At 45.1% G+C, this 1,153,433-nt stretch overlaps 5 protein-coding genes and 1 long non-coding RNA gene across 10 annotated transcripts; 2 read left to right on the forward strand and 4 right to left on the reverse strand.

The window, feature by feature from the left end:
- Positions 1-12,368: 12,368 nt before the first annotated feature.
- Positions 12,369-136,671, reverse strand: SAMD8 (sterile alpha motif domain containing 8). Of its 4 annotated transcripts, none has more exons than XM_069753021.1 (6): positions 136,373-136,671; positions 80,613-81,199; positions 44,011-44,106; positions 38,341-38,458; positions 23,792-23,942; positions 12,369-13,353 (listed from the first exon to the last, which is right to left on the reverse strand). In XM_069753021.1, exons 2-6 carry the CDS (start codon positions 81,182-81,184, stop codon positions 13,049-13,051), a joined length of 1,242 nt encoding a protein of 413 aa, XP_069609122.1. In that variant the 5' UTR covers positions 81,185-81,199; positions 136,373-136,671; the 3' UTR covers positions 12,369-13,048. The 4 variants fall into 4 exon arrangements, with proteins under 4 accessions (XP_069609122.1, XP_069609123.1, XP_069609121.1 ...); XM_069753022.1 differs by lacking the exon at positions 136,373-136,671 and adding an exon at positions 90,017-90,348 and having other exon boundaries at positions 12,369-13,349; XM_069753020.1 differs by lacking the exon at positions 136,373-136,671 and adding an exon at positions 90,017-90,344.
- An 87,497-nt stretch (positions 136,672-224,168) lies between these two features.
- LOC138667674 (uncharacterized) lies at positions 224,169-227,528 on the reverse strand. Of its 2 annotated transcripts, XM_069755801.1 has the most exons (4): positions 226,068-227,528; positions 225,397-225,523; positions 225,154-225,263; positions 224,169-224,848 (listed from the first exon to the last, which is right to left on the reverse strand). In XM_069755801.1, the coding sequence occupies exons 1-3, from the start codon at positions 226,885-226,887 to the stop codon at positions 225,170-225,172; spliced, it is 1,041 nt and encodes a 346-aa protein (XP_069611902.1). In that variant the 5' UTR covers positions 226,888-227,528; the 3' UTR covers positions 224,169-224,848; positions 225,154-225,169. The 2 variants fall into 2 exon arrangements, with proteins under 2 accessions (XP_069611902.1, XP_069611901.1); XM_069755800.1 differs by having other exon boundaries at positions 225,154-225,523.
- Positions 227,529-249,234: 21,706 nt separating this feature from the next.
- On the forward strand, positions 249,235-271,886 carry DUSP13A (dual specificity phosphatase 13A). Its single transcript, XM_069753024.1, has 3 exons — positions 249,235-249,447; positions 261,866-262,083; positions 271,098-271,886. Exons 1-3 carry the CDS (start codon positions 249,284-249,286, stop codon positions 271,334-271,336), a joined length of 621 nt encoding a protein of 206 aa, XP_069609125.1. The 5' UTR covers positions 249,235-249,283; the 3' UTR covers positions 271,337-271,886.
- Positions 271,887-353,269: 81,383 nt separating this feature from the next.
- On the reverse strand, positions 353,270-878,046 carry LOC138665493 (proprotein convertase subtilisin/kexin type 4-like). The gene is made up of 15 exons (XM_069753025.1): positions 877,878-878,046; positions 829,915-830,019; positions 739,723-739,818; positions 685,046-685,174; positions 577,790-577,866; positions 576,242-576,330; positions 575,985-576,157; positions 475,706-475,918; positions 395,596-395,696; positions 395,408-395,511; positions 384,079-384,196; positions 383,798-383,977; positions 383,604-383,728; positions 375,763-375,882; positions 353,270-353,879 (listed from the first exon to the last, which is right to left on the reverse strand). The coding sequence occupies exons 1-15, from the start codon at positions 878,043-878,045 to the stop codon at positions 353,359-353,361; spliced, it is 2,319 nt and encodes a 772-aa protein (XP_069609126.1). The 5' UTR covers position 878,046; the 3' UTR covers positions 353,270-353,358.
- LOC138667901 (uncharacterized) lies at positions 743,660-745,252 on the forward strand. The gene is made up of 2 exons (XM_069755974.1): positions 743,660-744,215; positions 744,367-745,252. The coding sequence occupies exons 1-2, from the start codon at positions 743,869-743,871 to the stop codon at positions 745,250-745,252; spliced, it is 1,233 nt and encodes a 410-aa protein (XP_069612075.1). The 5' UTR covers positions 743,660-743,868.
- Positions 749,294-750,471, reverse strand: LOC138665494 (uncharacterized). The gene is made up of 3 exons (XR_011318478.1): positions 750,376-750,471; positions 749,467-749,527; positions 749,294-749,382 (listed from the first exon to the last, which is right to left on the reverse strand). It is a non-coding gene; the product is annotated as an uncharacterized lncRNA (long non-coding RNA).
- Positions 878,047-1,153,433: the final 275,387 nt, after the last annotated feature.

Raw genomic sequence — 1,153,433 nt, forward strand, 5'->3', positions numbered from 1 at the left:
GACGTTATGGGCGTGCGCTAGCAATGCGTCCGACATTGTATTCAATGGCGGCGTTAACGGATGCGTTACGTTATGCCGCGGTGTAACGTAGTCCGTCTAACGAACAAGATTAACACAATGTGAACCCCGCCTAATCAGCACTGGGGCAGTTGCCGTGGACGTATCCTAGCATCAGACTTTGATCCAAGCTATTATAGCACAAATCATAGCTGGATGTCTCCTTCCAGCTTCTCCTGTATATATACAGTGCATGTCGTGAAGGGGAAAGTACTGAATCAATAGTAAAGAAGCATCATTTTTCCTGGTTTTACTTTATGCAAATTAGTTGCATTAAACAATTATAATAGTTCACTAGTAATCATACTCTTAAAGGGAATCTGTGAGGTCTTTGCTACCTCTTCATAAACAAGCATAATGTAGGTAAAGAGATCCCGATTCCAATGATGTATAACTTAGTTTTCTTGGTGCAGCAGTTCTGACACAGGTTTTAGATGTAGCAGACTCAGCTCAGAAAGCTGATCCCGCAAACACCACAAGTTTCTGTGTACATTGTCTTGACAGTAAACTGCTTATCAGAGGAGGCAGTGTGGCTGGACTAGTGCACAAGCTGTATTCCAGGCAGGGATAATCTCCTGGTGATAAAATATTCGTTGAATTGAAACAACAGCGCACAGCCTATCTATAATATAACGCTGGGAGCGTCACTCTGTCCGAAGCCTTTATAGACTGCGCAAGCGCAGTCCGGGCCTCACAGAGTGACGCTCCCAGGAGATCGCGGTATGCGTAAACACTGAACGCACACCGCGATCTCCAACAGAGAAGCAGGGACCGCCAGGAGGGTAAGTATGAGATATATTCACCTGGACCCGTTCCACCGCTGCGCGCCGCCATCTTCCCGGTCCTCGGCCTGTGACCTTCAGTTCAGAGAGCGCGATGACGCGCTTAATGCGCGCCGGCGCCGCCCTCTGACTGACCAGTCACAGCCAGAGGACAGGGAAGATGGCGGCGCGCAGCGTTGGAACGGGTCAAGGTGAATATAGCAAGTGCTGGGGGGCCTGAGCTGGCGGCGATACCGGCACCTGACCCCCACAGCGCGCCGGTGTCCCCGCCTGCTCCGCCCCCCCAGCACTCGGCTCCCAGCGACCATAGGTGAGTATGTTATTTATTTATATATATATATATATATATATATATATATATATATATATATAACGGAAAAAAGGGAAACAGCACAGCTATTAAACTTATCTGCGGGTGCAAAGCCTATAAGGAGCCCGTCCACCGGCTATCCTCAGTCCATAGAAATACCAAAAAATAGGCAGCACTCCATAGTCTTGAAAATCTTGGTGCAGTTTAATCAGACCCACATGTCTTCATAGCAACGTTTCGGCTCAGACTGAGCCTTTCTCATACTGTACGGGGGCATATAGTATGGAGCATCTTATGGGGGCCATAAACCATAATGGAGCAGTGTACGGGGGCATATAGCATGGAGCATCTTATGGGGGCCATCAACCTTTATGGAGCAGTGTACGGGGGCATATACTATGGAGCATCTTATGGGGGCCATCAACCTTTATGGAGCAGTGTACGGGGCATATACTATGGAGCATTTTATGGGGGCCATAAACCTTTATGGAGCAGCGTATGGGGCATATGGATGAGAGCAGCAAATTAAAGAATGGTGGCGCAGGATGGGAGCAGCACATGACAGAATGGGGGCGCAGGATGGGAGCAGCACATGACAGAATGGGGGCGCAGGATGGGAGCAGCACATGACAGAATAGGGCAGCACATGACAGAACGGGGGTGCAGGATGGGAGCAGCACATGTCACAATGGGGGCGCAGGATGGGAGCAGCACATGACAGGATGGGGACGCAGGATGGGAGCAGCACATGACAGGATGGGGACGCAGGATGGGAGCAGCACATGACAGGATGGGGGCGCAGGATGGAGCAACACATACCAGGATGGAGACCATATACCAATATAAATGCTCGCCACCCGGGCGTAGAACGGGTTCAATAGCTAGTTAAGTTATATTCCTGAAATCAGTGTCTCAGACTCTCCTTCATTAAGCACTCCGATTACATAGTAAAAACCTGTTGACAAATTCCCTTTAAGGCTATGTTCCCACCATGTCTCCGCAAGGTAAATAGACATGCTGCGGTTTGGAAAGACGCGCCACATGTTCATCTCGTGCACGCATAGTGGAGATGGGATTTCTTGAAATCCCATCCACTATGCTGTAACATCTAGCCGCCGTGGGATGGACTCTGCAGATGAACACAGCGTCCTACCTGCAGCGTTTACTGACCATGGGAACATACCCCAAGAGACCAAATCAGGATCTCCAACGCTTCATAAATTCCTAGATCGTACAAACAAAGAAAAACACTGAGAAGGATTGCCTTTTGTAATAAGCTGTAGGGACTTGAGCAGTCTTCGATCAGTATTTTAGAGATCATAGTGAAAGCAACTTATTTCTTTACAAAGACATTCTAAATGCTAGACATATTGCTTAGAATCATTATTTCCTAAAATATTATATATTACTATATATATATATATATATATAGTAACATAGTTAGTAAGGCTGAAAAAAGACATTTGTCCATCCAGTTCAGCCTATATTCCACCATAATAAATCCCCAGATCTACGTCCTTCTACAGAACCTAATAATTGTATGATACAATATTGTTCTGCTCCAGGAAGACATCCAGGCCTCTCTTGAACCCCTCGACTGAGTTCGCCATCACCACCTCCTCAGGCAAGCAATTCCAGATTCTCACTGCCCTAACAGTAAAGAATCCTCTTCTATGTTGGTGGAAAAACCTTCTCTCCTCCAGACGCAAAGAATGCCCCCTTGTGCCCGTCACCTTCCTTGGTATAAACAGATCCTCAGCGAGACATTTGTATTGTCCCCTTATATACTTATACATGGTTATTAGATCGCCCCTCAGTCGTCTTTTTCCTAGACTAAATAATCCTAATTTCGCTACTCTATCTGGGTATTGTAGTTCTCCCATCCTTTTTATTAATTTTGTTGCCCTCCTTTGTACTCTCTCTAGTTCCATTATATCCTTCCCGAGCACCGGTGCCCAAAACTGGACACAGTACTCCATGTGCGGTCTAACTAGGGATATATATATAAAATCAGGTTGGCAATGCTTGAAGTCAGGTTGACATAAGATTACTAAACAAGAAACCACAACATTTGGTTGCAGGGGATATGCGGTTAAAGCATTGACTATGGTTTAAATAAAATTTTGCAACAGATTTTCTTCAAAATTGTAGCCATTTTTTTTAAAACCTGATCTTTATTATAAAAATAAATTTGTAATCTTGCAGTTTTCACACTGGGGTTTTTTTTTAGATTCTTGTCCTTCAGGAATATTTTCAGCAAAGCTCCATATTATCCAAGAAAGGATTACAATTAGTGATGAGCGAGTGTACTCGTTACTCGAGTTTTCCGAGCATGCTCGGGTGTTCTCTGAGTATTTTGGGTGTGCTGGGAGATTATGTTTGAGTCGCCGCAGCTGCATGATTTGCGGCTGTTAGACAGCCTGAATAAATGTGGGGCTTCCCTAACAGGCAATCCCTGCATGTATTCAGGTTGCGTAACAGCCACAAATCATGCAGCTGTGGGGACACAAAATCTCAGAGCATGCCCAAAATACTCGGAGAACACCCCAGCATGCTCGGAAAGCTCGAGTAACGAGCACACTCGCTCATCATTAATTACAATGACTGATCAGACTTCTACAGTCTTGGACAAAAATTTTGAGAATGAGACAAATATTAATTTTTCCAAAGTCTACTGCTTCATTTTTTGTAATGGCAATTTGCATATACTCCTGAATGTCAGAGTGATCAGCTTAACAGCAATTACTGTACTTGCAAAGTCAATATTTGCCCAGAAAATGAACTTTAACCCCCAAAACACATTTCAACATCATTGCAGTCCTGCCTTAAAAGGAGCAGCTAACATCGTTTTAGTGATTGATTCATTAACACAGGTGTGGGTGTTGATGAGGACAGGGCTGGCGATCAATCAGTCATGATTAAGTAAGAATGACATCACTGGACACTTTAAAAGGAGGCTGGTGCTTGGTATCATTGTTTCTCTTCAGTTAACCATGGTTATCTCTAAAGAAACACGTGCAGCCATCATTGCACTGCACAAAAATGGCCTAAAGGTACCTTCACACATAACGATATTGTTAACGATATCGTTGCTATTTGTGACGTAGCAACGATATCGTTAATGAAATCGTTCTGTGTGACAGCGACCAACGATCAGGCCCCTGCTGGGAGATCGTTGGTCGCTGAACAAAGTCCAGAACTTTATTTCGTCGCTGGATCTCCCGTGGACATCGCTGGATCGGCGTGTGTGACACCGATCCAGCGATGTCTTCACTGGTAACCAGTGTAAACATCGGGTAACTAAGCGCAGGGCCGCGCTTAGTAACCCGATGTTTACCCTGGTTACCATGCTAAAAGTAAAAAAAAACAAACAGTACATACTTACCTACAGCCGTCTGTCCTCCAGCGCTGTGCTCTGCTCTCCTCCTGTACTGTCTGTGAGCCGGAAAGCAGAGCGGCTCCCAGACAGTACAGGAGGAGAGCAGAGAAGCAGAGCACAGCGCTGGAGGACAGACAGCGGTAGGTAAGTATCTAGTGTTTGTTTTTTTTTACTTTTAGCATGGTAACCAGGGTAAACATCGGGTTACTAAGCGCGGCCCTGCGCTTAGTTACCCGATGTTTACCCTGGTTACCGGCATCGTTGGTCGCTGGAGAGCGGTCTGTGTGACAGCTCTCCAGCGACCAAACAGCGACGCTGCAGCGATCCGGATCGTTGTCGGTATCGCTGCAGCGTCGCTTAATGTGAAGGGGCCTTAACAGGGAAGAGTATCACAGCTACAAAGATTGCACCTCAGTCAACAATCTATTGCATCATCAAGAACTTCAAGGAGAGAGCCTCCATTGTTGTCAAAAAGGCTCCAGGGCGCCCAAGAAAGACCAGCAAGCGCCAGGACCGTATCTTAAAACTGTTTCAGCTGCGGGATTGGACTACCAGCAGTGCCGAGCTTGCTCAGGAATGGCAGCAGGCTGGTGTGAGTGATTCTGCACGCACTGTGAGGCGGAGACTCTTTGAGCAAGGCCTGGTTTCAAGGAGGGCAGCAAAGAAGCCACTTCTCTCCAGAAAAAACATCAGGGACCGACTGATATTCTGCAAAAGGTACAGGGAGTGGACTGCTGAGGACTGGGGCAAAGTCATTTTCTCTGATGAATCCCCTTTTCGATTGTTTGGGACATCTGGAAAACAGCTTATTCGGAGAAGAAGAGGTGAGCGCTACCACCAGTCTTGTCTCATGCCAACTGTAAAGCATCCTGAAACCATTCATCTGTGGGGTTGCTTCTCAGCCAAGGGAATCGGCTCACTCACAGTCTTGCCTAAAAACACACAGCCATGAATAAAGAATGGTACCAGAATGTCCTCCAAGAGCAACTTCTCCCAACCGTCCAAGAGCAGTTTGGCGCCCAACAATGCCTTTTCCAGCATGATGGAGCACCTTGCCATAAAGCAAAGGTGATAACTAAATGGCTCATGGAACAAAACAGAGATTTTGGGTCCATGGCCTGGAAACTCCCCAGATCTTAATCCCATTGAGAACTTGTGGTCAATCATCAAGAGACGGGTGGACAAACAAAAACCAACAAATTCTTGCAAAATGCAAGCATTGATTATGCAAGAATGGACTGCTATCAGTCAGGATTTGGTCCAGAAGTTGATTGAGAGCATGCCAGGGAGAATTGCAGAGGTCTTGAAGAAGAAGGGTCAACGCTGCAAATATTGACTTGCTGCATTAACTCATTCTAACTGTCAATATAACCTATTGGTACTCATAACATGATTGCAATTATATTTCTGTATGTGATATAAACATCAGACAAACACTAATAAAAACGAGAGGGCAGCAGATCATGTGAAAATATAATTTTGGTGTCATTCTCAAAATTTTTGGCCATGACTGTATATGCAGCTGATAACACAATCCACCAATCACAATAGGTAATATCAGAGCTGACCCATCCCCCCTTCCTTCACAATCACCTTTGTTCAGCCTCATTAGGTGCTTTAATACAAAAGATAGGGATCCGACCATTGTGGCTAATGTACATATTGATTTCTTGAAACAAGATGTTAGGGTACCGTCACACTCAGCAACTTTCCAACGATCACGACCAGCGATACGACCTGGCCGTGATCGTTGGAAAGTCCTTGTGTGGTAGCTGGGGAGCTGTCACACAGACAGCTCTCCAGCGACCAACGATGCCGAAGTCCCCGGGTAACCAGGGTAAACATCAGGTTACTAAGCGCAGGGCCGCGCTTAGTAACCTGATGTTTACCCTGGTTACCATTGTAAATATAAAGAAAAAAAAAACACTACATACTTACATTCCGGTGCCTGTCAACTCCTCGGGGTCCGCTTCCCTGCACTCCTCCTGCATCCTGTGTAAGCGCCTGCCGTAAAGCAGAGCGGTGACGTCACCACTGTGCTCTGCTTTACGGCCGGCCGGTGCTGACACAGGATGCAGGAGGAGTGCAGGGAAGCGGACGCCGGGGTCGTGACAGGCACCGGAATGTGAGTATGTGGTTTTTTTTACATTTACAATTGTAACCAGGGTAAACATCGGGTTACTAAGCGCGGCCCTGCGCTTAGTAACCCGATATTTACCCTGGTTACCAGTGAACACATCACTGGATCGGCGTCACACACGCCGATTCAGCGATGTCAGCGGGTGATCCAGCGACGAAATAAAGTTCCAGACTTTCAGCTCCGACCAGCGATGTCACAGCAGGATCCAGATCGCTGCTGCGTGTCAAACACTACGATATGGCTATCCAGGACGCTGCAACGTCACGGATCGCTATCGTTATCGTTGTAATGTTGTTCAGTGTGAAGGTACCTTTAGTCTAAAAAAATGGCTCAGTGACCGATGCGAAAAATTGCAAAATTACTCATTTTCAATATTTGTCACTTTTTTGTGGTTCAAAATGAATTTGACTCAAAAACCTGATCTATACAATAGGTATTTTTTATGACATTCACTTTAAACATTTCAAGCTGTACTGTATTGTATGGTAAGTAAAATACCAAGACAAATGATGTAGTCAGTCTCAGGTTTAATACTTTTCCACAGAAATGTAAACAATACGCACATCCCATTTCATTTCTGGGTAACGGATACAGTCCTGTGTTGTAGTCAGCAGTGACGTTGTGAAATGAACAAGAACCTAAATCAAATACTGTCAATTACAGGTTAATGCTATTCACGCATAAACTATTCAAATCATTGCTACTAATCAGCAAATTGGCAGGCATGTTAATGGCATACACATCTGCTTACCCAAATTAAGGGGCTATCATTTGCCATGATAATGTGCACTCTGATACATTCAGGTCAGATAAAATTTCATAACAAAAATAATCCATGCTTTTCTTCATATAGGTCGCATCATGCACATCAGCAGATTAGTATGCTGCATTGTAGGAAATAAAAATCCACAGTAATTAGAATTACTCTACAGAACAGAAGCCAAATAAAGATCCCTTATGATGAGAGGAGGTAGTGTTTCGAGTAAATCTTATGATGAACCGCAATACAAAAGCAGTCTCCAAAAGGTTTATAGCCTACTAATTACATAGGAGCTTTAAAGGGGTATTCACATCTCCAAGCCCCTATTCCAGAATGTAGTAGGTGTAATAATAATAATATTAGCAAATACCTCCAATTACAAATGTAGTATAGGTTTTCTGATTCTCGATGTCCCTTTCCTCATGTGCAGTCATTGCAAGACCTTAGGTATCCATGGATACGAGTACGACCACTAGCTAACTGTCACTATATCAATGGTTGTAACCATGGATAGCTAAGGACCTGCAATGTCTACACATGAGGACAGAGACACGGTGAATCAGAAGAACTATACATTTCTAATTGGAGGTATTTGTTGTTAATATTATTTCACCTACTACATATTGGGACAAGATCTTGGAGATGGGAATCCCTTTTACGTTTAGCTCTACAATAGTTATATAGCGGTAAAAGTACAACTATGCTTTTGTAATATTTCATAGAAAATAAATAAGGAAAAAAAAAAAGGAATTTTAAGGCCACAATTTCACATAGCCTAAAGCAGCTTTTTTTTGCAGGTGTCCTCACCAGGATTCGAATTAGACATCTCTTGTTGCAGATTTGAAGCATCGTTTTTCCATTTTTGTTTAGTATATAAACACTGGGATTCTGCAGTTAAAAACAAATGTGTTTTTTTCAGCACCTCACAGAATTCTATAGAGAAAAAGCACAGGTCGATAACATCTTTATACACACAGTGGGCATGAGTCTTCATAAAATCACATCCACTTTGTTTCAAGTGCTGAACAACGAAGATTTTCTGAACAAAACAACACAACAGAAATAAAGCAACATTTTATATTTGTAAAAGTGGAGGGCACCACCTTGAATATAGCCTATGGGTAAGACAATCCTGAATCCCCCTCAACAAGTAAACGAACACCATAAAACTAATAGAAAAAAGACATGTTGTAAAGGAGATCAACAGGACAAATAGTAGCTAAATATCAAAAATATTTTATTGAACAGTCTAGTAAGCAGACAACACAATTAAAAACAATTAAAAGCACAAAAAGTGCCCGTAATAACGGGAAACACAAGCCATAGCCCACGAACAAAAATATATACTTAAATATATTGGCACCTGAGAAAGCTGAAATACATAACAGGGCGCATCCAAAAGAAGGAGCGATCATGACAATACATAGATCACATCCAGAATAATTATACAGATATTTCAATAAAGTAACACTGGAGAGCACCTGTCCCTGCTAGTGAACAGACTAGGACCATATAAACGAGTGTACACACCCAGACACCTGGCTGTAAACCTATAGGTGGTAAGGACATATCTGCCCAAATACCATATTCTCAAATAACCACCGCAGGTTAGATATAATGACCCAACCTAAAAAAGGATAGTCTTTTTAAGAGAGTATTTTGTATAGACATACCAATAGGATAAAGAATATTCAAGACCCATACGGGACAATAGCGGGTAGGTCAAAGGTCCAGGTCATAGCCCCACGGACTTCTCTATGACATTCTGACTGGTATCCTGACTGATAGGACGGACTGGACCGGTGACCTGGACCTGTGACCTACCCGCTATTGTCCCGTATGGGTCTTGAATATTCTTTATCCTATTGGTATGTCTATACAAAATACTCTCTTAAAAAGACTATCCTTTTTTAGGTTGGGTCATTATATCTAACCTGCGGTGGTTATTTGAGAATATGGTATTTGGGCAGATATGTCCTTACCACCTATAGGTTTACAGCCAGGTGTCTGGGTGTGTACACTCGTTTATATGGTCCTAGTCTGTTCACTAGCAGGGACAGGTGCTCTCCAGTGTTACTTTATTGAAATATCTGTATAATTATTCTGGATGTGATCTATGTATTGTCATGATCGCTCCTTCTTTTGGATGCGCCCTGTTATGTATTTCAGCTTTCTCAGGTGCCAATATATTTAAGTATATATTTTTGTCTGTGGGCTATGGCTTGTGTTTCCCGTTATTACGGGCACTTTTTGTGCTTATAATTGTTTTTAATTGTGTTGTCTGCTTACTAGACTGTGCAATAAAATATTTTTGATATTTAGCTACTATTTGTCCTGTTGATCTCCTTTACAACATGTCTTTTTTCTATTAGTTTTAAGAAATAAAGCAACATTTACACTATGTGGGAACATGGCCTTAATCTTATGCACATATTGTAGATATTTCAGATGAGAAATAGCCTTAAATTCCCAACAAAATCCGATGTGATTTAACAAATTTTCACTCAGACTCCAAACATATTTGTTTTCAGATTTAAACACCGGCTGAATGCCCTCAAATCCATATAGGTTTGGCTTGTGAGTGAGGGCTTGTGCAACGACGCTCACTTACATCGTACCATACTCGTTACTGGGTTTCAGTACGGATTCTACACACTAAACATCTGCAAGCATTTGGCAGAGTGTACACAAGCAATTCTGAAAAATCATCAGTGTCAAAAAGACAAATTACCGAGGCCACTTGTCACATCACCATTAAACATAAGTATTTTTAAAGGGAACCTGTCAGCAGTATTGTGCACAGTATCCTACAGACAGTGTCAGGTTGGCACCATTATACTGATTGCAATGATACCTGGGTGATGAAATCCGTCTTGTGGTTGTTGTTTAATCTTTATTTGTAGTTTTCAGGTAATGATATGCTCGTGTTCCAGGGCGGCCTGTGTGTGTGAGGGTCTTCATGTGGTGCTTTGCTTACATATTCATCTGTATGGCTTCTGACAGGTCACTAATCCCTCACTGACCTGCCCTTATTTTACATAGTGAATATAATATGGTCTGAAAAAAATTTTTCACATTCATCAGGCGGGTGCTGGCGCCTCCACTGTAGCATGATACGGTAGAAGATATGCATTTTTTCGTTTGGAAAAAGAAAAATCTTTATCAAAATGACGCAGGTGGCTGAGCCTATGCAGTAGCATCTATCGTGTTCTGATCGATGCTATTGGGCAAGTGCCACCATTTTGGCAGAGAAATAAAAAATTAGGGTTTATCAAAATGGCGCCAGCGGCGCGTGAACAGTAACATCTATCGGAACGATGCTACTGCACAAGCGCCACTGGTGCCATCTTGATGGAGCCTCTTTTCTCTCTAGCAAATTGCAGCAGCAGCTGCGCCCGCGCAGTAGCATCTATTGCGTTCTGATAGATGCTATTGAGCAGGCACTGCCACCATTTTGCTAGTAGCATCGTTGCAATAGATGTTACTGCGGTGGTGCTGTCGGCGCTATTTTGATGATGCCCATTTTTTTTCCTCTGCCAAAATGGCGGCGGCACCCCCTGCGCAGTAGCATCTAATGGAACGCAATAGATGCTGCTGTGCAGGAGTGGCCACCGGCGCCATTTTAATTAAACTCTTTTTTTAAAACAAAAATATATGTCTAAATTAAACAAAAATATGCATATCAGCTACCATATCATGCTACAGCGCAGTTGCTGCAACCAGCATGATGAATGTGATTTTTGCTTTCAATCGATATTATATATAATATGTAAAATAGGGGGCAGGTCAGTGAGGGATCAGAGACCTGTCAGAAGCCATGCAAATGAATACCTAAGCGGAGGACCACAGGAAGACCCTCTCACAGGCCGCCACAAAACACGGGCATATCATTAACTCAAAATTACAAATACAGATTCAACAACAACCACAAGACCCATTTCAATCAGTATAATGGCGCCGATCTGACAATGTCTGTAGGTTACTGTGCACAATCCTGCTGACAGGTTCATTTTAAGTCATAAATGGGAATTTGTCCATATGGTGGACAAGAAAAGTTTTCCATTGTAATTTCTGTTTTTCACTCCTTGCTATGGGTTACAAATACTGATGCAAAATACTGACACGTAAAGAGAATATAGTCAAGATGGAAAAAGACAGCGTAGATGATAGAAAACAAATTAGAAAGCCATTGAATAAATATAACAAAATGTGTAATGACAGTTAACATGGCAGCTACATAAATAAAAACATTAAATCTAAATGTTAACCCACTTTTGATTTAACCTTGCCATCGGCTTATGATAACGTCCAATATTAAAACCTTATTTTGCATTAATGTAAAGAAATAATCTGAACATCAATCACTTCTCTAGAATGGATTAATTACCCCAACACCATCACCCACACAAAAGTAATTGGACCTTTCACTTTATTTTTCTAATCTACAAAGTTGGGAAAAAAAGTGAAAACATTAGGGCACATGCACATGTTCAGAGTTTTATTTTTTTTACCTCAGCATTTGTAAGGGAAAACCAGGAGTGGAACAATCAGAGAAAAAAATAATAGAAACATATCACCTCTCCTTCCTGTATTATCACCCATTCCTGGTTTTAGCTAACAAATACTGAGGTAAAAAAAACCTCACAAAATACTGAACGTGTGCATGTGACCCAATGGTATCTGCTTTTCTATGATTTTACAGATTTAGACCATTTATTGTATAACTTATGGTTCGTTTTAAATATATGATACATATAGTTTATGGGTAAGTCTTACGTGCATAGTATTTTTTTTTACACTTAAGACTGCCAAAGCCAAGTTTACTTATATGGCTGTTAAAGCGAACCTGTCGCCAAGTTTGGCAGATAAGAGTTATGGCCCCCACCTTTCAAGGCTCAGCCTGTAAGAGAAGAAAAATAACTTATTATACTCACCTGTGGGGCTGTCCGGTCCTAGTGGTGTCACTCTTCTTGGTCCAGCGTCTCACATCTTCTGTGATGCCATCCTCCCTCTTGGTGCCTGTGGATGATGCATCCCTGCATCATCCACAGAAGTCTCCCTGGCATCTCGCTCCTGCGCAGGCCCTGTTGAGAGCAGATCAAAGTAATGCAGTGGGCAAGCAAAGGGGCTTCTCTGACCTTTTCCGACACGTGTGCACTAAAGTATTCAGCTCTGCCCTCAACAGGGCATAGAAGTACGCCTGCGCAGAAGCGAGATGATGAGGAAACTTGTGCGGATGATGCAGGGACACGTCATCCACATGCAGCAAGAAGGACAGCGGCGATCATAAGAAGATGGGAGATGCTAGACCATGCAGAGCAATACCGCTAGGAATGGATCACCCTGCAGGTGAGTATAATAAGTTATTTTTCTTCTCTTACAGGTGAGATTGGGGGCTTATCTACAGCATTATAGAATGCTTTCGATAAGCCCTGAATGGTGGTGGCCATATCTCATATCAGCCAAACTTGGCGACAGGTTGCCTTCTAGAGACAGATGTTTTTACATGTATGTGCAGTTCTTCTACAAATAGTTAATGAAAAACATTCCCCTTCCATAATGGTTCTGCAGACAGTATGAGTGCTTCAGACTTAAGAGTATACATACACAAATAAATAAATTAACTGAATAAGTTCTTTAGAAATACAGGCCTGGAGAATGGCCAGCAGTACTCATTAGGCACAGGTCCTTTCACATTGCATTCAAAGAAGGAGAACATGGGGAACCAGATTCGTGCCCGTCGGCTTTGTTGGTAAGCACGTGTATTTGCCAAAGTGTGGTAATAGAGGAAAAGTCTTGTGGTGATATAAAATGCAATGAAGACGTCAATGGAATAATGTTCATGGGCGGCCAAGATGAAGAAAATGCCAAACAGGTTGAGGACCCAGGAAAGTGTATGTAAGAAGTTCCAGTTCCGAGGACTGTCTAAAATAAAGAAGATTGCTAATTATATAATCAAGAATATTCTCTTAACTCCATCATACATTTTGAGTCTAAGTTCATTAATATATGCAATGCTGCAGAATAAAAGCTCAACAATACAGAATGTAAACAAGTGAAAAGATTAATGAGGTTTTCCCAGCTGCAGTCTGTTAAAAAAAAAAATAAAAAAAAATTGTGTTTTACTTCCCCTCCCTGGGTTCAGCGCCAAGTTTTGGCCGCTGCTCCCCATGTCTGTTAAGGTACCGTCACACTCAGCAACTTTGCAACGAGAACGACAACGATCCGTGACGTTGCAGCGTCCTGGATAGCGATCTCGTTGTGTTTGACACGCAGCAGCGATGAGGATCCCGCTGTGCCATCGCTGGTCGGAGCTAGAAGTCCAGAACTTTATTTCGTCGTCAGGTCGGTGTGTATCGTCATGTTTGACATCATGTAAAGCGTTGCTGGCATCATTGCTTTTGGAGATAACAACCAGCGAGAACGATAAGTGAGTCGCGTTACGTCACTGGATCGCTCCTGCATCGTTCTGGAGTTGCTGTGATTGACGTCTCTACAGCGACCTAAACAGCGACGCTCCAGCGATCGGCTCGTTGTCTATATCGCTGCAGCGTCGCTGAGTGTGACGGTACCTTTATTTGCAGCACAGACACGAATTCCATTAGCTGGGCAGCGCATGCCACCCACTCAGGCAGAGCCTCAGAGCACACGGATTCTAGGCAGTGCTGCTGTCCTGGCTTCAACACTACAGAAAGAGGCAAAAACTCAATGCCGGACAAGAAGAAGTTTAGTAAAGAAATGTGATTTTATTTTATTTATTTTTTTTAAACTGCAGCCCATAGCAAGGGTTTTTCAAAATCAAAAATACTCCCTTAGGCTAGGGTCACATTGCGTTATGTGACCGCGTTTAACGCGGTGTAACGTAGTCCGTTAACGCTGCCATAGCCTGTAATGGCGAACGCATCGCTAGCGCACGCTTACATTGGGCGTGCGCTAGCGATGTGTTGTCATTTGAGTGACGGACCGCGAACGCTGCAAGCAGCGTTCGCAGTCCCTTCCTCGCTAGCTCAGATCGGTGATCTGCTCTAGCGGGATGGGCTAACGCGATCCCTTTTGGGACATTGCTTTAGCGCAGTCCGTAGTGCTATGCGCTAAACGGACTGCCCTAACGCAATGTGACCCTAGCCTTAAAAAGGAATCTGGGCCCATACTGATATAGTAGTAGACAGTGAGGTGCCTATCACACCAGGAGGGAGTGTCTGACCAGGGCTCAATCAGCAATGAAAAGCAACTGGTGTTAAAACAATCATTGTAAGCAAACAAAACCTAAGAGCTTGAGAAGAGAAGCATTGCAGAACTCTGCCTCATGTGGTCATCAGATTGCACAGCAAACACCTGCTGACTGATCCCCTTTAAGCTCTGATAGGTCTCTAAAGGTACCGTTACACTAAACGATTTACCAACGATCACGACCAGCGATACGACCTGGCCGTGATCGTTGGTAAGTCGTTGTTTGGTCGCTGGGGAGCTGTCACACAGACCGCTCTCTCCAGCGACCAACGATCCGGGGAACAACTTCGGCATCGTTGAAACGGTCTTCAACGATGCCGAAGTCCCCCTGCAGCACCCGGGTAACCAGGGTAAACATCGGGTTACTAAGTGCAGGGCCGTGCTTAGTAATCCGATATTTACCCTGGTTACCATTGTAAAAGTAAAAAAAAAAACCACTACATACTCACATTCTGATGTCTGTCATGTCCCCCGCCGGCGTCCACAGGGTTAAAACTGCTTTCGGCAGGAGCGCTTCTAATGCACGCGCTGCTGCCGAGAAGCTTCCCTGCACTGTGTCAGCGCCACCCGGCAGTAACGTCACCGCTGTGCTCTGCTTTACGGCCGGCACTGACAGTCAGTGCAGGGAAGCTCTCGGCCGGAGTGTGTGCATTAGCAGCGTTCCTGCCGAAAGCAGCTTTAACCCTGTGGACGCCGGGGGACATGAGAGACATCGGAATGTGAGTATGTAGTGTTTTTTTTTTTTTTTTTTAACTTTTACAATGGTAACCAGGGTAAATATCGGGTTACTAAGCCCGGCCCTGCGCTTAGTAACCCGATATTTACCCTGGTTACAGGTGAACACATCGCTAGATCGGCGTCACACACGCCGATCTAGCGATGACAGCGGGTGATCAGCGACCAAAAAAAGGTCCTGATCATTCCCCAACGACCAACGATCTTCCAGCAGGGGCCTGATCGTTGGTCGCTGTCACACCTAACGAGATCGTTAGCGGGATCGTTGCTACGTCACAAAAAGCGTGGCGTTGCAACGATATCCTTAACGATATCGTTATGTGTGACGGTACCTTAAGAAAGGTAAGGTGTCCTTCCAGGTCAGGAACAATTATATCAATCTATCTCCCTACGCCATCCTGCAAAAAGCTCAGGCCAAAGGCATTATATGTAACCAAAAATAGAGTCAATGAAAACTACAGATTGTCCTGCAGAAACATATGTCTGCATATTTGGCGAATTTTGTTATGTTGCCATCTTATATGACCTGCTGATATTGTGTGCTATCATACTTGCTGCATCTTTTCCGACAAGCTGTCACGGCTTTGGTAAAAAAAAAAAAAAAAAAAGGCATGACTGTGGCAGGGGTGTAGCTAACATATGCCAAAATATACACCTTAATTTTTGTGTAAATTTCTGCCTTTAACCCCTTAACCCCCGAAGCTTCTTTCAGTTTTGCGGTTTCGTTTTTCGCTCCCCTCCCTCCCATAGCCGTAACTTTTTTACTTTTTTGTCAATATTGCCACGCGAGGGCTTTTTTTTGCGGGATAAGTTGTACTTTTGAACGTGTCAACACCATTGGTTTTGGCATGTCGTGTACTAGAAAACGGGAAAAAAAATTCCAAGTGCGGTGCAATTGCAAAAAAAGTGCAATACCACACTTGTTTTTTGCTAGGTTCACTAAATGCTAAAACTGACCTGTCATCAGGATTCTCCAGGTCATTACGAGTTCATAGACACCAAACATGTCTAGGTTCTTTTTTATCTAAGTGGTGGAAAAAAAACCTCCAAATTTGCTTAAAAAAAAAAAAATTGCGCAATTTTTCATTACCAGTAGCATCTCCATTTTTCGTGATTTCGGGTTGGGTGAGGGCTTATTTTTTGCCCGCTGAGCTGTCGTTTTTAATGATGCCATTTTGGTGCAGATATGTTCTTTTCATCGCCCATTATTGTATTTTAACCCCTTTCATGACCCAGCATATTTTGACCTTAACCCCTTCATGACCCAGCCTATTTTGACCTTAATGACCTGGCCGTTTTTTGCAATTCTGACCAGTGTCCCTTTATGAGGTAATAACTCGGGAATGCTTCAACGGATCCGAACGGTTCTGAGATTGTTTTTTCGTGACATATTGGGCTACATGTTAGTGGTAAAAAAATGGAAATTTGGCTAAAATGTTAAAAATTTCGCAATTTTTAAATTTTGAATTTTTATTCTGTTAAACCAGAGAGTTATGTGACACAAAATATTTAATAAATAACATTTCCCACATGTCTACTTTACATCAGCACAATTTTGGAAACAACATTTTTTTTTATAAGGGTTAAAATTTGACCAGCGATTTCTCATTTTTACAACGAATTTTACAAAACCATTTTTTTTTTAGGGACCACCTCACATTTGAAGTCACTTTGAGGGGTCTATATGGCTGAAAATACTCAAAAGTGACACCATTCTAAAAACTGCACCCCTCAAGGTGCTCAAAACCACATTCAAGAAGTTTATTAATCCTTCAGGTGCTTCACAGCAGCAGAAGCAACATGGAAGGAAAAAATGAACATTTAACTTTTTAGTCACAAAAATGATCCTTTAGCAACAATTTTTTTATTTTCCCAAGGGTAAAAAGAGAAACTGGACCCCAATCGTTGTACAATTTGTCCTGAGTACGCCGATACCCCATATGTGGGGGGGAACTACTGTTTGGGCGCACGACAGGGCTCAGAAGGGAAGGAGCGCCATTTGACTTTTTCAATGAGAAATTGGCTCCAATCTTTAGCAGACACCATGTCGCGTTTGGAGAGCCCCTGTGTGCCTAAACATTGGAGCTCCCCCACAAGTGACCCCATTTTGGAAACTAGACCCCCCAAGGAGCTTATCTAGATGCATAGTGAGCACTTTGAACCCCCAGGTGCTTCACAAATTGATCAGTAAAATGAAAAAGTACTTTTTTTTCACAAAAAAGTTCTTTTAGCCTCAATTTTTTCATTTCCACATGGGCAACAGGATAAAATGGATCCTAAAATGTGTTGGGCAATTTCTCCTGAGTACACAGATACCTCACATGTGGGGGTGAACCACTGTTTGGGCACACGGCAGGGTTCGGAAGGGAAGGAGCACCATTTGACTTTTTGAATGAAAAATTAGCTCCAATTGTTAGCGGTCACTATGTCGCGTTTGGAGAACCCCTGTGTGCCTAAACATTGGAGCTCCCCCACATGTGACCCCATTTTGGAAACTAGACCCCCCAAGGAACTTATCTAGATGCATAGTGAGCACTTTGAACCCCCAGGTGCTTCACAAATTGATCAGTAAAAATGAAAAAGTACTTTTTTTTCACAAAAAATTTATTTTGGCCCCAATTTGTTCATTTCCACATGGGCAACAGGATAAAATGGATCCTAAAATTTATTGGGCAATTTCTCCTGAGTACAGTGATACCTCACATGTGAGGATAAACCACTGTTTGGGCACACGGCCGGGCTTGGAAGGGAAGGAGCGCCATTTGACTTTTTGAATGAAAAATTAGCTCCAATCGTTAGCTGACACAATGTCGCGTTTGGAGAGCCCCTGTGTGCCTAAACATTTGAGCTCCCCCACATGTGACCCCATTTTGGAAACTAGACCTCCCATGGAACTAACCTAGATGTGCGGTGACCACTTTAAACCCCAAGTGCTTCACAGAAGTTTATAACGCAGAGCCGTGAAAATAAAAAATCATTTTTCTTTCCTCAAAAATTATTTTTTAGCCCGCAATTTTTTATTTTCACAAGAGTAACAGGAGAAATTGGACCCCAAAAGTTGTTGTCTAGTTTGTATTTTTCTTTCCTCAAAATGATGTTTTAGCAAGCAATTTTTTATTTTCACAAGGGTAACAGGAGAAATTAGACCCCAATAATTGTTGCCCAGTTTGTCCTGAGTACGCTGATACCCCATATGGGGGGGTAAACTACTGATTGGGCACATGTCGGGGCTCGGAAGGGAAGTAGTGGCGTTTTGAAATGCAGACTTTGATGGAATGGTCTGCGGGCGTCACGTTGCATTTGCAGAGCCCCTGATGTGGGGGGGGGGGGGGGTTACTGTTTAGGCACAAGTAACCCTATTTTGGAAACTAGACCCCCAAAGGAACTTATCTAGATATGTGGGGAGCACTTTGAACCCCCAAGTGCTTCACAGAATTTTATAACGCAGAGCCGTGAAAATAAAAAAATATATTTTTCTTTCCTCAAAAATGATGTTTTAGCAAGCAGTTTTTTATTTTCACAAGGGTAGCAGGAGAAATTGGACCCCAATAGTTGTTGCCCAGTTTGTCCCGAGTATGCTGGTACCCCATATGTGGGGGTAAACCACTGTTTTGGCGCATGTCGGGGCTCAGAAGGGAGGGAGCACCATTTGACTTTTTGAATACAAGATTGGCTGGAATCAATGGTGATGCCATGTTGCGTTTGGAGACCCCCTGATGTGCCTAAACAGTGGAAACCCCTCAATTCTACCTCCAACACTAACCCCAACACACCCCTAACCACAGCCCTAACCCCAACACACCCCTAACCCTAATCCCAACCCTAAACATAATTCTAACCCTAATCCAAACCCTAACCCCAACACATCCCTAACCACAACCCTAACCCCAACACACCCCTAACCATAACCCTCACCACAAGCCTAATCTTAACCCTATTTCCAACCCTAGCCCTAAGGCTGTGTGCCCACGTTGCGGATTTGTGTGAGATTTTTCCGCACCATTTTTGAAAAATCCGCGGGTAAAAGGCACTGCGTTTTACCTGCGGATTTACCGTGGATTTCCAGTGTTTTTTGTGCAGATTTCACCTGCGGATTCCTATTAAGGAACAGGTGTAAAACGCTGTGGAATCCGCACAAAGAATTGACATGCTGCGAAAAATACAACACAGCGTTCCCGCGCGGTATTTTCCGCACCATGAGCACAGCGGATTTGGTTTTCCATAGGTTTACGTGGAACTGTAAAGCTAATGGAAAACTGCTACGAATCCGCAGCGACCAATCCGCTGCGGATCCGCAGCCAAATCCGCACCGTGTGCACATAGCCTAATTCTAAGGGTATATGCACACGATGCGGAAAACGCGGCGGATCCACAGCGTTTCCGCCGCTGCGGGTCCACAGCAGTTTCCCTTGCGTTTACAAAAAACGCTGCGCACATGCTGCGGAAAAAACTGTGTGGAAACGCAGCGGTTTACATTCTGCTCATTTCACTTCTTTCTGCGGATTCCGCAGCGGTTTTACAACTGCTCCAATAGAAAACCGCAGTGGAATCCGCAGAAAAACTGTGGTAAATCCGCAGCGGTTTTGCACTGCGGATTTATAAAAACCGCTGCGAAAAAATCCGCAGAGGACCAGAATACTTGTGCACATTCCCTAACCCTAACTCTAGCTGTAGTGGAAAAAAAAATTCTTTATTTTATTATTGTCCCTACCTATGGGGGTGATAAAGGGGGGTCATTTACTTTTTTTTTTATTTTGATCACTGTGATGTTTTGACGGATCGGTGGCTTGGGGGGCGATCGGTGGGGTATCATATCAGTGTTTCCAGCCATGGCCGATGATAATGCAGCATCGGCCATGGCTGGATTGTAATATTTCACCATTTTTTAGGTGAAATATTACAAATCGCTCTGATTGGCAGTTTCACTTTCAACAGCCAATCAGAGCGATCGTAGCCACGGGGGTGGCGGGGTGGCGTCATGGGTCGGGAAGGGGTTAATGACCTGGCCATTTTTTGCAATTCTGACCAATGTTTCAACGGATCCCAGCGATTCTGAGATTGTTTTTTCATGACATATTGGGCTTCATGTTAGCGGTAAATTTACGTCAATAATTTTTCAGTTTATTTGTGGAAAAAATCAGAAATTTGGCGAAAATTTAGCAATTTTCAATTTTTTTAATTTTATTCTGTTAAACCAGAGAGTTATGTGACAAAATAATGAATAAATAACATTTCCCACATGTCTACTTTACATCAGCACAATTTTGGAAACAATTTTTTTTTGTTAGTAAGGTATAAGGGTTAAAAGTTGACCAGTAGTGATGAGCGAGTGTACTCGTTGCTTGGGTGACCTCCGAGTATTAGTTAGTGTTCGGAGATTAAGTTTTCATCGCTGCAGTTGAATGATTTACAGCTACTAGCCTGCTTGATTACATGTGAGGATTCCCTAGCAACCAGGCAACCCCCACATGTACTCAGCCTGGCTAATAGCTGTAAGGCTAGGGTCACATTGCGTTAGCAGCAGTCCGTTCAGCACATACGCTAACGGGCTGCTGCTAGCGCAAGTGCCTGCGCTACATCACGCTAGTGCAGATGGAGCTTCTGCTAGCTCCATCTGCGCTAGCAGTGACGGACCCGGAAACGCTGCAGCCCGCGTCTCGGGTCCGTCACTCAATCACTGCACATCACTAGCGCACGCCCATTCTGGGCGTGCACTAGGCGATGCGTCCGACATTGCATTCACTGGCGGCGTTAACGGAGTACGTTACACCACGTTATGCCGTGGTGTAACGTAATCCTGTTGGGGTTAGGGTTATGGTTAGGATTAGGGTTAGGGGGGGGTTGGGGTTAGGGATGTGTTAGGGCTGGAGTTAGAATTGAGGAATTTCCACTGTTTAGGCACATCAGGAGGTCTCCAAGCGCGACATGGTGCCACCATTGATTCCAGCCAATTTGCGTTTAAAAAGTCAAACGGTGCTTCTGAGCTCTGCCGTGCGCCCAAACAGTGGTTTACCCCCACATATGGGGTATCAGCGTAATCAGGACAAATTGCACAACAACTTTGGGGGTCTAGTTTCTCCTTGGGAAAATAGAAAATTGCAGGCTAAAAAATCCTTTTTGTGAAAAAAATAAAAAAATTTTTTTCTTCACGGCTATGCGTTATAAACTTCTGTGAAGCACTTGGGGGTTCAAAATGCTCACCACACATCTAGATAAGTTCCTTGGGGGGTCTAGTTTTCAAAATGGGGTCACTTGTGGGGGGTTTCTACTGTTTAGGCACATCAGGGACTCTGCAAACGTAACATGACGACCGCAGACCGTTCCATCAAAGTCTGCATTTCAAAATGTCACTACTTCCCTTCCGAGCCCTGACGTGTGCCCAAAATGTGGTTTTCCCCCACATATGGGGTACCAGTGTACTCAGGACAAACTGGACAAAATCTTTCGGGGTTCAGTTTATCCTGTTACCCTTGTGAAAATAACAAATTGCGGGCTAAATAATTTTTTGAGGAAAAAAAAATGATTGTTTATTTTAACAGCTCTGCGTGATAAACGTCTGTGAAGCAAATGGGGGTTCAAAGTGCTCACCACACATCTCAATAAGTTCCTAGGGGGGTCTAGTTTCCAAAATGGGGTCACTTGTGGGGGAACTCCAATGTTTAGGCACACGGGGGCTCTCCATACGCGACATGGTGTCCGCTAATGATTGGAGCTAATTTTCCATTTAAAAAGTCAAATGGTGCTCCTTCCCTTCCGAGCCCTGCCGTGCGCCCAAACCGTGGTTCCCCCCACATATAGGGTTTCAGCGTACTCGGGACAAATTGGACAATTTTGGGGTCCACTTTCTCCTTTTACCCTTGGAAAAATAAAAAAAATCGTTGCTAAAAGATCATTTTTATGACTAAAATGTTAGGCTGCAGTCACACAAGCAGTATTTGGTCAGTATTTTACATCAGTATTTGTAAGCCAAAACCATTGTTGCTCGGGTGACCTCCGAGTATTTGTTAGTGTTCGGAGATTAAGTTTTCATCGCTGCAGTTGAATGATTAGGGTATGTGCTGCAGATCAGCAATTGATTTACAATACGATGTAAATCAATGAGAAAAAAAAATGCTGTGCACACTTTGCGGAAAATCCGCTGCGGAAACGCTGCGGTTTAAAAGTAGCATGTCACTTCTTTTTTGTGAATCTGCAGTGTTTTTGTACCCATTCCATTATAGAAAACCGCAGGGGTAAAAAAACGCAGCAAATGCGCAAGAAAACCGCAGCAAAAACGCACAAAAAACGCTGCGGAACCGCACAAAAAACGCGACAAATCCGCAGGTGCGTTTTCTGCCAGGAGAGGCAGAATCCGCACCAGAAATTCCTAAGCCTAATCCGCAACGTGTGCACAAAGCCTTAGGCTTGGTTCACATTGCGTTCAGGGGCAAAAGAAAGTGTTTACTTTGGTGGCCAAAAGTATATTTGTACTGTAGCAAAATATGTAAAAAGTCAAAAGGGGTGACCGTAACCCACTGAATATGGTCACTTTTACACAAAAAAACCCCTATGTTTTAGAAAAAAATATTTATTTTTGCATCGCTTTATTCTGAGAAACTGATACATAACTTATTTTTCCGCTGAATGAGCTGTATGGTGGCTTGTTTTTTGAGGGATAAGAGATCATAGATATCATTTATTTCTTTTTTATGGTGTTCACTAAAGGGGTTAACTAGTGGGACAGTCGTTCCAGACCAACCAAGTTTAACCTTGCACCAATATAAATTTACCACATATGGTAGGTTAATGCTCCTGCATTCTAGCAGGTCCAGTCCCCATCTGTCAGACATAACTGCACAGACTACTCATTGAATGCTATGCAGCAAACACAGTAGATTAATAAGTGCGCCTATGGATTCTGGGTACCCCAGTCACATTGGAAGAATAAATATTAAATAAATATATGCTCCCTGTAACATATGAGGGAAAAATAAAGGTACGGTAATAAAATAAAATGTCTCCAACACAAAAAACAAAAGCAAATAAATCCCTATTTCCCCTCCATATATTACATACATATAATATGTATCACACAAACAAGACTGAGGGGGGAGGTAGTAAGGAATTCATTCCTCTTCTAGGTCATGTAAGCCTCTTGAGGCTAAGAACAAACCTCTATAGACCTATACATTCTGGAAAAAAAAGGTGCAACGTCAAAAGGGCAATATAAAGCACTCAAAAATGCTAAGAAAAAAATGCATGTAACCTAATATACCGTACTTACTGTAAATGGTGCAAAAAATTTGCAACATCAAAAACTAAACAAAAGCTCATCGTGGGAAACCGTTATATACGCAGATGCAAGGGGGTTACGCATATAGTTTCATATGTTACTATGTGAATTTGTGCGACTACTTACATTCTGTGACGAAAAAATTCAGCATGGTGAGGACCACAGTGTGACCACTGAACATGTAGTCTCCACAAGTATGTACTCCAGTAAGCGTCATACCAAACCCACTCCAGATTGCAAAGGCACGCTGAAGCTTGGCCCACATATTATCATACAGCTGAAATGACAAGTCACAATAGTCATTAAAAAACAGACAACATTTATTCAAGTGCTGCAGGTTTCATGCATTAAGTAGATGACAGAAAAGGAGCACATCTTTAATTTGGTACAATTTATGATTACATCACCACTCTGCTTTTAGACACTTCACACAAAATGGGCATGAAAAGTGAATAATACACATAAAAGATGTTGTGCACATGTGAATATATATATATATCCCCTTTACCCCCAAGGGTGGTTTGCACGTTAATGACCAGGCCAATTTTTACAATTCTGACCACTGTCCCTTTATGAGGTTATAACTCCGAAACGCTTCAACGGATCCTGGTGATTCTGACATTGTTTTCTCGTGACATATTGTACTTCATGATAGTGGTAAAATTTCTTTGATAGTACCTGCGTTTATTTGTGAAAAAAACGGAAATTTGGCGAAAATTTTGAAAATTTTGCAATTTTCAAACTTTGAATTTTTATGCAATTAAATCACAGAGATATGTCACACAAAATACTTAATAAGTAACATTTCCCACATGTCTCCTTTACATCAGCATAATTTTGGAACCAATTTTTTTTTTTGTTAGGGAGTTATAAGGGTTAAAAGTTGACCAGCAATTTCTCATTTTTACAACACCATTTTTTTTTAGGGACCACGTCTCATTTGAAGTCATTTTGAGGGGTCTATATGATAGAAAATGCCCAAGTGTGACACCATTCTAAAAACTGCACCCCTCAAGGTGCTCAAAACCACATTCAAGAAGTTTATTAACCCTTCAGGTGTTTAATAGGAATTTTTGGAATGTTTAAATAAAAATGAACATTTAACTTTTTTACACAAAAAATTTACTTCAGCTCCAATTTGTTTTATTTTACCAAGGGTAACAGGAGAAATTGGACCCAAAAAGTTGTTGTCCAATTTGTCCTGAGTACGCTGATACCCCATATGTGGCAGTAAACCACTGTTTGGGCGCATGGGAGAGCTCGGAAGGGAAGGAGCGCTATTTGACTTTTCAATGCAAACTTGACAGGAATTGAGATGGGACGCCATGTTGCGTTTGGAGAGCCACTGATGTGCCTAAACATTGAAACCCCCCACAAGTGACACCATTTTGGAAAGTAGACCCCCTAAGGAACTTATCTGGATGTGTGGTGAGCACTTTGACCCACCAAGTGCTTCACAGAAGTTTATAATGCAGAACCGTAAAAATAAAAAATCATATTTTTTCACAAAAATTATATTTTTGCCCCCAATTTTTTATTTTTCCAAGGGTAAGAGAAGAAATTGGACCTCAAAAGTTGTTGTCCAATTTGTCCTGAGTACGCTGATACCCCATATGTGGCAGTAAACCACTGTTTGGGCGCATGGGAGAGCTCGGAAGGGAAGGAGCGCAGTTTGACTTTTCAATGCAAAATTGACAGAAATTGAGATGGGACGCCATGTTGCGTTTGGAGAGCCACTGATGTGCCTAAACATTGAAACCCCCCACAAGTGACACCATTTTGGAAAGTAGACCCCCTAAGGAACTTATCTAGAGGTGTGGTGAGCACTTTGACCCACCAAGTGCTTCACAGAAGTTTATAATGCAGAACCGTAAAAATAAAAAATCATATTTTTTCACAAAAATTATATTTTTGCCCCCAATTTTTTATTTTTCCAAGGGTAAGAGAAGAAATTGGACCTCAAAAGTTGTTGTCCAATTTGTCCCGAGTACGCTGATACCCCATATGTGGCAGTAAACCACTGTTTGGGCGCATGGGAGAGCTCGGAAGGGAAGGAGCGCCGTTTGACTTTTCAATGCAAAATTGACAGGAATTGAGATGGGACGCCATGTTGCGTTTGGAGAGCCACTGATGTGCCTAAACATTGAAACCCCCCACAAGTGACACCATTTTGGAAAGTAGACCCCCTAAGGAACTTATCTGGATGTGTGGTGAGCACTTTGACCCACCAAGGGCTTCACAGAAGTTTATAATGCAGAGCCATAAAAATAAAACAAAATTTTTTTCCCACAAAAATTATTTTTTAGCCCCCAGTTTTGTATTTTCTCTAGGGTAAGAGGAGAAATTGGACCACAAAAGTTGTTGTCCAATTTGTCCTGAGTACGCTGATACCCCATATGTGGGGGGGAACCACCGTTTGGGCGCATGGGAGGGTTCGGAAGGGAAGGAGCGCCATTTGGAATGCAGACTTAGATGGAATGGTCTGCAGGCGTCACATTGCGTTTGCAGAGCCCCTAATGTACCTAAACAGTAGAAACCCCCCACAAGTGACACCATTTTGGAAAGTAGACCCCCTAAGGAACTCATCTTGATGTGTTGTGAGAGCTTTGAACCCCCAAGTATTTCACTACAGTTTATAACGCAGAGCCATGCAAATAAAAAATATTTTTTTTTCCACAAAAATTATATTTTAGCCCCCAGTTTTGTATTTTTCCAAGGTTAGCAGGAGAAATTGGACCCTAAATGTTGTTGTCCAATTTGTCCTGAGTACGCTGATACCCGATATGTGGGGGGGAACCACCGTTTGGGCGCATGGGAGGGCTCGGAAGGGAAGGAGCATCATTTGGAATGCAGACTTAGATGGATTGGTCTGCAGGCGTCACATTGCGTTTGCAGAGCCCCTAATGTACCTAAACAGTAGAAACCCCCCACAAGTGACCCCATATTGGAAACTAGACCCCTCAATGAACTTATCTAGATGTGTTGTGAGAACTTTGAACCCCCAAGTGTTTCACTACAGTTTATAACGCAGAGCCGTGAAAATAAAAAATCTTTTTGTTTTCCCACAAAAATTATTTTTTAGCCCCCAGTTTTGTATTTTCCCAAGGGTAACAGGAGAAATTGGTCCACAAAAGTTGTTGTCCAATTTGTCCTGAGTACGCTGATACCCGATATGTGGGGGGGAACCACCGTTTGGGCGCATGGGAGGGCTCGGAAGCGAAGGAGCATCATTTGGAATGCAGACTTAGATGGATTGGTCTGCAGGCGTCACATTGCGTTTGCAGAGCCCCTAATGTACCTAAACAGTAGAAACCCCCCACAAGTGACCCCATATTGGAAACTAGACCCCTCAATGAACTTATCTAGATGTGTTGTGAGAACTTTGAACCCCCAAGTGTTTCACTACAGTTTATGACGCAGAGCCGTGAAAATAAAAAATCTTTTTGTTTTCCCACAAAAATTATTTTTTAGCCCCCAGTTTTGTATTTTCCCAAGGGTAACAGGAGAAATTGGTCCACAAAAGTTGTTGTCCAATTTGTCCTGAGTACGCTGATACCCGATATGTGGGGGGGAACCACCGTTTGGGCGCATGGGAGGGCTCGGAAGGTAAGGAGCATCATTTGGAATGCAGACTTAGATGGATTGGTCTGCAGGCGTCACATTGCGTTTGCAGAGCCCCTAATGTACCTAAACAGTAGAAACCCCCCACAAGTGACCCCATATTGGAAACTAGACCCCTCAATGAACTTATCTAGATGTGTTGTGAGAACTTTGAACCCCCAAGTGTTTCACTACAGTTTATAACGCAGAGCCGTGAAAATAAAAAATCTTTTTGTTTTCCCACAAAAATTATTTTTTAGCCCCCAGTTTTGTATTTTCCCAAGGGTAACAGGAGAAATTGGTCCACAAAAGTTGTTGTCCAATTTGTCCTGAGTACGCTGATACCCCATATGTTGGGGTAAACCCCTGTTTGGGCACACAGGAGAGCTCGGAAGGGAAGGAGCACTGTTTTACTTTTTCAACGCAGAATTGGCTGGAATTGAGATCGGACGCCATGTCGTGTTTGGAGAGCCCCTGATGTGCCGAAACAGTGGAAACCCCCCAATTATAACTGAAACCCTAATCTAAACACACCCCTAACCCTAATTCCAACGGTAACCCTAACCACACCTCTAACCCTGACACACCCCTAACCCTAATCCCAACCCTATTCCCAACTGTAAATGTAATCTAAACCCTAACCCTAACTTTAGCCCCAACCCTAACTGTAGCCCCAACCCTAACCCTAATCCTAGCCCTAGCCCTAACCCTAACCCTAGCCCTAACCCTAGCCCTAACCCTAGCCCTAACCCTAGCCCTAACCCTAGCCCTAGCCCTAGCCCTAACCCTAGCCCTAACCCTAGCCCTAACCCTAGCCCTAACCCTAGCCCTAACCCTAACCCTAGCCCTAACCCTAGCCCTAACCCTAGCCCTAACCCTAGCCCTAGCCCTAACCCTAGCCCTAACCCTAGCCCTAATGGGAAAATGGAAATAAATACATTTTTTTTTATTTTTCCCTAACTAAGGGGGTGATGAAGGGGGGTTTGATTTACTTTTATAGCGAGTTTTTTAGCGGATTTTTATGATTGGCAGCCGTCACACACTGAAAGACCCTTTTTATTGCAAAAAATATTTTTTGCAATACCACATTTTGAGAGCTATAATTTTTCCATATTTTGGTCCACAGAGTCATGTGAGGTCTTGTTTTTTGCGGGACGAGTTGACGTTTTTATTGAAAACATTTTTGGGCACGTGACATTTTTTTATCGCTTTTTATTCCGATTTTTGTGAGGAAGAATGACCAAAAGCCAGCTATTCATGAATTTCTATTGGGGGAGGCGTTTATACCGTTCCGCGTTTGGTAAAATTGATAAATCAGTTTTATTCTTCGGGTCAGTACGATTACAGCGATACCTCATTTATATCATTTTTTTATGGTTTGGTGCTTTTATACGATAAAAACTATTTTACAGAAAAAATAATTATTTTTGCATCGCTTTATTCTCAGGACTATAACTTTTTTATTTTTTTGCTGATGATGCTGTATGGCGGCTCTTTTTTTGCGGGACAATATGACGCTTTCAGCGGTACCATGGTTATTTATATCTGTCCTTTTGATCGCGTGTTATTCCACTTTTTGTTCGGCGGTATGATAATAAAGCGTTGTTTTTTGCCTCGTTTTTTTTTTTTTTTTCTTACGGTGTTTACTGAAGGGGTTAACTAGTGGGCCAGTTTTATAGGTCGGGCCGTTACGGACGCGGCGATACTAAATATGTGTACTTTTATTGTTTTTTTTTTTTTATTTAGATGAAGAAATGTATTTATGGGAATAATATTTTTTTTTTTTTTTCATTATTTTGGAATATTTTTTTTTATTTTTTTTACACATTTGGAAATTTTTTTTTTTACTTTTTTACTTTGTCCCAGGGGGGGACATCACAGATCAGTGATCTGACAGTTTGCACAGCACTCTGTCAGATCACTGATCTGATAGGAGTGCAGGCTGCTTCACAGTGCCTGCTCTGAGCAGGCTCTGTGAAGCCACCTCCCTCCCTGCAGGACCCGGATCCGCGGCCATCTTGGATCCGGGGCTCGAGCAGGGAGGGAGGTGAGGAGACCCTCGCAGCAACGCGATCACATCGCGTTGCTGCGGGGGGCTCAGGGAAGCCCGCAGGGAGCCCCCTCCCTGCGCGGTGCTTCCCTGCACCGCCGGCACATCGCGATCATCTTTGATCGCGGTGTGCCAGGGGTTAATGTGCCGGGGGCGGTCCGTGACCGCTCCTGGCACATAGTGCCGGATGTCAGCTGCGATAAGCAGCTGACACCCGGCCGCGATCGGCCGCGCTCCCCCCGTGAGCGCGGCCGATCGGCTATGACGTACTATCCCGTCCAGGGTCAGATAAGCCCAGGGCACCTCGACGGGATAGTACGTCTAAGGTCACAGAGGGGATATATATATATAAATATAAATACACACACGTACATACACATATATAGATACTAGCTATTGAACCCGTTCTACGCCCGGGTGGAGAGCATTTATATTGGTATATGGTCTCCATCCTGGTATGTGCTGCTTCATCCTGCGTCCCCATCCTGTCATGTGCTGCTCCCATCCTGCACCCCCATTCTGTCAGGTGCTGCACCCATCCTGCGCCCCCATCCTGTCATGTGCTGCACCCATCCTGCGCCCCCATCCTGTCATGTGCTGCACCCATCCTGCGCCCCCATCCTGTCATGTGCTGCACCCATCCTGCGTCCCCATCCTGTCATGTGCTGCTCCCATCCTGCGCCTCCATTCTGACATGTGCTGCACCCATCCTGCGCCTCCATTCTGACATGTGCTGCTCCCATCCTGCGCCACCGTTCTTTAATTTGCTGCTCCCATCCATATGCCCCATACGCTGCTCCATAAAGGTTTATGGCCCCCATAAGATGCTCCATAGTATATGCCCCGTACACTGCTCCATAAAGGTTGATGGCCCCACCACCCCCATAGCTTCCCCTTGTACAGCCACACACCCCCATAGCTTCCCCATGTATAGCACAACACCCCCATAGACTCCTCATGCCCATCCAAACATCCCGTACACATGGAAAAAAATGAACACCACATACTCACCTCGGTCCCATTCCCTGGCGCTCTGCTTGTCTCCTTGCCTCCGATGCGCTGATTCTCCGCACAGCAGCACACAGCTGACGCAATGAAATGAGGTCATCATGTCAGCTGTTTCACAGGCTGATTGATGGAGGAAGTGGCTGGAAGCCCCTCCTCCACCAATGCAGTCAGCGGCTCCCATGGAGACAACGGAGAAGGCGAGGGGGGGGTGGGCACGATGCGGCCTGTGGACCTCCGTTTTCCAGTCCCTCAGCATTTTCAGTCCGCGGGCTGGATGCGGCCCGCGGGTGGAACTTTGCCCAGGTCTGACCTAGGCTATATTCATGGTGGATTTCACTTATTTCCACATGAATAGTTAAATAAATGTACTCCTTACCATAACCTTCAGACTGTAGTGACATTGGGAGTTACTTGCTATCTGATTGGAGATTAAAACAGTGCCGGTTGTCCAACATACACATGCAGACTAGCAGCAGTGTGGTGAAACTCCACTTGGTTAGTTCAATAGAAATCCAAATGTGGATCTGGGCATGTGTAGATGCCGGCAGTCTGTCTGCATCAGCTTAGTGTGAAGCATCATGCAACACACCAGCACAGAGAGCGCATACGTGGTTCTGGATAATCTTAAGAATTCAATATAGTCAGTAAAACGGTGTTTGTTGGTATATTATAAATTACACAGAGAACTGAGGCAATTCTAAGGCCATGTTCTCACAACGTTTTTGCCTTATGTTTAGTGTGTACTAAACTGATGTATACAATAAATGCGCATTTAGGTCTACTGCCAGAAGGAAGAGGAAAAATAATTGCCTGTTTAGATTCTGTCTGGCTAATATACCTTTCGAAACATACACAAAAAAAGGCTGGTGTTAGGGTATGTTTCCACGGTCAGGAATGGCTCAGCATTTGCTCAGGATTTGACGCAGGTAAAATCTGCATCTGATGTCACTGGCAGGTCACCTGCATTTTTGATGCGGATTTTCATGTGTTTTTTTCACGCAGATTTGTGTGTTTTGTAAGCTAAATAAAGATATACAAAAAAAAGAATTGGGATGTAATTTCCTTGTCCAATCTCTTCTTTTACATACTCCATTGAAGAATAATGTTTACACACACTGATAAATAATAGATCCATTATCTATCTATCTATCTATCTATCTATCCATCTATCTCTATAAGAAAAAAAGAGAATTAGAGAATTAGAGCAGCACAAACAGAAAGTCTGAGTGCAGAGCTCCCCAGGCAAATACCAATCTCAATTACAAAAAAGAAAAATTGGAGGCAGCACACCATTTGTAGTGAAAAAGATCTATCTAGCTCTATAGCTATATCTATCTATTGATATATCTATCGATAGATAATAGATAGATAATAGATAGATCTATAGATACAGTGGCTTGCAAAAGTATTCGGCCCCCTGGAACTTTTCAACCTTTTCCACATATCACGCTTCAAACATAAAGATACCAAATGTAAATTTTTGGTGAAGAATCAACAACAAGTGGAACACAATTGTGAAGTTAAACAAAATTTATAGGTTATTTTAAATTTTTGTGGAAATTCAAAAATTGAAAAGTGGGGCGTGCAATATTATTCGGCCACTTTAACTTAATACTTTTTTGCGCCACCTTTTGCTGCGATTACAGCTGCAATTTGCTTGGGGTATGTCTCTATCAGTTTTGTACATCGAGAGACTGAAATTCTTGCCCACTCTTCCTTGGCAAACAGCTCGAGCTTAGTGAGGTTTGATGGAGATCGTTTGTGAATAGCAGTTTTCAGCTCTTTCCACAGATTCTCGATTGGATTGAGGTCTGGACTTTGACTTGTCCATTCTAACACCTGCATACATTTATTTGTGAACCATTCCATGGTAGATTTTGCTTTATGTCTGGGATCATTGTCTTGTTGGAAGACAAATCTCCGTTCCAGTCTCCTGTCTTTTGCAGACTCCTACAGGTTTTCTTCAAGAATGGTCCTGTATTTGGCTCCATCCATCTTCCCATCAATTTTAACCATATTCCCTGTCCCTGAAGAAAAGCAGGCCCAAACCATGATGCTGCCACCACCATGTTTAACAGTGGGGATGGTGTGTTCAGGGTGATGAGCTGTGTTGCCTTTATGCCAAAACATAACGTTTGGCATTGTTGCCAAAAAAGTTCAAATTTGGTTTTATCTGACCAGAGCTCCTTCTTCCACATGTTTGGTGTGTCTTCCAGGTGGCTTGTTGCAAACTTTAAACAACACTTTTTATGGATATCTTTGAGAAACGGCTTTCTTTTTGCCACTCTTCCAAAAAGGCCAGATATGTGCAGAGAAAGACTCATTGTTGTCCTATGGACAGACTGTCCCACCTCAGCTGTAGATCTCTGCAGTTCATCCAGAGTGATCATGAGCCTCTTGGCTGCATCAGTCTTCTCCTTGTTTGAGATGAAAGTTTAGAGGGACTGCCGGTCTTGGTAGATTTGCAGTGGTATGATACTCCTTCCATTTCAATATGATCGCTTGCACGGTGCTCCTTGGGATCTTTAACCCCTTCCCAACCTGTGACAAAGCATGGTCGGAACGCACTCCTGCAGGTTGGGTGAAAGGGTTAATTGAAATTTCACCCACCCTGCAGGTACAGGAAGAGTTGTACTTGAGCCCGGGGCCGGGGGGGGGGGGGGGGGGAGTGGATTTGCAACCCCGTGGCTACGACCACTCTGATTGGCTGTTGAAAGTGAAACAGTCAATCAGAGCAATGGTAGTATTTCACCAATGAAAATTGGTGAAATATTACAATCCATCCATGGTCGATGCGGCAGTATAAAAAAAAAAAAAAAAAAAAAAGTAAATAAACCCCCCCTTTAACACCCCATAGGTAGGGAAAATAATGAAATAAAGAAAAAAAAATTAGTCTTATTTTTCCACTAGGGTTAGGGTTGCAATTAGGGTTAGAATTAGGATTATAATTAGGCTATGTACATACGGTGCGGATTTGGCTGCGGATCCGCAGTGGATTGGCCGCTGCATATTTGTAGCAGTTTTCCATCACGTTTGCAGTACCATGTAAACCTATGGTTTACCTGTGCCCATGGTGCGGAAAATACCGAGCGTAAACGCTGCGTTGTATTTTCCGCAGCATGTCAATTCTTTGTGCAGATTCCGCAGCGTTTTACACCTGTTCCTCAATAGGAATCCACAGGTGAAATCCGCAAAAAAAACCACTGGAAATCCACGGTAAATCAAACGCAGTGCGTTTTACCTACGGAATTTTCAAAAACAGTGAGGAAAAATCTGCACACAAATCCGCAACGTGGGCACAGGGTTAGGGTTGGAATTAGAGTTAAGATTAGGGTTAGGGGTGTGATGGGGTTAGGGTTAGGCTTGGGGTAAGGGTTGGGATTAGGGTTATGTTTAGAGTTGGGATTAAGGTTAGGGGTGTGTTGGGGTTAGTGTTGGAGTTAGAATAGAGGGGTTTCCACTGTTTACGCACATCAGGGGGTCTCCAAATGCGACATGGCGCCACCATTGATTCCAGCTAATCTTGCGTTCAAAAAAGTGGTGCTCCCTCCCTTCCGCGCCCCAACGTGCGCCCAAACAGTGGTTTACCTAAACATATGGGGCATAAACGTACTCAGGAAAAATTGCACAACAACTTTGGGGGCCTAATTTCTCCTGTTATCCTAGGGGGAAAAAAATGGGGGCTAAAAAATGATTTTTGTGGGAAAAATTTTTTTTATTTTCACGGCTCTGCGTTATAAACTTCTGTGAAGCACTTGGGGGTTCAAAATGCTCACCACACATCTAGATTAGTTCCCTGGGAGGTCTAGTTTCCAAAATGGGGTCACTTGTGGGGGAGCTCGAATGTTTAGGCACACAGGGGATCTCCAAACGCGATATATGTTCGCTAATGATTTGAGCTATTTTTTCATTCAAAAATGGCGCTCCTTCCCTTCCGAGCCCTGCCGTGTGTCCAAACATGTGAGGTATCGGTGTACTCAGGAGAAATTGCCCAACAAATTTTAGGATCCATTTTGTCCTGTTGCCCATGTGAAAATGAAAAAATTGAGGCTAAAAACTTTTTTGTGAAAAAAAAAAAGTACTTTTTCATTTTTACGGCTCAATTTGTGACGCACCTGGGGGTTCAAAGTGCTCACTATGCATCTAGATAAGTTCCTTGGGGGGTCTAGTTTCCAAAATGGGGTCACTTGTGGGGGAGCTCCAATGTTTAGGCACACAGGGGCTCTCCAAACGCGACATGGTGTTCGCTAACAATTCAAGCTATTTTTTCATTCAATAAGTCAAATGTCGTTCCTTCCCTTCCGAGCCCTGTCATGCGCCCAGTGGTTATCCCCACATATGGGGTATCGGCGTACTCGGGACAAATTGTACAACAACTTTCGGCGTCCAGTTTCTCCTTTTGCCCTTGGGAAAATAAAACAATTGTTGCTAAAAGATTATTTTTGTGACTAAAAAGTTAAATGCTAATTTTTTCCTTCCATGTTGCTTCTGCTGCTGTGAAACACCTGAAGGGTTAATAAACTTCATGAATGTGGTTTTGATCACCTTGAGGAGTGCAGTTTTTAGAATGGTGTCACTTGTGGGTATTTTCAGCCATATAGACCCCTCAAACTAACTTCAAATGTGAGGTGGTCCCTAAAAAAATGGTTTTGCAAAATATGGTGTAAAAATGAGAAATCGCTGGTCAAATTTTAACCCTTATAGCTTCCTGCTGATGTAAAGTACACATGTTGGAAATGTTATTTATTAACTATTTTGTGTCACATAACTCTCTGGTTTAACAGAATGAAAATTCAAAATTTGAAAATTGCCAAATTTTCAACATTTTGTCAAATTTCCATTTTTTTTTTCACAAATAAACGCAAAAATTATCGACCTAAATTTCCCACTAACCTGAAGCCCAATATGTCACGAAAAAACAGTCTCAGAATCGCTAGGATCCGTTGACGCATTCCTGAGTTATTACCTCATAAAGGGACACTGGTCAGAAATGCAAAAAAATGGCCAGGTCATTAAGGTCAAAATAGGCTGGGTCATGAAGTCATTTTCCAAATCCGGCTTTAACACCTTAATGACCGCCAATACGTCTTTTAACTGACCTGAGATATAAAAGCTTATCATCCCCATACAGGTGACAATCCAGCAGCTGTCGGCAGTACACTATAGTTGACAACGTGCTGCATCAGCCATGATCAGTGTTTGCACGGTCCAAATCTGTTTAACCCATTAGATGCTGCTGTCAATAGTGACATCATGTAAATGGTTAACAGAGTGTGGGGGCTTCCTCTTTATCCCAATCGGTGCCCTGAGATCATGAGCTGGTGGTCCTGATGTTTGCCATAGCAATTTATGACCAAATAGTGGCCTTAGAGTCTGACGGCTGTTGTAACCTGTTCAGAAGTTAGCGGCATTAGCGGTGGTAAAAAGTAGTAGTTACTCACCGATAACGGTGTTTCTCGGAGCCCATGACAGCACTACGGAGAGAGGGGATCCGCCCTTCAGGGACAGGAAACCTACAGATAAAAGGGCGGTACCTCTCCCTCGCATCAGTTGGTTTACAGAGCATCGGAGGACCTCCAGGTTAGTTTACAACAGAGAAAAAAATCATATTACAACATTTCTTAATAGAGGAACCCCGTGCCTAGACTATACTATATAAACTATATAAATTATATGTAATTAAAGGTGCTCACCGCACTCGTGATGGGAGGGAATAAGCGAGTGCTGTCATGGGCTCCGAGAAACACCGTTATCGGTGAGTAACTACTACTTTCTCGGTCTCCCATGACAGCACTACGGAGAGAATTGCAGAGACTAAGCTTAGGGAGGGACCACCGCCTCAAGAACCCTTCGTCCGAAGGTTAAGTCAGACACAGAGGCTAGATTTAATCTATAGTGTCTAAAAAAGGTTGATGGTGATGACCAGGTGGCCGCCTTACAGATTTGCTCTATCGATACCTCTGACCTCTTAGCCCATGGGGTAGCTACTGCTCTTGTGGAATGCGCTCTTATACCATCCGGGATCGTATTCCCCGAGGATGAATATGCCAAGGCTATCGCCTCCTTTATCCACCTCGCCAAAGTACCTTTGGATGCCCGGAATCCTTTTCTGGGACCCTGAAAACAGACAGAGAGCCTTCCTTCCTATACTCTCTGGTGGAATCTAAGTATTGGATTAGGCATCTTCTGACGTCTAGATTATGGAAGCTCTGCTCTTTCTCATTTTTGGGGTTTGGACAAAAGGACGGCAGGGATACTTCTTTGCACCTATGGAATCTTGACGCCACTTTTGGCAAATAGGCCGGGTCAGGTCTAAGAGTGACTATCATCTAATATTTTAGTGAAGGGTGGATTCGAGAATAAGGCTTGAATGTCACTTATTCTGCGCGCAGATGTTAACGCTACCAAGAGAATAGTCTTAAGTGATAGTGTTTTGATGGGAATTAACTCTATGGGTTCGAATGGAGGACCCGTTAACGCCGAGAGGACTAAATTTAAGTCCCATGAGGGCACCTTTCTGGTAGAGAAGGTTCCTGAGGAGGCGTATTAGTCTTTGCAGCAGATCTGCTGCGATGTGTGGAACGGCTGCTAGACCCACTCCTGGCATTCTTTGGGTCTGTCTTTCTATGGTGCTGCTGCCTTGGCTGCAGCTCCTGCGGATCGCTGTCCTCCATGGTTTACAGGGAGATAGTGCGACAACTATGTGTGCACCATCTCCCTATTTGTATTTGGCGCCACCCTCGGCGTTCACCGCACTTCCGGTCCTGCGTCACATCCTCCAGGGAGAAAAGAGCTACCGCGCATGCGCGCGGCGATGACCCGGAAGTCCTGCCGCATTTCCGAAGCGGCGGCCAACTTTGTACACCCGGAGCATGCGCTTATCGGCACAGGAGCTCCGGGTGATCCAGCGCCCCTTCATCGTTCCGAGTCGGCGGCGTTCTCCCTCTGCTCACCCTGAAGAACCCCTCGGTTCCAGCGGTGGCGGCTTCGGGAGCCGGACAAGCCGCGGCAGGAGCCTCGTCGCTGCCGGAACCCGACCGCCCGGTCCCGGTCCATCGGTCTTCCTAACAGGTACCACCGAAAAGAGGTTCCCTGTTCAGGGACAGGAAACCAACTGATGCGAGGGAGAGGTACCGCCCTTTTATCTGTAGGTTTCCTGTCCCTGAAGGGCGGATCCCCTCTCTACGTAGTGCTATCATGGGAGACCGAGAAATACACATTGTCATTTCTGTCATGCCACTTTGCATTAATTCCTGAACATCACCTGAATGGTTAATAAACTACCTGACAGCAGCATGTTTCAGTTTTTTGCCAGTTTATATTTGTTTGTATTAATATGTTTAATTATTTAGTCATTCACTTGTTGGTGGGTGGGTTTTTTACTTTCATGGTGTCGTCAGGTGAGAGTTTCCCTTTGATTGTGGCAGATAAAGGGTGTTTTCCCACTTCCTTTCGACATCAAGACCCGTAGAAGCGCGGCAGCGCGAAACGGCAGTCGTCCTTTCTGTCCACGTTCTCCCTGTTGTCACCTGCACATGTTCTAAATAAAGGTTTGGTGTTTTTCAGGACCGGTGGGTGCACTTGTGTTTTTTCCTCATTTTGGACTTATACATTACTGAAACAGTGCACCCGAGTGTCCTTTTAGCAGGCATATACGGCACAGCAGTGGCAAGTAGCTGTGGAGATTTGGGGTTTTCAAACAGTAGTGGTGCCGTGAACTACAGTTCATAGTTTGTCCAGATGGGCACAGAAACCTAGTGAACTGAACAAATGAACACGTTCAGAGAGAAGACACAAGTGAAGTTAATCTGAACTCCGTCTAATTGTCTTCTATGGCCCCTCGGTGGATCGTCTGAATTCCGTTTTTAGGTGGAATTCAGATAGAACCACAGAGAGGCACTGCAGAAATGAAGGGTGAACAGGGCATTAGAGACAGAAAAAATGTCATTGTACTATAAAAGTAGTAAGGCACTTATCTATGGATAATTAATGCTATACCATTTTAAAAGTGTCTTACCTTTCCTGAACACTGCAAATGTTCACCAGGAACAGATAAAGAGGTAACAAACATTGTTACGCATCTCAAAAGAAAAACCGTTCCCATCAAGCTACAAAGTCGACGTAAAAGGATAGACCTGGAAAAGAGGAAAACAAAACAGTCAGGCATGTTTATTGTGTATTTTCTCATCCTCGATTCCATGTGCAAAAAAATCATTACAGTAAGAGTAATTATTCAGAATCATTACTTAATGAGCAACTAAACATTATCAGTGGACTTTTTTCACATTTGGCAGACAATATAATTGCATAATAAAGAAAATTCCCAGCTCTGAGTAAAAAATTCCAAACTTTTATTAGCATATATACTCGTGTATAAGCAGAGATTTTCTGCACATTTTTTGTGCTGAAAACGCCCCCCTCGGCTTATACACGAGTCCTTGTCCAGAAAGTCAGTGGGGGAGGGGGAGCGGCAGCAGGAGACGGTAGCTGTGGCACAGTGACAGCTGCAGCCGCCGGCTTCCAGAAGACGTCATACTCACCCTCCTGGCGTCGTTGCTGCATCTCAGTACCTGCATCTCCGTTGTCACGTGGTACCGCTCAATAAGGTAATGAATATGCATGCGTCCCCACACCCATAGGCGTGGAGCGCATATTCGGCTTATACGCGAGTCAACAAGATTCCCCAGTTTTCTGTGGCAAAATTAGGGGCCCCAGCTTATACTCGGGTCAGCTTATAGTAAAGTATATACGGGATATCTTATTTTAAAATATTCCAGTATCAGAGAATATTGTGGGGGGAAAAAGCAACTCATTTCAAGTGCAATTCAGTGTTCTTTGTCTAAGCTTGATAAAAAAAAAAAGCGTCCCATAAACTCGAATACCATAGAGAACTAATCAGAGATGATGTTATAAATCACATGTTGAGAATGGGAAGAGTTAAAAATGAGGCAGTAAAACCAAAGTGGCATAAAGTCTACTCAATCCAAGCTTCTGACACAGAATAGGTCTAAACATGGTGGGGATGTGAAAAACATCTACACAAAATACCGGTAGTTTCTCTAACGGTCTGGACAAGCGTAGAGAAACCACGAGTGCTGTGGACACAGTAAGCCAAACCTCCGAATCAGACTCCGCAATTTCACACAGAAAATTCCCCAAGTAAAACCACATAGCCTAAGATTGGTCTCATTTGGTGTGTCAGCTGCTATGATGATTCAACACACATTTTTTTACATCCATTATTAATGTGTATTACATGTCCATGACGGTATTTATTATTCAGATGGTACCCTCTGCAGAAGATTTCCTATAATGAGGCAGATAATAATCTTTATTTTTATATAGCGCTAACATATTCCACAGCGCTTTACAGTTTGCACACATTATCATCACTTTCCATGATGAGGAATTTAGATTGTGAGCCCTATCAGTATGTCTTTGGAATGTGGGAGGAAAACGGAGTACCCGGCAGAAACCCCTGCAAACACGGGAAGAACATACTAACATATTGCAGATGTTGTCCCATCTGAACCCAGGACCCCAGCGCTGCAAGGCAGATGAGACACTGAGGACACAGTCTGGCCAGTGATCCAGCGGTGTCCGTCTTTTTAGTCGTGCCTAAAAGCACAGTCCTCCACAGTTTTTGCACACTTCTGAGAACAAAGAAACCACTGAACAGAGGCCAGACGGAGTCCAGAGTAACTCTGCTGCCTCATCATACTGAATTGAACCCTTAGAGTTTCATCTGAATCACATCTCGGAGATTTAGATTGGAACTCCAAAATAAGTGCTCAGCGTTATGCAAAATGTTCCCTGCAAAAGCTTCAACCCAATCCAAAAAAAATAGCAAGTCCCCACTCAGGTCCGTCACCTACAGCTGTGCTCAAAAATTTACACATCGCAGAATTTTTGCTTTCTTGGCCTTTTTTTTCAGAGAATATGACTGATAACACCAAAACTTTTTCTCCACTCATGGTCAGTGGTTGGGTGAAGCCATTTATTGCAAACTACTGTGTTTTCTCTTTTTAAATCACAGTGACAACCCAAAACATCTAAATGAAGAGACAAATCTCAGAATCAGTGGGTTCTGTTGAAGCGTTCCTGAGTTGTTACCTGAAAGCGACACTTGCAAAATTTGGCCTGGTCATGAAGGTGAAAACAGGCTAAGGGGGTAAAGGGGTTAACTTAACAATAAAAAAGTGGAACTTTAGAAGTATCATCACAAATAACACATCACTCCCAACATAAATGATAAATATATGAGCACTGGGAGTCTCCGTCAATCCAAGGAAGAAAATCCCAAACTAACCTTTGTTAATAAAGCAGCAGTGAGTATGTGCAAACAACGATTCATTCATCATCTGTGGTCGCAGATGGTCACCATCAGTCAATTCATACGAGATCCATCATTTATGCTCTACTTCAGTGTTTCTCAACTCCAGTCCTCAAGACCCCACAACAGGTCATGTTTTCAGGATTTCCTTAGTATTGCACAGGTGATTAAAATTATCACCTGCTCAAGCATTAATTCCATTGCCTATGCAATACTAAGGAAATCCTGAAAACATGACCTGTTGCGGGTTCCTGAGGACTGGAGTTGAGAAACACTGCTCTACTTCAATGACTGAGAAGAGCAATGTGAAATGAGGAGTGGATGTGGAGAAGCCAAGGAGCCCAGTGTCAGCGATGTGCCTGTTGAAGCCTCTGACTTCAGTGTGAATGTGGCCATAATAGCAATTAGCATAATGTATCGCTATTGTCAATTAAATTATTATAATATACTTGGTAGGAACTTCTTCACGTTAACCCCTTCATGACGGAGATCTGTTTAGTTTTTGTGTTTGTTTTTCGCTCCCCTTCTTCAAAGAGCCATAACTTTTTTATTTTTCTGTCAATATGGCTATGTCAGAGCTTTGTTTTTTGCGGGACAAGTTGTACTTTTAATGCCACCATTGGTTTTACCATATCGTGTACTCAATATTGGGAAAAAAATTCCAAGTGCGGCAAAAAAGTGCAATTCCACAACTGTTTTTTTAATTTTTTTTTTACCATGTTCACCAAATGCTAAATCTGACCTGCCAGTATGATTCTCCAGATCAAAACAAATTCATAGACACCGAACATGTAAAGGTTCTTTATTATTGGTGGTGGAAAGAAATCCAAAGTTTGCTATAAAAAAAAAATTTGAACTGCATCATTTTCCGATACCCGTAGCGTCTCCATTTTTGTGATCTCGGGTTGGGTGAGGGCTTATTTTTTGCGAGCCGAGCTGACGTTTTTAACTATATCATTTTGGTGCTGTGATGCAGTGACCCCTGTAACAGGTAGGGGGCACTGCATGGTCTCCCCAGTATACGCACGGAGGCGTATTGAGGCCATAGGAATGCATGGCAATTGCATGCATGGATGTGATTATGTGACAAAGTCCGGCATTGTAGTGAATGGCCGATACGCGTGTCGCAGAGGAGACTCTGAGCTGCCAGCCTGAAGCGATGTGGTGTTGTGGGACTATAGGTCCCAGAAGTATTTTGTATGTTTATAATGGGAGGTTGGCAGGGCTAGTTATGTGAGATGGGTGGGACAAACTAGCCACACACACCCACACTCCCACCCAGGGGAGTGGTTAGAGGTATATGATGTGACCAGGGTGTGGGTCACATGTCGCTGTGAGTTTCCTGTTTGAAGCCTGTGTTGGAAGACCTGGGAGGAGGCTTCCTGAAGAGCACATGTTGGGGCTTTGCTACTGGTGGCCTGGGTATTGGACGGTCCCAGCCGGGGATGGACATCCTGAATAGTACCCGGACAGGCCACCTGTGTGATCCTGAGTAACCTGGGTGTTGGGAGGTCCTGATCCCGATCCATGAATAGCACGAGGTGAGGACAGGGATCTGCAGAGCCAGTGACAGCTACTGTATGGGGAAGCTACAGTCCTTCGGTGGGTCTGGACTGACTAATGTGTGCTGACCAGGCAAGTTGGTGATCCCCGTAAGGCAGTTTCCCAAGAGAGAGGACTGACAAGGAGTCAGCAGGTGGAGCAGGAGCTCCTATAAGGTACCATTGATTGTTGGTGCTTCTTATGTTATACTAGATGGCAGCCCGATTCTAAAGAATCGGGAGTCTAGAATCCATATATACTTTATTTATTCAAATGTAAGAATAATACAATTAATAAATAATAGTAAGAAAGAACAAAAATAATAGGCAGTATATGGAGAAAACACCAAACAAAAGTTCAAAATTGGTGTGAAAATGTCACTGAACCACTTCACAACTAAATATATATAGTTTTGGTAAATGGTATTATCATTTTTTTGACGAAATTCGGCAGGAGCTTGAAGAGCAACGTCACTGGGCCCGCCTCCACGCAGTAGAAACTTGCTGTGAGGTAAAAATTCAAAAATCACACCAAAATGGCGGGCGGAGTGTGTCACAGTACGGCACGTTTCTGATTGGTCGCTCGCAGCAGGCGGCAACCAATCAGACACTGGACACTGTTGACGTCATTTATCTCCGGACATTAGCTCCGGACATTAGCTCCGGACAGGAAGTTGGCACAAATTGCAGGAAGTAGTATTCTAGGCAATTATATATTAGATGGACTGTGTGGTAACCCATGGCAACTGGTCAAAGGAGGACCAGCGTGATTAGTTGCTGCAACCTGTTAATGTGAAGATAATGAGTTAAGCCATATCTTGCTATGTTAAAGAATGGACTACATGCAAGTCATTGATATGCAACTTGGCTTACGATGCGGTTTATGCTGTATAAAATAAACCGTATGGACTGTTTTTGTGTTCAAAATTCATGCCCGTGTGCTTGAATCCCGAGCTAAGCGAGTAATCCCCTACCAGTTAGTGAGTGCAATCTCACAGTGCAGATACGTTCTTTTGAACACCCGTTATTGCATTTTAATGCAATGTCGCAGCGACCAAAAAAATGTAAATCCGGTGATTTTTTTTACAATATATAATATTCAGTATGTAAAATAGGAGGCAGGTCACTGAGGGATCAGTGACTTGTCATAAGTAATACAGATGAATAGCTAAGCAGAGCACTATATAAAGACCCCCACAACCCTGCCCCGAAGCATGAGCATATCATTAACTGAAAATAAAGATTAAACAACCACAAGACGGATTTCATCAACCCAGGTATCATGTTAATCAGTAGAAAGGTGCCGACCTGACAGTCTGTAGGTTACTCAGCACAATCCTGCCAACAGGTTCCCTTTAAGAGATACTGACAAGATTGAAAAATGCTCCTCGAGAGCACTTGTAGTCCTTTATTATTATTATACATTTTTATAGCGCCATTTATTCCATGGCCCTTTACATGTGAAAAGGGCAAATATAGACAAGCACAATAAACATGAACAAAAACAAGGCGCTAACAAGTACAGAAGGAGAGAGGACCTTGCCCGCACGGGCTCAAAGTCTACAGGGGATGGGTGAGGGTACACTAGGAGAGGGTAGAGCTGGTTGTGCGGTGGTTCAGTAGATTGAGGATCACTGCAGGCTGTTCAGATGGAATCACTGAGATCTGCAGTACCATTTACATCAACAGAACAGCAGAAAAGTAATAGAAACATCTTACAACCTAGAAGCCCGTTTAGAAGGCAATCAACACTTCTCTGGAAGTACTAAAGCTTACATATAATGAAACATACATCAAAATCCCAATTTATTACCTGTGTCTGTGGAGAAGTAATACAAGCAGCCAAATATAACAAAGTACCACTCCACACATCTCCGTCATCGCAAAAGCCCATGGTATTCGAGGGACACTGCATAGAAAGAGGAAACATTAGCCACATTAATGTAAGGGATGTCACTACATGTGTCTGAGGTCTGATCAAGAAAAATCAATTACTACATACAGTATATGGCAGCTGCATACACTGGACTCTATACAATCTCACGCTCCTGTATAAAAATATTATCTATTGACTGCTTAACAACATTAAAGGGATCCTGTCACCTCCTCTGGCGTTTTTAACTTAAAGGGAACCTGTCACCCCGTTTTTTCAAGAAGAGCTAAAAATAGCGTTAAATAGGGGCAGAGCTGTGCTTTACATTAGTGTATTTTGGAGCCTTTATTCCCCACCTATGCTGCCGAAATACCTTTGTAAAGTCGCCGTTTTGGGCTGTCACTCACGCTGGTCAGGTCATATGGGCGTGGTGACAGCGCTGTTTCTCCCCCAGATCTCCGTTGGTGGCGTAGTGGTGTGCGCATGTCCAACTGGCGAATCCACTCGGCAGCTTCAAGGAAAATAGCACGATCTGCGCTATTCAGCCGTTTATCGGTGGGCGCGGCCATCTTTGTGAGGCCGTGCGTGCGCAGATGGTTCTTCTCGGCTTCCCGGGGCTTCAGGAAAATGGCCGCGGGATGCCGCGCGTGCGCAGATGGAGATCGCGGCGGCCATTTTCCTGCAGCCGAGATGCGAACTCGGCTTCAGGAAAATGGCCGTCGAGATCGCCATCTGCGCACGCGCGGCATCCCGCGGCCATTTTCCTGAAGCCCCGGGAAGCCGAGAAGAACCATCTGCGCACGCACGGCCTCACAAAGATGACCGCGCCCACCGATAAACGGCTGAATAGCGCAGATCGCGCTATTTTCCTTGAAGCTGCGCAGTGGATTCGCCACTTGGACATGCGCACACCACTACGCCACCAACGGAGCTCTGGGGGAGAAACAGCGCTGTCACCACGCCCATATGACCTGACCAGCGTGAGTGACAGCCCAAAACGGCGACTTTACAAAGGTATTTCGGCAGCATAGGTGGGGAATAAAGGCTCCAAAATACATTAATGTAAAGCCCAGCTCTGCCCCTATTTAACGCTATTTTTAGCTCTTCTTGAAAAAACGGGGTGACAGGTTCCCTTTAAAGAGCCACCTTGTGCAGCACAAAGGCTGCATTCTGTCAAGGTGGCTCTTCTTTTCGTGCTACCTTCCAACGCAGCAATATTAATTTTTATAATTTTGGAGCCATACCTTTAGTCTGTCCGGGGGCACGTCTTTTCCCCCGGACACAACCGCCTTCCAGCCATCAGTCAGCCCCTATGTGCGCCTGGTGCCGTCTCCTCTATCTTCAGTAATGCACCTGGCGCCTGCGCTGTGCTTTTCTTTTTCGGACATGCACTGTTTGCGCTGCCCTTCGACTCATCATTTGATGGAATTCATCATACCGGAGATCCCGCCCCACAGTGTGAATAAATCAGAACACACTGCGGGGTGGGATCTCGGGCCTTGGGTGCACGCAGGCGCAAGGTTAATTCCATCAGATGATGTGAGTCGAAAAGCAGCGCAAATGGTGCATGCCTGAAAAAGAAAAGCACTGCGCAGGTGCCGAGTGCGTTACTGAAGATAGAGGAGGCGGCGCGAGGCGCATGGAGGGGCTGACTGATGGCTGGGAGGCGGTTGTGTCCGAGGGAAAAGACGTGCCCCCTGGACAGAGTAAAGGTATGGCGCCAAAATTATAAAAATTAATATTGCGGCGTTGGAAGGGAGCACGAAAAGAAGAGACACCTTGACACAATGCAGCCTTAGTGCTGCACAAGGTGGCTATTTTAGTTAAAAATGCCAGAGGAGGTGACAGGATCCCTTTAAGGGCATGTGCACATGTTGAGAATTTGCAGCAGATTTTTCAGCACCAAAAGAGAGCTTTGACTGGGAAAATGCTCTGTAAAATATGCACTCTTTTTGCAAAATTTTCTATGCGTTTTTTATAGTATGTATGTACAATTCATTAGAATAGATGAAAAATACTGCAAACATGGTGACAACTGACATACCGCAGAATAAAAAAAAAAAATGAACAAAAAACGGTTAGAAGGAAAAATTAGCAGCATGTGTATGAGATTTCAGAGGTTTTGTTCATGTTGCTGGGCCAGAAAACCGTGGACCCGCAGAAGCGCAGTAACGGCACTAAACGTCCGTCAGGCTTGTTCACCTGCTCACTCCCGTCTCCTGCACACCATGCACTTTATTGTGATGTGGATATCACAAGGAATTCAACGAGACTGGGAGTTTGCTCCATTTTTTCCTTCTCGTCTGTGCAAGTAATATGTTTTGTTTTCTTTTTCCTCTTGATAAACGCACAAGATTTAAAAAAAAAAAAAAAAAAGTCAAACATCCTGTGAACAAGCCTTTGTTTTCTATACAAAGTTGTATTTAAACTTTAGACTATAGCTTTGACGAAGCAAAAAAAGTATGGTTGACAACACAGAAAAAATGTTGTTTTTTTACTGGCAATAAGGGGTGGTGCAAAGATCTATGCAAGAATGCAAACTGAGTAAAAAAAAAAAAAAAAGGAGAAAAGCTGCACAATGAGAGTGCACAACCAAATATCTACTATATAATTGTCTAAGGGACACTTCGTCTTTCTGTCTGTCACAGATATTCATTGGTCGCGGCCTCTGTCTGTCATGTAATCCAAGTCGCTGATTGGTCTCGCCAGCTGCCTGTCATGGCTGTCGCGACCAATCAGCGACGGGCACAGTCCGGCGGAAAAATGGCTGCTCCTTCCTCCCCGCAGTCAGTGCCCGCTCCGTACTCCCCTCCAGTCACCGCTCACACAGGGTTAATGGCAGCGTTGAACGCGGTGTAACGCACTCGGTTAACGCTGCTAATAACCTTGTGTGACCAACTTTTTAATATTCATGCTGCCTATGCAGCATGAATAGTAAAAAGATCTAATGTTAAAAATAATACTCACCGTCCATCGGCCCCTCGGATCCGCAACAGGCCTTTCCCGCTCGCGACGCTCTAGTGACCGCTCCATGCATTGCGGTCTCGCGAGACCGGTACCTCATCATCTCGCGAGACCGCAATGCACTCTTCAGACCGGAGAGCGCGACGAGCGTCGGTAACCGCTTCGATCCGGGGGCCAACGGAGGGTGAGTATATCACTATTTTTTATTTTAATTCTTTTTTTTTAACAGGGATATGGTGCCCACATTGCTATAGCCTGCGTGGGCTGTGCAATATATTAAGCGGGCAGTATTATATACTACTACGTGGCTGGTCAATATACTACGTGGCTGGGCATTATACTACGTGACTGGGCAATATATTACGTGGGCTGGGCAATATACTACGTGAGCTGCGCAATATACAACGTGGGCTGCGCAGTATAAAATTTATACTGATTAAATTGATACCTGGATGATGAAATCCATCTTGTGATTGTTGTTTAACCAGGACTAGGGGCATTTCCATTTTTTGCTCCCCTTCTTCCCAGAGCCATAACTTTGTTATTTTTCAGTCAATATGGCCATGTGAGGGCTTACTTTTTTGCGGGACAAGTCGTACTTTTGAACGGTACTTTTGATTTCACTATATTGTGTACTGGATATCAGGAAAAGAATTCTAAGTGCAGTGAAATTGCAAAAAAAAGTGCAATTCCACAATTTTCTTTACCATGTTCACTAAAGGATAAAATTGACCTGACATTATAATCCATGTCATTACAAGTTTGTAGATACCAAACATGTGTAGGTTATTTTTTTATTTAAGTGGTGAAAAAAAAAACAGGTTTGTCAAAAAAGAAAAAAATATTTCACCATTTTCCGAGACCCCTGGCGTCTCCATTTTTTGTGATCTGAATAGGGCTTATTTGTGTGTCGGGCTGACATTTTTATTGGTAGCATTTGGGGGTAGATACAATGTTTTGATTGCCCGTTATTACATGTTAATGCAATGTTGCGGCAAACAAAAAATAGGTAATTCTGGAGTTTTGATTTTTTTTTCCTCGTTACTAGGCGGCGCTCATAGCAGTTCGGTGATGACAACCACAAGGGTCATGTGATATGGTCGTCTTTGGATGGGGATTTGTGACGCGCTTCTTTAGCGATCATGTTAAATGCCGCTGTCAGAGACTGACAGCACTATTTAACATGTTAGCCTCAGGTGGATCGCAATTCCACCAGCTTCTGTTAGGGACACGTCAGCTGATGGAATCAGCTGACATATGCTGGAAAACTTGCAGGCTCATCACTGGAGTCCGCATCAAACAAGGGGAGGCGACCTTGGACATAACTATACTTCCAAGGTCGTAAAGGGTGTTTTTTTTTTTTTTTACTACAGCAAGATGGCGTTGGCGCATGTGCAGTAGAATCTATCGCTTGCCATCACCATTTTGCTGGAGAAAATAAAATATGGCTGCGGCAAAATGGCACCATAGAAGCTACAGCACATGAGCTGCTGCCATTCATCTGTAATTTTCTTTTTTTAAACTTTTTATTGGATTTTATCAAGACATTTGAGGGTAAGGGGAAGGACAGGAAGTAAGGATGGGTGGCGGATATTCAACAGTAATTTAAAAAAAAAAATTACTACAGCAAAAAGGCAGCGGTGCATGCGCAGTAGCATTTATTGCTTGCCATTTTGCTGCAGCCAATTTTTTTTCCCCTCCAATGAAATGGGGCCGGCGGTGCTTGAGCAGTAGCGCTAGATGCTACTGCGCATGTGCCGCTGGCGCCATTTTGCTGTAGTTAATTTTAAAAAAAGACCACAATATAAACTACGCAAGCGCAGTATTTAAAATAGGTTTAAGTTCAGTGAACTGTCATTTAAACCCGGAAGGATGAATATGAGAACAGAGCACAACATAAAGCTCCCCTCACAGGCCGCCCCAAAGCACAAGAATCTCATTAACTGAAAACTGCAAATACAGATTAACCCCTTTACCCCAATGGTGGTTTGCACGTTAATGACCAGGCCAGTGTTTACAATTCTGACCACTGTCCCTTTATGAGGTTATAACTCTGGAACGCTTCAACGGATCCTGATGATTCTGACAATGTTTTCTCGTGATATATTGTACTTCATGATAGTGGTAAAATTTCTTTGACATTACCTGCGTTAATTAGTGAAAAAAAACAGAAATTTTGCGAAAATTTTGGAAATTTCGCAATTTTCCAAATTTGAATTTTTATACCCTTAAATCACAGAGATATGTCACACAAAATATTTAAGTAACATTTCCCACATGTCTACTTTACATCAGCACAATTTTGGAACCAACATTTTTTTTTTTGTTAGGGGGTTAAAAGTTGATCAGCAATTTCTCATTTTTACAACACCATTTTTTGGGGGGACTACATCACATTTGAAGTCACTTTGAGGGGTCTATATGATAGAAAATACCCAAGTGTGACACCATTCTAAAAACTGCACCCCTTAAGGTGCTCAAAACCACATTCAAGAAGTTTATTAACCCTTCAGGTGCTTCACAGGAATTTTTGGAATGTAAAAAAAAAAAAAAAAAAAGAAACATTTAACTTTTCTTCACAAAAATTTTACTTCCGCTGCAATGTTTTATTTTATCAAGGATAACAGGAGAAATTGGACCCCAAAAGTTGTTGTGCATTTTGTCCTGAGTACGCCGATATACCATATGTGGGGGTAAACCACTGTTTGGGCGCATGGCAGAACTCGGAAGGGAAGGAGCACCATTTGACTTTTCAATGTAAAATTTACCGGAATTGAGATGGGACACCATGTTGCGTTTGGAGAGCCCCTGATGTGCCTAAACAGTGGAAACCCCCCACAAGTGACACCATTTTGGAAAGAAGACCCCCAAAGGAATTTATCTAGATGTGTGGTGAGCACTTTGACCCACCAAGTGCTGCACATAAGTTTATAATGTCGAGCTGTAAAAATAAAAAAATTTTTTCACAAAAATGATCTTTTTGCCCCCAATTTTTATTTTCCCAAGGGTATCAGAAGAAATTGGACTCCAAAAGTTGTTGTGCAGTTTGTTCTGAGTAAGCGCATACCCCAAATGTGAGGGTAAACCACTGTTTGGGCGCATGGCAGAGCTTGGAAGGGAAGGAGCACCGTTTGACTTTTCAATGCAAAATTGGCTGGAATTGAGATCGGATGCCATGTCGCGTTTGGAGAGCCCCTAATGTGCCTAAATAGTGGAAACCCCCAATTTAACTGAAACCCCAACCCAAACACACCCCTAGCCCCAACCCTAACCCGAACCACACCCCTAACCTGAACAAGCCCCTAAACCTAATCCAAACAATACCCCTAACTGCAACACACCCCTAATCCCAACCATAACCCTAACCACACCCCTAACCCTAATCTCAACCGTAAATGTAATCCAAACCCCATCTTTAACTTTAGCCCCATCCCTAACTTTAGCCCCAACCCTAACCCTAATGGGAAAATGGAAATACACTTTTTTTTTATTTATTATTTTTCCCTAACTAAGGGGGTGATGAAGGGGGGGTTGATTTACTATTTAAAGCAGGATTTTTAGCGGATTTTTAGGATTGGCAGCTGTCACACACGAAAAGACGCTTTTTTATTGCAAAAAATTGTTTTTGCGTCTCCACATTTTGAGAGCTATAATTTTTCCATATTTTGGTCCACAGAGTCATGTGAGGTCTTGTTTTTAAGCGGGATGAGTTGACGTTTTTATTGGTACCAGTTTCGAACACGTGACATTTTTTTATGGCTTTTTAAACCGATTTTTGTGAGGCAGAATGACCAAAAACCAGGAATTCAGGAATTTCTTTGGGGGGGGGGGGGAGGGTTTATTCCGTTCCACATTTGGTAAAATTGATAAAGCAGTTTTATTTTTTGGATCACTACGATTACAGCGATACCTCGTTTATATAATTTTTTTTATGTTTTGGCGCTTTTATACTATAAAAACTTTTATATAAAAAATCATTTTTGCATCGGTTTATTCTGGAGGACTATAACTTTTTTATTTTTTCACTGATGACGCTGTATGGCGGCTCATTTTTGCAGGACAAGATGACGTTTTCAGCGGTACCATGTTTTTTTTTTATATCCCTCTTTTTGATTGCGTGTTATTCCACAGTTTGTTCGGCGGTATGATAACGTGTTGTTTTTTGCCTCTTTTTTTTTTATGGTGTTCACTGAAGGGGTTAACTAGTGAGACAGTTTTATAGGTCAGGTCGTTATGGACGCGGCGATACTAAATATGTGCACTTTTATTATTTTTTTATTTAGATAAAGAAATGTATTTATTGGAACTACATATATATATCTATATATATATATATATATCTCTATCTCTATCTCTATCTCTATCTCTATATATATATATATATATATATATATATATATATATATATATATATATATATATATATATATATCTATCTATCTATCTATATTATTTTTTTTTTTACTTTACTTTGTCCCGGGGGGGGGGGGGGGGACGGGACATGACTATGTAGTGTCAGCGATCTGACAGGAACTGCAGGAGGCTTGGAAGCTGCCTCCCTGCAGGACCCGGAAGGAGCCCCGCGGGCATTTTGGATCTGGGACCTGCAGGGAGGACGGAGGAGACGCTCGGAACAATGCGATCACATTGCGTTGCTCCGAGGGTCTCAGAGAAGCACGCAGGGAGCCCCCTCCCAGCGCGATGCTTCCCTATGCTGCCGGAACGCTGCGATCATGTTTGATCGCAGTGTTCTGGGGGTTAATGTGCCAGGACCAGTCCGTGACCGCTCCTGGCACATAGTGCTGGATGTTAGCTGTGATAGTCAGCTGACAACCAGCCCCGATCGGCCACACTCCCCCCGTGAGCGCGGCTGATAGGTGATGACGTACTATCCCATCGTTGGTTATACGGAATAGTACGTCAAATGTCAGAAAGGGGTTAAACAACAACCAGAAGACAGAGTTCACCAACCAAGGTATCATATTAATCAGTATAACGGCGCCAACCTGACACTCTCTACAGGTTACTGTGCACAATCCTGCTGGCAGGTTCCCTTTAAAGTGCCATATATCCTGCAAAATGAAACATTAGTATATAAATATCTACAGATAATACCTAAGGAACATTCAAGTGTATGATAGGATCAACTTTTTGGTTGATCAATAAAGTCATGTTTATCCATTTATTATTCAGTGCCACTCACTTGCTACTTTATACTTTTGCTACTCACTTGCTACTTATAATTTGTAAAGCGCTGCGGAATATGTTGGCGCTATATAAATAAAAATTATTATTATTATTATAAATTATTATTACTTCACCCGGGAAAAAATAGCTGTAACTTCTAAAAGAGAAGGTTGACTGTTTTGAAATTTGGGCTGTACATACTTTGGTTCATGAGAAGTGTGAGTGCAATGAACAGCAGAGACTACAGACATCTTTGCCCCATGTGGTCTCGCTGACTTGTCACCCCCTTGATGGTCTCCACTGAGACAGACTTGCCAACTCCTTTCTGCGGATCGTTACTTTGTTTGGTGCTTGCATTTCACTCCTGCAGAATATATTCTTCATTTGTTACCCATGGTACACATACAGTTTGGAGGAGCGAGTTTTCATTGTGAAAACGTAACGAAAACGGAATCCTTAAAGAGGCTCCAAAGTGAGTTTCTAAAGAAGTTTGGAGGTCAAAATCCGCTGTCCAAACCAAGTATTCTATCATTAATAAATACATGAACATTATTGGATAGTTATGATGAAGGACGTCTGAAAATGTCTGAAGAAACAATTTAGATGTGAAATATTGCACAGTCTTTCCCAAGGGACAGGCATGTCATAATCCACATGTCAACGAGAGGCCAAGATAGGTCTGGTTCGCCTGTTCAGAGTCACTGTCGTTTGGGAATTGTAAAGGCTCCATCAAGAGAAAAGAATTAGTTATTACAAGATTTTTTCCTTTGGGACCATTTGAAGGGTCAGGTAACAAGCGGTGAACATTACAGTGATGAGTTCAGACGTCAAGAGGAATATATTTAACGATATTGAACGGTGTGTGCAGGCGTGCTTGGATGCAAACATTTTCAAAACCAGCTTTAAAACAAATTTCCAGTTCACCACCTGACAGCACACTGGAGGACGTCCTTCTTATCCTTGATGGGACAGGAAACACGAGAGGTTAAAAGGACCCTCCCCCTACCACCCTTCAGTGTTTTTCCTGTCCCATCAGGGATAGGAACGGATGAGAGGATCTACCGTTCTGTGCGGGGGGATGTGGATCGGGGGGGCTCGGCCTCACCCTTCCCTCCATGAGACACCCGCTGGCTGACACCCGCCCGAGGGTCCCTCGGCCTACCAGTGTAGCGCTGCTCCTGGTATGGGGATCGCTTCTCCCTGACGGGGGCTCTCGATCTCTACGTCCCATCCCCTGGTGCGCGCGATCCCAGCGGCGACCTCTGCAGATACCGGCGTCTCCATGCGGCTGCTGGGGGAACCAGATCATCGCCGCACCTTCCTCTCTTTCCGGCCGCGCTTCACTTCCGGTTTACGGCTGAGGGGGGTGGACGGCGTCTCTGCAACAGGAAGTGCAGGGAAAAGAGCGGTGGAGAGCGCTGGTTTTGAACATGAGGAACAGAATAAAAAGGTATGGTGCAGGGGCAGTAGCTATATCTAGAGCATCATGGAGGACGCAGCTAGAGCAGAGGGGCAGGAGTCGGCAGCGCTAGTAAGTAGGGAAGCCCTGTGTAAAAAAAAAAAAAAAAGGAGAAACGCTAGTGTTTGCTATATATACAGTTAGGGCCAGAAATATTTGGACAGTGAGACAAGTTTTGTTATTTTAGCTGTTTACAAAAACATGTTCAGAAATACAATTATATATAATATGGGCTGAAAGTGCACACTCCCAGCTGCAATATGATCGTTTCCACATCCAAATCGGAGAAAGGGTTTAGGAATCATAGCTCTGTAATGCATAGCGTCCTCTTTTTCAAGGGACCAAAAGTAATTGGACAATGGACTCTAAGGGCTGCAATTAACTCTGAAGGCGTCTCCCTCGTTAACCTGTAATCAATGAAGTAGTTAAAAGGTCAGGGGTGGATTCCAGGTGTGTGGTTTTGCATTTGGAAGCTGTTGCTGTGAGCAGACATGCGGTCAAAGGAACTCTCAATTGAGGTGAAGCAGAACATCCTGAGGCTGAAAAAAAAGAAAAAATCCATCAGAGAGATAGCAGACATGCTTGGAGTAGCAAAATCAACAGTTGGGTACATTCTGAGAAAAAAGGAATTGACTGGTGAGCTTGGGAACTCAAAAAGGCCTGGGCGTCCACGGATGACAACAGTGGTGGATGATCGCCGCATACTTAATTTGGTGAAGAAGAACCCGTTCACAACATCAACTGAAGTCCAGAACACTCTCAGTGAAGTAGGTGTATCTGTCTCTAAGTCAACAGTAAAGAGAAAACTCCATGACAGTAAATACAAAGGGTTCACATCTAGATGCAAACCATTCATCAATACCAAAAATAGACAGGCCAGAGTTAAATTTGCAGAAAAACACCTCAAGAAGCCAGCTCAGTTCTGGAAAAGTATTCTATGGACAGATGAGACAAAGATCAACCTGTACCAGAATGATGGGAAGAAAAAAGTTTGGAGAAGAAAGGGAACGGCACATGATCCAAGGCACACCACATCCTCTGTAAAACATGGTGGAGGCAACGTGATGGCATGGGCATGCATGGCTTTCAATGGCACTGGGTCACTTGTGTTTATTGATGACATAAGAGCAGACAAGAGTAGCCGGATGAATTCTGAAGTGTACCGGGATATACTTTCAGCCCAGATTCAGCCAAATGCTGCAAAGTTGATTGGACGGCGCTTCATAGTACAGATGGACAATGACCCCAAGCATACAGCCAAAGCTACCCAGGAGTTCATGAGTGCCAAAAAGTGGAACATTCTGCAATGGCTAAGTCAATCTCCAGATCTAAACCCAATTGAGCATGCATTTCACTTGCTCAAATCCAGACTTAAGACGGAAAGACCCACAAACAAGCAAGACCTGAAGGCTGCGGCTGTAAAGGCCTGGCAAAGCATTAAGAAGGAGGAAACCCAGCGTTTGGTGATGTCCATGGGTTCCAGACTTAAGGCAGTGATTGCCTCCAAAGGATTTGCAAGAAAATATTGAAAATAAAAATATTTTTTGTTTGGGTTATGTTTATTTGTCCAATTACTTTTGACCTCCTAAAATGTGGAGTGTTTGTAAAGAAATGTGTACAATTCCTACATTTTCTATCAGATATTTTTGTTCAACCCTTCAAATTAAACGTTACAATCTGCACTTGAATTCTGTTGTAGAGGTTTCATTTCAAATCCAACTCGCGAAAATTGTGTCACTGTCCAAATATTTCTGGCCCTAACTCTGTGTATATATATATATATATATATATATATATATATATATATATATATATATATATATATATATATATATATATATATATATATATATATATATATATATTTTATTTTTCATAGGCAGCCTCCTTGTCCGAGAAATCGGTAAAGAAGCCCGGTAGGAATAAGAAGTGTCCTATCTGTGCGGTTAAGCTAAAAGATTCCTGGCAGAAACCCCTATGTGAAGCATGCACCTGCAAAATCATAGGAGAGTAACAGGCGTCTCTTATGTCAAATATGAGAGCCATGATAAGGGAGGAAGTTCAGGCTTCGGTCTCAAGTCTGGTACTCCCTCAAGTCTCACCTTCACCTTCGGAGAGGCCAAGGAAAAGGCCGAGGGTCGATCACTCTTCCGAAGACTCATCATCCTGTGGGTCGGAGGTAGAGGAGGAAGATGAGAATAGAGATCCCCCGGAGAAAGGGAGAAGATATTTGTTCTCCGCCACAGACACAGGAGAACTGTTGGAAGCAGTGCGGCATACCATGCAGATCGAGGAGCCTCAGCCATCTTGTTCCATTCAAGATGAAATGTTTGGGGGCTTGCGCTCACAGACCTCTAAAGTCTTCCCTGTAAACGCCCATATCAGATCCATGATTCTGGAAGAATGGGAGGAAGCCGAGAAAAGACTGACTATCCCTAAGGGCTTCAGACTTCGCTTGCCATTTGATACAGAGGAAGTCAAAGAATGGGTCGATATACCAAAGATAGACATACCTTTGGATAAAGTATCCAGAAGGACGGCGATTCCTTTTGAAGACTCTTCCAATTTGAAAGAGCCCATGGACAGGAAGGCAGACGGCCTTCTAAAAAGGGCCTGGGAAAGTTCTTCGGCGATCATTGGGGCTAATATTGCAGCAGCATCAGTGGCCCGCTCCATGGACCTTTGGTTAGATGATCTTCAAGATCAACTGGTAGCCAAGACTCCCAGAGAAATTATCCTGAAATCCCTACCTTTGCTAAAATTAGCAACTACCTTCTTGGCAAACGCATCTGCAGAGTCTATTAGGTTCGCGGCTAGGGGTCAATCTCTATCTCATGCAGCCCGTAGGGCTATCTGGCTTAAGAGCTGGTCGGGGGACATGCATTCTAAATATAAATTATGTTCTATACCCTTTTCCGGGGGCAGGGTCTTCGGACCGGTCCTTGACGATATTTTAGAAAAAAACGCAGATGTAAAGAAAGGTTTTCCGGAAGAAAAGCCTAAAAAATTCCAGCCCTTTTGGAGACCCCGCTATAGTCAAAAACCCGATTATAGGGGTAAGGGAAAACAGGGTAGATGGAGCTACCAGAAAGGAGGGGATAACAGGCCTAAAAATAAAGAAGCGAGCTACTCGGGACCAGGGTCTAGCTTCCGCAGGAAATGACGCCATCAGAGTAGGGGGTCGTCTGACAGGATTCCTGGGAGGATGGAGGGAGATTACAACAAGTCCATTGGTCTTACAGATTGTATCCCAGGGGTACAAAATAGAATTTACATCCCTTCCTCCCGAAAGATTCCTGGTGTCCAGCTCCCATCTAAAGCCATCATCCCCCATGTGGTCGGATATTCAAGACCTTTTAAAAATGGTGGCTATTGTTCCGGTACCCCCTCGGGAAGAGTGCAGGGGTCACTACTCCAATCTCTTCTCGATAACAAAACCATCGGGAGAATCGAGAACGATTATAAATTTGAAACATCTGAACAATTGGGTCCTTTACAAAAGGTTAAAGATGGAGTCGATTCGGTCTACCATCTCTCTGTTGGGAAAAGACATGGTAATGTGCACTCTAGACTTAAAGAGTGCATATTACCATGTACCCATTTATCTAAGTCATCAGAGGTTCCTGCGGTTCGCGGTAAACTTGGAAGGAAAGATCTATCATTTCCAATTCCGCTGTCTCCCCTTCGGCCTGGCTTCCGCTCCCAGGGGTTTTACAAAACTTATGGTGGAAGTAGTCGCTTTCCTGAGGAATCAGGATATAATGGTGATCCCCTACTTAGACGACTTCTTAATAGCGGCAGACTCAGAAGTCCAGCTCAGGATCAACTGTCAGTCCCTCATCTCAACACTAGAGAATCTGGGATGGATTATAAATTGGGAGAAATCAGATCTAATCCCAAAACCCAGAATAAAATTCTTGGGAGTCGTGCTCGATTCGCAAGCAAGAATGTCCTTTCTTGCAGAAGACAGGCTAAAGGGCATAATGAAGAAGATCCGTCACTTTTCTCGAGGCCGAAATACGATCAGAGACGGGATGAAAGTACTAGGTCTAATGACGGCCTGTATCCCTTGCGTAAGATAGAGCCAGTTTCATTCTCGACAGCTTCAGAGGGGAGTTCTGACGAGCTGGAACAGAAGGCAGAACTCACTGAACCGGACCCTGAGCCTTACTCCGCAGGTCAAAAGATCTCTGGTGTGGTGGACTCTTCCCAGAAACCTCTGACTGGGGGTGCCATGGCTTCAAACACCAAGCGTATCAGTTACAACAGATGCCAGTCAGCTCGGTTGGGGAGGTCATGTACAGGGAAGATATTTTCAAGGTCGCTGGGAAAAGGAAGACAGCAACCAGTCATCGAACCACAGAGAACTACAGGAGGTTTGGGCGGTCTTGACGGCGGCGCAGCATCTGCTGCAGAACAAACACGTGAAGGTCTTCTCAGACAACACAACAACGGTGGCCTTCCTGCGGCATCAAGGGGGTCCAAGACATCTGGCATTACAGGACCTGGCGGAACAGATATTCAGGTGGGCAGAAAGGTCGGCAATCCACCTGGAGGGCTCCAAGAACCAGTTGGCAGATTTCCTCAGCAGGAAAAGCGTATCCCCCACGGAGTGGGAACTGAACAACGAGGTGTTCAGAGATCTGTGTCAATGTTGGGGGATGCCGACGGTGGACCTATTTGCTACAAAAGGAAATGCAAAGCTCAAGATCTGGAACCGCGGTTTTCTGTATGCATTTCCTCCTCTAGCGATGATCCCGAGGACACTCAGAAAGATCTGCGAGGACGGGGCCAAAGTCATCCTCATAGCTCCTCACTGGCCGAAACGCAGATGGTTTCCATTGTTAAGGAAACTGTCAGTGGAAGAACCCCTCCTGTTACCAGAAAGAGAGGATCTTCTTCTACAAGGTCCAGTTCTACACCAGAATCCAAGAGCACTTCAGCTGGCGGCCTGGATCCTGAATGGAAGGTCTTGAGGGCAAAAGGGCTTTCAGATTACGTCATTTCTACCCTTCAAGCCAGCAGGAAGCCGGTGACATCGGCTATCTATACAAAGATATGGAAGCGATTCTGTGGGTTTTGCGGAGAGACGACAGTTGATACTGACCATCCAAATATCCCCAAAATTCTTGACTTTCTGCAGTCAGGGTTTCAAAAAGGTCTTAGACCAAGTACATTAAGGGTCCAGATAGCGGCCCTGAGTGTATTCTTCGATTTTTCCCTATCCGCCCATCCCTGGATTAGTCGTTTCTCTACAGCAGTCCAGAGATTAAAACCATTAATTAGAAGGTCAGTCCCGCCGTGGGATCTGAACATGGTTCTAAATTTCCTATGTGAACAGGCGTGGGATGTAACAGGGGATATAGAAATTAATAAACTCTCCCTTAAAACCGCATTTTTAGTTGTGATTACAGGCTCTGTCGGTACAGAATCCATATTTGCAGATCTTCGACGATAAATTAGTACTCAGACTCGATCCGGCTTTTCTCCCTAAAGTCGTGTCAGATTCCAATATGAATCAAGAGATTGTTTTACCATCATTTTGCCAGTTCCCTAAAAATCAAAAGGAAAGATTTTACCACAACTTAGACGTAAGAGACTCGTTGCTCAGGTCCTTGATTTATCCAGACCCTGGAGACGGGACAACAATTTGTTCGTCCAGTTCAGGGGTCCAAATAAGGGTAGAAAAGCGTCTAAAGTGACTATCACACGGTGGATAAAATCCACAATCAGTTTAGCTTATAAAGCTAGAGGGCAAAATTCCCCAGTCGACATCAAAGCCCATTCATCTAGGGCCATGGCCACGTCATGGGCAGAGAAAGGGGGGGGCGACGGCGGATCAGATCTGCAGGGCTGCATCATGGTCTAGCCTTAGTACCTTTTCTAAACACTATAAGTTAGATGTAGTGTCACCTCAGTTGGCTTTCGGTAGAAAGGTACTTCAAGCAGTGGTCCCTCCCTAAATACCAGTCTCCTTTGGTATTTCTCCAGTGTGCTGTCAGGTGGTGAACTGGAAAACAGTAATTAGACCTACTGGTAATTGTATTTCCAGGAATCCATCCTGACAGCACTATTAATTCCCTCCCTCATGTGATGTAACATTTGTATGATTGATTATTTTGTTGGAATTAACCTTTGTTTTTGCATCCATCCAGATGTGTTACTTTGGAAAAGCACTGAAGGGTGGTAGGGGGAGGGTCCTTTTAACCTCTCGTGTTTCCTGTCCCATCAAGGATAAGAAGGACGTCCTCCAGTGTGCTGTCAGGATGGATTCCTGGAAATACAATTACCAGTAGGTCTAATTACTGTTTTTTATGACCCAAAGTATGTACAGTACGTCAGCATCTCTTTTATATGTTACAGCAATATTTCTGTGTAAAGTAGCGAATGAATCACCCTGTGTTAGGGTAAATTCACACTGGGCGTTTTTCCTGTGTTTTATTTCTGCAGCAAAACCTGCAAGAGGCAGGAAAGAAACTGCGGCAAAACCGCATGTTTTGAGGCGTTTTTCGGAGCTTCTCTGTGCATGCTAAAAAAGTGGAGTGTCCCCGGAGGAAAAAAAAAAAACTACCGTACATACTCGAGTATAAGCCGAAGCACCTACTTTTGCCACGGAAAACTGGGTAAGCTTATTGACTTGCGTATAAGTCGGGTATGCATTGTCCTCTCATCCCTGTCCTGCTATGCATGGGTCTCCCGACCCTGTCCTGGTATGAATGCCTCCCTATCATTGTATGCATGACTCTCCCTTCCCTGTCCTGGTATGAATGGGTCCCCCGTTCTGTTCCTGTATGCATGCCTCCCGGTTCCCTGTCCTAGTATCAATGCTTCCCCCGTTCCATCCCTGTATTCATGTCTCCCCCGTTCAGTCCCTGTATGCATGTCTCCCCCTTCCCTGTCCTGGTATGAAAGGGTCCCTCATTCTGTTCCTGTATGCATGCCTCCCGGTTCCCTGTCCTAGTATGAATGCCTCCCTCGTTCTGTCCCTGTATGCATTCCTCCCCCTTCCCTGTCCTGGTATGAATGGGTCCCCCGTTCGGTTCCTGTATGCATGCCTCCCGGTTCCCTGTCCTAGTATGAATGCCTCCCCCATTCCACCCCTGTATGCATGCCTCCCCCGTTCCATCCCTGTATGCATGTCTCCCCCTTCCCTGTCCTGGTATGCATGCCTCCTTATCCCCTATCTCTATGTGCATGTTTCCTATTGAAAAACAAAACATCATACTCACCTGCCTGCGCGCCCTGGATGCTGGCACTGTATCTCGTTCCGGATGCCGGCACCTGCCTGCAGCTCTTCCAGTGCTCATCGGTCATGTGGTACCGCTTATTATGGTGAGGAATATGCGCTCCATGTCTATGGGAGTGGAGAGGCGTCCATATTCATCACCTTAATGAGCGGTACCACGTGACCACTGAGCACAGGTAGAACTGCAGGCAGGAGCCGGTGCGAGATGCAGTGCCAGTATTCGTGCGCTGGCTCCTGGCACCCGCTGCTCCGCCACCCCCCCTCCCCTGCCGGCTTTCTGTACAGTGACTCGACGGGGCAGTTTTCAGCACAAAAAACATGCTGAAAAACTCTGCTTATACACAATCATATACAGTGCTTCCTGTAAAACAGTACCTCTAGATCCTTTGAAAAGCCGGTAATTCATCTTCCGTGTACAGTGTAACCACACTGACAGGTTATAATAGAATAGATATATACACATAAAATACATAGATATATAGATGTCAGTGACACACACACACAATATTTATATAATGCAGCATATAAATATACAAAAAGACTGACCAGCACCTCCTAAGTGTGAGCATGTGCAAGCTGCCAGACTGCATTATATAGAAAAAAGCAAAGCAGCACTATATAAAAGTTTAGGCCATGTGAAAACACAGAAAAACATTAAAAACATATAATCTAGATTTTAGTACTCAAATTTTTTTAAAATTTTTAAAAAACTTACGGAAATGAATGAAAATGAAGGTTCTTAGAGCATAAATTGACCAATTCATGTATGCCCACCAACCACAGCAAGGTGACCTCCCTCTGATGGGTCCCTGCTCTACTGTACATGCCTTCTCTTGGACTATCAACCTACAGTTTTGGGTACTCATGTCTGCTTCTGAGTGTAGCCTACAATTTATAGGCAAGTAGAGCTGATAATTACCACCTGCAGGTCAATGGGAGGAGTGCAGAATTTTTTGAGTAGTAAAATCTACTCTTTTTTTTAAATGTTTTTCTGTGTTTTCCCATGGCCTAAACTTATACTTAGTGCTGCTTTGCTTTCTCTTTTCTATATAATGCAGTCTGGCAGCTTGCACATGTTCACACGTAGAAGGTGCTGGTCAGTCTTTTTGCATATTTAACAACTGAATGTTGGCTGCATCCAGTCGGATTCTGCACTCTTCCTATTGAGTAGGAGTAGACATGAGAGTCCAAAATTGCAGGTTGAGAGTCCAAGAGAAGGCATGTACAGTAGAGCAGGGACCCATCAGCGGGAGGTCACCTTGCCGTGGTTGATGGGCATACATGAATTGGCCAATTTATGAGCTAAGAACCTTCATTTTCATTCATTTCTGTAAAGTTTAAAAAACAAAAAAACACATTTTTGAGTAGTAAAATCTAGACTATATGTTTTTAAGGTTTTTCTGTGTTTTCACATGACCTAAACATATGGCCTATCTGCAACACTGTAATGTAATTTTTGCACAGTACCTGAACTTACCTTTCTAGGCAAACTAACATCTGGGGCAACACGGAAACCTTTGTGATCACAAATGTAATAAAATTGCACAGCTACCTAATTTATTACTATGGATAACAAATGTGACATTTGATATGCACTAAAGAGTTGAAGAATTGATTCTATTTAAAAAACAAAAACAAGACAGATGTACAGACATAATACAGTAAAACACGATTGCCAGCTTTCTCCCCATGACAGTGAATCCTGTACTCAGGCTCAGCAGTCCATTGTTCCTGGTCAGTACTACATACATGATTGGAGACGTTTTCTGCTGATCATTTGACATGTGATAGGAATCTCAGAAGTCACGAGTTCCCTCTGTTACTTAATTACACCCCTCCTGCAAATAGGCAACTGACAATGCAAAAACATTTTTGGCATCTTAGGCTACTTTCACACATCAGTTTTTTGCCTTGAGGCATAATCCGTCTATTTGTGGAAGAAAAAGAAAAACGGAATCGGTAGCTGGATCCAGTTAATAGACCACACGTTTCATCCGTTTTTCGCTGTAACCGACGCTGGCCGTTTTTTCACGGCACAGAAGAAGAACATTGATATGGACGTTTTCTCCATCCGCTGGAAAATAAATTTTGGACGGATCCAGCAAAAATCGGATGAAAAGTGTGGCTATCAGGCATAATCCGGCGCTAATACAACTCTGAGGAAAACAACAGATCCAGAGGGAAAAAACGGATCCGTTTTTGTTTTTTTCAAAATTCGCCGGATTATGTCTGACGACAAAAACCTGATGTGTGAAAGTAGGCTAAACGGAGACTAATATAAAAGTAATTAAGGGAGAAGGGAAAAAAAAGCATAAAAATGAAAAATTGCCTAGTCCTTTAACCACTTAGTGACCAGGCCCAATTTTTAAAATCTGAACAGCATCACTTTATGTGGTAACGCTGGAATTCCTCAACAAATCCCAGTGATTTTGAGATTATTTTTTCGTGGCACATTATAATTTATGATAACAGTTTATTTAGGTCAATATGGTTTGCGTTTATTCATAAAAATATCAAAAAAATTGACAAATGTAAAAAAAAAAAAAAAAGTGCAATTTTCAAACTTTGAATGATAATCTTTTTAATCCAGATGGTCGCACCGTAGAAAATCAATAAATAACATTTCCCACATGTCTGCTTTAAATCAGCACCATTTGTAAAATGTTATTTTATTTTCTTTGCATTTAAGGTTTAAAAATGCAGCAGTCATTTATCATTTTTTCAAGGAAATGTACAAAATGTATTTTTAGGGACCTAGCTATAGTTTTGAAGTGACTTTGGGGGTCCTATATATTGGAAAACCCCCCAAAGTTATACCATTTTAAAAAACTGCACCCCTCCACACATTGCAAACTGCTGTCAGGTATTTTATTAACCCTTCGGCTATGTGCACATGTTCCGGATTTTAGTGTTTTTTGCGCGTTTGTTCGGAGGTTTTCTGCTGCAAAAATGCTTAAAAAACGCATACATTAAGCATTTCATCATTTTTAATGCATTCCGCAATTTTTGCGCACATGTTGCCTTTTTTTCTGTGATAAAAGCACATCGCGGAAAAAAAACGCAGTATCTACACTAATTTTACAGATTTTTTGCGGATTTCCTGCTACTTATTGCATTGGGAAGCTCGAGAAAAAAACGCAAAAAATCCGTGGGAAAAAAACGCGCGAAAAATACGCATACGGATTTCCTGCGAAAGTAGTCAGGATTTTCTCAGGAAAATTCTGCACACTTTCCTGAATGTGTGCACATAGCCTTCAGGTGATTTTCAGTAATTAATGTAAAGTGGCATAAAAGGAATGAAAAAGTGTATTTTTTTACACCTGTCGCTAACTTCTGAACATGTTACTATAGCCGGCAGGCTCTAAGACCACTACACTAAGAACACCATGTCACGTTTGGAGAGCCCCCGTGTGCCTAAACATTGGAGCTTCCCCACAAATGACCCCCATTTTGCAAACTAGACCCCCCAAGGAACTTATCTAGATGCATAGTGAGCACTTTAAACCACCAGGTGCTTCACAAATTGATCCGTAAAAATGAAAAAGTACTTTTTTTTCACAAAAAAGTTCTTTTAGCCTCAATTTTTTCATTTTCACATGGGCAACAGGATAAAATGGATCCTAAAATTTGTTGGGCAATTTCTCCTGAGTACACCGATACCTCATGTGGAAGTAAACCACTGTTTGGGCGTACGGCAGGGCTAGGAAGGGAAGGAGCGTCATTTGACTTTCTGAATGGAAAATTAGCTCCAATCGTTAGCGGACACCATATCGCGTTTGAAGAGCCCCTGTGTGCCTAAACATTGGAGCTCCCCCACAAGTGACCCCATTTTGGAAACTAGACCTCCCAAGGAACGAATCTAGATGTGTGGTGAGCACTTTCAACACCCAAGTGCTTCACAAAAGTTTATAATGCAGAGCCGTGAAAATAAAAAATTTTCTTTCCTCAAAAATGATTTTTTTTAGCCCGCAATTTTTTATTTTCACAAGGATAACAGGAGAAATTGGACCCCAAGAGTTGTTGTCCAGTTTGTCCTGAGTACGCTGATACCCCATATGTGTGGGTAAACCACTGTTTGGCGGTGCTTGGAAGGGAGGGAGCACCATTTGACTTTTTCAACACAAGATTGGCTGGAATTAATCGTGGAGCCATGTCGCGTTTGGAGACCCCCTGATGTGCCTAAACAGTGGAAATCCCTCAATTCTAACTCCAACACTAACCCCAACACACCCCTAAACCTAACTCTAACCATGACCCTAATCACAACCCTAACCCCAACACAACCCTAACTCTAATCCTAACCCTAATCCCAACCCTAACCATAACCCTAACCACAAGCCTCACCCTAGCCCCAACACACCCCTAACCCTAATCTTAACCCCAATTCCAACCTAAACCCTAATTCCAACCCTAACTCTAAGGCTATGTGCTCAAGTTGCGGATTTGTGTGTGGATTTTTCAGCACCTTTTTGAAACATCCGCAGGTAAAACGCACTGGATTTACAGCGGATTTCCAGTGTTTTTTGTGCGGATTTCACCTGCGAATTCCAATACAGGAACAGGTGTAAAACGCTGCGGAATCCGAACAAAGAATTGACATGCTGCGGAAAATAAGGAGTATTTTCCGCACCGTGGGCACAGCAGATTTGGTTTTCCATAGGTTTACGTGGTACTGTAAACGTGATGGAAAACTGCTACAAATCCTCAGCGGCAATCCGCTGCGGATCCACAGCCAAATCTGAACCGTGTGCACATAGCCTAATTCTAACCCCAATTCCAACCCTAACCCAAATTCTAACCCTAACCCTAATTCTAACCCTAATTGCAACCCTAACCCTAATTCTAACCCTAACCCTAGTGGAAAAATAAAAATAAATATATTTTCTTTATTTTATTATGTTCCCTACCTATGGGGGTGATAAAGGGGAGGGTTATTTACAATTTTTTTTATTTTGATCACGGTGACAGGATCTATCACAGTGATCAAAATGAATGAACGAACCTGCCGGCCAATAGAAGTTGGACAGACACCAGGAGGGACCCCGGAGGTACAGGGAAGGGGGGGGTGGGATCGGACAGCAAGGGGGGGGGGGGCTGGTGCCGGACAGGATGGAGGGGAGATTATGGCAGTGGACATAATGGAGGGGGAAAGACTGGCGGCAGCAGCAGATCACCGCTGTCAGTCGGTGGGGGGGAGGGGGGGGTCAGATCGGGGCCTCCAGCTGTGGCCGATGATATTGCAGCATTGGCCATGGCTGGATTGTAATATTTCACCAAGTTTCATTGGTGAAATATTACAAATTGCTCTGAATGGCTGTCACACTTTCAACAGCCTATCAGAGCGATCGTAGCCATGTGGAGACAAAGCCATCCATGGCGGCTGAAGTACCACTCCCAATTTGAGTTAACCCTTTCACCCGACCTGCAGGAACGCGATCCCTCCATGACGCCACATAGGCGTCACAGGTCGGATTGGCACTGACTTTCATGACGCCTACGTGGCGTCACAGGTCGGGAAGGGGTTAATGCTTTCATTAAAAAAATACATTTTTTTTTTTTTTTAATGAAGAAAAATATGAAAAACTATTTTAAAAGGTTTTGTATTTACACTTTTAAACACTAGGGGGGCAGCTGCTGAAAACCTAGTGCAGCGCCAGTTCACATTAGGACTGCAGTAAATGTGGGCTCAATCTGCTCGTGTGTGTCCTCATCTTTTCTCCTCTTCTTGCGGTTTGTAAAAAGTTAAGAAAGGATGAAGTTTAGGTGAGGAGCCATTTTGTGCCAGTGATACAGACTTGTACAGGATCACCGATTCTGTTGTTGCTCCTCGCTGTAGATACATGGAGTGCATCACGTTAGCAAAATAGATATGCTTAGAGTAACACACTGGTATTAGATACAGTGTTAAGTGTAGTTTATCAGATGATGGCATTAGATACTGAGCTCAGTGGAGTATCACACAGGATGATATTAGATACACAGCATCTAATGTATGTAAGATGTGACCCTGCCTGATCTATGGGAGCAGTGGTGTAATGTGTGACCCTGACGCCCCCGGAAGAAGCTGGTTGCAAAACATGCGTTGGGGTGAGGTGGGACGCTGGGTCTGCTGCAGGTAGATATTATTATTGTTTCTGGTTACACTTGTATATGTAATACTATTGTACTCTATGCATGCTGAGGAAGCTAGCAGTTCACCACGCAATATATATAGGAATATATTTACTACTCTGCAGTGTGTGTTTACTTATGCTGTATTTATACTATACATTATCACTCAGCCTCCCACCTTATGTTAGGGTGCTTGTGCATTTATTTGCACTATTTATATCTTCACAATAAAGCTTTTTGAATTTTATTCAATTCTGGATCTCTTCGTTTCGGCTCCCTATTAGGGTTAGACCGAATAAGGTTATCAAGTACTGTATCTAATGTATGTAAGATGTGACCCTGCCTCTTCTATGGGAGCAGTGGTGTAATGTGTGACCCTGCTCCACTACATTACTACTCCCATATAAGAACAGTAAGGTCACACATTACACTACTACTCTCATAGTAGTAGACAGAAAAGGTTCACACAGTACACTATTGCTCCCATAGAAGTGGACAGAGCGGGGTCACACAGTACACTACTGCTCCCATAGAAGTAGACAGAGTGGTCACACAGTACACTACTGCTCCTATAGAAGCAGACAGAGTGGTCACACAGTACACTACTGCTCCCATAGAAGCAGACAGAGTGGTCACACAGTACACTACTGCTCCCATAGAAGCAGACAGAGGGGTCACACAGTACACTACTGCTCCCATAGAAGCAGACAGAGGGGTCACACAGTACACTACTGCTCCCATAGAAGTAGACAGAGTGGTCACACAGTACACTACTGCTCCCATAGTAGTAGACAGAGTGGTCACACAGTACACTACTGCTCCCATAGAAGCAGACAGAGGGGTCACACAGTACACTACTGCTCCCATAGAAGCAGACAGAGGGGTCACACAGTACACTACTGCTCCCATAGAAGTAGACAGAGGGGTCACACAGTACACTACTGCTCCTATAGAAGTAGACAGAGGGGTCACACAGTACACTACTGCTCCCATAGAAGCAGACAGAGGGGTCACACAGTACACTACTGCTCCCATAGAAGTGGACAGAGCGGGGTCACACAGTAAACTACTGCTCCTATAGAAGCAGACAGAGGGGTCACACAGTACACTATTGCTCCCATAGAAGTGGACAGAGCGGGGTCACACAGTAAACTACTGCTCCTATAGAAGCAGACAGAGGGGTCACACAGTACACTACTGCTCCCATAGAAGTAGACAGAGTGGTCACACAGTACACTACTGCTCCTATAGAAGCAGACAGAGTGGTCACACAGTACACTACTGCTCCCATAGAAGCAGACAGAGTGGTCACACAGTACACTACTGCTCCCATAGAAGTAGACAGAGGGGTCACACAGTACACTACTGCTCCCATAGAAGCAGACAGAGGGGTCACACAGTACACTACTGCTCCTATAGAAGCAGACAGTGGTCACACAGTACACTACTGCTCCCATAGAAGTAGACAGAGTGGTCACACAGTACACTACTGCTCCCATAGAAGCAGACAGAGGGGTCACACAGTACACTACTGCTCCCATAGAAGTAGACAGAGGGGTCACACAGTACACTACTGCTCCCATAGAAGCAGACAGAGGGGTCACACAGTACACTACTGCTCCCATAGAAGCAGACAGAGGGGTCACACAGTACACTACTGCTCCTATAGAAGCAGACAGTGGTCACACAGTACACTACTGCTCCCATAGAAGTAGACAGAGTGGTCACACAGTACACTACTGCTCCCATAGAAGCAGACAGAGGGGTCACACAGTACACTACTGCTCCCATAGAAGTAGACAGAGGGGTCACACAGTACACTACTGCTCCCATAGAAGCAGACAGAGGGGTCACACAGTACACTACTGCTCCCATAGAAGCAGACAGAGGGGTCACACAGTACACTACTGCTCCTATAGAAGCAGACAGTGGTCACACAGTACACTACTGCTCCCATAGAAGTAGACAGAGTGGTCACACAGTACACTACTGCTCCCATAGAAGCAGACAGAGGGGTCACACAGTACACTACTGCTCCTATAGAAGCAGACAGAGGGGTCACACAGTACACTACTGCTCCCATAGAAGCAGACAGAGGGGTCACACAGTACACTACTGCTCCCATAGAAGCAGACAGAGGGGTCACACAGTACACTACTGCTCCCATAGAAGCAGACAGAGTGGTCACACAGTACACTACTGCTCCCATAGAAGCAGACAGAGTGGTCACACAGTACACTACTGCTCCCATAGAAGCAGACAGAGTGGTCACACAGTACACTATTGCTCCCATAGAAGCGGACAGAGCGGGGTCACACAGTAAACTACTGCTCCTATAGAAGCAGACAGAGTGGTCACACAGTACACTATTGCTCCCATAGAAGTGGACAGAGCGGGGTCACACAGTAAACTACTGCTCCTATAGAAGCAGACAGAGGGGTCACACAGTACACTACTGCTCCCATAGAAGTAGACAGAGTGGTCACACAGTACACTACTGCTCCTATAGAAGCAGACAGAGTGGTCACACAGTACACTACTGCTCCCATAGAAGCAGACAGAGGGGTCACACAGTACACTACTGCTCCCATAGAAGTAGACAGAGGGGTCACACAGTACACTACTGCTCCCATAGAAGCAGACAGAGGGGTCACACAGTACACTACTGCTCCTATAGAAGCAGACAGTGGTCACACAGTACACTACTGCTCCCATAGAAGTAGACAGAGTGGTCACACAGTACACTACTGCTCCCATAGAAGCAGACAGAGGGGTCACACAGTACACTACTGCTCCCATAGAAGTAGACAGAGGGGTCACACAGTACACTACTGCTCCCATAGAAGCAGACAGAGGGGTCACACAGTACACTACTGCTCCTATAGAAGCAGACAGAGGGGTCACACAGTACACTACTGCTCCCATAGAAGCAGACAGAGGGGTCACACAGTACACTACTGCTCCCATAGAAGCAGACAGAGGGGTCACACAGTACACTACTGCTCCCATAGAAGTAGACAGAGTGGTCACACAGTACACTACTGCTCCCATAGAAGCAGACAGAGGGGTCACACAGTACACTACTGCTCCCATAGAAGCAGACAGAGGGGTCACACAGTACACTACTGCTCCTATAGAAGCAGACAGAGGGGTCACACAGTACACTACTGCTCCCATAGAAGCAGACAGAGGGGTCACACAGTACACTACTGCTCCCATAGAAGCAGACAGAGGGGTCACACAGTACACTACTGCTCCCATAGAAGTAGACAGAGTGGTCACACAGTACACTACTGCTCCCATAGAAGTAGACAGAGGGGTCACACAGTACACTATTGCTCCCATAGAAGCAGACAGAGTGGTCACACAGTACACTACTGCTCCCATAGAAGCAGACAGAGGGGTCACACAGTACACTACTGCTCCCATAGAAGCAGACAGAGTGGTCACACAGTACACTACTGCTCCCATAGAAGCAGACAGAGGGGTCACACAGTACACTACTGCTCCCATAGAAGTAGACAGAGTGGTCACACAGTACACTACTGCTCCTATAGAAGTAGACAGAGGGGTCACACAGTACACTACTGCTCCCATAGAAGTAGACAGAGGGGTCACACAGTACACTACTGCTCCTATAGAAGTAGACAGAGGGGTCACACAGTACACTACTGCTCCTATAGAAGTAGACAGAGTGGTCACACAGTACACTACTGCTCCTATAGAAGCAGACAGAGTGGTCACACAGTACACTACTGCTCCCATAGAAGCAGACAGAGGGGTCATACAATACACTACTGCTCCTATAGAAGTAGACAGAGGGGTCACACAGTACACTACTGCTCCTATAGAAGTAGACAGAGTGGTCACACAGTACACTACTGCTCCCATAGAAGTAGACAGAGTGGTCACACAGTACACTACTGCTCCCATAGAAGTAGACAGAGTGGTCACACAGTACACTACTGCTCCCATAGAAGTAGACAGAGGGGTCACACAGTACACTACTGCTCCTATAGAAGTAGACAGAGTGGTCACACAGTACACTACTGCTCCCATAGAAGTAGACAGAGGGGTCACACAGTACACTACTGCTCCTATAGAAGTAGACAGAGTGGTCACACAGTACACTACTGCTCCCATAGAAGTAGACAGAGTGGTCACACAGTACACTACTGCTCCCATAGAAGTAGACAGAGGGGTCACACAGTACACTACTGCTCCCATAGAAGTAGACAGAGTGGTCACACAGTACACTACTGCTCCCATAGAAGTAGACAGAGTGGTCACACAGTACACTCCCACAGAAGTGGATGCAGCAGTAGTGTCACACATTATACCACTGATTCCATAGAAATATGTAACCTTGCTCTGTCCACTTCTATGGGAGCAGTGGTGTAATAGAATAAATAGAAAAAATGTCCTATAGATACACAATTTCACAAGCCCTCTACATATAATAAACTTGCGCCCTTTAGCGCCTTTCGTGTGGCACTAAAGGGTGTTTACCTAAATAAATGAAAAAAACGACGGGGCGGGGGTCCTCCCTATTATGATAACCAGCTAAGGTAAAGCAGACAGCTGTGGGCTCATATTATCAGGCTGGAAAGGTCCCTGGTTATTGGGCCCTTACCAGACTAAAAATACAAGCCCACAGCCACCCCGAATTGGCGCATCACATTAGATGCACCAATTCTGGCGCTTTGACCACCTATTCCAGATTGCCCTGGTGTGGTGGCAATCGGGTTAATGGTGGCTGATGACAGCTGTGAATTGTCAAATCACATCTGGCTTCGAAACCTATGGTTAATTATCACACACCCATTACTAACCTAATAATGTCAGAATAAAAATTAAAAAAAAAAGTTACAGATCTTAGAATATGGAGATGCAAAAACAAATTTGTTTTTGTAAAATATTGTTTTTAGTGTGTAAAAATAGCAAAGCATAAAGAACTACCAACCCCAACAAAAAATTGGTCTTAACCCTTTTTCTACATGGTGAACGGCGCAAAAAATATACCATATATACTCGAGTATAAGCCGAGAATTTCAGTCCATTTTTTTAGGCTGAAATTGCCCCTCGGCTTATACTCGAGTCGTTGACAGGGGTCGGCAGGGGAGGGGGATGTATTGAGAGAGGTTATTTCTACAGTGGGGTCACTTTTGGGGTTTTTCCGATGTTCTGGCGTCTTAGGGGCTCAGCAAATGTCGCCCGCAAACTATCCTAGCAAAATCTGTGCTCCAAAAGTCAAATAGCGCTTCTTCCTTCTCAGCCCTGACATGAGATTTAACAGTAATATCTGACAACATATGGGGCATCACAGCATTTGGGAGAAATTGCGCAATAAATTATGGGGTCTAGTTTCAACTATTAACCCTTGTGTACCTGAAAAAAATTGCAGCAGATACAAAAACTACATTTTTATGACTAAAATGTCATAATTCTGTGAGGCACCCATAGGTACAAAGTACTCACTAAACTCCTAGTTGAATTCCTTAGGCAACAAAGTTTCCAATATTGAGTCACCTGGGGAGAGCTGTTTCTGCTGATCTGGCACCTCAGGTGCTCGGCTAATGTAGCTTACAATCTATTCAAACAAAATCTGCACTCTAAAAGCCAAGTGGCGCTCCTTCCCATCTGATCCCTGTCCTGTGCTCAAACAGTAGACCCATCATTCAATATGATGACCTAATGATATCACATTAGGTACTACCTTTGGGATCAAAATGCTCACAACAACCCTAGATAAAATCCTTGAGGGGTGTAGTTTACAAAAAAAAAAAAAAAAAAACAGATGTGGGGCTTCCACTTTTTAGGCACATTTAGGGGCTCTCCAATGCGACAACACACCTGCAGACTATTCCATCAAGTCTATGTTCCAAAACTCCTTCCCTTCCGAACCCTAATGTGCGCCCAAATGGTACTTTCCCTCCCCCCACAAATGGGGTATTTGGTGTACTCAGGAGAAACTGCACAACACATTTTGGGGTCCATTTTTTGCTGTTACACTAAATAAATTTACTGGGGGGAGGGAGGAGGTTTCCATTGTTTAGGCACATCCGGAGCTCTCCAAAAGTGACATGGCGTCCACTCTCGATTCCAGCAAATTTTTGTGTTCAAAAAGTCAAACGGTGCTTCTTTCTTCCATGCGCCCAAACAGTAGTTTTTTAACAGTAGTTTTTCCTCACATATGTTGCATCAGCGTACTCAGGAGAAAATAGACCCTAAAATGTTTTGTGCAATTTCTCCTGTTACCCTTGTGAAAATAAAAAAATCTGAAGTTAAATTAAATTTTTTGTGAAAAAAAAGTTAAATGTTCGTTTTTTCCTTCAACATTGCTTCAGTTCCTGTGAATCATTGGAAGGGTTAATAAACTTCTTGAAAGTGGTTTTGAGGACTATGAGGGGTGCAGTTTTTAGAATGGTGTCACTTGTGGATATTCTAAAAAAAAAATTGTAAATTTTGTTGGAAAAATTAGAAATTGCTGATCAACCTTTAACTTCCTAACAAAAAAATGAGGTTTCAAAAATTGTGCTTATTCAATGCAGACATTTGGTAAATGTTACTTATTACCATATTTTTCGGATTATAAGATGCACCGGACCATAAAACACACCCCAAATTTTGGGGTGGAAAACAGCAGAAAAAAGATTTTTATAAGATGGGCGTCTGTCTTATTGTCCGAATTTAAGGTATCTTACCTGATGGCCGGCAGTGGAAGAGCTGAATCACAGCAGGCAAGGCCCTTCCTCAGGAGGCCAGTGGCGGCAGAAGTGCTGTAGGTCCGGGGTCGGCGGTGAGGCAGAGCATGGAGCAGGGTCCCTTCCTCGGGTTGCCGGCAGCAGAAATGTGACAGTCCGGTGTCCACCGTAAGTGTATCACCAGATTATCGGTGGCCATCTTCCTGAGGCGGTGCGTGCGCAGATTGACATCTCGGCAGCCCTCGGCTTCAGGAAAATGGCAGCCAAGATCTCAATCTGCACACACGCGGCCTGCTGTGGCCATTTACCTGAAGCGGAGGTCCGCTGAAATCTCAATCTGCATACGCACCGCCTCCAGCGGCACAAGGCTTCAGTAAGATACCCGCAGGTAAACCAACGATGCACTCTGCACTGCCGACTCAGAATCGCCACGCCTCTTCAGCTGCGGGTTCCGCTGCTACACCACTGCCGCAACCCCCCGGGTAAGCCTGCGTTCGGACTATAAGAAGCACGCCCGCATTTTCCTCCTAAATTTTTTAGGGAAAAGTGTGTCTTATAGTCCGAAAAAAAAGGTAACTATTTTGTGTCACATGCCTCTGTGTTGTAAGGGCATAAAAATTAGAAGTTGGAAAAATTGAGTAATTTTCAACATTTTCTCAAAATTTCCAATATTTTCACATATAAACGCAAGTCACTAAAGGGTTAATAGCAGGGCTGTGGAGTCAGAGTTTGAGCCCATTTTGGTGGAGTCGGAATAAAATGGAACGACTCCGACTCTTAAAATATATATAATAAATTGGGTACAGTAGTTCAATGCAGTTTGTGGGGAATATTTTTATCATAAGAACTTGGGAAAGTTATAAAATGTCCTATAAATGTCTGTCCTATTCCTGATCTAAGGTCTAGATGTTTAGCTGAGCTGAATATGTGCTGCAGTTTATGTTCATGATAAGTAGTGAAGCTCCTCCTCTACAGATGAAGGGAAAATAAACACACAGGGAAGGAATGCCTGCATTTATCTCAGAACTTCTGGAGTGAACAGGAAAGCAGGATTAAGGCAAGTGCTTCTTAAAACATATCTAAACTGTCAGTAAACTGCGCATAAATCAATAGTCCAGTATATGTTGTCTCTGTATTCTTGATGTTTTAGTTTGTTTTTCCTCTTCGCTCATGTTTGGAGAGATGAGCTGCCATGATGACTTATATACACTATACAAAGAATATAAGGAGAAAAACTTTTCTATATATAAATATAATATATCTATATCTACACATATATACATATATATATATATATATATATATATATATATATATATATATATATATATATATATATATATATATATATATATATATATATATATATGTAGATATAGATATATATCTATATCTATCTATCTATCTATCTATCTATCCATCTAGATATATATATATATATATAGATATATATATAGATATATATATATAGATATATATATATAGATATATATATATAGATATATATATATAGATATATATATATAGATATATATATATAGATATATTTATTTGTGTGTGTGTTCTGCAATATGATTCAGCACAAACATGCTCCCTCCTCCCCTCTTCATAGACTGTGAAGAAATATAATGTGAAGCATTTAGTGAGCTGTACCCTGCAAGAATTACATTTTTTTTTTACAGTACAAAATTATTTTGAGAGCGAATTTACCATATTTTTCGGATTATAAGGCTACTTTCACACTTGCGTCGGTACGGGGCCATCGCCATGCATCGGCCCGACGTACGTTGTGAAAAGAAATGCACAACGGGGGCAGCGGATGCAGTTTTTCAACACATCCGCTGCCCCATTGTAATGTCCGGGGAGGAGGGGGCGGGGTTTCAGCCGCACATGTGCGGTCGAAAATGGCGGATGCACAAAAAAAGTTACATGGAACTTTTTTTGTGCCGACGGTCCACCAAAACACGACGCATCCGTCGCACGACGGATGCGACGTGTGGCCATACGTCGCAATGCGTCACTAATGCAAGTCTATGGAGAAAAAACGCATCCTGCAGGCAAATTTGCAGGATGAGTTTTTCTCCAAAACGACGCATTGCGACGTATGTCACACGACACAAGTGTGAAAGTAGCCCAAGACGCACTTTTTCCCCCAAATTTGGGGGGAAAATGGGGGTGCGTCTTATAATGCGAATGTACCTTACGGATACCGTTGCTGCAAGCCGCAGGCTGGGATGAAGCGGTGTCCGGCAGTGCTGCGGGTGTCCGGCGCTGCTACCCAGAGCTCTGCGGGGGTGCCCGGCTGGTGTCTCTGGTGCTGTGGGTGCGCGGCCGGCCCTGCCCGATGCTGCTGCTGAGGTCTCCGGTGCTGCCAGGGCCCACCCCGGCAGTCACATGATTTCCTGTGCGGTGGACTCCGAGAAATGGCTGCCGGGGGAGCGATGCATGCGCAGATGGAGATCTCGGCACCGAGATCTCGGGAGATGAGATTTCAGCGCTGAAATCTCATCTCCTGAGATGAGATCTCGGGAGATGAGATTGATTTCAGCACTGAACTCTTATCTCCCGAAATCTCGATGCTGAGATCTCAGTCTGCGCCGCTCCCCCGGCAGCCATTTTCTCGGAGTCCACCGCTCAGGAAATCATGGGACTGCCAGGGGTCTCGCCTTTCACAAAATGTTGGCAGAGCTCCGGCAGCACCGAAGACCGCCGCAGCAGCACCGGGCAGCGTCCGGTCACCCGCAGCACCAGAGACACCAGCAGAGCACCGGGCAGCAGTGCCAGAAACCTGCAGCAGGACCGCCGGACACCCCCGCCGGGCACTGGAGATATCCGCAGAGCACCGGGAAGCTGCGCCAGACACTAGCAGCACTGTCTGATACCCCTTGATCCCAGCCTGCTGCCTGCAGCATCACCCCACTCCTGCCTCCTCCAGCAGCGACCCTGGGTCCCCACTTCACTGCAGCCACCACCCCCGGTAAGCAATAAGATGCATGGATTATAAGAAGCATCGCCATATTATAAAAAAAATGTTTGATATTTTTCTCCTCAAAACTTGGGGTGCGTCTTATAATCCAGAGTGTCTTATAAAGCGAAAAATACTACATAATTACAAAATATCTAAGGGTACCGTCACACAGTGGCATTTTGATCGCTACGACGGCACGATTTGTGACGTTCCAGCGATATATCCGTGACGTTCCAGCGATGTTGCTGTGTCTGACACGCTCCTGCGATCAGGGACCCCGCTGAGAATCGTACGTCGTAGCAGATTGTTTGAAACTTTCTTTCGTCGTCTAGTGTCCGGCTGTGGCGGCATGATCACATGGTGTAACAAAGGTGTGCACGATATTGTATACGATGTGCGCATAGTAACCAACGGCTTCTACATCGCACATACGTCATGAAATTATCGCTCCAGCGTCGTACATTGCAAAGTGTGACAGCAGTCTACAACGCTGGAGCGATATTGTTACGATGCTGGAGCGTCACGGATCGTGCCGTCGTAGCGATCAAAATGCCACTGTGTGACGGTACCCCAAGACGCATCTTATGAAGTCAGCTGTATTTAAGCATTTTACAGTGACTCAAGATAAAAGACATTGTGTGTCAGTGTATAAGTGACCCAGATGAAAACAAATGATGTGATGCCAAAATCAGGCAGTGATAAAAATGCTCGTTCAAGAGCTTCCAATCTAAGAAAACATTTACAACACTGCCACCCAGAAATTTACAAAGCTGTGAGTGAAAAAGATCACAGCAGCACCAAGAAACCAGAGACCAGCTCTGAAACATCAGTTACAAGATATTTTGTAAGTGACAAAGACAGTTCATGGAGCTTGTTGTGAAGGACTGTGTACCATTATCATTATTTGCATGACAGCTTTTACAGCTCTTAATGGAGAAATGGCCATAAACTTGGTGCTTCTCTTGAAAGAGAAAGTATAAGAAAATTAGTGATTGAAGAAGTCTGCACACGTCACAGAGTGAACTATTTTGCTATCAACGTTCAATATGTTTGTGACAACTAAAAATTGTTACTAAGACGCTGGCAGTAAAAGATACTAAAGCTCTTCACAGCAGCCAGTATCTCCACACCTTAGTGGAAAAAGTTCTTCAAGACTATGAACTGAAAGAAGAAAAAAAACAACAACAGGTTCTTGCTATTGTATTATAATGCTGCAAACATAAGTACAATTAAACAGATGAATGAGAATGATGAAGGTGAACTGCAGCTAGAAGAGCATTTCACATTCAGTATGTTGGGAGATGGAAGGCCACAGTCCTGTTCCCATAACAGAGGAACAAACTGATATTACTACGGAAGAACAGCAAAATGATTCCTTACAATTAGATCTTGTTGAAGCTGCTTCACACCTCTTTCCTATTCAGCACATGCACTGTGTTGTGCACAAGCTGTAGCTGGCAATAAGAGATAGCCTGCAAGAGGGACATGCTGGAACTCTGATTAGCAAAGTGATGAAATTGGCTATTGCTGGCAGAACCCTTAAAATTGATTCCATCTTGAAGAGACATGCTGGAAAAGGGGAAATTGTGGATGAAGCCAGTATTTAATGATTGAGCGATTGCTTGAGCTGAAACCCTTCCTTGTAGATATGGCCAACCCTCAGGTAACACTACATGAAGGTCAATGGACACAGCTGGCTGAATTGAAGGAATTGCTTCATCACCCATTTACAATGGCTAAAAAGATAGAAGCTGAGATTTAACGCCTGGCATTTTTATAAAGGAGTTGAAGAACTTGTTGTTTTGCCTGTCCCAAAGAAGAGGTTTAATGGCAGATGGCATTCCTGCTTCAATGAAACAGAGAGAGACACTGCTATTAGAAAATAAAATTCTTCTCGCAGCTGTTTATGTGGACCCGAGTCATCATATATTGCTGCATGATCATCTGGTTACTAAGGGAAAAGAAGCTCTGACTGAGGTAGAAGTTAGGATGTGTGAGCTACAGGACGGCCAAGAGCAAGAGGACAGGGGTCCTGCCAGTGCTGCTGCTGTCATTTCTTCATCCTCATCAGATGAGGAGTTTGATTTAGAAAAGTATTTGGACGACATGTACCAGGCAAAGCGTTGCCGCAGGGAAAAAAAATATTCCACTCCCATAGAAAATAGATTGACCATATTTCAGCAACGTTTTTCACTTGCTCTCAAAGAAGTAGAAGAGTTCAATCGTTCATCAAAACTGACTGTGCACGAGGCAATTCCTTTATACCCTGAAATTGTTAGAGATGTTGCCCATGCGGTTACTGCTTTGCCACCAACCCAAGTTAGGCTACTTTCACACAACAGGTTTTCAGTGTCAGGCTAAATCCGGCTAATTTTCAAAAAAAACGGATCAGGCGAATGTTGCCGCCGGATCAGTTTTTTTTCCCATAGACTTGTATTAGTGTCGGATTGCACCAGATGACATTGTGTTTCGTCCGGTTTTCGCCAAATCCGGCAAATCTGCCACTTCTGGTTTTTTGAAAAAACATCCACAGCAACATTTTTTGTCTCTGGCGAAAAAGCCTGAAGCGCCGGGCCGGATCCGGCGCTTCCGGCTGTTTGCTAGAATGGAAGCCGATGGGAGCCGGAAAGTGCCAGATCCGGAAAAAGGCGGACCCGGTGGCCTGATCCGGTTTTTAAAACTCAGCATGCTCCAAATTTTTTTTTATCCAATAATCTTGATAGGCTAGCCAGATACGTAAAAAAAAAAAAAAAAAACGGATCCGTCGCATCAGTTTTTTACAATCTGCGCCAGATCCAGTTTTTCCAACATTCGCCAGATTTAGCCTGACACTGAAAACCTGATGTGTGAAAGTAGCCTTAGTGTAGAGAGGTTGTTCTCTAGCCTTAAAAAAAAAAAAAAAAAGTCAGATTTGAGGTAATCTATGAAGGAGGATCTGATGGAGGCGATACTATTTTTCAGAACAAATTCAAACTGCACAAATGTCATTCAGTACGTGTTTGTTGAAAACCTTTTTTTTTTTTACACTTTATAGTGTATAATAAATTGTAAATATGAAAAAGTTTTTGTTCTAATGTTGTATTCCAATAAATATATTGTATGTTCTATCTAAATGGCTTGATTATTGTATCATAATTCTGATTAAAAGCCTAATGTTACCATTTTACCACAGTAAATTTATCACTTAAACATGAGCCATGTATGAGGACTCGGAGTCATGGAAATTGAGGAGTCGAAGTTGGAAATTTAGCCTACCGACTCCACAGCCCTGGTTAATAGTGGAGAATACTTGTCTATGTGCAGCCATATGTGGACCAGATTACAGACACAGCCAAGCAATAATTTCTATTCACATTTAAGGTAGTCATGAAAAGAGTGGGAGACAGATGTTAAGCTATGCTGCCCACCTCTGGCATCCACACATAAGACAAGAATTTCCATATTAGCCATTAATGGCCGACATAGGAATACCCCTTTAAGGATCCACATCTATTACCCTTGGATATGTTAGAGGCAATTGAGAGTTCTGAAGCAGTTAAAAAGAATTTGCCCACTTGTCCAACTATTCAGAAACTATTCAGAACTGTGTGAAAAAAAGAAATAGCATATGCCCACCTACTGATTCCCCAGACGCTCCTCTGGTAAGCAGGCCAGATCTCCATCTGGTCTACTTGTGTCCACGTCAAGCATGTGACTGTTGTAACTGGCAATCAGCTGCAGCAGATCCTCTTCTGTTTTTATAAGCATGTCACCAATGCAGCCAATTGCTACCAGCAGCTATCACATTGCAATCTTCTACCATAAGAAGAAGCAATGGGACCTGGGCAGCAATACCAAACAAGTGGAAGGGAGGATTAACCAACAAGACACATTTCATGTCCCATGCCTTAAAGGTTTACTCACCTGTCCAGGAATATGTCTGGCAGAGGTGGGTATGTTTGCATGTCAGGAACTCGTTCATGCACAATAACCATGATAAAGGAGGTAAAGCCAAAAACTATAAAAACATAAATACAGCTAATGGCAGTCTTCCAGTATTCGGGGTCGAGTCTCTTTGGTGGATATTTGTGTTTTCCATTGGAGTACTGGTGTGGTTCCACACTAGAATCTGTTCCATGCCCATCAAAGTCTCTTTTAAGCTCTCCATTACATAACCAGTCAGGATTTGGTGGTGAACTGACGCTAAGAGTTCCTGAGGCTGGCTCGTTACCCAACCCCAATTCTTCTAGGACGCTGGCATGCTGTTTTTGGAGTTTCCGAATTGAAAGCATAAGGCGTTTGATATCCCCTAACACTTTTATTTCCAGGGGTGGAGAGCGCAAGTCATATTCTGTTAATGCTAGCAGTGCTGTGCCATCTAGACGATGTTTGTTGCATAAGATATCCACATAGTCACAAAATCCCTCCTCCCTCAGCCATTTAGCCACATGTTTCGTAGTCCAACGTCGAATGCATAACTGACTGTTGTTTGCCATTGTTTTAACAGATACCTGTGGGAAAAAAACAGGTTATTGAGATTGGAATCTATATAACCAATTACAACAATATTAACTTCATTGCAAATTTAATATTTCTATATTCCATCATTGTCTCTTTGGAAACAAACAACTGAAAACGGTAAACATGAGCATGCACATCACCTTGCCACCAAAATATATATTGGCTACAAAGAAACGATACCTTTAACATATACTAAATTTGGATTATGATAGAAAATAAAACTGACAAACTTCAATTACATAATGCAAATTGAACATTCTCGTAAAACAACTTTTGACATTTATTCAAGTTTCATTTGTTATCTATATGTATAATTTATCCAAAATATGATCCAATAGTAATTTGTGCTATAAGCTAACTATCCATTCCGTCCATATTACATATAACTGTAACCAGTAGTGAGACAGAAAATCACAACCATCTTATTTAGCCCAATAAAATCATTTTTATTAAACAATTGAAAACATACACCGTAAATGTAAAACAAAAAACAAAAACCAGGTATCTCAAATGTGAGGGACCTATGAACTACTTCTCTCATAAAACCCAATGCATATATTAACAAACAATAAGCTTAAATTTCCACAGCTGGTCTCCGGGATACCGGCGCGCCGCATACATCAGGCAGCGAAGTCTCACATGATCCAGTTTACCAACATGTCATTGGCCGTAGTGCAGGATATAAGTCCGTTTCTCCCTCTGCCCCGACACGCCCCCTGAAGAAGTGAGGACGAAACGCGCGTCGGGGTAGAGGGACCAGACACTCCTCCTTACACTTAGGAGTAAGTATTTGGGCTTTATTTCTGCCGCCGGGCAATAACACTATGTATAACTCATCCTATTAGGAGTACAACACTTTGGCTATCAGATGTTATGATTACGGCAGTGGTTACCTTACTTTATATATAGCGGACAAGGGCGGGTAATACCCGATTAGTAATATGGATTCATTGTGGTTTATACCACGTGACACTTAAGAAGGTTATCGTATCCCGGAGTCCAGCTGTGGAAATTTAAGCTTATTGTTTGTTAATATATGCTTTGTGTTTTATGAGAGGAGTAGTTCATAGGTCCCTCACATTTGAGATACCTGGTTTTTGGGTTTTTTACATTTACAGTGTATGTTTTCAATTGTTAAATAAAAATGATTTTATTGGGCTAAATAAGATGGTTGTGCTTTTCTGTGTCACTACTGGTTACAGTTATATGTGATATGGACGGACTATATGTATAATTGTCTAAGGGTCTGTTTGTCTCTAACCGAAATCCCGCATTACACCGATTGGTCGCGCCCGGCCAGACTCGACCAATCAACGTTCATAAATAAACTACATACGGTACATATACTAGAACGAGAATAACATGGAGGACAGTCTGTGAGGTCGAGAATAACATGGGAGAACAGTCTGTGAGGGACAGAATAACATGGAGGACAGTCATGTCAATGACCTGGCCGTTTTTTTTCAATTCTGACCAGTGTCCCTTTATGAGGTAATGACTCGGGAACGCTTCAACGGATCTTAACGGTTCTGAGATTGTTTTTTCGTGACATATTAGGCTTCATGTTAGTGGTAAATTTAGGTCAATTTTTGCCTTCATTTGTGAAAAAAATGGAAATTTGGCTAAAATTTTCAACAAATTTTGCAATTTTCAAATTTTGCATTTTCATTCTGTTAAACCAGTTATGTGACACAAAATAGTTAATAAATAACATTTCCCACATGTCTACTTTACATCAGCACAATTTTGGAAAACATTTTTTTGCTAGGAAGTTAGAGGGGTTAAAATTTTACCAGCGATTTCTCATTTTTACAACGAAATTTACAAAACCATTTTTTTAGGGACCACCTCACATTTGAAGTCAGTTTGAGGGGTCTGTATGGCTGAAAATACCCAAAAGTTACACCATTCTAAAAACTGCACCCCTCAAGATACTCAAAACCACATTCAAGAAGTTTATTAACCCTTCAGGTACTTCACAGCAGCAGAAGCAACATGGAAGTAAAAAATGAATATTTAACTTTTTAGTCACAAATATGATGTTTTAGCAACAATTTTTTTTATTTTCCCAAGGGTAAAAAGAGAAACTGGACCCCAAACGTTATTGTACAATTTGTCCTGAGTACGCCGATACCTCATTTGGGGGGGAACCACTGTCTGGGCGCACGACAGGGCTCTGAAGGGAAGGAGCGCCATTTGACTTTTTCAATGAAAAAATAGCTTGAATTGTTAGCGAACACCATGTCGCGTTTGGAGAGCCCCTGTGTGCCTAAACATTGGAGCTCCCCCAGAAGTAACACCATATTGGAAACTTCACCCCCCCTCCCCCCCCCAAGGAGCTTATCTAGATGCATAGTGAGTACTTTGAACCCCCAGGTGCTTCAGAAATTGATCCGCAAAGATGAAAAAGTACTTTTTTTTTTTTCACAAAAACTTTATTTTAGCCTCAATTTTTCCATTTTCACATGGGCAACAGGATAAAATGGATCCTAAAATGTGTTGGGCAATTTCTCCTGAGTACACAGATACCTCATATGTGGTCACAAACCACTGTTTGTGCACACAGCAAGGCTCGGAGGGGAAGGAGCGCCATTTGACCTTTGAATGAAGAATTAGCTCCAATCGTTAGCGGACACCATGTCGCGTTTGGAGAGCCCCTGTGTGCCTAAACATTGGAGCTCCCCCACATGTGACCCCATTTTCGAAAATAGACCCCCAAAGGAACTTATCTACAGTCATGGCCAAAAGTATTAACACCCCTGCAATTCTGTCAGATAATACTCAGTTTCTTCCTGAAAATGATTGCAATCACAAATTCTTTGGTATTATTATCTTCATTTAATTTGTCTTAAATGAAAAAACACAAAAAGAATTGTCCTAAAGCCAAATTGGATATAATTCCACACCAAACATAAAAAAAGGGGTGGACAAAAGTATTAGCACCATTCAAAAAATCATGTGATGCTTCTCTAATTTGTGTAATTAACAGCACCTGTAACTTACCTGTGGCACCTAACAGGTGTTGGCAATAACTAAATCACACTTGCAGCTAGTTGACATGGATTAAAGTTGACTCAACCTCTGTCCTTGTGTGTACCACATTGAGCATGGAGAAAAGAAAGAAGTGTCATCAAGAACTTTAAAGCCCATGGCACTCTGGCTAACCTCCCTAGATGTTAATGGAAAAGTAAAATTGACAAGAGATTTCAGCGCAAGATTGTGCGGATGTTGGATAAAGAACCTAGACTAACATCCAAACAAGTTCAATCTGCCCTGCAATCCGAGGGTACAACAGTGTCAACCCGTACTATCTGTCGGCGTCTGAATGAAAAGGAACTGTATGGTAGGAGACCCAGGAAGACCCCACTTTTTACCCCGAGACATAAAAAAGCCAGGCTGGAGTTTGCCAAAACTTACCTGAAAAAGCCTAAAATGTTTTGGAAAAATGTTCTCTGGTCAGATGAGACAAAAGTAGAGCTTTTTGGGTAAAGGCATCAACATAGAGTTTACAGGAGAAAAAAAAAGAGGCATTCAAAGAAAAGAACACGGTCCCTACAGTCAAACATGGCGGAGGTTCCCTGATGTTTTGGGGTTGCTTTGCTGCCTCTGGCACTGGACTGCTTGACCGTGTGCATGGCATTATGAAGTCTGAAGACTACCAACAAATTTTGCATAATGTAGGGCCCAGTGTGAGAAAGCTGGGTCTCCCTCAGAGGTCATGGGTCTTTCCAGCAGGACAATGACCCAAAACACACTTCAAAAACACTAGAAAATGGTTTGAGAGAAAGCACTGGAGACTTCTAAGGTGGCCAGCAATGAGTTCAGACCTGAATCCCATAAAACACCTATGGAGAGATCTAAAAATGGCAGTTTGGAGAAGGCACCCTTCAAATATCAGGGACCTGGAGCAGTTTGCCAAAGAAGAAAGGTCTAAAATTCCAGCAGAGCATTGTAAGAAACTCATTGATGGTTACCGGAAGCGGTTGGTCGCAGTTATTTTGGCTAAAGGTTGTGCAACCAAGTATTAGGCTGAGGGTGCCAATACTTTTGTCTGGCCCATTTTTGGAGTTTTGTGTGAAATGATCAATGTTTTGCTTTTTGCTTCATTCACTTTTGTGTTTTTTCATTTAAGACAAATTAAATGAAGATAATAATACCAAAGAATTTGTGATTGCAATCATTTTCAGGAAGAAACTGAGTATTATCTGACAGAATTGCAGGGGTGTTAATACTTTTGGCCATGACTGTAGATGCATAGTGAACACTTTGAACCCCCAGGTGCTTCACAAATTGATCCGAAAAAACGAAAAAGTCAAAAAAATTAATTTAGCCTCAATTTGTTCATTTCCACATGGGCAACAGGATAAAATGGATACTAAAATTTATTGGGCAATTTCTCCTGAGTACACCGATACCTCAGATGTGGGGGTAAACCACTGTTTGGGCATGCGGCAGGGCTCGGAAGGGAAGGAGTGCCATTTGACTTTTTGAATGAAAAATTAGCTCCAATCGTTAGCAGACACCATGTCGCGTTTGGAGAGCACCTGTGTGCCTAAACATTGGAGCTCCCCCACATGTGACCTCCTTTTGGAATCTAGACCCCTCCAAGGAACTTATCTAGATATGTGGTGAGCACTTTCAACCTCCAAGAGCTTCACAGAAGTTTACAACGCAGAGCCGTGAAAATAAAAAATAATTTTTCTTTCCTCAAAAATTATGTTTTAGCAAGCAATTTTTTATTTTCACAAGGGTAACAAAAGAAATTAGACCCCAATAGTTGTTGCCCAGTTTGTCCTGAGTACACTGATACCCCATATGTGGGGGTAAACCACTGTTTGGGCACACGTCGGGGCTCGGAAGGGAAGTAGTGACTTTGGAAATGCAGACTTTGATGGAATGGTCTGCGACTCTGCGGGCATCACGTTGTGTTTGCAGAGCCCCTGATGTGCCTAAACAGTAGAAACCCCCCACAAGTGACCCCATTTTGGAAACTAGACTCCCCCAAGGAACTTATCTAGATATGTGGTGAGCACTTTGAACCCCCAAGTGCTTCACAGAAGTTTACAACGCAGAGCCGTGAAAATAAAAAATAATTTTTCTTTCCTCAAAAAAGATGTTTTAGCAAGCAATTTTTTATTTTCACAAGGGTAACAGGAGAAATTGGACCCCAATATTTGTTGCCCAGTTTGTCGTGAGTACGCTGGTACCCCATATGTGGGGGTAAACCACTGTTTGGGCGCACGTCGGGGCTCGGAACGGAGGGAGCACCATTTCACTTTTTGAACGCAAGATTGGCTGGAATAAATGGTGGCGCCATGTTGCGTTTGGAGACCCCTGATGTGCCTAAACAGTGGAAACCCCTCAATTCTAACTTCAACACTAACCCCAACACACCCCTAACCCTTATCCCAACTGTAGCCATAACCCAAATCACAACCCTAACCCCAACACACCCCTAACCACAACTTTAACCCCAACACACCCCTAAAGGTACCGTTACACTAAGCGACGCTCCAGCGATATAGACAACGATCTGACCTAAACTAGATCGCTGGAGCGTTGCTGTTTAGGTCGCTGTAGAGATGTCAAACACAGCAACTACAGAACGATGCAGGAGCGATCTAGTGACGTAACGGCGACTCACTTATCGTTCATGCTCCATGTAAAAACGTTGCTGGCGTCGTTGCTTTTGATGGCAAACACGACGATACACGCCGATCTAGCGACCAAATAAAGTTCTGGACTTCTAGCTACGACCAGCGATGTCACAGCGGGATCCAGATCGCTGCTGCGTGTCAAACACAACGAGATCGCTATCCAGGACGCTGCAACGTCACACATTGTTGTCGTTCTCGATGCAAAGTTGCTGAGTGTGACGGTACCTTAACCCTATCCATAACCCTAACCACAGGCCTAATCTTAACCCTATTTCCAACCCTAACCCTAAAACTATGTGCCCATGTTGCGGATTCGTGCGAGATTTTTCCGCACGATTTTTGAAAAATCCGCACTTAAAAGGCACTGCGTTTTACCTGCAGATTTACAGCGGATTTCCAGGTTTTTTTTTGTGCGGATTTCACCTGCGGATTCCTATTGAGGAACAGGTGTAAAACGCTGCGGAATCCACACAAAATTGACATGCTGTGGAAAATACAACGCAGCGTTTCCGCACGGTATTTTCCGCACCATGGGCACAGCGGATTTGGTTTTCCATAGGTTTACATGGTACTGTAAACCTGATGGAAAACTGCTACACATTCACAGCGGCCAATCCGCTGCGGATCCACGGCCAATGCGCTGCGGATCCGCGGCCAATCCGTTGCGGATCCGCAGCCAACTCCGCACCGTCTGCACATACCCTAACCCTAAAGGTACCTTCACACTGAACAACATTACAATGATAGCGATAGCGATCCGTGACGTTGCAGCGTCCTGGATAGCGATATCGTTGTGTTTGACACGCAGCAGCGATCTGGATCCTGCTGTGACATCGCTGGTCGGAGTTAGAAGGCCAGAACTTTATTTCGTCGCTGGATCACCCGCTGACATCGCTGAATCGGCGTGTGTGACGCCGATCCAGCGATATGTTCACTGGTAACCAGGGTAAATATTGGGTTACTAATCGCAGGGCCGCGCTTAGTAACCCGATGTTTACCCTGGTTACCATTGTAAATGTAAAAAAAAAAAAAAAACACATACTCACATTCCGGTGCCTGTCACGTCCCCGACGTCCGCTTCCCTGCACTCCTCCTGCATCCTGTGTCAGCGCCGGCCGGCCGTAAAGCAGAGCACAGCGGTGACGTCACCGCTCTGCTTTACGGCCGGCGCTTACACAGGATGCAGGAGGAGTGCAGGGAAGCGGACGCCGGGGACGTGACAGGCACCGGAATGTGAGTATGTGGTTTGGTTTTTTTACATTTATAATGGTAACCCTGGTTACCCGGGGACTTTGGCATCGTTGGTTGCTGGAGAGCTGTCTGTGTGACAGCTCCCCAGCGACCACACAAGGACTTTCCAATGATCACGGCCAGGTTGTATCGCTGGCGTGATCGTTGGAAAGTTGCTGAGTAGCTCTAACCCTAACCCTAGTTCTAACCCTAACCCTAGTGGAAAAAAAATATATATTTTCTTTATTTTTGTCCCTATCTATGGGGGTGATAAAGGGGAGTCATTTACTATTCTTTTTATTTTGATCACTGTGACAATAACCTATCACAGTGATCAAAATATACCTGGAACGAATCTGCCGGCCGGCAGATTCGGCGGGCGCACTGCGCATGCGCCCGCCATTTTGGAAGATGGCGGCGCTCATGGAGAAGACGGACGGACACCGGGAGGCTCGGTAAGTATGAGGGGGGAGAGATCGGAGCAACGGGGGGGGTTGATCGGAGGACGGGGGGTGCGGGCAGGAGGACGGGGGAGCAGACAGGATGACGGAGGGGAGCGGAGCACAGGACGGAGGACTGTGGAGGAGATCGGTGGCGTTGGGGGGGGGGCACATCAAGGTTTCCAGCCATGGCCGATGATATTGTAGCATCGGCCATGGCTGGATTGTAAGATTTCACCAGTTTTCATAGGTGAAATATTACAAATCGCTCTGATTGGCTGTTGGAAGTGAAACTGCCAATCAGAGCGATCGTAGCCACAGGGGGGTGAAGCCACCCCTCTGGGCTGAAGTACCATTCCCCCTATCCCTGCAGATCGGGTGAAATTGGAGTTAACCCTTTCACCCGATCTGCAGGGACGCGATCCCTTTATGACGCCACATAGGTGTCACAGGTCGGATTGGCACAGACTTTCATGATGCCTACGTGGCGTCAAAGATCGGGAAGGGGTTAAAGTATAACTATTTTTTTCTGCAACCATAAAAATCTAAGGTTAAAACTAAATCTGTCAGCACGATTTTGCTATGTATTCTGAGGGCAGTATGAGAGAGGGGTTAAAACACAAATTTTAATGGTATGAGTCATGTCAGGCTGTGCGCTATTTACTTACACTAAAGTTTTTATTACCTGGTGATCATCATTGTCCAGACTACAGCACTGCATGTAAGATAGTCCGGCTCTCCCCCTACTGTGATAACAGAGGGGGGCAGCTTTCTCAGCTCTGCTGCAATGATCAATCTAAAAGCTCTGATTGTGTTATATTACTGGGTGCAGCCATTCTAAGTGATACATCTTTGGATTCAGGGTCTCTACTTACATCATGCTGCTCTCAAATGATGTAGCAAAAACCTGCTGGCAGCTTTACTTTAAATAGGGCACCTAGAAACATATCAACAAAAGTAATAAAAAAATAACCATCTTCATAAATCAGGTTTTAATCTAAGGCTAATGTTCCCATGATGAGATTTTCATGTTCCAATATTTTTTTTTCCCATATCAATAAGATATTCAGTATGTAAAATAGGGGGCAGGTCAGTGTGGGTCAGAGACCTGTCAGAAGCCATACAGATGAATACCTAATCAGAGCACCACATGAAGACCCTCCCCATACAGGTCGCCCCAGAGCAGGGGCATATCATTAACTGAAAATTGAAAATACAGATTAAACAACAACCACAAGATGGATTTCATCACCCAAGGTATCATTGTAATCAGTTTAACGGCGCCGACCTGACGCACAATCCTGTTGACAGGTTCCCTTTAAGTAAAATAGGTTACTTGCATTTCTTCGAAAATAAGCAGCGTAAAAACTCACCAAAAACTCATTGTGTGTACGCAGCCTAACACAAATCAATGTGATGCTGAAGGAGATGCGATACACAGATATAAATCCTTCAAACCAGCTGGACCTCGAGTACTTACTTGCGGAGTCATCATTGCAGAGTTGATGCAGTATTAAGGACCTGGAATCAAAAATTCTCTCAAAAAGTAAAAAAAAAATATTGGAGGATCAGTCACAATTTGTGGAAGCAGATAGCTCTAATTTACAGACACAACTTAAAGGAGTGAACATTAAAAAATAATAAAAACACACTATTAGCACACTATTGTCTCTAGGATTATCAGCTATATTCGAATACTGTCAGTACTGACAGGCAAAAATCCCAATGGATAAAAAGCACTGGTGCAAACAGGGCAGCAAAGCCCTGAAGCCTTCATCTACCCTGTGTTCACTTCTGCTTGGAAGGAAGTCCTGCAGTAGGCGTACTCTCGTAGGGCGTAAGTGGGTGAATCACAGAGACTTTCTCCTGTGAGCTGGAACTTCACGTCTTGAGCAACTGTGTCCACAGCACAGGGTGAAATGTGAGTACTAGAAATAGGAAGGGTGCAAATGTCATTCAGACAAGACAGGGGAAGGAACAAATCAAGCTGCCTAAGTGCTGGAATGGAATTATTGCGCCATCAGCACACAATATGGTAAAGTTCAAGAAATAAGCAGACAGTAAAAAAAACACCTGCTGTGCAGTTTACTTCCAACAGTTTACAGAAAGTTCAGGTATATGATAGTTAAGAGGCTAAAGGTTGGAGGATGGGTGAGCTGTCTTACCAGTTTTAGTTAAATGGGGTCTATACTTATAAAAACAGATTGTGACCAGAAACAGTTTTGAGAGCACCAAAGTCTATTGAACGCAGTTAAGTCCACATGTGTTCACTTGTACGGGTGAAATTTCTATTGCGGAGGCTCGCGTTTCCACAAGATAAATTGACATGCTGCAATCTGGAAAGACGCACCGCATGTCAGTCTCTGCAGGTGATCCGCAAGCGTCTCTGGATGCATAGTGTGCATGGGATTTCTTGTAATCCCATCCACTATGCTGTAACATCCGGACTCTGCATGTTGGATACTGCGGATGTATTCAGTGTCAAACCCGCAGCGTTTACTTATCGTGGGCATATAACCTAAGGGTGTTATTAAAAATATTAAATGATTTTGGGCAGATGATCTCACACTGCACACAGAAAAGGATGCTTCACATGAAATACAGGTCACTCTACGCTGGCCCATATAGGTTCTGGCCAAAGAGCTGGCAAACAGCCAATTTTGATCAGACTTGAATAAGTAACTAGTGTTTATAATGGACTAGATGGTGGCCCGATTCTAACGCATCGGGTATTCTAGCATATGTATGTATGTATATAGCAGCCACATAGTATATAGAACAGGCCACGTAGTATATAGGAGCCATGTAGTACATAGCAGACACGCAGTATATACTGTAACACAGCCACGTAGTATATAACACAATCCAAAAAAGAGAAAAAAATCCAGCTTCCAAAAACTTACAAATTTATTACGGATAAAAGTCAAAGTCCAGTCCAATCCAATAAATTACATAGTGAAGAGTAGCAAGCAACGCGTTTTGAACAATGGTATGTTCTTTCTCAGCGAGACCGCTAAGTCATCTGGGTAATTTCGCAATGCATCTCTGGGAACGGAAGCTAGCGGCAGCCGCGCCTCGGCGGACGGTGAGAATAACAGGTTTTTTGTTTTGTTTTTTTTAATTATTTTTAACATTAGATCTTTTACTATTGATGCTGCATAAGCAGCATCAATAGTAAAGAGTTGGTCACACAGGGTTAATAGCAGCGTTAACGGAGTGTGTTACCCGTGGCATAACGCGGTCCGTTAACGCTGCCATTAACCCTGTGTCAGCGCTGACTGGAGGGGAGTATGGAGCGGGGGCGGGCACTAACTGGACGGAAGTAGGGATGAACTAATTCTCGGCCGGACTGTGCCCGTCGCTGATTGGTCGCGGCCTGGCGGCCACGACCAATCACCGACGCGGGATTTCCGGGACAGGCAGACGTAGGTACCCCTTAGACAATTATATAGTAGATGAAATGACTTTAGGCTACTGATTGCACACTTAAAGGGAAGGTACCACGTTTGCAAATCATTAATAAATCAATGTAATGTAGCATAACATGCTGTTATAACCAAGTTTTGATTGCATATAAAACATACTTTGTGTGTTATAGGAGTGACTACCTCTTGAAGCTCATCAAGAGAATGCCAAGAGTGTGCAAAGCAGTAATAAGGTGGCTACTTTGAAGAACCTAGAATATAAGACAATTTCAGTTCTTTCACACATACCACGTGTTAATTCAGTCTTGATGCCTTCAGTGTGAATGTACAAATTTTCAGTCATGAAAATACAAAAAAAAAATCTTTAAATAAGAAGGTGTGTCCAAACTTTTGGTCTGTACTAATATATATACACACACGTATGTATGTATGTATGTATATACACATACATACACACACATCTACACACACGTGTGAACCTAGAGCATGTTTGATCAAACGGAACCTGACTTTTGTTTTGCAGTTTGGAAGTAAAACATTGATCATTGGCCTGGTAATGGAGACACTAAGGTCCCCACAGACTAATCAGAAGACTTTTTTTGTAAAAAAAAAAAAAAAAAAAAGAAGAAGAAAAATGACATGACATTAAAAACAACAGAATAAAAAAGGCTATCATAAAATAAGATAACAAAAAAAGAAAAAAAACTGAAGGGTGTAGTTCAAAGGAGGAGTAACACTTTGCCGCTGTTTATACGCCTCTGCAGGTGACTAAGGAGAAGGTAGCCTGTAAGGCAGGGCATACCAAATACGATATCTTAACATGTTAATAATTAAGTGTTAATAATTAAGTACTAATTATTTAACCCTGTAGTAAACAGGAAGCTAATCCTTTTATAAAGGCTTTAGGCATATGAAATACATTTAGGCGTTACCACAGCAATGCTAATAAAGTGTCTGTGTGATGTAATACGGTTCCCTGAAAAATCCCCACAGAAAATTAACCCACAAGGAAAATTGCCAATTGCAGCATCACAAAGTTTCAGATTTTTGATCTTTGAGGTGCAAGGTGAGGATGTTCGCATGATATGTGATCAACTTGTCATTTAGGCCATGTGCACAGGTTGCGGTTTTTACCGCGGATTTGACGCTGTGGATCTGCAGCAGTTTTCCATACGGTCTACAGTACCATGTAAACCTATGGAAAACCAAATCCGCTGTGCACATGCTGCAGAAAAAAGCGCGCGGAAACGCAGCGTTTTTTCCGCAGCATGTCAATTCTTTGTGCGGATCTGCAGCGTTTCAGCACCCATTGACTTGCACTGAGTCGGGCAATTCCGCAGCAAAACCGCAAATATAAAAAAGATCTGCGGTTTAGCTGTGGTAACACGTTGCAGATCGGGAAGGGGGAATAGTGTGGGCGGAGACTGTGCGTGTGTGTGCGCGGGCCTGTCGGGCGGTCTGTGTGGGCCTGTCGGGCGGTCTGTGCGTGTGCAGGCATCGTCCGATGGGACTACAAGTCCCATCGGGCTATGCCTGCTACACTGACAGTTATTGACACATTAGCCATTGATGGGACAGTAGTAGTCACATCATCTGGCTAATGTGTTGAATGTAAAAAAAAAACAAAAACAAAAAAACACACAAACATACATACTACATACATACATACATACATACATACATACAACATGCATACAACATACAACATACTACATACATACTACATGCATACTACATACAACATATATACATACAACACACAACATACATACAACATACATACATACAACATACATACATACAACATACTGTACATACAACATACAATACATTCATACATTACATACAATACATACAGACACAGTACATACCATCACTTGTCACTTTGATCCCCGAAGCCAGTGTCACCTGTAAAAAATATTAAAATAAACAACCAATATACTCCCTAATCCGCAGAAATCCAATAAAAACGAGTGTCCCACGACAATCTCCCGTGGAGAGCAGCAGCATCAGCTGATGCGACCGCTCTCTAGGGGCTCCAGGAATACAATGACGGAAGATATCCTTCCGCACTGTATTCCTCCGCCACTGTAAAAAATAGTCCCCAGTCTAATTTTTGGCACTGCTGTGTGAGAAAGTTCCCATGCAGCAAAGGCATAAAGTGAGACCCTGAACTGAGGTAACCTCAGTGATGCACTGCAGGAGCCATTGTCTCCTGTCAGTGTGTCACTGAAGGTCTATAAAGCAGTGACATCACCCGATGTCACTGTTCTATAGGGGAGATCGTCGTGGGACACTTGTTATTAATTGGACTGCGTCGGACAGGGAGTATACGGTTTATTATTTTACGTTTTTTGCAGGCGATCGAGTATGGTAAGTATGGTTAAATTAATAAAATACTTTTTTCTGGCGGTGTCTTAATATTTTTTTTTTAAACTCTTTCACTACTCTAGGATTAATAATGGAGAGGCGTCTTATTGACGCCTCTCCATTATTAACCCGGCTTAATGTCACCTTACAATAGCAAGGTGACATTAACCCCTTATTACCCCATATTCCACAGCTACTCGGGAGTGGGAAGAGAGGGGCTAAGTGCCGGAATTGGCGCGTCTTACAGATGCGCCATTTCTGAGGCGGCTGGGGGCTGGTATTTGTAGCCGGGGGGGGGGGCGATATCCATGGCCCCTCTCTAGGCTATGAATATCAACCCGCAGCTGTCTGCGTAGCCTTTCTGGCTATAAAATATAGGGGGACCCCACGTCATTTTTTTTTTTTTGGGGGGGGGTCCCCCTATTTTAATAGCCAGTAAAGGCTACGCTGACAGCTGCGGGCTGATATTCATAGCCTAGAGAGGGGCCATGAGTATTACCCCCTTTCCAGGCTACAAATATTGGCCCCCGGCTTTCCCCCTCTGGCGCAGAAAATTGCGCGGGAGCCCACGCCATTTTTTTCCCCCTTTTTTTTTTTTTTGCGGTTTAGCTGTCGTGACATGCTGCAGATTGGGAAGGGGGGAAGAGTGTGGGCGGAGACTGTGCGTATCTGTGTGTGCAGGGTCTGTGCGGGCCTGTTGGGGATCTGTGCGGGTTGCCTTGGGTCTGTGTGGGCCTGTCGGGCATCTGTGCGGGCCTGTCGGGGTTCTGTGTGTGCGGGGTCTGTGCGGGCCTGTCGGGGGTCTGTGCGGGCTGCCTGGTGACATTAACCCCTTAATGGCGGGAGCCCACGCCATTTTTTTCCTTTTTTTTTTTTTTTAATTAAACGCTCATTAAGAAACATAGGCCTTGCTATTAAATATCTATGGATATATCTATAGATAGATCTATACATATATCCATAGATATCCATCTATAACTATGGATATATCTATCTATAGATATATTTATAGATCGTTATATCTATAAATACATAGATGTATTTATCCCTATACCTGGCTGCTTTCACACATGAGGTTTTTGCCGTCAGGCACAATCCGGTGAGTTTTGAAAAAAACGGATCCGTTTTTTTCCGCCGGATCTATTATTTCTCATAGAGTTGCATAAGCGCCAGATTGCGCCTGATGGCCACGCGTTTCATCCGTATTTTGCCGGATCCGTCAGAAAAGCTGTTTCCGGCAGACGGAGAAAACGTACAGAATAACGTTTTTTCTGTCCAGCGAAAAAACGTGCAGCGATGGATCCGGTGAAAAATATATGAAACTGAGATGTGAAATGAAGAATCCGGCCTCTGAACCCGGTTTTTAATGCATTTTTTCCATTGAAATCATGTACATCTTTCATTCTCTCTCTCTATAAAAAATAAAAAATGGATCAGTTGCATCAGTTTTTCACTATTTGCAACGGATCAGTTTATTCAAAAATTCGCCGGATCCTGCCTGATGGATAGATGTAGATAGTTAGGCTACTTTCACACAAGTTTGTTTCCGTCAGGCAGGATCCGGTGAATTTATGGAAAACCGGAGGCGTAGCAAATAGTGAAAAACTGATTCAACTGATCCGTATTTTAGAGAGAGAACGGAAAGTGTGCATGATTTCAATGGAAAAAATTCGTGAAAAAACGGATTCGGAGGCTGGATTCATAATTTCACATCTGTTTCTAATTTTTTGCAGGATCCGTCGCTGCACGTTTTTTCACCGGACAGAAAAAAAACTTTCCTCTGTATGTTATCTCCGTCCGGCGGAAACAGTTCTTTTTTACGGATCCGGCAAAAAACGGATGAAACATGTGGCCATCTGGCGCAATCCGTTCGCTAATACAACTGAGAAAAAAACGGATCCGGAAAAATAAAAAAACGGATCCGTTTTTTTTTCTAAACTCGCCGGATTGTGCCTGACGGCAAAAACCTGATGTGCGAAAGTAGCCTAACTATCCATATATCTATCTACCGTATATACTCGAGTATAAGCCGACCCCCCTAATTTTGCCTTCAAAAAACTGGGAAAACTTATTGACTCGAGTATAAGCCTAGGGTGGAAAATGCAGCAGCTACCGGTTAATGTCAAAAATAAAAATAGATACCAATAAAAGTAAAATTAATTGAGACATCAGTAGGTTAAGGGTTTTTGAATATCCATATTGAATCAGGAGCCCCATATAATGCTCCATACAGTTCATGATGGGCCCATAAGATGCTCTATATAAAAATGTGCCCCATAGATGCTCCATATAAAGCTGTGCCCCATATACAATGCTCTGCACCATTCATTATTGCCCCATAGCTGTGCCATATAGTGCTCTGCACCGTTCACTATTGCCCCATAGCTGTGCCATATAGTGCTCTGCACCGTTCATTATTGCCCCATAGCTGTGCCATATAGTGCTCTGCACCATTCATTATTGCCCCATAGCTGTGCCATATAGTGCTCTGCACCGTTCATTATTGCCCCATAGCTGTGCCATATAGTGCTCTGCACCGTTCATTATTGCCCCATAGCTGTGCCATATAGTGCTCTGCACCGTTCATTATTGCCCCATAGCTGTGCCATATAGTGCTCTGCACCGTTCATTATTGCCCCATAGCTGTGCCATATAGTGCTCTGCAACGTTCATTATTGCCCCATAGCTGTGCCATATAGTGCTCTGCACCGTTCATTATTACCCCAAAGCTGTGCCATATAGTGCTCTGCACCGTTCATTATTACCCCATAGCTGTGCCATATTGTGCTCTGCACCGTTCATTATTGCCCCATTGATGTAACATATAAAGCTGTGCCATTGCTGCTGCTGCAATAAAAAAAAAAATGCCACACTCACCTCTCTCTTGCAGCTCCCAGCGTCTGGTCCCGGCGTCTCTCCGCACTGACTGATCAGGCAGAGGGCGCCGCGCACACTATATGCGTCATCGCGCCCTCTGACCTGCAGTCAGAACGGAGAGACGCCGGGAAGATGGAGCGGCGCCAGGAAGATGGAGCTACGCCCGGCGTGTGGAACGGGGATAGGTAAATATGACATACTTACCTGCTCCCGGCGTCCCGCTCCTTCTCCCGGACAGCTGGTCTTCGGTGCCGCAGCCTCTTCCTCTATCAGCGGTCACCGTTACCGCTGATTAGAGAAATGAATATGTGGCTCCACCCCTATGGGAGTGGAGTCCATATTCATTTTTCTAATGAGCGGTCCCACGTGACCGCTGAAGAGGGGAAGAGCTGCAGCACCCGAAGACCGTGGGACGGGCAGGGGGAGCGCCAGGATCGCCGGGACTAGGCAAGTATGCCTGAGCGCCCTCTCCCCCTCACCCGCCGACCCTGCCACAGAACGTGACTCGAGTATAAGCCGAGAGGGGCACTTTCAGCCCAAAAATGTGGGCTGAAAATCTCGGCTTATACTCGAGTATATACGGTACATCTATCTCATTCCTTCTGTCTATCTATGTATCTGTCTATCTATCTATGTAACTACCGTATTTTCCGGCGTATAAGACGACTTTTTGACCCCTAAAAATTGTCCCAAAAGTCGGGGGTCGATCCTGGATGTTCCCAGGGTCTGAAGGAGAGGAGACTCCTTCAGGCCCTGGGATCCATATTCATGTAAAAAATAAAAATTAAAAATATGGATATACTCACCCCTCCGACGGACCCTGGCTCTCAGCGCTGCAAGCGTCTGCCTCCGTTCCTAAGAATGCAGTGAGTGAAGGACCTTCGATGACGTCGCGGTCAGGTGACCGGTCACCTAACCACTCACGTGACGTCATCGAAGGTCCTTCACTCTCTGCATTCTTAGGAACGGAGGCAGACGCTAGCAGCGCTGAGAGCCAGGGTCCATCGGAGGGGTGAGTATATCCATATTTTTTATTTTTATTCTTTATTTTTTACATGAATATGGATCCCAGGGCCTGAAGGAGAGTCTCCTCTCCTCCAAACCCTGGGAACCACACGCCATATAAGATGACTGGGCGTATAAGATGACCCCCGTCTTATACGGCGGGCATATCCCAAATTCCGTATTTTATATGGAAAAGTTGGGGGTCGTCTTATACGCCCAGTCGTCTTATACACCAGAAAATACGGTATCTGTCTGTCTATCTGTGTGTGTGTAATGGAGTGTGGGTGTGGCATCCAATTGATTTCAGTGACAGTGAATCTGGCGCCTGCACTTCCTTCACTATCCACTTATAACTACCAAGAGTAAGAGTGAACAGATCTTACGTAGTTATGCATCATACACATATACTGCAGGTGTAGGCGGTAAGGATGAAAGAAAATGCAGAATGGATTTGAATAAGGGTCTCTAGGCCCAGACACACCACAATGAGAGTGGAATTATTGTTAGCACAGTGGAATGACAACTTTTAAGTAGAACAGAATCCGCACTCTGGGACTAGGGATGAGTGAACCAAACCTGTAGAAGTAAACTGGGCCCAGAGACAGGGCTGTATTTGCCACTAGGCACTTGAGGGCACGTGCCTAGGGCGGGAACAAATGAGGGGCGGCACCTGAGCAAGGTTTTTTTTTTTTATACTAGTCCTGGTTCTGGCTGTGCGTCCCGTCCTGAAGACAGGGGGCGGCAGAGCGGCAGCCAGAACACGTGGTGCTGGTGCCGACTCTCCCTACTCCCCCTGCTGAGACACAGTGATGCCCCTGCTCACAGCCTCACTGATGCCCGGCCGGAATGTGACTGTGACTGACTGCTGAGGTGGAGCGGCGGCGCCCTGTGTCCCGACCCTGGGTCTTGTCCTGGAGGACTCGCAGACAGTAGAGCAGTACATACACAGTAAGTAGTGTTCTGTCTCTGTCTAAAATGATCTCCCTCCTTGCTCCTGCCCGCGCACTGCTTGCTGCACGGCTCTGTCTGTGACTCACCTCACGGTCCTCACCCCTTCCCTTCCCTCACATTCCTTAGCCTCATTTCTGCCTGTAGTGCCTGAGGCTGGAGGAGCCATGAAAACACAGTCAGCAGCCGTTAATGTTTGATCATTGCTCCCGGCAGACAAACCCAGAGAGTAAATGGTGGGGGTAGGGTATAATACACCCCCACTCACGCTATCTGGGTCCTGGGAGGAAACATTGCCAGTGCTGGTGTGTGTGTGTGTGTGTGTGGCTGTATCATGTGTGCGTGCACGGAGCTGTATGTATGTGTGTGTGCGGAGCTGTATGTGTGTGGGGCTGTATGTATGTATGTATGTATGTATATGTGTGTGTGCGTGCAGCAGCGGAGCTGTATGTGTGTGCGGAGCTGTATGTGTGTGTGGGTGGGCAGCGGAGCTCTGTGTGTGTGCACAGAGCTGTGTGTGTGCGGAGCTCTGTGTGTGTGTGTGCATAGCTGTATGTGTGTGCGTGGAGCTGTATGTATGTGTGTCTGTGGGGTGCTGTGTGTGGGGCTGTATGTGTGTGCTGGCAGCGGAGCTGTGTGTGTGTGTGCGCGCAGAGCTCTGTGTGCGGAGCTGTGTGTGCAGAGCTGTATGTGTGTGTGTGCGGGCAGCAGAGCTGTATGTGTGCAGAGCTGTGTGTGTGCGGGCAGCGGAGCTGTATGTGTGTGCATGGAGCTGTATGTGTGGCGCCGCTGTATGTGTGTATGTGCAGAGCTGTATGTGTGTAAGCGGAGCTGTATGTATGTGTGTCTGTGGGGTGTTGTGTGTGTGGGGCTGTATGTGTGTGTGCGGGCAGCGGAGCTGTATGTGTGTGCACGCAGAGCTGTATGTGTGTGCGGAGCTGTGTGTGTGCAGAGCTGTATGTGTGTGGGCAGTGGAGCTGTGTGTGTGTGGAGCTGTGTGTGTGGAGCTGTATGTATGTGTTGAGCTGTATGTATGTGTGTGTCTTCGGTGCTGTATGTGTGTGCGGAGCTGTGTGTGTGCGACGCTGTGTGTGTGTGTGTATGTGCGGAGCTGCATGTGTGTGTGTGTGCGTGGAACTGCATGTACGTATGTTTGTGTCTGTAGGGTGCTGTGTGTGCGGAGCTGTATGTGTGTGGGGCTGTATGTGTGTGTGCGGGCAGCGGAGCTGTGTGTGTGGAGCTGTGTGTGTGGGGCTGTGTGTGTGCAAAGCTGTATGTGTGTGTGTGCGGAGCTGTATATGTGTAGCTGTATATGTGTGTGTGTAGCTGTATATGTGTGTGCGGAGCTGTATGTGTGTGGGGACTGTGTATGTGTGTGTGTGCGGGGCTGTATGTGTGTGTGCGGAGCTGTTACATAGTTACATAGTTATTAAGGTTGAAGGAAGACTAAGTCCATCTAGTTCAACCCATAGCCTAACCTAACATGCCCTAACATGTTGATCCAGAGGAAGGCAAAAAAAAAACATGTGGCAAAGAGTAAGCTCCACATTGGGGAAAAAAATTCCTTCCCGACTCCACATACAGCAATCAGACTAATTCTCTGGATCAACGCCCTATCAAGGAATCTAGTGTATATATCCTGTAACATTATACTTTTCCAGAAAGGTATCCAGTCCCCTCTTAAATTTAAGTAACGAATCGCTCATTACAACATCATACGGCAGAGAGTTCCATAGTCTCACTGCTCTTACAGTAAAGAATCCGCGTCTGTTATTATGCTTAAACCTTCTTTCCTCCAGATGTAGAGGATGCCCCCTTGTCCCTTTATCAGGTTTATGACTAAAAAGATCATCAGAAAGGTCTTTGTACTGTCCCCTCATATATTTATACATTAAAATAAAATCACCCCTTAGTCTTCGTTTTTTTAAACTAAATAGCCCCAAGTGTAATAACCTATCTTGGTATTGCAGACCCCCCAGTCCTCTAATAACCTTGGTCGCTCTTCTCTGCACCCGCTCCAGTTCAGATATGTCTTTCTTATACACCGGAGACCAGAACTGTGCACAGTATTCTAAGTGTGGTCGAACAAGTGACTTGTATAGAGGTAAAATGATGTTCTCCTCATGAGCATCTATGCCTCTTTTAATGCATCCCATTATTTTATTTGCCTTAGTAGCAGCTGCCTGACACTGGCCACTGAATGAGTTTGTCATCCACCCATACACCCAGGTCTATTTCATTGACGGTTTTGCCCAGAGTGTGTGTGTTTGCCGAGCTGTAGGTGTGTGTGTTTGCTGAGCTGTAGGTGTGTGTGTGTGTGTGTGTTTGCCGAGCTGTAGGTGTGTGTGTGTGTTTGCCGAGCTGTAGGTGTGTGTGTGTGTGTTTTCCGAGCTGTAGGTGTGTGTGTGTGTGTTTTCCGAGCTGTAGGTGTGTGTGTGTGTGTGTGTTTGCCGAGCTGTAGGTGTTTGTGTGTTTGCCGAGCTGTAGGTGTGTGTGTGTGTGTGTGTTTGCCGAGCTGTAGGTGTGTGTGTGTGTGTGTGTTTGCCGAGCTGTAGGTGTGTGTGTTTACCGAGCTGTAGGTGTGTGTGTGTGTGTGTGTGTGTGTGTGTGTTTGCCGAGCTGTAGGTGTGTGTGTTTGCGGAGCTGTATGTGTGGGGCTGTATGTGTGTGTGCAGAGCTGTATGTGTGGGGCTGTATGTGTGTGTGTACAGAGCTGTATGTGTGGGGCTGTATGTGTGTGTGTACAGAGCTGTATGTGTGGGGCTGTATGTGTGTGTGTGCAGAGCTGTATGTGTGGGGCTGAATGTGTGTGTGTGCAGAGCTGTATGTGTGGGGCTGTATGTGTGTGTGTGGGGCTGTATGTATGTGTTCCGCGAATGGTGAAAATCGCTGAAGTGAAAGTAGCCTAAGTCACTGCCGACAGTGTCTGCATCAGGGTTCATACTCGCATGCGAGAAACACGGATAAGTGTAGCACATCAATACCTGGCACTCAGGAGCGGAGCGTGTACTGCTATGCGGCCACAGACTCCGATCTCAGTGCCGGATATCGATGTGCGACACTCATCCGAGTTTCTTGCATGTGAGTATGAGCCCTTAGTCATACCAATGGGGGAGGCAGCACTAAAAGTGCCTAGGGCAGCACAAACTCTAAATACGGCCCTGCCCAGAGACCTTTGATGAAATCCATTCTGCATTTTCTTTGCTGCCTGTGTTGTGCTGTATTGTATTTCAATGGAGCCCATGGATGTCCAGGACTATCACCCGGCAACAAATGATTTGCAGGTATGCAATGATTGTTTAATAAACTGAAGTTATTGTTATTAGACCTCCTTAATAAACTATTCTTAAATTTATGGGTAGTTTTCTGTGTGGGCAATTTTCCCCGACATTCTTCTGTGCTGCAGAGCATCTCACCTATAACCCTATAGTATTCTCCTGCCCTGCAGAGCATCTCACATATACCTGTATACTACCCCTTGTCCTGCAGAGCATTTAACCCATCTACTATATAATTGTCTAAGGGTCACTTCCGTCTTTCTGTCTGTCCTTCTTTCTGTCACGGATATTCATTGGTCGCGGCCTCTGTCTGTCATAGGAATCCAAGTCGCTGATTGGTCGTGGCAAAACGTCCACGACCAATCAGCGACGGGCGCAGTCCGGCGGCAATATGGCCGCTCCTTCTCCCCGCAGTCAGTGCTTACACAGGGTTAATGGCAGCGCTAATGGACCGCGGTGTAACGCACTCCATTAACGCTGCTATTAACCCTGTGCGACCATTTTTTTTTACTATTGATACTGCCTATGCAGCCTCAATAGTAAAAAGATCTAATGTTAAAAATAATTAAAAAAATAAAAAATCATCATATACTCACCCTCCAGCGCCTTTCTCGCTCCTCGCGACGCTCCGATGACCGCTCCATGCAAGCGGCAGGTTCCGGTGGCAAGGATGGTATGCGACAAGGACCTGCCATGACGTCACGGTCATGTGACCACGACGTCATCACGGGTCCTGCGCTACCAAACCTGGGACCAGAAGCTGCCAAGTGCACCGCACACAGGCGACATGACTACAAGGGCTCCCTCGGAAGGTGAGTGTATGTTTATTTTTTAACCTGGGACATACATGGCTGGGCAATATACTATGTGGCTGTGCTGTATACTACGTGGCTGTGCATTATACTACGTGGCTGTGTATTATACTACGTGGCTGTGCATTATACTACGTGACTGGGCAATATACTATGTGGCTCTGTGCTGTACACTACGTGGCTGGGTAGTATACTACGTGGCTCTGTGCTGTATAATACGTCCTGGGCAATATACTACATGGCTGGGCAATATACTACGTGGCTGGGCAACATTCTACGTGGCTGGGCAACATTCTACGTGGCTGGGCAACATTCTACGTGGCTGGGCAACATTCTACGTGGCTGGGCAACATTCTACGTGGCTGGGCAACATTCTACGTGGCTGGGCAACATTCTACGTGGCTGGGCAACATTCTACGTGGCTGGGCAACATTCTACGTGGCTGGGCAACATTCTACGTGGCTGGGCAACATTCTACGTGGCTGGGCAACATTCTACGTGGCTGGGCAATATACTACGTGGCTGGGCAATATACTACGTGGACATGCATATTCTAGAATACCCGATGCGTTCGAATCGGGCCACCATCTAGTAATTCTACACTATTCTCTGTCCTGCAGGGCATCTTACCTATAATTATGTATTATTCTTCTGACCTGCGGACCATCTCACCTATAATTATATATTATTCTTCTGCCCTGCAGAGCACCTCACGTATACATGCATACTATCCCCCTGTACTGGAGAGCATTTAACCTATAATTCTATACTATTCTCTGTCCTGCAGAGCATCTCACCTATAATTCCTTAACCCCTTTCTGACATGGGACGTACTATCCCGTCGAGGTGGGGTGGGCCCCCATGACCACGGACGGGATAGTACGTCCAGCGCGATCGGCGGCGCTCACGGGGGGAACGCCGCCGATCGCGGCCGGGTGTCAGCTGTTTATCGCAGCTGACATCCGGCACTATGTGCCAGGAGCGGTCACGGACCGCCCCCGGCACATTAACCCCTGGCACACCGCGATCAAAGATGATCGCGATGTGCCGGCGGTATAGGGAAGCTTCCCGCAGGGAGGGGGCTCCCTGCGGGCTTCCCTGAGCCCCCCGCAGCAACGCGATGTGATCGCGTTGCTGCGAGGGTCTTACCTCCCTCCCTGCTTCCTCCATCCCCGGATCCAAGATGGCCGCGGATCCGGGTCCTGCAGGGAGGGAGGTGGCTTCACAGAGCCTGCTCAGAGCAGGCACTGTGAAGGCTGCAGCGCTGTATGTCAGATCAGTGATCTGACAGAGTGCTGTGCACACTGTCAGATCACTGATCTGTGATATCCCCCCCTGGGACAATGTAAAAAAGTTTAAAAAAAAAATTCAAAATGTGTAAAAAAAAATAAATAAAAAAATATTCCTAAATAATGAAAAAAAAAATATATATATATATATTATTCCCCTAAATACATTTCTTTATCTAAATAAAAAAAAAAAAACAATAGTATCGCCGCGTCCGTAATGGCCCGACCTATAAAACTGGCCCACTAGTTAACCCCTTCAGTAAACACCGTAAGAAAAAAAAAAAAAACCGAGGCAAAAAAACAACGCTTTATTATCATACCGCCGAACAAAAAGTGGAATAACACGCGATCAAAAAGACAGATATAAATAACCATGATACCGCTGAAAGCGTCATCTTGTCCCACAAAAAACGAGCCGCCATACAGCATCATCAGCAAAAAAAAAAAAAAAAAAGTTATAGTCCTGAGAATAAAGCGATGCAAAAATAATTATTTTTTCTATAAAATAGTTTTTATCGTATAAAAGCGCCAAAACATAAAAAAAATGATATAAATGAGGTGTCGCTGTAATCGTACTGACCCGAAGAATAAAACTGATTTATCAATTTTACCAAACGCGGAACGGTATAAACGCCTCCCCCAAAAGAAATTCATGAATAGCTGTTTTTTGGTCATTCTGCCTCGCAAAAATCGGAATAAAAAGCGATCAAAAAATGTAACGTGCCCGAAAATGTTACCAATAAAAACGTCAACTCGTCCCGCAAAAAACAAGACCTCACATGACTCTGTGAACCAAAATATGGAAAAATTATAGCTCTCAAAATGTGGTAACGCAAAAAATATTTTTTGCAATAAAAAGCGTCTTTCAGTGTGTGACGGCTGCCAATCATAAAAATCCGCCAAAAAACCCGCTATAAAAGTAAATCAAACCCCCCTTCATCACCCCCTTAGTTAGGGAAAAATTTTAAAAAAATTTATTTATTTCCATTTTTCCATTAGGGCTAGGGTTAGGGCTAGGGCTAGGGTTAGGGCTAGGGTTAGGGCTAGGGTTAGGGCTACAGTTTGGGTTGGGGCTAAAGTTAAGGTTAGGGTTTAGATTACTTTTACAGTTGGGAATAGGGTTGGGATTGGGGTTAGGTGTGTGTCAGGGTTAGAGGTGTGGTTAGGGTTACTGTTGGGATTAGGGTTAGGGGTGTGTTTGGATTAGGGTTTCAGTAATATTTGGGGGTTTTCCACTGTTTAGGCACATCAGGGGCTCTCCAAACGCGACATGGCGTCCGATCTCAATTCCAGCCAATTCTGCGTTGAAAAAGTAAAACAGTGCTTCTTCCCTTCCGAGCTCTCCCGTGTGCCCAAACAGGGGTTTACCCCAACATATGGGGTATCAGCGTACTTGGGACAAATTGGACAACAACTTTTGGGGTCCAATTTCTCCTGTTACCCTTGGGAAAATACAAAACTGGGGGCTTAAAAATAATTTTTGTGGGAAAAAAAAAGATTTTTTATTTTCACGGCTCTGCGTTATTAACTGTAGTGAAACACTTGGGGGTTCAAAGTTCTCACAACACATCTAGATAAGTTCCATGGGGGTCTAGTTTCCAATATGGGGTCACTTGTGGGGGATTTCTACTGTTTAGGTACATTAGGGGTTCTGCAAACGCAATGTGACGCCTGCAGACCATTCCATCTAAGTCTGCATTCCAAATGGCACTCCTTCCCTTCCGAGCCCTCCCATGCGCCCAAACGGTGGTTCCCCCAAACATCAGCGTACTCAGGACAAATTGGACAACAACTTTTGGGGTCAAATTTCTCCTCTTACCCTCGGGAAAATACAAAACTTGGGGCTAAAAAATAATTTTTGTGGGAAAAAATTTTTGTTTTATTTTTACGGCTCTCCATTATAAACTTCTGTGAAGCCCTTGGTGGGTCAAAGTGCTCACCACACATCTAGATAAGTTCCTTAGGGGGTCTACTTTCCAAAATGGTGTCACTTGTGGGGGGTTTCAATGTTTAGGCACATCAGTGGCTCTCCAAACGCAACATGGCGTCCCATCTCAATTCCTGTCAATTTTGCATTGAAAAGTCAAATGGCGCTCCTTCGCTTCCGAGCTCTGCCATGCGCCCAAACAGTGGTTTACCCCCACATGTGGGGTATTGTCGTGCTCAGGACAAATTGTACAACAATGTTTGGGGTCTATTTTCTCCTGTTACCCTTGGTAAAATTAAACAAATTGGAGCGGAATTAAATTTTTTGTGAAAAAAAGTTAAATGTTCATTTTTATTTAAACATTCAAAAAATTCCTGTGAAGCACCGGAAGGGTTAATAAACTTCTTGAATATGGTTTTGAGCACCTTGAGGGGTGTAGTTTTTAGAATGGTGTCACACTTGGGTATTTTCTATCATATAGACCCCCCAAAATGACTTCAAATGAGAAGTGGTCCCTAAAAAAAAATGGTGTTGTAGAAATGAGAAATTGCTGGTCAACTTTTAACCCTTATAACTCCCTAACAAAAAAAAATTTTGGTTCCAAAATTGTGCTGATGTAAAGTAGACATGTGGGAAATGTTACTTATTAAGTATTTTGTGTGACATAGCTCTGTGATTTAATTGAATAAAAATTCAAAGTTGGAAAATTGCAAAATTTTCATAATTTTCGCCAAATTTCCGTTTTTTTCACAAATAAACGCAGGTACTATCAAAGAATTTTTACCATTGTCATGAAGTACAATATGTCACGAGAAAACAATGTCAGAATCACTAGGATCCGTTGAAGCGTTCCAGAGTTATAACCTCATAAAGGGACAGTGGTCAGAATTGTAAAAATTGGCCCGGTCATTAACGTGCAAACCACCCTTGGGGGTAAAAGGGTTAAAGGGAACCTGTCACCCCCCCCCCCCCCCATCAAAATCAAAGGTGAGCTAAGCCCACCGGCATCAGGGGCTTATCTACACCATTCTGTAATGCTGTAGATAAGCCCACGATGTATCCTGAAAGATGAGAAAAAGGTTAGATTACACTCACCCATTGGCATTCCCGCTGCGGTCCGGTCCAATGGGCGTCACGGTCCGGTCTGGGACCTCCCATCTTCTTACGATGACGTCCTCTTCTTGTCTTCATGCTGCGGCTCTGGCGCCTGCATACTGCAGTACTTTGCTCCTCCCACAACAGGGCAGACAAAGTATGCCTGCGCCAGAGCCGCAGCATGAAGACAAGAAGAGGACGTCATCGTAAGAAGATGGGGCTATAATCAGCATTTGTGCAGCATTATATGGGGCAAATGTCTGTATGGAGAATCTTCTGGAGCCATAATCAGCATTTGTGCAGCATTATATAGGGCATATTTTAATATGGAGCATCTTATGGGGCCCATCATGAACTGTATGGAGCTTTATATGGGGCTCCTGATTCAATATGGATATTCAAAAACACTTAACCTACTGATGTCTCAATTAATCAATCGCATGAGGAATTGGCATGCGTTTTCCCGCCAAACACTAGCATTTTAGAAGCGTAATTAGCTTGCAAAATACTAGCGTTTTCCAAGCGATCTGTAGCATCGCTTGGAAAACTGATTGACAGGTTGGTCACACTTGTCAAACATAGTGTTTGACAAGTGTGACCAACTTTTTACTATTGATGCTGCCTATGCAGCATCAATAGTAAAAAGATCTAATGTTAAAAATAATTTAAAAAAATAATAAAGTATTGTGATATTCTCACCTTCCGGCGTCTCTGGCAGTCTTCCCGCTCCTTGCGATCCTTTGGTCCCAATAATGCATTGCGGCAATGACCTCAGATGATGTAGCGGTCTAGCAAGACCGCTACGTCATCACAGGTCATTTTCGCAATGCAATATTGGGAACAGAAGCATTCCGTGGAGCGGTAGCGCTGTGAGAAATGCCGGAAGGTGAGAATATCATGATTTTTTTACTTTTTTTTTTTTTTTTAAACAATTATATGGTTCCCAGGGCCCGGAGGAGAGTCTCCTCTCCTCCACCCTTGGTACGAACCGCACATGATCCGCTTACTTCCCGCATGTTCACAAAATCTGTGGATTGCATTCTAATACTAGGATGCTTAATGTATGCATTTTTTTCGCGTTTTAATAGCGAAAACCGCGAAAAAAAGCGAAAAATCCTTAACGTGTGCACACAGCCTAAGCATTTCCCACTCCCATACTACCTCTTCATCTCGCCCCCTCTCTGTTGGTGTCCCTCAAGGCTCTGTCCTAGGACCTCTTCGCTTCTCAATCTATACCCTTGGCCTGGGACAACTCAAAGTCCTATGGCTTCCAGTACCATATATATATGCTGATGGCACTCAGATCTACCTCTCTGGCCCAGATGTCACCTCTCTGCTCTCCAGAATCCCAGTGTCTATCAGCCATATCCTCCTTCTCCTCTCGCTTCCTCAAACTCAATGTGGACAAAACCGAACTAATTAGCTTTCCTCCATGGTGCACACCTTCCCTACCTGATCTATCTATCACAATAAATAAATTCACACTTTTTCCCCATCCCGGTAATCCGCTGCCTCGGAGTAACCCTTGACTCTGCCCTGTCCTTTAAACCGCAAATCCAAGCTCTCGCCACCTCTTGTCGCCTCCAGCTCAAAATATTTCCAGAATCTGTCCTTTCCTCAACCCTCACTCTACCAAAATGCTTGTGCATGCCCTAATCATCTCTCGCCTCAATTACTGCAACATCCTCCTTTATGGCCTACCCTCTAACACTCTCGCACCCCTCCAGTCCGTCCTTAATTCTGCTGCCCGACTAAATAATCTCTCTCCTCGCTACAGTCCTGATTCCCCTCTTCACAAATCCCATCACTGGCTCCAAATTTCCCAGCATATCCAGTTTAAACTACTAACACTGACATACAAAGCCATTCATAACCTATCTCCTCCATACATTTCCGAACTAATCTCTCAATATCTTGCCTCACGTAATCTCTGGTCCTCCCAAGACGTCCTTCTCTCCCCCACGCTTATTCGCTCCTCACCCAATCGCCTCCAAGACTTCTCCCAAATATCACCCATCATCTGGAATTCTGTGCCCCAACACGTCCGGTTATCCACCACATTGGAATCCTTCAAACGGAACCTGAAAACCCATCTCTTCAAGGAAGCTTACAACCTGTAATGACCACACGACTACCTCAACACCATCGGAGCTTACCGCAACCCCGACCTAGGGGGACACCCTTCCCCACCACCCTGTAGAAGGTAAGCCCGCAGGGTCATCTCCCCTCTGTATCAGTCTGTCATTGTTAGTGTTGTTTACTGTGATATTTGTATTTTGATGTAACCCCATCTCATCTACAGCACCATGGAATTAATGGTGCTATATAAATAATAATAATTCTATATTATTCTTCTGCCCTGCAGAGCATCTCATGTATACCTGCATACTAACCCCCTGAACCCCCTTTCCTGCAGAGCATTTAACCAATAGATCTTTGCTATTCTGTCATGCAGAGCATCTCGCCTATAATTATATATTATTCTTCTGCCCTAGAGAGCATCTCACGTATACATGCATACTATCCCCCTGTCCTGCAGAGCATTTAACCTATTATACATTTTTATAGCGCCATTTTATTCCATGGCGCTTTACACATGGAAGGTGCAAATATAGACAAGTACGATAAACATGAGCAAAACAAGGCACACACAAGTACAGAAGGAGGGAGGACCCTGCCCGCGAGGGCTCACAGTCTACAGGGGATGGGTGAGGATACACTAGTAGAGGGTACAGCTGGTCGTGCAGTGGTTCAGCAGACTAAGGATCACTGCAGGCTTCCGGAAGAGGTGAGTCTTCAGGTTCTTTTTGAAGGTTTCTATGGTAGGAGAAAGTCTGATGTGTTGGGTTAGAGAGTTCCAAAGTATGGGGGAAGCACAGAAGTCTTGTATGCGCTTGTGGAAAGAATAGAGGGGAGTAGAGAAGGAGATCTTGAGAGGATCGAAGGTTGCGTGTGGGTAAGGCTACGTTCAGACTAGCGTTGTGCTAGTGTGCGTCGGGTTAGCGTCGGGCGACGCTGCGTCTTTTTTGCCGCAAGCGTCGGACCAAGAAAACGCAACAAGTTGCATTTTTCTTGCGTCCGATTTTCGGCAAAGAACGACGCGCGCGTCGCAAAACGCAGCGTTTTTGCGTGCGTTTTGCCGTGTTTTTGCGTGCGTTGTGCGTTGCGTCGCCGACGCAGCGGCGCACAACGCAAGTCTGAACGTAGCCTAAGTACCGGGAGACCATGTCACAGACATATGGAGGAGACAGGTTGGGGATGGCTTTGTATGTCATAGTAAGGGTTTTGAACTGGAGCCTCTGAACAATAGGAAGCCAGTGAAGGGCTTGGCAGAGAGGGGAGGCTGGGGAATAACAGGGAGACAGGTGGATTAGTCAGGCAGCAGAGTGTAGGATGGATTGGAGAGGTGGCAGAGGGGAGGCCAGAGAGTAGAAGACTGCAGTAGTTGAGGCGGGAGATAAGGGTGTGCACTAGTGATTTTGTGGTTTCATTGTCAAGGAATGCACGGATCCGGGAAATATTTTTGAGTCGGTAAGAAGAGGCAAGGGCTTGGATATATGGCTTGAAAGAGAGGGCAAAATCAAGGATTACCCCAAGGCACCGATCGTGCGGGACTGGGGAAAGTGAGCAGCCATTGACATTGATGGATAGGTTTGGTGGAGTGGTAGAGTGAGATGGGGTAAAGATAATGAATTCTGTTTTGTCCATGTTCAGATTTAGAAAGCGAGCAGAAAAGAAATCTGAAATAGCGGACAGACAGTGTGGGATTTTGGTCAGTAAGGAGGTGAGCTCAGGTCCGGATAGGTAGATCTGCATGTCATCGGTGTAGAGATGCTACTGCAAACCGTGGGATTCTATGAGCTGTCTCAGGCCAAAGGTGTAGATGGAGAAGAGTAGGGGTCCTAGAACACCGACAGACAAGGGGCGAGGTGAGGAGGTGGTGTAGGAGAGGGAGACACTGAATGTTCGATCTGTTAGATATGACGAGACCCAGGATAGGACCAAGTCTGTGATGCCAAGGGATGAGAGAATCTGTAGAAGGAGGGAATGGTCGACAGCGTCGAAGGAAGAAGACAGGTCCAGGAGAAGGAGGACAGAGTAGTACCTATAATTCTATTCTATGTTCTGCAGAGCATCTCACCTATAATTATATATTATTCTTCTACCTTGCAGAGCATTTTACCTACGTCTGCATACTATCCCCCTGTCCTGCAGAGCATTTAACCTATAATTGAGTCTGTGGGCAATTTTCTGTGGGCATGTCACATATCATGTGAACTTCCTCCCCTTGCACCTCAAATATAGATCTGAAACTTTGTGATGCTGCAATTGGCAATTTTCCATGTGGGCAATTTTCTGGTCACCCATGAGCTTATATTCCACCAAGTATTGATTATCATTATTAGGCCGGGGTCACACTACAGCGTAATACAAACGAGTGCTAAGCGATAAAAAAAAAAAAAAAAAAAAAAAAAAAAAAAAAAATCGCATAGCACTCGGACCAATTTTCATCTATGGGGCAGCTCCCATCATCCGTTTTTTTCTCGTCCGTATTATACTTGAGAGTGAAATCGCAGCATGCTGCGATTGTCCGCGTATCTCAGCTGAAAAACGCCAATGCAAGTCTATGGGTGCGAGAAAAAAAATAAAAAAACCGCGCAGCACACAGAACATGCGTGTGACTTGCGAGAAATTCTCAGGCATTGGGCAGGTGACAGGAAATTCGATCAGCCATTATTTGCTCATTTTGCAAGTGTGTGAGAAAATCTCACCATACGGATGACATACAGAAGACACACGGATAGTGTTGAACATTCCGATACCGCAAGTATCGGGTATCGGCCGATATTTGCGGTATCGGAATTCCGATACCGAGTTCCGATACTTTCAGTATATTGGATACCGGAATCGGAAGTTCCCATAATTCAAAGAGCCAGTTTCATTTAATTCAGCCAATGAGGAATGATTAGAAGTGTGGGCACATCCTGTTCTGCATGGTATGCATGTAACTACTGGCATGGCTGTGTTTGACTGCTGAAATGATGTCATGATGCACTAGAAAAGTCGCCGCCACCATCATTTTAAGCTCACTCTACTGTGAATTCAGTTAGGGACAGGACGCTGTGTTCTGACTGAGGGCCAGTTTAGAGATAGCGATTTGCTTCATTGTGCTTTACCCAGGCTAATTTAGCAACCGCGGTGTAAGAACCTTGTTTTTGCCTTGCAGCGCTGTTTTGCCTTGCAGCTCTGTGTGTGAGTGCAGCTCACTCTGTAGTCTGTCCGCAGCCACTGCCTCATACTGTTCAATCCATTGTCCTTATTTGCAATTAGTGCAGCCTGCTGCACATTTTTTTCAAATGAATCCTATTAGTGGCTTTCCCTCTGTATCTTGCTAGATTGTGGAAAAACACTATATAGGATTACATAGAGGAGCTTGTTTTGGCCTTGCAGCGCCGTTTACGGCTGTCTGCACGGTCTGTGTGTGAGTGCAGCTTGCTCTGTAGTCTGTTCTACTGCCACAGCCGGTTGTAGTCAGCTCAGGGTGTGTCACTGCCTCATACCGTTCCATTGTCCGTTTCTCAATTAGTGCAGCCTGCTGCACATTTTTTCAAATTTATCCTATTAGTGGCTTTCCCTCAGTCTGTATCGGTCTGTGTGTGAGTGCAGCTCACTCTGTAGTCTGTTCTGCAAAAAAATAAATAAATAATAAAGTTCACCATATAAAAGTCTAGTCCACACTTTAGAAAATTAGTGTTTCTTATACCTGTTAGGAGGAGCTGTTCAGGAATAAGCACACTAAGCCCTTAGTACTTTTCAGCTTATCTTTATCAGTCTACCAAGATGAAGAAGGCAGGGAGTAAGGCGCGTGGGCGTGGAGCAGGGAGAGGACGTGGGGATTCTGTGCCTGCTTCGGGCGCCGGTGACATCATCACCCAGTTTCAGCAGGGAACAGTCCTTCATGTGCAGCTTTGTAGGAGATTGCCGTACCCCGCTGCTGCAGGAAGAACAAATTGAAGCCGTTGTCAAATGGATGGCAGCTAACGCATCGACTTCAATTAGTGCCACATCCTCTCAGGCAAAGAGCACTGGAGAGCACCCATCTGTCTCTTCACCACCTGCCAAATTGCCCAGGTAGTCAGAGAGCCCAGGACAGGAGCCATCTCTACTTCTGTTCTCTGAATCTCTTGGCTTGGAAAGAGGGGGCCAGCCAAGCAGCATTCAAGAAATGGAAAAAGAGGCAGTATGCAGTGATGCCCAACAGCTTTGTCTCTCTGAATCTGAAGAGGTGGGTGGGCCAGTGCCTTCGGTCAGCACACCTCAGTACGCATCTGATGATGAGACTCAGGTGCCACTTTCTGGTGCATACTGTGCTGCCGAGACTACCCAGGAGAAGCAGTTGGTGGAAGAGGGTAGTGTAGATGATGAGGTCCTTGACCCATCGTGGCGTGAGGTACAGGAAGGTGGAGAGAGCAGCTTTGAGGAAGAGATTCCCCGAATGGCCCAAAGAGGGAGGGGGAAGACTGCGGTGCCTGTAGCCTTCACTTCGGCACCCATTCGGAGCATGGCTCTTCCAAAAGCCAAAACGGGCGCTCCCAAGACTTGCAGTGCCTGGTCCTTTTTTGACAGTTGCAGATGACATTTGCTTAGTCAAATGCAAGGTGTGTCATGAGAAAGTCAAAAGAAGGAAAAGTGTCAGCAACCTCAATACCACACATACAGTGGGGCAAAAAAGTATTTAGTCAGTCAGCAATAGTGCAAGTTCCACCACTTAAAAAGATGAGAGGCGTCTGTAATTTACATCATAGGTAGACCTCAACTATGGGAGACAAACTGAGAAAAAAAAATCCAGAAAATCACATTGTCTGTTTTTTTAACATTTTATTTGCATATTATGGTGGAAAATAAGTATTTGGTCAGAAACAAAATTTCATCTCAATACTTTGTAATATATCCTTTGTTGGCAATGACAGAGGTCAAACGTTTTCTGTAAGTCTTCACAAGGTTGCCACACACTGTTGTTGGTATGTTGGCCCATTCCTCCATGCAGATCTCCTCTAGAGCAGTGATGTTTTTGGCTTTTCGCTTGGCAACACGGACTTTCAACTCCCTCCAAAGGTTTTCTATAGGGTTGAGATCTGGAGACTGGCTAGGCCACTCCAGGACCTTGAAATGCTTCTTACGAAGCCACTCCTTCGTTGCCCTGGGGGTGTGCTTTGGATCATTGTCATGTTGAAAGACCCAGCCACGTTTCATCTTCAATGCCCTTGCTGATGGAAGGAGGTTTGCACTCAAAATCTCACGATACATGGCCCCATTCATTCTTTCATGTACCCGGATCAGTCGTCCTGGCCCCTTTGCAGAGAAACGGCCCCAAAGCATGAGGTTTCCACCACCATGCTTTACAGTAGGTATGGTGTTTGATGGATGCAACTCAGTATTCTTTTTCCTCCAAACACGACAAGTTGTGTTTCTACCAAACAGTTCCAGTTTGGTTTCATCAGACCATAGGACATTCTCCCAAAACTCCTCTGGATCATCCAAATGCTCTCTAGCAAACTTCAGACGGGCCCGGACATGTACTGGCTTAAGCAGTGGGACACGTCTGGCACTGCAGGATCTGAGTCCATGGTGGCGTAGTGTGTTACTTATGGTAGGCCTTGTTACATTGGTCCCAGCTCTCTGCAGTTCATTCACTAGGTCCCCCCGCGTGGTTCTGGGATTTTTGCTCACCGTTCTTGTGATCATTCTGACCTCACGGGGTGGGATTTTGCGTGGAGCCCCAGATCGAGGGAGATTATCAGTGGTCATGTATGTCTTCCATTTTCTAATTATTGCTCCCACTGTTGATTTCTTCACTCCAAGCTGGTTGGCTATTGCAGATTCAGTCTTCCCAGCCTGGTGCAGGGCTACAATTTTGTTTCTGGTGTCCTTTGACAGCTCTTTGGTCTTCACCATAGTGGAGTTTGGAGTCAGACTGTTTGAGGGTGTGCACAGGTGTCTTTTTATACTGATAACAAGTTTAAACAGGTGCCATTACTACAGGTAATGAGTGGAGGAAAGAGGAGACTCTTAAAGAAGAAGTTACAGGTCTGTGAGAGCCAGAAATCTTGATTGTTTGTTTCTGACCAAATACTTATTTTCCACCATAATATGCAAAAAAAATGATAAAAAAAACAGACAATGTGATTTTCTGGATTTTTTTTTCTCAGTTTGTCTCCCATAGTTGAGGTCTACCTATGATGTAAATTACAGACGCCTCTCATCTTTTTAAGTGGTGGAACTTGCACTATTGCTGACTGACTAAATACTTTTTTGCCCCACTGTATGTGGAAACATGTGCGGACCAAGCACGTGGTGGAGTTACAAAAACACACTGAAGACCTAGGCCACCCTACAGCAGCACCTACCACCTCTTCAGCTCGTGTTGTTGCCTCTTCCTCCAGCTCACACACAGCTGGTTCGGCTTCCTCACAGGATCGCCATGGAAGTACCTCTGGCACTGTTGTCCAGAGACCCAGTGTAATTCCACCCACATCACCACGTTCCCAGTCATCCTCACACTCCCAGCCCACTCAACAGCAATCGGTAGCACAGGCATGGGAGAAAAGGCGGCCATTCGCGGCAAACCACCCCCGAGCACAGGCTCTGAATGCTGGCATTGCAAAACTACTGTCCCTTGAAATGCTGTCATTCAGGCTGGTGGAGACTGACACCTTCCATAACTTGATGGCATTGGCAGTCCCACACTACAGTGTGCCCAGCCGCTTTTATTTCAGCAGGCAAGCCGTCCCTGCCCTGCAAAAGCATGTGGAGGGACACATAAAACATGCGCTACTGAACGCCGTCAGTAGCAAAGTCCACCTCACCACCGATGCGTGGACCAGTTACCATGGACAGGGGTGATACCTTTCCCTCACTGCCCATTGGGTTAATGTTGTGGAGCCGGGTACAGATCGTGCGAGTGGTGCAGGACGTGTTCTGCCACCTCCAACGATTGCAGGAATCCAGTCTGTACACATTGCCTCACACTCCAGTTCCTCAGAATCATCGCTGCAGGAGCCGTCACAGTCCACCTCCACATGGACCCGTGAACATTTACCTGTTAAGACCGATATGAGCACAGCCGTGGCCAAACGTCAATAGGCCGTATTGAAATTAATTTCTTTGGGGAATCAAAGCCACACAGCGCAGGAGCTCTGGAATGCCATCAAGCAGGAGAGCGACGTGTGGTTTGTGCCAGCGAATCTCCAGCCAGGCATGGTAGTGTGTGACAATGGCCGAAATTTGGTGGCATCTCTGGCCCTTTGGCAACCCCACTCACATCCCATGTCTGGCACATGTGCTCAAATTGGTCATGCAGAGTTTTTTGAGGGACTATCCGGATCTTGATGCACTGCTGCACAAGGTCCGCCTAGAGTGTGCTCACTTGCAGCATTCCAGTATGGCAAGATCGCGCATTGCAGCTCTGCAGCGCCGATTTCACCTTCCGGAACATCGCATCATATGTGACCTACCCACCAGGTGGAATTCCACGTTACTTATGTTGGGGCGGTTGTGTGAGCAGCAGCAAGCAGTAATGGAGTACCAGCTGCATCAGGCGCAAAGAAGTCGCACTGCGCGCCGTTCAGACTTCACAACCACTGAGTGGGCCACTATGAAGGACGTCTGCCAGGTTTTGCGTGCCTTCGATGATTCCACGCGGATGGCGAGTGCAGATGATGCACTAGTCAGCATGACTGTCCCCCTTATCTGCCTGCTTGAAAGAACACTGCAAGCGCTATGGGATGATGTTGTGAAAGAGGTGGAGGATGAGGAGTCACCAATTCCATCTGCTTCTGGACAGTCAGCGCAACGTGGTTCCTCACAAAGGCCTAGGCAGGGGACACTGTGAGGAGGATGAGGAGGAGGAGTCAATGGAGGAGGAAGACATCGATCCAGAGGAGGGAGTTACACAATTCTCAAGTAGTCAGTGTGTAGAGCGAGGGTGGGGTGATGCAGAGCAGGCAGAGATCACGCCTCAAGCAGGGGACAGCGTTTCTTGGCCTGTTGGCAGTCTGCAGCACATGGTTGATTTCATGCTGCAGTGCCTGAAAAATGACCGTCGCATCGCCCACATTCTCAACACGGCCGATTATTGGGTGTACACCCTCCTAGATCCGAGCTACTGGGACAACTTACAAACCCTCATAACACCGTCGAAACGGGAGCGTAAAATGCGGGAGTACATAGACACACTGGTGCATTCCATCATCTTCTCCTGTCCAACTGAGAGCAGTGCTGCTAGTGCTTTACAAAGCAGCTCAGTGCGTCGAGGCAGCGGAGGAAGGTCAGCACAAACAGGGAGCAGAAGCAGTGCCTCAGCACAAGGCAAGACCAGTATGGCCCAACTGTGGCAAACTTGTGCGCCCGCCATAAATGTCTACACCATCACAGACGGCTCCAGTCAGCCGGAGGCAACATTTCCGTCAGATGGTGACAGACTACATGGCTTGCCCTCTCAGTGTACTCCCAGACGGCTCTTCCCCCTTCAAGTTTTGGGTCTCCAAGCTGGATACATGGCCAGAGCTTAGCCAGTATGCATTGGAGGTGCTGGCTTGCCCTGCTGCTAGTGTATTATCGGAACGCGTCTTTAGTGCTGCAGGTGGTGTACTAACAGACCGTCGCATACGACTATCCTCCGATAACGTTGACCGGCTTACTTTTCTGAATATGAACAAGGTCTGGATCTCGCAGGAATTTGCAACTCCTCTTCCAGATTAAAAAATTGGTTGGCTACAGTATCCAGGTCTCCTGTTGAATTCATGTTTCTACCACCGAACTGGGCTCCAACACTGCCAGTTGCTGCTCAGAAGTGCCGTCTGCACAATCAAAACACATGACCCAGTGTTACTGGGTTTCAGTAACGTCAGCTGATCCCCGGCTGTGTATCCGGCAATGTGTCCTGCAACCGCCATGCTGACACTACAACTGAAATTAAAGGGAACCTCTCCCCTCCCCCAGACGTTTGTATCTGAAAGAGCCACCTTGTGCAGCAGTAACGCTGCACAAGGAAAAGGTGGCTCTTTTAGTTATGCTCCTTGCACACGCTGAACTTAACACTTATAAAATGAGTCCCCTCACACCGTGAAACCGGAACTTTTCTTCCTAATGAGACGCAACGCAGACGTCATTCCTACCCCTTTGGCGCCACCTCCTCAGCGATGTTTGAATCTGTCCCGTAGCCTGTGCTGTTCAACCTTGGCCATGCGCAGTTAGCACTGCCCGACTTCTGACATCATTTGGTGTCAGGTGGACTGTGCCTGTGCGGCCGCGCTGCCCGAGATCCCGCCTCGCAGTGTCTTCTGATTTAATCACGCTGCGGGCCTGGGATTCATGGGCATGCACAGTGCATATCTTCACCTCAGGCTCTCACTCATCTCCTTCCGCCTTCTTCAGACTGTGCGCCGTCAGCTGATCCCTAATAGCATGCCACGGCTGTGACGCCGCACAATCTGAAGAAGCCGGAAGGAGGTGAGTGAGAGGCGAAGATATGCACTGCGCATGCCCATGAACCCCAGGCTCGCAGTGTGATTAAATCAGAAGACACTGCGAGGCGGGATCTCGGGCTGCGCGGCCGCACAGGCGCAGTCCCACCTGACACCAAATGTCAGAAGATGGGCAGCGCTAACTGCACATGGCCAAGGTTGAACATAACAGCGCAGGCTCCGGGACAGATTCAAACAACGCTGAGGAAGCGCCGCCCTGCGCCAAGGGGGTAGGAATGACGGCTGTGCTGCGTGTCATTACGAAGGAAAGTCCCACCTCCGGGACGGTTTCACGATATCAGTGGACACATTTTAGAAGTGTTTAGTTCTGCGTTTGCAAGGAGCATAATTAAAAGAGCCACCTTTTCCTTGTGCAGCATTATTGCTGCACAAGGTGGCTCTTTCAGTTTCAAACGCCTGAAAGGTTCCCTTTCAACTTGCTACAATTAGGCCTCGGCCTACACTCTGCTTCTCCTGCATTCCCTGGGCTCTAACACCACCAGTTGGTGCTCGGAAGTGCTGGCTGCACAGGGAAAAACACTTGCTCATGTGTCAGTGGGGTTCAGTAACGCCAGCTGTTCCCCTGCTGTGTAGCCGGCAACGTGTCCTGCGACCGCCACGCAGACACAACAGATATTAAACTGCCTCCAGTGCAGGCCTCGGCCTACACTCTTTTCCTCCTAGATTCCCTGGGCTCCAATACCGCTAGTTGGTGCTCGGAAGTGCAGGCTGCACAGAGAAAAACACTCGCTCCTGTGTTAGTGGGGTTCAGTAACGCCAGCTGTTCACCTGCTGTGTAGCCAGCAATGTGTCCCGTGACCGCCACGCTGACACTACAACTGAAATTAAAGGGAACCTGTCCCCTCCCCCCAGACGTTTGTATCTGAAAGAGCCACCTTGTGCGGCACTAATGCTGCACAAGAAAAAGGTTCCTCTTTTCATTATGCTCCTTGCACACGCTGAAGTTAACACTTATAAAATGTGTCCCCTCATACCCTGAAACCGTCCCGAAGGCTGTACTTTCCTTCTTAATGAGACGCAGCACAGTTGTCATTCACACCCCCTTGGCACCATGCGCCGCCTCCTCAGCATTGTTTGAATCTGTCCCGGAGCCTGCGCTGTTATGTTGTCCCTTGGCCCTGCGCAGTTAGCGCTGCCCGTCTTCAGACATCATTTGTTGTCAGGCTGGCTGCCCAAGTGTGGCCACCCTACCCGAGATCACGCCCCGCAGTGTCTTCAGATTTATTGACACTGCGGGCTGTGATTCATGGGCATGCGCAGTGCATATCCTCGCCTCTCACTCATCTCCTTCCGCCTTCTTCTGACTGTGCCGCGTCACGGCCGTGGCATGCAATTTGGGATCAGCTGGTGCGGCACAGTCTGAAGATGGCGGAAGGAGATGAGTGAGAGGTGAAGATATGCACTGCGGATACCCATGAATCCCAGGCCCCCAGTGTGAATAAATCAGAAGCCAGCCTGACAACAAATGATGTCTGAAGACGGGCAGCGCTAACTGCGCATGGCCAAGGGATAACATAAAAGCGCAGGCTCCGGGACAGATTCAAACAATGCTGAGGAGGCGGTGCATGGCACCAAGGGGGTGTGAATGACAGCTGTGATGCGTCTCATTAAGAAGGAAAGTCCCGCCTCCGGGACGGTTTCAGGGTATGAGGGGACACATTTTATAAGTGTTAACTTCAGCGTGTACAAGGAGCATAATGAAAAGAGGCCTTTTCCTTGTGCAGCATTAGTGCCGCACAAGGAGGCTCTTTTAGTTACAAACACCTTTGTGGGTTAAAGGTTCCCTTTCAACTGGTTCCAATTAGGCCTCAGCCTATACTCTGCTTCTCCTGGATTCCCTGGGCTCCAACACCGCCAGTTGCTGCTCAGAAGTGTCTGTGTCAAGGGTAGTCCCTCCTGCCCATCCTGGTTCCAGTACAGTCAGCTGGTTCCGGGCAGAGCCTTTGGCTTAGGTGCCTCCTTCTGGGTATCCGAGTTCCACCAACGTCAGGTGGTCCTTGGTAGTGCTTTCTGGCACGGGTACCTCCTGCTTAGTAACTGGGTTCCAGTACCGTCAGCTGGTCCTCGGTAGTACCATTGGCTCTTGTACCGTCAGCTAGCCATCCGGGTTCCAGTACAGTCAGCTGGTTCTCGGCAGGGTCTTTTGCTCTTGTACCTTCTGCTCCCCATACTGATTCCAGTACCGTCAGCTGGTTCCGGGCAGAGCCTTTGGCTTAGGTGCCTCCTTCTGGGTATCCGAGTTCCGCCAACGTCAGGCGGTCCTTGGTAGTGCTTTCTGGTACGGGTACCTCCTGCTTAGTAACCGGGTTCCAGTAATGTCAGCTGGTCCTCGGTTGTTCCATTGGCTCTTGTACCTTCGGCTAGCCATCCGGGTTCCAGTACCGTCAGCTGGTTCTCGCTAGTGTCTTTTGCTCTTGCACCTTCAACTACATTTCAAAGTTCAAGACCCTAAAGATGACGACCCTGAAGACCGAGAAGCAGAAGAACAAGAAGATGCCGAACAAAAAGAAGGAACATTAAGCATAAGACTAAAAATCAGAGCAAAAAATATTATCTCAATTATAAGCAGAAGAAGACTAAGCAGTGTATGGGGGTGAGTCCGTTCCTCCTGTGGTGCCCCTGGAAAAAACCTGCTGCTGCAGGCCAAACTGAACGCGGACAAATCCTATTGTAAATCTTTTGTGACAGGCAGAACAGAAGGTGCAATCTTCAAACTTTCATAGATAACTACAGGAAGGCCTGGCTGTCACAAATAAGAATATGATGAAGAAGAAGAAGATGAAGAAGTTGATTATGAAGAAGAATAATAGTTGAATAAAAAGAATATGAAGAATAGCTTTGTAACTCCGAACGTCTTAAAAAAAAATTTAATTCCTGCTATTCCATTTGATTGGGCTAAACCTCTATGCCTTTAATGTCTCCTCCACCTCCCCCAATACATCCTACATTATTCTTAGTTGTTTTCCTTCATGTAGAAGGAAAGAAAGGGTTTATTTTAATGCCGATATTTTGGTTCCATTGACTTGCATTGGTATCGGTATCGGCGATATCAGATATTTTTGGAAATCGGAAGGTATCGCTCAACACTACACACGGATACTTTTTTGAGAAAAAAAAAACGCATCCTGGCATTGCACACCGATGACATACGGTTCACCATAGAAAACATTTGTGCGATTCTCGGCAGACAAAACCGGACAGATTTTTTATACATTGTGTGAGACTCCAGCCTTACTGCGATCATGCATTTATATTGCGCCAAGTATTGATTATCATCATTACTGCGATCATGCGTTTATATTACGCCAAGTACTGATTATGATCATTCCTGCGTATACTACGTAGCTGTGCTATATACTATGTGGGACTACCTGGGCTGTGCTACACACTACGTGGGCTGTGCTACACACTACGTGGGCTCTGCTACACACTACGTGGGCTCTGCTACACACTACGTGGGCTCTGCTACACACTACGTGGGCTCTGCTACACACTACGTGGGCTCTGCTACACACTACGTGGGCTCTGCTACACACTACGTGGGCTCTGCTACACACTACGTGGGCTCTGCTACACACTACGTGGGCTCTGCTACACACTACGTGGGCTCTGCTACACACTACGTGGGCTCTGCTACACACTACGTGGGCTCTGCTACACACTACGTGGGCTCTGCTACACACTACGTGGGCTCTGCTACACACTACGTGGGCTCTGCTACACACTACGTGGGCTCTGCTACACACTACGTGGGCTCTGCTACACACTACGTGGGCTCTGCTACACACTACGTGGGCTCTGCTACACACTACGTGGGCTCTGCTACACACTACGTGGGCTCTGCTACACACTACGTGGGCTCTGCTACACACTACGTGGGCTCTGCTACACACTACGTGGGCTCTGCTACATACTACGTGGGCTCTGCTACATACTACGTGGGCTGTGTTATACACTATGTGGGCTATGTTATATGCTATGTGGGCTGCTATATACTACGTGGCTGTGCTATATACTACGTGGTTATGCTACAGTAATATGAAAAAGTTTGGGCACCCCTATTAATCTTAAGCTTAATGTTTTATAAAAATTGTTTTTTTTGCAACAGCCAAAGGGGTGCCCAAACTTTTTCATATAACTGTATATACTACGTGGCCAGCCGCGAACAATCAGCGACAGGCGCACTCCAGCAGCAAATTGGTGCGGGATTTGAACCACACTTCGCTAATTGGTCGCACCCGGCCAGCCGAATTCTGTGTATTTATTGTATTATTCTAAAATCTTCATAAATAAACTACATACATATTCTAGAACAGAGGTCCCCAACTCCAGTCCTCAAGGCCCACCAACAGGTCATGTTTTCAGGATTTCCTTTGCATTGCACAGGTGATGCAATTATTAACTGGGCAAGACTAAGGAAATCCTGAAAACATGACATGTTGGTGGGCCTTGAGGACTGGAGTTGGGGACCTCTGTTCTAGAATACCCGATGCGTTAGAATCGGGCCACCATCTAGTAGTGCATAACTGCGATTTATCTCTCACGGAAGGTCAGACAGAGAAATATTGTTCATCTTAACAGCTCTACTGAATAACATGGGGCAGTGTGCTGCTATCTAATCAAACGTCAGTCCGCACATGTCCGACTTAGGCTGTGTGCCTACGTTGCGTTTTTTATGCGTTTCTGAAGCTTTTTTTGCAGCAGTGGAAATACTTAAAAACGCATTCCCATGCAATCCTATGGGATTCCGCAGTTGCTGTGCCCATGCTGCGGATCTTCCCACTGCAGAATCGTATAGCGGTAAAATCCACAGCATATTCATTATTTCTGCGGAATCACGGCAATTCTGACGCCATACGATTGCATTGAAACGCTCACTTTACGCATGTGGCTAAGCCCATTATGTGTAAAGTGAGCGCTTCATGTGCGGATGGTACCCAGGATCTGGAGGAGAGGAGACTCTCCTCCAGGCCCTGGGTACAATATTACTGTAAAAAAAAAACAAAGAATTAAAATTTAAAAAAAATAGGGATATCCTTACCTTCTGAGTCCTCCCAGCTCTCAGCGGTGCACGCGGCAGCTTCCGTTCCCAGGGATGCATTGCGCAAATCACCTGGGAGGACATCGCAGTCTCGCAACCGTGACGTCACAAAGGTCCTTCGCGCAAAGCAACCCTGCAAACGGAACGTACCGGGAGCGCAGCTGAGGAGATCGGGGCCATAGGCAACATCAATAGTAAAAAGTTGGTCACACTTGTCATGCACTATGCTTGACAAGTGTGACTAACCTGTCATTCACTTTTCCGAGCGATGCTTCAAATCGCTTGGAAAAAGCAAGCATTCTGCAAGCTAAAAACGCTTGCAAAACGCTTGTGTTTTGTGGGAAAACGCATGCGGAATTTTACCCGCTGCAGGGAGTTCTGGAAATGCTGCGGATTTGGAGGATCAAATCATAAGTAGACAAATGATTTTTCCGACTATTCCCAGAAGATTGGGACCATATTCACCACAAATATCACATGTGTGAGACTTTGTGCCCCATGTACCCCAAAAAATGTAGCTATTACAATGCTCAAAATATCAGAAGGAGCCCCTACTTGAGAGTAGAAGGAAGCTTAAAGGGAACCTGTCATCTCAAGAAATGCTATTTCATGCAGATACAGAGGTCATCAGCAGGTATAGCTTTATTCTCCCTGCAGCCGCTTTCCGTTAAAGGGGCAGTGCTAAGAGGAGTGCTGCATCCTGCTAAGTGTGCATTTGTCATCAGACAGAGTTTTGGGAAGGCCGTATCTCATGGTATGTATTTTTTTGCAGTGCTAGGAGTAGTAAGGCTATGTGCACACATTGCTGATTTGGCTGTGGAACACAGCGGATTTGGCCCTGCGGATCCGCAGCAGTTTTCCATGGGGTGTTCAGTACCATGTAAACCTAAGGTAAACCAAATCTGCAGTGCACATGCTGTGGAACATACCGCGCAGAAACGCAGCGGTTTATTTTCCGCAGCATGTCAATTCTTTGTGCGGATTCCACAGCATTTTACATCTATTCCATTATAGGAATCCACAGGTGTAAAAACGCATACGAATTCCGCAAAACATCTGCACAAAATCCGCAGGTCGCTTTACCTGCGGATTATGCAGAATCCACGCAGAAAAATCCTCAATGGAATCCACAACGTGTGCACATACCCTTATAGTACAGCGAGTGTGGCTGTATTCGCTCCCAGCACTTAGATTGACAGCAAGCTCTGAAGAGTCAATATTTTTGGCAGGATGTGTTCTTGGCTTTGTCATACTGTACATGTACTGTACATTCTTATGCACAGAGCATTATCCTAATCATACGTGTTCAAGGAGAATTCAGAATATCAGCATATTAAGTCTATAGTCAGTCCTGATAAGACTGACAGGTTTGGCCACCATTTAACTAATGGGTAAGTGTACCATAAATAAAACATGTACAGCATAGGGAAAGTCAGTCCAATGGGTCCTGCGATTCAAAGCCAACTCTGTCAGGACACAATGAAAGGTTTAGGATATGTGCACACGTTCAGGAATTCATGCAGAAAATTCCTGTGGAAATACGGACATTTCTGCCAGATTTCCGCATGAAATCCGCATGCGTTTTTCTGCGCGTTTTTGCGCGGTTTTTCCCAGACATTTCCCAATGTGTTAGACAGTGGGAAATCCGCGAAAAAAATGCAAAATTAATGAACAGGTTCATTATTTTTCCGCAATGCGTTTTTCATGTGGAAAAACGCACATCATGTGCACAGAAATTGCGGATTCCATTATAAATGATGGGATGCTTAATGTATGCAGATTATTTGCAGTCTTATAGCGTTTTTATAGCGCAAAAACGCTAAAAAACCACAAATAATCTGCAACGTGTGCACATAGCCTTACTAAGCCATTCTGATGCTGTGTAAATAGCGTTAGGCCACGTTCTAATGTTCAAAATACGCATGTAACTGTCCAAGCAAACTGAATGAGACTAAGAAAACTCTGCCTACTGTGCGTCTTGGGTTTTTTATCTAAAGGCTTCTATGTGAAAGCCGGGAAATATCATAGTTACTTACCAATAACGGTATTTCTCTGATCCCATGACGGCACCACGGAGAGAGGGATCCGCCCTCAGGGACAGGAAACCTACAGGTGAAAAAGGCGGTACCTGTCTCCCGCATCAGTTGGTTTATAGAGCCTTAACAGAACTTCAGCTGTAACTTTAAATGGTTATATAAACAAAAAATAAATACATTTTAGGCTTATCAGAGGCACCGCGTGACTAAATATTAATAACTAAACTTAGTGTGCACACCCACACGTGAAGGGAGGGAATATACGGGTGCCGTTATGGGATCAGAGAACTACTGTTATCAGTAAGTAACTACGATATTCTCTTACCCCCATGATGGCACCACGGAGAGAATTTCATAGAATGTATATTAGGGGGGGACCACTGCCTCCAGGACCCTTCTGCCAACTGTGAGTGGGGGTTTGGACAGAAAGAGGTCTCCTAAAGAGATCTCCTGAGATCTATGAAACCGTGACCCCACTTTAGGAAGGTATGATGCACCGGTCCTAAGGACTACTCTATCATCTAATATCTGAGTCAGAGGCGGGTATGCAGATAGAACCTGCATATCACCATTTCTGCGGGCCGACGTTAGTGCCACAAGAAGGGAGGTTTTGAGGGATATTATTTTTAGAGAAGCTTGTGACAAAGGTTCAAAAGGCGCTTTAGTCAGTGCAGAAAGTACTAGGTTTAGATCCCAGGGAGGTGTAGTGTGGTGGATAACCGGTCTAGATCTATCAGAGGCCTTAAGTCTTTTTATCCAGCGATTCCCCGCTAAATCGCAGTTGTAAAGGGCCCCTAGCGCTGCCACTTGAACTTTAAGGGTATGTGCACACGTAAGAATTTCTTGCAGAAAATTCCTGAAGAAAACCGGACACTTTCTGCAAGAAAACCGCATGCGTTTTTTTTTTCATGTTTTTACAGCGCTTTTTTCCGGAGCTTTCCCAATACATTATATAGCGGGGAAAAAGAGAGAAAAAAAAACGCAAAATTAATTAACATGCTGTGTTTTTTACCACGATGCGTTTTTTTTGCGGAAAAAAACGCATCATGTGCACAAAAATTGCAGAATGCATTCTAAATGATAGGATGCATATGTATGCGTTTTTATGGCATTTTTATAGCGAAAAAACGCGATAAAAAACGCGGAAAAAAAACGCAACGTGTGCACATACCCCAAGAGTGCTTGTTGCTAAGCCTTTTTCCAACCCCTTTGGCTATGTTCACACTTTGCAGATTCCACTGCGGATTTTTCCGCAGCAGAATTCCCAAATCCGCAGTGAAAACCCGTCGCGGTTTTTACTGCGGATTTATCGCGGTTTTTACTGCAGTTTCTTCTGCGGATTTTCATCTGCAGTTTTCTATTGGAGCAGGTGAAAATCCGCAGAAAAGAAGTGACATGCTGCGGAATGTAATCCGCAGCGTTTCCGCGCGTTTTTTTCCTCAGCATGTGCACTGCATTTTTTGTTTCCCATAGGTTTACATTGTACTGTAAACTCATGGGAAACTGCTGCAGATCCGCAGCGGTCAAATCCGCTGCGGATCCGCAGTGAAATCCGCAAAGTGTGAATATAGCCTTTTGAAGAAACTAGCACTTTCTGAATTGGGATCTCCAACGATAAACTGGGACCCGAAACTGACAAAAATCTACTCCAGACCATCCCATATACTCTAGTAGATATTGGTTTTCTACGTAACAAGAAAGTTGAAACTAAATTTGAAGAGAATCCTCTCTTAGTTAAAAGTTCCCTCTCAAATTCCAGGCCGTCATATGTAAGCTTTTCACTAGTGGGTGGTTTACCGGCCCCTGACACAGAAGGTTCGGGATATCTGGGAGGACCCAAGGGTCTGTTATAGACATCATCCGCAGCCACGGAAACCATGCTCTTTTTGGCCAAAAAGGAGCCATCATGATTACCCTTGCACTGTCCTCCAGAATCTTCCTCAGTACCAAAGGAATTAGTGCTATTGGGGAAAAAGCATACGCTAGCTGAAAGTCCCAGGGAATCAAAAAGGCGTCTAGGGTTACTGGACCCACCCCCCCGTGGGTCGATCGAACAGAAGGCATGTGTCTTCCGGTTTAGACTGTGAACAAGTCTATCTCGGGGAGACCCCAAACCTCTACTATGTGGTTGAACTCCCACTCCCCCTGTTTCAGCTATGTTCGACTTAAAAAATCTGCGGTCTTATTTTCTGTCCCTTTGATATGAAGGGCTGACAGTGAGGACAGATTGGCCTCTGCTAACAACAGGATAGATTTTGCTACTTCCATCAGTGCTCGAGATCTCGCTCCCCCCTGGTGATTCAAGTATGCTACCACCACCCTGTTGTCTGAGAGCACCCTCACGTGGTGGGAACGGAGGAAGACTAGAAAGTGGTTGAGCGCACGTTCTACTGCCAGGAGTTCTTTCATGTTTTAGGAAGCTAGTTTTTCTTCCTCTGACCAGGGCCCTTGGGCAATTTGATCATGTAAGTGAGCCCCCCGCCCCCAGGGACTCTCATCAGTAGTCAGTGTTACAGATATCGGCCACACCCACCGAACACCCCTGGTTAGTTTGTGTGGATCCACCCATCAAGCTAGGGAATGTATTGTTTGTGAGGAGATTTTTAAGCGCTTTTCTAAATCTCCCTATAAGCGAGATTCTGCTTCTAGGATCTCCCACTAGAGATCTCTGGTGTGACTCTGGGCCCATTGGACCGCTGGAATACAGGCGGTCATCGACCCCAGTATAGACATTGCCTTGCGTAAAGTGACGGCCGGGGATTGGTTTAATTGTGTTACCATAACACCTAATGATATCCCAGTTTTATGGCCATGAAGGGCAATATAGATACACCAAAAAATTACTAACTTCACAAGAAAGGCCAGTAAAATTATAACTTTTATTAATAGACAATAATAAAAACAAATATTGGTGAGTGTTACCAGTTGAATCATGTTTGAAACTTTTCCCCTGGAAGAAGGCATTCCTGCTTTATCGAGTCTACCATAATCCCTAGGTACTGTTGTACTTGGGTTGGGATAATCCTGGACTTTGCTAGGTTCAACATCCAACCTAGATTTGTCAGGGATATCATTACTTTGTCCGACTGTTGGCTGCAATGGAGGGATGACTCGCCAACTATTAATAGGTCGTCCAGATATGGGACTATAAGTATGTTTTGCGCTCTCATGTGAGCCATGACCTCTGACATCAGTTTCGTAAACACCCTCGGGGCTATGGCTAGGTTGAAAGGAAGAGCCCTGAATTGGTAATGCTTTAGTTCCCCTTGCATTAATACCGCCACTCTGAGGAATTTTTGGTGATTTGAGTGGATGGGCACATGGTAGTATGCGTCTTTTAAATCGATGACAGTCATAAAACAAGACAGATAAAGTGTTCTGACACAGGTTTTTATTGTTTCCATTTTGAAACTCTGAGTCACTAAGTACTTGTTTAGTTTCTTCAGATTTATGATCGTTCTGTAAGTTCCATCCGGTTTCGTTTGAAGAAACAGAGGGGAGTAGAATCCTGTGCCCTTCTCCTGGTATGGAACTTCCTGCAGGACGTTTTTTGTCAGAAGACTTTGTACCTCCTTTTGAAGGCCCAGTTGCTCAGCCTCGACCTTCCTTTGTGGCGTTATGACAAAATGATGATATGGCATCGTATGGAACTTAAGTTTCAGTTCTGTCTTTATTATACTCAGTATCCACACACTCCAAGATATTTTGTCCTAGGCTGGAAGAAAGTATGCCAACCTCCCTCCCACCTGGGCCACACCTTCATTGGGACCAGGGCTGTGGAGTCGGAGTCGTGGAGTCGGAGCTAGTTTTGGTTGGAGTCGGTAGAAATGTACCGACTCCAGCTTTAAAAAAAAAAATGTATCAATATTTCATAATTGAACTTTCATATGAATTTTATAAAATGTTACTCAAATACATATGTTCTATCAAACTATGAACAACAGTGATAAGCAGTTCTGCTGGAGATAGAGACATTTCTTACTTCTTGTGTGTCACTGTTCTCCTCTGCCCTTATCTAATCTTATACTTGGTTAACCTCATGCTGCCCCAACCCCTCTACTTACAATGTATGAAACTGAAAGTGAAAATGTGTTGCAAATTCTTAGTAGTAAAGCTCCTCCTCTAGACTAGATGTTTGGTGTGCGTCTTCCAAGCATCTCACTGCTGCTACTCAGAAGAGGAAGACTGTAAGAAGAAGTATTATCCTTTCAACAAACTTTGCATCAGTACATGAGGAATAACAGTATTACTGACCACTATATCAGTTGTACGACCTTGCAATAATTTTGTACAATTGCTTTTAGGAAAAACAATTGTCATTTGGATTGTGAATGCAGAACTAAAAACCTGAGAATGTCAAAGAAGCGTCACATTAAAGGGAACCTGTCACCCCGAAAATCGCGGGTGAGGTAAGCCCACCGGCATCAGGGGCTGCCCTGTTGAGGGCAGAGCAAAGTACTGCAGTGCGCAGGCGCCGGGCCTCTCCGACCTTTACGGCGCCTGCGCACTGCAGTACTTTGTTCTGCCCTCAACAGGGCAGACAAAGTACGCCTGCGCCGGAACCGTGGCTGAAGATTAGAAGAGGACGTCTTGGAATGAAGATGGGAGGCGCCGCAGCGGACCAGAGACGCCCATCCGAACGGACCAGCAGCGGGACTGCCCCTGGGTGAGTATAATCTAACGTCTTTTTCTCCACTTTCAGGTAACATCGGGGGCTTATCTACAGCATTACAGAATGCTGTAGATAAGCCCCTGATGCCGGTGGGCTTACCTCACCCGCGATTTTCGGGGTGACAGGTTCCCTTTAAAGAGGTTGTTCTCTGCTCTCAAAATAACTAGATCAGATTTGAGGGCATCCATGAAGGACGATCTGACAGAGGCAATACTTTTTCTGAGGACAAATTTATAGATTTCTTCTTATTAACTGCATAACAGTGTTTATTGCATATTTACTTACAAGAGTTTAGAAAAGTTTATAAAAGTTATTTGCTATATTCTAATAAATATAGGTTTTGCTCTAAGTGGTCTGATTACTTATATGATGGTGAGAAACTGAATAAGCACAATGTTAATATTTGACAACAGTAAATTTATTGTTACGAATTGGCCATTTATGAAGGAGTCAGAGTCGGAGCCGGAGTCGGAACCTGATAAAATCCAGGAGTCGGAGTCGCAACTATGGCTTACCGACTCCACAGCCCTGATTGGGACTGTTTTTTGTTATCAGGTTTGTTGAACATGAAGCCTCTTAAATTTTTTATACTCCCATCCTTCTTTTTGATTTTTAGGGGGTCTTCTACGCGTAAATTTTCTGCTCCGAAAGGGCGGTCTATAGGATTGGTTGGGAAACCCTGGAAAAGCTGTTTTCTTGTCCCCTGCCTTCTCAAGAATGTCATCTAGGGTAGGACCAAATAAAAATTCTCCTTCGCAGGGAATGTAGGACCAAATAAAAATTCTCCTTCGCAGGGAATGGAGCATAGTTTGGCTTTTGTCTGTAGGTCTCCCAGCCCAACACTTGAGCCAAAGCCCTTCTAGCTGCATTTGAAAATGAGGCAGATCTTGCTGCTTGTCTCACTGAGTCAATGGAGGCGTTTGCTAGATACGCCGGGCACCCCTCATGCTTGAGACGGAGTCCAATATTGAATCTCTTGGGGATCTATCCTTTAGCTGTGAGTCTAGGTGATCTAACCACACCATTAATGCTCTGGCGGTACATGTGGCGGCTACTGCTGGTTTTAACCCTGCACTGGCCGCCTCCCAAGAGCCCTTTAAGAATACCTCCGCCCTCTTGTCCATGGGGTCCTTAAAGGTCCCCATATCTTCAAAAGGCAAGGCAAATTTTTTAGAGGCTTTTGCAATGGCGACATATAGCTTTGGCGCCTTTTCCCAGAAAGAGCAAGCTGGGTCATCAAATGGGTATTTCCTCTTTGGGGTTAGGAGAACTTTTTTGTCTGGTCTCTTCCATTCCTTTTTTAAAGCTTGAATTTTTTCATTAAATGGGAACGCTTTTCGTTTCCGTTGTTCTAGACCGCTAAACATAAGATCTTGCGCCGTTTTCTTGGACCAAGTCTCTGCTAGCCCCATGGTTGTCCTAACCGCTTTAACTAAGGCATCTGTTTCTTCAATAGGGAAACAATTGTGACCCCGTTCTGAAGATGAAGAGAGCGAACTACCTGAACTATACCGATCACTATCTTCCTCACTGGAACTGAACTCCGGGGACTTGCGTCTGGATTTATGTTTACTTTTCCTTTTCAGACTTTTAACATTGTTTAACGCATCTTCCACTTGGGTTTTGATTAACTCCTTTAGGTCAGATGCGAATCTTGGGGACTCTTCACATATAGTATTCTCTATGCATATGGCGCAGAGCTTTTTTACCCACGTAGCGGGTCGATCTACAGAGCAGATTGGACATACTCTGTGTCTGGTTTTTGCTGCACATTTCTTGCCCTAAGAAAACATAATAAACCCCATTTAGAATATGGACATTCACGGAGGTCACCGAGATACCGATTCTGGCCTAGGAGTTGCATCCTCAATTTGAACCGCTGTTGTTCTCCCAGATCCATTGAAGCCTCTGCTGCGCTATGATCTTGAGCTGTGACGCTGGGAAGAGGCGTCCTGCTGCTGTCGCCGCTGCTGGTGATGGCGCTGTTGCTGCTGGCATTTTTTTGGAGGGGACTGCAGAATTTCTTCTGCCGGCTAGTCCTTTTCACTCATGGTGAAAATAAATGAGCATCGGCGTTTGGTGGGCCTGACATATTTCCGGGAGGGCGGCGAACACGCGGCATCAGTTTTACCCAGAGATGCCTTGCACCACCCCGGAAATGACCCCCGTGCCAGCGCACTTCCAGATTTCCCAGAAATCTTTGCGGCCGCTCACGCGCCTGCACATCACCTTGCGGCGCCTGGCCTCCAGGAGGGAGCATCGGAGCAGTCGCTGTTGACTCCAAAGCTTGCAGCACTTTCTATAGGTGACCGCCGCCACCACCTCCTGGGCCACGGACCGGCGGCATGTCGCCAGGCGGCAGCTGTCACCTATTACCGGCCATATGTAGGTTAGTGAGGCAGAGGCAGACTGGATCCTGTTTCACTGCCTCTCCCCCTACACACGCACAGGGCCCCCCAACCCCGGATCGTGGCCTTCGGGGAGGGAGAATCCACCCAGTCCGACGCAGGGCCCCCTGCTGGACCCCGTGCATCCCACAACGTCAGGTAAGCTGCAGGTTCCCCGTCAGGGACAGGAAACCGAACTGATGTGGGAGAGAGGTACTGCCTTTTTAACCTGTAGGTTTCCTGTCCCTGAGGGCGGATCCCTCTCTCCGTGATGCCATCATGGGGGTAAGAGAAAATGCAGGTGCATTTAGTTTAGTAGATTAAAAAGGCTTCTTTAACCCCTTCATGACTTCTGGCGTACATGTACGGACCCGTGTGAAGTGTGTTCCAGCAAACCGTCGTACATATACAGCGCAAAGATAGCGTTAACACACTTGCCGAACCCATGTGATTTTCAGTGGAAATCGGCTATATCTCATAGCTGACACCATGCAAAAACGCCCACGATTGATCTAGAGCTGATTGCAGACATTTAACCTTATGCTGATAGCAACAGCTCCCTCTCTGCTCCAATCGGCACAACATGGCTTAATATTGGTTCAATGACCAGTCGAGATCTAAATCTGACCATGTGCCGCCTCTGGTGGCCATTTTCCTAAAGCCTACTGCCGGGAAATCAATATACAGAGTAAAGGCTCTGCTCGTCTCACCGCTGACATTTTCTTCAAGCCCAGGGCCCACAGCCTCACACCACTGGAACATTCCCTCCTCCTAGCCCAGGCCTGGTAAACTACATTCAGACTATAAGACGCACCAACATTTTCCTCTCAAATTTGGGGCTAAAAAGGTGTGTCTTATTGTTAGAAAAATATTGTAGGTTCCCACTCAGGTTCGTCACCTGTCAATTGAAATATAAGGGGCTTCCACGTTACTGACCACAAATGCTCTAGAAAGATGGAAAGGCTCCCACATGCCCTCATCCTTCTAAGCAACACAAGGTGCCTAAACCACATTTAGGGTCCACGTTTGTCAGTACTATAGCGGTGAGAGCTTGCTTGATTTTCGGCTTGCGAGTCTCGTGAAGCACTGCACAGGCACGAAACTAAGGGTACTATGTGGATGATGGAGAGATGTCACCCACTTACATCCACTTAGACTAGATGGAGATGATAATGTGGAGACACCCATAGAATAGGACCACGCAATTTACATACAGAGTGGGACAAGTAAACACTTTTTAGGAGGTATGCAGGAGCACGTCTGAGGATATAAAGCTTTTGCAAGAACCCCACTTTTATGATCTTAAAGGTGATGGGCAGGGTTTATAAGCCAAAAAACCCTTTAACATCTATAGTCGTGAAAAAGTCACACACAAACCATAGAATTTCTCTGACCAGTGGAACTAAAGTATGGAAGAATACGATTCATGGGTTAGCCTTAGTGCTCATGCAGACGGCCGTAGTTTCGGTCCATGTGTTATCCATGAAAACATCAGATCACACTCAGACCACTGTTATTCAATGAGGCCATGTACATGTCCAATTTGCCTGAAGAAATTAAAAAAAAAAAAAAAAAAAAACAGCATGATTTGCCTCTGTTAAAGGAAACCGGTCACCTCAAATAGGTGGGATATTAAAATGAGTTTTTACCGATTTGATGGGCGGCGTATCCTCGTCATTTCTCCACCCTGTCTGTCCCTGTTTTCCGCAATATTTTAGTAAGAGTATGCTTGCGCAATACTTCCGGCACATAGTGCGCGGGTGCATACACAGTAATGCTTTTCGGCTTTGCCCGCAGTAGGGCAAAGCATACTGCGCGTGCGCCACCGAAGACTGCATGGCGCACGCATACTCTTATTCCTGAAAATAATGCGGAAAACAGGGATAGATGGGGTGGAGAAATGACAAGGATATGCCGCCCATCTGACCGGTAAAAACTCATTTTAATATGCCACCAATTTGAGGTGACAGGTTCCCTTTAAAAGGATTGCACTCTCTCATTAAAGTCTAGGAGTTTGATTTTCACAAACTAACAGAATGGAAACGATGGAAGGTTTTGTTTTTTAGCCTTCACATTCTAATCAAACTGTGATCAGAGTAATTAGTATAATCAGACCGGTTGTCTCAGATGGAGAACATACGGGTGGGCGATCCCGACTGTAGTCATTGAGATGTGAGATTTCCAACACAACCAGTGAGCCTCCCCCAATCCCAGTGTCACTTCAGCCTATACCACTGTGTACGACGGCCCCCACAGCCACTGGCGCAGGCAGACGCGGGCCCCCACAGCCACTGGCACAGGCAGACGCGGGCCCCCACAGCCACTGGCGTAGGCAGACGCGGGCCCCCACAGCCACTGGCGCAGGCAGACGCGGGCCCCCACAGCCACTGGCGCAGGCAGACGCGGGCCCCCACAGCCACTGGCGCAGGCAGACGCGGACCCCCACAGCCACTGGCGCAGGCAGACGCGGGCCCCCACAGCCACTGGCGCAGGCAGACGCGGGCCCCCACAGCCACTGGGGCAGGCAGACGCGGACCCCCACAGCCACTGGCACAGGCAGACGCGGACCCCCACAGCCACTGGCGCAGGCAGACGCGGACCCCCACAGCCACTGGCGCAGGCAGACGCGGACCCCCACAGCCACTGGCGCAGGCAGACGCGGGCCCCCACAGCCACTGGCGCAGGCAGACGCGGACCCCCACAGCCACTGGCGCAGGCAGACGCGGGCCCCCACAGCCACTGGCGCAGGCAGACGCGGACCCCCACAGCCACTGGCGCAGGCAGACGCGGACCCCCACAGCCACTGGCGCAGGCAGACGCGGGCCCCCACAGCCACTGGCGCAGGCAGACGCGGGCCCCCACAGCCACTGGCGCAGGCAGACGCGGACCCCCACAGCCACTGGCGCAGGCAGACGCGGGCCCCCACAGCCACTGGCGCAGGCAGACGCGGGCCCCCACAGCCACTGGCGCAGGGAAATGTGGACCCCGCTCCATAACACTCATACATCCTCTGGCCAATAATGGGAATAATGTTTTGTTAAGGCAAAAAGTGGATTCAATTTCCTCTATGGCGATATAGTCGCAGTCACACGGAGCAGGACGTGCACCCACACAATGCAGCTTCTCACCTGTACAGAGCGGCGCTGTCAGGGACCCCGCACCCTGACGGCCACCAGCAGGGTCCCCTCTCTGTGTCACCCTGGGGCTACTCCGAATCAGGCCTAGTAAGCGGGAGTAGGCCGCCAGCGTGTCCATAGAAACGGCAGGATGAGTCACACGGCTGCCCTGTGAGTGCGAGCTGGGGAGGAGCTGCACACCAGTGCCGAGCAGCGCTGCTAATGACGGGCAGGCCGCTTCTCCCAGCGGGGGGGCTACTGGTAACAGAACACAGGGCCACACAAGCCGCAAACTACCTGCTCTGCTCACTGGTCAGGAGGCTGCGGTCCCGCCTCAGGCACGCGAGCAGCCAGCGTGCCATTCCGATTGCTGGAGCGCCCCCTACTGGGGATAATGGCTCCGATGCTGAAGTTCTCCTCTGTGGGACTGTGGTGCTCCAGGCGCAGGAGAATGGCACATGCCCCGTGCCCAGGACCAGGAATAAAGCACAGTGGATGGGCTTAACCCCTTAGTGACAGAGTCAATTTGGTACTTAATGACCGGGCCAATTTTTACAATTCTGACCACTGTCACTTTATGAGGTTATAACTCTGGAACGCTTCAACGGATCTTGCTGATTCTGAGATTGTTTTTTCGTGACATAGTGTACTTCATGTTAGGCCAGCTTCACACTCAGCGTATGAAAATACGGTCCGTATATTACGGCCGTAATACGCTGAAAAGTCCCGAAAATAGTGGTCCGTAGCTCCTCCGTAGGCAGGGTGTGTCAGCGTTTTTTGCGCATGGCATCCTCCGTATGTAATCCATATGGCATCCGTACTGCGTGGTTTTCTCGCAGGCTTGCAAAACCAACATACCGCTATAGAAGTGATCCATGTGTCCCAAAAAGAAAAAAAAATATATATATACTGTCTATATCAGTAGACACATATATGTATATATATTAATATTTTTTCCAGCGCTATACAGCTTGAAAGCCGGTAATTCAATTACCGACTTTTTATTTCTCCTTCCTAAACCCGACATGATTTGAGACATGGTTTACATACAGTAAACCAGGTCTTCTCTCCATTTTTTTTGCAGATTCCACACTACTACTGTCAGTAGTGTGTATCTGCAAAATTTGGCCGTTCTAGCTCTTAAAATAAAGGGTTAAATGGCAGAAAAAATTGGCGTGGGCTCCCGCGCAATTTTCTCCGCCAGAGTAGTAAAGCCAGTGACTGAGGGCAGATATTAATAGCCTGGAGAGGGTCCACGGTTATTGGCCCCCCCCTGGCTAAAAATATCTGCCCCCAGCCACCCCAGAAAAGGCACATCTGTAAGATGCGCCTATTCTGGCACTTGGCCACTCTCTTCCCATTCCCGTGTAGCGGTGGGATATGGGGTAATGAAGGGTTAATGCCACCTTGCTATTGTAAGGTGACATTAAGCCTAATTAATAATGGAGAGGCGTCAATTATGACACCTATCCATTATTAATCCAATACTAGTAAAGGGTTAAATAAAACACAAACACATTATTTAAAATTATTTTAATGAAATAAAAACAATGGTTGTTGGAGTATTTTATTCTACGCCCAATCCAGTCACTGAAGACCCTCGTTCTGTAAGTAAAAAAACATAATAAACCAACAATATCCTTACCCTCCACAGATCTGTAACGTCCAACGATGTAAATCCTTCTGAAGGGGTTAAAACATTTTGCAGCAAGGAGTTCCGCTAATGCAGGCTGCTCCTTGCTGCAAAACCCCGGGGAATGAGTCTAAATATAGATCAATGAGCTATATTTAGCTTCATTTGCGGTGAGGCGCCCTCTGCTGGATGTTCATAGATCGTGGGAACTTACCTAGAAAGCTCCCAGGCTTTCTAGGAAAGTTCCCACGCTCTATGAACAGCCAGCAGAGGGCGCCTCACCGCAAATGAAGCTAAATATAGATCATTGATCTATATTTAGCCTCATTCCCCGGGGTTTTGCAGCAAGGAGCAGCCTGCATTAGCGGAACTCCTTGCTGCAAAATGTTTTAACCCCTTCAGAAGGATTTACATCGTTGGACGTTACAGATCTGCGGAGGGTAAGGATATTGTTGGTTTATTATGTTTTTTTACTTACAGAACGAGGGTCTTCAGTGACTGGATTGGGCGTAGAATAAAATACTCCAACAACCATTGTTTTTATTTCATTAAAATAATTTTAAATAATGTGTTTGTGTTTTATTTAACCCTTTACTACAATTGGATTAATACTGGATAGGTGTCATAATTGACGCCTCTCCATTATTAATTAGGCTTAATGTCACCTTACAATAGCAAGGTGGCATTAACCCTTCATTACCCCATATCCCACCGCTACACGGGAATGGGAAGAGAGTGGCCAAGTGCCAGAATAGGCGCATCTTACAGATGTGCCTTTTCTGGGGTGGCTGGGGGCAGATATTTTTAGCCAGGGGGGGGCCAATAACCATGGACCCTCTCCAGGCTATTAATATCTGCCCTCAGTCACTGGCTTTACTACTCTGGCGGAGAAAATTGCGCGGGAGCCCACGCCAATTTTTTCCGCCATTTAACCCTTTATTTTAAGAGCTAGAACGGCCAAATTTTGCAGATACACACTACTGACATTAGTAGTGTGGAATCTGCAAAAAAAATGGAGAGAAGACATGGTTTACTGTATGTAAACCATGTCTCAAATCATGTCGGGTTTAGGAAGGAGAAAGAAAAAGCCGGTAATTGAATTACCGGCTTTCAAGCTGTATAGCGCTGGAATAAATATTAATATATATACATATATGTGTCTCACTGATATATATATATATATATATATATATATATATATATACACACACACCTAATCTATGTGTACACATTTATTCTACCTATTCTATTGTAAGCTGTCAGTGTGATTTTACTGTACACCGCACTGAATTACCGGCTTTTCTCTCTAACAGCGCTGCGTATTTCTCGCAAGTCACACTGCTTGTCCGTGTGTAATCCGTATTTTTCACGCTTCCATAGACTTTCATTGGCGTATTTCTTGCGCAGTACGGTGACAAACGCAGCATGCTGCGATTTTGTACGGCCGTAGAAAGCCGTATAAGGGCCCCTTTCCACTTGTGTGAGAAAAAAACGGTCCGATTTACGGACCGAAAAAACTGATGTAATGTGTGCGATTGTCATGCGAGTGTCATGCGATTTTTTAATCGCATCATCCGTTTTTACATCTGTATGCAATCCGTTTTTTTTCTCTGCAACTATTTTTATACAGTCATTTACAGGACTATTTACAGTGTTCTGTGCCACAGAATGGTAAGGTATCCGTAAAAAACGGATGGAATACGGATGGTCCGTATTCCATGCGTTTTTTTTCTCGCACCCATTGACTTGCATTGGCAAGTCTCGTCCGAGAATCTCAGCAATACGCAGCATGCTGCGATTTTTTTCTCAGCCAACACAGATTTTTCTCAGTCCGATTTCGGCTGGGAAAAAAAAAAAAATCGCAAATGGAATGTCACCTATTGAAAAACATTGGTCCGAGTGCAATCCGATTTTTTATCGGATTGCACTCGTCCGTTTTTCTCACAAGTGGAAAAGGGCCCTAATACTGATCAGTAAAATACGGCAGATAGGAGCAAGGGGCATAGAGAATAATTGTGCCATATTTTTTGCGAGTTTTACGGACGTAGTTTCTGCGCTCTTACGTCCGTAAAACTCGCAAGTGTGAAGCCGGCCTTAGTGGTAACATTTCTTCGATATTACTTGCGATTATTTATGAAAAAAACGGAAATATGGCGAAAATTTTTAAAATTTTGCAATTTTCAAACTTTGTATTTTTATGCCCTTAAAATCAGAGAGATATGTCACGAAAAATAGTTAATAAATAACATTTCCCACATGTCTACTTTACATCAGCACAATTTTGGAAACAAAATTTTTTTTTGTTAGGGAGTTATAAGGGTTAAAAGTTGACCAGCAATTTCTCATTTTTACAACACTATTTTTTTTTAGGGACCACATCACATTTGAAGTCATTTTGAGGGGTCTATATGATAGAAAATACCCAAGTGTGACACCATTCTAAAAACTGCACCCCTCAAGGTGCTCAAAACCACATTCAAGAAGTTTATTAACCCTTTACGTGCTTCACAGGAACTGAAACAATGTGGAAGGAAAAAATGAACATTTAACTTTTTTTTTGCAAACATCTTAATTCAGAACCATTTTTTTTATTTTCACAAGTGTAAAAACTGAAATGTAACCATAAATTTTGTTATGCAATTTCTCCTGAATACGCCAATACCCCATATGTGGGGGTAAACCACTTTTTGGGCGCACCGCAGAACTTAGAAGTGAAGGAGCGCCGTTTGACTTTTTCAATGCAGAATTGACTGGAATTGAGATCGGATGCCATGTCACGTTTAGAGAGCCCCTGATGTGCCTAAACAGTGGAAACTCCCCACAAGTGACACCATTTTGGAAACTAGACCCCTTAAGGAACTTATCTAGATGTGTGGTGAGCACTTTGAACCCCCATGTGCTTCACAGAAGTTTATAACGTAGAGCTGTGAAAAAAAAATTGCATTTTTTCTACAAAAATGATCTTTTTGCCCACAAATTTTTATTTTCACAAGGGTAACAGGAGAAATTAGACCACAAAAGTTGTTGAGAAATTTCTCCTGAGTACGTTGATACCCAATATGTGGGGGTAAACCACTGTTAGGGCGCACCTCAGAGCTTGGAAGAGAAGGAGTGCCGTTTTACTTTTTCAATGTAGAATTGGCTGGAATTGAGATTGGACGCCATGTCGCGTTTGGAGAGCCCATGATGTGCCTAAACAGTGGAAACCCCCCACAAGTGACACCATTTTGGAAACTAGACCCCCCATGGAACTTATCTAGATGTGTGGTGAGAACCTTGAATGCCCAAGTGCTTCACAGAAGTTTATAATGCAGAGCCGTAAAAATAAAAAAGATTTTTTAGCCCCCAAGTTTTTATTTTCACAAGGGTAACAAGAGAAATTGGACCCCAGAAGTTGTTGTCCAATTTATCCCGAGTACGCTGATGCCCCATATGTGGGGGTAACCCACTGTTTGGGCGCACGGCAGAGCTCAGAAGGGAGGGAGCACCATTTGACTTTTTGAGCGCAAAATTGGCTGTCGTGTTTGGAGACCCCCTGATGTACCTAAACAGTGGAAACCCCCCAATTCTAGCTCCAACCCTAACCCCAACACACCCCTAACCCTAATCCCAACCTGATTTATAATCCTAATCACTAACCCTAACCATAATCACAACCCTTACCCCAAAACAACCCTAATGTCAACCCTAACCATAACCCTAATCAAAACCCTAAATCCAACACACCCCTAATCCTAATCTCAACCCTAACCTCAAACCTAACCCTAATCCCAATACACCCCAAATCACAACCCTAACCTTAACCCTAATCCCAAACCTAACCCTAATCCCAAGCGTAACCCTAATGCCAACCCTAACCCTAATACCAACCCTAATCCAAACCCTAACCCTAATCCCAGCTCTAACCCTAACTTTAGCCCCAACCCTAGCCCTAACTTTAGCCCCAACCCTAACCCTAGCCCTAAGGCTACTTTCACACTTGCGTCGTTTGGCATTCCGTTGCAATCCATCGTTTTGGACAAGAAACGGATCCTGCAAATGTGCCCGCAGGATGCGTTTTTTGCCCATAGACTTGTATTGTCGACGGATCGTGACGGATAGCCACACGTCGCGTCCGTCGTGCACTGGATCAGTTGTGTTTTGGCGGACCGTCGGCACAAAAAAACGTTCAATGAAATGTTTTTTTGTACGTCGCATCCACCATTTCTGACCGCGCATGCGTGGCCGTAACTCCGCCCCCTCCTCCCCAGGACATAGATTGGGCAGCGGATGCGTTGAAAAACTACAACTGCTGCCCACGTTGTGCACAATTTCACAACGTGCGTCGGTATGTCGGGCCGACGCATTGCGACGGCACCGTACCGACGTAAGTGTGAAAGAAGCCTAAATTTAGCCCCAACCCTAGCCCTAACCCTAACCCTGGCCCTAACCCTAGCCCTAACCCTAACCCTAATTTTAGCCCCAACTGCTGTTCTCCTGCCGGCCGGCAGATGGAGACAGATGACGGGCGCACTGCGCATGCGCCCGCCATTTTCTTCTGCCGGCGGCCAGGAGGAGCAGCAAGAGGATCCAGGGACACAGGTGAGTATTGTAGGGTCCCCGAATCCCCCTATTTCTCTGTCCTCTGATGTGCGATCACATCAGAGGACAGAGAATTACACTTTACTTTTTTTTTTTTGCGGTCGCCGGTAAACAGTTAATTACCGGCAATCGCAAAACAGGGGTCGGTAAAACCGACCCCGATCATGCTCTTTGTGGTCTCGGCTACACCCGGCAGCCGAGACCCCAAAGATTCTCGCGGGGCCATTTTGAAGATGGCGGCACCCACCGGGAGACACTAGGAGCATCGGGGGAGATAGGTGAGTATTGGGGGGCTACCTGGGACCCCTTTTCTCTGTCCTCCGATGTGCGACAGAGAAATTAAAAAGAGATCGCGTTTTTTTGTTTGTTTGTTTTTTTTTGCGATCGCCGGTAAACGGTTAATTACCGGCGATCGCAAATTAGGGGTGGGTTAAAAAAAAACAGAATCATGTTCTCTGGGGTCTCGGCTACCCCCGGTAGCCGAGACCCCGTAGAAAATCGGCCTCTGGGGGGCGCTATTCACTTTTTCCACAGCGGCGCTGTGGTTTAAGTACCCTTAGCGGCCGCCGTTAAAAGGCGTATCGGCGGTCGCTAAGGGGTTAAAGGGAACCTGTCACCCCCAAAATCGCGGGTGAGGTAAGCCCACCGGCATCAGGGGCTTATCTACAGTGGGCTTACCTCACCCGCAATTTTGAGGGTGACAGGTTCCCTTTAATAGAAATCTCATAGCCACTGTGCTTCTTTTTAAGGCTATGTGCACACGTTGTGGATGTAGATGCGTTTCTGCAGCGTTTTTGTACACGTGGAATTGCACCAAATCTGCAGTGCAGCGCACAAGCAATGCTAGTCAATGGGAAATTGACAATTGGTGTGCACATGCTGCAGAAAAAAACATGCGGATGTGCAGCGTTTTATTTTCCACAGCATGTAAATTCCTTTTGCGGATCTGCAGTGTTTCTGCACCCATTGACTTCCATTGTGTCAGGCCAATCCACAGCAAACCCGCAGGTTTAAATAAATTAATAAATAAAATAATAAATAAAAGGTTTAAAAAGATCGGCGGTTTTGGTGCGAGAAACGTTGCAGATCGGGAGGGGGAAGAGTGTCTGGCTTGGGACAAACTCTTCTCTACACAATCTTGCACTTTGCGGTGTTGCTGCTGCCACTCTGTATCCCTGTCTGCATCTGGTCATGTCGTTTCAGGTGTTAGAACCCCCATGTCAAAATCAACGGGTAACTTGCCTGGTCTCGCTCTCATCAGGTTGGCCGGAGTGCAGTTGGAGTTTACCAGGATATGGTTGAATAGATCTACAAAGTCCGGCAACTTCTCTGGCCACTGGTTTTGCTCTACCAGGTCTTAAACAGGTCAATTACCACCTGGTTGATTCTCTCACACATGCCATTTGTCTGCTGATGATGCGGCGGCGTCCTGATTTTCTTGCAGCCATACAGTTTACAGAACTCCTGGAACATTTCTGCTTCAAAGGCTTGGCATTGGTCGGTGAGCACTTGTTCAGGGTAACTGTGGTCGACAAAAATGTTCTTGAAACACTTTGGCTGCTGTCTTCGCTGTTTGGTCTTTGACAGGCAACAGGAACCTTGAATAATGGTCCACTATGGTCAGAGCGTAGGTGTAGCCAGTCCTACTCGGGGTTAACTTCACGTGATCCAAAGCTACCAGTGCAAGTGGCTGCTTTGTGGTGATGGGCTGTAATGGGGCTGGCTGGCTGTTACGGTCTTTCCTGCGCAGGTTGCATGGGCCACATTATTGGCACCACCTCTCAATGGCTTTCCTCATGCCAATCCAGTAGAATCTTTCACGAAGTAGGACCTCCAGCTTCTTCAATCCGAAGTGTCCTTGCTCCATTGTGGTACGCCTCTAAGACCATTGGCGCATCCCGCTTTGGGACTACCTCCTGCTAGACCAGTTTGTGTGTGCGCAAGTTGATGTTGCTCCGACACAGCTTACCCTCATAGATGAGCAGCTTGCCCTTCTCCTTCCACAACTGTTGCGTTTCCTGTGGAGCATCTGGACCAGGGTGTGAGTCAGCTTGTGTCAGCAACTCTTTTACTAGGCAGACTGCTGGATGGCTATCTTGCGTCTCGAGTTAAGCGTGGCCTCTTGCATGACATAGCGCTTTTTCCTCACACAATGGGAGCACTGGGCCGCCTCAGGGTAGTGGAAGCCTGGTAACTTGATTTCTTCTAACTCTTCTTAGTCTTCTCCCTTGTCTGGTAAATTGGGCATCCTGGACAGCGCATCAGCATTAGCGTTCTTATGCCCCGCTCGGTACTTGATGGTAAACTTGTAGTTGGACAGCCGTGCCATCCATCGCTCTTCCAGTGCACCTAGCCTTGCGGTTTCCAAGTGAGTCAGCGGATTATTTTTGTTGAAGACTGTAATCTTTGCTGAAGCCAGGTAGTGTTTGAATCGCTTGGTCATAGCCCAGACAATGGCGAGAAACTCCAACTTGACGCAACTATAGTTGTCGGGGTTCCTTTCAGTGGGATGAAGCTTTCTGCTGGCGTAGGCAATCACTCTCTCTCTGGCTTTGTGCACTTGTGACAGCACTGCTCCCAATCCCATGTTGCTGGTGTCAGGATAGGCCAGGACTTAATCTCCCGGGAGAGCCAACTTCAACCAGAAGGATTCTTCTAGCCTGCTGTTCCACTCGAACGGAGAATTCTTGTTCTTGGATTGGCCCACTAGAAGGTCCTGCAGGGGTGTGGTGTGGCTATCTTGGTGCAGCCCTTAATGAATCTCTGGTAGTAGCCTACCAACCCGAGGAACTGCCGTACTTCATGAATGGTGTTGGGTTTTGGTCAGTCCCTGATAACAGTGACTTTGTCTGGATCTGGTGCCACGCCTTCCGCGCTTACTACGTGGCCTAGGTACTGCAGCTTGGGCTTTAACAGGTGGCACTTGGACGGCTTCGCTTTCAGGCCAAAGTTGGACAGGGTGATTCAAACACCTTGGCCAGGTGCTTCAAGTGGTCTTCATAGGTTTTGGAGAAGACGATGATGTCATCCAGGGACAACAGAACGGTTTTCGAAGTTTTTATGTCCTAGGCAGCATTCCATTCACTGCTGGAACATTACCGGTGCATTGCAGAGCCCGAATGGCATGCAGTTGACCTCGCAGAGGCCCATTGGTGTCGTAAATGCTGTCTTCTCTCTATCCGCCTCTGCCACGGGAACCTGCCAATACCCACTCGTGAGATGTAAGGTGGAGAAATAGCAGATTTCAGTGCAGCTATTGATTCTTCAATTCTGGGTAACGGGTAAGTGTATTTATGTGTAATGCGGTTAATCTGCCTCTAGTCAACACACATCCTCATTGTACCATCTTTCTTTCTAATGAGGACTAACGAAGCTGCCCAGGGGCTACAACTGTCTCTGATCACCCGGGCCTTCTTCATCTCCCGTAACATACCCTTGGCACATTGATAGTGAGCTGGAGGTACAGGCCTGTACCTCTCTTTAATGGGCGGATGATCTCCGATGGGGATGTGATGTTTGACCCCTTTTATGTGCCCAAAGTCTACAGGGTGTTTACTAAAGACCCGTTCATATTCTTGGACCACCCGGTAAGCTCCATGCTTTTGGTGCAGCTTCTGACACCAATCCTCCAGCTTTTCTGCAGAGCCATTGTCCTCCGCCTGGTCGGACGGGACCAAGGGTTCTACTGCCTGTATTGCATTGTTACTGACAGTGACACCGCCACCACCAGGCTGGGTCCACATTCTGATCTCCTGACCCCACCACTCCCACCCTCCCAAGGAGACAGAAAAAAAAGGAAGCTGCTGCATAAAACGGGACAGAAAGCTAAAAAGTAGTGCCACCAGAACTGTCGTACTATCTCCACCCTCACCTCTCAATGTGCCTGTGCTGTCCAGGTTTTCTCTCCCTTCCAATGTGTCTCTCCATTCCTATGCTTCCTCTCCTAATGTGTCTACTTGCATCCTTGACCTCCAGACCCTACAGGCTTAGTTAGCCCTTCCCCTGGAACCCCTTCATCGTCCATCCGTAGCCAATCCTCCCAGCTCCACAACCCCCAGGTCCATAACATTTCCCCCTCATTGGTTTGTGAAAGTTAATTATTTAAAAAAAAAAAATTAAAAAAAAATTGTGTTGTTTTTAAACAATAACTGCTAGTAGGGTTGAGCGAAACAGATTGGCACTTTTCAAAAGTCGCCGACTTTTAGCAAAGTCGGGTTTTGTGAAACCCGATCCCACTCTGGGATCGGGTCGGCGATCTCTACTGAAAAGTCGGGTTTCGTTTTATATATATATATATATCATTCAGACACATATATATATTTATATTAACTTCAGCGCGATATAGCAGAAAGGCCGGTAATTCAATTACCGGCTTTTCATTTCTCCTGCCAAAACCCGACATGATATGAGACATGGTTTACATACAGTAAACCATGTCATATCCCCCTTTTTTTGCATATTCCACACTACTAATGTTAGTAGTGTGTATGTGCAAAATTTCAGCGCTCTAGCTCTTAAATTTAAGGGTTAAATCACGGAAAAAATTGGCGTTGGCTCCCGTGCAATTTTCTCCGCCAGAGTGGTAAAGCCAGTGACTGAGGGCAGATATTAATAGCCTGGAGAGGGTCCATGGTTATTGGCCCCCCCTGGCTAAAAAGAACTGCCCCCAGTGTTGTGAATTCTGTTGTCAAGCTCCCTCCTGTGGTCGTGAATGGTACTTCGGCGAGTTCTGTCTATGGGCTCCCTCTGGTGGCTATCAGTGAAGCTGCTGCTTCTGAGGTTCCTTACACAGGTGACGTGGTGTGTCCTTTGGTTGGCTGCTCTATTTAACTCCTCTCAGATCGTTACTCTAGGCCAGCTGTCAATGTTTTTGCATTGGTTCAGTTCGCTCCTGGATCTCTCTGGTGACCTGCCTTCTCCTGCAGAAGCTAAGTTCCTGATTATCATTATTTGTTCACGGTTTTCTTGTCCAGCTGGTTATCATGATTTTGTCTTGCTAGCTGGAAGCTCTGGGATGCAGAGTGGCCCCTCCGCACCGTGAGTCGGTGCGGAGGTCCTTTTTGCACACTCTGTGTGGTCTTTTGTAGGTTTTTGTGTTGATCGCAAAGTTACCTTTCCTATCCTCTGCCTATTTAGTAAGTCTGGCCTCCCTTTGCTGAAACCTGTTTAATTTCTGCGTTTGTGACTTTCATCTTTACTCACAGTCAATATATGTGGGGAGCTTCCTTTACCTTTGGGGAATTTCTCTGAGGCAAGGTAGGCTTTATTTTCTATCTCTAGGGCTAGATAGTTCCTAGGTCTGGTCAGGAGCGCTCCACGGCTATTTCTAGTGTGTGTGATAGGATTAGGGCTTGCGGTCAGCAGAGCTCCCACATCCCAGAGCTCGTCCTGTATGAGGTTTAACTATCAGGTCATTCCGGGTGCTCCTAACCACCAGGTCATAACAGTACAGCTGGCCCAAAGTATTAATGCATCTCAATAGAGGGATAAGAGAACTTCTGAGACCATTTTTTTTTCTTTGCACTGTGTTTTGTCTTTCTTTTCCCGTAGACCTTTGGGTGGTTCAGGACACAGGTGTGGATATGGACATTCAAGGTCTGTCCTCTTGTGTGGATCATCTCACTGCAATGGTACAAAACATTCAAGATTTTGTGGTTCAGAATCCTATGTTAGAGCCTAGAATTCCTATTCCTGACTTGTTTTCTGGGGATAGATCTAGGTTCTTGAATTTCAAAAATAATTGTAAACTGTTTCTAGCTTTGAAACCCCGCTCCTCTGGTGACCCCGTTCAACAGGTAAAAATCATTATTTCTTTGTTGCGTGGTGACCCTCAAGACTGGGCATTTTCCCTTGCGCCAGGAGATCCTGCATTGCGTGATGTTGATGCGTTTTTTCTGGCGCTTGGATTGCTTTATGATGAACCAAATTCAGTGGATCAGGCAGAGAAAATCTTGCTGGCTTTGCGTCAGGGTCAGGATGAAGCGGAGGTGTACTGTCAGAAGTTTATAAAGTGGTCTGTGCTTACTCAGTGGAATGAATGTGCCCTGGCGGCAATTTTCAGAAAGGGTCTTTCTGAAGCCCTAAAGGATGTCATGGTGGGATTTCCCACGCCTGCTGGTCTGAAGGAGTCTATGTCTTTGGCCATTCAGATCGATCGGCTGTGTTTTTACTGTGGTGAATCCACTCATGCTATCTCCGATTGCCCTAAGCACACTAAGCGGTTCGCTAGGTCTGCCATCATTGGTACGGTACAGTCTAAATTTCTTTTGTCCGTTACTCTGATTTGCTCTCTGTCGTGCTATTCTGTAATGGCATTTGTGGATTCAGGCGCTGCTCTGAATTTGATGGACTTGGAGTTTGCCAGGCGCTGTGGTTTTTTCTTGGAGCCCTTGCAGTATCCTATTCCATTGAGAGGAATTGATGCTACACCTTTGGCCAAGAATAAGCCTCAGTACTGGACTCAATTGACCATGTGCATGGCTCCTGTACATCAGGAGGATATTCGCTTTTTGGTGTTGCATAATCTGCATGATGTGGTTGTTTTGGGGTTGCCATGGCTACAGGTCCATAATCCAGTATTGGATTGGAAATCTATGTCTGTGTCCAGCTGGGGTTGTCAGGGGGTACATGGTGATGTTCCATTGCTGTCAATTTCGCCTTCCACTCCTTCTGAAGTCCCTGAGTTTTTATCAGATTACCGGGATGTATTTGAAGAGCCCAAATCTGGTGCCCTACCTCCTCATAGGGATTGCGACTGTGCTATTAATTTGATTCCTGGTAGTAAGTTTCCTAAGGGCCGTCTGTTTAATTTATCTGTGCCAGAGCACGCCGCTATGCGGAGCTATATAAAGGAATCCTTGGAGAAGGGTCATATTCGTCCGTCGTCGTCGCCATTGGGAGCAGGGTTCTTTTTTGTGGCCAAGAAGGATGGTTCTTTGAGACCTTTTATTGATTACCGCCTTCTTAAGATCACAGTCAAATTTCAGTATCCTTTGCCGCTGCTGTCTGATTTGTTTGCTCGGATTAAGGGGGCTAGTTGGTTCACCAAGATAGATCTTCGTGGTGCGTATAATCTTGTGCAAATTAAACAGGGTGATGAATGGAAAACGGCATTTAATACGCCCGAGGGCCATTTTGAGTACCTGGTTATGCCATTTGGGCTTTCTAATGCTCCATCTGTGTTTCAGTCCTTTATGCATGACATCTTCCGAGAGTACCTGGATAGATTCATGATTGTATATTTGGATGACATTTTGGTCTTTTCGGATGATTGGGAGTCTCATGTGAAGCAGGTCAGAATGGTGTTCCAGGTCCTTCGTGCGAATTCCTTGTTTGTGAAGGGGTCAAAGTGTCTCTTTGGAGTTCAGAAGGTTTCATTTTTGGGTTTCATTTTTTCCCCTTCTACTATCGAGATGGACCCTGTTAAAGTTCAGGCCATTTACGATTGGACTCAGCCGACATCTGTGAAGAGCTTGCAGAAGTTCCTGGGCTTTGCTAATTTTTATCGTCGCTTCATCGCTAATTTTTCCAGTATTGCTAAACCGTTGACTGAGTTGACCAAGAAAGGAGCTGATGTGGTCAATTGGTCCTCTGCGGCTGTAGAGGCTTTTCAGGAGTTGAAGCGTCGTTTTGCTTCTGCCCCTGTGTTGTGCCAGCCAGATGTTTCGCTCCCTTTTCAGGTTGAGGTTGATGCTTCTGAAATTGGAGCAGGGGCTGTTTTGTCACAAAGAAGTTCTGATGGCTTGGTGATGAAACCCTGTGCCTTCTTTTCTAGAAAATTCTCGCCTGCTGAGCGCAATTATGATGTGGGTAATCGGGAGTTGTTGGCCATGAAGTGGGCATTCGAGGTGTGGCGACATTGGCTTGAGGGAGCTAAATATCGCGTGGTGGTCTTGACGGATCACAAGAATTTGACTTATCTCGAGTCTGCCAAACGGTTGAATCCTAGACAGGCTCGATGATCGCTCTTTTTCTCCTGTTTTGATTTTGTGGTTTCATACCTTCCGGGATCTAAGAATGTGAAGGCTGACGCCCTGTCAAGGAGTTTTGTGCCTGACTCTCCGGTTGTTCCGGAGCCGGCGGGTATTCTTAAAGAAGGGGTAATTTTGTCTGCCATTTCCCCTGATTTGCGGCGTGTGCTGCAAAAGTTTCAGGCTGATAGACCTGACCGTTGTCCTACGGAGAAACGGTTTGTCCCTGATAGATGGACTAGTAGAGTTATCTGAGATTCATTGTTCAGTGTTGGCTGGTCATCCTGGAATCTTTGGTACCAGAGATTTGGTGGCTAGATCCTTTTGGTGGCCTTCTTTGTCACGGGATGTGCGTTCTTTGTGCAGTCCTGTGGGACTTGTTGTTAAAAATCGTTATTGCGCAAATATATCTAATCAAGACTTAACCAGGTGCGTTGTTCTTAAAAGAAAAATGTCATGATATTCTGATAAAAGAATAGTGGTTTATTGAATTATCCACCATTGCAGAAAGAACATAAAAGTAGATGAAATAGTTACGAACAGAGTGTCCATGTGTAAATATCAGTGCTTGTCTTGTTACTCATCTTTCCCAAGGTCCTGAATGGTAAAAGTCATCTGTCTGTGTGAAGTTCGAAGGTCATCATGGCTTCCGTTATCAGCTGTTGCTTCTTCATCTGTTGTCCATGGAGAATGAATGTGCAGGCAGGAGGTGACCGTCCCACGTGACAAAAGCCCCCACACCCTCCTACGAGACGTTTATATATGTTCAACACAGATCACATGTCCTCTGTATATGGTGATAACTTATACTCTGAGCTACATACACAGAAATAGCTTTTGATAGTGTCAGCAAGAAACCATGTGCTCGGTACAGAATAAAAATAAGAATAATTAATATTTAACACTTGTGCTCGGACTAAGCCCTGCTGTTGTCGTGCCAGTGGGTTGCTTTTGCCCTTGCCGATCCCGAAGAGGCCCTGGACGCATATTTCCATGGATTTTATTTCTGACCTCCCTGTTTCTCAAAAGATGTCGGTCATTTGGGTGGTTTGTGATCGCTTCTCTAAGATGGTCCATTTGGTACCCTTGTCTAAATTGCCTTCCTCCTCTGATTTGGTGCCATTGTTTTTCCAGCATGTGGTTCGTTTGCATGGCATTCCAGAGAACATCGTCTCGGACAGAGGTTCCCAGTTTGTTTCGAGGTTTTGGCGGTCCTTTTGCGCTAAGATGGGCATCGATTTGTCTTTTTCTTCGGCTTTCCATCCTCAGACTAATGGCCAAACCGAACGAACTAATCAGACTTTGGAGACATATCTGAGATGCTTTGTTTCTGCTGATCAGGATGATTGGGTGTCCTTCTTGCCTTTGGCTGAGTTCGCCCTTAATAATCGGGCCAGCTGGGCTACTTTAGTTTCTCCTTTTTTCTGTAATTCTGGTTTCCATCCTCGTTTCTCTTCAGGGCAGGTTGAGCCTTCGGACTGTCCTGGTGTGGATACGGTGGTGGACAGGTTGCAGCATATTTTTACTCATGTGGTGGACAATTTGACATTGTCCCAGGAGAAGGCTCAACGTTTCGCTAACCGCCGGCATTGTGTTGGTCCCCAACTTCGTGTTGGGGATTTGGTTTGGTTGTCAACTCATCACGTTCCTATGAAGGTTTCCTCTCCTAAGTTTAAGCCTCGTTTCATTGGGCCATATAAGATTTCTGAAGTTCTTAATCCTGTGTCATTTCGTTTGGACCTTCCAGCTTCTTTTGCCATCCATAATGTGTTCCATAGGTCGTTGTTGCGGAGATACGTGGCGCCTATGGTTCCCTCCGTTGATCCTCCTGCCCCGGTGTTGGTCGAGGGGGAGTTGGAGTATGTGGTGGAGAAGATTTTGGATTCTCGTGTTTCGAGACGGAAACTCCAGTACCTGGTCAAGTGGAAGGGTTATGGTCAGGAAGATAATTCCTGGGGTTTTGCCTCTGATGTTCATGCTGCCGATCTTGTTCGTGCCTTTCATTTGGCTCATCCTGATCGGCCTGGGGACTCTGGTGAGGGTTCGGTGACCCCTCCTCAAGGGGGGGGGGGGTACCATTGTGAATTCTGTTGTCAAGCTCCCTCCTGTGGTCGTGAATAGTACTTCGGCGAGTTCTGTCTATGGGCTCCCTCTGGTGGCTATGAGTGAAGCTGCTGCTTCTGAGGTTCCTTACACAGGTGACGTGGTGTGTCCTTTGGTTGGCTGCTCTATTTAACTCCTCTCAGATCGTTACTCCAGGCCAGCTGTCAATGTTTTTGCATTGGTTCAGTTCGCTCCTGGATCTCTCTGGTGACCTGCCTTCTCCTGCAGAAGCTAAGTTCCTGATTATCATTATTTGTTCACTGTTTTATTGTCCAGCTGGTTATCATGATTTTGTCTTGCTAGCTGGAAGCTCTGGGATGCAGAGTGGCCCCTCCGCACCGTGAGTCGGTGCGAAGGTCCTTTTTGCACACTCTGCGTGGTCTTTTGTAGGTTTTTGTGCTGATCGCAAAGTTACCTTTCCTATCCTCTGCCTATTTAGTAAGTCTGGCCTCCCTTTGCTGAAACCTGTTTCATTTCTGCGTTTGTGACTTTCATCTTTACTCACAGTCAATATATGTGGGGGGCTTCCTTTACCTTTGGGGAATTTCTCTGAGGCAAGGTAGCCTTTATTTTCTATCTCTAGAGCTAGATAGTTCTTAGGCTGTGACGAGGCGCCTAGGTCTGGTCAGGAGCGCTCCACGGCTATTTCTAGTGTGTGTGATAGGATTAGGGCTTGCGGTCAGCAGAGCTCCCACATCCCAGAGCTCGTCCTGTATGAGGTTTAACTATCAGGTCATTCCGGGTGCTCCTAACCACCAGGTCATAACACCCCAGCCACCCCAGAAAAGGCACATCTGGAAGATGCGCCTATTCTGGCACTTGGCCACTCTCTTCCCATTCCCGTGTAGCGGTGGGATATGGGGTAATGAAGGGTTAATGCCACCTTGCTATTGTAAGGTGACATTAAGCCTAATTAATAATGGAGAGGTGTCAATTATGACACCTATCCATTATTAATCCAATTGTATGAAAGAGTTAAAAAAAAAAAAAAAAACACACATTATTAAAAATTATTTTAATGAAAAACACACCGTTTGTTTTAATATTTTATTATACAGGTAATCCACCTGAAGACCCTCGTTCTGTAACAAATAAAAAATAAACCAACAATATACATAACTTCCGTAGATCTATAACGTCCCACATTGTAAATCCATCTGAAGGGGTTAAAATATTTTACAGCCAGGAGCTCTGCTAATGCAGCGCTGCTCGTGGCTGTAAAACCCCGGGGAATGAAGGTAATGTAGGTCAATGACCTGTAGTTACCTTCATTCGCGGTGATGCGCCCCCTGCTGGATGTCCCTGGAGCGTGGGAAAAGTTCCCAGGCTCGAGGTCATATGAGCACATCCAGCAGGGGGCGCATCACCGCGAATGAAGGTAACTACAGGTCATTGACCTACATGACCTTCATTCCCCGTGGGTTTTACAGCCATGAGCAGCGCTGCATTAGCAGAGCTCCTGGCTGTAAAATATTTTAACCCCTTCAGATGGATTTACAACGTGAGACGTTACAGATCTTTGGAAGGTATGTATATTGTTGGTTTATTATTTTTTATTTGTTACAGAGCGAGGGTCTTCAGGTGGATTGGCAGTACAATAAAATATTAAAACTACCTGTGTCTTTATTTCATTAAAATACTTTTTAATAATGTGTGTGTGTCTTTTTAACCATTTAATGCAAATGGATAAATAATGGATAGGTGTCAGAATTGACGCCTCTCCATTATTAATCTGGCTTAATGTCACCTTACAATAGCAAGGTGACATTAACCCTTCATTACCCCATATCCCACCGCTACACGGGAATGGGAAGAGAGTGGCCAAGTGCCAGAATAGGCGCATCTTACAGATGTGCCTTTTCTGGGGTGGCTGGGGGCAGATGTTTTTAGCCAGGTGTGGCCAAAAACCGTGGGCCCTCTCTAGGCTATTAATATCTGCCCTCAGCCCACGCCAATTTTTTCAGCGATTTAACCCTTAAATTGCCTTTAACCCTTAAATTTAATAGCTTTCAGCAATTTAAGGGTTAAATCGCTGAAAAAATTGGTGTGGGTTCGTGGTGAACGATGAACAACAATAGTAGATGATATTGTGAGATATTCGATATAATGAATGATCAGGTAAAAACTACAAAGGAAATAACAGTGCATCAGTACTTGACACTAGGGTTGAGCGACTTTTACTTTTATAGGATCGGGTCGGGTTTCACGAAACCCGACTTTTTCAAAAGTCGGGTCGAGTGAAATTGGCCGATCCTATAAAAAAGTCGGGGTCGGGGGTCGGCCGAAACTCGAAACCCAATGCAGTGCATTGGGTTTCCAATGGTTCCCAGGGTCTGAAGGAGAGGAAACTCTCCTTCAGGCCCTGCGATCCATATTTAAGTGTAAAATAAAGAATTAAAATAAAAAAATATCGCTATACTCACCCTCTGACGCGCCCTGGTACTAACCAGGAACCTTCCTTCCTTCGAATCAGCGCTTGCAGGACCTTGCGGTGACGTCGCGGTGACATCGCGGCTTGTGATTGGTCGCGCGGCCGCCCATGTGACCGCTCGCGCGACCAATCACAAGCCGCGATGTCACGCAAGGTCCTGTAAGCACTGATTCTTAGGAAGGAAGGCTGCCGGAAAGAAGCAGGGCGCGTCCGAGGGTGAGTATATTCCTATTAGGTATATACTCACCCTCGGACGCGCCCTGCTTCTTTCCGGCAGCCTTCCTTCCTAAGAATCAGCGCTTGCAGGACCTTGCGTGACGTAGCGGTGACGTCGCGGCTTGTGATTGGTCGCGCGAGCGGTCACATGGGCGGCCGCGCGACCAATCACAAGCCGCGACGTCACCGCAAGGTCCTGCAAGCGCTGATTCGAAGGAAGGAAGGTTCCCGGTTAGTACCAGGGCGCGTCAGAGGGTGAGTATAGCGATATTTTTTATTTTAATTCTTTATTTTACACTTAAATATGGATTCCGATACCGATTTCCAATATTGCAAACATATCGGAACTCGGGATCGGAATTCCGATACCACATTCAGAAGATCGCCGACTTCATGGCCGACCCCACACAGGGGTCGGGTAGGGTTTCATGAAACCCGACTTTGCCAAAAGTCGGCGACTTCTGAAAGTGGCCGACCCGTTTCGCTCAACCCTACTTGACACATTACAGCATGTTACAGGGTGCAATAACATGAATAACAGAGAGATTAGAGAGCTAACACTGAACACAGGATAAGACAGATACACAGTTATCATGGCTATCTTAGGGAAAGTTCAGGCTGTCAGCATTGTATTACTTTATACAGGCAAACATCTATCTGCATAGAGAGATACAGAAATATGAAATAAAGCACAACATGCCTAACTACACACTCTGTTACACAGTGGCTGCATAACTGTTCTAACATAACACACACATGTAAGTACATTTGTGCCTCACCGGAATCCGCTTATCAAGAGCAAAGATCTGCAGGAAGAGAGAGCCAGGAACATGTGTGTAAGACTCAAGGTCTGGGGAGAAAATTGCTACTTTTGCCAGGGAAACCAGGGGGGGGGCAGTTCTAGTCAGAACACAGACTTAAAGCGATAAGCTCCTGGATACAGAACAGGATAACTGTGTACCTAATGACCTCTAATGGTTACAACTGGTACTACATTGTGAATTAACTTGCTGCACATTAATGGGCAGAACACTCCCCGCTTGGCATCAACGGATGCCATTATTTGGTTCTTTTGGGGAATATAACATTACAAGTTCAGTAACTGGCCTGAGGAACAGTTTGTTCTCCCCAAGCTTGCACACTCTGACCTCTACTTTGTGCACCTTCCCATCCTTGCTGGGAAAGGGCTTGGTGACAAGGGCACTCGTTTCGATGCGACTGACTGTCTTTGACGAGTACAACATCGCCAGGTTGGATGTTTGGGCTGTCTTTCTGCCACTTTGTCCTCATTTGCAGGGTGGAGAGGTATTGTTTTCTCCATCTGTCCCAAAAGACATTGGACATGTTTTGTACAACATAAAGTATTGTAACCTTGGCTCTTTCCAGGTTGGGAGCGGTAAATGCATGATTGCAGTGATGCCAACCTTTACAAGGTTTCTGGCATGCAGGTAGTGCTGACTTGTAGGACTGGGCTACATGAAGTAGACAAGCGATGGCTCGAACAAGTGACTTCCAGGTTGAAAACCCAATGAACTGATGAGATTCGAGGTGTCGACTTGAAATCACTGTATGTAGAGCAGACACTCGAGGACGGAGCTCTTCATCGGTATCTGGATCCACTAGTTCGAATATATCAGGCTTGCTGATGTGGGGCATCAAATGGTTCAAGAAGGCAGGGCCTGTGAACCATGTAGTGTCCTTAAGATGACTTGGCGCAATGGATCTAGTCGCATGGTCTGTAGGATTGTGGTGAGTAGGCACGTAGTGCCACTGATTAGGGCAGGTGGTTCTTATCCTCAGTACCCGGTTGCTGACGTAGACATAGAACCGTTGCATTTCGTTGCAGATGTATCCCAGTACCATCTTGCTATTGGTGTAGAACTCTGCATCTTTGATCTCCAGATTCATCCCATCTGAGATAAGCTCAGCCAACTCAACTGCGAGGATGGCAGTGCAGAGTTCCAGTCTAGGTATCGTGTGTTCGCGCAGTCCGGCTCATCCAATATGGCATTGTTCCTTCTCGTGCATGGTTTTGTGGTATGCTACTGCTGCGATCGCTTTGACTGGGTCATTGTCGCGGTACCAGAAGAGCCTCAAGTAGTTTCTGTGTTCCTCCTTGACGAGAAAACAGTGGAACATCTGTTGTATATCAGCCATAAATGCCACCGTATCTCTGCGGAAACAGGGTAGTACTTCTAGAAGTCTGTTGTTGAGGTCTGGGCCCAACAATAGGACATCATTCAATGAGACGTCTTCGCATTTGGCGCTTGAGTCGAATACTACTCTTATTTGCCCTGGCTTCTTTGGATGGTACACTCCGAAGATGGGCAAGTACCAACATTCCTCTGAGTGCCAAAGTGCAGGTGCAATCTCTGCGTGGTTGTTATGGAATATATTCCCCATGAAAGTAAACAAATGTTCCTTCATCTCAGGTAACTTCTGAAACTTGTGTATGAGGGAGATAAATCGGTTGTAGACCAGTTCCCTCTTGTTGGGTATGCGTCTTCTCTGAGGTCGAAATGGTAATAGTGCGACCCAACTGTTTGACTTGTCCTTGACAATTTGACTAACCATGATGTCCAAGAACATCCTGTCTTCTATAGACATTGCTTCCTTGTCGTTTTCCTTAGTCCTGTGGAAGACTGTACATACTATGTGGTCTTGTTCACCTTCACAGGCATGGTCTTCGTTGGTAAGAACTGAGAAAGGGCAAGGTAGAGAAGTGCTGTTTGGTAATTCCTTTACCAGTAGACTATTGTGACATGGCTGGAAGAGAGACGGACGTCCATTTTCAAGTGTGCTGGTAAGCATACTGTTGACTCAGGCCGGCTTGTGTGCACCTCCTAGACAGACGTCTCCTATAATGACCTATCCAAAGTTGAGCCTCTGTGCGAATGGAGCGTTCCGGGAGCCGTTGATATATTCTCTAGTCTTATAGGCTCGTAGTTTATCTCTTCCCAGGAGTAAAGCTATTTGGGCTTCTGGGTCCAACTCAGGTATCAGGTGGGCTATATGCTTCAGGTGGGGGTCATGTGCTGCCTCCTCCATTGACGGTATCTCCGACCTGTAGTCGGGAATCTGGTTGCACTCCAGGAAGGTCGGTACTGATAGGCAGGTCTGGCCATCTAAGGACTCCACCTTGTATCTAGTTGCTTTCCTCCCCACCGTCTCAATGGCACCTGAACACGTCCTCAAGGAGTAGGGAGAACTGGGGACTCTAATGAAGAAGTTGTCAAAGAAGATGGACTTGGCTAGAGACCTGTTACTTTGGTCATCCAGGATTGCATATATCTTGAACGCTTTGTCCCTGCGGCCTACTGAGTAGACTCGGACAAGGCAGATTTTTGAACAGGATCTTCCTCCTGTGAGTCCTTTACAGATCTCCGTACATTGAGAGGTAACCACAGGAGTGTATTCTTCAGTGTTCTTTTGCTTCTCATCATGCTCCTTTGCTTGCGACAATGCTCGTGGAGGTGGTCCAGGATGCAAGGCTGTGTTGTAATCCCTGCTCCTGCATTCTGCACATTTCACGCTAGCTTTATAGTTCCTGGCGAGATGAGAGGTTGTGGCACAGCACTTGAAACAGATGTTGTTTTCCTTGAGGAAACCTTTGTGATCTTCCAGAGACTTCTCCCTGAAGGGTCTGCATTTCAGTAGAGGATGTGGTTTCCTGTGTAGAGGAAACTGCTTACTGACATCTTGAGGTTTGTTCTCTTCTGGAGGGGGCTTACTTGTATTGTGAGGAGGACTTGTGGAAACAATATTACTTTTGTGGACTGCCACAGGTGTCTTACTGGGTTTGACACCAGGGGCAGTGGAACATGACAGAGTGAAGTCAAAACTAGGGTCATTTCTGATCCTACCTTGTTGGGTGACAAATTCCACAAATGCAGTAAAAGGAGGGAATGGTACGTTATGAGTAGAGTTAAGCGACTTTTACTTTTTTCGGATCGAGTCGGGTTTCGCGAAACCCGACTTTGTCAAAAGTCGGGTCTGGTGAAATCGGACGATTATTGCGAAAAGTCGGGGGCCGACTGAAACACGAAACCCAATGCAAGTCAATGAGGAATCAAAGTCGGCAGTGAGTGGAGGACAGGAAAACACCTACAGTGCCCATTTTAATGCCAAAAACATCAATTCTTATTACCTAAGCTTGTCAATCTTAATTTACTTTATAATAATAGTTAGGCATTGAAAACTGCCGGTCATTTGGCTAAAGTTGTGGGGGGGTTAGGGCTGGCTCAAGATTTTCGTGGGCCCAGGAAACACCGGAATACGTCACGGCGGTGGAGCAGGGAGAGGTAAGTATTTCAACTTTGCAAGTGCTGTGATCCTGAGCAAGCAGGGGGGGCCAGTTGTTGGCACTGGCACAGGGCCCCTCATAGTATGGCGGTGTGTTTGACAGTGTGTGGCGCCTCCCAGACAGTTTTGCGTACTATGAGGGGCCCTGTGCCAGTGACATTGCCAACTTGTATGCCCACCCACCTGATGAAGGAACCTGCACTTTCATCTGCATCTTCCTCCTTGTCCCTGTGTAAGGTGGTATAGTATGCAGGAAGGGGAACCTGACTTTCAACAGGGTCAGATTCTGGCTGTGTAGAGTGCAAAGGGAATGTAATGGTCTGGGTCAATGTACCAGCAAACTCATCTAGCAGTGGCTGGGTAATGGGCAGTATGAGGATGAAACACAGATATAGGCCCAAATAATAAAGTAGGCTAAATGCAGTTCAAAATTGCTAACAGGACTAAACAGGCAGCATTGCTTTGTTCAGTGGAGGACAACTGTAATGAATGGCAGACACAGTTACTAGGCCCAAATAATAAAGTAGGCTAAATGCAATTCAAAATTGGTAACAGGAATAAACAGGTGGCATAGCTAGGTACAGGGGTGGGCTCCTCTGCTGAGTAGCAGACAGTGGAAGTAGGCGCAAAGTATTAACTGGTCTAAATGGAGGCCAGGGCCCCTGTATATTTTAACTATCATCTATAATTTCAACAAATTTGTATTGGCAGTGCCATTGAAGGATTTAACAGCACAGACTACACAGTGTTGGAGCAGGGAGAGGTAAGTATTGCAAGTGGTAGAGCACTGTTCGAGCTGAGGGGGGGGGGAACACTCTTTCGTGGGCGGCGGTACTGGCACAGAGCCCCTCATAATACGACTGTGTCTGACGTTGGTTGTGCACCACCACCGTCAGAGACACTTCATTGTACTATGAGGGACCCTGTGCCAGTGCCGTCGCCCAAGAGTGGGCCCACCAACCTGTCCAGGCAAACGGCACTCGCACGGGTGCTTGCGCCAGGTGATGACCATGGCCCTGTGGGGGGAGTCAGCACATTTAGGGAGGTATAAAAATAGCCTATGGTGGACATTCAGCAGCTGCAAATGGAGGAATTAGAGAAGTCAGTAAGAGGAGGCCAAAAGCAAGACATTTTTCAGGCAAAGTACGTGTCAGCAGGGGAAGGTGAGGCAAAATAATTTGAAATCCATGATTGGTTCATTTTAATGAAGGTTAGATCATCCGGCTTTAAAAGCTGTTTTCCTACTCCCAGATAAGGGAGCCTTCGAGGCCTTGTGTAGCCAGATGACGCTGGCTCAACACCTCCAGCCTTAGGTGCTATTGTGCTTTTGCCACTACCACCAGATGCACCACCACGACCACCATCAGTACCAGCTGGCAACCACCACTCATGGGCTCTTCTACCAGACTTCCTCATTTTTTGGAAAATCTAACCAAAATAACAACCGTTATATGGTACTGTAAAACAAGGTAGAAGGTGTATATAAACTTGTTGAGAATTTAAATCTCCCTTTTTTGGGGGGAGACTGAACCAAAACTCAGGACCAGTGTATATAACAATGCAATCTAAGTGCCAGAAAGTGGCTGGCTGACATACAACAAACTAACAGGACTGAAGTATATCCACTTTGTGAGAATTAGAATCTCCCTTTTTTGGGGGGAGACAACCAAAACTCAGGCCCAGTGTATATAACAACACAATGTAAGTGGCAGAAAGTGGCTGGCTGATATACGACAAACTAACAGGACTATTAGTGCATTTGGAAACCCAGATTCTGAATCTAAATGTGCAGCTGGCAATACTGAGATCCATAGACAATATGGAGAGGACGCTCAATGGGATAGATGAGGCGGGGGATGGTAGGATGGAGCTGCAGGACGGTGAAGTAGCAAGCTGGGTGACAGTTAGGAAGCGGGGTAGAGGGAAGAGTATCAGGGAGGCTAGTCCTGATCTGGCACACCCCAATAAGTTTGCTAAGTTGGCAGATGAGGGGGGGTGCCAGTACAGAGGTAGCACTGCTGCAGCCAGGCATGTCCTCTGAAAGCCGGAGGAGTGACTGCTCCAGTAAGGAGGGAAATAGGAGAGCAGGGCAGGCCAAACAGGTGCTGGTAGTGGGCAACAGATAGGGCAATCTGTCACAAAGACAGGGATCGTCGAACAGTGTGCTGCCTACCTGGCGCTCGAGTCCGACACATCGCTGATCGGGTGGACAGATTACTGGGAGGGGCTGGTGAGGACCCAGCGGTCATGGTGCACATTGGCACAAATGACAAAGTTAGAGGTAGGTGGAAGGTCCTTAAAGATGATTTCAGGGAATTAGGCTGCAAGCTGAAAGCAAGGACCTCCAACGTGGTATTTTCCGAAATACTGCCTTTACCACGTGCCACGCCAGAGAGGCAACGGGAGATTAGGGAGGTTAATAAGTGGCTCAAGAATTGGTGTAGGAAGGAGGGGTTTGGGTTCCTGCAGAACTGGGCCGACTTCTCAGTTGGCTACAGGTTCTACGCTAGGGATGGGCTGCACCTCAATGGGGAGGGTGCAGCTGTGCTGGGGGAGAAAATGGCTAAAAGGTTGTAGGAGTGTTTAAACTAGGGTTTTGGGGAGAGGGTATTCAATTTATAGGAGGGGAAGATAGTGCAGACAGAGACCTGGGCACAAATAAGGAAGTTGGGGGTGGCGGTGGCATGGGGGGTGGGGTTAGAACAGTTAATAATTTAAGAAAGAATAGAGGTACAGAGAGGAACATGAAGTGCATGTATACTAATGCCAGAAGCCTCGCCAACAAAATGGACGAATTAGAACTAATGTTGTTGGAGCATAATTATGACATGGTGGGGATATCTGAAACTTGGCTGGATGAGAGCCATGACTGGGCTGTTAACTTGCGGGGCTATAGTCTGTTCAGAAATGACCGTACAGATAAGCGAGGGGGTGGGGTGGGGTGTGTAATGTAAAATCGTCCTTAAAACCCATCCTGCGTGATAATATAGGTGAATTTAATGAAAATGTAGAATCCCTGTGGGTGGAGATATGGGGAGAGGGAAAAAATAATAAATTACTGATAGGGGTTTGTTATAAATCTCCAAAAATAATGGAAGCAATGGAGAATATCCCCGTAAAGCAAATAGATGAAGCTGCGACTCAAGGAGAAGTCATTATTATGGGGGACTTCAACTACCCTGAAATAGATTGGGGAACAGAAACCTGCAGTTCTAGCAAAGGTAATCGGTTTTTGACAACTATGAGAGACAATTACCTTTCACAACTGGTTCAGGACCCAACAAGAAGGGGGGCACTGCTAGACCTAATATTAACCAACAGGCCAGACCGCATATCAAATATAAGGGTTGGGAGTCAGTTGGGGGAATAGTGATCACAAAATAATAAGTTTTCATGTATCCTTTAAAAAGATGTATAGTAGAGGGGTTAGGCCGGGGTCACACTAGACCGTAATACGGACGAGTGCAATGCGATAAAAAAAAAAAAAAAAAAAAAAAAAAAAAAAATCGCATAGCACTCGTCCCAATGTTAATCAATGGGGCAGCTCCCATCATCCGATATTTTCTCGGCCGTATTCAGGATCCGAGTGAAATCGCAGCATGCTGCGATTGTCAGCGTTTCTCGGCCGAGAATCGCCAATGAAAGTCTATGGAAGCCCCAAAAATACGGATTACACACGGACCAGCAGTGTGACTTGCGAGAAATACGCAGCGCTGTTACAGAGAAAAGCCGGCAATTCAGTGCGGTGTACAGTAAAATCACACTGACAGCTTCCAGTAGAATAGGTAGAATAAATGTGTACACATAGAATAGGTATATATATATATATATATATATATATATATATATATATATGTCAGTGAGACACATATATGTATATATATTAATATTTATTCCAGCGCTATACAGCTTGAAAGCCGGTAATTCAATTACCGGCTTTTTCTTTCTCCTTCCTAAACCCGACATGATTTGAGACATGGTTTACATACAGTAAACCATGTCTTCTCTCCATTTTTTTTGCAGATTCCACACTACTAATGTCAGTAGTGTGTATCTGCAAAATTTGGCCGTTCTAGCTCTTAAAATAAAGGGTTAAATGGCGGAATTGACGCCTCTCCATTATTAATTAGGCTTAATGTCACCTTACAATAGCAAGGTGGCATTAACCTTTCATTACCCCATATCCCACCGCTACACGGGAATGGGAAGAGAGTGGCCAAGTGCCAGAATAGGCGCATCTTCCAGATGTGCCTTTTCTGGGGTGGCTGGGGGCAGATGTTTTTAGCCAGGGGGGGGGCCAATAACCGTGGACCCTCTCCAGGCTATTAATATCTGCCCTCTGTCACTGGCTTTACTACTCTGGCGGAGAAAATTGCGCGGGAGCCCACGCCAATTTTTTCCGCCATTTAACCCTTTATTTTAAGAGCTAGAACGGCCAAATTTTGCAGATACACACTACTAACATTAGTAGTGTGGATTATGCAAAAAAAATGGTGATATGAGATGGTTTACTGTATGTAAACCATGTCTCATATCATGTCGGGTTTAGGAAGGAGAAAGCAAAAGCCGGTAATTGAATTACCGGCTTTTTGCTATCTCGCGCTGGATGAAATATTAATATATATACATATATGTGTCTACTGAGATATATATATATATATATATATATATATATATATATATATATATATATATATATATATATATATATATATTTTGACAGTATATATGTTTATTTGTTTTTGGTCACATGGATTCCTTGTATTGCCGTATGTCAGTTTTGCAAGCCTGCGATAAAAACACGCAGTAGGGATGCTGTTATGAAAGGCAATTCAGTATCACAATGGACATGGAGGTCAGAGCACATAGTGATCTGACAATAACCCAAAATAATAGAACGAGCTCTGAGACGTGGGAACTCTGCAGACCGCAATCCCTGATCCTCTCCAAACACAACTAGAGGCAGCCGTGGATTGCGCCTAACGCTCCCTATGCAACTCGGCACAGCCTGAGAAACTAACTAGCCTGAAGATAGAAAAATAAGCCTACCTTGCCTCAGAGAAATACCCCAAAGGAAAAGGCAGCCCCCCACATATAATGACTGAGTAAGATGAAAAGACAAACGTACAGATGAAATAGATTCAGCAAAGTGAGGCCCGACTTTCTTAACAGAGCGAGGATAGAAAAGGTAACTTTGCGGTTCAAAAAGACCCTCCGTACCGAACTAACGGCACGGAGGTACACCCTTTGCGTCCCAGAGCTTCCAGCAAAACAAATAGACAAGCTGGACAGAAAAAATAGCAAACAAATAGCAAAGAAGCACTTAGCTATGCAGAGCAGCAGGCCACAGGAATGATCCAGAGAAAAAACAAGTCCAACACTGGAACATTGACAGGAAGCATGAATCAAAGCATTAGGTGGGGTTAAGTAGAGAAGCACCTAACGACCTCACCAGATCACCTGAGGGAGGAAACTCAGAAGCAGCAGTACCAGTTTCCTCCACAAACGGAAGTTCCCAGAGAGAATCAGCCGAAGTACCACTTGTGACCACAGGAGGGAGCTCTGCCACAGAATTCACAACAGGATGCCATACGGATGTCACACGGATCATTTGATGCGAGAAAATCGCATCCTCGCACTGCACTCGGATCACTGTTTTGTAAAAATTTGTGCGATTCTCGTCCGTCAAAAACGGACCGATTTTTTATACGTTGTGTGTGTCCACGGCCTTACAAAGACACTAAACTTCAGGAGGGCAAATTTCCAATGGATGAGAGAGGATCTTGGTGCTATTAACTGGGACAATATCCTGAGACACAAAAATACACAAAGAAAATGGGAGACGTTTATTAGCATCCTGGATAGGACCTGTGCACAGTATATACCGTATGGGAATAAACATACTACAAATAGGAGGAAACCAATATGGCTAAATAGAGCTGTAAGGGGCGCAGTAAGTGACAAAAAGAAAGCATTTAGAGAATTAACCCCTTTCTGCCATTAGACGTACTATTCCATCCATGTGGGGTGGGCTTTACTTCCCAAGGACGGAATAGTACGTCATAGGAGATCGGCCGCGCTCACGGGGGGAGCGCAGCCGAGTGTCAGCTGCTTATCGCGTGTCATGGACCGCCCCCGGCACACCGCGATCAAACATGATCGCGATGTGGCGGCAGTGCAGGGAAGCATCGCGCAGGGAGGGGGCTCCCTGCGTGCTTCCCTGAGACTCCCGCAGCAACGCGATGTGATCGCGTTGCTTCGGGGGTCTCCTACCTTCCTCCCTGCAGCAAATCCCGGATCCAAGATGGCCACGGATCCGGGTCCTGCAGGGAGGGAGGTGGCTTACCAAGTGCCTGCTTAGAGCAGGCACTTGGTAACGCTGCAGCGCTGTTTGACAGATCGGTGATCTGTCAGAGTGCTGTGCAAACTGGCAGATCACCGATCTGTATTGTCCCCCCCTGGGATAAAGTAAAAAAGTAAAAAAAAAATTTTACAAGTGTGTAAAAAAAAAAAAAAAAAAAAATCCTAAATAATGAAAAAAAAAAAAAAAAAATATATATATATATATATTATTCCCATAAATACATTTCTTTATCTAAATAAAAAAAAAAAAACAATAAAAGTACACATATTTAGTATCGCCGCATCCGTAATGACCCGACCTATAAAACTGGCCCACTAGTTAACCCCTTCAGTAAACACCGTAAGAAAAAAAAAAAAACGAAGCAAAAAACGCTTTATTATCATACCGCCGAACAACAAGTAAAATAACACGCGATCAAAAAGACAGATATAAATAACCATGGTACCGCTGAAAGCGTCATCTTGTCCCGCAAAAAACGAGCCGCCATACAGCAACATCAGCAAAAAAATAAAAAAGTTATAGTCCTCAGAATAAAGCGAAGCAAAAATAATTATTTTTTCTATAAAATAGTTTTTATCGTATAAAAGCGCCAAAGCATTAAAAAAAATGATATAAATGAGGTGTCGCTGTAATCGTACTGACCCGAAAAATACAACGGTTTTATCCATTTTACCAAACGCGGAACGGTATAAACGCCTCCCCCAAAAGAAATTCATGAATAGCTTGTTTTTGCTAATTCTGCCTCACAAAAAAATCGGAATAAAAAGCAATCAAAAAATGTCACGTGCCCGAAAGTGTTACCAATAAAAACGTCAACTCGTTCCGCAAAAAAGAAGACCTCACATGACTCTGTGGACTCAAATATGGAAAAATTATAGCTCTCAAAATGTGGTAACGCAAAAAATATTTTTTCAATAAAAAGCGTCTTTCAGTGAGTGACGGCTGCCAATCATAAAAATCCGCTAAAAAAAAACGCTATCAAAGTAAATCAAACCCCCCCTTCATTACCTCCTTAGTTAGGGAAAAATAAAAAAAAATTAAAAAATGTATTTATTTCCATTTTCCCATTAGGGTTAGGGCTAGGGCTAGGGTTAGGGCTAGGGTTAGGGCTACAGTTAGGGTTAAGGCTACAGTTAGGGTTAGGGTTTGGATTACATTTGCGGTTGGGAATAGGGTTGGGATTAGGGTTAGGGGTGTGTCTGGGTTAGAGGTGTGGTTAGGGTTACCGTTGGAATTAGGGTTAGAGGTGTGTTTGGATTAGGGTTTCAGTTATAATTGGGGGGTTTCCACTGTTTAGGCACATCAGGGGCTCTCCAAACGCGACATGGCGTCCGATCTCAATTCCAGCCAATTCTGCGTTGAAAAAGTAAAACAGTGCTCCTTCCCTTCCGAGCTCTCCCGTGTGCCCAAACAGGAGTTTACCCCAACATATGGGGTATCAGCGTACTCAGGACAAATTGGACAACAACTTTTGGGGTCCAATTTCTCCTGTTACCCTTGGGAAAATACAAAACTGGGGGCTAAAAATAAGTTGTGGGAAAAAAAAGATTTTTTAATTTTCACGGCTCTGCATTATAAACTGTAGTGAAACACTTGGGGGCTCAAAGTTCTCACAACACATCTAGATAAGTTCCTTGGGGGGTCTAGTTTCCAATATGGGGTCACTTGTGGGGGTTTTCTACTGTTTAGGTACATTAGGGGCTCTGCAAACCCAATGTGACGCCTGCAGACCATTTCCATCTAAGTCTGCATTCCAAATGGCGCTCCTTCCCTTCCGAGCCCTCCCATGTGCCCAAACGATGGTTCCCCCCCACATATGGGGCATCAGCGCACTCAGGACAAATTGGACAACAAATTTTGGGGTCCAATTTCTCCTGTTACCCTCGAGAAAATACAAAACTGGGGGCTAAAAAATAATATTTGTGGGAAAAAAAATTTGTTTTATTTTTACGGCTCTGCATTATAAACTTCTGTGAAGCACTTGGTGGGTCAAAGTGCTCACCACACCTGTATATAAGTTCCTTAGGGGGTCTACTTTCCAAAATGGTGTCACTTGTGGGGGGTTTCAATGTTTAGGCACATCAGTGGCTCTCCAAACGCAACATGGCGTCCCATCTCAATTCCAGTCAATTTTGCATTAAATAGTCAAATAGCGCTCCTTCGCTTCCAAGCTCTGTCATGCGCCCAAACAGTGGTTTACCTCCACTTATGGGGTATCGGCGTACTCAGGACAAATTGTACAGCAAGGTTTGGGGTCCATTTTCTCCTGTAACTCTTGGCAAAATAAAACAAATTGGAGCTGAAGTAAATTTTTTGTGAAAAAAAGTTGAATGTTCATTTTTATTTAAACATTCCAAAAATTCCTGTGAAACACCTGAAGGGTTAATAAACTTCTTGAATGTGGTTTTGAGCACCTTGAGGGGTGCAGTTTTTAGAATGGTGTCACACTTAGGTATTTTCTATCATATAGACCCCTCAAAATGACTTCAAATGTAATGTGGTCCCTAACACCCTAAAAAAAAAAATGGTGTTGTAAAAATGAGAAATTGCTGGTCAACTTTTAACCCTTATAACTCCCTAACAAAAAAAATTTTGGTTCCAAAATTGTGCTGATGTAAAGTAGACATGTGGGAAATGTTACTTAAGTATCTTGTGTGACATAGCTCTGTGATTTAATTGCATAAAAATTCAAAGTTGGAAAATTGCGAAATTTTCAAAATTTTCGCCATGTTTCCGTTTTTTTTTCACAAATAAACGCAGGTAATATCAAAGAAATTTTACCACTATCATGAAGTACAATATGTCACGAGAAAACAATGTCAGAATCACTGGGATCCGTTGCAGCGTTCCAGAGTTATAACCTCATAAAGGGACAGTGGTCAGAATTGTAAATATTGGCCCGGACCATAACGTGCAAACCACCCTTGGGGATAAAAGGGGTTAAAGGAAGTAGGTAGTGATGAGGCATTAAATAAATACAAAAATTAAATAAATTCTGTAAAAAGCAAATCAAGGCAGCAAAGATTGAGACAGAGAGACTCATTGCCAGAGAGAGTAAAAATAATCCCAAAATATTCTTTAACTACATAAATAGTAAGAAACTAAAAAATGATAGTGTTGGTCCCCTTAAAAATAGTCTGGGTGAAATGGTGGATGAGGATGAGGAAAAAGCCAATATGCTAAATGACTTTTTTTCATCAGTATTTACAAAAGAAAATCCCATGGCAGACAAAATGACTAGTGATATAAATTCCCAATTAAATGTCACCTGCTTAACCCAGCAGGAAGTACAGCTGCGTCTAAAAATCACTAACATTGACAAATCTCCGGGCCCGGATGGGATACACCCCCGAGTACTGCAGGAATTAAGTACAGTCATTGGTAGACCATTATTTTTAACCTTTAAAGACTCCATAATAACAGGGACCATTGAATATTGGTACCACAGGACTGGCGTATAGCAAATGTGGTGCCAATATTCAAAAAGGGAACAAAAACTGAACTCTGTAATTATAGGCCAGTAAGCTTAACCTCTACTGTAGGTAAAATCCAAATCCTGGAGGGCATTCTAAGGGATGCTATACTGGAGTATCTTAAGAGGAATAACCTCATGACCCAGTATCAGCACGGGTTTGCTAGGGACCGTTCATGTCAGACTAATTTGATCAGTTTCTATGAAGAGGTAAGTTCCGGACTGGACCAAGGGAACCCAGTGGATGTAGTGTATATGGACTTTTCATAAGCTTTTGATACGGTGCCACACAAAAGGTTGATTCATAAAATGAGAATAATGGGGATAGGGGAAAATATGTGTAAGTGGGTTGAGAGCTGGCTCAGGGATAGGAAACAAAGGGTGGTTATTAATGGAGCACACTTGGACTGGGTAGCGGTTAGCAGTGGGGTACCACAGGGGTCAGTATTGGGCCCTCTTCTTTTTAACATATTTATTAATGACCTTGTAGGGGGCATTCAGAGTAGAATTTCAATATTTGCAGATGACACTAAACTCTGCAGGGTAATCAATACAGAGGAGGACAATTTTATATTACAGGATGATTTATGTAAACTAGAAGCTTGGGCTGATAAATGGCAAATGAGCTTTAATGGGGATAAATGTAAGGTCATGCATTTGGGTAGAAGTAATAAGATGTATAATTATGTGCTTAATTCTAAAACTCTGGGCAAAACCGTCAGTGAAAAAGACCTGGATGTATGGGTGGGTGACAAACTCATATTTAGTGGCCAGTGTCAGGCAGCTGCTACAAAGGCAAATAAAATAATGGGATGCATTAAAAGAAGCATAGATGCTCATGAGGAGAACATAATTTTACCTCTATACAAGTCACTAGTTCGACCACACTTAGAATACTGTGCACAGTTCTGGTCTCCAGTGTATAAGAAAGACATAGCTGAACTAGAGCGGGCGCAGAGAAGAGCGACCAAGGTTATTAGAGGACTGGGGGGGTCTGCTAAACCAAGATAGGTTATTACACTTGGGGCTATTTAGTTTGGAAAAACGAAGACTAAGGGGTGATCTTATTTTAATGTATAAATATATGAGGGGACAGTACAAAGACCTTTCTGATGATCTTTTTAATCGTAGACCTGAAACAGGGACAAGGGGGCATCCTCTACGTCTGGAGGAAAAAAGGTTTAAGCATAATAACAGACGCGGATTCTTTACTGTAAGAGCAGTGAGACTATGGAACTCTCTGCCGTATGATGCTGTAATGAGTGATTCATTACTTAAATTTAAGAGGGGACTGGATACATTTCTGGAAAAGTATAATGTTACAGGATATATACACTAGATGCGTTGATCCAGGGAACTAGTCTGATTGCGTATGTGGAGTCGGGAAGGAATTTTTTTCCCCCAAGGTGGAGCTTACTCTTTGCCACATGGAGTTTTTTTTTTTTGCCTTCCTCTGGATCAACATGTTAGGGCATGTTAGGTTAGGCTATGGGTTGAACTAAATATATCGGCACGAGGTATATACCACTAAATCATAAAGTAAACCTCAGTAAATATATAAAACCACTTTTAGCTATCCATTATCACAAGTGACACTACGCATCATGATATCTGGCCTCCTGATGAGCCGTTGCAGGCGATACGCGTTGAGGCGCTTAATATAGATGGCGGTGGTGTGGACATACTGACAGACGAGTACTGATGGTCATATATATATATATATATATATATATATATATATATATATATATATATATATATATATATATATATATATATATGTATATGTATATGTATATGTATATGTATATGTATATATATATATATATATATATATATATATATATATATATCTCAATGCATTGGGAATGACACAGAGACTGGTGATATATCAGGGGTACTCAATACGGGTGCTCCAGCCGGTCTGAATCAGGAAGTTCTGTCTGGTAGCAGTATATTTATCTAAATGTGAGCTACCCTTAATAGTCCACCTATTGGATATTACTATCTATCATATGAATATATTCTTTTCACCTACCACCATAGGTGTCTATTATTTTCCTTGTTCTGTTTGGGGTATAGGCTTTCCCTAGCACAGTCGATCTCTGTATAGTGCCAGAGGACCCTTTAGAGGCTGGGTAGAGGTTGTCACTAGTTGCTGCAGGGCACAGTAGGGCCCCTAGGGACAGTCATCGTTGAGTGGGGGTGCCGTTACGTTCCCCCCTAGGGTGTCAACCTCCGCAGCCAGGTAGGGGTGTATATAGGTGCCTTGGCTAGGGTTATGTAGCCTCCCCCATTAGTTCAATGGTGTTTTTATAGCACTTTGTATTTTTGGTTTGGTGTTTTTGTTTATAGGTCACTATTGGTTGGGTTCGTTGCCTTGTTTTTAATCAATAAAAGTGGTTTTATATATTTACTGAGGTTTACTTTATGATTTATGGGTTGAACTAGACTTATAGTCTTCCTTCAACCTTAATAACTATGTAACTATGTAACTATGTACCGTATATACTCGAGTATAAGCCGACCCGAGTATAAGCCGACCCCCCTAATTTTGCCACAAAAAACTGGGAAAACTTATTGACTCGAGTATAAGCCTAGGGTGGAAATGCAGCATTTACCAGTGAATTTCAAAAATAAAAATAGATCATTATTTCCCCATAGCTGTGCCATATAGTGCTCTACACCGTTCATTATTTCCCCATAGCTGTGCCCCATATAGTGCTCTGCACCGTTCATTGTGCCCCATAGCTGTGCCATATACGGTGCTCTGCACCGTTCACTGTGCCCCATTGCTGTGCCATATACGGTGCTCTGCACCGTTCATTGTGCCCCATTGCTGTGCCATATACGGTGCTCTGCACCGTTCATTGTGCCCCATTGCTGTGCCATATACGGTGCTCTGCACCGTTCATTGTGCCCCATTGCTGTGCCATATACGGTGCTCTGCACCGTTCATTGTGCCCCATATCTGTGCCCATATACGGTGCTCTGCTCCGTTCATTGTGCCCCATTGCTGTGCCATATACGGTGCTCTGCACCGTTCATTGTGCCCCATATCTGTGCCCATATACGGTGCTCTGCACCGTTCATTGTGCCCCATTGCTGTGCCATATACGGTGCTCTGCACCGTTCATTGTGCCCCATTGCTGTGCCATATACGGTGCTCTGCACCGTTCATTGTGCCCCATTGCTGTGCCATATACGGTGCTCTGCACCGTTCATTGTGCCCCATTGCTGTGCCATATACGGTGCTCTGCACCGTTCATTGTGCCCCATTGCTGTGCCATATACGGTGCTTTGCACCGTTCATTGTGCCCCATTGCTGTGCCATATACGGTGCTCTGCACCGTTCATTGTGCCCCATAGAAATCTCTGCCGCCGCTGCTGCAATAAAAAAAAAAACCCCACATACTCACCTCCCTTGATTGCAGCTCCCGGCGTCTCGTTCCGGCGCCTCCATCTTCCCGGCGTCTCTGCTCTGACTGATCAGGCAGAGGGCGCCGCGCACACTACATGCGTCATCGCGCCCTCTGCCTGAACAGTCAGAGCACAGACGCCGGGAAGATGGAGGCGCCGGCCGGGAAGATGGAGCGGCGCCCGGCGGCTGGAACGAGGACAGGTGAATATGCTATACTTACCTAGTCCTGGCGATCCTCGCGCTGTCCCTCTGCCTGGTCTTCGGTGCTGCAGCTCTTCCTGTCAGCGGTCACCGGCACCGCTGATTAGAGGAATGAATAGGCGGCTCCGCCCCTATGGGAGGTGGAGCCGCTTATTCATATCTCTAATGAGCGGTCCCACGTGACCGCTGAAGAGGGGAAGAAGCTGCAGCACAGAAGCCCGTGGGACGGCAGGGACAGCGCGAGGATCGCTGGGACTAGGTAAGTATACCTCAGCGCCCTCACCCCCTCACCCGCCGACCCTGCCACCCACATTGACTCGAGTATAAGCCGAGAGGGGCACTTTCAGCCCAAAAATTTGGGCTGAAAATCTCGGCTTATACTCGAGTATATACGGTAATTCTTTTGTATAAAGCATTCTCTATGACTTCTATGGACCCATAGCAGAGGTCCCCAACCTTTCTGACCTTGAGAGCCACATCCACCTATGAAAGAGGGTGGTGAGCCACATTCAGCTCTGAGAGAGGGTCATGAGCCACAACCAGCTCCTTCCCCACTCTCGGTAGTGACACCAAGAGCCTCCATTACCGGTATAATGACAACCAAAGCTTTTCCACTGAAATCACACCTAGGCAGTACGCCAAACTCCACAGTTTTCTATCTCACCCCCATTCAGATCTGGTCTTCTGTACAGAGCTACACAGAAAAGTCAGCTGCCCTGGGTGCTGGCTCTGCTGGCCTCCATGCACTCTGCAGACCAGCACACACCAGACTTACACTGACGTGCACCTGGCCTCTCCTGGCCAGACATCTGACACGGCCTGACACCCGCAGCGTACACAGAGATGCAAGTCGTCCATGGTACTGGTCTTGGATGTGGTCAGTCCTGTGCCCGGAGGTGGATGTCCTGTACCTGAAAGAGGACTAGCATGTGTAACGATTGCAAACAGGTGGATATGGTGCCCGGCTGCTATCCGGAGGATATCCTGAACTGTGTGCGACTGTGTGAGTAATGAGTCTGTAAGAGACTGTGATACAGCGATGCAGGACACCCACGAGAACTAGTCAGAGGAGGGCTGGCGTGAGTAGTGTCTGCAACATTTGAAGCTGTGTGTACGGAGACGTATAGAGACTGTGAGATGGCATGCGGTCGCCCAGGGAAACTGGACAAGGGAAGTCTGGCCTGTTTAGGGACCATAAATCTAAAGCCATGTGATATGCATTACTTTGAACTGGTGTAAACTGATCACTGAAGTTATATGCATTTATGTGAAGTGGACTTTAATGCTGTGAAGAAACACATTAAAAGAGACTTTTTGTGTTTGAATTTGTGGGTCACTGCTTCTTCACTGCGTACGATGCTACTGCAGCTTTACATATGGCGTTCGAATGCGGGCAACGTTCCAGGTGGCACGTTGAGAGTTAATGCCTGTAACTCGGCGGGGTTACGAAGGTGACAAGCGGCTTGCTGTGGATCGGCAAGTCCACGAAGTTTGCAGTGGAGCCGTGCAGAGCTTTGTGGAGCATAGCTGCAGTTGCAGCAAGAGGTTCTGCAGCAGCCGGAGCTGCAGTGGCAGTGGCTTGTCGTAGGCAGCCGGAGGTGCCGGTTATGTGTCTGCAGCGGGAGCTGTGGCAGTACCAGCAGGAGCTGGTGAAGTGACATATAAAAAGAAAAAAAAAAAAATTTTTTTTCCCCCTCTTTCCTCCCAGATCGTGCAGAGGGTTGCACCCGAGTGTTTTGAAATGCCTGATAGGAGAGTCAGTGTAACCTGCATCCATGGGCACACTGAGGGCTATCCAGTAGCCAGGGTGGTCCTCGAGACGGCCAAGGACAGTGCAATCCATGATGTGGCCATAGTCTCAACCTTACCCTGCCCAGTGATAATTGTCCGGGACTCTAGGTTGTTCACAGAATTGTGGGAGAAGGGAGCTTCTTTACAACAGGAGAATGGAGGGCTCTCAGCTGGTTGGGTTGCATACCTTAACCCCTTTCTGCCAATGGACGTACTATTCCGTCCATGTGGGGTGGGCCCTACTTCCCAAGGACGGAATAGTACGTCCAGCGCGATCGGCCGCGCTCACGGGGGGAGCGCGGCCGAGTGTCAGCTGCCTATCGCAGCTGACATCCGGCACTATGTGCCAGGAGTGGTCACGGACCGCCCCGACACAATAACCCCCGGCACACCGCGATCAAACATGATCGCGGTGTGCCGGCGGTATAGGGAAGCGTCGCGCAGGGAGGGGGCTCCCTGCGGGCTTCCTTGAGACCCCCGCAGCAACACGATGTGATCGCGTTGCTGCGAGGGTCTGCTCACCTCCCTCCCTGCTCCAGGCCTGGATCCAAGATGGCCGCGGGATCCGAGTCCTGCAGGGAGGGAGGTGGCTTCATAGAGCCTGCTCAGAGCAGGCACTGTGAAGCCTGCAGTGCTGCAAGTCAGATCGGTGATCTGACAACGTGCTGTGCAAACTGTCAGATCACCGATCTGTGATGTCCCCACCTGGGACCAAGTAAAAATGTTAAAAAAAATTTCCACACGTGTAAAAAAAATAAAAAAATAAAAAATTATTCCCATAGATTCATTTCTTTATCTAAATAAAAAAAACAAACAATAAAAGTACACATATTTAGTATCGCTGCGTCCGTAACGACCCCACCTATAAAACTATATCACTAGTTAACCCCTTCAGTAAACACCGCAAGAAAAAAAAAAAAAAAAACGAGGCAAAAAACGCTTTATCATACCAAACAAAAAGTGAAATAACGCGTGATTAAAAAAAAATATATAAATAACCATGGTACCACTGAAAGCGTCAACCTGTCCCGCAAAAAACAAGCCACCATACAGCATAATCAGCAAAAAAATAAAAAATAAAAAAGTTATAGTCCTCAGAATAAAGCGATGCAAAAATAATTATTTTTTCTATAAAATAGTTTTTATCATATAAAAGCACCAAAACATAAAAAAATGATATAAATGAGGTATCACTGTAATCGTACTGACCCGAAGAATAAAACTGCATTATCCATTTTACCAAACGCGGAACGGTATAAATGCCTCCCCCAAAAGAAATTCATGAATAGCTGGTTTTTGGTCATTCTGCCTCACAAAAATCGGAATAAAAAGCGATCAAAAAATGTCACGTGCCCGAAAATGTTACCAATAAAAACGTCAACTCGTCCCGCAAAAAACAAGACCTCACATGACTCTGTGGACCAAAATATGGAAAAATTATAGATCTCAAAATGTGGTAACGCAAAAAATATTTTTTGCAATAAAAAGCGTCTTTTAGTGTGTGACGGCTTCCAATCATAGAAATCCGCTAAAAAACCCACTATAAAAGTAAATCAACCCCCCCTTCATCACCCCCTTAGTTAGGGAAAAATTAAAAAATGTAAAAAATGTATTTATTTCCATTCTCCCATTAGGGTTAGGGCTAGGGCTAGGGTAAGGGCTAGGGTTCGGGCTAGGGTTAGGGCTAAAGTTACGGTTATGGTTTGGATTACATTTACGGTTGGGATTAGGGTTAGGGGTGTGTTTGGATTAGGGTTTCAGTTATAATTGGGGGGTTTCCACTGTTTAGGCACATCAGGGGCTCTCCAAATGCGACATGGCGTCCGATCTCAATTCCAGCTAATTCTGCGTTGAAAAAGTAAAACAGTGGTCCTTCCCTTCCGAGCTCTCCCGTGTGCACAAACAGGGGTTTACCCCAACATATGGGGTATCAGCATACTCAGGAAAAATTGGACAACAACTTTTGGGGTCTAATTTCTCCTGTTACCCTTGGGAAAATATAAAACTGGGGGCTAAAAAATAATTTTTGTGGGAAAAAAAAGGATTTTTTATTTTCACGGCTCTGCGATATAAACTGTAGTGAAACACTTGGGGGTTCAAAGTTCTCACAACACATCTAGATAAGTTCCTTGGGGGGTCTAGTTTCCAATATGGGGTCACTTGTGGGGGGTTTCTACTGTTTAGGTACATATGGTGCTCTGCAAACGCAATGTGACGCCTGCAGACCAATCCATCTAAGTCTGCATTCCAAATGATGCTCCTTCCCTTCCAAGCTCTGCCATGCGCTCAAACGGTGGTTCCCCCCCCCCACATATCGGGTATCAGCGTACTCAGGACAAATTGGACAACAATATTTAGGGTCCAATTTCTCCTGTTACCCTTGGGAAAATAAAAAATTGGGGGCGAAAAGATAATTTTTGTGAAAAAAAATGATTTTTTATTTTTACGGTTCTGCATTATAAACTTCTGTGAAGCACTTGGTGGGTCAAAATGCTCACTACACCTCTAGATAAGTTCCTTAGGGAATCTACTTTCCAAAATGGTGTCACTTGTGGGGGGTTTCAATGTTTAGGCACATCAGTGGCTCTCCAAACGCAACATGGCGTCCCATCTCAATTCCAGTCAATTTTGCATTAAAAAGTCAAATGGCACTCCTTCGCTTCCGAGCTCTGTCATGCGCCCAAACAGTGGTTTACCCTCACATGTCAGGTATCGGCGTACTCAGGACAAATTGTACAACAATGTTTGGGTTCCATTTTCTCCTGTTACCCTTGGTAAAATAAAACAAATTGGAGCTGAATTAAATTTTTTGTGAAAAAAAGTTAAATGTTCATTTTTATTTAAACATTCCAAAAATTCCTGTGAAACACCTGAAGGGTTAATAAACTTCTTGAATGTGGTTTTGAGCACCTTGAGGGGTGCAGTTTTTAGAATGGTGTCACACTTGGGTATTTTCTATCATATAGACCCCTCAAAATGACTTCAAATGTAATGTGGTCCCTAACACCCTAAAAAAAAAATGGTGTTGTAAAAATGAGAAATTGCTGGTCAACTTTTAATCCTTATAACTCCCTAACAAAAAAAATTTTGGTTCCAAAATTGTGCTGATGTAAAGTAGACATGTGGGAAATGTTACTTATTAAGTATTTTGTGTGACATATCTCTGTGATTTAATTGCATAAAAATTCAAAGTTGGAAAATTGCGAAATTTTCAAAATTTTCGCCAAATTTCCATTTTTTTTCACAAATAAACGCAGGTAATATCAAAGAAATTTTACCACTATCATGAAGTACAATAGGTCACAAAAATACAGTGTCAGAATCACTGGGATCCGTTGAAGCGTTCAAGAGTTATAACTACCTAAAGGGACAGTGGTCAGAATTGTAAAAATTGGCCCGGTCCATAACGTGCAAACCACCCTTGGGGGTAAAGGGGTTAAAGCAATTATTTCTCCCAAAGTAGTTGGGGCTGATGACGGGTTGACCAGTGGAGAAGGTGAGTCTGCCCAACTTATGGACATGTCACCTGATGAGTACCCCAAGTTGACTTTAGGTGACGTGGTTAATAAAGCCTGTGAAGCTGACACCTGGTTAAAGAGTGACTTGAGGGTTCACCATGTTGTGGGGTGTGACACAGACTCCAGGGGTGACTGTGATATGACATGGCCAGTAACAAGTGCTACAACTGAGTACGATGTAATGGTATCAGAAATACTGACACAGGGGAACGACAGGGCTCCACAGGGTGAAGACAGGATGGCAGTGACAGCCATGCCAGAAATTGTGACCTGTTTAAGTGGGGACTGTCGGTTCCAGGAAGACCGAATGGGTGGTGGTGACTCCCATTCAGATGATGACGCCAGTGGGAAAGAATGTAGTAAGGCTGACTCAGGTACAAATGGCAAGTCTACCTCCTGTCGCCGGAGACGTAGAAAAGGCAAAGGGGCTGAATCAGTTGCACCTTGTGAAGGTTTGACGGAAGATGGTGAAGGCTCCAGAAAACCTGGTGCTGAGGACTTGAAGTGTCTGGAGTACTTTAAAGTCCCAGGGGAAAGGGGCGATCCTAAAGCTGTCACTGCTGAGACCCAAGAGAAGGCTGACGCTGAAAGTGCAAAGTCTGGGGGTACAGAAGTGGAGGAGGCCACCAAAAGAGTGGGGCCTGAAGTGGATACCCGGTTGAAGCAAGAGGAGCTTCGGAGATGGGCTGCTGAGCGCCGTGTGGGGGCCTTAGAGAAAGAGGTGGCGGCGCTCAGAGATCGCCTGGCAGAAAGCCAGTCAATGAATAAAGCAGCCTGGGAGAAAATGAAGCGGCAAGTGTCTATCCTGGCCAAAAATCTGAAAGCTGGTGACATTCAGAAGAAGTTAGCTCTGGAAGCGGAACAAGATGGGTGTCTGACAGCAGAAGAGAAGGAGACTTCCTTGTTCAAGTGCATGATAGATGTACCTGAAGACCTGAGAGAGGCATGTGTCAGGGAGTCTATGCATGAAGGGTTTAAGAGAGCTGTGGGGGCCTGTAAGGTGAACAGGACCCTGGAAACAAGTCAGTTAGTGATACTGTCCACAACTGAGGTCACAGCGAAGAGAGTAGCCACCCTGAGTGACATGCACTTGAGATATGTGCGTACAAAGTAGATGGCCCAATTGAAGAATGAAGACGCTGCTAGGCAGCTGGAGCTTATGTGGAAAGCTCGGTGTCTTCAGGAAGGGGTAATACAGGTACCCGACTTTATGGTGAAGAAGGTCACCGGAAGGAGTGGTCAAGCCATGCAAGAGATGGTTGACAAATCTGGAGTGGTGAGGTTGAGAATACCTGGTATCCACGAAGACCAGTTACGGGAAAAGGGTATGGCTTCCTTCTTCATGGTAGGAACAGTGAAGAGTCTTAGAAAAATGCAGACTCTGCTGGAATATCGCATGGTATATCTGAACGAAATGGAGCAGTTAAGGGTTGAAGGACGGCGCCTTACAGGACTGCTGCGCCCATTTGACGGAAGATGGCGACCACTTTCCACCCGAAATGTGGACAAACAAAGGGGAGGGAGTACCCAGTCGGGTGAAAGAAGTAGTGTTGCCTCAGCTAGCTCAGGACTGAGTGACATAGCTGGGAGACCTTGTAGCCTAAGTGGTGACAAAGGGGCAAACTCTGACCAGACAGTAGCCTCGACTGTAAGTGGGACTCATGACCGCACCAACCATGGGTGGCGGCCATGGAGAGAAAGGCCAGGCAATGAGGCGCACTTGGAAAGTGTGGTGACTAAAGGTTTGGTGACACAGACAGACTGTGACAAAAGGGCCAAAGCTCAAGGCCTACGTGTTGACCGCTGGTGGCGGGGTAAACCCAACAAGGGTATGATTATGTGTGGTGCTCAAAACCGACTGAGATGGTTCTCTTGACTGGTAGGGCAAGATGACGTGTGTGACCTGTCTCGAGACCCCAGGTGTATGACAGGTGTTCAACCCCACAAGTTTGAACAGAGGGGGGGGTATGTGATGCAGTGACCCCTGTGACAGCTAGGGGGCGCTGTGAGTGCGCCTTGGGATGTGCATGGAGGCATACCTATTGTGATAATCGTGGTGAAACAGTGACTGGCTGTGTTGTGAATGGCAGATATGTGTCGCAGAGGGAGTCTGCGTAGTAAGTCTGATGCAATGTTGTTTTTCTGGGACCTGTAGTCCCTCAAGAGTGTATATGTATGGTGTAGCTGTAAGGGAGACTTACTAGGCTAGTTGTGTGAGATGGGTGGGACAAACTAGCCACACATCCACACTCCCATCCAGGGGAGTGGTTAAGGGTATATAATGTGACCAGGGTGTGGGTCACATGGTTCCTGTGCATGGTCGCTGTGAGTGACCTGTGTGTCCCTGTGTGGTTCCAGTGGAAGGTCCTGGGGAGCCTGTGTGTTGGGAGGTCCTGGAAGTAGGACCGGATCCCTGAATAGCACACTGAACCACCTATGTTGAATTTCCTGGGAGTAGGAGTTCTGAATAGCACATGGTGGGGGTTTGGACCTGGTGAGCCTGGTGTGTTGGATTTTCCTGGGAGTAGGAGTCCTGAATAGCACACTGAACAACCTGTGTGGAATTTCCTGGGAGTAGGAGTTCTGAATAGCACATGGTGGGGCTTTGGACTTGCGGGTGGCCTGGGGTGTTGGACGAGGTCCTAAATAGCACCTGGACAGGTCACATGTGTGGTTCATGTGGGGAAGCTACCGTCCTTCGGTGGGTCTGGACTGACTAAGATATGCCGCCAGGCAAGTTGGTGATCCCTGTGAGGCAGCTTTCCCGAAGGAGTGGACTGACAAGGAGTCAGCAGGTGGAGCAGGAGCTCCCGTCAGGTACCTTACAGACTGTTGGTGCTTGTGATGTTCCATGAATTGTGTGGTCTCCCACGGTGACTGAATGGAGTGAGGTTCGGCGTGTTTAGAGACCGCGACCCAGTGTCATATGCGCTGTATGTGACTTGGGACATTGGTGAAGTGTACGGCGTACAGACACCCATGGTAACTGGGCGAAGTGAGAGGTCCAGCATGTTTAGTGTCTGTAAGACAAAGCCGTAAACGTGAGTTAAAGCCGTAACTTAAGTGTTAAGTCAAAGCTGCAAGTTAATATCACCAGTTGGTGCCTATTGTGTTTGATGAAAGTATAATATGGACTGTGCATAACCCGGTTTATAACACTTTAATAAAACGCATGGACTGTTTTGTGTTCAAAAATCGTGCCCGACTACGTTAATCCCGTGCCAAGCGAGTGTCCCCCAATACACTTAGTGAGAGCAATCTTACAATATATACAAGGGGGGGTTGTGGAAACCACAAGAAAACGACAAGAAGGGAAAACTATGAATAACAAATGAACCTTTATTAGTATAAATTACATACAAATAAAATGCGGACCATAACATGAAGCAAAGTGCCTAGATAGTGCAAAACACAGGGACACTGCTGCCCGTGCGAAAAAGGCGTGCAGCTGATGAACTGGCTACCAATAAAAATAATACAAGGTATTATGATGGGGAATATAGCTAGCCAACTAATGGCACCCATTATAGATAGTATCCATGTGTACCTAAGCATAACACCCTACAAGCAAATGTACAAAGTGCTAATGCGGCTCTATCAAACATAACCAAATGTGCAAGTGCCAAGTAGAGAGCCAACATATTAGCGCATAATAAATGAGGGTGATGCTCGTGTATGGGGGTCACATGAATAAGACCCAAACTGCATATTAACCAGAGCTACTGCCCCATAACCACTACCCTAAGGATACACCGGCTCCCTACATAGTGTATAGCAGCCATGCTGCTCCAGAGTATATTACCTGCTGTAGCGGTGAGTAGTGATCTGCTCAGTGCCTCAAGCTGCACGTCCGCCCGACGCGCGTTTCAGAGGGGAACTCCTTCGTCAGGGGGCGTGTCCAAAGCGGTCACATGCAGGGATTAAATACCCCACTGCTGGATCGATCGGCGGCGCGCACCGGTAATGACGCAGGCGTTGCTGCGGCAACATGACACTCTCAGCGGCGGCAATGTCATGCAGGGGCGCCGCCAACACCATGGCAACTGCCCAAGCATAGAGACGCCGCAGGCCGCCCAGAGTGACAGCGCCCAGCACGCATGCGTGCAGGTGCCGCCGTAGAGATCCAGAACCTGTGTCCAGAATGTATGGCAAGAGTAGATCATGCGGGACAGGATACCATAACCGGCCAGACTGACCTAGCACTGTGTCCCTACCAAAATCAGGCCATATCACCAACAGAATGCCGTGTTAATATACATACTCCTATAGTGGGCCGTACATGAGACCGAGATGACACAGAGATATGCACAGATATAGTCAATCAACTATAGCAGCTAGGACTGGTTATAACAGAACCAGTCCATGAAATGGTAGACATAAAAAAAGGGGGGAAGGACATAACACACAAAATGAATACATAAAATGCTAAAACAATATGTCCATTAACCGGAAGCGGACCAACGCAGCTGTGATGAATACATGTCTTCCTGATGCGCCGTTTCTGTGATCACGGGTACGACACGATGGATGGTGGGACATACGGTATACTGCGCCTGTGTTTGTTTTTAATCAGTCTTTCAGCTAGGTGTACCATTGGGATGTGTCGGACCTCTGCTTGTAGCTTTTCAAGATCCATCAAGTCTTATAGAAGATTCCATCAGGAAGACATGTATTCAATTCATCACAGCTGCGTTGGTCCGCTTCCGGTTAATGGACATTGTTTTAGCATTTTATGTATTCATTTTGTGTGTTATGTCATTCCCCCCCCTTTTTTTTTATGTCTACCATTTCTTGGACTGGTTCTGTTATAACCAGTCCTAGCTGCTATAGTTGATTGACTATATCTGTGCATATCTCTGTGTCATCTCGGTCTCATGTACGGCCCACTATAGGAGTATGTATATTAACACGGCATTCTGTTGGTGATATGGCCTGATTTTGGTAGGGACACAGTGCTAGGTCAGTCTGGCCGGTTATGGTATCCTGTCCCGCATGATCTACTCTTGCCATACATTCTGGACACAGGTTCTGGATCTCTACGGCGGCACCTGCACGCATGCGTACTGGGCGCTGTCACTCTGGGCGGCCTGCGGCGTCTCTATGCTTGGGCAGTTGCCATGGTGTTGGCGGCGCCCCTGCATGACATTGCCGCCGCTGAGAGTGTCATGTTGCCGCAGCAACGCCTGCGTCATTACCGGTGCGCGCCGCCGATCGATCCAGCAGTGGGGTATTTAATCCCTGCATGTGACCGCTTTGGACACGCCCCCTGACGAAGGAGTTCCCCTCTGAAACGCGCGTCGGGCGGACGTGCAGCTTGAGGCACTGAGCAGATCACTACTCACCGCTACAGCAGGTAATATACTCTGGAGCAGCATGGCTGCTATACACTATGTAGGGAGCCGGTGTATCCTTAGGGTAGTGGTTATGGGGCAGTAGCTCTGGTTAATATGCAGTTTGGGTCTTATTCATGTGACCCCCATACACGAGCATCACCCTCATTTATTATGCGCTAATATGTTGGCTCTCTACTTGGCACTTGCACATTTGGTTATGTTTGATAGAGCCGCATTAGCACTTTGTACATTTGCTTGTAGGGTGTTATGCTTAGGTACACATGGATACTATCTATAATGGGTGCCATTAGTTGGCTAGCTATATTCCCCATCATAATACCTTGTATTATTTTTATTGGTAGCCAGTTCATCAGCTGCACGCCTTTTTCGCACGGGCAGCAGTGTCCCTGTGTTTTGCACTATCTAGGCACTTTGCTTCATGTTATGGTCCGCATTTTATTTGTATGTAATTTATACTAATAAAGGTTCATTTGTTATTCATAGTTTTCCCTTCTTGTTGTCGTTTTCTTGTGGTTTCCACAATCCCCCCTTGAATGATATAGTTACGACAAGGTTGATTACAAGTCCAGCCAGCACACACTTGTGTGCACACGTACGTATTTTACCTACGTGATGTGGCCATTCAATACCGTTTTCCTTATTTAGTGTATATATACATACAGGAGAGGAGGAGTGGTACTGTGCAGTGTATATATACACAGGACAGGAGGAGTAGTACTGTGCAGTGTATACATACAGGAGAGGAGGAGTGGTACTGTGCAGTGTATATATACAGGAGAGGAGGAGTGGTACTGTGCAGTGTATATACACAGGACAGGAGGAGTGGTACTGTGCAGTGTATATATACACAGGACAGGAGGAGTAGTACTGTGCAGTGTATACATACAGGAGAGGAGGAGTGGTACTGTGCAGTGTATATATACAGGAGAGGAGGAGTGGTACTGTGCAGTGTACATATACAGGACAGGAGGAGTGGTACTGTGCAGTGTATATATACAGGACAGGAGGAGTGGTACTGTGCAGTGTATATACACAGGACAGGAGGAGTGGTACTGTGCAGTGTATATATACAGGACAGGAGGAGTGGTACTGTGCAGTGTATACATACAGGACAGGAGGAGTGGTACTGTGCAGTGTATACATACAGGAGAGGAGGAGTGGTACTGTGCAGTGTATACATACAGGAGAGGAGGAGTGGTACTGTGCAGTGTATATATACAGGACAGGAGGAGTGGTACTGTGCAGTGTATATGTACAGGACAGGAGAAGTGGTACTGCGCAGTGTATTGTAAGATTACGTTACCTGAGTGTGTTGGGGAACACTCGCTTGGCAGCAGGATAAACACTTCAGGCACAATATCTCACACATATCAGTCTTATTTGGTTTATTACACATCATAAACCACATGACGTAGAGTCCTATGTGTTACACAGTTCATAGAACATCACAAGCACCAACAGTCTGTATAGTACCTGACGGGAGCTCCTGCTCCACCTGCTGACTCCTTGTCAGTCCACTCCTCCGGGTAAGCTGCCTCACAGGGATCACCAACTTGCCTGGCCGCCACACATTAGTCAGTCCAGACCCACCAAAGGACTGTAGCTTCCCCACACAGTAGCTGTCACTGGCTCTGCAGATCCCGGTCCTCACCTCGTGCTATTCAGGGATCCAGTCCTACTCCCAGGACCTCCCAACACCCAGGTTACACAGGATCACACATGTGGCCTGTCCGGGTACTATTCAGGACGTCCATCCCCAGCTGGGACCGTCCCATACCCAGGCCACCAGTAGCAAAGTCCCACCATGTGCTATTCAGGATTCCTCCTCCCAGGAAATCCAACACATACTTCAGAACCTTCAGACCATGTGACCCACACCCTGGTCACATTATATACCCTGAAACCACACCCCTGGGTGGGAGTGTGGATGTGTGGCTAGTTTGTCCCGCCCATCTCACAACTAGCCTAGTAAGTCACCCTTGCCTATTATACAACACTGCACCAACTGCTGAGGGACTACAGGTCCCAGAATAACCACATTACATCAGACTTACCACGCAGACTCCCTCTGCGACACATACCGTCCACCAATCACATGACCAGTCGTTGTTTCAACACAATTATGTCTCCAAGTGCATCTTGAAGTGCAGATGTAGCGCCCCCTGGCTGTAACATTAGTCACTGCACCACAGTATATCTACAGGACTGGAAGAGTGGTACTGTGCAGTGTATATATACAGAGGGAGTGGTACTGTGCAGTGTATATAATTCAGCAGCTGCCCAGCCCTGGCCCCCAGCACCTGCTCTGTATATATATTATATATACTGTATCTATACAGGCTGTATAGATACAAAACCAATCACCAAACCAAAGGATGCACCAGGAAGACCAGACTGGATCAAGATATATTCTTTTATTATTTAATTATCAAGCAGCGATACAATATATAAAAAACTACCGTTAAAAAATATACGATCAAAATACAAAACAATCATACAAAAGTGTGCAGCACGGGACGGCATATAAAAATGAATATACGGATACCCAACCGCACAATAATAATAATCTATAATATAACGCTGGGAGCGTCACTCTGTCCGAAGCCTCTATAGACTGCGCAAGCGCAGGCGCAGTCTGGGCCTCACAGAGCGACGCTCCCGGGAGATCGCGGTATGCGTTCACACTGAACGCACACCGCGATCTCCACCGCAGAAGCAGGGACCGCCAGGAGGGTGAGTATCGGCCTATATTCACCTGTCCCCGTTCCATCGCTGAGCGGCACCATCTTCCCGGTCTTCGGCCTGTGACCTTCAGTTCAGAGGGCGCGGTGACGCGCTTAATGCGCGCCGGCGCCGCCCTCTGACTGAACAGTCACAGCCAGGAGACCGGGAAGATGGCGCCGCTCAGCGCTGGAACGCCGGACAGGTGAGTATAGGAAGTGCTGGGGGGCCTGAGCTGGCGGCGATACCGGCACCTGACCCCCACAGCGCGCCGGTGTCCCCGCCTGCTCAGGCCCCCCAGCACTCGGCGCCGAGCGGGTCAGAGGCAGTATGGGAACGCAGGATGGAGCAGCACATAAGGATGGGGACGCAGGATGGAGCAGCACATAAGGATGGGGACGCAGGATGGAGCAGCACATAAGGATGGGGACGCAGGATGGAGCAGCACATAAGGATGGGGACGCAGGATGGAGCAGCACATAAGGATGGGGACGCAGGATGGAGCAGCACATAAGGATGGGGACGCAGGATGGAGCAGCACATAAGGATGGGGACGCAGGATGGAGCAGCACATAAGGATGGGGACGCAGGATGGAGCAGCACATCAGGATGGGGACGCAGGATGGAGCAGCACATCAGGATGGGGACGCAGGATGGGAGCAGCACATAAGGATGGGGACGCAAGATGGGAGCAGCGCATGACAGGATGGGGACGCAGGATGGAGCAGCGCATGACAGGATGGGGACGCAGGATGGAGCAGCGCATGACAGGATGGGGACGCAGGATGGAGCAGCACATGACAGGATGGGGACGCAGGATGGAGCAGCGCATGACAGGATGGGGACGCAGGATGGAGCAGCACATACCAGGATGGAGACAATATACCAATATAAATGCTCGCCACCCGGGCGTAGAACGGGTTCAATAGCTAGTTATTTATATATCCGTGCAAGGTAAGTATTACCCACAATTGGGGTATATTAGTTCCCTGAAAAATTGAGTGACACAATGTGGAAACAATAATAAAAACTCCAAAATTTATGTGCATATATGCAAAAAAGTGCTGAAGTGCAAATAAATTCAAAGAACACAATTGTTTTAACCATCAGGGTTATTTCCAGACCCTGCACAGTGCTGATAGAGACAAAGTGCTAAGTGCTGAACTATAACAGATTTCAGGGAAAAATAGTGGATATTAGTGGATATTACCTTAGGGCACCGCGCCGTCCTGAGTACACGCATACATATAGATACAGTATATACAGGACAGGTGCTGGGCCACCCCAGCTCACCCAGACTGTCAGAATACAGCGATATCATTGCACTCACTCAGGCGTGGGTAGGAGCTCCTCCGGAGTCATCCTGATAAGTTCAGCACTGCAGCCAGGGGAGGGAGAGCAGAGCAGGAGAACGTGCTCTCTCTGCCCACAAACAATGTCACACTGGCTGCGTTCTTAACCTCTATGTGCCTGCCTGCCTGCACTGACTGAGAAGATGCTTGTGCCAGCTCCCACTGCCCACACCTGTAAGACCGCTGTGCCCGCAAATTGAAAGGGTAAGCAGCAGGAAAAACAGCGGGCAAGCGGCCAGATGGATCTATGACAGCGTGAGTGGGCCTGCCCGCCTCGCCAGGGCCCTGGCACTTGCCCGGGTGCGCCGGGTGCTGACGCCAGCCCTGAACAACAATAATAGATGATATTGTGAGATATTTGATATAATGAATGATCAGGCAAAAACTACAAAGGAAATAACAGTGCATCAGTACTTGGCACATTACAGCATGTTACAGGATGCAATAACATGAATAACAGAGAGATTAGAGAGCTCACACTGAATACAGCATGAGACAGATACACAGTTATCATGGCTATCTTAGGGCAAGTTCAGGCTGTCAGCATTGTATTACTTTATACAGGCAAACATCTATCTGCATACAGAGAAACAGCAATATTAAACAAAGCACAACATGCCTAACTACACACTCTGCTACACAGTGGCTGCATAACTGTTCTAACATAACACACACACATGCAGGGCTGCCACTAGAAATTTTGGGGCCCCATACAGGCAAATTTTTCGGGGCCCCCTTGAGACTCCACCCAGGCTCCACCCCAGCCCCGCCTCCACGCTCCACCCCTCGAACTGTCCACAGTCCCACCGCTCTCTCTTGGAAAAACTCCACTTCTCACCTATCACACATTAACAGTTCCCATCACCAGATCACACATATAGCTGGTAGCTTTTGTTTTGGCCAAAAGATTTTTTACGCCGCCACCATAGCACAGCAAAAGAGGGGAGATGCTAGCGCTGCCTAAGGTTAAGATGCAATACATAAAGTGCAAATGCACATATTGATTTCTAACTGTATTTTAAAATGAGACATTTAGCAAACAATTGATCAATTCTTTGAGCCACCCCGCCACTTCACGGCATTCTCATAATGGGGCAGTCCTACACTACGTTTTTTATATTCGCTGTGCCATAAAGGCCTCCTAAATGAACTAAAAGCAAGACCACATTAAATGCAAGCTGTACCTGGCGCTGGCTTCTCCCCTCTTTTGCCACCATAACACGGTAGACACTTTTGTCCGGGCCCTACTCTGCTGTAACCTATTAAATATTTGTTAAAATATGCAATACAATGTAGGTATATTTCTATTTATTTTTCAATTTTTAAAATGACCAATAATATCACATACAAGGAACAAATACCACAACACCATGACCAGACGCCATATTATTATACACATAGGGACCAAATAGCACATACAAGGAACAAATACCACCGCACCATGACCAGACAACACATTACCACCAGTGACCGAATAATATCACATACAAGGAACAAGTACCACCTCACCATGACCAGACCACATATTACCACCACAAAGTGACCGAATACTACAATACTGATCAGTAATACAAAAAACACAATACCATCAATGCCATTATACACAGGAGATCTGTACTTAGTATGCAGTGTCTGTGTACAGGTAATACAGTGATCACTGGTGATATTATACACAGGAGCTCTGTATATAATGTATAGGTAATAGTGATCACTGGTGACATTATACACAGGACCTCTGTATATAGTATACAGTATATAGTGTCAGTGTATAGGTAACACACTGACTCACCAGTGACGTCTCTAGGTGAAATCCTTCATCTTTCAACTTTCATCCAGCACATACCACCGTCACTTCTTCCAGCCACAACTTGTCTCTGCAGGAAATCCAAAAATAGAAGAAACTCTGGCACACAAGAAAATGTAACTAATGAAAATTTTATTTACAAAGTCAGTATGAAGAATCGGACTCCCAAGAAAAAATGTAAATTGATATTTTTCACAGACACATATTAACTTCAACGTTTCTGCTATTTAGCCTTTTTCAAGAAATGTCTGTTTCATAAGAACAGAATATCCGTCACTCTGGCGAACATGGCCAAAAGGATCCCCATATGCTAGGGCTGCGTGATCCAAGAAGACACGTGGGCGGTGAGTGGTGGTGAGTCCGCCTGCAGGAAATAACAGTTATCTCAAGCTCCGCTTGCAGAACAATTTTTTTAATTTTTCCCAACTTCTACATTACACCACATGAAGAAAAAAAGGCGACATAGTTTCACTGTACACAGTAACAGGACCGCCCCCTCATTTAAAACAGTATACTCAAAAAATAAAATAAATACGTCACTGCAGTAATAATATCCCTTAATTAGCACCTGTGGTAATAATATCCCCCATCCTGGCCCCCGTGTGTCTCATTCCTGGTTCCAGCCATATGGCACTCAGCCATTCTGCCCCATATGATCTCCCCATCCTGCCACATAGGATCTCCCCATCCTGCCCCATCGTATCCATCCTGCCCCATGATCCTGCACGTTCTGTCTCCAATCCTGCCCCCAGTGTCTCCAATCATGCCCCCATGTCTTTCATTCTGCCCCGTATCTCCATTCTGCCCCCAGTGTCTTCAGCATTTCTGCCCCCAGTGTCTCCAGCATTTCTGCCCCCAGTGTGTCCAGCATTTCTGCCCCCAGTGTGTCCAGCATTTCTGCCCCCAGTGTGTCCAGCATCTCTGCCCCCAGTGTGTCCAGCATCTCTGCCCCCAGCGTGTCCAGCATCTCTGCCCCAGCGTGTCCAGCATCTCTGCCCCAGCGTGTCCGGCATCTCTGCCCCAGCGTGTCCGGCATCTCTGCCCCAGCGTGTCCGGCATCTCTGCCCCAGCGTGTCCGGCATCTCTGCCCCAGCGTGTCCGGCATTTCTGCCCCAGCGTGTCCGGCATTTCTGCCCCAGCGTGTCCGGCATTTCTGCCCCAGCGTGTCCGGCATTTCTGCCCCAGCGTGTCCAGCATTTCTGCCCCAGCGTGTCCAGCATTTCTGCCCCAGCGTGTCCAGCATTTCTGCCCCAGCGTGTCCAGCATTTCTGCCCCAGCGTGTCCAGCATTTCTGCCCCAGCGTGTCCAGCATTTCTGCCCCAGCGTGTCCAGCATTTCTGCCCCAGCGTGTCCAGCATTTCTGCCCCAGCGTGTCCAGCATTTCTGCCCCAGCATTTCTGCCCCAGCGTGTCCAGCATTTCTGCCCCAGCGTGTCCAGCATTTCTGCCCCAGCGTGTCCAGCATTTCTGCCCCAGCGTGTTCAGTATTCTGCCCCGGAGCCCCATGGATCGCCGCTCACAAAAAAACAAAACAAAACACGAGTTCTTACCTGGCAGTGCTCCTGCGGTGGGTGAAGATCACTCCCTCCACGCAGATGAAGCGTGCACACGCCGGCGGCTGACAATGACGTCAGACGCCGGGGAAATGCGCGCTGCAGCTCAAGTCAGCTGCCAGCCTCCGATTGGCTGGCGGCTGTTAACTATTTATGTGCGGGCACGGGCCCGCACGTCAATAGCGTGCCATAGCGCCTGTAGGGGGGCCCGGTGAGCAGATGAGACGGGCCGATGCGGGCCCCCTCTGCCCAATGGGCCCCATACGCCAGTCAGGGCAGTAATGCCCTGATGGCCTTGTACACATGTAAGTACATTTGTGCCTCACCGGAATCTGCTTATCAAGAGCAATGATCTGCAGGAAGAGAGAGCCAGGAACATGTGTGTAAGACTCAAGGACCGGGGGAAAATGGCTACTTTTGCCAGGGAAACCAGGGGGGGCGGTTCTAGACAGAACACAGACTTAAAGCGATAAGCTCCTGGATACAGAACAGGATAAATGTGCACCTAATGACCTCTAATGGTGACAACTGGTACTACATTGTGAATTAACTTGCTGCACATTAAGGCTATGTGCACACGTAGAAAAGACCTCTGCAGATTTTTCCGCAGTGGATTTTAGAAATCTGCAGGTAAAAGACACTGCATTTTACCTGTGTATTTACCGCGGATTTTGTGTGGATTCCACTGCGGTTTTACACCTGCGGTTTTCTATTATGGAGCAGGTGTAAAATCGCTGCGGAATCCGCACAAAGAATTGACATGCTGCGGAATGTAAACCGCTGCGTTTCCGCGTGTTTTTTTTCCGCAGCATGGGCACAGCGTTTTCTGTTTCCCATAGGTTAACATTATACTGTAAACTCATGGGAAACTGCTGCGGACCTGCTGCTGCAGATCCACTGCGGATCCGCAGCAAAATCCGCAATGTGTCCACATGGATATTCCCTCTCTGAACCCTGCATATACAGGTACTATACAGATGATCAGGTTTTTAAATACATCAGATAGGGATTATATACATTAGTTAGGACTGCTCTATATGGGTATACCTTAACGATTGTGGAGCAGCTTAGTATACATTTTTTTGCAAAAAAACGTATCAACTAAATACCCTGTTTTTTCCATCTTTTGACTAGCACTTGCTTATTACAGTGATTTTGTTTTTTTTACAACAGAGTATTTTTGGCCTCATTGTGCTCTTTTGTGTCTTAACGTGTACACATAGACTAATGGGCAGAACAGGAAAATTGAAATGATTGCCATTTAACCATTGGCTCATGTCCGAGTTTTTAAATGTCTGGGAGTCATTACCACGGTCGAATGATCCAATGTTCATAGCGACAAAACTACAGTCCGCAGCTGCAATTGCCATGAGCACTATGGAAAAATATTTTTTTATAATTAAAGTACTCGGATCCAGTTTCAGCCAGTTTGGTAATTCTAATATGTTTTCTATCCTCTGCTCCCAAACAGTTGGGGAAATTACAAATTTGCCAGTATTTATCGCCATTTTCCTGCCAGATTTCTGTGGTGGGTAGGGGGATAAAACCCTCACGGAGAACATCCCACAAAGCCTGGCTGGTGTCTGCGACAATCCCAGATAGTGTGGAAATTTCTATCCGGAACTGGAAATGGAGCAATGATAGGCTCTCTCCGGTAGCCAGGAATCTGCCGAACAAAGAAAGGAAAAAAAAATCAGAACAATAATATACAGAGAAAGAAAAAAGAAAATAACATTGCTTTTTTAATAACAATAATATTTAGGACAGTTTGTTTGCAAAACATAAAATGGGAAAATATTAAGTACATTGCAGAACAATAAGAATTATGACAGGCGTTAATGTTTAAATATTACGTACCTTAATGTCACCAGCAGACGTTCCTCAGCAGGAATCGTTCTACGGAGCTGGGTGTCCTGTCTGCTGATGGCTCCTTGTACACAGACCAGCAATTCCATAAAGCTGTCTTGAGACATCATCATGTACTCAAAATATTTCTCCGGGTTTTCATGGAGCTCACTGAATAAGGAGTGGTAGGCTCCACGGCTCTGTCGGAGTTCAAGAATCGGGTGCTGCCGTAAGCGCCGATACCGTCTTATCTGTTTTTCTCTTTTTCTTTCTTACTCACAAGCAAATGCAAAGGAAATAAACAAGTTGACATCCAAATCCAGATTCCGATAGAAACTCTCCATGCTAAGATTCACCTTGACGCAGGATACAGGAGCAAAATCTGAGGTTTCATCTGTAAAAGGGTTTATATTCAGAAATTCCATGAGCCATGCCCATTTGGCGTGGCTTGTTTTTAAGGAAATTGTCCTTGAAATTTGTTTTCCTATCAAAGGAATGTGCATAAAAAATGTGAATGTATCCAAAAACGCATACAAATGCATGCAAACGAGTGAAAACGTTGCCTTTTTTTTACCGTCATGCGTAAGCTGATGCGGATAAAAAATGCTGCGTTATCATGCATTTGCATGCGTTCACGGTTGCGAACGATACGCTGCAGACTCAACCGTAAATGTGAACCTAGCCTGATGCGTTTTTGATGTGGATTTTCATGCGTTTTTTTTTTTTTCATGCAGATTTGTATGCGTTTTTGTAAGCTAAATAAAGATCTATTTAACAAAAAAAATTGTGACGTCATTTCTTGTCCAACCTCTTCATTTACATACTCCATTGAAGAATAATGTTTACACACAGACAGACAGATAGATAGATTGATAGATACATAGATCTATAGATAGATAGATAATATCAAGGCCACTGTTTAGCAATGAACCTAATAAAATGGTACATAAATAGTTAAACACACACAAAATCTGCACGGAATATCTTTAATTTTAAAAAACATGGCGTGGGCTCCCACGCAATTTCCTGCACCAGAGAGGGAAAGCCGACGGCTGGGGGCCAATATTTCTAGCCTGGGAAGGGGTTATGTTGTGAATTCTGTTGTCGGGCTCCCTCCTGTGGTCATGAATGGTACTTCGGCTGGTTTTCTCCATGGACTTTCTCTGGTGGCTGTGGGTGTTTCTGAGTTTCCTTCCACAGGTGACGAGGTTAATTCGTTAGCTGGCTGCTCTATTTAACTCCACTTAGATCTTTGCTCCATGCCACCTGTCAATCTTCCAGTATTGGTCTAGTTCACTCCTGGATCGTTCTTGTGACCTGTCTTCCCAGCAGAAGCTAAGTTCCTGCTTGTTTTTCTTTGGTTTGCTATTTTTCTGTCCAGCTTGCTATTTTTATTGTTGTCTTGCTTGCTGGAAGCTCTGGGACGCAGAGGGAGCGCCTCCGCACCGTGAGTCAGTGCGGAGGGTCTTTTTGCGCCCTCTGCATGGTCTTTTTGTAGGTTTTTGTGCTGACCGCAAAGCAACCTTTCCTATCCTCAGTCTGTTCAGTAAGTCGGGCCTCGCTTTGCTAAATCTATTTAATCTGTGTTTGTATTTTCATCTTTACTCAGTCATTATATGTGGGGGGCTGCCTTTTCCTTTGGGGAATTCTCTGAGGCAAGGTAGGCTTTATTTTTCTATCTTCAGGGCTAGCTAGTTCCTTAGGCTGTGCCGAGTTGCATAGGGAGCGTTAGGAGCAATCCACGGCTATTTCTAGTGTGTGTGATAGGATTAGGGATTGCGGTCAGCAGAGTTCCCACGTCCCAGAGCTCGTCCTTATTATCAGTAACTATCAGGTCATTCCGTGTGCTCTTAACCACCAGGTCCATTATTGTCCTGACCACCAGGTCTTAACAGTACAGGTGGCCCAAAGTACTAATGCATCTCAATAGAGGGATAAGAGAAGTTCTGAGACCATTTTTTTTCTTTGCAGTGTGTTTTGTCTCTCTTTTCCCCTTTACCTCTGGGTGGTTCAGGATACAGGTGTAAACATGGACATTCAAGGTCTGTCCTCTTGGATGGATAATCTCACTACAAGGGTACAAAACATTCAAGATTTTGTGATTCAGAATCCGATGTTAGAGCCTAGGATTCCAATTCCTGATTTGTTTTTTGGTGATAGATCTAAGTTCTTGAATTTCAAAAATAACTGTAAATTGTTTCTTGCCTGGAAACCTCGCTCCTCAGGTGACCCTGTTCAACAAGTAACGATCATTATTTCTTTGTTACGTGGTGACCCTCAAGACTGGGCATTTTCCCTTGCGCCAGGAGATCCGGCATTGCGTGATGTTGATGCGTTTTTCCTGCCGCTTGGATTACTTTATGACGAACCTAATTCAGTGGTTCAGGCAGAGAAAATCTTGCTGGCTCTGTGTCAGGGTCAGGATGAAGCGGAGATATATTGTCAGAAGTTTAGAAAGTGGTCTGTGCTCACTCAGTGGAATGAATGTGCCCTGGCAGCAATCTTTAGAAAGGGTCTCTCTGAAGCCCTTAAAGATGTCATGGTGGGATTTCCCATGCCTGCTGGTCTGAATGAGTCTATGTCTTTGGCCATTCAGATCGATCGACGCTTGCGTGAGCGTAAGGCTGTGCACCATTTGGCGGTACTATCTGAGCATGGGCCTGAGCCTATGCAATGTGATAGGACTTTGACCAGAGCTGAACGGCAAGAACACAGACGTCGGAATGGGCTATGTTTTTACTGTGGTGATTCCACTCATGCTATCTCCGATTGTCCTAAGCGCACTAAGCGGTTCGTTAGGTCTGCCACCATTGGTACGGTACAGTCTAAATTTCTATTGTCCGTTACTCTGATTTGCTCTTTGTCATCCTATTCTGTTATGGCATCTGTGGATTCAGGCGCTGCCCTGAATTTGATGGACTTGGAGTATGCTAGGCGCTGTGGTTTTTTCTTGGAGCCCTTGCAGTATCCTATTCCATTGAGAGGAATTGATGCTACGCCTTTGGCCAAGAATAAACCTCAGTACGCGGCGGTGAGCAGCAATACAGAGGGGGAGCCTGGGCCCCTCCTCTTCTGCTCACCGGACCCCATTGTGCACGAAAGTGTTGGGCATAGCACACACCTCGGCCCTGGGAGCATTCCCAGAGCTGGACAGCTCCCTCTTCAGGACTTCTGGTCAGGTGACGGTGTGTGTATGCGATTATGTCATTGCGTATTCGCTAACGTGTACGAGGGCACCAGAAACAGAGCTGGGCCTGCAGGGGATCGTCAGTGAGTTAAGTATGAAAAATGTTTTTATTTTCTCTTTTATTTATAAAATGAATTAAATGGGTCAGCAGGGGAAGTGGAGGGGGACTGCAAATGATGAAATGAGTGGGGGAAAGGGATTGCTGTTGGAATAAGTTTAAATGCAACAACTCCATTCCTGTTGTAGTCTGCATTGAATGTCTATGAGTGTTCATTTGTCAGCTATGCTGTGATTGTTAAAGTTTGTACAAAAAAAAGGTCAGAGGACTCTCACTGATTGCATCATTCTGCTGCTGTTTCCTTCACAGAGAGACATGTGTTACATGGACTAGATTATATCGGTAGTTACTGTCAAAGCTTTCTTATTTTGTTCCAGTTCAAGCTGCATATATTAAACACAGTTTGCCTTACGTTGGATTCTGCTGCTTATATGAAGTAACACGCACTGCTGTGGTAATACTCCGGCTAACAGGTTATGGGCCCAGCCACCGGAAAGTAAATGGTAAAAAGCCCAGTCACCGGAATAAGCAGCGAGCCAAGCGCAGACAGCACAGAGGAACCCCCGGAATACAAGGACACCGGAACGCAAAGGTACCGCAGTGTACAGAGCACCGGACAGCGCAGCTTAAAGGGCCAGTAACAAAAAAAAAAAAAAGGTACAAGAGACAAGAATGTCTACAGAAAGGAATGCAGTGAAGTACACAGTGCCAAGTCTCACAAATCACAATTACAGCTCCTGGAAATTCAAGGTAAAGATGTTACTTATAAGAGAGGGTACATGGAAATGTATTGAACAGCCTGTGCCTGACCCAGTACCGGGTGATTGGCTAGAGACTGATCAGAAAGCACAAAGCACTATTTCCCTCAGCATAGATGATAACCAGATTGTACATGTATGCAAATGTGATACTGCAAAGAAAATGTGGGAAGAATTACAGAAAGTGCATGAAAGGTCAAATCTCAGCAATAAGCTATATCTTATGAGAAAGCTGTATCAGTCTAAATTAAGTGATGGCCAGCATATGCAGGACTATATCAGAAACACCCTAGAGATTGTGGAGCGCCTAAGGGGTATTGGTGAAGAAATTAAAGATTTTCATGTTGCTGCATTACTATTAAGTGGTCTTCCAGAAAGTTATGACACGCTTGTGACTGCATTAGATGCCAGACCAGATGATGAACTCACACTAGAATATGTGAAAGGGAAACTTGCAGATGAATACAAGAGAAAGTCAGAGACTATTAGCAATAATATATGCAAAGCAGAAGCAGCATTAAAGACACAGTACTTTTCTAAAGCTCAGAGTCATTTAAAGGAAACTCGTGAATGTTTTGTCTGTAAAAAGCCTGGTCACCTTAAAGCAGACTGCAGAGTGTGGAAAGCAAGAATGAATCAGTTTAAAAAGCAGGACAGTCATCAAAAGGTTAAAACAGCTGTAAAGAAGGAAGATGCATGTATTGCGACTGCATTTGGGGTCAGCACAAGCCCATATGCAAACCATGTTTGGTGTATTGACTCTGGAGCGACTGCTCACATGACACGTGATAAAGATTTCTTCATTAATCTAGATGAAAGCAAGTCTGAAAAGGTAATTTTAGCTAATGGTCACTATATGACATCAGAAGGAATAGGAGATGGTTATCTCCATTGTCAAGTTCAATCCTCAGCACAAGTCAGAAAAATCCCAGTTAAAGACGTGCTGTATGTTCCCAAACTTGAAAGTAACCTTTTATCTGTAAAGAAGCTTGCACAACAGGGAAATATAGTTACATTTAAGGATGACAGATGCATCATTTCAAAGAAGGGTCATACCCTTGCCGAAGGAAAAATCAAAGATGAACTTTATCAGCTGAAATGCAATGAAACTGTTTACAGTGCTAGACAAGATTTTCATAAGGACTGTATTCATGTGTGGCACAGACGCCTAGGCCACAGAGATCCAGAAGCAGTAAAGAAACTAGCTCAACTTGCAAATGGTATTGCAATCAACCAGTGTAATCAAACAATGAAGTGCACAAGTTGCCTAAAAGGGAAAATGTCCAGAAAATCGTTTCCTAAAGTAAGCACTACTAAATCTGCACAGATACTGGATTTGATACATACAGATGTGTGTGGTCCAATGAGTGTTCTTACTCCCAGCAAGAAGAGATATTTTCTCACATTCATTGATGATTATTCCAGATATACTGTTACTTACCTACTTCAAAGTAAAGATGAAGTTCCACAGAAACTTGAAGAATATCTTGCTGCAGTTCTTAACAAATTTGGAAGAATACCAAAGGTACTGCGAGCAGATAATGGAACTGAATATACAAGTGGTAAAGTGCAAACCATCCTGAAAAAGAATGGAATCGTGTTCCAGACAACCGTTCCATACAACCCAGAGCAGAATGGGACAGCAGAGAGAAAGAACCGAACTCTTTGTGAAAGTGGAAGAAGTATGCTATTTGATGGAAACCTACCTACAACATATTGGGGAGAAGCCATCATGACTGCTACCTATCTTCAAAATCGACTGCCAAGTAAAGCTACAAGTAAAACTCCATATGAGCTATGGAACTGTGAGAAGCCCAACCTGAAGCATCTCAGGATATTCGGAAGCAAAACTTTTGTGCATGTTCCCAAAGAAAAACGTTCTAAGTGGGAATCTCATGCAAAGGAAGGAGTTCTTGTGGGGTACAGTGAAACTCAGAAAGGATACAGAATCCTGCACCCACAGACCAACACAGTAACAATCAGCAGAGATGTAGTGATTGATGAAAACTCAGTATCGCTCAAATTTCATGAGGTTACGCAAATAATTCAACCTAAGGAACAAGAATTTCAGTCAGTGATTCCAGACATTGAAGAGAATCTCAAAGAAAATACTGAAGTCTGGATATGCTCTGAAAGTACTGAAAAAGAAACAGAAGAACCAAGCCAACCTCAGGAGATCAGAAGATCAGAAAGATCAAATAAAGGAATTCCAGCTAAACGCCTTTCTTATATGGTCAGATCAATTCCAGAAGAAGAGCCACAGTCATGGCAGGAAATGCAAAAACTGCCTATTCATAAGAAGCAAAAATGGATAAAAGCTGCTGATGAAGAAATGGAATCCCTTCATAAGCTCAAAACATGGGAGCTCACAGAGCTACCTCAAGGCAAGAAAGCAATTGGATGTAAGTGGGTCTTTAAGAACAAATATGACTCCGAAGGTAATGTTCACCGTTTTAAAGCAAGATTGGTCGCAAAAGGATATTCACAAAAATATGGTGAAGATTATGATGCTACTTTTGCTCCAGTTGCCAAGCAAACTACATTCAGAACTTTATTATCCATAGCTGCTGTTCAGCAGATGAAAGTAAGACATTTTGACATCAAAACAGCCTTTCTACATGGAGACATTGAAGAAGAGCTGTACATGACTCAACCAGAAGGCTATGTTAAAAGGGGTAAAGAGAACCTTGTTTGCAGAATGCAAAAATCTCTCTACGGCCTTAAGCAATCAGCAAGAGCATGGAACACTAAGATGAACAAAGTGTTAATCGACGAAGGATTTAAAAGGTCTCAAGCGGATCCATGTTTGTATACAAAAGGTGTATCACAAGATTGGATGTATGTTATTCTATATGTGGATGATGTAATAATAGCGCATCAAGAAGAAAGAGAAATTTCAAAACTAGGTCAAATTCTGAACAAGCATTTCGAGACCAAGGACCTTGGAGATGTGACATACTATTTGGGAATCCAAATCCAGAGAGAGGAAGATGGAAGTTTTCTTCTTAATCAAAATTCTAAAATCTCCACAGTTCTAAACCAGTTTGGAATGTCAGAAGCCAAAGGCATATCAACTCCAATGGATCCATCTTACCTAAAATTGGAAGGAGAAGAAGATCTGCTACCCACAAATGACAGTTACAGACAAGCAGTGGGGGCACTTCTATACATAGCAACCACAACCCGTCCAGATATCTCAGCCACAGTGGGAATTCTCTGCCGACGTGTAAGCAAGCCACGCCAAAGAGATTGGAATGCAATTAAGAGACTTCTTCAGTATCTTAAGGCAACCCAAGAGTTAAGTCTAAAGATTTCTGCATCAGGAGATCTAATTCTCAGAGGATATGTAGATGCAGATTGGGCTGGAGACTCAAGTGATCGAAGATCAACAAGTGGTTACTTGTTCAAGTTAGGACACACTTCAATCTCATGGTCCAGTAGAAAACAAGTGTCAGTTGCATTGTCTTCTACAGAAGCAGAATATACATCAGCTGCTCATGCAAGTCAAGAGTTAATTTGGTTGAAGCAACTTTTGGAAGAATTCGGCAAACCACTAGCTGAACCAACTGTTATCTATGAGGACAACCAAGGATGTATCAAGCTCGCCAGCAGTGAAAGGATAAGTGCAAGAACAAAGCACATTGATGTTAAACATCATCACTTGCGTGACTTAGTAGAGCGTGAAGTTCTAAAGTTTGTTTACTGTGAATCTGACAAGATGTTAGCAGATGTTTTGACAAAGCCATTGTCAAGAGCCAAGTTTGAAGAATTCAGAACTGCAATGGGACTAACAGGATAAGCAGTTGTTGAGTGGGGGTGTTGGAATAAGTTTAAATGCAACAACTCCATTCCTGTTGTAGTCTGCATTGAATGTCTATGAGTGTTCATTTGTCAGCTATGCTGTGATTGTTAAAGTTTGTACAAAAAAAAGGTCAGAGGACTCTCACTGATTGCATCATTCTGCTGCTGTTTCCTTCACAGAGAGACATGTGTTACATGGACTAGATTATATCGGTAGTTACTGTCAAAGCTTTCTTATTTTGTTCCAGTTCAAGCTGCATATATTAAACACAGTTTGCCTTACGTTGGATTCTGCTGCTTATATGAAGTAACACGCACTGCTGTGGTAATACTCCGGCTAACAATTGCAAATAATGAAGTGAGTGGGGAGAGCAAATGATGAAGTGGGGTGAGGGGGACTGCAAATGATGAAGTAAGGGAGGGGAAGAGGACTGCACATGATCATGTGAGTGGGGACTGCAAATGAAGTGGGGGAGGGGGACTGCAGATTATGAAGGGAGGGACTGCAAATGATGAAGGGTGGTGGACTGCAAATTATGAAGCAGGGAGGGGGACTACAGATGATGAAGCGGGGGATGGCAAATTATGAAGTGAGGGAGGGGAAAAGGACTGCAGATGACGAAGTGAGTGGAGCTGCAAATGATGGGGAGGGGGAGATGAATGGAGGGGGACTGCAAATGATGAGTCGGGGGAGGGGGACTACAGATGATGAAGCCAGGGAAGGGGACCGCAAATGATGAAGTGAGGGAGGGGAAGGGGACTACTAATGATGAAGTGAGTGGGGGCTGCAAATGAAGTGGGGAGGACTGCAATTGATTAAGTGAGATGGGGCAACCATCGCAGCAATGGAGGGGGTGATGTATCATGATTAGTACACGAACATCAACCCTACTAATGAATATGGGACAAGGCTGGACTGGGACAAAAAAGCATCCCTGCCACACAAACCCCACCAGCCCACAAACTACAACACTCCTCACCAAGTTTAGTGAATTTTACTTTACTTTGTTGTACCCCTCACTCTCCTAAAAGGAGAGATTTGAAGACCCACATTGGAATGCCGCTACAGTGCGTATGATCAATTACAGCTGAATTTACATGGTGCTCTACAGAGCTCTGATTTTCAGGATCTTGGAGGTCCCAGCAGTCGGATCTCCAGCAATTGGAAAGTTATCCCCTATCCAGAGGAGAGGGGATTACTTGGAATATTCCATTTAAACAGTTTTTCCAATAGTTTATTTTTATTTGGCCATAGTAATATTGAAAATACTAAACTAATATGGAACCTTTCAAAGTCCAATGCCGCCTCTTCAACAACAGGACAGGAGAAGTGGTACTGTGCAGTGCATACAGGGCCAGCTTCAGGTTTGTGTGGACCCCCGGTATAAATAAGACAGTATAGTCCTCCATACTGTTTTATGGGCACCACTTAGCACTCCATACAGTATTCTGGGCACCACATAGCATTCCATACAGAATAACATGCCCCCCATATTGCTCCATACAGTATAATGAGCCCCATATATTGCTCCACACAGTATTATGGGCACTACATAGTGCTCCAAACAGTATAATGAGACCCATATATTGCTCAATACAGTATTATGGGCACCATATAGTCCTCCATACAGTATTGTGGGCACCACATAGCCCTCCATACAGAATAACATGCCTCATATATTGGTCCATACAGTATAATGAGCCCCATATTTTGCTCCATACAGTACAATGAGCCCCATATAATAATCCATAAAGTGTAATGAGCCCCCTATATTGCTCCATACAGAATGGACCTCAAATAATGCTTCATATAGAATATGATGGGCCCTATATAATACTCCATATAATATTTGATGGGCCCCATATATTGCTCCAAACTACAAACAGAATGGGCTCCATATAATGCTCCATATATAATGGGGGCCCCATAAGAGGCTCCATATTATGCTTCAGTATAATGGGCCCCATATGATGCTCCATATAATGCTCCAGTGTATGATGGGCCCCATATAATGCTCCAGTATATGATGGGCCCCATATATTGCTCAAAGCATAAAAGAAAAACCTGAAATCCTCACCTCTCCTCGCTGGCTGCTGCTCTGCTACGGACTCCTCAGCGTCAGTGTCTTCCGGCTCTCTGCACTGTGACTGTTCAGGCAGAAGGCGCACGGATCTGAAGTCACTGCACTCTCTGATCTAAAACGTCACAGTCAGAAGACGTGGCAGCGAAGGAGCGGGAAGAGGTAAGTATCGCGAGTGCTGTTTCCCCGGGCAAGCGGGGGAGGGGTGAACTCTTTATTAGCCTATGTGGCAATATTTCAGTTCCACATACATACATACACACACACACACATAATAAGACCAGATACTGAGAATTACACCATGTATACAGGACAGGAGAAGTATACACATCATACATAGCTCCACAATATACTGTGGTAAAGAATATGGAGTGGAGTTGTGTATATAGTGTAGGGATGTGCCAGTGTAGATAGTGTGGAGTCTGCACTATATACTATATACACAGCAACACCTACATATATAATCGTCAGTTGGGACTTCCGGCCGCTGTCCCGAATCCCGTAAGGCACTGCGGCACTGTCACTTGCGCAGGTGCAGTTTGTGGCCGCAAAGCCACAAACTGCGCCTGCGCAAGTGACATTCACATTACTGCTATTGCCGCGCATGTGCAGTAACAGCCACAACAGCGCAATCTACCTGCTCAACCCGCGCATGCGCAGTAACAATGTGGATGTTACTGCACCTGTGTGGGGAATAGCCGTGATGTCTATGTTTTACTTGTGCAGTCGCAGTAACAGCCTTACGGCCACGAACTGCGCCTGTGCAAGTGACAGATATACGTCACCGCTATTCCCAATAACAGCCATAACTGCACGGTGTACCCGCGCATGCTTACTTATGATTTTTGATTACCTCATGCAGCACAAACTTCTCCACAGTCCCATACTGTGTATCAATTTTGTCTACTATCTGAGACACAAAAATACTGTCTACTACTGGTATGTACATAGTTCATACCACTGAGGCACTGCTTCTGGATTTGCCATTTTAACTGTAATGAACAAAAAAAAACTAAAGATATTTGGCCTCATCATCATTATTGCACAAAGAAAGCAAAGCGCAAACGGTGTGAGACATATCCGCTGCTCCTGTCAGCACCACTAAGCATACACAGATGTTCATTTCACCGCACTCCCGCCTATTTCTAGTTATATATAAATATCTGAATATTTTATATATACACTGCTCAAAAAATTAAAGGGAACACTTAAACAACAGAATATACCTCCAAGTAAATCAAACTTCTGTGAAATCAAACTGTTCACTTAGGAAGCAACACTGTTTGACAATCAATTTTACATGCTGTTGTGCAAATGGAATAGACAACAGATGGAAATTATTGGCAATTATCAAGACACCCTCAATAAAGGAGTGGTTCTGCAGGTGGGAACCACATACCACATCTCCGTACCAATGCTTCTGACTGATGTTTTGGTCACTTTTGAATGTTGGTTGTGCTTTCACACTCGTGGTAGCATGAGACATCTGTCACATGTGCTCAGTGTGAACCTGCTTTCATCTGTGAAGAGCACAGGGCAACAGTGGTGAATTTGTCAATCCTGGTGTTCTGTGGCAAATGCCATGCGTCCTGCACAATGTTGGGCTGCGAGCACAACCCTATCTGTGGATGTCGGGCACTCAGACCATCCTCATGGAGTCGGTTTCTAACCGTTTGTGCAGACACATGCATATTTGTGAAACAAAATCTCAGGTACAGGAATCATATTCATATTATCATGGAGCAATCAATGCCCAGATAAGTATCTACTATATAATTGTCTAAGGGTCACTTCCGTCTTTCTGTCTGTCTTTCTGTCTGTCTGACTGTCACGGATATTCAATGGTCGCGGCATCTGTCTGTCATGGAAATCCAAGTCGCTGATTGTTCGTGGCACGACCATTGCCACGACCAATCAGCGACGGCCATAGTCTGGCAGCAAAATAGCCGCTGCTTTAGTGCCCTGCAGTCAGCGCTGAGCGTTCACACAGGGTTAATGCCAGTGTTAATGCAGCATCAATAGTAAAAAGATCTAATGTTCTAAATAATAATAATAAAAAAAAGGTTATTCTCACCCTCCGACGTGGCGCGCTGTCCGCGGCAGGTTCCGGTGCCAAGGATGCTATGCGAGAAGGATCTGCCATGACGTCACGGTCATGTGACCGCAACATCGTCACAGGTCCTGCGCTCATACCAACCCTGGGACCGGAAGCTGCCGCTTGCACCGCACACAGGCGCCAGGTCTTCAAGGGCCCTTCGGAAAGTGAGTATATGTTTATTTTTAATTATAAGTCTTTTTTAACCACTCATAAAGTGCCCACATTGCTATATACTACGTGGGCTCTGTTAGATACTGCGTGGGCTCTGTTATATACTACATCTCTGTGCTATAGACTATGTAGCTGGGCAATATACATCGTGACTAGGGTTGAGCGAAACGGATCGGACAAATTCAAAAATCGCCGACTTTCGGCAAAGTCGGGTTTCATGAAACCCGACCCGATCCTAGTGTGGGATCGGCCATGAGGTCGGCGATCTTTGCGCCAAAGTTACGTTTCGTATGACGCATTCAGCGCCATTTTTCAGCCAATTAAGGAGGATGCAGAGTGTGGGCAGCGTGATGACATAGGTCTCGGGCCCCACCATCTTAGAGAAGGGCATGACAGTGATTGGCTTGCTTTCTGCGGCATCACAGGGGCATCACTTACATTGTGTTGTTTTATGCACAGGGCCTGAGGTTTGGTTTAGTCTCCCCCCCCCCCCCCCCCAAAAAAAAAGTGAGATTCAAATTATCACAAAGTGGATATATTTTAGTCCTGTTAGTTTGTGGTATATCATCCAGCCACTTTCTGCCACTTACATTGTGTTGTTTTATGTACAGGGCCTGAGGTTTGGTTTAGTCTCACAAAAAAAATAAGTGAGATTCAAATTATCACAAAGTGGATATATTTCAGTCATGTTAGTTTGTGGTATATCAGCCAGCCACTTTCTGCCACTTACATTGTGTTGTTTTATGCACAGGGCCTGAGGTTTGGTTTAGTCTCCCCCCAAAAAAAGTGAGATTCAAATTCTCACAAAGTGGATATATTTCAGTCCTGTTAGTTTGTGGTATACCAGCCAGCCACTTTCTGCCACTTACATTGTGTTGTTATATACACTGGGCCTAAGTTGTGGTTCATTCTCCCCCAAAAAAGAGGGAGATTAAAATTCTCACAAAGTGGATATACTTCTGTCCTGTTAGTTTGTCGTATATCAGCCAGCCACTTTCAGCCACTTACATTGTGTTGTTTTTTACACAGGGCCTGATTTTTTGTTCAGACTCTGAAAAAAAAGGGAGATTTAAAATCTCAACACGTTTATATACACCTTCTACCTTGTTTTACAGTACCATATAACTGTTGTTATTTTGGTTAGATTTTCCAAAAAATGAAAAAGTCTCGTGGAAGAGGCCTTTAGGCGGTGGTTGCGAGCTGGTACTGATGGTGGTGGTGGTGCATCTGGTGGTAGTGGCAAAAGCACAATAGCACCTAAGGCTGGAGATGTTGAGCCAGTGTCATCGTCTGGCTACACAAGGCCTCGAAGGCTCCCTTATCTGGGAGTAGGAAAATGGCTTTTAAAGCCGGAACAGCAGGAAAAAGTTTTGGCTTTCCTTGCTGACTCAGCCTCTAGCTCTTTCGCCTCCTCTTCAGAAAGTTCTAAATATAAAAGCAGCGAGTCGTCAGTGGATGCTCCGGGTCAGGAACAAGACGTTTCCTTGTGTCCTTCACCCAAACCAAAAGTGAAGGATGCGTCAGGCGACACTACAGGTTACTCCATGGAGCGCTTTACACATACCGTGTTAGAACGGGAAATTGTTAACTGCCCATTACAAGATGAATCGGACATGGAGTGCACTGATGCACAGCCACAGCTAGATTATAATGCTGTTCCATTGACTCAGATCACTACATTGCCCTCACAGTGTACTGAGCCAGAATCTGACCCTGATGAGACTATGGTGCCCTGTCCCGAACGCTATAGCACCTTTCACGGTGACACAGAGGAAGGTGCACATGACATTGAAGAGGAGGTGATAGATGACCCAGTTGTTGACCCAGATTGGCAGCCATTGGGGGAAGAGGGTGCCGCTGCCAGTAGCTCAGAAGCGGAGGAGGATGATCCGCAGCAGCCATCTACATCGCAACAGCTGTCATCTGGCAGGCCCGTATCAGGCCAAAAACGTTTGTCAAAAACAAAAACATTTTTAGGACAGCGTGGCCATCTGGTGAAAGTAGCACAGCGTGTGTAACGGGGTCTACTGTGCTGGAGTACCTCTTTCAGCACCCCCCGTGTTTCAGGAGGTCCACTCTGCTTTTGCTGGATTCTGAATGAAGGACGCTGGCAGGAATTTCTTGATTACATGAGAGCATATAAAAGCTGACTGCTTCTCCACGTATTTCCAGTCTAAGAACACCCTTTATTTACAGCACACAGAATATATAACACAGATACACAGGGCAGGCCAATAGGAAAACAGCAGGCCAGACATACATTACAATAGCCGCAGGGGGCCAGAGCCTGCCGATATTTACTGTGGGAATTACAAAGGTAGGGGAAGGTCAGAAAGAGAATATCTTGTCCAGGGGCGCAGCCTGTGGACTGATGCATTTCACATGGAAACTATTATACATACATATACTGCGTAACATTCTTGGTGCTGGGCGGTTCTGTAACAGCGTGCAATGCCTGAAAAGGTATTCCATAGTAGGAAGAGTGCAGTGTGGCAATTTTTTAACCAAGATCCGAATGATCAGTCAAAAGTTATCTGTAAGAAATGCTCAAAGACCTTTAGCAGAGGGAAGAATCTTCATAATTTAAATACAACGTGAATGCTTAGACATTTAACCAGCATGCACTTGCAAGCCTGGACTAACTACCAAACATCCCGTACCGTTGGTGCACCTGCTCAGAATGAAGGTAGTCAGAAACGCTACATTGCTTCCCTCACTGTAAGCCCACCGGTTAGGACACCACCAGCAGCAAATGTGGAGGTATCGTTGCAAGGCCAAAGCAGTCAGGGAATCATAAGGTTATTGGTATGAAACACTGTATGTAAGCCAACATCGAGAATACCATCACCAACTTTCTCTCAATCCGCCATGTCCACCACCACCGCTAGTTCCACCATATGCACCTCTCCAGTCCAGCTCATCCTACAAGAGACTCTCATTAGGAAAAGAAAGTACTCATCCTCTCATCCGCGTACACAGGAATTGAATGCCCACATTGCTAAACTAATCTCTTTAGAGATGATGCCCTACCGGTTGGTTGAAAGCAAAGCTTTCAAAGCCCTGATGGCCTACGCAGTACCACGGTATGACCTACCCAGTCGACACTTCTTTGCGAGAAAAGCCATCCAAGCCCTCCACCAGCATGTCAAAGACCGCATTGTCCATGCACTGAGGCAATCAGTCAGTAGAAAGGTGCACCTCAGAGCAGATGCATGGACCAGTAGGCATGGCCAGGGAAATTACGTGTCCATCACGGCACACTGGGTTAATGTGGTGGATGCAGGGTCCACACTGAAGTTATGTGCGTTGAAGTTATATGCTTGGAACCTTTTCTGTGTGAAGATAATGCATTAAAGAGACTTTTATGTTTGAACTTTGTGGGTGTGTGTGTGTGTGTGTGTGTTTGTGTGTGTATATATTGTAGCGTGGCTAAAGGGTGCATAATCGACGGGAGGTATGTATCACAGAGAAGGCTTGTCGCTGTGATGTAACCCGGAGTGTTTTCTTTAATACACATAAAGCAATAAGGAATTGTTTGGTATATTTGGGTCCGGGTTACGGGTAGCTATGAGAGATGGGAGGGTCTGGCTACCCATATACCTCACCCTTGGGTAAGGGGCATAACCATGCCTATGTTTGTTTCAGGACCTGTGGTGATGTCATAACCACATGTCTAATCATGTGACGTTACCTCACCAATGGGTGTGGTTTCAGGCTACATAATGGAGGTGTGTAGCACATGGAGTAAAGGCCCCGTCACACTTAGCGAGATCGCTAGCGAGATCGCTGCTGAGTCACAAGTTTTGTGATGCAACAGCGATCTCAGTAGCGATCTCGCTATGTGTGACACGTAGCAGCGATCAGGCCCCTGCTGTGAGATCGCTGGTCGTGTCGGAATGGCCTGGGCCATTTTTTGATCGTTGAGGTCCCGCTGGGCAGCACACATTGCTGTGTTTGACACCTTACCAACAACCTCGTTGACAGGACGTCCCATTGAATCATCATGAAATAGCATCGTTCTACAGGTCGCTGCAGGTCGCTACAGTTCGCCGCAAAGCTGCTGCGTCGTTGGGGAGATCGCACTGTGTGACATCTCACCAGCGACCACATAGCGACGCAGCAACGATCCCTGACAGGTCGTATCGTTGTCGGGATCGCTTTAGCGTCGCTAAGTGTGACGGGGCCTTAAGAGTGTTTGGGAGTCTGCAAGAGTAGACAGACTTCCATGTGTCCTGGCTGGACACTGCAGAGTGGCCTGTGTGTTGGACGGTTCTAAGTGGGGACAGACGTCCTGAACAGCACACAGAGACCATATTTAGGCTGGAGAGCCTATGTGCTGGACATGGCACAGCCTGTATGCCTACAGGTCTGAGAGAGAGCGGAGCTTTAATATGGACATTGAGGATTCCACTGTCTGAAGTAAGACTGTTTACCTGTTGTTCCTGTTGCTATGTGGTTTATGGAGCAATAAACCTGTGAACTTTTAATGAAACGTGCCTCCAGAGTGTCATCCGCCGCACCTGAGCGAGTACAATCCCTACAATTGGTGTTTCGAATGCGGGCAACGATCCAAGGAGCACATGTTGCAGCGCTGGCTGGTCTGAGCCAGAAGAGTGGACGGTCTTGACAACCGTGAGTAAATACTGATCGGGATCAGTGAGAGCTGCTGTTTTGGGATACCTCTGAGGAGAAGAGGGATCCGGGAACCTGTGTGGCCGGCAGGTAACAGACAGGTGTCTGTGGTATTCTGACCGGGGTCAGTAAGAATTGCTGTTTTGGGATACCTCTGAGGAGAAGAGGGATCCGGGAACCTGTGTGGCTGGCACCAACAGGTAACGGACAGGTGTCCGTGTGTACTGACCGGGGTCAGAGTGGAAGAAAACAGAGACAGTGCATCTGGGCATCTCTGAGGGGTGTCCAGAAACCCGTGAAGTGGCCAATGGGTGACGGTCTGAAAACCGTGTATTGTACTGACCGGGGTCAGTGAAAAACTGTTTTTGGGCTATGTTAAAGCCGGGTTTGTAACAGACCGTAGTCTGTGTTGTTCTGACCGGGGTCAGTGAAAGACTGTGGGTTTTTTTTTCTGTGAAGCACGTGTGCAGGTGCTTGCTGTGGACCGGCGAGTCCATGTATTTCTTTTTTTTTTTTCTTCTGTGATCGACTTGCTGTGGCTCGGCGGGGCCACGAAGACTGAAGGCGTCTGGCGGTAACTCGGCGGGGTTATGAAGTTTTGCTGTGGATCGGCGGGTCCACGATGTCCACGGTGCAGAGCCTTGTGAAGTGCAGTTGCAGCAAAAGAAAAAAAAAAAAAAGAGACATTGCTGGTTTAGAGTGTGCAGACTCTTAAAGGGCCAGAGTCACATTGGTGTGCTGTGCAAACTGGGGCCTGAGAGTTCTGTGGGAAGTCCACAGGGTGTACTCCAGAGTGGGGTGGTGTCCCTAAAAGTGGAGTTTCAAAACGGAGCGGTAACCCCAAATAATTATGGTTGGCCAAAAAGGGGCTGCGTCTCAAAAGGGGGTAGTTGCCCAAAAGGGGGTGGAGTCCCTAAAAGGGGCGGTGGCCCAAAAGGAGAAAATGGCCCACAAGGGGGTGGTGGCCCTTAAAGGGGCGGAGTCTAAAAAGGGGATGGTGACCCCAAAAGGGGTGGATCTTTCAAAAGGGGAACAGCAATGTTTGTGTTTTATGTATTCCGAGTGCGGCATAGACTTCCCGTTTGATGACAGGGCGCAGGTGTGTACTGTTATGTTACACCATGAAGGAGTATCTGGACTGCTGGAGTCAAAGAGTCACGTGACTCTGACAGGATCTCTTCTCGTCTTCTGTCTAACTGAGAAAAAGGTCAATGTTCGCTGCATTCATGGGGTCACTGTTGACTATACTGTGGACAGAGTGATCATTGATATGTCCAAAAATGTAAAGTGCCAAGATGGCGGTATAACACCAGACTTGTTTTACCCCTTTGAGAGGGGCCGAGACTTTGTGATCTTTGAAGACATATGGGAAGTTGATGCAGTGTGGGGTTGTTCAGAGGATAGACGGAATGGTCATATTCAAGCCCCACCACAACAAGCGGCTGTAGTGATTCCGGATTGTGTGATGTGTGAAAAGGAGATAGCGACACCTAAGGTCGACAGTCCAGAGTTCTGGGTGACTGGAAGAAAGTGTGGGTCTGACACGTGTTTAAATGGGGAATTGCTGTTCCAGGATGACAGAGTGAGAGGGGGGTGACTCCTATTCAGACTGTGACTCGAGCACAAAGGGAAAGGAGTGCAGTAAGGAGGAGCCGAGTAAAAATCACAGATCTTCATCACGTCGCGGGGGCCGCAGAAAGGCGGGACAAGTTATACCCTCTGAGAAGAAAGATGATGAGGAAGAGACAGGGTCAGGTGCAGATAACGTTATTGTCCTTGATGAGGGGGTCACTTTATCTCTGACAAACCCTAGCACTGAGGTGGTTAGTGATGGGCTGGGGTTAGAACAGACCTGTAGTAGACCCACATCTACAATGCCCGCAAAGAGTGAAGTGGCTCAGTATGATGAAGTACCTGATGCTGAAGAGATGGAGAACTCTGAAGTTACCAAGAGTCCAGAGATACCGAACAGTAAACTGACAGAGAGCCCAGGAGAGACCATAGAGGTGGTTGCGGAAACAGGTGGAACTCTGATGAGGCAGAGTGTGGGTGGACAAGAGCCCCCGTTTGAAAGTTTAATTAAAGAACTGGTGGTGCGACATGTGCTGGCCAAAAGAGAGCAGGACCATAACATAGAGCTGCTTAAAGAAACTGTTGAACAAGAAAGGGTCCTGAGGCAAGCAATTAAGCACAAAGTGGGTGACCTAGAGAAGGAGGTCGTTGAACTCAGAGGTCACCTATCAGCGTATCAGGCCATGAATAGGGCCATATTGAAAGATATGGATGTGCTCAGAATGGCTCAAGAAAAGCATCAGCAGGAGCTTCTCCAGAGAGAGGAGGAACGTCGCTGCCTGGCAGAGGAGTTGCCAATGCCCATCTTGGCGAAGGCTCAAGCGGAAGAAAAGACTGAGGAAGAGTTCGTGCTAAAAGCGGAACAAGAGAGTCACCCGGTTGTGGCAGATGTCCGTGAAGATGAGACCCCGCTTTTCAAGAGAATAATAGAAGCACCCGAGGACATGCGAGAAGTGTGCGCCAGGAAGGGTGTGCGTGAAGCATTTAGAAAGGCAGTAGAGGCTTGTAGTGTGCACTGGGCGCCTGAGACTCAGCAATTGGTCATACTGTCGACTAGGGAATTCACAGTGAAGCGTGTAGCTGTCCTGAGGGATATGCACCTATACTGCCTCCGTACAAAGGAGAAGATCATTTTGAAGAATGATGAAGCCGTTCGACGTTTGGAGCGTGAAAGGAAAGCTCTTAGTCGGCTGGGCTTAGTGGAAGACAGTAAATATAAACAACTAGTACGTAATTGTCAGAGGGATTATTCATATACAGCTCACAGATATCCACCCTTTATTAAAAATATAAACCTTTATTTAAACCTTAATAAATATTAACAACACACCAACACCACAAGAAAGAAAACAATCGGTTGTTTTCTTTCTTGTGGTGTTGGTGTGTTGTTAATATTTATTAAGGTTTAAATAAAGGTTTATATTTTTAAAGGGAACCTGTCACCTGAATTTGGCGGGACTGGTTTTGGGTCATATGGGCGGAGTTTTCAGGTGTTTGATTCACCCTTTCCTTACCCGCTGGCTGCATGCTGGCTGCAATATTGGATTGAAGTTCATTCTCTGTCCTCCATCGTACATGCCTGCACAAGGCAAGATTGCTTTGCGCAGGCGTGTACTATGGAGGACAGAGAATGAACTTCAATCCAATATTGCAGCCAGCATGCAGCCAGCGGGTAAGGAAAGGGTGAATCAAACACCTGAAAACTCCGCCCATATGACCCAAAACCAGTCCCGCCAAATTCAGGTGACAGAGTCCCTTTAATAAAGGGTGGATATCTGTGAGCTGCTTAGTGGAAGACACAGTCCAAGTACCTAAAGGTCTGGTGGCGAAAGTCATTGGGAAACTTGGGAGAGTGATGCAGGAGATGGTGGATAAATCCGGTCTGAAGAGACTGAGGATACCCGCTGATGAAGAGGTCCAGGTCATGGGTGAAGATGGGATGGTTCCGTTCCTGGTTGTCGGATCCAGAGAGAGTCTTAGGAATATCCGCATGCTCCTGGATTATCGCATGGCATACCTAAGGGAGGTAGAGCAGCTGAGACTTGAGAGACTGCAAGTTAATAAACAGCTGCTAGAGAGGCGAAGAGGTGCTCTAAAGCCTGGAAGTCCTCAAGCTGAAGTTAACAGAGGATATAGACGTAAAGAGAAGAGCTGCTCTCCGAAGAAAGACAATAGGAGAGATCAAGAACCGAGAGAGAACCGAAGGTGGTCAGATGGAAGAGTTAGAAGTAGTGACTCCTCAGTTAGTTCAGGGCTCAGTGACCTAAGCGGGAGATCCTATAGCAGACGAGATGACAAGGGGTCATCGTTATCAAAGGATGTGATGGAAAGGGATGACGAATGCCGACGAAACGGTTCAATAACAGGCTCTGACTTAGAGAGACGGTTTGACTGTCAGGGACGACTGAGAGGGGTCTCTAGTCGGTTTAGGACAAGTGCCAAGCCCCACGGCTTTAGGCAGAGGGGGGAGGTATGTAGCGTGGCTAAAGGGTGTATAATCGACGGGAGGTATGTATCACAGAGAAGGCTTGTCGCTGTGATGTAACCCGGAGTGTTTTCTTTAATACACATAAAGCAATAAGGAATTGTTTGGTATATTTGGGTCCGGGTTACTGGTAGCTATGAGAGATGGGAGGGTCTGGCTACCCATATACCTCACCCTTGGGTAAGGGGCATAACCATGCCTATCTATGTTTGTTTCAGGACCTGTGGTGATGTCATAACCACATGTCTAATCATGTGACGTTACCTCACCAATGGGTGTGGTTTCAGGCTACATAATGGAGGTGTGTAGCACATGGAGTAAGAGTGTTTGGGAGTCTGCAAGAGTGGACAGACTTCCATGTGTCCTGGCTGGACACTGCACAGTGGCCTGTGTGTTGGACGGTTCCAGGTTGGGACAGATGTCCTGAACAGCACACAGAGACCATATTTAGGCTGGAGAGCCTATGTGCTGGACATGGCACAGCCTGTATGCCTACAGGTCTGAGAGAGAGCGGAGCTCTAATATGGACATTGAGGATTCAACTGTCTGAAGTAAGACTGTTTACCTGTTGTTCCTGTTGCTATGTGGTTTATGGAGCAATAAACCTGTGAACTTTTAATGAAACGTGCCTCCAGAGTGTCACCTGCCGCACCTGAGCGAGTACAATCCCTAATATAAATATAAATATATATATATATATATATATATATATATATATATATATAATCTGAGTACGTGTGTGTGTGTGTGTATGTCCGGGATTGGCATCTGCACCGTCGCAGCTACAGCCACAAAATTTTGCACAATCACACGTCTGGACCCCGAGAGCGTCATAGGCTATGTTGTGAGGGGAAATTTTAACCCCGCACGTTCCAATTCACCAAACAATTTTGCCCTATCTACATAATGGGGAAAAAGTGAAAGGAAAAGTGTTGGAGGCAAATTGACAGCTGCCAGATGTGAACAAGGGGGACTTAAAGAGTGAGAGCGATGGCGCCAAAGAGTATATACCGTACAGTTGCTAAGATGGGGCCCCGACATGGGATACTCACCACACACGGGGATATGAACACACACACAAAATGCGCCACACACTGCCACGTGTTTGAACACATATACCACCCTCAGCACACATTTCACCACACATACACCAACCTCGCCACATAAAAGTCAAAACACAAAATTCGCAGCTCAAAACTCGCCACACGCAAAACTCGCCACATGCAAAAGTTGCCTCACACAAAACTTGCACATACTCAAAACGCACCACACATAAAACTCGCCACGTGCAAAACTCGCCATGCGCAAAACTTGCTGCACACAACTTGCTACACTAACCTATCACATGCAACTTGACACACAAAGTTCCTCCACGCATGTCGCCACACAAAACTCATCTCACAAAAGTCGCTACATGCATGTAGCCACATGCAACTCAACACACAACTTGACACATGAAACTCGCCCCAAAAACACACACAAGTCTGGTATTATCCTTCAAAAATAAAAATCTGATTAATAAGCAGACAAACTACAAGAGCAACAAATGTACCATATAGGAAATACGGCAGCTGTCAGTCACATGACCTGTCTATTATGTGTATGTGTGAGCTAATATATACTGCCAGAGGGGAGGGCTTCCTGTTGGCTGGAGATTTATCAGGCTGCCAATTTAGCTTACAAATACTGAAGTAAAAATACTGAGCAAGTAACGTGTGAACGCGGTCTAATACAGGAGGAGATGACATACAGATATATACTATATACAGGAGAGATGACACACATATACTATATACAGGGGAGATGACACACATGTATATACTATATACAGGGGAGATGACATACAGGTACATACTATATACAGGGGAGATGACACACGTATATACTATATACAGCGGAGATGACACACAGGTATATACTATATACAGGAGGAGATGACACACACACACACAAAGGTATATACTATATACAGGAGGAGATGACACACAGGTATATACTATATACAGGGGAGATGACACACAGATATATACTATATACAGGAGGAGACGACACACAGGTATATACTATATACAGGAGAAGATGACATACAGGTACATACTATATACAGGAAGAGATGACACACAGATATATATTATATACAAGAGCAGATGACACACAGGTATATACTATATACAGGAGGATATGACTTACAGGAATATACTATATACAGGAGGAGATGACACACATATATACTATATACAGGAGATGACATACAGGTATATCCTATATAAAAGACGAGATGACACATAGGTATATAGAGGAGGAGATTACATACAGCAGGTATATACTATATACAGGGGAGATGACATACAGGTATATAGTATATACAGAAGAGATGACATACAGGTATATACTATATACAGGAGGAGATGACATACAGGTATATAGTATATACAGAAGAGATGACATACAGGTATATACTATATACAGGAGGAGATGACATACAGCAGGTATATACTATTTACAGGGGAGATGACATACAGGAATATACTATATACAGGAGATGACATACAGGTGTATACTATATATAAGGGAGATGACAAACATGTATATACTGAGAGGTGTGAGGTGAAAATGAGGGGTGTGAGGTGAAAATGAAAAGGTGTGAGTGCAAAATGAGAGGAGTGAGGGAAAATAGTGGAGTGATCAGAAGATGACAGATGTGAGGTCGAAATGACAAGTGAAAGGGGGGAATGAGAGGAGTGAGGGGGGGAAATAAGAGGAGTGAGGGGGAATATGGGAGGTGTAAGGGAGAAAATGAGAGATGTGAGGGGTTAAATGAGAGGCGTGATGTGTTGTGAGTTCTGTTTTTGGGCTCCCTCTGGTGGTTACTGATGGTACTGGGTGACTTGTCTTTCCTGGGTCTCTGGGTTCCACCTGTTCCATCAGGATATGGGAGTTTCCTATTTAACCTGGCTTTGCTGGCATTTCCTCGCCGGTTATCAATGTATCCAGTGTGTCTTGTTACCTCTGCTCCCTGCTCCTAGAACCTTCTGGTCAAGCTAAGTTTGGATTTTCCTGTTTTGGTGTTTTGCTTTATTTGGTTTTTTTAGTCCAGCCTGCAGATATGTGATTCTTTGCTGCTGGTTGCTCTAGTGGACTGAAATTGCTCCTCATGTACCATGAGTTGGCACATGAGTTCAAGTAATTTCAGGATGGTTTTTTGAAGGGTTTTTCGCTGACCGCGCAGTTCACTTTTGTATCCTCTGCTATCTAGCTTTAGCGGGCCTCATTTTGCTGAAACTGTTTTCATACTGCGTATGTGCTTTCCTCTCATTTCACCGTCATTATATGTGGGGGGCTGCTATTTCTGTGGGGTATTTCTCTGGAGGCAAGAGAGGTCTGTGTTTCTTCTAATAGGGGAAGTTAGATCTTCGGCTGGAGCGAGACGTCTAGGATCATCGTAGGCACGTTCCCCGGCTACTTTTATTTGTGTGTTAGGTTCAGGGTCGCGGTCAGCTCAGGTTCCATCGCCCTAGAGCTTGTTTGTATCTGTGCTTGTCCTTTAGTGATCCCCTGCCATTGGGATCATGACAGTATAACCGGCCCACAAAGTGTTAATTGTATTGGCTGAAGTAGGAGGATAAGTAGTCTGAGGAAGTTTTTTTTTTTTTTCTCTTTCCCTCAGTTTGCTGCCTAGCCTTATTGCAGCCTGGCTACTTCCTCCTCCTCTTAATCTTTGAATGGCTCTGATCCCAGCTGTTTATCATGGACGTCCAGAGTTTGGCTTCCAGCCTGAATAATCTTGCCGCTAAGGTTCAAAATATACAGGATTTTGTTGTACATGCTCCTATGTCTGAACCTAGAATTCCTGTCCCAGAGTTTTTTTCTGGAGATAGATCTCGTTTTCTGAATTTTAGGAACAATTGCAAGTTGTTTCTTTCTTTGAAATCTCGCTCCTCTGGAGACCCTGCTCAGCAAGTCAAGATTATTATATCTTTCCTGCGGGGTGACCCTCAGGATTGGGCATTTGCATTGGCACCAGGGGACCCTGCGTTGCTTAATGCGGATGTGTTTTTTCTGGCATTGGGTTTGCTCTATGAGGAACCTAACCAAGAGATTCAGGCTGAAAAAGCTTTGTTGGCCCTCTCTCAGGGGCAAGATGAAGCAGAAATTTATTGTCAAAAATTTCGGAAGTGGTCGGTGCTTACTCAGTGGAATGAGTGCGCCCTGGCTGCAAAGTTCAGAGATGGCCTTTCTGAGGCCATTAAAGATGTTATGGTGGGGTTCCCTGCGCCTACTGGTCTGAATGAGTCTATGACTATGGCTATTCAGATTGATCGGCGTTTACGGGAGTGCAAACCTGTGCATCATTTGGCGGTGTCGTCTGAACCGTCACCTGAGATAATGCAATGTGATAGAATTCAGTCCAGAAGTGAACGGCAAAATTATAGGCGGAAAAAAAGGTTGTGCTTTTATTGTGGTGATTCAGCTCATGTTATATCAGCATGCTCTAAACGCACAAAAAAGGTTGATAAGTCTGTTGCCATTAGTACTTTACAGTCTAAGTTCATTCTGTCTGTGACTCTGATTTGTTCATTATCATCCATTTCCGTCGATGCCTATGTGGATTCAGGCGCTGCCCTGAGTCTTATGGATTGGTCATTTGCCAATCGCTGTGGGTTTAGTCTGGAGCCTCTGGAAGTCCCTATTCCTTTGAAGGGAATTGACTCTACACCTTTGGCTATGAATAAACCTCAGTACTGGACACAAGTGACCATGCGTATGACTCCTGTTCATCAGGAGGTGATTCGCTTCCTGGTACTGTATAATTTGCATGATGTCCTAGTGCTTGGTCTGCCATGGTTACAAACTCATAATCCAGTCCTTGACTGGAAATCGATGTCTGTGTTAAGCTGGGGTTGTCAGGGGGTTCATGATGATGCACCTCCGATTTCTATCGCTTCATCTACTCCTTCTGAGATTCCTGTGTTTTTGTCTGACTATCGGGATGTTTTTGAGGAGCCTAAGCTCAGTTCGCTTCCTCCTCACAGGGATTGCGATTGTGCTATAAATTTAATTCCAGGCAGTAAATTTCCTAAAGGTCGTTTGTTCAATCTGTCAGTGCCAGAGCATACTGCTATGCGGGATTATGTTAAGGAGTCCTTGGAAAAGGGACATATCCGTCCATCTTTGTCCCCTTTGGGAGCAGGTTTTTTTTTTCGTGGCCAAAAAAGATGGTTCCTTGAGGCCTTGTATAGATTATCGTCTTTTGAATAAGATTACCGTAAAATATCAGTATCCTTTGCCATTGTTGACTGATTTGTTTGCTCGCATTAAGGGGGCTAAATGGTTCACTAAGATTGATCTTCGGGGTGCGTATAATCTTATACGAATAAAGCAAGGTGATGAGTGGAAAACCGCATTTAATACGCCTGAGGGCCATTTTGAGTATTTGGTAATGCCTTTCGGACTTTCTAATGCTCCTTCAGTCTTCCAGTCCTTTATGCACGATATTTTCCGTGAATATCTGGATAAATTTATGATTGTGTATTTGGATGATATTTTGTTTTTTTCTGATGACTGGGAGTCTCATGTTCAGCAGGTCAGGAAGGTGTTTCAGGTCCTGCGGGCCAATTCCTTGTTTGTAAAAGGCTCAAAGTGTCTCTTTGGAGTCCAGAAGATTTCTTTCTTGGGGTATATTTTTTCCCCTTCTACTATTGAGATGGATCCCGTCAAGGTTCAGGCTATTTGTGACTGGACGCAGCCTACATCTCTTAAGAGTCTACAGAAGTTCTTGGGCGTTGCTAATTTCTATCGTCGTTTTATAACTAATTTTTCTAGTGTTGTTAAGCCTTTGACGGATTTGACTAAGAAGGGTGCTGATGTTGCTAATTGGTCTCCTGCGGCTGTGGAGGCCTTTCAGGAACTTAAGCGCCGGTTTTCTTCTGCTCCTGTGTTGCGTCAGCCAGATGTTTCGCTCCCTTTTCAGGTTGAGGTTGATGCTTCCGAGATTGGAGCGGGGGCGGTTTTGTCACAGAGAAGCTCCGATGGCTCAGTGATGAAGCCATGCGCGTTTTTTTCTAGAAAGTTTTCGCCGGCTGAGCGGAATTATGATGTTGGTAATCGGGAACTTTTGGCCATGAAGTGGGCATTTGAGGAGTGGCGTCATTGGCTAGAGGGTGCTAGACATCGTGTGGTGGTCTTGACTGATCACAAAAATTTGATTTACCTTGAGTCTGCCAGGCGTCTGAATCCTAGACAGGCTCGTTGGTCACTGTTTTTCTCTCGTTTCAATTTTGTGGTTTCATACCTGCCAGGTTCAAAGAATGTGAAGGCGGATGCTCTTTCTAGGAGTTTTGTGCCTGACTCCCTTGGAAATTCTGAGCCCTCTGGTATCCTTAGGGATGGGGTGATTTTGTCTGCTGTCTCCCCAGACTTGCGACGTGCTTTGCAGGAGTTTCAGGCGGGTAAACCTGATCGTTGTCCGCCTGAGAGACTGTTTGTTCCGGATAATTGGACCAGTAGAGTCATCTCCGAGGTCCATTCTTCTGCGTTGGCAGGTCATCCTAGAATATTTGGTACTAGAGACTTGGTGGCCAGGTCTTTTTGGTGGCCTTCCTTGTCGAGGGATGTGCGTTCTTTTGTGCAGTCTTGTGAGGTTTGTGCTCGGGCTAAGCCTTGCTGTTCTCGGGCCAGTGGATTGTTGTCACCTTTGCCTATCCCGAAGAGGCCTTGGACGCACATTTCCATGGACTTTATTTCGGATCTCCCTGTCTCTCAAAAAATGTCCGTCATCTGGGTTGTGTGTGATCGCTTTTCTAAAATGGTTCATCTGGTACCCTTGCCTAAGTTACCTTCCTCCTCTGAGTTGGTCCCTCTGTTTTTTCAGAACGTGGTTCGTTTGCATGGGATTCCTGAGAACATCGTTTCTGACAGGGGATCCCAGTTTGTGTCTAGATTTTGGCGGACGTTCTGTGCTAAGATGGGCATTGATTTGTCCTTTTCGTCTGCATTCCATCCTCAGACGAATGGCCAGACTGAACGAACTAATCAGACCTTGGAAACTTATTTAAGGTGTTTTGTTTCTGCTGATCAGGATGACTGGGTTACCTTTTTGCCGCTGGCCGAGTTTGCCCTTAATAATCGGGCTAGTTCTGCTACCTTGGTTTCTCCTTTCTTTTGTAATTCGGGGTTTCATCCTCGTTTTTCCTCTGGTCAGGTGGAACCTTCTGATTATCCTGGAGTGGACATGGTGGTGGATAGGTTGCATCGGATTTGGAGTCATGTGGTGGACAATTTGAAGTTGTCCCAGGAGAAGGCTCAGCAGTTTGCTAATCGCCGTCGCCGCGTGGGTCCTCGACTTCTTGTTGGGGACTTGGTGTGGTTGTCTTCTCGTTTTGTTCCTATGAAGGTCTCTTCTCCTAAGTTCAAGCCTCGGCTCATCAGTCCCTATAGGATCTTGGAAATTCTTAACCCTGTGTCGTTTCGTTTGGATCTCCCGGCATCGTTTGCTATTCATAATGTGTTCCATCGGTCGTTGTTGCGGAAGTATGAGGTACCTGTTGTTCCTTCGCTTGAGCCTCCTGCTCCAGTGCTGGTGGAGGGAGAATTGGAGTATGTTGTGGAGAAGATCTTGGATTCTCGTGTTTCCAGACGGAAACTCCAGTATTTGGTCAAGTGGAAGGGTTATGGTCAGGAGGATAATTCTTGGGTGGTTGCCTCGGATGTTCATGCTGATGATTTGGTTCGCGCTTTTCATAGGGCTCATCCTGGTCGCCCTGGTGGTTCTCGTGAGGGTTCGGTGACCCCTCCTCAAGGGGGGGGTACTGTTGTGAGTTCTGTTTTTGGGCTCCCTCTGGTGGTTACTGATGGTACTGGGTGACTTGTCTTTCCTGGGTCTCTGGGTTCCACCTGTTCCATCAGGATATGGGAGTTTCCTATTTAACCTGGCTTTGCTGGCATTTCCTCGCCGGTTATCAATGTATCCAGTGTGTCTTGTTACCTCTGCTCCCTGCTCCTAGAACCTTCTGGTCAAGCTAAGTTTGGATTTTCCTGTTTTGGTGTTTTGCTTTATTTGGTTTTTTAGTCCAGCCTGCAGATATGTGATTCTTTGCTGCTGGTTGCTCTAGTGGACTGAAATTGCTCCTCATGTACCATGAGTTGGCACATGAGTTCAAGTAATTTCAGGATGGTTTTTTGAAGGGTTTTTCGCTGACCGCGCAGTTCACTTTTGTATCCTCTGCTATCTAGCTTTAGCGGGCCTCATTTTGCTGAAACTGTTTTCATACTGCGTATGTGCTTTCCTCTCATTTCACCGTCATTATATGTGGGGGGCTGCTATTTCTGTGGGGTATTTCTCTGGAGGCAAGAGAGGTCTGTGTTTCTTCTAATAGGGGAAGTTAGATCTTCGGCTGGAGCGAGACGTCTAGGATCATCGTAGGCACGTTCCCCGGCTACTTTTATTTGTGTGTTAGGTTCAGGGTCGCGGTCAGCTCAGGTTCCATCGCCCTAGAGCTTGTTTGTATCTGTGCTTGTCCTTTAGTGATCCCCTGCCATTGGGATCATGACAGTGATGGGAAAATAAGAGAAGTGAGGTGCTATAACTAACCACAGATATTTTCTATGCCCAGGCAACGCCGGGCTCTTCAGCTAGTATATATATACAGTACAAACCAAACGTTTGGACACACCGTCTCATTTAAAGATTTAAAGGTGGCTACTTTGAAGAACCTAGAATATAAGACATCATTTCAGTGGTTTCACACTTTTTTGTTAAGTATATAATTTTGCATGTGTTAATTCATAGTTTTGATGCCTTCAGTGTGAATGTACAATTTTCATAGTCATGAAAATACAGAAAAATCTTTAAATTAGAAGGTGTGTCCAAACTTTTGCTCTGTACTGTGCATAAAACCAATTCTTTACCTGCTGTTGATTTGTTCATTCTGCACACTGTGCTAAACGCTTATAGCGGGGTTTCTGTGTAAATCTCTGAAATGCAGAAATTCAAGCTGAACCCCGCTGGAAGATTCCCTTTAAGGAGGTAGATGGAAGTACTGTGGATGCCATAGGACCCGTGACCTCACCTGTGTCCATCTTTTCAGGTGAGCATAAAAGGGCAGTCAACAATAGTTTTGTGCACTTCTGAAAAGGACACCGCTGAAGCCAGATGGAGTCCAGAGTAGCTCTGCTGCCTCATTACAGTGAAAAGATCTGTTGGGGGGTTTCATCTTTCATGTCAGTCAGAGATTTAAATGGAAACCCCAAAGTAAGTGCTCAGTGTCGAGCACCGGATAAACAAAAGAAAAAAAGAGAAAAAGAATGGACTAAAACAGGCCTGCACAACCACGTAGAAAGATAATAACAAGATACGTTTATTAAACACCACAAAAGAAACATAAAAACACTTAAAATACAACAATGTGTAAAACACCCCAATTTACATCAGTGCATATGCAGCAATAAACACAAGGTGTATACCATCAGACTATCTAAAGTATAAGGTTCCACATGCTAGCAAATCTGAAGGCGTCATAAGAAAAAGAAGCCCTACAATATATATGTAATATGATACAATCAAAGGCGTATGGGGTGAAGGCTTCTAAAGGTGTATCTGAGCTCAAGAGTGAGGCACAAGGCACATCAAAATAAAGCACATAGCATGTGGGTAACCAAGTGTAGCCCAAATGGAATATGGTCTGAGTAAATAGATCACAGCTCCTCCATAGGAAACAGACGTCATGACGCCGAATAAATACCTCGCTGGATCTAAGGTAAGATGAAGTGGAGCCAAAAGAGCCAAAAGGCTAAAGTAATGCTGCAAAACCGCATGTCATGAGTGACCAAAGGTAATCAAGAGGGGGTGTAGGAACAGAGCCCCACGCGTATCGCCGCCGCAGCGGCTTCGTCAGGGGAAGTGAGTATGTGGTGCGTAGCTTGCATATAAATAGAGACATCAATGTGGTAACGTACCGGTGTGCCGCTCGGTAGCAGAGGGAGGAGGGGGCAGAGGTGGAGCGCAGCCACGTATGAGAGAGGAGAAGAACGGAGGCCTCCGTGGGACAAGGTCGGCGCATGCGCAGATGCGGCTCCAAGAATGAGCCGCACTGCGCATGCGCCAAGTATACAAAGCCGAATGGGACTAGGCAGTGCGCCGGAGCACATAGAGACAAAAAGTACATGGTGGGCGGAGTGATCGAAACACACCAAGGGAAGGGAAAAGGGATTATAATGGTAGTAAAGACACCAGGCACCCCCCCAGAAGTACAGAGGGGGGGGGGAGGGGAAAAGGGAACTAAGAGGTCAGGGGATAAGGAGCATATGAGACAGATAATATACTGTAGCACCAAAAAACAACAAACAGAGTGATGGAATCCCACGATGGATGCTCCTGGCTTCTGTATTCCTTTTGAGATTTGCCCCAAGTTCAAATAATGAGAAATCCATATAGCGGAGTGCCTTGGACCTAGAAGAAATAAACCTTATAAACAAAAAACATATTACATTTAAAAGGAAAATAATACTAAAGTAAGTCCCGTATAATAAAGAGGACCTCAATTATAGGTCCCGATGGTCCCCGCTATTATACAGTGCATGAAAACGGATCGTTGCTCATGTGAGTGTCAGCTGCCACCCTCCACACATGAAAATAGGCCAAGGGTATTTTTGATGAATATAATTTCACTAATTGTGAGCCCAAGCAGTCCTATTGAAGTTGAAAATGCAATACATAGCAAAAGAAAGTCCCAAATAACCACAGGTCATGCACAGGAGAAGTCCAATGGTCAATTCATGACCACAACGAAAGTGACACAATATGGAGAAGTCCAATCCAGATGTTATTTTCCATATGGAACATGTCCAGTAGAAGTCTCTCTCACTAAAGGATCCATAATAACTTCATCCTTGGTCCACGGTAAACACACGTCCCAGATGACCATCCGCCAGATATAGGAAGGAATATGGTGAAAAGACACCCATAAATTCCAGGTCCTGTAGAGTAAGTACGAGCGGGTCTGGACCTAGTGAACAGCTGAAAATGAAGAACCAAAATAGGTAAAAGGGAAACAAACAATCTTCATACAGCCAAACTGTCTAGAGAAAAATGGACACCAAAGGAGGTGTAAAAACAACCAAAACTCCACAAATAGTTCAATCATCCCAGGAACCCCGTAAAGAGGAGCTCTTCATTCAAGCCCGCAGGGGCTACAGTATGTAGCTGAAAGATCCACCTAGACTCAGTTTGGAGAAGGAGCTTGCGTTTATCCCCCTCTCTCATTGGGGGTGAGTTTTTGCAAGCCCACCAATCTGCCAATGTTTAGACAGAATGTCACTGACCTGTTTCCAATTGTTGTTAAAATCGGTTATAAATCTGGTCTGTGCCTCCTTGTCTTGCCTCTTGGAGGATAAGAGCGACCTCTGATCCTGCGCCTTTGCTCTTTGGTAGGCTGTGGAAATAACACGCTTAGGGTAACCCCTATGTCGAAAGCGGTCCGAAAGTTCACGAGCCTGGATCGTAAAGTCGGTATCGAGGGTACAGTTACGTCTAATGCGTAGAAACTGTCCAGTGGGAACACCCACCTTTGTGTGCCAAGGGTGGAAGCTGGAAAATTCCAAAAGCGCGTTTGTTGCCGTGGGCTTTCTGAAGAGATCAGTCGCCAGATGTTGTTCATGTGGGAATACTCGCAAGTCCAGAAAGGTGGTGTCACTAGCAGAGATGGAGAACATGAGAAAGATGTTAAGAGGTTTAGAATTCAAATAGTCAAAAAACATGACACATTCCTCCTCGGTACCCTTCCAGATAATGAAGACGTCATCTATGAAGCGATACCAGGCGTGGAAGTGGGCAGCGAATGACGGGGAGGAATACACAAATTTCTCCTCCCACCAGCCTAAAAAGATGTTAGCATAGGCTGGTGCGCACTTCGCGCCCATTGCCACGCCCGATCGCTGTAGATAATAGACCCTGTCGAAAAGGAAAAAATTATGATGAAGAACGAAAAACATCAAATCGAGGAGAAACGAATCGTGACCTCTATCCATGGAAGTCTTCTTGTCAAGAAAATACGCTATCGCCTCTACTCCATCCTTATGTCCGATGTTTGAATAGAGTGATTCCACATCACAGGTGACAAGTAGGAAATTGGTGGGAAGTACCACCTGATCACACATCCCAATAAAGTGTGAGGAATCACGAACAAACGAAGGAAGAGATGAGGCGATAGGCTGGAGAAAGAAATCCAGGTACTCACTTGCCTTCTCGCACATGCTGCCAATACTGGACACGATGGGTCTGCCGGGGGGTCTAGTGCTGTCCTTATGAATCTTCGGCAACATATAAAATGTTGCCGTGACCGGATTGGCCACCCAAAGATATTGTTTCTCCTGCGAAGAGATGATATCCCGCTGTAGAGCTCTGCAGAGTAGTTGTTCATATTTTGGAAGAAAGATAGAGGTAGGGTCAGAGGGGAGCTTCTGGTAGTATTGTACATTACTCAGCTGACGTTTGGCCTCGGTTTCATAGAGTTGAGTTGACCACAAGACCACATTACCCCCTTTATTTGCCTCTTTGATGGTGAAGTTCTTATTATTCTGCAAAGCAGTAAGGGCACGTCTTTCCTCTATATTTAGATTGGATGGACCACTTACCCGAATAGGCATAGCCATGATGTCCCTCTTAACCACCTCAAAAAATATCTTAATGGCCGGCACCAGAGAAAAGGAGGGCGTTCTGAGGGATTTATTCCGATGTGGAAACCTCTTTCTGTGTGAGCTTGGTTCATTCTCCTCTAGTAGTTCCAGTAGATCTTGAAAAGTCTGACGTTCATCAATGGGCATAGTCTGTAAAATATCGGGTCTCCTGTGCATGACCTGGAAGGTTAACTTTCTGCAAAACAAATACAAATCTTTAATAAGAGTAAATTTATCCGCAATATGAGTGGGGACAAAGGACAAACCCCTCTGGAGTACGGATAACTCCATAGATGTAAGAACGTGTTCAGAAAGATTTATAACCTGTAATGTTGTAGAATCAGGTGCATGCATCAATGCTTCTTGGTGGGGGGCCTCCATATCCTCTATTTCCGCCTGGTGGGATATTTGTGACGATGGGGAGATGTATAACCTCTGTGTCGCACGAGCCGTTTTGTTACGTATCTTGTGCTTTCCCCCTTGTCTGGTCCGTGATCGACCTCGCTCCCGGCGGAAGATAAAAAAATCGCTGGAACTCTCTTCTCTATATGAGGGAATTGCCGCTGTAGAGGGGGGATCACCCCTATAAGATTTTGGTCGGCGAGCATTACCAAGATGCCTCCATTTGTATGCCTTCCCTTGCTCAAAATCGGCTTTATCCCTCTGGAATTTTTTGCTTTTACGTTGTGTAACCTCAGTCTCATATTTATCGAGAGTGTCCTTCAATTTATTCCTGAATGACAGAACAGAGCCCTCGTCAAAACCAGCTAATTTGGTCTCCAACTCCTTAATTAGGGTTTTAGTTGATGAAAACAGTGTTCTATCATGCTCCAATAGCAGTTTGATCAAGATACTTGAACATCGGGTGAGTCCCTGTTCCCAAGTTTGTCTGAAGGCATCAGAGGGTTCCCAAGCACCGGATAAACGTGATCCTAAATGTTATGTAAAATGTTCCCATTAAAAGCTTCTAGTTAATCGACAAAAAAGTAAGTCCCCACTCAGGTCCATCATCTGTCAATGGAAATATAGGGGGCTTCCACATTACTGGTAATACAAAGGCTCTGAAAAAGCAAAATGGCTCCTCGCCCCCCAAAAGAAATTCAGCAAATTCTGCATTCCCAAATCCAATTGCCCCCCTCCCTTCTGAAGAAAAAGAGAGGGACTGACAGCACTCACACAAACGGGCGCTCGTTCCTTGTCCAGGGAACCAACCTGGATATGTCAAATAGTCCAAAAAGGGATGAACAGCGCTCCAGCCGGGTGTCGTGGTAACAAAAAGGTCTTTATTAATCCATGTAAAAGCGACGTTTCGACCAGTATCCTGGTCTTTTTCAAGCATGTAACACAGTGCAAGGTGTCGGCTTAAATGGTGTGGATACCACACAGGGCACCAATCACCAGTTAGCCACTAATTACATAAATACATACAACAAATAACATCAATCAAATAATATCCCACCCATTAAAATGGATATATACAATATCAGCGGCATGAAAAGCACAGAAAAGAAGAAAAAATCAAAGCAAAAGAGCTTATATCATATCACATTGCTGCAGTGTTTACATATCCTCCAACCAATTAGGCTCCGGCATGCCCGTAACCAGGGCTACAAATGTCCAATAGCTATCCCAATCCTCATATCCAATCCAGGTCCTCTCTATGTTTGGCGCCAAAATTCAGCCAGCCTATCCGAGTTCATCACGCTTCCAGAGAGCCCTAAATAACAAATCAGGCAGCCACTTACAACTTACATAATAGTTACATCACAATCCCGCGTCCTATCCCGGCAAGCCACAGGACCGCAGCAGGCTTAGAAGCGCCCGGATGGCTGTAGCTGCGCGCCATGGCAACAGCCCGCCCATCTCACATGACCGCAGAGCACGGCCCGCCGCGACGCAAAAACTCCCCCCCCCCCACCAGTAAAGGAGAAGCCGCGGGCGCGCGCAGGCGCGATATCGCTGAAGACCGCAGCACCGCTATACTCGATGCAAACCGGCCCAGCGGCACCGCGCATGCCACACCCCCGACTCCCCCCACCCAGGGAGGACGCCAATGCGTCACAGCCAGAACGCCCCAAACCCGACGTCACGGAGCCGGCAAGCTAGATGTCAATGCGCAGGCGCCCACATCGTCACAGGATCTAGGTAGCCATGGCCACAGTGGGTTGTCACGGTAACCTAAAAAACAGAAATAGATTGGGTAAACCAGCTCAAGGCAGTACAGCTCAAATACATAATACAGACAAGCATCCCTACTGGTTATACAAATCTATAGAGTACCACTAATGGGGGACAGCAAAAACGACATTGTATATTCAATCCTAAAGAATAAAAAACATTAAAAAGTGAAAACACCTTAAAAACAAAATACTGATAAAGAAGCCATATTTGGGAGAAGAGAGAACTATTTAGGAATACAAACCTGTAAATTGAAATCTAAATTAAGACCTCCAGGTTGTAAAGTCCCCAAAGAGTAAATCCATCTCATTTCCTTTTCCCTGAGCAATGATAGTCTATCCCCTCCTCTCCTCAAAGCCGGCACACTGTCTATTACTCTAAAGCGTAATTGATTGACCGAATGCTTATTATCCAAAAAGTGTTTGGGGACAGGCAAATCTGTAAGTCCTGTGCGTATCGTGCTTTTATGCTTACTGATTCGCGTCCGAACCTCCATCGTGGTCTCCCCCACGTAGGCTAACCCACACGGACACGTAATCATGTAAATAACAAAGCTCGAAGAGCAAGTATAACGTTCTTTTAAATAAATTTTCTTCCCCGTATGGGGGTGATAGAAAAACTCTCCTTTAAGCATGTTGTTACAGCATGCACAACCCAGGCATGGAAAATTTCCAAGTCTGGGTGTGCTCAGAGTCGTTTGAATTGAGGAACTCTTAAAGGACCCAATATCAGATCTTACTAGACTATCACCCAGATTGCGTCCCCTTCTGTAAGACATCATTGGATAATTGTTAAACGCCGGTATTGATGGTAAACCGCGTTGTAGGCCCAACCAATGTTTTCTCAAAATCCTGTCAATTTGACCACTAGCTGAAGTGTACGTAGATACAAAAGGGATACGTTCCCCAGTCTGCTTAGAAGAACCTGACTCACGAGTAGATTCCCGTGGTAAGTTACGGACCTTATGATTAAATCTGCTCAGCTCCTTCTTGGGATAACCCCTGTTAGAGAATTTAAGACACATCTCATCCAGCCTCCGATCAACCACAGTGTCATCCGACACAATTCTCCGCACCCTCAGGAGTTGGCTCCATGGTAAGGAGTTAACCATTCTCCGAGGATGGTTGCTATCGAAAAGCAACAGGCCATTCCTGTCAGTCTCTTTCACAAAGATGTCTGTCTTTAGTCTATCCCCCTCTTTATACACAAGGGTATCCAAGAACTGGAGCTGAGAAGTAGAGAATGTCAAGGTAAATTGTAATTCCACGTATACTCCATTAAGATATTGATGGAATTCATTAAACTCTGTCTCATTGCCATCCCATATTAGAAAAATATCATCAATGTAACGCCACCAAGCTCTGACGTGGCGCCAGAGGGTAGAACAGTACACGAACCTGTCCTCGAATACCGCCATGTAGATGTTGGCATAAGTGGGGGCCACATTGGACCCCATGGCGGTACCCCTCAACTGCAAAAAGAACTCATCCCCAAAGAGAAAATAATTCCTCCTGAGGATGAGCTCCAACAGTGTGAGGACAAGTCGTGCACTCTCTGGGGCCACGTCAGAGCCGGATAGCGCACATGAAACCGCGTCGAGCCCTTTATCATGCTCGATCGACGTGTATAAAGATACAACGTCGAACGATGCAAGCAGGGTAGTCTCAGACACAGTGATGCCTTCAAGTTTGTTAAGGAAGTCATTGGTGTCACGAATGTAAGATTTAGCAGATGTGGCATACGTGCGCAATACTTTATCCAAAAAAATTGCTGTTTTGTTGAAGAGAGAACCCCTCCCCGACACAATAGGTCTTCCGGGGGGGTTTAGCAAGTCCTTATGAATTTTCGGTAGTATGTAAATAACCGGTATTACCGGTGCATCAACAATCAGATATTCTGACAACTTGTGGTCAATGAGTCCCATGGCTAGGGAGTCACTGACCACAAGTTGTAATTCCTTCTGAAAACGATTAGTGGGATTACTTGGTAGTTTCTCATAGACACACTGGTCTCCCAGTTGCCGCAAAATCTCTGCTTTGTATTTTACACTATCCATCACGACAACCGCCCCACCCTTATCGGCCTGTTTAACGGTTATCAAAGCATTGTCTGCCAAGGCCCTCAAAACCTTCTTCTCAACTGATGTCATATTATGACGGCCCGGAGATTTGAATGTCTTTTTCAATTTATCAACATCTCTCTGTACCAAATCAATATAAGATTCCACAAAATGATCCCTGTTGGGCGGCTGGAAATTACTTTTAGTATACAACCCCAATTCACGCAGGGCAAAGCCCTGTGATGGTATATTCATGTTACACGACATATCATTACATTTATCAGCAAAAAATGCAGATAGTCTCAACCTCCTAAAATAGGCATGTAAATCAACTTCCAACGAAAACCAATCAGGGTTACTGGACGGGCAAAATGACAGACCTTTAGACAATACTTTAAGTTCAATATCAGATAGCTCAACAGAAGAAATATTTACCACCAAGCTCCTATTGTCAATTAACTGTCTTTCGTGTTCCTCATTTTCATCGTGTTCTTCCTCGTTGCTCGCTGTTCTCTGTACATACTCCGATTTTCTGTGCTTCCGGCCGCCTCTGCGGCCCCTCCTCCTGGATCTGCTTTGTCCATTTTTTCTCTCTCTAAAAAAAGCAAACGCCTATCGCCCTCCATGTTGGAATTCTCTGTGGAGTCGGACTCGGCAGAGGTGAAGCCAAAATTTGAATGTTTTCTCACCTGTGGCCTCCTGCGCTTCCTTGGCAACCCGGGTTTACCCCTACCCTTATAGGGGAGATGATTAGGTCCCATGTGCCATGAGAAGACCCGGCCCGCCTTATAGTCCTCCATGTCACGGAACCACTTTACCCGTTTAGTGGATTCAATATCTGCTCGGAATTTCTCCAAATTCGACTCGATTTTATTCAGTAAAGAGCCCCAATCCTGTGCTGTCAGCTGTGACTTGAGTTGTTCTTCCAATTCCATAGTTCCTTTCTTCAGCACCTCCATTTCCTTCTTTATAAATTCAATATTTAATAGCATGATATCAAATGCAAACTTATTGGTAATTGACTCAAACTTAGAGCAAAATTGTTCATTATCTGGCAAGAGGGTGGGCCTCAGATGTGGCCGTAGCCCACGTGGAATCCTCCTTGCTCTGAAATATTCCATCAGAGTCACCACATGGAGTTCCAAGGAGATATATCTCCTCCTATCATTCTCCCACTTCTTTTTAAGCATATCTGCCGTGGGTTTACTCAAAAATGACATATCCGCATTAGAGCCAGAAAGAATCCGTATGGCATCTTCATCAGTATACGAAAAAATCATGGCATTATCTAGGTCACCCACCTCTAGATTAATATTTGCATCCATATTTATGGTTAGGGTGCACATCAGTCCAGGTTCAGTCCATGTAAAGAAAAAGAGAGGGACTGACCGCACTCACACAAACGGGCGCTCGTTCCTTGTCCAGGGAACCAACCTGGATATGTCAAATAGTCCAAAAAGGGATGAACAGCGCTCCAGCCGGGTGTCGTGGTAACAAAAAGGTCTTTATTAATCCATGTAAAAGCGACGTTTCGACCAGTATCCTGGTCTTTTTCAAGCATGTAACACAGTGCAAGGTGTCGGCTTAAATGGTGTGGATACCACACAGGGCACCAATCACCAGTTAGCCACTAATTACATAAATACATACAACAAATAACATCAATCAAATAATATCCCACCCATTAAAATGGATATATACAATATCAGCGGCATGAAAAGCACAGAAAAGAAGAAAAAATCAAAGCAAAAGAGCTTATATCATATCACATTGCTGCAGTGTTTACATATCCTCCAACCAATTAGGCTCCGGCATGCCCGTAACCAGGGCTACAAATGTCCAATAGCTATCCCAATCCTCATATCCAATCCAGGTCCTCTCTATGTTTGGCGCCAAAATTCAGCCAGCCTATCCGAGTTCATCACGCTTCCAGAGAGCCCTAAATAACAAATCAGGCAGCCACTTACAACTTACATAATAGTTACATCACAATCCCGCGTCCTATCCCGGCAAGCCACAGGACCGCAGCAGGCTTAGAAGCGCCCGGATGGCTGTAGCTGCGCGCCATGGCAACAGCCCGCCCATCTCACATGACCGCAGAGCACGGCCCGCCCCGCCGCGACGCAAAAACTCCCCCCCCCCCCAGTAAAGGAGAAGCCGCGGGCGCGCGCAGGCGCGATATCGCTGAAGACCGCAGCACCGCTATACTCGATGCAAACCGGCCCAGCGGCACCGCGCATGCCACACCCCCGACTCCCCCCACCCAGGGAGGACGCCAATGCGTCACAGCCAGAACGCCCCAAACCCGACGTCACGGAGCCGGCAAGCTAGATGTCAATGCGCAGGCGCCCACATCGTCACAGGATCTAGGTAGCCATGGCCACAGTGGGTTGTCACGGTAACCTAAAAAACAGAAATAGATTGGGTAAACCAGCTCAAGGCAGTACAGCTCAAATACATAATACAGACAAGCATCCCTACTGGTTATACAAATCTATAGAGTACCACTAATGGGGGACAGCAAAAACGACATTGTATATTCAATCCTAAAGAATAAAAAACATTAAAAAGTGAAAACACCTTAAAAACAAAATACTGATAAAGAAGCCATATTTGGGAGAAGAGAGAACTATTTAGGAATACAAACCTGTAAATTGAAATCTAAATTAAGACCTCCAGGTTGTAAAGTCCCCAAAGAGTAAATCCATCTCATTTCCTTTTTCCTGAGCAATGATAGTCTATCCCCTCCTCTCCTCAAAGCCGGCACACTGTCTATTACTCTAAAGCGTAATTGATTGACCGAATGCTTATTATCCAAAAAGTGTTTGGGGACAGGCAAATCTGTAAGTCCTGTGCGTATCGTGCTTTTATGCTTACTGATTCGCGTCCGAACCTCCATCGTGGTCTCCCCCACGTAGGCTAACCCACACGGACACGTAATCATGTAAATAACAAAGCTCGAAGAGCAAGTATAACGTTCTTTTAAATAAATTTACATGGCGGTATTCGAGGACAGGTTCGTGTACTGTTCTACCCTCTGGCGCCACGTCAGAGCTTGGTGGCGTTACATTGATGATATTTTTCTAATATGGGATGGCAATGAGACAGAGCTAAATGAATTCCATCAATATCTTAATGGAGTATACATGGAATTACAATTTACCTTGACATTCTCTACTTCTCAGCTCCAGTTCTTGGATACCCTTGTGTATAAAGAGGGGGATAGACTAAAGACAGACATCTTTGTGAAAGAGACTGACAGGAATGGCCTGTTGCTTTTCGATAGCAACCATCCTCGGAGAATGGTTAACTCCTTACCATGGAGCCAACTCCTGAGGGTGCGGAGAATTGTGTCGGATGACACTGTGGTTGATCGGAGGCTGGATGAGATGTGTCTTAAATTCTCTAACAGGGGTTATCCCAAGAAGGAGCTGAGCAGATTTAATCATAAGGTCCGTAACTTACCACGGGAATCTACTCGTGAGTCAGGTTCTTCTAAGCAGACTGGGGAACGTATCCCTTTTGTATCTACGTACACTTCAGCTAGTGGTCAAATTGACAGGATTTTGAGAAAACATTGGTTGGGCCTGTGTGACAGCTCTCCAGCGACCAAACAGCGACGCTGCAGCAATCCGGATCGTTGTCGGTATCGCTGCAGCGTCGCTAAGTGTGACGGTACCTTTACTCACCTCTTCCACTCTCTGACCACAACTTTCTCACATTCTCATCTCTCTCCATTCCATGTCTACAATCCCCACCCCACAAACTTTCACACCCTCGCAGAAATATTAAACATCTTGACCTACATTCATTCTCTGAATCCCTCCTCCCCCTCACAGGCATAAGTTCCATACACAATGCGGATGACGCTGCTGCTCTATATAACACCACAATAGCTGTAGCTCTGGAATCTGCTGCCCCACTTACACATACCAAAGCTCGCAAAATCAACAGACAGCCCTGGCACACCAGCCTGACTAAAGAACTGAGGCGAGCTTCCAGGGCTGCTGAGCGCAGATGGAAAAGATCCCACTCCAACGAGCACTTCATCGCATTCAAACAGTCCCTCACTACTTTCAAGACCACACTCGCCACAGCTAAACAAACCTACTTCTCATCTCTCATATCCGCTCTCTCTCACAACCCTAAACAGTTATTCAACACCTTCAATTCTCTCCTCCGTCCCCCAGCACCTCCTCCCTCCCCACTTATCTCCACTGAAGACTTTGCCTCATTTTTCAAGCAGAAGATTGCTAGCATTAGAGACAGTTTTGGTCAACAACCCCCTTCCTCCCGATTTCCCAGCCCTCCACCTCCAAAACCAACTTCTCCACCATTACAGAAGATCAACTCTCCACTCTACTCTCAAGATCGCATCTCACCACCTGTGCACTTGACCCACTCCCATCCCACCTCATCTTAAACCTCACCACAATCTTCATCCCAACCCTAACCCATCTCTTCAACCTATCACTAACAACTGGTGTCTTCCCCTCAAGCTTTAAACATGCCTCCATCACACCTATCCTCAAAAAGCCCTCTCTTGACCCATCCTCTGTATCTAGCTATCGCCCTATATCACTTCTCCCCTATGCCTCCAAACTACTGGAACAACACATCTACCTTGAACTGTCCTCCCATCTCTCTTCTTGCTCCCTCTTTGACCGCCTACAATCTGGCTTCCGGTCACACCATTCCACCAAAACTGCCCTAACTAAAGTCACCAGTGACCTCTTAACCGCCAAGAGCAAGCGACACTACTCTGTCCTCCTCCTCGACCTGTCAGCTGCCTTTGACACAGTGGACCATTCCCTACTATTACAAACCCTCTCATCCCTTGGCATCGCAGACTTGGCCTTATCCTGGATCTCATCATACCTAACAGACCGGACATTCAGCGTCTCCCAGTCACACACCACCTCCTCACCTCGCCCCCTATCTGTCGGAGTCCCACAAGGTTCAGTCCTTGGGCCCTTGCTCTTCTCCATTTACACCTTTGGCCTGGGACAGCTCATAGCATCTCATGGCTTTCAGTATCACCTCTATGCTGACGACACACAGATCTACATCTCTGGACCAGATATCACCTCCCTTCTAACCAGAATCCCTCAATGTCTGTCCACTATTTCATCCTTCTTCTCCGCTATATTTCTGAAACTTAACATGGACAAAACAGAATTCATCATCTTTCCCCCATCTCACGCAACCCCCCAACGAACCTATCCATTACAGTAAATGGCTGCCCACTCTCCCCAGTCCCACAAGCTCGCTGCCTCGGGGTAATCCTTGACGCTGATCTCTCCTTCAAACCCCATATCCAAGCCCTTTCCACTTCCTGCCGACTTCAGCTCAAAAATATTTCACGAATCCGTTCATTCCTCAACCATAAATCTGCAAAAACCCTAGTCCATGCCCTCATCATCTCTCGCCTTGACTACTGCAACCTCCTGCTCTGTGGCCTCCCCTCTAACACTCTTGCACACCTCCAATCTATTCTAAACTCTGCTGCCCGACTAATCCACCTGTCCCCCCGCTATTCCCCGGCCTCTCCCCTCTGTCAATCCCTTCACTGGCTCCCCATTGCCCAGAGACTCCACTACAAAACCCTAACCATGACGTACAAAGCCATCCACAACCTATCTCCTCCATACATCTGCGACCTCGTCTCCCGGTACTTACCTACCCGCAACCTCTGATCCTCACAAGATCTCCTACTCTACTCCCCCCTTATCTCCTCTTCCCACAATCGTATACAAGATTTCTCTCGCGTATCACCCCTACTCTGGAACCCTCTTCCACAACACATCAGACTCTCGCCTACCATCGAAACCTTCAAAAAGAGCCTGAACACCCACCTCTTCAGACAAGCCTACAACCTGCAGTTACCACCGATCGACCAAACCGCTGCATGACCAGCTCTACCCTCACCTACTGTATTCTCACCCATCCCTTGTAGATTGTGAGCCTTCGCGGGCAGGGTCCTCATTCCTCCTGTACCAGTTATGACTTGTATTGTTTAAGATTATTGTACTTGTTTTTATTATGTATACCCCTCCTCACATGTAAAGCGCCATGGAATAAATGGCGCTATAACAATAAATAATAATAATAATAATCACCCCCTGTGAGGGACGAAGTAAATGTCTCTCCCCTCCTGAAATGTGCCCCCACCCTTGGGATTCCACAAGATTATTGTTTTCTTTTAATTAAAATGCCTGGAAGAAGCTCTTTGAAGCTCTTAGCACAAGGGTGTGAACTCTTCTACAGCTACAGCAAACTGAACTCTTGACTGAAGCACATGGAAACACCGTGGCACAACAAGTCACAGCAAGGTTATGAGGTATTGAATCTGGAAAATGACCTATAATAACAGAATGCAATATCTCTGTGACTAGCCGAGCATATAATTGGAATCGGCATTCCTTCCCCATATGCTCGTGCCCGGCAGCCACCTGTAGCTCTCTGCGTTGAGTTATAAAGCATAGCTAACAGGAATTACATATGGTAGGCATATTTAGTCTCTATGTGCAGATAAAATCCAGTGGAACCCAGTGGCGGCGCCACCAACCCATTCAGAGCTTCAGGCAGAAAGTTATGGGCCATCCACGGTTCTGGACAGACAATCATATTCTCAGAGATAGGAAGAGAGAGGCTGCACCACCCAGGAATAGGAGCATAGTGTGGGAGGGAACAGCCTAGGAGATATAAGGCAGTCCCTCATTTTGAACTTAGTTGTTCTACTGGCAGGAGGATACATTAGCTGACTCAGCCAGGAAAGCCTGTATATAAGATTTGGACCTGTAATCCATCAGTGCCTCCCTGTGGTCACATGCTACATAACACAGTAAATGCAACCTATCTATACCCTACCCTTGCACTACACTCCTGACTATATACCTGCATATCTGCTTTTGTATTTATATATACCTGCATATTTCTAGTGTGCGTTTTGGCGAATAAATATAAAATTAATCTTGGGCTGCTCTTTTATCTCGATTCAGGAATCCCCATGTCTGCACGCTCAGTTGGTCAATTATACCCTACTCTAGGTTGGCTTCAGACCAGACAAAAGCCTGTTATGTGTAACGAATGGAAATGGAGGCACAGAGGTTAAAGTTCACATTCGTTTTTATTTAGGTTTAATGTGGAACCTCGGGACCACGGTCCAGGGGGCTCCGAAGGGGGCGTGACTACGTGAGCCCCAGACACCCGTGGTAAGTCCCCCTCGAACAGGGACAGAGTGGATAGCCTGGGTGACACGGGTGCTTCCTCCAGTTAGACCCCGAACTTGTGGCAGCTGTCCCAGGGGGACAAGCGGGGTTAGCGGAAGACGTGGAGCTAACCAGGTGATAATGGGTGTACGGGTAGAAGCTGGTTCCAATGGTATTGGTGTTGTCCGGAGAAGATGATGGCAGATTGGTGGGACGAGACAGGATTGCGTAGATAGAAAAGTCGTCGTCCAGGATAGCCGGGTAACTGGTAGCTGATGATCTGCTTGCCCTAAGCACTCTACCCGAGAACCTGCTGGCAGCACACCAGGAAGCAGGAGAGGAAGGAGGAGGAGTATCCACATCCTGACAGCGTGGAGCCAGCACAGAGCGGGAGTCCCGACGGGGACCCCGCATAGTTACAGCGACCGGACCGGGTGTAACAGTATCCCCCTCTTTACGCTCCCTCTTTTTCAAGCCTGCGTAGAATCTTTTCAGAAGAGGAGCCCTGATATTCTCTTTAGGCTCCCATGACCTCTCCTCAGGACCAAAGCCCCTCCAATCCACCAGATAATAGATCTTACCCCTTAGGGTACTGTCTTAGTGGCCAAGATATTCTCTACCTCAAAAACATCCTCCTCACTGACGGGATTTGGAGTGGAACCCCAGTCTTTAAAGAAGGAGCTCAAAACTCCTGGTTTGAGAAGGGAAACATGAAAAGAGTTAGGCACACATAGAGAAGGAGGCAATTTCAATTTGTATGAAACTGCGTTAATTGGTTTCAAACTTCAAATGGACCGATGAATCGGGGACCCAGTTTGTATGAAGGCATCTTCAGACGGATATACCTGCAAGAAAGCCACACCTTATCTCCAGGCCGAAAGATTGGAGCGTCCAGACGTCTCTTGTCCGCATGCCTCTTCATACGTTGTGAGGCTTTCTCCAAGGCGACTTTTGTGTCACTCCATATCTTCGAGAATTCCCCAGTAAAGGTGTCAGCTGCAGAAACCCCTGAAGACCCGGAGATGGGAAGAGGAATTCCGGGTTGGAGTCCAAACACAATCTGAAAAGGAGATTTTCCGGAAGATTCACTTACTTGATTATTGTACAAAAATTCTGCCCAAGGCAGCAACTTAGTCCTTTCATCATGATGCACATTGATGAAGTGACGCAGGAATCCCATCAGGATTTGATTGGTCCTCTCTACTTGCCCATTGGATTGAGGATGGTATGCAGAAGAGAAGTCCAATTTCACTTGCACAGATTTACAAACTGCTCTCCAAAACTTGGAGGTGAACTGGACACCCCTGTCGGACACAGTGTGGAGAGGAAATCCATGAAGATGGAAGATGTGCTGTATAAAATGGTCAGCGAGCTCAGAAGCAGACAGAAGACTAGGCAGCGGAACGAAATGAGCCATCTTCGAGAACTGATCCACCACTACCCAGATGACAGAACAGCCAGAAGAAACAGGAAGATCAGTAATGAAATCCATTGCGATGTGCTGCCAGGGAACAGAGGGAACCGAAAGAGGTAATAAATGCCCAGAGGGTAGAGGCTTAGCAGTCTTGTAGCGAGCACAGGAAGGAAAGGCAGCAACGTATTCCTGGATATCTTTGCCCATGGTGGGCCACCAGTAGTAACGAGAAATGAGTTGCAGAGTTTTCCTCTCACCGTCATGACCGGCCAACTTAGAAGAGTGACCCCAGCGGAGAACTCGAATCTTGTCAGAACTAGATACAAGAGTCTTACCCGGAGGAAGGCAAGCAAGATTAACTGCAGCCATGGGCACAAATTTAGACGGCTCAATGATGTGTTGTGGTTCTTCCTCGGAGTCGGGAGGCAGGAACGCTCTAGAGAGTGTGCAGCGCCCCAGAGACCTGGTCATTGCAGTATGGCCCCAAGGCGAGTAGCGGTACGTCCGATGGCACTAAGGAGCTCTCCTGACCAGGTATCACCAGGTCACATTACCCTTCACACTCCGGCCACTAGGGGGAGGAAAAGGCTTCATTTATTGGGCCACTCCCCACACTGGTAAAACTAGGGGCTGGGGAGGAAGTTAGTTAGAAGCTGACTGGGTTGGAACCAGGCAACATCCCGTGGCAGGGGGTGTTGCGGGGAGAAGATGCAGGGGGGTCCCTGTCAGGCGTGGGAACCTGGCAGGTGCCTAGCGAACAGAACAGAACGTTACGGAACCGCGCCTGCACACCTTGCGGCGGTATCCTAAGGAAGAGACAAGAGGGGAAGAATATTGTGGAACAGTGTAAACGAGATCAGCACAAAGGAGAGCCAGTAAGAGCCGTGCCGAGAGAGGAAGGCAACATCTTACTGAGGCGCGTAGTCGGTGGCCGGATCACCGTAGGAGTAACTGACTTCAGGCCTTACTTCAAATTCCGCTGGACAGTTGATTATAGGTTGGCTGTCTACCTTCTACACCTACGAAGACATAGGGGGCAACATTGGGAGAGGGGCGTCTCTAGGGTCCCGAAAGACCTCCAAGCCTTCCCGTCAAACGGGTGGCGTCCTAGCCATACTTTATCTGGGGAACGTTAGAAACTAGCAACATCTGGAACCAAAGAACGAGAGAGAGGAAGCTGTTGAGAACGAACGAACGAGAGCAGCAGTTGTGAGGACAATTCCGAATGCTCAGCAGGGTAGGACTACAACACACAGGTGCTATTGGTAGGCAACGATTTCCATCTGCGAGGGAAACTCTGGATGTGCCCATCGGACCGGCCGGTCTCTGATAGCCCGGTTGAACGTGCTCTGGACTGAGTCTACTGAAGCCTTCAGTAAAAGGTAAAGAGACTGCAACCCTGTGTTCTCGTTATTGCCTGCACCTCCCACCATCACCATCTACCTTACTGGGAAGCCTTGGGGACATAATTCACTTGTGGGAAGGTATACCATCCAGCTGCCATTCCATCACCCCAGCGGACCCCACAGCAGCGTCTGTCGCCCTGACCGAACACCACAGGTGGCGTCACGAACTCCTGACAGACTGTACTACCAACTTCATTGGACGCCCCTTAGCAGGGTCGCGGACCAGGTCTAGCCACCGTGACAACCTCAGAACCGAACCAGAGAGGCCCGGTACCGAAACGCGTGGCCCTGTGTCTGGGGCGCTCCAAGTGCATCAGCTTTAAATGAAGAACAAAATTAAATCGAGGAAAAAATAAGGCCCAGCAAGCCTGGCGAGGGTTCAGTCTTTGAGCGGACTGAAGATAAGCGAGGTTTTTATGATCAGTGAAGATGACAAGCTGATGAACATCTCCCTCAAGGAGATGCCGCCACTCCTGCAGGGCCAACTTGATTGCCAACAATTCACGATCTCCTACAGAATAATTTCTTTCTGAAGTGGAAAAACCTTAGAGAAAAAACCACAAGTAACCATCCGACCAGTAGACGACTTCTGGGTGAGAACAGCTCCAGCACCTATAGAAGAAGCGTCTACCTCAAGAAAAAATTGTTGATCAGAATGCGGACGATGGAGAACAGGTGCAGAAGAAAAGGCCTGTTTTAAAGAAACAAAAGCCTCCTCCGCCTCAGGAGTCCATTCCTTGGCGTTCATACCTTTCCGGGTCAAGGCCGAGATGGGAGCCACTCGGGTGGAAAAATGTGGAATAAACAAATGGTAATAGTTGGCAAACCCCAGGAAGCGTTGTATAGCTTTCAGGCCCGATGGACGAGGCCATGTTTTGGATAGCGGATACCTTCTCCGGGTCCATCTTTAAACCTGTGGACGAACCTATGTATACAAGGAAAGGTAGAGAGGCTTGTTCAAAGAGACACTTTTCAAATTTAGCATAAAGTCTGTTCTCCCAGAGTCTTCGTAACACCAGACATATTTGTCTACGGTGAGAAGCTAAATCTGGAGAGAAGATCAGGATGTCGTCCAGATAAACAACAACACACGAATAAAGTAGATCTCTAAAAATATCATTAGCAAATTCCTGAAAAACTGCAGGTGCATTGCTTAGGCAGAACGGCATTACCAGGTATTCGTAGTGTCCATCCCGGGTGTTAAAGGCGGTTTTCCACTCATCTCCCTCTCAAATACATATCAGGTTGTAAGCTCCTCTAAGGTCCAATTTGGTGAAAATTTTAGAGCCCCTAAGACGGTCAAACAAATTAGTGGCAACGGATACCTGTTCTTTACCGTAATCTGATTCAGCCCCCGGTAATCGATACAAGGCCGTGGAGAACCATCTTTTTTCTTCACAAAGAAGAATCCTGCTAAAGCTGGCGAGGAATACTTCCGGATAAATCCCCTAGCCAGGTTCTCCTGGATGTACTCAGACATGGAGTGAGTCTCTGCTTGAGAAAGAGGATAAATTCACCCTCGAGGAGATGTTCTGGGGAGCAGATCAATGGGGCAATCATACAACCTGTGTGGAGGTAATTTCTCTGCCTCCTTTTTCCCAAAGACATCAGCGAAGGACCAGTAAGAAGGCGGTAGACCCGGCAAAACAGTTGGCTGGACTGGAGGAAGAACAGGACGAACAGGAATGATACATTGATCCAAGCAGGAGTCTCCTCAGTGCAGAACCTCTCCCGTCGTCCAATTTAAGACTGGTTCATGTATCCGAAACCAAGGTAGACCTAAAAGAAGGGGGTGAGACGAATGTGGCAACACATAAAAGCGGATTCATTCTGAATGCAATGAACTTACCCAGAGTTCCAAAGGCTCAGTCTGGAACCGAACCGAGTTGGACAGGGGTTTCCAATCCATGGATGTCATCTGCAATGGCTCCGGAAGCCTCTGGACAGGAATCTGATATCGATCCACCAACGCCTGTTGAATGAGATTTCCGGGTTCATCGAAGGTCCTGCAAAATGCCTCTAGAAAGGACTGAAGATTAGTAATCACAGGATCCATTCTCTCCAACAGCGGATTCAACTAGGCAAGAGCCTCTCCACCTAGATGAGACATGATGAAGCCCACCTTGGCCCAATCAAAAGTTAACATATGCCCCAGGAGTTCAAAGTGCAACGTACACTGGTTAATGAACCCCTGACACTGAACGGGTTCGCCATGGCAGCGGGTAGGAGCTGCCAGGCGAGGGCCTTTACTTGCAGTACAGCTAGATACCTGGATGCCAGTAGCAGAGACAGGTGCAGTCGAAGCTACCAGGGTGACATGGCGAGCAGACACATTGTGCAGAAAAGACATGATCTTGTCCTGTTGGCCCTTCAAATGGGTAACTTCTTGACATAGCTTCACGGCCGGTCGTGTCTGGGATCCAGCGGGTTCCATGGCCAGAGCAATCTGTAGCAAATGGAAACGGTGGCACAGAAGTTGAAGTTCACATTTGTTTTTATTTAGGTTTAAGGTGGAACCTCGGGACCACGGTCCGGGGGGCTTTGAAGGGGGCGTGACTACATGAGCCCCAGACACCCGTGGTAAGTCCCCCTCGAACAGGGACAGAGTGGATAGCCTGGGTGACACGGGTGCTTCCTCCAGTTAGACCCCAAACTTGTGGCAGCTGTCCCAGCGGGACAATCGGACAAGCGGGGTTAGCGGAAGATGTGGAGGTAACCAGGTGATACCGGGTGTTTGGGTAGAAGCTGGCTCCAATGGTACTGGTGTTGTCCGGAGATGATGATGGCAGATTGGCGGGACGAGACGGAATTGCATAGATAGAACAGTCGTCGTCCAGGATAGCCGGGTAACTGGTAGCCATTGGCCAGAAGCATATTTTTAAAAATGCGTGCTGTCTCTTTAAGAGACCGGGAACGAGAGCGCGCGTGCCCTAAGCACTCTGCCCGAGAACTTGCTGGCAGCACGCCAGGAAGCAGGAGAGGAAGGAGGGGAAGCCGCATCCTGACAGCGTGGAGCTAGCACAAAGCGGGAGTCCCGACTGGGACCCCGCAAAGGTACAGCAACCGGACCGGGTGTAACAATGTATAACGAGGAACCGATTGTGGCATACTGTACTGTGCTAGGTCGGTTTCACACGTCCTGATATTTCCAGTATCGGAAAGCCTGGTACCGGAGATATCAGTGTCTGTGTGTCCGTGTATGTACTTTGTACAGAACACGTGTGGCAACCGTGTGCCACCCATGTGCCGCATCAGTACCACACGGACAGCCGCCGGGGAAGCAGCCCTACAGTAAGCACTGTTCCCCTGCGTGTGCTGCTTAATGCGGCTGTAATCCATTTGTCAGGTTGGTTGAAAAACATTGGGGGACCCCACATTGGGTTTTTCTTTCATTCATTCTCCCCTGCTCGTGCTGCTGCCGGCAGAGCAGGGGAGAATGAATGAAAGAAAAACCCGATGTGGGGTCCCCCAATGTTTTTCAACCAACCTGACAAATCTCACAGGTGCAGGTTGCTATTATCAGGCTGGTAAGGCGCCATGGATATGGCCCTCCAGCCTAAAAACAGCAGCCCAGAAAAGGGCATCAATTTTGGAGCTTTGCTCTGTTCTTCCCACTTGCCCTGTAGCAGTGGCAAGTGGGGTAATGAGAGGTTAATGTCACCTTCCTATTGTAAGGTGACATTAAGCTGGCTTAGTAATTGAGAGGTGTCAATAGGACACCTCTCCATTACTAATCCTATAGTTGTTAAAGGGTTAATAAAACACCACACAGTAAGAATAAAGTCTTTTAATGAAATAAAACAATAAACATAGTTTTGCCATCTTTATTAGTCTGCCAATCCAAGCAAAGCCCTCGATCTCCTGTAAAAAAAGTCAAAATAAAAAAACAACAATATACCCATGCATGTCCAGCGTACAGTCAGTCCCACACCGTAATCCATGTCTGGGGGATATACAGTTTACAACTGAGAGCGGTGCTAATGCGACTGCCCCCGGCTGTAAACTACTGGGGAATGAATGAGAAGCAGCGAGCACAGACTCAGTGACGTCACCGCTAGTTATTGAGACTGCGCCTGCAGCGTCTCATTCATTCGCCAGTAGTTTACAGCAGGGCTGGTAGCATTAGCATCGCTCCCAGTTGTAAACTGTATATTCTCCAGACACAGATTACTTTCGCCCCATTGAAAATAAAACAATAAAAAAAAAACATATACATATTTGGTATTGCTGTGTTCAACATCGCCCGATCTATCAATATAAAAAAATTAACCTGATTGCTAAAAATAGCGTAATGAGAAAAAGTCAAAATGCCAGAATTACGTTTATTTGGTTGCCGCAACATTGATTAAAATGCAATAACAGGCGATCAAAAGATGGTATCTACACCAAAATGGTATAAGCAAAAACACCAGCACAGCATGCAAAAAAGTAAGCCCTCACCCAACCCGAGATCACAAAAACTGGAGACTCTACGGGTATCGGAAAATGGCACAATTTATTTTCTTTTTTTAACAAACTTTGGAAATTTTTTCACCACTTAAATAAAAAAAGAACCTAGACATGTTTGGTATCTATGAACTCATAATGACCTGGAGAATCACAATGGCAGGTCAGTTTTAGCATTTTCTGAACATGGTAAAAAACAAAAACAAACAAACTGTGGGATTGCACTTTTTTTGCTATTTCATCGCACTTGGAATTTTTTCCCATTTTCCAGTACACAATATGTTAAAACCAATGATGTCATTCAAAAGTACAACTCGCCCGCAAAAAACAAGCTCTCACATGGCCATTTTGACCAAAAAATAGAAAAGTTATGGCTCTGGGAAGAAGGGGAGCAAAAAATGAAAATGCAAATCCAAAAATACCTCTGGTCGTTTAGGAATTAACAACTCAATGTTATAAACTTCTGTGAAGCATGTGGGGTTTCAAGGTGCTCACCACACATTTAGATAAGTTCCCTGAGGGGTCTAGTTTCCAAAATGATGTCACTTGTGGGAAGTTTAACCCCTTAATGACCGATGCTTTTTTCGGTTATGCCTTTTTGTTTGCTGGAGCCCGCATCAAAGCAGGGGTTCTGCAATCAGACGCACTATTCCGTCTGATGGCAGAAAGGGGATAAACTGTTTAGGCACATCAGGGGCTCTCCAAACACGACATGGCATCTGCTAATTATTCCAGCAAATATTGCATGCAAAAAAGTCAAGAAAAAACAAATGTTATTGTGCAATTTCTTGTTACCCTTGTAAAACTGCAAAATTTGGAGTTAAGGTACCGTCACACTAAGCGACACTGCAGCGATACCGACAACGATGTCGATCGCTGCAGCGTCGCTGTTTGGTCGCTGGAAAGCTGTCACACAGACAGCTCTCCAGCGACCAACGATCCTGAAGTCCCCGGGTAACCAGGGTAAACATCGGGTTACTAAGCGCAGGGCCGCGCTTAGTAACCCGATGTTTACCCTGGTTACCGTTGTAAATGTAAAAAACAAACACTACATACTTACATTCTGGTGTCTGGTCAGGTCCCTCGCCTTCAGCTTCCTGCACTGACTGAGCGCCGGCCGTAAAGTACAGCGGTGACGTCACCGCTGTGCTTTGCTTTACGGCTGGCCGGCGCTCACCAGTAAGTGCGGGAAGCTGAAGGCGAGGGACCTGACCAGACACCGGGAATGTAAGTATGTAGTGTTTGTTTTTTTACATTTACAACGGTAACCAGGGTAAACATCGGGTTACTAAGCGAGGCCCTGCGCTTAGTAACCCGATGTTTACCCTGGTTACCAGTGACTACATCGCTGAATCGGCGTCACACACATTCAGCGATGTCAGCGGGAGATCCAGCGACAAAATAAAGTGCTGGACTTTCCCCAGTGACCAACGATCATCCAGCAGGGGCCTGATCGTTGGTCGCTGACACACATAACGATTTAGTTAACGATATCGTTGCTACGTCACAAAAAGCAACGATATCGTTAACGATATCGTTATGTGTGACGGTACCCTTAAAATCATTTTTGAGGTAAATTTTTTTTTTTAATTTTAACGGCTCAATGATAAAAACTGTGAATTACTTGGGGTTTCAAGGTGCTCACCACTAGGGTTGAGCGAAACGGGTAGAAATTGTTCAAAAGTCGCCGACTTTTGGCAAGTTCGGGTTTCATGAAACCCGACCCGACCCCAGTGGGGGGTCGGCCATGAAGTCGGCGATCTTTTGAATCTGGAATCGGAATTCCGATCCCGATTCCCGATATGTTTAAGATATCGGGAATTGGTATCGGAATTCAGATTAAAGTGTAAAATATAGAATTAAAATAAAAAATATTGCAATACTTACCCTCTGACGCGCCCTGGTACTAACCGGCAGCCTTCCTCCTTCGAATCCGCGCTTCTAGGACCTTGCCGTGACGTCGCGGTGACGTCGCGGCTTGTGATTGGCCGCGCGGCCGCCCATGTGACCGCTCGCGCGGCCAATCACAAGCCGCGACGTCACCGAAGGTCCTGGAAGGGCTGATTCTTAGGAAGGAAGGCTGTCGGAAGGAAGCAGGGCGCTTCCGAGGGTGAGTATATACCTAATAGGAATATACTCACCCTCGGAAGCGCCCTGCTTCCTTCCGACAGCCTTCCTTCCTAAGAATCAGCCCTTCCAGGACCTTCGGTGACGTCGCGGGTGACGTCGCGGCTTGTGATTGGCCGCGCGAGCGGTCACATGGGCGGCCGCGCGGCCAATCACAAGCCGCGACGTCACGGCAAGGTCCTAGAAGCGCGGATTCGAAGGAGGAAGGCTGCCGGTTAGTACCAGGACGCGTCAGAGGGTAAGTATTGCAATATTTTTTATTTTAATTCTATATTTTACACTTAAATATGGATCCCAGGGCCTGAAGGAGAGTTTCCGCTCCTTCAGACCCTGGGAACCATGGAAACCCAATGCACTGCATTGGGTTTCGAGTTTCGGCCGACCCCGACCCCGACTTTTTTATAGGATCGGCCGATTTCACTCGACCCGACTTTTCCAAAAGTCGGGTTTCGTGAAACCCGACCCGATCCTATAAAAGTGAAGGTCGCTCAACCCTACTCACCACACATTTAGATAAGTTCCCTGCGGGGTTTAGTTTCCAAAATGTTGTCACTTGTAGGAGGTTTAAACTGTTTAGTCACATCATGGGTAGTGTTGAGCGATACCGTCCGATATTTGAAAGTATCGGTATCGGATGGTATCGGCCGATACCGATATCCGATACCAATACAAGTCAATGGGACACAAATATCGGAAGGTATCCTGTAATGGATTCCAGGGTCTGAAGGAGAGGAAACTCTCCTTCAGGCCCTGGGATCCATATTCACGTGCAAAATAAAGAATAAAAAAAAAAAATATTGATATACTTACCCTCTGACGCGCCCTGGTCGTCACCGCTGCAACCGCCTTGCTTTTGTTCCGAAGAATGAGCGCGTAAAGGGCCTTCGATGATGTCGCGGCTTGTGCTTGGTCGCTGAGCGGTCATGTCATCGAAGGTCCTTAACGCGCTCATTCTTAGGAATGAGCGCGTTAATGACCTTCGATGACATCGCGGCTTGTGATTGGTCGCGTGAGCGGTCACATGACCGCTCAGCGACCAATCACAAGCCGCGACGTCATCGAAGGCCCTTTACGCGCTCATTCTTCGGAACGAAAGCAAGGCGGTTGCAGCGGTGACGACCAGGGCGCGTCAGAGGGTAAGTATATCAATATTTTTATTCTTTATTTTACACATTAATCTTAATCCCGGTACCGATTCCCGATATCACAAAAATATCGGAACTCAGTATCGGAATTCCGATACCGCAAATATCGGCCGATACCCGATACTTGCGGTATCGGAATGCTCAACACTAATCATGGGATCTCCAAACGCGACATGGCATCCGCTAATTATGCCAGCAAATTTCAAAACGTTAAACAACACTCTTTTCCTTCCGAGCCCTGCCGTTTGCAGAAACAGTTTCCCCCCTCATATGTATTTGTGTGTTCAGGAGAAATTGCACAATAAATTGTAGGTCCATTTTATCCTGTTACTGTTGTGAAAGTAAAACAAATTGGGTCTAAAGAAAAATGTTTGTGAAAAAAGTTAAATGTTCATTTTTTCCTTCCACATTCCATTAATTCCTGTGAAGCACCTGAAGGGTTAATAAACTTCTTGAATGTGGTTTTGAGCATCAGGAGATGAAAACTGGCTTTAGGGTTGAGGGGTTAAATGTTATGAAAGGGTGAAGAAAGACTCATTCAACTACCAATGCTTAGTCTTACAATTTCTTAATAACTGAAATAACATTTCTTAAAAATAAAAATTTTGCTATCTGAGAAAATAAAGTGATCTTATTTTATTCAATTTTCTTAATTAACAAAATCCCATAGCTGTGCTGGTGTGCCGTCTTCACTTCAGAGAAAACCATACTTGTCACCTGTCACACATAATCTCAGCTGAACTGTCATCGCTTCTACTCTCTCTGCTCTTTCATTTCCTGCTTGTGATGTTATGGCGGAGAAGACAGAAAAATGTAGTTCACTCTCCGGAACAGAAGATTCTCAGTCAGATGTATGTCCTACAGTTGCACAGCTACAAAATCTCTTGGATAGCAGACGAACATCTTTCTCTCACCGTGTGGATGAAGTGTGGCCAAACCTCTACTTAGGAGATTTGTAAGTAATGACTTGACCTGGCTAATTAAAATAAAATAAAGTACAATAGTAGGCGAGGACAATTTGACATATATAATATCCTCACAATATATCATACAGCACAGAAGCAGAAGTAAGACAACATTTCCCTAAAGGCTCTTTTCCATTTGCGAGAAACACGTCCGTGTCTCGCATGTGAAAACCAAGCTCTGGCGCCGGCACTCCAGAGCGGAGCGTGCGACCGCATAGCAACACATGGAGCTGCACGCTCCGCTCCCAAGTGCCGGCGCCAGAGCTTGATGACACGGACATGTTTCTCGCAAATGGACAAAAGTGTTGCTCTCCTGGACATGTCACAGTGGTTATGATGTCATTATAATGTAAAGGTTTTTAGTATTATCCATCAACTTGTTACAAATATTGGAAATGTTTAACAAGAACAGACATACAAATTCCTTAAAGGGATTATCAGAGACAACTCTTTTCATAATATGTTTCCTGTGTAATCAGCTGATTGCAATGGATCCTCTTACTGGCATCTCAATCAAGTAGCCAATTTTTCAAGGTAAACCACAACAAATAAAGAGCTACACAACAACTATTCTGTCAAGGGTTTACCATGACAGAGAGGAGACAGAAGACTGCAGTGTCTGATTTCTCTTACTCCTGCACTGGTTAGAAGCACTTCACCTTCATATTAAACGGTGTAGATTTCTTTTAGCAGTGCAGGGGTTAATCTGCTCAGTTGAGAGCGCCTGAAGCATTAAGGCTCAGCTGTTCATTGTTAGCTACTCCCATCTCCTATATAAACTGAGTCCTGACTAGCACTCATGTTAGAGCTATATTTGGCTGCAGGGTTGGAGGTTGTTAGTGGTTGTTATTGGAGAAGGTGTTTGGTGGATGTATCTGTGACTGTTGCTAGGTTTTGAGTGTGTGATAATTCCCTTTCTTCTCCTACTTTGGTTTAACCCCATCCTCCACTCCCCAGTTCATTCCTCTGTTATATGTGTGATTGCTGCAGGGTTGGAGGTTGTTAGTGGTTGTTATTGGAGAAGGTGTTTGGTGGATGTATCTGTGACTGTGGCTAGGTTTTGAGTGTGTGATAATTCCCTTTCTTATCCTACTTTGGTTTAACCCCATCCTCCACTCCCCAGTTCATTCCTCTGTTATATGTGTGATTGCTGCAGGGTTGGAGGTTGTTAGTGGTTGTTATTGGAGAAGGTGTTTGGTGGATGTATCTGTGACTGTGGCTAGGTTTTGAGTGTGTGATAATTCCCTTTCTTCTCCTACTTTGGTTTAACCCCATCCTCCACTACCCAGTTCATTCCTCTGTTATATGTGTGAGTATATTTGTATGTTTGGTATTTTTCAGTACCCCGTTCGTATTACCTTGTTAGTCTTGTTGCTGAGTGGGGAAGGGTACAGACTGAGGGCGGATTCAGGAGCTAAGGCAAGGTACATGGCTCCGGCTTCTTCACCATCAGAAGCCATCCGGGGAGCAGCACGAGCCAGGGTGCCCCCTAACGTTAGGGACAGAGAAAGAGCCCCTGGTCCTGGGACACTCGACAACAGAGTCATGACATTTTCATTATGAATGACCATCAAAAATACAATAAACTTTCAAGTCTACCAAAGCTAGGATTATGTCCTGCACCCTAATACAGGTGTATGGATGTGATGAGGTCCCACTGTAAACATGGCTACTGATATGATGGACCTGGTATTTCCGTGCATTACGAGTGTAATCATAAGTGACTTCCCGTAACGATAACAGACAAACTCCTTTATATAAAGAACATGTCTTTGTGAGACCACAAAAACATAAATGAAGATATATCATGTCAGCTAACTGAAAAGTTCCAAGTGGGCAGATTGGAATGCAAATCAATAATTTTTAATCAAAAAGGTTACATTTGCTAAATAAGGAAAAAAGACAAAAAACACTTAAGTGATATAACATATTTTCAAGACAGTGTAGAAAGTGGTGTTAATAAAAATCTGAAACTGTAGGCAATACTTTTATTCAGAATCATCATCTTCAGAGATGCACATGTTGATGCTGCTGTGACCACAAAGCCGATATATTCCACACTGCTGTTAATAGTTATACAGGAAGTGACCCAGACTAGAGCGTAGCGAGACTGCACTAACTGTGCGTACCCAATGTTCAAAGGGGGCTTCCAGTAGGTACTGTAGCTTTTTATTTAGCTTTTGTATTCTTAAAGAATTAGAGGGCTTTTTAATTGTATTTTTAAAATATGTCCTTACTTGCTCCCAACAGTGCCCATTGTTCTAAACACAAGCAAACGTTGCAGCGGCAATCAATATCTATACATGGTACCCCAAAGTATATGCAATGTATAGGACACATGTATATTGCATGGAGAGTGTTCACACATGTTTCTTAAAGGGAACCTGTCAGCAGGATGGTGCTGAGCAGGGCCGCCATCAGGGCATTACTGCCCTGACTGGCGTATGGGGCTCGGTGGGCAGAGGGAGCCTGCATCGGGCCCCGTCTTTTCTGCTCATCGGGCCCAGGCCCTAGCAGCAGGCTTTTATCGGTAACTGAACCTGCGTCCGAGATGCAGGTTCAGTTACTCTATTGCTTTGTGGGCCTGTGCGGGCCCGCACAGCAATGGTTAAAGCCGCCAGCCAATCGGAGGCTGGCAGCTGACATCAGCGCGTATCGCTGGCTCATGATGTCATTGTCATTCGCCGGCGAGTGCGCACTGAAACACCGGAAGGGATCTCCGCGGCAGGAGAGCGGCCAGGTAAGAAGAAAGGTTTTTTTTTTACTGAAAGCGGCAAGCGCAATGTTTCGCCGGCAGGATAGAGACACATGGATGATGTGTCTCCATCCAGCCCAGCACAGAAAGGAGACGGGGCAGAACGGAGACAAGGGGCAGATTGGAGACACGGGGGCAGATTGGAGACACGGGGCAGATTGGAGACACGGGGCAGAATGGAGACAAGGGGGCAGAATGGAGACAAGGGGGCAGATTGGAGACAAGGGGGGCAGAATAGAGACACAGGGCAGAATGGAGACACGGGTCAGAATGGAGACAGGTGGCAGAATGAAGACACGGGGCAGGATTGGAGACACAGGGGCAGACTGGAGACGGGGCAGAATGGAGACCCAGGGGCAGAATTGGAGACACAAGGGAAAGAATGGAGATAGGTGGCAGAATGGAGACACGAGGGCAGAATGGAGACACTGCGGCAGAATGGAGACACGGGGCAGATGGGAGACACGAGGGCAGTTGGGAGACACGGGGCAGGATTGGAGACACGGGGTGCAGGATAGAGACATGGTGCAGGATGGAGACAGATGGGGCAGGAATATGGGGCAGGATGGAGACAGATGTGCAGGATCATGGGACAGATGGGGCAGGATGGAGACAGATGGTGTAGGATCATGGGGTAGGATGGATACGATGGAGACAGATGGGGCAGGATAATGGGACAGATGGGGCAGGATCATGGGACAGATGGGGCAGGATGGGGAGATCATATGGGGCAGGATGGGACATCACATGGGGGCAGGATGGGAGAACATATGGCTGGAGCCAGGAATGAGACACACGGGGGCCAGGATGGGAGATATTATTACCATAGGGGCTAATTAAGGGATATTATTACTCCAGTGATGTATTTATTTTATTTTTGAGGATACGGTTTTAAATGGGGGGTGGTCCTGTTACTGTGCAGAGCAACACTGTCGCGTTTTTTCTTCATGGGTTGTAGTTTAGAATTTGGGAGAAAAATAAGTAATGTGTTCTGCAAGCCTTGCTCTAGATAACTGTTATTTCCTGCAGAAATGAGCTCTGGCTGGATGAAGTGACGGCGGTATGTGCTGGATGAAGAATAAAAGCAAAGATGAAGGACTTCACCTAGAGACGTCACTGGTGAGTCAGTGTGTTACCTGTACACTGATGCTATACACTGTGTACTATATACAATGGTATTGTGTACAATATCACCAGTGATCACTGTTTTACCTTTACATTATACACTACATACAGAGCTCCTGTGTATAATGTCTGCATATTAAGTACAGATCTCCTGTGAATACTGGCACTTGTGGTGATATTAGTGTTGTGTTTTTTTTTTATTACTGTATAGTATTGTAGTATTCAGTCACTATGTGGTGGTAATATGTGGTCTGTACATGGTGTGGTGGTATTTGTCCCTTGTATGTGCTATTATTTTGTCACTATGTGGTGGTAATATGGTGTCTGGTCATGGTGCGGTGGTATTTGTCCCCTGTATGTGGTATTGGTCATTTTAAAAATTGAAAAATAAATAAAAATATAGCTAAATTGTATTGGATATTTTAACAAATGTTTAGTAGGTTAGCGTAGGGTAGGGCCCAACTTTGTCGTGGTGGAGGCTTTAAAAATCTTTTGACTGTGGACAGTTCGAGGGATGGAACCTGGGCAGAGTCTCAAGGGGGCCCAATAATGTTGCCTGTATGGGGCCCTGAAATTCCTAGTGCCAGCCCTGGTGCTGAGTAACCTACAGACACTATCAGGTTGGCGCCATTATGCTGATTATAAAGATACCTGCATGATGAAATCCGTCTTGTGGTTGTTGTTTAATCTGTATTTGTAGTTTTCAGGTAATGAGATTCTCGTTTTCCATGGCAGCCTGAAGGAGGGGTCTTCATGTGGTGCTCTCCTTAGCTATTCATTTGCATGGCTTATGAGAAGTCACTGATCCCTCAGTGACCTGCCCCCTATTTTACATAATGAATATTATATATTTTAAAAATCACCTTCTGCAGGCATGTGGAACATGATTGCATCTATAATGTATATTTAAATATTTTTTTGATGGTGTGCATTAATTCTTTAACCCCTTAAACCCCATGGGTGGTTTGCATGTTAATGACCAGGCCAATTTTTACAATTCTGACCACTGTCCCTTTATGAGGTTATTACTCTGGAACACTTCAACGGATCCTGATGATTCTGACATTGTTTTCTCGTGATATATTGTACTTCAGGACAGTGGTAACATTTCTTTGATATTACCTGCGTTTATTTGTGAAAAAAATGGAAATTTGGCAAAAATTTTGAAAATTTTGCAATTTTTCAAATTTGAATTTTTATGCCCTTAAATCACAGAGATACAGTATGTCACACAAAATACTTAATACGTAACATTTCCCACGTGCCTACTTTACATCAGCACAATTTTGTAATCCAAATTTTTTTCTGTTAGGGAGTTATAAGGGTTAAAATTTGACCAGCAATTTCTCATTTTTGCAACACCATTTTTGTTTTAGTGATAACGTCACATTTGAAGTCACTTTGAGGGGTCTATATGATAGGAAATAGCAAAAGTGACACCATTCTAAAAACTGCACCCCTCAAGGTGCTCAAAACCACATTCAAGAAGTTTATTAACACTTCAGGTGTTTCACTGGAAAAAAAAAATGAACGTTTAACTTTTTATCACAAAAAATTTACTTCAGCTCCAATTTAATTTATTTTTCCAAGGGTAACAGAAGAAACTGGACCCCAAAAGTTGTTGTGCAATTTGTCCTGAGTACGCTGATACCCCAAATGTGAGGGTAAACCACTTGGGCGCATGGCAGAGTTCGTAAGGGAAAGAGTGCTGTTTGACTTTTCAATGCAAAATTGACTGGAATTGAGATTGTAACGAATGGAAACGGAGGCACAGATGTAGAAGTTCACATTCGAATTTATTGTGGTTAGATGTGGAACCACTAGACCACGATCTTGTGGCAGCTGTCCCAGCGGAACAGATGGACCAGCAGAGTTAGCGGATGCTGCAGAGCTCACCGGAAGATACCGGGTGCTTGAGTAGAAGCTGGTAAGCTGGGAGTCTTGGTGATGTCCGGAAGAGTGGCTGGCAGACTGGCGGGACTAGACCGGTCCAGCGTAGACAGTGTGGATGCAGTCCAGAATAACCGGATAACAGGTTGCAGAGGCTCTGTGAAGACAGACAGTGTAAGCGGAGTACTTAGCAGATACTTCAGAAACAGAAACCCATGTTAACAGGAACAGGAAGTTAGCAACAGTGGATACTTGTTGCTCCAGCGCCCTCCCTATGGTGGAGGAGCTAGAAATAGTAACCAGCCACACGCTATTGGTTAGAGGCAACTTTTGGAAAATGCACACTGTCTCTTAAAGAGACCGGGAGCGAGCGCGTGTGCAAACTAAGAACCCTGCCTGGGAACCTGCTGGCCGCATGCCAGGAAGCAGGAGAGGAAAGAGGGGCAGAGTCTGCATTTAGACAGCGTGAAGCCGACACAAAGCAGGAGTCCTGACAGAGACCCCTTGGAGGTACAGGAAACGGACCGGGTGTAACAGAGAGAGGACGCCACGTCGAGTTTGGAGAGACCCTGATGTGCCTAAACAGTAGAAACCCCCCACATGTGACCCCATATTGGAAACTAGACCCCCAAGGAACTTATCTAGATGTGCTGTGAGAACTTTGAACCCCCAAGTGTTTCACTACAGTTTATAACGCAGAGCCATGAAAATAAAAAATCCTTTTTTTTCCACAAAAATTATTTTTTAGCCCCCAGTTTTGTATTTTCCCAAGGGTAACAGGAGAAATTGGACCCCAAAAGTTGTTGTGCAATTTGTCCGGAGTACGCTGATACCCCATATGTGGGGGAATCCACCATTTGGGTGCATGGCAGAGCTCGGAAGGGAAGGAGCGCCGTGCGTCACACAGATTTTTTCCCTCAAATGACTTTTGCCCCCAATTTTTAATTTTCCCAAGGGTAACAGGGGAAATTGGACCCCAAAAGTTGTTGTCCAAATTGTCCTGAGTACACTGATGCCCCATATGTGTGAGAAAACTACTGTTTGGGCACACGTCGGGGCTCGGAAGGGAAGCATTTTGGAATGCAGACTTTGATGGAATGGACACTAGACCCCCCAGGAACTTATATAGATGTGTTGTGAGAACTTTGAACCCCCAAGTGTTTCACTACAGTTTATAACGCAGAGCTGTGAAAATAAAAAATACTTTTTCCTACAAAAAGGATTTTTTTAGCCCCCAAATTTTTATTTTTCCAAGGGTAACAAGAGAAATTGGACCCCAAAAGTTGTTGTCCAATTTTTACTGAGTACGCTGATACCCCATATGTTGGGGTAAACCCCTGTTTGGGCGCACAGGAGAGCTCGGAAGGGAAGGAGCACTGTTTTACATTTTCAACGCAGAATTGGCTGGAATTGAGATCGGACGCCATGTCGTGTTTGGAGAGCCCCTGATATGCCTAAACTGTGGAAACCCCCCAATTCTAACTGAAACCCTAACCCAAACACACCCCTAACCCTAATCCCAACCCTAACCCTAACCACACCCCTAACCCACCCCTAACCCTAATCCCAACCACACCCCTAATCCCAACACTCCCCTAACCCCAACACACCCTTAACCCTAATCCCCACCCTAACCATACCCCTAACTCCAACACACCCCTAAACCTAATCCCAACCATAACCCTAACCAGACCCTTAACCCTGACACACCCCTAATCCCAACCGTAAATGGAATCCAAACCCTAACCCTAATTTTAGCCCCAACCCTAACCTTAATTTTAGCCCCAACCTTAACTGTAGCCCTAACCCTAACTTTAGCCCCAACCTTAACCCTAACCCTAATGGGAAAATGGAAATAAATACATTTTTTTTATTTTAGTATTTTTCCCTTACTACGGGGGTAATGAAGGGGGGTTTGATTTACTATTTATAGCATTTTTTAGCTGATTTTTATGATTGGCAGCTGTCACACACTAAAAGACGCTTTTTATTGAAAAAAAAATGTGTGTCTCTACATTTTGAGATCTATAATTTTTCCTTATTTTGGTCCACATAGTCATGTGAGGTCTTGTTTTTTGTGGAACGAGTTGACGTTTTTTATCGGTACCATTTTTGGGCATGTGAATTTTTTTTTGATCGCTTTTTATTCCGATTTTTGTGAGGCATAATGACCAAAAACCAGCTATTCATTAATTTCTTTTATACCGTTCCACGTTTAGTAAAATTGATAAAGCAGTTTTATTCTTTGGGTCAGTACAATTACAGCGATACCTCATTTATATAATTTTTCAATGATTTGGCGCTTTTATACGATAAAAACAATTTTATTTGAGGACTATAACTTTTTTATTGATGCTGTATTGTGGCTCGTTTTTGGCGGGACAAGATGACGTTTTCAGCGGTACCATGTTTATTTATATCCGTCTTTTTGATCGCGTGTTATTCCACTTTTTGTTCGGCAGTATGATAATAAAGCATTGTTTTTTGCCTCTTTTTTTTACAGTATTCACTGAAGGGGTTAACTAGTGGGACACATTTATAGGTCCGGTTGCTAGGGACGCGGTGATACTAAATAAGTGTACTTTTATTGTTTTTTTTATTTAAATAAAGAAATATATTTACTGGAGCAATATTTTATTTTTATTTATTCTTTTTTTTTTTACTTTGTCCCAGGGTGGGACATCATGTTATAGTGTCAGAACGCTGATCTGACACTTTGCACAGCACTATGTCAGATCAGCGATCTGATAGGCAGTTCTCCAGGCTTGCCAGCGCCTAAAGCAGGTGCTTGCAAGCCACCTCCCTGCAGGGAGGAGACGCTCGGAACAACACGATCACATTGCGTTGTTCCGAGGGTCTCGGGGAAGCACGCAGGGAGTCCCCTCCCTGTGTGATGCTTTCCTATGCCGCTGGAACGCTGCGATCATGTTTGATCGCAGTGTTCTGGGGGTTAATGTGCCGGGAGTGGTCCGTGTAATAATCAGTTGACACTCTGCAGCGATCGGCCGTGCTCCCCCCATGAGCGCGGCTGGTCGCCTATGACGTACTATCTCGTCCCTGGGAATTAAGTCCCAGGTTACCTCGAGGGGATAGTACGTCACATGGTAGAACAGGGTTAAAAAAAATCACTTAGAAAATGGCGCCGGCCGCTCCTGTGCAGTAGCAGCTATCTGCAATCCAATAGCTGCTACAACGCAGGAGTCCACAAATCGCTAACTAATCCTCCGGGCCATCCCATCGTGGCATCCACTGATTCCATACTTTCACCCCTCTCTGTTTTCTTAGAAAAGATCCTAACACCACTAGTTAGGACTACCAGATCCTTTTTACTGGACACTGGACACTTCCTCAATGTGATTAGACACCTTAATACTATATCACCAGATAGTCTTCTGGTCACTATGGATGTCAATAGCCTCTATACCTCTATCTCCTATGAGAAGGGCATCTCAGCATCCAAATCTAGCCTGGACCTATTAAGACTAGTTTTATATGAAAACTTCTTTCTATTTGAGAACACTTATTACATCCAGCAGCAAGGGACCGCGATGGGCTCAAATGTCGCACCTGTGTACACTAATGCGTTCATGAATTCATTCGAAGAGAGTTTTGTCTATACGGATGATAGGTTCAAACAACACATAAGTTGTTACCTCCGCTATATAGATGATATTTTTTTCATCTGGGTGGGACCAACAGACCTACTATTAGCATTTCACCAGTCTCTCAACTCGATCTACCCTGAACTCCAATTCACCATGCATTATGATTTAAATCGGATCTCCTTTTTAGATACTCTTGGAAACAAGGATGACCAGGGCCACCTCTCTACTGACGTATATTCTAAACCGACAGACTGTAATCTCTTACATTATTCAAGTAGCCATCCTAAAGCCACATGGAACAGTCTTCCCCGCTCTCAGTTTACCAGAGTAGCCAAGATTGTCTTGGATCCCGACATACTCCCTGTACGCCTGGAGGACATGTCAAAAAATTTAGGGAGAGGAATTACCCCCAACATCTGCTTGACCATGAAAAATTACGGGTGCTTTAACCTCAACCACCACCCCTGAAACAAACTAACAGACAGGGTACCCTTTGTCCATACCTTTCATCCCTTCATGCCTAAAATAGAGTCTGTCATGAAGAAACACTGACCTTTACTGGCAAAAGCTTATCTTAATATTGGTAGCTTTTCACTACCAGCTCATTTGCAACAGGAGAGCCTCCAATATTAAAGACAAGTTGGTCCGGGCAGACATTGGCAGCCCACGCCCAACCACCAGCCAAAGTGTATTAACAACGCGCCGCCATGGAACATTTCCTTGTCTTAGGTGTGCCTCCTGTTCTAATATTATCAAGTCTGATAGAGTCACTCACCCCAGAACGGGCAAATCATATCTCATCCGTGGCTATTATTCGTGTGACTCCAACTTCGTAATTTATGTCATAAAATGTCCCTGCGGCCTCCTTTATGTAGGGGAAACGACACAAGGACCGTATAGCGAGCCACAAATCTACCATTCGCTGTGGGAAAACATGGCTACCCATCCCTTACCTGAGCATTTCATTAAATTCAGACACACGATAGGACAATTGAAATATCAAGTAATCGAACAGGTACCCAGACCAAGGAGGGGCGGCAATCACATTAAACAACTTAAATTGAGAGAAACATTGTGGATACATAAATTGGAGACCCTAACCCCCAAGGAACTTAATAGAGAAATAGACAGGTTGCTGTAATGCTTCACTAATCTTGTATTTTACCTTCCATACACGTTGAACCTGTAGGTCTATTAGGTGAGTTCCCTTTAATTTACCCCTTCTACTTTTTGCAACACACATGATAAGGGTCCACTGTTTACATTAGGAACATTTTCTAGTTATTTCTTTACATATATATATCCCTCTCACATACAGCTCTGCCACTGCGAGTTTCTCGGTGGTCCTGGCCTAATGGCCTAACTGATAAAGTCATAAACGTGACCATACTAACTTACACCCTGGTTCTGGCATCTCCATCCCCATACCTATATGCATTCATAAGCACCTTACAACCTAATTGGTTCAGCCACACATGTGACCGCTCCTTAGCACACCCAACTCCTGGCATTCCTATGCCCATACATGTGCGCAATCATCAGCGCTCACTGCGCTTGCGTGGCTATCCCTGTGCAGAAGCGCCACGTCACTTCTGGTCCGGGGGCCATACTTCCGTTCCGGTGCACTGGTGCCCTCGGCGGCACTTAAACCCGCTGTCTCCTCTCATTTCAGCACATCAAAACGAGCAGGGTGCGGGAGCGCCGCCTATTCAGGAGACACCACAGCTATCTCAGCCACCTACTAACGCTGCGCCACCACTGATTCTCTTGACTTCCTTACAACATGCGGTTGTTTACCTACAGGCCTAGCACAGACATTGGACATTTACTATTATCAAGGACACTTATGTCCCCTCTACGCTTCATACCAAGGTGTTTAAGTGCCAATCACTGAGTGACACTTTTATTGATATTGGGGATTTTTTGCCTGACATTTTTTGCCTTGCATCCTCTCATAGTATACCCTCCTAGTATGGCTATATACGCCCAGGACGCTATTAGGCTCTAAGATACGTACTACATGTAGATGCCCCATATCTACATTTACCCTGTATAATACTGCTATTTTATCTTTTATCACAGTGACAGGACATACATTAAGGGGATTGTCCTCCTGCCCTCTTCTTTTGCCACTTATATATATTCATTCGGAAACCAAGGTAATCAGCTTATACTACACCTGTTGCTTCCTACATTTCCTATCCTATCTTAGATCGTTTTCTCTGAGATATCCTAGATTGAGCACTGTTGCTCCTTAGTAGTAGTCTGTGACCATCTTTGGCTGCGTGTTTTTTTATTTTTTGTGTTTTATTATTCCTTCTACTTTGGTGTTTGTGTATATAATTTTGAGTTCATCTTCACTGTACAGTTTTTTCTTTTGAAATTGTTGCTATGTTATAATCTGATATTAATATTGTTTCTTTATCTCCTTAGTAACCCCATGACTCCATGAGTAAGACCCGAGAGGGTCGAAACGTTGGGTTTCTATCTACACATATTGCTCTGTGGCAACCTTTTTTGTTATCGTAATAAATTTGATGAATACTTTTGCATCATACCAATTCTGAGTGTGTGGTAATTTTTGGTACATGACAACGCAGAAGTCGGCGGCGCTATCTTGCTAGCTTATAGCTGGCTTATAGCTAAATTAGTGACTAAATGTACAATTGGTGGGGAAAGGTTGAACTTCATGGACCTAGGTCTTTTTTCAGACTACATAACTATGTAATAAGTTATATGTAATCCAAAATGATGCAACTTAAAAATACAACTCATCTTATGAAAATATCACCGAACAAATAACTCGTTATGGCTACGTTAGTACCATATGAAAAGTGAAGGAAATGGTTTATCATAAAGGCCAAAACTGGTTGCAACACCAAGGAGTTATTATTGATACTTTTTATAAATATGGGTCTAAATATCAACTTTTCATCTCCAAAAGTCATTCAAACTGCCAGTTGCTGGCCAATTATTTCTCAGAAAACTAGTGTGATCTTTGATCATAATTTGTTTATTTTTTAAAATCCACAGGAAGACTGCCAATGACAAGTATGAGTTGTGGAAGTTAGGCATCACACATGTGCTGAACGCAGCCCATGGTCGAAGGTATTCTGAAGGCAACCCAGACTTTTATGGAACCACGATCACATACCATGGTGTTCCAGCAAATGACGTGCCAGAGTTTGATATGAGTAAATATTTCTACTCGGCAGCAGCATTTATTCACAAAGCACTGACTACACCTGGAGGTAAAAGTTTAAAAAGTGCCTATGACAAATTTTCCAACTATTATTTTTGCTATAATGCACCCGATTAAGAGAAATATCCAACATTTTTCTGTATGCAATCTGATCTTACAGCTATGTATTCATTCTTTTCCTTCTGCCTCTCCTTTTCGTTAACCTTTCGGCATTACCTACCAAACATAAGAAACTTTTTTGTTAAAAATAGAACTAGATGGTGAGAAATAACTGGGATGATAACATAAAAACACTGTGGAGAAAACAGCGCAAGTAGAGTCTTATCCAATAAACATTACACGTATCTCATCAAATTGTGCTAACCTGATATATCAGAGGTTTGCAGTAAAAGCTCAGTAAAAAAAATGCAAATTGTGTGGAAGAAAACTAAGGAAAATGTTTGTTTCTGCCATACTTGCCAAAATTAAAAAGTAGACCTGGTTAGTTTGGAAGGGTCATGTCCTGCATAATACACACACAAGTATTAACTGTGGGCTTCGTGAATTAGACATTGGCTGCAGTTTTGCAATAATTTTTGGTTCACTCCAACATTCAATAGAGTTTCAACGAAAACCTTCTGTAAAAAGCTGCTTGGGAGCTATGCATCTCAGGTGTCTATTCTGAAACAGGCTATTTCTTCCCGACCTACTGCCCTAGGCTAATATAGTCAGGCTAGTTTCACATTTGCGGTAGAATCCGCAGCGTTTAATCCGCATCCACAAGTGTAGGAAAAAATGCATAGAAACACGTACAAACGCGGCGTGTTTTAGACGCATGCGGGGAACGCATGCGGTTAAAAAACGCCGCGTTTGTACGTGTTTCTATGCCTTTTTTTTTTCTGCGTTTGCATTTTTGGTGCGCGTGGGGTGAAAAATTTAACAGGAGAAAAATCTAGATAACCAGACAGCGCCAATGGGACTACAGAGGGTGTGTACTATGGGATCTCTATATATAGACCCTTGAACAGCTGAAATCTTCAGATTTTGCTCCTGTATGCTGTGTCAGAATGGATCTTCGCATGGAGAGCGTTTATTTCAACCTGGATTTAAGCATCAAGCTGTTTCTTGCCTGTGCATTTGCTTGGGAGCAAGACAGAAATCGCGAAAGATTGATAAGGAGAAGGCGTAGGCGTTTTTGGAGACACCCCATTATTTAATTACATGAGAGACGTGGAGCCTATCACACGCTGTATGGCGAGCTTAATGCCAACCCGGATAAATTCCAAGAATATACAAGGATGTCTCAAGACTCGTTCCGGGATTTGCTTGCTCGTGTCCAAGGAACCATACGGAGACAGGACACCCAGCTCCGTAGAGTGATTCCACCCGAGGAACGTCTGCTGGTTACATTAAGGTACGTTCCAAATCTAAACCAATGACAGTCCAAATTTTGGGTGTTCAGACATGTATTTTTTAGGTATTTTCCTTTCTGTCTTTAGCATACCCACACCATAAATAGAATAGATTGTAATTTTTTTTTTCCTTACAGATTTCTGGCAACCGGAGAGAGTTTATCATCCCTCCACTTCCAATACTGGCTTGGAATTTCCACCCTGTCTGGAATAGTTGCGGACACCTGTTGGGCTTTGTGGAATGTTCTCCAGGATGAGTTTATACCCCTACCCACCTTGGACATGTGGCTTGAAATTGCGGAAAAATTCTGGAGTGTGTGTGATTTCCCCAGCTGTTTGGGAGCGGTTGATGGAAAGCACATCCACATTATAAAACCAGCCAGAACAGGATCGGAGTACTTCAATTACAAAAAATATTTTTCTGTTGTGCTCATGGCAATAGCCGATGCGGACAGTCGCTTCATCGCCATGGACATTGGAGCTTTTGGCCGTGGCAACGATTCCCAGACTTTTAAGAACTCTGATATGGGCCACCATGTGTATGGCAAAAATTTTAATTTTCCACGGCCACAACCGCTCCCCAACACTCAAGGTCCACCGATGCCATTTGTTATGGTTGGGGATGAGGCCTTTCAGATGTGTGAAAACCTACTGAAGCCATATTCCAGTCAGGACTTGAACCACACTAAAAGGATCTTTAACTACAGACTGACCAGGGCCCGAAGAACAGTAGAGTGTACCTTTGGCATTCTCGTCTCAAAATGGCGCATTCTTGCATCAGCCATTAATCTAAAAATGGAGACAGTCGATGAGGTGGTCAAAGCCTGTGTGGTTCTGCACAATTACATAATGGCTAAGGAGCGACCCAACATTGAACTGGATGAACCAGTTGCACACCCACTGCCCGATCATCATCATCACCCGCTGCGGTCAACTGCTGAAGTTGGTCACATGCGGGACCAATTTGCCACCTTTTTTGATTCTGATATTGGACGTGTGTCATGGCAGGACAATGTTGTGTAAATGTCCTGTTGTAATTTTATCTGTACCAGTAATTTTCTTAAATGTTAATAATATTTCTCATTAATAAACTTTATTTTTTGCTGTTTTTACCGTGTCTCCTATGTATTTCCTCTACAAACCAAGGCTGTCCTCAAACTAGCAGTATTTGGTCTGTAGTTAATATCAGTATTTGTAATCCAAAACCAGGAGTGGGTGATAAAGGCAGAGGTGCTAGTTATGTTAATATTATAATTTACCTCTAATTGTTTCACTCCTTGTTTTGGCTTACAAATACTGATATAAAACACTGACCACATACTGCTATTGTGACGGCAGCCATGTTGTTTTAGTGGTAAGGCTGTTGACGTCATTGCGTCCTGATTCTGTTCTGCTATGCAGTATCCATTGGACACAGATTGAAGAGACAATGACTGTCATACAAAACAGATCTATACTCATCAAGTCAGGTGTCAGAAATAATGAATTCATAATGCACATATAACAGCCTCATGAATTCACTATTTCTGACACATGTACATGTGAGCATAGATATGCCGTGTTTATGACCACCATCGTCCCTTCACTTTGTGTGGAATATTACGTACACAGATGAGAAAATGGAAGTTATACAAGGCAGTTCTCTACTCACCAGGTCAGGTGTCCTAACTAATGAGTTTTTGGACACCTGACCTGTTGAGAATAGTTCTGCATTGTATTTCCGCCATTTTCTCTTCAGTCTGCAACACTAGTCACAGACTATAGGAAGAGATTATGGAGATAATACATGAATTATTTTTTTGGCCCACCTCATATCTCTATACTAAAGACACACAAAGCTGTGTCCAAAAAATTAAGTGTTCGGCGCACGGCGAAAGACACAATAAACCACACATAATTGGGGGCAAAACATAATATCATTATATTTTTTTTACACAAACTTTAAATTTAACTGCGCCTGCTTGGGGTAAAGGGATGCAAACGGCGGTGTGAAGCAGTGAGGCCTGGCTAAAAGTGGACGACGCAGGGGTGGCAGGAGAAGAGGCAATGAAACTTGAGGGGTCTGGTAGTTCGGGGATAGGGCTTGAAACATGAGAGGCTTGAGATGCACTGGGTGGGTGAGACAAACCTGACATTACAGACACACTGGGAGGTAAAGGGGGAGGAATACTAAGAGTCCGCTTTTTTTGTTTTTTTTCCTTTCTGGGATTGCCGGGTTCAGGGAAGCCTCGGAGGACTCATTTGTCGTGGCATAGTCGTGGTGGGTGACCTGTTAGGGTCCGGCTGCACTGTGCCAGAGTCTATAGTGCTCGTAGAGCATGCAGCCATGCCAGAGTCCATAGTGCTCGTAGAGTGTGCAGCCATGCCAGAGTCCATAGTGCTTGTAGAGCGGAAGGCCATGCCAGGGTCCTGCTGCATCATGGTGGTGGCGGTATGGAAGGCCATGCCAGGGTCCTGCTGAATTGTGGTGGTGGCGGTACAGAAGGCCATGCCAGGGTCCTGCTGCATTGGGGTGTCAGTGGAGGAGGTCCAAGCAGGAGCAGCGGTTGTCATGGTGGTGGCGGTGGGCTGTCTAACAGCACTCGGCATGGTGGTGGTGCTGTACTGGTATCCGGCAGTGCTAGGAATAGAGGTGGCCGTGCAGTGGTATGCAGCAGAGGTCAGCATTGAGGTTAATCATGACAATGAAGGCACAGGTGGATATGCCGCCACTGTCTGCTAAAAATACCGACTCTGCTGCATAGCCTGCACATAACCAGCATGGCATGCCTGCATGACACTAAGCTGGAGATCAGGAGTAAGGTGTTCCGACATGCCCTGCTCAATTTGGTTAAAAAAATGATGTGCTGGCCTCTGGAGGTCGGCTTTTACTTGGTCAAAGCTTTTGGTGACCTCCTGGATACGTGTATTCATGTGGCTAAGGGAAATATCCATTCGGTCACCAAAAGCTTTGAGTCCTTCGTGAAAAACCGAGCTCAAGTGCAAAAACTCGGGCATGAGGGACCTGTCCGATGCCCTCTGCTGCTGCTGGGAGGAGCCCAAAAAAAAGGGTCAGTGGCAGAGGACTGGGAAAGGGGAAGACCTGATGGACAAGCTTCCTGTTCTCCAGTTTGTGAGGCAGGCCCACTTGCTGCAGGGCTGCTGGATGGCTGGGACGGGTCCGTGGCTGATTGATAAAGGACCGCTCCAGAACCTGGGCCAACAGTAGTGCTCCATATGCTGTGAAAAAAAGGAAAAAAAAATTAATACCAAAAATTAAACAGACGACAACTCCTGTGGAATAGAAACGGGACTCGCTCCTGGACCAGGGAGATGAAGAGGTCATTTTCTATGAGGTCTTCATTTCATTCTGGAACCTAAAAATTAAATAAAGACATTAATGTTGGATATATTAACATAAGGAAAAGAAAGAAAACAGAGGCTGAGAAATGGCATGAATAAGGAAAGTCAAGATACAAAAGTAGTCCAGAAGAGAATTAAAAAGAAAGAGCAAAGTACAGAAAGGAAGATTAAAGAATACAACAGTGAGGATAGAGCAGTCAGCCTTGTATGCGTACACGCTGCCGCCTTGCCACCCGACCGTGACTCCGCTGCTCCTGCCCAGTCTCTACCGCAGTAGCAGAAGTGCTCTAAAAAATGAAAAACAAAAAATTGTCATATGTGTAGATTTGACAGTGAATACTTACCAATCTGAGGAGGTGAGTATTCACTTCACTGACATGTTCTACTTCGGAAGGCCCAGCACGTTGCTCCTCATCAGAAAAAGAAGACATTCTGATGCATGCAGAAAGAAGGAAATGGCAGAAATTAGGACATGTAGAGACAGAAAATAGAAAATAAAGGCATTGGCTAGGATATACTCACATTGCTCAGAGGCTTGTTTTCTCAAAAGTGCTGTGGTCTGTATGCTCTGCTTGGCTGTCTGCTGTGGTCCGTCTGTTCTGCTTGGCTGTCTGCTGAGTAGTGACCTGCAAATGTCCACTACCTCCCTTTATCACCTTGTATGTGGGGGGTGGCTTATCAGTGTCTAGACATGTTTTTCTCTGGTGCAACGCATGCTATACGAACGCAAGCAAACGCATGTGCTTGTGAACGCATGCGTTCACATAGACAGCAATGCATTTTTTTGGCACATTCCTTATGCAATCGACCGCATACGTTTATAGGCGGCAAATTGACGCCTCTAAAAATTACTACATGTTGCATTTCCGCGCAAAACCGCATTTGACAAAACGACGCATGCATCGTCAAACGCGGCAAAAAGCAAACGATCGCAGACGCATGCGTCCCTAATGTTAAATCTAGGAATACACAGCACATGCGGATATATGCAGAAGAAACGCTGCGGACACAACCGCAAATGTGAAACCGGCCTCACATAGTAACATAGTTATTAAGGTTGAAGCTATTAAGCCTAACCTAACATGCCCTAACATGTTGATCCAGAGGAAAGCAAAAAAAAACCATGTGGAAAAGAGTCAGCTCCACATTGGGGAAAAAAATTCCTTCCCGACTCCACATACGGCAATCAGACTAGTTCACTGGATCAACGCCCTATCAAGGAATCTAGCATATATAACCTGTAACATTATACTTTTCAAGAAAGTCATCCAGTCCCTTCTTAAATTTAAGTAATGAATCACTCATTACAACATTATACGGCATAAAGTTCCATAGTCTCACTGCTCTTACAGTAAAGAATCCGAGTCTGTTATTATGCTTAAACCTTCTTGCCTCCAGACGTAGAGGATGACCCCTTGTCCATGTCTCAGGTCTATGATTAAAAAGATCATCAGAAAGGTCTTTGTACTGTCCCCTCATATATTTATACATTAAAATAAGATCACCCCTTAGCCTTCGTTTTTCCAAACTAAATAGCCCCAAGTGTAATAACCTATCTTGGTATTGCAGACCCCCCAGTACTCTAATAACCTTGCTCGCTCTTCTCTGCACCCGCTCTAGTTCAGCTATGTCTTTCTTGTACACCGGAGACTAGAACTGTGCACAGTATTCTAAGTGTGGTCGAACTAGTGACTTGTATAGAGGTAAAATTATGTTCTCCTCATGAGCATTTATGCCTCTTTTAATGCATCCCATTATTTTATTTGCCTTTGTAGAAGATGCCTGACACTGGCCACTAAATGTGAGTTTGCCATCCACCCATACACCCAGGTCTTTTTCATTGACAGTTTTGCCCAGAGTTTTAGAATTAAGCACATAATTATTGATAAAGGAGAGGAGTTTTCTTCCTACAAAATATCAAACCTTATGGTTACCAAAAGAGGAACTATCCCTACACCTCTATTGAGGTCCGATATTAACTATTATCACAAAACTTGACTTAATAATTAATATCCACTAAATATGCCTCAGCGTTATCTTTTCCTTATACTATATACTAACTGAGACAAAACAGTGTAACAATAATGGATATTTATCACACACACAAGTCTGCAGTCTATAACATACATATATATTTATACCCAAGCAGGAGACTATAAATATATATACAGTACAGACCAAAAGTTTGGACACATCTTCTCATTTAAAGATTTTTCTGTATTTTCATGACTATGAAAATTGTACATTCACATTGAAGGCATCAAAACTATGAATTAACACATGTGGAATTATATACTTAGCAAAAAAGTGTGAAACAACTGAAATTATGTCTTATATTCTAGGTTCTTCAAAGTTGCCACCTTTTGCTTTGATGACTTCTTTGCATACTCTTGGCATTCTCTTGATGAGTTCAAAAGGTAGTCACCGGAAATGGTTTTCCAACAACCTTGAAGGAGTTCCCAGAGATGCTTAGCACTTGTTGGCCCATTTGCCTTCACTCTGCGGTCCAGCTCACCCCAAACCATCTCGATTGGGTTCTGGTGTGGTGACTGTGGAGGCCAGGTCATCTGGCATAGCACCCTATCACTCTCCTTCTTGGTCAAATAGCCCTTACACAGCCAGTGTGTTTGGGGTCATTGTCCTGTTGAAAAATAAATGATGGTCCAACTAAACCGGATGGAATAGCATGCCGCTGCAAGATGCTGAGGTAGCCATGTTGGTTCAGTATGCCTTCAATTTTGAATAAATCCCCAACAGTGTCACCAGCAAAGCACCCCCACACCATCACACCTCCTCCTCCATGCTTCACGGTTGGGACCAGGCATGTAGAGTCCATCCGTTCACCTTTTCTGCGTCGCACAAAGACACGGTGGTTGGAACCAAAGATCTCAAATTTGGACTTCTCACACCAAAGCACAAATTTCCACTGGTCTAATTCCATTCCTTGTGTTCTTTAGCCCAAACAAGTCTCTTCTGCTTGTTGCCTGTCCTTAGCAGTGGTTTCCTAGCAGCTATTTTACCATGAAGGCCTGCTGCACAAAGTCTCCTCTTAACAGTTGTTGTAGAGATGTGTCTGCTGCTAGAACTCTGTGTGGCATTGACCTGGTCTCTAATCTGAGCTGCTGTTAACCTGTGATTTCTGAGGCTGGTGACTCGGATAAACTTATCCTCAGAAGCAGATGTGACTCTTGGTCTTCCTTTCCTGGGGCGATCCTCATGTGAGCCAGTTTCTTTGTAGCGCTTGATGGATTTTGTCACTGCACTTGGGGACACTTTCAAAGTTTCCCAATTTTTCGGACTGACTGACCTTCATTTCTTAAAATAATGATGGCCACTCATTTTTCTTTACGTAGAGGCTTTATTCTTGCCATAATACAAATTCTAACAGTCTATTCAGTGGGACTATCAGCTGTGTATCCACCAGACTTCTGCAGAATACAACTGATGCTCCCAACCCCATTCATATGGCAAGAAATCCCATTTATTAAACCTGACAGGGCAAACCTGTGAAGTAAAAACCATTTCCGGTGACTACCTCTTGAAGCTCATCAAGAGAATGCCAAGAGTGTGCAAAGCAGTTATTAAAGCAAAAGGTGGCTACTGTTTTGGTTCCAAAATTGTGCTGATGTAAAGTAGACATGTGGGAAATGTTACTTATTAAGTATTTTGTGTAACATATATTTGTGATTTAAGGGCTTGAAAATTCAAATTTGGAAAATTTCTAAATTTTCGCCATATTTCCATTTTTTTAAATAAGTAATATCAAACAAATTTTACCACTGTCATGAAGAACAATATATCACAAGAAAACAGTGTCAGAATTACCGGGATCCGTTGAAGCGTTCCAGAGTTATGACCTCAGAAAGGGAAAGTGGTCAGAATTGTAAAAATTGGCTCGGTCATTAACGTGCAAACCACCCTTGGGGTAAAGGGGTTAATAACGCATAAAATATAATTATTCCAATATTTAAACTGCACGTTGTCAGATGTAACATCTGTTGGAGCTACCTAAGTGGCAAGTGAGATTTCTTAGCAGGAGCATGCACTGTTGATGAATGCTCCATACTCTTGAAAAAGTGACCCCATTTGTCTTTATGGTCTGCGTGTGTAAGAGAGTGAAACTTTTTACACTTATAGAATAGATAAATATATTGATAAATATTCTACAGTCTTTCTCTCCAGTGAACAAGTTACCGATTGTCATAAAACATTATAGCTGCAGGGAAACAGGAGAGAATATGATTCTTCACGCTGCTTAATATCTTCAGCTTGCATATGGTGCATAAAATACAGTGATGATTTTTTGATGATGCTTTGTGCTCTTTCTCAGCCAGGCTTCTGGTACATTGTGTTGTTGGTATCAGTAGATCTGCCACTCTGGTCCTGGCTTACCTAATGATCCATCATCAAATCTCCCTCATTCAAGCTATTCGCACGGTACAGGAAAAACGCTGGATTTCCCCCAACACGGGTTTTCTCCGGCAGCTGATGCACCTGGGTGAAGAACTCCGGCAACCACAAGAAAACCAGAGAAAATCAGAGGCGAATCAGCATGGAGAGGAGATGTAGAATCGAGTGCAAAAAAAAGCATATCTTACATGCAAATTTCTATTTTTAGTACGTTTAGCACTGATATTTACAATTTTGCTATTTAATTTTTGCCCATGACTGTTGGGTGCAGCTTTTTACATTTGCTTGTAATGAGTTTGTTTCACATATTTTTCCTAATTGTATAGAAAACCTTGTGCCGACTTTCCTATTATTGAGTCATTTTTCATTGAAGCACTTCCATCAAAGTTTGTATCTTCTTAGTATATTGCAGTCACCATGTTATATAGCACTGTGTACTTACAATTGCTAATTTTACCCTTCTACCCAATTGATTCTTCTGCTTTTCATCAGGTCTTTGACATCACATGATTAAAAACTAACAAGCTGAATCCTTCTAAAGGCCCCTTCACATTAAGCGACGCTGCAGCGATACCGACAACGATCCGGGTCGCTGTTTGGTCGCTGGAGAGCTGTCACACAGACCGCTCTCCAGCGACCAACGATGCCGGTAACCAGGGTAAACATCGGGTAACTAAGCGCAGGGCCGCGCTTAGTAACCCGATGTTTACCCTGGTTACCATCCTAAAAGTAAAAAAAAACAAACAGTACATACTTACCTACAGCCGTCTGTCCTCCAGCGCTGTGCTCTGCACTCCTCCTGTACTGTCTGTGAGCGTCGGTCAGCCGGAAAGCAGAGCGGTGACGTCACCGCTCTGCTTTACGGCAACTGTGCTCACACAGACAGTACAGGAGGAGTGCAGAGCACAGCGCTGGAGGACAGACGGCTGTAGGTAAGTATGTACTGTTTGTTTTTTTTTACTTTTAGGATGGTAACCAGGGTAAACATCGGGTTACTAAGCGCGGCCCTGCGCTTAGTTACCCGATGTTTACCCTGGTTACCAGTGAAGACATCGCTGGATCGGTGTCACACACGCCGATCCAGCGATGTCAGCAGGAGTCCAGCGACCAAATAAAGTTCTGGACTTTATTCAGCGACCAACGATCTCCCAGCAGGGGCCTGATCGTTGGTCGCTGTCACACATAACGATTTTATTAACGATATCGTTGCTACGTCACAAAAAGCAACGATATCATTAACAATATCGTTATGTGTGAAGGTACCTTAAGTTCTATGTAGAAAGAGGAAGAAAAATGTTTCTTGCATGACTCATGAGTCACTGCAGGAGCAGCTGGTCTGGGAGTTGAAGAGGGGAATGATTTCTGCATGGACAAGAGACTTCCTGTGTCTACATAAAGCAGTGAAAACAGAAGAATTAACTAGGTAGAAAGGTGAAATGATAAATTGTAAATACACAGTGCTATATAATATGGTGATTGCTATATATTAAGATGATAAACACTTTGATGGGAGGAGTGCTTCTTTAAAATAATAAAAATAAGGGTTTAAAGAGGTTAAATATACATAGCTTAAAACAATGAATATATAATTGTATACAATGGAATAAGACACTACCATTCATAAAGTTAGAATGATACAAAAAAATAATTTTTATAAAAGAGAAATATCTATACAAATGTATGTGATAAAATTATTTAAATAAAATATAGGGAAAATTACTCTTCTGGTAATATACATGGATGTACTGTATTGCACTACTATAGTTTTTCAATAGTTTTGTTTAGCCCTTCAGGTGCCAATGTGGATAACTTAAAGGGAATCTGTCACACTTTGGACGTATATAATCTACTAGATGGTGGCCCGATTCTAACGCATCGGGCATTCTAGAATATGCATGTCCACACAGTATATTGCCCAGCCCACGTAGTTGTCATGATATGTACTTTTGCCCTGTCCTGTATTTGAATAATATGCCATTTGATGTATGTAACTGTTCTCTGGTTTCTATTAGCTGTAATTTATGTATTTTATGTATTTTCTTGGCTGGGAGTTCACCTGTAACAATGTCTCCTTCCCCCAATACTTGCAGCCCTAAGCTCTAATGTAATTAAGCTTTGTCAACACCACTAGTGGAGGAATAGCCATTCTTCCTCACAGCAGGTGGCTAGTCAAATGTACATATTACATAGACTGCCTGGAGCCCACCAGTCTAGAATCTTCTGGTGGACCCAACCATTGAATAGAAGGTGTAACCCCTACCCCTTCATGGGCGGATCCCAGGAACTCAGACAATCCATTCTTATTTTGATATCAGATGTGAGTTGATCCTTGAAGGAGAAGGAGTGGGGATTCTTAGCTGAGGCAAGACCCCATGTCCATCTGGGACTACGGAAGCAAACAGGGCGAGACTTGAGCTGAGGACATATCTCGTCGTTCGTGAGATTGTTTTGGGATCCCTTGGACTCGTGTGGACTATTGCTTTGTTACCTGGCACAAGGATTATCGGGAGGTGCCCCCGAATCTGTTCAGTTGGACTAATTGTGGACTCTGTAGATCTACCTGCATGTGTTGTTCCAGCGTTCTTGATAATAAATCTGTTGAATCATCCCTCGGCCTGTTGTCCCTTCTTGCTCTGCCGTACACCCCGTCACAGTAGTATATTGCCCAGTCATGTAGTATATTGCACAGTCACGTAGTATATTGTCCAGCCACGTAGTATATTGCCCATCCACATAGTATATTGCCCAGACACGTAGTATATTGCCCAGTGACGTAGTATATTGCCCAGACACGTAGTATATTGCACAGCTACGTAGTATATTGTCCAGTGACGTAGTATATTGCCCAGTGACGTAGTATATTGCCCAGTGACGTAGTATATTGCCTAGTTACGTAGTATATTGCGCAGCAACATAGTATATTGGCCAGTTATGTAGTATATTGTCTAGTGACGTAGTATATTGCGCAGCCACGTAGTATATTGCCCAGTGACGTAGTATATTGCCCAGTGACGTGGTACATTGCCCAGTGACGTAGTATATTGCCCAGTGACGTAGTATACAGCACAGAGCCATGTAGTATATTGCACAGTGACGAAGTATACAGCACAGAGCCACGTTGTATATTGGCCAGTCTCGTAGTATATTGCCCAGTGATGTAGTATACAGCACAGAGCCACGTAGTCTATTGCACAGCGAAGTAGTATACAGCACAGAGCCACGTAGTATATTGGCCAGTCACGTAGTATATTGCCTAGTGACGTAGTATACAGCACAGAGCCACGTAGTATATTGCACAGCAAAGTAGTATACAGCACAGAGCCACGTAGTATATTGCCCAGCCAGGTTTGTCACAGGGTAAAAAATAAACATATACTCACCTTTCCGAGGGCCCCTTGTAGTCCACGGCAGCTTCCGGTCCCAGGGTTGGTATGAGCGCAGGGCCTGTGATGATGTCGCGGTCACATGACCGTGACATCATGGCAGGTCCTTCTCCCATACCATCTTTGCCACCGGAACCTGCAACGGAAGATGGCGGCCGGCGCGAACGACTACAGAGGGTGAGTATAGCAGGTTTTTTTTTATATTATTATTTTTAACATTACATTTTTTACTATTGATGCCGCATAGGCAGCGTCAATAGTAAAAAGTTGGGGACACACAGGGTTAATAGCGGCGGTAACGGAGTGCGTTACCCGCGGCATAATGCGGTCCGTTACCGCCGGCATTAACCCTGTGTTAGCGGTGACCGGAGGAGAGTATGCGGGCGACAGGCACTGACTGCGGGGAGTAAGGAGCGGCCAATTTCTTCCGGACTGTGCCAGTCACTGATTGGTCGCGGCAGCCATGACAGGCAGCTGGCGAGACCAATCAGCGAATGAATAACTGTGACAGAAGGACAGACAGACGGAAGTGACTCTTAGACAATTATATAGTAGATTAGTATGATCATGCTGGTGTTAGAAATCTTACACTAATCATACCTGTATGCCTCATATGTGCAGTCTTGTTGAGAAATCGTATTTTATTTCTGTATGCTAATGATTTCTTCCAGGCTTCGGGGTTTGCGATGCCTGGAAGAAATCTCTGCCTCTTGTCTGCAATATCACCCCCCTCCCGTTACCATCACAGTGCCCTGTGGTGTGTATTGGTGGCCCTGGGATCCCGTGCCTGCACCCTGCATTAGTGCTATTATACAGTACCTATTCTGCCATTCTATGGGTATTGGCTTCAGTGTTCCTCTGCGCAGATGCAGGTGTGTGCGGCGATAAAATGCTCTCTCCACTTCTTTCCTCCCTGCATAGTTAGGAACCACCTTATTGCCGCGTAAGGAGGAAGATCGGGCTGTGGGTACCTGTGCAATACCAGGTCCGGAACTGCCAAGGCTGTGTCCAATATTGCAGGGGGGGAGGTAATGGGACCGGACAGGACCCATGACCTGGAGAGAAGGGGTATGGTAAGCAGGGGGGTGAGAGAGAGTGTAGCGCGGGAAAAGACAGAGAGTGCCCATCGGAGGAAAGAGAAGGCACGGGCCGGCTGTGCTCTGAGAAGTGAGGTGAGGCGTGGAGCAGAGACCCGGGAGGGGTTCAGTGAGAGCTCCCAAGTAGCAGAGAGCACATAGAGAGTCAGGCGCTGAGCGAAGCAGTGTGGTGCCGGTGCACTAAGGAACAAGCACCAGGAGCAGTATTGTGGGGTGTGTGTCCAGCTGTCGGCAGGTGTGCAGCGGAGCACATGCCGAGTAGAAACTTGTGCAGAGCTTCACACTTCGGCTCTGCAGATTGATGGGCTAGAGGCTCAACGGGCAAAAACGATAAGTCACGATAAGTTGAATTTGATAGCAAGACTGTTGGGTTGTATGACAACTACACTGTTTTCACCTGCTTTCCCCCTCCCTGTTATCCCTCTGCTATCTCCCTGCTAGGAGTTTATTGCTGTAAATTAAACCGCTCTCTTGTTAACCCTTGCTCTGAGTCTCTGCATTACTACATCTTTGTACCTGCTTACACGCTGCAGACCACTGCAATGGAAGTAGTAGTGACATGCCGGAACCTACACAGAAGAACACTGAAGCCGGGAAGAAATCATTAGCATGCAGAACAACAAGACCGCAAATATGAGGCATACAGGTAAAGCTAGTGTAACATTTCTATCACCTGAATGCCCATATTAATAGGTCATATACGGAGTGTGAGAGATTCCCTTTAAAGATCCAATAGGAGTTGCAATTTATTAATTTCTGGTATCTGTTATAAAAAAGTTCAGCCCCTGTTCAAATATATTGAGCCTGAAACTTATAGTGTCTTTTTTATGTTCCAATAAAAAATGTCTGGATAGACTATGATTTAGAGTTCCATTTTTGATATTATGTCATTGCTCATTTATTTTACATCATAAGGGTTGTGTAGTTCTCCCCACATACTGTAAGCTACAGAGGTTTTCCTCTTTCCAAAAATCTATTTCCCCTGGCTGCAGTTTTTTTTTTTTTTACAAAAAGAGTGCTGTGTTGTCCTGAGTCAGGTGAGTGAAAAATTGTTTTTTTCTTGCCATGCCTATTGCTGGGAATAACACACTTGGAGCACCTCTTTTCTCTCTCATTTTTCAAATCTGGCATGTATTAATTTGCATAGCAATAAAGTTGGAATGTTTTTACTTCTTAAAGTTATTCTGAGAATGTGTTATGTGGCACCCCAGTAGTCCAGTTGCCACAGTGGCATTGCCTCCCTCACAGGGGGTGATGTCATGCCTGGAAGCAAGGAGGGGCCCCCTTACCAGGTAACACTAGCATCCAACACACTTGTCCTGACTCCAGACTAAAAGAAGGAGCTCTAACACCTGGTTTCAGGGGAGCTTCCCTATAAGTTCTGGCCTGGAGGCTGGGTTAGTTAGTCTGAGTCTGAGAGAGTGAGGGAGAGGAGACAAGTCGAGGAGAATCTGGGGAGTGGAGCTGTAACCAAGTTCACCCCAAGTTCACCCCTAGAAACCGGAGACCAGAGTCCATGGTTGCGCATGTACTGAAGTCCCGACAGCTAAATATGGAGGGAAGGAGACTGCAGGTCTACTGGCCCATCTAATACCCAGTGGCACATTAGCATACCAGAGCTGGAGCTGCCACAAAGGAGCAACACCTATAATAGGCTCGAGTGGCCTGCAATGCAGGTAACATTTATTTTAACTGTCAGACAGTGAGAGGAACTTGAGCAGAGCTTAAAGCAGCAAGTACCTACAGTATGAGAGCAGCACAATAGGAAGGCCTCCGAACCCACCTGGTTAGGTGGATCCTAAGTTGCTTTCATGATTCCTATGTTCCTCTGTTACCCGTGCCCCGGACTGCACCTTCGACTATCAAGTAAAGGTAAAGAAAACTACAGTCCTTGTGTCCTCCAGTCATTTCCCTCACCCTTAGTCCTGCACCCCAACGTCCACGATCCCTTACAGAACTAGACCGGCAGCCCTGGGGCCCCGACCACCTGTGGAGAGCAGAACCATGCCAGCTGTGTCACCATCGGCCCCAGCGGTCCCCTTAAGCAGCATCGGCCACTCATTGCCAAACACCACAGGTGGCGTCACGTTAAATCCCCTACAAACTGCCCCTCATCATTTTATTGTGCACCCAGGGCCACAGACCGGGTCACTGTAGCCATGACAACCCCCTGAAAAACTGCCTGACCTGAACCAAGTAAGCAGCGGCCCTAGTGGGCGACACAGTTAATTCCCCAGTACAAAGGAAATTTAGGTCAATGTATTGTTTATTGTAAAAAAAATGTAGTTTTAAAAAAATGTCACAATTTGATATTTTTTATCTAGAAACTGAATGTTTTTTACATTTAAGAATAACATTTACTTTTTTACTTTATGCTGGCATCATATTGCTTATATTGTAGGGATTGGCTCAGGTGAGCAATGGTAGGGCCATCATCTAGAGCGCATTAGCAGGGGATGCTTGCCTGACCCATGATTGGAGGGAGTGGGGCAAACCCCTCCAAAATTTATCAGTCACTATGCGGTCCAGCATGGCCACGGGAGACAGTACCTCAGGCTGCAACCATTTCTGAAATAAGTGCAACAGGTCATAATACTGAGAGCGAGCTGGCTTGGAGGGGTTAAACTCCCACTGATGTACCGGACCAACACATTTACCCCAAGACGTGCCAGTATCTCACCCTTGACGACTGCATAGTCCTCCCTTTGCTCGGGGGGTAGGTGTTGATAGGCTTTCATAGGTCCTGGAGCCAGAAACGGAGCAATGACTTCTGCCCACTGGTCCCGGGGTAGTCTCTCCCGCTCAGCCACTCCCTCAAACATCTCCAGGTATGTCTCAACATCATCGGATTTCTCCATTTTGGGGATCGCTGTACGAACCGCTTTCCGGAAATCATGGATTCCCCGTGAAGCTTCTCTTGTCTGCGATGCCGTGATATGCTGTATCAACAGCTGGTTGGTTTCCTGCTGCTGCTGCGTAGCCTGCTACTGTTGTCGCATAGCATCCACAAGCACTTTTATTGTGGCCTCCATTTCTGCAGAGTTCCCCGACTGGGTCTTCACCACTCCTTTCACCCAGGACATAAGCCAGAGTTCAGAGTAAAAATAAGCAAAAAATGCCTGGCCTCACTGCGATTGCCCTCATTCGAACACCAAAATGTAGGGATTGGCTCAGGTGAGCAATGGTAGGGCCCCAGTAATGAGGCAACACACAGGCTTCCAGTCCAAACTTCAGTGGTTTATTGACACTTTAAACAGTCCGTGACAGAAAGTAAGAGAAAAACCAAACATACTCCAGCTTTGAGAACCACTGGTCTCAGACTCACCTTTACACGGGACGGGCTTAACTAAGCGGCTGCCAGGTCAGCGGCCTCCGCCAGGTGCCATTCCCAGGGCTGCTAACAGTCGTGTCACCATCCTTTGTGACATGTGTGAGAGAGAAAACAGTTCAGGCTCATTCCAGCCTAGCTCCACACCCAGAATAACATGTGCCGAACAAAAGAAACTCCATTACATAGTCTATAGCCACACCCACAGGTGAGGTACCCATCACATGGGCTGATCACGTGATCGTGACATCACTGCAGGTCCTCAACTTTAGGGAAATAACATGCCAAAACTTATCCTGCTGGGAGAAATATATCTTCCGTCCAGCGCTACACCTTTAACTGCACCACAATATGCATATATTTTTAGGACGATTAGATAGTTTATACAGGCAGTCCGGTCATAACCTGAATTTATATGCAAGTCAGAACAGGGCCAGCAACCCCCCAAAAACAAATACTCACCCTATTGCTGATCTCTCCGCCCGCCCTGATGGCCACCATCTGGTCCTCTTCACCGTCACAAATATCTCTGGCCTCTTTACTATAGCCCAGGACTTTGGGAGCATCCAGGCCCTGGAAGTTTATTGTGTGTCACAAGGTTGTGATGTTGCGATCTTATGACCCACATTGACCTCCAGCCTAGACGAGGACAGAAGTCCTGTCCTATAGTGAAGACGCAAGAAATTTGGTATCTGATGGCAGTAGAAAGAAGAGGACCAGATGGTGGGCAGCAAGCAAAGGGGTAGGCAAAGAGGTGAGCAGTGAGTATTAGTTGTTTTTTTGAACAATCAACATTTGGGGATTTATTATGATGGAATATAGGCTGAACTGGATGGACAAATATCTTTTTTCGGCCTAACTAACTATGTTACTATGTTACTATTTGTAGCTAGTGGTCTTGCATAAGTCAGATATTTATGATTTGAGAACTGCCTGTACTTTTCAAGTCTGTGGTCGCCTTTGACATGGAGAAAATTATTTTTTTTTTGTTAGTGATTACTTCTTGTTTATAACATTGCACTAAATTTCAGTCCGCAGTCTACATTATGCTCTTTCTTTCATTTTCAGACCCCCTGATACAGTTATATGAAAAAGTTTGGGCACCTCTATTAATCTTAAGCTTAATGTATTCTAAAAATAGGTTTTTTTGCAACAGCTATTTCAGTTTCATATATCTAATAACTGTTGGACACAGTAATGTTTCTGTCTTGAAATGAGGTTTATTGTACAACAGAAAATGTGCAATCTGCATTCAAACAAAATTTGACAGGTGCATAAGTATGGACACCCCACCAGAAAAGTGACATTAATATTTAGTAGATCCTCCTTTTGCAAAAATAACAGCCTCTAGTCACTTCCTGTAGCTTTTAATGAGTTCCTGGATCCTGGATGAAGGTATTTTTGACCATTCCTCTTTACAAAACAATTCAAGTTCAGTTAAGTTTGATGGTCACCGAGCATGGACAGCCCTCTTCAAATGATCCCACAGATGTTCAATGATATTCAGGTCTGGGGACTGGGATGGCCATTCCAGAACAGTGTAATTGTTCCTCTGCATGAATGCCTGAGGAGATTTGGAGCGGTGTTTTGGATCATTGTCTTGCTGAAAAATCCATCCCCTGCGTAACTTCAACTTTGTCACTGATTCATGAACATTATTGTCAAGAATCTGCTGATACTGAGAGAGGAATCCATGTGTCCCTCAACTTTAACAAGATTCCCGGTGCCGGCATTGGCCACACAGCCCCAAAGTATGATGGAACCTTCACCAAATTTTACTGTGGGTAGCAAGTGTTTTTCTTGGAATGCTATGTTTTTTGGCCACCATGCATAACGCCTTTTTGTATGACCAAACAACTCAATCTTGGTTTCATCAGTCCACAGGACCTACTTCCAAAAAGAAATTGGCTTCTCCAAATGTGCTTTTGCATACTTCAGCCGACTCTGTTTGTGGCGTGCTTGCAGAAACTGTTTCTTTCGCATCACTCTCCCATACAGCTTCTCCTTGTCCTTGTTGTTGACCGATGCACAGTGACACCATCTGCAGCAAGTTGATGCTGCAGCTCTCTGGAGGTGGTCTAAGGATTGTCCTTGACTGATCTCACCATTCTTCTTCTCTGCCTTTCTGATGTTTTTCTTGGCCTGCCACTTCTGGCCTTAACAAGAACTGTACCTGTGTTCTTCCATTTCCTTACTATGTTCCTCACAGTGGAGATTGACAGGTTAAATCTCTGAGACAGCTTTTTCTATCCTTCCCCTGAACAACTATGTTGAATAATCTTTGTTTTCAGATCATTAGACAGTTGTTTTGAGGAGCCCATGATGCCACTCTTCAGAGGAGATTCAAACAGGAGAACAACTTGCAAGTGGCCACTTTAAGTAGCTTTTCTCATGATTGCATACACCTGGCTATGAAGTTCAAAGCTCAATGAGGTTAGAAAACCAAAAAAAGTGCTTTAGTAAGTCAGTAAAAAGTAGGTAGGAGTATTTAAAACAAGAAAATGATAAGGGTGCACATACTTATGCACCTGTCAAATTTTGTTTGAATGCAGATTGCACATTTTCTGTTAGTACAATAAACCTCATTTCAAGGCAGAAACATTACTGTGTCCAACAGTTATTAGATATATGAAACTGAAATAGCTGTTGCAAAAAAAAAACAATTTTTAGAAAACATTAAGCTTAAGATTAATAGAGGTGCCCAAACTTTTTCATATAACTGTATGTAGTTTGCTGTCCAATCCAAGTTTTAGTTATATCTATTTTAGGAGTGTCTCTCATTAACGTTGGCTGTATGTGACCTCTTTGCAGGGCCGGTCTGAGATTGATATTCTGCCCTGGCAATTGAATGCCCACAGGCCTATGCTGCCCCACTCCCTTCTTCTCCATATGGAAGTCTCTACTACAAATATTACTTTGCCTAGAGGAATTTGAGATTTACTACAAGACCAATGTTAGCAATAATGCCATTGAATAAGACTGATTTACAGACTTTTTTTTAATGAATGAATGTATGCCATAAAAAAACAATTAAATACACATTATACATACAATTGCAGCGCCCCAGAGATCTGGTCGTTGCAGTAACGTCGCTCTGCCACTAAGGGGAGTGATGGTATGTCTGATGGCATTAAAGGAGTTCTACTGACCAGGTATCACCAAGCACACACTACACTTCACACTCCGGCCACTAGGGGGAGAAAAAGGCTTTATTTATTGGGCCACTCCTCACACTGGTAAAACTAGGGGTTGGACAGGAAGCTAGGCAGAACGAAGCCTGGGAAAGCTCCAGGGAGGACCTGTCAGAACTGGGAAATCTGGCAGGTACCTAGCGAAAGGACAGATTGTTACGGAACCGCACCTGCACTACCTTGCGGCGGTATCCTAAGAAAGAGACACGAAGTGAAGGATATTGTGGAACAGTGAGAAACGAGATCAGCACAAAGGAGATCCAGTAGGAGTCGTGCCCCGAGAACGGCAACATCCTACTGAGGCGCATAGCCGGTGGCCGGAGCACCGAGGAAGTAACAGTCTCCACGCATTACTTCAAAACAGTGGCATGACAGTTAATTACAGGTTGGCTGTCTACAACACCTAAGAAGGACATAGGAGGCAATCGTGGGAGAGGGGCGACACTAGGGTTCCAGAATAACTCCAGGCCTACCTGTCATAAAGGTGCGTCCTAGCCATAACATATCTGGGGGACGGAGAAGAGAAAGATCTAGAAAGAACGTGAACAGAAGTTGTGAGGACTATCCTGAATGCTCAGCAGGGAAGCACTACAACACACAGGCGCTAGTGGGTAGACACTGATTTCCACCTGCAAAGGGAACTCTGGATGTGCCTTCGGACCGGCCGGTCTCAGCCAGCCCTGTTGACAGTGCCCTGGATTGAGGATCCTGAAACCTTCAGTAAAAGGTAAAGAAACTGAACCCTGTGTCCTCGTTATTCCTCACACTACGCACCACCACTCTTTATTGGACGCCCCTTAGCAGGGTCACAGACCGGGTCCAGCCACCGTGACACCCCAAGAACTGAGCCAGCAGAGGACCGGTACCGAGTAACCCGTGGCCCTGCGTCTGGGGGCGATCCACAATCATGCTGCAGCGCAGGTTCACAAAGGACAGAGGAGCCTCTTAAAGAAGAAGGTACAGTTCTGTGAGAGAAAGAAATCTTGCATGTTTTTAGGTGACCAAATAATTATTTTCTTCCATAATTTGAAAGATAAATCTTGACAAATCAGACAAGGTGATTTTCTGGATTTGTTTTATCAATTTTGACTCTCATAGTTGTGGTCTGGTCTACCTATGATGTCAATTACAGGTCTTTCTCATCTTTTTTAAGTGGGAGAGCTTGCACAATTGGTGGCTGACTAAATACTTTTTTTCCCCACTGTATGCATGTTATCTCAATATCTCACATGAAATCAGAATAAACCTTTCCCATTTAGATCAATTAAGATTACCATTATTATTAATATTTGCCAAATGCCCAAATAATGATAGAGAGAGAGAGAGAGAGAGAGAATGTTTTAAGGCATTTTTGTTACTTACTGCAAAGTCAAAAGTTTACATACATTTCATTAGTATTTGGTGACATTGCCCTTTAAAATGAAGGATTTGGGCCAAGCGTTTGGGATATATTTCCACAAGCTTCTCACGATAGTTGGTTTTAATTTGGGCCAATTCCTCCAGAGAAAACTGGTGTAACTGATCCTGCCTTTTCAGTTTTGCACATAAGTTTTCAATAGGATTAAGATTAGAGGATTGTGATGGTGTCAGGGAGTCTATGCATGAAGGGTTCAAGAAGGTTGTGAGGGCGTGTAAGGTGAACTGGACCCTGGAAACTAGTCTGTTAGTGATACTGTCCACAACTTATGTCAGAGCGAAACAGTAGCTACCTTGAGGGACATGCACTTGGGATATGTGCGTACAAAGTGGATGGTCCAAATGAGGAATGAAGATGCTGCTAGGAGGCTGGAGCATATGAGCAAAGCTCGGAGTCTTCGGGAAGCCGTAATACAGGTGCCCGTCTCTGTGGTGAAAAGAGTCATTTGTAAGAAGGGTCAAACCATGCAAGAGATGGTGGATAAGTCTGGAGTGGTGAGGTTGAGAATACCAGTTGTCAACAAAGACCAGTTACCCTGGGAAAAAGGTATGGTCCCCTTCTTCGTTGTGGGAACAGAGGAGAGTCTTAGCAAAATATGGACTCTGCTGGAGTATCGTGTGGCGTATCTAAGAGAGATGGTGATGGCAGTTAAGGCTTGAAATACGGCGCCTTATAGGACTGCTGCACCCAATTAATGGAACTGTTGACAGCCAAAGACGCTCATCAAGACTAGGATGCCGAGAATCTGCCAGTGGCAGTTCTATTCCTAGTACAAGACTGAGAGACCTGGACAGTAGCCCTTGTCAAGTGTTAGATGGGCCAGACTCAGACTCAGACCCAGACCAGACAGCAGGCTCGACTGTAAGTGGATCTCATGACTGCACCAACCGTGGGTGGCGGCCATGGAGCAAAAGGTCGGGTAAAGGGGTGTACTGGAAAATTGTGGTGACTAAACGTTTAGTGACACAGACAGTCTGTGACTTAAGGGCCAAAGCTCAAGGCCTACATGTTGACCGCTGGGGGCGGGAAACACCTAACAAGGGTGTGATGATGAGGGATGCTCAAACCCGATTGAGAGGGCTTTCTTAACTGGTAAGGCAAGGTGACTTGGATACGCGGTCTCAAGACCCCTGGTATGTGACAAATGTTCAACCCCACAGGTTTGAACAGAGGGGGATATGTGATGCAGTGACCCCTGTTACAGGTAGGGGGCGCTGCATGGTCTTCCTGAAATATGCATGGAGGCGTATTGAGGCCATAGGAATGCATGGCAATTGCTGGCATAACTGTGGTGATGAGTCAAAGTCAAGCATTATTGTGAATGGCCGGTATGTGTGTCGCAGAGGAAGATACTCTGCACTGCCAGCCTGAAGTAAGGATGTTCTAGGACCTGTAGTCCCACAAGTAATTGTGTTGTTGGTATAATTGTGAAGTGACGCTGGCAGGGCTAGTTATGAGAGCTGGGCGGGTCGAACTAGCCACACACACGCACTCTCATCCAGGGGAGTGGTTACAAGTATATAATGTGACCAGGATGTGGGTCACATGTCTCTGAGTATGGATCTGAATGGTCTGTGCTGAAGGTTCTGGAAAAGCCTATGTGTTGGGAGTGCTATCTCCCTGAATAGAACATGGTAGGGCTTTGGACCTGGTGGCCTGGGGTGTTGGATGAATAACCTGAATAGCACCTGGACAGGCCACATGCCTGTGTTGGACGGTCCCAGGTGGGGACGAACGTCCTGAATAGCACACTGTGGAAGGCCTCTGTGTTTGGAGGTCCTGGGAATAGGACTGGTTCCCTGAAGAGCATAGAGTGACCGTGGACCTGGACAGTCTGTGACGGCTTCTGTTTTGGGGGAAACTACCGTCCTTCGGTGGGTCTGGAACTGACTGGTGTATGTCTGTCAGGCAAATTGGTGATCCACGTAAGGCAGTTTCCCCAGGAGAATGGAGTGACAAGGAGTCAGCAGGTGGAGCAGGAGCTCCCGTAAGGTACCTCAATAGACTGTTGGTGCTTATGATGTTCCATGAACTGTGTGGTAACCCACGGCAACTGGTCAGAAAAGGACCAGCATGTTCAGTTGCCGCAAACTTAATGTTGTGAAGCCTTATGTAAAGACTGCCTTTGGTTCACATTTCTATGGTTTATGATACCTGAATAATCCAAATAAACTGTTTTGTGTTAAAAACCGTTTCTATGTGCATTAATCCCGTTGCATAAAGCAACCTGGGAGAAGTTGAAGCGGCAGATGTCTATTCTGGCCAAACAAGTAGAAGCTGGTGACATTTAGAGGAAGTTGGCTCTGAAACCTGAGCAAGATGGGTGTCTAATGACAACGGGAGAAAGAGACTTCTCTGTTTAAATTCTTGATAGACGGACCTGAAGTGTCTGGAACTGACTGGTGTATGTCTGCCAGGCAAATTGGTGATCCACGTAAGGCAGTTTCCCCAGGAGAATGGAGTGACAAGGAGTCAGCAGGTGGAGCAGGAGCTCCCGTAAGGTACCTCAACAGACTGTTGGTACTTATGATGTTCCATGAACTGTGTGGTAACCCACGGAAACTGGTCAGAAAAGGACCAGCGTGATGTGAAGCTTTATGTAAAGACTGCCTTTGGTTCACATTTCTATGGTTTATGATACCTGAATAATCCAAATAAATTGTTTTGTGTTAAAAACCGTTTCTGTGTGCATTAATCCCGTTGCTAAGCAAGTATTCCCCTAACCGTTAGTGAGCGCTATCTTACAGGAGATACGCCAAAGTAGTAAGAACATGGGTGGCAAGTGGTATGGCGAAGCCCGTCAACCAAATTCTTCAAAAGTTATAACACTTTAGTGGCCTAACTTAACCCCTTCCTGACATGCGCCGTACTAGTACTGCTCTGCAGGAACTGCATTTCTGTGATCGTGTTATTCCAGCGTTCTCCATGGAGACCCCTGGCTCAAAGATGGCCGCGGGGTTCTTGCGGGTCCTGCAGGTAGGTGGCTTGCGAGTGCCTGCTGAGAACTGGCACCGGCAAGCCTCCTTCACTGCCTGTCAGATTGCTGATCTGACACTGTGCTATGCAAAGTGTCAGATCAGTGATCTGACATGAAATAATGATGTCCCAACCTGGGACAATGTTATAAAGTAAAAAAAAAAATTAGAATGTCTAAAAATATTTCTTTTAAAAATCCCCAAATAAAGAAAAAAATATTTTTCCAATAAATCCATTTATTTATGTAAATAAAAAAAACAATAAAAGTACACATATTAGGGATGACGGCGTCCGTAACAATCCGCTCTATAAAAATATCTCACTAGTTAACCCCTTCAGTGAACACTGTAAAAAAAACAAACACGAGGCAAAAAACAATGCTTTATCATCATACCGCCGAACAAAAAGTGCAATAAAATGTGATCAAAAAGATGGATGTTAATAAAAATGGTACCGCTGAAAACAATCTGGTACTGCAAAAAACAAGCAACCATACAGATCCATCAGCAGAAAAATAAAAAAATATAGCTTTCAGAATAAAGCGATGCAAAAATAATTATTTTTTTTCTATAAAATAGTTAAGTTTTTATTGTGTAAAAGCGCCAAAACATGAAAAAAATATAATAGTGAGGTATCGCTGTAATCATACCAAACTCGAGAATAAAGCTGCCTTATCAAGTTTACCACACACAGAAAGGTATAAAAAAAAGTCAACTCATCCCGCAAAAAAAATACCTCACATGACTCTGTGGGCCAAAATATGAATAAATTATAGCTCTCAAAATGTGGTGATATTTTTTCCAATTAAAAGCATCTTTTAGTGTGTGACAACAGCCAAACATAAAAACCCGCTATAAAAACCCGCTATAAATAGTAAATCAAACCCCTCTTTATCCTCCCCTTAGTTAGGGAAAAATTATAAAATACATTTTTTTATTTATTTCCATTTTCCCATTAGGGTTATGGTTGGGGCTAAAGTTAAGGTTAGGGTTGTTGATAAAGTTAGGGTTGGGGCTAGAGTTGGGGTTAGGGTTTGGATTAAGTTTACGGTTGGGGTTAGGGGTGTGTCAGGGTTAGGGGTGTGGTTAGGGTTATGGTTAGGGTTGGGATTGGGGTTAGGGGTGTGTTTGGGTTTATTTATTTTTTATTTTCCCGGTTTTGCGTTATGAACTTTAGTGAAACACTTGGGGTTTCAAAGTTCTCGTAACACATCTAGATAAGTTCCTTGGGGGGTCTAGTTTCCACTATGGGGTCACTTGTGGGGGGTTTCTACTGTTTAGGTACATCAGGGGCTCTGCAAATGCAACGTGACGCCTGCAGACGATTTAATCAAAGTCTGCATTACAAAACGGAGCTCCTTTCCCTTCTAAGCTCTGCCATGAGCCCAAACGGTGGTTCCCGCCCACATTTGGGGTATCAGCGTACTCAGCACAAATTGCACAACAACTTTTGGGGTCCAATTTCTCTTGTTACCCTTGGGAAAATAAACAATTGGGGGCGAAAAATCATTTTTGTGAAAAACATATGATTTTTTATTTTTACGGCTCTACATTATAAAGGTCTGTGAAGCACTTGGGGGTTCAAAGTGCTCACAACACATCTAGATAAGTTTCTTAGGGTGTCTACTTTCTAAAATGGTGTCACTTGTGGGGAGGTTTCCACTGTTTGGGCACATTAGTGGCTCTCCAAAAGCAACATGGCGTCCTCTCTCAATTCCAGCCAATTTTGCATTGAAAAGTCAAATAGCGCGCCTTTTGAGCTCTGCCAGGTGCCCAAACAATGGTTTACCCCCACATATAGGGTATCAGCATACTCAGAGCAAATTGAACAACAACTTTTGGGGTTCAATTTCTCCTGTTACCCTTGGTAAAATAAAACAAATTGGTAAATTTTATTGTGAAAAAAGGTAAATGTTCATTCCAAAAATTCCTGTGAAGCACCTGAAGGGTTAATGAACTTCTTGAATGTGGTTTTGAGTACCTTGAGGGGTGTAGTTTTTAGAATGGTATCACTTTTGGGCATTTTCTGTCGTATAGAACCCTCAAAGTCACTTCAAGTGTGAGGTGATCCCTAAAAAAAATGGTTTTGCAAATTCTGTTGTAAAAATGAGAAATCGCTGGTCAAATTTTAACCCTTATAACTTCCTAACAAAAAAAATATGTTGCCAACATTGTGCTGATGTAAATCAGACATATGGGAAATGCAATTCATTAACTATTTTGTGTGATATGACTCTAATTTAAGGGCATAAAAACTAAAAGTTTAAAAATTGCGAAATTTTCTAAATTTTTGCCAAATTTCTGTTTTTTTTCACAAATAAACACAAGTCATATCGAAGACATTTTACCACTACATAATGTACAATGTGTCACGAAAAAACATTCTCAGAATCACCAGGATCTGTTGAAGCGTTTCAGAGTCATGACCTCATAAAGTGACAGTGGTCAGAATTGAAAAAAATGGCCTGGTCAGGAAGTTTAAAACAGGCTTCGAGGTGAAGGGGTTAAGCCAGAAATGTACACTTTTGGCAAGGCGCACACCAGTGATAAGATGTGCCTAATTCATTAAGTGCTAAGAGCGCCTTTTAATGAATCTTACACATGCACTGCCAACATTAGAGGTATGGTCCGGTAACTACAATGTCCTTTGTAAATTTCTATCCTTACTGTTCTGCCTTCCTCCACGTATGATGCGGTGTGGATTCTAGCAAACGGCTAAACCTTCATCCATTTCCTCAGTAAACAGATTGCATAGGTTGTTAAGTCTATATTTATTGAGATGGTGAACGATGAACAACAATAGTAGATGATATTGTGAGATATGTGATATAATGGATGATCAGGTAAAAACTACAAAGGAAATAACAGTGCATCAGAACTTGGCACATTACAGCATGTTACAGGATGCAATAACATGAATAACAGAGATTACAGAGCTAACACAGAACAAGGCAGATACACAGTTATCATGGCTATCTTAGGGAAAGTTCAGGCTGTCAGCATTGTATTATTTTATACAGGCAAACATCTATCTGCATACAGAGAAACAGCAATATGAAACAAAGCACAACATGTCTAACTACACACTCTGCTACACAGTGGCTGCATGACTGTTCTAACATAACACACACACATGTAAGTACCGTATATACTCGAGTATAAGCCGAGATTTTCAGCCCAAAATTTTGGGCTGAAAGTGCCCCTCTCGGCTTATACTCGAGTCACGGTAGTGGTGGGGTCGGCGGGTGAGGGGGTGAGGGCGCTGAGGCATACTTACCTAGTCCCAGCGATCCTGGCGCTCCCCCTGCCTGTCACACGGTCTTCGGTGCTGCAGCTCTTCCTGTCAGCGGTCACACGGGACCGCTCATTAGAGAAATGAATACGCGGCTCCACTTCCCATAGGGGTGGAGCCGCGTATTCATTTCTCTAATCAGCGGTGCCGGTGACCGCTGATAAAGAAAGAGGCTGCGGCACTGAAGACAGCTGTCCGGGAGAAGGAGCGGGACGCCGGGACCAGGTAAGTATTACATATTCACCTGTCCACGTTCCACACGCCGGGCGCCGCTCTGTCTTCGCGTCCTCTTGCTCTGAATGTTCAGGTCAGAGGGTGCGATGACGCATATAGTGTGCGCGGCGCCCACTGCCTGATCAGTCAGTGCGGAGAGACGCTGGGACCGGACGCAGAGGAGCTGCAAGCAAGAGAGGTGAGTATGGCTTTTTTTTTTTTTTATTGCAGCAGCAGCAATGGCACAGATTTATGTGGAGCATCTATGGGGAAATAATGAACGGTGCAGGCACTATATGGGGCACAGCTATGGGGCAAAAATGAACGGTGCAGAGCACTATATGGGGCACAGCTATGAGGCAATAATGAACGGTGCAGAGCACTATATGGCACAGCTATGGGGCAATAATGAACGGTGCAGAGCACTATATGGGGCACAGCTATGGGACAATAATAAACAGTGCAGAGCACTATATGGCACAGCTATAGGGCAATAATGAACAGTGCAGAGCACTATATGGCACAGCTATGGGGCAATAATCAACGGTGCAGAGCACTATATGGCACAGCTATGGGACAATAATGAACGGTGCAGAGCACTATATGGCACAGCTATGGGGCAATAATGAACGGCGCAGAGCACTATATGGGGCACAGCTATGGGACAATAATGAACAGTGCAGAGCACTATATGGCACAGCTATGGGGCAATAATGAACAGCGCAGATCACTATATGGCAGCTATGGGGCAATAATGAACGGTGCAGAGTACTATATGGCAGCTATGGGGCAATAATGAACGGTGCAAAGCACTATATGGCACAGCTATGGGGCAATAATGAACAGTGCAGAGCACTATATGGCAGCTATGGGGCAATAATGAACGGTGCAGAGCACTATATGGCACAGCTATGGGGCAATAATGAACGGCGCAGAGCACTATATGGCAGCTATGGGGCAATAATGAACGGTGCAGAGTACTATATGGCAGCTATGGGGCAATAATGAACGGTGCAAAGCACTATATGGCACAGCTATGGGGCAATAATGAACAGTGCAGAGCACTATATGGCAGCTATGGGGCAATAATGAATGGTGCAGAGCACTATATGGCACAGCTATGGGGCAATAATGAACGGCGCAGAGCACGATATGGCAGCTATGGGGCAATAATGAACGGTGCAGAGTACTATATGGCAGCTATGGGGCAATAATGAACAGTGCAGAGCACTATATGGCAGCTATGGGGCAATAATGAACGGTGCAGAGCACTATATGGCACAGCTATGGGGCAATAATGAACGGCGCAGAGCACTATATGGCAGCTATGGGGCAATAATGAACGGTGCAGAGTACTATATGGCAGCTATGGGGCAATAATGAACGGTGCAAAGCACTATATGGCACAGCTATGGGGCAATAATGAACAGTGCAGAGCACTATATGGCAGCTATGGGGCAATAATGAATGGTGCAGAGCACTATATGGCACAGCTATGGGGCAATAATGAACGGCGCAGAGCACGATATGGCAGCTATGGGGCAATAATGAACGGTGCAGAGTACTATATGGCAGCTATGGGGCAATAATGAACGGCGCAGAGCACTATATGGCACAGCTATGGGGCAATAATGAACGGCGCAGAGCACTATATGGCAGCTATGGGGCAATAATGAACTGCGCAGAGCACTATATGGCACAGCTATGGGGCAAGAATGAACGGCGCAGAGCACTATATGGCACAGCTATGGGGCAAGAATGAACGGCGCAAAGCACTATATGGCACAGCTATGGGGCAATAATGAACGGCGCAGAGCACTATATGGCAGCTATGGGGCAATAATGTACGGCGCAGAGCACTATATGGCACAGCTATGGGGCAATAATGAACGGCGCAGAGCACTATATGGCATAGCTATGGGGCAATAATGAACGGTGCAGAGCACTAAATGGCACAGCTATGGGGCAATGAACGGCGCAGAGCACTATATGGCAGCTATGGGGCAATAATGAACGGCGCAGAGCACTATATGGCACAGCTTTGGGGCAATAATGAACGGCGCAGAGCACTATATGGCACATCTATGGGGCAATAATGAACGGTGCAGAGCACTATATGGCACATCTATGGGGCCATAATGAACGGTGCAGAGCACTATATGCCACAGCTATGGGGCAATAATGAACGGTGCAGAGCACTATATGGCACAGCTATGGGGCATGTTGTGAATTCTGTGGCAGAGCTCCCTCCTGTGGTTACAAGTGGTACTTCGGCTGGTTCTCTCTGTGAGCTTCCGTTGGTGGAGGAAAGTGGTACTGCGGCTTCTGAGTTTCCTTCCTCAGGTGTGTGGTGAAGTCGTTAGGTGCTTCTCTATTTAACTCCACCTAGTGCTTTGATCCTGGCTTCCAGTCAATGTTCTAGTATTGGACCTGTTTCCTCCTGGATCGTTCCTGTGGCCTGCTGCTCTGCATAGCTAAGTTCCTCTTTGCTATTTGTTTGCTGTTTTTTTCTGTCCAGCTTGTCTATTTGTTTTTTTCTGCTAGCTGGAAGCTCTGGGATGCAGAGGGTGTACCTCCGTGCCGTTAGTTCGGTACGGAGGGTCTTTTTGCCCCCTTTGCGTGGTTTTTGTAGGGTTTTGTGTTGACCGCAAAGTTACCTTTCCTATCCTCGCTCTGTTCAGAAAGTTGGGCCTCACTTTGCTAAATCTATTTCATCTCTACGTTTGTCTTTTCATCTTAACTCACAGTCATTATATGTGGGGGCTGCCTTTTCCTTTGGGGTATTTCTCTGAGGCAAGGTAGGCTTATTTTCTATCTTCAGGCTAGCTAGTTTCTCAGGCCGTGCCGAGTTGCATAGGCAGCGTTAGGCGCAATCCACGGCTGCCTTTAGTGTGGTTGGAGAGGATTAGGGATTGCGGTCAACAGAGTTCCCACGTCTCAGAGCTCGTTCTTGTTTTTTGGGTTATTGCCAGGTCACTGTATGTGCGCTGACCTCTATGTCCATTGTGGTACTGAATTACTTTTCATAACAGTACTGGAAGCCAAAAGTACTAATGCTTCTCAATAGAGGGAAAAAAGAAGTTCTGAGACCATTTTTTTTTCTTTGCACTGTGTTTTGCCTTTTTTTTCCCCTAGACATTTGGGTGGTTCAGGACACAGGTGTAGTGACGGACATTAAAGGTCTGTCTTCATGTGTGGATCTTCTCACTGCAAAAGTACAAAATATTCAAGACTTTGTGGTTCAGAATTCTATGTTAGAACCAAGAATTCCTATTCCTGATTTGTTTTCTGGAGATAGAGCTAAATTTCTGAGTTTCAAAAATAATTGTAAACTATTTCTGGCTTTGAAACCTCGCTCCTCTGGTGACCTAGTTCAACAAGTTAGGATCGTTATTTCTTTTTTGCGTGGCGATCCTCAGGACTGGGCATTTTACCTTGCGCCAGGGAATCCTGCATTAAGTAATATCGATGCATTTTTCCTGGCGCTCGGATTGCTGTACGATGAGCCTAATTCTGTGGATCAGGCAGAGAAGAATTTGCTGGCTCTGTGTCAGGGTCAGGATGAAATAGAGGTATATTGTCAGAAATTTAGAAAGTGGTCCGTACTCACTCAGTGGAATGAAGGTGCGCTCGCAGCTATTTTCAGAAAAGGTCTCTCTGAAGCCCTTAAGGATGTCATGGTGGGATTTCCTATGCCCGCTGGTCTGAATGAGTCTATGTCTTTGGCCATTCAGATCGGTCGAGGCTTGCGCGAGCGTAAATCTGTGCACCATTTGGCGGTATTACCTGAGCTTAAACCTGAGCCTATGCAGTGCGATAGGACTTTGACCAGAGTTGAACGGCAAGAACACAGACGTCTGAATGGGCTGTGTTTCTACTGTGGTGATTCCACTCATGCTATCTCTGATTGTCCTAAGCGCACTAAGCGGTTCGCTAGGTCTGCCACCATTGGTACGGTACAGTCTAAATTTCTTCTGTCTGTTACCTTGATCTGCTCTTTGTCATCATATTCTGTCATGGCATTTGTGGACTCAGGCGCTTCTCTGAATTTGATGGACTTGGAGTATGCTAGGCGTTGTGGGTTTTTCTTGGAGCCCTTGCAGTGTCCTATTCCATTGAGAGGAATTGATGCTACGCCTTTGGCCAAGAATAAGCCTCAGTACTGGACCCAGCTGACCATGTGCATGGCTCCCGCACATCAGGAGGTTATTAGCTTTCTGGTGTTGCATAATCTGCATGATGTGGTCGTGTTGGGGTTGCCATGGCTACAAGTCCATAATCCAGTTTTAGATTGGAAATCCATGTCTGTGTCCAGCTGGGGTTGTCAGGGGGTACATGGTGATGTCCCATTTCTGACTATTTCGTCATCCACCCCTTCTGAGGTTCCTGAGTTCTTGTCTGATTACCGGGATTTATTTGATGAGCCCAAGTCCGATACCCTACCTCCGCATAGGGATTGTGATTGTGCTATCGATTTGATTCCTGGTAGTAAATTCCCAAAAGGTTCTTTTTTGTAGCCAAGAAGGATGGTTCACTGAGACCTTGTATAGATTACCGCCTTCTAGATAAGATCACGGTTAAATTTCAGTACCCCTTGCCATTGTTATCTGATGTGTTTGCTCGGATTAAGGGGGCTAGTTGGTTCACCAAGATAGATCTTCGTGGTGCGTATAATCTTGTGCGTATTAAGCGAGGCGATGAGTGGAAAACTGCATTTAATACGCCCGAGGGCCATTTTGAGTATCTAGTAATGCCATTCGGACTTGCCAATGCTCCATCAGTGTTTCAGTCCTTTATGCATGACATCTTCCGAGAGTATCTTGATAAATTCCTGATTGTGTACTTAGATGACATTTTGATCTTCTCGGATGATTGGGAGTCTCATGTGAAGCAGGTCAGAACGGTGTTTCAGGTCCTGTGTGCTAATTCTTTGTTTGTGAAGGGATCAAAGCGTCTCTTCGGTGTTCAGAAGGTTTCATTTTTGGGGTTCATCTTTTCCCCTTCTACTATCGAGATGGATCCTGTTAAGGTCCAAGCCATCCATAATTGGACTCAGCCGACATCTCTGAAAAGTCTGCAAAAGTTCCTGGGCTTTGCTAATTTTTATCGTCGCTTCATCTGCAATTTTTCTAGTATTGCTAAACCAATGACCGATTTGACCAAGAATGGTGCTGATTTGGTCAATTGGTCTTCTGCTGCGGTGGAAGCTTTTCAAGAGTTGAAGCGTCGTTTTTCTTCTGCCCCTGTGTTGTGTCAACCAGATGTTTCTCTTCCGTTCCAGGTCGAGGTTGATGCTTCTGAGATTGGAGCAGGGGCTGTTTTGTCGCAGAGAAGTTCTGATTGCTCGGTGATGAAACCATGCACCTTCTTTTCCAGGAAGTTTTCGCCTGCTGAGCGTAATTATGATGTGGGCAATCGAGAGTTGCTGGCCAAGAAGTGGGCATTCGAGGAGCGGCGTCATTGGCTTGAAGGAGCTAAGCATCGCGTGGTGGTCTTGACTGATCATAAGAACTTGACTTATCTCGAGTCCGCCAAGCGTTTGAATCCTAGACAAGCTCGTTGGTCGTTGTTTTTTGCCCGTTTTGACTTTGTGATTTCATACCTTCCGGGCTCTAAAAATGTGAAGGCGGATGCTCTGTCTAGGAGTTTTGTGCCCGACTCTCCGGGTGTATCTGAGCCGGCGGGTATCCTCAAAGAGGGAGTAATTGTGTCTGCCATCTCCCCTGATTTGCGGCGGGTGCTGCAAAAATTTCAGGCTAATAAACCTGATCGTTGCCCAGCGGAGAAACTGTTTGTCCCTGATAGGTGGACGAATAAAGTTATCTCTGAGGTTCATTGTTCGGTATTGGCTGGTCATCCTGGAATCTTTGGTACCAGAGAGTTAGTGGCTAGATCCTTTTGGTGGCCATCTCTGTCGCGGGATGTGCGTACATTTGTGCAGTCCTGTGGGATTTGTGCTCGGGCTAAGCCCTGCTGTTCTCGTGCCAGTGGGTTGCTTTTGCCCTTGCCGGTCCCGAAGAGGCCTTGGACACATATCTCTATGGATTTTATTTCAGATCTTCCCGTCTCTCAAAAGATGTCAGTCATCTGGGTGGTCTGTGATCGCTTCTCTAAGATGGTCCATTTGGTACCCTTGTCTAAATTGCCTTCCTCCTCTGATTTGGTGCCATTGTTTTTCCAGCATGTGGTTCGTTTACATAGCATTCCAGAGAATATCGTTTCTGACAGAGGTTCCCAGTTTGTTTCGAGGTTTTGGCGAGCCTTTTGTGGTAGGATGGGCATTGACTTGTCTTTTTCCTCGGCTTTCCATCCTCAGACTAATGGCCAGACCGAACGAACCAATCAGACCTTGGAAACATATCTGAGATGCTTTGTTTCTGCTGATCAGGATGATTGGGTGTCCTTTTTGCCTTTGGCTGAGTTCGCCCTTAATAATCGGGCCAGCTCGGCTACCTTGGTTTCACCTTTTTTCTGCAACTCTGGGTTCCATCCTCGTTTCTCTTCAGGGCAGGTTGAGTCTTCGGACTGTCCTGGTGTGGATACTGTGGTGGACAGGTTGCAGCAGATTTGGACTCATGTAGTGGACAATTTGACCTTGTCCCAGGAGAAGGCTCAACGTTTCGCTAATCGCAGACGCTGTGTGGGTCCCCGACTTCGGGTTGGGGACTTGGTTTGGTTATCTTCTCGTCATATTCCTATGAAGGTGTCCTCTCCTAAGTTTAAACCTCGTTTTATTGGTCCGTATAGGATTTCTGAGGTTCTTAATCCTGTGTCTTTTCGTCTGACCCTTCCAGATTCATTTTCCATACATAACGTATTCTATAAGTCATTGTTGCGGAGATACGTGGCACCTATGGTTCCATCTGTTGATCCTTTTGCCCCGGTTTTGGTGGAGGGGGAGTTGGAGTATATTGTGGAGAAGATTTTGGATTCTCGTTTTTCAAGGCGGAAACTCCAGTATCTGGTTAAGTGGAAGGGTTATGCTCAGGAAGATAATTCCTGGGTCTTTGCCTCTGATGTCCATGCTCCCGATCTTGTTCGTGCCTTTCATATGGCTCATCCTGGTCGTCCTGGGAGCTCTGGTGAGGGTTCGGTGACCCCTCCTCAAGGGGGGGGGTACTTTTGTGAATTCTATGGCAGAGCTCCCTCCTGTGGTCACAAGTGGTAGGAGGAAAGTGGTACTGCGGCTTCTGAGTTTCCTTCCTCAGGTGTGTGGTGAAGTCGTTAGGTGCTTCTCTATTTAACTCCACCTAGTGCTTTGATCCTGGCTTCCAGTCAATGTTCTAGTATTGGACCTGTTTCCTCCTGGATCGTTCCTGTGGCCTGCTGCTCTGCATAGCTAAGTTCCTCTTTGCTATTTGTTTGCTGTTTTTTTCTGTCCAGCTTGTCTATTTGTTTTTTTTCTGCTAGCTGGAAGCTCTGGGACGCAGAGGGTGTACCTCCGTGCCGTTAGTTCGGTACGGAGGGTCTTTTTGCCCCCTTTGCGTGGTTTTTGTAGGGTTTTGTGTTGACCGCAAAGTTACCTTTCCTATCCTCGCTCTGTTCAGAAAGTTGGGCCTCACTTTGCTAAATCTATTTCATCTCTACGTTTGTCTTTTCATCTTAACTCACAGTCATTATATGTGGGGGCTGCCTTTTCCTTTGGGGTATTTCTCTGAGGCAAGGTAGGCTTATTTTCTATCTTCAGGCTAGCTAGTTTCTCAGGCCGTGCCGAGTTGCATAGGCAGCGTTAGGCGCAATCCATGGCTGCCTTTAGTGTGGTTGGAGAGGATTAGGGATTGCGGTCAACAGAGTTCCCACGTCTCAGAGCTCGTTCTTGTTGTTTGGGTTATTGCCAGGTCACTGTATGTGCGCTGACCTCTATGTCCATTGTGGTACTGAATTACCTTTCATAACAGGGGCAATAATGAACGGTGCAGAGCACTATATGGCACAGCTTTCTATGGTACATCTATGGGGCAATAATGAACGGTGCAGAGCACTATATGGCACAGCTATGGGGCCATAATGAACGGTATGGAGCATCTATTTTTATTTTTGAAATTCACCGGTAGCTGCTGCATTTTCCACCCTAGGCTTATACTCAAGTCAATAAGTTTTCCCAGTTTTTTGTGGCAAAATTAGGGGGGTCGGCTTATACTCGTGTCGGCTTATACTCGAGTATATACGGTACATTTGTGCCTCACCGGAATCCACTTATCAAGAGCAATGATCTGCAGGAAGAGAGCCAGGAACATGTGTATAAGACTCAAGGTCTGGGGAAAAATGGCTACTCTTGTCCGGGAAACCAGGGGGCCGGTCCTAGTCAGAACACAGGCTTAAAGCGATATGCTCCTGAATACAGAACAGGATAAACATGCACCTAATGACCTCTAATGGTGACAGCTGGCACTACATTGTGAATTAACTTGCTGCACATTAATAGGCTTGGCATCAATGGATGCCACTATTTGGTTCTTTTGGGGAAAATAACAATACAAGTTCAGTAAATGGTCTGAGGAACAGTTTGTTCTCCTCAAACTTGCACACTCTGACCTCTACTTTGCGCATCTTCCCTCCCTTGCTGGTAAAGGACTTGGTGACTAGGCCGAGTGGCCACTCATTTCGATGCGACTGACAGTCTGATGAGAACAACATCGCCAGGTTGCATGTTTTGACGGTCTTTCTGCCACTTTGATCCGATTTGCAGAGTGTTATGCCGCCTAATACTTACTTTTTCCGCCTGCGCACTCCCGACGCTCCTCCTTGCTCCTCTCCGTCTGGATTCTCTGGTGCTCGTCCCTTTGGCGGTCCACGCATGCGCAGACGCGCTCCTCTCACCGTTGGGGCTTCTGGGAGGTCGTGACCCAGTGGCTCCACCCCCAATATGGTGGCGCCCGTCGAGTATTTCTTCCCTGCGTCTTCCCAGGTAAGACGCCTTAGTGTCTGTGTCTCTGCCATCCCTGCCAGTCCTGTGTCTCTGCCATCCCTGCCAGTCCTGTGTCTCTGTCATCCTTGCCAGTTCTGTGTCTCTGCCACCCCTGCCACTCCAGTGTCTCTGCCATCCTAGCCACTCCTGTGCCTCTGCTGTTTCTGTCTCCTATGAGATCCTGACTTCATCTCATCTTCTCCTCTTCCTTCGTCCTGTCCTTGGTCGCCCCTTTGGATCCAGCAGTTGCGGCTCCATCCTCCTCTGGTCCTCCTCCTGTCTCTGCTCCTCATCCTCCTCCCCGTTTGGCTAGGCCTCCTCGATTTAATGTTTAACTTTGTCGGGGTTTCTTTAATCAATGCCGTCTTCATTTTGAGCTCCTTCCTCTGCAATACCCTACTGATCGGGCCAAGGTGGCCTTTATTATTTCGCACCTAGAGGGTGACGCCTTAGCATGGGTTAATCCTCTTTGGGAGTGTGATGACCCCGTGGTTACTAGGTTGACCCCATTTTTGGAGACATTTCGTCTAGTTTTTGATGAACCGGGTCGCTTGGCCTCTACTACTGAGGCTTTGTTTAATTTACAGCAGGGATCCTTAACTGTTGGGCAATATGCTATTCAGTTTCGGACCTTATCCTCTGACTTAGGTTGGAATAATGAAGCGTTAGTAGGGTCTTTCTGGCGGGGGCTTTCCGGACGTATCAAAAGATGAATTAGCTGGTCGAGATACTCCAATCACCTTGGAAGATTTAATTGCTTTGGCCACTTGTATTGACCTTCGCTTTGAGGACGGAGCTCAGGAGAGAAGATTTCCTAGTTCTTCTGCATCTTCTCGTAGACCTCCCAGTCCACGTCTCAGAGCTTCTGCTTCAATATCAGTGCCAGAGCTGATGCAAGTTGATTGTCTAAAGCTTTCTGAACAACATCGCAAGGAGAGACACTACCAGGGTCTTTGCTTTTGTTGTGGAAGCTCCTCTCATCTCCTCCGAGCCTATCCTGAGCATCCGGAAAACTTCTCCACCTAGGACAGGTAAGAGAGGCCTCCCTGGGTGCATGTGAAACCTCTCTACCCCTCACTTTGTCCGTTTTGCTGCATGTTCTTGATAAGCGTTTTTCTCTGGAGGCCTATGTAGACTCGGGGGCTGCGGGAAATTTTATTAGGCTAGAGGAGGTTATTACATTTTCTGTCCCTGTTAGGACTTTAGAGAACCCTATCTTTCTCGCTTCCGTCAATGGAAAGCCTCTGCAAGAGACCGTAACTCAAGTTACGCAGTTGGTAGAGCTTCAGGTAGGGGCTCTTCATAGGGAAAGAATTTTTTGTCTTGGCTAATATCTCTCATCCCTCATCCTATTCTTATTGGTCTTCCGTGGCTACGGGTTCATGAACCCTTCTTAGATTGGCATAAAGGCAATATTCTATGTTGGGGAGATTCCTGTCGGACTCCTTGTCTGCTGCCGGTGCATCCTGTTGGTGTTCACTTTTCCCCTTCCATTTCTTCTGGGTTGCCCTCTGTTTATTCCTCCTACGCTGATGTTTTTTGACAAGAAAGAGGCTGAGTGTCTTCCACCACATCGTCCCTACGACTGCCCTATAGACCTCATTCCTGGTACCTCTCCTCCAAGAGGAAAAATCTATTCTCTCTCCTGCAGAGACTCAAGCTATGTCAGAGTATGTTCTGGAGAACCTCGCCTGAGGGTTCATCCGTAAATCTTCATCTCCTGCTGGGGCGGGTTTCTTTTTCGTTAAGAAGAAGGATGGTACTCTTCGTCCATGCATTGACTACAGAGGGGTAAACAATACCACTGTCAAGAATAAATACCCATTGCCCCTCATTCCAGAACTTTTTGACCGCCTGAAGGGAGCACAAATTTTTACTAAGCTTAATATTCGAGGGGCCTATAACTTAGTCCGAATCCATGCAGGAGATGAGTGGAAGACCGCATTCAACACCCGCGACGGTCACTACGAATATTTGGTTATGCCATTTGGTCTGTGCAATGCTCCTGCCGTATTCCAAGAATTCATTAATGATATCTTTCGAGATTGCCTTTATACCAGTGTCGTAGTCTACCTAGATGACTGTTGTGAATTCTGCTCTTGGGCTCCCTCCGGTGGTTATGAGTGGTAGTGCTGCTGTCTGTGGATCGCAGCATCTATCAGGTGTGTTCACGTTTTGCAATTTGGACTCAGCTATTTAGTCCTGCTTGATCCTTTAGTCAGTGCCAGTTGTCCATTGTTTTTGGAGGATTCACATCCCTTTCTGGTCTCTCCTGTTTGCTGTGCTTTTCTTCAAAGATAAGTCCTGGCTTTGTTTCTGCTGTCCACATGCTGTGGACCTTATAGTTCTGTGCATTTTCATGTATTGTCTTGTCCAACTTGTCTGTGAAATGATTTTTTGCAGCCAAGCGGTATTTCTGCAGATGCAGATATACCCTCCATGTCTTTAGTCAGATGTGGAGTTTTTGTATTTTCTGTGGTGGATATTTTCTAGTGTTTTTATACTGAATGCATAGTACTCTGTCCTATACTTCCTATTTAGCTAGAATGGCCTCCTCTGCTAAATTCTGATTTCAGTGTGCGTATGTCTTTTCCTCTCCTCTCACAGTCAATATTTGTGGGGGGCTGTCTTTCCTTTGGGGATTTTCTCTGAGACAAGATAGTTTTCCGTTTCTATCTTTAGGGGTATTTAGTCCTCAGGCTGTTTTGAGGTGTCTAGGGAGCGTTAGGTACATCCCACGGCTACATCTAGTTGTGTTGTTAAGTTCAGGGTCTGCGTTCAGTACAGGTACCACCTTCTCCAGAGTACGTCTCATGCTGCTCCTAGGCCACCAGATCATAACAGTACAACTAGCCAACAATGAGTTAATTGCATCTCAGAAGAAGGGAGGAACGGTTTTGAGCCTTTTTTTTTCCTTAGCCTGTTTTGCCTTTTCCTCCCTCTTAATCTCTGTGTGGCTGCGGAACCTAGTAATAACATGAATGTTCAGGAGTTAGTTTCTCGTGTGGATCAGCTTGCTGCTAGGGTACAGGGTATTTCAGATTATATTGGTCAGACTCCTGTTATGAACTGGTGATTCAGAAACACAATGGACCTGGTGGTTAAGAGCACGCAAAGTGACTTGATAGTTACTAATAACATAGGACGAGCTCTGAGACGTGGGAACTCTGCTGACCGCAATCCCTAATCCTATCAAACCACACTAGAGGTAGCCGTGGAGCGCTCCTGACCAGACCTAGGCGCCTCGGGCACAGCCTGAGAAACTAGCTAGCCCTGAAGACAGAAAAATAAGCCTACCTTGCCTCAGAGAAATTCCCCAAAGGAAAAGGCAGCCCCCCACATATAATGACTGTGAGTAAAGATGAAAATACAAACACAGAGATGAAATAGATTTTAGCAAAGTGAGGCCCGACTTACTGAATAGACTGAGGATAGGAAAGATAGCTTTGCGGTCAACACAAAAACCTACAAACAACCACGCAGAGGGCGCAAAAAGACCCTCCGCACCAACTAACGGTACGGAGGTGCTCCCTCTGCGTCTCAAAGCTTCCAGCAAGCAAAAAAAAACCAATATAGCAAGCTGGACAGAAAAAATAGCAAACAAAAGTAACACAAGCAAAACTTAGCTTATGCAGGGCAGACAGGCCACAAGACGATCCAGGAGAGAGCAAGACCAATACTGGAACATTGACTGGAGGCCAGGAACAAAGAACTAGGTGGAGTTAAATAGAGCAGCACCTATCGACTTAACCTCGTCACCTGAGGAAGGAAACTCAGAAGCCGCAGCCCCACTCACATCCACCAGAGGAAGCTCATGGACAGAACCAGCCGAAGTACCACTCATGACCACAGGAGGGAGCTTGACCACAGAATTCACAACAGACTCCTGCCTTAGAACCTAAGATTCCCACTCCTGATTTATTCTTTGGTGACAGATTCAAATTTTTGAGTTTCAAAAATAACTGTAAACTGTTTTTTGCATTGAGACCCCGGTCCTCTGGTGATCCCATTCAACAAGTTAAAATCATCATATCCCTGCTGCGTGGTGACCCACAGGATTGGGCATTTTCCCTGGAAACTGGCAATCCTGCTTTGCTTAATGTTGATTCTTTCTTTCAAGCATTGGGGTTATTGTATGATGAGCCTAATTCTGTGGATCAAGCTGAGAAGATCTTGTTGGCCCTGTGTCAGGGTCAAGAAGCGGCAGAATCGTATTGCTAGAAATTTAGAAAATGGTCTGTACTGACTAAATGGAATGAGGATGCCTTGGCGGCAATTTTCAGAAAGGGTCTTTCTGAATCCGTTAAAGATGTTATGGTGGGGTTCCCCACGTCTGCTGGTCTGAGTGATTCTGTGTCTCTGGCCATTCAGATTGATCGGCGCTTGCGCGAGCGCAGAGTTGTGCACACTGTGGCGTTGTCCTCTGAACGGAGCCCTGAGCCTATGCAGTGTGATAGGATTTTGTCTAGAGCTGAACGACAAGGATTCAGGCGTCAGAATAGGTTGTGTTTTTACTGCGGCAATTCTGCTCATGTTATTTCTGATTGCCCTAAGCGTACTAAGAGAATCGCTAGTTCTGTTACCATCAGTACTGTACAACCTAAATTTCTGTTATCTGTGACCTTGATCTGCTCATTATCATCATTTTCTGTCATGGCATTTGTGGATTCAGGCGCCGCTCTGTTGTGAATTCCGCTCTTGGGCTCCCTCCGGTGGTTGTAAGAGGCACTTTTGTAAGTTCTGCTCTTGGGCTCCCTCCGGTGGTTTTAAGTGGTATGGCTGCTCCTTGGATTTAGCTGTCTGCAGCTGCTTCCACTGATTGTCTATTCTGCTCGGCTATTTAGCCTGGCTCTTTCCTTCAGCTGGTGCCACTTGTCAATGGTTCCTGGTTGGATTCACATCTCTTTGGATTTCCCTGTTATCCTGACCAGTTCAGCAAAGCTAAGTCCTTGCTTGCTCTTTTCTGTCCACAGGTTGTGGACTTATCCGTTCTGTGCTTTCTATGTTTGTCCAGCTTGTCAGTATGAATTAATTCAGTGATGCTGGAAGCTCTGGGAAGCAGATTTACCCTCCACACCTTTAGTCAGGTGTGGAGATTTTTGTAAACTCTGCGTGGATTTTTTGAAGTGTTTTATACTGACCGCACAGTATTCCATCCTGTCCTATCTATCAAGCTAGACTGGCCTCCTGTGCTCATCCTGGTTTAATTTTGTGTATGTCTTTTCCCTCTCCACTCACAGTCATTATTTGTGGGGGGCTATCTATCCTTTGGGGATTTCCTCTGAGGCAAGATAGTTTTCCTGTTTCTATCTTTAGGGGTAGTTAGTTCTCAGGCTGTGACGAGGTGCCTAGGGAGTGTTAGGAGCATCCCACGGCTACTTCTAGTGTTGTGTTGAGCTTAGGGACTGCGGTCAGTACAGATACCACTTCCTTCAGAGCTCGTCCCATGTTGCTCCTAAACCACCAGTTCATAACAGTACAAGTGGCCAAAAATGAATTAAATGCATCTCAAAAGGAGGAAAAAATTCTGAGCCATTTTTTTTCTGTGCTCTCTTTTGTCTCTTTTTTCCTCTTGATCTCTGGGTGGTTCTGGATTTATGCTCTGGCATGGATGTTCAGGGTTTGTTTTCTCGTGTGGATCAACTTGCTGCAAGAGTACAGAGTATCCAAGATTATGTTGTCCAGACTCCGGCTCTGGAGCCTAGAATTCCTACTCCTGATTTGTTTTTTGGAGACAGATCCAAGTTTTTGAACTTTAAAAATAACTGCAAATTGTTTTTTGCTTTGAAACCCCGTTCTTCTGGTGATCCCATTCAGCAAGTTAAAATCATCAGATCCTTGCTGCGTGGTGACCCTCAGGACTGGGCATTCTCCCTTGAATCAGGGGATCCGGCATTGCTGAATGTAGACTCATTTTTTCAAGCGCTCGGATTATTGTATGACGAACCTAATTCTGTGGATCATGCAGAAAAAACCCTGTTGGCCTTGTGTCAAGGTCAGGAAGTGGCAGAATTATACTGTCAGAAATTTTGGAAATGGTCTGTGCTCACTAAATGGAATGAGGATGCTCTGGCTGCTATTTTCAGAAAAGGTCTTTCTGAAGCACTTAAAGATGTTATGGTGGGCTTCCCTACGCCTACTGGTTTGTGCGAATCTATGTCTCTAGCCATTCAGATTGATCGGCGTTTGCGCGAGCGCAAAGCTATGCACCATATGGCAGTGTCCTCTGAGCAGAGTCCTGAACCTATGCAATGTGATAGGTTTTTGACTAGAACAGAACGGCAGGAATTCAGACGTCAGAATAAGCTGTGTTTTTACTGTGGTGATTCTGCTCATGTTATTTCTGATTGCCCTAAACGTACTAGGAGGGTCGCTAGGTCTGTTACCATTAGTACTGCACAGCCTAAATTTCTTTTATCTGTGACCCTGATTTGCTCATTGTCGTCCTTTTCTGTCATGGCATTTGTGGATTCAGGCGCTGCCCTGAACTTAATGGACTTAGAATTCGCCAGGCGCTGTGGTTTTTCCTTGCAGCCTTTACAGAGCCCTATTCCTTTGAGGAGCATTGATGCTACTCCATTGGCCAAGGATAAACCTCAGTACTGGACGCAGATGACCATGTACATGGCTCCTGCACATCAGGAAAATTGCCGTTTTCTGGTGTTGCATAACTTGGATGATGTTGTTGTACTGGGTTTTCCATGGTTACAGGAACATAATCCGGTGCTGGATTGGAAAACTATGTCTGTGACTAGTTGTCAAGGGGTACATAGTGACGTTCCTTTGATGTCAATTTCCTCTTCCCCCTCTTCTGAGGTCCCTGAGTTTTTGTCGGATTTCCAGGATGTATTTGATGAGCCCAAGTCCAGTTCCCTTCCTCCACATAGGGACTGTGATTGTGCTATTAACTTGATTCCTGGTTGTAAGTTCCCTAAGGGCCGACTTTTCAATCTGTCTGTGCCAGAGCATGCCGCCATGGGGAGCTATGTTAAGGAATATTTGGAGAAAGGGCATATTCGGCCATCTTCGTCACCATTGGGAGCAGGTTTCTTTTTTGTTGCTAAGAAGGATGGCTCCTTGAGACCGTGTATAGATTATCGTCTTCTTAATAAGATCACGGTCAAATTCCAATACTCCTTGCCTTTGCTTTCTGATTTGTTTGCTCAGATTAAGGGGGCTAGTTGGTTTACTAAGATTGACCTCCGAGGGGCATATAATCTTGTTCGTATTAAACAGGGTGACGAATGGAAAACTGCATTTAATACGCCCGAAGGCCATTTTTAATACCTTGTGATGCCATTCGGGCTCTCTAATGCTCCATCTGTGTTCCAATCCTTCATGCATGATATTTTCCGCAATTATCTTGATAAATTCATGGTCGTATATTTGGATATTTTGATTTTTTCCGATGATTGGGAGTCTCATGTGAAGCAGGTCAGGATGGTGTTCCAGATCCTTCGTGATAATGCTTTATTTGTGAAAGGGTCTAAGTGCCTATTCGGAGTTCAGAAGGTCTCTTTTTTGGGTTTTATTTTTTCTCCCTCGTCTATGGAAATGGATCCTGTTAAGGTCCAAGCTATTCATGACTGGATTCAACCTACATCTGTGAAGAGCCTTCAAAAATTTTTGGGCTTTGCTAATTTCTATCGCCGTTTCATTGCCAACATTTCCAGTGTGGTTAAGCCCCTTACTGATTTGACGAAGAAAGGCGCTGATGTGACGAATTGGTCCTCTGCGGCTGTTGAGGCCTTTCGGGAGCTTAAACGCCGATTTACTTCTGCCCCTGTGTTGCATCAGCCGGATGTTTCTCTTCCTTTTCAGGTTGAGGTTGACACTTCTGAGATTGGGGCAGGGGCCGTTTTGTCTCAGAGGGATTCTGATGGTTCTTTGATGAAACCGTGTGCTTTTTTTTTCCAGAAAGTTTTCGCCTGCGGAACGCAATTATGATGTCGGCAATCGGGAGTTGTTGGCTATGAAGTGGGCGTTTGAGGAGTGGTGACATTGGCTTGAGGGAGCTAAGCACCGCGTTGTGGTCTTGACTGATCATAAGAATCTGATTTACCTCGAGTCGGCCAAGCGGCTGAATGCTAGACAGGCTCGATGGTCCCTGTTTTTCTCCCGTTTTGATTTTGTGGTCTCGTATCTTCCGGGATCTAAGAATGTTAAGGCTGATGCCCTCTCTAGGAGTTTTTCACCTGATTCTCCTGGAGTCCTTGAGCCGGTTGGCATTCTTAAGGAAGGGGTGATTCTTTCTGCCATCTCCCCTGCTTTGCGGCGGGTGCTTCGGGAATTTCAGGCTGATAGGCCTGACCGCTGTCCAGTAGGGAAGCTGTTTGTTCCTGATGGATGGACAAGTAAGGTGATTTCTGAGGTTCATTGTTCAGTGTTGGCTGGTCATCCTGGGATTTTTGGTACCAGAGATTTGGTTGCTAGGTCCTTTTGGTGGCCTTCCTTGTCGTGCGATGTGTGTGCTTTTGTGCAGTCCTGTGGGACTTGCGCCCGAGCTAAGCCTTGTTGTTCCCGCGCTAGTGGGTTGCTTTTGGTTTTGCCGCTCCCTGAGAGGCCCTGGACGCATATTTCCATGGATTTTATTTCGGATCTTCCTGTTTCCCAGAAGATGTCTGTTATCTGGGATGTTTGTGACCGCTTCTCTAAAATGGTCCATCTGGTACCTTTGCCTAAGTTGCCTTCCTCCTCAGATTTGGTTCCATTGTTTTTTCAGCATGTGGTTCGTTTGCATGGCATTCCGGAGAATATTGTGTCTGACAGAGGTTCTCAGTTTGTCTCTAGGTTTTGGCGGGCCTTTTGTGCTAGGATGGGCATTGATTTGTCTTTTTGTTCGGCGTTTCATCCTCAGACTAATGGCCAAACTGAGCGAACTAATCAGACCTTGGAGACCTATTTGAGATGCTTTGTGTCTGCTGATCAGGATGATTGGGTGGCTTTCTTGCCGTTGGCCGAGTTTGCCCTTAATAATCGGGCTAGTTCGGCTACTTTGGTTTCTTCACCTTTCTTTTATAATTTTGGTTTTCATCCTCGTTTTTCTTCTGGGCAGGTTCAGCCTTCTGATTGTCCTGGTGTGGATTCTGTGGTGGACAGGTTGCAGCAGATTTGGACTCATGAGGTGGACAATTTGACGTTGTCTCAGGAAAGGGCTCAACGTTTTGCTAACCGCCATCCGTGTGTTGGTCCCTGGCTTCGTGTGGGGGATTTGGTTTGGTTGTCTTCTCGTCATGTTCCTATGAAGGTTTCTTCCCCTAAGTTTAAGCCTCGGTTTATTGGTCCTTATAAAATTTCTGAAATTATTAATCCGGTGTCTTTTCGTTTGGCTCTTCCAGCCTCTTTTGCCATTCATAATGTTTTCCATAGATCTTTGTTGCGGAGATATGTGGTGCCCTTTGTTCCCTCAGTTGATCCTCCTTCCCCGGTGTTGGTTGAGGGAGAGTTGGAATATGAGGTTGAGAAAATTTTGGATTCTCGTTTTTCGAGGCGGAGGCTTCAGTATCTTGTCAAGTGGAAGGGTTATGGCCAGGAGGATAATTCTTGGGTTGTTGCCTCCGATGTCCATGCCACTGATTTGGTTCGTGCTTTTCACTTGGCTCGTCCTGATCGGCCTGGGGGCTCTGGTGAGGGTTCGGTGACTCCTCATCAAGGGGGGGTACTGTTGTGAATTCCGCTCTTGGGCTCCGTCCGGTGGTTGTAAGTGGCACTTTTGTGAGTTCTGCTCTTGGGCTCCCTCCGGTGGTTTTAAGTGGTATGGCTGCTCCTTGGATTTAGCTGTCTGCAGCTGCTTCCACTGATTGTCTATTCTGCTCGGCTATTTAGCCTGGCTCTTTCCTTCAGCTGGTGCCACTTGTCAATGGTTCCTGGTTGGATTCACATCTCTTTGGATTTCCCTGTTATCCTGACCAGTTCAGCAAAGCTAAGTCCTTGCTTGCTCTTTTCTGTCCACAGGTTGTGGACTTATCCGTTCTGTGCTTTCTTTGTTTGTCCAGCTTGTCAGTATGAATTAATTCAGTGATGCTGGAAGCTCTGGGAAGCAGATTTACCCTCCACACCTTTAGTCAGGTGTGGAGATTTTTGTAAACTCTGCTTGGATTTTTTGTAGTGTTTTATACTGACCGCACAGTATTCCATCCTGTCCTATCTATCAAGCTAGACTGGCCTCCTGTGCTCATCCTGGTTTCATTCTGTGTATGTCTTTTCCCTCTCCACTCACAGTCATTATTTGTGGGGGGCTATCTATCCTTTGGGGATTTCCTCTGAGGCAAGATAGTTTTCCTGTTTCTATCTTTAGGGGTAGTTAGTTCTCAGGCTGTGACGAGGTGCCTAGGGAGTGTTAGGAGCATCCCACGGCTACTTCTAGTGTTGTGTTGAGCTTAGGAACTGCGGTCAGTACAGATACCACTTCCTTCAGAGCTCGTCCCATGTTGCTCCTAAACCACCAGATCATAACACCGCTCTGAACTTAATGGACTTAGAATTTGCCAGACGTTGTGGTTTCCCCTTGCAACCTTTGCAGAACCCTATTTGTTATGATAGGCAATTCAGTATCACAATGGACATAGCGGTCAGAGCACATACAGTGATCTGACAATAACCAAAATAATAGAACGAGCTCTGACACGTGGGAACTCTGCAGACCGCAATCCCTAATCCTCTCCAAACAACACTAGAGGCAGCCGTGGATTGCGCCTATCTCTGCCTATGCAACTCGGCACAGCCTGAGAAACTAACTAGCCTGAAGATAGAAAAATAAGCCTACCTTGCCTCAGAGAAATACCCCAAAGGAAAAGGCAGCCCCCCACATATAATGACTGTGAGTTAAGATGAAAAGACAAACGTAGGGATGAAATAGATTCAGCAAAGTGAGGCCCGACTTTCTTAACAGAGCGAGGATAGGAAAGATAACTTTGCGGTCTACACAAAACCCTAAAGAAAACCACGCAAAGGGGGCAAAAAGACCCTCCGTACCGAACTAACGGCATGGAGGTACACCCTTTGCGTCCCAGAGTTTCCAGCAAAACAAATAGACAAGCTGGACAGAAAAAATAGCAAACAAATAGCAAAGAATAACTTAGCTATGCAGAGCAGCAGGCCACAGGAATGATCCAGGGAAAAACAAGTCCAACACTGGAACATTGACAGGAAGCATAGATCAAAGCATTAGGTGGAGTTAAGTAGAGAAGCACCTAACGACCTCACCAGATCACCTGAGGGAGGAAACTCAGAAGCCGCAGTACCACTTTCCTCCACAAACGGAAGCTCCCAGAGAGAATCAGCCGAAGTACCACTTGTGACCACAGGAGTGAACTCTGCCACAGAATTCACAACACCTATTCCTTTAAGGGGTATTGATGCTACACCGTTGGCTATAAATAAACCTCAGTTTTGGACACAGCTGACAATGCGCATGGCGCCAGCCCATCAGGAAGATTGTCGTTTTCTGGTGTTGCATAATTTGCATGATGATATTGTGCTGGGTTTTCCATGGTTACAGGAACATAATCCAGTGTTAGATTGGAGATCTATGTCTGTGACTAGTTGGGGTTGTCAGGGGGTTCACGGTCACGTTCCTTTGATGTCAATTTCCTCTTCCCCCTCTTCTGAAATTCCTGAGTTTTTGTCAGATTTCCAGGATGTATTCGATGAGCCCAAATCCAGTTCTCTTCCACTGCATAGGGACTGTGATTGTGCTATTGACTTGATTCCAGCATAACTAAATCCCATAATGGATACAATCCTGCTCCTATGTTTGTTCATCTTTAAATAGATGAATCATAAACACTGGGCCACAAAATCACACCAGGACACTCCATACTTAGAGCATTAAACCATAAACAACAACGAAGTTCAAGTCCAGATTAATGTATAAACATATAAACTTTATTAATCTTCAATGTAAATAACACTCATGATAAAATACTATATATCTGACATAACATGCTCAGCAAGGGAAAGCAACAATGGTACCAGACCTGTGTGATCAGCCACTCACTGCCATAATAAAAATAAAGTGCTTAGTGCTACTATCCTATTTAGTGGGATAAGAGAAAGGGCCCCAGGACCAAATATTATTATATATCTAACACCAAATGTAAGTTAATTGTCCTGGTACTTTTACTTACCCATGTGGCAGACAGCGGATGGTCACACAGCACAGCCCCAACGCGCGTTTCGCGTTGGCTTCGTCAGGGGGCGGTACTGTGGTGTGTGTAGGGGAGATATTTATATGGTAAATAATCATCCTAAATTGCGCACAAAATATGGCGCATGTGCGCCGCCGACCGCGCCGGGTACTGCATCATGTCATGCGCCCACCATGACGGAACGCACCAGCGACGCCAAAATGACATCACTGTGGTGCACACGCCACTCTCGGGCGCCGTCCACAATGCCCTGGGACGTCAGCCACGGGTGACATGCGCACTGTGCGTAGGAAGACAAGCCGTCCATACTGCAAAGGGGAAAAAACTACGCTGCAGCGTCTGTGATTGTTTAACTCATTGCCAACTACTGTGCCCACCCTACTATTTTTGCAGGAAACTTCCCCCATTATACATAATAATACAAATTACTGGACAAATATACAAAAATGACCTCAATACTAACCACTATAACATAGTGCTAAAATTCTATAGAACTACAATAATGCCCTGCCCACTACAACAGGTATAGTGCTAAGTAGTGAAAAAGACATGATTCCACAAAGCTAACATTGTATATGTGATATTATAAAATGAGATAAAAATAATAGTGTAATTAGATATACATAAAATCATACATAGGTGCAATATTACAACAAAAATACTATTGAATAGTGATGCTGCTCCATAGATTTCCCTTAAGTTTATAAAACTGGACAGCTCTTGGATCCATCATCCGGATCTAGTTGTAGGACAGATTCCCCAGGTATCCCATCGTAGTGTTCATAGGAACATGCTTGTTTTTTTTGGCGTCATCAGATGTACTAACTTTATAGCTCTAAGGCAGATTTCTATATTAAAAAACAAAGACACAAAATAAGAACAATTGAACAAACACACAATACATACTAAATGGAGACTAAGTTACAAAAAGGAACTAAAACTAACATGTTCGTTAAGGCCCGCTGGAGCTACCGTATTTAAAACAGTGATCCACCGGCACTCCTGTTGTGCCAGTTTTCTTTGTAAATCCCCCCCTCTGATGCCCGCGCGTATCCTATCTATCCCCCTGATTTTTAGTTCTTTAGGGTTGCATTTATGGTATGCCCTAAAATGCTTAGGGATTGGTTTAAGGCTAGCCACATCTTCCACGTCACGTGCAGCAATTATGTCCCTTACGTGTTCCCTTGTGCGTACACGTAATTCCCGAGACGTGAGACCTACATATATCAGGTTACATGTGCATACTGCGTAATATACCACAAACGTGGTGCTACAGCTGATGTAGTCTCTGATTTAAAATTCCTTTTTGCCATCTGATGATGTGAAAGATGTGGCTCTCACCGTATTTTTACACGCAAGGCAATCCCCACATGGATAGAATCCGTTCTTCTGTTTGCCGGCATTAAGTGGATCCAGAGTTTTAGCCACATAATGGCTATGTACAACCATATCTCGGATGTTACTGCTTCTTCGTGACGTAAGTAGGGGTCTGTCAGGAAGACATTTTTGTAAAACCACATCAGTTTTTAACACGGGCCAATGTTTTTGTAATATGTCCCTCATCATTTCCCACCTATGATTATAGGTGGAAATGAATCGGATTTGGTTTCCCCCCATTTTTTTGTCTTTCCTTTTTGATCTTAAAAATTCATTTCTATTTTCTTTTTTGGCCCTCACATATCCCTGTCTGATAGATCGTCGACTATATCCACGTTGATTAAAACGTTCACTTAAATCTCTTGCTTGTTCCTTGAACATATGATCTGATGTACATATTCGTCGAGCCCGCAAGAATTGTCCTATAGGGATAGCCTTTATTGTGGATTGAGGGTGAGATGATGAGGCGTGCAACAAGGCGTTCACTGAAGTCTCTTTGCGGTACATGTCTCTATAGATGTCTCCGTTTTCCTGCACCTGCAAGGTAATATCTAAGAAGGAAATCTCCTTCTTGTTGTACATGTAGGTCAACTTGATGTTGGAGCTGTTGCGATTGAGACCCACCATAAACTGCTGTAACTCAGAGACAGGGCCCTGCCAGATGAACAGGATGTCATCAATATATCTGTACCATCCTAAAATTTGGGGGGAGGCCTGTGCGCCCTCAGGCATAATGCCAAATTTTGTGCGCAATTTAGGACGATTATTTACCATATAAATATCTCCCCTACACACACCACAGTACCGCCCCCTGATGAAGCCAACGCGAAACGCGCGTTGGGGCTGTGCTGTGTGACCATCCGCTGTCTGCCACATGGGTAAGTAAAAGTACCAGGACAATTAACTTACATTTGGTGTTAGATATATAATAATATTTGGTCCTGGGGCCCTTTCTCTTATCCCACTAAATAGGATAGTAGCACTAAGCACTTTATTTTTATTATGGCAGTGAGTGGCTGATCACACAGGTCTGGTACCATTGTTGCTTTCCCTTGCTGAGCATGTTATGTCAGATATATAGTATTTTATCATGAGTGTTATTTACATTGAAGATTAATAAAGTTTATATGTTTATACATTAATTTGGACTTGAACTCCGTTGTTGTTTATGGTTTAATGACTTGATTCCAGGTTGTAAGTTCCCTAAGGGCCGACTTTTCAACCTGTCTGTGCCAGAATATGTCGCTATGCGGAGCTATATTAAGGAGTCTTTGGAGAAGGGGCATATTCGGCCATCTTCTTCACCATTGGGAGCAGGGTTTTTTTTGTTGCCAAGAAGGATGGCTCCTTGAGACCCTGTATTGATTATCGCCTCTTGAATAAGATCACGGTCAAATTTCAATACCCTTTGCCTTTGCTTACTGATTTGTTTGCTAGGATTAAGGGGGCTAGCTGGTTTACTAAGATTGACCTTCGAGGTGCATATAATCTCATTCGTATTAAGCAGGGTGACGAATGGAAAACTGCATTTAATACGCCCGAAGGCCATTTTGAATACCTTGTGATGCCATTCGGACTCTCTAATGCCCCATCTGTGTTCCAGTCCTTCATGCATGATATCTTTCGGAGTTATCTTGATAAATTCATGGTTGTATATTTGGATGATATTTAGATTTTTTCTGATGATTGGGAGTCTCATGTGAAGCAGGTCAGGATGGTATTTCAGATCCTCCGTGATAATGCTTTATTTGTGAAGGGGTCGAAGTGCCTCTTTGGAGTGCAGAAGGTTTCTTTTTTGGGCTTCATTTTTTCTCCCTCATCTGTAGAAATTGATCCAGTTAAGGTTCAGGCCATTCATGATTGGATTCAGCCCACATCTGTGAAGAGCCTTCAGAAATTCTTGGGCTTTGCTAATTTTTATCGTTGTTTCATTGCCAACTTCTCCAGTGTGGTGAAGCCTCTGACCGATTTGACGAAGAAGGGCGCTGATGTGACGAATTGGTGCTCCGCGGCTGTTTCTGCCTTTCAGGAGCTTAAACGCTGATTTACTTCTGCCCCTGTGTTGCGTCAGCCCGATGTTTCTCTTCCATTTCAGGTTGAGGTTGACGCGTCTGAGATTGGGGCAGGGGCCGTTTTGTCTCAGAGGAATTCTGATGGTTCCTTGATGAAACCGTGTGCCTTCTTTTCTCGGAAGTTTTCGCCTGCGGAACGCAATTATGATGTCGGCAATCGGGAGTTGTTGGCTATGAAGTGGGCATTTGAGGAGTGGCGACATTGGCTTGAGGGGGCCAAGCACCGTATTGTGGTCCTGACCGATCATTAGAATCTGATTTACCTCGAGTCTGCCAAACGGCTGAATCCTAGACAGGCTCGATGGTCCCTGTTTTTCTTCCGTTTTGATTTTGTGGTCTTGTACATTCCTGGTACTAAGAATGTTAAGGCGGATGCCCTCTCTAGGAGTTTTTTTCCTGATTCCCCTGGGGTTCTTGAGCCGGTCGGCATTCTGAAGGAAGGGGTGATTCTTTCTGACATCTCCCCTGATTTACGACGGGTTCTTCAGGAATTTCAGGCTAATAAACCTGACCGCTGTCCAGTGGGGAAACTGTTTGCTCCTGATAGATGGACTAGTAAAGTGATTTCTGAGGTTCATTGTTCTGTGTTGGCTGGCCATCCTGGGATTTTTGGTACCAGAGATTTGGTTGGTAGGTCCTTTTGGTGGCCTTCTTTGTCGCGGGATGTGCATTCTTTTGTGCAGTCCTGTGGGATTTGTGAGCGGGCTAAGCCTTGCTGTTCCCGCGCTAGTGGGTTGCTTCTGCATTTGCCGGTCCCTGAGAGACCTTGGATGCATATTTCTATGGATTTTATTTCAGAGCTTCCGGTTTCCCAGAGGGATGTCTGTTATCTGGGTGGTTTGTGACCGGTTTTCTAAGATGGTTCATTTGGTACCTTTGCCTAAATTGCCTTCCTCTTCTGATTTGGTTCTGTTGTTTTTTCAGCATGTGGTTCGTTTGCATGGCATTCCGGAAAATATTGTGTCCGATAGAGGTTCCCAGTTTGTTTCTAGGTTTTGGCGGGCCTTTTGTGCTAAGCTGGGCATTGATTTGTCTTTTTCTTCCGCATTTCATCCTCAGACAAATGGTCAAACCGAGCGAACTAATCAGACTTTGGAAACTTATTTGAGATGCTTTGTGTCTGCTGATCAGGATGATTGGGTGGCTTTCTTGCCATTGGCCGAGTTTGCCCTTAATAATCGAGCTAGTTCTGCTACCTTGGTTTCGCCTTTTTTTTTGTAATTTTGGTTTTCATCCTCGTTTTTCTTCAGGGCAGGTTGAGCCTTCTGATTGTCCTGGTGTGGATTCTGTGGTTGACAGGCTGCAACAGATTTGGGCTCATGTGGTGGACAATTTGGTGTTGTCTCAGGAGGAGGCTCAGCGTTTTGCTAACTGTCGTCGGTGTGTTGGTTCACGGCTTCGGGTTGGGGATTTGGTCTGGTTGTCTTCCCGTCATGTTCCTATGAAGGTTTCTTCCCCTAAGTTCAAGCCTCGGTTTATTGGTCCTTATAAGATTTCTGAGATTATCAATCCAGTGTCTTTTCGTTTGGCCCTTCCAGCCTCTTTTTCCATCCATAATATTTTCCATAGATCTTTGTTGCGAAAGTATGTGGTGCCCGTTGTTCCCTCTGTTGATCCTCTGGCTCCGGTGTTGATTGATGGGGAGTTGGAGTATGTGGTTGAGATGATTTTGGATTCTCGTTTTTCGAGGCGGAAGCTTCAGTATCTGGTCAAATGGAAGGGTTATGGCCAGGAGGATAATTCTTGGGTTGTTGCTTCCGATGTTCATGCTGACGATTTGCTTCGTGCCTTTCATTTGGCTCATCCTGATCGGCTTGGGGGCTCTGGTGAGGGTTCGGTGACCCCTCCTCAAGGGAGGGGGGGGGGTACTGTTGTGAATTCTGCTCTTGGGCTCCGTCCGGTGGTTATAAGTGGTAGTGCTGCTGTCTGTGGATCGCAGCATCTATCAGGTGTGTTCACTTTTTGCAATTTGGACTCAGCTATTTAGTCCTGTTTGATCCTTTAGTCAGTGCCAGTTGTCCATTGTTTTTGGAGGATTCACATCCCTTTCTGGTCTCTCCTGTTTGATGTGCTTTTTTTCAAAGATAAGTCCTGGCTTTGTTTCTGCTGTCCACATGCTGTGGGCCTTATAGTTCTGTGCATTTTCATGTATTGTCTTTTCCAGCTTGTCTGTGAAAGGATTTTTTGCAGCCAAGCGGTATCTCTGGAGATGCAGATATACCCTCCATGTCTTTATTCAGATGTGGAGTTTTTGTATTTTCCGTGGTGGATATTTTCTAGTGTTTTTATACTGAATGCATAGTACTCTGTCCTATACTTCCTATTTAGCTAGAATGGCCTCCTCTGCTAAATTCTGATTTCCGTCTGCGTATGTCTTTTCCTCTCCTCTCACAGTCAATATTTGTGGGGGCTGTCTTTCCTTTGGGGATTTTCTCTGAGGAAAGATAGTTTTCCGTTTCTATCTTTAAGGGTATTTAGTCCTCAGGCTGTGTTGAGGTGTCTAGAGAGCGTTAGGTACATCCCACGGCTACATCTAGTTGTGTTGTTAAGTTCAGGGTCTGCGTTCAGTACAGGTACCACCTTCTCCAGAGTACGTCTCATGCTGCTCCTAGGCCACCAGATCATAACAGATGACATCCTTGTCTTCTCTCCAGATTTATCTACTCATCGACGAGACGTGAGCCAAGTCTTACAACGTTTAAGGAAGAACCATCTCTTCGCAAAGATTGAGAAATGTGTCTTTGAACAGTTTTCCGTGCAGCGTCGGACTGGGGTGTCTCGGGCCCACCAGGGGAATGGACTCTAGGGGCCCACCCTACAGCTATATGCAAATATCTGTCATTATAGTGGTGCATCGGCTGTAAAACACCGGCGGCTGCTGCACATCTACCGTGTGCCCCAATAACTGGGATGTATAATTACAGTAGTTTACATTAATGGGGTTCTTGGTTAAGATAAGTTATCACCGATCCATGGGCTCCACAGGATAGGTGATCGGGGAAGTTTTATCCCTGACAGGGCACTGTTATCCCTATTTTAAAATGCAGCGGCAGGTGGGATGTCTGACCGCAGCTCCAGTCATTCTCTGTGGGGCTTCCGGAAAAAAACAAGGGCAGCCACAGAGTGAATGAATGGATAAGTGATCTAGTCGGACATGCCACTCCAGTCTAATGGGGATAAAAAGTTCCACATTTTGCTGAATGGGTCCAAGCAGTCAGACCCCCACCAATCAATACATTATCACTTATCCTGTGGAGAGGTGATTACTTTTTTCCACAGGAAAGCCCCTGTAAGTGCATCTAAGCCGCTGTGTACAAAGCATTAAAACTCTAAAGGAAATAAAGAATCTTCTCCTAATTAATATCAGAGGGAACAAATGACCACCATACACAACACAATCCACTATACCAAGACCAATAATACCACATACAGGAAGAAATACCACCACACCATGACCAGACCACATAGTGACCGAATAATACTACATACAAGGGACAAATACCACCACACCGTGAACAGATCACATATTACCACCACACAGTGACCGAATATTACATATTAGGGCAGCACGGTTCAGAGGCTAGCACTGCAGCCTTGCAGCACTGAGGTTCTGGGTTCAAATCCCAGCAAGGACAACATCTGCAATATATACTCTCCACGTGTTTACGTGAGTTTCCTCTGGAGTCTCTGGTTTCCTCCCACATTTACAAAGACATACTGCTAGGGAATCTAGATTGTGAGCCCCATCGTGGACAGTGGCAATAATGTCTGTAAAGCGCTGTGAAATTAATAGCACTATATAAATGAGTAAAAATAAATAAAAATAAATATTAGCAGCATATAGGGACCACATGATACCACATACAAGGAGAAATACTGCCACGCCGTGACCAGACCACAAATTACCAACACATAGTGCCCGAATACTACAATATTGATTATGAATACAAACCACAATACTAACAACACTGTTATTACCACCAGTGACAATGTACACAGTACCTCTGTATATAGTGTCAGTGTACAGGTAATGCAGTGATCACCAGTGACATTATACACAGGAGCTCTGTATATATTGTATAGTGTACGGGTAATACAATGATCACCAGTGACATTATACACAGGAGCTCTGTATATATTGTATAGTGTACGGGTAATACAGTGATCACCAGTGACAATATACACAGGAGCTCTGTATATAGTGTCAGTGTACAGGTAATACAGTGACCACCAGTGACAGTACACACAGGAGCTCTGTATATAATGTCAGTGTACACATAATACAGTGTTCACAGTGACATTATACAAAGGAGTTCTGTACACAGTATATAGTGTAAGTGTACAAGCAACACACTGACTCACCGGTGACATCTGTAATTAAGGTCTTTTTTCTTCATCCAGTGCAGACCGCCATTACTTCTTCCAGCAAAGACTCGTCTCTGCCGAAAATAACACAGTTAGCTATAGCTGATGGCTTCCAGAGCACATTCCCCACTATTTTCCTCGACTTCTATACTATGTCAGATGAAGAAAAGAAAGACATAGTGCCAACCCTGCTCAGTAGCAGGACCCTTTTGTTCTCTCCATGGAAGACAGTAAGATCAAAAGTAAATTACAGCAGTAATAATGTCCCCTGATTGGCCCCTACAGCAATTATGTCCCCATTTGCCACCATAAACCAATAAAGTATGTTCCTCATCCTGACCTCAATACAGTAATTATGTCACCCATTTATTTAATAAGGTGCCAGATCCTTGGCTCCTTCATTTGATGTCTCCATCTTGGACCCCAATGTCCACCTTAATAAGGTCCCTATCCTGGGCCCCTTCCAGTAATAATGTCCTCATCCTGGGCTCCTATATTTAATGCACCCTACCTGGGCCCCTATGTCCGTCCCTATGGCCACTACCTTGCCCAACCACAGAGGGGAGGATTCTTCTCACCTTCTTGCGCTCCCCGGTATCCTCTTTTGGCTTCATATTCGGCGTGGTCGTTACAATGGCTGCCGACTGCAGCTGTGACAGGCCGCGCGCGCTGACGTCACATAGCAGTAACATTGAAAGGCCGCCGGCCTATCAAAGGCTGGAGAAGTCATTTAACAAGACTGCCATGTGACTTCAACACATGGCCTGTCACAGAGCAGAGTGCCCTGTCACAGCTGCAGCTGGTATTCATCTTGATGTGCGTTGTCGCCAGGGTTGGCTCCAGGTTTTCATGGGCCCCTTTAACACATGCCACGATTCCTGATGCACAGATAAAAAAACAGATAGAGTACAAAATATAGGCACCACACAGTGCGCCATACAGTATTACGGACCTCATAGTCCTCCATACAGTATTATAGTCAATCACATAGTCCTCCATACAGTATTATGGGCACCTCATAGTCCGCCATACAGTATTATGGTCAACACATGGGGCTCCATACAGTATTATGGTCAATCACATAGTCCTCCATCATCCATGTAGTACAATTCACTTCACATAGTATAATGCACCCATAGTTCTTCATATAGTATAATGTATTCCCCATAGTCCTCGATACAGTATAATGCAGCCCATATATAGTATAATCATGCCACGCCATAGTATAATGCAGCCACCCCACAGAATATATTGTAGCCCCCCGAGTATAATGTAACCCCCCAGAGAATATAATGCAGCCCCCCTAATATAGTATAATGCAGCCCCCTCATATAGTATAATGCAGCCCCTGCATATATGATAGCCCCCTGATAGAGCACAATGCAGCCCCCATAGAATATAATGTAGCCCCTCCATAGAATATAATACAGCCCCCCCATAGAATGTAATACAGCCCCCGATAGAATGTAATACAGTCCTCCCCCATAGAATGTAATACAGCCCTCCCCAATAGAATGTAATACAGCCCCCCATAGAATGTAATGCAGGCAGCCCCCATAGAATGTAATGCAGCACAGCCCCCAAAGAATGTAATGCAGCACAGCCCCATAGAATGTAATGCAGCACAGCCCCCATAGAATGTAATGCAGGCAGCCCCCATAGAATGTAATGCAGCACAGCCCCCAAAGAATGTAATGCAGCACAGCCCCATAGAACGTAATGCAGCACAGCCCCCATATAATGTAATACAGCACAGCCCCATAGAACGTAATGCAGCACAGCCCCCATAGAATGTAATACAGCACAGCCCCATAGAATGTAATACCGCGCAGCCCCCATAGAATGTAATGCAGCACAGCCCCTATAGAATGTAATACAGCACAGCCCCATAGAATGTAATTCCGCTCAGCCCCCATAGAATGTAATGCAGGCAGCCCCCATAGAATGTAATGCAGCACAGCCCCCATAGAATGTAATGCAGCACAGCCCCCATAGAATGTAATGCAGCACAGCCCCCATAGAATGTAATGCAGCACAGCCCCCATAGAATGTAATGCAGCACAGCCCCCATAGGATGTAATGCAGCACAGCCCCCATAGGATGTAATGCAGCCAGCCCCCATAGAATGTAATGCAGCACAGCCCCCATAGAATGTAATACAGTACAGGCCCCATAGAATGTAATGCAGCACAGGCACAGCCCCCATAGACAGTAATACAGTACAGGCCCCATAGAATGTAATGCAGCACAGGCACAGCCCCCATAGAATGTAATACAGTACAGGCCCCATAGAATGTAATGCAGCACAGGCACAGCCCCCATAGACAGCAATACAGTACAGGCCCCATAGAATGTAATGCAGCACAGGCACAGCCCCAATAGAATGTAATACATTACAGGCCCCATAGAATGTAATGCAGCACAGGCACAGCCCCCATAGAATGTAATACAATACAGGCCCCATAGAATGTAATGCAGCACAGGCACAGCCCCAATAGAATGTAATACAGTACAGGCCCCATATAATGTAATGCAGCACAGGCACAGCCCCCATAGACTGTAATACAGTACAGGTCCCATAGAATGTAATGCAGCACAGGCACAGCCCCAATAGAATGTAATACAGTACAGGCCCCATAGAATGTAATGCAGCACAGGTACAGCCCCCATAGAATGTAATACAGTACAGGCCCCATAGAATGTAATGCAGCACAGCCACAGCCCCCATAGACTGTAATACAGTACAGGCCCCATAGAATGTAATGCAGCACAGGCACAGCCCCCATAGACTGTAATACAGTACAGGCCCCATAGAAAGTAATGCAGCACAGGCACAGCCCCAATAGAATGTAATACAGTACAGACCCCATAGAACGTAATGCACTACAGGCCCCATAGAATGTAATGCAGCACAGGCACAGCCCCCATAGAATGTAATACAGTACAGGCCCCATAGAATGTAATGCAGCACAGGCACAGCCCCCATAGAATGTAATACAGTACAGGCCCCATAGAATGTAATGCAGCACAGGCACAGCCCCAATAGAATGTAATACAGTACAGGCCCCATAGAATGTAATGCAGCACAGGCACAGCCCCCATAGAATGTAATACAGTACAGGCCCCATAGAATGTAATGCAGCACAGGCACAGCCCCCATAGAATGTAATACAGTACAGGCCCCATAGAATGTAATGCAGCACAGGCACAGCCCCCATAGAATGTAATACAGTACAGGCCCCAAAAAATATAATGCAGCACAGGCCCCATAGAATGTAATGCAGCACAGGCCCCATAGAATGTAATGCAGCACAGGCACAACCCCCATAGAATGTAATACAGTACAGACACCATAGAATGTAATGCAGCACAGGCACAGCCCCAATAGAATGTAATACAGTACAGACACCATAGAATGTAATGCAGCACAGGCACAGCCCCCATAGAATAGACATAAAAAAAAATCCTCACCTCTCCCGTTCCCAGCGCAGGTCCGATGCACTCAGCGTCTCTCCAACGCTCAGGACAGAGAGGCTGAGCGGCGCGCACAGTGATGACGTCATCGCGCCCTCTGCCCTGAGACGTCGCAGAGTCAGAGGGCGCTGAAGACCCTGCAGCTGCCGCAGGAACCAGGAGAGGTGAGTATTAGAACGGAGGCCCTGGGGGGGTGGGGGGAGGTGGGCCTGCATCTTTTATTTTTCTTCCTCCTCCTCCTCTCTGGGTCGGGGCCCACCGGGCATTTCACCGGTATCCCGGTGGGCCAGTCTGACCCTGTATACAGCACAGAGCCACGTAGTATATTGCCCAGTCACGTAGTATACAGCACAGAGCCCCGTAGTATATTGCCCAGCCATGTAGCATATTGCCCAGTGACGTAGTATATTGCCCAGTGACGTAGTATATTGCACAGTGACGTAGTATATACAGCAGAGCCACGTAGTATACAGCACAGAGCCCCGTAGTATATTGCCCAGCCACGTAGTATATTGCCCAGTGACGTAGTATATTGCCCAGCCACGTAGTATATTGCCCAGTGACATAGTATATTGCCCAGCCACGTAGTATATTGTACAGTGACGTAGTATATACAGCAGAGCCACGTAGTATATTGCACAGCGACGTAGTATATTGCCCAGTGACGTAGTATACAGCACAGAGCCAAGTTTTATATTGCCCAGCCACGTAGTATATTGCCTTCCTCACTGTGTCACGTCACCTGATTTCCTGATGCCCCCTTCCCCACCTAATTTCTTGAGGGCCCCCTGTGTGCCCCTTTGGGGCCCTTCCCCAGAGGTGAAATGGAGGGAGAGGTGACCGGGCCCCACAGTAAATTAGGAGACAGTGGGGAAGGGGGATCACAGGAAATTAGAACTTTTCTATGGGGGCCCCCCGGGCCCCCACCTTGTGTCACCTTTAGATTGCAGGGGCCCGGGGTCAGGGTGGCCTCCCATAACTGTCTCAGTGGCTGTCTACTGCTGCAGGCATATTTTACTCACATACATTAGTACATTGATTTATTGCAATACTGACTCAGTAACTAAGGCCTGTTTCACACGTCAGTGTCTACGGTACGTGAGGTGACAGTTTCCTCACGTACCGGAGACACTGACACACGTAGACACATAAAAATCACTGCATCTGTTCAGATGTCAGTGATTTTTTGCGGACCGTGTCTCCGTGTGCCAAACACGGAGACATGTCAGTGTTTGTGGGAGCGCACGTATTACACGGACCCATTAAAGTCAATGGGTCCGTGTAAAACACGTACCGCACACGGACGTTGTCCGTGTGCCGTGCAGGGGACAGCGCTACATTAAGTGCTGTCCCCCCCACTGGTGCTGAATCCGCAATTCATATCTTCCCTGCAGCAGCGTTTGCTGCAGAGAAAATATGAATAATAGTGTTTAAAATAAAGATCTATGTGTCCCCCGCCCTCCCACCCCCTGTGCGCCCCCCCACCTCCCTGTGCACCCCCCCGCTGTTCTGAAAATACTCACCCGCCTCCCTCGTTGGCTGTCGCTGCTTCCTGGTCTGGCTGCATCTTCTCCTGCAAGCGGTCACGTGGGGCCGCTCATTTACAGTAATGAATATGCGGCTCCACCTCCCATAGGGGTGGAGCCGCATATTCATTACTGTAATCAGCGGCCCCACGTGACCGCATACAGGAGAAGATGCGGCCAGACCAGGAAGCAGCGACAGCCAACGAGGGAGGTGGGTGAGTATTTTCACTCGTTCGCATTGGCACTGGCACAGGGACCCACAAAGTACGGTCAATGTACCAGCAGACACATCTAGCACTGGCTGGGCAATGGGCAGGATGAGGAGGAAGCACAAATATGGGCCGCAACCCCTAATCCTATCACACAACTAGAAATAGCCGTGGAGCGTACCTAACACTGCCTAGACGCCTCTTCACAGCCTAAGAGCTAACTAGCCCTAGAGATAGAAAATAAAGTCTACCTTGCCTCACAGAAATTCCCCAAAGGAAAAGGCAGCCCCCCACATATATTGACTGAGAGTAAAGATGAAAGTCACAAACACAGAAATGAAACAGGTTTCAGCAAAGGGAGGCCAGACTTACTAAACAGACTGAGGATAGGAAAGGTATCTTTGCGGTCAGCACAAAAAACTACAAAAAGACTACGCAGAGTGTGCAAAAAGACCTCCGCACCGACTCACGGTGCGGAGGTGCCACTCTGCATCCCAGAGCTACCAGCTAGCAAGGCAATATCATGATAACTAGCTGGACAAGAAAACAATGAACAAATAATTAACTAGCAGGGACTTAGCTTCTGCTGGAGTAAACAGGTCACCAGAGAGATCCAAGAGCGAACTGAACCAGTACAAGAACATTGACAGCTGGCATGGAGTAACGATCAGAGTGGAGTTAAATAGAGCAGCCAGCCTAAGAATAAACTAGGTCACCTGTGGAAGGAACCTCAGAAACAGCAGCTCCACTCACAGCCACTAGAGGGAGTCCATGGACAGGACTCGCCGAAGTACCATTCATGACCACAGGAGGGAGTTCGATAACAGAATTCACAACAGCAGACACCGTTAGTAGGCCCAACCAAACTAGCAGGCCAAAAGCAGTTAACAATTTGTAAATATAGGCCGAAAGGCTGAATATCGAAGCTCAGGAAAACAAACCAGGAGAACACCAATGAGCGGCAGACAACGTTAGTAGGCCCCAACCAAACTAGTAGCCCAAACGCAGTTTCATATTAAAAATATAGGCCGAAAGCCTGAAGATAGAAGCTCAGGAAAGTAAACCAGGAGAACACCTAGGAGCGGCAGACACCATTAGTGGGGCCCAAACAAACTAGTAGGCCAAATGCAGTTTAATATTAAAAATATAGGCCGAAAGCCTGAAGATAAAAGCTCAGGAAAGTAAACCAGGAGAACACCTAGGAGCTGCAGACACCGTTAGTAGGCCCCAACCAAACTAGTAGGCCAAATGCAGTTTAATATTAAAAATATAGGCCGAAAGCCTGAAGATAGAAGCTCAGGAAAGTAAACCAGGAGAACACCTAGGAGCGGCAGACATAATTAGTGGGGCCCAACCAAACTAGTAGGCCAAATGCAGTTTAATATTAAAAATATAGGCCGAAAGCCTGAAGATAGAAGCTCAGGAAAGTAAACCAGGAGAACACCTAGGAGCACCAGACACCGTTAGTAGGCCCCAACCAAACTAGTAGCCGCAATGCAGTTTTCAAATTCCGATAGGTTGAAAACCTGACAATTGAAGCTCAGCTTTTTTAAGAGGACAGCTGTATTGAGTGGCGCAGACAGACACAGGTAGTAGGCCTTAAACAAAAAAGTTGGCTCAATGCAGTTTAAAAAAGGTTACAGGGGTACACGGGCAGCATTGGTGTGGTCAGCGGAGGACAATTGGAAGGAGGGACCGCAGACAGACTTACTAGGCCTAAAATAAAAAAAGTAGGCTCTATGCAGTTTTAAATAGGTTACAGGGGTACACAGGCAGCATTGGTGTGGTCAGTGGAGGACAATTGGAAGGAGGGACCGCAGACAGACTTACTAGGCCTAAAATTAAAAAGTTGGCTCGATGCAGGTTTAAATAGGTTCCAGGGGTACACGGGCAGCATAGGTGTAGTCAGCAGAGGAAAATTGGAAGGAGGGACCGCAGACAGACTTACTAGGCCTAAAATAAAAAAAGTAGGCTCTATGCAGTTTTAAATAGGTTACAGGGGTACACAGTCAGCACTGGTGTGGTCAGTGGGGGACAATTGGAAGGAGGGACCGCAGACAGACTTACTAGGCCTAAAATTAAAAAGTAGGCTCGATGCAGGTTTAAATAGGTTCCAGGGGTACACAGGCAGCATTGGTGTGGTCAGCGGAGGACAATTGGAAGGAGTGTCTGACACAGTTAGTAGGCCAAAATAATAAAGTTAGGTTAATGTCTGGCAAAAAAAATTTTTTCACAAATAAACAGGTGGCATACCTAGGTACAGGGGTGGGCTCCTCTGCTGACTTGCAGACAGTGGTAGTTGGTGCAAAGTATTAACTGGTGTAAATGTAGAACAGGGCTCCTGAATATATTTACTAGCATCATACATGTCAACAAATTGGTATTGGCAGTGCCATTGAAGGATTTAACCGCATAGACTAAACAGTGGTGGAGCAGTGAGGGATAATTTACAAGTGGTAGAGCACTGTTTGAGCTGGGGGGGAACACTCTCTTGTGGCCGGCGGTACTGGCCCAGGGCCCCTCATGTTACGATGGTGTGTCTGACGTTGGGTGCCCACCACCACCCTTCATTGTACTAGACACTTCATTGTACTATGAGGGACCTGTGCCAGTGCTGTCGCCCAAAAGTGGGCACACCCACCTCTTCAGCCAAACGGCACTCGCACGGGTGCTTGCGCCAAGTGGTGACCACGGCCCCGTGGGGGGAGTCAGCCCATTTAGGGAGGTGTAAAAATGGCGTAGGCTGAACATACAGCAGCCGCAAATGGAGAAATTGGAACAGTCAGTAAGACCAGTCCAAAAGCAAGACCTTTTTACAGGAAAGCTAGGTATCAGCCGGGAAAGGTGGGGCAAAATAAATAGAAATTCATGATTGGTTCATTTTAATGAAGGTGAGATTATCAACATTTTGGGTAGCCAGACAACTCCTTTTTTCGGTCAGGATTGAACCAGCAGCACTGAATACTTTTTCTGATAGCACACTAGCTGCTGGGCACGCAAGCTCCTGCAATGCATATTCTGCCAATTCAGGCCAGGTGTCTATTTTGGATGCCCAGTAATCAAATGGGAATGACGTGTGAGGCAGAACATCGATAAGGGAGGAAAAATAGTTAGTAACCATACTGGACAAATGTTGTCTCCTGTCACTTTGAATTGATGCTGCACTCTATACCCTACACCCTACACTTTACACTCTATACCGTTCACTCTATACCCTACACTCTATACCCTACACTCTATACCCTACACTCTATACCCTACACTCTATACCCTACACTCTATACCCTACACTCTATACCCTACACTCTATACCATACATATCTAACCAATAATCAGTAAGCACATCAAAAAAGTGGGGTCGAGAGAAAACCACTCGTGTAACCCCCTTAATATTACCCAGATGTCTCGGGTTATGAGGACAACTCCAAGGGGTACCCCCTTTTGAGAAAGCTAGGCGGCGAAACGCGCGTCAAGGGGCAGCTGGAAGCCACGGGGAACCATCCCTCTACATGATGGGTAAGCTTGTGGGAGCGAGTACGTTACCTATATGCTGACAAAACTGATGGTGTGTTAGAGCACTTTGAATTGGCACTTGCACTTTATACTTATTTGGTTATCCCCATGTGCTTCCCTGTGGATGCATTAGTTCCCATATAGGCTATCCAGCTTACCGGTATGTGACCTTCCTGATCTCTCTCCTTATGTTGCTATAATAGCAGTTTACTGGATCTATGTGTTATATGTGTGTTTGTAGACATGAATTTTTGTATTAATAAAGCAGTATTGATTTTTATTATGCTTTGTGGGACTGGTTTACTCCCTTTTCTGTGTTTATATACTCTATACCCTACACTCTATACCCTACACTCTATACCCTACACTCTATACCCTACACTCTATACCCTACACTCTATACCCTACACTCTATACCCTACACTCTATACCCTACACTCTATACCCTACACTCTATACCCTACACTCTATACCCTACACTCTATACACTACACTCTATACACTACACTCTATACACTACACTCTATACACTACACTCTATACACTACACTCTATACACTACACCCTACACCCTACACCCTACACCCTACACTCTATACCCTACACTCTATACCCTACACTCTATACCCACCAGGAAAAGGTGGCTCTTTTACTTATGCTCCTTGCACACGCTCAACTTAACACTTAAAAAAAATATGTGTCCCTTGATACCGTGAAACCGTCCCGGAGGTGGGACTTTCCTTCGTAATGAGACGCAGCACAGCCAGCATTCATACCCCCTTGGCGCCGCCTCCTTAGCGTTGTTTGAATCTGTCCCAGAGCACGCGCTGTTATGGTAAACCTTGGCCATTGTCAGTTAGCGCTGCCTGTCTTCTGACATCATTTGATGTCAGGCTGAATGCGCCAGTGCGGCCGCTCTGCCCGAGATCCTGCCCCGCAGTGTCTACTGATTTATTCACCCTGCGGGGCTGTGATTCATGGGCATGCGCAGTGCATATCTTCGCCTCTCACTCATCTCCCTCTGCCTTCTTCCGACTGTGCGGCGTCAGCTGATCTCTAATCACATGCCACGGTCTGAAGAAGGCGGATGGAGATGAGTGAGAGGTGAAGATATGCACTGCGCATGCCCATGAATCCCTGCCCCGCAGTGGAAATAAATCAGAAGACACTGCGAGGCGGGATATCGGGCAGCGCGGCCGCACAGGCGCAGTCAGCCTGACACCAAATGATATAGTTAGAAACACGTGTGCACAACCGTATGAGGTGCACGGGTAGGTTCCCAAACCGTAATCAGCAAATAATACAAAACCCGGCACTCAACTTTGTGGTGTGAAGAAACGAAAGATTTATTATCCCAAATCAGAAAACGTTTCGGTCCCACAACTGGACCTTCATCAGTAACTGAAATAAGTATGTACATACAATACAGCATAATTAAAAACCATAATTGGGAAAACATAAATAAAACTGTGAACAAAAATAACCAAAGTATATACAACATATGCAACATCCTATGCATATGACTATGGCGAAAATGATGGTGGGTGGATACTAGTGGTATAAGAGAGTGACCTATGTCGTGGCACAGTGGTAGTACAGTGGTGGAGTTTTACATACCGTTTACTGGGACAATATATAGATTCAAGTGGCTATATGGCCTGCCTGGGAGGTGGAACATAAATCATAGTGAGAGAGTGGACTGAGGTACTATAAACGAGAAGACAAAAGAAGCAGGAGTGTATGGACACCTACCCGGAGGTAGCTACCAATATAGTATTGGATATCCAGAGAGAAAAGTTACAGCCTAGAAGAAATAGAACATCTATGACGGACCCTGATGGAGTTACATACTGGAGAGACGCTGAAGAGTGTAGCATGAAATTACCTATATGGGTGCTGTCATCGCGGCGTCCACCGCTGAATAGCAAGTGAGGAGAGAGGACCGTGGGGCTGTTTATATAGTGGCAGAGACTGGGAGGATGTCAGCTGTGAGCATGAGAGCGGTGCTTAACCGCCCAGGAAGTGGGCGGAATTAGGCAGAAGTGACCTGCCAGGAAGAGCAGGTCACATGGACGGTGGTGTGCGGGCGCCATCTTGGAGGTGGCAGTGCTAAAAAGTAGATAGACTGTGCCTGACCACAGCCGCCAGTGTGCGATACATAGGGCTATAAGGGCGGCTGGAGTTCGCATGTCCAGACGCTTACATCGGGTATGAGAGGCTATGTGCGCAGCGATTTATACACTACCCGGAAAAAAGACTGTAATGCGCATGCCTGTAACTGCCTGCATTAAGCTGTGTGGGAAAAAAAAAAAAAAAAAAGAAAGTGCGGCAATAAAAATACTGCAAATAAATGAAAATGAGCCTGTTAAAAATGAAAGAAGGCTAATTAGCAAACGCCAGGCAGGAGTAAATTAACCGCATGTACATGTACCCGAATACAGGGATACTATAATGCCCATCAGGGGCCACGGGAAGGTTGTAGTGCAGTTGTAAGGTTAAAGATGGCAGAGGAGAGGTATGTGTAACCGTCATAGAAAGAGGGTATATATAAACTGAAGCAGATTGGAAAAAAGGTATAAGGACCAAGATGCACCAACATACCGGCAGGCCAATGGTAGAAAGGATGGAAAAATGACAGCCGTCAGAGGAGAGAGCAGTAGTGGAAGTGTTTTGACCGATGACAAGAACAGTACTGAGATGGTGTTGATAACACATAACAATAATAGCTGTGGAACTGTGCTCGTGATCCATTATGCCGACAATTCAATATAGACGACTCTAAAAAACAGAGAAAAGCGAGTTAGTAACAAAGTAGGGTAATATTGATATACATCATATAAACGCCATCAGCTCATAGTCCCGATTCAAGCCCAAGGCGGGGTGGTGATAGGATCACTTTGCTCAAAAAGAAGGAGGCTTTCTGGATCCATACTCTGGAAACCCTCTCTCCGAAAGGCTTGAATCGGGACTATGAGCTGATGGCGTTTATATGATGTATATCAATATTACCCTACTTTGTTACTAACTCATATAACATAGTAACATAGTAACATAGTTAGTAAGGCCGAAAAAAGACATTTGTCCATCCAGTTCAGCCTATATTCCATCATAATAAATACCCAGATCTACGTCCTTCTACAGAACCTAATAATTGTATGATACAATATTGTTCTGCTCCAGGAAGACATCCAGGCCTCTCTTGAACCCCTCGACTGAGTTCGCCATCACCACCTCCTCAGGCAAGCAATTCCAGATTCTCACTGCCCTAACAGTAAAGAATCCTCTTCTATGTTGGTGGAAAAACCTTCTCTCCTCCAGACGCAAAGAATGCCCCCTTGTGCCCGTCACCTTCCTTGGTATAAACAGATCCTCAGCGAGATATTTGTATTGTCCCCTTATATACTTATACATGGTTATTAGATCGCCCCTCAGTCGTCTTTTTTCTAGACTAAATAATCCTAATTTCGCTAATCTATCTGGGTATTGTAGTTCTCCCATCCCCTTTATTAATTTTGTTGCCCTCCTTTGTACTCTCTCTAGTTCCATTATATCCTTCCTGAGCACCGGTGCCCAAAACTGGACACAGTACTCCATGTGCGGTCTAACTAGGGATTTGTACAGAGGCAGTATAATGCTCTCATCATGTGTATCCAGACCTCTTTTAATGCACCCCATGATCCTGTTTGCCTTGGCAGCTGCTGCCTGGCACTGGCTGCTCCAGGTAAGTTTATCATTAACTAGGATCCCCAAGTCCTTCTCCCTGTCAGATTTACCCAGTGGTTTCCCGTTCAGTGTGTAATGGTGATATTGATTCCCTCTTCCCATGTGTATAACCTTACATTTATCATTGTTAAACCTCATCTGCCACCTTTCAGCCCAAGTTTCCAACTTATCCAGATCCATCTGTAGCAGAATACTATCTTCTCTTGTATTAACTGCTTTACATAGTTTTGTATCATCTGCAAATATCGATATTTTACTGTGTAAACCTTCTACCAGATCATTAATGAATATGTTGAAGAGAACAGGTCCCAATACTGACCCCTGCGGTACCCCACTGGTCACAGCGACCCAGTTAGAGACTATACCATTTATAACCACCCTCTGCTTTCTATCACTAAGCCAGTTACTAACCCATTTACACACATTTTCCCCCAGACCAAGCATTCTCATTTTGTGTACCAACCTCTTGTGCGGCACGGTATCAAACGCTTTGGAAAAATCGAGATATACCACGTCCAATGACTCACCGTGGTCCAGTCTATAGCTTACCTCTTCATAAAAACTGATTAGATTGGTTTGACAGGAGCGATTTCTCATAAACCCATGCTGATATGGAGTTAAACAGTTATTCTCATTGAGATAATCCAGAATAACATCCCTCAGAAACCCTTCAAATATTTTACCAACAATAGAGGTTAGACTTACTGGCCTATAATTTCCAGGTTCACTTTTAGAGCCCTTTTTGAATATTGGCACCACATTTGCTATGCGCCAATCCTGCGGAACAGACCCTGTCTCTATAGAGTCCCTAAAAATAAGAAATAATGGTTTATCTATTACATTACTTAGTTCTCTTAGTACTCGTGGGTGTATGCCATCCGGACCCGGAGATTTATCTATTTTAATCTTATTTAGCCGGTTTCGCACCTCTTCTTGGGTTAGATTGGTGACCCTTAATATAGGGTTTTCATTGTTTCTTGGGATTTCACCTAGCATTTCATTTTCCACCGTGAATACCGTGGAGAAGAAGGTGTTTAATATGTTAGCTTTTTCCTCGTCATCTACAACCATTCTTTCCTCACTATTTTTTAAGGGGCCTACATTTTCAGTTTTTATTCTTTTACTATTGATATAGTTGAAGAACAGTTTGGGATTAGTTTTACTCTCCTTAGCAATGTGCTTCTCTGTTTCCTTTTTTGCAGCTTTAATTAGTTTTTTAGATAAAGTATTTTTCTCCCTATAGTTTTTTAGAGCTTCAATGGTGCCATCCTGCTTTAATAGTGCAAATGCTTTCTTTTTACTGTTAATTGCCTGTCTTACTTCTTTGTTTAGCCACATTGGGTTTTTCCTATTTCTAGTCCTTTTATTCCCACAAGGTATAAACCGCTTACACTGCCTATTTAGGATGTTCTTAAACATTTCCCATTTATTATCTGTATTCTCATTTCTGAGGATATTGTCCCAGTCTACCAGATTAAGGGCATCTCTAAGCTGTTCAAACTTTGCCTTCCTAAAGTTCAATGTTTTTCGCTTTTCTCTGTTTTTTTAGAGTCGTCTATATTGAATTGTCGGCATAATGGATAACGAGCACAGTTCCACCCACTTGTCATCATTATGCTCAGGATACTCCCATCCTCCTGTTATAGCTATTATTGTTATGTGTTATCAACACCATCTCAGTACTGTTCTTGTCATCGGTCAAAACACTTCCACTACTGCTCTCTCCTCTGACGGCTGTCATTTTTCCATCCTTTCTACCATTGGCCTGCCGGTATGTTGGTGCATCTTGGTCCTTATACCTTTTTTCCAATCTGCTTCAGTTTATATATACCCTCTTTCTATGACGGTTACACATACCTCTCCTCTGCCATCTTTAACCTTACAACTGCACTACAACCTTCCCGTGGCCCCTGATGGGCATTATAGTATCCCTGTATTCGGGTACATGTACATGCGGTTAATTTACTCCTGCCTGGCGTTTGCTAATTAGCCTTCTTTCATTTTTAACAGGCTCATTTTCATTTATTTGCAGTATTTTTATTGCCGCACTTTCTTTTTTTTTTTTTTTTTTCCCACACAGCTTAATGCAGGCAGTTACAGGCATGCGCATTACAGTCTTTTTTCCGGGTAGTGTATAAATCGCTGCGCACATAGCCTCTCATACCCGATGTAAGCGTCTGGACATGCGAACTCCAGCCGCCCTTATAGCCCTATGTATCGCACACTGGCGGCTGTGGTCAGGCACAGTCTATCTACTTTTTAGCACTGCCACCTCCAAGATGGCGCCCGCACACCACCGTCCATGTGACCTGCTCTTCCTGGCAGGTCACTTCTGCCTAATTCCGCCCACTTCCTGGGCGGTTAAGCACCGCTCTCATGCTCACAGCTGACATCCTCCCAGTCTCTGCCACTATATAAACAGCCCCACGGCCCTCTCTCCTCACTTGCTATTCAGCGGTGGACGCCGCGATGACAGCACCCATATAGGTAATTACATGCTACACTCTTCAGCGTCTCTCCAGTATGTAACTCCATCAGGGTCCGTCATAGATGTTCTATTTCTTCTAGGCTGTAACTTTTCTCTCTGGATATCCAATACTATATTGGTAGCTACCTCCGGGTAGGTGTCCATACACTCCTGCTTCTTTTGTCTTCTCGTTTATAGTACCTCAGTCCACTCTCTCACTATGATTTATGTTCCACCTCCCAGGCAGGCCATATAGCCACTTGAATCTATATATTGTCCCAGTAAACGGTATGTAAAACTCCACCACTGTACTACCACTGTGCCACGACATAGGTCACTCTCTTATACCACTAGTATCCACCCACCATCATTTTCGCCATAGTCATATGCATAGGATGTTGCATATGTTGTATATACTTTGGTTATTTTTGTTCACAGTTTTATTTATGTTTTCCCAATTATGGTTTTTAATTATGCTGTATTGTATGTACATACTTATTTCAGTTACTGATGAAGGTCCAGTTGTGGGACCGAAACGTTTTCTGATTTGGGATAATAAATCTTTCGTTTCTTCACACCACAAAGTTGAGTGCCGGGTTTTGTATTATTTGCTGACACCAAATGATGTCACAAGACGGGCAGCGCTAACTGACAATGGCCAAGTTTTCACACAACAGCGCGGGCTCCGTGACAGATTCACACAACGCTGATGAGGTGGGGCACGGTGCCAAGGGGGTATGAATGCCGGCTGTGCTGCATCTCCTTGTGAAGGAAAGTCCCAAAACCGGGACGGTTTCACGGTATCAGGTGACACATTTTATAAGTGTTTAGTTCAGTGTGTGCAAGGAGCATATCTAAAAGAGCCACCTTTTCCTGGTGCAGCATTAGTGCTGCACAAGGTGGCTCTTTCAGTTAAAAATGCCTGGAGGGGGTTAAAGGTTCCCTTTCAACTCGCTCCAATTAGGCCTCAGCGTACACTCTGCTTCTCCTTTATTCCCTGGGCTCCAACACCGCCTGTTGCTGCTCGGAAGTGCCATCTGCACAATCAACACTTGCTGCCGTGTTATTGGGTTTCAGTAACGTCAGCTGAGTTCCAGCTGTGTATCCGGCAATGTGTCCTGCGACCGCCACGCTGACAACAACAGATATTAAACTGCCTTGAGTGCAGGCTTCAGCCTACACTCTGCTCCTCCTGCTGTCCCTGGGCTCTAACACCGCCAGTTGCTGCCCGTAAGTGCTGTCCGCACAGAGAAAAACACTCGCTCCTGTGTTAGTGGGGTTCAGTAATGCCAGCTGCTCCCCTGCTGTGTGTGCGGCAAGAACTCAAATCTGCTCCTCCTGCTGTCCCTGGGCTCCAACACCACCAGTTGCTGCCCGGAAGTGCTGTCCGCACAGAGAAAAACACTCGCTCCTGTGGTAGTGGTGTTCAGTAGCGCCAGCTGTTCCCCTGCTGTGTGTGCGGTAAGAACTCAAATCTGCTCCTCCTGCTGTCCCTGGGCTCCAACACCGCCAGTTGTTGCCTGGAAGTGCTGTCCGCACATTCAACAGTTGCTCCTCTGTTATTGGGGTTCAGTAACGCCAGCTGCTCCCCTGCTGTGTGTGAGGCAATAACTCAAGTCTGCTCCTCCTGCTGTCCCCGGGCTCCAACACTGCCAGTTGCTGCCCGGAAGTGCTGTCCGCACAGAGAAAAAAAAAACTCGCTTCCGGGTTAGTGGGGTTCAGTAACGCCAGCTGTTCCTCTGCTGTGTGTGCCGCAAGTTCTCCTGCTCCCTCCACACTAAGGCAACATCAGATATTAAACTTGCTCCAATTAGGCCTCGGCCTACACTATGCTTTGAGCATTTACCCTGGGCTCCAACACCACCAGTTGCTACTCGGAAGTGCTGTCTGCAAAGGAAAACACTAGCTCCTGTTTTAGTGGGGTTCAGTAATGTCAGCTGATCCCCTGCTGTGCATACGGCAATTTGTCCTGCTACCTGCACACTGACACTACTACAGAAATTAAAGGGAACCTGTCCCCCCCAGGCGTCTGTAACTGAAAGAGCCACCTTGTGCAGCACTAATGCTGCTTTTGGACAAGGTGGCTCTTTTAGTTATGCTCCTTGCACACGCTGAACTAAACACTTATAAAATGTGGCCCCACATACCGTGAAAGTCCCAGTCTGAGGAAAACGGAAGGAGATGAGAGAGAGGCGAACAGATGCACTGCGCAACGCCATAAATCCCAGCCCTGCAGTGTGAATAAATCAACAGACACTGCGGGGCGGGATCTCGGGCAGGGCGGCTGCACAGGCACAGTCAGCCTGACAGCAAATGATGTCAGAAGAAGGGCAGCGCTAACTGTGCATGGCCAAGGGATAACATAACAGCACAGGCTCCAGGACAGATTCAAACAACGCTCAGGAGGCGGCGCACGGCGCCAAGGGGGTATGAATGATGGCTGTGCTGCAACCAATTTAGAAGGAAAGTCCCGCCTCCCTGACTTTCATGGTATGAGGGGCCACATTTTATAAGTCTTAACTTCACCTTGTGCAAGGAGCATAATTAAAAGAGCCACATTTTCCTTCTGCAGCGTTAGTGCTGCACAAGTAGCTCTTTCAGTTGCAAATGCCTGGGGGGGTTAAAGGTTCCCTTTCAACTTGCTCCAATTAGGCCTCAGCCTTCACACTGTTTCTCCTGTAATCCCTGGGCTCCAACACCACCAGTTGCTGCTCAGAAGTGTCTTTGGCACGGGTACTCCCTCCTGCCCAGCCTGGTTCCAGCACGCCAGCTGTTTCCGGGTAGTGTGAAGGTCACTTTGCCTCCAATACGTTATCTGTCATGATCCCAATGGCAGGGGATCACAAAAGGACAAGCACAAAAACAAAACAAGCTCTAGGGTGATGGAACCTGAGCTGACCGCGATCCTGAACCTAAACACACAACTAGAAGTAGCCGGGGAACGTGCCTACGATGATTCCTAGACGTCTCGCGCCAGCCGAAGGATTAACTTCCCCTATTAGAAGAAACACAGACCTCACTTGCCTCCAGAGAAACACCCCACAGAAATAGCAGCCCCCCACATGTAATAACGGTGAAATGAGAGGAAAGCACATACGTAGTTATGAAAATAGAATCAGCAAAAATGAGGCCCGCTAAAGCTAGATAGCAGAGGATACAAAAGTGAACTGCGCGGTCAGCGAAAAACCCTCCAAAAAACCATCCTGAAATTACTTGAACTCACGTCCCAACTCATGGAACATGAGGAGTAATTTCAGCCCACTAGAGCAACCAGCAGCAAGGAATCACATATCTGCAAGCTGGACTAAGACAAAAATTAAGCAAAACGTGGAACAGGAAAATCAAAACTTAGCTTGTCCTGAAGATAACAGACGCAGGTAGCAGAGGTAAAAAGACACACTGATTACATTGATAGCCGGCGAGGAAATGACAAAAAAGCCAGGTTAAATAGGAAACTCCCATAACCTGATGGAACAGGTGGACACCAGAGACCGCAGAGAACACAAGTCACCCAGTACCATCAGTAACCACCAGAGGGAGCCCAAAAACAGAACTCACAACAGTTATCCTGTCGTGTTGCAGTTGGGTTAGCCGACTCTATGGTGCCTGTAGTTTAGGTGCTTCCTATGTGGGCTGCGAGAAGTGGCAATCAAGGCTGGTTCTGTAGTGCCAATAGGACAAGCTCCCCCTGTAGGATTGTGGGTTTTCGGTAACTACAGCCGGCTCACGGCCTAGCTATTTTTTTGGTTTCCGGTGGACCTTCTCCTGCCTATCTGAGTTCCAGCCCAGTTAGCTGGTTCTTAGCAAGACAATCTTGAATAGGTCCCCCTGGTTCCAGTACCGTCAGCTAGTTCCGGGCAGAGCCTTTGGCTTAGGTGCCTCCTTCTGGCCATCCGAGTTCCACCAACGTCAGGCGGTCCTTGGTAGTGCTTTCTGGCTCAGGTACCTCCTGCTTAGTAACCTGGTTCCAGTACCGTCAGCTGGTCCTCAGTTGTTCCATTGGCTCTTGTACCTTCGGCAATGCATCCGGATTCCAGTACCGGCAGCTGGTTCTCGGCAGTGTCTCTGGCACGGGTACTCCCTCCTGCCCAGCCTGGTTACAGCACGCCATCTGTTTCCGGGTAGTGTCAAGGTCACTTTGCCTCCAATGCGTTGTCCTGTTGTGTTGCGGTCGGGTTAGCCGACTTTATGGTGCCTGCAGTTTAGGTGCTTCCTATGTGGGCTGCGGGAAGTGGCAATCAAGGCTGGTTCAGTAGTGCCAATAGGACAAGCTCCCCCTGTAGGACTGTGGGTTTTCAGTAACTATGGCCGGCTCGCGGCCTAGCAATTTTTTCTTTTCCTGTGGACCTTCTGCTGCCTATCTGAGTTCCAGCACCATTAGCTGGTTCTTTGGAAGACAATTTTGAATAGGTCCCCCTGGTTCCAGTACAGTCATCTGGTTCCGGGCAGAGCCTTTGGCTTAGGTGCCTCCTTCTGGGTATCAGAGTTCCACCAACGTCAGGTGGTCCTTGGTAGTGCTTTCTGGCTCGGGTACTGTCACGATTCACACCGTGACCGTCACCCCTACGTCACGGGTCGGGGTGACTTTAGGCCAACAGACGGCTATCACATGTGCAGGGGGCTTATCTTAGTTATCCCTCCACTCCACAATGTGATGAAAAAACACACACAAGGCTATTGACCTCTTAGTTTACAGCAGGGGCTTATTCTAGGTATCCCACTGCTCTTCAATATACCACGAACTGCAGGGATTTATGTATATCCCGCTTACAGTTCCACTTAAAACCTGCAGCTCTCAGGCGCCCCCCTTACTCTCAGGTCAGATTAGGTACTGCACCTGGGGTAATTAGTCGCCAGAAAGGCTGCCTGCTATGTACTGGCTATTGGGCACGCTGCAGCGACGCAATAAACTACTCCCGCTCAGGCAGGAACAATAATTATCAACGCCGCAGTCGCTACAACAACACCCAAAAGCCTGCACATGGTAAGCTGCCACCAGCTTCGATTAAACGGGTCCAAAGCTAACCCAAAACAGTAGAGTAGTTCCCTTCAGAAGACTTAGGGTACGCTTTAGAACAGGAAGAACGAACTAGTAATTTATATATTTTAGTCCGTTAAAATTAGGCAGTGTTATAACATGATGTTACAATATGAGACAATTGAAAATATGTACAAGATAATTATAAAATAAACAGGGATTACATAAGAAAAGGTACAACTCACATGTTCTCAGTTCACATCAGTTCAGGCAAAAACCATGCTGCAGGCACAGCCCAGATGTCCCAATGCATAGTAGAGATCCAGTCCTCAGGCAACAAAACTCCAACTGCCGGCTGGGTTAAGTGTGGGGGCTTATATACTCCAGCCTTGGGACATCACTAATGATATTCACTGAGGTCTCTGAGATATTTACGTTTTGAGACTCTCGAGACAAAGACATTCCTGACTAAAAAGGGAGGGACCACAGGTGGCTTTGCATGATTGGTCACCTGCAGTGTAAGGCCACACCCTGCTCACACACAAGCTTCAGGTTACCCAGTGTTTGTCCTAGGGCTGGTTGGTTGTATTCAGGAAAGGGAAAAAGAGGGGGATTTTACAGCTACCATGTGTTTTGCAGCACCATGGTTAGAAGTGCAAAATTCCCTCAGCTATGGTGCTAAAAGGCAGAGAAACTACTACTGATATTATACATTTTCCTCACAGGTACCTCCTGCTTAGTAACCGGGTTCCAGTATCGTCAGCTGGTCCTCGGTTGTTCCATTGACTCTTGTATCTTCGGGTATCCATCCGGGTTCCAGTACCGTCAGCTGGTTCTCGGCAGTTCCTCAGCCTTCTTGTACCTTCTGCTACCCATCCGGGTTCCAGTACCATCAGCTGGTTCTTGGCAATGTGTTTTGCTCTTGTACCTTTTGCTTCTCATCCTGGTTCCAGTACCGTCAGCTGGTTCCAGGTAGAGCCTTTGGCTTAGGTGTCTCCTTCTGGGTATCCGAGTTCCACCAACATCAGGTGGTCCTTGGTAGTGCTTTCTGGCATGGGTACCTCCTGCTTAGTAACCGGGTTCCAGTACCGTCAGCTGGCCCTCAGTAGTTCCATTGACTTGTACCTTCGGGTATCCATCCGGGTTCCAGTACCGTCAGCTGGTTCTCGGCAGTTCCTCAGCCTTCTTGTACCTTCTTGCTACCCATCCGGGTTCCAGTACCATCAGCTGGTTCTTGGCAATGTGTTTTGCTCTTGTACCTTCTGCTTCTCATCCTGGTTCCAGTACAGTCAGCTGGTTCCAGGCAGAGCCTTTGGCTTAGGTGTCTCCTTCTGGGTATCCGAGTTCCACCAACATCAGGTGGTCCTTGGTAGTGCTTTCTGGCACGGGTACCTCCTGCTTAGTAACCGGGTTCCAGTACCGTCAGCTGGCCCTCAGTAGTTCCATTGACTCTTGTACCTTCGGGTATCCATCCGGGTTCCAGTACCGTCAGCTGGTTCTCGGCAGTTCCTCAGCCTTCTTGTACCTTCTGCTACATTTCCAAGTTCAAGACCCTAATGATTACGACCCTGAAGACCGAGGAGCAGAAGAACAAGAAGCTGCAGAACAAAAAGCAGAGGAACAAAAAATCAGAGCAAAAGATATTATCTAAATTATAAGCAGAAGAAGACCAAGCAGTGTATGGGGGTAAGTCCGTTCCTCCTCGTGGTGCCCCTGGAAAAAACCTGCTGCAGGCCAAACTGAACGTGGACAAATCCTGTTGTAAAACTTTTATAGATAACAACTACAGGAATGCCTGTCACAAATAAGAATATGATGAAGAAGAAGAATATGAAGAAGATGAAGAAGTAGAATATGAAGAATAATAGTTGAATAAGAAGAATATGAAGAATGTAAAAAAAAAAGAATAATAGGAAGAAGGTGAAGAAGAAGAAGATGAATAAGGTGAAGGAGAAGTTGATGAAAAAGATGCTGCTGCTGAGGATGATGAAGAAAGTGTGGGAGAAGTAAAAAAGAAGGTGAGGAGCCTGGAAGTAGTGAAACAAATATCTGACAAAATAAAACAAATCTTAACATAGTGTGAGGCAGTGACCCCTGTTACAGCTAGGGGGCGCTGTATGTGCTCTGCAGGATGTGCATGGAAGCATAGTGAGGCCATGAGGCCGTACTACAGACACAGGTGTGGCTGTAACTAGAATGATGAAGCAGTGACTGATTAAAAAGCCCTGTAGTAGTGGGGGAGGTGTGTCAGTGTGTTCTTGGAAGCAGACAGGGCAGTTGTCTGCAGAGCTCTCTCTGTGTGGAGCAGCACAGAGGCTAAAGGAACCAGAGAGACTGACACCCTGCATCTTGGGCTGTCTTATGTGTACCCGGCTGCACTCCAGAGGATAAAGAGTGCAGTGCGCTGAGTGAGGGAAGTTCGGCCTGTGTATTGACTGCGTCATATAGCCATGCATTATTAATGGACTGTATGAGGAAGCCGTATATTATATTGACTGTGTGAAGTAACACAATAAAAGAACGTTTTGTTTGAATTTGCTTGGGTCACTACTGTTTCACTGTATATGGTCCTACCGCTGCATCACATATGGTGGAAAGAATGCGGCCCATGTGAACTGAGGCATACCCAAAGCGTGCTGCATGTCAGTAATTAAGCCTGCAAAGCTACAGTTTAAGCCAGCTGATAAAATGGAGGCGCTTTTGAAGCAGTTTGCCCGCTCACAGCAGCAGCAGCAAGAGGCGCTGCAGTTGCAGCGGCAACAGTTGGCGCTATAAAAGTAGCAACAGCAGCAGACTACTGAATTGTTGATGCAGCAGTTTGCGGCTATGCGAGAGGCAGGTCCACCAGGGGCAGCATTCTGGTCTGAGGCTCGGTACAAGGTCCGGTCAGCGCTGAGGAAGATGGAGCCTGAGGACGACATGGAGGCGTTTATCACCATCTTTGAACGTACTGCGGAGCGGGAGAGCTTGCCGGTGACTCAGTGGGCTAAGGTGGTGTCTAATTTCCTGACGGGAGATGCCCAGAAAGCCTTCATAGACCTCAGTTGGGACAATGCCCTGGACTATGGGAAGCTGAAAGGTGAGATCCTTGCTAGACTGGGGGTTAATACATATGTGCGGGCCCAACGGGTGTTCCAGTGGTCTTTTTCCGAGACGTGCCCTGCCCGATCTCAGGCGCATGACTTGCTGCACCTGGTAAAAAAATGGCTTCAGCCTTAAACATTAACCCCGTTCCAGATGGTAGAGAGGGTGGTGGTTGACCACCTGGGGAGAGCTCTGCCAGCAGCCATACAGCGTTGGGTGGGACAAGGGGACCCAGGCACTCTGGATGAAGTGGTGGGACTGGTAGAGCGATGTACAGCCACTCAGGACTTTATACGGGACACTGCTCCATTTTGGTTGTCACGTAAGGTTTCCCCAGCTCAGGAGCCAGGGAAAACTAAACCGGCTCCTGGGCACAGTCGTGCCACAGCGATCAGGTGTTGGCGCTGCCAAGGGCCTGGCCATGTGGCTGCTAACTGCCCATTGGTGTCTGAACCCATGGACTGCAGGTATGGTCGCCGTATTTCTATGTATGCTCAGCCAGTCGGTACCCGCACTACAGGCACCACCGATAGCGAACCCCAGCTGTGCCAGGTACTTGTGAATGGGTGCCAAACAGAGGCTCTCCTGGACACGGGGAGTAAAGTGACTTTGGTCCATCGTTCCCTTATTGCGGGGGACAACACCAATGGACAGAAAGTAGAGGTGATGGGTATCCATGGGGAAATCCGGGAGTACCCAACCGCGGAGGTCAATGTTTCTACACCATGTGGAGACATTAACCCCTTCCCGACCCATGACGCCACGTAGGCGTCATGAAAGTCGGTGCCATTCCGACCCATGACGCCTATGCGGCGTCATGGAAAGATCGCGTCCCTGCAGATCGGGTGAAAGGGTTAACTCCCATTTCACCCGATCTGCAGGGACAGGGGGAGTGGTAGTTTAGCCCAGGGGGGGGTGGCTTCACCCCCTCGTGGCTACGATCGCTCTGATTGGCTGTTGAAAGTGAAACTGCCAATCAGAGCGATTTGTAATATTTCACCCATTATAACGGGTGAAATATTACAATCCAGCCATGGCCGATGCTGAAATATCATCGGCCATGGCTGGAAATACTAGTGTGCCCCCACCCCACCCCTCCGATCGCCCCCCCACCCCCCCGATCTGGCCGGTACACTGCTCCGGCTCCCCTCCGCCCTGTGCTCCGCTCCCCCCCGTGCTCGTGTCCGCTCCCCCCGTGCTCCAATCACCCCCCCGTGCTCCAATCACCCCCCCTGCACTCCGATCCACCCCCCCCCCCCCGTGCTCCGTTCCACCCCCCCGTGCTCCATTCCAGCCCCCCCGTGCTCCGTTCCACGCCCCCCGCGCTCCGTTCCACCCCTCCCGCGCTCCGATTCCCCCCCCCCGTGCTCCGATCCCCCCCCGTGCTCCGATCCCCCCCCCGTGGTCCCCCCCCACCCTATCATACTTACCGATCCAGCCGTGGTCCCGTCCGTCTTCTCCCGGGCGCCGCCATCTTCCAAAATGGCGGGCGCATGCGCAGTGCGCCCGCCGAATCTGCCGGCCGGCAGATTCGTTCCAAAGTGCATTTTGATCACTGAGATAGATTATATCTCAGTGATCAAAATAAAAAAAATAATAAATGACCCCCCCCCCCCCTTTGTCACCCCCATAGGTAGGGACAATAAAAAAATAAAGAAATTTTTTTTTTTCCACTAATGTTAGAATAGGGTTAGGGTTAGGGGTAGGGGTAGGGTTAGGGGTAGGGTTAGGGTTAGGGGTAGGGTTAGGGCTAGGGTTAGGGCTAGGGTTAGGGTTAGGAATGTGCACACGTATTCTGGTCCTCTGCGGATTTTTCCGCTGCGGATTTGATAAATCCGCAGTGCTAAACCGCTGCGGATTTATGGCGGATTTACCGCGTTTTTTTCTGCGCATTTCACTGCGGTTTTACAATTGCGATTTTCTATTGGAGCAGTTGTAAAACCGCTGCGGAATCCGCAGAAAGAAGTGACATGCTGCGGAATGTAAACCGCTGCGTTTCCGTGCAGTTTTTCCGCAGCATGTGTACAGCGATTTTTGTTTCCCATAGGTTTACATTGAACTGTACACTCATGGGAAACTGCTGCGGATCCGCAGCGTTTTCCGCAGCGTGTGCACATACCTTTAGAATTAGGCTATGTGCACACGGTGCGGATTTGGCTGCGGATTCGCAGCAGTGTTCCATCAGGTTTACAGTACCATGTAAACATATGAAAAACCAAATCCGCTGTGCCCATGGTGCGGAAAATACCGCGCGGGAACGCTGCGTTGTATTTTCCGCAGCATGTCAATTCTTTGTGCGGATTCCGCAGCGTTTTACACCTGTTCCTCAATAGGAATTCGCAGGTGAAATCCGCACAAAAAACACTGGAAATCCGCGGAAAATCCGCAGGTAAAACACAGTGCCTATTACACGCAGATTTTTCAAAAATGGTGCGGAAATATCTCACACGAATCCGCAACGTGGGCACATAGCCTTAGGGTTAGGGTTGGAATTAGGGTTGTGGTTAGGGTTAGGGGTGTGTTGGGGTTAGTGTTGTGGTTAGGGGTGTGTTGGGGTTAGGGTTGTGATTAGGATTATGGCTACAGTTGGGATTAGGGTTAGGGGTGTGTTGGGGTTAGTGTTGGAGTTAGAATTGAGGGGTTACCACTGTTTAGGCACATCAGGGGTCTCCAAACGCAACATGGCGCCACCATTGATTCCAGCCAATCTCGTATTCAAAAAGTCAAATGGTGCTCCCTCACTTCCGAGCCCTGACGTGTGCCCAAACAGTGGTTTACCCCCACATATGGGGTACCAGCATACTCAGGACAAACTGCGCAACAATTACTGGGGTCCAATTTCTCCTGTTACCCTTGTGAATCTAAAAAAATGCTTGCTAAAACATAATTTTTGAGGAAAGAAAAATGATTTTTTATTTTCACGGCTCTGCGTTGTAAACGTCTGTGAAGCACTTGGGGGTTCAAAGTGCTCACCACATATCTAGATAAGTTCCTTGGGGGGTCTAGTTTCTAAAATGGGGTCACTTGTGGGGGGTTTCTACTGTTTAGGCACACCAGGGGCTCTGCAAACGCAAAGTGACACCCGCAGACCATTCCATCAAAGTCTGCATTTCAAAACGTCACTACTTCAATTCCAAGCCCCGGCATGTGCCCAAACAGTAGTTTACCCCCACATATGGGGTATCACCGTACTCAGGAGAAACTGGACAACAAATATTGGGGTCAAATTTCTCCTGTTACCCTTGGGAAAATTAAAAAATTCTGGGCTAAATAATTATTTTTGAGGAAAGAAAACGTATTTATTATTTTCACGGCTCTGCATTATAAACTTCTATGAAGCACTTGGGGGTTCAAAGTGCTCACCACACATCTAGATAAGTTCCTTTGGGGGTCTAGTTTCCAAAATGGGGTCACTTGTGGGGGGTTTCTACTGTTAAGCCACATCAGGGGCTCTGCAAACGCAACGTGACGCCCACAGAGCATTCCATCAAAGTCTGCATTTCAAAACGTCACTACTTCACTTCCGAGCCCCGGCATGTGCCCAAACAGTGATTTACCCCCACATATGGGGTATCAGCGTACTCAGGAGAAACTGGACAACAACTTTTGGGGTCAAATTTCTCCTGTTACCCTTGGGAAAATAAAAAATTGCAGGCTAAAAGATCATTTTTGAGAAAATAATTTTTTTTTTTATTTTCATGGCTCTGTGTTATAAACTTCTGTGAAGCACTTGGGGGTTCAAAGTCCTCACCACACATCTAGATTAGTTCCTTTGGGGGTCTAGTTTCTAAAATGGTGTCATTTCTGGGGGATCTCCAATGTTTAGGCACACAGGGGCTCTCCAAACGTGACATGGTGTCCGCTAATGATTGGAGCTAATTTTCCATTTAAAAAGCCAAATGGCGTGCCATCCCTTCCGAGCCCTGCCGTGCGCCCAAACAGTGGTTTACCCCCACATATGCGGTATCAGCGTACTCAGGACAAACTGGACAACAATATTTGGGGTCCAATTTCTCCTATTATCCTTGGCAAAATAGGAAATTCCAGGCTAAAAAATCATTTTTGAGGAAAGAAAAATTATTTTTTATTTTCATGGCTCTGCGTTATAAACTTCTGTGAAGCACCTGGGGGTTTAAAGTGCTCAATATGCATCTAGATAAGTTCCTTGGGGGGTCTAGTTTCCAAAAGGGGGTCACTTGTGCGGGAGCTCCAATGTTTAGGCACACAGGGGCTCTCCAAACGCGACATGGTGTCCGCTAACAATTGGAGCTAATTTTCCATTCAAAAAGTCAAATGGCGCGCCTTCTCTTCCGAGCCCTGCCGAGTGCCCAAACAGTGGTTTACCCCCACATATGAGGTATCGGCGTACTCGGGAGAAATTGCCCAACAAATTTTATGATCCATTTTATCCTACTGCCCATGTGAAAATGAAAAAAGTGAGGCGAAAAGAATTTTTTTGTGAAAAAAAATTACTTTTTCATTTTTACAGATCAATTTGTGAAGCACCTGAGGGTTTAAAGTGCTCACTAGGCATCTAAATTAGTTCCTTGGGGGGTCTAGTTTCCAAAATGGGGTCACTTGTGGGGGAGCGCCAATGTTTAGGCACACAGGAGCTATCCAAACGCGACATGGTGTCCGCTAACGATGGAAATAATTTTTCATTCAAAAAGTCAAATGGCGCTCCTTCCCTTCCGAGCCTTACCATGTGCCCAAACAGTGGTTTACCTCCACATGTGAGGTATTGGTGTACTCAGGAGAAATTTCCCAACACATTTTAGGATCCATTTTATCCTGTTGCCCATGTGAAAATGAAAAAATTGAGGCTAAAATAATTTTTTTGTGAAAAAAAAGTACTTTTTCATTTTTACGGATCAATTTGTGAAGCACCTGGGGGTTCAAAGTGCTCACTATGCATCTAGATAAGTTCCTTGGGGCGTCTAGTTTCCAAAATGGGGTCACTTGTGGGGGAGCTCCAATTTTTAGGCACACGGGGGCTCTCCAAACGTGACATGGTGTCCGCTAAAGAGTGGAGCCAATTTTTGATTCAAAAAGTCAAATGGCGCTCCTTCCCTTCCAAGCCCTGCCGTGCGCCAAAACAGTGGTTTACCCCCACATATGAGGTATCAGCGTACTCAGGACAAATTGGACAACAACTTTCGTGGTTCAGTTTCTCCTTTTACCATTGGGAAAATAAAAAAATTGTTGCTAAAAGATAATTTTTGTGACTAAAAAGTTAAATGTTCATTTTTTCCTTCCATGTTGCTTCTGCTGCTGTGAAGCACCTGAAGGGTTAATAAACTTCTTGAATGTGGTTTTGAGTACCTTGAGGGGTGCAGTTTTTAGAATGGTGTCACTTTTGGGTATTTTCAGCCATATAGACCCCTCAAACTGACTTCAAATGTGAGGTGGTCCCTAAAAAAAATGGTTTTGTAAATTTCGTTGTAAAAATGACAAATCGCTGGTCGAATTTTAACCCTTATAACTTCCTAACAAAAAAAAATTTTATTTCCAAAATTGTGCTGATGTAAAGTAAACATGTGGGAAATGTTATTTATTAACTATTTTGTGTCACATATCTCTCTGGTTTAACAGAATAAAAATTCAAAATGTGAAAATTGTGAAATTTTCAAAATTTTGGCAAAATTTCCGTTTTTATCACAAATAAACGCAGAATTTATTGACCTAAATTTACCACTAACATGAAGCCCAATATGTCACGAAAAAACAATCTCAGAACCGCTAGGATCCGTTGAAGCGTTCCTGAGTTATTACCTCATAAAGGGACACTGGTCAGAATTGCAAAAAACGGCAAGGTCTTTAAGGTCAAAATAGGCTGGGTCTTGAAGGGGTTAAACATGTGGTGGGAGTGGCAAAGACCCTTCCCTATGGGACTGTGTTGGGAAGAGATTTTCCCCCGTTTTGGTCCCTGTGGGAGACAAGGGTAAACCCTCTCATGGAAAAAGTTATACCGGGTGCAGAACCCAAAGATGTTGAAATACCTGCCATAGGGGTCGCCTGTGACGGGGTGTAGGGCAGAGCAAGAAGGGACAACAGGCCGAGGGATGATTCAACAGATTTATTATCAAGAACGCTGGAACAACACATGCAGGTAGATCTACAGAGTCCACAATTAGTCCAACGGAACATATTCGGGGGCATCTCCCGATAATCCTTGTGCCAGTTAACAAAGCAATAGTCCACACGAGTCCAAGGGATCCCAAAACAATCCCATGAATGACGAGATATGTCCTCAGCTCAAGTCTCGCCCCGTTCGCTTCCGCAGTCACAGATGGACGTGGGGTCTTGCCTCAGCTAAGAATCCCCACTCCTTCTCCTTCAAGGGTCAACTCACATCTGATCTCAAAAATAAGAATGGATTGTCTGAGTTCCTGGGATCAGCCCATGAAGGGGGTAGGGGTCACACCTTCTATTCAATGGTTGGGTCCACCAGAAGATTCTAGATTGGTCGGCTCCGCTTAGTCTAGAAGTTTGTGTATTTGGCTAGCCACCTGCTGTGAGGAAAAATGGCTATTGCTTCCCTAGTGGTGTGGACAAAGCTTAATTACATTATAGCTCAGGGCTGCAAGTATTGGGGGAAGGAGACAGGTTAGTTAAGGTACCGTCACACATAGCGACGCTGCAGCGATACCGACAACGATCCGGATCGCTGCAGCGTCGCTGTTTGGTCGCTGGAGAGCTGTCACACAGACAGCTCTCCAGCGACCAACGATCCCGAGGTCCCCGGTAACCAGGGTAAACATCGGGTAACTAAGCGCAGGGCCGCGCTTAGTAACCCGATGTTTACCCTGGTTACCATCCTAAAAAGTAAAAAAACAAACGCTACATACTTACCTTCCGCTGTCTGTCCTCGGCGCTCTGCTTCTCTGGTCTGGCTGTGAGCGCCGGGCAGCCAGAAAGCAGAGCGGTGACGTCACCGCTCTGCTTTCCGGCTGACCGACGCTCACAGCCAGAGCAGGAGGAGAGCAGAGCACAGCGCTGGAGGACAGACAGCGGTAGGTAAGTATGTACTGTTTGTTTTTTTTACTTTTAGGATGGTAACCAGGGTAAACATCGGGTTACTAAGCGCGGCCCTGCGCTTAGTTACCCGATGTTTACCCTGGTTACCAGCGAAGACATCGCTGAATCGGTGTCACACACGCCGATTCAGCGATGTCTACGGGGAGTCCAGCGACGAAATAAAGTTCTGGACTTTCTTCCCCGACCAGCGATCTCCCAGCAGGGGCCTGATCGCTGCTGCCTGTCACACTGGACGATATCGCTAGCGAGGACGCTGCAACGTCACGGATCGCTAGCGATATCGTCTAGTGTGACGGTACCTTTAGGCTACGTTCACATTAGCGTTATGCTAGTTTCGGGCGACGCAGCGGCGACGCATGCGTCATGCGCCCCTATATTTAACATGGGGGACGCATGCGTTTTTGTTTGTTGCGTTGTGCGACGCATGCGTCTTTTTTGCCGCAAGCGTCGGACCAAGAAAACGCAACAAGTTGCATTTTTCTTGCATCCAAATTTCGGCAAAAAACGACGCATGCGTCGCAAAACGCAGCGTTTTTGCGTGCGTTTTGGTGCGTTTTTGCGTGCGTTGTGTGTTGCGTCGCCGACGCAGCGGCGCACAACGCTAATGTGAACATAGCCTTACATACACCCCATGACATTGCAAAATGTGCAGTAAATACAACGAAAGAGAAGTCGCATCACATCATGACATATACAAAATACAGGACAGGGAAAAAAGTACAGATCATGACATCGCCAACCTAGGGACAGAGTGTAATCCCGATAGGCTCCCTCTAGAGGTTGTGGCAGTAGAGGTTGTGGGGACCCCATTGAACCCTGAGCTGGAGGTGTTCCCTGGTAAGGTTGGGACAGCTCAGATCCCGGGTCTGTTTCGGAGACGCAGATATAAAAGACGCAGGTATGAGAAGAGCCAAGAGTGTATGATCGCAGAGGCGACTGGGGACGTGCGCACGAGGAACCCTCTAGCACCGGTCAAGGAAGGGGCCGGGGGTCAGAGTAAATTTGATAGAGTGCTCGCTAGACAGCATTGTCGGGAGGCTCCAGTTCGGGTGCGGCGTAGTACAGATATATGCCCAGAGTTGCCAGCGCAGTCTGTGGCGTTTCGGCATAATATAGTCACTGAGGCACGGGTAAGGGTACAGAGGAAGCGGTACCAGGAGCCGAAAGCAGATACTTAGGTGACAGGATGACCTGTGGGGTTAGTGAACCTGAAATTAAAGTAAAAACCACCCAAAATTGGCCCAAATCTGGGGTTAATCAGAAAAGAGGGTTTGACTTCTGCAATGGAGATCGGGGTGGGTGATCCCGTAATGAAATATGGAGGAGAAACGCAAAGGGGAGTGATGCGTGCGTTGATCGATGGTTCCGGTCCCTACTTTGGTTTCTTAATGTAGTGAGCAAGTATGTCAGGGGGGCATACCGATGCCCTGTCTTTCGCCCTTACGGGGTAACAAATGTTCTACCCCACAGGTATGAACAGGGGGGGAGGATATGTGAGGCAGTGACCCCTGTTACAGCTAGAGGGCGCTGTATGTGCTCTGCAGGATGTGCATGGAAGCATAGTGAGGCCATGAGGCCGTACTACAGACACAGGTGTGGCTGTAACTAGAATGATGAAGCAGTGACTGATTAAAAAGCCCTGTAGTAGTGGGGGAGGTGTGTCAGTGAGTTCTTGGATGCAGACAGGGCAGTTGTCTGCAGAGCTCTCTCTGTGTGGAGCAGCACAGAGGCTAAAGGAACCAGAGAGACTGACACCCTGCGGCTTGGGCTGTCTTATGTGTACCCGGCTGCACTCCAGAGGATAAAGAGTGCAGTGCGCTGAGTGAGTACAGAGACTTGTTACCGGCGTGCGGTCACCCAGGTTAACTGGACAGAGGGAAGTTCGGCCTGTGTATTGACTGCATCATATAGCCATGCATTATTATTAATGGACTGTATGAAGAAGCTGTATATTATATTGACTGTGTGAAGTAACACAATAAAAGAACGTTTTGTTTGAACTTGCTTGGGTCACTGCTGTTTCACTGTATATGGTCCTACCGCTGCATCACAATAGTCAATATTTTTGTAACTCTGAACGTCTTAAAAATAAAATTAATTACTGCTATTCCGTTTGATTGGGCTAAACCTCTATGCCTTTAATGTCTCCTCCACCTCCCCAATACATCCTACATTATTCTTAGTTGTTTTCCTTCATGTAGAATTAACCTACAAGGAAAGAAAGGGTTTATTTTAATTCCGATATTTTTGTCCCATTGACTTGCATTGGTATCGGGTATCGGTATCGGCGATATCCGATATTTTTTGGGTATCGGCCAATCCAATCCGATACCGATATTTCTGAATATCGGAAGGTATCCCTCAACACTACTAGACCAGAGAACTGATCTGTGCATGTTTGCTCTACTGCTACACTGCTGGCTGAATAGTGAAGCAGTTGCTACACCATTTTATTGAACTGTATTTGCATCCACAAGGCTCCCAGCACACATTTGGTGTAGGAGGAACCAATGAAAACACAGGAAGAACATAAAATCAAACCACAGACATCGCATAGAAATTACAAAACAGTACCTTATCCTACCAGGAATCGGCATGTGAACATGGCTTTATTACTGCATTGATTTGTGAATAAGAAGGCCATATGGATACATTTTAAACTACCGGTAGTTACTGAACCCGTTTCTACACCCGGGTGGTGAGCATTTTTATTGGTACATTTCTGGAGCTTTTTTTTTTTGTTTAAAGACACCGTCTATGAATTTACATATACAGTGTCTTCAATAAAATGATGCCGAAGATTGCAGTATGTTAACTCCCGCACCATTTTATTAAAGAAAACTACATGTCAACATAACAGTGCACACTCGCCGGCCATAGAGATAATGGGGATGTGCAGTGCATGCACACTGCTATGTTGACGTTGTATTACTTTACTTCAATAAAATGGCGCCACAGTCAGCGCATGTGAATACTGCTCTATCCGGCGCACTTTATTGAAGACACTACAATGCATATGCGAATTTGCAGACAGGGTCTTAAGAAAAAATGGCAAGGTATGCACATGACCTGAGTCTGGTGCCATTTTATTGAAGCATTGTACTCCAAAATTGAAAAGGAACCTGTCACAAGAAAAAACACTATTAACCTGCAGGTTAACAGTGTTATTATGCTGCCCGAAGCCTGCACGCAGTTAAATGCAGCCGGGAAAAAATAACTTTATTCTCTCTGCCAGCACTTTGCTTCAGTTTGGAGGTGAGGGCGGCACCAGTTCGGTTACCGCTCTGAGCATACAGAGTGGTTGCTGTAACCGTGCCATGCCATGCCCTGACCGACACTGGCTCTGTATTGAGAGCAGCTGTCAGTCAGGGGCGTGGTTCCAGGGCCGCTCTGTATTCTCAAAGCAATGACAGAACCAGCGCCGCCACTTACCCGAAGCTGCCATGGACAATCAAGTTCAGCATAATGACGCCATTAACTTGCAGATTAACTGCATATCAGCAGGTTAACAGCGTTACTTCTGGTGACAGGTTCCCTTTAACATAGCACTAATATGTACTAACAAAAATGCTCGCCACCTAGGCATAGAACGGGTTCAACAACTAGTCCTGGTATATGCTCCCTCAGCCTGGTAAAATGTTCCCCCCATCCTGGTATACAGGTGCTCCCCCAGCGTGGTATATGCTCGTGGTATATGACCATCCTGGTCCTTCATGCTATTATATGTTCCCCTATTCTGGTATATGCTCCCCCATCCTATTATATACTCCCCCATCCTGGTATATGTTCCCCCATCCTCTTACTATTATCTGCTCCTCCAGTCAGCCTGCACTGCTGCTGTTCCACAGAACCAAAAAAAAACAAAAACACTCCTGCTCATCTTTCCCCTGCTCCACTGCAATGCGTCTGTTAAATATTAAAACAAAATGGTGCCGAAATCAGCGCGATAGCATACCATGCTATACACCAACATTTTGTCGACACTGTGTGCAAATTTGTTTTCAATAAAATGGTGCTGGAGACTGCGCTATAAGCAGGCTCTGACTCCGATGCCACAGTCCTCTTCCAGCCTCGATGGAAATCGCAGTATGTCCTCATGGCGCCAGAGATCGCAGTATGGGGCTAGCTCCTATTCAAACCGCGATCTCTGATGTGATACCACACTACTCCTATAGCCCCATCCTCTTCTCGGTCTGGATGTGTATTTCTGACTCAGGCCACACTGCTCAGTGTTATAGATAGATATTTTTATATTTAGATTACAACACACAGTCAATGATTACAAAATATTTATGTCTATTAGTTAACGCTTTATTTTAGACACTGCACTAAACTGAATCTCCAACTCAAAAACATGGACAGTGATCTAAAAGTACTACGACATTTTTCTCTCCGAATGCTCTTATATGGTTGCCCCATTCTCAACACCATCAGCAAAAGAGAGGAATCTTTGCTTTACGTGTTTTTGAGTAATTGTTTTCTCTTCAATTTTCATTTTTACTAAAGGTGGCGGAGAGGACATAAAAAATTTATAACTGTCCATGGATATTCTACTCAGGAAGAGCATGCAGAAGGAAGAAATGAAGTACATAATCATAACAAGCTTTATACCAATAACTGCCAATAAGACAATTCCAGGGGCCATCACGGAGTCAGCATTTGAATATATCCTTGGAAAATTAATCTGTGAGCAGGACAATTGTTGAATATCATGAGTAGAAAATGGTGGACAGGAAGTGCAGTTATTAGCAGAATCACCTCTGCAAGTATAGCAGGAAGGGTGGCATTTGGCACAAATCTGAGTAGCTCTCGGATTCCTGGCCTCTTTTTCCATTTTCTCCAATGACTGTACAGCCTTAAAGTATTTTGGTGGGCAATACGACATGCAGTAGTTTCCAAATGCATAAAATGGTGGCTCACACTCTAGGGCAAAACAAAAACTAATGTTAATACTTGTGTCTTTTTATGTATACATATTAGTCCATGTTACAGAACCCCCCCAGCACCAAGAATGTTATGCAGTATATGTATGTATAATAGTTTCCATGTGAAATGCATCAGTCCACAGGCTGCGCCCCTGGACAAGATATTCTCTTTCTGACCTCCCCCACCTTTGTAATTCCCACAGTAAATATCAGCAGGCTCCGACCCCCTGCGGCTATTGTAATGTATGTCTGGCCGGCTGTTTTCCTATTGGCCTGCCCTGTGTATCTGTGTTATATATTTTGTTTGCTGTGAATAAAGGGTGTTTTAAGACTGGAAATACGTGGAGAAGCAGTCAGCTTTTATATGCTCTCATGTAATCAAGAAATTCTTGCCAGCGTCCTTCATTCAGAATCTAGCAAAAGCAGAATGGACCTCCTGAAACACGGGGGGTGCTGAAAGATGTACTCCAGCACAGTAGACCCCGTTACAGTCCAATAACCAAATTTAAAAGCATATTGAATAGTAACGACCACAAAAAGGCCCCCAAATTATTAGACAGGCCACATAATGTTTTGTTTTGAAACAAATATTTTTATTTATATCAAAAGGTTAAAAACCTTAGTTCAAATACACAGACAATTATATAAATGCCTCCAATCCAATACAAATCGCGTGTGGATACACTGGTAACAATATAGTATAACCCTGTGGCAACTGTAAAGCTTCTATTACCATGATATCTTTAGGCAATATCCCTGGCACATGTCAGCCACTTAGATTCATTTCCACATTCAATAATAGGTGGGAGAACATTCGGGAGATTCTACAGAGACATTGGTCAGTACTAAGAACGGAACCCACCCTAAATAAAATTCTGCCTGACTGTCCCCTTCTTACAGCTAGAAGGGGCAGGAGCCTTAAAGATCAGTTGGTAAGAAGCCACTATGCTCCTGCCCCCCCTAGAATTTTTGGATCAGGACTACAGAGGTGGGGTTGTTTCCCATGTGGCTCCTGTAAGGCATGCAGGAACATCATTCGAGCTACCACCTTCTCGGCAGCGGGAGGGGGTAAGGACTACCGGATCACAAGTTACATATCATGTAGCACGGCCTATGTAGTATATTATGCTACTTGTGCGTGTAACTTGATTTATATTGGCCTCACGTCTCGTGAGCTCCGTGTCCGGGTCCGGGTCCGAGAACATGTCAAGAATATTAAAACCACCTTTCCATAAAAATATTTATAGAAAAAAGAGGCTATCACTGATAGTTAAAAAGTACAATATTTATTGAAAAAAGATAAAAATGACATACAACAGAAAAATTCTATAGCTAAAATAAGCTGGGAGCAACACGTGGTCGGGACAACAAGATCCACAAATCCCATACAGATATGGATGTGGTTACAATATTGTGAACAATAATGTAATAGGTAAATATGGATGTGGCAACAATATAATGAACAATAATGTAAACAGTATATATGGCGTAGCAGGACAAAAATAACTAGGCATCAAATACAGAACATAAAAAAGGGGGGAGAGATATAAAGTACCAGCTCTAACTGAGGAAAGTACCATACCATAACATATATCCCCAGAGAGCATATATATACCTCCCACCACTACTATAGACAGATGAAAAAATCTCAAAACATGCCTAATACTAGGGATCTACCATACATGGAAACTATCAATGGCTGCCTCAATATTCCTAACAGGTGATCTATAAACTGCACAATATAATGGCTAGAAATGCTAATGACAGCGATGCATGATGAACAAAAGTCCTAACTGCTAAAAGGGTAGACGAGCATGCACTCCTAATATAACTAATGCGTAAACGTCCCTATCCTGGGAACTTAGTAAAGTGCATGCCACCACCTCCCATAGACCATAAACACTGAATGTATAGAAAATGAACACTTTCGCCCCCTTGTTGAGGAAGCCAGTCAGGCGAAACGGCGCTGTCGGGGTCGCTGTGGAACACTCTTGGTCGGGACAATTAGATCTCATGTAAGTTCATTTTCTATACATTCAGTGTTTATGGTCTATGGGAGGTGGTGGCATGCACTTTACTAAGTTCCCCTAATAGGGACGTTTACGCATTAGTTATATTAGGAGTGCATGCTCGTCTACCCTTTTAGCAGTTAGGACTTTTGTTCATCATGCATCGCTGTCATTAGCATTTCTAGCCATTATATTGTGCAGTTTATAGATCACCTGTTAGGAATATTGAGGCAGCCATTGATAGTTTCCATGTATGGTAGATCCCTAGTATTAGGCATGTTTTGAGATTTTTTCATCTGTCTATAGTAGTGGTGGGAGGTATATATATGCTCTCTGGGGATATATGTTATGGTATGGTACTTTCCTCAGTGGTACTTTATATCTCTCCCCCCTTTTTTATGTTCTGTATTTGATGCCTAGTTATTTTTGTCCTGCTACGCCATATATACTGTTTACATTATTGTTCATTATATTGTTGTCACATCCATATTTACCTATTACATTATTGTTCACAATATTGTAACCACATCCATATCTGTATGGGATTTGTGGATCTTGTTGTCCCGACCACGTGTTGCTCCCAGCTTATTTTAGCTATAGAATTTTTCTGTTGTATGTCATTTTTATCTTTTTTCAATAAATATTGTACTTTTTAACTATCAGTGATAGCCTCTTTTTTCTATAAATATTTTTATGGAAAGGTGGTTTTGATATGAAGCATTTGAGGTGTGTCTTACACTATTTATGGATTTATGAGATTATTATGTCAAGAATATTGTAGCGGCTAGGGACGCTGTTAATATCTCGGAACTTAAGACCATTCCGAGACATTTCAGATCACATCATGACTGTAACCCGGATACATTCAAGGTACGGGGAATTGATCGGGTCCACTCTGGCAGCAGAGGGGGTGACCTTAAACGTACCTTGGCACAAACAGAGTGCCGGTGGATCATGTCATTGGGGACTTTGGCTCCAAACGGCCTCAATGAAAAATTATCCTTTGTTCCATTCCTGTAGACGTACTTAGGCTTCAATATGTCTCCCTCCTTTGTTTCTCATATTTTATTTATTATTATTGTGTTTTTAATCATTGTTTTGTCTTTCTTTGGTTTTAGTCACTTTATGTCGTATATACACTCATCTTGCGGTGAAATTGCATGTTCATCTACCTAGAACAGACCGTTCTGCTGCTGGGACATTCTTTTGAACATAATCAAATGAAAGAAGTGCGGCACTGACTCTTTGAGTGATCCTAAAAATCATGGCAGGTCACATATATGAACATGTGGATACTACGAGGATATAGCATCTAACACCGTGGAAATCTTCCTGTGGTCTTTTGGGATCGAATATATGTATTTGTATATGTTCCGGATGCATCTTGTGCAGAATTGATCTGTATTTTGCTTTGTTGTTACATGTTACCTGCATCTTCATCTTGCCAGCACCGTTTCCCTGATCCAAAATGGCTGCCATAGTGGTGCGCATGCGCGATGGACTCCCAGCCAAGCCGCGCCCCCAATGGCATCTGTAAACAGCGATGCTCAGACTTATGATGTCACGGGAGTTTTTCTCCCTCTCTATGCATCACTGAGATGGCCGGAAGGAGAGTGGTGTTGGCGGGTAGCTCCGCCCACATGCGCCGTATCCCTCAGGTGCCAACTAGCAGCAGCTGTACTAATGATATAAAAAAAAAACTTTTATCAGTATCCACACGGCCCAACGAGGAAGCTCAAAACGTGAAACGCGCGTCGGGGCTACCTATAGGACACCCCAAACCGGAGACTGCACACATGGGTAAGCGCGACATATGACTTGTGGTTCAGCTACATTTGCACTTTATGGGCAGGTTGCAATATGGGTGGGTATTAGGAAGGACAGGGTAAATCTTTAAAGACTATTTAACCTAAGATTACTGTTTCCCTCCCCACCCCAGTATATACATATATACTCTTTTTTGCACCATTGTCAATGTGATATACTATATACCGTACACAGTCCTGTGACTGCACCCTTACATATATTTTTTATGTGAGCATCTCTATACTGGTGTCTTTTAGTCATTCACCTTATCCTCAATATTTGAGGTTTTGTATTTTTTTTGTCTTTGTACGTTGCTAATAAAATTTACATGTTTCAGATGAAATGGTTGATGTTATGCATTTTTGTTTTGTGGCATTATGCTCTTGGTGGTATATAGGTTTATATGTATGTGGGAGTTTTGCCCCCCCTCCCTGTTGGAGTGTAATGGACACTTCCAGTAGAAGGGAGTACGTTATTAACAATTGTATCCGCAGGGTCGGTGTTTGTTATAAAGTGATTTAGTGCATGTACTTGGCTAATCTATTCTATCTATATATATATACAAGAGGCATTGGGATTACTCGCTAATCCCGCCCCCTGCACAGCTCTGCCTCCCACCACATCACCACACACAATCCCACCCCCCACCACACATAATCCTGCCCCCCACCTCATCACCACGCACAATCCCGCCCCCCACCCCATCACCACACACAATCCCGCCCCCCACCCCATCACCACACACAATCCCGCCCCCCACCCCATCACCACACACAATCCCGTCCCCCACCCCATCACCACACACAATCCCGTCCCCCACCCCATCACCACACATAATCCCGTCCCCCACCCATCACCACACACAATCCCACCCCCCGGCCCCATCACCACCCACAATCCCTCTTCCCCGCCCCATCACCACCCACAATCCCGCCCCATCACCACCCACAATCCCGCCCCATCACCACTCATAATCCCTCCCCCTGCCCCATCACCACCCATAATCCCGCCCCCCGCCCCATCACCACTCATAATCCTGCCCCCCACCCCATCACAACTCATAATCCCGCCCCCCACCCCATCACCACTCATAATCCCGCCCCATCACCACCCATAATACCGCCCCATCACCACCCATAATACCGCCCCTCCACCCCATCACCACCCACAATTCCGCCCCCCAACACATCACCACGCATAATCCCACCCCACCACATTACCACAGATAATCGCGCACCCCACCATATTACGACACATAATCCCACCCCCCACCATATTACCACAAATATTTCCGTCCCCTACCACATTACCACACAATCCCGCCTCCCCACACATAACCACACAATCCCGCCCCCCACACATTACCACAGATAATCCCATCCTCCACCCCCACACAATCCTGCCCCCACCCATCACCAAGTATAATCCGGCCCCCCCAACACATCACCACACATAATCCTGCCCCCAACCCCATTACCACATATAATCCCGCCCCCCACCCCATCACCACACATAATCCCGTCCCCCACCCATCACCACACACAATCCCACCCCCCGGCCCCATCACCACCCACAATCCCTCTTCCCCGCCCCATCACCACCAACAATCCCGCCCCATCACCACCCACAATCCCGCCCCATCACCACTCATAATCCCTCCCCCTGCCCCATCACCACCCATAATCCCGCCCCCCGACCCATCACCACTCATAATCCTGCCCCCCACACCATCACAACTCATAATCCCGCCCCCCACCCCATCACCACTCATAATCCCGCCCCATCACCACCCATAATACCGCCCCATCACCACCCATAATACCGCCCCTCCACCCCATCACCACCCACAATTCCGCCCCCCAACACATCACCACGCATAATCCCACCCCACCACATTACCACAGATAATCGCGCACCCCACCATATTACGACACATAATCCCACCCCCCACCATATTACCACAAATATTTCCGTCCCCTACCACATTACCACACAATCCCGCCTCCCCACACATAACCACACAATCCCGCCCCCCACACATTACCACAGATAATCCCATCCTCCACCCCCACACAATCCTGCCCCCACCCATCACCAAGTATAATCCCGCCCCCCCAAAACATCACCACACATAATCCTGCCCCCAACCCCATTACCACATATAATCCCGCCCCCCACCACATTACCACACACAATCCCGTCCCCACACATTAAATTGTACCTGGTAGAAGGCAAGGAAAGATCTTTGAAAATGACGAAAATGACTATACATTTAAATGTGTTTACAGAGAAATTTTAACTTAATTTATGTTTCGTTATTAAATTTGTTTAGATGCTGGAATGAATAAAAAACGCACATCTTACTGAATCCAGTTTGTTTTTTATTTTACACTGTGAATAAAATGTATTAGTATTATTCAGATTTTTAACCCCTTCAAGACCCAGCCTATTTTGACCTTAAAGACCTTGCCGTTTTTTGCAATTCTGACCAGTGTCCCTTTATGAGGTAATAACTCAGGAACGCTTCAACGGATCCTAGCGGTTCTGAGATTGTTTTTTCGTGACATATTGGGCTTCATGTTAGTGGTAAATTTAGGTCAATAAATTCTGCATTTATTTGTGATAAACACGGAAATTTGGCGAAAATTTTGAAAATTTCGCAATTTTCACATTTTGAATTTTTATTCTGTTAAACCAGAGAGTTATGTGACACAAAATAGTTAATAAATAACATTTCCCACATGTTTACTTTACATCAGCACAATTTTGGAAACAAAATTTTTTTTTGTTAGGAAGTTATAAGGGTTAAAATTCGACCAGCGATTTGTCATTTTTACAACGAAATTTACAAAACCATTTTTTTTAGGGACCACCTCACATTTGAAGTCAGTTTGAGGGGTCTATTTGGCTGAAAATACCCAAAAGTGACACCATTCTAAAAACTGCACCCCTCAAGGTACTCAAAACCACATTCAAGAAGTTTATTAACCCTTCAGGTGCTTCACAGCAGCAGAAGCAACATGGAAGGAAAAAATGAACATTTAACTTTTTAGTCACAAAAATTATCTTTTAGCAACAATTTTTTTAATTTCCCAATGGTAAAAGGAGAAACTGAACCACGAAAGTTGTTGTCCAATTTGTCCTGAGTACGCTGATACCTCATATGTGGGGGTAAACCACTGTTTTGGCGCACGGCAGGGCTTGGAAGGGAAGGAGCGCCATTTGACTTTTTGAATGAAAAATTATTTCCATCGTTAGCGGACACCATGTCGCGTTTGGATAGCTCCTGTGTGCCTAAACATTGGAGCTCCCCCACAAGTGACCCCATTTTGGAAACTAGACCCCCCAAGGAACTAATTTAGATGCCTAGTGAGCACTTTAAACCCTCAGGTGCTTCACAAATTGATCTGTAAAAATGAAAAAGTAATTTTTTTTCACAAAAAAATTCTTTTCGCCTCAATTTTTTCATTTTCACATGGGCAGTAGGATAAAATGGATCATAAAATTTGTTGGGCAATTTCTCCCGAGTACGCCGATACCTCATATGTGGGGGTAAACCACTGTTTGGGCACTCGGCAGGGCTCGGAAGAGAAGGCGCGCCATTTGACTTTTTGAATGGAAAATTAGCTCCAATTGTTAGCGGACACCATGTCGCGTTTGGAGAGCCCCTGTGTGCCTAAACATTGGAGCTCCCGCACAAGTGACCCCATTTTGGAAACTAGACCCCCCAGGGAACTTATCTAGATGCATATTGAGCACTTTAAACCCCCAGGTGCTTCACAGAAGTTTATAACGCAGAGCCATGAAAATAAAAAATAATTTTTCTTTCCTCAAAAATGATTTTTTAGCCTGGAATTTCCTATTTTGCCAAGGATAATAGGAGAAATTGGACCCCAAATATTGTTGTCCAGTTTGTCCTGAGTACGCTGATACCCCATATGTGGGGGTAAACCACTGTTTGGGCGCACGGCAGGGCTCGGAAGGGATGGCACGCCATTTGGCTTTTTAAATGGAAAATTAGCTCCAATCATTAGCGGACACCATGTCACGTTTGGAGAGCCCCTGTGTGCCTAAACATTGGAGATCCCCCAGAAATGACACCATTTTAGAAACTAGACCCCCAAAGGAACTAATCTAGATGTGTGGTGAGGACTTTGAACCCCCAAGTGCTTCACAGAAGTTTATAACGCAGAGCCATGAAAATAAAAAAAAAAATTATTTTCTCAAAAATGATCTTTTAGCCTGCAATTTTTTATTTTCCCAAGGGTAACAGGAGAAATTTGACCCCAAAAGTTGTTGTCCAGTTTCTCCTGAGTACGCTGATACCCCATATGTGGGGGTAAATCACTGTTTGGGCACATGCCGGGGCTCGGAAGTGAAGTAGTGACGTTTTGAAATGCAGACTTTGATGGAATGCTCTGTGGGCGTCACGTTGCGTTTGCAAAGCCCCTGATGTGGCTTAACAGTAGAAACCCCCCACAAGTGACCCCATTTTGGAAACTAGACCCCCAAAGGAACTTATCTAGATGTGTGGTGAGCACTTTGAACCCCCAAGTGCTTCATAGAAGTTTATAATGCAGAGCCGTGAAAATAATAAATACGTTTTCTTTCCTCAAAAATAATTATTTAGCCCAGAATTTTTTAATTTTCCCAAGGGTAACAGGAGAAATTTGACCCCAATATTTGTTGTCCAGTTTCTCCTGAGTACGGTGATACCCCATATGTGGGGGTAAATCACTGTTTGGGCACATGCCGGGGCTCGGAAGTGAAGTAGTGACGTTTTGAAATGCAGACTTTGATGGAATGCTCTGTGGGCGTCACGTTGCGTTTGCAAAGCCCCTGATGTGGCTTAACAGTAGAAACCCCCCACAAGTGACCCCATTTTGGAAACTAGACCCCCAAAGGAACTTATCTAGATGTGTGGTGAGCACTTTGAACCCCCAAGTGCTTCATAGAAGTTTATAATGCAGAGCCGTGAAAATAATAAATACGTTTTCTTTCCTCAAAAATAATTATTTAGCCCAGAATTTTTTAATTTTCCCAAGGGTAACAGGAGAAATTTGACCCCAATATTTGTTGTCCAGTTTCTCCTGAGTACGGTGATACCCCATATGTGGGGGTAAACTACTGTTTGGGCACATGCCGGGGCTTGGAATTGAAGTAGTGACGTTTTGAAATGCAGACTTTGATGGAATGCTCTGCGGGCGTCACGTTGCGTTTGCAGAGCCCCTGATGTGCCTAAACAGTAGAAACCCCCCACAAGTGACCCCATTTTGGAAACTAGACCCTGAAAGGAACTTATCTAGATGTGTGGTGAGCACTTTGAACCCCCAAGTGCTTCACAGACGTTTACAACGCAGAGCCGTGAAAATAAAAAATCATTTTTCTTTCCTCAAAAATTATGTTTTAGCAAGCATTTTTTTAGATTCACAAGGGTAACAGGAGAAATTGGACCCCAGTAATTGTTGCGCAGTTTGTCCTGAGTATGCTGGTACCCCATATGTGGGGGTAAACCACTGTTTGGGCACACGTCAGGGCTCGGAAGTGAGGGAGCACCATTTGACTTTTTGAATACGAGATTGGCTGGAATCAATGGTGGCGCCATGTTGCGTTTGGAGACCCCTGATGTGCCTAAACAGTGGTAACCCCTCAATTCTAACTCCAACACTAACCCCAACACACCCCTAACCCTAATCCCAACTGTAGCCATAATCCTAATCACAACCCTAACCCCAACACACCCCTAACCACAACACTAACCCCAACACACCCCTAACCCTAACCACAACCCTAATTCCAACCCTAACCCTAAGGCTATGTGCCCACGTTGCGGATTCGTGTGAGATATTTCCGCACCATTTTTGAAAAATCTGCGGGTAAAAGGCACTGTGTTTTACCTGCGGATTTTCCGCGGATTTCCAGTGTTTTTTGTGCGGATTTCACCTGCGGATTCCTATTGAGGAACAGGTGTAAAACGCCGCGGAATCCGCACAAAGAATTGACATGCTGCGGAAAATACAACGCAGCGTTCCCGCGCGGTATTTTCCGCACCATGGGCACAGCGGATTTGGTTTTTCATATGTTTACATGGTACTGTAAACCTGATGGAACACTGCTGCGGATCCGCAGCCAAATCAGCACCGTGTGCACATAGCCTAATTCTAAAGATATGTGCACACGCTGCGGAAAACGCTGCGGATCCGCAGCAGTTTCCCATGAGTGTACAGTTCAATGTAAACCTATGGGAAACAAAAATCGCTGTACACATGCTGCGGAAAAACTGCACGGAAACGCAGCGGTTTACATTCCGCAGCATGTCACTTCTTTGTGCGGATTCCGCAGCGGTTTTACAACTGCTCCAATAGAAAATCGCAATTGTAAAACCGCAGTGAAATGCGCAGAAAAAAACGCGGTAAATCCGCCATAAATCCGCAGCGGTTTAGCACTGCGGATTTATCAAATCCGCAGCGGAAAAATCCGCAGAGGACCAGAATACGTGTGCACATTCCTAACCCTAACCCTAACCCTAGCCCTAACCCTACCCCTAACCCTACCCCTACCCCTACCCCTAACCCTACCCCTAACCCTACCCCTAGCCCTAACCCTACCCCTAACCCTAACCCTAACCCTAACCCTAACCCTATTCTAACATTAGTGGAAAAAAAAAAATTTCTTTATTTTTTTATTGTCCCTACCTATGGGGGTGACAAAGGGGGGGGGTCATTTATTATTTTTTTTATTTTGATCACTGAGATAGATTATATCTCAGTGATCAAAATGCACTTTGGAACGAATCTGCCGGCCGGCAGATTCGGCGGGCGCACTGCGCATGCGCCCGCCATTTTGGAAGATGGCGGCGCCCGGGAGAAGACGGACGGGACCACGGCTGGATCGGTAAGTATGATAGGGTGGGGGGGGACCACGGGGGGGGGGGATCGGAGCACGGGGGGGGGAATCGGAGCACGGGAGGGGTGGAACGGAGCGCGGGGGGCGTGGAACGGAGCACGGGGGGCTGGAATGGAGCACGGGGGTGGAACGGAGCACGGGGGGGGGGGTGGATCAGAGTGCAGGGGGGGTGATTGGAGCACGGGGGGGTGATTGGAGCACGGGGGGAGCGGACACGAGCACGGGGGGGAGCGGAGCACTGGACGGAGGGGAGCCGGAGCAGTGTACCGGCCAGATCGGGGGGGTGGGGGGGCGATCGGAGGGGTGGGGTGGGGGCACACTAGTATTTCCAGCCATGGCCGATGATATTTCAGCATCGGCCATGGCTGGATTGTAATATTTCACCCGTTATAATGGGTGAAATATTACAAATCGCTCTGATTGGCAGTTTCACTTTCAACAGCCAATCAGAGCGATCGTAGCCACGAGGGGGTGAAGCCACCCCCCCTGGGCTAAACTACCACTCCCCCTGTCCCTGCAGATCGGGTGAAATGGGAGTTAACCCTTTCACCCGGTCTGCAGGGACGCGATCTTTCCATGACGCCGCATAGGCGTCATGGGTCGGATTGGCACCGACTTTCATGACGCCTACGTGGCGTCAAAGGTCGGGAAGGGGTTAATGATTATTATTGTTATTAACTTCATTTTAAGTTAATTTACCACCTGCGTAAGCGCTATTGAATGCTGTCATTATTTACTTTAGTTTAATCACCAGCAGCGTTAATTAGATAGCAATGAGCGTGCCAAGCGTTAGCAGGCAGGAAACAGCTAGTACAATATATATATATATATAAGATATCAATGAATCTAATGCAGAATCATGTGCTAAATATAAGGTGATCCAGTGACAAACATTTATGATAGAAATAAATGAATATTAATAACCATATATGAAATATAAAAGTCAACAAAGAATATGATCTCCAATCACCAAAGTTCTTCTATTAATCGGGACTGAAGGCCATAATTCATCACTAATCCCATTCAATCTTCACTCACACACTCCAAAGAGGATGGTTGCGTCATGATCTTCTTTAAAGTAATTTCTTGAATATAGATATAATTCAACTTCGGAAAGAGTATATGGCACATGGAGACGACAAGAAGCTGGAGGTTAACGATGTCAGTTGAACCGAAAATAAGATATAAACAAAATATACAGGTTAAAATCAAAATTTATACAAAACCCCACCCTAAAACCCCTAAAACAGTATCGGACAAGTCGATGTATACCAGAACACGATTACAAGAAAGCCCCAAAGCCAAAACTCTCATTCAAACCTTGCGGAGCCATAGTGCCCAGTCTATATATCCAGCGACTTTCGATTTGGGTCAAAATTTTACCTATATCACCTCCACGTATCCCCATTGATACAGAATCTATACCCCTCACCACCAAGCCCACGGTACTACAGCCATGATGCTTCTTAAAATGTCTAGGTAGGGTTTTTACGGTAGTCTCATCTTCCGCTGTTTTTGCTTTTTCAATATCCCTGCAATGTTCTCTTACTCTCACCTTTAATTCACGAGTGGTAAGGCCGATGTAGATTTTGCCACACGGACAGGTGGCATAGTAAATGACTCCTCGAGTTGAACATGTTATAAACTTCCTAATATTATATTTTTTTGTACCATCAAAATTAACAAAGGTTTTCGCTTTAGTTGTATTGGAACAAGCTTTGCACAGGGCGCATGGAAAGAAGCCAACATTCGTGGCATCAGCAGATTTTTTCTTATGTGATCCAATTGGATTATAATAACTGTGTACAAGAGTATCAGACAGATTTTTGGATCTCCTTGCCATGATCAGTGTTTTTTTTGGTAAAATCCTTTTCAGGATGGGGTCAGTAAAAAGGATATTCCAATGTCTATTAATGACATCCCTGAATTGATGCCATTTGTTGTGATAAGTGGTAATCATTCTAACCTGTTCTAAATCTCTATTTTTACCTGGAGATCTTTTTGCCCCCCCCATATAACAAATCTTCTCGGGTGCTCTTCAATGCCCTCTGATATCCTTTTTTTAATATTCCTTTTACTATAATCCCTTTCCTGAAACCGATCGGCAAGGTCCCTCGGTTGAACCTCAAAACCCTCGGACCTAGTGCATATCCTCTTTGCTCTCAAAAACTGTCCCACAGGAATGCCTCTATTTGTGGCCAGTGGGTGAGATGATGTTGCATGTAAAAAAGAGTTAGTGGCAGTGGGTTTCCTGTAAAGGTTAGTATACAAGTCTCCCTTTGTATCAACACCAATGGCAAGATCTAAAAATTCAACCTCCCTTCCAAATTTGAAAGTAAGTCTAATATTAGAATCATTGTTGTTCAAATTGTTCATGAATAGACTCAAATCCTCAACAAAACCTTCCCATATGAACCAAATGTCATCTATTTATCTCATCCAGCCTGTCACCAGGCTGAACTGAGGTACAGGTTCACACATGAAGATCTCCCGTTCCCACGCCCCAAGAAATAAATTGGCATACGAGGGGCCACAATTGGCCCCCATCGCCATACCCTGTATTTGTAGATACGTACTGTTTTTAAAAATAAAGATGTTATGTGTCAATGCGTATTCCAATAGTTGTAACAACAGCTGGACCATATCTTTATCCATATTGCTGGAACTCAAGAACCACTGTACTGCCCGAAGCCCATCTTTGTGTCTAATAGAAGTGTAAAGCGCTTCTACATTGGCAGTTACCATCACTGCAGTCTCACTCAAATGGATATTATCAATTCTGCGTAAGGCAGCATTTGTGTCTCTTATATACGATGGTAACTCACTTACCAGGGGCTTCAAATAGTAGTCAATAATTCTGTTAACTACTTCACACAAACTTCCGTTGCCAGAAATTATTGGCCTTCCCTGGGGATCCAAGGGGTCCTTATGAATCTTGGGGATCAGGTATAAGGTTGGAAGTCGTGGATGCATTTCCTTAACTAATTCCCAAAATTTTGGGGGGATGATTCCATTGGCAAAGGCGACTTCTAAAATCCTAACTAATTCACTCTGAAATGAATGCATCGGGTTACTGATCAATTTTCGGTAGCAATTTTTATCATTAAGCAATTTCGTGGTTTGTTTTTCATACAACTCATTTGGCCAGATGACTATATTACCGCCCTTGTCAGAGGGCTTAAACACCACATCAGAAAGGTTAGCCAAAGTGTCAGTTGCCTCTCTCTCAGCCTTGCTACAATTAGAACCACCATATCCATTTTGACACAAGCTCTCAATCTCTGTGGTGATCAATCTGGTGAAAACATCAACTGTAGGACAAAGACAGAGGGAAATTTTTTAGATTTACCTAAAAGTGACACAAAAGTGGAGGTGTGGTTAAATACATTCCCATCTCCCTCCTCATTCATACGCCCCCGGAAGAAGAATCTATCGGAACGCGTGTAGGGGTTAGAGTAGATATTGTGTGGTGGTCGGATAAGCTTACTTGCGGTGGCTGAATGAGCTTATAATTGATATATGGACTGAGGCACTTTGGCATGGGTTTCTGATTAGGTTATTTAACCGGGATATTAACTGTGAATATTATCGTAGTATCTATGGGTTGTATTTTACAATTAGCCAAGTACATGCACTAAAGCACTTTGGCAGGGTTTCTTGTTAGGACATGTGCCAGGGATATTGCCTAAGGATGTCATGGTAATAGAAGCATTACAGTTGCCACAGGGTTATACTATATGGTTACTATATTGTTACCAGTGTATCCACACGCGATTTGTATTGGATTGGAGGCATTTATATAATTGTCTGTGTATTTGAACTAAGGTTTTTATACTTTTGATATAAATAAAAATATTTATTTTAAAACAAAGCATTATGTGGCCTGTCTAATAATTTGGGGGGGCTTTTTGTGGTCGTTACTATTCAATAGTCTTGGAAATTTGGTTATTGGACTAACATGTATACATATCTGATTTCTGTTTCTAAACAGACAGTCCGTAGTTTCGTAATGGATAATAAGGCCAGAGAATCAGCCTGGCGTAAGAAAGCAACAAACATGTTCAATGCAGGTACCTTCATGTCTAATGCTGATACATCTGCATCGAACAAGGACATTTTTAGACAATATAAAAATGCGATATATAAGAAAACCAGATTTTAGTGGACGAGAACTACATTGGAGAATTATGCTAGCCAAGAAATTGTACCTAGAGGGTTGCGTGTACAATTGTTTCTTACATTTGACTTAAAAGATGAAAAATGAATTAAGAGATGGTCTAATGCCGCTACATCTTATTCTCTTGAATTCCTTAAAATAATCATTGAAAGCAATATACAGGCTATGTCTGAAATGGAAACTGAATTGGAGAAACTTGAAGAGACCATGAAAAAGGAAATTAAAAAGGAACTTCTTGAGACGTGGTCTAATGACTTTAAAAATGATATGGAGAAGTGGGAAACTGAAATATGTCAGAGAAAAATTAAAAAATATCAAAGGGATGTAAAAGGTTACGAAGATAAAATCTATAGATGGCAATGGAAAAAAGTAATATCAATACAAATAGACAACGGAAATCATCATTTAGCTCTATGTCCTCTACATCTGAAACTAGCGTTTCTAGCAATAATTGGGGGTCAAATATGACGACAAGATTTGGAGCACGAAAAAATGATTATAAGAAACAGGCCTACATCTTCCCCAGAGCATCTAAACATAGAGAAGACAAATTTAACGTAATCAATCTCTCTGACCATCATCTTACAGAGATCCAACATATGGTCTTAACAAAGGGACTAACTTTTTCTCCTTCCCAATATTTAGATCCATTCATAGCGATCAAAGACCTTCATCTTTTTCCCAGAAAAATGATTTTAAAAAGGATACATTATAAATCAGAGCTGGATGACTTATTTCCATCTACTCAGGAGAAGGAAGCATTGGCTAGTCTTGATGCCCTTGCGGAGGAGAATAGCACCACATCGGTAAGCCAAAAATTCCCTGTGTCACTTTTAAGTAAATCTAAAAAAATTCCCTCTCTGTCTTTGTCCTTTGTGTTTGATGCTTTCACCAGATTGGTCACCACAGAGACTGAGAGCTTGTGTCAAAATGGTCATGGTGGTTCTAATTGTAGCAAGGCTGAGAGAGAGGCAATTGACACTTTGGCTAACTTTACTGATGTGGTGTTTAAGCCCTCTGACAAGGTCGGTAATATAGTCATCTGGCCAAATGAGTTGTATGAAAAACAATGAAATTGCTTAATGATAAAAAATTGCTACCGAAAATTGATCAGTAACCCGATGCATTCGTTTTAGAATGAATTGTAGAAGCGCTTTACACTTCTATTAGACACAAAGATGGACTCCGGGTGGTACAGTGGTTCTTGAGTTCCAGCAATATGGATAAAGATATGGTCCAGCTGTTGTAACAACTATTGGAAAATGCATTGACACATAACATCTTTATTTTTAAAAACAGTATGTATCTACAAATACAGGGTATGGTGATGGGGGCCAGTTGTGCCAGGAAGGTCCTGTTGAGGATTTGAGTCTACTCATGGACAATTTGAACAACAATGATTCCAATATTAGACTTACTTTCAAATTTGGAAGGGAGGTTGAATTTTTAGATCTTGCCATTAGTGTTGATACAAGGGGAGACTTGTATACTAACCTCTACAGGAAACCCACTGCCACTAACTCTTTTTTACATGCAACATCATCTCACCCACCAGCCACAATTAGAGGCATTCCTGTGGGACAGTTTTTGAGAGCAAAGAGGATATACAATAGGTCCGAGGATTTTGAGGTTCAACCGAGGGACCTTGCCGTTCGGTTTCAGGAAAGGGGTTATAGTAAAAGGAAATAAGAAAAGTATATCAGAGGGCATTGAAGAGCACCCGAGAAGATTTGTTATATGGCGGGCAAAAAGATCTCCAGGTGAAAATAGAGATTTGGAACAGGTTAGAATGATTACCACTTATCACAACAAATGGCATCAATTCAGGGATGTCATTAATAGACATTGGAATATCCTTTTTACTGACCCCATCCTGAAAAGGATTTTACAAAAAAAAAACACTGATCACGGCAAGGAGATCCAAAAATCTGTCTGATTGTCTGATACTCTTGCACACAGTTATTATGATCCAATTGGATCAAATAAGAAAAAATCTGCTGATGCCACGGATGTTGGCTTCTTTAATAATAATAATAATAATCTTTATTTATATAGCGCCAACATATTCCGTAGCGCTTTACAGTTTACAGTTCTTTCCATGCGCCCTGTGCAAGGCTTGTTCCAATACAACAAAAGTGAAAACCTTTGTTAATTTTGATGGTACAAAAAAATATAATATTAGGAAGTTTATAACATATTCAACTCGAGGAGTCATTTACCATGCTACCTGTCCGTGTGGCAAAATCTACATCGACCTTACCACTCGTGAATTAAAGGTGAGAGTAAGAGAACATTGTAGGGACATTGAAAAAGCAAAAACAGCAGAAGATGAGACTACGTTGAAAACCCTACCTAGACATTTTAAGAAGCATCATGGCTGTAGTACCGTGGGCTGGTGAGGGGTATAGATTCTGTATCAATGGGGATACGTGGAGGTGATATAGGTAAAATTTTGGCCCAAATCGAAAGTCGCTGGGCACTATGGCTCCGCAGGATTTGAATGAGAGTTTTGCCTTTGGGGCTTTTTTGTAATCATGTTCTGGTATACATCGATTTGTCCGATACTGTTTTAGGGGTTTTAGGGTGGGGTTTTATATAATTTTTGATTTTAACCTGTATATTTTGATTATATCTTATTTTCGGTTCATCTGACTTCATTAACCTCCAGGATCTTGTCGTCTCCATGTGCCATATACTTTTTCCAAAGCTGAATTATATCTATAATCAAAATGTACAATAACAAATTGTATTGTGGTACCGTGTGTTTTAGGGGTCGAGTTCCCGCCTCTGCACAGGGGGAATCTCGGGCCACCTCCACTGCGGTCTCCCATTCTTCTCCTGCCGCAGTGGAGCCTGCTCAGTGGAGATGTCGGTCCCAGCGTCTCGCTCAGTCTGACTCTGTGCAAAGGGTTACTGATGCTTTTCCAGCTTCTGCCATTGAAGCCAGTGTTGGGCAGCGGCGAGCAGACACTTTTGGGACTAAGTCCTGCTTTTCCCCTTCTGAGCATGCCCAGGGTAAGATCTGTCATTGGAGATCGAGGGTCACATGCTTAGATACTGCAGCAAGACCCATTGGTTCTCCAGGAAGGTCCTGAAGTTCCTCAGGCTCTGTGGCAGTCTCACATTGGTCCTCCTAGGAAGGTCCTGTACGTGCTGCAGCTATATAACGTCAGCATGGCCGCACGGCCATGCGCTAGTATAAAATCTAAGTTATGTGCTTTGCGCCAGTGTGGTTATGTGAAAATGTATTCAGGGACCTGGCTGAAATAAGCCCCTAGAATACCGGCACCTCCGGTGAGGAGATTGTATGAGTGTGTTCAGGGACCTGGCTGTAATAAGCCCCTGGAATACTGGCTTCTCCGGTGAGGAGATTGCGTGTTGCATAACCACTGACTGCTATCAGTTTGGCAGTAAGCTTGTGCTCCTGTGAGGCTAAAGGTACCATCACATTAAGCAACGCTGCAGCGATATAGACAACGATGCCGATCGCTGCAGCGTCGCTGTTTAGGTCGCTAGGAGACGTCAAACACTGTAACAGCTGAACGATGCAGGAGCGATCCAGTGACGTACTTATCGTTCTCGCTGGTTGTTCGCTCCATGAAAAACCATTGCAGGCATCGTTGCTTTTGCTGTCAAACATGACGAATCACGCCGACCTGACGACCAAATAAAGTTCCGGACTTTCAGCTACGACCAGCGATGTCACAGCAGGATCCTGATCGCTGCTGCATGTCAAACACAACGAGATCGCTATCCAGGATGCTGCAACGTAACGGATCGTTGTCGTTCTCGTTGGCAAGTTGCTTAATGTGACGGTACCTTTACAGGGTGCAGTGCTTTCCTTTCATGGCTACTCTGTGAGGTAACAGAGCTAGTCTATACCGCCAAACAGTGCTGCACGGTGGATCCCGGGCTGCGAACACACCATTTATAATAAACATCTCTATTTACTCAGTGCGTTCCGCTAGCCCTAACACCGTGTTGGCCAGAAAATCGATGTGAATGCTTTTCTTCCCAATGATAACAGAAGTATTCTAGGAGTGATACCTTTATTGGCTAACCAGAAAATAATATGTTTGCAAGCTTTCAGAGCACAGTGGCTCCTCCTTCAGGCAAGATTGCAAATAGATTAATAAGAAACAAGCACAACATTTTACTGTAGTATTCTTTAAATGTTTTGCTTGTTTCTTATTAATCTATTTGTAATTTTGCCTGAAGAAGGAGCCACTGTGCTCTGAAAGCTTGCAAACATATTATTTCCTGGTTAGCCAATAAAGGTATCACTCCTAGAATACTTCTGTCATCATTGGGCAGAAAAGTATTCACATCGATCTATATTCAAGAAATTACTTTAAAGAAGATCATGACGCAACCATCCTCTTTGGAGTGTGTGAATGAAGATTGAATGGGATTAGTGATGAATTTTGGCCTTCAGTCCGGATTAATAGAAAAACTTTGGTGATTGGAGATCATATTCTTTGTTGACTTTTATATTTGATTATTAATATTCATTTATTTCTATTATAAATGTTTGTCACTGGATCATCTTATATTTAGCAAATGATTCTGCATTAGATTCACTGATATCTTATGTATATATATTGTATAATTGTTCTGGTATTGTCTCCTCTTTTTAATATCAGTCCTGTATCAGACCTTTACACTGTTTTCAGGCTAGCATCACGCTTCTGTATTCACATACACTTTGATATGTTATGTAGTACACACACACAGTCCTGTATTACCTCTTTACACTGTTTTTTGGCTAGCATCACGCATCAGTTTTCACATATATTCTGATATGTTATGTAGCATACACACACTTTCAGAAGGTTTGATGGGCGCATGCGCCTTGGGACTGCGGCCAGACCCTCCTACCTGTGGCACTGGCTAAGCCCTTTGCGCCTACCTGCTGGATGCGGGTCGACGCGTGGGTTCGGTCGCCGCTGCTTGTGGGTGGATCTCTATGGCTGTTTGTTCCGGGTGCACATGCGCCGCTTTTCCGGTTGTTCCGTTTTGATTTAAATTATTATTATGTTTGGGTATTCATTTCTTATTTAGGTCAAATGCTGTTTATGTTTGCCTAAATTATTGAATATTTAAGTGGAACACAATGCGTTCCCCTATTGGCGTTATTGTGTGTTAATGTCATTTCCACAACTGCGCATTGAGTTAAGCACCTTTCATTATCTATGGCACTATGTATCAATGTCATTTCCGGTATTGCACATTGCTTTCAGTATGGATTTTAGTTTGATGGACATATGGTAATAATGGACACTGGGGTAGCGCTGATTGGTTGGAGGTGTGGTTAAATACACTCCCATCTCCCTCCTCATTCATACACCCCCGGAAGAAGAATCTATCGAAACGCGCGTAGGGGTTAGAGCAGATCTTGTGTGGTGGCACAGAGGTAACTATGACCGAATAAACTTACTTGCGGTGGCTGAATGAGCTTATAATTGATATATGCACTGAGGCACTTTGGCATGGGTTTCTGATCAGGTTATTTAACAGGGATATTAACTGTGAATATTATCGTAGTATCTACAGGAACGTCATTTGAGGTTTATTGGATATGAGCCCTATGGGTTGTATTTTACAATTAGCCAAGTACATGCACTAAAGCACTTTGGCAGGGTTTCTTGTTAGGACATGTGCCAGGGATATTGCCTAAGGCTACGTTCAGATTAGCGTTTCCCGACGCTGCGTCGGGCGACGCAGCGGCGACGCACGCGTCATGCGCCCCTATGTTTAACATGGGGGACGCATGCGTTTTTCTTGTTGCGTTTTCCGACATGTGCGTCGTTTTTGACGCTAGCGTTGGACGCAAGAAAATGCAACAAGTTGCATTTTTCTTGCGTCCGATTTTCGTCAAAAAACGACGCACGCGTCGCAAAACGCAGCGTTTTTGCGTGCGTTTGCACGCGTTTTTTCGTGCGTCGTGCGTTGCGTCGCCGACGCAGCGGCGCGCAACGCTAATCTGAACGTAGCCTAAGGATGTCATGGTAATAGAAGCATTACAGTTGCCACAGGGTTATACTATATTGTTACTATATTGTTACCAGTGTATTGACATGCGATTTGTATTGGATTGGAGGTATTTATATAATTGTCTGTGTATTTGAACTAAGGTTTTTATCCTTTTGATATACATAAAAATATTTGTTTTTTGAAACAAAGCATTATGTGGCCTGTCTAATAATATGGGGGGCCTTTTTGTGGTCGTTTCTGTCTTTTTATGTACCGTACTGTATTTTATGAAAAATGTAGGGAGTTCCACAGGGATGCTCTTTGTTTGCAAGAATAACATCTGGCTAATAGAAATGGTCTGAAGCTGGGGCCACCCTCTTTGAGATCCATATACTCTATCTTCATGAGAAATCTCTGTGGACTGTTGCTGTTTTCTTAAGACCATTTAAGAGATACATGTCAACAAGACCAAGTTTACAGCTTCACTGTGACACAGGTCCCAGAATTGTGATTCTATATCACAATTCACACAATGAAAGTCAATTGGTTATGGTGAGACGTACAAAGATGCAGATACTGCAACAAATAAGCATTGCAATTCAGTGGCCCCAAAGAAAAAGCTGCAAAATAGCCCTAGTTTAAATGTTTTGCATTACGTCACTATATAATCATAAAATATTTTTTCTGAAATAATTAAATAAAATCGGTTAAAAAAATACAAAAATTACTAAACAAAACTTATAACTTCAAAGTGCATCCACCTCTCGTGTCTCCCCTTTTCCTCATAGTTTGTATACCTCCTGGTATCTGTTTTGAACTGTGATTTCTGTTATGCTGTAATGTCTATTGTCTGTACAAGTCCCCTCTATAATTTGTAAAGCGCTGCGGAATATGTTGGCGCTATATAAATAAAAATTATTATTATTATAACTGTTTTATATACAGCCTCTGGTCCCGGATATTGAGATGCACCTTACAGTGCAATGGACAACAATAAATGTGTAACTTACCTTGACATACTCCATTGGAATCTCGGCTCAAACATTTTGTCATTACAAGACTTCGAATTTTTCTAGCCATCAAGTCTTCATTAGTCCCATACAGAATAAGCACAATACTGTACAGGAATCCTAGGGGACATAAAAGCTAATGCTTACTTGGCGACAATGTGCAACTTGTAATCAGAAAAATTTATAAACATTAAAAATATATTTTTTTCTTTCCGGTCACTAAAAGAATTGTGCAAAGGTATGTGTCGGACAAAAAAATCTAAATGCCCTGCCACTAGTTTTCTTAGCTTCAACAATGAAGGTGGAGGAGACATTGGAGGTTCTATGTTTCATAAGCTCAGTCTTTTGAGCAGATAAATTAAGTAAGTGACCTTATCATACTTCAGGAATACTCCATGCCATAAAAAATATTTAAATCTCCATGACTCTGTAGTGAAAGGGTATTCTCACCACTCTCTTCTTCCCTTCTCTCTGTTGCAGTAGGAGACAAGAGCTAACAATCTAGCTGCCTCTATTTGAATTACACAGTTTAGCATATGGGAAATGAGAAAAGCTGTGATGTATAGATGGGAGACAAAGAGAAGTGACCATTAATTAAAATGTACTCTGAGCTGACAGTCTCCTAGACTTAGACAATAGACTAAAGGTACCTTCACACTGAGCGACGCTGCAGCGATACCGACAACGATGTCGATAATACTCTATAGACTGGCCTACCGCCTCAATGCATTAACCTAACGATCCCTGTGTGGCCTATTTATAATATAAAAAAAAAAAAAAGGTTCCTCGCATCATGTTCTCATTCACTTTATGCAGTATTAGCCCTCTGTGTCTGTACTGCTACATACTTAGGCAGTTAACTGGTTCATGCAGCTTTACATGAACACCTGAGCCTTACACTATAGCTGGTCCGAATAACTAAAGCAATTGTTACCATCCACCTCTCGTGTCTCCCCTTTTCCCCATAGTTTGTAAGCTTGCGAGCAGGGCCCTCACTCCTCCTGGTATCTGTTTTGAACTGTATTTCTGTTATGCTGTAATGTCTATTGTCTGTACAAGTCCCCTCTATAATTTGTAAAGCGCTGCGGAATATGTTGGCGCTATATAAATAAAAATTATTATTATTATATTATTAGATGTCTATGAGAAGTGCATTATACTATATAGACTCCTATGGAGAGTGCATTATACTATATGGCGGTTTATGGGGAGTGCATTACTGTATGGAGGCCTAAGGTGAGTGTATTATACTGTATGGAGGTCTATGGGGAGTGCATTATACTGGTCAGAGTTCGAGGCAGGAGGAGCAGCCTTAATACAAGACAAGAATTGTGGTCGCTGTCCGACCGCAGTCTCTTATGCCCAGGAGCTGCCATAAGTGAGGTGTGTAATTGTCCTGCTCAGACTCTTATAACCCCCCAAATGAAAATGGTAGCACTCAGTGGCTAAAGTAATAATTAAGTAAAAACTGTTTAGCCTTGTACATTTTATTTTGTATTAAATCAACAATTTTAATACAAAATTAAAAATTGTGGCACCTTCTCTTTAATGACAAGAATGATCTCACTGGTCCTGGGTATTGAAATGAATAAAGGGTTAACTACCCTTGCAGAGGGTAGATAACCCTTTTCAAAGCATGAAAATGCAAAGTTTGTAGATTGGAACAGTGACATTCCTGTTTGTGTTTAATCAGTCTGGGAGAGCACTTCTCTGTAGTGATTGATCACAAATGGTCACTGCCCATCATGTCATTGGGCCTTATATAAAAGCTTTGATGCTTTGCACACTGTGTTCATGGAACAGTTCAGAGAGAGATGTTATAGGCAGGAGAGCATATTTTAGAGCAGGGATATAGTCAGGGTTTAATAATTTTGCCATTGCAGCACTTGTATGCTAGTCCTGCAGCATTAATAATAATAATAATTTTTATTTATATAGCGCCAACATATTCCGCAGCACTTTACCATTAAGCGGGGACATGTACAGACAAATTCAGTACAAGTTAAGACAATTTAAACAGTGACATTAGGAGTGAGGTCCCTGCTCGCAAGCTTACAATCTACAAGGAAATGGGGGGGACACAATAGGTGAAAAGTGCTTGTTATTTCAGATCTGGCAATTATAATAAATAGGGATTTTCATATAAAGCTGATTAATCCGGTCATCAGCCCGTGTGTTTAAGTGCAATAGTCAAGTATCAAGTGCAGTTATCGTGTGCATGGAGGGTGTGGAGACAGATGAATAGTAGGGTGTAGATTCAGAATAATATTTGGAAGGAGGGAACAGGGCAAAGTTAGTTTACTGAGTAGTTGATGTGGTAGGCTTGTTTGAAGAGATGGGTTTTTAAAGCACGCTTGAATAGGTCGGAGCTAGGTATCAGTCTGATCATCTGGGGAAGTGCATTCCAGAGAGCTGGCGCAGCACGAGAGAAGTCTTGGAGACGGAGGTGCAAGGTTCGGATTACGGGGGATGTTAGTCTTAGGTCATTTGTAGAACGGAGGGCACGTGTAGGGCGATAGACGGAGATGAGAGAGGAGATATAAGGCGGTGCAGAACTGTGGAGAGCTTTGTGGGTGAGAGAGATGAGTTTATACTGGACCCTGTAGCGAATGGGTAGCCAGTGTAATGACTGGCACAAGATGGAGGCATCGTTAAAGCGGCTGGACAGAAATATGACCCTGGCTGCCGCATTCAAGATGGATTGGAGAGGAGAAAGTTTGGTAAGAGGGAGACCGATCAGAAGAGAGTTGCAGTAGTCCAGACGGGATTCAATAAGAGTGACAGTAAGAGTCTTAGCAGTTTCAAAGGTGAGAAAAGGTCGGATTCTGGAGATGTTTTTAAGATGCAGGTGACAGGAGCGAGTGAGTGATCGGATATAGGGAGTAAAGGAAAGTTCGGTGTCAAATATGACCCCAAGACAGCGGGCATGCTGCTTGGGAGTTATGGTTGAACCCTCCAGGGTAATTTCGATGTTGGGTAGAGTGAGGTTAGTAGAAGGGAGAAACTCAAGTAGTTCAGTTTTGGAGAGATTTAGTTTCAGATAGAGGGAGGACATGATGTTAGAGACAGCAGACAGACAATCCTTGGTATTTTGAATTAGAGTGGGGGTGATGTCAGGGGAAGAAGTGTATAATTGGGTGTCATCAGCATAGAGATGGTACTGAAACCCAAATCTGCTGATTGTTTGTCCAATAGGGGCAGTGTATAGAGAGAAAAGGAGGGAACCAAGGACTGAGCCCTGCGGAACCCCGATAGTAAGGGGACGAGGAGAGGAAGAGGAGCCGGCAAAAGATACAGTGAAGGAGCGGTCAGAGAAGTAGGAGGAGAACCAGGAGAGGGCTGTGTCCTTGAGGACTATGGGGCGGAGCATAGTGAGATGGAGCTGGTGATCCACAGTATCAAATGCGGCAGATAGATCCAGGAGAATCAGCAGAGAGCAATGACCTTTGGATTTAGCTGCTATTAGATCATTAGAGACTTTAGTGAGGGCAGTTTCAGTGGAGTGTAAAGAGCGGAAACCAGATTGTAAGGGGTCAAGAAGAGAGTTATCCGAGAGATAGCGGATTAGACGGGAGTGGACCAAGCGTTCCAGGAGTTTAGAGATGAAGGAAAGGTTAGAGACAGGTCTGTAGTTAGCTGTGCAGTTATGGTCCAGGGATGGCTTTTTAAGTAGTAAGGGGTTATGATTGCATGTTTAAATGAGGAGGGAAAAATACCTGAAGAAAGAGAGAGGTTAAATATTTTAGTCAGGTGAGTGGTGACCACTGGTGAGAGAGACTGCAGGAGAGGTGAAGGAATGGGGTCACTATTGCAGGTTGTAGGCGAGCAGAAGTGAGGAGCTTGGAAATTTCTTCTTCTGAAACAGGCTCAAAGATGTCAAATGAGCTTGAGGTGTGGCAGGGAAGGGGATCCAGGCACTGAGGAGATTGGGCTGAGATATCCTGATGGATGTGGTTGATTTTTTCTAGGAAATAAGTGGCCAGATCCTCACCACTGAGATTGGAGATGGGGGCCTGTACTTTAGGTTTCAGGAGGGAGTTTAAGGTTTCAAAAAGTCGTTTTGGGTTGTTGGATAGTGAGGTGATGAGGGTGGTGAAGTAGGATTGTTTGGCCAGAGAAAGGGCAGAACTATAGGTTTTGAGCATGAACTTATAGTGGATGAAGTCTTCTGCTAAGAGAGATTTTCTCCACTGCCGTCCTGCACACCTTGAGCCACGCTGAAGAAAGCGTGTTTGCATAGTGTGCCAGTGCTGCCTGGCATTAAAACAACAATCCTTTTCAGGGCTAAATAATTTCCTTTCTGTAGTAAAAGCACTGATGTCTGCATTCAGCGGAAGGATAGTTTAGGCTTAGAGGCATCTAGGCATGGTTTAATATTGCTATTGCAGTACTTGCATACTGCTACAAAGCTAAAACAACAGTTCTTGTCAGGGCTAAATATTTTTTTCCCTATTAATATCGGGAAGTTTACAGGCATATATACCCAATTTAAAATGTGCAAGGAGTGCGGTAAGGGATGGGGAAGTGGATGTGCTGCTGATGGTGCACACAGAGGCCTTGGGACAGCTGAAACTTTGCCTGCTGCAGGAGAATTACAAACATGCTCATCTACAAGACCTAGCTTTCTGTCCCACTTTGCAGGGGGGCACGGGATACCACTTTTGACGCCAGAGCAGTGTGAACAGGTGGCCGAATAGGTGGAATATAATGCTTAGAGTTTCCCAGCACCACCGTCTTCCACACGGTCTGGTCTCACTAGCCAATAGCATGGACTACATAATCCTCACCCTGATACTCCTCCTTTCGACCATGGCGAACACAGTCAGTGTTTTTATGATATTGCGTTTTTTGCATGATTGTCTATCTTATAACTATGTAATGATGATGTTGGATAAATTATCTTATGTATAGGAAGTAGTTTTATGTCACCCTCCTAAGGACCCATAGAAGTGCTGGAATAACGCGAAACAGCCGTAGTCTCGCATGCCACTCTGATGTTTTTTTGAACAAAAATAAAAGGAATATTTTTACGGATTGGTGAGTGCAGCTTTTTTATACTCTTTTGACTAGAACAATTTTTTTTGAAGAATAGAGCATTTTATTATTCATGCTGGTGGTGTGTGCCTCCGGGTTTTTTTGTGTGTTGGATAACCAAATTTTATTTATGTGTGTGTTTGGTGTAAACTTATTAATTTATTGGATTAGAATATAAAAATGAAGAAAAAGAACAGAAGTAAAGAATCTAGAAATAAAAATCTAAAAATAAAATAAAAAAAAAATATAAAAGTTTGGTAAAATAAAAAACAAAAAAATATTCACTAAAATACTGAAACTACAATTAGAACTCCTAAACGGATGTTAGTAAGAAAAAAAAAATTCAGAACATCCACAACTATCTTACAGTAATTGTAATTATATTTTAGTAAAAAATACAGTAGTATAAGTTAACCCCTTACTGACATCAGACGGGATAGTATGCCCGATGTCAGTACCCCTGCTTTGATGTGGGCTCCGGTGGTGAGCCCGCATCAAAGCCAGGACATGACAGCCGACATGTGCCCGCAATAGGCGTGGGTGGAATCACGATCCACCCGCGTCTATTAACTAGTTAAATGCCACTGTCAAACTCTGACCGCGTCATTTGACGTGCGCTTCCGGCCATCGGGCCAGAAATACGCGCACCGTTGACCCCCGTGATCAAGGGTCAGCGGTTCGCCGGCATAACAACCAGAGGTCTCCTTGACACCTCTATGGTTGTTAATGCCGGATTGCTATGAGCACCACCTTGTGGTCGGCGTTCATAGCTATGCAGTAATTCTGCTACATAGAGGCGATCTGAGTATCGCCTCTATGTACAGTAGCAGAGCAGATTGAGCTATGGCAGCTTCTGGCCTCCCATGGAGGCTATTGAAGCATGCCAAAAGTTAAAGAAAAAGGTTTTAACCATATTACAAAATTAAAAAAACATAAAAAGTTCAAATCACTCCCCTTTTGCCCCATTCAAAATAAAACAATGAAAAAAGAATCAAACATACACATTTTTGTTAGCGCTGGGTTCATAATCGCCCGATCTATCATTAAAAAAAGGATTAACCTGATTGCTAAACTGCATAGCGAGAAAAAAAATCTAAACGCCAGAATTACGCTTTTTTTGATCTCGTGCTGATTAAAAACATCAGCACGGCGCACAAAAAATAAGCCCTCACCCAACCCGAGATCACGAAAAATGGAGCAGCTACGAGTGTTGGAAAATTGCGCAATTGTTTTTGTTTTGTTTTTAAGCAAACTTTGGAAACATTTTTTCACCACTTGGATAAAAAAGAACCTAGACAAGTTTGATGTCTATGAACTCATAATGACCTGGAGAATCATAATGGCAGGTCAGTTTTAGCATTTAGTGAACCTAGCAAAAAAGCCAAACAAAAAACAAGTGTGGGATTGCACTTTTTTTGCAATTTCACCAAACTTGGATTTTTTTTTCCCCGTTTTTGAGTACATGACATGCTAAAACCAATGGTATTGTTCAAAAGTACAACTCGTCCCGCAAAAACTAAGCCCTCACTTGGAAATATTGATGGAAAAATAAAAAAGTTATGGCTCTGAAAATAAGGGGAGCGAAAAACAAAAACGTATAACTGAAAAACGCTCGGGTCATGAAGGGGTTAAATACGACATTACATTTTTACTATAAATTACACTGTTTTTATATATACAGCCATCAACTAATTACACTTGAAGAAAAAAACAAAAACAACCAAATACAGACAGGTAGCACCAAAGAAAAAATGTCAAAAATCTCATGTCAATGGCAGAAAGGGGTTTGGGGAAAGGGTTAGGGAGGTGGTGGAAGGGTAGTGAAAAAAAGGGATTATAAATAAGCAGGAGACAGGAAAAGGTCAGGAACGTCTAGCTAAAGTTCTTCAAGTCTTAAATCGTTAGCAGCAGCAGCAGAAGTGATGGCACAGTCTGGAAAAAGTCCCAGCAGGTGAGAAACAAAGACACAATGACTGGTCTGTACACTTCTTCCAACTGGAGTAAGGTGGTGCAGAGCCGTCATCATGACTCATAGACAAGTTAAACTGCCCTCTTGATCACTGATTACATTATTATTGTAATAATGTCCTTTCTCTTAAATATATCTAATATTGCATGACATTTAACCTCCTAGACTTAGAACAATATTAAGTTGAAGTATTGTGCAAGCTAGCTATATGTGTGCTAATTTTTGTGGTTTTTAGCTAGTTTACCTCATCTAGATAAAACCAACGTGTCATTGCTTGCTTTTTCTGGTATTGTAGCTAACAGAATACTTATGGTCAAGCAATATGACCTGTCATATGTGCAGTTACATTCCTATTTCTGCAAACTCTATACTTTCAAAGCTAAAGTTTTTGTTAAGACACGCCTTTATTTTTATTTAAATGTGAAGAAGTTGTATTGGGGCAGACAGGATGTGCTGACATCTTTGTTCTTCCGTCATTCTCTCTACATGCTAGCATGTTCACTAAAAAAAAAATTACCTTACAAATTCAGGCGTGGATGATTTCTAATTGGAAATAGACTAAAAACTCCACTGACCATCATTGTTGCAGGGGAGAGCAGATCTCCATGGGGCGATGAGAACATGTTCTCTGATGTCAGAAACAGCAGACAACTTTACTCGATCACAGGGTCTTCAGACACGATGAACCGAGGATCCCGTGACATAACTGTACATCATTTTGAGGGAACCCTTACCAATCATGATGTACAGTTAGGTCAAATGTCGTGAAGTTGTTAACCTTTCTTATTTAAAAAATATCTGTATTTGTAAGAATAAGAATAATACAAATTGTACCAACCAGTGTTTCGGGAGTCTCCTTTGTTCACAACTTCAAGGGTCCATGTGCCTCGTGGATTTTCATCCCATGTGTGTGTACTCATGAAGGACCAGTTTTGATACCCTGCAGAACTGGTATCATATGGTCTAGAAAACTGAGACATGTTAGACTTCTTAAGCGTCAATAAGCTAGCATTTCTACTGTTACAAGCTTACCTTAATGCCACAAGCACAGAACGTGTACCCATCGGGCTGGTGAGGGAGATTTCAAGATCACCCCTGCGGCTATAGCTGAGGGAGGTTTGGACTTGCACATGCTCAAGAGACCTGACATAGTTTGGTCTTCCTGAGCAGCCACTGATATTGCGACTTACTACAAGATGTGAGGTTAATTTTCTATAAGAAAGAAGGAATAATCACAAAAGACTAACCAATACCGCAGTGCAAGACAATAAACAGATTTTAGTTAGGGATAGCAAATCAACATTGACACTTACTGAGGACTACTCACAAGCTTCACCAAGCACATTCTTTGAGGACGTGTAGCTTCCCACTTTAGAGCTAAGTCCACCAATTTTCCAGCATTTAAAAGTCCATACCCATAATGGTGGCTCACTCAAATTAAAAAAAAAAAAGTTACACAATTGCATCTCACTAATTTTCAATTTTCAGTTACAGGATTGGTCCAAAACTAATATTGATTTTAATCCTAAATAGCAAGGTAGAGCAGGACAGCAGAGCAAGAGAAGAGCAAAGAGCTGAGCAAAGCCACAGAGTGTGGAGCCAAGAGTAAAGCAAAGCCACAGAGAGCAAAGTCGAGAGCTGAGCAAAGCCGCTGAGTGTGGAGCAAAGAGGAGAGCAAAGCTGCAGAGTGCGGAGCAAAGAGTAAAGCAAAGCCACAGAGTGCAGATCCGCGGTCTGAGCAAAGCCGCAGAGTGCGGCGCAAAGAGCAGAGCAAGGTCACAGAGAGCAGAGCAAAGCTGCAGAGTGCAGAGCCGAGAGCAGAGCAAAGCCGCAGAGGAGAGACAAAAGCAGAGAAAAGCCACAGAATGCGGAGCCGAGACACGGAGCAAAGTCACAGGATGCAGAGCAGAGCCACAGGAGTTGGGGCTGATAGAAGGAGTGAACACAAGGAAACACAGAGATAGGGAAGGCTCAAGACAGGGACACAAACAGATACAGGAATAGGACTAGGTTAAACTAGATGGACTTAAAGTCTTCCTTCAACCTTAATAACTATGTTACTATGTTACTATCTGGGAGTGCCAAGTCTCTTTCTGCCCAACGAAATCAGCCCTCACCATGGAAGATGCAATTAACGGAACTTCTTCCTTTTGGTAGGTAGACAGCTGAGACATGAGAACTTCCACTTTGGTATCTCCACCAACCGGCCAAAAGGAAGCTGAAGGTACTCTCACAGGATCCATCTTCTGCCAGATATCCAGAGAAAAATTTCCAAGTGGCAGAGATGTTCCTGGGTATTGGTCACAGGTAAAGTCATTGGAGATAAGTGAAGGGAACGTCACCTCCACCTCGTCAGAGGAAAATTGAGATGAGTAAACGTTTGTTTTGGTATCTTCACCAATTGGCCACATGGAAGTTGAAGGTACCCACAAAGGAAACATCTTCTGCCCGTTATCCAGAAGAAAAAGTGCAAGAGGCAGCGATGTTCCTGGGAACAGATTACTGGTATAGTCGTTGGAGATGTGTGGAGAGATCTTCACCGCTTCTCCATCTTTGGAGACGACATCACACCTTCACTCGACGACTAGCAGACCAGCTAAAGAAGAAGACGACACTGCTGACTGTTTTTGACACATGGAAACCAGACACTTCTTGCGACTTGGTTGATTCAAATAAAGCACCTTGCTGGGTCTCCAGACCAGAACGGGTGGTAGAGTCTTAGGCTCAGAATGACCCATGGGCATCCCAGACAGCATACGGAAGACAAACCTCTTCGAGTATAAAGCTCCGACTTGGAGCTGTAGACGTCCTTGCAGGACTAGACTGCTCTTAAGTAGGGCTCGGCCATCACCAGACAACGCCCTCATCGGGTTCTGGAGCTGTAGGATGGAGATCACACATCGACTCCGTTTGGCTGGTGGCTTAAACACACCAAAGCTCCCAGAAGGCAGAGACATAGTCATTGACTTTATTTGAGATTGGATACTCTCGCCAAGGGCAGCCACTCTTACTGGCCCAGGGTTTTGGAGTACAGGCTTCACAGGGCAGAGACTGTCACGATGTTCCTTACAACCGCAGTGATACCGTATTTCATTCTCAGGACTAGATTAAGGCTGTAGGTTTGCTAGCCCACGCTTATCAGACCTCTTGGATTTTGCTCGGGTGGCTGCTTTGGCAGGTTGTGGAACAGGTGAGTCTTGGACGGTCAAGGAAGGATACGACGGTTTACCCACAGGTTTCTTTCGTCTGGTCTGTTTCTGTGAGCTTGGGGGGGGGGGGAAGACTTTTCAGGAGACGCTGTACTAGGCTTATCGAAGACCTTACAGAAGGCCACCAGGAAGGCTGGCAGATTCAAGGTGATGGGATCCCCTGCTTCCCAGAGGGGTTTGAGCCACTTCAAAGCATCTCCTGCTAGGTAGGTCATTAAGAATCCTACTTTAATCTGATCTGTGTAGGAAATAGGGAGCATACCACTTGAAATAACGCAAGCACTGCTCCAAGAACACACAACACTGCTTTGGATCCCCATCATAGTATGGCGGATCTGCTGGGACGGGTTCAACTTTAGTAGCGGAAGCTTCGAGTCAATCAAATAGCTCATTAGAGATGACGATTGCGGGTGGAGCAGTGAAGGACAGGATTTCAGACCGGGTAAGGAAATTATCCAGTTGCTCATGATGGCCAGAAAAAAAGTTCATCTTGCTCCGAGAGCAAAAGGACATGGGACTCAGCAGGGACAATGGCCTGAGCAAATTGTTACGCTCGCACACTGACTGGTTGGCGTGAACGTGGGGGCGTGGCCCCACTGTGCAACAAACCAGACTACCCTGGAAGGGCAGTGACTAAGCAGCTACCTTTGTGTTCACTGGAGCCACTGATATTGAGGTCAGGCTTGTGCGGAACGTAGCTACCAGGTACCACTCCAGGGTGGTGTCTGGCTGTGGCTGCTAATCCCACTGGGGATGGAACACTGACAGGAAGGCAGGCTCGCTGAGACACTGGCAGGCAGGCGGGCACGGCTGAGACACTGGCAGGCAGGCATGGCTGAGACACTGGCAAGCGGGCACAGCTGAGAAAGAAAGGGCAGGAACTGACTTGGAAAGCACAGGAACACAGAGAGGTGTGAGTGATATATGTGAACAGGTAGGGACCTGTTCAGACAGTAGGAGCAAGAACTGATTCAGGGAGGACAGGAACACAGACAGGTATGAGTGTTATATGGGGACAAGTAGGAATCTGTTCAGACTGGAAGGACAAGGAGCGAGGTGCGGAACGAGAGCAGAGCACACTGCAAGGAGTGGAGCAGGGCAGAACCGCAAGGAGCAGAGCAGGGCAGAACGCAAGGAGTGGAGCAGAGTAGTGCAGGACAGCAGAGCGGAACTGCAGAGCAAAGAGCTGAGCAAAGTCGCAGGGTGCAGATCCAAGAGCAGAGCAAAGCCGCAGAATGCAGAGCCAAGAGCTGAGCAAAACCGCAGAGTGCAGAGCAAAGAGCAGAGCAAGGTCGCAGAGTGTGGAGCCGAGAGCAGAGCAAAGCCACAGAGTGTGGAGCCGAAAGTAGAGCAAAGCTACAGATTTCGGAGCCGAGAGCAGAGCAAAGTCACAGGATGCAGAGCAGAGTGCAGAGCAAAGTCACAGGAGGTGGAGCAGAGCCACAGAAGGCGGGGCTAAGAGCAAAAGGAGTGAACACAAGGAAACACAGAGATAGGGGAGGCTCAAGAAAGGGACACAAACAGACACAGGAATAGGGCTAGGTTAAGACAGGGTCAGGAACGGGAAAAGGCACAGAAACAAGGACACAGGCCAGGGTACAAGGCCCCACTGGGAGGCAGACACGGGAGTAACAGAACACAGGTAAAGGCCAGGGTACGACGCCCCACTGGGTGGCTAACACAAGAGAGAGACGGGACCTGGCACCTCAGCAGTGAGAAACTGAGGAAGTAAGTTGTTCAGGCATCCTCCAATGGGTGGGGATGCCTTAAGTATCAGAGGCCTCTTCGCAATTGGCAGGGGACAACTTAGTAAGGTGCATACAGTCTCAATAAGAATCAGGAGGTGCCAGCGCCCCCCAGGCACACAGCCAGGGAGAAAGCGCAGAGCAGGCAGGAGACATGAGGCACACAGCTGGGAACCGGCAGAAGACAGAACCCATAGCATGGCCCAGAGCAGTGAGCAAGTTGGTGTGTAAGGCAGTTAGGGGATGGAGGCCATGCAGTGATGCCGGCAGGGTTGTTACACACACTAAGCACATAAATGGACACTACCTGAACAAACAGGCTAGAAACCAACATTCGGGCAGAGACTGGAGGATAGATCTGCCTAATATAAATCCGGCTGACACAGGATAGGCTGGGTAACCAAATCTTTGCAGGACATAGGGTTAAATTCCTACAAAGACCGTCCCCACCCCCCTAAGGCCAATGGAAACAACGTGCTGAGAAGCCATGTGGTGATCACAGTGAGTAGGGAGGTGCTGAGAGGACTTGCGAGTTGCCGCTCTGACAGTACCACCCTTATGCCCCTCCCTTTTTAGGCCAGACCACTGAGGAATGGTAGGGGTGCAAATATTTTCAGCAAGCGTCCTCCTAAAGGACTCATTATCACTCAGATCCTGTAGACAGGTGGCCATAACACCCCGAAAACCCTTGGATGGTTGGGTTTATGCCGCCAGGACAAAATTCCAACTTATAGTAGAAACCAAGGTCTTATCTGGGGAGACATAACCTACAGGGAAGGAGCTGCTTTAACCACCTCAGTTGGGTTATGAGTCTCAGGCAGGCAAGGCAGGACTGAGGGCAAGTAAGACTGGGAATTGGGCATGACCTTGGCTAGGCTGGCAGAGAACATAATGATCCCCCTCTGGAGCACCTGACCGGTAGATCAGTCAACAACCAGATGTAGACAAAACCATGTAAGATCTAAAAGAACAATCTACAGAGCTAGGACATAAAAAGAGATCCTTTCAAACATTGTTCATCAAATGAAGGCAACAACAAGGGGATGAACAAGCTGTTGTAAAGGAAGAGGAGGTTGGCAATGGATCTGGCTTCTCTTCCCCAAATCAAGGTGACTTCAGTCAAAAGCTATGGAGAGCTAACTTTCCCTATCCAGGGTCATCTCTCCGACTGTCCCAAGGAGCTGGAGGCTTCAAGGCTTCATTGGGCACAGAAGGTTGCCACTAGAGATTCTTCACTCCAGGTCAGCTCTGCTGCCAGGGTGAGGAAACGCATGGCATATTGAGCCATGGTTTCTGTGCCTTGTCTTAGAGTCAGCAAAGATGAGGTGGATGATGAGGTGGGGTGAGGTTCCTCGAATATTGTGGATAAACCCTGCAGCTGAATTGCCATCACATGAACCCCTTCACTTCTGGGGCATTTTCCATTTGAGCGTTTGTTTTTTGCGGGACAAGTTGTACTTTTGAACGCCATCATATACCATATGGTATGCTGGAAAACGGGAAGAAAAATCCAAGTGTGATGAAATTGCAAAAAAAGTGCAATTCCACAATTGTTTCTTTTTTGTTACTATGCTCACCAAATAGGGTTGAGCGACTTTTACTTTTATAGGATCGGGTCGGGTTTCACGAAACCCGACTTTCTCAAGGTGAGGTGAGTATATACCTAATAGGAATATACCTAATAGGAATATACTCACCCTCGGATGCGCCCTGCTTCTTTCCGGCAGCCTTCCTTCCTAAAAATCAGCGCTTGAAGGACCTTCGGTGACGTCGCGGCTTGTGATTGGTCGCGTGAGCGGTCACATGGGCGGTCGCGCGACCAATCACAAGCCGCGACGTCATCTAAGGTCTTTCACGCGCAGATTCTAAGGAAGGAAGGCTGCCGGTTAGTACCAGGGCGCGTCAGAGGGTGAGTATAGCAATATTTTTTATTTTAATTCTTTATTTTACACTTAAATATGGATTCCGATACCGATTTCCGATATTGCAAACATATCGGAACTCGGTATCAGAATTCCGATACCAGATTCAGAAGATCGCCGACCTCATGGCCGACCCCACACAGGGGTCGGGTCGGGTTTCATGAAACCCGACTTTGCCAAAAGTCGTCGACTTCTGAAAATGGCCGACCCGTTTCGCTCAACCCTATCACCAAATGCTAAATTAACTTGCCACTATGATTCTCCAGCTCATTATGAGTTTGTAGATACCAATCATGTATAGGTTCTTTTTTTATTTAAGTGGTAAAAAAAAATGCAACGTTTGTTTAAAAAAAAAAAAGCGTCATTTTCCGAGACACGTAGCAGCTCCATTTTTTGGGATCTGGGGCTGGGTGGGGGCTTATTTTTCGCACACCGAGCTTACGTTTTTATTGATACCATTGTGGTGTAGATATGATGATTTGATCGCCTGTTATTGCATTTTAATGCAATGTTGCCGCGACCAAAAAGTAGTAATTAGTCCTACAGGTAATGGTGTTTCCAGGAATCCATGACAGCACCACCAGGAGGTAGTCCTTCGTATCCTTGATACGGACAAGACGATGGAAGAGGTTAAATAGCTCCTCCCCACCACCACCCTTCAGTGATTTTCCCAAGTACCACACCAGGATGGATGCAACAACTATTTTATTGAACCACCTCTCTACTCATGTTCATATCACACATCAGATGAGAAATTCAAGGGATAAGCGGTGCTGTCATGATGGCCTACTGGAAACACCATTACCAATAGGACTAATTCCTACTTTCAAGGATGTCCCTACAGACAGAACCACCAGGAAAAATACCAACTAACTCCTACTAGGGCAAGATTACTGCTTGGAGGGCTATTTATTCTTGAGGCGAATAAGTCTATCTCTGGTGTACCCCAGTGCTGGGTCAGCTGGACAAAAACCTCTTCGTTTAGAGACCATTCTGAGGGTTGAACCTTCTCTCTGCTTAAGATATCTGCTACCTGATTTTTTTAGCCTCTCAGGTGTACTGCCGTAATTGATTTTAGCTCTGCCCAGTAGAATATTGTCTCTGACAGTTTCTGTAAGTGACGGTGACTCGGACCTCCCTGATGTAGGAAAAAGGATACTGTGTTCGAGTTGTCCGAGAAGATACTGACATGTTGATTCTGTAGCTCTTCTCAGCATCTCGTCAGTGCTTCCCAGACCGCTCTGAGTTCCCTGTGGTTCGAGGAACTGTTGCGCACTGATGTGGACCAGGTTCCTTGGAGGTAATGACCTTCCATGTGGGCTCCACAACCTCTGAGGCTTGCATCCATAGTGATGTTTACGCACGAGAACACTCTCCAGGATTCTCATGGCTTTCCCGATGGAGATGTATTTTCACTTTTGTACCGTCTGAATGTCCTGTTTGTCTGTTGTTTGTGTGGCAGAAGGAATGAATACTCCTGTTCGGAGTCTAGGAGTACACCCAGAAACACCTTCTTCCTTTTTGGTCTGAAACTTGATTTATCTAAGTTTATTATCCTCCCCAGATTCTCCAGGAGTGACATGATTGTTATTAAACATTCTTCCATCTGTCGTGCTGAGTCTGCCACTAATAGTAAGTCGTCCAAGTATGGGACGATGAGAATGTTCTTTTCTCTTAAGAAATAACTTCTACCATGAGCTTTGTGAAAATTCGGGGAGCAAAGGAGAGACCGAATGGCAGGCACCTGAACTGAAAATGTTGTACCCTCCCCTTGGTATTTTATTGCAAATCTGAGGTACTTCTGGTGCGAGGCATGGATAGGTACATGGTTATAAGCACTTTTTAGATCTAGTGCGCTCATTACCGAGTCCTTTTTTTATTAATGGTATGACCAATCTTAGTGACTCCATTTTGAACTGCTTGTAGGCCACCCACCGGTTTAGTGGTTTTAGATTTATTATTGTTCAGCATTCCCCTCCTGGTTTCTTTATGGAAAACAGACTTAAATAATGTCCATGGAACTGTTGGGGATGAGGCACGTGAACTAGGATTGGCAATTCTAGGAGCTCCTGTATACCCTTCAGAAGTATTTGGTGGGCCACTGGAAACTGGGCATGGGTTAGGCAGTATCTTTTGGGAGACAACTGGGTGAGCGCTATCCTGTACCCTTGAGAGACAGTTTGCAGAATCCACGGATTCTGGGTAATCTCCTGCCAACCTTCCAGGAAATATTGGAGTTTCCCCCAATACCTCTGGCATCATTGCCTGCTGGGTCTTGGTTTTTGATCCTGAAAGGAGCCTTTACCCTTGCCACCTTTGTGGTAGCTCCACCTGACGGACTTCCCCTTTCCTTTATAGTCCTCCCTGGGGTGAGATTGAGTCCTCCGAAAGGATGGCATTCTCTTTGGGTTTTCCTCGGGAAAGCCCTTCTATTTATCTGACACTTTCTCAAGCAACTGGTCTAGAACTGGTCCAAATACATGCAGTTCAGAGAATGGTATTGAACAAAGTTTATTTTTCGACTGGGTATCCCCTGTCCATGATCTTAGCCACAGAGCCCACCTCGCTGCGTTTGACAGCTCATTGTTTCTTGCTGCAAAGCAGACTGATTCTGGTGACGCATCTGCCATAAAGTTAATCGCCATTTTCATCATTGGTAGTGACTTCAGGATTTCATCCCTGGGAGTTTTGCTTTTAATGTGGCTCTCTAGCTTGTCGACCCATAGACTCATCAACCTGGCTACCGAGGTGGCTGCTTTGTTTGCTTTTATGATGGTTGCAGATGACTCCCAGGCTCTCTTAAGGAGGTCCTCCAACCTCTTGTGCAACGGATCTTTAAAGCCAGATGAATCTTCAAAGAAAATGGCCATTTTCTTAGTGTTGAAGATTGACATACCTGTGGCTAGAGTCTGTTTCCCATACCTTGGTGTCTTCCGGATCGAAAAGAAAGCAGTACTTGAAATTCCTTAAGACCACAAGCTTCTTCCCATTCTTCCAATATCATTGCCGTTAAATGATTATTAATTGGAAATACTCTATTCCCACGAGCTCTCAGGCCACCAAACATCCTGGACTGTCAATGGTTCCGTGGATTCCTCAACCTTCATGGTACTCCTGACAGCTTGCAGGAGCATGTCTGTGTTTTCGGAAAAGAACAAAACTTTTCTGTTCTTTTCCGTTCTACTGAGGAACCCTCTCCTTCACCCAATAACAGGTCAGAGTAGCATGACACTACTCCTTCCTCTGAACTTGGACCCATGTCCCATCTGGGTCTCTTTAGGAGAGGGGGATTAGGCTGGTAGTAGTGCTGAGACTGTAGTTTGAACTTCCTCACTGATCATAGTTTTTAAACTGGTCAGTAAGGAGGTTTGCTCAAGTAATTTGGAAATGCATTCTTTACACAATTTCTTATCATATCCTTCTGGAAGTCTGGTCGTGCATAGGGGACATCTGCTAGCTTTCCTTTTGCTGCTGAAGTAGACCGCCTAGGCGCCTCCTTATCCTGAAAGACAGTATATAAAGAGGGCCCAGTAGCTATTGGATCTAGTGACCAGCTAAGAGACCCCTACTATACCTCAATCACATAGTCCAGGGATGGCTTTAAGGATTGGACGTCAGGACAGCTAGCACTCTCCATATTTACTAAGTCAAGTGTGCTGTCTAATGTCAGTCTTTAAGTTGTCTGCCTTACCCGGCTTCAAGACATCTGATTAGTCATCCTTCCGAGCCCAGCTGCTATCAATTCCGGCGTTGCAGGTCTCCGGCCAAACTGCGTAGGCTCCCATCTGGAACTAACGCTGGCGAGCATAGAGACATCTGTGTCCAGTGCCTTGTTCTCCTGGGGATCCAGAAGCCACACCCCACAGGCCTCACACCAGCTCGCCCCCGCTACGGAGCGCCAGAAGCCTGACAGGACCCGGGATCCCGTGGACACACCTCCCGGATCCCATCCAATACTGCCGGTAGTCTAGGGGCCAAACACCGGTGAGACAGCGCTCCCGGGATATTGAAGATCCCCTGGATGTAGTCACCGGCGCGCCTCCTGATAATATCCCAAGCACAAGATGCTTGTTATTAAGCCAGAAGAGCAGCCGTTGCCCTGAAAGCCCTGGGTGGGGATGTCGCAGACACCGGGAGAACACAGCTCAACCAACGCTGAGGGACCTCCTCCAGTATCAGGACAACTGCGGAGTGAGCCCTCCGGACCAAGCCCGGAGGGAATGTCGAAACACAGGTACCTGAATCTTCGAACCTCTGTGCTCCACTTCTGCCTCTGTGTCTGAGAGGGACAGGAAAACCACTGAAGGGTGGTGGAGGGGAGGGGCTATTTAACCTCTTCTATGTTGCTGTCCCTATCAAGGATACGAAGTACTACCTCCTGGTGGTGCTATCAGGAAGGACGTCCTGGAAAAACATAATTCTGGCATTTTGAATTTTTTCTCATGATGCAATTTACTGATCGGATTAATTCTTTTACATATTGATAGATCAGGCGATTCTGAAAGTGGCAATAGCAAATGTGTATTTTTATTTTTTTATTGTTTTATTTTAAATTTGGCAATTTAAACTTATGTTTTTTACTTTCATATCTTTAAAAACATTTTTTAAAAACTTTACACTTGCTTCAATATTCTCCATGGGAGACTAGAAGCTGCGAACATTTGATTGCTTGTGCTAGTGAAGCAGAAATGCTCACTTGCTATGAGCGATGACCATTGGGCTGACCCTGGGTTGTCATGCCAACTCTTGGTAATGTGACACGGCGCTGAAAACCGGGATTAGTGACGCGCTTAGAGCGTGATCATGTTAAATGCCACTGTCAGAGATTGAAAGCAACATTTAACAGGTTAACAGCCGTGGGTGGATCTGTTGAAATCAGATGACGTGTCAGAAAAGATGTGGGCTCAGCGCTGAAACCCACATCAAAAGGGAGGGACCCGACATGCGGTGTACTTGTACGGCAAAAGTCTTGAAGTGGCTAACTGCCTACTTCAGCTGGTCTTGACGCTCCCATCGTACAAGACTTGTACTAGAGATTTGGGGTCAGTGATTTCTGATTTGTTAGCTGGGTCCATAGCCCAAATCTAATGCTACACTGGCAGACGAATGTAACACTGGTGAATGTGGACTCACTGTGTCACAGGCCGGGCTTTCCATGGAGGGGCATGATTAGGTGCCTATAGAGTCTTCACTAATGTCTCTGGTGGTGAGGAAACACTGGGTTGCCAGGTGCCACTCCAAGGCAGCTGCGGAACTACAGTAGCTACCCGGAAGGTCAGAGGCACTGGTATGCGGTACAGGATAGCAAAGACATGGTTGATGATTCAAGGTCGGGGCAGACAGCACAGGTTCAGGATATGTAGTCGAAGTCAGGAAGGAACAAACATGCGAAGCACAAACTGGACACTATCTGAACAAACAGGCAAGAAACCAACATTAGGGGGAGAGTGGAGGACGGAGCTGCCTAACATAGAACCTGCCGCCACAGGATAGGCCCAGGGAACCTAATTTCTGCAAGACACAGCAGGGATAAATTCCTGCAGAGACTAGGCCACATGAAAGCAACATGCTGAGAAGCTGTGCGGTGGCAGTGGTGAATAAGGAGGTGCTGCGAGGGAAAGCAATTTACTGCTGTGACAGTATGCATTGGTTGTCAATTCCAACGTGTGCAGAGAGCAGACCCGGCCCCGATAGTGACAACTGTGGGATTAAAATCAATATTAGTTTTTGAGTACCCCTTTAAGAGGAAACTGTTTCTGGCCTCACCATTTCTGCCAACCCCATTAATTTTCCAGTCTTCAGCCTTTAGGTTGGCAGGACTTGATGCACGCACAACAATGTGTTGTACATCTCTCCATGTAAGAGCAGGACTGTGTTCACAAAATTTACAAAATCAGACAACAGACATTTTCTACAGTTCTTTGCAGAAACAATCTAATGCATTCATTTCTTACTTTGCTTCTAGTGCAAGTGCAATAATTCCAGCAGCTAGGGGGGCAGATGCAGATGTGCCAGAGTGGTGCTCTGTACAACGGTAGCGTATATCAGTAGTGACCTGCAAAAGGTTGATAGCATTAAAAGGTTAAAAAGTCTTGCTAAAGTATTACTTAACCTACAGGTAAGGAGCATACAAAAAAAACTTGCAGGGGATTGCAACTAAGTTTATGTGGTGGGGTAGGGAATAAAGTAGGAAGAAAAACTTACAATAATGACAACAATAATGGCAACTTGAAAAGTATACCTCCTTCATCACGTAGATACATTAGGCTGTGTGTACAGTTCTTCAGGTGGAAACCATTTCAGGAAAGACTCCATTTTTGGGAGGGATCGGAGCAGATGTCTAATGTGTATAGAGGTTTCCCAACCTCTCATTTAACAAGAAGCGAAGGATTCAGAATATCTTATTTCAGACTGTCAATCCTTTTTATTCCCCAGCGATATAAGCTGCCGTCAGGGGAGTCTAGCAGTGACCCTCTCATACTCTCTCAACATAGGAGTGCTTGGGAGAGTTAGCACTCAAATGTATGTGAGTGTAAGGCAACACAGCTTCTGGTCGAATGTTTGGCGAAACTTACTGTATGAGGCCTCTAAAAGTCTTTAGAAGAGATAGAGTGGCTAACGGATTCCTGGAGCAGTAAGTTTTTGTTAGGAACGTGCTTATCTTTAATGTACTGAACTATAAATTAAGGGGTGCTCACTGCTATAATGAAGGTGCTCTGGAGTAAAATATAGTCCAAGAAAATTACAAAACGGTCTGACATTTTGCCCGGTACCTAGGCTTTGTACTTTCCAGCTGGATCAGGAACTTAATTTATCTATGTCTACTGTTCCAGCGCCCGAGCCTGTAGAAACAACCTTTACTTCTAAAGCCTTGAATTTACGTGTTCCGAGTTCTTTTCAACCACCACTCCCATACCATCCAGTGGAAACATATATTGACTTTGTTAAAAAAGATATTAAAGATGTTTTGGGGTCCATAGAGAGAGGGGATGTTCATGTTAAAAACAATCTTATTAGTGATGAGCATAGGGCTTTGACGTCCTTAAAAGAGAATAAAGAGTTAATTATTAAACCAGCAGACAAGGGGGGCGCTATTGTTATACTAGATCGGAGTTATTATATGGATGAGATACGTAGGCAACTCAATGATTCTGACACATATCAACCTATTAGCCATAATCCCTCATTTGACATAGCCAGAGAGATCAAGGATCTTATTACTCACTATAGTCGATTGGGAACTATAGATGAAAAACTGGGGGAATTTTTGATTAATCCACATCCGGTTATACCTGTGTTCTACACCCTTCCCAAGATACACAAACATTTGCAAAAAAACCCAGGATGCCCTATAGTAGCGTCAACCAACTCTATTCTTTCTCCTCTGGCCATTACTTTGGATAAAATTTTGTCCCCCCTTGTACAGCTAATTGTATCCTTTCTGAAAGACACCACAGATTTTTTGACATCCCTACAGAGTTTGGGCACCTTAACCAGGGATTGTACATTAGTAGCTATGGACGTGAACAGTTTATACACCAGTATCAGACATCAGGACGGTGTGGAAGCAGTTATGCTGTTCCTCTCTCGACATACAAATTTTTCTATTGACCAACTCAATTTTTGCAAAAATTTGCTTACACTTATTCTCACTCGGAATTTTTTTCTTTTTGAAGACCAATTTTATATACAAAAGAGAGGTACTGCCATGGGATCCAACGTGGCACCCCCATATTCGAATATATTTATGGGACAATTTGAGATATCCCATGTATATCCACATCCCAGTTACAAGTCACATATAATATACTGGAGACGTTTCATAGATGATATTTTTTTCATTTGGACTGGTGACGATGAGACCCTTCTCTCTTTCTACAATGATCTCAATCAGTGTGTACCTGGTCTAACCTTTTCGATTAGTCATGACTCTTGCTCTATGAACTTTTTGGATACAACAGTCATTATTAAGAAGGACGGAAGCATAGAAACAGACTTGTATGTGAAACCAACCGACAGGAACAGTTTGCTGAAGCATGACAGTTGCCACTAGTGTTGAGCGATACCTTCCGATATCGGAAAGTATCGGTATCAGATAGGATCGGCCGATATTCAAAAAATATCGGATATCGGCGATACCGATACCCGATCCCAATGCAAGTCAATGGGACCAAAATATCGGAATTAAAATAAACCCTTTCTTGCCTTGTAGGTTCATTCTACATGAAGGAAAACAACTAAGAATAATGCCGGATGTATTTGGGGAGGTGGCGGAGACATTAAAGTCATAGAGGTTTATCCCAATCAAATAGAATAGCATGTTTTTTGGGGTTTTTTAAGACGTTCGGAGTGACAAAGATATTGACTATGTAAATTTTTATTTTTTTTTGCCAGATATTGATGTTTCACTATTCCACGCCCTTCCCCTTCTTTTTTTTCTTTTTTTTTTTTTTTCTTTTCCCACACTTTCATCTTCATCATCATCAGCATCTTTGACATCAACTTCTTCTTCACCTTATTCATCTTCTTCTTCATCCTTTACCTTTTTTTTTTTTTTATTACATTCTTCATATTCATTTTATTCAACTATTATTATTCTTCCTATTCTACATATTCTTTTTATTCCACTGTTATTATTCTTCCTATTCTACTTCTTCATCATATTCTCATTTGTGACAGGCATTCCCGTAGTTGTTATCTATAAAAGTTTGAAGATTACACCTTCCGTTCTGCCAGTCACAAAAGTTACATTTGTCCGCGTTCAGTTTGGCCTGCAGCATCAGGCTTTATCCAGGGGCACCACGAGGAGGAACGGACTCACTCCCATACACTGCTTAGTCTTCTTCTGCATATAATTTAGATAATATCTTTTGCTCTGATATTAAGTCTTATGCTTAATGTCCTTCTGCTCTTTGTTCTGCAGCCTCTTGTTCTTCTGCTTCTCGGTCTTCCATGTCGTCGTCTCCAGGGTCGTCGTCTCCAGTGTCGTCATCTCCGCCGTCGTCATCTCAGCCGTCGGTGTCTCCGCCGTCGTCGTCGTCATCGGGGTGGTCTTCCGGGTCGTCGTCGTCGTCATCGGGGTGGTCTTCCGGGTCGTTGACTTTAGGGTCTTCAACTTGGAAATGTAGCAGAAGGTACAAGAAGGCTGAGAAAATGCCAAGAACCAGTTGATGGAACTGGAACTCGGATGGCTACCCGAAGGTTCAAGAGCCTATGGAACTACCGAGGACCAGCTGACGTTACTGGAACCCGGTTACTAAGCAGGAGGTACCCGTGCTAAAAAGCACTACCAAGGACCGCCTGACGTTGGCGGAACTCGGATACCCAGAAGGAGGCACCTAAGCCAAAGGCTCTGCCCGGAACCAGCTGACGTTACTGGAACCAGGATGGGGAGCAGAAGGTACAAGAGCAAAAGACACTGCCGAGAACCAGCTGACGGTACTGGAACCCGGATGGGTAGCCGAAGGTCCAAGAGCCAATGGAACTACCGAGGACCAGCTGACGTTACTGGAACCCGGTTACTAAGCAGGAGGTACCCGTGCCTGAAAGCACTACCAAGGACCACCTGACGCTGGTGGAACTTGGATACCCAGAAGGAGGCACCTAAGCCAAAGGCTCTGCCCGGAACCAGCTGACGGTACTGGAACCAGGATGGGGAGCAGAAGGTACAAGAGCAAAAGACACTGCCGAGAACCAGCTGACGGTGCTGGAACCAGGTGGTGGACCTGAAGGCCCACAGGAGAGGAGAGAACAGCTAGGCCGCGAGGCAGCCGCAGTTACCGAACCCCAACAGTCCTACAGGGGGAGCTGGGCCTACTGGCACTACAGAACCAGCCTTGACTACCAGTTCACGCAGCCCACATAGGAAGCTCCTAAACTGGAGGCACCTTTGAGTTGGCTAACCCGACCGCACCACGACGGGGCAAGCATAGGCGTCTCAGTGAGCTTGACACAACCCGGAAACAGCTGACGGTGCTGAAACCAGGCTTGGCACGAGGGAGTACCTGTGTCAAAAACACTGCCGAGAACCAGCTGGCGTTGCTGGAACCCAGATGCGTTGCCCCAGTGTGCAAGAGCCAATGGCACGACCGAGGACCAGCTGACGGTGCTGGAACCCGGTTACTAAGCTGTAGGTGCCCGCGCTTAAAAGCACTACCAAGGACCGCCTGACGTTGGCGGAACTCGGATACCCAGGAGGAGGCACCTAAGCCAAAGGCTCGGCCCGGAACCAGCTGACGGTGCTGGAACCAGGTGGTGGACCCGAAGGTCCACAGGAGAGGAGAGAACAGCTAGGCCGCGAGGCAGCCGCAGTTACCGAACCCCAACAGTCCTACAGGGGGAGCTGGGCCTACTGGCACTACAGAACCAGCCTTGACTACCAGTTCACGCAGCCCACATAGGAAGCTCCTAAACTGGAGGCACCTTTGAGTTGGCTAACCCGACCGCACCACGACGGGGCAAGCATAGGCGTCTCAGTGAGCTTGACACAACCGGGAAACAGCTGACGGTGCTGAAACCAGGCTTGGCACGAGGGAGTACCTGTGTCAAAAACACTGCCGAGAACCAGCTGGCGTTGCTGGAACCCAGATGCGTTGCCCCAGTGTGCAAGAGCCAATGGCACGTCCGAGGACCAACTGACGGTGCTGGAACCCGGTTACTAAGCTGTAGGTGCCCGCGCTTAAAAGCACTACCAAGGACCGCCTGACGTTGGCGGAACTCGGATACCCAGGAGGAGGCACCTAAGCCAAAGGCTCGGCCCGGAACCAGCTGACTGTGCTGGAACCAGGTGGTGGACCCGAAGGTCCACAGGAGAGGAGAGAACAGCTAGGCCGCGAGGCAGCCGCAGTTACCGAACCCCAACAGTCCTACAGGGGGAGCTGGGCCTACTGGCACTACAGAACCAGCCTTGACTACCAGTTCACGCAGCCCACATAGGAAGCTCCTAAACTGGAGGCACCCTGGAGTTGGCTAACCCGACCGCACCACGACGGGGCAAGCATAGGAGTCTCAGTGAGCTTGACACAACCCGGAAACAGCTGACGGTGCTGAAACCAGGCTTGGCACGAGGGAGTACCTGTGTCAAAAACACTGCCGAGAACCAGCTGGCGTTGCTGGAACCCAGATGCGTTGCCCCAGTGTGCAAGAGCCAATGGCACGACCGAGGACCAGCTGACGGAGCTGGAACCCGGTTACTAAGCTGTAGGTGCCCGCGCTTAAAAGCACTACCAAGGTCCGCCTGGCATTGGCGGAACTCGGATACCCAGGAGGAGGCACCTAAGCCAAAGGCTCGGCCTGGAACCAGCTGACGGTGCTGGAACCAGGAGGTGGACCCGAAGGCCCACAGGAGAGGAGAGAACAGCTAGGCCGCGAGGCAGCCGCAGTTACCGAACCCCAACAGTCCTACAGGGGGAGCTGGGCCTACTGGCACTACAGAACCAGCCTTGACTACCAGTTCACGCAGCCCACATAGGAAGCTCCTAAACTGGAGGCACCCTGGAGTTGGCTAACCCGACCGCACCACGACGGGGCAAGCATAGGCGTCTCAGTGAGCTTGACACAACCCGGAAACAGCTGACGGTGCTGAAACCAGGCTTGGCACGAGGGAGTACCTGTGACAAGAACACTGCCGAGAACCAGCTGGCGGTGCTGGAACCCGGATGCGTTGCCCCAGTGTGCAAGAGCCAATGGCATGACCGAGGACCAGCTGACGGTGCTGGAACCCGGTTACTAAGCTGTAGGTGCCCGCGCTTAAAAGCACTACCAAGGACCGCCTGACGTTGGCGGAACTCGGATACCCAGGAGGAGGCACCTAAGCCAAAGGCTCGGCCTGGAACCAGCTGACGGTGCTGGAACCAGGAGGTGGACCCGAAGGCCCACAGGAGAGGAGAGAACAGCTAGGCCGCGAGGCAGCCGCAGTTACCGAACCCCAACAGTCCTACAGGGGGAGCTGGGCCTACTGGCACTACAGAACCAGCCTTGACTACCAGTTCACGCAGCCCACATAGGAAGCTCCTAAACTGGAGGCACCCTGGAGTTGGCTAACCCGACCGCACCACGACGGGGCAAGCATAGGCGTCTCAGCGAGTTTGACACAACCCGGAAACAGCTGACGGTGCTGAAACCAGGTTTGGCACGAGGGAGTACCTGTGACAAAAACACTGCCGAGAACCAGCTGGCGGTGCTTTGCCTATCAAACATTGTCTTCCTACAGCCCCAACTAGCGGTGTTGGAGCAAAGAGTAAGCAGGGGGAGCAGAGTGTAGGCCGAAGCCTGCACTGGAGTAAGCTTTGTGTCTGCGTTGCGTTTGCAGGACACTTTGCCGGCTACACAGTGGGGGAACAGCAGCCGGTGCTGAACCACACTAACACATTGGCTGGTGTTTTTCTCTGTGCAGCTAGCACTTCCGGGCAAAAACTAGCGTTGATACAGCCCAGGGTCAGCAGGAGGAGGAGAGGAGCAGAGTGTAGGCCGAAGCCTAGTTGAACCTATTTCAAAGGTAACCTTTAACCCCCCCTCAGGTGTTACAAAGTACAAGAGCCACACCTTGTGCAGCATTAATGCTGCACAAGAAAAGGTTGCTCTATTAATTTGTCTACTTGCACACGCTGAATGCAACACGTACACAATTTAGCCCATTCTACAGTCAAACTGTAGTTGAGGCGTGACTTGTATTTTTAAGGAGACGCAGCATAGGTGTCCCAAATAACGCCTTTGTGCTTGGCGCTGCTTCCTGAGCGTTGTTTTTTGCTGTACAGGAGTCTGCGCTCTTGTGTTATCCCTTGGCAATGCACTGTTAGCGCTGCCCGTCTTATGACCTCATTTCATGTTGGCCACTGCGGTTAACGATGGCCATAAATCCCAGCCCCACACTGCCTTTTCATAAAGTCACACTGCGGTGCTGGGATTCGTGGCCTTGAGCAGTAAATATTTTCGACGCTCACACACGTCCTTACACCTGCTTCAGACTGGGCGGCCTCTGCTGATCCCTTTTCGCATGCCGCGGCCAGGAGGCCGCACAGTCTGAAGAAGGCGGAAGGAGATGAGTGACGACAGGCGAAGATATGCACTGCTCGTGCCCATAAACCACACCCTCGCTGACAAAATAAATAAGACAACGAGGGGCGTTGTTTCATGCAGGGCGGATGCACAGGCGCAGCCAGCTAACCATGATGTCAAAAGACGGGAAGCGCTACCAAGGGGGGTGCTGCGTATCATTAGAAAGGAAAGTCACACCTCAGGGACAGTGGAATGGTCTCAATGAGACACATTTTGTACGTGTTGAGTTCCACGTGGGCAAGGAGAAAAAGTCAGCCACCTTGTACAAATGCAGCAGTACTGCTGAACAAGGTGGCTGTTATACATAGAAACACCTGGGGGTGGGGGGCAGGCTCCCTTCAATTTCAGTTCATGTGCCTGCATGGCGTTTGCAGGGCACGTTGCCGGCTACACAGCTGGGGAACAGCTGGCGTTGCTGAACCCCACTGACACATTGGCTGGTGTTTTTCTCTGTGCAGCTAGCACTTCCAGGCTAAAACTGGCGGTGTTATGAGCCCAGGGTCAGCAGGAGGAGGAGAGGAGCAGAGTGTAGGCCGAAGCCCAGTTGAACCAATTTCAAAGGAAACCTTTAACCCCCCCTCAGGTGTTGCAAGGTACAAGAGCCACACCTTGTGCATCATTAATGCTGCACAAGTCTAAGGTTGCTCTCTTCATTTTGCTCCTTGCACACACTGAATAAAACACGTACACTATTTAGCCCATTATACTGTCAAACTGTAGTGGAGGCGTGACTTTTCTTTTGAAGAAGACGCAGCACAGGTGTCAAAATTTACACCTAGGTGCTGGGCGCAGACTCCTTACCGTTGTTATTTGCAGTACAGGAGAGTGCGCTCTTGTGTTATCCCTTGGCAATACCCTGTTAGTGCAGGCCGTCTTATGACCTCATTTCATGTTGGCCGGTGCGGTTAACGATGGCCATAAATCCCAGACCCACAGTGCCTTTCCATAAAGTCACACTGCGGTGCTGGGATTCGTGGCCTTGTGCAGTAAATATGTTCGCCGCTCACACATGTCCTTACACCTGCTTCAGACTGGGCGGCCTCAGCTGATCACTTATTGCCTGCCACGGCCATGAGGCCGCACAGTCTGAAGAAGGCGGAAGGAGGGGAGTGAAGACAGGGGAACATATGCACTGCTCGTGCCCATCAATCACACCCTCGCAGTCAAAATATATGAGACAACGAGGGGCGTTGTGTCGGGCAGGGCGGACGCACAGGCACAGCCAGCCAACCAATGATGTCTGAAGACGGGCAGCGCTAACAATGGGGGTGCTGCGTGTCATTAAAAAGGAAAGTCACACCTCAGGGACATTGTAATGGTCTCTAATGAGACACATTTTGTACGTGTTGAGTTCCACGTGGGCAAGGAGAAAAAGTCAGCCACCTTGTACAAATGCAGCAGTACTGCTGTACAAGGTGGCTGTTATACATAGAAACACCTGGGGGTGGGGGGCAGGCTCACTTCAATTTCAGTTCATGTGCCTGCGTGGTGTTTGCAGGTCACGTTGCCGGCTACACAGCAGGGGAACAGCTGGCGGTGCTGAACCCCACTAACACATTGGCTGGTGTTTTTCTCTGTGCAGCTAGCAATTCAGGGCAAAAACTAGCGTTGTTAGAGCCCAGGGTCAGCAGGAGGAGGAGAGGAGCAGAGTGTAGGCCGAAGCCTGCACTGGTGGCAGCTTTTGGTCAGTTGTGCCAGCGTGGCTTGTGCTGGACACGATGCCGGCTACACAGCAGGGGAACAGCTGGCGGTGCTGAACCCCACTATCACATTGGCGGGTGTTTTTCTCTGTGCAGCTAGCACTTCCAGGCTACAACTGGCGGTGTTATAGCCCAGGGTCAGCAGGAGGAGGAGAGGAGCAGAGTGTAGGCCGAAGCCTAGTTGAACCAATTTCAAAGGTAACCTTTAACCCCCCCTCAGGTGTTGCAAGGTACAAGAGCCACACCTTGTGCATCATTAATGCTGCACAAGTAAAAGGTTGCTCTCTTAATTTTGCTCCTTGCACACGCTGAATAAAACACGTACACTATTTAGTCCATTCTACTGTAGAACAGTAGTGGAGGCGTGACTTGTCTTTTTAAAGAAAAGCAGCACAGGTGTCGAAAATAACACCTTGGTGCATGGGAGCAGCTTCCTGAGCGTTGTTATTTGCTGTACAGGAGTCTGCGCTCTTGTTATCCCTTGGCCATGCGCTGTGAGTGCTTCCTGTCTTCTGACCTCATTTCATGTCGGCCGTTGCGGTTAGCGATGGACATGAATCCCAGACCCACAGTGTGTTTTCTAAAAATCACACTGCGTGGCTGGGATTCGTGGCCTTGTGCAGTAAATATGTTTGCCGCTCACACATGTCCTTACACCTGCTTCAGACTGGGTGGCCTCATCTGATCCCTTATCGCATGCCGCGGTCATGAGGCCACCCAGTCTGAAGAAGGCGGAAGGAGATGAGTGAACACAGGCAAACATATGCACTGCACATGCCCATCAATCACATCCTCGTTGTCCAAAAAAATAAGACACCGAGGGGCGTTGTTTCGAGCAGGGCAGACGCACAGGCGCAGCCAGCTAACCAATGATGTCAAAAGACGGGCAGCGCTAACAAGGGTGGTGCTGCGTATCATTAGAAAGGAAAGTCACACCTCAGGGACAGTGGAATGGTCTCAATGAGACACATTTTGTACGTGTTTAATTAAACGTGGGCAAGGAGAAAAAGTCTGCCACCTTGTACAAATGCAGCAGTACTGCTGTACAAGGTGGCTGTTATACATAGAAACACCTGGGGGTGGGGGGCAGGCTTCCTTCAATTTCAGTTCATGTGCCTGCGTGGCGTTTGCAGGACACGTTGCCAGCTACACAGCAGGGGAACAGCTGGCGTTGCTGAACCCCACTGACACATTGACTGGTGTTTTTCTCTGTGCAGCTCGCATGTCCGGGCAAAAACTGGCGGTGTTAGAGCCCAGGGTCAGCAGGAGGAGGAGAGGAGCAAAGTGTAGGCCGAAGCCTGCACTGGTGGCAGCTTTTGGTCGGTTGTGCCAGCGTGGCTTGTGCTGGACACGATGCCGGCTACACAGCAGGGGAACAGCTGGCGGTGCTGAACCCCACTAACACATTGGCTGTTGTTTTTCTCTGTGAAGCTCGCATTTCCGGGCAAAAACTAGCGGTGTTAGAGCCCAGGGTCAGCAGGAGGAGGAGAGGAGCAGAGTGTAGGCCGAAGCCTGCACTGGTGGCAGCTTTTGTTCTGTTGTGCCTGCGTTGCGTTTGCAGGTCACGTTGCCGGCTACACAGCTGGGGAACAGCTGGCGGTGCAGAACCCCACTAACACATTGGCTGTTTTTCTCTGTGCAGCTAGCACATCCGGGCAAAAACTGGCGGTGTTAGAGCCCAGAGTCAGCAGGAGGAGGAGAGGAGCAGAGTGTAGGCCGAAGCCTAGTTGAACCAATTTCAAAGGTAACCTATAACCCCCCCTCAGGTGTTGCAAGGTACAAGAGCCACACCTTGTGCAGCATTAATGCTGCACAAGTAAAAGGTTGCTCTATTTAGTTTGCTCCTTGCACACGCTGAATAAAACACGTACACTATTTAGCCCATTATACTGTCAAACAGTAGTGGAGGCGTGACTTGTCTTTTTAAGGAGACGCAGCACAGGTGTCAAAATTTACACCTAGGTGGTGGGCGCAGATTCCTGAGCGTTGTATTAGCTGTACAGGAGTCTGCGCTACTGTGATCCCTTGGCCATGCGCTGTGAGCGCTGCCTGTCTTCTCACCTCATTTCATGTTGGCCGTTGCGGTTAGCAATGGATATGAATCCCAGGCCCACAGTGTGTTTTCAAAAAATCACACTGCGTGGCTGGAATTCGTGGCCTTGTGCAGTAAATATGTTTGCCGCTCACACATGTCCTTACACCTGCTTCAGACTGGGCGGCCTCAGCTGATCCCTTATCGCCTACCACGGCCAGGAGGCCGCACAGTCTGAAGAAGGCGGAAGGAGATGAGTTAAGACAGGCGAACATATGCACTGCACATGCCCATCAATCACACCCTCGCAGCCAAAATATATGAAACGAGGGGGGTTGTGTCGGGCAGGGCGGACGCACAGGCACAGGCAGCCAAGCAATGATGTCAGAAGACGGGCAGCGCTACCAAGGGGGGTGGTGCGTGTCATTAAAAAGTAAAGTCACACCTCAGGGACATTGTAATGGTCTGTAATGAGACACATATTTTACGTGTTTAATTCTATGTGGGCAAGGATAAAAAAACAGTCACCTTGTACAAATGCAGCAGTACTGCTGTACTAGGTGGCTGTTATACATAGAAACACCTGGGGGGGTGGGGCCAGGTTCCCTTTAATTTCAGTTCATGTGCCTGCGTGGCATTTGCAGGTCACGTTGCCGGCTACACAGCAGGGGAACAGCTGGCGGTGCTGAACCCCACTAACACATTGGCTGGTGTTTTTCTCTGTGCAGCTAGCACTTCCGGGCAAAAACTAGCGGTGTTTGAGCCCAGGGTCAGCAGGAGGAGGAGAGGAGCAGAGTCTAGGCCGAAGCCTGCACTGGTGGCAGCTTTTGTTCTGTTGTGCCAGCGTGGCTTGTGCTGGACACGTTGCCGACTACACAGCAGGGGAACAGCTGGCGGTGCTGAACCCCACTGACACATCACCTAGTGTTTTTTCTGTGTAGACAACACTTCCAGGTGGCAACTGACAGTGTTGAAACCCAGGGAATCAAAGAGGAGCAGAGTGTAGGCCGAAGCCTGCAGTGGAGCAAGTTGAAATGGAACCTTTAACCCCCCCCCCCAGGCATTTGTTGCTGAAAGAGCCATCTTGTACAGCAGTAATACTGCACATGGAAAATGGTGGCTCCGAAAATTATGCTCCTTGCAAACGCTGAAGTACACACTCATATAATGTGTCCCCTCACACCGTCAAACCATCCCGGAAGTGGGACTTTCCTTTGTAATGTGACACAGCACAGCCGTCATTCCAACCCCCTTGGTGCCGGGCGCCACCTCCTCAACGTTGTTTGGTTCTGTCACGGAGCCCGCGCTGTAATGTTATCCCTTGGCCATGCACAGTTAGCGGTGCCCGTCTTCTGACATTATGTAGGTGTCAGGCTGGCAGTGCCTGTGCGTCCAAGCTGCCCGAGATCCAACCTTGCAGTGTCATCTAATGTAGTCCCACTGCGGGCCAGGGATCCATGGGCATGCGCAGTGCATATCATCGCCTCTCACTCACCTCCTTCCTGCTTCTTCAGACTGTGCGGCGTCACGGCCGTGGCATGCTATTAGGGATCAGCTGACGCCGCCTAGTCTGAAGAAGCGTGAAGAAGGGGAGTGAGAGGCTAGTATATGCACTGCGCATGGCCATGGATACCAGGCCCACTGTGGGATCACATTAGACGACACTGCGAGGTGTGATTTCGGGCAGCGTGGACGCACAGGCGCAGCCAGGACGACAACAAATGATGTCAGAGGACGGGCAGCGCAAACTGTGCATGGCCAAGGGATAACATAACAGCGCAGGGTCCATGACGGAACCAAACAACGCTAAGGAGGCAGCGCACGGTGCCAAGGGGGTAGCTATGACGGCTGTGCTGCGTCACATTACAAAGGAAAGTCCCACCTCCGGGACGGTTGAACGGTGTGAGGGGACACATTACATGAGTGTGTAGTTCAGCGTTTGCAAGGAGCATAATTTCAAGAGCGACCTTTCCCTTGTGCAGTATTAGTGCTGCACATGGTGGCTCTTTCAGTAACAAACGCCTAGGGGGGGGGGGGACAGGTCCCCTTACATTTTAGTTGTGCCAGCGTGGCGGTCGCATGACACGTTGCCGGATACACAGCTGGGGATCAGCTGACGTTACTGAACCCCAATAACAGAGGAGCGACTGTTGACTGTGCAGACAGCACTTCCAGGCACCAACTGGCGGTGTTAGAGCCCAGGGACAGCAGGAGGAGCAGATTGGAGGTATTGCCGCACACACAGCTGGGGATCAGCTGACGTTACTGAACCCCAATAACAGAGGAGCGACTGTTGACTGTGCACACAGCACTTCCAGGCACCAACTGGCGGTGTTAGAGCCCAGGGACAGCAGGAGGAGCAGATTGGAGGTATTGCCGCACACACAGCTGGGGATCAGCTGACGTTACTGAACCCCAATAACAGTGGAGCGACTGTTGACTGTGCACACAGCACTTCCAGGCACCAACTGGCGGTGTTAGAGCCCAGGGACAGCAGGAGGAGCAGAGGAACAGAGTGTAGGCCGAAGCCTGATTGGAGCAAGTTGAAAGGGAACCTTTAAACCCCCCCCCCCCCCCAAGACGTTTGTAGCTGAAAGAGCCATCTTGTGCAGCACTAACGATGCAAAAGGAAAAGGTGGTTCTTTTAATTATGCTCCTTGCAAACACCGAAGTAAACACTAAAAATGTGTCCCCTTATACCGTTAAACCGTCCCGGAGGTGCGAATTTCCTTCGTAATGGGACACAGCACAGCTGTCATTCCTATCCCCTTGGTGCCGTGCGCTGCCTCCTCAGCGTTGTTTTAAGCTGTCACGGAGCCTGCGCTGTTCTGTTAGCCCTTGGCCATGCCCAATTAGCGCTGCCTGTCTTCTGACATAATTTGGTGTCAGGCTGTCAGTGCCTGTGCGTCCACGCTGCTCCAGATCCCACCTCGCAGTCTCGTCTAACGTAATCCCACTGCGGGCCTTGGAACCATGGGCATGCACAGTGCATATCCTCGACTCTCACTCCCCTCCTTCCCTCTTCTTCAGACTGTGCGGTGTCACGGCCGTGGCATGCTATTAGGGATCAGCTGACGGCGCACAGTCTAAAGAAGGCGGAGGGAAACGAGCGAGAGCCCGAGGGGAAGATATGCACTGCGCATGCCCATGGATCCCAGGCCCGCAGTGTGACTCAATCAGAAGACACTGCGAGGCGGGATCTCGGGCAGCGCGGCCGCACAGGCGCAGCCAGCCTGACACCAAATTATGTCAGAAGACAGGCAGCGCAAATAGGGCATGCCCAAGGGATAACAGAACAGCTTAAAACAACGCTGAGGAGGCAGCGCATGGCACCAAGGGGGTAGGAATGACGGCTGTGCTGCGTCACATTACGAAGGAAAGTCCCAGCTCCGGGACAGTACAACGGTATCAGTGAACACATTTTATAAGTGTTAAGTTCTGCGTGTGCAAGGAGCTAAAAAAAAGAGCTACCTTTTCCTTGTGCAGCATTACTGCTGCACAAGATGGCTCTTTCAGTAACAAACGACGGGGGGGGGGGGGGGGGAGAGGTTCCCTTACATTTAGGTTGTTGTGCCAGCGTGGCGGTCGCAGGACACATTGCCGGCTACACAGCTGGGGATCAGCTGACGTTACTAAAACCCAATAACACTGGGTCGTATGTTTTTACTGTGCAGCCTGCACTTCTGAGCCGCAACTGGCGGTGTTGGAGCCCAGGAATAGCAGTTCAGGTGGTAGAAAGATGAACACAGCAGGAGACCTGGATGACACCCAATTACTTAATCAGGCAGAGGAGTGGCAAATTCCTGCGAGATCCAGGCCTGGTTCATTTTCAGGAAAGTAAGCCGGTCAACGTTATGGGAGGATAGTCGCATGCGACGGTCTGTTAGTACACCACCTGCGGCACTAAAGACACGTTCCGGTAAGACACTAGCCGCAGGGCAAGCCAGCACCTCCAATGCATACTGGCTTAGCTCTGGCCATGTATCCAGCTTAGAGACCCAAAACTTGAACGGGGAAGAGCCGTCTGGGAGTACAGTAAGAGGGCAAGCCATGTAGTTTGTCACCATCTGACGGAACCGTTGCCTCCTGCTGACTGGAGCCGCCGGTGATGGTGTAGACATTTGGGGCGGGCACACAAAAGTGTGCCAGAGTTGTGCCATACTGGGCTTGCCTTGGGCAGAGGCACTGCTTCTGCTCCCTCTTTGGGCAGAGCCTCCCCCACTGCCTCGACGCACTGAGCTGCTTTGTAAAGCACTAGCAGCACTCCTCTCAGTTGGACAGGAGAAGATGATGGAATTCACCAGTGTGTCGTGGTACTCCCGCAATTTACGCTCCCGGGTCAACGCAGGGATGAGGTTTTGGACGTTGTCCCGGTAGCGAGGATCGAGGAGGGTGAACACCCAAACCCAATAATCAGGCATGTTGAGAATGTGGTCGATGCAGCGGTCGTTTCTCAGGCAATGCAGCATGAAATCCACCATGTGCTGCAGAGTGCCAACTGGTCCAGAAACGCTGTCCCCTGCTTGAGACATGATCTCTGCCCGCTCGTCATCACCCCACCCTCGCTGTACACACTGACCACTGGACAATTGTGTCGCTCCCTCCTCTGGACGGAGCTCTTCCTCCTCCATTGACTCCTCCTCATCCTCCTCACAAATTGGCCCCTGCGTACCCCTTTGTGAGGAACCACGTGGCGCTGACTCTCCAGAAGCTGATGGAAAAGGTGACTCCTCATCCTCCACCTCTTCCACAACATCATCCCTTAACCCTTGCAAAGTTTGCTGAAGCAGGCAGATAAGGGGGACAGTCATGCTGACTAGTGCATCATCTGCACTTGCCATCCGCGTGGAATAATCAAAAGGACGCAAAACCTGGCAGACGTCCTTCATAGTGGCCCACTCTGTGGTTGTGAAGTCTGATCGGCGCTGACTGCGACTTCTTTGCGCCTGATGCAGCTGGTACTCCATAACTGCTTGCTGCTGCTCACACAACCGCTCCAACATATGTAACGTGGAATTCCACCGGGTAGGTAGGTCACATATGATGTGGTGTTCCGGAAGGCGGAATCGGCACTGCAGAGCAGCAATGCGGGATCTGGCCAAGCTGGAACGCCGCAAGTGAGCACACTCTAGGCGGACCTTGTGCAGCAGGGCATCAAGATCCGGATAGTCCCTCAGAAAACTCTGCACAACCAAATTGAGCACATGTGCCAGACATGGGATGTGAGTGAGGTTGCCAAGGGCCAAAGCTGCCACCAGATTTCGGCCATTGTCACACACTACCATGCCTGGCTGGAGATTCGCTGGCAGTAACCACACATCGCTCTCCTGCTTAATGGCATTCCAGAGCTCCTGCGCTGTGTGGCTTCGATGCCCCAATGAAACTAGTTTCAAGACGGCCTGCTGACGTTTGGCCACGGCTGTGCTCATGTCGGTCATAGGTAAACGTTCACGGGTCCATGTGGAGGTGGACTGTGACGGATCCTGCAGAGAGGAATCTGAGGAACTGGTGTAAGAGGAGGAGTCGATGCGTACAGACTGGATTCCTGCAATCCTTGGAGTGGGCAGGACACGTCCTGCGCCACTCGCACGATCTGTACCTGGCTCAACAACATTAACCCAATGGGCAGTGAGGGAAACATATCGCCCCTGTCTATGCTGACTGGTCCACGCATCGGTGGTGAGGTGGACCTTGCTACTGACGGCGTTCAGTAGTGCATGTTTTATGTTTGCCTCAACATGCCTGTGCAGGGCAGGGACAGCCTGCCTGCTGAAGTAAAAGCGGCTGGGCACCTTGTACTGTGGGACTGCCAATGCCATCAAGTCACGGAAGCTGTCAGTCTCCACCAGCCTGAACGAGAGCATTTCCAGGGACAACAGTTTGGCAATGCCTGCATTCAGAGCCTGTGCTCGGGGGTGGTTGGCCGAGAATGCCCGCCTTTTCTCCCATGCCTGTACTACCGATGGCTGTAGAGTAGACTGGGAGTGTGAGGATGACTGGGAAGGTGGTGCTGTGGGTGGAATTACACAAGGTCTCTGGACAACAGTGCCAGAGGTTCTTCCATGGCGATCCTGGGAGGAAGCCAAACCAGCTGTGCGTGAGCTGGAGGAAGAGGCAACACGAGCTGAAGAGGTGGTAGCTGCCGCTGTTGGTTGGCCTACATCTTCAGTCTATTTCTGTAACTCCACCGCGTGCCTGTTCCGCACATGTTTCCACATATTTGTGGTATTAAGGTTGCTGACATTTTTCCCTCTTTTTACTTTCTGATGACACAGCTTGCATTTGACAAAACAAATGTCATCTGCAACTGTGTCAAAAAAGGACCAGGCACTGCAAGTCTTGGGAGCGCCCTTTTTGGCTTTGGAAAGAGACAGGCTCCTAACGGGTGCCAAAGTGGAGGCTACAGGCTCCGTAGTCTTCCCCCTCCCTCTTTGGCCCGTAAGGGGAAGCTCTTCCTCAGAGCTGCTCCCACCACCTTCCTGTTCCTCACGCCACGATGGGTCAAGGACCTCATCATCTCCACTACCCTCTGCCACCAACTGCTCCTCCTGGGTAGTCTCGGCAGCACAGTACGCATCAGAAAGCGGCACCTGAGTTTCATCATCAGATGCGTACTGCGCTGTGGTCACCGGAGGCACTGGCCCACCTGCCTCTTCAGAGTCAGAGAGAAAAAGCTGTTGGGCATCACTGCACACTGCCTCTTCTTCCATTTCTCCAATGCTGCTTGGCTGGCCCCCTGTTTCCAAGCCAAGAGATTCAGAGAACAGAAGTAGAGACGGCTCCTGTCCTGGGCTCTCTGACTGCCTGGCCAATTTGGCAGGTGGTGAAGAGACAGATGGCTGCTCTCCACTGCTCTGTGCCTGAGAGGATGTGGCACTAACTGAAGTCGATGCCGAGGCGTTAGCTGCCATCCACCCGACAACGGCTTCAATTTGGTCTTCACGCAGCAGCGGTGCACGGCGCTCTCCGACAAAGCTGCGCATGAAGGACTGTTCCCTGCTGAAACTGAGTGACGACGAGTCACCGGCGCCCGCAGCAGGCACAGAATCACCACGTCCTCTACCTGCTCCGCGCCCACGCGCCTTACTCCCTGCCCTCTTCATCTTGGTTGACAGATAAAGATAAGCAGAAAAGTACTAAGGCCTTAGTGTGCTTATTCCTGAAATGCTCCTCCTAACAGGTGTAAGAAACACTAATGTTGTAAAGTGTGGACTAAACTTTATTATTTTTCAAATGTGGCCTACACAAGTGTTAAGTTGTGTTTGGTGAACTTTACTTTTTTTTTGTGCAGATCGGGCTACAGAGCTAGTTTAAATCACACGGAGACCGTGCAGACAGCCGTAAACGGCGCTGCAAGGCCAAAAAACCCTCCTCTAGGTTATCCTATGTAGTGTTTTTCCACTATTTAGCTGGAGACGGGTGGAAAGACACTAATAGGAATTTTTTTTAAAAATTTTTAAACAGGCTGCACTATTTGAAAAAAAGGAAATTGTTTTTCAAGGTATGAGGCAGTAACGCACCCTGAGCTGAATCCAACCGGCTATGGCTGCACACAGACTACAGGGCGAGCTGCGCTCACACGGAGACCGTGCAGACAGCCGTAAACGGCGCTGCAAGGCCCAAAAACCCCCCTCTAGGTTATCCTATGTAGTGTTTATCCACAATTTAGCTGGAGACGGGTGGAAAAACACTAATAGGGAATTTTTTTTTAAATTTTTAAACAGGCTGCACTATTTGAAAAAAAGGAAAATTTTTATCAAGGTATGAGCCAGTAACGAACCCTGAGCTGAATCCAACCGGCTATGGCTGCACACAGACTACAGGGCGAGCTGGGCTCACACGGAGACCGTGCAGACAGCCGTAAACGGCGCTGCAAGGCCCAAAAACCCCCCTCTAGGTTATCCTATGTAGTGTTTTTCCACAATTTAGCTGGAGACGGGTGGAAAAACACTAATAGGGAATTTTTTTTAAAATTTTTAAACAGGCTGCACTATTTGAAAAAAAGGAAAATTTTTATCAAGGTATGAGCCAGTAACGAACCCTGAGCTGAGTCCAACCGGCTATGGCTGCACACAGACTACAGGGCGAGCTGGGCTCACACGGAGACCGTGCAGACAGCCGTAAACGGCGCTGCATGGCCCAAAAACCCCCCTCTAGGTTATCCTATGTAGTGTTTTTCCACAATTTAGCTGGAGACAGGTGGAAAAACACTAATAGAAATTTGAGAAAAAATGTGCAGCAGGCTGCACTATGAGCAAAAAAGGACAACTGTGTGAGGCAGTGTGAACCCCCCCTGAGCTGAATACAACCGGGTATATGGCTGCACACAGACTACAGAGTGAGCTGCACACACACACACACACACACACACACAGAGACCTTGCAGAACGCTGTTAAAACAGCGCTGCAAGGGAAGAGCAAGGTGAACAGTGAAGAACACACAGCGTTTTGCTAAATTATCCTTTGGAAAGGAAAATAAAGCAATTAGCTAGCTCAACTGGCCCTCAGTTAGAACACAGCGTCCTGTCCCTAACTGAAATCACAGCAGAGTAAGCGCAAAATGGCGGCAGCGTTTTTTATAGTGCAGAGTGACATCATTTCAGCAGCCAATCACAGCCTTGCCAGTACTTACATGCCCACCATGCTAAACAGGATGTGCCCACACTTCCAATCATTCCTCATTGGCTGCTGCGTTCAGTTTGAATTCTGGGAACTTCCGATTCCGGTATCCGATACGCGGGAAGTATCGGAATTCGGTATCGGAATTCCGATACCGCAAATATCGGCCGATACCCGATACTTGCGGTATCGGAATGCTCAACACTAGTTGCCACCCTAAATATGTGAAAAGGGCACTTCCTAAATCCCAACATGCCAGAGTTGATAGGATAGTGTCTAATCCAGATATCCGACAGATTAGACATCATGAGATGAACACTAAATTTCATGACAGAGGGTACCCTAACTTTACATTGACCAACAACACTAATGATATTCGGACACCGATTACGGATCGTAAACCACCTCGCTTGGCATTTGTGAGGACGTTTCATCCCTTTAATCACCTCTTTAACCAATGTATATTTAAACATTGGAATATCTTACAGCGGGCATACCCACATGTTAAAGAATTTAACTCTAACCCTATTATTTGCAATAAAAGATCCCAGAACAAACATTTTTTGGGTTAGAGCAAATGTAGGTCCTCTCTACACCATGTAATGGAACTTTCCCATGTTTAAGCTGTCTTCAATGCTCAAATATTACTAAAGGTGATTCTTTTACACACCCTCGGACAGGTCGAAGATATCCTATCAAAGGATGTTCTGTCTTCCTCCACGTAGGATGCTGTGTGGATTCCAACATACGGCTAAACCTTCATCCACATCCCAGTAAACAGACTGTGTTGATGCTTAAGTCTTATTTATTTGGGTGATGATAACCAAAACTATAACGTTGAACAACAATGGTGGACAGTATTCATAGTAGATGATCGAATAGTGAATGATGTTGATGTACAAAGTGGATGTTCAGTGAATAATCATAGTGGATGACTGATCATAGTGGATGACTGATCATAGTGGATGACTGATCATAGTGGATGACTGATCATAGTGGATGACTGATCATAGTGGATGACTGGTGAAAAACTGTAAAGAATAACAGCATTTCAGTATATGCACATACAGGGTGCAATCACATAAATAACTGGGACATAACAGCAAGAATTATACAGAGTGCATTACACAGTAATTCTAACAGCACTGCCCTATTCTATACAAGAATGCATCTATCTAAATTCAGAGTACACATAAACCCAACTGCAAGCTGCAAAGCACATCTGCCTAACTATATCTGGCTATAGGAGCTGCATAAGGCTTAAATACTAACACAAACATAAGATGCATTAAACCTTTATAAACGTACCGAGATCCGTTAGGACAGGGGTAAGAAAGTAAGCGAGACAGGAGCACGTGTGCCTCTCTGCAGATCTGAGGAAAAATGGCTACTGAAGCTTGTCTTCACAAGAAGAATGTGGGCGGAACTAACCCATAAGACATTGCTCTTAGGAGGGAAAGGTTGGTAAACAACATGAAAAGTAGGCAACTGATGACCTCCAGTGGCCACAACTTGAATAACATGATAATTAACTCTCTGCACATTAAGATGGGCAGAACACTCCCCGCTTGGCGTCAACAGATGCCACAATTAGGTTCTGTTGGGGAAAATAATAATACAAGCTCGGTAACGGGCCTGAGGAACAATTTGTTTTCTCCAAGCTTGCACACTCTGACCTCTACTTTCCGCACTTTCCCATCTTTACTGGGAAGGGTCTTAATGACTAGGCCGAGTGGCCACTCATTCCGATGTGACTGACTGTCTTTGACGAGTACAACATCGCCAGATTGAATGTTTGAGCGATCTTTCTGCCACTTTGTCCTGCTTTGCAGAGTGGAGAGATACTGTTTCCTCCATCTATTCCAGAAGACGTTGGACACGCTTTGTACTTGCCTCCATTGTCGTCTGTAGAGGTCTTTGTCATTGAATTCTCGGAGTGGAGCTTTCGGGACACAGGTTTTCTGTGTGAGTAACATTGCAGGAGTAAGGATGGATGGATCTCCAGAATCACTAGAAAGTGCTGTCTTGTAGGACTGGGTTACAAGAAATAGACAAGCTATAGCTCGAACAAGTGACTTCCAGGTGGAGAACCCTCTTGAACCGGTGAGATTCGAGGTGGCAGCTTGAAATCTCTGTATGTAGAGCAGACACTTGAGGTCGGATCTCTTCATCTGTGTCTGGACCCACTAGTTCGAAAGTTTCAGGCCTGCTGATGTGGGACATCGAACGGTACAAAGAGGTAGGACCTGTGAACCATGAAGTGTCCTTCAGATGACTGGGTGCAACGGATCTAGTCGCGTGGTCCGCAGGATTGTGGTGAGTAGGTACGTTGTGCCACTGATTAGGGTCGGTGGATCTTCTTACCTGAAGTACCCGGTTGCTGACGTAGACGTAGAAGTGTCGTGTCTCATTACAGATGTACCCCAGTACCACCTTGCTATCGGTGTAGAACTCTGCATCCCCGATCTTCAGGCCCATCGCATCCGAGACCAGCTCGGCCAACTCAACTGCGAGGACAGCAGCACAGAGTTCCAGTCTGGGTATCGTGTGTTCACGAAGTGGCGCCAATTTCATCTGGCTCATAACGAACCCGATATGGCATTGTCCGCTTACGTCTGTGGATTTGAGGTACGCTACTGCTGCAATCGCTTTGACTGATGCATCACAGAAAATACAGAGTGTTTGCGTTTTGACCTCTGTGGATGGCACAGGAGCATACGGTCGTTTCACACGAAGGTTGGTCAGGGCTTCAAGAGACTTCCTCCACTCTGCCCACAGGTTAGCCTTTTCCGCTGGAAGTGGATCATCCCAATGAGTAGCGTCTTGGGTGAAGTCCCTGAGCATCAGCTTCCCTTGGATGGTTACTGGAGCTACGAACCCCAAGGGGTCGTATAAACTATTCACGAAGGAAAGAACTCCTCTGCGCGTGAAGGGTTTCTCATCCTTGCTGATCTGAAAGGTGAAGGTATCTGTCTTCAGGTCCCACAGCAATCCAAGGCTCCGCTGCATGGGAAGGGAGTCGATGCTGAGGTCTAAATCCTTTAGATCGCTGGAATAGTCTTCAGAGGGAAAGGCTTCCATCAACTCTCGGCTGTTGGAAGAAATCTTGTGTAACCTTAGGTTAGACTGAGCGAGCATGTCACGAGTCCTCTTTAGTAGACTGATTGCGGCCTCACTTGTCGGTGTGGACTTCAAACAGTCATCCACGTAAAAATCCTTTTCCACAAAGGACCTGACGTCCGAGCCATACTCTTCTTCACCCTTTTTGGCAGAATGTCGGAGGCCGTAGATTGCGACCGCTGGGGAAGGACTGTTCCCAAAGATGTGTACCCGCATCCGGTACTCTGCAATGTCTTCGTCTGGGTTGTTGTCACGGTACCAGAAGAACCTCAGGTAGTTTCTGTGTTCCTCTTTGACGAGAAAACAGTGGAACATCTGTTGTATGTCGGCCATAAATGCCACTGAATCTCTACGGAAACAGAGTAATACTTCCAGAAGTCTGTTGTTGAGGTCTGGGCCCGACAGTAAGACATCATTCAATGACACGTCTTCGCATTTGGCACTTGAGTCGAATACCACTCTAATTTGACCTGGCTTCTTAGGATGGTACACTCCGAAGATGGGCAGGTACCAACACTCCTCTCCGTGTCGAAGTGCAGGTGCAATCTCTGCGTGGTTGTTCTGGAATATCTTTCCCATGAAGGTAAAGAAATGTTCCTTCGTCTCAGGTGACTTCTGGAGCTTGCGTCTTAGGGAGATGAATCTGCTGTAGACCAATTCCTTGTTGTTGGGTAGGCGTCTCCTCTGAGGTCGAAATGGTAGAGGTGCGACCCAACTATTCGCCGTATCCTTGACTATTTGTTCGTCCATGATGTCCAGGAATATCTTTACTTCTATAGACATCGCTACCTTGTTGTCTTCCTTCGTCCTGTGGAAGACTGTACATGCTATGTGGTCTTGTTCACCTTCACAGGCGTGGTCTTCGTTGATAGGGACTGAGAAAGGGCAAGGTAGGGGAGTGCTGTTCAGTAGTTCCTTTACCAGCAGACTATTGTGGCACGGCTGGAAGAGAGATGGACGTCCATTTTCTAGTGTGCTGGTAAGCATACTGTTGACTGAGACCGGCTTGTGTGCTCCTCCTAGACAGACATCTCCTACAATGACCCATCCAAGGTCTTGCCTCTGCGCGTATGGAGCATTCAGTGAGCCGTTGATATATTCTCTAGTCTTGTGGACTCGTAGTATATCTCTTCCCAGAAGTAAAGCTATTGGCGCTTCTGGTTCCAACTTAGGTATCAGGTGGGCTATACGCTTCAGGTGGGGGTGATACGTTGCCACCTCTGGTGAAGGTATCTCAGACCTGTTGTCAGGAATCTGGTTGCACTCCAGGATGGTCGGTAGTGACAGACAGGTCTGGCCATCCATGGACTCCACTTTGTATCCGGTTGCTTTCCTCCCCGCCGTCTCGACGGTACCTGAACATGTCCTAAGGGAGTAGGGAGAACCGGGGCCTACAATGCTTAAGTTGTCAAAGATGGACCTGGTTAAAGACCTATTACTTTGGTCATCTAGGATTGCATATATCTTGAGCGCTTTGTCTCTGTGGCCTGTTGGATAGACTCGGACAAGGCAGATTTTTGAGCAGGATCTTCCTCCCTTGAGTCCCTTACAGATCTTCGTACATTGAGAGGTGACCGCAGGGGTGTCTTCGTCGGTGTTCTTCTGTTTCTCATCGTGCTCCTCTGCTTGTGACAACACTCCTGGAGGTGGTCCAGGATGCAAGGCTGTATTGTGATCCGTGCTGCTGCATTCTGCACATTTCATGCTAGCTCCACAGTTCCTGGTGAAGTGAGAGGTCGTAGCACAGCATTTGAAGCAGATGTTGTTTTCCTTGAGGAAACCTTTGCGATCCTCTAAAGTCTTCTCCCTGAAGGCTCTGTACTTTAGTAGAGGATGTGGTTTCCTGTGTAGAGGACACTGCTTACCGACATCCTGAGGTTTGCTCTCTTCCGTAGGGGGCTTAGTTGTGTGGAGGACCTGTGGAAACAATATCAGTTTTATGGACTGCCACGGGTGTCTTACTGGGTATGACACCAGGGGTAGTGGAACATGACAGAGTGAAATCAAAACTAGGGTCATTTCTGATCTTGGCTTGCTGGGTGACAAACTCAACAAATACAGTAAAAGGAGGGAATGGTACGTTATGAATTTGTTTATACCGTGAACCATGTATAATCCACCTTTCTTGAAGATTGTAAGGAAGTTTTTGTACTATTGGATTGACACCCCTAGCAGTGTCTAAGAATGCCAATCCAGCCAAGTGACCTTCCTTCTGGGCGACCTGTAACTCTATCAATAAATCATTCAATTCTCTAAGTCTTTGATAACCCTTGGGCCCTATCTTAGGGAAATCATCAATTCTTTTGAATAAAGCATTCTCTATTACTTCTACGGACCCATAGCATTCGTCAAGTCTTTCCCACACTTTACGTAAACCTATGTGTGGGTATTCTATGTTAATGTCTCTTAGTCTTTTAGCATGCTCGACCGATACAGTACCAAGCCACTTTACCAGGAGATCTAACTCCTCACTACTAGAAAGGTCCAGTCCCTGAATGGCGTTCTGGAACGAAGCTCGCCACGACCTGTAGTTTTCGGCTTTGTCAGTGAACTTTACAAGTCCTTTTGTTACCAGTTCTCGGCGGGCAAAGAACTTTGCCAAGTCTATGGTGGCTTGATCAGTGTTGGTACGAGCCGGTAAGTTATAGCCATGTCTAGTGTGTGGTGCGTCACCATACCTGTGAGACACTCTTGGCTTCGGACAGTCTGCATAGTACCTTTCTGGTGAAGATGATGTCTCTTTAAGGTGAGGTGGGAGCTGTACCTTCTCAGTGGAACGGTAGCTGTGGTCGACTCCTCTGTGTTGGACGTCTTCTTGTTTGTAGTAGTGAAGTTCGGGGTTGGATCAATGATAATCGGCGTAGGCTGATCGTTGTAGTCTGTCGAGGGTGTTGTCCATGCTGGAGTGTCGATGAACGTACTCTGCGACGCGCTGAGCTGGATCTTGCTGCTCTAGATCTGTTCCAAGAACGTTGCTGCGTCTCTCATAATCAGGATCCTTCATGGCTTCCAAGTACTCTGCCTTAGCTATTGCAGCTGCTGCCTCTTTGTCTACCATAAGTCTTTCTAGAGACACTTGCAGGCGCGCACCTTCTGCTTCTTGCTCTGCCCGCAAACGTGCGGTTTCGGCCTGCAAACGTGCATTTTCGGCTTGCAGGCGTGCAGTTTGTTCTGCCTGCAAACGTACCTTTTCTGCCTCATGCTCTGCTTGTCTCAGCTTTAGATGCATTTCTTTCTCGGCAAAGGAGGACCTCGCTTTGGCTGCTTCAGCTTCAGCACGAGCGACAGCAGCCAGCTCTGCTAATGATGACCTGTTAGAGCTTGCTCGTGACCTCGTCTTGAGTGAGGATGTGCTGTTTCGAGACATTGTGCGCTTAGCTGCGTACTGCTGAGTGTTTTGGCGGGAAACTGAGTCTAGGTGCGGTGAGCTTCCACGTGGCGGGAATGATGTAGCTCCTCTTGGCGGGCTGCAGTATAGTCCTGCGGCTGTATGGCGGCTGCTGTGATACCCGAATGCGGAGCAGTGTGGGTGTTAGCGGTTCCGTACAGTCTGAACAACTACAGCCTGCGACCGGCTATCAGTTTCACTGAAGGCAGCTAATCTGTTCTTACTTTACAATCACCGCCTGCGACTGGCGGTCTCGTTTTTCACTGTTCTGTCTTCCTCCACGTAGGATGCTGTGTGGATTCCAACATACGGCTAAACCTTCATCCACATCCCAGTAAACAGACTGTGTTGATGCTTAAGTCTTATTTATTAGGGTGATGATAACCAAAACTATAACGTTGAACAACAATGGTGGACAGTATTCATAGTAGATGATCGAATAGTGAATGATGTTGATGTACAAAGTGGATGTTCAGTGAATAATCATAGTGGATGACTGATCATAGTGGATGACTGGTGAAAAACTGTAAACAATAACAGCATTTCAGTATATGCACATACAGGGTGCAATCACATAAATAACTGGGACATAACAGCAAGAATTCTACAGAGTGCATTACACAGTAATTCTAACAGCACTGCCTTATTCTATACAAGAATGCATCTATCTAAATGCAGAGTACACATAAACCTAACTGCAAGCTGCAAAGCACATCTGCCTAACTATATCTGGCTATAGGAGCTGCATATGGCTTAAATACTAACACAAACATAAGATGCATTAAACCTTTATAAACGTACCGAGATCCGTTAGGACAGGGGTAAGAAAGTAAGCGAGACAGGAGCACGTGTGCCTCTCTGCAGATCTGAGGAAAAATGGCTACTGAAGCTTGTCTTCACAAGAAGAATGTGGGCGGAACTAACCCATAAGACATTGCTCTTAGGAGGGAAAGGTTGGTAAACAACATGAAAAGTAGGCAACTGATGACCTCCAGTGGCCACAACTTGAATAACATGATAATTAACTCTCTGCACATTAAGATGGGCAGAACAAAGGACATTTTTCTTGTGATTCATCCTTTGTGGTTTATCTTATGAAGTGCCCATGCGGTCTCGGATATGTGGGAGAAACCACCCAGCATATCCGGGACCGCATCTCTCAACATAAATCTACCATAAGGTGTGGGAGAACACTTCTTCCTATTCCGGCTCATTTCCAACAACACAAACATGGCATTCCCCAATTAATGTACCAAATTATTGACCATGTTCCACCACTTAGAAGAGGTGGTGGTAGAATCAGGAAATTGAAGGAACGAGAGTCCTTCTGGATCCATACACTTCAGACTCATATTCTCTATTGAGACCTAACGGAGTAAGAGTTTTGTTATTAATTCATATTTGCAGTTTGTTCTTTGGCCAGACCTCTGTCTCTGTGTATCCTATTACTATATTTTTTAATACCTTGGTCCTTCATAGGGATATTACTCCTCTAGTTATATTATAATATACTCCATAGATATTTGGATATGATGGATTCTATGTATATAGGTATAGGTTCCTTTCCCCTGCATGTGTTCTTCATGTAAGTCTTTTATAAAAATACTAGACGGTGGCCCGATTTTAATGCATCGGGTATTCTAGAAAATGAATGTCCACGTAGTATATTGCACAGCCCACATAGTATATTGCCCAGCCACGTAGTATATTGCCCAGCCACGTAGTATATTGCCCAGCCGCATAGTATATTGCCCAGTCACATAGTATATTGCCCAGCCACATAATATATTGCCCAGCCATGTAGTATATTGCCCAGCCACATAGTATATTGCCCAGCCACGTAATATATTGCCCAGCCACATAGTATATTGCCCAGCCACGTAGTATATTGCCTAGTTACGCTGGCATTAACCCTGTGTGAGCGGTGACTGCAGGGAGTATGGAGCGGGCGCTGACTGCAGGGGAGTAGGGAGGGACTAATAGGACTGTGGCCATCGCTGATTGGTCACGGCAGCCATGACAGGCAGCTGGCGAGACCAATCAGTGACTTGGATTCCATGACAGACAGAGGCCGCGACCAATGAATATCCAGGACAGACAGAAAGACATAACATATTCCGCAGCACTTTACATTTTGCACACATTATCATCACTGTCCCCGATGGGGCTCACAATCTAAATTCCCTATCAGTATGTCTTTGAAATGTGGGAGGAAACCGGAGTACCCGGAGGAAACCCACGCAAACACAGAGAGAACATACAAACTCTTTGCAGATGTTGTCCTTGGTGGGGTTTGAACCCAGGACTCCAGTGCTGCAAGGCTGCGCCACGTGCTGCCTATATATATATATATATATATATATATATATATATATATATATATATATATATATATATATATACACATATATATATATACACATATATATATATATATATATTTATTTATTTATCTGATGATGTACTTACTATTTGTATGCATGTTATAGGGTTATACAACATTTAGTTTTTTAAATCCCCTTTTTTTTCTCTTTTCAACAGTACACCAGCGGAGGTCCAAGATAAATCGTGCGCTTTGGTCAATTCTAGCATGCGCACTCACTATCTGTCTACATCCCGCTGTGTTCGGGTTCTTTCGGCTTTTTCCGGAGGGCACATGAGCACAATGTTCGGCGCTCTTTTCCTGGTACCGGAAGCACTTACACACGGGCCCCAGAAGCATATAAAGCTGGCACTGCGATTCCTTATCATTAGGACTCACAATTGCCGCTCTACACAGCTTCTGCTCCCGAATCCCACACTACGGAGGCACACACGGTAACCATCTCTCTTATGAGATCTCCGCAGGTAAATCATCCAGACTATTTATGTTCAAGCTGACTGGACAGTGTTCCTCTGTTTTCTTCTTTTTTGCCCTGGGGATGCATAATACTTTTCTCTATACCTACAGCGCTGTTTAACAATTTCCCTTTGAGGAATTTCTCCAAGTAATGTATAATCCTACTTTTCACTCTCATACGCCGGGTGATGGATATTATACCGGATACTTATTATATCCATTATGATTATCAACAGTCACGTGCGAAGGGGGATTTTCCACTGTTGTTCTGGTTCTCATAGGTGACACTAGGGGTGCTTCTCTTTATAGGATTCCATATAGGGTCACACCTATTATACTTGTTCATAATTTATAGCTTTACACATTATATGTCAGAGTAATTTGACGGATTTTCCTTTTTAGCATAAGGTATCATCCTATGATGTCTTTGTGAACTCCCTTTTTTTTCCTTTTCCCTTTTTCTTTATCATGTACTTTCGTTCATATACTTTTTGTTTTTATATATGTTTCAGCTACAGACGTTTCTTGATAAAGGCTGGTTAGCCGAAACGTTGAATCTCATGTCTGTAAAGAGGATTATATATTTGTGGAAATTTTTTTTGTTTGGAAAACATTATTTTGGACAATAGGAGTTCTATTGCCAAGATTGCCTTGCGCAGGCGTGTACTACGGAGGACAGAGAATGAACTTCAATCCAATATTGCGGCCAGCATGCAGCCAGCGGGTAAGGAAAGGGTGAATCAAACACCTGAAAACTCCGCCCATATGACCGAAAACCGGTCCCGCCAAATTCAGGTGATAGGTTCCCTTTAACTAAATTTTCGGAGAATCTTCTTAGTCTCAGTAACTGCCTCTCAAGTTCCAAGCAGTCGGGCGTAGACCCTTCACCTGAGGATGATAGACAGGCCCTTGAGAGAAAAGGTCCAGATCCCAAGGGAGAATCCACGGGTTGTAGACTGACATGGTCCTGAGCCATGAGAACAAGGGTTTCTTGGGCTAAAATGGTGCCATCAGGATCACGTTCACACCTTCTCTTATTTTCCTGATGACCAACGGCAGAATAACCATCGAGGAAAAGGCATAAGCCTAATGGAAGGCTCATGGGGCTTGAAGGGAGTCGAGTATATCCGAGTGGTCGGCTCTGTATAGCGAACCTTTCGACCTGCCGGTTGTTTCTTGTAGCAAAGAGGTCTATCTCTGGCATGCACCACATGTGAGTTATCTTTCTGAAAATATGTCTTCTGAGCATCCATTCCCCTTGATACAGGGTATGGCGACTGAGGAAGTCTGCCGTGGAGTTGTCTACTCCTCTGACATGAAGAGCTGAAAGGGACAAAATATGGTTTTCGGCTATACTTAGGATTTTGTCTGCAGTAGACATCAACGGATCTGATCTCGTTCCTCCTTGGCGGTTTAGATATGCCACCGCTGTTATGTTGTCTGATAGAATTCCTGTATGAGATTCTAGCAGCTGTGGAAGAAATTTGCATATGGCGTGGTAAATAGCTTTTAGCTCTCTCAAATTTGATGAGTCTTCAGCTGCAACTAAGGACCACTGTCCCTGAACCATACTTTTCCCTAAATGTGCTCCCCACCCAAAGGGACTAGCATCTGTAGAAATTATTCTTGAGGGCTTTATTACCCATGGAAGTCACCTCAAGAGATGGACTGTATTTAGCCACCATGTCAGAGATTTAACTACTTCAGTCGAAGGGATATTATTCCATCTAACTGTCCCTGCAGCTTCTCCTCTTCCTGTAAGGTGGCCCACTGTAACTTTCTAGTATTGAACTGGGGCCACTGTACTGCAGGAATACAAGATGTAAGAGAGCCAAGTAGAGAAATCCCCTCTCTTAGGGACATTGAAGGGTTGTTGACTGCTGAAGGAACTTTCCTAATTATTACTGTTATATTTGCTACTGGAAGGAGGCATTCCTGACTTACACAGTCCAGATGAAGGCCCAGCAACAACTGGCAGGTCACTGGAAGCAATCTGGATTTGTTCCAGTTGATCAGCCAACCTAAAGCCTGCAAAGAGGAAATCACATCAACCAGGTGGTGCTGACATTGAGAAACGGAGTTTCTAACCACCAAAAAATCGTCTAGGTATGAAACTATTAGGGTATCTTTAAACCTTAAGAATGACATCACCTCCAGCATTAGCTTGGTGAAGAGTCAGGGGTGCCATAGCCAACCCGAAGGGCATTGCTATGAACTGAAGATGTCGGACTTGACCTTCTAATACGATCGCCACCCGGAGGTATTTCTGAAAACGTGTATTGGAAGATGGAAATATGCATCCTTGAGATACAGAACTGCCATGAAGCACCTGGGAAATAAAAGTTTTATGGCTGATTGAATGGGCTCCATCTTGAAAGTTCGGAGTTTTAAAAAGGTATTGAGTCTTTTTTAAATTGATTATAGTCCTATAAGAGCCATCTGGCTTAGGGACCAGAAATAAGGGACAGTAAAACCCTTTACCCCTTTGATCTGTCGGAAACGTCTTTGATCTGTCGGAACATCTACTAGAATTTGTTTGTATAACAGAGCCTTAAATTCTGACTCCAAAGTCTCCTGCTGAGCCTGAGACTTTAGAGAAGTCAACAGGAATTCATCTGGAGGCAGCCGGACAAACTCTAATCTTAAGCCAGATGTTACGAGGCTAATGACCCAATAATTAGTTGTTATAGCCATCCACTGCTGGCAGAAGAATGATAACCTGCCACCCACCGACAGGTTAGAGCTACCGGAACTTATCTCCACCCCTGAAGGGACGCCATGAAGCACCAGATCTGCCAAACAGAGCAACTCTTTGCTTAGTTTCTTTGTTGTGCAAGCTGTCTTGACTCCTAAAGTTTCTCTTTCTTCCGAAAGGCTGCTTTCTGAAAGCTCTCCTATAGGATGGAATATAGGTATTAGGGAATCCCTTCTTTCTTTCGCCCGCTTTAGTAAGAATTTCATCTAGAACTGAATCAAACAGGTACTCACCCTGGTATGGTGTAGCGCAGAGTTTAGATTTAGTCTGGGCATCACCTTTCCAGCCTTTTAACCATAAGGCCCCTGTGCATGACTCCCAGGACCTCTTAAGAAACGTATCCGCCATAGGATCCAGGGGGTCAGATAGCACTCATGAGTCCTCCACAGGTAAGGAGGAATGACGGGAGGTGGAGGCTATGGCAGCATCTACCTTGGGAACTTTCGTCCAAGAAGTTAGATCTTCATCATCAAAAGGATATCGCCGTTTAGATGCTAAAGGAAGGAAACCTCTCTGCCCTTGCTTTCCCCATTCTTTTTTAACCAGCTCTTTCACTGCTGATATTACCGGAAAACTTCGCCTTTTCTATTGAGAGAGACCTGCGAACATAATATCCTGAGGAGTCTTGGGGTCCTTGGTATCTGACAACCCCATAGTTTTCCGAACCGATCAAACCAGATTATTAATGCTGTCGGTCGGACAAGTATGCTGCTCCTCTTCTGAAGAGAATGACTCCTTACAGGAATCTGAACTGATCTCACCACTGTCTGAAGAAGATTTAGACCTAGGGGAAGCATATTCTCTCCTGGATCTGTGCTCTATGGACCTGCCGGAACTCCTCAGGGCCGGTAACTCCTGCCTTATCATGAGCCTAATATCCTCAGCTCTCACTGAGGACTCCTCCTGCAGGGTATGTCCAATACAAATCTGACACAGTCTCTTTGAATAACTGTCCGGAAGGGGCTGGGAACACAGGGCACACTCTATGTTTGGATTTCATGATTTTCTTAACCTAAAAGGTATATAGAAAGAAGGCGCTATCAGCTTATTAGGCGTGATTAGCAACACCCAGTGAAGCTTTCCAATATGGTACCGGTTGCGGTGGCACAGGCTGAGATGTGGAGAAACCTGACTTTTTGTCTCTTCCACTCTTATTTGTGGAACTGCTCTGTCTAGAGAATCCACTGTCACTTTTCTTGTTGCTGGGCGCAGATACCACTGCTTCTCCTAGTGGGTGCACTGCGGGGTCATCTGGGGATAAAATCGCTGCAAGCGGTAAGCATGAATCCGGTTCTTTTATGCAGCTCTTCCCGATTTTTTTTTTTTGCTTGACCGGAAGTCTATCGTCACTTGCGGGTTCTGCGTCCCTGCTCTATGCGCCTGGGCAGCTTTAGCCGCTCTGTACAGGCGCACAGACTCTCCTGCCTCCCCGATACCCCCGGAAGTTGAACAAGCACTTCCATGGGAAAGCGTTCTTCTGCGCATGCGTGCCCTGCTCCATACCACCGATGAAGGGGCTGGAATATACTGGCCAGGCGCCCCATGCACCACCCAGACCTGGACAAGCACAAGCCTCCGTACCATGCTCTCCCCGTGAGCCAGGACGGCCTTACCAGGATTCTGGCCTCACAGTGTCCAAAACAGCTGAGGGGGAGCTGAACTAGGAGTTCCCCGATGCTGCATCTGGTGCTGGAGCCCCTGCATCCGGTGCTGGAGCCTCTGCCGTTCTCACAAAAACCACACAGGCGGCATCACAGCGCAGGTATCCTCTTGTGATCTTCTCCACAGGTTCCCTCTAGGAACAGGAAACCAACTGAGGGAGCGAGGGGAGCCGCCACTTATCTCTCTGTAGGTTTCCTGTCCCTAGGAGCGGATCCTCTCTCACAGTGGGTGCTGTCGTGGCAAAGAGAAAAAACCAATACTCATACTCATCTCACACCAAATCCCCAACACCCTCTTCTCCTAGAAATAATGAAAAATACTAAACCAACAAATACTCCCTGTCCGCTGTAGTCCAGGTAATCCGAGTGTCCCACAGCGATCTCACATGTAGAACAGCCACATCGGGAGATGTGACTGCTCTTCCCGGCCTCCAGTGATACACTAATAGGAGGTAATATCTCCCGCATTGTATCAGCTGATCATCTCCGGTGCGGTCACTTACAGCACTACCTCTGTGTGAGAACTTTCCCAAGCAGCGGTGCCGTAAGTGAGAGCACCGGAGGTGATGAACTCTGGTGAACTCTCAGTGATACACTGCAGGAGAGATTACATCCTGTCAGTGTATTGCCAAAGGCCGGGTATAACGGTCACATCGATGTGACTGTTCTACACGTGAGATCGTCGTGGGACACTCGTTATTAAATGGACTACAGCGAACAGGGAGTATATGTTACACCTGGTCTGGCCCCTGTAACTTCGCGGGGTCCCCGTCGGGACTCCCGCTCTGTGCAGTCTCCACGCTGTCCTGATACAGCCTCTGCCTCCCCTTCCTCTGCTTCCTGGTACGCAGCCAGAAGGTTCCCGGGCAAAGTGCGTTGGTTGCGCGTGTGCTCGCTCCCGCTCTCTAAAAGAGACAGCGCGCATTTTCCAAAAAGTACTTCTGACCAATGGTGTGTTAATGATCACTATTTCTAGCCCCTCCACTATAGGGAGGGTGCCGGAGCAACAAGCATTCACTGCTGCTTTCTCCCGGTTTCTGCTAGCATGTGCTTCTGTTTCTGAAATCCTCTATCAGTGCTCCGCTTATATTGTCAGTCTGCACATATCATCAGCTGTTACCTGGCTATCTTTCACGACATCTGTTCTGTCTAAGCCAGTTCCGTCTCGTCCCGTCAATCTGCCATCCTCCCCTCCCAGAATCGCAGGTACCAGCCCCTAACAGTTCACCCAGTATCATCTGGTTACCTCCACATCTTCTGCTAACCCTGCTTGTCCACCTGTCCAGCTGGGACAGCTGTCACGAGTCCGGGGTCTAAACTGGAGGTATCACCCATGTCCCCCAGGCATTCTATTCTGACGCTGTTCGACGGGACATACCACGGGTGTCTGGGGCTCACGTCGTCACGCCCCCTTCGGAGCCCCCCTGACCGTGGTCCCGAGGTTCCACGTTAAACTTCAGTAAAAATGAATGTGAACTTCACCATCTGTGCCTCTGTTTCCATTCGTTACAGTATATTGTTGGTTTATTATTTTTGTTTGTTGCAGGAGACGAGGGTGCTGGGGATTAGGCGTTCAGTAAGTATGGTAAATTAAGATTCAATAAAGGAGACTTTATTCTGGCTGTGTCTTTATTTACCATATAACTATAGGATTAGTAATGGATAGGTGTCTTATAGACGCCTCTCCATTACTAAACCATGGGCTTTATGTCATCTGACAACAAAAAGGTGACATCAACCCAACAAATATGAACCCTACAAATATGAACCCTACTTGCCACCGCTACAGGGCAAGTGGGAAGAGTGAGGCTAAGTGCCAGAATTGGCGCATATTAGAGATGCGCCTTTTCTGGGGTGGCTGAAAGCTGATGGTTTTAGCCTGGGGGGCCAATATCCATGGCCCCTTCCCAGGCTATAAATAACAGCCCGCAGCTGTCTGCCTAGTCTTTGCAGGTTTGATTTTATAGGGGAATCCCATGTCAATTTTTTTCTGGGGTTCCCCTGAAAACTAGCCAGTAAAAGCTAAGCAAACAGCTGTGAGCTGATATTAATAGCCTGGGAACCTTTATGGCTACTGGCTAATGGCCTTGAATATTAGCATCAGCCCTCAGCCGTTGGCTTTCCCTCTGCTGGTTATTAAAATTATGTGGGAGCTCACGCAATTTTTTCAAACATTTTTTGAAAAATAAAAAGATATTGCATTTCATACACATTTCTGAAGGTATGTTCCCACAGTCAGTAAATGCTGCAGGTTGGACGTTGCTTACATCCACAGCATCTAACCCGCACCGGCCAGATGTCACAGCATAGTGATGGGATTTCAAGAGATTTCATGTCCATTATGCGTGCACTGGCGCCCGCGGCTTCACTGCGGAGATGGACATGTGGCACGTCTTTCCAGACGAAGCTCAGTCTCCGCAAGATAAATATCACCCATCCAATGTATAGGGCACGGTGATTTTGCATGGTTCAATGAACACCTGCGTTCAAAAGCCAGCAGCACTTTGGACACAGCGGATATATGCTGAGTCCAAAGTGCTGCCTATTACTGACCGTGGGGACGTAGCCCAATAACAGTTGCTATTTTGTTACAGCATATGTAGGTTAAGACTGCGGAGACCCGTGTGTCGTAAACAGTGCCTTCCCCCCTCCCACCGATCCCGCAATGAAAACACAGACAGGCCTAGATGGGTTGAACCGGTCGGTCACAGTTTATTAATTACATACGCAGAGAAGGGCTATTACATGTCATAACGGGCTCATATATATATTATATTTATAATATCAGCACAAAACATCAATGAATATATCTACGGAGGGAGGGTGGGACAACGGCTTTCAGGGGTCAGGCGGGGAGAAAGAGAAAGTTGCTGACCCCGGGTTCCTGAATTTAACCCATGTAGGTTTGGCCGGACGCACCATCCCCTTTATTCCCTTATGTCAATCGGGCATCCCAATTAGTGCATCACCTGAGGGAGCAGTGGGAAGGGGGAATTTTGCCCTGCAGTGTTTCCTTCTAGCTTTAACCCTATGGGCTATGCAGTCAGAGGCACGTTCCTTAATCAGTATCGGGCCTGCCATTATGTTAATGCTCCTACATAGGCTGGTGACTGTGTGTGTGTGTTTATTTAATTGTGTGTGTGTGTGTGTGTGTCTTTACTTAATATTAATGAGGCTGGCTGAAGAGGTTGAACAAGGAAATTACATTTTTTTTTAAATATATCTTTATTCAGCTTACAAATCCACATAAAAATCTGCATCAAATCCACATGAAAATCCACATGAAAATCCACATCAAATCCTGGCGGAAGAGATGCAGAAACCGCACAGAAATTTTAACAAGCAAATCTGCAGCGTGTGCACATAGCTTTATAGTGTTTTCTGGAAGAGGAGATTTTATCTTTCTATACTTAACAACCAGAAAAGAGAAAGGACACTAAAGTGGCGCTTAGCCCGGGATCACATTAGAGTTTCTGTGCGCAGCGTATGATCCGCATACATCTGCATGCGTCATGCGTACATATCTAACATTGTGTACACAGGGAAATGCTTTTGCATGCTTACACATGCGTCATTTTGCGGTGTGCGGCGGTGTCTGGTGAATGCAACGTTGCATTTTTTGAGGTGTCAAATACTGTGCAATTGTCCGCTTGCAGATGATTGCGTAAAAAAATAGAATTAGACTTACCGGTAATTCGGCGTCTAGGAACCTTCCACGACGGCATACGGAGGTTCCCTCTTTGCCCTAATGGAGAACAGGAAATACGGACAGGTTAAAAGAAGCCTCCCACTTCCAACTTGCCAGTGACTTATAAGTTAAAACCATAGCACCAGTTTACGTTGAATCACAGATTTTTATCCAGGAGTATAGGGAGGGAACTAGCACTGTCGTGGAAGGTTCCTAGAAACCGAATTACCGGTAAGTATAATTCTATTTTCTCTAGTCACCTTCCACGACGGCATACGGAGGAAAAGCAACTAATTTGGCGCTAGGGAGGGACAATGGCCTGGAGAACTTTCCGGCCGAAGGCTAAATCTTTGTTGGGCATTATGTCCAATCTATAATGTTTGGAGAAAGTATGTAAAGAAAGATCATGTAGCTGCCCTGCAGATTTGTTCTGCTGATGCACCAGCTCTTTATGCCCAGGAGACTGAAGTAGATCTGGGCGAGTGAGCCTTAATCCCCACTGGGGGTGTTTTGTTTTGAGTAACATATGCTTCCGCTATAGCTTTCTTAACCCCTTTACCCCCAAGGGTGGTTTGCACGTTAATGACCGGGCCAATTTTTACAATTCTGACCACTGTCCCTTTATGAGGTTATAACTCTGGAACGCTTCAACGGATCTTGGCGATTCTGAGAAGTATTTTTCGTGACATATTGTACTTCAAGATAGTGGTAAAATTTCTTAGATAAAACTTGCATTTATTTGTGAAAAAAATGGAAATTTGGCGACAATTTAGAAAATTTTGCAATTTTCCAACTTTGAATTTTTATGCCCTTAAATCACAGCGATATGTCATGTAAAATAATTAATAACTAACATTTCCCACATGTCTACTTTATATGAGCACAATTTTGGAACCAAAATTTTTTTTTGTTAGGGAGTTATAAGGGTTAAAATTTGACCAGCAATTTCTCATTTTAACACCACCAAATGTGATGTGGTCCATAAAAAATATTGGAGTCTTTTTGAGGGGTCTATATGATAGAAAATAACCAAGTGTGACACCATTCTAAAAACTGCACCCCTCAAGGTGCTCAAAACCACATTCAAGAAGTTTATTATCCCTTTAGGTGTTTTACAGGAATTTTTGGAATGTTTAAAAAAAATGAACATTTAACTTTTTTTCACAAAAAATTTACTTCAGCTCCAATTTGTTTTATTTTCCCAAGGGTAAGAGAAGAAATTGGACCCCAAAATTTGTTGTGCCATTTGTTCTGAGTACGCTGATACCCCACATGTGGGAATAAACCACTGTTTGGGCGCACGGCAGAGCTCGGAAGGGAAGGAGCGCTGTTTGACTTTCAATGCAAAATTGACTGGAATTGAGATGGGACGCCATGTTGCGTTTGGAGAGCTCCTGCTGTGCCTCAACATTGAAACCTCCCACAAGTGACACCATTTTGGAAAGTAGACCCCCTAAGGAACTTATCTAGATGTGTGATGAGCACTTTAACCCACCAAGTGCTTCACAGAAGTTTATAATGCAGAGCCGTAAAAATAAAAAATCATTTTTTCACAAATAAGATCTTTTCGCCCCCAATTTTTATTTTCCCAAGGGTAAGAGAAGAAATTGGACCCCAAAAGTTGTTGTGCCATTTGTTCTGAGTACGCCGATACCCCACATGTGGGGGTAAACCACTGTTTGGGCGCATGGCAGAGCTCGGAACGGAAGGAGCGCTGTTTTCAATGTAACATTGACTGGAATTGAGATGGGACACCACGTCACGTTTGGAGAGCCCCTGATGGGCCTAAACATTGAAAACCCCCACAAGTGACACCATTTTGGAAAGTTATCCCCCTAAGGAACTTATCTAGCTGTGTTTTGACAGCTTTGAACCCCCAAGTGTTTCACTACAGTTTTTAACGCAGAGCTGTGAAACTAAAAAATCATTTTTTTCCCACAAAAATTATTTTTTAGCCCCAGTTTTAGATGGATTGGTCTGCAGGCATCACGTTGCATTTGCAGAGCCCCTGATGCACCTAAACAGTAGAAACCCCCACAAGTAACACCACTTTGGAAACTAGACCCCCCAAGGAACTTATCTAGATGTGTTTTGACAGCTTTGAACCCCCAAGTGTTTCATTACAGTTTATAACGCAGTCGTGGAAATAAAAATTTATTTTTTTCCCCACAAAAATGTTTGTAGCCCTAACCCTAGCCCCAACTCTAACCGTAGCCCCAACCCTAGCCTCAACCCTAACCCCGACCCTAGCCCCAACCCTATCCCTAACCCTAATGGGAAAATGGAAATAAATACATTTTTTTTAATTTTTTTTATGTTTCCCTAACTAAGGGGGTGATGAAGGGGGGTTTGATTTACTTTTATAGCGGGTTTTCTAGCGGATTTTTATGATTGGCAGCCATCACACACTAAAAGACGCTTTTTATTGCAAAAAATATTTTTTGCGTTACCACATTTTGAGAGCTATAATTTTTCCATATTTGGGGCCACAGAGTCATGTGAGGTCTTGTTTTTTGCGGGACGAGTTGACGTTTTTATTGGTAACATTTTCGGGCATGTGTCATTTTTTGATCGCTTTTTATTCTGGTGAGGCAGAATGACCAGAAACCAGCTATTAATGAATTTCTTTTGGGGGAGGCGTTTATACCGTTCCACGTTTGGTAAAATTGATAAAGCAGTTTTATTCTTCGGGGCAGTACGATTACAGCGATACCTCATTTATGTCATTTTTTTATTTTTTGGCGCTTTTTATACGATAAAAACTATTTTATAGAAAAAATAATTTTTGCATCGCTTTATTCTGAGGACTGTAACTTTTTCGCTGATGATGCTGTATGGTAGCTAGTTTTTTGCAGGACAAGATGACGTTTTCAGCGCTACCATGGTTATTTATATCCGTCTTTTTGATCGCGTGTTATTCCACTTTTTGTTCGGCGGTATGATAATAAAGCGTTGTTTTTGCCTCTTTTTTTTACGGTGTTCACTGAAGGGGTTACCTAGTGGGACAGTTTTATATGTTGGGTCATTACGGACGATGCGATAATAAATATGTGTACTTTTATTGTTTTTTTTATTTAGATAAAGAAATGTATTTATGGGAACAATATATTTTTTTCATTATTTAGGAATTTTTTTTTTTTCTTTACACATCTGCAGAGCACTGTGTCAGATCAGCGACCTGGCGTGCCCTGTTCCTTGGTTACCAGAGCCTGCTCTGGACCCGGAAGTAGTCCCTACCAGACCCGGAAGTAGCCCCACGGCCATTTTGGATCCAGGGCCTGCAGGGAGGAGACGCTCGGTACAAGGTGAGCACATCGCCTTGTACCGATCGTCTCAGGGAAGCCCGCAGGGAGCCCCCTCCCTGCGCGATGCTTCCGTATGCCCCCGAAACACTGCGATTATGTTTGATCGCGGTGTGCCGGGGGTTAATGTGACCATGACTGCTCCTGACACATAGTGCCAGATGTCAGCTGTAATAATCAGCTGACACCCGGCCACGATCAGCCGCACTCCCCCCGTGAGCGTGGCTGATCGCACTGGATGTACTATTCCGTCCTTGGGAAGTAGGGCCCACCCCAAATGGACGGAATAGTATGTCCAATGGCAGAAAGGGGTTAATCTAGTTAGCAATAGTACTCTTTGCTACTTTTTTCCCTTTATTTTGTCCGGAGGGATGGACAAATAAATTTTGATCAATTCTATAAGACCTGGTTTGCTCTAAATAGTATAGCACAACACGTCTGACGTCAAGAGTATGGAAACATCTCTTTCTTGGATTTGCTGGATTTTGGCAAAATGAAGGTAGAACAATTTCCTGGGAGCAGTGGAATTCTGAGACAAGTTTTGGAAGAAAAGAAGGGTTGAGACGCAGCACTATGGAGTCATCTCTAATGGACAAATAGGGCTCTCTCATTGAGAGGGCCTGGAGTTCTCTTACTCTTCTTGCTGAGGTTATGGCCACCAGAAAAATTGTTTTGTAAATAAGATTTTGTGGAGAACAGGAGGATAACGGTTCAAAGGGTGGACCTGTAAGCCCCATGTAATACCAAATTAAGGTCCCATAGAGGCACCATTGTTTGTGTTTTAGGATTCATCCTAGAGGCTGATGTCATGAACCTCTTAATCCAGCGATGATTTGCCAGATCTTGGTCAAAAATAGAACTGAGGGCGGAGACCTGGACTTTTAAGATGCTAGGCCTGAGGGCTATTTCTAAGCCTTTTTGTAGAAAATCTAGAATTTGTGACAAATTCGGATTGAAGGGATCTGGTAATTGACGGAGACAGAAAGATGAAAATTTCTTCCAAACTTTATTGTATATGGCTTTAGTTACTGGTTTTCTTGATTTTTGAAGTGTAGCAACTACTGAGTCTGATAGTCCTTTAGCTCTCAGCACCTGGGCTTCAGTAACCATGCCGCCAGATTCCACTTGTGGGAATCTAGGTGATCGAATGGTCCCTGTGAGAGAAGGTCGTCTCCTACTGGTAACTGGACTAGGCCGTCTACCTGTAAGTCCATGATCAGGTTGTACCAGCTCCTTTTTGGCCACAACGGGGCCACCAATATAGTTGGTGTTTGTTCTTCTCGGATTTTCTGTAAGACCTTTGCCAAAATTGGGATTGGAGGAAATGCATAGGCCAGGCAAAAGTTCCATGTCTGGGCTAGGGCATTGACCCCTCTAGAGCCGTCCCTGGAGTTTAGGGAGAAGAAGGCTTCGACTTGCATGTTTTGGCGAGATGTGAAGAGGTCGATTTCCGGAAGACTCCACCTGTATACAAGCATCTTGAAGCTCTGGTTGCTCAGGCTCCATTCTCCCGGCTGTACAGTTATATGAAAAAGTTTGGGCACCCCTATTAATCTTAATGTTTTATAAAAAGTAGTTTTTTTTGCAACAGTTTCATATATCTAATAACTGTTGGACACAGTAATGTTTCTGCCTTGAAATGAGGTTTATTGTACTAACAGAAAATGTGCTATCTGCATTCAAACAAAATTTGACAGGCATAAGTATGGGCACCCCATCAGAAAAGTGACATTAATATTTAGTAGATCCTCCTTTTGCAAAAATAACAGCCTCTAGTCGCTTCCCGTAGCTTTTAATGAGTTCCTGGATCCTGGATGAAGGTATTTTTGACCATTCCGCTTTACAAAACAATTCCAGGTCAGTTAAGTTTGATGATTGCTGAGCATGGACCGCCCTCTTCAAATGATCCCACAGATGTTCAATGATATTCAGGTCTGGGGACTGGGATGGCCATTCCAGAACAGTGTAGTTGTTCCTCTGCATGAATGCCTGAGTAGATTTGGAGCGATGTTTTGTATCATTGTCTTGCAGAAAGATCCATCCCCTGCGTAACTTCAACTTTGTCACTGATTCATGAAGATTATTGTCAAGAATCTGCTGATACTGAGAGGAATCCATGCGTCCCTCAACTTTAACAAGATTCTCGGTGCCGGCATTGGCCACACAGCCCCAAAGCATGATGGAACCTCCACAAAATTTTACTGTGGGTAGCAAGTGTTTTTCTTGAAATGCTGTGTTTTTTGGCCGCCATGCATAATGCCTTTTTGTATGACCAAACAACTCAATCTTGGTTTCATCAGTCCACAGGACCTTCTTCCAAAAATAAATTGGCTTCTCCAAATGTGCTTTTGCATACCTCAGCCGACTCAGTTTGTGGCGTGCTTGCAGAAACGGCTTCTTTAGCATCACTCTCCCATACAGCATCTCCTTGTGCAAAGTGCGTTGTATAGTTGACCGATGCACAGTGACACCATCTGCAGCATGTTGAAGCTGCAGCTCTCTGGAGGTGGTCTGAGGATTGTCCTTGACTGATCTCACCTTTCTTCTTCTCTGCCTTTCTGATGTTTTTCTTGGCCTGCCACTTCTGGCCTTAACAAGAACTGTACCTGTGTTCTTCCATTTCCTTACTATGTTCCTCACAGTGGAAATTGACAGGTTAAATCTCTGAGACAGCTTTTTGTATCCTTCCCCTGAACAACTATGTTGAATAATCTTTGTTTTCAGATCATTAGACAGTTGTTTTGAGGAGCCCATGATGCCACTCTTCAGAGGAGATTCAAACAGGAGAACAACTTGCAAGTGGCCACTTTAAGTAGCTTTTCTCATGATTGCATACACCTGGCTATGAAGGTCAAAGCTCAATGAGGTTAGAAAACCAAAAAAAGTGCTTTAGTAAGTCAATAAAAAGTAGGTAGGAGTATTTAAAACAAGAAAATGATAAGGGTGTCCATACTTATGCAGCTGTCAAATTTTGTTTGAATGCAGATTGCACATTTTCTGTTAGTACAATAAACCTCATTTCGAGGCAGAAACATTACTGTGCCCAACAGTTATTAGATATATGAAACTGAAATAGCTGTTGCAAAAAAAAACACTTTTTATAAAACATTAAGCTTAAGAATTATATGGGTGCCCAAACGTTTTCATATAACTGTATATCCTGGCGACTCAGATAGTCTGCCTGGGTGTCGGAAGAGCCTTTCAGGTGAATTGCCGTCAGAGATAGTAGATTTTTCTCTGCCCAGGAGCATATTCGGATAGATATGTTCCTTAAAGGGAAGGTGCCGCAATTTTGTTTTTGTATTAAAAATGATTGTTTATATAAACAATTATTTTTAATACAAAATTGATTTTTTTAACTTTAATATCTTTTTTATTATTAATTATTTTTGCAGCCACTGGACGTCACCATTTTGCTTTGCAGGAGTGTAAGTGTAACTACACTTACACTCTGCAAATAAGGCAGCCCTGGACATAGGAGTCAGCAGTCGGAGTCCGACCCCCATACCTATCATTGTGCTGCTCCCTGCTGTGATCTGGCCATGCCCCCTGGGCTGTCTCCACATCACAGCAGAGGCAGGAGATTGGCGCCATGTTTCTTCAGCCTACAGTGGAGTGTACCTGTGAGCTCCACTGTGACTGAGAGCTGCGCTTTTGGAGGGGAAGCTCCATCTGTCTCCCCTTCACACGGTCAGCGGCCGTTCCCTGTCCTCTGCTGCCTGTAATCTCTAGAATCCCTAGAGAGACAGAAGTGCTGCGGTCTGATGTCCTCATATCACGAGCTGCAGAGGTAACACGGGGGAGGGGGAGAGTCTCTGCTGCTACGGCTCTGCCTCTCACTGCAGTCACTGATCAAGAACAACAGACCGTGGTGTATCTATTACTATACTGTGTGATACTGACTGCTGAACCATGTATGTAATTCTCTGCGGTGTGATACTGTGCTGAGCCATGCATCTAATTCTTTCCTGTGTGACACTGATTGCTGAACCAAGTATGTAATCCTCTGCTGTGTGATACTGTCTGCCAGCCGTGTATCTAATTCTCTCCTGTGTGATACTGACTGCTGAGCAGTGTATCTAATCCTACCCTGTGTGATACTGTCTGCTGAGCCCTGTATTTAATCCTATCCTGTGTGATACTGACTGCTGCCCTGTGTATCTAATTCTCTCCTGTGGTATACTGTCTGCTGAGCTGTGTATCTAATCCATAGCTCCCAACCGTCCCTCATTGTGCGGGATTGTCCCGGTTTTGAACCTTTTCCCTGCTGTCCTGCACGGGATGCTCCGATCCCGCACCCGCAGACAGCAGGACCGACACGCCCCCTTGTGTAAGCCATGCCCCGGGCCCTTACCCTTCCATATGGCTGCCTGCTTTCTGTGCACAGGACCTGTGATGAAGTCACAGGAGGGGAGTAGTCAGCGGTCACATGATCGGGACCTCCGTGGATTGCAGGACTTGGCTGCCTGTGCTGATTGCCAACATGGTGCTGCAGCCACAGGATGAGGTAAGTATGCTGCCTTGTGTGGGGTCAGGAGGTGTACACTGTGGATGTAGCAGAGCAGTGTGTGTACGAGGTGTACGGAGCGGAGCCGTGTGTGCGAGGTGTACGGAGCGGAGCCGTGTGTGTACGAGGTGTACGGAGTGGAGCCCTGTGTACGAGGTGTACGGAGCGGAGCCCTGTGTACGAGGTGTACGGAGCGGAGCAGCGTGTGTACGAGGTGTACGGAGTGGAGCCGTGTGTGTGCAAGGTGTACGGAGCGGAGCCCTGTGTACGAGTTGTACGGAGCGGAGCCGTGTGTGTGCGAGAAGTACGGAGCGGAGCCATGTGTACGAGGTGTACGGAGCGGAGACGCGTGTGTGCGAGGTGTACGGAGCGGAGCCGCGTGTGTGCGAGGTGTACGGAGCGGAGCCGCGTGTGTGCGAGGTGTACGGAGCGGAGCCGCGTGTGCGAGGTGTACGGAGCGGAGCCGCGTGTGTACGAGGTGTCCGGAGCGGAGCCGCGTGTATACGAGGTGTCCGGAGCGGAGCCGCGTGTGTGCGAGGTGTCCGGAGTGGAGCCGCGTGTGTGCGAGGTGTACGGAGCAGAGCCGTGTGTGTGCGAGGTGTACGGAGCGGAGCCGCGTGTGTGCGAGGTGTACGGAGCAGAGCCGCGTGTGTGCGAGGTATACTGAGCGGAGCCGCGTGTGTGCGAGGTATACTGAGCGGAGCCGCGTGTGTGCGAGGTGTACGGAGCGGAGCCGCGTGTGTGCGAGGTGTACGGAGTGGAGCCGCGTTTGTGCGAGGTGTACGGAGTGGAGCCACGGTGTGTGCGAGGTGTACGGAGCGGAGCCACGTGTGTGCGAGGTGTACGGAGCGGAGCCGCGTGTGTGCGAGGTGCTATGTGTCGCCATTATATGGTACGAAGTGCTATGTGTCGCCATTGTATGGTACGAAGTGTTATGTGTCGCCATTATATGGTACGAAGTGTTATGTGTCGCCATTATATGGTACGAAGTGCTATGTGTCGCCATTATATGGTACGAGGTGCTATGTGTCGCCATTATATGGTACAAAGTGCTATGTGTCGCCATTATATGGTACGAGGTGCTATGTGTCGCCATTATATGGTATGAAGTGCTATGTGTCGCCATTATATGGTACGAGGTGCTATGTGTCGCCATTATATGGTACGAAGTGCTATGTGTCGCCATTATATGGTACGAGGTGCTATGTGTCGCCATTCTATGGCACGAGGTGCTATGTGTCGCCATTATATGGTACGAAGTGCTATGTGTCGCCATTATATGGTACGAGGTGCTATGTGTCGCCATTATATGGTACGAAGTGCTATGTGTCGCCATTATATGGTACGAAGTGCTATGTGTCACCATTATATGGTACGAAGTGCTATGTGTCACCATTATATGGTACGAAGTGCTATGTGTCGCCATTATATGGTACGAGGTGCTATGTGTCGCCATTATATGGTACGAAGTGCTATGTGTCGCAATTATATGGTACGAGGTGCTATGTGTCGCCATTATATGGCACGAGGTGCTATGTGTCGCCATTATATGGTACGAAGTGCTATGTGTCGCCATTATATGGTACGAGGTGCTATGTGTCGCCATTATATGGTACGAAGTGCTATGTGTCGCCATTATATGGTACGAAGTGCTATGTGTCACCATTATATGGTACGAAGTGCTATGTGTCGCCATTATATGGTACGAAGTGCTATGTGTCGCCATTATATGGTACGAAGTGCCATGTGTCGCCATTATATGGTACGAAGTGCCATGTGTCGCCATTATATGGTACGAAGTGCTATGTGTCGCCATTATATGGTACGAAGTGCTATGTGTCGCCATTATATGGTACGAAGTGCTATGTGCGGCCATTATACGGTACGAAGTATCATGTGCGGCCAATATACAGTAAGGAGCATTATGTGCGGTCATTATACAGTATGGAGCATCATGTGCGGTCATTATACAGTATGGAGCATCATGTACGGTCATTATACAGAATGGAGCATCATGTGGGGCCATTATACAGTATTGAGCATCATGTGGGGCCATTATACAGTATGGAGCATCATGTGCGGCCAATATACAGTATGGAGCATCATGTGCGGTCATTATACAGTATGGAGCATCATGTGCGGTCATTATACAGTATGGAGCAACATGTGGGGTCATTATACAGTATGGAGCATCATGTGCGGCCAATATACAGTATGGAACATCATGTGCATTCATTATACAGTATGGAGCATCATGTGGGGTCATTTTACAGTATGGAGCATCATGTGGGGTCATTATACAGTATGGAGCATCATGTGCGGCCAATATACAGTATGGAGCATCATGTGGGGTCATTATACAGTGTGGAATCATATGCTGTCATTACAGTATGGAGCATCATGTGTGGTCATTACAGTATGGAGCATCATATGCGGTCATTATACAGTATGGAGCATCATGTGCGGTCATTACACAGAATGGAGTAATGGTCATTGCATGGTCATTATACAGAATGGAGCATCATGTGGGGCCATTATACAGTATTGAGCATCATGTGGGGCCATTATACAGTATGGAGCATTATGTGCGGCCAATATACAGTATGGAGCATCATGTGCGGTCATTATACAGTATGGAGCATCATGTGCGGTCATTATACAGTATGGAGCAACATGTGGGGTCATTATACAGTATGGAGCATCATGTGCGGCCAATATACAGTATGGAACATCATGTGCATTCATTATACAGTATGGAGCATCATGTGGGGTCATTTTACAGTATGGAGCATCATGTGGGGTCATTATACAGTATGGAGCATCATGTGCGGCCAATATACAGTATGGAGCATCATGTGGGGTCATTATACAGTGTGGAATCATATGCTGTCATTACAGTATGGAGCATCATGTGTGGTCATTACAGTATGGAGCATCATATGCGGTCATTATACAGTATGGAGCATCATGTGCGGTCATTATACAGTATGGAGCATCATGTGTGGTCATTACAGTATGGAGCATCATATGCGGTCATTATACAGTATGGAGCATCATGTGCGGTCATTATACAGTATGGAGCATCATTTGCGGCCAATATACAGTAAGGAGCATCATGTGCGGTCATTATACAGAATGGAGCATCATGTGCGGTCATTATACAGTATGGAGCATCATGTGCGGTCATTATACAGAATGGAGCATAATGTGGAGCCATTATACAGTATTGAGCATCATGTGCGGCCAATATACAGTATGGAGCATCATGTATGGTCATTATACAGTATAGAGCATCATGTGCGGTCATTATACAGTATGGAGCATCATGTACGGTCATTATACAGAATGGAGCATCATGTGGGGCCATTATACAGTATTGAGCATCATGTGGAGCCATTATACAGTATGGAGCATCATGTGCGGTCATTATACAGTATGGAGCATCATGTGCGGTCATTATACAGTATGGAGCATCATGTGCGGTCATTATACAGTATGGAGCATCATGTGCGGTCATTATACAGTATGGAGCAACATGTGGGGTCATTATACAGTATGGAGCATCATGTGTGGCCAATATACAGTATGGAACATCATGTGCATTCATTATACAGTATGGAGCATCATGTGCGGTCATTTTACAGTATGGAGCATCATGTGGGGTCATTTTACAGTATGGAGCATCATGTGGGGTCATTTTACAGTATGGAGCATCATGTGGGGTCATTATACAGTATGGAGCATCATGTGCGGCCAATATACAGTATGGAGCATCATGTGCGGTCATCATACAGTATTGAGCATCATGTGGGGTCATTATACAGTGTGGAATCATATGCTGTCATTACAGTATGGAGCATCATGTGTGGTCATTACAGTATGGAGCATCATGTGCGTTCATTATACAGTATGGAGCATCATGTGCGGTCATTATACAGTATGGAGCATCATGTGCGGTCATTATACAGTATGGAGCATCATGTGCGGTCATTATACAGTATGGAGCATCATGTGCGGTCATTATACAGTATGGAGCATCATGTGGGGCCATTATACAGTATGGAGCATCATGTGCAGTCATTATACAGTATGGAGCATCATATGGGGCCATTATACAGTATGGAGCATCATATGCGGCCAATATACAGTATGGAGCATCATGTGCGGTCATTATACAGTATTGAGCATCATATGGGGTCATTATACAGAATGGAGCATCATGTGGGGTTATTATACAGTATGGAGCTTCATGTGCGGTCATTATACAGTATGGAGCATCATGTGGGGTTATTATACAGTATGGAGCTTCATGTGCGGTCATTATACAGTATGGAGCATCATGTGTGACCATTATACAGTATGGAGCTTCATGTGCGGTCATTATACAGTATGGAGCATCATGTGCGGCCATTATACAGTATGGAGCATCACGTGTGGCCATTATACAGTATGGAGCACTGTGTGGCCATATTTTTTTGTTTATAATTATTGTATATGAAACAGTGTGATCAGCAGTGCTAAATGGGTGTGGTTGGGTCGTGGATATGGGTGTGACTAATTATGAATGGGTGTGGTCAGGGGCGTGGCCTAAGACTTGCCGCGTTGCGCGCCGCAAACTTTGTCCCTCTTTCACATCTTCAAAAGTTAGGAGGTATGCCAATCCTATCATGTGTGATACTGTCTGCTGAGCTGTTTATCTAATCCTCTCCTATGCAGTCCTCTCCCCCTGCATGTCTTTCCCCATTGCACACACAGCTCAGTGCGTGCAATAACTGGAGCAGCTGCGGTCATGCTGTATTATGGCATTATGTGTGATCTATGGCTGTATTATATGTGATCTATATGGTGGTATTATTTTTATCAGTATTGTGGAATGATGTAAAAGCTATACGACGGTATATGAGAACTAGATTGTCGGATTGTGTGTTCTATGTGGCGGTATTATGTGAGACGTATGTGGCAGTATTATCTGAGACGTATGTGGTGGTATTGTGTGATCTCTATGGTGGTATTATGTGGCGGTATTATCTGAGATGTATCTGGTGGTGTTATGTGTGATCTATATGGCGGTATTATGTGAGATGTATGAGGCGGCATTATGTGTGATCTACATGGCGGTATTATCTGAGAACACTGGTAGTATTATGCGTCATCTATATGGTGGCACTGTGTGATCTATATGGCGGCATTATGTGTGATCTATATGGTGGCATTATGTGAGAACACTATGGCAGTACAGTATTATCTTCAAAAAGGGGACCCATTCTAGGGTGGTTTTAGCTGAGCACCAGCACACGGGTCTGGGGTAATAGAGGGGGCAGCATGGCCTACAATTAGGTGCAGTTATGGGAGGGCTGGTGAGGCAGCTGAAGAGAGGGGTCTCATTTTTATCATTACTATATGGCTACATTTCCCCCCAGCGTCACCCCGGACTGCTCCTGTCGCCTCACTTTCACACATTGCCAGGACAGGATGGAAAAGACAGGATCTGAGGAGGGGAATGGGGTCTGCATGCAATGTCTGGATCCGAACAGGCCATCAATCCGAATGAATGTTTCCTGGATTTCTGAGGAGACGGTCCATCAATGTGTAGAAGACAGCACTCTATGTACAATCCCTAGCTGCTCAGCGCACCAAACAGGGTGCCCCCCATAGACCAGCACACTGCTCTCCTGAAATACTCTGCGCTGCTGTCACCCTGCTCCCTCCACCATATATCTCCCAGAATCCTTGCTGCCTGCCATCCTCAGTGACTGTCTACTTGTCAGTATAACTTTGCAATCACCAACAAAATGGCTGCTCACTGGGTTCCTGAATATCATCCTCTCTTATCCCTTAGCAAACACCCAGAAGTAGAGGAGAGGAGACATCACACACGTCAGCAGACTCCGCCCATATTTACTGCGCTGCTGTAATGTGAGCTAGTTGTACACTAGGTTTTTGTCAAATTTCAGCAGCTGCTCCCCCTAGTGTTTAAAACTGGAAATGCCAAACCTTTTTCAAATTATTTTTCATATTTTACTAAATTATAAACAAATGATAATGTTTTTAAAGAAAATATGAACATTAATTCTTTACAATTTTTAAATTGTGGAAAAACATTTTTTTTTATGGCACCTTCCCTTTAAGTTGTTCTTTGAACTGCCCTGGTGTCTGATGTGAGCAACCGCAGTGATATTGTCCGAATATATTCGGACGTGATGTCCCCTGATAAGCTGACCCCCTGCTAGAAGGGCTTCCTCTACAGCTTTTAGTTCTCTGTAGTTGGATGACTTTCTGCTTGTTGCCAGGTCCCAGAGCCCTTGGAAGGGGGTATCGTTTATCATGGCCCCCCCCCAGTCTCACTTGCTGGCATCTGTTGTAATTTTAGTCAACGGGACCTGAGTCCAACTGACCCCTTTTTGAAGGTTTTTCAGGTTTACCACCATGCCAGGGAGGCATTGACTCGACCCGACGTGTATAGTCTTTTGTTCAATGAGCTGGGATGACATTCCAATTCTGCAGAATATGCGCCTGAAGAATTCTGGAGTGGGCCTGGGCCCAGGGTACCGATTGGATGCAGGCTTTCATAGAACCTAAAAGTGACATGCCCTCCCTGATCGTAGGAGATCTCATGTCTCTGAAAGTCTTGACCTTTGATATCAAGGTTAGACAATGGTCCTCTGGAAGAAAGGACATTTGCTTTGCAGAGTTTAGGAGGACTCCCAGGAATTTCCTGGATTTGGAGGGCCGTAGCTGTGATTTTTTCAGATTCGGGACCCACCCTAGAGACGTCAGAATATTGAGAGTCTTTGAGACATAAGACTCCAGGATCACTTTGGTGGAGGCTACTATTAGCAGGTCATCCAGATAAGGCACTATACAGACGCCTTGTGTCCGGATAAAGGAAACTACTTCCGCCATTATCTTGGAAAACACTCTTGGTGCAGAGGAGATTCCAAATGGAAGGACATTGAATTGATAATGTTCTATCAGACGTTCCCTTTGTACCGCTAACTTGAGATACTTTCGGTGTTTTGGGTGAATCGGAATATTAAAGTATCGATTGTCGCCATGAAGGAGTGAGGGCTTATCAAAGGGATGGCAGTTTTAACAGATTCCATTTTGAACCTTCGGTATTTCATATGCTGGTTGAGTCCTTTCAAATTTATGATAATACGGGACTCGCCCGAAGGTTTGGGTACCAGAAATAGTCGGGAGTAATGTCCCAGATCTCTTTCTGATTCCGGAATTTGAGATATGACATTTGATTTTGTTAAATCTCTGAGGCCCGCTAACAATATTGTCTGGTCTCTTAAGGAGGGAAGGGAGGTGACCTTTAGACCCCGTGGAGGTGAGGTGAACTCTATTAAAAGGCCCTCTTTGATGACATTGAGGACCCAGGTGCAATTGGTGATATTTTGCCACTGAAGTAAAAAATTTGATAGTCTCCCCCCACCGGGTCGAAGTCACCGCTTTTCCTGTTGGGACTGCTGTTGTTGTTGAGGGATAAGGATATTTTTCCCCCCGCCCTTCGGATAGCTCCACCTCCCAGACTTGCGTTTTACTCTTTGAGAGGTTCGGGGCTGAAAGGGATGAAAAAAACTTTTCTTAGGGGTTTTTTGTTCTGGAAGAGCTTTTTTTCTTATCAGTTGCCTTTTCCAAGATGTCATCTAGAGAAGGCCCAAAAACATAGTCACCCTTAAATGGTATAGCACATAATTTGGCCTTGGAGGTGATATCGCCAGACCACATTTTAAGCCAAAGAGCTCTTCTAGCTGAATTAGTTTGTACCAGGGATCTGTATTAGGGATCTGGCGACAACTCTGTCGGTCTCCATGGAGGCATCCGGCAAGAAACCAGTAGCTCTAAGAAGACTGGGTAGAGAATCCAGCAATTCGCCCCTAGAAGTACCCTGGGATATATGAGATTCTAGGTCCCCTAACCACCGGAAGAGGGCTCTAGCCACAAGTTGAAACAATATTGGCTTTTAGGGCTACCGAAGAAGTCTCCCAAGATTTTTTCAATAGACTTTCGATTTTTCTGTCCATTGGATCTTTTAATTGCGAGGAGTCTTCAAATGGAAGAGCCATTATTTTAGCCACTCTTGCCACTTGTGAGTCAACCTTGGGGATATCCCATTTGGCCGAATCTCCTTCTAAGGGGAATCTGTGCTTCATCTCAGAGGGAATGCTGAGGCGTTTTTCTGGCAGTTCCCACTCTTGGTTAATCATGTCAGTTGTATTAGAGTGTACCGGAAATCCTACACATTTCCCCTTGGTTATTCCACCAAACATCTGGTCCTGTATGGACTGTGGTTCTGACTCCTTCTCCAGCCCCATAGTACTGCGTACAGCAGATACTAAATCCTCAACCCAATCTGAGGAAAATAAATATTTTCTGGTTTCAGAGGTCATAGGGGACATAGGTTCCTCCCGTCTACCTGAGGATGAGGCATAGGAGAGGTCTGATTCAGACTCCGAATCCTCAACCTGAATTTTCCTTTTCTTTGCTGGAGAAAGTGGTGGTGGGGGTGGAGGGGAAAATTCCGCCAGGGAAGACTGCACCTCTTGCTTGACTAGTGAGCGGATTTCTTCCAAGAGGGAAGGTTGCTCTGCTCTGACAATTTTGTCAGTGCATGATCTGCAGAGTTTTTTCTCCCATAATGGGGGCAATTTAACATTGCAGATGGCGCATTTTCTTTTAATAGAGGTTTTAGGGGTAGACTTGTCTCCCTGCAACGAGAGGGAGAGAAAGTGTCAGAAAAAATAAGGAACCCCTAGGTCATCTATCTAAGGACCCCCGTCCCTGCAACACTTACTGTGGCAGGGGCAGCGCTGGGCTCTGCAGTCGCAGGGCAGGTAATGCCTTCCATCAGGACAGCCTTACCTGCGATGTTTTCAGGCAGGTTTTTATACCGGAGTAGAAGTTCTGGCCCCCAGCGAAGGATGATTCCCTCCTCCCCTCCTTGGTCCTGGTTGGAGGAACGGCGTCCTGCACGAGGCGCCGCCGGCAGAAGTGCTGCATTGAGTTGTAAAAGAGACCGGAAGTGATGCATGCGATCACTTCCTGTACGCCGGCATAGCGCGCAGAGGGAGAGGAGACCGAAGAGCTCAGAGAGGACTCCGGTCGGGATCAAAGGCCTGCTTTACCCTAAAGGGGTGCGGGAAGGCCAGGGAACGGTCCCGAGGACACCGCAAAGTGGTGCGATGGGAGAAGCACAAAGGGGGTGGTGAGACACGACCCATGCTGACCAGCTTTTAGTGAGGCAAAGCCCAGTCAGGTCCTGTAGTCGCCGGCCACCACAGCACACGGAACCTCTCTCTGTCCCATGGGGAGCAGGAAAGACACTGGCAGGTGAGAAAGCCTTTTAACCTCTCCGTATTTCCTGTTCCCCATTAGGGCAAAGAGGCAACCTTCGTATGCCGTCGTGGAAGGTGACTAGAGAAAAACGCATTACTGTCTATGGGAACGCATTGGTACGCAAGGACATGCGTAAGCGATACGCATGCGTACTTCACACTAATCATGTCCAGTAAACTATGTTACCACCTGCAAAATCACTGATGTATAAATGGGATGTGGAGACAAGTAGTCCATTATGCACAAGACTATGGACAAGTCACTTGTAGACCGTTTGCTGCTCCGGTCTTGTTGCTGCTGTGCTGTTTACTCTGTACTCATTTTTTTCTTTTCCTTGTAGACTGTTTGCTGCTCCGGTCCTGGTGCTGCTGCTGTCTTCCTGGTGCTGCCACCTTCCTGTTGCTGCCGTCTTTCTTGTGCTGCCATCCTGGTGCTGCTGCCTTCCTGTCTGCTGTGTTGTTGGACAACTGCCTGTTATTAAGTATTGGTGTCCATTTTTTGTGCTACATTGTGTTTGGCTTCTACCAAGTTATTACATTTGTCTTTTTTCTGTAGTGTTTCACTTGACTGCTGCCTGCACTTCCAACATGTCCTCCACTGAAGGTTCCGAAAGTGGACATGACACAGATTATGTAATCACATTTGATTTACCGACTGGTATGTATTGACTGCCAATACTAGACATGTGTTAAATCATGTATTTTCTTTACAGATACCGGACAGTGCAGAAGAGCAGGAGCAGTCTAGTGGAAATGATTCTTCCCAGGGTTGTCGGCCTCAAGTTGCTGAGGAGGAAAGATGGAGTGTAAGTAGCCTTTATCAGAGTTGAAATTGAATTTCTTTTCAGTTTAACTTACAAATGTTTTTTTGTATTTCATCTATAGGTTCCACAACACAAGGAAGGACAACTGGATATTGATAATGAAGTCCTTATTCTGTGCAAGAGATCAGCGTTGTGGGACCCACGTGATCGGAATCATTCCGACGACTCTGGGAAGACATGGCAAGATCGCTGTTGGATGATTGGGAACATGCAAGGCCACAAATCAGAAAGGATTTTCGTAAGTATTGCAATGTGGTCTTTTACGTGTCGGCCTTGCTGTAAATGTTGGTGTCTTTTTAAAATATTTTTTTTTCTTCCCCCTTCACAGTGAAGAGCGTAAATGTTCGCTGGTGCTCGATGAGGGATAACTTCAATAAGGACACGAGAGAGGAGATTCGGGTTCAAAGTGATACTGCTCGAAAAGTCAGAAAATATAAGTACCATCATCGGCTTTTTTTTGTGAGGTCTGCGCTTGCTCAGCGAACACGAGTATCTTGTGTTGTCTTACAATTATTTAAACTTTTAATTTGTTTACTAATGATTTTCATTTATTTTTCACACAGAACCTGGTGGAGCACCACAGAACCTGGATTGCCGTCTGTTGGAGCGACCCCTCATCGACCAGCCAACGAACAGGCCCAATCATCCACAAGCGATGGAGCAACCAGGCAGACTTCACAGGCTGGGGAACAGGAAGCCGTTCCATCAGGTTTTCCCCTCTCTCAGCCCTCTGCCACTACTTTACTTGGATTTGCTCTCCAGCGGGACTGTGACAGGCCAGTAATGCCCGAGTTTATTCACTTAAGCTTGGTCTTCCAAGCTGGGATGAAGGCGGTTGTAGAAAGAATGGATAGTGGGTTCACTCACTTGAACACAATTTTCCAGGACGTCCACAAAAGCCTTGACCGCCTGGAAGACGACCTTATGTAGACCGGCGCAACATTATTTTTCTGCTATAGAACAGGTCGTGATGGAAAGTCCTGATCTCCAGCTCTATGTGATAAAGGCCTGTCAGGATGCTTACACCGAGGCCATGCAGCGGCAGCGATATCAGCAGCAGGCACCAAGTTCTTTCCCTACAGGGCAACAAGCTCTAGGTCAGCATCAGTGGCTCTATCCACCACCACCACAACCACCGCTGGACAATAGGACTGTTCCAACACTACCCAGCTACACCATGCAGCCGATTGCAGCATCCCAGCCTTCCCCTTCAACCATGCAACAGAGTGCAGCAGCCCAGGCTTCCAATTCTACCATGCAGCCGAATGCAGCAGCATTTTTTATTATTTTTCTGTGGTATCGCTGGGCTGATATGTTTTGTGCATAATAGGGGGATCCATGTGGGCCCACATGCATCACCTTAGGGACTACATGTATTGGTTGTGGTTGTTTACATGTCAAACTATTTAAGAGTAAAGTTGGCTATAGTTACATATCTTTTACAGGTTTTTTTCTTTCCATATAAATGTATTATCGATTTATGGATATTTTTCAAACAATAACAAATACAGGAGGAATGTCTCTGCTCCAGATACCTTTTTATGTGACCGGATGAAATGTATCTGCTGTGTCTATGACTTGTAGCTTTTCAACCTAAAGGGTTAAAGTTTCTTGTGCTGTAGGGATACCACGGCAAAAACACGTTTAACCCCTTAACGACCGCCGATACGCCTTTTAACGGCGGCCGCTAAGGGTACTTAAACCACAGCGGTTTTACCGACCCGTTTTGCGATCGCCGGTAATTAACCGTTTACCGGCGACCACCAAAAAAAAAAAAAAGCAAAAAAAAAAGCAAAGTCTAATTCTCTGTCCTCTGATGTGATCGCACATCAGAAGACAGAGAAATAGGGGGATTCGGGGACCCTATCATACTCACCAGTGTCCCTGGGTCCTCCTGCGGCTCCTCCTGGCTGCCGGGGAAAAGAAAATGGCGGGCGCACGCGCAGTGCGCCTGCCATCTATCGCCATCTGCCGGCCGGCAGGAGAAGGGCAGTTGGGGCTAAAACTAGGGCTAGGGTTAGGGCTAGGGTTAGGGCTAGGGTTAGGATTAGGGTTAGGGCTAGGGTTAGGGCTAAATTTAGGGTTAGGGTTGGGGCTAAATTCAGGGTTAGGGTTGGGGCTAAATTTAGGGTTAGGGTTGGGGCTAAACTTAGGGTTAGGGTTGGGGCTAAATTTAGGGTTAGGCTTATTTCACACTTAAGTCGGTACGGTGCCGTCTGTTATGAGCTGGTGATTTAGAACCACAATGGACCTGGTGGTTAAGAGCACAGAAAATGACCTGATAGTTACTAATAACATAGGACGAGCTCTGGGAACTCTGCTGACCGCAATCCCTAATCCTATCACACCACACTAGAGGTAGCCGTGGAGCGCTCCTGACCAGACCTAGGCGCCTCGGGCACAGCCTGAGAAACTAGCTAGCCCTGAAGATAGAAAAATAAGCCTACCTTGCCTCAGAGAAATTCCCCAAAGGAAAAGGCGGCCCCCCACATATAATGACTGTGAGTAAAGATGAAAATACAAACACAGAGATGAAATAGATTTTAGCAAAGTGAGGCCCGACTTACTGAATAGACCGAGGATAGGAAAGATAGCTTTGCGGTCAACACAAAAACCTACAAACAACCACGCAGAGGGCGCAAAAAGACCCTCCGCACCGACTAACGGTACGGAGGTGCTTCCCCTGCGTCCCAGAGCTTCCAGCAAGCAAGACAAACCAATATAGCAAGCTGGACAGAAAAAATAGAAACAAAAGTAACACAAGCAGAACTTAGCTTATGCAGGGCAGACAGGCCACAAGAACGATCCAGGAGAGAGCAAGACCAATACTGGAACATAGACTGGAGGCCAGGAACAAAGAACTAGGTGGAGTTAAATAGAGCAGCACCTAACGACTTAACCTCGTCACCTGAGGAAGGAAACTCAGAAGCCGCAGCCCCACTCACATCTACCAGAGGAAGCTCATGGACAGAACCAGCCGAAGTACCACTCATGACCACAGGAGGGAGCTTGACCACAGAATTCACAACAGTACCCCCCCCTTGAGGAGGGGTCACCGAACCCTCACCACAGCCCCCAGGCTGACCAGGATGAGCCAAATGAAAGGCACGAACCAGATCGGCAGCATGAACATCAGAGGCAAGGACCCAGGAATTATCTTCCTGACCATAACCCTTCCACTTAACCAGGTACTGGAGTTTCCGTCTCGAAATACGAGAATCCAAAATCTTCTCCACTATATACTCCAACTCCCCCTCAACCAAAACCGGGGCAGGAGGATCAACGGATGGAACCACAGGTGCCACGTATCTCCGCAACAATGACCTATGGAATACATTATGGATGGAAAAAGACGCAGGAAGGGTCAAACGAAAAGACACAGGATTAAGAACCTCAAAAATCCTATACGGACCAATGAAACGAGGCTTAAACTTAGTAGAGGAAACTTTCATAGGAATATAACGAGACGACAACCAAACCAAATCCCCAACACGAAGTTGGGGACCCACACAGCGCCTGTGGTTAGCGAAACGTTGAGCCTTCTCCTGGGACAATGTCAAATTGTCCACCACATGAGTCCAAATCTGCTGCAACCTATCCACCACAGTATCTACACCAGGACAGTCCGAAGACTCAACCTGCCCTGAAGAGAAACGAGGATGGAAACCAGAATTGCAGAAAAACGGCGAAACCAAATTAGCCGAGCTGGCCCGATTATTAAGGGCGAACTCAGCCAAAGGCAAAAAGGACACCCAATCATCCTGATCGGCAGAAACAAAACATCTCAGATAGGTTTCCAAGATCTGATTGGTTCGTTCAGTTTGGCCATTTGTCTGAGGATGGAAAGCCGAGGAAAAAGACAAATCAATGCCCATCCTAGCACAAAAGGCTCGCCAAAACCTCGAAACAAACTGGGAACCTCTGTCAGAAACGATGTTCTCCGGAATGCCATGTAAACGAACCACATGCTGGAAAAACAATGGCACCAAATCAGAGGAGGAAGGCAATTTAGACAAGGGTACCAAATGGACCATCTTAGAGAAGCGATCACAAACCACCCAAATAACCGACATCTTTTGAGAGACGGGGAGATCCGAAATAAAATCCATAGAGATATGTGTCCAGGGCCTCTTCGGGACCGGCAAGGGCAAAAGCAACCCACTGGCACGAGAACAGCAGGGCTTAGCCCGAGCACAAATCCCACAGGACTGCACAAACGAACGCACATCCCGCGACAGAGACGGCCACCAAAAGGATCTAGCCACCAAATCTCTGGTACCAAAGATTCCATGATGACCAGCCAACACCGAACAATGAACCTCAGAGATAACTCTACTCGTCCATTTATCAGGGACAAACAGTTTCTCCGCTGGGCAACGGTCAGGTCTATTAGCCTGAAATTTTTGCAGCACCCGCCGCAAATCAGGGGAGATGGCAGACAAAATTACCCCCTCTTTGAGAATACCCGCCGGCTCAGGCAAACCCGGAGAGTCGGGCACAAAACTCCTAGACAGGGCATCCGCCTTCACATTCTTAGAGCCCGGAAGGTACGAAACCACAAAGTCAAAACGGGAGAAAAACAGCGACCAACGAGCCTGTCTAGGATTCAACCGTTTGGCAGACTCGAGATAAGTCAAGTTCTTGTGATCAGTCAAGACCACCACGCGATGCTTAGCTCCTTCAAGCCAATGACGCCACTCCTCGAATGCCCACTTCATGGCCAGCAACTCTCGATTGCCAACATCATAATTACGCTCAGCAGGCGAAAACTTCCTGGAAAAGAAGGCACATGGTTTCATCACCGAGCCATCAGAACGTCTTTGCGACAAAACAGCCCCTGCTCCAATTTCAGAAGCATCCACCTCGACCTGGAACGGGAGCGAAACATCTGGCTGGCACAACACAGGGGCAGAAGAAAAACGACGCTTCAACTCCTGAAAAGCCTCCACAGCAGCAGAAGACCAATTGACCACATCAGCACCCTTCTTGGTTAAATCAGTCAACGGTTTAGCAATACTAGAAAAATTATTGATGAAGCGACGATAAAAATTAGCAAAGCCCAGGAACTTTTGCAGACTCTTCAGAGATGTCGGCTGAGTCCAATCATAAATGGCCTGAACTTTAACAGGGTCCATCTCGATAGTAGAAGGGGAAAAAAATGAAACCCAGAAATGAAACCTTCTGAACACGAAAGAGACACTTTGACCCCTTCACAAACAAAGAATTCGCACGCAGGACCTGGAACACCATTCTAACCTGCTTCACGTGAGACTCCCAATCATCCGAGAAGACCAAAATATCATTCAAGTATACAATCAGGAATTTATCCAGGTACTCTCGGAAGATGTCATGCATAAAGGACTGAAATACTGATGGAGCATTGGAAAGCCCGAATGGCATAACCAGGTACTCAAAATGGCCCTCGGGCGTATTAAATGCTGTTTTCCATTCATCGCCCTGTTTAATACAAACAAGATTATACGCACCACGAAGATCTATCTTGGTGAACCAACTAGCCCCCTTAATCCGAGCAAACAAATCAGACAGCAGCGGCAAGGGGTACTGAAATTTGACCGTGATTTTATTCAGAAGGCGGTAATCAATACAAGGTCTCAACTAACCATCCTTCTTGGCCACAAAAAAGAACCCTGCTCCCAATGGCGACGACGACGGGCGAATGTGACCCTTCTCCAAGGATTCCTTTACGTAACTCCGCATAGCGGCGTGCTCAGGCACAGACAAATTAAACAGTCGACCTTTAGGAAACTTACTACCAGGAATCAAATCGATAACACAATCGCAATCCCTATGCGGAGGTAGGGCACTGGACTTGGGCTCATCAAATACATCCCGGTAATCCGACAAGAACTCTGGGACCTCAGAAGGGGTGGATGATGAAATAGACAGAAATGGAACATCACCATGTACCCCCTGACAACCCCAGCTGGACACAGACATAGATTTCCAATCCAATACTGGGTTATGGACTTGTAGCCATGGCAACCCCAACACGACCACATCATGCAGATTATGCAACACCAAAAAGCGAATATCCTCCTGATGCGCAGGAGCCATGCACATGGTCAGTTGGGTCCAGTACTGAGGCTTATTCTTGGCCAAAGGCGTAGCATCAATTCCTCTCAATGGAATAGGATACTGCAAGGGCTCCAAGAAAAAACCACAGCGCCTAGCAAAATCCAAGTCCATCAAATTCAGGGCAGCGCCTGAATCCACAAATGCCATGACAGAATAGGATGACAAAGAGCAGATCAAAGAAACGGACAAAAGAAATTTCGACTGTACCGTACCAATGGTAGCAGACCTAGCGAACCGCTTAGTGCGCTTAGGACAATCGGAGATAGCATGAGTGGAATCACCACAGTAAAAACACAGCCCATTCCGATGTCTGTGTTCTTGCCGTTCAGCTCTGGTCAAAGTCCTATCACATTGCATAGGCTCAGGTTTATGCTCAGATAATACCGCCAAATGGTGCACAGTTTTACGCTCACGTAAGCGTCGATCGATCTGAATGGCCAAAGACATAGACTCATTCAGACCAGCAGGCATAGGAAATCCCACCATGACATCCTTAAGAGCATCAGAGAGACCCTTTCTGAAAATTGCTGCCCGCGCACATTCATTCCATTGAGTGAGCACAGACCACTTCCTAAACTTCTGACAATATATCTCAACCTCATCCTGACCCTGACACAGAGCCAGCAAATTTTTCTCTGCCTGATCCACTGAATTAGGTTCATCATAAAGCAATCCGAGTGCCAGAAAAAACGCATCAATATCACATAATGCAGGATCTCCTGGCGCAAGGGAAAATGCCCAGTCTTGAGGGTCGCCACGTAATAAAGAAATAATGATCTTAACTTGTTGAACTGGGTCACCAGAGGAGCGGGGTTTCAAAGCCAGAAATAGTTTACAATTATTTGTGAAACTCAGAAACTTAGCTCTATCTCCAGAAAACAAATCAGGAATAGGAATTCTAGGTTCTAACATAGAATTCTGAACCACAAAGTCTTGAATATTTTGTACTCTTGCAGTGAGATGATCCACACAAGAAGACAGACCTTTAATGTCCATCACTACACCTGTGTCCTGAACCACCCAAATGTCTAGGGGAAAAGAAAGACAAAACACAGTGCAGAGAAAAAAAAATGGTCTCAGAACTTCTCTTTTCCCTCTATTGAGAAGCATTAGTACTTTGGGCCTCCAGTACTGTTATGAGCTGGTGATTTAGAACCACAATGGACCTGGTGTTTAAGAGCACAGAAAATGACCTGATAGTTACTAATAACATAGGACGAGCTCTGAGACGTGGGAACTCTGCTGACCGCAATCCCTAATCCTATCACACCACACTAGAGGTAGCCGTGGAGCGCTCCTGACCAGACCTAGGCGCCTCGGGCACAGCCTGAGAAACTAGCTAGCCCTGAAGATAGAAAAATAAGCCTACCTTGCCTCAGAGAAATTCCCCAAAGGAAAAGGCAGCCCCCCACATATAATGACTGAGTAAAGATGAAAATACAAACACAGAGATGAAATAGATTTTAGCAAAGTGAGGCCCGACTTACTGAATAGACCGAGGATAGGAAAGATAGCTTTGCGGTCAACACAAAAACCTACAAACAACCACGCAGAGGGCGCAAAAAGACCCTCCGCACCGACTAACGGTACGGAGGTGCTTCCTCTGCGTCCCAGAGCTTCCAGCAAGCAAGACAAACCAATATAGCAAGCTGGACAGAAAAAATAGAAACAAAAGTAACACAAGCAGAACTTAGCTTATGCAGGGCAGACAGGCCACAAGAACGATCCAGGAGAGAGCAAGACCAATACTGGAACATAGACTGGAGGCCAGGAACAAAGAACTAGGTGGAGTTAAATAGAGCAGCACCTAACGACTTAACCTCGTCACCTGAGGAAGGAAACTCAGAAGCCGCAGCCCCACTCACATCTACCAGAGGAAGCTCATGGACAGAACCAGCCGAAGTACCACTCATGACCACAGGAGGGAGCTTGACCACAGAATTCACAACAGCCGTCGCAATGCGTCGGCCCGACATACTGATGCACGTTGTGAAAATTGTGCACAATGTGGGCAGCGGATGTAGTTTTTCAACGCATCCGGTGCCCAATCTATGTCCTGGGGAGGAGGGGGCGGAGTTACCTCCACGCATGCGCGGTCAGAAATGGCGGACGCAACGTACAACAAAACGTTACATTGAACGTTTTTTGTGCCGATGGTCCGCCAAAACACAACTGATCCAGTGCACGACGGACGCGACGTGTGGCCATCCATCTCGATCCATCGGCAATACAAGTCTATGGGCAAAAAACGCATCCTGCGGGCACATTTGCAGCATCCGTTTTTTGTCCAAAACGATGGATTGCGACGGATGCCAAACGATGCAAGTGTGAAAGTAGCCTTAGGGCTAGAGATAGGGTTGGGGCTAAAGTTAGGGCTAGGGTTGGGGCTAAAGTTAGGGTTAGAGTTGGGATTAGGGTTAGGGTTGGCATTAGGGTTACGCTTGGGATTAGGGTTAGGTTTGGGATTAGGGTTAAGGTTAGGGTTGTGATTAGGGGTGTATTGGGATTAGGGTTAGGTTTGAGGTTAGGGTTGAGATTAGGATTAGGGGTGTGTTGGATTTAGGGTTTTGATTAGGGTTATGGTTAGGGTTGACATTAGGGTTGTGTTAGGTCTCGAGTTCCCACTTCTGCACAGGGGGAATCTCGAGCCGTCTCCGCTGCGGTCTCCCATTCCTATCCAGCCGCAGTGGAGTCTGCTCAGCAGGGACGTCGGTCCCAGCGTCTTGCTCGGTCTCACTATGTACAGAGAGTTACTGCTGCTTCTTCAGCTTCTGCCATTAAAGTCAGTGCTGGTCAGCAGCGAGCGGACTTCTCTGGGACTAAGTCCTTGTTTGCGCACACTGAGCATGCCCAGGGCAAGATCTCCTGTTGGAGATCGAGGGTCACGTGCTCAGGCTCTGCAGCGCATTCCATTGGTCCTCTTGGCAGGTCTTGGAAGGGCAAAGTTTCTGTGGCCACTTCCTGTCCTGCAACTATTTAAACTGCGCATGACCGCACGGCCATGCGCTAGTGTACAATTATTTTGTGTGTGTGTAGATGGATGTATGTCGATGGATGAAAGCTCCTAAATATCCCTCCCTAGAGTTGTTGACTGCTCGCGGATGATGGTAGCTCTCTAGCGCCCGACTACCCATCTGTATATTACACACATCACAGCGTCCTGTAGCTGTGCCTGCCAGTACGGCGCCGTGCGCTTGCCTAGCGCTTTCCATACCCAAGCCTGGGTGGTAGTGGCGTCTGTCAGTGCGGCATCGCACGCACTCTTGTGCTTATATATTTCTGTTCAAGGTTCTCTACACACCCAGTTTCGGTGTTGTGCCAGCAAGGGTCTAATCGGACTTCAATCCCTTTCGGGGTTAAGTTCGCTGACTGCTTGCTCGCGTTCTATGTGCGGTACCGCGGTCCTGTGATTTAACAGGATCGCTTTCTTCACGTTGGGTGAGGTTTACCCCACGTGTGTATACCTTTAAGTACCGCCATATAGTCTGTCATTTACTAGCTGCGGGTTACGCCTGCACGGTGGACCCCGGACTGCGAACGCATCTAAATCATCTTTCTTGGTGCGTTCCGCCAGTCCTAACATTACACTAGCGCCAGGGTCTGGCTAGTGATGATGGACAAACAGCAATCTTTGCGGTATATCCAGCAGCTGGAGGGTAGGTTGGCGGCTCTCGAGAGCGCAACCTCAGCTGTGGATGTTACCGCAGTTGCTGTACAGGCTGCCAGCGTAGCTGCAGCAACTTTGTCCATTGCCACCCCTGTTCCGACATTATCTCGCCTCCCGCTGCCAGAAAAATTTTCTGGTGATAGCAAATTTTGTAGGGGATTCGTGAGTCAGTGCTCTATTCATCTCGAGCTCCTGGCTGCACGTTTCCCCACAGAGCGGGCTAAGGTGGGATTTATTGTGTCTCTATTGTCGGACAGGGCGTTGGAATGGGCTACGCCACTGTGGGAGCGTGGCGATCATGTGGTGCAGAGTGCTCCGCTGTTTTTGAGCACTCTGAAACAGGTCTTTATAGGACCTCAAGTCACCCATGATACTGCGCTCCAACTGCTGGCATTAACTCAGGGTGAGTCCTTGGTCAGTCATTTTGCCGTCCAATTCCGCACTTTAGCATCTGAGCTGGAATGGTCGGATAAAGCTCTTATCCCCATATTTTGGAGGAATTGGCTGACCACGTAAAGGACGCTCTGGCCACTAGGGAGATTCCTGCCACACTGGAGGAGTTAATTACAGTCTCCACTCGTATTGACCTCCGTTTTAACGAGCGGAGGTTAGAGCGAGCCCAGTGTAGGCAGAGGTTTCGGCTGGCTCCTACTTTCGCCAAACCTCTGGAATCTCCGGTCCTGGTTCCTGAGTCACATGAGGCCAGGGAAGTGTCACAAGCGGGATCTAAGTCCCGGACCGCTTGTGCACTCAGGGTCTGTCATGTTTGCCAGCAGTCAGGACATCTAGCCACCAGATGTCCTCAGCGGTCGAGGAAACGTCAGCGTCTAGTGGTCGTAGGTGGAGGTACACTAGACACGGCGAAGTTTGCCTCTAAATTGTCCTTTAAGGGGACAATTACTATAGGCTCATTCTCCCACTCGGTAGAGCTCTGTGTGGATTCTGGGGCGGAGGGCAATTTTATGTCTTCTGCCTTCGCCCAACGTCACGCAATACCCCTGCTTATGCTAGCTCAACCTGTAACGGTACGAGTGGTGAATGGGTCGACACTGCCCTCACAGATAACACACCAGACCATCCCTTTTACTCTGTCCATGTCGCCATCTCATCAGGAGATTATTTCTCTGCTCGTCATTCCTGAAGGAATTGATGAGGTCCTGTTGGGAATACCTTGGCTACGGTACCACTCTCCTCATATCGAGTGGTCATCAGGCAGAATTCTGGGATGGGGTGAATCTTGTGGGGGTAGGTGTCAGAGGGAGTGCGTTCAGGTTGCTACAACAGAGGTACCCGCAGATCTATCCTCTCTCCCCAAGCAGTATTGGTCTTATGCAGATGTGTTCTCCAAAAAGGCGGCGGAGACCCTTCCGCCCCATCGCCCCTATGACTGTCCTATTGACCTCTTGCCTGGTGCTGAGCCTCCCCGGGGTCGAGTCTATCCGCTATCTCTCCCGGAGACGGAGGCAATGTTACAGTACATCCAGGAAAATCCGGCAAGAGGGTTCATCTGGAAGTCAGTGTCACCTGCTGGGGCCGGGTTCTTCTTCGTGCAGAAGAAGAATGGGGAATTGCGTCCATGTATAGACTACAGGGGTCTTAACGCCATCACCGTTAAGAATAAGTACCCTTTGCCTTTGATATCTGAGCTATTCGATAGGCTTCGGGGAGCAAGGGTATTTACTAAATTAGATCTGCGGGGTGCTTACAACCTGATTCGCATCCGTGAGGGGGACGAATGGAAGACGGCTTTTAACACCAGGGATGGGCACTATGAATATCTGGTAATGCCCTTCGGGCTCTGTAATGCCCCAGCCGTTTTCCAAGACTTTGTGAACGATATCTTCCGGGATATGCTTTCCACCTCGGTCGTAGTCTATCTGGATGATATTCTCATCTACTCTCCAGATATTGACTCCCACCGGAGAGATGTTTGCAAAGTCTTCGACCTCCTACGGGCAAACTCCCTCTATGCCAAGTTGGAGAAGTGTATGTTTGAGCAGGAGTCCTTACCTTTCCTAGGCTACATCATCTCAGCCCAGGGATTGGCTATGGATCCTGCCAAACTACAGGCTGTGATGGACTGGCAGGAACCTCATTCTCTTAAAGCGGTGCAGCGCCTTATGGGGTTCATCAATTATTATCGCCAGTTCATCCCGCACTTCTCAACTTTGGTAGCTCCCTTGGTTGCCCTCACCAAGAAGGGGGCGAATCCCAAATTGTGGTCTGAGGAGGTCTCCAAGGCTTTTATCTCTATAAAGTCACACTTCGCTAGCGCTCCCATTCTACATCGCTCCGATGTTGATAAGCCATTTATCATGGAGGTGGATGCCTCTTCCGTTGGTGCTGGAGCAGTCCTCTTCCAAAAGGATGCTCAAGGTCGGAAGCATCCTTGCTTCTTTTTCTCCAAGACCTTTGCACCAGCAGAGAGGAATTATTCCATCGGGGACAGGGAGTTGCTAGCCATGAAGTTGGCTTTCTCGGAGTGGAGACATCTCTTGGAGGGAGCACGTTTTCCCTTCCAAGTCTTCACAGACCATAAAAATTTGGTGTACCTGCAGACAGCTCAGCGGTTGAATTCTCGCCAGGCCAGATGGTCCTTGTTCTTCTCCCGGTTTCATTTCACCCTCCATTTCCTTTCTGGGGAGAAGAACATTCGGGCCGACGCTCTCTCTCGCTCCGTTGTGTCATCTGCGGAGGAGGAGGAGGAGCCTCGGCTTATTGTCCCCACCGAGAGCTTGAGAACTGTGGCCCCGGTTTCGCTGGAGTCTGTGCCTCCGGGCAAGACTTTTGTTCCATCCAGTTTGCGACCGGAGGTTCTCTCTTGGGCGCACTCGTCCAGGGTGGGTGGACATTTTGGTACCAAAAGGACATCTGAGTTACTAGCGAGGACATACTGGTGGCCGCATATGGCTCGTGATGTCGCGGAGTATGTTCGGGCGTGTGTCTCTTGCGCCAGGAACAAGACTCCTCGGCAACTGCCAGCTGGTTTGCTTTATCCTCTGCCCGTGGCGGACAGGCCCTGGGAGATGGTCGGAATGGACTTTGTGGTGGGCTTACCCAAGTCTCGTAACTGCACCATTATCTGGGTGATCACCGACCATTTTTCCAAAATGGTGCATTTGGTGCCTCTTCCACGGCTACCATCTGCACGGGCGTTGGCTGTCTTGTTTATTAAGCATATCTTTCGCCTACACGGTATGCCAGACAAAATTGTTAGTGACCGGGGTCCCCAGTTTGCGTCTCGATTCTGGAGGGAGCTTTGTCGTCTACTCAGTATTGAGTTAAATCTCTCTTCGGCATATCATCCCGAGACGAATGGGTTGGTAGAAAGGGCCAACCAGACCTTGGTCACATATCTGCGACATTTTGTTTCTGCCAGGCAGGATGACTGGGCATCCTTGCTACCGTGGGCAGAGTTTGCACTTAACAATGCCGTAGCCGACTCCACCGGTCAGACTCCATTCCTCTTAAATTACGGCCAGCATCCGCGTGTTCCTGTGCCCATGCCTGTGTCTTCCGCTGATTCCAGGGTGGCAGACTGGGCTGTGGAGGCACGGGACATTTGGGATCGCACGCAGGATGCCATTCGGGCCTCCAAGGAGAGAATGAGGTCCTCCGCCGATGTTCATCGGCGCCCCGCTCCGACCTTTGCCCCTGGCGACTTGGTGTGGCTCTCCGCCCGTAACATCAGGCTGCGAGTTGAGTCCACTAAGTTTGCTCCTCGCTACTTGGGTCCCTTCAAGGTTCTCGAACAGGTTAATCCTGTGGTCTACCGTCTGGCTCTTCCTCCACGCTTGGGTATCACCGACACCTTTCATGTGTCCCTCTTGAAACCCGTATACATGTCCCGGTTTTCCGAGTCATCTGCCGGGACATCGGGTTCGTCTACGGACGATTACGAGGTGAACGCTATTTTGGGGTGCAAGGTGGTACACGGCAAAAAGTTCTATCTGGTGGATTGGAAGGGTTATGGCCCAGAGGACAGGTCATGGGAGCCTGCTGAAAACATTCGGGCCCCACAGCTCATTGCTGCCTTCGAGCGTAGCGAGGCCCAAGGAGGGGGGGCCCTAGGAGGGGGGGTAATGTTAGGTCTCGAGTTCCCACTTCTGCACAGGGGGAATCTCGAGCCGTCTCCGCTGCGGTCTCCCATTCCTATCCAGCCGCAGTGGAGTCTGCTCAGCAGGGACGTCGGTCCCAGCGTCTTGCTCGGTCTCACTATGTACAGAGAGTTATTGCTGCTTCTTCAGCTTCTGCCATTAAAGTCAGTGCTGGTCAGCAGCGAGCGGACTTCTCTGGGACTAAGTCCTTGTTTGCGCACACTGAGCATGCCCAAGGCAAGATCTCCTGTTGGAGATCGAGGGTCACGTGCTCAGGCTCTGCAGCGCATTCCATTGGTCCTCTTGGCAGGTCTTGGAAGGGCAAACTTTCTGTGGCCACTTCCTGTCCTGCAACTATTTAAACTGCGCATGACCGCACAGCCATGCGCTAGTGTACAATTATTTTGTGTGTGTGTAGATGGATGTATGTCGATGGATGAAAGCTCCTAAATATCCCTCCCTAGAGTTGTTGACTGCTCGCGGATGATGGTAGCTCTCTAGCGCCCGACTACCCATCTGTATATTACACACATCACAGCGTCCTGTAGCTGTGCCTGCCAGTACGGCGCCGTGCGCTTGCCTAGCGCTTTCCATACCCAAGCCTGGGTGGTAGTGGCGTCTGTCAGTGCGGCATCGCACGCACTCTTGTGCTTATATATTTCTGTTCAAGGTTCTCTACACACCCAGTTTCGGTGTTGTGCCAGCAAGGGTCTAATCGGACTTCAATCCCTTTCGGGTTAAGTTCGCTGACTGCTTGCTCGCGTTCTATGTGCGATACCGCGGTCCTGTGATTTAACAGGATCGCTTTCTTCACGTTGGGTGAGGTTTAATCCACGTGTGTATACCTTTAAGTACCGCCATATAGTCTGTCATTTACTAGCTGCGGGTTACGCCTGCACGGTGGACCCTGGACTGCGAACGCATCTAAATCATCTTTCTTAGTGCGTTCCGCCAGTCCTAACAGGTTGTTTTGGGGTAAGGATTATTGTTAGGGTTAGTGATTAGGATTATGGATCGGGTTGGGATTAGGGTTAGGGGTGTGTTGGGGTTAGGGTTGGAGCTAGAATTAGGGGGTTTCCACTGTTTAGGTACATCAGGGGGTCTCCAAACACGACAGCCAATTTTGCGCTCAAAAAGTCAAATGGTGCTCCCTCCCTTCTGAGCTCTGCCGTGCGCCCAAACAGTGGGTTACCCCCACATATGGCACATCAGTGTACTCGGGATGAATTGGACAACAACATTTGCGGTCCAATTTCTCCTGTTACCCTTGTGAAAATAAAAACTTGGGGGCTACAATATCTTTTTTGTGGAAAAAAAATATTTTTTATTTTCACGACTCTGCATTCTAAACTTCTGTGAAGCACTTGGGCATTCAAAGTTCTCAACACATATCTAGATAAGTTCCTTGGGGGGTCTAGTCTCCAAAATGGGGTCACTTGTGGAGGGTTTCTACTGTTTAGGTACATAAGGGGCTCTGCAAACGCAACATAACGCCCACAGACCATTCTATCAAAGTCTGCATTCCAAAACAGCGCTCCTTCCTTCCGAGCTCTGCCGTGCGCCCAAACAGTGGTTTACCCCCACACCTGGGGTACCAGCATACTCAGGACAAATTGGACAACAACTTTTGGGGTCCGATTTCTCGTTACCCTTGTGAAAATAAAAACTTGGGGGCTAAAAAAATCTTTTTTGTGGAAAAAAAATATTTTTTATTTTCACGACTCTGCATTCTAAACTTCTGTGAAGCACTTGGACATTCAAAGTGCTCACCACACATCTAGATAAGTTCCTTAAGGGGTCTAGTTTCCAAAATGGTGTCACTTGTGAGGGGTTTCCACTGTTTAGGCACATCAGGGGCTCTCCAAACGCGACATGGCGTCCAATCTCAATTCCTGCCAATTCTACATTGAAAAAGTAAAACGGCACTCCTTCACTTCCAAGTTCTGCGGTGCGCCCAAACAGTGGTTTACCCCCACATATGGGGTATTGGCGTATTCAGGAGAAATTGCATAACAAAATTTATGGTTACATTTCTGTTTTTACACTTGTGAAAATAAAAAAAATGGTTCTGAATTAAAATGTTTGCAAAAAAAAGTTAAATGTTCATTTTTTCCTTCCACATTGTTTCAGTTCCTGTGAAGCACGTAAAGGGTTAATACACTTCTTGAATGTGGTTTTGAGAACCTTGAGGGGTGTAGTTTTTAGAATGGTGTCACACTTCGTTATTTTCTATCATATAGACCCCTCAAAATGACTTCAAATGTGATGTGGTCCCTAAAAAAAAAAGGTGTTGTAAAAATGAGAAATTGCTGGTCAACGTTTAACCCTTATAACTCCCTAACAAAAAAAAAAATTTTGTTTCCAAAATTGTGCTGATGTAAGGTAGACATGTGGGAAATGTTATTTATTAACTAATTTCCGTGACATATCTCTCTGATTTCAGGGCATAAAAATACAAAGTTTGAAAATTGCAAAATTTAAAACATTTTCGCCATATTTCCGTTTTTTTCATAAATAATCGCAAGTAATATCGAAGAAATGTTACCATTAACATGAAGTACAATATGTCACGAAAAAACTTTCTCAGAATCAGCGGGATCCGTTGAAGCGTTCCAGAGTTATAACCTCATAAAGTGACAGTGGTCAGAATTGCAAAAATTGGCTCGGGCATTAAGTACCAAATTGGCTCTGTCACTAAGGGGTTAATGATGATCATATGAAACTGAGATAAGACACAATAAGCGCAAGGTTGCTGTATGCACTTGTTGCTGGGACAACCGCATAATTAAGGGCGGTCACATGATATAGGAGAGAAGGCGTTTTAGCATACGGACACTCTGTGTACATGTTACGGGGACAACTGCATAATCAAGGGCGGTCACATGATTTGAGACAGGAGGCGCCAGGGATGCGGGGATGTTTTGTGTGCTCACTGCTGGGACAACGCATCAGTACAAATACTTCCGGAGGACGCTGACCCTAGATGGTGTAGCCTAGTTCCGGTGCATGCACCCTCGACGGACAGCAGGTGTTTCTACTTGATATGAGCAAGTATGGGTATACTGTATAAAAGGTGGTTTGACTGAACAGTGAGTGTATGCACCCCTTCTGAGGACGACTTTGCCATCGAAATGCGCGTCAAGGGGTATGTTGAACGGAACTGAACTCTGGGTATTTATGTTTATCTGTGATCTTTATCTTTGCTACTCTAATTAGTTCCCTTGATCTTTGATATGCATGACACTGTCCCAGATTGCCCTTAGGGGATTATGCACTTCATACTCTATTACATGTTTTTTCCTGAGGCCAATAAGGTAGAGAGGAACTCCCAGATATGTGGGTGTGATGTATTAAGTATTTTATATCTGTCTTGAGACTCTTTTGGTTATGAGCACTATGCACTTTACTCTGTATTTATCTATATGCAATATTGAACTGTGCCTCAAGAGGATTATATTAAATTTTTTTTATCTTGGATGTAATACATGTGGTATATTTATACCCAGGATTCTGTCATCATACATGTTCCGTCCAATGTATGTTTTTTCAGTTTGCTCTTATCTCCTTAAAACATTTTAAAATTTGTATTTTCAGTAAAGACATTTGCGGTGAAATATGTGTGTGCGCAGTGGACTATGTATAGATTTATATGTGTAACTAGCAGTAGTTGAACATCTGTCCTGAAGGCTGCAGGTTCTCATCCAGGTGTTAATATGTATTTTCATGAGACAAGAAGACTTCTGTCTCCAATCTCACAAAGGGGGTCCTGCTGGAAGCCAAGAAGAAAGGTAACATTTGACACCTCCAAGCTCTTGGAAGAGAGATGTTAATTATGGCCTGATAGTATCTCTGTGAAAACCTTTACACAAAGGATCTCAATAAAATATTCATTGGGGGCGTGGCCGTGGTCTAATCAAAAAACAAGCAATGATATTAACCTGAGGGGCTGGTCTAAAAACCTGACCTCCTGACCAAAGCTATAAATTAGGGCTGTATACAGAGAGACGTGTTCACATGTGAGGGCAGCTTGAGACGCTGATATGTTCCACCAACTCCATTCAACCCCCCTCAGGGAGCAGAAAGCAAACTACCAGTTAGATGATTTCTGTAAGTTTCTCCAGTTTATTTTTATACAGTTTTGCAAAAGTTGTATGTCTTTTTATCATATTTTTATAACTTTCTTACTGTAAGCACTGAACCTTTTTTGTATTAAAGTATAAAACTTTAACAAGTTGAACCTTGAATGTTCTAAAAAAAATCCATAGGCTAAGGTGTAAGGGGTATCGTTTCTCCTTATGGAGAGTGACATACCATCTCTGTGAGCCTTACCAGTGGTAGAAAATATTATCATTAATATTTCTGGGACTCATCTCCCATGTGTTCGATGAGTGGTGGCAGCGTGTATGAGCAGGTGTGTGGCCTGGGTCAGTGTGTGATTTATGCTCCCATTACAGCATAGGACAGAGGTTGAATGCTGGACTGAGAGTGGGGAGATAGATTAATCTTTGCAGGCACATCCTCAAGTCATGTGCTGAGAGCGGGCACGTGACGAATTAGTGACCCCACGGAGTAAAAGGGATCCGTGACAATTGGTGGCACAGCGGTGGGATAGAATTATTTCGATTAGAGCATTAGTACATGGTTTAAGCAATTATTCCCTGTACTAAAGAATCGGTTTCCTTGAGAGGAGTGCATCAGTTCTACAAGGTTCAACTCCGTGCTTACTTAGATATACTTTCAAACCATTTCCCTTCCCCGTTTTTCTTTTCTATCTTTTATTTGGCAAAGGCTATTCATCGATATGGCAGCCCAGTACAAGAAGCAGAGCAAAGAGGCTCTGACCAGCCTCTGTGAGCAAAGACAAATAGAGATTGCCGACAGATCCAGGGAGCTGCTGATACACGCCTTGGTCGAGCAGGACATAGAGCAAAGTGCAGGAACATCTGGGCAAGGAGAGAGCCCACCTCCGAGAGACCCAGCAATGCCAGCTCTTGCACCGGAGATGCCTGATGGAAGTGTCAGCAATGCCAGTGCTGAGGAGCCTATAGACTGTACTTTGCAAATCGACTTACAACGGCTGGGAACAAGTGATCCCAATCTGAACATGCAGCTTATTCTACAGCACCGACAGGCTGAGAGAGAGGATGCAGAACACCGGGAACGACAGGCTGAGAGAGAGGCTGCAGAACGCTGGGAACGACAGGCTAAGAGAGAGGCTGCAGAACGCTGGGAGGACAGAGCTTTGCAGCTTCAAATGGTCCAAATAAAGCAGGGTATCAGTCCTCAGCTAACCCCCTCCCAGGACATGACTCCAAGGAGACCACGTCTGGAAAACTTCCCTGTGATGGAGAAGGATACGGACTTAGATACTTTCCTTCGGGGGTTTGAAAAAACCTGCAGGCAATACCATCTATCCCGTGAGCAGTGGGCACAGTATCTAACCCCAAGGTTGAGAGGCAAAGCCCTGGAAGTTTTTGCTGGCCTCCAACCAGAGCTAGATGGGAACTATGAGGCCATAAAAGAGGCCGTGATCAGGAAATACAACCTAACACCAGAAGTGTATCGGAGAAAGTTCCGGAACCTCCAACGTGGATCAACTGACAGCTATGCGGATGTTGTGAGAACCTTGAGGATCACGTTCCACCAATGGATCAGGGGACTTTCTGTTAACAGTTTTGAGGACTTAACGGATCTTATGGTCAAGGATCAATTTCTTCACATGTGCCCCACGGATGTACGACAATTTGTGTGTGATCGGGAGCCACAAACTGCGGATCAGGCTGCAAGGATTGCGAACTGCTATGTGGCTAACAGGATGCCTGAGGAGCGGAAGCCATCGGGATTCAGCTGGAGGGAAGGTAAGCCAAATGGGGACCCTTCTCCCTCTGCCGGCCGATCACTAGTGCTGTCAAAGCCCACCTTCTATGGGGTCCCGGGGAATAGACATTCTCTAGGTGGTGCACGCTGGTGCTTCTTCTGCAATAAAGTGGGACATGTTAGCGCTGTCTGCCCTGATAGGGAGGAATGCCCAACTACAACCACAAAGCCGTCTGTGGCCTCACTGTCTGTCTTTTGTGGCCGACTCTGATGCGAGGGCTAATGAGAACTGTCAATCTGTCACTGTTTGCAATAAAGTCACCAATGGTCTCAGGGACACTGGGGCAGAGGTGACCCTGGTGCTTCCAGCCCTGCTGATATCATACCAGGAAAGACTCAGTCTTTCCTGGTATGATCTCAGACAGAACTGCCAGGGCAGGAGGCCCATATTGTGGTCCCAGAGCCTCCATACATGGCAGGCCCACCAAGGTCCCTGATAACAGACACTGATGACTCGGCTTCAGACCATGGCCTGGCAGTCACACTAGGCTAAGGCCTGCAGGCTGACAGTCATAGCTTCCAGGAGGCTCTGCAGGCAGATGTCTGTCTGGAGGAGCTCAGATGTAGTGCAGGCCGACCCCCTGCTGCTTCTGACAAAGAAAGAAGATACTGGGACCAGGGCAGACTGTATAAAGACACTCTCCCCATGGATACTACAGAACATTGGAACTATGAAAAGCGGCTGATCGTCCCTTATCCATTTAGGGAACAATTACTGAAAATTGCCCATGAAATTCCTTTGGCCGGACACCTTGGAATACAAAAGACTAAAGCTTGCCTGACACATAACTTCTATTGGCCCAAGATGGAGACAGATATCGCCAATTACTGTCGATCATGTGTAGTTTGTCAGAGAGTTGGAAAGTCTGGGAATATACAGAAAGCTCCATTTATACCACTGCCAGTGATCGATCAGCCTTTCCAGTGAGTGGCTGTGGATATCATAGGGCCATTTGCAATCCCTAGCAGCTCTGGCAAAAAGTACATCCTCACAGTGGTGGACTATGCTACACGATACCCGGAAGCTGTGGCACTGTCCTCCATCCGAGCAAAGTGGCGGATGCTTTACTGACTTTTTCTCTCATGTGGGTTTCCCCAGGGAAATGTTGACAGATCAGGGAACCCAGTTCATGTCCGATCTGATGGAAAGCCTCTGTGAAAGAATACAAGTACAGCATTTTGTGGCCAGCGCCTATCATCTCCAAACCAACGGACTCTGCGAGAATTTTAACAGAATATTAAAGCAAATGCTCAAAATGCTGGTGGAGACTGAAGGGAGACTGGGAGCGGTATCTCCCCCATCTGTTTGCCTACAGAGAGGTACCCCAGGCATCTACAGGATTCTCCCCTTTTGAACTGGTTTATGGGAGGAGGGTCAGGGGGCCACTTGATTTGATTAAGGACTGTTGGGAGGATGACCCCAAAACTACTGGAGTCTCAGTGGTCGAATATGTACTGCGGCTCAGAGAGAGAATGCAAAAACTGAGAAACCTGGCCCATGAAAACGTGACCTAGGCCCAAATCAACCAGAAGGTCTGGAACGACCATAATGCCAGACTGAGGGCCTACGAGGAGGGGCCAAAGGTTTGGGTGTTGGTCCCTATGTTGCAGAATAAATTGCAGGCCGCATGGGAGGGACCATACACTGTACATAAGCGGCTAAATGATGTTAATTATGTGGTGACACTAGATGAGCATGCAAAGCGTCAAAGTATTTCATATGAATATGCTGAAGGCTCATCATGACAGGGACACCTGTGTCTTACCCGTCTGTAGCCTGCCTGAAGAGGGGGAGGCGGATCTGTTACTAGATGTGGGGCTGGGACTCAGTACATGGAGACCCTGGAGTCAGCAGAGTTTAACCCTGAGCTATCCCACAGTCAGAGGTCTGAGCTGATGGGGGCGCTCAGCGAGTTCACCGAAGTCTTTACAGGGGAGCCTGGGAGGCCACACTGAGCAGCTCACCATGTGGACACAGGTACTAATCACCCAGTACGGCAGTCTGCATAATGTGTGTCAGCAGAGGCACACATGAGGGAACAGGTAGAGGAGATGCTGAACTTCAAGGTGATACAAAAATCTCAGAGTGCCTGGGCCTCCCCTGTGGTTCTTGTCCCAAAAAAGGACCGTACTACCCAGTTCTGTGTAGACTACAGGAAATTGAATGTACTGACTACATGTGAGGTCTACCCCATGCCAAGGATAGATGAGCTGTTAGAGCAGCTAGCTAAAGCATCGTACCTCACCATCATGGACCTAAGTAGGGGAAACTAGCAGATACCCCTGACCAGAGAAGCTCAGGAAGATTGCCTTGTGCAGGCATGTACTACGGAGGACAGAGAATGAACTTCAATCCAATATTGCAGCCAGCTACATGCTGGCTGCAATCAAACACCCTAAAACCCCGCCCCTAAGGCTGAAGATGGTTCCCTCCAAATTCAGGTGACAGAGTCCCTTTAATATGTATTTTCATGAGACAAGTAGACTTCTGTCTCCAGTCTCACCAGGGGGTTGGTCCAACTAGAAGCCAAGAAGAAAGATAACATTTGACACCTCCTAGCTCTTGGAAGAGAAATGTTAATTACGGCCTGATAGTATCTCTGTGAGAACCTTTACACAAAGGATCTCAAGAAAAAAATTATATATTCATTGGGGGCGCGACCGTGGTCTAATCAAAAAACAAGCAATTATAATATTAACCTGAGGGGCTGCTATAGAAACCTGACCTCCAGACCAAAGCTATAAATTAGGGCTGTATACAGAGAGACGTGTTCACATGTGAGGGCAGCTTGAGATGCTGATGTGTTCCACCAACTCCATTCAACCCCCCCCCCCCCCCCAGGGAGCAGAAAGCAAACCAGTTAGATGATTTCTGTAAGTTTCTCCTGTTTATTTTTATACTGTTTTGCATAAGTTGTATGTCTTTATTATCATATCTTTATAGCTTTTTCTTACTGTAAGCACTGAACCTTTTTTTGTATTAAAGTATAAAACTTTAACAAGTTGAACCTTGAATGTTCTAAAAGAATCTATAGCCTAAGGTGTGTGAGCCTTATCAGTGGTAGACAATATTATTATTAATATTTCCGGGACTCATCGCCCGTGTGTTCGATGAGTGGTGGCAGCGTGTATGAGCGGGTGTGTGGCCTGGGTCAGTGTGTAATTTATGCTCCTATTACAGCATAGAGCAGAGGTTGAATGCTGGACTGAGAGTGGGGAGATAGATTAATCCTTGCAGGCACAACCCCAAGTCAAGTGCTGAGAGTGGGCACGTGACAAATTAGTGACACCATGGAGTAAAAGGGATCCATGACAACATTATTGATTCTTTACGTGGTGTTGGGGGACGTTTGCTACGATTTTACAGATTTTGTGGTTGATCACGGTCCTCTGTACTTTTGAGGCTATTCGGTTCAGTCTAGTCAGTGTTTGGAAGAGGTTGTGGCAGGGGAAAATTGAAATTATTAGCATACAAACGTCCCATGTCAGAGTTTTTGAAAGTCTACAAGTCATTTCCTCGTCCTAATGAGCCAACGTCAATGGCGACAAATCAACATTCAGCATCAGCAATCGCCAAAAGAACAACGGAAAAGTATTTTTTTATATAATTGAAGTACTCAGATCCACTTCCAGCAGGTTTAAGAATAAAAATGTATTTGCCGTCCACAGCCCCCACTCAGTTTAGAAAATTACAAATTTCCTTGAATTTTTCTTCATTTTTCAGCCAGAGTTCAGTTGTGGGTTGGGGGAATTCTACACGCAAAACGTCACACAATAAACTGCAGGTGTCTCCAACAATTCCAGAAAGGGTGGACAGTCCAATCCGAAATTGAAAATGTAAAAATTTAATGTCTATCAGGTAGCAAAGAATCTGTGGAAATAAAACAAAATGGGGAAAAAAATCAGTACATAGCTTTTATAACAAGAATATTAATTACAGGTGTTTCTTTTTCAAAATTACATACCTTAGGATCACCAACATACGTTCCTTAGCAGGAATTGCTCTACGTAGTTGCGTATCCTGCCTGGTGATGGATCCTCACACACGATACAGCAATTCTTCGAAGATCTGTTGCGACATCCTAGTGTATTCAAAAAACTTTTGTGGGTTTTCACAAAGCTCGGTGAACAAAGAGTGGTAGTCTCCACAGCTCTCTCGGACTTCAACAATGGGGTGTTGCCAATAGCAATAACGACGTATTTTCCATCTTTCTCTTCTCCCTTCTTCCTCACAAGCCACAGCAAAAGCAAAAGCCAATTTCAATGATAAATCCAGATTCAGATTGAAGCTCTCCAGGCAAAGATCCATCTTGCAGCAGGATACAGCATCAAAAGACGAGGATTTCATTTGTGCAGGGTCTATATATAGAAATCCCATAAGCCACACCCATTGGGAAATACCGTACGCATGCACATAAAGAGCGCAAATGCATGCCAAAATGCATACAAACGCATGCACACGCAGTGTTTTTTTGCCGCCATGCGTAAGAACATGCGGATAAAAATGCAGCGTAAACATACATTTGCATGCATTTTGGCATGTCTTTGCGCATGCAAATTATACGCTGCGCACATAAGCGCTAATGTGAACCTAGCCTTACACCTGAAAACAAGAAGTACTAAATGACTGCCAATCAGCTAGCTAACTGATCAGCAGTCATTTGATAACCTCTTTATACAGACAAAAGCACTTTGGATACTCACAATCACCTGTAATAGATCAATTGGAGCACATAGGCTGCCATTTTTCCTCAAGCAAGCAAGTCCTGTTTACATAAGATTATTCGCTGAGAGAATGATGATCTTTTGTGTAAGCCAAAAGACCATTTCACCCAAGGGACGAGCATTTTCTTATTCATCAGGTAATTCGCAGCCTGTTTACATTGCACGATTATCGTAAAACATGTGTGCTTAGAAAGCTAAGTAATGATAATCTTAAGTTCTAGAAACATTCAGTTTTAAAGGGAACCTGTCACCCCCAAAATCGATGGTGAGGTAAGCTCACAGTCATCAGGGGCTTATCTACAGCATTTTGTAATGCTGTAGATAAGCCCTCGATGTTACCTGAAAGAGGAGAAAAAGACATTAGATTATAATCACCCAGGGGCGGTCCCGCTGCGGTCCGGGTCCGATGGGTGTCTCAGGTCCAGTCCGGAGCCTCCCATCTTCATTCCATGACGTCCTCTTCTGGTCTTCATGCTGCGGCGCAGGCGTACTTTGTCTGCCCTGTTAAGGGCAGAGCAAAGTACTGCAGTGCGCAGGCGCCGGGAGTCAGAGAGGCCCAGCGCCTGCGCACTGCAGTACCTAGCTCTGCCCTCAACAGGGCAGACAAAGTACGCCTGCGCCGCAGCGTGAAGACCAGAAGAGGACGTCATGGAATGAAGATGGGAGGCTCCGGACTGGACCTGACTGTGAGCTTACCTCACCATCGATTTTGGGGGTGACAGGTTCCCTTTAATTAGAAGTTGGATAAAGACATAAAATTAGCTTCTTACAATTTGTCGGTTCTTGTTGAGGCCACTGCTGAAGGTGGTAGTGAGAGTTGAGGCACAAGCCTCACTATACCATGGGACATCTCCATGCTCTGTGGTGCTGCCAACCGATAAAGTGAAAATACTGTTGGTGTAACCATCACAGTTACAGTTATCATAATGCAAGCCACCATTTCCTGATGCCCAAACAAAAATTGAACCAAGGCCACCACGTCCCTAAAGTGGGAGAAAACACAAAAGGTAGAGGCTGAAATATATTGATGCATAAATAAAAAAATAAAAAAAGTCAGATACTAGAGGTGTGATGCCCTCAAATGTATATACCCAGGCAAAATCTGAAAAAATGCATACGATTTTTGAAAAACATGAGTGATGCTGCAAAACACTATTTGCTAATTCAAGACTATTGACCAGGTGAAGTCATCTATCCTTATAGGATGGTGTGACAGTCAACTTCTGTCAAGAATTTAAATCATACAAATTCACAATATCACTGGCCAGGAAGGTCATGAGAACCACCTGCTGTGATCTTTGATGCAATCAGCTCTCTGCTGCTCCCTATTGTCCAGAAAATTATACGATTGGGAGACGCATAATGGATGAGGCCACAGGCTGTTTGCACAAACAGGTCAGTTATCGGGAAACTAACAGTGAGCGTATGGTATATACACATCCGGATTCCAACGCATGGAATATATGTACAGTTTATAGCCCCGTAAGGTCACCGCTAACTCCATGATAACCACAGACTACTTACTGCCACCACCAATCATTTATACAGGCCAATTGGACACCATGTAACATGTAGCTTATGGCTTTGACGAGTGATTTACAAAACAAAAGGAACTTAACTATTACATTTTTTATTTCATCCAAAAGGGAGGCAAAAATATACAAAAGATTTTACAAGGGGGACAAAACAATACAGTAGAAAAAAGGAAGTAAATCTCCAGCATGAAGCTTGGATAAAAGTTCAATTTATTTAGACAAATCATTAAAATCCTTGTTTCATAGTGGTACAGCAAATAATGGAGTACATGATGCGACCAACGCGTTTCGACCTGTTAAGGTCTTAAGGTCCTATATAGAAAAAAAATAAACACACAACAGGTACAACAATAAGAATCAGGAAAAAAAAGGCAAAAAATAGGCGCACTATAATAATAATAATAATAATCTTTATTTTTATATAGCGCTAACATATTCCGCAGCGCTTTACAGTTAAAAGTCGCAATATTGGAACACAAGCAATTGAAATACAATGATTCGCCGAAAAACGCAGTAATAGCATTATAGCACTGTATACAGAAATCCAGATCAAATTAACAATGGAGATATATAATACTAGATTGTGGCCCGATTCTAACGCATCGGGTATTCTAGAATATGCATGTCCCCATAGTATATGGGCAATGATGATTCCAGAATTTGCGGCAGACTGTGCCCGTCGCTGATTGGTCGAGGCAACCTTTATGACATCATCATCGCCATGGCAACCATTATGACATCATCGTCGTTGTGCCCATTGCTGATTGGTCGAGGCCTGGCGGCCTCGACCAATCAGAGATGCAGGATATCTACGTCCTTTATGACATCATCGTCGCTGTGCTCGTCGCTGATTGGTCGAGGCCTGGCAGCCTCGACCAATCAGAGACGTGGGATTTCTACGTCGATGCTGTGCCGGTCTCTGATTGGTCGAGGCCTGGCGGCCTCGACCAATCAGAGAGCCGGGATTTCCAGGACAGACAGACAGACAGACAGACGGAAAAACCCTTAGACAATTATATATATAGATTACCACTAAAGTTCATACAGAAAATAATATACAGAAGTGTACAAAAAGAACATTATTTTAATCGTATTGTAAAATCAAATCTTGCCATTTGTTCAGATCCAACGGGGTTCTAGTCTGCAATTTAAAAATCCAAAAGGATTCACGTTTCAAGATCTTACATCTGAAATCCCCACCTCGACTCGGTTTAAAGACCTTTTCAATGCCCATAACACTAAGAGTATTAGTTTTTCCAGCATGAAATTGTCTGCAATAAGATACCGCAGAAATGTTATGAGCATTAGCGTTAGACACTTCCAACAAATGTTTGCAAATTCTTCTTTTAAAAGGTCCTATTGTACAGCCAACATATTGTAGTCTGCATGCTGTGCACTCAATCAACAAAATAAGACCCTCTGTGTTACAATTCATATATGTATTAATAGTATATGAAATACCTGTTACAATAGAAGTGAATTTACTGTTTTTATTAACATAGTTACATGTTTTGCATGGATGATGGCTGCATTTGAAAAAGCCCTTATAAAAAAGCCATGATTTCCCATCCGAATCGTTTTTACTTAAAAAAAAAGGCTGGGTGCAAGAATATCTCTCAATGAAGGAGCTTTTCTGGCTACAAATCGCATATGCTTTTTTGTTCCCAAAATATTCGCCAGTTTAGTATCACCATATAAAGTTGGGAGATATTTTTTCACTATTTTAGTGATAGTATCAAACTTAGGATTAAACTCTGTAATGAAATTAATACTGCAAGGCTTTTCCAAGTCTCTTGTGGAAACATTGCAAAGAACTTTCTAAGAATATTTATACAACTTACTACACTGATCGCAGAGATGATTCAGTTTAGCTGAAGGAGAACACTTTGATTGGCCTTTGGGTGAACGGGGACCATGCATACACGATATGCATCTCTCTACATGAACACAGATCATAATTTGGCTTGATCTTTTATCAGACCCCGAGTGCCACCCACACACCTTCCCTGTGATGACCTCATGTGGGCAGGGTTATGGGCTGTTCTCAACCCTTCCGGATTTTCTGAAATACCAATTTATGCGATAACACCTCACCAGACGACCGCAGAAGTTTGAGAGTAATGCCACATTCTTTTTAATCAGGATTTTTTTCTTTAGTTAAGAACCAAACATGGCTTGGCTGTTGGCAGTTATCTGGCCCCTACGGCTTTGGTGCCTTTTGGCGGGGGTTATAGTTATGAGAAAATATATATATTTCTCCCTGGTTAGCCCCAGCGCTGAAAATATATGTTTAATATCAGATTTGTCCGAATTCCCATATTCTATATTTTCTTTCAGAGACATACTGTCTTGAGCTGGCTAATTTTAACTGCAAGAATCCGGTGTCACCTGAATTCAACATGCATTTCTTTTGGACAAAAGGGATTCCACTGTCTTGTTTTATGACCATGGCTATTTCAAAAGGGTGTTAGATATTCCTTTAATCTTTTAAAGGAATTCCTTTAAAACTTACGCCTTTCCCATAATATAAATCCTTGTTCAGTCACCAGGGATGGTTCACATCTCTTTGTACACTGCCATTTTACATAACGGCAGCTTTTGAGTGCTAGCTCCTATTTCTTTGCAAATGAAAGAGGGAAAAAATGGAGGGAGGTGGGATATCAGTGACCTCAGAGATTTGTAATATTTTCTATGACAACTTTCAATGCAAATTTTTGTCTGAATATGGTTTTGTAAAATCTTTTCCACAATGTGGGAATTAAACATATGCTGCCTTGACAAAAGAAGTACAGAAAAGGGTTTTCTAAGACTGGTATTGCAGCTCAATACCACCAGTGGCTGTTGGAGGCACAGCCTAGCGGTGACAGACAGCCATTATATGCTGGGTATGCTGCAGGTGCAGTCACCCCTACCTTCTGCACCCCACAGTATACCTAAACCACATATAGCGTCCACATTTGGCATTTTTGAAGCGATGAGAGCCCGCCTAACTTATGGGTGAGTGCATGTCTACAGAAGCATGAGCTGGGCATACTGGTGACTGCAATGTACTGGTCATTACAGCGTTCTGGTCACTACAACGGCAAGTGGCAATTTTCACTCCGCAACATTCATTGTGGCTTGTCTCTGGAAAACACCCATGGAGTCAAAATAGTCACTACACCTGTAGTTAAATTCTTAAATGGGATACAATTACCAAAATGGGGTCACTTGAGGGGGGATTCTGCTCTTCTTGCAATGAGGGGCTCTGTTTATGGAGTCCACAAACAATTCTAGGAAAATCAGAGCTTCAGGAGGCAAACTGTGCTCCAACCCTCCCGAGTCTCTCTATATGGATAAACAATACTGTACAGCCACATATGGGATTGTGAGAGAACAGAATCCATTTTGTTCATCTGTGGTATCCATTTTGAGCACATGGTCTTCATCTTGTCCTATGTTTTCTATGTAATGGTGATCAGGTAACACTGATGGGTGGGAAAGTTTCACATTTCTATTCACGGCCCTAAGGTTACTATTGGTTCATAGGTCAGAGGGAACTATTCCTTTGTCAATGACCCTATTTAAAGGGCCACATGTGTTAATAAAGCAGAAGTCTTATTTAGTACACCATACATGGCTGTGCTGTACTGATTTCCTCGAGATCTCAAAAACATTTTAATATTTGGAGTTCAGAAGGCATAGAAGAGGGTGTAGTTCTCTCACAGGGTATTGCCACGTTCAATAGAAATAATGGGACAAATGACTACTAAAAATGTAGTTATTTTTTCTTCACTGCCCAATGGTATAGAATTCTGTGACACACCCATGGTGTCAATATGATCACTGCACTCCTAGATAAATTCATTGAGAGGTGAAGTTTGTAAAATGGGATCACTTATGGGGGGGGGGGTTCTGCTGTACTGGCACCTCAGGGGCTCTCCTAGTGGGTCATGGCACCTGCAAACCATAACAGTAAAATCTGGCGCTCCTTGCCTTCTGAGCTTTGCACTGGGACTGAAAAATGTTTCCCAATTACATGTAGGCTATTGGAGCACTCAGGAAAAAATGTACCTCAGATTGTTGTAAAAAAAATTCCTATTAGCCCTTAGAAAAATTAAAAACTTGGGGCCAAAACATTTTTGTGGTAAAAATGTAATTTATTCTTTCTTCACCGTTCAAAAAAATTCTGTGACACACATGTGGTGTTAATATGATCACTGCACCCCTAGATGAATTTATTGGGGAGTGTAGTTAGTAAAATTAGTTCACATATAGTGGGTTTCTGTTGTTCTGGCACCTCTGGGGCTCTGGCAATGTTACATGGCATACTCAAACCAGTCCAGTAAAATCTGAACTACAATATGGCGCCTCTTCCTTTCTGAGCTTTGCACTGTGCCTCAAAAGTAGTATTCCTTCACATATGGGATATCAGCGTACTCAGGAGAAATTGCACAACAAATTGCAATTGCTCGTGTTACCCTTGAAACAATAAAAAAGAATTAGGGCTAAAATAACATTTTTGCGGGGAAAAATTTTATTATCTTCATTTCACGGCTCAACGTTGTAAACTTCTGTGAAGCACATGGGTGCTCACCACACATCTATATACATGCCTTGAGGGGTCTAGATTCCAAAATGGTGTCATTTGTGGGGGGCATTGTTTAAGAACACCAGGTGCTCTCCAAACGTAACATGGCGTTTGCCAATTGATCCAGCAAATTTTGCATTCAAAAAGTCAAATGGCGCTCCCTCCCTTCTGAGCTCTGCTCTGCACCCAAACAGCAGTTTTCCTCCACATATAGGGTATTGGCATGTTCAGGAGAAATTGCAGAAGAAATTTTGTGGCCCATTTTTCCTGTTACCCTTGTGAAAATAAAAAAAATTGGGGTCTAAAGTAATTTTTTGGTGAAAAAAATTTAATGTTCCTTTTTTTTCCACATTCCTAAAATTCCTGTGAAGTAACTGAAGGGTTCATTAACTTCTTGAATGTGGTTTTGAGCACCTTGAGGGGTGCAGTTCTTAGAATGGAGTCACTTTTGGGTATTTTCTGTCATATAGGCTTCTCAAAGTCACTTGAAATGTGAGGTGGTCCCTAAAAAAATGGATTGTAAATTTTGTTGGAAAAATGAGAAATCTCTGGTAAACTTTTAACCCTTTTAACTTCCCAACAAAAACAAGTTTACAAAATTGTGTTGATGTAAAGTAGACATGTTAGAAATTTTATTTATTTTTAATTGTACAAGAATTCAAATTTTGAAAATTGCAAAATTTGTCAAATTTTTGCCAAATTTCCATTTTTTTCACAAATAAACGTGTCACAAAAAACAGTCTCAGAATCAGTGGGATCTGTTGAAGCGTTCTAGAGTTATTACCACATAAAGTGACAGTGGTCAGAATTGGAAAAACTGGCCTCGTCATTAACATGCAAACCACATTGGAATGTAAAGGGGATAAACCTAGAAAACCTGTTTAATACCAACTCAGACTAGAAGACAAAGATTTCATATTCAACCTCCAGGATAATTTGTCAGAGTACAAAATAATAAAACAAGCAACTTGATGTGGCTGTTGAAATATGCACAATAAAATCTATACGGTATAAATGCAAATGGGGTGCATGGCATGGCGAAATTGCAAGGAAAAAACCATAGCTGCATTAATAAAACAAAACCGTTTGCTTGAAATACTCCAAACAGTACCTTGTGAAGACTCAAAACGTCTGCAATAGATTAATTTTGTGTGATCAGACCAAAACTAAAACATCATGAGGAACAATTACAAATAACATGTTTGGAGAGAAATTATCAATGCCTATGAATAGAAGCACATCATCCTTACAGGGGGAACAAAATGCTTTTCAGTATAACGGCATATTTTATTAAAAAATATTGGTGAAGATTTTGAATTCGATCAGCCAGGAGGCTACGTTTGGGGAACACATACTTTCCAACATGGAATTATACCTAAACATAAGGTAATGTTGACTCTCCCATGGCTGTAGCAGAAGAAAGTGAAAATTCTGGAGTGGCTGTAGAAGGAAAATGCCCCAAAATGTACATGTATTGCACATGAATTCCAGACAGGTGTAGGCCCCCTCCTCCACCCACACAGCATGAGATCTGAAATTGCCATGAAACAAAGGAATGTCCTTTTCCTGTGCTAGAACAGGTATAAGCAAGATGGGGAGGATGAACCTTAGCCAGGGGAGACAATAGACTGGTGATATCCCCCACACTTGGGACTGAACACACTTCTCTTTGGCAGGAGGTAAATCCCAAGACATGTGTTGCTCTGGCTCTTTCTCCTTGGACACCATGACTGGAACCCATTAGCAGACTATCCCATGTAACCCCTTTTCTTACTATGCCCTCAACTCCAGCATTAACCCCCCCTAGCTCCTTAGGGATAATGAGCGCTAGGAGGGTGTGCTGATATTGCATGCGCGTTTGGGTAATTTGGGTTTTGTGGGATAATTGTGGGTTTTGACTGTGTGATATTGTTGTGATATTATTGTGCCAGTGTTGTAGTATCAGTATATGTGTGTATATATACACACATACACACACACATATATATATATATATATATATATATATATATATATATATCAGTAGCGTAGCTACTGGGGGGGGCAGAGGGGGCCTTCGCCCCGGGCCCTGTCACATGAAGGGGCCCACTGGGAGCTGGTACTGCCACTTCTTTGCTGAGGCTGGAACAATACAGTACAGGAGGAGAGCAGCAAAATGCCTGCTCTCCGGAAGGAGATTCTGCACTCTGGTCGGACAGTGGCCAGAGGCAAATCTCCCTCCTGCACTGTATTGTGCTGAGATCTCGGGAGCTTCTCCCAGGCTGCAGGTTTCTTCCCTCTGTGTGTACGCTGAGACTGGCTCAGATCAGGCACGCTGGGTCCTAGTGTCCACCTGCATTTCACTCACTCAGATACTTCCTGGTCCTGCTGCAAACTTTATTGGTAAGTGGGGATACAATAATGATTATTGAAAGGCATGTCATAGTCACTGGGGGGTAAATGTGAGAGGATAGGGTATTTTGGGGGTTTAGGTGTGGGAGTGGGGTAGGGCACTGGGTGGTGAATGGGAAAGGATGGGGGTGTTGTGGGGGCTTAGGTGGGGAGGGTTGACAGGGCACTGGGGGGGTGAATGTGAGAAGCTAAGGGTATTGTGAGGGCTGAGTGTAACAACCCTGCTGGCATCACTGCATGGCCTCCCATCCCCCGCCTGCATTACACTCAAACTCTTACTTCTCTGGGCCTTGTGGTGACTTCTCTCAGCTGCCAGCTCCATGCCTCATGTCTGCTGTCTGCTCTGTGCATGCTCTGTCTGTGTGCATAGGGGGGCGGCGCCAGCAACTCCTGTTTCTTATAGAGACTGTGTGCACCTTGCTAAGGTGTCCCTGGCCAATCTGTTATGATCTGGTGGCCTAGGAGCAGCATGAGACATACTCTGGAGAAGGTGGTACCTGTACTGACGCAGACCCTGAACTCAACAACACAACTAGATGTAGCCGTGGGATGTACCTAACGCTCCCTAGACACCTCGACACAGCCTAAGGACTAAATACCCCTAGAGATAGAAACGGAAAACTATCTTGCCTCAGAGAAAATCCCCAAAGGAAAGACAGCCCCCCACAAATATTGACTGTGAGAGGAGGGGGAAATGACATACGCAGACTGAAATCAGAATTTAGCAGAGGAGGCCATTCTAGCTAAATAGAAAGTATAGTACAGAGAACTATGCGTTCAGTATTAAAACACTAGAAAATATCCACCACAGAAAATACAAAACTCCACATCTGACTAAAGACATGGAGGGTATATCTGCATCTCCAGAGATACCGCTTGGCTGCAAAAAATCCTTTCACAGACAAGCTGGACAAGACAATACATGAAAATGCACAGAACTATAAGGCCCACAGCATGTGGACAGCAGAAACAAAGCCAGGACTTATCTTTGAAGAAAAGCACAGCAAACAGGAGAGACCAGAAAGGGATGTGAATCCTCCAAAAACAATGGACAACTGGCACTGACTAAAGGATCAAGCAGGACTAAATAGCTGAGTCCAAATTGCAAAAAGTGAACACACCTGATAGATGCTGTGATCCACAGACAGCAGCACTACCACTCAACCACCGGAGGGAGACCAAGAGCAGAATTCAAAACAGTACCCCCCCCCCTTGAGGAGGGGTCACCGAACCCTCACCAGATTCCCCAGGCCGATCAGGACGAGCCAAATGAAAGGCACTAACCAAATCGTCAGCATGAACATCGGAGGCAACAACCCAAGAATTATCCTCCTGGCCATAACCCTTCCATTTGACCAGATACTGAAGCTTCCGCCTCGAAAAACGAGAATCCAAAATCTTCTCAACCACATACTCCAACTCCCCATCAATCAACACCGGAGCCGGAGGATCAACAGAGGGAACAACGGGCACCACATACTTCCGCAACAAAGATCTATGGAAAACATTATGGATGGAAAAAGAGGCTGTAAGGGCCAAACGAAAAGACACTGGATTGATAATCTCAGAAATCTTATAAGGACCAATAAACCGAGGCTTGAACTTAGGGGAAGAAACCTTCATAGGAACATGACGGGAAGACAACCAGACCAAATCCCCAACCCGAAGCCGGGAACCAACACACCGATGACGGTTAGCAAAACGCTGAGCCTCCTCCTGAGACAACACCAAATTGTTCACCACATGAGCCCAAATCTGCTGCAGCCTGTCAACCACAGAATCCACACCAGGACAATCAGAAGGCTCAACCTGCCCTGAAGAAAAACGAGGATGAAAACCAAAATTACAAAAAAAAGGCGAACCAAGGTAGCAGAACTAGCCCGATTATTAAGGGCAAACTCGGCCAATAGTAAGAAAGCCACCCAATCATCCTGATCAGCAGACACAAAGCATCTCAAATAGGTTTCCAAAGTCTGATTAGTTTGCTCGGTTTGGCCATTTGTCTGAGGATGAAATGCGGAAGAAAAAGACAAATCAATGCCCAACCTAGCACAAAAGGCCCGCCAAAACCTAGAAACAAACTGGGAACCTCTATCAGACACAATATTCTCCGGAATGCCATGCAAACGAACCACATGCTGAAAAACAACGGAACCAAATCAGAAGAGGAAGGCAATTTAGGCAAAGGTACCAAATGAACCATCTTAGAAAACCGGTCACAAACCACCCAGATAACAGACATCCCTCTGGGAAACCGGAAGCTCTGAAATAAAATCCATAGAAATATGCGTCCAAGGTCTCTCGGAGACCGGCAAAGGCAGAAGCAACCCACTAGCGTGGGAACAGCAAGGCTTAGCCCGCGCACAAAAACCACAGAACTGCACAAAAGAACGCACATCCCGCGACAAAGAAGGCCACCAAAAGGACCTACCAACCAAATCTCTGGTACCAAAAATCCCAGGATGGCCAGCCAACACAGAACAATGAACCTCAGAAATCACTTTACTAGTCCATCTGTCAGGAACAAACAGTTTCCCCACTGGACAGCGGTCAGGTTTATTAGCCTGAAATTCCTGAAGAACCCGTCGTAAATCAGGGGAAATGGCAGAAAGAATAACACCTTCCTTCAAAATGCCGACCGGCTCAAGAACCCCAGGGGAATCAGGAAAAAAACTCCTAGAGAGGGCATCCGCCTTAACATTCTTAGTACCAGGAATGTATGAGACCACAAAATCAAAACGGGAGAAAAACAGGGACCATCGAGCCTGTCTAGGATTCAGCCGTTTGGCAGACTCGAGGTAAATCAGATTCTTATGATCGGTCAGGACCACAATACGGTGCTTGGCCCCCTCAAGCCAATGTCGCCACTCCTCAAATGCCCACTTCATAGCCAACAACTCCCGATTGCCGACATCATAATTGCGTTCCGCAGGCGAAAACTTCCGAGAAAAGAAGGCACACGGTTTCATCAAGGAACCATCAGAATTCCTCTGAGACAAAACGGCCCCTGCCCCAATCTCAGACGCGTCAACCTCAACCTGAAATGGAAGAGAAACATCCGGCTGACGCAACACAGGGGCAGAAGTAAATCGGCGTTTAAGCTCCTGAAAGGCAGACACAGCCGCGGAGGACCAATTCGTCACATCAGCGCCTTTCTTTGTCAAATCGGTCAGAGGCTTAACCACACTGGAGAAGTTGGCAATGAAACGACGATAAAAATTAGCAAAGCCCAAGAATTTCTGAAGGCTCTTCACAGATGTGGGTTGAATCCAATCATGAATGGCCTGAACCTTAACCGGATCCATTTCTACAGATGAGGGAGAAAAAATGAAGCCCAAAAAAGAAACCTTCTGCACTCCAAAGAGGCACTTCGACCCCTTCACAAATAAAGCATTATCACGGAGGATCTGAAATACCATCCTGACCTGCTTCACATGAGACTCCCAATCATCGGAAAAAATCTAAATATCATCCAAATAAACAACCATGAATTTATCAAGATAACTCCGAAAGATATCATGCATGAAGGACTGGAACACAGATGGGGCATTAGAGAGTCCAAATGGCATCACAAGGTATTCAAAATGGCCTTCAGGCGTATTAAATGCAGTTTTCCATTCGTCACCCTGCTTAATACCAATAAGATTATATGCCCCTCGAAGGTCAATCTTAGTAAACCAGCTAGCCCCCTTAATCCTAGCAAACAAATCAGTAAGCAAAGGCAAAGGGTATTGAAATTTGACCGTGATCTTATTCAAGAGGCGATAATCAATACAGGGTCTCAAGGAGCCATCCTTCTTGGCAACAAAAAAACCCCTGCTCCCAATGGTGAAGAAGATGGCCGAATATGCCCCTTCTCCAAAGACTCCTTAATATAGCTCCGCATAGCGGTATGTTCTGGCACAGATAGGTTGAAAAGTCGGCCCTTAGGGAACTTACAACCTGGAATCAAGTCAATAGCACAATCACAGTCCCTATGCGGTGGAAGGGAACTGGATTTGGGCTCATCGAATACATCCTGGAAATCTGACAAAAACTCAGGAATTTCAGAAGAGGGGGAAGAGGAAATTGACATCAAAGGAATGTGACCATGAACCCCCTGACAACCCCAACTAGTCACAGACATGGACTTCCAATCCAACACCGGATTATGTAGCTGTAACCATGGAAAACCCAGCACAATATCATCATGCAAATTATGCAACACCAGAAAACGACAATCTTCCTGATGGGCTGGCGCCATGCGCATGGTCAGCTGTGTCCAAAACTGAGGTTTATTTATAGCCAACAGTGTAGCATCAATGCCCCTTAAAGGAATAGGGTTCTGCAAAGGTTGCAAGGGGAAACCACAACGTCTGGCAAATTCTAAGTCCATTAAGTTCAGAGCGGTGCCTGAACCCACAAATGCCATGACAGAAAATGATGATAATGAGCAGATCAAGGTCACAGATAACAGAAATTTAGGTTGTACAGTACTGATGGTAACAGAACTAGCGATTCTCTTAGTACGCTTAGGGCAATCAGAAATAACATGAGCAGAATCGCCGCAGTAAAAACACAACCTATTCTGACGCCTGAATCCTTGACGTTCAGCTCTAGACAAAATCCTATCACACTGCATAGGCTCAGGACTCCGCTCAGAGGACAACGCCACAGTGTGCACAACTCTGCGCTCGTGCAAGCGCCGATCAATCTGAATGGCCAGAGACATAGAATCACTCAGACCAGCAGGCGTGGGGAATACCATAACATCTTTAACGGATTCAGAAAGACCCTTTCTGAAAATTGCCACCAAGGCATCCTCATTCCATTTAGTCAGTACAGACCATTTTCTAAATTTCTGGCAATACGATTCTGCCGCTTCTTGACCCTGACACAGGGCCAACAAGATCTTCTCAGCTTGATCCACAGAAGGCTCATCATACAATAACCCCAATGCTTGAAAGAAAGAGTCAACATTAAGCAAAGCAGGATTGCCAGTTTCCAGGGAAAATGCCCAGTCCTGTGGGTCACCACGCAGCAGGGATATGATGATCTTAACCTGTTGAATGGGATCACCAGAGGACCTGGGTCTCAATGCAAAAAACAGTTTACAGTTATTTTTGAAACTCAAAAATTTGGATCTGTCACCAAAGAATAAATCAGGAGTGGGAATCTTAGGTTCTAAGGCAGGAGTCTGAACAATATAATCTGAAACACACTGTACCCTAGCAGCAAGCTGATCCACACGAGAAACTAACTCCTGAACACTCATGTTATTACTAGGTTCCGCAGCCACCCAGAGATTAAGAGGGAGGAAAAGAAAAAACAGGCTAAGGGAAAAAAAATGGCTCAAAACCTGTCCTCCCTTCTTCTGAGATGCAATTAACTCATTGTTGGCCAGTTGTACTGTTATGATCTGGTGGCCTAGGAGCAGCATGAGACGTACTCTGGAGAAGGTGGTACCTGTACTGACGCAGACCCTGAACTCAACAACACAACTAGATGTAGCCGTGGGATGTACCTAAAGCTCCCTAGACACCTCGACACAGCCTAAGGACTAAATACCCCTAGAGATAGAAACGGAAAACTATCTTGCCTCAGAGAAAATCCCCAAAGGAAAGACAGCCCCCCACAAATATTGACTGTGAGAGGAGAGGGAAATGACATACGCAGACTGAAATCAGAATTTAGCAGAGGAGGCCATTCTAGCTAAATAGGAAGTATAGGACAGAGTACTATGCATTCAGTATTAAAACACTAGAAAATATCCACCACAGAAAATTCAAAACTCCACATCTGACTAAAGACATGGAGGGTATATCTGCATCTCCAGAGATACCGCTTGGCTGCAAAAAATCCTTTCACAGACAAGCTGGACAAGACAATACATGAAAATGCACAGAACTATAAGGGTATGTGTCCACGATCAGGATGGCCGGCGGTATCGTCGGAGCGGCTTAGCCGCTCTGCGGTAAGCCCCGCCCCCTTTCTGGGACGCGATGATGCCGGATGTGTTCATAGCACACATCCGGCATCATCGCTCCCCACCATAGGGCCCTGTGCTATATCTTGCGGCGACGCAGCGTCGCCGCAAGATATACGGACATGCTGCGATCTGAAAAGACGCGCAGCATGTCCGGAGTCGCAGGGCCGCCGCGTGCGTGTTACCACGCATAGTGGAGACGGGATTTCATTAAATCCCCTCCACTATGCTGTAACATCTGGACGCTGCGTGTCTGACGCTGCGGCTCTATGCAGCATCAGACACGCAGCGTTTCCTGATCGTGGAAACAGACCCTAAGGCCCACAGCATGTGGACAGCAGAAACAAAGCCAGGACTTATCTTTGAAGAAAAGCACAGCAAACAGGAGAGACCAAAAAGGGATGTGAATCCTCCAAAAACAATGGACAACTGGCACTGACTAAAGGATCAAGCAGGACTAAATAGCTGAGCTCAAATTGCAAAAAGTGAACACACCTCTGTAACTTTGCTCTGCACTCTGACCTTGCTTTACACTCTGTGGCTTTGCTCTCAGCTCTGCACTCAGACCTTGCTCCGCACTCTGTGGCTTTGCACTGCGGCTCCGCTCCTTGCGGTTCCACCTGGCACCGCTCCTTGCGGTTCTACGTCTTTAGCTCTTGGCGTTACCTCCTGCGGTTCCGCTCTTGGCTCTGCCTCCAGCATCTCCGCCTCCAGCATCTCCGCTCTTGGCTCCGCCTCCAGCATCTCCGCTCTTGGCTCCGCCTCCAGCGTCTCTGCTCTTGGCTCCGCCTCCTGCGGCTCCATCTTTGGCTCTGCCTTCTTCTTCTCTGCTCATAGCTCTGCCTTCTTCTCTTCTCTTAGCTCCACCTTCTACTTGTACTCAGCCTCCTGCGATTCAGCTTTGCTTCCACTCTTGCTCTATCTTTATTCTGCAACTTTCCATACAGGTCTCTACCTGTTCCTTTATATTCTCCAGTCTGAACAGGTTCTTACCTGTTTCCACACATCCATCTGAATACCAGTTCCTACCAGAGTATCAGTCCTGTCTGCCGGTGCCAGCCGTGTCTGCCTGAGTGCCAGCCGCGCCCGTCTGCCTGGCTGTATCTCCGTCAAGCCAGACCGCCCGTCAGGGCCTCTGCCATACCCGTCTGTCAGCCAGAGTGCCAGCCGTGCCCGCTTGCCTATGTTCCGTTCCTTAGTGGGATCAGCAGCCACAGCCAGACATCACCCTGGAGTGGCACCTGGTAGCTTCCTATTGCACAAGTCTGACCTCACCATCAGAGGCTCCAGCGAACACCTAGGAAGCTACTTAGTTACACCCTTTCCAGGGAAGTTTGGTCTGTGGTCCAGTGGGGCCACACCCCCATATGCCCGCGCCTACCAGTCTGGGCGCGTGCGTGACACTGAGGAGGGTGAGGGGCGATGGCACTGGGGGGCTGATTATTATATGATTTTGTTATGGGATTATATGCACTCCATCACATGTAATAGTTGTTCTCTGGGATGAGGAGGTAGGGGGCTTATTATACTAACCAGCTGCATCACATTAAAAGCATCACTCCAGCATTTTTTGTTATTTCACCGCTGGAATGGAGCTTTAAGGCTATGTTCACACTAGCGTTGTGCGCCGCTGCGTCGGCGACGCGACGCACAACGCACCGAAAAACGCGTGCAAGCGCACGCAAAAACGCTGCATTTTTCGACGCGTGCGTCGTTTTTTGACGAAAATCGGACGCAAGAAAAATGCAACTTGTTGCGTTTTCTTGGTCCGACGCTAGCGTCAAAAAAGACGCACGTGTCGGAAAACGCAACAAGCAAAAACGCATGCGTCCCCCATGTTAAACATAGGGGCGCATGACGCGTGCGTCGCCGCTGCGTCGCCCGACGCTAGCGCGACGCACACTAGCCGAACGCTAGTGTGAACGTAGCCTAAGGCTATGTGCACACGTAGGAAAAGTGGTGCAGAATTTTCCGCATAAAATCTGCAACTCCTGGCAGAATTCGCGGACGCGAATTTGCCGCGGTTTTTATGCGGATTTGCAGCAGAATTGATGCGGATTTTGTGCGTTTTTTGCCACTGCAGATTTCTATTATAGAGGTGTGCAGAAACGCTGCAGATCTGCACAAAAGAAGCGACATGCACTTTTAAATTCGCAGCAATTCCGCAATGATTTTTCTGCACCATCTGCACAACTTTTTTTTTTACATTGATTCACATGGTACTGTAAATCACAGTGCGGATCTACAGTGTTTCTGTGTGGAAAAATCCGCTGCGGATTCACAGCAAATCTGCATCGTGTGCACATAGCCTAAGGGTATGTGCACACGTAGCAGATTTAGCTGCGGATCTGCAACAGATTTGACGCTGCAGATTTGCAGCAGTTTTCCATGCGGTGTACAGTACCATGTAAACCTATGGAAAACAAAATCCGCAGTGCACATGCTGCAGAAAATACCGCCCGGAAACGCTGCATTGTGTTTTCAGCAGAATGACAATTCTTTGTGCGGATTCCGCAGAGTTTTACACCTGCTCCATAATAGGAATCCGCAGGTGAAAAACCGCAGGCGTAATCCACACAAAAACCACTGGAAATCCGGTAAAACGCAGTGTGTTTTACATGCGGATTTTTCAAAATCTGCATGGAAAAGTCTGCACACAAATCTGCAACGTGCGCACATAGCCTCAATCCAAGACCAACTGTCTGATACTTATCTTCCGGTGTTTTTATCTGTTTTCGCCACCGCACCGCTTGGGTCCATCTCCTGCAGTTTGTGACCTGTCTGCTGCTCCAGTGTTTCATAGAGCGGTACAGAGGTCACTAATCAATGTATGTCTACAAGAGCCTCGTTCTGGCCTCTTCCTCAGTCTTCCTCAGACTTACATTGAGCGCTTGTGATGCAGCTTCTAACTTCTGGCCAATCAGAAGCTGTGCTTACAAGATGGAGCCGTGGTACTGGAGCGGTGCCAAAAAGCGGTGAATACGGCGGAGGATGAGTATATGACCGAGGCAGGGGACTTGTGCTTAAACCCTTAGTGACAGAGCCAATTTGGTACTTAATGACCGAGCCAATTTCTACAATTCTGACCACTGTCACTTTATGAGGTTATAACTCTAAAACGCTTCAACGGATCCCGCTGATTCTGAGATTGTTTTTTCGTGACATATTGTACTTCATGTTAGTGGTAACATTTCTTCGATATTACTTGCGATTATTTATGAAAAAAACGGAAATATGGCGCAAATTTTTAAAATTTTGCAATTTTCAAACTTTGTATTTTTATGCCCTTAAATCAGAGATATGTCACGAAAAATAGTTAATAAATAACATTTCCCACATGTCTACTTTACATCACCCCATTTTTGGAACCCAAATTTTTTTTTTGTTAGGGAGTTATAAGGGTTAAAAGTTCACCAGCAATTTCTCATTTTTACAACACCTTTTTTTTTTTAGGGACCACATCACATTTGAAGTCATTTTGAGGGGTCTATATGATAGAAAATAACGAAGTGTGACACCATTCTAAAAACTACACCCCTCAAGGTTCTCAAAACCACATTCAAGAAGTTTATTAACCCTTTACGTGCTTCACAGGAACTGAAACAATGTGGAAGGAAAAAATGAACATTTAACTTTTTTTTGCAAACATCTTAATTCAGAACCATTTTTTTTATTTTCACATGTGTAAAAACAGAAATGTAACCATAAATTTTGTTATGCAATTTCTCCTGAATACGCCAATTCCCCATATGTGGGGGTAAACCACTTTTTGGGCGCACGGCAGAACTTGGAAGTGAAGGAGCGCCGTTTGACTTTTTCATTGCAGAATTGACTGGATTGAGATTGGACGCCATGTCGCGTTTGGAGAGCCCCTGATGTACCTAAACAGTGGAAACTCCCCACAAGTGACACCATTTTGGAAACTAGACCCCTTAAGGAACTTATCTAGATGTGTGGTGAGCACTTTGAACCCCCAAGTGCTTCACGGAAGTTTATAAAGTAGAGCCGTGAAAATAAAAAATCGCTTTTGTTTACACAAAAATGATCTTTTCGCCCACAAATTCTTATTTTCACAAGGGTAAGAGGAGAAATTAGACCACAAAAGTTGTTGTGCGATTTCTCCTGAATACGTCGATACCCCATATGTGAGGTTAAACCACTGTTTGGGCGCACCGCAGAGCTTGGAAGGGAAGGAGTGCCGTTTTACTTTTTCAATGTAGAATTGTCTGGAATTGAGATCGGACGCCATGTTGCGTTTGCAGAGCCCCTGGTGTGCCTAAACAGTGGAAACCCCCCACAAGTGACACCATTTTGGAAACTAGACCCCTTAAGGAACTTATCTAGATGTGTGGTGAGCACTTTGAACCCCCATGTGCTTCACAGACGTTTATAACGTAGAGCCGTGAAAAAAAAAAAAATCGCATTTTTTCTACAAAAATGATTTTTTGCCCCCAAATTTTTATTTTCACAAGGGTAACAGGAGAAACTAGACTACAAAAGTTGTTGTGCGATTTCTCCTGAGTATGTCGATACCCAATATGTGGTGGTAAACCACTGTTTGGGTGCACCGCAGAGCTTGGAAGAGGAGTGCCGTTTTACTTTTTCAATGTAAAATTGGCTGGAATTGAGATTGGACGCCATGTCGCGTTTGGAGAGCCCCTGATGTGCCTAAACAATAGAAATCCCCCACAAGTGACCCCATTTTGGAAACTAGACCCTCCATGGAACTTATCTAGATGTGTGGTGAGAACTTTGAATGCCCAAGTGCTTCACAGAAGTTCAGAATGCAGAGTCGTGAAAATAAAAAATATTTTTTTTTCCACAAAAAAGATATTGTAGCCCCCAAGTTTTTATTTTCACAAGGGTAACAGGAGAAATTGGACTGCAATAGTTGTTGTCCAATTTATCCCGAGTACGCTGATGTGCCATATGTGGGGGTAAACCACTGTTTGGGCGCACGGCAGAGCTCAGAAGGGAGGGAGCACCATTTGACTTTTTGAGCGCAAAATTGGCTGTCGTGTTTGGAAACCCCCTGATGTACCTAAACAGTGGAAACCCCCTAATTCTAGCTCCAACCCTAACCCCAACACACCCCTAACCCTAATCCCAACCTGATCCATAATCCTAATCACTAACCCTAACGATAATCACAACCCTTACCCCAAAACAACCCTAATGTCAACCCTAACCATAACCCTAATCAAAACCCTAAATCCAACACACCCCTAATCCTAATCTCAACCCTAACCTCAAACCTAACCCTAATACCAATACACCCCCAATCACAACCCTAACCTTAACCCTAATCCCAAACCTAACCCTAATCCCAAGCGTAACCCTAACGCCAACCCTAACCCTAATACCAACCCTAATCCAAACCCTAACCCTAATCCCAACTCTAACCCTAACCTTAGCCCCAACCCCAGCCCTAACTTTAGCCCCAACCCTAACCCTAAGGTTACTTTCACACTTGCGTCATTTGGCATCCGTCGCAATCCGTTGTTTTGGACAAGAAACAGATCCTGCAAATGTGCCCGCGGGATGCGTTTTTTGCCCATAGACTTGTATTGCTGACGGATCGTGACGGATGGCCACACGTCACGTCCGTTGTGCACTGGATCAGTGTTTTGGCGGACCGTCAGCACAAAAAAACGTTCAATGTAACGTTTTTTTGTACATCGCATCCGCCATTTCTGACCGCGCATGCGTGGCCGTAACTCCGCCCCCTCCTCCCCAGGACATAGATTGGGCAGCGGATGCGTTGAAAAACTACATCCGCTGCCCACGTTGTGCACAATTTTCACAACGTGCGTCGGTATGTCGGGCCGATGCATTGCGACGGCCCTGTACCGACGTAAGTGTGAAAGAAGCCTAACCCTAAATTTAGCCCCAACCCTAACCCTAAATTTAGCCCCAACCCTAACCCTAAATTTAGCCCCAACCCTAACCCTAAATTTAGCCCTAACCCTAACCCTAAATTTAGCCCCAACCCTAACCCTAAATTTAGCCCTAACCCTAGCTCTAACCCTAACCCTAGCCCTAACCCTAATTTTAGCCCCAACTGCTCTTCTCCTGCCGTCCGGCAGATGGAGACAGATGGCGGGCGCACTGCGCATGCGCCCGCCATTTTCTTTTGCCAAGAAGATGCCGGCGGCCAGGAGGAGCAGCAGGAGGACCCAGGGACACCAATAAGTATAATAGGGTCCCCGAATCCCCCTATTTCGCTGTCCTCTGATGTGCGATCACATCAGAGGACAGAGAATTACACTTTGCTTTTTTTTTTTTTTGCGGTCGCCGGTAAACAGTTAATTACCGGCGATCGCAAAACAGGGTCGGTAAAATCGACCCCGATCATGCTCTTTGGGGTCTCGGCTACCCCCGGCAGCCAAGACCCCAAAGATGCTCCCGGGGCCGGGGGAGATAGGCGAGTATCGGGGGGCTATCTGGGACCCCCTTTCTCTGTCCTCTGATGTGCGATCACATCGGAGGACAGAGAAATTAAAAAGAGATCGCGTTTTTTTGTTTGTTTTTTTTTGCGATCGCCGGTAAACTGTTAATTACCGGCGATCGCAAATGCGGGGTGGGTAAAAAACCCCCCGAATCATGTTCTCTGGGGTCTCGGCTACCCCTGGCAGCCGAGACCCCGGAGAAAATCCGACTCTGGGGGGCGCTATTCACTTTTTCCACAGCACCGTTAATTAACGGCGCTGTGGTTTAAGTACCCTTAGCGGCCGCCGTTAAAAGGCGTATCGACGGTCACTAAGGGGTTAAAGCACCAATCCAGCAGTGAAAAAAAACCCTGCTAGAGTGGTGCTTTAATAATCAGACTGCCAAATCATGACACGGAGCGCCTGCTGCATGAGCCCTCAATATCACTGGCGTCATCAGGCTGTCATGCGACCACATGTTTACTATGTGCTTGTGTCAACTAGAAAGGTTTGGTTTCTTTCAATAGAAGAGAATTGAGAGAAGCCGAAAGAGTCGTCACTTGACCGCCTGCTGACATCAGCGATTCTGGGGCCATTGTTACTGTACATGGGGGGACTCAAGGGACATTATTAAATGCCAAGTGGGCACTTAAGAAGCATTATTATTTATAGGGGCATCAGTGTGCATCTACTGGGTGGTAGAGGCTGCGGAGTCGGCTGTCAGTCGCAGTAAGGCTATGTGCACATGTTGCGGATTTGGCTGCGGATCTGCAGCAGTTTTCCATGCGTTATACAGTAGCATGTTAGCCCATGGAAAACAAAATCCACAGTGCCCATGGTGCGGAAAATTCTGCGTGGAAACACAGCGGTTTATTTTCCGCAGCATGTCAATTCTTAGTGTGGATTCCACAGCATTTTACACCTGTTCCTTAATAGGAATCCGCAGGTGTAAAAACGCAGGTGAAATCCGCACAAAAACTGCACAAAATCCGCAGGGCGTTTTACCTGCAGATTTTGCAGAATCCGCACTGAAAAATCTGCGATGGAATACGCAATGTGTGCACATATCCTAAGAGGCACAGTTACAGCTGCTGCTCTCTATACACAGAGCGGTGACTGAAACCGTGCTGGTGCCGCCCCCGAGGTTGCAGTGAGGAATAGTGTTGAGCGATACCGTCCGATACTTGAAAGTATCGGTATCGGATAGTATCGGCCGATACCCGAAAAGTATCGGATATCGCCGATACCGATATCCGATACCAATACAAGTCAATGGGACACCAAGTATCGGAAGGTATTCTGATGGTTCCCAGGGTCCGAAGGAGAGGAAACTCTCCTTCAGGCCCTGGGATCCATATTAATGTGTAAAATAAAGAATTAAAATAAAAAATATTGATATATTCACCTCTCCGGCGGCCCCTGGACATCACGCTGGTAACCGGCAGGCTTCTTTGTTTAAAATGCGCGCGTTTAGGACCTGAGGAATGACGTCGCGGCTTCTGATTGGTCGCGTGCCACCCATGTGACCGCCACGCAACCAATCAGAAGCCGTGACGTCATTCTCATTCACTAAACTCCTAATTCTAGGAATTTAGGACCTGCGAATGACGTCGCAACATCTGATTGGTCGCGTGGCGGTCACATGAGCGGCACGCGACCAATCAGAAGCCGCGACGTCATTCGCAGGCCCTAAACGCGCTCATTTTAAACAAAGAAGCCTGCCGATTACCAGCGTGATGTCCAGGGGCCGCCGGAGAGGTGAATATATCAATATTTTTTATTTTAATTCTTTATTTTACACATTCCTATGGATCCGATACCGATACCCGATACCACAAAAGTATCGGATCTCGGTATCGGAATTCCGATACCGCAAGTATCGGCCGATACCCGATACTTGCGGTATCGGAATGCTCAACACTAGTGAGGAATAAAGTTAATTTCTTCCTGGCAGTGTGACTTTCAGTGCAGGCGACACACGGAGACAGAGCGCTACTATTAGGCTGCCGTCACACTATCAGTATTTGGTCAGTATTTTACATAAGTATTTGTAGCCAAAACCAGCAGTGGAACAATTAGAGGAAAAGTATAATAAAAACGCGTTACCACTTCTGCATTTATCACCACTCCTGGTTTTGGCTTACAGATACTGAGGTAAAATACTGACCAAATACTGCTAGTGTGACGGCAGCCTTAGGCCGGCTTCACACTTGCGAGTTTTACGGACGTAAGAGCGCAGAAACTACGTCCGTAAAACTCGCAAAAAATACGGCACAATTATTCTCTATGCCCCTGCTCCTATCTGCCGTATTTTACTGATCAGTATTATACAGCTTTCTACGGCCATACAAAATCGCAGCATGCTGCGTTTGTCACCGTACTGCGCAAGAAATACGCGAATGAAAGTCTATGGAAGCGTGAAAAATACGGATTACACACGGACAAGCAGTGTGACTTGCGAGAAATACGCAGCGCTGTTAGAGAGAAAAGCCGGTAATTCAGTGCGGTGTACAGTAAAATCACACTGACAGCTTACAGTAGAATAGGTAGAATAAATGTGTACACATAGAATAGGTATATATATATATATATATATATATATATATATATATATGTCAGTGAGACACATATATGTATATATATTAATATTTATTCCAGTGCTATACAGCTTGAAAGCCGGTAATTGAATTACCGGCTTTTTCGTTCTCCTTCCTAAAACCCGACATGATTTGAGACATGGTTTACATACAGTAAACCATGTCTTCTCTCCATTTTTTTTGCAGATTCCACACTACTAATGTCAGTAGTGTGTATCTGCAAAATTTGGCCGTTCTAGCTCTTAAAATAAAGGGTTAAATGGCGGAAAAAATTGGCGTGGGCTCCCGCGCAATTTTCTCCGCCAGAGTAGTAAAGCCAGTGACTGAGGGCAGATATTAATAGCCTGGAGAGGGTCCATGGTTATTGGCCCCCCCCTGGCTAAAAATATCTGCCCCCAGCCACCCCAGAAAAGGCACATCTGGAAGATGCGCCTATTCTGGCACTTGGCCACTCTCTTCCCATTCCCGTGTAGCGGTGGGATATGGGGTAATGAAGGGTTAATGCCATCTTGCTATTGTAAGGTGACATTAAGCCTAATTAATAATGGAGAGGCGTCAATTATGACACCTATCCATTATTAATCCAATTGAATGAAAGGGTTAAATAAAACACAAACACATTATTTAAAATTATTTTAATGAAATAAAAACAATGGTTGTTGGAGTATTTTATTCTACGCCCAATCCAGTCACTGAAGACCCTCGTTCTGTGAAAGAAAAAACATAATAAACCAACAATATACTTACCCTCCGCAGATCTGTAACGTCCAACGATGTAAATCCTTCTGAAGGGGTTAAAACATTTTGCAGCAAGGAGCTTTGCTAATGCAATGCTACTCCTCGCTGCAAAACCCCGGGGAATGAGTCTAAATATAGATCAATGAGCTATATTTAGCTTCATTTGCGGTGAGGCGCCCTCTGCTGGATGTTCATAGATTGTGGGAAATTTCCTAGAAAGCTCCCAGGCTTTCTAGGTAAGTTCCCACGATCTATGAACAGCCAGCAGAGGGCGCCTCACCGCAAATGAAGCTAAATATAGCTCATTGATATATATTTAGACTCATTCCCCGGGGTTTTGCAGCGAGGAGCAGCCTGCATTAGCAAAGCTCCTTGCTGCAAAATGTTTTAACCCCTTCAGAAGGATTTACATCGTTGGACGTTACAGATCTGCGGAGGGTAAGTATATTGTTGGTTTATTATGTTTTTTCTTTCACAGAACGAGGGTCTTCAGTGACTGGATTGGGCGTGGAATAAAATACTCCAACAACCATTGTTTTTATTTCATTAAAATAATTTTAAATAATGTGTTTGTGTTTTATTTAACCCTTTCATTCAATTGGATTAATAATGGATAGGTGTCATAATTGACGCCTCTCCATTATTAATTATGCTTAATGTCACCTTACAATAGCAAGGTGGCATTAACCCTTCATTACCCCATATCCCACCGCTACACGAGAATGGGAAGAGAGTGGCCAAGTGCTAGAATAGGAGCATCTTCCAGATGTGCCTTTTCTGGGGTGGCTGGGGGCAGATATTTTTAGCCAGGGGGGGCCAATAACCATGGACCCTCTCCAGGCTATTAATATCTGCCCTCAGTCACTGGCTTTACTACTCTGGCGGAGAAAATTGCGCGGGAGCCCACGCCAATTTTTTCCGCCATTTAACCCTTTATTTTAAGAGCTAGAACGGCCAAATTTTGCAGATACACACTACTGACATTAGTAGTGTGGAATCTGCAAAAAAAATGGAGAGAAGACATGGTTTACTGTATGTAAACCATGTCTCAAATCATGTCGGGTTTTAGGAAGGAGAAAGAAAAAGCCGGTAATTCAATTACCGGCTTTCAAGCTGTATAGCGCTGGAAAAAATATTAATATATATACATATATGTGTCTAATGACATTATATATATATTTTTTTCTTTTTGGGACACATGGATCATTTCTATAGCGGTATGTTGGTTTTGCAAGCCTGCGAGAAAACCACGCAGTACGGATGCCATACGGATTACATACGGAGGATGCCATGCGCAAAAAACGCTGACACACCCTGCCTACGGAGGAGCTACGGACCACTATTTTTGGGACATTTCAGCGTATTACGGCCGTAATATACGGACCGTATTTTCATACGCTGAGTGTGAAGCCGGCCTTATACTGTGTTTTGGGGGACCAATGGGACATCATTCTATGTATTGGGGAACTCTAATGGACATCATACTGTATGTATGGGAGCTGTAGGTTCATCATACTGTGTATAGGGGAGTTGTGAGCATACCATACTGTGTATAGGGGAGCAGTGGTGACATCATACTGTGTATAGGGGAGCTGTGGGCTCATCATATTGTGTAGAGGGGAGCAGTGGGGACATCATACTGTGTATAGGGGAGCTGTGGGATCATCATATTGTGTATAGGGGAGCTCTGGGGGCATTATACTGTGTATAGGAAAGCTGTGGGCCCATCATACTGTGTATAGTCAAGCTGTACATGGAGGCTACTTAGGGGACATTATTAAATGTTAAGTGGGCACTTAAACATTATTGATATAGGGGCACTCAGTACTGAGACCATAAAAATTGTGGTATTATTACTTTTTAGGGACAAAATGTGGAGGGCACTAGAACAGGGCATTAATGTTTTCTAGGGGTGAATTTTATTATCTAGAGAGCACAAAGGAGTCATTATTACTATGTAAGGGGCCCAGTGGTGGCATTACTATGTGGGGCGGCACCATTATTGTACCACCCAGCAGGTGCTGTAGGACACATACGGCAGCAGCGGCTCAGTATTGGGGTATCAGCAGGATGAGGAGTTTGTGCAGGTTGGGGATAGATGGGGACGGGACTGGAAATGTGAGATGTCTGATGTGTCGTCATAATTTCTGCAGACGAGTCCTGGGTGGAGAAGTTGTCATGTCGGTCTGGGCCAGATGGAAAAGACGAGGAAAGTGAACCATTCCATCAGAAAGAACGTCAGTGGTAAGACATTATCTGTAACTGTACTTTGATCTCTTATATGGTCTGCAGGACTGGTATCTACCAATATATGGTCTCCATATAGGAATATCAGTGTTCGGTTTTGTATATAGATGTATTTTCAGTCACAGTGCGGTCATCTGCCGATGTTCCTGGTTAGGGGCCCACTCAGATTTTTTGCCCCCCCCCCCCCCCGGCCCCCCTAAGCTGAAACCCTAGCTACGTCTCTGATATATATACAGTGAGGCAAAAAAGTATTTAGTCAGTCAGCAATAGTGCAAGTTCCATCACTTAAAAAGATGAGAGGCGTCTGTAATTTACATCATAGGTAGACCTCAACTGTGGGAGACAAACTGAGAAAAAAAAACCCAGAAAAATCACATTGTCTGTTTTTTTATCATTTTATTTGCATATTATGGTGGAAAATAAGTATTTGGTCAGAAACAAACAATCAAGATTTCTGGCTCTCACAGATCTGTAACTTCTTCTTTAAGAGTCTCCTGTTTCCTCCACTCATTACCTGTAGTAATGGCACCTGTTTAAACTTGTTATCAGTATAAAAAGACACCTGTGCATACCCTCAAACAGTCTGACTCCAAACTCCACTATGGTGAAGACCAAAGAGCTGTCAAAGGACACCAGAAACAAAATTGTAGCCCTGCACCAGGCTGGGAAGACTGAATCTGCAATAGCCAACCAGCTTGGAGTGAAGAAATCAACAGTGGGAGCAATAATTAGAAAATGGAAGACATACAAGACCACTGATAATCTCCCTCGATCTGGGGCTCCACGCAAAATCCCACCCCGTGGGGTCAGAATGATCACAAGAACGGTGAGCAAAAATCCCAGAACCACGCGGGGGGACCTAGTGAATGAACTGCAGAGAGCTGGGACCAATGTAACAAGGCCTACCATAAGTAACACACTACGCCACCATGGACTCAGATCCTGCAGTGCCAGACGTGTCCCACTGCTTAAGCCAGTACATGTCCGGGCCCGTCTGAAGTTTGCTAGAGAGCATTTGGATGATCCAGAGGAGTTTTGGGAGAATGTCCTATGGTCTGATGAAACCAAACTGGAACTGTTTGGTAGAAACACAACTTGTCGTGTTTGGAGGAAAAAGAATACTGAGTTGCATCCATCAAACACCATACCTACTGTAAAGCATGGTGGTGGAAACATCATGCTTTGGGGCTGTTTCTCTGCAAAGGGGCCAGGACGACTGATCCGGGTACATGAAAGAATGAATGGGGCCATGTATCGTGAGATTTTGAGTGCAAACCTCCTTCCATCAGCAAGGGCATTGAAGATGAAACATGGCTGGGTCTTTCAACAAGACAATGATCCAAAGCACACCGCCAGGGCAACGAAGGAGTGGCTTCGTAAGAAGCATTTCAAGGTCCTGGAGTGGCCTAGCCAGTCTCCAGATCTCAACCCTATAGAAAACCTTTGGAGGGAGTTGAAAGTCCGTGTTGCCAAGCGAAAAGCCAAAAACATCACTGTTCTAGAGGAGATCTGCATGGAGGAATGGGCCAACATACCAACAACAGTGTGTGGCAACCTGTGAAGACTTACAGAAAACGTTTGACCTCTGTCATTGCCAACAAAGGATATATTACAAAGTATTGAGATGAAATTTTGTTTCTGACCAAATACTTATTTTCCACCATAATATGCAAATAAAATGTTAAAAAAACAGACAATGTGATTTTCTGGATTTTTTTTTCTCAGTTTGTCTCCCATAGTTGAGGTCTACCTATGATGTAAATTACAGACGCCTCTCATCTTTTTAAGTGGTGGAACTTGCACTATTGCTGACTGACTAAATACTTTTTTGCCCCACTGTATATATATACTATATAAAGCTGAATGTGTGTGTGTGTGTGTGTGTGTATGTGTGTGTGTATGTATGTATGTATGTATGTCCGGGATTGGCATCTGCACCGTCGCAGCTACAGCCACAAAATTTTGCACAGTCACACGTCTGGACCCCGAGAGCGTCATAGGCTATGTTGTGAGGCGAAATTTTAACCCCGCGCATTCCAATTCACCAAACAATTTTGCCCCTATCTACATAATGGGGAAAAAGTGAAAGGAAAAGTGTTGGAGGCGTCGCAGCTACAGCCACAAAATTTTGTACAATCACACGTCTGGACCCCGAGAGCGTCATAGGCTATGTTGTGAGGTGAAATATTAACCCCGCGCTTTCCAATTCACCAAACAATTTTGCCCCTATCTACATAAAGGGGAAAAGGTGAAAGGAAAAGTGTTGGAGGCAAATTGAAAGCTGCCAGATGTGAACAAGGGGGACTTAGAGTGAGAGCGATGGCGCCAGAGTATGTACCGTGCAGCTGCTAAGGTGGGGCCCCGACATGGGATACTCACCACACATGGGGATATGAACATACACACAAAATGCGCCACACACTATCACATGCTTGAACACATATACCACCCTCAGCACACATTTCACCACACATACACCAATCTTGCCACATAAAAGTCGAAACACAAAAGTCGCCGCTCAAAACTCGCCACATGCAAAACTAGGTTCACGCAAAACTCGCAACACGTGCAAAACTCACCTCATGGAAACTCGCCACACGCAAAACTTGCACACATGGAAAAATTGCTACATACACAAAAGTTGCAACACATGCAAAAGTTGCCTCACACAAAACTTGCACATACTCAAAACGCACCACACATAAAACTCGCCACGTGCAAAACTCGCCATATGCAAAACTTGCTGCACACAAGTTGCTACACTAACCTGTCACATGCAACTCGACACACAAAAAGTTGCTACAGGCATGTCGCCACACAAAACTCATCTCACAAAAGTCGCTACATGCAACTCAACACACACAACTTGACACATGAAACTCGCCCTAAAACACACACAAGTCTGGTATTATCCTTCAAAAATAAAAACCTGATTAATAAGCAGACAAACTACAAGAGCAACAAATGTACCATATAGTAAATACGGCAGCTGTCAGTCACATGACCTGTCTATTATGTGTATGTGTGAGCTAATATATACTGCCAGGGGGGAGGGCTTCCTGTTTCCTGTTGGCTGGGGATTTATCAGGCTGCCAATTTAGCTTACAAATAGTGAGGTAAAAATACTGACCAAATAACGTGTGAACGCGGTCTAATACAGGAGGAGATGACAAACAGATATATACTATATACAGGAGGAGATGACACACAGGTATATACTATATACAGGAGAGATAACACAGGTATATACTATATACAGGAGATGACACACAGGTATATACTATATACAAGAGGAGATGACACAGGTATATACTATATACAGGAGGAGATGACACACAGGTATATACTATATACAGGAGCAGATGACACACAGGTATATACTATATACAGGAGCAAATGACACACAGGTATATACTATATACAGGAGGAGATGACTTACAGGTATATACTATATACAGGAGGAGATGACACAGGTATATACTATATACAGGAGGAGATGACACACAGGTATATACTATATACAGGAGGAGATGACACACATATACTATATACAGGGGAGATGACACACAGGTATATACTATATACAGGAGGAGATGACATACAGGTATATACTATATACAGGAGGTCATAACACACAGGTATACACTATATACAGGAGGAGATGACATACAGGTATATACTATATACAGGAGGAGAGGACAACCTGGAACGGGAATGGGAAGAGAGTGGCCAAGTGCCAGAATAGGCGCATCTTCCAGATGTGCCTTTTCTGGGGTGGCTGGGGGCAAATTTTTTTAGCCAGGGGGGGCCAATAACCGTGGACCCTCTCCAGGCTATTAGTATCTGCCCTCAGTCACTGGCTTTACTACTCTGGCTGAGAAAATTGCGAGGGAGCCTACGCCAATTTTTTCCGCGATTTAACCCTTAAATTTAAGAGCTAGAGCGCCGAAATTTTGCATATACACACTACTAACATTAGTAGTGTGGAATATGCAAAAAAAAGGGGGATATGACATGGTTTACTGTATGTAAACCATGTCTCATGTCATGTCGGGTTTTGGCAGGAGAAATGAAAAGCCGGTAATTGAATTATCGGCTTTTCTGCTATATTGCCCTGAAGGAAATGTTAAAAAAAAAAAACCCCATAGACTTACATTGGGTTTCGAGTTTCGGCCGATCCCCGACCCCGACTTTTCAATAGGATCGGCCGATTTCACTCGACCCGACTTTTGAGAAGGTCGGGTTTCGTGAAACCCGACTCGACCCTGAAAAACTAAAAGTCTCTCAACCCTAGACACACGTATATACTATATACAGGAGAAGATGACATACAGGTATATACTATATAAAAGAGGAGATGACACATAGGTATATAGAGGAGGAGATGACATACAGCAGGTATATACTATATACAGGGGAGATGACATACATGTATATACTATATATAGGAGATGACATACAGGTATACAGTATATACTGAAGAGATGACATACAGGTATATAATATATACAGGAGGAGATGACACATGGGTATATACAATATACAGGAGGAGATGACATACAGCAGGTACTGTATATACTATTTACAGGGGAGATGACATACAGGTATATACTATATACAAGAGAAGACATACAGGTGTATACTATATATACTGTAAGGAGATGACAAACATGTATATACTGAGGTGAAAATGAGGGGTGTGAGGTGAAAATGAAAAGGTGTGAGTGCAAAATGAGAGGAGTGAGGGAAAATAGTGGATTGATCGGAAAATGACAGATGTGAGGTCGAAATGACAAGTGTTAGGGGGGAATGAGAGGAGTGAGGGGGAAAATAAGAGGAGTGAGGGGGAAAATGAGAGGTGTAAGGGAGAAAATGAGAGGCATGATGGGAAAATAAGAGACGTGAGGTGCTATAACTAACCACAGATATTTACTATGCCCAGGCAACGCCGGGCTCTTCAGCTAGTATATATATATATATATATATATATATATATATCGTATATACTCGAGTATAAGCCGAGATTTTCAGCCCAAATTTTAGGGCTGAAAGTGCCCCTCTCGGCTTATAATCGAGTGACGGTCGGCAGTGGGGTCGGCGGGTGAGGGGGAGAGAGGTCTGAGGCATACTTACCTGCTTCCGGGGCTCCTGGCGCTCCCCCTGCCTGTCCCACGGTTTTCGGGTGCTGCAGCTCTTCCCCTGTTCAGCGGTCACGTGGGACCGCTCATTAAAGTTATGAATATGGACTACACTCCCATAGGGGTGGAGCCGCATATTCATTTCTGTGATGAGCGGTGCCAGTGACCACTGACAGAGGAAGAGGCTGCAGCACCCGAAGACCAGCTGTCCGGGAGAAGGAGCCAGGGACGCCGGGAGCAGGTATGTCATAGTTACCTGTCCACGTTCCACCCGCCGGGCGCTGCTCTGTCTTCGCGTCCTCTTGCAGTGACTGTGCAGGTCAGAGGGCGCGATGACGTACTAGTGTGCGCGCCGCCCTCTGCCTGAACAGTCAGTGTGGAGAGACGCCGAGACAGGACGCTGAGGAGCTGCAAGCAAGAGAGGTGAGTATGTCATTTTTTTTTATTGCAGTAGCAGCATTATATATGGCACAGTTTTATATGGCACATCTATGGGGCAATAATCAACGGTGCAGAGCATTCTATATGGCAGAGCACTGTATGGCACAGCTTTCTATGGCACATCTATGGGGCAATAATGAATGGTGCAGAGCACTATATGGCACAGCTTTCTATGGCACATCTATGGGGCAATAATGAACTGTGCAGAGCACTATACGGCACAGCTTTCTATGGCACATCTATGGGGCAATAATGAACGGTGCAGAGCACTATATGGCACAGCTTTCTATGGCATATCTATGGGGCAATAATGAACGGTGCAGAGCACTATATGGCACAGCTTTATATGGCACATCTATGGGGCAATAATTAATGGTGCAGAGCACTATATGGCACAGCTTTCTATGGCACATCTATGGGGCAATAATGAACGGTGCAGAGCACTATATGGCACAGCTTTTTATATGGCACATCTATGGGGCAATAATGAATGGTGCAGAGCACTATATGGCACAGCTATATATGGCACATCTATGGGGCAATAATGAACGGTGCAGAGCATTCTATATGGCAGAGCATTCTATATGACACAGCATTATATGGCACATCTATGGGGCAATAATGAACGGTGCAGAGCATTCTATATGGCACAGCTTTATATGGCACATCTATGGGGCAATAATGAACGGTGCAAAGCATTATATGTGGCACAGCTTTATATGGAGCATCTATGGGGCAATAATGAATGGTATGGAGCATCTATTTTTATTTCTGAAATTCACCGGTAGCTGCTGCATTTCCTACCCTAGGCTTATACTCGAGTCAATAAGTTTTCCCAGTTTTTTGTGGCAAAATTAGGGGGGTCGGCTTATACTCGGATCGGCTTATACTCGAGTATATACGGGGTATATATATATATATATATATATATATATATATAATATATATATATATATATATATATATATATATATATAGTCACCAGTTTGGATATAAATATATATGTATGTAATAGACCTGTAGACTTGTGTGTAATAAATATCCCTTTATTTATACATGGTTTTGTCTCAGCTAGTATATAGTATAAGGAACAGATAACATTAATGCATTACAAGCTGGGTATTGATTAGTAATGGTCAAGTTTGAAGTTACTAGTTACTATTTGAACTTCAATAAGAGGTGGATGAGTTCCCCCTTCAACAACTATAATTTTAGGCAGGAAACTCGTCATTTTACAGTGGTCATCTTTGGATCCTGACCACCTCAGGCTCCTTAATCCACTTTGGGGAGAACTCAAATTTGCATTTCATTTAAGGACTTGGAAGCATTCACTAAGCTGAACCTGCAGCTATACCACATGAGAAAATAAAAGCGCCTTATTCACATCTACCAGAAAAGACTGCAAGACAAAAAGTGCAATACACAATATTAAGAACTAAACTTCTGAATAGAAAGCATTTTTCATATTTCCTTTAGAGCTCTAGTTTGTTTCATGGATGCATTATTTTGTGATGTAGAATAGTTTATTATGAAACATACTGGACAAAACATTATCAATCACTTGTGTTTTCTGAACTGGTACTTGCACATCTTACAAATTCTGTAGGGAGAATGTAAAGTTATGAGTCCACAATTAAAGTGATCCCCTGTCATCAAGTTAGACCGATAAAAGTTACAGCCATCACCATGTACATCATTCTATAATACATCATTCTGTCTCCTCCCTAAAGGCCTCCCATCTTCTTGCGATGCCATCCTCCTGCTTGTTTCATGTGGATGACGCGTTGCTGCATCATCCAGTCTCAGCAACGCGCTCCTTGCGCAGGTGTACTTATCTGACCTCTCAAGGGCAGAGCAAAAATCCTGGGGGCTCTTTGCCATTTCCCAGCGCCTGCGCACTGCAGTACTTTACTCTGCCCTCAACAGGGCAGATAAGTATACCTGCGCAGGAGCACAATGTCGGGGAGGATGTGTGGATGATGCAGGGACGCGTCATCCACATGAATCAAGAAGGAAGACAGCATCACTAGAAGATGGGAGGCGTCGGACGAAGAAGCACCACCCCTCGAACCAGACCGCCCCGCATTTGAGTATAATAAAAGTTATTTTTCTTCTCTTCAAAATAAACGTTTTGTCATTGATCTAGAGGGTGCTGTCAGTGCACCAAAGCCCTTCTGCTACAACTACAGCAAACCGCATATTAAATATAAGGGTTGGGTGTCACTTGGGTAATTGTGATCACAAAATAATAAGTTTTCATGTATCCCTTTATAAGATGTGTAGAAGAGGGGTTACAAGGACACTAAACTTCAGGAGGGCAAATTTCTAACGGATGAGAGATCTTTCTTGGTGCAATTAACTGGGACGATATCCTGAGACATAAAAGTACACAAAGAAAATGGGAGACGTTTATTAGCATCCTGGATAGGACCTGTGCACTGTATATACCCTATGGGAATAAACATGCTAGAAATAGGAGGAAACCAATATGGCTAAATAGAGCTGTAAGGGGCATAATAAGTGACAAAAAGAAAGCATTTAGAGAATTAAAGGAAGTAGGTAGTGATGAGGCATTAAATAAATACAGAAAATTAAATAAATTCTGTAAAAAGCAAATCAAGGCAGCAAAGACAGACAGAGAGACTCATTGCCAGAGAGAGTAAAAAAAAATCCCAAAATAATCTTTAACTACATAAATAGTAAAAAATTAAAAAATGATAGTGTTGACCCCCTTAACCCCTTTCTGACATCACACATACTATCCTGTCAAAGTGACCTGGGCCCGTATGACCATCAATGGGATAATAATAATAGTAATCTTTATTTTTATATAGCTCTAACATATTCCGCAGCGCTTTACAAGTTGCACACATTATCATCGCTGTCCCTGTTGGAGCTCACAATCTAAACTCCCTATCAGTATGTCTTTGGATAGTATGTCATATGAGATCAGCCGCGCTCATGGGGGGAGCACGGACAATCACGGCCGGGTGTCAGCTGATTATCACAGCTGACATCTGGCACTATGTGCCAGGATTGGTCACAGACCGCTCCCGACACTTTAAACCCTGGAACACTGCGATCAAACAAGATCGCAACGTTCCGGTGGCATAGAAAAGCATCGTGCAGGGAAGGGGCTCCCTGAGTGCTTCCCTGAGACCCTCAGAACAACGCAATGTGATAGTGTTGTTCTGAGGGTCTCTTCCTGTCTACTCCCTGCAGGCCCCTGGATCCAATATGGCAACGGGGTCCTTCCAGGTCCTGCAGGGAGGTGGCTTGTCAGTGCCTGCTAAGAGCAAGGGCTGAGAAGCCTTCTACATTGCCTGTCAGATTCCTGATCTGACACAGTGCTCTGAAAAGTGTCAGATAAGTGATCTGACACTATATAGTGATGTCTCACCCTGGGATAAAGTAAAAAAAAAAATATTATGCCGTGTAAAAATATTTTTTTTAAAATTCCTAAATAAAGAAAAAAAAATATTGTTCTAATAAATACATTTCTTTATGTAAATTAAAAAAAAGCAATAAAAGTACACATAGTTGATATCCCCGCAACTGTAAAGACCCAGTCTATAAAACTGCCCTACTAGTTAACCCCTTCAGTTTACACCATAAAAAAACTGAAGCAAAAAACAATGCTTTATCATCATACCGCGGTCAAAAAGAGAGATAAATAAACATGGTACTGCTGAAAACGTCATCTTGTCCCGCAAAAAACGAGCCGCCATACAGCTTCATCAGCAAAAAAATAAAAAAGTTATAGCTCTCAGAATAAAGCGATGCAAAAATATATTTTTTTATATCAAATAGTTTTTATTGGATAAAAGAGCCAAAACATAAAAAAAATATAAATGAGGTATCACTGTAATCGTAGTGTCCCGAAGAATAAAACTGCCTTATCAATTTTACCACACGCGGAATGGTATAAACGCCCCACCCAAAAGAAATTTATGAATTGCTGGTTTTTGCTCATTCTGTTTCACAAAAATCATAACAAAAAGCGATAAAAAAAGTCATGTGCCCGAAAATGGTACCAATAAAAACGTCAACTCGTCTGTTGTGAATTCTGTGGCTGAATTCACTCCTGTGGTCACAAGTGGTACTGCAGCTTCTGAGCTCCCTTCCTCAGGTGTTCTGGTGAGCTCATTAGCTGCTTCGTTACTTAACTCCACCTGATGCTGCTATCCTTGCTCCTAGTCAATGTTCCAGTGTTGGATCTGAGCTTCTCCTGATTGTTCCTGTGACCTGCTGCTCTGTATAGCTAAGTGCTTTTTTGCTATTTTGTTGTTTTTTTTCTGTCCAGCTTGTCTTTTGTTTTGCTGGAAGCTCTGAGACGCAAAGGGTGTACCGCCGTGCCGTTAGTCCGGCACGGTGGGTCTTTTTGCCCCCTTTGCGTGGTTTTTGCTTTAGGGTTTTTTGTAGACTGCAAAGTTCGCTTTACTGTCCTCGCTCTGTCCAAGATTATCGGGCCCCACTTTGCTGAATCTATTTCATCCCTACGTTTTGTCTTTTCATCTTACTCACAGTCATTATATGTGGGGGGCTGCCTTTTCCTTTGGGGTATTTCTCTGGGGGCAAGTCAGGCCTATTTTTCTGTCTTCAGGCTAGCTAGTTTCTTAGGTTGTGCCGAGTTGCCTAGGTAGTTGTTAGGCGCAATCCACAGCCACTTTTAGTTGTGTTTAGGATAGGATCAGGTGTGTGGTCTACAGAGTTTCCACGTCTCAGAGCTCGTTCTTGTTTTTGGGTATTTGTCAGATCACTGTGTGCGCTCTGATCGCTAAGCACACTGTGTCTCTGGATTGCCTTCATAACACCTTTCATTAGCAGACATAACAGTACTAGGAGCCATCTAATGATTCTCAATAGAGGGAAAGAAAAAAGTTCTGACATCATTTTTTTTTTTTTCTCCTCTGCTCTGTGTTCACTTTTTTTTTTCCCCTAGACATTTGGGTGTTTCTGGACACAGGTGTGGACATGGATTTTCAGGGTCTGTGCTCTTCAATGGATAATCTCGTTATAAATGTACAAAAGATTCAAGATACTATTGATCAGAAATCTTTGCTAGAACCAAGAATTCCTATTCCTGATTTGTTTTTTGGAGATAGAACGAAGTTTCTAAGTTTCAAAAATAATTGTAAGCTATTTCTGGCCTTGAAACCTCATTCTTCTGGTAATCCTAGTCAACAGGTTTTGATTATTATTTCTTTTTTGCGCGGCGACACTCAAGACTGGGCATTTTCTCTTGCGCCAGGAGACCCTGCATTGAGTAGTGTCGATGCGTTTTTCCTGGCACTCGGATTACTGTACGATGAGCCTAATTCGGTGGATCAGGCTGAGAAAAATTTGCTGGCTTTGTGCCAGGGTCAGGATGATATAGAAGTATATTGTCAGAAATTTAGGAAATGGTCAGTACTCACTCAGTGGAATGAATCTGCGCTGGCAGCTTTGTTCAGAAAGGGTCTCTCTGAGGCTCTTAAGGATGTCATGGTGGGATTTCCTATGCCTGCTGGTTTGAATGAGTCTTTGTCTTTGGCCATTCAGATCGGTCGACGCTTGCGCGAGCGTAAATCTGTGCACCATTTGGCGGTATTGCCTGAGGTTAAACCTGAGCCTATGCAGTGCGATAGGACTATGACCAGAGTTGAACGGCAGGAATACAGACGTCTGAATGGGCTATGTTTCTACTGTGGTGATTCCACTCATGCTATTTCTGATTGTCCTAAGCGCACTAAGCGGTCCGCTAGGTCTGCCGTCATTGGTACTGTACAGTCCAAATTCCTTCTGTCCATTACCTTGATATGCTCTTTGTCGTCGTTTTCTGTCATGGCGTTTGTGGATTCAGGCGCTGCCCTGAATCTGATGGATTTGGATTATGCTAAACGTTGTGGGTTTTTCTTGGAGCCCTTGCAGTGTCCTATTCCATTGAGAGGAATTGATGCTACACCTTTGGCCAAGAATAAACCTCAGTACTGGGCCCAGCTGACCATGTGCATGGCTCCTGCACATCAGGAAGTTATTCGCTTTCTGGTGTTGCATAATCTGCATGATGTGGTCGTGTTGGGGTTGCCATGGCTACAAACCCATAATCCAGTATTGGATTGGAATTCCATGTCGGTATCCAGCTGGGGTTGTCAGGGGGTACATGGTGATGTTCTATTTTTGTCGATTTCGTCATCCACCCCTTCTGAGGTCCCAGAGTTCTTGTCTGATTATCAGGATGTATTTGAAGAGCCCAAGTCTGATGCCCTACCTCCGCATAGGGACTGTGATTGTGCTATCAATTTGATTCCTGGTAGTAAATTCCCTAAAGGTCGATTATTTAATTTATCCGTGCCCGAACACGCCGCTATGCGCAGTTATGTGAAGGAATCCCTAGAGAAGGGACATATTCGCCCATCGTCATCACCACTGGGAGCAGGGTTCTTCTTTGTAGCCAAGAAGGATGGTTCGCTGAGACCGTGTATTGATTACCGCCTTCTTAATAAGATCACTGTTAAATTTCAGTATCCCTTGCCATTGTTATCTGACTTGTTTGCTCGGATTAAGGGGGCTAGTTGGTTCACTAAGATAGATCTTCGTGGTGCGTATAATCTGGTGAGAATCAGGCAAGGAGATGAATGGAAAACTGCATTCAATACGCCCGAGGGTCATTTTGAGTATCTAGTGATGCCGTTCGGACTTGCCAATGCTCCATCAGTGTTTCAATCCTTTATGCATGACATCTTCCGTGAGTACCTGGATAAATTCCTGATTGTTTACTTGGATGACATTTTGATCTTCTCAGATGATTGGGAGTCTCATGTGAAGCAGGTCAGAATGGTTTTTCAGGTCCTGCGTGCTAACTCTTTGTTTGTGAAGGGATCAAAGTGTCTCTTCGGTGTGCAGAAAGTTTCATTTTTGGGGTTCATCTTTACCCCTTCTACTATTGAGATGGATCCAGTTAAGGTCCAAGCCATCCAGGATTGGATTCAGCCGACATCTCTGAAAAGTCTGCAAAAGTTCCTGGGCTTTGCTAATTTTTATCGTCGCTTCATCTGTAATTTTTCTAGCATTGCCAAACCATTGACCGATTTGACCAAGAAGGGTGCTGATTTGGTTAATTGGTCTTCTGCTGCTGTGGAAGCTTTTCAGGAGTTGAAGCGTCGTTTTTGTTCTGCCCCTGTGTTGTGTCAGCCAGATGTTTCTCTTCCGTTCCAGGTCGAGGTTGATGCTTCTGAGATTGGAGCAGGGGCGGTTTTGTCACAGAGAAGTTCTGATTGCTCAGTGATGAAACCATGTGCTTTCTTTTCCAGGAAGTTTTCGCCCGCTGAGCGTAATTATGATGTGGGCAACCGAGAGTTGCTGGCCATGAAGTGGGCATTCGAGGAGTGGCGTCATTGGCTTGAAGGAGCTAAGCATCGCGTGGTGGTATTGACTGATCATAAGAACTTGACTTATCTCGAGTCTGCCAAGCGCTTGAATCCTAGACAGGCCCGTTGGTCGTTATTTTTTGCCCGCTTCGACTTTGTGATTTCGTACCTTCCGGGCTCTAAAAATGTGAAGGCGGATGCTCTGTCTAGGAGTTTTGTGCCCGACTCTCTGGGTGTATCTGAGCCAGCGGGTATCCTCAAGGAGGGAGTCATTGTGTCTGCCATCTCCCCTGATTTGCGGCGGGTGCTGCAAAAATTTCAGGCGAATAAACCTGATCGTTGTCCAGCGGAGAAACTGTTCGTCCCTGATAGGTGGACTAATAAACTTATCTCTGAACTTCATTGTTCGGTGTTGGCTGGTCATCCTGGGATCTTTGGTACCAGAGAGTTAGTGGCTAGATCCTTCTGGTGGCCATCTCTGTCACGGGATGTACGTACTTTTGTGCAGTCCTGTGGGATTTGTGCTAGGGCTAAGCCCTCCTGTTCTCGTGCCAGTGGGTTGCTTTTGCCCTTGCCGGTCCCAAAGAGGCCTTGGACACATATTTCGATGGATTTCATTTCTGACCTTCCCGTTTCTCAAAAGATGTCAGTCATTTGGGTGGTCTGTGATCGCTTTTCTAAAATGGTCCATCTGGTGCCCTTGGCTAAATTGCCATCCTCCTCTGATTTGGTACCTTTGTTCTTTCAGCATGTGGTTCGGTTGCATGGCATTCCTGAGAATATTGTTTCTGACAGAGGTTCCCAGTTTGTTTCAAGGTTCTGGCGAGCCTTTTGTGGTAGGATGGGCATTGACCTATCCTTTTCCTCGGCTTTCCATCCTCAGACTAATGGCCAGACCGAACGAACCAATCAGACCTTGGAAACATATCTGAGATGTTTTGTTTCTGCAGACCAGGATGATTGGGTGTCCTTTTTGCCGTTGGCTGAGTTCGCCCTTAATAATCGGGCCAGCTCGGCTACCTTGGTTTCTCCATTTTTTTGCAATTCTGGGTTCCATCCTCGTTTCTCTTCAGGACAGGTTGAGTCTTCGGACTGTCCTGGTGTGGATTCTGTGGTGGACAGGTTGCAGCTGATCTGGACTCAGGTAGTGGACAATTTGACCTTGTCCCAGGAGAAGGCTCAACTTTTTGCTAATTGCAGACGCCGTGTGGGTCCCCGACTTCGTGTTGGGGATCTGGTTTGGTTATCTTCTCGTCATATTCCTATGAAGGTTTCCTCTCCTAAATTTAAACCTCGTTTTATTGGTCCGTATAGGATTTCTGAGATTCTCAATCCTGTGTCTTTTCGTCTGACCCTCCCAGACTCCTTTTCCATACATAATGTATTCCATAGGTCGTTGTTGCGGAGATACGTGGCACCTATGGTTCCATCTGTTGAGCCTCCTGCCCCGGTTTTGGTGGAGGGGGAATTGGAGTATATTGTGGAGAAGATTTTGGATTCTCGTGTTTCTAGACGGAAACTCCAGTATCTGGTTAAATGGAAGGGTTATGCTCAGGAAGATAATTCCTGGGTTTTTGCCTCTGATGTTCATGCTCCCGATCTTGTTCGTGCTTTTCATGCGGCTCATCCTGGTAGGCCTGGGGGATCTGGTGAGGGTTCGGTGACCCCTCCTCAAGGGGGGGGTACTGTTGTGAATTCTGTGGCTGAATTCACTCCTGTGGTCACAAGTGGTACTGCAGCTTCTGAGCTCCCTTCCTCAGGTGTTCTGGTGAGCTCATTAGCTGCTTCGTTACTTAACTCCACCTGATGCTGCTATCCTTGCTCCTAGTCAATGTTCCAGTGTTGGATCTGAGCTTCTCCTGATTGTTCCTGTGACCTGCTGCTCTGTATAGCTAAGTGCTTTTTTGCTATTTTGTTGTTTTTTTTCTGTCCAGCTTGTCTTTTGTTTTGCTGGAAGCTCTGAGACGCAAAGGGTGTACCGCCGTGCCGTTAGTCCGGCACGGTGGGTCTTTTTGCCCCCTTTGCGTGGTTTTTGCTTTAGGGTTTTTTGTAGACTGCAAAGTTCGCTTTACTGTCCTCGCTCTGTCCAAGATTATCGGGCCCCACTTTGCTGAATCTATTTCATCCCTACGTTTTGTCTTTTCATCTTACTCACAGTCATTATATGTGGGGGGCTGCCTTTTCCTTTGGGGTATTTCTCTGGGGGCAAGTCAGGCCTATTTTTCTGTCTTCAGGCTAGCTAGTTTCTTAGGTTGTGCCGAGTTGCCTAGGTAGTTGTTAGGCGCAATCCACAGCCACTTTTAGTTGTGTTTAGGATAGGATCAGGTGTGTGGTCTACAGAGTTTCCACGTCTCAGAGCTCATTCTTGCTTTTGGGTATTTGTCAGATCACTGTGTGCGCTCTGATCGCTAGGCACACTGTGTCTCTGGATTGCCTTCATAACACCTTTCATTAGCAGACATAACACTCGTCCCACAAAAAACAAGACCTCGCATGACTCTGTGGGCCAAAATATTGAAAAATAGCTTTCAAAATGTGGTGATACAAAAACTATTTTTTGCAATAAAAAACGTATTTTAGCGTGTGACAGCTGCCAAACACAAAAATCCGCTATTAGTAGTAAATCAAACCCCCCTTTATCATTCCTTAGTTAAAGGGACACTGTCACCTGAATTTGGAGGGAACAATCTTCAGCCATGGAGGCGGGGTTTGGGGGTTTTTGATTCACCCTTTCCTTACCCACTGGCTGCATGCTGGCTGCAATATTGGATTGAAGTTCATTCTCTGTCCACCATAGTACACGCCTCCGCAAGGCAAGATTGCATTGTGCAGGTATGTACTACGGAGGACAGAGAATGAACTTCAATCCAATATTGCAGCCAGCATGCAGCCAGCGGGTAAGGAAAGGGTGAATCAAAAACCCCGCCTCCATGGCTGAAGATTGTTCCCTCCAAATTCAGGTGACAGTGTCCCTTTAAGGAAAAATAATAAAATAAATGTTTTTATTTATTTCCATTTTCCCATTTGGGTTAGGTTTAGAGTTGGGGCTAAAGTTACGGTTAGGGCTAAAGTTGAGTTTAGGGTTTGGATTATGTTTACAGCTGGGATTAGGGTTGGGATTAGGGTTAGGGGTGTGTTGGGTCATGGTTAGGGTTGAGGTTATGATTAAGGGTTTGTTCGGGTTAGGGGTGTGGTTATGGTTAGGGTTGGGATTAGGGTTAGGAGTGTGTTGGGGTTAGGGTTGGAGTTAGAATTGGGGGGTTTCCACTGTTTAGGCACATCAGGGGCTCTCCAAATGTGACATGGTGTCCGATCTCAATTCCAGCCAATTCTGCGTTGAAAAAGTAAAACTGTGCTCCTTGCCTTCTGAGCTCTGCTGTGTGCCCAAAGCGTGGTTCACCCCCACATAAGGGGTATCAGCGTACTCAGGACAAATTGGACAACATTGTTTGCAGTCCAATTTCTCTTGTTACCCTTGGGAAAAAAAAAGTGGGGGCTAAAAAAATCATTTTTGTGGGAATTGTTTTTTTATTTTCACGGCTCTGCGTTATAAACTTTAGTTAAACTCTTGGGGGTTCAAAGTTCTCATGACCCATCTAGATAAGTTCCTTGGGGGGTGTAGTTTCTAAAATTATGTCACTTGTGGGGGGGTTTCTACTGTTTAGGCACATCAGTGGCTCTGCAAACGCAACATAACGCCCACAGACCATTCCATCAAAGTCTGCATTCCAAAGAGTCACTACTTCCATTCCGAGCAATGACGTGTGCCCAAACAGTAGTTTTCTCCCACATATGGGGTATCAGAGTACTCAGGATAAATTGCACAACAACTTTTGGAGTCAAATTTCTCCTGTTACCTTTGAAAAAATAAAAAATTGGGGGAGAAAAGATCATTTTTGTGAAAAAAATATTATTATTATTATTTATTTATATAGCACCATTAATTCCATGGTGCTGTACATGTGAAAAGGGGTTACATACAGGGTTATGGATATCATTAACAGTAAACAAATTTACAGTGACAGACTGGTACATTCTTCAGGATAGTGGGGAAGAGACAGGAAGTTGGTGTGCTGCAGCACTGGTGGTGGTGAGGCAGCAGCTCGGGAGGTCGTGGCAGCAGCTCGGGTGGTCGGTGATGTGGCGGCAGCTCGGGTGGTCGGTGACATGGCAGCAGTTTAGGTGGTCAGTGACATGGCGGCAGCTCGGGTGGTCGGTGACATGGCGGCAGCTCGGGTGGTCGGTGACATGGCAGCAGCTCGGGCGGTTGGTGAGGTGGCTGTAGGCTTTCCTGAAGAGATGGGTTTTCAGGTTCCATCTGAAGGATCCGAGGGTGGTGGATAATCGGACATGTTGAGGTGTGGAATTCCAGAGGATGGGGGATATTCGGAAGAAATCTTGGAGGCGGTTGTTTGAGGAACGAATAAGTGTGGAGGAGAGAGGGAGGTCTTGGGAGGATCGAAGATTACGTGAGGGAAAATATGATTTTTTTATTTTTACGGCTCTACATTATAAACTTCTGTGAAGCACTTAGGGGTTCAAAATGCTCACCACACATCTAGATAAGTTCCTTAGGGGGTCTACATTGCAAAATGGTGTCACTTGTGGGGGTTCCACTATTTAGGCACATCAAGAGCTCTCCAAACACCACATGGCATTCGATCTAAATTCCAGCCAATTTTGCACTGAAAAGTCAAAGGGGGCTCCTTCTCTTGCTAAGCTCTGCCATGCACCCAAACAGTGGTTTACCCCCACATATGGGGTATCAGCGTACTCATGACAAATTGTACAACAACTTTTGGGGTTCAATTTGTCTTGTTACCCTTGGTAAAATAAAACAAATTGGATCTGAATTAATTTTTTTTTTTTAAAGTTTAATGCTCATTTTTTTTAAAACATTCCAAAAATTCCTGTGAAGCACCTGAAGGGTAAATAAACTTCTTGAATGTGGTTTTGAGCACCTTGGGGGGTGCAGTTTTTAGAATGGTGTCACTTTTGGGTATTTTCTATCATATAGACCCCTCAAAGTGACTTCAAATGTAATGTGGTCCATAAAAAAAAAAAAAATAGTGTTGCAAGGCTAAGTGCACACGTTGCAGAATTGCCACGCAAATTTCCACGGCAATTCTGCAACTCCTGCCACGGGTATATCGCATGCGGAATTGGCATGCGTATTCAAGCTAAACACAAGCGTTTTGCAAGCTTTTTTAGCTTGCAGAATGCTAGCATTTTCCAAACGATCTGTAGCATCACTTGGAAAACTGATTGACAGGTTGGTCACACTTGTCAAACATAGTGTTTGACAAGTGTGACCAACTTTTTACTATTGATGCTGCCTATGCAGAATGTTAAAAATAATAAATCATGACATTCTCACCTTCCGGTGTCCCTGGCAGCCTTTCCCGCTCCTCGCGATGCTGCGGTCCCAGTAATGCTTTCCGGCATGACCCCAGATGTAGCGGTCTCGCAAGACCATACGTCACCACAGATCATTTTTGCAAAGCATCCTTGGGAACGGGAGCGTCGTGAGGAGCGGGAAAGCTGAGCGGGAAAGTTGAGCAGGAAAGCTGCGCGGGTCGCCGGAAGGTGAAAATATAACTTTTCTATTTAATTTTTTTTTAAACAATTATATGGTCCCCAGGGTCTGGAGGAGAGTCTCCTCTCCTCCACCCTGGGTACCACCCGCACATGATCAGTTAATTCCCGCATGGTGGGCATAGCATTCTAAAAATGTATGCGTTTTTTTTCGTGGTTTTATCGTGTTTTTATAGCGAAAAAAACGCGAAAATTCCTAAACGTGTACACACAGCCTTAAAATGAGAAATCGCTGGTCAATTTTTAACCCTTATAACTTCCTAGCAAAAAAAAATTGTTTCCAAAATTGTGCTGACTTAAAGTAGGCGCGTGGGAAATGTTAGTTATGTATTTCTTGTGACATATCTGGGTGATTTAAGGGCATGAAAATGCAAAGTTGGAAAATTTTTGCTAAATTTCTGTTTTTTTCACAAATAGTTGTAAGTCATATCAAATAAACTTTGTCACGAGAAAACAATGTCAGAATCACCAGGATCCGTTGAAGCGTTCCAGAGTTATCTACTATATAATTGTCTAAGGGTCACTTCCGTCTTTCTGTCTGTCTTTCTGTCACAGATATTCATTGGTCGCGGCCTCTGTCTGTCATGAAAATCCAAGTCGCTGATTGGTTGCGGCAAAACAGCCATGGGCTCAGTCCGGCGGAAAAATGGCTGCTCCTTACTCCCCGCAGTCACTGCCCGATACCAGCTCAATACTCCCCTCCAGTCACCGCTCACACAGGGTTAATGCCAGCGGTAAAGGACCGCGTTATGCCGCGGGTAACGCACTCCGTTACTGCCGCTATTAACCCTGTGTGACCAAGTTTTTACTATTGATGCTGCCTATGCAGCTTAAATAGTAAAAGGATCTAATGTTAAAAATAATAAAAAAAAAAATAAATCATTATATACTCGCCGCCTTTCCCGCACCTCGCGACGCTCCAGTAACCGCTCAATGCAAGCGGCAGGTTCCGGTGGCAAGGATGGTATGCAACAAGGACCTGCCATGACATCACGGTCATGTGACCGCGACCTCATCACAGGTCCTGCGCGCCTGCGCGAGAAGGACCTGCCATGATGTCATGGTCATGTGACCACGATGTCATCACGGGTCCTGCGCTACCAACCCTGGGACCGGAAGCTGCCGAGTGCACCGCACACAGGCGACATGACTACAAGGGCTCCCTCGGAAGGTGAGTATATGTTTATTTTTTATTTTTTAACTTGTGACATAGGTGGCTGGGCAATATACTACGAGACTGGCCAATATACTACGTGGCTCTGTGCTGTATATTACATCACAGGGCAATATACTATGTGGCTCTGTGCTGTATACTACGTCACTGGGCAATATACTATGTCACTGGGCAATATACTACGTCACTGGGCAATATACCATGTAACTGGGCAATATACTACGTGGCTGGGCAATATACTACGTGGCTGGGCAATATACTACGTCGCTGGGCAATATACTACGTGGCTGGGCAATATACTACAAGGCTGGGCAAAATACTACGTGATTGGGCAATATACTACGTGGCTGGGCAATATACTACGTGGGCTGTGCAATATACTACGTGGACATGCATATTCTAGAATACCCGATGCGTTAGAATCGGGCCACCATCTAGTAACCTCATAAAGGGACAGTGGTCAGAATTGTAAAAATTGGCCCAGTCAATGTGCAAACCACCCTCGGGGGTAAAGTGGTTAGAAATAGTCTGGTTGAAATGGTGGATGTGGTTGAGGAAAAAGCAAATATGCTAAATGACTTTTTTTCAACAGTATTTACACAAGAAAATCACATGACAGACAACATGATCAGTGATAACAAAAATTCTTCAATAAATGTCACCTGCTTAATCCAGCAAGAAGTACGGAGGAGTCTAAATATCACTAAAGTTGACAAATCTCTGGGCCCGGATGGGATACACCTCCGAGTACTGCAGGAATTAAGTACAGTCATTGACAGACCATTATTTTTAATCTTTAAATATTTCATAATAATAGGGTCTGTACCACAGGACTGGTGTATAGGAAATGTGGTGCTAATATTCAAAAAGGGGACCAAAACTGAACTTGGAAATTATAGCCAGTAAGCTTAACCTCTACTGTGGTAAAATCAAAATCCTGGAGGGAATTCTAAGAAATGCTATACTGGAGTATCTGAAGAAGAATAACCTCACAACCCAATATCATCATGGGTTTACTAGGGACCGTTCCTGTCAAACTAATCTGATAAGCTTTAGCGATGAGCGAGTGTACTCGTTGCTCGAGTTTTCCCTAGCATGCTCGGATGACCTTCGAGTATTTGTTAGTGTTCGGAGATTTAGTTTCCATCACGGCAGCTGAATGATTTACAGATATTAGCCAGGCTGAGTACATGTGGGGGTTGCCTAGTAGCTAGGTAACCCCCACATGTAATCAAGCTGGCTAATAGCTGTAAATCATGCTGCTGTGGCGATGAAAACTTACTCTCCGAGCAGTCATAAATACTCGGAGACCACCAGAGCGTGCTCGGGAAAACCCGAGCAACGGGTACACTCACTAATCACTAAAGCTTATCAGATTAGTTTGACAGGAACAATCATTGATGGCTTGGGGAGCTATGTCATCTGCTGGTATAGGTACACTGTGTTTTATCAAGAACAAAGTCAGCACAGCCATCTACCAGGAAATTTAAAAGCACTTCATACTTCCCTCTGCAGACAAGCTTTTTAGAGATGGAAATGTCATTCTCCAGCAGAACTTGGCACCTGCCCACACTAACAAAAGTACCAATTCTTGGATTAAAAACAACAGTATCACTGTGCTTGATTGACCAGCAAACTCACCTGACCTTAACCCCATAGATAATCTATGAGGTATTGTAAACCGGAAGATGAGAGACACCAGACCCCATAATGCACACAAGCTGAACGCTGCTATCAAAGCAACTTGGGCTTCCATTAAATCCTCAGCAGTGCCACAGGCTGATCTCGCCTCCATGCCACGCCACATTGATACAGTAATTGATGCCAAAGAAGCCCATACCAAGTCTTGAGTGCATTTACTGAATATACATTTCAGCAGGCCAACACTTCGGATTTTAAAATCATTTTTTCAAGCTGGGGTTATAAAGTATTCTAATTTACTGAGATAATGACTTTTGGGTTTTCATTGGCTGTAAGCCATAATCATCAACAAAAAGAGAAACAAACACTTGAAATACATCACTCTGTTTGTAATGACTAATATATGAGTTTCACTTTTTGTATTGAAGAACTGAAATAAATTAACTTTTTGATGATATGCTAATTTTGCGAGATGCACCTGTATATGGACTTTTCAAAAGCTTTTGATACGGTGCCACACGAAAAGTTGATACATAAAATGAGAACAATGGGGATAGGGGAAAATATGTGTAACTGTGATAAGAGCTGACTCAGGGATAGGAAACAAAGGGTGGTTGCTAATGGAGCACACTCGGACTGGGTTAGCAGTGGGGTACAGCAGGGGTCGATTTTAAGCCTACTTCTTTTTAACATATTTATTAATGACCTTGTAGGGGGCATACAGAGCAGAATTTCAATATTTGCAGATGACACTAAACTCTGCAGGGTAATCAATACAGAGGAGGACAATTAATATTACAGGAAGATTTATGTAAACTAGACGCTTGGGCCAATAAATGGCAAATGAGCTTTAATGGGGATAAATGTAAGGTCATGCACTTGGGTAGAGCAAATAAGATGTATAATTATGTGCTTAATTGTAAAACACTGGGCAAAACCGTCAATGAAAAAGTCCTGGGTGTATGGGTGGATGACAAACTCACATTTAGTGGCCAGTGTCAGGCAGCTGCTGCAAAGGCAAATAAAATAATGGGATGCATTAAAAGAGGCATAGGTGCTCGTGAGGAGAACATAATTTACCTTTATACAAATTCCTTGTGGGACCACACTTAGAATACTGTGTACAGTTCGGGTCTCCAGTGTACAAGAAAGACTGAACTAGAGTGGGTGCAGAGAAGAGCAACCACGGTTATTAGAGTACTGGGGGGTCTGCAATACCAAGATAGGTTATTACAAAAACAAAAGAAAAAGACGCTAAGCCTCTGCCAGCTCACCGATACCAAAGGTGCACGGCACTCGTCCTGACCCGACGTGAAGTGGAAACAATATATGGAATCAAGTGGTAGTTCTAGCTCCTTAAAGGGAACCTGTCACCCCCAAAATCGATGGTGAGGTAAGCTCACCGTCATCAGGGGCTTATCTACAGGAGAAAAAGACGTTAGATTATATTCACCCAGGGGCGGTCCCGCTCCGGTGGGCGTCTCAGGTCCGGTACAGCGCCTCCCATCTTCATTCCATGACGTCCTCTTCTTGTCTTCATGCCGCAGCTCCGGTGCAGGCGTACTTTGTCTGCCCTGTTGAGGGCAGAGCAAAGTACTGCAGTGCGCAGGTGCTGGGCCTCTCTGGCCTTTCCCGGCGCCTGCGCACTGCACTGCTTTGCTCTGCCCTCAACAGGGCAGACAAAGTACGCCTGCGCTGGAGCCGCGGCGTGAAGACCAGAAGAGGACGTCATGGAATGAAGATAGGAGGCGCTGTACCGGACCGGAGATGCCCACCGGAGCGGGACCGCCCCTGGGTGAGTATAATCTAATGTCTTTTTCTTCTCTTTCAGGTAACATCGGCGGCTTATCTACAGCATTACAGAATGCTGTAGCTAAGCCCCTGATGACGGTGAGCTTACCTCATCATCGATTTTGGGGGTGACAGGTTCCCTTTAAAATTCAAAGTCTTTATTTTCCAAGTTAAAACTTCATAGTCATAGAATCCTTGTACATCATGGATGCATAGGCAGCGAAAGAGAAAAGTATAAACAACGCGTTTCGATCAACTAATATCTTTATCACAGCTTAATCCTACATCTACCTTCTAGTTCTTATAAGGTGTTCCATTTGCTCTTACACAGCTGATTTAATCACCTCAAAAAATTTTTAAAATTATTACTATTTCCTTTTAATGTATCTCTCAAATGTTCGGATATGCGCTTCTTTAATTTTCTCGTGGTGCAACCCACATATGTTAGATTACAGATCTCACAATCTATTTTATAGACCACATTAGTCGTATGAATTTATAAATTGCTTTATATTATACATTGATGAATTTTTCTAGTCAGCGAATATTTTTTTTTTCTCCTATGATGGCCACTATGTGTACTAAAAACAGATCTGAAAAGGCCGCACATGTGTTTGCAGGTATCCCAGGGGATATTACTGACCCCATAGACTTTACTAATAACATGATGGAGCTGGAAAAACTCTCTAAACAAGAAACCAGAATTTGGTGGAATTATACCACATTAAAAAAATATGTAGCGAAGGACATGATACCAAGGGGCTTAAGGATAAAAAAAAAAAGTACCCACAATCGTATATACAGAAGAGTTTATAAAAGAGTGGAACCAAATACTGACAAACTGCTGTATAAATTTAATGCAACTCTTAATAAAACATGATGAATAAAAACTTTCAGAAATTCAAAAAAGTATTGACGAAACCAATGGTTTGATAAATGAATATAAGAGTTTGCCACAATTTGAATCCTCTCTATCTAAAATGAAAGAGAATGTAACTACCGTATATACTCGAGTATAAGCCGACCCCCCCCTAATTTTGCCACAAAAAACTGGGAAAACTTAATGACTCGAGTATAAGCCTAGGGTGGGAAATGCAGCAGCTACCAGTAAATGTCAAAAGTAAAAATAGATACCAATAAAAGTAAAATTAATTGAGACATCAGTAGGTTAAGTGTTTTTGAATATCCATATTGAATCAGGAGCCCCATATAATGCTCCATAAAGTTAATAATGGCCCCATAAGATGCTCCATATACACATTTGCCCAAAAAAATGCTGCACAAATGTTGATTATGGCCCCATAAGATGCTCCATAAATAAAAATATTTTCCCCATATAGTGCTGCACAAAGTTGATCATGGCCCCATACAGACACTTACGCCATACAGTGCAGCACAAACATTATGGCCCCATACAGACACTTGCCCCATATAGTGCTGCACAAACGTTATGGCCCCATATAGTGCTGCACAAACGTTATGGCCCCATACAGACACTTGTCCCATATAGTGCTGCACAAAAGTTATGGCCCCATATAGCGCTGCACAAACGTTATGGCCCCATACAGTGCTGCACAAACGTTATGGCCCCATACAGACACTTGCCCCATATAGTGCTGCACAAACGTTATGGCCCCATATAGTGCTGCACAAACGTTATGGCCCCATACAGTGCTGCACAAACGTTATGGCCCCATATAGTGCTGCACAAATGTTATGGCCCCATACAGTGCTGCACAAACGTTATGGCCCCATATAGTGCTGCACAAAACGTTATGGCCCCATACAGTGCTGCACAAACGTTTTGGCCCCATATAGTGCTGCACAAATGTTATGGCCCCATATAGTGCTGCACAAACGTTATGGCCCCATACAGTGCTGCACAAACGTTATGGCCCCATACAGTGCTGCACAAACGTTATGGCCCCATATAGTGCTGCACAAACGTTATGGCCCCATACAGTGCTGCACAAACGTTATGGCCCCATACAGTGCTGCACAAACGTTATGGCCCCATACAGTGCTGCACAAACGTTATGGCCCCATACAGTGCTGCACAAATGTTATGACCCCATAGATGCTCCATACAGACACTTGCCCTATTTGCTGTTGCTGCAATAAAAAAAAAATCACATACTCACCTCTGTCGCTCAGGCCCCCGGCACTTTCAATATTCACCTGCTCCTCGTTCCGGCGCTGCTCCATCTTCAGCATCTCCTGCACTGCCACTGACGTTCAGGCAGAGGGCGCGCACTAACCACGTCACTGCGCCCTCTGACCCGAGCGTCACTGCTGAAGACAGAGTGGCGCCGGATCGAGGAGAAGAGAATATCGCGCAGCGCAGCGCTCCCCTCCCCATTATACTCACCTGCTCCTGGTGCGGTCCCTGCACATCTTTTCCCCGGCGCCGGCAGCTTTTTCCTGTACTGAGCGGTCACCGTTACTGCTCATTACAATAATGAATATGCAGCTCCACCTCTATGGGAGGTGGAGCCGCATATTTATTTCTGTAATGAGCGGTACCATGTGACCGCTCAGTACAGGAAGAAGCTGTCAGTGCCAGGGAAAAGACGTGCAGGGACCGCACCAGGAGAAGGTGAGTATAATTAGACGGCCCCCGCGGTCCCCCTTCCCTGCCGACCCCTGGGTATGACTCGAGTATAAGCCGAGAGGGGGACTTTCAGCCCAAAAAATGGGCTGAAAATCTTGGCTTATACTCGAGTATATACGGTACATTAGAGGAGGATATAATGAACAGAAAAAAACGCAAGTTTGAAAGAGACTTAAAGGATTACTCCACAAATAAAGTCTATGATTGGGGTCAGTGGGAAAACATATACAAAACCCCTAGATCTATACTAAAACACAGCCAGTCTCACAAGAAATTTACTCAAAGACCACAGGTGGGGTTCACATCGTCTGACCCTGACTCTTCAGACGCAAACGTCAGTGCATCAGATTTATCCCTGAACAATACAACAATGGATAATAAAAAGAAGAGCCATAAACGGTAAAAAAAGGCCTAATACGAGGAGGGAGGAAACATAAGAAATCCATCGGGAGTAACAACCCGCTACAAAAAGAAACTGAAGTATTGAATGTTCTCAATCTGTTCACACAGGAATTAACAACAGATCAAGTAGACGTTTTATCATTAGGTCTCAATTTTGTGCCAGATATGGAATTCAATTTGTTCAACACGATACTATATATAAAAAAATGTATTCATAACTTGACTATCAAAAAACATTTTTTAACAGAAGAAGATACTCAGGAAGCAAAAATGAATGAGGATGTTATAAACGAATATGAAAACTTGGATTATAAGGAACAAATGGCACTTTTGTGCCTTCAAGAATTATCCTCTCAGGAAAGAAACAATGAAATTAATCAATCAGAAAAATGAATTACAAAAAATCCATACTTTTATCCAATACAAACCAGAGTTGAAAGTATGGACAAATTCCAAGAGGCACTAGAAAAGGACTTGAAAGACTTGAAAGATAGATAGAAACGATATAATCACAACAAAAATAATAACTTGTCAAAGAAATTAAGAGAATCATTACAAAGCTTGAAAGAAATGAAAAATATAATAATTAAAAGAAGTGAAAAGAGGATCTATCGTTGTCCTCAATACAGAAGACTATAATGAAAAAATGTGTGAACTACTATCAGATACAATGACATATGAAAAAATAATGAGAAATTCCATCAAGACATTTGATGAAGATATAAATCAAATTATTCAGGAAGGTCTGAACCTGGGAGTCATAAATAAAAAAACAGGCGGACTATTTACTTGTGCCGCATCCAACATTGCCAATACTGTATGGAGTCCCAAAGATACATAAAACCAGCGGCATACCACCAATGACATCAATTGTCTCAGGTCTAGTATCCATGAATGAGCACTTGTGTGAATGGATCGGCACACTGCTGCGCCCACTTGTTGTAAGACCACCAGGATACATTAAAGACTCCAGGGAAGTCCTGAAAACTTTTTCCAAAAAAACGTGGCAAAGCCAATACATATGGCTATGCTGCAATGTCATATCGCTTTATACATGCATATCACACGAACTGGCTATGAGAGCCTTGGAATTTCATATTGAAAACTACAGTGAATATTCACAGGATTTAAAATTTTTTTGTTGCAGGTAGGTTTTTTTCTGTTAACCCACAATATTGTTTCTTTTGATGATGATGTATTTCTACAGAAGACAGGTGTCCCGATGGGGGCTAAATATTCCCCGTCTTTGGCCAATCTGACTATGGCCTTTTGGGAGTACAAATATTTATAGTCTGTGGAAAATCCTTATTCTGGGGGCATGGTCTGGTATGGCGGATACATCGATGACCTGCTCATCATATGGGGCGAAGATGTGTCTGCCATACCGGACTTCGTCAAATACATGAATAACAATAGTTTCAATATTAAATTCACTCACAGGTGTGATAGGAAACATATTTCATTCTTGGATCTGGAGTTACTACGCATAGAAGGTCATACTATAATTAGTAAAACGCATGTAAAACCTATCAGTGGGAATACTGTCCTGCATGCTACAAGTAGTCACCCCAAACACACCATCAAGTCGATAACAGTGGAGGAGTACACTAGACTAAAAAGAAATAGCAGCAGACCAGATGATATAAATAAAGAATTTACAGAACTGGAAATTAAATTACCATATATTCTCGAGCATAAGCCGACCCGAGTATAAGCCGACCCCCCTAATTTTGCCACAAAAAACTGGGAAAACTTAATGACTCGAGTATAAGCCTAGGGTGGAAAATGCAGCAGCTACCGGTAAATTTCAAAAGTAAAAATAGATACCAATAAAAGTAAAATTAATTGAGACATCAGTAGGTTAAGTGTTTTTGAATATCCATATAGAATCAGGAGCCCCATATAATGCTCCATTAAGTTTGATGGGCCCCATTAGATGCTCCATATTTAAATATGCCACATATAATCCTGCATAAGGGGTAATAAGGGCCCCATAAGATGCTCCATAGAGATATTTGCCCTATATAGTGCTGCACAAGTGTTATGGACCCATACAGATGCTCCGCATAGCCACTTGCCCCATCTAGTGCTGCACAAGTGTTATGGCCCCATACAGATGCTCTGCACAGCCACTTGCCCCATATAGTGCTGCACAAGGATTATGGCCCCATACAGATGCTCTGCACAGCCACTTGCCCCATATAGTGCTGCACAAGTGTTATGGCCCCATACAGATGCTCCGCACAGCCACTTGCCCCATATAGTGCTGCACAAGCGTTATGGCCCCATACAGATGCGCTGCACAGCCACTTGCCCCATATAGTGCTGCACAAGTGTGATGGCCCCATACAGATGCTCCGCACAGCCACTTGCCCCATTTGCTTTTGCTGCCATAAAAAAAAAAAAAAATCACATACTCACCTCTCCGTCGCTCAGGACCCCGCCACTTTTACCTGCTCCTCGTGCGGCTGCATCTTCGGCACTGACGTTCAGCAGAGGGCGCACACTGACTACGTCACCGCACCCTCTGACCTGAGCGTCACTGCCAGAGGACGCTGAAGACGGAGCCACACTGGAACGAGGAGCAGGAAAATATCGCGCAGCGCTGCGCTCCCCTCCCCATATACTTACCTACTCCTGGCGCTGCGTCCCTGCTTCTTCCACCGCTGCATCTTCTTCCTGTATTGAGCGGTCACTGTTACCGCTCATACAGTAATGAATATGCAGGTCCACCTCTATGGAAGGTGGAGCCGCATATTCATTTCTGTAATGAGAGGTGTTGTGAATTCTGTGGCAGAGCTCCCTCCTGTGGTCACAAGTGGTACTTCGGCTGATTCTCTCTGTGAGCTTCCGTTGGTGGAGGAAAGTGGTAGGTACTGCGGCTCCTGAGTTTCCTTCCTCAGGTGATGTGGTGAAGTTGTTAGGTGCTGCTCTATTTAACTCCACCTAGTGCTTTGATCCTGGTCTCCAGTCAATGTTCTAGTATTGGACCTGTTTCCTCCTGGATCGTTCCTGTGGCCTGCTGCTCTGCATAGCTAGTTCCTCTTTGCTATTTGTTTGCTGTTTTTTTCTGTCCAGCTTGTCAATTTGTTTTTTTCTGCTTGCTGGTAGCTCTGGGACGCAGAGGGTGTACCTCCGTGCTGTTAGTTCGGTACGGAGGGTCTTTTTGCCCCCTTTGCGTGGTTTTTGTAGGGTTTTGTGTTGACCGCAAAGTTACCTTTCCTATCCTCGCTCTGTTCAGAAAGTTGGGCCTCACTTTGCTAACCCTATTTCATCTCTACATTTGTCTTTTCATCTTAACTCACAGTCATTATATGTGGGGGCTGCCTATTCCTTTGGGGTATTTCTCTGAGGCAAGGTAGGCTTATTTTCTATCTTCAGGCTAGCTAGTTTCTCAGGCCGTGCCGAGTTGCATAGGGAGCGTTAGGCGCAATCCACGGCTGCCTTTAGTGTGGTTGGTGAGGATTAGGGATTGCGGTCAACAGAGTTCCCACGTCTCAGAGCTCGTTCTTGTTTTTTGGGTTATTGCCAGGTCACTGTATGTGCGCTGACCTCTATGTCCATTGTGGTACTGAATTACCTTTCATAACAGAGAGGTACCATTTGACCGCTCAGTACAGGAAGAAGCTGCAGCGCTGGAAGAAGCAGGGACGTCCAGGGACCGCACCGGGAGCAGGTAAGTATAATTACACAGCCGCCGCTCCCCCTCACCTGCCGACCCCCGGGTATGACTCGAGTATAAGCCGAGAGGGGGACTTTCAGCCCAAAAAATGGGCTGGAAATCTCAGCTTATACTCGAGTATATACGGTACGTGCAAGAAAATATCCCAGATGGTCTTTAAAAAGAGCTGAAAATATAGTGGGTAAAAAAAGATAGAGAAAGTATGCTAAAACCTAGGAGACAGGATAGGAAAATAAAAGATCACAGAAAAAAGAAACCATACATCAGTTTACAATATAGCCCACAATTTAATCAAATAAAACATTATTAATAAATGCTTGCCAATTCTCTATGAGGACACTACACTATCCAATATATTGGGGGAGGGCATTAATGTGGTAGCTAGGAGAGCACCTACAATAGGAAACCTAATCTCCCTGGGACTTTTTCTGACTAGAACCAAATCGAGAACATGGCTGGAAGTCAGTGGCTTCTACAAGTGCAGAACCACATCGTGCAGCACATGTGAACATGCACTTACAAGTAAAACCTTCACTGGCAAGAAAAATTCATCAATCTACTATATAATTGTCTAAGGGTCACTTCCGTCTGTCTGTCTTTCTGTCACAGATATTCATTGGTCGCGGCCTCTGTCTGTTATGGAAATCTAAGTCACTGATTGGTCGCGGCAAAACAGCCACGACCAATCAGTGATGGGCACAGTCTGGAAGAAAATGGCCGCTCCTTCCTCCCCACAGTCAGTGCCCGGCGCCCGCATACTCCCCTCTGGCCAGCGCTCAAACAGGGTTAATGGCGGCGGTAACGGACTGCGTTATGCCGCGGTGTAACGCACTCCATTAACGCTGCTATTAACCCTGTGTGACCAACTTTTTACTATTCATGCTGCCTACGCAGCATGAATAGTAAAAAGATTTAATGTTAAAAACAATTAAAAAATAAAAAATCGTTATATATTCACCGTCCGTCGGCCCCTCAGATCCACAACAGGTCTTTCTCGCTCGCGATGCTCCGGTAACCGGTCCATGCTGCGATCTCACGGGATGATGACATAGCGGTCTCGCGAGACCGCAATGCACTCTTCAGACCGGAGCGCGCGAGGAGCGTCGGTAACTGCTTCGATCCGGGGGCCAAAGGAGGGTGAGTATATCACTATTTTTTATTTTAATTCTTTTTTTTAACAGGGATATGGTGCCCACATTGCTATAGACTGTGTGGGCTGTGCAATATATTACGTGGGCTGGGCAATTTACTACGTGGGCTGGGCAATATACTACGTTGGCTGCGCAATGTACTGCATGGGCTGCGCAATGTACTGTGTGGGCTGCGCAATGTACTGCGTGGGCTGCGCAATGTACTGTGTGGGCTGCGCAATGTACTGTGTGGGCTGTGCAATATATTACGTGGGCTGTGCTATACACTACGCATACATATTCTAGAATACCCGATGCGTTAGAATCAGACTACCATCTAGTGTATAATATAAAGCAATTCATGAATTGTCATATGACTAATGTGGTCTATAAAATAGATTGTGAGATCTGTAATCTACGAGAAAATACGAGAAAATTAAAGACGCGCTTATCCGAACATTTGAGAGATACATTAAAAGGAAATAGTAATAATCGTAATATTTCCATGGTAGCAAAACACTTTATAACCCACCACGCTGGAAATATATCAGCAATGAACGTTCAAGGTATAGAACAAATTAAAAAATCACCGCGCGATGGAGATATAAAAAGACGCCTCTTAACCAGAGAGGCATTTTGGATTTATAATCTAGAAACAAGATATCCAAATGGCCTGAATAGGAGAAATGAATTAATGTACCATTATTTGTAAATAGCTATTGTATGTATTATGTCATTTGTATGTATTATGATGTTTTAAAGATTGGTAATTTTTCTGTGTAATTTGATAGGTGCATACTCTGCAATTGATACGAGGTGATTAAATCAGCTGTGTAAGAGTAAATGGAACACCTTATAAGAACTAGAAGGTAGATGTAGGATTAAGATGTGATAAAGATATTAGTTGATCAAAACGCGTTGCTTATACCTTTCTCTTTTGCTGCCTAAGCATCCATGATATACAAGGATTCTATGACTATGAAGTTTTAACTTGGAAAATAAAGACTTGGAATTTTAAGGAGCTGGAACTACCACTTCATTCCAAATATAGGTTATTACACTTGGGGTTATTTAGTTTGGAAAAACGAAGGCTTAGGGGTGATTTTATTACCGTATATACTCGAGTATAAGCCGACCAGAGTATAAGCCGACCCCCCCTAATTTTGCCACAAAAAACTGGGAAAACTTATTGACTCGAGTATAAACCTAGGGTAGGAAATGCAGCAGCTACCGGTGAATTTCAAAAATAAAAATAGATGCTCCATACCGTTCATTATTGCCCCATAAGATGCTCCATATAAAGCTGTGCCACATATAATGCTCCATATCGTTCATTATGGCCCCATAGATGCTCCATAGAAAGCTGTGCCTCCTATAGAATACTCTGCACCATTCATTATGGCCCCATAGATGCTCCATAGAAAGCTGTGCCCTATATAGAATGCTCTGCACCGTTCATTATGGCCCCATAGATGCTCCATATAAAGCTGTGCCCCATATAGAATGCTCTGCACCGTTCATTATGGCCCCATAGATGCTCCATATAAAGCTGTGCCCCATATAGAATGCTCTGCACCATTCATTATTGCCCCATAGATTCTGCTCCATATAAAGCTGTGCCCCATATAGAATGCTCTGCACTGTTCATTATGGCCCCATAGATGCTCCATAGAAAGCTGTGCCATTTATAATGCTGCTGCTGCAATTAAAAAAAAAAATCACATACTCACCTCTCTTTGCTCAAGATGCCGGCGCTTTCAATATTTACCTGCTCCTAGTGCGTCTCCGTCTCCAGCACTGATGCTCAGCAGAGGGCGCACACTGACTACGTCACCGCGCCCTCCGACCTGAGCGTCACTGCCAGAGGACGCTGCAGACGGAGCCGCACCGGAGCGAGGAGCAGGTAAATATCGTGCAGTGCTCCTCGTATACTTACCTACTCCCGGCGCGGTCCCTGCAGTCCCTGCTTCCCCGGCGCTGTATCTTCTTCCTGTATTGAGCGTCAAAGTTACCGCTCATTTACAGCAATGAATATGCGGCTTCACCCCTATGGGAGGTGGAGCCGCATATTCATGACTGTAATGAGCGGTGCCATGTGACCACTCAGTACAGGAAGAATCTGCAGCGCCGGGGAAGCCAGGGACTGCAGGGACCACGCCGGGAGTAGGTAAGTATAATTACACAGCCCCCGCTCCCTCTCCCCTGCCGACCCCCGGGTATGACTCGAGTATAAGCCGAGAAGGGGACATTCAGTCCAAAAAAATGGGCTGAAAATCTCAGCTTATACTCGAGTATATACGGTACAATGTAAAAATGTGAGGGGACAGTACAAAGACCTTTCTAACGATCTTTTTACTCTTAGACCTGAGATGGGGACAAGGGGGCACCCTCTGTCTGGAGGAAAGAAGGTTTAAGCATAATCAAAGACGCGGATTTTTTACTGAAGAGCAGGGAGACTATGGAACTCTCTGCCGTATGATGTTGCAATGAGTGATTCATTACTAAAATTTAAGAAGGGACTGGATGCATTTCTTGAAAAGTATAATGTTATAGGTTATATACTGTATACTAGATTCCTTGATAGGAAGTTGATCTAGAGAATCAGTCTGATTGCTGTATGTGGAGTCGGGAAGGAATTTTTTTCCCCAATGTGAAGCTTAGTGTTTGCCGCATGGGTTTTTTTTTGCCAACGGATCCCACTGATTACGAGACTGTTTTCTCGTGATATATTGTACTTCATGTTTGTAGTAAAATTTCTTCAATATAACTTGTGTTTATTTTTGAAAAAAACAAACGAAATTTGGCAAAAATGTTGAAAATTTAGCAATTTTCAAACTTTTAATTTTTGTACCCTTAAACCAGAGAGTAGTGTCACACAAAATAGTTAATAAATAACATTTCCCCACATGTCTACTTTACATCAGCACAATTTTTGAAACAATTTTTTTTTTTGTTAGGACGTTCTAAGATTTAAAAGTTGACCAGCGATTTCTCATTTTTCCAACAAAATTTACCAAACATTTTTTTTTAGGGACCACCTCACATTTGGAGTGAGTTAGAGGGGTCAATATAACAGAAAATATAGAGAAGTGACACCATTCTAAAAACTGCACCCAGCAAGGTGCACAAAAACACATTCAAGAAGTTTATTAACTCGTCAGGTGCTTCAAGAGAACTAAATGTAGAAAGAAGAAACTAACATTTTATTTAAAAAAAAAAAAACATTTACTTTGGAACCAATTTTTTTTTAATTTTAACAAGGGTATCAAGAGAAAATGGATCACAAAATTTATTCTGCAATTTATCCTGAGCACGCCAGTTCCCCGTATATGGAGGAAAGCCACTGTTTGGAAACATGGCAAAGCTCAGAAGGGAGGGAGCACCGTTTGACTTTTTGAACGCAAAATTGGCTGGAATCAAAGGCGGGTGCCATATCGCATTTGGAGACCCCCCTGATGTACCTAAACAGTGGAACCCCCTAATTGTAACTCCAACCCTAACCCCAACACACCCCTAATCCCAAAAGCTAACCGTAATCCCAAAGCTGACCGTACTCCCAACTCTAACAGTACTCCCAACCCTAACCGCACTCCCAACCCTAACTGCACTCCCAACCCTAACCACAATCCTAACCCTAGCCCAACCCTAGCCCAGCCCTAACCTAAACCATAGCCCCAACCCACCACCACGTCTTCCATATGGTCAAGTCTTAGCAGCCGTGAATGTGGCACAGATATTCCTCATCCGGATCCTCCTTTCTCCCATCATGCCGAATGTCCTGAGACAACTGATCCTACACTTGGACACTGAAGAGCAGTTCAGTTTTCCATTTCAAGATTCCGGATTCTCGGCCAGTCAAGTTGAAGTGGGGACAGATGAGATCGCAAGTAGAGATGCCCAAAGCTTTGACCAGCCCCGGTCTGTTGTGAATTCTGTGGTCAAGCTCCCTCCTGTGGTCATGAGTGGTACTTCGGCTGGTTCTGTCCATAAGCTTCCTCTGGTGGATGTGAGTGGGGCTGCGGCTTCTGAGTTTCCTTCCTCAGGTGACGAGGTTAAGTCGTTAGGTGCTGCTCTATTTAACTCCACCTAGTTCTTTGTTCCTGGCCTCCAGTCAATGTTCCAGTATTGGTCTTGCTCTCTCCTGGATCGTCTTGTGGCCTGTCTGCCCTGCATAAGCTAAGTTCTGCTTGTGTTACTTTTGTTTGCTATTTTTTGTCCAGCTTGCTATATTGGTTTGTCTTGCTTGCTGGAAGCTCTGGGACGCAGAGGGAGCACCTCCGTTCCATTAGTCGGTGCGGAGGGTCTTTTTGCGCCCTCTGCGTGGTTGTTGGTAGGTTTTTGTGCTGACCGCAAAGCTATCTTTCCTATCCTCGGTCTATTCAGTAAGTCGGGCCTCACTTTGCTAAAATCTATTTCATCTCTATGTTTGTATTTTCATCTTTACTCACAGTCATTATATGTGGGGGGCTGCCTTTTCCTTTGGGGAATTTCTCTGAGGCAAGGTAGGCTTATTTTTCTATCTTCAGGGCTAGCTAGTTTCTCAGGCTGTGCCCGAGGCGCCTAGGTCTGGTCAGGAGCGCTCCACGGCTACCTCTAGTGTGGTGTGATAGGATTAGGGATTGCGGTCAGCAGAGTTCCCACGTCTCAGAGCTCGTCCTATGTTATTAGTAGCTATCAGGTCACTTTGTGTGCTCTTAACCACCAGGTCCATTGTGGTTCTGAATCACCAGTTCATAACACCGGTCACACGAAGGCGATGGTGGGAAAGTGTCATTAGAGGTGGACGATGATGAGACAATTGTCAGAAAGTTAGGGGGAGGAGCAGGGTGCGGATGTAGAAGACGAGGTGGTGGATGACTATGTGACTGACCCAACCTGGCAGGAGGACATACAGAGCGAGGGCAGCAGCACACTTGGGGAAGGAGGCATATCACTCCAACAGGCAGGAAGAAGCAGTGTGGTGTGGCCACAGACAGAAGGCGTGCATCCGTTCCCTGTAACAACAACATGAGTGAAGTTGCCATTCCAATTGTTAGATCTTCCCGAGTCTGCTTATTTTTTAAAGACTCTGCAGATAACCCCATAACAGGTAATTTGCAGCACCTGCCATGCCCGCATCGGCAGGGGTAGTAAAACAACCAGCCTGACCACCACCAGAATGATCAGGCACATGGCAGCAAAGCACCCGACTTTGTGGGCCGAACCCCAGGCTCCAGGACCACTGTCTGCAGGTGACACCACTGCTTCTTCCACTGTTTTGCGCAGAAGCCAATCCCTAGTACACCATGCATGTGAAGATGCCTCTAGCCCTGCACCTGTTGTTGCCCACAGTCAAGCAGCACCATCATCAAGCCCGTCCACGTCCTTGTCCCAGCAGAGCCTTCAGTTGTCTATACCCCAGTCTTTGGAACGCAAGCGGAAATACCCAGCCAACGCCCCACAGGTCACAGTCCTAAATTCTAACATTTTTCTTCCGCTTGCACTAGAAATGTTGCTTCTTAGGCTCGTAGAGATGGAAGATTTCCACAACCTGATGGCGGCGGCCGTCTTAAGGTACTCGGTACCCAGTCGCCACCATTTCTCCTGGTGTGCCGTACCGGCAATACACCAGCATGTGTTGGGATACAACATTACCCTTGCCCTCAACATTGCTGTTATAGGGAAAGTCCACCTAACCACGAACATGTGGACAAGTGCTTGTGGGCAGGGACGATACATCTCACTGACAGTACACTGGGTTAACATAGTAGAAGCTGGGACCCAGTCAGACCTTGGCATGGAACACATCCTCCCCATGCCGAGGATTGCTGGCCCTACGTCTATCAGGGTTGCCCCCACAATCTACAGCTCCTACACCTCCTCCTCTCCATCCTCCATCTCTGAAATCAGCACATCAGTCAGAAGCTGGAAGCACAGTCGCACTCAAGGAAAGGTTTTCGGAGATTTGGTTTTTGTCTGAAAAAATTGTGGTTTTCTTTATTACAAAACACCAAAATAAAGGTAGCACCGCAGTGTTTCAAGGTAGGTAACGTTTCGACCCTCAGGGTCTTTCTCAAACCTTACTTATAATTGTAGGAGCGGAGCGAAGGGCATAGATCCCTGGATGGGTGTAGGAGTCCCGTTCGGGGCTGTAGCTGCGAAGATACTGGTGTCTGCGGTGGTGGTGTGTATCACACCAGCCCCGAACGGGACTCCTACACCCATCCAGGGATCTATGCCCTTCTCTCCGCTCCTACAATTATAAGTAAGGTTTGAGAAAGACCCTGAGGGTCGAAACGTTACCTACCTTGAAACACTGCGGTGCTACCTTTACTTTGGTGTTTGTAATAAAGAAAACCACAATTTTTTCAGACAAAAACCAAATCTCCGAAAACCTTTCTTTGAGTGCGACTGTTGTTGTATGACTATAATCTGGAGCATCCCTCCGTGTTCAGTCTGCACCACCCTTAGCGAGAGTGCACGTCTTGTTCTACAATACTAGAAGCTGGAAGCACTGCAGCACTGCCTCAGCCAAGCGGCAAAAGGCTGTGCTGAAGCTGATCTGCATAGGTGACAAACCGCACAATGCAGAAGAGTTGTGGACAGCACTGAAAGAGCAGTCAGATATTTGGATGACACCGCTGAACCTACAGCTAGGCATGGTCGTGTGTGACAATGGCCGGAACCTGGTGGCGGCTCTGAGGCAAGGTGAGCTCACACATGTACCTTGCTTGGACCACGTGCTTAACATCGTGGTTCAAAGTTTTCTGAAAAGCTACACGGAGCTGCCCATCTGCTAGTGAAAGTACACCATCTGTCTGCCCATTTCAGAAAGTCAGCTACAGCTTCAGCTGCCTTTGCCGTGCTTTAGCAGCGTTTGCAGCTTCCAGCTCACCGACTGGTGTGTGATGTCCCCACATGCTGGAACTCTGCATGGCATATGTTGGAAAGGATTTGTGAGCAAAAGAAGGCAGTTGTTGACTACCAACATCAACAAGGCCATCGATATTCAGTTCAGACTCCACACATAAGACCTCAGGAGTGGACATAGATGTCAGACATGTGCCATCCTACAAAACTTTGAGGACTGCACCAAGATGGTGAGCGGCGATGCCATAATTAGCGTCACCATCCCACTTCTCAGCATTCTGAAAGCCTGAATTGCAGGCAGAGCATGAGGAAATGGAACAATGTACCATACAGGGAGATTACACTCAGCCCAGCCTCATGTCTTCTCAACGTGGATTGGTAGTTAATGAGGAGGGTGTGGGAGAACAGGAGCCGATTTCATGCGCTATAGACGGTACTACAAACACAGCTGTCATACCGTCTGTTCAGCGGGGATGGTCTGAGAACAGGGAGGAGGATGAGGATGAGGAGGTCAGCATGGTCAGTTGTCCTGTTGGTGAGGACGTGGAAGTCTTGCCTGTTATAAAGTCAGCCATGTGTGCCAGACTGCTGTTGCACTGCGTTTCCTGTGACCCTAGCATTATAAAAAATTTTGGTGACACTCATTACTGGTTGGTGACACTTCTAGACCCACGCTACAAGGAGAACTTTCAATCTCTTATGCCAGAGGCAGAGAGGTGTACTAAAATGTTGCAGTACCAGAGGGCCCTTTGAAGGGGGATTACTTAGAAAATTCCAATGTGAGAACGCTGGCAGCAGATGTCAGTTTGCTGTACAACCAAGGAATCCAAGCGAGAGAGACAGAAGTACAATCCAGCTCAGGCAGGGGAACAATGGCAAAGTTCTGGGACAGTTTTCTCAGACCCTCCCATCGTTCCTGGACAGAGGCAAGGGGTGCTGTCACAAGAAGTGCAATGTTTGGGAAGATGCTGAGGGAGTACCTTGCAGATCGTACAAACGTCCTCCGGGATTCCTCTGTGCCTTTTAATTATTGGGTATCCAAGCTGGACACGTGGCATGAACTGGCTCTCTATGCCTTGGAAGTCCTGGCCTGCCCTGCTGCTAGCGTTCTGTCAGAGCAGGTTTTTAGTGTCGATGGTGGAATTATAACAGATAAGCGCAATCGCCTGTCAACTTAAAATGCTGACAGGCTGACTCATATAAAAATGAACAAGGGCTGGATTGGGAAAGACTTCTGTACACCACCAAGTGAAAACAGCGAAACATAACCTCAAATACATTCTCTGTTTTGGGGAGGTGTATTCTCATGCACCTCTTCACAACCACACATGGGAATATGCTTCCAAATGTGGTCTGTCCGTGGTTATCTTCCTCCTTATCCTCATCAGCTACAACCAGTAGAGTACCAGAGTGAACGGATTCCGTGATGCCAAAGTCACAATTTTTAACTAACTAGAAACCAAAACAAATGTTACTCACACAGGGGAAAATTTCATAAAAAAAGAGATGAAAGTATATTATTCCCATTTATTCTTATATTTTCCATTTTCTCAATCTCTGGACAGTCCTCTAATGAGGTAGTGTATACCTCTACAATAGAAAATTATTCCAAGACTTTTATATTATATTTTTATTTTTAGCCCTGTCTCTGAGAGCAGTTGCTAGGGACAAACAGATATCGTTGGACACATTCAGGCTTCAAATCTATGAACCTGTGTTCGTCCCTCCCTTTTGTAATTTACTTTCATGGGTGGATTCACATTTTTTATTTATTTGTTTTATTTCATTATGATTTAGCTTTAGGTCTTCTCATTCTCCACTAGATCACCAGGCTTATCGGCTTGTGTGCCGCTACAGGCAGTCAATTTTTTTGCAAGGGTGTCTAGGATGCCCATAGTATGTTTTCAATCAATGTATCCCCCTTGGGGAAATGTTTGTCAACCCATAGGCACTTACTGTATGGGCATTACAAATGTCGGAGAAACACTTCTTTCAATTGGGCCTAGGTTTTAATGAGGCCTTCCTCCACCTCTCATTATTTTCCACCAGTAGATCACCAGGGTTCATGTGTTCCGTGCTGTTACAGACACTCAATTTTTGGGCAAGGGTGTCTCAGATGCCCATAGTATGTTTTTAATCAATGTATCTCCCTTGTGGAAATGTTTGTCAGCCTATACACTTAGTGTATGGGCATTACAAATGTAGAAGAAACGCTCCTTTCAATTGGGGCTAGGTTTTAATGAGGCCTTCCTCCACCTCTCATCATTTTCAACCACTAGATCACCAGGGTTCATGTGTTCCATGCTGCTACAGGCAGTCAATTTTTGCCAAGGGTATCTATTATCCCCATGAAATATTTTTGACAAATGTACCCCCCATGAGTAAATGCTTGTCAGGCCATGCGCTCCATTACAAGTCTCAGAGACCCACACCCCTACATTGGGCCTACTTCTTAACTCTGTCTCCTGCAATGTCTCTTCTTTACCTGACTCTAGATAACCAGGGTGAATGTGCTCTGTACTGTTATAGGCCTTGAATTTTGGGCAAGGGGGGCTGTGATGGAAATAGTATATTTTTCAAAAAGGTATCCCACACTGTTAAGACCATATCCTTGTTGGCAAAAACTTCATAACATTTGTGTACCTTAAAGAGCTCACTTAACCCCTTAGTGACAGAGCCAATTTGGTACTTAATGACCGAGCCAATTTTTGCAATTCTGACCACTGTCACTTTATGAGGTTATAACTCTGGAACGCTTCAACGGATCCCGCTGATTCTGAGATTGTTTTTTCGTCACATATTGTACTTCATGTTAGTGGTAACATTTCTTCGATATTACTTGCGATTATTTATGAAAAAAACGGAAATATGGCGAAAATGTTTAAAATTTTGCAATTTTCAAACTTTGTATTTTTATGCCTTTAAATCAGAGAGATATGTCATGAAAAATAGTTAATAACATTTCCCACATGTCTACTTTACATCAGCACAATTTTGGAAACAAAATTTTTTTTTGTTAGGGAGTTATAAGGGTTAAAAGTTGACCAGCAATTTCTCATTTTTACAACACCATTTTTTTTTTTAAGGACCACATCACATTTATGAGGAGTCTATATGATAGAAAATAACGAAGTATGACACCACTCTAAAAACTACACCCCTCAAGGTTCTCAAAATCACATTCAAGAAGTTTATTAACCCTTTACATGCTTCACAGGAACTGAAACAATGTGGAAGGAAAAAATGAACATTTATCTTTTTTTTGCAAACATTTTAATTCAGAACCATTTTTTTTATTTTCACAAGTGTAAAAACAGAAATGTAACCATAAATTTTGTTATGCAATTTCTCCTGAATACGCCAATACCCTATATGTGGGGGTAAACCACTGTTTGGGTGCACCGCAGAACTTGGAAGTGAAGGAGCGCCGTTTGACTTTTTCAATACAGAATTGGCTGGAATTCAGATCGGACGCCATGTCACGTTTAAAGAGCCCCTGATGTGCTTAAACAGTGGAAACCCCCACAAGTGACAACATTTTGGAAACTAGACCCCTTAAGGAACTTATCTAGATGTGTGGTGAGCACTTTGAACCCCCATGTGCTTCACAGAAGTTTATAACGTTGAGCCGTGAAAATAAAAAAAAAATCGCATTTTTTCTACAAAAATGATCTTTTTTGCCCTCACATTTTTATTTTCACAAGGGTAACAAGAGAAATCGGACCCCAAAAGTTGTTGTCCAATTTGTCCTGAGTATGCTGGTACCCCATATGTGGGGGTAAACCACTGTTTGGGCGCACGGCAGAGCTCGGAAGGAAGGAGCGCCGTTTTGGAATGCAGACTTTGATAGAATGGTCTGCGGGCGTTATGTTGCATTTGCAGAGCCCCTGATGTACCTAAACAGTAGAAACCCTCCACAAGTGACCCCATTTTGGAAACTAGACCCCCCAAGGAACTTATCTAGATGTGAGGTGAGAATTTTGAATGCCCAAGTGCTTCACAGAAGTTTAGAATGCAGAGTCGTGAAAATAAAAAATATTTTTTTTTCCACAAAAAAGATATTGTAGCCCCCAAGTTTTTATTTTCACAAGGGTAACAGGAGAAATTGGACCCCAAAAGTTGTCCAATTTATCCCGAGTCCACTGATGTGCCATATGTGGGGGTAAACCACTGTTTGGGCGCACGGAAGAGCTCAGAAGGGAGAGAGCACCATTTGACTTTTTGAGCGCAAAATTGGCTGTCGTGTTTGGAGACCCCCTGATGTACCTAAACAGTGGAACCCCCCAATTCTAGCTCCAACCCTAACCCCAACACACCCCTAACCCTAATCCCAACCTGATCCATAATCCTAATTACTAACCCTAACGATAATCACAACCCTTACCCCAAAACAACCCTAATGTCAACCCTAACCATAACCCTAATCAAAAACCTACATCCAACACACCCCTAATCCTAATCTCAACCCTAACCTCAAACCTAACCCTAATCCCAATACACCCCTAATCACAACCCTAACCTTAACCCTAATCCCAATCCTAACCCTAATCCCAAGCGTAACCCTAATGCCAACCCTAACCCTAATACCAACCCTAATCCCAACTCTAACCCTAACTTTAGCCCCAACCCTAGCCCTAACTTTAGCCCCAACCCTAGCCCTAACTTTAGCCCCAACCCTAAGGCTACTTTCACACTTGCGTCGTTTGGCATCTGTCGCAATCCGTCGTTTTGGACAAAAAACGGATCCTGCAAACGTGCCCGCAGGATGCGTTTTTTGCCCATAGACTTGTATTGCCGACAGATCGTGACGGATGGCCACACATCGCGTCCATCGTGCACTGGATCAATTGTGTTTTGGCGGACCGTCGACACAAAAAACGTTCAATGTAACGTTTTTTTGTACGTCGCGTCCACCATTTATGACCGCGCATCCGCTGCCCACGTTGTGCACAATTTTCACAACGTGCGTCGGTATGTTGGGCCGACGCATTGCGACGGCCCCATACCGACGTAAGTGTGAAAGAAGCCTAACCCTAAATTTAGCCCCAACCCTAGCCCTAACCCTAATTTTAGCCCCAACTGCTCTTCTCCTGCCGGCATATGGCGACAGATGGCGGGCACACTGCGCTTGTGCCCGCCATTTTCTTTTGCCAAGAAGATGCCGGCGGCTAGGAGGAGCAGCAGGAGGACCCATGGACGCTGGTGAGTATAATAGGGTCTCCGAATCCCCCTATTTCTCTGTTCTCTGATGTACGATCACATCAGAGGACAGAGAATTACACTCTGCTTTTTTTTTTTTTGCGGTCGCCGGTAAACAGTTAATTCTCCCGATGCCGGCCAGCGGGCGCACTGCGCATGTGCCCGCCATTTTGAAGATGGCGGCGCCCATCGGGAGCCACGAGGAGCACCGGGGGAGATAGGTAAGTATTGGGGGCTACCTGGGACCCCATTTCTCTGTCCTCTGATGTGCGATCACATCGGAAAACAGAGAAATTAAAAAGAAATCGCTTTTTTTTTTTTTTTTTTGCGATCGCCGGTAAACGGTTAATTACCGGCGATCGCAAATGCGGGGTCAGTAAAAAAAACCCGAATTATGTTCTCTGGGGTCTCGGCTACCCCCGGCAGCCGAGACCCCGGAGAAAATCGGACTCTGGGGGGCGCTATTTACTTTTTCCACAGTGCCGTTAATTAACGGCGCTGTGGTTTAAGTACCCTTAGCGGCCGCCGTTAAAAGGCGTATCGGCGGTTGTTAAGGGGTTAAAAAGCTCTTTTTTGTGTTGCCTAGTTTCTCACATTGGATACAATCCACTTCATATAAATTTGATAAAGCAATGCTGTTAGTTTGGCTCTGTAGTTCATTACAAATGTTTCTTTGTCCACTATATTACTTTCTCTCCTTGAGAGCAAGACTTTAGCTGCATCAAATGTACAAATGGTGATTTTTTTAAATGGCCATTTGGAATCTAGATTAAACTACTGTATACCAAATGCATTCAGACAATTACATTGCTGCATTTCCAGTAAAACATTTACAGATGTGATAGACAATGCTCATAGTTACACAATCTTGAGAAATGTTTGATTATTCACTTCACAAACAGTTCTAAGCCTCTGTATGTTTGCGGTTTGTCATTGTAAAACATTAAGGTTTACTGAAACTCTGCCAGTGGTGGTTTGATCTAAATCCTTGTGGCTTTTATATTCTAGGGGTTTATGGCCCCTCGTCTGATGACTCCATGATATCTCAGTTTTATCCAACCTTGAAAGGTGGCCACTTGAAGGGCTGGGTGAAACTAGAGTTACTACATAGTGTAATTCACTATATAAGACCAGAGAACATGTACAGTGTGTTCATACCTGCATAATTGGGGACGCTCATGCAGTGTAGATAATCTCCCAGGGGTTCTCTTGTCTTGGTGTTGCTTCTCTGATATTCCAGACGGATGATGTTTAAATGCCTCTTGGTGATGATCTAAGTATAGTGTATGCAGTTAATCTTTAAAGATGCAGTCATGGCCAAAAGTATTGTCACCCCTGCAATTCTGTCAGATAATACTCATTTTCTTCCAGAAAATGATTGCAAACACAAATTCTTTGGTATTATTATCTTCATTTAATTTGTCTTAAATGAAAAAACACAAAAGAGAATGAAGCAAAAAGCAAAACATTGATCATTTCACACAAAACTCCAAAAAAGGGCCAGACAAAAGTATTGGCACCCTCAGCCTAATACTTGGTTGCACAACCTTTAGCCAAAATAACTGCGACCAACCGCTTCCGGTAACCATCAATGAGTTTCTTACAATGCTCTGCTGGAATTTTAGACCATTCATTTTTGGCAAACTGCTCCAGGTCCCTGATATTTGAAGGGTGTCTTCTCCAAACTGCCATTTTTAGATCTCTCCACAGGTGTCCTATGGGATTCAAGTCTGGACTCATTGCTGGCCACCTTAGAAGTCTCCAGTGCTTTCTCTCAAACCATTTTCTAGTGCTTTTTGAAGTGTGTTTTGGGTCATTGTCCTGCTGGAAGACCCATGACCTCTGAGGGAGACCCAGCTTTCTCACACTGGGCCCTGCATTATGCTGCAAAATTTGTTGGTAATCTTCAGACTTCATAATGCCAAGCACACGGTCAAGCAGTCCAGTGCCAAAGGCAGCAAAGCAACCCCAAAACATCAGGGAACCTCTGCCATGTTTGACTGTAGGGACCGTGTTCTTTTCTTTGAATACCTCTTTTTTTCTCCTGTAAACTCTATGTTGATGCCTTTGCCCAAAAAGCTCTACTTTTGTCTCATCTGACCAGAGAACATTCTTTCAAAACGTTTTAGGCTTTTTCAGGTAAGATTTGGCAAACTCCAGCCTGGCTTTTTTATGTCTTGGGGTAAAAAGTGGGGTTTTCCTGGGTCTCCTACCATACAGTCCCTTTTCATTCAGATGCCGACGGATAGTACGGGCTGACACTTTGTACCCTCGGACTGCAGAGCAGCTTGAACTTGTTTGGATGTTAGTCGAGGTTCTTTATCCAACATCCGCACAATCTTGCTTTGAAATCTCTTGTCAATTTTTCTTTTCCGTCCACATCTAGGGAGGTTAGCCACAGTGCCATGGGCTTTAAACTTCTTGATGACACTGCGCACGGTAGACACAGGAACATTCAGGTCTTTGGAGATGAACTTGTAGCCTTGAGATTGCTCATGCTTCCTCACAATTTGGTTTCTCAAGTCCTCAGACAGTTCTTTGGTCTTCTTTCTTTTCTCCATGCTCAATGTGGTACACACAAGGACACAGGACAGAGGTTGAGTCAACTTTAATCCATGTCAACTGGCTGCAAGTGTGATTTAGTTATTGCCAACACCTGTTAGGTGCAACAGGTAAGTTACAGGTGCTGTTAATTACACAAATTAGGGAAGCATCACATGATTTTTCGAACGGTGCCAATACTTTTGTCCACCCCCTTTTTTATGTTTGGTGTGGAATTATATCAAATTTGGCTTTAGGACAATTCTTTTTGTGTTTTTTCATTTAAGATAAATTAAATGAAGATAATACCAAATAATTTGTGTTTGCAATCATTTTCAGGAAGAAAAGTCATAGTTACTCACCGATAACGGTGTTTCTCGGAGCCCATGACAGCACTATGGAGAGAGGGGATCCGCCCTTCAGGGACAGGAAACCTACAGATAAAAGGGCGGTACCTCTCCCTCGCATCAGTTGGTTTACAGAGCATTGGAGAACCTCCAGATTAGTTTATAACAGAGAAAAAATCATTACAACATTTCTTAATAGAGGAACCCCGTGCCTAGACTATACTATATAAATTATATGTAATTAAAGGTGCTCACCGCACTCGTGATGGGAGGGAATAAGCGGGTGCTGTCATGGGCTCCGAGAAACACCGTTATTGGTGAGTAACTATGACTTTCTCGGTCTCCCATGACAGCACTACGGAGAGAATTGCAGAGACTAAGCTTAGGGAGGGACCACCGTCTCTAGAACCCTTCGTCCGAAGGTTAAGTCAGACACAGAGGCTAGATTTAATCTATAGTGTCTAAAGAAGGTTGATGGTGATGACCAGGTGGCCGCCTTACAGATTTGCTCTGATACCTCTGACCTCTCAGCCCATGAGGTAGCTACTGCTCTTGTGGAATGCGCTCTTATACCATCCGGGATCGTATTCCCCGTGGATGAATATGCCAAAGCTATCGCCTCCTTTATCCACCTTGCTAAAGTACCTTTGGATGCCCGGAATCCTTTTCTGGGATCCTGAAAACAGACAAACAAAGAGCCTTCCTTCCTATACTCCCGGGTGGAATCTAAGTATTGGACTAGGCATCTTCTGACATCTAGATTATGGAAGTTCTGTTCTTTCTCATTTTTTGGGTTTGGGCAAAAGGACGGCAGGGATACCTCTTGTGACCTATGCAATTTTGACACCACTTTTGGCAAATAGGCCGGGTCGGGACTAAGAGTGACTCTATCATCCAATATTTTAGTGAAAGGTGGATTAGAGGATAGGGCTTGAATGTCACTTATTCTGCACGCAGATGTTAATGCTACCAAGAGAATGGTCTTAAGTGATAATGTTTTCATGGGAATCGTCTCTATGGGTTCGAATGAAGGACCCGTTAACGCCGAGAGGACTAAATTTAGGTCCCATGAGGGCCTCTTTTGAGTAATTAAGGGCTTTGATCTTGTTACTGCCTTAATAAACCTTATTACCCATGGGTTGGCCGCAATATTTTGATTATAGAGTGCTCCTAGAGCTGCTATCTGTACCTTAAGAGTACTGACCGCCAACCCCTGTTCCAGACCTTTTTGTAGGAACTCAAGTATTTTAGGAATTGAGGGCCCATCCTGGACTTTTACCTTGGAGACAGACAGCAATTTTCTCCATGTTTTCCCATATATTTTAGTAGTGATAGGTTTTCTACTTTTTTAACAACGTAGCAACTAAGTTGTCTGAGAAACCCCTTTCTTTTAATAGTCTCCATTCAAAAGCCAGGTTGTCAAATGCAAGTTCGACTCCTGTGGGTGGAATATCGGCCCCTGCTGTAGCAGGTCTGGTATGTTCGGTAGGATCCATGGGTCTGAGACCGATAGCATCCTCAGCCAGGAAAACCACGTTCTTTTTGGACAGAACGGGGCTATAAGGATCATTTTTGTTTTGTCCTCTCTGACTTTCCGAATGACTGCCGGGATCAGAATGGTTGGAGGAAAGGCATAAGTCAATTTGTGGGTCCATGGAATCAGAAAGACATCTAGAGCCTGTGGATTCCCTTCCGGGTTCAGTGAGCAAAATTTGTTTACTTTCTTGTTTTTGGAATTAGCGAATAAGTCTATTGTTGGTGTTCCCCACATTTCTGTGATCTGGTTGTAGATAGATTGGTTGAGGGACCACTCGCCTTGTTTTAACTGAGTTCAACTCAGTAATCTGCTTTCTCGTTGCTTTAACCCTGAATATGTAGCGCAGAGAGGGATAGGAGATTTTCTTCCGCAAGCTCGATAATTTTGGCGGAGGAACTCATCATTGATCGAGACCTTGTTCTTCCCGGGTGATTTATATACGCTACAGTCACTTTGTTGTCCGAAAAAATTCGGACATGATGTCCCTGAATGTAGGTTAGGAAAGATAAAAGAGCATGATGTTTGAGTTCTTTTTGGTTTGAGGATGCTGATAGTTCCTGAACTGACCAGTTTCCCTGAGCCACTCTGTCCCCCATGTGAGCCACCCACCCTCTGGGACTCGCATCGGTTGTTATTACCCGATATATTTTTGGGACCCAAGGGACTCCCTTTGACAGGTTTTGGTTCTTTCACCACCAAAGAAGGGAATGAATAACTGAGGAATTTAGGATGACCCGGTTTTCCAAATAGTTTTTTATTATTAACTGCCATTCTAATATGTGCCACTGAAGCTCCCTTGTGTGGAATTGTGCGAAGGGTATCGCTGGTAGGCATGAGGATAGAAAGCCTAGTAGCGACATTGCTCTCCTTAGAGTCATGGAGGGATTGTGTAACGTTCGTGCTATCATGGTTAATATATTGTCTTTTTTGGGACCTGGGAGTCGGCATTCTTGAACCCGGGAGTCTAACGTCAGTCCTAGGAACTCCTGTATTTGACAGGGTTCCAACTTTGATTTTTTTACATTTATGAGCCACCCCAAGTCCATCAGAATGGTCATTACTTGGTCTCTCTGTTCCCTGCAACTTTGAGCTGAGTTGCATGCAATAAGAAAATCGTCCAGGTAAGGGACTATTAATATAATTTGTTCCCTTATGTGGGCCATCATTTCCGCTACTACTTTCGTGAATATTCGCGGAGCAATTGAGATCCTGAACGGGAGAGCCCTGTATTGGAAATACCTTATTTGTCCCTTTATGGAGACTGCCATCCTGAGAAATTTTTGAGATTGTTCGTGGATGGGCACATGGTAATATGCGTCGGTTAGGTCTATCACGACCATGTAGCAATTCGGGAAAAGGATTTTTATGGTAGACTTTATTGTTTCCATTTTGAATTTGTGATTTCTTACATATCTGTTTAAGTTTTTTAGGTTCATAATCGTCCGAAAAGACCCGTCGGGTTTCGGTACTAAAAATAGAGGGGAGAAAAAACCTTCCCCTACTTCCTGAGGGGAGATTTCCCGAATTATGGATTTCTGCAGTAGGGAAATAATTTCTTTCTCTAATGCTGCTTGTTCTGCTGCCAAAGATCTTGTTTTTGTTACTACGAAATTTCGGGGGAAGGGGGGGGAAGAAACAAAATCTATTTTTAGAACAAATTGTATAAGATTTAAAATCCAGATGTTGTTGGATATTTTCTTCCAGGTGGGAAGGAATGATGTGAGTCTTCCCCCCACCGTAGGAAAAATGTCATTTGGAGGGCTTTTGCCAAAGAGGTAACCCCTATCCCTTCTTCTCCCTTCTTCCCACCTATTCTGCTCCCTGGGGGGTCTACAACGGAAAAATCTCCGGTTCCGAAAGGAGTGTCTGAATGGGGCTGGTCCCAGATTTGGAAACCCCTTCTTTTTGTCTCCTGCTTTCTGGAGGATGTCATCCAGGGTCTCCCCAAACAAGAAATTCCCTTCGCATGGGATAGAACATAGTTTTAACTTCGTTTGGAGGTCCCCAGGCCAGCTCTTGAGCCATAAGGTTCTTCTGGCTGCGTTGGAGAGAGCAGCAGCCTTAGATGTTAAGCGCACAGAGTCTGCTGAGGAGTCCGCCAAGAACGCTGCTGCTGCCCTAATTACAGGGATTGAATCCAGCAACTTATTTCTGGGTAACCCGTCTTTAATTTGACTTTCTAGCTGGTCAATCCACAGCATTAAAGATCTGGAGGTGCAGGTCGCTGCAACTGCAGGCCTCAAGCTACCCCCGGCCGATTCCCATGCCCCTTTAAGAAATGTATCCGCTTTCTTATCTAAAGGGTCTTTGAGGGTAACCATATCCTCAAACGGGAGCGCAAATTTTTTCGAGGCTTTCGCCGCCGCTACATCCAGTTTGGTGCCTTGTCCCAGGAAGTGGATGCCTCGTCTTTGATGGGATACTTTCTTTTAAGCGAGGGCACCGAAGAATTTCTCCTATCCGGTTTCTCCCACTCTTTTTTAATTAGTGTCTGGACATTGGGATTTAGAGGAAATGTTCTCCGCTTTTTTTGTCCCAGACCTCCAAACATTACATCCTAAGCCGTTTTATCGGGTCTGGGATCCTCAACCCCCATAGTAGCCATAACGGCTCTCACTAGAGTATCCACTTCTTCTAGTGGGTAGCAATGCCAGCCCGAATCTTCCTCGGAGGAGGATAGGGAGGAATTAGAATCGTCCGAATCTGCATCTTCAAATGAGGAACGGACAGAGTGGGAATGTACCGTCTCCTTCACTTTATCCTTCCCTTTTTTGAAAGATAAAAGGGCATTCTGAACCTCGGACCTGATTATATTTTTAAGTTCAGATGCAAAGTCGGGGGTCTCCTCACATAATAAGCTTTGGATGCATGATTTGCAAAGCTTTTTGTCCCAGGTTACCGGTAAAGCTTTGTTACAGGTGGGGCAGGATTTATTTTTCTTTTTCTCCAACTTCTTCTTTCCCTATCAAGGAAGAAGAGGGAGCCCCATTATAAAATATGTACATTCAAGGAGATCACTCACCATTCGGATGTGAAGGCAGGTACCTGTTCTGGAGGAGGGCCCGGATCAGGTAGAGGAAGTTCTTGAGGAGGAGTGTTAGTCATTGCAGCAGATCTGCTGCGCTGTGTGGAACGGCTGCTAGACCCACTTTTCCTGCTACTCTTTGGTCTGTCTTCCTGTGGTGCTGCTGCCTTGGCTGCAGCTGCTGCTGTGGATCGCTGTCCTCCATGGTTACAGGGAGATAGTGCGACAACTATATGTGCACCATCTCCCTATTTGAATCCGGCGCCACCCCCGGCGTTCACCCCACTTCCGGTCTCCTGCGCACATCCCCCAGGGAGAAGACGCTACCGCGCATGCGCGCGGCGATGACCCAGAAGTCCTGCCGCATTTCCGGAGCGGCGGCCATCTTTCTACACTCGGAGTGTGCGCTTATCGGCACAGGAGCTCCGGGTGATCCAGCGCCCCTTCCTCCTTTCAGAGTCGGCGGCGTTCTCCCTCCGCTCACCTTGAAGAACCCCTCGGTTCCAGCGGTGGAGGCTTCGGGAGCCGGACAAGCCGCGGCAGGAGCTGTTATGGCTGGCAATCAGGCAACACAGCGTGCAGTAATCAGCGCACATACAGAGATCTGGCAATAACCAAAAACAATAGGACGAGCTCTGAGACGTGGAATCTCTGTAGACTGCAGTACCTGATCTATCCTCACACAACTATAAGCAGCAGTGGATTGCGCCTATCACTACCTATGCAACTCGGCACTGCCTGAGGAGCTGACTAGCCTGAAGATAGAAATACAAGCCTGACTTACCTCAGAGAAATACCCCAAAGGAATAGGCAGCCCCCCACATATAATGACTGTTAGCAAGATGAAAAGACAAACGTAGGAATGAAATAGATTCAGCAAAGTGAGGCCCGATATTCTAGACAGAGCGAGGATAGCAAAGAGAACTATGCAGTCTACAAAAAACCCTAAAACGAAAACCACGCAAAGGGGCAAAAAGACCCACCGTGCCGAACTAACAGCACGGCGGTGCACCCCTTTGCTTCTCAGAGCTTCCAGCAAAAGTTAATAGCAAGCTGGACAGAAAAAACAGAAAACAAACTAGAAGCACTTATCTAGCAGAGCAGCAGGCCCAAGGAAAGATGCAGTAGCTCAGATCCAACACTGGAACATTGACAAGGAGCAAGGAAGACAGACTCAGGTGGAGCTAAATAGCAAGGCAGCCAACGAGCTCACCAAAACACCTGAGGGAGGAAGCCCAGAGACTGCAATACCACTTGTGACCACAGAAGTGAACTCAGCCACAGAATTCACAACAGTACCCCCCCCTTGAGGAGGGGTCACCGAACCCTCACCAGAACCCCCAGGCCGACCAGGATGAGCCACATGAAAGGCACGAACAAGATCTGGGGCATGGACATCAGAGGCAAAAACCCAGGAATTATCTTCCTGAGCATAACCCTTCCATTTGACCAGATACTGGAGTTTCCGTCTAGAGACACGAGAATCCAAAATCTTCTCCACAATATACTCCAATTCCCCCTCCACCAAAACAGGGGCAGGAGGCTCCACAGATGGAACCATAGGTGCCACGTATCTCCTCAACAACGACCTATGGAATACATTATGTATGGAAAAGGAGTCTGGGAGGGTCAGACGAAAAGACACCGGATTGAGAATCTCAGAAATCCTATACGGACCAATAAAACGAGGTTTAAATTTAGGAGAGGAAACCTTCATAGGAATATGACGAGAAGATAACCAAACCAGATCCCCAACACGAAGTCGGGGTCCCACACGGCGTCTGCGATTAGCGAAAAGCTGAGCCTTCTCCTGGGACAAGGTCAAATTGTCCACTACCTGAGTCCAGATCTGCTGCAACCTGTCCACCACAGAATCCACACCAGGACAGTCCGAAGACTCAACCTGTCCTGAAGAGAAACGAGGATGGAACCCAGAATTGCAGAAAAATGGAGAGACCAAGGTAGCCGAGCTGGCCCGATTATTAAGGGCGAACTCAGCCAACGGCAAAAATGACACCCAATCATCCTGGTCAGCGGAAACAAAACATCTCAGATATGTTTCCAAGGTCTGATTGGTTCGTTCGGTCTGGCCATTAGTCTGAGGATGGAAGGCCGAGGAGAAAGATAGGTCAATGCCCATCCTACCACAAAAGGCTCGCCAGAACCTCGAGACAAACTGGGAACCTCTGTCAGAAACAATATTCTCAGGAATGCCATGTAAACGAACCACATGCTGGAAGAACAAAGGCACCAAATCAGAGGAGGAAGGCAATTTAACCAAGGGCACCAGATGGACCATTTTAGAAAAGCGATCACAGACCACCCAAATGACCGACATTTTTTGAGAAACGGGAAGGTCAGAAATGAAATCCATCGAAATATGTGTCCAAGGCCTCTTCGGGACCGGCAAGGGCAAAAGCAACCCACTGGCACGTGAACAGCAGGGCTTAGCCCTAGCACAAATTCCACAGGACTGCACAAAAGCACGCACATCCCGTGACAGAGATGGCCACCAGAAGGATCTAGCAACCAACTCCCTGGTACCAAAGATTCCTGGATGACCGGCCAGCACCGAACAATGAAGTTCAGAGATAACTTTACTAGTCCACCTATCAGGGACGAACAGTTTCTCGGCCGGACAACGATCAGGTTTATTAGCCTGAAATTTCTGCAACACTCTCCGCAAATCAGGGGAGATGGCAGACACAATGACTCCTTCCTTGAGGATACTCGCCGGCTCAGATAACCCCGGAGAGTCGGGCACAAAACTCCTAGACAGAGCATCCGCCTTCACATTTTTAGAGCCCGGAAGGTATGAAATCACAAAATCAAAACGAGCAAAAAATAACGACCAACGGGCCTGTCTAGGATTCAAGCGCTTGGCAGACTCAAGATAAGTAAGGTTCTTATGATCAGTCAAAACCACCACGCGATGCTTAGCACCCTCAAGCCAATGACGCCACTCCTCGAATGCCCACTTCATGGCCAGCAACTCTCGGTTGCCCACATCATAATTACGCTCAGCAGCAGAAAATTTCCTGGAAAAGAAAGCACATGGTTTGAACACTGAGCAACCAGAACCTCTCTGTGACAAAACCGCCCCTGCACCAATCTCAGAAGCATCAACCTCGACCTGGAACGGAAGAGAAATATCAGGTTGACACAACACAGGGGCACAGCAAAAACGACGCTTCAACTCCTGAAAAGCTTCCACGGCAGCAGAAGACCAATTAACCAAATCAGCACCCTTCTTGGTCAAATCGGTCAATGGTCTGGCAATGCTAGAAAAATTACAGATGAAGCGACGATAAAAATTAGCAAAGCCCAGGAATTTCTGCAGACTTTTTAGAGATGTCGGCTGAGTCCAATCCTGGATGGCCTGAACCTTAACCGGATCCATCTCGATAGTAGAAGGGGAAAAGATGAACCCCAAAAATGAAACTTTCTGCACACCGAAGAGACACTTTGATCCCTTCACGAACAAGGAATTAGCACGCAGTACCTGGAAAACCATTCTGACTTGCTTCACATGAGACTCCCAATCATCTGAGAAGATCAAAATGTCATCCAAGTAAACAATCAAGAATTTATCCAGATACTCACGGAAAATGTCATGCATAAAAGACTGAAAAACAGATGGAGCATTGGCAAGTCCGAACGGCATCACCAGATACTCAAAATGACCCTCGGGCGTATTAAATGCCGTTTTCCATTCATCTCCCTGCCCGATTCTCACCAGATTATACGCACCACGAAGATCAATCTTAGTAAACCAACTAGCCCCCTTAATCCGAGCAAACAAGTCAGAAATCAATGGCAAGGGATACTGAAACTTAACAGTGATCTTATTAAGAAGGCAGTAATCAATACACGGTCTTAGCGAACCATCCTTCTTGGCTACAAAAAAGAACCCTGCTCCCAATGGTGACGACGATGGGCGAATATGTCCCTTCTCCAGGGACTCCTTCACATAACTGCGCATAGCGGTGTGTTCAGGTACGGACAAATTAAATAAACGACCCTTAGGGAATTTACTACCAGGAATCAAATTGATAGCACAATCACAATTCCTATGCGGAGGTAGGGCATCAGACTTGGACTCTTCAAATACATCCTGAAAGTCCGACAAGAACTCTGGGATGTCAGAAGGAATGGATGACGAAATAGACAAAAATGGAACATCACCATGTACTCCCTGACAACCCCAGCTGGTTACCGACATAGAGTTCCAATCCAATACTGGATTATGGGTTTGTAGCCATGGCAACCCCAACACGACCACATCATGCAAATTATGCAGTACCAGAAAGCGAATAACTTCCTGATGTGCAGGAGCCATGCACATGGTCAGCTGGGCCCAGTACTGAGGCTTATTCTTGGCCAAAGGTGTAGCATCAATTCCTCTCAACGGAATAGGACACCGCAAAGGCTCCAAGAAAAATCCACAACGTTTAGCATAATCCAAATCCATCAGATTCAGGGCAGCGCCTGAATCCACAAACGCCATGACAGAATACGATGACAAAGAGCACATTAAGGTAATGGACAAAAGGAATTTGGACTGTACAGTACCAATAACGGCAGAGCTATCGAACCGCCTAGTGCGTTTAGGACAATTAGAAATAGCATGAGTAGAATCACCACAATAGAAACACAGTCTGTTCAGACGTCTGTGTTCTTGCCGTTCTACTTTAGTCATAGTCCTGTCGCACTGCATAGGCTCAGGTTTACTCTCAGACAATACCGCCAGATGGTGCACAGATTTACGCTCGCGCAAGCGACGACCGATCTGAATTGCCAAGGACATAGACTCATTCAAACCAGCAGGCATAGGAAATCCCACCATTACATCCTTAAGAGCTTCAGAGAGACCCTTTCTGAACAAAGCCGCTAGTGCAGATTCATTCCACAGAGTGAGTACTGACCACTTCCTAAATTTCTGACAATATACTTCTACATCATCCTGACCCTGGCATAAAGCCAGCAGATTTTTCTCAGCCTGATCCACTGAATTAGGCTCATCGTAAAGCAATCCCAGCGCCTGGAAAAATGCATCAACATTACTCAATGCAGAATCTCCTGGTGCAAGAGAAAACGCCCAGTCCTGTGGGTCGCCGCGCAAAAAAGAAATAATCAAAACCTGTTGAATAGGATTACCAGAAGAATGAGGTTTCAAGGCCAAAAATAGCTTACAATTATTTCTGAAGCTCAGGAACTTAGTTCTGTCACCAAAAAACAAATCAGGAATCGGAATTCTTGGTTCTAGCATCGATTTCTGATCAATAATATCTTGAATCTTTTGTACATTTACAACGAGATTATCCATTGAGGAGCACAGAGCCTGAATATCCATGTCCACAGCTGTGTCCTGAAGCACTCTAATGTCTAGGGGAAAAAAAAGACTGAAGACAGAGCTAAGAAAAAAAAATGATGTCAGGATTTCTTTTTTCCCTCTATTGGGAATCATTAGTGTGCGGCTCCTTGTACTGTTATGGCTGGCAATCAGGCAACACAGCGTGCAGTAATCAGCGCACATACAGAGATCTGGCAATAACCAAAAACAATAGGACGAGCTCTGAGACGTGGAATCTCTGTAGACTGCAGTACCTGATCTATCCTCACACAACTATAAGCAGCAGTGGATTGCGCCTATCACTACTTATGCAACTCGGCACTGCCTGAGGAGCTGACTAGCCTGAAGATAGAAATACAAGCCTGACTTACCTCAGAGAAATACCCCAAAGGAATAGGCAGCCCCCCACATATAATGACTGTTAGCAAGATGAAAAGACAAACGTAGGAATGAAATAGATTCAGCAAAGTGAGGCCCAATATTCTAGACAGAGCGAGGATAGCAAAGAGAACTATGCAGTCTACAAAAAACCCTAAAACGAAAACCACGCAAAGGGGCAAAAAGACCCACCGTGCCGAACTAACAGCACGGCGGTGCACCCCTTTGCTTCTCAGAGCTTCCAGCAAAAGTTAATAGCAAGCTGGACAGAAAAAACAGAAAACAAACTAGAAGCACTTATCTAGCAGAGCAGCAGGCCCAAGGAAAGATGCAGTAGCTCAGATCCAACACTGGAACATTGACAAGGAGCAAGGAAGACAGACTCAGGTGGAGCTAAATAGCAAGGCAGCCAACGAGCTCACCAAAACACCTGAGGGAGGAAGCCCAGAGACTGCAATACCACTTGTGACCACAGAAGTGAACTCAGCCACAGAATTCACAACAAGGAGCTTCCTCGCTGCCGGAACCCGACCGTCCGGTCCATCGGTCCTCATACAGGTACCACCGAAAAGAGGTTCCCTGTCAGGGACAGGAAACTAACTGATGCGAGGGAGAGGTACTGCCCTTTTAGCTGTAGGTTTCCTGTCCGTGAAGGGCGGATCCCCTCTTTCCGTAGTGCTGTCATGGGAGACCGAGAAATGAGTATTATCTGACAGAATTGCAGGGGTGTCAATACTTTTGGCCATGACTGTACTTAATCATTATATGTATTTAATCCTTAGATGTATTTAACCTTTGTATGTTAGCATATACAAAAGAGTACACACTCATGCTGTTTAATCATACTATTCCTTTAATTTTGTACTTTGCAATAAAATTGTGTTGTATTGCAAGTATTAGCCTTCTTTAAAGCGGTATCTGAACCTTAGTGTTAACAACATGGCAAACTAAATTGCCAAATTCTCTGGTAAATAATTCTGGAAAGAGCGAACCATTCTACCATTAAAAAGTACAAGTGGATTTTCCTGGGCCCATCCAGTTTGTGGGTTCCAAGGCGTAAGGGGGGGGGGGGGGGCATATGACTGACCATGCAGCAGGGCTGGCCTTGCTGCCAATGTGTAAAACAAAGGAGTACGGGAGTACAAAATGCATATTGTGAAGTGGATTTTCATGGGCCCATCCAGTATGTGGGTTCAAAGGCTTATTGGGGTGCATATAAATTGGTAGCAGGGCAGGCCTTGCATTCAATGCAACATTTTTTCAGGAGGACCTCCTGGACATCTTAGGAAAGGGGTATTGTGGTGCGTAGCAATTCTTGGCAGCCCATCCACTCACAGCGTAGGCTAGAACAGTCTAGGAGACTGTTTAATAATGGCCCTTTAAGAAGATTAATACCGCCTGATGCACCAGTAACAAATAGGCTCTGTGACTTTAAGAGTCCCTCCTTTATAAATGAAACAAAATGGGTCTGTTTATGTGTCACACACCACATGGCCAGCTAGGGTTGTTAAATGTTACAATGACATTTCCCAGTGAATGCATTTGTAGTGGTTGAAAGCAATGTTAAAGTTGAAAAACGCTTCAAATCGCTGCATCTGAACTAAGCACAATCGGTGGAGGAAATTTTCGGTCTGGGGTTAATAATTTGGCCTTACAGGCAAGCCATTAAAATGTAAAGGATGTTCCTTAACATATTTCCCAGCAAAATCCGTTTTGGTTTCATTTTAGTGTGTTTTTTGTGGAAAAAATGGTTTAAAGCTGTGAACTACGAGTCAGGAATGCTTCCGGGTCTATCCCCATGATGTCCCTGTGTCATTTGAGCAGTGTTTTACCATCATTTTCAGACGTTTTTTGACCTTGAAAGGATCCCCGGGGGGAAGGATCACGGTAAAAATACTCGGATTTCCCATAGACTTACATTGCTCGTTGCTCGGGTCGAGTACCTGAGTGTACCAATCTCGACCCGAGCAACGAGCACCCGAGCATTTTAGTGCTCACTCATCACTACTTACAGCCAATGAACCCAAAAGTCATTACCTCAGTATATTTAAATAAATTGACAAAAAACACTTGCAATGGCTTCCTAAGCGTTTAAAAAGGTCCCTTAGTCTTTTTCAGTAGGCTCCACAATCATGGGAAAGACTGCTGACTTGACAGATGTCCAGAAGGCAGTCATTGACACACTCCAAAGGGACGGTAATCTACAAAAGGTCATTGCTAAAGAAGCTGGCTGTTCACAGAGTGCTGTATCCAAGCATATTAATGGAAAGTTGAGTGGAAGGAAAACGTGTGGTAGAAAAAGGTGCACAAGCAACCGGGATAACCGCAGCCTTGATTGTTAAGAAAAGGCCATTCAAACATTTGGGGGAGATTCACAAGGAGTGGACTGCTACTGGAGTCATTGCTTCAAGAGCCACCACACAGACAGATCCAGGACATGGGCTACAAGTGTCGCATTCCTTGTGTCAAGCCACTCATGACCAATAGACAACGCCAGAAGAGTCTTACCTGGGCCAAGGAGAAAAAGAACTGGACTGTTGCTCAGAGGCCCAATGTGTTGTTATCAGATGAAAGTAAATTTTGCATTTCATTTGGAAATCAAGATAGCAGAGTCTGGAGGAAGAGTAGAGAGGCACACAATCCAAGATGCTTGAGGTCTAGTGTGAAGTTTTCACAATCAGTGATGGTTTGGGAAGCCATGTTATCTGCTGGTGTAGATCCACTGTGTTTTATCAAGACCAAAGTCTGCACAGCTGTCTACCAGAAAATTTTAGAGCATTTTATGCTCGCCTCTGCCGCCTAGCTGTTTGTAGATGGAAATTTCATTATTCAGCAGAACCTGGCTCCTGGCCACACTGCCAAAAGTACCAATACCTGGTTTAAAAACAACAGTATCACTGTGCTTGATTGCAGCAAACTCGCCTGACCTTAATCCAATAGAGAATCTATGGGGTATTGTCAAGAGGAACATGAGAGACACTAGACCCAACAATGCAGACGAGCTTAAAGGGAACCTGTCACCCCGTTTTTTCAGATTGAGCTATAAATACTGTTAAATAGGGCCTGCGCTGTGTGTTACTATAGTGTATGTAGTGTACCCTGATTCCCCATGTATGCTGAGAAATACATTACCAAAGTCGCCATTTTCGCCTGTCAATCAGGCTGGTCTGGTCAGGTGGGCGTGTTCACAGCGCTCTTTTCTTCCCCAGCTTTCCGTTGGTGGCGTAGTGGTGTGCGCATGTCCAAGGTCCGAATTCCCTGCGCCCACGTGAAGACACAGTGCGCGATCTGCGTTGTCATCCCTTTCATCGGTGGGGGCGGCCATCTTCCTGGGGCCGCGCGTGCGCAGATGGAGTGCACTGCTGCACGGGGCTTCAGGAAAATGGCCGCGGGATGCCGCGCGTGCGCACAAGAGATCGCGGCGGCCATTTTCCCAAAGCCGAGTTTGCATCTCGGCTTTGGGAAAATGGCCGCCGCGATCTCTTGTGCGCACGCGCGGCATCCCGCGGCCATTTTCCTGAAGCCCCGTGCAGCAGAGCACTCCATCTGCGCACGCGCGGCCCCAGGAAGATGGCCGCCCCCACCGATGAAAGGGATGACAGCGCAGATCGCGCGCTGTGTCTTCACGTGGGCGCAGGGAATTCGGACCTTGGACATGCGCACAGCACTACGCCACCAACGGAAAGCTGGGGAAGAAAATAGCGCTGTGAACACGCCCACCTGACCAGACCAGCCTGATTGACAGGCGAAAACGGCGACTTTGGTAATGTATTTCTCAGCATACATGGGGAATCAGGGTACACTACATACACTATAGTAACACACAGCGCAGGCCCTATTTAACAGTATTTATAGCTCAATCTGAAAAAACGGGGTGACAGGTTCCCTTTAAGGCTTCTATCAAAGCAACCTGGGCTTCAATAACACCTCAGTAGTGCCACAGGCTGCTCGTCTCCATGCCACACCACATTGATGCAGTAATTAACGTAAAAGGAGCCCCGACCAACTATTGAGTGCATTTGGCTACTTTCACACTAGCGTCGTACGACGCAAGGCGTCGTGGCGACGTACCGACGCATGCTGTGAAAGCGCAGCACAAAGGGGGCAGCGGATGCAGTTTTACAACGCATCCGCTGCCCCATTGTGAGCTCCGGGGAGGAGGGGGCGGAGTTCCGGCCGCACATGTGCGGTCGCAAATGGCAGACACAACGCACCAAAAAACGTTACATGCAACGTTTTTTGGTGCCGACGGTCCGCCACAACCGTCGCATGATGGTTGCGACGTGTGGCAATGCGTCGCTAATACAAGCCTATGGAGAAGAAGCACATCCTGCAGACAACTTTGCAGGATGCGTTTTTTCTGCAAAACGACGCATTGTGACATGCGTCATACGACGCTAGTGTGAAAGTAGCCTTTACTGACCATACATTTCAGAAGGCCAACATTTCGGATTTTAAGATCATTTTTCAAGATGTTGTTATAAAGTATTCCAATTTACTGAGATAATGACATTTTGGTTTTCATTGGCTGTAAGCCATAATCATCAACATTAACAGAAATAAACACTTGAAATACAACAATCTGTTTGTAATGACTATCTATATATATAATTGTCTAAGGGTTTTTCCGTCTGTCTGTCTGTCTGTCTGTCTGTCTGTCCTGGAAATCCCGGCTCTCTGATTGGTCGAGGCCGCCAGGCCTCGACCAATCAGAGACCGGCACAGCATCGACGTAGAAATCCCGCGTCTCTGATTGGTCGAGGCCGCCAGGCCTCGACCAATCAGCGACGAGCACAGCGACGATGATGTCATAAAGAACGTAGATATCTCGCGTCTCTGATTGGTCGAGGCCGTCAGGCCTCGACCAATCAGCAACGGGCACAACGACGATGATGTCATAATGGTTGCCATGGCGACGATGATGTCATAAAGGTCGCCTCGACCAATCAGCGACGGGCACAATCTGCCGCGAATTCTGGAATCATCATTGTCCATATACTACTGGGACATGCATATTCTAGAATACCCGATGCGTTAGAATCGGGCCACAATCTAGTCTACTATATAATTGTCTAAGGGTCCCTTCCGTCTGTCTGTCTGTCACGGTTATTCATTCGCTGATTAGTCTCGGCAGCTGCCTGTCATGGCTGCCGCGACCAATCAGCGACAGGCACAGTCCGGAAGAAAATGGCCGCTCCTTAATCCCCGCAGTCAGTGCCTGTCGCCTGCATACTCCCCTCCGGTCACCGCTAACACAGGGTTAATGCCAGCGGTAACGGACCGCATTATGCAGCGGGTAACGCACTCCGTTACCGCCGCTATTAACCCTTTGTGTCCCCAACTTTTTACTATTGATGCTGCGTAAAACGATCTAATGTTAAAAATAATAATAATTAAAAAAAAACAACCTTATTCTCACCTTCCGCCGTCGCGTCCTTTCCTCGGCACTGCAAGCGTCAGGTTCCGCTTCCAAAGATGCTATGGGAGAAGGACCTTCCATGACGTCACGGTCATGTGACCGCGACGTCCCGGTCATGTGACCGCGACGTCATGGAAGGCCCTGCGCTCATACCAATCCTGGGAACGGACACCGCACACAAGCGCCGGAACTACAACGGGCTCTTCGGATGGTGAGTACGTTTCTTTTTTATTTTTTAACCTGTTACATACATGACTGGGCAATATACTACCTGGCTGGGCAATATACTACGTATCTGTGCTGTATATTACGTGACTGGGCAACATACTACGTGGCTCTGTGCTGTATACTACGTCTCTGTGCAATATACTACGTGGCTGGGCAATATACTACGTGGCTCTGTGCTGTATACTACGTCGCTGTGCAATATACTATGTGGCTGTGCAATATACTACGTGGCTGGGCAATATACTACGTGGCTTGGCAATATACTACGTGACTGGGCAATATACTACGTCGCTGGGCAATATACTACGTGGCTGGGCAATATACTACGTAGCTGGCCACAGGGGTAAGTCATCAATACCAGATCAATGGGTGTCTGACAACCTTCACGCCCAAAGATCAGTTATTTGCTCCAGAGGCGGCTGAATGTAAACACTGCAATAGGCAGCACCTTTCAAAGAGTAGTGTCTAGTGTGGAACAGCTTGTTTGCGGATATAGCCTCCTTGGAGTAGTTCACTGTAGGATGGGGGTTATCCTTGTACCTCTGAATGCTCCTGTGTGTACTGGTGTCTCCTGAAGGGATCCTGTATCCAAAAACAATTTGAAATAGGTGTGGTGCAGCAAGATGCTGTGAGTCAGTTTACAGTTCACCCAACTTTCTATTAACCCCTTTCCCCCAGGGTGGTTTGCACGTTAATGACGGGCCAATTTTTACAATTCTGACCACTGTTCTTTTATGAGGTTATAACTCTGGAACGCTTCAACGGATCCTGGTGATTATTACAATTTTTTCTCGTGACATAATGTAATTACTTTGTTTATTTATTTATTTATTTGTGAAAAAAACAGAAATTCGGCAAAAATTTCGCAATTTTCCAAATATGAATTTTCATTCCCTTAGACCAGAGAGATATGTCACATAAAATACATAATAAGTAACATTTCCCACATGTCTTCTTTACATCAGCAACATTTTGGAACCAAAACTTTTTTCTGTTAGGGAGTTATTAGGATTAAAAGTTGACAAGCGATTTCTCATTTTTACACCACCATTTTTATTTTTAGGGACCACATCACATTTGAAGTCACTTTGAGGGGTCTATATGATGGAAAATACCAAAAAGTGACACCATTCCATCACTCCTCTGTGGGTCATTTGCATTAAAGCTGTTCCATCCTGCATGTCCACATGGATATTCCTTCTCTCAACCTTGCTTATACAGGTACTATACAGATGATCAGGTTTTAAATACATCAGATAGGGATTATACACATTAGATAGGACTGCTATATAAGGGTATACCTTGACGATTGGTGGAGCAGCTTAGTATACATTTTTTTGCAAAAAACGTATCAACTAAATACCCTGTTTTATTCCATCTTCTGACTAGCACTTGCTTATTACTATGATTTTTTTTTTTTACAACAGAGTATTTTTGACCTCACTGTACTCTTTTGTGTCTTCACGTTTCTTGATGGTGTGAACAGGTTCCTACAGACTTGTTCAATGTGCAAGTAGCCCATGTGTTTCTGGTTCTATAATTGTTCTCTTGTTTCTACAAGACTGGGGAGTCCATCACTCCTCTGTGGGTCATTTGCATTAAAGCTGTTCCATCCTGCACGTCCACATGGATATTAGTTCTCTGAACCTGGCTTATACAGGTACTATAGAGATGATCAGGTTTTAACCCCTTTCTGACCTCAGACGGGATAGTACGTCCGAGGTCAGAAGCCCCGCTTTGATGCGGGCTCCGGCGGTGAGCCCGCATCAAAGCTGGGACATGTCAGCTGTTTTGAACAACTGACATGTGCCCGTAATAGGCGCGAGCAGAATCGCGATCTGCCCGCGCCTAGTAACTAGTTAAATGCCGCTGTCAAACGCAGACAGCGGCATTTAACTACCGCATCCGGCCGGGTGGCCGGAAATGACGGCATCGCCGACCCCGTCACATGATCGGAGGTCGGCGATGCTTCTCCATTGTAACCATAGAGGTGCTTGAGACCTCTATGGTTACTGATCGCCGGTAGCTGTGAGCGCCACCCTGTGGTCGGCGATCACAGCACACCTGATTTTCTGCTACATAGCAGCGAACAGCAGATCGCTGCTATGTAGCAGAGGTGATCGTGCTGTGCCTGCTTCTAGCCTCCCATGGAGGCTATTGAAGCATGGCAAAAGTAAAAAAAAAAAATTTAAAAAGTGTGAAAAAAATAAAAAAAAATATAAAAGTTTAAATCACACCCTTTCGCCCCAATCAAAATAAATAAATAAAAAAAGAAAATCAAATCTACACATATTTGGTATCGTCGCGTTCAGAATTGCCCGATCTATCAATTAAAAAAAAAAGCATTAACCTGATTGCTAAACAGCGTAGCGAGAAAAAAATTTGAAACGCCAGAATTATGTTTTTTTGGTCGCCGCGACATTGCATTAAAATGCAATAACGGGCGATCAAAAGAACGTATCCGCACCAGAATGCTATAATTAAAAACGTCATCTCGGCACGCAAAAAATAACCACACAACCGACCACAGATCATGAAAAAATGGAGATGCTACGAGTATCGGAAAATGGGGCGATTTTTTTTTTTTTTTTTTTTTAGCAAAGTTTGGAATTTTTTTTCACCACTTAGGTAAAAAATAACCTAGACATGTTTGGTGTCTATGAACTCGTACTGATCTGGAGAATAAATGTCAGGTCAGTTTTAGCATTTAGTGAACCTAGGAAAAAAGCCAAACAAAAAACAAGTGTGGGATTGCACTTTTTTTGCAATTTCACCGCACTTGGAATTTTTTTCCCGTTTTCTAGTACACGACATGCTAAAACCAATGATGTCGTTCAAAAGTACAACTTGTCCCATAAAAAAAAAGCCCTCACATGGCCAAATTGACGGGAAAATAAAAAAAGTTATGGCTCTGGGAAGGAGGGAAGTGAAAAACGAACACGGAAAAACGAAAAATCCCAAGGTCATGAAAGGGTTAAATAAATCAGATAGGGATTATATACATTAGATAGGACTGATCTATAAGGGTATACCTTGACGATTGGTGGAGCAGCTTAGTATACATTTTTTTGCAAAAAACGTATCAACTAAATACCCTGTTTTATTCCATCTTCTGACTAGCACTTGCTTATTACTATGATTTTTTTTTTTACAACAGAGTATTTTTGACCTCCCTGTGCTCTTTTGTGTCTTTAAGTTTCTTGATAGTGTGAACAGGTTCCTACAGACTTGTTCAATGTGCAAGTAGCCCATGTGTTTCTGGTTCTACCATTCTAAAAACTGCACATCTCAGGGTACTCAAAACCACATTTAAGAAGTTTATGAACCTTTCAGGTGCTTCACAGGAATTTTTGGAATGTTTAAAAAAAAAATGAACATTTAACTTTTTTTCACACAAAAATTATTTCAGATCCAATTTGTTTTATTTTAACAAGGGTAACAGGAGAAATTGGATTCCAAAAGTTGTTGTGTATAATTTGTCCTGAGTACGCCGATACCCCATATGTGGGGATATACCACTATTTGGGTGCATGGCAGAGCTTGGAAGGTAAGGAGCGCCATTTAACAATTCAATGCAAAATTGGCTGGAATTGAGATCGGACTCCATGTCGTGTTTGGAGAGCCCCTTATATGCCTAAACAGTGGAAACCCCCACAAGTGACATCATTTTGGAAACTAGACCACATAAGGAACTTATCTAGATGTGTGGTCAGCACTTTGAACCCCCAAGTGCTTCACAGAAGTTTATATTGTAGAGCCGTAAAAATAAAAAATCATTTTTTTTCACAAAAAATTAACTTTTTCCCTTAATTTTTTATTTTCCCAAGGGTAACAGGTGAAATTGGACTCCAAAAGTTGTTGTGCAATTTGTCCTGAGTACGCTGATACCCCATATGTGGGAGAAAACTACTGTTTGGGCACACATCAAGGCTCGGAAGGGAAGTAGTGGCGTTTTGGAATGCAGACTTTGATGGAATGGTCTGCGGGTGTCACCTTGCATTTGCAGAGCCCCTGATGTACCTAAACTGTAGAAACCCAACACAAGTGACCCCCATATTGGAAACTAGACCCCATAAGGAACTTATCTAGATGTGTTGTAAATTACTTTGAACCCCCAAGTGCTTCACTAAAGTTTATAACGCAGAGCCGTGAAAATAAAAAATCATTTTTTTCCCACAAAAATGATTTTTTTTAGCACCCAAATTTTCATTTTCCCAAGGGTAATTGGAGAAATTGAACCCCAAAAGTTGTCCAATTTGTTCTGAGTACGCTGATACCCTTTATGTGGGACTAAACCAGTGTTTGGGCGTACGGCAGAGCTCGGAAGGGAAGGAGCACAGTTTTACTTTTTCAACACAGAGTTGGATGGAATAGAGCAGGGGTCCCCAACTCCAGTCCTCATGGCCCACCAACATTGCATTGCACAGGTTATGCAATTACCTGGGCAAGACTAAGGAAATCCTGAAAACATGACATGTTAGTGGGCCTTGAGGACTGGAGTTGGGGACCCCTGGAATAGAGATCGGACATCATGTTGTGTTTGCAGAGCCATGATCTGCCTAAACATTGGAAACCAAAAGTATCACAGAAAAAATGATGTAGGTGCCCAAAAAGAAATATAATTCACCGAAAAGCAGCACTAAATAACCAAATAAATCCAATACACAATAAAACGTAACATTTACTATTGATAAGGATAAAAAAACGACAACATTCACGACCTAAAAAACGTCCAATGTTTGGTTGAAAAAAGATACAGGGTGCACTCAGTCCCTAATATACCGACTATCTATGCCTTACCTTGCAGCGGAGGTTGGCACACTATAAATCCTGCGCAATGGCACCCCCGCTCAACGTAGACTCGCCCTGACTCACCCTGAACAACCCTCAAGTGTGTGAAAAATAGACAAACAGCAGACCATACAGACAGACAAACAAATGAAATTGACCAGTGTGTTATATAGTAGGGGCACCGAATAACGATAAAGTGCAAATGTGCTGTAATAGATTTTCAATAGCGCACACTCAACATATAATTGCACATATCCCCATTTGGCCTATTGCACTGTACCTAGATGCGCACTGCCTGCTTGCGGGGGTTGGCACCCTATATATCCTGCGCAATTGGCGCCCCCGCTCCCATCGTCTGGCCCTAGTAAGCCCTAACACTGCCAAATGGCAAAAACCGAAAAGGTACAAAAAAGCAGGCCGAGCGTACAGTCATAAATAAGGATACACTATAGCACCCAATCATAGACGTGTACAAAAAAAAAAAATATGCATAAATCCCCAGTATCTTAGATAAAACATAAACACAACACAATAAATATGCTCATATTAGTATGTTCATCTCGACGCGTTTCTCAGAGTTCGGTTCATCAGGAGACATACCAGAAAAATCACTTATCTGAATGAAGGGTAAGAAGATAAGTCACTTCAGAGGAAGTGTGCGATGCAGTAGTGGGGAACAATGTCCATCCCTGACCACAAGTTCCAATCAGCCTTGCGCACATAGTATCCACTGCGCTTTATATATCATAGCACTAACCTCCTCATGGTGCCCCTCAGCGTCCTGTGACCCACGCCAGTGAAATAACTTCCGGGTCCTTAGCTTGCTGCAGGAAATAACTCACTGCGCAAGTGCCAAGTTACGGCTGTCCTTGCGTCGGTACTTCTCATTTGGAACGCAGATGCGTATCATTCCGCGCATGCCCCGTTACTCTCACTATATCTGCGAGAGAACGGTCGCTACGCAACAACGCAATATGTCAGCGTCTCAAAAAAATGACGCTCATTGGAACGCAAAAGCGTGGGTTCGTTACGGACGCGGTGATACTAAATAAGTGTATTTTTATTGTTTTTTTTATTTACATTAAGAAATGTATTTATTGGAACAATATTTATTTTTTTCTTTATTTAGGAATTTATTTTCATATTTTTACACATAGTTACATAGTTATTAAGGTTGAAGGAAGACTATAAGTCCATCTAGTTCACCCCATAGCCTAACCTAACATGCCCTAACATGTTGATCCAGATGAAGGCAAAAAAAAACCATGTGGCAAAAAGTAAGCTCCACATTGGGGAAAAAAATTCCTTCCCGACTCCACATACGGCAATCAGACTAGTTCCCTGGATCAATGCCCTATCAAGGAATCTAGTATATATAACCTGTAACATTATACTTTTCCAGAAAGACATCCACTTCCCTCTTAAATTTTAGTAATGAATCACTCATTACAACATCATACAGCAGAGAGTTCCATAGTCTCACTGCTCTTACAGTAAAGAATCTGCATCTGTTATTATGCTTAAACCTTCTTTCCTTCAGACGTAGAGGATGCCTCCTTGTCCCTGTCTCGGGTCTATGATTAAAAAGATCATCAGAAAGGTCTTTGTACTGTCCCCTCATATATTTATACATTAAAATAAGATCACCCCTTAGCCTTCGTTTTTCCAAACTAAGTAGCCCCAAGTGTAATAACCTCTAGTAACCTTAGTCGCTGTTCTCTGCACCCATTCTCGTTCAGCTATGTCTTTCTTATACACCAGAGACCAGAACTGTGCACAGTATTCTAAGTGTGGTCGAACTAGTGACTTGTATAGAGGTAAAATTATGTTCTCCTCATGTGCATCTAAGCCTCTTTTAATGCATCCCATTATTTTATTTGCCTTTGTAGCAGCTGCCTGACACTGGCCACTGAATATGAGTTTGTCATCCACCCATACACCCAGGTCTTTTTCATTGACAGTTTTACCCAGTGTTTTACATCTCATTTGCTCTACCCAAGTGAATGACCTTACATTTATCCCCATTAAAGCTCATTTGCCATTTATTAGCCCAAGCTTCTAATTTACATAAATCCTCCTGTACTATAAAATTGTTCTCCTCTGTATTGATTAGCCTGCAGAGTTTAGTGTCATCTGCAAATATTGAAATTCTGCTCTCTATGCCCCCTACAAGGTCATTAACCCCTTTACCCCAAGGGTGGTTTGCATGTTAATGACCGGGCCAATTTTTACAATTCTGACCACTGTCCCTTTATAAGGTTATAACTCGGAAAGCTTCAACGGATCCTGGTGATTCTGACAATGTTTTCTTGTGACATATTGTACTTCATGCTAGTGGTAAAATTTCTTTGATATTACCTGCGTTTATTTGTGAAAAAAATGGAAATTTGGCGAAAATGTTGAAAATTTCACAATTTTCCAACTTTGAATTTTTATGCAATTAAATCACAGAGATATGTCACACAAAATACTTAATAAGTAACATTTCCCACATGTCTACTTAACATCAGCACAATTTTGGAACCAAAATTTTTTTTGTTAGGGAGTTATAAGGGTTAAAAGTTGACCAGCAATTTCTCATTTTTACAACACCATTTTTTTAGGGACCACATCTCATTTGAGCGCGGCCGATGGCGTATGACGTACTATCCTGTCGGTGGTCATATGGGCCCACCCCACCTCGACGGGATAGTACGTCATATGTCAGAAAGGGGTTAAATAAATATGTTTAAAAGAAGAGGGCCCAATACTGACCCCTGTGGTACCCCACTGCTCACCGCGACCCAGTCTGAGTGTGCTCCATTAATAACCACCCTTTGTTTCCTATCCCTGAGCCAGCTCTTAACCCACTTACACATATTTTCCCCTATCTCCATTATTTTCATTTTATGTATCAACCCTTTGTGTGGCACCGTATCAAAAGCTTTTGAAAAGTCCATATACACTACTTCCACTGGGTTCCCTTGGTCCAGTCCGGAACCTACCTCTTCATAGAAGTTTATCAGATTAGTCTGACAGGAACGGTCCCTAGTAAACCCATGTTGATATTGGGTCATGAGGATATTCCACTTCAGATACTCCAGTATAGCTTCTCTTAGAATACCCTCCAGGATTTTACCCACAGTAGAGGTTAGACTTACTGGCCTATAATTTCCTAGTTTAGTTTTTGTACCCATTTTGAATATTGGCACATTTGATATTCGCCATTCCTGTGGTACACACCTTGTTATAATGGAATCTGTAAAGATCTACTATATAATTGTCACAGATATTCATTGGTCGCGGCCTCTGTCTGTCATGGAAATTCAAGTTGCTGATTGGTCGCGGTGGAAAAATGGCCGCTCCTTACTCCCCGCAGTCACTGCCCGGCGCCCGCTCCATACTCCCCTCCAGTCACAGCTCACACAGGGTTAATGCCAGCGGTAACGGACCGCGTTATGCCGCGGGTAACGCACTCCATTATCGCCGCTATTAACCCTGTGTAACCAAGTTTTTACTATTGATGCTGCCTATGCAGCATCAATAGTAAAAGGATCTAATGTTAAAAATAATAAAAAAAATAAAAAATCATTATATACTCACCGTCTGCCGCCTTTCCCGCACCTCGCGACGCTCCGGTAACAGCTCCATGCAAGCGGCAGGTTCCGGTGGCAAGGATGGTATGCGATAAGGACCTGCCATGACGTCATGATCATGTGACCGCGACCTCATCACAGGTCCTGCGCGAGAAGGACCTGCCATGACGTCACAGTCATGTGACCGCGACGTCATCACAGGTCCTGCGCTACCAACCCTGGGACCGGGCCGAGTACACCATACACAGGCGACATGACTACAAGGGCTCCCTCGGAAAGTGAGTATATGTTTCTTTTTTATTTTTTTTTACCTGTGACATAAGTGGCTGGGCAATATACTACGCGACTGGCCAATACACTACGTGACTGGGCAATATGCTACGTGGCTCTGTGCTGTATACTACGTCGCTGTGCAATATACTACGTGGCTCTGTGCTGTATACTACATCACTGGGCAATATACTTGGTGGCTCTGTGCTGTATACTACGTCACTGGGCAATATACTACGTAACTGGGCAATATACTACGTAACTGGGCAATATACTATGTGGCTGGGCAATATACTAAGTGACTGGGCAATATACTACGTGGCTGGGCAATATACTACGTGGTTGGGCAATATACTACATGGCTGGACAATATATTACGTGGGCTGTGCAATATACTACGTGGACATGCATATTCTAGAATACCCAATGCGTTAGAATCGGGCCACCATCTAGTTAAAAATAATGGTCTATCAATGACGGTACTTAATTCCTGCAGTACTCGGGAGTGTATCCCATCCGGGCCCAGAGATTTGTCAACTTTAGTGATTTTTAGACGCTGCAGTACTTCCTGCTGGGTTAAGCAGGTGACAGTTAATGGGGAATTTTTGTTACCATTGATCATATTGTCTGCCATGGGATTTTCTTGTGTAAATACTGTAGAAAAAAGTTATTTAGCATATCGGCTTTTTCCTCGTCCTCATCCACCATTTCACCCAGACTATTTTTAAGGGGACCAACACTATTATTTTTTAGTTTCTTACCATTGATGTAGTTAAAGATTATTTTGGGATTAATTTACTCTCTCTGGCAATGAGTGTCTCTGTCTCAATCTTTGCTGCCTTGATTTGCTTTTTACATTATTTATTTAATTTTTAGTATTTATTTAATGCCTCCTCACTACCTACTTCCTTTAATTCTCTAAATGCTTTCTTTTTGTCACTTATTGCGCCCCTTACAGCTCTATTTAGGCATACTGGTTTCCTCTTATTTCTAGTATGTTTATTCCCATACGGTATATACTGTGCACAGGTCCTATCCAGGATGCTAATAAATGTCTCCCATTTTCTTTGTGCATTTTTGTGTCTCAGGAAATCGTTCCAGTTAATTGCACCAAGATCATCTCTCATCCGTTGGAAATTTGCCCTCCTGAAATTTTGTGCCCTAGTAACCCCTCTACTACACATCTTATTAAAGGATACATGAAAACTTATTATTTTGTGATCACTATTACCCAAGTGACCCCCAACTCTTACATTTGATATGCGGTCTGGCCTGTTGGTTAATTTTAGGTCTAGCAGTGCCCCCCTTCTTGTTGGGTCCTGGACCAGTTGTGAAAGGTAATGGTCTCTGATAGTTGTCAAAAACCGATTACCTTTGATGGAACTGCAGGTTTCTCTTCGCCAATGCATTTCAGTGTAGCCGAAGTCCCCCATAATAATGACTTCTCCTTGAGTCGCAGCTTCATCTTTTTGCTTTACGAAGATATTCTCTGTTGCTTCCATTATTTATGGAGACTTGTAACAAACCCCTATCAATAATTTATCATTTTTTCTCCCTCCCCTTATCTCCTCCTACAGGGACTCTACATTTTCATTAGATTCACCTATATTATCACGCAGAATGGGTTTTAGGGATGATTTTACATATAGACACACACCTCCCCCTCGCTTATCTGTACGGTCATTTCTAAACAGACTATAACCCTGCAAGTTAACAGCCCAGTCATGGCTCTCATCCAGCCACGTCTCAGATATCCCCACCATGTCATAATTATGCTCCAACAACATTAATTCTAATTCATCCATTTTGTTGGCGAGGCTTCTGGCATTAGTATACATGCACTTGATGTTCCTCTCTGTACCTCTAATCTTTCTTAAATTATTAACTGCTCTAACCCCACCCCCCATGCCACCGCCACCCCTCAACTTCTTTATTTGTGCCCAGGTCACTATCTGCACTATCTTCCCCTGCTATAAAATCAATACCCTCCCCGCAATCCCTAGTTTAAACACTCTTCCAACCTTCTAGTCATTTTCCTCCCAGCACAGCTGCACCTTCCCCATTGAGATCCAACCCGTCCCTAGCGTAGAACCTGTAGCCAACTGAGAAGTCGGCCCAGTTCTGCAGGAACCCAAACCACTCCTTCCTACACTAATTCTTGAGCCACTTATTAACCTCCCTAATCTCCCGTTGCCTCTCTGGCGTGGCACATGGTACAGGCAGTATTTTGGAAAATACCACGTTGGAGGTCCTTGCTTTAAGCTTGCAGCCTAATTCCCTAATTTCCCTTTCCACCTACCTCTAGCTTTGTCATTTGTGCCAATGTGCACCATGACCGCTGGGTCCTCACCGGCCCCTCCCAGTAATCTGTCAACCCAATCAGCGATGTGTCGGACTCGAGCGCCAGGTAGGCAGCACACCGTTCGACGATCCCTGTCTTTGTGAAAGAGTGCCCTATCTGTTCCCCTAATAATTGAGTACCCCACTACCCGCACCTGTCTGGCCTGCACTGCTCTCCTTTTTCCCTCCTTACTGGAGCAGACACTCCTCTGGCTTTCTGAGGACATGCCTGGCTGCAGCAGTGCTACCCCTGTACTGTACTGGCACCCCCTCATCTGCCAACTTAGCAAACTTATTGGGGTGTGCCAGATCAGGACTAGCCTCCCTGGCACTCTTCCCTCTACCCTGCTTTCTGTCACCCAGCTTACTGCTTCACTGTCCTGCAGCTCCATCCTACCATCCCCCGCCTCATCTATCCCATTGAGCGTCTGCTCAGTGAGCAGAAGACTTCTTTCCATATTGTCTATGGATCTCAATGTTGCCAGCTGCACATTTAGATCCAATATCTGGGCTTCCAAATGCACAACGTGCTCACATCTCGCACAGCAGTATGCACCCTCGACCGGCTGCTCAAGGATTGCATACATGTGGCAAGATGTACACTGGATGGCATTAACAATAGTGGAGTACATTTCATAATGGCGACAATTACCATGCACCAGACAGAAAAGTTAAATAATAAATAAAAAAATAAAATAAAAAAAATAAATACAAAGTATTAATAAAATACAGACAGCAATTCAGTAATTCCTCCCTTGGAAACTCCCTGAATGCAAAGTCACTGAATCACAAGTCACACTTACCACCGTTCGCAATTACGCTCCGGTAACACTCAGCTTATTCACACTCGCTAAGCAGAAGATTTAAAGAGTTTTTTTTTCCCTCAGCAGCAATCTATCCTGCTGTTCAATGCACTTCCAAAGTGTAATATATATATTTTTTTACTTTGTCCCAGGGTGGGACATTACTATATTAAGTCAGATCGCTGATCTGACACTTGCAGAGCACTGTGTCAGATCAGCGATCTGACAGGCAATGCAGGAGGCTTTTCAGCGCCTGTTCTCAGCAGGCACTGACAAGCCGCCTCCCTGCAGGACCCGGAAGGACCCCCATGGCCATCTTGGATCTGGGGCCTGCAGGGAGGAGGCAAGAGGAGGCGCTCATAACAACGCGATCACATCGCGTTATTCTGAAGTTCTCGGGGAAGCACGCAGGGAGCCCCCTCCCTGCGCAATGCTTCTCTATGCCACCAGAACGCTGCAATCATGTTTGATCGCAGTTTTCCGATGGTTAAAGTGTCGGCAGAGGTCCATGACCGCTCCTGGCACATAGTGCCGGATGTTAGCTGTTCTAATCAGCTGACACTAGGAAGCGCTCCCCCCGTGAGCGCGGCTGACCGCATATAACGTACTATCCCGTCGATGGTCATACGGGCCCAGGTTACCTCGACGGGATAGTACGTCTAATGTCAGGAAGGGGTTAAAAAAAGTGTCAATTTATAATGATACAAATAGTTACTACCACAGACCTAGCACTCCAGCTAACAATCATGCATATGAAACATAAGAAAGAGTAATAAAAAGAACACAGTCTGCAGTTTGCTGATATGACCTCCTTCGAGTAGTTCACTGGAGGATGAATTAAAAATGTGTGAGGTGCAGCAAGGCTGAGTCCTCTGGTATGTCTAACCTAATCTAATAACAGGTTTACTTTAATATCAGTGAGTAAGAAGAAAAATAAGTAGAATTCAGACTCTATTTTGTAAAACTCACATTTACGATTCCCTTATAAAACGCTTCGGTGGCCAGTATGCCTGGACCATCCACAGTCATGCCATCATCTTCTGGACCCCAGCTGGCACTATAGATATGTATGTGCTGCGGATTCAGACTTAATGACTGAGCTTCTAAGACATCAGTAATCAATCCATCAAGCATGCGTACCCCTATGGAACATATATTATATAATTTATTAACACTGCTGTGAGCACAAAGTAAAGATAGCTATAGGGTTGTCTCCTATACATTACCTCCTATCCTTGCATCGTATGCAATCCCAACACCGCAGATGTCATTATGAGCAACTGCAGCCACTTCCCCAGCACAACGTGTGCCATGACTGGAATCAGAGCAAAATAAAAAGAAAATCTATTTTTAAAAGAAAATATTGATGATGCAATCTGTTCATGATTTTATCTAGTATTTTGTTGTTAATAGAGAAAAATGATTATCGCCAATATCCTAAACTGGTGAGGCATTTAATTCTTAAATCTACACATCCACAGCAGAGTTTGTATTTTACATAATGCATTAAAGCGAACTGGTCACCAGGTTTGGCTGATATGAGTTACGGCCATCCTCTTTCAGGCCTGATATACAGCATTCTATAACATTGTATATTTGGCTCCAAACCGACTTGTAAGAGAAGGAAAAGACCTTTTATCATATTCCTCTGCGGATCGGTCCGGTCCAAGGGGTCTCTATGTTCTTAGTCCAGCGCCTCCCATCTTCTTATGATAGTCGCTCTCCTTCTGGCTTCGTATGGATGACGCGTCCCTAAGGCTAGGTTCACATTGCGTTATGTAAACCCGGTAAACGGACTACGTTACACCGCGGCATAACACAGTGTAACGTAGTCCGTTAATGCCGCTATTGCTTGTAATGGCGAACGCATAAGCTAGCGCACGCCCACATTGCAACATTCGCGGTCTGTTCCTTGCTAGCGCAGATCGGGCATCTGCGCTAGCGGGATCGGCAAACGCGATCCATTTTGGGACACTGTGTTAGCTCAGTCTGTAGCGCTATGTGCTAAACGGACTGCCCTATCTCAATGTGAACCTAGCCTAAGTCATCCACACAGTCTCCTTGACATTGCGCTCCTGCGCAGGAATACTTTCTACTCTGTTGAGGACAGAGCAAGGTCATAGCACAGTACTCTGATGTTTCCCGGCACCTGCGCATTGCAGTAGTTTACGTCACCCGTGTTATAGCAGATACTGAGACTTCTGTGGATGAGGGATGCGTCATCCACTCAGACCAAGTAGGAAGGAAATTGTAAGAAGATAGGAGGCACCGGACCGAGCAGAGTTACACCCCTTGGACCCATCCATCTCATAGGATAGTATAATAAAAGGACTTTTTCTTGTCTTGTCATATTAGAATGCTGTATCTCAGGTCTGAAAAGTGGTGCTCCTATCTCATATCGGTCAAACCTGGTGACAGGTTCACTTTAAATAAAGGACATAAGTAACATAATTGGGAGAAATAAAAAAATATAAACAGGAATTCTCTTCTGATCATGGTTTGAACACAAGACCCTTGTGAAGTTTATAACTAGAATTACATTTTGCCATTAAATCCACGAGTTGATCAATATTTCCTCTTCGGTAAGCATTATTTTTGCAATTTGCATAACGCCAACAACTGTAATAAACAAGCATATAAAAATTTCCTCCAGGTGATAACAAAATTACCTGTAGAAAAGGTAAGAGAAACATGCTGGAAAGCCATAGACCACAATATACGGCATAAATATCCACCAAGCAGATGTTTAGGTACAGTCATTAACAAGTATTTACCGGTTTTCATCAGATGGATTATACCGAGGTTGGGGATCAGGGTCATCATTATTAAAATCATAGCTTGCCACAGGATCCTAAGGAAAATGTAAAAAAAAAATATCACCATGGTACAAATGTAATTTTCAAGCCCTCAAAACTGTTGCAAAATTATTGCAGAAGAAATGTTGTACCAGGACAAGCACACCAGATAAACTACCTAAAATCTAATCTCTCATCTCAGCTAGATAAAATATGCATAAAAGTCAAAAGTATTGTGCATTAATTCAATGAAAACAATGACCGCACAGTGGCCAACTTGCAGCACCACTTGCAGTGGACAACTTGCAGCAACACCATTTCATTAACTGCAAATACATACTCATCATCAGAGGCATAGCTAGGGGGGCTGGGAAGGTGGGTAAAACATGAGTGGGACACAGGGTATGTGCACACGTTGCAGATTTCCTGCAGAACTGCAGCTTTTTTTTCCGCACAGAAACGCTGCAGATCTGCAAGTGATTTATAGTACAATGTAAATCAATGGCAAAAAAGAAATGCTGTGCTAATGGTGCGGAAAAATCTGCACAGAAAACGCAGCAGATTCAAAAAATAGAATTATTCTTACCGTTAATTCGGTTTCTAGGAGCCTTCCACGACAGCCCAGGAGGTTGTCTCCATACCCTAATGGGGAACAAGAAGCACAAGAGGTTAAAAACCCCTCCCACCTCCCATTAACCAGTGATTTACAACTGAACCCATAGCACCGGTTACCTTTTAGGTTCTCAGAAAAATATCCAAGAACATCGGGAGGGAATTAATGCTGTCGTGGAAGGCTCCTAGAAACCAAATTAACGGTAAGAATAATTCTATTTTCTCTAGTTGCCTTCCACGACAGCCCAGGAGGAATGCCAACCAATTCTGTATTTAGGGAGGGACCACAGCCTGAAGAACTTTCCGGCCAAAGACTAGATCCCGGTTGGACCAGAAGTCCAATCTATAATGCTTAGTAAAGGTGTGTAGAGACGACCATGTTGCAGCCCTGCAAATCTGCTCTGTGGAAGCACCAGCCCTTTCAGCCCAAGAGCCGGAGGCAGACCTGGCAGAGTGAGCCTTTAGGCCAGCAGGAACCGCAATATTCTGAGCTAGATATGCCTCAGTAATGGCCTTTTTTATCCTGTTAGCAATGGTACTCTTCGCTACTTTTTTGCCCTTGTTTCGGCCATATAAATGAACAAAGAGATTTTGGTCAATTCTGAAGGATTTAGTTTGTTCCAAATAGTATAATACTATACGCCGTACATCCAAGGTATGGAATCTGTGTTCTTCCGAATTTGTAGGATTGTGACAGAACGATGGGAGGACTATGTCCTGTGAACGGTGAAATTCTGACACTACTTTTGGAAGAAAACATGGATCTGGTTGGAACACAATGAAATCGTCCCTTATGCTTAGATAAGGTTCTCTAATTGAGAGGACTTGTATTTCCCCCACTCGTCTTGCAGTAGAAATTGCAGCTAAGAAGGCAGTTTTGCAGGACAGGAGCTGTGAGGAACACGATGATAACGGCTCAAATGGAGGAGCCGTAAGGCCCTTTAGGACTATGTTTAAGTCCCATGATGGTACAAAAATTTGTTGCTTTGGACAATGTATTGATGCTGAGATCATAAACCTTTTTATCCAATGATGACCTGCAAGGTCTTGGTCAAAGACAGAACTCAAAGCTGATACTGTCTCCTTCCCCATAATCCTGTAGAATGTAAGCCCGCAAGGGCAGGGTCCTCGCCCCTCTGTATCAGTCCGTCATTGTTAGTTTGTTTACTGTATGTGATATTTGTAACTTGTATGTAACCCCTTCTCATGTACAGCACCATGGAATCAATGGTGCTATATAAATAAATAATAATAATAATAATACTTGAACTTTTAATGTACTCGGCTTCAACCCCAACTCCAATCCTTTTTGTAGAAAATCTAATATTTGTGAGATATTAGGATGGAAGGGGTCAGGATTATGAGGATGACACCAAGAGGAGAACCTTTTACAAATGTTGCTATATATAGCGTTGGTGACAGGTTTTCTGGATTTTTGTAAAGTAGAAATCACTGACTCTGAAAGACCTTTAGCTCTTAATACCTGGGCTTCAATAGCCAGGCTGCCAGCTTGAATTTTTGGGGGTTCGGATGATAAAAGGGACCCTGGAGGAGAAGATCCTCTGATGTTTGTAGAAAAACTGGACCATCCACTTGTAATTCTCTGTTGAGGTGGTACCAGCTCCTCTTCGGCCATGCCGGAGCTACCAGGATAGTCGGGACTTGATTGTCTCGGATTTTCCGAAGGGTCCTTGCAAGCAACGGTATTGGAGGAAACACGTATGTTAGTCGGAACCTCCATGTATGAGCAAAGGCGTCTACTCCTTGAGACTTGACTTTGGGGTCTAGAGAGAAGTAGTTCTCGACCTGTGCATTCTGACTTGATGCTAAAAGATCTATATCGGGAAGGCCCCATCTGTTCGTCAACATTCTGAAAACATCCGCCTTGAGGCTCCATTCCCCTGGTTGTAAGTCATGGCGACTTAGGAGATCTGCATGAACATTTACTGACCCTTTTAGGTGTATTGCTGATAGTGAGAGGAGATATTTCTCTGCCCAGCAAAAAATTCTGCTTGATACTACTTTCAAGTGGTTGAACTTCGGACTACCCTGGTGTTTGAGATGCGCTACAGTCGTTATATTGTCCGAGTAAACTCTGACATGTTGACCTACAATTAGACTGTTGGCGGCTAGAAGGGCCTTCTCCACTGCCATCAATTCTCTGAGATTGGAAGAACTGGAGCTTTTTTAACGATTCCAGTGACCCTGGAATGGGACCTGCGACACAACCGCCCCCCAGCCTTTTCGACTGGGATCTGTTGTCACTGTCACCAGTGGATTTTGTGTCCAGTCCACCCTTCTTAGCAGGTATGTTTGGATCACCCACCAGGTTAACGAGGCCTTTACTTTCCCTGGAGTGTACACTCTTCTGTTTAGGAAATTTCGATTTCCATTCCAGTTTTCCAAAATATGTGCCTGCAGAACTCTGGAGTGGGCCTGAGCCCACTGAACTGATTGTATGCAGGCCGTCATCGACCCCAGAAGAGACATTGCTGTCCGCAAAGTAGGAGACTTTTGTTTTTTGAAGTCTAGGACCTTGGAGTTCAGGTTCTTCCAGTGCTCTGGTAGAAAGGATTTTTGATTTTCCGAGTCCAATAGGACCCTCAGAAATTTTATCACCTTTGATGGTAATAGATGAGACTTCTTCAGATTGGGTATCCAACCCAAAAGTCGTAAGATGTTCAGAGTTCTGGCAATCCTCTGATTGAGAATTTCGGCGGAAGGACCGATGATTAGGAGGTCGTCCAAGTAAGGTACTATGGCGACGTCTTGGTTTCTGATATGAGATACAGCTTCCGCCATGACTCTGGAGAAAACCCTTGGGGCCGAGGAGATCCCGAAGGGGAGAACATTGTATTGAAAATGTAGAATCTTGTGATTCAACTGGACCGCAAATCTTAGATATCTCCTGTGACGAGGATGTATCGGAATATGGAAATAGGCATCCTTGAGGTCTATTGTTGCCATATATGAATGAGGAGCTATCAGAGGGATGGTTGATTTTACTGACTCCATTTTGAATTTGCGGTAAGTAATGTATTGGTTGAGAGCTTTTAAATTTATTATGATCCGGGCTTGTCCGGAAGGCTTTTTTACCATAAATATACGGGGGTAATGCCCTTTCCCTTGCTCATTTACCGGGACCATTGAAATAGCTCTCGAGGTCAGCAAATCTTGTAAACCTGACATCATCAGTTTTTGAGCCTCCCGAGATGACAGGGAGGTGACTCTTAGGATCCTGGGAGGAGGCGCCTCGAACTCTATAAGAAGACCCTGTTGGATAACACTTACGACCCAAGGGCTGTTGGAGATATTCTGCTAACTGTGAACAAAGTTCGAAAGCCTCCCCCCCCCCCACCGGATCGGAGTCATTGTTTTTCTTGCTGTGGTTTCTGGGGAATAAGGATATTTTTGGGCTTCCCCTTGTCATAACTCCATCTACCGGTTTTTACTTTTCCCTTAACCTGAGAGGGCTGGGACTGGGAAGCCCGAAAAAAAACGCTTCCTGGGAGGTCTCTGTTCAGGAAGAGCTTTTTTCCTGTCCATGGCTTTTTCCAGGATGTCATCTAATGAGAGCCCAAACACATAGTTACCTTTAAAGGGAATAGAACGCAGCTTTATTTTTGAAGTGACATCTGCACTCCACATCTTTAGCCAGAGAGCTCTTCTGGCCGAATTTGTCTGGACTAAAGATCTGGCGGCTACACGGATGGATTCCAGTGAGGCGTCTGCAAGAAATCCAGTTGCTCTATGTAAAATAGGCAAGGAGTCCAACACTTCATCTCTCAGAGTACCCTGAGAGATTTGGTTTTCTAATTCTTCTATCCAGCGGAAGAGAGACCGGGCTATACAGGTGGATGCAATATTGAACCTGAGGGCCGAAGTGGAAGTTTCCTAAGATTTTTTGAGTAGGCTTTCAATCGTCCTATCTAAGGGGTCCTTTAACTGGGAGGAGTTTTCGAACAGCAGGGCAGTCTTTTTTGCCACTCTAGCCACCTGAACATCTATTTTTGGGATGTTCCATTTAATTGAATCCTCATCCAGAGGAAACCGATGTTTAAAGTCTGACGGGGTAGTTAGCCGTTTCTCAGGAAGTTCCCACTCATTATTTATCATATCAATGATACTTTTGTGTACAGGAAACCCAGGTTGTTTATCAGTATGTATGTCAAATAACTCATCCTGTATAGACTGAGGAACGGGTTCCTCCCTTTTGCCCCATAGTATTCCTCACTGCGGACACCAATTCCTCAATATATTCAGAGGAAAAAAGGTACTTTCTGATTTCAGCAGTTTTATGAGGTAGGACATCTTCCCATTTAACTGAAGATGACGCATAAGATCCATCAGACTCTGAACCAGAATATTCCTGGATCTTTCTATTTTTGGGAAGTGATGGACCAGGTAAGGGTGGTGGTGGCGGTGGAGCAAGAGCAAGCGTGGCTAAAGAGGTCTGAACCTCCTGTCTCACCAAGTAAGGTATCTCTTCAATTAGTAAAGGATGTTCAGCCCGGATTATTTTGTCCGTACAGGGTTGGCACAATTTTTTCTCCCATTTTAAGGGCAGTTTTACATTACAAGTAGCACACTTGTGCTTAGTAGTAGCTTTATGGCCAGGCTTGTCTCCCTGAAATGAAAGAGGAAGCAGTATAAGAAGGTACACTGAAATCTACCTTTAAATGGGACCCACCCCTGCCACACTTACTGGGGCTTGGGGAGCGCTGGGCTCTGCAAGTTGTATCCATGCTGAGCAGGCTTACCTGAGACGTCTTCTGCAGCTTATATACAAAATAATGCTGCCCCTCCCCTTCCGCAGTCCCAGGCAGGCGTGCGAGGATGCAGCGTGCCTCATACGCCGTTCAGCCATCTCAGACAGAGTAACGCTCCTTCACACAGGAGCGCCGACCCGGAAGTGAAGCGTCACGTGACTTCCGGGTCGAACAGCATGCACAGGAGGGGGAGACACCGGAGAGCTCAGGGAGGCCTCCGGGATGGGATCACCGGCCCGCTTTACCCCCGCAAGGGGATGCAGGAGGACGGGGAATGCGGTCCCAGAATCCAAAGAGACGGGAGAATAATGGAGGAGGAAGCCCTGGGAGCCCGACCACCAGTGCCCGGCTAAGATTATAAGGTACACTGCCAGAGCCGGCTGCGCAGCGCACCAGGAACCTCTCCATGCCCCATGAGGAACATGAAAGACACTGGTTAATGGGAGGTGGGAGGGGTTTTTAACCTCTTGTGCTTCCTGTCCCCCATTAGGGTATGGAGACAACCTCCTGGGCTGTCGTGGAAGGCAACTAGAGAAAAGGAGCATGTCACTTCTTTTGTGCAGATCTGCTGCGTTTCTCCACCCATTCCATAATAGAAATCTGCAGGGGTAAAAAAAGGAAGAAATCCGCACAAAAATCTGCAAAGTGTGCACATACCATAAGGCTATGTTCCCACTGTTCTGACCATTAATGTGCAGCAAGTTTATTCACAATGTAGTACCAGTTGTCACCATTAGAGGTCAGTAGGTACACATTTATCCTGTTCCTGTATCCAGGAGCTTATAGGTTTAAGCCTGTGATCTGACTAGAACCGCCCACCTCCCCAACCCCAGACCCCCCCTTCCCCTCCCCGCTGGTTTCCCGATCAAAAGTTGCCCTTTTCCTCTGGACCTTGAGTCTTACACACATGTTCCTGGCTCTCTCTTCCTGCAGATCATTGCTTTTGATAAGCGGATTCCAGTGAGGCACAAATGTATCTCCCATACATGTGTGTGTTATATTAGAACAGTCATGCAGCCACTGAGTAGCAGAGTGTGTAGTTAGACATGTTGTGCTTTGTTTCATATTGCTGTTTCTCTGTATGCAGATAGATGTTTGCCTGTATAAAATAATACAATGCTGACAGCCTGAACTTTCGCTAAGATAGCCATGATAACTGTGTATCTGTCTTATCCTGTGTTCAGTGTTAGGGTACCGTTACACTATACGATTTACCAACGATCACGACCAGCGATACGACCTGGCCGTGATCGATGGTAAGTCGTTGTGTGGTCGCTGGAGAGCTGTCACACAGACAGCTCTCCAGCGACCAACGATGCCAAGGTCCCCGGGTAACCAGGGTAAACATCGGGTTACTAAGCGCAGGGCCGCACTTAGTAACCCGATGTTTACCCTGGTTACCAGCGTAAAAAAAACCAAACACTACATACTTACATTCTGGTGTCTGTCCCTTGCCATCTGCTTCCCGCACTGACTGACTGCCGGCCGGCCGTAAAGTGAAAGCACAGCACAGCGCGCTGTGCTCTGCTTTCACTTTACGGCCGGCAGTCAGTCAGTGCGGGAAGCAGACGGCAAGGGACAGACACCGGAATGTAAGTATGTACTGTTTTTTTTTACATTTACGATGGTAACCAGGATAAACATCGGGTTACTAAGCGCGGCCCTGCTACCGTCATAGCGACAAAAGTGCCACTGTGAGACGGTACCCTTAGCTCTCTAATCTCTCGGTTATTCATGTTATTGCATCCTGTAACATGCTGTAATATGCCAAGTTCTGATGCACTGTTATTTCCTTTGTAGTTTTTACCTGATCATCCATTATATCAAATATCTCACAATATCATCTACTATAGTTGTTCATCGTTCACCATCTCAATAAATATAGACTTAAGAACCTATACAGTCTGTTTACTGAGGCAATGGATGAATGTTCGCAGCATTTCCGCAACTCCATGCCACCGGTAAAATGCATGCGGAATTCCCATGCATTTTCCTGCAAAATACAAGTGTTTTACAAGCGTTTTTAGCTTGCAGAATGCTTGCGCTTTACAAGCGATTTGAAGCATCGCTTGGAAAAGTGATTGACAGGTTGGTCACACTTGTCAAGCATAGTGCTTGACAAGTGTGACCAACTTTTTACTATTGATGCTGCCTGTGCAGCATCAATAGTAAAAGATATAATGTTAAAAATAATAAAAACAATAAAAAATATGGTTATTCTCACCTTCCGACGGCCCCCGATCTCCTCACATTCCGTTCCCAGGGATGCTTTGCGTGAACGACCTTTGTGATGTCACAGTCACGTGACCGCGACGTCATCTCAGCCGATTCGCGCAATGCATCCCGGGAAACGGAAGCTGATGTGTGCACCGCTGAGAGCCGCGGCGGAAATGCATAAAAAATGAAACGTGGGCACGTAGCCTAACAAGGTAACCCTGATTACTCCTACAGTGGCGCACCCTAATGGTGGCTATACGGGAATTTCAGCAGATGATAATGCTGATGTTACAGCAGCCACATTTTGCTCCCTAGAACGTAATAATGTCCCAGTCTTCCCATTTGAAGATCTCAATACAATATGAAGGTGCCCTATAACAATAATGCAAATGATAATACTGAATGTCTCTATACAAAGATTAACCCCTTAATGACCAGAGGTATTTTTGGTTTTGCATTTTGATTTTTTGCTCTCCTCCTTCCCAGAGCCATAACTTTATTTTTCTATCAATATGGCCATGTGGGACGAGTTGTACTTTTAAACCGACACCATTTTTTTAGCATGTCGTGTAATCGAAAATGGGAAAAAAATTCCAAGTGCGGTGAAATTGCAAAAAAAAGGTGCAATCCCACACTTGTTTTTTGTTTGGCTTTTTGGCTAGGTTCACTAAATGCTAAAATTGACCTGCCATTATGATTCTCCGGGTCATTACAAGTTCAAAGACACCAAACATGTCTAGGTTCTTTTTTATCTAAGTGGGTAAAAAAAAATTCCAAACTTTGTTTAAAAAAAAAAAATTGCTCCATTTTCCGATACCGTAGCATCTCCAATATTCGTGATCTCAGGTTGGTTGAGGGCTTATTTTTTGCGTGCCATGCTGATGTTTTAAAATGATACCATCTTGGTGCAGATACAATGTTTTGATCACCAGTTTTTGCATTTTAATGCAATGTCATGGCAACCAAAAAAGTCTTAGTTACTTACCGTTAACGGTAATTTTCAGAGCCCATGACAGCACCAGCGAGAAAAGGGACCGCCCTTCAGGAACAGGAAACCTACAGATACAAAAGGACGGCACCTCTCCCACACATCAGTTGGATTACAGAGCTCGAGAGGACCACCAAGGTTAATGGCAAAAACATATGTACAATACTCTAATGACTAACTATTTCATATATGTGAACCTTAGAAAAGGAAGAAGTGCACACCAAAAGTAAAAGGGGAGGGAATCTAAAAGTGCTGTCATGAGCTCAGAAAAATACCATTAACGGTAAGTAACTAAGACTTTATTCGGTCACCCATGACAGCCCCAAAAAGAGAATTAGGCTATGTGCACACGTTGCTGATTTACTGCGATTCCGTAGCGTTTTTTACCGTGCAGAAACACTGCAGATCCGCAAGTGATTTACAGTACAATCTAAATCAATTGTGAAAAAAACTGCTGTGCTAATGGTGCGGAAGATTCCGCACGGAAAACGCTGCGGATCGAAATAAGGAGCATGTCAATTCTTTGTGCGGATCTGCACTGTTTGGGCACCCATTGATTTGCATTGAGTCGGGCACATCCACAGCAAAACCGCAAATGTAAAAAAAGATCTGCGGTTTAGCTGCGGATGAAACGCTGCAGATCGGGAGGGGTGAAGTGTGTGGGCGGAGACTGTGCGTGTCTGTGTGCAGGTGGGGTCTGCGGGCTGTCCGTGGGTCTGCGGGGGTCTGCCGGGACATCTGTGGGACTGTCGGGGATCTGTGCGGGCTGTCGGGGGTTGTGCTCGGGGCTGTTCGGGGGTCTGGGGGCTGTGCGGGGACCTGAGGGCTGTGCGGGGGTCTTTGGGTGTGTGTGTGTGCGTGCAGGCATCGTTTGATAGGACTACAAGTCCCATCGGGCTATGCCTGATAAAGTGACAGTGACTGACACATTAGCCAATGATGGGACAGTAGTAGTCCCATCATCCGGGTAATGTGTTGAATTAAAAAAAAATACACATGTTGAGGAGAGCCATAAGATCAAATACTTAATTAACCTCAAGACATAAGAGATTGAGACAAGTGACCCATAAAGTGTATTGTTTAGCCTTACTTAAGCTTTCTCAGATCAAAGTGAGACACTAAAGATGGCTGCCATTTCCTGTTTCATAACACCATGTGCTGATATCCAAGATGATCAGTGAGACCCTAAAGATGGCTGCCATTTCCTGTTTCAGCAAAACATGTGCTGATATCCAAGATGATGCCCACTCTGATGACCTCATGGATCCACCCACAGAGATGCCCACCCTGACGACCTCATGGACCAACCCACCCTGATGACCTCATGGATCCGCCCAAAGACTTGATCATTGCCCAACCCACTAACCAATGGAATACATCCGATCACTCCCACTTTAGAGCTAACTGAGCCCCCTTACAGGGGTTATATAAACCTGTGTTCTGACTAAATAAAGCCCTTGGAGCTGAGCCATAGATGGATCAAGCAGAGATTACATCTGACTGTGTGTGTCTGGTGTATTTCTTTAGTGCGCACCTGATCAATATCCATTAAGGCAGGAGTAGGCAACTAGAGTGAACATTTCTTATTGTTCTATATAAAAAATGAAGAAAACGTAACATGGCACCACTACTGTTTGAAGACCCAAAATCCCCACAGCTACTTGCCGCTGCTGTGCCGTATATGCCTGGTAAATGGACACTCAGGTGCACTGTTGCAGTATTATATAAGTCCAAAATGAAGAAAAAACAGTAGTGCACTCACCGGTCCTGAAAACACCAATTCTTTATTTAGAACATGTGCAGGTGACAACAGGGAGGACGTGGACAGAAAGGACGACGGCCGTTTTGAGCTGCCGCGCTTCTACGGGTCCTTTTCGTGGGTCCGATTCATGCTGCCGCGCTTCTACAGGACCCATAGAAGCACGGCAGAGTGAAACGGCCATCGTCCTTTCTGTCCACGTTCTCCCTGTTGTCACCTGCACATGTTCTAAATAAAGGATTGGTGTTTTCAGGACCGGTGAGTGCACTTCTGTTTTTTCTTCATTTTGGATTTCTTATTGTTCAACCTAACATATTTGGCTCCCCAACATGGGGCCAGCAGAGGAAAAGCCCTAAACCATGAGGACCGGTGACTGGAACGGCAGGACGCGTTGAATACCCTGAACCTGGAGACTGATCACCTTCTTATCATAACACGGTAAGTCTGCTGATTTTTATAATCTGTAGTCTTTACCTGTGTCCTTCGGGGTATCCTGTGCAGATTGCCTGACTGTGTCTGGTTTTTGTGGTATCTCTAAAGCTAGGTTCAGACTGCATTCAGGGGCAACGTTAAACGGAGTACGTTACACCGTGGCATAACGCGGTGTAATGTACTCCGGTAACGCCGCCATTGAATGCAATGTCGGACGCATCGCCTAGTGCACGCCCAGAATGGGCGTGCGCTAGTGATGCGCCGTCATTGAGTGACGGACCAGAGACGCTCGCTGCAGTGTTTCCGGGTCCGTCACTGCTAGCGCAGATGGAGCTAGCAGAAGCTCCATCTGCGCTAGCGTGATGTAGCGCAGGCACTTGCGCCAGCAGCAGCCCGTTAGCGTATACATATCTTGTCTGTGGTACAGTGCACGGTTGTCGCCTGTGATACGATTTTCAGTTCTGTATAGGAGAAACTAGGACCTGGAGTGAATTGACTCAGCCTAGTAGGGGCCCGTTAAATTGGAGTGAAATGACTCAGTTCGGCGCCTAATAAATTGTGTAGCGGCCCGTAAACTTTGAGTGAGTTGACTCAGTTCGAGCCTAATATTTAGTTTTGCCTTGTGACTTGGAGTGAATTGACTCAGCATGGGGCCTGGTAATTTAGGAGTATTTTGATTAAGTAGGGAATAATTGTTTTGTAAAGTACGGAACACGGAAGTCAGACAGGGACCACGTGACAAGAAAGAATAGGAAGCGTGTGCTGCAGACTCAGATCTCTTTAGAATCTCAGGTTTGAGTCATCTCCCCCGTCTTATTGCTTGTTTGGTGTTTGTTATCCTAATTATATATATACTAGATGGTGGCCCGATTCTAGCGCACCGGGTATTCTAGAATATGTATTTATGTATGTATATAGCAGCCACATAGTATATATCACAGGCCACATATCATAAAGGAGCCATGTAGTATATAGCAGACAAATACTACGTGGCCTGTGCTATATACTATGTGGCTGCTATATACATACATACATAGTTACATATAGTTACATAGTTATTAAGGTTGAAGGAAGACTATATGTCCATCTAGTTCAACCCATAGCCTAACCTAACATGCCCTAACATGTTGATCCACATGTAGAATACCCGATCCACAAATACAGGCCACACAATATATAACAGTGGCCACACAGTATATAACACAGTCCAAACAGTATATAACACAGCCCACACAGTATATAACACAGGCGACATAGTATATAACACAGGCCACGCAGTATATAACACTGGCCACATAATATATAGCACAGCCCACGCAGTATATAACACTGCCCACGCAGTATATAGTAGCCACGTAGTATATAACGCAGCCCACGAAGTAAAGAACACAGCCCACATAGTAAATAACACTGGCCATGTAGTATATAGAAGCCACGCGGTATCTAACAGCCCACATAGTATATAAAAAATAATTAAAATAAAACAGTTATATACTCACTCCCTGGGATCCAGCGAAGCTCCGGCAATACGCGCACGGCTGCCGCCATCTTCCGTTCCCATGATGCGAAATTACCCAGATGACTTCACGGTCTCGCGAGACCGCTAAGTCTTCTGGGTAATTTTGGAATGCATCTCTGGGAACGGAAGCTGGCGGCAGGCGCGAGCGCATCGTCGGACTACGGAGGGTAAGAATAGCAGGTTTTTTTTATTATTTTTAACATTAGATCTTTTTACTATTGATGCCGCATAGGCAGCATCAATAGTAAAAAGTTGGGCACACACAGGGTTAGTAGCAGCGGTAATGGAGTGCGTTACCTGAGGCATAACGCGGTCCATTACCGCCGGCATTAACCCTGTGTGAGTTTAGACTGGAGGGGAGTATATATATATAATCTACTATATAATTGTCTAAGGGTCACTTCCGTCTGTCATTCTGTCTGTCTTTCTGTCACAGATATTCATTGGTCGCGGCCTCTGTCATGGAAATCCAAGTCGCTGATTGGTCTCGCCAGCTGCCTGTCATGGCTGCCGCGACCAATCAGCGACGGCCACAGTCCGAATAGTCCCTCCCTACTCCCCTGTTCGCCTACGCGAGAAGGACCTGCCATGACGTCACGGTCATGTGACCGCGACATCATCACACCCTGGGACCGGAAGCTGGCGACAGAACTACAATGTGCCCTCGGATCGGAAGGTGAGTATATGTTTATTTTTTAACCTGTGACATAGGTGGCTGGGCAATATACTACGTAGCTGGGCAATATACTACGTGGCTCTGTGCTGTATACTACATCGCTGTGCAATATACTACGTGGCTCTGTGCTGTATACTACGTCACTAGGCAATATACTACGTAACTGGGCAATATACTAAGTGGCTGGGCAATATGCTCTGTGCTGTATACTACGTCGCTGGGCAATATACTATGTGGCTGGGCAATATACTACATGGCTGGGCAATATACTACGTGGGCTGTGCAATATACTACGTGATTGGGCAATATACTACATGACTGGGCAATATACTACGTGGGCTGTGCAATATACTACGTGACTGGGCAATATACTACGTGACTGGGCAATATACTATGTGTCTGGGCAATATACATGACTGGGCAATATACTATGTCGCTGTGCAATATACTACATGACTGGGCAATATACTACGTGACTGGGCAATATACTACGTGGTTGGGCAATATACTACGTGACTGGGCAATATACTATGTGACTGGGTAATATACTACGTGACTGGGCAATATACTACGTGGGCTGTGCAATATACTCCGTGACTGGGCAATATACTACGTAGCTGGGCAATATAATACGTGACTGGGCAATTGTTGTGAATTCCGTTCTTGGGCTCCCTCCGGTGGTTGTAAGTGGCACTTTTCATGAGTTCTGCTCTTGGGCTCCCTCTTGTGGTATTGCTGCTCCTTGGATTCAGCTGTCAGCAGCTGCTTCCACTGATCATCTTTTCTGCTCGGCTATTTATGCCTGGCTCTATCCTTCAGCCAGTGCCACTTGTAAATGGTTCCTGGTTGGATTCACATCTCTTTGGATTTCCCTGTTATCCTGACCAGCTCAGCAAAGCTAAGTTCTTGCTTGCTCTTTTCTGTCCACAGATTGTGGACTTATCCGTTCAGTGCTTTCTATGTTTGTCCAGCTTATCAGTATGAATTAATTCTGTCTTGCTGGAAGCTCTGGGAAGCAGATTTACCCTCCACACCTTTAGTCAGGTGTGGAGATTTTTGTAAAACTCTGCGTGGATTTTTGTAGTGTTTTATACTGACCGCACAGTATTCCATCCTGTCCTATCTATTTAGCTAGACTGGCCTCCTGTGCTCATCCTGGTTTCATTCTGTGTATGTCTTTTCCCTCTTCACTCACAATCTGTTGTGAATTCTGTGGCAGAGTTCACTCCTCTGGTCACAAGTGGTACTTCGGCTGATTCTCTCTGGGAGCTTCCGTTTGTGGAGGAAAGTGGTACTGCAGCTTCTGAGTTTCCTCCCTCAGGTGATCTGGTGAGGTCGTTAGCTGCTTCTCTACTTAACTCCACCTAATGCTTTGATCCATGCTTCCTGTCAATGTTCCAGTGTTGGACTTGTGTTTCTCTGGATCATTCCTGTGGCCTGCTGCTCTGCATAGCTAAGTGCTTCTTTGCTATTTGTTGCTATTTTTTCTGTCCAGCTTGTCTATTTGTTTTGCTGGAAGCTCTGGGACGCAAAGGGTGTACCTCCGTGCCGTTAGTTCGGTACGGAGGGTCTTTTTGCCCCCTTTGCGTGGTTTTCTTTAGGGTTTTGTGTAGACCGCAAAGTTATCTTTCCTATCCTCGTTCTGTCTAGAATATCGGGCCTCACTTTGCTGAATCTATTTCATCCCTACGTTTGTCTTTTCATCTTACTCACAGTCATTATATGTGGGGGGCTGCCTTTTCCTTTGGGGTATTTCTCTGAGGCAAGGTAGGCTTATTTTTCTATCTTCAGGCTAGTTAGTTTCTCAGGCTGTGCCGAGTTGCATAGGGAGCGTTAGGTGCAATCCACAGCTGCCTCTAGTTGTGTTTGGAGAGGATCAGGAATTGCGGTCTACAGAGTTCCCACATCTCAGAGCTCGTTCTATTATTTTGGGTTATTGTCAGATTACTGTATGTGCTCTGATCGCTCTGTACATTGTGTTACTGAATTGCCTATCACAACAGTACAGGAAGCCTAAAGTACTAATGATTCTCAATAGAGGGAAAAAAGAAGTTCTGAGACCATTTTTTTTCCTTTGCACTGTGATTTGTCTTTTTTTTCCCCTAGACATTTGGGTGGTTCAGGACACAGGTGTTACAATGGACATTAAAGGTCTGTCTTCATGTGTAGATCAGCTCACGGCAAGAGTTCAAGATATTCAAAATTTTGTGGTTCAGAATTCTTTGTTAGAAGTGAGAATTCCTATTCCAGATTTGTTTTTTGGAGATAGAACTAAATTTCTGAGTTTCAAGAATAATTGTAAACTGTTTCTGGCTTTGAAACCTCGCTCCTCTGGTGACCCAGCGCAACAGGTTAGGATCGTCATTTCTTTTTTGCGTGGCGACCCTCAGGACTGGGCATTTTCTCTTGCGTCAGGAGATCCTGCATTAAGTAATATCGATGCGTTTTTCCTGGCGCTTGGATTGCTGTACGATGAGCCTAATTCAGTAGATCAGGCAGAAAAAAATTTGCTGGCTCTTTGTCAGGCTCAGGATGAGATAGAGCTATATTGCCAGAAATTTAGAAAATGGTCCGTGCTCACTCAATGGAATGAATCTGCGCTTGCAGCCATTTTCAGAAAGGGTCTCTCTGAAGCCATTAAGGATGTCATGGTGGGATTTCTTATGCCCACTGGTTTGAATGAGTATGTCTTTGGCCATTCAGATCGGTCGACGCTTGCGTGAGCGTAAATCTGTGCACCATTTGGCGGTATTACCTGAGATTAAACCTGAGCCTATGCAGTGCGATAGGACTATGACCAGAGTTGAACGGCAAGAACACAGACGTCTGAATGGGCTGTGTTTCTACTGTGGTGATTCCACTCATGCTATCTCTGATTGTCCTAAGCTCACTAAGCGGTTCGCTAGGTCTGCCGCCATTGGTACTGTACAGTCAAAGTTTCTTCTGTCCGTTACCTTGATATGCTCCTTGTCGTCGTATTCTGTCATGGCGTTTGTGGATTCAGGCGCTGCCCTGAATTTGATGGACTTGGATTATGCTAAACGTTGTGGGTTTTTCTTGGAGCCCTTGCAGTGTCCTATTCCATTGAGAGGAATTGATGCTACACCTTTGGCCAAGAATAAGCCTCAATACTGGACCCAGCTGACCATGTGCATGGCTCCTGCACATCAGGTGGTTATTCGCTTTCTGGTGTTGCATAATCTGCATGATGTGGTCGTGTTGGGGTTGCCATGGCTACAAGCCCATAATCCAGTATTGGATTGGAATTCCATGTTGGTGTCCAGCTGGGGTTGTCAGGGGGTACATGGTGATGTTCCATTTCTGTCAATTTCGTCATCCACCCCTTCTGAGGTTCCAGAGTTCTTGTCTGATTACCGGGATGTATTTGATGAGCCCAAGTCCGATGCCCTACCTCCGCATAGGGATTGTGATTGTGCTATCAATTTGATTCCTGGTAGTAAATTCCCAAAAGGTCGACTGTTTAATTTATCCGTGCCTGAGCACACCGCTATGCGCAGTTATGTGAAGGAATCCCTGGAGAAGGGGCATATTCGCCCGTCATCGTCGCCATTAGGAGCAGGGTTCTTTTTTGTAGCCAAGAAGGCTGGTTCGCTGAGACCGTGTATAGATTACCGCCTTCTTAATAAGATCACTGTTAAATTTCAGTACCCCTTGCCATTGTTATCTGATTTGTTTGCTCGGATTAAGGGGGCTAGTTGGTTCACTAAGATAGATCTTCGTGGTGCGTATAATCTGGTGAGAATCAGGCAAGGCGATGAATGGAAAACTGCATTTAATACGCCCGAGGGTCATTTTGAGTATCTAGTGATGCCATTCGGACTTGCCAATGCTCCATCAGTGTTTCAATCCTTTATGCATGACATCTTCCGTGAGTACCTGGATAAATTCCTGATTGTATACTTGGATGACATTTTGATCTTCTCGGATGATTGGGAGTCTCATGTGAAGCAGGTCAGAATGGTTTTTCAGGTCCTGCGTGCTAATTCTTTGTTTGTGAAGGGATCAAAGTGTCTCTTTGGTGTGCAGAAGGTTTCATTTTTGGGGTTCATCTTTTCCCCTTCTACTATCGAGATGGATCCGGTTAAGGTCCAAGCCATCCATGATTGGACTCAGCCGACATCTCTGAAAAGTCTGCAAAAGTTCCTGGGCTTTGCTAATTTTTATCGTCGCTTCATCTGCAATTTTTCTAGTGTTGCCAAACCATTGACCGATTTGACCAAGAAGGGTGCTGATTTGGTCAATTAGTCTTCTGCTGCTGTGGAAGCTTTTCAAGAGATGAAGCGTCGTTTTTCTTCTGCCCCTGTGTTGTGTCAACCAGATGTTTCTCTTCCATTCCAGGTCGAGGTTGATGCTTCTGAGATTGGAGCAGGGGCTGTTTTGTCACAGAGAGGTTCTGGTTGCTCAGTGATGAAACCATGCGCTTTCTTTTCCAGGAAGTTTTCGCCTGCTGAGCGAAATTATGATGTGGGCAACCGAGAGTTGCTGGCCATGAAGTGGGCATTCGAGGAGTGGCGTCATTGGCTTGAAGGAGCTAAGCATCGCGTGGTGGTATTGACTGATCATAAGCACTTGACTTATCTCGAGTCTGCCAAGCGCTTGAATCCTAGACAAGCTCGTTGGTCGTTGTTTTTTGCCCGCTTCGACTTTGTGATTTCGTACCTTCCGGGCTCTAAAAATGTGAAGGCGGATGCTCTGTCTAGGAGTTTTGTGCCCGACTCTCCGGGTTTATCTGAGCCGGACGGTATCCTCAAGGAAGGAGTAATTGTGTCTGCCATCTCCCCTGATTTGCGGCGGGTGCTGCAAAAATTTCAGGCTAATAAACCTGATCGTTGCCCAGCGGAGAAACGGTTTGCCCCTGATAGGTGGACGAATAGAGTTATCTCTGAACTTCATTGTTCGGTGTTGGCTGGTCATCCTGGAATCTTTGATACCAGAGAGTTAGTGGCTAGATCCTTTTGGTGGCCGTCTCTGTCGCGGGATGTGCGTACTTTTGTGCAGTCCTGTGGGATTTGTGCTCGGGCTAAGCCCTGCTGTTCTCATGCCAGTGGGTTGCTTTTGCCCTTGCCGGTCCCGAAGAGGCCTTGGACACATATCTCTATGGATTTTATTTCTGACCTTCCCGTTTCTCAAAAGATGTCAGTCATTTGGGTGGTCTGTGATCGCTTTTCTAAGATGGTCCATCTGGTACCCTTGTCTAAATTGCCTTCCTCCTCTGATTTGGTGCCTTTGTTCTTCCAGCATGTGGTTCGTTTGCATGGCATTCCAGAGAATATTGTTTCTGACAGACGATCCCAGTTTGTTTCGAGGTTTTGGCGAGCCTTTTGTGGTAGGATGGGCATTGACTTGTCTTTTTCCTCGGCTTTCCATCCTCAGACTAATGGCCAGACCGAACGAACCAATCAGACCTTGGAAACATATCTGAGATGCTTTGTTTCTGCTGATCAGGATGACTGGGTGTCCTTTTTGCCTTTGGCTGAGTTCGCCCTTAATAATCGGGCCAGCTCGGCTACCTTGGTTTCGCCGTTTTTCTGCAATTCTGGGTTCCATCCTCGTTTCTCTTCAGGACAGGTTGAGTCTTCGGACTGTCCTGGTGTGGATACTGTGGTGGACAGGTTGCAGCAGATTTGAACTCAGGTAGTGGACAATTTGACCTTGTCCCAGGAGAAGGCTCAACTTTTCGCTAATCGCAGACGCCGTGTGGGTCCCCGACTTCGTGTTGGGGATCTGGTTTGGTTATCTTCTCGTCATATTCCTATGAAGGTTTCCTCTCCTAAGTTTAAACCTCGTTTTATTGGTCCGTATAGGATTTCTGAGGTTCTTAATCCTGTGTCTTTTCGTCTGACCCTCCCAGATTCTTTTTCCATACATAACGTATTCCATAGGTCATTGTTGCGGAGATACGTGGCACCTATGGTTCCATCTGTTGAGCCTCCTGCCCCGGTTTTGGTGGAGGGGGAATTGGAGTATATTGTCGAGAAGATTTTGGATTCTCGTGTTTCAAGACGGAAACTCCAGTATCTGGTTAAATGGAAGGGTTATGCTCAGGAAGATAATTCCTGGGTTTTTGCCTCTGATGTCCATGCTCCCGATCTTGTTCGTGCCTTTCATGTGGCTCATCCTGGTCGGCCTGGGGGCTCTGGTGAGGGTTCGGTGACCCCTCCTCAAGGGGGGGGGGTACAGTTGTGAATTCTGTGGCAGAGTTCACTCCTGTGGTCACAAGTGGCACTTCGGCTGATTCTCTCTGAGAGCTTCCGTTTGTGGAGGAAAGTGGTACTGCAGCTTCTGAGTTTCCTCCCTCAGGTGATCTGGTGAGGTCGTTAGCTGCTTCTCTACTTAACTCCACCTAATGCTTTGATCCATGCTTCCTGTCAATGTTCCAGTGTTGGACTTGTGTTTCTCTGGATCATTCCTGTGGCCTGCTGCTCTGCATAGCTAAGTGCTTCTTTGCTATTTGTTGCTATTTTTTCTGTCCAGCTTGTCTTATTTGTTTTGCTGGAAGCTCTGGGACGCAAAGGGTGTACCTCCGTGCCGTTAGTTCGGTACGGAGGGTCTTTTTGCCCCCTTTGCGTGGTTTTCTTTAGGGTTTTGTGTAGACCGCAAAGTTATCTTTCCTATCCTCGTTCTGTCTAGAATATCGGGACTCACTTTGCTGAATCTATTTCATCCCTACGTTTGTCTTTTCATCTTACTCACAGTCATTATATGTGGGGGGCTGCCTTTTCCTTTGGGGTATTTCTCTGAGGCAAGGTAGGCTTATTTTTCTATCTTCAGGCTAGTTAGTTTCTCAGGCTGTGCCGAGTTGCATAGGGAGCGTTAGGCGCAATCCACAGCTGCCTCTAGTTGTGTTTGGAGAGGATCAGGAATTGCGGTCTACAGAGTTCCCACGTCTCAGAGCTCGTTCTATTATTTTGGGTTATTGTCAGATTACTGTATGTGCTCTGATCGCTATGTACATTGTGTTACTGAATTGCATATCACAACAACAATCATTATTTGTGGGGGCTAATATGTCCTTTGGGGATTTTCTCTGAGGCAAGATAGTTTTCCTGCTTCTATCTTTAGGGGTAGTTAGCTCTTAGGCTGTGTCGAGGTGCCTAGGGAGAGTTAGGAGCATCGCATGGCTATTTCTAGTGTTGTGTTGAGCTTAGGGACTGCGGTCAGTACAGATACCACTTCCTTCAGAGCTCGTTCCATGTTGCTCCTAAACCACCGCATCATAACAGTACAAGTGGCCAAAAATGAATTAAATGCATCTCAAAAGAAGGAAAAGAAACTTCTGAACCATTTTTTTCTGTGCTCTGGTTTGTCTCTTTTTTCCTCTTGATCTTTGGGTGGTTCAGGATAAATGCTCTGGCATGGATGTTCAGGGTTTGTTTTCTCGTGTGGATCAACTTGCTGCAAGAGTACAGAGTATCCAAGATTATGTTGTCCAGACTCCGGCTTTAGAGCCTAGAATTCCTACTCCTGATTTTTTTTTTTGGGGTTGTCAAGGGGTACATGGTGACGTTCCTTGGATCTCAATTTCCTCTTCCCCCTCTTCTGAGGTCCCTGAGTTTTTGTCGGATTTCCAGGATGTATTTGATGAGCCCAAGTCCAGTTCCCTTCCTCCACATAGGGACTGTGATTGTGCTATTAACTTGATTCCTGGTTGCAAGTTCCCTAAGGGCCGACTCTTCAATCTGTCTGTGCCAGAGCATGCCGCCATGCGGAGTTATGTTAAGGAGTCTTTGGAGAAGGGGCATATTCGGCCATCTTCGTCACCATTGGGAGCGGGTTTCTTTTTTGTTGCTAAGAAGGATGCCTCCTTGAGACCCTGTATAGATTATCGCCTTCTTAATAAGATCACGGTCAAATTCCAATACCCCTTGCCTTTGCTTACTGATTTGTTTGCTCAGATTAAGGGGGCTAGTTGGTTTACTAAGATTGACCTCCGAGGGGCATATAATCTTGTTCGTATTAAACAGGGTGATGAATGGAAAACTGCATTTAATACGCCCGAAGGCCATTTTGAATACCTTGTGATGCCATTTGGGCTCTCTAATGCTCCATCTGTGTTCCAGTCTTTCATGCATGATATTTTCCGCAATTATCTTGATAAATTCATGGTCGTATATTTGGATGATATTTTGATTTTTTCCGATGATTGGGAGTCTCATGTGAAGCAGGTCAGGATGGTGTTCCAGATCCTTCGTGATAATGCTTTGTTTGTGAAGGGGTCTAAGTGCCTATTGGGAGTTCAAAAGGTCTCTTTTGTGAGTTTTATTTTTTCTCCCTCGTCTATAGAAATGAATCCTGTTAAGGTCCAAGCTATTCATGACTGGATTCAACCTGTTATGGCTGGCAATCAGACAACACAGCGTGCAGTAATCAGCGCACATACAGAGATCTGGCAATAACCAAAAACAATAGGACGAGCTCTGAGACGTGGAATCTCTGTAGACTGCAGTACCTGATCTATCCTCACACAACTATAAGCAGCAGTGGATTGCGCCTATCACTACCTATGCAACTCGGCACTGCCTGAGGAGCTGACTAGCCTGAAGATAGAAATACAAGCCTGACTTACCTCAGAGAAATACCCCAAAGGAATAGGCAGCCCCCCACATATAATGACTGTTAGCAAGATGAAAAGACAAACGTAGGAATGAAATAGATTCAGCAAAGTGAGGCCCGATATTCTAGACAGAGCGAGGATAGCAAAGAGAACTATGCAGTCTACAAAAAACCCTAAAACGAAAACCACGCAAAGGGGCAAAAAGACCCACCGTGCCGAACTAACAGCACGGCGGTGCACCCCTTTGCTTCTCAGAGCTTCCAGCAAAAGTTAATAGCAAGCTGGACAGAAAAAACAGAAAACAAACTAGAAGCACTTATCTAGTAGAGCAGCAGGCCCAAGGAAAGATGCAGTAGCTCAGATCCAACACTGGAACATTGACAAGGAGCAAGGAAGACAGACTCAGGTGGAGCTAAATAGCAAGGCAGCCAACGAGCTCACCAAAACACCTGAGGGACGAAGCCCAGAGACTGCAATACCACTTGTGACCACAGAAGTGAATTCAGCCACAGAATTCACAACAGTACCCCCCCCCTTGAGGAGGGGTCACCGAACCCTCACCAGAACCCCCAGGCCGACCAGGATGAGCCACATGAAAGGCACGAACAAGATCTGGGGCATGGACATCAGAGGCAAAAACCCAGGAATTATCTTCCTGAGCATAACCCTTCCATTTGACCAGATACTGGAGTTTCCGTCTAGAGACACGAGAATCCAAAATCTTCTCCACAATATACTCCAATTCCCCCTCCACCAAAACAGGGGCAGGAGGCTCCACAGATGGAACCATAGGTGCCACGTATCTCCTCAACAACGACCTATGGAATACATTATGTATGGAAAAGGAGTCTGGGAGGATCAGACGAAAAGACACCGGATTGAGAATCTCAGAAATCCTATACGGACCAATAAAACGAGGTTTAAATTTAGGAGAGGAAACCTTCATAGGAATATGACGAGAAGATAACCAAACCAGATCCCCAACACGAAGTCGGGGTCCCACACGGCGTCTGCGATTAGCGAAAAGCTGAGCCTTCTCCTGGGACAAGGTCAAATTGTCCACTACCTGAGTCCAGATCTGCTGCAACCTGTCCACCACAGAATCCACACCAGGACAGTCCGAAGACTCAACCTGTCCTGAAGAGAAACGAGGATGGAACCCAGAATTGCAGAAAAATGGAGAGACCAAGGTAGCCGAGCTGGCCCGATTATTAAGGGCGAACTCAGCCAACGGCAAAAATGACACCCAATCATCCTGGTCAGCGGAAACAAAACATCTCAGATATGTTTCCAAGGTCTGATTGGTTCGTTCGGTCTGGCCATTAGTCTGAGGATGGAAGGCCGAGGAGAAAGATAGGTCAATGCCCATCCTACCACAAAAGGCTCGCCAGAACCTCGAGACAAACTGGGAACCTCTGTCAGAAACAATATTCTCAGGAATGCCATGTAAACGAACCACATGCTGGAAGAACAAAGGCACCAAATCAGAGGAGGAAGGCAATTTAACCAAGGGCACCAGATGGACCATTTTAGAAAAGCGATCACAGACCACCCAAATGACCGACATTTTTTGAGAAACGGGAAGGTCAGAAATGAAATCCATCGAAATATGTGTCCAAGGCCTCTTCGGGACCGGCAAGGGCAAAAGCAACCCACTGGCACGTGAACAGCAGGGCTTAGCCCTAGCACAAATTCCACAGGACTGCACAAAAGCACGCACATCCCGCGACAGAGATGGCCACCAGAAGGATCTAGCAACCAACTCCCTGGTACCAAAGATTCCTGGATGACCGGCCAGCACCGAACAATGAAGTTCAGAGATAACTTTACTAGTCCACCTATCAGGGACGAACAGTTTCTCGGCCGGACAACGATCAGGTTTATTAGCCTGAAATTTCTGCAACACTCTCCGCAAATCAGGGGAGATGGCAGACACAATGACTCCTTCCTTGAGGATACTCACCGGCTCAGATAACCCCAGAGAGTCGGGCACAAAACTCCTAGACAGAGCATCCGCCTTCACATTTTTAGAGCCCGGAAGGTATGAAATCACAAAATCAAAACGAGCAAAAAATAACGACCAACGGGCCTGTCTAGGATTCAAGCGCTTGGCAGACTCAAGATAAGTAAGGTTCTTATGATCAGTCAAAACCACCACGCGATGCTTAGCACCCTCAAGCCAATGACGCCACTCCTCGAATGCCCACTTCATGGCCAGCAACTCTCGGTTGCCCACATCATAATTACGCTCAGTAGCAGAAAATTTCCTGGAAAAGAAAGCACATGGTTTGAACACTGAGCAACCAGAACCTCTCTGTGACAAAACCGCCCCTGCACCAATCTCAGAAGCATCAACCTCGACCTGGAACGGAAGAGAAACATCAGGTTGACACAACACAGGGGCACAGCAAAAACGACGCTTCAACTCCTGAAAAGCTTCCACGGCAGCAGAAGACCAATTAACCAAATCAGCACCCTTCTTGGTCAAATCGGTCAATGGTCTGGCAATGCTAGAAAAATTACAGATGAAGCGACGATAAAAATTAGCAAAGCCCAGGAATTTCTGCAGACTTTTTAGAGATGTCGGCTGAGTCCAATCCTGGATGGCCTGAACCTTAACCGGATCCATCTCGATAGTAGAAGGGGAAAAGATGAACCCCAAAAATGAAACTTTCTGCACACCGAAGAGACACTTTGATCCCTTCATGAACAAGGAATTAGCACGCAGTACCTGGAAAACCATTCTGACTTGCTTCACATGAGACTCCCAATCATCTGAGAAGATCAAAATGTCATCCAAGTAAACAATCAAGAATTTATCCAGATACTCACGGAAAATGTCATGCATAAAAGACTGAAAAACAGATGGAGCATTGGCAAGTCCGAACGGCATCACCAGATACTCAAAATGACCCTCGGGCGTATTAAATGCCGTTTTCCATTCATCTCCCTGCCTGATTCTCACCAGATTATACGCACCACGAAGATCAATCTTAGTAAACCAACTAGCCCCCTTAATCCGAGCAAACAAGTCAGAAATCAATGGCAAGGGATACTGAAACTTAACAGTGATCTTATTAAGAAGGCGGTAATCAATACACGGTCTTAGCGAACCATCCTTCTTGGCTACAAAAAAGAACCCTGCTCCCAATGGTGACGACGATGGGCGAATATGTCCCTTCTCCAGGGACTCCTTCACATAACTGCGCATAGCGGTGTGTTCAGGTACGGACAAATTAAATAAACGACCCTTAGGGAATTTACTACCAGGAATCAAATTGATAGCACAATCACAATTCCTATGCGGAGGTAGGGCATCAGACTTGGACTCTTCAAATACATCCTGAAAGTCCGACAAGAACTCTGGGATGTCAGAAGGAATGGATGACGAAATAGACAAAAATGGAACATCACCATGTACTCCCTGACAACCCCAGCTGGTTACCGACATAGAGTTCCAATCCAATACTGGATTATGGGTTTGTAGCCATGGCAACCCCAACACGACCACATCATGCAAATTATGCAGTACCAGAAAGCGAATAACTTCCTGATGTGCAGGAGCAATGCACATGGTCAGCTGGGCCCAGTACTGAGGCTTATTCTTGGCCAAAGGTGTAGCATCAATTCCTCTCAACGGAATAGGACACCGCAAAGGCTCCAAGAAAAATCCACAACGTTTAGCATAATCCAAATCCATCAGATTCAGGGCAGCGCCTGAATCCACAAACGCCATGACAGAATACGATGACAAAGAGCACATTAAGGTAATGGACAAAAGGAATTTGGACTGTACAGTACCAATAACGGCAGAGCTATCGAACCGCCTAGTGCGTTTAGGACAATTAGAAATAGCATGAGTAGAATCACCACAATAGAAACACAGTCTGTTCAGACGTCTGTGTTCTTGCCGTTCTACTTTAGTCATAGTCCTGTCGCACTGCATAGGCTCAGGTAAACTCTCAGACAATACCGCCAGATGGTGCACAGATTTACGCTCGCGCAAGCGACGACCGATCTGAATGGCCAAGGACATAGACTCATTCAAACCAGCAGGCATAGGAAATCCTACCATTACATCCTTAAGAGCTTCAGAGAGACCCTTTCTGAACAAAGCCGCTAGTGCAGATTCATTCCACAGAGTGAGTACTGACCACTTCCTAAATTTCTGACAATATACTTCTACATCATCCTGACCCTGGCATAAAGCCAGCAGATTTTTCTCAGCCTGATCCACTGAATTAGGCTCATCGTAAAGCAATCCCAGCGCCTGGAAAAATGCATCAACATTACTCAATGCAGAATCTCCTGGTGCAAGAGAAAACGCCCAGTCCTGTGGGTCGCCGCGCAAAAAAGAAATAATAATCAAAACCTGTTGAATAGGATTACCAGAAGAATGAGGTTTCAAGGCCAAAAATAGCTTACAATTATTTCTGAAGCTCAGGAACTTAGTTCTGTCACCAAAAAACAAATCAGGATTCGGAATTCTTGGTTCTAGCATCGATTTCTGATCAATAGTATCTTGAATCTTTTGTACATTTACAACGAGATTATCCATTGAGGAGCACAGAGCCTGAATATCCATGTCCATAGCTGTGTCCTGAAGCACTCTAATGTCTAGGGGAAAAAAAAGACTGAAGACAGAGCTAAGAAAAAAAAATGCTGTCAGGATTTCTTTTTTCCCTCTATTGGGAATCATTGGTGTGGCTCCTTGTACTGTTATGGCTGGCAATCAGACAACACAGCGTGCAGTAATCAGCGCACATACAGAGATCTGGCAATAACCAAAAACAATAGGACGAGCTCTGAGACGTGGAATCTCTGTAGACTGCAGTACCTGATCTATCCTCACACAACTATAAGCAGCAGTGGATTGCGCCTATCACTACCTATGCAACTCGGCACTGCCTGAGGAGCTGACTAGCCTGAAGATAGAAATACAAGCCTGACTTACCTCAGAGAAATACCCCAAAGGAATAGGCAGCCCCCCACATATAATGACTGTTAGCAAGATGAAAAGACAAACGTAGGAATGAAATAGATTCAGCAAAGTGAGGCCCGATATTCTAGACAGAGCGAGGATAGCAAAGAGAACTATGCAGTCTACAAAAAACCCTAAAACGAAAACCACGCAAAGGGGCAAAAAGACCCACCGTGCCGAACTAACAGCACGGCGGTGCACCCCTTTGCTTCTCAGAGCTTCCAGCAAAAGTAAATAGCAAGCTGGACAGAAAAAACAGAAAACAAACTAGAAGCACTTATCTAGCAGAGCAGCAGGCCCAAGGAAAGATGCAGTAGCTCAGATCCAACACTGGAACATTGACAAGGAGCAAGGAAGACAGACTCAGGTGGAGCTAAATAGCAAGGCAGCCAACGAGCTCACCAAAACACCTGAGGGAGGAAGCCCAGAGACTGCAATACCACTTGTGACCACAGAAGTGAATTCAGCCACAGAATTCACAACATCAACCCACATCTGTGAAGGGCCTTCAAAAATTTTTGGGCTTTGCTAATTTCTATCGCCGTTTCATTGCCAACTTTTCCAGTGTGGTTAAGCCCCTTACTGATTTGACGAAGAAAGGCGCTGATGTGACGAATTGGTCCTAGGGCTCTTGAGGCCTTTCAGGAGCTTAAATGCCGATTTACTTTTGCCCCTGTGTTGCGTCAGCCGGATGTTTCTCTTCCTTTTAAGGTTGAGGTCGACGCTTCTGAGATTGGGGCAGGGGCCGTTTTGTCTCAGAGGGATTCTGATGGTTCTTTGATGAAACCGTGTGCTTTTTTTTCCAGAAAGTTTTCGCCTGTGGAACGCTATTATGATGTCGGCAATCGGGAGTTATTGGCTATGAAGTGGGCATTTGAGGAGTGGCGACATTGGCTTGAGGGAGCTAAGCACCGCGTTGTGGTCCTGACCGATCATAAGAATCTGATTTAGCTCGAGTCGGCCAAGCGGCTGAATCCTAGACAGGCTCGATGGTCTCTGTTTTTCTCCCGTTTTGATTTTGTGGTCTCGTATCTTCCGGGATCTAAGAATGTTAAGGCTGATGCTCTCTCTAGGAGTTTTTCGCCTGATTCTCCTGGAGTCCTTGAGCTGGTTGGCATTCTTAAGGAAGGGGTGATTCTTTCTGCCATCTCCCCTGATTTGCGGCGGGTGCTTCAGGAATTTCAGGCTGATAAGCCTGACCGCTGTCCAGTGGGGAAGCTGTTTGTTCCTGATAGATGGACAAGTAAGGTAATTTCTGAGGTTTATTGTTCTGTGTTGGCTGGTCATCCTGGGATTTTTGGTACCAGAGATTTGGTTGCTAGGTCCTTTTGGTAATCTTCCTTGTCGCGCGATGTCCGTGCTTTTGTGCAGTCCTGTGGGACTTGAGCCCGAGCCAAGCCTTGCTGTTCCCGCGCTAGTGGGTTGCTTTTGCCTTTGCCGGTCCCTGAGAGGTCCTGGACGCATATTTCCATTGATTTTATTTCAGATCTTCCTGTTTCCCAGAAGATGTCTGTTATCTGGGTTGTTTGTGACCGGTTCTCAAAAATGGTCCATCTGGTACCTTTGCCTAAGTTGCCTTCCTCCTCAGTTTTTTCAGAATGTGGTTCGTTTGCATGGCATTCCGGAGAATATTGTGTCTGACAGAGGTTCTCAGTTTGTCTCTAGGTTTTGGCGGGCCTTTTGTGCTAGGATGGGCATTGATTTGTCTTTTTCTTCGGCGTTTCATCCTCAGACTAATGGCCAAACTGAGCGAACTAATCAGACCCTGGAGACCTATTTGAAATGCTTTGTGTCTGCTGATCAGGATAATTGGGTGTCTTTCTTGCCATTGGCAGAGTTTTCCCTTAATAATCGGGCTAGTTCGGCTACTTTGGTTTCACCTTTCTTTTGTAATTTTGTTTTTCATCCTCGTTTTTCTTCTGGGCAGGTTGAGCCTTCTGATTGTCCTGGTGTTGATTCTGTGGTGGACAGGCTGCAGCAGATTTGGACTCATGTGGTGGACAATTTGACGTTGTCTCAGGAAAGGGCTCAACGTTTTGCTAACCGCCGTCGGTGTGTTGGTCCCCGGCTTCGTGTGGGGGATTTGGTTTGGTTGTCTTCTTGTCATGTTCCTATGAAGGTTTCTCCCCTAAGTTTAAGCCTCGGTTTATTGGTCCTTATAAAATTTCTGAAATTATTAATCCGGTGTCTTTTCGTTTGGCTCTTCCAGCCTCTTTTGCCATTCATAATGTTTTCCATAGATCTTTGTTGCGGAGGATATGTGGTGCCCATTGTTCCCTCGGTTGATCCTCCTGCCCCGGTGTTGGTTGAGGGAGAGTTGAAATATGAGGTTGAGAAGATTTTGTATTCTCGTTTTTCAAGGCGGAGGCTTCAGTATCTTGTCAAGTGGAAGGGTTATGGCCAGGAAGATAATTCTTGGGTTGTTGCCTCTGATGTCCATGCCACCGATTTGGTTTGTGCTTTTCACTTGGCTCGTCCTGATCGGCCTGGGGGCTCTGGTGAGGGTTCGGTGACCCCTACTCAAGGGGGGGTACTGTTGTGAATTCTGCTCTTGGGCTCCCTCCGGTGGTTGTAAGTGGCACTTTTCGTGAGTTCTGCTCTTGGACTCCCTCTTGTGGTTTCTAGTGGTATTGCTGCTCCTTGGATTTAGCTGTCAGCAGCTGCTTCCACTGATCATCTTTTCTGCTCGGCTATTTATGCCTGGCTCTATCCTTCAGCCAATGCCACTTGTAAATGGTTCCTGGTTGGATTCACATCTCTTTGGATTTCCCTGTTATCCTGACCAGCTCAGGAAAGCTAAGTTCTTGCTTGCTCTTTTCTGTCCACAGATTGTGGACGTATCCGTTCAGTGCTTTCTATGTTTGTCCAGCTTATCAGTATGAATTAATTCTGTCTTGCTGGAAGCTCTGGGAAGCAGATTTACCCTCCACACCTTTAGTCAGGTGTGGAGATTTTTGTAAAACTCTGCGTGGATTTTTGTAGTGTTTTATACTGACCGCACAGTATTCCATCCTGTCCTATCTATTTAGCTAGACTGGCCTCCTGTGCTCATCCTGGTTTCATTCTGTGTATGTCTTTTCCCTCTCCACTCACAGTCATTATTTGTGGGGGCTAATCTGTCCTTTGGGTATTTTCTCTGAGGCAAGATAGTTTTCCTGCTTCTATCTTTAGGGGTAGTTAGCTCTTAGGCTGTGTCGAGGTGCCTAGGGAGAGTTAGGAGCATCCCACGGCTACTTCTAGTGTTGTGTTGAGCTTAGGGACTGCGGTCAGTACAGATACCACTTCCTTCAGAGCTCGTTCCATGTTGCTCCTAAACCACCGCATCATAACAGGCAATATACTACGTGGGCTGTGCAATATACTACGTGGCTCTGTGCTGTATACTACGTCGCTGGGCAATATACTATGTCGCTGGGCAATATTCTACATGGCTGGACAATATACTACGAGGACATGCATATTCTAGAATACCCGATGCGTTAGAATCGGGCCACCATCTAGTATAGATAGATAGATGGATAGATAGATAGATAGATAGATAGATAGATAGATAGATAGAAAGATGGAGAGATTAATGCAGTTCTGCCGCATTGGCACTAAGCCAAATTCAGATGGCAAGTTAGACCCGTGTACATTAGTGGCGACTCGTGAAGGGAAGAGTCATATTAAACAATGTAAAAAGCTTATGAAGTTGTGTGGAATGCCAGAAGGGGGAAGGTTACAGCCCTTGGAGTGGAAGATTGTCTTGGAAAAAAAAACTGCTAGGGCATGAAAAGAGTCTCTAAAAGTCTATATAGAGAAAATTGGGTAGAAGAGAAAAGGAATAAAAAGGGTAGAGTTGTGAGTTATGTGTATTACAGAAATGTATCCTGTGAGCGGCCACAGCCTTATAATGGTGGCCCAAAGCCATGTGTTAATTCTGGCAGCAGCCATTTTGTGGATGGCAAATGTAATTCTGATGGCAGCCATTTTGTGGATGGCAAATGTGTTAATACTGGCAGCAGCCATTTTGTGGATGGCAAATGTGTTAATTCTGACTGCAGCCGTTTTGTGGATGGCAAATGTATCTCTGGCAGCAGTCATTTTGTGGATGGCAAATGTGTTAATTCTGACGGCAGCCGTTTTGTGGATGGCAAATGTGTTAATTCTGACGGCAGCCGTTTTGTGGATGGCAAATGTAACTCTGGCGGCGGTCATTTTGTGGATGGCAAATGTGCTGCTCCTGGTGGTGAACATCTTAGACTAAGGCTACACACCACATCACTAAATCCTTGTTACCCAGTATTGACCACTAACGGCCAATAGTATATTCCTTCGGGAAGTGAACAGGCTTTACCCATGTTCCCTGTCTCAGTGGTGTCCAGTGGGGCATTTTAGAGTATGCAAATATTAGTGAGCAGATTGAGACCTTGACAATTACCACCATTGGTGTTGGCATTTTCGGTTTCCCTGTTCATGCATGTGCAAGAGAAATCATTAGAATTATAATAAACAAGTGTAGCCCCTCCCCCCCCCCCCAAGCATTTGCTGCCTCTCTGAAATCAGGTTAATTAGTAAAGAGGACAGGACTGTTAAAAGCTTTTAAGACTGCCTGTGTCACCTGGACCCCAAAACATATTGGAGCTGCCCAAATAGAGCCCCTCATTCCAGGATTGTTACCTCCTCCTGCTCCTCATACAAAGTGATTACATCTGTACTCCCGGTGCCATCTCTACTCCGGCCTCAGGTGCCACCACCAACAGTGCCAATGCTCATGTCTGAGGAGCCCAACCTCTATGACAAGTTTACACCCCAGCAAGCTGCTACTCTGTGGCACCAACTTCCAGATCCAGAAAAACAGCCGATGCCTTTCTAGAGAAGCATGGTTCAAATCCAAAGTAATTACCCAGCCACGTGGCAAGATCTCATTTCCCTGGCAAATATTAAAGCAGGCGATGCATATTGGCCTGTTATGGAAATCGCGTTTAATGATGCCTCACTTGCCAGTGACACTACATGGGACTCTGGTGTTGATTTCTGCCAACAACTTAAGACATGGGCCTCTGATGAGTTGGCTGACCTATCACATTGTCGCCAGTGGATTCAAGATGCCTCCAAGCTGATGCAGCCACTTAACGATGACCTCAAGACGTCAGCATTTCCACTATGTCCCAAATCCGTGGAAGCTTTCTACGCTCTTAAACAGGCCATACAGTCTGCACCAGCTCTTGGAATCCCAAATTCTGATATTATCTTAAGACATCTGGTTCTCTTAATGGCTCCACACAACATAAAAGCTATTTTTGAAACCTAAACTTCTGTCGCTGCAGCGTCATATAGGACTCCAATGTTCCCTCTTGGTCTGGATAATGCCATTCTTGTCCGCTGAACCATCCTCAACCCGTCCATGCTGCTTCCTCTTTCCAGGGGGATGTGGATGATAATGCTGATGCGCTCGGTGAAGATGCCTCTACACACTCAGAAGATCATGACTGTCTCGGACAAATGCAGGAAGAAGCAGCCTCCAAGAAAAACGTGTCTGAAGACCCATTCCTACATGCTGACCTGACGTTCTTCACTGATGGTTCCAGATTTGCAGATGAAACAGGAAGGTTCCAAACGGGATATGCCATGGTTACACTTGACCAGGTCATCTCAGCTGGATCCCTACCACTGCACATGTCTGCACAAGAAGCGGAACTTAAAGCTTTGACGTTGGCTTGTCAGGAAGCGACGGAGAAGGTGGTCAACATCTACACGGATTCAAGATATGCTTTCGGAGTGGCTCATGACTTCGGCAGTATCTGGGCAGCCAGAGGATACCTAACGCCCAGTGGAACTCCTGTAAAACATGCTGCTACCATACAAGAACTTGTGGCCGCTCTAGATCTATCTTTGGAGGTTGCAGTGATCAAGATCAAAGCTCACGGGAGATTGGATTCTCCAGAAGCAAGGGGTAACTTCTTTACCGACAAAACAGCAAAAACTTATGCTGCGGATCCATTTGGGAAAGAGAAAGCAGCGATGTATGCGTCACAAGACACTGAAGAAGGGCATAAAAGCTTACTTGTGAGGTTTATCCATCTACATCAAGACAAGACACCAGATGATGAAAAGAAGTCATGGCAAGAAAGAGGAGCTAAAAAGGATGAAGATGGAGTCTAGAGGATAAACAAAAAGGTCCGTCTACCTCGTAATCTGTACCCTTCGGTGACAGAATGGGCACACGGTATCGCCCACAGAGGCAAGAATCAGATGAATGACCTGAGTTGGAAGACTTGTATGGCACCTGGGATCTCTACTGTCACCCAAAAATATTGCAATTACTGCCTTGTGTGTGCAACATGCAATCCAGCACCGCATCAGAAAGTTACAAAGAAACATTTGGCTAAACCACTCTATCCCTTTCAGAGGATTCAGATTGATCACATTCAAATGCCAAAAGTAGGGAAGTACGAGTATGTACTGGTAGTGACTGACATGTCCTCAGGATGGCCTGAAGCCTATCCAGTAACCAACATGACTGCCAGAGTGACTGTTAAGAGACTAATGACTGAAGTAGTATGCAGATATGGGGTTCCAGAGGTAATTCAGAGTGACCAAAGACCCATGTTCATTGCAGCACTGACTAAGGAACTATGGACATTGGTGGGAGCTGATTTGGGTTTACATTCTCCATATCACCCACAGAGCAGTGGGAAAGTAGAAACACCGAATGGCACCTTGAAAAATAAAATACTGAAAGCCAGTTAGGAGGTCAGACTTGGACAGACATTTTGTCCATTGTCTTATACTCAGAACACTCCAAGGGGTCCCACTAAACTCACACCATACGAGATTCTTTTGGGGGGCCTCCAAGGTTGGGTCAATATTTTCCACAACAGATAGCCTTTGGAAGTGATACTCTTGTAAATTATGAAAAACACACTAAAGAAACAACAGTCAAAAGGTCCAATATACAGAATATAAACTTTATTGAATAAAAGCATAATAAAGATAGAAATAAGGTGCTAAACAACAGCGAAAAACGATCACCGTGCACATCCACAGCACGAAACATGGGACGGGGGAAGGCAGCTCTATATCACAACACCCATATAATATATAGATAAATAACCCCGCATAGTGTGTATCACAATACGGAGTATGTATGAATAAACATCAAAACAGTTCCAATGATTATAGACGTAGGAACTGTTTTGATGTTTATTCATACATACTCCGTATTGTGATACACACTATGCGGGGTTATTTATCTATATATTATATGGGTGTTGTGATATAGAGCTGCCTTCCCCCGTCCCATGTTTCGTGCTGTGGATGTGCACGGTGATCGTTTTTCGCTGTTGTTTAGCACCTTATTTCTATCTTTATTATGCTTTTATTCAATAAAGTTTATATTCTGTATATTGGACCTTTTGACTGTTGTTTCTTTAGTGTGTTTTTCATATATTATGCAGTTGTGTCCTATATGGTTCTCATTTAGTCCCATTACACTATATATATCAGTATTTTGATGGTGATTATGTGGGGGACTGTGCTGTATCCCACTATACTGGTCTTGTAAATTATGTAATTGCCCTTACTAAAGATCTGTCAGTAACACATGTTCAAGTTTTATCATCCATTCCAGATACGGATTACAGTGAAGGTACCCACATTTTCCAATCTGGTGACTACGCGCTGGTAAAGAAGTTAATCAGTTAACTTGGTGGGACCCTACTAAGTGTTCCTGACTACTCCTACTTTGGTCAGAGTTGCTATGTGCCTCCTGGACCCATCTCTCACATTATAAACTTGTTAGACAGTTAGGGACAGAGTAGGATCTGACCTGCTTGTCAAAGTCCAGCTATAAGCTAGTATCATTTGTGTGTGGTTGCTGCCAGTGGATACTCTACCAAAAATCTAAAAATCTTCAGCTTAGCGAGTGTGAACGAGCTGAGTGGGACCGGAGCGTAAGTGTGAACGGCGGTAAGTGTGACTTGTGATTCAGTGACTTTGGATTCATGGAATTTTCAAGGGAGGAATTACTGAATTGCTGTCTATTTAGTATTTTATTTATACTTTGCATTTATTTTTTATTTAACGTTTCTGTCTGGTGCAATCCCTATTAGGAAATGTGCTCCACTATTGTTACTGCCATCTAGTGCAGATCTTGCCACATGTATGCAATCCTTGCGCAGCCGGTCGAGGGTGCATATACTGCTGTGCGAGATGTGCGCACGTTGTGCATTTGGAAGCCCAGATTCTGGATCTAAATGTGCAACTGGCAACACTAAGATCCATAGACAATATGGAAAGAAGTCTTCTGCTCACTGAGCAGACGCTCAATGGGATAGATGAAGGGGGGGGGGTGGTAGGATGGAGCCGCAGGACAGTGGAGTAGCAAGCTGGGTAACAGTTAGAAGGCCGGGTAGAGGGAAGAGTGCCAGGGAGGCTAGTCCTGATCTGGTACACCCCAATAAGTTGCTAAGTTGGCAGATGAGGGGGGTGCCAGTACAGGGGTAGCACTGCTGCAACCAGGCATGTCCTCTGAAAGCCAGAGGAGTGACTTCTACAGTAAGGAGGGAAATAGGAGAGCAGGGCAGGCCAGACAGATGCTGGTAGTGGGGGACTCAATTATTAGGGGAACAGATAGGACAATCTGTCACAAAGACAGGGATCGTCGAACGGTGTGCTGCCTATTTGGCGCTCGAGTCCGACACATCGCTGACCGGGTGGACAGATTACTGGGAGGGGCTGGTGAGGACCCAGCGGTGATTGTGCACATTGGCACAATTGACAAAGTTAGAGGTAGGTGGAAGGTCCTTAAAGATGATTTCAGAAAATTAGGCTGCAAGCTGAAAGCAAGGACCTCCAACGTATTTTCTGAAACACTGCCTGTACCACGTGCCACGCAAGAGAGGCAACGGGAGATTAGGGAGGTTAATAAGTGGCTCAAGAATTGGTGTAGGGAGCGGTTTGGGTTCCTGCAGAACTGCGCCGACTTCTCAGTTGGCTACAGGCTCTATGCTAGGGACGGGCTGCACCTCAATGTCGATGGTACAGCTGTGTTGGGGGAGAAAATGGCTAGAAGGTTGGAGGAGTGTTTAAACTAGGGATTGGGGGGAGGGTATTCATTTTATAGGAGGGGAAGATAGTGCAGATAGAGACCTGGGCACAAATAAGGAAGTTGGGGGTGGCGGTGGCATGGGGGGTGGGGTTAGAACAATTAATAATTTAAGAAAGAATAGAGGTACAGAGAGGAACATCAAGTGCATGTATACTAATGCCAGAAGCCTCACCAACAAAATGGATGAATTAGAACTAATGTTGTTAGAGCATAATTATGACATGGTGGGGATATCTGAAACATGGCTGGATGAGAGCCATGACTGGGCTGTTAACTTGCAGGCCTATGGTCTATTCAGAAATGACCGAATGGATAGGCGAGGGGGAGGGGTGTGTCTATATGTAAAATAATCCTTAAAACCCATCCGGCGTGATAATATAGGTGAATCTAGTGAAAATGTAGAATCCCTGTGGGTGGAGATAAGGGGAGGGGGAAAAATAATAAATTACTGATAGGGGTTTGTTATAAATCTCCAAAAATAATGGAAGCAACGGAGAATATCCTCGTAAAGCAAAAAGATGAAGCTGCGACTCAAGGAGAAGTCATTATTATGGGGGACTTCAACTACCCTGAAATAGATTGGGGAACAGAAACCTGCAGTTCCAGCAAAGGTAATCGGTTTTTGACAACTATGAGAGACAATTACCTTCTACAAATGATTCAGGACCCAACAAGAAGGGGCGCACTGCTAGACCTAATATTAACCAACAGGCCAGACCTCATATCAAATATAAGGGTTGGGGGTCACTTGGGGAATAGTGATCACAAAATAATAAGTTTTCATGTATCCTTTAATAAGATGTGTAGTAGAGGGGTTACAAGGACACTAAACTTCAGGAGGGCAAATTTCCAACGGATGAGAGAGGATCTTGGTGCAATTAACTGGGACGATATCCTGAGACATAAAAATACACAAAGAAAATGGGAGACGTTTATTAGCATCCTGGATAGGACCTGTGCACAATATGTACCGTATGGGAATAAACATACTAGAAATAAGAGGAAACCAATATGGCTAAATAGAGCTGTAAGGGGCGCAATAAGTGACAAAAAGAAAGCATTTAGAGAATTAAAGGAAGTAGGTAGTGACGAGGCATTAAATAAATACAGAAAATTAAATACATTCTGTAAAAAGCAAATCAAGGCAGCAAAGATTGAGACAGAGAGACTCCTTGCCAGAGACAGTAAAAATAATCCCAAAATATTCTTTAACTACGTAAATAGTAAGAAACAAAAAAATGACAATGTTGGCCCCTTTAAAAATAGTCTGGGTGAAATGGTGGATGAGGAAAAAGCCAATATGCTAAAAGACTTTTTTTCAATCAGTATTTACACAAGAAAATCCCATGGCAAAATGACTAGTGATAAAAATTCCCCATTAAATGTCACCTGCTCAACCCAGCAGGACGTACGGTGGCGTCTAAAAATCACTAAAATTACTGCAGGAACTAAGTACAGGTCATTGATAGACCATTATTTTTTTTTTTTGTAAAACTGTTCATTAAATTTTTGGCAATTATAATACAAACCAATCATTCCATTAGAAATAACACAATGAAAGTAACAATAATAGAGTGAGTTTGTATCCGCAAATCCCCCCCCCCCAAAAAAAAAACCAACCCTTTCTCTGCATGCGCGTAACCAACGAGGTGTATTATGGAATTGGTGAGTTGCCACCTATCCGCTGTAGTAAATACCATTGGGTATTTTCAAATTGTGATCTCAGCTTCTCCCTAGTCTCTAGAGGAAGAGCCGGAATAAAAGTGGCCCACGTGGATAAAAATCTACCCGATAGCTTCTCCCTGTTAGTCAGTGCGTCCAACCACTCCATTCTGAATATGAACTGGATTTTGGTGCGGATGAAAGAGCGATGGGACTATTGGATTCAACCACTGGTGAAAGATGCTTTTCCTGGTCGCTGAAGCCCATATCATGAGTGTTGCTTTAATATGTCTGGGCAGTTTGTGGGATGCCTCATCTAGAATATTAAAAATAGCCCATTGTGGAGTAATCGTGAAGTTGACTCCGCACACTCTTTGCAATTCGTCATGAACATCACCCCATAGCCTCTGAATTTTCGGGCAGCTCCATAAGTGGTGGTATATGTCGGTGTTGCGAGATTTGCATTTAGAACACAGATAAACGGTGGAGGGGGACATCCTAGATTGCAGATAAGGTGTAATGTAGGCTCTGTGTAGTATTAAGGCCATGTGCACACGTTCAGATTTTTTCGCTTTTTTTCATGCTAAAAACGCTATAAAAACTCATTAAAAATGCATACATTATGCATTTTATCATTTAGAATGCATTCTGCATGTTTTGTGCACATGGATGCGTTTTTTTCCGCGAAAAAAATGCATTGCGGTAAAAAAATGAGCATGTTCATTATTTTTGTGGATTTTCTGCGTTTTTCCCGCAATTCTATGCATTTGGGAAAAAACGCACAAAAAACGCATCAAAAACGCATCAAAATTGCGGTAAAAACGCATGCGGATTTCTGGCAGAAATGTCTGGTTTTTGTCAGGAAAATTTCTGCAAGAAATCCTGACATATGCACATACCCTAAGAGTGCCATGTCGGTGTAGCTACTGTAAGGCAGAATTTTCCTTTGTGCTGTGGTGGCCCCGAGAAGGTTTTCCACCCCAAGTCATGGCAGATCCCTCAACCACCTCGCCACTCCCATGGTTTTCCCCTCCCACGCCCATTTTCTGTGTATCGTCGAGTAGATCTTGCTTATAGAAGCCGGTTGGAATCTTGCATTTCTAATAAACCCATCCAGGTTAGTCCTCCCCTCCACCACCCCCCATCCCCATCGACTGGCACTTCTGTGCAAAGCTGCGCGCCTGGAGAAATATGAAGGGACTATTACTAAATAGTGGGAAGCGCTGTGACGCCGTTTCGAAGGATAACACTGAGAAATTAAGATCCAAGAGGTCGATTACCTGCCTACACCCCTGGGAAGCCAAAAGTGTATAAAAAGATGGTGCAGAGCCCCTCAAGAACCCAGGATTTCCCAGAAAAGGCTGATAAGGGGATAGATCGGTCTTTAGTTTACAAATCTTTCTACAGCGTCGCCAGGTCAATAGCGTTTGCCATAGCGACGGGTGTTCCTGTATTCCCATTGGAAGGTCCTCCCCGTTCAAGTGTAATAAAGCCGGCAACGAGATATGTGGGTAGAATTGTTGTTCCAGGTCGACATTTGCAAAGTGAGAGATACCCCTAATCCAGTCAATGGCGTATCTAAAATTAGACGCTAAGTTATATCTTCCCAAGTCAGGGAAATTAACTCCGCCCTCCAATCTTGTTGCCTGCAACCTTGCAAGACTTATGCGTGTTCTACCTCCAACCCCCCAAATAAATTTACGAAAGTTTGAGTTCAACAAGCCAAGATCTGTTCGAGACAAGAGAAGGGGCAACATTTGAAAAGCATATAGCAGTTTAGGAAATACTATCATTTTAACTAAATGGCATCTCCCAGAGAATGACAGTGTGAAATGTTTCCACAAATGGAGGAGGTTAATTGTGGAGGTGATTAGTGGTTTATAGTTGGCTCTATATAGAATGGATGGGTCCGCAGGCAGCCGTATCTCCTGATATTTGATAGATTCCTGGCACCAATGAAATGGGAACGAGGGATCACCCAGCCTCCCAGACCTGAAAACCGCCAAGGCCTCAGATTTACTATAGTTAACCTTGAATCCAGAGCATTTGCCAAATTTCTCTAAAATATTCATAATGGCCGGGATTGCCTGCGCTGGGTTGGCAATGAATAAAAGAACATCGTCAGCAAAAGCCGAGATCTTTATGGATGTAGCTCCCACCCTCACCCCCTCAAATGTCGCCTCATTTTGCAGTGTCCTCAGGAAAGGATCTAATGCTATGTTAAACAAGAGTGGAGACAAAGGGCAACCCTGACGTGTCCCCCGCTGGATCTCAAAGGGCTTAGATAATACATTATTTACTGACATCCTAGAAAATGGCTGTCTATAAATTGATGTGACGGCTTCACAAAACCACGGGCCAAATTCTCTGAATGAAAGCAACTCGTATAGGTAATCCCACGCTACCCTATCAAACGCCTTATCAGCGTCAAGGCTAACCACGATAGTTTTCATATGTTTATGCGCTCTACTATAAGATATGGCACCCAGAGCTGTCCTGATGTTGTACGTGATGGATTTCCCATGAATGAATCCAGTTTGCTGTGGCGAAATTAAGTTTGGGATTATTTTCTGTAATCTATCTGCCAGAATTTTTGTAAAAATTTTAAAATCCGAATTTAGTAACGATATGGGTCTGTATCCCTCAACCTGCATATGGTCTTTACCTGGTTTTGGGAGAACAATAACCACCGCCTCATTGAACCGATCAGGAAGGTGGCCAAATTTAACTATGTTGTAATATAACTCACTCAGGTGAGAGGCCAGGCATGTCCCTAGAATCTTATAGTGCTCATTGCTGAACCCATCTGGGCCTGGTGCTTTGGACAATTTAAGTTTATTTATGACCTGTAAAATTTCTGAGGGTGATATGGGGGAATTAATGGCCTCCCTCTCCTCCTCCGTGAGTGCAGGTGCAAGGTGGTTTCTAAGGAACTCCCCACTCCCCCCTCCTCCTCCCGACTCCGACCTATATAATTCGCCAAAAAACGATCGGAATTCATTTACTATCTCTTCGTTGTTTGTTAGAATATGACCGTTGCGTTGTTGTATTTTATGTATTATCGTTGCTTTCCTGTATAGCTTTGTAAGGGATGCCAGCACCTTCCCCGGTTTGTTGCCCCATTTAAAATATTTATGTTTTTGGTAGTCCAAATTGAACAAGGCCATCTCATGAGCCAGAGTGTCCGCCTCCTCCTTAGCTCTTAAAAATGTTTCCTTTGTCAGTGGGGTGTTGTTTAGTTTAAAATCTTTGTAGGCTTGGGTTACTAATTTTTGTGTTTCCACCACTCTTTTCATTATGTCTTTTTTTTTTGTGGCTGACATAGGAGATAATTTGACCCCTCAGCACGGCCTTAGAGGCCCTCCAAAACAAGTGTGCGTCGTCACAATGAACGCGATTGTCATTTTTATAGACCTCCCATGACATCTGTAAATGTTTTTTAAAATCATCCGATTGGTAGAGGTATGAAGGGAAGCACCATCTTCTTTCCTGGTGGATTGGGGATGTTAGTTTAGATTGAAACGTTACGGGGGCATGATCTGATATGTGAATATTTTGTATATTTGTCTGTGTTATTAGAAGTATTAATGACTCGTGCAATAACCAGCAGTCAATCCTGGTGTGTGAATCATGTATATGGGAGTAGTGAGAATAGTCCCTCTCCAAGGGGTGTTGCAATCTCCATATGTCAATTAAGTCAAGGTGATCTATCAATGATTGAATACCACTTCCCTGTGCCAGTCGATGAGCATCCTTAGAACTAGATCTATCCATAGAAATGTCCGATACCTCGTTAAAGTCACCTCCCATGACCACCCGGGACGTATCCCACCCTGCTAAGCTCTCCATCAATTTAATCTGAAACTGACCCTCAGGTGTGTTAGGGGCATAGATGTTGACCAGGCTAAAGCACATTCCCTCAATCATGATTTTAACCAAGAGGAATCTACCTTGTGGATCTTCCAGGGTGTCAAGTATCTCATAATTAAGGCCATTATATATCAGTATGGCTACTCCTCGCTGTTTTTTTGTGTATGAAGCCTCGGCACAAAGCGTGTATTTCCTGCTAAGCAGAGAGGGATGATTGTCCTTAATCCAGTGTGTTTCCTGAAGAAAAATGATATGGAAATTTTGTTTTTGTAAAAAATTAAGAACATTTTTCCTCTTAATTGGGGTATTTAATCCGTTGACATTCCACGAGCACCATTGTAGGGAGCGGATAGTGGTATCTTTAGAGCTAGCCTGGTCAGCCATTAACCCACCCCTTTTCGAACAACCACCAGGCCCACCTGCAGAAGTTGTATGTGAGATCCCCACCCATCCCAGCGAGTGAGCGTGAGACCTCCCAGAACCAAAGAGTTAAGTGTGCGCGTGCAGAGAACCTCCCCCCCACCCAAGTCCCTTCCCCAATTAAACTTTATAACTAGAACAGATGTGCTCAACCATAGAGTGAGCATTGCATAGAAAGTAAACATGCCGCCTAGGGGCAAAAAAGTATCAGCATAAACACGACATCACTGAATAATGACAAGCTAGAGCAGCTCTACTCGTTCAGGAGTTGTCAGAATTAAAATGTGCCTGGGATTCCTCCCGAAGAAATTCCAAAGCCTTTCCTGGGTCACTGAAGGACCAATTTTTCCCTGCCAAGCCAAAACGCAAAGTTGAAGGATATTGCAGGCTAAAGCGAATGTTTTTATCCACCAAAAGTCTACAAGCAGGGTTGAAGGCTTTACGTCTGGCAGCCAACGCGGCCGAATAGTCCTGGAACAGGAGTAGTTTGTGGTTCTCATACAACAGGGAGCGTTGTTTCCTGTATGCTGACAAAATGCGGACTTTATCTTGAAAGTCCAGGACTTTAAAGATGACTGGTCGTGGTCTGTCACCTTCCCCTCCCCTCGGGGGTCCCAACCTGTGTGCTCTTTCAATAGCCATTACACCTGATGTTGGTAGTACCCCAAGAGATTTTGGCAGCCATTCAGATGCTATTTTGACTAACTCCGAGGGGGGGATAGACTCTGGGAGGCCTATAAGTCTTAAGGTACCTTCACACATAACGATATTGTTAACGATATCGTTGCTATTTGTGACGTAGCAACGATATCGTTAATGAAATCGTTATGTGTGACAGCGACCAACGATCAGGCCCTTGCTGGGAGATCGTTGGTCGCTGAATAAAGTCCAGAACTTTATTTCGTCGCTGGACTCCCTGCTGACATCGCTGGATCGGCGTGTGTGACACCGATCCAGCGATGTCTTCACTGGTAACCAGGGTAAACATCGGGTAACTAAGCGCAGGGCCGCGCTTAGTAACCCAATGTTTACCCTGGTTACCATGCTAAAAGTAAAAAAAAAACAAACACTAGATACTTACCTACAGCCGTCTGTCCTCCAGCGCTGTGCTCTGCTCTCCTCCTGTACTGGCTGTGAGCCGGAAAGCAGAGCGGTGACGTCACCGCTCTGCTTTCCGGCTCCCAGACAGTACAGGAGGAGAGCAGAGAAGCAGAGCGCAGCGCTGGAGGACAGACGGCTGTAGGTAAGTATGTACTGTTTGTTTTTTTTTACTTTTAGCATGGTAACCAGGGTAAACATCGGGTTACTAAGCGCGGCCCTGCGCTTAGTTACCCGATGTTTACCCTGGTTACCGGCATCGTTGGTCGCTGGAGAGCGGTCTGTGTGACAGCTCTCCAGCGACCAAACAGCGACGCTGCAGCGATTCGGATCGTTGTCGGTATCGCTGCAGCGTCGCTAAATGTGAAGGGGCCTTTAAGTTATTGCGACGAGATCTATTTTCAAGGTCGTCTACTTTGTCCAGAAGGTCTGAGATGACCTTTTCTTTGCCATCTAGTTTGTCTTTGAGGGCCATGGTAGAGTCCTCCAGGTCTGAGATTCTTTGTTCCGCTTCTTCTATGCGCACTCCCTGAGTATTAACTTGTGAGACAATTGTGTCCAAAGAAGTTTGAAAAGCTGCCAAACGATTGTCTATCTCAGGCATCAACTGTTCTATGATAGCAGTTGCAATTGACTGTGGGTTCTCTGTGTTAACATCAGCATTTTGTAGTGCGGGAGATGTGCCTGCCTGGTTACGTGTGGAACTTCTGCCAGGCTTGGCATTTTTACCCACGAATTTGTCCATGATCAGATGGATGCCTGAAGTAGTAAGTAAAGTTGTCAGTGATGTCGCTATGTGCGTTAGTTACATCTGGAGACAGATTTGGAAGTCTTTTTAAGATACCGCACTGGGTGAGCTTTCACCTTAGTCTTTCACAATTATTATGCCAGAGGGATTTAAAGTGCCCTTCTCAAGGATTTTGCACGTAAACTTCAGCCAGTATATGGCTGTGGTTAGAGCCAGTGCAGAGCCGGAACTGAATAGCTGTACAGACTACCTAGCAAAATGTCACTAGTACCAGGTGTGCTTCTCTGCAAGATGGCTGTCTCCTCCCTCACCTTTCGCCACTATCGTCGCTGTTATCGCCTGGGGGCCAGGGAAGCTACTATCCCTCTCCGACCCTGCTCACCTTCTCCTGCAGCTGTGGGTCCTCAGTGAGGTGTAGCCTGCGGTATGGGGACTTGGCGCGCTTTCCAGCAAGAGGGCGCCAGGCTGATATTGGGTCTCACCCTTCCTTTCAGCCTACTCCTACTTCCCCAGGGCCAGGGGTGCTGTAGAAGACCCTTTCGCCGCTCACCTTATCACAACAGCAGCAGCTGTGGCTCGGCACTCTCCTCCTTTGCAGCCTCCAGCGTTATGCAGCAAGCGGCGAGGGGCAGGCGCGCTTTCCGGCAAGATGGCGCCGGTTCACCTCCTCTTCCCGCGCTGTCCCCCCTGCACACCGCCACCGCCGCGCACCGACCTGGGACACCTCGGGCCTCCACCGACGCCTCTCACCCTCCTCCTGGCGGTATCCGGTGAGTCCACTCGGGATGCTGACGGGGCGTGCTGCTCGTCCTTCTCCCACCGGCTCCCTCTCCACTTCAGGCCTCCGGCTGTTGGATGGAAGCGGCGTTGCTTGCGGCGCTGACTGCGCCCTGTGACTCCCACAGCTGGGTCCGTGTTAGATGACCCTTGTCCGGTCCTTATCCTGGCCTCTGTTTAATATGAAATGACGCCAAAATAGTTATTTTGCGCCCTTGGTCCAGGAGCTCTGTTAAGAAGTGGCCTTTCACAGGCTCCACCTCCCAGAAGTCCCCTAGACCATTATTTTTAATCTTTAACCCCTTAACGACCGCCGATACGCCTTTTAACGGCGGTCATTAGGGGAACTTAACCCCTTTCTGACCTCGGACGGGATAGTACGTCCGAGGTCAGAAGCCCCGCTTTGATGCGGGCTCCGGCGGTGAGCCCGCACCAAAGCCGGGACATGTCAGCTGTTTTGAACAGCTGACATGTGGCCGTAATAGGCGCAGGCAGAATCGCGATCTGCCCGCGCCAATTAACTAGTTAAATGCTGCTGTCAAACGCAGACAGCGGCATTTAACCACCGCATCCGGCCGGGCGGCCGGAAATGACGGCATCGCCGACCCCCGTCACATGATCGGAGGTCGGCGATGCTTCTCCACTGTAACCATAGATGGTTACTGATCGCCGGTAGCTGTGAGCGCCACCCTGTGGTCGGCGCTCACAGCACACCTGCAATTCTGCTACATAGCAGCGAACAGCAGATCGCTGCTATGTAGCAGAGACGATCGTGCTGTGCCTGCTTCTAGCCTCCCATGGAGGCTATTGAAGCGTGGCAAAAGTAAAAAAAAAAAATGTGAAAAAAATAAAAAAAAATATAAAAGTTTAAATCACCCCCCTTTCGCCCCAATCAAAATAAATCAATAAAAAAAAAATCAAATCTACACATATTTGGTATCGCCGTGCTCAGAATCGCCCGATCTATCAATTAAAAAAAAGAATTAACCTGATCGCTAAACAGCGTAGCGAGAAAAAAATCCGAAACGCCAGAATTACGTTTTTTTGGTCGCCGCGACATTGCATTAAAATGCAATAACGGATGATCAAAAGAACGTATCTGCAACAAAATTCTAGCATTACAAAAGTCATCTCGGCACGCAAAAAATAAGCCCTCAACCGACCCCAGATCATGAAAAATGGAGACGCTACGAGTATCGGAAAATGGCGCAATTTTTTTTTTTTAGCAAAGTTTGGAATTTTTTTTCACCACTTAGGTAAAAAATAACCTAGTCATGTTAGGTGTCTATGAACTCGTACTGACCTGGAGAATCATAATGTCAGGTCAATTTTAGCATTTTGTGAACCTAGCAAAAAAGCCAAACAAAAAACAAGTGTGGGATTGCACTTTTTTTGCAATTTCACCGCACTTGGAATTTTTTTCCCGTTTTCTAGTACACGACATGCTAAAACCAATGATGTTGTTCAAAAGTACAACTCGTCCCGCAAAAAATAAGCCCTCACATGGCCAAATTGACGGAAAAATAAAAAAGTTATGGCTCTGGGAAGGAGGGGAGTGAAAAACAAACACGGAAAAACGAAAAATCCCAAGGTCATGAAGGGGTTAAACCACAGCGCCGTTATTTAACGGCGCTGTGGAAAAAGTAAATAGCGCCCCCCAGAGTCCAATTTTCTCTGGGGTCTCGGCTGCCGGGGGTAGCCGAGACCCCAGAGAACATGATTCGGGTCGGTTTTTACCGACCCCGCTTTTGCGATTGCCGGTAATTAACCGTTTACCGGCGATCATAAAAAAAATAAAAATCCGGACTTGCGTTTTCTTTCTCTCCCCTCTAATGTGATCGCACATTAGAGGGGAGAGAAATAGGGTCCCCCCGAGCCCCCCACGGTACCTTATGTACCGAAAAAGGTACCCCCCCCCCCGGTCCCCGACCCTCCTCAGTCTTCTCTGGGCTCCAAAATGGCAGGCGCATGTGCAGATGCGCCCGCCAAAACCTAGCTTCCCCCGCTAGTGTATTGGGGTCGGTTTTTACCGACCCCAGGAGCGATCGCAGCATATAGTATGTAAAAAAAAAATAAAGTTTGCTTTGCATTTCTCTCCCCTCTGATGTGATCGCACATCAGAGGGGAGAGAAATAGAGTCCCCCAAGCTCCCCGAGCCTCCCACCATACCTAGATGTCTCCCGGTCTCCAGCCCACAGCTCCTGGCCCCCCTTCTTCTCTGCTGGAAGAAAATAGCGGGCACATGCGCTGTGCGCCTGCCATGATCTGCCAGCAGACACCCAGCAACCAGTGAGAATTTTCTCATTGGCTGCTGGGTTTTGATTACTGTGATATGTCCTACCACAGTGATCAACACCCATAATATTTAATAAATATGGCAGCACTTGGGCTGTACCTCTCTCTTCTCTGCTTGTAGTTGTTCTGGGAGAGAAGAGAGACTGCCCTGTCAGTTAATAAAACATAATATCTGCATCCGCCAGTATCCCATTTACCCACCCCCGCTCTCCGTAATCCCTGCATCATCAGCAGAGGATTATAAAAAAAAAATTATAATTTTTTTTCTAATAATTTTTTTTTTATTTTTTAGGGTTAGGGGAGGAAATAAATAAAATGGCCCCCAGAACTTTCAGTGCGGAGCAAGCTTACAGCCTGCTTTGCTCCGGCAGTGAAACAGAATCTGCCTCTGAAGCTGAGCAGCTTTCAGACAGTGATGACGACTCTTCCTCCACGGGATCCCCCAGCTCGGTGGTAGCGGAGTCGGTCATCACTGCTGAAGCTTCAGAGGCAGGACCAAGTACAGCAGTCCCCCCACCGCTGTGGTATAATGACACCTCATTTTCCCCTCAAATTCCCCCTTTTTCTGCAGCCCCTGGAATAAGAGTAGATGTCGCCAATTTTATCCCTATTGATTTTTTTCAAATTTTCATTAGTCCCGAAGTCCTGCAATTAATCGTCCACCAAACAAACCTGTATGCCCAGCAACCCACTGCCTTTCATTCCCGTTCCTGGATCCCCACAAATGTCCCCGAAATAAAAAAATTCTTAGGCCTCACCCTGAATATGGGTTTAGTAAAAAAAAAAAACACTCTCTACTCTTACTGGGCAACAAAAGCTGTCCACTGCACCCCTGTATTTGCAGCCATCATGTCCCGAATCCGTTACGAAGCCCTGATGAGATTCCTCCACTTCAGTGACAATTCCCAAGCTCTCCCAAGAACTGACCCCAACTACGAACGGCTAAATAAATTAAGACCCCTAATTTCCCTCCTAAAAACTTTGTTTCTAAATTCCTATACCCCAGAGCAAAATGTGGCAGTCGACAAGTCCTTGATGAGCTACAAGGGCCGTCTGTCATTCCGCCAATTTATTCCCTCCAAGAGAGCCAAATATGGCGTAAAATTATACAAAACTTGCGAGAGCTCATCAGGGTACACGTCCACCTTCCTAATTTATGAAGGTAGGGACCGCCAAATAAACCCTCCAAACTGCCCCCAGACAATTGGTATCCCAGGCAAAATTGTCTGGGAGCTAATGACGCCCTTTCTCAATCAAGGGTACCACGTGTATACTGACAACTACTACACGAGCATCCCCCTATACAAATCTCTCCATGCTGCAAATACAGGGGCCTGTGGGACAGTGAGGAAAAACAGAGTGGGGTTTCCGTCACAGTTGGTGTCCAGACGTTTGGAGAGGGGGGCGTCATTCTCACTTGCAAGCGACCAACTTCTTGCAGTGAAGTGGAAAGACAGGAAGGACGTCTACATGCTTTCCACACTGCATACGGACACCACTGTGACGGTCAGAGAGAGGGGTGCCACCAGGGACAAAGAAAAACCAGTCTGCGTCACAGACTATAACAAACATATGGGTGGCGTAGACTTGTCAGACCAGGTTCTGCAACCATACCTGGTCAAGAGGAAGACCAGGGCGTAGTATAAAAAGGTGGCAATCTACCTTATTCAAACTGCCACATATAACAGCTTTGTCCTGTATAAAAAATCCCAAGGACCACTTACGTTCCTGCACTTTCAGGAAAAAGTTGTAGAGAGCCTCATATTTGAGTCAATGGCACCGGGGGAAACCTTCGACTCTGAGGATTCCCGGAGACTTTCAGAAAGCCATTTTCCTCACCCTGTCCCTGTCACTCCCACCCAAAGGTATCCTCAAAAAAGATGCCGAGTTTGCAGAAAGCATGGCAGACGGAGTGATTCCCGATTCTATTGCCCCACATGCAAATCCCAACCAGGCCTTTGTATCTCCCCCTGTTTTGAGACCTACCACACCACCTACAATTATTAGGGTGGTTTCACACTTGCGTTTTTGTCTGCAGCGTTTTTTGTACAAAAAAAACGCATGCGTTTTTTTCCCTATATTTAACATTAAAAACGCATGCGTTTTTTTTGTACGCGTTTGGTCGCGTTTTGCAACACATGCGTTTTTTTGCTGCATGCGTTTATTTGCAGAAACGCAACATGTAGTATTTTTGAGAGGCGTTTTTTGACACATAAAAACGCATGCGTTTTCATGCATTTTTTTGTCAAAAAATACATTGGAGCATGCGTTTCAATTTAGATAAGGTGGTCTAGACACTGATAAGCCACCCCCTAGCAGCAGGGTGATAAAAGGGAGGTTGGGGAAGTTTCTGGACACTTCTCATCAGACTCCCAAGAAGACAAGACACTGCCGGGACGCATTTTGGTGGACAAGACCCCGAGCAATGTGAGTATATCCTAGCCAATGCCTTTATTTTCAATTTTTTGGATCTACATGTCCTAATTTCTAAAAAATAAAAACAAGGGAGAAAGCGGCGCTAGTTTTTTGGTGCAGGGTATAAAAAATCTGCCGCGAAGTAAAAACAATCACCACAGGATTGTAAGGGGTACCAAACAATAAAAACATATATATATACTTCGCGCTGATATACCCAATATGCATACACACACAAAAAGGTGTATTATAATGGTACACTAAATTAGATAATCGTAACAAGATAGTGTAAAAGTCTGCAGTTTAAAATCAATATCTTTAACCCCTTCATGACCCAGCCTATTTTGACCTTAAAGACCTTGCCGTTTTTTGCAATTCTGACCAGTGTCCCTTTATGAGGTAATAACTCAGGAACGCTTCAACGGATCCTAGCGGTTCTGATATTGTTTTTTCGTGACATATTGGGCTTCATGTTAGTGCTAAATTTAGGTCAATAAATTCTGCGTTTATTTGTGATAAAAATGGAAAATTGGCGTAAAGTTTGAAAATTTCGCAATTTTCACATTTTGAATTTTTATTGTTAAACCAGAGAGTTATGTGACACAAAATGGTTAATAAATAACATTTCCCACATGTATACTTTACATCAGCACAATTTTGGAACACAAATTTTTTTTTTGCTAGGAAGTTGTAAGGGTTAAAATTTGACCAGCGATTTCTCATTTTTACAACGAAATTTGCAAAACCATTTTTTTTAGGGACCACCTCACATTTGAAGTCAGTTTGAGGGGTCTATATGGCTGAAAATACCCAAAAGTGACACCATTCTAAAAACTGCACCCCTCAAGGTGCTCAAAACCACATTCAAGAAGTTAATTAACCCTTCAGGTGCTTCACAGCAGCAGAAGCAACATGGAAGGAAAAAATGAACATTTAACTTTTTAGTCACAAAAATCTTTTAGCAACAATTTTTTTATTTTCCCAATGGTAAAAGGAGAAACTGAACAACGAAAGTTGTTGTCCAATTTGACCTGAGTACGCTGATACCTCATATGTGGGGGTAAACCACTGTTTGGGCGCACGGCAGGGCTTGGAAGGGAAGGAGCGCCATTTGACTTTTTGAATGAAAAATTGGCTCCACTCTTTAGCGGACACCATGTCGCGTTTGGAGAGCCCCTGTGTGCCTAAACTTTGGCGCTCCCACACAAGTGACCCCATTTTGGAAACTAGACCCCCCAAGGAACTTATCTAGATGCCTAGTGAGCACTTTAAATCCTCAGGTGCTTCACAAATTGATCTGTAAAAATGAAAAAGTACTTTTTTTTTTTCACAAAAAAATTCTTTTCGCCTCAATTTTTTCATTTTCACATGGGCAATAGGATAAAATGGATGATAAAATTTGTTGGGCAATTTCTCCCGAGTACGCCGATACCTCATATGTGGGGGTAAACCACTGTTTGGGCACACGGCAAGGCTCGGAAGGGAAGGCACGCCATTTGGCTTTTTAAATGGAAAATTAGCTCCAATCATTAGCGGACACCATGTCACGTTTGGAGAGCTCCTGTGTGCCTAAACATTGGAGATCCCCCAGAAATGACACCATTTTGGAAACTAGACCCCCAAAGGAACTAATCTAGATGTGTGGTGAGGACTTTGAACCCCCAAGTGCTTCACAGAAGTTTATAACGCAGAGCCATTAAAATAAAAAAAAAAATTATTTTCTCAAAAATGATCTTTTAGCTTGCAATTTTTTATTTTCCCAAGGGTAACAGGAGAAATTTGACCCCAAAAGTTGTTGTCCAGTTTCTCCTGAGTACGGTGATACCCCATATGTGGGGGTAAACCACTGTTTGGGCACACGTCGGGGCTCAGAAGGGAAGTAGTGACTTTTGAAATGCAGACTTTGATGGAATGGTCTGCGGGCGTCACGTTGCGTTTGCAGAGCCCCTGGTGTGCCTAAACAGTAGAAACCCCCCACAAGTGACCCCATTTTAGAAACTAGACCCCCCAAGGAACTTTTTCTAGATATGTGGTGAGCACTTTGATCCCCCAAGTGCTTCACAGACGTTTACAACGCAGAGCCGTGAAAATAAAAAATCATTTTTCTTTCCTCAAAAATGATGTTTTAGCAAGCATTTTTTTATTTTCACAAGGGTAACAGGAGAAATTGGACCCCAGTAATTGTTGCGCAGTTGATCCTGAGTATGCTGGTACCCCATATGTGGGGGTAAACCACTGTTTGGGCACACGTCGGGGCTCGGAATTGAAGGAGCACCATTTGACTTTTTGAATACGAGATTGGCTGAAATCAATGGTGGCGCCATGTTGCGTTTGGAGACCCCTGAGGTGCCTAAACAGTGGAAACCCCTCAATTCTACCTCCAACACTAACCCCAACACACCCCTAACCCTAATCCCAACTGTAGCCATAACCCTAATCACAACCCTAATTCCAACCCTAAGGCTATGTGCCCACGTTGCGGATTCGTGTGAGATTTTTCAGCATCATTTTTTAAAAATCCGCGGGTAAAAGGCACTGCGTTTTACCTGCGGATTTTCCGCGGATTTCCAGTGTTTTTTGTGCGGATTTCACCTGCGGATTCCTATTGAGGAACAGGTGTAAAACGCTGTGGAATCCGCACAAAGAATTGACATGCTGCGGAAAATACAACGCAGCGTTTCCGCGCGGTATTTTCCGCACCATGGGCACAGCGGATTTGGTTTTCCATAGGTTTACATGGTACTGTAAACCTGATGGAACACTGCTGCGAATGCGCAGCGGCCAATCCGCTGCGGATCCGCAGCCAAATCCGCACCGTGTGCACATAGCCTAATTCTAAAGGTATGTGCACACGCTGCGGAAAACGCTGCTGATCCGCAGCAGTTTCCCATGAGTTTACAGTTCAATGTAAACCTATGGGAAACAAAAATCGCTTCTTTCTGCGGATTCCGCAGCGGTTTTACAACTGCTGAAATAGAAAATCACAGTTGTAAAACCGCAGTGAAATGCGCAGAAAAAACGCGGTAAATCCGCCATAAATCCGCAGCGGTTTAGCACTGCGGATTTATCAAATCCGCTGCGGAAAAATCCGCAGAGGACCAGAATACGTGTGCACATACCGAAACCCTAACCCTAACCCTATTCTAACATTAGTGGAAAAAAAAAATACTTTATTTTTTATTGTCCCTACCTATGGGGGTGACAAAGGGGGGGGGGGTCATTTATTATTTTTTTTATTTTGATCACTGAGATATAATCTATCTCAGTGATCAAAATGCACTTTGGAACGAATCTGCCGGCCGGCAGATTCGGCGGGCGCACTGCGCATGCGCCCGCCATTTTGGAAGATGGCGGCGCCCAGGGAGAAGACGGACAGACCCCGGCAGGATCGGTAAGTATGATGGGGTGGGGGGAGCACTGGGGGGGGGGGATCGGAGCATGGGGGGGTGGATCGGAGCGCGGGAGGGGTGGAACGGAGCACGGGAAGTGGAACGGAGCACGGGGGGTGGAACGGAGCACGGGGGGGTGGAACGGAGCACGGGGGGGGGGGTGGAACGGAGCACGGGGGGTGGATCGGAGTGCGGGGGGGTGATTGGAGCACAAGGAGTGTGATTGGAGCACGGGGGAGCAGACAAGAGCACGGGGGGAGCGGAGCACAGGACGGAGGGGAGCCGGAGCAGTGTACAGGACTGATCGGAGGGCTGGGGGGGGGGGCGATCGGTGGGGTGGGGTGGGGGCACATTAGTGTTTCCAGCCATGGCCGATGATATTGCAGCATCGGCCATGGCTGGATTGTAATATTTCACCAGTTTTAATAGGTGAAATATTACAAATCGCTCTGATTGGCAATTTCACTTTCAACAGCCAATCAGAGCGATCGTAGCCACGGGGGGGGGGGGGTGAAGCCACCCCCCCTGGGCTAAACTACCACTCCCCCTGTCCCTGCAGATCGGGTGAAATGGGAGTTAACCCTTTCACCCGATCTGCAGGGACGCGATCTTTCCATGACGCCACATAGGCGTCATGGGTCGGATTGGCACCGACTTTCATGACGCCTACGTGGCGTCATGGGTCGGGAAGGGGTTAAGAGTAGGAGTCAGTCATATCACATGACGTGAGTTGACAAATGTTCCTGGATGGAGTCAGTGAGGTCTCCAGCAGAGTATCCAGCAGAGTACTTGAATCGGAGGGCTGCCCCGGCCGGTGGCGGCTCCTCCATGCACCGAACCTTCAGTCGGGGGTGAAGACACTGCGTCCCAGGCTGACCGCGCCATGTAGTGCGAACGATGTGAAACGGCACGTCTAGGACCTACGTGACGCAGTGATTCAGGTGACCGCCCCACGTGACTACAAGGTTCAGTACGGATCGCGGTAAGGACCAACACAGCCTACGCGTTTCGAAAACAACTGTTTTCTTCCTCAGGGCTGGTCCTATTCCGACTTCAGGGTCCTTATATAGCATCCGCAATCTCGTTCAATAGAATCCAAATAGCTCTACTCCGCAATTGAGTCCCCTAGGAGTCAAAGTATCTAAAAGGAAAATCCATTTACTTTCAGTCCTGGACATGGATTTTATATAGTTGTCACCTCTCCAATGTGGATTAACAATTTCAATGCCAGAAATCTCCATTGTTTGAACCACTCCACCATGTACTTCTATGAAGTGCTTAGATAATGGATGACCTTTGAACTTTTTCTTAATGTTACGTATGTGCGCATTGATTCTAGTTTTAAGGGGTCTTTTTGTACGCCCCACATACAGCTTCTTACATGGGCACTTGATGGTATAAATTACTCCTGTTGTGGAGCACGTAATAAAGTCTTTTATCTTGAAGTTCAAATCCCCTTTTTCTATATTAAAAGTCCTATGTGTACTGGTTTGCTTACACATACTGCACCTATGACATGGAAAAAAACCTTTTAGTACGTTGTGAAAAAATGAGTTGTTAACAGGGGGTGGTTCATTCTGTACAGTTGGAGCAACCATATTTCCCAGATTCTGAGCTTTCTTATATATGAATCTGGGACAAGCCGATATTTTGTCCCCAATGATCCTGTCATCCTTTAGTAGATGCCAATGTTTATTCACTATTTTACGTAGTAAGTGTGAATTGGAATTATATTGAGTGATAATGGGGATACATTCATTATTTGCTTTCAACTTTCCAATGGGATTAATCAAATCTTGGCGTGATTTGGTCAGAACACTCTCTTTTGACTTTTCCAGGGCATCCTGCCTATATATATAGAAAAGTTTGTAGCCAGCTCACCAGTAATCACCGCAGGTGCACGGAACTCCGCTGCAGGTAGACGTGACGATCATCAGGGAGAACAAAAAGATTGAGTTCCAGCTCCTTAAAACAATCCGTTTATTGAATCCAAGCATAAAATCCAAATGTCCATAGTGTACAGACTCCCATCGGTAAGTGCCCAAGGTGACAGAGACTAACGGCAACGCGTTTCGATCAAGATGATCTTTATCAAAGCCATACCTGGATCTGGTAGCGCTTCCTCTATATGAGGAGACTCACCCAACCAGATCACTTATGTGGATCACATGACAATTTGAAAGGTCCTTTTTTTTTTCCCTTTCTAAAACCATTATTAACAATATAACAACATAAAAAATGAAAATAATCAACTCACAATCAGCAATAGTGTAGCATAGTTTCATGTATTTTGTTCAATCCTGTTGGGACACGGGTATTTAGTTGGAAAATCCAATATGCTTCTCGTGTGAGAAGCCGGCGTCTAATATCGCCACCGCAGGGAGACACATTAACCCGTTCTATTCCCTGGACCTTGAGACTTACAGTACTACGTGCATGGTGCATTACAAAATGTTTGGACGCTGCCGACATGTTCCTGTTTTCATTGAGGGTATTACCTATATCATAAAAATGTTCTCTAATACGTGTTTTTAGTTTTCTGGACATGCAGCCCACATATGATAGGTTGCACTCTGTACATTTGATTTTATACACCACATTAAATGAGTTACAGTTAATGTACTGCTTTATCTCAAATTTAATTGATTCATCTGCATTATAGAAAGTTTTTTCAATACTAGCAAATTTACAGGTGCTGCAATTATGTGTACCACATCTAAAGAACCCTGGGTAATTTAACCAGGTTTTTATTGGTTTAGTTTTTGAACAGAACATACTGGGGGCTATTTTGTTGCCGATTGTCGGGGCCCTTCTGGATACCACATTTACACCAGAATTCAATATGTCATACAATTGTGGGTCTTCATATAGGATGGGTAAATACCTGTTAATGATATCTTTGATTTTAGTGAATTGGGGGCTATATTGGAAACATATGTATGGCTTTTGTTCCATCTCTGTGTTACTATTTTTTTGTACCGTAACTAGCTCTCTGTGATCCCTTCCATCTACAATTCTTTTCGCCCGATTGATTGTCCATTGTGGGTATTTGCGACATTTCAATTTTTTCTCTATCTGGCCAAATTCAACTTTGAGATCTCCTTCCAGACTACAGTTTCGCTTGATCCTGGTGAACTCACCCACCGGGATTGATTGATCGTGTGCCTACTATGGCTGCTTTTAGCATGCAATATTGTATTGCCCCTCACTGGTTTATGATGTGTTCTGGTAATAATATTTAGATCATTATGCCCTTTAAGTTCCAGATCCAAGAAATAAATATTTTTGTTATTAACCCTATGCGTAAATCTGATACCATATTCATTATGATCAAGGTATTCCATGAAGCGTGGTATCCTGCCTATACCCTTTTTGCAAAAAAATTTTTGTCATTATTTCAGCCTCCTTATTGAAATCTTCTTTTCTCGAACAGTTCCGATAAATGCGCATGAACTGACTTTTAGTCAGATTTTTGTTGAGAACAGTGCTATTCAGACGAAAACTTTTTATAAACCTACAGATACCAACAGCTTTATTCCTTTGGACAGTTGCCACCTTCCAACCTGGCTGCTAAATATCCCTAAAAGTCAGTTCATGCGCATTTATCGGATGACAGGATCATTGGGGACAAAATATCGGCTTGTCCCAGATTCATATATAAGAAAGCTCAGAATCTGGGAAATATGGTTGCTCCAACTGTACAGAATGAACCACCCCCTGTTAACTCATTTTTTCACAACGTACTAAAAGGTTTTTTTCAATGTCATAGGTGCAGTATGTGTAAGCAAACCAATACACATAGGACTTTTAATATAGAAAAAGGGGATTTGAACTTCAAGATAAAAGACTTTATTACGTGCTCCACAACAGGAGTAATTTATACCATCAAGTGCCCATGTAAGAAGCTGTATGTGGGGCGTACAAAAAGACCCCTTAAAACTAGAATCAATGAGCACATACGTAACATTAAGAAAAAGTTCAAAGGTCATCCATTATCTAAGCACTTCATAGAAGTACATGGTGGAGTGGTTCAAACAAAGGAGATTTCTGGCATTGAAATTGTTAATCCACATTGGAGAGGTGGCAACTATATAAAATCCATGTCCAGGACTGAAAGTAAATGGATTTTCCTTTTAGATATGCTGACTCCTAGGGGACTCAATTGTGGAGTAGAGCTGTTTGGATTCTATTGAACGAGATCGCGGATGCTATATAAGGACCCTGAAGTCGGAATAGGACCAGCCCTGAGGAAGAAAACAGTTGTTTTCGAAACGCGTAGGCTGTGTTGGTCCTTACCGCGATCCGTACTGAACCTTGTAGTCACGTGGGGCGGTCACCTGACTCACTGCGTCACGTAGGTCCTAGACGCGCCGTTTCACATCGTTCGCACTACACGGCGCGGTCAGCCCGGGACGCAGTGTCTTCACCCCCAACTGAAGGTTCGGTGCATGGAGGAGCCGCCACCGGCCGGGGCAGCCCTCCGATTCAAGTACTCTGCTGGAGACCTCACTGACTCCATCCAGGAACTTTTGTCAACTCACGGCATGTGATATGACTGACTTCTACTCTTAAAGGTATTTATTTTAAACTGCAGACTTTTACACTATCTTGTTACGATTATCTAATTTAGTGCACCATTATAATACACCTTTTTGTGTGTGTATGCATATTGGGTATATCAACGCGAAGTTTATATATATATATGTTTTTAATGTCCTAATTTCTTCCATTTTTTTCTTTCAACATGCATCAGAATGTCTTCTGCGGAGTCTTCATCTGATGAGGAGTTTGAGCCACGTCAGTCGGAAGTGGATCATGTGAGTGAGGTGAGTTTTTGGCCCGTCAGCTTGGTAAGTATTCACTGTCACATCGACACATGTGACAATTTGATTTTTCTTTTTTTTTAGAGCACTTCTACTGAGGGACAGACAGGGACGGAGCAGCGGAGTCAAGGTCCGGTGGGAAGACGGCAGCGGGTATGCATACAAGGCAGACTGTCCTCATTGTAATATCTTGAATCTTCCTTTCTTTACCCTTGTATTTCTTTTAATTTTTCTTCTAGAATCCTTTTCTAAGTTGACTTTCATATTCATGCCATTTCTCATCTGTTAATTTTTTTTCCTAATGTGATTGAGCAAACTTAAATGATTTTCTTTTAATTTTAGGTTTCACAACGAGACGATAACCGTATAGATAACGACCTCCTGATAACCCTTGTCCAGGAGCGAGTTCCGTTGTGGGACGGCCGGGATCCACAGCATTCAATAAACAGCACACTACGGCACTTATGGAGTGAGGTGGCACAAGCGTTGCGGGATTGCTGGGAGAATGCCCCGCCACGGGTCCGTAATGCATTTGGCCAGTATTGCACAGCAGTGTGAAACAGCAGACCTTGGCCGTGTTCTCTTGACGGTGTGTGATGAAAGAAACTTTTCGGAGTTTCTTTCATCACACACAGTTGTCTTTGCACGGCCAAAAGTCCATTTTCTGACCATTATATTTTATTTTTATTTCACAGTGGAGAAAATAAGAACACGTTGGCGTTCCATGAAGGACCGCTTCAACAAGGACGTGCGCGCAGAGAATCGTGCTGCAAGTGGTTCCGGAGCAAGGCACCGGCTGTACAAGTACCATCGTGTGCTGTCCTTTTTAAGACCGGTCCTTCTCATGAGAACGTAAGTATTTCTCACATGCTTCCGGTTGTATTGCATTGACATAATATGTAATTTCAAATTCCACAGGATGTACCGTCTTGTTATATTTTGGTATTAATTTTCTGTTTCCTTTTTTCACAGCACACACAGCACGACTGTCGCCCCAGGTTCTGGAGCGGTCCTTCAGCCGGCAGCCACGGACCCGTCCCAGCCATCCAGCAGCGCAGCAGCAGGTGGGCCTTCCACACTCACTGGAGACCAGGGAGCTGGCCCATCAGGTATTCCCCTTTCGCAGTCCTCTTTCACTGCACCCTTTTTTGCGGGCTCATCCCGGCAGCGACAGAGGGCTTCGGATAGGTCACTCATGCCCGAGTTTTTGCACTTGAGCTCGGTTTTACACGAAGCAATCAAGGCTTTAGGTGACAGAATGGATGTGTCTCATAACCTCTTAAATTGCCGGATCCAGGATGTCACCAAAAGCCTTGATCAAGTTAAAGCCGACCTCCAGAGGCCAGCTCATCATTTTTTTAACCAAATAGAGCAGGGCATGTCGGAAAACCTTAGCCCTGATCTCCAGCTCAGTGTGATGCAGGCCTGCAATGCTGCTTTTGTGCAGGCTATGCAGCAGAGTCGCAATGTACAGCAGACAGTGGCGGCATATCCAACTGTGCCGTCACTGTCACGATTAACCTCCATTCTTACCTCTGCTGCATACCACTGCACGGCCACTTCTATTCCATCCACAGGTGTACTCCACTACAGCGCCAACACAATGACGAGTGCTGTTGGACATCCCACCGCCACCACCGTGACAACCGCTGCTCTGGCTTGGACCTCCTCCACTGACACCACGATGCCGCAGGACCCTGGCGTGGCTTTTCGGCCCGGCCCCCTTCCGATGCAGCAGGACCCAGGCATGGCGTATCGGACCGCACCCCCCCCCCTCCGATGCAGCAGGACCGAGGCATGGCTTTCCGGGCAGGACACCCCCCGATGCAGCAGGACCCAGGCATGGCTTTCCGGGCAGGACCCACCCCGATGCAGCAGGATCCAGGCATGGCTTTCCGGGCAGGACCCACCCCGATGCAGCAGGACCCTGGCAGGGCTTTATGTTAACATAGTAACATGGTTAGTAAGGCCGAAAAAAGACATTTGTCCATCCAGTTCAGCCTATATTCCATCATAATAAATCCCCAGATCTACGTCCTTCTACAGAACCTAATAATTGTATGATACAATATTGTTCTGCTCCAGGAAGACATCCAGGCCTCTCTTGAACTCCTCGACTGAGTTCGCCATCACCACCTCCTCAGGCAAGCAATTCCAGATTCTCACTGCCCTAACAGTAAAGAATCCTCTTCTATGTTGGTGGAAAAACCTTCTCTCCTCCAGACGCAAAGAATGCCCCCTTGTGCCCGTCACCTTCCTTGGTATAAATAGATCCTCAGCGAGATATTTGTATTGTCCCCTTATATACTTATACATGGTTATTAGATCGCCCCTCAGTCGTCTTTTTTCTAGACTAAATAATCCTAATTTCGCTAATCTATCTGGGTATTGTAGTTCTCCCATCCCCTTTATTAATTTTGTTGCCCTCCTTTGTACTCTCTCTAGTTCCATTATATCCTTCCTGAGCACCGGTGCCCGAAACTGGACACAGTACTCCATGTGCAGTCTAACTAGGGATTTGTACAGAGGCAGTATAATGCTCTCATCATGTGTATCCAGGCCTCTTTTAATGCACCCCATGATCCTGTTTGCCTTGGCAGCTGCTGCCTGGCACTGGCTGCTCCAGGTAAGTTTATCATTAACTAGGATCCCCAAGTCCTTCTCCCTGTCAGATTTACCCAGTGGTTTCCCGTTCAGTGTGTAATGGTGATATTGATTCCTTCTTCCCATGTGTATAACCTTACATTTATCATTGTTAAACCTCATCTGCCACCTTTCAGCCCAAGTTTCCAACTTATCCAGATCCATCTGTAGCAGAATACTATCTTCTCTTGTATTAACTGCTTTACATAGTTTTGTATCATCTGCAAATATCGATATTTTACTGTGTAAACCTTCTACCAGATCATTAATGAATATGTTGAAGAGAACACGTCCCAATACCGACCCCTGTGGTACCCCACTGGTCACAGCGACCCAGTTAGAGACTATACCATTTATAACCACCCTCTGCTTTCTATCACTATGCCAGTTACTAACCCATTTACACACATTTTCCCCCAGACCAAGCATTCTCATTTTGTGTACCCCACCACCAGCAATGCAGCAGGAACCTGGGAGGGTTTTATGTTCCCCCCCACCAGCAATGCAGCAGGAACCTGGGAGGGTTTTATGTTCCCCCCCCACCAGCAATGCAGCAGGACCCTGGGAGGGCATTATGTTCCCCCCCTCCAGCAATGCTGCAGGACCCTGGGAGGGGTTTATGTTCTCCCCCCACCCCCCCAACGATGCACCAGGACCCTGGCAGGGCTTTATGTTTCCCCCCCCACTACGATGCAGTTGGACTCTGGCGTGGCCGAGCGATCCACAATCGAAATGGACTGTGAGATAGTAGAGCCGGACCCTGACGTGTCTCCCGCCACCACGCAACAACATATGAGCCCACCAAGACGTCCCCAAACCAGGAAAACACAAAAGAAAACTCCGAAAACCCATAAAAAAACTAAAAACTCTTAGTATTCCTCCCCCATCACCCACAGATGTGTCTGTATCGTCAGTTTTATCTCACCCTTCCAGTGCGTCTCAAGCCTCTCATGTGTTAAGCCCCATCCCTGAACTTCCAGACCCTTCCAGTTTCATTGCCCCTTCTCCTGCCACCTCTGCCTCCTCCACGGTGAGCCAGGCTTCAGTTTTTAACACCCCCCCGTTTACGTCACTCTACCCCATGCCGTCGCTGTACAACCCGTCGCGGTACCAAAAAATAAGTTTTTAAATTTGTTTGTTAACTAAATAAAAAAATGTTAATTTGCCACAATTATGTTTGGTTTATTGTGTCTATTGCCACCGTCAATACACACCAATAAACTTCGCCACACACTTATTCTTTGGGCCAAAACATATCTCCAGTAGTTTAGTAGTTTAAAATACAAGACTACATCTATATGTGTGTCTTTAGTATACAGATATGAGTTGGCACAAAAATATAACAGTTATTTCCATACTCTTTTTTTGTACCTAGTGTGACAGTACAAAGAGAAAATGATGGAAATCAAGTTCAGTACTCTACTGAACAGGTCAGGTGTCTAAAAACTCATAAGTTAAGACACCTGACCTATTGAGTTGATAACTGCTTTGTATATTCACCATATTCTCTTCTTTATACGTAACAAATGAGGTGACAATGGTTGTCACACGCTACATATCTATGCTCGCCTGGCCAGGTGTAAGAAATTGTGAATTCATGAGCATGTATATGTTTATCATGAATTCATTATTTCTGACACTTGACTTGATGGGTATAGATAGCATGACAGTGATTGTCTCAGTCTTGACGCAATGACGTCAACAAGATTACCAAAAAATCAACATGGTTACCAATAAATCAACATGCTTGCCATTATTAGAAGTATGCGGTCAGTGTTTTATATCATTATTTGTAAATCAAAATAGGGAGTGCAACAATATAAGAGGTCAATTATGATATTAAAATAATAACTATTACCTCATCATCTATCACCCACTCCTGGTTTTGGATTACAAAATATGATATACATACATATCTACTGACTGTCTTTGGTAAACCTTTGTTTAGAGAGGAAAAAGATAGGAGACACGGTCAACACAACCAACACTCAAGTTTATTAATTTGAAATATTTTTATCAGTATATAATAATTGGTAAAGATAAACATACAACAGGACATTTACACAACATTGTCCTGCCATGACACCCGTCCAATATCGGAAACAAAATAGGCCGCAAATTGGTCCCGCATAAGACCAACGGCTGCAGTTGACCGCATCGGGTGATGCTGAAAATCAGGCAGTGGGTGTGCAACTGGTTCATCCAGTTCAATGTGGGGTCGCTCCTTAGCAATTAGGTAATTGTGGAGAACCACACAGGCTTTGACCACCTCGTCCACTGTATCCACTTTTAGATTTATGGCTGTTGCAAGAATGCGCCATTTAGCAACCAGGATGCCAAAGGTGCACTCTACTGTTCTTCGGGCCCTGGTCAGTCTGCAGTTGAAGATCCTTCTAGTGTGGTCCAAGTCCCGACTAGAATATGGCTTCAGGAGATTTTCACACATCTGGAAGGCCTCATCCCCAACCATAACAAATGGCAGCGGTGGGCCTTGAGTGTTGGGGAAAAGGCTGTGGAGGGGGAAAATTAAAATTGTTGCCATACACCCGACGGCCCATATCCGAGCTCTTGAACGTTTGGGAATCATTGCCACGGCCAAAAGCTCCAATGTCCACGGCGATGAAGCGACACTCCGCATCCGCGATTGCCATGAGCACTACAGAAAAATATTTTTTGTAGTTAAAAAACTCCGATCCGGTTCTGGCAGGTTTGATAATGCGGATGTGCTTTCCATCCACCGCCCCTAAACAGTTGGGGAAATCACACACATTCAAAAATTTATCGGAAATTTCACGCCACATGTCCACGGTGGGTACTGGTATAAACTCCTCACGGAGTACATTCCATAACGCACGACAGGTGTCCGCAACTATTCCGGACAGGGTGGATATTCCAAGGCGGTATTGGAAGTGGAGGGAAGATAAACTTTCTCCTGTGGCAAGAAATCTAAAAGAAAAAGAAACAAGAAAAAACAACATTAAAATCTACTCTTTTTATGGTGTGTTTAAAAATGACAAAAAGAAAAAAAACACAAAATACATGTCATAACCAAAATTTGGACTGTCATTGGTTTAGATTTTGAACGTACCTTAATTTCACTAGCAGACGTTCATCGGGTGGAATCGCTCTACAGAGCCGTGTGTCCTGTCGCCGTATGGCTCCTTGGACACGAGACAGCAAATCCCGGAACGATTCTTGTGACATTCTCGTGTAATCCTGGAATTTCTCCGGGTTGGCATTCAGCTCCGCATAGAGCGTGTGATAGGCTCCACGGCTCTCACGCACTTCAATGATGGGGTGCCTCCAAAAACGCCTACGTTGTCTCCTTCTCCATCTTTGGCGGTTTCGGTCTTGCTCCCAAGCAAAAGCACAGGCCAAAAAAATCTTGAAGCTGAAATCCAGGTTGAAATAAAAGCTCTCCATGGAAAGATCCATCATGACACAGGAAACAGTAGCAAGCTGTTAAAATTTCTGTACCCCTAGGGTCAATATATAGAGAGCCCATCATATACGCCCTCTCTATTCCCATTGGTGGTGTCAGGTTATCTTTTTTTGGCTCTTTGAATTTTTTTGTGAAATGTTCAAAAAAACGCAAACGCATGCAAAAACACATGCGTTTAACGCATGCGTAAAAAACCCCGCAGCGTTTACACGCGTTTACATGCGTTTTTTTTAAAAAACGCATGCGTTTAAAAACGCAAGTGTGAAACCAGCCTTGGTTGTTTTTTTTTTCAATAACTTTTATTTTCTGCTTAGTGGCCCCAGTAGAACAATTTGGAACAATTGATAAACAATATTTTAATTAGTAGATCCCATTTTACCCCATTTCACAATTAATTCCAGAACTTGATCAATCCCATACCAAACTACTATCCCAACAAATTCTCATCCGTGTACCCACGTCTGTACGCTTTAGAGTGTGGACCCCACAAATGTTCTTGCAAAGTCAGGTCATCTGAAAATTCTAGAACTCGATCAATCCCATACCAAACTACTATCCCAACAAATTCTCATCCACATACCCACGTGTTATGATACGGTGGTCTAGGAGCAACATGGAACGAGCTCTGAAGGAAGTGGTAACTGTACTGACCGCAGTCCCTAAGCTCAACACAACACTAGAAGTAGCCGTGGAATGCTCCTAACTCTCCCTAGGCATCTCGTCACAGCTTAAGAGCTAACTACCCCTAAAGAAAGAAGCAGGAAAACTATCTTGCCTCAGAGAAAATCCCCAAAGGATAGATTAGCCCCCCACAAATAATGACTGTGAGTGGAGAGGGAAAATACATACACAGAATGAAACCAGGATGAGCACAGGAGGCCAGTCTAGCTAAATAGATAGGACAGGATGGAATACTGTGCGGTCAGTATAAAACACTACAAAAATCCACGCAGAGTTTACAAAAAATCTCCACACCTGACTAAAGGTGTGGAGGGCAAATCTGCCTCCCAGAGCTTCCAGCAAGACAGAATTAATTCACACTGATAAGCTGGACAAACATAGAAAGCACAGAATGGATAAGTCCACAATCTATGGACAGAAAAGAGCAAGCAAAAACTTAGCTTAGCTGAACTGGTCAGGATAACAGGGAACTCCAAAGAGATGTGAATCCAACCAGGATCCATTTACAAGTGGCACTGGCTGAAGAAAAAGCCAGACCTAAATAGCGGAGCAGAAGAGACGATAAGTGCAGGCAGCTGATGACAGCTAACTCCAAGGAGCAGCTATACCACTAGAAACCACAAGTGGGAGCCCAAGAGCAGAACTCACAAAAGTGCCACTTACAACCACCGGATTGAGCCCAAGAGCGGCATTCACAACACCCACGTCTGTACGCTCTAGAGTGTGGACCCCACAAATGTTCTTGCAAAGTCAGGTCATCTGAAAATTCTAGAACTCGATCAATCCCATACCAAACTACTATCCCAACAAATTCTCATCCACGTACCCATGTCAATAAGCGTTAGAATGTGGACCCCAGAAATGGTCTTGAAAAGTGAGATCATCTGAAAATGAATTCTAGGACTTGATTACTCACAAACATTTTTGACCATTTATCTAACTTTGACTGTTTTTACGACTGTCTTGCTACACAAAACTTTGGCTTCCATTTATATTACTTATATTTATGTTGATGATACGGGCATGATCATTTTATTGTAGGATTTCTAAAAAATTAGGAAGTTCCGTACTTATACACTATGGGCTTTACTTTATGGTTCTTGCCGAACCTCTGGTACCAGATAATACTTTCTATAGAGAACTGGTTGTTTTGTGCATATAGCAGTTCTGACCTTGGCGGGTGGGAGCTTGCTATGATGTACCACGTCTATTGGCACATTCGTCTCTCATATAGGGATTGATGGAGCTAAAAGGACGTTGTACGACCAGTCTCTGAAAGTGTCTGCCATTCTAGTCCTGATGGTGTTCTTTCATCTTTGGAACAAACTCCGCTTTGCCACATAGTTGGCTGCATTTTCCTACACATTTTGCCCTTCATTCCAGTACAGTTTATTCTTCCTGCTACAATATATGCAAATGTGGGACAACTGTTTTGTTAGCAAGACCAATTTTATAGTCAGCCAATGTGTTTTAGGAGCATGCCTCCCTCTGGGAGTAATAATTCCTGGAAGGATTTTCTTTTTTGCTCAATGTCTCTAGAAGCTTTGAATGGGTCCTGGATCTTCAATTTCAAATAAAGCCAAATTTGTCACATTGTGCCCCTTTCTGTCCAAGCCCTGCCATTTGACCAAACAGAACTTATTGACTACATATGGGATATCGCTGTGCTCATAATAAAGTGGGTAACGAATTGTGGGGTCCACTTTTTGATGTTATTTCTGAAAAAGTGAGACAATCAGGTCTAAAACAAGATTTTCGTGGAAAAAAATGAATTTTTTCAATATGACGACCTAATGTTATCAAACTCTGTGTCGTACATGTAGCTTCAAATTGCTCAATATACCCCTGATTAAAATCTTTGAGGGGTGTAGTTTCCAAAACAGGGTCAGTTGTGGGGGGTTTCTGCTGTTAGGCACATCTACAAACCCAAAATTGCGTCCGCTCTCACAATTAAGAGATTAAAAAGTCAAACGGCGCTCCTTCCCTTCCAAGCTCTGCAGTGCGCCCAAACAGAGGTTTACCCCCACATACAGGGTATCGACATACTCAGGACAAATTGCACAACAACTTTTGGGAACCAATTTCTCTTGCTACCCTTGGGAAAATAAAAAATTGGGGGTGAAAAGATCATTTTTGTGATGAAAAAATGATTTTTAATTTTTTCGGCTCTACGTTATAAACTTGTGTGAAGCACTTGGGGGTTCAAAGTGTTGACCACACACCTAGATAAGTTCCTTAGGAGGTCTAGTTTCCAAAATGGGGTCACTTGTGGGGGGTTTCTGTTAGGCACATCTACAAACCCAAAATGGCGTCCGCTCTCACAATTAAGAGATTAAAAAGTCAAACGGCGCTCCTTCCCTTACAAGCTCCGCAGTGCGCCCAAACAGAGGTTTACCCCCACATAGAGGGTATCAACATACTCAGGATAAATTGCACAATAACTTTTGGGGTTCCTTAGGGGGTCTAGTTTCCAAAATAGGGTCACTTGTGGGGGGTTTCCACTGTTTAGGCACATCAGCGGCTCTCCAAACGCGACATGGTGTCTGATCTCAATTCCAAGGAATTCTGGGTTGAAAAAGTCAAATGGCACTCCTTCCTTTCTGAGCTCTGCTGTGCACCCAAACAGTGGTTCCCCCCACACATATGCGGTATCGGCATTCTCCAGACAAATTGCACAACAAATTATGTGGTTCATTTTCTCTTTTCACACTTGTGAAAATAAAAAAAATTGGTTCTGAAGTAAAATGTTTGTGAAAAAAAAGTAAAATGTTCGTTTTTTCGTTCCACATTGCTTCAGTTCCTGTGCAGCAACTGAAGGGTTAATAAAGTTCTTGAATGTGGTTTTGCGCACCTTAAGGGGTGCAGTTTTTAGAATGGTGTCACTTTTGGGCATTTTCTGCCATATAGACCCCTAAAAATGACTTCAAATGTGAGGTGGTCCCTAAAAAAAAATGGTTTTGTAAATTTTGCTGTAAAAATAAGAAATTGCTGGTCAAATTTGAACCCTTATAACGCCCTAATAAAAAAAAAAGTTTTCCAAAATTGTGCTGATGTAAAGTAGACATATGGGAAATGTTATTTATTGACCAGTTTGTGTGACATATCTCTGATGTAAGGGCATAAAAATTCATATTTTGAAAATTGCAAAATTTCGCCATATTTCCGTTTTTTTTAATAAATAAACGCAAGTAATATCGAATAAATGTTACCAATAACATGAAGTACAATATGTCATGAAAAAATAATCTCAGAATCAGCAGGATCTGTTGAAGCGTTCCCGAGTTATAACCTCATAAAATGACAGTAGTCAGAATTGTAAAAATTGGCTCGGTCATTAAGTACCAAATTGGCTCTATCACTAAGGGGTTAAAGAGTTCATAATAACAGGGTCTGTACCACAGGACTGGCGTATAGCAAATGTGGTGCGGTAACTATAGGCCAGTTAGCTTAACCTCTACTGTGGGTAAAATCCTGGAGGGCATTCTAAGGGATGCTATACTGGTGTATCTGAAGAGGAATAACCTCATGACCCAGTATCAGCACGGGTTTTCTAGGGACCGTTCATATCAGACCAATCTGATCAGCTTCTATGAAGAGGTAAGTTCCGGACTGGACCAAGGGAACCCAGTGGATGTAGTGTATATGGATTTTTCAAAAGCTTTTGATGTGGTGCCACACAAAAGGTTGATACATAAAATGAGAATAATGGGAATAGGGGAAAATATGTGTAAGTGGGTTAAGCTGGCCAGGGATAGGAAACAAAGGGTGGTTATTAATGGAGCACACTCGGACTGGGTCGCGGTTAGCAGTGGGGTACCACAGGGGTCAGTATTGGGCCCTCTTTTTAACATATCTTTTAATGACCTCAGAGCAGAATTTCAATATTTGCAAATGACCCTAAACTCTGCAGGGTAATCAATACAGAGGAGAACAATTTTATATTACAGGATGATTTAAATTAGAAGCTTGGGCTGATAAATGGCAAATGAGCTTTCATGGGGATAAATGTAAGGTCATGCACTTGGGTAGGAGTAATAAGATGTATAATTATGTGCTTAATTCTAAAACTCTGGGCAAAACCGTCAATGAAAAAGACCTGGGTGTATGGGTGGATGACAAACTCATTCAGTGGCCAGTGTCAGGCAGCTGCTACAAAGGCAAATAAAATAATGGGATGCATTAAAAGAGGCATAGATGCACATGAGGAGAACATAATATTACCTCTATACAAGTCACTAGTTCGACCACACTTAGAATACTGTGCACAGTTCTGGTCTCCGGTGTATAAGAAAGACATAGCTGAACTAGAGCGGGTGCAGAGAAGAGCGACCAAGGTTATTAGAGGACTGGGGGGTCTGCATTACCAAGATAGGTTATTACACTTGGGGCTATTTAGCTTGGAAAAACGAAGGCTAAGGGGTGATCTTATTTTAATGTATAAATATATGAGGGGACAGTAAAAAGACCTTTCTGATGATCTTTTTAATCATAGACCTGAGACAGGGACAAGGGGGCATCCTCTACGTCTGGAGGAAAGAAGGTTTAAGCATAATAACAGTTATGTAAGAGCAGTGAGACTATGGAACTCTGCCGTATGATGTTGTAATGAGTGATTCATTAATTAAATTTAAGAGGGGACTGGATACCTTTCTGGAAAAGTATAATGTTACAGGGTATATATACTAGATTCCTTGATAGGGCGTTGATCCAGGGAACTAGTCTGATTGCAGTATGTGGAGTCGGAAAGGAATTTTTTTCCCCAAAGTGGAGCTTACTCTTTGCCACATGGGTTTTTTTTTTGCCTTCCTCTGGATCAACATGTTAGGGCATGTTAGGTTAGGCTATGGGTTGAACTATATGGACTCAAAGTCTTCCTTCAACCTTGCCACCAGATGTTCCCAACGGTCGAGGAAACGTCAGTGTCTAGTGGTAGTAGGTGGAGGTACACTAGACACGGCGACGTTTGCCTCCAAACTGTCCTTTAAGGGGACAATTACTATGGGCTCATCCTCCCACTCGGTAGAGCTCTGCGTGGATTCTGGGGCGGAGGGCAATTTTATGTCTTCTGCCTTCGCCCAACGTCACTCAATACCCCTGGTTATGCTAGCTCAACCAGTAACGGTACGAGTGGTGAATGGGTCGACACTGCCCTCACAGATAACACACCAGACCATCCCTTTTACTCTGTCCATGTCGCCATCCCATGAGATTATATCTCTGCTCATCATTCCTGAGGGAATTGATGAGGTCCTGTTGGGAATACCTTGGCTACGGTACCACTCTCCTCAAATCGAGTGGTCCTCAGGCAGAATTCTAGGATGGGGTGAATCTTCTGGGGGTAGGTGTCAGAGGGAGTGCGTTCAGGTTGCTACTACAGAGGTACCCGCAGATCTATCCTCTCTCCCCAAGCAATATTGGTCCTATGCGGATGTGTTCTCCAAAAAGGCGGCGGAGACGCTTCCGCCCCATCGCCCCTATGACTGTCCTATTGATCTCTTGCCTGGTGCCGAGCCTCCCCGGGGTCGAGTCTATCCTATATCTCTCCCAGAGATGGAGGCAATGTCTCAGTACATTCAAGAGAATCTGGCAAGAGGGTTCATCAGGAAGTCAGTGTCACCTGCTGGGGCACGGTTCTTTTTCATGCAGAAGAAGAATGGGGAACTACGTCCATGCATAGATTATAGGGGGTCTTAACACCATCACCAATAAGAATAAGTATCCTTTGCCCCTGATATCTGAGCTTTTTGATAGGCTTCGGGGAGCAAGGGTATTTACTAAATTAGATCTGCGGGGTGCTTACAACCGATTCGCATCCGTGAGGAGGACGAATCGAAGACGGCTTTTAACACCAGGGATGTACACTAAGAATATCTGGTGATGCCCTTCGGGCTCTGTAATGACCCAGCCGTTTTCCAAGACTTTGTGAACGACATCTTCCGGGATATGCTCTCCACCTCGGTCGCAGTCTATCTGGATGATATTCTCATCTACTCTCCAGATATTGACTCCCACCGGAGAGATGTTTGCAAAGTCTTCGACCTCCTACGGGCAAACTCCCTCTATGCGAAGTTGGAGAAGTGTGTGTTCGAGCAGGAGTCCTTACCTTTCCTGGGCTACATCATCTCTGCCCAGGGATTGGCTATGGATCCTGCCAAAGTACAGGCTGTGATGAACTGGCAGGAACCCCATTCTCTTAAAGCAGTGCAGCGCTTTATGGGGTTCACTAACTACTATCGCCAGTTCATTCCAGACTTCTCAACTTTGGTAGCTCCCTTGGTTGTCCTCACCAAGAAGGGAGCAAATCCCAAATTGTGGTCTGAGGAGGTCTCCAAGGCCTTTAACTCCATTAAGTCACGTTTCGCTAGCGCTCCCATCCTACATCGTCCCGATGTAGATAAGCCATTTATAATGGCGGTGGATGCCTCATCTGTTGGTGCTGGAGCAGTCCTTTTCCAAAAGGATGCTCAAGGTTGGAAGCATCCTTGCTTCTTCTTCTCTAAGACCTTCACACAGGCAGAGAGGAATTATTCCTTGCTTCTTCTTCTCTAAGACCTTCACACAGGCAGAGAGGAATTATTCCATTGGGGACAGGGAGTTGCTAGCTATGAAGTTGGCTTTCTCGGAGTGGAGACATCTCTTGGAGGGAGCTCGATTTCCCTTCCAAGTCTTCACAGATCACAAAAATTTGGTATACCTGTAGACAGCCCAGCGGTTAAATTCTCACCAGGCCAGATGGTCCTTATTCTTCTCCCGCTTTTATTTTACCCTCCATTTTCTTTCTGGGGAAAAGAACATTCGTGCCGATGGTCTCTCTCGCTCCGTTGTATCATCTGTGGAGGAGGAAGAGGAGCCTCAGCTTATTGTCCCCACCGAGAACCTGAGAACTGTGGCCCCGGTTTCGCTAGAGTCTGTGCCTCCGGGCAAGACTTTTGCACCATCCAGTTTGCGACCGGAGGTTCTTTCTTGGGTTCACTCGTCCAGGGTAGGTGGACATTTTGGTTCCAAAAGGACATACTGGTGGCCGCATATGGCTCGTGATGTCGCAGACTATGTTCGGGCGTGTGTCTCTTGCGCCAAGAACAAGCCTCCTCGGCAACGGCCAGCTGGGTTGCTTTACCCCCTGCCGGTGGCAAACAGGCCCTGGGAGATGGTTGGGATGGACTTTGTGGTGGGCTTACCCAAGTCTCGTAGCTGCACCATAATCTGGGTGATCACCGACCATTTTTACAAAATGGTTCATTTGGTGCCTCTTCCACGGCTACCTTCTGTACGGGCTCTGGCAGCGTTGTTCATCAAGCATATCTTTCGCTTACACGGTATGCCGGACAAGATTGTCAGTGACCGGGGTCCCCAGTTTGCGTCTCGATTCTGGAGAGAGCTATGTCGTCTACTCCGTATTGAGTTGAATCTCTCCTCGGCTTATCCCGAGACGAATGGGTTGGTTGGCTGAGGGCCAATCAGATTCTGGTCACATATTTACGACATTTTGTTTCTGCCAGGTAGGATGACTGGGCATCCTTGTTACCGTGGGCAGAGTTTGCCCTTAACAACGCTGTAGCCGACTCCACCATTCAGACTCCTTTCCTCCTTCACTACGGCCAGCATCCGCGGGTTCCTGTGTCTATGCCCGTGCCCTCTGCTGACTCCAGGGTGGCAGACTGGGCAGTGGAGGCACGGGACATTTGGGACCGCACTCAGGATGCCATCCGGGCCTCCAAGGAGAGAATGAGGTCCTCTGCCGATGCACATCAGCGCCCTGCCCCGACCTTTGCTCCTGGCGACTTAGTGTGGCTCTCCGCCCGTAACATCAGGCTGCGTGTTGAGTCCACTAAGTTTGCACCTCACTACTTGGTTCCCTTCAAGGTCCTCAAACAGGTTAATCCTGTGGTCTACCGTCTAGCCCTTCCTCCACGCCTAGGTATCACCGACACCTTTCATGTGTCCCTCTTGAAATTCCTGTTTTTTTCAAAAATAAAACATATTGCTCATTAATAAACATCGGCCTTCCTGTTATATATCTATGGATCTATTTGTAGACAGATATATCTATAGATACTTAAGATATAGCTATCCATATACAGTGGGGCAAAAAAGTATTTAGTCAGTCAGCAATAGTGCAAGTTCCACCACTTAAAAAGATGAGAGGCGTCTGCAATTTACATCATAGGTAGACCTCAACTATGGGAGACAAACTGAGAAAAAAATCCAGAAAATCACATTGTCTGTTTTTTTTAACAATTTATTTGCATATTATGGTGGAAAATAAGTATTTGGTCAGAAACAAACAATCAAGATTTCTGGCTCTCACAGACCTGTAACTTCTTCTTTAAGAGTCTCCTCTTTCCTCCACTCATTACCTGTAGTAATGGCACCTGTTTAAACTTGTTATCAGTATAAAAAGACACCTGTGCACACCCTCAAACAGTCTGACTCCAAACTCCACTATGGTGAAGACCAAAGAGCTGTCAAAGGACACCAGAAACAAAATTGTAGCCCTGCACCAGGCTGGGAAGACTGAATCTGCAATAGCCAACCAGCTTGGAGTGAAGAAATCAACAGTGGGAGCAATAATTAGAAAATGGAAGACATACAAGACCACTGATAATCTCCCTCGATCTGGGGCTCCACGCAAAATCCCACCCCGTGGGGTCAGAATGATCACAAGAACGGTGAGCAAAAATCCCAGAACCACGCGGGGGGACCTAGTGAATGAACTGCAGAGAGCTGGGACCAATGTAACAAGGCCTACCATAAGTAACACACTACGCCACCATGGACTCAGATCCTGCAGTGCCAGACGTGTCCCACTGCTTAAGCCAGTACATGTCCGGGCCCGTCTGAAGTTTGCTAGAGAGCATTTGGATGATCCAGAGGAGTTTTGGGAGAATGTCCTATGGTCTGATGAAACCAAACTGGAACTGTTTGGTAGAAACACAACTTGTCGTGTTTGGAGGAAAAAGAATACTGAGTTGCATCCATCAAACACCATACCTACTGTAAAGCATGGTGGTGGAAACATCATGCTTTGGGGCTGTTTCTCTGCAAAGGGGTCAGGACGACTGATCCGGGTACATGAAAGAATGAATGGGGTCATGTATCGTGAGATTTTGAGTGCAAACCTCCTTCCATCAGCAAGGGCATTGAAGATGAAACGTGGCTGGGTCTTTCAACATGACAATGATCCAAAGCACACCGCCAGGGCAATGAAGGAGTGGCTTCGTAAGAAGCATTTCAAGGTCCTGGAGTGGCCTAGCCAGTCTCCAGATCTCAACCCTATAGAAAACCTTTGGAGGGAGTTGAAAGTCCGTGTTGCCAAGCGAAAAGCCAAAAACATCACTGCTCTAGAGGAAATCTGCATGGAGGAATGGGCCAACATACCAACAACAGTGTGTGGCAACCTTGTGAAGACTTACAGAAAACGTTTGACCTCTGCCATTGCCAACAAAGGATATATTACAAAGTATTGAGATGAAATTTTGTTTCTGACCAAATACTTATTTTCCACCATAATATGCAAATAAAATGTTAAAAAAACAGACAATGTGATTTTCTGGATTTTTTTTTCTCAGTTTGTCTCCCACAGTTGAGGTCTACCTATGATGTAAATTACAGACGCCTCTCATCTTTTTAAGTGGTGGAACTTGCACTATTGCTGACTGACTAAATACTTTTTTGCCCCACTGTATCTATCTATCCATCTCATTCCTTTTGTCTCATGCCTTCTATCTATCTCACTGCTATCTACCTATATGTCTCATTTCTTCTATCTATTTATCTATCTCATTCCTTCTATCAATCTATCATTCCTTCTATCATTCCATCCATCTATCTCATTCCATCCATCTATCTCATTCCATCCATCTATCTATCTCATTCCATCTATCTATCTCATTCCTTCTATCTATCTATCTATCTATGTAATGGAGTGTGGGTTGGACAAATGTTAAATAGGAGGTTGGACAAGAAATGACATCACAATTTTTTTTTTTAATAATAGATCAATATTTAGCTTTCAAAAATGCATACAAATCCGCATGGAAAAAACGCATCAAAAACGCAGCAAAAAAAATAATCAAAAATGCAGCGAATCCGTACCTGCGTTTGCTGGCAAGAGAGGGAAGCATCTGCACAGAAAATTCCACAAGCAAATCTGCAACGTGTGCACATAGCCTTACAGAGAGTAATAACTATTTAGGGAGGGACTACAGCATGCATCTGGTTGAAGATGGTGCTTTTTTTGAGAGCATTCTCTTGTTTTAGTTGGTTGCGGCTTAAAAAGTCTGCTGTTGCATTGTCCTTTCCTCTTATATGCAGTGCTGTTACAGATAGAAAATGCTGCTCTGCTATCTGGAACAGGTGTTCTGTTGCTTCCATCAGAGGTCTGGAACAATTCCCGCCCTGGTGGTTGATATAGGCCACTGTGACCTGATTGTCGGAAAGGACCTGCACATGATGACCCTGCAGATATACAAGGAGCGTTTTTAACCGCTAGTTCTACTGTTAATTCCTTCAGGTTAGAAGAACTGTCTACGTCACGTTGTTCCCATAAGCCCTGGATCATGACCTCACCCATGAGCCCCCCAACCAGTAAAGGCTTGAATCCGTGGTGACTACCCAGGTTATATTGTACTCCCAGGAAACCCATCTGGATAAGTGATTCTGGTCTAGCCATCATTCAAGGGATTTCACAGAGGTTTGAGATAAAGTCAGAAGACCCGCTAAATAAACCCCAAGGCTCCTATCATTCAACAAGACATCCCTTTGTAGAGCCCTTGTATGAAATTGTGCCCACTGGACCGAGGGGATGCAAGATGACAGGTAATGCAACAGGATACATTTCAAAAACCTGACCTGCACATCCAAACATAGACTGAGTGTGAACAGGTGCTGAACCCAGAGTCGCCAACTCGTATATAGTTAAATAAATAGGGCAGCACACTGCAGCGCCAAAACATGCAAACTTGAAAACACGAAATCTGAACTGCATTACTGCACTAGAAATATGAAAAATGAGAGCTTTTAGCGCACAAAAATGGCCAATTTTATGTGTACCTCGTAGCCACTTTACGGCATCTCTCTTATACGAGGTCCTGACATTGGCCATTTTTGTGCGCTAAAAGCTCTCATTTTTCATATTTCTAGTGCAGTAATGCAGTTCAGATTTCGTGTTTTCAAGTTTGCATGTTTTGGCGCTGCAGTGTGCTGCCCTGTTTATTTAACTAAGGTAATGCAACAGGGACATGGCTTTCCTGAGGGACATGGTGGGGTTGTTAGAAGCATTGAGAACCTGATAGCAGAGACAGATCAACTTGTCGGATGGTAGATGACACTCCGGAGTCTCAGAGTCTAAAATTAGGCCGAAAAACTGCTGCACTCTCAGGGACTGTGACCGTGATTTTTTAATATTTAGTAGCCCTAAGCGTTCCAGGACGGACATTGCCCCTTCCAGCTGTACTAAACAATGGTCCGCTGTTCTACCTACAATAAGTAGTCAAGGTAGGGAATAATAAGGAAGTTGGATTCACGCAGGTGGGCCATGACCTCAGCCACAACCTTAGTGAATACGCGAGGGGAAACCGCAAGGCCAAAGGGAAGAGCCCTAAACTGGAAGTGACGGACCGAACCTCTCATGGAAACTGCCACTCTAAGGAAACGTTGATGGAAAACATGAATGGGTGCATGATAATACGCATCCTTTAGATCTAACACCACCATGAAACAGTTTTTAAACAATAGCTTTAATGCTGAACTGATTGACTCCATCTTAAAGGGACTTATTATCAGAAACTTACTGAGGGCTTTAAGATTAATGATGGTTTTGAAGGAACAGTCTGGCTTTCGAACCAAAAATAGAGGGGAGTAGAATTCTCTACCTTTCTCTTCTCTGCCTCTGGTACTTCGACCAGGACCTTTTTATGATATAGATCATGGATCTCCAACTCCAGGGTAGCCTGTTCTGAAGAAGAAGACCGGAAGGGAGTAACCCTGAATCTATTCTGAGAAACGGAAGAAAATTCTAATTGAAGCCCTGATTAAATCAGACTTAAAATCCAGTCACTGTTGGATATCAGGGACCAGGCCGGGTAGAAGGCCGCTAGCCTACCCCCCACGGGCACCGCTAGTCATTGGGATGGTTGAATATGCTCCTGTGAGGAGCCTCCAAACATAAATCCTGCACCTTTTCTCTTCCTTTCATCCCACTTAACTCGCTCCCTGGAAGGCCTCCTACGGCAACCTTCTCCTGCTGAAAGGATATCGGTAAGAAGTAGTCGGAAAACTGGGGAACTTCTTTTTATCATCCCCCTGCCTTTTCTAAAAGTTCATGCAGGACTGGACGAAAAAGTTACTTTCCTTCACATGGGATGGAGCAGAGTCGGGATCTGGCTTGGATATCACCAGGTCAACATTTCAGCCACAGTGCCCTTTGTTGTGAATTCTGCTTTTGAGCTCCCTCTGGTGGTAGTAGATGGTAATGCAGTTGTTCCTGGGCCGCAGTCTTGGACAGGTGTATCTGCTAATTGCAGTTCTGACTGGGGTATTTAGGCTTGCAGGACTCATTAGTCCTTGCCAGTTGTCAATGTGTTTTGGGATTTTATGGATCTCTTTCTGGCTTCTCCTGCTTGGTTGTCATTTCAGCAAAGATAAGTGTCTGTTTCTTTTTCTGTGGCACACTGCTGTGTGCTTGTTTTTGATTGTATTCCTGCTCTGAGTGTAGGATTCGCTGGAGTTGCAGATTTACGCTCCTACGTCTTTAGTTAGATGTAGGAAGTTTTTGTATATTCTGCTGTGGATATTTTGTGAAGGGTTTTAATACTGACCGCACAGAACTCTGTCCTATCCTGTCCTATGTAGCTAGAGTGGTCTCTTGTGCTAAATCCTGTTTTTCTGCCTGTGTATGTTTTTTCCTCTCAGACTCACCGCCAATATTTGTGGGGGGCTGTCTATCCTTTGGGGTTCTGCTCTGAGGCAAGATAGTATTCCTATTTCCATCTTTAGGGGTAATTAGTCCTCCGGCTGTGACGAGGTGTCTAGGATTGGTTTGGTACACTCCACGGCTACTTCTAGTTGCGGTGTTCAGATCAGGATTGCGGTCAGTATAGTGACCACCTACTCCAGCGAAAATTTTCATGCTGCTCCAAGGTCACCGGATCATAACAGCCCTTTGAGCCACGTAGAACAGTCCTGCTGCCCTAGCCGCCATCCTTACAGAGTACGCTGAGGCGTCGGCTAGGAAGTCTGCAGCCCCCTGAATTATAAGTAATGCCTTTAAGATGGACTCTCGCGGGGCTCAGTCCTTTAACTGGGATTCTAGTTGATCCACCCAGACCATCATGTATCTGGCTGTACAGGTGGACTGTTTGCACTGTTTGCAGGCGTCCAAGACCTTTATGTCACCTCCCCCCGGATATCCAGATCAGCAGGTCTCTGGCCAGGGGGTAATGTCCCCCCTCCGAACTTAACACGCCTCCACGCCCCCGGGTCATCCCGGCCAGCCGCACACACTTGACCTGGCAATAAACCAAGAGAAAAAAGCTGTCTGGCACCCGACTTTCGGGACGGTCTTCCAGGCCCCACCCCCCGACGCGTTACCAGCGTGACCACCAATGGGGCCGCAGGGTCACGAGAGGGGACAGCCTAGAGATGTCAGCAGCCGAGCCCCCCAGCTCACCCCATCATCCAGCCTGCTCTCGACGCCGCCGGACCCGGAAACACCACAGCACGCCGGGGAGCACATTACAGAAACCGATGGATCCATCAGGGAGGATACTTACCTTCTGGCGCTGGCCCTCCGAAGACTGAATCCTCCGGACACCGCTCCACCTGCTCCACTCACAGATGTGGAGTCCTCCCCAGACCCACCGTGGCACTTCCAGGGACGCCACACCGGCCACGGTAGGGGACCCACCCTACCTAAAACAGACTGGTCGGGCCTGGGATCCTGAAGAATCCTCCAGGTATCTGTAGGAACCCCGTCCTCTTCAGGAACAGGAAACTAACTGATGCATGGAAGAGGTGCTGCCCTACTGTATCTGTAGGTTTCCTGTTCCTGAAGGGCGGATCGCCTCTTTCGTTGGTGCGGTCATGGGCGACTGAATAAAAAAGTAATTCTGGAGTTTTGACTTTTTTTCTCACTACTATTTAGCGATCAGGTTAATCTCTTTTTATTGATAGATCGGGTGATTCTGAAGGCGGCGATACCAAATATGTGTATGTTTGATTTTTTCATTGTTTTATTTTGAATGGGGCAAATGGGGGATGCCGCCGTCAGTGTTTGAAACTAGACTAGAAACTATATCCCTTAATGAACTTTTCTAGATGTGTGGTGAGCACTTTGAACCCCCAAGTGCTTCACAGAAGTTTATAACGTAGAGCCGTGAAAATAAAAAAATCTTTTTTTATTCCCTCAAAAATGATTTTTAGCCAGCAATTTTTGACTTTCACAAGAACCCCAAAAGTTGTTGTCCAACTTACAGATACCCAGCCCATATGTGGGGGGACCATTGTTTGGACAGACAGAGGGGCTCGGAAGGGAAGCTGTAACGTTTTAAAATGCAGACTTTTATGGAATGGTCTGTGGGCGTCATGTTGCGTTTGCAGAGCCCCTGATGTACCTGAACAGTAGCAACTTCCCACAAGTGACCATTTTGGAAACTAGATGCCCCAAGTAGCTTATCTAGATGTGTGGTGAGCACTTTGAATGCCAAAGTACTTCACAAAGGTTTATAACGCAGAGCTGTGAAAATAAAAAAAAATTAAAAAAATCTCTCAAACATGATTTTTTAGCCCCCAATTTTTTTTTACTTTCCCAAGGAAAGGAGAAAATAGACCCCAAAAGTTGTTGTCCAATAGAAATCTATTGGGACCGCAAAAAAGGGACGCAAAACCTCGGTAAGTATAAAAGAAGCCTTACCCTAATCCTAACCCTAATTTGAGCCCCAACCCTAATGGGAATTGGAAATAAATACAATGTTAGGGTTGGCAGAACGCACCGAATATATAGATTTAGAAGAAATTGGTGCGTTCACAACCTGGGATCCACCGTGCAGGAAAGCACCTGCTGCGGTACAAAAAGCAGTATAAACAGACTCTGTTTCTTCACAAAGTCTGTTAGCAAAGATAACGCTGTGCCCTGTTTGGCTCACAGAGGAACACAGCTACTTAGTAGAGCAGATGGTGGTCATGCAGTCAAATGCAAGCATGAAACTCCTCGCTGGAGGTGCCAGCATTCTAGGGGCTTATTTCAGCTGGGTCCCTGAATACACACACACGAAACTCCTCGCTGGAGGTGCCAGCATTCTAGGGGCTTATTTCAGCCGGGCCCCTGACTGCATACAAACATGACCACACTGGCGCTGAGCTCGTACATAAATTGATACTAGCGCATGGCCGCAAGGCCATGCGAACCTTATATAGCTGCAGCACATACAGGACCTTCCTAGAAGGACCAATGACAGGCTGCCACAGAGCCTGAGGAACTTCAGGACCTTCCTGGAGAACCAATGGTTCTTGCTGCAGTATCTGAGCATGTGACCCTCGATCTCCAATGAGAGATCTTACCCTGGGCATGCTCAGAAGGGGAAAAGCAGGACTTAGTCCCAAAAGTGTCTGCTCGCTGCTGCCCAACACTGGCTTCAATGGCAGAAGCTGGAAAAGCAGCAGTAACCCTTTGCACAGAGTCAGACTGAGCGAGACGCTGGGACCGACGTCTCCGCTGAGCAGGCTCCACTGCAGCAGTAGAAGAATGGGAGTCTGCAGCGGAGATGGCCCGAGATTCCCCCTGTACAGAGGCGGGAACTCGACCCCTACCATTACCCCCCATACTAGGGCCCCCCACCTTGGACCTCGCTACGCTCGAAGGCAGCAACGAGCTGCGGAGCCCAAATGTGCTCAGCAGGCTCCCAGGACCTGTCCTCAGGACCATAACCCTTCCAGTCCACCAAATAAAATTTTTTGCCACGTACCACCTTGCACCCCAAAATAGCGTTCACCTCGTAATCGTCCGTAGATGAAACCGATGTCCCAGCAGATGACTCGGAGAACCGGGACATGTATACGGGTTTCAAGATGGACACATGAAAGGTGTAGGTGATACCCAGGCGTGGGGGAAGGGCTAAACGATAGACCACAGGGTTAACCTGCTCGAGGACCTTGAAAGGACCCAAGTAGCGAGGTGCAAACTTAATGGACTCAACTCACAGCCTGATATTAAGGGGCGGAGAGCCACACCAAGTCGCCAGGAGCAAAGGTCGGAGCAGTGCGCCGATGAGCATCGGCAGAGGACCTCATTCTCTCCTTGGAGGCCCGAATGGCATCCTGAGTGTGGACCCAAATATCCCGTGCTTCCAAAGCCCAGTCTGCCACCCTGGAGTCGGCAGAAGACACGGGCATAGGCACAGGTACCCGCGGATGCTGACCATAGTTAAGGAGGAATGGGGTTTGTCCAGTGGAGTCGGCCACAGCGTTGTTCAGCGCAAACTCTGCCCACGACAGCAAGGATGCCCAGTCATCCTGCCTGGCTGAGACAAAATGTTGCAGATATGTGACCAAGGTCTGGTTGGCCCTCTCTACCAACCCATTTGTCTCGGGATGATATGCGGAAGAGAGATTTAACTCAATGCTGAGAAGATGACAAAGCTCTCTCCAGAACTGAGACGCAAACTGGGGACCCCGGTGTTACAGAACCCCCAGCACCAAGAATATGTTATGCTATATATATATTCTGTATAATAGTTTCCATGTGAAATGCATCACTCCACAGGCTGCGCTGTTGTGAATTCTGTTGTCGAACTCCCTCCTGTGGTCGTGAATGGTACTTCGGCGAGTTCTGTCTATGGGCTCCCTCTGGTGGCTATGAGTGAAGCTGCTGCTTCTGAGGTTCCTTACACAGGTGACGTGGTTTATCCTTTGGTTGGCTGCTCTATTTAACTCCTCTCAGATCGTTACTCCATGCCAGCTGTCAATGTTTTTGCATTGGTTCAGTTCGCTCCTGGATCTCTCTGGTGACCTGCCTTCTCCTGCAGAAGCTAAGTTCCTGATAGTCATTATTTGTTCACTGTTTTCTTGTCCAGCTGGTTATCATGATTTTGTCTTGCTAGCTGGAAGCTCTGGGATGCAGAGTGGCCCCTCCGCACCGTGAGTCGGTGCGGAGGTCTTTTTGCACACTCTGCGTGGTCTTTTGTAGGTTTTTGTGCTGATGGCAAAGTTACCTTTCCTATCCTCTGCCTATTTAGTAAGTCTGGCCTCCCTTTGCTGAAACCTGTTTCATTTCTGCGTTTGTGACTTTCATCTTTACTCACAGTCAATATACTGTATGTGGGGGGCTTCCTTTACCTTTGGGGAATTTCTCTGAGGCAAGGTAGGCTTTATTTTCTATCTCTAGGGCTAGATAGTTCTTAGGCTGTGACGATGCGCCTAGGTCTGGTCAGGAGCGCTCCACGGCTATTTCTAGTGTGTGTGATAGGATTAGGGCTTGCGGTCAGCAGAGCTCCCACATCCCAGAGCTCGTCCTGTATGAGGTTTAACTATCAGGTTATTACGGGTGCTCCTAACAACCAGGTCATAACACTGCGCCCCTGGACAAGATATTCTCTTTCTGACCTCCCCCACCTTTGTAATTCCCACAGTAAATACCAGCAGGCTCCGGCCCCCTGCGGCTATTGTAATGTATGTCTGGCCTGATTTTTCTATTGGCCTGCCCTGTGTATCAGTGTTATATATTCTGTGTGTTGTAAATAAAGTGTGTTCTTTTAGACTGGAAATACCTGGAGTAGCAGTCAGCTTTTATATGCTCCCATGTAATCAAGAAATTCAAGCCAGCGCCCTTCATTCTGAATCCAGCAAAAGCAGAGTGGACCTCCTGAAACACGGGGGGTACTGTAAGAGGTACTACAGCACAGTAGACCCTGTTACACTGGTGGCAGACAGCGGGATGTGATACCCCTTCTACAGGAGGAAAGGAATGAATGGAAGACAACTACCAGAAGTTAAAGAGGACTACACTAAAAGATCTGGTGGAAGCCCGAGGGTTAATCGCCAGCAACAAAACAAAAGCGGATTTGATAGCAGCCATCATGGAACTCGACAGTGCAGCGCCCCCCAATGTGAACGTGGAGGAGACTGACTTCCAGAGGGAGGTAAAGAACAGACTGACGTTCTATGGCCCAAACCCTGCAGTAGAGATCATACGAGAGGTGATGGCTGATGTGCGTACTGATCTGAAGGAAGAGATGGCCGAGCGGACCAGGATAGAGCTAACCAAGATGGAGATGGCAGAGTGGACCAAAGTGGAGCTGGCCAAGATGGAGATGGCAGAGCGGAGAGAGGAGAGTCAGCGAGCAAGGGGAGCTCTGTCCTCTGCCCAGGTACCTTCAACAGTAAGCCACAAAAAGATCCAGTATAATGCCTTCCGACAGTTGGGGGAGGCAGAGGAAGACATTGATGGCTTTCTGCAGGACTTTCAGCGGCAGTGTGCCCTTCATCAAGTGAAGCTGGAGGAACGGGTTCAAATTCTGGCCAGCAAGCTGACAGGCCGGGCAGCGGACGCCTATCGCATGGTACCTGATGAGGACTGTATGGACTATGAGCGGATCAAAGAAGTGATCTTGGTCCGGTATGCGCTGACACCAGAGGCATACCGCCAAAAGTTCAGCGGACTTATAAAACGAGTAACCGATACCCACGCTGAATGGGCCTGTAAATTACGGCGGTCACTGCTACAGTGGGTACAAGGGAGCCAAGCAACCACTAAGGAGGACGTCCTCCAGCTCTTCTTGTTAGAACGATTCTTTAATGGACTAAACCCCGAGACACAGGAATGGCTTCAGGACAGGCGGCCAATGACTCCTGAGGAAGCCGCTCGTCTGGCCGATGAACATCATGACGCCAGGAGGCCTCAGTGTTCCGGATCAAACATGGTCACTAGGGGTCCGCCCATGGACCTGGAGGGCCCCAAACCACCGAAGATTGTAGGGGGACCAGCTAGAAACCCGGCCTACCACAGTTCCCCTGGGGCGCGGTGCCACACCTGCCGTCAACTGGGCCACCTGCAAAGACAATGTCCCAACTGGACTCAGCATATCCAGTGGCCAAAGGCGGGAACAGCTACCTTCCGCCGGGCCGCTGTACACTGCTACCAAGGCGAAGCTGTCCCGGCATTGGGGGCTACAACTAACCAAGGGGTGGAAGACATGGAGGAAGTGATGCATGAAGTAGACCACGTGCAGGCTGCCCGGGCAGATAATCGACAACAGAATCGACAGGTCGTGTGGGTTAATGAAAAAAGCATGCAGGGACTAAGAGATTCCGGAGCAACTTTGACCCTTGTGAAGCCTCATCTCGTCCGTGACCAAGAGAAGACGGACCGGACAGTGGCAGTCCATGTAGCAGGGGAGCCATACATTGACTGCCCACTGCCAGGATTCACCTGAACTGGGAAGTTGGGGATGGCCTTGTTGAGGTCGGCTTGATGGAGGATTTGGCTGGAAAATGACTTGGGGCCCATGTTGTCTGCCTTCTCGGTTGCCCCTCTGGCTGAGACATATCCTGTGACCACCCGGAGACTAGCTCGAGCTGCTGAGGCGGAATCACACTCAGAGGAGGCCCAGGTAAGACATCCCAGCCCTACACGTATTCCCATAGCCAGACACATTTCTTGGGCCACCCCAGATGAATTTAAGAGGGAGTTACTTGAGGATCCCTCATTGGAGGGATATCGGGGGAATGCACAGGAGGGGAGAGGGGTACTGGAAGGGGAACAGTTTATATGGAAGCAGGGACTCCTTTACCGGATCACACAGCAGCACCACACAGGGACGAGCCCCACTATAAAACGACAGCTGGTATTTCCCAAGAAGTATAGGCAGGAGTTAATGCGAATTTCTCATGACATACCCTTAGCCGGGCACTTCGGCGTCAGTCGCACCAGGCATCGTCTGACACAAAACTTCTTTTGGCTGGGGGTAACCTATGATGTTCGTCAATACTGCCAGACCTGTGACAGTTGTCAGTGCGTTGGCAAGAGGGGAGATCGATGCAAGGCCAAATTACGCCCCCTCCCCATTGTGGAGGAACCATTTAGCTAAGTAGCGGTCGATCTGATAGGGCCGTTAGCCAAACCCAGTCTGTCAGGAAAAAGGTATATATTGACACTGGTAGATTATGCCACACGGTATCCAGAGGCGGTTGCGTTACCTAACATACTGGCAGAGACGGTGGCGGCTGCCCTGCTCCAGGTTTTCTCACGGGTTGGATTTCCCCGGGAGATTATCTCAGACCAGGGTACCCAGTTTACAGCAGAGGTGACCAACCAACTGTGGAAGCTGTGCAGCGTAAAGTCCATTAGAAGCGCCCCGTACCACCCGCAAACCAATGGGTTGTGTGAACGCTTTAACGGGACGTTAAAACAACTCATTGGGACTTTTACCAGGACCTACAGGGACTGGGAGAAATTCCTGCCTCACCTCCTGTTTGCCTATCGAGAGGTGCCCCAAGAATCCACGGGGTTCTCCCCATTCGAACTGGTATACGGGAGACGGGTAAGGGGCCCTTTAGACGTAGTGCTAGAACACTGGGAAGGGAAGGGCATCATAGAAGGGGTTCCTATTGTACCCTATGTGCTGGAATTCCAGAACCGCCTACAGGAGCTGACCCAGGCTGCACATGGGAACATGCAGGTGGCCCAGCGGCGCCAGCGCGTATGGTACGATCGGAGGGCCAGAGAGCGTACCTTGGAAATAGGGCAGAAGGTCCTGGTGTTAGAGCCCACTAGGCAAAACAAGTTCCAAGCTGCTTGGCAGGGGCCCTACCAGGTAGTGGGGAAAATAGCCGACACCACCTATAATATCGCCGATTGTGACGACCCCAGGGTTATCCGCATGTTCCACGTGAATATGCTGAAGCCCTATCGGGAGCGCCCTGAAGAGGTAGTGGCCATCTGTGCACCTGAAGCAGAGGATTTAGCCGGACTTCCCTTGCCTGATGTCTTAGGGGAGAGGACTGGGGTGAAGACTTAGGTCCCCGGGAGAGACAGCAGGTGGAGGAGTTGTTGAGGCAGCGACAGAGGATGTTTTCGGGGAAACCCGGGTACACTCACCTGGCACAACACAAGGTTGAGACCCAGGATCAGACCCCCCTGCGAGAACCCCCCTTCCGCGTCCCTGAGTCTGTACGAGAAGGGATGCGGCAAGAGATACAAGAGATGTTGCGTTTAGGGGCCATTGAAGAGTCAGATAGTCCCTGGGCATCCCCCATAGTGTTAGTGCCCAAGAAGGATGGGACTACACGGTTTTGTGTAGACTATCGTAAGCTCAATGAGAAAACAGTGACGATGCATATCCCATGCCGCGTGTGGATGAGTTGTTAGACCGGCTGGCGGGGGCAAAGTATTTGACCACCATCGATCTATGCAAAGGCTACTGGCAGATTCCCCTTAGTCCTGATGCTATTCCCAAGTCGGCATTTGTCACCCCGTTCGGCTTATTCCAGTTTCGAGTTATGCCATTCGGGATGAAGACTGCCCCGGCGACCTTCCAGAGGCTGGCTGACCGGCTTCTGGATGGTCTCCAGGACTATACGTGTGCCTACCTGGATAACATCGCCATCTACAGCGCGACATGGGAAGAGCATCTAAATCACCTAGAGACAGTATTAGACAGTATCCACAAGGCCAGAATCACCCTGAACCCAAACAAGTGTCACGTGGGCAAAGCAGAGGTTCAGTATTTAGGGCATTGGGTGGGAAGTGGGAAACAGAGACCAGAACCAGCCAAGATTGAGGCCATAGCCAAATGGCCCACCCCACGCACTAAAACCCAGGTCATGCCGTTTCTAGGGACAGCGGGGTATTACAGGAAATTCATTCCCAATTACAGCAGCGTGGCCAAGCCCCTCACTGATCTGACCTGTAAGAACCAACCCCGCCAGGTAACCTGGACCCCAGAGTGTGAGGAAGCCTTCCGCAAGCTAAAGGACGCCTTCCGCCAGCTAAAGGACGCCCTCACCAATACCCCTGTATTGGCCGCACCCGATCCAGCTAAACGTTTCCTGGTTCACACAGACTCTTCTATGTTTGGATTGGGGGCAGTACTAAGCCAAGTCGGGCCGGACGGCCAAGAACACCCGGTAGCTTAACTGAGTCAGAAACTACTGCCCCGTGAAGTAAGCTATGAGGCCATCGTGAAGGAGTGCCTGGCGAAGTCCTTTTCTCAATTGCAGGAAGAATTTGGGCTACGATCCACAGGGGTATATCAGTATGCGCAGATGAGGCATGCCTTTAGAGCTCAGAAGAAGAAGGTGGATTTCAGAGTTCAGGATGATATAGTGTTGGAGTATGTGTGTGGTGACGGGACTACAAGGGGAGTTATTTCCACTCTGTATAAGGACCTAATGCACACGTTTTTACTAGATTTCCCTATAAAGGCGAGAGCTAAGTGGGAGAGGGACGTAGGGCCGATGGAGAATGAAACCTGGGAATCGGTGATGGAGTGGATTCCGCGACTATCCTTGAGTGAACCATATAGATTCTCGCAGTTATATATTCTGCATAGAGTATATAAATCTCCGGAAGTGCTATACAGAGCGGGATTGCGTGCCAACTCTGAGTGCCCGAGGTGTGAGAATGCAGGAATATATCACATGATGTGGACGTGTCCTAGGCTGGCTGCTTTTTGGGTGGTGGTTTTGAGCCGGGTTGAAGTAGCGTATAAGTGTAGAGTTCTTAGAGACCCGATGGTATGCATGCTGGGATATGTGGAAGAAATTGGAGTTGATAATACTTGGAAGGTTGCAATTGCTAGGCTACTCTACATGGCAAGGAAAGTAATAGCACGAAATTGGATTAATGTGGTACCACCTACGAGAAGGGAATTTCTCCAATATGTTCAACATGGTTTAAAATTGGAAAAGGGGGTGTACAAAAAAAGGGGGAAAATAGACCAGATGTGGTCTCCTTGGCTTGAATTGGATTGAGGAGTATAGACGTCGAGTTTCTTAAGATCTGGATAAGGATAAACTACACGAGGCAGATAATGCCTCAGTGGGGTATAGATTGGGAATGAGCTGTCTTAGGGGGCAGGGGGGTAGTTGGGGTGTATTGAAATAAGAAAATGTGCATGTGATATAATGCAATGTAAATGACATCCGGATGTTCTTCTTTATTTTGTTAATAAAAATTTATTTAAAAAAAAAAAAAAAAAGGAGTGCCTGGCAATAGTATGGGCACTCAAAAAGTTACAACCATATTTGTATGGACGACAGTTTTCCCTCCTAACGAACCATAATCCCCTAGTCTGGCTTAATCGGGTCTCCGGAGACAACGCCAGATTACTGCGGTGGAGTTTAGCCCTACAACCTCTGGACTTCATCATCCACTACAGACCCGGCAAACAAAACGGTAATGCCGATGGACTAAGTCGACAAACGGAACTTGTACCAACCCCATAAACTTCGGTCATCCCCAAACCGATCCGGTAAGGATCAGACTGTGTATACTGTTGTGAATTCTGCTTTTGGGCTCCCTCCGGTGGTTGTAGGTGGTAATGCAGTTGTCCCTGGGCTCCAGTCCTGGACTGGTGTATCTGCTGATTGCAATTCTGACTGGGGTATTTAGGTTTGCAGGACTCATTAGTCCTTGCCAGTTGTCAATGTTTCTTGGGAAGTGATGGACCTCTGTCTGGCTTCTCCTGCTTAGCTGCCAATGCAGCAAAGATAAGTGTCTGTTTCTTTTTCTATGGCACACAAGCTGTGTGCTTGATTTTTGATTGTATTCCTGCTCTGAGTGTAGGATTCTCTGGAGTTGCAGATATACGTTCCACGTCTTTAGTTAGATGGAGGAATTTTTGTATAATCTGCTGTGGACATTTTTGGAAGGGTTTTAATACTGACCGCACAGTACTCTGTCCTATCCTTTCCTATTTTAGCTAGAGTGGCCTCTTTTGCTAAATCCTGTTTTCTACCTGTGTGTGTCTTTCCTCTCCTACTCACAGCCAATATTTGTGGGGGGCTGCCTATCCTTTGGGGTTCTGCTCTGAGGAAAGGTAACATAGTAACATAGTAACATAGTAACATAGTTAGTAAGGCCGAAAAAAGACATTTGTCCATCCAGTTCAGCCTATATTCCATCATAATAAATCCCCAGATCTACGTCCTTCTACAGAACCTAATAATTGTATGATACAATATTGTTCTGCTCCAGGAAGACATCCAGGCCTCTCTTGAACCCCTCGACTGAGTTCGCCATCACCACCTCCTCAGGCAAGCAATTCCAGATTCTCACTGCCCTAACAGTAAAGAATCCTCTTCTATGTTGGTGGAAAAACCTTCTCTCCTCCAGACGCAAAGAATGCCCCCTTGTGCCCGTCACCTTCCTTGGTATAAACAGATCCTCAGCGAGATATTTGTATTGTCCCCTTATATACTTATACATGGTTATTAGATCGCCCCTCAGTCGTCTTTTTTCTAGACTAAATAATCCTAATTTCGCTAATCTATCTGGGTATTGTAGTTCTCCCATCCCCTTTATTAATTTTGTTGCCCTCCTTTGTACTCTCTCTAGTTCCATTATATCCTTCCTGAGCACCGGTGCCCAAAACTGGACACAGTACTCCATGTGCGGTCTAACTAGGGATTTGTACAGAGGCAGTATAATGCTCTCATCATGTGTATCCAGACCTCTTTTAATGCACCCCATGATCCTGTTTGCCTTGGCAGCTGCTGCCTGGCACTGGCTGCTCCAGGTAAGTTTATCATTAACTAGGATCCCCAAGACCTTCTCCCTGTCAGATTTACCCAGTGGTTTCCCATTCAGTGTGTAATGGTGATATTGATTCCTTCTTCCCATGTGTATAACCTTACATTTATCATTGTTAAACCTCATCTGCCACCTTTCAGCCCAAGTTTCCAACTTATCCAGATCCATCTGTAGCAGAATACTATCTTCTCTTGTATTAACTGCTTTACATAGTTTTGTATCATCTGCAAATATCGATATTTTACTGTGTAAACCTTCTACCAGATCATTAATGAATATGTTGAAGAGAACAGGTCCCAATACTGACCCCTGCGGTACCCCACTGGTCACAGCGACCCAGTTAGAGACTATACCATTTATAACCACCCTCTGCTTTCTATCACTAAGCCAGTTGCTAACCCATTTACACACATTTTCCCCCAGACCAAGCATTCTCATTTTTTGTACCAACCTCTTGTGCGGCACGGTATCAAACGCTTTGGAAAAATCGAGATAAACCACGTCCAATGACTCACCGTGGTCCAGCCTATAGCTTACCTCTTCATAAAAACTGATTAGATTGGTTTGACAGGAGCGATTTCTCATAAACCCATGCTGATATGGAGTTAAACAGTTATTCTCATTGAGATAATCCAGAATAACATCCCTCAGAAACCCTTCAAATATTTTACCAACAATAGAGGTTAGACTTACTGGCCTATAATTTCCAGGTTCACTTTTAGAGCCCTTTTTGAATATTGGCACCACATTTGCTATGCGCCAGTCCTGCGGAACAGACCCTGTCGCTATAGAGTCCCTAAAAATAAGAAATAATGGTTTATCTATTACATTACTTAGTTCTCTTAGTACTCGTGGGTGTATGCCATCCGGACCCGGAGATTTATCTATTTTGATCTTATTTAGCCGGTTTCGCACCTCTTCTTGGCTTAGATTGGTGACCCTTAATATAGGGTTTTCATTGTTTCTTGGGATTTCACCCAGCATTTCATTTTCCACCGTGAATACCGTGGAGAAGAAGGTGTTTAATATGTTAGCTTTTTCCTCGTCATCTACAACCATTCTTTCTTTTTATTCTTTTACTATTGATATAGTTGAAGAACAGTTTGGGATTAGTTTTACTCTCCTTAGCAATGTGCTTCTCGGTTTCCTTTTTGGCAGCTTTAATTAGTTTTTTAGATAAAGTATTTTTCTCCCTATAGTTTTTTAGAGCTTCAATGGTGCCATCCTGCTTTAGAAGTGCAAATGCTTTTTTTTTTTACTGTTAATTGCCTGTCTTACTTCTTTGTTTAGCCACATTGGGTTTTTCCTATTTCTAGTCCTTTTCTAATTCCTATTTCCATCTTTAGGGGTATTTAGTCCTCCGGCTGTGACGAGGTGTCTAGGGTTTGTTAGGTACACCCCACGGCTACTTCTAGTTGCGGTGTTAAGATCAGGATTTGCGGTCAGTATAGCTATCACCTACTCCAGTGAAAGTTTTCATGCTGCTCCAAGGTCACCGGATCATAACAGTATACCGATCGCGTCGCTGAAAAGGGGAGCTGTGTTACAGAACCCCCAGCACCAAGAATATGTTATGCTATATATATATTCTGTATAATAGTTTCCATGTGAAATGCATCAGTCCACTGGCTGCGCCCCTGGACAAGATATTCTCTTTCTGACCTCCCCCACCTTTGTAATTCCCACAGTAAATAGCAGCAGGCTCCGGCCCCCTGCGGCTATTGTAATGTATGTCTGGCCTGTTTTTTCTATTGGCCTGCCCTGTGTATCGGTGTTATATATTCTGTGTGTTGTAAATAAAGTGTGTTCTTTTAGACTGGAAATACCTGGAGTAGCAGTCAGCTTTTATATGCTCCCATGTAATCAAGAAATTCTAGCCAGCGCCCTTCATTCCGAATCCAGCAAAAGCAGAGTGGACCTCCTGAAACACGGGGGGTACTGTAAGAGGTACTACAGCACAGTAGACCCCGTTACACCCGGTCACTGACAATTTTGTCCGGCATACCTTGTAGGCGGAAGATGTGTTTAATGAACAACGCTGCCAAGGTCCGTGCAGAAGGTAACCATGGAAGCGGCACCAAATGCACCATTTTAGAAAAATGATCGGTGATAATTCAAATGATGGTACAGCCCCGAGATTTGGGCAAACCCACCACAAAGTCCATCCCGACCATCTCCCAGGGCCTGTCTGCCACCGGCAAGGGATAGAGTAACCCTGCTGGCCGTTGTAGAGGACACTTATTTTTGGCGCAGGAGACACACGCGTGAATGTAATCTCTCACATCACGGACCATATGTGGCCACCAGTACGTCCTCGCCAGCAGCTCAGATGTCCTCTTTGTCCCAAAGTGTCCACCCACCCTGGACGAATGAGCCTAAGAGAGAACCTCCGGTCGCAAATTAATGGGTACAAAAGTCTTGCCCGGAGGCACAGACACTAGCGAAACCAAAGCTACGGTTCTCAGGCTCTCAGAAGGGACAATAAGCCGAGGCTCCCCTTCCTCCTCCTTAGATGACACAACAGAGCGAGAGAGGACATCAGCACGAATGTTCTCCTCCCCAGCGAGATAATGGAGGGTGAAGTGGTACCGGGAGAAGAACCAAAACCATCTGGCCTGGCGAGAATGGGCTGTTTGCAAATATAACAAATTTTTGTGGTCCGTGAAGACTTGAAAGGGAAAGCGAGCCCCCTCCAAGAGATGTCTCCACTCCGAGAAAGAAACTTCATCACTAGCGAGTCCCTGTCCCCGATGGAATAATTCCTCTCCGTTGGTGTGAAGGTCTTGGAGAAGAAGAAGCAAGGATGCTTCCGACCTTGAGCATCCTTTTGGAAGAGGACTGCTCCTGCCCCAACGGATGAGGCATCCACCTCCATTATAAATGGCTTATCAACATCGGGACGATGTAGAATGAGAGCTCTAGCAAAATGAGACTTAATAGAAGAGAAGGCCCTGGAGACCTCTTCAGACCACAATTTGGGATTTGCTCCCTTCTTGGTGAGGGCAACCAAGGGAGCTACCAAAGTTGAGAAGTGGGGAATGAACTGGCGGTAATAATTAATGAACCCCATAAAGCGCTGCACTGCTTTAAGAGAATAGGGTTCTTGCCAGTCCATCACAGCCTGTAGATTGGCAGGATTCATAGCCAATCCCTGGGCGGAGATGATATAGCCCAGGAAAGGTAAAGACTCCTGCTCAAACATGCACTTCTCCAACTTTGCATAGAGGGAATTTGCCCGTAAGAGGTCGAAGACTCTGCCAACATCTCTCCGGTGGGAGTCAATATCTGGAGAGAAGATGAGAATATCATCCAGATAGACTATGACCGAGGTGGAGATCATATCCCGGAAGATGTCGTTGACAAAGTCTTGGAAGACGGCTGGGGCATTACAGAGCCTGAAGGGCATCACTAGATAATCATAGTGCCCATCCCTGGTATTAAACACCGTCTTCCATTCGTCCCCCTCACGGATGCGAATCAGGTTATAAGCACCCCACAGATCTAATTTGGTAAATACCCTTGCTCCTCGTAGCCTATCAAAGAGCTCAGAAATCAGGGGCAACAGGTACTTATTCTTAACGGTGATGGCATTAAGACCCCTGTAATCTATGCAAGGACGTAACTCTCCGTTCTTCTTCTGCACAAAGAAGCATCCCACCCCTGCAGGTGACACGGACTTCCTAATGAACCCTCTTGCCAAATTTTCCTGGATGTATTGGGACATAGCCTCCGTCTCCGGGAGAGAGAGGGGATTGACCCTTCCCTGAGGAGGTTCTGCTCCAGGCAAGAGATCAATAGGACAGTCATAAGGGAGGTGAGGCGGAAGGGTCTCCGCAGCCTTTTGGGAGAAGACATCTGCATAAGACCAATAGCATTTGGGAAGGGAAGAAAGATCTGCGGGTATCTTGGTGGTAGAAACCTGAACGCAGTATCTCACACACAGTGGCGTAACTACAAAGTTATGGGCCCCGGTGCGAACTTTCAAATGGGGCCCCCCCACCATGCCAAAATATTTTCCACCCAAATTCACATTTTCCCTATTAATTAATTCCCTACATGCCCCGGGTGCCCCCCCTAGATACCCCACTGCCCTAGATACGCCTCCTTGCCTATTCCACCACTTCCATCATTTCCTCCTCCCCCACCATCCCCATCCTTGTGCAATCCACCACTTCCATCATTTCCTCCTCCACCACCATCCCCATCCTTGCCCATTCCACCACCATCCCTATCCTTGCCCATTCCACCACTTCCATCATTTCCTCCTCCACCACCATCCCCATCCTTGCCCATTCCACCACCATCCCTATCCTTGCCCATTCCACCACTTCCATCATTTCCTCCTCCACCACCACCATCCCCATCCTTGCCCATTCCACCACTTCCATCATTTCCTCCTCCACCACCATCCCCATCCTTGCCCATTCCACCACCATCCCCATCCTTGCCCATTCCACCACTTCCATCATTTCCTCCTCCACCACCAGCCCCATCCTTGCGCTCTCCTCCCCCTACACACACATCATTTACTTCTCTGCACATTCCCCTGCAGAGCGCAACACACACACACCTCTCACCTCTCCTCGCGCTCTGCCGCAGCATCTCATCGCCTTCCTCTGACACAGCCGGCTGCTGAATGATGACGTCATCCAGCGGCGCGTCTGTGTGAGGGGAAGCAGGAAGACAGATCGCTGGGCTGCAGGGATTTCTCCCTGCCTGCCGCAGCCACTCTGCAGGGGCTCCCCTCCACCTCTGCACACATTGGGAGTCAGCGCTCTGTAACTTCTCTGTGCCGGCTGTCAGCTTGACAGTCGGCGCAGAGAACAGCTGACTCCCAGTGCGGGGGGCATCAGAATGCAGCCGCCGGGGGAGACGCTGCGGACCGCCACATTAGGTGGCCCGACTGTGCCCCCCCTCTGCCGGCTGCGCCCTGCCCCCCCCTAGATACGCCTCGGACTGTTGCCGTGCAGGAGTGATCTCCTGCACTGCAACATGGTGTCGGCCGGTGCCTCTGACCTGCCGGGCGGCGGGCCCCTGACCTGCCGGGCCCCGTCGCAGTGGCGACCGCTGCGACCGCGGTAGTTACGCCACTGCTCACACATCTGCCCTTACATGAATCACTCCAACCCAATATCCTCCCTGAGGTCCACTCAATATGTGGGGAGTGAAAACGGAGCCAGGGTATTCCCAGTAGAATCTCGTCCATTCCCTCGGGAAGGACAAGGGAAATAATCTCCTGGTAGGAAGGGGACATGGATAATGTGAAAGGGACAGTCTGGTGTGTGATCTGAGATGGAAGTGTCGATCCATTCACTACTCTGTCACCGGTTTGGCAAGCATCACCATAGGTATTCAATGGCGCAGAGCAAAAGCCGAGGACATGAAATTCCCCTCCGCTCCAGAATCCACACAAAGCTCGACTGTTAGAGAGTAAGAGCCTAATATGATTGTCCCTTTGAAGGACAGCTTGGAGGAAAATGCCGCTGTGTCTAGTGAACCTCCTCCAATGGTTTACCCGACCGCCGAGGACATTTATTGGCATAATGTCCTTCTTGTTGGCAATTTCTGCAAACCACGGGTACTCGAGCGGTCCGAGACTTAGGTCCCGCTCGAGAAACCTCCATGGCCTCATTGGAGTTGGATGCCTGAACGGAAGATTCTAGAGGTCTGGCGAAGGTGGGAGCCAGCCGAAACCTCTGCCTACACTGGGCCCGCTCCAACCTCCGCTCGTTAAAACGGAGGTCGATGCGGGTAGATATAGAAATAAGCTCCTCCAGTGTGGCGGGAATCTCCCTGGTGGCCAAGGCGTCCTTCACATGGTCTGCCAGTCCTCTCCAGAACACGGGAATAAGGATTTTATCTGGCCATTCCACCTCAGAGACCAGAGTCCGGAATTGGACAGCGAACTGGCTGACCATGGACGAACCCTGTGCTGTTGCCAACAATTGGAGTGCAGTATCGTGGGTGACACGAGGTCCCAAAAAGACCTGTTTCAGAGCGTCAAGGAAGAGAGGAGCACTCTGCGCCACACGATCATTGCGCTCCCATAGTGGCGTTGCCCACTCCAACGCCCTGCCCGACAAAAGGGATAAAATAAATCCCACTTTCGCCCATTCCGTAGGAAAACGTGCAGCCAGGAGCACAAGATGTATGGAGCACTGGCTCACGAATCCCCGACATAGCTTACTGTCACCAGCAAACTTGTCTGGAAGTGGGAGACGGGATAAAGTTGGAGCAGGGGTGGCAGAGGACAAACTGGCTGCAACTACACTTGCAGCCTGAACAGCGACTGCGATAACTTCCACAGCTGTAGTTGTGCACTCGAGAGCCGCCAACCTACCCTCCAGCTGCTGGATGTACCGCTGTAAACGCTGATCGTCCGCCATTTACTAGCCAGACCCTGGCGCTAGTATGCTGTTAGGGTTGGCGGAACGCACCGAATATATATATTTATTTAGAAGAAATTGGTGCGTTCGCAACCCGGGATCCAACGTGCAGGAAAGCACCTGCTGCTAGATATGGCGGTACAAAAAGCAGTAAAAACAGACTCTGTTACTTCACAGAGTCTGTTAGCAAAGAGAACGCTATGCCCTGTTTGGCTCACAGAGGAACACAGCTACTTAGTAGAGCAGATGGTGGTCATGCAGTCAAATGCAAACATGAAACTCCTCGCCGGAGGTGCCAGCATTCTGTGGGCTTATTTCAGCCGGGTCCCTGACTGCATACAAACATGACTGTTGTGAATTCTGTTGTCAAGCTCCCTCCTGTGGTCATGAATGGTACTTCGGCTGGTTCTGTCCATGGGCTTCCTCTGGTGGTTGTGAGTGGGGCTGCGGCTTCTGAATTTCCTTCCACAGGTGACGAGGTTAATTCGTTAGCTGGCTGCTCTATTTAACTCAACTTAGATCATTGCTCCATGCCACCTGTCAATGTTCCAGTATTGGTCTGTTCGCTCCTGGATCGTTCTTGTGACCTGTCTTCTCCAGCAGAAGCTAAGTTCCTGCTTGTTTTTCTCTTGTTTGCTATTTTTCTGTCCAGCTTGCTATTTTGATTTTTGTCTTGCTTGCTGGAAGCTCTGGGACGCAGAGGGAGCTCCTCCGCACCGTGAGTCGTGCGGAGGGTCTTTTGCGCCCTCTGCGTGGTTTTTTTGTAGTTTTTGTGCTGACCGCAAAGTCACCTTTCCTATCCTCTGTCTGTTCAGTAAGTCGGGCCTCTCATTGCTAAATCTATTTCATCTCTGTGTTTGTGTTTTTCATCTTTACTCACAGTCATTATATGTGGGGGGCTGCCTTTTCCTTTGGGGAATTTCTCTGAGGCAAGGTAGGCTTTATTTTTCTATCTTTAGGGCTAGCTAGTTCCTTAGGCTGTGACGAGTTGCATAGGGAGCGTTAGGAGCAATCCACGGCTATTTCTAGTGTGTGTGATAGGATTAGGGATTGCGGTCAGCAGAGTTCCCACGTCCCAGAGCTTGTCCTGTATTATTATTAACTATCAGGTCTTTCCGTGTGCTCTTTACCACCTGGTCCATTATTGTCCTAACCACCAGGTCATAACACATGACCACACTGGCGCTGAGCTCGTACATAAATTGATACTAGCGCATGGCCGTGCGGACATGCGAACCTTATATAGCTGCAGCACGTACAGCAGGGGTGTCAAACTGCATTCCTCGAGGGCTGCAAACAGGTCATGTTTTCAGGATTTCCTTGTACTGCACAGGTGATAATTTAATCACCTACACACATAATGATTACAGCACCTTGTGCAAAGCTAAGGAAATCTTGAAAACACGCATGGTTTGCGGCCCTCGAGGAATGCAGTTTGACACCCCTGACGTGCAGGACCTTCCTAGAAGGACAAATTAGAGGCTGCCACAGAGCCTGAGGAACTTCAGGACCTTCCTGGAGAACCAATGGGTCTTGCTGCAGTATCTGAGCATGTGACCCTCGATCTCCAATGAGAGATCTTACCCTGGGCATGCTCAGAAGGGGAAAAGCAGGACTTAGTCCCAAAAGCATCTGCTCGCCGCTGCCCAACACTGGCTTCAATGGCAGTAGCTGGAAAAGCAGCAGTAACCCTTTGCACAGAGTCAGACTGAGCGAGATGCTGGGACTGATGTCTCCACTGAGCAGGCTCCACTGCGGCAGGAAAAGAATGGGAGACCGCGGCGAAGATGGCCCAAGATTCCCCCTGTGCAAAGGCGGGAACTCGACCCCTAACATACATTTTCTATATTTTATTATTTTTCCTTAACTAAGGAGGTGATTAGCGGGGGTTTATTTACCATTTTTTTTATTTTGATCATGGCAGATCTCGGCGGGCGCACTACACATGCATTTTTTTCCCTAATGAAGATGGCGACGCCCACTGGAGGAAGCAGGAGGGCCGAGGAGCACCGGGAGGTACGGGGGGGGGGGAATCGGGGACCCTATTTCTCTCCTCTCTGATGTGCGAGCACATCAGAGGAGTGAGAAATTAAATGGCACATCTGACTTTTTTTTTGGGGGGGTCTGCCACTACACGGTTAGTAGCAGTGATCGCAAAACCGAGGTCGGTGAAAACCTGGGGTCTTGGGTACCCCCGGCAGCTGAGACCCTGAGATCTGCAAGGTACTGGCCGGCAGATCTCGGCGGGCGCACTACACGGTGTTCCAAATTATTATGCAAATTGGATTTAAGTGTCAAAGATTTAATTGTTTTGTTTTTCAAATAAACTTGTGGATGGTATTGTGTCTCAGGGCTCAATAGATAACTGAAATCAATCTTAAACACGTGATAATTAGTTTTCCAGGTGATTCTAATTAAAGGAAAACTACTTAAAAATGATGTTCCACATTATTAAGCAGGCCAAAGGTTTCAAGCAATATCAGAAATAAACAGGATCTCTCTGCTGCTGAAAAGCGTTAAATAGTGCAATGCCTTGGACAAGGTATGAAAAAATTAGATACTTCACAAAAACTTTGTGATCATCATACTGTGGAGAGATTTGTGACTGAAACAGAGCACAGACAGAGTTCATGCAGATAAAGGCATACTTGGAGCTACTTGGAGCTCTATGGAACGCACGCTCCATCTGCAACAAACTGCCATTTATCCATGACCTCTTCATCACCAACAAACTCTCCTTCCTCGGCCTCACTGAAACCTGGCTCACCCCCTCTGACTCGGCCTCTCCAGCTGCACTCTCCTATGGCGGATTCCACCTCTCTCACACCCCTCGCCCCAGCAACAAACGTGGTGGAGGAGTTGGCTTGCTCCTGTCTGACACCTGCTCCTTCACTCCAATCACACTACTACCCTCCGCTAATCTTCCCTCGTTTGAGGTGCACTCTGTCCGCATCTATTCCCCCTCCATCCTCCAGCTGGCTGTCATCTACCGCCCCCCAAAACTAGCCATCTCCACCTTTCTCGACCACTTCACCACCTCGCTACTTCATTTCCTCTCTGTCGACATCCCCACTATCATCATCATGGGTGATTTCAATATCCCGATTGACACTTCCACCTCAGCTGCCTCTAAACTTCTATCACTGACTGCCTCCTTTGGCCTCACTCAATGGTCCTCTGAGGCCACTCACAAAGATGGCCACACGCTGGACCTCATCTTCATCGGCCTCTGCTCCCTTACTAATCTCATTAACACACCCCTTCCCCTGTCTGACCACAACCTACTGACATTCTCTTCCCTCTCCTCTCCTAATTTGCAACCCCACTCCACAAACTCCCTCACAGAAATCTCAAACATCTCAACTTACAATCACTCTCGGAGTCCCTTCTCCCTCTCACAGACATAGCCTCCCTTCATGACACAGATGCTGCTGCCACTTTTTATAACACCACAATAACAGCAACACTCAATTCGGCCGCCCCGCTCATGCATACTAAAACTCGTACAATTAACAGGCAGCCCCGGCTGACCAGCCTGACCAAAGAATTGAGACAGGCTTCCAGGATTGCTGAGCGGAGATGGAAGCAATCCCGCTCTGCCGACCACTTCACTGCATACAAGCAGTCCCTCGCCAGCTTCAAGTCTGCGCTCACTGCCGCAAAACAAACTTACTTCTCATCTCTCATATCCTCCCTGTCTCACAACCCTAAACAGCTTTTCAACACTTTCAATTCTCTACTCAGTTCCCCAGCATCTCCCCCACCCCCCTCATTTCTGCTGAAGACTTCGCCTCTTTCTTTAAACAGAAGATCGATACGATCAGAGAAAGCTTTTGCCCACAGCGCCCACTGCCCCTCTTAGCTGCTCAACCCTGCTCCTCCAAAACCAGCTTCTCCACCATGACAGAAAATCAGCTCTCCACCCTCCTGTCAAGATCACACCTCACCACCTGCACGCTTGACCCGCTCCCGTCCCACCTCATCCCTAACCTTTCCACGGTCTTCATCCCAACCCTAATGCACCTCTTCAACCTCTCACTCACAACAGGTGTCTTCCCCTCATCCTTCAAGCATGCCAAGATCACACCCATCCTCAAAAAGCCCTCCCTCGACCCATCCTCTGTGTCTAGTTATCGCCCGATAGCTCTTCTCCCTTATGCCTCCAAATTGCTGGAGCAACACGTCCATCTTGAACTGTCCTCCCACCTCTCCTCCTGCTCCCTCTTTGATCGGTTACAATCAGGCTTCCGTTCCCATAACTCAACTGAAACTGCCCTAACTAAAGTCACCAATGACCTACTAACTGCCAGGAGCAAGCGACATTACTCTGTCCTCCTTCTCCTGGACCTGTCTTCTGCCTTTGACACTGTAGACCACTCCCTTCTGCTACAAATCCTCTCATCTCTTGGCATCACAGACTTGGCCCTTTCCTGGATCTCGTCATATCTGACAGACCGAACATTCAGTGTCTCCCTCCCCCACACCACCTCCTCACTTCGCCCCTTGTCAGTCGGTGAGCCTCAAGGCTCTGTTCTAGGACCCCTACTCTTCTCCATCTACACTTTCGGCCTGGGACAGCTCATAGAATCCCACGGTATGCAGTACCATCTCTACACTGATGACACGCAGATCTACCTATCTGGACCCGACCTCACCTCCTTACTTACCAAAATCCCGCATGGTCTGTCTGCTATTTCAGCCATCTTTTCTGCTCGCTTTCTACAACTGAACATGGACAAAACAGAATTCATCATCTTTCCCCCATCTCACTCTACCCCTCCACCAAACCTATCCATCAATGTCAATGGCTGCTCACTTTCCCCAGTCCCACACACCCGGTGCCTCGGGGTGATCCTCGCTTCTGCCCTCTCTTTCAAGCCACATATCCAAGCCCTTGCCTCCTCCTGTCATCTCAAACTCAAAAATATTTCCCGGATCCGTGCTTTCCTTAACCGCAACACCGCAAAAACGCTAGTGCATGCCCTTATCATCTCCCGCCTCGACTACTGCAACCTCCTACTCTCTGGGCTCCCCTCTAGCACTCTGGCACCACTCCAATCCATCCTACACTCTGCTGCCCGACTAATCTACCTGTCTCCCCACTATTCCCCAGCCTCTCCTCTATGTCAAGCCCTTCACTGGCCTCCTATCGCCCAGAGACTCCAGTTCAAAACCCTCACAATGAAATACAAAGCCATCCACAACCTGTCTCCTCCATACATCTGTGACATGGTCTCCCGGTACCTACCTACACGCAACCTCCGATCCTCTCAAGACCTCCTTCTCTACTCCCTTCTCATCTCTTCTTCCCACAACCGCATCCAAGACTTCTCCCGTGCTTCCCCCATACTCTGGAACTCTCTACCCCAACACATCAGACTCTCACCTACCATAGAAACCTTCAAAAAGAACCTGAAGACTCACCTCTTCCGACAAGCCTACAGCCTGCAGTGATCCTGAAGTTACTGAACTGCCGCACAACCTGCCCTACCGTCTCCTAGTGTTTCATCACCCATCCCCTGCAGACTGTGAACCCTCGCGGGCAGGGTCCTCCCTCCTTATGTACCCGTGTGCCTTGTTATCTGCTCATGTTTAATGTATTTGTCTATATTTGCCCCGTATTCACATGTAAAGCGCAATAGAATAAATGGCGCTATAAAAATGTATAATAATAATAATAACAACAATGAGGAAGGTTTCTGCCAGACAAATTCATTGGATTAAGAGAGCAGCTGCCAAAATACCATTACAAAGCAGCAAACAGTTATTTGAAGCTGCTAGTGCCTCTGGAGTTCCTCGAACCTCAAGGTGTATGATCCTTCAAAGGCTTGCTGTGGTGCATAAACCTACTATTCGGCCACCCCTAAACATTGTTCATGAGCAGAAACGGTTGCAGTGGGCCCACACATACATGAAGACAAATTTTCAAACAGTCTTGGTTACTGATGAGTGTCGAGCAACCCTGTATGGTCCAGATGGATGGAGTAGTAGATGGTTGGTGGATGGCCACCATGTCGCAACAAGGCTGCGACGTCAGCAAGGAGGTGGAAAAATCATGTTTTGGGCCGGAATCATGGGGAAACAGCTGGTGGGGCCCTTTAAGGTTCCTGAAGATGTGAAAATGACCTCTGTAAAGTAAATAGCGTTTCTGACTGACAACTATCTTCCATGGTCTAAAAGCAGAAATGTGCCATCAGGAGCAAAATCATCTTCATGCATGACAATGCTAAACAGCAAGAGCACAAGAAGAGGATTCAGAGATCCTCCAAAAAATAGAAAAAACAGCAAAACGAGGCAGAGCTTCTTACCTGCCTAGGCCTCTAAACAAATGCATAAAATACTTGTATGTGGCGCTGTTCACACAATGGAGATGCACAGCATCCAGGCAAGCCTAGTAGTGACACCCTTCTATTAGAAGTCTTTTATGTGCAGCATTGTGCCAAGCAGCCACCCCCTCCATTAGTTTGGTAGGTTGAGAGTGGCTGCCTCATCGGTTATGCTGCACCTGTGTAGTCTCCATCTTAACCACATGGGTCCACTGCATCCTGATAGCGCATTTGTTTAGAAGCATGACAATGCCCCATCTCATGCTGGAAATAATACCTCTGAGTCATTGGCTGCTGTGGGCATAAAAGGAGATAAACTCATGGTGTGGCCACCATCTTCCCCTGACCTCAACCCTATAGAAAACCTTTGGAGTATCATCCAGCACAAGATCTATGAGGGTGGGAGGCAGTTCATATCAAAACAGCAGCCTGGGAAGCTATTCTGACTTCATGCAAAGACGTACAAGCAGAAACTCTCAAAAAACTCAAGAATGCAAGAATTGTGAAGGTGATATCAAAGAAGGGGTCCTATGTTGACATGTAACTTTGCCTGTTAGGATGTTTTGGAGTTAAATAGCTTTTGTGTTCAGTGAATGTGACCTCCAAATGCTGCAAATTCCACAAATGAGCATTTTCAGTTCTTTAAAACATATCAAATGGTTAGAAATTCTACCTTGCCTACCAATTTGGAACAGTGCATTTTCAGTTTTTATTCATTTTTGAGATTATACTGTTGGGAGGTTTCTTCAATAAAATTTGATGTATTCTCCAACGGGTGATGACTTTTATTAGACTGACTGTCATTTGCACCGACCATTTAGGAAAATCCAAGAAAAATGTCATCTGCATACCAATTTGGAACATAGCGTACGCATGTGCCCGCCATTTTTTTTCTGGGAAAAGATGGCGGTGCCCATGGGGGGCAGGAGGGCCAAGGAGCAACGGGAGATACCGGGTGGGGATCGGGGACCCTATTTCTCCTCTGATGCGCGATCACATCAGAGGAGAGAGAAATTAAATGGCACATCAAACTTTTTTTTTTTCCGTGGTCGCCGGTAAACTGTTTATTACCGGCGATCGCAAAACTGGGGTCGGAAAAAAACACCCCAAATTATGTTCCACCGGCAGCCGAGACCCCGGAGAAAATCCAACTCTGGGGGGGCGCTGTACACTTTTTCCACAGAGCCATTAATTAACAGCGCCGTGGTTTAAGTACTTAACTACCACCGTTAAAAGGCGCATCAGCGGTCGTTAAGGGGTTATTTGCTGGAAAATCTTTTTATTGTACAAATAATAGTGCTTCAAAACACCTTTGGTGCGGCCTGTACCTTGATGCACCCTCATTATGACCTTATATTTGCATATAATAGCCAATCCCTTGACTTGATTGACAGCGTTTACTAGTAAGAGTGTTAACTGTCTAAAACCAGAGCAAGTGAAGCAAGTGTCATTGTGGGTGTGCACATTGTGGCTCTGGGATTGTACTGACACAAGATTCCCGAGTGCCTGTAGTCGCCACTTGAAACCCCGGAAAAATAGCAAAAAAACGGTTTAAATGAGGAGTGGATTGCCTTGTGATATGTGCATGCTGTCTGCTCATTCAACACCCACCTCTCTTCACTGACGCCATTCAAGAGGCAGCCAAAGACAGACAAGAACAAAGCATCAGAACAAGCCTGCAGCCAGTCAGTGCCCAAGAGCAGACTTGCAAGACGACAGCACTCACTTTTACAACACTTTTACCAACGATGCGCTGTCAATGAAGACAAAAGTCTGGCTTTCATATACAAACAGGAGGGCATAACACTGCACCAAAGCATAGGTCATGCCAAGGGTCCACCAAACAGTCTCATTTGCTTATAAAATAAAAGGAGATTTTTCTGCAAATATTAAAGCAGTGCTCTGTTATTTTTTCCCCAATTCTGTGTAAATGTTAGTGTAGTGTAATGTCTGAGTGATCAAATCTTCATCGATCGCAGTCTTCTTCTGTATCCAGCACAGCTCCACTCCTCTCTTGAGCCACCTGATGAAGTTTCAGACTCTAAGGATCACACTACGATCTGTGTGTGACCCGGAAACGTCTTTTACAATGTTAGTTGTAACAATGCTACTCACTTGGGAGCAATATAAGATAAAACAGGAACCGTTTCCATTTAAAAGTCTGTCTGGTTTATCGCAGTCCACATAAACCACATCATACGAAATTCAAATTACAGCCCTTGTCAGTCAAAGTAAAACAAAGCAAAAAGTCCATGCAGTAGTGTGGGTTCGCCCACCTTGCTTAGAGTTCAGATTCTTAAGGCCCCTTCACATTAAGCGACGCTGCAGCGATACCGACAACGATCCGGATCGCTGCAGCGTCGCTGTTTGGTCGCTGGAGAGCTGTCACACAGACCGCTCTCCAGCGACCAACGATGCCGGTAACCAGGGTAAACATCGGGTAACTAAGCGCAGGGCCGCGCTTAGTAACCCGATGTTTACCCTGGTTACCATCCTAAAAGTAAAAAAAAACAAACACTAGATACTTACCTACCGCTGTCTGTCCTCCAGCGCTGTGCTCTGCTTCTCTGCTCTCCTCCTGTACTGGCTATGAGCCGGAAAGCAGAGCGGTGACGCCACCGCTCTGCTTTCCGGCTCACAGACAGTACAGGAGGAGTGCAGAGCACAGCGCTGGAGGACAGACGGCTGTAGGTAAGTATCTAGTGTTTGTTTTTTTTTACTTTTAGCATGGTAACCAGGGTAAACATCGGGTTACTAAGCGCGGCCCTGCGCTTAGTTACCCGATGTTTACCCTGGTTACCAGTGAAGACATCGCTGGATCGGTGTCACACACGCCGATCCAGCGATGTCAGCAGGAGTCCAGCGACGAAATAAAGTTCTGGACTTTCTTCAGCGACCAACGATCTCCCAGCAGGGGCCTGATCGTTGGTCGCTGTCACACAGAACGATTTCATTAACGATATCGTTGCTACGTCACAAATAGCAACGATATCGTTAACAATATCGTTATGTGTGAAGGTACCTTTAGTCCTTTAGCAAACACACTCAAACCAGGAGATCTGCACATCTCCAGACACATGTGAGACTAAAGACTCTTTCACACTTCAGTCTTTCTGTTTCAGTCAACATCCGTTGTTTTGTGAAAAAAAAAAAAAATCCAGCGAATTTGCCCGCTGGATCCGTCTTTTTCTCATAGACTTGTATTAGCGATGGATTATGACGGATGGCCTCACGTTTCGTCCGTCGTGCACTGCATCCATCGGAATTTGTTTATTGTCTGGAAAGGACAAACAAAGTAACGTTTTTTGTGTGCGTCGAAAAGTTGGACAGCGACAGATCGGATTGAGTGGCGTCCGTTGCTGGCTAGAATGGAAGCCTATGGGCGCAAGTCCGTCGCTGTCCATCAAATGACGGAAGCCAGCGACGGATTACGCTTTTACACACTGAGCATGCTCCAAATCTGTATTTAGTAGCCAACTGGCCAGACAGCCCCAAAACTATATAAACCTGCCCTGAGGCTTCATTCCTCAATGTGCCAGCAAGAAGCATACAAGCAAGAAGCCTGCCAGCAAACTGCCTGACCGATAGATGGTCACAATATTTGCTAGAACTCCTTCCATTTCTGCCAGTTGCTCTACAACCTCTCAAAGATGGGGTGTTAAAACACTCAATATATAGGTTTCCATTATTTTTCAGTAGCCAATCACATTTGGTAGCCTCCCATTTGGAAATATGAAAAAAGGATCCGTTGAAAAAAAAGGAAGAAACGGAAGAAAAAACAGATGCGACAGATACAACGGATCCGGTTTTTCGACAAATCAGCTATACGGATCCGTCGAAAAACTGGATCCGTTGTTTCAGTTTTTCACTATTTTTGACCGATCCGTTGTTCCATCGCAACGACGGATTTTGACTGACGCCAGAAACTGAAGTGTGACAGAGGCCTTACAGGTCTCATTTTACAAAGTGAACCACACCCTGGGGTGAATTATTGCGGGACTATATTATCTATAAGCAACGCGAGAAAAATCTCATGCTTGTTTTTGTATTTGATAACATCAGTAAACATTATGCTATCTTGCAATGGCCTACTGACTTTTAAATATTTTTTATACAGTTCACACATTATTCAGATCCTTACGGTAAATAAAATATTGGTATAATAGGCAGCATTTTGTGAATGAACTTTTGGCTTTTTGTATATCTTAGCTTTTTAAATAATAAACAGATGATATATAATATATATGGTACAGACCAAAAGTTTGGACACACCTTCTCATTTAAAGGTTTTTCTGTATTTTCATGACTATGAAAATTGTAAATTCACACTGAAGGCATTAAAACTATGAATTATATACTTCTAAAAAGTGTGAAACAACTGAAAATATGTCTTATATTCTAGGTTCTTCACCTTTTGCTTTGATGACTGCTTTGCACTCTCTTGGCATTCTCTTGATGAGCTTCAAGGGGTAGTCACCGGAAATAGTTTTCACTTCACAGGTGTGCCCTGTAAGGTTTAATAAGTGAGATTTCTTGCCTTATAAATGGGGTTGGGACCATCAGATGTGTTGAGCAGAAGTCTGGTGGATACAAAACTGATAGTCCTACTGACTATTAGAATTTATATTATGGCAACAAAAAAGCAGCTAAGTAAAGAAAAATGAGTGGCCATCATTACTTTAAGAAATGAAGGTCAGTCAGTCTGAAAAATTGGCAAAACTTTGAAAGTGTCCCCAAGTGCAGTTGCAAAAACCATCAAGCGCTACAAAGAAACTGACTCACATGAAAACCGCCCCAGGAAAGGAAGACCAAGAGTCATCTCTGCTTCTGAGGATAAGTTTATCCAAATCACCAGCCTCAGAAATCGCAGGTTAACAGCAGCTCAGATTAGAGACCAGGTCAATGCCACACAGAGTTCTAGCAGCAGACACATCTCTACAACAACTGTTAAGAGGAGACTTTGTGCAGCAGGCCTTCACGGTAAAATAGCTGCCAGGAAACCACTGCTAAGGACAGGCAACAAGCAAAAGAGACTTGTTAGGGCTAAAGAACACAAGGAATGGACATTAGACCAGTGGAAATCTGTGCTTTGGTCTGATGAGTCCAAATTTGAGATCTTTGGTTCCAACCACTGTGTCTTTGTGCGACGCAAAAAGGTCAACGGATGGATTCTACATGCCTAGTTCCCATCGTGAAGCATGGAGGAGGAGGTGTGATGATGTGGGAGTGCTTTGCTGGTGACACTATTGGGGATTTATTCAAAACTGAAGGCATACTGAACCAGCATGGCTACCACAGCATCTTGCAGCGGCATGCATTTAGTTGGACCATCATTTATTTTTCAACAGGACAATGACCCCAAACACACCTCCAGGCTGTGTAAGGGATATTTGACCAAGAAGGAGAGTGATGGGGTGCTACACCAGATGACCTGGCCTCCACAGTCACCAGACCTGAACACAAACGAGACGGTTTGGGGTGAGCTGGACCGCAGAGTGAAGGCAAAAGGGCCAACAAATGCGAAGCATCTCTGGGAATTCCTTCAAGATTGTTGGAAGACCATTTCCGGTGACTACCTCTTGAAGCTCATCAAGAGAATGCCAAGAGTGTGCAAAGCAGTCATCAAAGCAAAAGGTGGCTACTTTGAAGAACCTAGAATATAAGACATATTTTCAGTTGTTTCACACTTTATTGTTAAGCATATAATTCCACACGTGTTAATTCATAGTTTTGATGCCTTCAGTGTGAATTTACAATTTTCATAGTCATGAAAATACAGAAAAAAAAAAAATATATACACAGTACAGACCAAAAGTTTTATTCTAATTTCCAAATCTCACTGGACCTCAATAATCTTAAAGGGAATGTAAATGTAATGTATGCAAAAGTATCTTACAAAATTTTCTTCCAGGTCAGGATGATCTTTTTCAATTCCATCATCAAGGATAGTCACCACCACTCCATGTCCAGTGAAGCCATGGTCCCATGCAGAAAGTATATTTAGGTCTGGGCTTACATCATTGTTCTGCAAGGCAATCCAAAGAACAGGTTTCCCAAGGTTCACACCAGAATTTTGAGTTCTGTATTTCTGCTCCTATAATGGAACAGCAAACCAGAACTCCCCATATAAATAGGTTCGTCCTATGATAGATAAAGGAGTTGCTAGATGGAACCCACTGAATATAATGAGGTCTGTTTGGTTTTGGCCATCACTTTAAAGTAAAAGTGCAGCATGCGCTATGTTTTTGCCTTATAGTAAAAATGATGGCACTTGCAAAGCAGTGTCCTATTGGAGGCTTTGATGCAAAAGGGAGGCAAAAAAAACCATGTGGCAAACAGTAAATTCCACATTGGGGAAAAAAATTCCTTCCCGACTCCACATACGGCAATCAGACTAGTTTCCTGGATCAATGTCCTATCAAGGAAACTAGTATATATAACCTATAACATTATACTTTTCAAGAAAGGCATCCAGTCCCTCTTAAAATTCAGAAATTAATCACTCATTACAACATCATACGGCAGAGAGTTCCATAGTCTCACTGCTTGTACAGTAAAGAATCCGCGTCTGTGATTATGCTTAAACCTTCTTTACTCCAGACGCAGAGGATGCCCCCTTGTTCCTGTCTCAGGTCTAGCATTTCTAGCAACGTACTGCTGTTATCAACAATATTCCTTTTATTTGGGGTATTTTTTTTATATTTTTTGGGAAGGGGATTATAGTTATAGTCAATAAAGTGAGTGATAAAACATAACAGCTATTGATCTAAAACTTCAATTGAACAAGCAAGTAAGAAGTTATATCCAAAGAAGAATCAACAGAGAAAAAAGGGTTAGTGCAAGAGGAAAAGAATGTGGAAGGAAAAGTTAGAAAAGTGAAGGGGGAAGAGGGGGGGAAAGAAGATGGCAAAGTGAATCGGATAAACCTGGACAGTATGAACAGGGAAAAAGATGATCCTGACTGAAACAATATTTATAACAAAACAGTTTTAATTTGCTCAGTTAAATATGTAATTGTACTTTTACTTTTTTGGCAAATAATAAAGCTTTTTATCTAAAAAAAAAGGGGGGGGGGCGGCATTCCAACTGGAGGAAAGAAGTACAGTCATGGCCAAAAGTATTGACACCCCTGCAATTCTGTCAGATAATACTCATTTTCTTCCTGAAAATGATTGCAAACACATTTTTTGGTATTATCATCTTCATTTAGTGTCTTAAATGAAAAAAAACACAAAAGAGAATGAAGCACAAAGCAAAACATTGATCATTTCACACAAAACTCCAAAAATGGGCCAGACAAAAGTATTGGCACCCTCAGCCTAATACTTGGTTGCACAACCTTTAGCCAAAATAACTGCGACCAACCGCTTCCGGTAACCATCAATGAGATTCTTAATGTTCTGCTGGAATTTTAGACCATTCTTCTTTGGCAAACTGCTCCAGGTCCCTGATATTTGAAGGGAGCCTTCTCCAAACTGTTATTTTTAGATCTCTCCACAGGTGTTCTATGGGATTCAGGTCTGGACTCATTGCGGACCACCTTAGCAGTCTCCAGTGCTTTCTCTCAAACCATTTTCTAGCCTGGCTTTTTTATGTCTCGGGGTAAGAAGTGGGGTCTTCCTGGGTCTCCTACCATACAGTCCCTTTTCATTCAGACGCCGACGGATAGTACGGATTGACACTGTTGTACCCTCGGACTGCAGGGCAGCTTGAACTTGTTTGGATGTTAGTCGAGGTTCTTTATCCAACATCCGCACAATCTTGCGTTGAAATCCCTTGTCAATTTTTCTTTTGCATCCACATCTAGGGAGTTTAGCCACAGTGCCATGGGCTTTAAACTTCTTGATGACACTGCACATGGTAGACACAGGAACATTCAGGTCTTTGGAGATGGTCTTGTAGCCTTGAGATTGCTCATGCTTCCTCACAATTTGGTTTCTCAAGTCCTCAGACAGTTCTTTGGTCTGCTTTCTTTTCTCCATGCTCAATGTGGTACACACAAGGACACAGGACAGAGGTTGAGTCAACTTTAATCCATGTCAACTGGCTGCAAGTGTGATTTAGTTATTGCCAACACCTGTTAGGTGCCACAGGTAGGTTACAGGTGCTGTTAATTACACAAATTAGAGAGGCATCACATGATTTTTCGAACAGTGCCAATACTTTTGTCCACCCCCTTTTTTATGTTTGGTCTGGAATTATATCCAATCTGGCGTTAGGACAATTCTTTTTGTGTTTTTTCATTTAAGTCAAATTAAATGAAGATAAAAATACTAAATAATTTGTGTTTGCAATCATTTTCAGGAAGAAAATGAGTATTATCTGACAGAATTGCAGGGGTGTCAATACTTTTGGCCATGACTGTAGGTTCCAAGATGACCGTGTGGAATAGTAATGTTTTAAAGAATTATTTCTTAGCATGTAAGAATGATAAAAAAAAAATACAGGCCAACGTTCTTCCATTATTTCTGGAATAGAGGGGAACATCTATTGATTTCCACTTAGATGCTATAAGTATTTTTGGTACAGGAAATAAATGGACAGAGATGTTTAATTTTAGGGGGAGTCGATTCGAATCAAGCAAGAATAAAACTATTTGAGGAGAGATTTCAGCTACAGAGTTGCTAATATTGCTCAATAAATTAGCTACTTCTTTCCACAGGTCAATAATTTTAGAACAGGACCAGAAACTATGTAATAGGTTAGCTTTTTGAGTACAGTCATGGACAGAAATTTTGAGAATGAGACAAATATTAATTTTTCCAAAGTCTACTGCTTCATTTTTTCTAATGGCAATTTGCATATACCCCGGAATGTCAGAGTGATCAGCTTAACAGCAATTACTGTACTTTCAAAGTCAATATTTGCCCAGAAAATGAACTTTAACCCCCAAAACACATTTCAACATCATTGCAGTCCTGCCTTAAAAGGAGCAGCTAACATCGCTTTAGCGATTGATCCATTAACACAGGTGTGGGTGTTGATGAGGACAGGGCTGGCGATTAATCAGTCATGATTAAGTAAGAATGACATCACTGCACACTTTAAAAGGAGGCAGGTGCTTGGTATCATTGTTTCTCTTCAGTTAACCATGGTTATCTCTAAAGAAACACATGCAGCCATCATTGTACTGCACAAAAATGGCCTAACAGGGTAGAGTGTCGCAGCTACAAAGATTGCACCTCAGTCAACAATCTATCGCATCATCAAGAACTTCAAGGAGAGAGCTTTCATTGTTGTCAAAAAGGCTCCAGGGCGTCCAAGAAAGACCAGCAAGCGCCAGGACCGTATCTTAAAACTGTTTCAGCTGCGGGATCGGACTACCAGCAGTGCCGAGCTTGCTCAGGAATGGCAGCAGGCTGGTGTGAGTGCTTCTACATGCACTGTGAGGCGGAGACTCTTTGAGCAAGGCCTGGTTTCAAGGAGGGCAGCAAAGAAACCACTTCTCTCCAGAAAAAACATCAGGGACCGACTGATATTCTGCAAAAGGTACAGGGAGTGGACTGCTAAGGACTAGGGCAAAGTCATTTTCTCTGATGAATCCCCTTTTCGATTGTTTGGGACATCTGGAAAACAGCTTATTCGGAGAAGAAGAGGTGAGCGATACCACCAGTCTTGTCTCATGCCAGCTGTAAAGCATCCTGAAACCATTCATGTGTGGGGTTGCTTCTCAGCCAAGGGAATCGGCTCACTCACAGTCTTGCCTAAAAACACAGCCATGAATAAAGAATGGTACCAGAATTTCCTCCAAGAGCAACTTCTCCCAACCATCCAAGAGCAGTTTGGCGCCCAACAATGCCTTTTCCAGCATGATGGAGCACCTAGCCATAAAGCAAAGGTGATAGCTAAATGGCTCATGGAACAAAACAGAGATTTTGGGTTCATGGCCTGGAAACTCCCCAGATCTTAATCCCATTGAGAACTTGTGGTCATTCATCAAGAGACGGGTGGACAAACAAAAACAAACAAATTCTGGCAAAATGCAAGAATTGATTATGCAAGAATGGACTGCTATCAGTCAGGATTTTGTCCAGAAGTTGATTGAGAGCATGCCAGGGAGAATTGCAGAGGTCTTGAAGAAGAAGGGTCAACACTGCAAATATTGATTTGCTGCATTAACTCATTCTAACTGTCAATATAACCTATTGGTACTCATAATATGATTGCAATTATATTTCTGTATGTGATATAAACAGGACAGGAGACAAACACTAATAAAAACCAGAGGGCAGCAGATCATGTGAAAATATAATTTTGGTGTCATTCTCAAAACTTTGGGCCTCCAGGAAAAGTGCGATCCATCCTCAAAAATCCTCTTTAATGTGACAGGTATATAGAACCAATGAGAAAAGTTTTTAATGATTTGCATTTACATTTGATCTGTATGTTATTTCAACTGCTTCTTTCCATGACTCAGGTGAAAAACATATATCCATATCTTCTTCCCACTTAACCATGTGCTTTTATTTTTCAATATGTCACTATTGAAGGAGCTCATACAGCGTTTTGGTGTTCCAAATAGTATTTTTTAAGAACTTTTCCAGAAGAGATATGATCACTTGTGGAAGAGAAATGGAGAGAATTTCCACCTAATATATTTCCTTAGTTCTAAAAAGTTATAAATTTCCTCTTTGGGAAGGTTGTAGAGTCAAGGATAGAAAATGTACAATTGGATCTTTTTTTTAGGTCTGGTAAATAAGGCCAAACAATTTGTCATACCATTCTCTCTCCATCTGTCTATAGGGAACTCTGGAAGGGCAGGGCGGTATATCTAGTGGGTATGGAAAGTATTCAGAACCCTTTACATTTTTCACTCTTTTTTGAATTTTCAAAATGGCTACAATGTAACAAAGTTCATCTTTGTTCTCATTAACCCCTTTAGGACGCTGGGTATTTTCGTTTATTCATTTTCGCTTTTCGCTCCTCTCCTTCCCAGAGCGATAACTATTTTATTTTTCAGTCCATATTGGCCATGTGAGGGCTTATTTTTTGCAGGACAAGATGTAATTTTCAACGACCATTGGTTTTTGCATGTCATGTGTGATGTTACTGTAAGGTGTTGGAACTCCTAGAGTGAACCCGCAGATCCACGACAACGAACCTCCCAAGGGTGAGCTAGCCAGGGAGCGTTAGGGGCAGGCCCAAGGGAGAGTATTGCCACAGAAGCTGGCACCTGGGGACAGGAAATAGGAGGTTCAAAAGAGAGGGAGAGTGTAGGTCTGTCCGAGCGAGAAAAGACGTTGGATGGACTGGTGTGGACTGGAAAGAAACGAGACGAGAAGATAACTGAAAATGATGCAGCCACAGGGATGGCTGGGCGAGACAGAGGCGGAACGTGGACAGGACACAGAGGAGACACAGGACCGACCGGACTAGAATGGAGAAACAAGGAAGACTTGAAAATGACAGAGACACTAGGCCTGAGCAGAGACACAGGATGGACCGCGCAGAGACAAAAGAGGACCTGGGTCATTAGTAGCACAAATGACAATCAGGCAAGGAGGTAGAGGAAGTTACCTTAAATACATAGGACGCAGAAGGACTTCTGGGTCAGGGTCCTCCAGGGTCAAAGAGAGGAGAAGCAGCGCGCCTGTATATCAAAGGAGGAAGTGCGCGTGCGCAGAGGGAGCTGGAGTGCGAGGTGCGCATGCGCAGCCAGCGGAATCCCAGAAGCTGCGGTGAATCATGAAGAGAAGGAAGAACGCGCGCCTGCAGGAGGATCGAAACCGAAGCAGGTAAGTATGCCGGCGAGCGGAGAAGGGAGCGAGGGGCAGAGTGGCAGGCGGGGAAGCAGGAGCAGCGGCACGGAGCGGCGCCGTGACAGTACCCCCATTTACTCCCCCTCTTTCTAAGACCTGAAAGAAATCTGGCTAAAATCTGAGGAGCCTGTTGTAACATCTCTGCTGGCATCATGGCATGGCCTCTCATTTCTCACACTATCTTACCCACTGCACTAGGTCATGATGTGGTTTCTGTTTCCAGCTCCATATTCTGTGCCTCTGCCCTCTGCAGGCTTCCTGGCTGTGTTTATAGGGGGCGGCGCCTCAACTCTCTGGTTCTTATAGGAATCAGGTGCACCTGTCTAATCTCTTCCTGACCAATTACCAAGAGGCCTCTAGTATTTAGTGCAGCTCCACCCAGTGGACTGGGCCTGTGCAATGTGTTACCTCAGTTTGTGTTTAGCTTCCGAGTTTGCCAGGCCTTGCTCTGTGTTACTTCCTCTCTAGAGGCTTTTCTCTGTGTTTTTGCCTTGATCTTGTTGTCCGCCCTCCAGGAGGCAGACTGTTATGGACCTGGTGGTTAGGAGCACCCGGAATGACCTGATGGTTAAACTCACACAGGACAAGCTCTGGGAAGTGGGAGCTCTGCTGACCGCAAGCCCTAATCCTATCACACAACTAGAAATAGCCGTGGAGCGTACCTAACACTGCCTAGACGCCTCTTCACAGCCTAAGAGCTAACTAGCCCTAAAGATAGAAAATAAAGCCTACCTTGCCTCAGAGAAATTCCCCAAAGGAAAAGGCAGCCCCCCACATATATTGACTGTGAGTTAAGATGAAAGTCACAAACACAGAAATGAAACAGGTTTCAGCAAAGGGAGGCCAGACTTACTAAACAGACTGAGGATAGGAAAGGTATCTTTGCGGTCAGCACAAAAAACTACAAAAAGACCACGCAGAGTGTGCAAAAAGACCTCCGCACCGACTCACGGTGCGGAGGTGCCACTCTGCATCCCAGAGCTTCCAGCTAGCAAGGCAAAATCATGAAAGCAAGCTGGACAAGGAAACAATGAACAAATAATTAACTAGCAGGGACTTAGCTTCTGCTGGAGTAGACAGGTCACCAGAAAGATCCAAGAGCAACTGAACCAGTACAAGAACATTGACAGCTGGCATGGAGTAACGATCTGAGTGGAGTTAAATAGAGCAGCCAGCCAAAGAATAAACTACGTCACCTGTGGAAGGAACCTCAGAAGCAGCAGCTCCACTCACAGCCACCAGAGGGAGTCCATGGACAGAACTCGCCGAAGTACCATTCATGACCACAGGAGGGAGTTTGATCACAGAATTCACAACAGCAGACTATCCTGGTCCCTGTGTCTTGTTCCATTGCCTTGTCTGTACTTTGTCCTACCTGTCTCCTTGTCTGTGGCTTCCTTCACTGCTGTGTCTTTCCTTGTGTTCTCAGTTTGCTTACACTCCGCACTCTTGCAGTTCTGCCTGCTTTGTACCTTTGTGGCTTTACTTCTGCTCCGCACTCCTGCGGTTCTGCTCCTTTCTACTCTGCTATGCTCCCTTTGCTGCAGTAATCTCTTGCTGCAGCTCCTCTCTGCATTCCTTGCGGTTCCACTCTGCTAAGCTTTTGTTGCTTCGCTATCTCTTGCTGCCCTTCCGCTCCTCTCTGCAGCCTTGCACTTCCTCTTCCTGTGTGAACAGGTTCCAACCTGTTCCTTCATTCTCTCTTCCTTCTGGCTTGTTTCCGTACCTGCATCTCCTGTGTGAACAGGTCCCAACCTGTTCTTTCATTCTCCTTTTCTTTCTGGCTTGTTTCCGTACCTACATCTCCTGTGTGAACAGGTGCCAACCTGTTCCTTCATACTTCATTCCTTTCTGCTTGTTTTCTTACCTGCACCTCCAGTGTGAACAGGTCCCTACCTGTTCCTTCATACACTGTTCCTGCCAGCCCTGTGTTCTTTGCCGTGCCTGCCAGCCCTGTGTTCTCTGCCGTGCCTGCCAGCCCTGTGTTCTCTGCCGTGCCTGCTAGCCCTGTGTTCTCTGCCGTGCCTGCCAGCCCTGTGTTCTCTGCCGTGCCTGCCAGCCCTGTGATCTCTGCCGTGCCTGCCAGCCCTGTCTTCTCTGCCGTGCCTGCCAGCCCTGTGTTCTCTGCCGTGCCTGCCAGCCCTGTGTTCTCTGCCGTGCCTGCCAGCTTTGTGTTCTCTGCCATGCCTGCCAGCCCTGTGTTCTCTGCCGTGCCTGCCAGCCCTGTGTTCTCTGCTGTACCTGCCAGCCCTGTGTCTCAGTCGTGCCAGCCTACTCGTCTGAGTTTCTGCCGTGCTCTTCTGCTAGTCCAGTCTGATGCCCGCACCTGTCCTAGTGTTCCTGTTCTCCAAGTGGGATCAGCAGCCACAGCCAGACACCACCCTGGAGTAGCACCTGGCAGCTGCCTGCTGCACAAGCCTGAGCTCACCATCAGAGGCTCCAGTGAAAACCTAGCCAGCTGTCATAGTCACGCCCCTTCCAGGGTAGTCTGGTTTGTGGCACAGTGGGGCCACAAACCCCCTGAGCTCACGCCCACCAGTCAGGACGTGAGCGTGACACCTGTATGTTCTCATGGAGCTCCCAAGACCTCTCATCGGGACCAAAACCCTTCCAATCAACCAAAAGAGGGTTCTACCTCTAGACCTTTTCATGGCAAGAATATCTTTAACCTCAAAAACATCTGGGTCGGAAACAAGCAAAGGAGTTTGAGCAGGAGAAGCATGGAACTGATTGAAAACGACAGGTTTAAGAAAGGAAACGTGAAAAGAGTTGGGTATGCGAAGTGAAGCGAGCAACTTCTTCTTGTAGGAAACATCGTTGATACGAGCCAAAACCTCGAAGGGACCTATCTACCATGGACCCAACTTATACGAGGGGATCTTAAGACGAATGAACCTGGAAGATAATCAGACCTTATTACCTGGCCGATATAACGGAGGATCGAGGCGTCTCTTATAGGCATGTCTCTTTATCCTGATCTGTGCCTGTTCAAGAGTGATTTTGGTCTCCTGCCAGACCCTAGAGAACTCCTCGGACAGAAGATCGACCGCTGGCACATCCGAGACAGGAAGCACCAGCAGAGGAACTCCAGGATGTTGCCCATAAACGATGAAGAAGGGAGATTTGGAAGAAGAGTAATTGATATGGTTATTGTACGTGAACTCGGCCCATGGAAGCAAATCAGCCCAGTTATTATGATGACCGTTGGAAAAATGACGGAGATAGGTCATTAGAATTTGGTTAGTGTGCTCAGCTTGTCCGTTGGTCTGTGGATGGTAAGCAGTAGAGAAATTCAAAGTAACATTCATCAGCTTGCATAGAGTGCGCCAGAATCGAGAGTTGAACTGGACTCCTCCATCAGAGACTATGTGTAGAGGAAAACCGTGAATCCGGAAGATGTGAGCTATGAAGATTCTTGCCAACTCTGGAGCGCAAGGTAAACCAGGCAAAAAGACAAAATGAGCCATCTTGAAAAATCGATCCACGACTACAAAAATGACCGAATGTCCAGAAAAGCGAGGAAGATAAGTAATAAAATCCATGGTGATGTGTTGCCAGGGAGCTGAAGGAACTGGAAGCGGATGCAAGAGACCGGAAGTCAAATGTCTAGGAACCTTGTTCTTTGCACAAGAACGACATGAGGCGACAAAACTTCGGACGTCTTGTAGGAGAGACGGCCACCAATAATAGCGTGTGATTAGTGAGTGTCTTCTTGTACCCTACATGGCCTGCCAATTTGCAGGCATGACCCCAACGTAGAACTCGAGACCTTGTTTGCCTGGACAAAGGTCTTACCTGGAGGTAAGTTAGACATGCTGATTGGAACTACTAGAATGATCTTGCTAGGATCCATGATATGTGACGGTTCTTCTTCAACATCGGATGCAAGAAAAGATCTGGACAAGGCATCAGCTTTGAAGTTTTTGTTGCCAGGACGGAAATGTAATTTGAAGTCAAAGTGGGCAAAGAATAACGACCATCTGGCCTGCTGGGGATTAAGTTTTTGCGCAGAACGGATGTACTCCAGATTCTTGTGGTCAGTATAGATCTTGAAAGGGTAAACAGCTCCCTCCAGCAAATACCGCCACTCCTCCAGCGCCAACTTGATGGCCAATAGTTCTTTGTCACCAATGGCGTAATTTCTCTCTGAGATGGAGAAGATTTTGGAAAAGAAACCACAAGTAGCCAGTTGTCCGGAAGATAATCTCTGGGAAAGTAACGCGCCAGCGCCAATGGCAGAAGCATCTACCTCAAGGATGAAAGGTTTGTTGACCTCAGGACGACGAAGTACAGGAGTGGAAACAAAGGCTTGCTTAAGAGACTGAAATGCTTCTTTCAGCTTCAGAAGTCCAGATGTGAGGATTGGACCCTTTGCGAGTCAAGGCAGAAATTGAGGCGACCAGAGTAGAGAAATGTGGAATAAACTGCCGGTAGTAATTTGCGAACCCAAGAAAGCATTGAATCGCCTTTACCCCTTGAGGATGTGGACAGTTAAGAACAGCAGACACTTTATCCAGATCCATCCGTAAGCCTGAGTCAGAGATGATATGGCCGAGGAACGGTAACGAAGATTGTTCAAAGACACACTTCTCGAATTTGGCATAAAGATGATTCTGTCTAAGACGAGATAGGACTTGGCGGACATCTCTCCTTTGGGAAGCAGATCCGAGGAAAACACAAGAATGTCATCTAAATATACCACCACACAGAAGTAGAGTAGATCTCGGAAAACATCATTCACTAACTCCTGGAACACCGCTGGAGCACTACACAGTCCGAAAGGCATGACTAGGTACTCATAGTAGTTAGAAACACGTGTGCACAACTGTATGAGGTGCACGGGTAGGTTCCCAAACCGTAATCAGCAAATAATACAAAACCCAGCACTCAACTTTGTGGTGTGAAGAAACAAAAGATTTATTATCCCAAATCAGAAAACATTTGAGGTAGCTTTTCAGAAAACCTTGAACCATGAGGTTAAGCACATGGGCCATGCAAGGTACATGTGTGAGCTCACCTTGCCTCAGAGCTGCCACCAGGTTCTGGCCATTGTCACACACGACCATGCCTGGCTGTAGGTTCAGCAGTGTCATCCAAAAATCTGACTGCTCTTTCAGCGCTGTCCACAACTCTTCTGCATTGTGCGGTTTGTCACCTATGCAGATTAGCTTCAGCACAGCTTAACTCAGGCAGTGCTGCAGTGCTTCCAGATTCTGACTGTTGTGTTGATTTCAGAGATGGAGGCTGAAGAAGAGGAGGAGGTGCTTCAGGAGCTGTAGACTGTTGGAGCAACCGTGATTGACGTAGGGTCCGCAATCCTCAGCGTGGATAGGATGTGTTCCATCCCAAGGTCCGACTGGGTCCCGGCTTCCACTATGTTAACCCAGTGTGCGGTCAGTGAGATGTACTGTCCCTGTCCACAAGCACTTGTCCACGTGTCCATGGTTAGGTGGATTTTCCCAGTAATAGCATTGTTGAGGGTATGCGTAATTTTGTGGGATACATGCTCGTGTAATGCAGGTACGGCACACCGGGAGAAATAGTGATGACTGGGTACCGAGTACCTTGGGACTTCCACAGCCATGAGGTTGCGGAAAGCTTCAGTCTCAAGGAGTTTAAAAGGCAACATTTTGAGCGCAAGCAGAAGAGAAATGTTAGAATTTAGTACTGTGACCTGTGGGGCGTTGGCTGGGTATTTCCGCTTGCGTTCCCGTGACTGGGGTATAGACAACTGAAGTCTCTGCTGGGACAAGGACGTGGACGGGCTTGATGATGGTGCTGCTTGAATGTGGGCAACAACAGGAGGCATCTTCACATGCACGGTGGACTGGGGATTGGCTTCTATGCAAAACAGTGGAAGAAGCAGTGGTGTTCCTGGAGCCTGGGGATCGGCCCACAAAGTGGGGTGCTTTGCTGCCATGTGCCTTATCATGCTGGCGGTGGTCAGGCTGGTAGTGTTGCTACCCCTGCTAATGCGGCATGGCAGGTGCTGCAAATGGCCTGTTTGGGGTTATCGGCAGAGTCTTTAAAAAATAACCAGACTACGGAAGATCTAACTGTTGGAATGGCAACTTCCCTCCTGTTGGTATTACGGGGAACAGATGCATGCCTTCTGTCTGTGGCCACTACATGGCTTCTTTCTGCCTGTTGGGGTGACATGCCTCCTTCCCAATGTATGCTGCTGTCCTCGCTCTGCATGTCCTCCTGCCAGGTTGGATCAGTCACTATGTCATCCACCACATCTGCACCCTGCTCCTCCTCCTGACTTTCTGGCAATTGTATCTCATCATCGTCCACCTCTTGTGACACATTCCCACCATCGCCGTCGTGTGACCGTGGCTGGTCAAAGCTTTGCGCATCGCTACATGCGATCTCATGTGGCCCCACTTCAAATTGACTGGCCGAGAGTCCAGAATCCTTAAATGGAAAACTGAACAGCTCTTCGGAGTGTCGAAGGGTGGGATCAGTTGTCTCAGGGCATGGTGGGAGGAAGGAAGTCCTCACTCGCAGCTACTCGGACTTGAGTGTGTGGAAGACATGGTGGTGTTGCCTAAGTGACTGGAAGCATTATTCGCTATCCAACCAACAACCATTTCACACTGCTCTGGCTTCAATAGTGGTGTGCTGTGGTTCCCTAGAAACTGAGACAGGAAGGTCGAGCGAGAAGATGTGGGTCTTTGTTGTGGCCCACTTTCACCTTGGACACGACCTCGTCCTCTGCATGCACCATCACGTCCACTTCCCCATCCCTTGACTTGTCCATTTTACGGTAAATGGACTACTAAACTATTTCAAAAGCTCAAGACAAATGTATTTATTTGGAGCAAAATAATATCTGATCAGTATGCCTGCAAAGCAACGATTTTTCCACCACAGATACACCAGGCCTCAGCCTGACATAACAGACTGTATACATTTTTTTTTTGGGGGGGGGGGGGGGGGAAGGAGATTGGGTGAATTGAAAAAAAAAAGTTGAACAAGGCTAGCAGACAGAACTAGAAAACTTATGCCTGCGAAGCTGCGATTTTTCCACCACTGATACACCAGCCGTCAGCCTGAGATACCAGACTGATCTAAGTGTGGCCTTGATTTTTTTGGGCACACCTAAATTGTGTCAAAGAGTTGGCTATGACACCAAAAAAAAGATTTTTTGGCGCACTCACATCTGATGCCTGGGACAAAAAAAAATTCTTAGATTTGCACGCTCTTCAATTGCAATAACCTGGCTGTAGTCTGCAGGGTGACCAAGCAAATAAAGGTTATATACATATAAATAAGGGAGCTATGAATTGCTTTAGAATAAAAGGAGCAGGTATAAGGTGAAAAAAAATGCCAAAGAAATCTGCAGCTAGGTAAATATTAAATAAGCAGCAGCAGACAGGAATAGCTTTTGGAGGTACGCAGTGAGAGCTATGTACTCACATACAGTGCCTGCAGGCCTTGCACTGATGTGGATATGTGCACAAAGACTCCCCTGCCTACCTAGCGCTGCAATCTCGGGACCCCCGAAATAGCCCTAAAAAGGACTGTTGGTTTCTCAGGAGTTGTGGACTGAAAAGTTGCAGACCTACACTAACTAAAAGGACTATTCTGACCCTATCTCAGCAGCAGCTCTCCCTACACTCACTAAGTCTGGAGCAGAATGCGGCGAGCAGGGCGGCATCAGGTCTCTTCTAGACCTGATGACGCTATGTGGCCAGCCAACCACTAATACCACAACAAAGATGGCTGCGGCATTACAGTGCATGGCAGACAATCCCTGCATTGTCATTGGCGCTCTAAAATGCGCCAGAATAGCAGGGCGGAGAACAGAGCTCCCGCTGAATAATCCCGGAAATACTAGCGCTCGCGAGTACACCGAGCATAGTGATACTCGGCCGAGTACCGAATAGTGGCGAGCACGTTTGCTCATCACTAATTCAGACCATTTGCTCAGTATTGAGTAGAAGCACCCTTTTAAGCTAGTACAGCCATGAGTCTTCTTGGGAATGATGCAACAAGTTTTTCACACCTGGATTTGGGGATCCTCTGCCATTCTTCCTTGCAGATCCTCTCTAGTTACATTACATTGGATGGTGGACGTTGGTGGACAGCCATTTTCAGGTCTCTCCAGAGATGCTCAATTGGGTTTAGGTCACGGCTCTGGATAGGCCAGTCAAGAATGGTCGCAGAGTTGTTCTGAAGCCACTCCTTTGTTATTTTAGCTGTGTGCTTGGGTCATTGTCTTGTTGAAAGGTGAAACTTGGGCCAAGTCTGAGGTCCAGAGCACTATGGAAGAGGTATTCATCCGGGATATCTCTGTACTTGGTCGCATTCATGTTTCCTTCAAATGGCAACTAGTGATCCTGTCTCTGCAGCTGAAAAACACCCCCATAGCATGATGCTGCCACAACGTTTCACTGTTGGGATTGCATTGGGCAGTTGATTAGCAGTGTTTAGTTTTCTGTACACATACTGCTTAGAATCATCACCAAAAGGTCTATATTTGTCTCATCAGACCAGAAAATCTTATTTCTCTTAGTCTGGGAGTCCTTCATGTGTTTTTCAGCAAACTATGCAAGCTTTCATTTGTCTTGCACTGAGGAGAGGCTTCCGCTGGGCCACTCTGCCATGAAGGCCTGACCGGTGGAAGGCTGCAGTGATAGTTGACTTTGCAGAACTTTCTCCCATCTCCCTACTGCATCTCAAACTCAGCCACAGTGATCTTGGGGTTCTGCTTTACCTCTCTCACCAAGGCTCTTCTCCCATGATTGCGCAGTTTGGCTGGACGGCCAGGTCTAGAAAGACTTCTGGTGGTCCAAAACGTCTTCCATTTAAGGATTATGGAGATCACTGTGTTCTTTGGTAACCTTGGCCAGATCTGTGCCTTGCCACAATTCTGTCTCTGAGCTCCTTGGCCAGTTCCTATGACCTCATGATTCTCATTTGGTCTGACATGCACTGTGAGCTGTGAGGTCTTATATAGACAGGTGTGGACAACATGTGACTTAAATAAGAGTGTCGAGCAAAGGGTTTGTATACTTATGACCATGTGATATTTCTGTTTTATTTTTTAATACATTTGCAAAAATTTCTACATTTCTGTTTTTTTCAGTCAAGATGGGGTGCAGAGTGTACATTAATGAGAAAAAAAGTGACCTTTGGCTGCCATGAAACAAAGAGTGAAAAATGTAAAGCGGTCCATACCCACTGTAGATAAAGATGGTTGTTAGAAATGTTATACAATTCCCTACAGGTCATAAGTGCATATTTTATTAGTATATTCTCTGGTAGAAGGAGGGATTAGTCTAGTGAATTTGCAACAATAAGAGCGTCTAAGGGAGAATTCACATGGAAAGATTATTCCATTTCTGCCCAGCTGGTTTTTGCTTCATCTATAAGCCATTTTCTGTTCTGCATTATCATATTTGCCTGCGAGTAGGCCTGTAGATTTGGGAGACCAGTGACCCCTTTTCTTTTGTTCTTATATTGTAATGATTTGGCTACTTTGGTGATGTTTTTATTCAAAATAAATATCAACATCTGTTTATGGAAGTTCTTAAACCATATATCTCGAATCTGAATTGAAAACCGCTCTAAAGATATAGTGAAGCTTTGGTAGGATTATTATTTTATATAACACAATCCTACCAAGCCACGAGGTATTTGTTTTATCAAAATTATGTATATATTTAAATCTGTTTTTGCAGGAGCTCAGATTGTCATGTAGTACCTTACGTAAAGAATTGGTAATTATAAATCCTAAATATGGGATATGATGTTTTTCTCAGATATAGGGAAATTCTTTTTCTAATCAATTTTTTGTTCATGTTGTCTATGAAAAAGCTTACATTTTTTATCATTTATTCTATAGTATGAAACCGCTGAGAAGTCTCTTATAACAGAAGTAATAATACCCACGAATAGACTTATTTTATGTTACCTAAACGTAAATGGTATTCCCTTTATGAAGTAACTAGCTGTTTCCAGCCAGCTATCGCTCGGCACGCTCATTGCTATCTAATTAACGCTGTTGGTGATTAAACTAAAGTAAATAATAACATTCAATAGCGCTTACGCAGGTGGTAAATTAACTTAAAATGAAGTTAATAACAATAAAAATAATTATTAAAAATCTGAATAATACTAATAATATATTTTATTCACAGTGTAAAATAAAAAACACACTGGATTCAGTAAGATGTGCGTTTTTTACTCATTCCAGCATCTAAACAAATGTCATAACGAAAAGCCGGATTACTTACCGGTAATGCCCTTTTAATGAACCACGACAGCACCCACTATGAGAGAGGGACCCGCCCATAGGAACAGGAAACCTACAGAGACAAAAAGGGCGGTGCCCCTCTCCTCCTCAGTGGTTTTTCAGAGTACAAGAGGAACCGCCATTGTCCAATTAGCATATACGCTCCTTATTGCATAAACCATTTAATTTATATTCACCCGTGGAATATTTTTCATAAAAAATTATATATATATAACTAGGGTGGGAAGTGACAGGGTACGGTCGTGGCTCATTAAATGGGCATTACCGGTAAGTAATCCGGCTTTTTACCCTTCGCCACGACAGCACCCACTATGAGAGATTTTCAGAGAACCTTCACCTGGGTGGGATTACCGTACTAAGGACGGCTCTCCGGAATGCCAAGTCAGATGCAGAAGACAGATCAAGTCTATAATGTCTATAGAAAGTCGAAGGCGACGACCATGTTGCGGCCTTACATATGAGCTCGATGGAGATGTCTTTATTCTCCGCCCACGAGGATGACACAGCCCGAGCTGAATGTGCTTTCACTCCCTCTGGAGGATCTTTGCCTTTTGACGAGTATGCAAGATGGATAGCCTCTCTGATCCAATGGGACAAGGTAGCTTTCGTGACACCGTGGCCTTTTCGGTGACCCTGAAAAGATACAAACAGAGCCCTACTTTGTCTGCAGGACTAGGTTCTCTCTATGTAGCTTAGGACTGCTCTTTTTACGTCCAACATATGTAGCTTCTCTTCCTCTGGATTTAGTGGATTATCATAAAAGGAAGGTAGGAAAATTTCCTGAGATCTATGATATTTTGTCACTACTTTAGGGAGATATGATGGATCTGGTTTGAGAACCACCCTGTCCTGATATGTCATTAGGAATGGAGGGTCTATGGAGAGGGCTTGGATGTCTCCTACTCGTCTGGCCGATGTTAAGGCTATCAATAAAGCTACCTTGTATGTGACATTTTTTAGAGGGATGGAATCTAAAGGCTCAAAAGGAGGTCCCGTTAAGGCGTCTAGAACTAGATTCAAGTCCCAAGGTGGTAGACGTGGGACATGAACCGGAGTAGATCGTTCACACGCTCTAATAAATCTGGTTATCCATCTATCACCCGCTATGTTAGCACTGTAGAGGGCTCCTAAAGCAGACACCTGAACTCTTAAGGTATTAACTGATAGACCGAGCTCATGTCTCTTTTGTAGGAACTCTAGGATAGCCTTACTAGAGAAGGGCTTTGTATAGAAGGTAGGGAATTTTTTTCCATACTCTGCTATATATTAGGGTTGTAGACCTCTTTCTACTTAGCAGCAGTGTGTTAATAAGTTCTTGAGAAAATCCCCTTAGCGTTAGTGTCTGCCTTTCAAGTTCCACGCCATCAGGCGAAGATTTTTGACTTGCTGGTGATAAAATGGACCCTGAGATAGTACAGTCATGGACAAAAATATTGAGAATGAGACAAATATTAATTTTTCCAAAGTCTACTGCTTCATTTTTTCGAATGGCAATTTGCATATACTCCTGAATGTCAGAGTAACATAGTAACATAGTAACATAGTTAGTAAGGCCGAAAAAAGACATTTGTCCATCCAGTTCAGCCTATATTCCATCATAATAAATACCCAGATCTACGTCCTTCTACAGAACCTAATAATTGTATGATACAATATTGTTCTGCTCCAGGAAGACATCCAGGCCTCTCTTGAACCCCTCGACTGAGTTCGCCATCACCACCTCCTCAGGCAAGCAATTCCAGATTCTCACTGCCCTAACAGTAAAGAATCCTCTTCTATGTTGGTGGAAAAACCTTCTCTCCTCCAGACGCAAAGAATGCCCCCTTGTGCCCGTCACCTTCCTTGGTATAAACAGATCCTCAGCGAGATATTTGTATTGTCCCCTTATATACTTATACATGGTTATTAGATCGCCCCTCAGTCGTCTTTTCTAGACTAAATAGTCCTAATTTCGCTAATCTATCTGGGTATTGTAGTTCTCCCATCCCCTTTATTAATTTTGTTGCCCTCCTTTGTACTCTCTCTAGTTCCATTATATCCTTTCTGAGCACCGGTGCCCAAAACTGGACACAGTACTCCATGTGCGGTCTAACTAGGGATTTGTACAGAGGCAGTATAATGCTCTCATCATGTGTATCCAGACCTCTTTTAATGCACCCCATGATCCTGTTTGCCTTGGCAGCTGCTGCCTGGCACTGGCTGCTCCAGGTAAGTTTATCATTAACTAGGATCCCCAAGTCCTTCTCCCTGTCAGATTTACCCAGTGGTTTCCCGTTCAGTGTGTAATGGTGATATTGATTCCCTCTTCCCATGTGTATAACCTTACATTTATCATTGTTAAACCTCATCTGCCACCTTTCAGCCCAAGTTTCCAACTTATCCAGATCCATCTGTAGCAGAATACTATCTTCTCTTGTATTAACTGCTTTACATAGTTTTGTATCATCTGCAAATATCGATATTTTACTGTGTAAACCTTCTACCAGATCATTAATGAATATGTTGAAGAGAACAGGTCCCAATACTGACCCCTGCGGTACCCCACTGGTCACAGCGACCCAGTTAGAGACTATACCATTTATAACCACCCTCTGCTTTCTATCACTAAGCCAGTTACTAACCCATTTACACACATTTTCCCCCAGACCAAGCATTCTCATTTTGTGTAGCAACCTCTTGTGCGGTACGGTATCAAACGCTTTGGAAAAATCGAGATATACCACGTCCAATGACTCACCGTGGTCCAGTCTATAGCTTACCTCTTCATAAAAACTGATTAGATTGGTTTGACAGGAGCGATTTCTCATAAACCCATGCTGATATGGAGTTAAACAGTTATTCTCATTGAGATAATCCAGAATAACATCCCTCAGAAACCCTTCAAATATTTTACCAACAATAGAGGTTAGACTTACTGGCCTATAATTTCCAGGTTCACTTTTAGAGCCCTTTTTGAATATTGGCACCACATTTGCTATGCGCCAGTCCTGCGGAACAGACCCTGTCGCTATAGAGTCACTAAAAATAAGAAATAATGGTTTATCTATTACATTACTTAGTTCTCTTAGTACTCGTGGGTGTATGCCATCCGGACCCGGAGATTTATCTATTTTAATCTTATTTAGCCGGTTTCGCACCTCTTCTTGGGTTAGATTGGTGACCCTTAATATAGGGTTTTCATTGTTTCTTGGGATTTCACCTAGCATTTCATTTTCCACCGTGAATACCGTGGAGAAGAAGGTGTTTAATATGTTAGCTTTTTCCTCGTCATCTACAACCATTCTTTCCTCACTATTTTTTAAGGGGCCTACATTTTCAGTTTTTATTCTTTTACTATTGATATAGTTGAAGAACAGTTTGGGATTAGTTTTACTCTCCTTAGCAATGTGCTTCTCTGTTTCCTTTTTGGCAGCTTTAATTAGTTTTTTAGATAAAGTATTTTTCTCCCTATAGTTTTTTAGAGCTTCAATGGTGCCATCCTGCTTTAGTAGTGCAAATGCTTTCTTTTTACTGTTAATTGCCTGTCTTACTTCTTTGTTTAGCCACATTGGGTTTTTCCTATTTCTAGTCCTTTTATTCCCACAAGGTATAAACCGCTTACACTGCCTATTTAGGATGTTCTTAAACATTTCCCATTTATTATCTGTATTCTCATTTCTGAGGATATTGTCCCAGTCTACCAGATTAAGGGCATCTCTAAGCTGTTCAAACTTTGCCTTCCTAAAGTTCAATGTTTTTGTGACTCCCTGACAAGTCCCCCTAGTGAAAGACAAGTGAAACTGCACAATATTGTGGTCGCTATTTCCTAAATGCCCAACCACCTGCAGATTTGTTATTCTGTCAGGTCTATTAGATAGTATTAGGTCTAAAAGTGCTGCTCCTCTGGTTGGATTCTGCACCAATTGTGAAAGATAATTTTTCTTGGTTATTAGCAGAAACCTGTTGCCTTTATGGGTTTCACAGGTTTCTGTTTCCCAGTTAATATCCGGGTAGTTAAAGTCCCCCATAACCAGGACCTCATTATGGGTTGCAGCTTCATCTATCTGCTTTAGAAGTAGACTTTCCATGCTTTCTGTTATATTTGGGGGTTTGTAACAGACCCCAATGAGAATTTTGTTACCATTTTTCCCTCCATGAATTTCAACCCATATGGACTCGACATCCTCATTCCCTTCGCTAATATCCTCCCTTAAAGTGGACTTTAGACAAGACTTTACATAGAGACAAACCCCTCCTCCTCTCCGATTTTTACGATCCTTTCTAAACAGACTGTAACCCTGTAAGTTAACTGCCCAGTCATAGTTTTCATCTAACCATGTCTCGGTTATTCCCACTATGTCAAAGTTACCTGTAGATATTTCTGCTTCTAGTTCTTCCATCTTGTTTGTCAGGCTTCTGGCGTTTGCGAGCATGCAGTTTAGAGGATTTTGTTTTGTTCCAATCTCCTCACTGTGGATTGTTTTAGAAATGTTCTTACCTCCCTTCTGAGTATGTTTTCCTGGGTCGTCTTTGTTCGAGTCTAATGTTTTTCTTCCCGTCCCCTCTTCTTCTAGTTTAACGCCCTCCTGATGAGTGTAGCGAGTCTTCTGGCGAATGTGTGTTTCCCAGGTTTGTTGAGGTGTAGTCCGTCTCTGGCGAGGAGTCCATCATACCAGTAATTCACACCGTGGTCCAGGAATCCAAATCCTTGTTGTCTGCACCATCGTCTTAGCCAGTTGTTTGCATCAAGGATCCTGTTCCATCTCCTGGTGCCATGCCCGTCTACTGGAAGGATAGAAGAAAAAACTACCTGTGCATCCAGTTCCTTTACTTTCTTCCCCAACTCTTCAAAGTCCTTGCAGATTGTCGGTAGGTCCTTCCTTGCCGTGTCATTGGTGCCAACATGTATCAGAAGAAATGGGTGGACGTCCTTGGAGCTGAAGAGCTTTGGTATCCTATCGGTCACATCCTTGATCATCGCACCTGGAAGGCAGCATACTTCTCTTGCAGTTATGTCCGGTCTGCAGATGGCTGCTTCGGTGCCTCTCAGTAGTGAGTCTCCCACCACCACCACTCTTCGTTGCTTCTTGGCTGTACTTTTTGCTGTCACTTGTTGCTGTGTGCCCTTTTCTTTTTTGCTTGCTGGTATTGCTTCATTCTTAGGTGTGCCATCTTCATCCTCTACAAAGATTTGATATCGGTTCTTCAGTTGTGTGGTTGGTGATTTCTCCATGGTCTTCTTGCTTCTTTTGGTCACATGCTTCCACTCATCTGCTTTTGGAGGTTCTCTGACACTTTTTGCACCTTCTGTGACCAGTAGAGATGCTTCTGTTCTGTCTAGAAAGTCTTCATTCTCTTTGATGAGTTTCAAAGTTGCTATTCTTTCTTCCAGACCCCGCACCTTTTCTTCTAAAAGGGCCACTAGTCTACACTTCTGACAGGTGAAATTGGATTCTTCTTCTGGTCGATCTGTGAACATGTAGCACATGCTGCAGCTCACCATGTAGGTTGTCACATCTGCCATGTTGCTCCTAGATCCTGCTGACTTGCTGTGTGTTTTCCTTCTTGTGTAATCTACTCAGCCAAGCTCTCTTGCAATAATGTCCTACGGCGCGCGGTTTGGTGATGCTTTCGAAGCAGCTGGTCCCGGCTGTACCCAACGATCTTCTAGCTTAGGGAGACTTCGCTTCTCCCAGAAGGCACCTGGAATATGCAAATTAGCCTCCTGAAGCTTGAATCCCTGGTTAGGAGTGATCAGCTTAACCGCAATTACTGTACTTGCAAAGTCAATAATTGCCCAGAAAATGAACTTTAACCCCCAAAACACATTTCAACATCATTGCAGTCCTGCCTTAAAAGGAGCATCGTTTTAGTGATTGATCCATTAACACAGGTGTAGGTGTTGATGAGGACAGGGCTGGCGATCATTCATGATTAAGTAAGAATGACATCACTGGACACTTTAAAAGGAGGCTGGTGCTTGGTATCATTGTTTCTCTTCAGTTAACCATGGTTATCTCTAAAAAAACACGTGCAGCCATCATTGCACTGCACAAAAATGGCCTAACAGGGAAGAGTATCGCAGCTACAAAGATTGCACCTCAGTCAACAATCTATCGCATCATCAAGAACTTCAAGGAGAGAGCTTCCATTGTTGTCAAAAAGGCTCCAGGGCGCACAAGAAAGACCAGCAAGCGCCAGGACCGTATCTTAAATCTGTTTCAGCTGCGGGATCCAACTACCAGCAGTGCCGAGCTTGCTCAGGAATGGCAGCAGGCTGGTGTGAGTGCTTCTGCACGCACTGTGAGGCGGAGATCTTTGAGCAAGGCCTGGTTTCAAGGAGGGCAGCAAAGAAGCCACTTCTCTCCAGAAAAAAACATCAGGGACCGACTGATATTCTGCAAAAGGTACAGGGAGTGGACTGCTGAGGACTGGGGCAAAGTCATTTTCTCTGATGAATCCCCTTTTCGATTGTTTGGGACATCTGGAAAACAGCTTATTCGGAGAAGAAGAGGTGAGCACTACCACCAGCCTTGTCTCATGCCAACTGTAAAGCATCCTGAAACCATTCATGTGTGGGGTTGCTTCTCAGCCAAGGGAATCGGCTCACTCACAGTCTTGCCTAAAAACACAGCCATGAATAAAGAATGGTACCAGAATGTCCTCCAAGAGCAACTTCTCCCAACCGTCCAAGAGCAGTTTGGCGCCCAACAATGCCTTTTCCAGCATGATGGAGCACCTTGCCATAAAGCAAAGGTGATAACTAAATGGCTCATGGAACAAAACATAGAGATTTTGGGTCCATTGCCTGGAAACTCCCCAGATCTTAATCCCATTGAGAACTTGTGGTCAATCATCAAGAGACGGGTGGACAAACAAAAACCAACAAATTCTGGCAAAATGCAAGCATTGATTATGCAAGAATGGACTGCTATCAGTCAGGATTTGGTCCAGAAGTTGATTGAGAGCATGCCAGGGAGAATTGCAGAGGTCTTGAAGAAGAAGGGTCAACACTGCAAATATTGACTTGCTGCATTAACTCATTCTAACTGTCAATATAACTTATTGGTACTCATAATATGATTGCAATTATATTTCTGTATGTGATATAAACATCAGACAAACACTAATAAAAACCATAGGGCAGCAGATCATGTGAAAATATAATTTTGGTGTCATTCTCAAAAATTTTGGCCATGACTGTAGGTCTGGGGTCATTGGCAGAATCCAGGGATCGCAAACTGACATCGCTCGAAGACATGAGAACCAGGGCCTCTTTGGCCAAAATGGTGGCTATCAATATCACCCTTGCTTTCTCTTCCCTTATCTTTTTGATGACCAAAGGAATCAGCATCATTGGAGGGAACGCATAAGCCAGATCGTATTCCCACGAATGTTGGAGTGAGTCTATCATGTCTGGATGGTCTGTTGGATTTAAGGAGGCAAACATCGGTACCTGTCTGTTGTTCCTGGTTGCAAATAAATCTATTTGCGGCAGGCCCCATATGTCCACTATGTTCTTGAATATCCGAGGATTGAGAGTCCACTCTCCTTGACGGAGTGTGTGGCGACTTAGGAAGTTGGCTTTTAAATTTTCTACTCCTCTGATGTGGAGAGCTGTTAGTGATAAGAAATTGTTTTCTGCCAAGTTGAAGATGTTTGCCGCTGAACACATTAGACTTCCTGATCGCGTTCCTCCTTGATGATTTAAATACGTGACAACCGTCGTGTTGTCTGATAGGACTCTGATATGAGATCCTCGGAGCTGGGGAAGAAACAAATTCAACGCATAATAAACTGCTCTTAATTCTTTCCAATTGGAGGATTGCTGAATTTCATTAGAATTCCAGCGGCTTTGACCTGTATCTTGATTCAGATGAGCCCCCCAACCTTCTGGACCTGCGTCAGTAGTGACTAATTTTGAGGGTTTTATTGACCATGAGACTCCCCTGGACAAATGTGTTCTATCTAACCACCAAAGGAGAGAACTAAGTACGTCTTTAGACAGGGTCATTTTTGTATTTAAACGATCATGGCAACACGACTGAACCTGAGGGTTAGACCTCGCCATAGTCACCTTTGAAATTATAACTGATTTTTTGTCCTCTGGCAAGAGACATCTTTGACTTACAGAGTCCAAGATTAGTCCTAGGAAGGACTGAAGAGTTTCTGGATGTAGTCTGGACTTTTTGAAGTTCACAATCCAACCCAAATCCTGTAATGATGAAATGGCATTAGTCAGACGTTCTTTACATTGTGATGCTGAGTTACCAATTATCAGGAAGTCATCTAGATAAGGGACAATTAACGTATCTTGATGACGCAGATAAGCCATCACCTCGAGCATAACCTTTGTGAAAACTCGAGGAGCCATGGAGAGGCCGAACGGCATGGCTGTGAACTGGAAGTGATGGATCCGGCCCTGTAGCTGTACTGCTACTCTGAGATACTGTTGGTGTTCTGCACAGATGGGAAGATGGTAGTATGCATCTTTCAAATCTAGACCCGCCATAAAGCACCTAGGGAACAAAAGTTTAATAGTTGATCTTATCGATTCCATTTTAAAGGTGTGATCACGGAGATAGGAGTTTAATCTCTTTAGATTTATTATAGTACGGAAAGTACCATCTGGTTTCTGAATCAGAAACAAAGAAGAATAGAATCCTTTCCTCTCCTGATTTTTTGGTACCTCTATGAGAACATTCTTAGCCAAAAGGCTCAGAATTTCTATTTGAAGCGCTTTACGTTGTTCCGGCGCTTTTAATGATGTAACTACAAAAGTATCTGATGGTAATTTGAAGAACTCTAATTTTAGTCCCCTTTTGATTATGTTAAGGATCCATTGGTTCGAAGATATCTGCTCCCACTGTTGATGGAACAATTTCAGTCTTCCCCCTACTGGGATACTACTGATGGTATCTACCACGTCTAGAGGTCTCGGGGTTACTGAATAAGGCACCTTTCGGTTTTGCTTCCTTCGAATCCCAACGGTCTCTCTGCGGTTCATACGGCCTCCTTCTGTTGAACGGCCGTCTCCTAAACGCTCTCCTATAAGAAGGAAGAAACTGTTTAGGGAATCCCTTCCTTCTTTCTCCTGCTTTATTAAGGAGTTTGTCAAGAACCTTCACAAACAGGAACTCACCCTGGCATGGGATTGTACATAATCTGGACTTAGATTGTGCATCGCCCTTGCATCCCTTCAACCAGAGAGCTCGACGAGCCGCATTGACAAGTCCTGCAGATCTTAGGGAATCCGCTGAAACGTCAGCCAAAAATGCCACAGCACATTTAATTAAAGGGACTGCTTGTAAGATTTTGTCCCTTGCGACTTTTCCTTTTATGTGCTGTTCCAGCTGGTCTACCCATACCAGCAATGACCTTGCAGTACACGTGCTAGATATGGCAGGCTTAAAGGCTCCTGTGTTTGTCTCCCAGGATCTTTTCAGGAGTGCTTCAGCCTTGCGATCCAAAGGCTCTAGTAGGATCCCTGCATCCTCCACAGGAAGAGATGATTGTTTCGAGGTGGATGCCACTGCTGCATCTACTTTCGGAACCTTGGACCATACTGCTAGCTCCTCATCACTGAAGGGGTAACGCCTCTTAGAAGAGGATGGGAGAAACCCTTTTCCTTGTTTGTCCCACTCTTTTTTTACAAGGTCTTTGACGGCAGAAACAACTGGAAAAACTCGCCTTTTCTTATGACCCAGACCTGAAAACATGATATCCTGTGCAGATTTTACAGCTCTCGTATCTGGACACCCCATAGTGTTCCTGACGGATTTTACGAGGTTGTCTATACTTTCTACAGGAAAACATGCTCCACCTTCATCTTCAGAAGAGCTGGGAGATGATCCTGAAGTATTAGAAGACCGGATGAGGCCCTCTTCAGACTCCGTACTAGAGGCAGGAGTGAGGCGCTTATTTCCACGTTTCTCTAGGGATTTTGATCCGAGAGACTGGATTTCCTACCTTATTATGGCCCTAATATTTGTGGTTGTAACAGCCTCCTCGTCTTGCAAAGTCTGTTTTATACAGTTCTGACATAACCTCTTGGGGTACGTGTCGGGCAGGGGTTGCAAACATAGGGCACATTGCTTGTGCTTAGTTTTACTGGTCTTTTTAGCCTAAGGGGAGAGGCAGAGAAGGAAGGGATCAGCTTATAGGTAGAGGACCATGAAACACTCACCCAGTGAAGCTAACGTCATACCGGTCTTGGAGGTGGAGACTCTGTGTGGGGAATGAGTAGATCTGAATCTCTACTTCTTGTCTTACTCCTGTGAGTATCAGCTCCTGCCATGGAACGATCACTCTTTTTTGCAGACTTAGTGCTGCTTTTCTCAACGCTGTCATCCACCGCTGGTGGAAGCTCGTTATGTGCCGGGGACAGCATAGTGAGCGATTAGCTCTGTGTCCCGGCCTGTATTTGAAAAGCGCGGCCATCCTGTCGCGAACCCGGAAGTGTACCCAACCACTTCCGGTTCAGTGAATCAGCACGGACTTACCCGCGCGATGCTGCCGCCGCCGCTCCTAGTGCCCAGCCGCCGCTGGAGAACGGATGATCCTCCACACCTGCCTCCTCCATAGGCCGGACTCTGTCGCCCGGAACCTGCCGGATGGTGCCTAGACGAGGGGGGAGGATGCGTGCAGTGCCTCCCCAGACGCTGACACCGCAGCTCCTGCTATTCCCTCGGATACCACACAGGCGGGTGCATGGGTCAGGTAACATGGAGGTGCTCCGACCACCTCCCTCCATGTAGGTATTCCAGGCTTTCCGATAGGAACAGGAAACCAACTGAGGAGGAGAGGGGGACCGCCCTTTTTGTCTCCGTAGGTTTCCTGTTCCTATGGGCGGGTCCCTCTCTCATAGTGGGTGCTGTCGTGGCGAAGGGTAAAACATAAATGAAGTTAAAATTTCTCTGTAAAGTGTTGTGATAGGCAATTCAGGAACACAATGTGCATAGCGGTCAGAGCACATACAGTGATCTGACAATAGCCCAAAATAATCGAACGAGCTCTGAGACGTGGGAACTCTGCAGACCGCAATCCCTGATCCTCTCCAAACACAACTAGAGGCAGCTGTGGATTGCGCCTAACGCTCCCTATGCAACTCGGCACAGCCTGAGAAACTAACTAGTCTGAAGATAGAAAAATAAGCCTACCTTGCCTCAGAGAAATACCCCAAAGGAAAAGGCAGTCCCCCACATATACTGACTGAGTAAGATGAAAAGACAAACGTAGGGATGAAATAGATTCAGCAAAGTGAGGCCCGATATTCTAGACAGAACGAGGATAGGAAAGATAACTTTGCGGTCTACACAAAACCCTAAAGAAAACCACGCAAAGGGGGCAAAAAGACCCTCCGTACCGAACTAACGGCACGGAGGTACACCCCTTGCGTCCCAGAGCTTCCAGCAAAACAAATAGACAAGCTGGACAGAAAAAATAGCAACAAATAGCAAAGAAGCACTTAGCTATGCAGAGCAGCAGGCCACAGGAATGATCCAGAGATACACAAGTCCAACACTGGAACATTGACAGGAAGCATGGATCAAAGCATTAGGTGGAGTTAAGTAGAGAAGCAGCTAACGAGCTCACCAGATCACCTGAGGGAGGAAACTCAGAAGCAGCAGTACCACTTTCCTCCACAAACGGAAGCTCCCAGAGAGAATCAGCCGAAGTACCACTTGTGACCACAGGAGTGAACTCTGCCACAGAATTCACAACAGTAAAGTAGACATTTCCCACATGTCTACTTTACATCAGCACAATTTTGGAACCAAAATTTTTTTTTGTTAGGGAGTTATAAGGGTTAAAAGTTGACCAGCAATTTCTCATTTTTACAACATCATTTTTTTTTAGGGGCCACATCTCATTTGAAGTCATTTTTAGGGGTCTATATGATAGAAAATATCCAAGTATGACACCATTCTAAAAACTGCACCCCCTCAAGGTGGTCAAAACCACATTCAAGAAGTTTATTAACCCTTCAGGTGTTTCACAGGAATTTTTGGAATGTTTAATTAAAAATGAACATTTAACTTTTTTTCACAAAAAAATTACTTCAGCTCCAATTTGTTTTATTTTACCAAGGGTAACAGGAGAAAATGGACCCCAAAAGTTGTTGTACAATTTGTCCTGAGTATGCTGATACCCCATATGTGGGGGTAAACCACGGTTTGGGCGCATGGGAGAGCTCGGAAGGGAAGGAGCGCCGTTTGACTTTTCAATGCAAAATTGACAGGAATTGAGATGGGACGCCATGTTGCGTTTGGAGAGCCACTGATGTGCCTAAACATTGAAACCCCCCACAATTGACACCATTTTGGAAAGTAGACCCCCTAAGGAACTTATCTAGATGTGTGGTGAGCACTTTGACCCAACAAGTGCTTCACAGAAGTTTATAATGCAGAGCCGTAAAAATAAAAAATCATTTTTTCACAAAAATTATCTTTTCGCCCCAATTTTTTATTTTCCCAAGGGTAAGAGAAGATATTGGACCCCAAAAGTTGTTGTGCGATTTGTCCTGAGTATGCCGATACCCCATATATGGGGGGAACCACTGTTTAGGCGCATGGCAGAGCTCAGAAGGGAAGGAGCGCCATTTGGAATGCAGACTTAGATGGATTGGTCTGCAGGCGTCACGTTGCATTTGCAGAGCCCCTGATGTACCCAAACAGTAGAAACCCCCACAAGTGACCCCATATTGGAAACTAGACCCCCCAAAGAACTTATCTAGATGTGTTGTGAGAACTTTGAACCCCCAAGTGTTTCACTACAGTTTACAACAAAGAGCCGTGAAAATAAAAAATCGTTTTTTTTCCCAAAAAAATGATTTTTAGCCCCCCAAATTTTTATTTTCCCAAGGGTAACAAGAGAACTTGGACCCCAAAAGTTATTGTCCAATTTGTCCCGAGTACGCTGATACACCATATGTATGTCATCTCCTCCTGTATATAGTATATACCTGTGTGTCATCTCCCCTGTATATAATATATACCTGTAAGTCATCTCCTCTTGTATATAGTATATACCTGTAGGTCATCTGCTCCTGTATATAGTATATACCTGTGTATCATCTCCTCCTGTATATAGTATGTACCTGTATGTCATCTCCTCTATATAGTATATACCTGTGTCATCTCTCCTGTATATAGTATATACCTGTGTGTTATCTCCCCTGTACATAGTATATATCTGTATGTCATCTCCTCCTGTATTAGACCTCGTTCACACGTTATTTGGTCAGTATTTTTACCTCAGTATTTGTAAGCTAAATTGGCAGCCTGATAAATCCCCAGCCAACAGGAAGCCCTCCCCCTGGCAGTATATATTAGCTCACACATACACATAATAGACAGGTCATGTGACTGACAGCTGGCGTATTTCCTATATGGTATATTTGTTGCTCTTGTAGTTTGTCTGCTTATTAATCAGATTTTTATTTTTGAAGGATAATACCAGACTTGTGTGTGCTCTAGGGCGAGTTTCGTGTGTCAAGTTGTGTGTGTTGAGTTGCATGTGGCGACATGCATGTAGCGACTTTTGTGAGATGAGTTTTGTGTGGCGACATGCGTGTAGCAACTTTTTGTGTGTCGAGTTGCATGTGACAGGTTAGTGTAGTAAGTTGTGTGCAGCAAGTTTTGCGCATGGCAAGTTTTGCGCGTGGCGAGTTTTGTGTGTGGTGCCTTTTGAGTATGTGCAAGTTTTGTGTGAGGTAACTTTTGCATGTGTTGCAACTTTTGTGCATGTGGCAATTTTTCCGCGGGTGCAAGTTTTGCGTGTGGCGAGTTTTCCCATGAGGTGAGTTTTGCACGTGTGGCGAGTTTTGCGTGAGCCTAGTTTTGCATGTGGCGAGTTTTGAGCGGCGACTTTTGTGTTTCGACTTTTATGTGGCGAGGTTGGTGTATGTGTGGTGAAATGTGTGCTGAGGGTGGTATATGTGTTCAAGCATGTGGTAGTGTGTGGCGCATTTTGTGTGCGTGTTCATATCCCCGTGTGTGGTGAGTATCACATGTCGGGGCCCCACCTTAGCAACTGTACGGTATATACTCTTTGGCGCCATCGCTCTCATTCTTTAAGTCCCCCTTGTTCACATCTGGCAGCTGTCAATTTGCCTCCAACACTTTTCCTTTCACTTTTTCCCCATTATGTAGATAGGGGCAAAATTGTTTGGTGAATTGGAAAGCGCGGGGTTAAAATTTCACCTCACAACATAGCCTATGACGCTCTCGGGGTCCAGACGTGTGACTGAGCAAAATTTTGTGGCTGTAGCTGCGATGCCTCCAATACTTTTCCTTTCACTTTTTCTCCATTATGTAAATAGGGGAAAAATTGTTTGGTGAATTGGAAAGCGCGGGGTTAGAATTTCACCTCACAACATAGCCTATGACGCTCTCGGGGTCCAGACGTGTGACTGTGCAAAATTTTGTGGCTGTAGATGCGACGGTTCAGATGCCAATCCCGGACATACACACATACAGCTTTATATATTAGACTAGCTGAAGAGCCCGGCGCTGCCTGGGCATAGTAAATATCTGTGGTTAGTTATAGCACCTCACTTCTCTTGTTTTCCCATCACGCCTCTCATTTTCCCCATCACATCTCTCATTTTCCCCCTCACTCCTCTCATTCCCCCCTAACACTTGTCATTTCGACCTCACATCTGTCATTTTCCGATCACTCCACTATTTTCCCTCACTCCTCTCATTTTGCACTCACACCTCTCATTTTCACTTCAGTATATACATGTTTGTCATCTCCCTTATATATAGTATACACCTGTATGTCATCTCCTGTATATAGTATATACCTGTATGTCATCTCCCCTGTATATAGTATATACCTGTATGTCATCTCCTCCTATATATAGTATATACCTGTATGTCATCTCCTCCTATATATAGTATATACCTGTGTATCATCTCCTCCTGTATATAGTATGTACCTGTATGTCATCTCCTCCTCTATATAGTATATACCTGTGTCATCTCTCCTGTATATAGTATATACCTGTGTGTTATCTCCCCTGTACATAGTATATATCTGTATGTCATCTCCTCCTGTATTAGACCTCGTTCACACGTTATTTGGTCAGTATTTTTACCTCAGTATTTGTAAGCTAAATTGGCAGCCTGATAAATCCCCAGCCAACAGGAAGCCCTCCCCCTGGCAGTATATATTAGCTCACACATACACATAATAGACAGGTCATGTGACTGACAGCTGGCGTATTTCCTATATGGTATATTTGTTGCTCTTGTAGTTTGTCTGCTTATTAATCAGATTTTTATTTTTGAAGGATAATACCAGACTTGTGTGTGCTCTAGGGCGAGTTTCGTGTGTCAAGTTGTGTGTGTTGAGTTGCATGTGGCGACATGCATGTAGCGACTTTTGTGAGATGAGTTTTGTGTGGCGACATGCATGTAGCGACTTTTGTGAGATGAGTTTTGTGTGGCGACATGCGTGTAGCAACTTTTTGTGTGTCGAGTTGCATGTGACAGGTTAGTGTAGTAAGTTGTGTGCAGCAAGTTTTGCGCATGGCAAGTTCTGCGCGTGGCGAGTTTTATGTGTGGTGCCTTTTGAGTATGTGCAAGTTTTGTGTGAGGCAACTTTTGCATGTGTTGCAACTTTTGTGCATGTGGCAATTTTTCCGCGGGTGCAAGTTTTGTGTGTGGCGAGTTTTCCCATGAGGTGAGTTTTGCACGTGTGGCGAGTTTTGCGTGAGCCTAGTTTTGCATGTGGCGAGTTTTGAGCGGCGACTTTTGTGTTTCGACTTTTATGTGGCGAGGTTGGTGTATGTGTGGTGAAATGTGTGCTGAGGGTGGTATATGTGTTCAAGCACGTGGTAGTGTGTGGCGCATTTTGTGTGCGTGTTCATATCCCCGTGTGTGGTGAGTATCCCATGTCGGGGCCCCACCTTAGCAACTGTACGGTATATACTCTTTGGCGCCATCGCTCTCATTCTTTAAATCCCCCTTGTTCACATCTGGCAGCTGTCAATTTGCCTCCAATACTTTTCCTTTCACTTTTTCCCCATTATGTAGATAGGGGCAAAATTGTTTGGTGAATTGGAAAGCGCGGGGTTAAAATTTCACCTCACAACATAGCCTATGACGCTTTCGGGGTCCAGACGTGTGACTGTGCAAAATTTTGTGGCTGTAGATGCGACGGTTCAGATGCCAATCCCGGACATACACACATACACACACACACAGACACAGACATACACACACACATTCAGCTTTATATATTAGACTAGCTGAAGAGCCCGGCGTTGCCTGGGCATAGTAAATATCTGTGGTTATATATAGCACGTCACTTCTCTTATTTTCCCATCACGCCTCTCATTTTCCCAATCACATCTTTAATTTTCCCCCTCACATCTATCATTTTCTCCCTCACACCTCTCATTTTCTCCCTCACTCCTTTCATTCCCGCCTAACACTTGTCATTTCGACCTCACATCTGTCATTTTCCGATCACTACACTATTTTCCCTCACTCCTCTCATTTTGCACTCACACCTTTTCATTTTCACCTCACACCTCTCATTTTCACCTCAGTATATACATGTTTGTCATCTCCCTTATATATAGTATACACCTGTATGTCATCTCCTGTATATAGTATATACCTGTATGTCATCTCCCCTGTATATAGTATATACCTGCTGTGTCTCATCTCCCCTGTATATAGTATATAACTGTATGTCATCTCCTCCTATATATACTATATACCTGTATGTCATCTCCTCCTATATATAGTATATACCTGTATGTCATCTCCTCCTATATATAGTATATACCTGTATGTCATCTCCTTCTATATATAGTATATACTTGTATGTCATCTCCTTCTATATATAGTACATACCTGTATGTCATCTCCCCTGTATATAGTATATATCTGTGTGTCATCTCCTCCTGTATATAGTATATACCTGTATGTCATCTTCTATATATAGCATATACCTGTATGTCATCTCCTCCTGTATATAGTATATACCTGTAGGTAATCTACTCCTGTATATAGTATATACCTGTGTGTCATCTCCTCCTGTATATAGTATATACCTGTATGTCATCTCCTCCTGTATATAGTATGTACCTGTATGGCATCTCCTCCTTTATATAGTATATACCTGTGTGTCATCTCTCCTGTATATAGTATATATCTGTGTCATCTCCCCTGTATATAGTATATACCTGTGTGATCTCCTGTATTAGACCTCTTAACACGTTATTTGCTCAGTATTTTTACCTCAGTATTTGTAAGATAAATTGGCAGCCTGAGAAATCCCCAGCCAACAGGAAGCCCTACCCCTGGTAGTATATATTAGCTCACATATACACATAATAGACAGGTCATGTGACTGACAGCTGCCGTATTTCCTATATGGTACATTTGTTGCTCTTGTAGTTTGTCTGCTTATTAATCAGATTTTTATTTTTGAAGGCTAATACCAGACTTGTGTGTGTTTTAGGGCGAGTTTCGTTTGTCAAGTTGTGTGTGTTGAGTTGTGTGTGGCGACATGCATGTAGCGACTTTTGTGAGATGAGTTTTGTGTGGCAACATGCGTGTAGCAACTTTTTGTGTGTCGAGTTGCATGTGACAGGTTAGTGTAGCAAGTTGTGTGCAGCAAGTTTTGCGCATGGACGAGTTTTGCGCGTGGTGAGTATTATGTCTGGTGCCTTTTGAGTATGTGCAAGTTTGGTGTGAGGCAACTTTTGCATGTGTTGCAAATTTTGTGCATATGGCAATTTTTCCGCATGTGCAAGTTTTGCGTGTGGCGAGTTTTCCATGAGGTGAGTTTTGCACTTGTGGTGAGTTTTGCGTGAGCCTATTTTTTGCATGTGGCGAGTTTTGCGCGTGGTGAGTTTTGAGCGGCGACTTTTGTGTTTCGACTTTTATGTGGCGAGGTTGGTGTATGTGTGGTGAAATGTGTGCTGAGGGTGGTATATGTGTTCAAGCATGTGGTAGTGTGTGGCGCATTTTGTGTGTGTGTTCATATCCCCGTGTGTGGTGAGTATCCCATGTCGGGGTCCCACCTTAGCAACTGTACGGTATATACTCTTTTGCGCCATCGTTCTTATTCTTTAAGTCCCCCTTGTTCACATCTGGCAGCTGTCAATTTGCCTCCAACACTTTTCCTTTCACTTTTTCCCCATTATGTAGATAGGGGCAAAATTGTTTGGTGAATTGGAAAGCGCGGGGTTAAAATTTCACCTCACAACGTAGCCTATGACGCTCTCAGGGTCCAGATGTGTGACTGTGCAAAATTTTGTTTCTGTAGCTGCGACGCCTCCAACACTTTTCCTTTCACTTTTTTCCCCATTATGTAGATAGGGGCAAAATTGTTTGGTGAATTGGAACGCGCGGGGTTAAAATTTCGCCTCACAATATAGCCTATGACGCTCTCGGGGTCCAGACGTGTGACTGTGCAAAATTTTGTGGCTGTAGCTGCGACGGTGCAGATGCCAATCCCGGACATACATACATACACACACACACATACACACATTCAGCTTTATATAGTAGATTATATATATATATATATATATATATATATATATATATATATATATATATATATATATATATATATATATATATATATAATCAGCCTCTTGAGCTGCTTTGAGCTGCTTAGCTGCTTTGGTTCACAGTGATTCCCAGCACCAGACAAGGTTGGTACAGCAAGCACTCTCTACTTCTCCAACTATTTAACTGTTTCCTAACTGGTTTCTGACTTTACTTCTTTGCAGCCCACAATGGGATTTCAGTATTTATCAACTTTACACTACTCTACCCTTCCTTGAATCTCTACTATAAGGTCAGTACCTGTTGCTCTTCATGTGTCAGCTCTTTTATGTCCTCAATAGTGCTGCACCACCCTATATCAGTACATTTTTGGACACTGGACCCTTGTACGATTCAGAATAGTCCACATTTCATTATTTATACTGTTTTATGTATTTTTTGTATAATACCAGATTAATTCTTTGAGTCTAGGGATTTATTTGTATAGGATCCTCTCTACGTCTGATTTGTTATGTATACGGTGTATACATATACAAAATATATATATATATATATATATATATATATATATATATATATATATATATATATATATATACACATACATATATATATATACATACATATACACACACACATATACACAGTCAACCTCAATAACTATGTTACTATGTTACAATGCATTTTAAACAAAACAATTCAGATGCAGTTGAAGTTCAGACTTTCAGCTTTCATTTGAGGGTATCCACATTAAAATTGGATGAAGGGTTTAGGAGTTTCAGCTCCTTAACATGTGCCACCCTGTTGTTAAAGGGACCAAAAAGTTATTGGACAATTGACTCCAAGACTATTTCATGGACAGGTGTGGGCAATCCCTTCGTTATGTCATTCTCAATTAAGCAGATAAAGGCCTGGAGTTGATTTGAGGTGTGGTGCTTGCATTTGGAAGGTTTTGCTGTGAAGTAAACATGCGGTCAAAGGAGCACTCCATGCAGGTGAAACAAGCCATATTTAAGCTGCGAGAACTGAAAAAAAAAACATCCGAGAAATTGCTACAATATTAAGAGTGGAAAAATCTACAGTTTGAGAAAGAAAGCAAGCACTGGTAAACTCATCAATGCAAAAAGACCTGGGCGCCCACGGAAGACAACAATGGTGGATGATCGCAGAATAATCTCTATGGTAAAGAGAAACCCCTTCATGACAGCCAACCAAGTGTACGACACTCTCCAGGAGATAGATATGGATATTGATATGCCTACCATAAAGAGAAGACTGCATGAAAGTAAGTACAGAGGGTTCACTGCATGGTGCAAGCCACTCATAAGCATCAAGAATAAAAAGGCTAGACTGGACTTAGCTAAAAAAAACTTCTAAAAAAGCCAGCACAGTTCTGGAATAACATTCTTTGAACAGATGAAACCAAGATCAACCAGATCTACCACAATGATGGAAAGAGAAAAGTATGGCGAAGGCGTGGCACAGCTCATGATCCAAAGCATACCACATCATCTGTAAAACACAGCGGAGGCAGTGTGATGGCTTGGGCATGCATGGCTGCCAGTGGCACTGGGTCACTAGTGTTTGTTGAGGATGTGACACAGGACAGAAGCAGCCGAATGAATTCTGAGGTATTCAGTGACATACTGTGTGTTCATTTCCAGCCAAATGCAGCAAAACTGATTGGTCCTCGTTTCACACTACACAAGGACAATGACCCAAACCATAAAGCCAAAGCAACCAAGGAGTTTATTAAAGCAAAGAAGTGGAATATTCTTGAATGCCCAAGTCAGTCACCTGATCTCAACCCAATTGAGCATGCATTTCACTTGCTAAAGACTAAACTTCAGACAGAAAGGCCCACAAACAGCAACTGAAAACCATGGCAGTGAAGGCCTGGGAGAGAATCAAAAAGGAGGAAACACAGCGTCTGGTGATGTCCATGAGTTCAAGACTTCAGGCAGTCATTGCCAACAAAGGGTTTTCAACCAAGTACTAAAATGAACATTTTATTTAAAATTATTGAATCTGTCCTATTACTTTTGGTCCCTTTAAAAACAGGGTGGCACATGTTAAGGAGCTGAAACTCCTAAACCCTTTATCCAATTTTAATGTGGACACCCTCAAATGAAAGCTGAAAGTCTGAACTTCAACTGCATCTGAATTGTTTTGTTTAAAATGCATTGTAACATAGTAACATAGTTATTGAGGTTGAAGGAAGACATTAAGTCCATCTAGTTCAACCCATAGCCTAACCTAACATGCCCCAACATGTTGATCCAGAGGAAGGCAAAAAAAAGACCCATGTGGCAAAGAGTAAGCTACACACTGGGGAAAAAAATTCCTTCTCGACTCCACATACGGCAATCAGATTAGTTCCCTGGATCAAAACCCTAACAAGGAATCTAGTATATATACCCTGTAACATTATACTTTTCAAGAAAGGCACTCTTAAATTTAAGTAATTAATCACTCATTACAACATCATATAGCAGAGAGTTCCATGGTCTCACTGCTCTTACGGTTAGGAATCCGCGTCTGTTATTATGCTTAAACCTTCCTTCCTCCAGACGTAGAGGATGCCCCCTTGTCCCTGTCTCAGGTCTATGATTAAAAAGATCATCAGAAAGGTCTTTGTACTGTCCCCTCATATATTTATACATTAACATAAGATCACCCCTTAGCCTTCGTTTTTGCAAACTAAATAGCCCCAAGTGTAATAATCTATCTTGGTATTGCAAACCCCCCAGTACTCTAATAACCTTGGTCGCTCTTCTCTGCACCAGCTCCAGTTCAGCTATGTCTTTCTTATACACCGGACACCAGAACTGTACACAGTATTCTAAGTGTGGTCAAACTACTGACTTGTATAGAGGTAAAATTATGTTCTCCTCATGAGCATCTATGCTTCTTTTAATGCATCCCATTATTTTATTTGCCTTTGTAGCAGCTGCCTGACTGTCATGATATGTAATTTTATCCCTGTCCTGTATTTTGTATAACATGTCATGATGTGATGCGACTTCTCTTTCGTTGTATTTACTGTACATTTTGCAATGTCATGGGGTGTATGTAAGGCTACGTTCACACTAGCGTTGTGCGCCGCTGCGTTTTGCGACGCATGCGTCGGTTTTTGCCGAAATTTGGACGCAAGAAAAATGCAACTTGTTGCGTTTTCTTGGTCCGACGCTTGCAGCAAAAAAGACGCATGCGTCGCCCGACGCAAACACGGCGCAAAACGGGAAACGCTAGTGTGAACGTTACCTAACTAAAGGTACCGTCACACATAGCGACGCTGCAGCGATACCGACAACGATCCGGATCGCTGCAGCGTCGCTGTTTGGTCGCTGGAGAGCTGTCACACAGACAGCTCTCCAGCGACCAACGATCCCGAGGTCCCCGGTAACCAGGGTAAACATCGGGTAACTAAGCGCAGGGCCGTGCTTAGTTACCCGATGTTTACCCTGGTTACCATCCTAAAAAGTAAAAAAAAAACAAACACTACATACTTACCTACCGCTGTCTGTCCTCGGCGCTCTGCTTCTCTGGTCTGGCTGTGAGCGCCGGGCAGCCAGAAAGCAGAGCGGTGACGTCACCGCTCTGCTTTCCGGCTGACCGACGCTCACAGCCAGAGCAGGAGGAGAGCAGAGCACAGCGCTGGAGGACAGACGGCTGTAGGTAAGTATGTAGTGTTTGTTTTTTTACTTTTAGGATGGTAACCAGGGTAAACATCGGGTTACTAAGCGCGGCCCTGCGCTTAGTTACCCGATGTTTACCCTGGTTACCAGCAAAGACATCGCTGAATCGGTGTCACACACGCCGATTCAGCGATGTCTACGGGGAGTCCAGCGACGAAATAAAGTTCTGGACTTTCTTCCCCGACCAGCGATCTCCCAGCAGGGGCCTGATCGCTGCTGCCTGTCACACTGGACGATATCGCTAGCGAGGACGCTGCAACGTCACGGATCGCTAGCGATATCGTCTAGTGTGACAGTACCTTAACCTGTCTCCTTCCCCAATACTTGCAGCCCTGAGCTATAATGTAATTAAGCTTTGTCCACACCACTAGGGAAAGAATAGCCATTCTTCCTCACAGCAGGTGGCTAGTCAAATGTAAATACTACCTAGACTGCCTGGAGCCCACCAGTCTAGAATCTTCTGGTGGACCCAACCATTGAATAGAAGGTGTAACCCCTACCCCTTCATGGGCGGATCCCAGGAGCTCAGACAATCCATTATTTTGAGATCAGATGTGAGTTGATCCTTGAAGGAGAAGGAGTGAGGAGTCTTAGCTGAGGCAAGACCCCATGTCCATCTGGGACTGCGGAAGCGAACGGGGCGAGACTTGAGCTGAGGACATATCTCGTCGTTTGTGAGACTGTTTTGGGATCTATTGGACTCGTGTGGACTATTGCTTTGTTACCTGGCACAAGGATTATCGGGAGGTGCCCCCGAACCTGTTCCATTGGACTAATTGTGGACTCTTTAGATCTACCTGCATGTGTTATTTCAGCGTTCTTGATAATAAATCTGTTGAATCATCCCTCGGCCTGTTGTCCCTTCTTGCTCTGCCGTACACCCCGTCACACTGACACTGGCCACTAAATGTGAGTTTGTCATCCACCCATACTCCCAGGTCTTTTCCATTGATGGTTTTGCCCAAAGTTTTAGAATTAAGAACATACATCTTATTACTTCTACCCAAGTGCATGACCTTAGATTTATCCCTATTAAAGCTCATTTGCCATTTATCAGCCCAAGCTTCTAGTTTACATAAATCATCCTGTAATATAAAATTGTCCTCCTCTGTATTGATTACCCTGTAGAGTTTAGTGTCTTCTGCAAATATTGAAATTCTACTCTGAATGCCCCGTACAAGGTCATTAATAAATATGTTAAAAAGAAGAGGGTCCAATACTGACCCCTGTGGTACCCCACTGCTAACAGCGATCTAGTCCGAGCGTGCTCCATTAATAACCACCCTTTGTTTCCTATCCCTGAGCCAGCTCTTTACCCACTTACACATTTTCCGCTATCCCCATTTATTCTCATTTTATGTATCAACCTTTTGTGTGGCACCATATCAAAAGCTTTTGAAAAGTCCATATACACTACGCCCACTGGGTTCCCCTGGTCCAGTCCGCAACGTACCTCTTGGTAATGTCTATAACCAAAATGAGAAAAATGATGTCTCTGTCGAAATATACATGGACCTAACTAATATATATATATATATATATATATATATATATATATATATATATATATATATATATATATATATATATATATATATATATATATATATATATATATACACACACACACACAGACATATATATATATATATATATATATATATATATATATATATATATATATGTATATACTAGATGGTGGCCCGATTCTAACGCATTGGGTATTCTAGAATATGCATGTCCACATAGTATATTGCCCAGCCACATGGTATATTGCCCAGCCACATGGTATATTGCCCAGCCACATGGTATATTGCCCAGCCACATGGTATATTGCGCAGCCACCTGGTATATTGCCCAGCCACATAGCATATTGCCCAGCCACATGGTATATTGCCCAGCCACATGGTATATTGCCCAGCCACATGGTATATTGCCCAGCCACATAGCATATTGCCCAACCACATGGTATATTGCCCAGCCACATGGTTTATTGCCCAGCCACGTAGTATATTGCCCAGTCACGTAGTATATTGCCCAGTCACGTAGTATATTGCCCAGTCACGTAGTATATTGCCCAGTCACGTAGTATATTGCCCAGCCACATGGTATATTGCCCAGCCACCTGGTATATTGCCCAGCCACCTGGTATATTGCCCAGCCACATAGCATATTGCCCAGCCACATGGTATATTGCCCAGCCACATGGTATATTGCCCAGCCACATGGTATATTGCCCAGCCACATGGTATATTGCCCAGCCACATGGTTTATTGCCCAGCCACAAAGTATATTGCCCAGTCACGTAGTATATTGCCCAGTCACGTAGTATATTGCCCAGTCACGTAGTATACAGCACAAAGCCACGTAGCATACAGCACAGACACGTAGTATACTGCCCAGTCACGTAGTATATTGGCCAGTCACGTAGTATGCACCATATCCCTATTGAAAAAAAAGAATTAAAATAAAAAATAGTTACATAGTCACCTTCCGGAGCCTCCGGATCAAAGCAGCCGGTTACCGATGGTCCTCACGCGCTTCGGAATGAAGAGCGCATTGCGGTCTCGCGAGATGATGACGTAGTGGTCTCGCAAGACCGCTACGTCATCATCTCGCGAGATCACACCATGGACCGGTTACTGGAGCATCACGAGTGGGAAAGGCCTGTTGTGGATTCGAGGGGCCGACGGACGGTGAGTATATAACGATTTTTTATTTTTTAAATTATTTTTAACATTAGATCTTTTTACTATTCATGCTGCATAGGCCGCATGAATAGTAAAAAGTTGGTCACACAGGGTTAATAGCAGCGTTAATGGAGTGTGTCACACCACGGTACAAGCTGCCATTAACCCTGTGTGAGCGCTGACCAGAGGGGAGTATGCGGGCGCCGGGCACTGACTGCGGGGAGGAAGGAGCGGCCATTTTCTTCCGGACAGTGCCCGTCGCTGATTGGTCGTGGCTGTTTTGCCGCGACCAATCAGCGACTTGGATTTCTATGACAGACAGAGGCTGCAACCAATGAATATCTGTGACAGACAGACAGACGGAAGTAACCCTTAGACAATTCTATAGTAGATATATATATCTACTATAGAATTGTCTAAGGGTCACTTCCGTCTTTCTGCCTGTTTGTCACAGATATTCATTGGTCGCGGCCTCTGTCTGTCATGGAAATCCAAGTCGCTGATTGGTCGTGGGAAAACGCCCACGACCATTGCCACGACCAATCAGTGAAGGGCACAGTCCGGCGGAAAATGGCAGCTCCTTCCTCCCCGTCCCCGCAGTCAGTGCCAGCTCCATACTCCCCTCCAGTCAGTCCTCACACAGGGTTAATGGCAGCGTTAATGGATTGCGTTATGCCGCGGTGTAACACACTCCATTAACGCAGCTATTAACCCTGTGTGACCAACTTTTTACTATTGATGCTGTGCATGCAGCGTCAATAGTAAAAAGATCTAATGTTACAAATAATCATAATAAAAAAAAGGTTATTCTCACCCTCCGATGTCGCCCTCTCCTCGGCACTGCAAGCGGCAGGTTCCGGTGGCAAGGATGCTATGCGAGAAGGATCTTCCATGACGTCACAGAAATGTGACCGTGACGTCATCACAGGTCCTGCGCTCATACCAACCCTGGGACTGGAAGCTGCAGCGTGCACTGCACACAAGCGGCAGGACTACAATGGGCCCTCGGAACGTGAGTATATGTTTTTATTTTAAGTCTTTTTTAACCTGTTACATACGTGGCTGGGCAATATACTACAGGGCTGGGCAATATACTACGTAACTGGCCAATATACTACGTGAATGGCCAATATACAACGTGGCTGGGCAATATATTACGTGGCTGGGCAATATACTACGTGGCTGGGCAATATACTACGTGGCTGGGCAATATACTACGTGGCTGGGCAATATACTACGTGGCTGGGCAATATACTACGTGGCTGGGCAATATACTACGTGGCTGGGCAATATACTACGTGGCTCTGTGCTGTATACTACGTCACTGTGCAATATACTACGTGACTGGGCATTATACTACGTGGCTCTGTGCTGTATACTATGTCGCACTGCAATATACTACGTGGCTCTGCAATATACTACGTGGCTGGGCAATGTACTACATGACTGGCCAATATACTACGTGGCTGAGCAATATACTACGTGGCTCTGTGCTGTATACTACCTCACTGTGCAATATACTATGTGACTGGGCAATATACAGTACTACGTGGCTCTGTGCTGTATACTACGTCGCTGTGCAATATACTACGTGGCTGGGCAATATACTACGTGGCTGGGCAATATACTACGTGGCTGGGCAATATACTACGTGGCTCTGTGCTGTATACTACCTCACTGTGCAATATACTACATGACTGGGCAATATACTACGTGACTGGGCAATATACTACGTGACTGGGCAATATACTACGTCGCTGGGCAATATACTACGTGGCTGGGCAATATACTACGTGGCTGGGCAATATACTTCACTGAGCAATATACTACATAGCTTGGCAATATAGGACGTGACTGGGCAATATACTACGTGGCTGGGCAATATACTAGTGAGGCTGTGTAATATACTACATGGACATGCATATTCTAGAATACCCGATGCGTTAGAATCGAGCCATCTAGTATATATATATACTACACTATACTATCACACAGAAGGCATCAAAACTATGAATTAACACATGTGGAATTATATACTTAACAAAAAAGTGTGAAACAACTTAAAAATATGTCTTATATTCTAGGTTCTTCAAAGTAGCCACCTTTTGCTTTGATGACTGCTTTGCACACTCTTGGCATACTCTTGGTCTTCCAACAATCTTGAAGGAATTCCCAGAGATGCTTAGCACTTGTTGGCCCTTTTGCCTTCATTCTGCGGTCCAGCTCATCCCAAACTATCTCGATTGGGTTCAGGTCTGGTGACTGTGGAGGCCAGGTCATCTGGCGTAGCACCCCATCACTCTCCTCCTTGGTCAAATAGCCCTTACACAGCCTGGAGGTGTGTTTGGGGTCATTGTCCTGTTGAAAAATAAATGATGGTCCAACTAAACACAAACCGGATGGAATAGCATGCCGCTGCAAGATGCTGTGGTAGCCATGCTGGTTCAGTATGCCTTCAATTTTGAAAAAATTCCAAACAGTGTCACCAGAAAAGCACCCCCACACCTCCTCCTCCATGCTTCACGGTGGGAAGCAGGCATGTAGAGTCCATCCGTTCACCTTTTCTGTGTCGCACATAGACACGGTGGTTGGAACCAAAGATCTCAAATATGGACTCATCAGACCAAAGCACAGATTTCTACTGGTCTAATGTCCATTCCTTGTGTTCTTTAACACAAACAAGTCTCTTCTGCTTGTTGTCTGTCCTTAGCAGTGGTTTCCTAGCAGTTATTTTACCATGAAGGCCTGCTGCACAGAGTCTCCTCTTAACAGTTGTTGTAGAGATGTGTCTGCTGCTAGAACTCTGTGTGGCATTGACCTGGTCTCTAATCTGAACTTCTGTTAACCTGCAATTTCTGAGGCTGGTGACTCGGATAAACTTATCCTCAGAAGCAGAGGTGACTCTTGGTATTCCTTTCCTGGGGAAGTCCTCATGTGAGCCAGTTTCTTTGTAGGACCTGATGGTTTTTGCCACTGCATTTGGGGACACTTTCAAAGTTTTCCCAATTTTTCGGACTGACTGACCTTCATTTGTTAACCCCTTCCCGACCTTTGACGCCACGTAGGCGTCATGGAAGTCGGTGCCAATCCGACCCATGACGCCTATGTGGCGTCATGGAAAGATCGCGTCCCTGCAGATCGGGTGAAAGGGTTAACTCCCATTTCACCCGATCTGCAGGGACAGGGGGAGTGGTAGTTTAGCCCACCCCCCCGTGGCTACGATCGCTCTGATTGGCAGTTTCACTTTCAACAGCCAATCAGAGCGATTTGTAATATTTCACCTATTAAAACTGGTGAAATATTACAATCCAGTCATGGCCGATGCTGCAATATCATCGGCCATGGCTGGAAACACTGATGTGCCCCCACCCCACCCATCGCCCCCCGCAAGCCACCGATCTGTCCGGTACACTGCTCCGGCTCCCCTCCGTCCTGTGCTCCGCTCCCCCCGTGCTCCAATCACCCCCCGTGCTCTGATCCGACCCCCCCGCGCTCCGATCCACCCCCCCCCCGTGCTGCGATCCACCCCCCCCCCCCGTGCTGCGATCCACCCCCCGCGCTCTGATCCACCACCCCGCGCTCCGATCCACCCCCCCATGCTCCGATCCCCCCGGCCGGCAGATTCGTTCCAAAGTGCATTTTGATCACTGAGATATAACCTATCACAGTGATCAAAATAAAAAAAAATAGTAAATGACTCCCCCCTTTGTTACCCCCATAGGTAGGGACAATAAAAAAAATAAAGATTTTTTTTTTTTCCACTAAGGTTAGAATAGGGTTAGGGTTACGGTTAGGGTTTCGATATATGCACATGTATTCTGGTCCTCTGCGGATTTTTACGCTGCGGATTTCATAAATCCGCAGTGCTAAACCGCTGCGGATTTATGGCGGATTTACCGCGGTTTTTCTGCACATTTCACTGCAGTTTTACAACTGCGATTTTCTATTGGAGCAGTTGTAAAACCGCTGCGGAATCCGCAGAAAGAAGTGACATGCTGTGGAATGTAAACCGCTGCGTTTACGTGCAGTTTTTCCGCAGCATGTGTACAGCGATTTTTGTTTCCCATAGGTTTACATTGAACTGTAAACTCATGGGAGACTGCTGCGGATCCGCAGCATTTTCCGCAGCGTGTGCACATACCTTTAGAATTAGGCTATGTGCACACGGTGCGGATTTGGTTGTGGATCCGCAGCGGATTGGCCGCTGCGGATTCGCAGCAGTGTTCCATCAGGTTTACAGTACCATGTAAACCTATGGAAAACCAAATCCGCTGTGCCCATGGTGCGGAAAATACCGCGCGGAAACGCTGCGTTGTATTTTCCGCACCATGTCAATTCTTTGTGCAGGTTCCGCAGCGTTTTACACTTGTTCCTCAATAGGAATCTGCAGGTGAAATCCGCACAAAAAACACTGGAAATCCGCTGTAAATCCGCAGGTAAAACCCACGGATTTTTCAAAAATAATGCTGAAAAATCTCACACGAATCCGCAACGTGTGCACATAGCCTTAGGGTTAGGGTTGTGGTTAGGGTTGTGATTAGGGTTATGGCTACAGTTGGGATTAGGGTTAGGGGTGTGGAGGGGTTAGTGTTGGAGGTAGAATTGAGGGGTTTCCACTGTTTAGGCACATCAGGGGTCTCCAAACGCAACATGGCGCCACCACTGATTCCAGCCAATCTTGTATTCAAAAAGTCAAATGGTGCTCCCTCACTTCCGAGCCCCGACGTGCGCCCAAACAGTGGTTTACCCCCACATATGGGGTACCAGCATACTCAGGACAAACTGTGTAACAATTATTGGGGTCCAATTTCTCCTGTTACCCTTGTGAAAATAAAAAATTGCTTGCTAAAACATCATTTTTGAGGAAAGAAAAATGATTTTTTATTTTCACGGCTCTGCGTTGTAAACGTCTGTGAAGCACTTGGGGGTTCAAAGTGCTCACCACATATCTAGATAAGTTCCTTGGGGGGTCTAGTTTCTAAAATGGGGTCACTTGTGGGGGGCTTCTACTGTTTAGGCACACCAGGAGCTCTGCAAACGCAACGTGACGCCCGCAGACCATTCTATCAAAGTCTGCATTTCAAAACGTCACTACTTCCCTTCTGAGCCCCGACGTGTGCCCAAACAGTGGTTTACCCCCACACATGGGGTTATCAGCGTACTCAGGAGAAACTGGACAACAACTTTTGGGGTCCAATTTCTCCTGTAACCCTTGGGAAAATAAAAAATTCTGGGCTAAATTATTATTTTTGAGGAAAGAAAACGTATTTATTATTTTCACGGCTCTGCGTTATAAACTTCTGTGAAGCACTTGGGGGTTCAAAGTGCTCACCACACATCTAGATAAGTTCCTTTCGGGGTCTAGTTTAAAAAATAGGGTCACTAATGGGGGGTTTCTACTGTTTAGCCACATCAGGGTCTCTGCAAACGCAACGTGATGCCCGCAGAGCATTCCATCAAAGTCTGCATTTCAAAACGTCACTACTTCACTTCCGAGCCCCGACATGTGCCCAAACAGTGGTTTACCCCCACATATGGGGTATCAGCGTACTCAGGAGAAACTGGACAACAACTTTTGGGGTCAAATTTCTCCTGTTACCCTTGGGAAAATAAAAAATTGCAGGCTAAAAGATCATTTTTGAGAAAATAATTTTTTTTTTTCATGGCTCTGCGTTATAAACTTCTGTGAAGCACTTGGGGGTTCAAAGTCCTCACCACACATCTAGATTAGTTCCTTTGGGGGTCTAGTTTCCAAAATGGGGTCATTTGTGGGGGATCTCCAATGTTTAGGCACACAGGGGCTCTCCAAACGTGACATGGTGTCCGCTAATGATTGGAGCTAATTTTCCATTTAAAAAGCCAAATGGCGTGCCTTCCCTTCCAAGCCCTGCCGTGCGCCCAAACAGTGGTTTACCCCCACATATGGGGTATCAGCGTACTCCGGACAAACTGGACAACAACATTTGGGGTCCAATTTCTCCTATTACCCTTGGCAAAATAGTAAATTCCAGGCTAAAAAAATCATTTTTGAGGAAAGAAAAATTATTTTTTATTTTCATGGCTCTGCGTTATAAACTTCTGTGAAGCACCTGGGGGTTTAAAGTGCTCAATATGCATCTATATAAGTTTCTTGGGGGGTCTAGTTTCCAAAATGGGGTCACTTGTGGGGGAGCTCCAATGTTTAGGCACACAGGGGCTCTCCAAACGTGACATGGTGTCCGCTAACATATATATATATATATATATATATATATATATATATATATATATATATATATATATATATACACACACAGTACAGACCAAAAGTTTGGACACACCTTCTCGTTTCAAGATTTTTCTGTATTTTCATGACTATGAAAATTATACATTCACACTGAAGGCATCAAAACCATGAATTAACACATGTGGAATTATATACTTAGCAAAAAGAGTGAAACAACTGAAAATATGTCTTATATTCGAGGTTCTTCAAAGTAGCCACCTTTTGCTTTGATGACTGCTTTGCACACTCTTGGCATTCTCTTGATGAGCTTCAAGAGACAGTCACCGGGAATGGTCTTCCAACAATCTTGAAGGAGTTCCCAGAGATGCTTAGCACTTCTGGACCTTTCGCCTTCACTCTGTGGTCCAGCTCACCCCAAACCATCTCACCAGCACCCCATCATTCTCCTTCTTGGTCAAATAGCCCTTAAACAGTCTGGAGGTGTGTTTGGGGTCATTGTCCTGTTGAAAAATAAATGGTCGTCCAACTAAACGCAAACCGGATGGAATAGCATGCCGCTGCAAGATGCTGTGGTAGTCATTCTGGTTCAGTATGTCTTCAATTTTGAAAAAATCCCCAACAGTGTCACCAGCAAAACACCCCCACACCATCACACCTCCTCCATGCTTCACGGTGATAACCAGGCATGTAGAGTGCATCCTTTCACCTTTTCTGTGTCGCACAAAGATACAGTGGTTGGAACCAAAGATCTCAAATTTGGACTCATCAGACCAAAGAACAGATTTTCACTGGTCTAATGTCCATTCCATGTGTTCTTTAGTTCAAACAAGTCTCTAATGCTTGTTGCCTGTCCTTAGCAGTGGTTTCCTAGCAGCTATTTTACCATGAAGGCCTGCTGCACAGAGTCTCCTCTTAACAGTTGTTGTAGAGATGTGTCTGCTGCTAGAACTCTGTGTGGCATTGACCTGGTCTCTAATCTGAACTTCTGTTAACCTGCAATTTCTGAGGCTGGTGACTCGGATAAACTTATCCTCAGAAGCAGAGGTGACTCTTGGTCTTCCTTTCCTGGGGAAGTCCTCATGTGAGCCAGTTTCTTTGTAGGACTTGATGGTTTTTGCCACTGCATTTGGGGACACTTTCAAAGTTTTCCCAATTTTTCGGACTGACGGACCTTCATTTGTTAACCCCTTCCCGACCTTTGACGCCACGTAGGCGTCATGGAAGTCGGTGCCAATCCGACCCATGACGCCTATGTGGCGTCATGGAAAGATCGCGTCCCTGCAGATCGGGTGAAAGGGTTAACTCCCATTTCACCCGATCTGCAGGGACAGGGGAAGTGGTAGTTTAGCCCACCCCCTCGTGGCTATGATCGCTCTGATTGGCTGTTGAAAGTGAAACTGCCAATCTCTAATCTGAGATGCTGTTAACCCGTGATTTCTGAGGCTGGTGACTTGGATAAACTTATCTTCAGAAGCAGAGGTGACTCTTGGTCTTCCTTTCCTGGGGCGGTCCTCATTTGAGCCAGTTTCTTTGTAGCGCTTGATGGTTTTTGCCACTGCACTTGGGGACACTTTCAAAGTTTGCCCAATTTTTTGGACTGACTGACCTTCATTTCTTAAAGTAATGATGGTCACTCGTTTTTCATTACTGCTTTTTTCTTGCCATAATACAAATTCTAACAGTCTATTCAGTAGGACTATCAGCTGTGTATCCACCAGACTTCTGCACAACACAACTGATGGTCCCAACACCATTTATAAGGCAAGAAATACAACTTATTAAACCTGACAGGGCACACCTGTGAAGAGAAAACCATTCCCGGTGACTACCTCTTGAAGCTCATCAAGAGAATGCCAAGAGTGTTCAAAGCAGTCATCAAAGCAAAAGGTGGCTACTTTGAAGAACCTAGAATATAAGACATACCGTATATACTTGGGTATAAGCCGACCCGAGTATAAGCCGACCCCCCTAATTTTGCCACGAAAAACTGGGAAAACTTATTGACTCGAGTATAAGCCTAGGGTGGAAATGCAGCATTTACCGGTGAATTTCAAAAATAAAAATAGATCATTATTTCCCCATAGCTGTGCCATATAGTGCTCTGCACCGTTCATTATTTCCCTATAGCTGTGCCATATAGTGCTCTGCACCGTTCATTATTTCCCCATAGCTGTGCCATATAGTGCTCTGCACCGTTCATTATTGCCCCATAGCTGTGCCATATAGTGCTCTGCACCGTTCATTATTGCCCCATAGCTGTGCCATATAGTGCTCTGCACCGTTCATATTTCCCCATAGCTGTGCCATATAGTGCTCTGCACCGTTCATATTTCCCCATAGCTGCCATATAGTGCTCTGCACCGTTCATATTTCCCCATAGCTCTGCCATATAGTGCTCGGCACCGTTCATTATTGCCCCATAGCTGTGCCATATAGTGCTCTGCACCGTTCATTATTTCCCCATAGCTGTGCCATATAGTGCTCTGCACCGCTCATATTTCCCCATAGCTGTGCCATATAGTGCTCTGCACCGCTCATATTTCCCCATAGCTGTGCCATATAGTGCTCTGCACCGTCCATATTGCCCCATAGCTGTGCCATATAGTGCACTGCACCGTTCATTATTGCCCCATAGCTGTGCCATATAGTGCTCTGCACCGTTCATATTTCCCCATAGCTGTGCCCCATACAGTGCTCTGCACTGTTCATTATTGCCCCATAGCTGTGCCATATAGTGCTCTGCACCGTTCATTATTTCCCCATAGCTGTGCCATATAGTGCTCTGCACCGCTCATATTTCCCCATAGCTGTGCCATATAGTGCTCTGCACCGCTCATATTTCCCCATAGCTGTGCCATATAGTGCTCTGCACCGTCCATATTGCCCCATAGCTGTGCCATATAGTGCTCTGCACCGTTCATTATTGCCTCATAGCTGTGCCATATAGTGCTCTGCACCGTTCATTATTGCCCCATAGCTGTGCCATATAGTGCACTGCACCGTTCATTATTGTCCCATAGCTGTGCCATATAGTGCTCTGCACTGTTCATTATTGCCCCATAGCTGTGCCATATAGTGCTCTGCACCGTTCATTTTTGTCTCATAGCTGTGCCATATAGTGCTCTGCACCGTTCATATTTCCCCATAGCTGTGCCCCATATAGTGCTCTGCACCGTTCATATTTCCCCATAGCTCTGCCATATAGTGCTCTGCACCGTTCATATTTCCCCATAGCTCTGCTATATAGTGCTCTGCACCGTTCATATTTCCCCATAGCTCTGCCATATAGTGCTCTGCACCATTCATATTTCCCCATAGCTGTGCCATATAGTGCTCTGCACCGTTCATTATTGCCCCATAGCTGTGCCCCATATAGTGCTCTGCACCGTTCATATTTCCCCATAGCTGTGCCCCATATAGTGCTCTGCACTGTTCATATTTCCCCATAGATGCTCTACATAAATCTGTGCCATTGCTGCTGCTGCAATAAAAAAAAAAGCCATACTCACCTCTCTTGCTTGCAGCTCCCAGCGTCCGGTCCCGGCGTCTCTCCGCACTGACTGATCAAGCAGAGGGCGCCGCGCACACTATATGCGTCATCGCGCCCTCTGACCTGAACAGTCAGAGCGCAGAGACGCCGGGAAGATGGAGCGGCGCCTGGAACGGGGACAGGACAGCTGGTCTTCGGTGCTGCAGCCTCTTCCTCTATCAGCGTTCACCGTTACCGCTGATTAGAGAAATGAATAGGCGGCTCCACCCCTATGGGAGGTGGAGCCGCCTATTCATTTCTCTAATGAGCGGTCCCACGTGACCGCTGAACAGGGGAGGAACTGCAGCACCGAAGACCGTGGGACAGGCGGGGAGCGTCAGGATCGCTGGGACTAGGTAAGTATGCCTCAGCGCCCTCACCCGCCGACCCTGCCACCCACCTTGACTCGAGTATAAGCCGAGAGGTGCACTTTCAGCCCAAAAATTTGGGCTGAAAATCTCGGCTTATACTCGAGTATATACGGTAATTTTAGTTGTTTCACACTTTTTTGTTAAGTATATAACTCCACATGTGTTAATTCATAGTTTTGATGCCTTCAATGTGAATGTACAATTTTCATAGTCATGAAAATACAGAAAAATCTTGAAATGAGAAGCTGTGTCCAAACTTTTGGTCTGTAATATATATATATATATATATATATATATATATATATATATATATATATATATATATATATATACATATATATATATTTATATATATATATATATATACATATATATATATATATATATATATATATATATACACACACATACATACAGTATATATACTTTACTGTATGAATATACATTTGTATATTCATAACTATATAGGCACAGGGGTTGCAATTGCATCCAGGCTCTGGATACACCGCATTTTTGCTGACGTTCATAGGTCCCCTCAGGGCTTTCGTCCAAACCCTGCAAAACGGGATTTGGGCATATGCGGCGATAGAGCCATAAACTATAATGGTGCAGACATGAAGGCCAGCACTGACGCTGTCCACTAGGTGTATACACCAGAAAATGATGCACGTCAGAATACACATTGACTGTCAGCACCATTTTAGTCTATGGGCTGTCTGCACATAAGCCTGAATCCAGTTTTGCAAGAGGGTTTGGACCCAATGGGACCAACAAACATGGCCAAAAAAATTATGTGAAAGGAGTCTTGGGCTACTTTCCCACGATTAGCTTCTAACGCTGCAATTTCTGCACCTATTATTTAAATGGGGTTACTTGCTTTTGATGGCGTGTTATATATATACACATACATATATGTGCAGTCATTGTCGAAAGTGTTGGACCCTTTGAATGTATTTCTCCCAAAAATATTGTTGCAATCAAAAATGTTTTGTTATAAACGTGTACTTCTTTTGCGTGTATTGGAGCAACACAAACAAAAATTGGACATAATTTCACACAAAACCCTAAAAATGGGTTTGTTTCAGGCATGTGATGCTCGTTCAAACTCACCTATGGCAAGAAACAGATGTGGCCAATATCAAAATCACACCTAAAATCAGGTAAAAAGAGGAGAAGTTGACCCAATCTTTGCATTGTGTGTCCTGTATGTGCCACACTAAGCATGACGAACAGAAAGACGACAAGAGAACAGTCGGAGGACTTGAGAACCAAAATTGTTGAACAATATAAAAAATCTCAAGGTTACAGGTCTGTCTCCAGAAATCTTGATGTTCCTTTGTCCACGGTGCGGAACATAACCAAGAAGTTTACAACCCTTGGCGCTGTAGCTAATCTCCCTGGACATGGACGGCAGAGAAAAATTGATGAAAGGTTGTAACACAGAATAGTCCGGATGGTGGACAAGCAGCCCCCAATCAAGTTCCAATGAAAATCAATCTATCCTGATGGCTCAGGTTGCATCAGTGTCAGCATGACAGGCATAAAAAAATCCAGACTGCAGTTTGTTAAAAAAAATCCTTTTTGCAATAGAGCAAGATAGAGCTTTTTGTTAAAGCACATTATTCTAATGTTTAACGAAAACAGAATGAGGCCTACAAGGAAAACAACACAATCTACAATCAAATATGGTGGAGGTTCAAAGTTGTTTTGATGTTTTGCTGCCTCTGGAACTGGGTGACTTGACTGTGTGCAAGGCATTATGAAATCTGAAGATTACAAAATAATATTGGGTTGCACTGTAATGCCAAGTGTCAGAACGCTGGGTTTACGTCCCAAGTCATGGGTTTTCCAGCAGGACAATGATCCCAAACATACTGTACTTCAAGAAGCACCCAGATATGGATGGAAACAAAGCGCTGGAGAGTTCTGAAGTGGTCAGCAATGACTCCGGATCTAAATCCCATTGAACACCTGTGGAAAGATCTTAAAATTGCTGTTGGGAGAAGGCACCCTTCAAATATGAGAGACATGTAACAGTTTACAAAAGAAATGTGGTCCAAAATGCCAGCTGAGATGTGTAAGATGATTGTTGATGGTTATAGGAAGCAATTGAGTGCAGTTATTTATTCCAAAGGGTATACATCCAAATATTAAGTTGAGGGTGCCAACAATTTTGTCAGACCATTTTGGGGTTTAGTGTTGCTCTGCGTTTTTGAGGTGTTCCAATACACACAAAGAAAATAAACATGTGTATAACAAAACGTGTAGTTATAATAATTTTCTGGAAGTAATACTTCATTTTCTGGAACAATTTCAAGGGTTTCAACACTTTGGTCATGACTGTATAAAATGAAATTGACCATCTACTATATAATTGTTTAAGGGTCACTTCTGTCTTTCCGTCCTTCTGTCTGTCTGTCACGGATATTCATTGGTCGCGGCCTCTGTCTGTCACGGAATCCAAGTCGCTGATTGGTCGCGGCAAAACAGCCACGTGTACAGTACTATATACCACATGACTGCTATATACTACGTGGGCAGTACTATATACTACATGGCTGCTATACACTACGTGTACAGTACTATATACTACATGGCTGCTATATACTACGTGGGCAGTACTATATACTACATAGCTGCTATATACTACGTGGACAGTACTATATACTACATGGCTGCTATATACTACGTGGGCAGTACTATATACTACATGGCTGCTATATACTACGTGGACAGTACTGTATACTACATGGCTGCTATATACTACGTGGGCAGTACTATATACTACATGGCTGCTATATACTACGTGGACAGTACTATATACTACATGGCTGCTATATACTACGTGGGCAGTACTATATACTACATGGCTGCTATATAATATGTGGGCAGTGTTATATACTACATGGCTGCTGTATACTACGTGGCCTGTGTTAGATACTGCGTGGGCTGCGTTATATACAACGCATCGGGTATTCTACAATATGTATGTATGTATATAGCAGCCACATACTATATAGCACAGGCCACTTACTATTTGTATGCTATATTCTACATGGCTCCTATATACTACGTGGCCTATGCTATATAGTATGTGGCTGCTATATACATACATATTCTAGAATACCCGATGCGTTAGAATCGGGCTACCATCTAGTCTCCTATAAAGCCCATCCATGTGCCAATGAAAATCCATAATCTCTTCCCGGAGAGGGGAAACAATAGATGCTTGTACACGCATACTTTACAAACACAGCATTTAACTTCAGACATCAATGATTAACAGTCACATGTATGTAGTTAAACAGCAATGATCGGCACTAGCTTCAGCCACTGCTGTTAAAGGCTCATACTGGCTGCATAACACAGCTGGTACCTGCCTTTTATGCTCCATACACGCATTTCTGATACTGATGCTCATGTGCAAAGGGAATAGGCAATCTAGAAGTAGCAGAGGCTTTTTACAGTATCATTAGAAATGCAATGAAAATCTGTCATATTGTGGTTGATGTGCTTACCATGTACCACTGCTTACGGAATAAAGGATCTGTGGGCATCAGATTGACCTGTCTTTTTGTTCTTTTCTTTACAGTCTGCTGTTCAAACCAATGGACCTGGAGGTGACAGGAAAACACCTTAAAGGGTTTGTCTCCTAATTCATTAGCTAAAAAATTCAGTAGTGCACAGCTCCCGTGCATCCTGGCTTCCAGCTTGCTAGGGGGTGGTGCACACATGGCTGACTGACAATTCAGACCAGTGGTATTGTGGCACTACTGGTCCGAATTGTGCACACTTTAATCTTGCTATAACCAGGCAGTATTGCCCCTGAAGCATCAGAGCAGCCCCGTGGCAGAGAAGCTGGCCGGATGCAGTAATTACAAGCTCTAGTGGACAGAGCTTGTAAGCACTGCACTCCTTGTCTGGAAAACCAGACATTTCTGATAGCGACAGCTGCAGTGGCTGGTTAACGTAGGTAATATGCAGTAAACAGTTCTTGAGAATGGGGAAGATTTTAATTAGAAGCTAATTGCAAACTTGCTTCTTTCTTTTACAACTACTTTGAAATGTTAAGCATCAAATAACTTGAAAATTACCATTTAGTACTGCAGAGAAATATTCAGGTCATAATCACAAGATGAGTACCAATAAAGCTGAAATAAAAGATCTTTATTTTTTTGTTAATACCGGGAATGAAGGCAAGTCTTGTGTAAATGCAAAGGAGAATGTGTGTATATGGACAGATCTGTTGAGGGCATTTGAGGAATCAAATTACGGTCACACCGTGTAAAAATATAACTAAATGGAGGCCTGATGCTATCTCATCGGGAGGGTGGTAATGACACAAATGGGGGGGGGGCATGAGGCACTGTTGTTGCCTAATGGCATCCTGTGATAATCTAATGACTTTTGCATCAGGGGACTCATGTGCTTGATGCCTATGCTTATATGCATTGCTTTTGTCCCAGCTATACGGTTGCTCTTCAAGAGTCTCATTTGCCCTTTGTGGTCTTCGACAACCTTTGCTTCTTTCCTTTCATTGTCATTGGTGTACTTTTTATGAGGAGCCATGTTGGCGCTATTTGCTTTTTAAAGGGGTTTTCCCATAAACAAAAGTTAATTTTAAAAATTGTCTGACCGTGTAACGAACATACCACAGCTCCTGGACAGGGGAGGAAGCAAAAGACAATACTGACATTACAGCAGATCGCAGAGGATACATTTTGCGAGGTAAAATATTTTTTAAAAACAGTCAGTGAAATATTTTACCTCTCAAAATGAATTCACTGTGATCCCCTGCTGTAATGCCAGTTTTATCTTTTGCTTCCTCCCCTGCCCAGGAGATGTGGTATGCTCCTTACACTGTCAGACAAAGTCAGTTTTTAAAATGAACTTTAGTTCGTGGGAAAACCTCTTTAATGTGACAGGCTTCATCTGCCTGTAGGCACGTTGCTCATCTGCCGCTGGGATCAGCCAAATGATTCACTGCACCTGCGCATAATTCGCGCAGGCACAGTAAATCAGACCACTGCCATCTTTGTGCACACAGATAGCGGCGGTCACATTAAAACTGCGCAGGCACTCCTCCTGTACAAAGATGGAGGCAGTCAGTGAATCATTCGGCTGATCCCAGTGGCGGCGTGGTCATGACAGTGTTCCGCTGGTGGTACTGCACAAGAGGCTGTGTGAGTGTGTGTGATAGTGTGTGTGGTGCGACTGTGTTCCGCTGGTGGTACCGTGCAATAGGTTGGTGCCAGCAACAGTTTCCATATTGAGACACCCATCACTTGGGTGTCCCAATATGGCGGTCGGTGTACTTCCTCCGCTTGGAATTCTGGGATACGGTGACATCTGGACAGAACAGGAAATTAAAACATTACAAGGCAATTATATAAATAGATAAGGCTGGCTTACTCCCTAAAATACAATTTCAATTATTTGAAACCTTATGTTTAGATTCTTGTTATTAATCCTGTTTTTTTTCTGGTGAAGAAACTAGCCCTCAGGCATACAGTCTAAAGGTACCTTCACACATAACGATATCGTTAACGATATCGTTGCTATTTGTGACGTAGCAACGATATCGTTAATGAAATCGTTATGTGTGACAGCGACCAACGATCAGGCCCCTGCTGGGAGATCGTTGGTCGCTGAATAAAGTCCAGAACTTTATTTCGTCGCTGGACTCCTGCTGACATCGCTGGATCGGCGTGTGTGACACCGATCCAGCGATGTCTTCACTGGTAACCAGGGTAAACATCGGGTAACTAAGCGCAGGGCCGCGCTTAGTAACCCGATGTTTACCCTGGTTACCATGCTAAAAGTAAAAAAAAACAAACACTACATACTTACCTACAGCTGTCTGTCCTCCAGCGCTGTGCTCTGCTCTCCTCCTGTACTGTCTGTGAGCCGGAAAGCAGAGCGGTGACGTCACCGCTCTGCTTTCCGGCTCCCAGACAGTACAGGAGGAGAGCAGAGAAGCAGAGCGCAGCGCTGGAGGACAGACGGCTGTAGGTAAGTATGTAGTGTTTGTTTTTTTTTACTTTTAGCATGGTAACCAGGGTAAACATCGGGTTACTAAGCGCGGCCCTGCGCTTAGTTACCCGATGTTTACCCTGGTTACCGGCATCGTTGGTCGCTGGAGAGCGGTCTGTGTGACAGCTCTCCAGCGACCAAACAGCGACGCTGCAGCGATCCGGATCGTTGTCGGTATTGCTGCAGCGTCGCTTAATGTGAAGGGGCCTTAACACAGCCCAGCTGGCTGCACTGTCACAACACTGCAGGGGGTTCAGAGGTGAAAGGCTGTGTGCTGGGACACCAGGGTTTGGGATGCATTGCATCTCTCCCTTTTCTAAAGTTATCCAGCAAGAAAAATCAATTTAACAATTCTATAAAAAAACAAAATTGTAGGTGGACTTAATGAGAATTAAACAGATTAATTTTATTACGGTAATTGCCCTGCCCTAGGAAAATAGTTTAGGGTTTTACTGTATATATCATTTTTAGGAGAGATAGAAAAAGTTGACAAAAAAAAAAGATGAATGAATTGAAAATTATATGTAAATCAGATTTTTTTTTTTAGATTAAATCCTTTAAAAGGTGATTTCCTATACATCACCAATATCAGATTGGGGGCAATATGACACCCAGCGCTCCTATCAGTTATCAGCATAAATAATCAATCAGCTACGGCAGGAACTTCATAGGTTCCATACACTTAGTTTAATGTTTGCATGCTCAACTCCTAATGAAGTGAATGTAAGTTAAGCTGCATTACCTGCGAGTGGGCACCACAAAGCTGTGCAATTTTGGCTCCATACACATCCACCAACCCAGGTCTGATAACAGCTAATTGGGTTGGGTCTTGCGTGACAAAAGTCTCAGGTTGATGACAATTATTATAGGTCTTTAGTATCAAAGTAGTGGACAACCCATTTAACACCTACATCCCGAAGCCTGTTTTCAACTTCCTGACTAGGCCTTTTTTTTAATTCTGACCACTGTCACATTATGAGGTCATAACTCTGAAACGCTTCAATGGATACTGGTGATTCTGAGAATGTTTTCTCGTGACATATTGTACTTTATGATAGTGGTAAAATTTCTTCGATATGACTTGTGTTTATTTGTGGGCAAAAAATGGAAATTTGGCGAAAATTTTGAAAATTTCGCAATAACCAAACTTTTAGTTTTTATGCCCTTAAATGAGATACTATTATAGGAAAAAAATGGAGACACAAAGCGCAAAATAGGGTCTTATCCTCTAGATAACCAAGAGAGCTTTCTTAGGCTACGTTCACATTAGCGTCATGCGACGCAGCGTCGCCGACGCAACGCACGACGCATCGGAAACGCACGCAAAAACGCACCTTTTTTGACGCAAGCGTCGGACGGATACGTCGTAAAACGCAGTGTTTTTGGTGCGTTTTTGTTGCGTTTTTACAAAAAACGCAGCGTTTTACGACGCATGCGTTGTCAAACACTGATTAGATCTTTACACACAATTTAGTGTCTAGACACTAGATAACACCACCAATGAATAGAAGAGGGTGGGTCTAGTGTCTAGACAATCGATAATGCCACCAATGGGTAGATGGGGGTGGGTATTAATGTAATAGTGGTATATATACCCCGGCATAGATTATTTCCAACCATAGAGCATCAAGATGGATCGTCCCATGGAGAGTATCTACCTCAATTTTGAGCTGGAATTAGCCCTTGCTATTGCTTATGCTATTGCCTGTCATGAACAGAGGAAAAGAGACAAACTACGGAGAAGGAGTCGTCGGCGTTTTTGGCTACACCCTATAGTGGAAGTCCGAGAGAGTCGTGGAGCCTACCATTGTCTGTTTGGCGAATTAAATGAGAACCAGGACAAATACTTTGAATACACCAGGATGTCAAAAGACAGCTTCCGATATCTGCTGCGTCTGGTGGAAGGAACCATTTCCAGGCAGGACACGCAGCTCCGTAAATCGATTTCCCCTGAGGAACGTCTGCTGGTGACTCTACGGTACGTAATGGAATGTGAAGGATTTATATGTTCTTGCCATTTTTTAAAGTAACGTGTTTTTGTTTTGTGGGGTGGGGGATTGTTATTAAAAATGAAAAATTCTTTCATAACAATTTTATTAATTATATTTATTTATTTTTCTTCTTGTCAGTTTCCTGGCTACCGGAGAGACATTGAGATCACTGCATTTCCAGTTTCGGATTGGAGTCTCAACACTGTCGGGTATTATTGCCGACACATGCCGCGCATTGTGGGACAACCTCCGGGAGGAATTTTTACCCATCCCTACAAGAGAAATATGGCATGCCAACGCCCAAAAATTCGAACAAGTGTGTTCTTTCCCTAACTGTATTGGAGCCGTGGATGGGAAGCACATTAGGATTACCAAGCCTTCAAGAAGTGGATCTCTTTTTTTTAATTATAAAAAATACTTTTCCACCGTGCTGATGGCAATTGCAGGTGCGGACTGCAGGTTTCTCGCTGTGGACATTGGAGCGTTTGGTCGTGCAAATGATTCACGGACATTTAAGGAGTCTGATATGGGCCGAAGATTGTACAATAACAATTTTAATTTCCCCCATCCACGACCTCTTCCCAACACCGACGGCCCGGCCCTGCCATTTGTTGTTGTTGGTGATGAGGCTTTTCAAATGAGTGGCAACCTACTTAAACCGTACTCAAGTCGTGGGTTGGACCGCACGAAAACTATATTTAATTATAGACTGTCCAGGGCCAGAAGAACTGTGGAGTGCGCCTTTGGCATCCTGGTCTCCAAATGGCGTATCTTAGGATCCGCTATAAATTTGAAAATTGAGACAGTGGATGAGGTGGTGAAGGCGTGTGTGGTTCTCCACAATTTTATTATTGATAAAGAGAGAGTCAACGTGGAACTCGATGAACCCATACCAAATCCATTGCCTGATTATCAAGCTCATCCTCTGCGGACAACTGTGGAGATTGCTCATATGAGGGACCAATTTGCTGCATACTTTGTTTCTGATGTTGGCCGTGTTTCATGGCAAGATCAAATGGTTTAATTCTGTGGAGTCTATGTCATTTAACCATACTATGTATGGTTATTGTTAAAATGTCCCCTGATTGTATAATGCGTTGTGTTTTGAAATAAAGTTCTTGTGCCTTTCCGTTTTCAAAAAACAAATCTCCCATACGTTTTTCCATAGTAATAGAATTGTAAAATCCAATTTTATTGAAAGTAATGTGTGTCCCACAAAATTTGTGTGTTCCATAGTTTTGACGTATAACATAATCGGCTCCCACCTTGTCAACCATTTTTAATCCTGCAGACTATTTGCATATGGAACCAGGCTTGACAAGGAGGGAGACGATCATGTTTGCAAAACTCTACAGAGTGAACACTATTGTACTCAGGATGCTAGAATACGTCCAGAGTCAAATAGTGGCGACACTGTGAACATTGCTTCCACCTCACCTGACCAATAATCTTAAGGTACATTAATAAAACTATTATCCAACGATACCGACCAGTGATACGACTGGACCGAGATCGTTGTTTAGTTGTCGCGTGGTTGCTGGAGAGCTGTCACACAGACAGCTCTCCAGCGACCAAAAAAGAGCAAGTCCCGTGTAATCTGGGTAATGTTATGAAGCGCTTTGCCACACTCACGATGTTTACCATTGTAAATGTAATTTTAAAAAATACAAAAAACCCTTACACTCCGGTGTGTGAAACATCCATCGCCGTCAACTTCCCGTACTGTGCCAGCCCTAAAGCACAGCACAGCGTTTATTATTAAGTCAACGGTGTGCTCAGCTTTACGGGCGGGAATCACAGTGTCAGTGCGGAAAGATGACGGCGAGGGACGTGGTAGACACCTTTTTATATTTGTGGGGTATTATTCACTTTTTATTTGAGTGTTTAAAACAGTGCGCTAGTAACCCAATATTCCCTTGTTTAAAACAAAGACATCGCTGGATCGGTCTAAACTCGCCGATCCAACAATGACAGCGTCTGATCAGTTACCCAAAAAAAATTCCAAATCATTCGCTGACACCAAAAAACTCACAGCAGGGGCTCAATCGTTTTACGATTTCAGAAAAGATAACGTTGGTTACACACAAAAACCAACTTTATCTATACTGAAATCGTTGTGTGATGGTACATTGTAAACTTGACATATTGAGCAATGCTGTTTGTGTTTGTAACATCTGAGTACAATGAGCGACAGCCCTATAAAACAATGAAAAAAACAAATTGATAAATACTGTCAGACATTGCACATCAGGTGTTACAAAGACAAGATTTGTGTATACGGCGCAAGGTGTGATTTGGTGCAAACTTTATTTGAGACAATAAAAACTAATTTTTTAAAAAAAATAATAACATTTATTTAGGGTACAAAAAAAAAAAAAATTGGGAAATGTTATTAGGGGGTACCAGCATCCGCAATTAAAGGGGATTGATATCCCACACTTTTTGGGGGTGTTGAGGAGACCGAGGAGGAGGACGAGGGGGAGGAAGCAGCATACTCTATGACACTAGACGGGATGCCGACATCAATCCAGCCAGTGGATGGTGGCGAGACTAGCAAAGCAGGAGGTGAGGGAGGAGGAGGGACGACCAGTGTCCTTGGCTGGCTACTCCGGCTCCGGGTAGACCCAGGCTGTGTAGATGGTGTACTCCTTGTATACCCAGGCTGGGTACTGGGTGTACTCCGTGTAGACCCAGCCTGGGTACTTGGTGTGCTCCGGGTCGACCCGGGGTGTTTTCTGGTGGTACTTTTGGGAGCAGCCATAGCCAAGGTCGTAGTACTTGTCGTCGTCTTCTTCTTCTTTTTGCTCCTCTCTCCCTCTGGGTGTGGGTCGGCTTCCCGTCTGTGTCCCCTTGAAGGCCTGTCAGGCTCTGAACTTTGGGGCTCTGTTCTGTGGTGGCGGTGGCCCTTGGCACGCGGAGCTCTGTGGTGGTGCTCTGCAGCAGGAGTCGGAGTCATGGCAGCCAGCGATGGTACTGCGGGCATATTTGTCGCTGACTGCATGACCCGAGCCTGCTGCAGAGCACTGACATATACATTGTTGCAGCCCTGCATGACCGAAATCTGGAGTTCCGGCGTAAGATGTTCAACCATGCCGTTGTGAATGGCAGTAAAAAAATGTTTGGCCAGCCTCGAGAGATCCGTTTCGATGTTTTCAAGACGCGATTCGATATTGCACATTTTATCGCACAGCGCCTTGAAACCATTCTGAAATACGGTGCTCAGATGTAAAAATTCGGGCATGGGCGCCCTGTCCGAGGCCCGCTGACGCTGTCGGGAAGACCCAAAGGAAGGAGCGACAGAGGCCTCGGCCAGGGGAACATCTGATGGACCGGCTGCCGGTTCGCCAGATTGTGGTGGTGCAGACCTGCTCTCGCTGTGGGATGGCTGCGACTGTTCAGATGGCGCTTCACAAAGGACCGCTTCAGAGGGTCGGACAGTCTCGCGGGTGCTGCTGTGTGTTCTGTGAAAACATAAGGAAACCATTAGTATACTAAATATCACATTTCACATGCGTCATTAATTAACTTTACCGCCAGGTATCCATTGCCGCCATTAATATTAACCTATTTTTAATATTGACACTGCATAAGCACCATCAATATTAAAAAAAAGGTATTTATTTAATTCACAATAGTCACCCATGGTTGTGGTTTGCAACGCCAGACAATTATGCTTACGTTGGAACTGCCATGACGTCACGGTCATGTGACCGAGACGTCATCACAGGTCCTGCGAGCTGAGCAACCATGGGAACATAACCTGCTTTGCAGTGGAATGTATGCCGTATCTATTATATTTAACTTTTTTGTGTATAAAAAAATCGGGGATACACCTGGATAGCCACTATACTACTACACTATTAAATATTGGCTGGGCATGGCCAATCTACTATTTTTCTGTGTTCTGTATACTTCAGATTTCAGTGAAATTGCTAGTAAGTCAAGCTCAACATTGTAGTAATCCCAGAAGGCTCGGAGCACGGAGCCGCTGTGTCAAGTGTGAGAAGACCAGAAATGAATAAAAAATTCTAGGTCAACGAGGCGTGAAAAGTAAAAACAAAATACTTTATTCACTTCAATCAGAAGCAGAGGATGAAACATCTGCACAATACAATAAAAACACTATCTACGCGTTTCAGGTCTGATGTTCCCTGTCACCTGAAACGCGTAGATAGTGTCTATTGTATTGTGCTGATGTTTCATCCTCTGCTTATGATTGAAGAGGATAAAAGTATGTATTTTTTACTTTTCACACCTCGGTGAACTTGCCTTTTTTTCTTCCTTTCTATACTTGGTACTTGCCAAAATAAATGGCTGGGCAATAAGCTACGTGGCTGGAATGTAGTATGTGAATATGCATGTTGTAAAAACTAGGTGTGTGCATAGGTACTATACTTACTCTCTGCTTTCAAGGACCGGTCGCAAGAACTGCAGTATACGGTTGTACTTGTACACCGAGGTCCTTGAAGCGGCAGCACCACTACGAGTCTGTCCCTCCTTTTTCAGGCCCCTCCTGAAGCGGTCCTTCATGGAGCGCCATCTGGTCTTCAATTGTTTAACTGTGTATAAATTGAAAAAATAAAAAAGGTTTTAGATAATATATTGAAAACGATTACGCAACCGTGTGCAATCCCAATAGAAGACATCACAGACGGTTGTGTAATCCTGGCATGATGGGTCACAGCAGCATTTTGTAAATACTTACGGAAACTAGCTTTGGCCTTGGGTGAAGCGCTGTCGAAGCCATCCCACAGCGATTGTGCCACCTCTATCCACAGACGCCGCAATATGCCCTGGTCCGCGTGCCGGGGGTCACGGCTGTCCCACAACGGGCCCCGTGCTTCAATGGATGCCACCATCATGTCAATATCGAGTGGTTCATCCAGGGCCCGTTGTGAAACCTAGAAAAAATGGAAAATATTAATGTTTGAAAGATAAAAAAAATTGTCCCTACCTCCTCCACCGCCACCTACTACACACAACACCACAACCTCCCACCACCCCCCATACCCGCAAAAACAAAAAAATTAAACAAAAAAAATGAATAGGTTTGAAATAAATACTTACTCTCCGTCCTGCAACCACAGCTTGGCCCCGTCGTCCCTGCTGCTGCTCCCTCTCTTCCTCCTGGTTCTCCTCCTCACTTGAAGAAGCCTGCAAAATAGTTTACCAAAAAGTTGAGTGACCCATCTACAAATGACAGCGAATATAGTAAGCAATAGTAGATCATGTACTCACCGGACTCCTCAGCGGTGGGGTGTGGCTGGAATCGCTGCCGCTGGCCATGACTAATGCAATTCTGAAATAAAGAACAAAATAACATTGATACTATGCTCCTATGCACAATCCAGCAATAAATAAAAATAAAAAAAAGTCATTTAAACCACAAAGAACATTGCACTCCAACTGAACTAACGCTGAGCAAACAACACTGCCACATTGATTAAATTAAAGAAACAATGGCAGAGACAACCCAATGCCAGAGTACAAAAGCCTAAAGATAAGAAAACTAATCTACAACAGACCCAATGTAGTAATCCCAAAAGTTTTTTTTTTTTTTTTTTTAAAGTACAGTATGCACGGAGCAACACAAAAAACACAATAGTTTTTTGAAAGTAAAAAATTAACAACCCCCAAAAATTAAGGGCAGAAACATTAATAACACACCATACTTTACAATAAAACCGACAGGGACGGAGACAAAAGGGCCATACAACGCCATACATCACAACCATAAATATACAACGATGTCTTTACACAACCACAGTGCTGAACATAATACACAACTTGCAATAAAAAATTAATAAATGTAATAAAAGGGCGCAGAATCATTCTATACTACCATACTTTACAATAAAACCGACAGGGCCGGAGACTATTAAACGCCATCATATAACGCAAGAATAAAACATCACAACTGAATACAAAAAACACCACCAAACCAAAAAATGGAAACGAAAAATCTATCCTGGAAAGAACAATAATCAAGGCCGCAGACAATGAAACGCCATCCTATACCACGCCATACATCACAACCAGACTAAAAATACAACAATATCTTTAACCACAGTGCAGAATATAAAACACAACTTGCAAAAATAATTTTAAAAAACATGGAGAAAATGCACAGAATCATTCTATACTTACATCTCTGGACAGCGGATGAATAGTAGAAGTCGTCTGGTGTTCTGGTGTGATGCCTCTAGATGTTCTGGAGATGTGCCTCTGGTGTCTTGCCTCAAGATGCTGCAGCAGAAGTGACAAACAATCCAACATTCTTTATATATGGGGGATGTTTTTCTCACTGTTTGCACTGTCTAGACGCTGTCTAGACACTTTTTTGTTTCATTTTATCTAACGACGCATGCGTCGCACAACGCACGCACGACGCACACCCGCGACGCAAGTGCGTTGTCAATAGGTTTCAATGGGAAATTGTAACGCATTGACGACGTAAGTGCGACGCAAGTGCGACGCGCGCGTTTTTTGGACGCTACAAAAATGCTACTTGTAGCGTCTTCGACGCCACCCAGGTGCGGTGAAACGACGCATGCGTTGTGCGTTTTACCGAAAACGCACGACAACGCAACGCATGCGTCCCCAATGATAAAGATAGGGGCGCATGACGCATGCGTTGTCGTGCGTCGGCGACGCTGCGTCGCATGACGCTAATGTGAACGTAGCCTTAGAATTGCTCACCTGATTTTGTTGAATGAAGAGCATGTAGCGATTTCGGCTGCTGCAGATCCACAAGCCGATCAACGGCCGTATGACAATATAAACTGTGCAGGAAGTGTGGGTTAAATCCGTGCTGCCTTAATAATGAAGTTCCAAATAAATTTAAAAGGTGGTTTATTCAACAACAGATGGATAATTTCATCTGGATGTTCCTACAAAGTCCAACTTCTATCCACTTGAAGACAAGGGTCATCACATAAAAGTATTTAATGATATAGTATTAAAACAACTGAAGAATATTATAACTACCAACAAACCTTCCAACATTTGTAATAAAAAGAAGAATTTAAACCTCAGTTTAGGGGAAAAACAGGCGATGAAATCATTAGCTTCAAATAATAACATTGCGATCAGATCAGCAGACAAGGGGAGAGGGATAGTGATACAAAATCGTTGTGACTATATTAATGAAGCTTTAAAAATTCTCTCGGATAATAACTATTATAAGAAAAGTTCCTTTAATAACTATGCATCCTCCATACGGAAATATAATGATCTTATTGCAGAAGGATTGACCCTAAAATATGTTTAGTAACAAAGAAAAAAGCTTTTTAATACACAAAAATATACAACTCCCCCCAAGGCAGGCCCATTATTGCAGGTATAAATTCACTGACTTCCAATCTTGCACAATATATTAATCGAATTATGCTTACACATGTTTTTAATCTTAATAGCCATCTTCGTGATTCCTCCCATTTATTAGTGCTTTTACAGAAAGTTTTATGGAAACCTGAGTACATCTTTCTTACTATGGATGTTTCAGCACTGTACTCAGACTACTATGTTTTCATTACATCCTTAAATTTGATAATAAGCTCTCCTCAATTCAAAAAAACGTTCTAATTAAACGATTGGATTTTATACTAAAAAATAACTATTTTACCTTCGAAAATGAATTTTATCAGATCAAAGGGACCGCAATGGGCTCGAAAGTAGCACCTACTTTCGCAAATCTTTTTATGGGGGTTTTTGAGGAATTATTTATTTTAAATGAAACATGGCAGAAACAAATTATTTTTTTATAAAAGGTTTATAGATGACTTTATATTTATTTGGGATAACACAGAAAATAATATTGATAATTTTATCCAGCAAATTAATAATAACTGGGGTCTTTCATTTACTGCCTTTTATGATAATAATAATAACATAAATTTCTTGGATGTTACACTCTTTATAAAAGATGGCACTATCTGTAGCAAAACATTTTTTTAAAAAGTTGATGCAAATAGCTACATTCATTTCAGCAGTGGTCATTACTCCAAATGGTTAAACATTATTCCAAAAAACCACTTCCGTCAAATTATAAAGAACTGCACTGCTGATATTGATTATAAGGAACAATCCACCATATTGAGCAAAAAATTTCGTGCTCAGAACTATTCCACAAACCTAGTAAAACGAGCCTTTGACAATTCTACGAAATTAAATCAAGGAGCACTACTAGATAATAGAGTAAAAAATCCTGATGATAAAAAATGTAAGATTAATTTTATAACACAGTATAACAATGAACATAAATACGTGATGTTCTCCAAAAAAAACTGGTACATTCTATTAAATGACCCCGTTCTGAGTAAAGTTCTCTCTAGAAATCCTAAGATTACCTTCCGCAGAGCACCTACCATCAGGAATATTATAGCACCGAGTCGTCTGAAACCCTCAAACAATCAGAGGGATTTATAAATGTGGATCAAAAAACTGTCTATGCTGCTAAAACATCAAACATAAAGCAGACAGCATTATCTCCTTTGCCACCAAAGAGAAATTTATGATCTCTCATTTTCTGAATTGCAATTCAGAATATGTAATTTATGTAATTGAGTGCCCTTGTGGCAAACAGTATGTTGGTAGAACCATTCAACCACTCCATCTACAGCTAAATTCACACAGGCACAACATAAAAAAGGGCCTCCTTACCCATGGACTATCTAGACATTACACTCTAATACATAATAAGGATTTTAATAATTTGAAAATCAGTCCCATTGATCACATCCCTGAAAAAGTTCCCAACAGAACTATGAAATTAAATAGAAAGGAGGTGTACTGGATATACAAACTAGGGAGCTTGAAACCGCAGGGTCTGAATGAGATCACTGAGGCTTTCATTTAATTTGGTAATATATACAGTGCCTACAAGTAGTATTCAACCCCCTGTAGGTTTAATAAGATGCAAATAAGTTAGAGCCTTCAAACTTCAAACAAGAGCAGGATTTATTAACAGATGCATAAATCTTACAAACCAAAAAGTTTTGTTGCTCAGTTAAATTTTTATAAATTTTAAACATAAAAGTGTGGGTCAATTATTATTCAACCCCTAGGTTTAATATTTTGTGGAATAACCTTTGTTTGCAATTACAGCTAATAATCGTCTTTTATAAGACCTGATCAGGCCGGCACAGGTCTCTGGAGTTATCTTGGCCCACTCCTCCATGCAGATCTTCTCCAAGTTATCTAGGTTCTTTGGGTGTCTCATGTGGACTTTAATCTTGAGCTCCTTCCACAAGTTTTCAATTGGGTTAAGATCAGGAGACTGACTAGGTGTTATGATCTGGTGGTTTAGGAGCAACATAGGACGAGCTCTGAAGGAGGTGGTATCTGTACTGACCGCAAACCCTGAACCTAGCAGCGCAACTAGAAATAGCCGTGGGGGGTACCTGACACTCCCTAGACCCCTCGGCACAGCCTAAGATCTAACTTCCCCTAAAGACAGAAACAGGAAACCTATCTTGCCTCAGAGAAAATCCCCAAAGGAAAGATAGCCCCCACAAATATTGACGGTGAGAGGAGAGGGAAATAACATACGCAGAAATGAAATCAGATTTTAGCATAGGAGGCCATACTAGCTAGATAGATAGGACAGGACAGGATACTGTGCGGTCAGTATTAAAACTACAAAAAATCCACACAAAGTTTACAAAAATCTCCACACCTGACTAAAGATGTGGAGGGTAAATCTGCTTCCCAGAGCTTCCAGTTTAACTGAATTAATCCATACTGACAAGCTGGACAAAAACATAGAATGTACCGAACAATGAAGTCCACAAAATGTGGACAGAAAAGAGCAAGCAAGGACTTATCTTTGCTGAACTGGTCAGGATATCAGGGAAAACCAAGAGAGATGTGAATCCAACCAGGAACCATTGACAAGTGGCACAAGCTGAAGGGGAGAGCCAGGCTAAATAGCCGAGCAGAATAGACAATTAGTGGAAGCAGCTGCTGACTGCTAAATCCAAGGAGCAGCCATTCCACTTAAAACCACCGGAAAGAGCCCAAGAGCGGAATTCACAACACTAGGCCACTGCAACACCTTGATTTTTTGCCTCTTGAACCAGGCCTTGGTTTTCTTGGCTGTGTGCTTTGGGTCGTTGTCTTGTTGGAAGATGAAATGACGACCCATCTTAAGATCCTTGATGGAGGAGCGGAGGTTCTTGGCCAAAATCTCCAGGTAGGCCGTGCTATCCATCTTCCCATGGATGCGGACCAGATGGCCAGGCCCCTTGGCTGAGAAACAGCCCCACAGCATGATGCTGTCACCACCATGCTTGACTGTAGGGATGGTATTCTTGGGGTCGTATGCAGTGCCATCCAGTCTCCAAACGTCACGTGTGTGGTTGGCACCAAAGATCTCGATCTTGGTCTCATCAGACCAGAGAACCTTGAACCAGTAAGTCTCAGAGTCCTCCAAGTGATCATGAGCAAACTGTAGATGAGCCTTGACATGACGCTTTGAAAGTAAAGGTACCTTACAGGCTCGTCTGGAACGGAGACCATTGCGGTGGAGTACGTTACTTATGGTATTGACTGAAACCAATGTCCCCACTGCCATGAGATCTTCCCGGAGCTCCTTCCTTGTTGTGCTTGGGTTAGCCTTGACTCTTCGGACAAGCCTGGCCTCGGCACGGGAGGAAACTTTCAAAGGCTGTCCAGGCCGTGGAAGGTGTTGTGAATTCTGTGGCAGAGCTCCCTCCTGTGGTCACAAGTGGTACTTCAGCTGGTTCTCTCTGTGAGCTTCCGTTGGTGCAGGAAAGTGGTACTGCGGCTTCTGAGTTTCCTTCCTCAGGTGATGTGGTGAAGTCGTTAGGTGCTGCTCTATTTAACTCCACCTAGTGCTTTGATCCTGGCCTCCAGTCAATGTTCTAGTATTGGACCTGTTTCCTCCTGGATCGTTCCTGTGGCCTGCTGCTCTGCATAGCTAAGTTCCTCTTTGCTATTTGTTTGCTGTTATTTTCGGTCCAGCTTGTCAATTTGTTTTTTACTGCTTGCTGGAAGCTCTGGGACGCAGAGGGTGTACCTCCGTGCCGTTAGTTCGGTACGGAGGGTCTTTTTGCCCCCTTTGCGTGGTTTTTGTAGGGTTTTGTGTTGACCGCAAACTTACCTTTCCTATCCTCGCTCTGTTCAGAAAGTTGGGCCTCACTTTGCTAAATCTATTTCATCTCTACGTTTGTCTTTTCATCTTAACTCACAGTCATTATATGTGGGGGCTGCCTTTTCCTTTGGGGTATTTCTCTGAGGCAAGGTAGGCTTATTTTCTATCTTCAGGCCAGCTAGTTTCTCAGGCCGTGTCGAGTTGCATAGGGAGCGTTAGGCGCAATCCACGGCTGCCTTTAGTGTGTTGGAGAGGATTAGGGATTGCGGTCAACAGAGTTCCCACGTCTCAGAGCTCGTTCTTGTTTTTTGGGTTATTGCCAGGTCACTGTATGTGCGCTGACCTCTATGTCCATTGTGGTACTGAATTACCTTTCATAACAGGAAGGCTAACAGTAGTTCCATAAGCCTTCCACTTCCGGATGATGCTCCCAACAGTGGAGACAGGTAGGCCCAACTCCTTGGAAAGGGTTTTGTACCCCTTGCCAGCCTTGTGACCCTCCACGATCTTGTCTCTGATGGCGTCGGAATGCTCCTTTGTTTTTCCCATGTTGACCGTGTATGAGTGCTGTTTACAAGTTTGGGGAGGGTCTTAAATAGTCAGAAAAGGCTGGAAAAAGAGATAATTAATCCAAACATGTGAAGCTCATTGTTCTTTGTGCCTGAACTACTTCTTAATACTTTAGGGGAACCAAACAGAATTCTGGTGGGTTGAGGGGTTGAATAATAAATGACCCTCTGAAAAGACTTTTCACAATTTAAAAAAAAAAAAAAAAAAAAAGAAATAACATTCTTTTTTGCTGCAGTGCATTTACACTTCCAGGCTGATCTACAGTCCAAATATCACAATGCCAAGTTAATTCCAAATGTGTAAACCTGCTAAATCTGCAGGGGGTTGAATACTACTTGTAGGCACTGTATATACAGAATTGTCTATGTAATCTCTATTTTTTATAACTGCTAATCTATATATATATATTTTTAATTCATGAAAATGATCAAATAATTAGTCTGATGTATTTATAGTCCCTTTGATATGAACAATGTTTTTAATTATTTAGTTATTTATTTTTTACAATTTAATCTATATATTATTATTATTATTTATTGTTATAGCGCCATTTATTCCATGGCGCTTTACATGTGAGGAGGGGTATACATAATGAAAACAAGTACAATAATCTTAAACAATACAAGTCATAACTGGTACAGGAGGAATGAGGACCCTGCCCGCGAAGGCTCACAATCTACAAGGGATGGGTGAGAATACAGTAGGTTAGGGTAGAGATGGTCATGCTGTGGTTTGGTCGATCGGTGGTAGCTGCAGGTTGTAGGCTTGTCTGAAGAGGTGGGTCTTCAGGTTCTTTTTGAAGGTTTCGATGGTAGGCAAGAGTCTGATGTGTTGTGGTAGAGGGTTCCAGAGTAGGGGTGATACGCGAGAGAAATCTTGTATACGATTGTGGGAAGAGGAGATGAGAGGGGAGTAGAGTAGGAGATCTTGTGAGGATCGGAGGTAAGTACCGGAAGACGAGGTCACAGATGTATGGAGGAGACAGGTTGTGGATGGCTTTGTACGTCATGGTTAGGGTTTTGTAGTGGAGTCTCTGGGCAATGGGGAGCCAGTGAAGGGATTGACAGAGGGGAAAGGCCGGGGAATAGCGGGGGGACAGGTGGATTAGTCGCGCAGCAGAGTTTAGAATAGATTGGAATATATCCTAATTCGTGAGAAATATATTTAGTAAATAATTAGTCTAGTCTAGTGTGTATATAGCCCCCTGATGTGGTTGATGATTTATTTGTTGGGGTGGTTTGTATTGGTGTCCATCTCCTGGATTGGAGTGTGGACATATGTTTTTGTTTGGAGCTCAATGCCATGTCTCTCCCAATTGAGTTAGATTACTTCCAATGTTTGCCTTGGTAATAGGATACACTTGGGGCTATTTTTAGAATGCTTATCAGCCATCATTGATTTTCTCTGTGGACTAGTGTTATCAGGCTGGATAGAGATGTTAAGCCATGTTTCCTTCAGCACTTCAGTCTCACTGACATGCTATAGCCTTGGTTCTCTCAGATTACAGATGAAGCCCTCCTGTCCTTATCTGTGCAATGAGTGAATACTTTTATCCACCCACAGAAGAGTTTGCTTATGTTTTAGAATAAATATATTTTTAACAATTTCTAGTGCATTTCACCTTTCCACATTCTTTGTAATGTTATCCTCTCAATACTGAACAAATCCTTCCCAAAAAAACAAAACAAAAAAAATCAACAAAAAAAAAAACCTTTTTGAGGTGTAACACACGCAAAATTAGATGATCGTGTGAATGTGTCACCTATTTTTAAGAAATGAAGTCCCTCAATTATCTAAGACTATACAGTTAGGGCCAGAAATATTTGGACAGTGACACAATTTTCGCGAGTTGGGCTCTGCATGCCACCACATTGGATTTGAAATGAAACCTCTACAACAGAATTCAAGTGCAGATTGTAACGTTTAATTTGAAGGGTTGAACAAAAATATCTGATAGAAAATGTAGGAATTGTACACATTTCTTTACAAACACTCCACATTTTAGGAGGTCAAAAGTAATTGGACAAATAAACATAACCCAAACAAAATATTTTTATTTTCAATATTTTGTTGCAAATCCTTTGGAGGCAATTACTGCCTTAAGTCTGGAACCCATGGACATCACCAAACGCTGGGTTTCCTCCTTCTTAATGCTTTGCCAGGCCTTTACAGCCGCAGCCTTCAGGTCTTGCTTGTTTGTGGGTCTTTCCGTCTTAAGTCTGGATTTGAGCAAGTGAAATGCATGCTCAATTGGGTTTAGATCTGCGGATTGACTTGGCCATTGCAGAATGTTCCACTTTTTGGCACTCATGAACTCCTGGGTAGCTTTGGCTGTATGCTTGGGGTCATTGTCCATCTGTACTATGAAGCGCCGTCCAATCAACTTTGCAGCATTTGGCTGAATCTGGGCTGAAAGTATATCCCGGTACACTTCATAATTCATCCGGCTACTCTTGTCTGCTCTTATGTCATCAATAAACACAAGTGGCCCATGCCATCACGTTGCCTCCACCATGTTTTACAGAGGATGTGGTGTGCCTTGGATCATGTGCCGTTCCCTTTCTTCTCCAAACTTTTTTCTTCCCATCATTCTGGTACAGGTTGATCTTTGTCTCATCTGTCCATAGAATACTTTTCCAGAACTGAGCTGGCTTCTTGAGGTGTTTTTCTGCAAATTTAACTCTGGCCTGTCTATTTTTGTTATTGATGAATGGTTTGCATCTAGATGTGAACCCTTTGTATTTACTGTCATGGAGTCTTCTCTTTACTGTTGACTTAGAGACAGATACACCTACTTCACTGAGAGTGTTCTGGACTTCAGTTGATGTTGTGAACGGGTTCTTCTTCACCAAATTAAGTATGCGGCGATCATCCACCACTGTTGTCATCCGTGGACGCCCAGGCCTTTTTGAGTTCCCAAGCTCACCAGTCAATTCCTTTTTTCTCAGAATGTACCCAACTGTTGATTTTGCTACTCCAAGCATGTCTGCTATCTCTGATGGATTTTTTCTTTTTTTTCAGCCTCAGGATGTTCTGCTTCACCTCAATTGAGAGTTCCTTTGACCGCATGTTGTCTGCTCACAGCAACAGCTTCCAAATGCAAAACCACACACCTGGAATCCACCCCTGACCTTTTAACTACTTCATTGATTACAGGTTAACGAGGGAGACGCCTTCAGAGTTAATTGCAGCCCTTAGAGTCCATTGTCCAATTACTTTTGGTCCCTTGAAAAAGAGGACGCTATGCATTACAGAGCTATGATTCCTAAACCCTTTCTCCGATTTGGATGTGGAAACTATCATATTGCAGCTGGGAGTGTGCACTTTCAGCCCATATTATATACATAATTGTATTTCTGAACATGTTTTTGTAAACAGCTAAAATAACAAAACTTGTGTCACTGTCCAAATATTTCTGGCCCTAACTGTATATCTGTCAAAGTTTCTTATAGCATGACCTACCTACTCTATACGTATGTGCTTCCTATGTATATGGATGTGAAGCAAATGTCTTTTGAGTGGACTGTCTGCGCGATGTGTGTATTGTGCTGACATGTGTTTGGATTGTGACTTCTATAGCTTAATGAATCCCCACAAATGAAATTATTTCTTTGAAATATAAAAAGTGCATGTTCGCCAGGGGGGCTGGTGATGTGCTGTATACTTTTACTTGGGAGGCGATCCTTTGGCACGGCTGATTGCTGTTGTAGACAAGGGGAAACAAAACCATAGCCTAACAGAAACAAACAGACTTTTTGCTGTATCTCAATCCCGATATTATAGAATGGAACAACCCCAAAAAAGAAAGAGACAACCTGTCCAGGAATATATATTATTATATACTGAGTCACACCATTCATTTCTTTATATATATATAAAGAAATGAATGGTGTGACTCAGTAGCCTGTGCATTATGCAGTAGGCCTTGGTAACTGGGAAATCACAGGTTCTTATCAGCTATCTTCCTCTTTTTTTTTTTTTTCTTTTTTCATTGAAGAGACATTTAACCGATTAACTTAGGGCACGTTCACATTTGCGTTGTTGTGTGTTGCGTCGGCGATGCAACGCACAACGCATGCACAACGCATGGTTTTGTGACGCTGCATGACCAGCTCTACCCTCACCTACTGTATTCTCACCCATCCCTTGTAGATTGTGAGCCTTCGCGGGCAGGGTCCTCATTCCTCCTGTACCAGTTATGACTTGTATTGTTTAAGATTATTGTACTTGTTTTTATTATGTATACCCCTCCTCACATGTAAAGCGCCATGGAATAAATGGCGCTATAACAATAAATAATAATAATAATAATAATAATAATTTTTGGCTTGCTTTTGGACGCCTAAAAAATGCCACTTGCTGCATCCTCTGCACCCTGATGCTTGCGCCAAAAATGACGCATGCGTCACAAAATGCAAGACAACGCATGTCCATGCGCCCCCATGTTAAATATAGGGGCGCATGACGCATGCGTCGCCGCGGCTGCGCCCGACGCAACGCTAATGTGAACGTAGCCTTAACCAACTGATTACCATCTCTTTTAACTTAATATCCTGTAAATATAAATTAATGCAAGATTATCCTTCAATTAATTCTATGCCGACAAAGTTGTATTAACCTTTTGTGAACCATGAACTTTGACACCATATGTCATCTGACTATCTGGCGCCTTTTTTTTAATTCTGTAGGCATTTAAACAATGTAAGCACATTGTATCTGTATGTTGTATGTGGAATTTCCTGAAGAAGAGGTCGTACTGACCTTGAAACGCTTTGAATAAACCACCTTTTAAATTTATTATCCTTGGAACTTCATTATTAAGGCAGCGCGGATTTAACCCACACCTCCTGCACAGCTCAAATGAGATAGTCATATCACACAAAATATTTAATAAAAAACATTTCCCACATGTCTGCTTTACATCAGCACAATTGTGGAAACAATTTTTTTTGTTAGGAAGTTTTAACCCCTTAAGCCCTGGGGGTGGTTTGCACGTTAAAGACTGGGCCAATTTTTACAATTCTGACCAATGTCCCTTTATGAGGTTATAACTCTGGAACGCTTCAACGGATCTTGGCGATTCTGACATTGTTTTCTCGTGACATACTGTACTTCATGATAGTGGTAAAATTTCTTTGATATTACCTGCGTTTATTTGTGAAAAAAATGGAAATTTGGCGAAAATTTCGCAATTTTCCAACTTTGAATTTTTATGCCCTTAAATCACAGAGATATGTCACGCAAAATACTTAATGAGTTACATTTCCCACATGTCTACTTTACATCAGCACAATTTTGGAAACAATTTTTTTTTTGTTAGGGAGTTATAAGGGTTAAAAGTTGACCAGCAATTTCTCATTTTTACAACAAAATTTACAAAACCATTTTTTTTAGGGACCACCTCACATTTGAAGTCACATTTAGGGGTCTATATAGCAAAAAATACCCAAAAGTGACACTATTCTAAAAACTGCACCCCTCAAGCTGATCAAAAGCACATTCAAGAAGTTTATTAACCCTTCTGGTGCTTCATGAGAGCTAAAGCAATGTTGAAGGAAAAAATGAAACTAACTTTTTAGTCATGAAAACGATCTTTTAGCAACAATTTTTTTTATTTTCCCAAAGGTAACAGGAGAAATTGGACTGCAAAAGTAGTTGTTGTCCAATTTGTCCTGAGTATGCTGATACCCCATATGTGGGGGTGAACCACTGTTTGGGCGCATGGCAGAGCTCAGAAGGGAAGGAGCGCCATTTGACTTTTTCAAGCTAAAATTAGCTGGAATTGACATCGGACTCCATGTCGCGTTTGGTGAGCCCCTGATGTGCCTAAACAGTAGAAACCTCCCACAAGTGACCCCATTTTGGAAACTAGACCCCCTAAGGAACTTATCTAGATGTGTGGTGAGCACTTTTATCCCCCAAGTGCTTCACAGAAGTTTATACCGCCCGTACGTGAAAATAAAAAAACGTATTTTTTCCACAAACATGATCATTTAGTCCCCAATTTTTTATTTTCACAAGGGTAACTGAAGAAATTGGACCACAAAAGTTGTAGTCCAATTTGTCCTGAGTACGCCAATACCCCATATGTGGGGGGAACCACTGTTTAGGCGCATGGCAGGGCTCAGAAGGGAAGGAGCGCCATAAGACTTTTTCAATCTAAAATTAGCTGGAATTGAGATCGGACGCCATGTCGTGTTTGGCGAGTCCCTGATGTGCCTAAACAGTGGAAACCCCCCACAAGTGACCCCATTTTGGAAACTAGACGCCATAAGGAACTTATCTAGATATGTGGTGAGCACTTTTATCCCCCAAGTGCTTCAAAGAAGTTTATAACGCCCGGGCGTGAAAATAAAAAATCCTATTTTTTGCCCACAAAAGTGATCTTTTAGTCCCCAATTTTTTAATTTCCCAAGGGTAACAGGAGAAATTGGATCACAAAAGTTGTTGTCCAATTTGTCCTGAGTAGGCTGGTACCCCATATGTGGGAGAAAACTACTGTTTGGGCACACGTCAGGGCTCGGAAGGGAAGTAGTGACCTTTTGGAATGCAGGCTTTGATGGAATCGTCTGCGGCCGTCACGTTCCGTTTGACGATCCCCTGATGTGCCTAAACAGTGGAAACCCCCAACAAGTGACCCCAATTTGGAAACTAGACCCCCTAAGGAACTTGTCTAGATGTGTGGTGAGAACTTTGAACCCCCAAGTGTTTCACTAAAGTTTATAACGCCCGGGCGTGAAAATAAAAAATCCTATTTTTTGCCCACAAAAATTATCTTTTAGTCCCCAATTTTTTAATTTCCCAAGGGTAACAGGAGAAATTGGACCACAAAAGTTGTTGTCCAATGTGACCTGAGTACACTGGTACCCCACATGTGGGAAAAAACTGTTTGGGCACACGTTGGGGCTCGAAAGGGAAGTACTGACGTTTTTGAATGCAGACTTTGATGGAATCGTCTGCGGGCGTCATGTTCCGTATGCAGAGCCCCTGATGTGCCTAAACAGGAAAAAAACTCACAAGTGACATTTTGGAAAGTAGACCCCCAGAGAACTTACGTAGATGTGCCAACTTTGGAATTATTCTATTTCCTGGAAAGTAAATTAGTAGTGCATGGAGGTGTGGTACAATTTAAAGCAATCCTTCATACACAGGCCAGGTTTGTCGGGGCAGGTGTCGCATTGATAGATGGTGTCCCTTCGAATTCCTCTTTTGTAGCACACTCGGCACCTTTTTTGTGGCTTACCTTTTTTTTCAGTTGGCGGGACCACCCCAGGAAAATGCTGGCCTGGTACGATACGTGCACCTTCAGTTCCAGAAGTACTGCGGCCCGCTCCTTCCCTCGTGCCAAACATCAGGGCCTTAACCACTACCTCCTGGAAATGAAGGTACGACGTATCGGAGTTGCGTGCACATCGTGACAGCAGGAAAGCGTTGAGCATTGCCATTTGTACGATGTGCACGGACAGCTTTTTGTACCACACCCTGGCCTTTCTCAAAGCACTGTACGGTTGGAGGAGTTGGTCGGAGAGATCAACGCCCCCCATGTTTTTGATGTACCCAAGTACACAGTCCGGTTTGAAGACCTGTGCAGAGGTACCCCATACAGTGCTGAGGGTGCTGCCACACCGTGTATGGAGGTCAACAGAAGGAATCCCTTTTGTCCTTGTACTTGACAACCAGCAGGTGGTCGCTACATTGGGCTTTGCTCTCACCTTTTCTGAGAATCTGCCCAAGTAGCGTCTTCGGGAGGCCTCTCTGATTTTTGCGGACAGTACCGCAGGCTGCGGTACCTCGCGCAAAGAGAGATTTGTAGAGTGGGATGCTGGAATAAAAGTTATCGGTATAGAGGTGATAACCTTTATCCAGCAGTGGGTGCACCAAATCCCACACAATTTTCCCATTCACTCCCAGGATAGAAGGACACTCAGGCGGTTCAATCCTGCTGTCCTTCCCTTCGTAGACTCTAAAGCTGTGGGTGTACCCTGAGGTACACTCACACAGCTTGTAGAGTTTGATTCCGTACCTGGCCCTCTTGCTGGGCAGGTATTGACGGAATCCGAGCCGCCCCTTAAAATGAATTAAGGACTCATCCACGCAGATGTCCCTTTGAGGCACGTACACTTCTGCAAACTTTTTGTTGAAGTGTTCGATGACCGGCCGAACTTTGAACACACGGTCAAAGTTGGGGTCATCTCGTGCGGGACACCGTGCATTATCGTTGTAATGCAGGAACTTACGGATGGCCTCAAAACGCGTCCGGGTCGTCATGACCATTCTGAATACTGAAGTGTTATATAAAATATCCACACTCCAATATTGCCGAAGTTCAGGCTTCTTCAGGATCCCCATGTGGAGGACCAGGCCCCAAAACTGCATCATTTCAACTGCGTCTACAGGAGACCAGTTAGAATATGATGAACCCGAGTTTTGGTCCAAAAATTGCCGAGCATACAGATTAGTTTGCTCCACCATGAGGTTGACGAAAGCCTCAGAGAAAAAGTCTTTGAAAAAGTCTAGTTTTGTGAGGCCGGTGGTGTCAAACTTGATTCCTGATTCTGCCACAAAATCAGGAATCAGTGGCTCGTAATTTTCGGGTGGCGAGGTCCATATGGGGTCCGCAGTGGGGTGCGCTGGTTCATCTTCAGCAATGGTGGGCGCTTCATCTTCATCAACGATGGGCCTAGCCTCATCTTCTGTCCAGCGGCGTCTGCGTGGCGGTTCCGCAGGGCCGGAGGAGTAAGATGAGGAGTGGGAAGAGGATGAGGAAGAATCAGAAAAATAGAGAAAAGTGGGATCCTCTCCCTCGCTATCAGTGTCAGAGGCAAGGAAAGCATATGCCTCCTCCGCTGAATAGCGCTGTTGGGACAAACGGGACGAGCGGGACATTTTTTTTGTAAGTGTGGTGCTTGGGTGTACTTTATTGGTAACTATGTGTAAGTGTGGGGGGTTAGTGCTTGGTGCAAACTACTTTGAAAAGAAAAAGCTAAAGGAAAAAAAAAAAAGTTCAGTTGCTGCTGGGTGTGTGAACGGGGATGTGAAAAAAAAACCCCGCAGGCACGAGAGCTCTGATAAATGAACCGCGTCACTTATCAAAGTTCAGCGGCTGCTGGGTGCGTGCACAGGGATGTGAGAAAAAAGAAAAAGAAAAGGAAAGCACGGGTTAGACGCGGCGGGGTGAGCGCACGGAGATGTGGGGAAAAAAACAAAACGAAAGCACGGGTTAGACGCTGCAGGGTGAGCGCACGGAGATGTGGGGGAAAAAAAGGAAAGCACGGGTTAGATGCGGCGGGGTGAGCGCACGGAGATGTAGGGGAAAAAAAAAAGAAAAGGAAGGCAAGGATCAGATGCGAAGGCTGGGTGAGCGCACGCGGATGTGTAAAAAAAAAAAAAAGAAAACGGCAGGCACGAGAGCTTTGATAAGTGAACCGCGTCACTTATCAAAGTTCGGCGGCTGCTGGGTGTGCGCACAGGTGTGGTGAAAAAAAAAAAAGGAAAACGGCAGGCACAAGCTCTGATAAGTGAACTGCGTCACTTATCAAAGTTTGGCGGCTGCGGGATGGGTGTACGGAATTGGGCAAAGGGGGCTGCTGAAAAAAAAGCGAGCACGAGTGTTGATCGGTGAACTGTGTCACAAATCAACGCTCGGCGGCTGCTAAACGTGCGCACGGAGGCGGCGCAAAGAGGGACGGAGGGGGTAAAAAAGAGGGGGGAGGGGGGAAGAGGGGGGAAGGGGAAGAGGGGGGAAGAGCGGGGAAGGGGGGATGGGAGGGTGAAATGAGACCGGGTAGGGGCTGTTAGCACTTACCTTTTGTAGTCTCTCTTCTTTCTTTGGTTTTCTTTCTTCTTTCTTTCGCTTTTTTTGTATCACAGGGGATTGTGGTGTTACAGGCTTCTGTAGCACCACAAGGCCCAGCAAGACAGGATCTGGCTGTGTGACCGCTCAGCAGGAGTCCCTCAGCTAGAGTGAGGACCCCTGCAGAGCGGTCACACAGGTCACCTGCAGGTGACAGACAGGTCACAGAGTGGTCACACCGCTGCTGTGAGCTGTCATTGGTGGGATCGAATGATAACATCGATCCCACCAATCCCTGCAGGGCTTGGTGACCATGGCAACTGCCTAGGATCCCTCCAATCCTAGGCAGGTCACTGCCAGGTCACCAGCAGGGCACACAGCGGTCACAACGTGACCACCGCTGTGCCCTGTGATTGGCGCGATCGTCGTTCGCATCGATCGTGCCAATCAGCTCCTGCAGGCCCTGCTGGGCCTGCACTAGTCACTGGCCTGTGATCGGTGCTATTGCAGCACCGATCCAGGCCGCTACAGCAGGGGACAGCAGGGGGCAGGGAGTATGGTACAGCCGGGCACAGCGCAATAATACCGCCGCTGTGCCCTGTGATTGGCGCGATCGTCGTTCGCATCGATCGCGCCAATCAGCTCCTGCAGGCCCTGCACTAGGCTCTGGCCTACGATCGGTGCTATTGCAGCACCGATCCAGGCCAGTACAGCAGGGCACAGCGGCGGTAATACCGCCGCTGTGCCCTGCGATTGGCGCGATCGATACGATCGGCGATTGCGCCAATCCGGGGGGGTTTTGCCGGTGCCTGGCGTTGCCAGGCACCGGCCCTAGGATCGAGTACATCGGTACTCGATCCTAGCCTGCGACCTCATTGTTTCAGCCGCTCCGATTGGCTGAAACAATGAGGAACGCTGTGATTGGCTGTTCAGAATTGAACAGCCAATCACAGCGATCCAGAGGCCTGGGGGGCAGAGCCAGGCCCGGGGATGTTGACGCCATCTTCCTCCAGGTAAGATGGTGCCGGAAATTTAATGCGATCACCGCGACTTAAGTCGCGATGTCGCATTAAACAGTATGACGTACTATCCCGTCGGTGGGAATTAAGGCCCACCCCACCTCAACGGGATAGTACGTCATATGGGATTAAGGGGTTAAGCGTTAAAAGTGGACCAGCGATTTCTTATTTGTACAACAAAATTTGCAAAACCATTTTTTTTAGGGACCACCTCACACTTGAAGTGACTTTGAGGGGCCTATTTGACAGAAAATGCCCCAAAGTTACACCATTCTAAAAACTGCACCCTTCAAGGTACTCAAAACACATTCAAGAAGTTTATTAACCCTTCAGGTGCTTCACATGAATTTTTGGAATGTTTTTAAAAAAAAATGAACATTTAATTTTTTTTCATAAAATTTTTTACTTCAGATCCAATTTGTTTTATTTTACCAAAGGTAACAGGAGATACTGGACATCAAAAGTTGTTGAACAATTTGTCCTGAGTACATGGATTTCCCACATGTGGGAATAAACCACTGTTTGGGCGCATGGCAAAGCTCAGAAGGGAAGGAGAGCCGTTTGACTTTTCAATGCACAATTTGCTGGAACTGAGATCGGACACCACGTTTGGAGAGCCCCTGATGTGCCCAAACAGTGGAAACCCCCAACAAGTGGAACCATATTGGAAACTAGACCCCCTCGAGGGGGTCTAGATGTGCTGTGAGAACTTTGAACCCCCATAAGTGTTTCACTAAAATTTATAACGCAGAGCCGTGAAAATAAAAAATCTTTTTTTCCACAAAAATGATTTTTAGCCCCAAAATAGTCCTGAGCACGCTGTTACCCCCCATATGTGGGGGTAAACCACTGTTTGGGTGCACGGCAGAGCTCGAAAGAGAAGAAGCAGTTTTACTTTTTCAATGCAGAATTGCCTGGAATTGAGATCGGACACCATGTATATAAATAAAGATTATTATTATTATTATTATTATGTCCCGTTTGGAGACCCCCTGATGTACCTGAACAGTGGAAACCCCCCTAATTCTAACTCCAACCCTAACCCCCAACACACCCCTAATAATAAATAATAATCTTTATTTATATAGCGCCAACATATTCCGCATCGCTTTATAGTTTAACAGTTTCAAACACAAACAGTAACAACGTTAACAATGCAATAATTAAAGCGAAATAAAACGACCCTGCTCGTGAGAGCTTACAATCTACAATGAGGTGGGGGAGATACAAAGTACAGGTGTGTATTTACAATGATGTATTTACAATGATGGTCCAGCCATCTTCAGGGGGTGGGGGGATAGATGGAGATAGTGAATGGGTTACACACACACAAACATAAAAGGACTTTGATTACTGAATGTGATAGGCCGCACTGAACAAATGTGTTTTGAGCGAGCGCCTAAAACTATGCAAATTGTGGATGGTCCTAATATCTTGGGGTAGAGCATTCCAGAGGAGTCTTGGAGTCGGGAGTGGGAGGTACGGATTAGTGCAGAGGTTAGTCGAAAGTCATTTGCAGAGAGCAGCGGTCGGTTAGGCCGATAGACCGAAATGAGGGAGGAGATGTATGGGGGTGCCGCACTGTGGAGAGCTTTGTGAGTGAGAACAAGTTTGAATTGTATCCTGTAATGAATGGGCAGCCAGTGTAACGACTGGCGAAGAGCAGACGAGTCCGAGTAATGATTGGCCAGATGGACGAAACCTGGCTGCTGCATTAAGGATAGACTGGAGAGGGGAAAGTCGAGTGAGGGGGAGGCCAATTAGTAGAGCATTACAGTAGTTCAGGCGGGAGTGGATCAGGGCGACAGTGAGGGTTTTTGTTGTTTCCATGGTGAGAAAAGGGCAGATTCTAGAGATGTTCTTTAGGTGTAAGCGGCACGAGCGGGCAAGAGATTGTATATGGGAGGTGAAGGAGAGATCGGAGTCAAACATAACACCCAGACAGCGCGCCTGCTGCCGGGGTGTTATTATGGCGCCACCCACGGAGAGGGAAATGTCAGATTTAGGGAGGTTAGTAGATGGCGGGAGCAGAAGAAGTTCAGTTTTGGAGAGGTTGAGTTTCAGATAAAGAGCAGACATGATGTTGGAGACTGCAGACAGTCAGTGGCGTTCTGTAGTACAGCTGGGGTAAGGTCAGGGAATGACGTGTATAGTTGTGTGTGTCGTCGGCATAAAGATGGTACTGAAAGCCAAATCTGCTGATGGTCTGTCCAATTGGGGCCGTGTAGAGAGAGAAGAGAAGGGGGCCAAGAACTGAGCCCTGAGGTACCCCAACAGCGAGAGGAAGAGGATATGAAGTGGAGCCAGAGAACAGAACACTGAAGGAGCGGTCAGAAAGGTAGGAGGAGAACCAGGAGAGAGCAGTGTCCTTAATGCCTAGTGACTGGAACCTAGAGACTAGGAGAGGGTGGTCAACAGTGTCGAAAGCTGCAGAAAGGTCGAGAAGAATGAGCAGAGAGTGGTCACCGTTACGTTTTGCTGTCAGAAGGTCATTGGTCACTTTGATGAGTGCAGTTTCTGTCGAATGTAGGGGGCGGAAACCGGACTGTGAAGGGTCTAGGAGGGAGTGAGTGGAAAGGTAACGGGTAAGGCGGGAGTATATCAGTCGCTCCAAGAGTTTAGAGATGAAGGGGAGATTGGAGACTGGTCTTTTTTGTTTGTGCAGGATGGGTCAAGGGTGGGTTTCTTTAGTAATGGAGTAATGATAGAGTGTTTGAAGGAGGAGGGGAAAATGACAGAGGAGAGGGAGAGATTAAAGATTGTAGTTAGGTGAGTTGTGACGACTGGAGAGAGAGACTGGAGGAGATGTGAGGGAAAGGGGTCGGTGGTGCATGTAGTCGGACGAGAAGAGGAGCCTGGAGACGACTTCTTCTGTGATGGGATCGAATGTGGAGAGTGAGCCAGGGCTGTTTCACTCTGTTTGGAGGTTCTGAGGGTGAGGGGAGCTACTTGGTCAAGGGTGCTTCTAAGAGTGTCATTGAAGTGATGTACGGCCAGATCAAGACAGGAAAAACAAGAGATTGGGGACAATGATGAGCGTAGGGAGTCTGAAAGTGTATGAGGGTTAATGGCATGTAGATTTCTGACTAAATGGTAGGTAGGAGGGTGCTGGGGTGAGTGAGGATTTGTGAGTGTGAAAGAGAGAATGTTGTGGTCAGAGAGGGGAAGCGGTGAGTTATCAAGGTAGGAGATTGAGCAGAGCCGGGCGAAAACCAGGTCCAGGGTGTTACCATCTTTGTGTGTTTCAGAGGTTGAGAGCTGTGAGAGGCCTAGAGAAGTGGTTAGTGATAGAAGCTGAGATGCAGATGTGGAAGTGAGGCTGTTAATGGGGATGTTGAAGTCTCCCAGGATAAGGGTTGGTAGATCTGAGGATATGAAGTGCGGCAGCCAGGCAGAGAAATGCTCCAGGAAGTGGGTGGGTGAGCCTGGGGGCCGGTATATGACCGCTACTCTGAGGGAGAGGGGACGGAAGAGCCTGATAGTGTGGAACTCAAAAGAAGGGAATGAGAGTGATGGAACGGGGGGGGGGGGATGACCTGGAAAGTGCATTGTGGGGACAGGAGTATGCCAACTCCACCACCAGGTCTGTTTGTGGGAATCGGGGAACGGGAGAATTGTAAGCCACCATGGGAAATGGCAGCAGGAGAGACAGTGTCAGAATCCTGAATCCAGGTTTCCGTGAGGGCCAACAGATTCAGAGAGTTTTTCAGAAAGTTATTGTGAAGGAATGGAAGCTTTTTGCAAACAGACCGTGGATTCCAAAGGGTAAAATTAAAAGGAGATGAAGGAGTGCAAATAATATTAGTAAGATTATTAAGATTTCGATGTGAGGTAGGGTAGGAGTTGAGGTTGGGGGATGGGGGATCGGGTTTGGGGGAGATATCCCCTGAAATCAGTAGGAGCAGGAAGATAAAGAGCAAGTAGTTTTTGGAACTGTATGAAGTTTTTTTGTGCAGAGTGTTTGGGCAAGATGGAGTGAGGTTTTTCAGGAAGGTGAGAAGTGCATGGGAGCTGTACATGGGAGAGGGAAGGAGTGAGGAGCTGATGTATATGAGTCGTGATGGAGGGGGGATTGGGCGGTGAAAGTGGATTGCAAGGGAACATTGGAGAATAGGAATAAAGCACATGACTAGAAGGCAGAGCAGAGTGTGGGTTACCTGACTCCTGCCCTGACTAACTGCCATGGAATAACTGCTGTATCATAACGCTTTGCTCCGTGACGCTTTGCTTCTGGGACGCGTGCACCCACACACCCTAAACCCAACCGTAAACACATTCTTAGCACCAACACACTCCTAACCCCAACACACCGCTTACCCTAATCCCAAACCTAACCATAACCCTAACCACACCCCTAACCCTGACACACCCCAAACCCGAATCCCAACCCTAACTCCCACCGTAAACGTAATCCAAACCCCAACCCTAACTTTAGCCCCAATCCTAACTTTAGTCCCAACCCTAATGGGAAAATGGAAATAATTTTTTTATTTTATTATTTTTCCCTAAATAAAGGGGTGATAAAGGGGGGTTGATTTACTATTTATAAGGTTTTTTTATGCTTGCCAGCTGTTATACACTAAAAGACGATTTATATGCAAAAAAACAGTTTTTGCATCACATTTTCAAAGATATAATATCCATATTTTGGCCCACAGAGTCATGTGAGGTCTTGTTTTTGTGGGACGAGTTGACGTTTCTATTGGTACCATTTTCGGGCACGTGACATTTTCTTAATCGCTTTTTATTCCGATTTTTGGGAGGCAGAATGAACAAAAAACAGCAATTTCTGCATTTCTTTTGGGGGGGGGGGCGTTTATATCGTTCCTCATCTCGTAAAATTGATAAGGCAGTTTTATTCTTCGGATCAGTATGATCACAGTGATACCTAATTTATATCATTTTTTATGTTTTGGTGCTTTTACATAAGAATTTTTGCATAAAAAAATAATTGTTTTTGCATCACTTTATTCTGAGAGCTATAACTTTTTTATTTATCTGCTGATGGAGCTACAGTTAGGGCCAGAAATATTTGGACAGTGACACAATTTTCGCGAGTTGGGCTCTGCATGCCACCACATTGGATTTGAAATGAAACCTCTACAACAGAATTCAAGTGCAGATTGTAACGTTTAATTTGAAGGGTTGAACAAAAATATCTGATAGAAAATGTAGGAATTGTACACATTTCTTTACAAACACTCCACATTTTAGGAGGTCAAAAGTAATTGGACAAATAAACATAACCCAAACAAAATATTTTTATTTTCAATATTTTGTTGCAAATCCTTTGGAGGCAATCACTGCCTTAAGTCTGGAACCCATGGACATCACCAAACGCTGGGTTTCCTCCTTCTTAATGCTTTGCCAGGCCTTTACAGCCGCAGCCTTCAGGTCTTGCTTGTTTGTGGGTCTTTCCGTCTTAAGTCTGGATTTGAGCAAGTGAAATGCATGCTCAATTGGGTTTAGATCTGGAGATTGACTTGGCCATTGCAGAATGTTCCACTTTTTGGCACTCATGAACTCCTGGGTAGCTTTGGCTGTATGCTTGGGGTCATTGTCCATCTGAACTATGAAGCGCCGTCCAATCAACTTTGCAGCATTTGGCTGAATCTGGGCTGAAAGTATATCCCGGTACACTTCAGAATTCATCCGGCTACTCTTGTCTGCTCTTATGTCATCAATAAACACAAGTGACCCAGTGCCATTGAAAGCCATGCATGCCCATGCCATCACGTTGCCTCCACCATGTTTTACAGAGGATGTGGTATGCCTTGGATCATGTGCCGTTCCCTTTCTTCTCCAAACTTTTTTCTTCCCATCATTCTGGTACAGGTTGATCTTTGTCTCATCTGTCCATAGAATACTTTTCCAGAACTGAGCTGGCTTCTTGAGGTGTTTTTCTGCAAATTTAACTCTGGCCTGTCTATTTTTGGTATTGATGAATGGTTTGCATCTAGATGTGAACCCTTTGTATTTACTGTCATGGAGTCTTCTCTTTACTGTTGACTTAGAGACAGATACACCTACTTCACTGAGAGTGTTCTGGACTTCAGTTGATGTTGTGAACGGGTTCTTCTTCACCAAATTAAGTATGCGGCGATCATCCACCACTGTTGTCATCCGTGGACGCCCAGGCTTTTTTGAGTTCCCAAGCTCACCAGTCAATTCCTTTTTTCTCAGAATGTACCCAACTGTTGATTTTGCTACTCCAAGCATGTCTGCTATCTCTCTGATGGATTTTTTCTTTTTTTTCAGCCTCAGGATGTTCTGCTTCACCTCAATTGAGAGTTCCTTTGACCGCATGTTGTCTGCTCACAGCAACAGCTTCTAAATGCAAAACCACACACCTGGAATCCACCCCTGACCTTTTAACTACTTCATTGATTACAGGTTAACGAGGGAGACGCCTTCAGAGTTAATTGCAGCCCTTAGAGTCCATTGTCCAATTACTTTTGGTCCCTTGAAAAAGAGGACGCTATCCATTACAGAGCTATGATTCCTAAACCCTTTCTCAGATTTGGATGTGGAAACTATCATATTGCAGCTGGGAGTGTGCACTTTCAGCCCATATTATATATATAATTGTATTTCTGAACATGCTTTTGTAAACAGCTAAAATAACAAAACTTGTGTCACTGTCCAAATATTTCTGGCCCTAACTGTATATGGCAGCTTGTTATTTGTGGGACAAGATAACATTTTCAGCAGTACCATTTTTATTTATATCCATGTTTTTATTGCACTTTGTGTTCGGCAGTATGAGAAAACATTGTTTTTTGCCTTTTTTTATGGTGTTCACTGAAACGGTTATTGTTTTATAGAGCGGGTCATTACAGAGGCGGCGATACCAAAAATGTGAACTTTTAATTTTTTTATTATTTACATAAAAAATGGATTTATTGGGGAAAAATAATAATTTTTATTTAAAAAGCGCCAACATATTCCGCAGCACTTTACAATTACCTTATTTTTCGGACTATAAGACGCACCGTACCATAAGACGCACCCCAAATTTGGGGTTAAAATAGCAAAAAAAAATATTTTTTTATAAGATGGGGGTCCGTCTTATTGTCCAAATTTAACCCCTTTCTGATATATGACGTGCTATCCCGTCGAGGCGGGGTGGGACAGTATAACCACTGACGGGATAGTACGTCATACGCGATCGGCCGCGCTCACGGGGGGAGAGCAGCCGATCGCGGCCGGGTGTCAGCTGATTAATGCAGCTGACATCCAGCACTTTGTGCCAGGAGCAGTCACGGACCGCCCCCGGCACATTAACCCTGGCACACCACGATCAAACATGATCGCGGTGTGCCGGCGGTATAGGGAACCATCGCGCAGGGAGGGGGCTCCCTGCGGGCTTCCCTGAGACCCCCAGAGCAACGCGATGTAATCGCGTTGCTGCGAGGGTCTCTTACCTCCTCCTCCCTGCAGCACGCCCGGATCCAAGATGGCCACGGCATCCAGGTCCTGCAGGGAGGTGGCTTCACTGCGCCTGCTCAGAGCAGGCGCCGGGAAGCCAGGAGAAGAGCATGTCAGATCACCGATCTGACACAGTGCACAGCAAAGTGTCAGATCAGCGATCTTACACTATAACATGATGCCCCCCCCCCTCCCTGGGGCAATGTTATACTGCAAAAAAAAAAAAAACATTCACATGTGTAAAAAAAAAAAAAAAAAAAAAATATTCTTCCTATAAATACATTTCTTTAGCTAAATAAAAAAAAAACAAACAATAAAAGTACACATATTTAGTATCGCCGCGTCCGTAACGACCCCTCCTATAAAACTATATCACTAGTTAACCCCTTCAGTGAACACCGTAAAAAAATAAAAATAAAACGAGGCAACAAACAACGCTTTATTCTCATACCGCCAAACAAAAAGTGGAACAACACACGATCAAAAAGACTGATATAAATAACCATGGTACCGCTGAAAGTGTCATCTTGTCCCGCAAAAAACTAGCCACCATACAGCATCATCAGCGAAAAAATAAAAAAGTTATAGTCCTCAGAATAAAGCGATGCAAAAATTATTATTTTTTCTATAAAATAGTTTTTATCATATAAAAGCGCCAAAACATAAAAAAATGATATAAATGAGGTATCGCTGTAATCATACTGACCCGAAGAATAAAACTGCTTTATCAATTTTACCAAACGCGGAATAGTATAAACGCGTCCCCCAAGAGAAATTCATGAATAGCTGGTTTTTGGTCATTCTGCCTCACAAAAATCGGAATAAAAAGCGATCAAAAAAATATCACGTGCCCGAAAATGTTACCAATAAAAACGTCAACTCGTCCCGCAAAAAACAAGACCTCACATGACTCTGTGGACCCAAATATGGAAAAATTATAGCTCTCAAAATGTAGTAACGCAAAAAATATTTTTTGCAATAAAAAGCGTCTTTCAGTGTGTGACGTCTGCCAATCATAAAAATCCGCTAAAAAACCCGCTGTAAATAGTAAATCAAACCCCCATTCATCACCCCCTTAGTTAGGGAAAAATTTAAAAAATGTATTTATTTCCATTTTCCCATTAGGGTTAGGGCTAGGGCTAGGGTTAGGGCTAGGGTTAGGGCTACAGTTAGGGTTGGGGCTAAAGTTAGGGTTAGGGTTGGGGCTACATTTACGGTTGAGAATAGGGTTAGGGGTGTGTCAAGGTTAGAGGTGTGGTTAGGGTTAGTTGGGATTAGTGTTATGGGTGTGTTTGGATTAGGGTTTTAGTTATAATTGTGGGGTTTCCACTGTTTAGGCACATCAGGGGCTCTCCAAACGCGACATGGCGTCCGATCTCAATTCTAGCTAATTCTGCGTTGAAAAAGTAAAACAATGCTCCTTCCCTTCTGAGCTCTCCCGTGTGCCCAAACAGGGGTTTACCCCAACATATGGGGTATCAGCATACTCAGGAGAAATTGGACAACAACTTTTGGGGTCCAATTTCTCCTGTTACCCTTGAGAAAATACAAAACTGGGGGCTAAAAAATAATTTTTGTGGGAATTTTTTTTTTATTTTCACGGTTCTTATAAACTGTAGTGAAACACTTGGGGGTTCAAAGTTCTCACAACACATCTAGATAGTTCCTTGGGTGATCTACTTTCCTAAATGGTGTGACTTGTGGGGGGTTTCTACTGTTTAGGGGCTCTGCAAACGCAATGTGACGCCTGCAGACCATTCCATCTAAGTCGGCATTCCAAATGGCGTTCCTTCCCTTCCGAGCACTCCCATGCACCCAAACGGTGTTTCCCCCCATATATGGGGTATCAGTGTACTCAGGACAAATTGGACAACAACTGTTAGGGTACAATTTCTCCTGTTACCCTTGGGAAAATAAAAAATTGGGGGTGAAAAGATCATTTTTGTGAAAAAAATATGATTTTTTATTTTTACGGCTCTGCATTATAAACTTCTGTGAAGCACTTGGTGGGTCAAAGTGCTCACCACACATCTAGATAAGTTCCTTAGGGGGTCTACTTTCCAAAATGGTGTCACTTGTGGGGGGTTTCAATGTTTAGGCACATCAGGGGCTCTCCAAACTCAACATGGCGTCCCATCTCAATTCCAGTCAATTTTGTATTGAAAAGTCAAACGGCGCCCATTCCCTTCCGAGCTCTCCCATGCGCCCAAACAGTGGTTTATCCCCACATATGGGGTATCGGCGTACTCAGGACAAATTGTACAACAACTTTTGGGATCCATTTTCTCCTGTTACCCTTGGTAAAATAAAACAAATTAGAGCTGAAGTAAACTTTTTTGTGAAAAAAAGTTAAATGTTCATTTTTATTTGAACATTCCAAAAATTCCTGTGAAACACCTGAAGGGTTAATAAACTTCTTGAATGTGGTTTTGAGCACCTTGAGGGGTGCAGTTTTTAGAATGGTGTCACACTTGGGTATTTTCTATCATATAGACCCTAAAAATGACTATTTTTTTTTTAAGGACCACATCTCATTTGGTGTTGTAGAAATGAGAAATTGCTGGTCAACTTTTAACCCTTATAACTTCCTAACAAAAAAAAAATGTTGGTTCCAAAATTGTGCTGATGTAAAGTAGACATGTGGGAAATGTTACTTATTAAGTATTTTGTGTGAAAGATCTCTGTGATTTAATTGCATAAAAATTCAAAGTTGGAAAATTACGAAATGTTAAAAATTTTCGCCAAATTTCCATTTTTTTCACAAATAAACGCAGGTAATATCAAAGAAATTTTACCACTAGCATGAAGTACAATAAATCACATGAAAACAATGTCAGAATCACCATTACCCGTTGAAGCGTTCCAGAGTTATAACCTCATAAAGGGACATTGGTCAGAAATGTAAAAATTGGCCCGGTCATTAACGTGCAAACCACCCTCGGGGGTGAAGGGGTTAAGATCTCTTAACTGAGGGCAGGCAGTGACAGAGCAGGGTCACAGGAGGCATGGTGGTGGCAGAGGTGAGGTGATGTTGAGATGCGGTGTGCGGAACGGCGTGCACCTGAGCAGGGTCCCATCCTGCTTAGGTGGGCGACGCCATGTCCTGGTGTCCATGAGGAGGTTGCGGCAGTGCTGAGGCGGCGGCAGATGTGAGGTCACTTTCTCAGGTGGCGGCAGCCAGGGTCCCTTCCACATTCGAGGTGACGCCACGGCGGTATTGAAGGAGCTGGGTGAGTCACGGTTTTTCCGGTGGTGGCGGCCATCTTCGTGAGGCCGCGTGTGCGCAGATTCAGTACTCTGCTTCCCAGGGCTTCAGGAAAATGGCCGCGGAAGGCCGCGCGTGCGCAGATGGAGATCACGGTGGCCATTTTCCTTAAGCAGAGATCTCAATCTGCGAACTCAACTTCAGGAAAATGGCCACCGCGATCTCAATCTGCGCACACGCGGCCTCCCACGGCCATTTTAATGAAGCCCCAGGAAGCAGAAAACTCAATCTGCACACGCGTGGCCTCAGGAAGATGGCCGCCGCCGCCGGGAAAGCCGTATCTCACCCAGCTCTGCTGCTCTCCTTCAATACTGGGCCGCGGCGTCACCTTAAATGTGGAAGGGACTCTGCTCACGCCATACCACTCACCGCGCCACATCATCCCGGCACCTCTGTCGTCGCCACAATGCCGGTAAGCCTGCATTCCAACTATAAGACACACCCCCCATTTTCCTCACAATTTTTTTGGGGAAAAAGTGCGTCTTATAGTCGGAAAAATACGGTAAGCGGGGACAAGTACAAACAATAAATTCAGTACGAGTTAAGACAATTTAAACAGTGACATTATGAGTGAGGTCCCTGCTCGCAAGCTTACAATCTACAAGGAAATGGGGGGACACAATAGGTGAATAGTGATTGTTGTTTCAGGTCTGGCAATTATAATAAACTAGATGGTGGCCCGATTCTAACGCATCGGGTATTCTAGAATATGTATGTCCACGTAGTATATTGCCCAGCCACGTACGTAGTATATTGTCCAGCCACGTAGTTCACGTAGTATATTGCACAGCTACGCAGAGCCACGTAGTATACAGCACAGAGCCACGTAGTACACAGCACAGAGCCACGTAGTATACAGCACAGAGTCACGTAGTATAAAGCACAGAGTCACGTAGTATACAGCACAGAGCCACGTAGTATATTGCCCAGTCACGTAGTATATTGCCCAGTCACGTAGTATACAGCACAGTCATGTAGTATGCACCATATCCCTGTTAACCCCTTTACCCCGAAGGGTGGTTTGCACGTTATGGACCGGGCCAATTTTTACAATTCTGACCACTGTCCCTTTAGGTAGTTATAACTCTGGAACGCTTCAACGGATCCCAGTGATTCTGACACTGTATTCTTGTGACATATTGTACTTAATGCTAGTGGTAAAATTTCTTTGATATTACCTGCGTTTATTTGTGAAAAAAACCGAAATTTGGCGAAAATTTTGAAAATTTCGCAATTTTCCAACTTTGAATTTTTATGCAATTAAATCACAGAGATATGTCACACAAAATACTTAATAAGTAACATTTCCCACATGTCTACTTTACATCAGCACAATTTTGGAACCAAAATTTTTTTTTTGTTAGGGAGTTATAAAGGTTAAAAGTTGACCAGCAATTTCTTATTTTTACAACACCATTTTTTTTTTAGGGACCACATCTCATTTGAAGTCATTTTTAGGGTCTATATGATAGAAAATACCCAAGTGTGACACCATTCTAAAAACTGCACCCCTCAAGGTGCTCAAAACCACATTCAAGAAGTTTATTAACCCTTCATGAACATTTAACTTTTTTTCACAAAAAATTTATTTCAGATCCAATTTGTTTTATTTTACCAAGGGTAACAGGAGAAAATGGACCCCAAACATTGTTGTACAATATGTCCTGAGTACGCCGATACCCCACATGTGGGGGTAAACCACTGTTTGGGCGCATGACAGAGCTCGGAAGCGAAGGAGCGCCATTTGACTTTTCAATGCAAAATTGACCGGAATTGAGATGGGACGCCATGTTGCATTTGGAGAGCCCCTGATGTGCCTAAACATTGAAACCCCCCACAAGTGACACCATTTTGGAAAGTAGACCCCCTAAGGAACTTATCTAGAGGTGTGGTGAGCACTTTGACCCACCAAGTGCTTCACAGAAGTTTATAATGCAGAGCCGTAAAAATAAAACAAAAATTTTTTCCTAGAAAAATTATTTTTTAGCCCCCAGTTTTGTATTTTCCCGAGGGTAACAGGAGAAATTGGACCCCAAAAGTTGTTGTCCAATTTGTCCTGAGTGCGCTGATACCCCATATGTGGGGGGAACCACCGTTTGGGCGCATGGGAGGGCTCGGAAGGGAAGGAGCGCCATTTGGAATGCAGACTTAGATGGATTGGTCTGCAGGCGTCACGTTGCGTTTGCAGAGCCCCTAATGTACCTAAACAGTAGAAACCCCCCACAAGTGACACCATTTTGCAAAGTATACCCCCTAAGGAACTCATCTAGATGTGATGTGAGAGCTTTGAACCCCCAAGTGTTTCACTACAGTTTATATCGCAGAGCCGCGCAAATAAAAAAAAAATTTCCACAAAAATTATTTTTTAGCCCCCAGTTTTGTATTTTTCCAAGGGTAACAGGAGAAAGTGAACCCTAAATATTGTTGACCAATTTGTCTTGAGTACGCTGATACCCAATATGTGGGGGGGAACCACCGTTTAAGCGCATGGCAGAGCTCGGAAGGGAAGGAGCATCATTTGGAATGCAGACTTAGATGGATTGGTCTGCAGGCGTCACATTGCGTTTGCAGAGCCCCACATGTACCTAAACAGTAGAAACCCCCCACAAGTGACCCCATATTGGAAACTAGACCCCCAAGGAATTATCTAGATGTGTTGTGAGAACTTTGAACCCCCAAGTGTTTCACTACAGTTTATAACGCAGAGCCGTGAAAATAAAAAATCATTTTTTTCCCACAAAAATTCTTTTTTAGCCCCCAGTTTTGTATTTTCCCAAGGGTAACAGGAGAAATTGGACCCCAAAAGTTGTTGTCCAATTTGTCCTGAGTACGCTGATACCCCATATGTTGGGGTAAACCCCTGTGTGGGCACACGGGAGAGCTCGGAAGAGAAGGAGCATTGTTTTACTTTTTCAACGCAGAATTACCGTAGCTGGAATTGAGATCGGACGCCATGTCGCGTTTGGAGAGCCCCTGATGTGCCTAAACAGTGGAAACCCCCAGTTATAACTGAAACCCTAAGCCAAACACACCCCTAGCCCTAATCCCAACGGTAACCCTAACCACACCTCTAACCCAGACACACCCCTAACCCTAATCCCAACAGTAAATGTAATCCAAACCCTATCCCTAACTTTAGCCCCAACCCTAACTGTAGCCTTAACCCTAGCCCTAACCCTAGCCCTAATGGGAGAATGGAAATAAATACATTTTTTAAATTTTTTAATTTTTCCCTAACTAAGGGGGTGATGAAGGGGGGTTTTATTTACTATTTATAGCAGGTTTTTTAGCGGATTTTTATGATTGGCAGCCGTCACACAGTAAAAGACGCTTTTTATTGCAAAAAATATTTTTTGCGTTACCACATTTGAGAGCTATAATTTTTCCATATTTTGGTCCACAGAGTCATGTGAGGTCTTGTTTTTTGCGGGACGAGTTGACGTTTTTATTGGTAACATTTTCGGGCACGTGATGTTTTTTATCGATTTTTGTGAGGCAGAATGACCAAAAAACAGCTATTCATGAATTTCTTTTGGGGGAGGAGTTGATACCATTCCGCGTTTGGTAAAATTGATAAAGCAGTTTTATTCTTCGGGTCAGTATGATTACAGCGATACCTCATTTATATAATTTTTTATGTTTTGGCGCTTTTATACGATAAAAACTATTTTATAGAAAAAATTATTATTTTTGCATCGCTTTATTCTTGACTATAACGTTTTTTTTATTGCTGATGATGTTGTATGGCGGCTCGTTTTTTGCGGGACAAGATGACGCTTTCAGAGGTCCCATGGGTATTTATATCTGTCTTTTTGATCGCATGTTATTCCACTTTTTGTTCGGCGATATGATAATAAAGCGTTGTTTTTTGCCTCTTTTTTTCTTACGGTGTTTACTGAAGGGGTTAATGAGTGGGACAGTTTTATAGGTTGGGTCGTTACGGACGCGGCGATACTAAATATGTGTACTTATATTGGTTTTTTTTATTTAGATAAAGAAATGTATTTATGGGAATAATATATATATATATATATATATATATATATATATATATTTTTTTTTTTTTTTTTTTTTTCATTATTTAGGATTTTTTTTTTTTTTTTTTTTACACATGTGGAAACATTTTTTTAAACTTTTTTACTTTTGCCCCAGGGGGGACATCACAGATCTGTTTGCACAGCACTCTGTCAGATCACCGATCTGACTCACAGCGCTGCAGGCATACCAAGCGCCTGCTCTGAGCAGGCACTTGGTAAGCCACCTCCCTCCCTGCAGGACCCGGATGCCGCGGCCATCTTGGATCTGGGCCTGCTACAGGGAGGGAGATAAGGAGACCCTCGGAGCAACGCGATGCTGCGGGGGTCTCAGGGAAGCCCACAGGGAGCCCCTGCGCGATGCTTCCCTGTACCGCCGGCACACCGCGATCACGTTTGATCGCGGGGTGCCTGGGGTTTATGTGCCGGGGGCGGTCCGTGACCGCTCCTGGCACATAGCGCCGGATGTCTGCTGCAATAGGCAGCTGACACCCGGCTGCGATCGGCCGCGCTCCCCCCGTGAGCGCGGCCGATCGCGCTGGACATACTATTCCGTCCATGGGAATTAAGGCCCACCCCACATGGATAGAATAGTACGTCCAATGACAGAAAGGGGTTAAAAAAAAGAATTAAAATAAAAAATAATTACATACTCACCTCCTGGAGCCTGCGGATCGAAGCGGCCGGTTCCCGATGCTTGGCACGCGATCGGGTCCCAAAAGTGTATTGCGGTCTCGCGCGATGATGACATAGCGGTTTCGCGAGACCGTACGTCATCATCTCGCGAGACCGCAATGCATGCAGCGGTCACCGGGCCGTCGCGCAGGGCGGAGAAGGCCGGTTCCTGATCTGGGGGGGGGCACCGGAGGGTCAGTATGTAACTATTTTTTATTTTCTTTATTATTTTTAACATTAGATATTTTTACTATTCATGCTGCATAGGCAGCATGAATAGTAAAAAGGTGGTCACACAGGGTTAATAGCAGCGTTAACCGAGTGCGTTACACCGCGGTCAACGCTGCCATTAACCCTGTGTGAGCGCTGACCGGAGGGGAGTATGTGGGCGCCGGGCACTGACTGCGGCGAGGAAGGAGCGGCCATTTTTTTCCGAACTGTGGCCGTCGCTGATTGGTCGCGGCAGCTATGACAGGCAGCTGCCGCGACCAATCAGCGAATGAATAACCGTGACAGAAGGACAGACAGACATACGGAAGTGACCCTTAGACAATTATATAGTAGATAGGGATTTTCATACAAAGCTGCATGATCCTGTCATCAGCCCGTGTGTTTAAGTGCAATAGTCAAGTATCAAGTGCAGTTATGTGTATGGAAGGTGTGGAGACAGATGAATAGTAGGGTGTAGATTCAGAATAATATTTGGAAGGAGGGAACAGGGCAAAGTTAGTTTACTGAGTAGTTGATGTGGTAGGATTGTTTGAAGAGATGGGTTTTCAAAGCGCGCTTGAATAGGTCGGGGGTAGGTATCAGTCTGATCGTCTGGGGAAATGCATTCCAGAGAGCTGGCGCAGCACTAGAGAAGTCTTGGAGACGGAGGTGTGAGATTCGGATTACGGGAGATGTTAGTCTTAGGTCATTTGTAGAACGGAGGGCATGTGTAGGGCGATATACAGAGATGAGAGAGGAGATATAAGGCGGTGCAGAACTGTGGAAAGCTTTGTGGGTGAGAGAGATGAGTTTATACTGGACCCTGTAGCGAATGGGTAGACAGTGTAATGACGGGCACAAGATGGAGGCATCGGTGAAGAGGCTGGACAGAAATATGACTCTGGCTACAGCATTTAAGATGGATTGAAGAGAAGAAAGTTTGGTAAGAGAGAGACCGATCAGAAGAGAGTTGAAACAGTTCAGACGGGAATCAATAAGAGCGACAGTAAGAGTCTTAGCAAAAAAAATATATATATTAATATCCAAATTAAAACAGCTACCAAGCCATATCTAGTTAATCCCACACACTGTACTGCAAACTGCTCATATAGTTATCCCTAAATGATGAGCAAACAACTCCAATGAATGCATTCACATCACAAACAATCTATATAAGCCGTGCAGACAAACTTGTGTACTCAGTGGCATAGGAAATGGGGTGCGGGGGGGGGGCGGTCCGCCCACGGGCGGCACAATGCGGGGGGCGGCCGGCGCTGCAGGAGAAGAAAAAAAAAAAAAAGACGCCCCTTTAAATCTTCGGGCGGCGCCGTCCGCCGCCACGACCAGCTCCCCCCACCCCCGCCCAACGCTCTCCGCTCTAATACTCACCTCTCCTGGTTCCTGCGGCTTCAGCGTCCTCTGACTCTGCGACGTCTCAGAGCAGAGGGCGCGATGACGTCACTACTGTGCGTGCCGCTCAGCCTCTCTGTCCTGAGCGTCGCAGAGCCGGAGAGACGCTGACTGCACCGGACCTGCGCTAGGAACGGGAGAGGTGAGGATTTTACTTTTTTTTTTCCTTTATGTCTGACTGTCTGGGGGCAATGCTGGACACACTGGGGCAATACTGGAGACCATGGGGCAGATTGCTGGACACACTGGGGCAATACTGGAGACCATGGGGCAGAATGCTGGACACACTGGGGCAATACTGGAGACCCTGGGGCAGAATGCTGGACACACTGGGGCAATACTGGAGACCATGGGGCAGAATGCTGGACACACTGGGGCAATACTGGAGACCATGGGGCAGATTGCTGGACACACTGAATACTGGAGACCATGGGGCAGATTTCAGGACACATTGAGGCAATGCTGGAGACCCTGGGGCAGACTTCTGGACATACTGGGGCAATACAGGAGACCATGGGGCAGATTGCTGGACACACCGGGGCAATACTGGAGACCATGGGGCAGAATGCTGGACACACTGGGGCAATACAGGAGACCATGGGGCAGATTGCTGGACACACTGGGGCAATACTGGAGACCCTGGGGCAGATTTCTGGACACATTGAGGCAATGCTGGAGACCCTGGGGCAGACTTCTGGACACACTGGGGCAATGCTGGACACTGGGGCAGATTGCTGGACACACTGGGGGTAATATGCTGGACATACTGGGGCAATGCTGGACACTGGGGGTAATATGCTGGACACACTGGGGCAGACTGCTGGACACACTGGGGAAAGGCTGGACACTGGGGCAGATTGCTGGACACACTGGGGGCAGTGCTGGACATACTGGGGCAGATTGCTGGACACACTGGGGGTAATATGCTGGACACACTGGGGCAGATTGCTGGACAACATGGGGGTAATATGCTGGACACACTGTGGCAGATTGCTGGACAACATGGGGGTAATATGCTGGACACACTGGGGGCAGGACTTGAGGCATGGGCAGAATGTAGACACGGGGCATGATTGGAGACACGGGGCAGGATTGGATCATGGGGCAGGATGGATACGATGGAGGCTGGTGGGGCAGGATGGGGAGATCATATGGGGTAGAATGGATACTCATGAGGGCAGGATGCGAGAACATATGGCTGGAGCCAGGAATGAGATAAACGGGGCCAGGGTGGGGAATAGTGTTACCATAGGGGATAATTAAGGGATATTATTACTGCAGTGATGTATTTATTTTATTTTTTGAGTATACTGTTTTAAATGAGGGGGCGGTCCTGTTACTGTGCAGAGTGACACTATATCACCTTTTTTCTTCATGTGATGTAATGTAGAAGTTGTGAAAAATTAAGTAATGTGTTCTGCAAGCGGAGCTCGAGATAACTGTGTTATTTCCTGCAGAAACGAGTCCTGGCTGGAAGGAATGATGGCGGTCTGTGCTGGATGAAAGATGAAGGACTTCACCTAGAGACGTCACTGGTGAGTCAGTGTTACCTATACACTGACACTATACACTGTATACTATATAGAGGTCCTGTGTATAATGTCACCAGTGATCTCTGTATTACCTCTACACAGACACTGCATACTAAGTACAGATCTCCTGTGAATACTGGCACTTATGGTGATAGTATTGTGGGTTTTTTTTTTATTACTGATCAGTATTGTAGTATTCAGTCACTATGTGGTGGTAATATGTGGTCTGGAAATGGTGTTGTGGTATTTGTCCCTTGTATGTAGTATTATTCGGTCACTATGTGGCCTGGTCATGGTGTGGTGGTATTAAGTCACAGGTGTGGCATGTGGGGGTGACACCATTAGGCCCAGTTTAAGTTCTACAAAACAGGAAAACCATTTTTGGTAACCTTTGTGTGTATTGAGCCGGGGGGGGGGGGGGGGGGCGCCAAACTCGGGAACAGCCCCGGGCGGCAAAAGCTCTAGCTACGCCTCTGTGTGTACTGCGATAAATCTCAAGGCTAATGGCAGTGCAATGCCTTACAAATAGCTTGTGATGGGACCAGGCAACAAAAAAGAACTTGTACAACGAAATCAACAACAGCAGAAGACCGATCACCTGTTGAGGAAAAAAAAATGCAGCTACAGCGGCGACTGACCTGCTAAGAACCTCTGCTGGGGCTGCAGATAGCGATGGGTAAGGCTACTTTCACACTAGCGTCGGTACAGGCCGGTCGCAGTGCGTCGGGTCCACGTACCAACGCATGCTGTGAAGTAAAAGCACAACGGGGGCAGCGGATGCAGTTTTACAACGCATCCGCTGCCTCATTGTAAGGTCCGGGGAGGAGGGGGCAGAGTTCCGGTCGCGCATGCGCGGTCGGAAAAAGCGGACCCGACGGACAAAAAACGTTGCAAGCAACTTTTTTTTGTCCCGACGGACTGCAAAAACACATCGCATCCATCGCACGACGGATGCAACGTGTGGCAATCCATCGCAATGCGTCACTAATGAAAGTCTACGGAGAAAAAACGCATCCTGCAGGCAACTTTGCAGGATGCGTTTTTTCTTCAAAACGACGCATTGTGACGTGCGTCGAACGACGCTAGTGTGAAAACTAACCTAAAAGGAGCTTCAAGAGATCAAGAGGTACGCGCAGAGCTAGGGGAGCCCTGGCCGGTGGCATCCCTGGTTCTGCGGCAATAGAAAAAATGGCCGACAGAGTTACCAACGAGTTTTGGGGAATATACGGTTCCCCTTCATCAGGGTTTCTGCGTGCGTTAGCTACTTTATAGCCTGGCACACCAATAATCGCCGCCCAGCATGTAAAAAAAACAAGTTAATATTTCCTTCACCTGATCCACTGTTCGCTAAAAAATGTATCTTTATTTCTATGACAATCAAACTTTATTAATGAGTATAAAAGAGACCTTATCAATAAAAACATTTTTACTACACCAACGCAAACATTCGTTTCTTCACTTTTTTTTCCTTTTCTTCCTTTTATTTTATTAATAAATAAATCAGTGAATAGACACTAAAACCACATACGTAACCCCTTTACCGCCAAGGGTGGTTTGCACGTTAATGACCGAGACAATTTTTACAATTCTGACCACTGTCCCTTTATGAGGTTATAACTCTGGAACACTTCAACGGATCTTGGCGATTCTGACATTGTTTTCTCGTGACATATTGTACTTCATGGTAGTGGTAAAATTTCTTCGATAAAACTTACGTATATTTGTGAAAAAAATGGAAATTTGGCGAAAATTTAGAAAATTTTGCAATTTTCCAACTTTGAATTTTTATGCCCTTAAGGCCAGTCTCACACGTCCAGATAATTCCGGTACCGGAAAAATCGGTACCGGAATTATCCGTGTCCGTGTGCCGGTGCGTTTCTGTGGTACATCAGTGTGGCACACGTGTGCCCACTGGGTACCACACGCACCGTGCCGGAGACAGTGCTAAAGTTTAGCGCTGTCCCCGGCATCGTGCTGAAGCCCCATTCATATCTTCTCTCCAGCAGCGTTTGCTGCAGGGAAGATATGAATAATAGTGTTTAAAATGCAGATTCATATCTTCACTGCAGCAAACGCTGCTGCAGGGAACATATGAATCGCGGCTTCAGCACTAGTGGGGGGGGGACAGCGCTTAATGTAGCGCTGTCTCCTGCACGGCACATGGACTGCACACGGACAACGTCCGTGTGCGGTACGTGTTTTACATGGACCCATTGACTTTAATGGGTCCGTGTAATCCGTGCGCTCCCACGAACACTGACATGTCTCCGTGTTTGGCCCACGGAGACACGGTCCGCAAAAAATCAATGACATCTGAAAAGATGCATTGATTTTTATGTGTCTACGTGTGTCAGTGGCTCCGGTACGTGAGGAAACTGACACCTCACGTACCGGAGCCACTGACGTGTGAAACCGGCCTAAAACACAGAGATATGTCATGTAAAATAATTAATAAGTATCATTTCTCACATGTCTACTTTACATCAGCACAATTTTGGAACCAAAAATGTATTTTGTTAGGGAGTTATAAGGGTTAAAAGTTGACCAGCAATTTCTCATTTTTACAACACCAATATTTTTTAGGGACCACATCTCATTTGAAGTCATTTTGAGGGGTCTATATGAAAGAAAATAACCAAGTGTGACACCATTCTAAAAACTGCACCCCGCAAGGTGCTCAAAACCACATTCAAGAAGTTTATTAACCCTTAATGTGTTTTACAGGAATTTTTGGAATGTTTTTAACAAAATTAACATTTAACTTTTTTTCACCAAAAATTTACTTCAGCTCCAATTTGTTTTATTTTCCCAAGGGTAAGAGAAGAAATTGGACCCCAAAAGTTGTTGTGCCATTTGTTCTGAGTACGTCGATACCCCACATGTGGGGGTAAGCCACTGTTTGGGCGCATGGCAGAGCTCGGAAGGGAAGGAGCGCCGTTTGACTTTTCAATGCAAAATTGACTGGAATTGAGATGGGACGCCATGTTGCGTTTGGAAAGCCCCTGATGTGCCTAAACATTGAAACCCCCCACAAGTGACATCATTTTGGAAAGTAGACCCCTAAGGAACTTATCTAGATGTGTGGTGAGCACTTTAAGCCACCAAGTGCTTCACAGAAGTTTATAATGCAAAGCTGTAAAAATAAAAAATCATATTTTTTCACAAATATGATCTTTTCACCCCCAATTTTTTATTTTTCCAAGGGTCAGAGAAGAAATTGGACCCCAAAAGTTGTTGTGCCATTTGTTCAGAGTATGCCGATACCTCAAATGTGGGGGTAAACCACTGTTTGACCGCATGGCAGAGCTCGGAATGGAAGGGGCGCCGTTTGACTTTTCAATGCAAAATTGACTGGAATTGAGATGGGACGCCATGTTGCGTTTGGAGAGCCCCTGATGTGCCTAAACACTGAAATCCCCCCACAAGTGACACAATTTTGGAAAGTAGACCCCCTAAGGAACTTATCTAGCTGTGTTTTGACAGCTTTGAACCCCCAAGTGTTTCACCACAGTTTATAATGCAGAGCCGTGAAAATAAAAATTATTTTCTTTTTCACAAAAATTATTTTTTAGCCCCCAGTTTTGTATTTTCCCAAGGGTAACAGGAGAAATTCGACCCCAAAAGTTGTTATCCAATTTGTCCTGAGTACGCTGATACCCCATATGTGGGGGGAACCACCGTTTGTGTGCATGGCAGAGTTCGGAAGGGAAGGAGCGCCATTTGAAATGCAGACTTAGATGGAATGGTCTGCAGGAGTCACGTTGCATTTGCAATGCCCCTGATGCACCTAAACATTAGATACCCCCCAGAACTGACACCATTTTGGAAACTAGACCCCCCAAGGAACTTATTTAGGAGTGTTTTGACAGATTTGAACCCCTTAAGTGTTTCAATACAGTTTATAACAGTCGTGAAAATAAAAATTAATTTTTTTCCCAGAAAAATGTTTTTTTTTTAGACCCCCAATTTTTTATTTTCCCAAGTGTAACAAGAGAAATTGGACCCCAATAGTTGTTGTCCAATTTGTCCTGAGTATGCTGATATCCCATATTTTGAGGTAAACCCCTGTTTGGGCGCACGGGAGTGCTCGGAAGGGAAGGAGCACTGTTTTACTTTTTCAATGCAGAATTGGCTGGAATTGAGATCGGACGCCATGTCGCGTTTGGAGAGCCCTGATGTGCCTAAACAGTGGAAACCCCCAATTCTAACTGAAACCCTAACCCCAACCATAACCCTAACCACACCCCTAACCCTGACACACCCCTAACCCTGACACACCCCTAACCCTAATCCCAACCGTAAATGTAACCCTAACTTTAGCCCCAACCCTAACTTTAGCCCCACCCCTAAACCTAGCTCCAACCCTAGCCCCAACCCTAATGGGAAAATGGAAATAAATACATTTTTTATTTTTTTTTGTTTCCCTAACTAAGGGGGTGATGAAGGGGGGGTTTGATTTACTTTTATAGCGGGTTTTCTAGCAGATTTTTATGATTGGCAGCCGTCACACACTAAAAGACGCTTTTTATTGCAAAAAATATTTTTTGCGTTACCACATTTTGAGACCTATAATTTTTCCATATTTTGGTCCACAGAGTCATATGAAGTCTTGTTTTTTGGCGGGACGAGTTGACGTTTTTATTGGTAACATTTTCGGGCACGTGACATTTTTTGATCGCTTTTTATTCCGATTTTTGTGAGGCAGAATGACCAAAAACCAGCTATTCATGAATTTATTTTGGGGTTTATACCATTCCGCTTGGTAAAATGGATAAAGAAGTTTTATTTTTTGAGGCAATAAGTTTACAGCGATGCCTCATTTATATCTTTTGTTATGTTTTGGCGCTTTTATACGATAAAAACTTTTATAGAAAAAATAATTATTTTTGCATTGCTTTATTCTGAGGACTGTAACTTTTTTATATTTTCGCTGATGATGCTGTATGGTGGCTCAGTTTTTGCGGGACAAGATGACGTTTTCAGCGGTACCATGTATATTTATATCCGTCTTTTTGATCGTGTGTCATTCCACTTTTTATTCGGCGGTATGATAATAAAGCGTTTTTTGCCTTTTTTTATGGTGTTCACTGAAGGGGTTGACTAGTGGGATACTCAATAATCTTGAGTTGGGGAGCTTAATATCTGTACATTTCCTTCCTTTGTATTTTCACATATCTAATGGCATTAGCCCTGTAGTGAGGGTTAGGGCACTGATAGATCACTAGCACACTAGCGTGGCTATGGTGTCCGGGGGGCGTGTTTGTCGGCTTTCTATAGCGGCGCTATGTTTACATGCGCCGCTGGCAGGCCGGCAGTCATGCGTACTCGTTCCTGGGCTTACGTGGATATGGTGAGGTGACGCGCTGGTCGGTCATGTGACCTGATTGGGGGCGGAGGCTGATACAGAGCCTGTAGTGATTCTTGTACATGGGGCGTGCACCGGTCTGGATGGGCGTGCCTGTCGGCGGCTTTCGGCGATGCCACATGTGTTTACATGTCTGGCGCTGCCGGCCGGCAGGTTTGCGCAAGTCAATCGGATATACCCGGTGGTGAGTAATTTGAGTCTGTAACACTAACACCTATGTCACAATGTACGATTATTTATGATTATGTAGCAATACAGTGGTCAGCCTGGTGGGTGTTTCTTTGTAAGCTTTTATGGAGCTTGGATTGGCTCCAACGCTTGGGCTTGATATACAGGTCCTTCTCAAAAAATTAGCATATAGTGTTAAATTTCATTATTTACCATAATGTAATGATTACAATTAAACTTTCATATATTATAGATTCATTATCCACCAACTGAAATTTGTCAGGTCTTTTGTTGTTTTAATACTGATGATTTTGGCATACAACTCCTGATAACCCAAAAAACCTGTCTCAATAAATTAGCATATCAAGAAAAGGTTCTCTAAACGACCTATTACCCTAATCTTCTGAATCAACTAATTAACTCTAAACACATGCAAAAGATACCTGAGGCTTTTATAAACTCCCTGCCTGGTTCATTACTCAAAACCCCCATCATGGGTAAGACTAGCGACCTGACAGATGTCAAGAAGGCCATCATTGACACCCTCAAGCAAGAGGGTAAGACCCAGAAAGAAATTTCTCAACAAATAGGCTGTTCCCAGAGTGCTGTATCAAGGCACCTCAATGGTAAGTCTGTTGGAAGGAAACAATGTGGCAGAAAACGCTGTACAACGAGAAGAGGAGACCGGACCCTGAGGAAGATTGTGGAGAAGGACCGATTCCAGACCTTGGGGAACCTGAGGAAGCAGTGGACTGAGTCTGGTGTGGAAACATCCAGAGCCACCGTGCACAGGCGTGTGCAGGAAATGGGCTACAGGTGCCGCATTCCCCAGGTAAAGCCACTTTTGAGCTACAGAGAAGCAGCACTGGACTGTTGCTAAGTGGTCCCAAGTACTTTTTTCTGATGAAAGCACATTTTGCATGTCATTCGGAAATCAAGGTGCCAGAGTCTGGAGGAAGACTGGGGAGAAGGAAATGCCAAAATGCCTGAAGTCCAGTGTCAAGTACCCACAGTCAGTGATGGTGTGGGGTGCCATGTCAGCTGCTGGTGTTGGTCCACTGTGTTTCATCAAGGGCAGGGTCAATGCAGCTAGCTATCAGGAGATTTTGGAGCACTTCATGCTTCCATCGGCTGAAATGCTTTATGGAGATGAAGATTTCATTTTTCAGCACGACCTGGCACCTGCTCACAGTGCCAAAACCACTGGTAAATGGTTTACTGACCATGGTATTACTGTGCTCAATTGGCCTGCCAACTCTCCTGACCTGAACCCCATAGAGAATCTGTGGGATATTGTGAAGAGAAAGTTGAGAGACGCAAGACCCAACACTCTGGATGAGCTTAAGGCCGCTATTGAAGCATCCTGGGCCTCCATAACATCTCAGCAGTGTCACAGGCTGATTGCCTCCATGCCACGCCGCATTGAAGCAGTCATTTCTGCCAAAGGATTCCCGACCAAGTATTGAGTGCATAACTGAACATTATTATTTGATGGTTTTTTTGTTTGTTATTAAAAAACACTTTTATTTGATTGGATGGGTGAAATATGCTAATTTATTGAGACAGGTTTTTTGGGTTATCAGGAGTTGTATGCCAAAATCATCAGTATTAAAACAATAAAAGACCTGACAAATTTCAGTTGGTGGATAATGAATCTATAATATATGAAAGTTTAATTGTAATCATTACATTATGGTAAATAATGAAATTTAACACTATATGCTAATTTTTTGAGAAGGACCTGTATGTCAGTGCCCTGGATTGGATGTCCACCATAGGCATGGATTGGCTAATCAAATATTGATGTGATACGGATATAGTGATAGGCAGCTCACGCTCACAATAGCCCCCATGTATACTCTGATAGGCCGTCGGGTGACATGTGAGTTTTATTTATCTACTGTTTACCATTGACATGTGCATATTAATATGTGCTTGAACAATATTGCCAACAATGTGACCAGGTGATATGAATGCAATGAGATTTTAATTATGTATGTTTCACTGTATGTATGTTTTTTATTGTTAATACGATCACCAGTTATTATGTATGTAAATTTTGTAGGCGGACATTTCAGGTGGTGATGATTCACTTCCTTTATAAGGCCGTCATTTTGAATGTTGTACATGCTTGATAAAGACCCCAATGGGGTTGAAACGTCGCATTTAAGGCACAATAAATTGTTTATTTCTTTTCACCCGGATTGGATGCTGTCCTTCACTTTTAGACCCTGCCAGCAAGACCATGCCAGCAAGACAGACCCTGCCAGCAAGACAGACCCTGCCAGCAAGACCCTTCCTGAGACAGCCATGTGAGTACTGCCATCCAGCATGAGTTCTGCCAGTGTGTGTGTGTGGGTGTGTGTGCCCGCCTGGCCTGCATATATTTTTTTTTTATACTGTGCTGGTATTTTGAACGGCTGTGCTGTGACATGTGTGTGTTGTGTGTGTATAAATGGCGTGTGATGTGTGTCCTGCATTTTTGTCATTTTTCATACTGTACTGGTATTTAATATAAAGAGCAGTGTAGCTCCTACTTTCCAAAAAAAAAAAATTTTTTTTTAAAAAATATAGTAATAAAAATTTCACAAAACTGTCCGTAGTCTCATTTCAAGATAAATTTAAAACTGGGTATACATGCAATAAAGGTTCTATATACAAATGCGGAATGCAAACCTTTGGTATAGAAGATGTTATCCAGTTTTAGAAAATACTAACTGTAGGGTAATCATAATTGACATTTTTGTGTATTGGTATTTTAACTTTGAATGAGGGAAATTTTTTATAAGGTTGATACTTTGTCTGGGTAGGTTTACCAGCATGCGCATGGCACATATCAAACTTGAAGTAGTTTTGGTGTTGCTTTCAATTAATTTTTTTTTTTTTTGTGGGGGAAACAGGAGGTGGAGGGTTTGGCAGCTTGCGCATCAAGCATATCAAGTTTGAAGGTTAACAACTTTTTTTTTTTGGGGGGTGTGGTAATTTTTTGTAGGGGGGAATTAAAAAGTAAGTTGGCATACCAATTCATAATCATTCTAATTAAAACTGTCTTTAAATTGGAAGATTTTAGAGGGACCAAGCAAGGGACCGACCCAAGACAGACACAGGCAGGCCCCCCAAGTTTGGAAAACAGATTTAAGTATAAAGTCCCGAAAGCTGCATCTATCCTTTTGTATAGTAGCTTAGAACTCTCTTTATACTTGCAGATTCTAGGGACCAAGAGGGACCCAAGCAAGGGACCGACCCAAGACAGATGCAGGAAGGCCCCCCAAGTTTAAAACAGGGACCATAATGTCTTCTTCTGGGAGCCCCCATCACATAGTCAGCCAACTGAGGTGTTTATTTTTGTTCTTCATAAATTTTTTGGGTACAACTATGGTAATTGTTTTTGAACCCTATATGTATTTATTCTGTTTTCACAGGAAAATGAAGCACAGGGGCTTCCAGACGGAGACGGACAGGGTGGAGAAATGCAAGGAGTGGGAGCTCGTAGTGTAAATTTTACAGAGACAGAACCTCACATACAACACACTACACCCAACACAAACATTCAGCACAGCACACACAATACATATGCCTCCATCCAAGCACATAATTTATTATTTTTTTTTATTAGTCTTCACAATCCGGGGCTTGCCCTAGAGTTCCTCGAAGCACCTCCCATAGTCGTCAGAATGCTAATCGCGGAGGTCACCGAAGAGTAAGTTCCTTTTTGGTTTGGTGTTTAGTAAATTTAAAAATTCATGTGGTATAATCTTTCCCTTTTTAATTTTTCTTTTTTTGTTAAAGGCTTCACAGCGTGCTCCCGAACAGGCTGAGGAAGAGGGGACAGATGTGGACACCCTCATCCAAGAGGTTCAAAATCGGGAGCCGCTGTGGAACATGGCGGACCGCCGCCATGCCGACCAGTCCATCACCCGACAGCTATGGGAGGAAGTGTGCGGTGCTATTCTGGAGAAATGGGAGGAACTCGAAGCTGGGGCCCAGGATCTAGCGCGTAAGTATTCACACTTTATTAACTTATGTTAGCATGATTTAATGTGTTGTGTAGTAACCAATTTTTGCTGTATCTTTCCAGGTAACAGGGTTATCGTGCGGTGGCGGTCCCTCAGGGATCGCTTCAAGAGGGAGTTTAACAAGAAGATACAGGCCCTGAGTGGATCTAGAGGACGCAGGAGCAGGTACAAATATGCCAGAGCCCTGTTGTTCCTCCGGTCGACGCTGCTGAGCAGAAGGTAAATATTCAACACCACATGTTTTCAGTCAAACTGTTAAAATGTGTAACCTTTAATTTTTTTGACAGCAAGGGCAATTGTAATATCAAGATACTAATTTAGTTTTTTTCTTTTCTTCTTTAGCAGCACTCAGGAGCCTGCATCCGAGTTGCACCCCTCTGGAGCAATCTCACAGGAGTCCGCCACTGGGGACCATGTTGAAAGACCCGACCCCTCTGTATCTGAACCTTCCCTTTTGCGTGATCCCTCGGCCCCATCCACCAGCGCTGGAGCAGCAGGGCGGACTTGGTCACATGAAGCTGCAGGTGATGTAGAGTTCCCTTTACCCCACCCCTCTGACCCTGCCGCAACATCTAGAACACCTTTGGGTTCAGGACGGCAGCGCCAGAGAGGTCAGGAAAGGAGCTATGCGATTGAGTTTTTGCATCTGAATACAGCCTTCCAGAATGCCATCAAGCTTTTGGGTGAGCAAACATCTGCTGGGTACAATATGGTTAACAAAAGCATACTTGAACTCAGCAGTCGTCTGGATAGGATGCATTCAGATGCAAACCAGTCACCAAGACTCCGTTTTTTTCAGTAGGTCCGCAGGCACATGGAAAATTTAACTCCTGACCTGCAGATGCATGTGATGCAAGGCTGCCACACTGCTCTAGTGCGGGCGATGTCCCAAGCCCCTCCACCTACCCTTCATGTTTCAACACCTTTCCCTTTCAAGCTGCCGTCTATCCTCCCGTCCATCCTCCTCCCGTCCATCCTCCTCCCGTCCATCCTCCTCCCGTCCATCCTCCTCCTGTCCATCCTCCTCCCGTGCACCCTCCTTCTACTCCTTCGCCATTCCTTCCTTCCCCCCTTAGTATTTCCCAGTACCTACCTTCCCCTTTCCATTCTTCCCATTTAACTTCACCGTTCCCAATCCCACCAACACCTTCACCATACCTCCCACAGTCCACATCTGTACCTCTACTCCCTGCCCAACCTCATGTATTCACCACCCATTCCACTTCCTCCCCGTGATGTCCTGTCCCCCACTATCGACGTGGTCCGCCCTGTCAGCCCCTCCGCTAATATCTCCACCCCAAATTATGAGAACCTGTAAACTTGTAAATAAATAAAACTTTTTTGGGTTGAAAAACAATTTTATTGTCTTTCCTTTTTTTTTTTTTAAACTGTATAAAAACCAGCAAGCTTATGGTAAAAGTAAAAGTAGAAAATGTGTAAAGGGGTACCGGTACAAAACATACAATACTGTGAGGTAAAAGTCCAAAGGTTTTGTTACAAAACCAAAAACATGGTATATTTACAAGTGTGAAGAAAAAAAACATATGCTAGCCACCTTAGGGAGAGACCCAAGTTGGGCTAAATGTAGCGGGACGAAAGAGACCGAAAAGCCCTCTAAAAAAAACAAACACTTTTAACACCAGTTCGTACTGCCAGTCAACTAATCCTTCAGGAGACATGAAGTAGTCTGCAAAATTGTCCCGCATTCTGGAGACTGCAACTGGACTGCGAAAACTTGTGTTGTGGTAATCCCGCAAGGTGGTTTCTGACACATTTTCCTCCAGGGAAACATGTTCCTTGGATAATGCAAAATTGTGAAGTACCACACAAGCCTTCACCACATCATCAACAGTCTCAGTCTGCAGTTTAATTGCAGTTAGCAGGACTCTCCATTTAGCAGTTAATATGCCAAAGGCACATTCAACAACTCTTCATGTTCTGGTTAACCGATAATTAAAAATTTTCTTCCTCTGGGTTAGTCCACTACTTCCATAGGGTTTTATCAAGTGTGATGAAAGCTGGAACGCACACAAATGGCAATGGTGGAGAGGTGGTTCCAGGGAGCGGTCTAGGCGGTGGAAAGTCAAATGTCTCTCCATACAAACAACGCCCCATTGGTGAAGTTTTAAAAATCATTTGCAAGTCCATAGGCACCGATATCCACAGCGATAAATTTGCAGTGTGTGTCCGCTATGGTCATCAATACAATTGAAAAGTACTTTTTGTAATTGTAAAATTCAGATCCAGAGCCATAAGGTTTGACAATCCTTATATGCTTGCCATCGACTGCTCCAACACAATTTGGGAACTGGCATATTTCTTCAAAATTGTGGGAAATCTCCAGCCACCTCTCCTGTGATGGCTCTGGAATGTATTCCGCCTGTAAGCAATCCCACAATGCCCGGCAGGTCTCTCTGATGGTCCCAAGCCTGAACTGGAAATGTAGGGATGAAAACGATTCTCCAGTTGCAAGGAATCTGTTAACAAAAGGAAAAGACAATAATTAATAAAAAATTCAAAAAATAACATTACAGATATAAGTCTGATGAATGAGAATCATTAAAAAAAAGAATAACTTCCCGAATAGTCACCATCAGACGCTCCGCTGATGATATGGAGAAGCGCATCTGGGTGTCTCGTCTCTGTATTGATTCTCCAACATGGCCCAACAAAATTTCAAAATGTTCTGCTTTCATGCGCACATAGCTGAAAAATTTTTCAGGATTTTCCCTCAATTCGGAATAAACGCCACGAATCATGCGTTGGGCTGTGATGGGATGGATCCACAGCCTTCTCTTCCGCCGCTGCCGCAGGATGCGCAGTCTTTCTTCCTCCTTGTCCCGAACGATGACTGCCAACCGATTAGCCTCAAAATTGAAATCCGCACATATCTTCACAATATTCGCCAGTACTCCTTCCATCTTTCTCTACAAGCCACTTTCTCTACAACCTTTCAAAGATGTGATGTAAATACACTGTATACATAGTTTCCCAGTAGTTTCCAGTAGCCAGTCACATTTCCCTGTACTTTGCATAGCCAATCACCTTGAGATTGAGATTTCCAAAAAACGGATCCGTCAAAAAACGGTTCCAACGGATGTAAAAAACGGTCGCAACGGTTCTAAAGGATCTGTTTTTTTTATGCATCTGTGTAACGGATCCGTAAAAAAACCGGATCCGTTAGAACCGTTGTCTTAACAACTGAAGTGTGAAAGAAGCTTAAGGTACCGTCCCATTAAGCGACGTTGCAGCAATATAGACAACGATGCTGATCGCTGCAGCGTCGCTGTTTAGTCGTTGTGTGGTCGCTGGAGAGCTGTCACACAGACAGCTCTCCAGCGACCAACGATGCCGAAGTCCCCGGGTAACCAGGGTAAACAGCTTCCCTGCACTGTGCAAGCGCCGGCCGGAAAGCAAAGGCAGAGCACAGCGGTGACGTCACCGCTGTGCTCTGCTTTTGCTTTCCGGCCGGCCGGCGCTTACACAGTGCAGGGAAGCTGACGCTGGGGGACGTGACAGGAATGTAAGTATGTACTTTTTTTTTTTTTACTTTTACAATGGTAACCAGGGTAAACATCGGGTTACTAAGCGCGGCCCTGCGCTTAGTAACCCGATATTTACCCTGGTTACCAGTGAACACATCGCTGGATCGGCGTCACACACGTGATCCAGCGACGAAATAAAGTTCTGGACTTTCAGCAACGACCAGCGGTGTCACAGCAGGATCCTGATCGCTGCTGCGTGTCAAACACAACGATATCGCTATCCAGGACGCTGCAACGTCACGAATCGCTATCGTTATCGTTCTAAAGTTGCTCAGTGTGAAGGTACCTTTAGACATGCTCTTATCTTTATTTAAACTTGATTAAATTGTATTGCATGAGACAGGAGATTGTGCTGTCAATCTTTGTTCGGTCATCTTTCTGTCTCCATACTAGCATGGGCAATAAACAAATTTTCTTACAAATTCAGGTTTGGAATGACTTCACTGACAAAGTGCTTTGCTGGGCAAATCTTTACACCTCAGTGATGTTTTCCTGCCTGAATCTAGGAACATCTAGAGGCGTTGTCCAGGTTGCACATATCTATCCCTACAGGTTACATCCAAGGCAAATTTTACTGACCTATCATCAATTTAAGATCCCCGGACCCACACTCCCTATTGTCTTTATTTGCATTGATTCACATTTGTCGCTGCTATATTAGGAGGGGGGTCACATCCAGCTCTAAGCTGGGTAGTGGTTGGTAACATATGTTATATTTGTCGGCTCAAGTCAATTAACAACGGAGTAAAAAAAAAAAAGTTTATTTATTATTATTATTATAGATTTGATTTATTAGCCTCTTAATAAAGCATAGTGGCCCATTTTCACAAAGTTCATGATCATTGTCTTTATTTTCTTAGGTACTTGTTTTAATAAATCGCATGTATCATCCCATGTGATCCTGCGCTGTTCTGCCTCTGTACAATATTTTGTGTTCACCCCTGCCCAGGAGCTGTGGTATGATCAGACCATATCCCTGTACGATCTGACACAGCCATTACACAGTAGATAGCAGGGGCACATTTATAAAGATTCTCAGAACAGGAACGTTTTTTGTTTTTTTTAACACACAGAATTGCGTTAATTATTACTCCAAGATATATTAATTATAATGAACTTTGTTTGTGGGAAGACCCGTTTAACCCCTTCACGACCTTTGATATATACATACGTGTAAGATCATCTCTATGTCTTTGATGTGGCCTCCAATGCGGAGCCCGCATCTTTCCCTGCACTTGATGGCTGATTTTATCAGCCATTAAGTGCCCCAACAGCCACGGGTGTATCCAAGATGGGGCAATAATGCGTTGTCATGACAGCTGGGGGTCTGCAGAAGACTCTCGTGCCTGTCTTTGTGAATCTCCTATGACTGCCTGCACTCATAGGAGATCGTGATTTTTTTCTATGTGTATTGTAAGACTCATGCTGGTGTGGTAGATGGAGGCAGGTATATCTCGCCCAGGTGTTTGTCCTATGTGAATTAGGCCACTCAGTATCTTCAGGGTGCTAATGGGTTAATGATTGCAGGAATAAAAGATGACCAGCTGGGTGTTTCCAGTGTCTGCCTGGGGCACACAGATTGCCTGCCTGTGTGGGACAAACGTGAGTGAAGAGCTCTGCTCAAGAATTGTGTGATGTTAGCTGGGTGGGAGAAGCCCCCCAGTTGTTGAGATAGCAACGTATTTGTTTAGTTAGTGCCGGACAGGCTAGGGTTTATTTTTATGTTTTGTTTTTTGTGTTGCTTTCACGTTAATAAATCTGACCTGAGGTCAGCCTGCTCAGAAACCTGCTGTACGCCTCAGATTCAATGCACAAACCACGTGTCCTTTGACCCCAGCAAAGGCGATCCCAGAGTGTTTTGTCACAGTATACAACTCAAGAAATCGGATGATTGCAGCTTCAAGTCTTTTAGGTGGAGTATTGGTCAATAATAAAAAAAAAAAGTTTAAAAAAGTTTTAAAAAACTCACTAAAGTTCAAATAACCTTTTTTTGCACTATTGAAAATGAAAATAAATATTTAAAATAAAGAAAAATACACATATTTGGCATTACCATTTTCAGAAAAGTCCTATCGGAAGCTAAAAACAATTAATCCGATCGGTAAAAGTTGTAACATGAAAAATAAAGTCAAAATGCAAAAATTACATTTTTTGGGTTGCAATATAACATATAAAGCTGAAGAGTGTGCAAAGCAGTCATTAAAGCAAAAGGTGGCTACTTTGAAGAACCTAGAATATAAGACATTTTCAGTTGTTTCACACTTCTTTGGTAAGTACCGTATATACTTGAGTATAAGCCGAGATTTTCAGCCCATTTTTTTGGGCTGAAAGTCCTTCTCTCGGCTTATACTTGAGTCATACCCAGGGGTCGGCAGGGGAGGGGGAGCGGGGGCTTTCTAATTATACTCACCTACTCCTGGCATGGTCCCTGGACGTCCCTGGCTCTGCTGCTTCTTCCTGTACTGAGCGGTCACATGGTATCACTCATTACAGTAATGAATATGCGGCTCCACCTCCCATAAGGGTGAAGCCGCATATTCATTACTGTAATGAGCGGTAACGGTGACCGCTCAGTACAGGAAGGAGCAGCAGTGCCGGGGAAGCAGGGACTGCACAGTGCCAGGAGTAGGTGAGTATAATGGGGAGGGGAGCGCTGCGCTGCGCGATATTCACCTACTCCTCGTTCCAGCCTCCGCTCCATGTTCAGCGTCTTCTGCTGTGACGCTCAAGTCAGAGGGCGCGATGATGTGGCCCTTCCCCTGAACGTCAGCGCAGAAGACGCTGAAGATGGAGCGGTGCTGGAACGAAGTCAGGTGAATATTGAAAGTGCCGGGGCACCAGCAAATGGGGCAAGTGTCTGTATGGAGCATCTTATGGGGCCATAACGTTTGTCCAGAACTATATGGCGCAAATACCTTTATGGAGCATCTTATGGAGCCATAATGTTTGTGCAGTACTATATGGGGCAAGTGTTTGTATGGAGCATCTTATGGGGCCATAATTAACGTTTGTGCAGCATTATACGGGGCAAATATCTGTATGGAGCATCTTATGGGGCCATAACGTTTGTGCAGCACTATATGGGGCAAATACCTTTATGGAGCATCTTATGGGGCCATAATAAACATTTGTGCAGCATTATATTGGGCAAATGTGTCTATGGAGCATCTTATGGGGCCATTATTAACCTTTGTGCAGAATGATATGGGGCATATTTAAATATGGAGCATGTTATGGGGCCATCAAACTTTATGGAGCATTATTTGGGGCTCCTGATTTAATATGGATATTCAAAAACACTTAACCTACTGATGTCTCAATTAATTTTACTTTTCTTGGTATCTATTTTTACTTTTGACATTAAACGGTAGCTGCTGCATTTCCCACCCTAGGCTTATACTTGAGTCATTAAGATTTCCCAGTTTTTTTGTGGCAAAATTAGGGGGAGGGTCAGCTTATACTTGGGTCGGCTTATACTCGAGTATATACGGTATATAATTTCACATGTCTTAATTCATAGTTTTGATGCCTTCAGTGGGAATGTACAATTTTCATAGTCATGAAAATACAGAAAAATCTTTAAATGAGGAGGTGTGTCCAAACTTTTGGTCTGTACTGTATGTATGGACTAAGTATGTATGTGTGTATGTCCGGGATTGGCATCTGCACCGTCGCAGCTACAGCCACAAAATTTTGCACACGTCTGGACCCCAAGAGTGTCATAGGCTATGTTGTGAGATGAAATTTTAATACCACGCATTCCAATTCACCAAACTATTTTGCCCCTATCTACATAATGAGGAAAAAGTGAAAGGAAAAGTGTTGGAGGCAAATTGACAGCTGCCAGATGTGAACAAGGGGGACGTAAAGAGTGAGAGCGATGGCACCAAAGAGTATATACCGTACAGTTGCTAAGGTGGGGCCCCGACATGGGATACTCGCCACACATGGGATACTCACCACACATGGGGATATGAACACACACACAAAATGCACCACACACTACCACGTGCTTGAAAATATATATCACCTTCAGCACACATTTCAACACACATACACCAACCTCTCCACCAAAGTCGAAACACAAAGTCACCACTCAAAACTCGCCACATGCAAAACTAGGCTCACGCAAAACTCGCCACACGTGCAAAACTTACCTCATGGAAAACTCACCACACACAAAACTTGCACACGCGGAAAATTTGCCACATGCACAAAAGTTGCAACACATGCAAAAGTTGCCTCACACAAAACTTGCACATAATCAAAACGCACCACACATAAAACTCGCCATGCGCAAAACTCGTCACGTGCAAAACTTGCTGCACAAAAACTTGCTACACTAACCTGTCACATGCAACTCGACTCACAAAAAGTTGCTACACGCATGTCGCCACACAAAACTCAACACACACAACTTGACACATGAAACTCGCCCTAAAACATCTGGTATTATCCTTCAAAAATAAAAATCTGATTAATAAGCAGACAAACTACAAGAGCAACAAATGTACCATATAGGAAATACGGCAGCTGTCGGTCACATGACCTGTCTATTACCCTGTTTTCCCGAAAATAAGACAGTCTTCGATTAATTCATTAATTTTTGCTCCAAAAGTTGCACCATGTCTTTTTTTTTTTTTTGGGGGGGGGGGGGGGAGGGTCATTCCTGCAGGAATCATTATTTGATCTATTTTTCTCTCATGAAGGAAGTTCTTCATGACTTTGGCGCGGTGTGTGCTGGCTGCATCCCAGATCAGCACTCCTCCTTGGCTCCCTCGCATAACAAGCGTCAGCATTAAAATCGACCCACTTCCTTATAACTGCTTGTGTGGCCCAGGCTTTGTCAGTTTCAAGAATATAAATGCCTGAAACACGTTCAATCTTGTCTTTCTTGCCCTTTGAAATGAGTAAAGGTGGGACTTTAGTGCCATCCAGACGCATCGCCAAAATCCAGGTAACACGTGCACTTTCATAAGCAGTGAAGGGAACGTACACTGAGGAGGCACCTAGTTGTACAATTGTTGTTTGAGATGCTTAGCCCATAAACACTGCAGTTTCATCCATGGCAATCATGTTGGAAAGATTGTATTTAGAGAAGTCAGTGTCATCAACAAAGGTCTTGAATGCAAATGCGAGTTTAATAATTTCAGCATCTTCCAGCCTAAAGAGAGTGTTCTGGATCTTCTCAAGGACATTTCACTTTGTTGAAGGAAGTTATCCAGCCAGTGTTGTGATGCCTTGAATTCTTCACGGGCAATTTCAAACTGTGGTGCCATTGCAAGGGCAAATTCTTGAATCTGAGCCCTAGTCACAACCAATGTCTGTGCTCTCCTGTCAGCAACCCACTCACAGATCAGGTCTTCCAGCTCGGAATAAAATGGTTGCCGACCAGATCCAACCTTGTGCTTTTTAGCATTTCCGCTGTCCACTTGTTGACTGAGGTTACTGTAATCTGCTCGCCATTTTTGGACCAATCGGACACTCAACATTTTCTCTTTGCAGAATTCAGTAAGATTTTTGCCCCAAGATTCTTCCACGATTCCTTTTTTGTACTCAATGGAATAGCTCTTTCTTTTAGTATTCATGTCTAGGGGTAAAAATATACCGTATCACCATTGTTTACGGTATTTCTTTTACAGTACAGTACTTTACAGTAGACCGTTCAGCAGAAAAGCAGACAACAAATCAAAGTAACACACTACGGTACGGTACTGTAATTGCCTGACTCCGACACAGGGCCACAAAAAATAAGGGCTTTAAAATGGCTCCCACACACTTTCTGGACACTGTACCGCTACCGTAACAATCACCCACAACAGTTACTTTACCGTAGCAGCCCCATCATCATTTTGCAGCCCCAAATATTCCCATCATCCTATTGCAGCCCTCATCATCCCTTTACAGTCCCCAATACAGCACCCCATCATTCCATTACAGCCCCCATCATTCTACAGTACAGTATTGCAGCCTCCCCTCATCCCGATATCCCACTGCAGCCTCCCATTATCACAGTATCCCACTGCAGCCTCCAATGTGTGTACTGTACACACACACCCTTACACAGACACACACACACCCATACACACACACACCCTTGCACAGGCACACACACACCCCATACACAGACCCACACACACTTTGACTTTCTTACTGGTTTCCTCTGCGGTGCTGCTTTCAGTGCTTTGGTGGTGCAGGAGACCTGGGCCAATCAGAGCGCAGGAGCCCTGAGCCAATCACAGCCCAGGAACAATCAGAGGTTATGGATGACGTCAGCTGGCCCATGGTTCCTGCTCTGTGATTGGCGCAGGGCTCATAAGCAGAGATCAGCACACAGCTCCGAGGCTGTAATTAACTCCTGCATACAGCGCGGCTGCAGTGGCGGGCAACGGAGAGCGAGACAACTGCATGCCCCATGCACAGAACAAGGTATGCCTTATTTTCGGGGGTGCCTTATATTAGCAGGCACAGTGCTCCCCTAGCATGCCTTACTTTCGGAGGCGCCCTATTTTGGGGAAAACAGGGTATGTGTATGTGTGAGCTAATATATACTGCCAGGGGGAGGGCTTCCTGTTGGCTGGGGATTTATCAGGCTGCCAATAGCAACCAATCACAGCTCAGCTTCTATTTTGCTACAGTTAATTAATCTAAGCTCTGATTCGTTAATATAGGCAACAAAAGACATTATCAGTATAACAAAGCTTGTGTGAGGTAATAGCATGTCAGTTAGGGTGTATTGGTGGAAAGGCTGATATCAGTCACATTACCTGTATGTGAGAGGATATAGAAACTGCCAGTTACAGACTATTTTTACCACAATAATGCCTCATAAGAAAAGGAATTCCATGGCACGAATGTCAGCTGATGTGAAAATAAAAGCTGCATTACGGGTCAATGAAAAATGTGAAGACCGAGAAACAAGGCGGACACATATGAGAACAGCAGCTGCTTCCTCAAGAGCCAATGAACTTTCTGAGCAGAGGGAAGCGAGGCTTGCAGACAAGAGAACAAGAGCTGCTTCCTCAAAGGCCAATAAACTTTCTGAGGAGAGGGAAGTGAGGCTGGCAGACATGAAAACAAGAGCCGCTTCCTCAAGAGCCAATGAACTTTCTGAGGAGAGAAAAGCGAGGCTTGCAGACATGAAAACAAGAGCTGCTTCCTCAAGAGCCAATGAACGTTTTGAGGAGAGGGAAGCCAAGCTTGCAGATGAGAAGAAGAGCTGCTTCCTCAAGGGCCAATGTGTCTTCTCAGTAGAGAAAAGGCCGACTTGCCAGAAAGAGAATTGCTATTTCTTCCACCAGAGCACAGGAAATGGTTGGAAATTTGAAACATGCTGCCTTTTGTTACCAGTCAGAAAAACTATCAGGATAATTCTAAAGTTCAGATAGGAAAAATGGATGTGGTCTGCATGGGCATGTTCAAGAGTTGGAACAGCCAAAAATCTGTTTGTCTTTGCACCTGAAGGAAAAACTAAGAATGTCATTTATCAAAAGGCTCTCGAATAAGTAGTAGAAGATTACTTCATATTACTTGGCCAATTTAGTTTCCATATATACTCGAGTATAAGCCGACCCGAGTATAAGCCGACCCCCCTAATTTGGCCACAAAAAAAAAAACTGGGAAAACTTAATGACTCAAGTATAAGCCTAGGGTGGAAAATGCAGCAGGTACCGGTAAATGTCAAAAGTAAAAATAGATACCAATAAAAGTAAAATGAATTGAGACATCAGTAGGTTAAGTGTTTTTGAATATTCATATTGAATCAGGAGCCCCATATAATGCTTCATAAAGTTTATGATGGCCCCATAAGATGCTCCATAGACACATTTGCCCAATATAATGCTGCAGAAATGTTGATTATGGCCCCATAAGATGCTCCATAAAGATATTTGCGCCATATAGTGCTGCACAAACGTTGATTATGGCCCCATAAGATGCTACATAAAGATATTTGCCCCATATAATCCTGCACAAACGTTGATTATGGCCCCATAAGATGCTCCATAAAGATATTTGCCCCATATAATGCTGCACAAATGTTGTTAAAAAAAAAAAATCACATACTCACCTCTCCGTCGCTCAGGCCCCCGGCACTTTCAATATTCACCTTGACTTTGTTCCGGCGCAGCTCCATCTTCAGCATCTTCTACACTGACGTTCAGGCAGAGGGCGCACACTAACCACGTCATCGCACCCTTTGACCTGAGCGTCACTGCAGAAGGCGCTGAAGATGGAGCGGAGCCGGAATGAGGAGCAGGTGAATATCGCACTGTGCTCCCCCTCCCCATTACATTCACCTACTCCTGGTGCGGTGCAGTCCCTGCTTCCCTGGCACCGCAGCTTCTTCCTGTATTGAGCGTTCACCGTTACCGCTCATTACAGTAATGAATATGCGGCTCCACCCCTAAGGGAGGTGGAGCTGCATATTCATTACTGCAATGAGCGGTACCATGTGACCGCTCAGTACAGGAAGAAGCTGTGGCGCCGGGGAAGCAGAGACGTGCAGGGACCTAGGAGTAGGTGAGTATAATTAGACAGCACCCACTCCCCCTCCCCTGCCGACCCCTGGGTATGACTCGAGTATAAGCCGAGAGGGGACCTTTCAACCCCAAAAAATGGGTTGAAAACCTTGGCTTATACTTGGGTATATATGGTAAATCTGTGTGAAATATCTCTGGTGTTGAAATATATGTTGTGAAATGCTTCTATTAGCTTAGTTTTTGCCTTTTAATAATTACATTTATATCTGTTTTGTGTGCACAATAAATTTTTGTTAACACATTCTATTTTGCTAGCAGCAGTTATTAACCCGGGCGAAGCCGGGTAGTACAGCTAGTTCACTCTAAAGCTGAAAGGAAGGATAAGACACTAAACCCATGGGAGCTGCCATGCGGTTTGTTTTCTAAACTGTCAACCAAACTGGAACTGATGATGATAGGAGGAAAATACACAATAGAGAGAGGCAAGTCCCTGGCGAGTTAGCAAAGCCCATCATAACCACAAGTTATGGTATTTTTACAGGTTTTGCTTGAGTGACAGTTTCCCTTCAAAATACTCCTGTTCGTCATCTGATATCATAAGTACATCAATGACATCTTGTGATACATTTGTAAGTCAGTCATCGTACAGATCGAATTCTGTATCAGATGGTGTGGTCTCAGCTTCCTCTCCATCTTGCCACAAGTAGTTGTCCTCCATACCATCTTATGAATTTGATATGCCACACCTCTTGAAAGACTTGATTACCGTTTCTGCATCAATATCATTCCAGGCTTTTATGACAAACTTGCACAAGACATCCAACTGTAGAGCATGCACGTTTCCTCCTTTGGGAATGACTTTTCGACGCTAACCATCCATACATTCCACTGTTCTCGAATGCGATCTTTAAATGGCTTGCTTAGGCACACATCAAGTGGCTGTACCAACTATGTCAATCCTGCAGGAATAACAGCCGCATGTGTGTTTAGTCTTGCAAGCCTTTGCTTGGTGCTTGGAGTTAAAGGGAAGGTGCCACCAGTTTTCTTGTAGTTTTGTGAAATTAAGCTTAACCCCTTTACCCCCAAGGGTGGTTTGCACGTTAATGACCGGGCCAATTTTTACAATTCTGACCACTGTCCCTTTATGAGGTTATAACTCTGGAACGCTTCAATGGATCCTGGTGATTCTGACATTGTTTTCTCGTGACATATTGTACTTCATGACAATGGTAAAAATTCTTTGATAGTACCTGCATTTATTTGTGAAAAAAATGGAAATTTGGCGAAAATTATGAAAATTTCGCAATTTTCCAACTTTGAATTTTTATGCAATTAAATCACAGAGATATGTCACACAAAATGCTTAATAAGTAACATTTCCCACATGTCTACTTTACATCAGCACAATTTTGGAACCAAAATTTCTTTCTGTTAGGGAGTTATAAGGGTTAAAAGTTGACCAGCAATTTCTCATTTCTACAACACCATTTTATTTTAGGGACCACATCTCATTTGAAGTCATTTTGAGGGGTCTATATGATAGAAAATACCCAAGTGTTACACCATTCTAAAAACTACACCCCTCAAGGTGCTCAAAACCATATTCAAGAAGTTTATTAACCCTTCTGGTGCTTCACAGGAATTAACAGGAGAAAATGGACCCCAAACATTGTTGTACAATTTGTCCTGAGTATGCCAATACCCCACATGTGGGGGTAAACCACTGTTTGGGCGGATGGGAGAGCTCGGAAGGGAAGGAGCGCCGTTTGACTTTTCAATGCAAAATTGACAGGAATTGAGATGGGACGCCATGTTGCGTTTGAAGAGCCACTGATGTGCCTAAACATTGAAACCCCCCACAAGTGACACCATTTTGGAAAGTAGACCCCCTAAGGAACTTATCTAGAGGTGTCGTGAGCACTTTGACCCACCAAGTGCTTCACAGAAGTTTATAATGCAGAGCCGTAAAAATAAAACAAAATTTTTTCCCCACAAAAATTATTTTTTAGCCCCCAGTTTTGTATTTTCCTGAGGGTAACAGGAGAAATTGGACCCCAAAATTTGTTGCCCAATTTGTCCTGAGTGCGATGATACACCATATGTGGGGGGAACCACTGATTGGGCACATGGGAGGGCTCAGAAGGGAAGGAGTGCCATTTGAATGCAGACTTAGATGGAATGGTCTGCAGGTGTCACATTGCGTTTGCAGAGCCCCTAATGTACCTAAACAGTAGAAACCCCCCACAAGTGACACCATTTTGGAAAGTTGACCCCCTTAGGAACTTATCTAGATGTGTGCTGAGCGCTTTGACCCACCAAGGGCTTCACAGAAGTTTATAATGGAGAGCCGTAAAAATAAAACAAAAATTTTTTCCCACAAAAATTATTTTTTAGCCCCCAGTTTTGTATTTTCCCGAGGGTAACAGGAGAAATTCGACCCCACAATATGTTGTCCAATTTATCGTGAGTACGCTGATACCCCATATGTGGGGGGGAACCACTGTTTGGGCGCATGGGAGGGCTCGGAAGGGAAGGAGCTCCATTTGGAATGAGGACTTAGATGGAATGGTCTGCAGGTGTCACATTGCATTTGCAGAGCGCCTAATGTACCTAAACAGTAGAAACCTCCCACAAGTGACACCATTTTGGAAACTAGACCCCCTAAGGAGCTCATCTAGATGTGTTGTAAAAAGCTTTGAACCCCCAAGTGTTTCACTACAGTTTGTAACGCAGAGCCGTGAAAATTAAAAAAAAAAATCTTTCCCCCCAAAATTATTTTTTAGCCCCCAGTTTTGTATTTTCCCAATGGTAAGAGGAGAAATTCGACCCCAAAAGTTGTTGTCCAATTTGTCCTGAGTACGCTGATACCCCGTATGTTGGGGGAAACCACCGTTTGAGCGCATGGCAGAGCTCGGAAGGGAAGGAGCGCCATTTGGAATGCAGACTTAGTTGGAATGGTCTGCAGACGTCACATTGCGTTTGCAGAACCCCTAATGTACCTAAACAGTAGAAACCCCCCACAAGTGACCCCATATTGGAAACTAGACCCCCCCATGAACTAATCTAGATGTGATGTGAGAACTTTGAACCCCCAAGTGTTTCACTACAGTTTATAACGCAGAGCCGTGAAAATAAAAAATCTTTTTTTTTCCCACAAAAAATGTTTTAGCCCCAAGTTTTGTATTTTCCCAAGGGTAACAGGAGAAATTGGACCGCAAAAGTTGTTGTCCTATTTGTCCTGAGTACGCTGATACCCCATATGTTGGGGTGAACCCCTGTTTGGGCACACGGGAGAGCTCGGAAGGGAAGAAGCACTGTTTTACTTTTTCAACGCAGAATTGGCTGGAATTGAGATCGGACGCCATGTCGCGTTTGGAGAGCCCCTGATGTGCCTAAACAGTGGAAACCCCACAATTATAACTGAAACCCTAATCCAAACACATCCCTAACCCTAATCCCAACAGTAACCCTAACCACACCTCTAACCCAGACACACCCCTAACCCTAATCCCAACCCTATTCCCAACCGTAAATGTAATCTAAACCCTAACACTAACTTTAGCCCCAACCCCAACTGTAGCCCTAGCCCTAACCCTAGCCCTAACCCTAGCCCTAACCCTAACCCTAGCCCTAACCCTAGCCCTAACCCTAGCCCTAACCCTAGCCCTAACCCTAGCCCTAATGGGAAAATGGAAATAAATACATTTTTTTAATTTTTCCCTAACTAAGGGGGTGATGAAGGGGGGTTTGATTTACTTTTATAGTGGTTTTTTTAGCGGATTTTTATGATTGGCAGCCGTCACACACTGAAAGACGCTTTTTATTGCAAAAAATATTTTTTGCGTTACCACATTTTGAGAGCTATAATTTTTCTATATTTTGGTCCACAGAGTCATGTGAGGTCTTGTTTTTTGCGGGACGAGTTGACATTTTTATTGGTAACATTTTCGGGCACGTGACATTTTTTGATCGCTTTTTATTCCGATTGTTGTGAGGCAGAATGACCAAAAACCAGCTATTCATGAATTTCTTTTGGGGGAGGCGTTTATACCGTTCCGCGTTTGGTAAAATTGATAAAGCAGTTTTATTCTTCGGGTCAATACGATTACAGCGATACCTCATTTATATCATTTTTTTATGTTTTGGCGCTTTTATACGATAAAAACTATTTTATAGAAAAAATAATTATTTTGGCATCGCTTTATTCTCAGGACTATAACTTTTTTATTTTTTTGCTGATGATGCTGTATGGCGGCTCGTTTTTTGCGGGACGATGACGTTTTCAGTGGTACCATGGTTATTTATATCTGTCTTTTTGATCGCGTGTTATTCCACTTTTTGTTCGGCGGTATGATAATAAAGCGGTGTTTTTTGCCTCGTTTTTTTTTTTTTTCTTACGGTGTTTACTGAAGGGGTTAATTAGTGGGCCAGTTTTATAGGTCGGGCCGTTATGGACGCGGCGATACTAAATATGTGTACTTTTATTGTTTGTTTTTTTTTATTTAGATAAAGAAATGTATTTATGGGAATAATATTTTTTTTTTTTTTCATTATTTTGGAATATTTTTTTTTTACACATTTGAAAATTTTTTTTTTTACTTTTTTACTTTGTCCCAGGGGGGGACAGCACAGATCAGTGATCTGACAGTTTGCACAGCACTCTGTCAGATCACTGATCTGACATGCAGCGCTGCAGCCTTCACAGTGCCTGCTCTGAGCAGGCTCTGTGAAGCCACCTCCCTCCCTGCAGGACCCGGATCCGCGGCCATCTTGGATCCGGGGCTCGAGCAGGGAGGGAGGGAGGTGAGACCCTCGCAGCAACGCGATCACATCGCGTTGCTGCGGGGGGCTGAGGGAAGCCCGCAGGGAGCCCCCTCCCTGTGCGGTGCTTCCCTGCACCGCTGGCACATCGCGATCATCTTTGATCGCGGTGTGCCAGGGGTTAATGTGCCGGGGGCGGTCCGTGACCGCTCCTGGCACATAGTGCCGGATGTCAGCTGCGATAGGCCCGGGAACGCTGTGTTGTATTTTCCACAGCATGTCAATTCTTTGTGCGGATTCCGCAGCGTTTTACACCTGTTCCTCAATAGTAATCCGCAGGTGAAATCTGCACAAAAAGCACTGGAAATCCACGGTAAATCCGCAGGTAAAACGCAGGGCCTTTTACCCGCGGATTTTTCAAAAATGGTGCGGAAAAATCTCACACGAATCCGCAACATAGGCACATAGCCTTAGGGTTAGGGTTGGAATTAGAGTTAGGGTTGGAATTAGGGCTAGGGTTGGAAATAGGGTTAAGATTAGGCTTTTGGTTAGGGTTGTGGTTAGGGGTGTGTTGGGGTTAGGGTTTGGATTAGGGTTAGGATTAGGTTTAGGGTTGGGATTAGCCCCGACGTGCGTCCAAACAGTGGTTTACCCCCACATATGGGGTACCAGCGTACTCAGGACAAACTGGGCAACAACTTTTGGGGTCCAATTTCTCCTGTTACCCTTGCGAAAATAAAAAATTGCTTACTAAAACATATTTTTTGAGGAAAGAAAAATTGTTTTTTTTATTTTCACGGCTCTACGTTGTAAACTTCTGTGAAGCACTTGGGGGTTCAAAGTGCTCACCACATATCTAGATAAGTTCCTCGGGGGGTCTAGTTTTCAAAATGGGGTCACTTATGGGGGGTTTCTACTGTTTAGGCACATCAGTGGCTCTGCAAATGCAACATGACGCCTGCAGACCATTCCATCAAAGTCTGCATTCCAAAACGTCACTACTTCCCTTCTGAGCCCCGACGTGTGCCCAAACAGTGGTTCCCCCTCACATATGGGGTATCAGCGTGCTCAGGACAAACTGGACAACAACTTTTGGGGTCCAATTTCTCCTGTTACTCTTGTGAAAATAAAAAATTGCGGGCTAAAAAATAATTTTTGAGGAAAGAAAAATGATTTTTTATTTTCACGGCTCTGCGTTATAAACTTCTGTGAAGCACTTGGGGGTTTAAAGTGGTCACCGCACATCTAAGGTTAGTTCTATGGGAGGTCTAGTTTCCAAAATGGGGTTACATGGGGGGAGCTCAAATGTTTAGGCACACAGGGGCTCTCCAAACGAGACATGGTGTCAGCCAACGATTGGAGCTAATTTTTCATTCAAAAAGTCAAATGGCGCTCCTTCCCTTCCGAGCCTTGCCGTGTGCACAAACAGTGGTTTGTGACCACATATGAGGTATCAGTGTACTCAGGAGAAATTTCCAAACACATTTTAGGATCCATTTTATCCTGTTGCCCATGTGGAAATGAACAAATTGAGGCTAAAAGTACTTTTTCATTTTTACTCCTTGGGGAGTAAAGTTTCCAAAATGGGGTCACTTGTGGGGGAGCTCCAATGTTTAGGCACACAGGGGCTCTCCAAACGCGACATGGTGTCCGCTAAAGATTGGAGCCAATTATTCATTGAAAAAGTCAAATGGCGCTCCTTCCCTTCCGAGCCCTGTCGTGCGCCCAAACAGTAGTTCCCCCCCACAAATGGAGTATCGGCGTACTCAGGACAAATTGTACAATAACTTTTGTTGTCCAGTTTCTCTTTTTACCCTTGGGAAAATAAAAAAATTGTTGCTAAAAGATCATTTTTGTGACTAAAAAGTTAAATGTTCATTTTTTCCTTCCATGTTGCTTCTGCTGCTGTGAAGCACCTGAAGGGTTAATAAACTTCTTGAATGTGGTTTTGACCACCTTGAGGGGTGCAGTTTTTAGAATGGTGTCATTTTTGGGTATTTTCAGCCATATAGACCCCTCAAACTGACTTCAAATGTGAGGTGGTCCCTAAAAAAAAATGGTTTTGTAAATTTTGCTGTAAAAATGAGAAATCACTGGTCAACTTTTAACCCTTATAACTTCCTAGCAAAAAAAAAATTTTGTTTTCAAAATTGCGCTGATATAAAGTAGACATGTGGGTAATGTTATTTATTAACTATTTTGTGTCACATAACTCTCTCGTTTAACAGAATAAAAATTCAAAATTTGAAGATTGCGAAATTTTCAAAATTTTAGCCAAATTTCAATTTTTTTCACAAATAAACACAAAAATTATCGACCTAAATTTACCACTAACATGAAGTCATTATGTCACGAAAAAACAATCTCAGAACCGCTAGGATTCCTTGAAGCGTTGCTGAGTTATTTTACCTCAAAGGGACACTGGTCAGAATTGCAAAAAACGGCCAGGTCATTAAGGTCAAAATAGGCTGGGTCATGAAGGGGTTAAAATACTTTATTCTGACTGTGTTTATTTAACATCTTAACTATAGGATTAGTAATGGATAGGCGTCTTATTGACACCTCTCCATTACTAAGCCTGCTTGATTTCGCCTTACAATATAAAGGTGACAAACACCACAAATATTACCCATATGACCCCACTACAGTGCAGTGGGAAGAGAGAGGCAAAGTGCCGGAATTGGCGCATCTTAGAGATGCGCCATTTCAGGGGTGGCTTTGAGCTGGTATTTGTAGCTGGGAAGGGGGGGGGGGAGCAATATCCATGGCCCTTTCTTAGGCTAATAATATCAGCCCGCAGCTGTCTGCATAGCCTTTTCTGGTTAGTATTTATAGGGGAACCCCACATCATTTTTTGGGAGTGTAACGGGGTCTACTGGGCTGTAGTACCTCTTTCAGTACCACCCAGTGTTTCAGGAGGTCCACTCTGCTTTTGCTGGATTCTGAATGAAGGACGCTGGCAGGAATTTCTTGATTACATGAGAGCATATAAGCTGACTGCTTCTCCACGTATTTCCAGTCTAAAGAACACACTTTATTCACAGCAAACAGAATATATAACACAGATACACAGGGCAGGCCAATAGGAAAACAGCAGTCCAGACATACATTACAATAGCCGCAGGGGGCCGGGGCCGGAGCCTGCTGGTATTTACTGTGGGAATTACAAAGGTGGGGGAGGTCAGAAAGAGAATATCTTGTCCAGGGGCGCAGCCTGTGGACTGATGCATTTCACATGGAAACTATTATACATACATATACTGCATAACATATTCTTGGTGCTGGGGGGTTCTGTAACAGGGTGGTCCCCCTATTTTAATAGCCAGTAAAGGCTAAATATACAGCTGTGGGCTGATATTCATAGCCTGGGAAGATCCATGGGTATTAACCCCTTCCTAGGCTATAAACATCATATAGTTCTCACATTATACCGCCATATAGATCACACATACTGCCATGGTGTTATCATATAATACCGCCATATACTTCTCACATAATACTGCCATATAGATCACACATAATACCATCATATAGATCACACATAAAACCACCATATAATTCTAACATAATAATGCCACATAGATCATACATAATCCCATAATACAGTTATCATATAATACAGTCATTTTTTGTACATTATTCCACCATACTTATCAAACATAATACCACCATACAGATCACATATAATACCGTTATATAGATCACACATAATTCCATAATACAGATCACACATAATACTTGGCGGCATCAAGTGTGGACTATATGGCAGTACTATGTAAAAAATACATATGGTGGCATCATGTGTGATCTATATGGCAGTAATATGTAATAAATATATATGGCGGTATAGTGTGTGGCCTCTATGGGAGTATCATGTGATAGATATGGCGGCATTATGTGTGATCCATATGGCAGTGTTCTGGTTTATGGGGGGGTCACAGAGAGATATATGGTGGAGGGAGCAGGGTGACAGGAGCACAGAGCATTTCAGGAGAGCAGTGTGCTGGTCTATGGGGGGAGTGTGAGCATGCGGACGCTCACACGCTGGCACACACGCTCATAACTGTATACTTAGCCTTTACTGGCTATTAAAATGGGGGACCCCAAACAAAAAAAATGACATGGGGTCCCCCTATAATTAACCCCTTCATGACCCAGCCTATTTTGACCTTAACACTAGAAGTCCCGGGAATTTCAAGATCCTCCCTGAAGTCCTGAGAGAGGGTCAAATGACCCTCAGTCCATAGTGACACCTTAAAATAAATGGCTTCACTCAACCACTAACCATGAGTGGAGAAAATGTTTTAGTGTAACCATTTATATCTGAAAAAAAAGGCCAAGAAAGCAAAGATTCTGCTGGGGCATGTAAACTTTTGAGCACAACTGTATTTACTTCCTGGTAAAGGGATTTTTTGAAAGCCATGACAGCACCATGAAAGAGGGGATTCACCCTTCAAGGACAGGAAACCTGCAGGCTTAAAAGATCGGTACCTCTCCCTTGCATCAGTTGGATTACAGAGCACTCCAAGGACCTCCAATGGTTATTACAACAACTCAAATTTACCAACACCACATATCACAACTTAGAACCTGATCTTCTAACACTAACAAAGAAGTGCTCACCCACACATGATGGGAGTGAATATAAGGGTTCCGAAAAATCCAATCACCGTTAAGTAACAATCTTTATCGATCACCCATGACAGCCTGGAGCACTCATCTCCCAAAGGTGAGGCCGGAAGAGGAAATCATATCCAGACTATCTTGTTTATAATAAAGTGGGAGGAAAAGGCCAGGTTGCTGCCTTAAAAATCTGCTCAATTGAGACATACAATCTCTTAGCCCAGGAGGTTGCCATAACACTTGTGTAATCAGCCTTCAAACCTTCTGGAATGACTTTCACGTGCTGAGTAAGCTAAAGAAATAGCCTCCCTAAACTACCTAGCTATTGTGCATTTTGATATCTTAAGCCGGTTACTGAAAGGACACGAACAATTAACTCTTTCATCCAGGCCTCTGTAACAAACAAGTATCTAATAGAGATGAGGGAATTTGTTTGAGTCCCTGCTTTTTTGGCAAGCTATAGTGCTTACTGATTAAGCTGCAGAGGGAACCCGGATACATGGAGTGTGCCAGCTGATCAGGGCTACAGCTGCATTTGTGAAGGCTGTCACAGTCACAGCACATGCATGGGGAGTCCAACAAACAGGATGTGACATATGCAGCTGCGGCGCCGATCAGCTGCACGCTCCATGTATCCGGGTTCCCTCTGCAGCTTATTCGGTAAGCGCTATAGCTTGCCGAAAAAGCGCAAAAGGGTCCCCGATTTCCCCCCAGTACCTCCCGGTGCTCCTCGGCCTTCGTGCATCCCCCCATGGGCGCCGCCATCTTCTTCCAGGAAGAACCCGGCAGATCTCGTGGTCTCGGCTGCCGGGGGTAGCCCGAGGCTCCAAAGAACTTGACTGTTTTGCAATAGCTGTTACTAAACGTGTAACGGCGGCCACAAAAAAGAAAAGTCTGATGTGCCATTTACTTTCTCTTTCCTCTGATGTGATCGCACATCAGAAGAGAGAGAAATAGAGTCCCCGATTCCCCCCTGCTACCTACTTTGTCCCTCCATGGCCCCCTGAAGTCCCCTGTGCCTCCAACTTCTTCTTCCGGGAGAAAATGGAGGAGGCATGCGTAGTGCGTCCGCCGAGATCTGCCGGCCGGCACCAATAGGAAGATTTTTCCTATTCGTTCATTTTGGTCACTGTGATAGACCCTATCACAGTCATCAAAATAAAAAAATATAGTAAATTAACCCCCCCCCTTATCACCCCTTTAGCTATGCAAAATAATAAAATAAAGAAAATGCATTTATTTCCATTTTCCAGGGTTAGAGTTGGGCTAAAGTTAGGGCGAAAGTTAGGGTGGGGGCTAAAGTTAGGATTAGAGTTGGGATTAGGGTTGGGGTTGGGATTAGGGTTAATGTTGAGATTAGAGTTAGGATTGGGAATAGGGTTAGGGTTAGGTTTGGATTAGATTTAGGTTTGGGATTAGGGTTAGGTTTGGGATTAGGGTTATGGATAATGGTTGGGATTAGGGGTGTGTTGGGGTTATAGTTAGGGTTGAGATTAGGGTTAGGGGTGTGTTGGCGTTAGGGTTGTGATTAGGGTTATGTTTAGGGGTGTGTTGGGGTTATGGTTGTGAATAGGGTTGTGATTATGTTTGGGATTAGATTTAGGTTTGGGATTAGGGTTAGGTTTGGGATTAGGGTTGTGGATAATGGTTGGGATTATGGGTGTGTTGGGGTTATAGTTAGGGTTGAGATTAGGGTTAGTGGTGTGTTGGGGTTAGGGTTGTGATTAGGGTTATGGTTAGGGTTGGGATTAGGGTTATGATTAGGGTTAGGGGTGTTGGGGTTAGGGTTGGGATTAGGGTTATGGTTAGGGGTGTGTTGGGGTTAGGGTTGTGATTAGGGTTATGGTTAGGGGTGTGTTAGTGTTAGCGTTGTGATTAGGGTTGTGATTATGGTTGTGTTGTGGTTAGGATTATGGATAGGGTTGGGATTAGGGGTGTGTTGGGGTTAGGGTTGGAATTAGAATTGTGGGATTTCCACTGTTCAGGTACATCAGGGGGTCTCCAAACACGACATGGCGCCACCATTTCAAAAAGTCAAATGGTGCTCCCTCCCTTCTGAGCTATGCCGTGTGCCGAAACAGTGGTTTACCGCCACATGAGGCATCTGGTATGAGGATAATGTATAATATAAGTTTTAGTTTCTCTTGCCAGCACATATAGGGTGGGCGTTGACAACCCTTCTCTCTGTGTTTCTGTTTGCGGAGATGTGTATGTGTAGATCCCAAACCCCTCTCAGAAGAACTTTTACGACCGCTATAGCTGCAGTGGACAGTTGTGCCAGCTAGAACTGGTCTGATATCCCTCTCAAGACATGTGGTTCTTTGTCCTGTTATAGTGAGATATTGGGCCACCGATTTGGGCTAGGAAAATAATAAGTCCATGTTGCGAATCTCCATCGGCGGATCTGTCAGCCACTGTAAGCGTGAGCTTCTAATTCCAACAGGTAACAAGTACGGATTTCTCTGGAACTGTGTGTCCATACTAGGACAAATTTGGTCTCATTAGAAAGCCATTTTTAAAATAAGATGAATGCTGGGTGTGTTATGATTCTGACATATTCCGGAACGAAAATACAAGAATTATAAGAATTGTTGGAGAAAACTGTGCAGCTGAGGAGGAGGGTCTGAGTAAACCAACCCTTTTAGTGATGTCACGAGTTTTTAAGTGACTCCACTTAACCCAGCCTTCAGCATGAGTTTTTTGCCCGAGGAGCTGTACTATGCACTGGGACATCTGGGCTCTGCCTGCCAGCATGGTTTGCCTGCAATGATCTGAGAAAAAGTGAGTTTTGCCTTTTCTCATTTAATCCCGTTATGTTCTAATTACCTTTGTATATATTTCCAATTGTCTCATATTGTAACATCTTTATATACCGTTTTATAAACACTGCCTTAATCTTTTATGGAGTAAAATATTTAAAATACTAGATTCGTTCTCCTGCTCTAAAACGTACCCTAAGTCTTCTGAAAGGAAATTACGCTACTGTTTTGGGTTAGCTTCAGACCCGTTAATTGAAGCTGGTGGCACCATACCTTGTTCTGTGCCTTTGGGAGTCGTTGTAGCGACGGCGGCGTTGATAATTATTGTTCCTGCCTGAGTGGGAGTAGTTATATTGCCTTGCTGCAGCGTGCCCAATAGCCAGTACATAGCACGCAGCCTTTCTGGCGACTAATTACCCTAGGTGCAGTACCTAATCTGACCTGATGGTAAGGGGGGCACCAGAGAGCTGCAAGTTTTCAAGTGGAACTGTAAAGCGGGATATACATAAATCCTTGCAGTTCGTGTTACGGTATGTGTCCACGTTCAGGATTGCATCAGGATTTGGTCAGGATTTTATGCAGGTAAAATCCTGACCAAATCTGCCCCTGAGGTCACTGGCAGGTCACCTGCGCTGTCCTTGCGTTGTTTCTGCTACGTAAGGACATGCTGCCTTCTTAAAAGACACGCCGCATGTGCGTTTTTGCGGGTATGCCGCATGCGTCTTAATGCATAGTGGAGATGGGATTTCATTAAATCCCCTCCACTATGCTGTAACATCTGGACGCTGCGTTTTTGACGCTGCGGCTCAACGCAGCGTCAAAAATGCAGCGTTTCTTGAACGTGGAAACATACCCTTATATTGCAAAGCAGTGGGATAACTAAAATAAGCCCCTGCTGTAAACTGATAGGCCAATAGCCTTGTGTGTGTTTTCATCACAGTGTAGCAGTGGAGGGATAACTAAGATAAGCCCCCTGCACATGTGATAGCCGTCTGTTGGCCTAAAGTCACCCCGATACGTGACGTAGGGGTGACAGTCATGGTGTGAATCGTGACATCTGGGTACTCAGGACAAACTGGACAACAACAGTTTCTCCTGTTACCCTTGGTAAAATAAAAAAAAATGGGGGATAAAAAATCATTTCTGTGGAAAAAAAAAGATTTTTTTGTTTTCACGGCTCTGCATTATAAACTTCTGTGAAGCACTTGGGAGTTCAAAGTGCTCACCACACATCTAGATAAGATCCTTGGAGGGGGTCCTAGTATCCAAAATGGGGTCACTTGTGGGGGGTTTCTACTGTTTAGGTATATCAGGGGCTCTGCAAATGCAACATGATGCCCGCAGACCATTCTATCAAAGTCTGCATTCCAAAAGGGCACACCATCCCTTCTGAACTCTGCCATGCGCCCAAACAGTGGTTTACCCCCACATATGGGGTATCAGTGTACTCAGGACAAATTGCACAACAACTTTTGGGGTCTAATTTCTCCTGTTATTCTCGTGAAAATAAAAATTTCCGGGCGAAAAGATCATTTTTGTGGAAAAAATAAGATTTTTTATTTTCATAGCTCTATGTTATAAAAGTATAATTTCCAAAACGGTGTTAATTGTGGGGGGTTTCCACTGTCTAGGCACATCAGGGGCTCCCCAAAAGTGACATGGCGTCCGATCTCAATTCCAGCCAACTCTGCGTTGAACAAGTCAAAAGGCGCTCCTTCCGTTCTGAGCTCTGGTGTGCACTCAAACAGTGGTTCACCCCCACATATGGGGTATAAGCATACTCAGGACAAATTGCACAACAATTTTGTGGTTCATTTTTTCTTTTTGCACTTGTGAAAATAAAAGAATTGGTTCAGAAGAAACATTTTTGAGAAAAAAAGTTAAATGTTCATTTTTTCCCTTTCATATTGCTTCTGTTCATATGAAGCGCTTGAAGAGTTAATCAACTTCTTGAATGTGGTTTTGAGCACCTCGAGGGGTGCAGTTTTTAGAATGGTGTCACCTTTGGGTATTTTCTGTCATATAGACCTTGGCCTATCTTGGATCTCCTCATACCTTGCCAACCGCACATTTAGCGTTTTCTACTCCCATACTACCTCTTCATCTCGCCCCCTCTCTGCTGGAGTCCCCCAAGGCTCTGTCCTAGGACCCTTACTCTTCTTAATTTATACACTCGGCCTGGAACAACTCATAAGTTCCTATGGCTTCCAGTACCATCTATATGCCGATGACACTCAGATCTACCTCTGTGGCCCAGATGTCACCTCTCTGCTCTCAAGAATCCCAGAGTGTCCATCAGCTATATCCTCTCTCTTCTCCTCTCACTTCCTCAAGCTCAATGTGGACAAATCTGAACTCATCTTTCCTCCATCATGCATATCTTCCCTACCTGATCTATCTATCAAAATAAATGAAATCACACTGTGTGTCTTCCTAATGGGTTAACTAATTATTTTATTTCATCTTATTGTTCTGAAAGTAGCAGCGGTGTCTGCCCTGTATTTTCTCTAACGCTGGCGTTATATTTAGCGCTGTTGCGCTTCAGCGTTTCTGGGTAGTTTTATATAATTGCATAACAGCGCCCTGCTTTGGTAGCGCTTGGGCGCATGCGTTGTGTGGAACGCATAGCGTTCCATAAAGCGTTATGTTTCAGGTGCGGACAGATTATGTAGTAGTGCTTGCGTCGTCATTCATTACGGACTTCTAAGACGAACGAGGCATGCGCATTTTGAGACGCATTTGCGCTTCAAGTGAGACACTCGTCACAGACTCCGGAAGATGTACGGGGCATGCGCGAGCTGAAGCGCATTTGCGTTTCAAGTGAGGCGCTGACGTAAGACGCCACACACTTGTGCAGTGATTAGTTACCCTGTGGGCGTCGGACGACCCGGAAGCTGTTGCATCCAGCGTGGGTCAGGAAGCGTTGATGAGCACCATGAGGGGGTGAGTGTGAGTATATTTAAAGCACGGTGGAATCGCTATGTGAAAGGCTGATTGGAACCTGTGGTCATGGTTGGACATTGTTCCCCACTGCTCTACCGCACACGTCCTTGAGTGATTCATCCTCTACCCGTCACTCAGATAAGTGAGATCTTTCTAGTATGTCTCCTCATGAACCGACCTCGGGGAAACGCGTCGAGTTGAACATACTGAGATATGTATACTGAGATGCACATACTGAGATTTGTATACTTTTATGTATTATCTATGTAATTGGGGATTTGTCTTTTTTTGGTTAGGTGTTATGGTTCACCTTTATTGGTGAGGCCTCTCACAGCTCTCAACCTCTGAAACACACAAAGATGGTAACACCCTGGACCTGGTTTTCGCCCGGCTCTGCACAATCTCCTACCTTGATAACTCACCGCTTCCCCTCTCTGACCACAACATTCTCTCCTTCACACTCACATATCCTCGCTCACACCAGCACCCTCCTACATACCATTCAGTCAGAAATCTACAAGCCATTAACCCTCTTACACTTTCAGACTCCCTACGCTCATCATTGTCCCCAATCTCTTGTTTTTCCTGTCTTGATCTGGCTGTACATCACTTCAATGACACTCTTAGAAGCAAGCGTGACCAAGTAGCTCCCCTCACCCTCAGAACCTCCAAACACAGAATAAAACAGCCCTGGCTCACATCGCAAACCCGATTTCTCCAGCGATGCTCTAGGTGTGCTGAACGCTTATGGAGGAAAACACGCACACCAGAAGACTTCATACACTTCAAATTTATGTTAAGGACCTATAACTTTGCCCTTCACTTCGCTAAACAGACCTATTTTACCACTCTGATCTCATCACTATCCAACAACCCCAAGAAACTTTTTGACACCTTTCACTCCCTCCTCAGGCCAAAAGCACAAGCCTCTATCACAGATATTTGTGCTGGTGACCTGGCCTCCCACTTTATAGAGAAAATAGACAATATCCGTCAGGAAATCCGCTCCCAACAACTAAGTTCAGTGACTCCCATCCCTCCCCTCATTGCCCCTGGCTCACTCTCCACATTCGATCCCATCACAGAAGAAGAAGTCTCCAAGCTCCTCTCCTCTTCTCGTCCGAAGACCTAACTACAATCTTTAATCTCTCCCTCTCCTCTGGCATTTTCCCCTCCTCCTTCAAACACTCTATCATTACTCCATTACTAAAGAAACCCACCCTCTACCCATCCTGCACAAACAACTACAGGCCGGTCTCCAATCTCCCCTTCATCTCTAAACTCTTGGAGCGCCTGATCTACTCCCACCTTACCCGTTACCTCTCCACTCACTCCCTCCTAGACCCTTCACAGTCCGGTTTCCGCCCCCTACATTCGACAGAAACCGCACTCATCAAAGTGACCAATGACCTTCTGACAGCAAAACGTAATGGTGACCACTCTCTGCTCATTCTTCTCGACCTTTCTGCAGCTTTTGACACTGTTGACCACCCTCTCCTTCTCTCTAGGCTCCAGTCACTAGGCATTAAGGACACTGCTCTCTCCTGGTTCTCCTCCTACCTTTCTGACCGCTTCTTCAGTGTTCTGTTCTCTGGCTTCACTTCATCTCCTCTTCCTCTCGCTGTCGGGGTACCTCAGGGCTCAGTCCTTGGCCCCCTTCTGTTCTCTCTCTACACGGCCCCAATTGGACAGACCATCAGCAGATTTGGCTTTCAGTACCATCTTTATGCCGATGACACACAACTATATACGTCATCCCCTGACCTTACCCCCGCTGTACTACAGAACGCCACTGACTGTCTGTCCGCAGTCTCCAACATCATGTCCGCTCTCTATCTGAAACTTAACCTCTCCAAAACTGAACTTCTTCTGCTGCCACCATCTACTAACCTCCCTAAATCTGACATTTCCCTCTCCGTGGGTGGCACCATAATAACACCCCGGCAGCAGGCGTGCTGTCTGGGTGTTATGTTTGACTCCGATCTCTCCTTCACCTCCCATATACAATCTCTTGCCCGCTCGTGCCGCTTACACCTAAAGAACATCTCTAGAATCCGCCCTTTTCTCACCATGGAGACAGCTAAAACCCTCACTGTCGCCCTGATCCACTCCCACCTGGACTACTGTAACGCTCTATTAATTGGCCTCCCCCTCACTCGACTTTCCCCTCTCCAGTCTATCCTTAATGCAGCAGCCAGGGTCGTCCATCTGGCTAATCGTTACTCGGACGCGTCCGCTCTTCGCCAGTCGTTACACTGGCTACCCATTCATTACAGGATACAATTCAAAGTACTTGTTCTCACCCACAAAGCTCTCCACAGTGCGGCACCCCCTTACTCTCCTCCCTCATTTCTGACTATCAGCCTAACAGACCACTGCGCTCTGCAAATGACTTTCGATTAACCTCTGCACTAATCTATACCTCCCACTCCCGACTCCAAGACTTCTCCCGTGCTGCGCCAATCCTCTGGAATGCTCTATCCCAAGATATTAGGACCATCCATAATTTGCATAGTTTTAGGCGCTCGCTCAAAACACATTTGTTCAGAGCGGCCTATCACGTTCACTAATCAGTCATTTTATGTTTGTGTGTGTGTAGCCCATTCACTATCCCCATCTATTTCCCAACCCCTGAAGATGGCTGGACCATGATTGTAAATACATCATTGTAAATACACACCTGTACTTTGCATCTCCCCCACCTCATTGTAGATTGTAAGCTCTCACGAGCAGGGTCATCTTATTTTGCTTTAATTATTGTATTGTTAACGTTGTTACTTATGACTTTTGTGTTTGAAACTGTTAAACTGTAAAGCGCTGCGGAATATGTTGGCACTATATAAATAAAGATTATTATTAAGATTATTATTATTATTGGTGACTGTACGTGCGGCCTGCTTTTTGTATTTTTTTGGTTTTGTTGCCATCTGGCATTGTTCGGGCGTATCAGGGCCAGACGACGGGGGCGGGGGCGCCATTTTGCGCAGGATTATAGGGTGCCAACCCCCGCAGGCAGGCAGTATGTATCTAGGTACAGTTTAATCCCACAGGAAGGCTATAGGCCATATGGGGATATGTGCAATTGTGTACTAAGAGTGCGCTATTATTGATCTACTATAGCACACGTGCACTTTATTCTTTGCTGCTCCAATTATATAGCACATTGGTTTTTTCTATTTTGTTCGTTTGTCTGTTTGAATGGTCTGCTGTGTGTCTATCTTCCTCACTTGAGGGTCTTCCAGGGTGAGTCAGGGCGAGCCTACGTTGAGCGGGGGCGCCATTGCGCAGGGTTTATAGGGTGCCAACCTCCGCAGCAAGGTAGGGTATAGACAGTTATATATTAGGACCTGAGTGCACCCTGTATCTTTTTGTCAGCCTACAGTAGACGTTTTTAGGTTCGTGAGTGTTGTCATTTTTTATCTGTATTATTATTAAATGTTACGTTTTACAGTGTATTGTATTTATTTGCTTATTTAGTGCTTTAGTCGGTGAATTACTTTTGTTCTTTTGGGCACTTACATTTATAAGTTTTTCTGTCACACTTTCCCCTGTCCCCAAAATCCGCTGCCTCTGAGTAACCCTTGACTCTGCCCTGTCCTTCAAACCGCACATTGAAGCTCTCACCACCTCCTGCCATCTCCAGCTCAAAAATATTTCCAGAATCCGTCCTTTCCTCAACCCACTCTACCAAAATGCTTGTGCATGCCCTAATCATCTCCCGCCTCGACTACTGCAACATACTCCTCTGTGGCCTACCTTCTAACACTCTCGCACCCCTCCAGTCCATCCTTAACTCAGCTGCCTGACTAATCTCTCACCTCGCTACATTCCTGCTTCCCCTCTTTGCAAATCCCTTCACTGGCTCCCAATTTCCCAGCGTATCCAGTTTAAATTACTAACACTGACCTACAAAGCCATCCATAACCTTTCTCCTCCGTATATTTCCACACTAATCTCTCAATATCTTCCCTCACGTAATCTCCGGTCCTCCCAAGACCTCCTCCTCTCCTCCACGCTTATTCGCTCCTCACTCAATCGCCTCCAAGACTTCTCCCGAATATCACCCATCCTCTGGAATTCAGTGCCCCAACATATCCGGTTATCCACTACTTTTGGGTCGTTCATAAGAAACCTGAAAACCCAACTCTTCAAAGAAGCTTACAGCCTGTAAAGACTACACGGCCACCTCAACATCATGGAGCTACTGCAACCCTCGACCTACTGTCTCCTTCCCCATAATCCTGTAGAATGAAAGCCCGCAAGGGAAGGGTCCTCTTCCCTCTGTACCAGTCTGTCATTGTTAGTTTTGTTTACGGTAAGTGATATTTGTATTTTTATGTAACCCCTTCTCATGTACAGCACCAAGGAATTAATGGTGCAATATAAATAAATAATAATAATAATAATAATAATAATATTATAGACCCCTAAAAAAGTGACTTCAAATGTGAGGTGGTCACTAAAAAAAATGGTTTTGTAAATTTCGCTGTAAAATGAGAAATCGCTGGTCAACTTGTAACCCTTATAATTCCCTAACAAAAAAAAATGTTTTTTCCAAAATTGTGCTGATGTTAAGTTGACATGTGGGAAATGTTATTAACTATTTTGTGTGACATCTGTGTGATTTAAGGGGATAAAAATTTAAAGTTTGAAAATTCCTAAATTTTCATATTTCCATTTTTGTCATAAATAAACGCAAGTAATATCGAAGAAATTTTACCACTAACATGAAGTACAATATGTCTCGAAAAAATAATCTCAGAATCACTGGGATCTGTTGAAGCGTTCCAGAGTTATAACCTCATAAAGTGAGTGTGGTCAGAATTGTAAATATTGGCTTGGTCATTAAGTACCAAATTGGCTCTGTCACTAAGGGGTTAAACAATACAAGTGACCGACTGGTACTGGTTGTACAGCAATTTCTACACCACTATCCCAGCTTGGATTCACTTCTGCAGAAAGCACAGTCGCTGTGTGCTCATTTCTGGCATTTACACCCCGCGTGTCATCAACTTGCATCGCTACAGAGATTTTTCAGGCCACCGTTTAACCGGTCGATGAGCGCTGTGCCGACACAGTGGCATTCCACTCTGCACATGTTACAGCGACTGTGGCAACAACGATGACCCCTGGTAAACTATGACATTTTTCATAGCCTGGCCCAACGCAGTATGACCGTGTAGCAAATCAGGCAGGTGCCATAGAGGGTTGATTACAGCGATCAAGGGGGCTTGATGATATCAAACTGTTAAGAAGAAGAACAAATGGAGCAGGACAAGAAGAAAAAGATGATGGGCGTGTAACAGTCAGGAGATGAAGAGGATAATGATCCCCTTTCTGTTGTCTGTGGTTGGCAGGAGGGGACGGAGGAAGAAAGCTTGTGTGTTACCCTGCCACCAGCACGCAATGGACTTGGACCTCATGGAAGTGCCCGACATATGAGCACCTTCTTTTGGAATATCTGCAACATGGTTGTTAGCTGTATTGTTACGATTTTAAATAGTGCCGACTACTGGGTTGCCACTCTGTTAAATCCACAAGAGTAAATTTTGCCAGATGCTTCCCCCATAGAAAAGGAATGTGTGCATGCTGGAGTATCAAAACACGTTTGGAGACAATCTTAAGAGTGGATTTCCCAAAGACAGCAGTGAGGCGCAGTGTACATTATAGACTTCCAACCCAGTGAACGTCGAATCGTCAACAAAAAAACATTAGCAGCAGCGTAAGTGGCAATGGCAGCACGGTGGCTCAGTGGATAGCACTGTAGACTTGCAGCACTGGGGTCCCGAGTTTAAACCCCACCAGGAATATTTGCAAGGAGTTTGCGTGTTCTCAGTGGAGACAGCCAAAAATGTCTGAAGCTCTGTGTAATGGTGCTATATAAGTGAGCAAAATACATTTTTTTAAAACGCAATTTCTTAGGTTTTGTCATGCCCGACAGCCAGCGTTCTCTCGGAACGTGTTTTCAGCACTGCTGGTGGAGTCCTGACGGATAAGCGCATCCGGCTGTCCTCTGAAAGATGAACCAGTCATGGATCTCCAGTGACTTTTGCACCCCAGTCGCTGACTGGGCAGACTAGACGATTGTCATTTTTAGTGTGCGGCATTGATCTAAAGTTATAGAAGTCTGTAATACCTTTGTCGTGGCTTCTGTGCCTGCTGTTGCTACTGCTGCTGATGTTACTAACAATTTTATGAAATGTGGAACTAAGTTGGGTCCCCATCTGGTGGGTTGCCTGTAGTGGAAGGAGTGTCAGAGCCCCACTATACTAATTTGTACTCTGGGAAAATGGATGTCTGTAAAGTGCTGTGGAATTAATGGCGCTAAATAAGTGAATAAAATAAATTGATGTCACTTTAGTGGTGTCTGCCCCTAATTTTTTTTTTTAAATGTTTGGACTACAAGTTGGGTCTCCTTTGTGGGTCTTGCCTGAATACGGCAGAGCTCTCAGACCACCAGGCCTACACCTGTCACTCATCCACCTTTTACTGATCAATGTTTAAGCTATAAATGTTGGTCCAAGTGGCCTGATGGCTGGACCACACAATTAGTACAAAGGATTTATATACTGGGGAAAAAGAAAAAAAAAGTCTTCTGCTCCTCATAACCTCTCCCCATCTCCCTATCCCTTCCCCTCAAACACGCCCTCCTCACTCATCATACAGCACCACTATCCTAGCCAAAGTCATAACAAAAGCATTACTGGACAAGAAATCATATAACGAACTTTGGACGAACTTTGTCGATACTTAGTAAAAATGCCCCAGTGTCCGAACACGAATTTGAGATTGGCAAAAATTTTCTGAACAAGTTCACGCATCTGTAATGGCCACAAAGTTTCAGAGCTGTACAAGATAGCCAAGGAACGCTCATCAGAAGGATATTTACTCTTAAATGATGGGGGAAGACCACATCTCTTCTCGGGTCTTTTCCATTCCTTCTGGATTAGTGCCTGGATCTTTTTATTTAATGGAAATGTCCTACCTTTCTTTTGATCCAAGACCCCAATGTCCTGCACCGACCACTCTGGTTTGGAATCCAGGATCCCCACAGTGGCTCTGACAGCTTTTATTAGTTTATCTGTTTCTTTTATAGGGAAACACACGCCCTTTGTTGCTGACTCAAGAAGAGGCTGACAAAGGATGAATCTGAGCAGACGTCATCGCTGACTTGCTAGCAGCAACCGATACAGGGGATAACTGCCTAGCCCTTTTTATCCTTTTTTTCTATATGCTCTTTTTGAGAGGGTTCTTAAGGATTATTTGACTTCTACCCTGATGATGGACCTTAAATCAGTGGCAAAATTAGGGGTCTCCTCTGCTACTTTCTGTTCTTTACATGACTGGCAAAATCTTTTTTAGTAGGAATCAGGAAATAACATTCTACAAAGCGCACACTCGTTATGAATAGACTTTGCCACACATTTCTTTCAATGGCAATAAATGACAAGAAAGAAAAAATAACACATTACCAAGTGAACGGTAACAAATATTACTTATCACTGTGAGGCATTCAAATAGTACCGGAGTAAGAGGGGGACCATCTCAGCCAAAAGACCATCTCCGGAGGCTGAAAAATCATCCACTTTACTTAAGCGAAGCTGACTGAATCTGCTGCTCTTTGCAGAACTCAGTCTCTCACCGACACGGATGGCACCACCACTGCCTCAGGGTCGATGCTGCTCCACCTGCTTCCCATCAGGCTGCTGCTCGATGTCTGTCTTCATTATCCTGGTGTGGACACCAAGCATGCAAGCGTTTACCCATTGGTCGTACTGAAATCTGGGACCTGCGCTACTGCCCAATCCTCCAGGGCTCTACGGTACCCTGGAAGTTTCGAGTCATTTATCTACTGCTCATTTCTGAAGAACTGGCCTATGTCACACCGGTATGTGTGTGACATAGGCCAGTTTATGAAAAATAATTGAGCAGGACAAGACATTGTTACATTCGGTATAATGCACATTAGCAAGTTACCTGAGGTTCTTTAGTAAGTCGGACTTGTCTACTCCAGTGAGGACTATGAGATTGTTTTTGCACTCCTCGATGTTGCAAAAGGTAGAAATGACTGCCATATACAACCTGTACAAAAGAGACATCAACATGAGTGCTTCAGTCAGGGCATCAATACATATTTTTCCCTTTCAAAACTACACTACAAGTTTCTGGTCCTTTCTGCCATGTAGCCTCATTTCAAACAACTGTGGCATATCCAGAGGAGAGATTCACATCTTTCAGCCATTTATGTGAATACAATACAAGTGCCTGAGGTGGGAATAGATCTTTAAAAGAGATCCAGACACACACTGCTATTAATGGATAGGTGGTTCCATTACTTTGCATGGGAATTCTGACCACCTCGTCACTCAAGAGTAGTGAGCGACAGAGTCCCAATCTCGAGACAGATGTGGGTCACGTTGATGGGACCTGGATCTAACTATACATTTATGGCATATCCAGTGCATATGCCATAAATATAGAAGAGGAAAATACCCCTTTAAGATCCTTCAGGAGTAGAGATGGGCGAACTTGAACAGTAGAAATCGGAGTCCATAGTTAACTTCGGTATTTTGCGCATTGCTATCTGCATGACAGTGCGAGCAACACTGGTGGCTCTGATGGGCCATAAGATTATATACTCACCTAGCGCCCAATTCCACTGAAATCAAGGTATCCTGTAAAAAAAAATAAAAGACAAACCATATCCCTCACCTGTCCTCATTGTTCTGTCCCACACCATAATCCATGTCTGGGGATAAACAGTTTTCAACCTGTAAGGCTAGGTTCACATTGCGTTAAGCGCAGTCCGTTCAGCGCATACGCTAACAGACTGCGTTAACACAAGTGCCAAAAAAGATCGCGTTTATGCGATCGCGCTAGCGCAGATGCTCTATCTGTGCTAGCGGTGACGGACCCAAAAATCCTGCAGACTGCGTCCGAGGGTCCGTCACAGAATGATGGCACATCACTAACGCATGCCGATTATGACATGCGTTAGCAATGCGCTACATAATGGCAGTCAATGGGTGCGCTAACGGATCCGTTACATAGCGTTAGTGCCGCTATGTAATGGATGCAGTCTGCGGACTGCACTTAACGCAATGTGAACCCAGCCTAAGGTGTCAAGATGCTATCGTCCAGGCTGAAAACCACTCAGCCTCAGTGACTTGCGGTGACATCATAGAGGTTACTGCAGGTCACTGAGGTTGCGTTTCCAGCCGCTAGCAGTGTGAGAAAAAGTCTTACAGGGCAGCAGTGGGTTCACCCGAAATTCCTGGTGTACTCAACGCTGCTCCGTGAGATTTTCCCACTGTACAAGCGGCTGGGAACTCAGCCCCAGTGACTGGCGATAACCTCGATGACGTCACCACTAGTCATTAAGGCTGCGCTCACAGCAGCTCATTCCTCAGTGGTTCTCAGCCTCTACGGTTGCACTTTGGCAGAGTCCAGGTTGAAAATTGTTTATTCCCAGACACTGATTATGGTGTGGGACATAACGACTGACAGGAAGGGATATAGTTGTTTTTTTATTGTACGTTTTTACAGGAGAGCATGGCTTTAGGTGAGTATAACTGTGTTTATTATTTTTAATCCCTTAGTGATGGGGCCAAATTTTTTTAAATCTGACCAATGTCCCTCTATGTGGTATTAACACTGCAATGGTTCCACAGATCCCAATGATTTTGAGATTGCTAATGGTAAGATCATGTCTATATGTTTTGTGTTTATTTATAAAAATATCAGAAATTTGACAAAAAATGTAAAAACGTTAGCAATGTTCAAACTTTGAATGAGTTTCCCTTTAATCCAAATAGACATACCACAAAAAAACATTAATAAATAAAATGTCCCATATGTCGGCTTTACATCAGCACTATTTGTAAAATGTTATTTTATGTGGTTAGCCTTTTAGGAGGTTTAAAATTGTAGCAGTACTTTCATTTTTTCAAGGAAATTTACAAAACATTTTTTGAATTACCTATTCAGGTTTGAAGTGACTTTTAGGCCGGCGTCACACTAGCGAGTTTTACGGACGTATGAGCGCATAAAATACGTCCGTAAAACTCGCCTAACAAACGTCCCAATTATTCTCTATGCCCCTGCTCCTATCTGCCGTATTTTACTGATCAGTATTATACGGCTTTCTACGGCCGTAGAAAATCGCAGCATGCTGCGTTTGTCACCGTATTGCGCAAAAAAACGCCAATGAAAGTCTATGGAAGCCCTAAAAATACGGATTACACAAGGACCAGCAGTGTGACTTGCGAGAAATACGCAGCGGTGTTAGAGAGAAAAGCCGGTAGGTACATATATATCTATATGCATCCATCAAACACCATACCTACTGTAAAGCATGGTGGTGGAAACATCATGCTTTGGGGCTGTTTCTCTGCAAAGGGGCCAGGATGACTGATCCGGGTACATGAAAGAATGAATGGGGCCATGTATCGTGAGATTTTGAGAGCAAACCTCCTTCCATCAGCAAGGGCATTGAAGATGAAACGTGGCTGGGTCTTTCATGACCAAATACTTATTTTCCACCATAATATGCAAATAAAATGTTAAAAAAAACAGACAATCTCAGTTTGTCTCCCATAGTTGAGGTCTACCTATGATGTAAATTACAGACGCCTCCCATCTTTTTAAGTGGTGGAACTTGCACTATTGCTGACTGACTAAATACTTTTTTGCCCCACTGTATATATACAGTGGGCGCACTTACTTTTGCACAACCGGGGCCAGGGCCGTATTTGCCACTAGGCACGCGAGGGCACGTGCCTAGGGCGGCGACATTGCGGGGGGCGGCACCTGAGCAAGGTGTGTTTTTTTTTTTTCTGTTTGTTTTTTTTTTTTTTTATAAGTCCCGGCCCGGGTCAAAAACGCACCCGACGGCCCCCCCTCCCCCCCCCCGCCTCCGAGTCCCCCCACCTCCAAGTCTTCGAGTCCCACCCACCCTCCCTGAAGACGATACTCACCTGCTCCAGCGATGCCTGGTCTCAGCGTCTGTAGCGCGTCCTGAGTGAGCGGTCACGTGGCACCGCTAATTAAGGTCATGAATATGCGCATATTCATGACCTTAATTAGCGGTACCACATGACCGCTCACTCAGTCAGGACGAAGGCGCTGCGGCGCCGCGGGACAGAGCCGGAGCCGGCCCGGAGGGATGTCGGCGCGGCGTGTGGGACAGACAGGCAGCTGACAGGCGAGTATGACTGAGGGACGGGGGGCGGGGGGAGGATGGGAAGCCACCCGCGCCATTCAAGATGGCCCGGGAGAAGGAGCGGGGAGGGGGTGGAGAGATGAGCCATGCATAGGGAGGGGGGGGGAATTATGAGCGCCATCAGCCATGCATAGGGAGGGGGGTGGAATTATGAGCGCCATCAGCCATGCATAGGGAGGGGGGGGGGAATTATGAGCGCCATCAGCCATGCATGGGGGGGGGGGAATTATGAGCGCCATCAGCCATGCATAGGGAGGGGGGGGGAATTATGAGCGCCATCAGCCATGCATAGGGAGGGGGGGGAATTATGAGCGCCATCAGCCATGCATAGGGAGGGGGGGGGGGGAATTATGAGCGCCATCAGCCATGCATAGGGAGGGGGGGGAATTATGAGCGCCATCAGCCATGCATAGGGAGGGGGGGGGGAATTATGAGCGCCATCAGCCATGCATAGGGGGGGGGGGGAATTATGAGCGCCATCAGCCATGCATAGGGAGGGGGGGGAATTATGAGCGCCATCAGCCATGCATAGGGAGGGGGGGGAATTATGAGCGCCATCAGCCATGCATAGGGAGGGAGGGGGGGGGAATTATGAGCCATCAGCCATGCATAGGGAGGGAGGGGGGGGAATTATGAGCCATCAGCCATGCATAGGGAGGGAGGGGGGGGGAATTATGAGCCATCAGCCATGCATAGGGGGGGAAGGGGGGGGGGATTATGAGCCATCAGCCATGCATAGGGGGGGGGGGAATTACAGTTAGGGCCAGAAATATTTGGACAGTGACACAAGTTTTGTTATTTTAGCTGTTTACAAAAACATGTTCAGAAATACAATTATATATATAATATGGGCTGAAAGTGCACACTCCCAGCTGCAATATGATAGTTTCCACATCCAAATCGGAGAAAGGGTTTAGGAATCATAGCTCTGTAATGCATAGCGTCCTCTTTTTCAAGGGACCAAAAGTAATTGGACAATGTACTCTAAGGGCTGCAATTAACTCTGAAGGCGTCTCCCTCGTTAACCTGTAATCAATGAAGTAGTTAAAAGGTCAGGGGTGGATTCCAGGTGTGTGGTTTTGCATTTGGAAGCTGTTGCTGTGAGCAGACAACATGCGGTCAAAGGAACTCTCAATTGAGGTGAAGCAGAACATCCTGAGGCTGAAAAAAAAGAAAAAATCCATCAGAGAGATAGCAGACATGCTTGGAGTAGCAAAATCAACAGTTGGGTACATTCTGAGAAAAAAGGAATTGACTGGTGAGCTTGGGAACTCAAAAAGGCCTGGCGTCCACGGATGACAACAGTGGTGGATGATCGCCGCATACTTAATTTGGTGAAGAAGAACCCGTTCACAACATCAACTGAAGTCCAGAACACTCTCAGTGAAGTAGGTGTATCTGTCTCTAAGTCAACAGTAAAGAGAAGACTCCATGACAGTAAATACAAAGGGTTCACATCTAGATGCAAACCATTCATCAATACCAAAAATAGACAGGCCAGAGTTAAATTTGCAGAAAAACACCTCAAGAAGCCAGCTCAGTTCTGGAAAAGTATTCTATGGACAGATGAGACAAAGATCAACCTGTACCAGAATGATGGGAAGAAAAAAGTTTGGAGAAGAAAGGGAACGGCACATGATCCAAGGCACACCACATCCTCTGTAAAACATGGTGGAGGCAACGTGATGGCATGGGCATGCATGGCTTTCAATGGCACTGGGTCACTTGTGTTTATTGATGACATAAGAGCAGACAAGAGTAGCTGGATGAATTCTGAAGTGTACCGGGATATACTTTCAGCCCAGATTCAGCCAAATGCTGCAAAGTTGATTGGACGGCGCTTCATAGTACAGATGGACAATGACCCCAAGCATACATCCAAAGCTACCCAGGAGTTCATGAGTGCCAAAAAGTGGAACATTCTGCAATGGCCAAGTCAATCTCCAGATCTAAACCCAATTGAGCATGCATTTCACTTGCTCAAATCCAGACTTCAGACGGAAAGACCCACAAACAAGCAAGACCTGAAGGCTGCGGTTGTAAAGGCCTGGCAAAGCATTAAGAAGGAGGAAACCCAGCGTTTGGTGATGTCCATGGGTTCCAGACTTAAGGCAGTGATTGCCTCCAAAGGATTTGCAACAAAATATTGAAAATAAAAATATTTTGTTTGGGTTATGTTTATTTGTCCAATTACTTTTGACCTCCTAAAATGTGGAGTGTTTGTAAAGAAATGTGTACAATTCCTACATTTTCTATCAGATATTTTTGTTCAACCCTTCAAATTAAACGTTACAATCTGCACTTGAATTCTGTTGTAGAGGTTTCATTTCAAATCCAATGTGGTGGCATGCAGAGCCCAACTCGCGAAAATTGTGTCACTGTCCAAATATTTCTGGCCCTAACTGTATGAGCCATCAGCCATGCATAGGGAGGGGGGGGGGAATTATGAGCCATGCATACAGGAGGAGGGGAGGGGGATATGAGCCATGGCCATTATACAATATGGAGCATCATGTGGGGTCATTATACAGTATGGAGCATCATGTGCGGTCATTACAGTATTGAGCATCATGTGGGGCCATTATACAGTATGGAGCATCATGTGGGGTCATTATACAGTATGGAGCATCATGTGCGGTCATTATACAGTATTGAGCATCATGTGAGGTCATTATACAGTATGGAGCATCATGTGCGGCCATTATACAGTATTGAGCATCATGTGGGGCCATTATAAAGTATGGAGCATCATGTATGGCCATTATACAGTATGGAGCATCATGTGCGGTCATTATACAGTATTGAGCATCATGTGGGGCCATTATACAGTATGGAGCATCATGCGCGGTCATTATACCGTATGGAGCATCATGTGTGGCCATTATACAGTATGGAGCATCATGTGCGGCCATTATACAGTATGGAGCATCATGTGCGGTCATTATACAGTATGGATCATGTGCGGCCATTATACAGTATGGATCATCATGTGCGGCCATTATACAGTATTGAGCATCATGTGAGGTCATTATACAGTATGGAGCATCATGTGCGGTCATTATACAGTATTGAGCATCATGTGAAGTCATTATACAGTATGGAGCATCATGTATGGCCATTATACAGTATGGAGCATCATGTGCGGTCATTATACAGTATTGAACATCATGTGTGGCCATTATACAGTATTGAGCATCATGTGAGGTCATTATACAGTATGGAGCATCATGTAGGGCCATTATACAGTATGTGGAGCACTGCGTAGCCATTATACAGTATGGAGCACTGCGTGGCCATATTTTTTTGGTTTTAATTATTGTATATGAAACAGTGTGATCAGCAGTGCTGAATGGGTGTGGTTGGGACTTGGATATGGGTGTGATTAGTTGTGAAATGGGTGTGGTCAGAGGCGTGGCCCAAAATTTGCCGCGGCGCACGAAGCATTTACCTCTTTTTCCCTTCTTCAAAAGTTGGGGGGTATGGTACCACATTTCCCAGATCACAGCAAGTACCACAAATCCCATAGGGAATGAATGAAACCAAACGCAGTGTTGCCGTAAGTGATCCGTTACGCGGCAGATGCAGAAAAACTGCCCGATCTGCTGCAAAAGGCGACTTTCACATCAGCGATTCTTGCCAAAGTCACTGCGGATAGTGTCATACTCACCAATGGGGGAGGCAGCACTAAAAGTGCCTAGGGCAGCAGAAACTCTAAATACAGCCCTGCCCGGGGCGCACTTACTTTTGCACACCCGGGGCGCATTTGGTGGGCGGGGTCACTCTGGGTCCGATTTGGTGGGCGGGGTCACTGGGTCCGATTTGGTGGGCTGGGCACCTCTGGGTCCGATTTGGTGGGCTGGGCACCTCAGGTGCCAATTTGGTGGGCGGGTCACTTTAAGAGCTGATATTATCTGGCAAAACTGTGTCCTGGAGGGGTCATGTAGAGTTCGTAGGCGTTGGCATAGTAACTGGGTCTGACTGCGCATATCAATGAGCTAATCAGCCAGGTGGCAGTTGGCAGTTATTTTGAAATTGCCTCAGAAATCAGCCATTATACCCTATGGCAAAATTTCCTATTGAAATGCATTGAGGCAATGCTTTCCTATGAGGGGAAAAAAAATTTTCAAACGCAAATTGCGCCAAAACTACAAATCCGATCAACACGAAAAATACTTAGCACACCTCTCGTGGACGCTAGCTTCGAAATGACACCTCACTGGAGTCTGTGCGTGCAGCGGTTCGGGCCGCAGTAATTGCGGAAAAAAGCCTAATAATAATAAGAATAATAATAATAAGAAGTTTACTACGGTGGAATAACAATATAGTGCTTTTTCCAAAGCACTATAATAATAAGAAGAAGTTAACTACGATCGGATTACAATATAGTGCTTTGTTCCAAAGCACTATAATAAGAAGAAGTTAACCACGTTCGGATTACAAGATAGTGCTTTGTTCCAAAATTTTCACAAAATTATTTTAGCCTCAATTTGTTCATTTCCACATGGGCAACAGGATACAATGGACCCTAAAATTTATTGGGCAATTTCTCCTGAGTCCACTGATACCTCACATGTGGGGGTAAACCACTGTTTGGGCACACGTCGGGGCTCGGAAGGGAAGAAGTGATGCTTTGAAATGCAGACTTTGATGGAATGGTCTGCGGGCGTCATATTGCATTTGCAGAGCCCCTGATGTGCCTAAATAGTAGAAACCCCCCACAAGTGACCCCATTTTGGAAACTAGACCCCCCAAGGAACTTATCTAGATATGTGGTGAGCACTTTGAACCCCCAAGTGCTTCACAGAAGTTTACAACGCAGAGCCGTGAAAATAAAAAATCATTTTTCTTTCCTCAAAAATGATGTTTTAGCAAGCAGTTTTTTATTTTCACAAGGGTAATAGGAGAAATTGGACCCCAATAGTTGTTGCCCAGTTTGTCCCGAGTATGCTGGTACCCCAAATGTGGGGGTAAACAACTGTTTGGGCACACATCGGGACTCGGAAGGGAGGGAGCACCATTTGACTTTTTGAACGCAAGATTGGCTGGAATTAATGGTGGCACCATGTTGCGTTTGGAGACCCCTGATGTGCCTAAACAGTGGAAACCCCTCAATTCTAACTCCAACACTAACCCCAACACACGCCTAACCCTAATCCCAACTCTAGCCATAACCCTAATCCCAACCCTGACCCCAACACACCCCTAACCACAACCCTAACCCCAACACACCCCTAACCCTAACCACAAGCCTAATCTTAACCCTATTTCCAACCCTAGCCCTAATTCCAACCCTAACCCTAATCCCAACCCTAACCCTAACCACAAGCCTAATCTTAACCCTATTTCCAACCCTAGCCCTAATTCCAACCCTAACCCTAAGGCTATGTGCCCACCTTGCAGATTCTTGTGAGATTTTTCCGCATCATTTTTGAAATATCTGCAGGTAAAAGGCACTGCTATTTACCTGCTGATTTACCGCGGATTTCCAGTGTTTTTCATGCGGATTTCACCTGCGGATTCCTATTGAGGAACAGGTATAAAACGCTGCGGAATCCACGCAAAGAATTGACATGCTGCAGAAAATACAACGCAGCGTTTCCGCGCGGTATTTTCCACCCCATGGCCACAGCGGATTTGGATTTCCATAGGTTTACATAGAACTGTAAACCTGATGGAAAACTGCAACGAATCCGCAGCGGCCAATCCGCTGCGGATCCACAGCCAAACCCGCACCGTGTGCACATAGCCTAATTCTAAGGGTATGTGCACACACTGCGCAAAACACTGCGGATCCGCAGCGCTTCTGCAGCTGCGGGTCCGCAGCAGTTTCTCATGAGTTTACAGTTCAATGTAAACCTATGGTAAACAAGAAACACTGTGCACATACTGCGGAAAAAACTGCGCGGAAACGCAGCGGTTTACATTCTGCAGCATGTCACTTGTTTCTGCGGATTCCGCAGCGGTTTTACAACTGCTCCAATAGAAAACTGCAGTTGTAAAACCGCAGTGAAACCCGCAGAAAAACCGCAATAAATCCGCAGCGGTTTTGCACTGCGGATTTATCAAATCCGCTGCGGAAAAATCCACAGAGGACCAGAATACGTGTGCACATAGCCTTACCCTAACTCTGCGCTAGCATCTGCGCTAGCGAAGAACGGACCCTGAACGCTGCAAGCAGTGTTCAAGGTCCGTCAGAAAATAACGGGACATCGCTACCGCATGCCGAAAATGGCATACGTTAGCGATGCGTTAGTTACATTGCGGTCAATGGGTGCGCTAACGGATCCGTTACATTGCGTTAGTTGCGACTTTTGCGCCATGTAACGGATTCCGTTAGCGGACACCCACTAACGCAATGTGAACCTAGTCTTATACATGCATATACACAAGCATATGTACAGTTAGGGCCAGAAATATTTGGACAGTGACACAAGTTTTGTTATTTTAGCTGTTTACAAAAACATGTTCAGAAATAAAATTATATATGTAATATGGGCTGAAAGTGCACACTCCCAGCTGCAATATGATAGTTTCCACATCCAAATCGGAGAAAGGGTTTAGGAATCATAGCTCTGTAATGCATAGCGTCCTCTTTTTCAAGGGACCAAAAGTAATTGGACAATGTACTCTAAGGGCTGCAATTAACTCTGAAGGCGTCTCCCTCGTTAACCTGTAATCAATGAAGTAGTTAAAAGGTCAGGGGTGGATTCCAGGTGTATGGTTTTGCATTTGGAAGCTGTTGCTGTGAGCAGACAACATGCGGTCAAAGGAACTCTCAATTGAGGTGAAGCAGAACATCCTGAGGCTGAAAAAAAAGAAAAAATCCATCAGAGAGATAGCAGACATGCTTGGAGTAGCAAAATCAACAGTTGGGTACATTCTGAGAAAAAAGGAATTGACTGGTGAGCTTGGGAACTCAAAAAGGCCTGGGCGTCCACGGATGACAACAGTGGTGGATGATCGCCACATACTTAATTTGGTGAAGAAGAACCCGTTCACAACATCAACTGAAGTCCAGAACACTCTCAGTGAAGTAGGTGTATCTGTCTCTAAGTCAACAGTAAAGAGAAGCCTCCATGACAGTAAATACAAAGGGTTCACATCTAGATGCAAACCATTCATCAATACCAAAAATAGACAGGCCAGAGTTAAATTTGCAGAAAAACACCTCAAGAAGCCAGCTCAGTTCTGGAAAAGTATTCTATGGAGAGATGAGACAAAGATCAACCTGTACCAGAATGATGGGAAGAAAAAAGTTTGGAGAAGAAAGGGAAAGGCACATGATCCAAGGCACACCACATCCTCTGTAAAACATGGTGGAGGCAACGTGATGGCATGGGCATGCATGGCTTTCAATGGCACTGGGTCACTTGTGTTTATTGATGACATAAGAGCAGACAAGAGTAGCCGGATGAATTCTGAAGTGTACCGGGATATACTTTCAGCCCAGATTCAGCCAAATGCTGCAAAGTTGATTGGACGGCGCTTCATAGTACAGATGGACAATGACCCCAAGCATACAGCCAAAGCTACCCAGGAGTTTATGAGTGCCAAAAAGTGGAACATTCTGCAATGGACAAGTCAATCTCCAAATCTAAACCAAATTGAGCATGCATTTCACTTGCTCAAATCCAGACTTAAGACGGAAAGACCCACAAACAAGCAAGACCTGAAGGCTGCGGCTGTAAAGGCCTGGCAAAGCATTAAGAAGGAGGAAACCCAGCGTTTGGTGATGTCCATGGGTTCCAGACTTAAGGCAGTGATTGCCTCCAAAGGATTTGCAACAAAATATTGAAAATAAAAATATTTTATTTGGGTTATGTTTATTTGTCCAATTACTTTTGACCTCCTAAAATGTGGAGTGTTTGTAAAGAAATGTGTACAATTCCTACATTTTCGATCAGATATTTTTGTTCAACCCTTCAAATTAAACGTTACAATCTGCACTTGAATTCTGTTGTAGAGGTTTCATTTCAAATCCAATGTGGTGGCATGCAGAGCCCAACTCGCGAAAATTGTGTCACTGTCCAAATATTTCTGGCCCTAACTGTATCTGTATATATAATTAATTGCCCTTCCACAGTGGTAGCCAGAAAGTGAAAAAAAAGAGTGGAAACCACTCAAAAAGAAAAAGAACAAAACTCAAAAGAATGGACTTATATATAGAACAAATAGTATACATAACTAAATATATCAGACTAGATATATAGAAAAATGCCTTTATTTAATAGTGTTGGCAGACAGTAATACTAACAAAAAAAAAAAAAGACGTGCACATGTCTGAACAATAGAGATATAGATAGATAGATAGATAGATAGATATAGATATATATATATATATATATATATATATATATATATATATATAGAGGAAAATAACCATCGTGAAGGACGCCCATCCACGTCCCTCAATGAAGAAAACGTGAAAAAAGTTGAAGAAGTTGTATTGGCAGATCGAAGAGAGGGTCAAGATCAATAATTTTTTTCGAAGGGAATTCTAAGTTTAGAAAAGAGATGGACTAAATGTATAGACTTGTTAGGAGACTATGTAGAAAAATAAATAAATTTATTTTTTGACTATATTCATTGTGTTTAGTATTGATTATCATTACTTTTGGATCGCCCCTCGTATATATAGATATACATATACACATACATACATATATATATATATATATATATATATATATATATATATATATATATATATATATATGTGTCATTTCCGTCTGTCTTTCTGTCTGTCACATATATTCATTGGTCGCGGCCTCTGTCTGTCCTGGAAATCCAAGTCGCTGATTGGTCGCGGCAAAACAGCCACGACCAATCAGCGACGGGCACAGTCTGGAAGAGAATGGCCGCTCCTTACTACCTGCAGTCAGTGGCCGGCGCCAGCATACTCCCCTCCACTCACACAGGGTTAATGCTGGCGGTAACGGACCGGGTCATGCCACGGGTAACGCACTCAGTTACCGCCGCTATTAACCCTGTGTGTCCCCAACCTTTCACTATTGATGCTACCTATGCGGCATCAATAGTAAAAAAATGTAATGTTAAAAGTAAAAAAAACAAAAAACCTGCTATGCTCACCCTCCGTTGTCCGCTGAGCCGCTCGCACCGGCTGCCATCTTCTGTTCCCAGCGATGCATTGCGAAATTACCCAGACCGCTAAGTCATCTGGGTAATTTCACAATGCATCCTGTGAATGGAAGATGGCGGCAGCCGCGCGCCTATCGCCGAAGCTCCGCTAGATCCCAGGAGGGGAGTATATAACTATTTTTTATTTTGATTATTTTTTTTAACAGGGATATGGTGCCCACACTGCTGTATACTACGTGGGCTGTGTTACATACCGCGTGGCTCTGTGCTGTATACTACATAGGCAGTGTTATATACTCCGTGGGCTGTACTATATACTGCGTGGGCTGTGCTATATACTATGTGACTGGGCAGTATACTACATGGCTCTGTGCTGTATATTACGTAGCTGGGCAATATACTATGTGGCTGGGCAATATACTACGTGTCTGTGCTGTATACTACGTAGCTGGGCAATATACTACGTGGCTCTGTGCTGTATACTACGTGGCTCTGTGCTGTATACTATGTGGCTCTGTGCTGTATACTACGTGGCTCTGTGCTGTATACTACGTGGCTCTGTGCTGTATACTACGTGGCTCTGTGCTGTTTACTACGTGGCTCTGTGCTGTGTACATCGCTGGGCAATAAACTACGTGGCTGGGCAATATACTACGTGGCTGGGCAATATACTACGTGGGCTGTGCAATATACTACGTGGACATGCATATTCTAGAATACCTGATGCGTTAGAATCACCATCTAGTGTGTTTGTGTATATATTTATATACACACACACACACACAAACACTAGATGGTGGCCCGATTCTAACGCATATACACATATATACATACACACACACACACATGCATACAAAATTATATATATATATATATATATATATATATATATATATATATATATATATATATATATACACACATACACACACACACAAATCATGAGCTAAAATATCACAATGAAATAAAAAATATATACCGTAATAAAAAAATACACATACTACTGGACCCAAAGATTATATAAATTCTATAAATAATGCTCTTAATCATAAAAAGAGTCCCACAGAGTAAAAAAAAAAAGGAATATATGGGAAATTTTATGGAAACATATAAAAAATATACAGTCATGGCCAAAAGTATTGACACCCCTGCAATTCTGTCAGATAATACTCATTTTCTTCCTGAAAATGATTGCAAACACAAAATCTTTGGTATTATTATCTTCATTTAATTTGTCTTAAATGAAAAAAAAAAAAAAAACACAAAAAGAATTGTCCTAAAGCCAAATTGGATATAATTTCACACCAAACATAAAAAAGGGGGTGGACAAAAGTATTGGCACTGTTCGAAAAATCATGTGATGCTTCTCCAATTTGTGTAATTAACAGCACCTGTAACTTACCTGTGGCACCTAACAGGTGTTGGCAATAACTAAATCACACTTGCAGCCAGTTGACATGGATTAAAGTTGACTCAACCTATGTCCTTGTGTGTACCACATTGAGCATGGAGAAAAGAAAGAAGACCAAAGAACTGTCTGAGGACTTGAGAAACCAAATTTTGAGGAAGCATGAGCAATCTCAAGGCTACAAGTCCATCTCCAAAGACCTGAATGTTCCTGTGTTTACCGTACGCAGTGTCATCAAGAAGTTTAAAGCCCATGGCACTGTGGCTAACCTCCCTAGATGTGGACGGAAAAGAAAAATTGACAAGAGATTTCAACGAAAGATTGTGCGGATGTTGGAAAAAGAACCTTGACTAACATCCAAACAAGGTCAAGCTGCCCTGCAGTCCGAGGGTACAACAGTGTCAACCCGTACTATCCGTCAGCATCTGAATGAAAAGGGGCTTATGGTAGGAGACCCAGGAAGACCCCACTTCTTACCCCAACACATAAAAAAGCCAGGCTGGAGTTTGCCAAAACGTACCTGAAAAAGCCTAAAACGTTTTGGAAGAATGTTCTCTGGTCAGATGAGACAAAAGTAGAGCTTTTTAGGCAAAGGCATCAACAGAGTTTACAGGAGAAAAAAAAAGAGGCATTCAAAGGAAAGAACATTGTCCCTCCAGTCAAACATGGCGGAGGTTCCCTGATGTTTTGGGGTTGCTTTGCTGCCTCTGGACTGCTTGACCGTGTGCATGGCATTATGAGGTCTGAAGACTACCAACAAATTTTGCAGGATAATGTAGGGCCCAGAGTGGAAAAGCTGGGTCTCCCAGCAGGACAATGACCCAAAACACACTTCAAAAAGCACTAGAAAATGGTTTGAGAGAAAGCACTGGAGACTTCTAAGGTGGCCAGCAATGAGTCCAGACCTGAATCCCATAGAACACCTGTGGAGAGATCTAAAAATGGCAGTTTGGAGAAGGCACCCTTCAAATATCAGGGACCTGGAGCAGTTTGCCAAAGAAGAATGGTCTAAAATTCCAGCAGAGCATTGTAAGAAACTCATTGATGGTTACCAGAAGCGGTTGGTCGCAGTTATTTTGGCTAAAGGTTGTGCAACCAAGTATTAGGCTGCCGTCACACTAGCAGTATTTGGTCAGTATTTTACATCAGTATTTGTAAGCCAAAACCAGGAGTGGGTGAAAAATGCAGAAGTCGTGTGTTACAGAACCCCCAGCACCAAGAATATGTTATGCTATATATATTCGGTATAATAGTTTCCATGTGAAATGCATCAGTCCACAGGCTATGCCCCTGGACAAGATATTCTCTTTCTGACTTCCCCAACCTTTGCAATTCCCACAGTAAATACCAGCAGGCTCCAGCCCCCTGCGGCTATTGTAATGTATGTCTGGCCTGTTTTTTCTATTGGCCTGCCCTGTGTATCTGTATATCCTGTGTGTTGTAAATAAAGTGTGTTCTTTTAGACTGGAAATACCTGGAGTAGCAGTCAGCTTTTATATGCTCCCATGTAATCAAGAAATTCTAGCCAGTGTCCTCCATTCAGAATCCAGCATAGCAGAGTGGACCTCCTGAAACACTGGGGGTGCTGAAAGAGGTACTACAGCACAGTAGACCCAGTTATATCGTGCATGTGTTTCTATTATACTTTTCCTCTAATTGTTCCACTCCTGGTTTTGGCTTACAAATACTGATGTAAAATACTGACCAAATACTGCTAGTGTGACTGCAGCCTTAGGGTGAGGGTGCCAATACTTTTGTCTGGCCCATTTTTGGAGTTTTGTGTGAAATGATCAATGTTTTGCTTTTTGCTTCATTCTCTTTTGTGTTTTTTTAATTTAAGACAAATTAAATGAAGATAATAATATCAAATAATTTGTGTTTGCAATCATTTTCAGGAAGAAAATGAGTATTATCTGACAGAATTGCAGGGGTGTCAATACTTTTAGCCATGACTGTATATATGTGAATAGGTTAAGTAGAAAATAAATACCGGTAATAAAACTCCATTACTTTAGATCCATAGTAGATCGTGAAGGTGCTAAAGTGCAAAATAGAAAAAGATTCCACAATTGTATGAGGACAATTAAAGAGCAATATACCTTGAAAGTCCGGTCAGATAAAGTAACAGACCGCAGTTAAAGGGAAGGTGCCACCAGTTTTCTTGTATATGTTTTTTTGTGAAATTAAGCTTAAAATAGTAAATAAAATGTATTAATGCAATGTTTGCACTGCTTGCAAACATTTCTATATGAAAAATCTATACACATAATTGTCTAAGGGGTACTTCCGTCTGTCTGTCCTTCTGTCACGGTTATTCGTTCGCTGATTGGTCTCGGCAGCTGCCTGTCATGGCTACCGCGACCAATCAGCGATGGCCACAGTCCGATTAGTCCCTCCCCTACTCCCCTGCACTCACTGCCTGGCGCCCGCTCCGTAATCCCCTCCACTCACACAGGGTTAATGGCAGCGGTAACGGCCCGCGGTGTAACGCACTCCGTTACTGCTGCTATTAACCCTGTGTGTCCCCAACTATTTACTATTGATGCTGCCTATGCAGCATCAATAGTAAAAATATGTCATGTTAAAAATAATTAAGAAAAACAAAAAACCTGCTATACTCACCCTCTGCCGCCTTTCCCGCTCCTTTGGACGCTCCTGGGACCGCTCCATTGCAAGTGGAAGCTTCCGCTCCCAGGGCTGGTGTGTGACAAGGACCTGCCGTGACGTCACGGTCATGTGACTGCGACGTCATCATAGGTCCTGCTCACACCAGCCCTGGGAGCGGAAGCTGGCGCTTGCAATTGGAGCGGTCCCGGGAGCGTCCAGAGGAGCGGAAAAGGCGGCGGAGGGTGAGTATAGCAGGACTTCCAACGGGCCTTCGGAAGGTGAGTATATGTTTATTTGTTTTTTAAGTCTCTATACTACGTGGCTCTGTGCTGGGCAATATACTATGTGGCTGGACAATATACTACGTGGCTGAGCAATATACTATGTGGCTGGACAATATACTCCTCGCTGGGAAATATACTACGTGGCTCTGCTATATACTATGTGGCTGGGCAATATACTACGTGGACATGCATATTCTAGAATACCCGATGCGTTAGAATCGGGACACCATCTAGTATTATATCTTTTCTTACAAATATATATATTTACCACTAGGGGGAGCATTTTCCATTTTAGACCTCAAGCAGCTATAGTGAGACTTACCAGCTTTACTGTTAGCTGGAAAATTTGGGCAGTAACTGCTTACATCACCATTTCCCTCCCCTTTTGGGTGGTCTAGTATCCCTGGGGCAGAATGAAGAGCAGCATCACAGGGCAGCCCATTTTTGTGTGACTGCCCTGTGATCTACTATCACCAGCAGTTACTGCATCAGATGCATCAGAAGCACAGCTTGTTTACACAGGAGAAGAATACAGTGGACTCAGCAGCATGGTGGACCTGAGGAAGAGTGAAGACATGTGGTGTGTATGGAGCAGCATTATCTGAGCCAGCTGTCTGTGACTCATCCTTCAGTAAGATATGAAGGAGCTCCAGGTCTGCAGTGATTAGACAGGCATTGTGGAGGGAGGGGAGAGATACATTGCTATGGCTGAGACAGACTGATGGGAGAGAGCGAGACATGTAGAATGATGAGTGAGACACATATGGAGAGAGAGATACACAGAATAGCAGGGGTGAGACACATGGCGCGTAATGGGGAGAGATGCACATGGAACAGCAGGGGTGAGACATGGAGCGTGATGGGGAGAGAGGAGAGAGATACACATGGAATAGCAGGGGTGAGACACATGGAAACAGGAACACATGGGCTACTTGCACAGTGAACAAGTCTGTATGATCATGTTCACACACCACCAAGAAACCTGAAGACACAAAAGAGAATAGTAAAACCAAAAACACTCAGTTTGAAAAAATGTTGCAGTAATCCGCAAGTGCTAGTAAAAGATGTAAAAAACAGGGTATTTGGTTGATACGTTTTTTGCAAAAAATGTATACTAAGCTGCTCTACCAATCTTCACGGTATACCCTTATCAGAGCAGTCCTAACTAATGTATGCAATCCCTATCTGATGTATTTAAAAACATGATCATCTGTATATAACCTGTGTGAACAGGGTTCAGAGAGGAAAAATCCATGTGTGCATACAGGGTAGAACAGCTTTTGTGCAGATAGCCCAAGAGGAGTGGTGGAACTCCCCAGTCTTGTAGACACAAGAGAACAATTATGGAAACAGGAACACATGGGCTACTTGCACAGTGAACAAGTCTGTATGATCATGTTCACACACCACCAAGAAACCTGAAGACACAAAAGAGAATAGTAAAACCAAAAACACTCAGTTTGAAAAAATGTTGCAGTAATCCGCAAGTGCTAGTAAAAGATGTAAAAAACAGGGTATTTGGTTGATACGTTTTTTGCAAAATTTTTTCAAACTGAGTGTTTTTGGTTTTACTATTCTCTTTTGTGTCTTCAGTGAGACACATGGAGCATGATGGGGAGAGATACACATGGAACAGCAGGGGTGAGACACATGGAGCGTTATGGGGAAAAATACACATGGAATAGCAGGGGTGAGACATGGAGCGGGATGAGGAAAGAGATACACATGGAATAGCAGGGGTGAGACACAGGGAGCGTGATGGGGAGAGATACACATGGAATAGCAGGGGTGAGACACATGGAGCGTGATGGGGAGAGAGATACACATAGAATAGCAGGGGTGAGACACGGAGCGTGATGGGGAGAGAGATACACATAGAATAGCAGGGGTGAGACACATGGAGCTTGATGGGGAGAAAGATACACATGGAACAGCAGGGGTGTGACATGGAGCGTGATGGGGAGAGAGATACACATGGAACAGCAGGGGTAAGACACATGGAGCGTGATGGAGAGATACACATGGAATAGCGGGGTGAGACACATGGAGTGTGATGGGGAAAGATACATATGGAATAGCAGGGGTGAGACACATGGAGCGTGATGGGGAGAGATGCATATGGAATAGCAGGGGTGAGACACATGGAGCATTATGGGGAGAGAGATACACATGGAACAGCAGGGGTGAGACACATGGAGCGTGATGGGGAAAGATACACATGTGTAACGGGGTCTACCAAGCTGGGGTACCTCTTTCAGTACCACCCCGTGTTTCAGCAGGTCCACTCTTCTTTGGCTGGAGTCTGAATGAAGGACGCTGGCTGGAATCCCTTGATTACATGGGCGCATATAAAATCTCACTGCTTCTCCACGTATTTCCAGTCTGACAACACTTTACTCACAGGACACAGAATATATCACACAGATACAGAGGGCAGACCAATAGAAAAGCGGCAGGCCAGACATACATTACAATAGCCGCAGGGGGCCGGAGCCTGCCGATATTTACTGTGGGAATTACAAAGGTGGGGGAAAGACAAAAGGGGGATATCTTGTCCCCTCTGCCCAGGGGCGCAGCCTGTGGGCTGATGCATCTCACATGGAATCTATTATACATCCATATAACAACACATTCCGGGTGCTGTGGGGTTCCGTAACACGGCTCCCCTTTTCAGCGATGCGATCGGCATACACAGTCTGATCCTTAACGGATCGGTTTGGGGATGCCTGAAGTTTATGGGGTTGGTACAAGTTCTGTTTGTCGACTTAGTCCATCGGCGTTACCGTTTTGTTTGCCTGGTCTGTAGTGGAAAGTGAAGTCCAGAGGTTGTAGGGCTAAACTCCACCGCAGCAATCTGGCGTTGTCTCCGGAGACCCGATTAAGCCAGACTAGGGGATTATGGTCCGTTAGGAGGGAAAACGGTCATCCATACAAATATGGTTGCAACTTTTTGAGTGCCCATACTACCGCCAGGCACTCCTTTTCGATGGCCGCATAGCTTACTTCACGGGGCAGTAGTTTCTGACTCAGGTAAGCTACTGGGTGTTCTTGGCCGTCCGGCCCGACTTGGCTCAATATTGCCCCCAATCCAAACATAGAAGCGTCGGTATGAACAAGGAAACATTTAGTTGGATCGGGTGCGGCCAATACAGGGGTATTGGTGAGGGCGTCCTTTAGCTGGCGGAAGGCTTCCTCACACTCTGGGGTCCAGGTTACCTGGTGGGGTTGGTTCTTACGGGTCAGATCACTGAGGGGCTTGGCTACGCTGCTGTACTTGGGAACGAATTTCCTGTAATACCCCGCTATCCCTAGAAACGCCATGACCTGGGTTTTAGTGCGTGGGGTGGGCCATTTGGCTATGGCCTCAATCTTGGCTGGTTCTGGTCTCTGTTTCCCACTTCCCACCCAATGCCCTAAATACTGAACCTCTGCTTTGCCCACGTGACACTTGTTTGGGTTCAGGGTGATTCCGGCCTTGTGGATCCTGTCCAATACAGTCTCTATGTGATTTGGATGCTATTCCCATGTCGCGCTGCAGATGGCGAGGTCATCCAGGTAGGCACAAGCATAGTCCTGGAGACCATCCAGAAGCCAGTCAGCCAGCCTCTGGAAGGTCACCGAGGCATTCTTCAACCCGAATGGCATAACTCGAAACTGGAATAAGCTGAACGGGGTGACAAATGGCGACTTGGGAATAGCGTCAGGACTAAGGGGAATCTGCCAGTAGCCTTTGCATAGATCGATGGTGGTCAAATACTTTGCCCCCGCCAGCCGGTCTAACAACTTATCCACACGCGGCATGGGATACGCATCCGTCACTCTTTTCTTAGTGAGCTTACGATAGTCTACACAAAACCGTGTAGTCCCATCCTTCTTAGGCACTAACACTACAGGGGATGCCCAGGGACTATCTGACTCTTCAATGACCCCTTAACGCAACATATCTTGTATCTCTTGTCGCATCCCTTCTCGTACAGACTCAGGGACGCGGAAGGGGGGTTGTCGTGGGGGGGTCTGATCCTGGGTCTCCACCTTGTGTTGTGCCAGGCGAGTGTACCCTGGTCTCCCTGAAAACATCCTCTGTCGCTGCCTCAACAAGTCTTCCGCCTGCTGTCTCTCCCGGGGGCCTAGGTCTTCACCCAAGTGTACCTGGTCCCATGTTTTAGACTGAGTCCTTTACCCTAAGACATCAGGCAAGGGAAGTCTGGCTAAATCCTCTGCTTCAGGTGCACAGATGGCCACTACTTCTTCAGGGCGCTCCCGGTAGCGCTTCAGCATATTCACATGGAACATGCAGATAACCCTGGGGTCGTCACAATCGGCGACATTATAGGTGGGGTCGGCTATTTTCCCCACTACCTGGTAGGGCCCCTGCCATGCAGATTGGAACTTGTTCTGCCTAGTGGGCTCTAACACCAGGACCTTCTGTCCTATTTCCAAGGTGCGCTCTCTGGCCCTCTGATCGTACCATACCCGCTGGCGCCGCTGGGCCACCTGCATGTTCCCACGTACAGCCTGGATCAGCTCCTGTAGACGGTCCCGGAATTCCAGCACATAGGGTACAATAGGTACCCCTTCTATGTTGCCCTCCCCTTCCCAGTGTTCTAGCACTAAGTCTAGGGGTCCCCTTACCCGTCTCCCGTATACCAGTTCGAACAGAGAGAACCCCGTGGATTCTTTGGGCACCTCCCGATAGGCAAACAGGAGGTGAGGCAAGAATATCTCCCAGTCCCTGTAGGTCCTGGTAAAAGTCCCAATGAGTTGTTTTAACGTCCCGTTAAAGCGTTCACACAACCCATTGGTTTGCGGGTGGTATGGGACGCTTCTAATGGACTTTGCACAGCACAGCTTCCACGGTTTGTTGGTCACCTCCGCTGTAAACTGGGTACCCTGGTCCGAGAATCTCCCAGGGAAATGCAACCCTTGAGAAAACCTGGAGCAGGGCAGCCGCCACCGTCTCTGCCAGTATATTAGGTAACGCAACCGCCTCTGGATACCGTGTGGCATAATCTACCACTGTCAATATATACCTTTTCCCTGACCGACTGGGTTTGGCTAACGGCCCTATCAGATCGACCGCTACTCGGCTAAATGGTTCCTCCACAATGGGGAGGGGGCGTAATTTGGCCTTGCATCGATCTCCCCTCTTGCCAATGCGCTGGCAACTGTCACAGGTCTGACAGTACTGACGAACATCATAGGATACCCCCAACCAAAAGAAGTTTTGTGTCAGACGATGCCTGGTGCGACTGACGCCGAAGTGCCCGGCCAAGGGTATGTCATGAGAGATTTGCAGTAACTCCTGCCTATACTTCTTGGGAACTACCAGCTGTCATTTTATAGCGGAGCTCGTCCCTGTGTGGTGCTGCTGTGTGATCCGGTAAAGGAGTCCCTGCTTCCATATAAACTGTTCCCCTTCCAGTACCCCTCTCCCCTCCTGTGCATTCCCCCGATATCCCTCCAATGAGGGATCCTCAAGTAACTCCCTCTTAAATTCATCTGGGGTGGCCCAAGAAATGTGTCTGGCTATGGGAATACGTGTAGGCTAGGATGTATTTCCTGGGCCTCCTCTGAGTGTTATTCCACCTCCGCAGCTCGAGCTTGTCTCCGGGTGGTCACAGGATATGTCTCAGCCAGAGGGGCAACCGAAAAGGCAGACAACATGGGCCCCAAGTCATTTCCCAGCAAGACGTCTGCAGGCAAATCCTTCATCAAGCCGACCTCAACAGGAAAAAGCCAATATGCTAAATGACTTTTTTTCATCAGTATTTACACAAGAAAATCCCATGGCAGACAAAATGACTAGTGATAAAAATTCCCCATTAAAATGTCACCTGCTTAACCCAGCAGGAAGTGAGGCGGCGTCTAAAAATCACTAAAATTGACAAATCTCCGGGCCCGGATGGGATACACCCTCGAGTACTGCAGGAATTAAGTACAGTCATTGATAGACCATTATTTTTAACCCCTTAATGACCGCCAATACGTCTTTTAACTGACCTTAGATATGAGAATAGTATCCCCATACAGATGACAATCCATCATCTGTCGGCTGTACACTATAGCTGACAACTTGCTGCACCAGCCACGATCAGTATTTGCACCTTCTAAATCTGTTTAACCCATTAGATGCTGCTGTCAATAGTGACTACATCATTATAAATGGTTAACAGAGTGTGGGGGCTTCCTCTTTATCCCAATTGGTGCCCTCAGATCATGATTTTGCGGTCCTGATGTTTGCCATGGCAATTCATGACCAAATAGCGGCCTTAGAGTCTGACGGCTGTAGTAATCTGTTTAGAAGTTAGCAACATTTAGGTGGTAAAAATACACATTTTCATTTCTGTCATACCACTTTGCATTAATTCCTGTAAAGCACCTGAAGGGTTAATAAACTACCTGACAGCAGTTTTCAATATGTTTAGGGGTGCTGTTTTTAAAATGGTATCACGTTTGGGGGGTTTCCCAATATATGGGACCCCTAAAGTCACTTCAAACATGGATAAGTCCCTAAAAAAATAAATTTAGTAAATTTCTTTGAAAAAATGAAAAATTGCTGCTACATTTTTAAACCTCCTAAAATGCTAACAAAATAAAATAACATTTTACAAATGGTCCTGATGTAAAGCCGACATGTGGGAAATGTTATTTATTAATGGTTTGCTGTTGTATGACTATCTGGATAAAAGGGATAATCATTCAAATTTAGAAAATTGCTAATTTTTTAACATTTTTCTCAAATTTTTGATTTTTTTTTATAAATAAACAAAAAATGTTTATCTAAATTTACCATTCTCATAAAGTAGAATGTGTCACGAAAAAACAATCTCAAAATCACTGGGATTTGTTGAAGCGTTGCAGAGTTATTACCACATAAAGTGACACTGGTCAGATTTCAAAAATTTGGCTCGGTCACTAAGGGGTTAATCTTTAAAGACTCCATAATAACAGGGTCTGTACCACAGGACTGGCGTATAGCAAATGTGGTGCCAATATTCAAAAAGGGGACAAAAACTGAACTCGGAAATTATAGGCCAGTAAGCTTAACCTCTACTGTGGGTAAAATCCTGGAGGGCATTCTAAGGGATGCTATACTGGAGTATCTGAAGAGGAATAACCTCATGACAGTATCAGCACGGGTTTACTAGGGACCGTTCATGTCAGACTAATTTGATCAGTTTCTATGAAGTGGTAAGTTCCGGACTGGACCAAAGGAACCCAGTAGATGTAGTGTATATGGACTTTTCAAAAGCTTTTGATACGGTGCCACACAAAAGGTTGATACATAAAATGAGAATAATGGGGATAGGGGAAAATATGTGCAAGTGGGTTGAGAGCTGGCTCAGGGATAGGAAACAAAGGGTGGTTATTAATGGAACACACTCGGACTGGGTAGCGGTTAGCAGTGGGGTACCACAGGGGTCAGTATTGGGCCCTCTTCTTTTTAACATATTTATTAATGACCTGGTAGGGGGCATTCAGAGTAGAATTTCAATATTTGCAGATGACACTAAACTCTGCAGGGTAATCAATACAGAGGAGGACAATTTTATATTACAGGATGATTTATGTAAACTAGAAGCTTGGGCTGATAAATGGCAAATGAGCTTTAATGGGGATAAATGTAAGGTCATGCACTTGGGTAGAAGTAATAAGATGTATAATTATGTGCTTAATTCTAAAACTCTGGGCAAAACCGTCAATGAAAAAGACCTGGGTGTATGGGTGGATGACAAACTCATATTCAGTGGCCAGTGTCAGGCAGCTGCTACAAAGGCAAATAAAATAATGGGATGCATTAAAAGAGGCATAGATGCTCATGAGGAGAACATAATTTTACCTCTATACAAGTCATTAGTTCGACCACACTTAGAATACTGTGCACAGTTCTGGTCTCCGGTGTATAAGAAAGACATAGCTGAACTGGAGCTGGTGCAGAGAAGAGAGACCAAGGTTATTAGAGGACTGGGGGGTCTGCAATACCAAGATAGGTTATTACACTTGGGGCTATTTAGTTTGGAAAAACGAAGACTAAGGGGTGATCTTATGTTAATGTATAAATATATGAGGGGACAGTACAAAAACCTTTCTGATGATCTTTTTAATCATAGACCTGAAACAGGGACAAGGGGGCATCCTCTACGTTTGGAGGAAAGAAGGTTTAAGCATAATAAGACGCGGATTCTTTACTGTAAGAGCAGTGAGACTATGGAACTCTCTGCCGTATGATGTTGTAATGAGTGACTCATTACTTAAATTTAAGAGGGGACTGGATACATTTCTGGAAAAGTATAATGTTACAGGGTATATACACTAGATTCCTTGATAGGGTGTTGATCCAGGGAACTAGTCTGACTGCCGTATGTGGAGTCGGGAAGGAATTTTTTTCCCAGAGGTGGAGCTTACTCTTTGCCACATGGTTTTTTTTTTACCTTCCTCTGGATCAACATGTTAGGGCAAGTTAGGTTAGGCTATGGGTTGAACTAGATGGACTCAAAGTCTTCCTTCAACCTTAATAACTATGTAACTATGTAACTAGGCCATCCCCGACTCCCCAGTTCAGGTGAATCCTGGTAGTGGGCAGTCGATGTATGGCTCCCCCTGCTACACGAATTGCCACTGTCCGGTCCATCTTCTCTTGGTCCCGGACGAGATGAGGCTTCACAAGGGTCAAAGTTGTCCCTGAATCTCTTAGTCCCTGCATACGTTTCCCATTAACCCACACGACCTGTCAATGCTGTTGTCGATTATCTGCCCGAGCTGCCTGCACGGGGTCTACTTCATGCAGCGCTTCATAGTTACATAGTTACATAGTTATTAAGGTTGAAGGAAGACTATATGTCCATCTAGTTCAACCCATAGCCTAACCTAACATGCCCTAACATCTCTTCCACCCCTTGGTAGCCCCCAATGCTGGGTCAGCTTCGCCTTGGTAGCAGTGTACAGCGGCCCGGCTGAAGGTAGCTGTTCCCGCCTTTGGCCACTGGGTATGCCGAGTCCGGTTGGTACATTGTCTTTGCAGGTGGCCCAGCTGACGGCAGGTGTGGCATCGCGCCCCAGGGGAACTGTGGTAGGCCGGGTTTCTAGCTGGTCCCCTACAATCTTCGGTGGTTTGGGCCCCTCCAGGTCCATGGGCAGACCCCTAGTGACCATCTTTGATCCGGACAACTGAGGCCTCCTGGCATCATGATGTTCATCGGCCAGACGAGCGGCTTCCTCGAGTCGTTGGCCGCCTGTCCCGAAGCCATTCCTGTGTTTCGGGGGTTAGTCCATAAAAGAATCGTTCTAACAAGACCAGCTGGAGGACGTCCTCCTTAGTGGTTGCTTGGCTCCCTTGTACCCACTGTTTCAGTGACCGCCGTAATTTACAGGCCCATTCAGCGTGGGTATCGGTTACTCGTTTTATAAGTCCGCGGAACTTTTGGCGGTATGCCTCTGGTGTCAGCGCATATCGGGCCAAGATCACTTCTTTGATCCGCTTATAGTCCATACAGTCCTCATCAGGTACCGTGCGATAGGCGTCCGCTGCCGGGCCTGTCAGCTTGCTGGCCAGAATCTGAACCCGTTCCTCCGGCTTCACTTGATGAAGGGCACACTGTCCTGCAGAAAGCCATCAATGTCTTCCTCTGCCTCCCCCAACTGTTGGAAGGCATTATACTGGATCTTTTTGTGGCTTACTGTTGAAGGTGCCTGGTCGGAGGCCAGAGCTCCTCCTGCTAGCTGACTCTCCGCTCTGCCATCTCCATCTTGGCTAGCTCTATCCTGGTTTGCTCGGCCATCTTTTCCTTCAGATCAGTACGCACATCAGCCATTACCTCTCGTATGATCTCTACTGCAGGGTTTGGGCCATAGAACGCAGGGCTGTGGAGTCTGAGTTAGAGGTAGTTTTGGTGGGAGTCGGAGTTGGAGTCGGTAGAAATGTACCGACTCCAGCTTTAAAAATTTTTTATTAATATTTCATAATTGAACTTTCATATGAATTTTATAAAATGTTACTCAAATACATATGTTCTATCAAACTATGAACAACAGTGATAAGCAGTTCTGCTGGAGATAGAGACATTTCTTAAGGTACCGTCACATTTAGCGACGCTGCAGCAATATAGACAACGATGCCGATCGCTGCAGCGTCGCTGTTTAGGTCGCTAGGAGACGTCAAACACCGGCAACGCAGAACGATGCAGGAGCGATCCAGTGACGTACTTATCGTTCTCGCTGGTTGTTCGCTCCATGAAGAAACATTGCAGGCATCGTTGCTTTTGCTGTCAAACATGACGAATCACGCCGACCTGACGACCAAATAATGTTCGAGACTTTCAGCAACGACCAGCAATGTCACAGCAGGATCCTGATCGCTGCTGTGTGTCAAACACAACGAGATCGCTATCCAGGACGCTGCAACGTCACGGATCGTTGTCGTTCTCGTTGGAAAGTTGCTCAGTGTGAAGGTACCTTTACTTCTTGTGTGTCACTGTTCTCCACTGCCCTTATCTAATCTTATACTTGGATAACCTCATGCTGCCACAACCCCCCTACTTACAATGTATGAAACTGAAAGTGAAAATGTGTTGCAAATTCTTAGTAGTAAAGCTCCTCCTCTAGACTAGATGTTTGGTGTGCGTCTTCCAAGCATCTCACAGCTGCTACTCAGAAGAGGAAGACTGTAAGAAGTAGTATCCTTTCAACAAACTTTGCATCAGTTAACTGAGTACATGAGGAATAACAGAATTTAATTTAAAAAAATATTTGGATCACAAGGACCGTGCAAAGCGTTCCCACATAGAAGAGTCCTCCCCATCAAAGAACACAGCCAGTACATTTCAGCAGAATTTTTCATGTGCACTAAAAGAAATTGAGTAATTTGACCGTTCATCAAAAATAACAGTGCAACAAGCGATTCCTCTGTATCCCGACATTGTCAGATGTTGCCCAAGTGGTTACTGCTTTGCCACCAACCCAAGTTAGTGTAGAGAGGTTGTTCTCTGCTCTCAAAATAAATAGATCAGATTTGAGGGCATCCATGAAGGAGGATCTGACAGAGGCAATACTTTTTCTGAGGACAAATTTATAGATTTCTTCTTATTAACTGCATAACAGTGTTTATTGCATATTTACTTACAAGAGTTTAGAAAAGTTTATAAAAGTTATTTGCTATATTCAAATTGTATTCTAATAAATATAGTTTTTGCTCTAAGTGGTCTGATTACTTATATGATGGTGAGAAACTGAATAAGCACGATGTTAATATTTGACAACAGTAAATTTATTGTTACGAATTGGCCATTTATGAAGGAGTCGGAGCCGGAGTCGGAATCAAAACCTGATAAAATCCAGGAGTTGGAGTCGGAGTCGCAACTGTGGCTTACCGACTCCACAGCCCTAATAGAATGCCAGTCTGTTCTTTACATCCCTCTTGAATTCAGTCTCCTCCACGTTCACATTGGGGGGCGCTGCACTGTCGTGTTCCGTGATGGCTGCTATCGGCTGGTTTCACATTTGCATTTTTTGCCGCAGCGTTTGTACCGCATATATACGCATGCGTCGTGTTTTCCTATATTTAACATTAAAAACGAATGCTTTTTTTGTTCTCGTTTTGCCACGTTTGACGACGCATGCGTCGTTTCGTTGCTTGCGGCTTGGCGCGGAAATGCAACATGTAGTAATTTCTAGAGGCGTCTATTTGCTGCCAGGAAACACATTCGTTCGATTGTGCAAGGTTTGCGTAAAAAAAACGCATTGCTGTCTATGTAAAACACATGCGTTTTTAAGCACATGCGTTTCATTGCGTTTTTGAACGCATGCGTTTCAATTGAGAAAACCATGTCTAGACACTGATAAGCCACCCCCCACCATCAAAGTGATAAGAGGGAGGGTGAGGACAGTTGCAGGTCACTTCTCACCAGACTCTGAAGCAGACGAGACACAGACAGGCTACATCTTGGAGGATAACAAGACCCTGAACAATGTGAGTATATCCTAGCCAATGCCTTCATTTTCTATTTTCTGTCTCTACATGTCCTAATTTCTGCCATTTCTTTCTTTCTACATGCATCAGAATGTCTTCTTCGGATTCTTCATCTGGTGAGGAGTTTCGGCCAGGACAGTCGGAAGTGGAGCATGTCAGTGAGGTGAGTATTTGCCTCATCAGATTGGTAAGTATTCACTGTCACATCGACACATGTGACAATTTGATTTTTCCTTTTTTTTAGAGCTCTTCTACTGCGGCACAGACAGGGCAGGAGCAGCGGAGTCAAGGTCCGGTGGAAAGACTGCAGCGGGTACGTATACAAGGCTGACTGTCCTCCGTGTAATATTCTTGAATCTTCCTTTCTTTTCACTCGTATTTCTTAACTTTTTTCTTCTGGAATCCTTTTGTATTCATGCCATTTCTCAGCATCTTTTTTCTTTCTTTTCCTTATGTAATTGAGCAAACTTTAATTACTTTCTTTAATTTTTAGGTTTCACAACGGGACGATGACCTGATAGAGAATGACCTCCTTGTCACTCTGGTCCAGGAGCGAGTCCCGTTGTGGGACAGCCGGGATCCACTGCACTCAAACAACACCACGATCCGGCGGTTGTGGAATGAGGTGGCCCAAGTGATGTGGGATGGCTGGAACAACGCCCCGACACGGGTCCGAACTGCATTTGGTAAGTATTGCACTGCAGTGTGAAGCAGCAGAGATCTTGGCCGTGCTCACTCGACTGTTTGTGATGAAAGAAACTCTCAGGAGTTTCTCTCATGACACACAGTTGTCTGAGCACGACAAAAAGTCAATTTTCTGACCAGAATGTTTTTTTTTTTTTTTTTTTTTAATAGTGGGCAAAGTCAAAACACGTTGGCGTTCGATGAAGGACCGCTTCAACAAGGACCTGCGTCAAGAGAGCCGTGTTCCCAGTGGTTCAGGAGCAAGGATCAGATGCTACAAATACCATCGCGTTCTGTCATTTTTAAGACCGGTCCTTGCCCAGAGAACGTAAGTATTTATCACATGCTTTAGGTTGTATTGTATTGCTATAATCTGTATTTTTAAATTCCACAGGATTTTGCGTCTGGTAAATTTTTGATAATTTTATTTTTCCTTTTTTCACAGCACATACAGCACGACTGTCAGCCCAGGTTCTGGAGCGGTCCTTCATCCGACAGCCACGGACCCGTCCCAGCCATCCAGCAGCGTAGCAGCAAGTGGGCCTTCCACACTAACTGGAGACCAGGGAGCTGGTTCATCAGGTCTTCCCCTTTCGCAGTCCTCTTCCACTGCCCCCTTTTTTTTGGGCTCATCCCGGCTGCGGCAGTGGGCTTCGGACAGGTCACTCATGCCCGAGCTTTTGCACTTGAGCTCGGTTTAACACGAAGCAATCAAGGCTTTAGGTCAGGGGTCCCCAACTCCAGTCCTCAAGGCCCACCAACATGTCATGTTTTCAGGATTTCCTTAGTCTTGCCCAGGTAATAATTGCATCACCTGTGCAATGCAAAGGAAATCCTGAAAACATGACCTGTTGGTGGGCCTTGAGGATTGGAGTTGGGGACCTCTGCTTTAGGTGACCGAATGGATGTTTCACATAACCTCTTGAATGCACGTATCCAGGAGGTCACCAAAAGCCTAGATCAAGTGAAAGCCGACCTCCAGAGGCCAGCTCATCATTTTTTTAACCAAATTGAGCAGGGCATGTCGGAACACTTTACTCCTGATCTCCAGCTGAGTGTCATGCAGGCCTGCAATGCTGCTTACGTGCAGGCTATGCAGCAGAGTCGGTATTTCCAGCAGACAGTGGGGGCATATCCACCTGTACCTTCACTGTCACGATTGTCCTCAATGCCGACCTCTGCTGCATCCCACTGCACGGCCACCTCAATTCCTTCCACAGACGGACACCACTACAGCACCACCATGCCGAAAGCAGTTGGACATCCCACCGCCACCACCATGATATCCGCTGCTCCTGCTTGGACCTCCTCCACTGACACCACGATGCAGCAGGACCCTGGCATGGCCTTCCGTACCGCCACCTCCACGATGCAGCAGGACCCTGGCATGGCCTTCCGTACCGCCACCACCACGATGCAGCAGGACCCTGGCATGGCCTTCGTACCGCCACCTCCACGATGCAGCAGGACCCTGGCATGGCCTTCCGTACCGCTACCACCACGATGCAGCAGGACCCTGGCATGGCCTTCCATACCGCCACCTCCACAATGCAGCAGGACCCTGGCATAGCCTTCCGCTCTACAAGCGCTATGGACTCTGGCATGGCTGCACGCTCTACGAGCACTATTGACTCTGGCATGGCTGCACGCTCTACGAGCACTATGGACCCTGGCATGGCTGCACGCTCTACGAGCACTATGGACTCTGGCATGGCTGCACGCTCTACGAGCACTATGGACGCTGGCATGGCTGCACGCTCTACGAGCACTATGGACTCTGGCATGGCTGCACGCTCTACGAGCACTATGGACTCTGGCATGGCTGCACGCTCTACGAGCACTATGGACTCTGGCATGGCTGCACGCTCTACGAGCACTATGGACTCTGGCATGGCTGCACGCTCTACGAGCACTATGGACTCTGGCATGGCTGCACGCTCTACGAGCACTATGGACTCTGGCATGGCTGCACGCTCTACGAGCACTATGGACTCTGGCATGGCTGCACGCTCTACGAGCACTATGGACTCTGGCATGGCTGCACGCTCTACGAGCACTATGGACTCTGGCATGGCTGCACGCTCTACGAGCACTATGGACTCTGGCATGGCTGCACGCTCTACGAGCACTATGGACTCTGGCATGGCTGCACGCTCTACGAGCACTATGGACTCTGGCATGGCTGCACGATCTACGAGCACTATGGACTTTGACACAGTGCAGCCGGACCATGACAGGTCACTCGCCACCACGCCACGGCATATGAGCCCACCAAGACCTCCCCCAACCAGGCAAACGCCCCCCCCCCAAAAAAAAAAAACAGAAAAAAAAAAACACAACAACAACAGAGAACTCTTAGCATTCCTCCCCCTTCACCTACCAATGTGTCTGTAATGTCAGGTTTGTCTCACCCTTCCAGTGCGTCTCAAGCCTCTCATGTGTCAAGCCCCATCCCCGAACTTCCAGACTCTTCTAGTTTCATTGCCCCTTCTCCTGCCACCTCTGCGTCGTCCACGGTTAGCCAGGCCTCAGTTCTTCACACCCCCCGTTTACATCACTCTACCCCAAGCCGGCGCAGTAAAAAACAAATTTTTTGAGTTGTTAAAATAAAAAAAGTTTGATTTGCCACAATTATGTTTGGTTTATTGTGTCTATCGCCGCCAGAAACACACACCGTGCACCAAGAAACTTCGCCACACACTTACTTTTTGGGCCACATCATATCTCCAGTAGTTGAAGAAGTTGTCCACTACTATAAAGTTTTTGGTTTTTTTTCATAAATCTTGCTATTATGTGCCACTGAAAACATCTACTGTGTTTATTTTAGCAATATTACCTGTTATCATGCTGTAGCAGCACATCTTCAGTGCTGGATTCAGCTCTCATGGGGTTAATCGACAACTTCCTTTCTCCTGAGTCATTGTGCTCTAATACTACAAGTTCCATGATGCTTTGCACTGCCACTAAGCCCGAACCTAGCACACCCACTCCAAAAACACACCCACACCCCTCCCTCTTCTCTCTTCAAAAAGATTTGTGTCATTTCTGTCCAACTCCTCTTTTACATTTGTCCAACCCACAATCCATTATAGATAGATAGATAGAGATAGATAGATAGATGTGGGATAGATAGATACATACAGATATATCTATATATCTATTTCCATAGATATGTCCATATCCATGTTTCTAAACCCCTTCACCCCTGGAGCTTTTTTCGTTTATGGCTCCCCTTCTTTCCAGAGCCATAATGTTTCCGTCAATATGGCCATCTGAGGGCTTATCTTTGCGGGACAAGTTCTACTTTTGAACGACACCATTGGTTTTACCATGTCGTGTAACAGAAAATGTGAAAAAAATTCAAAGTGCGATGAAATTGCAAAAAAAGTGCAATCCCACACTTGTTTTTTGCTTGGCTTTTTGGCTAGGTTCACTAAATGCTAAGACTGTGTGCACACGTTGCGGATTTGATTGCAGATCCGCAGCGTTTTTTGCCGTACGGAATTGCATCAAATCCGCAGTGTAGTGCACAACCAATCTAAGTCTATGGGAGCCGCAGACTTGTTGTGCACATGCTGCGGAAAAGGCCGCACCGGAACGCAGCTTTTTTTTCTCCGCAGCATGTCACTTCTTTTGTGCCGAACTGCAGCGTTTCTGCACGCTTAGGCCGGGATCACACACAGCGAGATACGGCCGAGTCTCGCAGGTTAAAACCAAATTCTGGCAGCGGCACTCTGGAGCGGAGCACAGCAATACATGGAGCCGCACGCTCCGCTCCGGAGTGCCGGTGCCAGAGCTTGTATTTAACCTGCGAGACTCGGCCGTATCTCGCTGTAGTGTGACTCCGGCCTTACACTTTCATTGAGATGTAACAAATATCTGCAGTTTTGCTGCGGATGTGGGCCCGAGAAACGCTGCAGTTCAGGAGGAGGGAAGTGTGTGGGCGGTGACCAGCGCCGGACTGGCCATCGGGCACTTCTGGCAAATGCCAGAAGGGCCGGTGCCAGTAGTGGGCCGCTGCACTCTTTCCCCCCTACTCCCACCAGTGCCGCCGCCGCATTCAACTATACCGGCGTCTATGACGCCGGTATAGTTCAATGCAATGATGGAGGAGAGAGCGTCCGCCGACGTTCCCTCTCCCATCATTCTCCGCTCTGCCTCTGACACTGCGGGTGCGCGATGACGTCATATCATTGCACAACTGCTGTGTCCCGGGCAGACTGCAGCCGCCGAGACAGGAGACAGGAGCAGCGCGGGCAAGAGGAAAGGTGAGGACTGTGGAGCCATTATCGGGGGGATGAGATGTGGGTTGTGCTGTATATACCACTGTGTGGGCTGTGCTGTGTATATACCACTGTGTGGGCTGTGCTGTGTATATACCACTGTGTGGGCTGTGCTGTGTATATACCGCTGTGTGGGCTGTGCTGTGTATACTACTACGAGGGCTGTGCTGTGTATACACTACTACGCGGGCTGTGCTGTATATACTACTACGCGGGCTGTGCTGTATATACTACGACCCGGGCTGTGCTGTATACTACTACACGGGCTGTGCTGTATACTACTACGCGGGCTGTGCTGTATACTACTACGCGGGCTGTGCTATATTATGCAGGCTGTGCTATATACTATGCAAGTTGTGCTATATTATATGCGGGCTTTGATATATACTATGGGAGGTATATTATATTCTATGGGGGAGGCCGTGTTATATACTATTGCGGGGGTATATTCTATTCTATCTGTCTTACAGTGGGGCAAAAAAGTATTTAGTCAGTCAGCAATAGTGCAAGTTCCACCACTTAAAAAGATGAGAGGCGTCTGTAATTTACATCATAGGTAGACCTCAACTATAGGAGAAAAATCCAGAAAATCACATTGTCTGTTTTTTTAACATTTTATTTGCATATTATGGTGGAAAATAAGTATTTGGTCAGAAACAAAATTTCATCTCAATACTTTGTAATATATCCTTTGTTGGCAATGACAGAGGTCAAACGTTTTCTGTAAGTCTTCACAAGGTTGCCACACACTGTTGTTGGTATGTTGGCCCATTCCTCCATGCAGATCTCCTCTAGAGCAGTGATGTTTTTGGCTTTTTGCTTGGCAGCACGGACTTTCAACTCCCTCCAAAGGTTTTCTATAGGGTTGAGATCTGGAGACTGGCTAGGCCACTCCAGGACCTTGAAATGCTTCTTACGAAGCCACTCCTTCGTTGCCCTGGCGGTGTGCTTTGGATCATTGTCATGTTGAAAGACCCAGCCATGTTTCATCTTCAATGCCCTTGCTGATGGAAGGAGGTTTGCACTCAAAATCTCACGATACATGGCCCCATTCATTCTTTCATGTACCCGGATCAGTCGTCCTGGCCCCTTTGCAGAGAAACAGCCCCAAAGCATGATGTTTCCACCACCATGCTTTACAGTAGGTATGGTGTTTGATGGATGCAACTCAGTATTCTTTTTCCTCCAAACACGACAAGTTGTGTTTCTACCAAACAGTTCCAGTTTGGTTTCATCAGACCATAGGACATTCTCCCAAAACTCCTCTGGATCATCCAAATGCTCTCTAGCAAACTTCAGACGGGCCCGGACATGTACTGGCTTAAGCAGTGGGACACGTCTGGCACTGCAGGATCTGTGTCCATGGTGGCGTAGTGTGTTACTTATGGTAGGCCTTGTTACATTGGTCCCAGCTCTCTGCAGTTCATTCACTAGGTCCCCCCGCGTGGTTCTGGGATTTTTGCTCACCGTTCTTGTGATCATTCTGACCCCACGGGGTGGGATTTTGCGTGGAGCCCCAGATCGAGGGAGATTATCAGTGGTCTTGTATGTCTTCCATTTTCTAATTATTGCTCCCACTGTTGATTTCTTGACTCCAAGCTGGTTGGCTATTGCAGATTCAGTCTTCCCAGCCTGGTGCAGGGCTACAATTTTGTTTCTGGTGTCCTTTGACAGCTCTTTGGTCTTCACCATAGTGGAGTTTGAAGTCAGACTGTTTGAGGGTGTGCACAGGTGTCTTTTTATACTGATAACAAGTTTAAACAGGTGCCATTACTACAGGTAATGAGTGGAGGAAAGAGGAGACTCTTAAAGAAGAAGTTACAGGTCTGTGAGAGCCAGAAATCTTGATTGTTTGTTTCTGACCAAATACTTATTTTCCACCATAATATGCAAATAAAATGTTAAAAAAAAACAGACAATGTGATTTTCTGAATTTTTTTTTCTCAGTTTGTCTCCCATAGTTGAGGTCTACCTATAATGTAAATTACAGACGCCTCTCATCTTTTTAAGTGGTGGAACTTGCACTATTGCTGACTGACTAAATACTTTTTTGCCCCACTGTATATACTATGGGGGGCTGCATTATATTCTATGGGGGCTACATTATATTCAATGGGGGCTACATTATATATTATGGGGAGGTGGGCTGCATTATATTCTATGGGGGGCTGTATTATATTTATATTCTATGAGGGATGATTGCATCATACTCTTTGATGGGGCTGCATTATATTCTATGGGGAGGTGGGCTACATTATATTCTATGGGGGGCTGTATTATATTTATATTCTATGAGGGGTGATTGCATCATACTCTATGGGGGGCTGCATTATATTATTTGGGGGGTTACATTATACTCTGGGGTGGCTGCATTATACTCAGCAAATTCAGATGTAAGGCTACTTTACACTTGCGTCGGTACGGGGCCGTCGCAAACCTTCGGCCAGACGTACCGACGGACGTTATGCTAAATTTAGCACAACGTGGGCAGCGGATGCAGTTTTACAACGCATCCGCTGCCCATTGTGATGAGCGTGGAGGAGGGGGCGGAGTTTCAGCCACGCGGTCGGAAATGGCATACACGTCGCACAAAAAAAGTTACATTGAACTTTTTTTGTGCGTCGCGTCCGCAAAAACACGATGGATCCATTGCTAATACAAGTCTATGGGTACAAAACGCATCCTGCGAGCACATTTGCAGGATCCGTTTTTTTTCGTCGGATCTTTTTTTTTTCCGCCGTATTCGTTTTTTTCCACCTGATCCGTTTTTTTCTCATAGAGTTGTATTAGCGCCGGAGTGCGTCTGATGGCCACACGTTTCATCCATTTTTTGCTAGATCAGTCGCTGTGCATTTTTTCGACGTACCGAAAAACCGTTCCTCTGTATGTGTTTTCCGTCCGGCGGAAACCGCTTTTTTGACGGATCCTGCAAAAACGGATTAAACGTGTGGCCATCAGGCACAATCCGGTGCTAATACAACTCTATGAGAAAAAACAGATCTGGCGGAAAAAAAAAAAATCCAGTGGAAAAAAATGGATCTGGCGGAAAAAAAACGATCCGGTGCAAATGTGCTCACAGGATGCGTTTCACCCATAGACTTGTATTAGCGACGGATCGTGACGGATGGCCAGACATCGCCTCCGTCGTGCTACGGATCCGTCGTGTTTTGGCGGACCGTCGGCACGAAAAAACGTTCAATTGAAAACATTTTTGGCTGTCTCGCCTGCCATTTTCTACGGCACATGCGCGGCAGAAACTCCGCCCCCTCCTCCCCGCACTTCAGAATGGGCAGCGGATGCGTTGAAAAACTGCATCCGCTGCCCACGTCGTGCACAAATTTCACACCGTGCGTCGGTACGTTCGCCCGACGCATAGCGATGGACCCGTACCGACGCAAGAGTGAAAGAGGCCTTAATGAGCATTGAATTTAAAAAAAGAAAAAGCGGAAAAAAAACACCGTGGGCTCCCACGCAATTTTCTGCGCCAGAGGGGTAAAGCCGACGGCCGGGGCCAATATCTGTAGCCTGCTATGAATACCAGCCCCCAGCTGTCTGCTTAGCCTTTACTGGCTATTAAAATAGGGGGACCCCCCCAAAAAAAATGACGTGGGGGTCCCCCTATATTTTATAGCCAGAAAGGCTACGCAGACAGCTGCAGGCTGATATTCATAGCCTAGAGAGGGGCCATGGATATTGCCCCCCCCCTCCCCCCGGCTACAAATACCTGTCCGCAGCCAGAAATTGGGCATCTGTAAGATGCGCCAATTCCAGCACTTAGCCCCTCTCTTCCCACTCCCGAGTAGCGGTGGGATATGGGGTAATAAGGGGTTAATGTCACCTTGCTATTGTAAGGTGACATTAAGCCGGGTTAATAACGGAGAGGCGTCAATAAGACGCCTATCGATTATTAATCCAATAGTAAGAAAGGGTTAATAAAACACACACATTTGGAAAAAATTATTTTAATATTCTTCATTTAACCATACTTACCATACTTCAGCGCCTGCAAAAAAAAGTTAAATAATAAACCGTATACTACCTGTCCGCCGTAGTCCAATTAATAACGAGTGTCCCACGACGATCTCCCCTATAGAAAAGTGACATCGGGTGATGTCACTGCTCTATAGGACCCTCAGTGACACACTGACAGGAGACAATGGCTCCTGCAGTGCATCATTGCGGTTACTCTAGTTCAAAGTCTCACTTTATGGCAATTGCTGCGTGGGAAAATGTCTCACCCAGCAATGCAAATAGTGAGACTAGGGACTATTTTCTCACAGGGGAGTAGGAATACCTTGTGAGGAATACATGATGGAAGGATACCTTCCATCATTGTGTTCCTGGAGCCCCTGGAGAGTGGTCGCATCAGCTGATGCTCCTGCTCTCCACGGGAGATCGTCGTGGAACACTCGTTTTAATTGGATTTCTGCGGACAGGGAGTATATTGTTTGTTTATTATTTTAATATTTTTTACAGGTGACACTGGCTTCGGGGAACAAAGTGACAAGTGATGGTATGTACTCTATGTTATATGTACTGTATGTATGTATGTACTGTATGTCACATGTCGTTGCATGGTGCATGTCGTTGCATGTCGTTGCATGGTGCATGACGCCGCATGTTGCATGTCGTCGCATGGTGCATGTCGCCGCATGGTGCATGTCGTCGCATGGTGCATGTCGTCGCATGGTGCATGGTGCATGTCGTATGTCGTCGCATGGTGCATGTCGTCGCATGGTGCATGTTGTCGCATGGTGCATGCAGCATGTTGCATGTCGTCGCATGGTGCATGTCGCCACGTGGTGCATGACGCATGTCGTCGCATGGTGCATGTCGTCGCATGGTGCATGTCGCCACGTGGTGCATGACGCATGTCGTCGCATGGTGCATGTCGTTGCATGGTGCATGTCGTCGCATGGTGTCGCATGGTGCATGCAGCATGTTGCATGTCGTCGCATGGTGCATGTCGTCGCATGGTGCATGTCGCCACGTGGTGCATGACGCATGTCGTCGCATGGTGCATGTCGTCGCATGGTGCATGTCGTCGCATGGTGCATGTCGTCGCATGGTGCATGCAGCATGTTGCATGTCGTCGCATGGTGCATGTCGTCGCATGGTGCATGTCGTTGCATGGTGCATGTCGTCGCATGGTGCATGCAGCATGTCGCATGGTGCATGTCGTCGCATGGTGCATGTAGCATGTCGTCGCATGGTGCATGTCGTCGCATGGTGCATGTTGTCGCATGGTGCATGTCGTCGCATGGTGCATGTCGCATGTCGTCGCATGGTGCATGTTGTCGCATGGTGCATGCAGCGTGTCGCATGGTGCATGTATGTATGTATGTATGTATGTATGTATGTATGTATGTATGTACGTACTGTGTTTTGTTTTTTGTTTTTACATTCAACACATTAGCCGGATGATGGGACTACTATTGTCCCATCATTGGCTAATGTGTCACTCACTGTCAGTGTAGCAGGCAGAGCCCGATGGGACTTGTAGTCCCATTGGGCGATGCCTGCACACACACACAGCGCCGGCACACACACACGCACAGCGCCGGCGCACACACACGCACAGCGCCGACACACACACACAAGCACATGCCGGCCGGCGGGCAGAAACACCGACGCCGGCGGGCAGACCCCCGGCGACCGAAGCACAGCCCCGCCCGCACATCATGATCCCAGCAGCAGTGAGCACACACAGCCCCGCCTGCCCCCAGCACAGCCCTGCAGGCAGCCCCCAGCACCCACAGCCCAGTCACTCTTGATAAGTGACTGCCTACTGTGGGGGATGGTCACGCCTGCTGCTGACGTCACGTCAATTTCTAGAGTCTGGAAATTGACGTGACGTCGGCGGAAATGAGCGGCGGCTGCAGTCTGGGGGTCACGTGACCCGGACTCAGCAGCCGGAATAGCGCCGCTCACAGGCAAAAACGTCAACAGAAGGTAATGGCACAATTCATTAGGGGCCCCGGGAGGGTACATTGGGGGGTTAATTGAAAGTAGTGGACAACCCCTTTAAAAATAAAAAGACTGCAGCTTTGTGTGTCTTTAGTATACAGATATGAGTTGGGCCAAAAAAATATTACATGTATCTCCATAATCTCTTTTTGTCTGTGCATAGTGTGGCAGTCTGAAGAGAAAATGGTGGAAATACAGTGCAGACCTCTACTGAACAGGTCAGGTGTCAAAAAACTCATTATGACACCTGACCTGTTGAGTAGAGAACTGCCTTGTATAACCACCATTTTCTCTTCTTTATACATAATGTTACACACAAATTGAGGGGACAATGGTGGTCACACGCTACATATCTATGCTCACCTGCACAGGTGTCAGAAATAGTGAATTCATGAGCCTGTATATGTTTATCATGAATTAATTATTTCTGACACCTGACTTGATGAGTTATAGATAGTGTGACAGTGATTGTATCTTCAGTTTGTGTCCAATGGATACAGGAGAAGAGAATCATGACGCAATGACGTCAACAAGTTTACCAATAAAGCAACATGGCTGCCATTACTAGCAGTATGTGGCCAGTGTTTTATATCAGTATTTGTAAGCCAAAACAAGGAGTGGAACAATTAGGAGGTAAATTATGATATTAACATAATAACTAGCACCTCTGCCTTTATCACCCACTCCTGGTTTTGGATTACAAAAACTGATATTAAATACTGCCAGTTTTAGGACAACCTTGGTTTGGAGAGGAAAAGGATAGGAGAGACGGTCAACACAACCAAAACTAAAGTTTATTAATGAGAAATATTATTATCATTGTAGAAATTTACTGGTACAGATGTATTTACAACATGACTTTTAAACAACATTGTCCTGCCATGACACACGTCCAATATCTGAATCAAAAAAGGCAGCAAATTGGTCCCGCATGTGACCAACGGCTGCAGTTGACCGCAGCGGACGATGCTGGAAATCGGGCAGTGGGTGTGCAACAGGTTCATCCAGTTCAATGTTGGGTTGCTCCTTAACCATTATATAATTGTGCAGAACCACACAGGCTTTGACCACCTCGTCGACTGTTTCCACTTTTAGATTTATGGCTGATGCAAGAATGCGCCATTTAGCGACCAGAATGCCAAAGGTACACTCTACTGTTCTTCGGGCCCTGGTCAGTCTGTAGTTAAAGATCCTTCTAGTGTGGTTCAAGTCCCGACTGGAATATGGCTTCAGTAGGTTTTCACACATCTGGAAGGCCTCATCCCCAACCATAACAAATGGCATCGGTGAACCTTGAGTGTTGGGGAGAGGTTGACGCAGTGGAAAATTGAAATTGTTGCCATGCACACGGCGGCCCATATACGAGTTCTTGAAAGTCTGGGAATCGTTGCCACAGCGAAAAGCTCCAATGTCCACGGCGATGAAGCGACAGTTCGCATCGGCTATTGCCATGAGCACCACAGAAAAATATTTTTTGTAATTGAAGTACTCCGATCCTGTCCTGGCTGGTTTGATAATGCGAATGTGCTTTCCATCCACCGCTCCTAAACAGTTGGGGAAATCACACACATTCCAGAATTTTTCCACAATTTCAAGCCACATGTCCAAGGTGGGTAGGGGTATGAACTCATCCCGGAGTACATTCCACAAAGCCCGGCAGGTGTCCGCAACTATTCTGGACAGGGTGGATATTCCAAGCCGGTATTGGAAGTGGAGGGATGATAAACTCTCTCCGGTGGCCAGAAATCTGGAAGAAAAACAAACACAAAAAAAACATTACAATCTATTCTTTTTATGGTGTGGTTTTGATAAAAAAAACTAAGGAAAATACACAAAAATACATGTCAGAAAACACTAAATTTGGACTGTCATTGGTTTAGATTTTGAACGTACCTTAATGTAACCAGCACACGTTCCTCGGGTGGAATCGCTCTACGGAGCTGGGTGTCCTGTCGCCATATGGCTCCTTGGACACGAGAAAGCAAATCCCGGAACGAGTCTTGCGACATTCGTGTGTATTCCTGGAATTTCTCCGGGTTGGCATTAAGCTCGGCATAGAGCGTGTGATAGGCTCCACGGCTCTCACGTAGTTCGATAATGGGGTGCCTCCAAAAACGCCTACGTTGTCTCCTTCTCCATCTTTCGCAATTTCTGTCTTGCTCCCAAGCAAAAGCACAGGCAAGAAACAGCTTGAAGCTGAAATCAAGGTTGAAATAAAAGCTCTCCATGCGAAGATCCATCATGACACAGGATACAGTAGCAAACTGTTAAAATTTCAGTAGCCCTAGGGTCTATATATAGAGATCCCATCATACACGCCCTCTGTAGTCCCATTGGCGGTGTCTGGTTATCTTCATTTTTCTCTTGTGAAATTTCTCATCATGCGCACCAAAAACGCAAACGCAGGAAAAAACGCATGTAAACGCGTACAAACGCAGCGTTTTTTTAACCGCATGCGACAACGCATGTGTCTAAAAAATGCTGCGTTTGTACGCGTTTATATGCGTTTTTTCCACCACTTGCGGATGCGTTTTAAACGCAAATGTGAAACTAGCCTAATCCGCTTTTGTTTTGTTGCTGGCGATTAACCCTCGGGCTTCCACCAGATCTTTTAATGCAGTCCTTTAACTTCTGGTAGTTGTTTTCCAGGGGTATCATATCCCGCTGTCTGTCCGCTGTCTGCCACCAGTGTAATGGGGTCTACCAAGCTGGGGTACCTCTTTCAGTACCACCCCGTGTTTCAGCAGGTCCACTCTTCTTTGGCTGGAGTCTGAATGAAGGACGCTGGCTGGAATCCCTTGATTACATGGGCGCATATAAAATCTCACTGCTTCTCCACGTATTTCCAGTCTGACAACACTTTACTCACAGGACACAGAATATATCACACAGATACAGAGGGCAGACCAATAGAAAAGCGGCAGGCCAGACATACATTACAATAGCCGCAGGGGGCCGGAGCCTGCCGATATTTACTGTGGGAATTACAAAGGTGGGGGAAAGACAAAAGGGGGATATCTTGTCCCCTCTGCCCAGGGGCGCAGCCTGTGGGCTGATGCATCTCACATGGAACCTATTATACATACATATAACAACATATTCCGGATGCTGTGGGGTTCCGTAACACGTAACAACATGGAACAGCAGGGGTGAGACACATGGAGCGGGATGGGGAGAGAGATACACATGGAATAGCAGGGGTGAGACACATGGAGCGGGATGGGGAGAGAGATACACATGGAATAGCAGGGGTGAGACATGGAGCGTGATGGGGAGAAAGATGGATAGGTGTCTTATTGACGCCTCTTCATTACTAAGCCGGCTTGATGTCACCTTACAATACAAAGATGACATCAACCAAACAAATATTACCCATATGACACCACTACAGGGCAGTGGGAAGAGAGAGGCTAAGTGCCGAAATTGGCGCATCTTAGAGACGCGCCATTTCAGGGATGGCTGTGAGCTGGTATTTGTAGCCGGGGAAGGGGGGGGGCAATATCCATGGCCCCTTCTTAGGCTATTAATATCAGCCCGTAGCTGTCTGCGTAGCCTTTTCTGGTTATTAATTATAGGGGAACCTCATGTCATTTTTGGGGGGTTCCCGCTATTTTAATAGGCAGTAAAGGCTAAATATACAGCTGCAGGCTGATATTCATAGCCTGGGAAGATCCATGCTAGGCTATAAACATCATATAGTTCTCACATAGTACTGCCATATAGATCACACATAATGGCGCCGTATAGTTCTCACATAATACCGTCATATAGATCACACATACCGCCATAGTGTTCTCATATACCGCCATATACTTCTCACATAATACCGCCATATAGATCACTCACAACACCATGTAGATCACACATAAAACAACCATATAATTCTCACATAATAATGCCACATAGATCACACATAATCCCACAATATAGTTATCATATAATACAGTCATATATTTTTTACATTATTTGACCATACTGATCAAACATAATACCACCATACAGATCACACATAATAATTGGCAGCATAAAGTGTGGTCTATATGGCAGTACTATGTAAAAAATATATATGGCAGCATCATGTGCGATCTATATGGCAGTATTATGTAATAAATATATATGGCGGTATAATGTGTGGTCTCTATGGGAGTATCATGTGATAAATAGATATGGCGGCATTATGTGTGATCCATATGGCAGTGTGCTGATCTACGGGGGGGGGGGGGGGTCACAGAGAGAGATATATGGTGGAGGGAGCAGGGTGACAGGAGCACAGAGTATTTCAGGAGAGTGATATGACTGCTCAAAGACAGCCGGTGATACACTGACAGGAGGTGATCGTCCCCTGCAGTGTATCACTGCGCCGCCGTGAGTATAATGTTTTTTGATTTTTATGTGAATGTGTATGTAATGTACCAGTAACTTTTTTTTTTTTTTTTTAAACTGTGAGCACAGGTACCAGCAGATGATACTACTCTCCCTTCAGGCATAGCCCAATGAGAGCAGTAGTCTCATCGGTCCGCGCCTCTTTTTTTATCGCAAGTCACAGTTAGCTGCGGAATCACCCTGACATCTGCCAGCATGATTCCGCAGCGCTGTGACCGACAGTACCGGCGGTAGCGTTACCGTAGGTGACAGTCACAGCTGTGGGGTCACGCTGACATGTGACAGCATGACCCCCGCAGCTCCTGTTATCGCACGCACTGAGCTATGTGTGCAGTGAGGAAAGACATGCAGGGGAGAGAGGAGGGAGAGCGATCCATGGGGAGTGAGACATACTGGGGGACAGGAGTGCATAGGAGCGAGAGCGACCCATGGGGTGTGAGACATGCTGGGGGACAGGAGTGCATAGGAGCGAGAGCAACCCATGGGGTGTGAGACATGCAGGGGGATAGGAGTGCATAGGAGAAAGAGCGATCTATGGGAAGAGAGACATGCAGGGGGACAGGAGTGCATAGGAGGAAGAGCGATCTATGGGGAGAGAGACATGCAGGGGGACAGGAGTGCATAGGAGGAAGAGCGATCTATGGGGAGAGAGACATGCAGGGGGACAGGAGTGCATAGGAGCTAGAGCGACCCATGGGGCGTGAGACATGCAGAGGGGAGAAAATGGAGAGTGACCCAGGGGAGAGGATGGAGAGTGACCCATGGGAGAGTGACCCATGGGATGGGATGGAGAGTGACCCAGGGGAGAGGATGGAGAGTGACCCAGGGGAGAGAGACATGTAGGGGGAGAGGAGTGCATAGGAGAGCGACCCATCGGGCGTGAGACATGCAGGGGGAGAGGACTGCATAGAAACGAGAGCGACCCATGGGGAGTGAGACATGCAGGGGGAGAGGAGGGAGAGCGGCCCATGGGGAGTGAGACATGCAGGGGGAGAGGAGTGCATAAAATTGAGAGCGACCCATGGGGAGTGAGACATGCAGGGGGGCGAAGAGGGAGAGTGACCCATGGGAGAGAGACATGCAGGGGGAGAGGAGTGCCTATAAGCGAGAGCGACCCATGGGGTGTGAGACATGCAGAGGGGAAAGGATGGAGAGTGACCCATGGGAGAGGATAGAGAGTGACCCATGGGAGAGGATGGAGAGTGACCCATGGGAGAGGATGGAGAGTGACCCATGGGAGAGGATGGAGAGTGACCCATGGGGGAGGATGGAGAGTGACACAAGGGAGAGAGACATGTAGGGGGAGAGGAGTGCATAGGAACGAGAGCGACCCATGGGGTGTGAGAAATGCAGGGGGAGAGGAGTGCATAGGAGCGAGAGCGACCCATGTGGTGTGAGACATGCAGGGGAGAGGAGTGCATAGGAGCGAGAGTGACCCATGGGGAGTGAGATATGCAGGGGGACAGGAGTGCATAGAAGCGAGAGCAACCCAAGGGGAGTGAGACATGCAGGGGGAGAGGAGGGAGAGCGGCCCATGGGGAGTGAGAGATGCAGGGGTAGGGGAGGGAAAGCGACCCATGGGGAGTGAGACATGCAGGGGGAGAGAAGTGCATAGGAGCGAGAGCGAACAGGCACAGGGGGATGGAAAGCACCCATGGGGAGAGAGACAGCACCCATGGGGAGAGAGTCACCTCCAGGGTCACAGAGGGAGATATATGAGCGAAGGAACAGGTTGACTACAGCACAGAGTATTTCAGGAGAGCAGTGTGCTGCACTATGGGAGATCACAGAAGAGATATATGGGGGAAGGCTATATGATCCCTGCGGTGTGCATGCTACTTCCCTCCCGTTTTGTGAATAACATTCTTGCCATCCCCCTTCCCCCACCCTAATCCCTGTCCTGCTCTCTCTGCAGGCTGTGAGTGCAGCTTAACAGATCACAGGGACTGTGTGAGAGTGGGGAGGAGGAGACAGAGCAGGCGAAGGACACAGGGCAGCGTGTGAGGAGCAGAGGATGTCTGCTCAGGACGCACAGTGCCTGGACAGGAGGAGTACAGAGCAGCACGGAGGTAAATCACCTGCACTTCCCACCCTCCACCCTCTGGCTCCAATGAGCATAGTTGAGGGGATTTTATGAAATCCCGTCTCCACTATGTGTGGTAACAAGCATCCGGCGGCCCTGCGATTCCGGACATGCGGCGCGTGTTTTTAGATTGCAGCATGTCCGTTTACCTTGCGGCGACGCTGCGCCGCCGCAAGGTAAAACACAGGGCCCTATGTGTGGGGTGCGATGATTCCGGATGTGTGCAATGAACACATCCGACATCATCACGTCTCAGGGGGGGGGAGCAAGTTTTCCGCTCCGTCCAAAGCGCCGACCATCCTGAACGTGGACACATACCCTTAAAGTGTCGTGCTACTGCTGTGAACACAAGATGTCAGCCCCCAGTGCCTTCTTTAAAGTCATTTAACACACAAAATACATTTCACATGCATTCAAAACTTGGTTATAACAGCAGGTTATGCTACATTACAGTGATTTATAAATGAGCAACAAACGCGGTACCTTCCCTTTAACTCATTTTTACTTGCATCCTCCTCACACCCTCAGACTATGATAAGGTCCATTCCTATTGGCCAATTCTTGCGATTGTGCAGGATTTGTTCTGGAGATAGTGATTTTGAGGAACAATCATCATAACTGAAACAGAGATTTTGGGACCGCGATTACAGCCGTCGGGCAATTAAGAGGGCATATAACAGGGCAAAACACATCTCTCATATTTTTGAGGTTTACATAAAATTTCCCATATATTCATTTTTTTACTCTGTGGGACTCTTATGATTAAGAGCAATATTTATAGAATTGATATAATCCTTGGGTCCGGTAGTATATGTATTTTTTATTATATATTTTTTATTTTATTGTGATATTTTAGCTCATGATTTGTTTTTTATACATATATATTTTTATATTTTGGAGTATTTGTTCAGACATGTACATGTCTCTTTTTTTAGGGTATGTGCACACGATGCGGATCTGCAGCAGTTTCCCATGAGTTTACAGTACAATGTAAACCTATGGGAAACCAAAAACACTGCGCACATGCTGCGGAAAAAAACGCGCGGAAACGCAGCGGTTTACATTCCGCATGTCACTTCTTTCTGCGGATTCCGCAGCGGTTTTACAACTGCTCCAATAGAAAACCGCAGTTGTAAAACCGCAGTGGTTTTCCACTGCGGAATTAATCATATCTGCTTCAGAAAAATCGTCAGTGGACCCTAGTACGTGAGCACATACCCTTAGTATTACTCTCTGCCAACATTATTAAATAAAGGCATTTTTCTATATATCTAATCTGATATTTATTTATATATACTATTTGCTCTATATATGTCCATTCTTTTGAGTTTAGTTTTTCGTGTACCCATCTTGCAGAGCGCCCCCTTAGGGGCCTATTCAACAAAGGGTTTTCTAGCATGAAATACTTTGAAAAGTTAAGCAAAATCTTTGGCCATGTTGGGCGGTGATAAATGGTGGGTGCACTGGCAGGACAAGGCATGGCGGCCGCAGGATTTATCACAGGTTACACCACTTCAGTTCACGACAAAGGCGCACATCACTGAAAACATGCACTTGTCAATGGATTCGGCGACCCCGACCCCACCACGCCCTCGGTTAAGGCTTGGCGTGTACCACACCAGGCTTAATGGATCGCCCCTTTGTGTATGTTCACACTGAACTTTTGATTTTCTAGGCTACTAAAGTGAAGCAGTATAAAAGAATATTAATATTATTATTTTGAAGCATGCCAAACCTGTGTGAGCCTAGCCTTAATGCTGGGGTGCAGGTGCCTGGGCTATGGCCTGAGAGGCTGGCAAGGTGACAAAACCGCAGCTCACCCAAGCCTACAATCCGCCCACTGCCCTGACAATATATCCAGGGTCCCAGCTCTTTGCTACACACTCATATGTCCCAGCTGCATTCGACATATCGCGATAAGCCGTCCATGTCACCAGTGCCGTTAATATCAATCACCTGCCCACTATAGACGAAGCCAAACTTCCGCGCTATTCTCTCCGCCTCCTCGGGCCCCGCGGGCACTTTCACTGCCCAGCAGTTCGTGTATATCCGAAGTGCCAGCACACAGGGCAGCCAAAGGAGCAGGGTCAGCGCGGACTCGGAGAACCATCTGCTGAACTGCATGATCCACACTACCACCAACTGCCCACAAGAGGGCAGCGCTCACGGTCCAGACGCCTTGTGCCGTGGGGTCAGAGGTCAGGCCGTACGCAAGGCCTTCTGGGTAATCAAACTAGCACAACGCGGTGGTACGTGGGGTAGGTGGTGGTGGGCCACTGCATAATCCTGCAGGGAAAGCTGCCTCTCCGTCACTTGTCAGTGGGCAATAAGGCAGGATCACATCTCATGTGTTGTGCAGCTGACAACTGTGCTATCAGGTTAGGGTGGGAGACAAACTAGTAAAATGTCCGGATCTGAGAACCTGCAGAAATGCCTATGTACAGTATGTGTGTGATTACAGCAGCAGCGCTAAGGCCTTGTACATATTTCTTATATACACAGAGGGCGCCACTAACTACAATGGTGCCGGGTGACAATGTGCTCTGTGCTGTATCATTTTTGGCTGTATGCACCCAGTTGAGGCAGGCGCCACAACATAGTCTACTACAGCTTGCTGCCCGCCTACAATAGATGCAAACAGCCAAAAATGATTAAGGCTACGTTCACACTAGCGTTGTGCGCCGCTGCGTCGGCGACGCAACGCACAACGCACGCAAAATCTCAGCAAAACTAACACAAAAACGCTGCATTTTGCGACGCATGCGTCGGTTTTTGCCGAAATTTTGATGCAAGAAAAATGCAACTTGTTGCGTTTTCTTGGTCCGACGCATGCGTCGCACAACGCAACAAAAAAAACGCATGCGTCCCCCATGTTAAATATAGGGGCGCATGACGCATGCGTCGCCGCTGCGTCGCCCGACGCAAACTAGCATAACGCTAGTGTGAACGTTACCTAACAGACAGTACATTGTGACTCCATGCGCACCATTCTAGTCAGTAACTCCAGCTGCGCATGCGTCCCAGTCCTGTTTTTTTTGGGGGGTGGGGGTAGGGGTCAGATGTACACCTCTTCACGTATCGGGAGCGTCTGACTCCAGCAATTCTCATCAAGACCAGCATGAACAGCGTCAGTCTTGATGAATCTGGCCCAATGTCTTTAGAAGTTGGAGTTTTCACGGTTTTCCTAGGGAAAAATCGCTTCAGGAAAAAGCTGACAGTCTTTGTCTTGAAATAGCTTCACAGGCAGTTTTGTTGTGGTTTTGCGACGGCGGAGCTGCCAGCATATTTTATTTTGTCCAATAAAACTATATCTAATGAAGCCGCATGAAGAGGGACATACTAAAAAGAGTCAAGAAAAAGAATAAATAAAAATAATGAACATAACTTATAGCTACAAAGACATGGAGATGTGTTATAGATTTCTTATGCATCTTGAATATGAACTGAACATGAATTATGTGTAGACAATTAGGAAATCAATACAGATACATATAAACAGGTGTATATTATATTCAATGTGCTGTATAGGTGGGGAATGAACATGAAATATATATAGAGAATAGAGGAATGAACACATCCCATATAAACAGGTGTATATTATATTCCCTGAGCCTGATAGGTGGGGAATGAACATGAAATATATGTAGAGAATAGAGGAATGATCACATATCCCATATAAACAGGTGTATATTATATTCCCTGAGCCTGATAGGTGGGGAATGAACATGAAATATATGTAGAGAATAGGGGAATGAACACATATCCCATATAAACAGGTGTATATTATATTCCCTGAGCCTGATAGGTGGGGAATGAACATGAAATATATGTAGAGAATAGGAGAATGATCACATATCCCATATAAACAGGTGTATATTATATTCCCTGAGCCTGATAGGTGGGGAATGAACATGAAATATATGTAGAGAATAGGAGAATGATCACATATCCCATATAAACAGGTGTATATTATATTCCCTGAGCCTGATAGGTGGGGAATGAACATGAAATATATGTAGAGAATAGGAGAATGATCACATATCCCATATAAACAGGTGTATATTATATTCCCTGAGCCTGATAGGTGGGGAATGAACATGAAATATAAGTAGAGAATAGGAGAATGAACACATATCCCATATAAACAGGTGTATATTATATTCCCTGAGCCTGATACGTGGGGAATGAACATGAAATATATGTAGAGAATAGGGGAATGAACACATATCCCATATAAACAGGTGTATATTATATTCCCTGTGCCTGATAGGTGGGGAATGAACATGAAATATATGTAGAGAATAGGGGAATAAACACAAATCCCATATAAACAGGTGTATATTATATTCCCTGTGCCTGATAGGTGGGGAATGAACATGAAATATATGTAGAGAATAGGGGAATGAACACATATCCCATATAAACAGGTGTATATTATATTCCCTGTGCCTGATAGGTGGGGAATGAACATGAAATATATGTAGAGAATAGGGGAATAAACACAAATCCCATATAAACAGGTGTATATTATATTCCCTGTGCCTGATAGGTGGGGAATGAACATGAAATATATGTAGAGAATAGGGAATGAACACATATCCCATATAAACAGGTGTATATTATATTCCCTGAGCCTGATACGTGGGGAATGAACATGAAATATATGTAGAGAATAGGAGAATGAACACATATCCCATATAAACAGGTGTATATTATATTCCCTGAGCCTGATAGGTGGGGAATGAACATGAAATATATGTAGAGAATAGGGGAATGAACACATATCCCATATAAACAGGTGTATATTATATTCCCTGAGCCTGATAGGTGGGGAATGAACATGAAATATAAGTAGAGAATAGGGGAATGAACACATATCCCATATAAACAGGTGTATATTATATTCCCTGAGCCTGATAGGTGGGGAATGAACATGAAATATATGTAGAGAATAGGAGAATGATCACATATCCCATATAAACAGGTGTATATTATATTCCCTGAGCCTGATAGGTGGGGAATGAACATGAAATATATGTAGAGAATAGGAGAATGATCACATATCCCATATAAACAGGTGTATATTATATTCCCTGAGCCTGATAGGTGGGGAATGAACATGAAATATATGTAGAGAATAGGAGAATGATCACATATCCCATATAAACAGGTGTATATTATATTCCCTGAGCCTGATAGGTGGGGAATGAACATGAAATATAAGTAGAGAATAGGAGAATGAACACATATCCCATATAAACAGGTGTATATTATATTCCCTGAGCCTGATACGTGGGGAATGAACATGAAATATATGTAGAGAATAGGGGAATGAACACATATCCCATATAAACAGGTGTATATTATATTCCCTGTGCCTGATAGGTGGGGAATGAACATGAAATATATGTAGAGAATAGGGGAATAAACACAAATCCCATATAAACAGGTGTATATTATATTCCCTGTGCCTGATAGGTGGGGAATGAACATGAAATATATGTAGAGAATAGGGGAATGAACACATATCCCATATAAACAGGTGTATATTATATTCCCTGTGCCTGATAGGTGGGGAATGAACATGAAATATATGTAGAGAATAGGGGAATAAACACAAATCCCATATAAACAGGTGTATATTATATTCCCTGTGCCTGATAGGTGGGGAATGAACATGAAATATATGTAGAGAATAGGGAATGAACACATATCCCATATAAACAGGTGTATATTATATTCCCTGAGCCTGATACGTGGGGAATGAACATGAAATATATGTAGAGAATAGGGGAATGAACACATATCCCATATAAACAGGTGTATATTATATTCCCTGTGCCTGATAGGTGGGGAATGAACATGAAATATATGTAGAGAATAGGGGAATAAACACAAATCCCATATAAACAGGTGTATATTATATTCCCTGTGCCTGATAGGTGGGGAATGAACATGAAATATATGTAGAGAATAGGGAATGAACACATATCCCATATAAACAGGTGTATATTATATTCCCTGAGCCTGATAGGTGGGGAATGAACATGAAATATATGTAGATAATAGGAGAATGAGCACATATCCCATATAAACAGGTGTATATTATATTCCCTGTGCCTGATAGGTGGGGAATGAAGATGAAATATATGTAGAGAATAGGAGAATGAACACATATCCCATATAAACAGGTGTATATTATATTCCCTGAGCCTGATAGGTGGGGAATGAAGATGAAGTAGAGAATAGGGGAATGAACACATATCCCATATAAACAGGTGTGTATTATATTCCCTGAGCCTGATAGGTGGGGAATGAACATGAAATATATGTAGATAATAGGAGAATGAACACATATCCCATATAAACAGGTGTATATTATATTCCCTATGCCTGATAGGTGGGGAATGAAGATGAAGTAGAGAATAGGGGAATGAACACATATCCCATATAAACAGGTGTGTATTATATTCCCTGAGCCTGATAGGTGGGGAATGAACATGAAATATATGTAGATAATAGGAGAATGAACACATATCCCATATAAACAGGAGTATATTATATTCCCTGAGCCTGATTCACGGGGAATGAACATGAAATATATGTAGATAATAGGGGAATGAACAAATATCACATATAAACAGGTGTATATTATATTCCCTGTGCCTGATAGGTGGGGAATGAACATGAAATATATGTAGAGAATAGGGGAATGAACACATATCCCATATAAACAGGTGTATATTATATTCCCTGTGCCTGATAGGTGGGGAATGAACATGAAATATATGTAGAGAATAGTAGAATGAACAAATATCACATATAAACAGGTGTATATTATATTCCCTGAGCCTGATACGTGGGGAATGAACATGAAATACAGTTAGGTCCATATATATTTGGACAGAGACAACATTTTTCTAATTTTGGTTATAGACATTACCACAATGAATTTTAAACAAAACAATTCAGATGCAGTTGAAGTTCAGACTTTCAGCTTTCATTTGAGGGTATCCACATTAAAATTGGATGAAGGGTTTAGGAGTTTCAGCTCCTTAACATGTGCCACCCTGTTTTTAAAGGGACCAAAAGTAATTGGACAGTTGACTCCAAGGCTATTTCATGGACAGGTGTGAGCAATCCCTTCGTTATGTCATTCTCAATTAAGCAGATAAAAGGCCTGGAGTTGATTTGAGGTGTGATGCTTGCATTTGGAAGGTTTTGCTGTGAAGTAAACATGCGGTCAAAGGAGCTCTCCATGCAGGTGAAACAAGCCATCCTAAAGCTGCGAAAACAGAAAAAACCCATCCGAGAAATTGCTACAATATTAGGAGTGGCAAAATCTACAGTTTGGTTCATCCTGAGAAAGAAAGAAAGCACTGGTGAACTCATCAATGCAAAAAGACCTGGGCGCCCACAGAAGACAACAGTGGAGGATGATCGCAGAATAATCTCCATGGTGAAGAGAAACCCCTTCACAACAGCCAACCAAGTGAACAACACTCTCCAGGAGGTCGGCGTATCAATATCCAAATCTACCATAAAGAGAAGACTGCATGAAAGTAAATACAGAGGGTTCACTGCACGGTGCAAGCCACTCATAAGCATCAAGAATAAAAAGGCTAGACTGGACTTTGCTAAAAAACATCTAGAAAAGCCAGCACAGTTCTGGAAGAACATTCTTTGGACAGATGAAACCAAGATCAACCTCTACCAGAATGATGGAAAGAGAAAAGTATGGCGAAGGCGGGGTACAGCTCATGATCCAAAGCACACCGCATCCTCTGTAAAACACGGCAGAGGCAGTGTGATGGCTTGGGCATGCATGGCTGCCAGTGGCACTGGGTCACTAGTGTTTATTGATGATGTGACACAGGACAGAAACAGCCGAATGAATTCTGAGGTATTCAGAGACATAATGTGTGCTCAGATCCAGCCAAATGCAGCCAAACTGATTGGTCGTCGTTTCATACTGCAGATGGACAATGACCCAAAACATAAAGCCAAAGCAGCCCAGGAGTTTATTAAAGCAAAGAAGTGGAATATTCTTGAATGGCCAAGTCAATCACCTGATCTCAACCCAATTGAGCATGCATTTCACTTGTTACAGACTAAACTTCAGACAGAAAGGACCACAAACAAACAGCAACTTAAAACCACTGCAGTGAAGGCAGGCAGAGCATCAAAAAGGAGGAAACACAGCATCTGGTGATGTCCATGAGTCCAAGACTTCAGGCAGTCATTGCCCACAAAGGGTTTTCAACCAAGTACTAAAAATGAACATTTTATTTAAAATTATTGAATCTGTCCAATTACTTTTGGTCCCTTTAAAAACAGGGTGGCTTATGTTAAGGAGCTGAATCTCCTAAACCCTTCATCCAATTTTAATGTGGATACCCTCAAATGAAAGCTGAAAGTCTGAACTTCAACTGCATCTGAATTGTTTTGCTTAAAATTCATTCTGGTAATGTCTATAACCAAAATTAGAAAAATGTTGTCTCTGTCCAAATATATATGGACCTAACTGTATATGTAGATAGTAGGGGAATGAACAAATATCACATATAAACAGGTGTATATTATATTCCCTGTGCCTGATAGGTGGGGAATGAAGATGAAATATATGTAGAGAATAGGAGAATGAACACAATCCCATATAAACAGGTGTATATTATATTCCCTGAGCCTGATAGGTGGGGAATGAACATGAAATATATGTAGAGAATAGGAGAATGAACACATATCCCATATAAACAGGTGTATATTATATTCCCTGAGCCTGATACGCGGGGAATGAACATGAAATATATGTAGATAATAGGGGAATTAACACATATCCCATATAAACAGGTGTATATTATATTCAATGTGCTGTATAGGTGGGGAATGAACATGAAATATATGTAGAGAATAGGAGAATGAACACATATCCCATATAAACAGGTGTATATTATATTCCCTGAGCCTGATACGTGGGGAATGAACATGAAATATATGTAGAGAATAGGGGAATTAACACATATCCCATATAAACAGGTGTATATTATATTCAATGTGCTGTATAGGTGGGGAATGAACATGAAATATATGTAGAGAATAGGAGAATGAACACATATCCCATATAAACAGGTGTATATTATATTCCCTGAGCCTGATACGCGGGGAATGAACATGAAATATATGTAGATAATAGGAGAATGAGCACATATCCCATATAAACAGGTGTATATTATATTCCCTATGAGTGATAGGTGGGGAATGAACATGAAATATATTTAGAGAATAGGGGAATGAACACATATCCCTTATAAACAGGTGTATATTATATTACCTGAGCCTGATAGGTGGGGAATGAAGATGAAATATATGTAAATAATAGGGGAATGAACACATATCCCATATAAACAGGTGTATATTATATTCTCTGTGCCTGATAGGTGGGGAATGAACATGAAATATATGTAGAGAATAGGAGAATGAACACATATCCCATATAAACAGGTGTATATTATATTCCCTGTGCCTGATAGGTGGGGAATGAAGATGAAATATATGTAGAGAATAGGGGAATGAACACATATCCCTTATAAACAGGTGTATATTATATTACCTGAGCCTGATAGGTGGGGAATGAAGATGAAATATATGTAAATAATAGGGGAATGAACACATATCCCTTATAAACAGGTGTATATTATATTCTCTGTGCCTGATAGGTGGGGAATGAACATGAAATATATGTAGAGAATAGGAGAATGAACACATATCCCATATAAACAGGTGTATATTATATTCCCTGTGCCTGATAGGTGGGGAATGAACATGGAATATATGTAGATAATAGGAGAATGAACACATATCCCATATAAACAGGTGTATATTATATTCCCTGTGCCTGATAGGTGGGGAATAAACATGAAATATATGTAGAGAATAGGGGAATGAACACATCCCATATAAACAGGTGTATATTATATTCCCTGTGCCTGATAGGTGGAGAATGAACATGAAATATATGTAGATAATAGGGGAATGAACAAATATCACATATAAACAGGTGTATATTATATTCCCTGAGCCTGATAGGTGGGGAATGAACATGAAATATATGTAGATAATAGGGGAATGAACATATATCCCATATAAACAGGTGTCTACTATATTCCCTGTGCCTGATAGGTGGAGAATATAGATGAAATATATGTAGAGAATAGGAGAATGAACACATATCCCATATAAACAGGTGTATATTATATTCCCTGAGCTTGAAACGTGGGGAATGAACATGAAATATATGAAGATAATAGGGGAATGAACATATATCCCATGTAAACAGGTGTCTACTATATTCCCTGTGCCTGATAGGTGGAGAATATAGATGAAATATATGTAGAGAATAGGAGAATGAACATATATCCCATATAAACAGGTATATATTATGTTCCCTGTGCCTGATAGGTGGGGAATGAAGATGAAATATATGTAGTAAATAGGGGAATGAACATATACTAACATAGTAAGGTCGAAAAAAGACATTTGTCCATCCAGTTCAGCCTATATTCCATCACAATAAATCCCCAGATCTACGTCCTTCTACAGAACCTAATAATTGTATGATACAATATTGTTCTGCTCCAGGAAGACATCCAGGCCTCTCTTGTATACTGTATATCCCATATAAACAGGTATATATTATGTTCCCTGTGCCTGATAGGTGGGGAATGAAGATGAAGTAGAGAATAGTGGAATGAACACATATCCCATATAAACAGGTGTATATTATATTCCCTGTGCCTGATAGGTGGGGAATGAACATGAAATATATGTAGAGAATAGGGGAATGAACACATATCCCATATAAACAGGCAGGGTCGGACTGGGGCACCGGGACACCGGAGAATCCTCCGGTGGGCCCCGCCTCCAGCCCCTGCCTCCCTCATTTGTGCCTGCCTGCATCATGCTCATAGCGTGCACCCAGCAGTGCGCACGTTATTGTATAGCCGGCACCGCAGCGGCTGGCAGACTGCATAGGTGATGGGAAGTGCAGCAGCAGCTCCTTCACATCACCTGCTGCCGCTGCCATTACTCCAGGAGAGCTGTGTGTAGAGTGCCGACCCTCACTTCAGCCAGCACAGTCAGAGGAACAGCTGACTGTGAGGCTGAGGCGAGACACCACACAGCAGCTCAGCTGACCCGCAGTCACCTGTCTCCTGTGCTGGGTATCTCTGCTCCTCTTCCACAAAGCCCAGGGCAGCAGTGTAAACGCTGATTGGCTGCAATTCAGCCAATCAGCGTTAGTTTTCTTTGTGTGAGCTCACAACACAGCTCAGGCAAGGAGCTGTGCTGTGATTGGTCAGCAGTCCTACCCAAGCAGCAGTGGAGCAGAGGGAGTCTGATGGCTGCAGTCAGTGTGACTGTAAGTAAATAGCTATATGATGCCGGCACCCAGAGTAGATCTCCGGCCACAGAGGCAGTTAGGGGAGGGGGCCCCATGCATCCTAAAGGTGACACGGGTGGGGGCCCACGGTGATTCTAATTTTCTTGTGGGCCCCCTCCCCTATTGTGTCAACCACCTCTATTTTAGGCTATGTGCACACGTATTCTGGGTCCACTGCGGACTTTTCTGCAGCGGATTTGATAAATCCGCAGTGGAAAACCGCAGATTTATCGTGGATTTACTGCGGTTTTTCTGTGTTTTCCACTCCGGTTTTACAACTGCGGTTTTCCATAAGGGCAGTTGTAAAACTGCTGCGGAAAACGCAGAAAGAAGTGACATGCTGCGGAATGTAAACCGCTGCGTTTCTGCGCATTTTTTTTCGCAGCATGTGCACAGCGTTTTCTGTTTCCCATAGGTTTACATGGTACTGTAAACGCATGGGAAACTCCTGCTGACCCGCAGCTGCGGAAACGCGGATCCGCAGCAAAATCCGCATCGTGTGCACATAGCCTTACTGTGGCTCCCCTTTCACTCTCTGAGCAGGCCCATAGGAAATTAGAGGTGAAATAGTAGAGGAGGGGGCCCATAGGATATTGGGTGACACAGTGGGGGAGGGGGCCACAGGAAAATAGAGGTGAAACAGTGGGGGAGGGGGCCCATAGGATATTGGGTGACACAGTGGGGGAGGGGGCCACAGGAAAATAGAGGTGAAACAGTGGGGGAGGGGGCCCATAGGATACTGGGTGACACAGTGGTGAAGGGGGTCCTCAGGTGATTAACACCTTTACGACATCTGCCTTACATGTATGGCGCGTGTTAAATGCCAGTGTCAATCTCTGACTGCAGCATATAACACATGCCAGCATGCGTGCGTATCATTCTCTCACCCATTGGTGCCCATGAAGTGATCGTGGGTCGCCGATGGGTTTTAACCCCTTCATGACCCAGCCTATTTTGACCTTAAAGACCTTGCCGTTTTTTGCAATTCTGACCAGTGTCCCTTTATGAGGTAATAACTCAGGAACGCTTCAACGGATCCTAGCGGTTCTGAGACTGTTTTTTCGTGACATATTGGGCTTCATGGTCGTGGTAAATTTAGGTCAATAAATTCTGCGTTTATTTGTGATAAAAACGTAAATTTGGCGAAAATTTTGAAAATTTCGCAATTTTCACATTTTTAATTTTTATTCTGTTAAAGGGAACCTGTCACCCCCATTTTTTGAGATTGAGCTATAAATACTGTTAAATAGGGCCTGCGCTGTGTGTTACTATAGTGTATGTAGTGTACCCCGATTCCCCACCTATGCTGAGAAATAACTTACCAAAGTTGCCGTTTTCGCCTGTCAATCAGGCTGGTCAGGTCGGGAGGGCGTGTTCACAGCGCTGGTTCTTCCTCAGCTTTACGTTGGTGGCGTAGTGGCGTAGTGGTGAACAAGCAGCGCGCGATCTGCGCTGTCATCCCTTTCGTCGGTGGGGGCGGCCATCTTCCTGGGGCCGCGCGTGCGCAGATCGAGTGCTCTGCTGCACGGGGCTTCAGGAAAATGGCCGCGGGATGCCGCGCGTGCGCATTAGAGATCACGGCGGCCATTTTCCCAAAGCCGAGATGCAAACTCGGCTTTGGGAAAATGGCCGCCGCGATCTCTAATGCGCACGCGCGGCATCCCGCGGCCATTTTCCTGAACCCCCGTGCAGCAGAGCACTCGATCTGCGCACACGCGGCCCCAGGAAGATGGCCGCCCCCACCGACGAAAGGGATGACAGTGCAGATCGCGCGCTGCTTGTTCACCACTACGCCACCAACGTAAAGCTGAGGAAGAACCAGCGCTGTGAACACGCCCTCCCGACGTGACCAGCCTGATTGACAGGCGAAAACGGCGACTTTGGTAAGTTATTTCTCAGCATACATGGGGAATCAGGGTACACTACATACACTATAGTAACACACAGCGCAGGCCCTATTTAACAGTATTTATAGCTCAATCTCAAAAAACGGGGTGACAGGTTCCCTTTAAACCAGAGAGTTATGTGACACAAAATAGTTAATAAATAACATTTCCCACATGTATACTTTACATCAGCACAATTTTGGAAACCAAATTTTTTTTTGCTAGGAAGTTATAAGGGTTAAAATTTGACCAGCGATTTCTCATTTTTACAACGAAATTTACAAAACCTTTTTTTTAGGGACCACCTCACATTTGAAGTCAGGTTACGGGGTCTATATGGCTGAAAATACCCAAAAGTGACACCATTCTAAAAAATGCACCCCTCAAGGTACTCAAAACCACATTCAAGAAGTTTATTAACCCTTCAGGTACTTCACAGCAGCAGAAGCAACATGGAAGGAAAAAATTAACATTTAACTTTTTAGTTACAAAAATTATCTTTTAGCAACAATTTTTTTATTTTCCCAATGGTAAAAGGAGAAACTGAACCACGAAAGTTGTTGTCCAATTTGTCCTGAGTACACTGATACCTCATATGTTGGGGTAAACCACTGTTTGGGCGCACGGCATGGCTTGGAAGGGAAGGAGCGCCATTTGACTTTTTGAATGAAAAATTGGCTCCACTCTTTAGCGGACACCATGTCACGTTTGGAGAGCCCCCGTGTGCCTAAAAATTGGAGCTCCCCCACAAGTGACCCCATTTTGGAAACTAGACGCCCCAAGGAACTTATCTAGATGCATCGTGAGCACTTTGAACCCCCAGGTGCTTCACAAATTGATCTGTAAAAATGAAAAAGTACTTTTTTTTTCACAAAAAAATTCTTTTAGCCTCAATTTTTTCATTTTCACATGGGCAACAGGATAAAATGGATCCTAAAATGTGTTGGGCAATTTCTCCTGAGTACACCAATACCTCACATGTGGGGGTAAACCACTGTTTGGGCACATGGTAAGGCTCGGAAGGGAAGGAGCGCCATTTGACTTTTTGAATGAAAAATTATCTCCATCGTTAGCGGACACCATGTCGCGTTTGGAGAGCCCCTGTGTGCCTAAACATTGGAGCTCCCCCACAAGTGACCCCATTTTGGAAACTAGACCCCCCAAGGAACTTATCTAGATGCCTAGTGAGCACTTTAAACCCCCAGGTGCTTCACAGAAGTTTATAACGCAGAGCCATGAAAATAAAAAATAATGTTTCTCTCCTCAAAAATGATTTTTTTAGCCTGGAATTTCCTATTTTGCCAAGAGTAATAGGAGAAATTGGACCCCAAATGTTCTTGTCCAGTTTGTCCTGAGTATGCTGATACCCCATAAGTGGGGGTAAACCACTGTTTGGGCGCATGGCAGGGCTCGAAAGGAAAGGCACGCCATTTGGCTTTTTAAATGGAAAATTAGCTCCAATCATTAGCGGACACCATGTCACGTTTGGAGAGCCCCTGTATGCCTAAACATTGGAGATCCCCCACAAATGACCCCATTTTGGAAACTAGACCCCGAAAGGAACTAATCTAGATGTGTGGTGAGGACTTTGAACCCCCAAGTGCTTCACAGAAGTTTATAACGCAGAGCCATGAAAAAAAAAAAAATATTTTATCAAAAATGATCTTTTAGCCTGCAATTTTTTATTTTCCCAAGGGTAACAGGAGAAATTTGACCCCAAAAGTTGTTGACAAGTTTCCACTGAGTACGCTGATACCCCATGTGTGGAGGTAAACCACTGTTTGGGCACACGTCGGGGCTCAGAAGGGAAGTAGTGACTTTTGAAATGCAGACTTTGATGGAATGGTCTGCGGGCGTCACGTTGCGTTTGCAGAGCCCCTGGTGTGCCTAAACAGTAGAAACCCCCCACAAGTGACCCCATTTTAGAAACTAGACCCCCCAAGGAACTTATCTAGATATGTGGTGAGCACTTTGAACCCCCAAGTGCTTCACAGACGTTTACAACGCAGAGCCGTGAAAATAAAAAATCATTCTTTCCTCAAAAATGATGTTTTAGCAAGCATTTTTTTATTTTCACAAGGGTAACAGGAGAAATTGGACCCCAGTAATTGTTGCACAGTTTATCCTGAGTATGGTGGTACCCCATATGTGGGGGTAAACCACTGTTTGGGCACACGTCGGGGCTCGGAATTGAGGGAGCACCATTTGACTTTTTGAATACAAGATTGGCTGGAATCAATGGTGGTGCCATGTTGCGTTTGGAGACCCCTGATGTGCCTAAACAGTGGAAACCCTTCAATTCTACCTCCAACACTAACCCCAACACACCACTAACCCTAATCCCAACTGTAGCCATAACCCTAATCACAACCCTAACCACAACCCTAATTCCAACCCTAACCCTAAGGCTATGGGCCCACGTTGCGAATTCGTGTGAGATTTTTCAGCATCATTTTTGAAAAATCCGCGGGTAAAAGGCACTGCGTTTTACCTGCGGATTTTCCGCGGATTTCCAGTGTTTTTTGTGCGGATTTCATCTGCGGATTCCGCACGGTATTTTCCGCACCATGGGCACAGCGGATTTGGTTTTCCATAGGTTTACTTGGTACTGTAAACCTGATGGAACACTGCTGCGAATCCGCAGCGGCCAAATCCGCACCGTGTGCACATAGCCTAATTCTAAAGGTATGTGCACACGCTGCGGAAAACGCTGCGGATCCGCAGCAGTTTCCCATGAGTTTACAGTTCAATGTAAACCTATGGGAAACAAAAATCGCTGTACACATGCTGCAGAAAAACTGCACGGAAACGCAGCGGTTTACATTCCGCAGCATGTCTCTTTCTGCGGATTCCGCAGCGGTTTTACAACTGCTCCAATAGAAAACCGCAGTTGTAAAACCGCAGTGAAATGCGCAGAAAAAAACATGGTAAATCCGCCATAAATCCGCAGCGGTTTAGCACTGCGGATTTATCAAATCCGCAGCGGAAAAATCCGCAGAGGACCAGAATACGTGTGCACATACCAAAACCCTAACCCTAACCCTAGCCCTAACCCTAGCTCTAACCATAATCCTAGCCCTAACCCTAGCCCTAACCCTATTCTAACATTAGTGGAAAAAAAAATTCTTTATTTTTTTATTGTCCCTACCTATGGGGGTGACAAAGGGGGGGGGGGTCATTTATCAATTTTTTATTTTGATCACTGGGATAGATTATATCTCAGTGATCAAAATGCACTTTGAACGAATCTGCCAGCAGGCATATTCGGCGGGCGCACTGGGCATGCGCCCGCCATTTTGGAAGATGGCGGCGCCCAGGGAGAAGACGGACAGACCCCGGCAGGATCGGTAAGTATGATGGGGTGTAGCGGGAGCACGGGGGGGGGGATCGGAGCATGGGGGGGTGGATCGGAACGCGGGAGGGGTGGAACGGAGCACGGGGGCGGTGGAACGGAGCACAGGGGGTGGAACGGAGTGCAGGGGTGTGATTGGAGCACGGGGGTGAGCGGACAAGAGCACGGGGGGGAGCGGAGCACAGGACGGAGGGGAGCGGGGCAGTGTACCGGACAGATCGGAGGGCTGGGGGGGCGATCGGTGGGGTGGGGTGAGGGCACATTAGTATTTCCAGCCATGGCCGATGATATTGCAGCATCGGCCGTGGCTGGATTGTAATATTTCACCTGTTATAATAGGTGAAATATTACAAATCGCTCTGATTGGCAGTTTCACTTTCAACAGCCAATCAGAGCGATCGTAGCCACGGGGGGGTGAAGCCACCCCCCCTGGGCTAAACTACCACTCCCCCTGTCCCTGCAGATCGGGTGAAATGGGAGTTAACCCTTTCACCCGATCTGCAGGGACGCGATCTTTCCATGACGCCACATAGGCGTCATGGGTCGGATTGGCACCGACTTTCATGACGCCTACGTGGCGTCATGGGTCGGGAAGGGGTTAATGACAGCCAGGGGTCTTCTTCCTGTAGCCGAGCTTTAAAGGAGACCATCGTTTCTTCTATATGCAGGGATGCTGTGGCATCACTGTATATAATAGCACATGCGATCGGATGATTGCATCTTCATGTCCTCTAAGGCTATGTGCACATGCTACGGATTAGGCTTAGGAATTTCTGGTACGGATTGTTATTATTATACATTTCTATAGCGCCATTTATTCCATGGCGCTTTACATGTGAATGGGGCAAATATAGACAAGTACAATAAACATGAGTAAAACAAGGCACACACAAGTACAGGAGGAGAGAGGACCCTGCCCGCGAGGGCTCACAGTCTACAGATTCTGCCTCTCCTGGCAGAAAACACACCTGCGGATTTGTTGCATTTTTTTTGTGCGGTTCCGCAGCATTTTTTGTGCGTTTTTGCTGCGGTTTTCTTGCGGTTTTTACCCCTGCGGTTTTCTATAATGGAATGGGTACAAAAACGCTGCAGATTCACAAAAAAGAAGTGACATGCTAATTTTTAACCGCAGCGTTTTCGCAGCGGATTTTCCGCAAAGTGTGCACAGCATTTTTTTTTTCACATTGATTTACATTGTACTGTAACTCAATTGTGGATCTGCAGCGTTTCTGCACTGCATAAAATGCTGCGGATCCACAGAGAATCCACAACATGTGCACATAGCCTAAGGGGGCTAACTGTACCAGTGAAAGGTAAAAAGAAAATAAAAAAATTCCTAAAAGTTCAAATCACCCTTTTTATCCCATTGAAAATAAATATTTTTAAACATAAAAAACAAAAAATATTTGGTATTGCTGGGTTCAGAAAAGTCCGATCGATCAAACTATAAAAACAATTAACTTGATGAGAAAACACTGTAAAAAGGTACAAATGCCAAATGTCCTTTTTTCTGTTCGCCACAATTCCACAAAAAAGCTATAACAAATGATGAAACATTACATCTATCCCAAAATCGTACTAATAAAAACAATGTCTCACCCCCAACAGAAAGCTTCCCTGTGTGTAATAAAATACGCAGCAGTCGCCGTCTTCTGCCGCTGTGTCGTTGCTTGTGTCCTCATTGCAGTGGAATATGGCCATCGGTAAGTATTTTACTACACACACTGGACATACATTACTGCTCTCCTGTGTGGTACAGTATATAGAGGATCAGTCAGCTCTCGTGTGTGGTGTAGTATATAGAGGATCTGTCAGCTCTCCTGTGTGGTGTAGTATATAGAGGATTTGTCAGCTCTCCTGTGTGGTGTAGTATATAGAGGATCTGTCAGCTCTCCCGTGTGGTGTAGTATATAGAGGATCTGTCAGCTCTCCTGTGTGGTGTAGTATATAGAGGATCTGTCGGCTCTCCTGTGTGGTGCAGTATATAGAGGATCAGTCAGCTCTCGTGTATGGTGTAGTATATAGAGGATCAGTCAGCTCTCCTGTGTGGTGTAGTATATAGAGGATCTGTCAGCTCTCCTGTGTGGTGTAGTATATAGAGGATCTGTCAGCTCTCCCGTGTGGTGTAGTATATAGAGGATCTGTCAGCTCTCCCATGTGGTATAGTATATAGAGGATCTGTCAGCTCTCCCGTGTGGTGTAGTATATAGAGGATCTGTCAGCTTTCCTGTGTAGTGTAGTATATAGAGGATCTGTCGGCTCTCCTGTGTGGTGTAGTATATAGAGGATCTGTCAGCTCTCCTGTGTGGTGTAGTATATAGAGGATCTGTCAGCTCTCCTGTGTGGTGTAGTATATAGAGGATCTGTCAGCTCTCCTGTGTGGTGTAGTATATAGAGGATCTGTCAGCTCTCCTGTGTGGTGTAGTATATAGAGGATCTGTCAGCTCTCCTGTGTGGTGTAGTATATAGAGGATCTGTCAGCTCTCCCGTGTGGTATAGTATATAGAGGATCTGTCAGCTCTCCCGTGTGGTGTAGTATATAGAGGATCTGTCAGCTTTCCTGTGTAGTGTAGTATATAGAGGATCTGTCGGCTCTCCTGTGTGGTGTAGTATATAGAGGATCTGTCAGCTCTCCTGTGTGGTGTAGTATATAGAGGATCTGTCAGCTCTCCTGTGTGGTGTAGTATATAGAGGATCTGTCAGCTCTCCTGTGTGGTGTAGTATATAGAGGATCTGTCAGCTCTCCTGTGTGGTGTAGTATATAGAGGATCTGTCAGCTCTCCCGTGTGGTGTAGTGTTGTGAATTTGCTTTTTGGCTCCCTCTAGTGGTTACTAGTTTTTTGACTCTGGTTTTTCTGTCTTTCCTTTTATCCGCACCTGGGTCGTTAGTTAGGGGCGTTGCTTTATAAGCTCCCTGGACACTCAGTTCTATGCCTGGCAACGTAGTTATCAGAGCTAATCTGCTGTGCTCTTGTCTACTGATCCTGGTCCGGTTATTCAGCTAAGTCATTTACTTTGCTTTTTGCTATTTGTTTTTGGTTTTGTATTTTTGTCCAGCTTGTTCCTAATCTGTATCCTGACTTTTGCTGGAAGCTCTAGGGCGCTGGTGTTCTCCCCCCGGACCGTTAGACGGTTCGGGGGTTCTTGAATTTCCAGTGTGGATTTTTGATAGGGTTTTTTGTTGACCATATAAGTTACCTTTCTATATTCTGCTATTAGTTAGCGGGCCTCTCTGTGCTAAACCTGGTTCATTTCTGTGTTTGTCATTTCCTCTTACCTCACCGTTATTATTTGTGGGGGGCTTCTATCCTGCTTTGGGGTCCCTTTCTCTGGAGGCAAGAGAGGTCTTTGTTTTCCTCTACTAGGGGTATTTAGATTCTCCGGCTGGCGCGAGTCATCTAGGATCAACGTAGGTATGACCCCCGGCTACTTCTAGTGTTGGCGTTAGGAGTAGATATATGGTCAACCCAGTTACCACTGCCCTATGAGCTGGATTTTTGTATCTTGCAGACTTCCACGTTCCTCTGAGACCCTCGCCATTGGGGTCATAACAGTTTGCCAGGCCTATATTAAATGTTTAATGCATTGCAAAAGAGGGATTATAAGAAAGAAGATTCTGAGTTTTTTTTTTTTCTCCTCTCTCATTTTTTTTTTTTTTTCTTCATCCCCTTTACCTCAGAGTGGCTTATGCTTGCTGCAGACATGAATGTCCAGACCTTGATTACAAGTGTGGACCAGCTGGCTACTCGTGTGCAGGGCATACAAGATTATGTTATCAGAAGTCCTGGGTCAGAACCTAAGATACCGATTCCTGAACTGTTTTCCGGAGACAGGTTTAAGTTTAGGAATTTCAAGAATAATTGTAAATTGTTTTTGTCCCTGAGACCCTGTTCATCTGGAGACTCCGCTCAGCAAGTAAAAATTGTTATTTCGTTCTTACGGGGTGACCCTCAAGATTGGGCTTTTTCGCTGGCGCCAGGAGATCCGGCATTGGCTGATATTGATGCGTTTTTTCTGGCGCTCGGTTTACTTTATGAGGAACCCAATCTTGAGATTCAGGCAGAAAAGGCCCTGCTGGCTATGTCTCAGGGGCAGGACGAGGCTGAAGTGTATTGCCAAAAATTTCGGAAATGGTCCGTGCTGACACATTGGAACGACTGTGCACTGGCCGCTAATTTTAGAAATGGTCTTTCTGATGCCATTAAAGATGTTATGGTGGGTTTTCCCATTCCCACAGGTCTGAATGATGCTATGGCACTGGCTATTCAAATTGACCGGCGATTGCGGGAGCGCAAGACCGCAAATTCCCTCATGGTGTTGTCTGAACAGACACCTAATTCGGTGCAATGTGATAGAAAAACCGCAAATTCCCTCATGGTGTTGTCTGAACAGACACCTGATTTAATGCAATGTGATAGAATCCTGACCAGAAATGAGCGGAAAATTCATAGACGCCGGAATGGCTTGTGCTACTACTGTGGTGATTCTACACATGTTATCTCAGCATGCTCTAAACGTATAGCTAAGGTTGTTGGTCCGGTCACCGCTGGAAATTTGCAACCTAAATTTATTCTGTCTGTAACTTTGATTTGCTCACTGTCGTCTTATCCTGTCATGGCGTTTGTAGATTCAGGTGCTGCCCTGAGTCTTATGGATCTGTCATTTGCTAAGCGCTGTGGTTTTACTCTTGAACCATTAGAAAATCCTATTCCTCTTAGGGGTATTGATGCTACGCCATTGGCAGCAAATAAACCGCAGTATTGGACACAGGTTACCATGTGCATGACTCCTGAACACCGCGAGGTGATACGTTTTCTTGTTTTACATAAAATGCATGATTTGGTTGTTTTAGGGCTGCCATGGTTACAGACCCATAATCCCGTCCTGGACTGGAAGGCTATGTCAGTTTCTAGTTGGGGCTGTCGTGGTATTCATGGGGATATCCTGCCTGTGTCTATTGCTTCTTCTACGCCTTCGGAAGTTCCGGAGTATTTGTCTGATTATCAGGATGTCTTTAGCGAGTCCAGGTCCAGTGCATTGCCTCCTCATAGGGACTGTGACTGTGCTATAGATTTGATTCCAGGCAGTAAATTTCCTAAGGGAAGACTCTTTAATCTGTCGGTACCTGAACATACCGCTATGCGTTCGTATATCAAGGAGTCTTTGGAGAAAGGACATATTCGTCCGTCTTCTTCCCCTCTTGGTGCAGGATTCTTTTTTGTGGCTAAAAAGGACGGATCTTTGAGGCCTTGTATTGATTATCGGCTTTTAAATAAGATCACTGTCAAATTTCAGTATCCTCTGCCGCTGTTGTCTGACTTGTTTGCCCGAATTAAAGGTGCCAAGTGGTTCACCAAGATAGACCTTCGTGGTGCGTACAACCTTGTGCGCATTAAGCAAGGTGATGAATGGAAAACCGCATTCAATACGCCCGAAGGTCATTTTGAGTACTTGGTGATGCCTTTTGGGCTCTCCAATGCGCCTTCAGTTTTTCAGTCCTTTATGCATGACATTTTCCGGAAGTATCTGGATAAATTTTTGATCGTTTATCTGGATGATATTTTGGTTTTTTCTGATGATTGGGACTCGCATGTGGAGCAGGTCAGGTTGGTCTTTAAAATTTTGCGTGAAAATTCTTTGTTTGTCAAGGGCTCAAAGTGTCTCTTTGGTGTACAGAAGGTTCCCTTTTTGGGGTTTATTTTTTCCCCTTCTGCTGTGGAGATGGACCCGGTCAAGGTCCGAGCTATTCTTGATTGGACTCAACCCTCGTCAGTTAAGAGTCTTCAGAAGTTCTTGGGTTTCGCTAACTTCTACCGTCGTTTTATCGCTAATTTTTCTAGCGTTGTGAAACCTTTGACGGATATGACCAAGAAGGGCTCCGATGTAGCTAACTGGGCTCCTGCTGCCGTGGAGGCTTTCCAGGAGTTGAAACGCCGGTTTACTTCGGCGCCTGTTTTGTGCCAGCCCGATGTCTCACTTCCCTTTCAGGTTGAGGTGGATGCTTCGGAGATTGGAGCAGGGGCCGTTTTGTCGCAGAGAGGCCCTGGTTGCTCTGTTATGAAACCTTGTGCCTTTTTCTCTAGGAAGTTTTCGCCTGCCGAGCGAAATTATGATGTGGGCAATCGGGAGTTGTTGGCCATGAAGTGGGCATTTGAGGAGTGGCGTCATTGGCTCGAGGGTGCTAAGCATCGTGTGGTGGTCTTGACTGATCACAAAAATCTGATGTATCTCGAGTCTGCTAAACGCCTTAATCCGAGACAGGCCCGCTGGTCATTGTTTTTCTCCCGCTTTGATTTTGTTGTCTCGTATTTACCAGGTTCAAAGAATGTGAAGGCCGATGCTCTTTCTAGGAGCTTTGTGCCTGATGCTCCTGGAGTCGCTGATCCTGTTGGTATTCTTAAGGATGGAGTTATCTTATCAGCTATTTCTCCGGATCTGCGACGTGTGTTGCAGAGATTTCAAGCTGATAGGCCTGAGTCTTGTCCACCTGACAGACTGTTTGTTCCGGATAAGTGGACCAGCAGAGTCATTTCCGAGGTTCATTCCTCGGTGTTGGCAGGTCACCCGGGAATTTTTGGCACCAGAGATCTGGTGGCCAGGTCCTTTTGGTGGCCTTCTTTGTCAAGGGATGTGCGGTCATTTGTGCAGTCCTGTGGGACTTGTGCTAGAGCTAAGCCTTGCTGTTCTCGTGCCAGCGGGTTGCTCTTGCCCTTGCCTGTCCCGAAGAGACCTTGGACACATATCTCCATGGATTTCATTTCTGATCTTCCGCTATCTCAGGGCATGTCTGTTATCTGGGTGATATGTGATCGCTTCTCCAAGATGGTCCATTTGGTTCCTTTGCCTAAGCTGCCTTCCTCTTCCGATCTGGTTCCTGTGTTTTTCCAGAACGTGGTTCGTTTGCACGGCATCCCTGAGAATATTGTGTCAGATAGAGGATCCCAGTTCGTTTCCAGGTTCTGGCGATCCTTTTGTAGTAGGATGGGCATTGATTTGTCGTTTTCCTCTGCTTTCCATCCTCAGACTAATGGACAGACGGAGCGAACCAATCAGACTTTGGAGGCTTATTTGAGGTGTTTTGTCTCTGCTGATCAGGACGATTGGGTGACATTCTTGCCGTTGGCTGAGTTTGCCCTTAATAATCGGGCTAGTTCCGCCACCTTGGTTTCGCCTTTTTTCTGCAACACTGGTTTCCATCCTCGCTTTTCTTCAGGTCATGTGGAGTCTTCTGACTGTCCTGGGGTGGATTCTGTGGTGGATAGGTTGCAGCGGATCTGGAATCATGTGGTGGACAACTTGAAGTTGTCACAGGAGAGGGCTCAGCGCTTTGCCAACCGCCGCCGCGGTGTGGGTCCCCGACTACGCGTTGGGGATTTGGTATGGCTTTCTTCCCGCTTTGTTCCTATGAAGGTCTCCTCTCCCAAATTTAAACCTCGTTTTATTGGTCCTTACAAGATATTGGAAATCCTTAATCCTGTATCTTTTCGTCTGGATCTTCCTGTGTCGTTTGCTATTCACAATGTATTTCATAGGTCCTTGTTGCGGCGGTACGTTGTGCCTGTAGTTCCTTCTGCTGAGCCTCCTGCTCCGGTGTTGGTTGAGGGCGAGTTGGAGTACGTGGTGGAGAAGATCTTGGATTCTCGCCTCTCCAGGCGAAGACTTCAGTACCTGGTCAAGTGGAAGGGCTATGGTCAGGAGGATAATTCCTGGGTGGTCGCCTCTGATGTTCATGCGGCCGATTTAGTTCGTGCCTTTCATGCCGCTCATCCTGATCGCCCTGGTGGTCGTGGTGAGGGTTCGGTGACCCCTCACTAAGGGGGGGGTACTGTTGTGAATTTGCTTTTTGGCTCCCTCTAGTGGTTACTAGTTTTTTGACTCTGGTTTTTCTGTCTTTCCTTTTATCCGCACCTGGGTCGTTAGTTAGGGGCGTTGCTTTATAAGCTCCCTGGACACTCAGTTCTATGCCTGGCAACGTAGTTATCAGAGCTAATCTGCTGTGCTCTTGTCTACTGATCCTGGTCCGGTTATTCAGCTAAGTCATTTACTTTGCTTTTTGCTATTTGTTTTTGGTTTTGTATTTTTGTCCAGCTTGTTCCTAATCTGTATCCTGACTTTTGCTGGAAGCTCTAGGGCGCTGGTGTTCTCCCCCCGGACCGTTAGACGGTTCGGGGGTTCTTGAATTTCCAGTGTGGATTTTTGATAGGGTTTTTTGTTGACCATATAAGTTACCTTTCTATATTCTGCTATTAGTTAGCGGGCCTCTCTGTGCTAAACCTGGTTCATTTCTGTGTTTGTCATTTCCTCTTACCTCACCGTTATTATTTGTGGGGGGCTTCTATCCTGCTTTGGGGTCCCTTTCTCTGGAGGCAAGAGAGGTCTTTGTTTTCCTCTACTAGGGGTATTTAGATTCTCCGGCTGGCGCGAGTCATCTAGGATCAACGTAGGTATGACCCCCGGCTACTTCTAGTGTTGGCGTTAGGAGTAGATATATGGTCAACCCAGTTACCACTGCCCTATGAGCTGGATTTTTGTATCTTGCAGACTTCCACGTTCCTCTGAGACCCTCGCCATTGGGGTCATAACAGTGTAGTATATAGAGGATCTGTCAGCTCCCCTGTGTGGTGTAGTATATAGAGGATCTGTCAGCTCTCCTCTGTGGTGTAGTATATAGAGGATCTGTCAGCTCTCCTCTGTGGTGTAGTATATAGAGGATCTGTCAGCTCTCCTGTGTGGTGTAGTATATAGAGCATCTGTCAGTTCTCCTGTGTAGTGCAGTATATAGAGGATCTGTCAGCTCTCCTCTGTGGTGTAGTATATAGAGGATGTCAGCTCTCCTGTGTGGTGTAGTATATAGAGGATCTGTCAGTTCTCCTGTGTAGTGCAGTATATAGAGGATCTGTCAGCTCTCCTGTGTAGTGTAGTATATAGAGGATCTTTCAGCTCTCCTGTGTGGTGTAGTATATAGAGGATCTATCCTGTGTGGTATTTTTAAACTGCATGTTGGGCCCCAAGAATGATTTTTCTCTGGTGGGCCCAAGGTACTCCAGTCCGACGCTGTAAACAGGTGTATATTATATTTCCTGTGCATGATAGGTGGGGAATGAACATGAAATATATGTAGAGAATAGGAGAATGAACACATCCCATATATACAGGTGTATATTTTATTCCCTGTGCCTGATAGGTGGGGAATGAACATGAAATATATGTAGAGAATAGGAGAGTGAACACATATCCCATATAAACAGGTGTATATTATATTTCCTGTGCCTGATAGGTGGGGAATGAACATGAAATATATGTAGAGAATAGGACAATGAACACATATCCCATATAAACAGGTGTATATTTTATTCCCTGTGCCTGGTAGGTGGGGAATGAAGATGAAATATATGTAGAGAATAGGGGAATGAACACATATCCCATATAAACAGGTGCATATTATATTCCCAGTGCTTGTAAGGTGGATAAAGAACATGAAGTGTTTTTCATTCTTACATTTACAATAGATTTTTTACTTACTGATCTCTCTTTGTTAAAGTCTGTCAGGAGATGGAGATAGTAAGTAACATAGTAACATAGTTAGTAAGGCCGAAAAAAGACATTTGTCCATCCAGTTCAGCCTATATTCCATCATAATAAATCCCCAGATCTACGTCCTTCTACAGAACCTAATTGTATGATACAATATTGTTCTGCTCCAGGAAGACATCCAGGCCTCTCTTGAACCCCTCGACTGAGTTCGCCATCACCACCTCCTCAGGCAAGCAATTCCAGATTCTCACTGCCCTAACAGTAAAGAATCCTCTTCTATGTTGGTGGAAAAACCTTCTCTCCTCCAGACGCAAAGAATGCCCCCTTGTGCCCGTCACCTTCCTTGGTATAAACAGATCCTCAGCGAGATATTTGTATTGTCCCCTTATATACTTATACATGGTTATTAGATCGCCCCTCAGTCGTCTTTTTTCTAGACTAAATAATCCTAATTTCGCTAATCTATCTGGGTATTGTAGTTCTCCCATCCCCTTTATTAATTTTGTTGCCCTCCTTTGTACTCTCTCTAGTTCCATTATATCCTTCCTGAGCACCGGTGCCCAAAACTGGACACAGTACTCCATGTGCGGTCTAACTAGGGATTTGTACAGAGGCAGTATAATGCTCTCATCATGTGCATCCAGACCTCTTTTAATGCACCCCATGATCCTGTTTGCCTTGGCAGCTGCTGCCTGGCACTGGCTGCTCCAGGTAAGTTTATCATTAACTAGGATCCCCACGTCCTTCTCCCTGTCAGATTTACCCAGTGGTTTCCCATTCAGTGTGTAATGGTGACATTGATTCCTTCTTCCCATGTGTATAACCTTACATTTATCATTGTTAAACCTCATCTGCCACCTTTCAGCCCAAGTTTCCAACTTATCCAGATCCATCTGTAGCAGAATACTATCTTCTCTTGTATTAACTGCTTTACATAGTTTTGTATCATCTGCAAATATCGATATTTTACTGTGTAAACCTTCTACCAGATCATTAATGAATATGTTGAAGAGAACAGGTCCCAATACTGACCCCTGCGGTACCCCACTGGTCACAGCGACCCAGTTAGAGACTATACCATTTATAACCACCCTCTGCTTTCTATCACTAAGCCAGTTACTAACCCATTTACACACAATTTCCCCCAGACCAAGCATTCTCATTTTGTGTACCAACCTCTTGTGCGGCACGGTATCAAACGCTTTGGAAAAATCGAGATATACCACGTCCAATGACTCACCGTGGTCCAGCCTATAGCTTACCTCTTCATAAAAACTGATTAGATTGGTTTGACAGGAGCGATTTCTCATAAACCCATGCTGATATGGAGTTAAACAGTTATTCTCATTGAGATAATCCAGAATAACATCCCTCAGAAACCCTTCAAATATTTTACCAACAATAGAGGTTAGACTTACTGGCCTATAATTTCCAGGTTCACTTTTAGAGCCCTTTTTGAATATTGGCACCACATTTGCTATGCGCCAATCCTGCGGAACAGACCCTGTCGCTATAGAGTCACTAAATATCAGAAATAATGGTTTATCTATTACATTATTTAGTTCTTTTAGTACTCGTGGGTGTATGCCATCCGGACCCGGAGATTTATCTATTTTAATCTTTTTTAGCCGGTTTCGCACCTCTTCTTGGGTTAGATTGGTGACCCTTAATATAGGGTTTTCATTGTTTCTTGGGATTTCACCTAGCATTTCATTTTCCACCGTGAATACCGTGGAGAAGAAGGTGTTTAATATGTTAGCTTTTTCCTCGTCATCTACAACCATTCTTTCCTCACTATTTTTTAAGGGGCCTACATTTTCAGTTTTTATTCTTTTACTGTTGATATAGTTGAAGAACAGTTTGGGATTAGTTTTACTCTCCTTAGCAATGTGCTTCTCTGTTTCCTTTTTGGCAGCTTTAATTAGTTTTTTAGATAAAGTATTTTTCTCCCTATAGTTTTTTAGAGCTTCAATGGTGCCATCCTGCTTTAGTAGTGCAAATGCTTTCTTTTTACTGTTAATTGCCTGTCTTACTTCTTTGTTTAGCCACATTGGGTTTTTCCTATTTCTAGTCCTTTTATTCCCACAAGGTATAAACCGCTTACACTGCCTATTTAGGATGTTCTTAAACATTTCCCATTTATTATCTGTATTCTTATTTCTGAGGATATTGTCCCAGTCTACCAGATTAAGGGCATCTCTAAGCTGGTCAAACTTTGCCTTCCTAAAGTTCAGTGTTTTTGTGACTCCCTGACAAGTCCCCCTAGTGAAAGACAGGTGAAACTGTACAAGTAAATTGTTCATTAGTTTTACCTAACAAACTTTGTGATGGAGTGTGTGACAGAGCACACAAATCAGTGTACAATTCAACAACATTTTTGTCATGTGGATAATATTCAATCAAACATAGATTCAGTACAATTCTACGGAATCTGTGACACAGAAACATGAATAAGTCCAGGGGTTCCATCTGGTAATCCAAATCCAGCAGGGTGGGCAAGACCATATAATATTACGTGGCCAATGATCCCCAGTCTCCTTTTTTTTTTTTTTAAAGCCCAAGATCATGCTCTTCACCCGAGTGTTCTGAAAGGGAGACTAATGGTGCCACTAAATAAGTGTACTAATATGCAGTCACTTGAAACTCTCTCAAACAGGAAAAGGGCTCCAAAAACCGTTTCCTGACTCTCCAAGCCAGAAGGCCACAGTGAGTGTCACAGCCAAGTAGCTTCCCCTAGGCAAAACCAAGGTAGACCCAATCTTAATCCCAGCATCTGCCTGAGCTGCCACCTGAGTGAAAACTAGGAGCCATTGACTGTCCACTCCACCACTGAGATAGAAGAGTTAGGGATCAGGGGGGAGCAGAACCTAATAGCCACACACTCCACCCCTAAACCATCAGAGAGAGTCCATAAGGGGACTGCATGTGAAAAGTACTAGTAACGGACACAAGGGAAAAGTGAAACATGCAAAATAGTGAAAAAAATAACGAACGTTTCCAAAGTATGGTAATTTTGGCTGTACCTTACAACAGGAATTTAAACATTCCCTGATCCTTGCCAGGAGGTCTGGATTAAGGGTATGTGCAAAACAAGTGTTAAGTAAAGGCTTGTGGAAATGTGCCTTAATTCTTGTGTTTCACAGACCAGTGGATTAAGGTACCCCAGTTTCACCACTATTGGGCCACTTTGCACCTCAGGCTTTCAAACTTACATTGCATAATGGCATTGATTGGGGCAGCCAAGCTTTCCACCAAGGATTCTGGGGTAGGGGGAGCACAGTGTCGTAATTAGTGTTGAGCAATACCTTCCGATATCCGGAAATATCTGATCGGATTGGATCAGACCGATACCCAAAAAATATCTGGTATCGCCGATTTTGATACCGGAAACCAATGCAAGTCAATGGGACGGACACAAATATTGGAATTAAAATAAACCCTTTCTTTCCTTGTAGGTTAAAGGGACTCTGTCACCTGAATTTGGAGGGAACAATCTTCAGCCATAGAGGCGGGGTTTTCGGGTGTTTGATACACCCTTTCCTTACCCACTGGCTGCATGCTGGCTGCAATATTGGATTGAAGTTCATTCTCTGTCCTCCTTAGTACACGCCTGCGCAAGGCAATCTTGTACTTCCTCCAATAACACAGGAGCAAGTGTTGACTGTGCAGACGGCACTTCTGAGCCGCAACTGGCGATGTTGGAGCCCAAGGATTACAGTTCAGGTTTTAGAAACATGAACACAACTGGAGACCTGGATACTGATGATAACCAATTATTTAATCTGGAAGAGGACTGGCAAATTCCTGCGAGATCCAGGCCTTGTTCATTTTCTGAAAAGTAAGCCGGTCAACGTTATCGGAGGATAGCCACATGCGACGGTCTGTTAGTTCACCACCTGCTGCACTAAAGACGCGTTCCGAAAATACACTAGCAGCAGGGCAAGCCAGCACCTCCAATGCATACTGGCTAAGCTCTGGCCATGTATCCAGCTTAGAGACGCAAAACTTGAAGGGGAAGAGCCGTGTGGGAGAACACTGAGAGGGCAAGACATGTAGTCTGTCACCATCTGACGGAAACGTTGCCTCCTGCTGACTGGAGCCGTCTGTGATAGTGTAGACATTTGTTGCGGGGACACAAAACTTTGGGCCATACTGGTCTTGCCTTGTGCTGAGGCGCTGCTTCTGCTCCCTCTTTGTGCAGAGCTTCCTCCACTGCCTCGACGCACTGAGCTGCTTTGTAAAGCATTAGCAGCACTGCTCTCAGTTGGAATGGAGAACATGATGGAATGCACCAGTGTGTCTTGGTACTCCCGCATTTTACGCTCCCGATTCAACAGTGTTATGAGGCTTTGTAAGTTGTCCCGGTAGCGAGGATCTAGGAGAGTGTACACCCAATAATCAGCCTTGTTGAGAATGTGGGCGATGCGGTGGTCGTTTCTCAGGCACTGCAGCATGAAATCAACCATGTGCTGCAGACTGCAAACTGGCCAAGAAACACTGTCCCCTGCTTGAGGCGTGATCTCTGCCTGCTCTGCATCACCCCACCCTCACTCTACATACTGACTACTAGAGCATTGTGTAACTCCCTCCTCTGGACAGATGTCTTCCTCCTCCATTGACTCCTCATCCTCTTTACAAAGTGTCCCCTGCCTAGGCCTTTGTGAGGAACCATGTTGTGCACTGTCCAGAAGCAGATGGCATTTGTGACTCCTTATCCTCCACCTATTCCACAACCTTCTCCCTTAGTGCTTGCAGTGTTTTTTCAAGCAGGCAGATAAGGGGGATAGTCATGCTGACTAGTGCATTATCTGCACTCGCTATCCGCGTGGAATCATCAAAGGCACGCAAAACGTGGCAAATATCCTTCATAGAGGCCCACTCAGTGGTGGTGAAGTGGGAACGACGCGCAGTGCGACTTGTTTGCGCCTGATGCTGCTGGTACTCCATTATTGCTGCCTGCTGCTCACACAACCACTCCAACATATGTAACATTGAATTCCACCTGGTGGGTAGGTCACATATGATGCGATGTTCTGGAAGGTGGAATCGGTGCTGCAATGCGCGATCTTGCCATGCAGGAACGCCGCAAGTGAGCGTACTCTAGGCGGACCTTGTGTAGCAGTGCATCAAGATCCGGATAGTTCCTCAAAAACTCTGCACGACCAAGTTGAGCACATGTGCCAGACATGGGATGTGAGTGAGGTTGCCTAGGCCCAGAGCTGCCACCAGATTTCAGCCATTGTCACACACTACCATGCCTGGCTGGAGATTCGCTGACACAAACCACACGTCGCTCTCCTGCTTGATGGCATTCCAAAGCTCCTGCACTGTGTGGCTTCGATTCCCCAAATAAATTAATTTCAATACGGCCTGTTGACGTTTGGCCACGGCTGTGCTCATATCGGTCGTAACAGGTAAGCATTCACGGGTCCATGTGGAGGTAGACTGTGACGACTCCCGCAGCGCTGATTCAGAGAAACTGGAGTATGAGGAGGAGTCAATGTGTTCAGACTGGATTCCTGCAATCCTTGGAGTTGGCAGAGCCCGTACAGCGCCACTCTCAAGATCTGTACCCGGCTCCACAACATTTACCCAATGGGCAGTGAGGGAAAGGTATTGTCCCTGTCCATAGTTACTGGTCCACACATCGGTGGTCAGGTGGACCTTGCTACTGACGGCGTTTAGTAGCGCATGTTTAATTTTTCCCTCCACATGCTTTTGCAGGGCAGGGACAGCTTGCCTGCTGAAATAAAAGCGGCTGGGCACGTTGTATTGTGGGACTGCCAATGCCATGAAGTTACGGAAGGTGTCAGTCTCCACCAGCCTGAATGAGAGCATTTCAAGGGACAGTAGTTTTGCAATTCCAGCATTCAGAGGCTGTGCTCGGCAGTGGTTTGCCGAGTTTGGGTGCCTTTTCTCCCATGCCTGTGCTACCGATGGCTGTAGACTGGCCTGGGAGTGTGAGGATGACGGGGAACATGGTGCTGTGGGTGGAATTACACTGTGTCTGTGTACAACAGTGACAGGTTCTTCCATGGCGATCCTGTGAGGAAGCCGAACCAGCTGTGTTTGAGCTGGAAGAAGAGGCTACAACACGAGCTGAAGAGGTGGTAGGTGGCGCTGTAGGTTGGCCTAGGTCTTCAGTGTGTCTTTGTAACTCCACCACGTGCTTGGTCAGCACATGTTTCCACTTATTTGTGGTATTGAGGTTGCTGACACTTTTCCCTCTTTTCACTATCTGATTACACTGCTTGCATTTGACAAAGCAATTGTCATCTGCAACTGTGTCAAAAAAGGACCAGGCACTGCAAGTCTTGGGAGCGCCCGTTATAAGTTTTGGAAGAGGCATGCTCCTAATAGGTGCCGAAGTGGAGGCTACAGGCAACATAGTCTGACCCCTCCCTCTCCCTCCTCTCTGTGCCATTCAGGGAATCTCTTCCTCAGAGCTGCTCCCACCACCTTCCTGTACTTCATGCCATGATGGGTCAAGGACCTCATCATCTGCACTTCCCTCTTCCAACAACTGCTTCTCCTGGGTAGTCTCGGCAGCACAGTACGCATCAGAAAGAGGCACCTGAGTCTAATCATCAGATGCGTACTGAGGTGTGCTGACCGTAGGCACTGGCCCACCCGTCTCTTCAGATTCAGAGAGACAAAGCAGTTACGCATCACTGCATACTGCCTCTTCTTCAATTTCTCGAATGCTGCTTGGCTGGCCCCCTCTTTCCAAGCCAAGAGATTCAGAGAACAGAAGTAGAGATGGCTCCTGTTCTTGGCTCTCTGACTGCCTGGGCAATTTGGCAGGTGGTGAAGAGAAAGATGGGTGCTCTTCAGTGCTCTGGACCTGAGAGGATGTGGCACTAATTGAAGTCGATGTGTTAGCTGCCATCCATCCGACAACGGCTTCAATTTGTTCGTCCCGCAGCAGTGGGGTACGGCGATCTCCAACAAAGCTGCGCATAAAGAACTGTTCTCTGGTAAAACTGGGGGATGCTGAGTCACTGGGGCCCGCAGCAGGCACAGAATCCCCACATCCTCTCCCTGCAGAAACTCCACGCCCACGACCACGTGCCTTACTCCCTGCCTTCTTCATCTTGGCAGACTGATAAAGATAGGCAGAAAAGTACTAAGGGCTTAGTGTGCTTATTCCTGAACAGCTGCTAACAGGTATAAGAAACACTAGTTTTATAAAGTGTGGACTAGATTTTAATATGAGCTAATGTGGCTTACACAACTGTAAAGTGGAGTGTTTGGTGAACTTTATTTAGGGTTTTTTTTTTTTTTTTTTTTTTTTACACAAAAAAAGGGATGTGCCCAAAGATGTAAAACCGATAGTATCACAAACTTTTTGTAGCTATTACAATGCAGGAAGGTAACCTACAATGCAATAGATGAGGCTCAAAAAATAGGCTAATACTAATCTGGCTGGGGCTGCAAGGCTGCAGAAAAGCTCCTTACTCCTATATAGTGTTTGCATGCAATATAGCTGGATACGGATGGAAACACACTAATAGGAGAAATCAGGAAAAATGTGCAGCAGCACTAGTGCAAAAAAGGACAATGTAACAGTATGAGGCAGTGACGCACGCTGAGCGGACTACAACCAGATGTGGCTGCAGAACACACTGCAGCGTGAGCTGCACTCACACACAGAGACCTTGCAGACAGCCGTGAACAGCGCTGCAAGGCAAAAAAAAGCTTCTCACACAGCGGTTGCTAAAGTAGCCTGGGTAAAGCACAATGAAGCAAATCGCTATCTCAAACTGTCCCTCAGTCAGAACAGCAGCGTCCTGTCCCTAACTGAATTCACAGCAGAGTGAACCCAAAATGGCGGCGGCAGCTTTTATAGTGCATCATGACATCATTTCAGCAGCCAATCACAGCCATGCCATTAGTTACATGCCTAACATGCATAACAGGATGTGCCCACACTTCTTAGGATTCCTCATTGGCTGAATTAAAGCAAACTGGCTCATTGCATTATGGGAACTTCTGATTCCGGTATTCGATATTGTAAAAGTATCGGAACTCAGTATCGGAACTCGGATACCGCGAATATAGGCCAATACACGATATTGCAGTGAAGTTCTAAAGCAGGCATGTACAACATATGGCCTGCGGTCTCCATGTGACCTGATGAAGGATGCCGTGCTGCCTGCGGAGCTGTCTTGGTCCCTTTTTCCTCTCTTCAAATGTATTCACTATTCACGTTTCATGTTTTAGACGTGAATACATTTTAACATTGTGGTGCGGGAACTGGAGCAAAGGAGCGTAAATCAGATCTGGCCCCAACTTGCAGAGGCATGATGAGGTCAGCACGCTGCTGACTTTATCACACTGCTGCCGGCACCGAAGTGCTGCAGAGGAGTAGAGAGCACTGGTGACAGTAAGTGGTCCATGAAGGATCTGAAGATTAAATGAGTTATCGTTGTGGATAAGGGGGAGGGGATTAATGTTGCTGTGAGAGCACAGAATGGGGTGACAATTGTGAAAGGGGGCACAGTTTTGAGAGAGGCAGTGGTGATGGGGGTTACTTTATTCAGAGAGGCAGTGTGTTTGTTTGTGGGGGATATTTGGGAGAAGGATGGTAGGAGAATATTTTGGGAAGGGACAGTGCATGCGATATTTCACAGACATGCAGTGTGCAGAGGATATTTTGGAGTAGGGCAGTGTGGGGGGAAATTTTGTGCATGAAGCACAGTGAGGGGCAATTATTTATTCAGGGGCACAACATGGGAGATATTTATAATTAATGTCATGGGGTAGTTTAACAATATTTCTATTTTAAAGGCACCATGATGGGAAGTGCTACAAAAGACTGGAGAAGAGGGAAGGCAGCAGAAATGAGCTCTCGGTGTGAAATGTCATCATGGAATCTGTGCTACAAGTAGACAAAAAAGGATGGGAACAACTTCAATCAAAGAAATGTCAAATATAAGGTACATGTAAGTAAACGTTTATTTGTGATCCTGGCTACGTCTCCTCAGTGCTTTGTTTCTTATATGGTCCACTGTCTGATGATTTCTGTTTACAACTCCCAATATGCCCTTACTAGTGTTGAGCGATACCTTCCGATATCCAGAAGTATCGGTATCGGATTGTATTGGCCGATATCAAAAAAATATCGGATATCGCCAATACCAATGCAAGTCAATGGGACACAAATATCGGAACGTAAATAAGGAGGAAGGAAGAGTGTGGGCGGACACTGAGTGTTTGTGTGGGCGGGCGGGGTCTGTGCGGGCCTGCCAGAGATATGTACGTGCCTAACGGGGCTCTGTGCTGGCCTACTGGGGCTCTATGCGGGCCTGCCAGGGCTCTATGCGGGCTGCGCGGGCTCTATGCGGGCCTGCCGGGGCTGTATAATAATAATCTTAATAATAATCTTTATTTATATAGCGCCAACATATTCCGCAGCGCTTTACAGTTTAACAGTTTCAAACACAAAAGTCATAAGTAACAACGTTAACAATACAATAATTAAAGCAAAATAAGACGACCCTGCTCGTGAGAGCTTACAATCTGCAATGAGGAGGGGGAGATACAGAGTACAGGTGTGTATTTACAATGATGTATTTACAATGATGGTCCAGCCATCTTCAGGGGTTGGGGAATAGATGGGGATAGTGAATGGGCTACACACAAACATAACATAACTTTGATTAGTGAATGTGATAGGCCGCTCTGAACAAATGTGTTTTGAGCGAGCGCCTAAAACTATGCAAATAATGGATGGTCCTAATATCTTGGGGTAGAGCATTCCAGAGGATTGGCGCAGCACGGGAGAAGTCTTGGAGTCGGGAGTGGGAGGTACGGATTAGTGCAGAGGTTAATCGAAAGTCATTTGCAGAGCGCAGTGTGTTGTGAGTTCTGTTTTTGGGCTCCCTCTGGTGGTTACTGATGGTACTGGGTGATTTGTGTTCTGCTGTCTCTGGTGTCCACCTGTTCTATTAGGATTTGGGAGTTTCCTATTTAACCGGGCTTTCTTGTCATTTCCCCGCCGGCTATCAAGGTTATCAGAGTGTTTTGTTACCTCAGCTTCTGGCTTCAGTAATCTTCAGGACAAGCTAAGTTTTTTATTTTCTTGTTCCACGTTTTGCTTTATTTTTGTCTTGTCCAGCTTGCATGTAATTGTTTCTTTGCTGCTGGTTGCTCTAGTGGGCTGTAATTGCTCCTCATGTTCCATGAGTTGGAACATGAGTTCAAGTAATTACAGGATGTTTTTTTGAAGGGTTTTTTGCTGACCGCGCAGTTTACTTTTGTATCCTCTGCTATCTAGTTTTAGCGGGCCTCATTTTGCTGAATCTGTTTTCATACTGTGTATGTGCCTTCCTCTCATTTCACCGTCATTATATGTGGGGGGCTGCTATTTCTGTGGGGTATTTCTCTGGAGGCAAGAGAGGTCTGTATTTCTTCTAATAGGGGAAGTTAGATCTTCGGCTGGTGCGAGACGTCTAGGATCAACGTAGGCACGTTCCCCGGCTATTGTTATTTGTGTGTTCAGGTTTAGGGTCGCGGTCAGCTCAGGTTCCATCACCCTAGAGCTCGTTGGTGCTTGTCCTTTTGTGATTCCCTGCCATTGGAATCATGACAGTATAGCCGGCCAAAATGTTTGGGCTGAAGTAGGAGGAAAAGTAGTCTGAGGAAGTTGTTTTTTTTTTTTGTTTTTTTTTCTCTCTCCTCTGAGGTTGCTGCCTAGCCTTAATTGCAGCTTGGCTGATTTTTTTTTTTTCCTCCTCTTAATCCTTGAATGGCTCTGACCTTAGCTGTTTATCATGGACGTCCAGAGTTTAGCTTCCAGCTTGAATAATCTTGCTGCTAAGGTTCAAAATATACAAGATTTTGTTGTACATGCTCCTATGTCTGAACCTAGAATTCCTATTCCAGAGTTCTTTGCTGGAGAGAGCTAGTTTTCTGAATTTTAGGAACAATTGCAAGCTGTTCCTTTCTTTGAAATCTTACTCTTCTGGAGACCCTGCTCAGCAGGTTAAGATTATTATATCTTTCCTGCGGGGTGACCCTCAAAATTGGGCATTTGCATTGGCACCAGGGGATCCTGCGTTGCTTAATGTGGATGCGTTTTTTCTGGCATTGGGTTTGCTCTATGAGGAACCTAACCAGGATATTCAGGCTGAAAAAGCTTTATTAGCTCTCTCTCAGGGGCAAGATGAAGCAGAAATATATTGTCAAAAATTTCGGAAATGGTCAGTGCTTACTCAGTGGAATGAGTGCGCCCTGGCTGCAAAGTTCAGAGATGGCCTTTATGAGGCCATTAAAGATGTTATGGTGGGGTTCCCTGCGCCTACGGGTCTGAATGAGTCTATGACTATGGCTATTCAGATTGATCGGCGTTTATGGGAGCGCAAACCTGTGCACCATTTGGCGGTGTCTTCTGAACAGGCACTTGAGACAATGCAATGTGATAGAGTTCAGTCTAGAAGTGAACGGCAAAACTATAGGCGGAAAAATGGGTTGTGCTTTTATTGTGGTGATTCAGCTCATGTTATATCAGCATGCTCTAAACGCACAAAAAAGGTTGATAAGTCTGTTGCCATTAGTACGTTACAGTCTAGGTTCATTCTGTCTGTGACTCTGATTTGCTCATTATCATCCATTTCCGTCGATGCCTATGTAGATTCAGGCGCTGCCCTGAGTCTTATGGATTGGTCATTTGCCAAGCAATGTGGGTTTAGTCTTGAGCCTCTGGAAGTCCCTATTCCTTTGAAGGGAATTGACTCTACACCTTTAGCTATGAATAAACCTCAGTACTGGACACAAGTGACCATGCGTATGACTCCCGTTCATCAGGAGGTGATTCGCTTCCTGGTATTGTATAATTTACATGATGTTCTAGTACTTGGTCTGCCATGGTTACAAACTCATAATCCAGTCCTTGACTGGAAAACAATGTCTGTGTTAAGCTGGGGATTTCAGGGGGTTCATGATGATGCACCTCCGATTTCTATCGCTTCATCTACTCCTTCTGAGGTTCCTGTATTTTTGTCTGATTATCGGGATGTTTTTGAGGAGCCTAAGCTCAGTTCGCTTCCTCCTCACAGGGATTGCGATTGTGCTATAGATTTAATTCCTGGTAGTAAATTTCCTAAAGGTCGTTTGTTCAATCTGTCAGTGCCAGAGCATACTGCTATGCGGGATTATGTTAAGGAGTCCTTGGAAAAGGGACATATCCGTCCATCTTCGTCCCCTTTGGGAGCAGGTTTTTTTTTCGTGGCCAAAAAAGATGGGTCCTTAAGGCCTTGTATAGATTATCGTCTTTTGAATAAGATTACCGTAAAATATCAGTATCCTTTGCCTTTGTTGACTGATTTGTTTGCTCGCATTAAGGGGGCTAGATGGTTCACTAAGATTGATCTACGGGGTGCGTATAATCTTATACGAATAAAGCAAGGTGATGAGTGGAAAACCGCATTTAATATGCCTGAGGGCCATTTTGAGTATTTGGTAATGCCTTTCGGACTTTCTAATGCTCCTTCAGTCTTCCAGTCCTTTATGCACGATATTTTCCGTGAATATCTGGATAAATTTATGATTGTGTATTTGGATGATATTTTGTTTTTTTCTGATGACTGGGAGTCTCATGTTCAGCAGGTCAGGAAGGTGTTTCAGGTCCTGCGGGCTAATTCCTTGTTTGTAAAGGGCTCAAAGTGTCTCTTTGGAGTCCAGAAGATTTCTTTCTTGGGGTATATTTTTTCCCCTTCTACTATTGAGATGGATCCCGTCAAGGTTCGGGCTATTTGTGACTGGACGCAGCCTGCATCTCTTAAGAGTCTGCAGAAGTTCTTGGGCTTTGCTAATTTCTATCGTCGTTTTATAACTAATTTTTCTAGTGTTGTTAAGCCTTTGACGGATTTGACTAAGAAGGGTGCTGATGTTGCTGATTGGTCTCCTGCGGCTGTGGAGGCCTTTCAGGAACTTAAACGCCGGTTTTCTTCTGCTCCTGTGTTGCGTCAGCCTAATGTTTCGCTTCCTTTCCAAGTTGAGGTTGATGCTTCCGAGATTGGAGCGGGGGCGGTTTTGTCACAGAGAAGCTCCGATTGCTCGGTGATGAAGCCATGTGCGTTCTTTTCTAGAAAATTTTCACCCGCTGAGCGGAATTATGATGTGGGTAATCGGGAACTTTTGGCCATGAAGTGGGCATTTGAGGAGTGGCGTCATTGGCTGGAGGGTGCTAGACATCGTGTGGTGGTCTTGACTGATCACAAAAATCTGATTTACCTTGAGTCTGCCAGGCGTCTGAATCCTAGACAGGCTCGTTGGTCACTGTTTTTCTCTCGTTTCAATTTTGTGGTTTCATACCTGCCAGGTTCAAAGAATGTGAAGGCGGATGCTCTTTCTAGGAGTTTTGTGCCTGACTCCCCTGGAAATTCTGAGCCTACTGGTATCCTTAGGGATGGGGTGATTTTGTCGGCCGTCTTCCCAGACTTGCGACGTGCTTTGCAGGAGTTTCAGGCGGGTAAACCTGATCGTTGTCCGCCTGAGAGACTGTTTGTTCCGGATAGTTGGACCAGTAGAGTCATCTCCGAGGTCCATTCTTCTGCGTTGGCAGGTCATCCTGGAATATTTGGTACTAGAGACTTGGTGGCCAGGTCTTTTTGGTGGCCTTCCTTGTCGAGGGATGTGCGTTCTTTTGTGCAGTCTTGTGAGGTTTGTGCTCGGGCTAAGCCTTGCTGTTCTCGAGCCAGTGGATTGTTGTCACCTTTGCCTATCCCGAAGAGGCCTTGGACGCACATTTCCATGGACTTTATTTCGGATCTCCCTGTCTCTCAAAAAATGTCCGTCATCTGGGTTGTGTGTGACCGCTTTTCTAAAATGTTTCATCTTGTACCCTTGCCTAAGTTGCCTTCCTCCTCTGAGTTGGTCCCTCTGTTTTTCCAGAACGTGGTTCGTTTGCATGGGATTCCGGAGAACATCGTTTCTGACAGGGGATCCCAGTTTGTGTCTAGATTTTGGCGGACGTTCTGTGCTAAGATGGGCATTGATTTGTCCTTTTCGTCTGCATTCCACCCTCAGACGAATGGCCAGACGGAGCGAACTAATCAGACCTTGGAAACTTATTTGAGGTGTTTTGTTTCTGCTGATCAGGATGACTGGGTTACCTTTTTGCCGCTGGCCGAGTTTGCCCTTAATAATCGGGCTAGTTCTGCTACCTTGGTTTCTCCTTTCTTTTGTAATTCGGGGTTTCATCCTCGTTTTTCCTCTGGTCAGGTGGAGCCTTCTGATTGTCCTGGAGTGGACATGGTGGTGGATGGGTTGCATCGGATTTGGAGTCATGTGGTGGACAATTTGAAGTTGTCCCAGGAGAAGGCTCAGCAGTTTGCTAATCGCCGCGTGGGTCCTCGACTTCGTGTTGGGGACTTGGTGTGGTTGTCTTCTCGTTTTGTTCCTATGAAGGTCTCTTCTCCTAAGTTCAAGCCTCGGTTCATCGGTCCTTATAGGATCTTGGAAATTCTTAACCCTGTGTCGTTTCGTTTGGATCTCCCGGCATCGTTTGCTATTCATAATGTGTTCCATCGGTCGTTGTTGCGGAGGTATGAGGTACCTGTTGTTCCTTCGCTTGAGCCTCCTGCTCCGGTGCTGGTGGAGGGAGAATTGGAGTATGTTGTGGAGAAGATCTTGGATTCTCGTGTTTCCAGACGGAAACTCCAATATTTGGTCAAGTGGAAGGGTTATGGTCAGGAGGATAATTCTTGGGTGGTTGCCTCTGATGTTCATGCTGATGATTTGGTCCGCGCTTTTCATAGGGCTCATCCTGGTCGCCCTGGTGGTTCTCGTGAGGGTTCGGTGACCCCTCCTCAAGGGGGGGGTACTGTTGTGAGTTCTGTTTTTGGGCTCCCTCTGGTGGTTACTGATGGTACTGGGTGATTTGTGTTCTGCTGTCTCTGGTGTCCACCTGTTCTATTAGGATTTGGGAGTTTCCTATTTAACCGGGCTTTCTTGTCATTTCCCCGCCGGCTATCAAGGTTATCAGAGTGTTTTGTTACCTCAGCTTCTGGCTTCAGTAATCTTCAGGACAAGCTAAGTTTTTGATTTTCTTGTTCCACGTTTTGCTTTATTTTTGTCTTGTCCAGCTTGCATGTAATTGTTTCTTTGCTGCTGGTTGCTCTAGTGGGCTGTAATTGCTCCTCATGTTCCATGAGTTGGAACATGAGTTCAAGTAATTACAGGATGGTTTTTTGAAGGGTTTTTTGCTGACCGCGCAGTTTACTTTTGTATCCTCTGCTATCTAGTTTTAGCGGGCCTCATTTTGCTGAATCTGTTTTCATACTGTGTATGTGCCTTCCTCTCATTTCACCGTCATTATATGTGGGGGGCTGCTATTTCTGTGGGGTATTTCTCTGGAGGCAAGAGAGGTCTGTGTTTCTTCTAATAGGGGAAGTTAGATCTTCGGCTGGTGCGAGACGTCTAGGATCAACGTAGGCATGTTCCCCGGCTATTGTTATTTGTGTGTTCAGGTTTAGGGTCGCGGTCAGCTCAGGTTCCATCACCCTAGAGCTCGTTGGTGCTTGTCCTTTTGTGAGTCCCTGCCATTGGAATCATGACAGCAGTGGTCTGTTAGGCTGATAGACAGAAATGAGGGAGGAGATGTAAGGGGGTGCCGCACTGTGGAGAGCTTTGTGGGTGAGAACAAGTACTTTGAATTGTATCCTGTAATGAATGGGTAGCCAGTGTAACAACTGGTGAAGAGCGGACGCGTCCGACTAACGATTAGCCAGATGGACGACCCTGGCTGCTGCATTAAGGATGGACTGGAGAGGGGAAAGTCGAGTGAGGGGGAGGCCAATTAATAGCGTGTTGCAGTAGTCCAGGCGGGAGTGGATCAGGGTGACAGTGAGGGTTTTAGCTGTCTCCATGGTGAGAAAAGGGCGGATTCTAGAGATGTTCTTTAGGTGTAAGCGGCACGAGCGGGCAAGAGATTGTATATGGGAGGTGAAGGAGAGATCGGAGTCAAACATAACACCCAGACAGCGCGCCTGCTGCCGGGGTGTTATTATGGTGCCACCCACGGAGAGGGAAATGTCAGATTTAGGGAGGTTAGTAGATGGTGGAAGCAGAAGAAGTTCAGTTTTGGAGAGGTTGAGTTTCAGATAGAGAGCGGACATGATGTTGGAGACTGCGGACAGACAGTCAGTGGCGTTCTGTAGTACAGCGGGGGTAAGGTCAGGGGATGACGTATATAGTTGTGTGTCGTCGGCATAAAGATGGCACTGAAAGCCAAATCTGCTGATGGTCTGTCCAATTGGGGCCGTGTAGAGAGAGAACAGAAGGGGGCCAAGGACTGAGCCCTGAGGTACCCCAACAGCGAGAGGAAGAGGAGATGAAGTGGAGCCAGAGAACAGAACACTGAAGGAGCGGTCAGAAAGGTAGGAGGAGAACCAGGAGAGAGCAGTGTCCTTAATGCCTAGTGACTGGAGCCTAGAGAGAAGGAGAGGGTGGTCAACAGTGTCAAAAGCTGCAGAAAGGTCAAGAAGAATGAGCAGAGAGTGGTCACCATTACGTTTTGCTGTCAGAAGGTCATTGGTCACTTTGATGAGTGCAGTTTCTGTCGAATGTAGGGGGCGGAAACCGGACTGTGAAGGGTCTAGGAGGGAGTGAGTGGAGAGGTAACGGGTAAGGCGGGAGTAGATCAGGCGCTCCAAGAGTTTAGAGATGAAGGGGAGATTGGAGACTGGTCTGTAGTTGTTTGTGCAGGATGGGTCGAGGGTGGGTTTCTTTAGTAATGGAGTAATGATAGAGTGTTTGAAGGAGGAGGGGAAAATGCCAGAGGAGAGGGAGAGATTAAAGATCGTAGTTAGGTGACTTGTGACAACTGGAGAGAGAGACTGGAGGAGATGTGAGGGAATGGGGTCAGTAGTGCATGTAGTCGGACTAGAAGAGGAGAGGAGCTTGGAGACTTCTTCTGTGATGGGATCGAATGTGGAGAGTGAGCCAGGGGCAATGAGGGGAGGGATGGGAGTCACTGAACTTAGTTGTTGGGAGCGGATTTCCTGACGGATATTGTCTATTTTCTCTATAAAGTGGGAGGCCAGGTCACCGGCACAAATATCTGTGATAGGGGCTTGTGCTGTTGGCCTGAGGAGGGAGTGAAAGGTGTCAAAAAGTTTCTTGGGGTTGTTGAATAGTGAGGAGATCAGAGTGGTAAAGTAGGTCTGTTTAGCGAAGTGAAGGGCAAAGTTATAGGTCCTTAACATAAATTTGAAGTGTATGAAGTCTTCTGGTGTGCGTGTTTTCCTCCATAAGCGTTCAGCACACCTAGAGCATCGCTGGAGAAATCGGGTTTGCGATGTAAGCCAGGGCTGTTTTATTCTGTGTTTGGAGGTTCTGAGGGTGAGGGGAGCTACTTGGTCAAGGGTGCTTCTAAGAGTGTCATTGAAGTGATGTACAGCCAGATCAGGACAGGAAAAGGAAGAGATTGGGGACAATGATGAGCGTAGGGAGTCTGAAAGTGTAAGAGGGTTAATGGCTTGTAGATTTCTGACTGAATGGTGTGTAGGAGGGTGCTGGGGTGAGTGAGGATGTGTGAGTGTGAAGGAGAGAATGTTGTGGTCAGAGAGGGGAAGCGGTGAGTTATCTAGGTAGGAGATTGAGCAGAGCCGGGCAAAAACCAGGTCCAGGGTGTTACCGTCTTTGTGTGTTTCAGAGGTTGAGAGCTGTGAGAGGCCGAGAGAAGTGGTTAGTGACAGAAGCTGGGATGCAGATGTGGAAGTGTGGCTGTTAATGGGGATGTTGAAGTCTCCCAGGATAAGGGTTGGTAGTTCTGAGGACATGAAGTGCGGCAGCCAGGCAGAGAAATGGTCGAGGAAGCGGGTGGGTGAGCCTGGGGGCCGGTATATCACCGCTACTCTGAGGGAGAGGGGACGAAAGAGCCTGATTGTGTGGACCTCAAAAGAAGGGAATGAGAGTGATGGAACTGAGGGGATGACCTGGAAAGTGCATTGTGGGGACAGGAGTATGCCAACTCCACCACCAGGTCTGTTTGTTGGTCTCGGGGAATGGGAGAATTGTAAGCCACCATGGGTAATGGCAGCAGGAGAGACAGTGTCAGAATCCTGAATCCAGGTTTCCGTGAGGGCCAGCAGATTCAGAGAGTTTTTCAGAAAGTAATTGTGCAGGAAAGGAAGCTTGTTACATACAGACCGTGGATTCCAAAGGGCACAATTAAAAGAAGGAGATGAAGGAGTGCAAATAATATTAGTAAGATTATTAAGGTTTCGATGTGAGGTAGGGTAGGGGTTGAGGTTGGTGGATGGTGGACCGGGGTTTGGGGAGATGTCTCCTGATATCAGCAGGAGTAGGAAAATAAAAAGCAAGTAGCTTTTGGGATTGTATGAAGTTTTTTTATGCAGTCTGTTTGGGTAAGATGGACTGAGGTTTTTCAGGAAGGTGAGAAGTGCATGGGAGCTGTACATGGGAGAGGGAAGGAGAGAGGAGCTGATGTATATGAGTCGTGATGGAGGGGGGATTGGGCGGTGAAAGTGGATTGCAAGGGAACATTGGAGAATAGGAATAAAGCACATGGCTAGAAGGCAGAGCAGAGTGTGAGTTACCTGACTCCTGCCCTGACTAACTGCCATGGAATAACTGCGGTGTCACGACGCTTATCTTCTGTGACGCTTTGCTTATGGGACGCTAGCGTGCACCCCCACTTGCGTGCACCCCTAAGGAAGGTTCTAAATTTATAGCCCAGAAGAGATGGATTGTGGGAACTGGTTGAGGATAATTTGGCAGCTGGCTTGCACACCAGGGGCTTTTTTTTTTCCTTTTAAAAGATGATCAAAGACACTCAGCCTGGTAAAATCTACTTTCACACCTTCCACCAGATCTACACTGATCCCAGTCATGGATAGTAAGTGGACAGTAAGTTTTAAGTGCAATGCAACAAATGAATTATACCAATTAATTAGCAAACACATTAAATTATGTTTCTAGATGGTAAAGCAGCAGATGACAGACAGCAAGCAGAGGAGGGAGTTAATACCATTAGAGTCTATTGCAGCAGATGGGACAGCTATCAGAGGTAGGAAGTTGCACCATTTGATTGCAAAGCAGGAGACAGCAAGCAGAGGGAGTTAATACCATTAGAGTCTATTGCAGCAGATGGGACAGCTATCAGAGGTAGGAAGTTGCACCATTTGATTGCAAAGCAGGAGACAGCAAGCAGAGGGAGTTAATACCTGTGTGAAGAGAGAAGATGGATGTTAGTTCTGTGCCATGGAATAACTGCGGTGTCACGACGCTTATCTTCTGTGACGCTTTGCTTATGGGACGCTAGCGTGCACCCCCACTTGCGTGCACCCCTAAGGAAGGTTCTAAATTTATAGCCCAGAAGAGATGGATTGTGGGAACTGGTTGAGGATAATTTGGCAGCTGGCTTGCACACCAGGGGCTTTTTTTTTTCCTTTTAAAAGATGATCAAAGATACTCAGCCTGGTAAAATCTACTTTCACACCTTCCACCAGATCTACACTGATCCCAGTCATGGATAATAAGTGGACAGTAAGTTTTAAGTGCAATGCAACAAATGAATTATACCAATTAATTAGCAAACACATTAAATTATGTTTCTAGATGGTAAAGCAGCAGATGACAGACAGCAAGCAGAGGAGGGAGTTAATACCATTAGAGTCTATTGCAGCAGATGGGACAGCTATCAGAGGTAGGAAGTTGCACCATTTGATTGCAAAGCAGGAGACAGCAAGCAGAGGGAGTTAATACCATTAGAGTCTATTGCAGCAGATGGGACAGCTATCAGAGGTAGGAAGTTGCACCATTTGATTGCAAAGCAGGAGACAGCAAGCAGAGGGAGTTAATACCTGTGTGAAGAGAGAAGATGGATGTTAGTTCTGTGCCATGGAATAACTGCGGTGTCACGACGCTTATCTTCTGTGACGCTTTGCTTATGGGACGCTAGCGTGCACCCCCACTTGCGTATATAGGCTGCCCGGTCTCTATGCGGCGTTTCGGGTCTCTGTGTGGCGTTCCGGGGGTCTGTGCGGCATGCTGGGGCTCTGTGCGTGTGTGCGGGCATCGTCCGATGGGACTACAAGTCCCATCGGACGATGCCTGCTACACTGACATTGATTGACACATTAGCAAATGATGGGACTGTAGTAGTCCCATCATCCAGATAATGTGTTGAATGAGAAAAAAAATACATACTCCATACATACTCCATACAGTACATACATATAGACATACAGTACATTAAACATAGAGTTCATACTCACCATTACTTGTCATTTTGATCCCCGATGTCATGCCGATTACGGCAATAAAGGGGCAGGACGGCATATTTGGAACCCGCACCTGTCCCTGCCACTATAAGGGGCCCTGGCTTTCCCTTATCTCGGGGGTACCTATGAAGGTTAGGAGGCCCGAGCCGCCAGCGTATCCCTGTCTCCTATGCAGGCCCTATAGTGACCCCCACTCCGCCCAAGGGAGGTGGACTACACCAGTGTATAACTATACAATAAACAGGAAAACAGACAATGTAAAGGAAAACCAAACTTAGCTTAATGCTGCAGGGCACAGCACAGCAGAAAGAAACACCAGATACAACGGACTCAGCTGTAGAACAGCAGTTCCCAGCTAGCTCCTACTCCTGGCTTGGTCGCTGAAGAATGAACTAACACCGACAGTGAGCTGATGAACCAGGTGACCTTTTAAAGGATGGAGGGAGTGGTCATCACAAGCATCAGCTGAGCCAGCAGCAATGCAGTAACATCAGCGGCCATCGGGGGGAAGAAACTGCATTAACCCCCGATTACCAGAAAGGGAAAAAGGTCTTTAACTGAGGCAAACCAGATCTGCCACAGATCCAAACATGGATCGTGACACCCGAAGCCAGTGTCAACCTGTAAAAAATATGAAAAAAACAAGCAACCAATATACACTGTGTTCCAAATTATTATGCAAATTGGATTTAAGTGTCATAAATATTTAATTGTTTTGTTTTTAAATAAACTTGTGGATGGTATTGTGTCTCAGGGCTCAATAGATAACTGAAATCAATCTTAAACACATGTGATAATTAGTTTTCCAGGTGATTCTAATTAAAGGAAAACTACTTAAAAATGATGTTCCACATTATTAAGCAGGCCAAAGGTTTCAAGCAATATGAGAAATAAAAAGGATCTTTCTGCTGCTGAAAAGCGTTAAATAGTGCAATGCCTTGGACAAGATATGAAAAAATAGATACTTCACAAAAACTTTGTGATCATCATACTGTAAACAGATTTGTGACTGAAACAGAGCACAGACAGAGTTGATGTAGATAAAGTCATAATGAGGAAGGTTTCTGCCAGACAAATTCATTGGATTAAGAGAGCAGCTGCCAAAATACCATTACAAAGCAGCAAACAGTTATTTGCAGCTGCTGGTGCCTCTGGAGTCCCTCGAACCTCAAGGTGTATGATCCTTCAAAGGCTTGCTGTGGTGCATAAACCTACTATTCGGCCACCGCTAAAGTGTTCATGAGCAGAAACGTTTGCAGTGGGCCCAGACATACATGAAGACTAATTTTCAAACAGTCTTGTTTACTGATGAGTGTCGAGCAACCCTGGATCGTCCAGATGGATGGAGTAGTGGATGGCCACCATGTCGCAACAAGGCTGCGATGTCAGCAAGGAGGTGGAAAAATCATGTTTTGGGCCGGACTCATGGGGAAACAGCTGGTGGGGCCCTTTAAGGTTCCTGAAGATGTGAAAAGGACCTCTGTAAAGTAAATAGCGTTTCTGACTGACAACTTTCTTCTATGGTCTAAAAGCAGAAACGTGCCTTCAGGAGCAAAATCATCTTTATGCATGACAATGTCCCATCTCATGCTGCAAATAATACCTCTGAGTCATTGGCTGCTATGGGCATAAAAGGAGATAAACTCATGGTGTTGCCACCATCTTCTCCTGACCTCAACCCTATAGAAAACCTTTGGAGTATCATCCAGCACAAGATCTATGAGGGTGGGAGGCAGTTCACATCAAAACAGCAGCTCTGGGAAGCTATTCTGACTTCATGCAAAGACGTGCAAGCAGAAACTCTCAAAAAACTCAAGAATGCAAGAAATGTGAAGGTGATATCAAAGAAGGGATCCTATGTTAACATGTAACTCGGCCTGTTAGGATGTTTTTGAGTTAAATAGCTTTTTTGTTCAGTGAATGTGACCTCCTAATGCTGCAAATTCTACAAATGAGCATTTTCAGTTCTTTAAAACATATCAAATGTTTAGAAATTCTACTGTGCCTAATAATTTGGAACAGTGCATTTTGAGTTTTTATTAATTTTGGAGATTATACTGATACTGTTATCATTGGGAGGTTTCTTCAATAAAATTTGATGTATACTCTAACGGGTGATGACTTTTATTAGACTGACTGTCATTTGCACCGACCATTTAGGAAAATCCGAGAAAAATGTCATCTGCATAATAATTTGGAACACAGTGTACTCCCTGTCCGCAGAAATCCATGAGTGTCCCACGACGATCTCCCGTGGAGAGCAGCAGCATCAGATGATGCGACCGCTCTCCAGGGGCCCCAGAAACACAATGACGGGAGGAAGGTATTCCTCCGCCGCTGTAAAGAAATAGTCCCTAGTCTGACTTAGGGCATTGCTGGGTGAGAAATGTTCCCACGCAGCAATTGCCATAAAGTAAGACTTTGAACTTTAGTAAACTCAGTGATGCACTGCAGGAGCCATTGTCTCCTGTCAGTGTGTCAGTGAGGGTCCTATAGAGCAGTGACATCACCCGATGTCACTGTTCTATAGGGGAGATCGTCGTGGGACACTCATTAATTGGACTACGGTGGATAGGTAGTATACAGTTTATTATTTTACCTTTTTTGCAGGCGCTGAAGTATGATAAATATGTTTAAATGAAGAATATTAAAATACTTTTTTCCTAATGTGTGCGTGTTTTATTAACCCGTTCTTACTATTGGATTAATAATGGTTAGGCGTCTTATTGACACCTCTCCGTTAATAACCCGGCTTAATGTCACCTTACAATAGCAAGGTGACATTAACCCCTTATTACCCCATATCCCACCGCTACACGGGAGTGGGAAGAGAGGGGCTAAGTGCCGGAATTGGCGCATCTTACAGATGTGCCATTTCTGGGGCGGCTGCTGACTGGTATTTGTAGCTGGGGGGGCAATATCCATGGCCCCTCTCTAGGCTATGAATATCAGCCTGCAGCTATCTGTGTAGCCTTTCTGGCTATAAAATATAGAGGGACCCCACGTCATTTTTTTGGGGGTCCCCCTATTTTAATAGCCAGTAAAGGCTACGCAGAGAGCTGTGGGCTGATATTCATAAGCTACAAATATTGGCCCCCGGCCGTCGGCTTTCCCCCTCTGGCGCAGAAAATTGCACGGGAGCCCACGCCATTTTTTTTAATTCAACGCTCATTAAGGTCTCTTTCACACTTGCGTCGATACAGGTCCGTCGCTATGCGTCGGGTTGACGTACAGACGCACGTTGTGAAATTTGTGCACGATGTGGGCAGCGGATGCAGTTTTTCAACGCATCCACTGCCCATTCTGAAGTCCGGGGAGGACGGAGCAGAGTTTCTGCCGCGCATGCGCAATAGAAAATGGCGGATGCGACGGACAAAAAAACCTTCACTTGAACGTTTTTCATGCCGACGGTCCACCAAAACACGATGGATCCGTTGCACGACGGACGCGATGTTTGGCCATCCGTCGCGATCCGTCGCTAATACAAGTTTATGGGTAAAAAACGAATCCTGCGAGCACATTTGCAGGATCCGTTTTTTTTTCAAAAACGACGGATTGCGATGGATTGCTAAAAACGCAAGTGTGAAAGTAGCCTTAGAAACATCGGCCTTTCTATTATATATCTATGGATATATCTATCTATACATTTCACAAAAACAGGCAGCACTCCATATTCTTTGAGATAATATGCAGGATTTATTCAACCCACATCTCCGTGCGACGTTTCGGCTCTGAATGAGCCTTTCTGTTATGATCAGGTAATTCAGTACCACAATGGACATAGAAGTCAGAGCACATACAGTGATCTGACAATAACCCAAAAACATAGAACGAGCTCTGAGACATGGGAACTCTGCTGACCGCAATCCCTAATCCTCTCCAACCACACTAGAGGCAGCCGTGGATTGCGCCTAACGCTCCCTATGCAACTCGGCACAGCCTGAGAAACTAGCTAGCCTGAAGATAGAAAATAAGCCTACCTTGCCTCAGAGAAATACCCCAGAGGAAAAGGCAGCCCCCCACATATAATGACTGTGAGTAAGATGAAAAGACAAACGTAGAGATGAAATAGATTTAGCAAAGTGAGGCCCGACTTTCTGAACAGCGAGGATAGGAAAGGTAACTTTGCGGTGAACACAAAACCCTACAAACAACCACGCAAAGGGGGCAAAAAGACCCTCCGTACCGACTAACGGCACGGAGGTACACCCTCTGCGTCCCAGAGCTTCCAGCAAGCAAGAAAACCAAATATGCAAGCTGGACAGAAAAAACAGAAAACAAAATAACAAAAGCGGAACTTAGCTATGCAGAGCAGCAGGCCACAGGAACGATCCAGGAGGAAACAAGTCCAATACTAGAACATTGACTGGAGGCCAGGATCAAAGCACTAGGTGGAGTTAAATAGAGCAGCACCTAACGACTTCACCACATCACCTCAGGAAGGAAACTCAGAAGCCGCAGTACCACTCTCCTCCACCAACGGAAGCTCATAGAGAGAATCAGCCGAAGTACCACTTGTGACCACAGGAGGGAGCTCTGCCACAGAATTCACAACACCTTTCTCAAGCAGTGAGTATTACTTCATATACAGTTAGGGCCAGAAATATTTGGACAGTGACACAATTTTCGCGAGTTGGGCTCTGCATGCCACCACATTGGATTTGAAATGAAACCTCTACAACAGAATTCAAGTGCAGATTGTAACGTTTAATTTGAAGGGTTGAACAAAAATATCTGATAGAAAATGTAGGAATTGTACACATTTCTTTACAAACACTCCACATTTTAGGAGGTCAAAAGTAATTGGACAAATAAACATAACCCAAACAAAATATTTTTATTTTCAATATTTTGTTGCAAATCCTTTGGAGGCAATCACTGCCTTAAGTCTGGAACCCATGGACATCACCAAACGCTGGGTTTCCTCCTTCTTAATGCTTTGCCAGGCCTTTACAGCCGCAGCCTTCAGGTCTTGCTTGTTTGTGGGTCTTTCCGTCTTAAGTCTGGATTTGAGCAAGTGAAATGCATGCTCAATTGGGTTTAGATCTGGAGATTGACTTGGCCATTGCAGAATGTTCCACTTTTTGGCACTCATGAACTCCTGGGTAGCTTTGGCTGTATGCTTGGGGTCATTGTCCATCTGTACTATGAAGCGCCGTCCAATCAACTTTGCAGCATTTGGCTGAATCTGGGCTGAAAGTATATCCCGGTACACTTCAGAATTCATCCGGCTACTCTTGTCTGCTCTTATGTCATCAATAAACACAAGTGACCCAGTGCCATTGAAAGCCATGCATGCCCATGCCATCACGTTGCCTCCACCATGTTTTACAGAGGATGTGGTGTGCCTTGGATCATGTGCCGTTCCCTTTCTTCTCCAAACTTTTTTCTTCCCATCATTCTGGTACAGGTTGATCTTTGTCTCATCTGTCCATAGAATACTTTTCCAGAACTGAGCTGGCTTCTTGAGGTGTTTTTCTGCAAATTTAACTCTGGCCTGTCTATTTTTGGTATTGATGAATGGTTTTCATCTAGATGTGAACCCTTTGTATTTACTGTCATGGAGTCTTCTCTTTACTGTTGACTTAGAGACAGATACACCTACTTCACTGAGAGTGTTCTGGACTTCAGTTGATGTTGTGAACGGGTTCTTCTTCACCAAATTAAGTATGCGGCGATCATCCACCACTGTTGTCATCCGTGGACGCCCAGGCCAAGCTCACCAGTCAATTCCTTTTTTCTCAGAATGTACCCAACTGTTGATTTTGCTACTCCAAGCATGTCTGCTATCTCTCTGATGGATTTTTTCTTTTTTTTCAGCCTCAGGATGTTCTGCTTCACCTCAATTGAGAGTTCCTTTGAGCGCATGTTGTCTGCTCACAGCAACAGCTTCCAAATGCAAAACCACACACCTGGAATCCACCCCTGACCTTTTAGCTACTTCATTGATTACAGGTTAACGAGGGAGACGCCTTCAGAGTTAATTGCAACCCTTAGAGTCCATTGTCCAATTACTTTTGGCCCTTGAAAAAGAGGACGCTATGCATTACAGAGCTATGATTCCTAAACCCTTTCTCCGATTTGGATGTGGAAACTATCATATTGCAGCTGGGAGTGTGCACTTTCAGCCCATATTATATATATAATTGTATTTCTGAACATGTTTTTGTAAACAGCTAAAATAACAAAACTTGTGTCACTGTCCAAATATTTCTGGCCCTAACTGTAGCATATATATATATATATATATATATATATATATATATATATATATATATATATATATAATATAGACATCCCCATCATCCCCTAATCACAGCCAATTAATTAACCTCATGTATATTATAAATTATTACAATTTGCATAAAAGTGCTTAAGTGCTACTAGTGTACAGTGTTCATATATCATTAAACAAGCCATTTCACTCAGTTAATAACTGTCCATCTGATTGTTCAATTATGCTTACCCCTGGAGGGACATGCTGTTCATGGAGGATAGTGCATGTTATCGGCGTTCTAAACTACCTATTGCGAATGTCTAAGCGCTTCTGATTTCGTCATAGTCACATGACACCACTAGTGAAGAATAGCCATTCTTCCTCACAGCAGGTGCCTAGTCAAATGTACATACTAGATAGACTAAGCGGGGCCGACCAGTCTAGACTCTTCTGGTGGACCCAACCATTGAATAGAAGGTGTGACCCCTACCCCCCTTCATGGGCGGATACCAGGAGCTCAGACAAGAGACCCATGTGTGACCTAGCCAGTTGTGTGTTGGATACTGGAAGAGAAGGAGCCGAAGCTGTCTGAGGAAGCAATCGGTATCCGTGTGATTGTGGTGGATCTGTTGGACTCGTTTGAAGGACTATTGTTTCGTTTATCGGGTGCGGGATTACTGGAAAGCACCTTCAGATCTGTTTCTTTACTTGGACTTATTGTGGACTTGAAGGACATTATGGATATTTGATGTTGTATGCTCCCTGCTTTAATAAATCTCGTTGGATCGTCCCTCGGACTGTTGTCCCTTCTTGCTCTGCCGTACACCCCGTCACAAACTGGTTGGCAGCACTGGGATCAGAGCAGGAGGAATGGAGGACTGTTATGGACCTGGTGGTTAGGAGCACCCGGCACGACCTGATAGTTAAACTGACACAGACAAGCTCGGGGATGTGGGAGCTCTGCTGACCGCAACCCCTAATCCTATCACAACAACTAGAAATAGCCGTGGAGCGTTCCTGACTCTCCCTAGACGCCTCTTCACAGCCTAAGAGCTAGCTAGACCTAGAGATAGAAAATAAAGCCTACCTTGCCTCAGAGAAATTCCCCAAAGGAAAAGGCAGCCCCCCACATATATTGACTGTGAGTAAAGATGAAAGTCACAAACGCAGAAATGAAACAGGTTTCAGCAAAGGGAGGCCAGACTTACTAAACAGACAGGATAGGAAAGGAATCTTTGCGGTCAGCACAAAAAACTACAAAAGACCACGCAGAGTGTGCAAAAAGACCTCCGCACCGACTAACGGTGCAGAGATGCCACTCTGCATCCCAGAGCTTCCAGCTAGTAAGGCAAAATCATGATATCCAGCTGGACAAGGCAACAATGAACAAATAATAACTGGCAGGAACTTAGCTTCTGCTGGAGTAGACAGGTCACCAGAAAGATCCAAGAGCGAACTGAACAAATGCAGGAACATTGACAGCTGGCATGGAGTAACGATCTGAGTGGAGTTAAATAGAGCAGCCAACCAAAGGAAAAATCACATCACCTGTGGAAGGAACCTCAGAAGCAGCAGCTCCACTCACAGCCACCAGAGGGAGTCCATGGACAGAACTCGCCGAAGTACCATTCACGACCACAGGAGGGAGTTCGACAACAGAATTCACAACAGAGGACAACGGCCCATCAAAATCGGGAACCAGCACCGCAGAGTACAAGAACTGGACTTTGGGGAGCCTACAATCAAAGGCCCGTGAAGTAGGAGTACGTTTTAAAGGACTCTCCAAGGAGCAGCTAATTGAGGCTTTGGAAGGAGTTTGCCTGCAAGATGACACTGAGGAAGGATCCTCACAGCAAATGGAGGAAAGATGGCAGCCGGAGGTAAATACCCAAAAAAGTCAGTGGGTTGTGTGGTACGAGGAGGAGATGGCTGTTATGAACTGGTGGTTTAGGAGCAACATGGGACAAGCTCTGAAGGAGGTGGTACCTGTACTGACCGCAGTTCCTAAGCTCAACACCACACTAGAAGCAGCCGTGGGATGTACCTGTCACTCCCTAGACACCTCGTCACAGCCTGAGAATTAACTACCCCTAAAGATAGAAGCAGGAAAGCTATCTTGCCTCAGAGAAAATCCCCAAAGAATAGATAGCCCCCCCACAAATAATCACTGTGAGTGGAGAGGGAAAAGACATACGTAGAATGAAACCAGGATGTAGCAAAGGAGGTCAGTCTAGATAGATAGGACAGGACAGAATGCTGTGCGGTCAGTATAAAAACTAGAAAAATCCACCACAGAGTTTACAAAAATCTCCACACCTGACTAAAGGTGTGGAGGGTAAATCTGCTTCCCAGAGCTTACAGCTTAACTGAAATAATCCATACTGACAAGCTGGACAAAAACATAGAATGTACCGAACAATCAAGTCCACAAAATGTGGACAGAGAAGAGCAAAGCAAGGACTTATCTTTGCTGAACTGGTCAGGATATCAGGGAAATCCAAGCAGAGATGTGAATCCAACCAGGAACCATTGACTAGTGGCACAAGCTAAAGGGAAGAGCCAGGCTAAATAGCCGAGCAGAAAGACAATTAGACAATTAGCTGCTGACTGCTAAATCCAAGGAGCAGCCATTCCACTTAAAACCACCGGAGGGAGCCCAAGAGCAGAACTCACAAAAGTGTCACTTACAACCACCGGAGGGAGCCCACGAGCGGAATTCACAACAGATGGCATTGCTGGGAGAAGAGGCCACCATAGACGATAAGAGGGAGGCCATTCACAGAGCTCAGGAGAGGGAGGCCATTCACAGAGCCGAGGAGAGGGAGGCCATTCACAGAGCCGAGGAGAGGGAGGCCATTCACAGAGCTCAGGAGATGGCATTGCTGGAGAGGCAGATCGCTTTGGAAGCAGCTAGAAGCTCCAGACAGACTGTAACGCCAGCACCCACCATGAGGGACCTTCCCAGAGTGTCCCGCAAAGACTTCAAGCCGTTTAATGAAGCTGCAGGCAACATTGAGGGCTTCTTCCAGGACTTTGAGCATCAGTGTCGATTAATGGAAGTCCCGGAAAGGGAGCGAGTCCGACATCTGGTGGGGCTCTTAGAGGGTGCAGCTACCGCAGCCTATAGAGCTATGGACCCTCGGGGGAACTGTGAGTATGCAGAGATTAAACGGACTATTCTAGAACATTATGCTGTTACCCCAGACACTTACAGGACTCAGTTCCGTACTTTAGCCTGTGATGAGGAAGTGTCTTTCAAGATGTATGCCCACAGACTCAAACAAATATGTCATCGCTGGCTGGAGGCAGAGGGGGCCTTAACCTGGGAGACCTTCCTCCAGATTATCCTAAAAGAGCAGTTTTACTTCAAGTGCCCTGCTGAGATCAGTGAATGGGTGCGTGAGAGGAGACCAGCGACAGTGGAAGAAGCTGCAACTCTCGCGGATGGGGCTCTCACCATCAAGCCTCAGTGGAGGGTTCTGTTGGAGGATGGAGAGAGGCCTACCAGCTCCACAACACCGGTGGCCCCCAGTTCTTCTGTCCCCATTGTTCCCCGTTCCTCTAAGCCACCACCTCGTGCTGATACCCGAGTAAATGTGCCTCCAGTCGCTTCTACAGCGTTTTCTGGAATACGACGAGGAGAGGAAGTAGCAGAGTGCAGGTGTTATGGTTGTGGGCATCCGGGGCATCTGCAGGCCTCATGCCCAGCCAGCCCATGGAGGAGTCGTCCTCAAACCCCTACAGCACCTTCAGGTGGGGGCCGGCCTCCAGATTCACTTACCCCTCGCCTAAGAGGACGCCTTGGATGGAGTGAGACCCAGCACAGATGCTATCGATGTGGGAAGCCGGGGCATCTGCAAGCCTCCTGCCCAGCTGTTCAAATGAGGATTGATCCTGTACCAAGTCGTATTATTAATTATGTACAGCCAAGTGCCATGGAGGAAGAAGTGTCACCACTAGTGCCTCACCCACCCATGTTGCACCACTAGGAGTTTATGGTGTGCGACTCGCAGCTATGACGACTTCTGCTCATCAAGGTAAGCACTTGCAGGAGGTCGTGCTGGATGGACAGAGACTTATTGGTTTTTGTGACTCAGGGGCTTTCCTCACACTGGCTGATCCCCGAGTTCGGCCTGAGGCAATCCATAGAGGACCTGGGATTGTCATTTAACTGGCTGGAGGACAATGGAGGACTATTCCCACAGCCACTGTGGATCTGAACTTTGGTTTTGGGGTCAGGCGATGTGTGTTTGGGGTGATGGGTGGTCTGCCTGCAGATGTTCTCCTGAGCAATGATGTGGGAGAGCTACGATGCCAATTCATGGCTGCATGAAGCCACATGTAAGTTAAGCTCTGCCTGTGTGTACTTAACCAGCGACCTGTAGAGGTCCCTAGTACATACACAAATTGGGAGGGGAAGGGGTTGTCATGATATGTACTTTTGCCCTGTCCTGTATTTGAATAATATGCCATTTGATGTATGTAACTGTTCTCTGGTTTCTATTAGCTGTAATTTATGTATTTTCTTGTGCTGGGAGTTCACCTGTAACAATATGTCTCCTTCCCCCAATACTTGCAGCCCTAAGCTATAATGTAATTAAGCTTTGTCAACACCACTAGTGAAGAATAGCCATTCTTCCTCACAGTAGGTGGCTAGTCAAATGTATATACTAGATAGACTAAGCGGGGCCGACCAGTCTAGAATCTTCTGGTGGACCCAACCATTAAATAGAGGGTGTGACCCCTACCCCCCTTCATGGGCGGATCCCAGGAGCTCAGACAAGAGACCCATATGTGATCTAGCCAGTTGTGTGTTGGATACTGGAAGAGAAGGAGCTGAAGCTGTCTGAGGAAGCAATCGGTATCCATGTGATTGTGGTGGATCTGTTGGACTCGTGGAAGGACTATTGTTTCGTTTATCGGGTGCGGGATTACTGGAAAGCACCTTCAGATCTGATACTTTACTTGGACTTATTGTGGACTTGAAGGACATTATGGATATTTGATGTTGTATGCTCCCTGCTTTAATAAATCTTGTTGGATCGTCCCTCGGCCTGTTGTCCCTTCTTGCTCTGCCGTGCACCCCATCACACTCACTGCTTGAGAAAGGCTCATTCAGAGCCGAAACGTCGCACGGAGATGTGGGTTGAATAAATCCTACATATTATCTCAAAGAATATGGAGTGCTGCCTGTTTTTGTGAAATATATGGACTGAAGGCAACCAGTGGACAGGCTGTCTGGGGGCTCTGCACCCGAAGATAAGTAAAGGATTTGTGCTGTTCCATTTTTTGTACTACTATATCTATCTATAGATATATTTATAGATAGATATATCTATAGATACATAGATATATCTATCCATATATCTAGCTGCTTTCACACATCAGGTTTCTTCCGTTAGGCACAATCCGGCGAGTTTTGAAAAAAACAGATCCTTTTTTTCTGCCGGATCTGTTTTTTTACGCCGGATCTGTTTTTTCCCCAGATCCATTTTTTTTTAGAGTTGTATTAGCGCCAGATTGCGCCTGATGGCCACACGTTTCATCCATTTTTTGCAGAATCCATCAAAAAAGCAGTTTCCGCTGCACGGAAAACACATACAGAGGAACGTGTTTTCTGTCCGGCATAAAAACGCACAGCGACGGATCCAGCAAAAAAACAGATGAAACTGAGATGTGAAATGATGACTCCGGCCTCTGAATCCGTTTTTTCCATTCAAATCATGCACATTTTGCATTTTTAATTTATTTCCAAAAGCTGCATCAAAATCGCGCAAAAAAACGGAACGAAAACTGCATCAAAAACAGCATTAAAAACCGCATCAAAAACTGCATCAAGAACAGCATCAAAAACTGCACCAAAAACTGCATCAAAACCGCACCAAAAACCAGCATCAAAACTTGCACCAAAACCTGCACCAGAAACTGCACCAAAAACTGAACCAAAAACTGCATCAAAAACCGCACCAAAAACCAGCATCAATACCTGCACCAAAAACTGCACCAAAAACTACATGTCGTGTTTTGGCAGACCGTCAGCACAAAAAAACGTTCAAGTGAACGTTTTTTTCGTCGGTCTCGTCCACCATTTTCTACCGCACATGCACGGCAGAAACTCCGCCCCCTCCTCCCCGGGCTTCAGAATGGACAGCGGATGCGTTGAAAAACTGCATCCGCTGCCGATGTCGTGCACAAATTTCACAACGTGCGTCGGTACGTCGGACCGACGCATAGCGATGGACCTGTACCGAAGCAAGTGTGAAAGAGACCTTTATGAGCGTTGAATTTAAAAAAAAAAAAAGTGTAAAAAAACGGCGTGGGCTCCCGCACAATTTTCTGCGCCAGAGGGAGAAAGCCGATGGCCGGGGCCAATATTTTCTAGCCTGCTATGAATATCAGCCCGCAGCTGTCTGCGTAGCCTTTACTGGCTATTAAAATAGGGGGACCCCCAAAAAAATGACGTATGGTCCCCCTATATTTTATAGCCAGAAAGGCTACGCAGACAGCTGCGGGCTGATACTCATAGCCTAGAGAGGGGCCATGGATATTGGCCCCCCCGGCTACAAATACCAGTCCGCAGCCGCCCCAAAAATGGCGCATCTGTAAGATGCGCCAATTCCGGCACTTAGCCCCTCTCTTCCCACTCCCGTGTAGTGGTGGGATATGGGGTAATAAGGGGTTAATGTTACCTTGCTATTGTAAGGTGACATTAAGTCGGGTTAATAACAGAGAGGCATCAATAAGACGCCTATCCATTATTAACCCCTTTACCCCCAAGGGTGGTTTGCACGTTAATGACCGGGCCAATTTTTACAATTCTGACCACTGTCCCTTTATGAGGTTATAACTCTGGAACGCTTCAATGGATCCTGGTGATTCTGACATTGTTTTCTCGTGACATATTGTACTTCATGACAATGGTAAAAATTATTTGATAGTACCTGCGTTTATTTGTGAAAAAAACGGAAATTTGGCGAAAATTATGAAAATTTCGCAATTTTCCAACTTTGAATTTTTATGCAATTAAATCACAGAGATATGTCACACAAAATACTTAATAAATAACATTTCCCACATGTCTACTTTACATCAGCACAATTTTGGAAACAAAATTTTTTTTTGTTAGGGAGTTATAAGGGTTAAAAGTTGACCAGCAATTTCTCATTTCTACAACACCATTTTATTTTAGGGACCACATCTCATTTGAAGTCATTTTGAGGGGTCTATATGATAGAAAATTCCCAAGTGTGACACCATTCTAAAAACTACACCCCTCAAGGTGCTCAAAACCATATTCAAGAAGTTTATTAACCCTTCTGGTGCTTCACAGGAATTTTTTGAATGTTTAAATAAAAATGAACATTTAACTTTTTTTCACAAAAAATTTAATTCAGCTCCAATTTGTTTTATTTTACCAAGGGTAACAGGAGAAAATGGACCCCAAACATTGTTGTACAATTTGTCCTGAGTATGCCAATACCCCACATGTGGGGGTAAACCACTGTTTGGGCGCATGGCAGAGCTCGGAAGCGAAGGAGTGCCATTTGACTTTCAATGCAAAATTGACTGGAATTGAGATGGGACGCCATGTTTCGTTTGGAGAGCCCCTGATGTGGCTAAACATTGAAACCCCCCACAAGTGACACCATTTTGGAAAGTAGACCCCCTAAGGAACTTATCTAGAGGTGTGGTGAGCACTTTGACCCAACAAGTTCTTCACAGAAGTTTATAATGTAGAACCGTAAAAATAAAAAATCATATTTTTTCACAAAAATTATCTTTTCGCCCCCAATTTTTTATTTTCCCAAGGGTAAGAGAAGAAATTGGACCCCAAAAGTTGTTGTACAATTTGTCCTGAGTACGCTGATAGCCCATATGTGGGGGTAAACCACTGTTTGGGCGGATGGGAGAGCTCGGAAGGGAAGGAGCGCCGTTTGACTTTTCAATGCAAAATTGACAGGAATTGAGATGGGACCTCATGTTGCGTTTGAAGAGCCACTGATGTGCCTAAACATTGAAACCCCCCACAAGTGACACCATTTTGGAAAGTAGACCCCCTAAGGAACTTATCTAGAGGTGTGGTGAGCACTTTGACCCACCAAGTGCTTCACAGAAGTTTATAATGTAGAACCGTAAAAATAAAAAATCATATTTTTTCACAAAAATTATCTTTTTGCCCCCAATTTTTTATTTTCCCAAGGGTAAGAGAAGAAATTGGACCCCAAAAGTTGTTGTACAATTTGTCCTGAGTACGCTGATACCCCATATGTGGGGGTAAACCACTGTTTGGGTGGATGGGAGAGCTCGGAAGGGAAGGAGCGCCGTTTGACTTTTCAAAGCAAAATTGACAGGAATTGAGATGGGACGCCATGTTGCGTTTGAAGAGCCACTGATGTGCCTAAACATTGAAACCCCCCACAAATGACACCATTTTGGAAAGTAGACCCCCTAAGGAACTTATCTAGAGGTGTGGTGAGCACTTTGACCCACCAAGTGCTTCACAGAAGTTTATAATGCAGAGCCGTAAAAATAAAACAAAATTTTTTTCCCACAAAAATTATTTTTTAGCCCCCAGTTTTGTATTTTCCTGAGGGTAACAGGAGAAATTGGACCCCAAAATTTGTTGCCCAATTTGTCCTGAGTGCGATGATACACCATATGTGGGGGGAACCACTGTTTGGGCACATGGGAGGGCTCAGAAGGGAAGGAGTGCCATTTGAATGCAGACTTAGATGGAATGGTCTGCAGGTGTCACATTGCGTTTGCAGAGCCCCTAATGTACCTAAACAGTAGAAACCCCCCACAAGTGACACCATTTTGGAAAGTAGACCCCCTTAGGAACTTATCTAGATGTGTGCTGAGCGCTTTGACCCACCAAGGGCTTCACAGAAGTTTATAATGGAGAGCCGTAAAAATAAAACAAAAATTTTTTCCCACAAAAATTATTTTTTAGCCCCCAGTTTTGTATTTTCCCGAGGGTAACAGGAGAAATTCGACCCCACAATTTGTTGTCCAATTTGTCCTGAGTGCGCTGATACCCCATATGTGGGGGGGAACCACTGTTTGGGCGCATGGGAGGGCTCGGAAGGGAAGGAGCTCCATTTGGAATGAGGACTTAGATGGAATGGTCTGCAGGTGTCACATTGCATTTGCAGAGCCCCTAATGTACCTAAACAGTAGAAACCTCCCACAAGTGACACCATTTTGGAAACTAGACCCCCTAAGGAACTCATCTAGATGTGTTGTGATAGCTTTGAACCCCCAAGTGTTTCACTACAGTTTGTAACGCAGAGCCGTGAAAATTAAAAAAAAAAATCTTTCCCCCCAAAATTATTTTTTAGCCCCCAGTTTTGTATTTTCCCGAGGGTAAGAGGAGAAATTCGACCCCAAAAGTTGTTGTCCAATTTGTCCTGAGTACGCTGATACCCCGTATGTTGGGGGAAACCACCGTTTGAGCGCATGGCAGAGCTCGGAAGGGAAGGAGCGCCATTTGGAATGCAGACTTAGATGGAATGGTCTGCAGACGTCACATTGCGTTTGCAGAACCCCTAATGTACCTAAACAGTAGAAACCCCCCACAAGTGACCCCATATTGGAAACTAGACCCCCCAGGGAACTAATCTAGATGTGTTGTGAGAACTTTGAACCCCCAAGTGTTTCACTACAGTTTATAACGCAGAGCCGTGAAAATAAAAAATCTTTTTTTTTCCCACAAAAAATGTTTTAGCCCCGAGTTTTGTATTTTCCCAAGGGTAACAGGAGAAATTGGACCCCAAAAGTTGTTGTCCTATTTGTCCTGAGTACGCTGATACCCCATATGTTGGGGTAAACCCCTGTTTGGGCACACAGGAGAGCTCGGAAGGGAAGAAGCACGGTTTTACTTTTTCAACGCAGAATTGGCTGGAATTGAGATCGGACGCCATGTCGTGTTTGGAGAGCCCCTGATGTGCCTAAACAGTGGAAACCCCCCAATTATAACTGAAACCCTAATCCAAACACATCCCTAACCCTAATCCCAACAGTAACCCTAACCACACCTCTAACCCTGACACACCCCTAACCCTAATCCCAACCCTATTCCCAACCGTAAATGTAATCTAAACCCTAACTGTAACTTTAGCCCCAACCCAAACTGTAGCCCTAGCCCTAGCCCTAACCCTAACCCTAGCCCTAACCCTAGCCCTAACCCTAGCCCTAACCCTAACCCTAACCCTAGCCCTAACCCTAACCCTAGCCCTAACCCTAGCCCTAACCCTAACCCTAGCCCTAACCCTAGCCCTAACCCTAACCCTAACCCTAACCCTAGCCCTAAACCTAACCCTAACCCTAGCCCTAACCCTAGCCCTAGCCCTAACCCTAACCCTAACCCTAGCCCTAACCCTAGCCCTAACCCTAGCCCTAACCCTAACCCTAACCCTAGCCCTAACCCTAACCCTAGCCCTAACCCTAGCCCTAACCCTAACCCTAGCCCTAACCCTAGCCCTAACCCTAGCCCTAACCCTAACCCTAGCCCTAAACCTAACCCTAACCCTAGCCCTAACCCTAGCCCTAGCCCTAACCCTAGCCCTAACTCTAACCCTAGCCCTAATGGGAAAATGGAAATAAATACATTTTTTAAATTTTTCCCTAACTAAGGGGGTGATGAAGGGGGGTTTGATTTACTTTTATAGCGGGTTTTTTAGCGGATTTTTATGATTGGCAGCCGTCACACACTGAAAGACGCTTTTTATTGCAAAAAATATTTTTTGCGTTACCACATTTTGAGAGCTATAATTTTTCTATATTTTGGTCCACAGAGTCATGTGAGGTCTTGTTTTTTGCGGGACGAGTTGATGTTTTTATTGGTAACATTTTCGGGCACGTGACATTTTTTGATCGCTTTTTATTCCGATTTTTGTGAGGCAGAATGACCAAAAACCAGCTATTCATGAATTTCTTTTGGGGGAGGCGTTTATACCGTTCCGCGTTTGGTAAAATTGATGAAGCAGTTTTATTCTTCGGGTCAGTACGATTACAGCGATATCTCATTTATATCATTTTTTTATGTTTTGGCGCTTTTATACGATAAAAACTATTTTATAGAAAAAATAATTATTTTTGCATCACTTTATTCTCAGGACTATAACTTTTTTATTTTTTTGCTGATGATGCTGTATGGCGGCTCGTTTTTTGCGGGACAAGATGACGCTTTCAGCGGTACCATGGTTAGTTATATCTGTCTTTTTGATCGCGTGTTATTCCACTTTTTGTTCGGCGGTATGATAATAAAGCGTTGTTTTTTGCCTCGTTTTTTTTTTTTTTTTCTTACGGTGTTTACTGAAGGGGTTAACTAGTGGGCCAGTTTTATAGGTCGGGCCGTTACGGACGCGGCGATACTAAATATGTGTACTTTTATTGTTTTGTTTTTTTTATTTAGATAAAGAAATGTATTTATGGGAATAATATATATATTTTTTTTTCATTATTTTGGAATATTTTTTTTTATTTTTTTTACACATTTGAAATTTTTTTTTTTTACTTTTTTACTTTGTCCCAGGGGGGGACATCACAGATCAGTGATCTGACAGTTTGCACAGCACTCTGTCAGATCACTGATCTGATAGGAGTGCAGGCTGCTTCACAGTGCCTGCTCTGAGCAGGCTCTGTGAAGCCACCTCCCTCCCTGCAGGACCCGGATCCGCGGCCATCTTGGATCCGGGGCTGGAGGGAGCAGGGAGGGAGGTGAGACCCTCGCAGCAACGCGATCACATCGCGTTGCTGCGGGGGGCTCAGGGAAGCCCGCAGGGAGCCCCCTCCCTGCGCGGTGCTTCCCTGCACCGCCGGCACATCGCGATCATCTTTGATCGCGGTGTGCCGGGGGTTAATGTACCGGGGGCGGTCCGTGACCGCCCCTGGCACATAGTGCCGGATGTCAGCTGCGATAAACAGCTGACACCCGGCCGCGATCGGCGGCGCTCCCCCCGTGAGCGCTGCCGATCGCATATGACGTACTATTGCGTCCTTGGGAAGTAAAGCCCACCCCACATGGACGCAATAGTACGTCTAATGGCAGAAAGGGGTTAATCCAATAGTAAGAAAGGGTTAATAAAACACGCACACATTAGGAAAAAGTATTTTAATATTCTTCATTTAACCATACCTACCATACTTCAGCGCCTGCAAAAAACGTAAAATAAACCGTATACTACTTGTCCGCCGTAGTCCAATTAATAATGAGTGTCCCACGACGATTTCCCCTATAAATACTGGATACTCTACCAGAAAGTTTTGATCTGATTTACAGCTCCTAATCAAACAGGCCAGCCACATGTGCCTCATTAAACAGAAGCAGTCTGAATTCCTTGGCAAACGTTCTGCCAATGAGAAGGCAGATCTGAAGAGAAGACCAAGGCATTGTCCTTTGAAGTGCATTTAACTGTAGGTTGGATTGCTGCTTAAGGGAAGGAGAAAAAAATCTTAAAATCTTCTCTCTTAGCGACTGTGAACGAGCTGAGTGTGTCCAGAGCATAATTGTGACCGGAGTGTAAGTGTCATGTCGGATGCTATTCACACTAGGGCGTCCGACAGACAGCGGTAATTCCACATTTGTCCACTATACGCTCAGTGGCGCCGGCTAGATTTTATCCAGGTTATCCAGGGTTAATCTAGCTGGTAATCTGGTTGGAGGCTGGGTCACGCCCGTGGCCTTTAAATAGTCATTCTGGACTTTGGGCGTCGACGATTATAGCTTGTGTCTTGTGCCTGGTGATCTTGGTCTGGAGTGGTGGTCTAGGAGAAGAAATATCGTATCTGGTGGTGTATTGTCCTTTGTCATATTTCTCCTTCCTATATTTGTGTTTGTTTTGCCCTGTGCACATTATATTGTTTTCCTGTGTGTCTGCGGCGTGGTGCGTTTTTTAGTTTTCCCTGTCTGTGCTTTCTGTGGAGGTTGGTGTGTGGTCTTATCACTGGGTGATGGGTGGAGTTTTCAGCATATGGCTGAAACAGGAGTCCGGGTCAGGCCTGGTGGCCCAGACAAGCACACCATCAGTGTAAATTCTGGGAGAGGAACAGACAGGGTTTTCCCTAGTCTGAGGGATATCGCAGGGGCCCGGGTAATCAGCTGTAGTCTACCCAATACCCCCATGACAATAGAACAGTGACATCGGGTGATGTCACTGCTCTATAGGACCCTCAGTGATACACTGACAGGAGAAATTGCTTCTGCAGTGCATCACTGAGCTTACTAAAGTTCAAAGTCTTACTTCATGGCAATTGCTGTGTGGGAAAATTTCTCACACCCAGCAATGCCATAAGTCAGACTAGGGACTATTTTTTTACAGCGGCGGAGGAACACCTTCCTCCCGTCATTGTGTTTCTGGGGCCCCTGAGAGCGGTCGCATCATCTGATGCTGCTACTCTCCACGGGAGAAATCGTCGTGGGACACTCGTGGATTTCTGCGGACAGGGATTATATTGGTTGCTTGTTTTCTTCATTTTTTTTTTTACAGGTTGACACTGGCTTCGGGGATGAAAATGACAAGTAATAGTGAGTATGTACTCTATGTTTAATGTACTATATGTCTATATGTATGTCATGTATGTAATGTATGTGTTCTGTCTCCGCCATCTAATATTGTTACCCTGATTATTTGCTTGCATAATTGCAGTTTCCTCAGTATACAGTATTGATATATTCATGCCTTTATTCATCTGTGATGCTTTGGCTCCCTCTAGCGGTCAGAGTTATGTTGGCAGTTCAATCTTGTTTTTGTATTATCCATGTCTGATTCTCCTCCTTTGTAATGCATTATGGTAGCTCAGCCTCCATTTCCCTCCATTTTTCCTTTCACTTTCTTCAGTTTGCCTTCAAGGAAAGACGCTTCACTTCATCCCCCTTGCGATTGCATTGCCGGTATGTCTTTATGCTTTCTATAGATATTCCTGCTCTATATTAGCTTAGTTTAACCAGTTGTACTCCCAGTTTAGTCACTAGCTTTCTAAATGTTATGCATAATGTATATCATGTGTATTATGTATCTGTTCTATGCCATGCACTGATTCTATGTATATCATTGTTCACAGTTTCACCGCATCAATATACCACTACGTTTAATAAAGCACAGACTCAACCACAGTCTCCTTATTGGACCCCGGTATAGCGGTTTAGCTGACTGTATAGCTACGTATGAGCCTGCCTCAGCTAGTGAGGACAGAACAGTGAAACGGCAGCCATCCAACTAGTGGGATTCAAGTCACCGGCTACTCAGAGACTAAATACAGCTACAGCAATCTCTGCACAGCCAAGCACTTTCCCAAGACACCATGTCTCACAAATCGCATAGGACAAGATCTGTTACTTCCATCTCCTCAAAGACAACATCCATCAGCAGAGCTGTCGCCATTGCCCGCGCAAATGCTGAAGCTGCCAAAATACGAGCGAGCTTTGCTGACCACGAGATGCAAGTTAAATTAGAAAAAGCACGCATAGATGAAGAGAGAGCCAATCAAGAGAGAAGGTCGCGCTTAGAGAGAGCCGATCAAAAGAGAAGGTCGCAGTTAGAGAAGGCACGTGTGGATGCCGCCTTAGAAAGCCTAGCAGCAAAAAGGGAAGCTGCCGCAGCCCTCGCCGAAGCAGAATCGCTAGAAGCCGCGCAAAATCCCAAGCTGCATAGCCAAAGCAGTACATCGAGTCTGGAGTTTCCACTGCAAGACTCACCACAACGCACATCTCAGTATGTTAATGACCTTCCTGATCCAAACCATAACCCTGAACCAGTACCAAAACCAGAATACGACACCTCCAGCGAAGTGAGCGAGAGTTGTCACGAGGCTCAGGACAGAAACAAACTCGAAAATGTGAGGCAAAACAACTCTGCTAATGATTACCTTGCCCCTCATCAGGTAACCAACGTGGATCACCCTGCTGACGCACCGTACATCAGGCCAAAGCAATACGACACCGGCTGGCGCCACCATGAGGACACTAACAGGTACGAACGCACCTCACATCACTATCAGGGCGACCCATCACCAGTATACTCTGCTGACAACCGGTTCACGACAGAATTTGCCAAGTTCTTCACACGACGTGAACTGGTTGCCAAGGGACTCATGAAATTCACTGACCGAGCTGAAGGTTACAGAGCTTGGAAAGCTTCCTTCCAAAATGTCATTAGAGACTTGGGGCTACAACACGGGGAAGAGATAGACCTTTTAGTCAAATACCTGGGAGAAGAGTCAGTCAAACACGCAGTAAGGATCAGAGACATTAATATAAACCGCCCTGAGACTGGCCTCAAAGAGATCTGGAAAAGGCTGGATGAGTGTTACGGCTCAGCAGAAGTAATAGAAAGAGCCTTGTTCAAAAGAATCGATGACTTTCCTAAAATATCTAACAAAGGTCTCCAGAAACTTAGAGAGCTAAGCGACTTGCTAAAGGAAGTTCAAGTTGCCAAATACGAGGACGACCTACAGGGACTTGCATTTCTCGACACAGCCAGAGGTGTTAACCCTATAGTCCAGAAGTTGCCCTACAATCTACAGGAGAGGTGGCTCACACATGGTTCCACGTACAAATACAAACACAGCGTTCCATTCCCTCCCTTCTCCGTTTTTGTAGACTTCATACACCAACAAGCGAGAATTAGAAACGATCCCAGCTTTGACTTTGCAATACCATATGCCACACCGTCACCACCTGCAAATCTACGCAGAACATCTGTGGCAGTACACAAGACTTATGTTTCTTCTTCAGGTTCTAATTACAGGTCTGCTGGCTGCTCCCAATCAGAGACAAAGGTGCAGGACCCTGACAAGCAGTGCCCACTTCATCAGAAGCCTCATCCTCTCCTGAAATGCAGAGCCTTCAGAGGAAAATCTATGCCAGATCGCAGAAGCTTCCTGAAAGAAAACGGTATCTGCTACAAGTGCTGCTCGTCCACAGCTCATCTCGCCAAGGATTGCAAGGTCAGTGTAAAATGCACAGAATGTGGCACCACAGATCATAACACCGCTCTACACCCTGGCCCAGCTCCATGGAGTACACAAAACACGCCAGCTGACAGTGAGCATGGCGGGGAGGAAAGGAACACTGATACAGCTACGCCAGAGATCACTTCACAATGCACCGAGGTCTGCAAAGGGACAATAGACAGTAGGTCCTGTTCAAAAATATGCCTCGTCAAAGTATACCCGAAGGGCCATAGAGACCAAGCTGTAAGACTGTATGCTATCTTAGATGACCAAAGTAATCGATCCTTGGCTAGATCAACGTTCTTTGACCTATTCAACATCAAAGGGCCAAGCACTCCCTACTCCTTAAAGACGTGTGCAGGTACTGTGACAACAGCAGGCAGGAAAGCTACTAACTACCAGATCGAGTCTTTAGACGGACAATTCTGCCTACCACTACCTACGATCATCGAATGTAACCAGATCCCAGACAACAGATCTGAAATCCCTACGCCAGATGTAGCAATCCATCACGCTCACTTAAAACAAATAGCACACCTCATGCCGGAACTCGACCATCAGGCCCAGATAATTCTGCTGTTGGGGAGAGATATCCTGCAGGTTCATAAAGTGAGACGTCATATCAATGGACTTCACAATGCTCCCTATGCCCAAAGGCTAGACCTAGGATGGGTCATAATTGGCAACGTATGCTTGGGACGCATGCACGCCCCATCTTCTGTGACAAGCATGCTGACAAATACATTGGAGAAAGGACGTCCATCTCTGTTTCAACCTTGTAACAATGAGTTCCATGTCAGGGAACTGCCACACAGCATCCAACTGCCCAACCATCTAATAGACTTTACTCACGACAGCAATATAGTGTCGGGAAGCTATGAGGAGCAGTTAGGGTGCACAGTCTTCCAGAGAACTAAGCAGGACAACCAAGTGGCAATGTCGCTAGAGGACAAGTTGTTCTTAGAGGTAATGGACAAGGGACTCGTTAAAGATGAGACCAACAGCTGGGTCGCACCTCTTCCCTTCAAAACCCACAGACCACGTCTACCGAACAACAGAAATCAGGCATTACAACGTTTCTCCTCTCTCATTCGTAATCTGCAAAAGAAACCAGAGATGAAAGATCACTTTTTCTCCTTCATGTCAAAGATTTTTGAAAACAGTCACGCAGATCTAGCTCCCACTCTCAAAGACTCTGAAGAATGCTGGTTCCTACCCATGTTCGGAGTATACCACCCTAAGAAACCAGGCCAGATCAGAGTCGTGTTTGATTCCAGTGCTAAATTTAATGATGTCTCCCTGAATGACGTTCTGCTGACAGGACCAGACCTCAATAAAAAACTACTGGGTGTACTTATGCGCTTCCGTAAGGATTCCATTGCCTTCATCGCTGACATCCAGCAAATGTTCCATTGTTTCCTTTTGAGAGAGAGAGACAGGAACTTCCTAAGATTCTTCTGGTACAGAGACAATGATCCTACTAAGGAAGTCACAGAGTATCGCATGAGAGTGCACATCTTTGGCAACAGTCCTTCACCTGCAGTCGCCATTTACGGACTCAAAAGGTCAGCTCAGGAAGGAGAACCAGAATACGGAGCAGATGTCAGACAATTCATAGAAAAGGACTTTTATGTCGACGACTGTCTAAAAGCCATGCCTTCAAATGAGACTGCCATCAGTCTTCTCAGGAGAGCTCAGGACATGCTTGCCTGCTCGAACCTTAGGCTCCATAAAATAGCCTCAAACAGCCAAGAACTCATGGAAGCGTTCCCTTCTCAAGACCTATGTAATGGTCTCAGAGACCTGGACCTGGGGTCAGACCCCGCACAAATGCAACGCAGCCTCGGGCTTCTCTGGAATCTACAATCAGACACTTTCACCTTTCAGGTCAGCCAGGAAGAAAGGCCTTTCACACGTAGAGGCGTCCTGTCTACCATCAACAGTCTGTACGACCCCTTGGGTTTCGCAGCTCCTGTTACTATACAAGGCAAGGCCCTACTAAGAGACTTAACTAGGGAAACATCTGACTGGGATGCACCTCTGCCACCTGATAAGAGGATCCAGTGGGAAAAGTGGAAGAACTCGTTAGCGGCACTCTCCAACTTGCATATGCCAAGACCATACACCCCTGTGCCATCTACTGAGATACAGAGCCAAAGACTGTACGTATTTGCAGATGCTTCTGTCAAAGCAATTGCCGCTGTTGCCTACCTCAAAACTGTAGACTCCAAATGTCAGTGCCACATTGGTTTCGTCATGGGAAAGGCCAAACTCGCACCACAACCAGAGCACACTATACCCAGGTTAGAGCTTTGTGCCGCAGTCTTAGCCGTTGAGTTAGCGGAGTTCATCGCATCCGAAATGGATATCGACCTGACACAAGCCAAGTTCTACTCAGACAGCAAAGTAGTCCTGGGATATATCCACAACGAAACCAGGCGATTCTACGTTTATGTCAATAACAGAGTGCTACGAATCAGGAGATCAGTTCACCCACAGCAGTGGCATTACATACCCACAGACCAGAATCCCGCAGATCATGCAACTAGAGCAGTTGACGCATGTCGACTAGGAAGCACAACGTGGCTCTCTGGACCAAAACTATTGTACATTGAGGAATGTTTTCCAAACACCTTCGAACTTGTAGGAGAGGACTCAGATGCTGAAATCCGCCCTCAGGTCTCTACTGTTATGTAGGCAATCTAGTAACACAGTGTGCCAGCAATCAGAGCACAAACAGTGATCTGACAATAACCCAAAAACAAAGAACGAGCTCTGAGACGTGGAATCTCTGTAGACCGCAATACCTGAACCTATCCTAAACACAACTAAAGGCAGCTGTGGATTGCGCCTGACACTACCTATGCAACTCGGCACAGCCTGAGGAGCTGACTAGCCTGAAGATAGAAAAACAAGCCTGGCTTGCCTCAGAGAAATACCCCAAAGGAAAAGGCAGCCCCCCACATATAATGACTGTTAGCAAGATGAAAAGTCAAAACGTAGGGATGAAATAGATTCAGCAAAGTGAGGCCCGATATTCTAGATAGAGCGAGGATAGCAAAGAGAACTATGCAGTCTACAAAAAACCCTAAAGCAAAAAACCACGCAAAGGGGGCAAAAAGACCCACCGTGCCGAACTAACGGCACGGCGGTACACCCTTTGCGTCTCAGAGCTTCCAGCAAAACGAAAATACAAGCTGGACAGAAAAAAAGCAACAAAAGCAAAGAAGCACTTATCTAAGTAGAGCAGCAGGAAAGATGCAGAAGCTCAGATCCAACACTGGAACATTGACAAGGAGCAAGGAAGACAGAATCAGGTGGAGTTAAATAACAAAGCAGCCAACGAGCTCACCAGAACACCTGAGGGAGGAAGCTCAGAAGCTGCAGTACCACTTGTGACCACAGGAGTGAATTCAGCCACAGAATTCACAACAGTACCCCCCCCTTGAGGAGGGGTCACCGAACCCTCACCAGAGCCCCCAGGCCGACCAGGATGAGCCACATGAAAGGCACGAACAAGATCTGGAGCATGGACATCAGAGGCAAAAACCCAGGAATTATCTTCCTGAGCATAACCCTTCCATTTAACCAGATACTGGAGTTTCCGTCTAGAAACACGAGAATCCAAAATTTTCTCCACAATATACTCCAATTCCCCCTCCACCAAAACCGGGGCAGGAGGCTCAACAGATGGAACCATAGGTGCCACGTATCTCCGCAACAACGACCTATGGAATACATTATGTATGGAAAAGGAGTCTGGGAGGGTCAGACGAAAAGACACAGGATTGAGAATCTCAGAAATCCTATACGGACCAATAAAACGAGGTTTAAATTTAGGAGAGGAAACCTTCATAGGAATATGACGAGAAGATAACCAAACCAGATCCCCAACACGAAGTCGGGGACCCACACGGCGTCTGCGATTAGCGAAAAGTTGAGCCTTCTCCTGGGACAAGGTCAAATTGTCCACTACCTGAGTCCAGATCTGCTGCAACCTGTCCACCACAGAATCCACACCAGGACAGTCCGAAGACTCAACCTGTCCTGAAGAGAAACGAGGATGGAACCCAGAATTGCAGAAAAATGGAGAAACCAAGGTAGCCGAGCTGGCCCGATTATTAAGGGCGAACTCAGCCAACGGCAAAAAGGACACCCAATCATCCTGGTCTGCAGAAACAAAACATCTCAGATGTTTCCAAGGTCTGATTGGTTCGATCGGTCTGGCCATTAGTCTGAGGATGGAAAGCCGAGGAAAAAGATAGGTCAATGCCCATCCTACCACAAAAGGCTCGCCAAAACCTTGAAACAAACTGGGAACCTCTGTCAGAAACAATATTCTCAGGAATGCCATGCAAACGAACCACATGCTGGAAGAACAAAGGCACCAAATCAGAGGAGGAAGGCAATTTAACCAAGGGCACCAGATGGACCATTTTAGAAAATCGATCACAGACCACCCAAATGACTGACATCTTTTGAGAAACGGGAAGGTCAGAAATGAAATCCATCGAAATATGTGTCCAAGGCCTCTTTGGGACCGGCAAGGGCAAAAGCAACCCACTGGCACGTGAACAGCAGGGCTTAGCCCTAGCACAAATCCCACAGGACTGCACAAAAGTACGTACATCCCGTGACAGAGATGGCCACCAGAAGGATCTAGCCACTAACTCTCTGGTACCAAAGATTCCAGGATGACCAGCCAACACCGAACAATGAAGTTCAGAGATAACTTTACTAGTCCACCTATCAGGGACGAACAGTTTCTCTGCCGGACAACGATCAGGTTTATTCGCCTGAAATTTTTGCAACACTCGCCGCAAATCAGGGGAGATGGCAGACACAATGACTCCTTCCTTGAGGATACTCGCCGGCTCAGATGAACCCGGAGAGTCGGGCACAAAACTCCTAGACAGAGCATCCGCCTTCACATTTTTAGAGCCCGGAAGGTACGAAATCACAAAATTGAAGCGGGCAAAAAATAACGACCAACGGGCCTGTCTAGGATTCAAGCGCTTGGCAGACTCGAGATAAGTAAGGTTCTTATGATCAGTCAATACCACCACGCGATGCTTAGCTCCTTCAAGCCAATGACGCCATTCCTCGAATGCCCACTTCATGGCCAGCAACTCTCGGTTGCCCACATCATAATTACGCTCAGCAGCCGAAAACTTCCTGGAAAAGAAAGCACATGGTTTCAACACTGAGCAACCAGAACCTCTCTGTGACAAAACCGCCCCTGCTCCAATCTCAGAAGCATCAACCTCGACCTGGAACGGAAGCGAAACATCTGGTTGACACAACACAGGGGCAGAAGAAAAACAATGCTTCAACTCCTAAAAAGCTTCCACAGCAGCAGAAGACCAATTAACCAAATCAGCACCCTTCTTGGTCAAATCGGTCAATGGTTTGGCAATGCTAGAAAAATTACAGATGAAGCGACGATAAAAATTAGCAAAGCCCAGGAATTTTTGCAGACTTTTCAGAGATGTCGGCTGAGTCCAATCCTGGATGGCTTGGACCTTAACCGGATCCATCTCGATAGTAGAAGGGGAAAAGATGAAGCCCAAAAATGAAACTTTCTGCACACCGAAGAGACACTTTGATCCCTTCACAAACAAAGAATTAGCACGCAGGACCTGGAAAACCATTCTGACCTGCTTCACATGAGAGTCCCAATCATCTGAGAAGATCAAAATGTCATCCAAGTAAACAATCAGGAATTTATCCAGATACTCACGGAAGATGTCATGCATAAAAGACTGAAACACAGATGGAGCATTGGCAAGTCCGAACGGCATCACTAGATACTCAAAATGACCCTCGGGCGTATTAAATGCAGTTTTCCATTCATCTCCTTGCCTGATTCTCACCAGATTATACGCACCACGAAGATCTATCTTAGTGAACCAACTAGCCCCCTTAATCCGAGCAAACAAGTCAGATAACAATGGCAAGGGATACTGAAATTTAACAGTGATCTTATTAAGAAGGCGGTAATCAATACACGGTCTCAGCGAACCATCCTTCTTGGCTACAAAAAAGAACCCTGCTCCCAGTGGTGATGACGATGGGCGAATATGTCCCTTCTCCAGGGATTCCTTCACATAACTGCGCATAGCGGCGTGTTCAGGCACGGATAAATTAAATAATCGACCTTTAGGGAATTTACTACCAGGAATCAAATCGATAGCACAATCACAATCCCTATGCGGAGGTAGGGCATCGGACTTGGGCTCTTCAAATACATCCTGATAATCAGACAAGAACTCTGGGACCTCAGAAGGAGTGGATGACGAAATAGACAAAAATGGAACATCACCATGTACCCCCTGACAACCCCAGCTGGATACTGACATAGAGTTCCAATCCAATACTGGATTATGGGTTTGCAGCCATGGCAACCCCAACACGACCACATCATGCAGATTATGTAGCACCAGAAAGCGAATAACTTCCTGATGTGCAGGAGCCATGCACATGGTCAGCTGGGTCCAGTACTGAGGTTTATTCTTGGCCAAAGGTGTAGCATCAATTCCTCTCAACGGAATAGGACACCGCAAAGGCTCCAAGAAAAACCCACAACGTTTAGCATAATCCAAATCCATCAGATTCAGGGCAGCGCCTGAATCCACAAACGCCATGACAGAATACGATGATAAAGAGCATATCAAGGTAATGGACAGAAGGAATTTGGATTGTACAGTACCAATGACGGCAGACCTACCGAACCGCTTAGTGCGCTTAGGACAATCAGAAATAGCATGAGTGGAATCGCCACAGTAGAAACACAGACCATTCAGACGTCTGTGTTCTTGCCGTTCAACTCTGGTTATAGTCCTATCGCACTGCATAGGCTCAGGTTTAATCTCAGACAATACCGCCAAATGGTGCACAGATTTACGCTCGCGCAAGCGTCGACCGATCTGAATGGCCAAAGACATAGACTCATTCAAACCAGCAGGCATTGGAAAACCCACCATGACATCCTTAAGAGCCTCAGAGAGACCCTTTCTGAACAAAGCTGCCAGCGCAGATTCATTCCACAGAGTGAGCACTGACCACTTCCTAAATTTCTGACAATATATTTCTATATCATCCTGACCCTGGCACAAAGCCAGCAAATTTTTCTCAGCCTGATCCACTGAATTAGGCTCATCGTAAAGTAATCCGAGCGCCAGGAAAAACGCATTGACATTACTCAATGCAGGGTCTCCTGGCGCAAGAGAAAATGCCCAGTCCTGAGGGTCGCCGCGCAAAAAAGAAATAATAATCAAAACCTGTTGAACAGGATTACCAGAAGAATGAGGTTTCAAGGCCAGAAATAGCTTGCAATTATTTTTGAAATTAAGAAACTTAGTTCTATCACCAAAAAACAAATCAGGAATAGGAATTTTTGGTTCTAACATAGATTTCTGATCAATAGTATCTTGAATCCTTTGTACATTTGTAACGAGATTATCCATTGAAGAGAATAGACCCTGAATATCCATGTCCACACCTGTGTCCTGAAACACCCAAATGTCTAGGGGAAAAAAAAGACTGAACACAGAGCTGAGAAAAAAAAATGATGTCAGAACTTCTTTTTTCCCTCTATTGAGAATCATTAGGTTGGCTCCTTGTACTGTTATGTAGGCAATCTAGTAACACAGTGTGCCAGCAATCAGAGCACAAACAGTGATCTCACAATAACCCAAAAACAAAGAACGAGCTCTGAGACGTGGAATCTCTGTAGACCGCAATACCTGAACCTATCCTAAACACAACTAAAGGCAGCTGTGGATTGCGCCTGACACTACCTATGCAACTCGGCACAGCCTGAGGAGCTGACTAGCCTGAAGATAGAAAAACAAGCCTGGCTTGCCTCAGAGAAATACCCCAAAGGAAAAGGCAGCCCCCCACATATAATGACTGTTAGCAAGATGAAAAGTCAAAACGTAGGGATGAAATAGATTCAGCAAAGTGAGGCCCGATATTCTAGATAGAGCGAGGATAGCAAAGAGAACTATGCAGTCTACAAAAAACCCTAAAGCAAAAAACCACGCAAAGGGGGCAAAAAGACCCACCGTGCCGAACTAACGGCACGGCGGTACACCCTTTGCGTCTCAGAGCTTCCAGCAAAACGAAAATACAAGCTGGACAGAAAAAAAGCAACAAAAGCAAAGAAGCACTTATCTAAGTAGAGCAGCAGGCCACAGGAAAGATGCAGAAGCTCAGATCCAACACTGAAACATTGACAAGGAGCAAGGAAGACAGAATCAGGTGGAGTTAAATAACAAAGCAGCCAACGAGCTCACCAGAACACCTGAGGGAGGAAGCTCAGAAGCTGCAGTACCACTTGTGACCACAGGAGTGAATTCAGCCACAGAATTCACAACAGTCTACACTACATACAGTGACCTCTGTTATCCAGCTTGGATCTTGCAGGTTCGACAGATTCTCAAGTTGGAAGTCACTTACTCGAGCCATTACCTGCCTGACACATATAGCTCGCTCATTCATGGCTACCAGAACTTGTGGCACAGAAAAATGTAAAGGTTGGCATCTTTGTAAAAATACCTACGTTACCTCCGACTTAGAGTTCTCTAGAAATCACATCATCCTCACTGTTCAAAGAGAAACCTACTTGGCAGAAATCCAATGTCTTACTAACAAAGCTCCAATACCAGCGAGCAGCGTATTGAGAAAACTCGACCCATTCATCGACAACAGCGGCCTGCTGAGGGTAGGAGGCCGACTCAAAGAAGCTGAGATGGAGTTTGTGGAGAAATTCCCTCTTATACTTCCCGGAAAATGTCATGTTGCCTACCTAATCGTACAACATTACCACAATCTGGTCAAGCACCAAGGAAGACTATTTACAGAAGGAGCCATCAGATCTGCTGGCTTGTGGATCATCGGTGCAAAAAGACTCATCAGTAGTGTCATCTACAAATGTGTTACCTGCCGTAAGCTTCGTGGTTCAACTCAAACCCAAAAGATGGCTGACCTACCAGCAGATAGACTCAGCCCAGACCCTCCCTTTACTAGCGTTGGTCTCGATGTGTTTGGGCCTTGGTCAGTTGTTACACGTCGTACGAGAGGCGGCCAAGCCAATAGTAAACGTTGGGCAGTCATGTTCACTTGCATGTCAATCAGAGCCGTCCACATAGAGGTCATCGAGTCCCTTGACACGTCAAGCTTCATCAATGCCTTAAGACGTTTTATGGCCATCCGTGGTCCTATCAAGCACATACGTTCAGACAGAGGTACTAACTTCAAAACACAAAAGAGAATAGTAAAACCAAAAACACTCAGTTTGAAAAAATGTTGCAGTAATCCGCAAGTGCTAGTAAAAGATGTAAAAAACAGGGTATTTGGTTGATACGTTTTTTGCAAAAAATGTATACTAAGCTGCTCTACCAATCTTCACGGTATACCCTTATCAGAGCAGTCCTAACTAATGTATGCAATCCCTATCTGATGTATTTAAAAACCTGATCATCTGTATATAACCTGTGTGAACAGGGTTCAGAGAGGAAAAATCCATGTGTGCATACAGGGTAGAACAGCTTTTGTGCAGATAGCCCAAGAGGAGTGGTGGAACTCCCCAGTCTTGTAGACACAAGAGAACAATTATGGAAACAGGAACACATGGGCTACTTGCACAGTGAACAAGTCTGTATGATCATGTTCACACACCACCAAGAAACCTGAAAACACAAAAGAGAATAGTAAAACCAAAAACACTCAGTTTGAAAAAATGTTGCAGTAATCCGCAAGTGCTAGTAAAAGATGTAAAAAACAGGGTATTTGGTTGATACGTTTTTTGCAAAAAATGTATACTAAGCTGCTCTACCAATCTTCACGGTATACCCTTATCAGAGCAGTCCTAACTAATGTATGCAATCCCTATCTGATGTATTTAAAAACCTGATCATCTGTATATAACCTGTGTGAACAGGGTTCAGAGAGGAAAAATCCATGTGTGCATACAGGGTAGAACAGCTTTTGTGCAGATAGCCCAAGAGGAGTGGTGGAACTCCCCAGTCTTGTAGACACAAGAGAACAATTACGGAAACAGGAACACATGGGCTACTTGCACAGTGAACAAGTCTGTATGATCATGTTCACACACCACCAAGAAACCTGAAAACACAAAAGAGAATAGTAAAACCAAAAACACTCAGTTTGAAATAATGTTGCAGTAATCCGCAAGTGCTAGTAAAAGATGTAAAAAACAGGGTATTTGGTTGATACGTTTTTTGCAAAAAATGTATACTAAGCTGCTCTACCAATCTTCACGGTATACCCTTATCAGAGCAGTCCTAACTAATGTATGCAATCCCTATCTGATGTATTTAAAAACCTGATCATCTGTATATAACCTGTGTGAACAGGGTTCAGAGAGGAAAAATCCATGTGTGCATACAGGGTAGAACAGCTTTTGTGCAGATAGCCCAAGAGGAGTGGTGGAACTCCCCAGTCTTGTAGACACAAGAGAACAATTATGGAAACAGGAACACATGGGCTACTTGCACAGTGAACAAGTCTGTATGATCATGTTCACACACCACCAAGAAACCTGAAAATACAAAAGAGAATAGTAAAACCAAAAACACTCAGTTTGAAAAAATGTTGCAGTAATCCGCAAGTGCTAGTAAAAGATGTAAAAAACAGGGTATTTGGTTGATACGTTTTTTGCAAAAAATGTATACTAAGCTGCTCTACCAATCTTCACGGTACTAACTTCGTTGGTGCAGCAAAGGAATTAGGAATACCCTCAAATCTAAACTATAAGACTCTCGAGAGGTTCCTCAGTGACCAAGGCTGCACATGGTCATTCAACCCACCTCACTCTTCACATATGGGAGGATCTTGGGAACGAATGATTGGTCTAGTACGGAGAATTCTTGACTCCACTCTTCTTCAAGAAGGAGCAGCGAGGCTTACCCACGAAAGCCTAATCACCTTCATGGCTGAAGCTGCAGCTATAATCAATGCAAGACCCCTGGTTCCAGTTCCTAACGACCCTGAGGAACCCTTGTTATTGACTCCAGCTACTCTACTTACCCAGAAAACGGGACTGTCCAGTGCCCCTCCAGGAGGATTCGACGCTAAGGACCTCTACAAGCGCCAATGGAGACAGGTACAAAGTCTTGCAAATACTTTCTGGGACAGGTGGCGCAAGCAATATTTGTCTACCCTGCAGCCACGGACGAAGTGGCAATCTACTAAACCTAATCTGAACATAGGTGACCTTGTTCTTGTGAAAGACTGTCAGATTCACCGGAACCAGTGGCCACTTGGCTTAGTCACCGCAACGTTCCCGAGTAAGGACGGCAACGTCCGCAAAGTTGAGCTAAGGATGACTAAAGGGAATGAACCTAAGACATTTTCCAGACCGGTATCTGAACTGGTCCTATTGTTGCCTTCGGAAGAAAGGAGTTGTGACATCCGTTGATGCCAGACGGGGAGTGTTCTGTCTCCGCCATCTAATATTGTTACCCTGATTATTTGCTTGCATAATTGCAGTTTCCTCAGCATACAGTATTGATATATTCATGCCTTTATTCATCTGTGATGCTTTGGCTCCCTCTAGCGGTCAGAGTTATGTTGGCAGTTCAATCTTGTTTTTGTATTATCCATGTCTGATTCTCCTCCTTTGTAATGCATTATGGTAGCTCAGCCTCCATTTCCCTCCATTTTTCCTTTCACTTTCTTCAGTTTGCCTTCAAGGAAAGACGCTTCACTTCATCCCCCTTGCGATTGCATTGCCGGTATGTCTTTATGCTTCCTATAGATATTCCTGCTCTATATTAGCTTAGTTTAACCAGTTGTACTCCCAGTTTAGTCACTAGCTTTCTAAATGTTATGCATAACGTATATCATGTGTATTATGTATCTGTTCTATGCCATGCACTGATTCTATGTATATCATTGTTCACAGTTTCACCGCATCAATATACCACTACGTTTAATAAAGCACAGACTCAACCACAGTCTCCTTATTGGACCCCGGTATAGCTGTTTAGCTGACTGTATAGCTACGTATGAGCCTGCCTCAGCTAGTGAGGACAGAACAGTATGAATGTACTGTATGTAGTATGTATGTATGTAGTTTGAATGTAGTATGTATGTATGTATATAGTATGTATATATGTATGTATGTGGTATATACAGTCATGGCCAAAAGTATTGACACCCCTGCAATTCTGTCAGATAATACTCATTTTCTTCCTGAAAATGATTGCAAACACAAATTATTTGGTATTATTATCTTCATTTAATTTGTCTTAAATGAAAAAACACAAAAGAGAATGAAGCAAAAAGCAAAACATTGATCATTTCACACAAAACTCCAAAAATGGGCCAGACAAAAGTATTGGCACCCTCAGCCTAATACTTGGTTGCACAACCTTTAGCCAAAATAACTGCAACCAACCACTTCCCTTAACCATCAATGAGTTTCTTACAAAGCTCTGCTGGAATTTTAGACCATTCTTCTTTGGCAAACTGCTCCAGGTCCCTGATATTTGAAGGGTGCCTTCTCCAAACTGCCATTTTTAGATCTCTCCACAGGTGTTCTATGGGATTCAGGTCTGGACTCATTGTTGGCCAACTTTGAAGTCTCAAGTGCTATCTCTCAAACCATTTTCTAGTGCTTTTTGAAGTATGTTTTGGGCCATTGTCCTGCTGGAAGACCCATGACCTCTGAGGGAGACCCAGCTTTCTCACACTGGGCTCTACATTATGCTACAAAATTTTGTGGTAGTCTTCAGACTTCATAATGCCATGCACACGTCAAGCAGTCTAGTGCCAGAGGCAGCAAAGCAACCCCAAAACATCAGGGAACCTCCTCCATGTTTGACTGTAGGGACCGTGTTCTTTTCTTTGAATGCCTCTTTTTTTCTCCTGTAAACTCTATGTTGATGCCTTTGCCCCAAAATCTCTACTTTTGTCTCATCTGACCAGAGAACATTCTTCGAAAACGGTTTAGGCTTTTTGAGGTAAGTTTTGGCAAACTCCAGCCTGGCATTTTTATGTCTCGGGGTAAGAAGTGGGGTCTTCCTGGGTCTCCTACCATACAGTCCCTTTTCATTCAGACGCCGACGGATAGTATGGGTTGACACTGTTGTACCTACAGACTGCAGGGCAGCTTGAACTTGTTTGGATGTTAGTCGAGGTTCTTTATCCAACATCTGCACAATCTTGCGTTGAAATCTCTTATCAATTTTTCTTTTCCGTCCACATCTAGGGAGGTTAGCCACAGTGCCATGGGCTTTAAACTTCTTGATGACACTGCACACGGTAGACACAGGAACATTCAGGTCTTTGCGGATGGACTTGTAGCCTTGAGATTGCTCATGCTTCCTCACAATTTGGTTTCTCAAGTCCTCAGACAGTTCTTTGGTCTTCTTTCTTTTCTCCATGCTCAATGTGGTACACACAAGGACACAGGACAGAGGTTGATTCAACTTTAATCCATGTCAACTGGCTGCAAGTGTGATTTAGTTAATGCCAACACCTGTTAGGTGCCACATGTAAGTTACAGGTGCTGTTAATTACACAAATTAGAAACGCATCACATGATTTTTCGAACAGTGCCAATACTTTTGTCCACCCTTTTTTTATGTTTGGTGTGGAATTATATCCAGTTTGGCTTTAGGACAATACTTTTTGTGTTTTTTCATTTAAACAAATTAAATGAAGATAATACCAAATAATTTGTGTTTGCAATCATTTTCAGGAAGAAAATGAGTATTATCTGACAGAATTGCAGGGGTGTCAATACTTTTGGCCATGACTGTATGTAGTGTGTATGTAGTATGTTGTAAGTATGCATGTTGTATGTATGTATGTATGTAGTATGTATGTATATAGTATGTAGTATGTATGTAGTATGTTGTAAGTATGCATGTTGTATGTATGTAGTATGTATGTATATAGTATGTATGTATGTAGTATGTATGTATGCAGTGTGTTGTAAGTATGTAGTATGTATGTATATAGTATGTATATATGTATGTATGTGGTATGTATGTAGTATGTATGTAGTATGTTGTAAGTATGCATTATGTATGTATGTATATAGTATGTATGTAGTATGTATGAAGTATGTATGTAGTATGTATGTAGTATGTTGTAAGTATGCATGTTGTATGTATATAGTATGTATGTATGTAGTATGTATGTATGTAGTGTGTTGTAAGTATGCATGTTGTATGTATGTAGTATGTAGTATGTATGTAGTATGTATGCATGGAGTATGTATGCATGGAGTATGTATGCATGGAGTATGTATGGATTTTTTTTTCATTCAACACATTAGCCGGATGATGGGACTACTACTTTCCCATCATTGGCTAATATGTCAATCACTGTTAGTGTAGCAGGCATCGTCCGATGGGACTTGTAGTCCCATCGGACGATGCCTGCACATGCGCAGAGAGCCCCGGCACACACGCACAGAGCCACGGCAGCCCGCACAGAGCCACGGCAGCCCGCACAGAGCCCCGCAGCCCACACAGAGCCCCGGCACACAAGCACAGAGCCCCGGCACACACGCACAGACACCGCCTGCACACACACACGAAGTCTCCGCCCACGCACCGCCCACACTTCATTATAGTGCATTATTGCACTATAGGAACTTCCGATTCCGATATCGCAAAAGTATGGGAACTTAGGTTACGGAATTCCGATACAGCAAATATCGGCCGATACCCGATATTTGCAGTATCGGAATGCTCAACACTAGTCCTTACCATTGTTAAAGACAAAATTGGATTTGTAAAACAATTGTACATGGGGCTGACCTGACATTGCATTTGATCGCTGTACCAAGCTTGGTGATTTAATAAATGTACTGACGGTGGTTATGATGCTGCATTCATGAACTGACTGGGTTCTTGTGCTATATTCTTGTACAGACTGGTTCTGGGGCTGCATATACAGTAGTGTTCAAAATAATAGCAATGTCTTCAAAAACATGAGTTAATCACAAAATCTTTATACTAGTTATTATTTCCATGCATTGGGAAGATTGCACATTGCTTTCTAATTCAAAACATGAAGACAAATGTACATAACTTTTAACTACTTTACAGAAAATGCCAAAAAATTAACATTAGGTTGTTTAACCCCTTAGTGACAGAGCCAATTTGGTACTTAATGACCGAGCCAATTTTTACAATTCTGACCACTGTCACTTTATGAGGTTATAACTCTGGAACGCTTCAACGGATCCCGCTGATTCTGAGAAAGTTTTTTCATGACATATTGTACTTCATGTTAGTGGTAACATTTCTTCGATATTATTTGCGATTATTTATGAAAAAAACGGAAATATGGCGAACATTTTTAAAATTGTGCAATTTTCAAACTTTGTATTTTTATGCCCTTAAATCAGAGCGATATGTCATGAAAAATAGTTAATAAATAACATTTTCCACATGTCTACTTTACATCAGCACAATTTTGGAAACAACATTTTTTTTTGTTAGGGAGTTATAAGGGTTAAAAATTGACCAGCAATTTCTCATTTTTACAACACCATTTTTTTTAGGGACCACATCACATTTGAAGTCATTTTGAGGGATCTATATGATAGAAAATAACAAAGTGTGACACCATTCTAAAAACTACACCTCTCAAGGTTCTCAAAACCACATTCAAGAAGTTTATTAACCCTTTACGTGCTTCACAGGAACTGAAACAATGTGGAAGGAAAAAATGAACATTTAACTTTTTTTTGCAAACATCTTAATTCAGAACCATTTTTTTTATTTTCACAAGTGTAAAAACAGAAATGTAACCACAAATGTTGTTGTGCGATTTCTCCTGAATACGTCGATACCCCATATGTGAGGGTAAACCACTGTTTAGGCGCACCGCAGAGCTTGGAAGAGAAGGAGTGCCGTTTTACTTTTTCAATGTAGAATTGGCTGGAATTGAGATAGGACGCCATGTCGCATTTGGAGAGCCCCTGATGTGCCTAAACAGTGGAAACCCCCCACAAGTGACACCATTTTGGAAACTAGACCCCTTATGGAACTTATCTAGATGTGTGGTGAGCACTTTGAACCCCCATGTGCTTCACAGAAGTTTATAACGTAGAGCCGTGAAAATAAAAAATCGCATTTTTTCTACAAAAATGATATTTTTGCCCCCAAATTTTTATATTCACAAGGGTAACAGGAGAAATTAGACCACAAAAGTTGTTGTGCAATTTCTCCTGAGTACGTCGATACCCAATATGTGGGGGTAAACCACTGTTTGGGCGCACTGCAGAGCTTGGAAGAGAAGGAGTACCGTTTTACTTTTTCAATGTAGAATTGGCTGGAATTGAGATCGGACGCCATGTCACGTTAGGAGAGCCCCTGATGTGCCTAAACAGTAGAAACCCCCAACAAGTGACACAATTTTGGAAACTAGACCCCGCCAAGGAACTTATCTAGATGTGTGGTGAGAACTTTGAATGCCCAAAATATCGTGAAAATAAAAAAAAAAAAATTTCCACAAAAAAGATATTGTAGCCCCCAAGTTTTTATTTTCACAAGGGTAACAGGAAAAATTAGACCACTAACCTTGTTGTCCAATTTATCTAGAGTATGCTGATGCCCCATATGTGGGGGTAAACCACTGTTTGGGCGCACGGCAGAGCTCGGAAGGGAAGGAGTGCCGTTTTGGAATGCAGACTTAGATAGAATGATCTGTGGGCGTTATGTTGCGTTTGCAGAGCCCCTGGAAACTAGACCCCCCAAGGAACTTATATAGATGTGTGGTGAGAACTTTGAATGCCCAAGTGCTTCACAGAAGTTTATAATGCAGAGTCATGAAAATAAAAAATATTTTTTTCCACCAAAAAGATTTTGTAGCCCCAAGTTTTTATTTTCACAAGGGTAACAGGAGAAATTGGACCCCCAAAAGTTGTTATCCAATTTATCCCGAGTACCCTGATGCCCCATATGTGGGGGTAACCCACTGTTTGGGCGCACGGCAGAGCTCAGAAGGGAGGGAGCACCGTTTGACTTTTTGAGCGCAAAATTGGCTGTCGTGTTTGGAGACCCCCTGATGTACCTAAACAGTGGAAACCCCCCAATTCTAGCTCCAACCCTAACCCCAACACACCCCTAACCCTAATCCCAACCCGATCCATAATCGTAATCACAACCCTAACGATAATAATAACCCTTACCCCAAAACAACCCTAATGTCAACCCTAACCATAACCCTAATCAAAACCCTAAATCCAACACACCCCTAATCCTAATCTCAACCCTAACCTCAAACCTAACCCTAATCCCAATACACCCCTAATCACAACCCTAACCTTAACCCTAATCCCAAACCTAACCCTAATCCCAAGCGTAACCCTAATGCCAACCCTAACCCTAATACCAACCCTAATCCAAACCCTAACCCTAATCCCAACTCTAACCCTAACTTTAGCCCCAACCCTAGCCCTAACTTTAGCCCCAACCCTAACCCTAGCCCTAAGGCTACTTTCACACTTGCGTCGTTTGGCATCCATCACAATCCGTCGTTTTGGACAAAAAACGGATCCTGCAAATGTGCCCGCAGGATGCGTTTTTTGCCCATAGACTTGTATTGCCGACGGATCGTGACGGATGGCCACACGTCGCGTCCGTCCTGCACTGGATCAGTTGTGTTTTGGCGGACCATCGACACAAAAAAAGTTCAATGTAACGTTTTTTTGTACGTCGCGTCCGCCATTTCTGACCGTGCATGCGTGGCCGTAACTCCGCCCCCTCCTCCCCACGACATAGATTGGGCAGCGGATGCGTTGAAAAACTACATCCGCTGCTCACGTTGTGCACAATTTTCACAACGTGCGTCGGTATGTCGGGCCGATGCATTGCGACGGCCCCGTACCGACGTAAGTGTGAAAGAAGCCTAACCCTAAATTTAGCCCCAACCCTAACCCTAAATTTTGCCCCAACCCTAGCTCTAACCCTAGCCCTAACCCTAATTTTAGCCCCAACTGCTCTTCTCCTGCCGGCCGGCAGATGGCGACAGATGGCGGGCGCACTGTGCATGCGCCCGCCATTTTCTTTTCCCATGAAGACGCCGGCAGCCAGGAGGAGCAGCAGGAGGACCCAGGGACACCGGTAAGTATGGCAGGGTCCCCGAATACCCCTATTTCTCTGTCCTCTGATGTGCCATCACATCAAAGGACAGAGAATTACACATTACTTTTTTTTTTTTTTGCGGTCGCCGGTAAACAGTTAATTACCAGCGATCGCAAAACAGGGGTCGGTAAAACCGACCCCGTTCATGTTCTTTGGGGTCTCGGCTACCCCCGGCAGCCGAGACCCCAAAGATTCTCCCGATGCCGGCCGGCGGGCGCACTGCGCATGCGCCCGCCATTTTTTGGCCGGAAAAAGAAGGCGGCGCCCATCGGGAGCCACGAGGAGCACCGGGGGAGACCGGTAAGTATCAGGGGGCTATCTGGGACACCTTTTCTCTGTCCTCTGATGTGCGATCACATCGGAGGACAGAGAAATTAAAGAAGTTGTCCACTACTATAAAGTTGTTGTTTTTTCATAAATCTTGCTATTATGTGCCACTGAAAACATCTACTGTGTTTATTTGAGCAATATTAGCTGTTATCATGCTGTAGCAGCACATTTTCAGTGCTGGATTCAGCTCTCATGGGGTTAATCGACAACTTCCTTTCTCCTGGGTTATTGTGCTCTAATACTACAAGTTCCATGATGCTTTGCACTGCCACTAAGCCCGAACCTAGCACACCCACTCCAAAAACACACCCAAACCCCTCCCTCCTCTCCCTCCTCTCTCTTCAAAAAGATTTGTGATGTCATTTTTTGTCCAACTCCTCTTTTACATTTGTCCAACCCACACTTAGATAGATAGATAGATAGATGGATAGATATTAGATAGATAGATCATTGCCCCAATTCTTCTATACGGTAGTGAGGTCTGGGGCCCAGTCTCATACCCAAACTGGTCAAAGTGGGATGCTGGGCCGACAGAAATATTCCACCTAGAGTTCTGCAAGCATCTTCTCCAAGTCCATCGGAGCACATCAAATAGCGCCTGCCCAGCAGAGCTGGGCAGATTCCCACTACACATCGCAATAAAGAAGAAGGCGCTGTCATTCAAGGCTCATCTACAAAGTAGCAGTCCCAGTTCCTACAATCACAAAGCCTTCCTACACCAGGAAGCCTCAGGAAGCCTCCCAAGAAAAAGTACCCAAAGCCAGTCTGACCAAGCCATCAACCTCCATGGCCTGACAAAAGGTGAAATCCAGAAAATGGTACACAAAGTCAAAGAGGAATATCTCAGCATCTGGAGGAACGACATAAACAAATCCCAGAAACTGACAATATGCCGGAATCTACAGAGGGAGTACAAACTGGCCCAATATGTAGAGAAACTAGAAAACCCCAAAGATCGACAGATCCTGAGCCGGTACAGACTGAGTGTCCACAGCCTACTCATCGAATCCGGGCGGCACCGACAGAACTACAAGCCTCGAGAGAGCAGACTCTGCCAGCAGTGCCCCCAGGAGGCCGTGGAGGATGAGGCCCATTTCCTGCTGAGGTGCCCCAAATACTCTGCAGTGAGGAAAACTCACTTCAAGAAACTGTCTGATCTCCTCCCAGACTTCACCTCCAAGGAGGAGGAAGAGAAACTGCCGATAATACTGGGGGAAGAGGAAAGTGCAGTGGCCGTAGCAGCGGAATATGTCAGTGCCTGCCACAGACTAAGAGGAGCCTAATATGTCATGGACTCCCGTATCCCAACACTGGACAAATCCCTATCCCCCGACTAAAGAGCCTGATATGTCATGGACTCCTATACCCCACCCTGGAAACATCCCCTATCCTCTAAAAGGAATTTGATATTCCCTGGACCTCTATATGCCCCCCTCCCCCGCCCCGGTATTTTTACCATATGCTTTGGCAATGCTAACATGTACTTAGTCCTGCCAATAAAGCTCATTTGAATTGAATTGAATTGATAGATAGATAGATATTAGATAGATAGATATTAGATAGATAGATATTAGATAGATAGATATTAGATAGATAGATATTAGATAGATGGATAGATATTAGATAGATTGATATTAGATAGATATATAGATATGGGATAGATAGATATTAGATAGATAGATATTAGATAGATATGCTTTGGCAATGCTAACATGTACTTAGTCCTGCCAATAAAGCTCATTTGAATTTGAATTTGAATTTGATAGATAGATATGGGATAGATAGATAGATATTAGATAGATAATAGATAGATATTAGGCTACGTTCAGACTAGCGTTGCGCGCCGCTGCGTCGGCGACGCCACGCACGACGCACATAAAAACGCGGCAAAACGCACGCAAAAACGCTGCGTTTTGCGACGCGTGCGTCGTTTTTTGCCGAAATTCGGACGCAAGAAAAATGCAACTTGCTGCGTTTTCTTGGTCCGACGCTAGCGGCAAAAAAGATGCAAGTGTTGCAAAACGCAGCACACAAAAACGCATGCGTCCCCCATGTTAAACATAGGGGCGCATGACGCGTGCGTCGCCGTTGCGTCGCCCGACGCTAAGGCGACGCACACTAGCAGAACGCTAGTGTGAACGTAGCCTTAGATATATAGATATTAGATAGATAGATAGATAGATAGATAGATATGGGATAGATAGATAGATATTAGATAGATAGATATTAGATAGATAGATATTAGATAGATAAATAGATATGAGATAGATAGATAGATAGATATTAGATAGATAGATATTAGATAGATAAATAGATAGATATGAGATAGATAGATATTAGATAGATAGATAGATGGATATTAGATAGATAGATGGATATTAGATAGATAGATAATAGATAGATAAATAGATAGATATGGGATAGATAGATAGATAGATATGGGATAGATAGATAGATAGATATGGGAAGAGAAAGAGACTACCTGACCACTGATGGAAACATCTATATACTTGGAGCAGATACCGACTGTGACAACCCAGTGCACACCGACAGGAACAGCTATGATTGCACAGTTAATAAAAGTGGCAGAACGCTGTTGAACCTATGCCGAAGCCTTGGACTTCGTATCCTCAATGGCCGCACCAAGGGAGACTCACTGGGAAGACATACCCTAAACTCCCATGTGGGCAGCAGTGTGATAGACTATGCCATCACAGATATGGACCCTACAAATATTGGCGCCCTTATAGTCACCCCACAAACACATCTGTCAGACCATAACCAACTGCTCCTATACATCAAATCCACAAAGAAATCACCCTCACAAACCCCGCAAAAGACCGGCCTCTTTAGCCTGCCACCATCCTTCAAATGGTCCAAGATGTCGGCCCCAAAATACAAAGATGCCATCAACAGACCAGAGATCAAGGAGAAGCTCCAATGTTTCCATAATAACGTGTATGAACTCAACCCAGAAGGAGTACACCTAGCGGTAAGAGACCTTAACGACATTCTATATGCCATGGCAGAAATGTCTGACCTGAAAAGAATCATCAACAAGAGACCGAGTAAACAAAATCCCAACAACTGGTTTGACAAAGAATGCAAGACCATACGGAAGGCCCTAAGAATGGCCTCAAATAAAAAACACAGAGACCCCAATAACCCCACTCTGAGAGAAGCCTACCACACCGTACAACGAAATTACAAAGCCATCCTCAGAAAGAAAAAGCAAAACGACATCTCTACCAAACTCCTCCAACTCCAAGATGCCCTTGAAGACAACAAATTTTGGGAACTGTGGAATCACCTTGGATCCAACCAGAAAAGCAACAGCCTCCACATCCAGAGCGGCAACATCTGGCTCCAGTACTTCAAGGACCTCTACAATGACATCCCAAGTGAAGACCTGAACCTGGCACAAAAAGAGCTTGTGAAAAAACTGAAAGATATGGAGGAAAAGTTCAAAGATTTCCAAAATCCTCTGGATACACCAATCACACTGACAGAAATAACAGAAAGGATCACACAGATAAAAGGTAAAAAAGCCAGTGGTCCAGATGGGATCCTCCCAGAAATGCTGAAATACAGCCCTCCAGACATCCAGGCTGCGATAACAAAACTATTTAATATTGTACTGCAGGCCGGCTGCTTCCCCAAAAACTGGAACCAAGGCTTCATAACCCCTATACACAAAAATGGGGACAAGTACGACCCAGCAAACTACCGAGGGATATGTGTCAGCAGCAACCTGGGTAAACTCTTCAACTGCATCCTGAACAAGAGGATCCTCACCTTCCTCACCGAGCACAACGTCCTCAGCAAGAGCCAAGCAGGGTTCATGCCAAACCACCGCACCACTGACCACATCTACATTCTGCACAGCCTCATCAAGAGCCACGTCCACAATACAAAGAACGGGAAGATATACGCTTGTTTTGTGGACTTCAAGAAGGCCTTCGACTCAGTGTGGCACCCAGGACTATTCCTAAAATTGCTGGGGAGCGGAATAGGAGGCAAAACATATGATGTCATCCGAAGCTCCTACACAGAGAACAGTTGCAGTGTGAAGGTCAACGGAAGGAGGACAGCCTATTTCCAACAAAGTCGAGGAGTGAGACAGGGCTGCAGCCTCAGTCCAACGCTCTTTAACATCTACATCAACGAGCTGGCAGTGGCCCTAGAGTCCTCCTCAGCACCAGGACTCACCCTCCATGACACCCAGGTGAAATTTCTGCTGTATGCAGATGACCTCGTGCTGTTATCACCAACTGAGAAAGGCCTCCAAGATCATCTGAAAATCCTAGAGACCTTCAGCAGCACATGGGCACTGCCAATCAACGAGAAAAAAAACTAATATCATGGTGTTCCAGAAAAGAAAGCAGAAACCCACTGGCAATCCTACCTTTATGATAGACAACCGTCCACTTACTGAAACCAACAGGTACACCTACCTGGGCCTAGAACTCAGCCAGTCAGGGAGCTTCAAGCAAGCCATAGAGTCACTAAAAGACAAGGCATCCAAAGCCTTCTATGCCATCAGAAGGCGTCTGTACCACCTCAAGGCACCAGTAACCGTATGGCTAAAAATTTTTGACTCCATCATTGCCCCAATTCTTCTATACGGTAGTGAGGTCTGGGGCCCAGTCTCATACCCAAACTGGTCAAAGTGGGACGCTGGGCCGACAGAAATATTCCACCTAGAGTTCTGCAAGCATCTTCTCCAAGTCCATTGGAGCACATCAAATAGCGCCTGCCGAGCAGAGCTGGGCAGATTCCCACTACACATCGCAATAAAGAAGAAGGCGCTGTCATTCAAGGCTCATCTACAAAGTAGCAGTCCCAGCTCCTACCATCACAAAGCCTTCCTACACCAGGAAGCCTCAGGAAGCCTCCCAAGGAAAAGTACCCAAAGCCAGTCTGACCAAGCCATCAACCTCCATGGCCTGACAAAAGGTGAAATCCAGAAAATGGTACACAAAGTCAAAGAGGAATATCTCAGCATCTGGAGGAACGACATAAACAAATCCCAGAAACTGACAATATACCGGAATCTACAGAGGGAGTACAAACTGGCCCCATATCTAGAGAAACTAGAAAACCCCAAAGATCGACAGATCCTGAGCCGGTACAGACTGAGCGCCCACAGCCTACTCATCGAATCCGGGCGGCACCGACAGAACTACAAGCCTCGAGAGAACAGACTCTGCCAGCAGTGCCCCCAGGAGGCCGTGGAGGATGAGGCCCACTTCCTGCTGAGGTGCCCCAAATACTCCGCAGTGAGGGACACTCACTTCAAGAGGCTGTCTGATCTCCTCCCAGATTTCACCTCCAAGGAGGAGGAAGAGAAACTGCCGATAATACTGGGGGAAGAGGAAAGTGCAGTGGCCGTAGCAGCGGAATATGTCAGTGCCTGCCACAGACTAAGAGGAGCCTGATATGTCATGGACTCCCGTACCCCAACACTGGACATATCCCTATCCCCCGACTAAAGAGCCCGATATGTCATGGACTCCTATACCCCACCCTGGAAACATCCCCTATCCTCTAAAAGGAATTTGATATTCCCTGGACCTCTATATGCCCCCCCTCCCCCACCCCCGTATTTTTACCATATGCTTTGGCAATGCTAACATGTACTTAGTCCTGCCAATAAAGCTCATTTGAATTTGAATTTGAATTTGAATTTGATATGGGATAGATGGATAGATATTAGATAGATAGATATTAGCTAGATAGATATTAGATAGATAGATAGATAGATATGGGATAGATAGATAATTAGATAAATAGATAGATAGATAGATAATAGATAGATATTAGATAGATAGATATTAGATAGATATTAGATAGATAGATAAATAGATAGATATGGGATAGATGGATAGATATTAGATAGATAGATATTAGATAGATAGATAGATATTGGATAGATAGATAGATAGATATTAGATAGATAGATAGATATGGGATAGATAGATAATTAGATAGATAGATAGATAATAGATAGATATTAGATAGATAGATAGATAGATAGATATTAGATAGATAGATAGATAAATAGATAGATATGGGATAGCTATTAGATAGATATTAGATAGATAGATATTGGATAGATAGATAGATAGATATTAGATAGATAGATATGGGATAGATAGATAGATAGATAGATATTAGATAGATAAATAGATAGATATGAGATAGATAGATAGATAGATAATAGATAGATAAATAGATAGATATGGGATAGATAGATAGATAGATAGATAGATAGATAGATAGATAGATATGGGATAGATAGATAGATATGGGATAGATAGACAGACAGATAGATAGATAGATAGATAGATAGATAGATAGATATGGGATAGATAGATAGATAGATAATAGATATTAGATAGATATTAGATAGATAGATAGATAGATAGATATGGGATAGATAGATATGGGATAGATGGATAGATATTAAATAGATAGATAGATATTAGATAGATAGATATGGGATAGATAGATATTAGATAGATAATTGATAGATAAATAGATAGAAATGGGATAGATAGATATTAGATAGATAGATAGATATTAGATAGATAGATAATAGATAGATAAATAGATAGATATGGGATAGATAGATAATAGATAGATGTGGGATAGATAGATAGATATTAGATAGATAGATAGATATTAGATAGATAAATAGATATGGGATAGATAGTTATTAGATAGATAATAGATAAATATGGGATAGATAGATAGATATTAGATAGATAAATAGATAGATATGGGATAGATAGATAGATAGACACAGACAGATAGAATTAGATAGATATGGGATAGATAGATAGATAGATAGATAGATAGATAGCTATGGGATAGACAGACATTATATCTATCTGTCTGTGTCTATCTATCTATCTATTATTATTATTTATTTATATAGCACCATTGATTCCATGGTGCTGTACATGAGAAGGGGTTACATACAAGTTACAAATATCACATACAGTAAACAAACTAACAATGACGGACTGATACAGAGGGCGAGGACCCTGCCCTTGCGGGCTTACATTCTACAGGATCTATCTATCTATCTATCTATCTATCTATCTATCTATCTATCTATCTATCTATCTATCTATCCCATATCTATCTATCTATCCCATATCTATCTATTTATCTATCTATCTACCTATCCCATATCTATCTATCTATCTATCTATTATCTATCTAATATCCAAATTCAAATTCAAATATCTATCTATCTATCTATCCCACATGTATCAAATTCAAATTCAAATGAGCTTTATTGGCAGGACTAAGTACATGTTAGCATTGCCAAAGCATATGGTAAAAATACGGGGGTGGGGGAGGGAGGGCATATAGAGGTCCAGGGAATATCAAATTCCTTTTAGAGGATAGGGGATGTTTCCAGGGTGGGGTATAGGAGTCCATGACATATCAGGCTCTTTAGTCGGGGGATAGGGATTTGTCCAGTGTTGGGGTACGGGAGTCCATGACATATCAGTCTCCTCTTAGTCTGTGGCAGGCACTGACATATTCCGCTGCTACGGCCACTGCACTTTCCTCTTCCCCCAGTATTATCAGCAGTTTCTCTTCCTCCTCCTTGGAGGTGAAGTCTGGGAGGAGATCAGACAGTCTCTTGAAGTGAGTGTCCCTCACTGCGGAGTATTTGGGGCACCTCAGCAGGAAGTGGGCCTCATCCTCCACGGCCTCCTGGGGGCACTGCTGGCAGAGTCTGTTCTCTCGAGGCTTGTAGTTCTGTCGGTGCCGCCCGGATTCGATGAGTAGGCTGTGGGCGCTCAGTCTGTACCGGTTCAGGATCTGTCGATCTTTGGGGTTTTCTAGTTTCTCTAGATATGGGGCCAGTTTGTACTCCCTCTGTAGATTCCGGTATATTGTCAGTTTCTGGGATTTGTTTATGTCGTTCCTCCAGATGCTGAGATATTCCTCTTTGACTTTGTGTACCATTTTCTGGATTTCACCTTTTGTCAGGCCATGGAGGTTGATGGCTTGGTCAGACTGGCTTTGGGTACTTTTTCTTGGGAGGCTTCCTGAGGCTTCCTGGTGTAGGAAGGCTTTGTGATGGTAGGAGCTGGGACTGCTACTTTGTAGATGAGCCTTGAATGACAGCGCCTTCTTCTTTATTGCGATGTGTAGTGGGAATCTGCCCAGCTCTGCTCAGCAGGCGCTATTTGATGTGCTCCGATGGACTTGGAGAAGATGCTTGCAGAACTCTAGGTGGAATATTTCTGTCGGCCCAGCGTCCCACTTTGACCAGTTTGGGTATGAGACTGTGCCCCAGACCTCACTACAGTATAGAAGAATTGGGGCAATGATGGAGTCAAAAATTTTTAGCCATACGGTTACTGGTGCCTTGAGGTGGTACAGACGTCTTCTGATGGCATAGAAGGCTTTGGATGCCTTGTCTTTTAGTGACTCTATGGCTTGCTTGAAGCTCCCTGACTGGCTGAGTTCTAGGCCCAGATAGGTGTACCTGTTGGTTTCAGTAAGTGGACGGTTGTCTATCATAAAGGTAGGATTGCCAGTGGGTTTCTGCTTTCTTTACTGGAGCACCATGATATTAGTTTTTTTCTCGTTGATTGGCAGTGCCCATGTGCTGCTGAAGGTCTCTAGGATTTTCAGATGATCTTGGAGGCCTTTCTCAGTTGGTGATAACAGCACGAGGTCATCTGCATACAGCAGAAATTTCACCTGGGTGTCATGGAGGGTGAGTCCTGGTGCTGAGGAGGACTCTAGGGCCACTGCCAGCTCATTGATGTAGATGTTAAAGAGCGTTGGACTGAGGCTGCAGCCCTGTCTCACTCCTCGACTTTGTTGGAAATAGGCCGTCCTCCTTCCGTTGACCTTCACACTGCAACTGTTCTCAGTGTAGGAGCTTCGGATGACATCATATGTTTTGCCTCCTATTCCACTCCCCAGCAATTTTAGGAATAGTCCTGGGTGCCACACTGAGTCGAAGGCCTTCTTGAAGTCCACAAAACAAGCGTATATCTTCCCGTTCTTTGTATTGTGGATGTGGCTCTTGATGAGGCTGTGCAGAGTGTAGATGTGGTCAGTGGTGCGGTGGTTTGGCATGAACCCTGCTTGGCTCTTGCTGAGGACGTTCTGCTCGGTGAGGAAGGTGAGGATCCTCTTGTTCAGGATGCAGTTGAAGAGTTTACCCAGGTTGCTGCTGACACATATCCCTCGGTAGTTTGCTGGGTCGTACTTGTCCCCATTTTTGTGTATAGGGGTTATGAGGCCTTGGTTCCAGTTTTTGGGGAAGCAGCCGGCCTGCAGTACAATATTAAATAGTTTTGTTATCGCAGCCTGGATGTCTGGAGGGCTGTATTTCAGCATTTCTGGGAGGATCCCATCTGGACCACTGGCTTTTTTACCTTTTATCTGTGTGATCCTTTCTGTTATTTCTGTCAGTGTGATTGGTGTATCCAGAGGATTTTGGAAATCTTTGAACTTTTCCTCCATATCTTTCAGTTTTTTCACAAGCTCTTTTTGTGCCAGGTTCAGGTCTTCACTTGGGATGTCATTGTAGAGGTCCTTGAAGTACTGGAGCCAGATGTTGCCGCTCTGGATGTGGAGGCTGTTGCTTTTCTGGTTGGATCCAAGGTGATTCCACAGTTCCCAAAATTTGTTGTCTTCAAGGGCATCTTGGAGTTGGAGGAGTTTGGTAGAGATGTCGTTTTGCTTTTTCTTTCTGAGGATGGCTTTGTAATTTCGTTGTACGGTGTGGTAGGCTTCTCTCAGAGTGGGGTTATTGGGGTCTCTGTGTTTTTTATTTGAGGCCATTCTTAGGGCCTTCCGTATGGTCTTGCATTCTTTGTCAAACCAGTTGTTGGGATTTTGTTTACTCGGTCTCTTGTTGATGCTTCTTTTCAGGTCAGACATTTCTGCCATGGCATATAGAATGTCGTTAAGGTCTCTTACCGCTAGGTGTACTCCTTCTGGGTTGAGTTCATACACGTTATTATGGAAACATTGGAGCTTCTCCTTGATCTCTGGTCTGTTGATGGCATCTTTGTATTTTATCTATCTATTATATTATTTATTATTATTATTATTTATTATAATATTTATTATATTATTATCTATCTATCTAGATATTTTATCTATCTATCCCATATCTATATATCTATCTAATATATATCTATCTATCTAATATCTATCTATCTAATATCTATCTATCTAATATCTATCTATCTAATATCTATCTATCTATCTATCTATCTATCTATCTATCTATCTATCTATCTATCTATCCCACATGTATCTATCTATTATAATAGATAGATACATGTGGGATAGATAGATAGATAGATATTAGATAGATAGATATTAGATAGATAGATATTAGATAGATAGATATATATTAGATAAATATATAGATATGGGATAGATAGATAGATAGATTGCTGCAGTGACCATTCCCAGGAGTAAGCTGCATTTGACATGGGCTCCTGAAATTTAAGCAATTTATACCTTGTAATGGGCAACCTGTAAGACGAAACTTGGAAAATACGTGCTCCATGGAAGGCAAATGCGAGCAGGACTAAAATACACCCAAGAAAGAAAAATATAAACCAGGATAAAAGAGGAATTTCGACGATAAGGAAGATCTACCCCCTGCACAGGATTCAAGCAGCAGAGCATATGAAAGCTGGAAGACCCCAGAGCTAAACACCAAGAGGTAAGGCCATCTCTCTGCATCTCAAACCCTTTAGCATTGAACTCTATAGAATCAAAACCTATAGAATCTCCCCAGAAAACAAGCACAATATAAAATAAGCAACATGGAAAGAAATAATATTTTGGATAATGAAAATCCCAGCACTATAGCTAAGCCCCCTATAGAGGTCAGTGCCTCAGCCCCAGCAGATGGCAGGGTCTCAGGCGTCAAGGAGATAACATATCCCAGAGATCACAGGAGCATGGGAGAAAAAAAGGCCATAAAACATTCCATCATCAAAGAGGAACCAGAAACTCTCTTTGCAGACTTTACTAAGAAACAGAATAGAAAAACAAATTATCTCTTCTATAGTGAGCAGCCTGAGGCATGGCACACAGCCTTTTGCAAATACTATAAAAACATTCTAAAAAATGGCATCAACAGGGGCCGACAAATCAGAGTAGAAGACCCACAAAACGAGGATATCTCACTCACCATCAATCTATACCACTCTGGCATAATAGTCATACAGGGCAATGAGGACAACCTCGAGGCATTTGAGGAAATCTTCCCTCATATCAAACTCAAGGCTCAAAAATATAAAATAGAAAAGCCAGCACGTAGAAAGAGTGATGGGCCCACACGTACAAAAAAGACCACCAGGGACCCCCCTGCAGCCCAAAGCCCTAATAATGCACTCCCCTCATTGGACACCCTCAGAGAATGCCTGTCCCAGCTGGAGAGGGACTTCACACTGCTTAAGGAACAGATCCAAAGACAGACAAATGACCCAACAGATGCAGAGATAACCAGACTGAAGTGTGCACTGGACTCAGCGGTGCAGGAAATCAAACATGAACTATATGAACTACGGCAAGAAAATGCTAAATTAAAAGGAGAAATAGAAAACCTAAAGAGCCAGACACCACCCCTAACACAGGAGGGGGACCCAGGGAAGGAGACAGGTGAAGACACAATGAGAGCTAACAGCCAAACCACCACTAACTTAAAGAACTGCCTAAATATTGAGGGCAAAAGAGAAAATAACCAAGAACCACAGGATGGGCCAGACCCAAGCACCAAACAAACCCCAAGTCTAGAACAAAAGCAGACCACAACAACAGGACAGAGCAACAAGAAGAACGTAAACAGAATCTCCCATAGGAGCAGCCAACCAACATGTCCTGATATAGTCCTGATTATAGACTCCAACGGAAAATACCTCAATACAAGGCGACTCTTCCCAGGAAAAAAGGTCTCCAAAATCCGCTGCTCAACTATAGAACAAGCAAAGGCCGTAATTGACAATCCATATTTCACCAACCCAAACCACATCGTCATACATACTGGCACCAACAATCTCCAGGACCAACACCAGCAGGTAGCAGGACAATTCTGTCAGCTGGCAGAGACCACACAACAGAAGCTCCCCAGCAGCAAGATCATCCTGTCATCTCTGCTGCCAAGAAAAGATTCCTTCCAATACATCACCCAAGACGTCAACAGAGAACTAATAGCCAAGATCAATACGATGCTAGACATCACCCTGGCACAACATCCCATCATAAACCTCCACCACCTGTATGATGACAAACATCTTAACAACCAAGGAGTCAGCCTTCTTGCCAAAGAACTTAAAGACATTGTACTCAACAGAGTCCCTGGACCAAGAACCCATACAAACCGAAAACCTATAGGAAGAGCACCAACTTACAGACCTAAAATGGAATATGCTCAACGAACTGAAAACTGCAACCTGTATGGAAAACCAGTCTATGAGAGACACAAACCATGGAAGACACCACCCTCTCCACACAGAGTGAAACAGGGCAGTGAGCTGGCAGAAATAAAGACCATGATCAGCTCCATATGCAAGAAACTGACGCGACTGGACCAATTGCCTACAACAAGGTCACCAGTCAGCAACCCAAGATGTCCTATGCAGGACAGCCCATTACAAGGTATACAGCTACACAATGTCAACTCTAATCATTAGTAGCTGGAACATCCAGGGCCTGAACACCTCAGCCTTTGGATACAAGACAAATGACCCAGACTTTAACCAAAGACTGAAAGACATTGATATACAGATCCTCCTTGAAACATGGACTAAGGCCAATAATGAATCCTATGTCCCCATCGGATACAGGGAATTCTCTGTCTCCGCCCTGAAAAACAAAAACATCAAACAGGGCCGGAGCTCAGGAGGAATATTAGTATGGTACAAAGAAGAGCTCCATGAACATATCAGAGCAGTGAAGAGAGGAGACAGCCATATCTGGATAAGAATAAGCCGCTCCATCCTCACATCCGTGGCCGACATCTACCTCTGTGCAGTGTACGTAGCTCCTCCAGAGTCTCCATACTTCAACCCAGACAGCTTTGAGACCCTAATGACTAAAGCTGCCCATTTCCAGACTCTTGGGAACGTTCTCATCTACGGAGACCTCAACGCAAGAACGTGAAGAGAAAGATACTACCTGACCACTGATGGAAACATCTATATACTTGGAGCAGATACCGACTGTGACAACCCAGTGCACACCGACAGGAACAGCTATGATTGCACAGTTAATAAAAGTGGCAGAACGCTGTTGAACCTATGCCGAAGCCTTGGACTTCGTATCCTCAATGGCCGCACCAAGGGAGACTCACTGGGAAGACATACCCTAAACTCCCATGTGGGCAGCAGTGTGATAGACTATGCCATCACAGATATGGACCCTACAAATATTGGCGCCCTTATAGTCACCCCACAAACACATCTGTCAGACCATAACCAACTGCTCCTATACATCAAATCCACAAAGAAATCACCCTCACAAACGACCGGCCTCTTTAGCCTGCCACCATCCTTCAAATGGTCCAAGATGTCGGCCCCAAAATACAAAGATGCCATCAACAGACCAGAGATCAAGGAGAAGCTCCACTGTTTCCATAATAACGTGTATGAACTCAACCCAGAAGGAGTACACCTAGCGGTAAGAGACCTTAACGACATTCTATATGCCATGGCAGAAATGTCTGACCTGAAAAGAAGCATCAACAAGAGACCGAGTAAACAAAATCCCAACAACTGGTTTGACAAAGAATGCAAGACCATACGGAAGGCCCTAAGAATGGCCTCAAATAAAAAACACAGAGACCCCAATAACCCCACTCTGAGAGAAGCCTACCACACCGTACAACAAAATTACAAAGCCATCCTCAGAAAGAAAAAGCAAAACGACATCTCTACCAAACTCCTCCAACTCCAAGATGCCCTTGAAGACAACAAATTTTGGGAACTGTGGAATCACCTTGGATCCAACCAGAAAAGCAACAGCCTCCACATCCAGAGCGGCAACATCTGGCTCCAGTACTTCAAGGACCTCTACAATGACATCCCAAGTGAAGACCTGAACCTGGCACAAAAAGAGCTTGTGAAAAAACTGAAAGATATGGAGGAAAAGTTCAAAGATTTCCAAAATCCTCTGGATACACCAATCACACTGACAGAAATAACAGAAAGGATCACACAGATAAAAGGTAAAAAAGCCAGTGGTCCAGATGGGATCCTCCCAGAAATGCTGAATTACAGCCCTCCAGACATCCAGGCTGCGATAACAAAACTATTTAATATTGTACTGCAGGCCGGCTGCTTCCCCAAAAACTGGAACCAAGGCCTCATAACCCCTATACACAAAAATGGGGACAAGTACGACCCAGCAAACTACCGAGGGATATGTGTCAGCAGCAACCTGGGTAAACTCTTCAACTGCATCCTGAACAAGAGGATCCTCACCTTCCTCACCGAGCACAACGTCCTCAGCAAGAGCCAAGCAGGGTTCATGCCAAACCACCGCACCACTGACCACATCTACACTCTGCACAGCCTCATCAAGAGCCACGTCCACAATACAAAGAACGGGAAGATATACGCTTGTTTTGTGGACTTCAAGAAGGCCTTCGACTCAGTGTGGCACCCAGGACTATTCCTAAAATTGCTGGGGAGCGGAATAGGAGGCAAAACATATGATGTCATCCGAAGCTCCTACACAGAGAACAGTTGCAGTGTGAAGGTCAACGGAAGGAGGACAGCCTATTTCCAACAAAGTCGAGGAGTGAGACAGGGCTGCAGCCTCAGTCCAACGCTCTTTAACATCTACATCAATGAGCTGGCAGTGGCCCTAGAGTCCTCTTCAGCACCAGGACTCACCCTCCATGACACCCAGGTGAAATTTCTGCTGTATGCAGATGACCTCGTGCTGTTATCACCAACTGAGAAAGGCCTCCAAGATCATCTGAAAATCCTAGAGACCTTCAGCAGCACATGGGCACTGCCAATCAACGAGAAAAAAACTAATATCATGGTGTTCCAGAAAAGAAAGCAGAAACCCACTGGCAATCCTACCTTTATGATAGACAACCGTCCACTTACTGAAACCAACAGGTACACCTACCTGGGCCTAGAACTCAGCCAGTCAGGGAGCTTCAAGCAAGCCATAGAGTCACTAAAAGACAAGGCATCCAAAGCCTTCTATGCCATCAGAAGGCGTCTGTACCACCTCAAGGCACCAGTAACCGTATGGCTAAAAATTTTTGACTTCATCATTGCCCCAACTCTTCTATATGGTAGTGAGGTCTGGGGCCCAGTCTCATACCCAAACTGGTCAAAGTGGGAAGCTGGGCCGACAGAAATATTCCACCTAGAGTTCTGCAAGCATCTTCTCCAAGTCCATCGGAGCACATCAAATAGCGCCTGCCGAGCAGAGCTGGGCAGATTCCCACTACACATCGCAATAAAGAAGAAGGCGCTGTCATTCAAGGCTCATCTACAAAGTAGCAGTCCCAGCTCCTACCATCACAAAGCCTTCCTACACCAGGAAGCCTCAGGAAGCCTCCCAAGTAAAAGTACCCAAAGCCAGTCTGACCAAGCCATCAACCTCCATGGCCTGACAAAAGGTGAAATCCAGAAAATGGTACACAAAGTCAAAGAGGAATATCTCAGCATCTGGAGGAACGACATAAACAAATCCCAGAAACTGACAATATACCGGAATCTACAGAGGGAGTACAAACTGGCCCCATATCTAGAGAAACTAGAAAACCCCAAAGATCGACAGATCCTGAGCCGATACAGACTGAGCGCCCACAGCCTACTCATCGAATCCGGGCGGCACCGACAGAACTACAAGCCTCGAGAGAACAAACTCTGCCAGCAGTGCCCCCAGGAGGCCGTGGAGGATGAGGCCCACTTCCTGCTGAGGTGCCCCAAATACTCCGCAGTGAGGGACACTCACTTCAAGAGGCTGTCTGATCTCCTCCCAGATTTCACCTCCAAGGAGGAGGAAGAGAAACTGCCGATAATACTGGGGGAAGAGGAAAGTGCAGTGGCCGTAGCAGCGGAATATGTCAGTGCCTGCCACAGACTAAGAGGAGCCTGATATGTCATGGACTCCCGTACCCCAACACTGGACATATCCCTATCCCCCGACTAAAGAGCCCGATATGTCATGGACTCCTATACCCCACCCTGGAAACATCCCCTATCCTCTAAAAGGAATTTGATATTCCCTGGACCTCTATATGCCCACCTCCCCCACCCCCGTATTTTTACCATATGTTTGGCAATGCTAACATGTACTTAGTCCTGCCAATAAAGCTCATTTGAATTTGAATTTATTAGATAGATAAATAGATAGATATTACATAGATAGATAATAGATAGATAGATAGATAGATAAATAGATATGGGATAGATATTAGATAGATATTAGATAGATATATAGATATGGGATAGATAGATATTAGATAGATATTAGATAGATAGATATTAGATAGATAGATAATAGATAGATAAATAGATAGATAGATATGGGATAGATGGATAGATATTAGATAGATAGATATATAGATATGGGATAGATAGATAGATATTAGATAGATAGATATTAGATAGATGGATAATAGATAGATAGATATGGGATAGATAGACAGACAGATAGATATGGGATAGATAGATAGATAGATAGATAGATAGATAGATAGATAGATAGATAGATAGATAGATAGAGGGATTCAAAGAAGAGGCAGCACTCCATAGTTAAAGTGAAAAAAGTGGAAGGTTTAAACCTTCCACTTTTTTCACTTTAACTATGGAGTGCTGCCTCTTCTTTGAATCTCTGTGAATCTGGTGCAATCGTTGGACTGGTTGCCTGAGGCCCTGCACCTGAAGATAAGTACAAGCGTTGTGCTGTTCCTTTTCTCCTTCTAGATAGATAGATAGATAGATAGATAGATAGATAGATAGATAGATAGATAGATAGATAGATAGATAGATATTAGACAGATAGATAGTGTAAGACTCATGCTGGTGTGGTAGATGGAGGCAGGTATATCTCACCCAGGTGTTTGTCCTATGTGAATTAGGCCACTCAGTATCTTCAGGGTGCTAATGGGTTAATGATTGCAGGAATAAAAGATGACCAGCTGGGTGTTTCCAGTGTCTGCCTGGGGCACACAGATTGCCTGCCTGTGTGAGACAAACGTGAGTGAAGAGCTCTGCTCAAGATCTGTATGATGTTAGCTGGGTGGGGGAAGCCCCCCCAGTTGTTGAGATAGCAACGTATTTGTTTAGTTAGTGCCGGACAGGCTAGGGTTTATTTTTATGTTTTGTTTTTTGTGTTGCTTTCACGTTAATAAATCTGACCTGAGGTCAGCCTGCTCAGAAACCTGCTGTACGCCTCAGATTCAATGCACAAACCACGTGTCCTTTGACCCCAGCAAAGGCGATCCCAGAGTGTTTTGTCACATTGTGGTGGAGAACGCGGGCATACCGTGGCACAGGCGACAGCATGGAAGACGTGGTGAAAGCCTTAGTACAGTCCACTGCCGTACAGCAGCAGGCCACTGCCGCACAGCACGAAGCTAATCGCTTGATGGCCGCACAGCTGAAGGAGTTACTGGACATGACGGTTGCAGACCTCCAACTTCTCCAACAGGTGGCGCAGCGCCTGGTGAGCATGCCTGACGCTGACCCGGAAGCAGAGTCCAGAAGGATCCATGTGAGTCGATACTGGCAAAAGCTGACTGCAGAAGATGACGTCGAGGCATATCTGACAACGTTTGAGCGGACGGCATTGAGAGAGAAGTGGCCGAAGGCACGATGGGCCGATTTGATTGCCCCGTTTCTCTCCGGCGAGGCCCAAAAAGCTTACCATGATTTGGACCCGGAGGTCGCTCAGGACTTTGAGAAGCTGAAAGCTGAGATCCTGGCCCGGCTGGGTGTGACGACGGCTGTCCGTGCACAGAGGGTACATCAGTGGACATACCAGCAAGATAAACCAGCGTGGTCTCAGATGTTCGACCTGATCTACTTGACAAAGAAATGGCTACAACCCGAGGTACTGACAATACCCGAAATAATCCAGCGGGTTGTCCTGGACAAGTACCTGAGAGTACTACCCCCAGCGCTGAAAAGGTGGGTAATCCAAGGAAATCCCACGACAGCGGATCAACTTGTGGAGTTGGTCGAGCGTTATTCCGTGGCAGAAGGACTTCCCGACGACACCGCCAAACCCCGGACTGTGCCTCCTCCTCGTGGAACCGGTAAGACTGTTCCAGGGACCACGGGTGAAGGAAAATCGCTTAAAACTGTGGGGGAGGAGTCCGGGACTGCTCGCACTCTGAGACCAAGAGTATTGGACGGTGGTCTCAGTAGGGGACCTGTTAGGTGTTTCCGCTGCCATGAGAAGGGTCATGTTTCTGCGAACTGTCCTGTTACCGCTGAACCCATGCAGTGCGACGTTATAGACTCTAGAAAACGCATGTCTTTGGTTACACAGCTAGTGAGTGTGAATGCGGGTCAAAATGATACAGTGAAACACCTGTGTGAATTATCTGTTGATGGGAAAAATGTTGTGGCATTACTAGACTCTGGAAGTGTGGTGACTCTGGTGAAAGCTAGTCTAGTGGCACTTCCGTCTGGTCCGTCTGACAAGTTTTCTGTGACGTGTGTGCATGGTGACACCCGCTCGTACTTAACAGCGGTCATATGGATTTCTACTCCCTATGGGTCAGTGCAGCACAAAGTGGGACTCGTTCCCGCATTGTTACATGATGTAATCCTGGGCAGGGATTTTCCCTATTTCTGGCAGTTGTGGGAGAATCAGTTGCTCCTTCACGGTAGCTGTACCCGTGAATCTTCTCCCATGCCATATGGAGGTCCCGAGTCCCTAGAGGAGACCCCACAGGAAGATGTCGCTGGGGAGGTTAGTGAATCTAACCTTCAGTACCCCTTCTCCGTCATGGCGGGGGAAACAGAGGAAACAGGAACCTCAGCGAGAGGCGGAGGCAGACAGCCATCCGGCACCCTGCCTGCCAGATTTGGGAGTCCAGGTGGATGACTTCCACAGCGAGCAAATGAAAGATCCTACCCTGACTCCGGCTAGGAAAAATGTAAAAATGATAGATGGGGTACCCGTAGAACCTGACACTAGGCTAGCGTACCCGTATATGGTTCTTGAAAATGATTTGCTCTACCAGGTAGAAAAAAAAGGGGAAGACACAGTGCAACGGTTAGTGGTACCCAAACCTTATCGGCGGAAGGTACTGGATTTGGCCCACGGACATATAATGGGGGGACATCTGGGGGTACAGAAAACCACAGAAAGGATATTGCATTGTTTTGTGTGGCCTGGAATACATTGTGATGTGCGTAACTATTGTGAGTCCTGTCCAGAGTGCCAAATCGCGGCCCCTAAATCTCAGTTCCGTAGCCCTTTGGTACCCCTTCCTATCATCGGGGTCCCTTTTGAGAGAATTGGGATGGATTTGGTTGGGCCCCTTCCCCGATCCGCACGTGGGCACCAACATATCCTCGTCATCGTGGACTATGCCACTCGTTACCCGGAAGCCGTCCCTTTGCGTAACACAGCTACCAAGACGATCGCCAAGGAATTGGTACAAGTGTTTAGTCGGGTGGGAATTCCAAAACAGATACTCACTGACCAGGGGACTCCCTTTATGTCGAGGGTAATGAAGGAGCTCTGCAGGCTCTTACAAATAGACCCGTTGCGTACGTCTGTCTATCACCCTCAAACAGATGGCCTGGTTGAGCGCTTCAACAAAACCTTAAAACAGATGCTCCGGAAGGCGATAGACAAAGATGGGAAGAACTGGGATTACTTGTTACCCTATTTGCTGTTTGCCATTAGGGAAGTTCCCCAGTCTTCCACAGGATTTTCGCCTTTCGAACTGTTGTACGCCCGTCGTCCCCGGGGACTGCTGGACGTCGCAAAAGAAACCTGGGAAGGTCAAGTCACTCCCTTTAAAACGGTGATCGACCATGTAACACAAATGCAGGATCGTATTGCTGCTGTCATGCCCATTGTTAGGGACCATATGTTACAGGCCCAGGGAGCCCAGAGGCAAAGTTATGATAGAGGCGCTAAGGTCCGTACATTTGCACCCGGCGATAGGGTGTTGGTCCTAATCCCTACGGTGGATAGTAAATTCCTGGCGAAATGGCAGGGCCCATTTGAGGTCCGAGAAAGAGTTGGTGAAGTGAACTATAAAGTGTACCAGCCGGGTAAGAGAAAACCGGAACAGATTTATCATGTGAATCTGATAAAATCCTGGAAAGACCGCTCTGCCCTAACGGCGGATCTGCCCCGTCCGGTTTGTTCACCTACTGTACCAGAGGTGCAGGTTGCTGAGACTCTCTCAGAACGACAAAAATCTGAGGTTAAGCAATTTTTGTTACAGAACCGACAGTTTTTCTCCGAAAAACCTGGCCGGACGAAGTTGGTGAAACATGAGATTGTCACAGAGCCTGGCGTCACTGTTCATGTGAAGCCCTACCGGATTCCGGAAGCCCGCCGTGAAGCCGTCTCCCGGGAAGTGATGGCAATGTTGGACTTAGGAGTCATTGAGGAGTCACAGAGCGCCTGGTCCAGTCCAATTGTGTTGATACCTAAACCGGATGGCTCCATCCGGTTTTGTAATGACTTTAGGAAACTGAATGCAGTTTCTAAATTTGATGCGTACCCTATGCCCCGGGTCGATGAGTTGATCGACCGGCTTGGTAAAGCCCGATACATTACGACCCTGGATTTAACAAAGGGGTACTGGCAGATTCCTCTGGCCGAGGCGGCCAGAGAGAAGACGGCATTTGCTACACCGGAAGGTCTGTTCCAGTATGTCTATATGCCGTTTGGACTTCACGGAGCTCCCGCAACGTTCCAGAGATTGATGGATCGAGTCTTGAGGCCTCACAGACAGTACGCTTCTGCCTACCTGGATGACATCGTAATTTACAGCATGGACTGGGAAACTCATCTCCAGAAGGTACAAGCCGTGATTGATGACCTGCGAGATGCAGGTTTAACGGCAAACCCCAAGAAATGCCACATCGGGCTTGAAGAAGCCCGATACTTGGGCTACGTGATTGGCCGAGGAGTGGTTAAACCCCAGATCGACAAAATACAGGCAATTCAGGGCTGGCCACAACCAGTGAACAAGAAACAAGTGCAGGCTTTCCTGGGGATTGCCGGCTATTATCGCCGGTTCATACCCAATTTTGCAGCCATGGCTACTCCCTTGACGGATCTTACCAAGGGGAAGGGTTCCGTCATGGTAAAATGGACCTCAGCTGCTGAAGAGGCCTTCCACAGCCTGAAACGGGCTTTGTGCTCTCAGCCCGTACTAGTGACTCCTGATTTCAGCAGCGAGTTTGTTGTACAAACTGATGCCTCTGATACTGGTGTCGGAGCTGTACTTTCCCAGGTGAGGGACGGAGTCGAACACCCGGTCCTCTATCTCAGTCGGAAACTGAATGTACATGAGCAGAGGTATGCCGTGGTTGAAAAAGAGTGCCTAGCCATTAAATGGGCTCTCGACTCCCTCAAGTATTACCTGGCTGGTAGGAAGTTTAGGCTGGTCACAGACCATGCCCCTCTCAAGTGGATGCACCTCCACAAGGACCGTAATAGTCGGGTAACCAGGTGGTTCCTTGCCCTGCAGGCTTACTCTTTTACGGTGGAGCACCGACCTGGGGTGCAGATGGGGAACGCCGATGCCCTATCCCGAGTGCACTGTTTCAAAAGTGTTCTTGCTCGACCGGAGTGGTCTGAGCAAGGGGGGGGGATATGTAAGACTCATGCTGGTGTGGTAGATGGAGGCAGGTATATCTCGCCCAGGTGTTTGTCCTATGTGAATTAGGCCACTCAGTATCTTCAGGGTGCTAATGGGTTAATGATTGCAGGAATAAAAGATGACCAGCTGGGTGTTTCCAGTGTCTGCCTGGGGCACACAGATTGCCTGCCTGTGTGAGACAAACGTGAGTGAAGAGCTCTGCTCAAGATCTGTATGATGTTAGCTGGGTGGGGGAAGCCCCCCCAGTTGTTGAGATAGCAACGTATTTGTTTAGTTAGTGCCGGACAGGCTAGTGTTTATTTTTATGTTTTGTTTTTTGTGTTGCTTTCACGTTAATAAATCTGACCTGAGGTCAGCCTGCTCAGAAACCTGCTGTACGCCTCAGATTCAATGCACAAACCACGTGTCCTTTGACCCCAGCAAAGGCGATCCCAGAGTGTTTTGTCACAATAGATATTAGATAGATAGATAATAGATAGATAGATAAATAGATAGATATGGGATAGATGGATAGATATTAGATAGATATATAGATAGATAGATATTAGATAGATATATACTGTAGATATGGGATAGATAGATAGATATTAGATAGATAGATAGATAGATAATAGATAGATAAATAGATAGATAGATATATATTAGATAGATAGATATTAGATAGATATTAGATAGATATGGGATAGATAGATAGATATTAGATAGATAGATATTAGATAAATAGATAGATAGATAAATAGATAGATATTAGATAGATAGATAGATAGATATTAGATAGATATTAGATAGATAGATAGATAGATATGGGATAGATAGATATGGGATAGATAGATAGATAGATAGATAGATAGATAGATAGATATGGGATAGATAGATAGACAGACAGATAGATATGGGATAGATAGATAGATAGATAGATAGATAGATAGATAATAGATAGATAGATGTGGGATAGTTAGATATTAGATAGATAGATAATAGATAAATAGATGTTAGATAGATAGATAGATAGATAGATAGATAGATAGATATGGGATAGATAGATAAATAGATAGATAGATATGGGATAGATGGATAGATATTAGATAGATAGATAGATAGATAGATAGATATGGGATAGATATATAGATAGATAGATAATAGATAGATAGATAGATAGATAAATAGATATAGATATGGGATAGATATAGATAGATAGATATTAGATAGATAAATAGATAGATAGATATGGGATAGATGGATAGATAGATAGATAGATAGATAGATAGATAGATAGATAGATAGATAGATATGGGATAGATAGATATGGGATGGATAGATAGATAGACACAGACAGATAGATAGAATTAGATAGATATGGGATAGATAGATAGATATGGGATAGACAGACAGATAGATAGATATGGGATAGATAGATAATAGATAAATAGATGTGGGATAGATACAGTGGGGCAAAAAAGTATTTAGTCAGTCAGCAATAGTGCAAGTTCCACCACTTAAAAAGATGAAAGGCGTCTGTAATTTACATCATAGGTAGACAACAACTATGGGAGACAAACTGAGAAAAAAAAAATCCAGAAAATCACATTGTCTGTTTTTTTAACATTTTATTTGCATATTATGGTGGAAAATAAGTATTTGGTCAGAAACAAACAATCAAGATTTCTGGCTCTCACAGACCTGTAACTTCTTCTTTAAGAGTCTCCTTTTTCCTCTACTCATTAACTGTAGTAATGGCACCTGTTTAAACTTGTTATCAGTATAAAAAGACACCTGTGCACACCCTCAAACAGTCTGACTCCAAACTCCACTATGGTGAAGACCAAAGAGCTGTCAAAGGACACCAGAAACAAAATTGTAGCCCTGCACCAGGCTGGGAAGACTGAATCTGCAATAGCCAACCAGCTTGGAGTGAAGAAATCAATAGTGGGAGCAATAATTAGAAAATGGAAGACATACAAGACCACTGATAATCTCCCTCGATCTGGGGCTCCACGCAAAATCCCACCCCGTGGGGTCAGAATGATCACAAGAACGGTGAGCAAAAATCCCAGAACCACGCGGGGGGACCTAGTGAATGAACTGCAGAGAGCTGGGACCAATGTAACAAGGCCTACCATAAGTAACACACTACGCCACCATGGACTCAGATCCTGCAGTGCCAGACGTGTCCCACTGCTTAAGCCAGTACATGTCCGGGCCCGTCTGAAGTTTGCTAGAGAGCATTTGGATGATCCAGAGGAGTTTTGGGAGAATGTCCTATGGTCTGATGAAACCAAACTGGAACTGTTTGGTAGAAATTGTGTTTGGAGGAAAAAGAATACTGAGTTGCATCCATCAAACACCATACCTACTGTAAAGCATGGTGGTGGAAATATCATGCTTTGGGGCTGTTTCTCTGCAAAGGGGCCAGGACGACTGATCCGGGTACATGAAAGAATGAATGGGGCCATGTATCGTGAGATTTTGAGTGCAAACCTCCATCCATCAGCAAGGGCATTGAAGATGAAACGTGGCTGGGTCTTTCAACATGACAATGATCCAAAGCACACCGCCAGGGCAACGAAGGAGTGGCTTCGTAAGAAGCATTTCAAGGTCCTGGAGTGGCCTAGCCAGTCTCCAGATCTCAACCCTATAGAAAACCTTTGGAGGGAGTTAAAAGTCCGTGTTGCCAAGCGAAAAGCCAAAAACATCACTGCTCTAGAGGAGATCTGCATGGAGGAATGGGCCAACATACCAACAACAGTGTGTGGCAACCTTGTGAAGACTTACAGAAAACGTTTGACCTCTGTCATTGCCAACAAAGGATATATTACAAAGTATTGAGATGAAATTTTGTTTCTGACCAAATACTTATTTTCCACCATAATATGCAAATAAAATGTTAAAAAAACAGACAATGTGATTTTCTGGATTTTTTTTTCTCAGTTTGTCTCCCATAGTTGAGGTCTACCTATGATGTAAATTACAGACGCCTCTCATCTTTTTAAGTGGTGGAACTTGCACTATTGCTGACTGACTAAATACTTTTTTGCCCCACTGTAGATAGATAGATAGATCGATAATAGATAGATAGACACAGACAGACAGATAGATAATTAGATAGATATGGGATAGATAGATAGATAGATAGATAGATAGATACATACAGATGTATCTATATATCTATCTATTTCCATAGATATGTCCATATCCATGTTTCTAAACCCCTTCACCCCTGGAGCTTTTTTCGTTTATCGCTCCCCTTCTTTCCAGAGCCATAATGTTTTTGTCAATATGGCCATGTGAGGGCTTATCTTTTGTGGGACAAGTTCTACTTTTAAACGACACCATTGGTTTTACCATGTCGTGTAACAGAAATGTGAAAAAAAAATTCAAAGTGCGATGAAATTGCTAAAAAGTGCAATCCCACACTTGTTTTTTGCTTGCCTTTTTGCTAGGTTCACTAAATGCTAAGACTGTGTGCACACGTTGCGGATTTGATTGCAGATCCGCAGCGTTTTTTGCCGTACGGAATTGCATCAAATCCGCAGAGTAGTGCACAACCAATGTAAGTCTATGGGAGCCGCAGACTTGTTGTGCACATGCTGCGGAAAAGGCCGCACCGAAATGCAGCTTTTTTTTTTTTCCGCAGCATGTCACTTCTTTTGTGCCGAACTGCAGCGTTTCTGCACCCTTAGACCGGGATCAGTCACAGCGAGATACGGCCGAGTCTCCCAGGTTAAAACCAAGCTCTGGCACCGGCACTCTGGAGCGGAGCGTGCGGCCGCATAGCAATACATGGAGCAACATGCTCCGCTCCGGAGTGCCGGTGCCAGAGCTTGTATTTAACCTGCGAGACTCGGCCGTATCTCGCTGTAGTGTGACTCCGGCCTTAGACTTTCATTGAGATGTAAAAAATATCTGCAGTTTTGCTGCGGATGTGGGTCCAAGAAACGCTGCAGTTCAGGAGGAGGGAAGTGTGTGGGCGGTGACCAGGGCCGGACTGGCCATCGGGCACTTATGGCAAATGCCAGAAGGGCCGGTGCCAGTAGTGGGCCGCTGCACTCTTTCCCCCCTACTCCCGCCAGTGCCGCCGCCGCATTCAACTATACCGGCGTCGCGGTATAGTTCAATGCAATGATGGAGGAGAGAGCGTCCGCTGAAGCTCCCTCTCCCATCATTCCCCACTCTGCCTCTGACACTGAAGGTGCGCGATGACGTCATATCATCGCACACCTGCTCTGTCCCGGGCAGACTGCCGCTGCCGAGACAGGAGACAGGAGCAAGGAGCAGCGCGGGCAAGAGGAAAGGTGAGGAGAGTGTTGTTTTTTTTTACTGCACTGTGGAGCCATTATCGGGGGGATGAGATGTTGATTGTGCTGTATATACCACTGTGTGGGCTGTGCTGTGTATATACCACTGTGTGGGCTGTGCTGTGTATATACCACTGTGTGGGCTGTGCTGTGTATATACAGTTAGGGCCAGAAATATTTGGACAGTGACACAATTTTCGCGATTTGGGCTCTGCATGCCACCACATTGGATTTGAAATGAAACCTCTACAACAGAATTCAAGTGCAGATTGTAACGTTTAATTTGAAGGGTTGAACAAAAATATCTGATAGAAAATGTAGGAATTGTACACATTTCTTTACAAACACTCCACATTTTAGGAGGTCAAAAGTAATTGGACAAATAAACATAACCCAAACAAAATATTTTTATTTTCAATATTTTGTTGCAAATCCTTTGGAGGCAATCACTGCCTTAAGTCTGGAACCCATGGACATCACCAAACGCTGGGTTTCCTCCTTAATGCTTTGCCAGGCCTTTACAGCCGCAGCCTTCAGGTCTTGCTTGTTTGTGGGTCTTTCCGTCTTAAGTCTGGATTTGAGCAAGTGAAATGCATGCTCAATTGGGTTTAGATCTGGAGATTGACTTGGCCATTGCAGAATGTTCCACTTTTTGGCACTCATGAACTCCTGGGTAGCTTTGGCTGTATGCTTGGGGTCATTGTCCATCTGTACTATGAAGCGCCGTCCAATCAACTTTGCAGCATTTGGCTGAATCTGGGCTGAAAGTATATCCCGGTACACTTCACAATTCATCCGGCTACTCTTGTCTGCTCTTATGTCATCAATAAACACAAGTGACCCAGTGCCATTGAAAGCCATGCATGCCCATGCCATCACGTTGCCTCCACCATGTTTTACAGAGGATGTGGTGTGCCTTGGATCATGTGCCGTTCCCTTTCTTCTCCAAACTTTTTTCTTCCCATCATTCTGGTACAGGTTGATCTTTGTCTCATCTGTCCATAGAATACTTTTCCAGAACTGAGCTGGCTTCTTGAGGTGTTTTTCTGCAAATTTAACTCTGGCCTGTCTATTTTTGTTATTGATGAATGGTTTGCATCTAGATGTGAACCCTTTGTATTTACTGTCATGGAGTCTTCTCTTTACTGTTGACTTAGAGACAGATACACCTACTTCACTGAGAGTGTTCTGGACTTCAGTTGATGTTGTGAACGGGTTCTTCTTCACCAAATTAAGTATGCGGCGATCATCCACCACTGTTGTCATCCGTGGACGCCCAGGCCTTTTTGAGTTCCCAAGCTCACCAGTCAATTCCTTTTTTCTCAGAATGTACCCAACTGTTGATTTTGCTACTCCAAGCATGTCTGCTATCTCTCTGATGGATTTTTTCTTTTTTTTCAGCCTCAGGATGTTCTGCTTCACCTCAATTGAGAGTTCCTTTGACCGCATGTTGTCTGCTCACAGCAACAGCTTCCAAATGCAAAACCACACACCTGGAATCCACCCTTGACCTTTTAACTACTTCATTGATTACAGATTAACGAGGGAGACGCCTTCAGAGTTAATTGCAGCCCTTAGAGTCCATTGTCCAATTACTTTTGGTCCCTTGAAAAAGAGGACGCTATGCATTACAGAGCTATGATTCCTAAACCCTTTCTCCGATTTGGATGTGGAAACTATCATATTGCAGCTGGGAGTGTGCACTTTCAGCCCATATTATATATATAATTGTATTTCTGAACATGTTTTTGTAAACAGCTAAAATAACAAAACTTGTGTCACTGTCCAAATATTTCTGGCCCTAACTGTACCACTGTGTGGGCTGTGCTGTGTATATATCACTGTGTGGGCTGTGCTGTGTATACTACTACGCGGGCTGTGCTGTATATACTGCTACACAGGCTGTGCTGTATATACTTTGACCCGGGCTGTGCTGTATACTACTACACGGGCTGTGCTGTATACTACTACACGGGCTGTGCTGTATTATGCAGGCTGTGCTATATACTATGCAAGTTGTGCTATATTATATGCGGGCTTTGATATATACTATGGGAGGTATATTATATTCTATGGGGGAGGCCGTGTTATATACTATGTGGCTGTGTTATATACTATTGCGGGGGTATATTCTATTCTATGGGGGAGGCTGTCTTATATACTATGGGGGGTATATTATATTCTATGGGGGCTACATTATATTCAATGGGGCTACATTATATACAGTGGGGCAAAAAAGTATTTAGTCAGTCAGCAATAGTGCAAGTTCCACCACTTAAAAAGATGAGAGGCGTCTGTAACTTACATCATAGGTAGACGTCAACTATGGGAGACAAACTGAGAAAAAAAAATCCAGAAAATCACATTGTCTGTTTTTTTAACATTTTATTTGCATATTATGGTGAAAAATAAGTATTTGGTCAGAAACAAACAATCAAGATTTCTGGCTCTCACAGACCTGTAACTTCTTCTTTAAGAGTCTCCTCTTTCCTCCACTCATTACCTGTAGTAATGGCACCTGTTTAAACTTGTTATCAGTATAAAAAGACACCTGTGCACACCCTCAAACAGTCTGACTCCAAACTCCACTATGGTGAAGACCAAAGAGCTGTCAAAGGACACCAGAAACAAAATTGTAGCCCTGCACCAGGCTGGGAAGACTGAATCTGCAATAGCCAACCAGCTTGGAGTCAAGAAATCAACAGTGGGAGCAATAATTACAAAAGGGAAGACATACAAGACCACTGATAATCTCCCTCGATCTGGGGCTCCACGCAAAATCCCACCCCGTGGGGTCAGAATGATCACAAGAACGGTGAGCAAAAATCCCAGAACCACACGGGGGGACCTAGTGAATGAACTGCAGAGAGCTGGGACCAATGTAACAAGGCCTACCATAAGTAACACACTACGCCACCATGGACTCAGATCCTGCAGTGCCAGACGTGTCCCACTGCTTAAGCCAGTACATGTCCGGGCCCGTCTGAAGTTTGCTAGAGAGCATTTGGATGATCCAGAGGAGTTTTGGGAGAATGTCCTATGGTCTGATGAAACCAAATTGGAACTGTTTGGTAGAAACACAACTTGTCGTGTTGGGAGGAAAAAGAATACTGAGTTGCATCCATCAAACACCATACCTACTGTAAAGCATGGTGGTGGAAACATCATGCTTTGGGGCTGTTTCTCTGCAAAGGGGCCAGGACGACTGATCCGGGTACATGAAAGAATGAATGGGGCCATGTATCGTGAGATTTTGAGTGCAAACCTCCTTCCATCAGCAAGGGCATTGAAGATGAAACGTGGCTGGGTCTTTCAACATGACAATGATCCAAAGCACACCGCCAGGGCAACGAAGGAGTGGCTTCGTAAGAAGCATTTCAAGGTCCTGGAGTGGCCTAGCCAGTCTCCAGATCTCAACCCTATAGAAAACCTTTGGAGGGAGTTGAAAGTCCGTGTTGCCAAGCGAAAAGCCAAAAACATCACTGCTCTAGAGGAGATCTGCATGGAGGAATGGGCCAACATACCAACAACAGTGTGTGGCAACCTTGTGAAGACTTACAGAAAACGTTTGACCTCTGTCATTGCCAACAAAGGATATATTACAAAGTATTGAGATGAAATTTTGTTTCTGACCAAATACTTATTTTCCACCATAATATGCAAATAAAATATTAAAAAAAACAGACAATGTGATTTTCTGGATTTTTTTTTCTCAGTTTGTCTCCCATAGTTGAGGTCTACCCAGGGCCGGCTCCAGGTTTTTGAGGGCCCCGGGCGAAAGAGTCTCAGTGGGCCCCCCCTTTAACACATACCCCGATTCATGATCGCATATAAACACAGCCATGTAGTATATAACACTGCCCACGTAGTATATAGCAGCCCATGTAGTATATAGCAGCCCACGTAGCATATAGCAGCCCATGTAGTATATAGCACAGCCCACGTAGTATATAGCAGCGCAGCCCATGTAGTATATAGCAGCGCAGCCCACATAGTATATAGCAGCGCCACTCACTCATGCACTGGTAGGACTAGGAGCTCCTCCTGAATCTGCCTCATAACTTCAGCAGCACAGCAGCCAGCCAGGGGCGGAGAGCAGAGCAGAGAACTCTCTCCCCCCACAAACAATGTCACACTGGCTGCCTTCTCTTAACCCCTATGTGTGCCTGCCTGGCTGCACTCACTGAGTGATAAGATGCTTGTGTCAGAGCTGGCACATAGGGGTTAAGAGAACGCAGCCAGCAGTGACTTTGTAGGCGGAGAGAGCATGTGATCTCCTGCTCTCCCAGCTGTATCTATGACAGCCTGAGTGGGCCCCCCTCTCTCCCCAGGGCCACGGCATTTGCCCGCTGTGCCGGGTGCTGACGCCGGCCCTGGGTCTACCTATGATGTAAATTACAGACGCCTCTCATCTTTTTAAGTGGTGGAACTTGCACTGTTGCTGACTGACTAAATACTTTTTTGCCCCACTGTATTATGGGGAGGTGGGCTGCATTATATTCTATGGGGGGCTGTATTAGATTTTATGAGGGATGATTGCATCATACTCTTTGATGGGGCTGCATTATATTCTATGGGGAGGTGGGCTGCATTCTATTCTATTCGGGGCTACATTATATTCTACGGGGGGCTGTATTATATTTATATTCTATAAGGGGTGATTGCATCATACTCTATGGGGGGCTGCATTATATTCTTTGGGGGGTTACATTATACTCTGGGGTGGCTGCATTATACTCAGCAAATTCAGATGTAAGGCTACTTTCACACTTGCGTCGGTACGGGGCCGTCGCAAACCTTCGGCCAGACGTACCGACGGATGTTATGCTAAATTTAGCACAACGTGGGCAGCGGATGAAGTTTTACAACGCATCCACTGCCCATTGTGATGAGCGTGGAGGAGGGGGCGGAGTTCCAGTCACGCATGCGCGGTTGGAAATGGCAGACACGTCGCACAAAAAAAGTTACATTGAACTTTTTTTGTGCGTCGCGTCCGCCAAAACACGACGGATCCGTTGCAAATACAAGTCTATGGGTACAAAACGCATCCTGCGAGCACATTTGCAGGATCCGTTTTTTTTCGCCGGATCTTTTTTCTTACGCCATATCCGTTATTTTCCACCTGATCGTTTTTTTCCGCCAGATCCATTTTTTTCTCATAGAGTTGTATTTGCGCCGGAGTGCGTCTGATGGCCACACGTTTCATTCGTTTTTTGCTAGATCCGTCGCTGTGCATTTTTTCGACGTACCGAAAAACCATTCCTCTGTATGTGTTTTCCATCCGGCGGAAACAGCTTTTTTAACGGATCCTGCAAAAACAGATTAAACGTGTGGCTATCAGGCGCAATCCGGTGCTAATACAACTCTATGAGAAAAAACAGATCTGGCGGAAAAAAAAACATCTGGTGAAAAAAAAATGGATCCAGCGGAAAAAAACGGATCCGGTTGAAAAAAACGGATCTGGCAGAAAAAAACGATTTGGTGCAAAAAAAACGGATCCTGCAAATGTGCTCGCAGGATGCGTTTTACCCATAGACTTGTATTAGCAACGGATCGCGACGGATGGCCAGACATCGTCTCCGTCGTGCTACGGATCCGTCGTGTTTTGGCGGACCGTCGGCATGAAAAAACATTCAAGTGAAAGTTTTTTTGGCCGTCGCGTGTTATGGCTGGCAATCAGGCAACACAGCGTGCAGTAATCAGCGCACATACAGAGATCTGGCAATAACCAAAAACAATAGGACGAGCTCTGAGACGTGGAATCTCTGTAGACTGCAGTACCTAATCTATCCTCACACAACTATAAGCAGCAGTGGATTGCGCCTATCACTACCTATGCAACTCGGCACTGCCTGAGGAGCTGACTAGCCTGAAGATAGAAATACAAGCCTGACTTACCTCAGAGAAATACCCCAAAGGAATAGGCAGCCCCCCACATATAATGACTGTTAGCAAGATGAAAAGACAAACGTAGGAATGAAATAGATTCAGCAAAGTGAGGCCCGATATTCTAGACAGAGCGAGGATAGCAAAGAGAACTATGCAGTCTACAAAAAACCCTAAAACGAAAACCACGCAAAGGGGCAAAAAGACCCACCGTGCCGAACTAACAGCACGGCGGTGCACCCCTCTGCTTCTCAGAGCTTCCAGCAAAAGTTAATAGCAAGCTGGACAGAAAAAACAGAAAACAAACTAGAAGCACTTATCTAGCAGAGCAGCAGGCCCAAGGAAAGATGCAGTAGCTCAGATCCAACACTGGAACATTGACAAGGAGCAAGGAAGACAGACTCAGGTGGAGCTAAATAGCAAGGCAGCCAACGAGCTCACCAAAACACCTGAGGGAGGAAGCCCAGAGACTGCAATACCACTTGTGACCACAGAAGTGAATTCAGCCACAGAATTCACAACAGTCGCGCCCGCCATTTTCTACTGCGCATGCGCGGCAGAAACTCCGCCCCCTCCTCCCGGCACTTCAGAATGGACAGCGGATGCGTTGAAAAACTGCATCCGCTGCCCACGTCGTGCACAAATTTCACAACGTGCGTCGGTACGTCGGCCCGACGCATAGCGATGGACCAGTACCGACGCAAGAGTGAAATAGGCCCTAATGAGCATTGAATTTAAAAAAAGAAAAAGCGGAAAAAAACGGCGTGGGCTCCCGCGCAATTTTCTGCGCCAGAGGGAGAAAGCCGACGGCCGGGGCCAATATCTGTAGCCTTTACTGGCTATTAAAATAGGGGGACCCCCCCAAAAAAAATGACGTGGGGTTCCCCTATATTTTATAGCCAGACAGGCTACGCAGACAGCTGCAGGCTGATATTCATAGCCTAGAGAGGGGCCATGGATATTGCCCCCCCGGCTACAAATACCAGTCCGCAGCCGCCCCAGAAATGGCGCATCTGGAAGATGCGCCAATTCCGGCACTTAGCCCCTCTCTTCCCACTCCCGAGTAGCGGTGGGATATGGGGTAATAAGGGGTTAATGTCACCTTGCTATTGTAAGGTGACATTAAGCCGGGTTAATAACGGAGAGGCGTCAATAAGACGCCTATCCATTATTAATCCAATAGTAAGAAAGGGTTAATAAAACACACACACATTTGGAAAAAAGTATTTTAATATTCTTCATTTAACCATACTTACCATACTTCAGCGCCTGCAAAATAAAGTAAAATAATAAACCGTCTACTACCTTTCCGCCGTAGTCCAATTATTAACGAGTGTCCCACGACGATCTCCCCTATAGAACAGTGACATCGGGTGATGTCACTGCTCTATAGGACCCTCAGTGACACACTGACAGGAGACAATGGCTCCTGCAGTGCATCACTAGGGTTATTATAGTTCACTGGTCTCACTTTATGGCAATTGCTGCGTGGGAAAATGTCTCACCCAGCAATGCCAATAGTGAGACTAGGGACTATTTTCTCACAGGGGCGTAGGAATACCTTGTGAGGAATATATGATGGAAGGATACCTTCCATCATTGTGTTCCTGGAGCCCCTGGAGAGCGGTTGCATCAGCTGATGCTCTTGCTCTCCACGGGAGATCGTCGTGGGACACTCGTTTTAATTGGATTTCTGCGGACAGGGAGTATATTGTTTGTTTATTATTTTAATATTTTTTACAGGTGACACTGGCTTCGGGGAACAAAGTGACAAGTGATGGTGAGTATGTACTCCATGTTATATGTACTGTATGTCTGTAGTATGTATGTATGTACTGTATGTTGCATGTTGTCGCATGGTGCATGTCGGTGCATGTCATCACATGGTGCATGTCGTCGCATGGTGCATGTCGTCGCATGATGCATGTCGTCGCATGGTGCATGTCGCATGTCGTCGCATGGCGCATGTCATCGCATGGTGCATGTCGTCGCATGGTGCATGTCGTCGCATGATGCATGTCGTCGCATGGTGCATGTTGCATGTCGTCGCATGGTGCATGTCGTCGCATCGTGCATGTCGTCGCATGGTACATGTCGTCGCATGGTGCATGTCGTCGCATGGTGCATGTCGTCGCATGGTGCATGTCGTCGCATGGTGCATGTCGTCGCATGGTGCATGTCATCGCATGGTGCATGTCACCGCATGGTGCATGTCGCCGCATGGTGCATGTCGCCGCATGGTGCATGTCGCCGCATGGTGCATGTCGCATGTCATCACATGGTGCATGTCGTCGCATGCTGCATGTTGTCGCATGGTACACGTCGTCGCATGGTGCATGTCGCATGTCATCGCATGGTGCTGTTCGCCGCATGGTGCATGTCGTCGCATGATGCATGTCGCATGTCGTCGCATGATGCATGTCGTCGCATGGTGCATGTCGCATGGCGCATGTCGTCGCATGGTGCATGTCGTCGCATGTGCATGTCGACGCATGATGCATGTCGTCGCATGGTGCATTTCGTCGCATGGTGCATGTCGTTGCATGGTGCATGTCGTCGCATAGTGCATGTCGTTGCATGGTGCATGTCGTCGCATGGTGCATATCACATGTCGTCGCATGGTGCATTTCGCATGTAATCGCATGGTGCATGTCGTCGCATGGTGAATGTCGCCGCATGGTGCATGTCGACGCATGGTGCATGTCGTCGCATGGTGCATGTCGCATGTCGTCGCATGTAGCATGTCGCATATCGTCGCATGGTGCATATCATTGCATGGTGCATGCCGTCGCATGGTGCATGTCGCATGGTGCATGTCGTCGCATGGTGCATGTGTTGCATGATCTCACATGGTGTGTGTTGTATGTATGTATGTATGTATGTACTGTGTATGTGTTTTTTTTTTACATTCAACACATTAGCCGGATGATGGGACTACTACTGTCCCATCATTGGCTAATGTGTCACTCACTGTCAGTGTAGCAGGCAGAGCCCGATGGGACTTGTAGTCCCATCGGACGATGCCTGCACACACACACACACACACACCACACACACACCCCGCAGCGGACCCCAGCGCCGGCACGCACATATCAGACCCCCGGCGACCACTCAACGCAGCACAGCCCCACCCGCAGATCCCAGCAGCAGTGAGCACACACAGTCAGCCCCGCCCGCAGCACAGCCCCGCAGGCAGCCCCCAGCACCGCCCACAGCCCAGTCACTCTTGATGAGTGACTGCTGACTGTGAGGCTGGGTCACGCCTGCTGCTGACGTCACGTCAATTTTCAGAGCCTGGAAATTGACGTGACGTCGGCGGAAATGAGCGGCGGCTGCAGCCTGGGGGTCACGTGACCCGGACTCAGCAGCCAGAATAGCGCCGCTCACAGGCGAAAACGGCAACAGAAGGTAATTGCACAAATCATTAGGGGCCCCGGGGGGGTACATTGGGGGGTTAATTGAAAGTAGTGGACAAACCCTTTAAAAAGAAATCGTGTTTCTTGGGGTTTTTTTTGCGATCGCCGGTAAACGGTTAATTACTGGCAATCGCAAAAGCGAGGTCGGTAAAAAAAACCCCGAATCATGTTCTCTGGGGTCTCGGCTACCCCCGGCAGCCGAGACCCTGGAGAAAATCGGACTCTGGGGGGCGCTATTTACTTTTTCCACAGTGCCGTTAATTAACGGCGCTGTGGTTTCAGTACCCTTAATGGGCGCCGTTAAAAGGCGTATTGGCGGTCGTTAAGGGGTTAACTAAATAGCAGTGTCTGCTTTGATTTAGCATTCCTGTGAATCACTATCCTAATATTTAGTTGTATAGACACAGTTTTTTAGAACTGCTTCACATCTATCACATCTTCATATCTATGCAGAGTCAAGCAACTTCTGGCCCCGGTCACTTGCTATTCAAGCCCAGGATGCTTGGACTACATCCCACAATTTTTGGTATTTGTTGGCTTTGCCTCAGAAACGGCATCTTTGATTTCACCCCACAAGTATTTTATTGGATTATGGTCCGGGGATTGGGCAGGCCACTACAAAACATCAATTTTGTTGGACTGTAACCAAGATTTTTCTCTTGTACTGGTATGTTTAGGGTCATTGTCTTGTTGAAACACCGATTTCAAGGCCATGTCCTCTTCAATGTAAGGCAACATGACCTCTTCAAGTATTTTAATATATGCAAACGGGTCCATGATCCCTGGTATGCGGTAAAAAGGTCCGGCACCATAGTAAGAGAAACCTGCCCATATTATGTTTGCGCCACCACCATGCTTCTCTGTCTTCAAAGTGTACTGTGACCTGAATGCAGAATTTGGGGGTCGTCTGACGAACTGTCTGCAGCTATTTTACCCAAAAAGAACAATTTTACTTTCTTCAGTTCACAAAATGTTTCTTCATTTCTATTTAGGCCAGTTGAGATGTTATTTGGCACATTGTATCGGCTTCAGCACGTCTTTTTTTAACAGTGGGACTTTGTGGGGACTTCTTGCTAAGAGATTAGCTTCACACAGGTGTCTAACTGTCACAGTCCTCACAGGTGACTTGAGACTCTCTGTGATCATCCTGGAGCCGATCAGTGGCTTTGCCATTTTGGTTATTTTTCCATCCATTTGATTGGTAGTCTTCCGTTTTCTTCCTCGTCTCTCTGGTTTGGCTTTCCATTATTAAACATTGGAGATCATTTTAACTGAACAGCCGATCATTGTCTGCACTTCTTTATAAGATTTACCCTCTCCAATCAACTTTTAACCCCTTACCGACATCGGACGTACTATACCGTCCGATGTCGGCTCCCCTGCTTTGATGCAGGGGTCCGCGGTGAGCCCGCATCAAAGCCGGGACATGTCAGCTGTTTTGAACAGCTGACATGTGCCCGCAATAGCGGCGGGTGAAATCGCGATTCACCCGCCGCTATTAACTAGTTAAATGCCGCTGTCAAACGCAGACAGCGGCATTTAACTACCGCATCCGGCCGGGCGGCTGGAAATGACGTCATCGCCGACCCCGTCACATGATCGGGGGTCGGCGATGCGTCTCCATTGTAACCTTGAGACCTCTATGGTTACTGATCGCCAGTGGCTGTGAGCGCCACCCTGTGGTCGGCGCTCACAGCACACCTCCATTTCTGCTACATAGCAGCGATCAGTAGATCGCTGCTATGTAGCAGAGGCGATCGAGTTGTGCCTGCTTCTAGCCTCCCATGGAGGCTATTGAAGCATGGCAAAAGTAAAAATAAAAAAAGTAAAAAAAAATGTGAAAAAAATAAAAAAAAATATAAAAGTTTAAATCACCCCCCTTTCGCCCCAATCAAAATAAATCAATAAAAAAAAAAATCAAATCTACACATATTTGGTATCGCCACGTTCAGAATCGCCCGGTCTATCAATAAAAAAAAGCATTAACCTGATCGCTAAACAGCGTAATGAGAAAAAAAATCGAAACGCCAGAATTAAGTTTTTTTGTTCGCCGCGACATTGCATTAAACCCTTTCTGACATGGGACGTACTATCCCGTCGAGGTGGGGTGGGCCTCCATGACCATGGACGGGATAGTACGTCCAGCGCGATCGGCGGCGCTCACGGGGGGAGCGCCGCCGATCGCGGCCGGGTGTCAGCTGTTTATCGCAGCTGACATCCGGCACTATGTGCAAGGAGCGGTCACGGACCGCCCCCGACACATTAACCTCTGGCACACCGCGATCAAAGATGATCGCGATGTGCCGGCGGTATAGGGAAGCTTCCCGCAGGGAGGTCTCCCCTCCCTCCCTGCTTCCTCCAGCCCCGGATCCAAGATGGCCGCGGATCCGGGTCCTGCAGGGAGGGAGGTGACTTCACAGAGCCTGCTCAGAGCAGGCACTGTGAAGGCTGCAGCGCTGCATGTCACATCAGTGATCTGACAGAGTGCTATGCAAACTGTCAGATCACTGATCTGTGATGTCCCCCCCTGGGACAATGTAAAAAAGTTAAAAAAAAAAAATTTCAAAATGTGTAAAAAAAAATAAAAAAAAATATTCCTAAATAATGAAAAAAATATATATATATTATTCCCCTAAATACATTTCTTTATCTAAATTAAAAAAAAAACAATAAAAGTACACATATTTAGTATCGCCGCGTCCGTAACGGCCCGACCTATAAAACTGGCCCACTAGTTAACCCCTTCAGTAAACACCGTAAGAAAAAAAAAAAAGAGGCAAAAAACAACGCTTTATTATCATACCGCCGAACAAAAAGTGGAATAACACGCGATCAAAAAGACAGATATAAATAACCATGGTACCGCTGAAAGCGTCATCTTGTCCCGCAAAAAACGAGCCGCCATACAGCATAATCAGCAAAAAAAAAAAAAAGTTATAGTCTTGAGAATAAAGCGATGCAAAAATAATTATTTTTTCTATAAAATAGTTTTTATCGTATAAAAGCGCCAAAACATAAAAAAATGATATAAATGAGGTGTCGCTGTAATCGTACTGACCCGAAGAATAAAACTGCTTTATCAATTTTACCAAACGCGGAACGGTATAAACGCCTCCCCCAAAAGAAATTCATCAATAGCTGGTTTTTGGTCATTCTGCCTCGCAAAAATCGGAATAAAAAGCGATCAAAAAATGTAACGTGCCCGAAAATGTTACCAATAAAAACGTCAACTCGTCCCGCAAAAAACAAGACCTCACATGACTCTGTGAACCAAAATATGGAAAAATTATAGCTCTCAAAATGTGGTAACGCAAAAAATATTTTTTGCAATAAAAAGCGTCTTTCAGTGTGTGACGGCTGCCAATCATAAAAATCCGCTAAAAAACCCGCTATAAAAGTAAATCAAACCCCCCTTCATCACCCCCTTAGGGAAAAATTAAAAAAATGTATTTATTTCCATTTTTCCATTAGGGCTAGGGTTAGGGCTAGGGTTAGGGTTTGGGCTAGGGCTAGGGTTAGGGGTAGGGTTAGGGCTAGGGTTAGGGCTAGGGTTAGGGCTAGGGTTAGGGTTAGAGTTAGGGCTAGGGTTAGGGTTAGGGCTAGGGTTAGGGCTAGGGTTAGGGCTAGGGTTAGGGCTATGGTTAGGGCTAGGGTTAAGGCTACAGTTAGGGTTGGGGCTAAAGTTAGGGTTAGGGCTATGGTTAGGGCTAGGGTTAGGGCTACAGTTTGGGATGGGGCTAAAGTTAGGGTTGGGGCTAGGGTTAAGGCTACAGTTAGGGTTGGGGCTAAAGTTACGGTTAGGTTAGATTACATTTACAGTTGGGAATAGGGTTGGGATTAGGGTTAGGGGTGTGTCAGGGTTAGAGGTGTGGTTAGGGTTACTGTTGGAATTAGGGTTAGGGGTGTGTTTGGATTAGGGTTTCAGTTATAATTGGGGGGTTTCCACTGTTTAGGCACATCAGGGGCTCTCCAAACGCGACATGGCGTCCGATCTCAATTCCAGCCAATTCTGCGTTGAAAAAGTAAAACAGTGCTTCTTCCCTTCTGAGCTCTCCCGTGTGCCCAAACAGGGGTTTACCCCAACATATGGGGTATCAGCATACTCAGGACAAATTGGACAACAACTTTTGGGGTCCAATTTCTCCTGTTACCCTTGGGAAAATACAAAACTGGGGGCTAAAAAATAATTTTTGTGGGAAAAAAAAAGATTTTTTATTTTCACGGCTCTGCGTTATAAACTGTAGTGAAACACTTGGGGGTTCAAAGTTCTCACAACACATCTAGATAAGTTCCATGGGGGTCTAGTTTCCAATATGGGGTCACTTGTGGGGGATTTCTACTGTTTAGGTACATTAGGGGTTCTGCAAACGCAATGTGACGCCTGCAGACCATTCCATCTAAGTCTGCATTCCAAATGGCACTCCTTCCCTTCCGAGCCCTCCCATGCGCCCAAACGGTGGTTCCCCCCAACATATGGGGTATCAGCGTACTCAGGACAAATTGGACAACAACTTTTGGGGTCCAATTTCTCCTCTTACCCTCGGGAAAATACAAAACTGGGGGCTAAAAAATAATTTTTGGGGGAAAGATTTTTTTTTTCAATTTTCACGGCTCTGCGTTACAAACTGTAGTGAAACACTTGGGGATTCAAAGCTCTCACAACACATCTAGATGAGTTCCTTAGGGGGTCTAGTTTCCAAAATGGTGTCACTTCTGGGGGGTTTCTACTGTTTCGGTACATTAGGGGCTCTGCAAATGCAATGTGACACCTGCAGACCATTCCATCTAAGCCTGCATTCCAAATGGAGCTCCTTCCCTTCCGAGCCCTCCCATGCGCCCAAACAGTGGTTCCCCCCACATATGGGGTATCAGCGCACTCAGAACAAATTGGACAACAAATTTTGGGGTCCAATTTCTCCTGTTACCCTCGGGAAAATACAAAACTGGGGGCTAAAAAATAATTTTTGTGGGAAAAAATTTTTGTTTTATTTTTACGGTTCTGCATTATAAACTTCTGTGAAGCACTTGGTGGGTCAAAGTGCTCACCACACCTCTAGATAAGTTCCTTAGGGGGTCTACTTTCCAAAATGGTGTCACTTGTGGGGGGTTTCAATGTTTAGGCACATCAGTGGCTCTCCAAACGCAACATGGCGTCCCATCTCAATTCCTGTCAATTTTGCATTTAAAAGTCAAACAGCACTCCTTCCCTTCCGAGCTCTCCCATCCGCCCAAACAGTGGTTTACCCCCACATATGGGGTATCAGCGTACTCAGGACAAATTGTACAACAACTTTTGGGGTCCAATTTCTTCTCTTACTCTTGGGAAAATAAAAAATTGGGGGCCAAAAGTTAATTTTTGTGAAAAAATATGATTTTTTATTTTTACGGTTCTACATTATAAACTTCTGTGAAGCACTTGGTGGGGCAAAGTGCTCACCACACATCTAGATAAGTTCCTTAAGGGGTCTACTTTCCAAAATGGTGTCACTTGTGGGGGGTTTCAATGTTTAGGCACATCAGGGGCTCTCCAAACGAAACATGGCGTCCCATCTCAATTCCAGTCAATTTTGCATTGAAAAGTCAAATGACGCTCCTTCGCTTCCGAGCTCTGCCATGCGCCCAAACAGTGGTTTACCCCCACATGTTGGGTACTGTCGTGCTCAGGACAAATTGTACAACAAAGTTTGGCATCTATTTTCTCCTGTTACCCTTGGTAAAATTAAACAAATTGGAGCTGAATTAAATTTTTTGTGAAAAAAAGTTAAATGTTCATTTTTATTTAAACATTCAAAAAATTCCTGTGAAGCACCAGAAGGGTTAATAAACTTCTTGAATATTGTTTTGAGCACCTTGAGGGGTGTAGTTTTTAGAATGGTGTCACACTTGGGTATTTTCTATCATATAGACCCCTCAAAATGACTTCAAATGAGATGTGGTCCCTAAAAAAAAATGGTGTTGTAGAAATGAGAAATTGCTGGTCAACTTTTAACCCTTATAACTCCCTAACAAAAAAAAATTTTGGTTCCAAAATTGTGCTGATGTAAAGTAGACATGTGGGAAATGTATTTTGTGTGACATATCTCTGTGATTTAATTGCATAAAAATTCAAAGTTGGAAAATTGCGAAATTTTCATAATTTTTGCCAAATTTCCGTTTTTTTCACAAATAAACGCAGGTACTATCAAAGAATTTTTACCATTGTCATGAAGTACAATATGTCACGAGAAAACAATGTCAGAATCACTGGGATCCGTTGAAGCGTTCCAGAGTTATAACCTCATAAAGGGACAGTGGTCAGAATTGTAAAAATTGGCCCGGTCATTAACGTGCAAACCACCCTTGGGGGTAAAGGGGTTAAAATGCAATAACGGGCGATCTGCACTGAATTGGAATCATTAAAAACGCCAGCTCGTCCCGCAAAAAATAAGCCCGCACATGGCCAAATTGACGGAAAAATAAAAAAAGTTATGGCTCTGGGAAGGAGGGGAGTGAAAAACGAACACGGGAAAATGAAAAATCCCACGGTCATGAAGGGGTTAATCAACTTTTAATCAACTCTCCAATCAACTTTTTAATCAAAGTACACTATTCTTCTGAACAATGTCTTGAATGACCCACATTTCTCAGGCTTTCAAGGTCAAATGCATGTACAACATGTCCTGGCTTCACCCTTAAAGGGACACTGTCACCTGAATTTGGAGGGAACAATCTTCAGCCATGGAGGCGGCGTTTTTGGGTTTTTGATTCACCCTTTCCTTACCCGCTGGCTGCATGCTGGCTGCAATATTGGATTGAAGTTCATTCTCTGTCCTCCGTAGTACATGCCTGCACAAGGCAATCTTGCCTTGCACAGGTGTGTCCTATGGAGGACAGAGAATGAACTTCAATCCAATATTGCAGCCAGCATGCAGCCAGCGGGTAAGGAAAGGGTGAATCAAAAAGCCCAAAACCCCGCCTCCATGGCTGAAGATTGTTCCCTCCAAATTCAGGTGACAGTGTCTGTTATGAAAGGTAATTCAGTACCACAATGGACATAGAGGTCAGTGCACATACAGTGACCTGGCAATAACCCAAAAAACAAGAACGAGCTCTGAGACGTGGGAACTCTGTTGACCGCAATCCCTAATCCTAACAAACCAAACTAGAGGCAGCCGTGAATTGCGCCTAACGCTGCCTATGCAACCCGGCACGGCCTGAGAAACTGGCTAGCCTGAAGATAGAAAATAAGCCTACCTTGCCTCAGAGAAATACCCCAAAGGAAAAGGCAGCCCCCACATATAATGACTGTGAGTTAAGATGAAAAGACAAACGTAGAGATGAAATAGACTTAGCAAAGTGAGGCCCAACTTTCTGAACAGAGCGAGGATAGGAAAGGTAACTTTGCAGTCAACACAAAACCCTACAAAAACCACGCAAAGGGGGCAAAAAGACCCTCCGTACCGAACTAACGACACCCTCTGCGTCCCAGAGCTTCCAGCAAGCAGAAAAAACAAATAGACAAGCTGGACAGAAAAAAAACAGCAAACAAATAGCAAAGAGGAACTTAGCTATGCAGAGCAGCAGGCCACAGGAACGATCCAGGAGGAAACAGGTCCAATACTAGAACATCGACTGGAAGCCAGGATCAAAGCACTAGGTGGAGTTAAATAGGGTAGCACCTAACGACTTCACCATATCACCTGAGGAAGGAAACTCAGAAGCCGCAGTACCACTTTCCTCCACCAACGGAAGCTCACAGAGAGAATCAGCCAAAGTACCACTTGTGACCACAAGAGGGAGCTCTGCCACAGAATTCACAACAGTACCCCCCCCCCTTGAGGAGGGGCCACCGAACCCTCACCAGAGCTCTCAGGACGACTAGGATGAGCCATATGAAAGGCACGAACAAGATCGGGAGCATGGACATCAGAGGCAAAGACCCAGGAATTATCTTCCTGAGCATAACCTTTCCACTTAACCAGATACTGGAGTTTCCGTCTAGAAACACGAGAATCCAAAATCTTCTCCACAATATACTCCAACTCCTCCTCCACCAAAACCGGGGCAGGAGGATCAACAGATGGAATCACGGGTGCCACGTATCTCCGCAACAATGACCTATGGAATACGTTATGTATGGAAAAAGAATCTGGAAGGGTCAGACGAAAAGACACAGGATTAAGAACCTCAGAAATCCTATACGGACCAATAAAACGAGGTTTAAACTTAGGAGAGGAAACCTTCATAGGAATATGACGAGAAGATAACCAAACCAAGTCCCCAACCCGAAGTCGGGGACCCACACAGCGTCTGCGATTAGCGAAACGTTGAGCCTTCTCCTGGGACAAGGTCAAATTGTCCACTACATGAGTCCAAATCTGCTGCAACCTGTCCACCACAGTATCCACACCAGGACAGTCCGAAGACTCAACCTGCCCTGAAGAGAAACGAGGATGGAACCCAGAGTTGCAGAAAAATGGTGAAACCAAGGTAGCCGAGCTGGCCCGATTATTAAGGGCGAACTCAGCCAAAGGCAAAAAGGACACCCAGTCATCCTGATCAGCAGAAACAAAGCATCTCAGATATGTTTCCAAGGTCTGATTGGTTTGTTCGGTCTGGCTATTAGTCTGAGGATGGAAAGCCGAGGAAAAAGACAAGTCAATGCCCATCCTACCACAAAAGGCTCGCCAAAACCTCGAAACAAACTGGGAACCTCTGTCAGAAACGATATTCTCTGGAATGCCATGTAAACAAACCACATGCTGGAAAAACAATGGCACCAAATCAGAGGAGGAAGGCAATTTAGACAAGGGTACCAAATGGACCATCTTAGAGAAGTGATCACAGACCACCCAAATGACTGACATCTTTTGAGAGACGGGAAGATCTGAAATAAAATCCATAGAGATATGTGTCCAAGGTCTCTTCGGGACCGGCAAGGGCAAAAGCAACCCACTGGCACGAGAACAGCAGGGCTTAGCCCGAGCACAAATCCCACAGGACTGCACAAAAGTACGCACATCCCGCGACAGAGATGGCCACCAAAAGGATCTAGCCACTAACTCTCTGGTACCAAAGATTCCAGGATGACCAGTCAACACCGAACAATGAACCTCAGAGATAACTTTATTCGTCCACCTATCAGGGACAAACAGTTTCTCCACTGGGCAACGATCAGGTTTATCAGCCTGAAATTTTTGCAGCACCCGCCGCAAATCAGGGGAGATAGTAGACACAATTACTCCCTCTTTGAGGATACCCACCGGCTCAGATACACCCGGAGAGTCGGGCACAAAACTCCTAGACAGAGCATCCGCCTTCACATTTTTAGAGCCCGGAAGATATGAAATCACAAAGTCAAAACAGGCAAAAAACAACGACCAACGAGCTTGTCTAGGATTCAAGCGCTTGGCGGATTCGAGATAAGTCAAGTTCTTATGATCAGTCAAGACCACCACGCGATGCTTAGCTCCTTCAAGCCAATGACGCCACTCCTCGAATGCCCACTTCATGGCCAGCAACTCTCGATTGCCCACATCATAATTTTGCTCAGCAGGCGAAAACTTCCTGGAAAAGAAGGCGCATGGTTTCATCACCGAGCAATCAGAACCTCTCTGCGACAAAACGGCCCCTGCTCCAAACTCAGAAGCATCGACCTCGACCTGGAACGGAAGCGAAACATCTGGTTGACACAACACAGGGGCAGAAGAAAAACGACGCTTCAACTCTTGAAAAGCTTCCACAGCAGCAGAAGACCAATTGACCACATCAGCATCTTTCTTGGTCAAATCGGTCAATGGTTTAGCAATACTAGAAAAATTACAGATAAAGCGACGATAAAAATTAGCCAAGCCCAGGAACTTTTGCAGACTTTTCAGAGATGACGGCTGAGTCCAATTATGGATGGCTTGGACCTTAACAGGGTCCATCTCGATAGTAGAAGGGGAAAAGATGAACCCCAAAAATGAAACCTTCTGGACACCAAAGAGACACTTTGATCCCTTCACAAACAAAGAATTAGCACGCAGGACCTGAAACACCGTTCTGACCTGCTTCACATGAGACTCCCAATCATCCGAGAAGATCAAAATGTCATCTAAGTACACAATCAGGAATTTATCCAGGTACTCTCGGAAGATGTCATGCATAAAGGACTGAAACACTGATGGAGCATTGGCAAGTCCGAATGGCATTACAAGTACTCAAAATGACCCTCGGGCGTATTAAATGCAGTTTTCCACTCATCGCCTCGCTTAATACGCACAAGATTATACGCACCACGAAGATCTATCTTGGTGAACCAACTAGCCCCCCTAATGCGAGCAAACAAATCAAATAATAATGGCAAAGGGTACTGAAATTTAACAGTAATCTTATTTAGAAGGCGGTAATCTATACAAGGTCTCAGTGAACCATCCTTCTTGGCTACAAAAAAGAACCCTGCTCCTAATGGCGACGATGACGGGCGAATATGCCCCTTCTCCAAAGACTCCTTCACATAACTCCGCATAGCGGCGTGCTCAGGCACAGATAAATTAAACAGTCGACCTTTTGGGAATTTACTACCAGGAATCAAATCGATAGCACAATCACAATCCTTATGCGGAGGTAGGGTATCGGACTTGGGCTCATCAAATATATCCCGGTAATCAGACAAGAACTCAGGAACCTCAGAAGGGGTAGATGACGAAATAGTCAGAAATGGCACATCACCATGTACCCCCTGACAACCCCAGCTGGACACAGACATGGATTTCCAATCTAATACTGGATTATGGACTTGTAGCCATGGCAACCCCAACACGACCACATCATGCAAATTATGCAACACCAGAAAGCGAATAACCTCCTGATGTGCAGGAGCCATGCACATGGTCAGCTGGGTCCAGTACTGAGGCTTATTCTTGGCCAAAGGCGTAGCATCAATTCCTCTCAATGGAATAGGACACTGCAAGGGCTCCAAGAAAAACCCACAACGCCTAGCATACTCCAAGTCCATCAAATTCAGAGCAGCGCCTGAGTCCACAAATGCCATGACAGAATACGATGACAAAGAGCAGATCAACGTAACGGACAGAAGAAATTTTGACTGTACCATACCAATGGTGGCAGACCTAGCGAACCGCTTATTGCGCTTAGGACAATCAGAGATAGCATGAGTGGAATCACCACAGTAGAAACACAGCCCATTCAGACGTCTATGTTCATGCCGTGCAACTCTGGTCCAAGTCCTATCGCACTGCATAGGCTCAGATTTAAGCTCAGGTAATACCGCCAAATGGTGCACAGATTTACGCTCGTGCAAGCGTCGACCGATCTGAATGGCCAAAGACATAGACTCATTCAGACCAGCAGGCATAGGATATCCCACCATGACATCCTTAAGGGCTTCAGAGAGACCTCTTCTGAAAATAGCTGCGAGCGCACCTTCATTCCACTGAGTGAAATGGACAAAATAGCAAACCAAGAAGAATTGCGCAATAAATGTATATAATATAGTATACTAAATAATCAATATAAAAGCAATCATATGGCTGCTATAAATATGAATGGCAGACCATTCGGGATTTGGAATAAAAAACAAGACCCCACAATGGAAATCAAATATATTATACAGTATATCAAAATAATAGAAAAGGCAAATATATTGTAATCAAAATATATTTATTGAATCATTACAAAGTGGCACTACAAAGATGTGCCTGTGCTTGGAGACATGAAAGATATGTGCTATAAAAATGGCCCATAAAAGAAAAATATATATATGCTGATGCCTATAGCACAAAGCAATGAACGGACACAACAGAAGGTAATATTCAATTACTAATAAAAGACCGCTTCATTACTTGGACTTTATGGCATGCAAAGGTGTATGCAAGGACCCACACATGTATATAATTACAGAGGAAACATAAAATGAAATACCTATACACTACAGGGTATATGAAAAAGAGTGCAAACCACTAGCAATTTATAAAGTGACAATATATATATGTGCGTGATTTAAAAATCGTCAAAGAAAATATAAAAATATACTATGCCTGTGTATGCAAAAACACAATAATAAAGTGCCTAAGTGCAAAGAATTATTATTATACCGCTGTATATGTATATATATGGCCACACAAAATGGGAAGGACTGGTGGCAAAAAACTACTACCTGAGTCCGTCTGCCAGAACAGCATGTAATGTGCCCTTAAACATACACCAAAAACCGCCAGGCTCCAAGCAATGTAATATATAATGTTAATAATATATGATACACACAGGTCTCTACCTTCCAATGGTCCGTTCCTCCAAGCACAGCGCACCCCGACGCGCGTTTCGGATGTACTCCTTCGTCAGGGGATGTTGTGCAGGAGGAACCGGAGAGCTCTTTATATATGCAGGTCATACCCGCCGATGAATGGAACAGACGCACAACGGCGCATGCGCAGCCAGGAGGACCCGGAAGCGTGCAGCGCCGGCGTCACGCAACCCGGCAGCAAAAGGATTACTGCCAAGGCAACCAAGACGCCGGATACACACATCCCGGGACACAGGCTGCGCACGCGCACGCGCACAGCGGCAGCTCACAAACATGGGCGTATGAATGAAAAGCAATGTAAGTGAAACTCAGACAAAGATATGAAACGAAACAAGTGAATGTAACAATGTGCAATGCCGTAGCGATATTGCATATGCCCACAAACAGACATATCACAAGGACAATTAAGTATATAATAATATCGGACAAGATGCTTCAGACAGTGCAAGATGAACATCTCCATAGTGTAGGAAAAAATTATTATTATACATTTGGAACCAAACATCAATAGAAAAAACATTATATATACCCACGAAAAAAATATATATAAAATCCAAACATAGTAACGACTGTAATATGTCACAATGAAAAAAGATCCAGATACAGAAGGTCCATAAACTAGGGAGTCCGTTCAGATGGAGCCAAATATTGCATGTGCCAAGGAGTTCTGAATGGACACCTTCACCTTCACAGACATATCACAAAGACAATTAAGTATATAGTAATATCGGACAAGATGCTTCATGCATCAGACAGTGCAGGATGAACATCTCCATAATGTAGGAAAAAATTATTATACATTTGGAACCAACATAAATAGAAAAAACATTATATATACCCACAAAAACATAAAATCCAAACATGGTAACGACTATAATATATCACAATGATGAAAAAAGATCCAGATACAGAATTGATGGTCCATAAACTAGAGAGTCCGTTCAGATTGAGCCAAATATTGCATGTGCCAAGAAGTTCTGGATGGACACCTTCACAGCAGCTCCGAAGACAAAGTATCCGTGAAAAAGCATCAGAATATAAAACACTAAAATAAAAGAATATATAATGAGCAAGAGATACACAAAAAGTACAACCTGCATACAATTATACTTAAAAATGGTGTGTACGAATTATATCATAATAAAAACACATGTGTCCTACCAACACATACTAAATCAATATCGCCATTCGTGTGTATAAGACTAATATACAACTCGTACACACTCATAAAAGCAAAAAGATAAAAAATTAAAAAATGGTTTAATATTTAAAAGATAAAAATCATATAGAACAACCGGTTACACATAGGGTTCACAGAAATGAAGCAAAATTAAAATTCTCATTAAGACCTAGAGGAGAGACAGTTTTGAGAGTCCAAATCCACTTGGATTCTAGTCTCGCCAAGGGTACACTGATCTTCCCGCCCCTCATGGTTGGTTTAATGGCGTCAATACCAATGATCCATAACAAAGTAGCGTCAGAATTATGGTGCAATTTAAAATGTTTAGGGAGGGTTTTTAAAAGCGACAAATCCCTCACCTCCTTAGCAGCAGTGATCCCCAGGACATGTTCCCGAACCCTGATTTTTAATTGTCGGGTAGTAAGACCCACATAAATTAAAGCACAAGGGCAGGTGGCATAGTATACCACCGCCCTAGTAGTGCAAGTAATAGGGGACTTGATTTTAAAAGTATTCAGGCCGTCCGAGCTACTAAATTCAGTGGCTTTGGCCACATTCGGACACGCCACACATTTTCCACAGGGGCGACACCCAACAGGTGCTGTAAAATCAGATAAAAAGGTTCTGGTTGCATCTACATAGTGGCTCTTGACTAGTTTGTCCCCCAAATTCATAGATCTTCTAAATGTCAAACTTGATTTATTACCAATATATTGGGAGATCACTGGATCAGCCAAGAGGATGGGCCACGATTTCTCCAGGTATTGTCTCATCAAGTCCGCCTGGCCATTAAATTGTGTAATGTATCTGACCAATTTATTAGATGTAGTTGGTCTTGTAGAATACAAAGCTTGGTGCCTAGTAGTATTTTTAGCACGATTGTATGCCCTTTTGATGGAACGCTGGCTGTAACCTCTGTCCCGGAATCTCATTTTGAGGTCGGCAGCTTGTTTCTCGAAATCATTATCCGAGGAACAAATTCTGCGGAGGCGCAAGAATTGACCAATTGGTATTGATCGGATCATGGCAGGTGGGTGTGAGGATGAGGCGTGCAGAAAAGAATTGACCGCTGTATCCTTCCGATATAAGTCCGTCTGCAGGCAATCATCTGCACCCCTGAACACCCTGACGTCCAAAAATTCAATTTGATCCCTGTTGGCATGATGGGTTAGACAAATGTTATAAGCATTATGGTTTAATGATACCATGAATTCATTAAGTGCCTCCACAGACCCCTGCCAGATCAAAAAAATGTCGTCAATGTACCGTGCCCAAAAGAGGACACGGTCCATTGGCGACAGAGGATCTGACAGGAAAAGGTCCCTCTCCCACAGCCCCAGGAAGAGATTAGCATATGCGGGCGCAAATGATGCCCCCATTGCTGTCCCCTGGAGCTGCAGGTAGAGGGACCCTTTAAAAAGAAAAAAATTGTGTGACAATGCAAAAGATAAAAGTTCTTCTGTAAAGGCACCAGTGGTCGTAGGTGTGGCTGATGAATTCAAAAAGAACCGAACTGCTCGCAACCCATCCCCATGCCGAATATTAGTATACAGCGATTCTATATCACAAGTCACTAATAGGGTGTCAGTGCCAATATGTAGGCCATCTACTTTCTTCAGGAAGTCATTAGTATCCTTGATATATGATGGTAGGACTTCTACCAATGGTTGCAACTCAAAATCTATGAACTTGTTTATATTCTCCAGGTAATTACCGCACCCAGAGATGATAGGCCTCCCAGGGGGAGATCTCTGGCTCTTATGGATTTTTGGCAGCAGATACAGGGTGGGAATAGATGGTTCATGGATCTGCAAAGTTGTAAAGAGTTCCATACTGATTACTTCCTCTTGCCTCGCTTTCTCGAGAATAGCAAGTAACTCAGTTTGAAATTTATTCAAAGGGTTGTAGGTCAATTTCTTGTAGCAGACCGTATCATTTAATTGGCGAAATGCCTCTGTCTCATATTGAGACTTAGGCCAAATCACTACATTCCCACCCTTATCTGCCGGCTTATAAACTACATCGTGGAGTCCCTGCAATTTTTTAAGAGCCAGATTCTCCTCCCTGGTTAAGTTACTGAAATCAGGGTAGCGAGGGATATTCTCAAAGTCCTTGCTAACTGTCCTCACAAAAATGTCAACCGTAGAACAAGAAGAAAGAGGAGGGAATTTTTTAGATTTCAATTTAATGGAAGGGGGAATCTTACCTCCTGGTGGAGTATCATGTTCCCGTTTCAACTCCTCAAGAACAGCTAGCGCCTCCTGTTCCGTCTCTGTTGGGAATAATTTTAAAAGAGTCTCATCATGAAAATGTCTCTTAAATATTAATTTTCTGGCAAAGAGGTGTAAATCCTTTATTGCCGAAAATCTATCAAATTGTGATGTTGGACAAAACATGAGACCCTTGCATAACAATTCGTTCTCAATTGGTGATATAGTATGTGTACTCAAATTAATTACCTTTGAGCTGTTTCTATAATTTTCTGGAGAAAATCTGAACGATCTCTTTAATGGAGGAAAGCGCAAATCCCGTTTGCGTTTCGGAGTTGAATCAGTTGTATGTAAACCAGAGATGGAAGAGGAGGCGCCAGAAGCATCACTCGTAGATGGATTAGATGATACAGATGGAGTCCGAGTTCTAGATGGATTACGTATGTTGTCCCCCAGTGGCTGTTTACGCCACCTATAGATTGTTCCTTGGTTGAAATCTCTCTGATCTCTAATCAGTTTATTAGATTGATTACTTTGTATATCCTTAACCCACTGATTAATCAACTTATCTAGCTGTAAATCAATTGATTGGAGTTGTTCAGTGGATAATTTAGCTTTTGCATCGATGTATATTGCATCCAGAGATTGATCCAATGTAGATATGGAATTTAAGTGGAATTTGATCAAAAGTTCCATCAATTTTTTGGAAGTATCATTACACACGCTTTCCCACTCCTTCACAAAATTCATATCATTCACCAAGAAGGCAGGTGTAACCTGGACCCTCAGGCCCCTAGGTATAAGTTGTTTCTGGATATAATTGTCCAGAAATGCTTGGTTCCACCAAGCGCGGGTCCTCTTGTAGGTTAAATTTTTAATAGATGTAAAAAAATCATCAAACTGTGAACCGTTTATTGTAGAAACACTAGTACCACTATTGCCAAATACTTCGTTAATTTGGCCCATTACATGCTGTGCTGGCAGACGGACTCAGGTAGTAGTTTTTTGCCACCAGTCCTTCCCATTTTGTGTTGGCATATATATACACATACAGCGGTATAATAATAATTCTTTGCACTTAGGCACTTTATTATTGTGTTTTTGCATACACAGGCATAGTATATTTTTATATTTTCTTTGACGATTTTTAAATCACGCACATATATATATTGTCACTTTATAAATTGCTAGTGGTTTGCACTCTTTTTCATATACCCTGTAGTGTATAGGTATTTCATTTTATGTTTCCTCTGTAATTATATACATGTGTGGGTCCTTGCATACACCTTTGCATGCCATAAAGTCCAAGTAATGAAGCGGTCTTTTATTAGTAATTGAATATTACCTTCTGTTGTGTCCGTTCATTGCTTTGTGCTATAGGCATCAGCATATATATATTTTTCTTTTATGGGCCATTTTTTATAGCACATATCTTTCATGTCTCCAAGCACAGGCACATCTTTGTAGTGCCACTTTGTAATGATTCAATAAATATATTTTGATTACAATATATTTGCCTTTTCTATTATTTTGATATACTGTATAATATATTTGATTTCCATTGTGGGGTCTTTTTTTTTATTCCACTGAGTGAGTACAGACCACTTTCTAAATTTCTGACAATATACCTCTATCTCATCCTGACCCTGACACAGAGCTAGCAAATTCTTCTCTGCCTGATCCACTGAATTAGGCTCATCGTACAGCAATCCGAGCGCCCGAAAAAACGCATCAACATTACTCAATGCAGGATCCCCTGGCGCAAAGGGAAAATGCCCAGTCCTGAGGATCGCCACGCAAAAAAGAAATAACAATTCTCACTTGTTGAACTGGATCACCAGAGGAGCGAGGTTTCAAGGCCAGAAACAGTTTGCAATTATTTTTGAAATTCACAAACTTCGCTCTATCACCATAAAACAAATCAGGAATAGGAATTCTTGGTTCTAACATAGGCTTCTGAACCACCAAATCTTGAATCTTTTGTACATTTATAACGAGATTATCCAATGAAGAGCACAGACCCTGAATATCCATGTCCACACCTGTGTCCTGAACTACCCAAATGTCTAGGGGAAAAAAAAAAGGCAAAACACAGTGCAAAGAAAAAAACATGGTCTCAGAACTTCTTTTTTCCCTCTATTGAGAATCATTAGTACTTTTGGCTTCCAGTACTGTTATGAAAGGTAATTCAGTACCACAATGGACATAGAGGTCAGTGCACATACAGTGACCTGGCAATAACCCAAAAAACAAGAACGAGCTCTGAGACGTGGGAACTCTGTTGACCGCAATCCCTAATCCTAACCAACCACACTAGAGGCAGCCGTGGATTGCGCCTAACGCTGCCTATGCAACTCGGCACAGCCTGAGAAACTGGCTAGCCTGAAGATAGAAAATAAGCCTACCTTGCCTCAGAGAAATACCCCAAAGGAAAAGGCAGCCCCCACATATAATGACTGTGAGTTAAGATGAAAAGACAAACGTCGAGATGAAATAGACTTAGCAAAGTGAGGCCCAACTTTCTGAACAGAGCGAGGATAGGAAAGGTAACTTTGCGGTCAACACAAAACCCTACAAAAACCACGCAAAGGGGGCAAAAAGACCCTCCGTACCGAACTAACGGCACGGAGGTACACCCTCTGCGTCCCAGAGCTTCCAGCAAGCAGAAAAAACAAATAGACAAGCTGGACAGAAAAAAAACAGCAAACAAATAGCAAAGAGGAACTTAGCTATGCAGAGCAGCAGGCCACAGGAACGATCCAGGAGGAAACAGGTCCAATACTAGAACATCGACTGGAAGCCAGGATCAAAGCACTAGGTGGAGTTAAATAGGGTAGCACCTAACGACTTCACCATATCACCTGAGGAAGGAAACTCAGAAGCCACAGTGCCACTTTCCTCCACCAACGGAAGCTCACAGAGAGAATCAGCCGAAGTACCACTTGTGACCACAAGAGGGAGCTCTGCCACAGAATTCACAACAAGTGTCCCTTTAAATAAGGGCACCTGATTCACACCTGTTTCTTCACAGAATGATTGACCTCATTAATTGAACTCCACACCGCTATTATTTTGAACTCACCTCCTTTCAATTAATATAATTTATACCAAAAACAGTGATTAATCTGGTTAGTAATATTGGACTTCTAGTATTTTTTGCATAAATCATGTTTATTGAATGAAGCAAAAAGAATAAAGGTGAACAGTACAATCAAGTATATCAGCAGGATACCAGGTATAAATACTTGTTAATCAAGAGAAATGTTACAACAACACCAAGCATCTTGCATTTTAACATTCTAATGAATAATACTACTGATTGGTATTATAGAGTATTAACAATAAAGAACAACTGAATTGGTTAACAACCAATACTAATTCTCATTATGATTATTCAGTAGTCGCAGTGGTTATTCAAACTAATAGAGGGTTGGAAGACAAACAAAGAGATTAAGATAAAGAAGAGGAAGGGGGGTAGAAAGAAGAGGAGAGGATTGGGTGGGGTAATGGGATAAATTGGAGGGAAGTGTGGCTAGCATCCCATCCCAGCAGCCAGGGCGCGAACTGAAGAATGATCTAGTAATAAACGAGAGCGAGTCGTGCATTGCGTCAGGCTCCAGAGATCCAAAGATCCAGGTCAGGGGTTTCCCTGAAAGCTATCCAGGGGGCCCATGTAGTATAGGTTTTATCTACACTGCCTGGGGATTGATTTATTAATTGCTCCATTCTATAGATATCATTGAGCTCTGCCACAAACTCCGCACGCGAGGGGAATTTTTCTTGTTTCCAAAAGCGTGGAATCAAGTTCCTAACCGCAGTGAGAAAGTGTCTGAGGATGCCCTTCTTATACCGAGAGATCGACAAATCACATAGGGATAATAATGCTAGGCTTGAAGAGGGTTGGATCTGTGTGATAGACATCTTGTTATGGAGCTCAAAGACGGCCAACCATAGAGCTTTTATGGGGGGACAGTCCCACCAAATGTGAATATAGGAACCTGTCTCCTTTAGGCATCTCCAACAAATGTCAGGAGTCGTGGGGAACACCGCATGCACCATAGAGGGACATCTGTACCATCTTGTTAGGATCTTGTAGCTCCTCTCCGGACTTCTAGTATTTTTAATAGAGATGAGTGAATTTGTTTGGAAAATGATCGCCAAACATTAATTCAGCACGAATATGGCACATTTGGATTCATGATCGGAAACCCGAGCAAAATTTTATAAAATCGGTAAAAATCTGTAACATTCGATAAAAGTGCGGGAAAATAATTGCATTGCCACAAAAATATTTTCAGCACTTTAGCAACGATAATGGTGGTGTTTTTTCAGCGTTTGGCACGTGTTTGATGAGGGAAGGTGGTATGCAGAGCTCAGAGGTGCAGCGTTCTTTGAAGCACAGCAGTAATTTTTTTCCCCCTGACTTTGTCTGCACATTGCGGTTAGCCAATCAGGGTGCAGGAAACACTCATAATGTACTGACACTACGGCTTGTGTAATTGGCTGCTGAAATCACATGTCCCTTTCCATATAAATAGCGGACATCTTGTTTTAGTGCCATTTTGACACTGACACAGCACAGAGAGGCTGCTCCTGACACTGCCACTGTTACTACCAAGATTTCAACTATTTAGTTCGGCGGTGTATATCAATCAGATAGTGTAGCTAGTGTCAAGTGTGGCTGTAAAATTTACCTTCCAGCGCTTTTTTTGGTCATTACTGAGGTCAACAAACAAAGCCAGCAGGGGATAGGTCCTACAAGTTTGTTGTGCACCGATTCTATAGTGCTACATGTACGGGTATAGCATTGTAAATTACCGAATATACTCGAGTATAAGCTGAGATTTTCAGCCCATTTTTTTGGGCGGCTGTCACCTCATACTCACCTGCTCCCAAAACAGTCTTTGCACTTCCCTGCTTCTCCAATGGTCTCTAGCGCCCGCAGCTCTTCCTTTGTTCAGCGGTCACATGGTTCCGCTCTTTAAAGTAATTAATATGGATGCCATTCCACTCACATAGGCATGGCGCACATATTCATTACTTTAGTGAGCGGTACCATGTGACTGATGAACACAGGAACAAGCTGCCGGTGTGCGCCAGGAGGGTGAGTATAATGGGGGAGGGTGAGCCATGCGATATTCACCTGTCCCCGTTCCACCACTGGACTCTGCCTTCCGTGTCCTCTGGCTGTGACGTTCAGGTCTGAGGGTGCGCCCTCTGCCTGAACAATCACTGCATAGACCCGGAAGACACAGTGGCGCGCGGCGGTGGAACAGGGACCGGTGAATACCGCAAGTGCTGGGGGCCTGGCCTCAGCGACGAGAGGTGAGTATGTCATTTTTTTAATTGCAGCAGCAGCATACAGGGCATATAATTCTATTGAGGATCTTATGGGGCCATCAATCTTTGTTCAGCATTATATGGGGCATAATATTCTATGGAGCATCTTATGGGGCCATCAACCTTTGTGCAGCATTATATGGGGCATAATACTCTATGGAGCATCTTATGGGGCCATCAACCTTTGTGCAGCATTGTATGGGGCATAATATTCTATGGAGCATCTTATGGGGCCATCAACCTTTGTGCAGCATTGTATGGGGCATAATATTCTATGGAGCATCTTATGGGGCCATCAACCTTTGTGTAGCATTATATGGGGCAAAATATTCTATGGAGCATCTTATGGGGCCATCAACTTTTGTGCAGCATTATATGGGGCATAATATTCTATGGAGCATCTTATGGGGCCATCATTATTAGTGATGAACGAGTGTACTCGTTGCTCGGGTTTTCCCGAGCACGCTCGGGTGACCGCCGAGTATTTGTGACTGCTCGGAGATTTAGTTTTCATAGCGGCAGCCGAATTATTTACAGCTACTAGCCTGCTTGATTACATGTGGGGATTCCCTAGCAACCAGGCAACCCCCACATGTACTCAGCCTGGCTGGTAGCTGTAAATCATTCAGCTGCTGCAATGGAAACTAAGTCTCCGAGCAGTCATAAATATTCGGAGGTCACCCGAGCGTGCTTGGGAAAACCCAAGCAACGAGTACACTCGCTCATCACTAATCATTATCCTTTTATGCAGCATTATATGGGGTATATTTTAATATGGAACATCTTATAGGGCCCATCATGAACTTTATGGAGTATTATATGGGGCTCCTGATTCAATATGGATATTCAAAAACATTTAACCTACTGATGTCTCAATTAATTTTACTTTTACTGGTATCTATTTTTATTTTTGAAATTTTCCAGTAGCTGCTGTATTTCCCACCCTAGGCTTATACTTGAGTCAATAATTTTTCCATTTTTTTGTGGAAAAGTTAGGGGTTTCGGCTTATACTCAGGTTGGCTTACACTCGAGTATATACAGAATATTATTTCAGTAGCTAAATGTGGAAAAGCCTGCTGTATCCCATATTTTAGCTAGTTAGATGGGTACTTGCATATCAGTCAGATACCGTAGGTACCTACTGTCCAGTGTGGCTGTTAAATTTAATTTTCAACCCTTTTTTTTTGGGGTGGTGAGGCCATACTGAGGTGCCTAGACAAATACAGCAGGGCAGGTTGTTATGAAAGGTAATTCAGTACCACAATGGACATAGAGGTCAGCGCACATACAGTGACCTGGCAATAACCCAAAAAACAAGAACGAGCTCTGAGACGTGGGAACTCTGTTGACCGCAATCCCTAATCCCCAAAAAAGCATGCACTCAAGTAGATGGCAAATGCAGCGTCAAGTGGCCTCTCATCCTCTTCCTCCACCTCAACATCACACCCAGTACAGTCCACAGATGTAGCACCCAAATTCCCCTTGATTTTCCCTGCATCCCAACTATCCAAACGTTCAACTGACTGTATGGAACCACAGATGGGTGAGTCTGAAGAGCTGTTCACATATTCTATGCCATGTTCATCAGAAGTGTACACAAAAGCACAGTATAATATATTGTACATAGTCTGTTAAGAGTCTTGTGCTTGGGTGCGAGGAAGACACAGGAGACAGAGGTTTAGTTATAACTTGCTTGTATTACTTCATACAAGTAGGTCACAGGGAAAAGGGCTTCACACAATTGCAGGTACACAGGCAGGAGACACGGCAGATGGCACGGCAGGTCGGAGTAAACATTAAGTCCAACATTTAGCACAAACTGGTTCCAAGTCTCTCTCTGTTACTTCCCTTGCAAATGTAGATCAGCATGCAGCAGAGTTCGTGTCCAGAGATCCTCAGTAGTAGATGGAGAGTCCAAGGCTTCCAGGAGCAGGTAACAGGCTGACTGCAGACATGATTCAGAAGCACTGATTGAACAGCTGAGGCTGCTTAAAAAGGCAAGAGGCTGAGAATAGGGCGGAAACACAGAATCTAGAAACTCCATACTGACTCAGGGCAAAGTAGCTGCAGCAGGACAAAGCAAAATGGCCAACGGAAAAACCATGTTACAATAACAGAAAATCACAGCAGATATAACAAAGAGACCGAGAACCTTACACACAGAGTCAAGAGGAGGAAATCTGCACCGATGCCTACAATTTTTTTTAGCTTGGATCCGGGGCAGGAAGAAGTCCGAACATACTCCTGACCCTCCTCATCAGACGTTAACCCCAGGGGGGCGGGTGATGGGTGGGTGATCCTTATGAGACTCAGGTATCTGAGGCTCACGCGGACTGTACTGTGCTGTCAGGGCAAGAAGAGGAGGAGGGTGACTTCAATCGCAAGGAATGTGATAACGCAGGGGATGATGATGACGTGTTAAATCCCAGTTGGTGTGAACATAGAGTGGTGTCTGCCAATAATTTTTGGAAATGTGAACACTACTGATGAGCGAATATACTCGTTGCTCGGGTTTTCCCGAGCACGCTCGGGTGATCTCCGAGTATTTTTTAGTGTTCGGAGATTAAGTTTCCATCGCCTCAGCTGAATGATTTACAGCTATTAGCCAGGCTGAGTACATGTGGGGGTTGCCGGGTTGCTAGGGAATCCTCACATGTAATCAAGCTGGCTAATAGCTGTAAATCATTCAGCTGCCGCGATGAAAACTCCATCTCCGAACACTAACAAATAAATGGAGATCACCCAAGCGTGCGGCCAGGACAGGAAGCAGCGCCAGCCAGTGAGGGAGCCAGGTGAGTATTTTAATAACTGCGGGCGGGCGCACAGGGGGTGGGAGGGGGTGGGGACATGGATCTTGATTTTACACACGATTATTCATATCTTCTCTACCGCAAACGCTGCTGCAGAGAAGATATGAATGGCGGGTTCAGCACCAGATGCAGGGGACAGTGCTAAACTTTAGCGCTGTCTCCTGCACGGTGCGTGTGGTACCCAGTGGGCACACGGGCAGCACACGTGTGCCACAGAAACGCAAGGGCACACGGACACAAATAATTCCGGTACCGATTTTTCCGGTACCGGAATTATCTGGACGTGTGGGACTGCCCTTACGCGAATGGCGTTTGGCTATGTTCAGCGAATATTCAAAGAATTAATCAGCGTATATTGAAAATTTGGCAAGCGCCATCTGAACCGAACATTGAAATATTCGCTCATCTATAATTTTGAACACTACTGTGAGTAAAATAGATAAAATAATGGCTATGCTAAAACTTAAAAAAAACTCAAAACTTTTTAATTACTATAATGATTATTAGAAGAATTTGTTGAAATTCTGTTCAATGTCTGCTTAAAAAACTCTGTGTAACTTAGTGTATGATCACACGTACTTTTTTGGAGCAGAAACTCTTCAAATCATCCTCAAATACTCACAATACATCTGGTGATGTATTCATGTAAGAACCCCTTTAAATTGGTTCAGTATGACAATGTGGCCCATGGTCCACAAAATGTTATGCAATCCTATTCTATTGTCCTGTTCACACGTCAGTGTCTCCAGTACGTATGGTAACAGTTTTCACTTGTACTTGAGACACTTACACATAATAATAATAATTTTAGATTTTGCAGCACTTTACATTTTAAAGGGGACTTGTACAATAGATATTACAGCATAACAGTAAACACATTGATCAAAACAGATACCAAGGGGAGTGAGGGTCCGGCTGCTCGCAAGCTTACAATCTATGAGGAAAAGGGGAGACAGAAAAGGTGGATGGTAACAATTGCTTTTGTTGTTTGTACCAGCCAAAGTGTAAGAATCGGGTGTTCATGTAAAGCTACATGAACCAGTTGTCAGCCTAAGTATGTAACAGTACAGACACAGAGGGCTATTAAATGTATAAAGCGTATGAGAACATGATGCGAGGAACCTGGTTATGGTAAAAATTTTGAATGGGCAACACAGGGATAGTTAGGTTAATGTGTTGAGATGGTAGGCCAGTCTGAACATGTGCGTTTTTAGGGCATGCTTAACACTGTGTAGATTGGGGATTAATCGTATGCACCTGGTGCAGCACGTGAAAAGTCTTGGAGACGGGAGTGGGAGGTTCTGATTATTGAGGATACTAACCTCAGGTCATTAGCAGAACGGAGGGCATGAGTAGGGTGGTAGACTGAGACGAGGGAGGAGATGTAAGATGGTGCTGAGCCATGGAATGCTTTGTGGGTGAGGGTAATAAGTTTGTACTGGATTCTGGAGTGGATGGGTAACCAGTGTAATGACTGGCACAAGTTAGAGGCATTGGTGTAACAATTGGTGAGGAATATGACCCTGGCTGCAGCATTCAAGACAGATTGGAGAGGGGAGAGTTTGGTAAGAGTGAGACCGATTAGTAAAGAGTTACAATAGTCCAGACGAGAATGAATGAGAGCAACAGTGAGAGTTTTTGCAGAGTCCAAAGTAAGAAAGGGTTGAATTCTAGAAATGTTTTTGAGTTGCAGATAACAAGAGAGAGCCAGTGATCGGATGTGGGGGGTGAATGAAAGCTCGGAATCAAGTATGACCCCAAGACAGTGGGCATGTTGCTGGGAAGTAATGGTGGAACCACACACGGAAATGGCAATGTCTGGCATAGGTTCATTAGTAGGGGGAGGAAACACAAGTTTTTGACAGGTTCCGTTTAAGATAGAGGGAGGACATGAAGTAATGGATGTATGATGGCATGCTTAAATGAGGAGGGAAAGATACCAGAAGAGAGAGAGAGAGGTTTGATATTTTTGTTGGATGAGTGGTGACAGCAGGGAAAGGGACTGGAGGAGATGTGATGGAATGGGGTCACTGGTGCAAGTGGTTGGGTGAGAAGATGCAAGGAGCCTGATTTACTTCTTCTGTGACTGGTTCAGAGTCAGAGTGAGCTAGATGCAGAAGGGGAGGGAGGGCAGTGCATGGTATAAGGGGATCGGGAGTTAATTTCCTGTTGGATATGATACATTTTTTCTTGAAATTGGCCTGATCATCAGCGCGGAGATCCGTATTTGGGGCCTGCACTCTTTGGTTGAGGAATGAAAAGTGTCAAAGAGACGTTTCTGGTTATTGGATAGTGAGGTGATGAGGGTCTTGAAATAGGTTTGATTGGAGAGGTGAAGGGCAGTGTTGTATGTTTTAAGCATAAACTTTTAGTGGATAAAAATCTTCGGGTAGATTGGACTTTCTCCACAGACTTTCAGCGCACCTAGAGCACTGCTGAAGGAAACATGTTTCAGCTTGTGCCTGGGTTGTCGCAATCTGTGCTGTGTTGTTCTAGGTATAGGAAGTGCAGCTTAATCCAGGGCACGTTGTAGTATTTCACTGTAATGCTTCATTGCAGAATCAGGACATGAGAGGGAGGATATAGGGGCCAGTGATAACACCAAGTTCTTCATAATTTTCTTTGTGTTAATGGCCTGTATATTTCTATATGTGTGGAAAGTATGGGTGACCTGAGCAGGATGGCAGTTCCTGATGGAGAATGAAAGAAGGTTGTGGTCAGAGAGCGGGAGAGGGGAGTTTGTGAAATCATCCACTGAATAAAGCCGAGAGAAGACCAAGTCAATGGAGTTTCCGTCTTCATGTGTTGGAGAATTATTAAGAGTTATTAAAAAGGCTGAAGGAGGAGGTTAGCGATAAAAGATGAGTAGCAGATTAGGAGAGGGGAAAAGCAATGGGGATGTTAAAATCACCCTTGATGAGGGTGGGGATATCACAGGAGAGAAAGTGTGGAAGCTAGGTGGCAAAATGATCCAGGAACTGATGGGAGGGGCCTGGAGGACGGTACACCGCCGCCACTCACATGGAGAATGGGAAACAAGTGAGGGTACTTGAGGGATAACCTGGAAAGTACATTTTGGTGATAGGAGCAGACCAACGCCTCCACCTGCTTTGTTGTCCGACCTTGTGGTATGAGAGAAGTGTAGTCCACCATATAAAAGAGCAGCAGCGGTGGTGTCTGACTGCTGGATCCAGGTTTCAGAAAGAGCCAGGCAGTTAGGAGAATAAGAAAGGAAGAAGTCATGGATGAAGGGGAAGTTTATTACACACTGAGCGAGAATTCCAAAGGGCACAATTGAAAGAGGCAGAAGGCATGCAGGGAATATTAAGAAGGTTAGAGGGGTTTCTGAGTGTAGCAGTTGGGGGGTTTGACTTGCTATAACATGTGGGGCCGGGGTTGGGAGAGATATCTCCTGCGACTAGGAGAAGGAGGATAGAAAGAGTGAGCAGATGGTTAAGTGTTTTGTGAGAGCGTCTCTTGTGTTGGATGGTGGAACTGAATGGATCTGTGCAGTTTAGCAATGTTAAAAGAGCATGATTGCTATACATAGGAGAGGAGCGAGGGGCCGATATAGATGTAGTATAAAGAGTTAATGCAAGGACGGTGGATGTGAGTGAATGCAGCAGCCAGGATATAAATAATACAAATACATATGGTAAATATTTGTTGTAATCCAGATCTACTGGGAAAAGGTTTGTTTAATTGTCTTACCTGTCTCCTGCCCTGTCTAACTGACAGTACTTTGATAAAATGTACTTAGATAAAATGTGCATGAGGCTATGTGCACACGTCAGGATTTCTGGAAGAAATTTTCCTGACAAAAACCTGACATTTCTGCCAGAAATCCACATGCGTGTTTTTTTTTTCGCGGTTTTGATGCGTTTTTTGCGTGTTTTTGATGCGTTTTTTCTTGTGTTTTTTCCAAATGCATAGAATAGCGGGAAAACGCAGGAAAAACGCAATATTAATGAACATGCTGCCTTTTTTACCGCAATGCGTTTTTCGCGGAAAAAAACGCATCATGTGCACAAAAATTGCAGAATGCATTCTAAATGGTAGAATGCATAATGTATGCATTTTTAATGAGTTTTTACCGCGAAGAAAACTGAACGTGTGCATATACCCTAAATGCTTCCCCAGACTGTCTCAATATATAGGAGGCTAGCTGTTATGAAAGGCAATTCAGTACCACAATGGACATAGCGGTCAGAGCACATACAGTGATCTGACAATAACCCAAAATCATAGAATGAGCTCTGAGACGTGGGAACTCTGCAGACCGCAATCCCTAATCCTCTCCAAACAACACTAGAGGCAGCCGTGGATTGCGCCTAACTCTGCCTATGCAACTCGGCACAGCCTGAGAAACTAACTAGCCTGAAGATAGAAAATAAGCCTACCTTGCCTCAGAGAAATACCCCAAAGGAAAAGGCAGCCCCCCACATATAATGACTGTGAGTTAAGATGAAAAGACAAACGTAGAGATGAAATAGATTCAGCAAAGTGAGGCCCGACTTTCTTAACAGAGCGAGGATAGAAAAGGTAACTTTGCGGTCTACACAAAACCCTAAAGAAAACCACGCAAAGGGGGCAAAAAGACCCTCCGTACCAAACTAACGGCATGGAGGTACACCCTTTGCGTCCCAGAGCTTCCAGCAACAAATTAGACAAGCTGGACAGAAAAAATAGCAAACAAATAGCAAAGAAGAACTTAGCTATGCAGAGCAGCAGGCCACAGGAATGATCCAGGGAAAAGCAAGTCCAACACTGGAACATTGACAGGAAGCCAGGATCAAAGCATTAGGTGGAGTTAAGTAGAGAAGCACCTAATGACCTCACCAGATCACCTGAGGGAGGAAACTCAGAAGCCGCAGTACCACTTTCCTCCACCAACAGAAGCTCACAGAGAGAATCAGCCGAAGTACCACTTGTGACCACAGGAGGGAGCTCTGCCACAGAATTCACAACAGTACCCCCCCCTTGAGGAGGGGTCACCGAACCCTCACCAGAGCCCCCAGGCCGACCAGGATGAGCCACATGAAAGGCACGAACAAGATCGGGAGCATGGACATCAGAGGCAAAGACCCAGGAATTATCTTCCTGAGCATAACCCTTCCACTTAACCAGATACTGGAGTTTCCGTCTAGAAACACGAGAATCCAAAATCTTCTCCACAATATACTCCAATTCCCCCTCCACCAAAACCGGGGCAGGAGGATCAACAGATGGAACCATAGGTGCCACGTATCTCCGCAACAATGACCTATGGAATACGTTATGTATGGAAAAAGAATCTGGAAGGGTCAGACGAAAAGACACAGGATTAAGAACCTCAGAAATCCTATACGGACCAATGAAACGAGGTTTAAACTTAGGAGAGGAAACCTTCATAGGAATATGACGAGAAGATAACCAAACCAGATCCCCAACACGAAGTCGGGGACCCACACGGCGTCTGCGATTAGCAAAACGTTGAGCCTTCTCCTGGGACAAGGTCAAATTGTCCACTACATGAGTCCAAATCTGCTGCAACCTGTCCGCCACAGTATCCACACCAGGACAGTCCGAAGACTCAACCTGTCCTGAAGAGAAACGAGGATGGAACCCAGAATTGCAGAAAAATGGCGAAACCAAGGTAGCCGAGCTGGCCCGATTATTAAGGGCGAACTCAGCCAAAGGCAAAAAGGACACCCAGTCATCCTGATCGGCAGAAACAAAGCATCTCAGATATCTTTCCAAGGTCTGATTGGTTCGTTCGGTCTGGCCATTAGTCTGAGGATGGAAAGCCGAGGAAAAAGACAAGTCAATGCCCATCCTACCACAAAAGGCTTGCCAAAACCTTGAAACAAACTGGGAACCTCTGTCAGAAACGATATTCTCTGGAATGCCATGTAAACGAACCACATGCTGGAAGAACAATGGCACCAAATCAGAGGAGGAAGGCAATTTAGACAAGGGTACCAGATTGCCCACCTTAGAAAAACGATCACAGACCACCCAAATGACTGACATCTTTTGCGAAACGGGAAGATCAGAAATAAAATCCATAGAGATATGTGTCCAAGGCCTCTTCGGGACCGGCAAGGGCAAAAGCAACCCACTGGCACGAGAACAGCAGGGCTTAGCCCGAGCACAAATCCCACAGGACTGCACAAAAGCACGCACATCCCGCGACAGAGACGGCCACCAAAAGGATCTAGCCACTAACTCTCTGGTACCAAAGATTCCAGGATGACCAGCCAACACCGAACAATGAACCTCAGAGATAACTTTATTGGTCCACCTATCAGGGACAAACAGTCTCTCCGCTGGACAACGATCAGGTTTATTAGCCTGAAATTTTTGCAGCACCCGCCGCAAATCAGGGGAGATGGCAGACACAATTACTCCTTCCTTGAGGATACCCGCCGGCTCAGACAAACCCGGAGAGTCGGGCACAAAACTCCTACACAGAGCATCCGCCTTCACATTTTTAGAGCCCGGAAGGTACGAAATCACAAAGTCAAAACGGGCAAAAAACAGCGACCAACGAGCCTGTCTAGGATTCAACCGCTTAGCAGACTCAAGATAAGTCAAGTTCTTATGATCAGTCAAAACCACCACGCGATGCTTAGCTCCTTCAAGCCAATGACGCCACTCCTCGAATGCCCACTTCATGGCCAGCAACTCTCGGTTGCCCACATCATAATTTTGCTCAGCAGGCGAAAACTTCCTGGAAAAAAAAGCGCATGGTTTCATCACTGAGCAATCAGAACCTCTCTGCGACAAAACAGCCCCTGCTCCAATCTCAGAAGCATCAACCTCGACCTGGAACGGAAGAGAAACATCTGGTTGACACAACACAGGGGCAGAAGAAAAACGACGCTTCAACTCTTGAAAAGCTTCCACAGCAGCAGAAGACCAATTGACCAAATCAGCACCCTTCTTGGTCAAATCGGTCAATGGTTTGGCAACACCAGAAAAATTGCAGATGAAGCGACGATAAAAATTAGCAAAGCCCAGGAACTTTTGCAGACTTTTCAGAGATGTCGGCTGAGTCCAATCATGGATGGCTTGGACCTTAACAGGATCCATCTCGATAGTAGAAGGGGAAAAGATGAACCCCAAAAATGAAACCTTCTGCACACCAAAGAGACACTTTGATCCCTTCACAAACAAAGAATTAGCACGCAGGACCTGAAAAACTGTTCTGACCTGCTTCACATGAGACTCCCAATCATCCGAGAAGATCAAAATGTCATCCAAGTACACAATCAGGAATTTATCCAGGTACTCTCGGAAGATGTCATGCATAAAGGACTGAAACACTGATGGAGCATTGGCAAGTCCGAATGGCATCACTAGATACTCAAAATGACCCTCGGGCGTATTAAATGCAGTTTTCCATTCATCTCCTCGCCTGATTCGCACCAGATTATACGCACCACGAAGATCTATCTTGGTGAACCAACTAGCCCCCTTAATCCGAGCAAACAAATCAGATAACAATGGCAAGGGGTACTGAAATTTAACCGTGATCTTATTTAGAAGGCGGTAATCTATACAAGGTCTCAGCGAACCATCCTTCTTGGCTACAAAAAGAACCCTGCTCCTAATGGTGACGATGACGGGCGAATATGCCCCTTCTCCAGGGATTCCTTCACATAACTGCGCATAGCGGCGAGCTCAGGCACGGATAAATTAAACAGTCGACCTTTTGGGAATTTACTACCAGGAATCAAATTGATAGCACAATCACAATCCCTATGCGGAGGTAGGGCATCGGACTTGGGCTCATCAAATACATCCCGGTAATCAGACAAGAACTCTGGAACCTCAGAAGGGGTGGATGACGAAATTGACAGAAATGGAACATCACCATGTACCCCCTGACAACCCCAGCTGGACACCGACATGGATTTCCAATCTAATACTGGATTATGGGCTTGTAGCCATGGCAACCCCAACATGACCACATCATGCAGATTATGCAACACCAGAAAGCGAATAACCTCCTGATGTGCAGGAGCCATGCACATGGTCAGCTGGGTCCAGTATTGAGGCTTATTCTTGGCCAAAGGCGTAGCATAAATTCCTCTCAATGGAATAGGACACTGCAAGGGCTCTAAGAGAAACCCACAACGCTTAGCATACTCCAAGTCCATCAAATTCAGGGCAGCGCCTGAATCCACAAATGCCATGACAGAATACGATGACAAAGAGCAGATCAAGGTAACGGACAGAAGAAATTTTGACTGTACCGTACCAATGGTGGCAGACCTAGCGAACCGCTTAGTGCGCTTAGGACAATCAGAGATAGCATGAGTGGAATCACCACAGTAGAAACACAGCCCATTCAGACGTCTGTGTTCTTGCCGTTTAACTCTGGTCAAAGTCCTATCGCACTGCATAAGCTCAGGTTTAAGCTCAGGTAATACCGCCAAATGGTGCACAGATTTACGCTCACGCAAGCGTCGACCGATCTGAATGGCCAAAGACATAGACTCATTCAAACCAGCAGGCATAGGAAATCCCACCATGACATCCTTAAGGGCTTCAGAGAGACCCTTTCTGAACATAGCTGCCAGCGCAGATTCATTCCATTGAGTGAGCACGGACCACTTTCTAAATTTCTGACAATATACCTCTATCTCATCCTGACCCTGACAAAGAGCCAGCAAATTTTTCTCTGCCTGATCCACTGAATTAGGTTCATCGTACAGCAATCCGAGCGCCAGGAAAAACGCATCGATATTACTCAATGCAGGATCTCCTGGCGCAAGAGAAAATGCCCAGTCCTGAGGGTCGCCACGCAAAAAAGAAATAACAATCAAAACCTGTTGAACTGGATCACCAGAGGAGCGAGGTTTCAAGGCCAGAAATAATTTACAATTATTTTTGAAACTCAGAAACTTAGTTCTATCTCCAAAAAACAAATCAGGAATAGGAATTCTTGGTTCCAACATAGCTTTCTGATCAATAGTGTCTTGAATCTTTTGTACTCTTGCCGAGAGCTCATCCACAAATGAAGACAGACTTCTAATGTCCATCGCTACACCTGTGTACTGAACCACCCAAATGTCTAGGGGAAAAAAAAGGCAAAACACAGTGCAAAGAAAAAAAAATGGTCTCAGAACTTCTTTTTCCCTCTATTGAGAATCATTAGTATTTTTGGCTTCCTGTACTGTTATGAAAGGCAATTCAGTACCACAATGGACATAGCGGTCAGAGCACATACAGTGATCTGACAATAACCCAAAATCATAGAACGAGTCCTGAGACGTGGGAACTCTGCAGACCGCAATCCCTAATCCTCTCCAAACAACACTAGAGGCAGCCGTGGATTGCGCCTAACTCTGCCTATGCAACTCGGCACAGCCTGAGAAACTAACTAGCCTGAAGATAGAAAATAAGCCTACCTTGCCTCAGAGAAATACCCCAAAGGAAAAGGCAGCCCCCCACATATTACTGTGAGTTAAGATGAAAAGACAAACGTAGAGATGAAATAGATTCAGCAAAGTGAGGCCCGACTTTCTTAACAGAGCGAGGATAGAAAAGGTAACTTTGCGGTCTACACAAAACCCTAAAGAAAACCACGCAAAGGGGGCAAAAAGACCCTCCGTACCGAACTAACGGCACGGAGGTACACCCTTTGCGTCCCAGAGCTTCCAGCAACAAATTAGACAAGCTGGACATAAAAAATAGCAAACAAATAGCAAAGAAGAACTTAGCTATGCAGAGCAGCAGGCCACAGGAATGATCCAGGGAAAAGGAAGTCCAACACTGGAACATTGACAGGAAGCCAGGATCAAAGCATTAGGTGGAGTTAAGTAGAGAAGCACCTAACGACCTCACCAGATCACCTGAGGGAGGAAACTCAGAAGCCGCAGTACCACTTCCCTCCACCAACAGAAGCTCACAGAGAGAATCAGCCGAAGTACCACTTGTGACCACAGGAGGCAGCTCTGCCACAGAATTCACAACAGCTAGCTATAAGATCTCCCACTAATTTATCTCGTTAGCAATCAATCAAAACTAAGTTGAGACAGCAGTACACAATAAATGTAGTGAACAGATAAACAAGTGTCCAGGCCTACATGGATCATAAACCTCTTTGAACAAAGTTACATGGCCTCACAGCATAGGAGGACAAGCAGAGTAAGTTGAAATAGCTATATACCATAACATATGCTTGTTAAGATGGCTAGCAAAGCTGGATACATGCACGATTCAATGCAGGAGATAGAATGAGTTAAATACACATGTAGACCCATTTAAATCTATAGGGCTGCACATTTATCAGTGTGTTCACACGGACAGTGTGTCTTGTGACTCACACCTGTCGATATTTTTCAGCAGGCCAATACATAGGCCGTCCGTGTGACTTGTACCAGAATAGAATGCAGTATAGAAACCATTTCATGCTATTGGATTAATAATGGATAGGTGTCATAATTGACGCCTCTCCATTATTAATCTGGCTTAATGTCACCTTACAATAGCAAGGTGACATTAACCCTTCATTACCCCATATCCCACCGCTACACGGGAATGGGAAGTTTTGTGAATTCCGCTCTTGGGCTCCCTCCGGTGGTTGTAAGTGGCACTTTTGTGAGTTCTGCTCTTGGGCTCCCTCCGGTGGTTTTAAGTGGAATGGCTGCTCCTTGGATTTAGTAGTCTGCAGCTGCTTCCACTAATTGTCTTTCTGTTTGGCTTTTATTCCTGGCTCTTCCCTTCAGCCAGTGCCACTTGTCAATGTTTCCTGGCTGGATTCACATCTCTGCTTGGATTTCCCTGATTTCCTGATCAGTTCAGCAAAGATAAGTTCTGGCTTTGCTCATTCCTGTTCACATGTTGTGGACTTATTGTTCTGTGCATTCTATGTTTTGTCCAGCTTATCAGTATGGATTATTTCTGTTAGCTGGAAGCTCTGGGAAGCAGATTTACCTTCCACACCTTTAGTCAGGTGTGGAGATTTTTGTAAACTCTGTGTGGATTTTTTGTAGTTTTTATACTGACCGCACAGTATCCTTTCCTGTCCTATCTATCTAGCTAGGATGGCCTCCTATGCTAAAATCTGATTTAATTTCTGCGTATGTTATTTTCCCCTCCTCTCACCGTCAATATTTGTGGGGGGCTATCTTTCCTTTGGGGATTTTCTCTGAGGCAAGATAGGTTTCCTGTTTCCATCTTTAGGGGAAGTTAGATCTTAGGCTGTGCCGAGGGGTCTAGGGAGTGTCAGGTACCCCCAACGGCTATTTCTAGTTGCGCTGCTAGGTTCAGGGTTTGCGGTCAGTACAGATACCACCTCCTACAGAGCTTGTCCCATGTTGCTCCTAAACCACCAGATCATAACAGGGAAGAGAGTGGCCAAGTGCCAGAATAGGCGCATCTTCCAGATGTGCCTTTTCTGGGGTGGCTGGGGGCAGATGTTTTTAGCCAGGGGGGGGGGCAATAACCATGGACCCTCTCCAGGCTATTAATATCTGCCCTCAGTCACTGGCTTTACTACTCTGGCGGAGGAAATTGCGCGGGAGCCCACGCCAATTATTTCCGCCATCTAACCCTTTAATTTAATAGCTAGACAGCCCAAATTTTCCACATACACACTACTAAAATTAGTAGTGTGGAATATGCAAAAAAAATGGGGATATGAGATGGTTTACTGTATGTAAACTATGTCTCATATTGTGTCGGGTTTAGGAAGGAGATAGCAAAAGCCAGCAATTGAATTACCGGCTTTTAAGCTATCTCGCGCAGGATGAAATATTAATTTTATATATATATATATATATATATATATATATATATATATACACATATATGTGTGTCTCACTGACATATATATATATTTATATATACAGTACATATGTTTTTTATGTTTTTGGGAGCACATGGATCCATTGTGTGTCCGTATGTCGGATATGCAAGCCCGCGGGAAAATCTCGCAGTACGATGCCATACGGATTACATACGGAGGATACTCATGCTCAAAATACGCTGACACACCCTGCCTACGGATGAGATACAGACCACTATATTGGGGACTTTTCTGCGTATTACGGCCGTAAATTACGGACCGTATTTTTATACGCTGAGTGTGATGCCGGCCTTAGATGTGCAAAAACAGATGGATGGATAATAATAGATAGCTAAATGTAAGATGTTCGTGAGATATCTAATTAGCACAGTGTGTATTTTCAAGAAAAAAAAGTTGTGGCGTTGCCCCTATTTTTAATAACCAGCTAAGGAAAAACAGACAGCTGTGAGCTGGTCTTATTATGCTGGGTAGGGCTCAATGCGCATGGAGCTTCCCAGCCTATTAAGATGAACTCATAGCTGTCCCCTTAGCTTTTGCTGGTTATTAAAAAGGGGTACTCTCAAAAACTGACATGTTCGCTCTCATATTTTTAATAACCAAAAAAGGCCAAGAAGACAGCTGTGGGCTGATATTAAAAGGCTGGGAGGGTCCGTGGATATATGTCCCTTCCCAGCCTAAAAAGACCAGCCCTCCTCCGCCAGACAAATGGCGCATTCATTAGATGCGCCAAATGTGGTACTTAGCTTCGGGTCTTCCTGATTGCCCCCTGACGAAGGAAACTCTTTCTGAAACGCGCGTCGGGGTGTGCACACCATAGAGACCAGGTGGACGATAAAGGTATAGACCTCTAATTTGTATTTTCACCTACTTTTGTCACATTGCACTTTGCTCCTATATGGAGACAACCCTTTGTTTTTCTTTCTTAATGTGACACTATTTGCACTTTATCTTGGTACAATTATAGGATTTTTTTTCCATTTTTGATATATATTTTCTTATATTTTTTTTTACTATGGGACCACAATCCATTTGTTGGTCTGGCATGAGGCACCTTATTAGTGTCCTGAGGGTCATTTTGGTCCAATTATACACTTCAAATTCCATTGGTCCATTTTTTTATTGATTTTAATTATGGTATATATTTAATATTTTCTATGTTGTGCGATAACTGGGAAGGTGAGTAGGAGTATTGTTCTTTTCTTTGCTTGGAACAACAGTGGGGCCATATACCAGGATGGGGACGTGCATCAGGATGGGACCCAGGATGGAGGCAATATACCAGGATAAGGGAAATATATCAGGATGGGACCCAAGATGAGGGCCATATAACAGGATGTGGACATATACTAGGATGAGGGCCATATTGTTGGATGCGGACAAATACCAAAATGAGGGCCATATTGTTGGATGGGGACATATAACAGAATGGGGAACATATACCATGATGGGGAACATATACCAGTATGGGGGCCAGGATGAAGAACATATACCAGGATAGGCTGTGCATTATATTATATGGATGACTATGGGCTGTTCATTATAGTATATGGAAGACTATGGGCTGTGAATTATGCTACATGGATTACTATGGGCTGTGCATTATACTGTATGGAGGACTATGGGGGGCACATTACACTGCATTGGATATTGTGGAAGGTGCATTATATAATTTGGAAGACTATGGGGAGAGCATTATACTATATGGAGGACTATGAGGGGTGCATTACACCTTAGGGAGGACTATGAGGGGTGCATTATACTATATGGAGGACTGAGGGGTGCATTATACTATATGGATGATTAAATGGGGTGTATTATACTATATGGAGTACTATGGGGGTCCATTATACTGTATGGAGGACTATCGGGTGCATGTCATCTGGGATACTGTGTCCATTTCTTGGCAATATGTTTAAAAAAACATTAAAAAACTGGAGCAAGTTCTGAGAAGCGCTAGCAGAATGGTAAGCGGAATGCAAAGTATGTCTTATAAGGAACGATATATCTTGCAAAATAAAAAGGCTAAGAGGAGACAAACTAGCTGTCTACAAATATCTAAAGAGCTATCACAGTGTAGAGGGATCATCATTATTCTCATTTGCTCATGGAAACACAAGAATCAATGGAATGAAACCGAAAGAGATTAGATATTAGAAAAAACTTTTTGACAGTGAGGGTGGAACAGGCTGCCATGAAAGGTGGTGAGTTCTCCTTCAATGGAAGTCTTCAAACAGAGGCTGGACAGATATCTGTCTGAGATGGATTAGTGAATCCTGCATTGAGTACGGGTTGGACACGATTACCCTTGAAGTCCCTTCCAACTCTAACATTGTATGATTCCATGTTATACTATGTGGAGCACTATGGGTGTGCAGTATACTGTATGGAGAACTATGGGGGGGTGTATTATATTATAGAAAGGACTATGGGGTGCATTACAGTGAGCGAGGACTATGGAGAGTGCATTATACTGTATGGAGGAATATGGAGAGTGCATTATACTGTATGGAGAACTATGGGGAGTGCATTAAACTATGTGGAGGACTATGGGGAGTGCACTATACTATGTAGAGTACTATGGGGGGTGCATTATACTTCTGCTATGGTGCCCTATTGCTTCTATGTAAGCCCCTGGTGAGTATAATGGTTAACTTTTTTTCTATACAATAAAGAACAGTGGGAGGATGGGGGATACAGTCATGGCCAAAAGTATTGACACCCCTGCAATTCTGTCAGATAATACTCAGTTTCTTCCTGAAAATGATTGCAAACACAAATTCTTTGGTATTATCATCTTCATTTAATTTGTCTTAAATGAAAAAACACAAAAGAGAATGAAGCAAAAAGCAAAACATTGATCATTTCACACAAAACTCCAAAAATGGGCCAGACAAAAGTATTGGCACCCTCAGCCTAATACTTGGTTGCACAACCTTTAGCCAAAATAACTGCGACCAACCGCTTCCGGTAACCATCAGTGAGTTTCTTACAATGCTCTGCTGGAATTTTAGACCATTCTTCTTTGGCAAACTGCTCCAGGTCCCTGATATTTGAAGGGTGCCTTCTCCAAACTGCCATTTTTAGATCTCTCCACAGGTGTTCTATGGGATTCAGGTCTGGACTTATTGCTGGCCACCTTAGAAGTCTCCAGTGCTTTCTCTCAAACCATTTTCTAGTGCTTTTTGAAGTGTGGTTTGGTCATTGTCCTGCTGGAAGACCCATGACCTCTGAGGGAGACCCAGCTTTCTCACACTGGGCCCTACATTATGCTGCAAAATTTGTTGGTAGTCTTCAGACTTCATAATGCCATGCACACGGTCAAGCAGTCCAGTGCCAGAGGCAGCAAAGCAACCCCAAAACATCAGGGAACCTCCGCCATGTTTGACTGTAGGGACCGTGTTCTTTTCTTTGAATGGCTCTTTTTTCTCCTGTAAACTTTATGTTGATGCCTTTGCCCAAAAAGCTCTACTTTTGTCTCATCTGACCAGAGAACATTCTTCCAAAATGGTTTAGGCTTTTTCAGGTAAGCTTTGGCAAACTCCAGCCTGGCTTTTTTATGTCTCGGGGTAAGAAGTGGGGTCTTCCTGGGTCTCCTACCATACAGTTCCTTTTCATTCAGACGCCGACGGATAGTATGGGTTGACACTGTTGTACCCTCGGACTGCAGGGCAGCTTGAACTTGTTTGGATGTTAGTCGAGGTTCTTTATCCAACATCCGCACAATCTTTCGTTGAAATCTCTTGTAAATTTTTCTTTCCGGTTCACGTCAAGGGAGGTTAGCCACAGTGCTATGGGCTTTAAACTTCTTGATGACACTGCGCACGGTAGACACAGGCACATTCAGGTCTTTGGAGATGGACTTGTAGCCTTGAGATTGCTCATGCTTCCTCACAATTTGGTTTCTCAGACAGTTTTTTGGTCTTCTTTCTTTTCTCCATGCTCAATGTGGTACACACAAGGACACAGGACAGAGGTTGAGTCAACTTTAATCCATGACAACTGGCTGCAAGTGTGATTTAGTTATTGCCAACACTTGTTAGGTGCCACAGGTAAGTTACAGGTGCTGGTAATTACACAAATTAGAGGAGCATCACATGATTTTTCGAACAGTGCCAATACTTTTGTCCACCCCCTTTTTTATGTTTAGTGTGGAATTATATCCAATTTGGCTTTAGGACAATTCGTTTTGTGTTTTTTCCATTTAAGACAAATTAAATGAAGATAATAATACCAAATAATTTGTGTTTGCAATCACTTTCAGGAAGAAAATGAGTATTATCTGACAGAATTGCAGGGGTGTCAATACTTTTGGCCATGACTGTATATATACGAGGATCAGGACCAAAATAAGGGACATATACGAGGATGGTGGGCATATATATACCATAATGAGGGATATATATATACAGTTAGGGCCAGAAATATTTGGACAGTGACACAATTTTCGCGAGTTGGGCTCTGCATACCACCACATTGGATTTGAAATGAAACCTCTACAACAGAATTCAAGTGCAGATTATAACGTTTAATTTGAAGGGTTGAACAAAAATATCTGATAGAAAATGTAGGAACTGTACACATTTCTTTACAAACACTCCACATTTTAGGAGGTCAAAAGTAATTGGACAAATAAACATAACCCAAACAAAATATTTTTATTTTCAATATTTTGTTGCAAATCCTTTGGAGGCAATCACTGCCTTAAGTCTGGAACCCATGGACATCACCAAACGCTGGGTTTCCTCCTTCTTAATGCTTTGCCAGGCCTTTACAGCCGCAGCCTTCAGGTCTTGCTTGTTTGTGGGTCTTTCCGTCTGAAGTCTGGCTTTGAGCAAGTGAAATGCATGCTCAATTGGGTTTAGATCTGGAGATTGACTTGGCCATTGCAGAATGTTCCACTTTTTGGCACTCATGAACTCCTGGGTAGCTTTGGCTGTATGATTGGGGTCATTGTCCATCTGTACTATGAAGCGCCGTCCAATCAACTTTGCAGCATTTGGCTGAATCTGGGCTGAAAGTATATCCCGGTACACTTCAGAATTCATCCGGCTACTCTTGTCTGCTCTTATGTCATCAATAAACACAAGTGACCCAGTGCCATTGAAAGCCATGCATGCCCATGCCATCACGTTGCCTCCACCATGTTTTACAGAGGATGTGGTGTGCCTTGGATCATGTGCCGTTCCCTTTCTTCTCCAAACTTTTTTCTTCCCATCATTCTGGTACAGGTTGATCTTTGTCTCATCCGTCCATAGAATACTTTTCCAGAACTGAGCTGGCTTCTTGAGGTGTTTTTCTGCAAATTTAACTCTGGCCTGTCTATTTTCGGTATTGATGAATGGTTTGCATCTAGATGTGAACCCTTTGTATTTACTGTCATGGAGTTTTCTCTTTACTGTTGACTTAGAGACAGATACACCTACTTCACTGAGAGTGTTCTGGACTTCAGTTGATGTTGTGAACGGGTTCTTCTTCACCAAATTAAGTATGCGGCGATCATCCACCACTGTTGTCATCCGTGGACGCCCAGGCCTTTTTGAGTTCCCAAGCTCACCAGTCAATTCCTTTTTTCTCAGAATGTACCCAACTGTTGATTTTGCTACTCCAAGCATGTCTGCTATCTCTCTGATGGATTTTTTCTTTTTTTTCAGCCTCAGGATGTTCTGCTTCACCTCAATTGAGAGTTCCTTTGACAGCATGTTGTCTGCTCACAGCAACAGCTTCCAAATGCAAAACCACACACCTGGAATCCACCCCTGACCTTTTAACTACTTCATTGATTACAGGTTAACGAGGGAGACGCCTTCAGAGTTAATTGCAGCCCTTAGAGTCCATTGTCCAATTACTTTTGGTCCCTTGAAAAAGAGGACGCTATGCATTACAGAGCTATGATTCCTAAACCCTTTCTCCGATTTGGATGTGGAAACTATCATATTGCAGCTGGGAGTGTGCACTTTCAGCCCATATTATATATATAATTTTATTTCTGAACATGTTTTTGTAAACAGCTAAAATAACAAAACTTGTGTCACTGTCCAAATATTTCTGGCCCTAACTGTATATATATATATATATATATATATATACACACCAGGATGGCAGATATAGATATCAAAAGGGGCCTCGGTCCAAATCTTGCACCGGGGACCATCAGACTCTAGTTACGACACAACTGGTAACTCCTGCACCACAGCACTTCAATTATATGAGTTGCCCTTCGAGGAGAGTGGGATGCCATGCCTCATCACAATAACGACTTGTAAACAGCATGAGATGTCATTGTCAAGCTATAATTGATGCTCACAGCCATATGACAAGTTATTGAGACATTGATATTTTTGTTGTGGGCTTTTGTTTTAATAAATTGTTTGAGATGATGGAATCAACATTGCTAATTCTATGTAAATGCCTACTTTAATTATAAAATTTCATTGTAGCATGAAGTTATTATTATTTCCATAAATTTCACCCGAAAACCAAATGTCACAAACTTTTTGTAAGTAGTGTATATCTCCCATCCTGGTATACAGTATATGTCCCTTATGCTGGTATATCGTATTTTTCAGATTATAAGATGCACTTTTTTCCCCAAATCTGTGCATGCACTGCCCCCAGCGGCCATGTTCCCGGAGCCCACCACACAGGAAACCATGGAACCGCGGGGGCTCTGGCCTTTCACAAAATGTCAGCAGAGCCCACGCAGCAGGGCCTGACACAGCACAGTAGCAGCGGACACAGCGCAGCAGCAGCATGGGACACCCCCAGTGGCGCACCGCACATCGGAACACCCCCTCATCCCAGCCTGCGGCAACGCTCCACTCTTGCCTCCTCCAGCAGTGACCCTGGGACCCGGCTTCACTGCAGCCACCACCCACGGTAAGCAGTTAGACGCATGGATTATAAGAAGCACCACCATTTTATAAAAAAAAAAGTTTTTTTTCCTATTTTTATCCTCAAAATTTGGGGTGCGTCTTATAATCAGGAGCATCTTATAATCCGAAAAATATGGTATATATATCAAATTGTGGTATATACAAGTGCTTCTCACTTAAATTTAGAATATCATCGAAAAGTTAATTTATTTCAGTTCTTCAATACAAAAAGGGAAACTCATATATTAAATAGTCTTTACACAGAGATTGATCTACTGTATTTCACAAGTTCATTTCTGCTTATGTTGATGATTATGGCTTACAGCCAATGAAAACTCAAGTCATTATCTCAGTAAATTAGAATAATGTAAAAAAAAAAAACACCTGCAAAGGCTTCCTAAGCGTTTTAAAAAGTCCCTTAGTCTGTTTTAGTAGCTCCACAATCATAAGGAAGACTGCTGACGTGACAGAAGTCCACAAAGCAGTCATTGACACACTCCACAAGGAGGGTAAGCCACAAAAGGTCATTGCTAAAGAAGTTGGCTGCTCACAGAGTGCTGTATTCAGGCATATTAATGGAAAGTTGAGTGGAAGGAAAAAGTGTGGTAGAAAAAGGTGCACAAGCAACCGGGATAACCGCAGCCTGATGATATTCTAATTTAGTGAGAACCACTTGTATACCTTCCATCCTAGTATATATATCCCCCAACCTGGTATATATGTTCCTTATTCCGGTATATATGTCCCTTATCCTGGCATATATATATACGCCATCCTCGTATATATGTCCTTTATCCTGGAATATGTCCCCCATTCTGCTGCTGCTCTTTAATGCATGGAAAAAATATTATTCTACTCACCTTCCCTCTGCTTCCCCAACATGCGGCGTCCTGCTCTAAACCCATCAGCTAACTTCTCCTTGCAAGGAACAGGAGCGCATGATACCACTGCCACGTGCATGCGGGCATCAGCTGCTGGCCTCTGATTGGCCAGCAGCATATATTGCAGCGCACAGACCCGGTGGGTATCTGCACCGCATTACAATTCAACGGAATGTGTGTCCGGGGACACACATCCAGTTGTAGTTTGCTCTGGCGTCGGCGGGCCCCTCACACGCCCGGCTCCGATCGCAACCTCTGCGACCATGATTGTTACACTCCTGCTGGTATTTACCATTTACTAAGGCAGTGGTGTACAACATTTTTTGGTCCATGGGCCATAATGCTAAACAGATTCAATTCCAAGGGCACAAACTTTTTTAAACAATACTTACATCACCAGAACCAAATTTTGAGAATTGAGGAGGTTATGGAGCGATTCTGCTCATTTTTTCCTCCAAAAATAATTATGAATACTAACATAAACTGCAGCACAAGCTGCTCAAATCCTCCAAATAATCTACAAACTCAAAATTTTGAGGATAGTTTAACCACTGTCAGCACATAAATGCCGTGGCATAGCAACCATTGTACCTGAATAAATCACCAAGCTTAGTACAGCGATCAATAGCAATGTCAGGAAAGCGTCATGTACAATTGTATCACATGAACCTTCAACTCCCAGTATGTCTTTAACAATGGTTACGAAGTACTGGAAGTTGTTGTTAACAGCCATCAGACTGCGGACCTTACAGGCAGGGCCGGCTCCAGGTTTTTGAAGGCCCCGGGCGAAAGAGTCTCAGTGGCCCCCCCTTTAACACATACCACGATTCATGATGCACAGATACAGCGGAGAAATATAGTTATAGTACAATGCCAGATTTCACTTCTTACATGAGTGATAGCTATTGTAAATTCTACAATACCATACAGCAGAGGTGCTTTATACAGTATAAGTCAACCCCTTATATGCCAGTTTTTGTGACCTACTCGCTCTTCCTCAGTTACCTGTAGGCATTTTATTGTTAGCTGCAAGTGCTGCAAAGATAAAAATGCATACATTGAATAAGACAATATTTTAATGGAAAACTTTTTAAAGTAAACATCAGAAAGTATTTACGTAGAACATTTGTAAAAGTGCAAAATGGGTAGCATATAACACAGCCCACATAGTGTATATAACACAGCCTCGTAGTATATAGCACAGCAGCGTAGTATATAACACAGCCCACGTAGTATATAACACAGCCATATAGTATATAGCACAGCCATATAGTATATAGCACAGCCACGTAGTATATAGCACAGCCCCGTAGTATATAGCACAACCACATAGCATATAACACAGCCCACGTAGTATATAGCACAGCCGCGTAGTATATAACACAGCCCACATAGTATATAACACAGCCATATAGTATATAGCACAGCCATATAGTATATAGCACAGCCACGTAGTATATAGCACAGCCCCATAGTATATAGCACAACCACATAGCATATAACACAGCCCACATAGTATATAGCACAGCCACGTAGTATATAGCACAGCCACGTAGTATATAGCACAGCCATATAGTAAAGCACAGCCACATAGTATATAGCACCACCCCGTAGTATATAGCACAACCACATAGCATATAACACAGTCACGTAGTATATAGCACAGCCACATAGTATATAGCACAGCTACGTAGTATATAACACAGCCTACGTAGTATATAGCACAGCCACGTAGCATATAACACAGCCCATGTAGTATATAGCACAGCCACGTAGTATATAGCACAGCCACGTAGTATATAGCACAGCCACATAGCATATAACACAGCCCACATAGTACATAGCACAGCCATGTAGTACATAGCACAGCCATGTAGTACATAGCACAGCCACGTAGTATATAACACAGCCCACGTAGAATATAGCACAGCCATGTAGTATATAGCACAGCCACATAGCATATAACACAGCCCATGTAGTGTATATAACACAGCCTCGTAGTATATAGCACAGCCGTGTAGTATATAACACATCCCAAATAGTATATAGCACAGCCATATAGTATATAGCACAGCCACGCACTATATAGCACAGCCCCGTGGTATACAGCACAACCACATAGCATGTAACACAGCCCACATACTATATAGCACAGCCACGTAGTATATAGCACAGCCACGTAGTATATAGCACAGCCATATGGTATATAGCACAGCCATATAGTAAAGCACAGCCATGTAGTATATAGCACCGCCCCGTAGTATATAGCACAACCACATAGCATATAACACAGTCACGTAGTATATAGCACAGCCACATAGTATATAGCACAGCTACGTAGTATATAACACAGCCTACGTAGTATATAGCACAGCCACGTAGCATATAACACAGCCCATGTAGTATATAGCACAGCCACGTAGTATATAGCACAGCCACGTAGTATATAGCACAGCCACATAGCATATAACACAGCCCACATAGTACATAGCACAGCCATGTAGTACATAGCACAGCCACGTAGTACATAGCACAGCCACGTAGTATATAACACAGCCCACGTAGCATATAGCACAGCCATGTAGTATATAGCACAGCCAGGTAGCATATAACACAGCCCACGTAGTGTATATAACACAGCCTCGTAGTATATAGCACAGCCGTGTAGTATATAACACATCCCATATAGTATATAGCACAGCCATATAGTATATAGCACAGCCACGCACTATATAGCACAGCCCCGTGGTATACAGCACAACCACATAGCATGTAACACAGCCCACATACTATATAGCACAGCCACGTAGTATATAACACAGCCACGTAGCATATAACACAGCCCATGTAGTATATAGCACAGCCACATAGCATACAACACAGCCCACATAGTACATAGCACAGCCACGTAGTACATAGCACAGCCACGTAGTACATAGCGCAGCCACGTAGTATATAACACAGCCCACGTAGCATAAAGCACAGCAATGTAGTATATAGCACAGCCACGTAGCATATAACACAGCCCACGTAGTGTATATAACACAGCCTCGTAGTATATAGCACAGCCGTGTAGTATATAACACAACCCATATAGTATATAGCACAGCCATATAGTATAAAGCACAGCCACGTAGTATATAGCACAGCCCCGTAGTATATAGCACAACCACATAGCATGTAACAGAGCCCACGTAGTATATAGCACAGCCACGTAGTATATAACACAGCCCACGTAGTATATAACACAGCCATATAGTATATAGCACAGCCATATAGTATAAAGCACAGCCACGTAGTATACAGCACAGCCCCGTAGTATATAGCACAACCACATAGCATATAACAGCCCACGTAGTATATAGCACAGCCACATATCATATAACACAGCCCACGTAGTATATAGCACAGCCATGTAGTATATAGCACAACCACATAGCATGTGACACAGCCCACGTAGTATATAGCACAGCCACGTAGTATATAACACAGCCCACGTAGTATATAACACAGCCATATAGTATATAGCACAGCCATATAGTATAAAGCACAGCCACGTAGTATACAGCACAGCCCCGTAGTATATAGCACAACCACATAGCATATAACAGCCCACGTAGTATATAGCACAGCCACATAGCATATAACACAGCCCACGTAGTATATAGCACAGCCATGTAGTATATAGCACAACCACATAGCATATTACACAGCCCACGTAGTATATAGCACAGTCACGTAGTATATAGCACAGCCCCGTAGTATATAGCACAACCACATAGCATATAACAGCCCACATAGTATATAGCACAGCCACATAGCATATAACACAGCCCACGTAGTATATAGCACAGCCATGTAGTATATAGCACAACCACATAGCATATTACACAGCCCATATAGTATATAGCACAGTCACGTAGTATACAGCACAGCCCCGTAGTATATAGCACAACCACATAGCATATAACAGCCCACGTAGTATATAGCACAGCCACATAGCATATAACACAGCCCACGTAGTATATAGCACAGCCATGTAGTATATAGCACAACCACATAGCATATTACACAGCCCACGTAGTATATAGCACAGTCACGTAGCATATAGCACAGCCACGTAGTATATACAGTTAGGGCCAGAAATATTTGGACAGTGACACAATTTTCGGGAGTTGGGCTCTGCATGCCACCACATTGGATTTGAAATGAAACCTCTACAACAGAATTCAAGTGCAGATTGTAACGTTTAATTTGAAGGGTTGAACAAAAATATCTGATAGAAAATGTAGGAATTGTACACATTTCTTTACAAACTCTCCACATTTTAGGAGGTCAAAAGTAATTGGACAAATAAACATAACCCAAACAAAATATTTTTATTTTCAATATTTTGTTGCAAATCCTTTGGAGGCAATCACTGCCTTAAGTCTGGAACCCATGGACATCACCAAACGCTGGGTTTCCTCCTTCTTAATGCTTTGCCAGGCCTTTACAGCCGCAGCCTTCAGGTCTTGCTTGTTTGTGGGTCTTTCCGTCTTAAGTCTGGATTTGAGCAAGTGAAATGCATGCTCAATTGGGTTTAGATCTGGAGATTGACTTGGCCATTGCAGAATGTTCCACTTTTTGGCACTCATGAACTCCTGGGTAGCTTTGGCTGTATGCTTGGGGTCATTGTCCATCTGTACTATGAAGCGCCGTCCAATCAACTTTGCAGCATTTGGCTGAATCTGGGCTGAAAGTATATCCCGGTACACTTCAGAATTCATCCGGCTACTCTTGTCTGCTCTTATGTCATCAATAAACACAAGTGACCCAGTGCCATTGAAAGCCATGCATGCCCATGCCATCACGTTGCCTCCACCATGTTTTACAGAGGATGTGGTGTGCCTTGGATCATGTGCCGTTCCCTTTCTTCTCCAAACTTTTTTCTTCCCATCATTCTGGTACAGGTTGATCTTTGTCTCATCTGTCCATAGAATACTTTTCCAGAACTGAGCTGGCTTCTTGAGGTGTTTTTCTGCAAATTTAACTCTGGCCTGTCTATTTTTGGTATTGATGAATGGTTTGCATCTGGATGTGAACCCTTTGTATTTACTGTCATGGAGTTTTCTCTTTACTGTTGACTTAGAGACAGATACACCTACTTCACTTAGAGTGTTCTGGACTTCAGTTGATGTTGTAAACGGGTTCTTCTTCACCAAATTAAGTATGCGGCGATCATCCACCACTGTTGTCATCCGTGGACGCCCAGGCCTTTTTGAGTTCCCAAGCTCACCAGTCAATTCCTTTTTTCTCAGAATGTACCCAACTGTTGATTTTGCTACTCCAAGCATGTCTGCTATCTCTCTGATGGATTTTTTCTTTTTTTTCAGCCTCAGGATGTTCTGCTTCACCTCAATTGAGAGTTCCTTTGACCGCATGTTGTCTGCTCACAGCAACAGCTTCCAAATGCAAAACCACACACCTGGAATCCACCCCTGACCTTTTAACTACTTCATTGATTACAGGTTAACGAGGGAGACGCCTTCAGAGTTAATTGCAGCCCTTAGAGTCCATTGTCCAATTACTTTTGGTCCCTTGAAAAAGAGGACGCTATGCATTACAGAGCTATGATTCCTAAACCCTTTCTCCGATTTGGATGTGGAAACTATCATATTGCAGCTGGGAGTGTGCACTTTCAGCCCATATTATATATATAATTGTATTTCTGAACATGTTTTTGTAAACAGCTAAAATAACAAAACTTGTGTCACTGTCCAAATATTTCTGGCCCTAACTGTAGCACAGCCATATAGTATATAGCACAGCCATATAGTATAGCACAGTCACGTAGTATATAGCACAGCCACATAGCATATAGCATAGCTACGTAGTATGTTGTGAATTCTGCTCTTGGGTTCCCTCCGGTGGTTGAAGGTGGGAATGCAGTTGTCTCTGAGTCACAGTCCTGGCCAGGTGTATCTGATAATTACAATTCGGACTGGGATATTTAGATGTGCAGGATCCTTTAGCCCTTTCCAGTTGTCAATGTTTCTTGTGAAGTGATGGATCACTTTCTGGCTTCTCTTGCCTGCTGCCAAATTCAGCAAAGATAAGTGTTTGGTTCTTTGTATTTGTGCACACTGCTGTGTGCTTGTTTCAGTTTTATTCCTGCTCTGATTGTAGGATTCACTGGAGTTGCAGATTTACGCTCCTACATCTATTAGTTAGATGTAGGAAGTTTTTGTAATTTCTGCTGTGGATGTTTTTGAAGGGTTTTATACTGACCGCACAGAACTCTGTCCTATCCTGTGCTATCTAGCTAATGTGGCCTCCTGTTCTAAATTCTGTTTTCTGCCTGTGTTTGTTTTTTCCTCTCCGACTCACCACCAATATTTGTGGGGGGCTGTCTATCCTTTGGGGATTTTCTCTTAGGCAAGATAGTATTCTTCTTTCCATCTTTAGGGGTAATTAGTCCTCCGGCTGTGACGAGGTGTCTAGGTGTGTTAGGTACATTCAATAATAACACAACCTACTTGTGCTACTTCTAGTTGCGGTGTTAAGTTCAGGATTGCGGTCAGTACAGTGGCCACCATCTCCAGTGAAAGTTCTCATGCAGCTCCAAAGTCACCGGATCATAACAGTACAACTGACCAACAATGAGTTAAATGCATCTCAGAAGAAGGGAAGGAAGCTCTTGAGCCATTTTTTTTCCTCCAGTCTGTTTTGTGTTCTCCTCCCTCTTAATATCTGGGTGGCTGAGGAGCCTGGTGCAAGCATGAATGTTCAGGATTTAGCTTCTCGTGTAGACCAGATTGCTGCTAAGGTGCAAGGTATTTCTGATTATATTATTCAGATTCCTGCTTTAGAATCAAATATTCCTACTCCTGATTTATTTTCTGGTGACAGGTCTAAATTTTTGAGTTTCAAAAACAACTGTAAACTTTTTTTTGCCCTGAGACCTCGATCCTCTGGTGATTCCAGTCAGCAGGTAAAAATCGTTATTTCACTGTTGCGTGGCGACCCGCAGGAGTGGGCGTTTTCCCTGGAATCTGGGAATCCGGCTTTGTTTGATATTGACTCCTTTTTTCAGGCTTTAGGATTATTGTATGATGAGCCTAATTCTGTGGATCAAGCCGAGAAGACCTTGTTGGCCCTGTCTCAGGGTCAAGAGGCGGCAGAATTGTATTGTCAGAAATTCAGAAAATGGTCTGTGTTGATTAAATGGAATAATGATGCTTTAGCGGCAATTTTCAGAAGGGGGCTTTCTGAATCCGTTAAAGATGTTATGGTGGGGTTTCCCATGCCTTCCGGTCTGAGTGAATCTATGTCTCTGACCATTCAGATTGACCGACGCCTACGGGAGCGCAGAACTGTGTGCGCTGTGGCATTATCCTCAGAGCAAATTCCAGAGCCTATGCAATGTGATAGAATTCTGTCTAGAACGGAACGACAAGGTTTCAGACGTCAAAATAGGTTGTGTTATTATTGTGGCGATGCTTCTCATGTCATTTCTGTCTGCCCTAAGCGACAAAGAGGATCACCAGTTCAATTACCATCAGTACTGTACAACCTAAATTTTTGTTATCCGTGTCCTTGATCTGCTCATTGTCATCATTTTCTGTCATGGCATTTGTGGATTCAGGTGCCGCCTTGAATTTAATGGATTTTGAGTTTACCAAGCGTTGTGGTTTTCCCTTGCAGCCTTTGCAGAACCCTATTCCTTTAAGGGGTATTGATGCTACACCCTTGGCTAAAAATAAGCCCCAGTTTTGGACACAGCGAACCATGCGCATGGCGCCAGCCCATCAGGAAGATTGTCGATTTCTGGTGTTGCATAACTTACATGATGTTGTCGTGCTGGGTTTTCCGTGGTTGCAGGTACATAATCCTGTGTTGGACTGGAAGTCCATGTCTGTGACTAGTTGGGGTTGTCAGGGGGTTCATAATGATGTTCCTTTGATGTCAATCTCCTCTTCTTCACCTTCTGAGATTCCAGAGTTTTTGTCTGATTTTCAGGATGTATTCGATGAGCCCAAGTCCAGTTTCCTTCCGCCGCACAGGGACTGTGATTGTGCTATTGACTTGATTCCAGGCTGTAAGTTTCCTAAGGGTCGACTTTTCAACCTATCTGTGCCTGAACATACCGCCATGCGGAGCTATATTAACCCCTTTACCCCCAAGGGTGGTTTGCACGTTAATGACCGGGCCAATTTTTACAATTCTGACCACTGTCCCTTTATGAGGTTATAACTCTGGAACGCTTCAACGGATTCCAGTGATTCTGACATTGTTTTCTCGTGACATATTGTCCTTCATGATAGTGGTAAAAATTTCTTTGATAGTACCTGCGTTTATTTGTGAAAAAAATGGACATTTGGCGAAAATTATGAAAATTTCGCAATTTTCCAACTTTGAATTTTTATGCAATTAAATCACAGAGATATGTCACACAAAATACTTAATAAGTAACATTTCCCACATGTCTACTTTACATCAGCACAATTTTGGAACCAAAATTTTTTTTTGTTAGGGAGTTATAAGGGTTAAAAATTGACCAGCAATTTCTCATTTTTACAACACCATTTTTTTTAGGGACCACATCTCATTTGAAGTCATTTTGGGGGGTCTATATGATAGAAAATACCCAAGTGTGACACCATTCTAAAAACTGCACCCCTCATGGTGCTCAAAACCATATTCAAAAAGTTTATTAACCCTTCTGGTGCTTCACAGGAATTTTTGGAATGTTTAAATAAAAATTAACATTTAACTTTTTTCACACTAAATTTATTTCAGCTCCAATTTGTTTTATTTTACCAAGGGTAACCGGACCCCAAAAGTTGTTGTACAATTTGTCCTGAGTACACCGATACCCCATATGTGGGGGTAAACCACTGTTTGGGCGCATGACAGAGCTTGGAAGCGAAGGAGCGTCGTTTGACTTTTCAATGCAAAATTGACTGGAATCGAGATGGGACACCAAGTTGCGTTTGGAGAGCCCCTGATGTGCCTAAACATTGAAACCCCCCACAAGTGACACCATTTTGGAAAGTAGACCCCCTAAGGAACTTATCTAGAGGTGGGGTGAGCACTTTGACCCACCAAGTGCTTCACAGAAGTTTATAATGCAGAACCGTAAAAATAAAAAATAATATTTTTTCACAAAAATAATCTTTTCGCCCCCAATGTTTTATTTTCCCAAGGGTAACAGAAGAAATTGGACCCCAAAAGTTCTACAATTTGTCCTGAGTACGCTAATACCCCATATGTGGGGGTAAACCACTGTTTGGGCGCATGGGAGAGCTCGGAAGGGAAGGAGCGCCGTTTGACTTTTCAATGCAAAATTGACAGTAATTGAGATGGGACGCCATGTTGCGTTTAGAGAGCCACTGATGTGTCTAAACATTGAAACCCCCCACAAGTGACACCATTTTGTAAATTAGACCCCCTAAGGAACTTATCTAGAGGTGTGGTGAGCACTTTGACCCACCAAGTGCTTCACAGAAGTTTATAATGCAGAACCGTAAAAATAAAAAATAATATTTTTTCACAAAAATAATCTTTTCGCCCCCAATGTTTTATTTTCCCAAGGGTAAGAGAAGAAATTGGACCCCAAAAGTTCTACAATTTGTCCTGAGTACGCTAATACCCCATATGTGGGGGTAAACCACTATTTGGGCGCATGGGAGAGCTCGGAAGGGAAGGAGCGCCGTTTGACTTTTCAATGCAAAATTGACAGTAATTGAGATGGGACGTCATGTTGCGTTTAGAGAGCCACTGATGTGTCTAAACATTGAAACCCCCCACAAGTGACACCATTTTGGAAAGTAGACCCCCTAAGGAACTTATCTAGATGTGTTTTGAGTGCTTTGACCCACCAAGGGCTTCACAGAAGTTTATAATGCAGAGCCGTAAAAATAAAACAAAAATTTTTTCCCACAAAAATTATTTTTTTAGCCCCCAGTTTTGTATTTTCCCGAGGGTAACAGGAGAAATTGGACCCCAAAATTTGTTGCCCAATTTGTCCTGAGTGCGATTATACACAATATGTGGGGGAACCACTGTTTGGGCACATTGGAAGGGCTCAGAAGGGAAGCAGCGCCATTTGGAATGCAGACTTAGATGGAATGGTCTGCAGGTGTCACATTGCGTTTGGAGAGCCCCTAATGTACCTAAACAGTAGAAACCCCCCACAAGTGACACCATTTTGGAAAGTAGACCCCCTAAGAACTTATCTAGATGTGTTTTGAGCGCTTTGACCCACCAAGGGCTTCACAGAAGTTTATAATGCAGAGCCGTAAAAATAAAACAAAAATTTTTTCCCACAAAAATTATTTTTTAGCCCCCAGTTTTGTATTTTCCCGAGGGTAACAGGAGAAATTGGACCCCAAAATTTGTTGTCCAATTTGTCCTGAGTGCGCTGATACCCCATAAGTGGGGGGAACCACCGTTTGGGCGCATGGGAGGGCTCGGATGGGAAGGAGTGCCATTTGGAATGCAGACTTAGATGGAATAGTCTGCAGGCGTCACATTGCGTTTGCAGAGCCCCTAATGTACCTAAACAGTAGAAACCCCCCATAAGTGACCCCATATTGAAAACTAGACCCCCCCAGGGAACTCATCTAGATGTGTTGTGAGAACTTTGTACCCCCAAGTGTTTCACTACAGTTTATAACGCAGAGCCATGAAAATAAAAAATCTTTTTTTTTTCCCACAAAAATAATTTTTTAGCCCCCAGTTTTGTATTTTCCCAAATGTAACAGGAGAAATTGGACCCCAAAAGTTGTTGTCCTATTTGTCCTGAGTACGCTGATACCCCATATGTTGGGGTAAACCCCTGTTTGGGCACATGGGAGAGCTCGGAAGGGAAGGAGCACTGGTTTACTTTTTCAACGCAGAATTGGTTGGAATTGAGATCGGATGCCATGTCATGTTTGGAGAGCCCTGATGTGCCTAAACAGTGGAAACCCCCCCAATTATAACTGAAACCCTAATCCAAACACACCCCTAACCCTAATTCCAACAGTAACCCTAACCACACCTCTAACCCTGACACACCCCTAACCCTAATCCCAACCCTATTCCCAACCGTAAATGTAATCTAAACCCTAACCGTAACTTTAGCCCCAACCCTAATTGTAGCCTTAACCCTAGCCCCAACCCTAACCCTAACCCTAACACTAACCCTAACCCTAATGGGAAAATGGAAATAAATACATTTTTTTAATTTTTCCCTAACTAAGGGGGTGATGAAGGGGGGTTTGATTTACTTTTATGGGGAGTTTTTTAGCGGATTTTTATGATTGGCAGCCGTCACACACTGAAAGACGCTTTTTATTGCAAAAAATATTTTTTGCGTTACCACATTTTGAGAGCTATAATTTTTCCATATTTTGGTCCACAGAGTCATGTGAGGTCTTGTTTTTTGCGGGACGAGTTGACGTTTTTATTGGTAACATTTTCGGGCACGTGACATTTTTTAATCGCTTTTTATTCCGATTTTTGTGAGGCAGAATGACCAAAAACCAGCTATTCATGAATTTCTTTCTGTCAGATCACTGATCTCACTTAGAGCAGTGCAGCCTTCACAGTGCCTGCTCTGAGCAGGCTCTGTGAAGCCACCTCCCTCCCTGCAAGACCCGGATCCGCAGCCATCTTGGGCCTGGAGCAAGCAGGGAGGAAGGTAAGACCCTCGCAGCAACGCGATCACATTGCGTTGCTGCGGGGGGCTCAGGGAAGCCCGCAGGGAGCCCCCTCCCTGCGGGAAGCTTCCCTATACCGCCGGCACATCGCGATCATCTTTGATCGCGGTGTGCCAGGGGTTAATGTGCCGGGGACGGTCCGTGACCGCTCCTGGCACATAGTGCCGGATGTCAGCTGCGATAGGCAGCTGACACTCGGTCGTGATCGGCGGCGCTCCCCCCATGAGCGCTGCCGATCGCATATGATGTACTATCCCGTCGGTGGTCATAGGGGCCCACCCCACCTCGACGGGATAGTACGTCTAATGTCAGAAAGGGGTTAAGGAGTCTTTGGAGAAAGGGCATATTCGACCATCTTCTTCACCGTTGGGAGCGGGCTTCTTTTTTGTTGCTAAAAAAGATGGTTCCTTGAGACCCTGTACAGATTATCGCCTCTTGAATAAAATCACGGTCAAGTTTTAATACCCTCTACCTTTGCTTTCCGATTTGTTTGCTAGGATTAAGGGAGCTAGTTGGTTTACGAAGATTGACCTTCGAGGGGCATATAATCTTGTTCGTATTAAGCAGGGTGATGAATGGAAAACTGCGTTTAACACGCCCGAAGGCCATTTTGAATACCTTGTGATGCCATACGGACTCTCTAATGCTCCATCTGTTTTTCAGTTCTTTATGCATGATATTTTCCGGACTTATCTTGATAAATTCTTGATTGTATATTTGGACGATATTTTGATTTTTTCCGATGATTGGGAGTCTCATGTGCAACAGGTCAGGATGGTATTTCAGATCCTTCGTGACAATGCCCTGTTTGTGAAAGGGTCTAAGTGTCTCTTTGGGGTGCAGAAAGTCTCTTTTTTGGGCTTCATTTTTTCTCCCTCGTCTATAGAGATGGATCCGGTTAAGGTTCAGGCCATTCATGATTGGATTCAGCCCACATCCGTGAAGAGCCTTCTGAAATTTTTGGGTTTTGCAAATTTTTATCGCCGTTTCATTGCTAATTTTTCTAGCGTGGTTAAACTCTTGACCGATTTGACGAAGAAGGGCGCTGATGTGGCGAATTGGTCCTCTGCGGCTGTCTCTGCCTTTCAGGAGCTTAAATGTCGATTTACTTCTGCTCCAGTGTTGCGCCAACCGGATGTTTCTCTTCCGTTTCAGGTTGAGGTTGACGCTTCGGAGATTGGGGCAGGGGCCGTTTTGTCTCAGAGGGATCCTGTTGGTTCCTTAATGAAACCGTGTGCCTTCTTTTCCCGTAAATTTTCACCTGCTGAACGCAATTATGATGTCGGCAATCTGGAGTTTTTGGCTATGAAGTGGGCGTTTGAGGAGTGGCGACATTGGCTTGAGGGAGCTAAGCACCGTATTGTGGTCTTGACCGATCATAAGAATTTGATTTACCTCGAGTCTGCCAGACGGATGAATCCTAGACAGGCTCGATGGTCCTTGTTTTTTTCCCGTTTTGATTTCGTGGTCTCGTACCTTCCGGGTTCTAAGAATATTAAGGCTGATGCCCTCTCTAGAAGTTTTTTGCCTGATTCTCCTGAGGTTTTGGAGCCGGTCGGTATTCTGAAAGAAGGGGTGGTCCTTTCTGCCATTTCCCCTGATTTACGACGGGCTCTTCAGGAATTTCAGGCTGACAGACCTGACCGCTGTCCTGTGGGGAAATTGTTTGTTCCTGACAGATGGACTGGTAGAGTGATTTCTGAGGTTCAATGTTCCGTGTTGGCTGGTCATCCTGGCATTTTTGGTACCAGAGATTTGGTTGGTAGGTCCTTTTAGTGGCCTTCATTGTCACGTGATGTGCGTTCTTTTATGCAGTCCTGTGGGACTTGTGCGCGGGCTAAGCCTTGTTGTTCCCGTGCTAGTGGGTTGCTTTTGCCATTGCCAATCCCTGAGAGGCCCTGGACGCATATTTCAATGGATTTTATTTCTGATCTTCCGGTCTCACAGAAGATGTCTGTTATCTGGGTTGTTTGTGACCGTTTCTCTAAGATGGTTCATTTGGTGCCCTTGCCTAAATTGCCTTCCTCTTCAGATTTGGTTCCGTTGTTTTTTCAGCATGTGGTTCGTTTGCATGGTATTCCGGAGAATATTGTGTCCGACAGAGGTTCCCAGTTTGTTTCTAGGTTTTGGCGGGCCTTTTGTGCTAGGCTGGGCATTGATTTGTCTTTTTCTTCTGCATTTCATCCTCAGACAAATGGCCAGACCGAGCGCACTAATCAGACCTTGGAGACTTATTTGAGATGCTTTGTGTCTGCTGATCAGGATGATTGGGTGGCTTTCTTGCCATTGGCTGAGTTTGCCCTTAATAATCGGGCTAGTTCTGCTACCTTGGTTTCACCTTTATTTTGTAATTTTGGTTTTCATCCTTGTTTTTCTTCTTGGCAGGTTGAGCCTTCTGACTGTCCTGGTGTGGATTCTGTGGTGGACAGGTTGCAGCAGATTTGGGCTCATGTGGTGGACAAGTTGGTGTTGTCTCAAGAGGAGGCTCAACGTTTTGCTAATCGTCGTCGGTGTGTTGGTTCCCGGCTTCGGGTTGGGGATCTGGTCTGGTTGTCCTCCAGTCATGTTCCTATGAAGGTTTCATCTCCTAAGTTTAAGCCTCGGTTTATTGGTCCTTATAGGATTTCTGAGATTATTAATCCGGTGTCTTTTCGACTGGCGCTTCCGGCCTCTTTTGCTATCCATAATGTCTTCCATAGATCTTTGCTGCGGAAATATGTGGAGCCTGTTGTTCCCTCTGTTGATCCTCCGGCCCCTGTGTTGGTTGATGGGGAGTTGGAATATGTTGTTGAAAAGATTTTGGATTCCCGTTTTTCAAGGCGGAAGCTTCAGTACCTGGTCAAATGGAAGGGTTATGGCCAGGAGGATAATTCTTGGGTTTTTGCCTCTGATGTCCATGCTGCTGATTTGTTCCGTGCCTTTCATCTGGCTCGTCCTGATCGTCCTGGGGGCCTTGGTGAGGGTTCGGTGACCGCTCCTCAAGGGGGGGGTACTGTTGTGAACTCTGCTCTTGGGTTCCCTCCGGTGGTTGAAGGAGGGAATACAGTTGTCTCTGAGTCACAGTCCTGGCCAGGTGTATCTGATAATTACAATTCGGACTGGGATATTTAGATGTGCAGGATCCTTTAGCCCTCGCCAGTTGTCAATGTTTCTTGTGAAGTGATGGATCACTTTCTGGCTTCTCCTGCCTGCTGCCAAATTCAGCAAAGATAAGTGTTTGGTTCTTTGTATCTGTGCACACTGCTGTGTGCTTGTTTCAGTTTTATTCCTGCTCTGATTGTAGGATTCACTGGAGTTGCAGATTTACGCTCCTACATCTATTAGTTAGATGTAGGAAGTTTTTGTAATTTCTGTTGTGGATGTTTTTGAAGGGTTTTATACTGACCGCACAGAACTCTGTCCTATCCTGTCCTATCTAGCTAGTGTGGCCTCCTGTGCTAAATTATGTTTTCTGCCTGTGTTTGTTTTTTCCTCTCCGACTCACCGCCAATATTTGTGGGGGGCTGTCTATCCTTTGGGGATTTTCTCTGAGGCAAGATAGTATTCTTCTTTCCATCTTTAGGGGTAATTAGTCCTCCGGCTGTGACGAGGTGTCTAGGTGTGTTAGGTACACTCCACGGCTACTTCTAGTTGCGGTGTTAAGTTCAGGATTGCGGTCAGTACAGTGGCCACCATCTCCAGTGAAAGTTCTCATGCAGCTCCAAAGTCACCGGATCATAACAGTAGTATATAACACAGCCTACGTTTTATATAGCACAGCCATACAGTATATAGCACAGCTACGTAGTATATAGCACAGCCCCGTAGTATATAGCACAACCACATAGCATGTAACACAGCCCACGTAGTATATAGTACAGCCACGTAGTATATAACACAGCCCACATAGTATATAACACAGCCATATAGTATATAGCACAGCCATATAGTATATAGCACAGCCACGTAGTATACAGCACAGCCCCGTAGTATATAGCACAACCACATAGCATATAACAGCCCACATAGTATATAGCACAGCCATGTAGTATATAGCACAACCACATAGCATATAACACAGCCCACGTAGTATATAGCACAGCCACGTAGTATATAGCACAGCCACGTAGTATATAGCACAGCCATATAGTATATAGCACAGCCATATAGTATAGCACAGTCACGTAGTATATAGCACAGCCACATAGTATATAGCATAGCAACGTAGTATATAACACAGCCTACGTAGTATATAGCACAGCCACGTAGCATATAACACAGCCCATGTAGTATATAGCACAGCCACGTAGTTTATAGCACAACCACATAGCATATAACAGCCAACATAGTATATAGCACAGCCACGTAGTATATAGCACAGCCAAGTAGCATACAACACAGCCCACGTAGCAGATAGCACAGCCATGTAAAATATAGCACAGCCACATAGTATATAACACAGCCCATGTAGCATATAGCACAGCCATGTAGTATATAGCACAGCCACGTAGCATATAACACAGCCCACGTAGTGTATATAACACAGCCTCGTAGTATATAGCACAGCCACGTAGTATATAACACAGCCCACGTAACACGACAAAACAAGCCCAAATTGAAAAATACGTTTCCAAAAATCTCCACCATGCTCACAACCCCAGTGGGGGAGCTTACTGAGGAGAAATATCTCTCACAAATACATATAGAACACTCCCACAATTGATTTCATAGAGAAGAAAACGGAGTATATGTCCATAAAAACATTACAAGTTTATTGATTACAAAAATTACAACAATCAATATATCTTAACAAATATAGTCCAACAACAAGTTATTGCAAGCAAAGAGAAGGTGAAGGTAGCACAGATCGAAAATACAGCGTGGAAAAACATGATGCCATTATTGTCATTCTAAAGTGCATAGTGCAAAGAGTAAACAGGTATAGGACCAAAGTATATAGGGTCTGTATAGATTATAAAGGGTCCGTACGGTAAGGTCCCTGAGCCCTGCGCACAGGCTCCGATCAATAACTAAGTAGGCAGTCAGAAAAGAAACCCACCCCAAGTCCTTACCCATATACTGGTAACAGAAGAGATACACGCCGTGGCCCCAACGTGCGTTTCGCGTCAGCTTTGTCAGGGGGCGGTGCTGCTAGTAGTCCATAGGTGCTATTTAAAGATACCCCAATGATGATATTGGTACCACCTGGTGCGGCGCATGTCCCCGCTCGTCCGGCCGGGAATTGCATCCCGCACGGCATCCAAAATGGTGCCGCGTAAGTGGCGGCTTAGTAGTTTTGGAGGCTTAGTTTGGTTATAGTTTAGGAACCTTATGTTCTGACTGTTGTATAACTTAACGCATATGTTTTCTTTATGTAAAATGATTGGCATATGTATATTTTGTCTTTTTCAATCCCTGTAAATGCAACTATACAAATTAACGACAAGGACAAATATGTATGCTGTAATTTTATTCTGTGTTTAATAAATAAACGAATTTAAAAAAAAAAAAAAAAAATGGTGCCGCGGCCATTTCCGTCGCATTGACGTCACTGCACCGCACGCGCCATTACCCGGCGCCGCCCACAATGTCCCGGGCAGCAGACGGCAGTGGACATGCGCACAGTGGACCAGCCCGGATACAAAGGCCAGGTACTCCCATTTAAAGCGACGGTACAGCTACCACACTGAGGAGAGTTCCATACTGGATGTGCCCAAAAAGGGACAAACATCCCACCAAAGTGCAACGTGCATATAGGCATTTAATATATACGATACCCCCCCCGTACAGTATATGTATCAATAACAAAATAAAAGGAATAATAGATGGGGAGAAGTAAACAAAAAAGGAGAGAAAAGAAAAGAAAAAGAAGTGAATCCGTGCAATAAAAAGAGCACATGTACATATCATATAGAAAATGCACAATACATGAATATACAAAAATATTATTATAAACATAGCAGTGACCATAAATAAATATAATTAACATGTGTTAATACTAAAATATGTATGCATAATAAGAGAAGTGATGCATATTATTTCTCCTAACACTCCATAGGTGCCGTGACATCAAGAGTGCCAAAGGACAAAAATTGATTGTAGCCAGGACCGTTCAGCCATAATGATGACTAGTTATGGGCCATACAAGCTTCCTTCGGTAGGGGAACCACGTCAATGGTAAATGAGAATGAACATAGAAGTAGCTGTTAAATGATTAATCAAAAAAGAGAAAATATTAAAAACACACAATAAACAAACAGCAACAACCAATAAAAACAAAAAACAAAAAAGCAGGAGTCAATTCTATAAAAAGGAACTAAAGCTCAACTGCTCATTGAGACCCGCTGGAGCAAGTGTGTTTAACCCCTTTACCACGAAGGGTGGTTTGCACATTAATGACCGGGCCAATTTTTACAATTCTGTGTTTAAAACAGTAATCCAGCGGCATTCTCGCTGAGACGATTTCTGTTTTGCGTCACCATCCCTTATGCCAATCCGAATCCTGTCAATCCCAAACCTTAAGATCTTTCGGGTTGCAATTGTGGTATTTCTGAAAATGTTTCGGGATGGGTTTTAAATTATCTTCATCCACCACCTCACATGCTGCCTTAATGTCTCTTACGTGTTCGCATCCGCGAACACGCAACTCCCTAGATGTCAATCCAATGTATACAAGTTTACATGTGCAGGTAGCGTAATAGACGACATAAGTCGTACTACATGTGATGTATTCATTTATCTTAAATTCTCGTCTCCCATCTGATGATGCAAATGTAGAGGATCTGACAAGGTTTCTGCAGGCCAGTCACCAAATGGAAAAAAAACATTTTTTTGTTTCCCTGCTTTAAATGGGTCTGGTGTTTTTGCCACGTAGTGACTGTGTACAAGTATGTCTTTGATGTTATTACTTCTTCGTGCTGTCATAAGAGGTTGGTCAGATAAGCATCTCCTGAGCAAGGGATCAGTTATTAGGACAGGCCAATGTTTTCTCAAAACACGCCTCATCTCCTCCCACCTATGATTAAATGTAGACACAAATCTAGGTTGATTTTCCCAAGTTTTTTGTTTAAACTTCCTCCTCTCAACCAAGAGGTCATTCCTGCATGTTTTTCTGGCCCTTAAATACCCCTTCTTTATGGTCCGACCACTATAGCCACGTTGTTTAAAACGCTCCCCAAGGTCCACGGCCTGCCTCTCAAAGAGTGTATCAGAGGCACAGATCCTTTGAGCCCGAAGGAACTGTCCTATGGGGATGGCTCTTATCGTGGAGGGTGGATGGGACGAGGTTGAATGTAGAAGTGCATTCACAGAGGTCTCCTTTCGATACATATCGGTGTAGATGTCACCATTTTTCTGAACCCTTAATGTGATGTCCAGAAAAGAGATCTCACTGTGATGATACACATTTGTGAGCTTGATGTTGGAGCCGTTGTCGTTCAATCCCACCATAAATTCCTGTAACTCCAGGACAGGGCCATGCCATATAAACAGAACATCATCAATATATCTGTACCAACCAAGAATTTGGTGGACAAAAGGGGCGGACTGTGCACCGCCCTGAAAAATCTCGCATTCCCAGTATCCTAGGAATAAGTTAGCATAAGACGGCGCACAGGCCGCCCCCATGGCAGTGCCCTGTCGCTGTAGAAAAAAACGGTCCTTAAAAACAAAAAAATTGTGTGTAAGGATAAACTCCAATAACTCCAACACCAGCTCACGTAAGTCAGGATCCAGATTGCTGGATTCCAAGAAAAATCTTGTGGCCCTCATCCCATCCACATGGCGGATGCTAGTATATAATTGTTCAACGTCCGCCGTAACCAATAACATGTCCTTCTCCACGATAAGGCCATCAACCTGACGCAGGACGTCCGTAGTGTCTCTGACATAGGAGGGCAGCGTCTCGACTTGTGGTTTTAAGTAGTGTTCAATAAATTTACACGTTGCGTCACACAGCCCTCCCATGCCAGAGACAATCGGACGCCCTGGGGGATAGAGCAGATCTTTGTGGACCTTGGGGAGTAAGTACAAAGTGGGTATCACTGGATATTGGGTCAGCAAACCACCCAAAGTTTTTTTTACTAATAATACCCCTTTCAAAAGCCATTTCAATGAGGTTTTGCAGTTGGATTTGAAACTTGGGAAGAGGATTTTGAGAAAAGGGGGTATAAGTCTCTCTATTCCTTAATTGCCTAAAGGCTTCTTTTTTGTACCTCTCCACAGGTCAGATGACCACGTTTCCCCCCTTATCCGCCGATTTAATAACATCATCCCACATTTTAATTTCCTGTAACGCCTCCCTCTGTTCTACTGTGAGATTATCTCTTTTTTATAGTTTGTAATTTTGAAAATCCTCCATCACTAGTTTGGTAAAGATTTCTACCTGTGGGCAAAGAGACAAGGGGGAAAAAGTGGTACATCTGGCTGTAATATGAGGTGGAGAGGCACTTACCCCCATAGCAAGAGACTCCTGTTCCAACTCTTCCAGATTTCTTAAAGTTTCTAATTCAATGGGGTCAATTATTTCAGCCCTTCCCGAGGAACGTAAATGGAGTCTTTTTAGAATGATCTTCTGGGCGAAAAGATGGAGAGCCTTCAACGCTATGAAAAAATAAAAGTTGCTACATGGGGAAAAAGAAAGACCCAGTCCCAGCACCTCTTTTTGTGGCTCAGAGAGAACATGAGTGGACAAATTGATTACCTCTAAAACATTGGTTTTCAATTTTTTGTCTATTACAGGAGAAGTATTCATTTTCCCCTTACTCCTTAGTCGTCCATTTCTCCACTCATTTCTCTCCTGATCTCTTTTTGTCCAAACTGGTCTGGTGTTATCTACCCTTGGTGTTCTATCCTCAGCCGAGGATACAGAGGAGATTGAGGTAGAACGGCTTCTGGGAAACGTCTTGTGAAATACTCGTCTATTATACCATTTAGATGTCCGGCCTTGCTGTCGATCAGCCATATCACGCTGGTACTTCCTCGTCTTGTTTTGTACCACTTCAGTCTCCCATTTTTTTACAACTAAGTCAATCTCATCTTTAAACTTAGTTGCCATTTCACCCGTCAAGCATTTATTAATCTCTTCTTGTGTCATATTTAGTTCCACATGTAATTCTTTGAGTTGCTTTTCATTATGTTTGGCCAATAATTCCATAAATTTCTTGGAACACAGAGATGCTGCATCCTCCCATTGTTGAATAAAGTCATTGTCACTCACCACAAAGGATGGGAAGACTTGAACACGTAATCCCCTGGAGATCAGACCACATCCTATATAACGCTCAAGAAAAGCCTTATTCCCCCACAAACGCGTACGTTTGTTGAGCAATTCCTTATATTTATTAGTAAGAACACTAGTGTCTCCGCATCTAAAATCAACTGTACTACCAACACCCTCACTAAAGACTTGATCAAGCTGATTTAGCCACGCTTTTTCGCGTTCCCGAAAATCCATTTCTTCCAACCTGGTTACTGTGAAAACACAGATAGCAATATGACAAAACAAGCCCAAATTGAAAAATACGCTTCCAAAATTCTCCACCATGCTCACAACCCCAGTGGGGGAGCTTACTGAGGAGAAATATCTCTCACAAATACATATAGAACACTCCCACAATTGATTTCATAGAGAAGAAAATGGAGTATATGTCCATAAAAACATTACAAGTTTATTGATTACAAAAATTACAACAATCAATATATCTTAACAAATATAGTCCAACAACAAGTTATTGCAAGCAAAGAGAAGGTGAAGGTAGCACAGATCGAAAACACAGCGTGGAAAAATTAGGCAATTAAGGAATAGAGACACTTATACCCCCTTATCTCAAAATCCTCTTCCCAAGTTTCAAATCCAACTGCAAAACATCCTTGAAATGGCTTTTGAAAGGGGTATTATTAGTAAAAAAAACTTTGGTTGGCTTGCTGACCAAATATCCAGTGATACCCACTTTTTACTTACTCCCCAGGGTCCACAAAGATCTGCTCTCTCCCCCAGGGCGTCCGATTGTCTCTGGCATGGGAGGGCTGTGTGACGCAACGTGTAAATTTATTGAACACTACTTAAAACCACAAGTCGAGACGCTGCCCTCTTATGTCAGAGACACTACGGATGTCCTGCGTCGGGTTGATGGCCTTATCGTGGAGAAGGACAGGTTATTGGTTACGGCAGACGTTGAACAATTATATACTAGCATCCGCCATGTGGATGGGATGAGGGCCACAAGATTTTTCTTGGAATCCAGCAATCTGGATCCTGACTTACGTGAGCTGGTGTTGGAGTTATTGGAGTTCATCCTTACACACAATTTTTTTGTTTCTAAGGACCGGTTTTTTCTCCAGCGACAGGGCACTGCCATGGGGGCGGCCTGTGCGCCGTCTTATGCTAACTTTTTCCTAGGATACTGGGAACGCGAGATTTTTCAGGGCGGCGCACAGTCCGCCCCTTTTGTCCACCAAATTCTTGGTTGGTACAGATATATTGATGATGTTCTGTTTATATGGCATGGCCCTGTCCTAGAGTTACAGGAATTTATGGTGGGATTGAACGACAACGGCTCCAACATCAAGCTCACAAATGTGTATCATCACAGTGAGATCTCTTTTTTCGACATCACATTAAGGGTTCAGAAAAATGGCGACATCTACACCGATATGTATCGGAAGGAGACCTCTGTGAACGCACTTCTACATTCGACCTCATCCCATCCACCTTCCACGATAAGAGCCATCCCCATAGGACAGTTCCTTCGGGCTCGAAAGATCTGTGCCTCTGATACACTCTTTGAGAGGCAGGCCGTGGACCTTGGGGAGCGTTTTAAACAATGTGGCTATAGTGGTCGGACCATAAAGAAGGGGTATTTAAGGGCCAAAAAAACATGCAGGAATGACCTCTTGGTTGAGAGGAGGAAGTTTAAACAAAAAACTTGGGAAAATCAACATAGATTTGTGTCTACATTTAATCATAGGTGGGAGGAGATGAGGTGTGTTTTGAGAAAACATTGGCCTGTCCTAATAACTGATCCCTTGCTCAGGAGATGCTTATCTGACCAACCTCTTATGACAGCACGAAGAAGTAATAACATCAAAGACATACTTGTACACAGTCACTACGTGGCAAAAACACCAGACCCATTTAAAGCAGGGAAACAAAAAAATGTTTTTTTTCCATGTGGTGACTGTCTGGCCTGCAGAAACCTTGTCAGATCCTCTACATTTGCATCATCAGATGGGAAACGAGAATTTAAGATAAATGAATACATCACATGTAGTACGACTGATGTCGTCTATTACGCTACCTGCACATGTAAACTTGTATACATTGGATTGACATCTAGGGAGTTGCGTGTTCGCGTCCGCGAACACGTAAGAGACATTAAGGCAGCATGTGAGGTGGTGGATGAAGATAATTTAAAACCCATCCCGAAACATTTTCGGAGATAACACAATTGCAACCCGAAAGATCTTAAGGTTTGGGGAATTGACAGGATTCGGATTGGCATAAGGGGTGGTGACGCAAAACAGAAATTGGCTCAGCAAGAATGCCGCTGGATTATTGTTTTTACCCCTTTCTGACATATGACGTACTATCCCGTCGAGGTGGGGTAGGCCCGTATGCCCACCGACGGGATAGTCATATGCGATCGGCCGCGCTCACGGGGGGAGTGCGGCCGATCGCGGCCGGGTGTCAGCTGCCTATCGCAGCTGACATCTGGCATTATGTGCCAGGAGCGGTGACGGACCGCCCCCGGCACATTAACCCCCGGCACACCGCAATCAAACATGATCGCGATGTGTTGGCGGTGCAGGGAAGCATCGCGCACGGAGGGTTTCCCTGCGGGCTTCCCTGAGACCCCCGCAGCAACGTGATGTGATCGCGTTGCTGCGAGGGTCTCCCTACCTCCCTCCCTCCCTGCTCCAGGCCCGGATCCAAGATGGCCGCGGCATCCGGGTCCTGCAGGGAGGGAGGTGGCTTACCAAGTGCCTGCTCAGAGCAGGTGCTTGGTAAGCCTGCACTGCTGCAAGTCAGATCGGTGACCTCACAGAGTGCTATGCAAACTGTCAGATCATCGATCTGTAATGTCCCCCCCTGGGACAAAGTAAAAAAGTTAAAAAAAAAAAATTTCCAAATGTGTAAAAAAAAAAAAAAATCCTAAATAATGAAAAAAATATATATACAGTGGGGCAAAAAAGTATTTAGTCAGTCAGCAATAGTGCAAGTTCCACCACTTAAAAAGATGAGAGGCGTCTGTAATTTACATCATAGGTAGACCTCAACTATGGGAGACAAACTGAGAAAAAAAATCCAGAAAATCACATTGTCTGTTTTTTTAACATTTTATTTGCATATTATGGTGGAAAATAAGTATTTGGTCAGAAACAAAATTTCATCTCAATACTTTGTAATATATCCTTTGTTGGCAATGACAGAGGTCAAACGTTTTCTGTAAGTCTTCACAAGGTTGCCACACACTGTTGTTGGTATGTTGGCCCATTCCTCCATGCAGATCTCCTCTAGAGCAGTGATGTTTTTGGCTTTTCGCTTGGCAACACGGACTTTCAACTCCCTCCAAAGGTTTTCTATAGGGTTGAGATCTGGAGACTGGCTAGGCCACTCCAGGACCTTGAAATGCTTCTTACGAAGCCACTCCTTCGTTGCCCTGGCGGTGTGCTTTGGATCATTGTCATGTTGAAAGACCCAGCCACGTTTCATCTTCAATGCCCTTGCTGATGGAAGGAGGTTTGCACTCAAAATCTCACGATACATGGCCCCATTCATTCTTTCATGTACCCGGATCAGTCGTCCTGGCCCCTTTGCAGAGAAACAGCCCCAAAGCATGATGTTTCCACCACCATGCTTTACAGTAGGTATGGTGTTTGATGGATGCAACTCAGTATTCTTTTTCCTCCAAACACGACAAGTTGTGTTTCTACCAAACAGTTCCAGTTTGGTTTCATCAGACCATAGGACATTCTCCCAAAACTCCTCTGGATCATCCAAATGCTCTCTAGCAAACTTCAGACGGGCCCGGACATGTACTGGCTTAAGCAGTGGGACACGTCTGGCACTGCAGGATCTGAGTCCATGGTGGCGTAGTGTGTTACTTATGGTAGGCCTTGTTACATTGGTCCCAGCTCTCTGCAGTTCATTCACTAGGTCCCCCCGCGTGGTTCTGGGATTTTTGCTCACCGTTCTTGTGATCATTCTGACCCCACGGGGTGGGATTTTGCGTGGAGCCCCAGATCGAGGGAGATTATCAGTGGTCTTGTATGTCTTCCATTTTCTAATTATTGCTCCCACTGTTGATTTCTTCACTCCAAGCTGGTTGGCTATTGCAGATTCAGTCTTCCCAGCCTGGTGCAGGGCTACAATTTTGTTTCTGGTGTCCTTTGACAGCTCTTTGGTCTTCACCATAGTGGAGTTTGGAGTCAGACTGTTTGAGGGTGTGCACAGGTGTCTTTTTATACTGATAACAAGTTTAAACAGGTGCCATTACTACAGGTAATGAGTGGAGGAAAGAGGAGACCCTTAAAGAAGAAGTTACAGGTCTGTGAGAGACAGAAATCTTGATTGTTTGTTTCTGACCAAATACTTATTTTCCACCATAATATGCAAATAAAATGTTAAAAAAACAGACAATGTGATTTTCTGGATTTTTTTTTCTCAGTTTGTCTCCCATAGTTGAGGTCTACCTATGATGTAAATTACAGACGCCTCTCATCTTTTTAAGTGGTGGAACTTGCACTATTGCTGACTGACTAAATACTTTTTTGCCCCACTGTATTATTCCCATAAATACATTTCTTTATCTAAATTTAAAAAAAAACAATAAAAGTACACATATTTAGTGTCGCCGCGTCCGTATCGACCCGACCTATAAAACTGGCCCACTAGTTAACCCCTTCAGTAAACACCGTAAGGAAAAAAAAAAAAAACGATGCAAAAAACAACGCTTTATTATCATACCGCAGAACAAAAAGTGGAATAACACGCGATCAAAAAGACGGGTATAAATAACCATGGTACCACTGAAAATGTCATCTTGTCCCGCAAAAAACGAGCCGCCATACAGTATCATTAGCAAAAAAATAAAAAAGTTATAGTCCTGAGAATAAAGCAATGCAAAAATAATTATTTTTTCTATAAAATAGTTTTTATCGTATAAAAGCGCCAAAACATTAAAAAATTATATAAATGAGGTATCGCTGTAATCGTACTGACCTGAAGAATAAAATTGCTTTATCAATTTTACCAAACGCGGAACGGTATAAACGCCTCCCCAAAAAGAAATTCATGAATAGCTGGTTTTTGGTCATTCTGCCTCACAAAAATCGGAATAAAAAGCGATCAAAAAATGTCACGTGCCGAAAATGTTACCAATAAAAACGTCAACTCGTCCTGCAAAAAACAAGACCTCACATGACTCACTGATGTAATATGGAAAAATTATAGCTCTCAAAATGTGGTAACACAAAAACTATTTTCTGCAATAAAAAGCGTCTTTCAGTGTGTGACAGCTGCCAATCATAAAAATCCGCTAAAAAACCCGCTATAAAAGTAAATCAAACCCCCCTTCATCACCCCCTTAGTTAGGGGAAAATTTAAAAAAATGTATTTTTTTCAATTTTCCTATTAGGGCTAGGGTTAGGGTTAGGGCTAGGGTTAGGGCTAGGGTTAGGGCTAGGGTTAAGACTACCGTTAGGGTTGGGGCTAAAGTTAGGGTTAGGGTTGGGGCTAAAGTTATGGTTGGGAATAGGGTTGGGATTAGGGTTAGGGGTGTGTCAGGGTTAGAGGTGTGGTTAGGGTTACTCTTGGAATTAGGATTATGGGTGTGTTTGGATTAGGGTTTCAGTTATAATTTGGGGGGTTTCCACTGTTTAGGCACATCAGGGGCTCTCCAAACGCGACATGGCGTTCGATCTCAATTCCAGCCAATTCTGCGTTGAAAAAGTAAAACAGTGCTCCTTCCATTCCGAGCTCTTCCGTGTGCCCAAACAGGGGTTTACCCCAACATATGGGGTATCAGCGTACTCAGGACAAATAGGACAACAACTTTTTTGGTCCAATTTCTCCTGTTACCCTTGGGAAAGTACAAAACTGGGGGCTAAAAAATAATTTTTGGTGGAAAAAAAAGTTTTTTTATTTTCACGGCTCTGCGTTATAAACTGTAGTGAAACACTTGGGGGCTCAAAGTTCTCACAACACATCTAGATAAGGTCCTTGGGGGGCCTAGTTTCCAATATGGGGTCACTTGTGGGGGGTTTCTACTGTTTAGATACATTAGGGGCTCTGCAAACGCAATGTGACGCCTGCAGACCATTCCATCTAAGTCTGCATTCCAAATGGCGCTCCTTCCCTTCCGAGCCCTCCCATGCGCCCAAACGATGGTTCCCTCCACATATGGGGTATCAGCGTACTCAGGACAAATTGGACAAAAACTTTTGGGGTCAAATTTCTCCTCTTACCCTCGGAAAAATACAAAACTGGGGGCTAAAAAATAATTTTTGGGGGAAAGTTTTTTTTTAAAATTTTCACGGCTTTGCGTTATAAACTGTAGTGAAACACTTGGGGGTTCAAAGCTCTCACAACACATCTAGATGAGTTCCTTAGGGGGTCTAATTTACAAAATGGTGTCACTTGTGGGGGGTTTCAATGTTTAAGCACATCAGTGGCTCTCCAAATGCAACATGGCGTCCCATCTCAATTCCTGTCAATTTTGCATTGAAAAGTCAAACGGCGCTCCTTCCCTTCCGAGCTCTCCCATGCACCCAAACAGTGGTTTACCCCCACATATGGGGTATCAGCATACTCAGGACAAATTGTGCAACAACTTTTGGGGTCCAATTTATTCTCTTACCCTTGGGAAAAAAAATTGGGAACGAAAAGATGATTTTTGTGAAAAAATATGATTTTTTTATTTTTATGGTTCTGCATTATAAACGTCTGTGAAGCACTTGGTGGGTCAAAGTGCTCACCACACCTCTAGATAAGTTCCTTAGGGGGTCTACTTTCCAAAATGGTGTCACTTGTGGGGGGTTTCAATGTTTAGGCACATCAGTGGCTCTCCAAACGCAACATTGCTTCCCATATCAATTCCTGTCAATTTTGCATTGAAAAGTCAAACGACGCTCCTTCCCTTCCGAGCTCTCCCATGTGCTGAAACAGTGGTTTACCCCCACATATGGGGTATCGGTGTACTCAGGACAAATTGTACAACAACTTTTGGCATCCATTTTCTCCTGTTACCCTTGGTAAAATAAAACAAATTGGAGCTGAATTAATTTTTTTGTGAAAAAAAGTTAAATGTTTATTTTTATTTAAACATTCCAAAAATTCCTGTTAAGCACCAGAAGGGTTAATAAACTTCTTGAATATGGTTTTGAGCACCTTGAGGGGTGCAGTTTTTAGAATGGTGTCACACTCGGGTATTTTCTATCATATAGACCCCTCAAAATGACTTCAAATGAGATGTGGTCCCTAAAAAAAATGGTGTTGTAAAAATGAGAAATTGCTGGTCAACTTTTAACCCTTATAACTCCCTAACAAAAAAAAATGTTGGTTCCAAAATTGTGCTGATGTAAAGTAGACATGTGGGAAATGTTACTTATTAAGTATTTTGTGTGACATATCTCTGTGATTTAATTGCATAAAAATTCAAAGTTGGAAAATTGCGAAATTTTCAAAATTTTCGCCAAATTTCCGTTTTTTTCACAAATAATATCAAAGAAATTTTACAACTATCATGAAGTACAATATGTCACGAGAAAACAATGTCAGAATCACTGGGATCCGTTGAAGCGTTCCAGTTATAACCTCACAAAGGGACAGTGGTCAGAATTGTAAAAATTAGCCCGGTCATTAACGTGCAAACCACCCTTCGTGGTAAAGGGGTTAAACACACTTGCTCCAGCGGGTCTCAATGAGCAATTGAGCTTTAGTTCCTTTTTATAGAATTGACTCCGGCTTTTTTGTTTTCTGTTTTTAGTGGTTGTTGCTGTTTGTTTATTGTGTGTTTTTAATATTTTCTCTTTTTTGATTAATCATTTAACAGCTACTTCTATGTTCATTCTCATTTACCATTGACATGGTTCCCCTACCGGGGGAAGCTTGTATGGCCCATAACTAGTCATCATTATGGCTGAACGGTCCTGGCTACAATCAATTTTTATCCTTTGGCACTCTTGATGTCACGGCACTTATGGCGTGTTAGGAGAAATAATATGCATCACTTCTCTTATTATGCATACATATTTTAGTATTAACACATGTTAATTATATTTATTTATGGTCACTGCTATGTTTATAATAATATTTTTGTATATTCATGTATTGTGCTTTTTCTATATGATATGTACATGTGCTCTTTTTATTGCACGGATTCACTTCTTCCTTTTCTTTTCTCTCCTTTTTTGTTTACTTCTCCTCGCCTGTTATTCCTTTTATTTTGTTATTGATACATATACTGTACGGGGGGTGTGTCGTATATATTAAATACCTATATGCACGTTGCACTTTGGTGGGATGTTTGTCCCTTTTTGGGCACATCCAGTATGGAACTCTCCTCAGTGTGGTAGCTGTACCGTCGCTTTAAATGGGAGTACCTGGCCTTTGTATCCGGACTGGTCCACTATGCGCATTTCCGCTGCCGTCTGCTGCCCGGGACATTGTGGGCGCCGGGTAATGACGAGTGCGGTGCAGTGACGTCAATGCGACTGAACTGGCCGCGGCGCCATTTTGGATGCCGTCCGGGATGTAATTCCCGGCTGGACGAGCGGGGACATGCGCTCCAGGTGGTACCAATATTATCATCGGGGTATCTTTAAATAGCACCTATGGACTACTAGCAGCACCGCCCCCTGACAAAGCTGACGTGAAACGCGTGTTGGGGCCACGGCGTGGATCTCCTCTGTTGCCAGTATATGGGTAAGGACTTGGGGTGGGTTTCTTTTCTGACTGCCTACTTAGTTATTGATAGGAGCCTGTGCGCAGGGCTCAGGGACCTTACCGTACGGACCCATTATAATCTATACAGACCCTATATACTTTGGTCCTATACCTGTTTACTCTTTGCACTATGCACTTTAGAATGACAATAATGGCATCATGTTTTTCCACGCTGTGTTTTCGATCTGTGCTACCTTCACCTTCTCTTTGCTTGCAATAACTTGTTGTTGGACTATATTTGTTAAGATATATTGATTGTTGCAATTTTTGTAATCAATAAACTTGTAATGTTTTTTATGGACATATAAACTGTTTTCTTCTCTATGGAAAAAAAAATGCAGCCCACGTAGTATATAACACAGCCATATAGTATATAGCACAGCCATATAGTATATAGCACAGCCACGTAGTATATAGCACAGCCCCGTAGTATATAGCACAACCACATAGCATATAACAGACCACGTAGTATATAGTACAGCCACGTAGTATATAGCACAGCCACATAGCATATAACACAGCCCACGTAGTATATAGCACAGCCACGTAGTATATAGCACAACGGCATAGCATATGACACAGCCCATGTAGTATATAGCACAGCCACGTAGTATATAGCACAGTCACGTAGTATATAGCACAGCCACATAGTATATAGCACAGCTATGTAGTATATAACACAGCCTACGTAGTATATAGCACAGCCACGTAGCATATAACACAGCCCATGTAGTATATAGCACAGCCATGTAGTATATAGCACAGCCACATAGCATATAACACAGCCCACATAGTACATAACACAGCCCACATAGTACATAGCACAGCCCCCCATTATTTGCCTGCACAGTATCATTAACCCCTCCTTTACCTCATCCTTAATGATAAGGCATTCAATCTTTGGCTCTTTGATGGAGCACTTGGCTACATCTTCTCCTCTGTGGTGCTTCGGTGTCAGTAGCGTGCTGACCCCATCACGTTGCTGCACTTCAGAGCCAGGATGATGGGTGCTGCGATGCTCCTGTCCCGATGCCACAGTGTTCAAATGTATTTGTGCTTAAAAGACATGAATATATTTGAATATTAGAAGAAGGAGCTGCACCTACAACCGGGCACAGCATTCATCTCTGATGTGACTTGAACACACGGAAGTCTAATTTCCCATATGCCTCCTGAGAAACCACATCATGGGGGGGAAACGCGTAGAGGCGAAACTTGACCGCAGATAAGTGGATCGGGTTTTTTAATTTTATTATTTGGTATTTTCACCAATCATAGACGTGTTATTGGCATATATTGAACATGAGTGCTTTTGGTATTTGGGATACTAAGTTTCGGCTTCAACACTGAGGCTAGTGTATCTTTGCTTATGTGTATTTCCTCAGATGGTGGGGGTGTTATGTTTATCAGTCACCCTGTATGAAGCATTCCAGGACTTTGAAAAAATACCCTGCATATTTCAGCTATTGGGTATATCATTTTTGTAAGACTATTAGAATAAATATATCTTTACTCATGTACATTTGCCTAGGTGGTAGAGGTGGTATATTCATCCACCATCCTATGTAAAAATCGTCTTTGCAGCAAGATACTTAATATAGTGTTGTTAATATCAGTTTGTGTGTTGTTGTGTGTATTTTTTATGGTCTGTACGAAGTTAGAAGGGCTCAGAGTTACGGGTCACCGTTTTAGCCCCTCAGGCACCCCCTGTGTATAGGATCCACCTACGTTTGTAGGGACACAGTGAGGGTCAACAGGGGCAGCCGCCGAGGAGCGGGGGCGCCATTTGCGTTCAAGAGGGTGCCAGCCTCCGCTGACAGGCAGGGTTTCTTGGTTAGGGACTCCTTAGGGCGTACTAGCCTTAGCTATCAGCGGAGTACTAGGCTGTAGGGCTCTGTACGGTCAGACCAGCCCGGCTGGGCTTGTACGTTGGTGATTTACTACCTGGTATTTGGTGTGTGTACTGTCGGTATATTTTATCGGACATCATCACATTAAGGGACTTGTAGGGCATTTAGGGCCGGTCGACGAGGAGCGGGGGCGCCATATTGCATCCAAGAGGGTGCCAACCTCCGCAGATAGGCAGGGAGCATATGCTAGGGATACATAGGATTTTTTATCCCATTTTTTTCTCCCTCTACCTTTGCCCTTCTCTTACCAAACCGAGCTTTTATAAACCCACTCCTACCATAAGGAGTCGGGGTGTCGTGCTTGTTTTAATCCAATGGTTTTGAAATAAAGTTATTGTTTAGATTAGTTGTTTTTGGTTTTTTTCTATTGATACTAATTCTGGATTGTCAGAAACTGTACTTATTTTATTAGAAGGAGCAAACCATACAGCTACACAGGCTGCAAAATATCTTTGCTGTATGTTGTGCAGGCGTGTACTAAGGTGCTGAAGCTGAACTGCTAAAAAGTAAGTGCTATAAACCTATACTGCCAGATCACAATCCTTATTACCTCACTATACTGTGCACTGCAAGGATTCATTGGTTATTAAGCCGATACCGGCGGGTACATGTGCCTTAGGGCTGAGCCAGACTGCCTTATAACTCGTGCAAGAATCGCATTGCATTGCACGGACTGGCTGGCATCTCTCCTGACCTGAGCAAGACAGTGTGATGGATTACTATGCAGCTGTCAAGCTCAGGTCAGGAGAGAGGACAGCCAGAATGAGGTTTACGATGCGATTCTCGCATGCGGCAGTCTGTCTCTGCCCTTATGCTTACTCTCAGGCAAAGCCCATGTAGTGGGCATGGCCTCATTCCACACACTTGTATTGAGAAAGGCCGCACCCATTAGATGGCAGCACTCAAATGACGGCCGCATCACTAGGTGGGGTGTGGCCTCGCTCCATACATGTCCACAACTACTAGATGGCTTCTGCCCGGAAGTATGCATAACGCATATGTACCCACCGGTCCGAGCTCATAAACGGATGAATTCTTGCAGTACACAGTGTGTGAGCTGGGGGGGATTCATAAATCTGCAGTCACACAAAGTGACTGCGAATATCGGTTAGGACCCCTTTAACCCCTTTCCGACTCTGCGCTGAGTCCACATCTTTTGCGGCACATGTCAGCTATTTTGAACAGCTGACATGTGCCTCTAACAGCTACGGGTGTAATCATGATCTACCCGGGGCTGTTAACTAGTTAAATGCCGCTGTCAAATTCTGACAGCAGCAATTTAACACGCGCTTTCGGCAAGCGCGCCGGAAGTCCCACCCTTCAGCGCCCGTATCACGTGACATAGTCTGGATAGCCATTGGTTTATGGACAGCTCCGAATATTGCCCAAATACCGCAGTTACTAAGATGACATTTTGTAGAAAAATTTCTGTGTACTTACTGCAGTCTGCCTACAAGGATATTTTCTTCAAAATGACCTCACATCAAAAACCAAGATTAAAAGGATGGCCTTTGACAGGTGGCATTCCTTCCATGCGTCAATAACCAATGCGAACACCCCAGTAAGTGACCCATTCACTCTCACATCTTTTACAACAGTTTAATAGACACTATAAATATACTGTACATCCAAAATCCAGCCTTAACATGACTGCCTAGAAATATTCCAACTCAATTCTAGTAACATAGTAACATAGTTAGTAAGGCCGAAAAAAAGACATTTGTCCATCCAGTTCAGCCTATATTCCATCATAATAAATCCCCAGATCTACGTCCTTCTACAGAACCTAATAATTGTATGATACAATATTGTTCTGCTCCAGGAAGACATCCAGGCCTCTCTTGAACCCTTCGACTGAGTTCGCCATCACCACCTCCTCAGGCAAGCAATTCCAGATTCTCACCACCCTAACAGTAAAGAATCCTCTTCTATGTTGGTGTAAAAACCTTCTCTCCTCCAGATGCAAAGAATGCCCCCTTGTGCCCGTCACCTTCCTTGGTATAAACAGATCCTCAGCGAGATATTTGTATTGTCCCCTTATATACTTATACATGGTTATTAGATCGCCCGTCAGTCGTCTTTTTTCTAGACTAAATAATCCTAATTTCGCTAATCTATCTGGGTAGTGTAGTTCTCCCATCCCCTTTATTAATTTTGTTGCCCTCCTTTGTACTCTCTCTAGTTCCATTATATCCTTCCTGAGCACCGGTGCCCAAAACTGGACACAGTACTCCATGTGCGGTCTAACTAGAGATTTGTACAGAGGCAGTATAATGCTCTCATGTGTATCCAGACCTCTCTTAATGCACCCCATGATCCTGTTTGCCTTACCAGCTGCTGCCTGGCACTGGCTGCTCCAGGTAAGTTTATCATTAACTAGGATCCCCATGTCCTTCTCCCTGTCAGAGTTACCCAGTGGTTTCCCGTTCAGTGTGTAATGGTGATATTGATTCCTTCTTCCCATGTGTAGAACCTTACATTTATCATTGTTAAACCTCATCTGCCACCTTTCAGCCCAAGTTTCCAACTTATCCAGATCCATCTGTAGCAGAATACTATCTTCTCTTGTATTAACTGCTTTACATAGTTTTGTATCATCTGCAAATATCGATATTTTACTGTGTAAACCTTCTACCAGATCATTAATGAATATGTTGACGAGAACAGGTCCCAATACCAACCCCTGCGGTACCCCACTGGTCACAGCGACCCAGTTAGAGACTATACCATTTATAACCACCCTCTGCTTTCTATCACTAAGCCAGTTACTAACCCATTTACACACATTTTCCCCCAGACCAAGCATTCTCATTTTGTGTACCAACCTCTTGTGTGGCACGGTATCAAACGCTTTGGAAAAATCGAGATATACCACGTCCAATGACTCACCGTGGTCCAGGCTATAGCTTATTTCTTCCTAAAAACTGATTAGATTGGTTTGACAGGAGCGATTTCTCATAAACCCATGCTGATATGGAGTTAAACAGTTATTCTCATTGAAATAATCCAGAATAACATCCTTCAGAAACCCTTCAAATATTTTACCAACAATAGAGGTTAGACTTACTGGCCTATAATTTCCAGGTTCACTTTTAGAGCCCTTTTTGAATATTGGCACCACATTTGCTATGCGCCAGTCCTGCGGAACAGACCCCGTCGCTATAGAGTCCCTAAAAATAAGAAATAATGGTTTATCTATTACATTACTTAGTTCTCTTAGTACTCGTGGGTGTATGCCATCCGGACCCGGAGATTTATCTATTTTAATCTTATTTAGCCGGTTTCGCACCTCTTCTTGGGTTAGATTGGTGACCCTTAATATAGGGTTTTCATTGTTGGGATTTCACCTAGCATTTCATTTTCCACCGTGAATACCATGGAGAAGAAGGTGTTTAATATGTTAGCTTTTTCCTCGTCATCTACAACCATACTTTCCTCACAATTTTTTAAGGGGCCTACATTTTCAGTTTTTATTCTTTTACTATTGATATAGTTGAAGAACAGTTTGGGATTAGTTTTACTCTCCTTAGCAATGTGCGTCTCTGTTTCCTTTTTGGCAGCTTTAATTAGTTTTTTAGATAAAGTATTTTTCTCCCTATAGTTTTTTAGAGCTTCAATGGTGCCATCCTGCTTTAGTAGTGCAAATGCTTTCTTTTTACTGTTAATTGCCTGTCTTACTTCTTTGTTTAGCCACATTGGGTTTTTCCTATTTCTAGTCCTTTTATTCCCACAAGGTATAAACCGCTTACAGTGCCTATTTAGGATGTTCTTAAACATTTTCCATTTATTATCTGTATTCTTATTTCTGAGGATATTATCCCAGTCTACCAGATTAAGGGCATCTCTAAGCTGGTCAAACTTTGCCTTCCTAAAGTTCAGTGTTTTTGTGACTCCCTGACAAGTCCCCCTAGTGAAAGACAGGTGAAACTGTACAATATTGTGGTCGCTATTTCCTAGATGCCCGACCACCTGCAGATTTGTTATTCTGTCAGGTCTATTAGATAGTATTAGGTCTAAAAGTGCTGCTCCTCTGGTTGGATTCTGCACCAATTGTGAAAGATAAATTTTCTTGGTTATTAGCAGAAACCTGTTGCCTTTATGGGTTTCACAGGTTTCTGTTTCCCAGTTAGGCCAGAGGCTGGAGGCGCTACCAGGAGACAGGTTAGTACACCTGGAGACGTGGAGGGAGCCTTAGGAGGGCAACAACCCAGCAGCAGGACCGCTACCTCCGCCTTTGTGCAAGGAGAAACAGGAGGAGCATTGCCAGAACTCTGCAAAATGACATCCAGCAGGCCACAAATGTGCATGTGTTTGCACAAACTGTTAGAAACCGAGTCCATGAGGATGGTCTGAGTGCCCGACATCCACAGATGGGGGTTGTGCTCACAACCCAACACCATGCAGGACGCTTGGCATTTGCCACAGAACACCAGGATTGTCAAATTCACCACTGGCACACTGAAAGCAGGTTCATACTGAGAGCGTGACGGACGTGACAGAGTCTGGATATGCCGTGGAGAGCAATGTGCTACCTGCAACATCCGTCAGCATGACCAGTTTGCCAGTGGGTCAGTAAAGGTGTGGAGTGGAATTTCTTTGGAAGGCTGTACAGCCCTCCATATGCTTGCCAGAGGTAGCCTGACTGCCATTAGGTACCGAGAGGAGATCCTCAGACCCCTTGTGAGACCATATGCTGGTGCGGTTGGCCCTGGGTTCCTCCTAATGCAGGACAATGCCAGACCTCATGTGGCTGGAGTGTGTCAGCAGTTCCTGCAAGATGAAGACATTGAAGCTATGGACTAGCCCGCCCGTTCCCCTAACGTGAATCCGATTTGAGCACATCTGGGACATCTTGTCTCGCTCCATCCACCAATGTCATGTTGCGCTACAGACTGTCCAGTAGTTGGCAGATGCTTTAGTCCAGGTCTGGGAGATCCCTCAGGAGACCATCCGCTGCCTCATCAGGAGCATGCCCAGGCGTTGTACAGTAGGGAGGTCATACAGGCACGTGGAGGCCACACACAATACTGAGCATGTTTTCCTTGTCATGAGGCATATCCACTGAGGTTGGATCAGCCTGTAATTTGATTTTCCACTTTGATTTTGAGTATCATTCCAAATCCAGACCTCCATGGGATATTCATTTTGATTTACATTGATAATTATGTTTTATTATTATGAACACATTCCACTATGCAATGAATAACAATTTGCAACTGGAATATTTCATTGATATCTAGGATGTGGTATTTTAGTGTTCCCTTTATTTTTTTGAGCAGTGTATATATGTATTCCATGTGGATATACCTATTCTATTGTAACCTGTCAGTGTGATTTTACTGTAGCAGCACTTGAATTGCCGGCCTTTCAAAGGAGGTACGGTGCTACAGTAAGTAGTTTTTTTTTTCCTCTTGGGGCACGCAACTTTATTAGCATGCACAAAGAGACCCAAGTTAGCCCCAAAAACGCGTGAAAAATGCACCAAAACATGAGTTTTTGCTGCAGATTCTTTCCTTCCAAAAAATCAGGTTTTGCTGCAGAAAACCCCCCAGCAAAAACACCCAGTGTGAACTTATCCTTACTGTCACGGGGGTATTGGGTAGACTAAAGCTGATTACCCGTGCCCCTGTGATATCCCTCAGACTAGGGAAAACCCTGCCTGCCCCTCTCCCAGAATTTACACTGATGGGGTGCTTGTCTGGGCCGCCAGGCCTGACCCTAACTCCTGTTTCAGCCCTATGCTGAAACCTCCACCCGCCACCCAGTGATAAGACCACACACCAACCTACACAGAAAGTACAGACAGGGAAAACTGAAAACGCACCATGCCGCGGACACACAGGAAAACACTATAATGTGCACAGGGCAAAAATACAAATATAGGAAGGAGAAATATGACAAAGGATAATACACCACCAGATATGATACTTCAACTCCTAGACTACCACTCCAGACTGAGATCACCAGGCACAAGACACAAGCTATAATCGGCGACGCCCAAAGTCCAGAATGACTATTTAAAGGCCACGGGCGTGACCCAGCCTCCAACCAGATTATCAGCCAGATTAACCCTGGATAACCTGGATAAAATCTAGCCGGCGCCACTGAGCGTATAGTGGACAAATGTGGAATTACCGCTGTCTGTCGGACGCCCTAGTGTGAATAGTGTCCGACATGACAGTACCCCGCCTTCTACGAGGGACCCCAGGGCCCTCACGACTTATAGGACCTGGCTTGTCCGGATGGCGGCGGTGAAACATACTGAAAAGCCGGTCCACATGTATGTCCGAAGCTGGTACCCAAGACCTCTCTTCTAGCCCATAACCACGCCAGTGTACCAGATACTGTAATGTGCATCGCACTATACGAGAGTCAACCACCTTGGAGACTTCAAACTCCAAATTGCCATCCAAGACAGGAGGTGGCATCGGCGCCGCATCCACGGAACCCACCACCTTCTTTAACAGAGATCTGTGAAACACGTGTATTTTATATACAGTAGGAAGCTCCAATCGGTAGGCTACCGGGTTAATGATGGCGGCGACCCTAAATGGACCAATAAACCTTGGACCCAATTTCAGGGATGGTACTTTGAGCTTTAAGTTTTTTTGTGGACAACCACACCCAATCACCCACACTCAGGTCCGGACCTGGCACACGTCTACTGTCAGCCACTCGTTTGTACCTAGCAGCCACGCTCAGCAAGCGCTGTTTCACTCTCCTCCAAACAGATGACAGTTGTGCTCCTAGCTGGTCCTCCTAAGGAACGTCAGCAGAGCCACCCTGACGCAGAGTACAAAATTGAGGATGGTACCCGTAAACACAAAAGAACGGGGACTACCCAGATGATTCCTGGCGGTGATTGTTAATGGCAAACTCAGCCAAAGGAAGGAACGTCGACCATTCCTCCTGGTTGTCAGAAACAAAGCAGCGTAAGTACTGCTCCAAATTCTGGTTCATACTCTCGGTCTGACCATTTGACTGCGGATGAAACGCCGAAGAATGCGACAACTTGATCCCCAGCCGTGAGCAAAAAGCTTTCCAAAACTTCGCCACAAACTGAGTACCTTTATCAGACACTATGTCAGACGGGACCCAGTGAAGTCTGACCACCTCCTGCACAAAAACCTGAGCCAGAGTCTTTGCGTTAGGCAACGAAGGCAAGGACACAAAGTGCGACATCTTTGAGAACCGATCAACAACCACCAAGATGACCGTGTTCCCAGCAGAGGAAGGTAGGTCTGTAATAAAATCCATGGAGATCCCCGTCCATGGCCTACTGGGTACCCCTAGAGGATGTAATTAGGCAGCAGGACGGGAGCGAGGCGTCTTAGCCCTAGCACACGTGGTACATGCTGATACGTACGAGACCACGTCCTGTTGGATTTTGAACCACCAAAACCGACGTGACACCAACTCCAAGGTACCCCTAACCCCTGGATGGCCAGCCAGAACAGCATCATGATGCTCACCCAACACCTTTAGGCGAAGATGGAGCGGTACAAATGATTTGTTAATGGGAAGCTCTGGTGGTACTTCCTCCTGAGCCTCGGCAATCTCCGCCTCAACCTCTGTCGTGAGAGCCGAGACCACTACACCCTTTTGGAGGATGGGTACCGGGTCTTCCCGAGGTTCTCCCCCCGGAAAACACCTGGATAAAACATCTGCCTTAGTGTTCTTAGACCACGGATGGTACGTGACAAAAAGTTGAAACGCGTGAAAAACAATGCCCAGCGAGCCTGCCTGGGGGACAGACGCTTGGCTGACTCTAAATAGAGCAGATTTTTATGGTCGGTGATAACTGTAACCTGGTGGACCGCCCCCTCCAAGAAGTGTCGCCATTCCTCAAAAGCCAACTTGATAGCCAACAACTCCCTGTTGCCGATATCGTAGTTACGTTCGGCGGATGACAGCTTCTTGGAAAAGTAGGCGCATGGACGCAACTCGCCCAAGGATGAGCCTTGTGACAGCCCTGCCCCCACTACAACCTCAGACGCATCGACCTCCACAGTAAATGGTTTTGATACGTCCGGTTGCACCAGAATGGGGGCCGAAGCAAAACTGTTCTTCAGAAATTCGAATGCGCGCACAGCAGCCTTCGGCCAGGCGGAGAAATTGGTACCCTTTTTCGTCATGTCAGTAAGCGGTTTGGCAATGGTAGAAAAATCTTTGATAAATTTTCTATAATAATTAGAAAATCCAAGGAACCGCTGGAGTGCTTTTAGGTTATCAGGCCGTTCCCAATGCAGCACCGCTTGCACCTTAGCGGCGTCCATTTTAAACCATGAAGCAGACACAATATAACCCAAGAAAGGCAACTCCTGAACCGAAAAAACACATTTCTCAAGTTTTGCATAGAGCTTATTTTCTCTGAGTAGCTGTAACACCTGCCTAACATGCTCTAAATGAGTATCACGGTCGCATGAATAAATGAGAATGTCATCTAGGTACACAATAACGAATTTCCCTAGTACAGGCGAGAACACATAATTTATGAAATGTTGGAATACAGCAGGCGCGTTTGTCAACCCAAATGGCATCATCAAATTTTTAAAATGACCCTCAGGAGTATTAAAAGCCGTCTTCCACTCATCACCTTGACGGACTCTTATGAGGTTGTACGCCCCCCTGAGGTCAAGCTTGGAAAACCACTTAGCACCAGCCACCTGGTTGAACAAATCAGGTATCAGTGGCATAGGGTATGGATCATGAACCGTAATCTGGTTTAACTCCCTAAAATCCAGACACGGGCATAGTCCGTCATCTTTCTTCTTAAAGGGAACCTGTCACCTGAATTTGGCGGGACTGGTTTTAGGTCATATGGGCGGAGTTTTCGGGTGTTTGATTCACCCTTTCCTTACCCGCTGGCTGCATGCTGGCTGAAATATTGGATTGAAGTTCATTCTCTGTCCTCCGTAGTACACGCCTGCGCAAGGCAAGATTGCCTTGCGCAGGCGTGTACTACGGAGGACAAAGAATGAACTTCAATCCAATATTGCGGCCATCATGCAGCCAGCGGATAAGGAAAGGGTGAATCAAACACCCAAAAACTCCGCCCATATGACCCAAAACCAGTCCCGCCAAATTCAGGTGACAGGTTCCCTTTAACGAAGAAGAACCTCGCTGCCACCGGCGAGGACAAAGGCCTGATGTGCCCTTTGCTCAGACTCTCAGCAATGTAGTCCTTTATGGCTTGCCTCTCAGGACCAGAGATGTTAAAGGGAACCTGTCACCCCGTTTTTTCAGTACGAGATAAAAATACTGTTAAATAGGGCCTGAGTTGTGCGTTACTATAGTGTATTTTGTGTACCCTGATTCCCCACCTATGCTGCCGAAATAACTTACCAAAGTCGCCGTTTTCACCTGTCAATCAGGCTGGTCAGGTCATATGGGCGTGGCGACATCGCTGTTTCTTCCCCCAGATCTTGCATATATTTCCGTTGGTGGCGTAGTGGTTTGCGCATGCCCATCTTCTGAATCCACTGGGCAGGAGAAGAAAAAACGCGCGATCGGCGCTATTTCCCTGGTGATCTGTGGGGGCGGCCATCTTCCTGAGGCAGCGCGTGCGCATATGGAGTCCTCTGCTGCCCGGGGCTTCAGGAAAATGGCCGCGGGATGCCGCGCGTGCGCAGATGGACATCGCGGCGGCCATTTTCCTGAAGCCGAGATGCGATTAGGTGGCCACATGACTGCTATGCAGCGGTCTTTGCAATAGAGTGTGGTCATGTGATCGCTGTCATTATGGTGCCCTGATGTTTGGTCCTTGATTTTCCGGCGTATATTGCATGCGCATGGGGCGCACTATGTTGTAGTGGTGCATTCAAGTGATCTGGTGTCCTTGACATAATGGATATACAAAAAAAGTTGCACTCTATTATGCTAAAGCATGTCAATTTGGAATATGTGAAATTTGAATAGCAATACGGCTTTGAAGGATTAGGAAAAAATATGAAATGCTTAGCATAAAATTTGGCCAAAAACTATGCGCCCATCAACCATCGTCAGGGTGGTCTCAGCCTGATGGGTACCTGACCTGTGTGAAGGCTATTTTCACATTTGCGCTTAAATCCGCAGCGTTTAAAACGCATCCGCAAGTGGTGAAAAAAACGCATGTAAACGCGTACAAACACTGCATTTTTTTAGACGCATGCGTTTAAAAAAACGCCGCGTTTGTACACGTTTTTCCCTGCGTTTGCACTTTTGGTACGCATGATGAGAAATTTCACAAGAGAAAAATCAAGATCCAGACACCGCCAATGGGACTACAGAGGGCGTGTATTATGACGAAACGCGGAACATTATAAATGGCCCCCCAAAAGAAATTCATGAATAGCTGGTTTTTGTTCATTCTGCTTCACAAAAATCGGAATAAAAAGCGATCAAAAATGTCACGTGCCCGAAGATGTTACCAATAAAAATGTCAACTCGTCCCGCAAAAAACAAGACCTCACATGACTCTGTGGACCGAAATATGGAAAAATTGTAGCTCTCAAAATGTGCTAACGCAAAAAATATTTTTTGGAATAAAAAGCGTCTTTTAGTGTGTGACAGCTGCCAATCATAAAAATCCACTAGAAACCCCCCTATAAATAGAAATCAAACCCCCTTCATCAACTCCTTAGTTAGGGAAAAATTAAAAAAATGTATTTATTTCCATTTTCCCATTAGGGTTAGGGCTAGGGTTTGGATCCCTTTATCACCTTGATGGTGGTTTAGGGTTAGGGCTAGGGTTTGGATCCCTTTATCACCTTGATGGTGGCTTAGGGTTAGGGCTAGGGTTTGGATCCCTTTATCACCTTGATGGTGTCTTAGGGTTAGGGCTATGGTTAGGATCCCTTTATCACCTTGATGGTGGCTTAGGGTTAGGGCTTGGATCCCTTTATCACCTTGATGGTGGGGGGTGGCTTATCAGTGTCTAGACTTTTTTTTCTCTATTGAAACGCATGCGTTCAAAAAGCAACCAAACGCATGTGCTTAAAAAAGCATGCGTTTACATAGACAGCAATGCGTTTTTTTTACGCAAACCTTGCGCAATCGAACGCATGCGTTTCCTGGCGGCAAATAGACGCCTCTAGAAATTACTACATGTTGCATTTCCGCGCCAAGCCGCAAGTGACGAAAAGACGCATTTTAAAGTTAAATATAGGAAAACACGACGCATGCGTTTATATGCGGTACAAACGCTGCGGCAAAAAACGCAAATGTGAAACCAGCTTTAGGCTGATGACTGAATTCCTGGGTGAAGAGGTAAGCTATAGGCTGGACCACGGTGAGTCATTGGACGTGGTATATCTCGATTTTTCCAAAGCGTTTGATACCGTGCCGCACAAGAGGTTGGTACACAAAATGAGAATGCTTGGTCTGGGGGAAAATGTGTGTAAATGGGTTAGTAACTTGCTTAGTGATAGAAAGCAGAGGGTGGTTATAAATGGTATAGTCTCTAACTGGGTCGCTGTGACCAGTGGGGTACCGCAGGGGTCGGTATTGGGACCTGTTCTCTTCAACATATTCATTAATGATCTGGTAGAAGGTTTACACAGTAAAATATCGATATTTGCAGATGATACAAAACTATGTAAAGCAGTTAATACAAGAGAAGATAGTATTCTGCTACAGATGGATCTGGATAAGTTGGAAACTTGGGCTGAAAGGTGGCAGATGAGGTTTAACAATGATAAATGTAAGGTTATACACATGGGAAGAAGGAATCAATATCACCATTACACACTGAACGGGAAACCACTGGGTAAATCTGACAGGGAGAAGGACTTGGGGATCCTAGTTAATGATAAACTTACCTGGAGCAGCCAGTGCCAGGCAGCAGCTGCCAAGGCAAACAGGATCATGGGGTGCATTAAAAGAGGTCTGGATACACATGATGAGAGCATTATACTGCCTCTGTACAAATCCCTAGTTAGACCGCACATGGAGTACTGTGTCCAGTTTTGGGCACCGGTGCTCAGGAAGGATATAATGGAACTAGGGAGAGTACAAAAGAGGGCAACAAAATTAATAAAGGGGATGGGAGAACTACAATACCCAGATAGATTAGCGAAATTAGGATTATTTAGTCTAGAAAAAAGACGACTGAGGGGCGATCCAATAACCATGTATAAGTATATAAGGGGACAATACAAATATCTCGCTGAGGATCTGTTTATACCAAGGAAGGTGACGGGCACAAGGGGGCATTCTTTGCGTCTGGAGGACAGAAGGTTTTTCCACCAACATAGAAGAGGATTCTTTACTGTTAGGGCAGTGAGAATCTGGAATTGCTTGCCTGAGGAGGTGGTGATGGCGAACTCAGTCGAGGGGTTCAAGAGAGGCCTGGATGTCTTCCTGGAGCAGAACAATATTGTATCATACAATTATTAGGTTCTGTAGAAGGACGTAGATCTGGGGATTTATTATGATGGAATATAGGCTGAACTGGATGGACAAATGTCTTTTTTCAGCCTAACTATGTTACTATGAATATGAACACCTCTGTCAGCAATGCCTGCATTTATGGGTAAGTAGGGACCTGCTCAGTCAGTAAGTTAACATACAAGAGAGAAAAAACTGATTGGCACATCCAGACTAATGTGAATATGTGCATACCAGAACTCCATACACAATATATGCACCCATTCACAATAGTCTGGATGTGCCAGTCAGTGTTTTGTCTCTTGTATGTTAGCTTACTGACCGAGCACTCTGCCCTTCACCAGGTGGTGATTTTAATTACAGCAGGTCCTTACTTACCCATAAATGCAGGCATTGCTGACAGAGGTGTCCATATTCACTCAGGAATTCAGTCATCAGTCTTAGGTATTCACACAGGTCAGGGACACATAAGGCTGAGACCACCCTGACGATGGAAGTAAGTATCTCATATTTTTTCCTAATCCTCCAAAGCAGTATTGCTATACAAATTTCACATACTCCAAATTGACATGCTGTAGCATCATAGAGTGCAACCTTTTTTTGTATATTGTATATGGAGGTAGCTCCTCCTGGTATGCACCTATTCACATTAGTCTGGATGTGCCAGTCAGTTTTTTGTCTCTTGACATAATGGATGCCTGAATAGGGATTCGCTGACATTCACACGTGTGCACTAGCACGGCCATGATCTTTATTTCTATTGTGCACTTGTGGCCTTGGTGATGATGTGGCTCCTGTGGGCTATACTATTTAACCTTGCTTTGCTTGTTCCCTTTTGTATGTACTTGTCAAAGAACTGACTATAGGTTGAAACGTTGTATGACAGAATAAAAGCTTTGATTGGAATATCACATGTTTGCGCTCATATTTTTTGGCTCTATACCGTTTCAAAGTGGGTTCCTTGATCTTTTGGACTTTGTGTCCCTTTAAAGGAGAGTGATGTGGGCTATATCTTTACTACATCACCTGAGGACCATCAGTACAGTTTCATCACTAAAACCACCCACAGTTCAGAAACACAGCGACAACCACCATCAGTACATGGACAGATGTAGTCAGTATCACAAATATTTACATTCAGGTACCTTTCTAGATGACATCTCTGAATGGAGTTGTTCTCATCCTTTTCGTCTCTATCTTATCCAACTACATCCTCTGTGGCGCAGGAGTGATGTCAGTGGTATGATCAGCTGATTTGATCAAGCTGCCGACGTCACCCAGACCTGAGGTACCAGGAGTTAGGGTATGTGCAGACGATCCGTAAACGCTGCGGAGAGAACGCTGTGAACTTGTGCAGCATCCAACCCACAGCGTCCAGCTGTTACAGCATAGTGGATGGGATTTCAAGAAATCCTATGTCCACTATGCGTGCACCAACACATGCGGAGACAGACATGAGGCGCGTTTCTCCAGATTGCAGCATGTCAATTTGTATTTCAGTGCTTTGGACATAGGGGACATACTCTGCCAGTTCCGGATCGTCTGCACATATTAAGACTTCCATTATACTTGCACCCAAAAGACGCTGGAGCCACCGTTTTACATCCTTTCAGCTGGCTTGGAGAATGGCTGAATTCCACTCAAGGGGAAATCTGCAGCCAAATGGGAGATGCCACCCACTGCTGCATCACATAACCCCCTTCCAGCTGTGCCCCCCTAAGATACACCACTGCCAGAGGGAGGACTCTTAACAAGGCTTGTCATCAATGGAAGGAGGAGCAGTTTCTGACCAGTTACAGCTGATACACAGCAGTCGACATGTCATGCACAGATGTTACCATGAATCTAAGCTGTGGGGGCTTCTCGGGACGAGTAGGGAAGGGTGCCATGATACATCCACACTGCATTCTTTGCTGTGCTCTTCAATGATTTTAAAAATTGAGTGAAAATTGGTGTTTTTAGAACAATTTTGGAAAACTGTAGCAAAAAACCTGCACAATCACAAATACACAGCAAATATTTGCTTTTAATAAATCAACTGGAATCCAGGAGCAGCTCCTCGGCCCTGCACCGAACCGGCCGACTACCGGCTCTCTTCCTCCTAGCCACGCCATGCTGGGCTCATACCCCAGAATCATTCCCAGGCTCATACCCATGTCAGACTCATCCCCCAGTCTCATACCTGGATCAGACTTATCCCTCAGGCTCATCCCCGAGTCAGACTCATCCCCTAGGCTCATACCCAGGTCAGACTCATCTCCGGGCTCATACCTGGACTCATCCCGGGGTCAGACTCATCCCTGGACTCATCCCTTGGTCAGACTCATCCTCCAGGCTCCTCCCCAGGTCAGACTCATCCCTGTGCTCATACCTGGGTCAGACTCATCCCTGGGCTCATACCTGGGTCAGACTCATCCCTGGGCTCATACCTGGGTCAGACTCATCCCTGGGCTCATACCTGGAGTCATCCCTCTGTCACACTCATCCCTCAGGCTCATACTCGGGTCAGACGCATCCCCCTGGCTCATATCCAGGTCAGACTCATCCCCCGGTCAGACTCATCCCCTAGGCTCATACCCAGGTCAGACTCATCCCTCAGGCTCATAACCAGGTCAGACTCACTCCTTAGGCTCATACCCAGGTCAAAGCAGCAAAGAAAAAAATGGAGTTCCATACAAAAGTAATAGATATAAATATATTTTATTGAAATTACATAGAAAAAATGTATAAACAAGATAACAAAAGGAAGCAAGGAGACCCTAGTAAAAAGACATCCTGATCCCAGGCACAGACATAGGTATGATTACCATGGTATTAGTAGAAAAAGCACCTATATAATATATAAAAAGAGATATGGGGTATTTCTATATATATCTCTTTCTAACAATAGCATATAGTACAAAACCCCCTATCACAATCAGCAGCAATTGTTTCCATGTGGACAAGTGTCACCATAAATAAAAGAAACAAAAACCATTTAAGACACATATAGGAAGCACACTGTCTTACCCATGGTATTTTATTTATTATTTATTATTATACATTTTTATAGCGCCATTTATTCCATGGTGCTTTACATGTGAATACGGGGCAAATATAGACAAATACATTAAACATGAGCAGATAACAAGGCACACGAGTACATAAGGAGGGAGGACCCTGCCCGCGAGGGCTCACAGTCTGCAGGGGGTGGGTGAGGATACACTAGGAGAGGGAAGAGCTGGCTGTACGGCTGTTCAGTAGGTTGAGGATCACTGCAGGCTGTAGGCTTGTCGGAAGAGATGAGTCTTCAGGTTCTTTTTGAAGGTTTCTATGGTAGGCGCAAGTCTGATGTGTTGGGGTAGAGAGTTCCAGAGTATGGGGGAAGCACGGGAGAAGTCTTGGATGCGGTTATGGGAAGAAGAGATGAGAGGGGAGTAGAGAAGGAGGTCTTGGGAAGATCGGAGGTCGCGTGTAGGTAGGTACCGGGAGACCATGTCACAGATGTATGGAGGAGACAGGTTGTGGATGGCTTTGTATGTCAGTGTGAGGGTTTTGAACTGGAGTCTCTGGGCGATAGGAAGCCAGTGAAGGGCTTGACACAGGGGAGAGGCTGGGGAATAGCGGGGGGACAGGTGGATTAGTCGGGCAGCAGAGTGTAGGATGGATTGGAGTGGTGCCAGAGTGCTAGAGGGGAGTCCAGAGAGTAGGAGGTTGCAGTAGTCGAGGCGGGAGATGATAAGGGCATGCACTAGCGTTTTTGCAGTGTTGCGGTCAAGGAAAGCACGGATCCGGGAAATATTTTTGAGTTTGAGACGACAGGAGGAGGCAAGGGTTTGGATATGTGGCTTGAAAGAGAGGGCAGAGTCGAGGATCACCCCGAGGCACCGGGCGTGTGGGACTGGGGATAGTGAGCAGCCATTGACATTGATGGATAGGTCTGGTGGAGGGGTAGAGTGAGATGGGGGAAAGATGATGAATTCTGTTTTGTCCATGTTCAGTTGTAGAAAGCGAGCAGAAAAGAAGGCTGAAATGGCAGACAGACAGTGCGGGATTTTGGTAAGCAAGGAGGAGAGGTCAGGTCCGGAGAGGTAGATCTGCGTGTCGTCAGCGTAGAGATGGTACTGCATACCGTGGGATTCTATGAGCTGTCCCAGGCCGAAAGTGTAGATGGAGAAGAGTAGGGGTCCTAGAACAGAGCCTTGAGGAACACCGACTGACAAGGGGCGAAGTGAGGAGGTGGTGTGGGGGAGGGAGACACTGAATGTTCGGTCTGTCAGATATGACGAGATCCAGGAAAGGGCCAAGTCTGTGATGCCAAGGGATGAGAGGATTTGTAGCAAAAGGGAGTGGTCAACAGTGTCAAAGGCAGAAGACAAGTCCAGGAGAAGGAGGACAGAGTAGTGTCGCTTGCTCCTGGCAGTTAGTAGGTCATTGGTGACTTTAGTTAGGGCAGTTTCAGTTGAGTGATGGGAACGGAAGCCTGATTGTAACCGATCAAAGAGGGAGCAGGAGGAGAAGTGGGAGGACAGTTCAAGATGGACGTGTTGCTCCAGCAATTTGGAGGCATAAGGGAGAAGAGATATTGGGCGATAGCTAGACACAGAGGATGGGTCGAGGGAGGGCTTTTTGAGGATGGGTGTGATCTTGGCATGCTTGAAGGATGAGGGGAAGACACCTGTTGTGAGTGAGAGGTTGAAGAGGTGCATTAGGGTTGGGATGAAGACCGTGGAAAGGTTAGGGATGAGGTGGGACGGGAGCGGGTCAAGCGTGCAGGTGGTGAGGTGTGATCTTGACAGGAGGGTGGAGAGCTGATTTTCTGTCATGGTGGAGAAGCTGGTTTTGGAGGAGCAGGGTTGAGCAGCTAAGAGGGGCAGTGGGCGCTGTGGGCCAAAGCTTTCTCTGATCGTATCGATCTTCTGTTTAAAGAAAGAGGCGAAGTCATCAGCAGAAATGAGGGGGGAGGGAGGAGGTGCGGGGGGACGGAGTAGAGAATTGAAAGTGTTGAAAAGCTGTTTAGGGTTGTGGGACAGGGAGGATATGAGGGATGAGAAGTAAGTTTGTTTTGCGGCAGTGAGCGCAGACTTGAAGCTGGCGAGGGACTGCTTGTATGCAGTGAAGTGGTCGGCAGAGTGGGATCGCTTCCATCTCCGCTCAGCAATCCCGGAAGCCCGTCTCAATTCTTTGGTCAGGCTGGTCAGCCAGGGCTGCCTGTTAATTGTACGAGTTTTACTATGCATGAGTGGGGCGGCCGAATCGAGTGTTGTTGTTATTGTGGTGTTATAAAAAGTGGCAGCAGCATCTGTGTCATGAAGGGAGGCTATGTCTGTGAGAGGGAGAAGGGACTCAGAGAGTGATTGTAAGTTGAGATGTTTGAGATTTCTGCGAGGGTGAGTGAGTTTGTGGAGTGGGGGTTGCACACTAGGAGAGGAGAGGGACGAGAATGTCAGTAGGTTGTGGTCAGACAGGGGGAGGGGTGTGTTAGTGAGGTTAGTAAGGGAGCAGAGGCGGGTGAAGATGAGGTCCAGCGTGTGGCCATCTTTGTGAGTGGCCTCAGAGGACCATTGAGTGAGGCCAAAGGAGGCAGTCAGTGATAAAAGTTTAGAGGTAGCTGAGGTGAAAGTGTCAATGGGGACATTGAAATCACCCATGATGATAGTGGGGATGTCAACAGAGAGGAAATGAAGTAGCCAGGTGGTGAAGTGGTCGAGAAAGGTGGAGATGGCTAGTTCTGGGGGGCGGTAGATGACAGCCAGCTGGAGGTTGGAGGGGGAATAGATGCGGACAGAGTGCACCTCAAACGAGGGAAGAGTAGCGGAGGGTGGTAGCGGGATTGGAGTAAAGGAGCAGGTGTCGGACAGGAGCAAGCCAACTCCTCCACCGCGTTTGTTGCTGGGGCGAGGGGTGTGAGAGAGGTGGAATCCGCCATAGGAGAGCGCAGCTGGAGAGGCCGAGTCAGAGGGGGTGAGCCAGGTTTCAGTGAGGCCGAGGAAGGAGAGTTTGTTGGTGATGAAGAGGTCATGGATAAATGGCAGTTTGTTGCAGATGGAGCGTGCGTTCCATAGTGCTCCAAGTAGGGGGAGCGGGGGAGTGGGGGCTGGATGAATGGGTATGAGGTTGTCGTGGTTGGGAAAACGTGCGGAGGATCGTGGCAGGGGGTTAGAAACGAGTGTGGGGATGAATTGGGGAGGGCCGGGATTTGGGGATATGTCACCAGCAATGAGGAGTAACAGACAGATCATTAGAAGGTGGGAGCAGGATAGGACATGATGTGGCCGTGTGTGTCTGGATAAAAAGGATTGTATGTGGAGGAACAGTTCTGAGGGGAAGGTGAGATGGCTGGGGAGTATGGAGGAAGAAATGACTAGTTCCTTACTAGGAGGAGGGATTGCAGGAGATTGTAAGAAGGAAAGTAGTATGGGGGTGAAAGAGAAAAGAAACCGAAACATTGTAGTGGTTGGTGTTCTGTTACCTTCCAGTCAATTCCAGTCCAATTCAGTCTAATTCAGAATCATAATTAAAAAGATGTAATTTAAAAGATGGAAGTTAAAAGATGATTTGCAGCAGACTGAGTCTATAGCAGACTCCTGCATGTGAATATATCCCCAGTTAAGGGCAATCAGGTGTGAATGAGGGGGTGGCTGGGTATGGGAGACCAGATGTAGAGAGTTAAGCAAAGGTCATCAAGTGAGGGAGGGGTAAGACTGACCACTCAAAGAGATGCCAGGATCACACAATGAGAGACATGAAAACAGGTCGTGGAAACAAGCTCATAGGTGAGAAAGCATACTAAAAGGATTATATGTGCTGCACCAAGACACTCAGATCCAGGGGAAGCATAGAAAAGCCAGTGCAATATACAGAGACATTCAGAAGCCAGGGAGAGCTGGGTAAAGTCAGTGCATACCATGGAAAATCAATGCAGTATACAGAGATATTCTGGAGCCAGGGAGAGCTGGGTAAAGTCAGTGCATACCATGGAAAATCAATGCAGTATACAGAGATATTCTGGAGCCAGGGAGAGCTGGGTAAAGTCAGTGCATACCATGGAAAATCAATGCAGTATACAGAGATATTCTGGAGCCAGGGAGAGCTGGGTAAAGTCAGTGCATACCATGGAAAATCAATGCAGTATACAGAGATATTCTGGAGCCAGGGAGAGCTGGGTAAAGTCAGTGCATACCATGGAAAATCAATGCAGTATACAGAGATATTCTGGAGCCAGGGAGAGCTGGGTAAAGTCAGTGCATACCATGGAAAATCAATGCAGTATAAGTGATCAGCGCCTGGGACCCTGGAACGACCCCCCTAACGCGCGTTTCGCGTAGCTTTCTCAAAGAGGGAATAGAGGAGTTTCCCAAAATGAGCGTTTTTATAGTGGCATCTATTTGCCAGCGTCTCAAAAGTGAGCAAGCGCGCCACAGCCCCTACCGGAAGTGATTCTCGATCACCCGGCATTCACCAGGAGTGCACGTCAAGAGGAAATCCCCAGTTGACGTCACAGACATGCGCACCTGGAGGTCTGAAGCCGGGGATGCGAGAACTCCCAGGTAGGTGTGGAGCGCGTGCGCATGAGACCAGTCCGGCATACCGCATAAAGTGTGCCCCAAAGTAGCGATCTCCCTGCCTACTTCTACGTCTAGAGCCGCAGATGGAAAGGACTCAAGCAGGTTCTAAAGCGCATGTGTAGAAGGGACATAAGATCCGCAGCGCTATACTACGACCAGGGGGCATACAAAATAAGGAAATATACAGTAACAAACTGATGAGCGATTCATTAACCCCATAGTGCCCAGCATAATGCTGAAATGTGGATAATACCAGATGACTTAATGAATACATGTGAAGATATATAAAATCTGAGTGCTCACAAATATGTGATGCATACATAAGTTATGTGTAAAGAATAAGAATAACTAATACAAAATACATGTAAACATCATAATTACTATGAATGATACAATAGTGTATGATAACATTGAATTTTCATAAAAAGTGCATACATGTGTACAAAAAAAAAAATAATAATAACAAAAAGAAAAAACAAAAACAAAGAACAAAACTCCATAAGAAGCTTCTTCAATGTAGTGATATATCATCTTGAATTAAGAGCCGCCAATACAGTTTGATGGTGTTATTGTCCTCATTTTCCATTATTTTATACCATTAAAGATGACCACAACGCACAGATTTTGGGAAAACAATTCTAGGGATGTAGAAGATGAAAAACGTAAATTAACAGAAAAAAACATCTTTTTACTAGGAGACTAGGAGCCGCACACGCGGCCTAACAAAGATGGCCGTGCCCACCGATAAACGGCTGAATAGCGCAGATCGCGCTATTTTCCTTGAAGCTGCGCAGTGGATTTGCCACTTGGACATGCGCACACCACTACGCCACCAACGGAGATCTGGTGGTGAAACAGCGCTGTCACCACGCCCATATGACCTGACCAGCGTGAGTGACAGCCCAAAACGGCGACTTTACAAAGGTATTTCGGCAGCATAGGTGGGGAATAAAGGCTCCAAAATACACTAATGTAAAGCACAGTTCTGCCCCTATTTAACGCTATTTTTAGCTCTTCTCGAAAAAACGGGGTGACAGGTTCCCTTTAATGGATAAAGATTGGATCTCACCGATACGTCGCGCTGAAGTTATTGCCACTAGGAAGAGAGCTTTAAAGCTCATATGGTTCCTTACAGAGTTCATTCAAGACCAGGTTTAGATCCAAGGGAGGCACTGAACAGCGAATTGTAGGCCTAAGTCTCTGAATGGCCTTGACAAACCTCACTATCCATGGATGGGAGGCTAGCTGGAAGTCATAGAAGGAACTGAGGGCTGATATTTCTAACTTCAATGTACTAGGCCTTAGTCCTTTATCAAAGCCCGACTGGAGAAAGTCTAGAATTTTTGGAATGTCTGGACCTTGAGAGACCGATACAGGAGCCGTACTCTGGGAGCAGAACTTTTTCCATATTTTCCTGTATATTGCGGAAGTTACAGGTTTCTTACTGTTTTGGATAGTGGCAATGACCGGTTCTGAGAGGCCTTTTGATCTTAGGATCTCTTTTTCAGGATCCATGCTGTTAATTGTAGTAGACCTGGGTTTCGATGAACTAGGGGGCCCTGAGATAAAAGGTCTGGCACTGCTGGTAAATGGATTGGATCCTCCAAGGACATCCATTTCAGTAGAGGAAACCAGCTCCTTTTGGGCCAGTATGGGACAATCAAGATAACTGATGTCTGGCTCTCCTGGATCTTTCTCAACACCCTTGGTATTAGAGCCAATGGAGGAAAGGCGTATGCCAATTTCATGTCCCTGTTTTGAGCCAGTGCGTCTATTCCTGATGGTCTGTCTCCTGGAATCAGCGAAAAGAATCTTTGTGTTTTTGTATTCTTCCTTGAGGCGAACAGATCTACCTCCGGGAAGCCCCAACGTTGGGTTAGTTGGAGGAAGATTTCCTCGTTTAAGGACCATTCTGTGGGGCATAATTTCTGTCTGCTTCGAAAGTCGGCTACTTGGTTTCCGGTGCCTCTTAGATGAACTGCCATTATTGATTTGACTGTCTGTTCTGCCCAGGATAATATTGTAACTGACAGGTCCTGTAAGTAACGATGTTTTGGATCTCCTTGATGAAGTAGAAAGGCTACTGTTGTTGAATTGTCTGAAAAGACACGGATGTGTTGGCCTTTTAATCTTTCCTGGAATGTTCTTAAGGCTTTCCAGACTGCCCTGAGTTCCTTGTAATTTGATTTGAAAACCTGCTTCGTACTGATGCAGGCCAAGTCCCTTGAGAGTAGTTCTCTTCTATGTGGGCTCCCGTGTATAAGCATTATAAGCATCCGTAGATGCTTATACACGGAAATGTTCTCCAAGGCCTTCCTTTCTCAAGATTTTTTGTCATATCCCTAGACGCAAAGCGTTCACTGTCATGGTGGACCATAGTCCACCATGACAGTGAACGCTTTGCATCTAAGGATAAGCGCACCTTTTTGTCCAGGGTTACATCTCTGCCGTCCCAACATGAGAGAATTTCTTGCTTCAGGGGTCTTGAGTGATATTGACTCCACTGAACACTGGAAATGCATGATGTCATTTAAGGTACCGTCACATTAACCCGATCGCTGCAGCGTCGCTGTGTGGTCGCTGGAGAGCTGTCACACAGACAGCTCTCCAGTGACCAACGATGCCGGTCCCCTGGTAACCAGGGTAAACATCGGGTTACTAAGCGCAGGGCCGCGCTTAGTAACCTGATGTTTACCCTGGTTACCAGCGTAAACGTAAAAAAAACCAAACACTACATACTTACATTCTGGGGTCTGTCCCCTGGCGCTGTGCTTTCCTGCACTGTCAGCGCCGGCCAGCCGTAAAGCAGAGCAGTGACGTCACCGCTGTACTTTACGGCTGGCCGGCGGTCATAGCCAGTGCAGGAAAGCACAGCGCCGGGGGACAGACACCGGAATGTAAGTATGTAGTGTTTTTTTTTTTTTACGTTTACGCTGGTAACCAGGGTAAACATCGGGTTACTAAGCGCGGCCCTGCGCTTAGTAACCCGCGCTGAGGCGCTTACCTGCTTCCAGCGATCCTGGCGCTCCCTCTGCCGTCCCACGGTCTTCTGTGCTGCAGCTCTTCCCCTCTTCAGCGGTCACGTGGGACCGCTCATTAGAGAAATGAATAGGCGGCTCCACCGGTGACCGATGATAGAGGAAGAAGCTGCGGCACCGAAGACCAGCTGTGCGGGGAAAGGAGCCGGACGCCGGGAGCAGGTAAGTATGTCATATTTACCTGTCCCCGTTCCAGCCGCCGGGCGCCGCTCCATCTTCCCGGCGTCGCTCCATCTTCCCTGCGTCTCTGCGCTCTGACAGTTCAGGTCAGAGGGCGCGATGACGCATATAGTGTGCGCGGCGCCCTCTGCCTGATCAGTCAGTGCAGAGAGACGCCGGGACCGGACGCTGGGAGCTGCAAGCAAGAGAGGTGAGTATGGCTTTTTTTTTTTTTGCAGTAGCAGCAGCGGCACAGATTTATGTAGAGCATCTATTGGGAAATATGAACGGTGCAGAGCACTATATGGCACAGCTATGGGACAAAAATGAACGGTGCAGAGCACTATATGGCACAGCTATGGGGCAGTATGAACGGTGCAGAGCACTATATGGCACAGCTATGGGGTAGTATGAACGGTGCAGAGCACTATATGGCACAGCTATGGGGCAGTATGAACGGTGCAGAGCACTATATGGCACAGCTATGGGGCAGTATGAACGGTGCAGAGCACTATATGGCACAGCTATGGGGCAGTATGAACGGTGCAGAGCACTATATGGCACAGCTATGGGGAAATATGAACGGTGCAGAGCACTATATGGCACAGCTATGGGGAAATATGAACGGTGCAGAGCACTATATGGCACAGCTATGGGGAAATAATGATCTATTTTTATTTTTGAAATTCACCGGTAAATGCTGCATTTCCACCCTAGGCTTATACTCGAGTCAATAAGTTTTCCCAGTGTTTTGTGGCAAAATTAGGGGGTCGGCTTATATTCGGGTCGGCTTATACTCGAGTATATACGGTAGGTTATCTTACCTGCCTTCAAACCATCTGACTCGTCATCCTTCCGTGCTCAGCTGCAGGTGATCTCTTCCTAATGACTGTGGGTTCCTGGAACGCCCACTAATCCATGGGGGGGAACCCCATCCACCGGGCTGCATATCACAGTCAAAGGCTGTGCTTTTTTCGGCGTCCCCGTCGTTAACTACGAGGTCCGCTGCCCAGGAACGTCACCGGAAGTCAAACGGGCCGCTTAGCGCTGTGGTGCGCTCGATGATGCGGTACCCTCGATGACGCGGCGCGCCCCGGTCTCGCTCCCCACAGAGACACAACCTGCATGAAGACGCGGTGCCCTCGCTTAGGTCCGATCACCGCCGGCATGGACAGGGTACAGCTGGAGGCGCAGAGACTTCTGGAGAGGGGTGCGCCGAAGACGGGAGCACAAAGCTCAACCCGCGCTGAGGGACCTCCCTCGGTATCAGCGCGATCCTGCGGAGTCAGCGTCCTCCGCTGTTCAGAGCCCTCAAGAGAGGGATGAAGCCGCTCCGGGAGCCCTGCTCAACCGGCTATTGGAATCTTCGGCACGGTAAGCCGCGCCAACGCTCTTCTGCGTCTGTCCCTGATAGGGACAGGAAAAACACTGAGGGGTGGAGGTGGGGAGGGGCTATATAACCTCTTCTGTGTTTCCTGTCCCTATCAAAGATAAGGACAACCTCCTGGTGGTGCTGTCAGGAGGGACGTCCTGGAAAAAAGCTATAACAAGTGATGAAAACCACATCTATCTCAAAATCATACTAATAAAAACAATGTCTCGCCCCCAACAAAAAGCTAACATACAGTTTCCCTGTGTGTAATAAAATACACAGCAGTCGCTGTCTTCTGCCGCTGTGTCGTTGCTTCTGTCTTCTTCATTGCAGTGGAATATGGCCACCAGTAGGTATTTTACTACACACATTGTACCTACATTTCTGTTCTCGTGTTTAATGTAGTATATAGAGGATGTGTCCTCTGTGGAGCAGTATATAGAGGATATGTCAGCTCTCCTGTGTGGTGAAGTATATAGAGGATCTGTCAGCTCTCCCGTGTTTAGGAGTATATAGAGGATCTGTCAGCTCTCCCGTGTGGTGTGGTATATAGAGGATTTGTCAGCTCTCCCGTGTGGTGTAGTATATAGAGGATTTGTCAGTTCTCCCGTGTGGTGTAGTATATAGAGGATGTCAGCTATCCTGTCCGGTGTAGTATACAGAGGATCTGTCACCTCTCCTGTGTGGTAGATAGAGGATCTGTCAGCTCTCGTGTGTGGTGTAGTATATAGAGGATCTGTCACCTCTCCTGTGTGGTGTAGTATATAGAGGATCTGTCAGCTCTCCTGTTAGGTGTGGTATATAGAGTATCTGTCAGCTCTCCTGTGTGTAGTATATAGAGGATCTGTCAGCTCTCCTGTGTGGTGTAATATTTAGAGGATTTGTCAGCTCTCCCGTGTGGTGTAGTATATAGAGGATCAGTCAGCTATCCTGTCCGGTGTAGTATATAGAGGATCTGTCACCTCTCCTGTGTGGTGCAGTATACAGAGGATCTGTCAGCTCTCATGTGTGGTGTAGTATATAGAGGATCTGTCACCTCTCCTGTGTGGTGTAGTATATAGAGGATCTGTCAGCTCTCCCGTGTGGTGTAGTATATAGAGGATCTGTCAGCTCTCCCGTGTGGTGTAGTATATAAAGGATCTGTCAGCTCTCCTGTGTGGTGTAGTATATAGAGGATCTGTCAGCTCTCCTTTGTGGTGTGGTATATAGAGGATCTGTCAGCTCTCCTGTGTGGTGTAGTATATAGAGAATCTGTTAGCTCTCCTGTGTGGTGTGGTATATAGAGGATCTGTCAGCTCTCTTGTGTGGTGTAGTGTATAGAGGATCTGTCAGCTCTACTGTGTGGTGTGGTATATAGAGGATCTGTCAGCTCTCCTGTGTGGTGTAGTATATAGAGGATCTGTCAGCTCTCCTGTGTGGTGTGGTATAAAGAGGATCTGTCAGCTCTCCTGTGTGGTGTAGTATATAGAGGATCTGTCAGTTCTCCTGTGTGGTGTGGTATATAGAGGATTTGTCAGTTCTCCTGTGTAGTGCAGTATATAGAGGATCTGTCAGCTCTCCTGTGTGGTGTAGTATATAGAGGATCTGTCAGTTCTCCTGTGTAGTGCAGTATATAGAGGATCTGTCAGCTCTCCTGTGTGGTGTAGTATATAGAGGATCTGTCAGTTCTCCTGTGTGGTGTAGTATATAGAGGATCTGTCAGCTTTCCTGTGTGGTGTGGTATATAGAGGATTTGTCAGCTCTCCTGTGTGATGTAGTATATAGAGGATCTGTCAGTTCTCCTGTGTGGTGTGGTATATAGAGGATTTGTCAGCTCTCCCGTGTGGTGTAGTAAATAAATGATCTGTCAGCTCTCCTGTGTGATGTAGTATATAGAGGATCTGTCAGTTCTCCTGTGTGGTGTAGTATATAGAGGATCTGTCAGCTCTCCCGTGTGGTGTAGTATATAAATGATCTGTCAGCTCTCCCGTGTGGTGTAGTATATAGAGGATCTGTCAGTTCTCCTGTGTGTTGTAGTATATAGAGGATCTGTCAGCTCTCCCGTTTGGTGTAGTATATAAATGATATGTCAGCTCTCCTGTGTGGTGTAGTATATAGAGGATCTATCAGTTCTCCCGTGTGGTGTAGTATATAGAGGATCTGTCAGTTCTCCCGCGTGGTGTAGTATATAGAGGATCTGTCAGCTCTCCTGTGTGGTGTAGTATATAGAGGATCTGTCAGCTCTCCCGTGTGGTGTAGTATATAGAGGATCTGTCAGCTCTCCTGTGTGGTGTAGTATATAAAGGATCTGTCAGCTCTCCTGTGTGGTGTAGTATATAGAGGATCTGTCAGCTCTCCTGTGTGGTGTAGTATATAGAGGATCTGTCAGCTCTCCTGTGTGGTGTAGTATATAGAGGATCTGTCAGCTCTCCTGTGTGGTGTAGTATATAGAGGATCTGTCAGCTCTCCCGTGTGGTGTAGTATATAAAGGATCTGTCAGCTCTCCTGTGTGGTGTAGTATATAGAGGATCTGTCAGCTCTCCTGTGTGGTGTGGTATATAGAGGATCTGTTAGCTCTCCTGTCTGGTGTAGTATATAGAGAATCTGTTAGCTCTCCTGTGTGGTGTGGTATATAGAGGATCTGTCAGCTCTACTGTGTGGTGTGGTATATAGAGGATCTGTCAGCTCTGCTGTGTGGTGTAGTATATAGAGGATCTGTCAGCTCTCCTGTGTGGTGTGGTATATAGAGGATTTGTCAGCTCTCCTGTGTGATGTAGTATATAGAGGATCTGTCAGTTCTCCTGTGTGGTGTGGTATATAGTGGATTTGTCAGCTCTCCCGTGTGGTGTAGTATATAGAGGATCTGTCAGCTCTCCCGTGTGGTGTGGTATATAGAGGATTTGTCAGCTCTCCTGTGTGGTGTAGTATATAGAGGATCTGTCAGCTCTTCTGTGTGGTGTAGTATATAAATGATCTGTCAGCTCTGCTGTGTGATGTATATAGAGGATCTGTCAGTTCTCCTGTGTGGTGTAGTATATAGACGATCTGTCAGCTCTCCTGTGTGGTGTAGTATATAGAGGATCTGTCAGCTCTGCTGTGTGATGTAGTATATAGAGGATCTGTCAGTTCTCCTGTGTGGTGTAGTATATATATGATCTGTCAGCTCTCCCATGTGGTGTGGTATATAGAGGATCTGTCAGCTCTCCTGTGTGGTGTAGTATATAGAGGATCTGTCAGCTCTGCTGTGTGATGTAGTATATAGAGGATCTGTCAGCTCTCCCGTGTGGTGTAGTATATAAATTATCTGTCAGCTCTCCCATGTGGTGTGGTATATAGAGGATCTGTCAGCTCTCCTGTGTGGTGTAGTATATAGAGGATTTGTCAGCTCTCCCATGTGGTGTAGTATATAAATGATCTGTCAGCTCTCCCATGTGGTGTGGTATATAGAGGATCTGTCAGCTCTCCCGTGTGGTGTAGTATATAAATGATCTGTCAGCTCTCCTGTGTGGTGTAGTATATAGAGGATGTCAGCTCTCCTGTGTGGTGTAGTATATAGAGGATCTGTCAGCTCTCCTGCGTGATGTAGTATATAGAGGATCTGTCAGTTCTCCCGTGTGGTGTAGTATATAGAGGATCTGTCAGCTCTCCCGTGTGGTGTAGTATATAAATGATCTGTCAGCTCTCCTGTGTGGTGTAGTATATAGAGGATCTGTCAGCTCTCCTGTGTGGTGTAGTATATAGAGGATCTGTCAGTTCTCCTGTGAGGTGTGGTATATATGGGATCTGTCAGCTCTCCTGTGTGGTGTAGTATATAGAGGATCTGTCAGCTCTCCTGAGTGGTGTAGTATATAGAGGATCTGTCAGCTCTCCCGTGTGGTGTGGTATATAGAGGATCTGTCAGCTCTCCCGTGTGGTGTAGTATACAGAGGATCTGTCAGCTGTCCTGTGTGGTGTAGTATATAGAGGACCTGTCAGCTCTCCCGTGTGGTGTGGTATATAGAGGATCTGTCAGCTCTCCCGTGTGGTGTAGTATATAGAGGATCTGTCAGCTCTCCTGTGTGGTGTAGTATATAGAGGATCTGTCAGCTGTCCTGTGTGGTGTAGTATATAGAGGATCTGTCAGCTCTCCCGTGTGGTGTGGTATATAGAGGATCTGTCAGCTCTCCCATGTGGTGTAATATATAGAGGATCTGTCAGCTCTCCTGTGTAGTGTAGTATATAGAGGATCTGTCAGCTCTCCTGTGTGGTGTAGTATATAGAGGATCTGTCAGTTCTCCTGTGTGGTGTAGTGTATAGAGGATCTGTCAGCTCTCCTGTGTGGTGTAGTATATAGAGGATCTGTCAGCTCTCATGTGTGGTGTAGTATATAGAGGATCTGTCAGCTCTCCTGTGTGGTGTGGTATATAGAGGATCTGTCAGCTCTCCTGTGTGGTGTAGTATATAGAGGATCTGTCAGCTCTCCTGTGTGGTGCAGTATATAGAGGATCTGTCAGCTCTCCCGTGTGGTGTAAGTATATAGAGGATCTGTCAGCTCTCCTGTGTGGTGTAGTATATAGAGGATCTGTCAGCTCTCCTGTGTGGTGTAGTATATAGAGGATCTGTCAGCTCTCCTGTGTGGTGTAGTACATAGAGGCTCTGTCAGCTCTGCTGTGTGGTGTAGTACATAGAGGCTCTGTCAGTTCTCCTGTGTGGTGTAGTATATAGAGGATCTGTCAGCTCTCCTGTGTGGTGTAGTATATAGAGGATCTGTCAGTTCTCCTGTGAGGTGTGATATATATGGGATCTGTCAGCTCTACTGTGTGGTGTAGTATATAGAGGATCTGTCAGCTCTCCTGTGTGGTGTAGTATATAGAGGATCTGTCAGTTCTCCTGTGAGTTGTGGTATATATGGGATCTGTCAGCTCTCCTGTGTGGTGTAGTATATAGAGGATCTACCAGCTCCCCTGTGTGGTGTAGTATATAGAGGATCTGTCAGTTCTCCCGTGTGGTGTAGTATATAGAGGATCTGTCAGCTCTCCTGTGTGGTGTAGTATATAGAGGATCTGTCAGTTCTCCTGTGAGGTGTGGTATATATGGGATCTGTCAGCTCTCCTGTGTGGTGTAGTATATAGAGGATCTGTCAGTTCTCCTGTGTGGTGTAGTATATAGAGGATCTGTCAGCTCTCCTGTGTGGTGTAGTATATAGAGGATCCCGGACGAGCCCTACTCTTTCTCTGTGGGGGAACCAGAGTGTTCATCTTCTTTAGACCTGACAGAATAACAAATCTGCAGGTGGTCGGGCATCTAGGAAATAGCGACCACAATATTGTACAGTTTCACCTGTCTTTCACTAGGGGGACTTGTTAGGGAGTCACAAAAACACTGAACTTTAGGAAGGCAAAGTTTGACCAGCTTAGAGATGCCCTTAATCTGGTAGACTGGGACAATATCCTCAGAAATAAGAATACAGATAATAAATGGGAAATGTTTAAGAACATCCTAAATAGGCACTGTAAGCGGTTTATACCTTGTGGGAATAAAAGGACTAGAAATAGGAAAAACCCAATGTGGCTAAACAAAGAAGTAAGACAGGCAATTAACAGTAAAAAGAAAGCATTTGCACTACTAAAGCAGGATGGCACCATTGAAGCTCTAAAAAACTATAGGGAGAAAAATACTTGATCTAAAAAACTAATTAAAGCTGCCAAAAAGGAAACAGAGAAGCACATTGCTAAGGAGAGTAAAACTAATCCCAAACTGTTCTTCAACTATATCAATAGTAAAAGAATAAAAACTGAAAATGTAGGCCCCTTAAAAAATAGTGAGGAAAGAATGGTTGTAGATGACGAGGAAAAAGCTAACATATTAAACACCTTCTTCTCCACGGTATTCACGGTGGAAAATGAAATGCTAGGTGAAATCCCAAGAATCAATGAAAACCCTATATTAAGGGTCACCAATCTAACCCAAGAAGAGGTGCGAAACCGGCTAAATAAGATTAAAATAGATAAATCTCCGGGTCCGGATGGCATACACCCACGAGTACTAAGAGAACTAAGTAATGTAATAGATAAACCATTATTTCTTATTTTTAGGGACTCTATAGCGACAGGGTCTGTTCCGCAGGACTGGCGCATAGCAAATGTGGTGCCAATATTCAAAAAGGGCTCTAAAAGTGAACCTGGAAATTATAGGCCAGTAAGTCTAACCTCTATTGTTGGTAAAATATTTGAAGGGTTTCTGAGGGATGTTATTCTGGATTATCTCAATGAGAATAACTGTTTAACTCCATATCAGCATGGGTTTATGAGAAATCGCTCCTGTCAAACCAATCTAATCAGTTTTTATGAAGAGGTAAGCTATAGGCTGGACCACGGTGAGTCATTGGACGTGGTATATCTCGATTTTTCCAAAGCGTTTGATACCGTGCCGCACAAGAGGTTGGTACACAAAATGAGAATGCTTGGTCTGGGGGAAAATGTGTGTAAATGGGTTAGTAACTTGCTTAGTGATAGAAAGCAGAGGGTGGTTATAAATGGTACAGTCTCTAACTGGGTCGCTGTGACCAGTGGGGTACCGCAGGGGTCGGTATTGGGACCTGTTCTCTTCAACATATTCATTAATGATCTGGTAGAAGGTTTACACAGTAAAATATTGATATTTGCAGATGATACAAAACTATGTAAAGCAGTTAATACAAGAGAAGATAGTATTCTGCTACAGATGGATCTGGATAGGTTGGAAACTTGGGCTGAAAGGTGGCAGATGAGGTTTAACAATGATAAATGTAAGGTTATACACATGTGAAGAAGGAATCAATATCACCATTACACACTGAATGGGAAACCACTGGGTAAATCTGACAGGGAGAAGGACTTGGGGATCCTAGTTAATGATAAACTTACCTGGAGCAGCCAGTGCCAGGCAGCAGCTGCCAAGGCAAACAGGATCATGGGGTGCATTAAAAGAGGTCTGGATACACATGATGAGAGCATTATACTGCCTCTGTACAAATCCCTAGTTAGACCGCACATGGAGTACTGTGTCCAGTTTTGGGCACCGGTGCTCAGGAAGGATATAATGGAACTAGAGAGAGTACAAAGGAGGGCAACAAAATTAATAAAGGGGATGGGAGAACTACAATACGCAGATAGATTAGCGAAATTAGGATTATTTAGTCTAGAAAAAAGACGCCTCAGGGGCGATCTAATAACCATGTTCATATAGAGGATCTGTCAGCTCTCCCGTGTGGTGTAAGTATATAGAGGATCTGTCAGCTCTCCTGTGTGGTGTAGTATATAGAGGATCTGTCAGCTCTCCCGTGTGGTGTAGTATATAGAGGATCTGTCAGCTCTCCTGTGTGGTGTAGTATATAGAGGATCTGTCAGCTCTCCCGTGTGGTGTAGTATATAGAGGATCTGTCAGCTCTCCCGTGTGGTGTAGTATATAGAGGATCTGTCAGCTCTCCTGTGTGGTGTAGTATATAGAGGATCTGTCAGCTCTCGTGTGTGGTGTGGTATATAGAGGATCTGTCAGCTCTCCTGTATGGTATAGTATAAAGAGGATCTATCAGCTCTCCTGTGTGGTGTAGTATATAGAGGATCTATCAGCTCTCCTGTTTGCTGTAGTATATAGAGGATCTGTCAGCTCTCCCGTGTGATGTAGTATATAGAGGATCTGTCAGCTCTCCCGTGTGGTGTAGTATATAGAGGATCTGTCAGCTCTCCCGTGTGGTGTAGTATATAGAGGATGTCAGCTCTCCCGTGTGGTGTAGTATATAGAGGATCTGTCAGCTCTCCTGTTTGCTGTAGTATATAGAGGATCTGTCAGCTCTCCTGTGTGATGTAGTATATAGAGGATCTGTCAGCTCTCCCGTGTGGTGTAGTATATAGAGGATCTGTTAGCTCTCCTGTGTGGTGTAGTATATAGAGGATCTGTCAGCTCTCCTGTGTGGTGTAGTATATAGAGGATCTGTCAGCTCTCATGTGCGGTGTAGTATATAGAGGATCTGTCAGCTCTCCTGTGTCGTGTAGTATATAGAGGATCTGTCGGCTCTCCTGTGTGGTGTAGTATATAGAGGATCTGTCAGCTCTCCTGTGTGGTGTAGTATATAGAGGATTTGTGCTGTGTGGTGTAGTATATATAGAGGACCTGTCAGCTCTCCTGTGTGGTGTAGTATATAGAGGATCTGTCAGCTCTCCTGTGTGGTGTAGTATATAGAGGATCTGTCGGCTCTCCTGTGTGGTGTAGTATATAGAGGATCTGTCGGCTCTCCTGTGTGGTGTAGTATATAGAGGATCTGTCAGCTCTCCCGTGTGGTGTAGTATATAGAGGATCTGTCAGCTCTCCCGTGTGGTGTAGTATATAGAGGATCTGTCAGCTCTCCTGTGTGGTGTAGTATATAGAGGATCTGTCAGCTCTCCTGTGTGGTGTAGTATACAGAGGATCTGTCAGCTCTCCCGTGCGGTGTAGTATACAGAGGATCTGTCAGCTCTCCCGTGTGGTGTAGTATATAGAGGATGTCAGCTCTCCTGTGTGGTGTAGTATATAGAGGATCTGTCAGTTCTCCTGTGTGGTGTAGTATATAGAGGATCTGTCAGCTCTGCTGTGTGGTGTAGTATATAGAGGATCTGTCAGCTCTCCTGTGTGGTGTAGTATATAGAGGATCTGTCAGCTCTCCTGTGTGGTGTAGTATATAGAGGATCTGTCAGTTCTCCTGTGTGTAGTATATAGAGGATCTGTCAGCTCTGCTGTGTGGTGTAGTATATAGAGGATCTGTCAGTTCTCCTGTGTGTAGTATATAGAGGATCTGTCAGCTCTGCTGTGTGGTGTAGTATATAGAGGATCTGTCAGCTCTCCTGTGTGGTGTAGTATATAGAGGATCTGTCAGCTCTCCTGTGTGGTGTAGTATATAGAGGATCTGTCAGCTCTCCCGTGTGGTGTAGTATATAGAGGATCTGTCAGCTCTCCTGTGTGGTGTAGTATATAGAGGATCTGTCAGCTCTCCTGTTTGCTGTAGTATATAGAAGATTTATCAGCTCTGCTGTGTGGTGTAGTATATAGAGGATTTGTCAGCTCTCCCGTGTGGTGTAGTATATAGAGGATTTATCAGCTCTCCTGTGTGGTGTAGTATATAGAGGATCTGTCGGCTCTCCTGTGTGGTGTAGTATATAGAGGATCTGTCAGCTCTCCCGTGTGGTGTAGTATATAGAGGATCTGTCAGCTCTCCTGTGTGGTGTAGTATATAGAGGATCTGTCAGCTCTCCTGTGTGGTGTAGTATATAGAGGATCTGTCAGCTCTCCTGTGTGGTGTAGTATATAGAGGATCTGTCAGCTCTGCTGTGTGGTGTAGTATATAGAGGATCTGTCAGCTCTCCTGTGTGGTGTAGTATATAGAGGATTTGTCAGCTCTCCCGTGTGGTGTAGTATATAGAGGATCTGTCAGCTCTCCTGTGTGGTGTAGTATATAGAGGATCTGTCAGCTGTCCTGTGTGGTATAGTATATAGAGGATCTGTCAGCTCTCCTGTGTGGTGTAGTATATAGAGGATCTGTCAGCTCTCCTGTTTGCTTAGTATATAGAGGATCTGTCGGCTCTCCTGTGTGGTGTAGTATATAGAGGATCTGTCAGCTCTCCTGTGTGGTGTAGTATATAGAGGATCTGTCAGCTCTCCTGTGTGGTGTAGTATATAGAGGATCTGTCAGCTCTCCTGTGTGGTGTAGTATATAGAGGATCTGTAAGCTCTCCCGTGTGGTGTAGTATATAGAGGATCTGTCAGCTCTCCTGTGTGGTATAGTATGAAGAGGATCTGTCAGCTCTCCTGTTTGCTTAGTTTATAGAGGATTTATCAGCTCTCCTGTGTGGTGTAGTATATAGAGGATCTGTCAGCTCTCCTGTGTGGTGTAGTATATAGAGGATCTGTCAGCTCTCCCGTGTGGTGTAGTATATAGAGGATCTGTCAGCTCTGCTGTGTGGTGTAGTATATAGAGGATCTGTCAGCTCTCCTGTGTGGTGTAGTATATAGAGGATTTGTCAGCTCTCCCGTGTGGTGTAGTATATAGAGGATTTATCAGCTCTCCTGTGTGTAGTATATAGAGGATCTGTCGGCTCTCCTGTGTGGTGTAGTATATAGAGGATCTGTCAGCTCTCCCGTGTGGTGTAGTATATAGAGGATCTGTCAGCTCTCCTGTGTGGTGTAGTATATAGAGGATCTGTCAGCTCTCCTGTTTGCTGTAGTATATAGAAGATTTATCAGCTCTGCTGTGTGGTGTAGTATATAGAGGATCTGTCAGCTCTCCTGTGTGGTGTAGTATATAGAGGATCTGTCAGCTCTCCTGTGTGGTATAGTATATAGAGGATCTGTCAGCTCTCCTGTGTGGTGTAGTATATAGAGGATCTGTCAGCTCTCCTGTTTGCTGTAGTATATAGAGGATCTGTCAGCTCTCCTGTGTGGTGTAGTATATAGAGGATCTGTCAGCTCTCCTGTGTAGTGTAGTATATAGAGGATCTGTCAGTTCTCCTGTGTGTAGTATATATAGGATCTGTCAGCTCTGCTGTGTGGTGTAGTATATAGAGGATCTGTCAGTTCTCCTGTGTGTAGTATATAGAGGATCTGTCAGCTCTGCTGTGTGGTGTAGTATATAGAGGATCTGTCAGCTCTCCTGTGTGGTGTAGTATATAGAGGATCTGTCAGCTCTCCTGTGTGGTGTAGTATATAGAGGATCTGTCAGCTCTCCCGTGTGGTGTAGTATATAGAGGATCTGTCAGCTCTCCTGTTTGCTGTAGTATATAGAGGATTTATCAGCTCTCCTGTGTGGTGTAGTATATAGAGGATCTGTCAGCTCTCCTGTGTGGTGTAGTATATAGAGGATCTGTCAGCTCTCCCGTGTGGTGTAGCATATAGAGGATCTGTCAGCTCTTCTGTGTGGTATAGTATGAAGAGGATCTGTCAGCTCTCCTGTTTGCTGTAGTATATAGAGGATTTATCAACTCTCCTGTGTGGTGTAGTATATAGAGGATCTGTCAGCTCTCCTGTGTGGTGTAGTATATAGAGGATCTGTCAGCTCTCCCGTGTGGTGTAGTATATAGAGGATCTGTCAGCTCTGCTGTGTGGTGTAGTATATAGAGGATCTGTCAGCTCTCCTGTGTGGTGTAGTATATAGAGGATTTGTCAGCTCTCCCGTGTGGTGTAGTATATAGAGGATTTATCAGCTCTCCTGTGTGGTGTAGTATATAGAGGATCTGTCGGCTCTCCTGTGTGGTGTAGTATATAGAGGATCTGTCAGCTCTCCCGTGTGGTGTAGTATATAGAGGATCTGTCAGCTCTCCTGTGTGGTGTAGTATATAGAGGATCTGTCAGCTCTCCTGTTTGCTGTAGTATATAGAGGATTTATCAGCTCTGCTGTGTGGTGTAGTATTTAGAGGATCTGTCAGCTCTCCTGTGTGGTGTAGTATATAGAGGATCTGTCAGCTCTCCTGTGTGGTGTAGTATATAGAGGATCTGTCAGCTCTCCCGTGTGGTGTAGTATATAGAGGATCTGTCAGCTCTCCTGTGTGGTGTAGTATATAGAGGATCTGTCAGCTCTCCTGTTTGCTGTAGTATATAGAGGATTTATCAGCTCTCCTGTGTGGTGTAGTATATAGAGGATCTGCCAGCTCTCCTGTGTGGTGTAGTATATAGAGGATCTGTCAGCTCTCCTGTGTGGTGTAGTATATAGAGGATCTGTCAACTCTCCTTTGTGGTGTAGTATATAGAGGATCTGTCAGCTCTCCTGTGTGGTGTAGTATATAGAGGATCTGTCAGCTCTCCCGTGTGGTGTAGTATATAGAGGATTTGTCAGCTCTCCTGTGTGGTGTAGTATGAAGAGGATCTGTCAGCTCTCCTGTTTGCTGTAGTATATAGAGGATTTATCAGCTCTCCTGTGTGGTGTAGTATATAGAGGATCTGTCAGCTCTCCTGTGTGGTGTAGTATATAGAGGATCTGTCAGCTCTCCCGTGTGGTGTAGTATATAGAGGATCTGTCAGCTCTGCTGTGTGGTGTAGTATATAGAGGATCTGTCAGCTCTCCTGTGTGGTGTAGTATATAGAGGATTTGTCAGCTCTCCCGTGTGGTGTAGTATATAGAGGATTTATCAGCTCTCCTGTGAGGTGTAGTATATAGAGGATCTGTCAGCTCTCCTGTGTGGTGTAGTATATAGAGGATCTGTCAGCTCTCCCGTGTGGTGTAGTATATAGAGGATCTGTCAGCTCTCCTGTGTGGTATAGTATGAAGAGGATCTGTCAGCTCTCCTGTTTGCTGTAGTATATAGAGGATTTATCAGCTCTCCTGTGTGGTGTAGTATATAGAGGATCTGTCAGCTCTCCTGTGTGGTGTAGTATATAGAGGATCTGTCAGCTCTCCCGTGTGGTGTAGTATATAGAGGATTTATCAGCTCTCCTGTGTGGTGTAGTATATAGAGGATCTGTCGGCTCTCCCGTGTGGTGTAGTATATAGAGGATCTGTCAGCTCTCCCGTGTGGTGTAGTATATAGAGGATCTGTCAGCTCTCCTGTGTGGTGTAGTATATAGAGGATCTGTCAGCTCTCCTGTTTGCTGTAGTATATAGAGGATTTATCAGCTCTGCTGTGTGGTGTAGTATATAGAGGATCTGTCAGCTCTCCTGTGTGGTGTAGTATATAGAGGATCTGTCAGCTCTCCTGTGTGGTATAGTATATAGAGGATCTGTCAGCTCTCCCGTGTGGTGTAGTATATAGAGGATCTGTCAGCTCTCCTGTGTGGTGTAGTATATAGAGGATCTGTCAGCTCTCCTGTTTGCTGTAGTATATAGAGGATTTATCAGCTCTCCTGTGTGGTGTAGTATATAGAGGATCTGTCAGCTCTCCTGTGTGGTGTAGTATATAGAGGATCTGTCAGCTCTCCTGTGTGGTGTAGTATATAGAGGATCTGTCAGCTCTCCTGTTTGCTGTAGTATATAGAGGATTTATCAGCTCTCCTGTGTGGTGTAGTATATAAAGGATCTGTCAGCTCTTCTGTGTGGTGTAGTATATAGAGGATCTGTCAGCTCTCCTGTGTGGTGTAGTATATAGAGGATCTGTCAGCTCTCCTGTTTGCTGTAGTATATAGAGGATTTATCAGCTCTCCTGTGTGGTGTAGTATATAGAGGATCTGTCAGCTCTCCTGTGTGGTGTAGTATATAGAGGATCTGTCAGCTCTCCTGTGTGGTGTAGTGTATAGAGGATCTCTGAGCTCTCCTGTGTGGTGTAGTATATAGAGGATCTGTCAGCTCTCCTGTGTGGTGTAGTATATAGAGGATCTGTCAGCTCTCCTGTGTGGTGTAGTATATAGAGGATCTGTCAGCTCTCCCGTGTGGTGTAGTATATAGAGGATCTGTCAGCTCTGCTGTGTGGTGTAGTATATAGAGGATCTGTCAGCTCTCCTGTGTGGTGTAGTATATAGAGGATCTGTCAGCTCTCCTGTGTGGTGTAGTATATAGAGGATCTGTCAGTTCTCCTGTGTGTAGTATATAGAGGATCTGTCAGCTCTGCTGTGTGGTGTAGTATATAGAGGATCTGTCAGTTCTCCTGTGTGTAGTATATAGAGGATCTGTCAGCTCTGCTGTGTGGTGTAGTATATAGAGGATCTGTCAGCTCTCCTGTGTGGTGTAGTATATAGAGGATCTGTCAGCTCTCCTGTGTGGTGTAGTATATAGAGGATCTGTCAGTTCTCCCGTGTGGTGTAGTATATAGAGGATCTGTCAGCTCTCCCGTGTGTAGTATATAGAGGATCTGTCAGCTCTCCTGTGTGGTGTAGTATATAGAGGATCTGTCAGCTCTCCTGTGTGGTGTAGTATATAGAGGATCTGTCAGCTCTCCCGTGTGGTGTAGTTTATAGAGGATCTGTCAGCTGTCCTGTGTGGTGTAGTATGAAGAGGATCTGTCAGCTCTCCTGTTTGCTGTAGTATATAGAGGATTTATCAGCTCTCCTGTGTGGTGTAGTATATAGAGGATCTGTCAGCTCTCCTGTGTGGTATAGTATATAGAGGATCTGTCAGCTCTCCCGTGTGGTGTAGTATATAGAGGATCTGTCAGCTCTGCTGTGTGGTGTAGTATATAGAGGATCTGTCAGCTCTCCCGTGTGGTGTAGTATATAGAGGATTTGTCAGCTCTCCCGTGTGGTGTAGTATATAGAGGATTTATCAGCTCTCCTGTGTGGTGTAGTATATAGAGGATCTGTCGGCTCTCCTGTGTGGTGTAGTATATAGAGGATCTGTCAGCTCTCCCGTGTGGTGTAGTATATAGAGGCTCTGTCAGCTCTCCTGTGTGGTGTAGTATATCGAGGATCTGTCAGCTCTCCTGTGTGGTGTAGTATATAGAGGATCTGTCAGCTCTGCTGTGTGGTGTAGTATATAGAGGATCTGTCAGCTCTCCTGTGTGGTGTAGTATATAGAGGATTTGTCAGCTCTCCCGTGTGGTGTAGTATATATAGGATCTGTCAGCTCTCCTGTGTGGTGTAGTATATAGAGGATCTGTCAGCTCTCCTGTGTGGTATAGTATATAGAGGATCTGTCAGCTCTCCTGTGTGGTGTAGTATATAGAGGATCTGTCAGCTCTCCTGTTTGCTGTAGTATATAGAGGATCTGTCGGCTCTCCTGTGTGGTGTAGTATATAGAGGATCTGTCAGCTCTCCTGTGTGGTGTAGTATATAGAGGATCTGTCAGCTCTCCTGTGTGGTGTAGTATATAGAGGATCTGTCAGCTCTCCTGTGTGGTGTAGTATATAGAGGATCTGTAAGCTCTCCCGTGTGGTGTAGTATATAGAGGATCTGTCAGCTCTCCTGTGTGGTATAGTATGAAGAGGATCTTTCAGCTCTCCTGTTTGCTTAGTATATAGAGGATTTATCAGCTCTCCTGTGTGGTGTAGTATATAGAGGATCTGTGAGCTCTCCTGTGTGGTGTAGTATATAGAGGATCTGTCAGCTCTCCCGTGTGGTGTAGTATATAGAGGATCTGTCAGCTCTGCTGTGTGGTGTAGTATATAGAGGATCTGTCAGCTCTCCTGTGTGGTGTAGTATATAGAGGATTTGTCAGCTCTCCCGTGTGGTGTAGTATATAGAGGATTTATCAGCTCTCCTGTGTGTAGTATATAGAGGATCTGTCGGCTCTCCTGTGTGGTGTAGTATATAGAGGATCTGTCAGCTCTCCCGTGTGGTGTAGTATATAGAGGATCTGTCAGCTCTCCTGTGTGGTGTAGTATATAGAGGATCTGTCAGCTCTCCTGTGTGGTGTAGTATATAGAGGATCTGTCAGCTCTCCTGTGTGGTGTAGTATACAGAGGATCTGTCAGCTCTCCCGTGCGGTGTAGTATACAGAGGATCTGTCAGCTCTCCCGTGTGGTGTAGTATATAGAGGATGTCAGCTCTCCTGTGTGGTGTAGTATATAGAGGATATGTCAGTTCTCCTGTGTGGTGTAGTATATAGAGGATCTGTCAGCTCTGCTGTGTGGTGTAGTATATAGAGGATCTGTCAGCTCTCCTGTGTGGTGTAGTATATAGAGGATCTGTCAGCTCTCCTGTGTGGTGTAGTATATAGAGGATCTGTCAGTTCTTCTGTGTGTAGTATAAAGAGGATCTGTCAGCTCTGCTGTGTGGTGTAGTATATAGAGGATCTGTCAGTTCTCCTGTGTGTAGTATATAGAGGATCTGTCAGCTCTGCTGTGTGGTGTAGTATATAGAGGATCTGTCAGCTCTCCTGTGTGGTGTAGTATATAGAGGATCTGTCAGCTCTCCTGTGTGGTGTAGTATATAGAGGATCTGTCAGTTCTCCCGTGTGGTGTAGTATATAGAGGATCTGTCAGCTCTCCCGTGTGGTGTAGTATATAGAGGATCTGTCAGCTCTCCTGTGTGGTGTAGTATATAGAGGATCTGTCAGCTCTCCTGTGTGGTGTAGTATATAGAGGATCTGTCAGCTCTCCCGTGTGGTGTAGTATATAGAGGATCTGTCAGCTCTCCTGTGTGGTGTAGTATGAAGAGGATCTGTCAGCTCTCCTGTTTGCTGTAGTATATAGAGGATTTATCAGCTCTCCTGTGTGGTGTAGTATATAGAGGATCTGTCAGCTCTCCTGTGTGGTATAGTATATAGAGGATCTGTCAGCTCTCCCGTGTGGTGTAGTATATAGAGGATCTGTCACCTCTGCTGTGTGGTGTAGTATATAGAGGATCTGTCAGCTCTCCCGTGTGGTGTAGTATATAGAGGATTTGTCAGCTCTCCCGTGTGGTGTAGTATATAGAGGATTTATCAGCTCTCCTGTGTGGTGTAGTATATAGAGGATCTGTCGGCTCTCCCGTGTGGTGTAGTATATAGAGGATCTGTCAGCTCTCCTGTGTGGTGTAGTATATAGAGGATCTGTCAGCTCTCCTGTGTGGTATAGTATATAGAGGATCTGTCAGCTCTCCTGTGTGGTGTAGTATATAGAGGATCTGTCAGCTCTCCTGTTTGCTGTAGTATATAGAGGATCTGTCGGCTCTCCTGTGTGGTGTAGTATATAGAGGATCTGTCAGCTCTCCTGTGTGGTGTAGTATATAGAGGATCTGTCAGCTCTCCTGTGTGGTGTAGTATATAGAGGATCTGTCAGCTCTCCTGTGTGGTGTAGTATATAGAGGATCTGTAAGCTCTCCCTTGTGGTGTAGTATATAGAGGATCTGTCAGCTCTCCTGTGTGGTATAGTATGAAGAGGATCTGTCAGCTCTCCTGTTTGCTTAGTATATAGAGGATTTATCAGCTCTCCTGTGTGGTGTAGTATATAGAGGATCTGTCAGCTCTCCTGTGTGGTGTAGTATATAGAGGATCTGTCAGCTCTCCCGTGTGGTGTAGTATATAGAGGATCTGTCAGCTCTGCTGTGTGGTGTAGTATATAGAGGATCTGTCAGCTCTCCTGTGTGGTGTAGTATATAGAGGATTTGTCAGCTCTCCCGTGTGGTGTAGTATATAGAGGATTTATCAGCTCTCCTGTGTGTAGTATATAGAGGATCTGTCGGCTCTCCTGTGTGGTGTAGTATATAGAGGATCTGTCAGCTCTCCCGTGTGGTGTAGTATATAGAGGATCTGTCAGCTCTCCTGTGTGGTGTAGTATATAGAGGATCTGTCAGCTCTCCTGTGTGGTATAGTATATAGAGGATCTGTCAGCTCTCCTGTGTGGTGTAGTATATAGAGGATCTGTCAGCTCTCCTGTGTGGTATAGTATATAGAGGATCTGTCAGCTCTCCTGTGTGGTGTAGTATATAGAGGATCTGTCAGCTCTCCTGTTTGCTGTAGTATATAGAGGATCTGTCAGCTCTCCAGTGTGGTGTAGTATATAGAGGATCTGTCAGCTCTCCTGTGTGGTGTAGTATATAGAGGATCTGTCAGTTCTCCTGTGTGTAGTATATAGAGGATCTGTCAGCTCTGCTGTGTGGTGTAGTATATAGAGGATCTGTCAGTTCTCCTGTGTGTAGTATATAGAGGATCTGTCAGCTCTGCTGTGTGGTGTAGTATATAGAGGATCTGTCAGCTCTCCCGTGTGATGTAGTATATAGAGGATCTGTCAGCTCTCCCGTGTGGTGTAGTATATAGAGGATCTGTCAGCTCTCCTGTTTGCTGTAGTATATAGAGGATTTATCAGCTCTCCTGTGTGGTGTAGTATATAGAGGATCTGTCAGCTCTCCTGTGTGGTGTAGTATATAGAGGATCTGTCAGCTCTCCCGTGTGGTGTAGCATATAGACGATCTGTCAGCTCTCCTGTGTGGTATAGTATGAAGAGGATCTGTCAGCTCTCCTGTTTGCTGTAGTATATAGAGGATTTATCAGCTCTCCTGTGTGGTGTAGTATATAGAGGATCTGTCAGCTCTCCTGTGTGGTGTAGTATATAGAGGATCTGTCAGCTCTCCTGTGTGGTGTAGTATATAGAGGATCTGTCAGCTCTGCTGTGTGGTGTAGTATATAGAGGATCTGTCAGCTCTCCTGTGTGGTGTAGTATATAGAGGATTTGTCAGCTCTCCCGTGTGGTGTAGTATATAGAGGATTTATCAGCTCTCCTGTGTGGTGTAGTATATAGAGGATCTGTCGGCTCTCCTGTGTGGTGTAGTATATAGAGGATCTGTCAGCTCTCCCGTGTGGTGTAGTATATAGAGGATCTGTCAGCTCTCCTGTGTGGTGTAGTATATAGAGGATCTGTCAGCTCTCCTGTTTGCTGTAGTATATAGAGGATTTATCAGCTCTGCTGTGTGGTGTAGTATATAGAGGATCTGTCAGCTCTCCTGTGTGGTGTAGTATATAGAGGATCTGTCAGCTCTCCTGTGTGGTATAGTATATAGAGGATCTGTCAGCTCTCCTGTGTGGTGTAGTATATAGAGGATCTGTCAACTCTCCTTTGTGGTGTAGTATATAGAGGATCTGTCAGCTCTCCTGTGTGGTGTAGTATATAGAGGATCTGTCAGCTCTCCCGTGTGGAGTAGTATATAGAGGATTTGTCAGCTCTCCTGTGTGGTGTAGTATGAAGAGGATCTGTCAGCTCTCCTGTTTGCTGTAGTATATAGAGGATTTATCAGCTCTCCTGTGTGGTGTAGTATATAGAGGATCTGTCAGCTCTCCTGTGTGGTGTAGTATATAGAGGATCTGTCAGCTCTCCCGTGTGGTGTAGTATATAGAGGATTTATCAGCTCTCCTGTGTGGTGTAGTATATAGAGGATCTGTCGGGTCTCCCGTGTGGTGTAGTATATAGATTATCTGTCAGCTCTCCCGTGTGGTGTAGTATATAGAGGATCTGTCAGCTCTCCTGTGTGGTGTAGTATATAGAGGATCTGTCAGCTCTCCTGTTTGCTGTAGTATATAGAGGATTTATCAGCTCTGCTGTGTGGTGTAGTATATAGAGGATCTGTCAGCTCTCCTGTGTGGTGTAGTATATAGAGGATCTGTCAGCTCTCCTGTGTGGTGTAGTATATAGAGGATCTGTCAGCTCTCCTGTGTGGTATAGTATATAGAGGATCTGTCAGCTCTCCCGTGTGGTGTAGTATATAGAGGATCTGTCAGCTCTCCTGTGTGGTGTAGTATATAGAGGATCTGTCAGCTCTCCTGTTTGCTGTAGTATATAGAGGATTTATCAGCTCTCCTGTGTGGTGTAGTATATAGAGGATCTGTCAGCTCTCCTGTGTGGTGTAGTATATAGAGGATCTGTCAGCTCTCCTGTGTGGTGTAGTATATAGAGGATCTGTCAGCTCTCCTGTTTGCTGTAGTATATAGAGGATTTATCAGCTCTCCTGTGTGGTGTAGTATATAGAGGATGTATCAGCTCTACCGTGTGGTGTAGTATATAGAGGATCTGTCAGCTCTCCTGTGTGGTGTAGTATATAGAGGATCTGTCAGCTCTCCTGTTTGCTGTAGTATATAGAGGATTTATCAGCTCTCCTGTGTGGTGTAGTATATAGAGGATCTGTCAGCTCTCCTGTGTGGTGTAGTATATAGAGGATCTGTCAGCTCCCCTGTGTGGTGTAGTATATAGAGGATCTGTCAGCTCTCCCGTGTGGTGTAGTATATAGAGGATCTGTCAGCTCTCCTGTGTGGTGTAGTATATAGAGGATTTATCAGCTCTGCTGTGTGGTGTAGTATATAGAGGATCTGTCAGCTCTCCTGTGTGGTGTAGTATATAGAGTATCTGTCAGCTCTCCTGTATGGTGTAGTATATAGAGGATCTGTCAGCTCTCCTGTGTGGTGTAGTATATAGAGGATCTGTCAGTTCTCCTGTGTGGTGTAGTATATAGAGGATCTGTCAGTTCTCCTGTGTGGTGTAGTATATAGAGGATGTCAGCTCTCCTGTGTGGTGTAGTATATAGAGGATCTGTCAGCTCCCCTGTGTGGTGTAGTATATAGAGGATCTGTCAGCTCTCCCGTGTGTAGTATATAGAGGATCTGTCAGCTCTCCTGTATGGTGTAGTTTATAGAGGATTTATCAGCTCTGCTGTGTGGTGTAGTATATAGAGGATCTGTCAGCTCTCCTGTGTGGTGTAGTATATAGAGGATCTGTCAGCTCTCCTGTGTGGTGTAGTATATAGAGGATCTGTCAGTTCTCCTGTGTGGTGTAGTATATAGAGGATCTGTCAGCTCCCCTGTGTGGTGTAGTATATAGAGGATCTGTCAGCTCTCCCGTGTGGTGTAGTATATAGAGGATTTATCAGCTCTCCCGTGTGGTGCAGTATATAGATGATCTGTCAGCTCTCCTGTGTGGTGTAGTATGAAGAGGATCTGTCAGCTCTCCTGTTTGCTGTAGTATATAGAGGATTTATCAGCTCTCCTGTGTGGTGTAGTATATAGAGGATCTGTCAGCTCTCCTGTGTGGTATAGTATATAGAGGATCTGTCAGCTCTCCTGTGTGGTGTAGTATATAGAGGATCTGTCAGCTCTGCTGTGTGGTGTAGTATATAGAGGATCTGTCAGCTCTCCCGTGTGGTGTAGTATATAGAGGATTTGTCAGCTCTCCCGTGTGGTGTAGTATATAGAGGATTTATCAGCTCTCCTGTGTGGTGTAGTATATAGAGGATCTGTCGGCTCTCCTGTGTGGTGTAGTATATAGAGGATCTGTCAGCTCTCCCGTGTGGTGTAGTATATAGAGGCTCTGTCAGCTCTCCTGTGTGGTGTAGTATATAGAGGATCTGTCAGCTCTCCTGTGTGGTGTAGTATATAGAGGATCTGTCAGCTCTGCTGTGTGGTGTAGTATATAGAGGATCTGTCAGCTCTCCTGTGTGGTGTAGTATATAGAGGATTTGTCAGCTCTCCCGTGTGGTGTAGTATATAGAGGATCTGTCAGCTCTCCTGTGTGGTGTAGTATATAGAGGATCTGTAAGCTCTCCCGTGTGGTGTAGTATATAGAGGATCTGTCAGCTCTCCTGTGTGGTATAGTATGAAGAGGATCTTTCAGCTCTCCTGTTTGCTTAGTATATAGAGGATTTATCAGCTCTCCTGTGTGGTGTAGTATATAGAGGATCTGTCAGCTCTCCTGTGTGGTGTAGTATACAGAGGATCTGTCAGCTCTCCCGTGTGGTGTAGTATATAGAGGATCTGTCAGCTCTGCTGTGTGGTGTAGTATATAGAGGATCTGTCAGCTCTCCTGTGTGGTGTAGTATATAGAGGATTTGTCAGCTCTCCCGTGTGGTGTAGTATATAGAGGATTTATCAGCTCTCCTGTGTGTAGTATATAGAGGATCTGTCGGCTCTCCTGTGTGGTGTAGTATATAGAGGATCTGTCAGCTCTCCCGTGTGGTGTAGTATATAGAGGATCTGTCAGCTCTCCTGTGTGGTGTAGTATATAGAGGATCTGTCAGCTCTCCTGTGTGGTGTAGTATATAGAGGATCTGTCAGCTCTCCTGTGTGGTGTAGTATACAGAGGATCTGTCAGCTCTCCCGTGCGGTGTAGTATACAGAGGATCTGTCAGCTCTCCCGTGTGGTGTAGTATATAGAGGATGTCAGCTCTCCTGTGTGGTGTAGTATATAGAGGATATGTCAGTTCTCCTGTGTGGTGTAGTATATAGAGGATCTGTCAGCTCTGCTGTGTGGTGTAGTATATAGAGGATCTGTCAGCTCTCCTGTGTGGTGTAGTATATAGAGGATCTGTCAGCTCTCCTGTGTGGTGTAGTATATAGAGGATCTGTCAGTTCTTCTGTGTGTAGTATATAGAGGATCTGTCAGCTCTGCTGTGTGGTGTAGTATATAGAGGATCTGTCAGTTCTCCTGTGTGTAGTATATAGAGGATCTGTCAGCTCTGCTGTGTGGTGTAGTATATAGAGGATCTGTCAGCTCTCCTGTGTGGTGTAGTATATAGAGGATCTGTCAGCTCTCCTGTGTGGTGTAGTATATAGAGGATCTGTCAGTTCTCCCGTGTGGTGTAGTATATAGAGGATCTGTCAGCTCTCCCGTGTGGTGTAGTATATAGAGGATCTGTCAGCTCTCCTGTGTGGTGTAGTATATAGAGGATCTGTCAGCTCTCCTGTGTGGTGTAGTATATAGAGGATCTGTCAGCTCTCCCGTGTGGTGTAGTATATAGAGGATCTGTCAGCTCTCCTGTGTGGTGTAGTATGAAGAGGATCTGTCAGCTCTCTTGTTTGCTGTAGTATATAGAGGATTTATCAGCTCTCCTGTGTGGTGTAGTATATAGAGGATCTGTCAGCTCTCCTGTGTGGTATAGTACATAGAGGATCTGTCAGCTCTCCCGTGTGGTGTAGTATATAGAGGATCTGTCAGCTCTGCTGTGTGGTGTAGTATATAGAGGATCTGTCAGCTCTCCCGTGTGGTGTAGTATATAGAGGATTTGTCAGCTCTCCCGTGTGGTGTAGTATATAGAGGATTTATCAGCTCTCCTGTGTGGTGTAGTATATAGAGGATCTGTCGGCTCTCCTGTGTGGTGTAGTATATAGAGGATCTGTCAGCTCTCCCGTGTGGTGTAGTATATAGAGGATCTGTCAGCTCTCCTGTGTGGTGTAGTATATAGAGGATCTGTCAGCTCTCCTGTGTGGTGTAGTATATAGAGGATCTGTCAGCTCTGCTGTGTGGTGTAGTATATAGAGGATCTGTCAGCTCTCCTGTGTGGTGTAGTATATAGAGGATCTGTCAGCTCTCCTGTGTGGTGTAGTATATAGAGGATCTGTCAGCTCTGCTGTGTGGTGTAGTATATAGAGGATCTGTCAGCTCTCCTGTGTGGTGTAGTATATAGAGGATTTGTCAGCTCTCCCGTGTGGTGTAGTATATAGAGGATCTGTCAGCTCTCCTGTGTGGTGTAGTATATAGAGGATCTGTCAGCTCTCCTGTTTGCTGTAGTATATAGAGGATCTGTCGGCTCTCCTGTGTGGTGTAGTATATAGAGGATCTGTCAGCTCTCCTGTGTGGTGTAGTATATAGAGGATCTGTCAGCTCTCCTGTGTGGTGTAGTATATAGAGGATCTGTCAGCTCTCCGGTGTGGTGTAGTATATAGAGGATCTGTAAGCTCTCCCGTGTGGTGTAGTATATAGAGGATCTGTCAGCTCTCCTGTGTGGTATAGTATGAAGAGGATCTGTCAGCTCTCCTGTTTGCTTAGTATATAGAGGATTTATCAGCTCTCCTGTGTGGTGTAGTATATAGAGGATCTGTCAGCTCTCCTGTGTGGTGTAGTATATAGAGGATCTGTCAGCTCTCCCGTGTGGTGTAGTATATAGAGGATCTGTCAGCTCTGCTGTGTGGTGTAGTATATAGAGGATCTGTCAGCTCTCCTGTGTGATGTAGTATATAGAGGATTTGTCAGCTCTCCCGTGTGGTGTAGTATATAGAGGATTTATCAGCTCTCCTGTGTGTAGTATATAGAGGATCTGTCGGCTCTCCTGTGTGGTGTAGTATATAGAGGATCTGTCAGCTCTCCCGTGTGGTGTAGTATATAGAGGATCTGTCAGCTCTCCTGTGTGGTGTAGTATATAGAGGATCTGTCAGCTCTCCTGTTTGCTGTAGTATATAGAGGATTTATCAGCTCTGCTGTGTGGTGTAGTATATAGAGGATCTGTCAGCTCTGCTGTGTGGTGTAGTATATAGAGGATCTGTCAGCTCTCCCGTGTGGTGTAGTATATAGAGGATTTGTCAGCTCTCCCGTGTGGTGTAGTATATAGAGGATTTATCAGCTCTCCTGTGTGGTGTAGTATATAGAGGATCTGTCGGCTCTCCTGTGTGGTGTAGTATATAGAGGATCTGTCAGCTCTCCCGTGTGGTGTAGTATATAGAGGCTCTGTCAGCTCTCCTGTGTGGTGTAGTATATAGAGGATCTGTCAGCTCTCCTGTGTGGTGTAGTATATAGAGGATCTGTCAGCTCTGCTGTGTGGTGTAGTATATAGAGGATCTGTCAGCTCTCCTGTGTGGTGTAGTATATAGAGGATTTGTCAGCTCTCCCGTGTGGTGTAGTATATAGAGGATCTGTCAGCTCTCCTGTGTGGTGTAGTATATAGAGGATCTGTAAGCTCTCCCGTGTGGTGTAGTATATAGAGGATCTGTCAGCTCTCCTGTGTGGTATAGTATGAAGAGGATCTTTCAGCTCTCCTGTTTGCTTAGTATATAGAGGATTTATCAGCTCTCCTGTGTGGTGTAGTATATAGAGGATCTGTCAGCTCTCCTGTGTGGTGTAGTATATAGAGGATCTGTCAGCTCTCCCGTGTGGTGTAGTATATAGAGGATCTGTCAGCTCTGCTGTGTGGTGTAGTATATAGAGGATCTGTCAGCTCTCCTGTGTGGTGTAGTATATAGAGGATTTGTCAGCTCTCCCGTGTGGTGTAGTATATAGAGGATTTATCAGCTCTCCTGTGTGTAGTATATAGAGGATCTGTCGGCTCTCCTGTGTGGTGTAGTATATAGAGGATCTGTCAGCTCTCCCGTGTGGTGTAGTATATAGAGGATCTGTCAGCTCTCCTGCGTGGTGTAGTATATAGAGGATCTGTCAGCTCTCCTTCGTGGTGTAGTATATAGAGGATCTGTCAGCTCTCCTGTGTGGTGTAGTATACAGAGGATCTGTCAGCTCTCCCGTGCGGTGTAGTATACAGAGGATCTGTCAGCTCTCCCGTGTGGTGTAGTATATAGAGGATGTCAGCTCTCCTGTGTGGTGTAGTATATAGAGGATATGTCAGTTCTCCTGTGTGGTGTAGTATATAGAGGATCTGTCAGCTCTGCTGTGTGGTGTAGTATATAGAGGATCTGTCAGCTCTCCTGTGTGGTGTAGTATATAGAGGATCTGTCAGCTCTCCTGTGTGGTGTAGTATATAGAGGATCTGTCAGTTCTTCTGTGTGTAGTATATAGAGGATCTGTCAGCTCTGCTGTGTGGTGTAGTATATAGAGGATCTGTCAGTTCTCCTGTGTGTAGTATATAGAGGATCTGTCAGCTCTGCTGTGTGGTGTAGTATATAGAGGATCTGTCAGCTCTCCTGTGTGGTGTAGTATATAGAGGATCTGTCAGCTCTCCTGTGTGGTGTAGTATATAGAGGATCTGTCAGTTCTCCCGTGTGGTGTAGTATATAGAGGATCTGTCAGCTCTCCCGTGTGGTGTAGTATATAGAGGATCTGTCAGCTCTCCTGTGTGGTGTAGTATATAGAGGATCTGTCAGCTCTCCTGTGTGGTGTAGTATATAGAGGATCTGTCAGCTCTCCCGTGTGGTGTAGTATATAGAGGATCTGTCAGCTCTCCTGTGTGGTGTAGTATGAAGAGGATCTGTCAGCTCTCCTGTTTGCTGTAGTATATAGAGGATTTATCAGCTCTCCTGTGTGGTGTAGTATATAGAGGATCTGTCAGCTCTCCTGTGTGGTATAGTATATAGAGGATCTGTCAGCTCTCCCGTGTGGTGTAGTATATAGAGGATCTGTCAGCTCTGCTGTGTGGTGTAGTATATAGAGGATCTGTCAGCTCTCCCGTGTGGTGTAGTATATAGAGGATTTGTCAGCTCTCCCGTGTGGTGTAGTATATAGAGGATTTATCAGCTCTCCTGTGTGGTGTAGTATATAGAGGATCTGTCGGCTCTCCTGTGTGGTGTAGTATATAGAGGATCTGTCAGCTCTCCCGTGTGGTGTAGTATATAGAGGATCTGTCAGCTCTCCTGTGTGGTGTAGTATATAGAGGATCTGTCAGCTCTCCTGTGTGGTGTAGTATATAGAGGATCTGTCAGCTCTGCTGTGTGGTGTAGTATATAGAGGATCTGTCAGCTCTCCTGTGTGGTGTAGTATATAGAGGATTTGTCAGCTCTCCCGTGTGGTGTAGTATATAGAGGATCTGTCAGCTCTCCTGTGTGGTGTAGTATATAGAGGATCTGTCAGCTCTCCTGTGTGGTATAGTATATAGAGGATCTGTCAGCTCTCCTGTGTGGTGTAGTATATAGAGGATCTGTCAGCTCTCCTGTTTGCTGTAGTATATAGAGGATCTGTCGGCTCTCCTGTGTGGTGTAGTATATAGAGGATCTGTCAGCTCTCCTGTGTGGTGTAGTATATAGAGGATCTGTCAGCTCTCCTGTGTGGTGTAGTATATAGAGGATCTGTCAGCTCTCCGGTGTGGTGTAGTATATAGAGGATCTGTAAGCTCTCCCGTGTGGTGTAGTATATAGAGGATCTGTCAGCTCTCCTGTGTGGTATAGTATGAAGAGGATCTGTCAGCTCTCCTGTTTGCTTAGTATATAGAGGATTTATCAGCTCTCCTGTGTGGTGTAGTATATAGAGGATCTGTCAGCTCTCCTGTGTGGTGTAGTATATAGAGGATCTGTCAGCTCTCCCGTGTGGTGTAGTATATAGAGGATCTGTCAGCTCTGCTGTGTGGTGTAGTATATAGAGGATCTGTCAGCTCTCCTGTGTGGTGTAGTATATAGAGGATTTGTCAGCTCTCCCGTGTGGTGTAGTATATAGAGGATTTATCAGCTCTCCTGTGTGTAGTATATAGAGGATCTGTCGGCTCTCCTGTGTGGTGTAGTATATAGAGGATCTGTCAGCTCTCCCGTGTGGTGTAGTATATAGAGGATCTGTCAGCTCTCCTGTGTGGTGTAGTATATAGAGGATCTGTCAGCTCTCCTGTTTGCTGTAGTATATAGAGGATTTATCAGCTCTGCTGTGTGGTGTAGTATATAGAGGATCTGTCAGCTCTCCTGTGTGGTGTAGTATATAGAGGATCTGTCAGCTCTCCTGTGTGGTATAGTATATAGAGGATCTGTCAGCTCTCCTGTGTGGTGTAGTATATAGAGGATCTGTCAGCTCTCCTGTTTGCTGTAGTATATAGAGGATCTGTCAGCTCTCCAGTGTGGTGTAGTATATAGAGGATCTGTCAGCTCTCCTGTGTGGTGTAGTATATAGAGGATCTGTCAGTTCTCCTGTGTGTAGTATATAGAGGATCTGTCAGCTCTGCTGTGTGGTGTAGTATATAGAGGATCTGTCAGTTCTCCTGTGTGTAGTATATAGAGGATCTGTCAGCTCTGCTGTGTGGTGTAGTACATAGAGGATCTGTCAGCTCTCCTGTGTGGTGTAGTATATAGAGGATCTGTCAGCTCTCCCGTGTGGTGTAGTATATAGAGGATCTGTCAGCTCTCCTGTTTGCTGTAGTATATAGAGGATTTATCAGCTCTCCTGTGTGGTGTAGTATATAGAGGATCTGTCAGCTCTCCTGTGTGGTGTAGTATATAGAGGATCTGTCAGCTCTCCCGTGTGGTGTAGCATATAGACGATCTGTCAGCTCTCCTGTGTGGTATAGTATGAAGAGGATCTGTCAGCTCTCCTGTTTGCTGTAGTATATAGAGGATTTATCAGCTCTCCTGTGTGGTGTAGTATATAGAGGATCTGTCAGCTCTCCTGTGTGGTGTAGTATATAGAGGATCTGTCAGCTCTCCCGTGTGGTGTAGTATATAGAGGATTTATCAGCTCTCCTGTGTGTAGTATATAGAGGATCTGTCGGCTCTCCTGTGTGGTGTAGTATATAGAGGATCTGTCAGCTCTCCCGTGTGGTGTAGTATATAGAGGATCTGTCAGCTCTCCTGTGTGGTGTAGTATATAGAGGATCTGTCAGCTCTCCTGTTTGCTGTAGTATATAGAGGATTTATCAGCTCTGCTGTGTGGTGTAGTATATAGAGGATCTGTCAGCTCTGCTGTGTGGTGTAGTATATAGAGGATCTGTCAGCTCTCCCGTGTGGTGTAGTATATAGAGGATTTGTCAGCTCTCCCGTGTGGTGTAGTATATAGAGGATTTATCAGCTCTCCTGTGTGGTGTAGTATATAGAGGATCTGTCGGCTCTCCTGTGTGGTGTAGTATATAGAGGATCTGTCAGCTCTCCCGTGTGGTGTAGTATATAGAGGCTCTGTCAGCTCTCCTGTGTGGTGTAGTATATAGAGGATCTGTCAGCTCTCCTGTGTGGTGTAGTATATAGAGGATCTGTCAGCTCTGCTGTGTGGTGTAGTATATAGAGGATCTGTCAGCTCTCCTGTGTGGTGTAGTATATAGAGGATTTGTCAGCTCTCCCGTGTGGTGTAGTATATAGAGGATCTGTCAGCTCTCCTGTGTGGTGTAGTATATAGAGGATCTGTAAGCTCTCCCGTGTGGTGTAGTATATAGAGGATCTGTCAGCTCTCCTGTGTGGTATAGTATGAAGAGGATCTTTCAGCTCTCCTGTTTGCTTAGTATATAGAGGATTTATCAGCTCTCCTGTGTGGTGTAGTATATAGAGGATCTGTCAGCTCTCCTGTGTGGTGTAGTATATAGAGGATCTGTCAGCTCTCCCGTGTGGTGTAGTATATAGAGGATCTGTCAGCTCTGCTGTGTGGTGTAGTATATAGAGGATCTGTCAGCTCTCCTGTGTGGTGTAGTATATAGAGGATTTGTCAGCTCTCCCGTGTGGTGTAGTATATAGAGGATTTATCAGCTCTCCTGTGTGTAGTATATAGAGGATCTGTCGGCTCTCCTGTGTGGTGTAGTATATAGAGGATCTGTCAGCTCTCCCGTGTGGTGTAGTATATAGAGGATCTGTCAGCTCTCCTGCGTGGTGTAGTATATAGAGGATCTGTCAGCTCTCCTTCGTGGTGTAGTATATAGAGGATCTGTCAGCTCTCCTGTGTGGTGTAGTATACAGAGGATCTGTCAGCTCTCCCGTGCGGTGTAGTATACAGAGGATCTGTCAGCTCTCCCGTGTGGTGTAGTATATAGAGGATGTCAGCTCTCCTGTGTGGTGTAGTATATAGAGGATATGTCAGTTCTCCTGTGTGGTGTAGTATATAGAGGATCTGTCAGCTCTGCTGTGTGGTGTAGTATATAGAGGATCTGTCAGCTCTCCTGTGTGGTGTAGTATATAGAGGATCTGTCAGCTCTCCTGTGTGGTGTAGTATATAGAGGATCTGTCAGTTCTTCTGTGTGTAGTATATAGAGGATCTGTCAGCTCTGCTGTGTGGTGTAGTATATAGAGGATCTGTCAGTTCTCCTGTGTGTAGTATATAGAGGATCTGTCAGCTCTGCTGTGTGGTGTAGTATATAGAGGATCTGTCAGCTCTCCTGTGTGGTGTAGTATATAGAGGATCTGTCAGCTCTCCTGTGTGGTGTAGTATATAGAGGATCTGTCAGTTCTCCCGTGTGGTGTAGTATATAGAGGATCTGTCAGCTCTCCCGTGTGGTGTAGTATATAGAGGATCTGTCAGCTCTCCTGTGTGGTGTAGTATATAGAGGATCTGTCAGCTCTCCTGTGTGGTGTAGTATATAGAGGATCTGTCAGCTCTCCCGTGTGGTGTAGTATATAGAGGATCTGTCAGCTCTCCTGTGTGGTGTAGTATGAAGAGGATCTGTCAGCTCTCCTGTTTGCTGTAGTATATAGAGGATTTATCAGCTCTCCTGTGTGGTGTAGTATATAGAGGATCTGTCAGCTCTCCTGTGTGGTATAGTATATAGAGGATCTGTCAGCTCTCCCGTGTGGTGTAGTATATAGAGGATCTGTCAGCTCTGCTGTGTGGTGTAGTATATAGAGGATCTGTCAGCTCTCCCGTGTGGTGTAGTATATAGAGGATTTGTCAGCTCTCCCGTGTGGTGTAGTATATAGAGGATTTATCAGCTCTCCTGTGTGGTGTAGTATATAGAGGATCTGTCGGCTCTCCTGTGTGGTGTAGTATATAGAGGATCTGTCAGCTCTCCCGTGTGGTGTAGTATATAGAGGATCTGTCAGCTCTCCTGTGTGGTGTAGTATATAGAGGATCTGTCAGCTCTCCTGTGTGGTGTAGTATATAGAGGATCTGTCAGCTGTGCTGTGTGGTGTAGTATATAGAGGATCTGTCAGCTCTCCTGTGTGGTGTAGTATATAGAGGATTTGTCAGCTCTCCCGTGTGGTGTAGTATATAGAGGATCTGTCAGCTCTCCTGTGTGGTGTAGTATATAGAGGATCTGTCAGCTCTCCTGTGTGGTATAGTATATAGAGGATCTGTCAGCTCTCCTGTGTGGTGTAGTATATAGAGGATCTGTCAGCTCTCCTGTTTGCTGTAGTATATAGAGGATCTGTCGGCTCTCCTGTGTGGTGTAGTATATAGAGGATCTGTCAGCTCTCCTGTGTGGTGTAGTATATAGAGGATCTGTCAGCTCTCCTGTGTGGTGTAGTATATAGAGGATCTGTCAGCTCTCCGGTGTGGTGTAGTATATAGAGGATCTGTAAGCTCTCCCGTGTGGTGTAGTATATAGAGGATCTGTCAGCTCTCCTGTGTGGTATAGTATGAAGAGGATCTGTCAGCTCTCCTGTTTGCTTAGTATATAGAGGATTTATCAGCTCTCCTGTGTGGTGTAGTATATAGAGGATCTGTCAGCTCTCCTGTGTGGTGTAGTATATAGAGGATCTGTCAGCTCTCCCGTGTGGTGTAGTATATAGAGGATCTGTCAGCTCTGCTGTGTGGTGTAGTATATAGAGGATCTGTCAGCTCTCCTGTGTGGTGTAGTATATAGAGGATTTGTCAGCTCTCCCGTGTGGTGTAGTATATAGAGGATTTATCAGCTCTCCTGTGTGTAGTATATAGAGGATCTGTCGGCTCTCCTGTGTGGTGTAGTATATAGAGGATCTGTCAGCTCTCCCGTGTGGTGTAGTATATAGAGGATCTGTCAGCTCTCCTGTGTGGTGTAGTATATAGAGGATCTGTCAGCTCTCCTGTGTGGTATAGTATATAGAGGATCTGTCAGCTCTCCTGTGTGGTGTAGTATATAGAGGATCTGTCAGCTCTCCTGTTTGCTGTAGTATATAGAGGATCTGTCAGCTCTCCAGTGTGGTGTAGTATATAGAGGATCTGTCAGCTCTCCTGTGTGGTGTAGTATATAGAGGATCTGTCAGTTCTCCTGTGTGTAGTATATAGAGGATCTGTCAGCTCTGCTGTGTGGTGTAGTATATAGAGGATTTATCAGCTCTGCTGTGTGGTGTAGTATATAGAGGATCTGTCAGCTCTCCTGTTTGCTGTAGTATATAGAGGATTTATCAGCTCTGCTGTGTGGTGTAGTATATAGAGGATCTGTCAGCTCTCCTGTTTGCTGTAGTATATAGAGGATTTATCAGCTCTGCTGTGTGGTGTAGTACACAGAGGATCTGTCAGCTCTCCTGTTTGCTGTAGTATATAGAGGATTTATCAGCTCTGCTGTGTGGTGTAGTATATAGAGGATCTGTCAGCTCTCCTGTGTGGTGTAGTATATAGAGGATCTGTCAGCTCTCCTGTGTGGTATAGTATATAGAGGATCTGTCAGCTCTCCTGTGTGGTGTAGTATATAGAGGATCTGTCAGCTCTCCTGTTTGCTGTAGTATATAGAGGATCTGTCAGCTCTCCAGTGTGGTGTAGTATATAGAGGATCTGTCAGCTCTCCTGTGTGGTGTAGTATATAGAGGATCTGTCAGTTCTCCTGTGTGTAGTATATAGAGGATCTGTCAGCTCTGCTGTGTGGTGTAGTATATAGAGGATCTGTCAGTTCTCCTGTGTGTAGTATATAGAGGATCTGTCAGCTCTGCTGTGTGGTGTAGTATATAGAGGATCTGTCAGCTCTCCTGTGTGGTGTAGTATATAGAGGATCTGTCAGCTCTCCCGTGTGGTGTAGTATATAGAGGATCTGTCAGCTCTCCTGTTTGCTGTAGTATATAGAGGATTTATCAGCTCTCCTGTGTGGTGTAGTATATAGAGGATCTGTCAGCTCTCCTGTGTGGTGTAGTATATAGAGGATCTGTCAGCTCTCCCGTGTGGTGTAGCATATAGACGATCTGTCAGCTCTCCTGTGTGGTATAGTATGAAGAGGATCTGTCAGCTCTCCTGTTTGCTGTAGTATATAGAGGATTTATCAGCTCTCCTGTGTGGTGTAGTATATAGAGGATCTGTCAGCTCTCCTGTGTGGTGTAGTATATAGAGGATCTGTCAGCTCTCCCGTGTGGTGTAGTATATAGAGGATCTGTCAGCTCTCCTGTGTGGTGTAGTATATAGAGGATCTGTCAGCTCTCCTGTGTGGTGTAGTATATAGAGGATTTGTCAGCTCTCCCGTGTGGTGTAGTATATAGAGGATTTATCAGCTCTCCTGTGTGGTGTAGTATATAGAGGATCTGTCGGCTCTCCTGTGTGGTGTAGTATATAGAGGATCTGTCAGCTCTCCCGTGTGGTGTAGTATATAGAGGATCTGTCAGCTCTCCTGTGTGGTGTAGTATATAGAGGATCTGTCAGCTCTCCTGTTTGCTGTAGTATATAGAGGATTTATCAGCTCTGCTGTGTGGTGTAGTATATAGAGGATCTGTCAGCTCTCCTGTGTGGTGTAGTATATAGAGGATCTGTCAGCTCTCCTGTGTGGTATAGTATATAGAGGATCTGTCAGCTCTCCCGTGTGGTGTAGTATATAGAGGATCTGTCAGCTCTCCTGTGTGGTGTAGTATATAGAGGATCTGTCAGCTCTCCTGTTTGCTGTAGTATATAGAGGATTTATCAGCTCTCCTGTGTGGTGCAGTATATAGAGGATCTGCCAGCTCTCCTGTGTGGTGTAGTATATAGAGGATCTGTCAGCTCTCCTGTGTGGTGTAGTATATAGAGGATCTGTCAACTCTCCTTTGTGGTGTAGTATATAGAGGATCTGTCAGCTCTCCTGTGTGGTGTAGTATATAGAGGATCTGTCAGCTCTCCCGTGTGGTGTAGTATATAGAGGATTTGTCAGCTCTCCTGTGTGGTGTAGTATGAAGAGGATCTGTCAGCTCTCCTGTTTGCTGTAGTATATAGAGGATTTATCAGTTCTCCTGTGTGGTGTAGTATATAGAGGATCTGTCAGCTCTCCTGTGTGGTGTAGTATATAGAGGATGTCAGCTCTCCCGTGTGGTGTAGTATATAGAGGATCTGTCAGCTCTGCTGTGTGGTGTAGTATATAGAGGATCTGTCAGCTCTCCCGTGTGGTGTAGTTTATAGAGGATTTGTCAGCTCTCCCGTGTGGTGTAGTATATAGAGGATTTATCAGCTCTCCTGTGTGGTGTAGTATATAGAGGATCTGTCGGCTCTCCTGTGTGGTGTAGTATATAGAGGATCTGTCAGCTCTCCCGTGTGGTGTAGTATATAGAGGATCTGTCAGCTCTCCTGTGTGGTGTAGTATATAGAGGATCTGTCAGCTCTCCTGTGTGGTGTAGTATATAGAGGATCTGTCAGCTCTGCTGTGTGGTGTAGTATATAGAGGATCTGTCAGCTCTCCTGTGTGGTGTAGTATATAGAGGATTTGTCAGCTCTCCCGTGTGGTGTAGTATATAGAGGATCTGTCAGCTCTCCTGTGTGGTGTAGTATATAGAGGATCTGTCAGCTCTCCTGTGTGGTATAGTATATAGAGGATCTGTCAGCTCTCCTGTGTGGTGTAGTATATAGAGGATCTGTCAGCTCTCCTGTTTGCTGTAGTATATAGAGGATCTGTCGGCTCTCCTGTGTGGTGTAGTATATAGAGGATCTGTCAGCTCTCCTGTGTGGTGTAGTATATAGAGGATCTGTCAGCTCTCCTGTGTGGTGTAGTATATAGAGGATCTGTCAGCTCTCCGGTGTGGTGTAGTATATAGAGGATCTGTAAGCTCTCCCGTGTGGTGTAGTATATAGAGGATCTGTCAGCTCTCCTGTGTGGTATAGTATGAAGAGGATCTGTCAGCTCTCCTGTTTGCTTAGTATATAGAGGATTTATCAGCTCTCCTGTGTGGTGTAGTATATAGAGGATCTGTCAGCTCTCCTGTGTGGTGTAGTATATAGAGGATCTGTCAGCTCTCCCGTGTGGTGTAGTATATAGAGGATCTGTCAGCTCTGCTGTGTGGTGTAGTATATAGAGGATCTGTCAGCTCTCCTGTGTGGTGTAGTATATAGAGGATTTGTCAGCTCTCCCGTGTGGTGTAGTATATAGAGGATTTATCAGCTCTCCTGTGTGTAGTATATAGAGGATCTGTCGGCTCTCCTGTGTGGTGTAGTATATAGAGGATCTGTCAGCTCTCCCGTGTGGTGTAGTATATAGAGGATCTGTCAGCTCTCCTGTGTGGTGTAGTATATAGAGGATCTGTCAGCTCTCCTGTTTGCTGTAGTATATAGAGGATTTATCAGCTCTGCTGTGTGGTGTAGTATATAGAGGATCTGTCAGCTCTCCTGTGTGGTGTAGTATATAGAGGATCTGTCAGCTCTCCTGTGTGGTATAGTATATAGAGGATCTGTCAGCTCTCCTGTGTGGTGTAGTATATAGAGGATCTGTCAGCTCTCCTGTTTGCTGTAGTATATAGAGGATCTGTCAGCTCTCCAGTGTGGTGTAGTATATAGAGGATCTGTCAGCTCTCCTGTGTGGTGTAGTATATAGAGGATCTGTCAGTTCTCCTGTGTGTAGTATATAGAGGATCTGTCAGCTCTGCTGTGTGGTGTAGTATATAGAGGATCTGTCAGTTCTCCTGTGTGTAGTATATAGAGGATCTGTCAGCTCTGCTGTGTGGTGTAGTACATAGAGGATCTGTCAGCTCTCCTGTGTGGTGTAGTATATAGAGGATCTGTCAGCTCTCCCGTGTGGTGTAGTATATAGAGGATCTGTCAGCTCTCCTGTTTGCTGTAGTATATAGAGGATTTATCAGCTCTCCTGTGTGGTGTAGTATATAGAGGATCTGTCAGCTCTCCTGTGTGGTGTAGTATATAGAGGATCTGTCAGCTCTCCCGTGTGGTGTAGCATATAGACGATCTGTCAGCTCTCCTGTGTGGTATAGTATGAAGAGGATCTGTCAGCTCTCCTGTTTGCTGTAGTATATAGAGGATTTATCAGCTCTCCTGTGTGGTGTAGTATATAGAGGATCTGTCAGCTCTCCTGTGTGGTGTAGTATATAGAGGATCTGTCAGCTCTCCCGTGTGGTGTAGTATATAGAGGATTTATCAGCTCTCCTGTGTGTAGTATATAGAGGATCTGTCGGCTCTCCTGTGTGGTGTAGTATATAGAGGATCTGTCAGCTCTCCCGTGTGGTGTAGTATATAGAGGATCTGTCAGCTCTCCTGTGTGGTGTAGTATATAGAGGATCTGTCAGCTCTCCTGTTTGCTGTAGTATATAGAGGATTTATCAGCTCTGCTGTGTGGTGTAGTATATAGAGGATCTGTCAGCTCTGCTGTGTGGTGTAGTATATAGAGGATCTGTCAGCTCTCCCGTGTGGTGTAGTATATGGAGGATTTGTCAGCTCTCCCGTGTGGTGTAGTATATAGAGGATTTATCAGCTCTCCTGTGTGGTGTAGTATATAGAGGATCTGTCGGCTCTCCTGTGTGGTGTAGTATATAGAGGATCTGTCAGCTCTCCCGTGTGGTGTAGTATATAGAGGCTCTGTCAGCTCTCCTGTGTGGTGTAGTATATAGAGGATCTGTCAGCTCTCCTGTGTGGTGTAGTATATAGAGGATCTGTCAGCTCTGCTGTGTGGTGTAGTATATAGAGGATCTGTCAGCTCTCCTGTGTGGTGTAGTATATAGAGGATTTGTCAGCTCTCCCGTGTGGTGTAGTATATAGAGGATCTGTCAGCTCTCCTGTGTGGTGTAGTATATAGAGGATCTGTAAGCTCTCCCGTGTGGTGTAGTATATAGAGGATCTGTCAGCTCTCCTGTGTGGTATAGTATGAAGAGGATCTTTCAGCTCTCCTGTTTGCTTAGTATATAGAGGATTCATCAGCTCTCCTGTGTGGTGTAGTATATAGAGGATCTGTCAGCTCTCCTGTGTGGTGTAGTATATAGAGGATTTGTCAGCTCTCCCGTGTGGTGTAGTATATAGAGGATTTATCAGCTCTCCTGTGTGTAGTATATAGAGGATCTGTCGGCTCTCCTGTGTGGTGTAGTATATAGAGGATCTGTCAGCTCTCCCGTGTGGTGTAGTATATAGAGGATCTGTCAGCTCTCCTGCGTGGTGTAGTATATAGAGGATCTGTCAGCTCTCCTTCGTGGTGTAGTATATAGAGGATCTGTCAGCTCTCCTGTGTGGTGTAGTATACAGAGGATCTGTCAGCTCTCCCGTGCGGTGTAGTATACAGAGGATCTGTCAGCTCTCCCGTGTGGTGTAGTATATAGAGGATGTCAGCTCTCCTGTGTGGTGTAGTATATAGAGGATATGTCAGTTCTCCTGTGTGGTGTAGTATATAGAGGATCTGTCAGCTCTGCTGTGTGGTGTAGTATATAGAGGATCTGTCAGCTCTCCTGTGTGGTGTAGTATATAGAGGATCTGTCAGCTCTCCTGTGTGGTGTAGTATATAGAGGATCTGTCAGTTCTTCTGTGTGTAGTATATAGAGGATCTGTCAGCTCTGCTGTGTGGTGTAGTATATAGAGGATCTGTCAGTTCTCCTGTGTGTAGTATATAGAGGATCTGTCAGCTCTGCTGTGTGGTGTAGTATATAGAGGATCTGTCAGCTCTCCTGTGTGGTGTAGTATATAGAGGATCTGTCAGCTCTCCTGTGTGGTGTAGTATATAGAGGATCTGTCAGTTCTCCCGTGTGGTGTAGTATATAGAGGATCTGTCAGCTCTCCCGTGTGGTGTAGTATATAGAGGATCTGTCAGCTCTCCTGTGTGGTGTAGTATATAGAGGATCTGTCAGCTCTCCTGTGTGGTGTAGTATATAGAGGATCTGTCAGCTCTCCCGTGTGGTGTAGTATATAGAGGATCTGTCAGCTCTCCTGTGTGGTGTAGTATGAAGAGGATCTGTCAGCTCTCCTGTTTGCTGTAGTATATAGAGGATTTATCAGCTCTCCTGTGTGGTGTAGTATATAGAGGATCTGTCAGCTCTCCTGTGTGGTATAGTATATAGAGGATCTGTCAGCTCTCCCGTGTGGTGTAGTATATAGAGGATCTGTCAGCTCTGCTGTGTGGTGTAGTATATAGAGGATCTGTCAGCTCTCCCGTGTGGTGTAGTATATAGAGGATTTGTCAGCTCTCCCGTGTGGTGTAGTATATAGAGGATTTATCAGCTCTCCTGTGTGGTGTAGTATATAGAGGATCTGTCGGCTCTCCTGTGTGGTGTAGTATATAGAGGATCTGTCAGCTCTCCCGTGTGGTGTAGTATATAGAGGATCTGTCAGCTCTCCTGTGTGGTGTAGTATATAGAGGATCTGTCAGCTCTCCTGTGTGGTGTAGTATATAGAGGATCTGTCAGCTCTGCTGTGTGGTGTAGTATATAGAGGATCTGTCAGCTCTCCTGTGTGGTGTAGTATATAGAGGATTTGTCAGCTCTCCCGTGTGGTGTAGTATATAGAGGATCTGTCAGCTCTCCTGTGTGGTGTAGTATATAGAGGATCTGTCAGCTCTCCTGTGTGGTATAGTATATAGAGGATCTGTCAGCTCTCCTGTGTGGTGTAGTATATAGAGGATCTGTCAGCTCTCCTGTTTGCTGTAGTATATAGAGGATCTGTCGGCTCTCCTGTGTGGTGTAGTATATAGAGGATCTGTCAGCTCTCCTGTGTGGTGTAGTATATAGAGGATCTGTCAGCTCTCATGTGTGGTGTAGTATATAGAGGATCTGTCAGCTCTCCGGTGTGGTGTAGTATATAGAGGATCTGTAAGCTCTCCCGTGTGGTGTAGTATATAGAGGATCTGTCAGCTCTCCTGTGTGGTATAGTATGAAGAGGATCTGTCAGCTCTCCTGTTTGCTTAGTATATAGAGGATTTATCAGCTCTCCTGTGTGGTGTAGTATATAGAGGATCTGTCAGCTCTCCTGTGTGGTGTAGTATATAGAGGATCTGTCAGCTCTCCCGTGTGGTGTAGTATATAGAGGATCTGTCAGCTCTGCTGTGTGGTGTAGTATATAGAGGATCTGTCAGCTCTCCTGTGTGGTGTAGTATATAGAGGATTTGTCAGCTCTCCCGTGTGGTGTAGTATATAGAGGATTTATCAGCTCTCCTGTGTGTAGTATATAGAGGATCTGTCGGCTCTCCTGTGTGGTGTAGTATATAGAGGATCTGTCAGCTCTCCCGTGTGGTGTAGTATATAGAGGATCTGTCAGCTCTCCTGTGTGGTGTAGTATATAGAGGATCTGTCAGCTCTCCTGTGTGGTATAGTATATAGAGGATCTGTCAGCTCTCCTGTGTGGTGTAGTATATAGAGGATCTGTCAGCTCTCCTGTTTGCTGTAGTATATAGAGGATCTGTCAGCTCTCCAGTGTGGTGTAGTATATAGAGGATCTGTCAGCTCTCCTGTGTGGTGTAGTATATAGAGGATCTGTCAGTTCTCCTGTGTGTAGTATATAGAGGATCTGTCAGCTCTGCTGTGTGGTGTAGTATATAGAGGATTTATCAGCTCTGCTGTGTGGTGTAGTATATAGAGGATCTGTCAGCTCTCCTGTTTGCTGTAGTATATAGAGGATTTATCAGCTCTGCTGTGTGGTGTAGTATATAGAGGATCTGTCAGCTCTCCTGTTTGCTGTAGTATATAGAGGATTTATCAGCTCTGCTGTGTGGTGTAGTACATAGAGGATCTGTCAGCTCTCCTGTTTGCTGTAGTATATAGAGGATTTATCAGCTCTGCTGTGTGGTGTAGTATATAGAGGATCTGTCAGCTCTCCTGTGTGGTGTAGTATATAGAGGATCTGTCAGCTCTCCTGTGTGGTATAGTATATAGAGGATCTGTCAGCTCTCCTGTGTGGTGTAGTATATAGAGGATCTGTCAGCTCTCCTGTTTGCTGTAGTATATAGAGGATCTGTCAGCTCTCCAGTGTGGTGTAGTATATAGAGGATCTGTCAGCTCTCCTGTGTGGTGTAGTATATAGAGGATCTGTCAGTTCTCCTGTGTGTAGTATATAGAGGATCTGTCAGCTCTGCTGTGTGGTGTAGTATATAGAGGATCTGTCAGTTCTCCTGTGTGTAGTATATAGAGGATCTGTCAGCTCTGCTGTGTGGTGTAGTATATAGAGGATCTGTCAGCTCTCCTGTGTGGTGTAGTATATAGAGGATCTGTCAGCTCTCCCGTGTGGTGTAGTATATAGAGGATCTGTCAGCTCTCCTGTTTGCTGTAGTATATAGAGGATTTATCAGCTCTCCTGTGTGGTGTAGTATATAGAGGATCTGTCAGCTCTCCTGTGTGGTGTAGTATATAGAGGATCTGTCAGCTCTCCCGTGTGGTGTAGCATATAGACGATCTGTCAGCTCTCCTGTGTGGTATAGTATGAAGAGGATCTGTCAGCTCTCCTGTTTGCTGTAGTATATAGAGGATTTATCAGCTCTCCTGTGTGGTGTAGTATATAGAGGATCTGTCAGCTCTCCTGTGTGGTGTAGTATATAGAGGATCTGTCAGCTCTCCCGTGTGGTGTAGTATATAGAGGATCTGTCAGCTCTCCTGTGTGGTGTAGTATATAGAGGATCTGTCAGCTCTCCTGTGTGGTGTAGTATATAGAGGATTTGTCAGCTCTCCCGTGTGGTGTAGTATATAGAGGATTTATCAGCTCTCCTGTGTGGTGTAGTATATAGAGGATCTGTCGGCTCTCCTGTGTGGTGTAGTATATAGAGGATCTGTCAGCTCTCCCGTGTGGTGTAGTATATAGAGGATCTGTCAGCTCTCCTGTGTGGTGTAGTATATAGAGGATCTGTCAGCTCTCCTGTTTGCTGTAGTATATAGAGGATTTATCAGCTCTGCTGTGTGGTGTAGTATATAGAGGATCTGTCAGCTCTCCTGTGTGGTGTAGTATATAGAGGATCTGTCAGCTCTCCTGTGTGGTATAGTATATAGAGGATCTGTCAGCTCTCCCGTGTGGTGTAGTATATAGAGGATCTGTCAGCTCTCCTGTGTGGTGTAGTATATAGAGGATCTGTCAGCTCTCCTGTTTGCTGTAGTATATAGAGGATTTATCAGCTCTCCTGTGTGGTGCAGTATATAGAGGATCTGCCAGCTCTCCTGTGTGGTGTAGTATATAGAGGATCTGTCAGCTCTCCTGTGTGGTGTAGTATATAGAGGATCTGTCAACTCTCCTTTGTGGTGTAGTATATAGAGGATCTGTCAGCTCTCCTGTGTGGTGTAGTATATAGAGGATCTGTCAGCTCTCCCGTGTGGTGTAGTATATAGAGGATTTGTCAGCTCTCCTGTGTGGTGTAGTATGAAGAGGATCTGTCAGCTCTCCTGTTTGCTGTAGTATATAGAGGATTTATCAGTTCTCCTGTGTGGTGTAGTATATAGAGGATCTGTCAGCTCTCCTGTGTGGTGTAGTATATAGAGGATGTCAGCTCTCCCGTGTGGTGTAGTATATAGAGGATCTGTCAGCTCTGCTGTGTGGTGTAGTATATAGAGGATCTGTCAGCTCTCCTGTGTGGTGTAGTATATAGAGGATTTGTCAGCTCTCCCGTGTGGTGTAGTATATAGAGGATTTATCAGCTCTCCTGTAAGGTGTAGTATATAGAGGATCTGTCAGCTCTCCTGTGTGGTGTAGTATATAGAGGATCTGTCAGCTCTCCCGTGTGGTGTAGTATATAGAGGATCTGTCAGCTCTCCTGTGTGGTATAGTATGAAGAGGATCTGTCAGCTCTCCTGTTTGCTGTAGTATATAGAGGATTTATCAGCTCTCCTGTGTGGTGTAGTATATAGAGGATCTGTCAGCTCTCCTGTGTGGTGTAGTATATAGAGGATCTGTCAGCTCTCCCGTGTGGTGTAGTATATAGAGGATTTATCAGCTCTCCTGTGTGGTGTAGTATATAGAGGATCTGTCGGGTCTCCCGTGTGGTGTAGTATATAGATTATCTGTCAGCTCTCCCGTGTGGTGTAGTATATAGAGGATCTGTCAGCTCTCCTGTGTGGTGTAGTATATAGAGGATCTGTCAGCTCTCCTGTTTGCTGTAGTATATAGAGGATTTATCAGCTCTCCTGTGTGGTGTAGTATATAGAGGATCTGCCAGCTCTCCTGTGTGGTGTAGTATATAGAGGATCTGTCAGCTCTCCTGTGTGGTGTAGTATATAGAGGATCTGTCAACTCTCCTTTGTGGTGTAGTATATAGAGGATCTGTCAGCTCTCCTGTGTGGTGTAGTATATAGAGGATCTGTCAGCTCTCCCGTGTGGTGTAGTATATAGAGGATTTGTCAGCTCTCCTGTGTGGTGTAGTATGAAGAGGATCTGTCAGCTCTCCTGTTTGCTGTAGTATATAGAGGATTTATCAGTTCTCCTGTGTGGTGTAGTATATAGAGGATCTGTCAGCTCTCCTGTGTGGTGTAGTATATAGAGGATCTGTCAGCTCTCCCGTGTGGTGTAGTATATAGAGGATCTGTCAGCTCTGCTGTGTGGTGTAGTATATAGAGGATCTGTCAGCTCTCCTGTTTGCTGTAGTATATAGAGGATTTATCAGCTCTCCTGTGTGGTGTAGTATATAGAGGATCTGTCAGCTCTCCTGTGTGGTGTAGTATATAGAGGATCTGTCAGCTCTCCCGTGTGGTGTAGCATATAGACGATCTGTCAGCTCTCCTGTGTGGTATAGTATGAAGAGGATCTGTCAGCTCTCCTGTTTGCTGTAGTATATAGAGGATTTATCAGCTCTCCTGTGTGGTGTAGTATATAGAGGATCTGTCAGCTCTCCTGTGTGGTGTAGTATATAGAGGATCTGTCAGCTCTCCCGTGTGGTGTAGTATATAGAGGATTTATCAGCTCTCCTGTGTGTAGTATATAGAGGATCTGTCGGCTCTCCTGTGTGGTGTAGTATATAGAGGATCTGTCAGCTCTCCCGTGTGGTGTAGTATATAGAGGATCTGTCAGCTCTCCTGTGTGGTGTAGTATATAGAGGATCTGTCAGCTCTCCTGTTTGCTGTAGTATATAGAGGATTTATCAGCTCTGCTGTGTGGTGTAGTATATAGAGGATCTGTCAGCTCTGCTGTGTGGTGTAGTATATAGAGGATCTGTCAGCTCTCCCGTGTGGTGTAGTATATGGAGGATTTGTCAGCTCTCCCGTGTGGTGTAGTATATAGAGGATTTATCAGCTCTCCTGTGTGGTGTAGTATATAGAGGATCTGTCGGCTCTCCTGTGTGGTGTAGTATATAGAGGATCTGTCAGCTCTCCCGTGTGGTGTAGTATATAGAGGCTCTGTCAGCTCTCCTGTGTGGTGTAGTATATAGAGGATCTGTCAGCTCTCCTGTGTGGTGTAGTATATAGAGGATCTGTCAGCTCTGCTGTGTGGTGTAGTATATAGAGGATCTGTCAGCTCTCCTGTGTGGTGTAGTATATAGAGGATTTGTCAGCTCTCCCGTGTGGTGTAGTATATAGAGGATCTGTCAGCTCTCCTGTGTGGTGTAGTATATAGAGGATCTGTCAGCTCTCCTGTGTGGTGTAGTATATAGAGGATCTGTCAGCTCTCCCGTGTGGTGTAGTATATAGAGGATCTGTCAGCTCTGCTGTGTGGTGTAGTATATAGAGGATCTGTCAGCTCTCCTGTTTGCTGTAGTATATAGAGGATCTGTCAGCTCTCCTGTGTGGTGTAGTATATAGAGGATCTGTCAGCTCTCCCGTGTGGTGTAGTATATAGAGGATCTGTCAGCTCTGCTGTGTGGTGTAGTATATAGAGGATCTGTCAGCTCTCCTGTGTGGTGTAGTATATAGAGGATTTGTCAGCTCTCCCGTGTGGTGTAGTATATAGAGGATTTATCAGCTCTCCTGTGTGTAGTATATAGAGGATCTGTCGGCTCTCCTGTGTGGTGTAGTATATAGAGGATCTGTCAGCTCTCCCGTGTGGTGTAGTATATAGAGGATCTGTCAGCTCTCCTGCGTGGTGTAGTATATAGAGGATCTGTCAGCTCTCCTTCGTGGTGTAGTATATAGAGGATCTGTCAGCTCTCCTGTGTGGTGTAGTATACAGAGGATCTGTCAGCTCTCCCGTGCGGTGTAGTATACAGAGGATCTGTCAGCTCTCCCGTGTGGTGTAGTATATAGAGGATGTCAGCTCTCCTGTGTGGTGTAGTATATAGAGGATATGTCAGTTCTCCTGTGTGGTGTAGTATATAGAGGATCTGTCAGCTCTGCTGTGTGGTGTAGTATATAGAGGATCTGTCAGCTCTCCTGTGTGGTGTAGTATATAGAGGATCTGTCAGCTCTCCTGTGTGGTGTAGTATATAGAGGATCTGTCAGTTCTTCTGTGTGTAGTATATAGAGGATCTGTCAGCTCTGCTGTGTGGTGTAGTATATAGAGGATCTGTCAGTTCTCCTGTGTGTAGTATATAGAGGATCTGTCAGCTCTGCTGTGTGGTGTAGTATATAGAGGATCTGTCAGCTCTCCTGTGTGGTGTAGTATATAGAGGATCTGTCAGCTCTCCTGTGTGGTGTAGTATATAGAGGATCTGTCAGTTCTCCCGTGTGGTGTAGTATATAGAGGATCTGTCAGCTCTCCCGTGTGGTGTAGTATATAGAGGATCTGTCAGCTCTCCTGTGTGGTGTAGTATATAGAGGATCTGTCAGCTCTCCTGTGTGGTGTAGTATATAGAGGATCTGTCAGCTCTCCCGTGTGGTGTAGTATATAGAGGATCTGTCAGCTCTCCTGTGTGGTGTAGTATGAAGAGGATCTGTCAGCTCTCCTGTTTGCTGTAGTATATAGAGGATTTATCAGCTCTCCTGTGTGGTGTAGTATATAGAGGATCTGTCAGCTCTCCTGTGTGGTATAGTATATAGAGGATCTGTCAGCTCTCCCGTGTGGTGTAGTATATAGAGGATCTGTCAGCTCTGCTGTGTGGTGTAGTATATAGAGGATCTGTCAGCTCTCCCGTGTGGTGTAGTATATAGAGGATTTGTCAGCTCTCCCGTGTGGTGTAGTATATAGAGGATTTATCAGCTCTCCTGTGTGGTGTAGTATATAGAGGATCTGTCGGCTCTCCTGTGTGGTGTAGTATATAGAGGATCTGTCAGCTCTCCCGTGTGGTGTAGTATATAGAGGATCTGTCAGCTCTCCTGTGTGGTGTAGTATATAGAGGATCTGTCAGCTCTCCTGTGTGGTGTAGTATATAGAGGATCTGTCAGCTCTGCTGTGTGGTGTAGTATATAGAGGATCTGTCAGCTCTCCTGTGTGGTATAGTATATAGAGGATCTGTCAGCTCTCCTGTGTGGTGTAGTATATAGAGGATCTGTCAGCTCTCCTGTTTGCTGTAGTATATAGAGGATCTGTCGGCTCTCCTGTGTGGTGTAGTATATAGAGGATCTGTCAGCTCTCCTGTGTGGTGTAGTATATAGAGGATCTGTCAGCTCTCCTGTGTGGTGTAGTATATAGAGGATCTGTCAGCTCTCCGGTGTGGTGTAGTATATAGAGGATCTGTAAGCTCTCCCGTGTGGTGTAGTATATAGAGGATCTGTCAGCTCTCCTGTGTGGTATAGTATGAAGAGGATCTGTCAGCTCTCCTGTTTGCTTAGTATATAGAGGATTTATCAGCTCTCCTGTGTGGTGTAGTATATAGAGGATCTGTCAGCTCTCCTGTGTGGTGTAGTATATAGAGGATCTGTCAGCTCTCCCGTGTGGTGTAGTATATAGAGGATCTGTCAGCTCTGCTGTGTGGTGTAGTATATAGAGGATCTGTCAGCTCTCCTGTGTGGTGTAGTATATAGAGGATTTGTCAGCTCTCCCGTGTGGTGTAGTATATAGAGGATTTATCAGCTCTCCTGTGTGTAGTATATAGAGGATCTGTCGGCTCTCCTGTGTGGTGTAGTATATAGAGGATCTGTCAGCTCTCCCGTGTGGTGTAGTATATAGAGGATCTGTCAGCTCTCCTGTGTGGTGTAGTATATAGAGGATCTGTCAGCTCTCCTGTGTGGTATAGTATATAGAGGATCTGTCAGCTCTCCTGTGTGGTGTAGGATATAGAGGATCTGTCAGCTCTCCTGTTTGCTGTAGTATATAGAGGATCTGTCAGCTCTCCAGTGTGGTGTAGTATATAGAGGATCTGTCAGCTCTCCTGTGTGGTGTAGTATATAGAGGATCTGTCAGTTCTCCTGTGTGTAGTATATAGAGGATCTGTCAGCTCTGCTGTGTGGTGTAGTATATAGAGGATTTATCAGCTCTGCTGTGTGGTGTAGTATATAGAGGATCTGTCAGCTCTCCTGTTTGCTGTAGTATATAGAGGATTTATCAGCTCTGCTGTGTGGTGTAGTATATAGAGGATCTGTCAGCTCTCCTGTTTGCTGTAGTATATAGAGGATTTATCAGCTCTGCTGTGTGGTGTAGTACATAGAGGATCTGTCAGCTCTCCTGTTTGCTGTAGTATATAGAGGATTTATCAGCTCTGCTGTGTGGTGTAGTATATAGAGGATCTGTCAGCTCTCCTGTGTGGTGTAGTATATAGAGGATCTGTCAGCTCTCCTGTGTGGTATAGTATATAGAGGATCTGTCAGCTCTCCTGTGTGGTGTAGTATATAGAGGATCTGTCAGCTCTCCTGTTTGCTGTAGTATATAGAGGATCTGTCAGCTCTCCAGTGTGGTGTAGTATATAGAGGATCTGTCAGCTCTCCTGTGTGGTGTAGTATATAGAGGATCTGTCAGTTCTCCTGTGTGTAGTATATAGAGGATCTGTCAGCTCTGCTGTGTGGTGTAGTATATAGAGGATCTGTCAGTTCTCCTGTGTGTAGTATATAGAGGATCTGTCAGCTCTGCTGTGTGGTGTAGTATATAGAGGATCTGTCAGCTCTCCTGTGTGGTGTAGTATATAGAGGATCTGTCAGCTCTCCCGTGTGGTGTAGTATATAGAGGATCTGTCAGCTCTCCTGTTTGCTGTAGTATATAGAGGATTTATCAGCTCTCCTGTGTGGTGTAGTATATAGAGGATCTGTCAGCTCTCCTGTGTGGTGTAGTATATAGAGGATCTGTCAGCTCTCCCGTGTGGTGTAGCATATAGACGATCTGTCAGCTCTCCTGTGTGGTATAGTATGAAGAGGATCTGTCAGCTCTCCTGTTTGCTGTAGTATATAGAGGATTTATCAGCTCTCCTGTGTGGTGTAGTATATAGAGGATCTGTCAGCTCTCCTGTGTGGTGTAGTATATAGAGGATCTGTCAGCTCTCCCGTGTGGTGTAGTATATAGAGGATCTGTCAGCTCTCCTGTGTGGTGTAGTATATAGAGGATCTGTCAGCTCTCCTGTGTGGTGTAGTATATAGAGGATTTGTCAGCTCTCCCGTGTGGTGTAGTATATAGAGGATTTATCAGCTCTCCTGTGTGGTGTAGTATATAGAGGATCTGTCGGCTCTCCTGTGTGGTGTAGTATATAGAGGATCTGTCAGCTCTCCCGTGTGGTGTAGTATATAGAGGATCTGTCAGCTCTCCTGTGTGGTGTAGTATATAGAGGATCTGTCAGCTCTCCTGTTTGCTGTAGTATATAGAGGATTTATCAGCTCTGCTGTGTGGTGTAGTATATAGAGGATCTGTCAGCTCTCCTGTGTGGTGTAGTATATAGAGGATCTGTCAGCTCTCCTGTGTGGTATAGTATATAGAGGATCTGTCAGCTCTCCCGTGTGGTGTAGTATATAGAGGATCTGTCAGCTCTCCTGTGTGGTGTAGTATATAGAGGATCTGTCAGCTCTCCTGTTTGCTGTAGTATATAGAGGATTTATCAGCTCTCCTGTGTGGTGCAGTATATAGAGGATCTGCCAGCTCTCCTGTGTGGTGTAGTATATAGAGGATCTGTCAGCTCTCCTGTGTGGTGTAGTATATAGAGGATCTGTCAACTCTCCTTTGTGGTGTAGTATATAGAGGATCTGTCAGCTCTCCTGTGTGGTGTAGTATATAGAGGATCTGTCAGCTCTCCCGTGTGGTGTAGTATATAGAGGATTTGTCAGCTCTCCTGTGTGGTGTAGTATGAAGAGGATCTGTCAGCTCTCCTGTTTGCTGTAGTATATAGAGGATTTATCAGTTCTCCTGTGTGGTGTAGTATATAGAGGATCTGTCAGCTCTCCTGTGTGGTGTAGTATATAGAGGATGTCAGCTCTCCCGTGTGGTGTAGTATATAGAGGATCTGTCAGCTCTGCTGTGTGGTGTAGTATATAGAGGATCTGTCAGCTCTCCTGTGTGGTGTAGTATATAGAGGATTTGTCAGCTCTCCCGTGTGGTGTAGTATATAGAGGATTTATCAGCTCTCCTGTGAGGTGTAGTATATAGAGGATCTGTCAGCTCTCCTGTGTGGTGTAGTATATAGAGGATCTGTCAGCTCTCCCGTGTGGTGTAGTATATAGAGGATCTGTCAGCTCTCCTGTGTGGTATAGTATGAAGAGGATCTGTCAGCTCTCCTGTTTGCTGTAGTATATAGAGGATTTATCAGCTCTCCTGTGTGGTGTAGTATATAGAGGATCTGTCAGCTCTCCTGTGTGGTGTAGTATATAGAGGATCTGTCAGCTCTCCCGTGTGGTGTAGTATATAGAGGATTTATCAGCTCTCCTGTGTGGTGTAGTATATAGAGGATCTGTCGGGTCTCCCGTGTGGTGTAGTATATAGATTATCTGTCAGCTCTCCCGTGTGGTGTAGTATATAGAGGATCTGTCAGCTCTCCTGTGTGGTGTAGTATATAGAGGATCTGTCAGCTCTCCTGTTTGCTGTAGTATATAGAGGATTTATCAGCTCTCCTGTGTGGTGTAGTATATAGAGGATCTGCCAGCTCTCCTGTGTGGTGTAGTATATAGAGGATCTGTCAGCTCTCCTGTGTGGTGTAGTATATAGAGGATCTGTCAACTCTCCTTTGTGGTGTAGTATATAGAGGATCTGTCAGCTCTCCTGTGTGGTGTAGTATATAGAGGATCTGTCAGCTCTCCCGTGTGGTGTAGTATATAGAGGATTTGTCAGCTCTCCTGTGTGGTGTAGTATGAAGAGGATCTGTCAGCTCTCCTGTTTGCTGTAGTATATAGAGGATTTATCAGTTCTCCTGTGTGGTGTAGTATATAGAGGATCTGTCAGCTCTCCTGTGTGGTGTAGTATATAGAGGATCTGTCAGCTCTCCCGTGTGGTGTAGTATATAGAGGATCTGTCAGCTCTGCTGTGTGGTGTAGTATATAGAGGATCTGTCAGCTCTCCTGTTTGCTGTAGTATATAGAGGATTTATCAGCTCTCCTGTGTGGTGTAGTATATAGAGGATCTGTCAGCTCTCCTGTGTGGTGTAGTATATAGAGGATCTGTCAGCTCTCCCGTGTGGTGTAGCATATAGACGATCTGTCAGCTCTCCTGTGTGGTATAGTATGAAGAGGATCTGTCAGCTCTCCTGTTTGCTGTAGTATATAGAGGATTTATCAGCTCTCCTGTGTGGTGTAGTATATAGAGGATCTGTCAGCTCTCATGTGTGGTGTAGTATATAGAGGATCTGTCAGCTCTCCCGTGTGGTGTAGTATATAGAGGATTTATCAGCTCTCCTGTGTGTAGTATATAGAGGATCTGTCGGCTCTCCTGTGTGGTGTAGTATATAGAGGATCTGTCAGCTCTCCCGTGTGGTGTAGTATATAGAGGATCTGTCAGCTCTCCTGTGTGGTGTAGTATATAGAGGATCTGTCAGCTCTCCTGTTTGCTGTAGTATATAGAGGATTTATCAGCTCTGCTGTGTGGTGTAGTATATAGAGGATCTGTCAGCTCTGCTGTGTGGTGTAGTATATAGAGGATCTGTCAGCTCTCCCGTGTGGTGTAGTATATGGAGGATTTGTCAGCTCTCCCGTGTGGTGTAGTATATAGAGGATTTATCAGCTCTCCTGTGTGGTGTAGTATATAGAGGATCTGTCGGCTCTCCTGTGTGGTGTAGTATATAGAGGATCTGTCAGCTCTCCCGTGTGGTGTAGTATATAGAGGCTCTGTCAGCTCTCCTGTGTGGTGTAGTATATAGAGGATCTGTCAGCTCTCCTGTGTGGTGTAGTATATAGAGGATCTGTCAGCTCTGCTGTGTGGTGTAGTATATAGAGGATCTGTCAGCTCTCCTGTGTGGTGTAGTATATAGAGGATTTGTCAGCTCTCCCGTGTGGTGTAGTATATAGAGGATCTGTCAGCTCTCCTGTGTGGTGTAGTATATAGAGGATCTGTAAGCTCTCCCGTGTGGTGTAGTATATAGAGGATCTGTCAGCTCTCCTGTGTGGTATAGTATGAAGAGGATCTTTCAGCTCTCCTGTTTGCTTAGTATATAGAGGATTTATCAGCTCTCCTGTGTGGTGTAGTATATAGAGGATCTGTCAGCTCTCCTGTGTGGTGTAGTATATAGAGGATCTGTCAGCTCTCCCGTGTGGTGTAGTATATAGAGGATCTGTCAGCTCTGCTGTGTGGTGTAGTATATAGAGGATCTGTCAGCTCTCCTGTGTGGTGTAGTATATAGAGGATTTGTCAGCTCTCCCGTGTGGTGTAGTATATAGAGGATTTATCAGCTCTCCTGTGTGTAGTATATAGAGGATCTGTCGGCTCTCCTGTGTGGTGTAGTATATAGAGGATCTGTCAGCTCTCCCGTGTGGTGTAGTATATAGAGGATCTGTCAGCTCTCCTGCGTGGTGTAGTATATAGAGGATCTGTCAGCTCTCCTTCGTGGTGTAGTATATAGAGGATCTGTCAGCTCTCCTGTGTGGTGTAGTATACAGAGGATCTGTCAGCTCTCCCGTGCGGTGTAGTATACAGAGGATCTGTCAGCTCTCCCGTGTGGTGTAGTATATAGAGGATGTCAGCTCTCCTGTGTGGTGTAGTATATAGAGGATATGTCAGTTCTCCTGTGTGGTGTAGTATATAGAGGATCTGTCAGCTCTGCTGTGTGGTGTAGTATATAGAGGATCTGTCAGCTCTCCTGTGTGGTGTAGTATATAGAGGATCTGTCAGCTCTCCTGTGTGGTGTAGTATATAGAGGATCTGTCAGTTCTTCTGTGTGTAGTATATAGAGGATCTGTCAGCTCTGCTGTGTGGTGTAGTATATAGAGGATCTGTCAGTTCTCCTGTGTGTAGTATATAGAGGATCTGTCAGCTCTGCTGTGTGGTGTAGTATATAGAGGATCTGTCAGCTCTCCTGTGTGGTGTAGTATATAGAGGATCTGTCAGCTCTCCTGTGTGGTGTAGTATATAGAGGATCTGTCAGTTCTCCCGTGTGGTGTAGTATATAGAGGATCTGTCAGCTCTCCCGTGTGGTGTAGTATATAGAGGATCTGTCAGCTCTCCTGTGTGGTGTAGTATATAGAGGATCTGTCAGCTCTCCTGTGTGGTGTAGTATATAGAGGATCTGTCAGCTCTCCCGTGTGGTGTAGTATATAGAGGATCTGTCAGCTCTCCTGTGTGGTGTAGTATGAAGAGGATCTGTCAGCTCTCCTGTTTGCTGTAGTATATAGAGGATTTATCAGCTCTCCTGTGTGGTGTAGTATATAGAGGATCTGTCAGCTCTCCTGTGTGGTATAGTATATAGAGGATCTGTCAGCTCTCCCGTGTGGTGTAGTATATAGAGGATCTGTCAGCTCTGCTGTGTGGTGTAGTATATAGAGGATCTGTCAGCTCTCCCGTGTGGTGTAGTATATAGAGGATTTGTCAGCTCTCCCGTGTGGTGTAGTATATAGAGGATTTATCAGCTCTCCTGTGTGGTGTAGTATATAGAGGATCTGTCGGCTCTCCTGTGTGGTGTAGTATATAGAGGATCTGTCAGCTCTCCCGTGTGGTGTAGTATATAGAGGATCTGTCAGCTCTCCTGTGTGGTGTAGTATATAGAGGATCTGTCAGCTCTCCTGTGTGGTGTAGTATATAGAGGATCTGTCAGCTCTGCTGTGTGGTGTAGTATATAGAGGATCTGTCAGCTCTCCTGTGTGGTGTAGTATATAGAGGATTTGTCAGCTCTCCCGTGTGGTGTAGTATATAGAGGATCTGTCAGCTCTCCTGTGTGGTGTAGTATATAGAGGATCTGTCAGCTCTCCTGTGTGGTATAGTATATAGAGGATCTGTCAGCTCTCCTGTGTGGTGTAGTATATAGAGGATCTGTCAGCTCTCCTGTTTGCTGTAGTATATAGAGGATCTGTCGGCTCTCCTGTGTGGTGTAGTATATAGAGGATCTGTCAGCTCTCCTGTGTGGTGTAGTATATAGAGGATCTGTCAGCTCTCCTGTGTGGTGTAGTATATAGAGGATCTGTCAGCTCTCCGGTGTGGTGTAGTATATAGAGGATCTGTAAGCTCTCCCGTGTGGTGTAGTATATAGAGGATCTGTCAGCTCTCCTGTGTGGTATAGTATGAAGAGGATCTGTCAGCTCTCCTGTTTGCTTAGTATATAGAGGATTTATCAGCTCTCCTGTGTGGTGTAGTATATAGAGGATCTGTCAGCTCTCCTGTGTGGTGTAGTATATAGAGGATCTGTCAGCTCTCCCGTGTGGTGTAGTATATAGAGGATCTGTCAGCTCTGCTGTGTGGTGTAGTATATAGAGGATCTGTCAGCTCTCCTGTGTGGTGTAGTATATAGAGGATTTGTCAGCTCTCCCGTGTGGTGTAGTATATAGAGGATTTATCAGCTCTCCTGTGTGTAGTATATAGAGGATCTGTCGGCTCTCCTGTGTGGTGTAGTATATAGAGGATCTGTCAGCTCTCCCGTGTGGTGTAGTATATAGAGGATCTGTCAGCTCTCCTGTGTGGTGTAGTATATAGAGGATCTGTCAGCTCTCCTGTGTGGTATAGTATATAGAGGATCTGTCAGCTCTCCTGTGTGGTGTAGGATATAGAGGATCTGTCAGCTCTCCTGTTTGCTGTAGTATATAGAGGATCTGTCAGCTCTCCAGTGTGGTGTAGTATATAGAGGATCTGTCAGCTCTCCTGTGTGGTGTAGTATATAGAGGATCTGTCAGTTCTCCTGTGTGTAGTATATAGAGGATCTGTCAGCTCTGCTGTGTGGTGTAGTATATAGAGGATTTATCAGCTCTGCTGTGTGGTGTAGTATATAGAGGATCTGTCAGCTCTCCTGTTTGCTGTAGTATATAGAGGATTTATCAGCTCTGCTGTGTGGTGTAGTATATAGAGGATCTGTCAGCTCTCCTGTTTGCTGTAGTATATAGAGGATTTATCAGCTCTGCTGTGTGGTGTAGTACATAGAGGATCTGTCAGCTCTCCTGTTTGCTGTAGTATATAGAGGATTTATCAGCTCTGCTGTGTGGTGTAGTATATAGAGGATCTGTCAGCTCTCCTGTGTGGTGTAGTATATAGAGGATCTGTCAGCTCTCCTGTGTGGTATAGTATATAGAGGATCTGTCAGCTCTCCTGTGTGGTGTAGTATATAGAGGATCTGTCAGCTCTCCTGTTTGCTGTAGTATATAGAGGATCTGTCAGCTCTCCAGTGTGGTGTAGTATATAGAGGATCTGTCAGCTCTCCTGTGTGGTGTAGTATATAGAGGATCTGTCAGTTCTCCTGTGTGTAGTATATAGAGGATCTGTCAGCTCTGCTGTGTGGTGTAGTATATAGAGGATCTGTCAGTTCTCCTGTGTGTAGTATATAGAGGATCTGTCAGCTCTGCTGTGTGGTGTAGTATATAGAGGATCTGTCAGCTCTCCTGTGTGGTGTAGTATATAGAGGATCTGTCAGCTCTCCCGTGTGGTGTAGTATATAGAGGATCTGTCAGCTCTCCTGTTTGCTGTAGTATATAGAGGATTTATCAGCTCTCCTGTGTGGTGTAGTATATAGAGGATCTGTCAGCTCTCCTGTGTGGTGTAGTATATAGAGGATCTGTCAGCTCTCCCGTGTGGTGTAGCATATAGACGATCTGTCAGCTCTCCTGTGTGGTATAGTATGAAGAGGATCTGTCAGCTCTCCTGTTTGCTGTAGTATATAGAGGATTTATCAGCTCTCCTGTGTGGTGTAGTATATAGAGGATCTGTCAGCTCTCCTGTGTGGTGTAGTATATAGAGGATCTGTCAGCTCTCCCGTGTGGTGTAGTATATAGAGGATCTGTCAGCTCTCCTGTGTGGTGTAGTATATAGAGGATCTGTCAGCTCTCCTGTGTGGTGTAGTATATAGAGGATTTGTCAGCTCTCCCGTGTGGTGTAGTATATAGAGGATTTATCAGCTCTCCTGTGTGGTGTAGTATATAGAGGATCTGTCGGCTCTCCTGTGTGGTGTAGTATATAGAGGATCTGTCAGCTCTCCCGTGTGGTGTAGTATATAGAGGATCTGTCAGCTCTCCTGTGTGGTGTAGTATATAGAGGATCTGTCAGCTCTCCTGTTTGCTGTAGTATATAGAGGATTTATCAGCTCTGCTGTGTGGTGTAGTATATAGAGGATCTGTCAGCTCTCCTGTGTGGTGTAGTATATAGAGGATCTGTCAGCTCTCCTGTGTGGTATAGTATATAGAGGATCTGTCAGCTCTCCCGTGTGGTGTAGTATATAGAGGATCTGTCAGCTCTCCTGTGTGGTGTAGTATATAGAGGATCTGTCAGCTCTCCTGTTTGCTGTAGTATATAGAGGATTTATCAGCTCTCCTGTGTGGTGCAGTATATAGAGGATCTGCCAGCTCTCCTGTGTGGTGTAGTATATAGAGGATCTGTCAGCTCTCCTGTGTGGTGTAGTATATAGAGGATCTGTCAACTCTCCTTTGTGGTGTAGTATATAGAGGATCTGTCAGCTCTCCTGTGTGGTGTAGTATATAGAGGATCTGTCAGCTCTCCCGTGTGGTGTAGTATATAGAGGATTTGTCAGCTCTCCTGTGTGGTGTAGTATGAAGAGGATCTGTCAGCTCTCCTGTTTGCTGTAGTATATAGAGGATTTATCAGTTCTCCTGTGTGGTGTAGTATATAGAGGATCTGTCAGCTCTCCTGTGTGGTGTAGTATATAGAGGATGTCAGCTCTCCCGTGTGGTGTAGTATATAGAGGATCTGTCAGCTCTGCTGTGTGGTGTAGTATATAGAGGATCTGTCAGCTCTCCTGTGTGGTGTAGTATATAGAGGATTTGTCAGCTCTCCCGTGTGGTGTAGTATATAGAGGATTTATCAGCTCTCCTGTGAGGTGTAGTATATAGAGGATCTGTCAGCTCTCCTGTGTGGTGTAGTATATAGAGGATCTGTCAGCTCTCCCGTGTGGTGTAGTATATAGAGGATCTGTCAGCTCTCCTGTGTGGTATAGTATGAAGAGGATCTGTCAGCTCTCCTGTTTGCTGTAGTATATAGAGGATTTATCAGCTCTCCTGTGTGGTGTAGTATATAGAGGATCTGTCAGCTCTCCTGTGTGGTGTAGTATATAGAGGATCTGTCAGCTCTCCCGTGTGGTGTAGTATATAGAGGATTTATCAGCTCTCCTGTGTGGTGTAGTATATAGAGGATCTGTCGGGTCTCCCGTGTGGTGTAGTATATAGATTATCTGTCAGCTCTCCCGTGTGGTGTAGTATATAGAGGATCTGTCAGCTCTCCTGTGTGGTGTAGTATATAGAGGATCTGTCAGCTCTCCTGTTTGCTGTAGTATATAGAGGATTTATCAGCTCTCCTGTGTGGTGTAGTATATAGAGGATCTGCCAGCTCTCCTGTGTGGTGTAGTATATAGAGGATCTGTCAGCTCTCCTGTGTGGTGTAGTATATAGAGGATCTGTCAACTCTCCTTTGTGGTGTAGTATATAGAGGATCTGTCAGCTCTCCTGTGTGGTGTAGTATATAGAGGATCTGTCAGCTCTCCCGTGTGGTGTAGTATATAGAGGATTTGTCAGCTCTCCTGTGTGGTGTAGTATGAAGAGGATCTGTCAGCTCTCCTGTTTGCTGTAGTATATAGAGGATTTATCAGTTCTCCTGTGTGGTGTAGTATATAGAGGATCTGTCAGCTCTCCTGTGTGGTGTAGTATATAGAGGATCTGTCAGCTCTCCCGTGTGGTGTAGTATATAGAGGATCTGTCAGCTCTGCTGTGTGGTGTAGTATATAGAGGATCTGTCAGCTCTCCTGTGTGTAGTATATAGAGGATTTGTCAGCTCTCCCGTGTGGTGTAGTATATAGAGGATTTATCAGCTCTCCTGTGAGGTGTAGTATATAGAGGATCTGTCAGCTCTCCTGTGTGGTGTAGTATATAGAGGATCTGTCAGCTCTCCCGTGTGGTGTAGTATATAGAGGATCTGTCAGCTCTCCTGTGTGGTGTAGTATATAGAGGATCTGTCAGCTCTCCTGTGTGGTGTAGTATATAGAGGATCTGTCAGCTCCCCTGTGTGGTGTAGTATATAGAGGATCTGTCAGCTCTCCTGTGTGGTGTAGTATATAGAGGATCTGTCAGCTCTCCCGTGTGGTGTAGTATATAGAGGATCTGTCAGCTCTCCTGTGTGGTATAGTATGAAGAGGATCTGTCAGCTCTCCTGTTTGCTGTAGTATATAGAGGATTTATCAGCTCTCCTGTGTGGTGTAGTATATAGAGGATCTGTCAGCTCTCCTGTGTGGTGTAGTATATAGAGGATCTGTCAGCTCTCCCGTGTGGTGTAGTATATAGAGGATCTGTCAGCTCTCCTGTGTGGTATAGTATGAAGAGGATCTGTCAGCTCTCCTGTTTGCTGTAGTATATAGAGGATTTATCAGCTCTCCTGTGTGGTGTAGTATATAGAGGATCTGTCAGCTCTCCTGTGTGGTGTAGTATATAGAGGATCTGTCAGCTCTCCCGTGTGGTGTAGTATATAGAGGATTTATCAGCTCTCCTGTGTGGTGTAGTATATAGAGGATCTGTCGGGTCTCCCGTGTGGTGTAGTATATAGATTATCTGTCAGCTCTCCCGTGTGGTGTAGTATATAGAGGATCTGTCAGCTCTCCTGTGTG

Source organism: Ranitomeya imitator, chromosome 2 (assembly GCF_032444005.1).
Source record: "Ranitomeya imitator isolate aRanImi1 chromosome 2, aRanImi1.pri, whole genome shotgun sequence".
In the NCBI taxonomy this organism is placed as follows: Eukaryota; Metazoa; Chordata; class Amphibia; order Anura; family Dendrobatidae; genus Ranitomeya; species Ranitomeya imitator.

Excerpts from the sequence above, each read along its gene's own strand:
- SAMD8 (XM_069753020.1), bottom strand. Across the intron at positions 38,459-44,010 it reads TTACTTCTCCACAGACACAG|GTCTATCCTTTTACGTCGAC; the intron begins GTAATAAATTGG and ends CCTCTTTTCCAG. Across the intron at positions 13,354-23,791 it reads GAATTTTTTCGTCACAGAAT|ACAGTCCTCGGAACTGGAAC; the intron begins GTAAGTAGTCGC and ends TCTTTATTTTAG.
- LOC138667674 (XM_069755800.1), bottom strand. The coding sequence starts at position 226,887 with ATGGAGGCCCCCCACCAAGAAGCATTGATGCATGCACCTGATTCTACA. Across the intron at positions 225,524-226,067 it reads CAGCATGTGCGAGAAGGCAA|TGACACCACCTTTCTGGACT; the intron begins GTGAGTACCTGG and ends CATCTCTGCTAG.
- DUSP13A (XM_069753024.1), top strand. The coding sequence starts at position 249,284 with ATGGCGGAGAAGACAGAAAAATGTAGTTCACTCTCCGGAACAGAAGAT. Across the intron at positions 249,448-261,865 it reads AACCTCTACTTAGGAGATTT|GAAGACTGCCAATGACAAGT; the intron begins GTAAGTAATGAC and ends TAAAATCCACAG. Across the intron at positions 262,084-271,097 it reads AGCACTGACTACACCTGGAG|CCAGGCTTCTGGTACATTGT; the intron begins GTAAAAGTTTAA and ends GCTCTTTCTCAG.
- LOC138667901 (XM_069755974.1), top strand. The coding sequence starts at position 743,869 with ATGGATCGTCCCATGGAGAGTATCTACCTCAATTTTGAGCTGGAATTA. Across the intron at positions 744,216-744,366 it reads CGTCTGCTGGTGACTCTACG|TTTCCTGGCTACCGGAGAGA; the intron begins GTACGTAATGGA and ends TCTTCTTGTCAG.
- LOC138665493 (XM_069753025.1), bottom strand. The coding sequence starts at position 878,045 with ATGCAGTTCAGCAGATGGTTCTCCGAGTCCGCGCTGACCCTGCTCCTT. Across the intron at positions 739,819-829,914 it reads GACTTACTAAAGAACCTCAG|GTCCATTGGTTTGAACAGCA; the intron begins GTAACTTGCTAA and ends TGTCACCTCCAG. Across the intron at positions 383,729-383,797 it reads TCTGTGCTTGTGGCATTAAG|ACCATATGATACCAGTTCTG; the intron begins GTAAGCTTGTAA and ends TCAGTTTTCTAG.